At 40.8% G+C, this 1,153,433-nt stretch overlaps 8 protein-coding genes across 17 annotated transcripts; 4 read left to right on the top strand and 4 right to left on the bottom strand.

Annotated features, from left to right (window-relative positions):
• Positions 1-255,081: 255,081 nt before the first annotated feature.
• On the top strand, positions 255,082-761,560 carry EPHA6 (EPH receptor A6). Of its 3 annotated transcripts, XM_063126818.1 has the most exons (19): positions 255,082-255,350; positions 299,023-299,087; positions 400,542-401,205; positions 507,632-507,787; positions 518,108-518,443; positions 600,934-601,058; positions 615,765-615,812; positions 616,110-616,272; positions 634,003-634,111; positions 637,130-637,200; positions 639,450-639,575; positions 645,131-645,316; positions 670,691-670,816; positions 688,641-688,702; positions 712,100-712,309; positions 754,637-754,786; positions 755,726-755,919; positions 757,301-757,450; positions 760,657-761,560. In XM_063126818.1, the coding sequence occupies exons 1-19, from the start codon at positions 255,248-255,250 to the stop codon at positions 760,769-760,771; spliced, it is 3,159 nt and encodes a 1,052-aa protein (XP_062982888.1). In that variant the 5' UTR covers positions 255,082-255,247; the 3' UTR covers positions 760,772-761,560. The 3 variants fall into 3 exon arrangements, with proteins under 3 accessions (XP_062982888.1, XP_062982886.1, XP_062982887.1); XM_063126816.1 differs by lacking the exon at positions 615,765-615,812; XM_063126817.1 differs by lacking the exons at positions 615,765-615,812; positions 670,691-670,816.
• An 11,407-nt stretch (positions 761,561-772,967) lies between these two features.
• Positions 772,968-799,595, top strand: ARL6 (ADP ribosylation factor like GTPase 6). Of its 2 annotated transcripts, none has more exons than XM_063126813.1 (8): positions 772,968-773,023; positions 776,184-776,334; positions 779,806-779,867; positions 782,098-782,166; positions 787,549-787,643; positions 789,355-789,484; positions 796,271-796,326; positions 798,745-799,595. In XM_063126813.1, exons 2-8 carry the CDS (start codon positions 776,212-776,214, stop codon positions 798,768-798,770), a joined length of 561 nt encoding a protein of 186 aa, XP_062982883.1. In that variant the 5' UTR covers positions 772,968-773,023; positions 776,184-776,211; the 3' UTR covers positions 798,771-799,595. The 2 variants fall into 2 exon arrangements, with proteins under 2 accessions (XP_062982883.1, XP_062982884.1); XM_063126814.1 differs by lacking the exon at positions 772,968-773,023 and adding an exon at positions 773,063-773,150.
• A 9,212-nt stretch (positions 799,596-808,807) lies between these two features.
• On the top strand, positions 808,808-882,895 carry CRYBG3 (crystallin beta-gamma domain containing 3). The gene is made up of 22 exons (XM_063126815.1): positions 808,808-808,990; positions 821,138-821,216; positions 824,686-825,125; positions 839,470-844,342; positions 846,480-846,527; positions 847,336-847,451; positions 850,174-850,318; positions 851,387-851,520; positions 852,084-852,198; positions 852,585-852,620; positions 853,545-853,678; positions 856,479-856,605; positions 860,229-860,371; positions 861,977-862,103; positions 862,955-862,987; positions 865,421-865,530; positions 867,331-867,457; positions 871,695-871,834; positions 874,775-874,898; positions 875,113-875,271; positions 877,043-877,202; positions 878,586-882,895. Exons 1-22 carry the CDS (start codon positions 808,857-808,859, stop codon positions 878,672-878,674), a joined length of 7,593 nt encoding a protein of 2,530 aa, XP_062982885.1. The 5' UTR covers positions 808,808-808,856; the 3' UTR covers positions 878,675-882,895.
• Positions 882,896-884,234: 1,339 nt separating this feature from the next.
• Positions 884,235-900,229, bottom strand: RIOX2 (ribosomal oxygenase 2). Of its 2 annotated transcripts, none has more exons than XM_063127610.1 (10): positions 900,151-900,229; positions 896,298-896,730; positions 893,340-893,459; positions 892,922-893,050; positions 892,210-892,313; positions 890,204-890,306; positions 886,926-887,091; positions 886,406-886,494; positions 885,537-885,641; positions 884,235-884,680 (listed from the first exon to the last, which is right to left on the bottom strand). In XM_063127610.1, the coding sequence occupies exons 2-10, from the start codon at positions 896,724-896,726 to the stop codon at positions 884,522-884,524; spliced, it is 1,404 nt and encodes a 467-aa protein (XP_062983680.1). In that variant the 5' UTR covers positions 896,727-896,730; positions 900,151-900,229; the 3' UTR covers positions 884,235-884,521. The 2 variants fall into 2 exon arrangements, with proteins under 2 accessions (XP_062983680.1, XP_062983681.1); XM_063127611.1 differs by having other exon boundaries at positions 885,537-885,596.
• Positions 900,230-907,137: 6,908 nt separating this feature from the next.
• On the bottom strand, positions 907,138-934,804 carry GABRR3 (gamma-aminobutyric acid type A receptor subunit rho3). The gene is made up of 8 exons (XM_063127609.1): positions 934,729-934,804; positions 928,517-928,584; positions 926,967-927,190; positions 925,211-925,293; positions 923,367-923,507; positions 914,687-914,839; positions 907,265-907,305; positions 907,138-907,164 (listed from the first exon to the last, which is right to left on the bottom strand). The coding sequence occupies exons 1-8, from the start codon at positions 934,745-934,747 to the stop codon at positions 907,159-907,161; spliced, it is 735 nt and encodes a 244-aa protein (XP_062983679.1). The 5' UTR covers positions 934,748-934,804; the 3' UTR covers positions 907,138-907,158.
• Positions 934,805-1,048,100: 113,296 nt separating this feature from the next.
• Positions 1,048,101-1,099,038, bottom strand: DCAF6 (DDB1 and CUL4 associated factor 6). 6 transcript variants are annotated; one of them, XM_063126806.1, is made up of 21 exons: positions 1,098,823-1,099,037; positions 1,091,414-1,091,475; positions 1,089,881-1,089,973; positions 1,088,908-1,089,093; positions 1,087,687-1,087,800; positions 1,086,688-1,086,823; positions 1,083,272-1,083,486; positions 1,079,702-1,079,795; positions 1,075,361-1,075,480; positions 1,074,916-1,075,158; positions 1,070,180-1,070,347; positions 1,062,764-1,062,875; positions 1,061,686-1,061,801; positions 1,060,671-1,060,754; positions 1,059,822-1,060,140; positions 1,058,066-1,058,104; positions 1,055,127-1,055,265; positions 1,052,352-1,052,508; positions 1,049,775-1,049,863; positions 1,049,145-1,049,250; positions 1,048,101-1,048,541 (listed from the first exon to the last, which is right to left on the bottom strand). In XM_063126806.1, exons 1-21 carry the CDS (start codon positions 1,098,914-1,098,916, stop codon positions 1,048,477-1,048,479), a joined length of 2,751 nt encoding a protein of 916 aa, XP_062982876.1. In that variant the 5' UTR covers positions 1,098,917-1,099,037; the 3' UTR covers positions 1,048,101-1,048,476. The 6 variants fall into 6 exon arrangements, with proteins under 6 accessions (XP_062982876.1, XP_062982880.1, XP_062982877.1 ...); XM_063126810.1 differs by lacking the exon at positions 1,098,823-1,099,037 and adding an exon at positions 1,091,766-1,091,863; XM_063126807.1 differs by lacking the exon at positions 1,058,066-1,058,104 and having other exon boundaries at positions 1,098,823-1,099,038.
• Positions 1,099,039-1,099,680: 642 nt separating this feature from the next.
• MPC2 (mitochondrial pyruvate carrier 2) lies at positions 1,099,681-1,109,941 on the top strand. Its single transcript, XM_063126805.1, has 5 exons — positions 1,099,681-1,099,873; positions 1,106,461-1,106,501; positions 1,107,722-1,107,806; positions 1,108,656-1,108,767; positions 1,109,722-1,109,941. The coding sequence occupies exons 1-5, from the start codon at positions 1,099,771-1,099,773 to the stop codon at positions 1,109,765-1,109,767; spliced, it is 387 nt and encodes a 128-aa protein (XP_062982875.1). The 5' UTR covers positions 1,099,681-1,099,770; the 3' UTR covers positions 1,109,768-1,109,941.
• A 2,836-nt stretch (positions 1,109,942-1,112,777) lies between these two features.
• LOC134399041 (myelin protein zero-like protein 1) lies at positions 1,112,778-1,145,079 on the bottom strand. Its single transcript, XM_063126804.1, has 6 exons — positions 1,144,872-1,145,079; positions 1,131,128-1,131,291; positions 1,130,250-1,130,463; positions 1,127,270-1,127,402; positions 1,123,456-1,123,561; positions 1,112,778-1,118,513 (listed from the first exon to the last, which is right to left on the bottom strand). Exons 1-6 carry the CDS (start codon positions 1,145,062-1,145,064, stop codon positions 1,118,412-1,118,414), a joined length of 912 nt encoding a protein of 303 aa, XP_062982874.1. The 5' UTR covers positions 1,145,065-1,145,079; the 3' UTR covers positions 1,112,778-1,118,411.
• Between the last annotated feature and the right edge of the window lie 8,354 nt (positions 1,145,080-1,153,433).

The raw sequence follows: 1,153,433 nt of genomic DNA, 5'->3' as shown, positions 1-1,153,433 counted from the left end.
AGCATGGACAACTGAAGCCAGGTTATCCCTGTCCAGATAGGGGCGTACCTGGGCCACCAACCGGAGTTTGTAAAAGGCACTCTGTGCCACTGAGGTCACCTGAGCCTCAAGTGACAAAGATGGATCTAAAAGAACCCCCAAGCTACGAACCTGTTCCTTCAGGGTGAGTGCAATCCCATCCAGAACCGGTAGAACACCCCCCATCCTGTCGGCGGAATCACCTACTACAAGCATCTCAAATCAGGGGATGATTGGATTTGCTTCAAATGATCTAGGTGGAAGCTGTCATTTGTAATTTTGCATTGCTGCTATTTTTATCTGGTTGAGCTTTTATATTGTATTTTATATTATGGTTTTATACTGTTGTTTTATACTTTGAATGGTTTTAATTTTTGTGAACCGCCCAGAGAGCTCCGGCTATTGGGCGGTATAGAAATGTAATAAATAAATAAATAAATAAATAAATTATGCCCACTTACAGGTCTGTATCTGGAAAAATCCCTGAGATATTTGCATTTCTGTAAATGGGGTGGGGGAATATTTTTAAATATTCCTCAAAATCATCAGGGCATGCTCAGATTTGCTTCAAACTTGGCATGAATGTGGATCTAGGTGGAAGCTGTGATGTTGCCCATTTTCAAGTTCTATCTTGAAAAATGACGGAGATATTTGCATTTTTGAAAATGGGGTGGGGGATTTTTAAATATTCGCCAAAAATCAGTGGATACTTGGATTTGCTTCAAACTGGGTAGGAATGTGGATACATGTATACGCTCTCATGGTGCCAATTTTGAGATTTCTAATGTTAAAAGTAAAAAAGTTATAGGTGTTTGATTTTCAATGCAAGTCTATGGGGGAAACACAGAGCTCCGATCTGGATCCGGAGCCCCGCAGCAGAGCAGAGCATAGGCGGATCAATGCGGGGCGGAGTGGACCCAATCCAGAGGTTGTGGGTGGGGATCCAGAGTGGATCAGGAGGTTCGTGCACAGCCCTAGTTTTAATCTGATCTATTTTCCACTCTTCCCAAATTCCAGTATAACTAGGAGAATTTCTAAAATCAATTGCAGAATTGGTGCATACACATTGTGCATAGCTTTCAGTTCATCGGCATTATGTGCAGTTTCTTTTTTCTCTTCTACATTACTGATTGGCACTTGCAAATTGATGAAACACTTTAAAAAAACCTAATGTTGGTGTGATTGCATAATTGTATGTCCAGTGTTTTACTGATATTCCTGAGCATTGATAAAACAAAACACAAAAAGAATCCGGAAACAACTATGTGTACAATCTAGGCATGGGAGAATTTTGTTTCATCTGCATTTTAAAGCAAACCGACCTAATTCAGTTCCAGGAATAATATGATGATCTGAACAGTGATCCTTCAGACAGCATATGCCTTCAAATGTTGTGATGGAGATCTTGGCTGAAATATTGCATATAAAAATGCATACACTAGGGGAGTTTACATACAAAATGCTCTTGTTAGGAGGCATTGTGTATGAAAATAAAATGACTTTTTGTGCAGCTTACATATGTAGGCCTACATATGTAATTGATGTAGGCCTACATAGACCAGTTGCTGAGGAATATGGGTAGGAGGGTGCTGTTGCACCGTGTCCTGCTTGTGAGTCCCTGGTCAAAAGCTGGTTGGCTACTGTGAGAACAGAGTGCTGGACTAGATGGGCCCTTGGTCTGATCCAGCATGGCTCTTCTTATGTTCTTATGTAGAAATCACATGGAAAGCACTGACAATTTGTCCATACAATTATATCAGGAAATGCTACAACAGTGATGCCATCTCCCATTGGTTTGGAACTGCCTGAGCCTATTTTGCCTTTTGTTCCATAGCTTTATAGCAGAGTTTGGAAAATATGTGGTCTTTTTTATTGATTGATTTACTGAATACATTTCTAATCTACCTAAAAACTAATGTTCTTGGGGCAGATTAGAACCACTTAAAAAACTAAAATGCCACTTTAAAACACTGCTGAAATATAAACCACAACACAAATATGTAGAACAACAAAATACAATATAATGCAAAACAATAAACAGCACAGGAATTGATGGATCATCCATAATAACCTAGAACTAGGCATCTAAAATGCAAGGGAAAAAAGATGCCTCACTCCAAAAAGATAACAATGTAGGCATGAGGCAAACCTCTTTGGGGAATTTATTCTATAAGTGAGTTACCAACACTGAGAAGGCCCTCCCTTTTGTGGCCACCTGCCTAGCTTCCTTTGGTGGTGGCACTCATCTTTCAGACATTTTAACCTACAACTCCCATATTCCTCACCATTGACTATGCTGGGACTCATGGTAATTGTAGGTCAAAACAGCTGGTGGGCCACACACAAATTCAGCAGATAGGTTAGCAGAATTTTTACTGTTATGGAACTTCAAATCCAAATTACATGCAGTCCTCCGATTAAAAAAAATTCTAGAAAGTAAACTAAGTCCCTGTATTGATTCATGAACTTATGGGCTACAGCACTTTAAACTGAAATATAAGAAATAAATTGCTTGCCTATGCAGAGATGCATGCTACTTCAATTATACTCCAGTTGATTGAGGCCAATTTAGTAATGATTAGCAATTTACTAGGTCAAGGACCTCACTCAAGTTGCTCCATGGTTATAAAATGGTCAGCGGTTATTCACGGAAAAGAGGTTAATGTGCAATAAGAAAAGATGAAATAATGCCAACATCTGATTAATAGTTTATTAATGTTCAACAGTGGGCTGTTTAGAAGTAGAAACTAAAGGTATGACTCTAATCCTTTAAAAATCCTATTCGCATTGGCAAGAAAATTACTGTAAACACAGTGTGGTATTAGAAGTCTATACTGTATCCATATATATTATATACTGCAACATTCAGACCCCAATCCAGAGATGCTTACATACACTGCTGAGCATGATCTCGCCTGCTGAACAGTTGCACAGGCAGGTGGGGAAATTGGCAAGAGCCTAATTTCTCTCCTATCCACATTCACAGTACCAAATGGAGACATTTTGCTTTCTGAGGTGGCCCCTCTACTTGGGCAAGCACTTTTAAAAGTATTGCTGCATCATTCAGACATCAAATCCTGGGCCGTTGCTAGACCAGGCGTTAGCCCAGTGTGAGGCCCGGTCTCTCTCCTGTGCATCCAGATGACGCACAGGGGATTCCAGGGTCAGGCCGGGTAACCCGGCATAAGCAGATTCGCTTATGGCCCGGTTTTTCTGCAGACCCGGCTTGAGGCCGGGTCTGTGGAAGATCTAGCAGGGTCCGTGGCTTTTTCCGGCTGCTCACTTACTCGCGAGTAGCCGGGAGAAGCCACGGACTGGGCACAATGCTCATAGGAGCACTGTGCCCATCGGGCCGGGGGGGATCATGGGGGGGAGATAGGGGCTGGGGGGAAGGCTGGACCTAGCAGGAGAGAGGGTGGGGGAGAAGGATGGGCATGGGCATGGCAGACGGGGGGAGAAAAGCAGGCATCGGGCACGGGGGCAGGGGGAGAAGAGCGGGCATCGGGCACTGGGGTGGGGAGAGAAGAGCGGGCATCAGGGACGGGGGGAGAAGAGCGGGCATGGGCCTGGCGGGCGGGGGGAAAGAAGGACGGGGGACAGGGAATCGGGGATGGTGGACGGGGGGGAAAGAAGGATGAGGGACAAGGCATTGGGCATGGGGGGAGGACGGGTGAGCAAGTGGGCAGGGGAGGGCATCAGGAATTGTGGGGGGATCAGGGGCAGGGGGAGTGGGGGGCCTTTATTTTTTTAAAAAAAAATCACTTACCTGCTTCGGCGGTGTGCTCCTGCGTACATGGCCCTTTAAGATCTGACGAAAATGGCGGACGCAACGGGGCTTCCCCTTGCCCCGTTGCGTTTTACGTGTGGGAAAGGGCGACGGCACGTGCTAGTTGCAGCGCGCCGTTGCCCTGACTCCCGGCTGGATTATCCAGCAGGTCTAGCAAGGCCCCTGGTTTCATCTATAACCCCCTTGTGGTATGGAGTCCATGGAGGACTATGCCTAGAAAGGACTTCCTCATGAACAATCTGGACCAATCACTCAATAGGTGGATACAAACGGTTCTTCACGATCAATGAAATACTCTAATTTGTGCATAACTTTTTGTTTACCAAGCTAAAATGATTAGAATTCTGAGACTCTGGAAGGAAGGGAAGTAGGAAGGAAGGATTATGAACCTATATATGGTTAAAACTAAGATACTCTTCACAATGGAAAGCTATAATTATAACTTATTTAATTCACACTTAATATTCCAACTTGAACTGGGAAGGCTAAGTTTTAGCATATTACATAAACAGCAATGCCAGACAATCTGATTCAAACCTGATGCAGAAATCTGGTTTAAAACTAAAACAGAAGTTTGTATCTTATCCACCCACTAGCCCTATGCGGGAATTATTCCTGCACTAACTTAATGCAAGTACAAGGCTGAAGTCATACAGATCTTCCTGGTACCTGATGTGTTGATCGATACCTTCTGCAACTGGCATGGTGCAGAAGAGGCCAAGTAAGTGGAGGAGTCGGCTTTTATAGCACAGAACTTTCTCCCCTGATGCTGCATAGCGTGGATCCATACAGATGCTAGCATACTCATTCCATTCCCCACCCCCATCAGCAACATTATCCCCCACCTGAGCCATTTGGGATTGCAATAATAGTTGTTGTTGTTATTATTATTTTAAAAGTCTGTGGCTAGTAGTTTTAAATTGTTTTTTATATACTATATTTTGTGTGTGCTATATGTTTATATGCTTACGTGAATAATTTTAATAATAATAATAATAATAATAATAATAATAATAATAATAATAATAATATATTTCTTACTCACCTCTCCACTTGGATTGAGGTGGGGAACAACAGCAAATATAAAACACATAAAAGCTGATTAAAAACATAGTATACATGATTAAAACATCCTTAAAACATCCTAAAAACATTCTAAAATTTTATATTTACATAATGCATTTTTTAAAAAAATTAAGTTTTGTAAACTGCCCAGAGAGCTTCAGCTATGGAGCACTATAGAAATATAATAAATGAAATCAAATGTAGTTTATTTACTTGTTGATTAAATCCCAATGCTTCTTTATAAGCAAACTGGTCTTTACAAAATCAATCAATCAATCGTACAGCTATCAATATTTTTTCATAGCATATGTTCATTTGAAATGTTCTCTAGAGAATACTGAGAGATCATATTATAAGCAAAACAAAGCCAGCCCAAACCATTCCTTGTAGTCTCATTGATATTATGGGGGTGAGGGGAAGTTAGTAAAAACTCTTTCCCTTTTAACCAACAGGAATCATTGTAGAATTGTCTTCTCCACTGTGATAGTCACTACATAAGTCATCAGAATTACCGGAATTGCCAACATTAACCACTCTCAACAAGTGAAACTCACCTGTTTCCAGAAAGAATCCAGAGATACTGATCCAGCAAACATCTCCAAGGGCAACCCACCTGGGTCCTTCCAGCAAAAATACATACATACATATATACATACATACACACATTTATATCCTGACTTTCCTGTGTTGATAATGCTGGCCATAGATCAGGATTGGGGAACCTATAGCCTGTGAGTGCATTGCAGCCCATTGCGTTTTTCCATCTTGCCACCTTTTCCAAGTCTTACCCCCTTCTCCTCCTTGGGCCCAGTGAGCTGCTGGTGGAGGAAGGAAAAGAAAAAGGAGAAAGAAGTGAATAGACAGCAGGAGCTGTTGCTCCTTTTGTTCATTTATTGTTTGCTGGGACTCTTACTATCAACCAAGCAGATGAGATGGCAATGGCAAGAAGGTCAGCAAGAGTGCCACCTGCTGAGATGTAGACATCACCAGGTGTCCAGTGATGCTGACTCCTGACACCTTTTCTGCCGATTCCATTGCATAAGCGGGATCCGCCACTTATGCAAGGGAGATTTAGTGCTTCCTAGAGGAAGCCCCGAAATGAGTGGAAACATTCTTTTCTGGAAGGAAGCAAGTTGGTGGAGCTCTCTTATGCAGCTCTGCTGACCTGCCTCTTTCAAAAATGAGCACTTCCATTCATTTTGGGTTGCCCCGGAAGTGTTAAATCGACATTGCACAACCAGTGGGATGCTTGCATACAGAATTGGAAGGGCATAATGGAATTGGCAGGGGCTGCCCAATGTGTTCTAGTACTCATTTTCATTCTCTAAAAATGAAGAAGAAGAAGAAGGAGAAGGAGAAGGAGAAGAAGAAGAGGAGGAGGAGGAGGAGGAGGAGGAGGAGAAGCAGCAGCAGCTTTTCAATTATAATTGACTTCTTTGTTAATTATGTTTCTAATGGTATAAAATCTGAGAATGCAAGGAATGAACAGGTGTGATGCTGAAAATAAATACCATACTATTTCAAGGGTGTGGAAATGAAAGGGAAAAGGAAAACAAGGCTTTTCTTGTCACTGTTCCAAAACAAATTATTTTACAAGAAGGGAAAAAGCTTGACAAAGGGGCTGAAAAGTAACATACATGCGTTCATTGCAGAGCTGAACTCCAGATTGTTTTCTTCAAGCTAATGATTCCTTATCGTCCCTGAGAGGTTCTTGTTTACAGTCAAGACAAGTAAGAAGTGGAAGGAAGAACAAACTGTCAGGAAAAGCAAAGGTTTCCCTGGGGGAGTGGGGTGGCTGCCAGATTTTAAAACAATTCCCAGCTCTTGAGGTGGATAAGATTATTCCCTAAATGTATTGCATTTTGGATGTAACACCTGTAGTAGTTCATTATTATTTTTTGGTCTAATTAAAATACGAATTAATCTTTGCAATATTATCAGTGCCTTAAAAGAGTTTAATCATACAAGGTACCCCACCATGCAAACTGATATTTAATAAATAGAATAGCTTCCCCATTTGCTGCTTTTCAATTGTGTGAAATTAATTCTGCCCACATACCTGTCCCCAGTGTGGTATGTGCTGAGAAAGGGACGAGCTTTTGTGTGTTGTCAGGAAACTTTCCACTTAGAGCTGATCAGTTTGTTATATCAGTCACACAAGATTGTCATCTGGCAATCCCACCAACTCAAGGTGGCAGGGTCAAGCGCAGATCACTGTGCTTCTTCATCAAAGACGAGGATAGCTTGAAGTGCTGGTGGTCACAGGACAGGGACAGGTAAAACGATCAAATGGCTGACAAGACAACAAGGAGATGGCTGATTTGATATGAGGAAAGAATGAGAAATGTTTTGTGTCCAGAGAATGACTATTTTCAATCATTTTCTTTGAGGCATATTTACTGGCTGTTGCTGCTTTATCTGTGTATAAGGTCAACATAATAACAAAGGGTAATGACTTGAGGAATTTGTTTTGGAATTACATAAACTATCTGACTGCAGCCAGGAAATCAGAAGACGTTTACTTCTTGGGAGGAGAGCAATGACAAATCTGGATAAAATAGTTAAGAGCAGAGACACCACACTGACAACAAAGGTCCGCATAGTTAAAGCAATGGTATTCCCCGTAGTAACCTATGGCTGCGAGAGCTGGACCATAAGAAAAGCTGAGCGAAGGAAGATAGATGCTTTTGAACTGTGGTGTTGGAGGAAAATTCTGAGAATGCCTTAATAATAATCAAACCAGTCCATACTCCAGGAAATAAAGCCAGACTGCTCACTTGAGGGAATGGTATTGAAGGCAAAACTGAAGTACTTTGGCCACATAATGAGAAGACAGGACACCCTGGAGAAGAGGCTGATGCTAGGGAAAGTGGAAGGCAAAAGGAAGAGGGGCCGACCAAGGGCAAGATGGATGGATGATATTCTGGAGGTGACAGACTTGACCTTGGGGGAGCTAGGGGTGGCGACGGCTGACAGAAAGCTCTGGCGTGGGCTGGTCCATGAAGTCATGAAGTGTCAGAAGCGACTGAACGAATAAACAACAAAAACAAGGAATTCTAACATTTCTTCATTTCCTTCCACCTCTTCATTTGGTGCGTTGGTATTTCCAAAGCACTGTCTAAATCTTATTTTGAAGGAAGATAATCTGATTCTGCTCCATTATCTTCTCCCTTTTAGTTCTGTATCCATTCTGATAAACATGCAAGTAATACTTAAAAACAAAACCCCTATTTCATGACAATAAAGCAGTCCAGAATCCCAAACATATGCATTTAGAATGCAACCTAAGGACACTTGCTACAGACTAAGTCCTAATGAACTTAGTGGGACTTAATTCCAAGATAACATAGTTAGGATGTCAATATCAGCTATAATAAATCACGGCAGAACCAATTCTCCATTGTGTAGATTTTTTTTTATCTAATTACTTACTTGAAATTTTGTTTATTTTATTTCTATCCTACCTTTCTGCAAAAAAGAAGGAGGAGGGGGCACTCAAGGCAGCTAAAAATAAGATTCAGATTAAAAACAGAATCTTAATTAAAACAGAACATAAAAATAAATACATTAAAACACAATTAAAAACTCAACAGTGAAAGAAATAAACAGCACCAACCAATTAAAAACCTCTTCAACCGCAAATTAGCATAAATGCCAAAGGCCTATCTAAATAAAAACTTATTTGCCTCCTCGCAGAAGGACAACAGAGATAGATAATAGATAGTGATAGATGATAGACAGATCTTAAATTTAATTTTAAAAAATCAAGGTGCTTTTCCCAAAATTAATTTGTTGTAAATCAGATAATTTTGCATAGTTAGTTATGTTAGTGTACAATAAGTATGAAACATTTCTAGATTTAAAGCTTACTATCACATCAGCTCTGTAAAGGTTTAAGATACTGTAGAAAATATAGGATGGCATAACATGGTAGTAAATTTTAGTTATCATTGAAATGATTGTGGAGGTGACAAAATAGTATTTCTATATTTACATTGTTCACATAGTGCCAGACAACTAAAATATGCTTGAGATAAATAAAATCAGCAAGCCCATGCAGACTCTCCTGCTCAATTTCCCCAGCAACTGGTGCCTCCAATCCTGGAAATATATTCATCATGACTAGTAGCTACTGATATCTGTATCCTTCATGAATCTGTCTAATCCTCTTTTAAAGCCATCCCCATCCAAGTTGGTGGTCATCACTATATACTGTGATAGCAAATTCTATAGTTTTACTTTGCATTGTGTGAAGAAGTATTTCCTTTTATGTCTCCGGAATCTCCTCACCATACAGCTTCATGGGATGACCTTTAGTTCTATGAAAATATAATTCCAGTAGGGTGACCATAGTGAAAGGAGGACAGGGCTCCTGAATCTTTAACAATTGCATTGAAATGGGAATTTCAGCAGGTGTCATTTCTATGCATGCAGCTCCTGGTGAAATTCCTTCTTCGTCACAACAGTTAAAGCTGCAGGAGTGCTGGCCTCTTGGTCAGATACAAAAGAGGGAAGTGCTTCTGCAGCTTTAACTGTTGTGGCGAAGAGGGAATTTCAGCAGGTTCTGCATGCATATAAATGATACCTGCTGAAATTCCCTTTTGCAATACAACTGTTAAAGATACAGGAGCCCTGTCCTCTTTTCCATGTGGTCACCATAAATTCCAGCATAAAATGTAATTCACCTAGCCAAGTCGTTCTCAACTTGCCCAAGTTGACGAGGAACAAAGACACTACCTTGCCTGGCCTGGAAATAAATGCACATTAAATAATTCCAAGACACTCACCCACCCATCAAAGATGTTAGTGGCAGACCCTGACAGTTAGGTAAAATGAGATTCAAACACTATTACATTACTTACTTTACTGTCATCACATATGTAACAAGCAGGGCAGAGAAAAAAACACAAGCTGTAAAATCTCAGCCTCATTCGTAGGGTTCCTCTTTCATCAATACTTTAGAAGGGGGTCTTTGAAGTTGGACAAGTCATTAATTGTGCTGGAGACAAGGAAAGGAAAGCTTCTGCCTGCCTCACCCATGAAAAAATGGAAGAAAATAACATCCTCATATTGGCTAGGTTGTTGGATCATTTCCCCCTTTCAACACTATCCTGTGACTTGCACAGAAGAAATGAATTTTAGGTACAATTTGGTTTTCCACTCCCACAACTCTCCCAATTAGGCAGCAATACTTCAGTTCAGATCTAGTAAGTGCCTGGTGGTTGCTTTATATTCATCCTAGAGCTTACCTATACCACTATCATTTCAGTTTCACACCTGGGAAACAGAATGATGGATTATGATCTGCCTAAAGTTATACAAGTGATGGAAAAGATAAAATGTCAACCTATTTTTCCCATTTCCTACTCAACTCTGTATTCACTGAACCATACTATAAAGAACTTTTGTGTTACTCCACTTCTGAAATCTCTCCATTGGCTTCCAATTCACTTCAGAATCCAATATAAACTTCTCTTGTTGACCTTCAAAGCTTTTCACGGTCTAGCTCCGCCCTATCTCTCCTCTCTCATCTCACACTATTGCCCCACTCGTGCTCTTCGCTCCTCTGGTGCCATGTTTCTCACCTGCCCAAGGGTCTCTTCTTCCCTTGCTCGGCTTCGTCCATTTTCTTCTGCTGCCCCTTACGCCTGGAATGCTCTCCCAGAACATCTGAGATCTACAAGTTCAATCTCAGCTTTTAAAGCTCAGCTAAAAACTTTTCTTTTCCCTAAAGCTTTTAAAACTTGATGTTACTCGGACTTTAGACTGTTGGTTATACTGTTAGTTTTTCCCTACCCTGTGCCTGTTTACCCTACCCAGTGCCTGTTTGCATTCTCTCCCCCTCCTTATTGCTTTACTATGACTTTATTAGAATGTAAGCCTATGCGGCAGGGTCTTGCTATTTACTGTTTTACTCTGTACAGCACCATGTACATTGATGGTGCTATATAAATAATAATAATAATAATAATAATAATAATAATAATAATAACAACAACAACTTTGCATTCTAGTAATAGTGGTTTGACACTTTTCTGTTGTAAACCACCTTGGGAGCTAGCTGGTAACAGGGAAGTACGCATTCATAAAATAAATATATAAAATTAAAATGTCCAAAGCTTGACAGGATAAGAACAAGCATTTAAAACATTGTATATTTAACACGTTTTTCAGCCTCTTCCTACTCTTTACTATTATTTGTTGATTCCACAGAATCTTTTAGCAGGCAACTACTAAAGTCATTTATTTAACACATTTATTTATAGCTGGTTAGCATAAGAACACATTCCATCTTCCTCCTTAGACTTGAATCTGTTGAGGTTTCCTACTATTCCTGAATTCTGTTTTCGTTTTCCTCTTTCTTTAAGAATAGTTCAGGGTTCCCTGTATTTTTATTCTTTCAAAGAAAAATAAATAAATCTAAAGAATGTCTAAGCTTTGGTAGCTCTCTGGGGTGTCAAAATAAGTTAGCCTTCTTAAGAAAGACATTAACCTACGCATCGCTGTAATTTAGAGATGGTAAGTGGACCAGGATCAGTTAAAATACTACAGAATGGTAGAAAGATTGCACTTATTCTTCCTTTTTCCAGTTTTGTTACTGAAATGGATTTTTCTTAGGGGTGGATGACAGTTTTGGTTTGGTTTGGTTTGGTTGGTTGGTTGGTTAAGAACTTACCCAAGTGCCACATTTCCTCGTAAACAAGATGGAATTGAAATCTGACAAAATGAAAGTAACAGATTCGTCCACCTCTATTTTTTATGAACTAGAGTCATGGTGGCAAAAGGAACAGAAGTGTGTCATAGCAGAGTTACCAACTCTGTGGTTCCCACTTTTGTGGTCATGACTTCGGCTTTTTGCCATTGAGAACTGAAGACTGTGACTAATGGTTTGATCACAGAGCATAGCACATTCTCCCTCTTCCTGACATATTTTTTTCATGTGCAGAGAAGCTTTCTGAATCAGCATGGAAGAAAAGAGGTCACTTTTCAGTGGAAATCTTCATCTTGACATGTTTGCCAGTACCAGGAGATATTCAGCACTGAAAACATTTTCCTCAGTAAAGAAGAGCCATTGTATTCGTTCCACAGATGAACAACGTGCAAGCAATGAAGAGGAGTGAAAAGGAATTATTAGAACTATAGTTGCTTTGCTTATCTCTGGAGTTGCTAGGCAAAAATTTAAGATAAATTTGGAGGATTCTTGTTTAAGAAAAGCATCTGAAGGAATGTCAAGGGGACTTAAAAGCATTTTGAAAAGATTAGAAAACATTCTTAAGGGAGTTAGTGTTCTGGTAATATTCCAAGCATCCTCTATTCAATTTCATTGCAAGTGTTCTGGGGTGTTCATCTAACTTCCTTCTTTCTGACCCAGATACATCTATCTATCATGCTCTATCTACAGGGAATCCTGCTTTACCAGTGCTGGAGGAGCTAAATGTAAAAGAGGGGATTTGCTTGGGATCTTGAAGCAATAGCCGAACTGGTCATTGCACAACTAGGTAACAGTGATGCAAGCAACCCTGCTATCATTTGACTTTTGTATTAGTACATATTGCCATGGGTTCGGTGGAAAACCCAGGTAGTTAATTAACACCCACCAAAGCACAGAGTTAGCACAAAAAATATGCAGGTCATGGGCTTTTCAGTGTTTAATTTACTTACACATTTTTGAACTGAAATTTTGCATAAATGCATATCTCACTGCACTAAGTTCCTGCTTAATTTTAGAAAACCAATTTCATTTAAGTTTAGCATTATGCTTCCTTTCTACAATCCAGAATAAAGAAATATATTGTGGGATGTTTGTAAGGTTAGAAGATAGTTTGGAATGGCACACTTCTGGGAAGCTGGATGCAAAAAAACCACTCACACTTATACTGCATCCACTTTGATACAAGAAGAATAATTTTGCCATGAGTTTGGATGTTAAAGGGATCCACATTGCCTAAAAACTGAGTAATAAATGTGTCATATCTCCATGAGTGACAATTTAGAAACTCCCACTTGACAAGTAGCAAAGATACATTGATAGAGAATTTAGAGATATATTTTGTGATCTCTTAGGAAGAGAAACAAACAAATTGACTGACAATACAGAGGTGAAAAATATACCCTTTCACACCAGAGAGGAAGACTAAATATATTTGGCACAAGGCAAATTGTTTGCTTGGCAGTGATATGGAAGTATATCTTCAGTTGGTAAGCAAAAAAAAGTATTGTTTTTTAAAAAAGAAAAAAAGAAAGAAAAGTTGGGTCACTAGTGAAAGATTGATTCATCAATGCAATGCAAACTCATTTTGCAGGGAAATGTCACCCATGTAGGAATATTTTCTTTTAATATTTCATATTCTTTATTCTTATAAATGTTAGTGAAGCAAACCTAGTTGTATGACAATATCTGTTTAATTGCATGCTTAATTGATAAATATTACATGCTTAATTGATATCTGTTTAATTGATAAATTTAACTATGTAACTCATCCTAAAGGCTTCTTTTAGGATAACATTTATGCTCAGGTATGTTTGCCTATGTATGAAATGTACAAACCTCTTGGACACATGCCTGCTTCCTGCCCAGCCGGAATGGCTTGGGGGTGCAGCTTTTGCGGGTGGGAAGAGGGAGGAAGAAATATGCTGCATGTGCAGTGGCATGTGGGCAGTGGATGGGGCAGAACCTATAAAGGCCTGGCCTGCCGAAGCTCAGTCTCTTTTGCTTCTCAGCTCCCACCCTCCGTCCCTTTAACTAGTATGGGATTAGCCAGTTGCCCCCTTTGGAGGGGGGCTGAGTAGGAATATTTTACCTGCCAGGTTTTTTGTCTACTCCATACTGGAATTACAATTATCGGAGGGTGAATAAATAGGTGAATTAGATTGGATTGACAGGGGTGTGCAGGAATTTGCATGATATTACAATAGGGATGGTGAGCCCTCTGGCACCTTTTGGTGATTGGCATATCCGGAGGTCCTGCTCATTGAGGGCTGTGCAGCTCTCGTGTCCAGATAGGGTTTGCCTTTGGGGACCCTCCTGTCTCATCTACTCAGAGCTCTGCAGCACTGAGTGGGGATGACGTAGGCTGTTCCCCCCGTACACTGAAGTGTAGCTTGAATAAGGGGCCAGGTTTACCCGACTCCTGTGTTCACTGGAGTGGCTCGCCCTTATTGACAGGCTAGGTGTCTGAAGAAAGGGTCTAATAGATTCCCGCACTTTCACATGCAGATCCAGGGAGGGGTAAACTTCCCTTATTTAAATAATGAGGCCCTAGTTTATCCCAAGCTCTGCTGTCTGTGTCTTTCTTCCATGCTTCCTTCTCCACTCGCAAAATTGTAAAGTGGAGATGGAAGTGGAATTCATGGAAGATCACAACTCTGCAGATCTGTAGATCCGCATCCATCCATTTCAGTCCTCAGACCTTTTGATGATGGGTTATCATGAATGGATGGATTCAGTGCTATTTGTCTCCAAACCCAGGCCAAGAGACTCATGAAGGCATCCATGGAATGCAGCTTTGATTGGATGTATCGATTTTACCATTCCCCACAAGAACTGAGCAGATTTAAACTAAAACATAAAAAGAGCAGTATAAAGATGAATGAATATTGGGGGAAACGAAGCTGATTAAGCTACAGGAATAATCTAACAGCAAATATCCCTGAAGGTATGATGACAATGGGGTGGGGGGATTCTGCATGTCCACAGAGACCCTTGGATAGTTCTTTTGAAGAGGATCAGAATATGAAAAAATTCCTAGACCAACTCCAAAGGGAGTTGAAAGCCCCATGTGCTATTCATATTCAACATAGAATTTATTTTCTTCCTGTACATACATCAAAGTGTCTCGCAGACAGTATTTTTATAGCAGAAAAATAGGTCTCAATAGCTAGTACAAAATGTTTAACTCCATAGCTACCAGTTTATACATGTATTTTTTCTGATCGTATTCATAAATGCATTTAGATACATATAGTTGTCTTTTACTTTTAAGAAATTGGATTTGTTTAATTTTAAAAATAAATTATGGAATCATTTCCCCTAAATGTATCCATTTCAAATCTATTTGCTAATCCTGGCATCTTACTAATTATGAAGAAAGGATAATATGGCCACTTGACACTTATGTCTGTAATTTTATATTTTGATCAGATATTATTAGCATGCTAAATTAAGGGAAAGAGTTTTGTCCAGCAGCCCATTTCATGTCCAGTTGCTGCTTTGGTTTACATGCACCAAACCTGGCAAATGGCATCCTGAGAAGTGCATTTAGTATGGAAACATTCCTTGGGCATTTAAGCTGGGAACAAAATGCATATCCAAGCCTATCTATCAGCCCTATGCAGGCTACATATGACATGAGTAAAGCTAAACTATGTAGGGGATATGGCTGTACACATAAGCTCCACATCCCTTGACTTCATGTTTAGATCTCTCCGCATTCAACAAAAAATATTTTCATAGGGCTCCATAACCATGTTTGGCTGAATTTATGAACAGAGCTCCCATGAATGGAAGTCCTGATAAAGCAGAGTTTCTAATCTTGGGAACTTTGTAACTTTGTAACTCAAACGCAGTTACAGAGCACTATTCAGATTTTCATGCTGAATGCACAAAGACCTTTGATGTAGCCCAGGGCATAGGGACATTTGGGGCAGCGTATGTGTGCTTGCCCATATCCCCTATACAGTTTAGCCCTATTTGAATTGAAGGTGAATGCCTTCACAGGGCTTAAGTCATCAACAAATGACAGATAGAAGCCCTATGCAGGCATTCATCTGCAACTCAAATCTAGGGATGTTGCAGATGTCTGGTTGAGGCTTAAAGCTCAGTGATTTTTCACGGGCTCGGCACCTTGGATGCCAGTGCATGGATCCTCATGCTTTCCTGACTCAGGGCCTTGCTAGACCTACCTTTAAATCTAGGCATGTGGAGGGGCCAGCCTGCGCTAGAAGTAGCGCAGGCTGTTACTCCTGTCTACACGTAACACACAACGGGGTAAAGGAAAGCCCCATCGCGTTGGCCATTTTTTTCCCATTTAAAGGGGCCATGTGCGCAGGAGCGCACCAATGATAAGGATTACCTCCCGTGATGTCTGATGCCCCCGCCCGCCCACCATGTCCGATGCCCCCCCTGCCTGCCCGCCTACAATATCCGATCACCCCGCCTACCATGTCCGATGTCCCCCGCCCACCTGCCCCCCGCCATGTCCAATGCCCCCCGCCCCCACCAGCCACAATCTCTGATCCCCCTGGCCGCAATCTCCCTCCCCCCAGCCACGATCTCCCCTCCTAGCTCCGCTCTTCCCCCCATCTCTCCTGCTGGGTCCGCTCTTTCCCCTCTGGCCCCCATCTCTCCCCACCACCACAATTCCCCCCCCCTGGCCTGATGGGCACCACGCTCCTGTGGAGCGCGGTGCCTAGTGTGCGGCTTCTCCTGGCTACTCGCGAGTAAGCCACATAGCCGGGAAAAGCCGTGGAACAGGCTAGACCTTTCATATGGGAATACCAGGCCACAACCAGTGCCGGTTATCCCAGGCCAAGGGAGGGTTTAGCCCAGGCTGACCCTGGTATCCCCTGTGCATCATCTGGATGCACAGGGTTGCACCCGGGTATCAGCCAGGGCTAAACCCTCATCTAGCAACCACCTTTGTGTGAACTGACTCGGGAAAGCACGGGAATTTCCAATCCCTCCTAGAACTGCCATTTCGCAAAAAAATGATGGCTTAGCCTTTTACAGAAAGGCTGATTTTGCAACAATATTGGCTGTAAAGAGACCATTTATGGAAAATAGCATCTCAGCAAGGGAGCAGGAGGCCACATGCTGCTCACTGGGCACCCGTGGGCTGCCTGGCAGCTCACTGCACAAGGCAAGCTGATTTGGCTGGCTGGTGGGAGTCCAGCGAGTGGCACTTAAGGCGGGCTGAGGTGAGTTTGCCCATCTCAACTCGGATCATGTATCAATTTATCTTCTATCAATCTATATATCTTATTTAACTATGGCCTTAGCTAGATCTAAGGTTTATCCCGGGATCGTTCCGGGGTCATCCCTGCCTGATCCCTGGATCCCCTGTGTGTCATTTACATGAACAGGGATGACCCCGGGATGATCTCAGAATAAACTTTAGGTCTAGCTAAGGCCTATGAATCACAAACGTGCTACATTACAGCAAGGTAGTTCATGCTTTCTATCATGGTGTCAGGTGTCCTTTTATCAACCCTATAATCTCTTCTGATTTATAGTCAGATCTGCCATTTGCTTTAACCTCTATAACTAAACTTACTACAATTTTGGGAATATTAAACTACTGATTATCATGGTGGCAATTTGAAGAACTTGACACATCTCTTTATTGCATCAATACAGACTTGCAATTCAGAAGCTTTTCTGTCTATACGTAATTTATATATTGAGATCAAATTCAAAATAACAGTATTCATGGCAGTCAGTTGACATCTAAAAATTGACAAGACAAAATTGACATGTAATGGAAAAGGTGCAGACAGATCCAGTCTGTTGCAAGGAAAGATCATCATAATAACAGTAATACAATACTTAAGCAATACTTACCAAACCTGTCCTGCAGAGCCTCTCCTGGAAGCATTGAAATGGAGCAGTTTTCCCCTTGCCACCATTATGGTTTATATAAAAATGATCTTTTGATGCACTGTGTAACAGCTTTTGTCTCATTTTTTATTACTGAAGAGATAACATTTTAATCAATTTTCCCCTGCATCCCTTCCTCCTATTTTTGGCTACAGAGAATGCGAATAAACATATAAAAACCTGCAAAAACACCAATTATTGATTTAGGGTTGGATCCACATTTACACTGGATCAATTGTACTTATGGAAATGGATTTCTGCACCCCTCCTTCCCTCGCCAGCCCCTCCAATCTCCTGAAAGTGCCGCAGAGAGAGTCAGGTGAACCTCCTGAATGGAGCAGCCTATGATGTGTGGGGGAGAGGTGGTCCTCTGCAAACTGGAAGGAGGGACAATGTAAACATAGTACTATAGTCAGAAAAAAATGCAAAAGCTGAAAGGGGATACATTATGGACACTGAATGCACCATACAATATGAATAAGGCTATAGCTGGGCCACTACTTTAAATCTCCTTTGGCTCCCTTCACTTTCTTCCAGTGTTTTGCAGTCCTGGGCCATGCCTGTATGAGATTGCACTGTCGCCTCATTATCCAACATCCCACAATTGTGCTCCTCCAGGGTAATACCCATGGAAAGGAGCACAAATGTGGGTTTTGGAGGCTCATGGGGCTGCTGCCACACCTTGCACCCCCGTTCCTGCACCACCACCCCAATTGTTTCCTTCCTCCTCCTCCTCCTCCCAGCATCTGAAAACAAAGGGGTCATGGAGGGGTAAGTCGGCTCCTTAACCGGTGCTTTGGGGTTGTTGTTGTTGTTGTTTTAAAAAAACATTTGTTTGTAATTGTGCAATTATGCAATTCTAGAGAGGTGCAGAGATGAACCGCCCCCTCCCCACTTTCCCGGTAAGCCCATGGTCCATTTGTATTTCATTTTTTAAATTTATTTATCTATTGAAGGGAAGCTCCCCCAGGTCCCTGGAGGTGGTCCAGAGGCCATTCTGCTCACCGGACCACCCCCCTCCCCAGCAGATCAGGGGGCACCATTGCCCCGGCCATACCTCCGCTGTAACACCGAAGCAAGGCTACAGACAGCAAATGCGAGTCTGCGCCTTGCTCGGTGGAAAACGTCGGGGTAAGCGCCTGATTTTTTTTAAAGTAGAGCTGAAGGGAAATGCTCTGGGTTGGCTCCGCAATGGCAGCTGTGTCATATAAATGACCTGCTTCCACTACGGATCCATCCCAGGGCTTTCCCTTCATCAAGACGTACCCATGGATTATGACATTCAGTGAGAAGTAAATTGGAAGCAAATGTGCTGGTGATAATAAAACGATCCTGATAAACCAGTTTGAAAAGGTACCTATCACCAACGCCTCTGAAAACCAGGCCATAAGAAGTGCTCAAAACTTACCTCTTCCTCTTCCTCACTTTTTTTAAAAACTAGTTTATTCTTATCTTTCTGACTGGAATATGCACCCATTTGCACTGAAAGTTGGGAGATAAGTTGCTCCTGAAAAATTAATGCAATCCATAGTTAGTTGGAGATTTATTAAAGCTTTGCTTCGAGCAAGTCATTTCATTTTCAGAAACCCAATTTTAATGAAATGAAGGAGGTCGGCCACTGGATCACTTTTATATTAATCTGCTTTCCCCCCCCGCACAATTATACCTTGTTTCCCAAGTCCCATTGAAGTGGCATTTTTGACACTTCGGGAGGGCAATTTTCAACTTTAAATCGCAAAGGTCTTTGTTTATGAAAAAATAAGTGACCCGTTTGACAAGGAGTACAGCTAATACAGCACCATAGCAGTTGCTGAAATATTAGAGCCATTTTTACAATCAGGGACACGTCTTCCAATCCCTTCAGTGCTACTTAATGGTGCATTTAAAATGATTGAAAGAGCACCCTGGGCGGATGATAGAAGTTGCACGTAAGCCAAAACGTATTTTGTTTTCCACGTAGGGCTATCTGCATCTACACTTCCTCAGTGAAGTTCTGCAGTTTTTGCAATGGCTCATTAACAGGTACCCAATGATAAACTGTGCTGTCAAATTGCAAACATTAAACCTGAATGGTGTGCCCTATATGCTTTTAACTGTATAACCCTGTTATAGTAGTTAACCATGGTATTTTGCGAAAGATCCTCGCCTGAAAGGAAACCCCTTTAAAACAGAAAATTTACCCATTTCAGCATTACACTTTGTTTTTATTCTTCAATGCAAAGCTGACCTTCAAGTTTTCTTTCCTGCCATTATTTTTATATCATCATATTTTTGCCTAGTTTTATGCAAGTTGCATACAACATAGTTTATTAATGTACATTTCCTTATTTAATCTAATGCAGCTTAAATAAGGGTATTATTGAGCTGCAGAATGCTATTAATTTAGATTCTTATTCATATTAAAGTGCAATCCTATATATGTTTTCTCAGAAGTAAATCCCATGGTGTGAGTAGAGGATTGTAGCCTTAATAGTTTTTGACTAGATTTAATTTTATCATTGGCTATTATTAACTAATTCTGGTTTTTTGTTTTTTATTATTAACATTATTATTAATATTATTAATATTATTGGCTGCATTGACTCAGTTTTTACCATTAAATAATCCTATAATTATTTTAAATAAATAAATAAGCTGAATGTCACCCATAAGGCAAGTGGGTCAGCCGTGCAATGCCCATGTGTGAAATAGCACCCGCCAAGATCCCTAAGTGTGCCTGCCGGACTCCTGGCTCTCCCCTCTACTCAAATGGGGATCCCCTGCCAAAAAATGGCTTGTGGGCAAGCCCAGCCCCTACCAGGGGACCTTATGGTAAACCTGCCTTCAGCAGTGGATGAGCTTCCTCCCTTCAGCTGGTTTTTGGCAGGACATCCCTTTCCTTACCTTTATTAAAATCTATGGAGCAAGTGTGTGTGTGTTTTATTCCAAAGTATTAAAGTCATTATTGAAATACTCAATAAGTTAACAAAAATAAATAAATAAATGAGAGAGAGGCCTCTAGGATAAAGTAGTGTCATGTGAAAATGTTATCAAAATCGCTGAAATATTTGTTTTTCTGAAGCATAAGAATCATGAAGGCAAATTGCTGGGCTTATTTAAAAATTGAATTTGTTTCCCCAATATTATGCCATAATATTTCACAATAAAGAACAGGATACAGAAGGAGGAGGAGGAGGAGGAGGAGGAGGAGGAGGAGGAGGAGGAGGATTGTCCTCTCCCATTCCTTTCCTAGCCCTAAGGATCAGGGCCATCCCAAGTTATTTTGCTGCCTAAGGCAAAGAACAATATTATGTCCCCCCATCCCAACCTCCTTGGCATGCCATGTACAGAAGGGGACTGGGCTGGGAGTCAAATCTTACTTCAACTCTGGTAATTGGACAGCATTCTCCACTGCACCTGAGAGCACCAGGCAAGGGCAGGCTGAGTTGCACACAAAATTCTGTCTGCTCAGACCTCATCATCTGCCATCTGAGGCAGCCATTTTGTTGTGCCTAATGAGAGGGCCAGACCTGCTAAGGAGATACCCACATACAATTCATGAAAGCCATTCATAAGGAAAAATGGACTGTAAGGATATGTAGATGAAATCCTCCATCTCTGCAGTGCGCTGTTGAAAGTGAAGTGCCCACCAGAGCAATGTAAGCAGACATACAATATGGGTCCAATTTTAAAATGTCAAACTTTAAAGTTTATTTTTAATTAGCTGTAAACAATTCTAACAAGAAGAAATTAAATCTGCTTTCTGAGGAGCAGCTGGGCTATCTGTTGTTTACAGTGCAGCGTGAAACTGCCTGTTCCACAGCTTGCTTAAACTGAAATAGAAATGAGATTTGATGTGAATTAAACACTGTCAATTGTGTAAATAATAAAGATATGCTTGACAGTCAGAAACTAATTACTGAAGAGTCTAAGGATATGTAAGACTACAGCTCCAGGTGATATGCTGAAAACCATTACTTATTATTTACATACATGAGGGGGGGAATCATTTGTATGAATAATAGTGGCAGGAATAAGCTAAGAGGTGACATCTAAAAAAAAATCCCTAAACTACAATGACATCCGTGAACACTTGCCGGGCACAATGTGTGTTAATGCACTACCCTGTTTGTCTCTCTGGTGTCTAAGTTTTGACAGCTCAGTGAAGTAGCTAGTTTCAAACCATTGCTTTCAATTGTAAGTACTTTATTATCATCTGTTGTTATCAATTTATCTAGTTTAATTAAGGACTCTTTTACACACATTTGTAACAATACAAAGGCTGTCAGACAATGCACTAGTATTATATAGAAGGAAAATTATTGATTTAGGGTATAAACCACACCCTCTTCTATGATATCTCTCTGGCCCTTTCTACACCTAAGGATTATTCCAGTAAAATGGAGGGGTCATCCCTGCCTACTCCCGGGATCACATGTGTGTCATTTGGATGCACAGGAATGATCCCGGGACAATCCTGGGGGAAAAGGTAGGTCTAGAAAAAGCCTCTCTCTCTCTCTCTCTCTCTCTCTCTCTCTCTCTTTCCCTCCCTCCCTCTCTCTCTCTCTCGCTATAAATGTGTGTGTGTGTAATGAAGTGTCACCAAATTAAAAAAAATACTAATAAACAGAAGGAGAGCTTACTGGGCTCAAATAATACACCACACACAGTAGTTTCATAGCCATCATATTCATTCATTTAAAGATCAGTCCTGAAGAGAACTTTCCCTGTACATTGTGCCTATGACATCAAATGATCCTGTGTTTTTAACCAGCTCAAATGAGCATGTGGCAAATCCAACGTTTGTTACAGGTGGCCATATGTCAAAATGGGTTTCTGCTTGATTGATCTTATAGTCAGGTAATTTGTCGATTCGTGACGTAAATCAGAATTTCTTCTGCTCACATCCTTTCGTGCCTTGTTTAATCTGGCCACCAAATTCAGCCTGCCTATTTTGGCCATCTGGGGTACCCCAGATTGTGACACCCACTTTTCCTTGACCATCTATTGTTTAGTGATTTTGCAGGGCTATCATCGGACAAAAAGGATCTTGCTGGATAAAGAGAAACACTTTCAATTTGCTTAGCTGTTGGAGTAAAGACTTTCTCTCACTGGACATGCAAAGTTTGACATAAGAATCAAATTTTTTAAAAAAATCAGCCTGCCTCTAATGCAGTACTAGTTCCACATAAATCACACATACAAGCAGTTTAACATTTCAGCTATATGAAAGCTTTGTAGGTTTTTGGTTAGTTTTTGCTAACCTGGGAAACAATGCCGCCAGGCAGGAAGGAAGAAAAGGAAGAATAAAAGGATCATTTTCATTTTGCCAGTTTCGAATCTAACCAAATCACTGACCTTGTACACATTTATCTATCATTCTCTTGGGCCTACAAGTATATTTCACCATCTGGATGCTTTCTTTGAGATTATCTCAAATAACTTATTCTAAATTTGGTGCTATTAGTGGAAATCTCATACCCCCTGAGAGGATAAAGATTACAGCATTTCTTTCTATATGTTTTTTTCCCAAAGAGATTATCTCGAGATGGCTCACATACATTGCAGGAAAAGCCATTTAGCCATCACAGAGGCAGATGCCCTTCGATAGCTTTGACAAGCAGAATGTATCATCTCAGAAATACTCTGTAGGCCTAGAAGATGAATGAATTTTCTGAAAGGTTCTTTTTAGATGAAAGTATCTTGGTACCTGCTGCTGTGTTCTTAAAAGCTGCAGATTAGTCTGAATATAATGCAAGTGTGATAAAAAAAACCCTATATAGTTAGGCTGCAATCCTATATCTACTTTCCTGGGAATATGCCCTACTGAACTCAGTAAGACAAACTTCCATGTAATATAGAGAGACCTGGCTTCAAATCCTCATGGACACATGAAACACACTATTTATTTATGTACAACTTTTATATACTGCTCCACATCCAGGCAGATTCCAGAGCAGTGAACAATAAAAGATGCAAAATAGCATAAAAGAAGAAAGGGTAAATTAAAAAAACCAAAAAAACTAATGAACCTTGACCACTAGCTCTCAGCCTTACCTACTTCCCAGGATTGTTGTGAGGATAAAATGGGTGGGAGAATCTTACACGCTTCACTAAACTTCTTAAATTGTAATCTATAAAGTAGGTGCGGGGGGGGGAGTTTCTTGTTGCTTTAAAATCAAATTCTTCTGAATGCTCAAAAAAACCTGATGGTTTTTCTTCAGTATTCACAAGGAGAAAATACACATATGTGCATGCACGCGCGCACACACACACACACACACACACACACACACACGGAAATTGAGGTGAACCAAAAGAAGTGTGCCCGTTTCTAATTTCTGAAAGTAATTTTAAAGGGACACAATACAGCGATAAATTAATGAGATTTAGGCCTTAGCTAGACTTAAGGTTTATCCCGGGATTGTCCCGGGGTCATCCCTGTTCATGTAAATGACACACAGGGGATCCCAGGAGCAGGAAGGGATGACCCCGGGATGATCCCAGGATAAACCTTAAGTCTAGCTAAGGCCTTAGGCTGCAATCATATACACTTACCTCCTTATTAGGGTTCCTGATTTCATGGAGCTTTGTAGTTGTTTACTTGTATTAACTTGTCCTTTCACTGCAATGTGGGGATGTCAAAAGTGGATGGGATCAGGACAGAATTATGTCCCCAACACATTTTAAACTGAACACCTGAATGAGACTTAAGTATCAGTGGACTTCTCTTGGAGGAAAAGGCTATCAATAGCACCTAGCTCTGATGGCTATATGCTACCTTCAGTATCAGAGGCAGTGGGCATGGCTAGACGAGGGGGATGGAGGCGGATGATCTCACGATATGATGATTGTGAGATCCAGCCCCTCAGTCTACATGTGATGTGTGGTGTCCCGGGAGGAAGAGGATGTCATGCCCACCATTTTTTTTAATTGAAGAAGAGCGCAAGAGCGTACCTTCACAAGTGAGTTTTTTTTTTTTAAAAAAAAAACACCTCCCGCTCCCCCCCACCCCTCATGAGCATGGAGCTCCCATGCCCAATTCCCAGCTCCTCACTGTTTCTCACGAGGAGCCAAGATGAAAACAGGATGCCCGGCCACACCTCCCATGGACTTGGGATCATCCTGAGACCGTGGGGAAAAACATGATTAAAGGGAAGAGCGATATCCCAGGGAAGGGGAGGGATCATCCCTCCCTGCCCCCAGGATCCCCTGTGCATCATGTGGATACACACGGATGATCCTGGGGTGATCCCTGGGATATCCCCAGGTCTAGACATGCCCAGTATGTGTATATACGCAGTTGCAGCGGAACAATAAGTTATTTTAATGTAACATAGACACACCTTACTTTCTCTAAGTTTTGTCCAGGCAATATTTCAATTTTATGTAACTTTGTACTGTAAAGGAAAGTCTAAAAGAAAAAAAAATGGACAGTATTCAAACTTGATTTCGGTGTTGCTTTAATGCTAGAATCGATTCTGAAACTCAGCTACAGTGAAAATTTCACAGTGAACATAATTATATCATTCATATTTAGCAGAGAATATGAATGGCACAGCAAGATTTTCACTCTTTTCTGAAGCTATTAAGGTATCTTCAATGAAACAAAAGCCTCATTCAAAAATTAAAACAAGGAAAAGAACAATAAGAAGGATTCTTTCTGTCTTTTCATCCATTCAAAGGGAAATAATCTGTAAAGCTAATGTATTTAACAGTGCATATTACAAACATTTGTAAAGATTGCATTTGCATATTATAGAACCAAATATACAAGAGCACATTTTTGTAAATCTACTCTCTGGAAACAAATTTCGTTCTCAAATCTAATTACTATTTGTTGCAATTAATATTTCTTGTAATTAATATTTGTTCCATAAAAATATTAAAATCTATTGGAATATGTTCCTTAAGCACCCCTTCTTTAAAATTAATAAAGCAAAGTTAGAGGGAAAGGTTTGTTTCATTGAAGGGTGAATCGATAAAAAAAATAGCCTCTTCCAAATCAGAATATGATCTATTGTTATTAAACATTGCTGAAACATTTTAGACTGTCTTGAAAAATAAATTTGTTTGGGTAAATCAAAACTATAATGACTTTATAAAGGTTATTGTTTTTAGCAATAACTTTTTTTATAGCAAAATCACTCTCCTGCAAGATTCTTTCTGGTAAAATATTCCCATTCTGCTTTTCCCACCTTCAACCATGACTTGCATCATTTATACTGCATGCTTTCTGCCATGATAATAAATTGTTACAACTCATCATTGCTAAAAGACTGAATGAAATTGAAAGTAAAACACAAAAAGTCATATTTCTTTTTCCAGATATTTATTTTTACATTCCTGGGGATCCTATATTTTGAAGTATTTTAGTTCCAAATAGCTCCATAGCTATGAAATATAATTGTGATAACAAATGTTTATGGACTATAATCATCTTCTGCAGTGATTCCAGGATTTATATCTGGGTATATGAAAATGTGTTTACTGTAGCTCTAATGGTTTAAATATCCTGTAGGGATGACAAACTACAGATACTAGAACTGATGATAAGACTTCTACTTAACTAAAATAAAATGCAGCTTTAAAATAATCATGTAGTACTTTATCATACAAAATAGCTTCTTATATATAAAGAAAATCATAGTAACAACAAAGATAAACAGATATCTAAATTCTAACCATCTTCCAACAAACTAGGAAGAAAAACTCTATATGGTAATATTTTAAGCTACAAGTAACAGTGCAAAAAACTTAGTTGGGGGAGATCCACTATTTGTGCCAATTCTGCAACTGTGCTGAAATTGCAAACCAGACGAATAATTTCTATGTACTGATAGATGGAAAATGCCTACAGAACTCTCCAACTGTATGGCACTAATGGATCTGACCACCTAATTTGTTCAATCCAGTTAATACAACCTGCTCCCATCATTTGAAGTCAATGAATAATAATTCAAGACTACATAACAAAAATTGCCAGATTATACAAACTTTTATGCCTATATTTTGTATAAATAAATAAATATTTTGTATTTGTGTTTTTAGACTGTTGTTTGTTTTATTATGTTTTTCATGGGTTTAATTTTTGTGAACCGCCCAGAGAGCTTCGGCTATTGGACGGTATAAAAATGTAATAAATAAATAAATAAATAAATATGCTAGAGCAGTTCCAGAGATCTTAATGATCTTCTGCCTACTCCTCCTAGGGGTTCATACGACTTATATAGATATCCCCAGCTGATTGGGGAAATATGAATGGTAGTGCAGCCAGCTAATTTTAGACCACAGGTGGGGATTTGTGGCCCGTTGTCTGCATACAGCTTCTGCTGTCCCCTACTGTGGTCCCTGCCACTATTACCACCATCCCCAAATTCAAGCGAATCTTTGATGGTTCCAGGCTAGGGATGGTGTGGATGCTAGGTCTCTTCACATCCTGGTTACCATGGTGGCACTGGCACTGGCAGGCCAGGAGGAGGACAAGGTCCCCTTTACACATTTAATGTTGGTCATTTACACAACTTGGGAATTACAGAAGTAACTGAACTCCCAGTATGCACATATCGATGGTTCCGTTAGGGTATGGACAGCCCACCATGCTTCCTGGGTGGTCGTCGAGCTATTCTGTAGCGAGGATGGCTCAGCAGGTGCCTACACCAACTGGACCGAGGTGAGTCAATCCACCCCTATCCCAGGCTCTACATCCTTCCCATCTGGATTTGTGCCTGAAAGACCAAGGAAATGTGTGTGTGCATGGAAGGTAAGTTATAAGTAAGCAGAGTTTGTGACATCAACATCAACGCTGATTACAGGGCATGTCTGTTAAGGTTTTATCTTTATGCAACTAATTTCCCAGCTTTTCGGAGTTTGAGCCAACATGACATAACAATAACATATTTTTTTTTATAATTGCATTTCCTTGGTTTTTACCCCAGTTCTCATTGAAGAATAGCCACGATATATTGAGAATATGCATAGATGTTCTGTTACTAGCTAATTAAAAAAAGCCCTCTTATTTAAGTAAAACAAATGTACTACTAGGAAACTACAAGCCAATATTAATATCAATTCAGAGGATATCTGAGTTATAAATGACAGAAGTTAATATGAAGAAGTTAATCTGTATGACAATAGTCTCTATTTTTCTTTTGACTTAACTGAGACATCTTAATGCTTTCCTTAAAGAAACCCAGTGAATCTTTACAAATATATATTCATTTCAAACGACTTAATTATACTGAATACATGAATAAAACTGGTAAATGAATTATATTATTGGGTAAATGAATTATGTTGAGTAAATGGATTATGATGAATAAATTATAAGTGGTTAAATGAATTACAAGCAAGCACATAAAATGACTAAATTAAATAATTCCATTTCAATGAGTTTAAGTTTTCTTCTTATTTTTTCAACCAAGAAACATGCTTTAAAACTAAGTATTGGCCATAGGAATGTTGCAAATTACATTACATAATCATGGCACTCTGGCATTATTTTCACTACTTCATACAGTCTGGATGTCTGCCATATGTGTCACCAACATCCATCAGTTTAATTTCATATTTTAGCACATTTTTCACTGTGAATAAAACCAGCATTTATGATCCAGAACCCTGCATGCATTGACGCTTTCAGTCCTCTTGAATAAGAAAGGAATGCTTAGCAAGCCTAGAAAAATATGCTGTTGCATGTTTCAAATTTCCATTCACAAAAGGAAGCCCAGCATTAGGTATGTGGGAGAATTTCATTTCATTTAGCAAATCTCTAAAAAAAAATTAAAAAATGACACATTCACTCTCCCAAACTATAGAAGCACTTTCGCACTTGCGCAAATCACACCGTGGATGGAAAAAAACCCCGAAAATCAGGCCGGTGTGGCTCCGCATCCCGTGCTCGACCCGACAGCACCACAACCGCAACAAACTCCGGCAACAACCCCCCTCCAATACCAGGATAACCCACACAACGTGTGGACCCTGAAGCGTCAAACCTATGCAGAAAAACCCGCTTTCACCCCTCCTCAAGCACGGAACAACGGTAGGTCTAGCAAGGCCCCAAGTTTAACAGATGTGTCCACCCCTACTGATGAGTTAAATAAACTTCACATCACAAGTGCACAGATCCACACTGATTAGGTATCCAGCCAGGCTCTTTATGAGTATAGTATTCCATGGCATAGGTACATCCTCTTCATCATCTCCTTTGTTGGATTATGCTATATTGAAGGTGTACCTTTGGGGATGTCTACACCAGCTGTTTATTGCAGGATTGTATCATAATCGTCACTAACGGGCCACATGACATTCACCTGCTCCCACAGTGATCTCGGTTCCACCTCTCAGTTTTCCTGGAATACTGCTGATAGCTTTTGTTGCCTTTTGGGGGCTCTCTAACATCCATTGCAAGGAATGTTTGTGGTGTGCCCCGCCTTATGAGATCGTTGCTATTTGCCATGAGCTCTGGGATCAGCGAACAGCCAATTAGCTGTAAAGGGGTGTGCATGGGTATTGGCAGTTCACGGCCAAGCAGTTTTGTTTTTTAATACAAACTTATATCTGTGCAGGAGCACATATTAGTCATAGTTCCTATCCCCCATGTATTGCTGTGTATCTGTGCTGGTATGCATCCCTCAGGAGTAATAAAAAAGTCCTGTGCCCTGTAACCATCTACCTAGCCCTGCCCACTTCTAATGATACACATGCGGAACTGCCGTAATGGGGCACACATGCTCCCACAGTGGCACTCCAGTCATTGTGGGAAACTTCACTCAGGTAAGCCCTGTGAGTGCTGATTGCAGAAGCTGCAAAAATCTCAATTACCCCTCTTCCTTACAAAAGAGCAGTAGGTGTAGAAAGGGCCTTTGTAACATCAGCATTAAGCACAAATGAGGAAAAGGAGCCCCAATGCCCCTATCCTTGGGTATTGTGAGGCAGTGTTGGAGGGGAGATGTAGTTAGTTCAAAAACATGCAGGTGCATGGCTGTAGTAGCCAGCATGGATACAGGCTCCTGCTAAGCACTACTAGACAGTCAGTGACCATGTTCCTAAGCAATGATGTCCCAGCAATCCACTGCCTCTACTGCCATCTCATCACATCCACTGGGTAAGAAGAACATCAGCAACCCTCCCTCTTGGATACCATTCAACGGCAGTAGAGAGCAAACAACCACTGCCTAAGAAAATAAGAATATAAGAAGAACCATGCTGGATCAGGGTCCATCTAGTCCAGCATCCTGCACACACTGTGGCCAACCAGCTGTTGACCAGGAACCCTCCCACCCAAGTTCTTTAGCTACTGGGGTATATAGGCTTACTGCCTCTGATTCTGGAGATAGCACATCACTATCAGAACTAGTAGCCATTGATAGCCTTCTCCTCCAGGAATTTATCTAACCCCCTTTTAAAGCCATCCAAATTGGTGGCCATCGCTACATCTTGTGGTAGCGAATTCCATATTTTAACTAGCACACCCCTGCACCAGCTACTGTTCACTAGTAGCTTTAGACTACAGCTCATCAAATCTCATCAAAATTAGGGTAGGGGCCATAGCTTAGTGTGATAGATCACATGCTTTGCACGCAGAAGATGCAAGGTTCAATCCCTGGCTTCTCCAGGCAGGGTGAGGAAATGATTCCTGCCTGAAATCCTGGAGAGCTGCTGCAGGTCCATGTTGATAATACTGGGCTAACTGGACCATGGTCTGACTCAGTATAAGACAGCTTCCTATGTTCCTAAATCTGAGTGACTCTAATATAACAAAGTCATATACTGCAAAGTTTCTGAAAAACATGCTGCCACAGCTTTAATTTTTTGTCATAATCAGGTACACCTGCAAAAGAAATTCTGCTGATTAAGTTCTTTGTCAGAGTCAGCTTTTTTGCTTTCTTGAAGTTTGTATTATGACAAGTATGTCCAGATTTTTGTCTTGTGTAATTGGTGATGGAACTCTTCCAAAAGAACAAACGTAAGAATCATTTATTCGGGTGAAACTAGGGATGTACAAGTATTTCATTTGGGCTCACAAAATATTTTTGCATGTATGTTATATTTGTTTATTTTACACACACTCACACACACACACACACACACACACACACACACACACCAGCATCCAGGCTCCTTTGGTATAATTATAAATGGTTAATACAATAATTACCAGCAACAACATAAATGGGTTACTGGTTCACTTTATATAAAACTTGAATCTACAGAATCTAAATCTATCTTATTTAAAGTAAGGGCATGGGGGAAATGATCCCACATATTCTCTGGAATTCTTCTGTTGAAGGAAACATCACAACTGGATAAACTGGCCTTTCAGTAGTTAGCTTCAAAAGGTAGTTTGCTATTTAAACTCTTTCTGTCTTACATGCTTCCAAATTAAATTCCACCCTTTCAGTTATAGTTTCAGTTAAAATTTCCAAGATGTTTCTTGGGGTACTTCCAGACGAGGCATTCATCGCTCACAGAATTTTACCCTGCCTCATTCACAGAAGATGATGGCATCTTCGATTTATAGCCCTCCATGTTCCCCACCGCTTTTTCTATTTTATGTTTTTTACAAGGAAGAAAAAACTATCTTAAAGAAGAAAAGAGGGAGTAGCTGCCCGATGCCTTTGGATGGTTAGTGCCAGGAACCCTCTCTCAGGACACATCCTTAGGCTGCAACCCTATGGCCCCTGGGAAAGCAGCATGGGATATAGTGGAACTCCCTCTTCACCTGTGGAGGTCTGAGGCACAGGCAGAGAAGAACTGCTCTTGGAAGCCTCTGTGTGGTGACAGGAAAGACTGCCAGTGTCGGTTCTCATTATTTATGTATTTATTTATTTATTTATTTATTTGTTTGTTTGTTTGTTACATTTATATACTGCCCCATAGCCAAAGCTCTCTGGGTGGTTTACAAAAATTAAAAACAGTAAACATTTAAAAAGTATACAAAATTTAAAAACATGAAAACAACAGTATAAAAACAAGAACTCTGTGAAAAGGAGGCAGGCCCAGGATGCTTGCAGGAAGCTTTAGATCCAAAGGACCAAAGCCCTCGCATTCTCCTGATATGCTTCCAGAACAGAGGAAACCCTATGCCAGATCTGGAATTGGGCATAGTTTATTCCTCTCCGATTGGCAACAATGGGAGAGGCAAATTCCTATTGTTGTTCTGATTATTAAGCTGGTTCCTTAATATTTTTTTAATATTTGTAAGGTTTCAACATTGTAATATTTTAATGTATACATTGTTTTATTTTTGGTTGTTGGTTCTGGTTGTTATTTTGTTGATGTTAGGGACGAGGGAATTATCACTGCAAAACAGCCCAAGGGGACCTGCCATTTGGAAGCATGTAAATTCAATTAATAAATAAGTTCAAAGTGGGGGTGGGGGTAACAGCACCAAAGGCCAAAAACAAAAGGAAAATTGCCCACCGCACCTTCTGCCCTGCCAACATGAGTCAGGTAAGAGCATAGGAAAGTGGTAGTTTGTCCACCACAAGTTCTCCCACTGACCCTTTCCACCCACCATTGAGTGGCTCTGCCTATGTACAAAGCAATAAAACAATACAGTTTATGGAATCTGCACAGTAAAAACCCAATGAAATCTAAAAACAAAACAGAACAATTACTGTTCACTGAAAGCCTGATTAAACTGGAAAGTTATAACCTGCTACCTAAAATGGTGCCCCAGAGAGAGGCCCTGGGAAGGTTTTGGCACAGATTGGACACCACTACTAACGAGGCCCTGCATCTTGGGTCATCACTCATTTAATATATCATTGAAGGAGCACCTGGGCAGGTCCTCTGGTTATGATGTCAAAACCGTGACACAATGATATGGGAGCTGGCTAGGTTGGTCACTTACACATTGCTAAAAAATAGGAAATACATGATTCAAAAAGAGGACAAAATTCACATCTGCTAATTTTATGCGGTGATGCAAACTTGGAAAGAATAATTATAATTTATATAGAATACAATACATCTCATCATTGTGGGAAGACTAAGAAGATGGCCTGTATACATGTTCAGTCTGCTGCCCAGGTGTTCACTAACTGTTGGTGAGCAACTCCAAGGTCCCTGCTCTCTCTTCTTTCATTTCTTTATCTTTAAACTGTACTGGTGATCACAGAGCACCTCAGATAGAGGATGCCTTCAAACGAGGACAGTCTTCTGTAAAGTAAGACATGTGGTCATCCTAGCTTGAGATAATTTCTTTGGAAAATAAATTAATTAGATGTTCTGCTACTCTAAGCCTGTTCCAATTTGGTCTGAGGTTTAGGGAAAACCTCAGAGGAGTTTGTTTTAGCATCCATCAAACTATTTTACTGGGCAGAATCTACACTACTGCTTTATAATGGTTTATCATGATATTGACAACTGTTGTGGCCCATGACACATTCCATATATTATTTTCAATCCACTTTCAAAGTGTTACATCTGTCCCTGGTGTTTAGTTTCATTTGTGACTTTTTAAGAGCCCCCTTCATATTGTGCTGATTGATTGTTGGGAAGCTTGGGAAAAGATGGAACAGAATGGCCGCTTAGTCTGCTCCTCCGACTCTATGACTCCACACTGCTAGCCAATTAATGAAACTTTCAAAAGGTGAAAGTGGTTGTTTCCAAAAGACCTAGAAAGCACCAAGCTGGTTTATAGAAACAGGTACAGAACAAAACAAAACAAAACACCCTTACCCTCTCACAAGAAGTAGGAGCCCTGTGTTTTATGTAACCATTCCTGAGAGAATGAGCTAAATCTATTTTGTCCATCAGAGATTTGCCCTCTTTAATCATATTGTACCATTTACTTCTAACCCAGAAAATGCTTTTAAAATGACCCCTTTGCTTTGTCTTCATACAAGCACCGGAACGATGTCCCCTGACTAAACCTAAGTGCTTCTTCATATTGGTTTTAAAAGTGTTGCTTTGTGTATATGGCTTCCATTTGCTAGATCCCCTTTTATGCCTGCTATAATTGGATGTTAGAAAATGTGAACTCAGACTGCATCACCCATGCTATTGTCCATATATCATCCGCAAAGCCATGCGCTTAATTTAATGTTTACTAAATACTTTCCTTCTTAAGAGTGCATTGGTTTAAACTTCGTTAACTTATCATAATCCTATCTTTTCACTCAGCAATATGATTGACCTTTATGCACTGTATTTTTCTTTGCTATAGTGCTGCTTTCCTTGAATTGTGCTATGACTAGAAATGAATAAATGAAGTTATATTGGAGTGTAATGTCAGCATGACTTGCTCCAATTTGCACTTCCTTTTTCTTACTTCTGGCCACTTCTTCATACATTGCTTCTCTATTTTTTTTCTATAGATAATTCTAAGGTGTTTGTGTGTTTTTAAATGAAAACAAACTCTTTTTAAAGGTGAAATGCTGTGGAAGATGGAGACATCCCTATATAAGACCGTTTGCCACATACATAGACATTTGTGTGTCTAGTTCTCTAAAACAATATTAAAGAATCCCAAAACATATTGGAGTATCATCACTACGGGTGTGCACAGACCCCCCCGATCCTCTTCGTGCCCGATTTGCAAATTGCTGATTGGGCCCGCTCCGCCCCGCCTCGATCCGCCTGGGGGCCACTCTGCTCCACTGCAGAGGTCCAGCTTCGAATCAGAGCTCCGCAGTGGCGGGGAGTGGCATCAGGTAAGGCCCCCCTCCCTCCTCCCCCTTACCTGTGTCCGTCACGGCCCATCCCAGCTTCACTAGAGCCCGCGGCTCAACCAGGAACTGTAGGCCCCGATTGTGGGACCGCGGACGGACACAAGTAAGGGAGAGGAAGGGGGGGTTTACTTGGCCCTGCTGCCGTCGCCGCACGGGAGGCAGCGACAGCAGGGCCAAGTAAACCCCACTTACCTTTTTTGCGGAGCTCTGGATCGAGGCGAAGGATCCGCTTTCACCTTGATCCGCTCCACAATGCTCCGCGGCTCCCCCGATCCTCTTCGCCTCCGCCTTAAGGGGAGGTGAAGCCCCCCAATCCACTCCTGCTTCTCCGGTCCGAGGAGAAGCAGAGCACATCCCTAACCATCAGGACTTATTAGAGAATCAACAGAACTGATTGCTTGAGCAATCCTTGGGGTGACAGATGGGAGGAAGATTCAGGCCGCTGAACAAGGGGGATCTGAATGTTATGTTTTTCAGAGCAGAGGATTGTTCATTCATTGTTGCCTGATTTTTGCAGTGGTTGGTCACCCCCATGTTAGTTATTGTTTTTCCACTCTCAGTGAGCCAGCTGAAAAGACTCCATAGGCTTCCTCATATCCTGGCTTCTCTCTTCCCTCTCTGCCAACTGGAACACCGTCTTTCTGACCAAGTCCTATTTTTCAAACTTGGGAAGCAACCTGCATAGTTCTTTCCATGAACCACAGAGAGTAGAGAGGGATGAGATATTGGAGTCATCCTTCCAATGCAGCATGTCTACAGCCTCATGGTGGGGACTCCAAAGAATCCTAGGGGCCCTTGGACACTCTCTCAGGGCCACAGGGTTGCTCCCTTAAGCATTTTGAGTTTCACTGAAACCAATGGGCAATGATTAGGCAAGACAGTTATCTCCTTTTGGTGTACTGGACTATGTTGTTGTTACCTCTAAAACTACTGCTATCTTAAAGTGGACAATTCTTCCTAATTATGCATGGCTGGCATAGGCATTTTATGTCTTACCTTTACCAGCTGAATAACTCTACAGTGTAAAATATGGCCAACAACTTACAGCAGTTCACAGCTAGAAACCTTGCTGAGCTTCCCTGTTTGATTTGGTCATGACATTTCTTTTCTATTTTGCCATTGACAAGAGGCATATGAGCAAGAACTACAATGAAGCCATTACGTTTAATTACGCATGGATTTTTTTTGCACTAAGGCATTCATACTGTGCTTTTATATATGGAAACGCATTAATTCATATTTAGATAATGCATTGTTCGGCACTGAGGATATCATCATTAGGTTGAGATACATTTTACAGAAAACCAAGTACCTTAGTGACCGTTGTTGGGGAAAGCTTGCTGTTCAATTCAACTGTATGAATGGCTTTATAGAAAGAGCAAAATTATTGAAGCTTCTATTTCGCATGCATCTTCTGAGGTACTGTAGAGCTTCTTGTGAGAATTTATTAGAATCCTAACAATTCTAGCTCTCGTGTTGTTATGCTGTTATTGTTGTTGTTGTTGTTGTTGTTGTTTAAGTTAACAAGTGGGACACAAAATATTGCAGGGTGGAGTGCTGTTGATCAGAATTCCAGACACTCTATTGTATGATAGGAAAGAAATCATTTTTAATGTGAATTTACCCAATTTTGCACTTTTGAACCAATATGTGAACTGAAATGCACACAACAAAATATGGTTTTTTTAAAGCAGATTTTTTTAAAATCTCAACATTTGGGATCAATCAAAGTTAAGATTGGAGTAATAAGAAAATGAAATTAAATGAAATTGACAGATTTATTCATTCCATCCTTTTTCTCCCTCCCAGATTTCAGTTGCACACACACACACTCACACACACAGAGAGAGAGAGAGAGAGAGAGAGAGAGAGAGAGAGAGAGAGAGAGAGAGAGAGAGGCCCTATGGAGACATTCAAGTCAGATCTACACTAAGCAGGATATGACACTTTGGAAACAGTTTGAAAACTGTATATGGAGTGTGTCTTTGGCTTTGACAGTTGTCACTACTGTTATAAACAGTTTTAAAGCAGTAGTGTAGATGCTGCCTCAGTCAGCTCATAGAAGGGTTGAAAGGGGCTGTGCACCCTGATGTCACCTCATCCTTGGCTTCGCAATACATGGGTTTTTGCACAAGGAAATGGGCTTCCAATAGGCACTGCAAATGGGCTTTTGTGTTGTGCACAGACTTCTCAGAGAAACACCAAATGCAGCAGTGGACCAGCCTTTAAATTTAAATGGTATTATTTGTAGTGAGTCCTGCTTACTCCACTTAGATTCCATAGAACACAAAATGGTGCCTTGTTCTTCTAATTTTCTGTATACCCAACAGAGGTTCAGTTACCAACATGTCATATGTGTGTTGCACAGTTGTTTAAAGAATGAATTAAATCAAGCAGTTGGCTATAAAGGCACTATAATGTAAATTCTACAGCTATCAAGAGTGAGTTATTTTCCAGGACAACACTTACGTGTGCAGTAAATTAACTAAGACAGATGTTAAAACTATTCTAATGTCTGTTTACTTCCAAATACAGTACAGTTGAGGGAGTTAAAGTAGCTGAGACAGACAAAGAGAATCCCAGAATGTTATTTGAAGTTCTAGTTAGAATCTTCATCTGAAACTGGCAAAAACTCTATTTACCATTTCCTGTTTGTTTGTCTTTATGCTGAGTACTATTTCACTTCAATATATTCTCTGCCAAGTAATACTTGGGGCCTTGCTAGACGAGCTCTTAGCATGCTGTGAGGCCCGGGTTCCCTGCTGTGCATCCAGATGACGCACAGGGAAATCCGGGGTCAGGCCGTGCTGAGACCTCATTTGAACCGCTTATAGGGCGGTTTTTCCGCAGTCCCGGGGGGGGGGGAGATAGGGGGGGAAGGCCAGACCAGCAGGAGAGGGGGAGGGCGGAGGGCGGCGCAGACATCGGGGACGGGGGGTGGCGGAGGGCGGCGCAGACATCGGGGACGGGGGGATGGCGGAGGGCGGCGCAGACATTTGGGATGGGGAGGGAGGGCGGGGAAAGAGTGGGCAGGGGCAGGGGGGATCAGGAGCAGGTGGGGGGCTTAATTAAAAAAAACCACTTACCTTGTCCGGAGTCTTCGGGGCGCACGTGGCCCCTTTAACACTAAAAAAAATGGCCGACGCTGCAGGGCTTCCAGAGTCCCTGCGTGTCATGAGTGTAGGAGGCGGCGCGGCGCACGCTAAAGTTAGCGCGCCGTCACCCCGCCTCCTTGCCGGCTTATCCGGCTAGTCTAGCAAGGCCCTTGATGGAACTTTTATGGGAGACAGGAGGCAAGATCCAGTGGAAAACTCCCGCTAAGATAAACATGGAAAAATGCAGTTTCATGCTTTAGTCAATGGAAGGAATGTATGCATTTGAGTGTGCTTTTTAAAATAATGTGTGACCAAACATTTCCTATTGAAACAAACAAGCAAACTAATACATTAGCCTTCCCAACCCAACCCAGCTTTTCATGAAAAGAAATGCTTATATTACCCTATTATTTTTGAAATGAATCAATTTAAATTTACATGCATGTAGCCCTTCTATTGATTATACTTAAAAGTCTTGTTTTTGCACTGCTAGCCTGAACAAGTGTTTGTTCTGTTACTGTCATTTATGTCATCTGTAGTTTGCTTTTATTGTTGCCTATTGTGCTTGCAAAAACATCAACCAGAACATAATCCTGGTTCACATGTGAGGGCAGTCATTTTAGAAGCACATTCAACCTCATTTACCTAACAACCTGGGTGACATTTTAAGAATGGATTATTTTAGAAAAGGGTAATATAAGGTAGTAGGCATGCATACAGAAAAAAAATGTAGACACCAGGTAAACATCTCTGGGGATGTAACTGGGATGCCACCACCAAAAAGGCTCTCTCATTAGAAAAGTGTAAGAGATGTCTATGATTTTTCCCCCGCTATTGTGACCCAATGCTAAAATTCGATACTGCAGGCACACACCAATAGGTATAGGCAAATCTGTCAGTTGCATTTTCTCTTGCATTTTCATTAAAAAAAATATGAAGACCTTTATAAATGTTAGTAAATTCTTAGCAAAACCAAACTGAAATCTCACCTATGTGCATCAGTTTTGGAGCTTCTCTACATTTTTTTTTTAAAATCCCACTGCTTTTGGCTTCCACTTTCTTTCTGGGATTGCAATTTATTTATTTATTTATTTACTTGTTTATTTATTTATTTATTACATTTATATACCACCCCACAGCCGAAGCTCTCTGGGTGGTTTACAACAGTTAAAAATGGTAAACATTAACAAGTATACAAAATTTAAAACCATCAAAAACATAAAAACAGTATAAAAACAACAGTATCCATTTATAAACAACAATTCTGGGGTCCATTAAAAACAAACTTAATGTTGTTAAATGCTGTTAAAATGCCTGGGAGAAGAGAAAAGTTTTGACCTGGCACTAGAAAGATAACAATGTTGGCGCCAGGTGAGCCTCATCGGGGAGATCATTCCACAGTCGGGGGACCACCACAGAGAAGGCCCTCTCCCTTGTTGCCATCCTCCGAGCTTCCCTCGGAGTAGGCAGAGAAGGAACTTAGATGTTGAGCGCAATGTACGGGTAGGTTCATGTCGGGAGAGACGTGCCATCGGGTATTGCAGTCCCAAGCCATGTAGGGCTTTATAGGTTAAAACCAGCACCTTGAATTGGGCTCGGAAATGTATATGCAGCCAATGCAAGTGAGCCAGAATTGGAGTTATATGCTCAAACCTCCCTGTTCCAGCTATCAATCTGGCCGCCACATTTTGCACAAGCTGCAGCTTCCGGACCATCTTCAAAGGATGCCCCATGTAGAGGGCATTGCAGTAATCTAATTTGGAAGTTACCAGGGTATGGACAACTAAAGCTAGGTTATCACTGTCCAGAAAGGGGCGTAGCTGGGCCACCAACCGAAGTTGGTAGAAAGCACTCAGTGCCACCGAGGCCACCTGAGCCTCAAATGACAGAGATGGTTCTAGGAGAACCCCGAAGTTACGAACCTGCTCCTTCAGGGGGAATACAACCCCATCCAGAACCAGTTGAACACCCCCCATCCGATCAGAAGAACCACCCACCAGCAGCATCTCAGTCTTGTCTAGATTGAGTTTCAGTTTATTAGCCCTTATCCAGTCCATTGTCGCAGCCAAGCACCGGTTCAGCACATCCACAGCCACACCTGATGAAAAGGAGTAGAGCTGTGTGTCATCAGCGTACTGATGACAGCACACTCCAAAACTCCGGATGACCGCAACCAACGGTTTCATGTACAGCATGGAGGACAAGACTGACCCCTGCAGAACCCCATACTGGAGAGTCCACGGGGCTGAGCAATGTTCCCCAAGCACCACCTTCTAGAGGCGACCCACCAAGTAGGAGCAGAACCACTGCAATGCAGTGCCTCCCACTCCCAACTCAGCCAGACGTTCCAGAAGGATACCATGGTCGATGGTATCGAAAGCCATTGAGAGATCAAGGAGAATCAATAGAGACACACTCCCCCCTGTCTTTCTCCTGATATAGGTCATCATACAGGGCAACCAAGGCTGTTTCCATGCCAAAACCAGGCCTGAAAACCAACTGAAATGGATCCAGATAATCAGTCTCATCCAAGAGTGTCTGGAGCTGGCCTGCCACCACCCGCTCAAGGACCTTGCCCAGGAATGGAACATTTGCTACCGGCATGTAGTTACTAAGATTTTCTGGGTCCAAGGAAGTTTTCTTCATGAGTGGTCTCACTACCACCTCTTTCAGACAGTCTGGGACCACTCCCTCTCGCAGAGAGGCGTTAATCACCTCCTTGGCCCAGCCAGCTGTTCCATCCCTACTAGCTTTAATTAGCCAAGAGGGGCAAGGATCCAGTACAGAGGTGGTTGCACGGACCTGTCCAAACACCTTGTCAACATCCTCGAGCTGTACCAACTGAAACTCATCCAAGAAAACTGGGCAAGACTGTACTCTGGACACCTCACTAGATTCACCTGCTATAACACTGGAGTCTAAGTCCTGGCGGACGCAAATTATTTTGTTCTGAAAGTGCCTAGCAAATTCATTACAGCGGGCCTCAGATGGTTCTACCATGTCCTTGGGACCAGTGTGTAATAGCCCCCAGACAACTCTGAAAAGCTCCGCTGGGCGGCAAATTGAAGATTTAATAGTGGCAGCAATTGGCGCCATTACATGGGTGGCCATGGGCAGCCATGTTGTTTGAATTGAATACTTCCTCCCTCTGCGTGCTCCATTCACTTCCATTCAGTTTAATGAGGCAGTGCCATCTAGTGGTGGATTATATCAAGTTTACACACTGGGAGAACCTACTATTGCCAGATATTACTACATTCTCTCTGTGTGTGTTTTTAAAAGCATAATTTCCAGAGGATAGCATAGGAGACATCCAGACAACGTGGACATTGTCAACATCATGCAATGAACCCACAAACTTCCATGCGTGACCAATCACAAGCATGAAAAAAATCACTTGTTTAGAGAAGTGCTTTATTTCTCCCATGTTTGAATTTACTTAATCTCACAATCTTCTATCCATAATATGAAGAACTTCACAGATTCTGGCAAATTGTTATCGAAACCAATTCATCAAAAACAAAATTCACACCCAACTTTACATACCAGCACAATAGCAATGGGAGCAGAAAGCTACCTTTCCTGGGTTAGAAACCTTCTAATCTGACATATGCCTTGTCTCCAATTTAGGAACATGTGAAATATCAATGTTAGATAATCCAGACAGAGAGAGAGAGAGGAATCTGGTGGGGAAAGCCATATTCTGACGATATATGTTCTTCCAGTGCTGCAGTAATCATTTAAATTTTCATCATTTGGCCTTACTATACACACTGAAAATTTAACATTATCTTATTCCAAACTACATTTAAAATACTACATACTCCAGGGATATTACATACCCCAATCCTATCATGGTGGCATCTTCCCATAAAATTGCATGTGTTTTCTGATCTGTGAAGTGCCCCTTAGACATAGGGATACAATGGTTTGGATCAGTTATGTAATATTTAGAAAACACCCACTGAAATCAATGAAACTTAAGTCTATTCTATGTGTGGGGTCTACCTTAGACATGACTAATTCTAGATCTAGCCCTTTTTCTAAGCATTCTCAGAAAAATGCTTAGAAAAATGTATATTTTTTCTCAATGAAAATTATAAATGCACCATCTAAAAGTTGTACTTTTAGCAAATGTGATCTGCCTGATCTGCCTTAAAATGAATATAAGTTCAAAAGGTCAGATTGTGCAGTTTTCAAATTGAAGGCCATTTTGTTAAGTATCATTTTAATATAGTGCTGTGTGTCTACCATTCCTCACGGTATTTTTCTCCAGGGAACAAGGTGAAATGACAAAGAATGAACTACTCTTACAAGGATAGCTCTGAATTTAGAATCCAATTTTAATAAAATGCATTATTCAGATTAATGAGGATGTCAAAAACATTCATTAAATTACAGCTCTTGAATGTGAATATGAGATGTTAACTTTGGGGCACATTGTTCCAATGAATTTATGTTAAACAGAGATGAGATGTGCAGAAGAGTTAATCAGAAAAGTAGGTGTCCTGTGACCTAAAAACCTCTCCATTTTATCAGACTAAACAGAGATCCCAATGATAAAATCAGCAGAAAAATATAGTGAGTACATAAACAAAATATGTATGAAAAACTCACAAAGAATTATTACAAGAAAGGTGAGATGGAGGCACTCTAAAACATATTGTGCTATACCCATTTATCTATTTTCTCTCTCCTGCAGTCATTTTGAACATCAAATTCTTTTTTTAAAAAAAGTTTTGTTTTAGGAAATATCACCTTTTCTGCCTTGTATAGAAATGTAGCTGATTCCACTGAGAAATTAAAAAAGGAGATTTTTGTTGTCAATGAAAGAAAATAAATCTCTTTCCCTCATTCATACAACTATGCCCTGAGAAGGGATGCTTAAGGAATTTGTTGAATCCATATTCTGAAGCAAACTCACCTGATTTGCATCTCCCACCAGTACATGCATATTAAAACATAGTTCTTTCTTGGAATCTGTACTTCAACAAATTTCATGAAGTTGTCTGAGGACTGGCTTTAATCTATATCTATCGATCGATCGATCGATCGATAGATAGACACTCATGCACACACACGCGTGCACATGCACACACAAGCTAGAAAGCCCAGCTGTTGTTGTGGCTGCTTCAACACACAATCACAATGGGATGTTATTTATTATTGGATATGAATAACTTATTTGATGAAAGGTGGGGAGGCGTCTTCTCTCTCTCTCTCTCTCTTCTTGTTAACAGTTTATTAGATGTTTTTCATTTACAAGGAGCAGTAAATGTTTCCTCCCCTTGCCTCCCATTGGTCCTCTTTCCCTCCGCTTTCAGTTCCCTGATACACCCTCCATATCATTCTGGACATATTCCTTAATAGAGCTATCTTAGAACTGAAATGGATTCTCCCACCAAAAAACAACAACAACCCATTCAAAGATTTCAGTGGTCAGCCATCTCCTAATATATTCCAGATTAAATTCCCTGCCTCTGGAAGTCAGGCAGGTGACAACTCTGCATTCCATCTGGTGCCGCTTAAAAACATTGATGTTCCAGGATGCCTTTCCTTATTTGTACCTTGTTTCTTTTAAAAATGTATTTTAACATGCTTTTATTCTGTTTTTATTCTTTTACCTTATTTGTTCACTGCTCTGAAATCCTTGGACAGGGAGCGGTTCAGAAATATTTTAAATAAATAAATTGAATAGATGTGGAAATACTTGATTTTTTATTTTTATTTCCACTCAAAAATTGAATATTCAGAAAAATGAGATTTTTTTTCAACCATACATATCAGCACTTGACATCCAAAGATTATATAACATCACCCTACCATTTGACAGCATCTGAGAGGTAGCATGCAGCAGCAGTCAATATGTATCAGTGGTACCTATCCTGACATGTAGTGGACAACATTCGTCCTTATTTGACATCTGATATTCAGAAGCAGTCCGTATTTGAGAGAAGATAGATAGCTTGAAACAGAATTCAGCAGATCAACGTTATTAATTTATTTATTTGTAATGTCATTTTATTCTGATATTTAAATGATAAATTTTGAGGTAAAGTCATAATGCAAACTCTCTAAATTGAAAATTTATGTAAGTGTGTGCATAGCTCTCTCTCATGGAAGTCAATGGTATTTAGAAGTGCTTAACTTAGAATTGAGTAGAGAAGGAAGGAGGGAGGAAAATAATACCTTCAACAATCAGTGATAAGCAATAGGCAAAAATCCCTACACAGAGGCCCTGTGCAGAGGGCTCACACTCTCTGTTAGGATATGACCCTATGACATCTTTAGAAAGAGAAAACAGGAATGAGAGGATTTCAGTGTTGTCAGTCAGAGAACAACCACTTAATGGCTGACAATAACTACCTACTTAACCAATAACAGAATAGAGCTAACGAGGAACATATCTGACCAGCAAAAAAGTAAAAAAAAAACCAAAAAAAAACCACCACCATCATAGACCACCAATTTGTTTATGAACCCAATTCTAGGTGCTTATGTTGACCTTTAGGGCCTTACATTTCTTCAGTGGTAGCTGTAACTTCTATATCAACTTGCAGAAATGTTAAAATCATTTATACCAACTTGATGCTTTGGACCACAATTCCCATGGTTCTTTACTCTAATGGGAGTTGGTCCAAAACAGCAGGAGAGCACCAGGTTTGGGAAGACTGATCTAAAGATGCTCATTTTCAGATCCCCCAGCACCACCATCAGAGGTGAGGTAGGTGGTGACCAAGGAGAGGGCACTTTGGGGGCTCATCCCATTTGTAGAAATCCGTCCTCTGAGAAGCCCACCTGGCTCCTGCTCTGTTGCCCTTTAGACACCAGGCAAAACGTCTTTTTTATTATTCTCCCAGGCATTTTAGGTTTTAGTCTGCTATTTTAATAAGTGTTTTGTATTTGTTGCTGAAAATGCTTTGAATTGTTTGTTTCTATGTTTGAATTCAGACCTTTTTTTTTTCTTCCCTGTTTTTCTTTTACTGAATATTTTAAGTGAACTGCCCGGTGATGATGAGGAGAAGGAGGAGGATAATAATGTTTTGATTTTCAAGAACTTTAGCAGACTAAACATCTGAATTTAGAAGTCGTTCTTTCATTCTGCGTACCAGAACCAAAACTTGCAATTTAGTGCACTAGGACCAAGACAGTGTATTTCCTCTTTACATAACTCTTTATTCAAAGAGTAAAGTTGTAAAACAGTTCTGGAAAAATAAATACTATCATACTAATCAACCAACCTAATGGCAATCATATTAAGTGATGTAGAATCTCATTTCAGGAAGAATCCTGCACAAGGGGGAGGGGATGTTTCACTTTTACGTTGAACAGCAAAATAGTCCACTGTTGAAATAGGATTTATCCAATTATTATCAGCAAAGTAGCTTTAACTTCCTTCAGATATCCACTAGCAAGATATAAAATGACACTTCCCGGACACATCACTAGCACAATAGGGGCTTTATTGATTTTCATATCATGTTTTTCAGTCTGAGATGACTCTCTTGAGGACTTCGCTTCCCAGCAGGAAAAAAAATTGCCTTTTCTACGTTTGAATTCAAGTCTATTAATGCATCCCTAGCTGGAGACAGTGTCATTTTCATCCTATTCCTTTGTAGTCAATGTGTCTACACCTTGCTGCTTCTGTATCCTAATGGATGCTAGGGTTACAGGTCAAAGTATGGAAACAAAAAAATGAAAATGCTTAGTCTGAGAATCAATAAGAAAAACTCTTAACACTTGTTTGAAGGGTAAAATGTGTAACCAATGAGAGGCCGTAAGAGCATTCAAGTAAAACTATTCTATATCACAAAGTTGCACAGCAAACATAGAAAAGAAAAATGGGTTATGTTATTTGGCATGTACAAGTACTGTCAGGAATAGATGCTACTCTTTTTGATATGCCATCATTACAGTTTCCAAGGCATAACAAAGGGCATGTCTAGACCTCCCAGCATTCCAGAAGGGAGGGGGAGGATCTCACGGTATTCTGATTACGAGATCCTCCCACTCAGTCCACATGCGGCGTGTGAAGTCCCGGGAGGAAGGAGGACGTCACGCCATTTTTTAAAATTGAAGATGAGTAATCTTCACGAGCGCTCCATCAAAAAGGTAATTTTTAAAAAAATGTCCTGCTCCCCCCTCCCACCCCCTCTTCAGGAGCTCCATGCCCCATGCCCGGTTTCCAGCACCTCACTTTTACTCACGAGGAGCTGGGATGAAGCCAGGATGGCCGCCCACACATCCTGTGGTGGAGGAGGGCTTTCTCTGTTGTGGCACCCCGGCTGTGGAACGAGCTCCCCAGAGAGGTCTGCCTGGCGCCTACACTGCATTCTTTTCGTCGCCAGCTGAAAACCTTTTTGTTTTCTCAGTATTTTAACACCTTAATTTAAACTTTGCTGTTTTAATTCTGCATTTTAATCCTTTATCAATCTTATATCAATTTCTGCTGTGTGGTTTCATCCTGATTGTACTTTTTATATTGTATTTTGTATTTGGGGTTTTAGATTGTTGGATGTTTTATTATGTCCTTAATGGTTTTAATTTTTGTGAACCGCCCAGAGAGCTTTGGCTATTGGGTGGTATAAAAATTTAATACATAAATAAATAAATAAGTATTAGAGCTTTTTCTCACTTTCTTTCCTCACTCTTCCTTGTCCACATCCCCTCTTCCTCCCCCTTCCCCCTATTCTCCCCTTTCCTATTTTAAAAGGGGCTGTTTTACAACCAAGGCCTTACGTGTTAGTTTAAGTGATTGCAATAAAGTTGCTTTGGTCCCTAAATGTGTGTCTGTGGTTTATTCCCGTGAACATCTGGCTCGTCCCGGTTGTGGACAGGGCAGGGAGATGGGTTACTTGGGAGTTTAGGATGTTTGGTCCAGGAGCCTACCTTGCAAGGTTGTCAGGTGAATCCTGACTTCCTTTACAATCATAATGTTGATGGCGAGAGGCAGAAGAAGAAACTGCATCTTGAAGTAAATGTGCCTAAAAGCACTACCACCACAGCTGTCACATAAGTCAATAAAGCATAATGAAATGCGGAAAATTAATTTACCTGGGTTATGGAATACACACACATTCACACTCACACAAACACGTTCATATATTCTATAAAAGAATAATGTATTTCAGACAATATGGTATACAGTATTTCCTTCTTCTAGAACTACTCAGCATTATTAAATATAGTATTTTATAGACAATTTCATGAAGCTTAATTTATTGTAAAATGGAAAAGAAAAGAAAGCCAAAGAGGTCCTATCAAATGCGTCAGTCTTTACTGGGATATTTAATACCTTTGCAAATGATATATATTATCACATTTGTAAGAGTGCTTTAAAAGTTTGTTTTATAGACTGTATTGTGAAATGAATTCTTGTTCCTTCATATAACATGACAGCAATCCTAGGCACATTTAATCAGGAAGTAAACTCCAGCTCCTCCTCCTCCTCCTCCTCCTTCTTTTTTAAAAGGAGGGGGAAGTTACTTCTAATAAAACATGGATAGGTTCAAGCTGCAGATCTTTCAAGATTAAGGGCATAATCCTATTCATGGTTAGACAGAAAAAAGTCTTTACATGCTGGCTTGTTAAAGCTGGTGGTCATAGGACTTTTTTCTGTCTAAATTTACATAAGGGTTAGCATTTCTGGCATGAAGATGGCCAAAAATATACTTTAACCTTTTCCTTAAATGTTTTTATTGTATTTTAGTGTAGTTGTTTTGTGTATATTTTTGTTTGTATGTATTATATGTGGTGTAAAGATTGTGTGTTTGTAATGTTTAAAATAATAAAAAAAGAAAAATTAAATTTACATAGGATTGTGCCCTTAGTGGCATAGAGAGTCTCTCACAGTCTGAATGCAAGACCATGCAAACTCAAAAATATGCACACAGAATGAAGAACCATAGCCATTGTACTGTGCTAGCACCACAAGCTAATTTGATACACTGCATTAGTGCAAAATGGTGGCTGAAATTACTAAGTGGAGCACAGAAACCCATCACTGGTTACAGAACTGCACAGACAAACAAAGTATTCTGGGGTGTTTTTTTCATTCCCGAGGGAGCTTAAGCATCTGCATCATGCTTGTAATGAAGATTTGAGGGCTCATTGATGATGTGTGGAAAATGTGTGGTAGAATGTGTGTTAAATGGTCACAAGTAGGGGTACACATATCTAGAATGATCTGTGAGCAGATCATTCTTCTTCTTTCAGGTAAGCCTTCTCATGTATAAAAGTGTTCTACACCTGAAATTTTAATTGAGATAATGTGTACATCTGCTTGTACTGAGAAGCTAGCTATACTGAGCCAGCGATTTGTGTTCTAATGTATACAGTAGTGAAAGGATTGCAATTTTCTGCAAATGATCAAGGGCTGGAGCAACTCCCTTATGAGAGATGGTTACAAAACCTGGGACTATTTAGCTTGGAAGAAGGGTGAGCAGCGGGAGACATGATAGAGGTGTACACAATTATGCCTTGTAGGGAGAAAGTAGATAGGGAGATATTTTTCTCCCTCTCTCATAATACTAGAAGCTGGGATTAGCCCATGAAGCTGATTGGTGGGAGATTCAGGACAGATAAAAGGAAGTACTTCTTGACAAATTATGGAATTGGCTATCACAAGATGCAGTCATGGTGACCAATTTGGATGACTCAAAAAGGGGATTTGATAATTCATGGAGGATAAGGCTATTGATGGCTACTAGTCAATGTAAAGGAAGAGCGCCCAGCAACCTGCTGGCTTCTTGACTGGATTTAGCACGGATCCCCAGGCACAGACACTCACAGCTCACAAAATATGAGGTTTAAGACCATTTATTAGGAAAAGGGTAGGAATACATGGGATTAGCAGAATAAAACTATAAAAGCATGCATATATATGTAAGAACCCAGAGCAAGCAAGCTAAAAACTATAACTACAAGTCATACGTCACCCCAGACCGATCTCAGCCGACACCCCCTGTTCCTTTCACAGGGAGATCTTTATACTATTCTTTTCACTCGTTCCCCCCTCCCTTCAGCTTTGATGCACGGAATGTCTTCACACCTCCGCCCGGGATGGTTAATCAGTCAAGGACAAGCAGACAGTTACAATTGGCTTGGCTCCAGTCTTCTCCCCCATACAGCTTTCTGGTTCTTATCTCCCTTCCTATGGAACCATAAAATTCATAAATTAAAAGACATGCCAGCCCCAAGGTCCAGTTTAACCCTCACCTTACCTTTACAGTCATGATGACCATATGCTGCCTCCAATATCAGAAGCAGTATGCCTATGTACACCAGTTGCTGGGGAGCCTGGGCAGGTAGGTGACGTTGTTCTCAAGTACTGCTTGTGGGTTTCCCATGGGCAGCTGGTTGGCAACTGTGTAAACAGAATGCTGGACCTGTGGACCCTTGGCCTGATCTAGCAGGGCCCTTATGTTCTTCTGTTTCACAACCTGGGCTGATACACCACTCCTACCAATGTCACAGTGGATACTACTGCTATAGCTAAGATGGTGCACATTACTCTAGCCCTGTTCAGGTGTTTGCCTAAATGCATGATGGTTTAAAGTGGCTACAAGGATGGGACTGTGCATGCTGGCCCCACTCCTATGTATCAAGATGCATTGCCCCCATGCTCTCAGGTCAGACCTATCCATGATCAGGAGCTCTATTAAGGCAGAGTCCACAATCACCTGGAGAGTGAACACAAGTACAACTCTAGAGATGTCACAGGTTCTTTATTTGGTCTGGGAGTCCAACTGACTCCCCCATGCCTCAAACCCAGTTCACTGAGACACATTGCATTCGCTGGTCCACTCTTTGAGCACACCACGGCTCACCAACTGCCCAGCAGCTGACCACCCTTGTCTGGAGGTTCAATTGTGCACAACAATGGCAGCTCCAGAGATTGTGTTTTTCCCAAGTTGTTTAAATGGTGGCCATAAAAGTCCCATTTGTGCAAGATTAAAGGCATGAACTCTCTGCTATATAGGGGGACAGCATGGATTTCCCCATCCTTGTACCCACTTCACACCCTCAAATGTTCAGGCAAATACTGGTTTCTGTGCACCCTTGTAAGTCATGCTTCCCAACATTTAAACAAACCCTCCCTGTGAATAGAAAATCAGCATATCATGTTCAAAAGGTCCTCATCTAACAGTTTTCCTCATATACCATTTCTCCATTTACAGAGAGTTTTTAATGAAGGAGAACTTTAAAAGCAGCAGCATCTAGCTGTTGGTTGAGTTATCCAGTCCATTCTACCACCTTATTTTGCTTCATCTCATGGATCTGGAAAACACTTTCTGCTCTGGGTGGAAAATGTATCACAGGAAAGATTCCTATCTCTTTTCTAGCACCCACTAATATTCAGATTACCACAAAGTTTTCTGATGCATTGAACAGTAAAGTAAATGTAGGCTGCAGTTCTACTTACATTTGCCTGGCTAGAGGCTTTCATACCACCAGCCATGGTATCCTTCTGGGGAGACTGTCTGAAGCCAAGCTAAATGTTCTCCTAATCACCCATATTGTAGCCATTGACTCCAGTGGAGACTTTCTTTCTTTCTTTTTTTAACTCCCCATTGGGGAAAGGGGTTGAGTGAGAAATGGGTAGAAAAAAGGTTTAAATCATTCCTCCCAAAGCACCATGTTCCCAATCTAAATCAAGGGTGGGTGTGCTTACAGGAGAGTAGAGAAAATAACCATGCATTGCTACACTATGGGCTCTATCACACCAGCATTTTAACACACTCTTGTCATGCCTTGTTTGCAGTTTTGCAGCATGTCACTCACATGACGTCATGCCTGTCCTGCAGACATTCCCCCTCTTCCCCTCCCTTTTTTGTGTTTTCCTAGAGTGAGGAAAGTCTGGATTATTTCCCCCAAATGGAATTAAAGCACCCTTCAGACCCAGTGTAGTGCCATTGTCTCACTATTTCCTTTGTTGGGGGGGTGCTTTGAAGGGACTGCTTGTTGACGAAAGAGGAGGGTGGGGCAGTTCTCCTCCTCCACACCGCTAGCAAATGAATGGGCTTGTGTTGAGCTGGTCTAACATACTGTTGCTGCTCCAACCCCACCCTCCTTGCCCACAGCTCCTTCATTTTTAAAGATAAGGAGATGAAACTTGGGGCTGTGAGAGCTCTTAAGGCATGCCAAGTTTGAATCAGATCAGTTCTTCCCTGGATTTTTTAGGAATTTTTAATTCCGCCCCCCCCCCCAAAAAAAATCATTCCTTCCCATTAACACACACACTTGTCCGATTCTGCGCAGGGGTGGTTTAAGGCAGAATCTGAGGTGTAGTGTGGGGTGGGTGTGGGTGTGTTCAGTGGAGCTTGTTTATTGCTCAGGCTTGATTCCCTTACTCAAGGGAATTTCAACTGCATTTACATCCAAGTCATACTAAAATCTGATGCATGCTTACCTTTGAGTAAACCCTATTGAACAGATGCCCTTTCTACACCTAAAGGTGTAGAGGGACACAGGGGAAATGGTCCCGGGATTTCCGGGAGAGCAATCAAGTGAAAACAGAGTTCACCAGTATAGCAACAATCATGAAAGGGATGAGTGCTTGCCACACTTATGAAATAGAGGTAAAAAAATGCAGAGGCAAACCAGGGGGGGGGGAAATAGGTGTGATGGAAGGATGTTTAGGTAGTGGGGGTCGAGGTAGTGTTTTACAGTTGTTCAGCTTCTATTTTGAGGTCAACTTCAGAAGGTTCTGCTGGCAGAACTCTTGTTCTGCCTCATGGAGACCCCATTGAGCCATCCTACATGGCCCTATTCTGTGCTGGGAGAGGTTTCTGGAGGGATGGAGACAGATATCACTAAGGTTCAGATGCCTGTTTGTGCAATGGCCAGCTATCAGGGAAAGGGCCTTCACTACTGTGGCCTCGTCTGTGAAATGCTCTTCCCAGGGATATCCATCTGGGATCTTCATTGTATACATTTAGATGCCAGGCTAAGACCTTTTTCTCCTGCAGGCACTGAATCTTTAATTTGTAGTCTTTATTGTCAGTTTTACTACTATATATGTAACATACATACAGTGTGTGTGTGTGTGTTTAATATCTCAATTTGTCAATATTTTCATTGGCTGTGTTATTGTGTTGATTGTTATTTTACTGTTTCAGTTTTTCATGATTGAAAACTACTCCAAAGACATTTGTCAGTTGGGTAGCATATAAATCTAATAAATAAGTAAATAAATAAGACACCCTGGGACTTACTTCTGCATAGACATGGATAGATTTGTCCTGCTGCTGAGCTTATTTACATAATGATATGGATATATCTGATCATGCAAATTTTTGTTGTTGTTAAATGGAGGGCTGTTGGGTGTTTCAGCTGCAAAGTAGAGGATATAATCACCCAGTTTGTTAAGGAAGCTGAGAAATGCTTAACAGCTAGGGAATGTTACATTCCTTTAACTTCAAATCCAGCTACAAGTGCAGATTAAAGCAGCTCCAAGCATTATGTTATATGCTTTAAGGTTAGAGATTACGTTGTGTGCAAAAAAAAATTGCAGTTCAAATGGTGCATTGTGGATTTTTCACACACACATTCCAAACTAGGAAGCATACAGTTTCAATTGTTAATGGGTTTATTCTCAAATACAAACATTTGTTTTTGGTGTGAATTTCAGATGTTGGGTTTTGGTTGCACGATGAGAAGTTGGAGTTTTAATCCTCAACATGTAGCTTTAATTCACAAAATATACATATTGTTTACTGAAAAATGAGCAACTCTCTGTGCTTAAATTGGAATTCATCAAATTGTTTGATTTTCAGGGTACAATTGTTCAGGGTACAATTTCAGAGTCCACCAGCTATGACATTTAAAAACAAACAAACCCAATTGTCAATGCCAACATCACTTCAGCCAATGTCCTTGCTCTCGTTGGCTGAAATCTAAAGCCAATGACAAACTGCAACACACCTTTGCTCCCCACCTGAATTTCAGATGTTGGAATTTGGTTGTATGATGGGAAGCATCAGTTTTAGATATTTGGATCCAATACTTAACCATATTTAAAAACTATGGCTGAATCTTTTCCCAAGCCCTAAGACAGCAATTTTTGCTGTGTGGTTTTATCCTGGTTGTGCTTTTTATATTGTATTTTGTATTTGTCTTTCTAGATTGTTGGTTGTTTTTATGCTCTTCATGGTTTTAATTTTTGTGAACCACCCAGAGAGCTTCAGCTATTGGGCGGTATAAAAATGTAATAAATAAAATACATAAATAAAAAAGGCAGAACAAGGTTTCTCAACCTATCTATCTGGGCAGGGCCATTCACTTTTGATAGCAAAACAAGACTAATTTGATCACTTTTATTCTTTTCTGTCTTTAACATTATATTTATAGAATTACAAAAAGCAGGGTGCTGTTTTAAAAAATAAAATAAAGGCAGGTTTCTCTGAGATTAGAAGTTCACCCAAAGCACAATGCAAAGTAAGAGATGGGGAGAGGAATACTAAAATGAGTAATTGTTAAAGCCCAATAATAATAATAATAATAATAATAATAATAATAATAATAATAATAATTTATTTCTTACCCGACTCTCCGATTGGATTGAGGCAGGGAACAACAGCAAGCATAAAATACTGATTAAAAACATGATATACACTGTTTAAAAGCATCCTAAAAGCATCCTAAAAACATACTAAAATATCCTAAAGCTTGAAGTTAGAATTAACTAGCTTATGCGGAAGTTTCCACACAGAAACTTGCTTATTGTATTGAGTTTTCTAATGTCTTAGGTCAGGTCTGTTTTGTTGTTCCTTCACTACAAACCCACACGGTGCAGTATTATTAAATGAGATTTGTGTTAGGATAACTTGGCCCTCCACCTTAAGGCCAAGAATTTACAAGTCAATCCCATTGATTTCAATAGCGCTTCTATTCAAGTGTTAGTGTAACAACTTAACCAGCTTTGATACACTTCTTTTTAACCTAGGGATTTGAACTGCTGCAGCTTCATCAAGTCAATACAAGCAAAGCCTCATGCCTCACTTTGTGATGAATAAAGATGAGTGTGTCTTCCTTAACATACATGTGAAAGGTTAGCTATTTTGTTCACCTTCTTTATAGTGTTCTCTCTCTCTCTCTCTCTCTCTCTCTCTCTCTCTCTCTATATATATATATATATATATATATATATATGAATGAATGAATGTTTATATTTCTTTTAATAGCAGTGAGTCTCAGGAAGAAATTTAGCCAGTTAGGCTTTTCTGCATGGAAAACAGGCACGGCGACAAAGAAAACAGCATCGATTAAATTTCTACCTGTCATGAAGTTGTGACAGGCACAGAACCTCAATTTATTTACTGTTATGTTTTTAGCATATGGATAGGAGCCCTATGCCAGTCACAGGTGAATTGATTTTGCATATGTGTCCCTTACCTAAATTTCCATTTTCTCTAGTTTTCTTGCAAATCTACAGCAAATACCTTGTTTGCAAAGCCTTCACCTTGACAGGAGTGTCAAGGGCTTATAAACTTACAAGTAATCATTATTGTTTTCTCTCCCAGGCAGAGGCAGCAATTGAACCACAGCTTTTCAGTTGTACTACCCTAAGCGGGTTGAGTGCTTTGACCCTTTGCTTCCATGCTCTAATGTTCCGTCAGTTCTGAGTATGGCATTATGACTTTTGTTTTTCACAGAAATTGGGGAGGTGTCACTGCTGTTTCAAAATGTGTCGCCTCTTTGACACACACTGCCATCTGCATGCCTTGCAAAGCTCCATCCGGAATATCATAATAAATAAAGCTACCCATTTCTGACAATACAAAGGCTGAGCAGGTCCTTGGGGTGGCAATCCCAGCACCTAGCTACACCACATCAGTAGCCTTATTTATAAGCGGTGACAGCGTTTAGAAATGCTTGACCTTCAGGAGTCAATGAGAGATGCAGCTGTCCTCGTTACTGTCTTAAATGTGATTGCCACTTGTGAAGACAAATTTAATGCAGTAACCCTGTTCATCAGCAGAAACCGTAAATAGTCAGCACAAAGCCTGAACACACCAGTCCCAGTGCAGGTCTTCTGGGGAACAAGGCCTGCTTTTGGGGGCCTGGGGGGAAGAGATTTTATGATCTCATCTTCCTTCAGTCAAAGTCTTGCATTCTGTTACGTTTATAATAAGATTAAAGCAAAAGACTATTTTTACAGATTTTCCTATAAGGAAGTAAGAAATGATTCTATTGTCTTGTTTATAGTTCAAAATAAACCAAATATATTTTCCTGTTAGGAAGAAAGAGCACTGGGGGTGCTTTAAGTTTCTTTTGTCCAAATGTTAAGATGTATGCAAGTGTGCAAGATATAGTAGGACTGTTAGATGGATAAGCCTCTTGGTTTTCAGTAGAGTGACCAGATGCAACAGTGATCAAGAGTCCTGGACCTTTCATAGCTGGAGAGAAGAAGAAATGTAGGTATGTGCAGGGTGGGGGGTCTGTAACCCTGTCTTTAAACGAGCTTGTTTAGTTCTTCCCTTAGCAGACCATACTGGATGTAAAAGGAACCTAGTTGGAGTGCTAGGGCACAGTGGTGCAGCTTGGTAATTTTAATGAACCCAGGGCTCATCTACACCAAGTATGATATTCCACTACGAAAGTGATATGAAAGAGGTATATAAAAGGCAGGCACCACACTACTGCTTAATAACGGTATTGAAGTGCACTGCAGGATCTACACTATTGCTTTATGGTGGTACTGAAGTGCACTGACAACTGTTGGGGCCCATGACACATCTACACCAACCAGGATATAACACTATGAAAGTGGTATGAAAGTGTTATATGGTAGGTGTCAATGGGCCCCAACAGTTGTCAGTGCACTTCAAAACCACTATAAAGCAATAGTGTGGCTCCTGCCTTTTATATACCACTTTCATACTACTTTCATAGTGGAATATCCTGCTTGGTGTAGATGAGCCCTTAATGTTCTTACAGAGGAGGAGGCCAGGTGTATTACTTCTGTTGTGAACTACACAACTGATATGTTTCTATACCCCTCCCCAACAAATATTCGATGCTTCTACTTTCCAGATATGTTAGAAAAATAACAACAAAACTGTTTGCTGAACCTGATGACAAAGTAAATCTTCTGAGTACATGCCTTTTAGACCCACTTAAATCATAGTGCCATCTTGACTACAGGAATAAAATGGAGCTTGCTTCTGCTGCCCAGATGCCCTCATTAACTGGCACTCTCTGGGTCATCTGAGAGTGGGGAGAGGGGTGACTAGGCTCTGGGACCCTGAACTCCAGCTGCACCACTGTTAGGGTGTGTTGGTGTCATTCATGGTTTAATTTGTTTTAACTGTGCATATTTATTGTTTTATACTGTATACTTTTATCTGTATGTCTCTCTGAGATCTTAATGATATAGGGTGGGATATAAATGTTTTAAATAAATAAATTAGCAGTGGGGGATATTGCACATTTTTATGGGGGCAATTGAATTGTACGTGGAAATCCAAGCTAAATATATTCCACCATTAGTCTTAAAATTCAGAAGGAAATCTTACTATGACATAGTAGTGTGCTTAGGGATGGACAGCCCACTGAGCCATCACTGCCACTTGTCCCAACCTGCCGAGCCACACAAGCCCCTAAAAGGCTCAGCAAGGGTGCTGGGAGCACCCCACCACTGCAAGCTCCTAGGTGCAAGCCAGCATTTTTATGGAGGATAGGGGCTCTAACTTTTTCATAGATTTATGTGGCGTATAATGGTGGCCATAAAGCAGGAAATTTCCACAATAATAGAGGGGCAATTACCCCATGGACTGGTGAGCAAAGTCTGGGAGTCCAGGCATGGTGGCATCCGTCAGACTTCCAAACCCAGTTGGGCACTGAGTTTGGTCAGTGAGTTTGCTGACCAATCAAAGTATGTGTGCCATATTTAGAACAACAAAATGCATAATAATGGCTTTGAAAAAGTATTCAAAACTTAATGGATCTAGGTAATGATGTACTGTGAAATTCTAGCTAGAATTTTTCTGTCAGCACTAGATGAATCTGTAGCAAGTATAAATTCAATGAACTAAATACTGTTCATTTGTGTTTTACTTCTTTCCATAACTTATCTTTAAATGTGTATGATTTTATTCTCTTGTCTATTGTTCAATATGAAGCTAAATGGTTAGAGGACTTTTTGAGATAGAAATTGCAGGATGGCTTGATGCCTGATGATGCTGACCCCTGATTGATGAGCTGAACTTGCCAATGGGCTTTACATTGATTCTAACTAACTCAAAAAAGAAAGCTTAGGGGTGGTGCAGGAAGTTCAGTGTAAAGCAGTTGTGTTTGCTGAGGCTCTGAAAGGGGTGAGTAGGGTGGAATCATTTTGTGTGTTTTTTTACATTTTATTTATTTATTTATTTATTTATTTGTCAGTCAGCCAGTTGATTTTTTTGCCTATAACCATAGGTTCTTACTATTTTGCCACAACAAAAACAACAAGAATAAGAAAAAGAGTTACAGAAAGAAAAAGGTTGAACAAGGCGCTCAAATCAATTCATCATGTCTACTGTTGTTTGTTTGTATGTTTGTTCGTTTATAATATTTATATACAAACTTTCTGAAAATGTCACCAAGAAGATGTAGAACAGTTTAAAAAAACTGTTGATATATTAAAACATATAAGCAATAAAATCATATGAAATCATTAAAATGATGTTAAAACCACTATTCACAATTGAAAAGTCCAGGTTAAAGTGATATAGCTTAACGCCTTTCCAAAAAAAAAAAAAACCAAGACAGTGAAGACCAATCTTAGTTCTGCAAATGACATCACTCTCAGCCTCAATTCCTTAACTAGTATTGTTAAGGGGTGAGGGGAACATAACAAAATCTGAAAAGCAGTTTGCATGGTACAATTATTTCTTAACTATATAAAAATAAACTCTTAGCATGCATCCCAGGGAATGTACAAACTATACACTAAAATAATCCAGCATAATAGAATAATTTGGGCTTTAATTCTATATACACACTTATCTGGGTGTATGTTCCATTGAACTCCACTGACATGTATAGGATTTCACTGAAAATACTTTAAAATGACAGAGAAGTGGTATTACTAGGGATATCAGAGACATACACAACTGATCCAAATCAGGTTGGATTTCTATGAATCCAACCTGTGGATTTGCAGTAGACTGGCTTTCTCAAAGTCAAGTGAATTCTGTGGGCTTGTGATCCAGTTCTTCCATTTTGGAAAAGGTTTGTGCTAATGTGTATTAGCACTAATGCACACTTGAGTAAATGGGTAATGCAGGGGTCTGTCAGTAAAATGTCACACAAAAAGGATCTCGATGTAATTATGCATACAATTACAAAAACATTGCCAAAATATTTTTGGCAATATTTATTTGTACATCCTAAGATTTCCCATCAAGTTGCTATATTTGTCACAAATAAATGAAAATAGTCATAATATATGTCCATATCATGTTCTTTTCCCACTATTCAGGTGTCCCTGTGTTCACTTGTCCCAGAGATTGTCATTCATCTTAATTAGTCACCAACAGTGCAATCCTATATATGTCTACTCAAAAGTAAGACCCACCGAGTTCAATAGGACTTACTCTGAAGTAATTGTCTATAAGATTGCAATGTAAATCATTTAGACAGAAAAAAGGCCTTCAATTCCCAGGATGGATGGATGGATGGTTCTTGGTGAGAACACCTTAACTCTGGTATGCTATTCTTTCAGAGTCTGTAAAAGTCCGAGTTCTGATAAAGTTTAAAATCGATCTACCAGTCATGATAGGAGACATCTATACTAGAACAAACACTTTTTGACTATAGGTGAGCAAGAAGAACTTCATTTTCTCCTCCTCCTCCTCCTCCTCCTCCTCCTCCTTCTTCTTCTTCTTCTTCTTCTTCAACCTTCTAGGCAATTTCCCCCCCTAATCATAGAGAGAGAAATGAAAGATTTCCAAGTTCAATTTCTGGAAATAATACATGAGAAATACAAAACAATTGGGGGCAAACTCCTTGGCTTATTGCACTTCACTCTTCTGCTAACAATCCATATCTAAAGAACCACCAAAACAGCAGAGATGGAAGGGAATATTTTTTGTAACAACTCAGCAGAAATTAATTGCTGTAGCAGCTTAAGAAGAACTAAAGCCCTCTTTTCTTGCGCTTTCAAGTTCAACCCTTTTTGCCTGAGGAAATCTCTTGGCTCACAGGCTTGATGTCAATCCTTGATTGTGTTTTGATGTTTCTGCAGATCTACAATTGAGTTCAATTCTCAGCAGCCAAAACAGACATTTGTCATCGCGTATGCATCAGATTTCCTGTGGCATACTGCCCACTTAATCATGCAGACAAGGGGAGCCCTGACAAAGCAAGGGGGCCTGACAGCTAGCCACTGTGACCTAGCAAGCATGGTGTCACATCTAATTACTATTATTTATAAGCATCACTCAAGGCATACTGGTGTTGCTGCATACCAGTTTGACCACACTGGAGTGTTTTAAGTAAATATTTGCACGCAACAGGGAGCTGTTCAGCGTGTGTTGTCTATGGCCACAGCCCCCATGCCATGAAATATTCAGCACATGAAATGTCTCCAGTGATGCAGAGTGGTGGGTTTTCACTCTGATTTGATTAGCAGTGATGATTCTTTCATGAGGTGTGACTGTCCTATCAGATTAGCATCAGCCCGGTTTCTCTGCAGTAGTCACGGAAGGCTGGAGCTGGTTGAAGAGCAGCCAATGAGTGCATTTTTAAACTCCCAACTTCTCACGCTTTTTCTTCTGATTCATAATAGACTTTCTTCTCTTCTCCAGTAAAGCCCGGATTCAAATAGATATCAGAAATTATAATCGACAGACTAATCTTCAGGTAAACTCCAAATGCCTAGGAAAAGTTGAATGACACAGTTTCCACAGACACACACACTCCACCAAAAGAACATTTCAGCTATCAAAAATGAACAGTGCAATGGAGCTTTTTTGAAATTAACGCGGCTTTTGCTATTGACTACTGTAGGATGGATGCAGGTAGCCAAAGGAATTAAATGTAAATTTAACTGTAACCCATCTTGCTCTTTAAGCAGAATGCTGAGCTGCAGGTTGCCTCCTGCTTATTATGAAAACAGAATAGCTGACTGCAAAAAGCTGGGTCTGATCCTGCTTCTTAAACAGAACATCTAGTGCAGAAAGCATGAGCCAGCGCAACAGGTATTCTGTGTTCAACAGATCTGATCATGGCAGAAAACCAGGGGCTTAGAGCCTCTTCCTCTTCTTTTAGGAAACAGATCAGCTAAGCTGCCAACCAAGACCACCTGCTCCCTCTTTATAAACAGAGCACAGTGCAGCATGACAGTTGTTTAAAGGCCTTCTAACCCTTTAAACATCCAATTCTATTACACTCCACCATAACTGAAAGAGGACTTTATTTATTTCATCTGAGGGATGGTTCAAGAATTTGATCTTCATACATTTGGATATAAACTGTCCAGATCTGCCCCCGCTGGACTAATGTGCAGATCAGAATGTAATTATCGTTTGGACTCTACACTTTTCCAAATGTTGCAATGTTGTAATTAATTCAATGCATGTTCCAAAGTGCACTTTAAATTGTATATTTTAAGATAAATTATGTTTGGAAAGGTGTACATTTCAATAAAATGTTTATTTTATTTTTAATTATTTATTAGATTTATGTCCTCTCTTTGTTATTCCAAGGAACCCAAGTCAGCTTACATAATCTTCTTTCTCTCCAGTTTAGCCTCACAACAACCATGTGATGTAGGTTAGGCTGAGACTCAGTGAGTGGTCCAAAGTCACCCAGGGAGCTTCCTGGCCAACTGAGGCTTAAACCAGTACCACCTGAGTCCCACAACAACACTCTAACCACTATACCACACTGGCTAACTTATAGACATATTTATAAATATCTTTATAAATCCATATTTTGTGAGAAAAAATACATTTTATATGGCTATATAAAAAGAAATTGCATATTAATATGGAACAGAATGAATTTTTGAATGAGCACATGCAAAATTGACATAGAAAAGGGGGTATAATAAAAAATACGCTATGAGTGCCAGAAAGGATAAGTGTAATATGTTTAATACTTTAATAATCAAGATATAAAATGTTTAAAATTAAGTCTCAATGATTTAAATGGGACATGATCTCAAGTAAGGGATGAGTGTTCAAAATATGAGCCAACCACAATTTATCAAACTATTTAAACTGTTATTAGTAGTACTGCTCCTTCCAGGCTTAGACTATGACAGACTCCAAGTAATAAATTCAAATATATTCTGTCTCCAAAGTGTATTTCTCAACATTATATAGAATTTTTTAAAATATTCAGTTAATACCATATTATTATTGGAAAAATGAAAATCATAAAATGAACCTGCAGTTTAGGAAGTCCAGGAACTTTAAAACAATGAAGACATTTTGAGGGAATCTGAAATTTTGCACACATTTAAATTTTTGAATGTTTTTATATGTCCAGTATTATCTTTAAATTGCAAAGTCTTTGAGTTTGGGTTTTGGGGGGGAAATTCTTAGGAGGATGCAGTTGTTTTTATGCCAAAGTTTAGTATTTCACAACTTCAAAAGCTGACACTTTAGATAATATCATTATCATCATCATCATCACTATAATTTAAAGACTGTTTTTTTTTTCATTCAACATTTTTGAATGTCTGAATTGATAATAAAAGTTGTTAGAGTTGCATCCAATAATGTTTGTCTGACATGGAATGGCATCAACTAGGGCAAAAAGGTTTACCAGAAGCAGATTTACGCTTACATGTATCAAGTATTTCTGTGCTGAAACTGTCTATATGTACTGCATTACTTACAATGAAATGCCCATTCAGATGAGCATTTTATCTATATTCTTAACAGAACTAGTCTGGCAGAAATACCACTTTTACTAGAGCTGCATCAGGGCAATTGTGATGGTCCTGTCATGTCAAGCCAATATCATAACAAGTACTATTTACGGAGAAAGAGTTTCAAATTTTAAATAAACAGGTTTGTTTAGGTACTTACTTAAACTTCCTACTCTGATCCAAAATCTCAGAGTAAATTGCAATATATCCTTCTTCAATTTTATCTTCACTACAGCCCTATGAGATAGAATCATAGAATCATAGAATAGCAGAGTTGGAAGGGGCCTATCAGGCCATCGAGTCCAACCCCCTGCTCAATGCCGGAATCCACCCTAAAGCATCCCTGACAGATGCTTGTCCAGCTGCCTCTTGAAGGCCTCTAGTGTGGGAGAGCCCACCACCTCCCTAGGTAACTGGTTCCATTGTCGTACTGCTCTAACAGTCAGGAAGATGAATACGTTTGAAAGTCAGTAACTTGCTGGAGCCCCACAGTAAACCATATGGCTTAGCAGGGATTTCATACAAAATCTTTTGATAATTCCACCAGACTTTGTTTTTACTTTTTAATAAGTAAACTTATTAAACTTATTAATACTTTTTAATAAAGTATGCTTAAATGTAACAATTGTAATAAAAACAAACCATAGAATATAAAGATATATAGCCAACAGTTATTAAAGGGTTTTTAAAAAGCAAGTGTCTTTTTTTCATCTAGTCTGAATAAAAGAAATCTACAATTTCTGATCATTATTATAGGGTGGGTTTTTTTTAAGGAAGTGTTATATTGTTCTCAACTAGTTGGCATAAAAGAAATCTACAACTTCTGGTCAGTATTGAGCAGAGTCCTATATTTAAAACTTAGGGCATGACCAGCCAAAGCTAAGCACTTATTAGTCCTTTTTATACTAGTGGGAAAAAGAGATGAACAGATACTTAATCTGCACTTTGAAACTAGTAGCACTTAAATGTGCTTATCCTTAGCTGGAACATATGATTGATTGATTGATAGAGATAGATAGATAGATAGATAGATAGATAGATAGATAGACAGATAGATAGATAGATAGAAGCATTAATATGAACAATTGAATTACTGGAGTGGTAATATTGCTTTAAATGTTACTTTAAATTCATTTATCTTAATTGTATATCAGAAATACAAAATGATAAAATTGATACTTTCATTATTTTCTAAAGATCTAAAAAATTTCCCATACACAGTTGTTTCATTTTAGCTCAAGCATTTTTGAAAATGACATTTGTCTTGGAAAACATTAACAAAACCTAAACTAGGGCTAGACCGACAATAGTGCTTTTTGGCAGTATTGAAGTGCACTCGTAGCTGTTGCAACAGTTATCTAACAGTTTCCTAGCATTTTTGCAGCTTCCCCCCATCCCAATAGTATTCAAAATATCACCAACAGATGTCACTGTGTGCACTATGAGGTATAATTGTGCGAGAGGGATATAGCTTCACCATGATGATATTGTGTCGATATGACACTAATTAAACCTTCATTAAGCAACAATTTTATTAACAGGTATATTTAACTAACTTGAATAGTCAAATCCTTACAGAGTTTGCAAGCATAATAAACAAGAATCCCATAATCATTTAAGGGAGGAAGGGGAGGGACAGCTGAAATTTGGAATTAAGGAGATATCAAATCAAAATGGATAAAATGCCACTTCAGGATATATTCTGTTTGGCGGAATAACAATGATTTGTCATCTGATGTCATACCACAAAATACTAGGGAGCAAGCAAAATTAGACCCACATACACAAAACCCTAACAAGTGTGCCAAGCAGTTGTGATGGACAGAAACTCAAATTTTGTCATATAGTGGGGGAGGAGGCAGTGTTACAACAGTATTTCCTGTGCCCAAGTAACATTGTAAGAAGTTTTTGCAATCCTTCTTCTTACCCACCCTTTCTCTGAAAAAGATTTTAGGATCTTTGCAAAATGTCAGCCTACATGCATTTTATATATTTCCATGGTGGTTAACAGTAATTTTTTGCCTCATCAGTATTCAGCATCAGTCCATTGCAAAAAGGAGAGAGAAAAAAACAAAACCCATAGAAACATGAGAAGGAAGAGAGATAAAAGGAAACCACTGAACAGGAAAAATATGTCTCATCTTAATTGAGCTGAGAATAAGGCAGAAAATGATTATATGGCCTGCAGCTATGAAAACATATTTCCAACAAACTAGTGCATGAGAAGTAAGCGTAGCACCACCCTCCCCAACATGCGTTCAGTCTGAGAGATTCTACAAAGAAGTCATTAAACAGCAGAGTACACACAACAGAGGACATTGTATATGCCAAATTGAGCTGGGCTGAATAATTTGCAGCCACTCTTACAGTTCTTCCTTGGTCTCTAGTCTGCCTGCAAAACCTGGCAAGCTGAAAAAATGCTTCATTGGGTGTGGGGGGTGGGAATGCATCCTAGATTCCTAGCTCAAATCACCTGCCCTTAAGGAGCTTTTTAAAACAATCAAGCTTGATTTATACAGTATACAGTTTTATCCAATACACCAGTGTCCACTGTGTGGTGGTGACAGAGATAGGATGGGAGCAGCAGTGGAGGTGGGGAGTGCCACACCCAGCACCAGGAAAGTGCATGGTGGCAGAGTAGTGAGTCACCTCTGCTGATGTCGGCGGTCTCTGCTCATGCCAGAGCAACTGCTTATTCGGCAACCAAACCCTTGCACTCTCCACTCCCATTATGACTTCCCAGCACAGTGACGTAAGGAATGCCCCTCCTCTCACAACCTCTTTCAGCTCAAGGGCCAAATCCAATTATGTAGAATTTGGGGACATATTCCAGTGGTGGGCGAGGCAAAAGGGTAACTCTTCTAAATACTTCGGTTTCCAGTCTAGATTCTGGTTGAGGGAAAGTTCTACTACATTCCTGAAGATAATATACTTATTCTTTACCCTTCCAGTCAACATTCCTGCACAGATAATTCCAGGAGATAAGTTTCATAAAACACAATCTTATACATGAAGCATAATTTTCTGCATGACTTCATTGGGCTCTTAGGTTTTAATTTCACATATTACAATCTCATTTCCTCAGAAGAAATTCTCAGCAATACTTGCAATGTTACAGAAAAGATGAGCCAGGAACCAAGGCATTCTTTTAAGGTAACTCTCCAGTCTACCTCTAGTACACACTTCCTTAATCTTTGTTACATACTTATTTCTCATCATTGACGCAATCCCCTGCCTTTTACATGTGTTTCAGCAGAGAGCAAAAGAGGAACTAAACAAAGAAAGCAGTTGAATTAGAGATTAGTATTTGCAAAATCTCTTTTTTCACTTCAAACCATAGGGGTAAAGTCATAGGTGAATCCCAGGGGATATCTGTATACACACTTTTCAAAGCTTCGGGAAGATACAATGACTTTCGATAAGCTCTTCAGCTTGTGATTTGATAAACATCTTCTCTTTTTCAAAGCGACTGTGTTAGACATATGGATTTTACAAAAGCTCTCACAGTGATCTACACAATACTTGCTAGCTCTCTAACTCATAAAATGTCACCTCTGTCCAGAAAATGCCACTCTTCACATCACTACTCAGATATTGGGTGGGGTTTTTTTCAGTTCCTTTATTATCTATGGAGTTATGACTCCTGCAAGGGTCAACAATATTTTTAGCTGACATAAACAGAAAATATATTGTTAAAAAATAATAATTCATGCCTCAACTATACAACAGAGTTGAAACAAATGTTATGACAGATACTGGAAACAATATTTTCAAATTTTGAAATTGGGCAGAGGAGTCATTTTTATGTTTTTATATTTTTGCATCTTTGTATTAGGGATGGGTCAATTGTTCAAGTCCATTTCCATGGACTTCCTCCTTTCCTAACTACCAAGTCTGTTCCGTGCCAGTCCCATGTGGATTTTGTTTAATGGAAAAGTAGCTTTCTTTATTTTTGTGCACATTTTTCAAATGTACACTTTAATGGATGCATGCCTCTATTGAATAAAGGGGTGGGTGGGTGAACACAGGATTTTTGTGCATTTTTTCAAATATGTGAATCTTGTCGAACACATATTTTTTTTCTTTCACAGAATGCATCACAAGCCTGGTAATCCACTTTCCAACTGCAAATCGTGTCTGTTTCTGCATTCAGTTCCAGGGAGTACAAATCAAGTAAATCATTTAAAAAAAAAAACTTCAGCAAACTTCTTACCCATCTCTGCTTTCTGTTTGCTTGTCCATAATAAGCTATATATGTGTCCTGTCTGAAAGTGTGGAGTAAGGAATAAGCTGTCTTGAAAGTCTCTTGTTGGATGAGAGTTCCACTGAAGCCCTATTCAGGTGTTTCTTAACCATGTAGGGTACACATGTGAGGAAGGGAAAGGTTCTAGCCCCTACTTTCTTCCATGTACACATGAAGGGTGATGTTTTGATAAGGAGAGCTGACCATGCAATTTAATCACTGGTTTTGAACCTTTCAGTAGAAATGTGGCCCAGAAGCGACAACTTCGATATTATCCTGGGATAAACGGCTGGTGTAGACATTTATTTATTTATTTATTTATTTATTGCATTTATATACTGCCCCGTAGCCAAAGCTCTCTGGGCAGTTTACAAAAGTTAAAAATAGTAAACATTAAAAACAATTATACAATGTTTAAAAACATAAAAAGCATAAAAACAACAGTATCCTAAGAGACCCCTTACAGAAGGCCAATAGTGTTAACAGGTGCTATAGTTTTTCTTGGGAATCCTCACATGCCAGCTAATACTATTGGCATTGCACTAGAGATGCCTTATGTGAAGACTGGGCAAAGATTGCTGCAGTCCTGTTGCTGGGACTGGAGCCTCCTTGCTGGCAGAGTTCTCAAGAACAACTTTTTAAAACAGCTTGCTAGGCACTTTCCCAGAAAACTGTACCTGGGTTGTTATCAATGGTGGCAGGGAGGCGCAGCCAAACCCTTAAGGTCGGGGCTAATTGGCAGAGATGGTGCTGCCTGACTTCAGCCATGGGAAAAGCAGCATGGTGGGAAAGGCTCCCTCCCGAAGGGGGGAGAGGCTGAAGGCCAGAGAGAATGCTCTGGCCTATATGGGTCATGGTACCTGCTGGCCCAAAGGGGATGAGTTAGTAACTGGGAGTAAACTTGGGCATTAGTTAGGATTTCTTGTGTTAATTCCTGGCTGCTCCAGGGAACAGCTCTGTCGCCTTCGGGTGTGATTTACGGTGGTTAATTGTTTTAGTGCTGCTATCTACCTCATTCCTTTTCCTCCTCCCCCTTCCCCTTCCTTCCCTTGTCTGTGCTTTTAAGCTGCGTGTTTGACTTGAGCATTACATGACTAGTTTTAGAGTTTTAATAAACTGCGTCAGTCCTTATTTTGTTGTGTTGTTATTCTCCCAGAAGCTGGCTTCCGCCATCTTGGCATGGGACAAGGGAGGTGGGAATCTGAGTAACCGGACTGTTGGTCCAGAGCCTACCTTGCAGGGAGGACAGGTGGACCCTGACTTTCCTTCACACCTTACTCTGGCGCAGTGTAATTTTTGTTAGTGGTTATGTCAACTGGAATCCCCATTTCAAGCATGCCAGATACCACGGCTGGCAAAGATCTCTTCCTACGGCCTTAGGGAACTGCTGCTAATCACAGTAGGAAGTAGGGGCTAGACAGATCAGTGGTCCAAGTTAAGGCAACATTATGTTTTTATAGAATTTGGTAGCAGAAATAACTAAACCCACGTAATAACTTTACAGATTTCCTCCTCATAAAAGTCAGTATCTTGCAGTATTTGCATAGCTGCATTCGTAAATATTTGTCATTCTTTAATCCCCTTCCAATTATAATTTGATCATAAAATCATTGTCCTAGAATGCCATTTGAAAGTCATTTCTGTAATACACCATGCTGTACAAACTTAAATCTCTCTGTCATTCTGATAAATTCCCAGTGGGGACTAACAATAAAATAGTTGTAACCATAATCTTAGCACATGCTGACCATGGTTCAGTAAGAGCTAATTTGCAGCTGCACTTTTCCTATTTAATCATCATATGCCTGACAGTGGTTTACTGTATTTCCATATTCTTCCCATAAAAAATCTGAACTTCAAGTCTCAGGGATAAAAGGTTAATGTAGCACCAGTGAGGCTTCCAGTCCACATATGGCTCAGCAAATGTTGCCTTTTTTATCCCAAAGATTCTAATTTGACAATAGATGGGTAGCTAATTTTACATATAATGACTGCAGAAGCTAAACATTTAAATAATAAGATAGGGGAAAGGCCTTTGTCTATTCAGGAAGCTAAAATTTAACTCAACATTTTATAGCTGTTTTATATCTCCTTCTAACAAAAAAATAACTTTGAATGTATGAAGTGTTCAGAACAGCTTCCAAGACATAACAAGGGAGCTGAGTGTAATATTCAATATTGACTTACATCTTGGTTTTAAAAAATGAAAATAAATTGTGCTGAATACAATGAAAAGAAATGCTAGTGCTTTCCTTCTGTTATGACTGTCTGCACATGTGTGTGTGTGTGTATAAAATTATTTCCACCAAATAGTGTGGATGTAGATGGTAATGTGTGCATAAAGATGGCTTGTAGTTGAGTGGATGAACTTATGCCAGCTCCCACTTCCTTTCCCAGCTGGCTTTGCGCCATCTTCCTTTTGGGCCCCACTTCCCATCCCTTGTTAGCATCATCTCTGTCCCTGCTTGTCCACATCTTGCACTGTTACTCAATTTCTGTTTCCATTTAGTAGATAGTTTAATTGTTCCTTACATCTGTGTCAACACATTCCTTCTTGACTCTTTGCTTCCAGGCATGTAGCAGCCTTTGCCCCATTCCTTACCATATGGTGTGCCTGTTGCTAGGGTTGCATATAGGTGTGGGATGGGAACTGGAATACTAGATTCTGCTGTCACATGGGCACAGATGCCTCCTTAAAGCAAAGGAAAGCATACTATTCCTTTATTTATTTATTTATACCCCACATTTCTACTTTAAAAAAATTGGCACTCAAGGCGGCTTACAAAAGCAATTTAAAATAGCTTAAAATAACAAAACACATTAAAATGCAATAAAAAACATGGCAATTATAGAATAAAAACAGCATCCAACTCACTTACAGGCCAAAGATCTTCTTGAATAAAGCAATCTTTGCCTGCTGTCAGAAAAACAGTCAGGATGAGTGAATCTAGCCTCCCTTGGGAGGCAGTTCCACAGCCTGGGAGCAGCCGCCAAAACCACCCTCTCTCATGTTGCCATCAAACGCACCTCTGAAAGTCTCAAAAGAAGCCCTCTCTGGAAGATCCTAAGGATGGGACATGCTTGCATGGGAGATGGTGGTCATTCAGATAGCCTGGTCCCAAGCCTGGTTATGACCTATAGTGGTTTTTGAATTCTGCCCAGAAATTGGTATCCAGTGAAACTGCTGTAATAAGGGGGTTGCATACTCCCTTTAACAGACCCCAGTCAACAGTCTGGCCACAGCATCCTGGTGTTCCAGATGTTGTTCTCAGGGGAAGAGACATTTCTGAAGTTCTCAGATATTGCAGAATCCCCAAATATAGCTTATATCCTCCTTCTCAGCTATTGCCCATGCCAGAAAAGTGGTTGAAGGAGAGAAAAAGATCCTTGTAATGAATCTTTTTGTGAGATTACCTTGTCTTTTGCCATGCCTCCCATGGCAGCCATTTTGTAGTGGTGCCTAGGGCAATTTCTCATATTGCCAAATATGTGCACAGCTCCCCCCAAAATACCCTATAGGATTATGTTATTGCTATGGTTTCGCACACGCTTTGGGTGATTGGTCACAATCCAAGCAGGTGCTAAATATATATTTTTATCAGGATTGAATTGTGACCAATATGTTTATTACAAGTAGTATGTTTTACTAATAACCACCTACTCTAATATGAAAGGATTCAGCTAGTTTCCCTCTTGCATGAAATACTTTATCATTTTGTCACTGCAGAATTTTCAGAGGGTATCTTAATCATGTGAGTGCTTCATTTCCTGAAGTTAATAATATCTGTTGACAGTTTATCTTCTAAATTAAAGTGTTTTTAATTTAATTTTTCCTGGGATATGCCAGATTGCTTTTGCATAATAGTGTTGTTGTTTTTAAACTGAACAAGACATCAATCAATATACTTCCAGTAATTTTCTTGATCATAGCAGTGATCAGAAGACTAATACATTGTTTTTTGTCCCTTCTGTATAGAGAGGTGTGATTCCAATTTGAGCATACAATACCTGGATTGAGAACAGAGCCGAAAGGTTCTTGCTATTCCAGCACAGGATGTTAATGAACATTCCACCTGCTCAGGGAACAAAGCCATTCAAGTGTTTGCAGCTGGGAGATTGTGAGAGCAGGAAGTTGTCACAGTTTTGTTGGAATTGAATTCTAATCCATACCCTATGGATAAGAATAGCTTTGTGTGATCAACTAAAGCAGGGGTGCAGAACCTCATTCATCCAAAGGCTGAATTCCATTTTGGAGAAGCTCTTGGGAGGATGCATTCCAGTGGTGGGTAGGGCTGAGGACAAAAGACTTCTTCATAGTGGAATTCGCTACCACAAGATGTAGTGATGGCCTCCAGTTTGGATGACTTTAAAAGGGGATTGGACAAATTCATGGATTATAAGGCTATCAGTGGCCACTAGTCCTGATGGCTATGTGCTACCTCCAATATCAGAGGCAGTAAGCCTATGTACACCAGTTGCTAGGATCATGGCTAAGAGGGTGCAGTTGCACCATGTCCTGTTGTGTAAACTTGGGTGGGGGAATAGTAGAGGTTGCAGCAGCTGCTGCATGCAGCCCAGGGACCATGTGTTGCCCAGCTCTGCTTTAAGTCAAAACCAAATTGTTCTTCTGGGTAAACAACCTCTGAAATGCCATGCTTGCAAGTACTTCAGGGGAGGCGTAAAATGACCTTTACCATTGAACTGAATTGTAAAGTCAGCGCATCTGGGAACTTTCCATGCACTACTGAGTACACACTAAAGTCTTCATTACAGTGCAGTACCTTGAGAATCCCTAGAACTTTGTCCACAGATTAATTCATAAATTATGCCCTGTGTTGGTGCCCAGTTGTGATCTTTTAAGCCCTATTTCAAGTCTGTGGTCTCCAACAGAAATGAAAGGCTTGCTATTCCCCTAAGATCCTCTTTAGTTCTCTCATTCTACGTTCTTTTTAATTTAAGTACTAAACCATTTCTGTTTAACATTAGTTTTCTGAAGGAATGTACCTACTGAAGCATGACCAAAGTTCAGGCTGCAACTTTGTCCTCACCTTAGCCTGTTGTGTGAGAAGTGGAAAGGCCTCCAAACAGCAAGTGATTTCTCTTAACAAGACTGTATGCCCCACAGTGCAAGGTGAGCTAAGGGCAGAGCTTACACCTGAACTCTGAACTATCTGGAGTTAAGTCTTTCGTGATTCATTGCTATTGCTCCAAAAATAAGCCACTAGCAGACCCAGCCAAATATTTTATTAATTGTTTTGCAGCCCCTCAAATGTTAACTAACCCACCGGGTTTGGGGGTAGTTATTCCAGCATCTTCATCATACTTGTGGTCTAACAGTAGGAGATGCTCTTAAATTCTCACTGACAGGCTCGCCTTTAACAAGGGCACAAGCAAGGGGGGAAGACATGACTCAGATAATACATAACTCATATAATGTTTGATGGAGCCTCCTCTCTTTATTAGGTTTCTGCATATAGAGTACTTCATTACTGACCAGAGATTGTTACTATATGATGACTTCTGGGAGAGAAAAGAGTAATAGGAGGAAAACAGGGGTTCTTCCAGTTGTCTCTGTTAAGCATTGGGACAAACCATTATTATTATTATTTATTTATTTATTTATTTATATAGCACCATCAATGTACATGGTGCTGTACAGATCAGCATGCTTGTTTCTACAGGGGGCTGTATATTTTCATTTTGCAATGTCCAAATGTTTGCATTCTCTTTTCTCTATTTGATGAAACAAATTTGATAAAACACCATTATAAACTAGGGATTGACAGGTGACCCCATGCCTTCCCTGTACACCCCTCCCCAAATCCCTGCCACTTACCTGACCCCAGTGACTGGTATAGGCAAACCTCTGGGTGGACTGCGGGCACTCGGCAGTGGGGCACAGGTACCCTCTCCCTCAGCAAGCCACCATTTTCTGCAGAAATATCAGCTTGTTTTGTCTATAAATGTCCCATTTATGAAAATATGAATCTTAGAGGGGCAATGTATTCAACATTACAAGCATTCATGTCTTTAATTTTGCATACATTACCCCTTTAAGGCCACCATTTACACAAATGGCAGCTTTAAAGGGGCAATATGTGCAACATTACAGGCATTCATTACAAGTCCTTTAAGGCCACCATTTATACAAATGGAGAAATTTGTGGGACAGGAATGAGCTCCAATTTCTGAGTAAAATGGCAACTTGTCAAGGGAGTGGGCAGCCATACACTTACTCAGCTCAGTGTGTGCTGAGTCAGGCAAGTGTTGGGGTCCATGGACTGCCATCCAGAGCTAAGCCAGCAATTTCTTGCTTGTTGGCATCTGGTTGGCATCCCAACCAGATGCCCACGCCATCACTATGATAAACCTAATAAAAATGATCTCATACCTTGAAACTTGGCATCCATGCTCTACCTGATGCAGTCTACAATTGTGCAAAATGTCAAGTCAATCGAATAAAAATTGCCAAAGGTAGAGCAAGTTTTAAAAAGTGCTGAAAATGGACACATTTTGCACTGGTGTGGATGCACAGAGGGTAAGTTGTGAGCAAACACATTCTGTAACATTACACAACATGATCACTGAACATAGGACATGTCAATTAAGGGATCAGCCTTAGCTTCCAGTCCCCTGGCTTTGTGGAGGTTAAGTATTCATTGGGGGGGGGGGAATTGCCAGTTTTTGTTTTGCTTTATCATTGAATCAAGATTCTTTTTGTGTGGCATTTCACCAATGCCCAGCAATAAATGAGCACATCGTTAATAAGCTTCTTGAGGTAAACATACATATGACATCAGGAAAAACTTCCTGACTGTTAGAGCAGTACGACAGTGGAACCAGTTATCTAGGGAGGTTGTGGGTTCTCCCACACTAGAGGCATTCAAGAGGCAGCTGGACAATCATCTGTCAAGTATGCTGTAGGGTGGATTCCTACTAGGGATGTGCTCCGCTTCTAATCGGACCGGCGAATTAGAAGCGGAGCGGGGGGCTTCGCCTGCCTTTAAGGCGGAGGCGAAGAGGATTGGGGGACCGGCGGAGCGTGGCGAAGAGGATCGAGGTGAAGGCGGATCCTTCGCCTCGATCTGGAGCTCCACCGGAAAGGTAAGTGGGGTTTACCGGGCCCTGCCGCTGTCGCTGTCGCCCATGCAGCAACAGCAGCAGGGCCCGGTAACACACACCCCTGCCCTGCTCTCCCTTACCTGCCTCTGTCCGCGGTCCGTCAGCGTCTTCAATTGAGCCCGCGGTTCAACCAGGAAGTCTGGGCCCTTGCTGGTTGAACTGCGGGCTCAATTGAAGACGCCGATGGACCGCGGACGGAGGCAGGTAAGGCCCCCCTCTCCCTTGGTCCTTTACCGGGCTCTGCCACCATCGCCTCATGGGTGGCGATGGCGGCAGGGCCCGGTAACCCCCCCGCCCTCCTCTCCCTTACCTGCCTCTGTCCGCGGTCCGTCGGCATCTTCAATTGAACCGCGGGCTCAATTGAAGATGCCGACGGACCGCGTACGGAGGCAGGTAAGGCCCCCCTCTCCCTTGGTCCCTTACCGGGCTCTGCCGCCGTCGCCGCATGGGCAGCGATGGCGGCAGGACCCGGTAAACCTCCCACCCTCCTCTCCTGGCCTTACCTGGTGCCACTCCCCTCCACTGCGGAGCTCCAATTCGGAGCCGGAGCTCCGCGGTGAAGAGGAGCGGAGTATGGGCGGAGCGGCGCGGAGCGGAGCGGGCCGATCCGAAATTTTCGGATCGGCCCGCGGGGCGGAGCGGGGGGTCCGTGCACACCCCTAATTCCTACATTGAGCAGGGGGTTGGAATCGATGGCCTTTTGGGCCCCTTCCAACTCTACTATTCTATGATTCTATGAAGATTTCATACTTGCGGTATTCTATTAATATGCGCACATGCATCGTAAACTGTGACACAAATGAGTTGAAGAAAGTGAAAGCTGCAGTAAACTGTGAGTTCTCTAGAAATAATTTTATTAATTATTTATTTTATTTATTTATTGCATTCATATACTGCTCCATAGCCAAAGCTCTCTGGGTGGTTTACAAAAGTTAAAAACAGTAAACATTAAAAACAACTATAGTAAGTTTAAAGACATAAAAAGTACTTATTTTAGAAATTTTATAATTTTAGAAATTATTCTAGTTAAATTGGGCAGAGCAAACATGTGGAACAATACAGGAACAGAAGGGGGAAATCCACTCTGCACATGCTCTAATTTTGCATTAGTGCTGTAGCGGTAAACTTTTGCTACATTCCTAAAGAGAGTCCCAAAATACAAGCAACTATGTTGATCTATCTGTGTGTGTTTGTGTGTGTGTGTTATTGTGTATATTTGTGTGTATGTGTTTTTTAATATATATATATATATATATATATATATATATATATATATATATATATTATAGATAGATGCGTAGTACACACATACAGCAGTAAACTGCATAATACCCAATTTACTAGGTCAGTTGATAGACATAGAACCATGAGCTGGTAAGGGGGAGTATAACGGACTTTGGCTAGACATTGCATGAGAAAGTAAAAGAGAGGAAACAACATGTCCCCAAATGGCATAAGCCAACCACCTCATGATTTTTCAGGAGTTTCCCCCACCCCCAAGCATTAGGGAGAAACATTTTCTTTTAAAGTCAGCAAACCAGTTCTAGTGTTGTTTATGTGAATCACTAGCAAGACTTTTTTAAAAAAAATACACACGATCAAAATTCACAGTGATAATTAGGAGGAGTTTTTTATTTGGATACATTTCATTTTGGCACCCTTCACTGTGGGAAAGTATCCTATGAACAGTATTGTTGAGTCAGGAAATGGGCCGTTTCAATGAGCTTGTAGGAGCGCTATTGTGCAGGTATTGAGGTCCTAGTGGAAAGCTTGTTAGTATACGAAGTTCCTCCAGACAAGGAAGCATTTGTCTTTCTGCTGATGTGGCGGATGACTGTTTCTCATCCCCGAACCCTGCTCCTCACTTCCATTAATCTGGGGTAAAACAAATGGTGCTAAAGTTCCCCGAATTTACTGTGAATATTTGAAAGCCATTAGGATTCCTTACTTCGAGACGGATTCTAGCCATCCATTCGATTTCTTCCTTTCCGGACAGATTAATGGTTACTGGAAGTGAAGACCCTGGCACACGTCCAATGGGAACGATGTGAATCAGGGTGGGCAAAGGCAATTTTCTACTGCATTGCCAGGTCAGAGGATACAGCTTCATTCAGTGATTGCTGAATTATTGATGAACTGCTGAAAACACATTTCTGCCTTTGATGTCAGGCTTGTCTCGTAGCCTCGGTAGGCAGTGAGCATTAGTCACAACTTCTGGGCACAACTCCAGGATGTACCCGAAATGATATGTTTGTAGACAATATGTAATAACTGCCACCTTATGAAGGGCAATATTTACTTGAAAGTATTCCCCATGTAAGATCCAACGCCATTTTCTTCATTCGTAGAAGAGATTTTCAGAAGTGTCAGCATTACATGAGACTTTTGTTCAAGTTTTCCAGATGTAATTGAAGGATAGCTCTGCGACATTAACCTATCCTCATCAAGGTTAAATGCATTATTTTGATTCAGAAGGAAGTACTGGCTGCCTATTAGCTACCGAGCCACATACAAGGTTTATTTATTTATTTAGTACATTTATATCCCACCTTTTTTCGTCCTTAAGGAACCCAAGGTGGCATATATAATCCTCCTCTTCTCCAGTTTATCCTCACAACAACAGCCCTGTGGGATAGGTTGGGCAGAGGGATTTTGCTATATTCATTAGTATATAAATGCCACAGATAAATTAATGCTTCCAAGTAAGCATGCTTCCAAATAAGTGTGCTGTGCTTAACATGTATTTACTTCCAAGTAAATGTGATGTGTGGGATTGTCACTATCCACTTCTGTGCATCTGATTTAGAGAAGCTGCTGAAATCTGTTCTTAACTGGATTTTGGTGGTAGGCTCCCCAAAGAATTGCGCTCAGGACTTATGTGGAAGGACCAGTGCATAAAGAGATCTCACATTTACCATATCAAAACAACTTCAGTTTTCAAGATTTATAATGTATAATTTGAAAAGTTTTGGTAGCTCCAGTGCATGACTAAAAGGACAGATATAATCCACTGTAATGTGAGCTGAATGCATGTATCTTGTACTAAATGCGCTGGTGCATTTATCTTTTATATGGAATTACCCCTGTGCAGTGAATAATTAAGAATCAAACACTGAATTTGGCCAAGTGACATGGTAGCCTTTTTTAAAACAATAAGTCATCTAGTAAATATTGGTAAATAAAACAAAGAAACCTTATTTTGTACATTTATTTATTACGCTTTTCTTTTCCCAGTGCTACTGAGTACTACTGAGCTAGCTGTGTCCTACTTTTAGATATGCTTGGAGAATTTGATCTTTGCAAATTCTGATACTTGATCCACATCTCCCTGACCAAGGAGTACAGCAAAATGTAGTTATCCATTAGATTTTGCATTTCAGTTCTTGGCTCAAAGAACACATCAAAATGTGTTTATGTCCACGGTGAGATAAAATACATTTAGAAATGTGTATTTTGAGATAATATACCTTTGAAATATGCAGCTAAATTTGTATTTAAATGCAAATTTTCATGTAGGTTTTTTATTTAAAAATAGATTAATGCAGAAACAGGACAGAGCAGATTTACAAGTGAACACTTGTGAAAGTGACACAGGCCAGAAATAAACAGATCCATCCATAACTACTTTAGATTGTGGCCTTGGTATATATAATGGGATTTGTCCATGCGTGTAAAGAGCATTTCCCTCTCAGAAAGTAAAAATCTAGAGATGCTGACAAAGTTCAAGACAGGGGGCTTGAAATGTTTGTTTCTTTACTTGGGAATTTATATACCACCCATCCTACAAATATTTTCCAGGGGGGTTACAATAAGAAATTACAATAAGAAATTCATTTACAAAATTTAAATATTAACAAAACCTCATATGCAAGTAAAATAAAAACACTTGCCCAAATTATCACAATTTCGAATCCAATTCAGACATCAGAATGGATGACTCACTTCCAGGGTTTAAAATAAAATGTCATTTTCCATTGGATCTAACAAATTTATTTCATTTAAAATGCCAAAAATAATTTTAAAAGATGTAGGCACCAGATGAATTACCCTGGTCAGAGAATTTCAGAACTGGGCTGCACCAATGGAAAAAAAGTCTTCTTTTGTTGCCATTCTGTTTCAAGGCATAAGCCATTTCAAGTTGATCCTAGGTCCCTTTAAATCGGTAGATAGAGACTCAGACCAGATCTAAACCCTGTGTCAAATCATTATGATCCCATCATGGTAACACTACACCTTGTAGGACACACAATGAGCTCCATCAGATGAGCATTTCATTGCATGCTCGTTACGAGACACTCATGGATTTTTGCTGGTCCCTCTCATGATATCATCTGCCTCCCATATGCCTCCCACCCCTTCTAGCCTTCTTCACACCACACAAAAAACCCAACAACAACCCAGTAAGTCTGACTTATTTTAAAGACAGAAGTTCCCGTTATCCCCTTCAAAAGAAGCAGTGCAATCAAAATGGCCCACTGAATGGGCCAAATGTAAGTTGTTTACTTCTTCTTTCAAAAGAGGATGTAATGAGGGACAAACAAGAGAAGCAATGGTTAGCAAACATGATTTTCCCCTGTGTGATGATGCTCAATGACATTTGTTGTAGTATTTTGGCTAAAGTGGAATAAAAAGCAGGAAATAACACTGAAAGTGATATATGGAATGTGTAATGTGCCCCAACAGTTATCAGTGCACTTCAATACCACTATAAAGCTTTAGTGTAGGTCTAGCCTCAGAAAGGAGTACGCCAACTGCTCTTATGCCATTCACTTTCTATAGCCTCCCCACCACCACCACCTTCTACATCACCAACAGCTCTTTACCTTTGCAAAAGGAGCCTTCTAAGCTGTCCCTACTGTCCTGTCCCTTTCAAAAAAGATTGATATTTTTGCAGAGAAATATGAAGGGAATTGGCAGGGGAACGGAGCTGTTCAAAAACCATGTGGGGTTTTATAGTTGTTGTTGTTTTAAGACTTCCTTTTGAATAGGCTTTGCAAGTCTTCTTGTGCTTTGTGAGAGTTCCAAGGGAACAGTCAAAAAGACATAAATGGGAGGAACTGAAATGAAGCAGATGAACAGACAGGGACAGCCAGCATCCAGGGTAAACATGGATGCCAAGGGCCTACATCTCATGGAGTTGATCTTCTCTTCACAATCTGCTTGTTCGCTTGCCTCTGACTCTGGCCCAGACAACAGTAGTGGTGAGAAGGAAAAGCAGTAGATGTCACTGCCTACTTGCTTCCTGGATTTCTGCCTATCAACCAATCACATTTGTTGACAATACTTATCCAACAGGATGAAAGGGTGAGATCTAGTCGTTGTCTGGTTGGGAGACAATTCACAAAGGGAGTTAAATGTGCACATACCATGTCCAAGCAAACTCCTAAATGAAATTTTAGGCCTCAAATGTTACCAAGCTTTAAATATCCAGGTAATTTTCTTCATGCACTCTATTGAAATCAACAGGACTTCAGTTGACTCCATCACTCATTCCATTGCTTTTCTTGGAAATCCATCACCATGAACCTTAGTTGTACTTGGCTTTACATAGGATCACATGAACATTGGGATCATAGGAAGCTGTCTTATACTGAGACAGAACATTAGTCCATCTGGTCCTGAATTGTTAACATTGACTGGCAGTGGCTCTCCAGGATTTCAAGCAAGATTCTTTCCTGCCCTATCTGGAGAAACTGTGGATTGAATCTGGGACCTTCTACTCGCAAAGCGCATGTTCTACCACTCAGCCATGGCCCCTACCATACACTGGATGGTGCAGTTTGTTTCAAGCCAGATGTCACCTCCACCATTTGTGGCATATAAAGCTGAATATAGTGCATTAACCATGCCTTTTAGACTGAGGGGTGCTTGACAAACCTGTTTTAAATATAATTTCAGGCTGGCAGCAAAAACAGCTCTGTCCTCTTCATTTAATAAAATATTTATAGCCCACACTGACTTTTTATTTCTAAATTTACCAAGGGGGCCTTATTGGGGTGCCATACATGGTTGATAGTCTGTATTTGGGCTTGCGTGTTTATTGACTATATTTAATACTAGAACTAATTACATGTTGCAGGTTTTCACCAGCATCAAATATGTGTGCCAGTCACTTAGGTGAAGAATTTATATGATTAATATTCCTCCATTCTGTAGCTTCACAGAAAGATTCCTTTTGTTCCCCTTTGACTGGAAGATATATCGTATAAAATATTCAGGAAATTCGTGCAGCTCTATAAACAATTCTTTGATCAAAACAATTTCTTTCTACTTTTGGTGAGCAATATGTACAAAATCTTTCCCTTTGGTGTAATTAATGTAGAAATAGAAATACATGCTAGCACATACTCCCTGTACTTCAAATCTCTTGAAAGCGAAGGATTCTGTCTGGAGTTCTTTTTCTATCAGACAACAATAATGTTGAAGCTCATTAACTGCTAGGCAATGTGACCGTATTGTTAAACTACATCAACTGGGTGGTTTGGATTCCTCCAGAAAAAACATACACTGGTTGCGCTCAATACCAGAGAGAGAGTCAGAGAGAGAGAGAGAGAGAATTGCACCAGTGTAGTAATATTCTTCTTCTGGTGGGAGGTTACAGCCACTATAACCCTTTTGCCAGAGTGACTTGGGGAGCATGAGGTAGAAAATGGAAGAAGAGGAGGAGAAGCGTCAGCACAATGGGTCAGCACCATAATATTTGGTTGTGGGCTCTCCCACACTAGAGGCATTCAAGAGGCAGCTGGACAACCATCTGTCAGGGATGCTTTAGGGTGGATTCCTGCATTGAGCAGGGGGTTGGACTCGATGGCCTTGTAGGCCCCTTCCAACTCTGCTATTCTATGATTCTATGATTCTATTATGCCTGCAAAAAAAGATGCAAATGCCACTTTGAAGTCATTGGAGAGCCTGCAACTACTAACACTGAGCCAAAGTTTACAGCTCAGTTGTCTGTTTCATAGACAAACAATTTTTTTTTAAAAAAAAACCCTGAATATTGGAATAATTGTAGGGTGCTTGGCAAGTGTTTTTTTTTAAAAAAAATCATCAGAAAGGGTTACCTTTATAGACAAAGAGACTGAAAATTAGTCTTCCCCCTTTTTTCCTCCCTATTTTTTCTCAAGGAGAAGTGGGGCTTCTCCCTACTTAATTTCAGATAGGAATTTTCCAATCTCCCCTCTCTCACACACACACACTAATGAACCTGGTTTCAATGTTACATCTTGTCCTAGTATCATACCCAATGGATCATGCAATAAAATGCAATAAATAAATAAATAAATAAATAACCTTGGAAATTAACACGAGACACTGCCATGGCCTTAGGTGGCAACAAAGCTTCTTCTTTTTTCAAAAAAAGAGGGGAAAGTAACCCTTTACTGCCTTGTCTCTAATGGTAAACCTCCAGAAATCTTTTAGAATTATTCCTCTCCTTCAAACCCATTGAATCTCTGCCCCCTCCACCTCCACCCCTACTTTTGTAGTGGAAGACACTTGGCAATGCACCAAAAATGACTCCACCCCCTACTTTTTCTTTCTGCAACACTGAAGCCTTAATGGAAGATTGGATTCTGGCAATGGAATATTGGATTCCAAGTAACTACATGGCCAATCATGGGATCCTACCAGGAGTATATAAACCTCACCCAGAACACAGTGACTGATGGGTGGCAGCGGAGTTGCCAGGAACACTGTGGGAATGTAAATCTGCATTAGCTTTTGTTAATATGCCATTGTATATCAGTATTTCTGCCTTAGAATTTGTTTCTAATGCCATTGTGCCATTGAATTTACAGCTGTCTGCGCGTAAGAGGCTAAGACTGATGGTACTTATGATGTAGGGGCTGCTTGGCATAATAGAAACAGAGGTCCACCCTGCCCATTAAAAATAAATAAATATGAAAACTCTACAAGTGTAGGCACTATCTAGGGGATTAATTTGAAGAAATCTACTGGGGTCATAATTAATTAGTGATGGAGAAGAAATTATCTTTTAAAGGCATTAGCAAGTAGAAGTATGTCATTATCCAGGAATAGCTATTCATTTTCCACAATCTAATGCTCTCGGAAATTCTAATATTTTACAGTAAAGGGAGAAAAGTATTTGACTATACTTAATAGATTTTGTAATGTGGTTCTAGAGAGTTGGGCTTTTGCAACAGCTATAGATTTCAGTGAGATTCTCAGTAATTTCAAGATTTCCACAAAAAAGAAATCATTTAGGTTCATGTATCCATAATAGATGACAAGTGGTATGTTTTTCATGGCTCACACACTTCAACAAAAATTAATGCTGCCTCAAGGATACTTCGTATATTTCATTTTGCACTTGGGAACAGATCCCTAAGTACAAACTATTTGCAACGCTGCTCACTCCCTCTACATCATGCTGAAGAGTGCTACAGCTTCAGGACTTACAAAGATGAGTGGTATACCAGCCACATTAGTCATCCTCCTGCTCAGACCCAAACTACATATAAGCTTTCCTGCACAGTTTTTGGTTTTTACAAGTTGCCAATTGGGGAGTGGGGTCAGAGGGCTTTGTCCCCACTGTGGTCCTGATCCATGATGGCAATTTATTAAAAAGCAACTATCTTGCACTCAAGGTCAGAACTCTACAGAAAAGGTAACTTGTGATGGTTTTTCAGCTCCAGGGGATTCTGGATGAGGCAAATCATCTAGATCCATTTTGATCTCGTTATGGGACAGAGACTTCTTTGGTCACCTTGGTAGACAATCTACACTGGGAACTGGACAGGGAGAGTGCATCTCTGTTCATTCTGCTGGACCTCTTAGTATCTTTCAATACCGAGCATGGTAGCCTTCTGAGGTGTCTGTCTAGAATGGAATTTCAGGCACTGTTTTACAGTGGCTTGGGTCATTCTTGGAGGGGCAATTTCATAAGGTGGTCCTGAGTGACTCTTGTTAAAAACTATTTACATATGTCCCTCAGGGTTTGATCTTGTCCCCCATGCTATTTAATATATACATGAAACTGCTGGAAGAGGTTGTCTGGAGTTTTGGGAACACCAGTATGCTAATCACACCCAGTTTTATCTTTCCTTTTCATCTAAACCCAAGGAAACTGTTCTGGTTCTAAATCAGTGTCTAATGGCAGTAATGTACTAGATGAGGGTGAACAAAATGAAGCTTAATCTAGGCAAGACAGAGATACTTTTGGGCAGTCAAAGGGCAGATCAGGCAAAGGGATTCAAATTTTGCTGGATGGGGTTATACTCTCCTTGAAGACAAAGGATCTCAGTTTGAGCATACTCATGGATTCAATCCTGAATCTGGAGACGAAGGTTTCAGCATTAGTGTGTTTGTTGACCAGGACTGGTTACAGGGATTGTGTGACGCCCTTGTTACAAACAGCATCACTGGCTACCAGTCTATTTCTGGACACAATTCAATGCTATTGAAATATTATCAAAATACCGTATTATATAGGGTGACCATATGAAAAGGAGGACAGGGCTCCTGTATCTTTAACAGTTGCATTGAAAAGGGAATTTCATCAGGTGTCATTTGTATATATGGGGAACCTGGGGAAATTTCTTCTTCATCACCACAGTTAAAGCTGCAGGTGCCCTGCCCTCTTTTAAATCTGGTCACTCTACTATAGCCCCTGCAGTTTTAACTGTGGTGCTGAAGAGGGAATTTCACCAGGTTCTCCATATATATAAATGACTCCTGCTGAAATTTCCTTTTCTTTGCAACTGTTAAAAGATACAGGAGCCCTGTCCTCCTTTTCATATGGTCACCCTAGTATTATATCTTTGAAATACGTCTTCTGTTACTGATTTTTCTTTTGATATTTTGTTCTACAAAATCTAGATGTCATATTTTGTAAGAAATCTGCAGCTTAACCCAGTCCAACAAGCCAAAGATTCTGTAAATTTCAGCTCCCAGTGAAAAAGCTGAAGGCCTTTTTTTGTTTGTGAGTGTGATTTAAATCTATGCACTTTCTCCATCCAGATTAAGATGCCTAGCATGGCCCTTGCAGCATCATGGATAGCAGAGGGTTTTGTTTGCTTGGAGCAGAGTAGAATTGTGAGCTGTGTGCAGGCTGCATTGTTAATGATGGAAAATAAACAGAAAAATGCAGTAGGTGCTTGGGTTTTTAAATACACACACACACACACACACCAACAAAGATACCAGAAGCTTATTTCTCTCAAAAGAACATATGAATTAAAAATGGAACGAAAGATCAGCAATTTGAAAATCAAATTGATTTTATTCATAATCATTCATCATTTATTTATTGAGAGAAGTTTCAAACAAATTTCTGCTTGGAACATTATTCTCATCCTACTACTGTACAAGAGAAGTGAGGTGAGCTGATATTAATCTTCCAGCTGAGAGGAATCTTATTACATGTCCAACTGTGAGAGTTCCTTTTGCAGACAACAGCAAAAAAAAGCTTCTGCCCAAAGAACAGCAAAGGGTTTTTTATTATTATTTTCTTTAACAGAGGCTGATTTGAGAAGATGAGAATCTATATTTCTTTCACAGGATAACGTTAAGTATGATGTAGTGGACAGTTTAGATCCAAACCCTTCCTTTTTCATGGAACTTTGTAATGCTCAAGCTACAAGGAGAGAGATTATAATGTATTCCATCCACACACCAAAAAAAACCTGTTTTGCCAAACCAAAAATAGTATGAAAGAATAAATGGATAGATACACTTCCTCTTCAGTTTGCATGTGATCAGAAGCCTGTTTATCCCAGGGCCAGTTCACACAAATTAAATTACTGGATGTGTTTTCTCCTGACATAAATTGCAGGAATAGGGCCTCTGCTTTAGATTAGGACTACAAGAAGAGGCAAAAAGGTTAAACCTCTCCTATCCCCCATGCCAGGTTTCCTATCTGGATTGGATCCCCATGACTACTTTGAGTGTGTGGGGGCGGGGGAGGACTGATGTGGCGGCAATGCTAAAGTAATGTATGGTTTGACCAACGGTACATAACAACAAACCCAGGCCTGCCACTTGACAAAGAACAACCCTGGCTCCCTGATGAATAGACATGAGAGCATCTATGCCAGCATCCTGCTCCTCACAGTGTCAAACCAAAAAACCCTGAGAAGCTTATCATTGAAGGCAATAGCCCGCTCCCACTTTTGCCTCCAAGCAATTGGTGTATCTCTCAATATGAGTTTATTTATTTATTTATTTATTTAATACATTTTTATACCACCCAATAGCCAAAGCTCTCTGGGTGGTTCACAAAAATTAAAATCATGAAGAGCATAAAAACAACCAACTATCTAAAAACACAAATACAAAATACAATATAAAAAACACAACCAGGATAAAACCACACAGCAAAATTGATATAGGTTAAAATATGGAATTAAAATAGCAAAGTTTAAATTTAAGTTAATAGGTGTTAAAATATTGAGGAAAATAAAAAGGTTTTCTGCTGGCAACAAAAGGAATACAGTGTAGGCACCAGCTGAACCTCTCTGGGGAGCTCTTTCCACAGCTGGGGTGCCACAGCAGCCCTCCTCCTAGTAGCCACCTGCCTCACTTCCTTTGGTACGGGCTCATGGAGAAAGACCCCTATGAGGAACACACATGCACTCATTGCTTGCCTGTGAACTTCCTCTTAGCATCTGTTTGACCACTGTAGAACAGGGCACTGGATTAGATAGGCCTTTGGTTAGAGTTGTCCTAAATCTAATGCAACTCAACTTCATTGAATGACTCTGAAATCTAATAATATGAGAGAAGGACAAGAAATTCTCTGTCTCTATGCTACACAGTTTCATCATGTGAGGCTGTTTTCTGTAGAGTTGCCTTTGTATCCTTGAATGGGGGATTTATGGGTTCAGAACAGGGTTCAGAAAACAATGTTCATTCTTAAAAGTCAAAGCAGCAAGATCTGCTCAAGTGCACAGCTTGAAGATGAAGCCAAGTGAGACAAGGCTTCATTGCTGGTGAAGACCAGATGGCTGTGTAATGCCAAAAGGCTGCCTTAAGACTTTGCCAGAAGAAGGCTGTACAAGCAGGCAGCAAAAATCCAGATAAACTGTACAAATAGTAGAGATGGACGGATGGACTTACCTCCATCTAGTTGATGCAGGTACTCACCGAGGTGGCCTTGCAGTCTAACTGTGCAATTCATGCTGCACAAGTTGTGGGATGGTCCAACAAGTGCCTACAAGTGTGGCAGACCATGAGCATATTGGTGACTCAGTTACTTCTGTAATTCCCAAGTTGTGTAAATGGCAGCCTTAAAGTGGCAGCAATAAAGGAGTAAAGGGCTCCTTAACACCTTTAATGTTGGATACATCATCACTCTGAGGTGGCCATTTAAGCAACTTTGGAATTACAGAGCTTGTGCACATATTGGTGGCTCAGTTAGGGGATGGAGCAGCCACTGGGAGCCTCTCATACTCCTCTCATACTCCTCCTGCCCCTCCAGCACTGGGCAAGCAAAGATGGGAATAGGAGAAGGAATGCTCCCTTTTCTTCTTCCCATCCTGTCTACTGCAGTCGGCATTGGCAGGGCAACAGGAAGAAGAGAGGAAAGCCCCAGAAATACCTGAACCACCATTTTTATATAAAATGGAGACTCAGGAAGGGAGCAGGAAGCCACCGGATGCTCTCAGATGGCACTGCAGCCATCAGACCAAGTCAAACATCCACACCATCCCTACCAAGCAGGCAGTAATACAAGAAGAGGACCTTGAATGTCAGGTAAAGACTATACCCAGAAGCTATACCTGGCTGTAAGGCAATTAGTTTGGAGTAGAGGTTTTACACTGAAGGGTGGCCTAGAAATCAATAAAGCAAGCAAGCCAACTGCATGGGGGAAAGGAGGAGCAGGTCCTATCTTTAACTTACATTCAGTGGAACCCAGTAACACAGAATGAAGGAACCCTCATTTGATCCACTTGCTACAACTCATTTACAAATCCATTCCTTGTGGATTGCACAATAAATATACAGTACACTTTGACTAAGAAAACACACTGTTCCATCATTGCATAAACTGGAATCATTTCAATCTTAATTTAACCTAATATTAAGGAAGACTGAATATGAATCCTACTAAAAAAAAAAAAAAAAAAACCTCATTTGAAGAAATCTGCCAATAGGAGTTGTACTTGCTTTCTAGAAGAACACCGTCAAATGTGATCTCAAGCGCCGAAAGCAATAAAGGGGCAACTCTGCAGGAATCAAAGATTTCTGTTTTGTTATAATTAGATGAATGTCTGTGCCTCAGAGATATCCATTAAAAAGAAAGCAGAGTAGATTCTTAGATTGTACAAATTGCTGCCATTCACTGGAGATGTTGTCTGCTGACTATTACCTATGGTTCGTATCTCAGAAATTAGGGCTCTTATTACTTTTGTGTGTGCACAGCTATGATGAAGGAGGAATTGTAAGTTCCTGAGGTAGTAAAACTCTGCCTTTTGTTTCACAAACAAGTGACATTTTAATATTGGACAATTATGCTAATGATAATAAAATACAAGTTAAGATGTCGTAGATGTTACTTCACAGAACCTATACCAATTTCAAAATCTAATGCTGTTACCTATCTTATGAAACTTTCCCTAAAAGCATAGCCTAAGCAAAACAATCACGATTGCAATCAGGATTGGCAAGAATGAAGTAAATGGTTGCCTGTCGAAACACACTATATATTCTGTTCTATCCACAGATGAAGATAGATTTATTAAGTATTCTGGCTATCTCTATTTTCTAAATGCAATGGCACCAGTAAGTCTAGAGTGATTTCAGGAATTTTCTAGTGTAAAAACAAAAGGAGTTCTCAGTGGCATTCCACCACCCCTTCATGTGCCCTAGACCCCTTGTGATGTAAGATTTTGCAGCTTCAAGCCCTCTGAAAGGGATAGCAGTGTTGCGGTGTGAGGTGCAAAATAAGGAGACAAGACAACAGAATATGGTATCATACCATACCCCTTTTAGGGAGGGTAGACCTTCCTATGTCCCTCAGCCCCCACCACCACCAGGCCTCAAAACACTGGGTTGGCCTAACTGGTAATCCTTATCCCCCCACTGGGGCCACAGAACCCTCAGCGGAAGGCATCAGGAATCACCAGTCACCCTGAACAGTGCCACTGAATTATCACCATCCCTTTCCTGTAAGCATGCCCAGCCCTACCTGTCTAAAAGAAAATGCAACCAAATTCACCTATTTAATGTGATTTACCTAAGACATTCTCTTCCTGACTTACAGTGTGAAGTAAGTGAAAAGACCCATAGTCCCAGCCAATTAGACTATGGGGAAAAAATCCTACTCTGCCCCCAACAGGATGACCAGCAAAGCCCACACTGCATACAGGGAGGGAGGGAGGGAGGGAGGGAGCTGCAGAATGCAAAGAAGCCAGGGGGCAGGGGCGGACGCCTAATATAGGCTGCGCCACACACCCCTGTGCAGTGGTGCCACCCCACACCAACCAATGGCGAGGAGGCATGTCTCCCTTCGCCCCTGTCTGCCACAGCCTCCCCACGGCCATGTTACTCCTTCACTCTTTGATATCCATTCAGATATCAAAGAGACCTGTGGCACCTTAAAGACTAAGCAATTTTTGTGCCATAAACAGCTCTTTGTTGTTTTTGCAGCAGCAAACTAACATGGCTGCCCCTCTGGAAACCAGTAAGATACATTCCCTTTAAATATTTCAGGTACCAGCACTGAAAAGCCCTCTTCCTTGAAAGCCTCACCTCTGACAGAGATGATATTTAGAAAATCATTTCTGATAGAGATGTTATTTGGAAAAGGGAAAGGGCATTGGTCCATGATCTCACCATGCGGGCAGGTGATATGGGAGGAGGCACTTGCCTACTTTCAAGTTAAATGTCAACATTTGGAATTGGACCCAGAAGGAAATGGGCAGCAGCCAGTTAAGTTATTTTCAAGCAGGGAAGATACATATGGTCTGAGTGAGCAGTACCAGTCAAAATTCAGAAAGATGTGAAAATGCCTGCTGTCTGCTTTACTCAGAGGCTCTGAACTCTGAGACAAAATCTGGAACCTATCCTTGCTCTATTCTGGAACTGATCTTTGCTCCTCGCTGCCAGCCCACCTAAAAGTGGGCAGGCATCATTATCATGTCCTAAATCAGATGAAGCCATAAGTGCCCAACAGTGGTCACCTATCCAATTCACCACAAGCTGGATCTGGATCTAGGTTTTCACCAGTGTTTTCACTTTTTCACTCTCTTCCCCACACTGAATTTACTTCTTGTGACCTAATAGAATATGAGTGGTCCTTTCTGAGAAACAATTCCTAATACCTCACCATTCAGCAGTGAAGAGTAAGCATCTCTGCAAAAACAAACAAACAAACCACCAATCTTTCCCATGGCCATTCAGGAGAGGAGCCCAAAGAATCCTATAATTTTATATTCTAGAAAGGAGCGTTGGTGGCTTGGCCACCATTTCATGCACACATAAGCTGTTGGGGAAGCTGCAAGCAAATTAACACTATGTTCAACCTGCTCCTTTCTGTCTGTTGTCTGGCATGTGGTGGCCAACGAAGTCCCTCTCCTACCTCAGGACGCCTTCTCCCATGAGCAATAGAAGCAAAGTTGGACCTATACCAACTGTGCAGAGGAGAGTGTTAATGTCAACAGACTTCATACCACCTCTGAAATCCAGGCATTTCATTTGTGCAGTAGAGCTTGGTAATAAGGAAGCAGTCAAAGCATACCTCATATTGCTCAGACCGCTCATAAATTTTCAGCACTGTGATATGGACAGCACATGGAAAGTAGTACATAATATGCATGTTCAGAAATATACAGGGGTGGAGATATAATCAAGGCTTAGCATCTCTTTCCTTCTTAAGATTCATGAAGCCTAATCATATTTATCAACACATGCGCCACATGCTTCTCCTTCACCCAGCCATTTTGCAGCCCCCATGATGTTCACCTCTTGCCACCAAAACTGCACCCCCAAAACCGTTACACAATGAGAAAGTGGGGGCAGCAAAAGAATCAATGCAATTTTGCAGGGAAACAGAATCGTACTCACAGAAGCCTCATGTTTACTCATGAAAGTATATAACCTGACTCATGAAATGAAACTCCCCAAAAGTATGGATAGGATTACAGCAAAAATCAAATAATTCACTTCAGAAGTAGTATAAGAAACAATTAGCAAATAAAAATGAAGACTGTAACTGTTGTATTTATTTTAGATAATCTTATGTTTCTCAACATTTCTCTTTTACGATGGAACCTTAAATGTAGAAATGCTAGATTCCTTTTTTTTAGTGATTGTCATCTTGTCAGTTTAATTCTCCACAGCATGTTATGGGTTCGTTCCTGATAATTAGTTGCGCCTGTTTGAGGAAATTACCTGAAATAGATCAATCTTATTAGTATGGAAACAAGGATGACAAATATTTTATACAAGCAGTATCATGCACAGTTTTATATGTATCATATAAAGCTCTTAAGCCAGCTAATTAAAAGCCACTTACATTTATATAAAATCTAATCACCTACAAAACACAAATGACCTACAATTGTCAATCAGAGAAATGTAATGTATAACAATCTCACTTTGTATTTTAATGAGTGGCCTTTTCAATGAACCAAATTGAATCAAAATACTCACTCCTGCTTTTTTTTTTTTTTTAAGTAAACTCTCTGCACTACACTTGTTAGAGAAACTGGATGGAACCATTCTGCATGTAGCAGCTCACAGAACAAGGGCAAGAATTTGACATGTATGAAGGATATTCAGAAATATTTAGCTGTCTAGCATCATGGAGGGGTGAAGGTCCCTCCAGATTTTTACCACAAGATTTCCTCCTCTGTTCACATACGGCCTCAGAGGGAGAGGGGTCGCGCCCACCATTTTGTGTTTTCTTTAAAGTGACAGGAGAGCACAAGTGCTTGTGTGCAAAAGGTAAGCCTTTTTTAAAAATATATATTTCCACCGTTCCCCCCCCCACCCCCGATGGGTGCAGAGCTCCTCAGGAGCTCTGCACCCCATGCATGGGTCCCGGCTCCTCGTGAGGAACTGCGAGGAGCCAGGACAAACCGCAATGCCCAGCCATACATTCTGTGGTCTCAGGCTCAGCCCAAGACTGCAGAAAAACCAAGCCTAAAGTCCCTGATCCTGGGATCCCCTGTGCGTCATGTGGACACACAGGGACAATCACGAGGATAGCCCTGGGATAAAGCTCCATCTAGCTAAGGCCTAAGTAGGAATATTTCCATTCCTACCTTGGCTGTGGGACAGGGACCATTTTTACCTACTCTATCCAGTCACATTCCATAGGTCCTTCCCCCTATAAATTGGTCACAAATGGAGATTCAGTGGCACGTAAAGGGAAGGGGAGATGTAAAGCAACCAAACTAATGTCTCTCACAATGTATCAGCTTGAGGTGGCCCGAGACCCTGATGGCCTTATTCAGCCGGATGCTCTCCAGCTTGGGGTTGATGCTATTGAAAGGATCTCCACAGCACACATGGAACGATACCTGAAAAGCAGCAGGAAATATGCTTATCCAAGTTCCTGCCTTGGTAGGAAACATAAAATCACAGTGAGCAAGAGGAAGCTTTATCTAAGTAGCTGTTAAGATGTAGGTCAAACATGTGAATATAATAAAGCTGTGGTCCATAGTTCAACCCATTTGCTGTGACTGACGTCTTTATCCTGGTGCTGAGGGGGCAAATTTAAAAGCACTCAGGAACAAATTGACTAGGATACTAGCTACTTATCGTGACAAAGGAATGCTTTGCAAATTGACACAGTTCAATAGGTGTTTATGTGCTCAGTTAGTTTACTAAAAATAAAATTGGGGGAGGCTAGCTTCAGTAGCTTGTTGCTATTTATTTGTTTTTGTTTTGTTTTGTTTTTAAAATGATATAAACTACAACTTTAATCTGAATGTTGCAAACTCTGCAATTCCAGAATAAAATTCCAACACAGGCAATGTCACATTAGCCTTCATTTTTCTATTAGTAGCCATATGGAAAAGATTGTGGTTGACTGTGGCACTGTTTGGTTGACTGTATCTAACATCATTTTTTAGATGTTTAATATTTTTCATTTGTTTTTCATTTCATTTTTTTTAAAAAAAATTATATAAGATGTGTATTAATTCTTCCTTTTTAAAATGAAAGCGGTAGCACGCAAATCGAGTCATGTTTTATGCACAGAGAACTGGAGATATTGTAACACAAATATTCATATTAACTCTTCGGTCATAGCATTGTACTGACAACCTCTAACCATTATGGTTATTTTCTTTCTAACATGCAAAAAGAAAGAAGGAAACAAATAATTAACCACTTCCTTTAAAAAAAATCAACAAAAACTGATCCAGGGATGCAGATTTAACTGCCCATACAGATTTTTCTTTCTGAAAACCAAAAGAAACTTGGGACAACAAAAGAAACCTGGGACAACAAAAGAAACCTGGGACAACAACAGCAAATACCCAAAGGGATTTATTGGTTTTTGTTAGTGGGGTGTTTTATATCTCAGAGGGAGGGAGGGAGGCTTCTTCTGACATCCCCCCTTTGTTTTATTTTTGGGACATTTTACTACCCTGAGTTAAATTGGAACTTAGTTGGGTAGGAAAAATGTTCCCCAAATTACATTTGAAAAAGTTTTTGCATGGGTCTTGGCCAGTATCTACCATGTTGTCCCTCTTTGCTTAGTTTTATCTTTCTTCAAAATTCATTTCTCCATAATACAGGATTAAATTTCAGTTCTCTTAAAATCATGCGTTACCTTACTTAATACAGCTAGTTTACTTTCACTCTTTCCTAACAGCAAATTATGTTACCAGTTTTGTTTTGTTTTAAAGAGAATAGAAGGCTGGGGCTAAAACTATGAAATGCCTTTTTAAACACATAAGTGAAGAAACTTAATAGACTGCATCAGCAGTCGCTGTGAAGTGAAAAATTGTTCACTTAGGAATTAATTTTTAGATGTTGACTGATGCTGGTTGTGGGTCTGGTTTATGGAGAAGAGTCATAGATGCACTCTAGGGAACAGCAGGTCAAGCTTTAAAAAGATTGGGTTGACTGACATATTTAAGAAGTGCACTCTTAGCCAACTATAAATATGTTTGGTATTTGCTGAGGTCACGGATTTTAGAGCTAGGTTGCCATATTAGCATTGGAAGTTTACTGTAGCTCAAAAGGGACTCTTGTTTTAAAGGGCATATTATCATTTCTCCCAGAAGTAAATGCAATTGTGGATTCCTAAGTAATTTTCATTAACATAAGCAGACCTTCAATAACCTTATTTAAAAGAGGGAAACCATCTGTGGCATTTGGAAGGATGCTCATATTTTGCTGTTTAAACAACTGCTTCGTGATGGTTCCTCACTGTGAAGCAATTCCCCTGTCTGGAATTGTGGGGAGGGGGAGGAATGATACTTTTCATTCTGGATGAATAAAAAAGTGATTAATGGGGAACCTGATTTTTTTTTTTAAATGAAAAATGCAAATAATCAAGCTAAACAACTAATTTTAGAAACAGCAGCAAAACAAATGATATGTAGATAGATAGATTCAGACGTAAAATGATATTTGTCTTCAATAAACAGTGTTTTTCAAATAAAGACCATCCAGTTTGTAATTATTCAGTCTTCAAAAATTTGACAAAAGGAATAAAAAATTCCAGTGCTGTCACTGTGCTTTTGAACAGTCTGATCAATATAACACATTAAACTAAAGGCACAACATTGGATTATTGGGAGTTGTAGGATTCCCCCCCCCCATCTAAACATGAATAGGATTGCATCCTAGGAGTACAGTAATTTATCATCATGTACTTTGGTGGGATGGATGACATGGTCTGTTATCTGACAGCTACATCAACTGGGGTCACATCTTGACGAGGGCTTAGCCCAGTGGTGGATTCAGAGTGGTGGCAGGTCATCTATATGATGCAGCTGCCATCATGAAGCCATCCAGGGGCAAACCCGCAAGTTTCCGCCTTTAAAAAGTCAGGCACTTACCCTGACTTTTTTTGCTTGCAGTGAGGCGACAATGGCATCTGTCATCTGTCACCTTGCTCTGGAGCTGCTGCAGAGGTGTGTCACAGCTGATGGTGACCCCTGATTGGTCGCTATCAGCTGGACAGGGAAGAGGGCAGACCAGCAAGCTGAACAATCACTGGACCACCTCCACACCTCTGTGGACCATCATTTTAAAAAAGGGGGGTGGACATACAGAGCCCAAACGCCCCGTTCCTCCGCCTGTTGTTTTTTGTTTATCTGTAAATGCACAGCTTCTCATTTACAGTTAAACCAAAAAAGAAAAAGAAAAAAAGGAGGCTGCCCTCCACCAAGATCAGGTAGGCACCAACCCTAGGCTGCTTCTAGCACCTCCTGAAAACAACTCCATTTCAAGAAGCCTTCCTTAACTGACTAGCCACTGTATCTCTGGTTCCTTTGTTTTAAATTAAACAATTTTAATTTTTTTTAACCTTCTTCCTTTTTACTGTTTATACCTATGTTCACCACTATAAACTGTAATGAGGCATTCCTGGGACCCACCCTGTCCACTTATCCCTGGTAGATTCCATAAGCCTAATACATTTCTTGAGAGATTGCTGCTAGTGGGCTCCTGTAGTGTGACTATTGTGTTGTTGTTGTTGTTGTTGTTGTTGTTGTTTTGGAAGACTATTGGGGGGGCACAAATTGGCTAAAATTTGGAGGAATTGGGGTGGGATTTGTGGATTTCATTAAGGGCCCTGAAATTTTATTCCATAAAACAAGCACTATTTTCCCTAGAATTCTGTTCAAAAGCAGCACTGTAGTATTTTTTTTATGTTAAGCACCAGCAGTTCTGGGTACTATGAGCATATTACATTGATATTCTGTCATCTTCACTGTCTCCCAATCTGTTTCTGGCTCCCAGCCCAATTAAAATGCTTCAGTCTTTGGTACTAGGGATGGACAACTCTGTTGTTTCTTTCAGTTTCTCCTTTTTCCAATCTTAAATGCAAAATTTGAGATTGTTTTTATAGTGAATATTCGTAAGCATTTTTATGCATGTTTCTCCTAATGAATGTATTTTTCTATACATTTTGTCTATTATACAATTTTTTTGCAATCAGTTTTCCATTGTTGTTGTGGAGATGGCCTGTGAAATTTAAGTAAATGGGGAAAATGTAGCAAGTAATCATAGCAATAATTTTTTTAAAAATGGGACCAGGATATTATTATTATTATTATTATTATTATTATTATTATTATTATTATTATTATTATTATTGCATTTATATACCACTCCATTGCCAAAGCTGAGAGAGCACCTTCTCCCCTATCAACCTGCCTGGACACTGAGGTCATCCAAGGGCATGCTTGTGGTGATTCCACATAGACCCATCCTCCAACTGGAGTCCACCAGGGGAAGAGCCTTCAGCGTGGTAGCCCCCCTCCTATAAAATTCCCTGCCTCTGGAGGTCAGGCAGGCGTCATCTTTGTATTCCTTTTGGTGCCTCCTGAAAATGTTGTTGTTCCAGGAAGCCTTCCCATGATGACCAGCCATGGTTCATTTTGCATTTTGCTTCTTTTAAAAATCCATTTTTATATGTTTTTATTCTGTTTTTATTTTATTTTATCTTGTACACCACTCCAAAATTCTGAATGGGGAGCAGTATATAAATATTGTAAATAAAATAAATAAATAAATGTAGTAAGTAAATAAATACATAAGTAAGCAAACATCATTGCAGCCAAAGTCAGCATACATTTTTGTACAGGTTTATCTTGTCCCCAAATAGTCCATGGTGTCAAAAAAAATCATTCTTACATATGGGGGTGGGAATCTGTCTCACCTGAGCTGTGGGCAAGATTTAGTATTTTATCAATAATGAACAGCCTGCCCTAACATTGTTTTAATACACAATTATCAATGAAATGCAACTATTGTGCACTAAGATGCAATGATCAGAAAGAGAATGTTAGCACCACATAATTTATTTAACCTTTGAAAGCAAGGAACTCTTGAAGTGTTTCAACACAGGCATATTGAAATGTCAGTGGCAGGTAACTCTACTGTTTTCAACTGTGGTTTTAGGGTCAATTGGTGTCTAACCTTATAAAGCACTCAGGAAATTATGCCTTATAAAGCACTCAGGAAATTAGTGATGTCAGTATAATATGGTCAATGAAACAAAGCTAGATAGGTTGCATATTAATAATATTTACCTGTCCTGGCACATTATAGAGCTGCTCCTGAATATTCTGAATCTCTGTAATTAATATACAAATATGCCCTGCCAAGTTATGCAGATTAGGAGACATTGCTACCAATTCTATTTTTTCCTATTATCATAGCATAATGGGGATTATTCCCTGAAGGCTTACACTTACCTCTTCTTTCCTTCTCCTTAGGATCTCATATATTCAGGGTTTGGGGATTTCACTGAAGCCTGAAATGGGAAGCTGAATGTCAAAGCCCCATTCATAAGTACAACTGGTGGCATCAGAACCACTACCCTGTGGCAAGAGTCAGCACTGATGAAGTAGATGACTGAATGGAGAATCATTTGAACTGCTGCCACAAGCATTGCCCAGATGGTTAAGAGGAAGGGGATCGGGTGGAAGAAATCACATGGTTGGTCCAGCCTATGCCTCAGTCTACATGTACAATAAGGTGATAGAAAGCTAAGGTGGTAGAGTGGACTACTGAGGAGAAATATTTATTTATTTATTTATTTATTTATTTATTTATTACATTTTTATACCGCCCAATAGCCGAAGCTCTCTGGGCGGTTCACAAAAATTAAAATCATCATAAAACAACCAACAAGTTAAAAATACAAATACAAAATACAATATAAAAAGCACAACCAGGATAAAACCACGCAGCAAAATTGATATAAGGTTAAAATACAGAGTTAAAACAGTATAATTTAAATTTAAGTTAAAATTAAGTGTTAAAATACTGAGTGAATAAAAAGGTCTTCAGCTGGCGACGAAAGGAGTACAGTGTAGGCGCCAGGCGGACCTCTCTGGGGAGCTCATTCCACAACCGGGGTGCCACAGCGGAGAAAGCCCTCCTCCTAGTAGCCACCTGCCTCACTTCCTTTGGCAGGGGCTCACGGAGAAGGGCCCCTGTAGATGATCTTAAGGTCCGGGTAGGTACATATGGGAGGAGGCGTTCCTTCAAATAACCTGGCCCCAAACCGTTTAGGGCTTTAAATGTCAATACCAGCACTTTGAATCGGGCCCGGACCTGGACTGGCAGCCAATGAAGTTGTAAAAGGACTGGCGTAATGTGATCTCGCCAGCCAGTCCCTGTTAGTAAACGGGCTGCCCTGTTTTGTACCAGCTGAAGCTTCCGGACCGTTTTCAAAGGCAGCCCCACGTATAACGCATTGCAGTAATCCAAACGAGAGGTTATCAGAGCATGGATAACTGTAGCTAGGCTATCACTGTCCAGATAAGGGCGCAGTTGGTATATCAGCCTAAGCTGATAAAAGGTGCTCTTTGCCACTGAGTTCACCTGTGCCTCAAGTGACAGTTCTGGATCGAAGAGCACCCCCAAACTACGGACCCGATCCTTTAGGGAGAGTGCAACCCCGTCCAGGACAGGGCAAACATCACCTCGCCGGACAAATGAACCACCCGCTAACAGTACCTCCGTCTTGTCTGGATTGAGTCTCAGTTTGTTAGCCCTCATCCAGTCCATTACCGTGCCCAGGCACTGGTTCAGAACAGTCACTGCCTCACCTGGGTTTGATGAAAAGGAAAGGTAGAGCTGGGTGTCATCCGCATATTGATGACACCTCAGTCCACATCTCCGGATAACCTCCCCCAGCGGCTTCATGTATATGTTAAACAGCATAGGGGATAAAATAGAGCCCTGCGGAACCCCATGGCTTAGGAGCCATGGCACAGAGCAATAATCCCCCAGCACCACCTTCTGGAATCGGCCATCCAAGTAGGAGCGGAACCACTGCAACGCAGTACCTCCAACTCCCAGCTCAGACAACCTATCCAGAAGGATACCATGGTCGATGGTATCGAAGGCCGCTGAGAGGTCCAGGAGAACCAACAGGGTCGCACTCCCCCTGTCTCTCTCCCGACAGAGGTCATCCCACAGGGGGACCAAGGCAGTTTCTGTTCCAAAACCAGGCCTGAAACCCGATTGAAATGGATCTAGATAATCCGTTTCATTCAAGAGTGCCTGGAGTTGTCCTGCAACCACCCGCTCAAGCACCTTGCCCAGGAAAGGGATATTAGCCACCGGCCTGTAGTTGTTAACATCTTCCGGGTCCAGATTAGGCTTCTTCAGGAGTGGTCTAATTACCGCCTCTTTTAAAGAGGCCGGCACCACTCCCTCTCTCAAGGAGGCATTTACAACCTCCTGGACCCAGCCGGCAATCCCCTCCTTATTTGATGTAATGAGCCACGAGGGGCAAGGGTCAAGCACACAGGTGGTCGACCGGACTTGGCCAAGCACCTTGTCCACATCCTCGGGCCTCAATAACTGAAACTCATCCAATAAAACTGAGCCGGACGGCGCTCTGAACGCCTCTACTAGTGGTGCTGCATTAAGTGTGGTGTCCAATTCATGACGAATCTGAGCGACTTTATCTTCAAAGTGCCGTGCAAACTCGTCACAGCGTGCTACCGAGGGTTCAACTATCTCACGCCCTGGCCCAGAGTGTAACAGGCCACGAACCACTCGGAAAAGCTCCGCCGGACGACACCGAGAAGACGCAATGCTGGTGGAAAAGAACTGCCTCTTTGCCACCCTCACCGCCACAGAGTAGGCTCGATAGTGAGCTCTAGCCCGTGTTCGATCAGACCCAGCACGAGTTTTCCTCCACCTGCGTTCTAGCCGTCTCCCCTCTTGCTTCATCGCCCTCAGCTCAGATGTATACCAAGGAGCTGACCGGGCTCTGCTCAGAGGGAGAGGACGCTTGGGCGCGATCGTGTCAACCGCCCGAGTCATCTCTGCATTCCACAGAGCGACCTGGGCTTCGACAGGAGCACCGGCCATATCAGCAGGAAAATCCCCCAGAGCCCTCTGGAATCCATCGGAGTCCATTAGCCTCCGGGGGCGGACCATTTTAATAGGCCCCCCACCCTTGCAGAGGGGAAAGGCCGCCGAGAGTCTAAACCTCAGTAGGAAGTGATCCGACCATGACAAGGGGGTAGATGTTAGTTCCCCCACTTCCAGATCACCATCCTCCTGTCCAGTCGAGAAAACCAGATCAAGTGTGTGTCCCTTTGCATGTGTTGGGCCGATGACATGTTGAGACAGCCCCATGGTTGTCATGGCAGCCATGAAGTCCTGAGCCGCTCCGGATACAGCAGCCTCGGCATGGAAGTTGAGATCCCCCAGAACCACCATCCTGGGGGTCCTCAACACCAGGTCCGAGACAACCTCCGTCAGCTCAGGCAGGGAGACTGTTGGGCAGCGGGGTGGACGGTACACCAGCAGAATCCCTAATCTGTCTCGAGTACCCAACACACAGTACAAACACTCCAGACCAGCACTCGACTGAACAGGAAGCCTAGAGAGGGAGATTGTATTCCTATAGACCACGGCAACCCCCCCTCCCCGGCCCTCGAGTCTGTGCTGGTGCTGCACCGAGTACCCAGGAGGGCAGAGCTGGGTGAGAGCAACCCCAGCAAATATCACTTTGAACATCCCCCCCTCTTCATATGGGGGCTACATACCAGCAAAGGGGTAACCCCACCTACTTTGTGATGTGATCCCTGACCTGATTACCCAGTCCCCCATTTATACACTCAAATATACACATACACACACCTCCTCAAAATACCCTTCCCTTTGCTGCAATGAGCTTCAAAAAAGCCTCCATTGGCCTGTGGGAAATGAAATGATGGCTCCCATACACCTAGCACTTTACTGCCAGGTAAAGCCTTCCCACTGATACAGGACTGGACCCACCAGGGGTTAATTGGCTAAATGGCCTTTTACATTTGGAGCCAATTGTAAAAATAATAGTAACAAGAAGAAGATCTGGAAAGTCAGGGACACAGTGCAAGTTATAGATACACAAGCATACTGTAAAATAAAAGGAAGTTCAATTTTTAATTAGATGCTACATGCATATTGACCAGAAGTGGAGGCGAGAAAAGGTGATGTTGTTTGCAAATATATGGAACTTTGTAAACTCTTAGTACTGGCATTTGCAATGTTCATTGCACTGAAAGATTCTAGTTGAATCCAGCTCAGTTGAAACTTAATGGTATTTCTTCTGTTGCTAGACCAGAGTTAAATATATTATAAGATTCTAAACTGTAGGCATTAGTGAAAACAGACGTTAAAATCCAGGAGGGGGTATCATTTCCTAAATGAGGATAAGAGCTAATCAATCCATGTCCTTCTAAAATCTCATTACAAAGTCTTTTTAAGTGCTTTATGGATAAGAGGTTCAGATAATGCCCAAGCTGTTTAGCAATTGGAAACATACCTCAGGTGATAGTTTTACTAATGGGTTTAGCTGCACACAGTCCAATTGTGGCCATAAAGTTCCTAAATGGCTAAATAACTTTATTCAAGGCTAGAAAATATGAGTCTCGTCCACAGAATGTTAATCTTTTGTACCACTGATTATAACAGGCCTATCTCCCCAAATATACTAATGCTATCAAAGGAGAGTTCTACAAAATGGCAGAGAGTTTTAAAATTATTTATTCCCCAACATATGATAATCAGTCTTCTTAATTTATCTTAGGTCCCCTCTTACAAACTTGATGTAGTCATTGCAAAGATGAGGGTGGGGGTGTCTTTATCTTTTACCTTGAATAATTTATTTTAGTTATTTTCTTGTCAGGCAGACTTGATAATAGGGGCCTAGTTTCAAGAAAAAAATTGTCATAGGATTTTGTTGTCCTGGGAAATTTTGCTGTCTGAGGGTCAGCAGTAAATGGTGCTCCTGCTTGCACTGCCATGATACCTAAGGCCAACCAAGTTGTTCTGGCACCTGCATCAAGAATTCCCCAAGCACCTCTCCCCAAATGAGCGGACACACAATTAACCTAACTCTCTCCGATGACATTTCTGCTGAAGAATAACTGGCCCAACAAGTACTCATGGCACTTGCAGAGAAGATATCACAAACCAGGCCTGAGATTTAGAAGTCATCAAACTAAATGTTGAAGTTATTGCCAAGTGATGCTTCTGTGGGACTTGAGTCACTGCAAAATAATGCTGAAGTTAGTGGTGCACACTACTTGCTCATAGGGATGTATAGATTTTGTAAAATCTGCTCCATCTGCATTTTGCAGATCGTCAGTTGCCTTTTGACAATTGTCCATTCATTGACAGAATTATTTTTCCCAATTTCCCAAATGTGCACAAATATGCACTTGCAAAAATATGCTTATTTCCCCCAAATGTGATTTTAATGCTTTAGCCTATGAGAGAAATGTTCATTATCCACCCAGTTTTTTTAAAAAAAAATATTATTTTATTTATTTTTCTGCAACTAAATCTGCATCAGGAAGTAAAAAACCAAAAACAAACCAGCTTGCAACTCCATGGAATCCATGCAATGAGGAAAAAGCCGCTAAACTGTGGAATCCATGGGTCAGATTCATAGAAATCCAAACCCATTTGATTCCAGTCCAGATTTCTGCAACATCCCTACCTGCACACACTTTTAAAGAATCATTAAAGATTTCAGTTATTTCAATAAGCAAAAGAGAATTCTATGAAATGGAAAGGTGCCTTATAATTCTTTTGGCACGTATAAATTAGTACATCTGCTTTTTGCACCAAGAAAAGAACAATGGGTGAGTGGGTTATGGTTGATGAATAGATCTTTTTTTAATGGTTCATACAATGGAACTCATGATAATTCTATATACACAATGTATGGGGGGTTCCCTGTTTTCATGATGCATTTTCTGTTTTGTTTGTTGATATTCACAATAAAAAAGTTTAAAAATTAAAAAAAGGTTGATGAATAGGCAGTACTTCGTTTTAGACCTAAGTAACTGCAGGGTGTCTTGAATGCACTAAAAATATTAGAAATATGATTGTTTGACTGAGGTGCGTTGGCTTTAATGATGGGTTTGGGGCTGTAATTAATTTTTCCCGATCTTGAATAATTCCTTTTTTAAAAAAAATAAATTGCATAGAACAGCCATCAGAAATAAGTCAAAGGTTTGTATGAAACACTGAATTAATTGCAAGTCAAGAAGAAAAAAATATGTGAAAGTAAAATTTTACTTTAGATACAACACTTTTATTTCAGCTTTAGCCCTCCAGCTACTGATGATTCCTGAGCTCCCCAAGAAATGGCAGCTGCAAACCTGGAACCAGAAAAAAAGAAAGAAGAGAAAGAGAAAAGAATTTCATAGAAGAACTCACAGGACTTTGGAGCAATTATTAAAAGTTTTATGGAAGGACTGCTGTCCCAAACCTCCTTTCAAATTCTGATTCTGTTAGCATGTTTGTTCCAGCAGTAATCAGTATATGGATTGGTACAGTAGTTAGTGAGCTCCCATGGCTGAGTGGGAACTTGAACCTGGATCTCCCAACTCCCAGTCCAATGCTCAAACCATTATGCCACAGTGGCTCTCAGTGTTAAATATTAGTATAACATCTTAAACATGTGGCTGATCTAACAATGAAAAAATCATGGAGGCAGCAAACCTATACACTTTGGCTACTTAATGCTTACATTTTATTGTATCCAGGATTGAAGCCATAGGTTAGGGGTGGGCCAGATGCAGTGCTGAGTAGTGCACACACACACACGACTCTCTCCCCCGGCCCCACAGGGCTAAATAACTTTATTCAGACTGCTAACAGCAGCGCCAGAAAAGTAATTTTTTTTCCTACAGTCCAGCTGATCAGCTGAAAATGCCCAGGGACCACAGGCTGTAGGTTGTCCAGCCCTGCTTAGGCAGAGACCCTAAGCATGCTTATCTGGATGTATGTACAGTTATAATAAATGCTAGTCACTTCAAACAAAAGGTGTTCAGGTATGCCAGGGAGCCAATGACAAAAACTCTTTTGGAAGTTAACTTTGGCCTTAGCTAGACCTAAGGTTTATCCCGGGATCGTCCCGGGGTCATCCCTGTTCATGTAAATGACACACAGGGGATCCCAGGAGCAAGCAGGGACGACCCTGGGATGATCCCGGGATAAACCTTAGGTCTAGCTAAGGCCTTTGATATATACACTTGAAAGTGATGTATCAGGATGAATAGACAGATGCATCAATCCTGTATAATAAAACCAAAATAGAAGAAATTTATCTTATAATTTACAGCAATATCGTTCTATGATAGTATCTGTTAATAAATACCAAACCAGTATTATCCTGTTCTTTTATGTTTTAAATGCTTGTAATACAGGTAATTGTTGCTAATGAACTGTTTCTATATCTGCCTAAGACTTCTCCAAGGCAATTCAATGACTTTCAATTCTGAGCAGGGCTTTTATTCAAAATACTGCCACTAGATTTCCCAATTTTCCATCAAAACCAAGCTTTCTTCCTTCTCTTCTTCCTAAAAACTGTCAACGCTGAAAGTGCTAATCATGTAATCAGAAGGTATGTGTCCAGAGTTATGTGCATGTAAGTCTGGCCATAAGTGAGAGAGAGAAAGGAAGAAAAAGGTTGAGAATGGCTACAGTCGTACAAAGGTATGTGTCAGTAAAAAGGGGGTGGGGACATGAATGCTACCAAAAGTGTCTTTGAAGTTTCTACTACAACTATTCGCATGTCTGAGCAAACAAGCTGGTTTTAAACCGAAAAGTGGCACGCCTGTACAGCCAGGCAAGCAGTTGCATAAGAAACTTCATGGACAAATAGTTTATCCTGACACACCCATCTTCCGTCAATGCATAAATATAGTGTAGATTGAATTAACTTTATTACAGGCCAATAAAATGAGTTGATGCTTTTATGGCAGCATATAGGACGTTTAATCAGTTCCTGGATTGTCTTTTGGTGGGTTGTTTATAAATTGTTTTTAGAAATACATTGTCACTGTGTGTGCTGTCCGTTTATATGTTTTTATGTAAATAGTTTTACACTGTGTATAATGTAATTTTAAATGGTTTTTAATCTTTGTAAGCCACCCAGACAGCTTGGCTGTGGGGCAGTATAGAGATGTAATAAATTATTATTATTATTATTATTATTATTATTATTATTATTATTATTATTATTATTATTACTTTTGAAAAGGCAAATATAACTCAGGCTTTTTTATTTTTTAATTAGAATCTGTGTCTGAAAAATGCAGAAAGTCCAGTCTTGAAATGCGATTGAGCTCTCCTTAAACTGTCCATTTTCAGTAGGGCCGGATCTACACTAGTCTTATAACGTTGCTAGTGTCCCTTTCTAATGTGGTTCTCTGTATCGGTTCTCTGTAGCTGTAACGCTACTGCAGGGCACATTGTTAAATCCTTTCCTTGTTCTCCCTCCCTCTTCTCTGAGAGCTGCTGGGTTTGCTCCGCCCACTGCCTGCCTCATTCCTAGCCAGCAGTGCAGGGCAATAGTCATAAGTACACACAAACTCCCTCCCAAAACATCTTAACACAAGTCCCAGGGAATTGCCTGAACGCATAGGAGCCAGCCACTTTGCTGAAGCTAAGCAGGGTTGGGTATGGTCAGGGTTGGGAGACCAAATTGAAAAGTTTTAGCAACAGCCGCATTTAAGCCCTGCTGGTCATGAGTTTTGGACTGGGACCAAGAGACCCTTGTTAATTTTCCTGCATGGAGCTACAGCGATCCTTTGAGCACTCCTCAGCTCCTTTGCAAAAAGGGGAGAAATGTTAAAAAAAATCATAAAAAATCAACCGATGACCCAATTTGATTCAAATTTTAAGGCAGGATGCATGGGAGTACTTCACAGTAAAAGCAGGTTCTAAGGTGGAAAACTTCTGAGTCCTTTGCATGCAATTGTCAGTGATTGCACAGTATAACGCTGGTGTGATTTATCTGCTGTAGCAGATAAGATAGCAAACGGAGCGAAGGAAGGAGAACAGGAAGTGGGCGGAGCAAACCCAGCAGCTCTGGGTTGGGAGAGGAAAATTACCGGTCGAACGAGGCACATGAATTAGCCACACTGGAACTAAGAAATAGAACCTGTAAGTACGACTCATTTACAACATTGGAGACCAAGGGTCACGTGACGTTATGCGTCACAGTAACCCATTCAAAACGTTAGAATAACACCAGTGTAGATTCCCACTAGGGAGATGAATTTATTTACTAATTGCCTAACATTAACAAGCCTTGTGAAGGACAAAAGAGCAATAGTAGCAAGGTTATTATCAATAGTAGAACATCATCAGATGGTGGGTGGGGGTGGAATCGTGTTTCCCTACCGTCGCTTTGCCTTCTTCTCCTGTCCCACAATAGGGATGAACAGCTTCATACGGGGAAGAAAGATGAAGCAAGCAATGACCACATAGCCCATTGTGCTGCTTCTCCTGCACACAGCAGGAATTGGCAGTAAGTTTCATCACAGCCAAAAGAATCTGACTTTCTGGGTCTTTTTGTTTGTTTGTTTGTTTATTTGTTTCAGAAAAATGAGTAGAAGGAGCAGAAGGCACCTGGGAAGTGGACAGCATCATGAAAAGGATCCGCAAAAATCCATGAGTGGCCAATAATGAGTATGCGATCAAACACTAGTCTGATGATGCTCTTAGTCTAACTGTGTTAGTCTACATTTTTCTACATTGTATTCAAAGGGACTTACTCTCAGGGGAATATGTTTAGGACTTAAGCCTAAATTACCTTAGTATTCATCAGCGGAGTTAGCATTGCATGGAAAAAATATTTTCAATCATTTCCCAAAGGTTACATCTCTCTTTCATAGGCTGGGAGAAAAAGTATGGTGAGTGAATAGAAAAAGAAACATACATCCTTATCTATTTTTTTAATGTCTGAATACATATAACAGGAAGACATCTTTTACAGGAAGATATCATAGTATGCGGGAAATATTGTAAGACATACTGTAGTATTTTAATTTATTTAACATTTTAGTTAATGAAAAGTTGACAAAATGACAATCATTGTGGTATATTTATATAATTTCTATTGGCTAATGGCATCATTCCAGTTAAAGGACCTTCCCAGTACCGGGTAACTTTGCACACAAAACTATTCTGATTTTCAAATGTTGTTGCCTGAAGACTTATTAAACTTTAAAAGAGGTTCATTAAGGTTTCAGGGAAACCTTGTAGCTGTGGGGCTCTATAGTATAAGATGATATTTGGCATCCCACCAGCTAAAAGACAGTGCAAGAATCAAATGTACCACTTCACAGAAACACAAATTTGCTACCATGCTCTATATTGGCATCATGTCTAAAAGATAAACACTAGATGTTGCTCGGAAACATACATTTACTATCTCTTGAGGACTGTATCCACCACAACTGTCTCCAACCTGATAGTTGGGGAATCTTCTGTTTGTGTCTGACTTATCAAAATATTATAAGGAATGGAAATAATGGAATACTTATTCTGAGTTCTGTTCCTGACTATCCATGTAAGAATGATACCCAATTATCCATGGGTGGAACTCTACTCATGAGATGCTTGCCCCCTTCAATCCTTTGTGCACGCCAAAAAGCTGCTCTGGAGAATTCAGAGATTATCTGTATCAGTATGACAGAGCAAACTGAGAACTGGAATCATTTGCCCAAGGTGGTGACTTCGAGGTCAGGAAGGCATTTGCATTTATCTGATATTCCCGTAGTTTACATACTGCAGATGGGTAAGCCTTTTGATTGAGTTCATTAGGACACATGCCTAATGAACTTCAGTTACAATAAAAGCAAATAGCCTAACATACGCCCTCTTGCTCCTAACTGCCATGAGACTCTTGCCCACGTAGACTTTCCCAGAGCAAAACAAAAACAAAAAAAACATGTTAAACAAGGTGCTAAGGTGATGCCAGTGCAAATGCAAAATTCAAACTACAACTGTACAAAAAGCTATCAAGGCTAATAGCTTGTTACATTTTCTGTAACGAGGAGGAAAAAAAAAGGCAGTTTTGAAATGGAGACAGAGGAAGAACGGGAGAACTGAGAACTAAAGGGACCTTGTGGAGCACAAGGTAGCTTTCTCTGGGTAAATAAAGAAATATTACAAAAATCTACACAGAAAGACATAGTCTAGGCCAGATCTACACCTTGTGTCAAATCATTACGAATGTGGAATGAAAAGTAGGATATAACACTATGAAAAAGGTATATGGAATGTGGATTGTGCCCCAACAGTTATCAGCGCACTTCAATACCTCTATAAAGCAGTAGTGTAGATCGAACCTTAAGTAGTGACTCCCCTGTACCTTCTCACAACTTATTATTTATTTATTTATTTATAAAGTTCCATCAATGTTCATGGATCTGTACAGAATAAAACAAAACAAGACAATCTGCCATATGGCTTACAATCTAAAATCACAGTAACAGACAGGGGAGGGAAGGAGGTGGAAAACCAAATGGGGTAGGGGGCATTAAAACTAAAATATAGACTATTATAATCATGCAACAATTGAAAACTTGTGGAAGTGGGGAGCATACAACAATATGCAGTTGCTATATTGGTTCATATTCTTTTATCTCATATCTATTAATGGCACCTAAACCTGAAAGTCCAAAGTCTCATTATGAATTTTCTATCACTTCAGTTAATTGTGTGAATTCATTCTAATTGCTCTTCATAACACGTGAACATGAGGTTCTCCAAATGTGAATAAGTGAGTGAACTTCCAACACTGGGGGAGGGGGATATGAAAAGCTTGGGGGGGGGGGAACCACCACAGGTAAAGAACTGTGTGCTTCCTGAGCCAACTGAAATAAATTATCAAGTTACTTTCTTCACCTATTCCCTTTTAACTTTACCAAAGTTAATTGCAGGATGACAGAATGAAGCAGAATATCTGTGACTTTGAGGGCAGATGTCTTTCAAGGCTTTAGTACTGAATTCAAAGCACTTAGAACAGCTGACACTAAATTCTCTTCATTACATGCTTCCTTTGAATGTATGGCTTATGAGATAAACCAGAAACTCTGAAAGGAAAAGTTTAAAAGGAGCAGCTGGTCTCTGCACTATCTAAATAACTATTATGGCTTAGGCTGGTTTCTTTCCACAAAAGCTAATCTGCCCTTTGAGTTACTGTTCTGAATACCATAGGGGTGTGTGTGTGTGTGTGTGTGTGTGTGTGTTTGTGTGTGTGTTTTAAAGAAAACTGTTTTATATATTTTAGGCAGTACATTACAATATTTTGCAGTCATTTTAGAAATCCATTCATAGAAAATAATATACATCCAGTACTCACCAAATAGTCTCCTTCAATTATCCCTGCAAGCTCACTAAACATTACTGAATGGGTACTACTGAAGCAAAAATTCACACATAAAAGATATTAATGCCAAATATAAATTCATTACAAAAATGAATCATACATAGTTTAAAGAACTTTCACCAGGAGAGCTTACTGCAGGCACTTACTAATTTCATAAGAAACAATTTAAAAAGAATGGTTTATAGACTGGACTAACTGCAAAACAACCTCTTTTCCAGTTTTCTTCAGATTTAATTTAATTTTCCTTCAGATTTGTACTCACTAAATCGTTACTGAAGTTATGTTTAAAATAACTCCATGGACAAGACTTGATATTTGACTGAGGTTTAGTAGATGTACCTTGGAATTCAATGTTTGCTCTTGCTTCTTTGCACAACCAGGTAAATAAACTAGGAAGGAGAGGGTTTTGTGTTACAACTGAACCCAGGATTATGGCTCATCGACCCAGAACAAGCAATTATTCATAAGCCAACCACAAACCTTGGTTTAAAGCTGGTTTATGATCATGGCTTGCTTGAGTGCAATACACAATCCCAGGTTCAAATGCAGTGCGCGTAGCTCCCCCCTTCATGACCTAGTTAGCCCCAGCAAAATTATTGTATCACAAGCCTTCAGACCACACCCTTGTTTGAGTTTAGAAATATCTAGATGAAGTGTTGGTGCATTTAATCTAGGATGGAAATAATATCAGAAGCCATGCAGTACAGTTTTTAGTCAACAAACAAGATCTATCATCCATAATTGTAAGTTTCTGCTCTCCTTTATAATAACTATGTATATCATATGTACTTTTCTGATGTAGTACTTTCTCTGCAAATACCTCCAAAGCAGCTCTTTTGTCTTAGAATTCTTAAACTCACTCCTAAATAGGGATGTCATAGAATCATAGAATCATAGAATAGCAGAGTTGGAAGGGGCCTACAAGGCCATCAATGCGGGAATGCTCAATGCAGGAATCCACCCTAAAGCATCCCTGAAAGATGGTTGTCCAGCTGCCTCTTGAATGCCTCTAGTGTGGGAGAGCCCACAACCTCCTTAGGTAACTGATTCCATTGTCGTACTGCTCTAACAGTCAGGAAGTTTTTCCTGATGTCCAGCTGGAATCTGGCTTCCTTTAACTTGAGCCCGTTATTCCATGTCCTGCACTCTGGGAGGATCGAGAAGAGATCTTGGCCCTCCTCTGTGTGACAACCTTTCAAGTATTTGAAGAGTGCTATCATGTCTCCCCTCAATCTTCTCTTCTCCAGGCTAAACGTGCCCAGTTCTTTCAGTCTCTCTTCATAGGGCTTTGTTTCCAGACCCCTGTTCATCCTGGTCACCCTCCTCTGAACTCGCTCCAGCTTGTCTGCGTCCTTCTTGAATTGTGGAGCCCAGAACTGGACGCAATACTCTAGATGAGGCCTAACCAGGGCCGAATAGAGAGGAACCAGTACCTCACGTGATTTGGAAGATATACTTCTATTAATGCAGCCCAAAATAGCATTTGCATTTCAAAGGCAAAGGAGGCAAAGAAATATAACCCTATCCTCTTTTGGACAGGACATAATGCTCCTTTAGGTAAAGCAACAGAAATCTATGCTTGTGCTGTAGCAGCAATATAGAACCAGGCAAGGAAAGGGAACATTAACAGCCTATTCATGCATGACATGTGTGATTTAGACAAGCAAAAAAAGTAACCTTTTCACAAAGAAACGTGATTTCCCCCACCCCACCCCTTCTTCTTGTAGACCCTGTATATACAAAACAAAGCAAGTCAGACTAATTTGGCAGGCCAAAATAACTCAGCATGGCATTGCAGTCCCAAAAGCATTTGCTCAGCAGGCTCTACTTTACCATGTTTGCCTGACTTTGTACATTGTTGTTATATACGCCGCATAAGCCAGTTCACTGAACTGCCTCTCGCCTTCACCTCTAACTAGGAGCCAGCAGGCGCAGAGATTGAGCGCCTCTTCTGATGTGAAGATCTGGCAGCCGGCATATCAAGCCGTGCATCAAATCAAACAATGGCTGTCAAGAACAGCGGGCAGGGCGCGCAACAGCCGCCCAGCGCACTGAGCTTTCATGCTCATTTTGATCATCTGTAATGAAGCGTTGTGAGCTGGCGAAGGGAGCAGTGGCTGCGGACGCCGTTTAAAAGGCTCTCTTGAAACTTCTTGGAATTCCTGGCTGTGTTTCAGTGGTAGGCAGGCCTTGAAAGGGTAGGTGGGCCAGCGGGCAGGAAAGGGGTTAACGGTCTCACTACACCCTGTGGAAGCAGGTTTAAATCTGACATATTGTGTTCATGCCAGTGTCAGTCCTAGGTAATTTATAATAGCCTAAAGTTCCAATATAAAAAGCACATAGCTGCAGGGAGACTTGTCAGCTTCCCTTACGCAGGCTGTCATTTCCTTGGAAACATAATAATTAAGATGTCTGCTATAACTGCTTCTGCCAGAAATATTTTTAGATTTTAGACCATTTCAAGAAACTCTAAATTCAAGGGGGAAATTATTAAATGCTGCATGACAAACTAAAAAAAAAGCAAAAAACCCAAAACATTCTTGACTGGTTGCTTCTACCATTAAAACTCTTGATGATAAATATCAGTAGAAATGCCTGTATTAAAAAAAGGGAGGGAAAGGCTTATTAATTTGATGAAGAATAAAGACAATTGAAAAAGATGTGAACTGTAATGGTTCATATCAAATGGCCGTAGTTCTGATGCGCTATCATGCCACTTGGTGTCAACATCAAACAGACATGCCCTTGGTTTTACATTGGCCTAACTGTAGAACGTATCAGATGTGTAAAGAAATGTATATAACATTGCAGTCTTTCATAACTTGGTTGCAGACCTGCCTATTTCCTTTTTGGTTCAGAACTTTCTGCACTAGGGCCACCAGTACCATTTGACAATCACCATGTTACAGGTAAGGGAGTGGGATTTTCCTATGTCTATGAGGCATAGGCCTGGGGGTGGGGGTTGAATGCTATGAGACCATATATTCAGTGCACAGAGTGAGATGGCAGGCATTTGTTATGGACTGCAGGAATAATATTTTGTGAACCACCCAGAGAGCTTTGACTATTGGGCAGTATAAAAATGTAATAAATAAATAAATAAATAAATTGTCCCTCCCTAATTGTAGGGATGGACAGACATACCATGTCCAGCTCTGTTAGACGCCCACTAAGCCGGTGTCACATGAGCTTCTTTGGGGCTCAGCAAGTGCCTGACAATGCTGAGAGGCTATCCACCCTCATCTGGACTCTCCAAGATTAAGGCCATAGCTAGACCTAAGGTTTATCCCTGGATCGTCCAGGGGTCAAACCTGTTCATCTAGGTGACACACAGGGGATCCAGTGCTCAGGCAGGGGTGAACCCTGGATGATCCCACAATAAACCTTAGGTCTTGCTGTGGCCCAAATGTATGAATGTGGAGTCTTCACATCTTTAAGTTTGCATGAATGGGGCCCTTAAAGTCACCATTTATGCAGCATAGGAAATATCAGTATCAAATCTTACACTTTGGGGCAAGGTGATCGAGAGGGCAGTTGCCTTCCAACTCCAAGCAGTCTTAGATGATACAAATTTTCTAGACCCATTTCAAACTGGCTTCAGAGCAGGATGCGGAGTTGAGACTGCTGTGGTCACCTTAGTGGATGATCTTCGCAAGAGTATTGACAGGAGTGTGTCCCTGTTGGTGCTTTTGGACCTCTCAGTGGCTTTCAATACCATCAACCATGGTATCCTTCTGGAACACCTGAGGGGATTGGGAATTGGGGCCACTGTGTTCCAGTGGTTCCACTCCTACCTCTCGGGTAGGTTCCAGATGGTGATGCTTGGGGATAGCTGCTCCTCAAAGAAGGAGCTGTTGTAGGGCGTACCACAAGGTGCCATCCTATCCCCAGTGCTGTTCAACAGCTACACAAAAGTGCTGGGAGAGATCATCCGGGGACATGAGTTGGAGTGCTATCAATATGCTGATGACCCCATACTATATTTCTCTATGCCGTCACAACAGCATCAGCTAAGGATAGTGTGTCTCCTCTGAATGAATGCTTAGAGGCGGTAATGAGGAAAAACAAACTAAAGTTGAATCCAGACAAGATGGAGGTGCTTGCTGTCAAGGACTCTAACCTGGGTTTGGAGGTGTCTCAACCAGTTCTGGATGGGGTTCCTGTGTTCACAGCTTGATGGTGCTTCTGGATCTGTCACTTCAAATGACAGCCCAGATAGATGATGGCCAGGAGTACCTACTATCAGCTTCGGCTGATACGCCAGCGGTGCCCCTTCCTAAAGTTGGAAGACCTAAAGATGGTAGTGCATGCGCTGGTAGCTTTGAGGCTCAACTTCTGCAACCTTCTTCTCTCTGGCCTTCCTTCGTCTCACATCAGTCCGCTGGTCTCTGTCCACCACTCTGCCGCCAAGATCATCTTCTTGGCCCACCACTCTGACCATGTCACTCCACTTCTGAAATCTCTTCATTGGCTTCCAATTCACTCAGAATCCAATATAAACTTCTCCTGTTGACCTTCAAAGCTTTTCACGGTCTAGCTCCTGCCTATCTCTCCTCTCTCATCTCACACTATTGCCCCGCTTGTGCTCTCAGCTCCTCTGATGCCATGCTTCTCGCCTGCCCAAGGGCCTCTACTTCCCTTACTCAGCTTCGTCCTTTTTCTTCTGCTGCCCCTTACGCCTGGAAAGCTCTTCCAGAACACTTGAGAACTACAAACTCAATCACAGCTTTTAAAACTCAGCTAAAAACTTTTCTTTTCCCTATAGCTTTTAAATATTGAGTTTGTTCTGACTCTATACTGTCAGCTTCACCCTACCCGGTGCCTCTTTACACTTCCCTGTGCCTGTTTGCATTCTCTTTCCCTCCTTATTGTTTACTACAACTTTATTAGATTGTAAGCCTATGAGGCAGGGTCTTGCTATTTACTGTGTAATCTGTACAGCACCATGTACATTGATGGTGCTATATAAATAAATAAATAAATCAATCAATAAATAAATAAATAAATAATACATAGGGTTACATTTGTACTTAGTCCGGAAACTTCAACTAGTGCAAAATATGGCAGCCAGGTTGGTCACTGGTACACCTAGGGGTGACCATATTACATCAAATTTAAAATCACTTCACTGGCTGCCAATTAGTTTCTGGGTGAAGTATAAAGTGTTGGTTATTACCTTTAAAGCCCTACATGGTTTGGGTCTAAGTTACCTGCGGGTTCGCCTTCTCCCATACAATGTGCCCCACACACTCAGGTCCTCTGGGAAGGGATTGCTCCAGTCAGCTACAACTAGGCTGGCAATTATTACCCAGAGGACTTTTTCTTCTGCCACCCCCAAACTATGGAATGGCCTGCTGGATGAGATTCGTCAGCTTAATGCTCTCTCTAAGTTTAAGACAGCTGTAAAGACTAGTCTCTTCCGGCTAGCTGATGAATTTTAAACCTAAGAATTTTAAGATTATGTGATTGTTATTTTAATATTGTAATGGTTTTATATGCTCTTTTAACTAATTTTATGTATTATATTGTGTTTGGTGTTATTATTATCATCATCATCATCATCATCATCAATCATCACAGCAATGGAGGCTTCGGACGGGGGATTCTGCAACCATTTTGGGCTTGTTTACATGACACAACAGCCCACCATGGGTTATTTAACTGATAGTGAGACTGTGGTACATGCAGGGACCATATTGAATATGCAACCCCCATTTGAGGGTTGTTGTGTTGTGCAAACCTGACAGGCGTGGTTTATGCGAATATGCGATCTGGATCTCACGGGCGCCATAGTTCATCATGGGTCATTGAGCCCCACTAAGCAGAGGCAAATTTTGTTGATAGTCACAACAGTGAAATTTACACCACTTGCTGAATATTTAAAATAGGACTATTTTTAAAGGCAGCAACATGCAGAACATAGAGGTGCTACAGTAAGGCCTAAAATACCCATGGACTTCTCCTCAAGGGCCTGTAGGCCTTGCCATGTAATGGCTCCCAGGCAGCTTAGTTAGAAATGCATGGCCAGTGCTTATATTAAATGGAGCTTATGATGTTGATTCAGTAAAATCTGAGCGACACCAGGGAGGTGGAACTGTGTAATGGTTCAAGACTGCTTTTTTAACCAAGTAGGCAATTGAAGTCTGAGAAACATCCATTTTCCAAAGCTCAGTATACCCCGATCGTGGCATTTCAGTCAGGAAGTATTAAAACAAGGCTGGAAGGTGACATTGCTTTGAAAGTTGGGCTAGATTTCAATTTGACCAGCTTGATCAGCAGTTGCAGTTGTTGTTGGCTTAAAAGGATTTCATCTTCCTGTCATGTAGAAAATCCTGAACTGCTGACCCTTAAATAATGAGTGTGGAGAATGTGAGCAAGAGCAAAGAATAGAGCTGAATCAGTTGCTAAATCAACAGACGGGAAATCAGCAAGATCACCAGCCAGAGCAGATTTGGTCTGAAAACAGTCTTCTCTTCTCATGAGAGCTGATGTCTCCCAACTGTTCCTTGCTCTGACATGACTGAGAGTTTGCTGAGCAAATTGTAGGCTATAGTGACATGCCAGAACTCATGTGATGTTGCTTCTAATAGCTTGTGGCATTTTAATTTCTCAACTAAATCACCACTTCTCAATTCTCCTCACTTAGCAACAACTACTTCTGCCCTGTCCTTGCTTTTCCTTTGGCTACTTGAGACTTTATTCTGGGAGCTAAAAACTGTAGCTAGATCTATCAATAGTGGGTGCACAGCACAAGAAGCTGCATTTGTTCTAGTCAAGGAATTAAAATACAATATAGCTACATCACAGCATTAACCAAGATAATTTTTGACACAGTGTTTTCCATTATCCATAATGAAGACTATTATGCTAAAAATCCCAAAGCCACAGTATGGCAATGATTTTATTAAGACCAGTGAAATGTCGGAAGAAGCTTGCTGTCGTGTTTCTCAGAAAGCTCCTGCTTTCGATGGGAGACAAATGATGAGTCCTGCTAGGTAATCCACAAAGCTTTTATTAAGCAGAAAACATCTCTTCTACCTGAAGAGAGTCTAATCTCTTGGAAACTTCCCCATAGGCAAAACTATGCAAACTAATGAGACAATTGTTCAACCAAGGAGAACAGGAAGTTCCTTCCCAAACGCCCGTAACTTCAGAGAGCCTGGTGCGGAGGCAGGTTCTGGCACAATCCTAGTCAGACCGACTTTCTCATGCCTTCCTTCCGTTCTGTGCATTTTAGCTTCCTGCAGTCCCTAGCATCAGCTAGCTTGTCTGTACACTCTCCTCAGGAAGTAAGCTCACTTCCCACTTAGTATATAGGATTTGGCCTTGAGGAGATAAGCTCTGGAGAGGGCTGACTCCCAGCTGGTGAATTGCCCGTGAGAGCTTCCTCCCCCACTGGTACAGGCTGGCTGGTGTCTGGCACCTACTCCTCTAGGTCCGAATCTGATTCTGATTGATTACCTGAAACACCTTCTCCCAAAACAGGGTCAGTAGGGTTATCCATGATACCCATTTTGACTTTTGGATTATTATTTTTTAATGGACCAACTGATATAGTTATAAGAATCTGAATTTGAGAAAGTTGTGCGATTCAAGGAATTTGCATATTTTAAGAAAGTTGTGCATTTTGAGAATGTTGTGCATTTTTAAAGTAGTCATTTTGCAGACATGACAGTAAGTTTGGAAATTTGCTAACATTTTATTTATTTATTTATTACATTTGATACCGCCCAATAGCCGAAGCTCCCTGGGCGGTTCACATTTGGAGAAAATGTGTTCCTATTTGCATTCAGCACTGTGAATGGGGCATTTTGGGTGATTTGTGAACTGACAAAAAATTCTCATATATCTCTACCCAGACCCAGTGGTCCTCCCAGAACCATTTTTCCCAGTGCTGGAGTTTGGGCAGGAGTGGCTGGTGCCCACCAATTTAATTCCTCCACAATGTACCTGTGTGTTGAGTTGGGTTCTGTTTCTGCCAGGTCCTAGTTATCAGTCAGGTTCTTTTAGTTATCAAGATGAAACAAGCCACTTGTGCAAAAAGATGTCAGTTTATTGATGGAAAATGGATGCAGAATACATACATGCAAAGAAAGTTAGCACCTTCTTCCAGCTAATCAAGCTTTCATAGCTGGGTGTCAATCAGAGCCCCCATGATAGATGGAGCCCCGATGGCTTCTGCCTATCATGGGGGCCCTGATAGACACCCAGCTATGAAAGCTTGATTAGCTGGAAGGAGGTGCTAAGTTTCTTTGCATGTATGTATTCTGCATCCATTTTCCATCAATAAACTGACATCTTTTTGCACAAGTGTCTTGTTTCATCTTGATAACCAAAAGAACCTGATTGATGACTTGAACCTGGCAGAAACAGAACCCAACTCAACATAACCTGGAACCTTGATGTAGCATTGCTGTGATGCTAAGTCAAAGCTGTGGTAGGATTAAAATGGTATGTGCCAGCAGTACAGCTTGCCAGCTAGATCAGCTTTATCCTGCAGCTGCACTCACCTCGTGCTGGGAAAGGAAGGGGGGATGAAATGGGACAGCCAACATGCTGGAGAGGGTGGCCCACTGGGGCCATGCTGAGGGTCTTGCCACACCCTGGGGATTCATTTGGCCACTTCCTTGATGACACTCTCTTCCAGATACAAAATTTTTCTCCCCAAGAGGCTTTTTGTCTGCTGTGTGTCTGAGTTGTTTGCCGAGCAGGGGAAGATGTTGGCAGCTCCTTGGTATTATTTTGCTTTCTTGTATTATCTGCTGACTCCTGTCGGATTTGCTGGGTAGGATCCTTTGCTAGTTTTCTATTGTTGTTATTTATTAGTTTATGTTATAAACTGCTTTGCATATCTCAAATGAGGCAAAAAGCTAGAGTATAAATGTTTTAAATAAATAAATAAATAAATAAATACAATGTGTCTTGTTAATGTACACAGCACAACAGTCAGTACTGATTTTAGTGTTTTATTGCTGTGTGAATTGTATACTATGTAAAAATTGAAAAGTGTGTTATAAATCGCTAAAGAAAGAAAAGCACCAGCAAGGAAATGGAGCCTGCCTAATGGCATCAGGGCCATTTATTCAGCTCTATAAAGAGAAATGTGTTGCATCAGCTCTTTTGAAAGAATATAGTCGTGAGTCTCAAATGATGGTGTGTGTGTGTGTTTTAATTAATAGTATCAAGGGATAGAGTTAGGCTAAGAAATCACTCTCTTCCTCTTCCTCTTCCTCCTCCTTATTGGATCAATCCTTCTACCACCACAGCAGCCATGTAAGACAAACCATGTGAGAACTGGAACAGAGAGGCAGACAGGCTCAGGCACCAATTTAAAGATGCTCAAGAATTTTGTGTGGACCTGAGTCACACTTCCTAGACTTATGTTCAGCTCGGAACACAGTTATGCTTCGGATGCATTTCTCCAGAATCTGTGATGAAGTATTCAGCTCAAATTCAGCAAAAATAAGTTTTAAAATGTTTACCTTGGGTGGGGGTGGAAGAATGGGTATAGAAATAAATGTTTTGTGGGAAAATACATTTAAAATAAATATTTTTCCCTTGTAGATTAAAAAAGAAACCGAGCAGATTAATGCAGAACTGGGATAGACCAGACTTATGGATAAACATATGAGAAACTGACATGAATTAGAAATAGACAGATCTATCCATTCCTAATCAACACTTCCTTGCTATCCCGAGTCAATTCAGAGTCACATCTTCTGCTTCTCCCCCCACCACACTGCTCAGAGAATCTAAAAGTTACATTGTTGTTCTTGGTTTTTTGTTTTGTTTTGTTTTTTAGGTCAGTATTTTAGAAGTCTGTTTTTCCATCCATTCTCCCGCCCCTCAGGGGTCCATTTCATTTATGGTTTAAAATGTCAATGGTACACTTTTTAACATTATGTTTTCTTTTATGAGTGTTAAGCGATACTTTGTGGACTCCAGTCAAAAAGTAGGATGAAAGATAAGAAAGAAAGAAAGAAAGAAAGAAAGAAAGAAAGAAAGAAAGAAAGATCATAGTGGGTTGTTTCCAACTGGCTTTCCTCCAGTGATGGAAGGCTCTTTGATTTAGCAGAGGCTTCCATCAGCTGGGGATGTCATGGGAGTCCGGTTCATGCTCGAGCTTGGTGATTTCTAGGGATATCACAGGTACCTGAATGGGTCTCGGAGTCCAATGGACTCTCCTGCAACTGCTCCCTTGGACTCAGTCATGCACCTGTGGTGTGTTCATTGGCCTGTGGGGTTGAGCTCCTATGTGGCCCAACGAGCACCCGGCAGCTCTCTGCCCTTGTCCAGCCTCCATTGTGCATGACAATGGAGGCTACAGAAACTATGCAATTTCCCCATTGCATAAATGGCGGCCATAAAGGTCCCATTTATGCAAGAGTAGAGAGCATTAGTGCCTTTACTCTTACATAAATGGGGCCTTTATGCAAAATGGCAGCTCGCGGGATAGGAGGGGCGCTGTTTGCCACTCACCGGGCACCCGCAGACTTGTCCAGCGGCTTGCCCAGCATGCCAGAAGGAGGCGGTAAATGTCAGGGGTCCAGCATGCAGGGTGGGCATGGGGCAGTTTATCCATCCTTACCATCAGCAGAATGGGAAGGGAGGTGATGAGCGATGACTCCGCCATCCTCCCCACAATCCCACACCCACCCACAAGTCTGTTCTGTAGGGTTAGGTCCCTTTTCAAAACTGCATGGGAGGTGGTGTGAGAGACAGTAGTGGGGAGGGGGAGTCACAAAAATATTGCCTCTCTCCCAGTGAAGGCTCTTTAATGGAAGTCTCTGCTGGATCAAAGAGCCTTCCATCACTGGAGGGGCAACAACTGGATACAACCCACACCCTTTATGGAGGGAAGCAGGCACAACGATGCTATGAAATGAACTATGGTAAAAAACCTTCTTCATCTTCCACCACTTTGCATGGCATGCAGTGGGGGTTAAAGGTGCAATCCTATACATGCGTCACATGCATAGTATTGCACCTAAAATACAATAATGTAGAAATAATATAGACAGGAATTTCCTAAGAAGAGATGATGGGCCAGCTTTCTTTCTCTTTTTTTCCTCTGCAATTTAAGATCCAAGTGGAAGGTACATATTAGGTGTTTTGTTTGAGTTACAAAATCTACTTATTCCATCAGTAACAGGAAGCATAAAAAGAAAAAAATTGTAATGCTTTTAGTCTCAAAAGCCTATGATGCTCATATATAGCTGAATTAATTGCAATCAACCAAGGTTGTTGGGGTATATATATATTTTTAAAAGTGCTGATTCCAGTCAATCCTTTACTGTAGAACAGGAGATTCTTGTTAGTAATTGCTTCAGTGCTGAAGGCTGTGGCAATGAGTCTATAAAATTGGTATGATCATAATGCTGTCCTAATTAAAAGCATTCCTATTTCAACACAGCTGTTAAATGTATGCTGGGAGACCTCTGAGATGCTATTCTTTTCTCTCTGTACTTTCTCTGGCAAAGTTATATTTTACATAAAGGATTTTTCCAGATTAGAGAGTTGTGTTGATGCTAAAATATTGCAGAAATAAACAGGGTATAAAAGTTCTTTGGTAGCATTTGATTTTGTAAGCTGCAGGTCTTCTGTTTGAAGGAGAGCTTGGTGCTGCACAGAAGCTTGCATATTTTCATGAGGAGAAACAACAGAAATAGTTACTGATTAAGCAGATTAAAAGGTGCAAATTCACAAGCATAAAACAACTCTCAATTCTGTGTAGTTTATGAAATATTTGAAAATAGTAATAAAAATTGGCAAGGAAATTATATCAGTTTGGGGTGGGGGGAGACCCTGAAAATGTATGGACAAACAAAAACTGGATAACAATATATTGTTCTGGTCGCCATACCTAAAAAAAGTTATTGTAGAACTGGGAAAAGTGCAGAAAAGGGCAACTAAATTGATCAACTGAATGGAGCATCTCTCTTATGAGGGAAGGTTATTCATCATCATCACCATCATCATCATCATAATTGTTACCCACCTCTCCCTCTGGATCGAGGTGGGGTACAACACAAATGCAAACATCAACAGTTGGGACTGCTCAGCTTGGGGAAAGGCGAGTAAGGGGAGACATGATAGAGATGTACAAAGTTATACATGGTGTGAAGAATATGTATAGGGAGACATTTTTCTCGCTCTCCCATAATACTAGAGCCCAGTGGGGTCATCACGTGAAACTGATGGTGGGAACTTCAGGACAGATAAGTGGAAGTTCTTCTTCACACAGTGCATCATTAAATTATGGAATTCACTACAAGATGCAATGGAGGCCACCAATTTGGATGGCTTTAAAAAGGGGTTAGATAAATTCCTGGAAGAAAAGGCTATTGAAGGCTACTAGTCCTGAGGGTTATGTGCTACCTCAGTATCAGAGGCAGTAACCCTATGTACACCAGTCACCGAGGAACATATGCAGAAGTTTGCTGTTGCACTAATGTCCTACTTGTGTGTTTCCCATGGGGAGGTGGTTGGCCACAATGGTCTGGTTCAGCCAACATGCTAAACCATGCTGCTCAACCACAAAATGGTTAAGGGAATGCATGCATTCCCTTAACCATTTTGTGGTTAAGTAGCATGGTTTAGCGTGTTGGCTGAACCAGGCCTGTGTGGACAGAATGCTAGACCAGATAGATCATTAGTCTGATCCATCATGGGTCTTCTTAGGTTCTCTTATGTTCTCAGCTTTAAACTGGTTGAGAGGAGGCATGGCAATCTTAAACAGGTGCAGCCAGCAATTGACCAAGCTGTACAAGGAATGGAAGCAAGCCCAACCTCCATGTAAGGATGATAAGGAAATACCCGTGTGGTGGGTTGGGAAGTGTCATTCAGATGGGCAAATATTAACTATGAACTCAATAGAAATGCACAGAACACATCACTCATCCTGTTTATCCCAGGGAGAACTCATTTTTCTAAAAGTCAACAGAACTACACATAGCTTTCATGCAAGGGTGAGATGTATTTTAAGAAAAAGCAGGGAGAATGGTGCATTAGGAATAAATATTTTGGTTTCATTTTTAGCAACTCTTCATCAGTTTCACACTGTTCAGTGTGTCATTTGGATCCATTTCCCATACCTACAGGACTCTCACTGATAGTCATCATTACTTAAATGTAACAAAGAAGTAATGATTTCTCTGTCTCCAGCAGATGGATTTTATCAGCATGTGCACTTTTTCATTGCTGAAAGTAGAATTACTGAAAAGGCAGGTGCTAAACACACATGTTGTTTTTACATAATAGATCATAGCCTTTTCCACCCCCTATGGATGTTTAAGAAAGTTTGAGAAGAAGAAGAAAGGTAATTATTGTTAAGTCCAAGAAAAGAGCTGGAATTAGCCTGGCTGCTCAGAACTAATTGAAGTTCAAGTTGGTAATTACTGACTTTGTCAGATAGATTTATTCTGATTATTGTGCTGTATTAGTACTGTCATTTTTTTAAAAAAAATGTTAACAATATTTAAATTAACCTGTCTCTAGTAATTCACATGAGTTACACAATTACACAGATTGTAATTAGAAAAGCTTAGGCGTCAAGTCTAAATAGCGCTAGTGCTGTGAAAGTATACACCTTGTCCAATATATGATTTAATTGTATAACCAATGAATAATGGGTAAATTGTTTACAAAGCTCATCAATACCACCATTATTTACAGAGTTCTGACATAATACATGAACACCATTTAGGGTCCAGTCCCATGAGCCATTGCAATTGAAATAAAGGATGTAAACATGTGGACCCTATTGAGAAACATGTGTACTCATATAGAAGTGGTTCATGCAGAACTGACGGTAAGACTGCAATTACCACCTCATTCCAGAGCCCTTTTGCATGCTGGAATATGCACAAGTAGCTCCAGCGCATGTGGACCTGATTTGGGCCACTGCGCAAACACAGAGATGCCAGCTCACTTCGAATGAATGGGGAACTCCTTGTTAGTGGGCAAATGCACATGTGTGTATTGGATATTCTGTGCCCTACAAAGAGTTCCTGGACTGGAGCAAAACTGTATCACTTGGGTGCAAGGAATGCTATACCAGTGCAACAATTCAACACATTGTGCAGGCATGTCCAGCCAAACAAAATACATTGTTCTACTCTCACACCACCCTGAATTTAAAGGTGCCTGTGGCATTTCTCCCCTGAAGCCAGAAATTATACCCACCAGCTTCACATTTTAGAATAGCGGCCTTTTGGGGGTGGGGGTGGTGGAATAGGCAATGTTTTCATTAATCTATGTTTTATCAACTATCGGTTGCATCCAATTGAATGGATCTACTCTAAGTAGGACAAACATTGGATGCAACCCTATATATGTTCCAGGTAACCTTCAATAATCTTGAGCTAAGACATCCAAATTGTGACAACTTCTACTATATCATCATCATCATCATCATCATCATCTGTTACTAATACCCAAAGTGATTACCGCTAGTAGAGAAACAACTTTAATTCAGGAATAGACAAAATGCATCCCTGGGGTAAGTGCCAGTGGAGTACAGTTTCCACAAGATGTAATGGATATAACTGAATAATTTGGCCTCTTTGTTATATCTGGGATACCTTTGTTACATATAGAATCTCAAAAATCTCCTCAGCCATTCTGTCTAATGGAAGGGATAACTAGAAAGTTTATCTTCCTTTGAGTTAGCATTTGCTATTGAATTCCAACTCTCTTGTGTTGAATTTAGATGGAACAGATAAAAAATGCAGCACTATCTGGACTCAGCAAAGTATTCCTACATGCTGAGGACAATTAAGTACTTATGGTCCAATTATGGTGTGCAATTCATGCTGTAATATGCATAAGTATAGAATGTAAGGATATCAGTGGTTGTTGCTATCTAAGTTGTTGAAGATAAGCATTATTGTGCCCAAGGAAACTGAAACCTTCTGAAACACTGGAAGAAGTGGAGTGCCCAATTATGTGTTGTGTTTTTGGTGTATTTGTGCTCTCAGTTATCTGTAAATGAAGTGCATTTTAGACAATGTTCTCTTAGTTATGTGAATGCCATTTTATGCAAAAATGTTTACATGACCTAACTGTATGCGCATTGCCCAATTGATTGGGCCTTCCTTACAGGATTGGCACCGCAATGGGGGTGGGGGCAGGGATGTGGGGGCTCCAATTCCATGCAAAAAGTACACATGGGATAGTAATTTAAACATTCTCAAAGTATATGAAGGAGCTGCTCATGAATAAGCAGCTCCCCTGTAGCTGGACATTAAGTCAACTGAAAAAGAGGAGAGATAAGATGGTGGTCTAGCAATGGACCATTGGTCTGATTTAGGACAACTTCACATATTATGAGTTGGTTCCAGACTTCGGCCAGATCTACACCAGCCAGGATATGACACCTTGAAAATGGCTTGAAAACTGTATGTGGAGTGTGTCCTGGGCACTAACAGTTGTCACTACTGTTATAAACTGTTTTAAAGCAGTAGTGTAGACCCTGCTGACATCATACTCGGAGCAGACCCACCCATTGATTTTAATGGATCTGCTAAGTCTGGATTCAACAAACCTGTGTTTGTATATTTTGTTTGGTGCATTCCAAAGATGTTCTAAAAAAATTTAAAATTGTAAAGCATAAACACATGTATCATACAGGTGCATTTCTCAGGGAGTCCTAATTAGATTTGATTCTTTGTTAAGTGTACACTTATCATTCAGTCTTCCACTCTTTCTCTCCACACATACAGTAAATATGTGGAGAGGAGAGCCGTGACCCCGATCTACCAGATCTATATTTGCATATTAGTCAGAAGGTCTGAAGGGGGCTGCTATTAAGGTACAGACATATACACATAGGCATTCCACATGATTTGTAACCCTGTACTATGAGGAATCCCAGTTGCATGGAATTACATAAATGGAACAAACTAATGTTCCCTTAATCACACATAGCTCAACTATACATGATGGCCTCCCTTATTTTTCTGTGATCATGCATTACCCTGATTTGGATTGGGACCATGGTGCTTTGGATTTAAGTATCCTCCTCCCCTCCCAGACCCCATTTCACCCCCCAAACCCCAGTGATTCAAATGAAGACTTTTGTTACTATTTTTAAACCCTGCCTCTGCCACCCCCACCCACCCCCCCACTCCCGGTGGAAGAAGTAGGATTTTGGGATGAAAATGGAGAAAGGGAGCTTAAAGCTCCTCTTAAGAAATGCTATGGTCTTGATCTGAAACAGGGCTGTGCTTGTTTGCAGGAGAGTAGGGGAGTCTGTCACATGTAGCTCAGCTCAGCTCTCTGTGATTAAAGGAATATTATTTTGGCCCTTACTGAAGTGTTAGGCAGAACTAAAAGGACATGGTAATCACAAAGGGATTGGCAGTAGGTACTGTCTTGCTCCCCTTCCACATGTTTATTATACATGTAGAAGGAACTACTGACCTTAGCTAGACCTAAGGTTTATCCTGGGATCGTCCTGGGGTCATCCCTGTTTATGTAAATGGCACACAGGATATCCCAGGAGCAGGCAGGGACGACTGCGGGATGATCTTCGGCTATTGGGCGGTATAAAAATGTAATAAATAAATAAATAAATAAATAAATAAATAAATAAATAAAATCCCGGGATAAACCTTAGGTCTAGCTAATGAAGGGAACTTTTGACCCATTCCTTATGACTACATCTATCCTACAAGCTTAAAGTAGTTTTAATTTGTTAAATTGGATTCTTCCGAGTGACCAAGGGAGCATAAGTTTTTTTGCAGCCCGTGCTAATTTGATTATACATCTTCTATTTCATTACTTCAAAGAATCATTATTTACATTCTTCCTCAGCCCTCTTCAGGTGTGGTGTAGGTAGGCTTTACATGTGAAGAGAGGAAGGGGGTGAGCGCTCTTGTCTCCCTCTGCTGGCATTCTCACTATTATTATTATTATTATTATTATTATTATTATTATTATTATTTATTTATATAGCACCATCAATGTACATGGTGCTGTACAGAGTAAAACAGTAAATCGCAAGACCCTGCCGCATAGGCTTACAATCTAATAAAATCATAGTAAAACAATAAGGAGGGGAAGAGAATGCAAACAGGCACAGAGTAGGGTAAGCAGGCACAGGGTAGGGTAAAACTAACAGTATAAAGTCTGCACAACATCAAGTTTTAAAAGCTTTAGGAAAAAGAAAAGTTTTTAGTTGAGCTTTAAAAGCTGCCATTGAACTTGTAGTTCTCAAATGTTCTGGAAGAGCGTTCCAGGCGTATTCTTATCACCCTCCACATGTAGTAGGCACCTGTCTGCAGCAGAGAACCCCTTCTATTCTTTGAGACTGTCCATGTGATTAGGATTTTGGAAAATTGGGATTCGAAATTGCATCAAGAGCATCCATGGACAGAGGAGCTCCCCACTGCAAACAGCGCAGATGGCCTCTATCTGTGGAAGGCAATGAGAATGGCAATCGAGAGGGGTGGAGGTAGCACACTCATCCCTGCTTTACACACACACACACAGAGGGAGGTAATGCACCCACATGCTTAGAATGCCTGCAAAGGGTTCTTGAGTGGAAGCCATTTCAATTATATTGGTTAGGTTTGTGATGTAGAGATATTTGATGTGACTCATTCCCATTCACCAATCCAAAATAGGTTACACTCTGAAGGGAAATTGTTTCAAAATAACAGGACGATGGAAGCCATCATATCAGGGCAATACAATAAAATATATTTCAAGAGCTGTGCACACTCCAGTTCATAAGGCTTTGTGCACGGTATTTGTAGAACAGCACATCTTTCTTTAAATCAGTGAAATGCATATGAAAGACAATAATGTTTTAGTATTTAAAAGCAGGTACTACAGTAAACTTAAATGGAAATGTTTAGGTCCTACCTTCCACAGTGCCGATGCAATCAGTTTTACTAGTGATATATGTAAGAAATAGGAACCAATCTCTTGTGCCCAAGAATCAATAGGTTTCATAAGATGGTTTGTGTTTTCAGTTTAGGACCTTTTCCTAATGAACTTGAACTCTTATTACATGAAGGCAAATACGACTTGATAGGTATAACTGAAACTTGGTGGGATGACTCCCATGACTGGAATATAGCAATTGAAGGATATAACTTGTTGAAAAAGAACAGAAGAAATAGAAAGGGAGGTGGAATTGCACTATATGTTAAAAATACCTATCCCTGCACAGAAATACAGGCGGATGAGATTGGGAGCCCCGTCGAGAGCGTCTGGATTAAAATAAATGGGGCTAGGAATAAAAAGAATATGATAATCGGAGTCTACTACCGACCACCCAATCAAGGAGAAGACGAGGACGAAACTTTTGAGAAACAAATTGCCAGTGTTTCAAGGAAGTGTGATGTAGTAGTGATGGGGGACTTCAATTACCCTGATATCTGTTGGGAGACCATTACTGCCAAAAGCGGCCCTTCCAAGAAATTCCTGACATGTATGGGTGATAACTTTCTCCTACAGAAAGTGGTGGAAGGAACTAGAGGGTCAGCAATCCTTGACTTGTTATTGACCAACAGGGATGACTTAGTGGATAAAGTGGCAGTTACGGGAACTCTGGGGGAAAGTGACCACGTCATACTTGAATTCTTGATTATGAAGGAGACAAAAGTCGAGCGTAGCCATACACGTACTCTGGATTTTAGGAAAGCTGATTTTAATAAACTCAGAACTATAATAAGTAAGGTCCCGTGGCAAGGGAGCCTAAAAAGAAAAGGAGTGCAGGATGGGTGGGAGTATCTAAAAAATGAAATTTTAAAGGCACAGTTACAAACAATTCCAACAAGGAGAAAAGATAGAAGACAACAGAGGAAACCAATGTGGCTCCACAAAAAGCTTATTGATGAACTGAAAACAAAAAGGGATACATATAGGAAGTGGAAGGAAGGCCAGGCTACAAAAGAAGAGTACAGACAAGTGGCGCAGAAGTGCCGAAATGGCGTCAGGAAGGCTAAAGCTGTGAATGAGCTGAGATTAGCGAGGGATGCTAAAAGCAATAAAAAGGCTTTCTTCAGATACGTGAGTAGTAAAAGACAGAGGAAAGAAATGGTGGTTCAACTGCTTAATGAGGATGGCAAATTGATAACAGACGACAAACAAAAGGCTGAAGTGCTCAATTCCTACTTTGCCTCGGTCTTCTCCCAAAAGCGGATCTATGACCCCCCTGGAAAAAGTGAAGCAGAAGTTGAGGGGGCAGGATTGCAGTTTGAGATTGATAAACAAATGGTCAAAGAACACCTAATTTCCTTGAATGAGTTCAAATCCCCAGGGCCCGATGAACTGCATCCAAGAGTAATGAAGGAGCTAGCGGAAGAACTCTCAGAACCTTTGTCTATTATCTTTGCAAAATCATGGAAGACGGGTGAGGTGCCAGACGACTGGAGGAGGGCTAACGTTGTCCCTATCTTCAAAAAGGGCAAAAAGGAGGAACCTGGGAACTACAGACCAGTCAGCCTGACATCCATCCCTGGGAAAATTCTGGAGCAGATTATAAAGAAGTCAATCTGTAAACACCTTGAAATCAATGCAGTGATTACTAGAAGCCAACATGGATTTGTCAGGAACAAATCCTGTCAGACTAATTTGATCTCATTTTTTGATAGGATAACCTCCCTTGTGGACTGTGGGAATGCTGTGGATGTCATATATCTTGACTTCAGCAAAGCTTTTGACAAAGTACCACATGACATTCTGATTAACAAACTAGCTAAAAGTGGGCTAGATGGAACAACTATTAGGTGGATCCACAGTTGGCTACAGAATCGGACTCAAAGAGTACTTATCAATGGAACCTTCTCAAACTGGGGAGAGGCAACGAGTGGGGTGCCGCAGGGCTCAGTCCTGGGCCCAGTGCTCTTCAACATTTTTATTAATGATTTGGACGAGGAGGTGCAGGGAACGCTGATCAAATTTGCAGATGACACCAAATTGGGTGGGATAGCTAATACCCTGGAAGACAGAAACAAACTTCAAAGTGATCTTGATAGGCTGGAGTGCTGGGCTGAAAACAACAGAATGAAATTTAATAGGGATAAATGCCAAGTTCTACATTTAGGGAATAGAAACCAAATGCACAGTTACAAGATGGGGGACACTTGGCTCAGCAATACTACAAATGAGAAAGATCTTGGAATTGTTGTAGATCACAAGCTGAATATGAGCCAACAGTGCGATATGGCTGCAAGAAAGGCAAATGCTATTTTGGGCTGCATTAATAGAAGTATAGCTTCCAAATCACGTGAGGTACTGGTTCCTCTCTATTCGGCCCTGGTTAGGCCTCATCTAGAGTATTGCGTCCAGTTCTGGGCTCCACAATTCAAGAAGGACGCAGACAAGCTGGAGCGTGTTCAGAAGAGGGCAACGAGGATGATCAGAGGTCTAGAAACAAAGCCCTATGAAGAGAGACTGAAAGAACTGGGCATGTTTAGCCTGGAGAAGAGAAGATTGAGGGGAGACATGATAGCACTCTTCAAATACTTAAAAGGTTGTCACACAGAGGAGGGCCAGGATCTCTTCTCGATTCTCCCAGAGTGCAGGACACGGAATAACGGGCTCAAGTTAAAGGAAGCCAGATTCCGGCTGGACATCAGGAAAAACTTCCTGACTGTTAGAGCAGTGCAACAGTGGAATCAGCTACCTAGGGAGGTTGTGGGCTCTCCCACACTAGAGGCATTCAAGAGGCAGCTGGACAACCATCTGTCAGGGATGCTTTAGGGTGGATTCCTGCATTGAGCAGGGGGTTGGACCCGATGGCCTTGTAGGCCCCTTCCAACTCTGCTATTCTATGATTCTATGATTCTATGATTCTAATATCATCAAGAGGAATTCGTTGGCAAGTATGGCACAGCCGGAGCGTTCCAATCCAGTTTCTGAAAATAGGGCAATGGAGTGAAACAGTTATTTTTATTATTATTTAATCCCATATCTTGTTGGAATCATTGTTACTCAATAGAAATAAATATTGATAGAATATGGTCCTAGCAGGTTGTCACCCCAATCTGGAGATATTATTTGGGAACATGTCCCTATTTCCAACAAAAGTTACTTTCAACTACGGCAGGATCTATACTACTGCTTTATAATGGTTTATAATGGTATTGACTTCTGTTGGGGCACATAACGCATCCCATATACCATTTTCAAACTCTTTTCAAAGTGTTATATCCTGCTTGGTGTAGATCTGGCCTAAGATCACAGGAATGTAGGAGTACCAGTGAATGCGAGAGTTCAGTGTCTATATCCCTGCTTCCATGTACCTCATTGGCTCTGTCTCTCAACAATGTGTGGTATTTCTGAATGGGAGATAGAATAATATGATTTCATGCACATTACTTTCAGTCTCAGCACCTTGGAGGAAAGATGGAACAAAATGTGACACATAAGGAAAATGGTCCAGCCAAGTCTCTGAAGACCACTTGTTTTGTATAATCTGTCAGCTGCAGTTTTTATGGATTAATTTTATTCTGTTTTATAGTATTTTTGTATATTTATTTACTGCTAATTTGAATTTGCATATTTTGGAATTGTTTCTTTATCTTGTACACCACCTTGAGAGGGCTCTACCCTTAAAGGCAGCCTAAAAATAATTTTAAATTAAAAAAATGAATAAAGTTTTTAAAAACATATTAAAAGTGCTTAAGTCCCAGTGATTTCAATGGAAAAGTTCAGCATGAGTCTAAGGCCTTAGCTAGACCTAAGGTTTATCCCGGGATTGTCCCGGGGTCATCCCTGCCTGCTCCCAGGATCCCCTGTGTGTCATTTACATGAACAGGGATGACCCCGGGACGATCCCTGGATAAACCTTAGGTCAAGCTAAGGCCTAAATCTCTCCCACTGAAATATCAAAAGAATGTAAAAGTGACTGGATTGTGCCTAATAATAAATACATAAATAAATAGAGTAACTGTGTTTCAGAGTGCTATTATACTGTCATTCAGAATACAATATTTGCATTTAGGCAGAACTGTGGTCATTTTTCAATGCCAAAAAAGGGCTTTATTTACTATGCCTCTCAATTACAATACAACAGAGAATCTTTTATATAGCAAAGGATAAGATGTCTCTTTTGATCAGCAACATATTTATTGTGCAAAGTAAATGCAAAGAGTCTTTTAAAAAATAGAGATATATCAATGAGACAATAATTCAAACCAACCTACATTGCAGAACAGTAAATAAATGTATGAGTTGTCAGAAGAATTGAATGGGAATAAACCAACTTAAATCCAAACACTTCAATGTAACTGACTGGTGACTCAGGCTGATACACAAAAACTTTAACACTATTTTACCCATGGGAGAAAAGCAAGTTTGAAATATCAGTTCATGAAACAAATTTCAGAACAAATTTCTAGCGCATGTCAAAAAGCATTTGCTGGGGAAAATATGCAAGTATCTTTGTCATGGAGTCTGGTGTCAAGAATGTACATCAGCAACTTACAATGACAGTGAATATAAGCCTTTTAGGGGAAATAGGCAGAAGACTAGCAAATTGCCAGTGTACCATTTCAGGGCAGGGAATGAATTTATGTTAAGCCATTGCAACAAAGAGCTTCTAATTATTTAAGGGGAAAGTCAATTGAGTCAGATGACTAGAGCTTTCACTGAAGTAATGATGAACAGAAGCATCTTGAATTACAGTTTGGGGGATAATACCTTGAAGTCAGAATACAATTTGATGCCACTTGGTTTTGATTAGTCTGCTGAGAATTGTGTCATTTTTTCATTGTTTAACTTCTGTGTAATATGAATTAAGAAGTGGCTGTGGTTGCCTTAAAAAAACAAAAACCTCAGAAGCAAACTATTCAAGATGCACATACATTAACTTGTAATAATCCTTCCAACAACCGCATAAAGCAGTTTTGTATTATTATTTGTTGTAAACTGAGAACATAGTTATTGGGCAGCACATAAATATTTCAAGAATAAGAATGAAATAATAATAATAATAATAATAATAATAATAATAATGATAATAATAATAATAATAATTTAAATTCTCTATATATTACATAGGAGGTTTTTACTGAGTGGCATGCCTAAGGCTATTTACACCACATGTCTATAAGCAGGATCCAAGCGGCAGTTCCACCAGCAGGGTCCACCACTGATTCCATTCCACAAGCAGTACCCACTGCTTGTGCAACAAGTTATTTAGTGCTTTTCTTAGGAAGCCCCGAAATCAGAAAAAACACTAATTTCTTATGCAAGCTCTGCCAACCTGATCTATTCCAGAAATGAGCTTTTCCTGTTCCTAGAGGAAGTGTTAGGAGCCTAGGAACTTACACGAGCTGTGGATACAACCTTCAGAATGGAACCAGCAGTGGCCTCCACTTGTGCCACGGCCTGCTTGGATATGGCCTCAAATGTGTCTAATCAGAAGTACATTCAATGAAGCTTACTCTCAGGTAGGCAGGTATAGCATTGCAGCCCTAGAGTAAGCTCTAGTGAACACAATGGGACTTACTTCTGAGTAGACATTATAAGAGTGTTCTGTTTATGGCTGAGTTGAGATTTGAATTAGAGACTTGATTCTTAGCCACTACGTCATAAACAATTTGAAATATAAGTGTGGCTGTTTGCTCATTTGTGACTTGTTTCTTAAAAGTAGTGTGAATGGGAGCCATCTTAGAATGAAGATTCAGAGCACAAAGCAGACACAGCCTTCTGCTATGAAACCAGTTTTAATAATGAAAAACTTCACCCACCAGTCTGCAACATATCCTGCAGGACAGGAGACTAATCCTTAAGTTACCATATCACACACCCCTAAGATTTATGTATACAGCCGAACAACTGGATGCAACCAGAAATGAACCAACCAAACAACTAATTAAAAATGTGGGTAGACTACCTAATCTCAGTGGTCAACATTGGTGGGATGTAGAGCAGTGTGCTTGGCTGCTGCTACCCATCTTCACAGGATATCTCTGAATTCTTATAGATCTATATGGTTAAGACAGCACTGTTAAGACAGGTTCAGAATCATAGTTGATAGTTTCTCAGCAAAACTCTATGCTTTTGATTGAGAATTTGGGTCTGTGAACAGTGGTTAGTCAGTCTCCCCAAGCACTCAGGATAGAGCAGGTTAGAAACCTAAATATTCCAATTCCAAATTGACTGCAATGCTGGTTATATGGTAGCCCCATTCTGGTGTTCCCCCTCCCGCATTGCCCGTCATGTGAGGGTATAGAGCAAAGCTGCTGGCCTTGTCCCTTCAACTGCATTCCCATCAGGTCTGCCAATCTCCATGCATTGGGACTGAACATCGGCATTGGGGAGCCAGAACTACTCATGAAGCCTACAGACCTGTTTCAGATCCCTCATTGTACTAGATTACCATATGCTTCTTGATTTGTGAATACAGACAAACAACTGGTTGCAAGCAGAAATGAACCAACAAAACAACTAATTCAAGATGTGGGTGGGCTGCCCAGTCTCACAGTCTCAGCAGTCAACACGAGTAGATCTTTTCTGCCGTGGCACTCCAGCTGTTGAATGAGCTTCCTAGAGAGGTTCACCTGGCACCTACATTGTACACTTTCCAGTGCCAAGTGAAGACCTTTTTATTTTCCCAGTAGTTTAGCGACTTACCTTCTGAGTCTTTTAACTCTGCTGTTTGAAATCTGCTGTTTGAAATCTCTGCATTGCTGCTTGGTTTTATTCTAGTTGGACTTTTGTGTTGTGGTTTTATATTGTGGTTTTAAGCTTTCATGTTGTATTTTATGCTGTACTTATGGTTTTAACTTTTGTGAACTACCCAGAGAGCTTCAGCTATTGGGCAGTATAGAAATAAATAAATGAATGAATGAATTCTAAATCACACAGGAAGCTTTCACAAGTGTAGAGCCAGTTCCTTGCTGAATACATTCAGCCCCAATGAGTGGAGGCCATCAGGGATGGGCCATCAGGGATGCAACAGAAGGAGCAGGGGAATGAGCGTGTCCTAATTCTCCCATGTCACATGATGGACAAGACTTGAGGGGGAACTCCAAAGCAAGGCTAATGTTTCACAGCCTATGCAACAGCAAACCCTTGTTTGCTTCCCAGCATGAATTCTACAGGAGAGCTGCAGGGAGTCTATGCTCTCTAACAAGTGTACCTGTAAGATATATGGCAGTTGTTGGGGGTTTGGGACACCTGCTGAGGCTCATACCCCATTGAGGACCTGCCACCCTCTGGAGCCCCTCAGCCCCTGCTACTACTACTCTTTACTGTCACTTCCTGCTCACTCAGCAGCCCTGTCTTTGGTGGGTTAGTGGGGCCAGGGCTCACAGGGATGCAGCACAGGCACTTTTTTATTAGTAGGGCTGATGTCATCTGCCCCTCCCCCTCAGAATTCCTTGTTCCTTCTGAGTTTAGCTAGGAGGAAATGGATTTTCCCAACAACAATATATTGTTCCCTGTAATGGTGGAAATAAAACTACTAGAACCAGTTAGCTGATATAGATCAACACAGCTGCCTGGATTTTTGGACTTTCCATGGGAGCATTGCTATGGGGAATTTCATGCTAAGTGCCTGCCCTTCAAAATGTACCACTACCACACTGATGGTTAATCAGAGGGATGACAAAGAGAGGACTCAGTAACAAAATTTTACCTGAAACTATGACTGGGATGATGCTCATGATTTCCAAAATGTTTATCACATTTATACTTGGCATTTTTAGTTGTACTTATAAAACAACTCCCACCTACTGTAAATTCAAATCAATCCCATCTGTAAAGCAACCCTTTCAGGCTTTGATAAACATAACTAGCATAGCTGCCATAAGTGGGATGTTAAATGAAGGCCATGGCTCAGTGGTACAGCATCTGCTTTGCCTACCGAAGGTCCCAGGTTCGATTCCCGGCATCTCTACATAGGGCAGGAAAAACTCCTGCCTGAGACCCTGGAGAGCCACTGCCAGTCAATGTTAACAATACTAGGCTAGATGGACCAATGGTTTGATTCAGTATAAGGAAGCTTCCTATGTTCCTAAGACTGAGTTGTGAGCAGAGCATATGGAAACCTCAGTCACCCGCCCACCAATCCCAAATGTTGCAGACGCCAACTTAACCAATATGACTTAGTTATATGAAGTGATTGCTGTGTTTCTCCAGTATTTTAAGAACCTGTATCTTTTTCTGTCTTACTTTCAACTTGGTGACATATGCCTGCTGGTGAGAGTTGGTGACCTAGGGTAAATAAGTAATTATCCCAATTTTACAAATAGCCATTAAAATATTAGATGTATAATATATTAATAGAGAGTAACACTACAATCTGGAGACAATTAAGCATGATCAAGTGTCATTGAAATCAATGAAACCTGAACATACAGTAAAACACTCAAGTTGTATTGATTTTAATTGGATTTCAGAAAGCCTTTACTACAGGATTGAGGCCTATAGTTTAAAAATCCCATTATAGCAATGTCCTCTTAAATTACTCAGGTTTTACTGCAACCTGGATTACCATCTCATATATTCTTACTGGGCCGGCTGTCCTTCATATTCTGTATTTGTGGTCTTCAATCATTCTTTGGAAGGGGAGCTCATAGGAACAGACAAAGAGGATTGAAAGTCCTGGAGTTGGATACATTTTTTATTACTTTGAATTTTCAGTAGTCAGAAAAGAAAACCCTTCATCAATCAAGTTGATAGAAGTCCAAAGGGCAAACAATCATTCTATTCAGAACAGGATCCGATGAGTTCAGATCCTTATTTATGTTCATGGAGTGCCCAGACATTACACTTTCCTGGCTAACTGAACATTACTATTTATTATTAGTCCACAATGGGGATCCTATTGTAATGAACTGTGATATACTGACCTAATTCGTGTTTGCCAGTCATATGAGATTTATTGCAATTGGTCTTGAGAGGAGCAGGCATAATTTACCGAAATCTCACTCTGTGGGAGGTCAGCAATGTGTCTGTGTGTCTATGTGTAGGGGGTGTTCCTGCGGAGAGATAATGTTTTAAGACCACAGAGACAGCAAGCACAAGCTCCAATTTAACAAACTCTTTATTGCAAGACAGGCCACCTGAGACAAAACTGGCCATAGCCATTTTATACCAGAACCAGGAGTGCAAGCTACTGCCCTTTAAACAACCCGTTTGGCAGCAGAATGAGGTGGTTGGATCCTGTGGTGGTACCAGTTCAGACTGCAGGTGGCAGTCACCATATATTGCATTTCTCCTTCATATACAAAGCTTTGTGCAACTAGAAAACCAATATATTATTTCTATTCCATCCCAGTCCCTGTTGTTCTTGTTTTCTGATCACATGTGTGTATGTGCGCATGTGTTTTTACACCAGCTATCCAGGTTTGGTTTACAGTTCCCAGTATACCTGACCATTGGCCATGCTGGGGCTGATGCAATGTGCTTGTCAATCTATTATAGATTTATTATTATCACAATAGTTATGTGTGGAAGGATATTATTATTCCCATTTGACATATTAGAAGATAGCAGTCAGTGCACTTCAGTACCACTATAAAGCAGTAGTGGAAATCTTGCAGTGCACTTCAATACTGCTATAAAGCAGTAGTGTGGTTCCTGCCTTTTATATACCACTTTCATACTGCTTTCATAGTGGAATATCTTGCTTGGTGTAGATGAATCCACTATCTCACCAAACTCTTTGATTGCAAAATAAAACACAAAAGAACTAATAGAGAAGAGCCAATCATCAAACAGAAAATTCCAAATCATTAGTTTTGACTAGGCATATCCATCCCTCATATAACTGTAACCCCATTGATTTCAGCAATATTTGCAGTTTAATCTTAAAAACAGAAATTGAAGTGTTATTGACAGAAATCAAGTGAGCATTTCATCATTTTGTTCCTCAATCATGAATATCAGGAGGGAGGAATTATCAGCGAGGGAGGAAAAGACCAATCCATAAATTTCTCATTACCCAACAGAGAAAAACATTTGCTAGAATAATTGAATATGTTTAGCATCATAGCTAGTAGTTAATCATGTTTACTCACCTTTACTTTTACTGCATTGAAAGGCTCTACTACTATGGCATAGGGTTTTACAGAGAAATATGCAGAGAGTCGCTCACCCTATGAAACCAAAATATTTAAGACATAACAGCCAAACATTCCAAATCTTAAAGGAACAAAAATCTTCTGTTTAAAATGTTTAGCATGTTACCATGGGAGGGGGCAATTTAATATAGGAGCATAGGAAGCTGTCTTGTACTAGGTTAGACTATTCGTCCATCTAACCTACTCTGGGTTGGATCCAGACTTAGTCATGCTTGGAGCAGACCCATTGATCAGAGGGACTTAAATTAGTTATAACTACATTCAGTCTCATTGCTTTCAATGGGCTCATCTTAGCATGACTAAGTCCAACCATCTGACTGAAAGGAGCTCTGCAGTGTTTCAGGCAGAAGTCTTTCACATCATCTGTTACCTGACTCTTTTTATAATTGGAGATGCCTGGCATTGAAGCTGGAACCTTTGTGCAACGTATGTGTTCTCAGTTTTGAGTTCAGCACCTTGGATAGCTCATATAGAGCTCTGGCTGGTTCTGACTGAAACCCAAAATAGATTCACAGACCCAACAAAATCATAGAATAGTAGAGTTGGAAGGGGACTATAAGGCCATCAAATCCAACCCCTGCTCAATGCATGAATCCACCTCAAAGCATCCCTGACAGATGGCTGTCCAGCTGCCTCTTGAATGCCTCTAGTGTGGGAGAACCCATGACCTCCCTAAGTAATTGGTTCCACTGTCATACTGCTCTAACACTCAGGTTTTTCCTGATGTCCACCAGCCCCCACTGTATGCTCTACCATGAAGCTATGATGCCCCACCCCACCCAAATATTGTTACCAGTACAGACACAGACCCTTCTGGGTTTTCATAGAATCATATAATTTTGGAGTTGGAAGGGACGAAAAGGATCGTCTTTGCCAACCCTTTGCAATGTGAAAGAAAACCATCTAAACCATCCATGAGAGGTAGCTCTCTTCTTAAAAACCTCCAGAAACGGAGAACCCACAACCTCCATAGGTAGACTGTTGCACTGTTGTACAGGTCTTACCATCAGTAAGTTTTTCCTTATATTCAGTGCCTACTGAAGAGATGCTTGTTCCAGGAAGCTTTCCCAGAATAGTAATCTTGTCTTTTTTTGTTGCTGCCATGCTATTTTCTCTTCTAAGTGTTATACAGTATTTTGTTATGGTTTTATACTGTATTGTTTCTATAACATTTAGGAATGTATTTTAATGGAAGCAATTCATAAATATTGGTAAATAAATGAATAAGAAAGTGAACGTTAGAAACAATGCATGAATACAATTCTCAGTGAGGAATGCATGCAGTACTTTGAATTAATTTCCTGCTGTGCACAGAACAACTTGAGTGAATCACAATTTCTTGAATGCACTGAATGAGCACAAGGTGGGGAAAATAAAATATTGAAAAATTGAATTTGATTGCTTAGAAGTGATAGATTACATTTGAACTTGGCATGCCTTTGCTCTGAGATGGAATTATTTTCTCTAAGATATTGACCTTTTTTGTGGAGGAAAGATTTACAATGTTGCCCTTGATTTAGCAAAATAAATCCTGTTGACTTCATAATAAATGGAATGAATGTCCTTCCACATGTTTCAATTGCCTACCCTGAGCCATGCAGCATATTTTACAGTCATAGTTATCCCTAATTTGCTAAACGCCACCAATGATCTGCTGTACATGATTCAAAAGTCCGGTTTACATTAGCTGCCAGTCCACAGACACTCTGCAGGTGTCTGCCTGGCTTGTGAATGGAAAGCACTCACGTTGGAGGCACAATTTCTTCAGGTGGCCGGTTATGTATTACCATAAAAAAGAGGGAATGCACCATAGAAAAAAAGAGGGCAATAGTGGACAGGGAGGGGCCGTAACTCAGGGAAGGGCTGTAGCTCATTGGTGGAGCACCTGCTTTTCATTCAGAATGTCTTAGTTTTAGTTTTCATGTAGGGCTAGAAAGGAAACCCTGGAGAGCTGCTGCCAGTCAGTGTTGACAATGCTGGGCTAGATGGACCAACAGTCTGACTCAGTATAAGGCAGAATCCTATGTTCCTGGGACACCAATTGGCATAGAATTTAAAAGTGCTAATTGTATGCATATATACAAATTGTGAAAGAATTGCTAGGATTTAAATTTCGCAGGAGACAAACCAACAGACTTACAATCCAAATCACCCACCCAAAATTCTTAAATTACTTTGCACCCCACCCAGCTCACCCAAATCCATTCTCTTATTCAATTAATTAATGAACCCTCGGACAATCCAGATCCTGCTCCAAAATTAATTTCCCATCAATAAATTACCCCCATTCAGTCCAGTCATTCACGTCATTATCTTCCCTAAATTCAATCAAATTCATGATCAAGTGGGTCTGAATAGCAATTCTCTTGAAAGTGATGGTGCTGAGATGCTTACTTTAATGCAAAGAGACAAGGTGGCTGGCTGAATGGCTAATTTGTCTTTCTTTAAAAAACACCAAAAAAACATAATTAAGGCAGCCAAAGCCATGGGATTGCCATAGCTCAGTTGAACTGCCTGTTGCACAATGCATACTGAGGGCTCACTGATTCTGTGACTCACCAACTCTTTTTGGCCCCACAGCAACCAGCCCAGCACCCTCTATTCACCCTTATCCTTCACTGCTGCCACCATTTACCACTGAACCCTTCCACAAGTTCTCCAAGGCCGTAGCTAGACCTAAGGTTTATCCCAGGTTCGTCCCTGCCTAAGCGCTGGATGCCCTGTGTGGCACTTAGATGAACAGGTTTGACCCCCTCCCCCAGGACAATCCTGGAATAAACCTTAGGTCTAGCTGTGGCCCAAGAATTCACTCCAGTTATGAAACAGAAATAACTTAATTAACAAGAAGTATAGTTATGCAGTTACAAAGCTTATGTTTTCAGTTGTTGTAATACTTGTTTGTTCAATACAGATTCAGTTGCAATCCTGCCTACTCTACCTGCCCACCCCAGACTACATTCCCTTGTCCCTCTCACTCTTTCCCCCAAAATAATAAAATACGTTCTTCCTACACTTACGCTAGACCCTGCACAGACCAAATCCCAAACTTCTGTCACAACCCCCAAACTCTTCTGACTAGCTCTTCACACAAATCCTAACTGTTTCCTTCCCTAACTCCTCCCTCTAGCTGCTAACTGCCAGTACAAACCTTGTACCACCAGGCAATCAGCATTCACCTCACGCATTCTTCTCTCTCTCTCTCTCTCTCTCTCTCTCTCTCTCTCTCTCTCTCTCTCTCTCTCTCAGTAACATTAACTACTTACCATCCCATGTCCACAGCACTTACATTCTAAACAGCTATAAACAGTAAATCATTGCAAATACTTATACCATAACATTGGCATCAAACAGTAAAACATCACAGTAGCAACAGAATAATGTGAGAAATGTTAAACGGTGGCTCCAAGCCACTTAGCCAGGGCAGGGGTCAGACCATGGAGGGCCCTGATGGAACACTGAAGCTCCAGCAGCTGCCCAAGGGTGCCATGTGCTGATGCTGTGCATGCAAATAATGATGACTATATTTACTGTTCCATTGTTCATGCAAATGTTCATACTTGAGTACCATCCAGCCACAAACTTGATGACCCAAAGCACTATCATCTGGGTAGCATAGCCCAGCCCACACAGGAGCAAAATGACTGTTATACATTCAGTTCTTAAGGATATCCAGGTAGAAGAACACACCTTGACCAGAGGTTGTGTGTCCTAAATATGTAGTTTTAAAAAGTCGTGCATATGATTTTCACCTAAAATAATGACTTTTGGAGGGTATTCAAACTGTTCCTTCTGAATGAGGTTGTACTCCCCCATGAAGAAACAAGTCCGTAGCATGGAGGTTCTTCTGGAGACATATTTGTCTAGAGGCTCAGGTGGCCTCACTAGCATGGAGTGCCTTCTACCAGCTTCAGCTTCAACCTATGGCCCAGCTATGCCCCTATCTGGACAGTGATATTTCAACATCGATAGTCTATGCTCTGGTAACTTCCAAGTTAGACGACTGCAATACACTCTATGTGAAGTTCCCCTTGAAATTGTTCAGAAGCTGCAGCTTGTGGGAAATGTGGCATCCAGATCGATAATGGGGACCATTAGTTTGGCTATTGGGCAGTATAGAATTATTATTATTATTATTATTATTATTATTATTATTATTATTATTATTATTATTATTATTTTGCAACAAAAAGTCTCCAGCTTCATATTTTGACTTCCATTCCACCTGTCACTGCCACACTTTGGAATATACATATAATTTCTTTATTCTGAAATTATATTGTATTTACGAGTTACCACTTTCACCAGCAGGAAATTCAAATGTAGCAAGAACTTCAGGGTTTTTTTTCCACTGGTAAACATAATATGTCAGTGCAGCTCCTGTCCTCCAGACTCATAAGCCTTCAGATTCTTGTAGGCAGTTGTGGTCCCTGGAATATATTAGCCAGTGGGTTAATGTCTTTTAAATGTTAATGGTTTGGTGCTATAATGGTGTCACTGGCCTCATCAAAATAATCTTAGAAGTTTCTCACCCAGCAGGAGCTTATGTTATTGAGCTTTTAAAGATACAGGGCTATATGACGTATATGGTTTGCCATATTAAATTTGGATCCCATTGCTGGAACAATGTAGGTTTTTCTAAGCCCCAAGCCACACTTTATGCAACAAATAGAATAGCGATGTGGACTCAGGTGAGTCACTGCAAACATATAAATTGTGGATGATGTACCCAAAGCTTTTAACACCTATGTGCATCACATCTGGGAACACTAGCTGGGCCAGGGTTCTCACACAGGTGTATATGAGTGTAAAAAGAAGTGGGTATGACATCCATACTTTCCTGTTTGTTACAGAAGATAGCAGTGTGCACAGCCATTTTGTTTGCTACACGAAGTTTGGCATCACCCAAAGAGTCTGGTAGAAGCATGTTTATTTGTTTATTTAAAACACGTATAGCCCACTGTTCAATAACTGTATGACTGATTCACATATACCATGTACATTATATGGTTATTCAACACTTGATGAATCAGAGCTGAATGTGTAAATGTGTTCCATTGACAAACTGTGTTTGAAGTGCTTTCCAGTAATATATGAGCTCAGTCTGCGGTATTTGATCTCTGATGTCACTTTCACACACATAAGTCACCATATAATGGTGCAGTTATCAGTGTGATCAACAAACATGTGTGAAAAAGAAATGTTGAACATGGGATGGATACTACCCAATATGGCTGTTTCTTCAAATGAGATTAGCTTGTTGAAATATTTCATATCCAATCTTTAACACTCATTGGTTGGAAAACTAAAGGGTGAAAGGAGAGGGGGATAAAGAGATGAGTCACAGGTATATGGTATTAACATTGGGCTGTATTTATTGTCATAAATTTGTAAAGGGGGAAACCAACATCAGAACATGCCTAGAAATGGGATAGTTAAGATGCTTACTCATGGAGATGACTATACAGGACTCAGGTTTGTTAGATAGGAACCTTCACTCGGTACACATACAGGCAGGGCCGGTGCTACCATAGAGGCCACTCAGGCGGCCGCCTAGAGCGCCAAGCTAAGAGGGCTGCCAGGCACAGCACAGCACTCATGCATGTTGGCTGTGAGCTGGCCCGCCCCGAGGATTCAGCTGGGCCTGGGCGGGCGAGATGGCGCCCCACGCCCGCCCAGCTGAAACGAAGCCAGGGACGCTGGGCTGGGGGTGGGGTGGCTCCACGTTCAGACTTCCGGAACGCGCCTGGAAGAGAGAGAGAGAGAGAGAGAGAGAGAGAGAGAGAGAGAGAGAGAGAGAATGTATGGGTGAATGGGTTGCATGGGGTTTTTGAGTTAATGCATGTGTTCATGCGTGTGTTTGTTTGGAGTGAGTCATGCTGAGTGTGTGTGTGTGTGCGCGTGCGTGCGTGTGTGAGTTGGGGAGGGGATGATTTGGAGGTGATATTCCTATTAAATAATGCATTTTAGACCCATAGACGTTCCTTTCCAGTTTGTTTGCTATAATTGGCATGATGTATTTCTTGCACTTTAAAATAAATTTAGCAGTTTCAAGTTTTGTGCTTCTTATTTTTTCCAGGAAACATCTGTTCTTAAAAATCAAAGTTGGCATTTTTTGGAGGGTGGGGTTGGGGGGGTGAAAGTAGCTCACCTTGCCTAGGGCGCAAAGTAGTCTGCATACAGGCATTATTTATTAATGTTTAATTACATAATTTTAATGTTTTAATATGTTAACTGTTTTTAATGTTGTTATTTTCATTGTTGCAAGGTTTCATTGTTTTAAATTGTTGTACAATGCCCTGATGGCTTTTCAGCAGATAAAGCAGTATATAAATGTTAATAATAAATAAATTATGAAAACGACAGATTCTGCAAATAAACTAATTCTAGAGTTGAGTAGGGTTATCCAATGAATTCAAAGACTTCAATACGGCACCAGATACAATGAAACGCTGTGGGTTAGGGTGGAATTAAACATTACAACATCAGCAACACTGTGCCAAATTCCCTCCTCCCTCTTCTTGTTTGTTTGTTTACAGCATTTATACCCTGCCCTTTTGGCCAAAAAGGCTTTCAGAGCAGCTTACAAAGACAAGTACAATGACAGTCCATGCCCTCAGGATTACAACCTAAATTTAAGACAATAACGCACAAGGAATAAGAGAGAGAGAACAAGGAGGAATTTACTATTTTACCATTTCGTATAGCTCATCCTGTGTCTAGAGATGCCTTTATGATGTGCATTTCCTCATCCTCATTGACAGCTATTGCAGGGGTGAGGAGACATACTTCTAATGAAATCAAGATACACAACAAGTTAAATTTGAATTATGGTGGGCCACTCATCATGGAACTGTCAGACCATCCTCTTTGTAATGACTAGCTCTATCCTGAATGGATCATAAGACTAGTCTTATTTAAGTCTGCTGCTGTTTGGAAGGTCACATTTCAATGGTTTTTAAGCATATTTACTTCAGTAGACCCCAAAGTTAGTAAAACAAGCACAGGTACTTCTCATAAATATAGAAATAGCATGACCGAAAGATGTAATTTTCTTACAATGTGGACTTCCTGTTTGGTTTGAGCTATAGTGCAATACACTGAAAAGAAAATAAGTCTTTAGAGATCACAAACAAACAATTTCACAGTACAAGCAGACATAAATAGAGCTGAATTCCCTTTCGTAATACACTATTCATCTTTGTGCTTCAGTGAGTTCAAAGAAAAGCATTTTTCAGAGTTTAAGCAATTACGTTTATTCCCCCCCCCCACATTCCCTAGAAAGGAAATTATCGCAAAACCATGGGATTAGGAACCACCATGATGTTGGAGGTAGCTTCTGTGTATGAAATTTCAATTTAGCAAAGCATGTAAAACCCTAAAGGCAGTTAAGACTTAATATACTAAAACCATTTTGTTTTCACAGTATATTTATTTTGTATCATCATTAACCAAGGCTAGTTACTGAATTCAAATGGCCAAGCATTTGAGACATGAAGCTCTGTCTGCTGCAGCCCGTCATGCTGATGATTTACTGGACAAATTAGTCTACTTTAAAGGGATGTGTGCTTACAAAACGAATCCCAAAAGGCAGAGAGAAACTAGTACATGGACATGCTCAAAATTCAGATTAGAAAGCTGACATGCCAATCTGACTGGGAGCTTTGAAATGGAAAGGAACCTGAAGGAGGTTCTGAAGTAATGGCATAATCATTTCCCTATGGCCGATATGCCCTATTAGCTAGGCTGAGTTTGAAAGCTTCTGGCACGCTAACGCAATATAAAGAGGATTCCACAAACAGGTCTTTCTGAATTCTCAGCTATTCCATCTTCCACCCAATAATCAACATGCTCCAAAGTGTCCACAACTTCCTGCATCCCAGATAGACATCTTTCTCCTCTACTAAGGCCATAGCTAGACCTAAGGTTTATCCCAGGATCATCCCAGGTTCATCCCTGCCTGAGCGCTGGATGCCCTGTGTGGCACTTAGATGAACAAGTTTGACCCCAGGACAATCCTGGGATAAACCTTAGGTCTAGCTATGGCCCAAGTTTCATTTTCCAGAGGGGATAGGCTGGTAGACTCTATTCTACCAAACACATACCCTTGAGGAGATCCTATAAAACACTGCTTGCACATTATACTTACTATTTTAACTGAAAATAGTTTTTGGTGTAAACACAAGTAAACACAATTTATGCTTATGGAAGATGAAAGGAACAGAAATTAATTGATATAGAAGCAGGGATCAGATGTAACAGGAAGGTCTTTGGTATTACATATCAAATAACTAGCTCCATGTACAAGTGGATTAAGGTTTCTTATTTGGGGGTCACCAAAATAAATGTGCCATTGACTCTGGTAAATATAGGTTTCACTATTTGAAACATGTGTGTTTATTTCAGCCTTATTGGGTTCTATTTTGGTTAAGGAATTCAATTCTCTTGGAAATATGTATTGCCCCTTCATCACTAGGTTTTGATTTTTAAAATTCTTAAGACATTTGTATTGCAATCTTCATTTTATTATTTGCCATGCTTTGGATTAATTTATATTGCTTATTTTAAGGATTGTATAGGTTTTAAAATTTATGATTGTATGTGTTGTTACATTTTATCTTAGAACCAAACACCACTTTGTGAGGGCTATCACACTCTGAAAACAGCTTAGAATTTTATTTATAAACGTGCATAGGATTGCACTTTAAGTGAGTTTAAAATGTAAAACCCTGCATGTGTGTGGAATCTTTTAAAAGAGTATTGTTATTGGTCTAGCATCAGTTATGTAGCAGCTGTGGAGGGTGGAAGGTATACCTGCCATCTGAAGTGAAATGATGCATTTTAGATACCCTATTTCTTCAATTCTAAGACGCACTTCTTTCCCCATATAAACATTTCTAAAAATGGGGTGCGTCTTAGAATCGTGGGTGTGTCTTAGGGTTTTTTTTCCTGTTGGTGGTACTGAAATTAGTGTGCGTCTTACAATCGATGGTGTCTTACAATCAAAATATGGTATAAAGGGAGCTGTAAGACTATGGGCCTGTTCAGAAGACACCTTAAACCTTGGCTTTAACCATGGTAGTTAAGCCAGAAAACCAGGCTGTGTTCAGAAGACACTTTAAACCATGGCTTCTGGTGAACGTGGCTTTTTGCTTTATTCACTATGGTTAAAGCTGTGGTTTAACTTGACTGGTTTATGCACCATGATGTGAGCCTGGGGGGAGGGGTTCATTTGATAGTCTGCATTGGGCAGCAAAATGTTTTGGTCTGGGCTGGACCTAGATCATATGAATGGCCCAAAATTATTATTATTATTATTATTATTATTAATTGCATTTATATACTGCCCAACAGCCAAAGCTCCCTGGGGGTTTCACAAAAACTAAAACCATTCAAAGTATAAAACAAACAGTATAAAAACATGATATAAAATACACATTAAAAACTGATTAAAAACATACCATAAATGATTAAAACATCTTTAAAACACCCTTAAAACATCCTAAAAACATTCTAAAATTTCAGTGGATAGGCCGGCCGGAATAGATCAGTCTTTATTGCTTTTTTAAATTCTAAAAGACTGTCAAGTTGACGAATCTCCTCCGGCAGGCCATTCCACACTCTGGGAGCAGCAGAAGAGAAGGTCCTCTGGGTAACAGTTGTTAATCTAATTTTTGCTAGCTGAAGTAGATTCTTCCCAGAGGACCTGAGTGTGCAGGGTGGATTGTACCCAGTGAGCTTCATGGCTGAGTGGGACTAGAACCCAGATCTTCTGAGTTCCGCTCTACCGCTACAACACATTGTCAACAAATACTGCAGTGATTAATTTAAACATGATCCCCATGGAACCAGAGGCTATCCTAAGGTCTACCTACTCCCTCTGTTCTAAACATATATGGACCAAAACTGCAGTAGGGTTATCACTTTTGGGACCTACCGAAAAGGAACTGCCACTAACTAGTACTTGTTGCTACTTACCACAATGGCTCCTTCTGTTTCAGCCAAGAAATGTCCTATCTCCATGCCCAGCTTGCCTGGCCGTGGGGGTAGGTTGCAGGAGGGTGGGAGGAAGAGACACAGGTAATCACCATTGGCATTCGCCATATGGCGCCACTAGCTGGGAGAAGGGCGCATGAGCCATTTTTAGCCTGCAATGCCCCTCCCTTCAGCCACTTTGTACTGTGGCTTCCTCCCTCCCTGTATTCCGTGCAGACTCCGCTGGTCACCCTTTTGGGGGCCATGTAGGGATTTTTGGCTGATTGGCTGGGGCTATGAGTCTTTTGTACTTAAGTGGGGCAGGAGTGACTTATAGGAAAAACTGCTAAAGTTTCAACCATTAGGTTAATTTGGTCACATTTCATGGCAGGTAGGCTGGTAGTGGCAGGCACTGTTAGTGTGAACAGGGATGGTGAGCATTCTGAGGCAACATTTTCAGTGAGCATTCTGAGGCCTCTCATCCTGGGTTTTGTGGGCCCAGTGGGAGTATAAGAGTTACCTGTGAGGCCAACTCACTTCACCCACCTGGTGTTTTCTAGCCTAGGAAGGGGTGACAAGGGAAGGCCTCCCTTCTCCAAATGGGGTAGTACTGAGGGGAGGCGATCTTATAGATGCCACTCAGCTGGCATAGAATATTTTTCCTAATTTATAAAATGCCTGGCTTGTTGCTGGCATAGATGAGGCTCCCACCTAGGAATTCCCCCTTTGCGGATTTTCAATAAATGTGGCCCAAGTTTTATACCATATACAAAGACATGTGTCTTTTCTCTTAACGAAGCCCAGAGAGCTTCGGCTATTGATGCAATAAATAAATAAATAAATTTTCCCCCTCCTTTCACCCACAAGCAGCAAAGAGTGGAATCTAGACAGACCATCATATGTTCTGTGAATATCCAGTACCGAAATCCAATTGCAATTTTAACAGACTTGTTTATCTCTAGGCTTGGGGAAAGAACTGTTCAAAATCTTTCAAAATATGAATGAAATTTATAAAATTAGAGTTAGGGCATGTCTACACTAGCCCAATAGCCCAGGATCATCCCAGGATCGTTCCTGTGCATCCAAATGCCACACAGGGGATCCCGGGAGCAGCCAGGGATGATCCCTCCATTTTTTCTGGGATAACCCTTAGGTGTAGATAGGGCCCCTGTTGTCTTATGAACTGTACTACTTTAATCAAACTTCTTTTTCCATTAGCATCCCATTAGAGTCTGTTCTCAAATTAATTGTGTGTTCTACTTTAAATTCACAAGAACCTGTACAAATTATTGTCCCTTAATTTCTTTCCTACAATACAATATTGACTGCCACTCTCAAGCACTTCGATCCTGAGCGCACATACTTCGAAGCAAGTTCCACATGAAATCAATTGGAATGAAGTAGATATGAATGTTCTCAACTTTAAAGCATAAATATATTCTAATTTCTGTTGCACAAATTGATTCTTTGCTCCCAGGTTTATGCTGCCTAGCTAAATGTCAGTAGTCTGCACCAAATCTAGTATTTACTGAGTGCACTCAATCAATAGTAATAAGAATGTGTCTATAAAATAAGCATGATTCAAAGCCCCCCGTGCACAAAGTCTTCCTGTGCATGCCACGATTTCCTTCCTGGTATCCCTCCCAATAATTTCTATCCTTAAATCCAGGGATAGGGCAACCAACTTTAACATTTAGCTAGTTCTGTCAAAACCTCTTTTTGCTTGCCTCAGAATTCCTTGGATATGTGTCCTGTAGAAGTATTAACATATTTGCCTCAAAATTTTGCTTTTGGTGAATTTTGTTTGCACTTCTAAGTGAAATAATGGCACTCCTTTGCATGCAAAGCTTTATTATTGTGTTTGTTACTTCTAGGGTGACCATGTGGAAAAGAGGTCAGGGCTTCTGTATCTTTAACAGTTGTATTGAAAAGGAAATTTCAGCAAATATCATTTGTATGCATGCAGCACCTGGTGAAATTCCTTCTTCATCACAATAGTTAAAGCTGCAGGTGCCCTGCCCTCTTTTAAATCTGGTCACTCTAGTATAGCTCCTGCACCTTTAACTGTTGTGATGAAGAGGGAATTTCCCCCAGGCTCTCCATATATACAAATGACACCTGCTGAAATTCCCTTTTCTATGCAACTGTTAAAGATTCAGGAGCCCTGACCTCCTTTTCATATAGTCACCCTAGTTAACTTCTTTTTTTAATAAAATGGGTAAGCAAACTATTCACCACTTACAATAACTGAAACCCCTTCATGATTTCTAGAAAATTAGTATTACTATATTTGCCTGGTGCCAGTTCCAACACTGGACCAGTATTTTACTTACCATAATGTTCCCCATGCTATAAACAACTGTCCATTACTTTTTAACCGATCATTTTTGTTCATTTTTAACTGATCTTTTTTGTTCATTTTACCTACATTTTACCTACAAAGAAAACAACTCAGAAAGGGGTATTATGGAATGTATTGATTGTACAAAAGCACTATCAGTTTGTGACACAAGAGGTGTAGATAAAGCTGCAGGACTTACTTTAGGCTAAAATAACAAAATCATCAGACCATTTCCCAAATCAAAAAGAAAGCACATTTCCTTTTTGCTGAGCACTCCCCAGGCCAAAATCCGGCCTTGTGTATATTATTTACTCAGCTCTGGTAGGATTTAAACACAATAACCTAAAGACAAACCACCTTGTGATTTTTCTCACTGTGTGTGTCTCTTTTGTTATCATATCTGGATTTTAGGGGTGGTATCCAGGGATCTGTTTATTGACAGCTTCATCTAGAAGGAGATTTCTTAAAGCTATATCTGTGCTAGACACTACAAGAGTTCATTGGGATTCTGCTGATGTTGTTTGACCTGAGATGAATTTCTTTCATTGCCATGCAATGCCTTCAGGAACATAGGGATGGGTAAGAATTTGGGTTCAATTCAGTTTTTATAAAAACTTACCAAAAATTTGCAAATTTCTTCATTTTGGGGCTGGAAAAAATGTAAGATTTTTTTTAAAAAAAGAATATGGGAGAACCAGAAATGACAGATGTGACCTAGCATGCTTTGGACTTTGAGGGCTTAGCTCTTAAAAGTCTGGGTTTCAATACCAGTGTATTCAGCCATGTTTGTGGTACTGAATTAGCATTACCAGTTCTTTTTTCTAACAAGCTTTTCTTCTTCAACAGTTGTGTGGCAGGCAGGTATAACTTGGTTCTCTCTGTATTCCTATTGAATTTGGCTAGTACAGATGTGTGAGAATTTTAGTTTGGTTTGTTTTTTATTTAAAAAATGCCACAATTTGCAATTTTCTTCATATTGGAGATGGAAAGAGCTTTAAGTTGTTGTGGGTTTAAAAAAAAAAACAGAATGCAAGAGAATGTGAAACTGACAGATTCATCCATCCCTAAAAGAAAATGGTTGGAAAACACAATACTAAAATTAAACAGAAAGGAGGAAAAACAGCCATTATACTTTACAAGGTATGTTCTAAAATCCTCTCACATTGTAATATAGAGGATTTTAAAGGTCATATCATTACTGCTAATTGTCAAAATCCTCAGTGGAAAATATTTTGTTAGAGTAATATTACCAAAAACAATTTGCACAACACTAGAGAAATAGGATTGATTTAAATTACAAAAGTTGTGAAATATCATATCAATCTTATGGATGTTCCTACATGTCTATGCTTGGCTGAATACAATCAGACTTCTTTCAAAGTTAGTGTGTCTATGATTGCATCCTTAGACTGAAAGGCAGTGTGGTGCAGTAAGCAGTGTATTGGATTTAGCTGTGAGAATCCCTGGTTCAAATCCCTGGTGTGCTGGGAGGTCCACTTGGTATCCATGGCCAAGTCATTAATTCTTGGCCTTACCTGTCTCCAGGGGTTGTTGTAAAGCTTCAACTGCCACTCCTTGTAGGAAGGAAGAGATGAACAAGAACATCTTACACATGCTCTAACGTTCTCTATTTGAGGATGTAGATACAAAATCCAAAGTTATGCAAGAGCGCAACACCATGAACTGGATGATCCCACCAGCAGAAACAGTGAGCAGGGGCAATGTTTTCCAGTTGCCCTTTCCCCTGCAGCCCCTTATGTCCCTGAAAATCTGCTTTGAAGAATTGGGAAACACTGCAGAACAGGATGTGAGGTTGTACTGAGGGCTTCAGGAGGAATGATAAATCAGCTGGCTGGGGAATGCTGTGAGTTGTAGGATTTTTTCCTGTCTAAACATGCATAGGATTGCACCCTAAATGGCAAATATAAAACATCTTTCTGGAGAATATCACTTATTTCTTTCTCAACTACAAGAATTGCTTATGCCTTTAAAACAATGCAATTCATTAAAAAGTCATTAGCATCCCCAATAAATTAACAAAGCTCAAATAACTGACTTCCAAACTTTGCAGTGAAATTGTCATACAGAGAAAGCTGAGATTAAAAAGAGTCTTCTGTCCAGTGAAATATTTACCTTTGACATTAGGATTCAAAACCTCTAAGAATGCAATGAGATTATACTACATTCCTTGCCATCTTCTGTCACATAGGGTCATCTACCCAGGACTTTAGAGGAACAGTGAGATAATGCTGATGAGGTCCCCTGTCCCTTAGTGGTGCTTTATCCAGATTTGTCTGTATTATTAGCATGCAGTCGCTGCTGCTGCTGCTGCACAATTCTCCTTTGAGAGGATCTACTGTAACAAAACGTAAGCGGGTTATGCCACTGCAGTATGGAATCCATGACCTGAACCCAGCCCCCATACCGTCTGATATTTTAATTAAAGAAGATTACCATAAGGACTTCCACATTCTCTCCTCCTCAATCACACACCAAATCCCCCGAAATCCAAGCTTTTCTATTTTAGAACCATTTAGAGTCAGTGCTGCTTTGATTCACCATAGTGTCATTAGAGAACTCGCTGTCAATCAGCCATTGTTGTCCCCTGCTCTATGAATGGCAGAAGAGTCATGATTAAAACCCCAGACTCACAAGGTTTTTCTTCCATTTTTAAGTCACTCCCTTTGAAAATGTCATGTGTACATGTGTTGCTGGAACAAACGCAAACAATGTAGAAAATTGGATTGCTGTAAAAATGCCAGTAGGGCACATGGATGTCAAGAAGAATGACTACAACAAGACTGGATATAATAATTATGTCAGCTTTACCTTTGCTTTAAAGAGGAATTAAAAGAAATCACTAGGCATTTACGTTGCTCTACAATTTAGTAGGAAAACAACCCAGGCAAGGACCATTTCAGAAAATAGTCAGAAATAAAACAATGATTTATTTATTCACAGCAGTGGTGGAAATGGAAGATTTCTTTTTTAAAAAATCACATTTTATTAGCTTTGATTTCCTGTGCATTTAAAAAGTTCTATAAATATCTTGGGTTTTATATAGGTTTTGCTGATTTATTAAAATATTGGCCTGTATTTCCATTTAAAATCTTTAAGGAAGCTTTCAAAGCATATTAAAAACAAAACAAAAATTAATGCTTCATTTTAAAAACATCTAGGAGTAGGTTTTTTATTTTTGTTTTTTAGAAAAAGCACCACATTTCCATTAAGCAACCACTCTAAGACAAAATATTACTTTTAAAGAAAAACTAATCAGAACCCTCAAGGTGAGGGCTGCCTTGCCTTATCATCTAAACTCCAAAAAGAGAGAAGCAAGGTGATTTTTCCATAAGAAGAAACATCTATACCTTTGGTCCCAACATACAGAAGTCCCACATCACAGTTAGTTTATTTATTTGAAATATTTTTCGATTGCTCCTGAACTCAATCATTTGGTTCATATGACATATCAACCCACCATGGTTTAATTTACCCATGGGGGCTATTGCATTGGTGCTGGGTGCCATTTTGCATGGTGCCTGTGGGTGCCCAGCTTGCTGTGGCTTGTCAAGTTGTGCAAAGCCAGGCAGTAAGGGTTGTTTGAAGGTTCGACAAGCCTCAAATAACCTAAAACTACCCATGGATTATTTTATGGTTGTCTAACCCCCTTCCTCCAGGGTTCACATGACATGGCAAGCTACAGAAAGCCATGTGTCCATGGCGGCCATGAAAAAAAATGGCACCCGGAGGCATCCAACATGATGCAACAGCCCCCATGAGTAAATTAAGCCGTATTGGACTGTCATGTCATGTAAACTGGGTCAATCAATGTTCAAAGCAATGTACAATAAAAAAATTCAAAGACTGAAATACATAAAATACAAAAACCTAAAACTATTTTTTAAAAAACTGAGAGCAGCATTTACAATTAAAAGCTCAGTGGAATAATATTGTCTTCACCAACCATCTGAAGAACACTAAGAAGGAGGCAAGTATAACCTCCCTAGGCAGGGTGTTCCACAAATGGGCTGCTGCTACCCAAAAGACCCCGTTACAAATACCCACCAATATAACCTCTCTAGGAGGTGGGACATGCAATGAGGCCTCAGATGACAAGTGCAAATTTCAGGAAGGTTCCTATGGGAAGAGGCAGTCTTTCAGATATCCTGGCACCGAGCCACTTAGGGCTTTATACATAAGAACCAGCACCTTGAATTGAGCTCAGAAATAAACTAGAAGCCGGTGAAGCTGTTCCAAGACCAGTGTTATATGGACTGTAAAACGTACACCAAACAAAAAGCTGGCCTCCTTATTTCAAGGGCAGCCCCACATAGAGCACATTACAATAATCACAACATGATTAGATCTTTTGTAAACTTCCCAGAGAGCTTCAGCTGTGGGGTGGTATAGAAACATAATAAATAATAATAAGGCATGACTCTCCATGGCCAGAAATGGACACAAGTGACACAATGACCAAAGCTGAGCAAAGACACTGCTCACCACCAGCACCACCTGACCATCCAGAAGCAGCACAGGATACAAGAGCTGTATCCCCAAGCTGTATGCATGATCCTTTGTACTCTAATCCCAGGTGTACAAAACATCCATTTTCTATGAATTAAACCTCAGTTTTTCACCCACATCTATCCATTCCCTCACTGCACTCCTTGGCATCAGTTGAAAAATGGAGATAGAACTGGGTATCATCAACATAGTGAGGAGACGCAAACCCCAAACTCTGAATGAGCTCTCCCAGTGGCTTCAAAACAGAGGCCTAAGGGATCCCATAGGCCAATGGCCAAGAGGATGAGAATCCCCCAGCACCACCTTCTAGGAATGCTCAGCCAAATAGGATTGGAACCATTGCCACACTGTCCCGTATCAGCCAAACCTCCCAGAGAGACACATGGTCGATGCCACCGAGATGCCTAGCAGAACCAACAGGGACATACTCCCCCTGTTTAGGTAATCAACCTGGTCTGTACCTATTTTTTACATTTTTATACTGCCAAATAGTCAAATCTCTCTGGGCAGTTCACATGCTGAAACATAATATAAAACCTTTAACATTCAAGAATTTAAAACAGTTTGAAAACAAGTTAAAAACAATTAACAATAAAACTAACAGGACCTGATAAAAATCTACAATGCCCCCATCAGATGCTGTCAAATGCCTGGGAGGAGAGGAACCTGGCACTGAAAAGATGACAATGTTGGCCCCAGATGGACCTCACTAGGGAGAGGCAGGACTGAGAAGGCTCTCTCCCTTGTTGACATCTTCTGAACTTCCCATGGAAAAGAAACTCAGAGGAGTGCCTCAGATGTTGATTGTAATATATAGGTAAGTTCATACCAAAAGAGGTGCTCCATCAGCTATTGCAAACCAAGTCCACTATAAAGTATTATTTATTTATTCACAGTAATTGCATACTGCCCAGTTAGAAATGACTTCCAGGCAACAAACAACAACAGTTTAAACCCATGAAAACAAGAGTCCTAAAACCAATGACAGAAGACTACATTTTTAGACACACTCTAATCACAAGCACAAACCTAGCTTTCTTCAATGGAGAAATGGATTGTTGCTTTGGAGTAATGCTTCAAAAATCTCCATTACTAGGCAATTCTCCAGCAGGCCTCTCTATCTCAGGCTTCATGAGTGATTGGTCATCCTTTTGGGATGAATTTAACAATTAGTTCCAAGTGTGGCAACAATTTATGGAGCTGTTTTGTCTTAGTTACATTTTTATACATGGATCTACGTTTTACACTATCAGTGCAAATCAGACACCTACAATGGTGTGTGTGTGTGTGTGTGTGTGTGTGTGTGTGTGTGTGTGTGTGTGTGTATTATAACATCATCTACAGGCACAGAGATGCCTTTTCATTTTTTAATACCAACCAATAATGTTGGGAATCTACCAGCTGCTAAAGAAAGTTGGACATCCATTTCCTATTAACGCTACTGGGATTGAACATCTAAATCCATTAAGGAGTTTGGAGAACTTCACCCTTAATATTCATAGCCTGAATGCTTCTGAAATTCTTGTCAACATCTGAGCCTGCCTCCAACTGCAAGCACAATGCTATAAGTAAATATTGTATGAGGCTCTATGAATATATGTATTCCTAGCAATGCTATGTGGAGCAATAGAACCTAATCCATTATAGCTGGAATTGATTTGAGAAACACAGATCATATGAAGATAAGAGTGTGCCAACAGATTGCAAGGATAAAAAGAAGCATGCTTATATTTCATCTACATTTTAAAAGTACCATGTTAGATGAGGAAGGGGAAGCTCGTAAAGTACTACAATGTTATGATAAGTGGAGGAAATGGCAATAAAGAAAAAAATGTGATCAAATAATGTCAGATCAAAAGATGAAGAGGTATCTTGTGGAACCATATATTGATTGGTACTTCAGCCAGCATTATTCAGCATATCAGTAAATGGCCAAAGGGAGAATCAAATCTTTCCAGTATCATAGCTGTCTCAATACCACTACTAGACTTAACACAGATTATCAAATTTATTTTCTGAGGTATCCTTTCAATGTGGTATAATGTTCTAAAACCAAATCAACATCTTTTAGGATGTGGTTGTCCTGTGAACCTCTGCCCAGTGGCACCACTAGGGCTGGATCAAGTCTTGGGCTCCATGGTCTGGGAGAGCCCCTAAATGAATCCATGACAAGTGTTGGCAGCTCCTCCTCCTAGTGGATTTGCTGATAAAAGGAAGTGCTGTGGCATCTGGCCAGCCAAGCTTGTATCCCTGCAGTGCAGCATTTTAAATGCAAGGAGTTTTCTTTCTTTCTCTTTCTGAGTAGCAGTGAGCTGAACCAATGAGATCCTGCCTTTGGGGGAACATGCCAATGAGAGTGCAGAAGCAATATGAAGACCACCCTTTCTCCATTCCTATGACCTCATTGTCTGTGTGACCCGCCCCTGCCCCTCAAAGGTAGTATCTTATTGGTTCAGCCCACTGCCACTCCAAATTAAGAGAGAAAGAAAGAAAAACATTGAATTAAAATGGTGTGCCACAGAGCTGCAATCTCAGCCAACTGGAAAGCTGGCCAACTGCTTCCTTTTACCAGCAAATCAATTAGGAGGAAGATGAGCAAGAGCTGGAGCAAAAGCCACCATCAGTATCCCTATGTAAAAAAAAAAAAGCACAGAAAAAAAGGAAGGCTGGTAGGGTGGCAGGGACAGGGAGCCAAACTGAGCTCTGCTGTGCTGCACCATGCCACTCTGCCCTCCCACCCCAAGATAAAAAGGGGGTATGCCATGGAAGTGGCAGCAAGTGGAGTGGAGGGGGAAATAAATACACCTTTGCCAGTATAAATATTTTGGCTTGTTTTTCCTGTAACACAAGTTAATATTAAAATGTAACAGAACTTAACCTGGTGTCATTATTGTCATGGCCCAGGACTGGCATTCCTCAGAGACTGAAGCCACCAGTGACAGTGATCTTGGGAGGCATCAGAAACTGTTCCTGGTCCTTCTGAAATGGAGCTCAGTGCCTCAGATCCCGTGTCTTATCCAAGCAACCCCACAGGAAGTGCCACTGCCCTCTGACTTTGAGGAGTGGACTCCGGATTCCTCAAGTGAACATGGAGATCCTGGGGAGAAATCACCAACTGGCTTCTCCCTCATCCAACCATCATTCCATAGAAGAAGCCAACTCCTGAAGGAAAAAGCCTTCTGGCCTTTTAATCAAGTGGATGCAGCACCTGAAGGGTTGGCGTTTACAGAGAGACTGTCCTGCACACTGACTATAAAAGTCTGACAACTGCTCTCAAACTATGCTGGAGTAACTTGTTAGTTTTCTAGCTTCAGGATTGCTGACCAAGGTCCTGAAACACCCACACTTGAGCTGTAGCCCAAATCAGTTTCCCTGGTGGAGCTCAACAATTACAACTTCTTAAAAAACATAATCATTCAGCATCAGTCATATATTATGTTGGCCCCACCCTTCACATGTGTTGCAGGTGTACAGCTGTGGAGTAAAAATGGTGCCATAGGTGGGTCCAGCAGTACAGGTCTTGGGACTCTGTTCAATGCTACTGCTAAACACCACTGCTGCTAGGCAGATTGCCTGCCTGACATGGGCACAGACCAGAGTGCATGGGAAGACATCAGTGACACCATCTTATGCAAGTTCTGCCCCTGATTTAAGTGGGGCTGCCATAACTATGATGGAGTGTGGACAACACAATGTGTGTGGGAGCAACACTCCTGTCAGTGCCATGACCCAGCTGACAGCTTGTCCGCCAACTGGTAAGGTGCCAGGGTGCAGGTGCCACCAAGAGGTATGGCCAAGGGGTTGGGCACATCAAGGGAACCTTGACTAAGTTCCTACAAAAAAAGGGAGGCAGGCTTGCTGTTAGTAGCTGGAGAAAAAGGTCGTGAGCAACTTTTCACTGAGGCAGCCACTCCAGCAGAAGGAGAGGAGAAAGCAGGGCTATTCAGTGAGCTCTGTTGAAAAACCAGCTTCATCAGCCTCCCCCATTCCCTGAACTGTCTCCTTTCCAGCTGGTCAATAATAACTAATGTTTTTCTTTCAGAATTGATGTCTGGGTTTGAGTTTTCCTTCTTCTTTTCCCACCCCTTTTTCCTTTTGTGTTGTGTCTTTTAGCTTGTAAGCTCACAGGCAGGGACTGTCTTGTTTTATTGTTGGTATGTAAGCTGCTCTGGGGCCCTTTTCAGCCAAAGGATGGAATGGAACGTCTACAAATAAATAAATAAATAAATCTTAGGTGCTAAGGCAGAACTCTCGCCCAATATATTGCAAATGCAATATTTATAATATAAAGATTAGACACCATTTCACATGTCAAGTTAGATGAGAATGAAACTTTCAAGGTCACATAGAAAATGGCAAAAAAGGCACCAGAGAAATTATATCTCTATTGAAGTCAGTAAAGCTAGAATTCAATTCACTGTTAATAATGTTTTTTAAAAAAACTTTTTGTGCAGTGCAAGAAAAAAATCTTGTTTTATGAAAAACAGAAAGCAGTTTCTATTACTGATTTTATGGAGAAAAAAAGTCAATAATAATTGACTTTTTTCTTTCAATTCTTTCTTTATCTCCTACCATCAGTTCTGGAAATACTCATTCTACATATTTGCTCTAGGCTAACCTTGTCATTACTGAAACTGATCACACAGTAGATGCAGAAATGAAAAGAGTTCTTCTGATATCATTTCAGTTCATAAGGTAGATTTGTAAACATTCCAGCAGCTCACTGTCTGTAAAGACATTTAGTAAAAATGAAGTTTACAGGCCATGAACTCGATATGTTTGATTTCAAATTATCAGTTCTCAGCTACTCTTATGAAAATAATAGACTTCCTGATTTTGTAAAACCTTTAGGTTCATTTTATAATTATTGGTCTTCTTTATCCCAGGTATAATATGTTTTATTTGAAAAATCGAGGGTGAAATGTTGCACAATGTCAGATTTCATTTTAAATACAAAAACTCATTCACTTACACAAAATACTGTGAAACCTGCCCGACCTTAGGTCAGGCTTTGGTTTTGGTTTTCAAACTACTACAGAGTTATCGCTTGAAATATTCCACAACCAAGGCCAGAGCTGTTTGAAGAATTGCATTTTTGAATCCAAGGGGAGGGGGGAATGGTGGCAAGGAGAAGTCAGGCTTCAAAAACACAGCTGAAAATATGAAGAACGAGTGTCTGGCCCATCTAATAGATGCTCTTCTATTGGGCATTGGCCCAAGCAGCTTTTTCCAACCTGCTGCCTTCCAGATGTGTTGGACTACAGCTTCCATCAAACCCAGCCACCATGTGCTTGCTTATTTAAATTGAAACAATTGACTCCCACGTGTTGGGCTGCAATCCCATTATTTTCCCAACCCCATTCTGACAGTTGGCAGGGTGGCACTTTCACATCCACCCAAGGTGAAGTGAGGGTAGGGCCTTCTGCAGAGCAGAGGGGTCACATGCAAAAGAGGATGGAGTTTGAGGTCCCACTGCATCCCTGAGGCAGTCTCTTCCTTTTTTCTGGATTAGGACCTATCCACCCTCCCAAGATGCAGGGTGGAGTTTTGCATAGGAATATTTTAACCTTCTGGCCTTTTGTTTTGCTTTGTTTTTTGCTTATATCACACAGGTAGGTTCAGTGCAGGAATTGGGGACAGAATAAGAATGCCAATTTATCCTAAGGCTTTGTAATGTCCACTTATTTCTTTATTGCAAAATAAAGTAATAAAAATCAAAACACTTTTGATGAGAAAGGCATCAGAAGAGAACATGGTAATGCAAAATGTAAAAAGTTAGTGCAGATACAGGGTCAAAACTATTCCGTAAATAGCCAGATGTTCTTCCAATTTGCTAATAACAAGGATCAGTGGATTCCAGGTGATCCATGGAAGAATTTTAATGAGCTTTATTTCCAACTGATAGATCTGTAAGAGAAAGGGTAAAACAAAAAAAATATGATGGTGGAATGGGAAGCATGCATTACTAAAATGAAGTTGTTTCCACTTGTGAAATGAGTTCTGTCTTATACACACACACACACACACACAGGCCATTTAAATTAGCCAGTATTTTAATATGTACTATAATATTCTCATGGATTAATTATCCTAGTCAATGTATAATATCTGTTCTTGCTATCCTTTGTACAGGTATTTGTCCATGTGGTTTCTCTAATATTAATAGGGCCATTATAGCCTATGGATTCGAACTGGACTTAGTCATGTTTAGAGAAGATCCATTGAAATCAGCAGGACAAGCTAGTCATGACTAAGCCAATTCCCATTGGGCAGTGTCCAATGCTGCCCATGCACTAGCGGGAATGACAGGTAGCACAAGAAGAAGCGAATGACAGCACAAGCAGAATCCAACACAAACTAGCATTTACAGAATGGACAAGTCAGCAGAACTTGTGGAAGGGAGCTCTGCTGAACTGTCCCATTCCAGAAGTTCTAGTTTTAGCTAGTGTCCAGGGTTGTGCTATGAAGCACTAGTTTCCTGTTGTGCTAGTGGTCATTCCCATGAGTGCAGTATGACTAATGCTAGCAAATGTCCAGCATTGAATACTGCCCATAGATTTCAGTGGGTCTGGCTACAACACTTTGACTACAGTCATTGGCATTAATTTGATTAATATCAACATGTCCTTTTTAAAGGTACTTTTGCAGTGTAATCTCATGTGTGTGTGTGTGAAGAAGTAAGCTGAGTGAACAGAAGTTACTGATATGAATTATTGTGTGCTGCACAAACACACCTCCTGATAATGTCCTTCATGTTTGGAATGTTGTTACTATGTCATTTTACACAAAAAGAAATAGATCTAAATACCTATAATTACATAAGAGGAAGTGGCACTGTGCAATTTTTGTATTATGCCTTTTTGGTCCTGTGCCATAGTGATGGAGCTGTGGTGTTAGGGATCCAATATACAGATCAATTACTCAATCTCTAAATCAGACATAAGATCTCTGCCTATGCCATGCACTTTGTATAATAAGGTTCATGTTTCGAACGTTTTCATGGCAGGAGATGACAATAATCCAAATCTAAAATCCTTAGAGTTTCAGCTTCATTTTAAAATCCTCCATGGTATTTTCGATATAGTAGCAATCAAAAGGACATCACATGGATTAGAGCCAATTTATTGGTAAGACCCAGAAATCTGAGACACAATGAAAAATCTTGCCTACAGAAGCAATCTATTGTGAAAGGGTCATTTAGGTACTGTGGAGCAATGAAAGCAGTTTTGGCTGTAATAGTAATCCACTTTCAGATTATATTACATCTTCTTAGAATTTTTTAGGATGAATGAAATGCACTTTATTGTAGGTTCTGTACTTCTATTTCTTCATTATCATCATTCAGGACAAGACTTTTCTTTTTTCCCAACCAGTTAACAACATATGCTGAGTTTGTTTGCCCTTACTTGACCCCAGAATAGTTGTTTTAAAAAGGTTATTGTTGTTTTTATGTTCCTGATTGTTTTAAATTTTGTAAACTTGTTTTTAATGTTCACAGTTCCTAACTTCTGTAAACCGCCCAGAGAGCTTTGGCTATGGGGCGGTATATAAATGTAATAAAATAAATAAAAATAAAAATTCATAAAATACATGTTATGAAAGCCTATTAAAAGTAGTGCTACTTCATTCATATTCCTACAATAAAATTTTAACACTGCAATCCTATACATACTTACCTTTGAGTAAGTCCCACTGAAGTCCATGACATTTATTTCTCAATAGATGTGGCTAGGAAAGCACTGTAGAAGCACAGAATAATTCTCAAACAGACTGCAAATAAATTCTGTCGACACCAACATTTTGTTGGTCTAGGCGCAGAAACTAATTGGCAGTTTTGAGGATATGTCTTATGTCCTGGAGCTTCCAAACCCATAATAGGAAAGACTACCTAGCTTGTCATGGTATTCAGCAGACTGAGAGAAACACCACAGAACCTTAATTCGGCTCTGTGCTGAAGGAGTGCATATCCACTATCATTCATATAATGATAGAAGAAAAATGGAAGTGCTGGCATTGTAAATCATATACAGGTAGAAATGGGGAAATCAGAGATCGCCGAGATTCTTTGAACTCAATCTTGAATCACCTCACTCCCATTTTTGATGGTGAGGTTTTTCCTTTCATTCAAACAGGAAAAGTGCATATTTTGGAACACGTTTTTTGAAAGTGTGCACCCAAATGCACACTTTTCTCCCATAGATTAGAGCATGAAAATGCATTTGGGGGGGAATGCACAGTTTTGGAAGTGCACATCTTTAAAAGTGTGTATTTTGCACATGTGAATGCAAGTTCAGGAACAAACAAGATTTCCCCCCAAAATATGCTCTCATTCATGTTCAGAGGTGCAAACCATGAAAATTTGAATCATACATCCCTATCTATGGACAGGTTTAATTCTCAAGTAATGTATAGATATCCAGTGTGGTACTTTGGTATGTATCACACTGCAGTGCTCTAATCAATAATTTCCAGAGTAGTCTCATTGACATCAGTAAAATATTTCAGGGCACTAATGTGATTATCTTTATTTTCAGTAGCACAGGGCTGCCTTTAACTGGTTCTGTTAGCATTCTCTCAGTGAACCTTAGCAGTAAGAATGAAGAAATAATTGAGAATTATTATACCTTTATATCTGAAAAAGTAGTTTAGGCTATTACAGCATTCAAGCTATTGTGGGGTCTTTTTTTAAAAAAAAAAATCTTCTAAACATTTTCCCCATATCTCACTTGTTGTATGTCACCACTTTCCCAACCGGGATGTAATTTTTCAAGTAGGTATTTTAGATAGATGTTTGAATCTTCTGAGTTTTAGCATTACAGCAGAGGATTCAGGAGAACTCATTAACACATGAATGCAAATATGATGCATGTTTCTAAATACTGCTGTGGGTGTGGAATATATTGTGACATAGCGCGTAATCCTAGGAATGCTTAGACAGAAGAAATTCTACAATCCCCAGCATTCTTCAGCCAGCATGTAGACCTTTCCTTTGTCTATAGATGATTAGGATTGCCCCTTAATCTCATTTCAAGTAAAATAAATCCAGAATATTTGTATTACAATGTTATTATTTATTTGCATTTATTAAAATAATTCATTCCAGATGGTGCTATGTTTGGTACTCATTTGGTGGTATCCATTGTCCTATGAAGTATTTAAAGTGATTGACAACTTTTATTTGCATGAGCAGATGATCCAAAAAAGTAGTTTTTAGGCTGCAATCCTATACATATTTATCTGTGACTAAATGCTATTGAACTCAATCAGACTTCCTTCTGAATAGGCATGCATACGATTGCATTGTTTGTGTTCTTCTCAGGAAGTTGAGAACATTCATGAAGATGATTACTCCCACTTATCTAGTGGGAATGAGTCCCATTGAACTCAATAAGATTTACTTCTGAGTTGATATGCATTAGCCTTGCACTATAAATCTTCCAAAACCTTCCACAGTAATCTATATCAGGCTTTGTTTCTGACAGTATCCCTGCCGTAAAATCCCCTGTCTCTTTTATGAGAAAGCTCAGCAGACCTTTCTGAGAATTCAAACGGAAGTCAGATAAGGGTCAGACTCCCTATGCCTATTCCACCCAGTGCCCTCCTAAAACCTCCCACACCTTTTACACCTTAGAAAAATTAATGAGACTTATAAGTTAATGACCAGTGAAACGGCGTAGAATGCTGACATTTGAAGCACCATTTGCCTCTGTATTACAAACCATCAAAATATCAGAGGCAGTTGACAGCTGAGAGAGTGTTTTGGCTTTCTGCAAATTCAAGCCAACATAAGGCCTTGGAATCTTTCACAGAGATACCAAGATGAACATGAAATGCATGCATGAACTACGGGTATCAGAAGAAACCATTTTGAGTGGTGGAGGTCAACAGGCTTTCCATGGTTTGCCCCACCCCATACTTCAGTCCATTTTCTGCTGCGGAGCCTGACTTGGTCTGCCATGAGTAGGGCCAACTCTCAGATTTTCTTTGTTTTTTTCATTTGTACAAGTTATGGTTGAGTTTCACCCAAATTTACACCCATTTTTCAAATTATGGACCCATGCCAAAAAATATACAAAACATTCTTGAAGTACAAGGGAGGAACTGTGGCTTGGCCCAAACTGAGATGGGCATGCAATGGGACTTCATCGAGCCAAAACAAAAGTGGATTTCCCAGAGATGGCCATCCCTAGCATAAATTCAACCCATTGGTGTATTTATTTATTTAATTTATTTCCTTGGGTGTGCAAGGTGGCTAATAATAAAATACAGATTAAAAACAGCATCTTGATTAAAAGGTAACATAAAAGTAGTGCTTAAAAACACAACAATAAAACAAATAGACAACACCCAACCACTTAAAAGAGCAGGATGGCTTCTGCTCTAAACTTACATCTTTTATTATTTACTTATTTTAATTGTCCCTTCTCTCCTTTCAAGGAACTCAGGGCAACATACACTGTTATTCCTTCTCCCCCATTTTATCTAAACAATGTATCTGTGAGTTGATTTGGACTGAGGCCTTGGCTAGACCAGGCCTATATCGCGGGATTGTCCTGGGATCATCCCTGTGCATCGAAATGACACACAGGGGATCCCGGGAGCAGGCAGGGATGACCCCTCCATTTGCCTGGGATAATCCTTAGGTCTAGCTAAGGCCTGAGAGAGATAGAGAGACTGGACAAGCAGGGCCAATCCTATGCCAGGATTCTAGTCAATATACTGCATACTCTCATGTTGGCTGAAAACACCCCTTGCTCTGGAGCTTTATGGATCACTCTCTTTGATGCATGATCTGTAGTTGAGTGAAAAGCTGTGGGGCCAAGGTAAGGAGGTGTGGCCATTTGGGGAACCCCAGACAGCAACTCTAGGTGAGACAGATTTTGTCACCATGCCTGAGGTTCTGCCTCCCTCCCTTAAAAAGCAACCAGAAGTGATGTCTGACCCATGTAGCCACATGGACACCAGAACATTCAGGCATGAACTACTTATCTCTGGGCCTTAGGAACCTGGAAAACAAAGCCATCACTATTTCCCTATCATTCCTAAGCAGTACATTCCCATTATTATTATTATTTTAAAAAATTAAAAAAAAACATCTGTGCCATCTGAATACATAACACATTTGCTTTTCTGAATCTCATGGGGTTTATTATTTATTATTTTTCTCTTTTTATTGAGATTGCTAAAGAGAATGGAGGGTTTCAATAAACTATTGATAAAAGAAAATATTCTTTATCCAGTTTCTAATTTTTCAACTGGGAATGTGGAGGGGGAAACCCCTGAAGCGACTATCTTCAAAAAACACTTCTTTAAAATATTTCTCTGCAGAAGAAATCAAAGGCAAGCTGGGGGAAAGGGGGGGGGGGGATAAGAGAAAAACAACAGTCATAAAAATGAAGAGAAAAGCAGAAAGATGCTAGTATAAAGGATTCCACATTGGGGAAAATAATAAAAAGCTACTTAAGCAACAAAAAAGGAAACAAAGAAATCGTTAGAAGAAAAAGAAAATGCTTAAAAAGCAGAATGTCATAACCACACAATGCAATGTTCCTGACACATTAGCATGCTACTATCATCAGAACAACTGTGGTATTATAATTTTTGAATTTCCAGTTATATGAGCAGATTTGGTTTGGTTCTATGCTTTGGTTCTAGTTAGTATTTTATTATATAAACTCCTACCATCAGTGGCTTCTGTCTACAGCAACAAAACCAATCATTAATGAATATAATTTGCCTGTTTCTAATTACTATTGGCAGACTTTTAACATCTATTCATGGTGTTACAAGTGCTAGAAGACCATCCCTTTGTTAAGCTGATATTTCACAATGGGGGCTAACAGGAGCTGTTATCCTCATAACAGAGTATTTCTCCATCTTTTGGAACGTAACACCCATTAAATGTGGGAGGTGATATCCTCCAGTTCGGTCTGTACTGAATAGACAAGGACTATTTTTCAACCATTTTATGCACCTTAAAATTGTTTTCCCCCTTTTGGCTATATTTGAGGATGAGGAAAAGTTCTTTTGGTAAGAAGAGAAACAGAGACACTGCCATTTTGTTTCCCCCTAGAAAGCTCTATTCTGACTTGATTTTTCAATTTTGAGGAAAATAAAATGAGTTTGGCCATAAAAAAAATTGCCTCCTTTACCATTCACTGAGGAGAAGGAATCATAATGGTTAGCAATTAAATATCTACAGAAAAAGTCACACTTCTACAGAGTAGGTGGTTCATTCCTCTAGCAGCACGTTTTACTTGAGAGTGTTAAATATCCCTCCAAAGAAAGTGAAATATAAAATCACAGTGTGGTTTTTATGTTTTAATTTTTTTTTAATGTAATAACATCTTGCAAAAACAAAAACAAAAAATGAAGTCACTTTATGTGAAAGACCTAATGGTTTAAAAGGCATCCCATTTAGTTTGAAGTTAATAAGACCAGAGATTAATAGTGCAATCCTATGCAGGTCTAATCAGAAGTAAACCAAATGAGTACAGTGGAACTTACTCACATAAATGTGCTAAAGAATCAGCAAAATGATTCAGAGAAACAAAGTTGGTGGAGGTGCCACTTCATGAAGTCATTTCTCCGTGAATTGCTGGGTCAATTTCATGAATGCTTGCCCAAATCTCTGTTTCTCTTCAGCCTGCTTACAGTGAGGGGCCAAAGACACTCAGAGGCCTTTGCTAGACCAGGCTATATCCCGGGCTGATACCCGGGATCACCACTGTGCATCCAGATGACATACAGAGGATCCCGGGCTTGGGCAGGGATCAACCCTGCCTGGCCTCGAGACATAGCCCTACACTTTGGGCCCACTTTTTTCGCGGTCCCGGGCTGAGACATCTGGATTAGCGTGACAACCCGTGATAGTTGCATAGCGGGCTCTCCTCTCCCCTCCCCCGTCGTGGATTTAACGGTAGGTCTAGCAAAAGCCAGAGAGAAACAACCCACAGACTAGGAACAGATCTACACCAAGCAGGATATAACACTTTGAAAATGGTTTGAAAACTCTATATAGAGTGTGTCCTGGGCCCCAGCTGTTATCAATACTGTTATAAAACAGTAGTGTAGATCCTGCCTAGGTTGCTCTTTGAGAGAATTAGCATTCAATTACAAGTAGGGATGTGCTCCGCTCCGATTAGGAGCGTAGAAGCAGTAGCGGATTGGCCTGCTCCGCCTTACCCAGAGGCGGAGTAGGAGCGGACCGCGGACCCCCTAGAAGCAAGGCGAAGAGAAGCGACCATTTTTCGGAGCTCCGAGTTCAGGCGGAGCGCTCCGGTCGCCATCTTGAAAACATTTCGCCATAGGATTGCATTGCGGCAAATAATCGCGCATAACTACGTTGTTTTTGAAGCTATCGTTCTGGAAATTCTTGTGCACAGAGAGTCGTGGATGGGGGTCATTTTGAGACCACTCTCAACTTTCTGCGTTGTCTGGGTCGCGGGCTATATTTTTGTGAAAATTGGGTCAACCGCGCGGCTCAAACTGCGTTTTCGGCTTTTTGCCCATAGGATTGCATTGAGGGAAAGAATCGGGGATAACTGGGGGGGGTTTAAGCTATCGTTCTGAAAATTCTTGTGCAGAGAGTCGTGGATGGGGGTCATTTTGAGACCACTCTCAACTTTCTGCATCGTACGGGTCGCGGGCTATATTTTTGTGAAAATCGGGTCAACCGCGCGGCTCAAACGGCGTTTTCGGCTTTTCGCCCATAGGATTGCATTGAGGGAAAGAATCGCGCATAACTACGTTGTTTTTGAAGCTATCGTTCTGGAAATTCTTGTGCACAGAGAGTCGTGGATGGGGGTCATTTTGAGACCACTCTCAACTTTCTGCGTTGTCTGGGTCGCGTGCTATATTTTTGTGAAAATCGGGTCAACCGCGCGGCTCAAACGGCGTTTTCGGCTTTTCGCCCATAGGATTGCATTGAGGGAAAGAATCGGGGATAACTGGGGGGGGTTTAAGCTATCGTTCTGAAAATTCTTGTGCACAGAGAGTCGTGGATGGGGGTCATTTTGAGACCACTCTCAACTTTCTGCATCGTACGGGTCGCGGGCTAGACGTTTTTAAAAAATCGGCGGGAAAAATACCTTTTTCAAAGGGCTGAGGGGCAGAGTCAGCTCCCGGTCATGATGATCCCAAAGTTGGAGGAGGGCATAGGCAAAACAGGTAACTTGGGATTATGGGAAACTTCTCTTTCTTCATCTGAACGGGCTTTTCCCCATGTTTTTTAACACAGTAGCCCCACCAAATGCACAAACACAACCTGAAATCATATACTAAGCCAAGAATAAGAGATAGAAACACAGCACTGCTCCCCACCCTAACCTTGGGGAACAACTGAATCGATGTGGTGCAAGGGGATGAGCTCCCCTAGGGCATCTCATCGTGGACGTGCCCCCACTCTCTCCTGCACTGGAAGGCCATTAGAGCCTTCCAAAGAGAGTAAAACGGTGGAGCAATGCCTATCATGAGTTGAAGTGAATGGTCACTTTTCAGTGGTGGAGCAATGCCTGTTCTGAGTCGAAGTGAGCGTTTTACTTCTTCTCAGAGCTGTGGCTGTCAGTGTCTTGAACTGGCAGCTACTTCTCCCTCCCCCGGGCACGTCCCCCTATTGCTGGTAAAAGACAGATATAGCCTTTTAAAAAAAGTTCTTCTTGTTGTTTATTGAGCAACACTGCTGCTTTTAATTCCACCCCTCCTTTGTTTATTGATTGATTTATTCCATTTTATATGCATTACTGGCTTGTCCTTGGCTCACTTCCTTATGCCCCCAGAAATGCCAGCTGCATGCCTGCCTGCCTTCCCTCCCTCCTCCCCTGCCCACCTCGCAGGGATGGTGTGTGTGGGGTGCCCGATTTTCAAAAATTCGCCAAAAATCAGGGGATGATGGGATTGCTTTGAAACTTGGCATGCGTGTGTATATCCCCATGAGGTGTCATGGTGCCAAACATGAGGTTTCTAACTTGAACAGAAAAAAAGTTGTATAATTTTTTAGCTTTCAATGCAAGCCTATGGGGGGGGGGAAACGGAGCTCCGGATCCGGAGCTCCGGGTGGAGCGGAGCGGAAATGGGCGGAGCGGGGGCGGAGCGGCCCGATCCGGAAAATGGCGGATCTGCAAGTGAAGCGGAGCGGGGGGTCTGTGCACACCCCTAATTACAAGGCTATGTGTTGGTTTAGAGAAGGTAAGATCTGAACTTCATGAGGGGATCAGTAAAGGAACAGGGTGTAGAAAAGTTGGCATTAGTGGGCACACCAGTCACCAGATCTACACCTTGTGTTAATTCGTTATGAATGTGGAATACAAAGCAGGAAACAGCACTATGAAAGTGGTATATGGAATGGGGATTGTACCCCAACAGTTATCAGTGTACTTTAATACCGCTGTAAAGCAGTCGTGTAGATCTAGCCCAGCATCCTTCACTTTTAATCTATTTTGCCTTACCTTTTAAAGGTTAAGGTAACATTGGTTGGATAGTAGCAAAGCTCACAGGGAGAAAACCTCAGAGAGAAATCATGAAGCCTATCATTTTAAAAAAACATTTTCCAATTTCTAACTACCTCTAATTCAGGGAAATGGAGATCAATAGTAATCAACTTACTTTATCCTTGTAAAATGGATCATCACCTTGACTTTCCAGGCTTGCCTTTAAGAACCATCATTTCTCCTAAAGACAATATCTGACACCATAGTAGTTCTTTGGCACTATATATAACCTTACAGCATGATCCTGTTCATCTTACTTGGAAGTAAGCCTTACCAAGTTCAGTAAGATAGCCAATTAGTTGAAAAATAGAAGCCAACCAAAACATGGAAGTCAAGTAACTGATAAAATGCCTTGTCCTGATTTAAACTCAACTTTACAGAGGGTGGATTTTGAAACAGTGGGCATGTCTACACCAGCCAGGATCATTCCTGTGCATCCAAATGCCACACAGGGGATCCTGGAAGTAGGCAGGGATGATCCCTCCATTTTCATGGGATAACCCTTAGGTGTAGAAAGGGCCAGTGAGTATAGTTGTGACAAACCTATATATTCTGACGTAGCTCCAGTGCCCCCTATAGCATCCTGTAAGTTAGCATCATGCTGGGATGCCTGAACACGCTTATCCCACATTCTCGTTCTTCAATATGCATCCACACGCCCAAGCTCTTTTTTTAAATATATAATAGGCTAACTGGATTCAAAAAGGTTGGCTGTTTTGAGATGCCAGCTTAGGGCCATTAGGAAGAAATTTTGTTATTTGCTGGCTAAACCACTGACATCAGAAACAGAGGGTATTGCATTATTGGACAAAACAACAACCAGTCTCCATTAGGGGGCAGGCTTTTAATGAACTCAGTTTCCCATAAAAGTAAGAGTTTGCTCAGTCCTGGCAGACTGAGTCCTTCTATTAGAGTCCTTCTATTTGGACTCTAAGATGCTCTCCCTCAGAGTGCAATGAACTCTGCATATACTCTGGAACCTAAGACTCTACTGAAGTGAGTAACATCTAACTAGCTAAGTTAGCTTGACTTTATTGGTTTTATTTGGAATTCTGTGTGTGATTGTTGGCTTCCTTGTTGTTGTTTTTGCTTTATCCCCAAATGAACTGCTTTTTGCTACTTCAAAAAGGAATTTCTAACTGAAAACCTTTCCTGATGTGAAAGACTACATGGTTACAAAGACGCTGCTTCTGTTCTTAGTATTTTCACAAGGTTTTGTTAAGTTCTGTGTTTCTGAGCTTTGGGCAAGAAAATCCAATGCAACTTTTTTTAAAAAAAATCCTCAGGCTTGGCTGAAAGGAAGACACTGTGGGCAGTATCCAATGGTGTCATTCTGCAGACTCAAATGCCACTAGTGGAATTCTGCCAAATCTTTCTGTTGAGCAAGCAGTTGCACATTAGGTTTACACAGCTGGTTGTGAAAGTGGCTGCACAAATATAATGCACAACCAGTTGCACAAGCATAATACGTAGCTGCTTGTGCAATCACACTTGCACAAACATAATTTTACTTATTTATTTATTTAAAACATTTATATCCCGCCCTATATCATTAAGATCTCAGAGCGGCATACAGATAAAAACATACAGTATAAAGCAACAAATATGCACAGTTAAAAACAAATTAAACCATGATCCAAGTTAAAACAGTATATAATTTAAAAACAGTAAAAGCAGTTAAAACAGTTAAAACAATGTGCCAGTGAGTTTAACCATCAAAAGCTTTGTTAAAAAGCCATGTTTTTACTTTTAGTTGAGTTTTCCTCTTGACCATAGTTCAGAACCTAGTTTCCATTAGTGCAATGTTATTTACACTAACAGAATGACATAGCTGGATACTCCCCCTTGACAACAGGATTCAAAAACTCCAGAAACAGCTGGATAGACTAGGGTGTATCAAGAGGTTCATCCTGATGGTAGCCTATCAATAATTCTTTTGACGGTGAACCCTCATAAAGAAGGGGGTCCACCAGTAGGAAAAATCATCCCCCTCCTAGTCTGTAACAACAGTTAACTACATTTACTATTTAATCTGAACCCAAGAAACTGTTAGAATCATTTATTAGATGGTGATACATCAATCAAGGATCATTGCCTCTCATCTTGTCAGGAAATAACCCTGGAGGGGAGTCAAGCTGGAAGATGTCAAGTCAATCATAGCTTAGCTATGTATTATTTGGAGTTGGCTGACTTAAATTGAATATGTGAACTCACCCAAAGATAGTGGGGAAATGAAATTATTACACTGAATATTTAAGTTATCTATATAAAGGTCATCAGATGGTAATTATTTAGTCATGAGCAGCTCACTTAGCCCAAGGAAGACTGCTCAAAAATAAATGGCTTACAGACTACACAGCCAACAGAGCATTATCCAGAAAAATAAATCTAGATATGCTAGTTTTTGTTCTACTGAATAAAATCTGAATGCTTTCTTGTGATTTTGAGTCTCATTGGTTTCAATTATATGTGAGAGTGTGTTTTTCTTTCTTTCTTTTTTGTGCCCTCAGTTTGAGGGAGCACAGATAATGCAAAAACCAAAATTAATAGGTTACTTTCCAGAGATAGAAATAAACACAACTATTTCATAGTGCTTTGTAAAAGTAAAAGTAATTCTATCGTTCAACAGCTCTTGTTGATCTTTGTATCAAAAAAGTTTGAGAAGATAAAACTTCTAGCATCCCCCCACACCAAAGCTTCCAACTATGATCATCAGAGCAAAGTTTTAAGTCAAGAGCATGACATTTTATAAAGGAGGTGTATAGAAATTCTCTAATTTCTGTCAGACTTTAGTGTGTTTTGCATGATAATGCTATGAAAGAATTACTTGGCTCAGGTCCCAGAGTAATTATATTTCCTGTACTGCTGTCTTAGCTTACTGCCAAAAGTGGCAAAGTAGGCCGTTTCCCTCAGACAACACTGTTAATGAAAACTGTCAAAGTCCTTTCAACCCTCCTTATTTTGTTATACTTAAGTTGTCATCATACTCCGTAAATTTCTTCCAACTCTGGGTGGGGCGGGGGGTGGGGGAGCCATGCCTTGACTTTACATTCATTCTTTCATGGCAACACAGTAAAGAGTTTCAGTGGACTATGATTCTTTCAGTTTAAAAATAATCCCTTCTATAACTTTAAGCAGGGAAAGTTTGTCAACTTTCCCTCAGCTGGCAAAGATGCAGGCCTACATACTTTCCCGCACCATGTTAAGCTCAGTAAAAAAAAATAGTGAATATGGAAGAGAGGTGGTTTTTCCCCTACTTCTCTTGTCAGGCATGGAATTAGTTCCAGTTTCCAAACCAACATCAAACTGGTGCCAAGATGTTTAACAGATTTTTCATACTAAAAAGGTAATGGTTTGTGTGGAAATAATCATTGCCAAGTTTGAAATACAATGGAACTCCTCTCCATAGGATGATGGCATCTCTGTTCCTTCCAAGTCTTAAAAGTACTTAAAAAGCCTCCCTGGCCAAGGTTAGGGTGACCAACTGTCAGGATTTCCCCGGATTTGTCCTGGTTTTTGTTCTTTCCATGGTGTCAGGGGGGATTTTCTATAATTTTCAGTAATGTCCTGGAATGACACACCTTCCCCTTTAAGGCTGCCATTAGCATGGCAGGAGGGAATGACATGCTTTCTTGAGGCACATCATTCCCCTCACCCCGAGCTCCAATTGAGGTCTTAAAGGGGAAAGTGGGTCATTCGTGGACATTATAGAAAAGGCCCCAATTGGAGTGGATGGTGGTGGTGAAGAATGAAATCCTTTCCCCTCCTCCACTCCAATTGGGTTCTTTAAGGTGGCGGGGGAATAATGTACTTTCTGCAGGACTCAGAAAGCTGCTTCCCCACACACACACTAGGTGTCCTCTTTTTTGGATTCCCAAATATGGTCACCCTAGCCAAGGTGGAGTTCTTCCAGCCCATGACTTGGTTAGGATGGCTTCATTTCCCTGCTGCCTTTCCCCATTGGGGAAGATGTGAGGGATGAAGTACACAGCATGCTGCTCCCCCCTCCTAGTTGGAGCATCTGATCAGAGATAGCAGCAAGAATTCATTTCTCTGTTAGCATCTCCAAGCCCCTACTAGCTCCCAGGAGCTGGGAGGCATGGGAGGGAGATGGGCTTGGATAGGAGGCAGAAGGCTTCATGGGCCAGATGGGAAACATCCATGGTTTTCCCCATACTTGCTTGAGATCTGTCAATGCACTGACCCTTATTCCAAATCATAAGGTTTATACAGATAATAGTTGTTTCCCTGTTCCAAAGAATCCCATCTCCATAAATCACAGTGAATTTATCTTCCTCCAAACAATGCCACTCTTTTCCTTAAAAATGTTACACGTGATAAGTGTATTTGTCTAATGGCAAAATCACACAGCATAATCCTATCTAATTATTATTATTATTATTATTATTATTATTATTATTATTATTATTAACATTTGTATACCACCCCATAGCTGAGGCTGTCTGGGTGGTTCACATAGGATAAAAACACTTAAAAACAATATTTAAAAATTTAAAACCACAAAAACATAAAATTGCACTTGTCTATATACATTCCAACCCACACCGTTAACGCTCTAGTGCAGCGAGTTCAATTTAGTTCTAGACAGGTTTGGTGTCAGACAAAGAGCCGCCCTTTCTGTCATAAATGCAGCTGTATTGTCAAGTAGTAACTTCCAATGTGAATGAATATTTTTAGGGAAGACTTGTCCTCCAGAGCCAAATACACTCAAGTTTTTCTGCAAAAAAACCACAAAGTCAGATTTGTATTTCTCTGACTTTTGGGTTGTTTGATAAAGGCATCTGTTTCCATTCTCTTTGCTGCGCTACCTTTGTGTATCTTGGCAGGTGATCATTCTCTTTACCCATCACACTTCCTATCTTGTTATTTAAGATACAACTACCAGCATTTGTTTAATATTATTGACAAATAACTCAATATCTCAACTTGTTTATAAAAGCTAGAACTACAGAAAATCAGGGACACTCACAATGACCAGCTACACCGTTCAAAGTGATCTATGCCAGAGCTATTTATACAAAAAACAAGTTCTGTACCTTTCAGAACTACCTCCTGAGAGCAGGGTCCACTCTGTCCTGAGGCTGAATATAATGCAAAAAAGAAGAGTAGGGATGTTTCCAAAGTCTCCTCACTGAAGATTTTGGAGTTCTTACTTACCTGAGCTTCCTTCCAAAATGGAACCAATGCATTAGGTATGTAGTATGGTTCTGTTTTTATTTCTACCTTTTGTGTAGATTACTGTACATGTGCATTATGCTAAAGCTTTTATTTCCTTAAGTTCATCACTTCACCCTGGCCCTCTCATGGTGCAATTTGCTGGTAATGGAATCCACATGGAGGCCAGTCTTCTGAATTGGTCCAATCCACATCACCAAGGGAGAAGACATAAGATAAAAAGAGGCCCCTAGTATGGTCTCCAGCCATGCTGTCGGTCTGCCTTCACAACTGAACAGATGGAGGAGTGTCCAAGAAAAGTGAATACTGGTTGGAGTATTCAAACTTTCCCCTCCTTCCATTTTCCCTTCTTCCCTCCCTCCAGCACAATATTCATATCACCATGTTGCATATGAGGGATAGAAGCTGGGGATGAGCGAAACAGTGGCTTGCCTGTGGCTATCATGTAATAGAGCTTCACCTATTGGGTGGTATAGAAATGTAATTAATAAATAAATCAAATTTGTGGTTGAGGTGAGATCTTAACTATAAACAACCTTTTGGCCCTCAGCACAGACATGTAGCCACCATGGGGTATCTACTCAGCAACCACTCACTCTGATGGAAGGAATTATTGTACTTTGTTGCTACTATTGACATGAAAGAGGCTTCAGTAGGGAGCAGAGCTACTTCTATCATCTGTGGATCTCATATGGCAAGGGAGCATTTAGCCTAATGGCTGCAAACATCTTTGCATCAGCAACAAGAGCTATCTAATGGCATCTGCACATTGTCGGATCTCTAGAGAAAATGAGATATGGTGGATTGCATGGGAACTGCGAAACGCTGTTGTATCTCCAAACATCTGGAGGAAAGGAGAAAGGGTCTGTTTACTAGAACAACCAAATGCCCCTTCACACAAAGAACATTTGTCAGACTGTCTCAAGGAGAGAACGCACTGCTGTGCTCATATTCAATCAGGCTGGTATCACGAGAGCCACAGGAGGTACAGTAGCTAGAGGCTGAGCATCTGTCATGCAGCGAGAGTGCTAATTTTTCCTGCCTTCAAAAAATGAAGAGGAAATGTGTATTAATTTGGAAACAATTTACAGAGCAGAGTTTTCTTCCTCTCACAAGTACAGTAATTAACATCCCTTATTCTGCAGTGTCCAGCAATGCATTCTGTGGTTTTCGTCAGCTAAGTTGTTATTCTTTTTATCTCCTGCATTCAAGCCCTTCATAAACACACTTTTCCTTTATGAAAAAGGGTTTTACCCCGTTTTCCTGAAGTTTTTCCTTTATGAAAAAAAGTAGTCATCCCCCCACATGAGAAGCTACGGGAATGAGCTTCCTAATGGTATGTATCTTTTTCAGAACAATAAAAAAATGAGCTGAATGGGGCTCATCCAGTTTAAATTGTTAAGTGTTCTTAAACAATTCCACAAAGCAATGGACAAGTATGAATAAATATGATTTTCCTTACTTTCATCTGTACCCTTTCATTACTCATTCACATCATTCAGTGGGGAGAGGAGTGATCTTTCTCCAGCAGTGGAGCTAACTTCAATGGCCTGTTCTGATGGCTTTTCTCAGAATGCTCTAGAAGTTGTGTTGCTTTGGGAATTCTGAGGAGAAAATGGCAGCTGTGAATTGGACCTTTCTTTCTTTCTTTTTTGCAGCAACTGCCATTTGACCCCCCAGGGTGCTCCAGAATAACACAATGTCCAGGCCGTTCTGAGCAAAACATGGCAGAGGCTGCCAAAATCAGCTCTATTGTCACTGCAAAAGAACAAAAGAACAACACAAATGCAAATAACAAATGTTCCAATGAATCAATAGTTAAATGAATGCTATTTTAATGCATAAGTAACAAACTGAAAGATTTGAGCAATGTAAACAAATGGAGTATAAAAAAAAATGATCCTAAAGCTCCCCAACATTTCTCCATTGATATGTGACTCTCCTTGCATTGACGGCAAGGTGAGTTACAAAAACACATCACATGATTCTGTAAACATCACAGGTTTTACTTAGTACATATTAGAGGCAACTTGATACAGGGATACCATTTTCATCAGCAGCCTCATGGTTTGGGTAATGTCTTGTTCTGTCTCTTTGCAGTGGAAACTCCACCATGACTTTCAGGCCATTTCCTAACTGTAATATGCAACCATAATGGTGATGTTTTCCAGGTTGTGCCATATTTCCTTGTCACATTTCAGTGACAAGTGCTCTAATTCCTTTCCCAGTCCTCCTAGCCCATAGCTAGACCTAAGGTTTATTCCTGGATTGTCCAGGGATCAAACCTGTTCATCTAGGTGACACACAGGGGATCCAGTGCTCAGGCAGGGGCGAACCCTGGATGATCCCAGGATAAACCTTAGGTCTAGCTGTGGCCCAAGTGTCCATGGAGAGGAGGATAGATCTCATAGGGTTCCTCTTTCCAGTATTTTTCTAGAAACCAAGTGGAGTTAATTTGAAATTATCTCTTTCCTTGCCATCCTCAAAAGAGTTGTCAAGAATGAACACTTAAAAATCACTCCAAAAAGTCCAAATACAATAAAATACAAAGAGAGCACACACACAAAATGTACTTCAACCAGAAAGCTAAAACCCATAAAAATACATCAGCATAAATAATACCCATTTAGCTACTCTCTCAAATGCTTTGTGAAGTCAAAATTTCTTGGCCGAACTCCTAAATGCCCTGGGAGAACTCACCTAATGGGCCTTCCAAAGCAGGGAGTTCCATAATGAGACTGCTACCACTGAGCAAGATATGCCCCCTGAAGCTATACACCTAAATTGAGATCACTGAGGTACTCAGAACAGGGTCCCTCCTGCTCTAGCTATATGGGAACGGTCATATTGGAGCAAGTATTTCCTGAGATAACCTGGACAGAGACTTTAATGGGTAGACTACTAGGAATCACTGGTGAGCAGAAGCTTCACTGCCATTATACCACATTGAAATTGAGATTCTACTGAGATTAGATTCAGAAGGCCAGGGAACATGTAGTGTCTTCAGTTGTCCATAGCTTCCGAGGTTGATAGTGCTTACATATCCCTGAGAAGTTGAGGACTGCCATGGAGGGTTGCTGATTAAGTGCTAGTACTGCTGAGTTATATGTTCAGAGGCTACAGAGGCTTGACTCTTGTGTGATGGCCTGCACCCACCAGCAAGCTTTTAAGCAGGTATTGTGAGGGCCCCAATCATACAATTGCACCCAGAGAGTTTATCCCACAGAAATATGTTTCATTGATTTTTGTATAAATGCATTTGAATTCAATCTAAACCCCCAATTATTGAGGGAGGGAGGTAATCAAGACTAGAGGAGTCCCATTGAAATCAGTGGGACAAGTTAGTCATGCCCTTGAAACAAAGGGTGCATACTAAGTATGACTTGGGGCTTTCCTAGACGAGGGTTTAGCCTGGTGCGAGGCCCGGGCTCCCTGCTGTGCGTGCAGACGATGCACAGGGGATCCCGGGGTCAGACCGGGGTAAACCCTCCCTTCACCCGGGATAACCGGATCCACTTGTGGCCCAGCTTTTCCGCAGCCCCGGTCTAGTTAGTTCCATGGCTTTTCCCGGCTGCTTGCTTACACGCGAGTAGCCAGGAAAAGCAGCGAACAGGCCACAGCGCTCCATAGGAGCCCTGTGTCCATCAGGCTGGGGGGGGGGAATCACGGGGGGGAGATGGGGGCCGGGGGGGAAGAGCGGACCCGGCGGGAGAGATGGGGGGAAGAGCGGAGCCAGGGTGGGGACATCACGGACTGGGGGGGCGGAGGGGGCATCGGACATGGTGGATAGGGGGGAAGGAGAATGGGGACAGGGCAACCAGATCAGAGACGGGGGGGGAAGGAGAATGGGGACAGGGCAACCAGATCGGGGACGGGGGGGGGAAGGAGAATGGGGACAGGGCAACCAGATCGGGGATGGGGGGATGTGGGAAGGAGAATGGGGACAGGGCAACCAGATCGGGGACGGGGGGGAAGAATATTTTTTTAAAAAATAAAAACACCACTTACCTTTTCTGGCTCCTGCGCTGCTGCTGGTGCTTTAAAAAAAATGGTGGCCACGATGCCTCTCCTCCAGAGCTCGCCGCGGCTCACGTGTGCATAAGGGTGAGATCTCACGTTAGTCATAACTCGAGTTCTCTCCTCCTCTCCCCCGGATTTTCGATTGGGTCTAGCAAGGCCCTAAGTCTAGATTAGGGATGTCCAAGGAATCTGTATTGGGGTGGAGCTTGGCAAATTGTTGCCAGCTTGAGGGGAGACATGATAGCACTCTTCAAATACTTAAAAGGTTGTCACACAGAAGAGGGCCAGGATCTCTTCTCGATCCTCCCAGAGTGCAGGACATGGAATAATGGACTCAAGTTAAAGGAAGCCAGATTCCAGCTGGACATCAGGAAAAACTTCCTGACTGTTAGAGCAGTATGACAATGGAATCAGTTACCTAGGGAGGTTGTGGGCTCTCCCACACTAGAGGCATTCAAGAGGCAGCTGGACAAGCATCTGTCAGGGATGCTTTAGGGTGGATTCCTGCATTGAGCAGGGGGCTGGACTCGATGGCCTTGTAGGCCCCTTCCAACTCTGCTATTCTATGATTCTATGAAAAAAAGATGCAAACTCTCACTGGGAGCCTGTGGACTGTCTGGTGGTTCGCCCTGTATGCACTCTGGGGGTTAGGTGGTGAACAGAGCGCAAACAGGATTTGGGGGAGTTTGCTCTTCCCTAGTCTGGATGTAATGTGTATTGTTAGTGTTTTCATCTGAATATATTTAAATGACATTTCTGTATTTATTACTAAACTGAATAGCAAATTGAATTTTCATTTATATGTAAGTATTTGTAGATCAAATGCACAATGCTTTGAAAGGCTCCATTCCATATATTTTTAAAACTTGTTATTGTAATACATTGGAGAGAGATTAAACAAGGACAGCAAGCACTAGCTTCAAAAGAATATAATCTGGTCATGAATACATAGATATGTAGATAGATTTGTGCTGTATAGAAGGCCTTAGCTAGACCGGACGTTATCATGGGGCGAACCCTGGGATTGTCCCTGTGCGTCCACATGATGCACAGGGGATCCCAGGATCAGGGAGGGATGACCCCTCTCTTGCCCTGGGATAGAGTCCTCCTCTTTGGGCCCGCTTTTTCCACAGTCCTGGGCTGAGACTGAGACCACGGAACGTGTGGCCTGTTGCCGCAGTTTGCCACAGGAGTGCTGCGCCCATCAGGGTTAGGGTGGGGGGAGTGGGAAAAGTAGTTAAAATGAAAAAAACCTACCTTTAGTGCACGACCATTCGTGCATTCCTTCCTCTTTAAAAATAAAAAAATGGCGGGCGCAACACCTCTCTTCCTGAGGTCGTCGTGCCTCACGTGTAAATGGAGGAGGGATCTCGCGTTAATCACAACATGAGATCTTCCCTCCTCCATCGCAGACTATAAGCTAAGGCCAAAGAATACAAGATAAAGAGTTCTGCTGGATCTGACCAAGTGTTTAACCAGTCAGTTTATTACAGACAGAAAACAAGCTACTGCTGTGTTGGATCAACTCTTGCATTGTAAAATAAGACATCTGTGTATCTTCCTGGAGGTTACCAGCATTCGTTGACTTAACCATATGCATGCAGAAACCATTTGTAGATACAAATCCAAAATCCATGGGTGAGCAATACCTTCACCAGTTTTCCTTAGTTTTTATTTGTAGATAGTTTTTGGTGGCATTTTTTTTTTCATTTCTACAATGTCATCAATGTACAGTGCTGGCATAAGCATAAGAAAGAGAGCTCTGTGTTCCATGGAGATTACAATCTAAATACTCATTACAATACTGATAGGGACAGAAATGACAGAGGGTGAGGAGTTAAGGAAAAAGGCAAGGAAAACAGACAATAGAGGGGAGGTGTGGGGGAGCAGAAGATACACGGGGGGGGGGGGGCGAGGGGGCAGACAAAGTAACATTGTCCACGTACAAGAAGAAGAAGAAGAAGAAGAAGAAGAAGAAGAAGAAGAAGAAGAAGAAGAAGAAGAAGAGATGGACAGTTCATTCCTACTGTCCTGCTAAAGCAGGGCTAACAATGATGTTACTATCCTATAGACTCCCACCAGCAAAGTTGAAAGAAAATCAATACTAGAGAAACAATAGATCAGCCATCCCCAACTTGGTGCCCTCCAGAAGGTTAGGACTACAATTCCCATCATCCCCTGACCATTACTCATGCTGACTAGGGCCCATAGGAGTTAAAGTTCAAAAGATCTGGATGTCACCTGACTGGGAATGGCTGCAGTAGATAATGTAGCAATGCTACATAGTCTCTCTCACAGCATCCCTGGTAAGTTCACTATGGAAACTCAACACAACATTCATAAATTGCCAGCTCTATTTATATTGATTTTGCGCATGTGCATTCTTTAGGGATGTAGAAGAAATTCATTTCAGTTTAGTTTTTGATCAGGATTTACCCAAATCTCAGCTTCCAAATTAAACACGGACTTGGACACAATCTGTGGTCCAAGTCCATACATTTCCAACCTTGAAATGTGATTTGGGGAGGGACTGTTCAACAGCATGTATGCATTTGTTTTGTCCCAAGTACAGGGATTATTTTGAATTTTGGTAAATGCTTATCAACATCAAAAGGCAATGAATTTCTCCCCATCCCTATTCTGGAAAGCTCACCCATCTCTAGCGGCCACTAAAACAAAACCTTTGTGTATGTCAGGGACTATGGGCCTGCTACATTATATGTGGGAAATGCATCATGCATCAATGCATCATATGGATAGTTCTTATGCCAATGTCGATCATTTCACAGAACACTGGCGTAAGGACAATCCACAGTCCATATGCTGAGTCCCTTTTACTACGTACTGTAGAAACATTTTCCCATGGAGAGCACAATTGCTGCAGTAACATTATGAAGTAGCCCTTACTATACTCCATAGCACCTAGTATTCACTACAGGGCAGTGCAGCAATAAAACCTAACTAATCAAGGTCTTTCCCATTCATCCAATGATGCTACACACGTTCTATTTACAACCTCTGCCTTCCCTCATGAAACTAACCTTTCCAATCTAAGTAGAAGCAAACTAACTTTTTTTCCAGGGTTCTGATCTCTGGTATCTACTTCCCAACATGCTACTTGTTACTTTGATACACTGGTCTAAAAAAGGGGGGGGGGAGATTTTAATATACAGTTCTTCATTTAGTCTGAATTCAAAATGTTTATAGGTATATAAATCTAAAGTGTCATGCTGGATGCTCCATGAATTGTAAATATAGACACTAAAACTAAGGGATGCTGTGTCCTGCTTTATAGAGTCAGCAGTGACTAACGAGATGTTAGATAGAAACTTGATTAGGATATTTTATAATAAAGCACACAGTATTGTATTTTAAAATGAGACACACTGTCTCCCACTTTCAAAATCCCGGTCTTAAATAAGAGCCAATAAAAAATTTAAAGGAGGAGCAGAACATAGCCGAATGTGAAGCTTATAAATCCAATCAGCCTATGTGTTTATGCTTTCATATCTATCAAGTGGTAATGATGAAAATGCAAGGCAGATATAGTATGGAGGGTTTTAAGGTACCTTTTAAAAAATAGGACAATACAAAGTAGTACAATACTGCTAACTGCCACTTTAACCTGCCGGTTTGTTAAAATCATCATCCGATCTTTCTCCAGGTGTCCCTGCAATCAGGGTAGTGATAGAGAAAGGATCTTTTTGGTGGCGTCGCCTCAACTCTGGAATGCTCTCCTCAGGAATGCTCAAACGATGCCTGACTGGATAGGCTTTAGGGGGAGGAGCAGAACCTAGCTAAACATGAAGCTTATAAATCCAATTGGCTTATGTGTTTATGTTTTTTTATCTATCTTTTTGCAGAGCAATCCCATAGTCCCTGGGAGAGGGTCTCCAAAGGCTACAAACACTTCTATGTCTTCATGGGGTGGAATCCAATATCAGGGTGTTTCCCCACCCTCACCCACTCACAGCCACCATGGAAAGCACCACGCTAGCTGCTTTTCCAAGACCACAACAGCAACTTTAGTCAAAACAGCAAGACCTCAGGGAGGGTGAGAAGAGGCTGTTCCAATGGGTGTGGAAGGGATGAGAGGAAAGAAGAGAAGGAGAGGCCAGGATACTACAACCTCTCCATTGCCATCCCAGCCCACCATGAACAAGTGAGCTAAATAGCCTCAGAGACCTGTCCAGTTGAGTTTGTATTTTTATTTTTTGCTGAGGAACAGGAGATGAAATCACCTCTGCCAGCAGGGCTTTGAATGAAGGGAAGGCTCCGATATCTTAATTGCCTAGATTTTCCATATGTCTTTTGATGCTGATACTTTTGATTTTTGCCTGCAAGTTTTATCTGTTATTTTTAACGCTTCATTGTTGCTTTCATTGTTTTATGGTAGGGTTTTGTTTTCTTTACGGATTGTTTAACCCTGTTCAGTACTTCACTATTTTATAAACTACCTTGATAATTCCTTGACTTATATTGTTCGGATATTGATTGGTTGATTGATTTGTTTATTTGATTCATAGCCCACCTTTCTACCAAAATATGGCACATTTTTTAAAATGTCTTATTTTAAAAAGCAAAACAAAAACTAAGTGGTTACTTGGATACAGGTCCATCTGAATGGGATTTCCAGATAGGTGTTCTTAAGACCACATTAGATAAGACAGCAGTCATTTGCTTTGGCCTTGTATAGTTCATTTTAAATAATCAGTTGTTGTTAGAGGGCATGATCTGGATCAGACCTTAATGTGGAACAGGGGGTATTTAAAGCTTGCCAGGGTTCAGATTGTAATGCTCTCTTGCTCTCTTGCTCGCTTTTGCTCTCTCATACACACACACACACACACTCACAAAGTTCCAGTTTGTGCCAAGTAATGTCCACTTGGTACAAACCGGAGTTTTGTTTATCCCCATTACAAATAGCAGGAATGAGGGATGATTCTGATCAGGACCACAGAAGGGACAAAGAGTTAAAGCTTCCCTCACCCCATGCCATGGTCCTGATCCATCTTGGAGGAGGGGGCTCACATAAGCTTCTTCCTTTAAAAAAAAGCAAGCATACAAAGGCAAACTATGCGACAAAAGTTTGTCCCTATCACTACACGTTATCAGAAGTTCCATGTTTCTTTCCGCTGCAAAGGGTCAAGACAGGAGCTAGTGTTATTTGAGTGTGACAAGGCTACTTAACCGTCTTTGTTCCTGTAGTTTTTCAGCTTAAAATCTGCCATTCCTATATATTTTTCTTAAAGAGAAAGATGCAGTGTTGATTGAGGGATCCTGTATTTCTTCCCACTGCAGGTGAAATATCAGCTTGATGTGGGAGATTTCGAGCTGGAGACAGACCAGAGGTGAAAAGGTTAAGCAGCCTCTCTAAACGCACCCTTCTTCTGCTCAGATACACCCTGGAGAATAGAGGAATGAATCACAGAACACCATGAAAGATGTAGGTATTTCAAACAAGCCAAAGACAGCTAACACCTAAAAGTGCAGCTCCTTCATAATCATAATTTTAAAAAGTTGAAATGTGTTTCACAGTTGGCAAGAAAGAAAAGTCTCTTATGTTGTTAAGTGGCTAATCATGCTGAAATGCAAGCAATCTCATGGTAGCAATATTTATCACAGAATAGAATCACAGACTTGGAAAAGATCTGAAATGTCATGTAATCCAATCCCCAGGCAATGCAGGAAATCCACCACCACAGCATCCCTGATATACATTTATAAAGTCTTGTTTCTATGAAGTCTACTGTTTTGCTCTGTTGTACATTTCAGGTTTTATGTTGGCTGTACAAAGCTCTTATGGCACCTGCTAAAGAATGGTTCTGTGGGCAGTTGTAATAATAAGGCAGCATTTAGTTTGCTCAAAGCAGACCAAATGATTAAATCTCCCTGCAAAAATGTTGGAGTGTTCTGTGCTTCAGGATACAGAATGACTCCTACCTCAAGTCTCAACCTCTTCAAAAATGTCAGAGAAGTGTAGCATTCTTGATCTCTCAAAAGAGTACAATAGCTGATGCAAGGCAAATTCTGAAGTATCAGCTGCAGTTAAGAGGCTCCCTGACTGTCTATACTCAATTCCACAAGTTACAAGAGCAAAACCAAAGCACAAAAGAGGACAAGAAATTTAGCGGTGCAATTCCATAACCAAAATGCACTGATCAACATTTTGTGACCCAGTGTGTCTCAGAAAAGGGTACAACTTGTTAGAAGCTTTAATTTTAAATGCATCATCCCATTATAAATTTATTCACAATATTGCCATTCCACTTTTTCTATTTTAAAACATCAAGACATTTAACAATAATTAATCAATAAAACAACATCATTATCCATTCAGTAAAATTCATCTGAAAATATTAAGAAGTCAAAAATAGCAGCAGACAATAAAGACAGCAACCAACATCAGTCAAGAATCATCTAAGTAACTACCCCCAAAAGATCCTTGCAATAAAACCACCTTTGCCACCTGAAAAAAATGGTGAGTACTGAAAAGACCAGACAGATCTTTGTGGGAGATTATTCCAGACGTTTAGTTCCCTGTCTCTTGCATCTGTCCTTATCCTCCATACATCTGATCTACAGTAGGACAGGCCCTCAGAGTGGATCACAGAAGGTCCACATGGAAGAGGAGATATTTAAACTATTCTGGCCCCTAGCTGTTGAGGACAGGCATTCAGAAGTTCACTTAATGCTGCAATCCTATAATAGGGATACAAGAGAAAATTATTTCAGTTTGATTTTGACCATAACTTACCCAGTTCACAACTCCTAGAACTAACTGCAAACAAGAATGCAGTCTGCAGTCACAGTCCATTTATTTGTGAGTTTGAGTTTTGCAGAACAAACCAAAACACTCGAAAAATGTATTCATTTGAAAAATGCACATGAAAGAATGTGTGTTATTTCAAAATGTACCCAAACACACCTTAATCAATGGGATTAATATGCACAAACATGCTTTCTTATCTTTTTGGAAATATGTGCACTAAAAAGATAACTTCAATTTTCATGCAAAAGGGAAGAAAAAATCCCAATCTGATATGAACACTAGATGAAACAAATTTGTGGTGCAATTCTGAGAAACCTGACCAGCTCCAATTTTGTTGATATGAACTCAAGGGGGCATATCTCTGAGTACACATGTATAGGATTGAACACAAATTATTTGCTCCTTAACTAAGTAACTATATTTTTTGTTGATACAGTCATTGTAACTAATAAAAAAGCATTTTTCCAAGGAGTATTGAAAAGATGACATGTTAATTCCACTCCAAATTGGGCCCTGCTACATTGCCAAAGACCTCAGGTAAATTAATCTGAATGATGAACCATGGATTAGGATTCCAAGAAATCTCTCATGAACAGGCAGTAAAACAGAGATAGAGGAAGAGGAGTTCCTTCACTGGTTATCAATGAAAGATGACTGAGGATGAAATCTTATACAAACCAACCTAAGAGTACATCTTAGTGAACAAAATGGTACTTATTCTGGGTAGACATACCTAGAATTGTGCTGCAAATAACATTACTATTTAATTAATCCATATGAACAGCATAGAAATGCATGCCAAGCCAATTAGGAAAAGAGTCCCATGAACTATTTTATCCAGAAAAAGCAGTATGGGTTTGTAACTTTTCCCGGTATTTAGCTATGTTAAATATGTGAAATGAGTTGATTCACTGGAAGATTACAGATTATAGCATTAATAGTTTTTAGATGAGTAGCCATGTAAAGCTGTTGAAACAAAAACAACAAATAGTTCTTCTGGCAGTTTAAAGACTAGCAGATTTATTATGGCATAAGCTGTCATGGACCAGAGTCCACTTCATTAGCTAGTTGTGAGAATGTCCAGAATTCAAAGGTCATGCTGTACTGTACTGTTTGCAGACTGCTTGAAGCAGGAACACTTTGGATGGATCCAGATGGTGGTTTTCAAGGGAAATGGATGAGAAATCCATTACCAGCCAGCCATATGGCAAACCAGCAGAAATCTGCTTAAGACTTCACTTTAAAAAAAAAAACAGACAAGGGGAAATGTGCAAAACTTAAACTCTATTCAGGTGTTCCTAATCTGGGAAAAGTAACAATGTGAAGAGAGGAAGCATGTCATGGGCAGATTAAATAGTTTAGGAAGATGAGGAACTAGTGCCTGCTAGTTTACTCGCCATGAATTAGGAAGACTTGCCAGATCTATGTCAAATCATTCTGATACCATCATAGTAATGCTATATCCCTTTTGTACATTTATACCTTGTATGACACACAATGACATTTGTTGCAGTATTTGGATAATATGAAATAAAAAGCAGGAAATAACACTGTGGCCTTAGCTAGACCTAAGGATTATCCCAGGCAAATGGAGGGGTCATCCCTGCCTGCTTGTGGTATCCCTTGTGTGTCATTTGGATGTACAGGGATAATCCCGGGATATAGGCCTGGTCTAGCCATGGCCTGTAAAAGTAGTATATGGAACGTGTAATGTGCCCCAATAGTTATCAGTGCACTTCAAAACTGCTATACAGCAGAAGATATATCCTTGCATAGGCCTAATAGTGTGCTAATCTAATATTCTAAGCCCAGATCTACACATACATATGAATGAGGTGATCTGACATGGTAGAGTAGGCTATACATGTTAGATTGTGGGCGTGTGGGCATATGTGTGTGTGTGTAAACTTTGTATAAATTTTTTTTTTAAAAAAAACTCCTTGAAAGTAGGAAACAAGAATGTCTTCCAACAGGAGAGGAGGAAACCCAAAGCCACAGGAAGTTGATTAAAGTGATTAAACATATGCATGTCAGGGAGATGTGGATCACACTTATTTATGCACCAATCTCTATACCTAAGAAATCTGCATGTAAGCAACACATCTAAACTCATTAGTACTACTATACTGATGCTATGTTAACAACTCCCTTGTTCAAAAGCAACAACAGTAACAACAAACTCTCTTTAGGATCTAGGTTTAATAGAACACTGTCCTGACTTGATCTGAGAAAGGAGTTTCACCCACAGCTGAATTAAACAATTGAGCCAAACTTGGAATGGGAGTGGTAGTATTTGAAGAAAAAGGTACCAAGTAGCCCTGGGAGAGGAGCACACTATAATTCCTATCAAGGCTGTAGGACCCAAGCTGATTTTGATGAATCCCAGGTCTCCCGTTTGGATTAACTGGAATTGACACAGGAGTTACCATAATCCTGGATTTTTATTTATTTATTTAAAACATTTATATCCCGCCCTATATCAATAAGATCTCAGGGCGGCGTACAGATATATTTGTTGTAAACGGCTTCGGCAGGGGTCGGGAGCTAATCTTGGTTGACAACTATGGTCTCAAAAAAAAACAAATATATTCCTCACAGATTGTGAATGCTAAGCCTGACATTAAAAAAAAATGCTTCCACCTGGAAGTTGATCATTTGTAATGGACTATAAACATGTTTGTCAGTTTTGTATTTTATTTCATTCCTGAGTAGGGTTAAACCATCAAGAAAGGAACTGCACTGCCCCCTTACAGAACTTATCTCAGGGCCTCATTTGATGATATCATTGAATGTGAAAACTCATATGAGAGAAGGCATTTCTTTCTTGGATACTTCAGTTAGATCTTCTTTGCCAAAAAAGCATGAATACAAATACAAACATTCTTTATTTTCTTTCATTAGTAAACAGAAGGAAAACGTATGATGTCCTCTACATGTTGAATGTGAAGATGGGACTGCGGGGCCACAGGGGTCAGTTCTGCTTATTACTGCCACCATGCATCACTGCCATACTCCCCCAATAAATATCTACTTGATGTTCCTGAGAAAGAATTCTCCATGTCCACATATGTATGTGCAGAGAACTCTTTCCAATGAATGTCAAATGGACTTTCATCAGAGGAGTGCAGCAGCCTGTGGTGGACTTAGCCTGCATGGTCCCATGATCCCCTCCACATGTTCATTCAATGCATGGAGGGGGTTGTGTGTACCCTCTTCAGTGTAAGGTGATTTCCATTTCCATTCCTCTTTTTCCTGTTTATTTTTGAAATAGTTCAACTTAAACCTCCTACTCATTCTTGATAAACATTTTGGGACAAATTGTAGCAGTCTGATGCAGTGCCTCATTCCAGACAGTTCTATGAAAACAGCTTCAAGAAACCATTTTGTCTGAGATTGGGTGTGTTTTTCTCCTCCTGTCAGTTGCAGAATGTGAGAGGGTCTGTAAAAGTGACCACAATGGCTTTTAGTCAATATACCTCTTTGACAACAACACAAAAATGCTTCCAGCTTGTTTCATATCTAGTACTGTATGAGCTGGCACAAGTGCTGAAATCTGGATTAGTGGCCCTCTATTATTTGGTCTCACAGAACTGTTTGACGCAAGACAGGATCTGTCTGGAGTGGGACATGAGAGAAGAAAGAAAGAAAGAGAGAGAGAGAGAGAGAGAGAGAGAGAGAGAGAGAGAGAAGCATATTCAAATATATGTGAACACACGAATAATAGGGAATCAGTGATACTGCTAGGAAAGACTGTACTATATCTCCTATTCATAATGTAATCTATTTACAATATAATAATCCTTTATAGCATAAAATTGGCAGAAACAGGGAAGTCTGTCAGAAGTTCGGACCATGCATGAAATGTCTGTCTAGTCACAACTTTCTGATTTCTCTATTCATTCCCCTCAAAAATACCGTTTGAACAAAATGCCGATGTGATTGTCTTCAAAGAAACATCTTTCCTTCTTCTTTTGTTATAAAGCATGCATGAGAAGGAGAGGAGTATACTATCATTAGGGTTACAACATTCTGGGCAGAAGCATTAACGGCTATGCTGGGGATCAGGACAGATTGTACAATATATTCCACTTATGCATGATTTCCAATACACTTCCTGGTTGAGAGCTGGTTGTAGGTATACAGGTGACATAAAGAAGATTTATGACAATGGTAAGGTCAGGGGATCTTCTGGAATAGAGCTTAACATCTCTCTCTCTCTCTCTCTCTCTCTCTCTCTCTCTCTGGGCGTTGCTAGACGAGGCCTTAGCACACTTTGAGACCTGGTTTCCCTGCTGTGCTTCCACGTGACGCACAGGGGAATCCGGCCCCAGGCCGCACTGAAGCCTCCTCTAACGCGCCATAAGCGAAGTCGCTTATGGCACGCCTTTTCCCCAGCCCCGGCCTGAGGCCGGGGCTGGGGAACATCTAGCTACTTCCGTGGCTTTTTGTGGCTACTCGCTTACTCGCGAGTAGCCGCAAAAAGCCGCGGACTGGCCACAGCGCTGAGTGCTGTGCCCATCGGGTGGGGGAGATCCTGGGAGGGAGAAGGAGGAGAGATGACACAGGACACACACACACATGAAGGGAAGACGACACAGGACACACACACACACGGAGGGAGAAGGAGGAGAGACGACACAGGATACACACACACACGGAGGGAGAAGGAGGAGAGACGACACAGGACACACACACACACACACGGCGGGAGAAGGAGGAGAGACGACACAGGACACACACACACATGGAGGGAGAAAGAGGAGAGACGACACAGGCCACACACACACAGAGGGAAGACGACACAGGACACACACACACACGGAGGGAGAAGGAGGAGAGACGACACAGGACACACGCACACGGAGGGAGAAGGAGGAGAGACGACACATGGGACACGGAGGGAGAGAAAGATCAGGAAGGGATCAGGAGCGGATGGGGGGGGCTTAACTAAAATAAAAAACCTTACCTTCTCCGCAGTCTTCAGGCCGCACGTGGCCCCTTTAAACTTTAAAAAAAATGGCCGACGCTGCAGGGCTTCTGTCGTCCCTGCGCGTCGTGCGTCTAGGAGGCTGGGCGGCGCGCGTTAAAGTTAGCGCGCCGTCGCCCCGCCTCCCTGCCAGCTTATCCTGGCAGGTCTAGCAAGGCCCTCTCTCTCTCTGAGCAAAAGTGTCAGGATCTCAGCCATTGCATTGCTACTCTACATGATTGAGTTTCTAGTGGGTTGTATGTTACTTTTGCTTTACAGGTATTATGCTGTCATGTTAATATGCAATATTAAATTCCTATAAATCTAAAATAGTTTCAGACTGATATTTTTCCAGTTAATATACAAGGGCTTTAAAGCAGGAAACAACCCATCCACGTAGAAATGTTTGGAATATATGCTCCCAAACTACTCTTTATGGTCAATAAAAATTATTGTACCATGAAGTCATGAGTAAGTGTGATTATGTCATTTTGTCAAATACCTTATTGTCCAATATTGTAGAAAAAAGGAAACAAAATTTTAGGGGGGGGGGGAGAAACAATAGTATTCATTGCCTCCTACTATTTTGCAGAATAAAACTATGTAAATTTCCTAAAAATTCTAATATATTCAAAATGAACCTGCAAACAGATTTTTAATGGACAAATCAAAATAACCTAATACTTGAGTATCTGTTCAAACTTCTGAGGCCCAAATTATGATAAATGCATTTTTCCATGTGTAAATAATAATAGGAGCAATAGTATGTGGGCCTGCATTTGAAAATGGTTTGGAAACTTCAGCTGGACCAAAATAGGGCTGCAAAGCTGTAAACAGGGACAGCCCAGGTGACCATTTTATGCCAGTACTTTTCCAGCTGCACTGGCTGTCAGTCCATGTCTAGGCCTGGTTCAAAGTGTTGAGATTTTAAAGCCCTAAACAACTTGGAGCCAAGTTACTTGAAGGATCAACACCTCTGATATGTACCTGCATGGACCCTAAGATCAACTTCAGCTGCCCTTCTCTAACCAAGGGAAATGAAGTTGGTGACTACTAAGAAAAAGGTAGCCACATTTGTGGAATGAACTTCCCAAAGAGGTTCAACTAGAAGCCACACTGTACTTTTTTTGGTACCAGATGAAGACCTTTTTCTTATCCTAGGCATTTGAATTTTTCAATTCCTATTTGAAATCTGGTATTTCAAATCTGCTCTATAGCTAGGTTCTATTTGGTTATATTTATTTTTACTTTTATACTGTAGTTTTAAACTTTTAATTTTTAATATTACATTTATCACCTTTTATTTAATGGCTTTAGGGTGCAATGCTATCTACATTTAGACAGAAAAAACGTCCTACATACAGCTATGCTGCCTGGGCCATGCATGGAAATGTAGAATATTTTTCATAGAATCATAGAATAGTAGAGTTGGAAGGGGCCTACAAGGCCATCGAGTCCAACCCCCTGCTTAATGCAGGAATCCACCTTAAAGCATCCCTGACAGATGGCTGTCCATCTGCCTCTTGAATGCTTCTAGTGTTGGAGACATGCATGGGACTGTCTAAACATGCACAGGATTGCACCCTTAATTGTTGTGAACTGTCCAGAGCACTTTAGCTATTGAGGGGTATAGAAATGTAATAAATAAATAAGTTCAATATTCCCACTGCTTCCCCCTGTCCCCATGATTCACAATTTCTAATAATGCCAGTCAAAGAGCTCATCATAAATACACAAATGACCTTCCTTCTGCATACTGTTCTAGATGGACCAACTGAAGCAGTCATTTTCAGTAATACAATTGATCAGATTAATATTTTTAATGTATAACCATGAAGGCCTGCCTTCCAAATGGCATTATCCTTTTTGGTTCATTGCACAATATTTTTTTATTATAACTAGAAATTCCATATAACTTGTTTTCTTGGTAATAGAGGTCTAAAATTTAATCCCAGAATCTACAGAAGATTTTCTGGCAACAGTGATGAACTTGCCTACAATGTAATAATGTGGAACTTGTCTTAAATTGAATGTGGCATAAATTGAAATTCCTATTTCTATGTAAAATATGCACTTGTGAATAAAGGTTATTTTCTGTCCTCCAGTGGCCTGCGAATTTGGAAGGAAGGGACTGGATTCTCTTTCTAGAAGAGACATTACTCAGTTTTTGATCTCAGTAGGTCATCTAGAGCATATATTTAGCCACAGAGAGCCACTTTTTGGGTCTGACAACAAGTGAGAAATTTTAACTAATAAACCTTTATTATTTATTTAAGTTAACGTTTTATTTATTTATTTATTTATTTATTTTGTACATTGCCTTTTCTATCAAACCACCCTAGGTGGCTAACAGATTTTTTTTTAAAGTCTCAACATTTTAAAAACATCAAATCAAGAGGCAAACAAACAAAATATAGTCCCAAGCCCTAATTACACATCACTTGAATTAGCAATCATGTCAACATTTGTTTCTTTTTAAATTAAATTTCTGGTGTATGCTGAACATAGTCATCTGCAACATATGACTATGGGGGTCTTAGTCCTTTCCACACCCGCTGCATTTGCAATAAAAAATCCCATGGCATGCACTGATAATCATTAGGAAAATAACTTTATGACATTGTCTTATTCAAGGCCACCCAGTAAGCTTCATGCATAGGCAGGTCTTCCTATTAGCCCCAGGAGAATGGGAATGAGTGAGTTTGTGTGTCTTAAGGTATGTTTTGTTTGTTAGTTTGTTTGATGGGTTGTTTGATGATGATGATGATGATGATGACGATGATGGATCATGTTCAGACAATGTGAGAAGGCTAAAGGGGAGGATCTGGTCTCCTAGGAACAAACTATTCCTTCTCCAGCTATTTATTTCATTTAGGTTACTCTCCTGGCTAGATTGGACAGGTTATTAATACAGGCTTGGATTTGCATTGGTTCTTTTGTTTTCGCTTTAGATTCCCAGTACAGTGTTGAATCAGAAGAGGAAAGCATAAACCTATGATCCACAACAGGAAATGATGCTCCTAAATATGCATAAGAACTCCTCCCACTAGCTGGGCTCTGAAGATTTTAAAGGGGCAGGCCACAAGCCTGAAGGTGACCACTTCACCAACTCTCCATTATTTCCTGCCTGGTGTATTCTGTGCACTAGACACTGGTAAGTAGGGAAGTGTTAATGTTGCGGAACTCATGATAGTCCCTTGGAAGATGGCTTAGGAAGAAGTTTTTCTTGAGGAATGCTGGTGTAGAGGAGTTCATGATAGTCCCCTGGAGGATGGCTGAGGAGGATCCTGATTGGGATCCTGGTGAAAGAGTTCCAGACTCCAGGGCGTGGTTCTGGTTTTCTGGATCTCGCCAGCTCCTCCCTCCCTGTGTTTCAGTGCTTCCTGCCAGATGTAATATCAGCTCTACTTCAGAAATAAGACTGGGTTATTCAGAACTTGAACATTTTAATAATTTCAGAACCATCACTAAGGGCCATCTCTAGTGTCTGTGTTTGGGGTGAAGGACTGTCCTCAAAATCTCCACAGCATCAGAGCCAATATCTGATGTGTCTGAAGATAAGAATACTTGATAAATTTGATGTTTTTGAATTCCTATACAAAATGACCTGACCTGCATTACTTGGACTAATGTGTAGATCAGAATGTAGCTATGTACCTGATTTTGCAATTTTGGAAATGTGGTGACACAATTCTTGGAGGTCTATCAAAATATGCATGTAACAACATATTATGAAATACATACATATATATATATATATATATATATATATATATATAGTTTCTCAGTTATGTATTTAAATTATCTGTTTCATATTATGTAGTTACATGCATCTTTTGATATAGATAGATAGATAGATAGATAGATAGATAGATAGATAGATAGACAGGGTTCATCTGTATCCAAGGTATTGTGATAATTTCTTCCTATACAATTTCAGAATAGAGGTATAGAAACAATGATTCAATAATAACCCTAAATGTAAGAAAATGATTAGTTTGTCAAACAAGCAATTTGAAATATGTGAAGAATAGCTAGATCAAGCAAATGTATTACTAACAATGAATAGTTATGCAATGTGTGGATATAATTATAGTCTTTAAAAAAAAACTTCAGCAAACACTAATCTTAGTTGTACAGGTCACCAATATAATTTTACCCTTGAAGGATAGTGTTAAATATATTTTTCAGAGACGGTGAGGAAAAAGACAGGTGCTTCATCTACAACAATGGATTTCAAGACATATTTTGTAGGTGTCATGGTGGGAATCTTGCTGCCAACATAAACATCAATGAGTGGCAATTTTGTCACTGACCTCTGTGGGCAAAAGGATCGGAATGCAGCTAATTAAAACTGACAGCATCTATCAGGGCTACTGAGCTATTATAAGACTCCTTGGGAATCTCCTGATTACTTGTGTGAAAAGGGAATTGAAAGATATTTTTCATCTCCTGATACATCATAAGAATGCTACCATCACAGCCGAATAAGCTTCTGGCTCATCCACATTGTGTCCTCTCCGGTATCCCAGTGATGAAAAGAACAGTATTCTCGGGACTGCTTTAAGCTGCTAAGACAGCTAATGGGCTACAGGCCTTCCTATCTGACTGATTCCCCTCCTCACGCATGCTTGTTGGAGGTTAGAGCACTCAAAAATTCTGGCACTTTCCATCCAGAGCCTGAAAAGACATAAAGACCCTTCAGGTATTACAACTGGGGCTTTGGGCAGATCTCACTTGAAGCTTCTTCAATAGCTGATATGTGATTTAGAGGTGATCACTCTCCTCCCTTTCTGTCAGTCATTCTGTGCCTCCCTTTGTCAGCTACAGGAAGACAGAAAGTGAAGAAACTGGCAGTGCAGCACCTGAGCAATCCTCACAGTAACACATCAGTATACCAAGAAGCCCTGTTTGGGACAGATTTGGAGGACAACTGGCTATGGCTACTACGCATGTGTGCTTGCCTGCCTGTGGGATTGTAGGCATAACTGGGTGAGCTATATTATTTGGAAAGGCCAGAGATATCTGCTAGCATCTCCCTGCCTACCTGCAATGGAAACCTCACCAGCAGCCATGTGGTGCTTCTTTTTTTACGTTTTCCTGCTGAAATGATGAAATGACAAGAGGAAAAGATATGAAAATAAAAAAACTGAGATATGAACATATAAAATATACTGAGAGCAATTCAGAGAGCAGTTTTATGTTATCCATTGCCATGTTCAGCATTGTAGCCTAACAATATTCATTTTGCTGATAGTATACATTAAAATACATTAAAAAACAGTAATCAGTGCCCTATTTTCTTGTTCTTTAGTAAAAAAAAATTAAAAAAAACGATCATAAATCTTTTCTTTTATTTCCACTTGATTTTATTTATCATCATTTTAACAATGTTCTTGGAAATTAATAAGCTATGCTTCGTATGGCCACACGGCTTTCTGTGAGTAATGAATTTGAGATGCACAGATTTTGGAAAATTTGTTCCATCTGCATTTTGTGCATTGTCAGGTGCATTGTCCACCCATTGGTAGGATCAGATTTTTTCCAATTTCCCAAATTTCTGCAAATTCACACTTGCAGAAATGCATAAATCCCCCCAAATGTGCAAATCTCCCCAAAATACAAAATTCCCCCAAAAATGTGCATTTTCATGCTTTAGCCTATGGGGGAAATGTACATTTTGGCTAGTGTTTTACTCATTTTTCTACAAGTAAATTTGTTTAAAATTCCAGAAAGTAAAAAAAAAAAAAACTGGTCCACAAGTCCGTGGAATCTGTGCAACTCAAGAAAAGGCGGTCCACTGCAAAATCCACAGATCAGATTTATAGAAATCCGAATGCATTTTATTTCTTTGCAAATTTCTCTGATATCCCTATAATGAACTGCATGTGTTGATCAGTGAATCAGTTTTTCCCCTTTTCCTTTGACAAGACTGAAAGAAAAGGCTGAAAATATTCAACAGCACTTGCACTGGTGTAATAACATTAAAATCAATGGGATGTTGCCATTGCAATTGTCAATACCTAGTTAAAAAAAAGTAAACCAATTTTGATGAAGCAAAAAACTTAAAAGATTGGGTTACACAAAGAAAACTCCCCTGGGTCAATGAGGATTTTGCAGAGAATTCAAAGTATTTGTGCCTCAAAACATAGTAAAAGGTTTTTTTTTAAAAAAAAAAAATAGAATACAAAATTATGCACCTCGTTATCTGCCTGTTCAGTATATGCTTTCTATGAAGATATGCTGCCAACATATTTAGAAATAATATAGGCTTGTTACCTGAAACTTATTGTCAGAATTATCATGCTGTTGATTTCAAGCAGCACCTCAAGATACTACAATGAGTCCATAACACAGCAATCAATTTCCCTTTTAACAAAGGTATCAAGATCAATATGCATTACTTGATGCTTCAGCTGTAGTTGCAGTATCTCCCAACACTGCCCTTACAGTTCCCAAAAGCATTTATCATTGTGCGCAGTCCTATTGGCAAATTATGTAATTTGATACTTTTGATATTTTACAAGCCGGTGCAATTATCAGATATCCTTTTTCCAGTAGATACAACCATTACGACAAACAATATTTTACAGGCAGAAAAATGCAACTGCTTTGGTTGCCAAGAAACTGGAAAATCTAAGGAAGATGGTAAAGAGATGTTACTGTGCCTCCTGATCCCGAAATCATGGGGATATCAAAATTCGCCAACCATTCAAATTTTAAATCTCCCATCAATTAAAAGGACAGATGTAAGCTTTATGATCTCAGGAGGAGGGAGGAATCCTTCCCCCTCATTCAAAGTTAGCAACTTTAGAGAAGGAATTTTGACATTTTGAGGGGCTGTGAAATTACTGCCTGGATCTAGACAGTAGGTTGTGAACCGCCCAGAGAGCTCTGGCTATTGGGTGGTATAGAAATGTAATAAATAAATAGATAAATCTATCAAGTAGTGGGAGCAATCAGTGGAGGCTGGTTGCTCCGATTCAGTGGGGCAGGGAATTTCAATCAGAATTCTGGATTTCAATCAGAATTCTAAAGGAGCTATACATGGATAGCCTACGATTCACCATCTCACTGACATCAGAGCCACCAGCCTCCACTAGGAGCAATGGTCTTTTGTTTTTCTTCCCATTTTAAAATTTTTAAAAAATTGTTTTGGACACTGCTACAGAGGAGCCCCTCTCAGTGTCCAATTTCCAGCAGCTGCTGTTTTCCCCAATCATGCCACATTTGTAATTATGCTTTCGCTAAGTATTGTAATGTTGGAACATGGGAAGGGGGAAGAGGCGTCAACCAAACATTCTGTCACCCCTGCCAATATATGGAGGTGCCATATATATATATATATATATATATATATATATATATATATATATTTTATAAAAAAATAAATAAAGAAAAACTAGCTGAACCAGCACACAAACAAACAATCCCTTTGTAAAATCCTTTGTCATTAGTTAAGGACTATTTGCTCTGCGTAAAACCATGCCTTGCCCCCATATTGGAATAGTCAAAGTATTGGATTTCCTTCTCATTCTTCTTTACATTTCCAAGCAGCGGTCATGGTAAAAAATCCAGATTCAGAATAGATTCCTCTAGGGACTAGAACCCTGCGGGGGACCCCCTAATTAAGTCATAGCAATGCATGGTAACTCCAATCTTTTGTCATTGTCCAAACATTGTCCAAGAACATGATATACTTTATCAGCTAATTCAAATAGAAGCATTCTCTTGAACGCCTCCTATTAAAACATACTTTTACACATTTATTGACAGAGAATTCCTGTACAAGCATACTCAAAAGTAAGTCTCATCAAGTTTAAATTTATTTATTTATTGTATTTTTAAACCAACCAATAGTCAAGGTTCTCAGTGTATAATACATTTAAAAACATAAAATACAAACATTAAAACAAAAATAAATGGAACTAGCACAGAATAAAACCGTTTCAGCACATAAAAACTAATTAAAACCAGCAGCAGAATAAAGTATTAAAAGCAATTTAAAAAACAACAACTGCTCTTAAAATGCGTGGGAGAATAAAAAGTTTTTCACCTGGTGCTGGAAACGCCATAACATACCTAAGTGTCAGGCAAGCCTCCGTAGGGAGGGGAATAGGGTCCCACCACTGAAAAGCCCCCCCCTCTCATGTAGTCACCCACCTTGTTTTATTTGGTGGGAGCACCTGGAAGAGAGCTTCAGATTATGATCTTTATGCCAGGTAGCTAAATATGGGAAGAGATGCTCCTTTGGGTAACCTGGGCCTGAGCCATTTAAAAGGGGTTATTCCCGGGTAAGTGCATATAAGATTGCAGCCTTAATGTCTAAATTAAGGTTGGGGTGGAATCTACTGATATCTGGGAGCCCCACACACACACACACACTTAAAATGGACTTCCCAACAAGTTAAAATCCTGTTAGGGACGCACAGACTGTATTGCCTCCTGCATGCTGCTCCTTTATGTTCTCCTAGTGACTGGATGCCTGACAGTAGCTTGATATGTGCACAATACAGACATTACACCTGGATACAAAATCTATTTATTCCCCTGTGTTCTCTGGGGATGATATACTGAATGAAGAAAAATAACACCACAGAAGCTTCAATGTGTTAAAGCCTCTGGCTGACACAATGTAATATAAGAACAAAGGCTTGGATTGGGGACACTTCATTGATCAAGGAGTAACTACTGGCAGCACACTGTTTGTATTCACCCAGAATAAATTCCTAAAACAAAATAAGCGAAGATGATAAGAATCAACAGCTTATCCTTGTTAAAAAATTTTTTTTTTAAAAAAAACCAAGCTCAGAGTAGGCAAAAGCAGTCAGGCCATGATTAAACAGGATAGAAAAGGACAGAGCGCCAATTAACTGCCTTCAGTAGAGTATTGAAAGTAAAGTATTAATGCTTATCCCAAATCTAAGCACACTGAATTGGAGTAAGTACCACACTGAAATCAGAGGGATGTGCATTGAAGTAAATATGCTTAAGATTAGGATGGTTAAAGGGGGTGGGGGAATCCAGAAAAAAGCTAGAACCAAGAGGCTAAGGAAAGTGGAGCCTTTGAGCGGTTTCCAGTAAGAAATTCTTTTTAAATGTCTTGCTTATTTTTTCATCTTGTCCCCCCAGTCTCTGGATGTCTGTGTAACATGATTCCTGAAGCAAAGCCAGACTATTTGTAAACTATGTAACATAGGGCATGTCTACACCAGGGGAGGGGAGGGGGAGGATCTCGCAATATGGTGTTCGCGAGATACTCACCCTCAGTCCACACGTGGCACGCGATGTTCCGGGAGGAAGGAGGACATCGCGCCCACCATTTTTTATTATTATTTCATTGAAGAGGAGTGCATGAGTGCTCCAATGATAAGGTTAGTTTTTAAAAAAAGTTAGTTTGCATTAACATGTGAACAAATTTCTCCCCCACTCCTAGATCCAGCATTCTGTGTTCTCTTTTCACTTGTTTTGCATTTCCATTAAATGCGGAATGAGTACTTGTCTGAGCAAGGTTATATTTCAGCCCTGCTTAAATGTTGGCACAACCCCCCATGGAGAAAAATCCACAAGGAGGATGCCACACCCGAGAAGCCTGGTCCACAGTCACCTCCCCCTTGTTATAAATGGAGGTGTGCATGGAGGAGGACCTTCAAAGGTGAATGCACAACTCCCCCCTTTTCCCCTCTATTCACACCTGGGGTATTCCGTCCTGCATGACATCTCTCTCTCTCTCTCTCTCTCTCTCTCTCTCTCTCTCTCTCTCTCCAATCATTCTGTCTCTATAGTGTCAAATAGATTGCAGCCATCCTGTTCAAGTCCTGGTTGTACACTGCCACTGTTATTTTCACTTTTGTAATAAAACAGCATGTTTGATCATTCTAAAGCTCTGGTCTCTGTACCTCCTTTTTATCTGGGCAAAAATCAAAGTGCTCACACTGAAGTAAGCTTAGTATGAGATGAACTAAACATAAGATTTGTATAAATCTTTGGTTATGTTAAAATACATTCATATGAATGCCTTCATGCTTTATACACCCAATTCTATTTTCTGGGTTTTTTGCCACTGTCATGGACCTTCAATGACCTGTTTTCTGTGAGTGGAAGGCAAAAATAATGTGCTTACACTCCTTTTTGCCCTTTCCTTCCTTTTCTGCTACCACTAAGTGGAAATCTTTTTTCCCCCCTTCTGGCTGCCTCCATCAAAGCAGGCTGAAAATTCTCTGAGTCTCAGTTATCTACATTAGGCAGTGTGGTGGTTGGCTATTAGTGGTAGGTGAGTAACCCAAAAAGCAAAGAGATCACAAATTTTCAAGCACTGTAGTTTACAATTTTATTGAATAAATCTTAATAGAAAGTTGTAACACCTGAATGGAGACACACACACACAACATAACTAGAGATTATAAATGTATCCAGCTAACCTAACTAGAGAGTGATAAGGGAAGAGGATGGATACCTCATTTGCAGGCCTAATTGCAATGAGGCAAACTCAAGAGAAGTCACATCACACTTGCACAGGTCGAGAGGACTGACCTTTGGAAAAGCAGAAGACAGACCGAGAAAGTCCAAAATAGAAGACATTGGAGTGCAAATATTACATCATCCTGAGAAGAAGGACAAAAGGGTTTCTCTTTAAAGAATGCTGCCTGCAAGTTAGGAAGCTCTGCCACAGAGGTTGTCCTCATTGGAGACCTTGAGGCCATAGCAGCTCCATGTAACCTTTCTATATGGTGAGGCTTTTTGGAGAAACGTTTTCAGGGAGAGAAACAAAAGGCTGTGTGGACCCTTGAATGGGAAAACTGGGGGACGAGTTTATAAGTGAGGAGCAAAGCTAATTACAGCAGGAACTTCACCTTTACTGGAAAGGCCTTGGTTTAGGGGCCCCACTCTGGAACAAATGGGGATCTAGTTAAATAAGGTTGTTTATCTTGGGTGCTGTGTGCATAATTGAATGGCATTTGTTGATTGAGCACATTTTCTACTTTGGGGGCAACTGGACTTTTGTGCAAACCTTGTGAGTGAAGCCCACCTGAATCAGGCTTGCTGGGAAGGAAAGGTCAACTTCACCTGCCCACTCCCCTCTCATGAACCCAATGCAGTCAAGATTGCTGTTAGCAACAGGGAAACAGTGATTCTGATCAAGATCACCAGGAGAAGATTTAACCTTACCATCCCTCAGCGATACTGATGTAGGCAAGATTACAAGGGGGGTAGGATTTACCATCACCCCAAGACAACTATCCTGATCACCGGAGGGGGAGCTGTGTCTGTATGTGTGCATGTCCTGGCCTACTGATTGTTGTCATGTCTAATACCAGTCTCTACCCCACCTGTGTGGCCTCCAAAGGCTTTTGCACCCACCAAAGGCATTTTGCATCCACCAGAAAGTGTTGCCCATTCCTGCTTTAAGGAATGCTAATGAGTGGTAGTGTACACCAGTTGCTGAGGGACATAGGCAGGAAAGTGCTGTTGCATTCATATTCTGCTTGTGTGTTTCCCCATGGACAGCTGGTGGGCCACTGTCTTAACAGAATGCTGGACTAGATGGACACTTGGGGCCTTGCTAGACCAGGCCGGCTGAGCCGGCCTGGAGGCGGGGCGACAGCGCGCTAACTTTAACGTGCGCCGCCCAGCCTCTTAGACGGCTGACACGTAGGGACGACGGAAGCCCTGCAGCATCGGCCATTTTTTTTTGTTTTAAAGGGGCCACGTGCGCCCCGAAGGCTGCGGACAAGGTAAGCGGTTTTTTAAAAAATTAAGCCCCCTGCCCCCTCTTTCCCTGCCCTCCCTCCCCCTCCCCGCCTTGTGCCAGCTCACCCTCCCCCTCGTTGCCTTGTGCCAGCTCCCCCTCCCCCTCATCGCCTTGTGCCAGCTCTCCCTCCCCCTTGTCGCCTTGTGCCAGCTCTCCCTCCCCCTCGTCGCCTTGTGCCAGCTCTCCCTCCCCCTCATCGCCTTGTGCCAGCTCTTCCTTTCCCGTGTCACCCCCCGGGATCCCCCCCCCGGCCCGATGGGCACAGCGCTCAGCGCTGTGCCCAGTCCGTGGCTTTTTGCAGCTACTCGTGAGTAAGTGAGTAGCTGCAAAAAGCCACGGAAGTCTCTAGACGTTCCGCAGCCCCGGCCTCAGGCCGGAGCTGCAGAAAAGGCACGCCATAAGCGACTTCGCTTATGGCGCGTTAGAGGAGGCTTCAGTGCGGCCTGGGGCCGGATTCCCCTGTGCGTCATGTGGACGCACAGCAGGGAAACTGGCTCTCAAAGCGCGCTAAGGCCTCGTCTAGCAACGCCCTTGGTCTGATCCAACATGACTCTTCTTACGTTCTAATGTCTTTATTGGTCGTGGCACTGCTTTTGGAAGGGTGCTTTACCCTCACCATGTCTTGACTGAAATAGGATCTATATACTGACCAAGGCATTTACATATATCCAGGGTTCTCATGCTTCTTTAGCTACTGAGGATAAAATACACCATTCCACAAAATACGATAGCTGGTTACATCATCTCCTGGCATTATGCTTCTGTCTCGCACAGACAAAGCACTAAGAGGTATACTTGAGAAGGCAATGAGGTTGAGATCTTTGGTAACATACATATACCCCCATCTAACCATTTATAATTATTGTTAGATGAGGTACACATTCCTCCAGGGGAAAATAGAAATGATGGACACCTTCATTTTCCAAAAAAATCCAACAAAAATGATGTTCCCAACTCACTAAAACATTCATAGCAATGAACAAAAGAATCGATAGCAAATATTAAACGTTTTCCCCCTATGAATTTGTTATAACAATTTATTGAATGTTTAACAGCTCCACAGTGGAAGTCACACATGTTTTATTTAAATAATAAATTATGGCTGTCAGAACATCTCAAGTAAGAAAAGAGAGAGAGAGAGAGAGAGAGAAGGAAGATAAATTTTACTCCCTTTCTTTTCCTCCATCTCTACTTCAAAAACTGAGCCACCATAAACCAATAATACAAAAGCAGTATTGAAAATTAACCTTTGATTCAATGTATTAATTGCTGCATTAAAACAATATTTCAACCCAGGCACATTTACTTCGAAGTGAGATTAATTGATTTTAATGGAATTTACTTCTGAGTAAGTAATTTAAGTATTGCAGCTTGACTGGTGTATGAATAAATCAGGGAGCCAGCTGAACAATTTCACAGCAGAAGTGCTACAGGCAGCACAAGGTGGAAAACAACAGATGAACATATACTCGAAAGAATGAATACCGTATAGAATAGAAAAAAGGGAAATAAATGAAAAGATATTGGACACAATCCATCCAGCTAAGGGGAAGCACTGTCTGAGTTCCCATTGGTTTTAGTGGGAGTTAAACATATGCTACACTCAAAGTTTAATCATGCTTTGCTCCAACAGTGCACCTTACCCCAGAATCAAGGCACAAGACAGTAATTGGGTGGAATGTTGGGGCACAACTTTATTAATTTAAATGTCTGATCTGCAACTGTCTTAATTAGTTCAAGACAATTACTGTGTAATCTGTACAGCACCATGTACATTGATGGTGCTATATAAATAAATAAATAAATAATAATAATAATAATAATAATAATAATAATAATAATAATAACTCAGAGCAGGTGTAATATTACTACAGAGACGGCTGAGATTCGCTATTCCTGCCAGTCACCTTGGAGGCTATCTATACGGCTCCATGTTGGCTTCAGGAACCCTTGAAAACCGGGAATATCATGGCTGTGATTCAAGAGTGATAGGCTTACAATTATTATTATTATTATTATTATTATTATTATTATTATTATTATTATTATCCCACCTTTTTCCTAGTACTGGGACTCAAGGTGGTTTACAAGATTAAAACACGTACAATTAAAACATATAAATACAAATTTACAAAAGTTAAAATAGAATTAAACCTGCAGTAAAATTAAAAACATGTAAAACATTTTAAAAACAGCAGCAGATTAAAAGGGGGGAATCCAATACATTAACACAGGTCCAGAGTAGTTTCAAAAGCCTGCCAGAACAAAAAAGTTTTTGCCTGCCTCTGAAAGTGTAGCACAGAGGGAGCCAGCCTAGTTTCCCCGGGAAGGGAGTTCCAGAGCCTTGGAGCAGCCACCGAGAAGGGTGACATGATGGATGGGTGACCCCTTTCTGGCTCCAAAGGGCAAATCAGTGCTACAGCTGATGTTTTCCTTTGACTTCTCACGCACCTTAAAGGTGTGTGAAAAAAGGGTTCCTATCAGCATTGCTAGTTGTTAAGCTAGTAAGGCTTAGGTGTCAATGAGTCTTTCAGGGTCCAAGGGGGACTGCCTGCTCCATGTCAGATTTTTTGAGATTTTTCTTTTTCTCATTCACTAAAAAAAGAAGGCAAGTTCGTAGAATTTTCTCTGAATATTCTACACTGTATTTTGTTGCTCACAGCCATTTTGCTGTAGCAGCAGCAAAAGCAAACAAACATTGGGTAAAAAGCAAGAAAGAATCTCCGCTTCTGATCTACTAACCATGGAGATATTGAAAGCATTATGGCTGCACCAGGGGGGGACCTACACTACTGCTTTAAAGCGCTTTAAAGCGCTTTATAACAGTTTTGATAACTGTTAGGGCCCAGGACACACTCCATATACAGTTGTCAAAACTGTTATAAAGCACTTTAAAAGCAATAGTGTAGATCCCCCCCAGGTCTCTGAAGTTACATATAGACATTAATATCTGTCGTACAATGACAGCAACTTCCCCTTCGTCACTACTGAGGCAGTGTTGTAATATTTGACTACCCCTGGGATTAATGCCCTATGTCGTTTGGGTCCAGGCTACCTGCAGGATCGCCTTCTCCCGTACAATCTGCCCCACACACTCAGGTCCTCTGGGAAGAATTTACTCCAGCCAACAAAAACAAAGCTGAAAACTATTACCCAGAGGATCTTTTCTTCTGCCGCTCCCAGATTGTGGAATGGCTTGCCGGGAGAGATTCGTCAACTTAACAGTCTTCCCAAATTTAAGAAAGCCATAAAGACTGATGTCTTTTTTAACGGTGTGCTGCTTTTAATGATGCACTGGTTTTAAACGTTTGAATTAGTTGTATGTATTTTATGGTGTTTTTATTTGTGTTGTACCCCCACCTCGATCCAGAGGGAGAGGCGGGTAACAAATATATTATTATTGTTGTTGTTGTTGTTGCTAGGATCGTTGTGCATTTAGTGATTTGTGAAACAATTACTCTCTGTCAACAACTTGATTTAGACTTGATTTGTTTTCTTGTTTGTGTTTGTATTTGGAAAATTAAAAATATCTTTAAAAAATCCTACCCCCCCCCCCAAAAGGGATGAAGAAACATAGAAACTCAAGGTAGTTTACAAGATGAAAACATGTACAATTAAAACATTTAAATACAAATTTACAAAAGTTAAAATAGAATTAAACCTCCAGTAAAATTAAAAACATGTTAAACATTTTAAAATCAATAACAGATTAAAAGGGCGAATCCAATACATTAACACAGGTCCAGAGTAGTTCCAAAAACCTTCCGGAACAAAAAAGTTTTTGCCTGCCTCCAAAAGTGTAGCACAGAGGGAGCCAGCCTAGCCTCCCTGAGAAGGGACTTTCAGAGCCTTGGAGCAGCCACTGAGAAGGGTGTCATGATGTGACTCCTCTCTGTCAACAACTTGATTTAAACTTGATTTGTTTGCTTGTTTGTGTTTGTATTTGGAAAATTAATAACATCTTTAAAAAATCTTAAGAACAACCCCAAGAACATAAGAAGTGTCATGATGGATCAGAACAATGGTCCAACTAGTCCAACACTCTGTTCATACAGTGGCCAACCAGACATTGGCCAGGGGCCAACAAGGTAGGACATGGTGCAACAGCACCCTCTCACCCATGTTCCCCAGCAACTGGTGCACACAGGCTTACTGCCTCGAATACTGGGGATAGCACTCAACCATCAGGGCCAGTAGCCATAGATAAACTTTGCCTCCAGGATTTTAACCAACCCCCTTTTAAAGCCATCCAAATTGGTGGGCATCACTACATCTTGTGGTAGTGAGTAGGGGTGTGCACGGACCCCCCGTTCCGCCCCGCGGGCCGATCCAAAAATTTCGGATCGGCCCGCTCCGCTCCGGGCCACTCCGCCCATACTCCGCTCCTCTTCGCCGTGGAGCTCCGGCTCCGAATCGGAGCTCCGCAGTGGAGGGGAGTGGCGCCAGGTAAGGCCGGGAGAGGAGGGCGGCGATGGCGGCAGAGCCCGGTAAGGGACCAAGGGGGAGGGGGGCCTTACCTGCCTCTGTCCGCGGTCCGTCGGTGTCTTCAATTGAGCCCGCGGTTCAACCAGGAAGTCCTGGTTGAACCGTAGGCTCAATTGAAGACGCCGATGGACCACGGACGGAGGCAGGTAAGGGAGAGGAGGGTGGGGGAGTTACCGGGTCCTGCCGCCGTCGCTGCCCATGCGGCGACGGCGGCAGAGCCCGGTAAGGGACCAAGGGAGAGGGGGGCCTTACCTGCCTCCGTACGCGGTCCGTCGGCGTCTTCAATTGAGCCCGCAGTTCAATTGAAGACGCCGGCGGACCGCGGACGGAGGCAGGTAAGGGAGAGGAGGGCGGGGGGGTTACCGGGCCCTGCCGCCGTCACCACCCATGCGGCGATGGTGGCAGAGCCCGGTAAGGGACCAAGGGAGAGGGGGGCCTTACCTACCTCCGTCCGCGGTCCGTCGGCGTCTTCAGTTGAGCCCGCGGTTCAACCATGTCCTGGTTGAACCACGGGCTCAATTGAAGACACCGACGGACCGCGGATGGAGGCAGGTAAGGGAGAGGAGGGCAGGGGGGTTACTGGGCCCTGCCGCTGTCGCCGAATGGGCGACAGCAACAGCAGCAGGGCCTGGTAAACCCCACTTACCTTTCCGGCGGAGCTCCGGATCGAGGCAAAGGATCTGCCTTCACCTAGATCCTCTTCGCCACGCTCCGCCGGCCCCACAATCCTCTTTGCCTCCGCCTTAAGGGCAGGCGAAGCCCCCCACTCCGCTTCTAATTCGCCGGTCCGATTAGAAGCGGAGCACATCCCTAGTAGTGAGTTCCATAATTTAACTATGCACTGTGTGAATGTCCTCAATCTCCCACCAATGTTTCATGGAATGAGCCTGTGTTCTAGTATTTTGAGACAGGGAGAAAAACATCTCTCTATCCTCATTCTCCATACCATGCATAATTTTGTACACCTCTATCATGTCTCCCCTTAGCTTCCTTTTTTCCAAGCTAAACAATCCCAGTTGATGTAACCTTCGTCATAGGGGAGATGCTCCAGCCCCTTATTAATTTTAATTGCCCTTTTCTGCACTTTTTCCAGCTCTATAATATCCTTTTTTAGATGTGGTGACCAGAACTGTACACAGTATTCTAAGTGTGGTCGCACCATAGATTTGTATAAGAGCAGTACGATACTGGCCGTTTTATTCTCAATTCCTTTTCTTATAATGCCTAACATGGAGTTTGCCTTCTTTACAGTGGCTGCACACTGGGTGGACATTTTCATTGAGCTGTCCACCACAACCCCAAGATCTTTTTCTTGTTCGGTCACCACCAGCTTATATTTATTTATTTAAAATGATTTTTAGGCTGCTCTTAAGGGTAAAACTAGGGAATCCCTCGGGGGTGGGGGTTGCGTCCTGATCTATCACAGCTTGCCCCCCACCCCAGACTTCAGCTTGTTTCCTGAGACCTAGCCTGACTAGCATCAGAGATGTGACTGCTCTCACCATTGAACAAAACAAAGTTCATCTCAGTCAAAGCGCCAGCATGTAGTGTTCTCAGATTCCAATAAAAATGGGAGGCTTTGCTCTCAGTTTATCTCTTAGAGCTAGGGCCAGCCCTTCCATTAGGCAGGGTGAAACAATTGCCACAAGTAACAAGTGCAAGGTGGGAGCAGTGACAGACCCCTGGCTGCTCTCATGAACTCTCTGACTGTTGTGGTTTGTGGATAGAACACTGTATGAGACACAACCTGTCTTGGACCCCCTAAATGTAGCCTATGACGGAGGATGCTATACCATTGCCAGTGTTGAAGTAAGGTCCAATTGCCAATTCAATCAGCTTCTATACACGGATTGGGAAAGGAGCAGGCACGATCTTGTCTTTGTCTCAGGCAGCAAAATGTCCTGGGCCGACGATGGTTGGAACCATACAACTGGGAATCCAAAAATACTCTCCTTCAGATCCTCTTTTGTGCAAGCAACTCTGCATATGTCAGTACCATCTTAAACTATGTCTGTATGAGAATTTTGTTTCAGTTCACAATTCATCAAAACCTCAAGTGCAAAATGAACAGCAGCGCATTTTATCAGAAAAAGCTCGCACATTCCCAAACTTGAAATATGAGAAACTACTTTTTTTTTCTCTCACTTTGGACAATGGGGTGAAAGCACACACTTTTGATAAATGCTCATGGAAATTTGCACATTTCCTGGTTGAAATGCACACTTTTCCCATTCAAAAGCAAAGAAAAACAGTTCACAAACAAAAACAGGAAAAAGGCAAGCTCAACTCCAAAGTGAAGATTGGAGAATCCCTGTGAGCTCAAACATCCCTGGGCAGGATCTACACAACTGCTTTATAATGGTTTTGACAACTGTTCAGGCCCAGGACACATTCTATGTACTATTTTCAAACCATTTTCAAAGTGATATATTGTGCTTGGTGTATATTCTGCCTGGCTCTAGTTTTACCATCCCATGGAAAAAAAAACCCGTCCCATAATGCAATTCAACTTGATACTATTTTAATACTCTATGACCCTAATAAAAGTATTGGCTATGATGCCCGCTGGTAATGAGGTGTTTCTATGAAGGGGGAGACCACTTTTATTGTGTAAAAAAGTAAAATAAAATCCACAAATGCATAATACACCAATGTAAACACAAAGGGACAAAACAAGTTAACAAATGCAACATATTCTAGGGAGGATCCGCACGTCGCTCCCAGAGCGCTTCTATGCGATCCCAGTGCACCCCGAAAATGATAGTCTGACTTCCCTGTAAAAGAAACGAGGAAGAGCCGTCCACCCCTCCTTCTTTTGCCGATCTCTCCTTGCCGGGGGAGAGCTCTCCTCGTCGTCGTCGGCATGGACGGCTCTTCCTCGTTTCTTTTATAGGGAAGTGAGACTATCATTTTCGGGGTGCACTGGGATCGCATAGAAGCGCTCTGGGAGCGACGTGCGGATCCCCCCTAGGTGAAATTGAAGTCAGACAGATGAAAACTTTCTGAACCATGGGCAATTCAGAATGAATAAGTTTCCAGTCAAGTATACTTTTTCTTCATCATTGAAAGACGAAATCATTATTTCAATTAAAAACATATATAAAAGAGAGGCTTTGGGATTTGAAACTCTATTTGGTATTCTTTAAAGTTCTTATTCACTATTTTTCTTAGAGTGTTCTTATTCACTCTTTTTAAAGCCAGCCATGTCATTAAAACAAGTACTATCAACTAAAGCTTTCAGAAGCAGTTGGGAAAGATTATTTCCAGTGCTTTTTGCTGGGAAAAATGATAACCCAGTTCGCACTCTTTCTTTCACAATGACTTCATATAAGCACAATGGATTTTGAACAATGTTAGTAGAACTACATGACTCCCTACTGTAGCTTGTTTTATTACCATATGAAGTGTGATTGTCTGTAGCCTTCAGTAAAACCTCAAGGAAGTGGTTCAGTACAATAATCCTATTCACAGACTCTCCTTTCTTCTCTTTCATTTACATTTGAATGTACTGAACTTTATACTTCGCCATGCATCAGTATTCATTGGATTAGATCATTTTGCCTATAGAAGGAGAAACCTCAGTACCGGTTAGAAACTATATTGTAAAAAAGAACCCAAAAAACCAAACCCTAAAACAAAACACAAACTACCCTGTTTCAAATGCGAAGGAATTACATTTCTTGCCCACCTTTCTTATCAAGTCTTTGGAACTAAATCTTCAGTAATTTGTTCATTTTATATGGGCCTTTCAGTGGTGTATTTTTGAAAGAATGGGTGATTTCTTAACTCATGGTTTGGCTCTCTAGTGCTCAGCTAAGAATAAGGAAAGTCTCGAGGTGAGAGGCAGGAAACTTTCTATCAGGTCACCTTCAGGTGTACACCAGAAGTCAGCCTTGAAAACTACAGGTCCCACACAGGTGCATTGCTAGTTCCTGTAAACAATGATAATTTATCCATTCCCCCCCACCCTAAAAAAGGAAATTCACCACCCAAAACTAGGACAAAATATATTTGCATAAAATTGCTAATTTATATTTACATTTTATATCTTCTATATCGTGTGCTGCAAAAGTGCAAATGCTGCAGCTTCTTCAGTGGCTTCTTCTTCATCATCTTCTTCTCTGATTCATCTTTTAATTTGTTCACATATTTCTTAACACAGTGCCCTAGCGAAGACCCCCACTGGCAGCTGCCATATTTTGTGGCAACCACCATCATTTCCCCTGTAGCTAGGCCACTGCTATCTTTGACAGTGGCAAAATAAAAGAATGAATGAATCTGGTGGCACCACCACTAAAGGTACAGCCCACAAATAAATATTGTGGGGAAATCCCAGAAAGGGGAAAGGGGGCAAATTTGCAGGAGTGAGCACATGGCTGCTGACATTCAGATGCCTGGGCACACACTACAGCTGCTGCAATCAGAATTGTCCCCCATCACTAAAGTGTGGACACGTGAACATACTTCTGTACATGAACACATCAAAACTAAATCAATAAATGCATGACAATTACTAGGGCACTTTGCTTTTCCAAATGGATTTTAATGACTTTGGCACAGTGGCCTTTCAGGAAATTGCCCAATTTATTGCTCCATCCTTGGATTAAGCTGCACGGTGTACCTTACATGAGTTTTTGCTGATATAAAAAGAAATGTAGACAATATTGATTTCCTTCCATTGTTCCTCTCCCATCAAATCTTGCTGGGTTTCTTTCTCTTTTTTTCTTAGATATCCCAGCTGCTTTACTTTAGAATTATACAGACCAAACTTCATAATGCTTATGTTGTCTTACTAACTTTCCTCTGCTGTTAATTAGACAGTCCACAGTTTATTCAGCTTATAATCAAGTAGGTTCTAAAAAGAGAACATATACTAGTATGCTGTGTACTCCTTTGTAAATGAGCTTTAATGGATGGGGCAACCCATATTGCACAATATACTGTCTTATTTTTTAAACTAACCTTGAGCAACATCTAGACAAACTTAAAGAGCCTCAGTGCAGAGAAGCATGTGTGATCACAAAAACCTCTCCCCTTGTGAGCTATGATTGACTCTGACAGTAGCCAATAGCATGGTACATTAGTGATACATGTATGGCAAACTGCAGTTTTACTACTGCTGCCGGATGCAAGCTAAAGACAAATATGCATGTCCCACTGAAATCAAGGGAACGTCAGACACTTAATTGTCTTTAGAATGCATACTTCCTCTGTAGCCATTCTTTATGCCATGAAAGTTGCTTACATTTATTGTTTGATTTACAGTTTCCAATGCATTTCAGCAATACCTTCAATTTGTTCTATACCCCAAAGAAATTATTGGGCTTACATTTCTTCTTAAATTGCTCAAATCGTCAAGCTCATTCCCTTTGTCGGCTTTAAAAAAATTCCCGTGTGATGTATGGCTTGATAAGGGCAGTCTACAAGGGCTTCTAGGATGCAAGTAATCCTGCATCATATTTAGCTACTGTATTAAATAATGGAGTGCTGATTGGTCCCTGGAGTAATTTACACACATGGATTAAGTGTCAAGATTGAAAAATTGCGCTTTAAATCATCTCATAGCTATAGTGAGAAGGTTTAAGCTATAGCTCAGTCACTGCTCTCTTGAACACTATATTTAGTCACCTTGCATGGATTCAATAAACTCAGCCTGGGAATTGATGTGTAAATGATCTTTCTTTCTCTCATGGGACTCATACCAAAATGTAGCAACTTTAATATAAAACAGAACACTGAAACCTGTTTCTTAAGGAAGATGTTTGAGCACCTCCTAACCTTATCAGTGTCTATTAAACAGAACAGTATATTGGCTTTTCTGATGAAAACCAGTATAATAAGAATATTATTTGTAACAAATTGCTTTACTGGGCAAAGAAACACATTGTTTAACAGAGTCTCTTTGTACCAGTCACCTGGCTGAAGTTATTCTTAGCTTAGAATTCACCCCATCATCTAGTATTGGAGAATCATTCACTTATTCGATGTCTAGACTTTCCCATTCTCAGTTTTCAAGGTAGTTTAATGTCTTCATAAAACAGAATTGTATGCTAACATACTCGATCCATTAAAATGTTTATTCTGATCACTAGAAGGCATGACTCTTCCCAAATGAAAAACAGAAGACACTCTATCTCTCTCTCTCTCTCTCTCTCTCTCTCTCTCTCACACACACACACACACACACACCCCTATGGTGCACCAACAAGGTCAAATTTAGTTTGCAAGTAAGCTATAAATTTGACCTTTTGCTACTCCGTAGCAAGTATGAAAGTAATTTTATATTTATGGCCACCTTGTGGACTATGGCCCATAAGGGTGAGGATCCAGGGGTGAAAAGACACCCCAGATCTCCTCAAGTTGCCCACCCCTGACTTAGAGGATATACAACTAGGGTGACCATATTTGGGAAACCAAAAAAGAGGACACCTAGTGTGTGTGTGGGGAAGCAGCTTTCTGAGTCCTGCAGAAAGTACTTTATTCCCCCGCCACCTTAAAGAACCCGATTGGAGTGGAGGAGGGGAAAGGATTTCATTCTGCACCACCACCATCCACTCCAATTGGGGCCTTTTCTATAATGTCCACGAATGACCCACTTTCCCCTTTAATACCTCAATTGGAGCTCGGGGTGGGGGAATGATGTGCCTCAAGAAAGCATGTCATTCACTCCTGCCATGCTAATGGCAGCCTTAAAGGGGAAGGTGTGTCATTCCAGGACATTACTGAAAATTATCGAAAATCCCCCCTGACACTATGGAAAGAACAAGAACCAGGACAAATCCAGGGAAATCCTGATAGTTGGTCACCCCATATACAACACATAATTCTTCTATGGCCTTTTCTTCTTTACAAAAATATTGCACATAGATATATTTAGATAATAATATATGTACAAGTCACTACAAAAGAATTGCAAATATTTATCTCTCTCTGATGAGATTTCCCTAATAATTTATTCACCTAATAATAATTAATTAACAATTAATTTAATTGTCTCATTCAATGGAGTGCAAGCAATTTTGTTTAATATACTGGATAGAATAAGGTATAAGCTTAGAATCCATTTATTAGATCTAAAGGATAATTACATATTTCATATCATAACAAACATGCAAATAATGATCATGCAAACCCACTCTGACAGTACAATCCTAAGTAAGCTTACTGAGAAGCAAGGTCTTCTGATTTTAATGAGACTGTAGGTGTCGGGTAAGTTAAGTGTGTATAGATTGCAGTCTAAGGCCTTAGCTAGACCTAAGGTTTATCCCAGAATCATCCCGAGGTCATCCCTGTTCATGTAAATGACACACAGGGGATCCCGGGAGCAGGCAGGGATGATCCTGGGATAAACTTTAGGTCTAACTAAGGCCTAAGTCTAAGGTTCTCAAGGGTTCCACAATGTTGTAGGACAATCATGGAAAATGCATATCTACATGCCCTTGATTTCCTAAATCGAAGGAAACCCAAAGAGCTTCTCTGTTCATTGGAGAGATCCTGATGGGATGGAGAAGATGGATATATATAAGCCATCTCTGATGTTTCTGGGCGGGGGACAAATTTCTCTACTGGTAGACCCCCTTTTTGTAGGAGTTCCTCCCCAAACAAAGAATTCTGGGAGGGTGCCATCGCAGGCTAATCCTAGTCTAAACACTAGGCTGCCCATCTGCTTGGGGCCTGCCAAAGACCCCTCCCTTCAGTTCAGCTCTAGAAATATGGTGGAACTTAGAATTAGCTTTCCCAAAGCCCAGAAGACACAGAACTTAACAAAACATTGTGCCATATTCTAAGGTCTTATTCCTAACACCAATGCAGTCTTAGCATACAGGATTTTTTTGGTGAGAAATTCCAGAGAGATTCCCTTTCAAAACAATGCAAGCTAATGTCAATATATAAAAAGAAGAATATTTGAGGCAAGGAGTGGGGGGGATAAAAAGAGAAAGTAAACACCAAATCACAGAGACAGTCTTGCATAGAAAATCATCTATCTCTCATATTGCCTGCTTGAGTAGAGCCATAGGCTTCAGGGCATATGCAGTTGCTTGCACAAAAGAGGATCTGAAAGAGAGTATCTTTGGATTCCCAGTTGGATGGTTCCAAGCAGGGTCGGCCCAGGACATTTTGCTGCATGAGACAAAAGACAAGAAGCTGTACAGAAGCTGACTGAATTGGCAATTGGACCTTACTTCAATGCTGGCAATGGTATAAAATCCTCCATCATAGGCTACATTTACGGGGTCCAAGACAGGTTGTGTCTCATACAGTTCTATCAACAAACAAGAACAGCCAGAGAGTTCATGAGAACAGCCAGGGGTCTGCCGCAGCTCCCCACCCTGCATTTCTCACCTGTGGCGATTGTTTCACCCTGCCTAATGGAAGAGCTGACCCAAGCCCTAAGAGATAAACTGAGGACAAAGTCTTCAATTTTTATTGGAATCTGAGAACACTACATACTGGCACTTTGACTGAGATGAACTTTGTTTTGTTCAATGGTGAAAGCAGTCACATCTCTGATGCTAGTAAGGCCAGGTCTCATAGAATCATAGAATAGCAGAGTTGGAAGGGGCCTACAAGGCCATCGAGTCCAACCCCCTGCTCAATGCAGGAATCCACCCTAAAGCATCCCTGACAGATGGTTGTCCAGCTGCCTCTTGAATGCCTCTAGTGTGGCAGAGCCCACAACCTCCCTAGGTAACTGATTCCATTGTCGTACTGCTCTAACAGTCAGGAAGTTTTTCCTGATGTCCAGCTGGAATCTGGCTTCCTTTAACTTGAGCCTGTTATTCCATGTCCTGCACTCTGGGAGGATCGAGAAGAGATCCTGGCCCTCCTCTGTGTGACAACCTTTTAAGTATTTGAAGAGTGCTATCATGTCTCCCCTCAATCTTCTCTTCTCCAGGCTAAACCTGCCCAGTTCTGTCAGTCTCTCTTCATAGGGCTTTGTTTCCAGACCCCTGATCATCCTGGTTGCCCTCCTCGGAACATGCTCCATCTTGTCTGCGTCCTTCTTGAATTGTGGAGCCCAGAACTGGATGCGATACTCTAGATGAGGCCTAACCAGGGCCAAATAGAGAAGAACCAGTACCTCACGTGATTTGGAAGCTATACTTCTATTAATGCAGCCCGAAATAGCATTTGCCTTTCTTGCAGCCATATTACACTGTTGGCTCATATTCAGCTTGCGATCTACAGAAATTTCAAGATTCTTCTCATTTGTAGTATTGCTGAGCCAAGTATCCCCCATCTTGTAACTGTGCCTTTGGTTTCTATTTCCTAGATGTAGAACTTGGCATTTATCCCTATTAAATTTCATTCTGTTGTTTTCAGCCCAGTACTCCAGCCTATCAAGATCACTTTGAAGTTTGTTTCTGTCTTCCAGGGTATTAGCTATCCCACCCAATTTTGTGTCATCTGCAAATTTGATCAGCATTCCCTGCACCTCCTCGTCCAAATAATTAATAAAAATGTTGAAGAGCACTGGGCCCAGGACTGGGCCCTGCAGTACCCCACTCATTGCCTCTGCCCAGTTTGAGAAGGTTCCATTGATAAGTACTCTTTGAGTCTGATTCTGTAGCCAACTGTGAATCCACCTAATAGTTGTTCCATCTTGCCCACTTTTAGCTAGTTTGTTAATCAGAATACAAGCTGAAGTCTGGGGGCCAAGCTGTGAAAGATTGGCAAGCAACCACCACCACCCCCAAGGGATTCCCTAGTTTTACACTTAAGGGCAGCCTAAAAATCATTTTAAATAAATAAATATAAGGTTTTTCATAGCACCCTATTCCTAGTGCATACATATGTAAGGACTGGGGGTTATGGATGATCTGTATCAAATGATTCCAATACTGTGGGCACAAATACTTCAGTTTGTCTCCAAATTGCTTACATCATGAGATGATGTGGGGAATAAAGAGAAATGTGAGCATTAAAGCTCCATCACACCGGGGAGAAACACGCTCCCTACCATTGCTTCTCCACCCAAGTTTTCATTCCTCAGTACACAACGAGAACAAGGCCTATTGAGTACGCTGCTCTAGTGGAATACAGCAGGAGAGAGCAACAATTCCGAGTTTAAAAAAAAACATCGGACTTCATGGGGGGGGGGGGTGTTTGTCGCAAGAGGAAGACCAGAAGGGGTGGAAGGCATGCAGGAGGCAGATGATGTCATGTGAGGGCCCTGAGCAAACTCCATGAGTGCCCAGTAATGAGAGTGCAATAGAATGCTCATTGGATAGAGCTTTTAGATGCTGGGCATCTGAACAAAAAAATAAAAAATAATTCCTAAGGATAAAAAAGGTAGATCCTTAGACCCTTCAAGAAACATTTTGCAAGCAATGTCCTCTTCCCCATAGCTGTAAGCATTCTTGGCCAACGCAACTGCTTCTCATAATGCATTTTGGAGGACTTCCAACCTCTTAAAATGGGAAGTCTTTTGACATATCCACCTTGTTAGAGCAGTTAAAGCTATTCACCTTTAAATGGCATTTTTCCAGATTCCTAAAAGGCAATAGCTATTTTTTTTTCTTCCTTATGCACTTTGCACCTGATTAGAGAATTAAGGGGGCAGTTACATCTACCCCTGCCTTGACCAAGATGAATAGGTTCTTTTGGAATAGGATATTTTGCTAGAGAAATGTGGAATAGGATCTTTTGTTAGAGATGCACAGAACTTTCGCTGCCTCTCCTAACTAATTCCAGGTGTTGTGTGTGCCTCCTTCATCGGAGTAATTTATTGCAAATAGTTTAGTGTAGGTCAGCAAGTTCTTGTTGTTGCTTTGTTTTCTTTAGGGCCTACCTTGTTTTTTCTTCTTGTTTCTTCATGTATTCTTTTAATAAATTTGCCTCTTAATTTGGAAACTGGAGGTGGATTTCTGACCAAAGTCAAGAAAGGGTTTGTTTTTCTCTCCCCCCCCCGCCCTGCCCCCCCTCCCCAATTTGGCTTAAACTGTTTAGAAGGAAGAGGAACTAGGTCAGGACTGGAGACTTGGATGTCTGTCTACTTTTTCTCCAGTAATACACCCCAATAGCTGGAGGAAAACCTATTCATCCCACCTGGGAGGACGGGGGGAGGGAATTACGTAGCAGCAAGTGGTGGCAGTTTCTGCTGATTGGCTAATAAAAACAACAAAAAGCATACAAATGTTCTCTGCCACCCATTTCTGAAAAACAGTCAGAAATGTATGAAAATTATATGGCCTTTTGTGAGCCAGTGTCTTTCAAAATAATAATAATAATAATAATAATAATAATAATAATAATAATAATAATAATAGATTTATTTATTTATTACCCGCCTCTCCCTCTGGATTGAGGTGGGGAACAACACTAAATACATAAAATTAAAGGGAACTCTGGATGTACTGCATAAACTAAAGGTACCCAAAGTGAGACCCAGAGGTCTAAGCTAGCAAGACCAGCTCCAAAAGACTAGTTGGAAGATCTAGGTTTGAGGGGGCTCTGGGCAAAGTGCATTTCATGACCCCCACCCTGTCTGTAGGACTGTCTTCCTCAGGCCCATGGACTAAAACATCTGGGGATCTATCTGTACAGCACCATGTACATTGATGGTGCTATATAAATAAATAAATAATAATAATAATAATAATAATAATAATAGATAAGGCTGAATTAAAGGAATATGAGAAAGCAGGTATATTATGATTTTGAATTTATACAGCATTATCAGCATTGTGTTGGGATGTTAGATGGGAACATTAGTTGAGAAATTTAATATTTAAACTATAAAATCAATATTCTCTGAGGCAAACTTTGCACCATGTGGAAGATAATTCCCATTGACCCTCGCAAGACATATCTCAACTATCCATACTTTCTTGTTACTACTTTCCCCTATCCCTTCATTAAAAAAAACCCTACCCTTCTGAAACCTCAGAACCTTATACACTATTTCAATGATATGTACTATGTCCTTGCTTTGTCCTCATTACTCTGTCTCTTTTATTATTATAAAACCTATAAAGCACTTACATTCACAACAAATATACAACACATTCAGTGAGAGAAACTATTGAGACGGATAGAAGGGCTAGCTACAATGGATCCCCTTGAAAGTAATTGTTCCTGTCTGCCTTGCCTACACATGTTCTTGTCAAATTTCAAGTACTGCAATGAAGTAACAATACTGCAATAACATGAATTCTAAAGAAGACTACAGAGCTTGTGATGCCTTTGTCCAAAAATTGATCTATCAGAATAACCACCTAAAGTATGGCTTTGCCTTTTGCATGAATGCAGATAAGAAAAGAAAAAAAGAAGAGCCCTGCTGGATCAGACCAAAGGCCTCTCTAGTCCAGCATTCTGTTCACACAACTGCCAGTGGGAAGCCCACAAGTAGCACTGTACTCCATCAACTGGACATAATATATAGCCAAATATTTATAGAAATTTAATGAGAGGACATTTCTCAGCTAAAAACTTTTCTTTTCCCTATAGCCTTCAAATATTGAGTTTGTTCTGACTCTATACTGTTTAGCTTCACCCTACCCGGTGCCTGTTTACACTTCCCTGTGCCTGTTCGCATTCTCCTTCCCTCTTTATTGTTTACTACAACTTATTAGATTGTAAGCCTACGCGGCAGGGTCCTGCTATTTATTGTGTTATCTGTACAGCACCATGTACATTGATGGTGCTATATAAATAAATAAATAAATAAATAATAATAATAATAATAATAATAATAATAATAATAATAACAAATGATACCTAACATAAAACGTCTTCTCTGGAGGTGTCAGGTGATTGATTCCAGTCCATTGCAAATCATGCAATGATTGATGCCATGACAACTATGTAGTCAAGACTTTTTGGCTAAAGGGTGACATCACTAAGGGCAAATAAAGCCATTTCAGAGTGAAGGCCATGTTTCTTAAATTCTTTTGAGCCATTTTCCAGTAATCACTAGGAAAACATGTGGTGGTGGGGATACTTTTCCCCAATTCATTTCAGTCCTACTTTCAGAAAAAAAATCACCTTCATCTCCAAGGATATATGGAAAGTAAGCATGAATTTTAAAAAAAGATCCATGACCATCCAACTTTTTTAAGACTTATTGCTTCTGTAGATAGTTGAATATAATTCTGTGTGTCACTGTATTTAGTTCCCATACTTCCTCACAGCTAGATACTTTACATCAGCACCATATTTCAAGACTGCATTATCTCCTTTGGAAAACATCTCACACATGGTTTCACATTGTTTTGTGAATGGAGACATAATATATTCAAATTGCCAATGGTAAGAACAATCACACTAAGAGCTCCCATATTAAATGGAATAAAAGTGCTCTTTTCTCTCCAGAATTTGTGAACAATTCTTTCCCTGATGTATGCAATTCCACAACTTCGTCTTCAGTTACTTTTTCCATATTTTAAGCCAGGACACAAATTATGCTCCATGTTAGTAAAATTCTGTTTCTTATTTAGCTATAATCCCAGCTGAGGGAGGACAGTCATCTTGCTATTATAATGACAGAATATTCATAGTATCAGAAATTATAAGGTATTCAAGAGAAGATATTTGTGTTAATTTAGCTAATGAAAGACATATTCAGGAATTCAAAATATTGAACAATCTCCAAAAATATCATACCGTCACTTTGAAGGCTAAGAACTTGTTCAGAGAGAGAGAGAGAGAGAGAGAGGGGGGGGGGGAGGGAGGTGGAACAAATGAGAACCACACCCAGTGGGACTAAACCATTAAAAGCCAAGAATCAGAGAAGAAACCAGATTATTCCATTACAGGACTCTTACTGAAGGCCCCTGTAATGGAACCTCAGGTTCTTTCTAAACCTGAGTGTTCAGAGGCTGTAAGCATCTAACTGTTGAAAACTGAATGCTGTAAAAGATAGACCTTTGGTCTCATACAGCCTGCCCCTTTTTGTGTCCTTATGTTACTTGAGTGTTGGCATCACCCAGGATAAATATATATGCTACCTAACTTAGGCCAGGCACTCACATTCTGAGGTTAGAGAGGGAAAACACACTCATATGCTTTCCCTAGCAATGCACATTTCCCTTTCTGTGACTTAATTTGTACAAAGAGGAAATGCTATTTAAGAAGTTGCTCTGGAAACATTTCAAAGTACATGTGTTTGTTTTTCAAGGAATCTTACATATATGTAAATTCACTCCATGTCAGGGGAAAGCTTACAGAGTGCTTTTATTAATGAAAATTGGGCACAGGAGGTGATATTAAGGTCTACAACTTCAATAAGTTTTATATTGAAGAGCTGTGCTGACTCCAGGTTTTTGAGAGCCCTTGAGCAGAATGCCCTCAATAGGCCCATTCCCTCAGTGAGTCTACCTTTTCACCACCATTGTCACCAGCTGCTACTGTTACTCATCCCCTTCTTCATCATTGCTACCACCTGCTCCCTTGACAGGAAGATAGCTAATGAGCAAGCAAACAGGCCATCTAGTGCCCTTTCTCCCTTCACACCATCACAGTTGTCTGAGGCCAGAGCTAGAGGAGGGTAAACAACCAGGTTGCAATTTTGAAGGGGAGGAGCAGGCCCTGGGGCTTCTTTTCGATAACCACTGCGGTGTAGGCCCTCGGCAGATGCCCAACCACACCAATCCTTGATGCTGGCCCAGTTGAGAAAAATTAACAACTCTATGAGTAATTAGTTTGGATTACACCTATGGTAACAATTCGGACTATTGTAAACTAGAATACAGAGTTGAAGCTCTTTTAAATAACCATATCTGGACATATGAATAGTGGGGAGGATGCTTGATTTTAATTAAGGGATGATCACTATGTGAAGGATCCTTATCCAAGCCTTTTCAACTCATGCTACCTTTCCAACAATAATACCCTATGTAACAACATTTACCCCAATCCTCGTAAGGAAATCTATGCACATATCACTTACCTAGCAAGATAAGACACTGCATGTGTAAATCAACCAGAATGCACATCTATGTTCTTGTGCTTAAATACCTTAAAAGTCATGCTTAAATATCTTTTTAAAGTGTGACGAGTTGAATGAGGCAAGAATCTTTAAATACTGATAACTTTGTATGACACACAGAGCTTCAGCTATGGGGCGGTTTATAAATGTAACAAACAAATAAATAAATAAAATCAAACGCACATCAAAGTGCACATCCAAATCTACTTTCTGGTAGTATTAGCTGTAGCTGGATTGAATCAAGTATCATTAAATGCTGATAAATGTCTATGATCCCCTCCCAAAAATAACCCCAAATGTATATAATATCAAAGAATGACTATTAATATTTATCTCAATAAATCAAATAAAATCATGCATGAAGATGCAAGTACTGATTCATTTGACAATTTTGGTGGAGCAAAGATGAGTTCTTGGAAGCAAACCCCTGCTTAATGGAAAGCAGAAATATAAATATGAGACTAAATTTGAAAGGTGACTCCTGCTTCATAAGTGCCTCCCCTGTAGCCGCATGAAAGATTAAACTGGTCTCACCAAAATGGGCACAGCATTATTTTGTTTGTGCCTTTTATTTCCTATTCCAGGAATTTATTAATACAAAATGCCATGCAGGGCCTGCAGGTGAGTTTTCTTATAACCATCCATTTCATAATAAGTAGATGAGGGGGTGTTTTAAGTGATGAGCAGCAACTGGTATTTTCTGTGTCCCTTAAGATGGATAAACAGATGTGCATAGCAGACATCTTTAACTCAACTTAGGGCTAATTCAGACAAATATTTCTTCTACTCTGAAGTAGTATTCAGACCGTTGCAACATGGCAGAGATCTCTCTGTGTGGAACCTTTCTTGTGAATGTGTTCACCATGTGTCCCTCCGCTTTTTCATTATACACCAGGCAAAACTTATTTTAGCTTCAAATGGCCATGAGCATGGAAAGAGCACATGATGAACATTGTACAGACCATAGAATGCCACTCCTGAAACACCTGCACTGAATTCCAGATTGTTCTGAGCTCAATTCAAGATTTTCTATAAAGCCCTAAATAGCTTGTGACCAGGCTATCTCAAAGACCATCTCTTAGCATACAAACATGCCTGAAATTTTCATTCATCATTTGAGGACTTTTACATGTCCAGCCTCCCAGGGAGATGCGGTTGCTAGGTACAAATCCTTTTGTGTAGCAGCACCCTGGTCATGTAGCTCCCCTCAGTTAGGATAGCCTGCTCTTTATTGGCTTTGAGAGGGCTGTGAAAACAACCTTATTCTGCAGAGCTTTTAATAATTAAGGTCACTCTTCGGTTTTTACTAATCATCTTTGGCTTTAATGCACTGGGGGAGGTGTTCTTTTAGGATTCAGAGCCAATAAGCACAGAAGTGGATAGTAGTTAAAGATTTCGTTTAGCAACAGGCAAAAAGATACAGAGAGACAAATCATACTAAGCAAGACAGCTTATTTCTCCTTTCTGTTGTTTAAACAGGAGCAACAAAAGAGAGACCCCAATCAATGGCCAGCACGCAGTTCCTTCTGCAGGCCAGGTCTACGTTGAAGACCACTGTGGACGTATATACCTGACGGTTACATGGACTACACACTGACTTGCCATGCCAGTGACCTTCATGTTATTAAATCAGGGGAGTTGACTAAGGCCTTAGCTAGACCTAAAGTTTATCCTGGGATCGTCCCAGAGTCGTCCCTGCCTGCTCCCAGGATCCCCTGTGTGTCATTTACATGAACAGGGATGACCCCGGGACGATCCTGGGATAAACCTTAGGTCTAACTAAGGCCCCACTTTCAGCCCAAGGAGTGAATTCAAATTTGGAGAGCTCTCGTAGACTGCATTCCAGTGGTAGGCAGAGCTGAAGGCAAAAGGGGTGTGGCCAAAACAAAACAAAATATCCACATATTTGAGCTTAAAGCTCTTCCTGCCAGGAACTACACCCTAGGAGAGATATTTCAACCTTTTAGGATGAAAAAAAACCCCGCAGATCTATGAAATCATCAAACAATTTGTGATCAGGACAAAGGGTGTGGGACCAGGGGACAGTGGCATTGCCATCTGGGAAATCCAAGAGGCCTAATTTGAATCCAAGTTGGGTCAGATTTGCTCTGCAGGCCTGAGGTTCAATAACCCTGTATTGAAGTATTAAGTTAGTTTTATGTTAACCAATGACAGGACTGCAGCTCAGGGGTTGTGGACATACTCTATATAAGAGATAGGCAACCCAGCACCATCCAGATGTTTTTGGACTACAATTTTCTTGACCCCTGACCACTGGTCATGCTGGCTAGAGCTGATGAGTGTTGTAATCCAAAACATCTGGAGGGTGCCATTTTGCCTACCCCTGGTATAGAGCATGACCCCAGCACCTCCAGATAGGTAAAAAGTGGGATTTCTGCCCCTTAACACCTGTTTAAACTTTAAGCAAAACCTGTAAGGTCCACTTTATTTACCAGCTTTGCTCTATCACATTGAAATATTCCTGAGCTGCAGAATTTATTCGTTCCCTGTTGCTTTTTTTTAATAAATTCATATCCACCTCTGGCTATAACATTAAAAAGTCATGAGAATGGAGTTTTAGCTATTTATAGTCCAAGGCAAAAGTACATAGCATGGGTGTCAGAGTCTGGTGTGCTCGTTCAATGTTTCACCTCCCACGCAAGATGGAATTAAAGTGATCAAGCTCCAAAGGAGTTATTAAGGCCAGGATGATCAGGGGTCTGGAAACAAAGCCCTATGAAGAGAGACTGAACGAACTGGGCATGTTTAGCCTGGAGAAGAGAAGATTGAGGGGAGACATGATAGCACTCTTCAAATACTTAAAAGGTTGTCACACAGAGGAGGGCCAGGATCTCTTCTCGATCCTCCCAGAGTGCAGGACACGGAATAACAGGCTCAAGTTACAGGAAGCCAGATTCCAACCGGACATCAGAAAAACTTCCTGACTGTTAGAGCAGTACGACAATGGAATCAGTTACCTAGGGAGGTTGTGGGCTCTCCCACACTAGAGGCATTCAAGAGGCAGCTGGACAAGCATCTGTCAGGGATGCTTTAGGGTGGATTCCCGCATTGAGCAGGGGGTTGGACTCGATGGCCTTGTAGGCCCCTTCCAACTCTGCTATTCTATGATTCTATGATTCTAAGGCTACTGAAATCCACTGTTCCAAAGATTGCTTCTCACTTCACTTACATTTCCCATAATATGAACTCACTTGAGATTGAGCTGAAAACATATGAAACCTAGACAAGTGTACACTCGCCCTTTCTTAAAATGCTTGATCGCTGGCAGTAGAGGAGCTTGAGAAAACTGCAGGCCTCAGACTGCTGAAAGCAGAGTGGAACCAGAATACTACCCAGAGACCCATGCATGTGGATGCAATTTGGAAGTATTTGAAATGCATTCCTGGATTTTTTCAAGGTACCTGAGAGGACATTTCTATAGTCTGCAATAGAAAAGGTCACACAGAGAACTATGGCCTAGATGCTTGGGCTTCCATACCCCTTATGGAGCTATCTTCCTTTGTAGACCAATCCACATCTGTCTCTTGGAATCTTTTGAAAAACCTATAAGTCTTTGTTGGGAACTTGTGCTAATAGCACTGGAGTTAAAGGGCCAGTGTATTTCTGCATCCATTTCTTTGTGGAAAAATTGAATGGCCAGCACCGGAAATCTTAGGGTGAAGACTCAAGATCCCTAATGCAAGTTTTGCTTGAAACTCTACAGCAGGATGGGGAATGTGTGACCTTCCAGATGTTGTTGGACTACAGCTCCCATCATCCCTCACCATTGGCTATGTTGGCTAGTACTCATGAGGGATTCAGTCCATAAATATCCGGAGGGCCACCCATTTCTCACCCCTGCTCTACAGTTTCAAAGTATTTCCACCAAGCAGATCCATCCATATGCAGAATCATTTAATGTGGTTAGATGTAGCATGAATGTGATATGATAGACATGGATGTAAAATAGCAATGAATTAAAATATAGTTCCTCAGCTAATGCTCTGAAAATGAACATCACTACTGTTATGGATGTGTGTGTGAAAGGCAACAGAGTTTGAGATGCAAGTATTGGAGTGGTGTGCATGCAGTAACATTTGCTTTTGGGATTTGTTGGGAGGACAGATTGCTGTACTATGTAAAAGCTTATTTCACTAGTCTCTAGTTGCTCAGGCCAAGTCCTTGGTGCATAGTGCTCCTACTATACCATGCAAGCATCCCAGGTCCTTAAAGAAAGTAGTTGCAGTGACACATTAAGCCTTGATGATAAAAGTCTAGATAGATGCCCCTTATATTTGTTTCCATTTGGCCCCACCACCAACTTCCCTGAGCTGCCACAATGTTAAATATAGTGCACATGTGTTATGTGGTGTGTGTGTTTTTGTGACATCCTTGCTGGCATACCTAAGAGTATATCACCATGTTTATATTGCATGCAAAATATTTGAATTGGTGTTGGATGAGAAAAATGAAGGTGGCAATAATAGTAAGGAGCAATAAATGGAAGTGATTGTGGTTGAATCTAATAAGCCGAGTTTGGCTTCTGAGGAGAAGAGATTCAGAAGAATGGTTCTAAGATCAACTTAATTACCTCACTTGATTTGATTGATTGATTGATTATATAAGAACATAAGAAGTGCCCTGATGCTGGATCAGACCACGAGTCCATTTTGCCCAGCACTCTGTTCAAACAGTGGTCAACCAGCCACTGGCCAGAGATGAACAACCGGGACATGGTGCAACAGCAGCCTCCCACCATGTTCCCCAGCAACTGGTGCACACAGGCTTATTGCCTCGAATACTGCAGATAGCACACAACCATCAGGGCTAGTAGCCATTGATAGCCTTCGCCTCCAGAAATTTATCCAACCCCCTTTTAAAGCCATCCAGATTGGTGACCATCACTACATCTTGTGGTAGGGACATATTGATTTCATTTCACTTGTGCCCTGCCTTTCTACCAATAAAATGGCAGTCATGTTGGCTGCTGGGGTGCATGGCCCAGCCCTGTAAGTGTATTGTTTTCAATAGAAGGACTTAGGCTGAAGTTAGCCTGCAGCTGCAAGTTCGCTCCATTCCCATCCATATTGAGTTTGCTACGTGTGCAAACTCAGTACAACTTGTACAAGTGAATTTTTCAACACATGTCTCCTGATATTAATGAAGATTGGAGATTATTTTAAATGTCACTAATTAACTAGATAAAAAAATTATATCTGCCAAAGACAAAACTGTAAAAAAAAAAAAAAGAGTGCTGTTATTAGAGCATTTTACATATGCTGGCTACATTTCTCCATAGGTCAATGGCATGGGGGCAGCCTGGAATTTTGATGAAGAACTGAGAATAGAAGAGAAAGGAATAGTTAGAATATCTGCACTCATCAGAGATGCATAAAATTTAAAAGTAGATGTGTGAAATGTCACATAATACATCCGCCATTTTTTCAAACACTTGTCATACATTTTTTAAAAAAATTATTCTCAGTCCAAGTACAAAATAGATATGTTCACACATATGTAAAATACTTTTTGACATTTCTGTCAAATATATTGAGGGTAGTAATTTCTTATATAGAGGTGAAAACTAAAGCACACAAAGGGTTTCAACATGGTCAAAGGTTCTTATGATATTAAAAGAGCTGTTGAAAAAGCACACATCTTGAATCTCAGGCCTTAGCTAGACCTAAGGTTTATCCCGGGATCATCCCGGGGTCATCCCTGTTCATGTAAATGAGACAAAGGGAATCCTGGGAGCAGAGAGGGATGACCCCGGGACAATCCCGGGATAAACCTTAGGTCTAGCTAAGGCCTCAATTTGTTGTATTCTGTGACAGAGAATGTGGAACACACATCCATAATAATACCCCAGTAAAAGGATTAATTGTCTCTAGAGCCAGTTTATTTTGATGTGGCAGAATCTGGGTTGCACACAAGTAGACTTATGTGTATTATGTCACTCGTCTGAGCAACCTGAATCCCAAACTGCATGAGGGATACTCAAAAAGTGGAGTATGTAATTAAAGTCCTGCTAGCAATCTGGGCATGCAGGTGAATCTTTCAAATGTCTCACTGAAGTCAATTTAATTCCAAGTAAGTCTCCATCCTTCAATAGGTGGCACTATCTTTAAGATTGTCTAACCTTTAGTTCCAGGGCTCTTGTATACTTTTCTTTGAGGAATCAGATTGCTATCTGACTTGGAGTACCATAGTGAGAAAAGTATGTGCACCAAAATTGGAGGTGACAGTATCTCCCACTTGGCAATGTAATCCTCTCACTTTTAAGTGTGGAACTGATACTGGTCAGTGTCCTCCTCCAATTCAACACTTCTCTGAGGCCTTAGCTAGACCAGGCTTTGTCACGGGGCAAACCCCGGGATCGTCCCTGTGTGTCCACATGATGCACAGGGGATCCTGGGATCAGGGAGGGATCATCACTCCCTTGCCCTGGGATAGAGCACTCCCCTTTGGGCCCGGTTTTTCCACAGTCTTGAGCTGAACCCGAGACCATGGAACGTGTGGCTCGTTGCCATGGTTTGACTTGGCTCTGCGCGATTACTCGGGGGTAGGGTGGGGTAGGGTGGGGGTAGCAGGGAAATGAAATTATTTTTTAAAAAAGCACCTACCTTTAGAGCATGAGCGTTCGTGCGCTCCTCTTCCTTTAAAAAATAAAAATGGCGGGCGCAACGCCTCTCTTCCTGAGGTCATGATGCCTCGCGTGTAAACGGAGGAGGGATCTCGCATTAATCGCAATGCGAGATCTTCCCTCCTCTGTCACGGACTATCAGGTAGGTCTAGGTAAGGCCTGAGTCTCCAGCAAGTCCAGAAAGGATAGATATTGGCACACACATGCGCATACACACACACACCTTTTTGTGGATTCTTTTTCAAGGAGTTATTGCAGTAACGGCAGAAGTAACTTCTCAAAAAAGCAGCCACAAAAAGGGGGCACCTGGAGTACATGCTGGAGCAAGCTGGAGGATTGAATGAGAAGGAGAGGGAGAACAAGCCACTGTATGCCCCATTGTCTGTTGGGCGCACTGTGGGTTGTTCTGCTAAACAAGCAAGCCACCATAGCTTATTTGCAAGACGGCTTAGCATGACATGTCAACCCGCCCAAACAGACCTTATCTTCTCGGGGGGCAGGGGATGCATTAGGTAAGCATTTGATGACAAAAGTGACTGCAAAGCCACATAATTAACCATCTGTAATACAATATTTTTGATCATCATATAAAATGCATCAAGGCCCCTTTCTTTTGAGTGTCTGTGCTCATTTCAATTGTAAACTATCACCATCAACGTGTAGGATATGACAAAATCTCTTGGGTATTCATTCTGCCTAGTACTATATATATATATATATATATATATATATATGCTCATTAAACAGGTGGGGAGGAGTATATTGCCTTAGAAATATTGCAGTCTGTCAGGAGTGCCTCATCCCAGAGCAGAAACTTATCTGTAAAACCTGCACACAATTACATTTTAATGATTTTTATCTTGGCTCATTAGGAGAGCAGTCGCCACTGAGACTTTAAGGACAATCATGCAGATGGACCGATGATACAGCTACAGCAGATCTTTTGAGAAGATAAGCATGTATCGGCTAGAATAGAACTACAAACCTAGAACTGTTCAATGAAACAAGAAGGAAAATACAGGTTTGTGTCAGGGCCTCTGGGCGGACAGTCTGAAGCAGTGCAACCTGCACTGTGCAGCAAGTGGAGTCAGACAGGCCAATCAGTAGTTAAATTATTATTATTTATTGCATTTTATGCCGCCCCATAGCCGAAGCTCTCTATTACATAAGAAAAAAAAATTGAAAACAATACACAAAAATTAAAAACCACAAAAACATACAATAGACGCATACATTTTAAAAAAACAAATAGGGACAAAGATCTCATTAGCTTCTTGGATCCTGCTGGCCTGATGGGTGCAATGCACTTGTTGGCCATCAGACGTACAGCGCTGCAAAGGAGCAGGAATCAGGACAGCCATTCCACCTGTACCTGGGTTCTGCTGCCAGTCTCCCTTGCTCCAGGATCACATCACCTTATAGTTTAGGACAGGAGGTACAGAACACCTTTCAGTCCAAGGGCCAAATTTCATTTCAGAGGGTTTTTCAGGACCCTTGCTGCCAGTAACAAAGCCTTAGGAATGGCATTTCAACTTTTTTGGAAGGGGGAAGGTGTGGGGACAGTACAAAAGCTGGGAAATTGGGAGAAAGAAGCAGAGGGGAAAGGACACAGGGTCTTCTGGGGAAACTCATTCATTGGGTTTGCTTGGCAAAGACCCTTTAAAGCCATACAGGTATTTATATTTGCAGTTGCACATTTGATATTGAATGCTCTAACAATAGTTGACAGCTAAATGTGAACTAACTTCAATGAGGAATCCTCTTTATAAGTACTACGCTCAGCGGACAAAGTTAAACACTGTAAATCAGTCATCAAGAAAAGTTCTCAAATTGCCAATAAATCCTATCAGCGGATCAGCGGAATTGTATAGGACAGCTTCATTTTAATGGCCTAGAGCAGCCTTCCTCAGCCTGGGGCATTCTGGGAGTTGTAGTCCAACACATCTGGAGCGCCCCAGGTTGAGGAAGGGTGGCCTAGAGGAAAGCTAAATATGCTGATAATCCACAGTTGAGATAAATAAAGCTGCTGTCCTTTTGAAGACCCATTTGTCCATCCAATCCACCACCGCGGCAGTATCTGTAGATCGGCTCCTCCTCACACAGCATCACAGAGCACTCTTACCCCCACCCCCATTCCTTCTGCTCATGAACAAAAGCACTTAGCTTAGTAGTCCATCACATGAAATTGGAGGTTTTAGGGGTTTATTAGGCATGCTAATAACAGGGAATCATGCATAGCCATCAACTTGAATTCATGTAATGTCATAGAATCACAGAATCATAGAATAGCAGAGTTGGAAGGGGCCTACAAGGCCATCGAGTCCAACCCCCTGCTCAATGCAGGAATCCACCCTAAAGCATCCCTGACAGATGCTTGTCCAGCTGCCTCTTGAATGCCTCTAGTGTGGGAGAGCCCACAACATCCCTAGGTAGCTGATTCCACCGTCGCACTGCTCTAACAGTCAGGAAGTTTTTCCTGATGTCCAGACAGAATCTGGCTTCCTTTAACTTGAGCCCGTTATTCCGTGTCCTGCACTCTGGGAGGATCGAGAAGAGATCCTGGCCCTCCTCTGTGTGACAACCTTTGAAGTATTTGAAGAGTGCTATCATGTCTCCCCTCAATCTTCTCTTCTCCAGGCTAAACATGCCCAGTTCTTTCAGTCTCTCTTCATAGGGCTTTGTTTCTAGACCTCTGATCATCCTGGTTGCCCTCTGCTGAACACGCTCCAGCTTGTCTGCGTCCTTCTTGAATTGTGGAGCCCAGAACTGGATGCAATACTCTAGATGTCAAATAGCTTTGTTTTCTCCTTTTCTGTAATCTCAACAATGCCCTTAGGTAGCAGTTTTAAACAGATATAATCCACACACAAATGAATTTGGTTAATATCAAATGATGTGGTGGGTTTTCTACACAGAATTTCAATAATTTTAATAAACAAAATAATATGATGTCATGAAGCAAGCTCCCAAAGTGATCATGCCAGACACACAGAGAAGTTAAATTTAGTATAGTCTCATCCTGTTACATGATAAGCTAATAATAATGGCCTGCTTCCCTTCGCTTACACCTGATTACTTCACATTATTTCCAGTAGTACTACATGACATTGTAATTAGCTGAGGACCCCACCTCACGCACCAAGGTCAACTCTGAAGATATTTGTGTACAGTAAATGCTTATTACTGACAAAAGTACTGACAAATCAATTGGACTTGTTAATTACTACTATTTTCATTGGGTCTACTCTAAGTAAAACTTTGTCTGGATCCAACCCATTGTCAAACATGAACTTATTTTATCTACATGGAAGGCAAGGGAAAATCAGTTTACTTAAGAGGACATCTGCATTTTAATATAAAGGGAGTTTTCCGCCTTATATGCCTCTTTTAGAAACACCCACATTCATTTGGCACAATCCTCACCATGTTCGACACAACTGTATCCCATAAAAATAAAAGGAATTTAAGCACGCAGGTATTTATTCTTTTCAGCATGACACAGGCACATGTAACCTATTCTGGATTCTGCCCAATATATCTGATTACTTACACTGGCTTGCATGGAATTTGTCAGTACATTATAATTTACAATTTCATAAGTAAATAAATTATTAATGGCATAATGTTCAACTGCTGTAAATAATTTACAACCTGGAAATGGTGCAATAGGCATGCTCTTAGTGGAAAACATAAACTACCGCAGTGTATTTTGAATACTTAATCAGAGTGTACTTAACAAATCAAAGTCCATTATTAAACTGTGCTTATGCATGTTATCCTTTAGCAATTGTATTTTGGTTTGTAAAGGAAACTATGGCTTGACACATAAAATGCTTGTTCTTCATTTTAGGAACTCTTGTTTTGCATAAGGCTAGAATCCATATTCATTTCTTGCATAATGAAAACAATCTTTCTGTAGCTTATTTTAGGCAGATGAGGTGTTGCAGCATGACAGTTCAAACACCAAGTATGGTTAAGTAAGCTAGGATATCGTTTTTGCATAAAGCTTGACATTTCAATTAAATTCAGTTCAGTTCATTTTAACTGAATTGATCATTTTTTGCATAAATCTTGGTGCAGATTTATGGAACAAAGCAAGGCATGTGAACATAAACATAAGAAGCTTAACCTTATGCTGACTCAGGGCATTACTAGACGAGGCTGTAGCGCGCGTTACCTTCCGCAGTCGTGTCAAGGCTTCCAGATGACGTTCACCAGGATCCGTCATTATCCTGCGGTGAAGCCTCTTTCTCCCGACTTTAAAAAAGTGAGTTCTAGTGCGCCTTTTCCTGCCGGCCGCGGTAATTCGGAGTACGTGTGGGAGGATGTGAGGTCACTGTGGTCCGCACTGGTCAGGAAAAGGCGTGCTAAGGGAAGTGGCAAGCGGCTTCGGTCAAGCCGCCTCCGCCATTTGCGCCCAGCCCGCCAGCTGGGGCAGCGCGGTGGAGCGGCTTTTTTTTATTATTTCCACAGTGACAATTTGTGCAGGACCGGAGGACCGGAAAAGTGGCTGGTGCGCTGCTGGGGATGGCTGGGGCATGTGTGCCTGTTTTTTCTACTGCAACCTCTGCGTGGGTCAGTTTTCGGAAAGCCGAGCATCCCACAGTCCGCCTTCATGGGAAGTTGGTGACTCCTCGCGGTGGGCAGCCACCGTGGCCGCATAATGGCGGTGCTGTACGCTGCCTGTTGGTGTGGGTTCCAGGCTGGCAGAGGGCAGAGCTGTTTGTGGGCTGCTGCCATGGCTACGGCCAGATGTGGGTTGGCTCCTTGGGATGGGGCAGAGGGCACAGAGGCGGTCATCGGCGGCAACACCTCAGAGGCATGATGGGAGATGTAGGCACAGAGTGCCCATGCAGACGATTGACCTCAGGTCATATTACACCCGCCACGACCCCCATCAGGAAGTGAGCGCATCAATGTTGACCCTCAACAGCACTAGCAGCACTTCAGCTGGCACTGGCACTGCCGCCACTGGCTCCGCTGCCGCCAGGGCCGGCGGCGGCATCGCTGATGGCTGCGCAAGTTTGCGGTCTTTCGGACTTGCGCAAACTGTGCAGCGAGCGAAAAAAAAGCCGCGGCAATCAGGCCGGTGTGGCTGCGCAACCGTGCTCGCGGCGGCGGCAGCACAACTGGCGCAAACTTCTGCCACAAATCGAAGGCAGGTGTGGATGATGAGGCGTCACGGCTGAACGGGAAAAGCCGCTTTCACCGCTCCTCAACTGCGGAACACCCGGTAGGTCTAGCAAAGCCCTGAGACTACTGGTGCATTTTGTCGAGTTCTAACTTATCTAACTGGCAATGACTCTCCAAGATTTTTCCTAGTCCTATGACCTGAGATCGTTTTCATTCATTCATTCATTCATTCTGTACCACCAAAGCTGATTGAGCAGTTGCAACATGATAAAACATAATACAAATCCTTTAACACACACACACGCACACACACACACACACACACGAAATTAAACAGATAAAAACAATTGGCCATAAAACTGCCAGGACCCAATAAAAAACTAAGATTAAAAAGCCCCATCATATGCCATCAAATGTCTGGATTTATAGCGGCAAGTCTTAAACTGGAACTCAAAAGATAACAATGTTGGCACCAGGCGGACCTCACCGGGAAGAACATTCCACAGGGCACTCTCCCTTATTCCTATCCTCTGAATCTCTCTCAAAGGAGGCACTCAGAGGAGTGCCTCAGATGTTGATCGTAGAGTACAAGCAGGTTCATACTTTTTAACTGGAGTCACTGGAAACTTACATGCAAATCCTGAACTCAGCCACTAAACCAGCTTTTCACAACTTGTTGTATTCCAGATGTTTTGGACTGCAGTACCTAGGATTCCTGACCATTGGCCATGCTGGCTGGGGCTAATAGGAGTTGAAGTCCTGAACATCCAGAGGGCAGTAGGTGAGGAGGGTTGCCCTAAGCTTTGGATCTTTCATTGGCCAGCACTGTGCATATAAACATGTGTATCACAAGAAGAAAGATAGTAATGCTTACTTGAAACTGCTCATCTTGTTTTCAGGTGAGAAGTCTGAAGACTTTAATACTGTCACTCCTCCTATTATTGAATTTTGAGTAACAACAACAACAACAACAACACAGTGAGGTTCTATATAACAAATGCTAAGCTAACAATATTTTTAATTAAGAGAGCAATCCTCTACATGACTACTCAGAAGTAGTCTATGGCAGGATCTACACTACTGCTTCAAAATGGGTTATAACAGTAATGACAACTGTTGGGGCCCAGGACACACTCCAGATACAGTTTCCAAACCATTTTCAAAGTGTCATGTTCTGCTTGGTGTAGTTCTGGCCTATACCCATTTACCCAAACTGAATTCAATGGGACTTGCTTCTGAGTAGACATTAATAGGATTGCACTGTAAGTTAGATTTATTTATTTATTTATTTATTTATTTATTACATTTTTATACTGCCCAATAGCCGAAGCTCTCTGGGTGGTAAGTTGTATTGTACTGTGAGTCTCTCACTTTATTTGGGGGGGGGGGAATAAAAGTGGGTAATATCTTTAGTAAGCTTACATTCTCAAATAAGTTACTTCCAAAAAGAATAGAAATAGAATTCTGGAAAATAGAATTCTGCATGAAGTCACTCTGAGTATGTCTTCTATAACAAGCAGAAGCCATTCTGAGAACAGTGATTACTATTTCTGCCCACAGGCAGAGATCTTTGAAGTGTGAAGGTGAAGCAAATAAAGAAAGAGTGCAACAATCTAGAAGTCCGAGATTCCATGAACAATTGTACTCTTTGTCCAGTGATTAAAATGTAAGGAGTTCCATACAATTGGTTGGATTTACTGGCTGACAGTGAAATGAAACTCTGCACATGGTGTTGCAATTTAAAGGAGAACAGATGAAAAGGGCTTTCTTCATTGATGTCAGGATTTAGCCTTGGTTATGAGGAGGTATCAACAGAGACACACATGTCCAGCCTGAGAAACTAGTATTAGCCTGGGGCAGGGTAGGAGGAGGGAATCATGGATTTGCAGCCACAAAGAGACAAACAATTTTGCACTGAGCACACTAGTGGGGCAGTAGAATATAAGTGATTATATTAAAAATATCAAAATAAAATACATTTTCACACAGTGGGACCAAATATTTCATGGCCAAATAACGCCCTTTGAAGAATTTGTGCAATAGCCATGTTCATTACTATTATTCCTAACTTATCCCTAACTGGTTTGTTGTTAGCCATATCGAAAAGTGGCTCTTCCTATCTCAATTTGTATATTATAACAAATATAATTATGCTAGAAAGAAAATAGGATTCTATACATTGCTACATGTTCTTTTTCAATGAAATTTTATATTATTTTGAAATAAGGTTAAAAACATAAAGGCAACCAAAAACAATATGCATAACGATATAACAAGACCACCAAAGAAATATACTAATTATAATTCTATCACAATGTGCTTCTGAAACATCTACAGTATAACAGCCTAAGTAGGAGCTAACTATCTAATGAAATGATGAACATGAAAGTTTTACAGCAAATGATGAGCCTTTTCGGATGTCACCTCAAGCCCCGGTGGTTAAGCATTTTGAGCTAAACATTACGTCTTAGCATGTCATGTGAACCATTCCTAGCCATGATGGCTACATAACTATGATTTAGACACACTCACTAACCATTTGCTGCAAAAGGGTTAGTGGCCTAACCATGGCTTAGCATGTTTTCTGAATAGGCCCAGTAAAGTGTATGCTGATGAGTGTTATTTATGTGTGTGTGTTACTCAGAAAAAATATAGGCAACTGTAGAATCAAATCATAGAATCAAAGTTGAAAGGGGCCACCGAGGCCTTCAACATAGGAAATAAATGGAAACCAAAGTACCATAATGTCTGTCTTAAAATTAGGATACCTTGATTTGCTGATTAAATTTATACGTAGTTTAGTTTTGGACCTTAGCTAGACCTAAGGTTTATCCTGGGATCGTCCCAGGGTCATCCCTGTTCATGTAAATGACACACAGGATATCCTGGGAGCAAGCAGGGACGACCCCGGGACTATCCCAGGATAAACCTTAGGTCTAGCTAAGGTCATAGTCTCCCAAATATTATCAACCCATTGCTATTTAGTTGGTTGCTTTGAAGACTTCCAATTATGCACTGTACACAACTTTGCAGCTATATGCAATTGCTTAAGAATGTTTTTATGCAGTAATCCAGGGTCAAATAAAGGCAAAACTAAATATTGTGAAAGATGTGCTCAATCCCATATTGAATTTGAAACCACATTTAAGTTATTTCGTAAAAAGATGGTATATGTGTGTAATGCATAGAATCACATTAAAATAAAACAGTCAAACAATTAGATCAGAAATGCAAATTTTAAGTGGTGGAAATGGTAAATGATAGTTTTAAAAAACAACAGATATGTTAATTCAGACACTTTTGCTTTGGGGCATTTGCTTCCCTTGCACCTGCTATAGCCAAAACATAACAAGAGTATATTAGGGTGACCATATTTTGGAAACCAAAAAGGAGGACAACATGGTCGCCCCAAGGGGGCGTGTCCAGTACCAAGGGGGCATGCCCACCTGAACATAGCCTTGGTCACATGTCTGATTTTACAGCACACATTTAAGACAAATCTGTTCTACATAACACCTTAATGTTAAAATCACTGAAATAAAGAACAAGTGAGAGATTCAATGTATCTGAAATTAACTTCACTCACTCCTACTTTTGTAGGTTTTGCTGTACTTTGAAGCTTTTGCTATACTCTCTGTGTTACATTCTCCCCTTCCCTCAAATATCTTTTCTGACTGTATCTTCACTCATTGCAAGCTGCTGTTGTTGTTAACAGGGTTTGCTACTGCCCCCAGATCTGTTTCAAATTTGGTACGGCTAAAGTTCTACCTAAAAGTATCATGGTGCCAACTTTCAGCTCTTTATCTTTAAAAATGAGAGTTTTAAAAATATTAATTTTAAAACCTTATTTTTAAAAAAATTCCTAAAAAATCAATGGATGAACGGATCTGTTTCAAATTTGGTGTGGCTAAAGCTCTACCTAAATCATATCATGGTACAAAGTTTCATCTCTTTATCTTTAAAAATGACGATTTTAAAAATAATAATTTTAAAACCTCAATTTTTAAAAAAATCCTAAAAAATCAATGGATGATCTGTTTCAAATTTGGTGTGGCTAAAGCTCTACCTAAATCCTATCATGGTACAAAGTTTCATCTCTTTAACTTTAAAAATTATGATTTTAAAAATAATAATTTTAAAACCTTGATTTTTAAAAAAATCCTAAAAAATCAATGAATGAACGGAACTGTTTCAAATTTGGTGTGGCTAAAGCTCTACCTAAATCCTTTCATGGTGCAAAGTTTCATCTCTTTATCTTTAAAAATTACGATTTAAAAAAAAAATTAAAACCTTAATTTTTAAAAAATTCCTAAAAAATCAATGGATGAACGGATCTGTTCCAAATTTGGTTTGACTAAAGCCCTTCCTTAGAGCTACCATTGTGCCAAGTTTCATGTCTTTATCTTAAAAAATGACGGAGTTAAAAGCATTTTTGTTAATTCCCATTAGAGCTGCTCTTTGAAAGAAAATCCGGATTTCCCCTCCCGGATTTGCCATCAAAAACCCGGGCAAATCCGGCCATATGGTCACCGTAAGTATATGTTATTGTTTTAACCTTTGATTTTATTCTTTGATGATCCTATTGCTATGTGTTTACTGTATGATGATTTGTTATGATCTTTGATCTGTGTTGATAATAAACGTTTTCATTCATTTGTTACCCTTGCAAAATATTTTTCTTATCCTTTGTCATTTACAGGTTGTTCCATATATTTTCAATTTTGGGGGACTTCCTACTAATTTTAACAATGTGAACAAGATTTTTGACATTGTTCTACAATATTAAAAATGCAGCACAAAGCTGAACTGTATAAACATGCAAATACACATTCCATTATAAAGTGCTTACAGCAGCATATAGTTAAATAGGTATATACTTTAAAGCATAATATCGTTCTTTCATTTCTCTTTTTCTTTCTATGAAATTTTCAAATCTAGATACAGAAATGAACTGTTTGTATATTGCCCGTTAAAAAATAATCCATTTGCTTCATGTGGCTTTCCAAGGCTCATGTAAGAAACTCTTGGCTATACAAGTCCCTCTAGTGGAATATTGTATGAAACTGATGTAGTTATGTTTCACACCCTCGAGTTCCATATTGCTAAAAAAAATTATACAGCAAAGCACTGGCACATATACATATTCTTATTACAAGAAAACCTTGCTAATTTATGATACCAAAATGTTACAACATAGATAGCTCTTGTGTGCCGACAACAGAATACATTCAGAACAACACGAGAGACAGGGTGATATATTTTCTATTAGAATGTGTGTTGTAGAAATCTGCTACTCATGGAGCAAAACTGTTTATGTTTGATTAAATGTGTTCATTTGTAACCAATTTTAACCTCTCAATACATGCAACAAATGGAGCTCCGAAATTAAAAGTGGATCAAAACACCTTGTAGTAATTATTAAGTTAAATTATTAACTCGTTTCTATCATGATTTAATGAATTTCATACACTTGGAAATGTATATATTTTTAAAAAAACAAAAAACAAATGGGACATTTATATACAGACAAATGTGTAAATTTTATCATACCTGAAATTGGGCACCTAAAAACAGAGAACAATTAAATTCTGCACTTAATTTGTTGTTGTTATTATTAATTATCATTACTATGTTGTATCCAGTGGTGACTTTGCATTAACAGAAATTGCTTTGCTTGTGCAACGTGGGGTATCTGATTTGAGCTTATTGCAGTCCTCCACACATATCCCAAACTATTCCAGAGACTACTCTAATCTAAGAAGCAGCTTTGGCAGGTAGCTACAGGTTTAGGAGGAATAGGCAAATATTAGGTGCCCCACTTTACATGAAAGGAAGTTCCTTCTGCTAACACAAAGCCATCTTTAGATACAATTTGTTGTCATTATTGTTGTTGCTGCTGTTGTTTTTACACCAGTATATGGCACTTTCCTTACTCTAAGGGGCTTGCAATGTAAAAAGAGACATACAGAAACAACTGAGGAAGGGGGAGAAATAGAGGCAGGGATAAAGATGGAAAGAATTACATTTCCTTAGGCATAGTTACAGTAGAATATTGGGGACTAGAGGTTTGTTCAAAAGGCTACACAGAAAATGTGACTTTTGAGGAGAGATTTTAAGGGCGGTCTCACAGCAGCTTTGAAATGGAAAAAAAACCATTTCCCATTAATCCACTGTGATAAAGATTTCTATACACACACGTACCGTTAATGAGCACGAGAGACAGTGCTTCATATATGTATGGGGAACTTCCTTCAATGCTATTGGGCATAACCCCACAAGCATGCATGGGAGAGACTGAACTCCACCTAAAATAGCTGAATTATATTAAAGATTGTGAATGCTGCGGATTTAAGTAGCCAGTTCCAGTGTATTCCAGGTTTTTTGTTTGTTTGTTTTGGGGCCATTTAAGCATGGTTGGGCCTCTCTGTGTTGTCCTTTTGCTGGCAGGCAAAGGGTTTTTTATTTTTATTCAGGCAGGCCTTTGGCATATAAACTGATCAGTTTCTCAGGGGGGTTTAATTGGTTGTGTTCTGTTTATTTGTTTTATTATTTTGTCCATATTTTATTGCTAGCCACCTTGAGTGCCATTTTTTGGAAGAAAGGCAGGATATAAATAATAAATAAAACCCATATGATATTCCCTACAAATATCACAGTTCCATGTGGAAAGACAGGATATTAAATAAACAATAAATAAAACCCATAAGATATTTCCTTCAAATATCACAGTTCCATGTAGACTCTGTCATTTTTAGAATCCTTCAAGCTGAATGGTAGTGTAGAATTTTTAAATAAAATAGTACGACTGCAAAAGACCCAAAGCGAAACGGTTACCTAATTGTACAGTTACACTGACACCCATTTTATTGTACCCTTTACCCTGACCCTTTATTTTTTCTTGCTGGATTGCAAGTCACTGGAGGTCAGGGTAATTTCTTTACCTTTGTTGTAAGAGTATTTTACATGATCCTGTGATTATGCTTTAGACTGATAAAAGTGCCAATATGAAATGAAGTCATAAGGTTGAACATCTGGATAGAATGAATTAAACCTCTCAAATATCAATGGCATTCTTATTTCCATGAAAGACAACCATAGCTGCCTACAGTGAGGGCACTACTGCAATATTTTGATAAGTTTACAATAATAGCTAGTATACTTCAACAGGATTAACCTTTCGGTACAAAAATCATACACACACACACACACACACACACACACACACACACACACAAGCAATTCACATTTGTTTCACAGGTAGATATGTAATCAAGTTTGTGAGTGCTGCAGCTCACTCTGTTCTACACATGAGAACAAAAAAAGAACAATATTTCCTTCCCAATAAGTAGGCTTATTAGGCTGAAATGCAGCACTTACATGAGATGACTCACTGCTGTCATCAAGATGAGTTCATCAAACATTTGTACGGTAGAAGCAAAAGTTTTTACCAGAAGGCAAATGAAAGGACAGATTTTCTCATGGGTTTTAGCTGTGGTTATGCTACAAAATTCAATCCGTTCAGGGGAAACTGCTGAATCTATACTGCTATGTTGGTAGAATATTGGAAATGGAAAGGATTAACATTTATTTTTAGCCAAATCTATCCCTATGGCTCAGGGCATGCAACAATCCTTCTCATATCCCTTCCCTTCTCAGACCTGTAAAGTAAGTTATTAATTGTGTTTTAGAGGTGAAGAGCGGACAGTGAACATCATACTGGGGGCATCCATTGAACATGGAGTAGCTTGGAATTGAATCTTAGTCCATATATTGTAATACAATCAGCTCTACCTTCTGGACCATATTAGTGCACTAACTATGGCACAGGCATATGAATGGTCAGTATTGTTTGTTTGCCCCATTTAGGTAGATAATGCCCTTGTGTGACTTTCTACAGCCTTGTGGATTATCTACATTATTAGTAATTTACTTTTGGCGTTTTCTTCCCCTGTCTATATGTGTATAAATGTACTCTAAAGACTATGCAAAGCTTTTGAATATTTTTGCATTATGTTTGCATTACAATAAGGCCAAATTCTGTCTTCCTCAATTCTCTTCTCCATGCTGCCCTGGCAGATACTTGAAAAAAGTGTTGGCATTGAGTGCATGCCACTATTATTACTATCAGCTGTTGCTGAGCTGAAATTTCTCAGAATACATTGTTTTCTGAGAAACATTCTGTGATTTATCATTTTCTCAACCCTTCCCCTCAGTTTCTCAGAATATTCCCCACCATCTTTGTAGTGGCTGCCATCTCTTCCCCACTATGCTCTGGAGTGATGCTGGTATTGTGTAATAGTGGCCAGGCTGAGAACGTAATAAGTTGAATAGTATAAATTAAAAGATAAGTGGGGAACGGAACTCATTAGAAGCTAGAATCAGTTGAAATCAGTCTAACATGACCAATATTTAATTCATGCCTTTCCCCTTGTTAGTAGATTTTTTAAAGACTGGAAAAATTAATAAATAACACCCTTGCATCAAGAACAGTACGGAAGCCAATTCATACTGGTGATTTATAAGGTTATCCCATGCATGCATACTCAGTAGTAAGACCGACTGTGTTCAATGGGACTTACCCCCAGGTAAAAATGTGTATTTAGAACTGATGTCTGTGTCGATGTCAGGATTGAGACCAGAGCCCCTGAAGTTTCTGAAGATTCCAATTCTTATTCAGAACTGGAACTAGGACAGTTAGAACAGAGAGCGGTGGAAGGAACTCCCTGACAGTCTTCCCAAGGCCTTGACAACCAGGAGGTCTAGGCCAAGACACTGCCTTCCCCTCCCCCATCCCACCATGGGAAACCTAGACCTTTCTGAGGGTGGACATGACCTGGTGGATGTAAAGGCACATCATAGGTCAAGGCAAGCAGAGTTAGAAAGTGGCTTGACATGCTTTGCTTGGATAGCTGCTTAGGCCCTGGGCAGTCTTTGAGTTTCACTGAAGTTGTATTGTGGAAAGGCTCTCCATTTGCCTAATAAAAGCCATGACTAGTTTTGAAGTTCTTGCCTCTGGCAGAATCTACACTACTGCTTTATAACATTTTATAATGGTATTGACAGCTGTTGGGGCCCATGACATATTCCATAATCTGTTTTCAAACCTCTTTCAAAGTGTTATAACCTGCTTGGAGTAGACCTGGCCTCTGTTATGCTGTTTATGTAGAGAGAGGGCTATTCATCACAACTGCCTTTCCTTATCTTGAGTGTTATTATCAGTTAGAACAGCTATGTGCTTTAGGACAATGAAGAGATCAAGAGGGGAATGAAGCTTAGATTATGGTAAACAAGTCCTGATACCAAAACCCTTGGATGTTTCTACCTATATAGGTGAAGAAAAGGCAACAAGAATATCTTATTTGGGCAAAAAATCCTCTCTCTTCACTGACTGGCATTCAGAGAGACATTTAGAAACAAATTAAGGCCCTTTCTACACCTATGGATTATCCCTGGAAAATGGAGGGATCATCCCTGCCTGTTCCCCGGATACCCTCTGTGTCATTTGGATGCCCAGGGATGATCCCGGGACAATCCTGGGGGAAATGGAAGGTGTAGAAATGGCCTTTGTTTATTTAGTTATCACTATATTTTTTAAAAATATCTCTAAGCGGGAAATTAAAACAATTAGATACATTCAAATACATGATATGAATTAAAATATGTAACAATTGCTAATACATTTATACAAACCTTATAAAAAAAACATTAAAACCAATATTCACAACACCGTAATTAGTTGCTGCTGCTGCTGCTGCTGTAATAACTTTCATTACAAGAAGAGCTACAGTATACTCAGTGATAGAGCACATACTTTGCAAGCAAAACTTCCATGTTCAGTCAAGCATTTCCAGTCCCAAGCATCTTCTTGGAAAGACCCATCACCTGAAAACCCTGGAGAGCTGCTCCTAATTGGTGTGGACAATACTGAGCGAGATTGACAAATAGACTGTGTTGATATATGGTATTATTCTTGGTATTATTCTCCACTATGGCCTTAGCTAGACCTTAGGTTTATCCTGGGATCGTCCCGCGGTCATCCCTGTTCATGTAAACGACATACAGGATATCCCGGGAGCAGGCAGGGACGACCCCGGGTCGATCCCAGAATAAACCTTAGGTCTAGCTAAGGCCTATGTTAGAGTAACATAGGAAGCTGCTTTATACTGAGTCAGACCATTGGTCCATCTAGCCCAATATTGTCAACACTGACTGGCAGTGGCTACCTGAGGTTTGAGGCAGACATATTTTCAACCCTACCTGTAGATGCCAGAAATTAAACTGAGGAATATCTGCATTCAAAGTATGTGCTTTACCACTGAGCTATAGTCCTTGTTCCAAGCAGTTTTCAGTATGTTAAAGTTCAGAGCTGCAAGGTTTAATTAAGTCTCAATGTTAATTAATTCAAATTTAATCATGGATTTTTAAAAAAAGCATACCAGTTAATTAATTGGGAAAGTTATCAGCTTTGCGGAAAAGTCTCTTTTTATGTTCTAAAAGAATTCCCTTTTGAAAAAAGGGAACATGAAATTCAAAAGAAGCAAAGACAGTGCATTCCCCCCCCCCCCAGACATGTCACTATTGTTGATACTGTAAGGACACAACCCTATGCATGTTTAGACAGGGACTGCTTGCTGGGGAATCTGGGAATTGTATGACTTTTTTCTGTGTAAATATGTATAGCATTACACTCTAAACAAGCTAGGATTTACTTCTGAGAAAACATGCATACTATTGTACTGTAAATACCTTCAGTAAACTGATAGCACATTAAAAATGGATAAATATTGATATAACCCTTAATTATTCTATGCCATCTAATACTTAACATATGGTGCATACTGTCCATCTCCAAGCTCCATCACACCGGGGGTTAACACGCTCTCTACCTTCGCTTCTCAGGTGGTGTTTTTGTTCCTCAGTTGCTTCCTCTTTTCAAAAGAGGAAGTACAGAACGAGCACAAGGCCCATTGAGTCCGCTGCTCTAATGGCGCTGCTTCTCCTGCACACAGCAGGAGAGAGCAACAATTCCGAGTTTAAAAAAACATCGGACTTAATGAGGGGTTGTTGCTTTCTGCCCAAGGAAGGCCAGAAGGCGTGCAGGAGGCAGATGACGTCATGTGAAGGACCTGAGCAAACTCCGTGAGTGCCAAGTAACGAGCGTGCAATAAAACGCTCATCAGATGAAGCTCTCCATCTCAGAAAGTACTCCACCCTGAGATCTTAATGATATAGACGGGATACAAATGGTTTTTTTAAAATAAATAAATTAAGTGCTGGAAAGAGAAACCAAAATGATCAAGAGATTCGAGAAAGGAAGGCTAACATTTTCGAGGACTTGTTAGTTAGAAGGGGAGGGGGGAAACTAGGAACCTCCAGATCCTTTCTCAGCTTAGATTAATATCCAAGCCAAAGAAGAGTTTCCCAATACCCCTGTGAGGAGGGCTTTTCTGAGCTGTGAAGAACTGGCTTGAGACTCCCATTTTTCCCTGCTGCAAATATCAGTTCCATAAAACAAACACCTCCAATCTTAGGCTAAAACTCGCAGACACCTCCCTGAAATGGAGATTCCTGTGCTATTTATTGTTTTGCATTATATTGTATTTTAGTCTTTTTAATGTTGATATATTTAACTGTGTTTTAAAATCGCATTTTAGTTTTTTGACAGGTTGGGTTCCACCAGAGAACATTGGTTATTGGGTAGATTAGAAATGTGCTAAATAAGTAAATAAATAAATAAACAAATGTCATTGAACCAGCTTCACGTGGTTTTAGAGAAACATATTGGAACATGAATCCTGTTAATATAACCTAACTTTTCTCATCGCCTTTTCCATGTAGATGAAAACTGAATACGCTATTTCCTTACCTGTGTACTTTTCTCCAGTTTATTTCTCTGAGTAGAGTCTTTGCTGCTTTTTTGTAGATTTCTTGGAAAACTCACCCTTACTAGTAAATTAATAAATAAATTATGCAATCAACTTACCGACAAATGTTATAGATGCTATTTTATACATCCATTCATATTATATGCTAGTTTTTAAAAATATGTTATTTGCAAAGTTTATATCTGCATGTAACTATTCCAGTGTGTGTTTGTGTGTAAAACAAAAAATTCTCTGTAAAATCATGAAATTAGCCTTGTAACTAACGATGTACATAAGATACAACACTGACAAGATATGTAAGGAGTTTGTTTGTTTGTTTATTATAAATCACCACATCTCAGACTAGTCTTTTTTCTGCCCATGCCTCCTCTCTGGACTGAATATTCATATGGTGAACCTGGCATCCTACAATTTCATTGTGACCACAGATTCTGAGAAAACAACTTACAATGACAAGTGAGACATCAGACATCCCTGATCATTCCTAAGAAGGCACCTCTCCCCCTCTCTCTCCCAGGTCTGTAAAGTTTCTTTTACCAGGGAGTCCAACAAAATCATTAGCCAAGTTGTGGAAGGCTGCTTTACTAAATAGATCTGTGGTTACCTTTATATGCCCTCAAGTTAACTTCTGTGGAGTTTCCCACTGTCTGAGCTGTGAATCCTAAAGTCTGCACTCCTTTCAATGCCAGGTGAAGACCTTTACATTTTTATTTTCCAAGCCTTTTAATCTAAATTGTTTGATCTCTTTAAAAAATTTACACCGCTCTTTTTATATTTCAGATCCCGCTGCTTTTCGTCTGTTTTCATGTTTTTTTATTGCATCTTTGATTTTGTACTGTTAGTCATCCTGGGAATTTCTTTCAAGGGCAGAACACAAATTACCGTAATGAATAAAAAATAAATAAAATATTGCACTGCACAGTGTTTTGCCAGTGCCACAGGGCGGGGTTAGTTATTGAGAGCCTGGTTTTTATTTGTGCGCTGTGATCAGACTCTTACACTGGATTGTGTACAGTCATAGCAAAAACATTTTTTTGGCTGAGATTAGACATTTATTCTGTGCAAGGGATTGTAATTGTGTCTTACATTAGCATTGTGTCCTATGAGAAGAATTGCTTCCTTTTATTGCAAACAACCTCAGCAGAGCGCATAGAATCATGTGTGTCACATCATGCCAAACAGTAAGATAATTCAGGCACAACAAAGGGGAGAGTTATTGTTCAAACAGAACATTCATCTGTGGCGACGATAACCATGTCTGCTCCTGGGCCTGAAACACTTCCTTCATTATGGTTTAGTTGGATAAGGGCAAAGATAAATGTCTTGGTAATAAGTCTGGTTGTTTGCATTTCTTGTTATTTGTACTGTGCTGTGGTTTACAACCTCTGTGTCTCCTCATTTTCCCCTGCAAGATGCCTGTATTGAAAAATGGGAGGTGGCAGAACAATCAGGAAGATTAAAATCTTCAGGTAGATTCCAGATTAGCTCATGGCAAAAGGTCAGTAGTCAAATGCTTGGATTTCAAAAGCAACATATATCACACAAACCTTTACATTTCCCCATTGTTTCCTGAATTCTGAAATTCAAGTAGAATATATAGTAACAGTTTCAATTCTTCTTAAACTTTACAGTGCTCTCAGGACAATGATGGGGAGATTAAAAACGAGTTTTAAGAGATCATGGGTATCTTGTAGCCCCATCCTATGCATGTTTACTCAAACATTAGACCTACTGTTTTCAGTGCAGCTAACTCCCAGGTAAGTGTACATAGTAAGGTGGGGGTGGACTTCAAGCTTGCAGGATCTATTCTGTTTTTTTACTAGAATACTAAAGTCTACCAACAAAAGCCAGACACAAAACAGTGGCCCTGGGGGTGGAAATAGTTATCTACTACACCTCATATACTGGGATATGTACATATCTGTATGTGAGTTACCACAGATCCTCACACAGCATTGTAAAACTGGCCAGCAAAGCTGAATAAAGAAATGGTACTTCCAGACAAGGCTTTTATTGTGCAATCACAATAATTATGCTTATAGATATGTTTTCTCTGTGTGTACTGTATGTTTGTGTGCTTTTATATAAATGATTTTAAAATTTTGCATGCTGTATTTTGGAATGGGTTTTAATCTTTGTAAAATAGCCAGATACCTTTGGCTATGGGGCGGTATAGAAATGTAATAAATCATCATAATCATCATCATTTATTAGCCTGCCTTGTTCATGTAATTTTAAAGGGAAACCACAGTATGTTGTCTTCAGTCTGTAATCCTTCCAGTTTTTCCATCTCTTCTTCCTTCTTTTTCTTACAAGTATAAAATCCTTTAAGAAGGTAAAGACAGAATAGTTGTACAACACCATCTGATCATTAGTGCTAGGAGCCTGCCTTGTCAAAAGCCCTGGTCAAAAGCAACCAATTAGTACTCCATTTTTCATTATTATTATTTACAGATGAAGAACACTAAGGCTGAAAGATAAGCAATTAACATAAGGACTGGTGTTGTAGAGAGTCCCCACCCCCCTCACAATTTTACTTCATTTAAGTATTGGGAGTCAGAAATCTTTGGAGAGCTAATAAAAATCACCGAGAGATCTACCTTCTTCCTGCCCCTTTAATTTATTTAAATTATTTCTTCTGGGGGCGGGGGGTGGAGGTTGAAAATGTATGGTGTATGGAAAAGTTATGGCATTGTGTATATGTGTGTTTATATACAAGCCTTCTGTTAATGCAACATCAAATCACATCTGTAAATACCTAAGATTAATGTCTTTAAACTAATGTTTCTGCCTTAGTAAAATCAGATTAATCCAGAATGGGCCCAAATGAAGTTCTGGCTGCAAACTCTAAAAGGCACTAAGACTGCAAACCTATGCTCCTTTAAGAATAATCCCATTGATCCCAATGGGATGTAATTATAAGTAGGATTGTACTGTAAAGAGACTTATCAATTTTACGAATCCATCTGACATTGTAGTTCATTGGAGCAGGCATTTGGTTTTTCCCCCCTTATAATTACTTATTGGCTTTTTCTTACTGTCTAAAATGCCATGTCCACTGATTGTTGTTGTTGTTGTCATCATCATCATCATCATATCCTTCAACTTATATGAAGATGAATTAAAGAATGGTATGAGCAGGTGAAAAAAAATGAGTTATAATACTATCAAATCTTGCAGGTAGCTATTGAAATTAGAAACAATACTTTTTTAAAAATCAGATTGCTACCTACAGTATATAGGTGGGATATAAATTGAAATAATAATAATAATAATAATAATAATAATAATAATAATAATAATGTGACAATTCATCCTTGGAATGCTATTTGAGGTTCCATTGACAGATAATGTATATACACATTTGACATTTCTGTGGTACTAGAAGCTCCAAAGCAAAAATACTGAGTTGGATCCAAGAAGCATGTGTTGAAGAAAAAGAGCTGCTATTGTCGTTTCATAAATACTTGTGCAAAAGCTTGCAGAAGTTTTCAGTGTAGGTGAGGCATACAGCAGGTTTCTCTTTGTGCAAGAGGTTGTGCAAATTCTTGCACAAGCTGTTGCATGGTGGAAGAAGATTTTAGGATTAATTTCATTTTTAATGTATGATGCTGTAGCATGAGATGTAAGAGAGCCACTACATGAAATGAAAATGTATTCTGCTTTTGGAAAGGCATTCACCTTTAAAATAATAATTTTAAAAGGACAGGACAGAGGGATGGAAAAGCTTTTACAATTTGATGCTGTTTGGACTTTATACTGTTATACTGTTAGTTTTACCCTACCCTGCGCCTGTTTACCCTACCCAGTGCCTGTTTGCATTCTCTTCCCCCCTTATCGCTCTACTATGATTTTAATAGAATGTAAGCCTATGCGGCAGGGTCTTGCTATTTACTGTTTTACGCTGTACAGCACCATGTACATAGATGGTGCTATATAAATAAATAAATAAATAATAATAATACAATAAATGTGCAAGGTATGGTGCAGAAAGCAAAAGAATTAAGACCATGTAATATACAGAAAGTAAGATGAAGAGAAAAATATTACTCTAAAGTGAATGTTATAGTGAAGAGAGAAACAACTGGCTAATGAAAGACAAAAGCAATGACATCAAGTACCAACTATGTAAAAAGAAATCTAACTTTGAATACAATTGAAAATGAAGCGGGGGGGAGTTACCAGAAAAGCAGTGAAGTTTGCTCTGGCTCTTTTAAAGTGAAAGTTTTTAGAATAAAATATTTTCTCATGGTTCTCAGAAATACTACAATAGTTAGAGATACAGTATTAAGACCATAACATGCTAATTACAATTATGTTATTTGGTTTGTCAGGAAATATGAGTTCTTGTAATCGTCTCATCTATAGCACAGTACAAGTCAGTGAGACTAGACATGCAGTCTTAGCTTCTTGAGAGGAATTACCACTGAATGTAAGTAAAGTTCAGATTAAATATGCTTAGGATCAGACTGAATAAATTTAGATCTCAAACCCTAAGTTTGACTACATTGTGAACTGAACTTTACATGTTATTTTTTTCCTATGAAGTAGTTCATTGATATTTTATGGCAGTCTATATATGTTGGGTATTGGGCTGAATGAAGACATCTCAATATAATTAAATATCTATTTAATTTATATTTACAAGAAGGGAAGTTTTCATGGCAGATAATAGAAATTCGCAAACTCAATTCCACCACCAATACTTCTAATGAATACGTTTTTTTATTAACCTTCATAGCATAACCTTCTTATATTTATTATTTAAAGTATTCTCTTTCATTTTTGTACTGTTGTTTGTATTATTTGTTTCACGTATCACAAACAAGATATATGACCTTTCTGCCAAATGCTTTTCCCATTCCCAGTGTTATATCATTCCTAAAACATTAAATTTAAAAATTACTAATATACTTAAACTTTAACAAATTAATAGTTCATACAGTGGTAACGTTAACTGAGAAAACAGAGTGGGTGGTTAGATTGGGCTTTATTTCTATTTTATGAATGTTAAGACCTTAGCTAAATAATCAGCATTCTTCTTTTCTGGAACATTTTTGTAAAGAATCTATTAGATATCATTCATTTTGTATCAGAAATACTGGCTGGCACCCTTTTCTCAAAATACCTATGCAAGACTATTTGAAGGGACTGATTTGAGTAACTCTGAAGCTGGACTAAGTTAAGGAGAAATTGGAGTATGGGGGAGGGAGCTTAGTTGACCTATGAAAAGAACAATAGACCTAATTGCTTAATGGACTTACTGCTCTGTATCTTAAAAGTTATCACTGCATTAGATTTAAACTATTTCCAAAAATTAAGACAGCAATCCCAAATCCCATTTAACATAGGATAACATTTTTAACTAACCATGTCTAGAATCAAAACAAAACATTACAGCTAAAACTGTAACGGTGGTTTAAAATGTCAACCTTACTCCCTTATAACATTATTATTTTATACTTGCTCAGTTATTAGATTTTTTAAAAAAACTGTCACACATCACTAGCAACTCTTCCACACTTTTTTTCCCCAAAATGTGGAACATACTACTGCTGTGGGGTTGGGATTTTCCTTTTCTTTTCATTTTCTTTTTAACAAGACACATTTTTAAATAGGGTTTGTTAATACCAGGGATAGTGTCAAATATCCAAGTAATCACACTGCACATCACATCCTGAAGAATGACTTACAAGGAAACCACATAGAATTTTGATCTGTACAGTATGGTAAGAATAAAAACAACATAATTGTGCTGCCTTCTAGACAAGATGCTGACAGAAGACTGCAGACAAAGCACGCTTCACAGATGCCTCCTCTGTAGTTTCTTGACTAATAAATGGTTTATAAGCATGGCAACATTGTGTGCCCGTCAGCAAATTTTGCTTTGTCTGAATTTCTATATATTATAAAAGTAGGGGGAAATCACTGAAATAATAGAAAAGTTTGATAGCTCCTCTAAGCTCTGGTGACAGTTAATTAACATTGAAAGAAAGTTTTGTGTTTTTTTTAACTTTTGTATGTGACCAGCCAGACCAGATCTGTGTCATTAAAGCTTTCCCTTTGATTGTGCCCTAATGAAATAAACTATTTATCAGTGTACATTTTAGTTCTCTATAGAACACAGCATTCAAACAATTTTAAGCCATTTGGGGATATTTGTTGTTAATGTTGATAACACAATGTTCTGAAATCTATCCTGATTCTGGAGCTCTCTTACTTGTAAAAAAAGACAAGAAAAAAAGACAGAGAGTTGTATATAATTTTCCAAAATAATTCCAAAAATACATTTGGAACTTTCCTACTTGATTTACATGTTTAACAATAAGCTGTGCATTTTCGCTTTTGTTGTCACTAAAAATACTAAATGTGAAATACCACAAAGATGGTAGTATAGCTTTTTCCCCCACAGACATACGCAACACACATTGCCTATGAAATTCTGAACATTTTTCAGAGTGCTTATGATTTTTATGAGATTCATATAATGATTATATTTAACTATAAGCCACAAAATAGATTCAAATAAATGAAGTAACAGTACAATAGTATTATTGTCAAGAGTACCTTTTCAAAGATGTGGTCATGGACAGTTCATCAGAAATTAACCAATAAAGCAATATGCATCTACTTTTCACTGTTAGGTCTTTTCACTGTTCTGTTGCATGATTTTTTCCTATGTCTTAAAGAATTCAAGGTTATTTGGAGTTCACCCTTTACTCTGCTTTGTAGTGGAAGCATATATATCTAAGATGTTTTCAGTCAGTCATTTCCTCTGTAGCCTATGGCATGGCATGGGAACATAAATATAGAAATAGATAAAAGGTTTCAGCTACAGTTTGGGTTGTTGTTGTTACTCATACTTCTTACAGTGTTCTTTTTAAAAGTTTGGCTCAGTATACCAGATAATATTCTCATCTTTCTTGATGGGAACCATGTGTCCCCTTTGTGGAAGACATACTAGTTATTCTAAGTTTTTAATTGGCCAAAACATGAATATAGTGCTTAGTGTAGAACTGGCCCAAATCTATTATTCAAATGTTGCTACATTTTCCAAGATATAACGGGAGCGGTCAAGCACATGCAGCTTTGAATACAGAAGGTTCCACCCATGTTTGATCCCTGGCATTTACAATGAACGTGAGCTCAAGTAGCTGGGTTGAGAAAGACCCTGTCAGAGATGTGGGGAGCTTCTGCAAGCCAGAGCAGATAACAATACTCAGTTCATGACAAATGACCTCTTGATTTGGTTATTGATGGATGGATACTCTACAGGCATGCCACTGTCCTTGGCTCCGAGTACCATCTGCTATCCTGATCTAGACACAAACATTTCATTCCTATTCTCATTTAATTGTATCGTTCTCCTCTGTGCTTTACCTTTCCTTCATTGGCAGGAGAGTGATGTTGCAGTCATATCCTGCTTGTGGGTTTCCCATCAGCAGCTGCTTGGCCACTGTGTGAACAGAATCTGGAGTAGATGGCTCCTTGGTCTGATCCAGCATGGCTCTTTTTATGTTCTTAAGAACCCTGTAAAATATTCATGCAGTTCTATTCCCCTTAGTACAGATTGGGAATGGGTGGGGCTGATGCCATAGGAGGAGTTCATCATGGAAATGAAATTTAAACAGGGGCTACTAGCTCAAGCTCATAACTACAATTTTACACCACTTCATTTGTTGACTTACTTGTGCCTCTCCTTTCTTCTGTAGTGCCAAATCATCCTCAAAGTCCAGGATACTTGTCATTTGCCTTGAGCAGCAATGAAGTTTTAGACATCCTTGTTACTTTCAGTGATAGTTTAGTTGTTATCACTTTACAACACAAACCTATACATGTCTACTCAGAACTGAGTTCAGTTGGGTTTACTCCCAGGTAAAAAATGGTTGCTGGATTGCAGCCTTCATATGTTCTCTGAATGGGTTGTATTAGATCTAATTAGATAAATAGAACAGAGGGGAAAAGATTTCTGTATGGCCCCAATAGATTTAAAAGTGAAGAGTTTAGACATCAAATACACATCCAATTATTTATGCCTGAAAAATATTTCTGCTGCTTGATATTTTTAAAATGATTTTTAAAACAAAAAGTAATGCAATCTTTTATCTTAGCATTGTTACTTTCCATAAGTTAGGTGCGATGTGAAAGCAAATGCTTTTCCTGTTCCCGAACCAGCCACTTTTTTATTGTAGAAAGAGAAAGAAAGACTTCTGACATCAAAATTCACAATACCCATCTTTTTCTACATGGCCTTTTCCTTGAACATTCTGAGGGCCTAACTAAATGTGACATATTTGAAAAGGCTGCTTAATACTGCTGCTTTAATTTTGAAGGAAAAGAAGTTGAGTCGAAAAGAAAAAGAGATCATACAGTAACTAAAAATTTGTCCTCCTTTCCCTTGCTCTTTCAGCAGAGGCTGGAAAAGAACATTGCAGAAGGACTCTCCAGCCAGGAAGCCCACACACATGCATGGTTCACCCCACTCCACCTCACCCCGCCACCCATGGCAGCACCTTCTTTGAGCTTTGCCACTTCTGGTGGTGGGCAAAGAAGCATGCAAGCAAGAGATTGGGCAGCTTCTCCTAGTTCCCCCTCACATTCAATCATTCCAGTCACCACAGCAGGCAGGACTGGGCCAACAATGCTGCCTAGGGAGAAAGCTAGGGTGACTATATGAAAAGGAGGCCAGGGTTCCTGTATCTTTAACAGTTGTATAGAAAAGGGAATTTCAGCAGGTGTCATTTGTATGCATGCAGCACCTAGTGAAATTCCCTCTTCATCACAACTGTTAAAGCTGCAGGAACCCTGCCATCTTTTGTATCTGGTCACTCTAGCAAGGCTCCTGCAGCTTTAACTGTTGTGATGAAGAAGGAATTTCACCAGGTGCTGCATGCATACAAATGACACCTGCTGAAATTTCCTTTTCTACACATCTGTTAAAGATACAGGAGCCCTGTCCTCCTTTTCATGTGGTCAACCTAAGAAAGCACCAGTATGCCGAGCAGATACCTCTTTCAGCTCATTTGCCTGCCTTCTCCCTCTGGGCAGTGCAACATAGAAGGCTGATCAAAAAAGGAGAAGCCACCTCATCCTCCCACTCACTCACCTGAGCTCTGTGCTGAGTGGCAAGGTGATGAAGTCTGGGGCCCAAATAGCTCTACAACACTTTTCATGTGGGTGACCATATGAAAAGGAGATCAGGGCACCTGTATCTTTAACAGTTGTGATGAAGAGGGAATCTCAGCAGGTGACATTTGTATTCATGCAGCACCTGCTGAAATTCCCTCTTCATCACAAAAGATAAAGCTGCAGGAGCCCTGCACTGTTTTGTAGGGTGACCGGATACAAAAGAGGCCAGGGCTCCTGCAGCTTTAACTGTTGTGATGAAAAGGGAATTTTACCAGGTGCAGCATGTATAACAATGATACCTGCTGGAATTCCCTTTCCTATACAGCTGTTAAAGACACAGGAGCCCTGGCCTCCTTTTCGTATGGCCACCCTATGCAACACCCAGTGAGGAAGTGAGTGAGGAGGCAAAGGTGACAGCTGTTCTTCCTTGAAGGAGTAGCCATCCTTTGCTCGCTTACTCCCACTGGTTGTCTAAGTCCAATCTCCTCCCCCACAATATTGTCCAAAGAGATGCTGCACAAGCAGGCAGAGTGTTTTAGGGGGAGAGAACAATTGGAGAGACCTGCTACCATTACATGCTCAGTCCTTCCTGCTGAGAGAAGGAAAAGCTGAGTGATTGTAGGGAGGCTGAGGCTACTCCTGTAAGAAGCTCCTGCCTCCTCTCTCTGGGCACTTGATCAGGGTGGCTTGGCTCCATGGTACTGCCTATACAGAGAGCATGAGCAGCTGCCTTTGCCTGCTCACTCACCCTCTCTCCCTCTCTCTCTGTATACAGGGTTGGTCATGGAAGACACAGGGCATGTCTACACCTAAGGGTGTAGAGGGAGAGAGTGGGGAGGATCATGGACTTACCTGCTTCCACAATCCTCCCCCAGCATGTTGACAGCTACGCAACATCCTGGAAGGGAAGAGGGACATTGCAGATGCCATTTTCCCCCTCCTGGAAGACCATCCCCCTCCCCACACACACAATTGCACTCAGGCACATGTAAGGTGATTTTAAAAAAAACACCTTGCAACTGCTTCCCACTCCCACCTCCGATAGGCACAGACTGCCCCTGCGCAGCTCTGTGCCCATTTCCAGAACCCCACTACTTGTGGGGAAGAAGAAACAATCTGGGAGCAGTGGCCACACCACCCACTCTCCTTGGAATGGTCCGGGACCACAGAAATATCAGGAAATCCCAGATATCCCAGGGAAAATCCCTGGTCATCCCAGCTTGCCCCCAGGATCCCCTGTGCATCATGTGGATGCACCAGGACAACCTGGAGATGACCCTGGGATATAGGCATGGTGTAGACATGCTCAGTCACCTCATCTAATTTTGCCCTCTGGGCATCACAGTGCAGGGATTGTGCCCAGTGAATCAAGTTCTTCCTGTTGTGCCACACAGAGGGAGGGCAAACCAGAGGGAGCAGCGGCCTCCACATGATCCCTTGCCCTCTGCTGCTTGCTCACCCTCTCTTAGTGGAGCTGTAAGTAAGTAGCTGCTCCCAGGAGGAGGAGGAGGAGTCAACCAACTTTTGCATGCTTTCTCACTGGGTGGTGTGGATGTTGGACTAGATGGGCCCAATCTCCACCATCTTGCCACTCAGAGGCTGAGCACAGGGGACTGAGTGAAAGGGTGAGGTGGCTGAGTGACAGGAAGCATTATTGCACAGGGAAGGAAGCAGCTTGTCTCCGGGAGGAGTGAGAAAGCTGAAGAGCTTCAGCTATTGAGCGGAATAGAAATGCAATAAATAAATAAATAAATAAACAAACAATTTGCCCTCTAATGCAATTTTAAGGTTTCACCACAGCCGTCCTCCCAAAGCAAAGGAGAGGGATCTCTCTCTCTCTCTCTCTCTCTCTCTCTCTCTCTCTCTCTCTTTCTTTGAGTGAGGGTTTTTTTGTTTTGTTTTTTGCCTTGTCAACTAACCCCCTCTAGTGCTGAACAGGCTGCATTTGACCTGCAGGCGGCTCGCAGTTTCCAAGCCGGGCGAGTGTCTCCTCCTGCACACACATCCGTACCTACCGCTCTGTCTCACCTCTTCTCAAGAGAACAACTGAGGGGGTGACAAGAGTCCAATCTCTCTGCTCGCTCGCCCGCTCGCTTCTCTTCCTTTCTCCCTTCCCATTTAAGGATCCAGTATCGCTGTGATTTCCCCCTCCCTCCCTCTTTCTCTTTTTTGGCGGGGGAACGAAAGAGGAAAGAGGGATTTCTGCAGCAAGCGGTGGCTGCTGCCTGGAATGTTTTGCCTGCCCAGAAAAATCTCAGCAGCCCGCCTGCCGCCTCGGACGCCAGGTAGCATCGATCCCTCTTATCTCCACTGCTGAGGGCTGATTTGCTTCAAAAACAGCCCTTCTTCGGAAAAAGCAAGCGGGGAAGGGAGAGAAGGGAGACCGGTCAGCCCCAAACCGCAGCCGATGGGAAGGCACGGGCGACGATGTCGCTAGGCGCAAGGAAGAGGTGCAGCCTATCCGAGTCCGACTGGCGGCTGCTGGGCGTCGGGGAGCCGCCGTCCCAGGCCAGGGGAGTCCGGAGCCGCGCCTGGGAAATCCTCCTTGGCAAGTTTTCTTGACGGCTTGAGGGGAAGCCGGGGAGCTGTCCAGCATTTCAGCACCTTCCGGAGAGGCTGTTTCGGGAGGGAGCTGCCCACGCCAGGGCGGGAATTCTTCTTCTCTCTGCCGGGCGCTGTCCCTCATGGTCAGCCACGGGGACGGGCAGTCGGCGAGGGGGGCGGAGATGTGGCTCCCCCGGCGGCGGCTGCAGTTGTGGGGGGTTTTGCCACCGAACGGTCTGCTGATGAAAGGCTGAGAGAGAAGCGAGGTGGACGAAGGTAGCCAGGTGGGCGCCACCAGCCTGGTTATCCACCCACCCCGACACACACACACACACACACACACACACACACACGCATAGAGTGCGCCCGAGCCAGGGAAAGTTTGCCTGCTGAGCTCTTTGCCCTGCTCGCTCGCCAGCCCTCCGCCTTCCAGACTCAACGTTGCCCTTTGGAGTCTGTCCGCTGCTTGGTCTTCTCAGGACGAACACCCTCCCCCCCACACACACACACCGTGGTGGATACGATTTCTCCTGCTTTGGCAGCATCTGGTAGCCTGGACCCTCCTTCCCCCTGGGGCCTGAGGCATTGCCCATTAGCCTGGAGGAGGAAGAGAAGCTGAAGCCCCAGCCCCTCCCAGGGGCCAGGACAAGGGGCTCAGGCACCACCAACCATGGGCAGCTATGAAATGAGGGGCTTCCTTTGGAAATTTAGCCTGGTCTTCCCTCTGCTGACTGTGGGCCCTGGGGGCTGCAGTCACATCTCCAGCAACCAAGGTAAAGGGGAAATGATGGGTGGGAAGGGAAGGGAAGGGAAGGGAAGGGAAGGGCTGGGCTGTGGGAGACCATTATTGAACGTGCCAAAAGAAAAAGAAAGAAAAGAAAGCCAACCTGTCTATGGCTACAGGGTGGCTGCTGGGAAGGGCAACCCCCACAGGCATGGAATGATCATAGGCATCTTCCTGATAGGATAGCAGAAGCCTTGCTTCTTCTCATTTTGGAGTGTCAATTGACTTGCCCCACTTACGTTACAGATGGAGGAGAAGCATTCTCGGACATGGTGAAAAGGAAGCCAAGTTCAGGTGGTCATTGAGGGATTCCCCAGGCCCTGGCCACAGTGGCAGGTCAATTATTCTAAGACTAAAGAGTGATCGGAAGCTGTACCACTGATTAGAAGCCTCAGTGAAACTTTAGAGGCACTCAGCACTCCATTTGCATGAATATCACAGCTCTGTAAAACAGAGCCTGAAAATAGACTGTGTGTTCACAATATTTCTTGATCAAAAGCATTTATTCTTTTTTCTACAGTCTCTCATAGATGGGTGGATTTCCTTAAACTGATTTAAACACACACACACACACACACACACACACACACGTGTGTGTTACCTAAATGGAAGCCTGGAGGCCAGTTGCTCTATATTTCTTCTTCTTCTTCTTCTTTCTTGCTCATCACCATGCCAAGGTGATGAGCAAGAAAGGTGATGAGCAACAGGGGTACACACACCCCTGTTGCCTTCCTAGCAACAAACTTAGTTTTCACTTCTGTATTGGTAGTCATTGGATGATATACAAAGAACATGGACATTGCTTCCAAAGATACACAGGAGCATCTCAGGGACTTCTGAGGCCCATCTTGATTAAAAGTGGCACTCAAAAAGCCACTTCAGAAAAAACAGGGGACTTAATGAAGCAGTCTCCAGTGCAGAATGAAGAGGTGGAGTTGCATGAGAGACCTCAAATAGACCCTGTACATTCACAAAATATTAGGGTATGTAAATAATTGGACTATTTGGATCCTGGCCTTAGCTTTCTGTTACAGATGTGGTTATTTGAAACTTAGTATTTTGTTTCATGCACATGTGCTTTCACAATTATCCTCACCCCATCATTATTTTATGTAACACTTTTACTGTGCAAGGTGCATTTACATACTGTATCTTGCTTGTCGTCATATCAGCACTGCAAATAGGTCACCAGTTTTCCCATTTTACAAACGGGAAACTAAGACTGAGAGATGGTGATTTATGATAGGCCAGTCAATGACTTTTTGCTTGGGCAAATATTTGAAGCCATAGATACTAGAGCTTAATCAAGCACAGTATCCAATAGACTACATTGGCTGTTCCACTAAAAACACTCTGGGGTTCCAAAATGGTTTAGATAATAGCTTACAGTCCAGCACTGTTGGCTGAGTACAGTATAAAAGCTTTCAAGAGGGTCTTATTCTTCTCAGAAGATGCCTGGGCAAGTCAAAAGCTTTATATTTTGCCCTAACAGCATAATTTCTCTAATAAAAGGTATCATTGGAGCCATTCTGGATCCCACTTTCTTTCTTTTGGGAGTCTCATGGCAACCAATCTTGCTACTATTTAGTGATATGTGGGTACTCATACTGACAGGAAAAGCCACAGAATGTCAACAGATGAACTATTGATTTCTGTGAGTACAGAATTCTACCCCTGTAGAAGACAGTGGGATATATATGTGATCCTCAAAGCAAGGTTATATTGGTAAAGCCTTTTTACTGGGTTATGTGTGAGACTGCCATAAAGAGACGTATTTTGTGGGATGAAAGAAAGAATCAATCTCTACTGGTGTAAGTAAAGAGCAGCCCTTTCCTTTTTAGGACTATTTCCACATATTTGTACTTGGATAACGCACATTGCTCTGGACTGAAAAATAGACAGCCAAGCTGCAGAAATGTTGCATAGTTTTGGATTCAGATATCAGTTTTGGGCTTGGATTTTGCTTATATCCAATTCAGTTTTCACACTGAGGATGCAATTTTACAGGCTATTTCAACTCAACATGGAGTGACTGGTGCCTCTATTAACAACCCATATAAGGCTTTTTCTGTTTTCATATCTGTAGTGAATGTTCAGGCCCATCAATGTTGCAGTGTTAAAACACCATTTCTAAATGCTTGAGTTTGTCAAAGTGCTTTTAGAATTGGGACCTTAATCATTGATCATTTATGCATGATGCAATTTAGCTGTGTTTTACTAACTATGCTATATTTTAGATCTCTGGCATCCTCTGCACAGTTAATTCGCACAAAACTGTACTGCTAGGTTTATTATAGAGCAGCACAATGATTAAGGAAATTGTACCTGGCTTGCAGGGCTCCCGCTTTGAGCCCCATGGCACCTGACCATCTAATTACTGTTAGCTTCTCACACAGAGACTGTCTTACTTCTGTGATTTGTGTGTGCATGGAGGGAGGGAGGGAGAAAATAAAAGCATATTGATGGGGAAACCTACACTGTAAGTGCCATTCAGCATCATGCTAGAGAGACAAAACATCATTCCTTAAATGAACTACGTAAGTAGACAGAGGGCTATGTGCACTTTTGCAGGGCATATAAAATATATAATTTAAACTCATTTTGAGATGTCCTTACTACGTTGGACATGAGCATGACATGCTTTTAAGTCACTGCAAGAACCAAACTGCATGATTTGACCCCTTCATTATTTGTATCCACCAACACCTTCCCACCCTCTCCTCCCAAAAACCTTCTATTTTCACTTAACTATTTTAACCTATCTTTGCAATAGGCACAATCTTGTTTAAAGTACAATAATAATTCAATATTTATTACAGAATATGTCAAACAGAAGTTTGTATATGTCAGTTGTCAGGTCCCTACTCCTTCTTTTGCTTCACTGCATAAATCAGCATTCATAACATTTTTAACAGAGATGACATTTTCAGAAAATAGAGTGATGTAGTTGAAAAACTAATACCAAGCAGATTTTGATGAATGCTTGCCTCTGCAGCTACCTCTAGTTCTTAAATAGCCAGTTGATGGCATTTTATTTTCCTACCTGACAAAAACTGCAGTTAAAATATAACAACCTCATCTGCTCTTAACTAATGCATGCTATATTGCAAGATGCTCTATAAGGTTAATCATAATCCATCATCTATACAGTGTTTTCCCCTCATAAGAGCTCAAAGCACTTCATACACTTTATCTCCTGGCCTGGTCATTTGTTACCAGAGTGGTGCAGCTGCCATTTGCCTTCGACTCAATTCCACATTGCTCCACTAATACCTGCATATGGGAAAACACATGGGACAGGCTGAAGGCGTAGTTGCCCCCTATACCAGCACCATTCACTCCAGGTAAGGACAAAGGTGATGTAGCCAATATTCACATCATTGGCCTATCCCATCAGATTTACTGCATACAGAACCTGATTGTTATGGGATGGAGCCATAGAAAAGTAATAACTAAGTAATCTATGCATCAACCCTATAATATATGGCAGCAAGTATGTCTGTTTCCATACTATCAGGGATGGGGAGTCTGTGGGTAAGAAATTATTGTTTGCCTATAAAATCTATGAAGCCAGTGAATTCATAGATGAGCTGACATTTAATGTATAGACTTACTAGATCATAGCTCATGCACTTAACCACTAAACTACTTTTATTAAGATATCCCTTTCTTCATGTACTATGCTTCTTTAATGCCTTAAGGCATTTATCTCTTAAGATACCTTAAGTGGTGTACAACAGCTAAAAACAAAACTAGTGAATTTATTATTATTATTTTCATTATTATTATTATCATCATCATCATCATCTATTAATTGTAATGTAAAAACAGCAGTCTTTAAAAAGAAATTATCATTCTCAAATGTTGTTAGGGAGATATAAAGATGTTAGAACACAAAAATATTCAAGGACAAAATGTATAGTTTTTTGTGGGGACTTTCTTTGCTTTGTACAATCCAATATATTGTACATTGGTGGTACTATATAAAATACATATTAAATAAATAAATGAGAGCTCTACAATGCCAATGGCAATAAGACAATTTTATGTTGTGTTTTATTTTATAATGACTGTCCCCTTTTACACCTTTTCCTCACAAACTTTGCAGCACTCTGTGGAATACCAGTCTTCTTGAGCCACAAGATCATACTTCAGTTATCATTTAAAAATCTACTCAAACTAGTATTGATCACTAGTATTACATGGATTAATTCACACACAATCCCACAGCTCCTACTTTAAGAAACAGAAACTTTGCTTTTATAGAATACATCTCTTTCCACGTAAAACCGGCATGCATAGCCCTGAGGTGGAATAATTTAATGTGAGTACTGCAAGTGTAAAACCACTGACTGCACAAATATACCTGAATAAGTACCAATTAATTACTTTGAATTGATAGAGGGTGAAAACCCAGGTTTTTATTATCTCTTCCCTCTATAGTCAGCAAAACATAATGAAACACTCCATGAGGACATTTCATAACATTATTTCACAAATAAATTTGTTTAAGACAGTAAGCAAAGGGCAGGATCATTTCCAATTGCTATAATGAAAGTTTGAACTTGGCTTGGCTTTGAACATCCAGTGTCTTTGCCCTCTTTTGTTTCAAAGTATTTGGAAACAGTAATGATTTGATACAGGGATAAAATAAAAGTTGCACAGGAAAGACCTGTGGAGATTTTTTTAAAAAAAATAATAGATGTGATCCAGAGAAAGGAAAGAATTATAACCCTCTCTTCATCACACAGAAATCAACTGGACTTCCCCCCTCCCCAAGTAACTTGTGTACTAGTAGAGTGTTAAACCTTATTGATTTCAAAGGCATTTAGGCTTTCCTAAATTGTTAATATCATTACTGACATCATCATCATATTATATACTGTACATGTTTATTCTGGATTATACCGATACAGTATGAATAACTCACTCACTGGTATGTACAAATATGGAGAGAGACATAGCTCAATGGTAGAGTAGATGGATGCATGCAGAAGGTCCTAAATTCAATCCCTGGAATTCCCTTTTTTTAAAAAAGGTTTAGGTCGCAGGTGATGGGAAAGATTTCATTCTAAAGAGGTTTAATCCTAACACCCTAAAGAACCACTGCCAAATAAAGCAGACAGTACTGGGCTAGATAGACAAATAGTCTGACTTGATGGTGTAAGCCGTCTTCATATGTACAAAAAGGTTGTAGTTAGACTTCTTCCTTCTCAAAAAATATAATCCCCCTCAAATGGCAAGTAGAATTATAATGGGTTGATTTTTTAAAAAAACACAAGCAAAAAACATGAGTGAATTTATTTAATTTTAAAACCCTTATATTCATGAGGCGATAGCGCTCGCTCGCTCTCTCTCTCTCTCTCTCTCTCTCTCTCTCTCCTGCTGCTCTAATAGAAAGGAAACTTTAATTCTTTAAATTTACTTCCCGAACTCTTCAGTGGGTATCCCTGCCTTGTAAATCAATGGATAGTGCCTTGTTCCATCTCTAGAAAGGTAAACTGAAACAATAGTATTGACAAAGTAGTGAACTTCTTCATTCATCTTAATTGAGTGGTAACTTCAAAAATAAATTGTGACCGAGGTAAGGACTGGTCTCCACTATTGAAAAGATCTGTGGACAGCCCAGATAATTGCTTACAGAGTACTGTGCACAAGCACTGCATCAAAAATCAACTTGAAATCAAGGCCTTCTGGCTGTGCGAGTTCTGCTTGTAAATAGCATTTTCTCCCAGTTTCATATTAGTTCTCCGCCATTAGTATTCAACCAATAGCCAAGCTGTTGGTCGGGTTACGTTTTTGTTTTTGATGTTGTTGGCTGCCAGGCTCATAGCAGATCGTTTTTTCTTCTTGTCTTGTTTCAGGAAGAAAGTTTCAGGTTTCTTCAAGCAGACAATTCCAAACATTACAACTAGAAAAGGCAAACTATGTGCAATTAATGTACAATTAATATGTAATTAAGCACAGTAACAGAGTAATCCTATGGTCACTTGGGAGAGATTCCCTAGAGCTATGGTGTACCCCAACCCTTCCCAAGTCATTAGTCACTGCTACAGGAAAAGGGAACCTGAAATTAGATGGTTCCCCCTCCCCCTTGCCCTCCCACTCATAGCCACCATGAAAGTACCAACACGGCTGCTCTTCCAAGGTCACAACAGCACCCTCAGAAGAGCTCAGGAAGAAGGAAAAAGGAGCGGGATGGTAGGAGGGGAGAGAGGAGGAATAGACAGGATCTGCAGAATATGTACAGTCTCTCCATTGTCTGCCCTGCCCACAAAAAATAGAGCTGAGAGCCTCATCTAGCTGTAAATGGAAAGAAAGGGAGGAACTGAAGGCATTTATGCCTCTATTCTCCTCCCACCCTTCCTGGCTCCTGCTGGTAGGGCATAAGATAGGAGCCTTCTGTCTACTGTGCAGCAATCCCTTAGGATTGCACTCTTAAGAAAATATGAAACATCCACTTACATGCCTTAACTTGATTATATATTATTTGTTTAAAGGTGGATTACCAAGTTTCATTTCAGATTTATAGCAGACTGAGGGGGAAGGGATGTGATTAGAAGTTGTTGTTTTAAAATGAGGATAACCAGGCTGACCAGTTATGCAAAAAAGAGGAAATGTTTGCACAAAAAGAGGACAAAAGATTGATTTTTATATGCTAATTTATATGTATAAATGCAACCTTAGAATTAATTACTATAATTTAAACAGAAATGTAATACATTTCATGCATTACCACCCTGATGAAATAGATGCATAGGAGCAGAATGGCAGATGTTGAGGACAAGGCACAGGGATTGAAACCTCTGCTTATAAAGAAGTCCTGGGAAGAGGATGTGGGGAAAGAAAGGGAAGGGGAAGGGAAAGGAGGGAGTGGGCCAAATAATATTTAAAATAGTGCCTTGCAGCAGCAGGAAGCATAATCGTCACCAGGGTGTATGGACAAACTGTTCAGCCCACCCACCCCTGGTTATGTGTTCCCCAAAGTTGACCCTGTTTGCAGCCTGCAAAATATTTGGAAAGCTAGGGGCATTTTGGCTCAGCCATAAACATTTAAATTAAATCCAGGAATACTGTACTATCTAGATGTAAGTGTTGCAAAAGGTTAAGGAAGCAACAGTGCCGAATCAAGACCTGTATAACTGAGTCATGAAACCCACATGACCATTAGTCATCTGAATCTTTTTATTATTATTTTGGTGGTTACACAAAGAAAACTCAAATTATTGTCGCTCCTATTGACCCCAGGGTTAAGTACAACAATTTGTTTTTTACCTATCAGTGACATACAAGCTAGGGATTTATGGATAATTGGGCCTTTCCCTGAATCCCTAAGCTTAATTGCTTAGTTTGGTTACTTCTGAATCTCACAGAAACTAACAGCACAGTTTGACAATGCCTAGGTGCAATTGCATCATACCAAATTCAAGATGCTTGTGCTAAAGTTTAATGGTTTGTATTTTTATTTTCAGCTGAAGTCTCTCTATATTGAAATGTTGCCCTATACAAACTGTTCCTAAATAATTTTGGCTTCAAAAGAGCACCTTGGAGTCTTCGGCAGTATTTTCAGTCCTAACCCAATGCATTAATTTTCTGTGTCAACTTCTATAAAAGCCTTTATGGCATAATGCAGGGCTGCAGAGCCTCAGGCCCAGGGTTCAAATTAAGCCTGCCTGGGTTCCCAATCTTGACCTCCAGTTCCTGACCACCCTTCGTTGATGGTTTTCCAGCTTTTGTGCAGTTTTTTTTACCCAATTCTAAAAGTTTGAAATACATTTCTGGCAGTAAGAGTTTTAAGCTAAAATCTGCAGGTCTTTGTGGTCCTGCTCCTTTTGCCTTTTGTCCATCCCTTTTGCCTTCAACCTACACTGGAGATCTCTGAAATAGAATTCAGCCTTCTGGCTCAAAGTCCAACACCCCTAGCATAGTAGATAGAGTGCTGGCTTGAAGTGTTGGACTTGATCACAGGCGACCTGGGCTTGAATCTCCCCTTGGCCTGTGACACTCACTGGATGGCATTGGGCCAGCCATCTTCTTTCAGCATGAACTGTTTCACATAATTGTGAGGATAACCCTCATCTATAAGCACCATTTTGAGAAGAGTGAGATATACACGTGAGGGATACTAATGATGTGTTGAGAGCTATTCCATGAAGAAGTTTTGTTCCATTTTATGAAAGCCCAGTAGTGTGAGTTATTTTTAACACAGTGTTTTGACTTGCTTGCATGAACTGACAGTATTTTTTTTTCTCATGAGCAATGGCATTTAAGAGAGAATCGTTAGAACTTGGTCATGCAGTGTTTCAAATTTAGAACTTTAAATAAACCTTTGCTTTATGCCAGACCATCACGTTTATTGTTCATCAACATGAGGAATCTTGAATCTCACATTACGCTTTAAGGAATATCCCTTCTGCACTGTAATGGCTCAGGTAGGAAACTTCTGCTGTTAGGGTTACCCAGCTCCTGGCCCAGAGAGATCTCCTGTTCCATTAATGTATGCATGAAGGCAGAATACTGACAGTTGTTGCAACTTCCGACACATTGCTCCATCTGCTTCCCTCCCACAGGGATGCTGCCACACTGTAATGGGAGAAACCGCACCTGCCGACTTTTCTCTCCATACAGACGTTCAAGGAACAGTGTTTCCCCTAGGTCAGAAGTTTGCAGCCCAGGGCACCCTAAAAGTTCTTACAATGCAGCCATTGTACATTTTATGCCCCAGATAAAAGACTCAGGCAAATTAGCTCTAACAATGAATCTCATGTTTAAAATGTGAGTAGTAGATGAAAGAGAGATCAGCCACTTCCACCTGCAGTTTGATTCATGCTGTATTTTCTAAGATGACTGCATTTACAGTACATCTTACCTTTTTATTTCCATTGAAGCTCTGTTGAGGGATCATTAGAAAACGGATTGAAAATAAAACTGCAATATTGTAATGCCTTTATACAAATAACATCATTAGAATATTGTGTACATTTTTGGTTGCAACATCTCAAAAGAGATATTTCCACCTTTTAAAGTTTTTATTTTCAAAGAAGCTATGGAGCACATGCAAATGGGACTATGGTATGGGATCAGGGGGTTAATTCTCCCCCCTACCCCACCCATGCCATTTGCACAACAAAAATCCTCCTCTCTGAAGCTGCTAGTTTCCAACCAAAGTAGCCAGCAGCTTCAAGGATGGAAAACTGTTTTCCTATGAAGGACTATTGATCCACAGGAAAAGTCGGTTAGGGGCTGCAGCCAATGGTGGATGGAGCCAGAGCCAAAGAACTGGATGGAGTTTGTGTTCTGCTCCAACAATGTCCCTATGAGAATGAAGCTGTTTTAAACTGCCCCGTTCTGTTTTGTGCTGCTAGTTGACTGAAGAGCAGGGAAGAACACAGCCAGGGTTAGATTACCGTGAGAGCTGGAACTCAAAAGTTTAGGATGAAACAACAATGTAGTCAAAAAAGCACACCAAGGTTGGCAGTTCAGAAGGAGATAAGTGTCCAAAGAATAACATGGAGCAGGCAGTTGGGGTCATTGACAATCCAAGTCATAAATCAAGAATTTCAGCAACAAACACAAGCCGATGAAACTGAACTAGGAACAGATAATTTGTTTCTAGCAAAGATGTCACATCTCTGCAAGGCTTTTCAAGGCTGACTAGTCCTGACTCCACACAGCTCCCAGCTGCAATTGATCAAAGGACTATCTTACGCTCTCCTTTTGCCCAGACCTGGGCTTTACCAGTCACCACATGAATAAAAAAGATAGCATATCCTTCGTTAGTGAAGAAAAGGTAAAATGGTTTTATTCACAAAATGCTCTGGCGTAAAATGAAGATACAGCAGAGACTTTCCAAAAAAGTTTGTTTAGTGTATTTTGTGTTCCATTACACCAGCACATATACTCCTAACAATGGTGGAAGTCAGAGAGAGCGAAAGAGAGGAGAAGAAGGCAAGGGAGCAGCAAAAGGAAGAAATCACAGGAAACCACTTTGTAGACTATAGAGAGATCCTAGAGCTAGCTATGGTCTAAATTCCCATGAAGTAACTAACTGCAACACTGCCCCCTTGCAGACTAGGCTGCAATATCCCCATCCTATGTAGCCTAGATTGTCATTTCATACTTATGCTAATTCTAAAAATTCCTTTACTTTTGCCTCATACTTCTGTAAACTGAACTCCTGTTTATGTTTGCAACAGTACACAACCTTATTCCCCCCTCTTCCTTTTATATACCTGAAAATCTAAAGCAAATCCATTTAATATTTTTGTAGCAGAATATTATTATTAAATTTGTCTTTAAATCTATAATTGTATGGCTTTTATAATGGTTTTTATTGTTTGTTTTTAATGTTGTGTAATGTGTACACTACTGTGGGGTGCCTTGTGGATGAAGAGTGGTATATATTTTTGTTTGAAATAAATAAGTAAAGACTGAGGAATCATAAACAATTTAAAATTAGGTACTATGTAACCTGAATCTCTGCCTGAATCATGCCTTGCTACAGCTTTGTTCTCCAACTGGGTACTTCAGCACTATGTGTGAAACATCTCTTATTCAAATAGCTACTTTTTGGTTTTGCACTAGGCATCTCCCTTCTGTCTCAGGGAGTTTTAGGATGAATCACTAGAGACTGGCAAGGTGCCTGATAGTTCTAGATAAACTGAAGACATGGCAGAGAGATACAATTCACTTCCTATAAATATATTCCTTTAAAGTTAAATGAAATGAACTACAACACTCAGACTCCACCCTGATGAGCTTTTTGACAACTTTTGGACAGCTTTGAGAAGTGTTTCAAGACAATGTTCATGTTGTACTGGATGCACTGGAAGAAGTGTCTTCCCACAGTATAACTCTTTTGTTATTGTCTGATGGCAATTAATAGTCCAAAACAGCCTAGAGTGGGTAGTTTTCATTTAGAAATATAGCTGAAAGTTCTGACCATGATACAGAAATCTCAGGGGAAACAGACATTTACATAAATTTCCCCCTGCCTGAAACCAACTTTAAGATGACAGAAAGGTTGTAAAGAAAATTGTCTAGAACACTCCATTAAATTTTACTTAAGAATTTATTATACACATAAATTCTTCACAGAGAGAGAGGCATGAGCCACCATTTTTAACACTCCTGAGCCTCTATAGAAAAATGTCTACAAGTCTGGAAAAATCAATATCATTAAGGGGAGAAAAAAAGAACTTCCCTCTCAATTAAACCTTTAACCCAATTATTACTCTTAAATTACCTGCAGTAAATTAGATTGAATACTTATATAAAAAAGAACTGTTCCTATCTTGTGAGGAGTTATTTGATATATATTTTATTATGAATCAAGACTTTTGCCAGGTGACTGTTTGTTTGCCATGTTATATCTAGTTTGCATTTGCTTTAATTAAGGAAAATTTACATACCACTATTTGTCCATCTAGCTAATATTGACTACACTGCCTGGCAGTGGCTTTAAGGAAGATGTTTTTCACATTATTCACTACTTGATCCTTTTAACAGAGATGCCAGGGACTGAACCTGGAACTTTCTGCATGCAAAGCATATGCATTAAGCTAAGCCCCTCCCCTTCTTAGGGAATAATCCTATGCATGTTTAGAGAGAAAATAATCTCTCTACAACTTCAGCACTGAGAGAGTAGCACTGCTCTTTTGGGGTTGGGGTCAGGCCTAAGTGCTGGGACTACTTTACATATTCCCTCTCTATTGGGATTCCATTGAGGAAGCCTATGGGTTGATGCCCTCATAGGACGTGGCCATCTATAGCTTATTCAGAGCATCACAGAAGCCTGTGTGTGTAATAAAGAAGGGAATTGAACCTAGGAATTCCAATTGTTCTACTCTATCTTCTTAGAGCAGAATGGAGACCAATGCCCACTTGCCCCTGAGACCTTAAGAAATGTTTCTCTAGGGTACCTTTTCATTGATTTGGATAATAAATACATAAGGAATTGTGAGAAGATACACTTCTTTCATATTTGTCTTTTTCTATCTTATTTTGATATTGTAGAACCATCTAAATTAAACAAGTCAACATTGTCTTTAATTGTAGCCCTATTCGCCCACTGACCCCAGCCATGTGTTAGTTGAACCTTTGAACAGAGCCTTAATGCATACCTTTGAAAAGCAATAGCTCTAGAATTTGTGAAGGGACAACAGAGCTGCCTGGCCTGTCTCTGCCTTCTCCACTCCATTTAGCATGAAGGTCTGCAGGGTGGGGTGGGGAAAATATTCAGCTTCAAACTCTCTCAGTGATTGGGAATCATAAACAACTAGGGTTCCTGCTTGCAGGGAAGATTCTCAGCATGTTCAGCCAAATGAGTTCATAATCCAGCTTCAGCCCCACATTCCCTGTAATGTATTTATTTATTGCATTTTATATTGCTCAGTAGCCGAAGCTCTCTGGGTGGTTTACAAAAATTAAAATCATGAAAACCATTCAAAATATAAAACAAACAGTATAAAAACATAGTATAAAATGCAATATAAAAACACAACCAGGATAAAACCGAGCAGCAATGCAGAAATTATTACAGATTTAAAATACAGATTTAAAACAGCAAAGGTAAAATTAAGTTGATAGCCTGTTAATGATCTCCTTACTGCCAATGATCTCCTTACTGCCAAGTCTAAAGGCCATTATTCCGTTCTTATTCTCCTTGATCTAACTGCAGCCTTTGACACGGTTGATCATGATCTTCTCTTAGATTCCCTTCATGACCTTGGATTTTGTGGCTCTGTCTATAACTGGTTTGCCTCCTATCTAGCGGGTCGCTCTTTCAGCGTGTTGGCTAATGGCAGCTCGTCTTCCTCCTTTCCCCTTTCAGTAGGGGTTCCGCAAGGCTCAGTGCTTGGCCCGTTGTTGTTTTCCTTATACATGTTGCCCTTGGGCAAGCTTATTCAATCTCATGGCCTCCAATATCATCTGTACGCCGATGATACACAACTATATCTGTCATCTCCGGAACTTTCTCCTGATGTTCACGATCGTATCTCGGCATGTCTTTCAGATATCTCAGCTTGGCTGCTTCATCGTCATTTGAAACTTAATATGGCAAAGACTGAATTGCTTGTTTTTCCTCCTAAACCTTCTCCTCATCTCTCATTCTCTCTTACTGTCAATGATGTTACGCTTACTCCGGTCAAGGAAGCTCATAGCCTTGGCTTTATATTTGACTCCTCGCTCTCCTTTATTCCTCATATTGAGGCAGTAGCTAAATCTTGTCGTTTTTTCCTGTATAATATTGCCAGGATTCGATCATTTTTGTCTGTCTCTTCTGCCAAGATGCTTGTTCATGCGCTGGTTATTTCACGGTTGGACTACTGCAACCTTCTTCTCTCTGGCCTTCCTTCTTCTCACATCAGTCCGTTGGTTTCTGTTCACCACTCTGCCGCAAAGATCATCTTCTTGGCTCGCCGCTCTGACCATGTTACTCCGCTTCTGAAATCTCTTCATTGGCTTCCAATTCACTTCAGAATCCAATATAAACTTCTCCTGTTAACCTTCAAAGCTTTTCACGGTCTAGCTCCTTCCTATCTCTCCTCTCTCATCTCACACTATTGCCCTGCTCGTGCTCTTCGCTCCTCTGATGCCATGTTTCTCGCCTGCCCAAGGGCCTCTACTTCCCTTGCTCGGCTTCGTCCATTTTCTTCTGCTGCCCCTTACGCCTGGAACGCTCTTCCAGAACATTTGAGAACTACAAGTTCAATCGCAGCTTTTAAAGCTCAACTAAAAACTTTTCTTTTTCCTAAAGCTTTTAAAACTTGATGTTGTGCGGACTTTATACTGTTAGTTTTACCCTACCCTGTGCCTGCTTACCCTACCCTGTGCCTGTTGGCATTCTCTTCCCCTCCTTATTGTTTTACTATGATTTTATTAGATTGTAAGCCTATGCGGCAGGGCCTTGCTATTTACTGTTTTACTCTGTACAGCACCATGTACATTGATGGTGCTACATAAATAAATAAATAATAATAATAATAATAATAATAATAATAATAATACTGAGAAAATAAAAAGATCACCTGGCGTCTAAAAGAGTATAATGTAGGTGCCAGGCGAACCTCTCTAGGGAGCTCATTCCACAGCTGGGTTACCACAGTAGAGAAGGCCCTCCTCCTGGTAGCCACCTGCCTCACTTCCTTTGGCCAGGGCTAATGGAAAAGGACCCCTGAGGATGATCTTAGGGTCCAGACAGGTACATGTGGGAGGAGGCATTCCTTTAGATAGCTTGGCCCCAAGCCGTTTAGGTCTTTGAATGCTGGAATTATTTTAACATGTAATGCAACAGGTAAAACACTACCTGGGACTTCCTCACCCCCTATTATAGTATGTAGGACTTGAAAATGAGAAAACAAATGGGTGATATTCATTTGTTCTCCCTCATATGGGTAATGGTACTCACAAAGCAATCTCAGCTTTTCTGGGGATGTCCATGGGGGGCTTAGTGTCTCTTTGCCTCTTCATCCTAGAGCATTAAATAGCACTCGACTGCATCCAACTTTTGAGTAAAATGGAAAAACAGGAGGATACTAGTTTCCTATAATTCTTCTATTTCATATTGTTATGACTACTGTAACATATATATTTTTGAAGGTGTCGGGTGGGGAAAGCAGCCTATTGTTATCTCTTTGTGGGGGAAATGAAGAGAGGCCAAAATGCATTATCTGTGACAAACACAATGTGAAGGTACCACAGGCATATACAAAATATAGGGCATAGTAAAAGATAGGCTTACCAAGTACCCTTCAGTCTTGATTCATTTTATGGTTTCTGCACCTAGAATAAAAGGGGGTAGTCACAAATAGTAAACTGTACCAGCAGTGCCTGTGCAATAAGTGATTTGCTGATGCCCTCTGGTTAGAGAAAAATTTGTGCCCATCACTTATATTCTTTGACTGTGTGCTGCTGCTTCCTAGCTACTCTAGGGCCTTGTCTACACCAGCCGTTTATTCCAGAATAGTATCGAGGTCATCACTACTGTGCCATATGATGTTCACCTACTCCCGTGGTGATCTAGGGACAACCCCTCAGTTATTCATGAATATCGCTCACTGCTTTTGTCACGGCTTTCCCAGCTCTCTTGCTACAATCCCAAAGGCTGTGGCTGGTTTGCCCCCTACCCTTCCTGAAGCTGTTGCTGTTCAGTGTGAGCTCCTGGCTCAGCAAACTGGCATGTCCAGCAGGTTTGGATGTGTGTGGGAGTGGGCATCCATTTTGGGCACAGACATTTTGATTAGCTATTGGGGTCTTTTGGTGCCACGTGTATGTATTTTTTGATACGCAGGAGTACATCTTTGACACAGTACCTATCCCCCCTGCATTTCTGTGTATTTGCGCTGGTGCACATCTCGGAGGAGTTATTCAAAAAATCCATGCCCCATACCCATCTGTCCAGTCCTGCCCACTTCTGCCGATACACATTCAGAACTGCCATCACGAGGCACACCTCCTCCCACAACCGCTCTCCTTTACTTGTGGGAAACTTCCCTCACGTGTGCCTTGTGAGCAACGATCGTGGAAGTGGGAAACCTTGCAATTATCCCTCCTCCGTTGTGAAAGGGCTGTAGGTATAGATTAGGCCTACAAAGTTAGTTGCAGCTTCCTAAATACATATGCTCCAGCTGTCCATATTTATCAAGGGCAGTCCTTATTTTCTGGTACCTATCCCTAGCAAAATATTGTTTGTATTTTGCTTTATTAAAGTATTGGTTTTAAGCTACACTGTATGTGAAAGTGGGTAGCCATCCTGCTCCAGTATGGTAGAGTGGCTAGAGCAGGAGTGGGAAATATGGGGCCCATGGGCACCAGTGTGACTTTGGACACCTTTATTGGCACGCCCCTCCCCCAGTTGCCCTAGCCATCTCACTTGTTTTAATTAACAAATGTTCTTATTGAGTGGCAGCTGGGACCACTTCAAAGCAAAATCAGGGCCTCCAGCTGCTGCGATCTTCATTTCCCATGAATGCCTTTGGGTCCCAAGTGGGGCTCAGAGATATTATTACAAAATCAAGATGACCAGCTGCAGGCCAATGCTTTTATCTGCAGCATGTCAAGCCACCAAGAAAAAGGAGAGAAATATACTCCTGTTGATTCTGTCTAGTAAGCTACACCTCCCATGGCACCCATTTTGTGATGGTGCCCAGAACAGCCTCTGAAATTGACACATGCACCCACAGGCCCCAAAAGGGTGACTGTTCCAGGGTAAGAGTGCCAGGCTGGGAATACCAAACTTCAAATCCCCACTCAGCTACGAAGCTCACTGCTTGAACTTAGGCAACTCACCATGTCTCAGTTTAACCTACTTCACAGAGTTGCTGTGAGGGTAAAATTGGGGGTGGGGGGAGTCCATATATGTTTCTTTGAAATAATAATAATAATAAATAATAAATAATAATAATAATAATAATAATAATAATAATAATTTTATTTCTTACCCGCCCCTCCGTTTGGATCGAGCGGGAAACAACAATAAGTATAAAATACTTATTGTTGGAGGAAAGACAAGCTATATATAATCTGAACAGTACTTTAATCAAGTTGGGCCATTTCTGCAATCAGAGGAAGTCTGAAAGTAGCACAGTCAGAGGCTTCTAAAACATTTTCCACCTTTTTGCTTGCTTTAAACAGTTGTTGCTTCTCAGACACATCGTGGGATAAGATGGCCCCTGGCAGAGAAGGACTTCTATCTTGCAGGAAAGCAGCAGCAAAAACTGTTTAGAGCAAACAAAAAAGGGGGTGGGGGTTAGAAGAAGGCTCTAACTGTGCTATTGTCTTCCTGCTAAAAATAAATAAAAGGAGAAGTCCCCGGCCTCTGAACCCACCCACCCAACGCACCCCACAAATCATTGGAAATTCTCCATTCCACTCCCCGCCTTTTCTTTCTTTTGGCCTATGAATGTGCCCAAAATTTTATCTTGAGGGAATGTCCAGCACAGCCTTAGAAATAGCTCAATAATTTGGTTGCTTACTGCTATACTCTCTTACAGCACAATACAATGCATATCTACTCGGAAGTAAGTCCCATGGAATTCAGTGGGGCTCACTCTCCAGTAAATGGGATAGGATTGGCGCCAGGATTCACTTAGTGTCAATTATACATCCCTCCTCACACAATCAACTCCAGGCTTCCTTGGGTTTGTGTGTTATTTTGTTCCATGCAAATGTATGCCTAAGGCCATAGCTAGACCTAAGGTTTATCCCAGGTTCATCCCTGCCTGAGCACTGGATGCCCTATGTGGCACTTAGATTAACAGGTTTGACCCCAGGACAATCCTGGGATAAACCTTAGGTCTAGCTACGGCCTTAGAGTACATTGACATTGGCCTTAGCTAGACCTAAAGTTTATCCCAGGATCATCCTGGGGTCATCCCTGTTCATGTAAATGACACACAGGATATCCCAGGAGCAGGCAGGGATGACCATGGGACAATCCCGGGATAAACCTTAGGTCTAGCTAAGGCCATTGACTCGTGTCTTGCAACAGTTCCCTTTATGACTGAATGCTTTTTTCAGTTTGAGTCCATGAATACACACACACACACACATACGGACAGTCAAGATTGTCCGTGTGGACTAAAAATGGCTTGCGTGAAGTGATCATCGATATAGTACAAGCAGCGCATTTGCCAAATATTGGGAGTTATAACACTGAAGCTACAATCCTGTACCAACTTACTTATTGAATTCAATGGGACACATTTCTGCGCAGACATGCAAGAATTGTTTTGCTGGTAATCTATTAGATCTAGTCCAAATTAGATTCAAGTTGCAATCCTATACACGTTCAGAGATGGCTGGGGCGTGGTGGAAGTTGTAGGACTTTTTTGTCTACACATGAATGGGATTGCACCCATGGATCTTGCGTACAAAAGTGCTGTGCATACAAAAGAATTTAAATTGGGCACACAGGCTCACCCTCTAAATTTATTGTACATACACTACAGCATATTTAACTAAGGCATCATTCAGCATAGCTCAAACCAGCAGGCAACATAGCAGCCCTATACAGCCATCCTTAATTCTTCCCCTGTTTACAAGGAAGGACTTACAGGGGTACATCGTTCACATGTGGGGAAACTATAAGGCAGACCTGTAAACCCCAGATGCCATGAGTAGTATTCAATATTAGTCCTGCATTGGACTAACTTAATTCCCATTTATTACAATGGGTCTACTCTATGTAGGACTACTCTATAGATATTACCCCATGTGCCCTCATTCCATCAATGCTGCTTCCTATTCAGGAGGTTGGGAGCACGAGAAACATCCTCTTTGGATACTCCTAATGGTCTCTCTGCTATAATTTAATGATCAGCATGTGTAAAAGAGATGAATATTACTTTTTCCACCAGGATCTTGCAAAATTTCTGCACAGCTAAGGAGGTCATGGCTATTCCATAAGGTTGTCAGTCACCTAGTGAGTTTTCAGCCATTCTTTCCAGTGCTTATGCTACCCAGACACTTTTCTTTTATAGGTCAGCTTTAGTTGTAGACAGTAGGCAATCTAAATGTGCATATATTTTTAATTGATTAGCATAAGTAATTGAGCACTGGCCTCTCTCTCTCTCTCTCTCTCTCAACTCTGGAAAAGATGCCAAACACAGTGCTTCATTTGCACACATTGGGCAGCTGTAGTCATATTCTCTGTTGCAGAAGAAAATAATATATTGGTAGACCTTGAAGCACAGAATGACCCTGATTGTGTTACTGGCTTGTGTGTGTGTGTTAGTAGAGGAACGAGTAAAAGGCCTCCATGTTCTTTAAATCAATTTCTGTAATGAATGTACTCTTTTCCCAAGTCTTGCCTCAGTTAGGTTCAAATGACTGGTTAAGTGCCTGTAAAGCAAAATAATTCTTCAAAGTTGAGAAGAATTTTTACATGTATTAGGAAGCCCCCAGCAGTCTCATTAACTGAATTTCAAGATTATTAAAAATGCTCTGTAGAGAGTGGGATTGGCTTCCTGCCATAATTCTCTTGGATAATACCATTCATACTTGTAATATCTAGTAATGATCTTTGTACTCATAGTTTAAACACTTGCAATACTATTATGATCGAAAAGAATCAGAGAGGGAGGGAGAAATTAGAGGAATGGAATTTATGTATTTATATATTTTACCACATTTATATATTGCCTCTCTGTAACCAATCAAGGAGGTTTACAAGAATTCAGACAAGAGTAAAAAACAAATACACACACACAATAAAACATTAAAATAACCTTTTAAATCATATCAATTTAAAAAGCCAAGTTAAACGTCTCCTGCCACCACTGGCCACGCCCCCTGTGGGTCATCCCCCAATCCCAACTGGCTCCCCTGTGCCCAGCCTGAGGGGGGGGCAGCATGGAACAACAGCAACAGCGCCACTTCAGCCGCTGCCACCGCCACCGATCTACGCAGATTGCGCTCTTTCGCGCAAACCCCCCCCCCGGAAATCAGGCCAGTGTGGCTGCGCAACCCGTGCTCGACCCAACAGCACCACAACCGGAGCAAACTCCCGCAACCACCCCCCTCCAACACAGCGATAATCCACACAAGGTGTGGACCATGAGGCGTCACACCTAAACAGGAAAATCCTGTTTCACCCCTCCTCGACCACGGAACACCCAGTAGGTCTAGCAAGGCCCTTAGACAATGTTCAAGGGTGTCAACTGCTTCTTTGGAGCGAGGTAAACAATGAGCAACAGAGGCAATTGTCATCAGCACAGAACTCCAGCTGTGCTGATGACATTTCCCAGCAGTCATATGTAGATATGAAATAACATAGTGAACACGATGGAGTCCTGTTGGACACCATTGATCAATAGCAGTGATGCCGGACAACAGCCCCAACACCACCTTCTGGACACAACACTAGAGGAATTTCCCACACCTGTTAGGTAAAGGAAAGGTGCCTTTAATAGAAGAATATAAATAGTCAAAAAGATTTGTCATTAGTATTGTTTGTCATTAGTACTGTTGTTTTTATGTTTCTGATGGTTTTAAAATTTTGTATACTTTTTTAATGTTTACTGTTTTAAACTTTTCTAAACCGCCCAGAGAGCTTTGGCTATGGGGCAGTATATAAATGTAATAAATAAATAAATGAAATTTAATTCAAGAATTATGATTCTATATTTTCATGAGACCATGGAAAGCAACTGCCAGTCAGAGCAGAAGACAATACTAAGCTAGATGAGCAAATAGTCTGACCCGGTATAGGCAGCTTCCTACGTTATCTTTATGTTAATATGTCATATTTTAGCCACACACACAATCCTTTTCATAATGTGAAAAACAATGCTTCTAATCCAGACATTCACAGAGTTTTTCAAGAGGAAGGACTACCCCATTTACATCAGTGTTGATTTCAGTTGAGCACCCACATCCTCTTTATGCAGACCAAGGTGTGGACCAAGCTTCTGAGTATTGTACTTTTGGATCCATATGTAAAGGTGCAAGCCACAAAGAATTGTGGCCATACAACCTTCATTTAGTGCAATTTCCTTTATATTGGAAATATCTATACCATTATCCCATCATCCTAGATCAGCTGTTGAACATTGGGAATTCTTACTTTAGATTCTGAAACAAACCCTTAAGGAATATGAATGAATGATCAAGGGAGTGGGAGCGCAGGATTTAGCTCAAATGTACTAGGGAACCATTTCTCACTACAATGTTGGCTCCATTGTGCCTGAAGACATGCTGTTGTCTGGTAGAGTTGGGCTAGAAACTAGATAGAGGGATGCCTCCATAAGCTACTCAGAAGCAACAGATATGAGATCAGAACTTTTTTCAGAAATTGAGTGTCATTGAAAAGAATAATAACATGGCAATTTCATAATTAACTGTGAAGGCTGTCACAGAGATGGAAAGGAGAAAGCGGGAAGTGATGTTGTCACTAACCATAGAAGCTACATGGCGATTGCTTTGGTTTCTGAGAAGGCAGAAAGGAGAAAGCAATAAAAGCAGGAATTGAAAAGCTGGAGTGAGAGAGAGAGGTAAAGCAGGATAAAGAGTTGAACCTTTCCTTCCTTATGCTCTGTCTAAAACTCAAGGAGGGGTGCAGGAATCCTCAATATCAGGGTAAATCTGAAATAAGTAAAAAGAAGAGAATTTGCTTGGGCAGGATCTACACTACTGCTTTAAAACAGTTTATAACAGCAGTGACAACAGTTGTTGGAGCCCAGGACACACTCCAGATACAGTTTCCAAACCATTTTCAAAGTGTCATATCCTGCTTGGTGTAGAGCTGGCTCTACTAGTTGCAGCAAGGGTTATCAGAAAGAGCTCACTGAAAATGGGAGTGCAAAAAAAGACTGAGGCCTTTGCTAGACCCGGGCTCGCCCTGTGCATCCAGATGATGTACAGGGGATCCCGGGCTCAGGCAGGGGTCAACCCTCCCATGCCCCGGGGTAACGGGCTCCAGTTGTAGCCTGGTATTTCCCACGGCCTCACGCTGAGCCCGAGACCGCTGTTCCACCGCTTTTCCCGGCTATCGCAATTACTTGCGAGTAGCTGGGAAAAGCAGCGGACAGGGTGCAGCGCTCCTCAGGAGCGCTGTACCCATCGGGGCAGGGGTAGAGATTGCAGCCGGGGGGGAGAGATTGCGGCCAGGGGGGAGAGATCGTGGCCAAGGGGGGAGAGATCAGGGCAGGGGGGGAGAGATCGCGGCCAGGGGGGAGAGATCGAGGCAGGGGAGATCGGGGCAAGAGGGAGCAGTGACATTTTTTTTAAAAAAAAAATACTTACCATGGCCACGCGAGCATTCCTGCGCACCCAGCCCTTTAAGAAAAAAATGGCGGACATGACGGGGCTTTCCACAGCCTGTCGCGTCTGACGTTTAGACTGGGGTGACAGCTCACCATACTTGAATCATGGGCTCGCCCCTTCTCCCGCACAGATTTAAAGGTAGGTCTAGCAAGGCCAGTTGATAAATGAATAGGATGGTCCTCAAAGGACAATTTCCATGTGCACAAAAGAAGAACAATTGCTTTGTTTCTTCTTAACAAAAGAAGGGTTGGGGGCTTTATGTGGAGTTTAAAGTATTTCTAGTAAAATCCCAGGGTTCTCTGTGGCCACTTGATAGGTGATACACTGTTTCTTTGATTAGACTAGAACTAGATGAAGATTGAGCATTTAACGATTTCAGGAGGTCTCACCCTATTATTTATTTATTTATTGCATTTTTATACCACCCAATAGCCGAAGCGCTCAGGGTGGTTTACAAAAATTAAACCATAAAAACCATTCAAAATATAAAATAAACAGTATAAAAGCATAATATAAAATATAATATAAAAATACAACCAGGATAAAATCAAGCAGCAATGCAGAAATTAATGCAGATATAAAATACAAATTTAAAACAGCAAAGTTAAATTTAAGTTGCTACACTTAAAATGCTGAGAAAATAGTGCACACTAGTGTACACAGGGTACACAATGGACTCCCTTGTCCATTTCAATAGAGGGTTTTGGCAGTAAAAGTTTAAGTGCACTTTGTCCTAATTGCTATGTTCTTACTAGCTCACCTTCCCAGACAAAATGTAGTCTCACAAGGGACCCACCAAAATGATGGCAGAATAGTGCAACAAAATGTTTTCCAAACCAAAAGGTGAGAGAGGGGTAAATGGATGCAGTATGTTGTCAAAATTCTGTAATATTTAACTAATACATTTATGTATTACTTACTTTCATTTATCACTTTGATGGGTCATGTATCTTACTTGGAATATATGCCTCCAGAAAAACAAGCTTATTGAAACTAGTGACACAGATGGATATTTTGCAAGCAAGAAGGCAGAATCAATAATAGATTAGGTTTGATTACATGTTGACATTTAGTACTCCATATCCAAGATGTTAAAATATATGGACAAAAAGAATATTTCCTCCTTAACTACAAGGCTATTTTTATCCTTGGTTCAAATATAGAACATGATTTTAAAAGGTTAAGGTACATGTGATGATAAAACTAGCCAAAAAAAGTTAATTTAATTCAGGATGCAACCTGCCGTGGGCATTATATTATAACACAGCCTATCTGATGTGCAACCTTTTGGATACATTTGGGGATGTAATTGAAGATTATTCTTTCACAATACTTCTCTGTAGTTCACTTTATTTCAGTTGTTGTTGTTTATTCGTTCAGTCATTTCCGACTCTTCGTGACTTCATGGACCAGCCCACGCCAGAGCTTTCTGTCGGCTGTTGCCACTCCTAGCTCCCCCAAGGTCAAGTCTGTCACCTCCAGAATATCATCCATCCATCTTGCCCTTGGTCGGCCCCTCTTCCTTTTGCCTTCCACTTTCCCTAGCATCAGCCTCTTCTCCAGGGTATCCTGTCTTCTCATTGTGTGGCCAAAGTACTTCAGTTTTGCCTTTAATACCATTCCCTCAAGTGAGCAGTCTGGCTTTATTTCCTGGAGTATGGACTGGTTTGATCTTCTTGCAGTCCAAGGCACTCTCAGAATTTTCCTCCAACACCACAGTTCAAAAGCATCTATCTTCCTTCGCGCAGCTTTCCTTATGGTCCAGCTCTATATTAAAATTTGCACCATTTTAAGAAGCAATCAGTTTCTTGTTGATGCTACTCATGGTGCTAACAAATATACAAATAAATAGTGGTACAATATATTAATTCATAATATTAGTACTCTTAATTTTAAAGATAAACCCTCTGTGGCCTGGATCTGCTAAACATTTGTATCCAATCTATATTTAAAGTTTGCATAGTTCATTTGGCATTTCTTTTGACTGCTTGTGGTTAATTCACAAGACCAATTTTTGCACTGCAAAGTGACTTTCTGGAATAGCTCCGGCTAAGGTCCACGTGAGTTACTGTGTTGCGAACTGCAGTACCTATTTTATCACTGACCAATACATATTCAGAAAACATCAATATTTATTATACCAAACCTTTGCTGGCCTATCATTTGAATATAGACTGAATGACTCCGAAGACCAGGGTCCCCATCAATCTTTGCCATGAGATGTCTATAAAAAGATTGCTTAGTTCCATATTCACAATTACAAACATAGATTATACCTCATTATATATAGGCATCCTTCCCTATGCAACTCTTTAACAGCACAATCCTATATGTGTCTACTCTAAAGTATAAGTTCAGTAGGGCTTACTCCCAGGTAAGTGGGTATATGATTATAACCTGATATGATAGACTCATATCAGTATGATTTAGAGTGCAGTCCTATGCATATCTATTCAGAGAGTAGATCCAATTGAGTTCAATGGGGCTTACTCCCAGGTAAGGATTGCAGCACCAATGTGTTCTGACCCATTAGGGTAGGCAAAAACATATCTTAGAGCCCAATCAGTCAATTCCATATCTAATTGCAATGGAGTTTATCAGAGTTCCAGCTGTTGTACATTAAATATGCTTTAAATACTACAAATGTTTAAGTTTTGCTCTTAGCCGCATTCCTTACAGTACATTAGCACTACCAAATTTGAGAGTCTGGAATTTCCCTTCAATAGCGCAGAATACTAAGGGACCACTTCAATATTACACATGCACTCACACAGCCACACACACATTACCTATGAAAACCAAGATCCCTTCACATTCTCTTGAAATGAAAACCAGCAGCAGCCCTACTATATTTTCACACAATGAAAAGGATTATATGCCTGGAAGTCAATTCATATAGCATGCCTACACTTGTCCCTGATTGAGGAGGGATAGGAGTTAAAACCAGATTTGCCCCATAGTAAATCTGTTGTTGAAACAATTTGTCAGGAGTACAAATTACACATTTTGGATACCAATAATTTTTAAAGGGTTGCAGAGGTTACGCTAACTAGAGATGTGGTGTCAGACAATTTATTCATGATGCCGCCTGCCTGGTGCAGCTGAGGATGAGAATGTGGCAGACTTTGCACAAAGTAGACTTTGCTGCACAATTCAGCCTGAATGAAAAGAAAATTAAAATTTCAGTATTCTAACAATTACTCATAATTCAATAAGAGTCTAGAGTTTTTCTACCCTTATCTTTCAAATGGGTTATAAAAATTGTTATGAGAAAACAAACACCTGTATTACTTTTAACTCTCTGCTTCCCCTCCCTCCTATTATAAGATTACATATGCCAAATGTTTTAGGACATTTAACTTTTTTTTTTTTTTTTTTGCCTGAAGAGAATTTGTGTACCAAAATAATTGCCTTTTCTTTCTCTCTGTAGTTACTCACTATGAAAAACACATTTTTCTGAAACAGAAATGCTGCAAATACAGAATTTCTAAAGCTCTCCCGTCTGTATTGTTTATGTGGCACACAGCATATATATTTGGATTTGCCTTCACAGCTCCTCAGCAGCACGCCAGAGATTCTTAGTGACATTCCCCTTGCCTCAGTGGGTTACATAAGAGGCACTTAAGGCTGAAGTGGCCCTTTGGAGAATTACTTTGAACTAAGTCACTCAAAGTGACATTACTTCATTTCAAGAGTAGTGATGCAACACTTCTGCCGCACTCTACCTGCCTAATCATCCTTCCCCCAGACATATTCATTACAGACCACTGGAAGTCTCAGAAGAACTGCTTTCCTAGGACATATTTGTCACAATTCATTTTCTCACAAAGCATTTGGTTTTTGATCATTCTTTGTATTAAGCTTATATATGTAACTGCTGAAATATTAGTAATATTAAATTATACACAAATATTACCTGATTTGACCCATTTAATGCATTAACTAAAGGTTATTTTTTACTGAGATCAGAATGCTTCCTTCCCACTGGGGAGAAAGTAGATAGATATCTGGAGGTACTCAGATTGGAGGAGAAGATATGGATTAGGAGTTGGGCCATCTGAGTGCTCAGTGACGTACACTTTTCAGGGCCTCCAGGAAGTGCACAATCCCCCCAGCATGCCATTAGAGTGGAGGGGAAAAATATGTGATGGGGGCCTTAAAGGCTCTGTTAAAGGCCCAGCTTTGGGGAAATTGCATATTTTCCCCTAATGACAGCTGCCTTTAATGCAGCAGGGGAAAGGTCAAAGAGTGTGCACAGGTCGGGGAGGAACTGAATTTGTCCTGCAGCCAGCAATGGGGCAAAAATCCATGGTGTTTGTCTGTCAGTGCCTGGGAGGGCCAGATGTGGGGGCGTCCACTGCCCTCACAAGCCCAGGTGGGTTTTTGCTCCATCTCTAATGACTATATAGGTACATCATGGAGTAGACTGCCTGACTCTTTGGGATTTAAGTGTGATGGTCGATTCAGGTCTGGGCAGCTTCAGTGGATGGGGCATAGCTAGGAGACACAAACAGGATATACCTAGCAAGCTGGAAACAGTATTTTGCCTTGTTTTCTTTTAAAAGTGCTAGATTCAGTTAGTTCAGTCAGTTAGAGGAATTTAGATGAGGGTCCACACTGTAGTGAAAAGCTAAGCTAAGTCTTTCTTTCTTTGCTTTGTTGTGCTTGATGCCATAGATATGAGTTCATATTGTAAGCTACCAATAATCTCTCCATTCAACTTCAATAAAGGTTATGGTTTTAGACTTCATATATTTTAATTGGTTTTCCTTATATAACGTATTGTTTTCTGCCTCAGTTCTTTGAGAAGAAATTTGATAAATAAAGTTTATGCTTTTACTTTCTAGGAGCTGGGAAACATTGTACTGCCACTTACCACCTGCCCTGTCCTGATTAGAGCATGCCTTGGGGACTAATTACAGCACCCAGGGCAAGATCAACTGTTGGGGCTCAGGACACACTCCATATACAGTTTTCAAAACATTTTCAAAGTGTCATATCCTGCTTGGTATCCCTGGTCTGGACTACCTATATAAAATGACACAGCAGAGGAGGAGGTTATTAGAATTGTCAAAGCAGGCTATGCAAGGTAGCTAGATGTATTCAGATGAATGGCTGATGTGTTGAAGCAACCCAAAATGTTTTTAATTGATTAATTATTTTTTCTCTATTCAGTTAAATGCTCTGCTGAGTGGAGATATTACTGGTAGATTAAAATATGAACTCATCTATGACATCATGATAAGGATGATTATATTGCACTATGAATATGTATGGTGCTTTACACAGTAACAATAAGAAAACAACAGATCCCTGCCCCCATGCAGTTTACAAGCTAAAATTCAACACATTCTGGTCAATAGAGGAGGGGTAAATTAAGGGAAAAGGAAGAATATATGTTCACAGATAATAGCTTTGGGTACCATGGAGAGCTGGACCAACATAAGTACTCTGATCCAGGAAGTCCCTGGCTTAAAGCTCACTTCATCCATGATCCCACTGCATCTACCTTCTGCAATGTGACAACCTTACAGAGTTCTTGTAAAGGTTACAGGATCTGTTGTGTTTTGACAGTTGGAAATACGCTATACAAATATTAAGCTTTGGTTTCCATTCAGTAACACAAGCAATATAGAATTTTTTCTTCTCTTCCAAAAAAATGTTGTAGATATAAAAAAACAGCACAAATGGCCTTTAGTATTGTGCAAACTGTCTATTTAGAAAAGACGCAATTATTTGTTAGTAGAGGAGCATACTTTAGAAAGTGAAGGCTTATTTTTGGCTTTTTTAAACAAAAGTATAATATCAGTCCGTGCATCTAAGAGAATGAGATTTTCAAGGTTCCCTGTTAGTAGCATGTACTTCAGTTTGACAGCTTGGCCCGGACCTGTAAAATGCACATGCTGTTAAAGCTTGGCGCTTAACATTGTAAATTATAAATGAATAGTGAGTGCAGAAAGTGACAGACTGGATCAGCTAAGAGATTATTACAAAACAGAAATTGCCTGGCTATGTAGGCATTTAATGAAAGGAAATAAGAATCATAAGTAAACCAAACTTTTTCCATGCACCTATTTGTTATTATTTGATTGACAATGTTAGTTATGATTGTTGACTTTTTCTAACGTTGTACAGTTAAAATAGACTTGTAATTTCTTAATTATCATCTTAATATTGATGCATTAAAGCTGAAACCATACACACAATTACCTGGGGGTAAGTCGCACTGAACTCAATGGTGCTTACTTGTATAGTGTAGGATTTTGCGGTAAGGCTGTGATCATTCTATAGGGCTTAGCCCCCATTGAACTAAGTGACTTTCTTCTGAGTAAACATGCAATGTGCAGTGAAAATATATCACTAACATGTTTTTCTTAATTCTTTTATTGGATATATTGGGGAAAATAATATTTTCCTTTGTGGAAGTTAATAGAATTGTGAATTCCTTTTGAAATTTACAGAATAAGGATCTTTTTCTTTGGGGGGGGATTTTATTTTACATCAGTTAAATGGTATCCTGCTGACCTAGATTCCTTATTTCTCTGCCTTGCTATCAGTGACCAGTACATTGATTCTCTCTATGTCATGATCACATTGCTTGTATTAATAGATGAAACAATAATATTAGGTGGTTGTATTGATATTTTGTTCTGTTTCTCATCTGGTAGGTTGGATCTCTCCCTCTCTAAGCTCTCACCCCCAGAAGACATTTTCCTTACTAGATAAAAGGCAAATGTGAGGATGACAACCCTGAATCTTTTAACATGGGTCTGCCTCAGTCACATGTAAAGTGGATATGTGGGGTGTGATTTAAAGTACAAAACAGGCACACAAGCAGAGAGTGCTGAACTGTCTCTGCCCAGTGCTTAGATGTTGCTTCCTCCCATATAGTAGTTCCTTCCCTGAGTCACTTGAAGCCCCACCAAGGAAAAAAATACCTCAGGGCATGGGCTGCAGTGGTAAAAGTAGCAGGCAAAGGAAGTGTTCAGTACCTCCTGCTGACCCATTCTTTCTTGATTTAAAACGGGGGCTTTTAAGGGTTTGCTTGTCTCATATACTTTGGCCCAGAGAATATGGGCATGTCTAGACAAGTGTTTATCCCGGGGATCGTCCTGGGATCATCCCTGTGTGTCCACATGATGCACAGGGGATCCAGGGAGCAAGGAGAGATGATCCCTCCGTTTCCCTGGGATAACTGGGACCACTTGTAGCTGATTTCCCCCGTGGTCTTGGGATCATCCCAAGACCGTGGGAGGTGTGTGGGGTGCTCGTCCCGACTTCGTCCTGCCTCCTTGCAAGTAAACGCGAGGAGGCGGGAACCGAGCACAGGGCACAGAGTTCTTCAGGAGTTCTGTGCCCATCGGGGGAGGGAGCAGGAGCAGGGTTTTTTTTTTGGGTTTTTTGGTTTTTGGTTTTTTTAAACTTACTTTTTCATTGGAGTTCATATGTGCTCTTCTGTAAAAAAAAGAAAATGGCGGGTGCGATATCCCTCCTTCCTCCCGGGATATTGCACTCGCATGTGGACAAAGGGGAGGATCTCATGAGCAGAATATCATAAGATCCTCCCCCTCCCTCCCCTGGTCTAGACATGCCCTATATGTGTATTATTATGAGTTTAATACAATTTAAAGTAGAGGTAACATAGTTTTGTGAGGGACTATTAATCTCTAACAGAATTACAAATATCTTGAAGCAAAGTACAATTCTCCAAATTCTATTTAGTTCAAGGTTCATGAATTTCTAGTACCAATCTGATCCACCACCAGGATCAGGGATCAACAGAAGAAGTAGGGCCAAAGCCTTTGAATGAATTGGGGAAATCGGCTAGGGCTCCTATCATTTGACTCTTCAGGACACTTGGCTTTATGTCTTATGGATTTCTGAACCTGTGTACAGATCCACAAGATGGGGGGGGGGGGGAGAAGAAGAAGGAATCCAGTAAGCAGGGATCAGTGAAAGCATCTCTTTCAGAGCTCAAGGAAAACAGAGCTGCCAGTTACCTGGGATTTGGAAAGAAGAGGTGATGTGTAGTTAGTTGGGATCTCTGAAGGTTTGCTTTGTTTTTGTTTTCCCCCAGAGCCTCAGACTCTTTTCTGGATGATTGGCATCCATTCAGCTCATTTGTAAATAATGAGCCATTAGTTAAACATTTTCCTGAGAGAGGTATGTCATTTTGGTCAGATTTACTTATACCGTAGCGTCCTTTGTTAGTACTATGTGACTGAATTCTAAATTAAGTCCCACTGTAGTGATCTAACCATGCTTCAGTTGTTATATTTATGTGTCCATTTCTTTTCTTTTCTTTTAAACTACATGCAAATATGTTCTTTTCAATTTAAAACAAAACATAGTGAAAACAATACTGCAGCAACAACAACATTGTTTTAGACTGAGAATTTCATCACACCTACCAATTTCCATAGCGTAAGCAAGCTGTCGTTGTTGTTGTTGTTGTTAGCTCCATCACACCAACATTATACATCCACCTCCGCCATGCTGGTTGGTGTGATGGAGGAGGGGGATGGGAGGGAGAGGAAGGAAGGAAACTTTGTGCTGGCGAGACAATCTCTTTACGGGGAGGGTGGGGGTGACAAGGGAGAGATGCTCCCTCGGGGTCCCTCCGCTTTTTCTGTGCATGTTTTTACTTGAGAGTAAAGCACCCCCACACACACACACACACTAGCAAACGCAACTTTAAAACAGCTTACTATTTCTGTAAGAGTCAGATGGTTGATTCTGCTCTCGTCATCCTTCTGCACCCCCAGTGGCCGCTCAGAGAACAACAAAAGAATTGCACTTAAAGTGGTCCAAAATACTTTGCTATTTGGGGTGGGGGGGACGCAATCAAAGCAGGACACATGGGAGTACTTCATCATATCAGCAGATTATAAGGTAGAAAACATTGGAGTCCTTTGCATTCAATTCACAGTGATTGCACAGTATAACACTGGTGTGATAGAGCTCTGACTTTCCTCCAGAGAGCTCAAAATACTCTGCATGGTTATTTTCTCCCCTTCTTTCCTTACAACAACCCTGTGTAGTAGATTATGCTGAAGCATATGAATTAATAGGTTAGCTAATAATTAGCTTCATGGCTGAGTGGGAGTTTGAGACCAAAACTCCTCAGTTCAACATTCTACAATTATAACCTAATCTACACCAAGCAGGATATTTTACTATGAAAGCCATATATGGCATTTGTCAACGGGCCGCAACAGTTGTGCACAAATGCCACTTTAAAGCAGTAATGTGGCTCCTGCCTTTTACATTCCGCTTTCATAGTGGAATATCCTGCTTGGTGCCATGGTCTCAGTAGGCAAAGTGGTGACCTTAAAATGTTTTGGCTATAAATCCCACAATCCCTGGCCATGGGAGTTGATGGGAGTTACAGTCCAGAACATCTGGAGAGCACCAAATTGCCTAATCCTGCATATTTACATTGACACTCTTATAACTGCTTTTCTATAAAAAGTCCCAATAATGTACCTAATTATAATTGACAGAAGAATGAAATCTGTAGTATTTTTTACATACAAGGAACCACATAGGGAGACCTGCCCAGAGACTTTGTGGTCCTGGAGCATGTGTGCTGTTGGAGGCTATGTTGCTGCTGCCTACAGGGACAAATATGTATATTGGGGCTCAGGTGAGCAATGGGGCAGAGATGGGGCAGGGCCGGGAGTGAGGCAACACCCCTTGCTTTGTGCCTCAGTTGCGCCCCCACCCCCTGGGAAGTTATGTCTATAGGCCCTGTATCATGTTACCTATGCCATAGTTTCTGCGCTTTTAAAACATGCATCACAGGCAGGACTGTAACAGCTGCAGATTTTTCCCAGCACAAAGTGATAGGAAAACATCGGTGCCAGTCATGAAACTTTTATTTATTTATTTATTTATTTATTTATTACGTTTTTATACCGCCCAATAGCCGAAGCTCTCTGGGCGGTTCACAAAAATTAAAACCACAATAAACCAACCAACAGGTTAAAAGCACAATTACAAAATACAGTATAAAAAGCACAACCAGGATGAAACCACGCAGCAAAATTGATATAAGATTAAAATACAGAGTTAAAACAGTAAAATTTAAATTTAAGATAAAATTAAGTGTTAAAATACTGAGAGAATAAAAAGGTCTTCAGCTGGTGACGAAAGCAGTACAGTGTAGGCGCCAAGTGGACCTCTCTGGGGAGCTCATTCCACAACCGGGGTGCCACAGCGGAGAAAGCCCTCCTCCTGGTAGCCACCTGCCTCACTTCCTTTGGCAGGGGCTCAACGAGAAGGGCTCCTGTAGATGATCTTAAGGTCCGGGCAGGTACATATGGGAGGAGGCGTTCCTTCAAATAACCTGGCCCCAAACCGTTTAGGGCTTTAAATGTCAATACCAGCACTTTGAATCGGGCCCGGACCTGGACTGGCAGCCAATGAGGCTGGAAAAGGACTGGCGTAATGTGATCTCGCCGGCCAATCCCTGTTAGTAAACAGGCTGCCCTGTTTTGTACCAGCTGAAGCTTCCGGATCGTTTTCAAAGGCAGCCCCATGTATAACGCATTGCAGTAATCCAAGCGAGAGGTTATCAGAACATGGATAACTGTAGCTAGGCTATCTCTGTCCAGATAAGGGTGTAGTTGGTATATCAACCTAAGCTGATAAAAGGTGCTCTTTGCCACTGAGTTCACCTGTGCCTCAAGTGACCATTCTGGATCCAAGAGCACCCCCAAACTACAGACCCGATCCTTTAGGGAGAGTGCAACCCCATCCAGGACAGGGCAAACATCACCTCGCCGGACAGATGAACCACCCACTAACAGTACCTCCGTCTTGTCTGGATTGAGTCTCAGTTTGTTAGCCCTCATCCAGTCCATTACCGTGCCCAGGCACTGGTTCAGAACAGTCACTGCCTCACCTGGGTTTGATGAAAAGGAAAGGTAGAGCTGGGTATCATCCGCATATTGATGACACCTCAGTCCACATCTCCGGATAACCTCCCCCAGCGGCTTCATGTATATGTTAAACAGCATAGGGGCTAAGATAGAGCCCTGTGAAACCCCATGGCTTAGAAGCCATGGCACAGAGCAATAATCCCCCAGCACCACCTTCTGGAATTGGCCATCCAAGTAGGAGCGGAACCACAGCAACGCAGTACCTCCAACTCCCAGCTCAGACAACCTATCCAGAAGGATACCATGGTCGATGGTATCGAAGGCCGCTGAGAGGTCCAGGAGAACCAACAGGATTGCACTCCCCGTCTCTCTCCCGACAGAGGTCATCCCACAGGGTGACCAAGGCAGTTTCCGTTCCAAAACCAGGCCTGAAAACCGATTGAAATGGATCTAGATAATCCGTTTCATTCAAGAGTGCCTTTTATAGCATAGGAGCCCTGCTAGAGGGGGAAATGGCAAAGCTAGCCATGTGTGAAGATAGTCTATATAGCTTCATCTCTCAATGACCAGCCCTGGCCCAATTCAGCCTCGATTCTCCTTTCCTGGGAGAAACTGCTGCAGGCCTGTTTTTTAGAGCCCTACCAAGAAGCCTTATAGAAATTGTCCATAAACCAGTTAAGCTACAAACACCTGTCTAAAACCCTGAATTCCATGCTCAAGGTTCAGCAAATAACAAACCACATGCCTTTTTCTTGCCTCATCTTCCCAGTGGGAGGAATGCTTTTTTGCTGCAAGCTTGCCTCAAGCGCATGAGGTTATTTAAATGGCAAACTGGGACCATTTCCAGAATAGTGCATCTATTTGTAAGTATGCCGGCCTGCCATTTATGGCTTTCTGACTCTGAATTTGACTGAATTAAGTAGCCTAGGTAGGCTTGTAGGGGTCCCCAGAGGTCAGGCTCCAGAGTCTTATGTTTGGCCCTGACCTAGCCAGTCCTGTTTTCTTCAGCTCTGCTACACAGCAGTTTTGATACTTTATGTCAGCAGTTTGCAGCTTCTGCCCCTCAGGCCCTGAATGAGCATTTTAACATTGGTTTAGGGTCCATTCCCTTTTCCTCAATTCTCAGTCTGTTTTCTGTCAGCCTCTGTCTCCTCTACCTGTTTTTACCTCAGGTTTACAATACTTCTGGTTCTCTTCCCCCCATTTCCCTTTTTATTCCTGTATTTACTACTTTATCAATCAAAATTCCAGAAATAGCATAGAAGGACATGAAGCAAATAATTAAAAATGTAATAACAAAATAGCTTTAAGAAGCTCCTTTCTTTTAAGATTTCTCATACCTTGCCTCTTCTCATATCTTACTAGAGATATTGAAAGATTTTAGTTCTAGCCCAATACCCTCCAACATTTTTTTTTTAATTCAGGATATATTTTACTTTGCCTTCCCACTCCAGCAGGAGTACTTAGAATGTCTCACAATGTTTAAAGCAATAAAACAGCAATGCAGTAAAATCATAACAATACAATACAATAAACCAAACCTGAGGAAAACATAATCACCAAGAAAGAAATAACTAAAGACATACCATGGTGTCTGAAAATATTAAACAGAAGGCAAACCAAATGCTGGACTGAGCAAAAAAATATATTCATCAACAGTGACAATAATATTGATAGGAATATTTTTTATTATTATTATTATTATTATTATTATTATTTTAATATAAAGTAGAATAATGAATCTGGTTATAATATAATATGGCTGCAACCCAAACACATGCAGCAACATTTACCTAGACAGTTACATTCAACAACATGGAAGACCCCATAAATTGCCATCTTGTGTTCTGACAACCGGGGGTGGGGAGGTGGGGAATCTTGTAGAAACATGGTTTAAAACACAGTTGCTTGATATCATACTTCATTTGAATACTTTTCTTTTTGAATAGAGGGGGGTTGGCTGGATGTTCCTGAGGTACAGTTTGCTGATGGCCCTTGTGGGAGCCACTATATATCTTGTAAGGCTTTTTATTTTAAGCTTTTATTGTTATATTATTTTCATTCCATTAAGGTTTTCTATTAGGATTATTGTATTTTTTTTTTGTAGTTTTGTAAACTGCTGACTTATTTTATTATATATACAGCACTTTATAATAAGCACTATATAAATTATTATTATTATTATTATTATTATTATTATTAACACAATTTCATCACCTGCATCATGAGAAATTACGTAATGTTCATACACATTTGCATGTGCACTAGATTCATAAACTGCATCCAACCTTAGAACTTATACATTGAATTTGCAGAATCCCAGGGGAGGGAGTTTGTGAAAAAACTGTTTGTTATTTTTTAATGTAAAATCATGATTGGCTATAAGTTTTGTACTTTAGTTAAACACCTAAGCTTGAAATGAAACATGACATGCCTCGAACCTCTGCAAAAGTTACAGTGCATGGGGGCCTGACTGTTAACAGAAGCCTTGGTTACGGTTGCTAAGGAAGATAGCACCTTCTGCAGTTGACAGTTCTGAAAGTGAATGTCCCTGGTATTGGGGTTAAGCTGATTCGTATTCTGAGAACTACTCTAAAATAAGTTATATTGGTCATTGGGTAAAAGTCCACTGAAGGGGTTCCTCAAAGGTGGCCCCAGGTTATTAGTCAAAGGCTGTGGTAAGCAGAGTTTAAAAGGCCTGACACAGTCGTAGAGAAGAGCTTGGAACAAGATTACAAAGGGCTAAAAGAATATCAGGCAAAAGAAGAGAATGAGGCTGGCCTTGAGAGAAGAAGAGTTTAGAAGGGAACGGCTGGAGGACAGCAGCTGATGACACAGGGATCCAGAAGAGCTGTGCTTAAGGAGGCAGAGAAACTTCAGTAAGCAGGCAGCTGAGAATCTGGATAACCAGAGTCTTCAGTATGGTGAAACATATCTTCAGGAAGAAGTATTTATTTAGGCTGAACAGCCATCAGGTCAGAGAAGATGAGTGAGGGCTGGACCTGAGAGAAGATATCATTCCAGAAAATTATCCTGTTCTGTGAATGCTGGTTGAAAGAGAAAATAGGCCCTTGGTTTAAATATGTGTCCTCTATATTCCTAGTAACTATATCATATGTAAATAAAGAAGAGTATCTGAAGTTATAATATTTATCTTACAACAATATATTGTTCTATCTTTAAATTAATCCCATGTGTACTTTTTAAAGCGCTATTATAAATACATTGTCTTGTTTTTTGTTTGTTTCTGATGTGGGTCAATCTCATACTGCTACAAACAATCTGAAATCAAAGGAGTGTTTATTTTAGGAACAACAGGAAGCTGCTTTATACTGAGTCAGACCATTAGTCTATCTAGTACAGTATTGTCAACACTAACTGGCAGTAGCTCTTCAAGCAGGTGTTTTTCCTGCCTTACCAGGAGATGCCAGTGATTGAATTTGGGACATTCTGCATGCAAAGCATGTGCTCCTGCCACTGAGCTACAGCCCCTTTTAATACACGGTGGCACTGGGGGCTTATTAGCAATGTTATATTAAAGAAATATATAGTTCAGGGGGTCATTTGTTTTTGCCGCAGTCTAGGTGGGATTAAATAAAACTCAATCCCAAGCTTTCTACAGAGCTAAAAAAACCACCAAGAATCCAGCTATAATGCATGTGTGTATATGCGAGCAAATTTTTAAAGGGTACTAGAAAAAAGAACTTTCATAGTAAAGAGAGAGATAGTACTTTCAAACATTATTTTTCTCAAAGAAGTTTCCCTCTGCATAGTCTGCATTCCTGTTCTTTCTGTCAATATTTAGAATGTTTGTGTACATTCTAAGCCATTATTTATTTATTTTATTTATTTAAGGATTTTTATGCCGCCATTCAGCCAAAAAAGGCTCTCACGGCGGCTTACAAAAGTATTTCTTGACAGTCCCTCCCCACAGGCTTACAATCTAAAAGACATGACACAAAAGGAAAGGGGATTGGGAGGGAGGAGGAGGAGGGGGGAAAGGAAAGCAAATTCAGGCACTACAATCTTAGTTGCAAAGTTCAGCAGTGACAGTTGACAGCAGGAGGGAGGGGGCTCTCAGCTGGAGCTGGACCCAGGCACGGTGGAGAGGTGCCTGGCTGCTGCTTCCTCCCTCACTGGTGGCCTCTGCAGAGACAGTTGGTAGCAGGAGGGAGGGAGCTCTCAGCTGGAGCTGGACCCAGGCACGGTGGAGAGGTGCCTGGCTGCTGCTTCCTCCCTCACTGGTGGCCTCTGCAGACAGTTGGTAGCAGGAGGGAGGGGGCTCTCAGCTGGAGCTGGACCCAGGCACGGAGGAGAGGCGCCTGGCTGATGCTTCCTCCCTCACTGGTGGCCTCTGCAGAGACAGTTGGTAGCAGGAGGGAGGGGGCTCTCAGCTGGAGCTGGACCCAGGCACGCTGGAGAGGTGCCTGGCTGCTGCTTCCTTCCTCACTGGTGGCCTCTGCAGAGACAGTTGGTAGCAGGAGAGAGGGGGCTCTCAGCTGGAGCTGGACCCAGGCACGCTGGAGAGGTGCCTGGCTGATGCTTCCTTCCTCACTGGTGGCCTCTGCAGAGACAGTTGGTAGCAGGAGAGAGGGGGCTCTCAGCTGGAGCTGGACCCAGGCACGGAGGAGAGGCACCTGGCTGCTGCTTCCTTCCTCACTGGTGGCCTCTGCAGACAGTTGGTAGCAGGAGAGAGGGGGCTCTCAGCTGGAGCTGGACCCAGGCACGCTGGAGAGGTGCCTGGCTGCTGCTTCCTTCCTCACTGGTGGCCTCTGCAGAGACAGTTGGTAGCAGGAGAGAGGGGGCTCTCAGCTGGAGCTGGACCCAGGCACGGAGGAGAGGCGCCTGGCTGCTGCTTCCTTCCTCACTGGTGGCCTCTGCAGACAGTTGGTAGCAGGAGAGAGGGGGCTCTCAGCTGGAGCTGGACCCAGGCACGGTGGAGAGGTGCCTGGCTGCTGCTTCCTCCCTCACTGGTGGCCTCTGCAGAGACAGTTGGTAGCAGGAGGGAGGGGGCTCTCAGCTGGAGCTGGACCCAGGCACGGAGGAGAGGTGCCTGGCTGCTGCTTCCTTCCTCACTGGTGGCCTCTGCAGAGACAGTTAGTAGCAGGAGGGAGGGGGCTCTCAGCTGGAGCTGGACCCAGGCACGCTGGAGAGGTGCCTGGCTGCTGCTTCCTCCCTCCTTTATATTATATTATATATATTGTATATATATATATAATACATTATATTAGGTAAGACAATAGGATGCAGAGTCAGCAGTGCCACTGCCACCCTTAACCACAAAAAAGCTTGTATGCTAATCAGTTAGGTGAGAGGTAAACATAAAACCTGTTCTGTCTGTTGATATCTAGTATAATAAATAATGACTTGGATCCAGACTCATTCTTTACTACCTTTGAAATCATTGGGTCATTGCTAGTCATACTAGCTTAGTCTAGGTCCAAGGCATTGTTCTGTCTAGAATTCTCTTTTTTCTAATAAATTTTCCTAATAGTGATGAAGCTGAATTTAAAGCAAACTGTGTTTCTTATGTGTACGTTATTTATGTGATTGTGACTATAGAGAAAGACTCAATGAGATTATATTAATCTATAGGATAGCTGTATTTATATTATATAACATTTTAATTCTTAATCTCATTAAGGGAGCAATCCTATAGCCACAAGACAGCATCTGTGGGGCCATAGAATACTTTGCATTCCTGGATGTGAGGTCGGAAACAGCACTCCAATGTTGATCTGGAAATCTGTGCTCCGCCCCCCTGCAGCTGGTGCAGAAAGAACTGTGTTTGGCTGCTTCCCCGAGGTCAGGAGCTTGACCTTGGAAAATAAGTAAAGGGGATGTTCTGGTGGGCTTGGAGAGGAGGGGACTGGAGAGACCTGGACACGAACTATCCTGAGGCCTCTCCAGCTTCCTTCCCACTCCTTCTGGAATACCCCAGCTTGAATGGGCAAAAAAAAACCTGCCTAACAAAAATGTAGAGCCAGAGGAGCAGGGAGATGACAATCACCTCCTCTGCTCCTCCCACTCTGCACTAGTTGCTCGGAAACTTCTGAGTTCGGATGCTTATGAATATTTAGGGCATAAGTCATAGGATTGTGCCCTATAGAACATATTTGAGGCCCAAACAAACCTGTGAAGTATTTAAAGATATAAACATGTTTAAGGCCATCTAGTAGGCTTCATGGTGGAGTAGCACTTCATTTCTGGGCTTCCAACATGCAATTTGTTGCAAATGCAACACTTTAGTTTACTACAGTAGAAATCACTTGATGAGTAGAAATCATCACTTTAGAAGTTGTCTCAATACATATTTATTATCTGGCTTCTTGGCTCCTAATTTGGGGATATTGGAAAATAACTCCCAAGCTAATGCTTCCGATGAAAGGTGTTCCTCAAATTCCCCTTTGCTAGGTCATGCTAAGGCCCTTACAAGCTTAAATCTTGTTCCCCTTTCTGATGGTGCTGACAGATACCCTTAATACAGAACTCATTAAATGCATTTATGCACATGCAGAGCTCCTGAATTTTTTGTTTCAATTGAAATATATGGTGTAGCCCTTGATGGTAAATTGGTTTGTATGCACTATAAATAGAAGGATCAGGAGTTGACTTTTAATCATTCATGAACTGAGGTGCACATGGTCACCTCTGTGGATAACTATCAAGGAGGCCTAAGACTTCTTTTTAAAGAAAAAACCCTGCTAAGTCCATCACATCATTCTTTCTCCTTTCCCTTCTATTCCCTTTCTTTACTATACAAAATAGGAAGCTTATAGCTGCACTTTCAAACCTAAAAGAGGCCAACTCTTCCTCAGTGTTAATGTAAATTTTTAAATCCCCTTTATACTTTTTGTTATGCTTATGGATTAGGCTCTTTTAGAAAACAGGCAGCTATTTGGGGCTTCTGAATATATTCTGAATGTACTGTTTTCTTCAGGCAGAACAATTTGCACAGCAGTAAAAATTATAGTTAAAAATACTAACCCTGAGTAGGCATCTATTATACCCATTATCCTAAAAGATTTCTATGCAAATATTGTCAAAGATTTCTGCACAGCAGGAACATTTTTTTAAGCCCTTAGAGTTGTTTTGGTCCCTAGGAATGTATAAAAATGACTATCAAAATTCTGTTTAGTGAAAGATGGAATAAAAAAGCGGCATTGTTAGGAAGTCCATATTTTTCCCATTTTAATTGCCTAATACAACATGGCAATGAAGCGATAATTTTATTCAGTTGTGCAGCTTATGTATAAAGCTTCCTCTTTAGTTGTAATCGATTGTTGAAGCATAAATTGACATCAAAGAATAAAACATACGTGCAAATTTGGTGAATCACACTAGAATGGTGTTCCTATCCATGTACCTTAGAATCAGAAGGCTGTAGTCTAGGGACAAGGACTAGTTTATACACACTATACATCACGTCCTATATATCTTCGTGGGTGTGCGTTATTTGGATCTGAAATGACATTTTCAGCAAATCTGTGGTTGTGGTATATAAATCAGATAATCTTCTTAAGTCTACATTTTGAGTGAAACAAAACAAACATAATTTTTAGTGAGGGTTTACGTAATATTCAGCAATCTTTTCTGGTATATTTATTATTATTATTATTATTATTATTATTATTATTATTATTATTAATTTATTTATATAGCACCATCAATGTACATGGTGCTGTACAAAGTAAAACAATAAATAGCAAGACCCTGCCACATAGGCTTACATTCTAAAGCTATTCTGTTGCCTAAATGGCAGAAAGAAGTTCGTTTCCCTGGAGGACTGTGCCAATTTTATCCTTCAGGGTGGAATCAGACTCGCAGACCTTCGGCAGATGCAACCCAACTTTTATTTCTCAAGAAAGACCAAAAAAACCAGCAAGCTAATGCCCTGCAGGGTCTGGCCCCAAACAATCTAAAAGTAATTCTTTATATTAGCATACAAACAATGGGGATGAGTCACAATCATGTGAGGTTACTTCAGAGTCACACGTTTAAACGCCACGTTGCTGTTGCTGGGCAGAGTTTGCACTCAGAACATAAAACTTTGCTCTCAGCCTACTATCTTAGGCACAGATGTGTTTTCAGGGTCTTGTGATTAGCTAATTCAAGCAGACATTTCGCAATTTATTCAACAATTCCATGTGGTTCATTCCTCTTTGTTTCTTAGGATAAGGAATAGGATAGTAGATTAATCATACCAAACCAATTTCTCATTGTGGGATGAGAAATTGGAGGAGGGACTAGGGCCTCAGCTAGACCTAGCAGTCTAGCAGGACGGAGGGGTGAAGATCTCGCGATATTTTTATTGCGGGATCTCTCCCTCTGTATACAGGTGACAGCCTTGGAGGGTGAGGATGTCGCAGTTGCCATTTTGAAAAAAAAATCTTAAAGAGGAAGAGCACATGAACACTTGTGCGCAGAAAGGTATGGTTTTTTAAAAAAATTAAACTTAATTTTCCCCCTCCCCCCCGATGGGCACACAGCTCCTGAGGAGCTCTACGCCCTGTGCACAGGTCTCAGCTCCTTGCGAGGAACCGTGAGGAACTGGGACAACCTGCAATGCCCGCCCACACGTTCCGCGGTCTCAGGATCATCCTGAGACTGCGGAAAAAGCGGGCTCAAAGGCTAGGGCGCGATCCCGTGGCAAGGGAGGGATCATTCCTCCCTGATCCTGGGATCCCCTGTGCGTCATGTGGACGCACAGGGCCGATCCTGGGGATCGCCCCGGGATTTTGCCCTGTCGAGCTAAGGCCTAGGTCACCAAATTTCTCGATGGGGGACAGTTTCTTGGAGATTGTAGCACAGCATGTTCCTTTTTGTTATTTTTTGTGCTGCCACTACAAGTGACATCAGCAGTAACTATGTTGGTAGTTTGGCCAACATTTTGCATCCTCACAGTTCCTCATACCCAGTGTCATTCTGGGGAGGAAGAGGCAGGCATCAATCCAAAAAGTGGTGGGGGAAATTCTGCAAAGTGCCTTTCTATTTCTACAGGGTAAGAAAAGACAAAAATCTCACAACATTTCTCAGAAAAACATCTGAGAAACTTTGGCTTAGCTGTAGTTCTTCTCCAGAGTCTACCAAATATTAAACCTCTGAGGAGAGTTTGTGAATACATCTTGCCTCTATTGCAGAAATCTGCCTTTCAATTTCTCGAAAGTTGTTTCCTTTATGAAAGAGGGTTCTATTTTTCTACCTCATTCTCAAGGTGCTCTAAAATTATTTTTGAGTTTGTTTTGGTAGTGTTTATGAACTTACTTTGTCATTAGAAGGAGGTTCGCCTGGCACCTACACTATATTCTTTCAGACTCCAGGTGAAGACCATTTTATTCTCTCAGCATTTTAACAGTCTATAATTTTAATGTTTTAAATTTGTATCTTAAATTGTATTTCTGTACTGCTGCTGATTTTATCCTGGTGGTGCTTTTATATTGTATTTTATATCATGTTTTTATACTGTTTGTTTTATATTTTGACTGTTTTTAATTTTTGTGAAATGCCCAGAGAGCTTCGGCTATTGGGCAGTATAAAAATGAAATAAATAAATAAATAAATGAGAGTGCTGCTGTATGTATTTTTTCTCCTTTCATCTACATATCACTCTGCAGGCTTCCTGGCTGGCTCCAGTTCCTGGTTTGGAAAACCCATTTGTGTGGGGGGGGTGGGGGGGAATTACTTTATGATGTCCCTGGGTTTTAATTGAAGTGTTGAGGCGGCTGGAGAGATGGTTGTACAATTAAATGGGGACACTCAAACACAGTCCTTGGCCACCTCAGAAGTAAAGCAAGCACAGGAACCCTGAATCCCACTCATGAGAATTTCTCTGAAATGTTCTTCTTTGAACCTTTTTTTTCAAAATAATTTATTTTCTATCAGATTGAATAAGAACGATTGAAAAAAATATGGAATAATTTTTGGGAAGAGCAGTTGTCCAGAATGTGTCTTGCCTTCTTATTTGTGGAGGTTAACCATATCTAGACAACTTGTGTGCTCACAACTCTTTGAATTCCAGTTGTCTTGCCTTACATCTTCTGAATTGATACCTTTGTGATTTAGTTATAGCACTACTTATTATTCAAACATTATGGATTTCTAACAAATTTTCCCTAGAGAATTATCAAAATAAAAATTTTCTACAGAGATTAGACTTTATTGTCACCTATGCCGATATTAAACTACCATTTCTACTTATAAAAATATTAGGCTCCTAATACATTATCTACGGAGGCTTAGAATTTAAAATAAATTGCTGAATTTGAGTCTTCCATAGCTGAACTTTATTTTTCTCTATAGAGCAATTAGGCACTTTTGCAAAGTTCCATGAAATACTAAAAAGTATGCATGATAAGTAATGCAAATAAATATTTGTACTTTTATTTGGAATTAATTGCCTTTGCAGTTCAACCCAATTGGTGTTCCTCTTTATTCACATTTGTGTATGTAATATTTTAAAAATTCAGTAGAGTTGCTATTTTTATTGCAACCAATCACCTAGCTGAACAGGCAACTGTGCCATTTGTAAAAGTGGCTTTCATAATCCATTGGGTGAATGGCTGCTATAGAATCTTCTGTTAAATGTTTTAATATATAGAATTCTTTCCAAGATTGCCTTTAGTGAGCTATTGCAATGTAAGCCATTTGCAATTTCCTGTTCAAGTTTACATGGGAGGAGTCTGTGAAATGTCACCTTCCCATACCAGTGTCACTCTTCCTTATGTTTCTTCAACCTTACTTTAATCAATAAATAAATATCATTTGTGTGTTTAACATGTTATGTTTTAATTCAGACTACAGAACACTGTTGATACTGTTATTTATTGCTTATAACAAGAATATTTTTGTTATGTGTTTATATAATAGAGAAATGCATGTAACAAAGCCTGCTATTATTTACACACAAATTGTACAGTTAAGTATAAGAAGCCTTTTCTCACATTTGTGTAGACTAAGTTTTTCTTTGAACTAATTTAACAAAATATCCTAAATTGACTTTCTTTGTATTTTTAGTTGTATTGCTTGATACAACCACTGCAATTGGAGAGCTAGGATGGAAAACCTATCCTCTAAACGGGGTAAGTCAGTCTGCAAAGATTTTAATTGTTTTGTGCCTGAATAAACTAGGACAAATGAATAGACAATACATATGTTTCTGGTCCAGTAAAATAGGAATCAGTGTCCTCAATTCACATAGAAACTGTTTTTTAGTAAAAGTTTCTCAAAAGAGAACTCTGAATATGCACACAAACAGCATTATCTACTAACCACCTTTCAGGATCATCAGGTGTTGTTTTATTAAGTATGAATCTCTCTCTTTTTTTGGCAAACTTGTGAATTTTGATTTATCATTTAAAATGTATACAAATTAAATTGGATCTTATACTTCATATTTGGTACAGAGCCAATAAAAACAATGTTTTTAAAAATGTTTTTTTTTTTAATTCAAAAGGGATTTTTAATTAAAATTTTATTTTGAATTTATAATGATCAATAAACTGAAATTTCTCTCTCATTGTAAAAATAACATGCCAAACCCAAACTCAGGGAGGGCAAAAGGGAAGTGGGATGGTGGGAGAAGAGAGGAGAGCATGGATCCCACGGGATCCTACAGCTTGCTCTCTATTGCCGCTCCTGCTTATCAATCGGTAAGTCAGCTAGACTGGCTTAGAGGCCAAACTAGCTGAAATTGCTTTTGTTTGTTTTTAGGAGGAATAGGAAGTGAAATTGCTTCCATCATTCTAACTGCCCTGTATGGCTCTTGCTGGTAGGGCTTTGGATAGACAGAGTGCTCCAATCTCAGTGCCCTCATCTATCAGGAGGCTCATAAAATGTCTCTGTCATAATCACACACATTGAATTACCTACCAATCAAATATGGGCATTCATTTCAGTGTTTCTTCATAAAAATGGCTCTGTCCAATCTAACTATCCAATAACTCTAGGCAGTGCTAGAAATTAATGAAATGCTGGAGACGAAATGGAGAGATGTTGCCAGTCTACGTCAACAATTCTGGGTTATGTGGACTAGTCATTGGTCTGACAGAGGGGCTGCCTATATGTTGTTTTTGCCCTGGGGTGGCTCCAAATCCACGCTGTGTCAGTTATATGATTTGGAGCCACCCCGGGGCAAAGAGCTGAAGATACACAGCTGAAAAGTCAAGGACTTGCCATGACTTTTCCTGCCCAAGCGAGGTCAGCATAGCTGTTCCGCCATCTGTCCTTGCTTGGGTGCTGTGTGGAGGGGGGTTCCTGTGCAGAAGGTGAGCTCCCGTTGGTCATTGGAAGCTGTGGGAAAGGGAGGGGATAGGCCCAATGAGCCCAGTGAGGATTATTCGCTGTCACCCCGCAGCAGGGATACTGCAGGGTTTGGGGGCGTGGAATGGTGCCAATTAGGTGCCATGAAGGCAGCCTCAGAGTCTAAAGTGACTTCCTAAATTCCTGAGTTTCTTTGGCTAAAGTCACATGTGCTTATATGGTAGTGGAGCAAGGGACATAAGTTAGGACATACAGCTTTTTCTTCAAGGTCATTTCTTGGTCAGAAAGCTGATGATTGCCAGATAATCCTGATGTGCAGTGTCCAAAATGTGACTGGATAGATAGCAGGGTCAACATTGGTAGCCCAATTATCTGCACCTAGTGAGTGTGAATGAGGCACAGTTTGGTACATGCAGTTTGGCCTTGAGGAGTCCTGCTTGGAAACTAGTCCTTGAAAACTCCCTCAGCAAAGTGCTGTGAGTGGTACCTCTGAGCTTCAGGTGGGGGATGGGAGCTGAGGAAGGTAGTGGTATTGCCTGGCAGATTTTTCAACATTAGAGCTACTTTGGGGGAAAAGCAAGTGAGAGTGCAGCAGCCTGTAGGGTAGTGTTTTTGTTTTGTTTTTTATCTTCTCCTGTTTGCCTGGTGAAACAACCCAGGAACAGCCCACAGTTGCAGGTTCAGACATCATGACAATCCATGATTTAAACAACCCGGAGTGCTTACCCAACAATAACCATGGACTTCTTTCTGGTTGTTCATGGTTTACGAACCATGGTTTGTTAGTGAGGCTGTGTTTGCATGTCATGACAACCTAGAATTCAGTAACTTAAATTATGAGTTGTCATGTTATGCCCATGCGATCAATATAGGAAAGAACAGTTAGAGGCAAAGTGGAAAGGAACAGTGGAATGTACTGGAAAGAAAAAGGAAAGATGTTATAGTACAGTTGTTGTTGTTTATTCATTCAGTCGCTTCCGACTCTTCGTGACTTCATGGACCAGCCCACGCCAGAGCTTTCTGTCAGCTGTCACCACCCCCAGCTTCCCCAAGGTCAAGTCTGTCACCTCCAGAATATCATCCATCCATCTTGCCCTTGGTCGGCCCCTCTTCCTTTTGCCTTCCACTTTCCCGAGTATCAGCCTCTTCTCCAGGGTATCCTGTCTTCTCATTATTTGGCCAAAGTACTTCAGTTTTGCCTTTGATACCATTCCCTCAAGTGAGCAGTCTGGCTTTATTTCCTGGAGTATGGACTGGTTTGATCTTCTTGCAGTCCAAGGCACTCTCAGAATTTTCCTCCAACACCACAGTTCAAAAGCATCTATCTTCCTTCGCTCAGCTTTCCTTATGGTCCAGCTCTCGCAGCCATAGGTTACTATGGGGAATACCATTGCTTTAACTATGCGGACCTTTGTTGTCAGTGTGGTGTCTCTGCTCTTAACTTTTTAGCAAGATTTGTCATTGCTCTCCTCCCAAGAAGTAAATGTCTTCTGATTTCCTGGCTGCAGTCAGTGTCTGCAGTAATCTTTGCACCCAGAAATACAAAGTCTGTCACTGCCTCCACGTTTTCTCCCTCTATTTGCCAGTTATCAATCGTCATGGATTCTGGGCATAAGAGAGATCCTATTTAGGAATATACCTTCCTTGCTTTTGTAAGATGCTGCATTCAGTTGTAAATTAAAATATTTTCGTAATCAGATGTTCACAATTGTTTAAGAAATACTTGAAGAACTATCAGGGCAAACTTGATTTAAATCAGTCCACCCTGATTTGGTGTGATTCAAAATGTATCGTAGGACTATTTCAAAAATATACATAGAAGAAATGTCCCTGTCTGGTGTTAAGAATATGTTATCTAGAATGTTGTTTGTCAAGTTTAAAGGTCCAGTATTGCAAACATTAACCGCAACTCAGTGAACCATCTGCAGAACAGGGTCCCACTGCTAACTATGGAAGTCATGGATCAGCAAATGCAAGCTGTTCCATAGCAAGGGGGAAACCCTGAGTGCATTTTCAGTACTCAGCTGTTGGATTCTGGCCATAAAGTTATGCAAATATATAATACAGAAGATAAGAATTGTTATTGGGAGTATTGTGTAACAGTGCTAGCTCTCATGGAAACTGCTAGTGATTGAGAGATGCTTGTCACTCTGTTGTAAGACATTGTAGCACTTCTAAGCCTGTGTGCACCCGTTTCTGGGGAACATGAGTGGGAGGGTGCTGTTGCACCTTGTCCATCCCTGGCCGATGGCTGGTTGGCCACTGTGTGAACAGAGTGCTGGACTAGATGGACCCTTGGTCTGATCCAGCATGGCACTTCTTATGTTCTTATGTCTGAATGAATTATGTGCATGCAATGAACCTATGGAATGATTATATACTGTACATCTGTATCAGTCTTGGGAGGAGACCAGTATATAGAAACTATGGTTCCAGTCGAGAAATATGCTCAGCACTGAACTTTCTTTTTTCAATAGCAGCTCCCTGTATCTTATCAAAAGCAACTTCTGCCACTTAGGGTCCCTTCTGACATTACATTACAGATGTGTGAGCTAGTGATGCATGTGTCCTACACATGGTAGTCAGGTAATGCAGAAGTACAAGTTCATGTGAGAATGATGAGACCATGTGCCTTCTAATTGCCCGAATTTTCATAACGTGCAACTCCGCTGTGGAAAGGAGCCTCAAATCACAAGCAACTCTTAAGGCACAATTCTATGCATGTTTAGATAGAAAAAAAGTCCTACAATTTCCAGCATTCCCCAGCCTGCATGACTGGCTGGGGAATGCTGGAGTTATAGGACTTTTTTCTGTCCAAACCTGCATAGGATTGCTCCCTTAATTAATTAAAATTAATTAATTATGCGTAATTACGATCTCAGACTTCTGGCATCACCAGAGTGCGAAAGGGAGGACTCATGTATTAGTAACTGTTGGACAAAGAAATAGCTTTTTGAAAAAAGATCATTCATAGTTTTCTGTGCTTGTCTGTGCATAGCAGTGCCTACAGCATCAGGCCCTCATAGAATTATAGAATCATAGAATAGTAGAGTTGGAAGGGACCTACAAGGCCATCGAGTCCAACCCCCTGCTCAATGCAGGAATCCACCCTAAAGCATCCCTGACAGATGGTAGTCCAGCTGCCTCTTGAATGCCTCTAGTGTGGGAGAGCCCACAACCTCCCTAGGTAACTGGTTCCATTGTACTGCTCTAATGGTCAGAAAGTTTTTCCTGATGTCCAGCCGGAAGGAAAGGTAGAGCTGGGTATCATTATTATTATTATTATTTATTTATTTATTTATTTATATAGCACCATCAATGTACATGGTGCTGTACAGAGTAAAACAGTAAATAGCAAGACCCTGCCGCATAGGCTTACATTCTAATAAAATCATAATAAAACAATAAGGAGGGGAAGAGAATGCAAACAGGCACAGGGTAGGGTAAACAGGCACTGGGTAGGGTAAAACTAACAGTATAAAGTCAGAGCAAAATCAAGTTTTAAAAGCTTTAGAAAAAAGAAAAGTTTTTAGCTGAGCTTTGAAAGCTGCGATTGAACTTGTAATTCGCAAATGTTCTGGAAGAGTGTTCCAGGCATAAGGTGCAGCGGAAGAAAATGGACGAAGCCGAGCAAGGGAAGTAGAGACCCTTGGGCAGGCGAGAAACATGGCATCAGAGGAGCGAAGAGCACGAGCGGGGCAATAGTGTGAGATGAGAGAGGAGAGATAGGAAGGAGCTAGACAGTGAAAAGCTTTGTAGGTCAACAGGAGAAGTTTATATTGGATTCTGAAGTGAATTGGAAGCCAATGAAGAGATTTCAGAAGTGGAGTAACATGGTCAGAGCGGCGAGCCAAGAAGATGATCTTTGCGGCAGAGTGGTGAACAGAAACCAACAGACTGATGTGAGAAGAAGAAAGGCCAGTGAGAAGAAGGTTGCAGTAGTCCAACCGAGAAATAACAAGAGTCTTGGCAGAAGAGACAGACAAAAATGATCGAATCCTGGCAATATTATACAGGAAAAAAAAACAGGATTTAGCTACTGTCTCAATATGAGGAATAAAGGAGAGCGAGGAATCAAATATAAAGCCAAGACTCCGAGCTTCCTTGACTGGAGTAAGCGTAACATTATTGACAGAAAGAGAGAATGGGAGGTGAGGAGAAGGTTTAGGAGGAAAAACAAGCAATTCAGTCTTTGCCATATTTATTAAGTTTCAAACGACGATGAAGCAACCAAGCTGAGATATCTGAAAGACATGCTGAGATACGATCATGAACATCAGGAGAAAGATCTGGAGATGAAAGATATAATTGTGTATCATCGGCATACAGATGATATTGGAGGCCATGAAATTGAATAAGATTACCCAAGGGCAACATGTATAAAGAAAACAACAACGGGCCAAGCACCGAGCCTTGCGGAACCCCTACTGAAAGGGGAAAGGAGGAAGACGAGCTGCCATTAGCCAACATGCTGAAAGAGCGACCCGCTAGATAGGAGGCAAACCAGTTATAGACAGAGCCACAAAGTCCAAGGTCATGAAGGGAATCTAAGAGAAGATCATGATCAACCATGTCAAAGGCTGCAATTAGATCAAGGAGAATAAGAACGGAATAAAGGCCTTTAGACTTAGCAATAAGAAGATCATTGGTAATCTTAGTAAGGGCTGTTTCAGTGGAATGCAAAGGACGGAATCCAGATTGAAAAGGATCCAGAGCAGAGTTACTAGAAAGAAAATCAAGACAACGAGAGTAGACCACACGCTCCAGGATCTTTGAAACAAAAGGCAACAAAGAGAGAGGTCGGTAGTTAGACAGAGATAGCCTATCAAGAGTAGGTTTCTTGAGAATAGGAGAGACTGTAGCATGTTTAAAAGCAGAAGGAAATGAACCAGAGGACAGAGAAAAATTAATAATATGAAACAAGGAAGGGAGAATAGCAGGGATAAGATTAATAAAGACGCGAGAAGGAATCGGATCACGAGAACAAGTGGAAGGCTTCGAAAAGCACAGTATTGTAGACAGTTCATCAGCTGAGACCGAAGGAAATGCAGAGAAATTTGCAGGAGGAACTGGCAGATGAGGAACAGGAACTGGAAGAGAAGCAGAGCTGGCCAGATCAGAGCGAATAGTTTGGATTTTAGCATTGAAAAAAGAGGCAAAGTTATTAGCAGACAGAGAGGCGGGGAGAGATGGTGGATTAGGCTTCAGAAGAGAACTGAAGGACGCAAAGAGCCGCTGAGGATGCCTAGCATTTGACTGGATCAACGTTGAGTAATACTGCTGTTTGGCCAATGAAATGGCAGAAGAGAAAGAGGAGAGAACAAATTTGTAATGGACAAAGTCCGCCCAGTCCCTGGTCCTACGCCAAAGTCGTTCAGCAGCCCAGGAACAAGAGCGAAGGTAGCGGATGAAAGAGGTGAGCCACGGTTGGGGTTGAGAAGGGCGAACTATCCGAGTTGTAGATGGAGCAAGATTATCAAGAGTTGAAGATAAGGAGGAATTAAAGGAGGAAACAGCTGAGTCCAAGGAGACAGCCGAAAAGACAGAAGGAAGAGAGGAGGCTAGAGACTGAGAAAAAGCCTCATAATTGATAGATTGAAAGTCACGACAAGAGCGAGAAACAGGATGAGAAGGAGTATCATCCGCATGTTGATGCGGATCATCCGCATATTGATGACACCTCAGTCCACATCTCCGGATAACCTCCCCCAGCGGCTTCATGTATATGTTAAACAGCATAGGGGATAAGATAGAGCCCTATGGAACCCCATAGCTTAGGAGCCATGGCACAGAGCAATAATCCCCCAGCACCGCCTTCTGGAATCGGCCATCCAAGTAGGAGCGGAACCACTGCAATGCAGTACCTCCAACTCCCAGCTCAGACAACCTATCCAGTTTTACTCTGTACAGCACCATGTGCATTGATGGTGCTATATAAATAAATAAATAAATAAATAAATAATAATAATAATAACGATATCATGGTCGATGGTATCGAAAGCTGCTGAGAGGTCCAGGAGAACCAACAGGGTCGCACTCCCCCTGGCTTTAGTCTTCCTGACGCCATTTCAGCACTTCTGTGCCACTTGTCTGTTCTCTTCTTTTGTAGCCTGGCCTTCCTTCCACTTCCTATAAGTATCCTTTTTTTTGTTTTCAGGTCATCTCTAAGCTTTTTGTGGAGCCACATTGGTTTCTTCTGTTGTCTTCTATCTTTCCTCCTAGTTGGAATTGTTTGTAATTGTGCCTTTAAAATTCCCTTTTTTAAATACTCCCACCCATCCTGCACTCCTTTTCTCATTAGCCTCACTTGTCATGGGACCTTACTTATCATGGTTCTGAATTTATTAAAATCTGCTTTCCTAAAATCCAGAGTATGTGTATGGCTACACTCAGCTTTTGCCTCCTTTATAATCAAGAATTCAAGTATGACGTGGTCACTTTCCCCCAGAGTTCCCATAACTGCCACTTTATCCACTAAGTCATCCCTATTGGTCAATATCAAGTCAAGGATTGCCGATCCTCTAGTTCCTTCCTCCACTTTCTGTAGGAGAAAGTTATCACCCACACGTCAGGAATTTCTTGGAAGGGCCGTTTTTGGCCCCAACAGATATCAGGGTAATTGGAGTCCCCCATCACTACTACATCACACTTCCTTGAAACACTGGCAATTTGTTTCTCAAAAGTTTCATCCTCGTCTTCTACTTGATTGGGTGGTCGGTAGTAGACTCCGATTATCATGTTCTTTTTATTCTTTGCCCCATTTATTTTAATCCAGATGCTCTCGATGGGGCTCCCAGTCTCATCTGCCTATATTTCTTTGCAGGGATATGTATTTTTAACATATAGTGCAACTCCACATCCCTTTCTTATTATTATTATTATTATTATTATTATTTATTTATTTATATAGCACCATCAATGTACATGGTGCTGTACAGATTATACACAGTAAATAGCAAGACCCTGCCGCATAGGCTTACAATCTAATAAAGTTGCAGTAAACAATAAGGAGGGAAAGAGAATGCAAACAGGCACAGGGAAGTGTAAACAGGCACCGGGTAGGGTGAAGCTAACAGTATAGAGTCAGAATAAACTCAATATTTAAAAGCTATAGGGAAAAGAAAAGTTTTTAGTTGAGTTTTAAAAGCTGTGATTGAGTTGGTAGTTCTCAAGTGTTCTGGAAGAGCGTTCCAGGCGTAAGGGGCAGCAGAAGAAAAAGGACGAAGCCGAGTAAGGGAAGTGGAGGTCCTTGGGCAGGCGAGAAGCATGGCATCAGAGGAGCGGAGAGCAATAGTGTGAGATGAGAGAGGAGAGATAGGCAGGAGCTAGACCGTGAAAAGCTTTGAAGGTCAGCAGGAGAAGTTTATATTGGATTCTGGAGTGAATTGGAAGCCAATGAAGAGATTTCAGGAGTGGAGTGACATGGTCAGAGCGGCGGGCCAAGAAGATGATCTTAGCGGCAGAGTGGTGGACAGAGACCAGCGGACTGATGTGAGACGAGGGAAGGCCAGAGAGAAGAAGGTTGCAGTAGTCCAACCGAGAGATAACCAGTGCGTGAACGAGAGTCTTGGCAGAAGAGACAGACAAAAATGGTTGAATCCTGGCAATATTATACAGGAAGAAATGACAGGATTTAGCTACTGCCTCGATGTGAGGAATAAAGGAGAGCGAGGAATCAAATATATTTCTTTTTGAACAAGTTATATCCTTCAATTGCTATGTTCCAGTCATGGGAGTCATCCCACCAAGTTTCAGTTATACCTATCAAGTCGTATTTGCCTTCATGTTATAAAAGTTCAAATTCGTTCTGTTTGTTTCTCATACTCTGGGCATTAGTATATAGACATCGAAGACCATGTGCTTTATATGAGTTTATAAACTGGAAGTAACTCATAGGAATACTCTTGTGATTAAAACATAAAGATGAGAGCAATTTTGAGTTCATAATTCAGTTTAGTGTATATGAGAACCGCAAGAAAGGATTTTTCTGTTTGAAGTCATTAGTTCTCAAGTGGCTACACTTCAAAGATCAGGTTATGCTTTCCATTTGGCCAGTTCACTTAACAGCACATTGGAGGAACTTGTATAGTTCAACTTTTAATTAAGATGCTATATATTTAAGCACTTAATCCATTTTATAGATTAACTTCTTATCCTGAAAACTCTTTAAATTAAGAAGAGTTCTGCTGCCAGTGTATAATTTATTTTTATGTGTTGGTATTGTCTTTTCAATGCTGAGTATTTATGATGAAGCTTGAGATGTTACAGACAAGTAAAGGTAGGGATACAATCCACTAGGACGTTCTCCTATTCAAACTCTGCTCTTGTGCCCCTTCCATTTGCCCAGGACAGCTTCCTGGTGGAATGCAGTCAGTGAGTACCAAAAGTGTTGCCTGTTACAAAAAAACTTTTTGTTTCATATGTTGGGCTATTTTCTTTTAGTAAGAAAGATATATTATCCTTCCTCAGTACTGTAATATATATTTTAAAAGACTGCCCTCAGGGACTTTAAGCAATATGACATTTCTTAATCTTAGCCTGTTTCCAAGTTTATGGATTACATTTTTCAGGGGTTTACAATCCTTTTTATGTTTCAGGCCATATTTCCAGATTATTAATAGATCACATTTACATTTTCTTTTGCAGTTTTCCTGTACTTTAAATTTTTAATTCTGAAATGTATTTTCCTTGAAAAATACAGCCAAAACAAAATCTAGGTGAACACTGGTGGTAAGATGTACTATATTTATTGATTTATCTGCAGAATCCTTTTTACAATCAATAAAATGGTGGCAGGTGGAAGACTTTATTTTTTGACAAGTACAGCGGAGTTCAGCACTGACACATCTGGGATAAAAAGGCCTACCAGATTACTACATCCTAATCACCAAGACACAGATGGCACAGCTTGATGTAGCAAATAGAGCATCTTTTCTAATGTCCTTTTTAAAGGCCAGTGGGTTTCAGTAGCATGCCTAATCACATGTGTGGATTGATATAAGTAGTGTAAACTGTGCCAAAATATTGTCAAGCATTTTGAAGCACATAGAATCTAGAAAGCAATCAAGAAATGCTATCTTAGGAAACCAGCTATGTTGACCCCTTGCTCTAGGCCTATTTCTAACTGCAGTAGAAGAATGCTTCCGAACTGTCTTCTGCTAGTTTTTTCTATTGATCAGAATATTATTATTATTATTATTATTATTATTATTATTATTATTATTATTTATATAGCACCATCAATGTACATGGTGCTGTACAGCGTAAAACAGTAAATAGCAAGACCCTGCCGCATAGGCTTACATTCTACTAAAATCATAGTAAAGCAATAAGGAGGGGAGGGGAATGCAAACAGGCACTGGGTAGGGTAAACAGGCACAGGATAGGGTAAAACTAACAGTATAAAGTCCGAGCAACATCAAGTTTTAAAAGCTTTAGGAAAAAGAAAAGTTTTTAGCTGAGCTTTAAAAGTTGTGATTGAGCTTGTAGATCTCAAATGTTCTGGAAGAGCGTTCCAGGCGTAAGGGGCAGCAGAAGAGAAGGGACGAAGCCGAGCAAGGGAAGTAGAGACCCTTGGGCAGCCGAGAAACATGGCATCAGAGGAGCGAAGAGCACGAGTGGGGTAATAATGTGAGATGAGAGAGGAGAGATAGGAAGGAGCTAGACCGTGAAAAGCTTTGAAGGTCAACAGGAGAAGTTTATATTGGATTCTGAAGTGGATTGGAAGCCAATGAAGAGATTTCAGAAGTGGAGTGACATGGTCAGAGCGGCAAGCCAAGAAGATGATCTTAGCGGCAGAGTGGTTGACAGAGACAAACGGCCTGATGTGGGAAGAAGGAAGGCCAGAGAGAAGAAGGTTGCAGTAGTCCAATCGAGAAATAACCAGTGCATGAACAAGCATCTTGGCAGAAGAGACAGACAAAAATGATCGAATCCTGGCAATATTATACAGGAAAAAATGACAGGATTTAGCTACTGCCTCAATATGAGGAATAAAGGAGAGCAAGGAGTCAAATATAAAGCCAAGACTACGAGCTTCATTGACAGGAGTAAGCGTTACATCATTGACAGTAAGAGAGAATGAGAGATGAGGAGAAGGTTTAGGAGGAAAAACAAGCAATTCAGTCTTTGCCATATTAAGTTTCAAACGACGATGAAGCAGCCAGGCTGAGATATCTGAGAGACATGCCGAGATACGATCGTGAACATCAGGAGAAAGTTCCGGAGATTAAAGATATAATTGTGTATCATCGGCATACAGATGATATTGGAGGCCATGAGATTGAATAAGCTTACCCAAGGGCAACATGTATAAAGAAAACAACAACGGGCCAAGCACCGAGCCTTGCGGAACCCCTACTGAAAGGGGAAAAGAGGAAAATAATAATAATAATAATAATAATAATAATAATAATAATAATAATAATAATAATTTATTTGTTACCCGCCTCTCCCTCTGGATCGAGGCAGGGCACAACACTAATAAAAACACCATATGAGAAATCCATCATAGATACACTTGGGGTTACTATTTATTTATTATTTAAAACATTTTAAATAATACACTCCTCCATCCAAAATGGATCTAGAGGATGTTTACAAGAGAGTTAAAACATCAAACCTAATTAAACCACATAAAAGCAATATACAAAAATAGCCAACAAATGTTCCATAAGATAATCCCGCAAAATACACAAAATAAATAGCATCAGTATTTCACAATCCAATGACCCTTGAAAAGTACCCCCACCATCCTCGACTTATGTTTGGTAAGAAATTCCATAGCCATAGCGTTTGTGTCACTGTAGAAAATGCCTGTTAGTGAGAGCCTCCTCTGCATTTAAAATGGCTGAAAGATGTGAACTTAAAGATGATGTAAGTGTCTGAATAGTGTACCATGCTAGATCGGGACATGTGTCTTAATGCATGTCTGAAACCTATTTTCCATGTTCAGAGAATAAGATTTTCTGGAACACAAATGACTCATAGGTTGGGAGGATTACTTTGATGTGGGACTTCTCTATGATCCTGGCTGTATTTGCTCAGAGGTCAGTTTGCTGTCAGTCTGGTAGAGCTGGTCCAGAAACTAGAATATTTTACCAAACACACAGCATGAATAACATTAAGAACATTGGTTAGGTAGCAGAGTGCCCTTGTAAAGCTTCACAGGAAGAAGTAATAGAGACGATAAGAGACCTTTTTCAGAAGAAATTGTTTTACTCTGTACAGCACCATGTACATTGATGGTGCTATATAAATTAATAACAATAACAATAACAACAACAACATCAATAATAATAATAATAATAATAATAATAATAATAATAATAATGAAGTCTTATTGGTAACATTTTTTTAAAAGCCAAATTTTGGAATAAATTACTGACGGCTTTTTTTGAGGAGAAATGGAGAGAGAGAGAGATGAGGCAGTGAGCCAAGAGTGGCTGTGCAGTAGTACTTCAGTGTGTGGGGTGGAGGACGGGAAGTTGGGGGAGCTGGAATGCTAGAGAAAAAGACACAGAGAGAGAGAGAGGAAATCAAAAGACTGAAGGAAGAACCAAATATTAGAATCTTATACGGATACATCCTTTATTATCTGTTCAAAACAAGCCAAAGAATGAGAGTCATCAGCATCAGGGTAAATCTGAACGGAGTAGACATTCCAGTAGCTATGGCAAAGCAAGGTTATGGGTTGTAAGGGTATAGAAAGCATGCACTCAGATCAGGGCTTCTGGGAGCAGGTTGGGCATTGTAGCTCCCTTGTGGACTATTCTCAAGATGTGTACAAAAAAGTCAAAAGGTAGAGACGCTATGGGCATCTTAGCTTGGATCTTCTAGGCAGATAAGAGCAACATGAGAACCAGACAGGTATCTCCTAAATAAATAGGAATGCTACATCACGTGGTCTTGATAAAACAAAACCGGGATAGCAACTCTTCCATGTGAACAAAAGGGTAAAGATCTCAATTTTTCTGAATAGAGGGTACTTGAGTCTGGATGGGTGTGTTTTGGTGCTATCTGCTAAGTCATACAAGAATCCAGGGGTCTCAATAGGCAATTCACATGTGGTAAGGTGTTGTATTGATTACATTAGAATATTGGATGTCCAAGACTTCCTTAGTCCAAGGCACAGAAAGCCAGGATGCTCCCTTGTCCATACCAATAGAGGATGATGATGAGATGGAGATGGTGATGAAAGATAAATTGGAAGGGTGGGGACAGATAAGCTGGTTCATTAAATGATTCATTTATTTATTTGTTTATTTTATAATATTTTTATTTTTCCAATACTTAAACATATAACATTGCAATTTAAAAACAACAACAACAACATTACTACATAACTACATAAATGTTGAGTACATTAATATCGTATATTTTCACTTTAACTATTTAACATAATCATACCTAACATAAAAGTACACTGATTCATTTATAGGACACACCAGTCCTTGAGATATCCTCACCTCCCAGATCACATAGGGCAGGAGTGGGGAACTTCTAGCATGTCAGGCCTCTCATCTTGCCTGCCAGCCTCTCTCCCACATTTTCCAGAGCCCCATTTCCTCTGCATCTCAGGTGTCTCCTCCAGATCAGCTGAGAAGCAGTGGTGGTGAGGAGATTGTTGGTGACCTGAGGTTTTGGCTAGGTAAGGACAAATCTATTTCTAGTCAGTGTTGATTTTGCATATGTTAGTCATAAGTTTGTTCCATCCTGCTTCTAAATCACCCTGCGATTGTTTTTTTGTTTTTGTTTTAATGCACAACAATTTGCATTGGAGATTTTTTTTAAGTGATGGAGATTTTAGACTCAAATTATGGGAAGCATATCCCCCAAATAAAAGAACGACTTGTGCTTATATCTTAAATTAATTGTAATTAAGTTAATGTTGTAATGTAGTGTATTATAATAATGGCTATTGTAGTTGTTTGTTTGTGAATTGTCCTGGCTTGGTAATAAATGGGAGACGGCAGAAAGAAAACTGTGAAAATGCAATTACATATGCTTACAGCTATATTTACTCAGAAATGAATTTGACTGAGTTCAATGGGATTTACACCCAAGTAATTGTGTTTAGGATTGCAGCTGTGCATCCTGATACTAAGCACGTTTACTCAGATTTAAATTCCACTTTCCTCAGTAGTGCTTACTCCCATGTAGGGGTGCATAAGATCTAAGCTGTTATTACATGTGAATTAAGAAAAAATGTATTTGTGATTATTTTTATATTTTAAATGAAAAATTTAAAACCACTATGGAGCAATACAGCACATTTCAACTACCTAAGAGATCATGCTTTCATTTGTGTTTGAAATCTAGAAATATTAATTAATTAATGGAAGTGGGTATGAAGAAACAATAAGTCTGCATAGGTCTTGATGAGTAATTGAGCAAAGCATATTTCTTTGTAAAATTATGGTTATATTTGTCAGCTGTAGACTATTTATGTTGATAGATGGTGGCTCCTTAAAACATTCCCCACATGTTCTTTTTATTTTTTCTACTTATCTAAAGAAGTTAACAGGATCTCTAAATTAAGTGACAAATTACTACAACCTCTGTTCCGGGGTGGGAGAAGATCAAATTGAAGTAGATCCAACTGCTCATTTCTCCCATCTGCCCCATCAGCCAATTCTCTAACACCTAATTCCACACTACCTTCGCTGCCTCTTCCTTCCCAAAATCTCTCTTTCCAGAAAGCTGCACTATTACCACTTTATGACTTCTGAATAGATCAGTGTGATAAAACATTTATCCTGTAGTAGTAGATATATGGCTTCAGAATTTCTGGGAAGATCTATAAAGGGTTTGTTGTCTGAGCTGTGCTGCTTTCCTTGATGTTTTCAAACCAGCGTTTTTTCTCATGTTTCAATCATTTGTCATTTTCAGACTATTGCAATTCTATAAGTAGGGCCAGGCTCAGTATTTCAGAAAAGGGCTAGCAAAGCTATTTGTCATGAGACATGCCAAAATCAGAAAACTGTTCCATGAAATGTGCATGCAGAGTGAGAGTTAATGCTGCCAGTGGTTTGTTTGTGAAGGAGCCATCTCAGAGCCATAGTATCTGAACCAAGAAAGATTATAAGTTGACTTTTGGGGGAATGAGTGATAAGATTTTAATTTTAACGTAAACAATATCTGGCAACTTCAAATAACTGTTGTTTCTTAGCTTTCATTCACATGTTTGCTGCCTAGGGTTGCCATTTTGAGATTGAAATGCATACTTTTGAAATATCCTGATAAGGAACAGAGGAAGCTGCTTTATACTGACTAGTTTTGGATATCATGATAACCCACAATAGGTTAAATAAGACGCAAATTATTTAATCCATCATGGGTTATCGTGTCATCTGTCATGATAACTTCTGATGGTTATCTGACTTGGGAAGATTGTGTATGGAGTTTTGTTCTAATCCTGCAAACTTCCAGCACTTTAGAGCTACCACCCCCTTGTCTGGGTAATGCTGGAAGCACTGAATTAAGTCCCTGTACCTTATCTCACCCCTCTCCCCTCTCATTGGGATATTGTGAGTGGCTAGAACTGGCTGCTGCGATGTTGTCAGTGGGTGAAACAGTGCCACTGCTGGGGTGGGAGGACTGCAGTAAGACAAGGGGCGGGGAGATGAATCAAATTACACAGGGGCTTATTTGTCTGTTCATGTGGGGGATAACATTAGCTTATTTTCAAAATATGCTACTGTGAGTAGCTTATTAACATTTTAGAATGTTTTAGAATGTTTTAAAGATGTTTTGATGTTTTAAAGATGTTTTAATCATGTATGGTATGTTTTTAATCAATTTTAATGTGTATTTTATATCATGTTTTTATACTGTTTGTTCTATACTTTGAACGGTTTTAGTTTTTGTGAACCACCCAGGGAGCTTTGGCTGTTGGGTGGTAGAAAAATGCAGTAAGTAGTAATAATATTAACCCATCAGGGCTTAAAGTGAAGTCCTAACTCAGCCACTGAGTCCCAGCATTCCTGACCATGGGACATACTGACTTGCAATGATGGGAGTCCAACACCTTTGGAGAGCACCAGGTTGGGGAAGGGCTGCTCTAAACAAAAAAAGAGAAGTAGGTGGCCCTAAGTTGTTTGTCATCAGTTTTCCACAACTTCACAGTCACCTCTGCATATCATATTCTTCATCCTGTCCTCATGGTTTATCTGCTTTGAGAGAATGAGAATTTCGCTTGCACTTCCTGCCCCCTTAGGGAGGATGTGGCATTAAGGCTTGTGAGCCTTAACTCCCAATTTCCCTGCTTTTTGGTGCTTGGTTGAAAACTGTAGAGCCTTAAAGTTGTTTTGTAAACCGTAGGTTTTTTGCTTAATGAATAATGATAATAATAGCAGACACTGCTGTGGCAGGACTTCAGCCTGGGTGAAGTAAGGCTCAATCGCCCATCCCTGCTGCTGAGTAAGCATTATTACGCAGCGATCAATGAATGAATATTTAAAGGGAGAGTCAGTGATTGAGAGGTATTAAGAAAAAGGCCTGCCAATCCCTCTCCTGCTGTAGGCAAAGTGCAATTGAGGGCAATGAGTTACTTCTGGGTAGACATGTTTATCCTTCTGCTCTTTCCATTCCCCCACCTCATGCAACTTGTCCTTCCACTAATCAGAGCTGCTTCCACCAGCCCACTGGGAAACCAGCTGAGGTCATATGGACTAACAAATTGCACTGAAGCCCCTGTGATGGAAAAAAAGTCAAAAAATGAGTATGAAAAGAAAAAGGATTTAGGGCAAGAAATGCTGTGTTAGCTATGTGCATCATCTTGTACCCCTCAAGCTTAAAGAGAGGCATTTCAACTTTTCAGAATGGAAAATAACCTGCACGAAAGCCAAGAAGGCACCAAATGTGCCCCCTAGCCTCGAGCTTTTACAGTCTTGGCTTATGCTGGCTGGTGCTGTGGCTTCTTTCTAGTGTTCTTCCCCACCCCTGCTCAACCCCTCCCTCATACACAGATGTCAGCAGGACTCCTGATGTTCATCCCAGCAGTGACGAGGGGGTGGATCCATCTCAAGTTGCCACTTTCTACCTCCAGCAAGGTCCCTGAGGCTTTAACAGATGTGTGGCAGGTAGAAATGTAGCAGATTATTTTTTCCCTGGATGAACATTTATTTATTTATTTATTTATAACATTTGTATCCAACCCTATATTATTAAAATCTCAGAGCGGCATACAGATTTTCAGGGCGGCGTACAAGATGCAATGTTGGAGAAAGCAGTACCTGATGAATTTCTATCACACCCTATTTATTATTTAAATAAGAGACGAAGGTGGCTAACAAGAAATAACTAGGTAAAACCAACATTAACATAAAAAAATCCCCAAACGGCATAAAACTAAAAGTTCTCACTGTGGCTTCAAAAGTGATAGCTCTCACCTCAGTGGATCAATTTGCAGTCTACATTTTCAAGGCTATCTTTATAAGGAAAAGGGGAACAGATACAATTAGTCTTTAAATGAATGCTGAGTCTGGAATTCACATGATGCCGTTGTTAAAAGGGGAGTTTCTCATGAATCTTCCAGCTCATCAGTAAGTGGTGTGTACCTTTTTATATGCACACCTGTGTCTAAAATAGCTAATTAGAACACATCTGCATTGAACAGTAGTGTGAGCACCCCGGATTGTTTGGCTACAGCAGGACTCCTGAGAACATGTAATCCCAGTGATTGCAGCTATTGTAAATGCTTCCTTGTCAGTTAGCAAGCTTCTGATGAAATTAACCACAGATGTAATTACTTCACTTCAGAAATGTATTCTACTCCCTAGTGAGCTCTTCTGAGGCTTTGAATAATTTCCAATTGCTGATTTATTTATTTTAAAAAAGTTTGAGGAAAGAGTCTTTGGTTCTAAATTTGTCATACTATGCAAACAGTTGTTTGGTATAGTTGATTTTGAGGATTTGGGGGTTTGTTGTTTGCTCCCAGTTGATATATGACTTTGCTCTTTCCTTTTATAATGACTCACAGTACATTTTTCACACAGCACTGGAATATTTGTCTCCTCCTAAACCAATTTGATAATATTGTTAGGCACTCTCACATCTTTTCCCCCTTGCATTGTTTATCTCATACCTGTCAGCGCACTAGCAGTTTGTTAGTTATGGTCATTTGTCTTTTTGTGATACAGCTTTGCAGCTTCTCAAGGCTTTTAGGGCCAAACTAAATGTGACTAACTGCATCATTAGAAACCATGCCAAGATTTATCTATTAAGAGACACCTACAGTTAAAAGTAACCCAAGCAATGTTTAATTAAGAAGTTTCTAGCTGTTAAATTTAACAAAATAACATTTAGAAGTATTTGTACAACTTTAGTTAAGTTAAACCTTTGATTAGATTAGATTTTTTGCCATAAACTGGGTTCACTGGTGACCAATATTTTCATCTCTGTATATAATTAACAGATAAATCTGTAATAACAAATAAATCTGCTTCTTTCGTTCATAAAGTAAGTATTAAACAGTAGTTAAATCTGAATTCAAAACAGTGAATACTAGTGTTAGAATTATGTAGGAAAAGGATGTTTCCATATCCTGTGATCTTCTAAATAGCCTTGCTCAGTTATGTAGATGAACAGATAGATCCCATTCATAAGGAGATGGTTCTGAATGTATTGATTGCCACTAGGATTTTGGTTGCCAGATCCTGAAGGAGCAGTACTATCCCCACATTGAAAGAATGGTTGTGTAAAGTTTAGAAGGTTGCAGAGATGACTATGCTAACTGAGCATGTCAGTTTAACAAATGGTAGACAAAGACAATGTCTGGCACCCTTTTATTGTCTTTATGAGGGCTAGGTACAACTTGAATATTGGCAGATATAAATGTGTTTCCTTGTTACCATCAGATCAAAAGGTAAAGTTTTTGTGAACTGCCCAGAGAGCTCCGGCTATTGGGCAGTATAGAAATGTAATAAATAAATAAATAAATCAAGTTTACCCATTTTTGTTTAATTGTTTTACTTTTTTACATTATTATTATTATTATTTATTTATATAGCACCATCTATGTACATGGTGCTGTACAGAGTAAAACAGTAAATAGCAAGACCCTGCCGCATAGGCTTACATTCTATTACATGTTTAATAACATACTAGCTACATGTTTAAAAAGATATTTTGCAGAAATATTTAGTTAATATAGATGCTTGATTTTTGTATGAATGTTATGTTGTTTATGTTATGTATTATGTTTCCTTATATATACTATAATTAAAAAGAAAAGGAGGGGGGAGAAAAAGATCATATGTTCCTTAAGAAGTCATTCCATATATGAACTACTCATATCATTCACAATTAGTAGCTCAAAAAAATAAGCTGCTGAAATCAGGAACATCATACACATGTGGCATTCTTCCATTCATGTTATATCTTTGCAAGAGTCCTGCCTGTCCACAACTTGGATGCCTCTAGGGCACTCGTGTGGGCTAATGTCTAGCATGCACCAGCAGATAGTTAACCATATCTTAGTTGAAGTTGCCCTGGTGAGAGCAGCATTCCCAAAAATGTACCACACACATTATTCTACACAAGAAGAACATTTCTCCAAGTAGCTTTATATTATATCCAATGCCTGTATGACAAATGCAAATAAATATTATACTAGATGTGAGAGATTCCTCTAGTGAGCTCTTTTCATTTTTTTTTGTCTTGTTTTTACATAGGGAAACCTCAGGGATAAACTACTGGCTTCATATATTTTATATTACTATTATATTAATGTGATGTGAAACATTAATGTGTTTTCTAATAATGGATACTGTGTTGTCCTGAAAATTGGGACAGTTGGTAACCCAATGCATCTAGAAAGACATAAACAATGTTCATAAACAGCAAGCAATAGAGGTTCTCAGAAACAACATCTTTATAACCTAAAAAGCTTCCTGATTTAAATGACACTATAAATTCATTTAGATTTATTCTATATGCTGAACCCAAAGCTAATTAAGCCTTTTGTTATAATGTTCATAAACTGATCATAGTCAAAGAAATATGTTATAATCTTTATTTAAACTATAAAGACTTAAAGCTAATTTCTAGAATTACTACAATAAAGTTTTTACTGAAATGTGTGCTTCTGTATGGGAAGTCCAGCTCTGACAGCAGAAGTGGATATACAGTCTCAAATGTTAAAGGAGTTAAAGTGTGAAGCATATATTTCAAAAAGTATGCCAGGAAATTTTTCTCCATTAAGACTGAAATCTGTGGTTAGAGTTAGGTTTTGGTTATGTACTTACAGCTAAAGATGTATTTTACTAATTCAACTCCATTTGTGAAATTTAACTCCTGCCCCATTACTTACTTACACCTTGCTCTCTTCAGTATATCATCTTTCATCTTTAACAGGGCCCTTGTCTGTCTACTCTCTTTATTTGAACAGCTCACATCTCCTTCACATTTATTTTTTATCAGCACTCTGCTTCACCCTTCCCTCAGATTACTACTTAGCTCTCTGCCCACATTGCCCCTTTGCCTTCAGTTACCAGAACTCTGGGCTTCCTCTCTCTTCCCATTCAGCTTCCAAATCCTCAGCCCTCTTGCTTTACTAGTACTCCTATTTTTGTCAGTCTGGTCATAGCACTTTGACCCTTCCAGCCAAACGAGCTGTTGTTTCTCATAGAACCATATTTTTAATACACATTACTGCTAGTTAAACATAAGCATAAAGTCACTTTATTTCCATTGAGTATTCTATTTTACTTCCCCACATTCTTGAGTATCTGGAATATCTTTGCTGTTCTAAACAATATACATGCATGTGGAGTTCTTGGATTGCCACCCCCCCCCCCAAAAAAAAAAATAGTTGCAAAAACTGGTGTGCATTATAGTGATGGGCCGGCAAATGTGTGTTGATTTTACACATGAAACAACATGGCCAGTATTTCTGGGTGTATCATGTTTTCCATACCATTTTGCTTATGTTTCAATGATCAGCCTGGACATTGCTAGCCATAGGCTCAAACTGTTTATACTATTTATGCTATACATTAGGCTTGGATACTGTATGCCCCAATCGAGCTGAAGTTAGCCAGGACGTGTTACAATAGCTTCAGGTTGGAATTTGTATCCTATTGGGGAAAATGCTATGCTGATAGAAATCCATTCCTGGATGAACATCCTGATGTACATTCAGGCTATTTTTCTTCCCTCTGTCTAATTTGTACAAGAGGTTGCGCACCTAGCTGTTGATTCTATTTCTATCCTATTTACTAAGCAACATTTGGGATAATTGTCTACATCAGCAGAACAAGCTTATCGACATCAAAAGTCAAAGCAGATGTGTAACCTAAAGAGCTTGGGACCAGTTATAAGGATTGTGTTCATGCTAAGTTGTGGCATCAACAGAATTTTTCTCATAGCTAGCAGTATTTAAAAAGGCATTTGCCACCAACATTAGTTTTTAAAAAATCAAAATATAGTGCAACAGACGCCTAGCTTTTATCAGCATCTGATAATGAAAGTACTCCTAACAGGGGGAGTGCAACCCTATTACTACTCCTTGATTTCTCAGCAACTTTTGATACTGTTGACCACGGTATTCTCCTGGAACACCTCTGTAAGTTGGGGGTTGGAGGCACTCTTTTACAGGGGTTCAGCTCATACTTGTGCGGTCAGTTCCAGAAAATGGCATTGGGAGAATGTACTTCTGCCCCATGGCTGTGGGGTGCCACAGGGCACCATCCTTTCCCCAATGTTATTTAATATCTATATGAAGCCGTTGGGAGCAATCATCTGGGGATTTGGGGCAAGGTGTTACCAGTATGCTGATGACACCCAGTTCTATTTCTCTGTAACATCTGAATTGGGAGAAGCTGTGCACGGTGTGAACCACTGCTTGGATACAGTTATGTTTTGGATGAGGGCCAACATACTGAAGCCAAATCCCAATAAGACAGAGACCTTGTGGGTTGGTGGTTCCCAGGCCTGGGAATTGGGGTGTTTGCCTGTTCTGGATGGGGTTGCACTCCCTCTGAAGGAGCAGGTCCATAGTTTGGGGGAGCTCCTGGATCAATCTTTGTCACTGGAGGCCCAGGTGAACTTGGTGGCCTGGAGCACCCATTATCAATTTTGTTTGGTATGCCAACTATGCCCATTCCTGGATAGGGATAGCCTAGACATGGTCATTCATGCACTGGTAACCTCACAATTAGACTACTGCAATGCGCTCTATGTGGGGCTACCCATATGTGTGGTTCGGAAGCTGCAGTTAGTGCAGAACGTAACAACGGGGACACCCAGCTCTTCTCATATAAAATCTGTGTTAAAAGAACTGTACTGTCTGGCTGCTTGTTAGCTTCTGAGCCACATACAAGGTTATGCTGTTATCATACAAAGCCCTAAACAACTTGGGACCAGCATACCTACCAGACCACCTTCCCTTATACGCACCCGGACAACAACTACAATCCTCAGAGGAGGTCCTGCTGGCCATTCCGAAAAGAATGGAATACTGCCATGAAGGCAGTGGGCCTTCTCTGTAGTGGCACCCACCCTTCTGGAAAATCTTCCCTCGTGTGGTCTGGGAGGCAGAAAACGTAACATCTTTTAAATGCCTCCTGAAAACATACCTTTTCACACAGGTTTTCCCTGGATTTTAACAGCTGCTTTTACTGTATATTGCCTTTTTAACTTTTAATGTTTTAAATTTATCTATACTAATTATTCTTATGATTTTTAATTGTGCACTGCCCAGAGAGCTTTAGCTGATGGGCAGGATAAAAATGAAATAAATAAATAAATAAATAAATAAATAAATAAATAAATAAATAAATACAGGTATGGAATGTGAGGGCCTGTGAGGAATTGCAGACCAGGCAAAGAAATGATTGGGAAAGCCTTTTTCCAGGTATCAGTAGCATGAGTTTTGGAGATAAATCAGTAGTTGCCTGCTCACTTAACCCAGAACCTGAGCAGCTTAGAATGCAGTTGCCTTATATTTTGGTTTGAAACTAGGTTTGAGGCTTGAGGAGGAGGAATCTTTTAATATAGCTGTGAATCTGAATATGGAGTACAGGAATATATAGACCTCTACCTCCCTGTGGAAATCATTTTGACTAAGGCATGACTAGCAGTCTGGATCCAAAGTAGTATTAAAAAAATAGGTAGATATTTATCCAGGTGTTGCTAGAAAATTCTTGAAAGGACAGACATTTCTTAGAATCATAGATAACAGAGTTGGAAGGGGCCTACAAGGCCATTGAGTCCAACCCCCTGCTCAGTGCAGGAATCTACCCTAAAGCATCCCTGACAGATGGTTGTCCAGCTGCCTCTTGAATGCCTCTAGTGTGGGAGAGCCCACAACCTCCCTAGGTAACTGGTTCAGTTGTCGTACTGCTCTAACAGTCAGGAAGTTTTTCCTGATGTCCAACCGGAATCTGGCTTCCTTTAACTTGAGCCCGTTATTCCGTGTCCTGCACTCTGGGAGGATCGAGAAGAGATCCTGGCCCTCCTCCTCCCTATTAAGTATTTGAAGAGTGTTATCATGTCTCCCCTCAATCTTCTCTTCTCCAGGCTAAACATGCCCAGTTCTTTCAGTCTCTCTTTTCATAGGGCTTTGTTTCCAGATCCCTGATCATCCTGGTTGCCCTCCTCTGAACATGCGCCAGCTTGTCTACGTCCTTCTTGAATTGTGGAGCCCAGAACTGGACGCAATACTCTAGATGAGGCCTAACCAGGGCCGAATAGAGAGGAACCAGTACCTCACGTGATTTGGAAGCTATACTTCTATTAATGCAGCCCAAAATAGCATTTGCCTTTCTTGCAGCCATATCACACTGTTGGCTCATATTCAGCTTGCAATCTACAACAATTCCAAGATCCTTCTTGTTTGTAGTATTGCTGAGCCAAGTATCCCCCATCTTGTAACTGTGCATTTGGTTTCTATTTCCTAAATGTAGAACTTGGCATTTATCCCTATTAAATTTCATTCTGTTGTTTTCAGCCCAGCACTCCAGCCTATCAAGATCACTTTGAAGTTTGTTTCTGTCTTCCAGGGTATTAGCTATCCCACCCAATTTTGTGTCATCTGCAAATTTGATAAGCATTCCCTGCACCTCCTCGTCCAAATCATTAATAAAAATGTTGAAGAGCACTGGGCCCAGGACTGAGTCCTGCGGTACGCCACTCGTTGCCTCTCCCCAGTTTGAGAAGGTTCCATTGATAAGTACTCTTTGAGTCCGATTCTGTAGCCAACTGTGAATCCACCTAATAGTTGTTCCATCTAGCCCACTTTTAGCTAGTTTGTTAATCAGAATGTCATGTGGTACTTTGTCAAAAGCTTTACTGAAGTCAAGATATATGACATCCACAGCATTCCCACACTCCACAAGGGAGGTTACCCGATCAAAAAATGATATCAAATTAGTCTGACAGGATTTGTTGGCTTCTAGTAATCACTGCATTGATTTCAAGGTGTTTACAGACTGACTTCTTTATCATCTGCTCCAGAATTTTCCCAAGGATGGATGTCAGACTGACTGGTCTGTAGTTCCCAGGTTCCTCCTTTTTGTCCTTTTTGAAGATAGGGACAACGTTAGCCCTCCTCCAGTCGTCCGGCACCTCACCCGTCTTCCATGATTTTGCAAAGATAATAGACAAAGGTTCTAAGAGTTCTTCCGCTAGCTCCTTCTAGGATGCAGTTCATCGGGCCCTGGAGATTTGAACTCATTCGAGGAAATTAGGTGTTCTTTGACCATTTGTTTATCAATCTCAAATTGCAATCCTACCCCCTCACCTTCTGCTTCACTTTTTCCAGGGGGTTCATAGACCCGCTTTTGGGAGAAGACTGAGGCAAAGTAGGAATTGAACACTTCAGCCTTTTCTTTGTCATCTGTTATCAATTTGCCATCCTCATTAAGCAGTTGCTGTCATACAAGCTATAGTGAATTGTATCAGCTCAGCCCTAGTAATATCAAAGGTCTTTTGCCTGAGTCCACTTCTGAAAGTTGCCTATTACATCTGTGATAGAGAGCTACTTATGACATGGAATGGGAAGATGTGCAATTGAATTGTATTTCCTTTCTTCATACCTCTGAGTCCTCATTTGATGGGAGTATTTGTGCATCTCCTTTGTGGGGAAATCCCTATAAAACCAATATGTGTACAGCTTGCACATATTCCCCATAGAGGTGAAACATGAATTCCACTTTCATGTAATAAAGAAGTGTAGAAAGAATATGTATGCAGCCATCCTAAGTCTTGACTAAACACTCATGAATAAACTACAGCTACCAGTCCTGGCTCCTGATTCAATAACTTTTCTCATATGAATTTACCATGTATAGGATATGCTCACCCATCTCTTGGATGAGATAGGAAAATTGCAACCTTGTCTGTAAGTTACTGGAAGGGGGCAGTGTTGCAGTCAGTGTTGCTAGACTACAATGTGGTTTCCTACAATTTCTTCATTTTGCTCATCCTTCATCCCCCATCCCCAACTTCTACCATTTCTGGGAGCACATGTGTTTGCTCTCTCACTCCTGCTGGTGTAATGGAACACAAAATGGACTGAATAAACTCTTTTGAAACTGTACCTGCATTTTGTATGCAAGAATATTTGTGAGTAAAACTGTTTTCTTTTCTTCACTAGAAGGGTGTGGTCTTATTTATTGTTCTAAGATAGCTCATGTGCATGTGGGAATGGTAAATGCTCATTCTGTTTTGCCTCTGTTTTTTCTCTGCTAAATCCCTTTCTAACAGGAGCCATCATTACTTAATAATTCCATCATGATGTCCCTTTTTAGACCTGAGAACCCTAAAATGCTCTATTTATAAAAATAAAAAACCCATAGGTTTGCATAAATAAATGGCTTTCTTCTAATATTCACCCAGTCAGAAAGTATAACCTCTGTGTTTATTTCCACATATAATGGTGAAAAAGGCAGGCAGTGTAAAGAATAATAACTACTTGAATATTTCAAATCCCAGAAAAGATGGGAAATGAGCTTGCATACTGAACATAAAGCCTGTGTTTATGGAAATTCAAGATGCATTGCAAGTATTTTTGTATATGTTCTGATATATTTTTAGAGTCCAAGAAAATACCACTGACAGTAATTTTATTCAGTATCACCTCTTTGAAGCTATCAAGTCGAGCAGTTGCATGTCACTGCTCAGAAATGTTTCAGAAATTGCCAACTTTCCATAGACATAGTGATGCCAGGGCAAAGTTCAGGCACTTGCCATTAGAGATTCTACTACTTTACAAAAAGATCGAAACCCTCTTCCCAGCCAGGATTCTGGCACCTTAAAGTCATTAAACATATAACAAGTAGTCAGAAGAGTCATCAAGTGGTAGGCTGGAAAAATAAATGGAGATATCTATGATTTTCATTATTTCATCCATCCTCAAAGATAAGTTGCTAATATTTCAATTTTACAAATGGAAAACTGAGGCAGAGAAAATTCATAACCTGTCCAGTAAATCAATGGCTATTTTGGAATTGTTTGTGGTCAGCAGACTTCCTAGGTTTCTGATCAGCAGCCTATCAATTAGGTAACATTAAGTGTCTGAGAAACTGCAGTCATTTAGACTTGTTTGAGTTAGCAGAAGTAACTGCATAAAGCAGACTGATGAGGCCAGATCTACACCAAGCAGGATATAACACTTTGAAAGCAGTTTGAAAATGGTATATGGAATGTGTCATGGGACCCAACAATGCACTTCAATACCATTATAAAGCATTAGTGTAGATCCTGCCAGAAACAGCAGAGCTAATCAGTCTAGGCTTTTTACAGAATGAAACTACTATTACTATTACTTCTACTACCACTACTACCATTTCTTTTGTACACAAGAAATCCAGGCTAAAAAAGAAACTTATTTGTCTCCACCTGGCTGCTAGGTAACATTCCTCCCTTCCTTCGTGAGCTGTGTTTGCACCCAAGGTCCTCCAAGGAGTCCGGAGCTGTTAATCAGCTCTGCAGCTCTGAATGACCCCTGTCACTGTACCTAACTGCTTTTAAAACGTCAACAAAAAATGAACCGTTAGCGTGCACCTTTATTTCATGTGATTCCTTGCTTTCCAGGAGTTCAGAATTGAGTCATTTGCAGTTGTTTGCAATATTTGAATGCCATGGTAATTAATAGGCTTGAAATGAGATACTGAACTGTACAGTCTCGCTTAGCTTATGCTAGCTTCTGTGGTTTCTGCTTTGCCCCATATTTAAAAGCTAAAATTATGCTAAGATTGTTCTATTCTCTACGGTTTGATTTCATTTTATTTTGTTGTTGACAGCCTACTACACCCTGTGCTATAGTAGACACCAAACTGTAAAACAAATAATTATCATTTGGTTTCTTATTAAAAACAAAGCAAAACTTCTTCTTTTTTGTCTTTGGGGTGCAGGTACTTAGGTTTCCCTAAAAAAACAAAAAAAGGATACCAGGTAGGCTTAGATCCTGAGAGTACTCCTGTAACTTTGGCTCAGTTCAGTCATCACACCAGAGCAATGGTTAAGGAAGCTTAACTATGGTTTGATATAATTAATTAATTAATTGACAAACCATAGTCATAGCCTTTGTTGCTCCACCTCTGGATGCCTCTGCAACATAGCAATGGGAGTGCTAAATAAATAGAAAATGAAAGCAGACGAGCCTCTCTAAACCATGGATTGCCTGATCCTTTGAAAGCCCTCTCATGTTTTGGGTTCTACCCTATTATTAGTGTGAACCTTATTGGGTGGTATCTGAATTGAGCCTAAGTTGCGTAGAGGAGAAAATACCACAAAAATATATTTTCTCATCATTTGCAGCATGGTGATGCAGGAAAGCCACATGTGCCAAAATTCTTGCCTTCTGTGCAACTTTTAAAGGCATAGGTATCTTTTCAGAGTCTGGATCTAGCAGCTCCAAATCTCTCTCTCTCTCTCTCTCTCCACATAGATATATAGATATAGATATATGGATGACTGTGATGTTACACCCCACAAGTCAGTTCCTAAATGTATGTCTGCAGTTTGTAAGTCTGTGGTGAGTTTAGAATGTTGACCTGAGTGGGTGGAGTTAGAATGTCTTGGGATGGGGAGGAGTGATATATAAGAGAATGACTGAGGGGATTGAGAGAGACTTTTTAGGTACTCTTAGAGTCTTTAGTGCTCTCTGTGTTTAGAGTACTTAAGTTCTGGGAAATTTGAGGTTCAGGGTAGAGAGTGGTGTCTTTGGAGTGTGGTGTGCACATAGTTGATGTATATTAATCAATACAGATAATAAAGAAAGCTCAAGAGTGATTGTGTGAGAGAAAGGAAAGCGTGAATGTGAATGAGTGAAAGGATTGGATGAAAAGTTTCAAAAAGGTTTTTAAATGTTTTATTTGAAACAAAGCTTGTGAACTTTTAAAAATAATTTTTAATTATTTTGTCTGTTTGGCATTTATCATCTGAAGTTTACACATTTAGCACCCACTCTGACAATAATTCACCTCAGCACATATAACTCAGTGTTTTATTTTATATATTGAAATCCTTCTCCATTTAACCCCTTTCTCCACATAGTTTGGAGGAAGGTAGTTTTTATCCCTTGCCTCGGGCGTATCAAGCAGTAGTGCTTGGCTTGAGCAGGGAGTAGCCGCGGCCAGGCTTGGTGTTCAGAGCCTGTGTCGTGGCAATGACCATTTGCTAATTTTCTCTTATTAGTCACTTCCTCTTAACCTGCAGTCACACAATGAAAATCCCTTCTGGTTTATTACTTTTGCATGAAGAAATCTTACAGGTGGATTATGGCTTACTGAAAATAGCAGCCCATTTTGGACCCATTTTTCACTGGTGAATCTATTCTCTGGCTGAGACACATCCATCCCATCTCAAGATTCCAGATGAAGAAATAAGTCGTAAGCTTTGAATGCTGAATCAATGAACAGAAAATAATGACGTAATGAATATTAAACATCTACTCAATGAATTTCACCAAGTTAATAAACACTCAAATAACAGATGCTTAATAAAAAATAAATAGCTCCATCTTAATCCTTTTGAAGCTATAAATACAATGCAAATTTTATAATTCTCAAGTGCAGATCCTAAAATATATTTTAAAATTATTTTCAGCCTCATAAATATACAAAAACATTGCAAAGAGCACATTATAATAACATGGAAAAAACGCTGTAGCTACTAATTACTGGAAGAAAACTGGTTGTATTAAAACAAATTATGTCAACCAGTTCTGCTACCCCCCTTTGGAAACCTACTGAATCAGGAAATGCACCATACAATCATTTCTATAAAATGCTAGTTTTGACATAGTTCTATATTATCCCTGATTTCATAGGAGAAGGATGATGCTTGTCTGGGTAAAGTACACTTTTGTAGATCTTCCCATTCACATAATCTGTTAAGAGTGCAATCCTTTGCCCTAGACTGGGGATCTCCCCTCCACTCCCACCCCCAGGCCTCACTTAACCAACCTCAGTAAGAGAGGAAATGGGGAGGGCCAGTGGCAGGGGGAAGGCCATGGATACACTGGGACCAACGGCTTCTTGACCCCTGTCCCTGCCCCCCAGTAGAGTTAGATGGGCTTAGAAGCCTATCTAGTGAAAAATACTGTATTGGATAATGCAGAGGCTAAAAAAGCATCCATTGCTGCTCCTGACCTGCTGGCAAGAGACACCACCGTCATTTGGAATTGGGAGGTCTCCATTATTTGGGCATCTAGCCGATAGGAGAGTTCTCTAAAGCGTTTTAAGTAAGTTCTAGGAAGAACCTCAGGGCATGAAAGCTAGGTTTATGAGCCATTGACTTTAATAGTTTAGATGGTCTGTTAGTTTGACTCTGAGAAATGTGTGCGTGGCAATACTGCAAAGTGGGTATATATAAGTAATTAATAGCATTGTCTGAACATTAAATAAATTTCATGTCACTGAAAACATTTGGATTAATAGAGGAGATGGCAAGCTTTCAAACCAATAAATCAGACCTTGTTCCTATTATGTCTTTTGCAATTTAAATTACAATGGAGTGTGCATATATGGGGCATTGCTACGAGTGGGCCAGGGGCCCCATGCCTGAGACTTTTGCGGTACGCTTCTAAGTATGAAGGACTGAGCAATTTACACTGCTGCTGATTAGCTGTGAGCACAAATGTACCTCAAGCCACCAATCAGCTCTGTGGCAAGGGGTGCTGTGTTTTAAGGCAGAAATCCTCTGAGTGTGCTATGGACTTCCAAAGCTGGGCACTTCCTGAAAATGGGGTCAGCTGGGATCCTGAGTTTGATATGATTTTGCATTTATATTGCTCTTCCTGAACATATGTGTGTATCCTTCCAAAATGCAGTGTCATTGGGACCGAGGCCAAAGGCTCTTTTTCATCACCATATTAGAATGCACTCTCAACTGTGACCACTTTCCCACAGCCAATCAGTTGAAGAGTGAGCCAATCTGGAGAGATGGACTAATCCTTGGAGAAGTTTGAAAGTGATTGGCTGCCTAGGTGGGTGCGAAACCACCTAGGTATTTTTCCCAAGGATTTCACAGTAGGGATGTACAAGAATTTTGTTTCAGTTTGCAAATCATTTGAATGTGCCCCACTCACAGTCTCGAACATGATTGGGGAGTTGATTTTAAAGATAGCAAAATTCCTGAACTTGGGTTCACTTTAGAAAAATTATATTTTGAAAAAAGTGCATTTTATGTGCATTAAAAAACCCCACTTTCCATGCTTTAGTCAATGGGGGGATGTATACTTTTGAACAATGCACAGTTGTCCAGTTCAAACAAAAAGAAAAACAGGTCTCAAACAAGAACGGAAGCAAGATGAACTGAACTAAAACATGGAGTTCAGAGAATACCACGAACCCAAGCATCCCCTGTTCTCCCATCGCTATTTTACAGTGCCTATGCACTTAGAACTGCACAATACATTGAACAAAGCATTACATGAACATATTCCCTATAGGGTAAATCATTACCAAGTTTTGCATTCATGGCCAAGGACTTGTCAGTTAATTATAAACTAAAATCACATGTCTAGTTTTATTTATCCATAATTCTCAACTTCCTCCATGTTGTGATCTGTTCCCAATGCCTTTTTTAATTACTTTTTGTTTTCTTTTGCTCAATTTGGTCTTACTGTGATTTATATTGTCAAAAAAAGGTAATCAAAAGGAGATCAATGATAACGTAATGTATGAGGACAAACAATTTGGCTTATTGCACAAGAAGACATGATTGTTTCCCTAATTAGGGCCTTCCTATGTTGAGAAATATGTTAGTATCCATTTCAAGTCATAATAGCTTAAAGGGTTGATGGAGTTCCTTTTTATCTCAGCATAGCTAAAGTGATTGCTTTGGCTCTCTGTTTCATGTGGGATAGCTAAGGGGATTGGCTTTAGCTCTCTGATTCTTGCCATGATGATTAAGGGGATTTGCTTAAATACCCCATTTCATGTGGTATAGCTACTGTAAAAGGATTAGCTTTAGATCTCATTTTCATGTGGGATAGCTAAAGGGATTAGCTTTAGCTCCTCATTTCATGCTACAGTAACTAAGGGCATTTACTGGAGCTGCCCATTTAGTTGCACTGAGAGCACCTTCCTTTTATAACTGCTTTATCTTTTTCTACTAGTATCAGATAAAAAATAATAATCTGGTTGTATGTGTATTTTTATTACAGTTAGCACACACTGCATGACACTTTATCTGGTGTTTTTTTTTTTAAGTGATTAACCTGGAACCCTTTCTGTATACTAACAATGTGGATTTCAAAAAACTTCTTACTACAAGTACAGATGTCCACTTCTCAGCCCTGATTATACGTCCTCCCTTTATACACTTCTCAGTCTCTCCATTCAACATAATCTTACCTTTTGTCTGCCTCTAATGTCTCTTTCTTCCGCTTCTGCCTTCATAGTATGTGCTGTGCAACTTCTTATATCACTCTATTTCTCTTGCCTTCAATGTTTATCCACTACTTATCATTATGCATTGGTGAGTGAGTGTAATGTAATGGATCAAGAGGTAGGCTCTAAATGTAGAAAATGTCCCTGCTCAGCCATGAAGCTTGCTGGGTAGCATGTAGAAAATCATTATCTCTCAGCCTAAATCATCATCTCTCAACCCCTTCCTTGCAGGGCTGTTGTAGGAATAAAATGAGAGACTTCTATATATGCTCCCTGTAATATGGATGGACTGCAAATGTGATAAAGTAAATAAACCCCAACATATGTAGATTGATTGCATGCTGTCTGTAAAGCAAACATGTAAATTCGATACAATGAAACATAGGAAGCTGTCTTTTACTGAGTCAGACTCTCCAGGGTTTCATGCAGGATTCTTTCCTGGAGATGCTAGTAATTAAACATTCACTGAGGTATGGTTCCTCCATATGATACTCCATAAATATGCAACCAAGGTCCTAAATTAAACAAGGTGACAATAAAAAATACTAAGGGGAAAAGGTTTGAGAATAGAGACCTTAGCACAGAAAACTGATGGAGGTAGCAAAGACATTACTTGAAATTATGGGAGCAGCTTAAGCATTATTTGAGGATTCCAGAACCATATTTTCAGCCAGACCAACATCTGTCCCAAAATAAAACTACATTTACAGGACAGGCGGACCCATCCCTGTAAAGAACTGGAACAGCATTTTCTAAGATGACCATATTTTGGAAACCAAAAAGGAGGACAACATGACTGCCACCCCCCATCCCCCAAAGGGGCCTTGGTCACATGTCTGATTTCACAGAACATAATTAAACAAACCTGTTCTACATAACATCTTAATGTTAAAGTCACTGAAATAAAGAACAAGTGAGACATTCAATGTATCTGAAATTAACTTCACGCATTCCTTCTTTTGTAGCTTTTGTTGTACTTTGAAGCTTTTGCTATATTCTATGTGATACAGTCACCCCTTCCCTCAAATATCTCCTCTTCTGACTGCAAGTCCTTCACTGGATGACCATAGTCTCACCTTTCTTAACATTTAACACTCTTTCCCCATCACCTTTCTCATATCCATACTCACAGATTCAACATGCTACCACCGAACAATAATCTAGTACAACAACCTAGCATTGAGAAAGAGTATAAAATACTGTTAACCTGCAAACATTAGCCATGAAACAAAATGGACTAAAGGTTTGTTGCAGTCACTTCTCACTAGCACCTCTTCGCTTATTTCAACTTCTGGTTTATCAATGAGAAACTAATCTAAAAAATTGTCATTATACCTCTGGTTCATTAGCCATGTAAGCAAGACCATGGTCAGTAGCAATATAAAGAAAGGCCAGAACAGATGCCCATTATCACAGTGCTAGACAAGGATCTTTTCCTCCTTTTATCCAAATGTCTCCTGAATTTACACTGCCTCAGTGTGCAGAGAACAGAAATCCCAATCTGGGGCCCAAAGAAATCTCAGAAACAAGTCCCATTGATTTCAATAAAGCTTACTCCCAGATAAATGAATATAGGATCATATACTCTTCCTGTCTGTTCACCTTACTCTAGCAAGTGCAAGAACCTCCTGTTAAGGACAACTATGCACTCACCAGAACCTCTCCTTGTGGATCATGCAACCAGCATACGTATTCTCCAGAAATATGCTTTCAGAGCCTAGGAGATCCTGACACACTCAGACAAGACAAGACACACCATTTACTCATATATTATCTTGCTGTGTCAGAACAGTTCCCAGCATGACAAGATACAAAAGAGGACAGGGCTCCTGCAACTTTACCTGTTCTGATGAAGAGGGAATTTCACCAGTTGGGGTGGGGGGAATCCACAAAGCCACACTATAAAATAATTATAATCATAATCTCAAAGCCATACAGAAAGCAATGTTTGGAACCGAGTTGAAAGTTGTGAAAGGATGTTTGTTGTTTATTCGTTCAGTCACTTCCGACTCTTCGTGACTTCATGGACCAGCCCACGCCAGAGCTTTCTGTCGGCTGTCGCCACCCCTAGCTCCCCCAAGGTCAAGTCTGTCACCTCCAGAATATCATCCATCCATCTTGCCCTTGGTCGGCCCCTCTTCCTTTTGCCTTCCACTTTCCCTAGCATCAGCCTCTTCTCCAGGGTATCCTGTCTTGCATATAGTATAATAGTAGTAATCAGCATCAGCACAAAAGCAGTTTTGGAGCCACATTTTTTTTATTATTACAGCAACAAAGCAATGGTGGTGTTGATGGTGGGGAATCCACTTACCTAAGGCAAAAATAAAAAATCATTCACACACACACTCACCCAAGATAAAACAATAATAACTAGGGGTGTGCACGGACCCCCCGCTCCGCTTCACTTGCAGATCTGCCATTTTCCGGATCGGGCCGCTCCGCCCCGCCCCCGCTCCGCCCACTTCCGCTCCGCTCCGCTCGGAGCTCCGGATCCGGATCCGGAGCTCCGTTTCCCCCCCCCCATAGGCTTGCATTGAAAGCTAAAAAATTATACAACTTTTTTTCTGTTCAAGTTAGAAACCTCATGTTTGGCACCATGACACCTCATGGGGATATACACACGCACGCCAAGTTTCAAAGCAATCCCATCATCCCCTGATTTTTGGCGAATTTTTGAAAATCGGGCACCCCACACACAACATCCCTGCGAGGTGGGCAGGGGAGGAGGGAGGGAAGGCAGGCAGGCATGCAGCTGGCATTTCTGAGGGCATAAGGAAGTGAGCCAAGGATAAGCCAGTAATGCATATAAAATGGAATAAATCAATAAATAAACAAAGGAGGGGTGGAATTAAAAGCAGCAGTGTTGCTCAATAAACAGCAAGAAGAATTTTTTTAAAAAGGCTATATCTGTCTTTTACCAGCAATAGGGGGACGTGCCCGGGGGAGGGGGAAGTAGCTGCCAGTTCAAGACAGCCACCAACAGCTCTGAGAAGAAGTAAAACGCTCACTTCAACTCATAACAGGCATTGCTCCACCACTGAAAAGTGACCATTCACTTCAACTCATGATAGGCATTGCTCCACCGTTTTACTCTCTTTGGAAGGCTCTAATGGCCTTCCAGTGCAGGAGAGAGTGGGGGCACGTCCACAATGAGATGCCCTAGGGGAGCTCATCCCCTTGCACCACATCTATTCAGTTGTTCACCAAGGTTAGGGTGGGGAGCAGTGCTGTGTTTCTATCTCTTATTCTTGGCTTAGTATATGATTTCAGGTTGTGTTTGTGCATTTGGTGGGGCTACTGTGTTAAAAAACACGGGGAAAAGCCCGTTCAGATGAAGAAAGAGAAGTTTCCCAGAATCCCAAGTTACCTGTTTTGCCTATGCCCTCCTCCAACTTTGGGATCATCATGACCGGGAGCTGACTCTGCCCCTCAGCCCTTTGAAAAAGGTATTTTTCCCGCCGATTTTTTAAAAACTTCTAGCGCGCGACCCGTACGACGCAGAAAGTTGAGAGTAGTCTCAAAATGACCCCCATCCACAACTCTCTGTGCACAAGAATTTTCAGAACGATAGCTTAAACCCCCCCCCCCAGTTATCCCCGATTCTTTCCCTCAATGCAATCCTATGGGCGAAAAGCCGAAAACGCCGTTTGAGCCGCGCGGTTGACCCGATTTTCACAAAAATATAGCACGCGACCCAGACAACGCAGAGAGGTGAGAGTGGTCTCAAAATGACCCCCATCCACGACTCTCTGAGCACAAGAATTTCTAGAACGATAGCTTCAAAAACAACCTAGTTATGCGCGATTATTTGCCGCAATGCAATCCTATGGCGAAATGTTTTCAAGATGGCGACCGGAGCGCTCCGCCTGAACTAGGAGCTCCGAAAAATGGGCACTTCTCTTCGCCTTGCTTCTAGGGGGTCCGCGGTCCGCTCCTACTCCGCCTCTGGGTAAGGCGGAGCAGGCCAATCCGCTACTGCTTCTACGCTCCTAATCGGAGCGGATCGCACCCCTAATAATAACACTAATAAACCACATATTGGTAAGCATATGTCCCCAAGACAATTAAAAAAAAACAAAAAAAACCTCCCCACACACACTTAACTGGGGGGGGGGACTAAAAATCCACCCCACCCCCACCAAAGGCAAAATAATAATGATAATCCACAGCGACCCACACAAGGCAAAATAACATTCATCAACATTATAAATCTACACACTGACATGAACATGCCAAAGGCAACCCACCCCAAAAAAACATTAAAAATACAGTGCCCACCCGCATACACACCCAAGGCAAAATAATAATCTACACATACATCAAGGCGAAAACCAATCAATACACACTCAACCAAGGCTAAAAATAAAATACAAATCTACACACACCATCATATTCACCCATGGCCAAACTAATAATAGTTTTAAAATGTACCCAAGGCAATTCTCCTCCCCCCCCACACCCAATTAAGGCCCGGGCAGCGAATTAAGCCCTGCACACTGCAGCTGGAAGGGACTGTGCTGGCCTGGGCGGCAAATTAAGCCATGTGTTCTACAGCTGAGGGGGCTGCGCTGGTCCGAACAGGCCCTGGCAGCAAATTAAGCCTCGCATACTGCAACTGGAAGGGGCTGTGCTGGGCCAGGCAGGCCCAAGCAGAAAATTAGGTCACGGGTGGCATAGTTTGAGGGGGCTATGCTGGCCTGTGCTGGAGTAATCCACGAGTGCTGCCGCTGGCCACTGCCTCCTTACCTTTCTTCTTTGCCTGCCGTGAGCTGTGGTGCTCTTGCTTCTACCGCTGCTGCTGAGCCTGGCCTGGCCTGGCCCGGCCCCACTGCTGCTGCTCCTGCTGATAGCCAGGGTCTTTGTTTCGCATACGTGCATCCCGCCTTTCCCAGGAGTCTCAAATCTCACAAGACATTCGGGAAGTTGGGTCTTGACGGAAGTCTTGCGAGAGTTGAGACTTCATTTCTGGGGTTTTTGATGCTGCATCCCAGGCTGTCTTTTGACCTGACTCAAGAGACTGCAAAGGATACAGTCTGACCCGATTTCTCCAGAGCCCGGTTTTGGTCTCCAGAACCAGATCCAACTGGGTTTTCCTGGGTGGGTTGATCACTCTGATGTTTTCTGTTCAGCACTACTGGACAGGTCATGTCTGTGTTCAGTTCTAAGGCCACATTTGAAGGAGGAGGAGGGTGAGCAGTCTGAAAATGGCTGAAAGAGATGGGTAAGTTTAGCCTGGAGAAGAGAAAATTAAGAGGACATATGATAGCAGTTTTCAAATATCTAAAGGTTTCTCATGCTGAAGACGAAGCAGACTTGTTCTCTGCTGCTCCAGAAGGCAGAACTAAAACAAGTGGGTAGAAATTGCAGGGAAGTGGATTTTGGACAAACAGGAGATGCTTCCTAATGGTAAAGAACTCTCTGAGAGTGGAACAGACTGTCTCAGAGATGGTGAGCTGCCCTTTGCTGGAGGTATTTTAAACAGTGTGTGGACACCATCTGACAGGGATGCTCTAGTTGATAATATCTCATTTTACAACAATCTATGCCCATTATTTGTCCCAGCACAGAACTGATTCAGCATTTATGCATGCTATTCTATAATCTTTAATACAAAATGAACTTATGATCTCATCTAGGCTGAAGGTGCTCAGTTAATCAGTATTGGTAGCCGGTTTATATTTCTGCAACAAGTCTGCTATACCTCCCTGCCTGTATGAATGCTGAAGGAAACAGTTTGGTAGTTTAGATGCAGCCCGCTAAAATAAAACAAGATATTCCCCCCTTTCTTTTTGCAACATGCTGGCAAGAAGCAAGGGAGGGGCTACTGTTCCATTTGGAGACTGATATTGCTTCCAGACTAATACTGCCTTCCTTCATGTGATCCCCTGCTCAGCATCCTAAATCTCTTGTACTCTCTCCCCATTAGGGAGCTCACTCTCTACCTGCTGCTGCTGGGAATTTCTATCATTTGGGGAAATAGGAGGCTCAAAACAGGAGGGAGAGAGTACAAACCCTTATATACCCATTACATCTCTTTCCCTTTCTCATCCCTTCATCCCATAATAGTTCTGTATGTCAACACAATTAGTTAATATCTTATTCTGCATTGAGCCAGTTTGCACATACCGACAACCCTGCCTTGACATAATTTAGCAGTGGAGGCTGTCATGTCGTGGTAGGTGCCTGCAGCCAGCCTTTATATGGCATCCATGGGCAGCCCTGTATGCTGTGGTTTGCCATGTCATGCAAACCTGGCATCATGGGTTGTTTGAGGGGACAGACAATCCTCAAATAACCCTAAAACAAGCTATGGGTTATTTGAGGGTTGTCTACCTCCTCAAACCACAACACAGGCAAGCTAGGAGCGCTACTGCTGCTTGTATATTCAATATGCCGGCCAGCACGTTCCACTAAGCCCCATGGCAAAATTAACCCATGGTGACTTAGCATTACATGTGAACTGGCTATGTTTATACCTTACACTATGTTAATATGCTGGTGTTCACAATATAAAGGCTAATTTGCAGCTTAAGGGCTTGAAGGTGAGATGTAGAGCCTTGCCCTAAGTTACTTATTGAATACCCAGCTGAGATAGAACTTGAACCTAGATCCCCCTGGGTCCAATTTCAATGTTCTATTTATGAGATCACATTATTTATTTTTCTGTTTCCTATAAAAGCAAAGCTAGATGAAAATTGGCCATGTAAAATAACATTTTGCACACCTAAAACACACTTTGAAATGGAAAATTTAAAGATGTTTTGTAACAGGGGCATTAACTTGAAGATCTAATGCACCCTGAATATTTTATTATGGCATACATATAGGAGCAAGAAATATATAATAGCGATATTATTGCACGGTCTACAAGGCCCTTTAAGGTTTTATCTTTAGGAAGTTTCCTTCAAGAATTGCATTAGACTTAGGCCGTTTCTACACCTGCCTTTTTCCCCGGGATTGTCCCGGGATCATCCCTGTGCATCCAAATGACACACAGGGGATCCCGGGAGCAGGCAGGGACAATCTCTCCATTTGCCTGGGATAATCCTTAGGTGAAGAAAGGGCCTTTGTAACTTTTACACTAATTTTCCTGACTTTTAAACTATAACTACATGGCAAACAAATAACCTGCCAGTCAGATACTCATATAAAATATACATTTTCAAGCGATCTTACCATATGCATCAGGAATTATTTATGACATCAGTGAGACTTATGTATAAGTAATTAGGGGCAGGATTGAAACCTTTATGGATAAAATCTAAAAGCATAAATATGCAAAGTATTCAAAGAAAGCAACATACTGTATATTATAGTTGAGAAGATTTGTGAGTTCATGTTGGGCTCTGTACTGGACGCTAAATGGGCATCTAAATTTCTACCAATGGCTGTCCTTTTGATGTACTGCTACTAGATAATGTGCCTGTATTAAAATTCAAACTACATTTTATTCTCTACAAGTAGGAATATTCAGGGAAAAAAGATATGGCACTTCAGTAAGAGAGCAATAGCTCAGTAGTAGAGCACACGCTTTGCATGGATAAAAATTGCTTGTTCAATCTCTGGCTTCTCCAATAAAAGGAGGGTTCTCAGGAGGCTGGGATAGAAAATGGTTCTACTGATGACAGCATAGAGCCACTACTTGTCAGAGTAAACAAGAGTGGCTTGTTAATCACCCTGAACAACCCAACAACAAATCATGGATGTACAAGGTAGCTTGATCAAGAAAAATAGGCCATACTGCATTAGCCACTCTGTGGGAAATGTCCTGGATTCAGACAACACACTAACCCATAGTTCAACAAACAACACATGGTTCAACAACAGTGTGTTGTGTGAGCCCAGTCAGTGTGCATGTGACATATGTGTGCATACTCCAGGCATGCAGTATACATAACAAAGAACACAGCAAATTGTCCACAAAAGCAGGGAAGGGAATCCCTTTTAAAAACACTCCAGACTTTAAGGGCTACCCTTGCACTGTATGATAAGGCATGCACAACCTCTGTACTGTACACTTTGATATATATATTTCAATTAAGTGACCATCTACTCCATCAAGGATGAAGCACTTACTCTGACTTTGGTACTAATTGAGCAGAAAATCAACAAACAAAAAAGACTCAAATTGTTTTTCATTCATCATTACTTCCTAACCTCTGAAATTCTCCTTCTAAAATTTTAAAGGTTACTTGCCTACGAGCATTTATATGATATATGCTTTTTTCATACAAATAGCCTAAAAGCCAAAGGCGGGGGAGGGTGAATGCCTTTTTACTCCCCTCAAACTGTTCAGGTCTATGTGCAAAACACACACTCCTACACCTATAAAAACTTTAGCAGGCCTCATCCCATTGGAAGGGATAACCATGTTTGACTATGGGTATATGTAAATCACTGGATCAGAGCAGTTATGTCCTTGCCAGGGCTACAAACTACAACCACATTCAGCTGTCGTTGGCTAATTGCCTTGAACTGCTTGGGTGGTAAAGTTGTCCTAGAGTGGCAAGCCTAGTCTATATATTATTTCTCCATATAGAATTTATGTACTACAAGTAGACAAAGAAAATCTGAAGATAATGCAATCCCTTACTTATATTTCTTAGGCATTTTGTGCAGATTGTTTGTTTCTGCACCAAGGTCACAATTCATAATCACACTAGTTAACCTTGGAGATTGTAATATTAGTCAGAGTATATTTTTGATTAATCTCCTTAGTTTGCCTAAAGTAACATTACAAACATGCCGAGTAACATGATATTGGCGATGGAGAGCTTATTGATCTTGATATTTTAAATTTCCTTTTAAAGTTAGAAATATTGTTAGAGAACATTAAATATGCAAGCCAAAATAATCTTCCTATCATTCTTTGGGTGTACCTCCCCTTTCTATACAGAACAAAAATCAATGTTTCCTTGGGGTTAAATTCTATCGACTATTTGTGAGGAATATGTAATTACAATTATACCACATTTTCTATTATGTTTTTAAAATATAATGTGGGGGTCATAGTTAATATCAAATTACAGCCTGTTCCAACATTCAAAGGGCATGTCTACACCATGCCTTTTTCCCAGGGTTGTCCCTGGGTCATCCTTGTGCATCCAAATGATGCACTGGGGATCCCAGTGGCAGGAAGGAATAACCCTGCATTTTCCCGGGATAACTGGTTGCCCAGTTATACCGATATTCACCATGGTCCTGGGACCATCCCAAGGACTGCAGCTGGTGTGCTGTGGGGCGCGGGGTTTGTTTTACCTTTTTTTTTGTGAATTGGGGCCATGCATCTTTTATATAAAAAAATAAAATAATGGAGGCCACGGTGTCCCTTCTCTCTTCCGGGATGTCACGCTGCCGTCTAGACACTGGGGGAGGATCGCGAAAGCAGGTAATTCTGCAATCCTCCCCTCTCCCTCCCTCTACACCCTTAAGGTTTAGACATACCCAAAGATTTCCCTAAGAGTGAAGGAGGAATAAACCTCCTGTGTTTCAATAAACGCAGGTTCTCAAAACCTGTATTTACCAATATATTCACTATAATTTATTATAAATATTTATGATCTTGCCTTTCCATGAATCATGCTAGAGAACAACAATATTATATTAAAAATCAATTAAGATAATCAAAAATAGCAAACTATCAAATTCAAAAATGAAAACCATTAAACAAGTGCAGTTAAAATGTGTCAAAAGATCAGAAAAATATTAATCTTCAACAGTGTCAGCATAAAGCAAATAATCTTACAGGCAAAAGAAATGTATAAACAGCAAGGTTTTCTTACAGCAAAGAAAAGGCATCAATGATGGGGCAAGTCTTTCTTGGGGGAAAATCCTGCAGTCTGAGGTCAGACATGGAAAAGCCATTTCTATTCCTGGTCAAACACACCTCTGAAATTGGGGAAACGCATGAAAGCCTCTTCAGAAAAATGTTACAATTTGGCAAGCTCATATGGGAGTAAGCAATCCTAACCAATGTTTTAAAGGTCATAACCAGCACTTTAAATTGTACCTGGAAAATAAACTGGAAGCTGGTGTTACTATTTTATCAAGGAGTAAAATGATCTCATTAACTAACCAGCTGCACTTAAACAGTCTGACCGTCTCATTCTGCACCAACTGAAGTTTCCAGACACTTATCAGAGGCATCCTCAAATAAACCACATTGAAACGGTCCATTATGAATGTTATTTATTTATTTATTTATTACATTTCTATACTGCCCAATAGCCCGAGCTTTCTGGGCGGTTCACAAAAATTAAAAACATTCAAAGTATAAAACAACAGTATAAAACCATACTATAAAATGCAATATTAAAGCTCAACCAGATAAAAATAGCAGCAATGCAAAATTACAAATTTAAAACACCAAGTTAAAATTTATTTATAGACTGTTAAAATGCTGGGAGAATAAACAGGTCTTCACCTGGTGTCTAAAAGCATATAATGTAGGTGCCAAGCGAACCTCCTTAGGGAGCTCATTCCACAGCCGAGGTGCCACAGCAGAGAAGGCCCTCCTCCTGGTAGCCACCTGCCTCACTTCCTTTAGCAGGGGCTCGAGGAGAAGGACCCCTGAGGATGACCTTAGGGTCCGGGCAGGTACATACGGGAGGAGGTGTTCCTTCAGATAGCCTGGCCCCAAGCCGTTTAGGGCTTTAAATGTTAATGTTAAATGTAATTAAGGCATGGGTCATCATAGCCAGATCTGATGTTGCTAGGAATGGTTATAGTTTGTGCATGAACTTAAGCTGTGCAAAGGCACTTCTGGCCACAAGTGACACCTGAGCATCCAGATTCAAGGCCAGGTCAAAAATCACCCTCAGACTACAAATAGTTTTGAAGGGGAGTGCAAAACCATTAAAAACAGGCTTGGTTTCCCAGGCTTTCTGGTGACCAGGAAGACTTATGTCTAGTCTAGATTAAGCTTCAATATGTTCACACTCAACCAGCTCATTACTAACTTCAGACACTGGTTTGGGACCTCAAGAGCTTGCCTGGAATTAGATGGAAAGAAGAGATAGAGCATATTAATGACACCACTCACCAATTCTCTGAATGACCTCCCCTAGTATTTTCAAGATGTTGAAAAAATTAGGGGACAACATACAAGTCATGACATCATTCTGATAGTGGCAACAGCAGCTGCTTGTACTGCCCCTGCCCCATCTACCTCTACTTTCAGTTTCCAGCCACATGGGCAAGCCTCAGGAATGGACAGGAGGTCAGTAAATGAAACACAAGAGGGGATGCTCCCAAGTTTTACAGGCACCATAGGAGCACCTGCCTTGTAAGGCAAAGAAGTAATAGCAAGCAGCAACGCCTCCATACCAAAGTAGCTCCATTCGGAGAGTAGAAAGAATGTTCTGTGCATGCCTGCCTCATCTATCTCTACTCCTCAGCCAGGGGAGGTCAATCTGGGGGCCACCACCGAAAAGGCCCTATCCCTCGTTGCCACACTCCGAGCCTCTCTCGGAGTAGGCACCCGGAGGAGGACCTTAGATGTTGAACGTAGTGACCGGGTATATTCACGTCGGGAGAGGTGTTCCGTCAGGTATTGTGGTCACAAGCCGTCAGGTATTGTGGTCCCAATTGTTGTTTTATACATTGCTTTCCTTCTGAATTTCAGAATTAGAGCAGGTTGGAAGTTCCTACTTAGGAAAAAATCCAAGGAATCCCCAAAGAAGCTAAATGAATTTCAGTACAATTAGTGTTCATTATGTACATGCAATTATATGTGCACATCCATGCTGCAATGTTTCTTTGCAATGTCTGCTGTATCACAGGGAAGAATGCAGTTGTTTTCTATATCAAGGAAGTTGTTTCATAGGAAGTTATGACTGTTCTGTGTTTATACTCTGCACTCTGAATTTATTTCCTTTCACCATGATGGCTACATTTTCATCTTTTTTCCTTCTCTCTCCTTGAGTTGTCTGATGTACTTTTTATTCTGGACAAGTAATTCCTTTCTAAAATTGGCTTCTCTCGCTTGCCTTTCATCTTTTTCTGAACTTGGCAGCAACGCTAAGGAGCTTTGATGTCAATACAATTTACCCTCCTAGGAAAGCATAAGCTAATTGTTATTTGGCAACTACATTTTTGGGATCGTTGGCTACCTGTTACCTTTGTACTGTTAAGTGGATGCTAAATTTCTTTATGAGTCTCATTTTTATTGTTACAGTATCGTTTTTGCATTGCTTACTGCACTTTCTTCTGGTTTTATTTATTTGCATTGCATTTGTTATATTCAAAGTCACCTAGTTTTCACCTTCTTCCTTCCTGTTTTATCCACATGAATGCAGATGACTGCAACTGAGGAGCACTAATGCTTATGGGCAGGTGAACATACTTTATTAATCCAGACAGCTTGCATACACTTCAGGATGCCAACCATACTTTGTCAACCACAATCTCTTCTTTTCTTTTCTTTGCTGCAATCTTTGAATACTAATCATGCTTTTCTACATCCCTTTGAGCTCAACTAGCACAACTAATTCACCTTCTATCCACTGATTGGTTACTCTTGGCACAGTATTCATTGCCTACTTTTGTCTCTTGGTCTTTGCTAACCTCAGATATCTTAAGTTATTAGTATGTAACATTGAGCTTAGGGACCCAGCCAAGCTACTCCAATATATGCTTGTAACAAAAACACAATGTTGTAACATATAAAACCACATCTTTCTGTCTCTGTATCTTAAAAAAAGATATTTATTTCATACCACAAATAACAAAGAGCAAATTTGAGTCTATGCCGACAGTGTGACAATATTGTGTTATTATTACTAGCTTCCAATTACTATTTCTCTGCTTTTTGAAATGGCTTAAATGTCTTCTGCTAAATTTATGGAAACTGTCTAAGACATATCCCAGCAGAGAGCAAGTGCATTAAAATATGTCTATATTGTCTATGATACCTTCCAGTAACATAAGTGTAACCACCACTCCAGACCTGGGAAAGACTCTTGGGTTCCCCACACTTTATACAATGCAGCAGCCATCTCGCAGCCATCGTGGGGCTTTCCCACAAAGTTGTGAATTTAAAAAGTTGGGGACTTACCCCGACTTTTTTTCTGGAGCATGGAAAGTATGGCACTTCCACCATCTAACCTCACTTTGGCATCACGGTGGAGATGTTCCCGGGCAGATGGCAACCCCTGATTTGCCGCCATCTGCCTGGGCAGAGGGCAGGGGTCAGGCCCGGCAAGCCGAATGGCTGCCAGAAAGCCCACGTCTTCCCTCTGTTTTGGGATTCGCTGCCGCCACCCAACAGCAGTGAAAATGTGGGGTTTCCTTAAACAAGGCGCCAACCTGGTGCCATCAAGGCAGGCCCCTACGCAGTGCCACTGGGCAGCCACCGCAGAGCTTTCAAAGCATATAGTTAGCCCCTACATGTGTCAAATCATTTCATGACCAACCAACCCCTCCCCCCCCCAGTAAACTGTTGAAGTCTCTGACTACAGGGAGGCTTTCCCTCTTTCAGACCCAAAAGTTTCTCCTCCTTTGCTGTAACTAGAACTACACCATCAGTACTTACTGCCCTGTTTTACATTTTCTCACCCTTACCTGAAGTGAGACTGGCCGTGCCTGATAGAAAAGGTCATAAGCAACAGAGATGGGGGGAAGCAAACAGCAGGTAACAACACCAAAGAAACTATTGGAAGAAGGGAAAATACAGCATAAGCCTTGTTTCTTACAGAGCAAGATGTCTTCACAAATCAACAGTGCCCTATATAAACTTGCTTCAGGCTAAATCTAGACTCTCTGTTTCCTTTCCACCAGCAAAGCTCTTGGTAGAAGACAAAACAAGATGAACACTAGTAATGAGAAAAGGTGAAATAATCACAATGTGAAATAGAATAGGTGCAGATAATATCATTAAGAACTGCAGGAAAGGTGAGGTTATCTGAGAATATCCTAATATTAGACACTGAACTGACACATAATAGTAAGAGTTTCTCATTTTGAAGAAGCTTTTATTAAAATATGATTGTTACGAAAATTCAGTCAGTGTTACAAAAGGAATTTGACAAGTTGGTTATGACAGCTCAGCTTGACATTGTAGGAAGAATCAATAAAGAGGCTAGTAAAGGCTTGTGTACTGCAATTTACCGGTGGAGAACATTTATATAATGTAAGGGAAGGAGAAAGAAGTCTCAACAGGGGGAAAAATACTTCTGCCAAAGCAGCAGCAAATAGGGAAAACTATGAAAGCAATAGGCTTTCAAAAAGAAGAGGTGAACATTTAAAGTTTTTATTTCAGGAAATATTTCTGCCCTCCTTCAAAGTTTTACTTCTGACCTCAAAACTGACATGGGTGAGCATTTTCTGAAAGTTAATTTTTATAAACTCAGATCAGTGAAACCATAGCTTTAACAACCCCGCTGTTCTAAGAATACAAAGAAAACCCAAAGGGAAAAATATGGAGGGCCTATAAAAGAAACATTTAAATTTTTTTACAGTCTAACTGCAAAAACTAAACAAAAATTCTAGCACCTACTAAAAACAAAACCATGCCAGACTTTGCAGATGAACATTCTATGTCTCTCAACCACCACCACTTTACTTTGGCTTGTTTAGCTAAAACAGCCTTTCTCAACCTGGGGCGCTCCAGATGTGTTGGACTACAACTCCCAGAATGCCCCAGCCAGCTGGCTGGGGCATTCTGGGAGATGCAGTCCAACACATCTGGAGCGCCCCAGGTTGAGGAAGGCTGAGCTAAAACAAAGGCCCAAATTTTATTTTTTCTGCCAGGGACCAATCCAAGAAAATGTAAAATAATAGATAAATAAAATAATTCTTTCGTGAAGTACGTTTCTTTACTCATCAATTAGCCATAAACAATTTAATTAAAAATACTTCATGCAAAATTAATTTTCAGGTTATTTTCTTTAAAGGCAGCAGCAGTTTCTGCAGCAAATGCAAACTGCTAATTAGAGTTCACTTTACACCATTTCTTATGACTCAACCTTGGGACAAGGAAAATGTAAATGGAGAAAGATAGGACTCCAAAGTCAAAGACCACTTTCATAGAGCACAGAAAATCTGCTGACTCTGAATCATTATCTTAATTTATTGAGTCCTTGATCACTGCAAAAAGGATACAAACAGCAGTGTTCTTTTGTAAAACAAAGCAGGAGGCTTCTGGTACAAACATTCTGTCTCAGTAACTAATAAAGAGTTCTATCAGCATGGAACATGAACATTTCCGATGGAAATTATTATTATTATTGACTAGCTAAGAACATGCCACAAATTAGGCACCCTGAGTCATTACTAGGAATGTATGAGAAATTAATTTCAGTTCGCTTTTGATCAGGATTTTACCCAGTTTGTACCTATTTGGATCAAACACAGACTCGAATGCAATCTATAGTTGAAATCCATACATTTCAAAGCTTGCAAAAAATGAATACATTTAGAAGATGTACACAATTGATGTGTACATTTGGAAAAATACACACAAAATACGCAAAGATTTTCATGTGAAAAGGAAAAGCCAAAGCTTGCAAACCGATACGGATTTGAGTCAGAACGTGCTTTATGATGGAATACAGAGAAGTTTGTCAAGCCCTGCTTTGCTGTTTCGCACATCCTTCTTAGGACTGGGTGCGAAATATACTCTATCGAGCTTCCTCCCCCTCCCCCGACGGCTTTACCCAGTATGTACCTCAACAAATGCAGACCTGAACTTAATTTGCAATCAGAAAACATATGTTTTTGAGCTTGTCATGCATTCCACAAACAAACAAAACAGGATTAGTTAACAGGGCCACTTTTGAAAAATGTGCAATGAGAACTGCATACATTTCTAAAATGTGCACGAACAAACTTTAGTTTAGGGGTCCCCCAACACAGCACCTGTAGCTACCATGACACCCACAGGAACCTCCAACAGTGCCAGTGAAGTTCTTCACTCCCTGCCCCTTCAAAAATAATTTCTCCAGGTTCTCCTTATTCCTGAATCTGCCAGATATGCTGTTCAGCGAGCAGGAAGAGAAGCAAAGAGATGCTTCCTGGTTCCACCCAGTCTTGTTCTGTCCAGCTAGAACTTTCATATTTGCACTCTCTCTCGCTGTGGCTCTCTCTCTCCCCACCCCCAGACTCTAGTTTTGCTATTTCTCTCCACCCAACCCCTTTCCTTAATAGTTCTCCTCCTACCCCATGCCTAACCTTCTTTCTCTCCCTTCCTAGCCTTGCTCTTTCTCTCCCACTTGCCCCTTTCATCTTACTCTTTCTCTTCACTTCAAGCCTCGCTATTTCTCTCCCCCTCCCCTGCTTTACCTTGCTGTTTCTCCCCCTCCCAGCCTTGCCATTACTCCCCACAACACCTCTTTTGATTACCCAGGCCCCATGGCACCTGGTATGTGACAAGCCACATCCTTCATGGGAGTAATTTGTGGGTGGTGAGAAACAGCAGTGTCTCAAATTCCCCAATATGCCACAGATCTAAATAGGTCAGGGGCCCCTGCTTTAATCAGTGGGTGTGTGCACACAAAAATGCAGACATTTGAAAAACCTACACAAAAATATTTATGAATTTTTGTGTTGGGGGGGGGAAATGCAACCTACACAGATTTGGGATGGTTTGAGCTTGGCAGTGGAAAAATGAGAACCTCAACAAAATCGAGCTTGATAGATCTGTACATCCTGACCGGTTGTCTTGGGATAATTCCAGGTGGCAAAACTGCTCTGCTGGAAGGTCACTGTTGTAAGGGAGTTATTTCACACAATTTAATTATGTTTAGAGTTTAAATAAGGAAATATGAGCAGGCAAATAGTTGCATGCGTGTCCTCTTTGCTAATACTAAAGAAAAGGAAGAGAATAATTGCATCACAATATATTAATTACAGGGACATTCAGGAAAATGGTAGCTGGTAAAGGTGTCAATGTGGTTCCTAAAGAAGATCAGAACTCCTTTACCTAACAAACAAACTTCAAGACACTCAACTTTTTTTTTTTAAGTTGGAGAGTGGACAAGGTTGAAATAGTAGCAAGGGATGAATCATCTAGGTAAGTCGTTTACCAAAATCAGATTAAGATTTAAAATATAGTGCTGAATTTTTCTAATTGTCCCATTATATGGTAGTGGAAATTGGATGGAAAACATGTAAGCATGCCTCTCCCCCACCCCGCCTGGTTGACAGGTACTGAGTGAAAGTACTCTGAGGCTTGTGTGTACAAACATTGGCAGGAGCCAGTGTTGGAAATTTGGAGTAGGGAGCATGGGCAGATAGTATAGGGTAGGGGCTAGGTGGCAGAGCTAGAACATAAACATCACCTTTCCACTATATGCCTCAAGTACTATATGCCAGGGAAGGAATCACATATTCAATCATATGTGTAATATTCCCTTCCTTCTTTTTGAGGCAGACAGATTGTTATAATATATCCATCAATTGTTCTAATATAACCACCCACAGTATCCTTGTTTCATTCGTTAGTGAGGTATGTGATGGATGGGAGGGGTGTGCTTCCCTTCATAGAAAGGGAAGCTGTATGATCTCAGTCAAAGTTTCCATCAGGTACAGATTCTGCCATACCGTGGGCAGCTCTAAAGACTGCAGGCAGACCCTTCTGAGCCCCAGTTTACTAATTGGTGGATAGGGGCATGAAAGAGCTTGGCTTTGAGATCAATTCATATTGGTCTTATGCGTCACTTCTTAAATTTAATTTCCTTTAGGGCACAGCCCTAGCGTGAGGAATAAAATGGACATTTGAGACACATCTATACAGTGGGTTTGCAACTATTATTTTAATTTTTATGACAGAGGGAGAGGCTGAAGGCAGAAGATAGTGACTTGTGACTCCAAGAATGAGCCACACCACTCAGCATTGGACTAATGGCAGATTGTGTTTACAGAGAAGAGTTTATGACAGTTATTTCAGAACATATTAAAGAAGAGGATTAATGAGTTCCGTCCCATCTCAAAATGCCCTCTAATGAAAAATATAATTTTCTTTGTGAAGACTTGCTCATTCACTTCAGCAAAGAGGGCAGTTGCCTAGAGAACTCCTCTGTATGCAAGGATCTGTTCCCTTCATTAAAATGAATGAGTGGAAAGTTTTGCATGTGTATTTGACCAAGAGAGTATGCTGATTATAATTTTAGGTCAGATGTTCTTTTTAAGTTAAAGATCAAAACTCAGATTAGATTGAGTTAAAAAAAATAAAAAATGTGTTGTAGAAAGCTCATTAATCCTGTGTTTATCTGTACTGCAACCCTTCTGCCCTAGGCACTGGCAACGCTGCTCCTTTGTTACACAAAGGTTCAATATTTCTATTGAACACATTTTTCTTCCTCTACCATATGATTACGTATGTAACCTACAGATGGCTCAGTAAGACATGCCTTTTGAAGTTGACTAGAGACTGAGCTGTGCTCAGTGTGGTTTTGATTTTTGTAGATTAAAGAAATACTGCTCTCCGGTGACATTCCAACATTCCAGGTTAGAATTGTTTACTGAAGGAACAAAAACAGCCAGTCAGCATTTTCAAGTTCATGACATCCTATAACTCTCCCTCTTTGCTGTCTGTAGAGACCTATAGCATGCTTTCAAACTATTTAATAAGACAGTGATCCCATGGTTTTAAGATTATGATATGATAGGGATGTCCATCACTGGGAAATCCGGAACTTTTTTGGCTCAACAGAGTGCCACAGCATGTACAACTTGATTTCTGTCTGCGAGCTGAGCTGCAGGCTTTTTCTTGAACTCCACGAACTTTTTTGCACATTTGTAGAAGGTTCTCCAATTTGTAGAAATTGCCCTGAAATTTGCGTAAATTACAAGGCATGCCGAAACACAAACTAGCCTAACTCACTGCAGACCAGGCACTGCAGCAGGAACACGTATTAGGAAGCAAATTCCAGTGAAATCAATGGGACTAACTAAGAACATATGTTTGCAAATTTCTAGCTGTAAATCTCATAAAGTCCAGTCTTCTTGCAAGTCTGATGCAGGATTGGGTCTTGAATCAGGAAAGGCCTCTAATCTCAAAATCCTAGGCATAGGGCTATAGGACACTATGTGTATTAGGAGAGTTATATAAATAATCAATATTTTCATTTCAAGCACTCTATGCACTTCCAACATAACTACCCAGGAGGAATAACATTTATTTGTTGACAGCTTGAAACTCTAGGGCAAGAGAGAGAGAGAAAGAGAGAGAGAGAGAGGCCTTAGCTAGACCTACCTGATAGTCCATTATGGAGGAGGGAAGATTTTATTTATTTATTTATTTATTTATTTGTTATATTTTTATACCGCCCAATAGCCAAAACTCTCTGGGCGGTTCACAAAAATTAAAATCATGAAAAGCATAAAAACAACCAACAATCTAAAAACACAAATACAAAATACAATATAAAAAGCACAACCAGGATAAAACCACACAGCAAAAATTGATATAGGTTAAAATATGGAATTAAAACAGCAAAGTTTAAAATTTAATTTAATCGTTACCTTGTCGTGGTGCTGGAGCTTTAGCACCTCAAGGAGGCCATGAGCTAAACCGTGAAGGGACACCCAAGACGGGAAGGTCATGGTAGAGAGGTCAGACTAAATATGATCCCTGGGGAAGGTAATGGCAACCCACCCCAGTATTCTTGCCGTGAAAACTAAATGGATCAGTACAACCAGAGATATGTCAGTACACCATCGGAAGATGGGACCCCCAGGTCGGAAGATGGTCAAAATGCTACTGGGGAGGAACAGAGGATAAGTTCAACTAGCCCCAGATGTGATGACGCAGCTAGCTCCAAGCCGAAAGGACGGCTAGCAGCTGACAGTGCTGGTGGTGAACGACGAATCCGATGTTCTAAAGATCAACACACCATAGGAACCTGGAATGTAAGATCTATGAGCCAGGGCAAATTGGATGTGGTTATTGGTGAGATGTCAAGATTAAATATAGATATATTGGGTGTCAGTGAACTGAAATGGACTGGAATGGGCCACTTCACATCAGATCACCACCAGATCTACTACTGGGGACAAGAGGATCACAGAAGAAATGGAGTAGCCTTCATAATTAATAATAAAGTGGCTAAAGCAGTGCTTGGACACAATCCAAAAAATGATAGAATGATCTCAATTCGAATTCAGGGTAAGTCATTTAACATCACAGTGATCCAAATATATGCCCCAACCACAGATGCTGAAGAAGCAGAAGTAGATCAGTTCTATGAGGATCTGCAGCACCTACAGGATAATACACCAAAAAGAGATGTTATTTTCATTACAGGAGACTGGGGGCCTTGCTAGACCTGCCGGGATAAGCCGGCAGGGAGGCGGGGCGACGGCGTGCTAACTTTAACGCGCGCCGCCCAGACGCATGACGCGCAGGGACGACAGAAGCCCTGCAGCGTTGGCCTTTTTTTAAAAAAAGTTTAAAGGGGCCACTTGCGGCCCGAAGACTGCGGAGAAGGTAAGGGGTTTTTCTTAGTTAACCCTCCCATCCGCTCCTGATCCCTTCCTGATCTTTCTCTCCCTCCGTGTCCCATGTGTCATCTCTCATCCTTCTCCCTCCATGTGTGTGTGTCCTGTGTCGTCTCTCCTCCTTCTCCCTCCGTGTGTGTGTGTGTCCTGTGTCGTCTTCCCTCCGTGTGTGTGTGTGTCCTGTGTCGTCTTCCCTCCGTGTGTGTGTTTCCTGTGTCGTCTCGCCTTCTCCCTCCGTGTGTGTGTGTGTCCTGTGTCGTCTCTCCTCCTTCTCCCTCCCGGGATCTCCCCTGGCTGATGGGCACAGCGCTCAGCGCTGTGGCCAGTCCACGGCTTTTTGCGGCTACTCGCGAGTAAGCGAGTAGCCACAAAAAGCCACAGAAGTAGCTGGGGAAAAGGCGCGCCATAAGTGACTTCGCTTATGGCGTGTTAGAGGAGGCTTCAGTGCGGCCTGGAGCCGGATTCCCCTGTGCGTCATGTGGAAGCACAGCAGGAAAACCGGCTCTCAAGGTGCGCTAAGGCCTCGTCTAGCAACGCCCTGGGACGCCAAGGTGGGTAGACAAATGACATCTGGAATTACAGGTAAGCATGGTCTAGGAGAACAAAATGAAGCAGGACATAGGCTGATAGAATTTTGCCAGGACAACTCACTGTGCATAACAAACACTCTCTTCCAACAACCTAAAAGACAGCTTTATACATGGACTTCACCAGATGGCCGACACCAAAATCAGATTGACTACATCCTTTGCAGCCAAAGGTGGCGGACATCTATACAGACGGTAAAAACAAGACCTAGAGCTGACTGTAGTTCAGATCACGAACTTCTTATTGCACAATTTAGAATCAAACTAAAGAGAATAGGGAAGACCCACAGATCAGTTAGATATGAGCTCACTAATATTCCTAATGAATATGCAGTGGAAGTGAAGAATAGATTTAAGGGACTAGATTTAGTAGATAGGATCCTGGAAGAACTATGGACAGAAGTTCGCAACATTGTCCAAGAGGTAGCAACAAAAAACGTCCCAAAGAAAAAGAAAACCAAGAAGGAAAGATGGCTGTCTGCTGAGACACTAGAAGTAGCCCAAGAAAGAAGGAAAGCAAAAAGGCAACAGTGATAGGGGGAGATATGCCCAATTAAATGCAAAATTCCAGAGGTTAGCCAGAAGAGATAAGGAATTATTTTTAAACAAGCAATGCGCGGAAGTGGAAGAAGACAATAGAATAGGAAGGACAAGAGACCTCTTCCAGAAAATTAGAAACATCGGAGGTAAATTCCAGGCAAAAATGGGTATGATCAAAAACAAAGATGGCAAGGATCTTACAGAAACAGAAGAGATCAAGAAAAGGTGGCAAGAATATACGGAAGATCTGTATAGGAAGGATAATAATATCGGGGATAGTTCAGATGGTTCTAAAGCCTTTGACTGTGTGGATCATAACAAACTGTGGCAAGTTCTTGGTGGTATGGGGATACCAAGTCATCTTGTCTGCCTCCTGAGGAATCTGTGTAACGAACAAGTAGCAACGATAAGAACAGACCACGGAACAACGGACTGGTTTAAGATTGGGAAAGGAGTATGGCAGGGTTGTATACTCTCACTTTACCTATTCAACTTGTATGCAGAACACATCATGCGACGTGCTGGGCCTGACGAATCCAAGGCTGGAGTTAAAATCGCAGGAAGAAACATTAACAATCTCAGATATGCAGATGACACAACATTGATGGCTGAAAGCAAGGAGGAGCTGAGGAGCCTTATGACAAAGGTGAAAGAAAAAAGTGCAAAAGCTGGGTTGTTAAACCTCAAAAAAACCTCAAAAAAACCTCAAAAAAAAGCACCAAGATTATGGCAACCAGCTTGATTGATAACTGGCAAATAGAGGGAGAAAACGTGGAGGCAGTGACAGACTTTGTATTTCTGGGCGCAAAGATTACTGCAGACGCTGACTGCAGCCAGGAAATCAGAAGACATTTTCTTCTTGGGAGGAGAGCAATGACAAATCTTGATAAAATAGTTAAGAGCAGAGACACCACACTGACAACAAAGGTCCGCATAGTTAAAGCAATGGTATTCCCCGTAGTAACCTATGGCTGCGAGAGCTGGACCATAAGGAAAGCTGAGCGAAGGAAGAGAGATGCTTTTGAACTGTGGTGTTGGAGGAAAATTCTGAGAGTGCCTTGGACTGCAAGAAGATCAAACCAGTCCATACTCCAGGAAATAAAGCCAGACTGCTCACTTGAGGGAATGGTATTAAAGGCAAAACTGAAGTACTTTGGCCACATAATGAGAAGACAGGATACCCTGGAGAAGAGGCTGATGCTAGGGAATGTGGAAGGCAAAAGGAAGAGGGGCCAACCAAGGGCAAGATGGATGGATGATATTCTGGAGGTGACAGACTTGACCTTGGGGGAGCTAGGGGTGGCAACGGCCGACAGAAAGCTCTGGCGTGGGCTGGTCCATGAAGTCACGAAGAATCGGAAGCGACTGAACGAAAAAACAACAACAAAATACTGAGAAAATAAAAAGGTCTTCAGCTGGCAACAGAAGGAATACAGTGTAGGCGCCAGCCGAACCTCTCTGGGGAGCTCGTGCCACAGCAGAGAAAGCATTGTGATTAACGCGAGATCACTCCTCTGTTTACACACGAGACGCGATGACCTTAGGAAGAGAGGTGTCGCGGCCATTTTTAAAAAAGAAACTGGAGCGCACAAACATTCGTGCGCAAAGGTACGTGCTTTTTTAAAATTTAAATTAATTTCCCCGCTCCCCCCACCCTATCCCCAATGGGTGCAGCACTCCTCCCGGCTCTGCGCGAGTAATCACGCGGAGCCAGGTCAAACCACGGCAACAGGCCATATGTTCCACGGTCTCGGGCTCAGCCCGAGACCACGGAAAAAGCAGGCCCAAAGTGGAGGGCTCTATCCTAGGGCACAGGATGGATGATCCCTCCCTGATCCCGGGATCCCCTGTGTGTCATGTGGACACACAGGGACGATCCCGGGGTTCGCCCTGTGATAAAGCCCGGTCTAGCTACGGCCAAAAAGAGAGTTTGCAATCTACAGAACCACAGCCAAAGCCATCCCTTTAGTGATCAATAGGATGAAAGAAAAAAGTGCTCACGTTTTAAACAATTGAGGTGCTCCACACACTGCGTACACAGTGCTTCTTGTTGGATCTCAGCCTTGTACACTACTGGACAGATGTTTGGTCCTTTCAGTTCTGACAGCACCAGTAACAAGGTTAGTCAGAAGCCAGGGTTGAATGGTGACTGATTCCAAGTACTCTTTGCCTAGTGAGTGACCAGCAGTGTCAAACAGCAGCATCTGACAAATTTAAACAAGTTTAAGTATTGTTAACTATGAGGGAAGAGTCAAATAATGAAGTAATCAAATGATCTCCTCTTGAAATAAGTGTGTCTTAATCAGGCTTAATTTTGGCTGGATTATTCCCCATTTCTTTGAGACAACTGCATGCTTAGTCTCAACCAAATCCTGTGCACAATGTTATCTGAATTATACCTCATTATCTGAAAACTGACTTTTTATACCTTTATAAATTATGGACTTTTAGTGGTAGTTCATGATCTGTTGTAGAGCAAATGTATAATGCTCATTTAGGAGGAAAAGCACAACAGAGAAGTAGCTGGCAGGAAGTAAACACCCCATCTACATTACTATTATTACTAATTAGTTCTTAGAAGTATCTGGTTACTACCAAGATACCTCTGGGTATCTAAGTTATCTGGTTGCCACTGTAGGAAACAGGATGCCACATTATGTAATTGTAAAATTCAGTTTTTTGCTATTGCATTTCCTCCATTGCTATCCACCATTTATTTCTGAAGTAGACTAGATCCTTTTGGCAACAGATATTTTTCCTTTAGTGTCTTTGCAGTTAGGATATGTATGGGATATGTATGTATGTATGTATGTATTTTTTGTTTATTACTTTGAATATTTACATTCCAGCCAAGGACATCAGATCTATATGAACCCTGTTTAGCATTCTTCTATTCACACAAATCATTTGGAGAGCAGGGACATGTAACCAGCTGTGCCCCCTCTGTTACCCTCCATGTGCTAGAGGACAACATCTGCAGCAGGGAGCCCATTGTATTTGCAAAAAGTTGCTGTGCAATTTAGGACTCTGATCATGCAGTGATCTAAATTGCATGGGAGCCTAAATGAGTAGAGCAGCCCCCCTGCAGCAGGCTATTACCCAACAATGCATGGACAGAGGTGGGACCATGACAAGAGGGGTGGAGCTATCTGGCATTTCCCCACTATATCACATTGAGAAGAGTGTCTTAATAGGGCTATGGGAAGTGCTTGTTCTTGTGACTTGAACCATTAGAAAATAATTAATACATTTCAAGTTATTGTGCTGATGGGTGATATATTTCCCACACTCGTTATGAAGTAGAAGCTGTGTTTTGGAGTTTTGCTTCCCTTCTCCTCCAGAAAGTCCAATAAAAAGACTAATAGATTTGTATACACACACAGGAATCCATCTCTCCTGGCCATTTCTGGGGTTGTGCCTCCTCCCATACAGCATTTTTACATGTCAGCATGGCCTTGAAAATTATCTAACTACTCTGAATAAATATACTCTAAAGAAAGCTTTTACCTTCCTCAGATTTCAGTTAATGGTCTCCGCAACCTTAGATGGAAGACATCACAATATTCCTTATAATGTGTGTTATTTTTATCTGCAGAAGTGGCGAAAATATGGTTTTGCTGCATTATTTGTTTTGCTGTCCCATTATGGATAATATGAAATCTGCTGAAAGGTCATGAGCATTGGTCAGACTTACAAAACATGGATTTTTTTACTCACAAACAACAATATGGCCATCCAGGAAGTGGTAACACCTGCACTATCTTTAGGGATGGGTGAGAACTTAATTTGCTTGCATTTCAATACAAATTCACCAAATTCATACTTCCTGAACCTAAACACAGACCGGAATGCATGTATACATTGTGATGCAGTTCATAAAAAAACAAAAAGAAAAAACACACGAGTACAAAAAATGTATACATTTGAAACAGTGTCTACAAAACATGCATATATTTGGGGAAATGTGCACCAAAAATGCTTTATTCAATGGAAAATCACTTGAAAAGAATCAGTATGCTTGAAAACGTGCACACAGAATTGTGTGCATTTGAAAAAGTGCACAGAAATGCATGCATTTGATAAAAGGGCATAAAAATGCATATAATTTGAAAAAAACACGTAAAATACATACAAATGTTTGTACACTTAAAAAAAAATCTAATGTGGAAACAGAAAGAATTTAGCAGTGGAAAAATCAGAACTGAGCAAAATTAAGCTGGATAGATTTTGTTATACCTGACTAGCTTTAGTCAAAGCAAGATAAAACCTGGTGGATATCCATGTCCTTCATTGTTATTTTGATAAATTGTGACAGACCTGTCCTTGTCTAGGGATATTGATATAGGATTTTTGTATTTAGCTGATCAAGGATCAGCAAACATATCCTATGCCATTTTCCAGGTACAAAGTGTCACCAAGGGATCCTGGTATTAACATACAAGAGTTTTTAAATACAGGATTCTGAGACAGGGATGTGTTTTCATCTTTTACTTCACAGCCTGAAGCAGTATTTTCATGTTTGATATAGGAGCACTGAACAAATACAAAAAATAGATAATTGTTACAATCAAAACACATTTTAAATTCATTTTAGTTTAGTTCAATGAGCATTGCCTTTTCAAAGATTAAAGCATCCAATAATATTTCTGAGCTAGGAATAAAACAGAGTAGGAATATCAATGAAGACCGGTGACATTGTCATCCTGAGGAGAGATGTTCTGTCCTGTGAGAACTGATGTTTGGTTCTTAAGTTCCTATATTTTGTCTCTCGTAGTTAAATGATTGTTGAAGAACCTACATATTTGATTCCTTTCCAAAGAATAGAATTTCTTTAACAATTAGTCCCCCCCCCACTATTCCCAGTGATATATTTAATTCATCTCTTGCTGGCTTTTCTGAGCACATTTCCTTAAGTTCCCCAAATATAGTTCTATTTTTATTGGTTTATTTTTTCACTATTTCAGTTCTTCATGCTAAGTAACTAAGAGAACAATCCTATGTCCCCTACCTAGTATCCAGAATGAAGGTTGTCCTGTGTACTGAACAAGATTAATTCCTCTATGAGAGAGGCTAATTCATAGGAGTTTGAAATAATTAAGTGTGATGATTTTATCAAAAGCAAAGGTCTGATACAGGACTTCAGAGGTAACATGACGCCTCAGAAAAAGAGCTAGGCTAGGCACATCTGCCTGTGCTTCTAAATTCCAAACCCAAGACTTGTAAAAGTTGGAACTAGTAAGAAAAAAAGATAATTTACAGAGTTGCTGTTATGACGTCACAAGCCAGTAGTACTAAGAACGGAAAAGGTGAAGAGTCTTAAATCTAAACCTCTGTCTTGAGAGCAATGCATAAGTGGAGAAAATTAAGGTTACACAGTCAATATAAATCTAGCAACTTGAATCTTTGGAGGTCTTATTTAAACTTCCTAGAAAGGGAACTAACAAGACCTGATTTATATTATTCCTAGATGTACTTCCAATTTAAATATTAATCGTTGCCCTATTAAAAATGCTTCACAGACATAAATTCAGTGTTCATTGATTCAACTTCTGCAAAGCTAGCAACTCCATGAAAGGCAGTTGAGATTCAAGGATGTCTTCTGTAATGCAGGAAGAAGAGACTTTATTTCAAAACTCAGGATAGTTCTCTGTCCCTTTCTCATCATTACAAGATGCTCTATAAGAGAAAAAAAATAAAGCAAAACCTCTGAAGCAAGATTTCTATTACATAAGAGTGAAAATCATGTAACGCTCTTAGAAGAAACATTTAAATATTATTGTGTCCAGGTAGCACCACATTTTTTATATATATAAAGCAACTCTTCACTTACTGGCAGAACACATGCTTTGCATGCAGAAGATCCCAGGTTCAATCCTTGGCATCTCCAGATAGGGCTGCCTGACTAATGGTTAGGCCACTAAACCTTCTGCAGCATGTTTAAACTGTATTTATGTAACCACCGTGGTTAGGGATGGCTCAAATGACACGCAGAATCATGATTCACATGATATGCTAAGCCATAATGTTTAGTTCAAAATGCTTAACCACCATGGCTTAGTGTTTCATCTGAACAGGGTCATTATAAAGCAGCTTCCTATGCTCCCTAAGTTTATAAATTTATGTCTTGGAAATATTGTTGGATTATCCAGGATTAGTCCTAGCGCAGAATAATATTGGTGCATTCAGACATCACACAAAAACACAGTTTGCACTAGTTATACTGAGACTCCATGCACAGGCAAACCATTGTTTAAGCAGAATCCCCAGACACTATCCCAAACCACTCTGCCTTGCTTGAATGAGGCAATGTGTGCTGTCACATTCTCATTGGCCAGCTACTCCTAGAGAGTAGGCTACTTTCTAGCATAACTGGGGGGTTTCTATGGTTAAGATGGTTGTTCATCTGGGTTTACAGATGATGGAGTAGCTGGCAATGCTGAACCAGCACCAGCATGTGCTGTCATGAGGCCTCTTGCACGTGAGCTACACAAGTTGTCTGAATGGCAAATAGCAGGCTCTAAGTCAGTGTTCCCGTGATCCGATTCCCTCTCGCGTCTTTATTAATCTTATCCCCGCTATCCTCCCGTCCTTGCTTCACATCATTAATTCTTCTCTGTCCTCTGGCTCATTTCCTTCTGCTTTTAAACATGCTACAGTCTCTCCCATTCTCAAAAAACCCACTCTTGATCGACTATCCCTGTCTAACTACCGACCTGTCTCTCTCCTGCCCTTTGTCTCAAAGATCCTGGAACGTCTGGTCTACTCTCGTTGTCTTGACTTTCTCTCTAATAACTCTGCTCTGGATCCCTTTCAATCTGGCTTCCGTCCTTTGCATTCCACTGAAACAGCCCTTACCAAGATCACCAATGATCTTCTTACTGCCAAGTCTAAAGGCCATTATTCCATTCTTATTCTCCTCGATCTAACCGCAGCCTTTGACACGGTTGATCACGATCTTCTCTTAGATTCCCTCCATGACCTTGGACTCTGTGGCTCTGTCTATAACTGGTTCTCCTCCTATCTAGAGGGTCGCTCTTTCAGCGTGTCGGCTAACGGCAGCTCGTCCTCCTCCTTTCCCCTTTCAGTTGGGGTTCCGCAAGGCTCGGTGCTTGGCCCGTTGTTGTTCTCTCTATACATGCTGCCCTTGGGTAAGCTTATTCAATCTCACGGCCTCCAATATCACCTGTATGCCGACGATACACAATTATATCTCTCATCTCCGGAACTTTCTCCTGATGTTCACGATCGTATCTCGGCATGTCTTTCAGATATCTCAGCCTGGCTGCTTCATCGTCGTTTGAAACTTAACATGGCAAAGACTGAATTGCTTGTTTTTCCTCCTAAACCCTCTCCTCACCTCTCATTCTCTCTTACTGTCAACGATGTCACGCTTACTCCGGTCAAGGAAGCTCGTAGTCTTGGCTTTATATTTGACTCCTCGCTCTCCTTTACTCCTCACATCGAGGCAGTAGCTAAATCCTGTCGTTTCTTCCTGTATAATATTGCCAGGATTCGACCATTTTTGTCTGTCTCTTCTGCCAAGACTCTCGTTCACGCACTGGTTATCTCTCGGTTGGACTACTGCAACCTTCTTCTCTCTGGCCTTCCTTCGTCTCACATCAGTCCGCTGGTCTCTGTCCACCACTCTGCCGCTAAGATCATCTTCTTGGCCCGCCGCTCTGACCATGTCACTCCACTACTGAAATCTCTTCATTGGCTCCCAATTCACTCCAGAATCCAATATAAACTTCTCCTGCTGACCTTCAAAGCTCTTCACGGTCTAGCTCCTGCCTATCTCTCCTCTCTCATCTCACACTATCGCCCCGCTCGTGCTCTCCGCTCCTCTGATGCCATGCTTATCGCCTGCCCAAGGACCTCCACTTCCCTTACTCGGCTTCATCCTTTTTCTTCTGCTGCCCCTTACGCCTGGAACGCTCTTCCAGAACACTTGAGAACTACAAACTCAATCACTGCTTTTAAAACTCAGCTAAAAACTTTTCTTTTCCCTATAGCCTTCAAATATTGATTTTGTTCTGACTCTATACTGTTAGCTTCTCCCTACCCGGTGCCTGTTTACACTTCCCTGTGCCTGTTTGCATTCTCCTTCCCTCTTTATTGTTTACTACAACTTATTAGATTGTAAGCCTATGCGGCAGGGTCTTGCTATTTACTGTTTTACTCTGTACAGCACCATGTACATTGATGGTGCTATATAAAATAATAATAATAATAATAATAATAATAATAATAATAATAATAATAATAATAATAAGGGACAGGCAACCATTTGGGCCTGTAGGCACTTTTGGAAGTTTGAGAAACAATCCTGGCCATAACCATAAAATGTTTGTCATGGGTTTGCATGGCTAGTCACAAAGGGCAAGTAACCTGCCCAGAGGTATTCATGGGAAATTATGGTGGTAGCAGCTAGAGGCTCCAACCTTTCTTTGGAAGCAATCCCAGCTGTCAGTAAGAAAATACCTTTAAAAAAATAAAAATAAAATTGGGAGGAGGAGGTTGTTATGGGCACCAAGGAATGTGTCTTGGGGCACAATGGTGCCCACAGGCACTACGTTGCCCAATCCTGGTGTGAAGGACAGGGGTGCAAATCTGTACCTTTAATTTGCTGTTGCTATGATGGTGTAAGATCTGCCCCTAGGTAGGATGTATGGTCTATTGTTCAAACTGGGTGTGACAGGCTCCCTGTCTCAAGCCAGTCCAACTCCCACTGGCACCTGGAGATTATCAGGGTGTTGGACAAACTAACGGGATTCAGCTGTGGGAAAAAGAGGTGGCTTGGCCCCTGTGGGAGGGGGGTGGGCTGTAGCCCGGGAAGGGCACTGGTTGGTTTACTCAGGTCATGGCACCAGGGGTCCCAAAAAGAGATAAAAAGCTTTATGATGAAGTTTCTTCATCTTCCTTGGAGGTGCGTGCGTATGTCAAGTGGGAAGGTCAGGTCCATGGCAACCACGGAGGTTGCCCAGAGTTAGAAAGGTTTTTTATGTTTTAAATGTGTGTGGGTATTCTGGAGAAGGCCAACCGGACTTCGGCTAGACGTGGGGTCGTATGAATGCTTCTTGGGGCAATGGCTAAGTATTAGAGCTTTTCCTCACTTCTTTCCTCACTCTTCCATAACCACATCCCCTTTCCCTCCCCCCTTCCCTTATACTCCCCCTTCCTACTTTTTAAGGGGCTGTTTTACGACCAAGGCCCTACGTGTTAGTTTTAGTGATTGCAATAAAGTTGCTTTGGTCCCTAAACGTGTGTCTGTGGTTTATTCCCGTGAACATCTGGTTTGTCCCTGTTGTGGACAGGGCAGGGAGGTAGGCAACTGGGAAGTTCAGGACGTTTGGTCCAGGAGCCTACTTGCAGGGTTGTCAGGCGGATCCTGACCTCCTTTACACCTGACTTTAAGTCTTGCCTAATCTCTTGTGTCTATCTGGCTGCAGGATATTGCTGTTCATAGTATGTTGTGTGTGTGTGTGTGTGTGTGTGTGTGTGAGAGAGAGAGAGAGAGAGAGAGAGAGATTACCATGTCCTCAGTTGTCCATACCAATTAGTTATGCTTTGTGTGGTAGCAGTTCTCATGCTGCATAGGTCTTGTGATTTGTAGAACGAAGAGCCCTCAGTTGTAGATAGAACACTACATTGAACTGCTTCTAAGTCCTTTCCAGTACCAACAGCTCCTATGGTTCAATGTACATTTATTTTTAATCACCTAAGACAAGGAATAGTTCATCTCACATTAGATGAGGCAAAATTAACTGTTTTCTGATTTAATATCCATCCTTATGACAATGGTTGGGGAGTTGTTGGGTCCCAACCCTGCCACATGCATGTGCAGACACATTTAGACACACACAGAGAAACATATGGCCTTAGCTAGACCAGCGGTTATCCTGGGCTGATACCCGGGATCGCCCCTGTGCGTCCAGATGATGCACAGGGGATCCCGGAATCAGGGAGGGATCATCCCTCCCTGGCCCCAGGATACAGCCCTACACTTTGGGCCTGGTTTTTCCCACGGTCTTGGGCTGAGCCCAAGACCGCGAGTGTGTGGCCTGTTTCCGTGGCTTTTCCCGGCTCCACACAATTACTCGCACAGAGCCGGGAGCTGCGCCCATCGGGGCTAGGGTGGGGGGAGCGGGGAAATCTTTTTTTTTTAAAAAAAACCTCCTACCTGGAATTGCGCCGAGCGCTCATGCACTGCCAGCTCCTTTAAAAATAAAAAATATGGCGGGCATGACGCCTCTCTTCTTGAGGTCATCGCGCCTTATGTGTAAACGAGGGTGAGATCTCGCGATAATTGCATCGCGGGATCTCCCCTCCTCCATCGCGAACATAACAGTAGGTCTAGCAAAGGCCTTAGAGGATGCTTTACGTTTTCAGCCATCTGATAATTCTTTGTTCTCTCTCTTATAACTGAAAAAAGCTGTAATAAACAATAATTCTACCAAATGAATGCCATAACTTTCTTAATTTTACTTAATATGCTCTGAGATTGCTTTTAGCACAAAATGTATTTTGATTCTACTGTTTTAAGATTTTCATTATTATTGTCTTCCTATTTTTATGTTGTTCTTTATGGAGATAGATAGATAGATAGATAGATAGATAGATAGATAGATAGATAGATAGATAGATATGCCAGAAGGGAGGGACGACAGAAATGCATCATAGGATCCCCAGTTTCATTATGAAAAGAGATTTGAAATGATCATAAAAGTACACTGAAAATCATTTTTGTTCTTTACAATGTTTCTTTAAACCTTCAGTATGTTTTATGAACTTTATTTCTGCTTACTGCCTAGTGGAAATCCCTAAATTGCTATTTAACTTTTAACCCTAATATAGGAAATATTCTTATATCATGTATGTGGATGAGTACTAACTACTGGCACCTTAAATAGGGCAAAAGTACCAGCATTTTTTTTTAAAAAAAATCTTAGATTTATTGCACAAATATTTAGTATAAATTTTGAATTACTACTACTGCTATTACTATTTAATGGCATATTGGAGCCTTTGTTCAGTTTTATACTGAAGTATGTAAGAGACGTTTTTCTTTGAAGCATTTTCTCTTTCTGTGCCTTATCACTGTCATTTTTTTGTTTCATGTAGACTTTTGGAAATATTTCTCACTGTAAAAAAAAAATGTCCTGAATTTGTCTTTAATCTACCTTTGAGCCATTTTGTCTGATTTTCTCTTTTAAGATAAAAAGGTAACCCAGATTGATTCAGACTACATATTTTGGAATTTTCTATGGCTCTGAAACGTTTTTGAATAGCTGTTTGTTGAGCCATTGTAGGTGAAGATGTCTTTAATCTGTGCACTCCTGTGTTTTTTTTGTGTGTGTGTTTTTTTAATCCTTGTATATTTTTAGACTCTTAAAATCTTTTCTGTAATACCCTCATGTGTGTTGTAGGATCTCTCCCTATGTTTTTTTCCCATTGTTGATTATAGATCTTTTAGCTACTCTATTTTTTTCTGCTTTAACTAGTTAGTTTTGTTACTATTTTTTAATCTGACATCGTTCCCTGCTGTTTTTCACCTAAGTAACAACACAACCTGGAAGAATTTTATCTCAAACTTTCTAAAGTCAAGATTGTGGACTGTTCAGAGGATGGCTGAAAGAAAGATCTTTTGTTGGTAACTGCCTGATCCTCTGCAGTGTCATTGACCCTTTTCCCAAATCAAATATATCTTTGTAGCTGCATATCAGAATCTTCAAGTAGTGTACATCATCAAGTAGTGTCATTCAAAAGGGAACTGTAAGGGAAAAGATGGTTGCTGCAAATCAGCAGCTGCCTTCTTTCCCTATAGTTCCCTCAGAAAAATGCCACATGATGATGTAGTGTCATCAGAGGGGAACCGTGAAAGGAAAATGTGGCAGCCACCAAAATGAGCTGCCAAAATAACACCCTCCTGTTATTCCCTCTCCTACAAAATTGCTCAAAATGCTTCTCCCAGTTCCCCAAACTCCTTGTTTCCCATGAATCATTCATAGTTGATAGGTCAATGGTAAAAAAAAAAGGTAAGTCAATCAAATGTTGTTTTTTATAATAACCAGATTTTATATAACGAAACATTGGCTGTGGCCACAAATGCCTTTTAGAGCTGGTTACATGTCCCTAATTTTGTTTTTCTGCACTTTAATTATTGGCAGCTAATTGTGCAAAAAGCACTGTGTTTTAAGTGATATGTGTAAAGGAAGTCAAGGGCCAACATTAAGGTGACCATATGACCGGATTTGCCCGGATTTGTCCGGGTTTTGGATGGCAAATCCGAGAGGGGGTAGGGGAGCTCTAATGGGAATTAACAAAAATGCTTATAACTCCATCATTTTTTAAGATAAAGACATGAAACTTGGCACAATGGTAGCTCTTAGGAAGGGCTTTAGTCATACCAAATTTGAAACAGATCCGTTCATCCATTGATTTTTTAAAGGATTTTTTTAAAAATTGAGGTTTTAAAATTATTTTTTAAATCGTCATTTTTAAAGTTAAAGAGATGAAACTTTGTACCGTGATAGGATTTAGGTAGAGCTTTAGCCACACCAAATTTGAAACAGATCCGTTCATCCATTGATTTTTTAGGAATTTTTTAGAAATTGAGGTTTTAAAATTATTATTTTTAAAAACGTCATTTTTAAAGATAAAGAGATGAAAGTTGGCGCCATGATAGCTTTTAGGTAGAGCTTTAGCCATACCAAATTTGAAACAGATCTGGGGTCAGTAGCAAACCCTTTTAACAACAACAGCAGCTTGCAATGAGTGAAGATACAGTCAGAAAAGATATTTGAGGGAAGGGGAGAATGTAACACACAGAGTATAGCAAAAGCTTCAAAGTACAGCAAAACCTACAAAAGTAGGAGTGAGTGAAGTTAATTTCAGATACATTGAATCTCTCACTTGTTCTTTATTTCAGTGATTTTAACATTAAGATGTTATGTAGAACAGATTTTTCTTAAACGTGTGATGTAAAATCAGACATGTGACCAAGGCTATGTTCAGGTGGGCACGCCCCCTTGGTACTGGACACACCCCCTTGGGGGCGACCATGTTGTCCTCCTTTTTGGTTTCCAAAATATGGTCACCCTAGCCAACATGATTCAACTGAATCATCATTGGTATCTGCCACCACCCTCCTCGGGCACCCACCTGAGTTGGAGGGAATTCACAGGTGTGCTTACCCCAGACGCAAGGAAGCTGAGGCCTAGCCAATCTTCCCAGTTACACACTATGGATACACTAAAGTTAATAGTGCCAACCACAAAATTACACTGGATTCAGCAGTGCCCCAGCTGGTTTTAAAAGTATATAGCCCCAGTTTTAAAAGTATATAGTTTATTTACAAGAGAGAGGAATGTGAGTGATGGAAAATAACAGTAAGAAGTGAGGTACAAAGAAGATCTAACAGTACTTGAACAACTGAAAACCCACATAAAGACAAAATAAAAAACACACTAAGTGGCCTGTATCAATTACTGGTCATAAAGGTCTTCAGTCATAAGCCACACCAAAACTGGAAGCCTCCTCCCAGGCCAGGATGAGAACAAAGAATGCTGGGCAAAAAAATCTCCCAAGATTTATACTGTATCTAGGCCAGACTTTGGTGCTCTCCCTGCTCCCTTTTTGGAAAGGACAGTCAAAGGAAAAAGTGGCATATTTCACAAAAACCCAGCTGTAGGCACTTTACCCTTCCCTTCAGCACCAAGTGGTTTATGGTCTTATAGCTGAAGATAACTTATCTGTAGAAAGCAAAGCCATATACTTTGAAATAATACAGGCTCCCTCCAGGTGTCACAAGGTCTAGTTGCCAGCTAGACATATTTAGAGTAGACCCATTTAAATCAATGGGTCTTAAGTTAGTCATGACTAACTTAGTTCCCATTGTTGTAATTGGGCTGCTTCTAAGTATGACTAAGTCTGGACCCAACCCTATGAATGCCAGGCATTCAAGACAGAAGAGAAGGAGTTAAGGACTGCAGCCAGGAAGTGGTACACAAATGAGAACAAATTCTATCACATATATATTTAGTAAGAGGATTTTGGAAACTCACCTTTGGAAAGGATCAACTCCCTATTCTTCATAACCATATCATACCAACTCAGCGATAACCAAGGTGATTGACAACTTTAGCTGGCAGAGAATCTCTTTTGTACAGGATCTAAAGAAAAGATCAGTATGTTATTTTCAGGATTTATGTGCTAAAGAAAAATCACAGTTTTGTGTCCTTTTCATTGCTTTTGGTTTTAGTAGAATTTCCCTCCACAAATTCTTTGTCAGTCTTTTGTAAACTGCCCCAGATAGTTTTGGCTATTGGCCAGATAGAAATATAATAAATTAAAATAAATTTAGAACAAATAAAAATAATTTTCCCCTGAAAAAAGTTTAAAGTTGTATCCTACTTTTTCCTAATGATCCAAATTCAATACATTCTCATGTTTCCAAGAGAGTGCTATCTGATTACATTAATGAATGCTGCATCTTCGCAGGTAAAGTATTTCTCAATAATACCAATAAAAAAAGTACTACCCTTTTATGACGCAAATTTTGAATTTGCAGGACAATTCTCTTGGAGTTCCCTGCCCACAGTCACTATTATTCTATCAAATTTATCTCAGATAAATTTGATAGAATAAAGTTATTTCATTCTGACAGGCTTATAAAACCCCTTTATGCTAGGCTCACAGTTCTTTTGTTCTAGAAGTAGTATTTTTCTGCCATATTTCAGCATTATTACTCACAGTGCATTATTTCAAATAATTCTTCCTTTTCTATTCAAACTTGGTGAACATGAATGTTCCTCCCAAGGACACTGCTTTAATGCTGTGGATATGGAATAATAATAATAATAATAATAATAATAATAATAATAATAATAATAATAATAATTCTTACCTGCCTCTCCACCCTTATCAAGGCGGGGAAAAACAATAATTATAAAATACATAAAATATTGATTAAAAACATAGTATACGTTGTTAAAACTTCCTAAAAAACATACTAAAAACATATTAAAAGCATCCTAAAATTCTACTGGATAGGCCTGCCAGAAGAGATCAGTCTTTATAGCTTTCTTAAATGCTAAAAGACTGTTAAGTTGACGAATTTCCTCCGGCAGGCCATTCCACAGTCTGGGAGCAGCAGAGGAAAAGGTCCTCTGGGTAATACCTGTCAGCCTAGTTTTGGCTGGCTGAAGGAAGTTCTTCCCAGAGGACCTGAGTGTGCGGGGCGGATTGTACAGGAGAAAGTGATCCCGCAGGTAGTCTGGACCCAAACCATGTAAGCTTTAAAGGTGATAACCAACACTTTATACTTTGCCTGGAAACTAATCGGCAGCCAGTGAAGAGATTTTAAAACTGGGGTAATATGGTCACCCCTAGGTGTACCGGTGACCAGCTTGGCTGCCATATTTTGAACTAGTTGAAGTTTCTGGACTAGGCATAATGGTAGCCCTATGTAGAGCGCATTGCAGAAGTTGAGCCTCGAAGTTACCAGTGCGTGCACTACCGTCTTTAGGTCTTCCGACTCCAGAAAGGGGCGCAGCTGGCGTATCAGCTGAAGCTGATAGCAGGCACTCCTTATGCTGACAACTTTCAGAAAAGCTACAAGCACTTACTAATAGCTGTTGTACTTTAAGGATGCAATCCCTATACACACTTGTGTGGGAAGAGGTACCGTTAAACTGAATGGAGCTTAATTCTGAATAGACACTCAGATTTGTTAAGTTTGTCTGCTTGCTAAATTCTTACACTAAAGTACATAACATAAACTACAACTTTTATGGATTCTATTTTGTAAAATATATTTGAGGCCTTTGCTACCGGTAAATGTACGACGGAGGAGGGAAGATCCCGCGATGCAAGTATCATGGGATGTCACCCTCATTTACACGCAAGGCATGATGAGCTCAAGAAGAGAGCCATCGCACCCACCATTTTTTGTAGTTTTAAAGGGCCAGCTGCGCTCAAGCGCACGAGCAACTAAAGGTAGGTTTTTTTTAAAAAAAAAAGGATTTCCCCGCCCCCACCCTAGCCCCGATGGGCGCATCTGGGAAAAGCCATGAAAATGGGCCACACGCTTGCGGTCTCAGGCTCAGCCCGAGACAACGGGAAAAAGCGGGCTTGAAGGGGTAGGCTATATCCCAGGGCCAGGGAGGGTTGATCCCTGCCTAATCCCAGGATCCCCTGTGCGTCATCTGGATGCACAGGGACGATCCCGCGTATCACCCCAGGATATAGCCTGGTCTAGCAAAGGCCTGAGTGTAGCCACGCTACAACTCTGGGCAAAGATGCATAGAATGGAGTGGGCAGAAATCAGACTGGCGTTTACTGTTGGATCTCTTGGTGTTTTGAAACAAATCAGGAAGGATTTTTGATCCCTAATTGTTTAACAAAAGAAACAACAAAATGACCCTCCACTCCAATTATACTGCTAAAATGAAGAAACCTGGCTGTGTGGGTTTAAGCAAGAATATATATTTTTATGTAGAAGGACTGTGAACTCTGATCAGTTCTGGTATTCCAAACAAATTCCTGGGCTTGGAATTTTAAATACAAAGTATATTCTTTTGTACTCTGTTGGTGGACCTTGGGGTTCTAGTAAAAAAAACCCAAAGAAGATCCTACAAGCCTGAAATCTGGCCATCCTGTTCTGTATAATTCTGCATTAGCTTTGCAAAATATCACCTTGGATGTTTTGCCTCCTGGGCGAAATTCCAAGGCTATCTGCCTGAGCTAACTTGTCTCAGTATGCAAGTAAAATATCTATATACCACATTACCTCTGGTGGGAAGTCCAAGGCTTCATTGTGATGAGCATGGGAGGAAAGTGCATTGCTCTTACTATTTGCAATATGATGTAATTGGCTGTGTTCCATCAGTGTTATATGGCAGAGCTGGCTGTCCCTAAAACTCGGATTTTCAATGCCGAGAAAAACATACCTTGGGGGGGGGAGTAATAGCTTCCACACACACACTTATGCCCACTGTTCTGAGAAGAAGCAATAATCCCAAGTTATCAAGGGCACGATCTGAAGGGAGGATCTGTGCATTTGTGGAGGAAGCTTTTATCCTTTACTTTGCTGATGCACAGCTGAGCATCTACAGTTTAGAAAAACAGAGATCTCTTATATTCCCTAACAGTTTGCTTTTGCTCTGACTTTTATACTGCCTGTTTGGTGCATTCTCTTCCCCTCCTTATTGTTTTATTATGATTTTATTAGAATGTAAGCTTATGTGGCAGGGTCTTGCTATTTATTGTTTTACTCTGTACAGCACCATGTACATTGATGGTGCTATATAAATAAATAATAATAATAAGGGGTGAAATGGAGGGAGTGCTGTCATAGGGAGAGCACCCCCACCATTTAACCCCTTTCCAGCAAACTGTTATGGAATACCCTGCTCCAATTTCGCCCCTATGGAGCAAACTATCAGGGAATTCAGTAGATCTCTATTGTGGAGTGTAGGTGGATAAATAACGAGACAGACAACATAGCTGGGTTTAAACAGGGCCACTTATTTATTTAGCGATCTGCAAGAGGACGTTGCAACCTATCGGGCATCCATTTTAGCCTGTTCCAGGCCACTTTGATCGGGCGAGACATTCTTGACCCGTGGAGAGGCGCTACGCCATGCGTCTCCCCACGGGCCTCCCCTGTCGGGGTAGGGGAACCTTCCTTTGTTTTATTTTAAGTGTGTAAACCAGTGATATATTTTATGAAGAATAGTATAAAAACAAAATAACATAATGCAAAGAAAACAAGCAACTTAAACAGTAACAATATTTATAAAATGTTCTTTCCAATCTGGTGATCTCTTAACACATGAAGTACAGCTATTGTGCCAAAGACACAAATTCCTTTGCATAAAAAAGAGGGAAGACTGACTGATCTGATTTCTTTGTGTTAAACCTGACACGTGCAATTTCAACATGTGCAAAGAAAATCCCGTACTATTCCTGTCCCCACATGTACAAATCCATTTCACTAACTTCCATAAGAGCAATGTACTGACATTTACTTCCACATTTAATTGAAGATTACTATTTGCCTCTCATCTCCGTGCTTTCCTTTTGTAGTTTCAGCTTGTGGAACTATTTATTGGGCTGTTTAGTTTATAATTTGCTTATCTGAGGCAAAAGGCATTGCAGAAATTGAAAAAAATAAATTGTGTAGATGACAGCTGACTTTCCCTGTGCAGCCATTGGATAGTGCTTTGTGTCCTGAGCCTAAAAGTTTTTTAAAAATAATATTCATAATTATTCTTAATAGTTATTCTTTTTATTATTGCTTGCTGAGGGCAAGTGCACAGCCCATGTGTTCATTTTTTAGGCCAGCCTCAGTGGCCCTGATAGAAGTACAGCACTGTCAAACAACTTCATATTCTTGGAAAGTATTTGCGAGTGGAGAAGGAAGCATAGAATAAAGACACAGACACCAGAACTTGAATAGTATGGCCCCCATCGGCAGGAGGAGAAAAAAGCTGCAGAAATTGCGTATTTTCTCCCACCACTCTAATGGCATTGGGAAAATTACGTGTTTCTCCCCCCCCTGTCAATAAGAGCCATAACAGGGCCTTTAAGGTCTCCATTAATGCAGTGGGGGGAAGGGGCAAAGGGCTGTCATGATCTGGAAGTCATGGCAGACCCGCACCCGAGCGTTCTATTTTATTTTTATTATTATTATTATTATTATTATTATTATTATTATTATTATTATTATTATTATTATTTTATTTATTACATTTTTATACCGCCCAATAGCCAAAGCTCTCTGGGCGGTTCACAAAAATTAAAAACATAATAAAACAACCAACAGGTTAAAAACACAAATACAAAATACAATATAAAAAGTTCTCAAAGGTGTGGGCCTCTCATAGTGTCAGGCGGGCCCAGATGGATATTCAAAACAATGCTACTTTCAGGTCCAACAACATATATACCATTTTAAATAATCAAGACTAAAATGTAAACAATATATCTGAAATCCAGGATGTTAATTATGTACTGCCACTCTGCCTAAATCAAGACAGGCAATTCTGGCTAAACGTTCCTCTTCGGTTCTCACAGACCCCAAGAGGTTTTTTCATCAGCCAGTTATATGTATCCACCTGCAGTTCATTTGGAAATCTCTCAGACAGGGAACAATGTTTAAGAATAGGTATTTTTACTTCTTCTTTCCTGCATTTTTCTATTTGCCTGTTCTTCTTGGGTGGGATGGACAGAGGATTGTACCATGAGATACCCATTTAAGTAGGAAAAAGCAATAGCGTTACACCGGCTTCAAGTAGGATGAGAAAAAGAATGGAGCGAAAAGAAGCAGGACTATTGCATCAGCTCTGCTGAGAGAGACTCACTGCCTTCCTCACCCACTGTGATCTAGCATCATCCATTCCACCCCTGAACAGTTTCTATTTTAGCTGCTCATTATAAGAACTAACTTTAAAAACTGGGGCCCGGGTTGGATTCTTCCTCCCCATTTCTTTTTCCTTGTGGCATATTGTTTAGACTGTAGGCCTGAGATTAGGAAATGCCTAACTGCTGAAATTTCAGAGCTTCAGCTACTGGGCACTATAGAAATGTAATAAAATAAATAACTACATAAATTTTTAAAACATTCTGGGAGACCTTTGGTGTAAATAGAAAAAATGCTTTAAAAAATAAATAGCACAAGACTAGTGCTGTTCTATTATTTCATCTTCAAGCTAAAACAATGCCTTATTGCACCATGTAACGTATGCATGCTAAAGCATATCTCAGTGCCACCACTCACAGAAAACACTCAAACAGAGTAAAATATCATAACATCAACTTTTTAAATACTTCCTTTTTCCTTTCATGAAACATACCCCTTTTTATATTAACCAGAGCAGAGTACAATTTTGCAGTACTGCCAATCAAGAAACGCTGTTCCTCTGACTACCCTTTATTGACCACATGAGATTTAAAATTTTTGCCTTCACCTTCAAAATGCCATTTTGGTTGCAGTTTAGTGCTTTTGTAATATGTTGTCTTCTCCTTAGAACTGAAAGGTCATATGAAATTCAATAAACAAAAAACCTACGGTTTACAAAACAACGTTAAACTCCAACGTTTTTGGAGTTTTCAACCAAACTCCAAAAAGCAGGGAAATTGGGAGTTAAGGCTCACAGGCCTATAACGCCACATCCTCCCTAAGGAGACAGAAAGTGCCAGTGAAATACTCATTCTCCCAAAGCAGATATAAACCATGAGGACAGGATGGAGAATAGGATATGCAGAGGTGACTGTGGGGTTGTGGAAAACTGATGACAAACAACTTAGGGCCACCTACTTCTCTTTTTTTGTTTAGAGCAGCCCTTTCCCAACCTGGTGCCCTCCAAAGGTGTTGGACTACAACTCCCATCATTGCAAGTCAGTATGTCCCATTGTCAGGAAAGCTGGGACAGCAGGATAGGGAATGCTGTTCTATATCCTTACCAAATACAGGGGCTGCACAATATTTTTTCTCACATACATCTCGCATAGAGCAGCACGATTGATAACAGAAGGGGCACTATTTGTTGGAGATGTAGAACCAGAGCAAGGGCTGGCACTTTCAGCTTTTGGTAAATACCCTGTCCTTCAAAAAACCAATGTTTTTTCTTAAAATGTGTTCATACAAAATATACTGTTTACTTCCTACAATCGCTCCACAATACATCATCTCATCAGAGTGACAGAGGAACAGAAAAGGATTAGTTTGGGTGTCTTGAACTCCTTTCAGATGAGATTAGTTTGCAATCCTATACCACTTGGGGGGAAGCCCAAGTAAACTCAGTGGCACTGGCTTCTGAGAAGACATGTATAGGATCCAAGTATAAACCATCCTTCTCCAGCCTAGTACTCTCCAGATGTGCTGCGCTGCAACTCCCATGTTATGGTGAGGACAAAAATCATTTTCATCAATAGTTTTTAAAATAATCCTTCCTTAAACATTAATCTATTAGGTGGTAGCTCTGCCTTTGTTCTCACACTGCTGAACACGTAAGAAAAATCGTCTGCGGTCACAGCATTCGCAGCATTCTTGATCACTGTCCATGCTGACAGAGACTTTTATGAGTTGAATGCCAAAAGATCTAGAGAGCTACATTTTGCCTGCCCTTGCTCTAGAATAGCATTCCCCAATCAGTTTTCCAGAACCCCACAGTCATCTCTCCACATGTTTGAGAGTACAAGTCGCAGCATTCCTGTCCATGGGACATACTGACTTGCAATGATGGGAGTTGAAGTCCAACAACTTTGGAGGGCACCAAGCTGGGGAAGGGCTGCTCTAAACCGCCCAAAGAGCTCCGTCTATTGGGTGGAATAGAAATGTAATAAATAAATAAATAAATAAACAAAAAAAGAGAAGTAGGTGGCCCTAAGTTGTTCGTCATCAGTTTTGCACAACCCCACAGTCACCTCTGCATATCCTATTCTCCATCCTGTCCTCATGGTTTATATCCGCTTTGGGAGAATGAGAATTTCACTGGCACTTTCTGCCTCCTTAGGGAGGATGTAGCGTTATAGGCCTGTGAGCCTTAACTCCCAATTTTTGTGTAACAGATGACCACACAGGAAAGAAGCCATATAAATGTATGGGATGTGGGGAAAGCTTCAGCTGTAGTGGGACCTTGAGTAGACATCAAAGAACCCACACAGGGGAGAAAAAAATATTTTAAAAATAATTTCCCAATTTACACTATTTAAAAAATTTAAATTATGACGCTATAGTGTAATTATTTTAAAAATTACACTAAAATTTATAATTTTTACTATATTGACATTAAAGAATCCACTTAAACCAGGGATCAGAGTATCTAACATTTTTCATATAATTGTTTGATAACCCACATATCACATAACTTCCAGATGAAAGGCATCACCAAATGTTGCTTCCTTGCTCGTATTTTCTTGCTATGTCAATGACTGGAGATCATTGTTAACAACACATTTAGGTATTTATTGCAGAGCTTTGGCTATGGGGCGGTATATCAATGTAATAAATAAATACACCCAGGCTATGGGGTGGTATATAAATGTAATTCCTTATGCCCCCCCTTCCCAGCTTTCCCTCAGCCTACACTACCTCACAGGGTCGTTCTGAGTATAAGATGAAGAGGAGGATGAAGAGGACTACATGCCCTGGACTGCTGCAACTACTGAGGGGCATTGAATTCTATGATTCTGTGACTCTAAGTCTACAGCAACTGGAGGGTGCCAGGTTGTAGCAGAAACTAGGTCCCTTAACCATTTCTCTGGTGTGAAGTAATGTTTTGGGTATAAGATTCATGGATGTACATTTTAGAAAACGTTTTCCTTTCATACAAAGATAAAGCAGCAGATTTAGCTTATAAGAAGCAGGTACACAGAGAAAGGAAAATATTTTCTATGTACAACCAAAATTATTCACCTTCCTTCACACCAAAACCTTCCTTTACACCAGAGATTTTTTTTAAGAGACCTATATCTGTGTTCAAATTCAAAATACACACACACACACACACACACACACACACACCTATAAAAGAAAGCTTAAAATGTAGTTCAGCACCTTTTAAAGAAACACACACTACCTGAAGAAGTTTAAACTCATGGCAGATAGGCCAGGGTTAACCTCTTCTCATTCCTAGTTTCAAAATATTTCTTTCCATAAAGTTTAAACTTTAAGAGACTTGGGTGAGGAACTGCCACCCCAAAGGAAAGTTTTCCATATATTCTTTACCTTGAATTAAGAAGGATGCACCAGCACTTCAAACGCACACACACCCCTCCCTCTTCACAATCAGACACACAACAAAGTCAATCAAACCCCTACCTGAGCCAGCCAGGTTTTCTTTTTCCTTGGAGGCCAGAGAAGGGCTTCCCTCCAAGCAAGGCAGATAGTTTCTCTCTTCCTCCCTGGCCTCCACAGCACTGTGGGGAAGGAGAAGGCCCAAACAGGGCCTTGGCTTATCTGCAGAAGGAAATGGTTCCTAAATGAGCCAGGCGCCCGTCTTATTTCAGCCAGGCAGCCATCTTATTTCCAACATTCCAATCTATTTGAGACAGTAGGGAGGGGGGAGAGCAACGCTACTGAGCATGCTCGATTTAGGAGTTATGAGTCTGTATTCACTTTAATGGGGCAAAGAAATGTTCATTAAAAAACAATGGAAGTGAATTTTGAAAAAAGAAAGGCCATTCCACCAACTAGAAGGACAGGGGGACAAGATCCCACCACTGGTTGGAAGGGTAAGGGTTCCAATTCGGAGCTTTTAGTGAGCAAAAAAATCATCACCACCCGGAAATAGAAAAGAGCCATTTTGAGCCAGAGAGGTTTTCCCCATTTTGGTACTTTGAACTGCCATCCTGCCCTCAATATTTCACAAATCTTCTTGAAATGCGCAGGGTATGTAAAACCAGCATTTCTTTCTGGCAGGTCTCCGTTTCAGAAAGATTGGTGAAACATTTTCCATTTTATGAATGTCAGAATAACCCACCCCCAATTTCGGCTTAACATGGTGGAATGCTCTTTTCACTGATCGCCTATAACACAGGGAAACACTCCCGTGTTTCCCTGTAATGGGAAGGGTTAGTGCTGCCTGTTACTTATTTTGAGAGAGACATTAACTCTCTTTCTGCATTATACAACCAAAAGAATCAAGCAGTAAAGTTTTTCTTGGATTGTACCACTTCAGGCTGGAGGTAGCAGGATGCATGTTTGAATGCTGCCCCCAAAACATCATGTATATCAAAGACTAACACATGAAGGATTTTGTTTAGCCTTCATCTTGACCTTTTAATGTGAGGATGTGCAAACATACCATTCTCCTTTCTATAGTCTGGAGTAGTCCAGTCCAGTATAAGCTTTATCACATGATTCTGCTAATTATATTAACTTGTGCATATGATAAAATGCAAGCTACATGTGTTATTCTGCAGATACATTATCACTTTATAATTTGAAAAGTTAAAACGTAATTATGAAAATATTTAAATCACATTAAACATAGCAAAGTACATTTTGCTTCTTTTGATTGGAATTTTCTGTCTACTGATTTGTCTCACCTATGTCTTTCCATATAGCAACTCTCGTTACATTATCAGAATTTAAATTACCTAGAGGCCTGAAAGATTCTCCTCATCATTTTTATTCTAAAGTTAAACATGCTCCATTTATATTGATGCATACTTTTGATTTGCATTTTTATAGGCAAGTTCTACTAGAGAGTGGCTCAAAACACTGTGCATATAATCTTGAGTGTACATGTGTGTGTGTGAATAAGCACACACACTCACACACACTATTCAAATGAAAACTCCTGAGAAGAGAATCATTGAACAATGAGCAAGGAAAGAGATAAAAATTGGTTTTATTTTCTTTTTACAGAGTTAACCTTCAACATGACCTTCAGATATGATTCTCATGGAGTTCAAAACAAGACTTTATTACCCATGCCAAATAGACTAAAGGTTGTTTTGAATGTGTGTGTGTGTGTTTCATTTTCATACCATGCTAATGATTTTCACCTCAGTGAATTTTAATTAAGGAAAAATAACTAGCAAGCTTGATAGCTCATCATACTGATGTGTGACCATGCTAAGTCTACTTGTGTAGTGGGGTAGGAATTTGGCCATTGTAACAATAGAGAGAAGCTATTTTTGGCTGTAAGAAAAGAGCATAAATTATCCACATTCCTTCAATTAAAATATCATGCAATATTAATGCCAAAAAAAGTTAACATAAGTTTAGAGAATTAGTTCACATTATTCATTGCAGAAGAATGCACATATGATGACTAGAAGCTATAGTTAAAGGTCCTTAGCAAGAGTGCACAGGTGCCCTGCTCTAAAAGGAGTCCTGGCTCTTTGCTAGCCAGTATCAGCCACATAAAAAACAGGGCAATCAATTAAGTAGGCAAATAGTCAAACCTAGGCAAACAGTCAGATATGTGGAGTCAGGCTAAGGCAGAAGTGGTCAAAATAGTAGGAAGCAGTAAGAACACATTGAGGCAATCAGATATATTACACACTCCAGAAACAGACTCATAGGGCATATCTACACCTTATGGGTGTAGAGGGAGGGAAAGGGGGTGGATCATGGACTTACCTGCTTCTGCAATCCCAGCCCCCAGCATCTTCACAGCTGCGCGACGTCCCGGAAGGGAAGAAGGTTGCCAGCCATTTTTTTTCAAACAAGGGAGAAGAGTGCAATTGCGCTCCTCCGCAACGGTGAGTAAAAAACACACACAAACCCCACCCCTGCTCTCCACCCCTAGCCCCAATGGGCACGGACTGCCCTGTGCAGCTCAATTCTCATTTTATTTATTTATTATTATTTACTTAAAACATTTGCATCGCGCCCTATATCATTAAGATCTCAGAGCAGTGTACAGCCCTGCTACTCGCAGGAAGGAAGGGACGACCCAGGAGCAGCAGCCACACAGCCTGCGCTCCTTGGGATGGTCCTGGCACTGCAGAAAAAATATTTTTCTGCGGTTCTTGATATCCCAGGGAAAGTCCCTGGTCATCCTGGGTTGCTCCCAAGATCCCCTGTGCATCCACACAGGGACGATCCAGGGATGACCCCAGGATATAGGCATGGTGTAGACATGCCCATAGAGCATCAATCCCAGGGCAAAATCAAGGAAGGTGGAAAGCACTGAGGTGCTAAAACAATGTTGTTCCAACAATGGCTAGGCAACACTGAAGACTTTTAACAGTAAAGCGTCCTTCCCCACCCAGGGCTCAGCTGCAGTATGTTCGACCTCTACTTGTGACAAGCCTCTTTCCCTCATGAGAAGGCCCAGAGTACACCACAGCTGTAGCCTGGCACTTTGTTAAAGTTCCCTGATCTGGGTCTTCCTCCTCTGGTGCAGCCATTCCCTGGGAATTTAGCAGGTTCCTTCACAGACTCAGGGCCTTGGTGTGCTGTGGGTCCTGGCAGGAACTGAGCATTATCCTCTGTTGGGGCCTCTAACTCTTCATCCTTGGAGGAGGATGCCAATAGGGGCATGACAAGAGGCATGGTCTGTATTTGAGAATGTGCAGCCTGGCTTTCGACCAGAATTAATGAGAAGGGAGAGCAATCTCTGAACTATTTCATAGCATGGTGTGTGATGGAAATCTGGAAAAGTGTACTGGAAATTTAGGAGTTTATTGAACATTTTTGTCCATTTTTACAAAAGCAAGTATAAATAAACTACATTTGTTTTTGCAAACTTCGAACTTTAAAATGCAACAAAGCTATTTTTTTAACATATTCATCCTGTGAACTTTCCTCATATTATTGCATGAAAATGTAGATCATTCCCTAAAATTGTGTGTTAAAATATACACACATACACACACACACATATATAAATGAATGCCTGCAGTTATTGATAAGAGAGAACAAATTGACCTATTTTGCTATTATTTTTATCTAATATCTGCTATAGCAGGTCTGCCAAGTGTCTATATCAGCTTTCATTTCACTCCTTGGGGCTTATTCTCCTTGAAATCAAAAGCTATAGACCTAGAAGACAGTACTTTGCTACTTGAAATTATGTCTCTTGATGCCTACATTGAGTATACATATGCATAATCTTATGTTTTCATATCCCTTTCCTTACCAATGTTATTTTAATTAAATATAAATATGAGCATTATTGAGTAAGATTGCCTTTGATCCAATGGTGGTATTCATCCAGCAGAAGGGAAACCACTGGTGGAACAGATCTCCCCTCTCCCATGCAGCCCCTAACATACCTGACAAATCTGCTCCAGGGGGCTGGGGATCCCCTGGAGCTAATATGAGGGCACCTGGAGGCTGCAGGGGAGAGGATAGGATGGGAAAGTCCGGTTGCATGAGGGGAAGTCCCATTCTGTGAGGGAACTTCTGCTTGCATTTTAAATCCAAGCACTTGAGATGTTGCAAAATTAGACCTACTGTAGATTCTTTCAAGGCTTTTGCATTAAGCAAGTCTTACTCATTCAGATATTTCTAAACTGTTAAGGGTCAAAGTAGACATTGAAAAAGACATGAAGTTGCTGACATCACCTCTCTGATTCTTCTCCTTCTCTTCCCTGTAATGTCAAACACAGTATGTGTCATAAGCACACTGTACATCTATCTCTATTTCCCCAATGATGTAAGTTGGAAGCAGGGAGACACCCACTGCTATTTATGTATCTGTTTATAAAAGCAAGTATATTTTGACCCTGTTCAGACAACACACTAAGCCTACTTGTGCAAATAATAGTTGTGCATTTCAGCTGTATATGTGAACAATGTAACATGTGAGAAGAATATTCATGGAGGCCATAGCCATGGAGAGGAGCAGGGATTCTGCACCCATATTTGTCTTCTTGGAAGTTGCTATTACATCTTCTGTGACTAATCTCCACATGACATTACTCACAGGAAAAGGCCACTATTGTGAGCTGATGCTTGCACAAATTAGATGAGTGCCTGTATGAACAGGAACTCAGAGAATTCATGGAGTGTTACAAAGATTTCTAAGTCATCAGCATACAGAAGATCTGTAACAGGATTATCACATATAAATGGGGCATAATATAGGGTGACCATATGAAAATGAGGATAGGGCTCTTGTATCATTAACAGTGGTATAGAATAGGGAATTTCCGCAGGTGTCATTTGTATGCATACAGTACCTGGTGAAATCCCCTCATCACAACAGTTAAAGCTGCAGGACCCCTGCCCCTTTTTGTATCTGGTCACTCTAGTACAGCTAATGCAGCTTTAACTGTTGTGAAGAAGAGGGAATTGCATGCATACAAATGACACCTGCTGAAATTCCTCTTTTTCTACAACTATTAAAAGATACAGGAGCCCTGTCCTCCTTTTCATATGGTCACCCTAGCATAATGTAAAAACATGCTTCAAGACAGTGAGAGAAAGACGAGGAGGAACCAGTGCAAATCAAAGAGATACTGAAAGTATATAATAATCTAAGAAAAGAGATCAACAGAGTGAAAAAAGATTTGTACAGGAAGAGCTTTAATAAAGAATTTAGAGAATTTGCATTAGATTGATGGAAATAAATCTGAGAGATAATATGTGAGATCAAGAAGAACTTTTAAGTTACTATTTTAGTCAGTGTTTTGAAATCTGAAGTATAAAGATCTGATTCTTGTGTGCTTTATGATGCAACGATAAATTTATTTTTATCATTTGTATCAAGTGTTCCTCACAAAGAGCTCATCCTAGTCTCACACCTAGGAACTGGACGTAGACCTAGCCCTAGACATACTTAATTTAGGCTGACCATACACCCGAATTTGCCCAGACATGTCCGGAAATCCCACCCCCAAGTGGGATCCGGGGGGAAGATTTCAAAATCCTCCCAAATGTCCGGGAAAATTGCCGGATGTGTCCTCCAGAGGTGCGCAGATCAGCTACGCCATTTGCATGGCGGCTATGCAAATGGTGTGGGTGCTATGTCATTAGCATAGCTGATCTGAGCAGTTCCTGGAGAAATAGAAGACGCGCATGCGCCCTCCCTGCCTCACATAAATTGAAAGGGGTTGTGGGTATTGCGAGAAGCGTGGGGCACATGTGTGCTCCAAGAAGAATGATGGCTGGCCAGCTGCCATGTTAGCTCAGAGGAAGACCAGCCATAGCAGCCATCCACCTGCGGCAGCACAAAGGGCTCTAGCGCTCCGGTTCATTTCTATGGGTTATTAACATGAGATTTATTTATTTTATTTATTATTATTTATTTATATAGCACCATCAATGTACATGGTGCTGTACAGAGTAAAACAGTAAATAGCAAGACCCTGCCGCATAGGCTTACATTCTAATAAAATCATAATAAAACAATAAGGAGGGGAAGAGAATGCAAACAGGCACAGGGTAGGGTAAGCAGGCACAGGGTAGGGTAAAACTAACCGTATTTATTAACAATATACATGAGATTTATTTATTTTATTTATTATTATTTATTTATATAGCACCATCAATGTACATGGTGCTGTACAGAGTAAAACAGTAAATAGCAAGACCCTGCCACATAGGCTTACATTCTAATAAAATCATAATAAAACAATAAGGAGGGGAAGAGAATGCACCAAACAGGCACAGGGTAGGGTAAAACTAGCAGTATAAAGTCAGAACAAAATCAAGTTTTAAAAGCTTTAGGAAAAAGAAAAGTTTTTAGCTGAGCTTTAAAAGCTGCGATTGAACTTGTAGTTCTCAAATGTTCTGGAAGAGCGTTCCAGGCGTAAGGGGCAGCAGAAGAAAATGGACAAAGCCGAGCAAGGGAAGTAGAGACCCTTGGGCAGGTGAGAAACATGGCATCAGAGGAGTGAAGATGGCATGAAAGGTGGAGTCAGCAGGAAGGGGCTTCCTTGCAGCTTCATCTTGGTTCCCAGTTGACAGGATTCACAAGTTTGGACATGTTGAGAGGATAGATCCCTCCTTAAGTTAGGGATGAGGAGAGGACTACCCCCTGAAAAGTGTTCTTGTCTGGGATCTCATTTGTGTCATTTTTGTATCTTGGATTTTATTTGGGGTGGGGGGAGGGAAAGACCTAGACTGACTGACTTTCTTTCTTTCTTTCTTTCTTTCTTTCTTTCTTTCTTTCTTTCTTTCTTTCAGTCTCTACTTTTGTGCTGCACAAACTAACAGGACTGCTGATATTTATTTATTTCATTAAGAACATTGGGGTAGATGGGTACTCATCCCTGGCAGAGTACTGGACCAGATGCTCTTATGGTGCTTTCCTTTTTGGGGGGCTGTTTTTATGTCATGGGGATGGCACGTGTCAGAGTTCACAGGTGCAGGATGATTACACATCACTTCTCAAGCCACTTTAAATACTTTTAGACTTTGTCATCTGGATTAAAATTTTAACAATGTTAAAGCCTGTGTTGTCTTGTGTGGCTCTAGAAGAGATTACACACATAACAGAGCCATGGCAAAATAGAGAATGCAACAGTTTACTGGTACCATGATATTTTTAATCTGTTTTAGTGATTATGAATTTTGGTTCTTACAACTTAACACCTCTTAGATGCTGAAATTGTTTTTAGGGTGGTTTAAGAAAGGCCTAAAGATGTATTTTCCTTCATTTTTTCAATGTTTGTTCATAGCAGAGATTGTAATCTAACACTCACTGTAAATAGTTACAAATAAATAACTTCCTAAATATTGGAATAATAGAAATAGAATAGGAGGTGGTGATCTTATTGAGGTGCCACCTTTTGACTTGGCTGTTGTTGTTGGTTTGAGAGATTAATATCCACTAGTGTTGAAAGAAAAAAACAGAGTTTGGTCTTGTTTGCTTGTGTTGAAGCTTTCTGAGCTATTCCGTTTTCAGCTGTAGAATGGTAATGCCTACTCTTGAATACATTCAAGGCTTAATTTGAAAAATAGATTGGGCTTTTAAGAGCATTTGATGTGATCATTTTCTTTTTATATCATATGACTATAATAATGTTATCAACTCAGTACCACTCACCTACTTACTTTTGAAGCAAGGATTTATTTTATTTTATTGCCTTTAGCATAAATCTCTGCCGGCCCATAAGCCCATTTAATTGTTTCTTATAGCCATTCCTATCAGCCTCCTCCCAACCTAATGCCCTCCAGATGTGTTGGACTGAAGCTCCCATAATTCCCAGCCGGCATGCTGGTTGGAAATTCTGGGAGGTGTAGTCCAATACACCTGGAGGGCACCAGGTTGAAGAAGGCTGCTGTAGAAGTAGTGAAGCTGGCTAGAGATATAGGTGCTTCTGAGTTATTATCATTTAAAGAGAGCCAGTGTGGTGCAAGTGGCTAAAGTGTTGGATTGGAAGATCCGGGTTCTAGTCCCCACTCAGCCATGGAAACCCACTGGCTGACTTTGGGCTAGTCACAGACTCTCAACCCAACCTACCTTACAGGGTTGTTTTTGTGAGGTTAAAATGGAGAGGAGGAAGATTATGTATGCTACTTCAGGTTCCTTGGAGGAAAAAAGGCAGGATATAAATGCAATAATAATAAATAGTCATAAGTGGCAAGAAAGTAGGGCTTTGAGGTTGGTCTTTCCTCTCTTCTCGCCATCCTCCCTAAATTGTGCACGTTTATCTGTGGAAAGTGATTACTAGATGATGATGATGATGATGATGAGCATTTAGTCAAATTGTTTTAGCAACTCAACAGCCCTTTAAGGTAGGGCAATTGCACTAAGAGATTTTATTCTGTTTCTAAGGAATTTCTAAGGCTGGGCATGTTGGGGTGGGCATGCCTTCTTGAGGGTGGCCATATTGTCATGTGACCAAGACCATACCCCCTTGAGGGCAGGTCATGTCAAGATGGTCCTGTCTTGGGGGTTGGGCATGTTGAGGTGGGCACGCCTCCTTGAGGGCAGCCATATTGTCCTCCTTTTTGGTTTCCAAAATATGGTCACCCTACTTAATTTCAATCCGTTTTTCAGGGGCAGTTTTTCACTGTATACATTTTTACATCATGAACGTTAATATTTGTCATATCCCAACAAACTCTTTTGCTCACCTTGTGACCTGGATATAGTAAACATCAGCTGTCACCATGTGAGGACACATTCAAATGGAATTCAGTATGGTGTGGATCAGATGATACCTGAAGGGCCACCATGGCCCATTGGATGGATGTTTGAGGAAACTTGCAGCCCCTGCCTTCACTGTCCCACACATGAGAAAGGAACATCTGAATTACAGTATACATACATTGGCCTCAATCCCACCATTGATTCTCCATAAAAAACAAAAACAAAAAACCCCGCAGGTATTGCACACAATTTTAAGTAAATATGCAAACAAACCAAAAACTTGAATGTGGAGAATATTCTGAATATTAATACTGCTTTTCTAGGGGAGGCTGAACTAGCTTGCCAGAGAAGAGCTTTTGGGGAATTCATGGGCTGGCAGGAAGGAGAAGGAGGGAAACTGGGACTGCTTCTCTGGAACCGAGCTGGAGAAGAATTTTAGGTTGTAAAGGGTAGCATTTATAAAACCCCAAGTTTGTTTCTGAGCCCAAGCTTGGAGAATTTTATCAGCACCACTATGTGCAATAATAAACTTTGTGAGAATATTCTCCTCGTTCAAACATTGTTCAGTGCCATTGATTCCCCATATTTGCTGCTAATTCAGTGCCATTCTACCTCCTCCTTTTCTGGCTGCTTCTTTCTTCTTCCAGAGATATTCAGATGGGTAAACCCAGTCAACTAGGAAGCATATAGCAATTAGAGTCTCATAGCCAATCAGATTTCACTGCTTGATGATATTACTGAAAGCAAATACAGTCAAATGAGAGTATGGGAAACCTTTTGCTATTTTGACGAATCAGGCTGCTCCTAGCAAATTCAACCAGTTAATTTTAGGACTCCTTCAGATTGTTTTATTTATTTATTTATTACATTTTTATACCGCCCAACAGCCAAAGCTCTCTGGGCGGTTCACAAAAATTAAAACCACTAAGAACATAATAAAACATCCAACAATCTAAAAACCTAAATACAAAATACAATATAAAAAGCACAACCAGGATAAAACCACACAACAGAAATTGATATAGGATTAAAATACAGAATTAAAACAGTAAAGTTTAAATTTAGGGGTTAAAATACTAAGAAAATAAATAAGTCTTCAGCTGGCGACAAAAAGAATACAGTGTAGGTGCCAGGCGGACTTCTCTGGGGAGCTCGTTCCACAACCGGGGTGCCACAACAGAGAAAGCTTAGTGACAGTGATGAAGTTGTCCAGTTTATATTATTCTAGTCTTTAGGCCAAAGGATATTTGAGTATGTTGTTTATGGTACGTTTTTTCTATGTTATCAAAGGAATAAAGCATAGTAAGTCTGTGAGCCTATGAATACTTACCTAAAAGTCCCATTTAATTATGTAAGATTTACTTCTGTGTAAACATGCCTAAAATAGATTAAAGAAAAATAGTTTAAATAAAGGGAAAATATCCAGACAGTGAAATAGTCTGGTGCATTGTAAAGACAAGGATATTTTTCTCCATGTGAACAATGCCCACAAGTTATATTTGATGAAACATTTTCAGTCACTTATATTAACAATGTACTGTTACCAAATGCTTCAGTTCTTACATATTGGAAGTGCATAGCATATCCGTTTAGTTACGAACTAGATGATAACAGAATGTGTCTTTACAAGGACCTTTCAATCAAAAATACAATAAGGCATTTGTAGAAAATCTCCAACTGCAAAGGAGACAGAAAGCAAAACATAATCTGTCTTTCAAAAATGATACTACGACTAAATTGTTATTATTACAAACCTATATAAATGAAATAAAAGTAAATCCTTATCAAAGTAAAGATGTAAAAAACTGTTCAGATGCCCACAATGAAGTGATTAATATTATTTTGCTATTACCATTTTGCACAATGCTAACCCAGTTTCCAGGCTACATATTTTACATCCTGGTTGTTATCTATTTATAAAATATGTTTCTCTAAGTGATGTATAAAATTAAGTATAATAAAATAAAAATACAATAATTAATAAAATCAAATAAAAGAATAAAATCCCAAAGCCAGTAAAAATAAATTGATCACATAAAGGAGCTAAAACCATTCTACTAAGGATAAAAACCAACCAACAACCATCCTCAACTGTGGCCAGATCTACACAGAGCAGGATATAACACTTTGAAAATGTTTTGAAAATGATATATGGAATCTGTCCTGGGCCCAAACAGTTGTCAAAACCATTATAAACCATTATAAAGCAGTAATGTAGATCCTGCTATTAATAAAAGCCATGTAATCTGGGGAATCCAGGGAATCCAAACCCACAAAATCTCAAAAACAAAAACAAAAAACACCATCAAAAAATCTTTTTAAAAAAACCATCAAAAAAGATTTTTGATGTTTTACTAATAGACCAGCATAACTGTCTTCATTTTTAATTACAAAATGATACTAATATGATGTTTAAAAGGTCTGAAAGAATACAAAATCTTAGCCTGGTACCTAAAATACGTAAGAGTGGATGTCAGGTGACCTTCTTTCAGGAGAGCATTTCACAGTGCAATTATACTTCTTTAAAAAAAACAATCTTAATAGATTGTATAAACCCTTTCTCTGTCCTATGTCCCTCTACTTTCTCTGTCCTATGTCCCTCTACTTTATGTCCTTTAGCTCCTTATGTTAATTGATTTACGTGAGAGTTGGTATAGTGTGGTGGCTAAGAGAGTGACCTAGAAATTAGGTTTAAATCTGATGTTTGCTATGAACTCCTTAAGCAAGCTATTCTTTGTCAGCCTCAACCATCCTCCCCTATCTGCAATATGAGGATAATAATACGGGGTTGTTGTAAGGATTGCAACTAAATAATATATGTGAAGTGTTTTGAGCCCTTGAAGGCATTATGCAAGTCTTAAGTATAACTATTAAACAAACATTTAATTACTTCCTAGTTGGCACAAATGGTATTAATTGTCTTTAGCATAATTAGTGAATTCCTTCCTCTTCTCTCCAGTTCTGAATAGTGAAAAACATTAAGTAAGGATATAATGCTGACTATTTTGTGTTATTGTCACTGCTCAAGCAATCGGCTAGAAAGTGAACAAATGCTAGAAATAAATGTAGGCATGTGTGTCTGACTGCACAGTAGCAGGCTGTGAGTTGGATGGGATTGGAATAGAATAGTGAGTCAAGACTTCACAGTGGCAGAGAGAATTCTAAAGAAACTGAATATATCCTTCAAGATGTAAGTGATGGAAATTTGATATGTCTTTGTGCATGTGACCTTATCCAAGCTCCAGAGTACACTTTTCCTCTAAGCGAAAACACATAGGCTGCAATCCTACACACACTTAGGCTGCTTAAGTCAATGAGACATAGGCCTTAGCTAGACCTACCTGTTATTGCGCAATGGAGGGGCGAAGATCTCGCAATGTTTTTATCGCGAGATCCCCCCTCTGTTTACACATGGCGCGCGATGGCCTCAGAAGGAGTGGATGTCGCGCACACCATTTTGTGATTTTTAAAGAAACAGAAGATGTGCATGAGCGCTTGTGCGCAAAAGGTAAGGGGTTTTTTTTAAAAAAAAATCCCCGCACCCCCCACGCTACCCCTGATGGGTGCAGAGCTCCTGAGGAGCTCTGCACCCCTTGTGCAGGTCCCGGCTCCTCACAAGGAACTGTGAGGAACCGGGACAAACAACGACACCTGCACACATGTTCCGCACACACGCAAAAATAGTGGGCCTCAAGTTTAGGGCAAGATCATGGGGAAAGGGAGGGATCATGTGAACGCACAGGGATGATCCTGGGGATCGCCCGGGGATTTTGCCCCATCTAGCTAAGGCTATAGTTTAAATGATACTACAGTTGGCTCACTGTAAAATCTACAACTCTCTCCACTTGCATGTTATCCCAGCAGTGCATAGAGTAAGGCACCTGGACTCTGCTGTGAAAAAACAGGCAAAAGCACTACAAAAAGGCTGTAGAAAAAAGAGGTGACTAGCTCTGGTGCTATGAAATGTCAACAAATTTCTTTATTTTTCTTATTCAAAATATAAAAAGTGTTCTAAAAACTTTAAACCAAACTTGTACAATGCTCAATGATTACCTGAGCAGAACTGTTGCCTTACAAAATCTCAAAACCATTCTTACAGCTGAGGCCTGGTCTTCATATTTATGATGATGCCCAAATATTGCATGCTAGGCCAGATCACTTTGGGCATCTGGATCGCTTGTCCTAAAACTGAAAATATGTAAAAGACATATGTAAAAGAATAAAACAGTTGGGAAAAACAGAACAAGATATTACTATTAGCAGCATATGTTCTCTATTCATGATTTTGTACAATAATACAAGTAAACATTGCAATCCCTGGGTCTCAGGCAACACTGGAATATATTGATTTTAATGGGGAGTAAGAGTTGAAGGTTTTAAGGCTATGGTTCTCTATAGGGTTTTAGATCTAGTGTCCTCTCTGGCATATTATACAATATTGAGCCTCTCGTTACTGCTCAATTTCAATTTGAGTCACAGATCTTTAACAAGAAGAGGTAGGAATTACGTTACAGATGATTTTATCATGCAGAGAAACTATCCACAGAGATTAAAAAAGAAATACTAGCAATTCAAAAAGTGCCCTGAATGTGGAAATGCCTATTCAAGCACATTTGGCTGTATGGCTATAAAATGTCATTGCTAAAGAATGTCACTAACATTAATATAAACTTTTATTTTAAATCTTTAAAATTGGAAAGTGCAAAGTACCGGAAAAGGCTTCGGTTTTATGCAATTCATCTGTACAAAGGCAGTGAGGCAAATGGATTGTTGTGGTAAATACACTGTTTTCACATTGATTTTAATAAAGATTGTGCAGATATAAATTATTCTAGGACATAAATATGTAGGATTATAATGTTGTTATAATACCAAAAAGATGGAAAGGGAAATTGCTATTTCTTTCAGAATCTTTTTTTTAATGAAATATAGAATCATAGGATCATAGAGTTGGAAGGGACAATTTTGGCCATCAAGTCCAATGTCCTGCTCAGAGCAGGAATCAAGTTTAAAGCATCCCTGACAGATGGCTGAAAACCTCCATTTGAATATCTCCAGTGATGGAGAGCCTACCACTTCCCTCCCTCTACACCCTTAGGTGTAAATGTGTCCTTAGTTTCTAGTCCCCTGACCCTCCTCGTTGCAGTTCTCTGAACTCATTCCAGTTTATCTGAATCCTCAAAGAGTGGTGTCCAAAACTGGGCATAATATTCAAGATGAGTTCTGATCAGCTTAGAGTACAGTGGAACTATTACTTCCTGTGATTTAGAAACTAAACTTCAATTGATGCAACCTATAATTGCATTTGCAGCCACATCACATTGCTGAGTCATATTCAGTTTGTGATTAATTAAACATTAACAGTTTTAATGTTTTAAAGATGTTTTAATCATGTATGGTATGTTTTTAATCAATTTTAATGTGTATTTTATATCATTTTATACTGTTTATTTTATACTTTGAATGCTTTTAGTTTTTGTGAACTGCCCAGGCAACTTCAGCTGTTGGGCAGTATAAAAATGCAAATAATAATAATAATAATAATAATAATAATAATAATAATAATAATCTACAAATCCAAGATCTTTTTCACATACTGCTGTCAAGCCAGGCACCCACCCACCGATCCCCATCTTATAATTGCACATTTGATTTCTCTTTCCTAAATGAAAAACTTTGTGCTTGTTTGGATTAAATTTCTTTCTGAATTCATTTTGAATTTTGTTTCTGTCTTCAGAGATACTAGTTCAATTTTGTGTCATCTGCAAATCTGATAATCATTCCTTCCCACCTTTTCCTCCAAATCATTAATACAATCTTGAAGAGTACAGGGCCTAGGACCAAACCCTATGGCTCCTCTCTTGATACTTCCCTTCAGTTCAGTACTTCCCTCCAGAGACATCCAGCCCAACCTTAACTAGCTGGCTTATCAGAATACTATGGGCATTTTGTCAAATGCCTTATTGAAGTTAAGATTGAAGTCAACAGCTTAGCCTCCTGGATCCCTGAGCGGGCTGGACTTGGAATGTGCTGAATCGGGCAAGATAAAGGTTTCCCACCTTTTTTTGTACAAATTGCGATTTGTGCAAATGCAGATTTGTGCAAATCCCCATTTATGCAAAATCACAGGTGGGAACATTTATGGAAATCGCAATTCAGGCAAATTCACGGCTGTGATTTAGTGCAAATTGCGCTGTTTAAAGTCATGAATTTGCAAAAATTGTGATTTCCATAAATATTCCCACCTGTGATTTTGCATAAAAATGTTGCAAGTTCTCGACAGGTGCCTGGTGGCTCACCCCACTGGCAGGAATCCAGCAAGCAGTGCACCAACAATATGTGGGGAAGTTTGCCCATCCCTAAGAGAGAGTCCATCCGCTAGCTCCTTCAACATCCTGAGATGCAATTCATCTGGACCTTTGGACTTGAACTATCTCTCTGTCAACCTCAAATTGCACTCCTATCCCTTCACCATGTTTGTCATATATGCCAGATGGGGCACAGATCCTGTCATGGAAGAAGACTGAGACAATGTATATGACTGGCTGTGAAGATTTGGGTACTTCGGATAGTCAACATGCATTATAAAATCTACAAGTAGTCATCTATGTCCTTCCATTCCATTCCTCCTAGATACAATCTTGCCATCATGTGTGTACTTGACTAAATTCCCTAAAGTTCTGTAGACTTTAAAAATGGATAATTGGTGCAAAATGTCAACCCTTGAAATTGTTGTGGGTCACAAAATGATTTATACATACAGCAATCCACATAAGTGGTTCCTTGAAATGTGGACACAGCTCTACATCATACACAGCTAGTGGCTCATCCATGCTATCTGAGCAATTAAATCACACCAAATATTTTTTCCCCAGGGGGCTGTGTTTACATGGTTAAAATTGCCCAAAATATATGGAGTGCCAGTCATACAAACTGCTTATCATGTGGAGCTCTGACTATGTAGTTGTGTTTGAACAAGTCATCCACAGAGGGAGCAACATATATGAATCAGCTCATTAAAATGGGAAGTGGAATAGAGGTTGAAAGTGTTTAATTTACTTCTACACATTCCATAGAGTCTATGTCCTGCATCTATGGTATCCCTTACAAATGCCAGTTCTTTTTTAATCTTCAAAGAAAACAAGTTCCACAACCTCTCAAAGTAATTCGTTCCATTGCTAAATCAGTCTTAAGGTTGGAAAGATCTTTGTTATGCATTCTTATTCAAACCCAGGAAACTGCAGCTAATATAAACATAGAGGAGGTGTTAATAAATCGAGCATTTCATTCAAAGTGTTTCTCCTTGTTGTGATTCTCTCTCTCTACCAACACACTTAAATTCATAAAAATTTCATGCTCTATTTAAGTTAAGGACAAAATAGTGCTGACTTCAGCTACGTTTATATTCAAGGTTTCCCATGCAGGCCAATAAATGTCAGTTCTGATGTTTCAGCAGAAGGTTCATATCATGTTTAAATAATAGTTCTGACCCTGCCTTTGGGATGCTGCCCCATGCAAAGGAGTGGGAAAAATACAGTCAAAGTAAAATGGCTAGTTTCATCAGAATTCTACATGTGTCAATAATATCTCATAGTGTTTCTTATTTTCCAACTGCGGATCTGTGACAATGAAAGGTTCAATGTCAAGACTCATATTTGTTTATGCAAAAGTTTTGATATGATGTACAAAACAAAACTATAGAAATTCATAGAAGAGTTGCTGTGGGTCTAGAGTCCAATTTTATTCAGCAGACGGACAAGTCCTATACTATAAAATGGAAGGTGACTGGTCTCACAGAGTAAAAGGATAAGAGACTTCAAAGTATTTTGTACATTACAAGGGCTATAGAAATGACAAACCATAATTTCATGTTTCAGAAGGATAACCATGTAAGTCTGTTGCAGCAAAACCAATAACAACTCTTGTGGGATCTTTAAAATGTTTATTAACATGACAAAATGTTAGCAGAACCACCTCCATTTTTAACAGGAAACTGTAAAATCTCCATTGCACACCAAGCAAAATGTCATAATGCCCTGTATGAGAATGTCTCCTTGTGTGCGTCCTTGCATCCTTGATTACTAATATAAACAAGAGTCCTGGCTCCAGCTGTCTGTGTCGAAGTTAACTCTCTGTAACTTACTGTCAGGCCAAAGGTATTGTTTACAGGACTGTTTAGCATAATTAGCTATGCCTCAGTGTTATGTTCTGATTGGTTAATGCTGCTACTGGGCCCTGCCCCTTGAAAGCTTTAATACTGTACCATATTCCCTATGTTTTTTGTCTGATTGCTCCCTTTGAAGAGACCAGGCCTTGATTACTAATCAATAAAGCGCTTTTGAACCCTCTGTTGCTGGAATGGTGGAGTCGTGCTTAAGGGCTGTTTGGATCTCGTCCTTGGGTGAAAAGAACATTGATCTAACAATAACTAGAGCCTTGCTTAGGCCATACCATGCAATATGTGTATGGCTAAAGTGGGGAGAAGGTATGTATGAGCATACACTCCACACCACTAAGCTTCCACCCAGCCTCGGCCACCTCATAAACCAGGGGTACAGAACTTCAGACCCCCATAACAAATTTAGCCCGCTAGAATTCCCAGTTTGGCCCTCTTGGGTTCCCCAGAAAGCCATACCCTCTCTCCCTAGTCCCACCCCATTCCCCCAAACCAACATTTGGTGATTTCCAGGCGTTTGTACAGTTTATTCCCATTCTAAAAGGCTGGAATGTCTCCCCTAAAGCTTGGATACTTGCAATAATAGCTGTAAGCTGAAGTATGGTGGTATTTTTGTGTTTTGCCCCATCCCTTTGCCTTTAGCCCCACCCCTTTGCCTTTAGCCACACGCATGCTTGGAAAATTTATTTATTTATTTATTTATTTATTACATTTTTATACCGCCCAATAGCCGAAGCTCTCTGGGCGGTTCACAAAAATGTCCCCTGAGAGCGTCTTTGAAACAATATTCCATCCTTAGACTAAAAGAGGTTCTCCACCTCAGTTATAGACCTTTGACTATTAAGCATGAAGATCTGTATAGGGGACTTTTAATGTGTTCAGCTGAAAACGCATGTCCTGTGATCAGAAACCCTGCCTGTTGCAGGAGCTGTGTAAGTACATTCATCCAAACCCACTTTTTTTAAAAAAAAATCTTTTTATTAACTTTTACAACAGTTAACAAAAATAAAGAAACATAATACATAAACATAAAATAGCATTTGTATCATATATTCAAACTAGTCTATTAAACATATTCATGCTAAACATAAAACACACTTGTAAGGCCATACACAGATGTCCAGCACAAAAATAGCCAGGGGCACTTGGGAGTGGGGTGTGCATGCTCACTTACTTCCTATCACCTCATCTGGTGTGGGCAAATAGCTGCATAGAACATAGATTTTGGATTGGGACAGAGAGAATCCTCCTTCAGCTCCTATCTCTCAAGCTAATCTACTCCACAGGATAAAATGGGGTTGGTGGGAGGGGGAACTCCTTAGATGACAGATAATATCTATAAACAAACAAAGATTTGTTCAAAATGTGATGTTTTCACTGAAAAGCAAAATGAGCACAAAGTATGATATGAGTACCCTTTAATTTGTAACAAGTTGAGGATTACTATCCCAAGCTTTTGAACCAGTCCTTAGAATGCTAAACTTTTTCTAATTCCTGTGGCAGCTTTGTAATTCTAAGTGAATTTAACCACATTACTGAAATAAAATACATTCCAATTAATATGGGGAAGTTGTCTTTAATTATATTTAGAATAATGAACCCTTGCAAAAGCAGCATACGCTCTAATGTAGTTTTTAAAAAATCAAAGAAGAGGAAAAATAGCTAGTACTGGTGTCTAGAAGCTGATACACCGGGAAAAATGATGGATGACTTCCTTATCTTAATGCATGGGGAAAGACAAAATAAAAATCATTTATAAAGCTATGATAGTGATATATGTGATCATTGCAAGCTCCAAATTCATTGGAAACGTTTTGCCTCAATTTGCCTAAAAAATAGAGACAAATGTAAAATATGTTTAGCTGAGACCTAATTCACATTAGCTTTTCTGTCTAAGGAAACCTGAGAGTAGTGTCAGTTCAAGTTATTTATGGATTTAACACTTCCCCTTGTTTATTCCCAATCCTTCACCCAACAACATACATAACAGCTGTTCTCAATTCAGGTATGCTAGAGCTAGACAGAAATGCATTGTCCCTTTTCTTAGAAATATCTGAAAGTAAATGAATTTTAGCCTAATGTCTTTCTTCTGTTGTTCCTAATTCTAAAAGGTATATGTTTTTAGGGTTCTTAAAAGTATAATAACCTTGCAAACCTTCAAATGTGACAAATTTCCTTTTTGGTTTGGTGTCAAGACTGCTGAGCATTCACTTTGCGTGATCAGGCTTTCCATAAGACTTGCAAAATCAGCTTGCGGCAAAAATGGGAGTGGAGGGTCAGTACCAAAGCAAAAGGATGAAACAGGCTTTTAGTCAATGGGTGAATCTTCACCAGTGCTTATCATGTTGTTTATGACCACTGAAAACGTTATATTTTCTGCCAGTTTTAAACGTCACGGGGCACACTCAGGGATTAAAGCGTTACTTACCTTTCTCTGATCCGTTTTTAAATTATTACTCCAGTACACACTGTATCTTGTTTCACTGTAGGTAGGAGTTTCTGTCCATTGGTTGCTACAGTGATCCACTCACTTCCTGCTCTCCTGCATTCGCCCTCCCCCCTCCAGTTTGTACTATCTGTGTGCATGAGGCATGGAAATAGAAGGAACACGCCCCCAGGACAACGATTGGCTACACAACTTAGTTTGAAATTTAAGAGACATGTTTTAATAACGAAGAAAGGGGGCACATACAACCTCATTCAACGCTTTTAAAACGTAACAAGAGAAGGGGAAAACAACGATGATACATCATTACTAGAGGAATGTCATGTGACGCAATCAGTCATCGTAACCCATCATTAACGTTATTTCTCATACATGTAGATCCCATCAATATCTCAGAGTCAGGATCCAGTTGATTTGGACAAGGCTGAAGTTGCTCAAATAATGAGCTAGGAAGAAAGCATAATAAAATAGTATGCAGTATAAAGAGCTGCTCTGGGAAATGTAAGTCATCTGATTTCAGATTAACAAAAACTTTGAAAGGGGCTGCATATATGATGAGCCTAACCTAACAAAGATGCTCTCACACATCACTTTCAAAGTGGGAACAATGCATAAAAACCAGGTCTTTGCATCTAATGGGGAACTATGCACTATAATACTACGATCTGAAATAACATACAGAATAATCTCAAAAACCCTAGTGTTGCAAATATTACATACCTGCATTTTTGCATAAATTTCAGGAACAGGTAAGCATCACCTCTTGGCAAGGCACAAATGTGAAGAGAAATAGTTGAGGAAGTTCTGTACATCCCTATGCTGGGGCCCATGCTTTTTGTTATGTTGTGGCATTGCAAATCTCAGTATTATTGTGGTTGAAATTAACTTCATTGCCTGTTTCCTGTGTCTTCCTGGTGTGAAAACAGTGGCAGAATATTAACATACATCAAAATAAATAAGATATCTAACATTTTATAGGTATCTTTTGGTTTTTAATTCCTGGCATGAATGCAATAGAAATACCACCCCCACAATAGTCATCATTTAAATGCAGAATTCTTACTTTCCAACTGAAGAAAGATTTGCGGTATTAACTAAATGGCTAGGAGCACGATTTAGAGCTCTAATTTTTGAAGTTTGAATCAGGATATTGATTAAAGTGAATATTTAAATAGTTTCGTGGAGACTATCGTATTAGGAGGAGGATAGCTTAACCATTTTTCTTTTTGAGAAAAAAGAAGCACTTTGTACCTTTTCAGCGTTAGAAAGTAATTCCCTGCAGCAGGACAATATACTGTGGTTAAGCAGTTCAAATCTAAATTATTACTGTCATTTTCTCCTCTAATTTTTTTACAAAGGGGGAAAAGCCTTTTTAATCAAATGTTTTGTATTAACCACATTTCTGCCACAGATTTTCATCACATTTCTAAGCGTAATCTCTCGGTATGCTATTGAACTTGGTGGGACTTAATTCCAAATAAGGTTATTTGGGAATGCAGTGTAAATCCATCTACATCCTAATTAATACCGGAGCAGTTCCATTTACCTTTAAAATGACCAGAATAAACAATCTGGAAATTGTAGTGTTGGGTAGTATCCAATTGTGTCCAAGGACTAACACTAGGGATGTTGTGCTCGTGTAAACAGATGCTTGCACAACATGACTAGCACTTGCTAGGGCAATGAGAGAAAGTGGCGATTTGCCGCTGTATTTGTGAACCACCCAAAGAGCTTCAGCTGTTGGGCGGTATAGAAATGAAATGAAATGAAATAAATCACCACTTTTTCCAATTGACCTAGAAAGTGCTAGTTACATTGCACAAGTGTTGGTTTATACTAGCACAACGTCATTAGCGTTAGCTCTTGTCTTGAGCACAGTTGGATACTACTCCTTATTCTGAAGAAATGATTTCACAGTAATTGTTGAATAGATTCATAGTGTAATGAATTATCATTGTGCTTTCTGGACCATTTTAATCAGCTGATTATGGTATATCAGATACATAGGCTTTTGGTGGCTGTAATACGTATAATATGATAATTCTGTGATTCTCCCCATCTCACATATACTCACCCTTCTATCGTTTTCTGATCAATAGTGGTTTTATATGATGGTGCAACTACCACCATGATTCACCCTGTTGTGCCAGTACCATGTCCCAGGTTGTTTGTAATGTCACCACAATACAATGGAACATCTTTATAGTGGTCAGTGAGCCCTTCCTGAATCTCCCAGAAGGTCTAAGAATGGTCTCAGTTTACCCAGAAGATTGAGCTTTTTGGACACCAAACAAAATAAAACAAAACTTCCTTAAATAAAACCCTTACATCTATTATAATCACAAAAGAATTCATAGGGCTTTTCTTAAAAGGAACCAATGGCTGTTTCTTTGACCTGTTTAGTCTTCAATAGAGTCTTCTTTACCATGGTAACTTTCAACAGCCTTCCAATCTCGAAGAGAAAATATATAAACAATTACTTACTTAGAATCAAAGAGCTTGAAGGAATGTCAAGGGTCGTCTAGGCAACCACCAGCATTGAGACAGGATTCACTGTAACTGAGCCATCCCTGAAAGAACACTTCTAAGCCTGCTGAAATTCCGTTTTCTATACAAGTGTTAAAGATACAGAAACCCTGTCCTCCTTTTCATTTGGTCACCCTAGTATAAATGTTATGCTAGTATATCCCAGTGCTTGTAGAAACAAAACTTCTCTGTGGGTATTTTCCCGTCAAACTATGTGCAGAGACATAGGGTTGGATCCAGACTTAGTTTTACTGACCATCTCTTTACTGTCTCATCTGGCCTATGTGACAAACAGGCTGAAAGAATGGAAGTGCAGTTTGAAGTCAACAGATGAGACTCAGGCCACAGCTAGACCTAAGGTTTATCCTGGGATCATCCAGGGTTCGCCCCTGCCTGAGCACTGGATCCCCTGTGTGTCACCTAGATGAATAGGTTTGACCCCTGGATGATCCAGGGATAAACCTTAGGTCTAGCTATGGCCACAGATAGGAGTTGAGCAGTGCCACCTTTTCTTTATAACTTGTTAGCATTTTGTCATCTGCGCAGCTGGTCTGCCATTACTTCTGTCTTACTTTACTTTCAACATATCCAAAGAACTCTTTTTTCTTATTCTTAGCATCCCTCACAAACCTCAGCTCATTCTGAGCATTAGCCTTCCAGACACCATCTCTGCAATTCCAGGCTATCTGCCTGCACATTTCTTGAGTGACCTGTACTTCTTCCACCTCCTATAGGTGCCCTTTTTGATTTTCAGCTAATTGGTAAGCTTTTTCTCTAGACACTTGGGCTTCTTCGGTACCCTTCATTTTTTCCCCTCATTGGGTTTGTTTGTGATTGCGTTTTCATATCTTCTTTTTTAGGAACTGCCATCCCACTTAAACTTCTCTTCCTGATAATTTTTCTAGTCATGAAATCCTACTTATAATTTCTCTGAGTTTATTAAAATCATTTTTCCTGAAGTCCAAGGTACACATTTGACTTCTCTTAGTTTTAGTTCTTTCTTAAAATCAAGAACTCAACCATTACATGGTCAGTTTTCCCCAAAGTTCCTGCTACTTCTACCCAATGAACTAACTTCTCAATATTGCCCAGAATCAAGTCAAAGTTGGTTGATCCCTCATTTCTCCCTCCACCCTCTGAAGGAGAAAGTTGTCAGCAAGGTAAAGCAGGAAATAGCCGCATTGGTCTTGAAAGATGAAATATAAGAGCCAAACAATAAAACCATAAAACAAAGTACATATGTTCTAAACCTGCTCATAATCTTTGTCAAACAAATTATGCATTTTGGTAGCTAATTTTGGGCAGACATATTATACGAAATTCACCTAGCTTTTGTGAAATAGATTCTATGTTTCAGACATGCTGCAAGAAATATGCATAAATAGCTGCATTTCAAATGACTGTAAACTCCTGCTAGCAAAAAAGTACATAATGAATAGAACTTGAATAAATTTAGAGAACATGAACATATAATTTAAAGAGAGTCTAATTTTGAGTGTGTTAGCAAGGGGAGAACCTACATGAAACTTCTATACTAGTTACTTTAAAAGCTTTATTTTGATGTCTGTAGTTCATGCAAATGTGCATGCAAACAACTTTTATTCCATTTTGCTCAGAGAGATTACACTGCAAATATGAAAAGCTGTTAAAGTTAATAATAGATATTATGGAGTTTTATAACAGTAAAAAGAAGAAGTCTGGTAGTTTAAGTGGTATTTATGAACAGATGTTTAGCTTTGTGGTATATCAATCAATATATGGACAGAATGCCACCCATCTATTGCCTGTCTCAAGAGCCACATAAAACCCTAATGCCTTTTAGATCTCATGCATAGTGTTAGTGGGTTTTGCCCTAGGGCACAGCAACATGTAGACACTTGGAGACTTTGTTTTCATACAAGTGTTTAGAGTAAACAAAACATGTTAACGTTTACTGCTTCTGTTGTCATCGTCAGTGAATATGTATGCAACAGCTTGTCCCCATTGCCACATGGAGTAGCATGTTTGCCTCCAGCTGTTCAGTAGGAAGAACTAGCAAAGGGTGGGGATCAGATTAATCGGCCTTCTCATGGCCAAGGACTAAGGGGATGGTGCTGTGCCCTCAGTATTTCAACTTCATAGCTTCAGTGCAATTTGCAAAAAGCATGGCAGCCACTAGCCATCCTTCTGGGCTGAAGCTATTGCCTAATTGGAACTTTTTCCTTCCACTATGGGCTCATCTACATCAAGCAGGATATTCCATTATGAAAGCGGTATGGAAGCAGTATATAAAAGGCAGGAGCAACGCTACTGCTTTACAGCAGTATTGAAGTGCACTGACAACTGTTGGGGCCCATGACACATACCATATACCGCTTTCATAGTGTTATATCCTGCTTGGTGTAGATGTGTCATGGGCCCCAACAGTTATTAGTGCACTTCAGTGCCGCTATAAAGCAGTAGTGTAGATCTTGTAGTGCACTTCAATACCGCTATAAAGCAGTAGTGTGGCGCCTGCCTTTTATATACTGCTTTCATAGTGGAATATCCTGCTTGGTGTAGATGGGCCCTATGATTGACACTTTGTTTGGAAGTTGTACCACATCAATTACACATGGAAGTCACTTCCTCGGATTGCCCCCAAAATGAAAAGAATGATCCTGGACCTAACGTGACAGAGAGAAAACATTAAAAACTAGTAGTCTACCTGGTATTTTCAATTCTTCAGTGTTCATCTGAAGATCAAATACCTGCATGTGAAGAACGAATACCTACAGTGAAACTGAGCTGGTACAGATCATATGTGAACCGCCCAGAGAGCTTCGGCTATTGGGTGGTATAAAAATGTAATAAATAAATAAATGTGAGGATTGCACATCTCATTTCCACATACATTAATTGGTCCCTGCTTACAAATATTTATGTTGAGGTGTACTGTGTTAAGCTTTGGACTGAAATGGATTGTGAAGACAAGTGAATATTGTTACACATGATTATGTCTGACTTGAAGGCATCTGGAGAAAAAACTTCCTTCAAATAAAGTACAAATCATAAGAATGATAGTAGCCTGACTCTAAGATTTAAATTTTGTTTATTCATTTATATCAGCCTTCCACACTAGCAACACTTTCAAGCTATTTTTTAATTATAACTATTTTTTAATTATAACGTTAATTATAATGTGTTGGTATGTATTTAAGAATGTTTCTTATTTCATGAAATGCTTTTTCTTTTCAGTGGGATGCCATAACAGAAATGGATGAATATAATCGCCCCATCCATACTTACCAGGTATGTAATGTTATGGAACCCAACCAAAACAACTGGCTTCGTACAAATTGGATCTCCCGTGATGCAGCCCAGAAAATTTATGTGGAAATGAAGTTTACACTGAGAGACTGCAACAGCATTCCATGGGTACTGGGGACATGCAAAGAAACATTTAACCTCTACTACCTGGAATCAGATGAATCCCATGGAATTAAATTCAAGCCAAACCAGTACAGTAAAATTGATACTATTGCGGCTGATGAGAGTTTTACTCAAATGGATTTGGGTGATCGCATCCTTAAACTGAACACAGAAGTTCGTGAGGTGGGACCGATAAACAGGAAAGGATTTTTTCTTGCTTTTCAAGATATTGGTGCGTGCATTGCTTTGGTCTCTGTCCGTGTTTACTACAAAAAGTGTCCTTTCACTGTTCGAAATTTGGCTATGTTTCCTGATACTATTCCAAGGGTTGATTCTTCCTCTTTAGTGGAAGTACGAGGTTCCTGTGTGAAGAGTGCTGAGGAGCGGGACACTCCAAAATTATACTGTGGAGCAGATGGGGATTGGCTTGTGCCTCTAGGACGATGTATCTGCAGTGTTGGATATGAAGAAGTGGAAGGTTCCTGCCATGGTAAGGAGTTGTTCTTAATTGTATTCCACGGCAACTTGTTTGTTTGTTTAAAAGCATGGGTTACAGTCCAGCTTTCATGGAAGTTAAGGCAAAATATTAATCAGTTTTAATAGGAGATGGATTAAGCCCATCCTTTACCATTGATTGGTTTAAAATCTGGTTTATCGTTGAATGCTGCTTAGTATGTATTGAAACTATGGCTATAGCTGACAAAGAAGGCAGAATGCATGTTTGGAGGGGGGCTTGTTCACTTAAAAGTAAATCATGGATAAAGCAGAATAGTTATTGTTAGCTATGAAGGAAAAAAATTGCTACAATGATACCAAGAAATATGCTGGGTTCAATGGTTGTGTGCCTAAAGTGAGAACCACTATTTTATAAAGGCAATACTTATCCTTTAAAATAATAGATGTTGTGTCAGTTGAGAAAAACAGTAATTGGGAGTGGGGCAGGGGATACCAATAATTTCACTTGAAAAACTAACAATTGGTTAGATGGTATATCCCAAGGTATCAGTGCAGTATATTTTGTTGCTGTGCAGTTTTTCTGGTTCTAGTGGTTGCTGTGATGATTCACACACATGAATGCTCATTGTAAAACATTCCTGAACAATCACTTACTTTGCAAGTGTAAGGCGAGATATAAATGCAATAAATAAATGAAGTGTGTGTAGAAAAGATGGAGAATTATATATTGTAAGTGCATTGGTGGTATGAATGATGCCTCTTGATAATGGAGTAAAAGGGAATTTTGCTCTACAGGTTAAAGAGGTGAATGAAAGCAGAGCAAAGGATTTGCATGTTTTTATCAGGTTCTTTCTTTTTTTGTTTTTAATGGAGGCTCATTGTTGAATGTCGAGGCTGAGAGTACCTTTTGTTCACTGAAAATTTATATTTGTGGGTTTTTTTTCCCAATCAGCAAGACAGGAAGTCAAGTAGAATTAAATTGCCTGAAAAGCTACAGTATGTGGTGGACCCTGCTACTACCACAGTTTAAGCAAGCAAGTAATTGCATCTTTTCCTAATGAGTAGTAAGTGTAGATTCCATTGCACAGTAAACTTATTCAGACATTTAGTACCATTTGATTTTCATTGCTTATGGAATAGAAAAAGGGCTTTCTGATAGCTGGCATCTAAACAAATAGATACTCAAGTATTTTATTATTATTATTATTATTATTATTATTCATTTTTAATAAGTTAGGCAGGATCTACACTACCACTTTAAAATGGTTTATAACAGTTGTGGCAACTGTTGGGACCCAGGGCACATTCCATATACAGTTTTCAACCCATTTTCATAGTTTCATATCCTGCTTGGTGTAGATCGTGCCTTAGTATGCCACTCTTCGTGATAAATATTGTCAGGGTAGTTTACATCCATAAAACCATAGAATGAAATAAACAAACAGATTAACTTCCTGTCATATGCTAAACTTGTCCGCAAATAAAACAAGATATGAGAGGCACATAGCCTAGTGGCCTTCATCTTTTTGGACCAATCGACCATCACCTTTTGATCCAGTATTCAGAAAATAAGTTCTAGCAGGGAACAGCTTACATGGCTTTCACCTTGTTGGCAAAACAACTATGAAGTTGAAGAACTCTGGGATTGAAGAAATGATATGAGAAAACCATAGTTGTGTGCTATTATTACATTAATATTTTAATCTGGAAATGCAAAAATGTGATTACAGTATTACTTGCTTTGGGATGAGGAGTTAGTCTGTGAATTATGGCCAAAATATATTCATCCTTTCTATTATATAAAAGTTAGAATTCCAGTGCAATCATATATATTTCTCCCTCTCTCTTGTACTTTTTGATTGTATGAGTTCAACAAGTGGATCTGGTCTGCTGCTGAACAAACACTGCCTAGACAGAAGCATAATGAACTGTAGGAATGTCTACAAGCATGTTTATTCAAATATTTTTTTATTTAATTGCTTGAGTCGAAAATTAGTGTTTAAACGTATCATGTTGTAAGATTAATCTTTTATTATGTCCTTTGTTTGAACTACTGTGGGAATAAAGTACTTTTATAATTTTTCATACATCTGTACATCTTTGAATTACTATTTTAGGATTGTACTGCACTTGCTATGTTTTTATATTCTGAACAATACATTTGTGTCCATCCATGCATGTGTGAATGATTCTAAGGGAAGCTGCAGGATTAAGAGCTCTAAAATCCATGTTCTGTCCAAAAACTATTTTATACACTGAACAGTAACAATGAACAGCTCAAGTTTTCTGGTTCAGTTGTCACTCTGTGCATAAATAATCAATTGCGATGCTATACTAAAGTCTGGAAAGGTATAAAAAAATATGCACAGCAGCAGAAGAGCGTACAATTACGTACTATGTGAGCAATAGCACAAGAATGATTAGTTCTTAGATTAACTGTGGGTTGTTTAACCTAGGATTGATCCATGACATATCTGGGTTTACTTGTCACGTCATGAATCAACCTCCTCACATTAAGTGATCAATTTTGAAATTCTGTATTACCTATTAAGTCATAGTATCATTTTGAATCAATCTTCTCTAAGTACTGTTTGAAAGTAATTACTGGTAGCTAAAGGCTGTTTTCATGGTTCAATGATAAAATAAATAAATATTTTATTTTAGTACTAAGCAATTGTTTATGAAGTGCAGCAAATCATTTGCTGTTATGGCAGCTGAAACATATACTTCCTCTATGGTCTCAAAAAAATCTGTGTGCATATTGCTAAATCGACAAGAGCATTCCAGTGGTGATATGCAATAGTTCAATTCCTCTGAATTGGGTTTCATCAAACATTATTTGAAGATCAAACATATCATTAGCTGTGTTCTACCAAGTAGAATATGCAAAAACAACAAAATACAGTTTAGCACCTTAAAGACAAGCTCATGTACACAACACTGCCCCTTTAAGCCTGTCACTTACGCAAATGGAACCTTTACGGTTAAGAACGAGTGCTGTTATGGCGGCTTGCTGAGGGAGGGAACACTCGTGCGCTTGCCCAATTCAGGATGTGCCAAATCGAGCAAGTGGTGGGGTCCACAGACTCACATCCAGGGGGGTGAGCCATTGATTTCTCACCAGGCTTTGAGCCCCAAATGGACACCGGTGATATCCCTAGTAGATATCCAAACAGAACTCATCAGCCGGATTGGTGGGGGTGGGGTGGGTATAGAGATGTAAAATTTCTGGAAATTTTGAAGCCATGGGGGGGGGACAGTTTTTTTTCTGGGGGCGGGTTCGGGGGAAATGGAATTTTTTGGAAAAATTGAATTAATGCAATATTAGCACTTTTTACAAATTGAAAGTCACTTTATTATTTTAGGAACATAAAATGCAATTATGTCCAAATTGGTTTGGTATAAAATTATTACATTTAGTGTATTAAATGTACAGTGTATTCAATTATTACAAATTTAAATTACTTTTAAATTTGTTTACTTTTTTGGTAACAAATAAAGCTACAAGCTCATGAACTGTTAGGAACAACTGACTATAAGGAAACTGTTTGGTTTTGCCAGTTTATGACGAGCAGGCAAAAAACAATTTAAAAAAAACAACAGAAGAAACCACCAACAATAGTAAAAAAGAAAATTATTTATGTCTCTGCTAGTCCTCCATTGTCAAGACATAAAGCTCCCATTCCCATAAAAAGAACTAAGAAAAAAAGGGAGGCAAGATTCAATGAATATGCATGAAATTCAATCAGACTCATTTTCTGACCTATAGCTATCAGTTTCAGCCTTTGTTTCAATGGCAGTGCTCCCTACAGACAGAAATACTCTTGCATTTGTACTAAACTTGTTTAGTACTAAACTGTTAATACCTCTGTGGCCACAAACTATGGTGGCCATAGAGGTACTAATCACTTAGAGCCCCCACAATATCTTAAAATTGCATGCGGCCTGGTTATTCTAGCAAGCAAGATGACTATCTCTGCATTGCACACATGGACATACATGAGCAAAGATAAGATGCATCAAACAATTGTTAATAGCCCTGATGGCATTTGTCAGTTTGTCAATTAATCCCTTTGTCTAAGGGATTAATTATTTAATTAAAATACCTGACTTTGAGATTAAATTTACAGAGACTTTGGGAAGGCAGCTAAGGCTTCAGTCCTATGCACACTCAATTGGCAATTTAACATAGTGGGACTGACTTCTGAGAAAACATACATAGGATTGTGTGATAAATCCTAAAAATGGGAACAAACCAACTTTTGCAATGAATATTAATAATTCAGTAGCTGAACAAGACATCATCTTGCATCTCATTTCCACCATCTGCCCCCATCTTTTTCATGATCATCAAGCTGTGAATTGCTATAAAATTTCTCCCCCTCACCCCTGTACTGTAAAGCATGAAAACACACCAATCCTTAACGCACTTACTGGGGGAGCTGGTGTGTTGCTGTGTTCCTGTTCTCCTTTCCTGTCCTAGAATTGTGGGAGAGGGGTAGGATGGTGTTCTAGCTGGCTCTGGCAGCTGGTGCTGGAGTATAGTTGGGAGAACTGCCAAGAACAAGTTTAAGCATCAGGAGTTTTAAGGGTGATGCAGTAATGATGACCCCCAGCACAAACAAACCTCAGTTAAGAATATATAAATCAGCTTTATGCATTTTTTTAAATAAATGTTTTAAAATGATGGGGACATTTTTTTCAAGAGGAGTACAAGGGTCTGGGTTATTTACATCTCCACACCCTTACTTCCTAAAGGCACATTATATCTAAAATTTATGAGGGAAAAGGAGAACATTATTATTATTATTATTATTTATTATTATTATTATCATCATCATCATCAACAACAACAACAACAACAACAGTTAAGTTTCAAACAGCTATGTAACTTTATACTACAAATTAAATTTACCTTTAAATTTAGATTGTAAGCTTCTAGGGGAAGATACCTTTTTGCTTAAGTTTCCACATATATGTTACCACATATATTGTAAAAATTAAAGTCTGTGCATCTTCTAGAAGCAGCTGAAGTCATGTTTTATTCAAGCCGTCTTTTGGTGGCCAGCAACAGGGAAAGATAAGGTGGATTGATTAGCATATTGTTACCAGCCCTGAGCCTAAGGGATGAAGTTAATCCAATCAATTTAATAAATAATACAACAAATATGGACAACAATAATGAATGATGTATAAAAAATAAAAGAAAAAATTACGTCAAATAAAATAGTGACATTATCATATGGATAGAAGAAAGCTCCACGGGCCTTACTCTCAAGTCAGGTGCTTACACTCAAATAAGTCCAAACCAGATATAAAGGGGAAATTATTTATTTATTATATTTCTATACCACCCAATAGCTGAAGCTAAGCAATTCACAACAATTAAATCCACAAAACATATAATAACATGTAAATGTAAAAGCTTAAAACTACAATATAAAAGTACAAATCACAATAAAACCTAACAGCAATGCAGAAATTTGAAATACAATAATGGATTTTAAACAACAGGGCTAAAAGACTAAAACTACTAAAACTGGGAAAATAAAAACGTCTTCACCTGGCGCTGGAAAGTATATAGAGGTATATAAACTTGAACAGTTTGGAAATGGTGTTCCCCCCACTCCATAATACTAGAATAGAGCAGCCTTCCCCAATATGGATGCATCCAGCTATTTTTGACTACAATTTACCCCAGTCCCAGCTAGTCAATAGGCAGGGGTCATGGGAGTTCTAGTCCAAAACACCAAGAAGAACCCATGTTGGGGAAGGTTGAAATAAAAACCTCATGTTCAGAGACAGCCATATACTTCTGAATACCAGATGCTGGAGTTAAACAGAATGGTTATCTCTATCATGCCCTATTTGTACTTTTTCCATAGCATCTACCTGTCCACCACAGGTTAGACCCTTGGGCTTCAGGCAGCTCTAGTTAAACAGAAAAGCACATATATTTTGCTTCTTGCTCATTCATTCTTCACTCAGCTTAGATGGTATTGCTAAGCAGAATTCGAAAGCTCCGAAAGTTCACTATTCATTCTGGGAGGGACCGTTATTCAGTTGTAGAGCGCGTCCTTTGCTTCCAGCGGGTTCCAGGTTCATTTCCTAGTGTCTCCAGATTTTTTAAAAAAAGGATTGGGTAACATGATGAGCTAGGTCTCTATCTCAGACCTTGGGAAGCTACTGCCCATTAGAATAGAAATATTGGCCAAATAATCCGAACTGATTTACAAGATTTCAAGCAACTCTAGGAATCCCAAGATGTCTCCTAAGCAGACATCAAGCGATGTCAGTGCCAAAAAAAAAAGATTTTGCACCATTGGTTCCTCCTCTTTTTATTGTTTATCTTTAAACCTGAGTAACTAGATCAGATCTCCACATCCTAATGGGAAGCCTAGTCAGAGACTACTTGCATTCCCTGAGGTTCTGAGGTTCAAGTGGACTGCCACACAAGCTGAGCCAGTCCCATTCTCTTCAATGCCCAAAAATGTTGTTATGTTGTAATGTGAAGTGTGAATGTGTGTGCACAAAGTAAGCCCTCATTCACATAGAGCTGTATGAAAATATTGAAAACTCTTGCTAACATGTTCCCCAGATGACTGTAAAGATACTGTACTGTACTTGAGCTTTCATTGAGGAAATTGTCTTTAAAGTACCTTTCAACGCAGCGTTGAACCTGAGAGTTTGGGCTGCATACAATGATGCTGTATCTTTCAGTGGAACGGATTCCCCCTATTCCAGCTGCTCCTGCTCTGGAAGATTCCCCCTCTGGAGAAGATTACAGAAGACACAGGGGCTGCAGGAGGTAAAGGGGAAGCTCTGTTACACAAGTGGAAATCTGTTTGCACAATGTCACCCTTTATATTTTAACAATGGAATATATTAAAAATCCAAAGTGGTGTTGCAAGAAGCCTTATTCTTTAAACCTCTTACAAGCTTGTCATAACACTGGAGGACAGAGTTATAGGGCTAAACTTGTGTTGATGGGAAGTAAGATGACCTAATGAGGCTGATCTTTCAGATTCTAATTTGAAATTGATGTGACCCACAAAGTAAATGTTCCTAGGAGATAAAGGTGGGTATTTGAAACTTATCTTTTGCAGTTGGCATTCATCAGGATATGCTTTCTAACTGCAGAATAAATTATGTAAAATAAGTCTCCTACCTACCAGTAAAACATCTAACGGAGTTGAAGACTGCACTTGAAATGTCTCTCTTTAAAGAAGTGTTACTTCAAAGGGATAATGATCAAAGTGTGCATAAATTCCCAAAGGACATGAGAATATATGCAGAGAAGGATTTTACTCCAAATGCCAACAATGAATGCTTAGTTATTTGGAATATACTTATTATATAATAGTTGCGGTCTATCTAAAATGTCTTAATTTTGCTATGACAGCTTGAATATATTCATACATGTTAAGTATTTCCAAACTGATTTTACATGTATTCATAGACAAGATGAAAATGTTTAATTCTCATTAAATTATGCACAATCCAATAGCATTGTTTCTAATCGTCAATTAGAAAACTTAAAAGAGATATTAAAAACAGAAATATTGGGGTCAAAATGTTTCACTCCAATCTTTTTTCCATAAGCCACTCTGTTTCTGGGACAATATCATATTTAACAAAAGCTGTTGGATTCTTGAATACATTTTTAAGGAGTTGTACCACAGAAGATATTTTATTTAATGCAAAAAACATATTAAATGTTCAAAATCTTATATTGGGATTTTAATTCATTCACATGTCTTTCTGTCTGGGTGGGTATGCTGGACTAAGTTCTGCACAGGAATTGGGGGCATTTTCTACCTGACATAAACATCATATATTTGTGGAGGCATTGAGAAAATGCCCTGATATATCCATCAAACACAACTTCTTTGCCTGACATCTTTGCCCAATGAGCACATCTGGCAATGTTAGCTAATGCCAGAATGCCATCATTCACATCTGTAAGTGCAGTCTACATTACCAGCACAATGACTGAAGTTGTGATCTGGACTCTCAAACAATTCTGTCACTATATACTACACAACCATATATTGAACTGGACCCATAATATTTTTTTTAATAATTAGAAAAATATGTTGTGATAAAAGAATTAGGGCATGATATTTTAAAACATAACTTAGTGGATGATCTCTATTGTGTTTAGGAAAAACTATATGAAATAAATTATCAAATCTATGTGCATACTGATTCAGCAATGTCTCTTGTCACCAAATGTAAAACTATTAAAATGTGTCTGTGGGTCTGAATTATGATGAGGAAGGCACTAAGAAAGGATCAGCCGGCAATGTGACCTTGATAATTTCCCATTAGTGTGAGGTGTTGATTTTATACATATGTAGTAGCTATTATACTTGAGCTTTCTGTGCATATGAATGTGCTCAGTTTAAACAGCCAGTGCATGAAGCAAACCTGTCACAAGGTTTAGATCTGTTTTAAACATCAGTTTTATCAGCCATCTGACATTTGCAGGTAAATATATTGCACTGACTTTTTAAAATAATTACTTACATTGGAGAGTGCTGAAATTCCCAAAAAACATGGCTCAAGTTAGAGTTAAAATATATATTTTTTATATACGATTGTTTAATGTTGTGTGATTTAGCTGAAAGCAGAATAAACTTTAAATCAAAATTTGTTTTTCATATTCTTCATTATAATAATACATAAAATAGTGCAATTTTTCTAGATCAGGGAATAATTGCAGAAATGCATGTTCATTTAAATATGAGCATATTTTATTATGTACCAGTGATATACTAGAAGCAGTATGGTATTGGGGTGCTGGACGGGGATGGGGAGATCCAGTTTCAAGTCCGCACTTTGGGCCAGTCACTGACTCTCAGCCTAACCTGCCTCACACATTTATTGTGAGGATAAAGTAGAGAGGAGGATGAGGATCATATATGCCACCTTGGGCTCCTAGGAGGAAAAGGTGGAATATATATGTAACAAATAAATAAGTAAAATTATGTTAAATTATCTAACATAGTATCCTACCTTTTCCATTCTGGCCAGTATATTAACACGGGAAACAATCTCTATAATGAAAACAGATTGGATCCAAAGATGCCCTTTTACATGAGGAGTGTTGTCTTCTATTCATAGAAGGCCTGTTTTACACTTTGTGCTAAAGTGCTGCATGAGAAAAGTACATTCTTCAGCTTGCTCAAGAGCTTCTAGAACCACTTCCACACTGGAAGCATAAGAACTGCAGTAGAAACTATGGCTATTTGCAGATGAACACCAGCTATTTTCTTTCTGTTCAGTCTTTTGGAGCAAAGGCATAGATGAGATGCACATTATGAAGCACTGTTGCCCTGCCTGAAGAAGAAAATCAGATTAAGCCTGCAAGAATCATTTTAGAAATGTTTGCCCACTTGTCCCTTATGTCATGGGCTGAGCCCATGGTTCCTTTAAGAGAACATCTTTTGCTTCATCCCAGGAAGAGGGAGAGGGGTTTCTTTGTGTCTGAAAAGGGAGTAGCAAGTGAAATGCCAAGGGCGCGCTGGACGAGAAGCGTCTGACATCTGATAACGCCTCCCCGGGCTGGTACCGGGGAGAGTAACAAGTTGCAGCTGTGTAATGTCTGGGAGCATTCCCCCCTCCCTTCGGGAGAGGGGTGGGTTGCTATGGGGTTTCTATTGGTCAGGTTGGATCTGGTGACAAGGGGGTCCCAGAAAGGAATAAAAAGCCTAGGCACCTAAGGGTCCGGTCTCTTTCCTGTGGGTGTCAGGAGTCCAGCGTGTGCGTGGTGAGTTAGAGCATCCAGGCCGGGCCGGCTGGATGGCGGAAGCTCCACGCGGCTGCTGAGGGAAAGAGTCCTAGTTCGAGTGGCGTAAAGCCAAGTCGGAGTGAGCAACAAGAGGTTGAGTCGCAGAGTTATATGTTTGTTTTGTTTTAGTCCAGATTTGGGTACAATTGGGCAAGGGACCTTGCCGGAGTTACGGCTGGTGGGTGGTTAAGTGGGGAGTGAGTGTGAATTCTATTAGGCTTGAGCACGTAAAGGGGGAGGGGGAGGTATTAGTCCCTGCTGTCCTAAGTGTGTCATTCCTTTGTCCGTGTTTCCCCCCCAAACGTCTTACGTGTTTACCTTAATGTGTGGACCCTTATGGAAGTGTGTAGTTCGAAGAATAAACGTGTTTGGTCCCTATTTCTGGAGTGTGGTGTTGTTTCCTTGAGAACCAAGACTACAAAGGGTAAACAAGGGGCAGTGAAGGGGCGTATGCCTGGGCTGGCTGAGTCAGGCCCCGCTTCTCCAGCCGGGGAATTGCTGAGTCAAACAGAACGATTCCATCACACCTTACACTTCAATCTCACGGATGCTTCCCCTTCATTTTTTTCCCTTTTCTTTTAACAATTGTGCATGTATACAGACATCTTTTTGGTTTATGTGTGCTTGTACAGACCAGAGAACCAGCAATAAAATCTTGCCTTTTTATATTATTGCAGTATATTGTAAAAAGTATATAGGAGTATATTGTAAAAAGTATCTAGGAGTATATTGTAAAAAGTATCTAGGAGAGGATTCTGAGGCCCATTTTAGATTATATAGTTCTGACATGGCAGTCATTGAAGAATTGGAAGCTGTTTGTGTGAACTCTCTCTTTATATGGGTATGGTGATTTAAACCATGCTAATAAAACAACCTAGATATGTAGGGATTAACAGACATCATTAAAACCCCGCAGCTATGTACTTCACACAAATGGCATCAGGCAGAAAGGAGACCATGCAGCTCCTTTTTTCTTTTTTTCTTTTTCTTTTTTTGATGATGGTGATGGACTGCTACCATAAACGCAACTTCTAATGCAAGATTAAGAGATTAAGAGTTTTCAACATTGCAGAAGAGATGGGGAGAAAGGACAAATAAGCATGTACAGAGAGAAGATATATTTGGACTTTTAGGCCTTAGCTAGACCTAAGGTTTATCCCGGGATCGTCCCTGCCTGCTCCCGGGATATCCTGTGTGTCATTTACATGAACGGGGATGACCCCGGGATAAACCTTAGGTCTAGCTAAGGCCTAAGACTGCTTCTCTTTGTATGCAAATGACAGCTGTAAATGTTCTATGAGATTCAAATTTTAAGCAATTGTGGGATAAAAACCTAATGCTCATTGTTAATATTTTTTAAAAGAAGTTCTGAGTATGCATGCTGAGAAACATACAATGCCAGAATAAGGAGGAAATGATTGAAAAATAATATTCTGCAGTCTCTAATCCATTTTCAGGACATTTGGAAGTGCCACAGATCTGCTGCCATGTACACTAATCCAAGGTCCACTCCATACGAAGCATACTCACGGCCCTCAAATTCCTAGGTGACCTAGTATACTTGGGATAAGATTATTTCCTTATTCAATTCATATTCAACCCAATTCTATAAGACTGGCTTGTGTTGTTTAAACAACAAAGAATTAAAAAAAATAGTATCACTAGTACATCACTAAGATGATGTTGTCATCTTTCCAAATCATAGGCTTGGATCCAAAGAACCACATGGGTTCTGTGTGCATAATGAACCTTTCTGCTTGTGTTTCTCAAACAATAAATCCCCTGATGCATAGCCAGCTACATTTGAAATTGAGGAAACTTTCAAAATCAGTTTGTGATTTGCAAAGAGTGTCTGCTATTCAAAGAAAATAAACTAAATCCACTGGGCATGCCAAAACTTTTGGGCATCTTAAAGTAATTATTTGAGCAAACCTAGACCTGGCATTAAATGCATCCTTGCATTTAATAAGTATGTTTTCTTTTTAAAATTCAACTATAAACTGCTGTGGGGTGGGTGATAATTATCAGGATCACAGCAGGCAAAGGGGGGTAATTTTACCCATCCTTCCCCAACTATGGTTCTGATGAAAAACATTCCACCAAAGCTGCTATTTGCTGCTATCCAGACTTAGTCATGCTTAGAGTAGACCAATTTAAGTTAATGAGACTTATGTTTGTCAAGACTAACTTATCCCATTGATTTTAGTGGGATTACTCTTAGGGTGACCATATTTTGGAAACCAAAAAGGAGGACAACATGGCTGCCCCCAAGGGGGCGTGCCCACCAACATGTCCAGTCCCCAAGGGGAATGCCCACCAACTTGCCCAGCCCCGAAAGTGGTGTGCCCACCCAAACATGGCTTTGGTCACATGTCATGCGCACACACATCCATTCAGTCAAACAACCAGGCACCCCATGCACTGCATTCACCCATACTCACACACTTCTTACCTGCTATACTTGCTTCTTCTCCAGGCAATGGGAGGTGAGGCACAGGAAATGTGTCCTACCCGTGCACCAATCTGGGGCTTCTCCTTGGCTGGCGTGATGGCTGGGGGACACATCCGGGAATGTGTCCTTCTAGGCCCTCCCCCCACCAATCCGGGTCTTCTTCTTAGCTGGCGCGATGGCGGTGGCCAAGGAGAAAGCCAGACTGGTGTGGGGAGGGACTGGGAAACACATTCCCCAGTAAATTGGGTCCAATTTACTGATTAAGGCCTAATCTACACCAAGCAGGATATTGCACTATGAAAGCAGTATGAAAGTGGTATATAAAAGGCAGAAGCCACACTACTGCTTTATAGCGGTATTGAAGTGCACTGACAACTGTTGGAGCCCATTGAGACATACCATATACTGTTTTCATACTGCTATATCCTGCTTGGTGTGGCTCCTGCCTTTTATACACCGCTTTCATACCACTTTCATAGTGCAATATCCTGCTTGGTGTAGATTAGGCCTAAATGTACTCTAGATCCATCCCACTGGGAGGAAAGACACATTTAATGTAACATCTCGTTTGCCTTGACAGTATCTCCGCTCTGCCAGTATATGTGAAAACCACAATGGTGGCTTTAATTAAGTTCACAAGCATAATTGTCCCAATTCAGCAAGAGCAAACCAGGTGAAGGGACAGGATTCTGCAGGTGGATCCTCTTGGTAGATCAGGACTACCCCATGAAAGGATGCTGCAGAAACTCTGGATTGTCAACCTAGGATTGTGAAAAACCAGTTTAAGTGCAGTTGGATATAACTTAATAATGGGTGGTACAATCAGTCTTGACAGTGTTGATCACTTGTTGGCAAGAGTGGTGTCTGAGTCCAGCTCTCCCCTTTTTTTGTGACCACTCTTAGGAAGGCTGATCTCACAAACCCTCTAGTTGATGAGTATACATATGTATCTTCATAGCTATTAGTGTGCGTACTGTACAAGTGATGAGTGAATTCCCAGTTCAGGATGGCAGCAATATCAGAAGCTTCACTCTCAAAACATAATGCACATTGAAAGTGAGAGAGATTTGTATTCAAACAGGGAAATTATGGACTTTGGCAGCAGTGGATTCCAGTGAGTGAAAGACTAGGAAGAAACCTTACTAATTAATATTATTTGACAGATAATATTATTAGACACCAGGATCCTATTGCTAAGTGTACCCAAGGAAGCTTTAAGTGCATGGTTCTCAAACAGCAGTTCCCCATATTTCATGGCAAGAAACATTTGAAACTGGGGGACTTAAAGCTATTTTGTGAAATGACATGAAGATCTGCTGCTCAAAGAAAAAAACTAAAAACGAAAACACACACCAAAAAAACCCTCACGGGGCATTCTAAAGCCCTCGAGAACACATAAAGTAGCTCTTTGGATCCCTGCTAGTAGTTACCCAAAATATAATTTGCCAGTATAAAGTGAAAATATGAATGCAGGAAATAATTTTCTCTGTTTCTATGGATAACAGCCAAATAACTAATGTGTTGGCATCTGAAAGATTCTGTTTTGATGACTATCAGAAAGACCCTTGGAAATTTCTTTCTATCTTCTATAACCTGTTTTTTCCCCTTTGCATTTAAACACAGAAAATATGTTGCACTGAAAACACAACAAATCCCTCAGGAAAACACTCAAGCAGCAGTCAGTATTCAGTTATTCACCATGTGTCTGCTGTGAGAAATGTTTATCTCCCTTCTCCCTTAGGTAGCAATGGCTTTCTCTCTTCTAAAAGAATGTCTACTGGTCAGTGTATTTCTAATTCTCTCAGAACAGTCATTTGCATATCAAAGGCCTGGTATGAGTAAACATACTTCATGGTTCCATCTGTGATTTCATTCCCCATTGAGACCTAAAATAAGAACAGAGTACTAGTGAAGAAATGCTTGTCCTTCAAGTCCATACTGTGTTTTTCTTTTGAATTTTTACAACGAACTATGGCACATTTCATTTGTTGCAGAGACTTGGCAACAGCCTCTTCCACTTAAAACATGTTTAACTAAAACAAGGACTATGGAAATAATATTTCTTAACAAAATGTTTAAAACAATGGGAGAGCAAATAATGCTCACTTCTTTTTTTACCATCACAAATGTAATATTCATTTATTTTACTTGTAAGAATAATGTCTATAGTTGGGGTGCGGGATGCGATTTGATTCCTCAGGATTCCTCATTTCATTAACAGAATGATTCTATGCATACATGTAATGAAAATCCACCCATTTAAAATTCATGGGTTGTCAAGCACGAATGCCTGCCTCTTTTGCTTTTACTAAGCAAACCATGATTGGCTCCTTTGTAGGTTGCTGAGCGTGATGTCTGAACCCAAACCACTGGGTTGTTTAGTCGATAATGGGTTGTGGAGTAAAAGTGGAAGAGGCAGTTGCTCTAAAGGGAGCATGCCCACCTCCTCTCTTCCGTTTATCCCTGGCAACAAATCGTTTTGAAACCAACAGATTATGATTATGTGTGAAGCCATCTTAGGAGGGCTTTTGCTCTAAAAGGTGGCCAAGAAATATTTTAAATAAATTAATAAATAAACAAGGTCTATGCATGGTTATTGAGAAAAAGTCATGAAGATATGGTTCACATTTCATGTTAACCCATGGTTTATTTAAACCATGGTTTATTGACCTACCTAAGGTTTGTCTAGCAAACTATCAAACAAACCATAGTTTCTTTTTTCAGACCCTGGTTGTTTGTTTCCCTTCTCCTTCACCTACTTCTTCTCTGTATCCCAGCTGCCTTTTCATCACTGCAGTACTGGCATATAAAGAGTCTGGGGTTTTTGACTACTCTTGCCCACTGCCTCTAGCTTCCATAGCCTGTTTATGGTTAACAACCCATAGTTAAACCACACTGCACAGTTCATACATAATGATAACCCACAATTCAACAATAACCCACAATTCAACAATAACCCATGATTCAACAATAATCCGCTGACCTAGTTTTCATGTAACCCATGATTTGCTACAGCATGTGCTAGGCAAGTTCCATGGCCATTTTAAATATTCAATCCCCAAGTGGGAGGATTGGGGTTTGCTACGTGACATCTGTACCCGGACACTATTTAGGTTAAATAACCAATAATTAATCTACAAATAGAACTTAGGTTAATTAACGAAAGATTATTTAAGCTAATTAATGCATAATTTGCTGCCATTATGTGTGAATAGCCCCATACTAAAACCATATTCACCCTATATTCTGGTTTGTCATTCCATGCGAACCAGGTCGCTGTATTCAGTGGGGCTTACTCTATAAAGCGTATTAGGACTACGGATATCTGGATTTTGTGAAATCCATCCTGTGTGTGTTTTGTGGATTGTGCAACGTTATTCGTTCCAGCATCTATTCACAGACGGATTTGATCCCCCCCCCCCGTCCCATTCTTTGGAAGAATACGTAAATAATTCCATAACAGCATTCACAGCAATTTACATAATTTATGTTATTATATAACATTTAGCGTATTGTTCCCCAATCCATTCAACTTTTCTTTGTGTATATTTTCCAGTATGGCATATGTCTCAGGATTGTGTATTTTCCTGCGAATAAATTTGTGTAAATTTCTGGATTTATTTTTTATTTTTAAAAAAGAACCCAATAGTCCCCAGACTCCCTGTGGCCTGAGGAGGCTTTCTGCAGCAGATTCTGCAGCTCAGGTCCTTAAAAATCCAAACACATTTTACTCCGTCTCAAATTTCTCCTGCATCCCTAATTAGGGCTGCAACCTAACAGATTGTATTGTAGAAGAATTGTTTAATTGTCAAAACCAAAGTGTGAACTGTTTGATTTTTGGACCCTGGACCCTTAAGGGACATGGTGTTTGTGCTAATTATTCTAATTTTCTAAGACAATTAGAAGATTTGTGATGCTTTACTGAAAAATAATGTGAGTAGTTTTGGTTATATTAGGAGCTGTAGTGTCATTTTGAAAACTTAATCAAATTCAGTTTGATTAAAAAGTAAGCATTGCAACACTGGATTTATACGTACTTCTCAATAAGACCTGGTTTGCTTAATTTTCTACAATTAATGAAACAGAACACTTTTAATAGAATTATTCTGTATTTGTCAGCTTTCAAGCATTACATTAGTGCATTTGGTGCAGAAGATTTCCATGGGAAGTGACTTGCCAGAGAAATAATTGATTATGAACTATTAATTTCCTAGACAGACTTAAATGAAATCTGTCCAGTGCTCATTCATATGTGTGCTTTTATTAAAATATGTGGAAATGTTCAATTTCTCATTTCCTGACATTGAAGCTTAGGTGTGGAGGAGCTAGAACTAGGAATAAATCGTATTGTCCTTTTGCCTTCCATTGCTGCATCTAGGTAATTCTAGATCCTGGGTTTTAATGGTATTATTGGGGCCCATCTTTGGTTGGCTTTATGTATTAACTTCAGTTGTGAAATACCTACCTACCATTTCTCTTCTTCAACGTCCACCATTCCATGCTTTGTAATTGCTTCTACATTCCTGATGGTGCAAACAAACAATACTGGTGCTGCCTTCATCACCTTCTATTTTGAGTGGTCATTTGCAGTGGTCCTGAGCTCCAGAGTTCTGGACTTGGGCCCCAAGGTTCAGGCAAAGCTGCACCACTGCTGACCTCAGCTTTCCATCTCTTTCACATAGAACCTATTAGTGAGACAGTGAACTAGATCACAGGAGCTTTTAGTCTCCTGCTGATTCCCACTAGATGACTATCAATAAAACAAGTAGTGGAGAGCGGAAGTAACTGGGGAGCCACTCTGTTCCTTGTACTTTATTTTCTCTATCAGCGGAAGCTACATGCACTAGCATTGGTGCCAGTGGTGGGCAACAGAAATTTCCCTAAACTGGTGGGTGTCGTTGCTGAGACCACAAGGGAGGAAATGAAACATCTGATCTTAGGTATACCTCAAACACATCTGATCTCAGCAGGACCTGTCCTGAATTTCTTATCCGTTAGGTCAACACAAAAGTTGGAAGCAGATTTCCAGCATTGCAAAACTGATTTTTGAACCATGCAGCCTGCCACAGTATCCCTACTGCATTTACTACAGCATGTAAATTCATTCGGCTCCACTGTTTTACAAATTTATGTTATTTTTAAGTTAGAGGGCATTTTGCACAGGAGATAAAGACTATTTATTTATTTATTAAATTTATATATCGCCCCATAGCCGAAGCTCTCTGGGCAGTTTACAAAAGTTAAAAACAGTGAACATTAAAAAAAAGTATACAAAATTTTAAACCACCAAAAATATAAAAACAACAGTATAATACAGTATCCAGATTGACAACTGTCAGCCAAGTGCCACAATATCTGGGTGCCTTTTCCCCTGGCAGCAAGGTCCTTCATTGGGCCCCAATACGTGCAAATTATAACCCCCGGTCTTCAGTGTTGGGAGCCGCCATTTTCCTGCTAGGCAGAATTTGTTAATTTTTGAGTAACATTGAGATCGTAACTCCCAGATTCAACCAGTGCAAGTGAAAGTTTCCCCCGCAAGCCATTTGAGGAGACAACAGATGAATCCTCAATCTGATGCCTCTATAAATAGACATTCATACTTTACACTCCCTCACTCCCTCTCTCATACATATACACACAAACGCACACACACATCTTGCTCAATGACACACATGTCACACAGGCAGTTCATCTGCAAGTTCTTTGGAATGCAACAATTTAGATCTCTCCACTGGAAACATCTGAAAGTCAATGGAAGGTCGCAAGGATTCTGACTTACTCGCTGTTTAAACCTCTTTATTGGCATTTCAGTAATGCCAATGAAGCTCAAGCTTCAAAAGGTTGGGTTAAGTCAAGTTTCAACCCATTTTTGTCCCCAATTTTGCCACAGAAAGTGATTTAAGCTGAACAGGTAGAAATGCCAAACAGAGGGAGAAAACACATTTTTGCTGGACAAACATATGTATCTCTTTGCAAAAACAGAAAACCATCATCACATTACAAATACTGTATTTTACAAACAAAAACCTATCTTCTCTTCACAATAATTAATAATGACTGAAAGGAGCCAGCTCCTACAAGGGAGAGATTCATTATAGATACACTTGGGATGTAGTCACACTCCAAAGAGGACTTTGGAATCTCCTAAGCTCACAAATCATCAGAATCCATGGAAAAAAGACGTATTGTGTTCCATGACCTCATTGCCTTTTAGCAGCACTGTTCCAGAAGGAGACCAGCTGTCACTGGCTGGATTCCCACTAAACTGCTCAGTAGCAGCTGCAGACAGCACAACAAAGGCTTAATGGGGCTTCAAGTATTAATTCCCATTTTGATATTTTCTAGGATATATATTTTTCCCTAGGATAGCATTGACAGATATGCTTAGCCTCTTGAAATGCAATTGCATGGAGCCAACTCTATGTGGCAAGTTGTTTTTTTGAAGCAGTTTTACACTAGAATGGTAGGTAGGCCAACCTTTTTAATATATGCCTGGGATGTCTGTTGGAGAAACAAGAGGAGTAAAAGCCAATTCCCCCACACCGGACTGGATTCTTTTAAACATATTTGTATATTTTAAAAACATTTTCTTAATTTTATGCATGTGTGCTCATACAAAATTTGAAATGGTTGTACCCTACACCTGGTCATTTTCTGAATCTTTGCCAAGGCCTCCCCACTGGGATAGCAATAGAAGCAGCAAGGTTCACTGCCTGACACACTCACTCAGTCAGTCAGTCACTCCTTCCGTATTCCCAGGTGTGGCGAGTGACAATGATGCAAGAGTGTTATGTGGGAGGAGAAGGTGGGTGAGGATTGGTGACTCAGAGCCACACTGTTTGGCTGACGGGCAAACAAGCCAGCGTGCTCACCTCAAGAAGGAGCCACTAACTTCAGGGCAGGCAGCGAATGGCAACAAGGTGCCAGCTGCAGGGGTGTTGTAGGGCCTGTGGCCCAGTCTTTGGCCAGGCTATTGATAGTAACACAGACTAGCAGGAGATATATCTGATAGGCAAGTTGTGCAAGTTTGGAGTAAGGATGTGGAAATCAGCAAAACTCAAACTTGTCATGGTTGAAATGCAGAATATTTTCTGAACATGTGCACCAACTTTCATTCTGATGTTTCATTCCTCAAGGGAGATATGACCCTGTGTTGTGTTTTACATTGTGAAAAGTAATATGTGGGTTCAGCTGAGACTTTTTGTTGCACCCTGAATGTGCTTAACTTTAATCCTGATGATTTTGTCTTTGTAATATTCTTGTGTAAATCCCTTGTGTATCTACTCACATGATTGCACATCTCCCTTTTGACCATGATATCATACATACTCCTAGTGAACAGTTGAACAGTTGCTTTATTAAACAAGGAACAAATAGGTCTGACTCCGAGGCTCTCACACATTCAGAACTTACTGGTGAATGAGAAGAGCACAAAACATGAGTCCCACCCACTGTGTTGTAAGAGGAGTGTTAGCTACAGCCAATCTGTAGCCACCACACCATGTACCATAGTTTTCAATGGAGACGTAGCGTTGTGTGTTATTTTGCATTTTCCTATCTTGCTCTGAAAATAGGTGCATAAGTTGAGGTGGTATTCTAATTTGAAATGTAGAATTGTGCCCTAAAATGTGTACCTAATTTCATTCTGATAACTCAGTGTTCAATAAAGTTTGCACATTTCAAACAAACTGACAAGCATATGGAATGACAACTAGGTCACTATTTAAATCATAAACTGCATTTCACTCAGATAATTATTTTTTAAAATATAGCTGCATGGGCAATTTGTCAAACAGGTGGTTCTTATAAGCGCTCTTAAAAGCACAACCCTATGGCTTATCTTTCCATGTGATGGAAGCCTTTGAGCTCGGAGGCTTCCAAAAATCCAGTGCCCTGCTGGGCTATTGCTGGCATGGTGGGAGTATGAAGGAGCTGTTTTTTTACTTCTGGTTCTCCTCAAAAAACAAATGAAAAAACACCCTCAGCTAGATGTGCCCCTATGTCCATCTAGGGACCATAAAATTGCTCTCTAAGAGCTCCATCACACCAGCATTATAGCCCGCTGTCACAGTGCATTGCATACAAAGGACTTAGATGATGCCATCCATGTCCTGCCCTGATCTCGCCTCTTCCCCCCACCCCAATTGCAAGGTTTCCAAGTGTGAGGAAGGAACGTTTTTTCCAGCAATGCGTTTGACCCTCTATGTGTATTTTTATCCCATCGTACTCAATCTGATGATTTGAGGGTGGGTACATTGCTGCTGTAAGGGAGGGGCATGCCAGGGTGAGGTGTCCCTGTGAACAACCAATAGATTGCAAGGAGAGGTACAAATGAGATCAGTGGGGTGGGGAAAACAGCGATTCTGGGCAGAGGTGTGAAGATGAATGAAACGTAAGGCTTTCAAACACTAAGTAAACGGAGAAGACATAATACAAGGGCAAACATTCAGGTGTGATGGAGCTCTAAGTGTCCTAAGAGTATAAAATTTCTTTAAGAGAGAGATATGAAAAATGGTGGCTAGAAGAAGAGCCAGATTTGCTAGTACAACAATGTTATGCTGTTTTGCATCAATTCTTAATCCTATATTATACTGTAGGTGTCATCAAAACCAAGATTATTATTATTATTATTATTATTATTATTATTATTATTTATTTATTTATTTATATAGCACCATCAATGTACATGGTGCTGTACAGATAACACAGTAAATAGCAAGACCCTGCCGCGTAGGCTTTTTTAAAGATAGAGCCAGACAAAAGCAAATCAACAGCGAGCAAGAGGCAGAGGGTCAGTCAAGCAGAGGCAACAGTACCAAGGTCTACAACAAAAAGAAGAGAAGAGTAGTCATTGTGGGAGAGTCCCTGCTGTGTGGGTTTGAAACCCAAGTATGTTGTGAAGACCCATGGACTCGCCAGGTATGTCTTCCTCAATTAGAGATGTGGCTAAAGGGTTGTCAATGCTTATAAAGCCCACTGACACATATCCCTTCCTTCTCATCCATGTGGGAACAAATGATACTGCCAAGCAGAGCTATGAAGAAATCATGTCAGACTCTGAAGCTTTGGGAAGAAAACTTAAGAACTTTGGGGCCCAGATCATTTTCTCATCCATTATTCCATTACTTAGAAGAGGAATAGAAAGGGAAAGAAAAATACTCCAGGTGAATGACTGGCTATGAAGGTGGTGCTGATATGAGAGATTCGAATTTTGGGACCACGGGCTACGCTTCTTGGAAGATGGACTGCTGGCAGTTAATGGGTTGCAAGGACTGAGAAGAATGTGTTTGGCCACAGCATGGACAATGGACAAAGGCTTATTCACTATAACAGAGAGAACAGCTCTAATAACATCCAATAATAGACTTCACAATAATATAGGAAGTAAGCCAGACTATAAAGCACATGGTCTTCAATGTCTATATACTAATGCCCATAGTATGGGAAATAAACAGAATGAACTTGAACTCTTAATACATGAAGGCAAGTATGATTTGATAGGTATAATGACTTGATGGGCATAATGACTTGATAGTTATAATGGTGGGATGACTTCCATGACTGGAATACAGCAATGGAAGGGTATAACTTGTTCAAAAAGAACATTAGAAATAGAAAGGGAGGCGGAGTTGCATTATATGTTAAAAAATAATTATCCCTGCACAGAAATACAGAAGAATGAGCCTACTAGCCTCTGGATTAAAATAAATGATGCAAGGAATAAAAGGAACATGGTAGGCAGAGTCTACTACTGACCACCCAATCAAGGAGAAAACAAGGTTGAAACATTTGATAAAAGCAAATGCAGCAAGGAGTTGGACTTGATGGGCTTATAGGTCCCTTACAACTCTACTATTCTATGATTCTATATATAAAAAAACTGTTTCTGCTTTCTTCAAATGATTTTTGCTTTACCATTTCTATGAAAATTGAAAAATGAAAAATCAGGTTAAAAAAACACAGCAAGACTGATTGATCGTTCATAAGAGTCAAGCAATGAAACTATTCAAATATGTCATACTATCTTAGGTTAAGTTTGTTGTAGCCTAAATGGTTCACCTTGAGGCTAACTATGGAAGGCTATTAAATTGTTCTAGGAAACTGAGTCTGGAGAGGTCAATAGCTTTATAGACTGGGCTTACCAAAAGGGACACCTGGGCTCTTTGAATTTGTTTTTCTACTGGTCATGACAAAACCAGAATGAATTCTACTGAGAGTAACCCTGTTTCTGTATTGATTTAACCAGCAGCTGAAGGCAATAAGAACTGAGAGTTTCTAATTGTAACAAGAGGTTTCACTGAGTACAAAGACAAATAATACAAACTGACTGTTACTAGAGAAATTATAGGTTCCGTGGCATGAAAAACTCATAAGAACAAAAAGGACAAGTCAGAAACACTGTATTACAGTACTTTAAAAAATAATCTAGAATTGTTGTGGGAAAGAGGAGTAGGGCAAATTTAGACCCCATTGAACCTAAGCTGAAAGGAAAACTGGAGCAGCACTACTTTTTTTTTTTAAAAAAAAGAGCACACTGGAAATCGGAGACAATGCAAGCTTATGCATTTTTGACAAACATGCCACCATAGCACTTCTCTACTGGCAGCAAATAATGTAAATTAATAGGCACAGCCCACTTGGAATTTCTCTTGCACAAATCACACTGTAATGAATAAGAGCTACACAAAAGCCAAGGAAGGATCTACACTACTGCTTATAATGGTTTATAATGGTTTTGACAACTGTTCAGGCCCAGGACACATTACATATACTGTTTTCATAACGTTTTTAAAGTGTTATATCCTGCTTGGTGTAGATCGGGCCCAAGAGAGAAAAGAGATAAAGAAGGGGAGAGAAGGAGAGAGAGAGAGAGAGAGAGGGAGAGAGAGAGAGAGAGAAGAATACAAGAAGAAAGGAGGAGCAGAGACAGGGGCAAGCCAAGAGAGGTGTGACAAAAGAGGCAAGAAAGATGAAGATGCCAACAATGAGAGACAGAGCAGGAGACCCTGAAGAGCAAGACAAGGTGAGATGAAGTGGTGGTACTCAGCTGGAACTACGACAAAGAGAGTAAGAGCATCATCAGACAGGCGTTTTATTGATAGGCTGGAGTGCTGGGCTGAAAACAACAGAATGAAATTTAATAAGGATAAATGCCAAGTTCTACATTTAGGAAATAGAAACCAAATGTACAGTTACAAGATGGGGGATACTTGGCTCAGCAATACTACAAACGAGAAGGATCTTGGCATTGTTGTAGATCGCAAGCTGAATATGAGCCAACAGTGCGATATGGCTGCAAGAAAGGCAAATGCTATTTTGGGCTGCATTAATAGAAGTATAGCTTCCAAATCACGTGAGGTACTGATTCCTTTCTATTCGGCCCTGGTTAGGCCTCATCTAGAGTATTGCGTCCAGTTCTGGGCTCCACAATTCAAGAAGGACGCAGACAAGCTGGAGCGCGTTCAGAGGAGGGCAACCAGGATGATCAGGGGTCTGGAAACAAAGCCCTATGAAGAGAGACTGGAAGAACTGGGCATGTTTAGCCTGGAGAAGAGAAGATTGAGGGGAGACATGATAGCACTCTTCAAATACTTAAAAGATTATCACACAGAGGATCTCTTCTCGATCTTCCCAGAGTGCAGGACATGGAATAACGGGCTCAAGTTAAAGGAAGCCAGATTCCAGCTGGACAACAGGAAAAACTTCCTGACTGTTAGAGCAGTATGGAATCAGTTACCTAGGGAGGTTGTGGGCTCTCCCACACTAGAGGCATTCAAGAGACAGCTGGACAACCATCTTTCAGGGATGCTTTAGGGTGGATTCCTGCATTGAGCAGGGGGTTGGACTCGATGGCCTTGTAGGCCCCTTCCAACTCTGCTATTCTATGATTCTGTGATTCTATTACACGCTCATTACTGCCCACACCGTTTTTCGCAGGTCCATTTGACTATGACGTCCACCTCCCATGCGTCTGCCCTCCTTTTGGTCTTCTTTCCATCACAAAATAAGACCCCAGTAAGTCTGATTTATTTTTAGAAGCCAAACTTGCCACGATCTCCTGCTGTGTGCAGGAAAACCAGCGCAATCTTTGTTTACTTCCTCTTTCTTCTCCATGGGAAAGAGGAACTATTGTATGACAGAAGCAGGGTGGGGGGAGAAGTGATGGTTGGGAACTGTGATTTTCCCCCTGTCTGATGATCCTCCATCACTGGAGGGAATGATATCAGAACAGGGCAGCTGGCAGTGTAAGAGAAAGCATGAGGGCTGGTAATTAGGGATGGATGAATCTGTCAGTCTTGCTATCTCCCACATTCAGTTTTGTTTTTAAGCTCAAGTTCTTTCCTGACCCAAAGATGTGATACAAATTTTGGTAAGTTCTTATTTTAAAAAATGAACCAAATGACATTCTCACCCAACTGCACCAGCTAAATTCAATAGGTATAGCTATTCCCAACACAGAAAGGACCTTGTTGTACTTGCCTTCCATGTAGCTGTTAAAAATGACAAGACTTCCAGAAAAAAAATCATCACAAACATGGATGAATACACAGAGATTCAAACCCAAGACTTTTATAAGCTAAGAACTGAAAATACTATGCCTGGATGGACAAATCGCTCAATTTTGCTTTCTCTCACATTCAGATTTGTTTCAAACTCAAATTCTTTCCATTCCATTTATGAAGTAATACAAATTCAACAATTATTTCACTCATTCTTGCTGATAACAAGACACTATGGCTGGTATCTTGGGAAATGTGAGGGCTTCAACCCTGGGCAAAGAAACAAGAGGCAAAGTGTTCTAAGCAGCTTGAAGTGTGCAGGAAGACTGGGCCAGGAGTTTGCGCCACTAGGTGATGAACCCTTGCAAGCCATATTTCCTTGATTGGGTTTCCTAGCCCAATGCTCCAACTTGTTAGTCAATAAAAAGCACTGGAGCTTATGCCATCAAATAGAACTCATATTAGTTTGCACTTGGAAGATGGAGTGAGTCTGCTTTGATACCCAGGCTCCATTCTCCCCATATTTAAAATAGGAATATTAACTAACTTCCTTACAATACTTTTATAAGGGTTAATAAGACAATGAAGCACTATGTACATTAAAAGTGCCATCAAAGTGAGGCTAAGGATGTTTTCCTGTGACATTCCAAAAGTGATATGTATAATGTATTCCTTACGTAATTATACTTAACAACAATGTGAACCGTTTACCAAAATGCTGATGCTCACATTACTAATGGATATGCCTGTAATCCCTAATTCCTTCCATTACCTCTGAAATGTAGTCTCAAATTCAATCTGTTCATTTTGTTATGTGTCCAATAAACCTGTGGAAAATCTTAAGCTTCATCAGCCCTCATCATTCAGTTCTTTCCCCAATTCAACCCAATTAATTTAAATTCTGCGTATATTTGATTATAGGATCATGAGTACGTAACCTAATTTCATTTATCTGCCTTATTGTTCTTGTTTGTTTGTTAACTATATTGATTAAAACTATCTCAAATATTTATCTCAGAACTTATACACTGCCCCGTAGGGCTAAATGCAGCCACTGCGGTTCTTTAGTAAGCCTGGTTTTGTTTAAAATTGTAATGTTTTTCAACGTTTCCTGTAATAAAAACCTTGGCACTGGGTAAAATTATTTCCCTCCAGTTCTTTCAATATAATACTACTTGACCTTTTATTTTTAATAGTAAATTTTCCCAGATATGTGCCTCATGCTTTCTTGAATTGTATTTTGATGTATGATGAGTTTCTGTCTGCACTATCTGCTGTGGTCTAGTTATTGGTTTTGTTGATTGTGAGGTTTAGTGCTAGTATTAAGAGAGTCTCCCCTGGGCTGCTAGTTTCTGTGATGAAGTTTTCTTTACTTGCCTAAAGCATTATATTTTCATGATTGTACTATTGTTACAGGCAGCACTGAAATCCATTTACTATATTCTCAGACTAGGTAACCAATAATCTAAGTTTTTTTAAGGGGCTATTCCAATTCCCACTAAAGTGAAATTACGTCTTTCAGCTAATAACAACTCAAGTCCAATAATAAATGCAAGCTTATTCAAAACTCCCTACTTTTACTAAGTAGTAACTTCGAAATGGTTATCTCTAAGACATACATTTTCTTTTAAAATAACTACTTAACAGTTGTACACAGCATTTCAACCACTATTCCCTTTAGCTGTAACACAGTGCACATATAAACTGGTAGCAGTCACTGCAAACGAGAAGAGACTGGGAAAATGGGCCTAATACAGGCTTGTCCGCCCCACCCTAGTCGATGGTGCCAGTGCCTTCCCAACCCATGATGAACAGGCACGTCTCTCCACCCACTTCCCGCCTGCAAGTGCCTCCCTGTGGCCTCATGCCAGGACACAGGGAAGGGCATTTTCATGAAAATGATTAGTGACTTCTCTCCCTTTTTTTGTTCAGTAGTATGTTAAGGTAACCAAATACAAGTTGGAAGTTGCTTTCATGTTGATGATAAAGAGTGTCTGTTTTCTCTAATTCATTTGTTTTTTAACTTGTTGTAAAAATGGTTGATGTGGCAAGTAACAACAGAAAATCCATTTTCAATGCAAATGATACTCTTTAGATATGTAGCTATTAAATCTGAAACATCTGGTGAATGTACATTCATCAGTTTCTATGAATAGACGCGATATGATCACAGTCTTTACGATGGAGACATACTCCCTCATTCATTGTTCTCTGCTTGCAGATATGTGTCTTTTCCTTCCCACTTGAACAGATTATCAGAAGAGGAGCCTAGACTGCTCTTTCTTGCCAACATAGAGGACAACACAAGGAGTGGTGTGGGGAGAGAATCCACAAGTGCAGCAGCAAGTAATTGCTTTCTGGATTGTGGATTCTTGTGCACAACTGCTGGATGTGGGTATTTGCAAACTGATACAAGTAACATGCATATGAGAAGGTGGTACTCTCTGTGTGGGAATTTTACTGTGTTTTGTGTGCAGATCATTTCTCATCAGTGTGGAGCCATAGTGTCCTTCTGTGAACATGACTTCTCCAACAATAGAAAAACAGTGAACACAATATTTTTTTAAGGATGTAAAAACATTGGGATTTAAACATGTCTAGTTCAGATGAGTATATAATGTCAATGCCTAAATGTGGAAAATTCAAACATTGATGTAAGGATTTCTTTGTGGAAAACAGATGGAGAGTGTGCGAAGTATAAGTGACAATGGTGTGAAATTAAATGACTTTATTGAATTTTTGTTCTTTCGAGGACCAAGATAGGAGTTGGAATGTGATAAGTACTCCATCCTTAACTGTTCTGCATTCGTTCCACCATAATTTTAAAAATTACCTCTGCTCTGATCAATTCTAATAGTTTTTCTTCAGTCTTGAGTTGTCATCAGAATGGAAATAATCTAATTTTAACTGGATATGTCGAAAACCACAGTGGCAATCTGGGGATGGGAGGGGGTGTAGTTGTTCGTTTTTATTTTACTTAAATGGTAGGTGATTCCCAGTGAGAACAATAATGAGTAATTGCATTAGCTGGTGTTTAACATAGTGCATAGTGCAAAATTGTACCTTCTGAACTGTCAGACAATGGATTTCTGTGTTCCATAACATTAAATGAGAGATGCTAAGAGAAAATAGCAAAAAGTTCTCAACTAACCAGAAAGTATTGCTGTAAATTATAGTTTATCAAACTTGGGTAGCTATGCTTGCTTTTTTTTCTTATTTCTGCTTACTTTGGTTATGCAGTTTTCTCCTTTAAGCACAAGGACAAGCATTCACCTTTCACTTTGTGCCTGATGAGCCAGCATAAGAGAAGGGTCTCCCAGATATGATAGCCTCATAGACGAATCCAGTGAGATAAAAGAATCCCCCTTTCTCCTTTCAGATACGTTGTGCAGATGTGCCAAGAAGGAAGCCCCATAGAAATGACAACATAGAAGACCAGCAGCTCAGTTTCTGGCACTTTTAGACATGCAAGAAGTAAAGAGAGGTGCAGAGAGAGGATTTTCTCTGTTTCCATGATATAGAAATACTCAGTTGGGGTGGACCACTGCTGATGCAATTATTCCTTTGCTGATGTGTGGTCTTCATCTCAATTTTGGTAGAATCTAGCTGTGCTATTTCAGTTTCCTGCTGTTACACTAAATTAACCCTTGACTGGCTATGTTCAATTCCTCTTCTCCAGCTTTCTATTGCTATATTAACCCTCACCTATATTCAAATCTCTTCCAACTTAAGTCTGAACATAACTCAGGAATGCTGCCATGGGCACTTATTTATCTCATTTACATCCAGACATTCCTCCAAGTAACCCAAGGTGGCATATATAATCCTCCACCTTCTTCTCACTTTAGCCTTATAACAGCCTTGTGAGGTCGATTAGACTGAACTGATCAGTGACTGGCTCAAAGCCACCCACACTGGCTCTCTGAAGTATAGATTCTTGTTCAGACTTGGACAGTTCTTTCTTTCATGTGGCATGCACTCTGGGGTGACAGCACCCATCTACTGTCCATGTTCCAAATTCTTTCTATACCTCAGACACACTATCCTTACTTTGAAAGTCTGTGTGTCCATTCATTTAAGTAAAATAAAATCCATTCACTTTCACCTGAAAGGCTTAAAAACAATGAAACCCAAGAAACCCTCTTTCCTCTTCTATAGATGCTGTTGTTATTGTTGAAAGAATGACTAGTAAGAACATCTGATCAACCAATTGTAAAAGCCAGACGTGCTCTCTTTTTAAAGGAATGGAATTTATTGCATCTAATTGTATACTCTTATCCAATCCCCCCCCCCAACACACACACAGTATCTTGCAGCTGAGGGATATGAATATCTGTATGATTCAATATTTATTTATTTATTTATTTATTGAATTTTTATACCGCCCAATAGCCAAAGCTCGCTGGGTGGTTCACAAAAATTAAAACCATAGAGACAATTCAAAGCGTAAAACAAACAACAGTATAAAACCCCGGCTTACGAGTACAATATAAAAGCACAACCAGGATAAAACCGAGTAGCAATGCAGAAATTAATAGAGATTAAAAATATAGATTTAAAACAGCAAAGTTAAAAAAACTGAGATGATAAACTGTTAAAATGCTGAGAAAATTTTATTATTTATTTATTTATTTATTTATTACACTTATATACCGCTCCCATAGCCAGGGCTCTCTGGGCGGTTTACAGAAATTCTAAAATTGAGGTAAAAACAAGTATAAAAAATTTAAAACTCTAAAACACAGAACATACACACATAAAGCATTAAAAGCCGATTAAAAACTAAACATGTGGGTAATTAGGATGTGCCGCCATATGCCTGGGCAAAGAGGAAAGTCTTAACCTGGCGCCGGAAAGATAGCAGCGTTGGTGCCAGGCGAGCCTCATCAGGGAGATCATTCCACAGTCTGGGGGCCACCACTGAAAAGGCCCTATCCCTCATTGCCACACTCCGAGCCTCTCTCGGCATAGGCACCCGGAGGAGGACCTTAGATGTTGAACATAGTGACCGGGTATATTCACGTCAGGAGAGGCGTTCCATCAGGTATTGTGGTCCCAAGCCGTGTAAGGCTTTATAGGTCAAAACCAGCACCTTGAATTGGGCTCACCTGGCGCCAAAAAGAGTATAACACAGATGCCAGGTGAACCTCTCTAGGGAGCTCATTCCATAGCTGGGGTGCCACAGCAGAGAAGGCCCTCCTCCTGGTAGCCACCTGCCTCACTTCCTTAGGCAGGAGCTCACAGAGGAGGATTCCTGAGGATGATCTTAGTGTCCGGGCAGGTACATATGGAAGGAGGCATTCCTTCAGATAACCTGGCCCCAAGCTGTTTAGGGCTTTGAATGTTAATACCAGCACTTTGAATCGGGCACAGACCTGGACTGGCAGCCAGTGAAGCTGGAAAAGGACTGGTGTTCTGTGGTCTCATTGGCCAGTCCCTGTTAACAAATGTGCTGCCCTGTTTTGTACCAGTTGAAGTTTCTGGACCATTTTCAAAGGCAGCCCTACGTATAACGCAGGGACTATAATGTAATATTATCAAGAAAGAGACTTAGTATGAGGCAAGTGGCATTTATGCCCTGAAATGTAACTCTGTAAAAAGGCAATTGTTGTCACATTGATTTTATTACTATACTAACGAAGAAATTTCTTACAAGTGGGGCAGATATCTTCTCTTGCAAGCACTGTTGTCTGTCAAAACTATATCTTGATTGATGTGATCACAGGATTTGACTAACAGCCTAATGATAGAACATTCTGGGTCATGAAAGTGGAGTAGCACTGATGCTATAAATATAAAATGACGCACCATATAGCTAACATGTTCGTGCTTCGCATCTTGGTGATTTAATGCTTGCATATGACCTTGCCTTCGATAATCTGCTTGCTGAATGCAGAAAAGTATTTAGCAATTTTCATGATGTATGACTTTAACTAGATGAACATGACGTTAAGTTGTCAACAGCTTAGCTGGTGGAATTTTACAGTGTTTTCCCTCCCATTGCTTTTTTGGATATATGTGCATGCGTGTGTGTGTGTATAAGAGTGAATGAGTCGGTGAAGGACTTGCCACCAAATAGTGGCTACCCTTATCAATAGTTTCAGTCTCTCTCCTCCTCTTGCATCTCAATTCCTGCTTTCCGTGTTCTGATTGGCCCGATACTCCAGAAACCACAGAATTAAAAAATAAATGGCAGAATACTGCATAGAAGTCCCACACAGAGTCTATCCAGTGAGGCCTGAGACGTGGCTTTCTACTCAGATAATGAACATAAGAACATAAGAAGTGCCATGCTGGATCAGACCAAGGGTCCATCTAGTCCAGCACTCTGTTCACACAGTGGCCAACCAGCCATCGGCCAGGGATGAACAAGCAGGACATGGTGCACAAGCAATAAATGGCTGAATGATAAGCTGCTCCCCTCTCCGGAAAATTTAAGTTGCTTCATTGAGCATCTTATAGGCAAATTAACATGGCATTTCCTGTGAGGCAGATGTTTTAGGAAGAAATTTCTTCAGTCTCGCTTTCTTTCATCTCATCGCTGCCACTAAAGTTGCTGCCACTTCAGTGAAAACCTGTCTGCATTTGTAACAGCAGCAGCAGCAGTGAACTGAAGCCATGTGAATGGTTCTACAATCTCCTTACCACACTACTTCTGATGGTGGCAATGCCACTGCAGGCAGGTTTCCAGTTGTCTCACTCCTATTCCCATTTATGGCCTGTTTTTCTTTTCATGAACATTTTTCAAAAGTGGGCAGTTTTTCCCCATTGACTAAAGCATGAACATGTTTTCTTTTTAAAAAAAAACACACACAAAAACCCAAATGCACATAACATGCACATTTTTCAAATTATGCATTTCTCTATTGTGATCACAAGTTTGAGAATTTGAGGCCTTTTTTCAAAAAAAATATTCACATTCGGGATTGTAAGTGGGACAAATACGAATGATCTGTGAACCAAAATGAATATTTTGTACATCCCTAATACTTGGAGAGATACTTCGGCCCAAAGAACAAAAGACCTCAACTTCAGACTTGGATGGAGCAAATTTGCTGAGTAAGTTATCCATGATCCTGCAATTCCAGCCTATTATCAGATAAACCAAGCATCCCCTCAAGAGTCCATTGTGCCCCAAGGGCTCTCACTTGTGGTGAGATCAGGACAGGCTTGAAAAAGCCTGTATGAAAGCAGAGACCAACTTTAAAGACCCACTCAGTCAGAATCAAATCTGAGCAGGACAAGAATTGCTAGCTTCTCTGGCTGACAAATGTTTTCATGGTCTGATCAAAAGGCCTTTATCACCCGAGTATCCTGGCAGCTTTGTCAGCTAATGCAGGCTTCTCTTTGGCTGCTAAAATCTCCATGGCCCTGAAATTTGCCCTGTACAATATAATGGAGCAACGTTGCTCCTTTACATTACATTGGGGCAGTTTTAAGAAGTGTGGGGCGAAATATGAGGGCAGGAGGAGGCCGGTCCCTGTAGAGAACTCATGGAAGTGGTCTTCTTCCTCACCTATCATTTTCACAATGCAGTGTTTTTCTCCCCACCCCAATAGGAAGTAATGGTTCCATTAGTTAGGGGAAAGTCCTGCAGGTTTGAAATCAGAAGGTGGGGTACAAAGGTGACCCTATGGATGACTGTAAATGAAGCAGTTTGTGTATATGGATGCAGAAAAAAGAAAAAGCCTCCAGATACAAGATTGTCTCAGAAAAAACACCTGAGTTCTTCCAGGATTTGGAGGGGAAGAATCCTGGTAACTTCTGAGTTGAGGGGATCTTTGGGGAAACTGGCTCACTTCTAGTGTTTTGTCACTCACATTGCTATAACTTTAAATTATGTTTTTGTCTGTATATATCTGGATCCAGGTTGCTAGGGTACCTTTTCCATTTATTTCATTATCTGTCAGGGCACCTAATAGTGCAATTTCAAATCTTGTGAGTGAAACAAAACTCCTTGCAGTTATGTTAATTATTGGATTGCATCTGTAACCATCATTAGAGACAGATTCCTGAAGTATAATGGCAGAATTTCAAAGTATGTACTATAGGGCTTGAAGAGCTGTGAGTATGAGTTGCCTCATGCTGAAACTACTATTTAGTTGCATTGTATGTTCCAGTCTATCACTGAGGTATGATTGAAGTCTTGTTATGCTTACTGAAAATGCAAAGCTGTGTCTGGGAATATTCCAAATTGAAACAGAGATGCTTTTCTAAACATAGAAACCCCAAATGTTGCATGATAAATTCCAAATAAGAATTCAGAGGAATTACTTTTAACTATATTTTATATCGTATAACACCTCTATACAACTTGTGACATACCTAGCCCACCACCCATATATCATGGCCGACCAAAGTACTTGATTGCTCTCCTTTTCTTTCAGTCATAAGCAAGCAGCAAGAGCAGGTGGTTTTGTAAAGCTACCATAATACACTATATATGACTTGCTGTCTATTTGGTGGTGTGATGTGAGGATAATAGGAACAACTCCACTTGCTTCCAGATACTAGGGCATGATAGAGGATGTATTTTATCAACAGCCACTTGTCTTGTTCATCCCCTTGTTGTCCTGTTACTTGATCGGTTCTTTTCTTCTACTCCCTTCTTCCTCCTCTTCCTCTTTGCATCTGCAACAAGCAACATCTGTTCTCTCCCTGAGGAAAGCAAGTAACCATATTCCATGCCTTTGTTTACTTACACTCATGCACCTGCTTTAGTGGGTGCTTGTAAATAACAGCGTTAGATAGCCTTCTTCGACAATGTGTATAAAAAAGCTCTAATAAAGTAAGTTGATTTTAAGTTCTTCTAAAGTGGCTTGAGCCTGCATTTATTTCCTCTAATTCTAAATCCTGTGTTATCATGCTTTCTTTGTTTAAAGCAACTCTGCTCTAAGTCACACCAGACTTTTCAACAGCTGGAAGCAAACTGTTGAGTGAGAGCCATGAGCTGGCGAGGGTCAAACCAAGGGTCAGAATTGGGAGCCTCAGCCAGAGAACAAGGTCAAAATCAGAACTGGAGATCAAGCAAGAGCCAACAAATGCTATCGTTGCTTAGGCCAGGTCCCAGCCAGCACAGGAAGCTTTTGTAGCCATTCCTTGTTAGATAGCCAATGGTCAGCCTGGGTGGAAAGAATAACTCTTATACTCGGAATCCCTTTACTGCCTAAAAAAGTCTTCTAATCTGTAGCCCTGGTGGCTTTCTACATGGGTCAATAGTGTGCTTGTTTATTTATTTAAAATATATGTATACCTTACCTACCCAATCCAGTAAAGAGGCCTTCAAGTTAGCTATATGATTTTCATTCAGCTATCCATATCAATAGACATACTCAAAAAATAGTGGCAACAGATAGCAAATTATAGTGGCACCTGATTTATGTTAAAAGAGATTCTTAGAAGTTCATCACAGACTTTCCTCCTTTTCTTTCCTGTGAAGTCAGGAATGTCTCTCTCTCTTTTGAATAAGTTGTCATACTGATGCAGTCCCCGAAGTCCTAGAATCATAGAATAGCAGAGTTGGAAGGGGCCTACAAGGCCATCGAGTCCAACTCCCTGCTCAATGCAGGAATCCACCCTAAAGCATCCCCGACAGATGCTTGTCCTACAGGAAGCCAGTCCCATTAGGGCATTCCCACTGGTTGTAGAACTAAGAATTGACAGCTCTTTTGCTCAGCTGTGCTGACTCGTCTGATCTAGTGCTGCCAACCTCCAGGGTTCCTAATTCAAGGTGTATTCTTAATATTAAGAAAATATTGAGACTCCCTTGGGTTATCTCAAGGCCAATTCATATATCACTTTCCCCAAAATAGAGGCAAATGTCCATGTTAAAAAGAAATAACATACATTATAATCTATGGGGTGAATCCAGATTTACACTAGATCAACTGCACTGGCAGAAGTGGACTTCCCCACCTCTCCCCACAGTAGCCCCTCCAGTCCCCTGAAAATTATGCTTTGCTGAATGGGGAGAACTGTCAGGATACACTGATGAATGGGGAGACCTGTGATGTATGTTGGGGAGGGAGATTCCCAAAAATCAGGCAGAGAAGGTCCTTTTCCTCTAACGGAAGGCAGATTGTAGATCCAGCCCTATAAAAATTAGATTACAACTATGTTAGGTCTCCGAATATTCATTAGAACAATTTAATATGTATTAGTGTCCTAATGCTTGCATTCAAGGAGAAATACACTTTTTGTCACTATTAATATAAGTCTATTTGCCATGGTTGCAATCCGGCAATAGATAAATGCATCTAAGTCCTGTTGCCATCAGTGAATCCAGCTTTTTAAACAATGCTGTAACATGTGAAGCAGATCTTAGGTACAATTGTAGGTACCTCTTTTTCATAATCAGTAAACATGTTTTTCTTTCTAAAATATTTGAAAGGCCCATGTGTGTTAAAAACACATCTGGAAGCTACATGTTTTCAGATATTCACATACCATTCAAATGATACAGTTGTAGTCAACCTGTGGTAGAAATATAGTCCCTGTCTTTTTCCATAATGCATGAAGTAGCACACACACCATAAAGTCATGGTGGTTTCAGTTGGGCTTAAGAAAATAAAAATTGCCCTTCTAGATCAGGCCAAATATCCAACTGCCATCCTATTCTTGCAATGGCCAACCTGATGCCTCTAGGAAACCTACAAGTAGGACATGTAAATCACATTTGCAAGCTTTTTCCCCCTGCTCCAATGGAATTTAATAATTCATTGTTATAAATGTTATGAAACTGAACAGTAATAAAAAGGGGCTTGGAGTAAGATTTTCATTCACCTACTTTCAGGTTTCAGGATCAATGCCAGGCAGCAAATTTAATTCAGTGGTTTGTTAATAATCATAATTGACCAATTTATCATTTTCATATATCACAGGCTTTAATGGGGGGATCTATTCCAGAGTAGGGATAAAAGACAGGTATTTAAATTTATAATTTCTCAAGGAAATAATTACAGACAGTAACTTAGTTCCTCACCTTATGTTAGAAAAAGTCCAGAATGTATTGTTTTGACATCTGTATCATTGGCAATGACTGTCTTATTAAGAAAAAGTATGGTGATAATTTAGCAAAGTACATAGCATACATAAAAAGAAAATATTCAGCACATTTAATGTTTTGAATGGAAAATAGAGTAATAAAAATTAAATTGAAATTTGGCCTGTCTCTGTAATTGCTGTGCAATGCACAATAATTGATAGCTAAAGTGCTAATCATTTTAAATGTAATTACTTTTAATGATTGTAATTGCCACTTGTATCTTCTGTCCTAATAGAGGTCTTATTCACAAAACTGTTATCTTTCTGTCATATAAAAATGTGAATTGGAAATTTACAACAGTTTATTCAAAATGGACTGTTAGTTCTGTTTTACATAGGCTAGTATAACAGCAAGACAATAAGGGTAGCATTTTTATATTGTGTAGTGCCTACAGCTTTGTGGAAGTGCTGGATACTCACAAATACTAATTGTATGTGATAATTAAAGGGATAGCTCACCCACTGTTCAATCCATTGTTGCACATTCTCAAAAGAGTAGTACAAGAAGTGTTGTGCAGTGTCTAACATTTCAGATTTGGATCAGGGAGACCTGGGTTCAAATCCTGACTCAGCTATGAAGCTTGTTGTATAATCTTGGGTTTGTCATTATCTCCATGTCACCTATCTCACAGGGCAGTTGGGCAGGTAACATACAGAAGGGAATCTTGAGGTCCTTTGAGAAAGGGGAAGATAAAGTGTAAAATAAATAAAACAGTAGTGAGAGGCTTAGGGTTTTAATCACAGATTTGGACAAATTATAAATATATATGTACATAATTATTGGTATGGTAGCCTGATCCATCACACTGTTTTTTACAGTTCCAATAACAGTTTTTGCCATATGTGGACCTTCCACAGCAAATATTATTATTATTATTATTATTATTATTATTATTATTATTATTATTATTATTATTTATTTATTTATATAGCACCATCAATGTACATGGTGCTGTACAGATAACACAGTAAAAAGCAAGACCCTGCCGCATAGGCTTACAATCTAATAAAGTTGTAGTAAACAATGAGGAGGGAAAGAGAATGCAAACAGGCACAGGGAAGTGTAAACAGGCACCGGGTGGGGTGAAGCTAACAGTATAGAGTCAGAACAAACTCAATATTTAAAAGCTATAGGGAAAAGAAAAGTTTTTAGCTGAGTTTTAAAAGCTGTGATTGAGTTTGTAGTTCTCAAGTGTTCTGGAAGAGCATTCCAGGCGTAAGGGGCAGCAGAAGAAAAAGGACGAAGCCGAGTAAGGGAAGTGGAGGTCCTTGGGCAGGCGAGAAGCATGGCATCAGAGGAGCGGAGGGCACGAGCGGGGTAATAGTGTGAGATTGGCAATCATACCAATAATGCAGTGCAGCACCAATTCACAACTTTAATCTCTCTAGCACCATCGCTTGGATTTCAAACTGCTGGTGTGAGGCTGCTTGGTGTAGAAAGAGGCTAGCAGGAGAGACATTTTTTCTAGGGATGTGCTCTGCTCCGATTAGAATCGGAGAATCAGAAGCGAATTGGCCTGCTCCGCCTTGCCCAGAGGCGGAGTAGAAGCGGACCGGGGAGCCGTAGAAGCATGGCGAAGAGAAGCGCCCATACGCGGAGCACTTCTTGTTTTGTGGCACGATCCGATCGCCATTTTGAAAAATTTCGCCCATAGGATTGCATTGCGGAAAAGAATAGAGGATAACTGTGTTGTTTTTTAAGCTATCTTTCTGAAACTTCTTGTGCTTAGAGAGTCGTGGCTGGGGGTCATTTTGAGCCTACTCTCAGCTCTTTGTGTGCTGCGGTTCGCTTGCTAGATTTTTTTGAAAAAATCGGTTAAAAACAGCGGGAAAAGGTACCTTTTCGAAGGGCTGAGGGGCAAAGTCAACTCCCGGTCATGATCACATGATCCCAAAGTTGGAGGAGGGGATAGGCAAAACGGGTAACCTGGGATTATGGGAACTTCTCTTTCTTAGTCTGAACGGACTTTTCCCAGTGTTTTTTAAAACAGTAGCCCCACCAAATGCACAAACACAACCTGAAATCATATACTAAGCAAATAAATAACAGATAGGAAATACAGCACTGCTACCCACCATAACCTTGGGGAACAACTGAATAGATGTAGTGCAAGGGGATGAGGTCCCCTAGGGCATGTGGATGTGCCCAGTGCATTCTCCTGTCCTTGGAGGGCCATCAGAGCCCTCCAAAGGTAAACCCGTGGAGAAGCAATGCCTTTCATGAGTTGAAGTGAAAGTTTGCTTCTTAAAGACTGGTCCCTAGCAGGGACAGTCAAATTGGCGCAATTATCCCCCTCCCCCTGGGCACGTCCACTCCCCTCTTACTGGTAAAAGACAGATGTAGCCTTTTTTAAAAAATTATTCTGTTGTTTATTCAGCAACACTGCTGCTTTTAATTCCACCCCTCCTTTGTTTATTTATTTATTTATTTATTCCATTTTATATGCATTACTGGCTTTGAAACTATCCTTGGCTCACTTTCTTATTCACTCAGAAATGTCTGCTGCCTGCCTGCCTTCCCTCCCTTCTCCCCTGCCCGCCTCGCAGGGATAGTTTGTGTGTGTCTTGTTTTGACTCAGGGGAGAAGTCCTTCCTGCGCTCACTTAGACTTTTGGAAGTTCCAAATCAATTTTTCAAGTGTGGAAGAAGATTCATATTTAGGTTTATCTCTACTCCCCAATTCATGTCATGTTGGGATTTCCTTTGAAATGGCCCCATTGAGCTGTCTGCAGCTTTAAATCCCTGAGATACTGGGGTGTCTGATTTTCATAAATTCCCCAAAAATCAGGGGATGATGGGATTGGCTTGAGTCTTGGCATGCATGTGTATCCCTGGATAATCTATCATGGTGGCGAGTTTGAGGTTTCTAACATGAAAATTGACGGAGATATCGAAAGGGGTGTGAATTGGGGTGAGTTAAAAGGTTAGAGCCCTGCCAAAAATCAGGGGATGATGGGATTGGCTTGAGTCTTGCCATGAATGTGGCTCTAGATGGCATCTGTGGGGGTGCCCACTTCAATTTTTTTTTATCTGTCAAAACGTCGGAGAACAGCCCATGTCTGCAAATGGGGTGTCCGATTTTCATAAATTCCCCAAAAATCAGGGGATGATGGGATTGGCTTGAGTCTCGGCATGCATGTGTATACGTCCATGAGGTGTCATGGTGCCAAATGTGAGGTTTCTAACTTTAACAGAAAAAAAGTTGTATACTTTTTTTGTATTTCAATGCAAGCCTATGGGGGGGAAGCGGAGCTCCGCAGCGGAGCGGAGCGGACTATAGGCGGAGCGGGGCGGAGCAAAGCAGCCCGATCCACAAATTGTGGATCTGGAAGAGAAGCGGATCGGGGGGTCCGTGCACACCCCTAATTTTTTCTGCAGATTGTCAGTTCAGATTGTTAGCAAATTTTTCCATAGCCCCAGGGGGCATAGCTGAATGGTCCCAGTGACACAGCCATGTGGAAGAAGAAATATCTGACCTGACATGTCCATGGATATAGCTGCTACTTCTTCCTAGGGGCAATTTGTGTGAACAGAGCAGCATACTTTGCAGTTGTGGCCATGCTCCTACATATTGCTGAGGACCATGGCTATTCACATAGACATGTTAGGTTAGGTATCTGGTGTCAAGCACCAGACAGAGGCCCAGTTCTCTCCAGCTCCCACTCTGCTTCTTCACATCCTCTCCTTTCCTTAACCACTTCACCACAAATTATTCTCTTCCCTGAGCCACACCCTTTCCTTTTAACTTATCAGTGTCTTGGCCCCCACCCCTCTTAGCCTCTATCTTGACTATCAGATCCACTTACTAGACGTGCTGGTGTGCCGTAGTCCTTCCTGCGTTTTCTGTGCCATCTTTCTCTCCACATGCTCTTTCTCAGAGGGAGTTTTTAAACATGTTACCTCCCACCTGGAGCCTGAGGTTTTATAGTCCAGAAGAAAAAGGAAATATCTCTTTATTTTGGCAAATGTAAACTGGCCTGTTACGTTATGATAGGAGCCTTAGAAAAGATCAGATATAAGCACACACAAAAAAAGGAGAAAAATGTGCTGCTCTGAAGTAGCAGTAAATATACTACTCTTGCCTGCTCTGGGGAGATCTTCTCATGCTTGCCTGGGTTTCTTAGTCATCAACAGTGTAAGAAACAACTGCATCTAGTCTGTTTCTGTTCATTCAGCTGTGCTATGATGCCTGATAATGTCTGAAAAATGCTTTTCATACATTTGTTGTTCATTTATTATAGGTTACAGTGAGTAGTTCAAAGCCTGCAACATGAGTAATTCTGGAAAAGTATCTGGAAGAATGTTCTGTATAGCATGTTTTTTAAACCTCCTTTCTTGATGGCTGTTCGTCAGCATTATCGGATAGGGAAAGCCTTCATGATATATTTAGAAAGTTTGGAATTATGATGGGTCCCAAGGTGTGAAATTTTGCTCTACAACCGTTTGATATTAATTTAACTTTGTTCAAGAACTTTGCCTTGAAAAAGAAAGACAAAGAAAAATAAGAAAATTTAATGCTGCAGATTATGAGAGGGGTAGCCATGTTAGTTGGTTGCAGCAAAAACAATAGAGGGGCTGTTTGCACAACACATCAGCCTACCTTGGGTTATTTAATCCACAGTGAGTCTGCACCACATGTGGGTGCATGTGGCCACCATTTTGAATATGCAACTCCTGCTCATGGTTGTCATGTCATGCAAACCTGGCAAGTGTGGGTGATATGAGGATTAAACCCTTGTATATCCCATGGTCTCTTTTAGTGTTATCCAAGGGTTATTTAACCTTCAAATAACCCATACTCGTGGGGTTCAGATGAGCCAACAATCCCCGAGCAGTGGTTGGGTATGACATTTGGCCCCCATGGCTCATCATGGATTAAATAACCCACGATAAGATGCAACATGTCACCTGAACTGAGTCAGAGTCTTGTAGAACCTTAAACACTAATGTGATGGAGCAGACAGTGGCCTTAGCTAGACCTAAGGTTTATCCCGAGATCATCCCAGGGTCATCCCTGTTCATGTAAATGACACACAGAGGATCCCGGGAGCAGGCGGGGACAACCCCGGGATGATCCCAGGATAAACCTTAGGTCTAGCTAAGGCCTGTATTTACAAAAGCTTATGCAGAAGAAAAATGTTAGCAGCAAATGTATAGTTTTCAGATTAAGTGTGTGCATAGCCATTATTTTCAGGACTGACATTAAACTCACATTTTCTTCATATCCTTTAGTCTTGGAGAAGTAGGTGGACTAGTTTCACACCTCTTTATTATTGAGCAACGTTTTTGCCAGGGAGAGGGGAGGAAAGAGATTGTAGTTGTTGGACTTCTCCCCAGTCATTTCTGAATTTATGGTCAGTTATTGACTTACAGGTGGTTGGAGAACACCTAAAAAAGATGCCAAACAGAGCAGCTTAAGGGAAGTGGTGGACTGACTGAATCGTCATTCTGTGTTGTGTTGTCCTGGACAGAGATATCCTGTCTCTCATGAGCTGACCAGCCCTAATATCAATGGAGTGTAAAACCTAGAGATTTGTGAACTCTTTTCAGTTCTCATGATAGCATCACTGGGGAATATTTCTGGCCCTTTTCATAAGCTACATAGTGTGCTATTTGTGTAAATGTGTTATTTAGAATATTCATTCAGTGTTTGCTCATAGACTGAGTTGATTCACCTAACATGTCCTGAAACAACCCTCTGCTTTCAGCCTCAAGCCTCTCTTAAGCAAAATACTAGCAATCATATTGAATTGTGCAGTAGCTTTCTGATGTGGACAAATGTCCCCCAGGGATCAGGGTTAGATAGCCTAATGCATTTTGCTTTCCTTGTCACCATAAGCAAGATTTGCACACAGGCTGAGTGCTTACACATTAGCCTGCTACACTGAGGCTTCACATCTAGAATCTGAAATATTAAATATTTACTTTCAGTCCCCCAATCCATTTCCTTGTTTTCTTTCTACTTGAATTTTTCCCCATTTATAGTAAGAAAATAAAATAAAAGACTGTTTCAGTTAAATAATATGTGTAATGAAATATAGAAGAAATCATACCACACATACTGTTACTGATACTTGACAGTGGTAAATAAAGTTCTAAGAAAGACCAGATTAACAATTGTGTGGTTCTGCTTCCAATTTTTACATTTCTTTCAAAAGTCCCTAAAGCAGCCATTTTCAGGAACTGTCTTTATTTTCTGGCATCAACCCTTGGCAAATTTATGTCTTTATTTTGTCTCTGTTTAGCCCTTGGGGAAATTGGGGGGGGGGATACATCTTTAAAATAGTGGGTACAAAGTACACCAGTGTGGCTACTCTTAGAGTTTGAGGTATTTCTTTCTAGTTGCTAGATATCTCTGATTTGGATGCATCTTCATTAATGCATAGGCACATGCAGCTAGTCTTGTTCATTTTGAGATGTAAAGTATGCATCTGTATTATAGGACAGTTGTGTGCTTTCCTTAACCACCCATTTGGCCTTTGAGCACCCATTTGGCCTTTAAATCATGTGATCAGACCCAAACTATTAACTTTCTAGTACTGTACTGCTTCACATCTATAGACAATGTTGCAGATGTATTTTAATTACAGCTATTCTCTAGGTACAACCACATCCATAATGAGATTAAGCATCCTATTAAACATTCTTAACTTTAAAAAATAAAATTTAATTTATAGCAAAATCTGCTTCAAAGGTCAATACAATTATGCAGTAGGCGAAGACTGGGTTTGATTACCCACAATGAGTTAACTTAGTGTCATCTGTTGGGAATTTTTTAACCTATGATGGGTTATTTGCCTGAAATAACACACTTTCATAACCTACGGTTTGCAGTAGTTTTTTTTAACCCACTATGACTTATTGCGTCATCTGTGGGTTAATTTGCTCGCCTCTACAGACACGTAGCAAAATGGGATCATACAGCTGCCGCCATTCTGTAGACTCTGTGCAATTGTGCACCTTAGGCTATGGGGGAAATGTGCATTTTGGGCCATTTTCTTTATTTTTGCTTATATTGTACATTGTACATGTACATGTACATTGATGGTGCTATATAAATAAATAATAATAAATAATAATAATAATATTCTAAAGGTTTATTTGTGTCACCCCTTATTTGGTGCACCTGGGATTTTCCTTCCCCTGAGTGAAATTGTGCAAGATTTTCAAGGTGGATTGGCTGCCTCCCAACTAGGGGAGGCTGCCTATATCATGTGGTCCCAATCCTGCAAATGTCCAATGGTTTATTAGTGACACCCCCTTTTGGGTGCACCTGGAATTTTTGCTCCTTTAGGATAATTGCACAGGTATTCATTGTTGGATCAGGTGCCTGCCAATTAGGAGAGGTCATCTGTGAAATTTTGTCCCAATCCTGCAAAGCTCCAAAGTTTTATAGCCATCACTCCCTGATTATATTCACAGACAGGGTCCCAAGAGTATGGGAGTCTAAGTGACACAAAAGTTTAGAGCTCAGGGGTAGTCCAAACATAGTCCAAACATAGGAGTTTTCCAGTAATAGAGATGTTGTACCCATGAAACTGTTCAGCTTCTGCAGCAGCTTTTAAACAGAAGTGGAGCTCCTAGAGCAGCGGTCCCCAACCTTTTTGGCACCAGGAACCGGTTTCGTGGAAGACAATTTTTCCACGGACGGGGGGGGGGGAGGGGGAGGGGATGGTTTTGGGATGATTCAAGCACATTACGTTTATTGTGCACTTTATTTCTATTATTATTACATTGTAATATATAATGAAATAATTATACAACTCACCATAATGCAGAATCAGTGGGAGCCCTGAGTTTGTTTTCCTGCAACTAGACGGTTCCATCTGGGGGTGATGGGAGACAGTGGCGCTATAGCACCAGGCCTGCTGGTGAGAACGCAGCCCGGTTCCTAACAGGCCACGGATCGGGCACTTATCCCTGCAGGAAAACTTCATCCATACTGGTGAACTAAGCCTAACTGGGTGTCTCCCCTCTATTCTCTTTAGTTGTCTTCATTGCAAGGAGACCGTCCTCACCCCTCATTCCTCAGTCAATTCTCCCTCAGAAAGTCTCCTTCACTTCAGGGGACTTTTCCAAGGCCAAATCTTGCAGTTGGCAAAGACTGTCAGACCGCTCTAGCCAGCCTCCTATCGACTATGAGGCCAAGAAGAACCAAACTCCAAACCTCCTTACATTCCACAGCCCTTGCAGCCCCATGTCTGAGTCCAAATCTTCTTCTAAGGCTGCGCCACCGGAAATGGGGAAAGGCATGACAGTAAACATTTAAATTTATATACCTATTTCTCAAACAGCAAAGAAATTTCAGCTAATATATTAATTAAGTTTATATTCAGTTGTTTATTTATGAAATTATAAAGGAAGCATCAATGTTAATCTGAATTAATGCATAAAATGTGTAGCTACAGATTCACATTTAATCTAGATAAATGCAAGCTAAAGATACAGTGACCAACTTGTGTTATTAAAACATAAAATGACTTGTTTGGACTGAGTTGTGTTTGGTGGCTCCCACAGTTTGTTCATTACTTATATATTTGCAAACTAGTCCAATTACTGCTTCAAAAACAGAAAACTTCTCTTCAGAGCTGCTCTTCATTCCATTAGTTGTACTTCTCGTCTAGCTCTTGCTTTTAACAGCACATGCATTCTGTAACAAAACACATTTTCATAGCTAATCTTATCTGGAACATTTTATCATTCCATATCATAGTGCTGAAAATTCATTAGGTATGGGAGTGTGTATCTATTAAATGTCACATGTTTCAGAGAACTCTGTTTCATCTGTAATCTATTGCTTGAAAGTTATTCTTGCAGGTGATATGCAAATAAAGCATAAAGCTTTGAAATAAATATGTAATTTAACAGAATCAATTTAAAGTTATGCTTTATTTGTCTGAGAAGTACTTTATTGACTGACTTGTATTTATACCACTGGTGCAATACATTTTTTCTGAAATTAAGCTTTAAAGGTTTAGGAAGTAAACAAATATTCCTAAAACATATCCAGTTTGGAAAAACATGATGGCTGTTATCCAAAACGCTGCATTAAATGCACTGAAGCATCTAGATGGAATGTTTTCATTTTCTTCCCCTTTGAATGGCAGAAATACTTACACATAGAAAGTCATATCACAATCTGCTTTTTAAATCTCCTAGTCCCCTCAGCTTCAAATCAAAAGAGATTTGCTTTTGGAGTAGTGAAATACTGTTTGAGAAACTTTAAGTCCAAAGCTTCCTTTGGCACCGACAATGAATTAGGGGAGGGAGCACTTCAGCAATTTCTCATGGGGCTCAAAAATGTGTTGTGTGAGGTTCACTAGATCATAACTACATCAACATTGAATTTTCTCTTATTGGCCTCCTTCTGGTGGCCACCATTTTATCTCCAAAGTGCCACTGGGAACAAGGCTACTTCATACCATAACATATTTTCAAGGGAGGTTGTGTGATAGTGTGTTCGTGGGCGGGGTCTTCAGTGAATCATATCCAACGAGTCCTTGATCAAATTCTAAAGCAACTTTCTGAAGCGGTTTTTGAAGCTCCTCTGCTGCTAAAGGCAAGCGTTTAACGTCTTGTCTTCTACCATTAGTTAGATAGATAGTTTGCACAATTTTATTTATTTATTATTAATACCTACATAGCACTTAATATAATAAAACCTCTAAGTGGTTTACATTAAAAAAATACCAAAAAAACCCACTGTTAAAATATTTATATAATAAAATATAAGTTACAACTTACAACAACAAATAAATAAATAAATAAATAACAATAAAATGGAGCAGCACCAAGATCAGTTACAAACCAAGGAAAGCTTGCATGAAGAAGAAAGTTTTCAAGAGGTGTTTAAAACTCACAACATGTTCTGCCACTTGAACCACATTGGGGAAGGTGTTCCAGAGGATGGGGGCCAGTACTAAGAAGGCCTGCTTTGGTATTGTTACATGGTGACCTTCTGTTGGTTGCAGAACGGCCAACAAAGCCACCTCTGAAGATCTTAAAGGTTACTTGAGTGAATATAGGGGAATGCGATCTACTAGGTATCCTGGTCCCAAGTGATTTAGGGTTTGGTATGTCAACAACAAACCTTGAACATGGCTCACTAGCTAATAGGCAGCAAGTGCAGTTCTTTTAACACATAAGTAAAATGTTTATAGCTGGGTGCCCCACTGAGCATGATAGCTGCTGCATTCTGCACTACCTGCAGCTTCTGAACCAGGCAGAAGGGTTGCCCTGCACAGAGTGCATTAAAATAATCTAATTGCGGGGTTACCCTTACATAGTTCGCAGTGACTAGGCTGTCCCTATCCAGGAATGGGTGTAGTTGATGCACTAAACAAAGTTGGTAATGGATGCTTCAAGCCACTGAAGTCACCTGGGCTTCAAAGATGGATCCAAAAGACAGGCTTGTTCCTTCAAACTGAGTGCAACCCTGTCCAGAAAAAGTAAACAACCTAGCCCACCCATAGGGCCTGTCTTATCAGAATTCAGTTTCAGTTTATTGGCCTTCATCCAGCCCACAGACACTGTTCAGAAGATGTATGATCTCTCCTGACTCAAAAGTTAGAGAAATAGAACTGGATGTCATCAACACACTGCCCCAAATCTTCTAATGACCACTCCCAGCAGTTTTGTATAGTTGTTAAACAATACTGGGGACAAAATAGTGCCATGTGGACAAAATAGTGCCCACAGTTCAATTTCCAGATGGTAAGAAAACTGTCACCCAAAATTATTCTCTGGAACTGTGTTTTTATACTCTGTTTTATACTTTGAATGGTTTTAGTTTTTGTGAACCACCCAGGGAGCTTTGGCTATTGGGTGGTATAAAAATGCAATAAATAAATAAACTGAGAATGAGCAAGATCCAAACCACCATAAAATGGTGCCCCAACTCATAGAAATACCCCAGGAGGGTATGTGAACAAAAGCCACTGAGAGTTCAAGTAGAACAGGTCCACACTGCCCCTATCTCTCTTATGAAGAAGGTCATCCATCAGAATGACCAATGCCAATTCTCTCTCCAATCTGGACCAGAACATAGACCAGAATGGGTTAAGGTAATCAGTTTCATCCAAGAACATCTGCCACTGAATCACCACCACTCTCTTGAGCACCTTGGGGGTGGGGGGGAATGGAGTAGTTGTGACCAGAACTCTGAATCCACAGAGGTTTTTATCAGGAGTGGCGGCATCACTGCCTCTTTCTTTCTAGATCACAAAGACCTCCCCATCATTCAGTGATGCATTCAGTAGTTCCCTGATCCATCCACTCATCCCACTACAGCTAGCTCAAAGAAGCTATGATGAGCAAGGGTCATAAGGAATGTGCCCCCTCTCAAAAGACAGTGAATCAATAGTAGTTTCAAGTCAGCATGATGGTGGGTGATTTTGTCCTTGAAGTATTTTGCAAACTCATCAAAGAGAACCTCAGAGAGGTTGAGTACTGAATTCACTGGGGTATTGGATTCACTAAACAGCTCGAGGATGTGATGGATGTGGCAAAGTAAGTCTTCTTTACCACCTTCATCACCATGCAGTCAGCACAATTGCACACTCTTATGTTTATCCAATCACACTTACAATGGGTTTTCCACCACTTGTACTTTAGTTTCATTGTCAAGAATTCCTTGATAAACCAGGAGACCATTTGAACTCCACAGTGCCAATGAAGGTGATCAGAAGTGATTGTGTCCATGGACCCTTACCATTCCGCAGTGTGACAAGGGCTTCAACAGAATTGCCAGCTCTGGCTACTGAAAAATTTCCCTGGAGCATTCAAGAATCCATTGGATTCCATGGGTGTCTGGGAGTGGACCATCTTAATGAGTCCCCCACCTGTGTAGGGGGAGGGGGACTGACACCAACCATGTGACCAATTTTCACCAAAATGTTTTTATGTCATTATTTATTGAATTGTATACAATATAATATTTGAAAAAGTACAAGATATGGTATTGGCTAGTGGTTGCATCAGCATTAGTGGAACAAATAGAGTAACTAGCCCAAGCAGACACACAGCATATTGAAGTCATAATGAGTTGTAAAAGTGCTCGTGCAATGGCTAGCAGAAGTGCATATGCAAACAAAATCAAAGTACTGGATTTGCTATGTCCACAAAGTTGAAAACACAGTTTCTTTGAATGGTAGAACCTTTGAGCTAGTGGAATGAAACCATTGGATACAACTCATTATTTTAATTGTATTAAGGTAATTAGGGTTATGCTGTGCTGAATACAATCCAATATGTTGAATGTGTGCTTAGTGTTGTGGTTTTAATTGTGTGCATAGGCAAGTGATTCAAATGCATAAATCCATACAAGGAGATATGCACATGGTAGCAGCCCATGACATACATATTCTTTGCTTGATCGGGAACCACTGGCACAAATTGGATGTTCATGTAGGTTCAATTATACTACAATTTGAAATATACATCTGAGTCCATCTACACTGTATTTTTTCAGTTTATAAGTCCTTGAATGCACATTTGAATGTGTTTCCCCATCCTTATTCTAGCAAACTTATTATTTTTAATAACATGGGATTTTATTTTAAAATTAAAGTTAAAATACATGCAACATCACTACACAACAACTACGAGAGAAAGGGAAAAGGAAATTCTCTTTTACTTCTTTTAGTTCCTGATTTCTGTCAGGCAACACTTTAGGGATAAATAAAACATAGCAATAGACCATTCATGCTGATCAAGATAAATGCACAATAGGTTGCACCAACTGATTTAATTCTGGACAAGGTATTTGAAGGGACCTTGCTCCCTGCACAGCTCTGCTACAAGCATCAGTACAACAGCAATAGTTTCTGCCATTTCACTACTGTTGGGGGTGGTTCAGAGTTCTAGTATAATCTATGCTGTGTTATGCACTTACGTTGTTGTTACCATGTAGTACCAAATCAGGTTATAAGATGAAAATTCTAGGTGATTATTATTTAAATAAGTGAAAAATCTATCACTACAGCGCATATTTCCAGATTGTTGCTAAAATCTTAATAGCCAGAAAGGCAGTAGATGAATTTGGAGATTATCCTGCCGTTGTGATCAGCCAAATGGTAAACAGTTTTAAAATGCTATGGTTCCCATGTGACACACTGCCACCTGGCAGGTTTTTTAAAGATACCTTCTCATAGAGGATGTAATGTTTGAATTGGCCTATTCCATCTTTGACTCATTAGTTTTGAACTGTTTATCCTGCTTTGCAAGAACTTGGATTGCCATGAATGACACTGATATTTTCATGAAAGAACCTTTCAGAGTCCTAATGAGCAGGCAATGTTGAATGGCTGATTGAATGTTTTGCGAGAAAGAGCTACTCAATTGGAAAAGGGTTAAAAGGGGGGTTAGGGCTCTAGTGAAATGCTCATGCTTTTCTGACCTCCTGTGAATAATTAGAACTGAAAATGTCCTATGAATATTTATGGTGCTGTTAATTAAACAGGTGAATAGTTCTTGTCATATAATATTCTTATTGATGTTTACAAATCCCAGACATTTCTACCTGAAGCTTTGTCTGTCTTAAACTAAATCACAGCAGTGGACTATTTCAAGGCCTTAACTCTGTCCTATTTCTCTAAAGATACTATTTTATACTGCAGACATAAAAATGGAATGGAATAGTGAGAGGTTGTTAGGCGACAGATACAAAATTCAAAAAATAGAATAATAACACTGAATAAATCCAACTATGCCATGAGGTATATGTGCTGTTCTAGATTCCACAAAAATAATGTTGTACAATACAATAAAAAGTATATTCAAGAGAAACAATAAACATCATGAGGGATATTGAAGATAGTTTGTATAAAGAAATATTTAAACAGTATTACTTTTAAGCTTTTGAAAGACAAGGCTAAGAAGAATATAAGTAGCATTATACAATTTTCTGAAAGTGACAACAGAATAGTTATTTTTACCCCTTGTCATTACATGATATATTATGAAAATAGTGAATATTGTTAGTGACATGTTTAATTGTAGAAAATGGAAGGTGTGGTAGTTGACCTTAAGGGGAGAAATTGGGATATTCCCCACACACACCAGAAATGTGTATGCAGTGAGGAGGGAAGAAGAGAATTTAGGGTACATACCGATGTCTGCTATGTGATGGTGCTATGTATATAATAATATAATATCAACATTGGGCCACTATTGATGGCTATGGGACATAGGGATATATGGAAGACTGAGCTAGTATGTAATTCTAGTCCTACTATGTGTGTATTAGCCACATCTAGGGATGGGTGAATCTGTCTATTTCAATTTGTGTTATTCATACATTTTACCCATAATTCTATTGAATTTCTGCAGTTGATCTGAATTTTGCTTAAATTCTCTCCAAATATGTATTTCAGTGTGTGTGTTTTCTCTCAAAACGCATTTTGATACATTTAAATTGCCAAGAGCAGCATCACAACATTCAGAGAAGTGTGAAATCCCATTGAAGAGCTATACTTCAATGTGCACATTAGGCCAAGAGGTGTGGATCATCAGTTCATTTTATATAGTAATTAATGAATTCCTCAAGCATCCCTTGCCAGCATCATCTACAGCAACTCTAGACTGCCACTTTCAACTTGCAATTTAACAAAATGTTTCCTCACATGAAATATTGGGGTTCTCAGGATTCTAATAATATAATTAATTCTCTTGATGATGCAGTTGTAAATAAATGAGATCTGCACATACATCCCTCAAAATCTAAATGTAGCATGTTTTGTGGAAAAGTTTATAATTGGAATTGGATAAACAGCACTTTGCATTTTTAGAAATGAACTGCTGCCAACACTGTATCTGCTTTGTAATATTCTTGAAGGCATGTATATTGCCAAATATAACAGAAGTATCTATAGTCTTGTATTTTAATAATTTTGAACTTCACTGGATTAAAAGAGGTGTGTCCTATTAATAAACAGAACTATTGATTTCTATCTCTGCCAGATTTTGGTACCACTAGACCAGGAGAGAGAAATGGCAAAAAGAAGCAAATTCAAACAATATGTCTCGCCCTGCTAGATTTTGCTTCAAAATTATCTTATTATTAAAGATATTAACTACTTAGTTCCTAGACTTTCTTAATTAAAATTTTCTTATGGCAGAGGTAGCAATATTTTCACATCCATTATATGCTTGCAAACACGACTAACAATATATGATGAAGCTCTTACATAAATTATACATAAACAATGTGGGGGGGACTATTATATTATCATGTGCATTGTTTTTGTAAAATTCGGATGCTAGAGTAAATGTATCTCTTCTGAAATGTCTTTCCTTAAAAATTTTCCCATCACCCTTTACTCCTGTGAGAAAACAGCTGTGCTGATTTAAATGATTCAACTGACAAGCTGGTACAATTCAGGTTTCAGCACCTGATTTTTTTTTCCTAGACAATATGCCACTGGTATAGATTTTTGCATTGATTTGTATTATGTAGCTGTAGGAGCTTTTAAAATATGGAATCAAGGATGAATCTGATTTTTAAAGCCTGCAACACTGGATTCTGTCCTTATAATTTTCAGATGGTTTAGGCAATATAATTTTCTTTAACTCAAACTAGATACATGTTTCTAAACAGGCATGGATTCTTCAGACAACGTGTTTAAATGATGTGAGGCCCAGTACAAGGTATCTTACTGCCTCAAGTAAAGTGGCAATGCTGCTGTCACTGCCTGCCTACCCACTTCTTGCCGCCATTGCCACACTGCCAGCACTTTCCACCCAACCTACTTGGCTGGCTGGCTGTACCCTCATTTGCTTGGCTAACCAGTCTGATTGGCCACTCGATCCTGCCCACCCGCCCACTGCACTTGCCTTGTGACCAAGCCGTGGGGCTCCTGCAGATGGTCAGCTGAACTCCTGTGAGAGGTCAGCTGCCCTCTCACAATAATTCAGCCAGCTTCTCATCAGGGTGGGCAGGAAGAACTGGGTAGGGTGAGCAGGCTTCAATAAAAGAAGCCCTCCTGGCAGGAGAGAAGAGCAGTACAACTCGCCGCTCTTCCCATTCTGCTACCTGATGCAAGCACATCAGCCTGGCTAATGATAGGGCCAGCCCTGAATCACGCCTCTTTCATTTCTTGGACTTGATTATGAAATTTCTGAATCTCCTGCTCTATTCCTTAAAGTTATCAGGGTTCAACCTAGGGGCTGTCTTCACGGTGCCAGGTTGGCGCTGCCTCCCTCTTCAACCCTGCACTTTCCCTCTCCCCAGGCGGCATCTGGTAAGGCCGATGCCAAGGAGGGAGCACGGGGTTTCTGGGCAGCCATCACCAAGCTTCACCCCTGGGTTGACCCCAAATTGGCCCTAGAGTGACAGCACATGGCGGAAGTGCCATATAGATGTCGCTCCCTTTGAAAAAGATGGGGGTAAATCCTGACTTTTTCATATCGCAACATTGCGGGGAGGCCTCGCAGTGGCTGAGAAGCTGTGCTTGTGTTGTCTAACCGATGTGGCGCAAATCCACAATGACCGCAGGGCTTTCCCCATGTATAGAAAGACAGCCACCTAGAAAACAACCATTTAAATTTAAATGCATTGATCAAGTGGGAGACAAGGTAACCGTGGCTTCCTTCTGTATCATACAAAAGACAATGCAGATAGCAATAAGCTCCAATTTGTGTGTAAATCAGTTTGATTTATTTCTGGTGTGAAATGCACGGCTTGGGATATTTTTCATGTTAATCCTTCTATGGAAATTCTGTTCCAAGAAAGTAAAAGTGAAAATAGACATAACATGTGTTTTTTAAGTGTATTGGAACTGGCCTCAACACACACTTGGTATATTCTGAGATATTTATTTTCAAGTAGTGAATGTGTGATCATGCTATAGGTGAGCCATAATGGCTTCCCCAACATCACTATAGCAATTTTTCAGGGGGCTCTGCAAACACAGTGAATTATTATTTATTTATTTATTTATTTATTTATTTATTTATATAGCACCATCAATGTACATGGTGCTGTACAGAGTAAAACAATCAATAACAAGACCCTGCCGCATAGGCTTACATTCTAATAAAATCATAATAAGGAGGGGAAGAGAATGCACCAAACAGGCAGTATAAAAGTCAGAACAAAATCAAGTTTTAAAAGCTTTAGGAAAAAGAAAAGTTTTTAGCTGAGCTTTAAAAGCTGCGATTGAACTTGTAGTTCTCAATGTTCATCTCACTTACCAGCATCATTCCTTACACCTGCCATGCTCCCTACACTCACTTCTGCCAGAGTGAGGCAGAAAGCTTTCACTCTGATTTGTCTTCATAGTCATCAAACCCATTGATTTCAAGTGAGTTAGAAAATGCATGCTTAAATCTGCCTCATTGGAATCAATGGGACAGAAAAGTACTTGGTCTTGGCTAGATCATGCCTGTAGAGTCATTGGTTATGAATAGAAACTATTTTATGGAAGGTATATGCAATTAGAAAGATAGGGAGAGGAGAAAATGTGCACTGGGGCTGTTTAAATAACCCACCAAAAGGAAACCCTTTGTTATACATAGTCAGTGACCTGAAACATTAGACTGTTGGTTCCTGGCTTGTTGATATGTTAATGTGAAGTAATTATTCCAGTGAATTGAAGCTGAAAGTCAACATGTATATTCATTAATTCAGTATAAGCACTCTCATTGTTAATCACAGTTGGGAGATCTATTTTCAGCAAGCAGATTGAGAACCTACCCATCATGCTTTGCCAACCATAACATTTGATCACTTTAAATGTTATCTTTTAAAGTCCCAAGGAGGAAATATTTGTGATAATGTTTTTAAGCATTCCATATTGCAAAAAAGGAGAAAAAAATAATTATATCACATATCTCTTGCTTTCAATCAAGAATGAATGCCATATTGCATTTATTATAAACTGCAGAGTGTAATTTCAAACCACTGTACCATTTGGGGAATTATACTAAACAGCGGAATAATTCTCAATTTTATAATCAGAAAACATTACTTTAATTAAACCTTTAATGCATTATGAATATCTCATTTCAACTTTCCATAGGGAAATGCTATGATTTCAGGGTTCATCTACATAAACAAAAGTTAATGGGGTGTGCTCCTCTGGAAGAGAACTCTGGTAGCATGTATGAACATTTCTCCATTGTGCCATAAGAATATGGTGGTCTTGCTGACCACACTGATTTTGCAACTTTCCTAAACAATTTTTTCCTACAAAATAGGGCAAAATGTACAAAGATAAGCAAACATTCCTTTTTTTCTGAACCTGTGTGGACACAGCCATATATATTATTTTCTTTCTCCCATAATTTATATCATTATCAAGTCTTTTTCAAAAGGTGACATTCATTAGTGTATAATTAAGGTTGTTCTTCAGTTAAAATTGAGTCACTTGGTAATCAACAACTATTGCAAAACAGAACTCCAAGGCAGAGACCTCCAGTTTACTCTGTCCCATAGCTTCAAGGATTCCCATGACCCCACAACTATTAGTGACTACAGTAATTTTGAGCAACTAATTGCAAGCCAGTTCCGCAAAACAGCCACCAGATATGGAATCAGATTACCTGCATTCCACCACAAATTGACATATCTATAAGTTTGCGTTGGCATGCAAAATGGTACAGATTTTCCAAATGCCACTTGCTTCAGACAATCAGCTAGCCATGCACTGGGCACCACGCAAGTGAATGTTAAAGCAGCCCCTAAATAAACACGAATATCTCTGGTGTTTGTTTACCATGTATGCCTTGGACGTATGGAACTGGGATACAGATAGTTCCAGTTTAAAAAAGCTCTCAGCTGGCCTTACAGCCACTGTGCATAGTGAACGTGTGTATTTGGTCCTAAAACTGCAGATGAGAAAGCACTGCAACTTTCAAATCAAACTAGTGCCATACTTTATAAATTATTGTGTAGATGGTTTCTCTCAGGTTTTCAGAACAGAGATTATTATTCCTCAGACGCTTCTATATTCTCCAAAGGCTCAGGGAGGGCATTTCTTCACTGCAGGATGGCACCTCCTTTTGGAGCACATAGGCAGGGACAAATGGTTGGGTCTTCCAACGAAGGAGCCACCTAGACCTCCCAGATCAGCTCTGCCGAGTGAGCCACAAGGTTGGGTGAGCTGGTGCTCCTAAGAAGCCCAGTTCCTACTGCTAGTTAGTTTCTTTTCTTTATCTCTCTCTTTCTCCCTCTCTCTCTCCCTCTGGCCTAATCTACATCAAGCAGGATATTGCACTATGAAAGTGGTATATGGTATGTGTCAAATGGGCCCAAACAGTTGTCAGTGCACTTCAATACTGATATAAGGAGTAGTGTGGCTCCTGCCTTTTATATACCATTTTCATGCCACTTTCATAGTACAATATCCTGCTTGGTACAGATTAGACCTCTCTCCCTCTCTCTCTCTCTCTTTTCCTCCTCTATACTTTCCCCCACCCATTTCTCTGAATCTAAGCAGGGACTGGGAATTATTTCACCAAGAGTCCCAAGAAAGGGGTTGAGTGTCAAGTGTTTCCTCTCCCCTCTCCCTGCCCCGCCTGTGGACAGGCAGGCTGAACACAGCCACCAGACTGTAATTACTCCAGCTAGAAAGGCTCTTCCACACCTGGCTCTTTCCTTGCAGACACCGGGCGGGCAGCTTCCTTGGCAACCGGCAAGAGTTAGATCCATGCCCCTCTGCTCAGATTTCCCTCCCCTTACCGTAGGGTAGAGAGTGGACACAATGCCACTGATCTTGGCTGCCAGCCAATTCTCGCCAATACTGCCAAAGAGGAAAGGCCTATAATGGCAGACAGACACAGGGAGACCCACATAAATCAGTAGCCAAGGGAAGCAGCCACAGATTGGGGTGTAGCCAAGGTGCATCAGAAAGACTGGTGCATAGGCTCTGAGATGAGTCCACACACACACCCCTATACCAGATTGATCAAGTGAGGGAACAATTTCAATATTTATCTCATGGGTTCTGGATCTGGTAACCAGAGGGTGGTCATGGCAATAACCAACAGGGGAAGGGAGTGGAGACCAATCTCATTTTCCCCCAACTTCAAAGAAAAAGAAGGAGGAAAGGGAAAAAGCCCGTAGAGACAAGTCTACTTGCAAGCATAAGGAAACTCATGGACCAAGGTTTAGGACTTCCTCCACATCCTTCTCATGCTCCAGGACTCCAGAAGGATCCATATTCTCTGGAAACTTGGGCCTTTCCCCTTCAACCCAAGTCTCTTGAGCCCCTCCAATGCTTTTGGCAAGACGAAGGGAAACAGAGCCAAAGGAGTTTCATTTGGCTTGGGTTCCCATTTAGAGCCTAGTGATAAGGGAGGTGCTTTAGAAACAGAAACCTCCCAGGCCAAGCTCTTCTGACCAAACCACTTCCCTGCACTTCTGGCAAAAGCTTCCTGCAGACTCCAGTTGACAGGGAAGGCTCTCAATCTACAAGATTTATCAGGTAGTTTTGGTCAAAAAGGAGAGAAGGCAGCTTTCCTTCCAAAGCCTGCCAATCCCATGGCTATTCCTTTATGAGAATCTTTTGAGGAAATTTAGACAGCAGAATGGTCTAACTCAGTAATCCAAGAGCTGTGCACAAATTAGCCATTAGGTTGTATTCATTTATTACCCAGTGAGGCCATGGATTTACTTAAAGTGCCCTTTGTGGATGCACCGGTGGCAGCCCTTACCTCAACTGCCATCTTCCCAGTTGACAGGAAAGCGGCCCAAAGGATGCCTGTGTCCAATGCGTGGAAGCAGTGCTTCGCAAGGATTTTGAAGCAGTTGCAGCAGTATTCCTTGCCTCTGCCACTAATTCCACTAACCTCAACTGTGAGTTTTCCGTGACGATAGGGTAGTTTATATCCAGATCCTTTTTCTTCCTAAAGTGAATTATTTCTTTCACTGGTCACAGAAGATTTCCTGACCTACCCTTTGTCCTAGGCCCAGCCACTGCAAGGAAAGGAGCTGGCATACTCTGGGTGTGAGAAGTGTACTACACTTTTACCTTGCTTGGACCTCATGCACAGGAGTTCCTCAGCCCTTTTTGTTTCCTGTCATCCTATGACACTGAGGAATAGGGTGTCTAAATCCCGTATTTCACAGTGGCTGACAGAGGTCGTAGCTTTGCCCTATCAGTCTCTAGGGAAAGGCCCCCCAATTGTGATCATGGGTCACTCTTTGACAGTTTTGGATATTTGCAAGGCCACCACTTGGGCCTTGGGTCACACTTTTACGAAACACTATAAGATAGATATGGCATCAGCTGATGCAGTGTTTGGGTGAGAAATTTTAAAAGAGGTGGTGGTGCCTTAGAGTACTGTCCCTTCGATACCTGCCCTACTTGTTACTGGTCAAGTATGTCCTGAAGTGAAGGAATGCCCTCTGTGAGCCTCTGGAGAAAACAGAAATGACCTTACCATGAATTTCTATTCCCAGAGCGTCACGGAGGGCATTCGACCCACCCTTTCTCATGGACTAGTAATTCGAGTGTAGGGTCACAGCTTCTGTTGTCAGGGATGGTGTCATTATCTGTCTCGTTTTTGCATTGTTGGTTCATGTTTTCACTTGTTTTTCATTGTTACATCTTGGGCGTAGGTTCTGTTTTCTTTCCTTCTAGTAGAGCTAGGAGGAGTCATTTTCTGCTGTGCCAGAATGAACTGGGAGGTCTAGGTGGCTCCTCCCTTGGAAGAAGCAACAGTTTGGCCCTGCCTATGTGCACCAGAAGGAGGTGCCATCCTGAAGTAAGGGAATGCTTTCCATGAGCCTCCGAGAATAGAAATTCACAGTAAGAGCAATTTCCATATTTTTTTTAGTGTTTAGAGGCATAGAAAGCCATCACAAAACATACTTAAAATACTTATTTTTAAATCCAGTTTCATCCTGAATACATCCAAAACTAGACTTGTGATTAGCTTGATAATTGAATTCAATTAATTTGTACACCGCTTTGAGCATTGTGAAAAATGTGCTATTCAAATAAATTGGCTACGACTATGAATTTGGCTGGTGGGTGAGCATGTGTCAAAGCAACTCCACAGTTACACAAAGTTCAGCCATTTGTATTTAGGTGCCTGCTCATGAATTTGCATGAATTTGCATGTTGCACATGTATTTTCATCCAGTTGGAAATAACACAGGGAGTTCTTTATTCCTTTCTATGTAACTGTTTGTTTGTACAGTAGAAAATCCAAGTCTTTTAAATATAGTCAGTGCCAAGCTTGTTCTTGCAATACACAGTGTCACAATAAATCTCACATACTCTATATACACAGCTTAATTTGTTCTTGGACTTTTAAAGTGTAAATTATTCTCCTCAGTGAATCCATTCCCTGAAGTGCATATTGTTTTCATCCTATAGCAATTATGCAGACGACTTATTTCAGTGGGACTTACATTAATGTAGCACTTTGAGGATTGGCCTGCTCATGACAGTATTTGAAGTATTCTTTTTCTAACCTAACCAAGCCTAATGCTATAGCTTTCAATTACTGAGTCCGTAGCTTAATGAATCTTTCAACTCATGTTAAGCCTGTTCCTTTGCCACCTGCTCCCAGCTGTGTTACCAGATTCCTTTGCACATCACAGGAATGCTAATGAGGGCATGGGCCAGGGCTTTTGTCAGGCCCTGAATAACTCTGATCTAGCTGAAGTAATATTTTTCATTATGCTCTGTAAAATAGTTTTCGGGTGGGGGAGAAACAAAAACAAAAAAGACCTACTACTTGCTGCTGCTGCTACTACTAACAACAACAACAACACATTTTCAGTGAAGTCTATTTCAAATCCATTACTAACAGAAAATATTAGTTTGTTTTCCTCTAATAGATACTTTGTTTATTCAAATTCAAAAGAATTTCCAATAGTTGGCTACAATTTGCATTCACAAATCTCTTGGATTGAGTCAACCATCTGAAATGCAGGTTGCCTCTTTTCCCCCTCCAGCCATCAGGATTAATGTAAATTAGATTACATTAAGATCAATTTAGCAACAAAATGCAAATTGTTATGAGGAATTGATGCAGAACACCACTGTATAGCCAGTGTGTGACCTCACAATTAGAACTGTATGCTTCTTTACTCTGTCTTTGAAAATATGAAGTGATTTTTGTACAAGCTTCCTCCCCCACCCCCCCTTTTTAAGCAGTGTTAACTGAAGAACAACACCCCCTAAATTCAGATAGTAGCAGAGCATGTTGTAGTCTAATTCAGTGCAGAAACAACCACCAACCGTCTATATCAGTGATCTTCACTATTTTTCAAGCAAGAGCCACAGTGGCCACTGCCAAAACCACTTAGAAGCCCTTCCCTAGACCATGGGGGCCTCTCTTCTTCTTCCCCCCAACCTGTTCAAGTAGTGACACTGTACACCAGGTACAATTGGAAGTTTCTCAAAGCCTATCCTCGCCATCCTTGCCCCACACATTGGCCAAGCAAGGCGTGATCAGTCAGTCACCAAGTCACCATGCAGACAAATACCAACACACTCACTCTTGGTCTTTGGATTGGAATGGAACTTTTTCTCATTGCTGACAACATTCAGCTCTACACTGTGCTGCAAAATATTCCAGTGCAGATCCAAATTCCTCTTGCCTGCACATTCTGTTCCCCCTCCAATTCCAGTGTGTATGCAGTGCACCACTGCAACTAGCCAATCATGTTGCTTTTTTGTCTCTTGGGTTCTTCCCCACCACAGTTCATTGGCTGATTGCTCTACTGTTCTCTCCTCCAGCACTTTACAGCTGAGAATTGACAGGCCTTCTGACACCCTACCCCAGAAGCCCCCACTGGTAGCCCAGATCACAGTAGCCAACCAACTGCAAAAGCAAGAAAAAAAGGCAAAGTTAGAGAGCCCCTATTTCCCTACCCCCATATGTGCTGGTTGCATGACTGCGATTTGTATAATTACCAGGGATGCAATGTGGGTTGCCATGTCATCCAAACCTGACACATGGTGGGGGTGGCTTCTCACCCACATCATACACACACAGGTCTTGCCCCTGACATCTGCACATTGATCTGGTCTTTTGAACAGAGCCTGTGTATGTACAAGCTCTCCAATATAGGCTCTGCAAGAATGATGTCCCCAAAAAATGATGGCTCTGGGCCACTCATGTTACTGTGGCACAGCAACATGGAAGATATCAAATATCTCCCTTTTAGTAAACAGGCCCTCCCTTCACATACTCATAATTACAAGCATTTTGATAGTTTAAAATATTATTTACCTTTATGTTATAAGTTAAATAAATGCACAGCAAGGCCTTTTTCAAACTTGGCTTATAGTTTGAGTAGGATGTTATGCAAAGAGATTGTATGAATTTCTGAAACCTTTGATTCAGCTTTCCACCTAAAGCAATTCTGAAGTGCATGTCAATTGTCTGGTTCATTATTATCCTTTTACCTGTCAGTTAACTGGCAATGGTTTTACAATATTTGTAAAATATTCTATGAAGGAATATTCTATGACAACACTTTTATAAATGGTAGTCTCATAGACCAGCAACAGCCTGTTCTGTGAGTGGAAGGGAAAACAGGCAAAATAGTGTGCTTACACTAAGGATGTCAGAGGAATCCATGCAGAGGGTCAGATTCTCCAGCTTTTCAGCAGCTCGGCCCCAGACTCTGGCCCTGTATTAAGTTGGGCCAACTCATGGATTTTCAAATTGTTTTTTCTATTAAAATTGGCCCTTATGCAAATTGCAGCATCAGTTTGCATAATTAAGGCAAATGGGGTAATTTACACAAATTGCAGCCATAAATTAATTTTATTTTATTTTATTTTAATTTATTTATTTATTTATTTATTTTATATCCTGTCTTTTTCCTCCAAGGAACACAAGGTGGCATACATAATCCTCTTCCACTTCTCCATTTTATCCTCACAACAACAACTCTGTGAGGTAGGTTGGGCTAAGAGTCTGTGACTGGCCCAAAGTCACCCAGTGAGTTTCCATGACCGAGTTGGGACTAAGACTCAGATCTCCCGACTCCCAGTCCAATGCTTTAGCCACAAGTGTTCTGCCTGCATAATACCTTTATCACGAAAGCAAATTCCCACCCCCACCCCTCTGCACTTCATTTAGCAGCAAGACTCCCACTGCTCTGTGCAGTACCCATATTTTTAAATTTTATCTTGTATTGTTCCTAAAACTTCAAGTATTCTATGCAAGAAATGCAGTTGTTGATAAACCATAGGCTTGGATTAAATTTAAAAGAGCAGTCTCTTTATATGAATTGATGGATTTTATATGTCATGTGCCTGACAGTCAAAATGAAGCAGCAATTATACTGTTCCTATTATATACGTTTCCAGCATTTATTATTAATTTTTCAATGTAAGAGGCATCTTACTGTATTCCCACTTAAGCTTTTGTTTTCAGCTTTCAGCATAATAAGCAGTATGTGCCATCATAGTTTTAATTTTTATGCCAAGCAGAGAGTGACAGCTGGGAAGCAATATGCAAGACATATTTGCATCTTCTATGAAACTGCAAGTGTGGGGGGGAATGTTCAAGTCACCAAGTTTTAAATTTCCCTTTGAAATCTCCTTCTCCAGCTTAAACTACTTTTTTCTCTTACTGATATTTCCCATACATTTTCCAAATATATGTGCAATGGCAATTATCATCAACAACGTTTTTGTTGTCATCATCATTATCATCATGTTCACACATTTTTCTACACCTCTGTAGGAGAAGAGGGACGCACTTTCCCTACATGGCATCTGTTTAACTCCTTGTTATAGAAATTTGATAAAGAATTCTCCTCATTATTCCTATGAGATATAAAAACTTAGAAATTAATCCAGTTTATTAAAACTTAATAAATTAAGCCCTACAGAAGGGCTCCTGTAGATGATCTTAAGGTCCGGGCAGGTACATATGGGAGGAGGCGTTCCTTCAAATAACCTGGCCCCAAACCGTTTAGGGCTTTAAATGTCAATACCAACACTTTGAATTGGGCCCGGACCTGGACTAGATAGATAATATGTAAGTTTGTTTTCATTTATTTGATTTCTATCCCAACTTTCAATCCAGGAGGGATCCCCAAGGCAATTTACATAAAATAATAAAATATAATAGCATTCTTTTATTCCTATGAAAGTAGCATATCCTTCATCTCGCCCAAAGTGTAGGTCTTATCACCGTCCAAGGGCAAAGAGGGAGGAACGAGGTCAAGTGCAGCAGCTAGACCTTAGATGAGCTGCTGAGTAATGGCAGCTGGATCTTCTGATGCGTAAGAACATAAGAAGAGCCACTGTTGTGATTCCATTAAAGAGGTCTGCTGTGCAATCCACAAAGCTTTATTCAGTAAATAGGCATCTCTTCACACCTGAAGGGAGTGTGAATGCCAGGAGTTATCCTTTAAGATTAATTAACCTAACAAAGCAAGGCAGTTGCCTATCAACTAAATGGACAGTTTCCCACTGTTCCAAACAGGCTTTTACGGGACTCCTTGTTTAGGAAGGGTCTTCAAGCTGTAACCTCTGATGGATCACCTCCCACCTCCTCTCAACTCCACTCGCTTGATCATGCGATGGACTCTGGGATCTGTCAATTTCGATGCACCCTCCAACAAAGACTGAGTTCGCAGGGGAGGGGAGGATGATCTCTGAGCCTGGGGCTCCTGTTTGATAAGCTTCTGGGAAGATTCCTCTTTGACTCTTAGAGAGTCTTGGAAAATTTGCTCCCCTGCTTCCTTCTGCCTTGGCTGGTCTACTTCTTCTTCAGGCTCCGATTCTGATTTGGGATCTACAACAGGGAGACCGAGATCCTGACAGTCATGCTGGATTAGACCGGGTCCATCTAGTGCAGCATTCTGTTCATACAGTGGCCAATCAACTGTCAATGGGCAAACGCACAAGCAACAGTTCCCTCCCACCCATGTTCCACAGCAACTGCTGTACATAGGCTGATTGCATCTGATACTGGAGGTACCCTAGAAGGATCAGGACTAGTAGCCATTGATAGTTTCCTCATCAAGAAACTTGCTTGGAACTTCTGTTGACTGGCTGTAAACTTCTTAATAAGTTAGCATCTTTACCAAAAACTAAGGATGCAGTTCCTTGCATATTTAGACAGAAAAAAGCCCTACAACTCCCATAATTTCCCAGCAAGCATGTCTAAACAGGCATAGGATTACACCCTTTTTTTAAAAAAAAAGGGGGGGGAATGTGTTTTACACAATGTTTAAAGGAATGTTGCTAACCATAGCAAAATATTAATGAGGATAACTTCGTTCTTGCCTTATGTGTTAGAATGGCTTATAGTCTAATAAATATTTCATAACCATTTTGTGTATTGCAGTATAAATATATAGGCACTGTTATTCCAGAAGGCTGAAGCTCTTTATAGATTATTTTGATTATGCAAAAGACTACAAATTTAATAAGGTTGAAGAAATGTGATATATTTTTAAGTAGAGCATCTTCTGTCTTCTATCCTGACTTAATCAAGATGGTTAGTGGATACTGAACATTGATATATGGGAGTATGCAGACTGTCCTGCCATACAAAAGTGACACAGTAGATTTGAGATCTTGTCAATAGACATTTACTTGGGAAGTGAAACATGGACTGTGGACAAATTTAAGCTGAAAAGAATGCCAGGTAACATTGTAGTTAAATTACTTGTATTTTCTTGAGAAACTAGTCTTGCAAAAGTTCAGCCTATGTCTCTTTGAAAATGGCCTACATAAAAAGAAGTATGGGATGTGATGAGTTCTTTGTGCTGAGAGAAGGTTTTAATTTTGTGTTTCTCAAACAGAAGCCATGACCCACCTCCATGCAATATGACAAACGTCTTTTGAAAACTGAGAGGAGTTTCATAAGCAGGAGGTTGTGATATGGCATGGTGGGGGAGACAGGGGACAAAAATCCACTAGGCACACTCAGGGACTTAAGTAGCACTCTGGGAGCTCATCTACACCAAGCAGGATATTACACTTTGAAAGTGGTATGAAAGCAGTATACAGTATAAAAGGCAGGAGCCACCCTACTGCTTTATAGCAGTATTGAAGTGCACCAACAACTGTTAGGGCCCATGACACATACCATATACCGCTTTCATACCACTTTCATAGTACAATATCCAGCTTGGTGTAGATGAGCTCCCAGAGTGCTACTTAAGTCCCTGAGTGTGCCTAGTGGATTTTTGTCTCCTGTCTCCCCCACCATGCCATATCAAAACCTCCTGCTTATGAAATTCCTCTCAGTTTTCAAAAGACGCTTGTCATATTGCATGGAGGTGGGTCATGGCTTCTGTTTGAGAAACACAAAATTAAAACCTTCTCTCAGCACAAAGAACTCATCACATCACATACTTCATGGGCCCCAACAGTTGTCAGTGCACTTCAGTACCACTATAAATCAGTAGTGTGGCTCCTGCCTTTTATATACTGCTTTCATAGTGGAATATCTTGCTTGGTGTAGATGAGCCCTGGATCTCAGTCAATAGGTGTGAGCAATTTAGAGCAGCATGACCAGCATGGAGGAGTCCATTCATTCCTAAATTCCACTTGTCACATATTTTAAAAGATTCCTCTCTCCTCTTTTGCATCTATTAGGTTAATAAGAACCATCTAGTCTGATGAGACCTCATCTGAACTGCATTTAAGTCAGGCTGCCATGGATGGCAGCATTACTGCAGTGAGCATCAGGTTTTTGTGGGTTCTTCTGGTTTGTTAATTTTTAGTTTTGCTCTGTGCACCTAAGGGCTGGACCTTGTGCTGAAGCCCAGGCCTCACAGCCTAGGGGGTCCCCAAATTACCACAGAAAGCAGCAAGGGATTGGTCAGCAACAAAGAGGCCTAGCGTCAATGTGCCCAACAAGGCTGATGCTACTTGTTGCAGCATCCTTTTTTTCTTCTTAGTTTAAAAAATATTTCATAATCATGGGTCTGCTGACTGGGCTTATACATGGCTACAGATGCTCACTTTGGTATTTTTACTTCTAAAATATGTATATGTTCAAATGGACATTTTACTATTTTTATATTGTATTTTATTGTGTTTGTAAAAGTGTAGTATTGTCCACTACTTTGTTAAATTATTTTGTAAGTGGAATAAATTTACTACATAAAATATATAAAAATACATTATCTTTTTCTATATATTTTATTGTTCACCACTCAGGAATCTTATTGGATACAAAGTGGTGTATAAATCTTGTAAATAAATAAATAAATAAATAAATAAATAAATAAATAAATAAAATTGTACTTATTCACAAGTAAATGTGTTTAGCATCAGGGTAACAGAAGCAAATTCCATTTTATGATGGAATTATAATTTAAGTAGACACACAATGCAAACGTATTTCTAAAACGTGGAATGGCAGTGGACGGGGACAGGGAGAAGAAAAATGTTAGTTGTGTGCTTGTGTTGAGTTGGGTTCTGATTCTGCCAGGTCCACATCTTCAATCAGGTTCTTTTGATTACCAAGATGAAACAAGCCATTTGTGCAAAAAGATTTCAGTTTATTGATAGAAAATGGATGCAGAATATATACATGCAAAGAACGCTAGCACCTCCTTCCAGCTAATTAAGCTTTCATAGCTGGGTATCTATTGGGGGGGGGGGGCACAGCACGTTCTCCAGGCCTTGCTTCAGGAAGAACTGTGCAACTAGCCAGAGAACCTCCTGTGGCTCAAAGGGACAGCTTCTGTCTATTGTGGGGGTGCCAAGTTTCATCTCTTTATCTTCAAAAATAACGGAGATGTAAGCATTTTTGTTAATTCCCATTGACAATAATAAAGCATTTCTCTGAAAATTGAGCAGTTTTCTGCTGGGTAATCTGATGGTGCGGGAAGACAGCCGCCCCAAAAATCGGGATGGGGAATCAGCTCATTGGAGCTCCACCCTGAATTTTGGGGAAGAGCAGACACACTCTGCACACCCCTAGTATTGATACATTCATGGATAGATAGATAGATAGATAGATAGATAGATAGATAGATAGATAGATAGATAGATATCATAAAATATATGCTTATGAACAATATAATATGTCTTCCACCACAAAATACTCTGTGACAAAGCAGAGTAAGAGCTCTCTTGGAAACCCATGAAATAACAAATAAATGTAATCCACTTAACCTTTCAAAATCAATTCAAAGAGGACTTAATATGTCTATCAATTTAATTAAAGCTATTTTCAGTCCATAAATTATCTATTTGGCACTTCAGTGAAGCCAGCAATTGTTAGGAAGTAAGAAGGCCAAAGTGTCTTCCCAGAAGACCAAGGTTAATATGCTCTGAGGAAAAAATATCTATTGTCTCAGTGGGATTATATCATGACAATTTATATTACATTGCTTAATACATTACTGGCATGTCTGAATTTCTTAAAAGAATAACACATCTTCCTCTAAGCATTAGTCTAATGTTTAGGTACACAGCATTGCTAGTTTTAATCCTCTCTCATTTATGCAGCAGAAAATGCTTTCCAGTACTTTTCAACTTGTTGAAAAATAATGTGTTATTAGGAGTGAGCAGTGAGGAGGTCAAATTTGCTGATGACACCAAATTATTTAGGGTGATTAAACAAATTTTTAGGGCAAATACATTGAAGCCTCATCCAGACAAGATAGAGGTGCTCCTAGTCATTCATAAGGCAGATCAGGGAATAGGGGTTCAGCTTGTGCTGGATGGGGTTACACTCTCCCTGAAGACACAGGTTCGCAGCATGAGTGTACTTCTGGATTCAGCCCTGAGCCTGGATGCCCAGGTTTCTGCGGTGGCCAGGAGTGCATTTGCACAGTTAAAGCTATTGCACTAGCTGTGCCCATTCCTAGAGATGGCTGATTTATTTATTTTATTTATTTATTTATTACATTTTTATACTGCCCAATAGCTGAAGCTCTCTGGGCGGTTCACAAAAATTAAAACCATTAAGAACATAATAAAACATCTGGCCACAGTGACACGTGCCTTAGTTACATCCCGTTTGGATTATTGTAACACATTCTACATGGGGCTGCCTTTGAAGAGTGTTTGGAAACGTCAACTGGTTCAAAGAGCTGCAGCCAGACTGTTGACTGGGGCTGATTACAAGGAGCACACAACTCCCCTTTTACAACATCTCCAGTGGCTTGTGGTCTGTTTCCGGAGACATTCAAAGCTGTTTACGACCTATAAAGCCCTATATGTCTTGGGTCCAGGTTACCCGAAAGACTGTATCCTCCCTTATGAGCCTGCCTGTGCACTGACATCTTCAGGGGAGGCCCTTCTCTCAGTCCCGCCACCATCACGGGTATGCCTGGTGGGAATACGGGAGAGGGCTTTATCGGTGGCTGCTTCAAGACTGTGGAACTCCCTTCCCAGGGAGACTAGACTGGCTCCCTCCATGTACTTCCATAAGCAGGCAAAAACTTTCTTGTTCTGGCAGGCCTTTGGGAATAGTCTGGTCCTTTGTTAATGCGATGGATTTCTTCTTTATTTGTCATTTGCCTTTTAATCTTTTAAATGTATTAATGCTATAGATGGTTTAATTATATTTTAACTTTTGTATATTTCTATTTATATGTTTTAACTGTATATGTTTTGATTTTGTAAAACAACCTTGAGTCAGAGTATTGGGAAAAAAGATGGAATAATAATAATAATAATAATAATAATAATAATAATAATAATAATAATAATAATAATAATAGGCAAAATTGGTTCAATGCAAGGACACTGAGGCAAAAAAACCCACCCAACTTCACATATATGCTGATAGGATCTGAGCTAACTGTGACTGACCAAGAAAGAGACCTCAGGGTTGTGGTGGACAGTTCAATGCAAATGTGGACCCAGTGTATGGCTTCTGCAAAAAAAAAGAAGCAAATTCCATGTTAGGTACAATTAGAAAAGGAATTGAAAATAAAACTGCCAATATCTGTGACCACCCTTGGAATACTGCGTATAGTTGTGGTCACTGTATCTAAAAAAGGGTATTGTACGGTTGAGAAAAAGCAAGAAAGGGCAATTAAATTACCAAAGGTCTGCAGTAACTCCCATATGAGGAAAGGTTATGACATCTGGGACTGTTTAGTTGGAAAAGAGGCAAGTAAAGGGAGATGTGATAGACTCATACAAAATTATGCATGGGGTGGAGAAAGCGGATAGGGAGACATTTCTCTCCCTCTCTCCTAATACTAGAACCAGGGATCATGCCATGAAGCTGATAGGTTGGAGCATCAGGACAGATAAAAGAAGTGCTTCTTCATGCAGTGCATAGTTAAACAATGGAATTTGCTATCTCAAGATATAGTGATGACCACCAATTTGGATGCCTTTAAATGGGGATTGGACAAATTCATGGAGGAGAAGGCTATCAATGGCTGCTAATTCTGTTGACTATGTGCTACCTCTGGAATACCAGTTGCAGGGGAGCATGGGCAGAGGGTGCTGTTGCACTCATATCTCATGTGCGGGTTTCCTGTAAGCAGCTGGTCGGCCACTGTGTGAATGGAATGCTGGACTAGATGGACCTTAGTCTGATCCAGCATGGCTTTTCTTATGTATTCATCATCATCATCATCATCATAATTTTAAAATATTAACCAATCAAATTAAGTGGCAATTTTCAATCATTTGATTATATCAATGTTAAAAATAAGTCCATAACCTTTAGTAGCCCACAAAAGGTTTTACTAGTCCACCTGCCTGCCTGCCAGTATAGCATGTATGTATATTACTTATACACGACTTAACCTTTAAATGCTGCTTCCTGTCACTGTGTTGTAATACTATCTCTACTATGCACTCTGGAGACTAGAGTCCTAAGACATTTGTTCACATATATTTTGGGACCTGTACTGGTTATACCTGGGATCTCAATGTCCCTGATTATTGTGCTTATTCCTGCCTCATGCTGTCACACTAGAAGAGGAAGGTTGGGGTGTGAAAAGTGGTGATAAGCTGCTCACCCCATTTCACTGTCTTCAATTGCTGCTTCCTGTTCATGGTGGGGGTGGCAGCACACTGTTCCTGATAGTAGCTGCTCCTTACAATCACCATTTTTCCTCTTTGGGGCAGGTGTGTTTGTTTGTTTATTTATTGCATTTGTATACCACCCCATAGCCGAAGGTCTCTGGGCAGTTCACATAACATAAAAACACTTAAAAACAATATACAAAAATTAAAAACCACAAAAATATACAATACCCACATACGTTTAAAACAACTATAACTACTTTAAAAACTATGAACCTAAAAAACAGACCCAGGCTCATTACATATTGCTAAATGCCTGGGTCAGTTTTTTAGGCTCATAGTTCATAGTGTTGGTGTTGGTTGTTTACTGAAAGAACAGCTAAAAGTGGAGAATTGAGAAACACAGCTAATTTTCTGCTTCATGAAAATAAGTAGGTGGCATGCTGTTTCAAACTTGTTATGAAAACTGACTGTTAAGTTTACAGAATTTAATTGATGAGAAACAGGGGTAATGACATATATAGCAGTGTGAGGTTTTAGAACCTAGACTAAGCTCTTGTGAAAGAAGTGGTAGGACTTTGTGCAATCTCATGTCTATTCCAGCAGTTTTGTTGATTAATGATTCACCAAGAAAAACCAAGCTCAATACATCATATAAAAATAAGTTATCACAGATCTGAATATCTTTCCTTCATAACAAACAACGTATTCCAATTAAAGTATTTTTTCTATACTCAGAACTTTTAAATGATCGGGGTACTTAAACTCCATGGTGTATGTACAATTGTTTGTATGCACAAAAAATATAGATGAGATACTGTAACGACTAAGTAAAAGTCACAGGTGAGAAAATGGATACCTTATTCTGGAAAATCCTGGTTGACACAGGGCTCATCTACACCAAGCAGGATATTCCATTATGAAAGCGGTATATAAAAGGCAGGAGCCACACTACTGCTTTATAGTGGTACTGAAGTGCACTGACAACTGTTGGGGCCCATGACACAGCTACACCAAGCAGGATAGAACACTATGAATGCTATGAAAGCAATATGAAAGCGGTATAAGATAAGTGTCATAGGCCCCAAAAGTTGTCAGTGCACTTCAGTACTGCTATAAAACAGAAGTGTGGCTCCTGCCTTAAATATACCACTTTCATACCACTTTCATAGTGGAATATCCTGCTTGGTGTAGATGAGCCCACAGTTGTTTAACACCATGATTGATAAATACCAAACAGAAGACTGAAAGCAGCTGGCATTTAGTGGATATCATTTTTTAGTGAATGACTGAAATAAGGATGACATATTTGGCTTCCTAAAAATCTTAAGAATTCCCGGTAGTAATTTACCAAACCTCTGACTCATACTGTTGTGCAGAATATGTTGGTGAATAACTGCATTGGATAGTTAATAGATAAGTTTAGATTGCAGGTGGCTTTGTTCTTAAGGATATTTTGCAAATAGGAAAATAGACTTTCAGCATCATCATTTTTTTAGCTACTAGTCTCCTATGACACATTAAGAAGCAGAAAATGCTTGCTTCGACCATAAGAGTGCTCTCATATAAATGTTTGCATATATAATCTCTTTGAAAGGAGACATTTAGTGCCACCTCTTGAAGCCCAGAGAGGCAGTACTGCTTTGCATATGGCAAAATTCAGCCACATTTGCAAACTGCAGAATACTTTTGCTTTTGGAAAAAATGAAAAGTCAATTTCCTAAGACCAGAGGCCATTTATTTTAATGGGAGGGGCAAACATAACTTTGTAACTTCATATGTTAATACTTTGCCTAAGGGTAAGTGGCAACCTAATTCCTATCATTTTTGCCTCCTGCTGATCCAGTAGGGAAACCCAGCTCATGTGTACGTTTGAGGCTCTTACTTTCTTTTCTGCTTCCTGCTGTGGCTACTATATGACAGTCAAGCCACAGCAGGGGGGCACAAAATAAAAGAGAAATGTTGTAGATACTGGAAACACCACAGGCTACTGTTGTTATTTTGAATTTGACACATCCTGCAACCTCATAGACGCTGAGGGAGAGATAGCTTCCACCTGCTGAATTTCCTGATTCTAACTGCAGAGATAGAGAGAAGTGGCCACTTTCATTGCCAAGAGATATAACAAAACCATGTTTCTCACTCTGAGGAGCTTGGGGATGATATTATTATTATTATTATTATTATTATTATTATTATTATTATTATTATTATTATTGGTGTCACATGGAGACTAGATATGCTGATATAACTAAGATGTGGATTTAGACAGAATGACCTTCTGTCTTGCATTTCCCTGTGATTGATAAGGAAGAAGGAACTTGTACACATTACTCTCTAAGAGCGTCATTACACAGGGAATTGTGTTTCCTTGCTGTCACTTCTCTGCCCAGACTTTTCGGATTTACCGGGGTCTTTTTTTGTCAAGCGAAGAAGGCTAAAAGGTCGGGAGGCATGCGGGACGCAGATGACGTCATGAATAGGTCCTGCGAAAATCTGTGAGTGCCCAGTAATGAGCGTGCAATAAAACGTTCGTCTGATGACGTCCCAAGTGTGAGATTATTAAGGCCACAGCTAGACCTAAGGTTTATCCTGGGATCATCCAGGGTTCGCCCCTGCCTGAGCACTGGATCCCCTGTGTGTCACCTAGATGAACAGGTTTGACCCCTGGATGATCCAGGGATAAACCTTAGGTCTAGCTATGGCCTAAGTCATCTGACTTTCCACTGTAAAGTGTGGTGTGTGGTGCATGTTTTTGTGTGTGTTTCACGAAGGGGAAATAACATTAGGTATAAATAATAGTTCTGAAACCAAGTATTTAACCTGTGTTGAACTACAACTCTCATCATCACCTGGAGGCTACCAGGTTGGGGAACGCTGCCATAGGAGGGTGAGTTCAACTTTTCTCTTAAGAACTACATCTTACCGCATTACCTCATTCTCTCTTTATGTCCCATCCCATCTTATATTCATAGCACCATAATGGAGTTGCCTATCATGGGGTTTTGACCATAGTATTAGAGTATCATATTCTGAGCAACAGCTGGGACCTAGAACTGATTTAATTTTAAGGATTTCCTGTTTGGGTCACATCATGTGCCAGAAGAATCTTATTGTTGAGATATCCCTACATTTTATACAGAGTATCAGGGTCACTACTACGAGGAAGGATGGAGCTGGTTCCCTCTTTTCATCTGTGGCCTTTTTTTGATATAATGAGGTGGCTGGGGTGGCACAGCAGAGAAAGCCCTCCTCCTAGTAGCCACCTGCCTCACTTCCTTCGGCAGGGGCTCACGGAGAAGGACCCCTGTGGATGATCTTAAGGTCCAGGCAGGCACATATGGGAGGAGGCGTTCCTTTAGATAACCTGGCCCCAAGCTGTTTAGGGCTTTGAATGTTAATACCAGCACTTTGAATCGGCCCGAACCTGGACTGGCAGCCAATGAAGTTATAGAAGGACTGGTGTAATATGATCTCGTTGGCCAGTCCCTGTTGGTAGGCACGCTGCCCTGTTTTGTACCAGCTGAAGTTTCTGGACTGTTTTCAAAGACAGCCCCACGTATAATGCATTGCAGTAATCCAAACGAGAGGTTATCAGAGAATGGATAACTGTAGCATGGATAACTGTAGGAGTTAAAAGAAATTCAGTATAAGGTTAATAGGATAAGAGTGTTCAACACAATGGGGATGTCCTAGGTTAATCTACCATTGTTGGATTTTCATCTGCAAAACTATGATATAACAGGCAGATACACCATGCCTAAACACATTATGTAGTGTGTGTGCAATATGCTTACATGGCTGTTCTACAGATTTCATTTAGATTTTGCAGAGATCGATTATTAATTTCTTATTAGTTTAGAAGGTTACCACTCATTATAGAAAAGCATGGCTTAGAAACATGTTTGCTATTCTAGTAGAGCCGTTTCCCCATTGTCACAAACTGCAACAAACTCCCTCTAATTTCATTCAGAACTCAACCCTTGGATGTTCTTGGGTTATTTGAGGGTTGTTTAACCTTCCAGCAAGCCATGCCACCTGGGTTCGAATGACACGTCAAGCCATGCCCAGGCAGTGATTATTCAAATCATGTGTCACTTACTACCATTGTGCAAACTGGCTTTATTTACTACCATCTTCACCTTTTCAACCTATACTGGAAGTAATTATTCACATTTGGTAGTGAAAGGAAGCATTAACAAGTGAGGGGTCTAATAAAAGTGGTTTGTTTGGTTTTTTATTTAATCTGTCATTAGTTAATGCTAGATTGTTTAGATATTATTTAAAACAACACTTGTCATTGGAAGAGTCTCATTTTTTTTCACTTGAAGTAGTGATTCAAAAACAATAACTGGCTTTGCTGTAATCAGTAGCAGTTTCAACATACTATTTTTTTCTTTCATTGCAGTACAGTAGCTAGAAATTCTAATATGTTGCTTGGCTTTTTTATGAATAAATATGTCTAGCCCAAGCAGATGAATGTTTTAACTACTAGACATATCATCAATGAGTTTGCTGCTCGAATATTATATCTGTTCTGCTGTCCACTTCTCAAGATAGATAAGGACATACTGAGGAAGAAAAATCAAACAGATCCACAAAATTGATAGCAAGTCTTATACACATTTCTATAGCACAAGTGTCAGAGGGATCTGTCTTTTCCACACATTGCCAATAGTTACTCTCTAACAGAGAGATTTGATTTCAGTGGACTTAACCAAGTTTAACATTGATTTGGAGCGGCCAGTATATTTAAGTGATTTCATCACTCTGAGACTTAGGCCATGGCTAGACCATGCCTATATCCCGGGATCATCCCCGGATCATCCCTGTGCATCCAAATGACACACAGGAGCAGGCAGGGATGACCCCTCCATTTGCCTGGGATAATCCTTAGGTCTAGCTAAGGCCTTAAAAAAATCTGTTAAAGACATCCTGATAACAACACTTCTTCCGTCTTTCAGGACTCATTTGCATTAAAAAAATTAAACTGATTTGGCCATCATGGCTTTCTGCAGGAGATCTTGGTTGCTAAAATTTCTAGGAGGCCATTGTCCAATCAGTTGTTGTTGTTGTTGTTGTTGTTGTTATTTCAAAGTAGCTTCATCCTACTTTGTCTCTTATGCAGTAGGCTACTCTGTACTGTGTTTGATCATTGCATATTTATTTATATGATGTGAAGATTCTGATGACCTTGTTCTAAATGAAAAAGTAATGACCTATAATACTAGGAACTATATTCAGCTTTGTATTATTTATCAGTATAATGACTTGCTTGTTATGAATAGCCTCAAGAAACTCCCCTCCTTATTGTTCTGAGGATCTCTTACAGAGTGCAACTACATATTTTTTGCCATTTCAGAGTGGAAGACATTTACATGTTTATTGGATGAGCAGTATATTAGTCATAGGTTTGACCTTGGGGTACTAAAATCTCCAGATCAGCAAAAAAATATTTAAGGGTGTGGGCCTGTGATCTTTTATAGTCACCTAAAATATTAGGTGTTGTCATTTTCTGTTAGCTTTGCATCATGTAAGTTCACAGACTTAATAAGCTGACCTAAGACTCTAGTTAACTTAGCATGTCTTCTACCTCTGCTCATGTTGTCAGTAATGGAAAAGCCTGAATAGACTATGGGCATGTCTACACCAGGTGATATCCCGGGGATTGTCCCGGGATCATCCCTGTGCATCCACATGATCCACAGAGGATCCCGGGAACAGGAAGGGATGATCCCTTCATTTCCCCGGGATATTGCCATACCCTTTTTTTCTCATTTTTTCCCACAATCTTGGGGCCATCCCAAGACCGCGGGAGGTGTGGGCAGCCATCCCTGTTTTGTCCCAGCTCCTCGTGAGTAAATACGAGTAGTTAGGAACCAGGCACAGGGCACGGAGCTCTTTAAGTGCTCCATGCTCATCATGGGTGGGGAGGGGAACAGGGTCCAGGCTTCTTTTTTAAAAAAACAGCCTTACTTTTGCACTGGAGCATAGGTGCACTCCAGGTCCTGTCTTTTTTTAAAAAAAAAATGGTGGGTGCGACGTCCTCCTTCCTCCCTGGATGTTGTGAACTGCGTGTGAATGCAGGGGAAGGATCTCACGATCAGCATGTCGCAAGATTCTCCCCCCTCCCTCCCAGAACGCCACGAGGTGTAGACATGCCCTATGAAAAGTCCACATTCACAAGCCTTAAAACATATCACGACTTTCATCTTCAAGAATATGTGTTAGTCCTTTTCTTTCTTAACAGATTCCCCACCCCCATTATATGCAGTTCTTGGGAACTGACAAAATGCATCCCTGTATCATTTTAAAACATTGTACCCTAGCGACTGTTGCTTGATTTCCCGACCAACCAGCAATTGAATTGTAAGTAATAAAAGTCAGGTGCAGTATTAGCCAAATCCCAAAGTAGAAGATACAATCATTATTAATATGGATCTCATTATTCAGCTGGTGACAGTCTGGATTCTAAGACTCTGCAATTTTGCTTTCATGCCTTCTAAATTAACTTGTAAGGGAAAAGGCACAGTTATATATCCTACTGGGATTATGGAGGGGAGAGGACAGCACTAATCTTCTGGCTGATAAATAGAGGGAAATCTCAAACAAAAATGCTATCAAATTGTTTTATTTATTTATAGAAGCAGTCCAAATTTCCTAACACATTTTGAGTACAGCATACTTTTCATCAGAGGCAGGAGCCTCTTCTTAATAGTGGGATAAGAATATAAGAAGAGTCCTGCTGGCTCAGACCAAAGGTCTAGTTAGTCCAGCATTATATTTTCAGCAGCCACCAGAGACAGATCTCTGGGGAGCCAACAAAGCAGGGCACGACGGCAGGGATGGAAGAAGGGAAATGGCTCTTTAAACATTATTTGCACAATTATACTGCAACCATATTGTGTAATGTTTCCAGACACATTTGAAGAGCAAGAACTCTCTTCTTTAAAAACAACAACAACCAACCGCTATGAAGCAGAGTTCAAAATCTAAAGCCTAAATTAGCATTGCATCTACACCACTTGAATTTTCTACATTCTGAGAAGAGTCATATAATGTAGATGGACAAATAGACTGACTTTTCACACTTCTGGGGAACCTGTGAAGGGGGCGCTTTTGCATCACTTTCATGGCCAGTTGTGCAAGTTCCTCGTGTATTTGAAAATCATGAAACTTCCTAGAATTGCCTTTTTTCTACTTATTTTATAGATAATCAAATCTGTGGCTATCTCAGGCTAGTGACTTAACTTTTTAAAAGTTATATATTGAGCATTAAAAAGTTCCTTTGGTTGTAGGCTGTGATCCTTCCAGATTTGCTTTAAATAGCCTTTTTCAGTCTTTCTTTCTTGTATTCCAGTCTTTTCACATATTTTCCTGTATCAAAAGGGGATGGCACATCTCTCAAATCTGAATCCTAGATTGGGGCATCCCTGTAAAATATAGTACCATAACAATCCTAAATACTGCTGGCTGATATAGCAGTAAAGCTAACTGCAAGTAAAGTTTGCTGTTTGCTCCACTTTATTTCAGAGATTATTGAAAAGGGCTCTGTATATAAAATAATAGACCTGAAAGTTTGACATGATTTGAAGTTGCTATATACCCCAAAATATGAGCCAATCTACAAATGCAACCCTTTTACCTTAATCACCTCACACTCTATATGGGGCTGCCCTTAAAGAATATCTCTGCTTACCTTACAGGTTTTCAGTGTCCTTCTACTGGCCTTTCCAGGGTTCTTCTGCTATCCAACTCTCAAGTGGGATGCCCAGAGAACTGGAGTTCTCCTAGCAGTAGCCACTCTTGGAAGATTATATTACCTTTATATATTACCTATATAAATGTAATATATAGGTCAGAATTCAGTGCTGCCCATCCACCAACAGAACTGGCTGCTGATTCTTGTCCATTCTACTGACCTGCTCCCCTTCAAGAAATGAGTGTTTTTGTTTATTTTATGTTGCCCCCGAGAAGTGCAAACATGCCATTGCACAAGTGGTGGGGCACAAAAGAATCAACAGAGAGCTTCGGCTGTGGGGCGGTATATAAATTTAATAAAATAATAAATAATAAATAATAAATCTCGAGTGTGGTGTTGGAGGAACCCAGGATGGTGGTTCTGGGTGACTTCAACTTCCACACTGGGGCTCCAGCTCAGGACTTCATGGCCTCCAAAACAACAATGGGGCTGTCTCAGTTTGTCACCGACCCAACACATGAAGCAGAGAATACCCTTGATTTGGTTTTTGCTTCAAGCTGTGATATAGGTAGTCTGAAGATGGGTGTGTGTCCAAGTAACCCCATCGTCATGGTCTGACCATTTCCTGGTGAGATTTGAACTCACGGTGTTACTCCCCTCCTGCAAGGGAGGGGGGCCCATTCGGATGGTCCGCCCCAGGAAACTGATGGAATCCAATGGATTCCTGAATGCTCTTGGGGATTTTCCAGTGGAGAGAGCTGGTGAAGCCGTAGCTTCACTGTGGAACAGTGTGGTGCAGAAGACCATTGACTTGATTGCAACTGAGTGCCCTTTCCAGCCCTATGGAGCTGGCTCTGCTCCTTGGTATACTAGGGAGCTGCAGTCAATGAAGCAGGCTGGGCATCAGCTAGAGCATAAGACTCAAAGCAAAGATGACTGAGCACATTCTAGAGCGCATGATTGTGCCTATTGCAAAGAAGGGTTATTTTGCTGCCTCCATTGCATCCTTAAGTAGCCATCCAGCGGAGCTCTTCCAGGTAGTCCAGGGGCTGCTAACAAAATGAGGCCCTGGCTCCATTGAGGACCCACTGTGACCTTTTTGCATTGCACTTTGAGGACAAAAACACTTGTCTCCATAGCGAGCTTGACTCTGTTGTTAATGCAGCTCCAGTTGAGGTATCTGATGCACCATCTGCCCAATTTTGTGGGATCAGTTCCAGTTATTGTGCCCTGATGATGTGGACAATGTGTTGGCAGCAATGCCACCAACAACTTGGCACTCTTGGAGGATACTGATTATCTAGACCCATTCCAGTCTGGGTTTTGATCTGGTTATGGGACTGAATCAGCCTTGCTCGCCCTGATGGATGTCCTTTATCAAGACAGGGACGGGGGAGTGCACCCCTGTTAATTCTTCTCAGTCTCTCATCAGCTTTTGATACCATCGACCATGGTATCCTCCTGGATCAACTCCATGGGATGGGCATCAGAGGCACTGTGTTACAGTGGTTCCAGTCCTACATACGGGATTGTTTTCAGAGAGAAACATTGGGAAAACATTCCTCGGCCCCTCAGCAATTAAGCTATGGGGTGTTGTAGGGCACCATCTTGTCCCCAATGTTATTTAACATCTATATGAAGCAGCTAGGAGTGGTCATTAGGGGATTTGGAGCTAAATGCCATCAATATGCTGATGATATGCAGCTCTATCTCCCTGTGAAATCTGAATCAGGTGAGGCTGTGCAGGTCCTGGACCAGTGCCAAAATCAGAAATGGGCTAGATGAGAGCTAATAAACTGAAACTAAATCCTGGCAATATGGAAGCCCTGTGGGTGAGTGGTCCTCCAATGGCATTCCCTTCCTCTAGAGGTCAGGCAGGCACTAACTTTGTATTCCTTTCGGAATTGAATTTAAACTTAGGCCTTAGCTAGACCTACCTTTTATTCCACGACGGAGGAGAGAAGATCCCACAATGTGATTATCGTGAGATCCCTCCTCCATTTACACGTGAGGTGCAATGACCTCAGGAGGAGAGGTGTCGCGCCCGTCATTTTAATTTTTTTTTAAAGCAACAGGAGCGCACAAGCGCCGAAAGGTACGTTTTTAAAAATAATAATTTAAATTTCCTGCTCCCCCCCTATTCCAATGGGCGCAGTGCTCCTGAGGAGCACTGCACCCTGTGTGCAGCTCCTGGCTCCGCATGAGGAATCGCCCCAGAGCCGAGTCAACCTGCAGCAACGGGCCAGATGTTCCGCAGTCTCAGGCTCAGCCCGGGACTGCAGAAAAAACGGGCCCAAAGTGTAGGGCAAGGGAGGATCCCTCCCTGATCCCAGGATCCCCTGTGCGTCAAGTGGACGCACAGGGACGATCCCGGGGTTCGCCCTGGGATAAAGCCCTGTCTAGCTAAGGCCTTAGTCTCTGCAAACCAAGGTGCTATTTTATTACTTGAAACTGCACAGAGATCCATTTGGATAGAACACTACAGTATAACCCTCTTCTTAAAGACCTCTTTGCTATGATCTAAATTTTGTAAATAAATAAATAAAATAAATAAGAGCTAAGCATTCATAACCCAGGGCCTGAAGAGATAAAACAGTTTCGCTTTGTCCCACATTAATTTTCTTAAAAATACCAAGTTCTTTCTTTCCAAATATGAAGAAATGTGAAAATTTTGGGGAAATCCTCCCCCAGAATTTTGTAGGGAAAATCTTACTTGATACCCTCATGTGGGGAGAAATCAAAATCGTGGTTTTGTTAAAATGTAATGGTAGTTGGTTGTAAAATAATAAAATGCAGGTTGTAATTCATGTTCAAACACCAATAAGGTATAGTTTAATAATACATTATCGGGTTAAATGTTAAAGGAAGCTGGCCCTGTTGTTACCTTGGATCTTATGTTGTAAGCAGTTTCTGTCAGGATCTTGTCATGTCAGCAGTGTGAATTTGTTCAGTTTCAAATGCTTCATATTTCATTAAATTAACCAATCGATGGGTAAAAGAATCAATGGGTTCAGCAGCAGCAGGATTAATCACAGAAGGAAAGGAAAGCCGCCAAATTTCATGCTGCCACTTAAATTGATTCTGCCAGACTTCTCTTGATCAAGAAGCTTCAGCTGTGGAGCAAGTGAAGTATTCTTATTTTGAAACTGTCCCAGAAATTGGTCCAATCCTGAACCTAGACTGGAATTTGTTCAGATATTCTGTATCCTCTAGGAACATCTGCAGCTGTACTGCTGCCATTCTTTCAACCACCTTGCCTCAAAAATGGTGTATTCATAACCAGACAGTTGTTATCAATCCCTGGGTCTGGGGAGGGCTTTTTCATGAATGACACACAATTGCCTCTTTATTTATTTATTAAATTTATATACTGCCCCATATCCAAAGCTCTCTGGGAGGTTTACAAAAGTTAAAAACGGTGAACATTTACAAATTATACAAAATTTAAAACCATCAAAATATAAAAACAACAGTATAAAACAAGATTGCTGGCACCATTCCCTTATTAACCACTCCCTGGACTCACTTAGCTCAACCTCCCTGGCTAGTTCTAATAAGCCAAGATGGACAAGGGTTGAGCGGGCATATGGTCAGCTACATCACTGGAAGTGTCTTGGCCATGTTCTCAGGCCAGATCAACTGAACTTGATCCCACAAAACTGGATAAGATGGTGCAATGGACACCTCATCAGGACCTGCCTCAACCTTGGTGTTCAGAACATTACAGAGGAAAGCAATTTTGTCCTCAAAGGGCCTGGTAAATTCGTCACAGCAGATCTCAGATGTTACCAGCACACTATTTGTTGGATCAGATGACACTAAGGGTTGTAGCACTTGAAAAAGTTCTTGAAGTAAGCCATCCTCTTGAACTTTTTCACAGAAGGCACAACACCATCCTTGAAGTACTTCACCAAACATGCTGTAGCCTTCTGGCCTGTCTCATATTCTCTTCTAATATGTAGTTGATGCTGATGTAAAATGAAGAATACACATGGCTAGTAAACACATTGGGATGGATCCTGAGTTCTCTTCCACTAAGATAAGAGCTCCTTCCGTCCATGGAAGGGAGTCTGATCAGCAGATGCTTCCACTGGAAAAAAGGAGACGGAATGTTTTTCATCAATATCCCTCCCCCCCCCCCGCAGCCCGCACTGTTCCAGAGGGTCTCCTAATCCTCTAGAGCAGATTTAGAGGGGGCAAGTAGCTGCAGAGGGAGGGAGAATTGGCAAATTGCCTCCCTCCCTCTTCCACTGGCAGGTATGTTCCATGAGTGGAACCCTATTGAGGGGATGTTCCTGCTGAGTATTAATTAGGATCAAGAAGTTCCAAAAATCACAAAACACGTATGTTTCCTATTGTTGTCTTTGGAGAGTTAAAGCTCTGTGTATGTTCAAGGCATGTGTGGAATATTTCCTTCCCTACGTGATGATGGGAAATGTATAGTCTTTAGAATTAGGGTTGTTTTCCATATTACATAGGAACAAACCTAGGTTTGCCACCAAAAGTACATTATATCGGGACATGCAGCCAGTCCTGGCCTCCTGAATGTACCTATATAATATAAGCCTTTTTAAGTTGTTATGGTGAGCTAAATAAATGCAATGCAATGAGAAGGAGCATTATGGCAGCAAACAACAATAATAATCCCCTACACATTTATTACACATGAAGGTGGGGGATATCAATGGCAGGGAGAAATGAGAGAAATGGATTTGTACCCCTTCCCAACTTCTTTAGGTTAGAACATGGCCCAGCATACAGTCCACCTTTTCTAATGAGGCACTTTATACTGCAGTACATAAGTTTATATCTGTTATGTTATGACAGATTCTGATTCCATAAACTTATATTTTGCAGCCCAGAATTTGTTACGACATGACATCAGTGTGTTGCATTTTGTTGTAGCAGAGGGGACCAAGAAAGAACCTTGATTACATTAAGGTGGCTGTGGCTGCCTCGCCATAATGTCCAAAACTGCTCTGTGGCTTTTAACTATATCTCACTTCCTGAAGATGATAAATTTATTTTTAAAAAAATATTGGTTCTTATAAGTATTGTCGGATCTACTAATGTTGACTGAATAACATAAACACATTTTCAGAGCTCTGATCATGAACAGTGGTGATTATTGGTATTTAAAATGTTATGAAATCCAAACAAACCATAACCCATATAAACATCAGATCTCTCTTGTTTCAGGCAATACTATTTTACATTTTTGTCAGTTATAAAGCAATATAACAGGGGTTTTTTGCAGTGAAAATACACAGCCACAGAGAATAATAGGCATTCATCATGGGAGGGATCAAGAACGCATAACCATCTGTACGTCTGCACAAAGGTGGAGAGATTGCTGTTTTGATTTTGTTTTGTTCTTTCTCATTACTGGCAACAATAAGAACCCTTCTGTGTTACATGCCCAACGGTGTCTCAGTGGAATGGAAGATGGCAAGTGAAAAATGGGTCCCAATCAAATAAAGCAACTCCAAATGTGCTTAGTATTAAACTGCTGCTCCGGGAATCCTTTGTCCCTCGAGTTGTTTCTAGGCCCGACAGTCAGCATGTTGTAGAGCCCTCTTGAGGGCCTTGTGTCTCTGGTCTGGCAGCAGCAAAGTGAAACTGCTGCCAGATATAATGCCACAGTGAAGCAGAACTAATTTCATAGTTTATCAGTAACAAAATATAAAGCATCAACCACATTAACAAACAGGCACAGAACCATCCATCAAGAGGTCAGTTCAGGTCCTTGCCTGTTGATAAAGAAATACATTTCACGGTGTAGGAAACTTTGTTTGTTTCGTATTTTATTGGCATGTGACTGAGCTATTGTTGAATGACAAGGTGATTTGGTCTTTCAAATTGATTCATGCAATAATGCCAAAAATCACATAATTATTTGAATACAAAGCAAACCTCCATCTGATCACAGTTTACTAATAACACTTCTAGTAATCTAGGGCTGCAATCCTATACAAATGTATAGCCAAGCTGAAGTAATTGGGACTTGCAGCTTTATAAACATGTGTAGAATTGTACTACAAAGTATAAATAAAACATTCTGGTGATTTTAAAGGGATCTGTCTTCTGCGAGTGGGAAGGACTATGCTCACGGAAGTTCTCTCCACCTGATTTTTGGGGATCCCCTCTCCCTCACACCACAACTCACCCCATTCAGCCAGGGTTGCCTGACTCTCTGTGTAGCATTTTCAGAGGGCTGGAGAGGCTGCCATGGGAAAGAGGGGATGGGGGTGGTTTTGTGTAACTCTGGGTCCATCCTATGAACTTTACGAAACTTTAAGAAAAAGATAATCTCCAAATACTGCCATCCATTCATTCCGTTTCAGAAATTTTTAAGTTGTGATAACAGACAACTATACGAATAGATGTGTAGTTTCTTTCTCTCCATGGGTACTGCTCACACCTTTTAGATCAGCATTTTTGGAGTAACTATGAAGTGTTCATCACACACACACACACACACCCCCCAGCCATTTTATCAGATTACCCAATTCTCTGTCCACATCTTACCTCTTGCCAAGGAGAACATGAATCATAAACTACTTCTTTTTTTAGTTGGAAGTGAGGTGAAGAGGGCTGCAAGGAACCCTACTTGCACCAGATTGAGTCCCGGTAATCATTGCATGGCCCAAGAACAGGTACAAGTCATTGCAGATACAGACTCTATGGAGCGGACTGGGAACAATATGAATGTAAGTGTCAGATTCATGAAGGCATGGCTGTATCAAGGCAATTAATCAAGGGGTGATAGAGCGACATAGGGATGATGATGATGATGATGATGATGATGATGATGACGACGACTGAGACAGCAATTCAAGTAATGGGAGGACTGGGACAAATGCAAGAGTAGCTAGGCTTAGGAAGCAGAGGGAAATATGAATTGGAACAGAAAGCTTGGCAGATAATAGAAATAGGCTTGTACCAGGAAAAACAGGGCTAAGAAGTACATCAGTTATACTCAGTCTATGGGACAAGGGGTCTACAGGCAAGAAGGCATTATATAGAGACAAAGGTGAAATATGGTCTGAGCCTTTCTGCTTTGTAGGCAATCTAACAAGTTCTAAGATGTGAGAAAAATGTTTAAAGATACTGAGCACTACAGTACAAAATTATTTGTGGCAGTCCAATTAACACTCTGCTTTTATCTGGAGCAATTTTGTTTCTGACTTTCTATTTAATATGTGAAAAGTGGCCATTGGCATATTCTAATACATCAAGAGCTTTACACACCATAAAATCACTTGCAAATGAATTGAACTGGATAATTAATAGAAGTTCTATTTAATATATCTCAGAAGGCTCTACCAACCCACCAAGAAATAACACCTAATGATGTATTATTTATTAAAACGGACGTTTGGTTTATTGATATCGACGACTGATGCCAAATTTTGCTCTCTCAGCTTAAGAGTCTGTACATAGATATTTCTGATGTAAGCAACAAATGCAAGACTGCGTGAACACAGGGATTGTAGATTAGGTTCAATAATTGGTCATTGTAGCTGTGCATTTATGATTGCTGATATCTGAGGCCAATATTCATTGCTAATCCATAGGCTCAGGCAGATTTTTTTTTACATTTATTTCACACTTGATACATTATCAAATAGACATTTTTTTCCAGTGCATATGTTTAGGTTGCAAGCCTATGAACACTTTCCTGTGAGTAAGCCCTATTGAACATAGTGGGACTTTATTCTAAGTGACTATAGGATTACACTGTTATCATCAAAAATCTCAAGCATGAACGGGTCTGTATCATTTGATTCCACTTATAATTCTTGCTAAAAGTTCTGAAAAGTTTATCTTGAAATTGAAAATGGGAGTAGAAGATATTTGGGCACCAGGGAAAACAGGATTATCCAAATTTTGTTCTCATCTCTTAAAACTTGCAGAGGTGGCTTTTCAATTGAGGACTTTCAGAGATACAAGCAAAGGGTTCATACTGTCACTGAACTGATTCAGTGCCAAGCTACTCCTCAGGTTGGTCTTTGACTATCACATACTGCAATTAGCGGGTGGGGTGGTGATTGGTACCATATAAGGAAATGTTGTGTGCCTGCAATGTCTATCCAAGGTTTAATTTATCATTTAGGAACCCCAATGTTCTTTTAGTGGAGAAGTGAAACAGTGGCCTTTAACTCATCTTTTAATCTTTGAAAATTGTTTAATTTGTTTATCAAAATTACGCTGCTGATGAGCTGAGCTAGTGCAATTAAACTATAAGTAGATATGGGAATACAGGTCTATTTTGATACTTTGAATCTAATCCCTTCACAACCAATGTTCACATTGAGTTTAAAGCAGGTGATATGAAAAAGGACAGCAAATTGTACCTCTGTGTTTTTTAGTTCTACCAATGATTCTTCAGCAAAAACCAGGGAACTATAATCTTAATATTGCTAATATTTTAAAGAGCATGCTGTGGTACTTAGAATAAAATATTTGAAAATATATGTGGGCTAAATATTTTCTCTTGACATTTAGCCTTTTTACAAGATAGCTTGTGATGTACAGTAGCAAGTGCAATATAAACAAAAACTCTCTACATCTGTCATTAATTATTTAAATTAACAGGTATAGTTCACTATTACCATGGCTTTATGTGATTTATATGTGTAAGTTGAAGCCATTATTGTTTCAGGGCTGAGGCTGCACTTTGATTCACATGCTTTAAGAATGTTCTCCATTCTAAATATGCAATATTGAGAAATAAAATTGGAATTGTATCTTTTATCCCACCTAGTTGGAATCAATCGCTATGCAGGCAATGTCAAAAATGATATAAATGACTCTAAGTACTGCATCTAGTTTATAATTTTAATAGACTTTTTTTAAAAAAAATCTAAAATTGTATAGCTTCGCATCTAGTTGGAATGAATGAGAGCACAGTTCAACAGTTATTTAAATCTTATAACTTCAGCACCGGAGAAAAAAAGATAAATGGGGGTTATCATCCTAAAAGTTTGTTTGGGGCATAGAAGTGGTTTTTTTAAAAAAAACAACAACTCTCTCTGTGTGTGTGTGTGTGTGTGTGTGTGTGTGTCTCAGTGGGTGGGTTTTAAATAGATAAAGCTAGAAACATAAGGCAATCTGGAATGCATGCTGGGTACAAAATATTGAAACAACAACAACAACAAAGACTGAATTGTTTATAGGATTAGCAACAGAACAAAAAAACTGTCTTCAAATGAGTTGAACATACAGATCTGATTCATATGATCAAAATAAGCCACAGTGGCTTATTTAAATCGCAGCATGTGCCAGATATATGCAGGGCACATTTTCCATAATCACTGCATGGACACAGCTTGTCATGTTGGCCAAATCTGGGCAGCAAGGCTTGTTGGAGGAAGAAACAACCCTCCAATACCGTACAATAGCCCATGGATTATTTTGATAATGCGAACCAGTCCAGTGTTTATATATTTACATTATTTATAGACTGCCCTGTAACAAGAAGTTATCTTGGTGGCTCACAGGATAAAAACAAAAATTAAAAATACAACATTACAAAACATACAAGAAAATAAAAGGCAGCAGTAAAACTACCAAATAAAATCACAGTTTAAAGGAATTAAGGAAATTTAAAAAAATTTAATCCCACCAATCAGCTCCATAGGATGAACCCGGATTCTAATACTATGAGAGAGGAAGAAAAATGTCACCTACCCACTTTCTCCACACCATGCATAATTTTGTAAACAATCCCAGCAGTTGTAACCTTCCCACATAGGGGAGTTGTTCCAGTGCCTTGATCATTTTAGTTGCAACTCTACAATATCGGTTTTTTAGATGTAACTAGAACAGTAACAGTATTCCAAGTGTAGTTCTACCCTAGATTTGTATAAGAGCAGTATGATATATGGCAGTTTTATTCTCAATTCCTTTCCAAATTATACCTAACACAGAATTTGCCTTTTACACACCCACCGAACACCAGGTTGACATTTTCACAGAGCTGCCTGCTGCAACCCCAAGAGTTCTTTCTTGGTCAGTCACCGCCAGCTCAGTTCCCAACAGCTCATACTTAAAGCTGGGATTTTTTGCCCCAATGTGCATCACTTTACACTTGCTTATATTCAACCACATTTGCTGTTTTGATGCCTACTCTCCCTGTTTAGAGAGATCTTTTTGGAGCTCATCACAATCCCTTTTTGTTTTAACCACCCTTCATAATTTGGGGCTCATCTACACCAAGCAGGATATTCCACTATGAAAGCGGTATATAAACGGCAGGAGCCACACTACTGCTTTATAGCAGTATTGAAGTGCATTGACAACCGTTGGGGCCCCATGACACATACCATATACCACTTTCATGCCACTTTCATAGTGTTCTATCCTGCTTGGTGTAGATGTGTCATGGGCCCCAACAGTTGTCAGTGCACTTCAGTACCACTATAAAGCAGTAGTGTGGCTCCTGCCTTTTATATACTGCTTTCATACCACTTTCATAGTGGAATATCATGCTTGGTGTAGATGAGCCCATAGTGTAATCAGGAAACATAACCACTTCACTGCTCACTCCTAACTCAAAATCACTTATCAATAAATTGAAAAGCATTTGTCACAACACAGATCCCTGTGGTACACCATTTACAGTACATCCCTCCATTGAGATAATTTACTATTTCATTTAGTTTTATTTATTATATTTCTATATCACCCAATAGCCAAAGCTCTCTGGACAGTTCACAAAAATTAATTTATTCCTATTCTGTGCTTTCTTTTCTTTAACCAGTTACTGATCCATAAAAGGACCTTTCCTTTTATACCATGACTACTAAGTTTGCTCAGGAGTCTTTGGTGAGGGACTTTGTCAAATGGCTTTTGGAAGTCCAAGTAAACAATGTCTACTGGATCACCTCTGTCCACGTTTAATGACACTCTCAAAGTATTCTAAAAGGTTAGTGGGACAGGACTGACCTTTGCGGAAGCCATGTTGATTCTTCTATTGCAAGGCTATTTTTTCTTTAATAATGCTTTCAATCAATTTACCTGGAACAGATGATAAGCTAATTGGTCTGTAATTTCTCGGATATCCCCTGGATCCTTTTTAAAAGTTGGTGCTACATTGGCTATTTTCCAGGCCTCTTGTACAGAGGCTGCGCTTAGGGACATGTTGCAATTTCATATTTGAGTTCTTTAAGAACTCTAGGATGGATACCATCTGAGCCCAGTGATTTACTTTCGATATGTCAATAAAGTTCAGTTTCCAAAAGGTAGGATTCTATGTAGCTTTGCAATATTTGAATTTGCTACCCAGTGAGCACAGCAGTAGAGTTCACAGTTGGCTAACTTGGGGCAATCGGTTAGGTGCTGCTCAGATTATAGAAGTAGAATGATGTCACTAGCTAATTAATATAATGGCACTGTTTACGCTTTGGTTGTTTTTTGTATTTGCAATGCAGACAATTAAACTACTGTTTATATTTAGAACAACACTTAAGCTAAAACTGACAAAAGTAGAAGAATATTTTTGATTAAGAACTCCAATTGTTGTGATATTAATCAAGTGATATCGTTGACTATTGAAACCAGATTCTTAAAACTGATGTCCTTTTATTCATAAGTAATCGGTTCCCTATATTTCTGTATATGTTGTGAACAAAATGATTCGATTCATGGGTGCTTTAGCATCATGTAAGAGGGACAAGAAAACAAAATGAAATGCCATACAAAAATGTCAGAGCTGAGAAATTAACATTTTAAAAATCTAATGTATAAATCTGTCAGAAGGATAATTATCACTGAAAGTATTTAGGCTGTTTGTAGACCCTAAGATTTCATGAGCTATCAGATGCTTTATGAATTCCTTGTCCCATGCCAAACTCTAGATTATGGTCAATAATATAAATGTTTGTTTCAGAAGAATCTTCCTTGCTCTTCCCTGTCCCATTTAAACTGAGTAACCTCTGATACACCACCATTACAATTTATCTGGTTGAGCTGTTATATTGTATGGTTTTATTACAAAATAAAACCATACAATATAACATATATTGTTATATGTTATATATTGTATGGTGTTATATTGTATATTATGGTTTTATACTGTTGTTTTATACTTTGAATGTTTTTAATTTTTGTGAACCAAAACTTTTTGTGAACCCAGAGAGCTCCGGCTACTGGGTGGTATAGAAATTCAATAATTCAATAAATAAATAAATAAATAAAATATCTATGCCAGATCAGAGAGTGTTGCAGGGGAAAGAATGGGAGAGAAACCAAAATTGATTGCACCAACTTTCCATCTATTTTTAGACTTAAAGTAATGGGAAGGATTCTATTCTGCTATCATTACAGCTAATTCCACCAGGCAGGAGTTTTATGTGCTGTGTGTAACTGTTTGGTCAAACTCTGGCCATGCTTTACCCAGCTTTCCGACTTGAGAAGTAGGTTTGTTTCAAGTCAATTATAATATCCTTACCGACAGTTTTCAATAACAACAGTACCTATTTCACAGCAATCCTACACTTGCTTCTCCCTATCTTACTATATTATTATTGTCTCTTTTGTCACTCATGGCGATTTTTCTAGATGAACATGAGGGGCTTTGCCAAGTCATGCTGTCTTTTACTGATTCAGAAATTTCCTGATGATTGAGCATGTTTTAAGTATGACTGCTTTCTGGATGTTGGTGTGTGGGTATATTTTGGTAGGCCCAGTTTCTGAAGTTTTTCTATAAACAAAAAATTGATGTGATGCTGGTGACTGATGTTACTGACAGGATAATTGTAAGTTTTTCTTGTTGCTATAGTATGTTTTCCTCTCTTTTCTGCTTCCTTTTCTATAACATTTTTGTCATTAGGTATTGCTATGTCAATGAGGTAGGTGTGTTTCCCTTTTTATGTCTATAACAGTTATGTCTGGCCAATCACAAAGTATTGTGTTGTTGTTGTTTCTATACTGTCCAAAAGCCAAAGCTCTGTGAGCACTTCACAGCAATTCACAAAAAATTCAAACCACAATAAAGAGGTATATGGTTTGTACTATTGTTATGAAATGGCTAAAAAGAAAATAAAGTGATGAAACAGTAACTTTTTTTTTTATTAAATTTTTATTCATTTTCAACACTATATAAACATAGATAAACATTACCAAAATATAACTGAAACAAAACACAATAAGAAAAAAAAACATCAAATATCTGCTGCATACATATTGAATGATTGTTGAGTACAAATATCAAAAACTATTACATATACCTTATCATACTACAACATCTTCGTTCTTAACATAAAAGTGCACCCCCCACCTCGGGATCATTCTTGAGTCCAAAATCTAATCGTTTCTTCTGCTGGTGGTTTCCCACTTCCCTTAGTAAACACAAACACTAGGAACTGTTTCCAAATTCCTTCGAACTCATTTATTTTAGTTACGCCTTTTCTCCACTTAATATTACATGTCAGTTTATCATTAATGGCTATGTCCCAGACTTCTTTATACCATTCCTCAATAGAGTATTCCCCTTGGATCTTCCAGTTCCTAGCTACCATCAGTCGTGCTGCAACCAACAAATTCGATATCAGCTCTATAGTTCCTTTTCCACACTTTATATCTTCAAATAGTGACAGCAATGCTATTTTTGGTGTTTGTTCTATTTTCATTCCCACTATTTCTTCAATTTCTGAGAACACCATCTTCCATAATCTTTGTACATATTTGCATTGCCACCACATATGTAAATACGTTCCCTTTTCCCCACAACCTCTCCAACAATTTGCTGAATGTTGATCACTTATCTTATTCAATCTAACCGGGGTTAGGTACCACCTCCATAGAATTTTAAAATAATTCTCCTTTATTCTTACTGATAAACTTCTCAACACTCTTTGTTTCCATAGTCCCTCCCAGCTCTGTCGCCCTATTTGTATCTTCAAATCTGATTCCCAAACCATTTTCTCTGTATTCTCTCTAAACTCCTTCTCTAACAATATTTTATATATTTCACTCATTAATCCTTTTGAAACTATACTACCTCCTTTCCCTTCCTCCTTACTTACTACTAATTCTTCAAACCTCGTCATCTTTCTGCACATTCTATTATCTTTAATCCACTTTTTATTCCATTGCTCTAATTGACCATATTCTAGCCAAGATAGCTTCTTCTCCTTTAACAAATTTTCCATATCCTCTCTTGTTTTAATATCTCTTACCCAATCCTTTAATCTTATTTTATTTTTCTCTTTTAATATTTTACATAATCTACCCTTTAGATCCTCTGGGAAATTCTTTAACATTATTATCGGTGCTAAGGGAGAGTTGCTCGGAAGCAGCTTCCCTTTAAATTTACTCCAAATTTCCCATTGAGTCCTCAGGAGTGGATTATCTATACTTCCAACCCACTTTCTTCCTCCGTCTTTAAAAAAAACATTCTCCAAATTCATCTCTACCTTATTTATGGTTTTTTCTTCCATCCAATATAAATCTCCTACTCCCATAATTGCTTCTACAACATGTCTTAATCTATTTGCTACGTAGTATAATTTTATGTTTGGGAGACCCATTCCCCCCTTTTTTTGGCTTAGGTACCAATTATTTTTATTCACTCTTGCTCTCTTTTCTCCATTACAATATTTATTAATAATATTTTGCCAACTTTTTATCTCGGTTTCTGATATTTTTATAGGTAACATTCTAAATACAAAATTAATTTTAGCTAATATCTTCATTTTTATTAAGGCTATTCTTCCGAACCAAGATAAATTTAATCTTTTATATTTCTCCAATTTCTCTAATACCTCTTTCTTTAACCTCGTTAAATTTTCCTTTTCAAGATTCTCTAAATTTTTTTTAATTTTAATTCCCAAATATTTAATCTCATTCTTAACTTTCAATTCCTTTCCCTTAAATTCCCAATCCTTTTCTTCCTTCTTGGTATAGTTAAACAACATCATCTCTGATTTAGACCAATTTATTTTTAACCCTGTAATTTCCTCAAATTCCCTCAACTGATATTTAATTCTTTCTAATTTTCTTAATGGATTCTTAATGGTCAATAAAGTGTCATCCGCAAACATGTTTAACTTTATTTCCCTTACCTCTCCAATTCCTTCTAACTCTTCATCCTCCCTTAGTGCCTTCGCCAAAACTTCCATAACCATTACAAACAGGACCGGCGAGAGCGGACATCCTTGTCTTGTTCCTCTGGCTAGTCGTATCTTTTCAGTAAGTCCGTCATTTACCACCACTACCGCCGTATTTTGGGAATATAGCTGTTCTATTACATTTTTAAATTTATTTCCAAATCCCAATTTATCTATAATACTCTTTAGTGCCTGCCAGCTCACACAATCAAAAGCTTTAAAAATATCTAATGCCATAATACCTGCCTTAATATTTGCTTTTTTTATTACATTTATTACATTTAAAACTCTACCCACTAAATTATGCATATGCCTTCCTACCACAAACCCACATTGATCTGCTCCTATATATTCTGCCAAAAATTTATTTAGCCGTTTGGCCATAATAGATGTAAAAATTTTAGCATCCTGATTTATTAAAGAAATAGGTCTATAAGAATCGGGATTAGTCAAATCTTTATCTGGTTTTGGGATCAGAATTATCACTGAATGTTCCCATGATTCAGGTATCTTCTCTCCTGATAATATCCTATTATAAAGTTCCATTAATTTTGGAACTAAACAGTCTTTGAAGACCTTATAATATTCTGGACCCAAACCATCTGCTCCCGGTGATTTACCAACTTTTAACTTATCAATAACCTCTTCAACTTCTCTTTGAGTTATTACTGACTCCATTAACTCCTTATATTCTAATTTTATTCCCTTCTTTATAAACCTTCCAATATACTCCTCCACCTTTTCTTGTTGAATTTCTTTACCCTTATACAATTCCTGATAAAATTCCTAAAAAATTTTTATTTTAGCTTTCATTGCATGACAATAATTCCCTCGGCTATCTTTCAACGTTTCTATCCCATTCCTCCCTTTTTCTTTTTGTGTGAGCTTGGCAAGCAACCTCGAGTTCTTATCACTGTTTTCAAAATATTCCCTTTTCATATACATTAAATTCTTTTGAATCTCTTCTATATTTAAATTTTCTAATTGTTTCTTCTTAGCTTGTATTTCCACTAATTTATATTTATCTTTAACTCGCCAATATCTTTCCTCCAAGTTTTTAATTTCTATCTCTAACTTTTCCTGTTCTGCACGTTGTTGTCTTTTTAAACTACATGTTTCTCTAATACAGATTCCTCTTGCTACAGCCTTCATGGTGTCCCAAATGACTGACCCAGCTGTTCCTCCTTTTTCATTAATTTCCCATGACTCCGACAGTTCCTTCCGAATTTTATCTACTATTTTATTATATTTCAATATCTTTGTATTCAGCTTCCATCTATATGCCTCTTTATAATCTTTCTTAACTGTAAATTCTAGACTTAACAAGGCATGATCAGTTACTTTTATTACCCCCATTTCCATTTTACAAATCCTCGTTGCAAAATCTTTTGAAACAAATATATAATCTATCCTGGAGTATGTATGATGAACTGGGGAAAAGTATGAAAATCCAGGCCTATTCCCGTTAAGTAAACGCCACGAATCTAAATAATCATTTTCTTTTACTAATTTATTCAATATAGTCATATTGTTCCTCTTTTCAGCATTAGTGGGATTTGACCTGTCCCGTTTATTATCCATAACCATATTAAAATCCCCAGCTAATATAGCATACCCCTCCTTAAATTCTTCTATTTCTTTAAACAACTTTATAAAAAACTCTCTATGCCTCTCATTTGGGGCATAAACATTAATCAAAGTATAGACCTTTCCCTCAATTTTACCTTTTAACATAAGATATCTGCCCTTATCATCCTTTTTTACTTCTTCTAATATAAACCCACTTTTTTTTGAAATCAAAGTGGCCACTCCATTTTTTTTCGATGTCCCTAATGACTTTTCATAATAGGCTAACCACTTTAATTTTATCATATTCGAATTCTCGGAGCCTTGGTGTGTCTCTTGGACCATTATAATATCTGATCCCTCTTTATTAAGCATTTGTTCTATTCTCTTCCTTTTCACGACTGCCCCCAAACCTTTAACATTGAGTGTTGATACCTTTATCTTTTTATCCATAATCACCCTTTTGAAATCTCTTCCGATCCCTTGTGCTCAGCAATTCAAACTTGCTTACATAAAAAAACAAACTCCATACATAAAACCCCCACCCTCCTACCCCAATCCCTCCTCTCCTACCTTCCCCCCCTCCCCACCCCCCCACTCTAATCCCCCCCATATCCCCGTGAGTCTAGTACTCCAGCCATCTACTTTAAAGGGGGGGGGAGGCAGTGCTGCGCCTGGCCGGCAGGTTTCTATATTAGCATTTCTATTTGCAATTATCTCCAAACATAATTAACAATTCTCTTACTCTCCAGATGTCCCAGCCTCATTCCCTCCCCCACCCACTCCAGCCCCATTTGCTTCCCCATCCAGACCCAGCCTCTTCAGCAATTCTTTACCTTGATCCAATGAGGTTACTCTGTGTTCCCTCCTCCCATATGTAAATCTTAAGAAAACCGGGTAACCCCATGCATATGGAATTTTGTTCTGCATTAACATTCCAGTTATTGGTTTAATACTCCGTCTCCAATTTAATGTATGTTGAGAAAGATCATTATAAATTTGCACTGCTTTGCCTTTATATTGTAACTGGGTCAAAGATCTCAATTCTTTCATGATTTGCTCTTTTTTATAATAGTTACCAAATTTCACCAAAATATCTCTAGTCCCTTTGTAGTTTTGCCCCCCCACGCGGTGGACTCGGTCCAGATCCGATCCATCTATTGGTATGTCAGGCATCAGCTCTTTGAACCAGTTCAGAATGATTTCTCTAAGATCTTCTCCTTGTATCTGCTTCAGCTGCTTTATTCGAATCGAAGATCTACGAGATTGGTCTTCCAAGGCAATCAGACGTAATTCCCATTCCTTAAATTGAATATTTGTTGATTTTTCAAAAGCCTCTTGCTTCTTCTGGTCCAATTCCGCTTTTGCCTCTATCTCTTTGATCTTATCCGAGTTTTCTGCGGTCTTATCCGAAAGAACATGCATTTGTTGTCTAAATTCATTCATTTGCTGATCCATTTTTTAAAAAATGATGATATTATTCTCTACAATAACTGCCTTAATTTCTGCTAGGGAGGGAAAGTTGCTGTCCATTGCTTTTCCCCCTTCAGCCATATTCTTTTCTTTATTTGGTACTGTATCCAAAGAAACTGGGTCTATAACTTCGTCTTCCTAGTCTGTTCCAGGGGCTGTATCTTCCAGGTGGGAGAGGTGGGTTAAATTATGATTTGAAGGTTTCTTTTTTTGTATATTCAACTTTTCCCACTTCTTAATCTTTTTTTTTTAATGTTGGACATAGGACCCTTCTGAGTAGGGCATAAATCTTAGAGCCCCCACTTCCTTAGCAACTTTTACTGGCTTCTCTTCTATGTGCCAAACACACCACCTTCTTCCCGAGGGGGAGGAAATATATTCAGTTCACAACAGCATTCACTAGAGGGGATCAGATCCAATCATTCACAGTTTCTCAAAATCCCACATCTCCCTCACAGAATGCTGTTTCTTCCCCTTCACCCCCCCCTCCTCGGCACACCGCAAACAGCTTCCACTTTCCACTTTACAAAGATTACAGCAAACAACTTCAAAGCCAGTATTTCAATCTTTCCAACTTAAGATAAAGGATGAGAAGTGAGGATCGCTGTAAATCAGATCAACGTCTAACAAGCATAAGTTCTTTCTTTTCAAACTGCGACATCAATCATGTTACTTTCGGTTTTACCTCTGCAGTTTATAAAGACATTCCGTCAAGCTCACCTCATCCCATCGGCTCTTCTCAACACTTTCCAGCTCCGATAGCTTTTATAATCATTTCCTGTCGTTTGCTCAAAGATTTATGCCCATTAAAAAATAGATAATTGCTTTTTCCGGCAAAGCCGCTCAGAGCCTCAGAAGAAACCTGCCACCGCCATGGCTGCCAAGCTCCGCCCCCCGATGAAACAGTAACTAAAAATATCTGCAAATTCTCCCCTTCCATACTGGTTTTATTGGTTACACATCTGGAAATGCCCAATGAGCACTGTATATTCAGAGCTTGATTCCTAAATTCAATATAAGACTCAGGTCTACCACAATAATTTCTGTTCTTGTTCTGTTTTCCTTGTATGTTCCAGAATTTTCTCATCACTAATGTCCCTTGAACAGCAGGAACTTGTTTTAAATGCATCCTTATATCTTGTACATTACTGTACTAGACAATGAAATGTTTAATTTACTCTATCACTTGGTAAGACATGATATAGTACTAATGGGTACATCTAAGTGGGGTCACATTATGTGCTAGCAAATTACAAATTTAATCAAGCACTGATTAGTAATCTGACTATTAATATATCAAGTAAAATGTTTTACTGATGTTCTTGCTGTTTTCTAGCAAGGATTTATATTAAAATGCCTCCATGCACACAAATCTCCAGTTTATATCCACCTTGTACAATGAAGTGATAACATGAAACAAACATAAATACTGCTCCGATCTTTTAAAAATCAAGTTCTCAGGATTTGTTCCCCCGTTACTAACTTTGGTACATTTCAGTGGGACCTTAGGTTATTAAAGGAATATGTCAGTTTTCTGGGAAACTAATGATATGTTCTTCACAAAAAGAATTATTTAAATGTGCTCAGGGAAATTACATGATTGTAGGGGAAAATGGGATAAATTCAGATAATTTTCCATCTTAGCATGTTATGGGGGATGAGCTATCCATGCACATAAATTGAAACCACCTACTCCTGAGCTGGGAATGATTTCATACAGACTTAAGAAACTCTGTAGTTTTCAAAAGGATCCCAGTTCAGGGCAAATTGATAGCTTCTGATGAGGATGCATGAGATTCTTTCCACTCCTGAAATATTTTCTGGTGCATGTTCATACAGTAGTTGAGATTAGCATCTTGTCTCTCATCTGCCGTCCTTTACTGTCCTAGCAGACTATTTGGACTTCCACTGTGGTGGCTTCCATCCATGGCGTAAGATCAGTCTCACTGTCACTTTAACAAGGGATTTGGGGGAAACCCTGATATGCCTCCATTATATTAAATGGGTCCAGGAGTGTTAACCATATATAAAACCATGAATCACCTGTAGTTCTTCCTTATGTATACATAATGCCAAGTACAGCCTGCAACAAAATGTTGCAGTAAGGAGCTCTCCTGTTCGGATTCCAAGCCAGTCAGCCATGTCTTCTTTTGGGATTCTCCGGCCTTATCTAGACCAGGCTTTATCACAGGGCGAATCCCGGGATCGTCCCTCTGTGTCCACATGATGCGCAGGGGATCCCAGGATCAGGGAGGGATCATCCCTCCCTTGCCCCGGGATAGAGCCCTCCACTTTGGGCCTGCTTTTTCTGCGGTCTCAGGCTGAGCCCGAGACCGCAGGCGACATGCCTCTCTTCCTGAGGTCATCACTCCTCATGTGTAAACGGAGGAGGGATCTAGTGTTAATCGCAACGCAAGATCTTCCCTCTTCCATCCTGGATTATCAGGTAGGCCTAGCTAAGGCCTTCGTTAAATTCCTCTTCCTGGTTTTCTAGACAGCCAGCACTTTGTGGCCACCAAGCATTTTCAGCCTTTATTGGGCTGTTCTTTGTTAGTTAGTTAGATTGTTTGTAGGGGATCTCCCTTTGGGGATTTTCACCTTTTTTCTGCAATTATTGGGGTTCACCCCACCTCTGCCACTGAACAATTCCCCGCACGAAATATGGTGCTTCCTTCTGAACCCCCTCCCATTCCTCTCTGAAAGAGAAGCAAAGTTACTAGAAGCTTGCTGATACTGTTTATAGTAAGGGGGGGGGGGAATGGAAAGATAGAATGGAAGAAAGAAAAGATAAATGAGAAAGTGACATAAGGCCCAATCCTAAACTTATATGTCAGTAGTAATTCCTGTAACTCCATTAAATGGAACTTATTTCATAGTAAGTATGTGCAGGATTTGGACATTATATGATCCAGTACACCATTTTGTATCCTACTGAAATCAGGGGAACCTAAGTATGTTTTATGCTGGATTGCACCTCTTCTATCAACTGGCAACTGTGTGTATTTCATAAGGGGGGGAAGTTACACTTTCCTGTATTCCTGAGCAATTTTGAAAGCTTACTTTGTCAAATGTAAGGGGCACAGGAGTCATGGTGTATAGTAAATAACTAGAATCCAGTTTGGCATTTTCTCTGACCTTTTCTATGACAAATCTATTCCAGACACTTTCAAGGAATCTAATTGCATCTCAACTGTGTGTGTGTGAATGCTTTATCCTGTTTTCAGCATACAACTATGGAGCATATCACAGCGACCAAAAATGAAAAATAAATGTACAATTTCTAACAGATAATTTCATTGTAAGAAGAGAAAGATAAGATCTGGGAAACCCAGAAAGGTTGACATTCAGGGTGTTGTGTTTTTTTAAATTAAAAATGGTGCATGGGCTCAGTGTTCAAAAACTCTTCTAAAAGGATGCAATCTGGTCAATTTTCCCTCTTTCCTCCCCATTTTTCTCGTTTTTCTCCTCATTCCTTTCCCCTTGCGTGTACTATCTTTTTTAGATTGTGAGCCTGCAGGCTGGGGCTGTCTTGTTTAATTGATTATATGTAACCTGCTATAGCAAACTTTTTGGCTGAGGTCTGGCATAAAAATACTTCAGATAAATATAAATGAATTCTCCAAACTCTCCCTTATATGTTCCATTTATTTCAGTGGAAGAAAGTTGAAGAATTATGCTTAATACTTATATTGCAATAAATGTGATTTAACAGTGGTTATCCAATAGGGTGACCATATTTTAGAAACCAAAAAGGAGGACAACACGGCCACCCCCATGTCCTAGGTTATCCAGTGCACTCTATGACATTTATCTCAGTAATGTAATAAGTTACTTGGTGTTGTGGTTTATCTTTAATGCACATTCTTAAATGAATACAAAATAGTACAATGATAGTGTGATAGCTCATGTAAATCTGATGTAAAATGGTCACAATTGATCATGGATTGAGCTCGCTCATTATGGGAATACATTTGTAACAACGTGCAGTAGAAAATCAGTGAAATCTTGCTGACATCTGAACTGTGGTCCATATATCTAATTATATAAACCAGTAGACCATCTCTTCAGCACTCTTCTATTGAATTCCAGGAAAGGAAAATCAAAAGGAAAATTTCCCATGGCACAAATTTAGAGGGGATTTAATGTCCAGGTTGTTTCTTCCCCAGTTTCCTGCTACTTCCCACACTTGTCTAGCTCCCTTGATGTGTTACATTTTTTTGGAGAGTGAGACACAACTGATGTTAGATTATTAGATTAGATGTTAAAAAAACAATTATATAAAACATAGCTTTCAGTAAAATATATACATAGCTTTTGAAAACTTGATATGATCAGATTTAATATCTTGAGCTATCTCCAATAAATAACCACCTGAGGGTGGCTCTTGAGTTCTCCTGACAAGTAGAAGATTGAATCACATTTTTCTATATGTATGGGCTAAATCTGATGTCTTTAAAAGGGGAGTGGGAGTTTGGGTGATGGGAATTGCTAAGGACTACAGCAAGTGTCACTAATCTTTTTTGGGCAGGTCAGCACATTTGGAATTTTGTATGAGTGTTATGAATGCTCTCACAAAATGGCTGCCATGGAGGTCTTGCCAATTCATAAAATGGTTACTATAAAAATCAGGAGGGGCAGGGAGTCTGGCAAGCACCAAGAGAGGGTTTCCAACATGTTGCCCATAGGCGCCATGCTGGAGACCCATTACTACAAAAAAAAATATATATATATTGAATTTTATCCTTTCATTATGTAAGATTTATATGCGATTATATGCAGTATTTTTATCTTGTTGTCCCTTCATATCGTATTTATTTTGTATGTGAATGGCCTAAGGCCTAAGCATTAATAAATTGCTACTACTACTACAAAAATAGTTTAGCATTACTTGATATTCTTAACTACAAATCCCATTCTTGATAAAACTCCATAAGCAAAATGTATTGGATACTTTGAATCATATTCTATTGCCAAAGATTATGTAGACTTTTAATGTGTTAAACAAGGATACAGGTTTACTGTAATTAATTCTTAGAAAATGTGGGTTCAGTGCCTAGGTTACTAAGCAGGCTTTCTTTCTCTACTGTGAGACCCTTGTCCTCATATCAAACTGACTATTGATGTAACAGAAGATTGTTGCATGGCTTTCAGTCTAGATTTGCTGTTAGGTTCAATTGATCAAAATATAAAAAGCATCTTTATGCCTTAATATTGACACCCCAACTCTTAAAAAACATAATATCCTATTCTATCCAATTATAGGAGGTCCCTGATCTGGAAAGCAACAATATCCTCAGCCTGCCTGAGTTGGCCTTGGAATCCTACAAAGGTCACTAAAAGCTAACATCTGTGCATGATATAAAATGAGCAGATCTGCACCAAACAGGAGATAACACTTTGAAAGCAGTTTGAAAATGGTGTATGGAATGTGTCATGGGCCCCAACAGTTGTCAGTGCACTTCAATACCATTATAAAGCAGTAGTGTAAATCCTGCCCAGGTAAGAAAATTCTCTCCACAGGAGATTCATAGTGTTGAGAGTGAATGGAGTCCTTACCAGTTACCCTCAAGCACCTTCACTTCTACAGAGTTAGGTAGAGAGGTGTGCCAGTGGCTTGGCAGCGTATGGCTGCCGAAAATTATATTATCCCATTCCATTATATGAAAAAATCTGCTTTGCCAATTTCAGAGTAAGGATTGGCTATCCCACCCTTTTCACAAATGGCTAGGCATTCAATTGTCTTCAGGGGATTGGCTCATAATTACCTAGGTGCCAATCTCCAGAGAGAAGTGTTTGTGTTTTACAGAAGTCATTTTTCTCCCTCCAATTAAATGCTTTAATGTAAGAATGGTTAATATTTATTTATTCATGTATTTATTGCTGAGGGGAGTGTGTATCTAGATGTTTTTGCCATTACATATTTATCACTAGTAACTATCTCTGTGGCTGTGAGCAACACACATTTACTGTTTGGACAATAAAAGTAGTAATTCTCAGGTTTCTAATAAAACTAAGAAAATTCTTCAAAATAACCTTGGTCATATGGAAAATATACGTGGCCCGTGGACTGCATAACAAGATTTCTTTTTTCATATGCTTTTACGTTTAAATGTGAAGTTAAGAAATCTGTGAATATTCTCCAAATGCAAACTAATTTGGATGAGCAGAACTAATAATTAAAATCATAAATCCTATTTTTGTATGTGTTCCTTTAAAACAGAGGCCACTCATAATCTTCTCTGACCTTTGTCTATTATCTTTGCAAAATCATGGAAGACGGGTGAGGTGCCGGAAGACTGGAGGAGGGCTAACATTGTCCCTATCTTCAAAAAGGGCAAAAAGGAGGAACCTGGGAACTACAGACCTGTCAGTCTGACATCCATCCCTGGGAAAATTCTGGAGCAGATTATAAAGAAGTCAATCTGTAAACACCTTGAAATCAATGCAGTGATTACTAGAAGCCAACATGGATTTGTCAGGAACAAATCCTGTCAGACTAATTTGATCTCAGTTTTTGATCGGGTAACTTCCCTTGTGGACTGTGGGAATGCTGTGGGAATGCTGTCATATATCTTGCCTTCAGTAATGCTTTTGACAAAGTACCACATGACTTTCTGGTTAACAAACTACCTAAAAGTGGGCTAGAAGGAACAACTATTAGGTGGATTCACAGTTGGCTACATAATCTGACTCAAAAAGTACTTATCAATGGAACCTTCTCTAACTGGGGAGAGGCAACAAGTGGGGTATCGCAGGGCTCAGTCCTGGGCCCAGTGCTCTTCAACATTTTTATTAATGATTTGGATGAGGAGGTGCAGGGAACGCTTATCAAATTTGCAGATGACACACAATTGGGTGGGATAGCTAATACCCTGGAAGACAGAAACAAACTTCAAAGTGATCTTGATAGGCTGGAGTGCTGGGCTGAAAACAACAGGATGAAATTTAATAGGGATAAATGCCAAGTTCTACATCTAGGAAATAGAACCCAAATGCACAGTTACAAGATGGGGGATACTTGGCTCAGCAATACTACAAACGAGAAGGATCTTGGAATTGTTGTAGATCGCAAGCTGAATATGAGCCAACCGTGCAATATGGCTGCAAGAAAGGCAAATGCTGTTTTGGGCTGCATTGATAGAAGTATAGCTTCCAAATCACGTGAGGTACTGGTTCCTCTCTATTCGGCCCTGGTTAGGCCTCATCTAGAGTATCGCGTCCAATTCTGGGCTCCACAATTCAAGAAGGACGCAGACAAGCTGGAGCATGTTCAGAGGAGGGCAACCAGGATGATCAGGGGTCTGGAAACAAAGCCCTATGAAGAGAGACTGAAAGAACTGGGCATGTTTAGCCTGGAGAAGAGAAGATTGAGGGGAGACATGATAGCACTCTTCAAATACTTAAAAGGTTGTCACACAGAGGAGGGACAGGATCTCTTCTCAATCCTCCCAGAGTGCAGGACAACGGGCTCAAGTTAAAGGAAGCCAGATTTCAGCTGCACATCAGGAAAAACTTCCTGACTGTTAGAGCAGTACGACAATGGAATCAGTTACCTAGGGAGGTTGTGGGCTCCTGGACAACCACCTGTCAGGGATGCTTTAGGGTGGGTTCCTGCATTGAGCAGGGGGTTGGACTCGATGGCCTTATAGGCCCCTTCCAACTCTGCTATTCTATGATCTAATTTCTTATACATTCAGTCTGGTGATGTCCCATGTCTGGATATCAGTTAAAGGGCAATTAGTGCACTAAAGCCAGGAGTTTCTGGTGAGAGATTTGTTCAGGATCTGGAAAACTGGGTTGGTGTTGATACATGTCTAGTTCTATTTGCCAACATGCTTTCTAATGTTCCCCTTTAATACATGCTCAATCTCTGTATTGGGGAGAAACAATTATAGAGACACCAGAAGTCTGGTGTTCTCTTTACCAAATGAAACAATGCTTTCAAAGGCTGCAATTTTCCATTGGTCAGGAAAGGGAGAGCCTAAAACCATATGTTTAATTCTCTTACCAGAAAGACTTAATAATTCTACTTCACTTAACATTCACTTTAAATGTACAAAGAAATATATAAAATGTATACATTTGAAATATACAATAGGCTTGTTATGATCAGTGATTTTTAGTGAATTTGCATTTGCTCTATTGCATATTTAAATTATATTTCCTTTACTCACCTTACTGATTAACTTTTTAAACAAACTTTTAAAAGCCTTGGTAGTAATTCTAGTCCTGGTAAAATATCGAAGGAAATCCTTATATGTGGATATGTTTCATCTGAAGGTGAAATTCTGCTATTAAAAACTGCCACTACACATGGACACTGAGATGCTTATTTCAGATTCTGATTGCATATGCACTGGCCTGTAAAAAAGAACTTGCTTATTTCTTTTCATCTTGAATCTGGCAATCAGCATTCTGCACAGTTCAATTATTCTGAGCCTATGATTGTTTGGACTTTCTCAGCATGTTATCATATTATATCTATAAAGCACTGATTTTTATTTTAATATATCCAACAACCATGATGGTCTCATTTTATGTTTGGCCTTGGGCAACTGCAATAGTGTTGTAAAATTAACTATAAAGCTTTTGTACCTTGCATAAAGGCATAACTGGATTATTAGCTATATTTATTCAGAGTGATTTTGTTGTCAAGAGAAATGATCCTATTCTCAAAAACAAGTATGTTTGTATATATTCAATACATGAAGTGGGGCATACCCTTGACTTGGTCTCTGTTCAGAGCTGTGAGATGAGTAGTCTGAATATTTGGAGGGTCCAAGCAACCCTTTTGTCATGGCTGGACCATTTCCTGGTGAGATTTGAACTCATGGTATTACCTTCTTCCTGCAGAGGTGGGGAACCTATTCAGATGGTCTCCCCAGGAGATTGATGGAATCCAATGGATTTCTGAACACTCTTAGGGATTGTCCAGTGGAGAGAGCTGGTGATCTAGCCGAGGCCCTAGTCTCACTATGGAAAAGTGAGATGTGGGCAGTCACTGACTTGGTTGCACCTGAGTGGCCTCTCTTGTACCGTAGAGCCTCCTGGTATACTAGGGAGCTGCAGTCAATAAAATGCAGATGACATTTTGTCTCCAACTTTGTTTAACATCTATATGAAGCCTCCGGGAACAGTCATTAGGGGATTTGGAGCCAAGTGACATCAGTATGCTGGTGACAAACTGCCCTATCTCCCTGTGACATCTGAACCAGGTGAGGCTATGCAAGATCTGGATCATTGCCTAGACTCAGCGATGAGCTGGATGAGGACCAATAAATTGAATCCTGGCAAGACAGAAGCCCTGTGCATGACTGGTTCCTAGGTCTAGAAGATAGGCTCGTTGCCTTTTTTTGGATGGAGTTGCAATCCCTCTGAAAGATCAGGTTTATAGTCTGGGGGTACTCCTAGATCCATTGCTGTCACTGGAGGCCCAGCTTTGACTAATATGTCAGCTACTGCCTCTCCTGGACAGGGATAGCTTGACCACAGAGGCACAGGCAGTAGTAACATCTAGACTAGATTATTGCAATGTTTTCTTTGTGGGGCTGCCCTTAAGGCTAGTCTGAAAACTGGAGCTAGTGCAGAATGCAGCAGCTCAGCTGTAGTCAGGAACTGCACCTTTTCAGCATGTAACCCTTTGCTGAGGGAACTACTGGGCCAGGTTTAAAGTTTTGCTTCTAGCGTATAAAGCCCTAAACAACTTGGGAAAAGGACACTTGAGAAAACGCAGTTTCCCTTATCAACCTGCCCAGTCCCTGAGGTCATCAAATGGGACGCTCCTGGTGGTTCCGTATGGTCCACTTGAGTAGAGCCTTCAATCTGGTGGCTCCCTCTGAAAGTCAGGCAGACGTCAACATTGTGTCATTTTTGGCACCTCCTGAAAATATCTTTATTTCAAGAAGCCTGCCTTGATTGACCAGCCATATTTTTTATTGGCCTTTTGTTTTTAAAAATGTTTAATATGTTGTTTTATTTTTATATGTTTTAATAAGGTGTTGTTATTCTTTTTATCTTTTATTGTTCATTACTCCAGAATCTATATAGATGTGCAGTGGGATATAAATTTTGTAAATTAAAGAAATAAATTTGTGATACTTGAATTATAACAATTATCCCTGAATTGCAAATATCCCCTTTTGGGGCCAGGTGCTCAAGTGGATAGTCGCTGTTAATCTCCAGTCACTGTTGGATAGACTAATTATCTGAATCCATTTCAATCTGATTTCTGCCCTGTTTTCAGCACATAAACTGTGTTGATCACCATGATGGATGAGTTATGCCAGAAGGACAGGAGCAGTATGGCCCAGCTAATTCCTTTGGACTTCTTGGTGGTTTTCAATACCAATCGAGCATAGCTTCATTCTTGTTATGCTGTTTTAGGTACTGGGGATTACTGGACTTTGGTGGTTCTGCTCTTTCTTAGATGGCTGCTTCTAAAAGATAGTGCTGAAAATTTACTGTGCACAGTGGACCTATGGGGTTCCATCTTGTCTCTCATGCTCTTTTACATCTATCTGTAATCATTGAATTAGGTCATCAATAGACTGATGACATCTAGCTCTATTTCTCCTTTCCATCAGATTGAGGCGAGGCAGTGGCCATACGGAATCAATAATAGACTGAATGAGGGCTAGTAAACTGAAGTTCAATCTAGACAAGAAGGAAGTCATGTTAGTAGGTGGTTTGTTTCACTAGGGAGTTGGTTTTCAATCTGTTCTGGCTGGTTTCATGTATTTTGAGCATTGTACTGCAGGCTGAATGAACTGCCTGCCCCATTCTGCTCCACTGACTTGGCTCCAATCCTTTTAGCCCAATCCTATGCATGTTTTTGTTATTTTTCCCCTTTTGCTATGGACTCTAGCTTCAGTGGTGAGTGAAATGTACTTGGTATGTGCTCAGATTTCTTGGTAGAATCCTGGTGAATTGTTGGCACAAATAGTTGGCACAGATTATGGGGAGGGGGCGAAAACAAGAGCTTGCCCATAACTTGGAAGAGCTAGGGTTGCAAAGAACCCTTCCCCCCTTTTTTTTAAAGAATTACTGGAAGAAAGAAAAATGAGGATGGATTGTTGTGTGGAGGGCAACAGAATGTATATGATCTGTTTGTACTTTTCTTACATCCACTGTGGTTAGTGCCTAATCTCTAAAAGGGGGATGTTTAGGCTTTAATCCATGTAGCTGAAATTTCTCAGAGGTGTGGGGAAAGGATTCTGCACATGCTCAGAGACATTATTTCATTGTTGTTGTTGTTGTTTTACTAACATTAAAATAAATTCTAGTAATTCTAGATTTGGAAGAGTGTATGTAGGTGTGTACATGCAAATGTGTGTCATGTCCCTGTGCCCTGGATCTCTTAAGTACCTAGTAACAACCCTGCTCTGTGGTTCTGTTGTTTTGGGGTTTTATTATATCTGTTTTTTCAATCATACACTACCTTGATGGACCTGTTACTGAAGGCTGCCTTATAAATTGAACAAAGAAATGATCTATACTGAACAAATGCTAAACATAACTGGAATACACAAAGAAGCAAGTCATATATATTTGGTTTATTACATTTTCATGACTATCTAGAAATGATAATCACTTACCAATGTAATCCCCTGCTGAACATTGTTACATATTGTTCCATTCCCATCTGTTCACCCACTCCAAGGTCAGTTCTCTGTGGCTGAGAAAAGCCTACTTAGCTGCCATTCATTCCTATGGTCAAAAGTAAAGGAATGCACTCATGGACAAACAAGTTATGAGGGCTGCCTGCTTCTATTGTTGATTGCCATTGAGAATCAAATCTACACCTGTATGTATAACCCCAAGCTGGGTTCTGTTTTTAGGTCACACCAAATATTGAAGAACTGGGCAAAATGTTAGAAACTTGTTTTTACATAGAGATAGACAGATTTACTTAATCAACTGTTTTCCTGTTTTTACAGCTTGCAAATCAGGATTCTATAAAGCGTTTGCTGGGAATATAAAGTGTTCCAAGTGCCCTCCACACAGTCAAACTTTTGTGGAAGCAACATCCGTGTGTCAGTGTGAAAAAGGTTACTTTCGAGCTGAGAAGGATCCACCAACTATGGCATGTACCCGTAAGTTTGATTCATACTGGTGTTTGAAATTCTTCCCTTGTCCCACTCATTATATAAAAGGATAAAAATAGCACTTCTTTTATATTCCTCACACAAAAGCTAATAGTATGAGAGCATGTTTTTGTTAATCAAGAATGCAAATCAGGTTTTTCACTTATTCCCAGTACTCCTTAAAGTAAGTGAAAAAATGTTCCTCAATCTGAAGTGCATTAAACAACAACACAATACCAGAAAATATTGCAACTGTTCCATTATTAACAAAGGACAAAGTGGCCACACATTTCAAATCTGGGTACCAGTTTATATAATATATTCAATAAACAAAAACCCTACGGTTTATAAAACAACGTTAAGGATGTACACTTTTCCACCAAGCACCAAAAAGCGGGGAAATTGGGAGTTAAGGCTCACCAGCCTTAACGCCACATCCTCCCTAAGGAGGCAGAAAGTACCAGTGAAATTCTCATTCTCCCAAAGCAGATAAACCATGAGGAGAGGATGGAGAATAGGATATGCAGAGGTGACTGTGGGGTTGTGGAAAACTGATGACGAACAACCTAGAGCCACCTACTTCTTTTTTTGTTTAGAGCAGCCCTTCCCCAACCTCAAGCCCTCCAAATGTGTTGGACTACAACTCCCATCATTGCAAGTCAGTATGTCCCATGGTTAGGAATGCTGGGACAGCAGGATGGGGAATACTGTTCTATATCCTTCTCAAATACAGGTGCTGCACAATATTTTTTTTCTCACATACATCTCGCATAGAGCAGCATGATTAATAACAGAAAGGGCACTATTTGTTGGAAATGTAGAACCAGAGCAAGGGCTGGCATTTTCAACTTTTGGTCAATACCCTGCCCTTCAAAGAAGCAATGTTTTTTCCTCCCCCCTTTAAAATGTGTTCATACAAAATATACTGTTCACTCCCCACAATCCCTCCACAATACATCATCTCAGCAGAGTGACAGAGGAACAGAAAAGGATTAGTTTGGATGTCTTGAACTCCTTTTAGATGAAATTAGTTTGCAATCCTATACCACTTGGGAGGAAACTCTAGTAAATTCAGCAGCACTGAGTTCTGAGAAGATATGTATAGGATCCAAGAGTTAAGCAACCTTCTCCAGCCTGGTGCTCTCCAGATGTGTTGCGCTGCAACTTCCATGTTATGGTGAGGACAAAAAACATTTTCTTCAATAGTTTTAAAATAATCCTTACACATGAATCTATTAGGTGTTAGCTCTGTCTTTGATCTCACAATGCTGAACACGTAAGAAAAATCCTCTGCGGTCACAGCATTCCTGATCATTGTCCATGCTGACAGGAACTTTTATGAGTTGAACTTCAAAACATCTTGTGTTCTACATTCTGCCTGCCCTTGCTCTAGAACAGCATTCCCCAATAACTTTTCCACAACCCCACAGTCAGCTCTGCATATGATAGCCTGCTTCCCTCCAAATGTTTGAGAGTATAAGTTGCAGCATTCCTGACCATGGGACATACTGACTTGCAATGATGGGAGTTGTAGTCCAACACCTTTGGAGGGCACGAGGTTGGGGAAGGGCTGCACTAAACAAAAAAAGAAGTAGGTGGCTCTAAGTTGTTCGTCATCAGTTTTGCACAACCCCACAGTCACCTCTGCATATCCTATTCTCCATCCTCTCCTCATGGTTTATCTGCTTTGGAAGAATGAGAATTTCACTGGTACTTTCTGCTCCTTGGGGAGGATGTGACGTTAAGGCTTACGAGCCTTAACTCCCAATTTCCCTGCTTTTTGGTGCTTGATTGAAAACTGTACAGCCTTAACGTTGTTTTGTAAACCGTAGGTTTGTTGTTTATTGAATTTCATGGCTTTGTGTAACGGATGACCAGATATCTTTTAAATCTCAGACGTGCTTATTACATATGACTTGGAAGTCACATGTAATAGCCACATCAGAGATTTAAATGAATTTTAAAATACTGCTTCCAAAAATTGCATTTGCCTTTTATGCTGCAACCTTACACTGTTTGCTCACATTGAGAAATCCATCAAAAAGGTTACTTTCTTTCCACCTGGCTATCCCAAAGCACACATCCCATATGACATGGCTGTACTTTGGGATAGGCAGGTGGAAAGAAGCTAACCTTTTGAATCGATTTCTCAATGTGAGCTAACAGTATAAGGTTGCAGCATAAAAGGCAAATGCAGTTTTTGGAAGCAGTATTTTAAAATTTATTTAAATCTCTGATGTGGCTATTACATGTGACTTCCAAATCATATGTAATAGGCATGTCTGAGATTTAAAAGACCCACACACACCACTTAAGGCCCCCTCCCACACCACTTACCTTGTCTGTCGCAGCCAGGCGGTGGCTTTACTAGAGCCTGTGGCCTGCAGCCTTGCTTCTGCGTTGACCAGGAGGCTCGATCCAAGCCCATGCCCGGCCACGACGGAGCAGGTAAGACCCCCCCCGGCCTGTCCCCTTACCTGGCTCCGCCGCCACCACACAGACTGCGGTGGCGGTGGCAGATCCAGGCAAGCCCCCCCCTTACCTGCTCCATCACGGCTGGGCCCGGGCTTGAACTGAGCCCCCTGGTCAACCAGGAAGCAAGGCCGCACCTGCGGTTGACCAGGGGGCTTGATTCAAGCCCGGGCCCGGCCGCAACGGACCAGATAAGACCCCCCTCCTGCCTGTCCCCTTACCTGGCAAGCCCCCCCCCTGGCAAGCCCTGCCCCACTTACCTGGTCCCTCACAGCTGGGTGTGGGCCTCGCTCTCCCTTCTTCTCCCCCTCCCTCCTGGGAATCTGAGGTGCATGCGCTGCCTTATCATATTCCCCATAGGGAAACACTGAAATTTAAAAAAATTAATAAAAAAATCAAGGGAAGGGAATTTTGAAAAAAGAAAAGCCATTCCACCAACTAGAAGGACAGGGGGACAAGATCCTACCACTGGTTTGAAGGGTAAGGGTCCCAATTCGGAGCTTTTAGTGCGCAAAAAATGGTCGCCACCCGGAAGTACTAAGAGTTCATTTTGAGTCACAGAGGTTTTTCCTACTTTAATCCTTTGAACTGCCATCCTGCCCTCAATATTTCACCAATCTTCTTGAAACACGCAGGGTATGTAAAACCAGCATTTCTTTCTGGCAGGTCTCCATTTCAGGAAGATTGGTGAAACATTTTCCACTTCAGGTTGCTAGAATGACCCACCCCCCAATAATGGCTTTTAACATGGTGGAATGCTGTTTGTACTCTTCATCCTTAACACAGGAAACACTCCTGTGTTTCCCTGTAATAAAAAATCACCTTGGGCAAAATATGTATTGAGATTACTTGATAATAAATATCAAATTTCTGCCAAACCTGTTATTTCCCTTCTTTCCTCAGGCTTGAACAGAGTATTATAACTATCCAACAAATATCTTCCTGACACATTGAATAAAAAATTAAGTATCCCAAAGCAGGGGAGAAAGAAGCATATATAATCAGTCATTTACAGGCATATTTGAAACCTCTAGCATGTATTTTCTAATTGCTTTTATCTAGTTGTAAAATAAAAGTTATGAAAATGAATGAACACACCCAAAAGGTGTACATGCACTGCAATATATCTATAATGTATTCATCTTGAAAATGTCCTTGAGAAGATAAATAACAGCCCCTTTCGAAATACAAAAGTATAGGCACAGTGCTCAGATTTTAAAATAGGGCTATAATACTGTGAACCAGGATCAAATGACCAATTAAACAAAATCAAGCTCTTCCATTTCTGAACAGCTATCCTATAAGGTAAGTAACACAATCCAACTGTATAAAACAACAACTGGAACTTCAGTTACAGAACTAAATACCATATTTTATCACTGCAGCCCAAAATCGAAGCTGCTGCATAAGACATAAAAACATAAGAGAAGCCATGTTGGGTCAGACCAAGGGTCCATCTAGTCCAGTGTCCTATTCACACAGTGGCCAATCGGTTGTCCACGGAAAACCCACAAGCAGAACGCAAGTGCAAAAGCATCATCCTGCCCATGTTCCCCAGCAACTGGTGTATATAAGCTTACTGCCTCTCATACTGGAAATAGCATACAGCCGTCAGGACAAGTAGCCATCAACAGATTATCCTCCATTAATTTCTCCAATCTCCTTTTAAAGCCATCCAAATTGGTGGACATCGCTACATCTTATGGAAGTGTTCTTCATAGTTTAACAATGCACTATGTGAAGAAGTACTTCCATCCTGAATCTCCCACCGAGTTGGGCAGGCAGTGGAAATCTGTCAAGCTCAAACAGGGCTGGATTTCTAAGTGACAGTCATCCCTAAATTTAGTTCAGTTTATACTATGGCTTGGAAGTATATCCCCTTCCCACTCTTCCCCCAAGCTAATCTCCATCTAAGAAGATACCCTCTGTTGATAAACAACATGCCTTCTGTGGTATTAGTTACTGAGATATTGAATGGCTTTCATCAACACAATGATACTTGCAAGGATGGATATCAGGATTTTCCACATTCCATTCTATTAGTGTTCCTATGAAGTGCTATGTCCTCTATTCCATTCTTTCTGGTTCTTGTTGAACGACTTCTTGAAAATTGTTTCTAAAATTGGAGCATGCATTGTTTATAGAGGGCAGGACAGTATTCATCTTCCCACCTTTGCCAAAGCTTGGTCCACCAGAGGAGACAGAAGAGAAAATTTCTGGAGGGTGGGTGGTTCAAAGTTGTATGACTTTCAGATGGGGATGGTACTTCCAGTTCTAGGAGGTGGTGAGCGTAGTTTTCCTCCAACCTCCCCCCCCCCCACGCCCTTTAACTTTTTTTTAAAAAAGCTACGCCACTGCTCGAAATTGTGTCTCAGCAATCCAGCTGCTGAGAGCTCTGTAAATACGGCCAGAACACCCCTGGGAACAACACTACATGATGACATTGAGGACTTTCAGATGGGGGGGGGAATCACGTTTCCTTGTACAGCTCAGTGCATTTTAATGGGACAGCACCTTCTAGTGGGCATTTTAGAGCTCAACTGAAATCCCGAAAAATATCAACATATCTCAAAAGAGTTAGGTTTTCTGAGGATTTTTTATCACTAAAACTGGGAAATAGGGCAGGAGATACGCAGAAGGCTCACAATGTCATCAAAATAACCCGTGAATATCTGTGAGTGGTCAGTCAAAAGCATGCTATAAATCACTCATTTAAAGAAGTCCATAGTGTCATTCCCAGGGGTATTCCAGTGGGGAGAAGATGGCTTACATGATAGTGTAGTGTCATTCCCAGGGGCATTTTATCCCCATTTATAAAGTACTGAGTAGCTAGGCTGCCAAGCCACTATTTGGAGAGACAACTTATCTTTGTTAAAGTTAAAAGGGAGGAAGGGAAACAACCCTTGCTACCTCTTAGAATTATATGCAAGTATCCCACCCACTCAAATGTTTATTTTACACACACACACACACACACACACACACACACACACTTTCATTTTCTTTCATTCATTTATTACATTCTGTACTGCTCCATAGCTGAAGCTCTCTGGGTGGTTCACAAAAATGTACAATAACGTTACGAAAAAGTTTGGGCTAAATGTTCAGCCCAACCCTACCTTTCAGTTCCTTCTACATTGGCCACTTATGAATTGTCAAAAAAAGAGGAAATGCATCAGCAAAAAGAGGACTAAAGAATATAGCAATTTGCATTAAAGTGCATATGTTAATTTTTATGTATAGATGCAACTGTAAAAATAAGTTAAACCTCAAAAAAACCAAGATTATGGCAACCAGCTTGATTGATAACTGGCAAATAGAGGGAGAAAACGTGGAGGCAGTGACAGACTTTGTATTTCTGGGCGCAAAGATTACTGCAGACGCTGACTGCAGCCAGGAAATCAGAAGACATTTACTTCTTGGGAGGAGAGCAAAGACAAATCTTGATAAAATAGGTAAGAGCAGAGACATCATACTGACAACAAAGGTCCGCATAGTTAAAGCAATGGTATTCCCCATAGTAACCTATGGCTGCGAGAGCTGGACCATAAGGAAGGCTGAGCGAAGGAAGGTAGATGCTTTTGAACTGTGGTGTTGGAGGAAAATTCTGAGAGTGCCTTGGACTTCAAGAAGATCAAACCAGTCCATACTCCTGGAAATAAAGCCAGACTGCTCACTTGAGGGAATGATATTAAAGGCAAAACTGAAGTACTTTGGCCACATAATGAGAAGACAGGATACCCTGGAGAAGAGGCTGATGCTAGGGAAAGTGGAAGGCAAAAGGAAGAGGGGCCGACCAAGGGCAAGATGGATGGATGATATTCTGGAGGTGACAGACTCGACCTTGGGGGAGCTAGGGGTGGCGACGGCCAACAGAAAGCTCTGGCGTGGGTTGGTCCATGAAGTCACGAAGAGTCGGAAGCGACTGAACAAATAAACAACAACAAATAGAAATACATCATGTGGAAGACCAGGTGACCTGTGTGCTTGGCTGCTGTTCTGGTGGTAACAGTTGATTGGCAAACATTCTTATGGTACTTTATTTTTAAACTGAAATTGGACAAACCAGCCATTCAAACAGAGGATGCCTTCATATACAGAACAGTCCTCTCGCAGCCCTTTAAATAGAGGACTGTCCTTGGTATAAGAAGGCACATGGCCACCCTAGTTCCTTCAGTTCATTTGCATCTTTATCCCCTCTGCATTGTCAATACATATGTGTATATTGATAAAACAGTGCAAGGAAGAATATTGATGGGATTGTGTATATATGATCAGATCAAGGTTGCTTCTTTGTTGCTTCTTTGGATGGTTTTATCACTGTACATCAATGTGTAGAGTGGAAGACATAAATGAACTGAAAAAGTTCTAATAGATTGCTTCCACTTTGAAAACAAGACAAAGTAATTTGGAGCACCAAAATCTGGGGAGAAATTCAGGTGAGGAGAATTTCAGAAGCATCCCTAACCTGTAGGGATGTGCAAAATCCATTCCATTTGTGTTTTGCGAATTGTCAGGTGTCTTTCATTCTCTCATCCATCTATTGACAAAATCTGCTTTTTTTTCTCAGTTTCTGAACTTGTGCAAATCCGCATCTGTGCAAATGCAAAAATGTCCCCAAAATGTGCATTTTTACGCTTTTGCTTTTGGAGGAAATGCATATTTTTGGGCGGTTTTTTTATTTTTTCATATTTTTCTACAACAAAATTTACACAAAATTCCTGAAGGTTTGGAAAACAGTCCACAAGCCAATGTTCATCACCCAACAGGGCGAAAGCTGCATAATCCGTGAGTCAGGTTCATAAAAATCCAAATTCATTTGGTTCCATTGTGGATTATCTGACATCCTTTCCCACCTGCAGGACAAAAGTAAAGAAATAATTACATTGCTGCTGGATCCAGGAATGAAAACATAGCTTGGTTAAAATAAGCCCACAACTTATGCATTATGTGCAATGAATGGCACTTTTACCTTCCTCCATGTGGGTATCTGCTACATTTTACGTGAGATAGTGAGCAGATCTTGTCTCCCTCGGATGGGTCACCCCATCCTGACTAAGAGCCTCAAGCAGTCATATACATTGCCAGTCACAACCCATCCATCTTAATGGATTTCCAAGGAGTGTCATCTAGTGATTCAAAGCCTCCTGAACAATCCAGTAAGACTTGGTGAATCAGGCAGCCACTAAGGAGATTCCTGCTCAAGTTGTCCTCACCCTGGTATGCTATGTCATGGCTTATCAGCATGAGGGCCTCCTATTAACCCATCTCATACCTTGGGATATTCATCATGATCCCAGACATTTTTCTTCCACTCCTCCACATTGTTATTTAGAATCCCAAGAATGCATTGCAATGCAACCTCCAATTAAACTTAGGGGAAACTCCAGTCTGACAATAAGGAATAGGCAAAATGGAAAAAACTCCTTAACAGTGTTTGATTTAGGTGAGGTAGAAGAAACATCCTGCTTAGTGTCTAAGCAACAATCTATCCTTGGGGGAAGATGGGTTGTCATACCTCCATGAGATGATGACCACAACAACTACTAGTTCACTATTGCTTCAGTGTTGTTGTTGCTGTTGCTGTTGTTGTTTACTTTAAAAAAAAGACTTACATACTCAAATACTTTAAGAACTATATCTGAATTGGCCTTTGGGTGTCAGTGCATAGTCTCACACCTTTGGAAAGACAACTGCAGAGGTAAGATGTTTGAGGATTTAAGTAATTTGACCGTGGGAAAGAGGCATTGATCAAATTGTCTGGTATCTCTTCCATGTTTTGATAACCTAATACTTCAATTTCTAAACAAGATATTAAATGTTATAAAAGAAATTGATCTGCAACAGGCCTCTTGTTAACTTGTAGTTTTATTATCTCTTCATCACTGCAATTTCATACTGACCTTCCTTGAATGGTACAAAGCCATTTGCCACTTCATTAAAAAAAAAGTGTATATTATAAATTAATATATTGGTCAATAGCTAAAGAATATTACAACTAGTCCGGGGCTTATGCTTCTCCAACACCAGCCCCTCACAGCAAGCTATTTTTGAAACTCAGAGACGCTTCAAACGGAGTGTAAGATGTAGCATGGGAATCTGCTGTTCAGAAATAAACATCATAAATTCCTTGGGGTATACCAATGTCCTTGGGTGTGTCCAATATAGAGCTTTCTGGATCCTGGACAGTATATAAGACTTTTCAATAAAAGAAATTATTCAGGTGTTAGTCTAATTATTACTGCACAAAACTGGGATAGTAGCTGAAATGAATTAATCATTTAAAATAATTGCTGTACTTCCTTGCCTAAACAAAATATATAGCATAAGGAAATTCCTGAGTGTATTGCTCACAGATGTCTGCAAAAAGGTTGTGGCTGCCAGTTTTTCCAGTATGACATATAATCTATGCATAATTTATACATAATAACAAAGCAATCAGGCCACATTCATAAAAATCCCAATGACACATAATTTAGCAGAATCTGAGGATTAGAATTAATTGTCTCTCTTTGTTCCAAGTTCTAAATCTTAGTAAATGATTCACTGGATGTCATTACAGCTTAATATTTGCATGAAATCACAGTTTAGATGGCATAATTTAATGGCAATTAAAAACCTATTTAGTCGTCATGCAAATTGGCATGAGGGCCCTTGAGTATGAAGGGTGTCTATTTCTTCAGTATCTGTAGGCGGACCTTTATAAACTTTTAAACACTCCTACCACAATTGATAACAATTTTCCTGTTCGTAGAATTATGAATGCACAATAAATCATATTTTTGTTATAAATAAAGTCCTAAGTCTGTACATCTCCTTGCTCCAAAAAATATTAACAATCATTAGCAAATTGCAAAAGAAAATAATAACTTGTGCATCATTTTTCTCTTCAGATGCCATCTATACATCAACAAATTAACTAAATAAAAAAGGATAGTATAAAGCATGTCATCACTAATTGAAGTTAGTATAATTTTGGGTTTCTCAGGTCCTGTAGTGCTTTAAACTGAAAGCTGGTTCACGCAATTCATATTTTATTCATGGAAGCCATAGCAAGGCACATATGTACATGAGCATAAATAATTGCACTGATCATCTAAAGACACTACATGTGTGGTAGCAGTCTTCCATGTGTATATCCCTACCTTTGGGGGAACTGGGTTTGCAACTATGATTTGCACATGGTCCTTTCTCCAATCCAAAGCACTTAAAAAAAAACCTAAGACCTGAGATTGGTTAATCAGGAAGGTCTGGGCTAAATTCAGCTCCCTGATTCTCCTTCCCCTATACAACAGATTGTTTAAATTCTTTCTTTTTTAAAAAAAAAAAAAAGCTTTAAAATAGCTCCTCTGTTTACATTTGCGCCATTCTTACTCCATGGAATTAGAAGAAATTGTCAGTTAGGCAATCATGGATAAAGTTATGGGTGAAATTTGTATATTGTGTAATTTAGCCCTGAGGGTTTAAAGCATCCACTTCTTCTATAATGAGTTTTGTATTTGATAACAGTTATGAAACTTCCTTCATCAGGTATCTAAATATTGCAAGCCCTATCCTGAATCTTTCTTGAGTTCTGTTCTTTATCCTGAATCTGTCTTTGCTTTCTGGTTTTCTGTGGTTCTAAATATTTCCTTTTCTAAATTGTTTAATTATATTCTAAGATATGTTTGGCACATTTACAGTATAAATGTCTACTCAGAAGTAAGCCCCACTGAGTTCATCAGAGCCTATTCCTAGATAATGCATATAAAATTTCAGCTTTAATTTATTTCTATACATCAAGAAAGAGTGCTTTGTGGATTTTAGAATATATATATTATGCACTAGCTCTTATACAAACTACTTTCCTTTTCTTAGGGCCTCCTTCTGCTCCAAGGAATGTTATTTTTAACATAAATGAAACAGCTCTTATGTTGGAATGGAGCCCACCAAGTGACACAGGAGGGAGAAAAGACCTCACCTATAGTGTAATTTGTAAGAAATGTGGTTCTGATGCCAGCCAGTGTGAGATATGCGGAGGAGGAATCCGATTCGTTCCAAGACATAGTGGGCTAATCAATTCCTCAGTGACGGTGCTTGATTTTATATCCCATGTGAACTACACTTTTGAAATAGAAGCCATGAACGGAGTCTCCGAATTAAGTTTTTCACCCAAGCAGTTCACAGCTATCACAATTACCACAGACCAAGATGGTAAGTGTGTGTTATTTGTGTATCTGTTAAAGCTTATGCAATCGAATATAATTAATAGTACATTTTATAAGTGATTGATAGTAGATATAAGCACATCATGCTTATAAAAGCATTATTTGCTCTTCCGTGGTACTATTTTAAAAAATGATTTCAGGAAAATTGGTAAGACTTCACAGACAGTGGCTTAATCTACACTAAGAAGGATATTGCACTATAAAAGTGGTATATAAAAAGCAGAAGCCACACTACTGCTTTATAGTGGTATTGAAGTGCACTGACAACCGTTGGGGCCCACTGAGACACAAAGGGCCTTCCTAGACGAGGCCTTAGCGCGCCTTCAGACCCGGTTTCCCTGCTGTGCGTCCAGATGACGCACAGGGGAATCCGGCGGCAGGCCGCAGTGAGGCCTCCTCCAATGCGCCATAAGCAAAGTCGCTTATGGCGCACCTTTTCCCCAGCTCCGGCCTCAGGCCGGGGCTGGGGGAGGTCTAGTGACTTCCGTGGCTTTTTGCGGCTACTCGCTTACCGCGAGCAGCAGCGAAAAGCCACGGACCTGGCACAGCACTCATACGAGCGCTGTGCCCATCGGCCCGGGGGGGGAAGAGAGGGGCAGGAAGGATGGCAGGGGGGGGTGGCAAGGGGGGAGGGGGGTGACAGAGAGAGCGCCGCCGCCCGAGGAAGCAGGTGAGCGGCGCTTGCCCAGGCAAGGGCTGGCATGGGGCGGCGCTTGCCCGGGCAAATGCCGCCGCCCGAGCAAGCAGGCGAGCGGTGCTTGCCCGGGCAATGCTGCCCCATGCCAGGCCTTGCCCGGGCAAGCGCCGCTCGCCTGCTTCCTCGGGCAGCGGCGCGCGGCGCTCTCTCACCCCCCCCTCCCCCCTTGCCATCCCCCCTTGCCCTCCTCCCCCCCCGTTTAAAAAAAAACCCTTACCTTACCAGAGTCTTCGGGCCGCACGCGGCCCCTTTAAACTAAAAATAAAAATGCTGGACGCTGCACGGCTTGCGTTGTCCCTGCGCGGCCGGCGTGTGGAACCCTGGGCGAGGCGCGCTAACGTTAGTGCGCCTTGGCCCCGCCTCCCTGCCGGGATAAGCCGGCAGGTCTAGCAAAGCCCAATGCATATAATGCTTTCATAGTGCTATATCCTTTTTGGTGTGGCTTCTGCCTTTTATATACCGCTTTCAAACCACTTTCATAGTGCTATATCCTGCTTTGTGTAGATTAGGCCAGTATTTCTTAAAACCAGATTATTCAAGTGAAAAGGTCCTATATTAACTGAAATTAATACAAAGTTCACATATATGCTTAATTTTCTTTAGGTATGCCTTTAGGTATATTTTTCCCATTTTCCCTTGTGGAATTACTAATGGTACAGCCCACTGAGGTGTTCATCTGTGCAAACTCAGTTCAGTTAAATAGTACTCATACCAGAGTAGTACTTGGTTGATTTCACCTCAAGTATGCAGCTTTCAACCTTTTGGATTAAATGGTAAGATTTCTATTGGTTTTACTAACTTAAGACAGTGCCCTGAATCTCCATGCTAATGTATATAAGAAATGTATTTCAGTTATTTATAATATTAATATTATAATATTAATATATAGGTAATTGATACACGCTCTACGAATTTAATTTAACAACATTTACCACTCTAAGTGTTTGGGTAGGTAAAATTTAAGGCCCTCCTTAAGCTGAGCACATTATATTTTCACCAAAGTGTTAGTGATATTAGTAATGGAATTCTCAGAAGTCTTCAAAGGTACTAGATGCTGCACCAGTTCCTGTACAAATTGGCCTTGTAATATTTTACACAACTATAGCATTTTCTATATGAAAAACCATGTAGAATTTGTGATATTGTGGTTAGTCTCTGTGATCATTTTATGTGAGAACATTGTCAAAATGTTGACTACATGAATTGAAGAGGCTATTGATTATACTTTCATTAAAATGTGTTAATATGTATTCCACAGTTTTAGAATGTCTGTTATATATATAATTTTAATCAACAGCCCAAAATATCCATTAATCTTCTTCACCAGGAGACTGGCATACTTTTCCTTTGATCTTTTAACTATATCGTCTTCAGTGGTTTGTTTTCTGAAAAAATGTCTAAGTAACAAAAACATGATGCTACCTTCTTAAATGTGTTTTATGAAGGCTTGCCATTTCATTTATCACCATATGTTTTTCTGCAAAGCTCTCTCTTTACGTCCAAATAAACTGACTGAGACTCTGAAAAGTGATCCTTAAATTCTCTGAAGCTTTACCAGTATAACATTTTAGTAATGTAAGAATTATTGTGAGGAATGCAACCAATGTACACACTTGGGTTTTACTGTCAAGCTATCATAGATTACCAAGGCATAGGCCATTCCCTGCTTGGATAAACCACATTGAAAACCGACATGGTTATACAAAGAACAGACAGTAGTAAAAAAAATTATATATCTTCTGTGTTGTTGCTGTTTTAAAAAGATACATCTCATGCCATTTCTGACCATGCACATTTGCACAGAATTCGTAAGCATTTATGCCAGTTTATATTTTCTCTGTGCTGCTATCATAAACTATAGTAAAGGAATGAAAAGTTATCAGCGCTTTGATTAAATTCAGGGTTTTTTTGGAACTTCAGTTTGGTCAAGAAGCTTTGAAATTAGGTTTACTGTGTGAGTTGATCCTAAACAAGGAGAGAGGAAAATTTTTTGGTCTGAGAGCTAAATTGGCTCCCAGCAAGCCTGCTGGGGCTCCGAGCAAGCATGCTAAGGGCCCTACGTCAGCAATGTGCACAACCACATCACAAAGTAGATGGGGCAATGCTATTCCTGCTATGTGACTCCCCCACATACTTGCCCAGACCCACTCATACACTCACACACACCTGCTCACATACACACCCTCCCCCAAGCCCCCAGGCTGCTCACAAGAGGTTCTTGCAGCCCATATTGGTATCCTACTGCTCCCCCCCCCCCTTGCTGGCTTCCTGCTGGCTTCACTGACCCCTCCCCCAAGCTGGTTGGCTTCTGCTATTCCTAGATCACCCCACTGCTCTCTCTTGCCCCCTCCACTCTTTAGCCCCCTATCTCCAGCTTATCAGACAAGAGTCCCTTTTTATTTTGCCCTTCTTTTTCTTAGTAATTGGGAGCACCCCAAAGGAAAGCATTGTCCTACAGCTGTCTACCATATATATTTCCTAAGAATACATGTGTGGCCTAGAAGCATTAATGGGAAATGAAGATGGCAGCAACTGAGGGCCTTCGCTTTGCTTCAATGCAATCTTAGCTGCTGGGAGGAAAAATAGTTATTTTTTAAAAAAGTGGGGGAGGAGGTGGAGAGCACCTTAATTGGTTCCAAGAAAGGTGTCTGGGGGTACATTGCTGCCTGTAGGCATTACGTTAGCTCCCCCTGGTCTACACTGACTGGCATTGAGGCTCTGTAATTTCAGACAATTTCTATCACTGGCCTACACTCACTGGTAGTGGCTATCTGCAATTTTGTTCTCAACTCCACCAGGAGAAGTCTATCCTCGCCATTGCCCCACTAGAAGATAGTTTGGGATAAGAGGCCTCCAAGCCTCTTTGTGAAATATTATTGCTCAGAATGGGACCAAGCTTAAATTAGTAAATGTGAGCGCAATCCAAATTGACCCAAATTAGCTCAGATGAGATGTTCCCATTCTGACACAAGCCAAACAGAGCTCGACTCTCACTAGAGATCGCAACTTTCTAATTACTATATTAAGTTATTATGCAAAAACTGTATACAACCATTTTTCATTTAGTCCAATATCATGTCCATCTTTACCCCTAGGATCAGGTGAAATGTATCCATGTAAAATGTAATAATTAATATGTGGAGAATTTATTGAGCAAAGCATTGTAGGTAATTGATATATCTATAGAAATGAAAACATAGGTCTGGTTTTCTGGGGTTGTTTGTTTTTGTTCGTTGCAATTTGATCCAGCATTGTAAAGAAATCTTTGAAGTTGATACACTGAACCTCATAGAGCTGTTGAAATTGTTCTCACCTTCAGTGGTTTTCTACTTTTACATATTCCACTGCAAAGAACCAAATTAAAACAATCAGGTTCACTTCATTTATTTGGAATCTTTATAACTGACTGATATAGTTAGAAAAGTCATTACTGAATGATCTGGCCTCAGTTCAGTACAACATATTCCCAAGATAAGATTGTGACTTCAATACTATAATTAGAAACCTTTGCCACAATACTTAATTGACTGGCTGCTGAAATCCTTCAGTCACATTAGCAGCCTTCTGTTTTCTGAGTTTACCTAAACATTTCCGAAAGGGATTTCAATTAAAACATGATCTCCGGTGTTCTGACTCATGACAAGCAAACTGAAGGCTTCTTTCCCATTCCTAGCAAGAGGAATTAGTTTGGTCAAAAGCAGTAAAAGAAGACATTAATCATGGCTAGTCAGTCTGGAAAAAAATGTGTGTGCAGGTGTCATGACTTTCACACAAACCTTTAGGGAGCATGTTCAAAGTGAAGGACATGGTAAATTACAAACCAATTCTGCTGATGTTTGCTGTGGGGTCTTTAAAGCAATTATGCCCATAACAGGTTGCTTCAGTTCATTTGCTTCTTAAAATGTAGTTCCTTCATTATGCTTCATAACCCCTTCTCCCTCTATGAATATGTGTCCCTTCTTCAATACAGATTCGCCAAAGGCTTTTGGCCCTGTAACAGATTTCATTTATACACTCTGATGACATTAAGTTGTGCATGTTAGAATAGTGCTGAAAACAGATTTAAAATTACCTAAAGTTTCCATATCTTGCAGCCTTTAGAAATCTATTTGTTTTACAGCTGAGTTAGCTTCAAAATAGTATTTCTAATAAAATACACTCACCTACTCCTGACCAGATTTATAATGAAGAAAGCTCATCTTCCTGCTCCAGTTTTAGATTACATTTTTTAATATGCTTTCTCCCCCAAGTAAAATTTAAACCTGCCTCCTAGGAAACAGTAACAGAAAGAGATAGTTCCTGTGAAAAGATTAACTTCATTTGGGAAATATAGAGTAAACTTTCTATTTTGAAATGTGTATAACATGCTTTCTGGAACCTAAGAACATAAGAAAATCCATGTTGGATCAGTCCAAGGGTTCATCTAGTCCGGCACTCTGTTCACACAGTGGCCAACCAGCTGTTGACCAGGAACCCACAAGCAGGACATGGTGCAACAGCACCCTGCTGTCCATGTTCCCCAGCAACTCAGGGTCAGAGAAACCAGGATTGGAACCCTCGATCATTTGCTGTAATAAATTTGCTAGGCACTTCAAGAAGAAAGTGGCTTGTATTCGATCTGAACTTGATGCTACAGTTATCACAGTCTGAGGAGGTGTCCAGTGCCCCATCTGGTCATGTTCCCTGGGATCAGTTCCAGTTGTTGCAGCCTGATGATGTGGACAAGATGCTTGAATCAGTCCATCCAACCACATGTAAGCTTGACCCTTGCAATCTTGGCTAATACAATCTAGCAGAGGCAGATTGATTGAGTGGGTCCAAAGGGTGATAAATGTCCCACTTTGTCAGGGGGTGGTGACTGCCACCTTGAAAATCCGTACCCTCTCCTGAAGAGGACATGCCTGGACCCAGAGGCATAACTACTGCCCTATCGCTAATAGCCCCTTTGGAGGCAAGGTGCTTGAGCATGTGGTGGCCAGGCAGCTGCAGACATTCTTGGAGCAAACTGATTAACTGGATCCATTTCAGTCTTGTTTCAGGCCAGGACACAGCACTGAAATGGCCTTGGTTGCTTTGACCAATGACCTACTCTGGGTGAAAGACAGGGGGAATGCTACCCTGTTGGACTTCCTGGATCACTCAGGGGCTTTTGATACCATTAATCGTGGTATTTTATTGGATTGGCTCTGGGAGATGGGAGTAGGGGACATTGTGGTCAGATCTACACCAAGCATGATATAGCACTATGAAAGCGGTATGAAAGTAGTATATAAGACGCAGGAACCACACTACTGTTTTATAGTGGTACTGAAGTGCACTGACAACTGTTGGGGCCCATGACACATACCTTATACCACTTTCATAGTGCTATATCCTGCTTGGTGTGGCTCCTGCCTCTTATATACTGCTTTCATAGTGCTATATGCTGCTTGGTGTAGATCTGGCCTGAGTTACTCTGCTCCTACTTGCAGAGCCAATTCAAGAGAGTAGTATTGGGGATTTCTGCTCTACACCATGGCTATTAAGCTGTGGATTGCCACAGGGCTCTATTCTGTCCCCAGTGCTGTTTAACATCTATATGAAGCTGTTGGGTGAGGTTATTAAGGGTTTTGGAGTTGGTTTCCATCAATACGCGAATGATACTCAGCTCTACTTCTCATCATTGGAGTCAGCTGGGGCAGTGAAGATAGATACTGGACCAGTGTCTGGAGGCTGTAATGGGACAGATGAGGGCCAATAAACTGAAGCTGAATCCTGATAAGATGGAAGCTCTGTGGACTGATGGTTCCCGAGTCCGGGAATTGGGTAAGCGACTGGGGTTACACTCCCTCTGAAGGAGCAAGTACATAGCTTGGGCATACTCCTAGATCCATCCTTGTCATTGGAGGCACAGGTGAACTCCGTGGCCCAGAGTACTTGCAGCCAGCTTTGGCTGATCTGCCAGCTATGGCCTTTCCTGGACAGGGACAACCTAGCCACAGTAGTGCATGTGATGGTAACTTCCTGATTAGACTACTGCAATGCACTCTAGGTGAGGAAGGCGACTCAGAGGTTGCAGCTAGTGCAAATGCAAAAGTTAGACTGCTGACCAGAACATCACGAAGAGACCATATAACATGAGTCTTAAAAGAATTGCACTGGCTGCCTATATATTTCCAGTTGGAATTCAAGTCGTTGGCAATGACATTTAGAGCTCTAAATTGTTTGGGGCCTCGGTAGAGGGAGCGCCTCTCCTTATATATGCCTGCCTGAGATTTGAGATCTGTTGGAGGAGTCCTCCTCTTTGTCCCACCAAGGCGAGACAAACATTATGGTGGACATGGGAGAGGGCTTTCTCTGTTGTGAAACCCCGGTTGGAGGCCTGACTGGCACCAACACTGGCTTTGTTTCAGTGCCAAGTTAAATGTGGCTTTTTATCAAAGCCATTGAGGACCAAATTTGCCTAAAGCTGGTTTTCATTGTTTTTGTTGCTTTTAAATTTTCTACTGGTTTTAGGTGGATTAATGGTTTAATGTTTTTAACTATGTGCATTATTTATTGCTTTCTACTATTGAATTGATTTTATCTGTACCACAGCCTGAGATTCCATTGACATAGGGTGGGATACAAATGTTTTAGAAATAAATAATAAATAAATAAACTTGTGTAAATAGGCAAGTATAAGTATACCTTAATCTTTTGCCCCAGCATAGACAGTATGCCAAAAAGTTATGGGAAGGCAAGCAGTATAAAAAATTTCAGAAGTCTTGTCAAATGGGTATTAAAGAATGATTGATTGCTTTGATTACCTTCGGGTAGTCCTGTTTAATGCTAGCTCTTCATTGGGGAATTGTTTATAAAAGGAGTAGGGAGACAGTAGATTGGAATCTACTGGAAGATGTCTGGGTGATTTCCAGTCGATTGGCAATGTTTTCTGATTCCCAGTGGTTTAGCAATAGCAAGTAAAATTGAATTTTTTTAAAAAAAAATCTCTGCCACAGCTGGCCTTATGCAAAATGCAGCAGTTAAGCTGCTAACTGGTGCACATTATGGGGACTATATTACACCTGTCTTGAAAGATCTGCACTAATTGCCAGGAGCTTGCTGGGCTCGACTCAAGGTGTTGCGTTTCAACATTTTAAAGCCCTAAACAGCTTAGGACCCATCTATATAAGGGACTGCTTGTCTTGTTATGAACAGTTATTAAGATCTGCAAGAGAGGTGCTTTTGAGGACGTCCTTACCTGCAGAGGCCTGTTCGTTGGGCACGTGTGAAAAGGCTTTCACCTGTGCAGCACCCAAACTTTATTTATTTATTTATTTATTACATTTTTATACCGCCCAATAGCCGAAGCTCTCTGGGCGGTTCACAAAAATTAAAACCACAATAAAACAACCAACAGGTTAAAAGCACAATTACAAAATACAGTATAAAAAGCACAACCAGGATAAAACCACGCAGCAGAAATTGATATAAGATTAAAATACAGAGTTAGAACAATAAAATTTAAATTTAAGTTAAAATTAAGTGTTAAAAACTGTGGAATGCACTCCCTCAAAGGCTATGATTGGCTCTCGCTGTCTTGGCTTTTAAAAAGGGTGTGAAGACACATCTTTTTAATTTAACATTTTAAATTATATGGTTGTTTTAAAAGTTCCAGTGTGTTATTGTTTTAATGTCCTTAGTTTTATTGTTTTAAGGTGTTATTGTTTTAAAATGCTGTGCACGACCTTGATGGCTTATAAACAAATAAGACAGGTCATAAACGTTTAATGATGTTAATGATCATCATCATAATGTTGTTGTTGATGATAATTATGATAATTATAATAATTATGTGAATCATTAACTTCTTAGCCTCAAGTGTTCCTCACCTGTAAAATGGGAGTATTAATTGGTTGCCTCTGACCAGGTCTTTGTACAGTTCTACTGGCCTCTTAGTGATTTTTGTGTGTGTGTGTGCGTGTTAGAATCCCTGATCTATGGTAACTCAGCTGTGGATATGTATTTATATATACGGTGTATGGCTCATACAGTGCAGTAAGTAATTGACTTCACAACCCTACCTTAAAGTTTAAAAGGTTAACCTTTAAGTTTTGTGTCACCATTCCCCTTCTTCCTGTCCTCAGAGAAATCTCAGTCATACCATACTTTCATTCCTTTTATATCTCTTGAAAACCATGCCCTTTAAAGTTATATTAATAGAATTCACTATATATTGAAATAACAAAAATCCTACTTGCAAAGTTGTATAGTTGATTACCATGCTCTTTGCCTTCTATGAAGTCCAACTGTAAAACCATAGGGAAACCATTCTGTATTTATTAGAATACATAAAGTAAGCTATCATAGTTGTGTGTTTTTTCTTTTTCCAGCTTACTGGCATGTTTTGTTGTATGAATTTGCACTCCACGAATATAGACCTGCAGAGATTCCCTCAAATCTTCTCCATTATACTTTTTTAAACTAACGTTTTCTGGGTTGTTTATTTATTTATTTAAAGTATTTCTAAACTGCCCTTCATCCAAATACTGTTATAAACATAAAATTATTATAGCAAATACAATAACAGTAAAAGCAACCTTCATACAAACTAGAGGCAATACAACTATAAAGCAGACAGAGGGAATATGACCATTTAAAATTCCATCCTTAAATGAAACCCTTAGGACACTATTTCTATTTCTAAACAATGATCCAGATAGATAGATAGATAGATAGATAGATAGATAGATAGATAGATAGATAGATAGATAGATCCTTGCACAGAGCAATGGGCTGCATGCATAGTCATGCACACATGACTATGGTTTTCAGCTGTCAATTCTTTTCATGTGCACACTTCTACATAGTGCTTGTTTTCTTTACAGTCAAAATGAATGAAAATGTTCAAAAGTTGTAGTCAAAGTCCAAGGAAATATGAGATTTTGACTAAAATTGGAAAGTAAGCACTAGGCTTGAATTCAAGCTCATGGGGTTAACTGAATACATAACCCTGTTATGTATTCAATACTGTTGCATAGTATTATCACAAGTTCTGCCATTCTGCTTCTGGCTGGAAGAAGGATAGAAAGAATTAGGATGTTATGGGAACTAAAGAATACACCACAAAATTACAGAATAAACAGGGTTAGCAGTCAGCAAGTTCTTCATTAGACTTAGGAAATTGATAGTAGTCTCGAGAAATGGATTATCATTAACTGTTAGCAAAATAATTAGGTAATTGAGTAATGTACTAATTGTATGATTAGTTAACAAGATTATGTATGCAAATATTTTTGGTTATAGAAAAGAGCTTGGAAAAAAGGAGGCTAAGGGGAGACAGAGGTGTACAAAATTATGCATGGTGTGGAGAAGGTGGATAGGGAGACATTTTTCTCCCTCTCTCAAAATACTAGAACACAGGGTCATCCCATGAAGCTGATTGGTGGGAGATTCAGGACAAATAAAAGGAAGTACTTCACACAGCGCATAGTTAAATTATGGAACTCACTACCACAAGATGTAGTGATGGCCACCAGTTCGGATGGCTGTAAAAGGGGGTTGGATAAATTCCTGGAGAAGGTTTATCAATGGCTACTAGCCCTGATGGTTGTGTGCTATCTCCAGTATTTGAGGCAGTAAGCCTGTGTGAACCAGTTGCTGGGGAACGTGGGTGGGAGGGTGCTGTTGCACCATGTCCTGCTTTGTTGGTCCCTGGTCGACAGCTAATTGGCCACTATGTGAACAGAGTGCTGGCCTAGATGGACCGTTGTCTGATCCAGCATGGCACTTCTTACGTTCTTAATGAAATTTAATGAAAACGGATCCTAGTAAAACAAGGAGAGAATCATAAGCTAGAAATTTTCAGTATGGAAGGGAAAAGCTACAATCTGAACCATTTTCTATGTAAATAAATAACTAAAACTCACTTGTTCATAATATCTTGACTGCAAAAGAGAGAAGGAAGGGTAGTACGGAAAGAGCAAATCCCTTAGATCTAGTGACCACCTGGAGGTTTGGGGGCGAGATGGAGGCCAAATTCAGTTCCCTAGCTCTTCCAAAAGACAGTTGGTACTATCAAAAGTGACTACACTAACTCTAAGTATGTATGTACAATTACAACCCAGGAGGAATGACCACATACAAAGGTGCTGAATGCAGGGTACTATGCACCATTTTGTGGGCTTATATTGCATCAGGCGTCCTTGCTGGTTTCGGACATGTGACGTACATACAATTAAACCATATTGAATCTCTGATTGTGACCTGTTATGTAAATTGTGACCTGTTATGCAATTTAGGGATCTGAAATATGATCACATAAGGTATTAACAAGCTGGGCTGACAGTTTCTAATTTAGCAGTTTACTATTTGGAAATAAATATCCAAGTCAGTCAGGAAAAAGAATGGAGAGATCAAGTCCCTCGTTCCTGTGTACATACACTCTTCTTTCATTTTTCAAGATCAGATTGGTTCACTTATGTTAATTAATACTGACTTTCAGCTAAAGTTGAAGATCAATAAAAGGCTGAATCAATATTCTTTTTAAAAATAGTTGGTCAAATATTTCACCATTATATTGACCTATAGAAATTCTTCACAGTGTAAATTATTTCTTCCTGAATACAAAGGAAGAAATAATTTTTTTTCTTAATACACAGTCAATAGAACTGTTTATATTTGGTTAATCTACACTGTCATTGTCATATTTCAAGCTGCTATATTTATAACATATTAAACATGCCTTTAATTACTGCAGCATAATATAACATTTAGTGCATGTGGCTTCTTCAGCTAGGGCACTGTAGTGATTGAGCAGCTGTATATAACCATATTTCCTTTGAGATGAGGTATTGGCAACACTGATGAATAGCTATGGAAAGGGTGAGCCATGTGCAAAAGCAGTTCTGTTCACAGACAGTCTTACTGGATGTCATCCACACATGTTATCTGAATATTTGACATATTCCCCTGATCAGGAATTCTGAGTTTATTCCCTATGAATAAGAGTAATCCAAAATGGATCAATGGACCATCCATCCATCAGTTTTTAATTATATCATTGGTAGATCAGGAGTGCCTGCATTCATGGACTTTTGGACTACATGGCATTACATTTTCTCATTTTTATATTTTGATACCGATTTTGATAATCTAAAAACATTTTATGTAGAAGGTGTGTTTTATATTTGATTGTATTATTTATTTATTTATTTATTTATTTATTTATTTATTACATATACCACCCTGTAGCCGAAGCTCTCTGGGCTCTGGGTGGTTGTATCATGTTGAAACTCTTTAGAAGTTATGTTCTTGTATTTATCAGTTTGATTAAGATGTTTTATATCTATTGTGATTACTACTTTTTGTTCTCTAGTTCATTTATATTGGAGTTGGGGCTGGACCTCTTCATAGTTCATAAAAACTAAAATACGTCTATTCACATTACAGTTAATTCCTTCCTGTTCACCCATAAGTTCCCCCCACCTCAAATTACAAATTTATACTATAAATGTTATTGTTCAAAGAAGATCAGAAAGAGTCAGTTTAAGGGACTGATCACAAATTGATTGTTTACGATCAAAAGAAAAACCCAGTAGTATCCAATTCAGAGTTAGGAAGTGATTATCTTCATTTCTACTCAGTGGCTGGGGAAAACGAACTAGTATTGGCCTCTTTAACTGCAGAAGTAGAACCAAAGGCTGTGAGAAAATCGTTCTGGTTCCTGTACAAATGATATTAACCAATACTTAATTTTCTTGATGTCTTGCCATTATTCATATGCTTGACAGCATGAGTTATCCCTTTTGGCAGAACATCAGGTATCTCCAAGGTGGGTTTTTTTAAAATGTGTTTCATATTATGCCAGGCTTTTGTGAAACTAGCATAAGACTTATGAAACAATGGGGATCTGGTATCTAATAATTGTTCACTGAGATAGTATGACATTTGAAATCTTTTTTATTTCCCTTAAAGCAGCATTGAATTTTTCAGATTTTTTAAAAATGCATCCATTTGCATCCAAAAGGGACAAAATGAAAAGAAAATGAATTCCCCGCTTATCAGGGAGCTCTGACATGTGCAGGGCATTCAGGCCAGCAGCGAAGGGAGGAAAGGCTGGTGAGGAGTGGCTGCTCGTCTGCAATGTCAGCGCCTTTCCAGAGAGAGGCCTGCTGAACCAATCAGAGCTCTGATGGCTTTGATAGAGACGGGACCAAAGGGGCAAACATACCACAATGAGATCTCTGTGAGATCCTTTCTGTGTTCAGCATTTGCAACCCCTGCCCCCAGCCCGGTTCTCAGGCCCAACTAAACTTCCAGTAGCTGCCACACAGGTACTATGATTCCATAATCAAGTTGTTCTTGCTCGGTAATCTTGTTTCACAGGCTCATTTTGCCCATCCAGAGTTGACAAACATGCCATTGTAACCTTGATGTTTGGCTATTATATTGTGTTGCTTGTTGGTGAAAACTCTTCACAGATGGTATGACAGATGCAGAATGCAGCAATCTGTCTCCAGTGCTCTAGGCCAGAGGTGCAAAAGGCACAGTCTGTTGGCCATAGGTGGCACTCCAAACCCTGTCTGGTTGCTCCCCAAGACCTCCAGCCTCTGTTGCCAGAAGAAACTAGCAGCATGGTTCATTGACTGGATTGCTGCCTTCCTGCTAAAAGTGGCTGGGGTGGCTGGAGTGGAAAGGGAGCTGCACCACCCTGAAGCAGCCGGGATCACTGTTTTACCACCATCAATAGTGGTAATAAAGCAATGATCAGGTCAGAGTGGCTAGGGAAGGGCTGCAGCCTCCTCCCTCCCCCAGCCACCCTGATGCAACCCAGATTGCTGGTAAGTCAATATTTCAGTCAATAGCTGAAGTGTTTGTGAAGGTCTAACTATAACATTTAGAGATTCCATTGGATTGATTCCTGTCTCCCTCAGAGCACAATTCAAGGCACATTTTATTTACTAATTGTGAAGGATAGGGGTGCAAGTCTGTACCTTTAACCTGCTGTTGCTATGAGGCTGTAAAATCGCCCCCTAGGTTGGATCTATGGTCTATTGTTCAAACTGGCTGTGCCAGGCTTGTGTGGCCACCAGCCAAGGTCATTCCTGTCCCGAGCCAGTCCAACTCCCACTGGCACCTGGAGATTATTAGGGTGTTGGACACACTAAACAGGATTCAGCTGTGGGGAAAAGAGGTGGCTTGGCCCCTGTGGGAGGGGGGTGGGCTATAGCCTGGGATGGGCATGGGTTGGTTTATTCAGGTCATGGGACCAGGGGTTCCAAAAAGAGATAAAAAGCTTTATGACGAAGCTCCTCCATCTTCCTAGATGGTGCGTGTGTATGTCAAGTGGGAAGATCAGGTCCGTGGCAACTATGCCAGTTGCCCGGAGTTAGAAAGGGTTTTTTATGTTTTAACGTGTGTTGGTATTCTGGAGAAGGCCGGCTGGGTGTGGGGTCGTATGAATGCTTCTTGGGGTAATGGCTAAGTATTAGAGCTTTTCCTCACCTTCTCTCCTCACTCCTCACTCCTCCTTGTCCACATCCCCCTTTCCCTCCCCCTTCCCTTATTCTTCCCCTTCCTATTCTTTTAAGGGGCAGTTTTACAACCAAGGCCTTACGTGTTAGTTTTAGTGATTGCAATAAAGTTGCTTTGGTCCCTAAATGTGTGTCTGGTTTATTCCCGTGAACATCTAGCTCGTCCCGGTTGTGGACAGGGCAGGGAGGTGGGCAACTTGGGAGTTCGGGACGTTTGGTCCAGGAGCCTACCCTGCAGGGTTGTCAGGTGGACCCTGACATCCTTTACACTTATCAGTCAGTTTCTACTTATAATAGCCATTTATCATTTATTAACTATCATTTATCATCTTTGACCAAGGATTTGGTGCTCTCCAAATTGTGCAGTCTCTTTCCCCTTCGTAAGTTATCTCGACATATTTTGAACAATTATCATCACTGAAATCTGTTTCAGTGATGGGATTTATTTGGGCTAGAGTATAGAAGAGGCTTTGGCTTGTTATTTAAATCTGATTGGAGTCTGTGATGTTTTAGATTTTTTAAAAATGTTATTATTGCTTTAAGCCCATTGTAACCTGTCCTGAGCCTTAGAGGAAAGGGAGTAATGTATATTTATGTAAATAAAGATATCTGAATCCAAACTATTTGGGCTTTCCAACAGCTCAGTAGATGTAATTTCCAAATAAGGGTGTTTACAATTGCAGCCTTAGTTAAATGCTGAAGTCATACACTTGTACGATGAATTATACTACATTAAGCTCAAAGCAGAATGTGTTTATCCAGAAAAAGAGATGCCAGTGATGTAGTAATTCATTCCCTAGAGTAACTTAGCATTATTACAAGAACTTTAATTCTGCCCCATGTGCATCTTTATTCATGAATCATAATCAAAGACTTAATTATGTGATTGAGTACTTCTGTTTCCCCACCGGTCCAGCAGTTGTTCAATAAGTCCTGTCGTTCTTATCTTGTTTGTTTCATGTATGTTGCTATATTTACAACACAACTTCTGGATCTTGGGTACAAGCCATTAAAAACTACTGTGAAGACATAGCACTTGGTGAATTATAGCTCTTATTTTGATTTTTTTTTAAAAAAAATGCTTCATTTTTATGTGTGTGCAACTTTTTCAATTCAGGAACATGAAATTGGCATTATGAAGGAAATGACTCCTTCATAATTTAAAGTTTAGTAAGTACATCATGTACACTTAATGTATCTTTGCAATAAGGTCTTTCATACTTGAGTTGTCCTCCCTGTCATGGAAAGTTTAGGAGACATACTAGTGAGGAAGCTAGCAATAACTTTATTGTCCCTCTTAAACAAGGGGCATGTCTACATCAGACATTTATCCCAGGATCGTCCCAGGATCATCACTGTGCATCCAAATGACACACAGGGGATCCCTGGAGCAGGCAGGGACTATCCCTCCATTTTCTTGAGATAATCCTTAGGTGTAGAAAGGGCCAAGAAGAGAACAGAGACAGGAAACTCTAAGCTTTAACCAGAAAGAATTAAGTTCAGTGTCTAAATTGTGTAAACTATATTATTTATTTATTTATTTATTATTTATTTATTTATTTAGAATATTTATATACCGCTCCTCATTGAAAAAATTTCGGAGCGGTGTACAAGGTAAAATGAAAATAAAAACAGAATAAAACAGTTAAAAGAAAATTTATAACGAAGTCAAACAACAACAACACAGAAATCCAAGGCTGCATGTTAAAGAAAGGCTTCTTGGAATAAAGATGTTTTCAGGAGGCGCCAAAAGGAGTACAAGCCTATCTGACCTCCAGAGGCAGGGAATTCCACAGGAGGGGTGCCACTACGCTGAAGGCTCTTCCCCTGGTGGATTCCAATTGGAGGATGGATCTAGGTGGAACCACCAGGAGCAGGCCCTCGGATGACCTCAGTGACCGGGCAGGTTGGTAAGGGAGACGGCGCTCTCTCAGGTAACCTGGTTCCAAGTTGTTTAGGGCTTTGTACACAAGTACAATAACCTTAAACCTGGCCCGGTAGCGAATAGGCAGCCAGTGCAGTTCCCTCAGCAGAGGAGTTACATGCTGGAAAGGGGCAGCTCCAGACAACAGCCGAGCTGCAGCATTCTGCACTAGCTCCACCAGAGCAGCTTCAAGGGCAGCCCCACATAGAGTGCATTGCAGTAATCCAATCTTGAGGTTACCAATGCCTGTACCACCGTGATCAAGCTATCCCTGTCCAGGAGAGGCCTTAGTTGGCGAACCAACCGAAGATGGTAAAAGGCACTCTGAGCCGTGGCAGCTACTTGAGCCTCCAACGACAGAAATGGGTCTAAGAGTACCCCCAAACTACGAACCTGATCTTTCAGAGGCAGAGCAACCCCATCCAGAACAGGCAATGAGCCTGTCTCCCGGACTCGGGAACCACTCACCCACAGGGCTTCCGTCTTGCCAGGATTTGGTCTCAGTTTATTGGCCCTCATCCAGCCCATTACTGAGTCTAGGCACTGGTCCAGGACTTGCACAGCCTCACCTGATTCAGTTGTCACAGGGAGATAGAGCTGCGTGTCATCAGCGTATTGATGGCATTTAGCTCCAAATCCCCTAATGACCGTTCCCAACAGCTTCATATAGATGTTAAATAACATTGGGGACAAGATGGTGCCCTGCGGCACTCCATAGCTCAATTGCCAGGAGGCCGAGGACTGGTCACCCAATGCTACTCTCTGAAAACGACCCCGTAGGTAGGACCGGAACCACTGTAAAACAGTGCCTCCGATGCCCATCCCACAGAGTCGCTCTAGGAGGACACCATGGTCAATGGTATCAAAAGCCGCCGAGAGATTGAGCAGGATTAACAGGGTTGCATTTCCCCTGTCCCTCTCTCGATAAAGGTCATCCATCAGGGCGACCAAGGCTGATTCAGTCCCATAACCAGATCGGAACCCAGACTGGAACGGATCTAGATAATCAGTATCCTCCAAGAGTGCCTGCAGTTGCTCCGCCACAACCCTCTCAAGTACCTTCCCTAAAAAAGGAGTGTTAGCAACTGGGCGGTAGTTGCCTAATACCATCGGGTCCAGGGTGGGCTTCTTCATGAGTGGTCGCACTACTGCCTCCTTAAGGACGGCAGGGACCACCCCTTCCCGGAGAGAAGCATTTATCACCCCCTGGACCCACCCAGTCAGACCCCCTCGGCTTGCTTTTATAAGCCAGGAAGGACAGGGATCGAGAGGGCAAGTGGTCGGCCGCATTGCTGCAAGCACCTTGTCTACATCATCAGGCCGCAATAACTGGAACTGATCCCACAAAATTGGGCAGATGGTGGAATCGGACACCTCAACTGGAGCTACACTAAAAACAACGTCAAGCTCGCTGCGGAGAGAAGCGATCTTGTCCTCAAAGTGTGATGCAAAAAGGTCACAGTGGGTCCTTGACTGAGCCAGGGCCCCATTTGCTGGGGAGGATGTTAGCAGCCCCCGGACCACCCGGAAGAGCTCCTCTGGACGGCTACTCGAGGACGCAATGGAGGCAGCAAAATAAGCCTTCTTTGCTGCCCACACTGCCACGCAATAGGCACGATTATGCGCTCTACAGCGTGCACGGTCATCTTCGCTTCGAGTCTTGCGCCACTTGCGCTCCAGCCGACGTCCAGCCTGTTTCATTGACCGCAACTCCTTAGTATACCAAGGAGCAGAGCGGGCTCTACAGGACCGGAGAGGACACTCAGGTGCGATCATGTCTATACCCCCCCCCCCCCATAGCCGAAGCTCTCTGGGAGGTTTACAAAAGTTAAAATCAGTAAACATTAAAAAAGTATACAAAATTTAAAAACCATCAGAAATATAAAGACAATAGTATAAAAACAACATTATCCATTTAAATACTATAAAATGACATAGACTGCCTTAATTAAAAGTTAGACATCTATTTGGGCATTCCTCGGGTTAATGAACATGATGAACAACAAAAATCATGTGCTAGTGGTCATTTCCATTTCATATCTGCAGACAGGCAAATTAAAAGAAATGGAAAGGAAAGCTACCTGGATCCATGCAGGAGCAAACCATGAAGCAACTCAAGTTCCTGGTCTTATCAGCTCAGGCAGCTAAGCTGTTTTAGAGTGGTTCCCTTCCTTTAACAACAAACTCCTCAACTGCTGGAAATGAAAGTCTTGGGACAGAGTGGAATCATACCAAGCAGCTTGGAAGTAGTCCACTATGCAGTTAATTCATCTTTATCCTCTTGCACTGAGGATACCCTTCTGGGAATTGATTATGGAATCCTACTAGCAGAATATTTGATCCTTAAGAACTAAGAGAGATGGATTTGCCCACACAGGCATTGCACACAGCCTAGAACAGATGGTAGAGGAATCAGTGGTTGTAGTATACATCAATCCCAGTGAACATGGGAAATATAGCGAAAAGGTTCTGAAGCTAGGCAAGATTTTGGGACCTTCCAGGTAGCATTTTCAGAAAATGTCCCATGAAGTCAAATGCATGCAAATGTATTTCGGGTTGTTTGCATAGTCAGAGTCTTAGAGTGATTTGGTGGAGGAGGGTTTGCAAACATTTATTTATTTATTTATGTATTACACTAATATACCGCTCCCATAGCCAGGGCTCTCTGGGCGGTTTACAGAAATTCTAAAATTGAGATAAAAACAAGTATACAAAATTTAAAATTCTAAAACACAGAACATACATGCAGGTGATGTGATGGTTTCAGTGTCCCTAGGACAACTGGGAACAAATAAGTTAAAGATAATTGTTGACCCCCCATTTTTGAAAATATAAAATTCAGCTGCTAGCTTAAAACTATATCCTCGGCAAAGCAGACAGGTTTCTTGGTTGCTGAAAAACAAAAGCATCCAACTTGGCTATTTTTGTATTTTGTGTGATGCAGACATCCTAACACTGTAATCCTATGTATTTATGCTTCAAGTAAGTCAAACTGTGCCCAATAAGGCTCCCTAATAAGTCTGCTTAGGTTTGGAGCCTAAATGCCTGTGTGCCTCCAACTGCAACATACATGGGAGAATAGGAAGCTGCCTTATACTGAGTCAGAGTTTGAAGCTGGGACCTTCTGCATGCAAAGCAGGGAAATAAATTATTAGTTTTCATATTCTGTTGCTGTTGTTGGAAAATGACATTACTTCCCTTGCTAAGTCCTTTAACTCTTTTGCCAGGAATGATGTCTTTAATTAAATGATTTATTTAATTAACACTCCATGCATTTTTTAAAGTAATCATCATCATGAACTATGAGAAATAAGTCCCTCCATGGAATCAGTTGGCAGAGATTTACCATGCATCTCTTTTAAGTAACCATAATCTGCTCTGGGCTTCTTGTTTCACTCAGGCCCACCCTGAAGTGGCTTATTGCTGTAATGAAAATTTGTTTCAGAGAGAAAGAAATTGTTTGGAACACTATACTGTTACTTTCAGGCCACTAGGATTGAACTACAGTACATCTCATTATAAAACATTTTTCATTGTATATTTTCCCTTTGATTTCCTAAAAAATCTATAACTGTCATAGCTTTTATGGCCTGAAATCATTGGCATAAGAGTGTAAATGACAAGTGATAAATTGAGGCTGCTGCTGGCAACAACAGACAAACACGACTATGGCGCTAACCATCAGTGCATGCTTTATTTCAAATTAAGTGTGACAAATTAGTTAATTGCTAGCTTGGAATAAATACTGGGCTGCTGATTGGAGAAGGCATCATAAAGCTACTGTTTGCTTTTTCACCCACAAAATGAATAACATATTGGGGGGGGGGGAATGGAAGATTACTGGTAAAAATGATAGTAATTGATGTGGCAAGCATAAGCTGATTGTTCATGGTCAGAGATATGCCTGCAAGGAACTTCCCTTTAAAAAATATAGCTGCCAGTCTAAGAATAGAGAAGTAAATTGGAAGAAGTATTGGAGTTCTTGTATTGGTTGTGTCGGTTATAGAGAGGAACTGTATATATCTCTATCATTATTACTGACTAGATATTAGTTACTGTCAACTCTTGAGGCAGCAAGTGTCAAGATGAACAATTGTTCTTTAAGGAATTGTGACCTTAGACACCAGAAGATGTTGTAAATTACATGTCTCCATAAGTACTTCCTCATTTATTTTCCTTTTTCTTTTTCAATTGGCTCTTTGGTAAAAAGAAGCAGGGCTGTGCAACATGTAGCTATGTATTTGCAGTCAGAAATATTTCATCATGAAATATACTCTGAGAATATTGTTGGAAATTTCTAAAACTTTATCTATGCCATTTTCTAGATGTATTCCCACAAAGGCTGTGATCCTGCCCACAGTTACCTGGGAATAGATTTCATTGAATTCAGTGAAGCTAAGATCAGAGTACACACGCACAGGATTGCAGCAAAAATCATATATGTAAATATGGGTATGTAGAGTTCTGGCAACACTTCATTATTAAAAAAAATGTTTCTACCTGTTCTGGATGCTATCGGGCTATAGTCAAACAACGAACTATGCAAAAATGTCTTGATGACCTATGATTGTGTAAGAAAAATGCTTTCCCACTTAAACAAATAATGCCAGGATAGCCGTCTGTGTTTGGTTAAAGTGTGTACAAGCAAAGATGCGTGACACCCCTACCTTCTCTTCCATACCTGTATGGAGTTTAAATGTCCAGGTAGGATTCTTTTTCTAACAATAATTCTCACACCAAAGTTCCACACCCATCCTCTGTGGTTATCCTTTATCCATCTCCCAATGGTTTGTGTAATTAGCTCACAGATCTGATTTATTTATTTATTTATTTGCAATGAGAAGAATGGGCCCATTGCAGTCCCTGTTAGGGTTCATGGATATACTACCCATTACGTATAAAGAGTCAGCTTCTGATTCATCTACATTATGTTTAGTTTCCATTTCCTTTTGCCTTATATCTTGCAGCTGCCATGATTCTCTGTAGTGTTCTTTGGAACTACAGGGATCATTATCCTGGATAAAGAATTATGCCTTCTTGTCTACCAGCCACAGTGTAGGTTATCCTGAGTCCATGACTGCATGCTAGAGGTAAAACCCTACTGCAGTCCTGGAATTCCAGGAAGTGGACTAACAGCCACCACTCAGGACTTCTGTAGGCTTGGTTGGTAGCTTGTGCTGAGGAGGTTTGCAGGAAGTTTTGTGAGTCAGCATAATAGCAGTAAGTAATTGTGTCCTTGCAGCCAGCAAAAAAAGAGATATAATCTTCCATGGAGGTTCAGAATGGCTCTGCTTTTCATGGTTGCCATCCTGCTCCGCCTCAAGCAGTTGATGCTAGAAGGGAGACGATAGAGAAGGGCTGACAGGACAGTCCTGTACAAGTCTACTCAGAAGTAAGTCCCACAGAGTCCAATTAAACTTACTCTAAGTTAAACATGTGTAGGTTTGCAACTTAAGAGGCTAAAGAACTTAATGTTCAAAGTGGCCCTTTCCCACACTAGAGGCATTCAAGAGGCAGCTGGACAACCATCTGTCAGGGATGCTTTAGGGTGGATTCCTGCATTGAGCAGGGGGTTGGACTCGATGGCCTTATAGGCCCCTTCCAACTCTTCTATTCTATGATTCTATGATTCTTACCATTTTGGCAAGGTTTGCATAAGGACTCATTAAAATCCTAATGCTCCTACTTAGTGCTGAGGGAACAGTCTGGAAAGAAGTGTCCCTAAAGAAGTGGATGGGTCGTCCCACAACATTAACTTTATCCACTCTTGAAATGCAGCTAATATATTTATCTCTAGTGGTTAAACTGCAGATATCATTTAGTCCCTTCAGATTGCAGTGTGTCTGTTATTTGCTACTTCACATCTCTGTTTGCATTTTGATTGATATTATCAGTAGCTTTGCATTTCTATTATATTTGTTCAAGTGGAATAAAAGAAGCTTGACATTTTTCCAATGTATTTGTTTATTATACTGCAAATATATTAAGATTGTTGGGCCATAACCATTTTCTAAAAGTCCATATTATATGACAGCATAGCTGACTAAAGGCTGATCTTTTTAGGTATACAAATCATTTAAAACTCCAGTTTTATAACCATGTGCAAAGAGCCATCTCAGTTAACAAAATATTTTCTTTGTGCATGATTACATACTAGTTTTTTTTAACAAATGTTTCGCTTTGAGGTTTTGGTCCCTATAGAAAATTGATGGGTTCTGGCCAACATAAATATTACATAAGGAAGTGGTGGGATAGCTATTAATAGCAGCGCAAGTACTTATTGCCAGATACTGGAAAGATTTACAAGGAATCTCAATAATTAAATGGTACAACAAGGTATGGGAAGTAACACTAGTAGAAAAACTGACTCAAAAGTTACACGTAGCAAAAGAACAAAAAAAACCCAGATACATTTGCTGCTAGCGGGTGACTTTTATTACATATATGAACAAAGATAGTAATACACATCTAGTCCCAAAAACCTTCAGAAATATTAGGTTCACTTAAGATATTCCTTTAAATACAGATTCCATGTTTATATGGGCATGTGTAATACCCCCTAATATTTTTATTTTATCTTTCATGACCATGTTCTGTACTAAATCTCCATATGTTGTTTGAATTACTGTGGAATATTCAGACTAGAATTTATCCAGTTCACAGCTCCCAAACTGAAATGCAATCTCCGGTCAAAATCTGTACTTTTACAAGCTTGCAATGCGATTTGCAGATGAAAGCAAAGCGCATTTGAAAATTATGCAAGAAAAAGTGTATACTTTTTGAAAAATGCCCACAACCAAACTTTAATAAATGGGAGGAAAATGCATACTTTAAAAAAATACATTATATGAGAAATTGTGCACCACCGCAACAACAAACTCTCAGAACCTGATATGGACATGTTGGGATGATCAGCAGGGTGAAAACTGGAGAACCTTGACGAGGTTGAATTTTACAGATTTTCACATCCTTGCTATAAACATTATCCTTTCAATGTATGGTAGGCTGGCTGTCATTCAAAGGATGTTATGGGTCAGTACAAAGAATGGAATATAAAACTAACAGCCCACGCATGCACAAACAGGTCAGAGCCTGACCAAGTTCCAAAGCAGCCCTTGGCAGTAATCAGATGGAAACTATTTTATAGCATGAGAAGTCAGGTATTTTCTCATACCTAAATTGTAGAAGGAAGTTATTGTGGGACGTGTTTAGGGATTTTCAGTGAAATCCTTACTGTGACAATTTAATGACATACTTTCAAGCTAAAATACTTTGTCCACATCAATTTTTCATATGTAAGGCAGGCACTGGGCAATTTCATATCTCTGAGCAAAGTGAAATGAAAAACTGCTGATTCTGTTCATTATGTCGCTTTTTATTTAACACATTTTGGAGTGGCTTTATTTTTTGCTTTGAATATATTCACTAGGTAACTAAACTCTGATTTAATAATAAAAAGTAAAATGTTGCTCACCAAAATTTCCTCTGCTTAATTTATCTTTGTGAAATGTTAATACTCTTTCATAAGGACAAATTATTAATTTAAAATAAATTAATTCAATAACACTTTTAAAGCAATAATAAACAAATAATTCCCCATCTAGCCAACAGCAACTGGTCTCATTCATTGACAGTACATACAGGAAATTAAAACCCATACAAGCCTTTAGCTAATATTTTCCTTTTCTTTGTTATCCCTAGCAATACTGTCGCCGATTGCACTCTTGTTTTGGTATATTTATGGGCCTATTTCCATAAGATTCTAGTAGGACATGGCATTTCCATGGATTTCTAGTTTCTTAGTGGAATTCAATACAATTTTCCAATTATATTGTTTAGTGTTACTACACATTCAAATATATTCTTAATAAGAAGCTGTACATTTTCTCATATCTTGAATATTCCTTTGAAAACAGAAATTGTCCTCCACAGGATTAAGGTCTAATAGGTAATTTATCCCTACTTGGAGAAAAAAAGACATGGAAGAATGGTATGTAGAACAATGGTCTTGTTGGCCCTCTATATATTCTGAGCGTAGTAAATAATTTCTGTTATTTCAACATCTCCTAATTCTCACTGCAGAACTAACTAGTCTATAGTCTATGGAAGTTAGAGGGGAAAGTGATCCCCTATTCCTAGTAACTGAAGGACAGCATCACTTTTGAAATGATGCTTTGAGAGCATTCTGTTCTTGCCTTTCCCCCCCCCCCCCTTTATCCCTTTCTGTGCCCCAGGGCAGCCCTCTTCTCCATTCATAGAAGTTGCTTCCTGCTAAATCACAGGGCTGGTCCAGATAATTTGTGCCTTGAGTTGATTTGATTTATTACATTTATATACCGCCCCATAGCCGAAGCTCTCTGGGTGGTTTACAAAAGTTAAAAACAGTGAACATTAAAAAGTAGAGAGAAGTGTTATCACTTTGTATTGCAAAAGCGGCAGCATCTCAATGTGATTATAATAGGGTTATCAAAACCTAAAGTAGGGAGATAATTTTTAACCAAGAAGAAAGAAAGGATTAAGATATGCAAAGCAAATAGGAAAAGGGCAGCAGCAGCAGCAGCCTCCCTCCTCAGAGTGATTCCTGACAGATAGTAGAGGCTCCTCCCTGCCCAGCCCTTTGCCCTGAAGGTACAGGACCTTGCTTAGGCCAGTCTTGCCTCTTTGCCAGCCACTTAAAGGCATAGTAAGATCTCAAAGGCAAATACATTTCAATGGGGGCTGGGAAGCTCCCATTGAACAAAATCCAAACTGGTAAATTAATAGCCTGGGATGGCCTGGGCCTCCATTGTGCAGGTGATTTCTGTAAGGATAAGTCATAAGTGAGGATTTTATTGTCTTTACATGCCTGAGCATGTCCTTTGCTTAAAGACATTTCTGAAAAGAAGGGGGAGAGACCTGTTTGCTCATTACAACTATCGGTTAAACAACCCATTGTTGTGGCTGTGCCAAAGTGAGCGCTCTGCTTCCCACGTGCTCGTTGCTTCTGCTCTATATCTTGTTTTCTTTTCTTTTGCTTTAGATCTAGCTTTGTAAACGTACAAACCTGGAACTCTGGGTTGTTTAGGGTTAAACAACGTAGAGTTTTAACCCAACAATCAATCAATCACTCCTGCATATCACTCACTCACTTGCTCCCTGGTAATTCATGGACTGAACAACCCATGAACAAGCCGTGAATTGCCATTATGTGTAAATCACGTCAGAGCCTTTCTTGCACTCTTTGTGTCAGTGCCTCATGTGGAAAACAAAGCAGTGGAGTAATATTTTTAATGTCAACAAGCATTCTGCCCAATGTCCGCATTGTAAACCCAGTTGGAGCAATACTTACTTTAAGCTTCAAGTTTGAACTTTTGATTTCAATGTGCAGGCAAGGTAAACTGACCCCTCTCCCTTTCTTTGACTTACATTCCGCTGTGCATCACTCCAGGCACTTTTATCTCAGCTTAGCTCATTTCCAGTAGTCTGGAGAAAAAGCATGGACAACTGACCTTGTGAAGGGGAGAGGATCTGGCTCTTCTCACCCACACACTCCTTTTGACACGCTAGCTATATAGAACAAAAGTAGCTATCGCCATATTATATCTAGTTTGTCTACCAAACGTTATTACTTGTACATCCAGGGTCTGTAATATAAAACCAATGGGATTTTAAGTAGAGGTCTGAATAAAAACATTCAGTTTTTACTCAATATGCCCTTCCCACCAGCCCTTTTTCTTCAGATTTGCTGTAGTATGTGTGGGTATGTGTTGTGTATTCTTGAGAAGCTTGATTCAGTCCCAAGCATATTGAAATATCAATATCCATTTTATGAATCTTCCAATGGATTTTAGACAAAGGAACTAAAATATTAGGCCTTTGTTTGTTTCACCTTTGTAGGTGTGTTTTATTACATGATGCACATATTGTTAACATGCAGCTGAATCTATATTAAAAATCTTATTGGCATGGAATTGCTGTGTCAGTTCTGTTCTGTTCTGTTCAGGGCCTTCACATGCGTTTCCCTAAATTTAATACCATGTAATATCTTTTAGAATGCTTTTGTAAGACTTTGAATGAGATTTCCCAAGGATTTGTTTTACTTTAATTTTTGAAATATAGATAGCATCAGAAGTAGCAATACCTGGAAACGTGCATTACTAGTGTTTAAAGAAACAGAGCCAACAGATGGATTTTCCCTTTGATAGCAGGTGTATAGCATCTTTGAAAGCCAGACGCTAATTATCTACAATATTATATAGTCGGTCAGTCAACTTTGACTTGACTGTATAGGAGTAACTGAAACTCCCATAGTTCTATAATTGAGGTATTCAATGGATCTATTCCAACCCCATGTACTATAATTCATATATCAATCAGATTAATAACCAGTCTTATGGGTTTTTTTAAATCATATGCTTGTACACACTGGATAATGGTTGGGGGGGTAGGGACATAGGGTGGTTTTATAGTTAAAATCACACTTCTCTCAATGGAAGTCATAAAAGATCTGAAGCTGAATAAAATGTGTGGACACTTAACCGCAATATTTTCATAAAATAAGCATAAGAACATAATAAGTGCCATGGTGGCTCTTAAGAGCAAGGGTCCATCTAAATCCAGCATTCTGTTCAACAGTGGCCAACCAGCTGCTTACAGGAAATTCAAACGTAAGACATGAGTGCAACAGCACCTTCTGCCCAGGTTCCCCAGCAACTGGTGTACTTAAGCATACTGCCTCTGTTCTGGGGGTAGCATATAGCCATCAGGACTAGAAGCCATTGATAGCTTTATCCTCCATGAATTTGTCAAATCCACTTTAAAGCTATAGAAATTGATAGCCATCACTACATCTTGTAGAACTGAATTTGATAGTTTAACTATGCACTGTGTGAAGAAGTACTTCCTTTTATCTGTACTGAAGCTCTTACCAATCAGCTTTATGGGATAATCTCCCTATCCCTATCCACCTCAGCATGCATAATTTTGTACACCCCTATCATGTCTCCTCTTACTTGCCTCTCTAAACAATCCCAGCAGTTTTAACCTTCCCTTGTAGGGGAATTGTTTCTTCCCACTGATAATTTTAGATCCCCTTTTCTGCACTTTTTCCAACTCCATAATATCCCTTTTTAGGTGCGGTGACCAGAACTGTACAGTGTTCTAAGTATGATTGCACCACAGATTTGTATAAGAGGAGTATGATCTTGAAGTTTTATTTTCCTTTTCTAATTATACCTAACATGGAATTTGCCTTTTTCACAGCAACCGCAAACTGGGTTGACATTTTCAATGAGCTGTCCACCATAAACCCAAAATGTCTTTCTTGGTCAGTTACCGCTAGCCCAGATCCCATCATCACATGAGTGAGGTTGGGGTTTTTTGCCCCAATGTACATCATTTTACACTTTCTTACACTGAATCACATTTGCCATTTTGATGCACATTCTTCAAGTTTGGAGAGATCCTTTTTGAGCTCTTTGCAGTCCCTTTTTGTTTTAAATACCCAAAATAATGTGGTGTCATCTGCAAATTGGCCACCTCACTGCCCACTCCTAATTTCAGATCATTTAGGAACACGCTGAAAGGCACTGCAATCAATACAGGGACCTATGAGACTGCAATGTTTACATTCCTCTTTTGGGAGAGCTCACTTCAGAGTTTTGAATGGGGACCACTTCAGCTTGGAACTTTGGAAAGGCATTGTACTTCGGTTCAGATCCAAAGCACATAAGTTCATTTTCTGAAATTTTGAGTGTTCCCTCCATTGACTATAAAGGCATGGCTCATCTCACATGGGTGAGTTCACAAGAAGATTCCTCTAGCAATACAGTAAAGCTCAACATTTTGCACTTCGTTGGTCTGCAGTGGCACTCATTTTTAAACTGAATATTTCATATGAAAAGGCAGTAGAGAATATTGGCGCCATAGAGTAATATCTACAGGAGTCTTGTTTCTCAGTATTCAAACAAGTAATTTCAGTCAACGAGCTCTTATGATGACAAATCAGAACATTCAAAATCACTATGTGTCAAAGAAATTACTCAATAAATTTGCTATTTAAAGAAATTGAAGGAAGTAACAATATTTAGACCCTATTTATATGGCTTTCTAACTGTTGACAAAAAATTCTCATCCCGGCCAAATGACGGCTTGACATTTTCAACAATTATGTAACCTTTTAGTGTCAATCATTAGCTAAACAAAGGTTGGCACTTAGTGACTGATCTTTTACAGAAACAAACATCAACTAATACAAAATCTGAATGTTCACGTCATTTTTGCTTTACTTGGAAACAATGGCTTTCTTTAATAAAATAGAATACAAAATATATAAAGAGAGGCTACATTTATTGATAAAATGCATCTAATTTTTGACTTCTGGTGACACTTTTTTCCCTACTTGTGTTTCACTCATATTTAATGTTGTTCTCTATAGTTTAAGAAATCCTGGGTATTCTGCACTGTAAAGATTTAAAGATAATGATGGGATGGGGCCCAGTAACTACTTAGGGTGTGTTATCCACACATCCCAACTCTGGCAGTCATTCAGAGAAGTCACCAAACTAACCTTTGCTTAACCACCTTGTCGTCTGCTGTACTATATGATAGAATTAGTATTGTTAAAAAAAAAAGCAGCAGCAGCAGCAGCAAACTCCTTTATTTCAGCAGGACATAAGCACAGGCACCCCACAAGATGGAGCTATCTGATAGTCCATCAGTATAGTACAAGGCAGGGTCCTAAGGCTTTATTAAAAGTCATACATTAGTTCAGGAGAAACCCAAGTGAAGGTGGGTATGGTACCAGTGTCCATGTATCCCAGTCCTCTTTTGCCTCTGAACCTGATTTCATGTGGGGTTGGGGTGACTAGAGTTCTTGGCTCGTCATAGGAACATAAGAAGAGACATGCTGGATCAGACCAAGGGTCCATCTAGTTCAGCACTCTATTCACAGTGGCCAACCAGCTGTAGGCCAGGAACCGACAAGCAGGACACAGGTGCAACAGCACCTTCCCACCTACATTCCCCAGCAACTGGTGTATATAGGCTTACTGTCAATCTAGCCCAATGGGAAATCTAGCCTGGAGTTGAGAATTCTGTCTAAAATTGGGTGTTTTCCCTCTTGCCTTTTGATCCGTCTATTTGTCTAGGCAATAAACTTGTACCTGCCCCCTCCCTGGACTTATCAAGGAGTGTTTTTCAGAATGTGACGAAGTTGCATATGAAAAGTTGAAGAAGTTGGGTATATTTAGCTGGCGAAGAAACAATTAAGAGGAAATATGATTGCTACCTACAAATATCTGAAGGGTTGCTACATAAACAATGGAACGCAGTTACTTTTTGTTGTTCCACAGGATAGGATCCAAACCAGTGGGTTCAAATTACAACAGGTAAATATTCCAAAGAATTTCCTAATGGTACAAGCTGTTTGGCAGTGAAACACACTGCTTCAGAAGGTGGTGGACTTTCTTTCATTAGATAGAAGCTTTAAAGCAGAGGCTGGAATGATTTTAGTAGTGGATTTCTTGTATCAGCAGGAAGTTAGACTAGATTACCTTTGAAGTCCCTTGCAAAATGAGATTCTTCAAGATTTTTTAAATCAAGCGACACCTCTCCTGATTTAGTATTTACAGTGCAATGTTATACATGTCTATTCAAAAATACATAGCATTGAGTTCAATGGGGCTTTGGTCAGGTAATTGATATAGGATTGTAGCCTGAATCTAGAAAGCCATAAAGCACAATGATACGTTCACAAAAATTAAAAGTAGATGTACTTCATAAATACATCAATGAACCCTTCTGACTAGCGTTACTTGACCAGATACAAAAGAGGGCAGGGCTCCTGCTGTTTTAATTGTTGTGATGAAGTGGAAATTTCACCAGGTGCTGCATGCATACAAATGACACCTGCTGAGATTCCCTTTTCTATACACCTGTTAAAGATACAGGAGTCCTGTCCTCCTTTCCATATGGTCACCCTACTTCTGACATGTAAAATTGATTGCATAACCACTTACTCAACAAAAAGGATGGTAACGTTATCAGTTCTATTTTTAGATAATAAACAAATATGATAAGCTGATTAAGCTAACAAAACCAAAAGACTAGGTAATGCTTCAGCAGTTTATTTCTTAGAGAAATCTAAAACCTAACAGTGCAGAAGATGGAAGCAGGTGGACTTATAAGTGTACATACTTCTGCTTCTTCCCTTTAATAAAATAGGCTGAAAGGTCTTGAAATCTGAGAGTTGTAAAACCACAGCAAAATGTCTGTAATTTACAGTTTCAAGGTGCTTTACCAAAAAAAAGTGTGGTTTTAACAGAAAGATACCATGGAGACATCTTAAACTGCCTTGAGGTTCATTTGCCTGGTAATAACTTTTGCTCTAAGCTTGATCTGGGATGTAACTTCCTTTGTTAATGACACACTCAGGCCTAGTTCTCAGAATCCTCTTGAGTTCAAGTAAGTGGCAAATGTGTAAGTCACAATTGGTTTTTGTCTCTGGAATTTAGCAAGTTGTTCCTCAAGGAATAATATTGGCAACTTATTTGAATTTCTTCTTGGTGCCTGGTACTAGCAGCTAATAGTGAAGCACTGTGTTTTAGCCTCAGTACAAAATCTCTGTTCTTTAACTTAAGCAGTATAATATAAGTAGTCTGTAGCCTTCTATATACTTTACTAACTCAGTTAATTCTCATTGATCCAGTCTTGTAGAAGACTCCATATAATGACAAGAAAAATCATGGAGAGTATACCTGTCGGCTTAGGTTGTTCTAGTTGTGGTAATTGATTTGTATTCTACACAAAGCAATGGAAGTATTCCATCAACATCTAAATTTCAAAGGTTTGTTCATATTTGTCTGCATCTATTACATTTATAGCCCATCTTTTCTCTCTCAAGGTGCTATATATATTTTATACTCCCAACAACCTTATGAAGTAGGTTAGGTTCATGGTTGAATGAGGATTAGAATCTAGGGTCATGTCTAGATGCGGCAATATCCCAGGGATTGTCCCGGGATCGTCCCTGTACGTCCACATGACACAGAGGGCATCCCGGCAGTAGTCCCTCCCTTTCCCCAGGATAACGCCCTACCCTTCCATTTCAATTTTTCCCGTGGTCTCGGGATGATCCTGAGACAGTGGGACAGGAGGCCCGCCATCGTGGTTTTGTCCTGGCTCCTCATGAGTAAACACAAGGAGCCAGGCACGGGGCACAGAGCTCCATCGGGGGTGGGGTGGGGAAGCAGGAGGGGTCTTTTTTGTTTTAAAAATTTACATTTTGCACAGGAGCGCTCCTGCGCTCTTCTCCAATTAAAAAACAAAACAAAATGGCAGTCACAACATCCTCTTCCTCCTGGGACATTGCGCACTGCGTGTAGACGAGGAGGACGATCGCGCGATCATAAAATCGCAAGATCATCCCCCTCAACCCCCTCGTCTAGCCATGCCCTATGTCTCCCCAGTAATTTAACACTTTAACTATTGCTCCACATTGATACGCGCACACACATAGACATATTGCTAAAGTGACCATATTTTGGAAACGAAAAAGGAGGACAACATGGCCGCCGCCAAGAAGGCGTGCCCACCAATATGTCCAGTCCCCAAGGGGGCGTGCCCACCAACATGCCCAGCCCGAAAGTGGCGTGCCCACCCAAATATGGCCTTGGTCACATGTCTGATTTCACAGCACACAAGACAAACCTGTTCTACATAACATCTTAATGTTAAAATCACTGGAATAAAGAACAAGTGAGACATTCAATGTATCTAAAATTAATTTCACTCATTCCTACTTTTGTAGCTTTTGCTGTACTTTGAAGCTTTTGCCATTCTCTGTGTGATACAGTCTCCCCTTCCCTCAAATATCTTTTCTGACTGCAAATCCTTCACTGGGTGACCAAAGTCTCACCTTTCCTAAAATTTAACACTCTTTCCCAATCACCTTTCTCATATCCATAGTCACAGATTCAGCATACTGCTACTACTGAACAAATGAAGCAGTTGACAAGTACAGAAAAATCTAGTACAACAAACAAGCAAACAAGCATTCAGAAAGGGTATAAACTACTATTACCCTGCAAACATTAGCCATAGAACAAAATGGACTAAAGGCTAGCATCTCTTAGCTTGTTTCAACTTCAACCAGACATAACAGTCAAAAACAACCAAGATAAACACACCTACCTCATTGACAAAAATGACAAAAATGTTGCAGAAAAGGAAAAGGAAAAAAGAGAAAAATATACACCATTGGCTATAGAAGTTAAAGAACTATGGCAACAGGAAAAAGTTACAATTATTCCATTAGTCACATGAGTCACCAGCATCACATCATCATTATTTTTTACTGAAAACCATCAGAAATTAGGCCTACAAAAAAAATGCATGCCAACATCCAGAAAGCAGTCATACATAAAACATGTTCAAAAACAGGAAATTTCTGAATCAGTAAAAGAAAGTGTGACTTGGCAAAGCCCATTGTGTTCATCTAGAAAAACTACCACGAGCAAGAAAAGAGACATAAATAATGATGATGATGATGATGATGATGATGATGATATCAAAATATACCTTAGAGTTGTCTTTCAGTTCACATATGTAGAGGTTCTTTTAGTTTAAGATCAGGAGAAGGCAAAAAAGAAGAAGCTCCATCTCTCCCCCACCCTCCACCAAGGCCTCTTGTGCTGGGTGATCCAGGTGAAATCCAGGTGGGTGCAAAACTGAGCAGCCCACGTCAGATTAAATGTGTGGCACACGGGGGGTGGAGCCTAGCTGCCGAAAGATGCAGTAAAGTTCTTCTAAGCTCCGGATGCTGAAGCCTAGAAATGCTTTTATCTCCATATTATCGTCATGATAAAGTGAGTAAATCTCAGCAGTATTAGGAATCCTCCGTGAAGTTGAAGCAAATGTGTGGCACACAAAAATGGGGACAGGATCAAGCCTGGGCAGCGGCAAATCAAGCTGCGTGCGGGGCATTGCTGTGGGCTGCAGCCCTGGGAGGAAGCCTGGACCCAGCCGGCTCGCGGCTACAGGCCTGGGCACTGGAATGAAGCCTGCCTGGGCCCATTCAACTCAAGCCCTGCACACCGGGAGGAAGCCTGCCTGGGCCCATCCAACTGAATCCCTGCGCACGCAGGGCGCAGCTGTAGGCCCGGGCGCTGGAATGAAGCCTGCCTGGGCCCATCCAACTCAAGCCCCGCACAAGCTGGGCATGGCTGTAGGCTCAGGCACTGAGAGGAAGGCTGGGCCCAGCTGACTGAAGCCCCATGTGCTGGGCATGGGTGCAGGGCCAAGCCCGGCCGACTCAAGCCCCGGGTGCACCAGGTGCGGGTGCAGGCCCAGGCGCTGGGAGGAGGCCCAGCGCCCCAGAGGATGACCTTTCTCCCTGCCATGTACCTGGCCCAGGCCCAGCTCTCAGCTGCCTGGCCAGGCCATGTACTAAGTTGGCTGCGTGGATGTCCCCAGGCAGGCCCAGCCCCCAGCCCTTCAGCTGGGAAGCACAGCTGATGATGGCCAGCTGTGCCAGCGTGGATGGCTCCAAGCCCAGCCCTCCCAGCCACGTACCTTCCTGGTGTGGGGTGGGTACGTGGCATCCACCCTCTGCTGCTGCTGCTTTCTTCCACCGCCAACAACAAATGAGAGCTGTTGCTGGCCAGGCAGCCGGGTCTTTAGTGTGCTTATGCGAGAGCTCAGTTCCTGGCCCAGAAGTCTCGCAAGACTTCCTATTTGCTTGAAAAATGCCCTACCACAACCGTGGTTGGCCAGGGCACCCCCATTTTTCCAGAGGTTTGCCCCTCAGCACCGGTTGGGCAAATTTTCCCAGAGGAGTCTGGACTTCTCCGGATGCTGTGGTCAGGCTACATATTGCAAATGTTTAAGTGAAATAATTTTAAGTTAAAAGGCTCACATTTCTAAAAGATATATTCAACAGAATTTTGAGAATAACATTCCCTCTCTAAGGAAAATATCTGTAGCTACCTGTAGCTATGTACTGAACTTTCAGTCGGTCCTATAGTTTGTGATATACAACCTCATCTACAAATACATTGGTAGAAAAATTCCTATATTTATTTGAATAGAAACAAATACGTGTCTACAAGGCCTTTGAAACAGTAGTGTTCAGAAAAGCATAATACAACCTAAGTCATTGCACTTCAGTTAAACAGTATTGCAGATTCTGGAATACGAACCAAGCTGGGGCAGGGCTGCCTCCAATTGGCCCACTCAGACCCTAAGGCTACAATCCTATTCATACTAACCTGGCAGTAAGGTTTCATTTGGAATGGACTTAGTACTTGGAACACAAAAGAAGAGTAGGAAGTAGCTTACATTTGAATGTTTTCAGTAGATTAATGAACTAAATATTTTTGCCATATCTAACTTCCTCGCTAATTTACAGCACAAAGGGTAACACAGTAAGTAAAATATTGCACACCTGTCTTTTGTTTAGCAGGTTCTGCTTAAAGGATAAAATATCATTTGCATTTTTCCCCCATTAACAAGCCAATCCCTTGGTGACAAATGAAACCTGCAATACAATAAAATTTACATGAAACAAGCTGTCATATGAGAACTATGTGGTTGGAATGGTGCCAGTCAATAATAGATTGCATACCTTTGGTTAATTTATTAGCCACCTGTTCCTGAATTCCATTACAGCAGCACATTAAGAAGCTATCTTGAGAGTAACATTTGGAGTTTTGGACCTTTGGGGTATCTTTTCTTAATAACAATAACAATCAGAGAGGTGAATTTAAAGAATACCACAGTATACATGGAGGAACAGGAAAAACAAAATGCTAAGGTTCAACCTTTTAATTTAATATCAAGGAATTCCCTTAATTAATTTGGCTTTCTTTTTCCTTTGAAATTAATAGACTTTCCTGAGGATTATAACATTGTTTCTCATTCAAGTAAATAGGAAAGTGTTATGAAATAATGATTTAAAACCTATCTACACTGTGCAGTACTATTTGTAATTATATTATTTATATAGCTCTTTGTGGAGCCATAATAAGAATGTGTTGAATTATGAAAATATCAGTTCCTCAAATAACACAAAGACTTTCCAAAGAATGAAGGTAGTGGACTTTTCTGTTTGGGGCACCTGGATCGTTGTTGTTGCTGCTACTGTTGTATAGCTTGGTTCTTATGAAGCATCCTACAAAAAGCTTTGTAGAAACAAACAATGATAAATACCAGAAATTAGAGGCATTTTTATATAAAATCCACAATCTTTAATATTAATGGAAGACTTGGCATTGATTTCAAGAGTAGATAGATTCTTCTCAATGAGATGAGGAACATATTTTTAAAAGACGTTCACTGAATTGAACCGTCAATGTATGCAGACATTAGTGTGTGGTGCAGCATCTAACTGGGTCCATGTGGTGAATAAAAGGAACAAACTAGACATGCGTACTTCAGTGGGTTATTTAAATGACCACAAGTTTATTGATTTTGCCTGAATAGAACGGGTGGAGGTATAGGGCATGGATTGATGGAGTTATAGGGCCTGTCTGTTGTCCAATTCCCCTTCCTGGCCCACCTGCCAGGGGTGTTGGTGGTAGATGGCATGGTCAGGGGCCCACCATGGTGCAGACCACTAATGTGAAGTCCTTTCTTGCCACTCTGGATGTGGAAAACTCACAGCCACCGAGCTAGACTGGTCTTGATGCCACATCCCCACAATCCTTTAAGGGGATCCCCACTGAAGGGGAGCAGGGAACCCAATCCTGCTCTCCCTCCCAGTTGATCAAGGCCAGTGCCTATCATGTCCACAGCGTTGTGACATAAAGCAAACTAGAATATCACATTTGTACATAATCTTCCTAACTGCATTGCTCAATTTATTTACAATGGAAATAATGAAAAGAATCTTGCAACAAGGGAGGCAACCCACCCACCCCATGTTTGACAACTGGAGGCAGCCCCTAATACAGGCTCGTAATACAGAGGCAGCCCCTAATACAGGGCAAGGAGGGCAGTGATCCCCTACAGTAAACCCCAGACCCCTCCTTTCTTCCCCTCTCCTTTCCACCTTCCTGTTTCCACCAACTTTTTTTCTTTTCTTTTTTTTAAGGAAAGTCCAGAAGCCTGCTCTGCCTGATCCTGACTCCTGCCTAATCTCCCTGCCCTGAAAGCTCTGTTGCTTCAAGGCTAATACTGAGTAGGCTTGTTGGGTGCGCATGCACAGTAGTTTCCAGTAATTTCCACAGCATAGGTGCAGGAATATAGAGGCTCTGTGCCAGATACAGGCAGAGGCAGTCTCAAACAGCAAATCATCGGTCCAACTATGAAACACGTGGCTGTGGAGGGAAGCCAGAGTGTTGGAGGGACAGAGAGCAGAAGCTCACCCACATTTTAATGTACAGTCGTGTGAAAAAGAAAGTACACCCTCTTGGAATTGTATGATTTTACATATCAGGACATAATAACAATCATCTGTTCCTTAGCAGGTCTAAAAATTAGGTAAATACAACCTCAGATGAACTACAACACATCACATATTATACCGTGTCATGATTTATTTAACAGAAATAAAGCCAAAATGGAGAAGCCATGTGTGAAAAAGTAAGTACACCCTTACTGCTTCCATAGGAATTAAGATGCTAAGTAGCAGACAGGTGCTGCTAATCAAATGCCCGTGATTAATTGATCATCAGCAAGTATGACCACCTCTATAAAAGCCAAAGTTTTTTCAGTTTGCTGGTCTGGAGCATCCAGGTGTGTGTTAACACAATGCCAAGGAGGAAAGACATCAGCAATGATCTTAGAGAAGCAATTGCTGCTGCCCATCAATCTGGGAAGGGTTATAAGGCCATTTCCAAACAATTTGAAGTCCATCATTCTACAGTGAGAAAGATGATTCAAAAGTGGAAAACATTCAAGACTGTTGCCAATCTTCCCAGGAGAGGACGTCCCAGCAAAATCACCCCAAGGTCAGACCGTGCAATGCTCAGAGAAATTGCAAAAAACCCAAGAGTTACATCTCATACTCCACAGGCCTCAGTGAGCATGTTAAATGTTAAAGTTCATGACAGTACAATTAGAAATAGACTGAACAAGTATGGTTTGTTTGGAAGGGTTGCCAGGAGAAAGCCTCTTCTCTCTAAAAAGAATGTGGCAGCACGGCTTAGGTTTGCAAAGTTGCATCTGAACAAACCACAAGACTTCTGGAACCATGTCCTTTGGACAGACGAGACCAAAGTGGAGAAGTTTGGCCATAATGCACAGCGCCACGTTTCGCGAAAACCAAACACAGCATATCAGCACAAACACCCCATACCAACTGTCAAGCACGGTGGTGGAGGGATGATGATTTGGGCTTGTTTTGCAGCCACAGGACCTGGGAACCTTGCAGTCATTGAGGACCTTCCTAGACAAGGCCTTAGCGCGCCTTCAGACCCGGTTTCCCTCCGGTGCGTCCACATGACGCACAGGGGAATCCGGCGGCAGGCCGCGCTGAGGCCTGGTCTAACGCGCCATAAGCGAATTCACTTATGGCGCGCCTTTTCCCCAGCTCCGGCCTCAGGTGTAGTGACTTCCGAGGCTTTTTGCGGCTACTCGCTTACTCGCGAGTAGCCGCGAAAAGCCGCGGACCTGGCACAGTGCTCATACGAGCGCTGTGCCCATCGGCCCGGGGGGGGGAAGAGAGGGGAGGGGGAAGGATGTCAGAGTGGGTGGCAAGGGGGGGCGGGTGAGATCGCGCTGCTCGCCGCCACCACCCGAGCAAGCAGGCGAGCGGCGCTTGCCCGGGCAATGCCTGGCATGGGGCGGCATTGCCCAGGCAAGCGCCGCTCGCCTGCTTGCTTGGGTGGCGGCGGCGCATGGCGCGATCTCACCCGCCCCCCCTTGCCACCCACCCTGCCATCCTTCCCCCCCCCCCCGGTAAAAAAACACAAAAAAAAGGACTTACCAGTCCGCCGTCTTCGGGCCGCACCCAGCCCTTTTTTTTAAAAAAAAATGGCGGACGCCGCAGGGATCCGACGTCCCTGCGCGTCCGGCGTCTGGAACCCTGGGCGAGGCGCGCTAACGTTAGCGCGCCTCGGCCCCACCTCCCTGCTGGGATAACCCGGCAGGTCTAGCAAAGCCCTGAGTTGACCATGAACTCCTCTGTATACCAAAGTATTCTAGAGTCAAATGTGAGGCCATCTGTCTGACAGCTAAAGCTTGGCCAAAATTGGGTCATGCAACAGGACAATGATCCCGAGCACACCAGCAAATCTACAACAGAATGGCTGAAAAAGAAAAGAACCAAGGTGTTGCAATGGCCCAGTCAAAGTCCAGACCTCAACCCAGTTGAAATGCTGTGGCGGGACAATAAGAGAGCTGTGCATAAACAAATGCCCTCAAACCTCAATGAACTGAAGCAACGTTGTAAAGAAGAGTGGGCCAAAATTCCTCCACAACGATGTGAGAGACTGATAAAGTCATACAGAAAACAATTACTTCAAGTTATTGCTGCTAAAGGTGGTTCTACAAGCTATTGAATCATAAGGTGTATATACTTTTTCACACATGGCTTCTCCATTTTGGCTTTATTTCTGTTAAATAAATCATGACACGGTGTAATATGTCATGTCTTGTTGTTCATCTGAGGTTGTATTTACCTAATTTTTAGACCTGCTAAGGAACAGATTATTGTTATTATGTCCTGATATGTAAAATCATACAATTCCAAGAGGGAATTTCTTTTTCACACGACTGTATTTATTTCATTTCATTTCTATACCACTCAATAGCTGAAGCTCTTTGGGCGGTTTACAAAAATTAAAGCCACAATATAAAAGTACAACCAAACTAAAACCGAGCAACAATGCAGAAATTTAAAATACAGATTTAAAACAGTAGAGCTAAAAGAAGAGGATAGTAAAATGCTAAAATACTGAGAAAATGAAAAAGTCTTCACCCGGTGCTGAAAGGAATACAGTGGAGGCAACCAGGCAAACCTCTCGATGGAGCTCATTGGACAGCCTGGATGCCACATCAGAAAAGACCCCTCTTCCTTGTAGCCACCCACCTCACTCCTCTGGCAGGGGCTGACAGAGCAGGAGCCCTGAAGATGATCTTAGGCTCCAGGCAAGTACATACGTGACAAGGTAGTCTTTCAGATAACCTTTGAATGTTAATGCAAGCACTTTGAATTGGGCCTGGACATGGACTGGCAGCAATTTTTAAAGCAACAAATGCTGATTTTTTTCTTTTCTTTGGAGAAGAGGTAGAGGAAGGAGCAAGTGAGTGAGAGCTCGTTCCTTTTATTATTTTGTAGTATGTGTGGACTATCAAGCTGGAGGGTCTGAGTAGTGTGCGTATTTAAAGTTTTAAAAAGGTAAAGTGTGTGCGTGAGAGAGCTGATGCTGCCACCATAGCAACAACTTGCTAGGATTCTTCTAGATCTAAAATGTAGGTAATGGTTCCCGCTTTCTTTAGGCCATTATCCCCTTTCTTTTCTTTTTGTTCATCTTATCGTGCAAACCTATACATGTTCACTCAAAAGTCAGCATCATTGAGTTCCATGGGACTTATCCCCAGGTGAGTGTGTATGGACTTGCAGGCTTGATCTCCTTTCTGGCTCCCCGCCCCATTTCTTAGTTGTAGTTCTCAGGCATTTTTTCCACTTCAGGATGCCCTGTAGGTATGGAAAGAGGTGGATTTTGGAATGCTCAGACCTCGCTTATTCCATGCATAGCTTGATTTCTCAGGCATGGAGAGGCAGTTGTGAGGGGACAGGATGCTCATATAAAGATATCTATTTGATGGTCAGAACTTGGTACCATGATTACTAGCATTTGGGATACTTTTCTCTGTGGCTCTTGGGAGATGATGATGATGACGATCTTGATCTTTGTGTCCCCTTTGGCAATTGATTGCTCCTGAGTTCCAAGGACTGCTTTTCTGTGTGGCTCCGTCTGTGTATGCTTTGGGGGATGATGTATATCTTGGGGGTATCTGCATGTGGTCTAGGCTGTGTATGTGGTCTAGAGTTTGTGTATGTGTATGCTTTGGGGGATGAATGGGGGGTTGCATCTGTGTGAGTAATAGGGCTGTTTTGCAATGAGTGTTTTGCAATGAGTTTCTGCTAGCTTCACAGGGAATTATGATATCCTTTTTAGGAGATATGAATAATCTAGAATTTTGTACCTTGCTCCTTCTGAGTTGGCTTGCTTTGGTAGATGTTTTGGGTGTATACAAAGGCATGGATTTTTTGATGTTTTCAGAACTTGTCCCTGTGATCCAAAGGCTACTTATTTGTATTGCTCTGAGAATATCATGTATTAATTTAAATTCTTATATCAATATCATAACTGTGGATTCTCACTTCCCACTCATCGTCTTAGAGTCATTTAATTCTCTGTGTAACGGGAATCAGTGCTGGAAAAGGAGAATGTGAGTCCAGAGGAGTACTTTTGTGTGGTTTCCTCTCCTCCACCCCTACCCACACACCTTTGCATGTTTTGTGCCTCAGCTATCTCTTTAGATTAGGGTGACCATACAAAAAGGAGGACAGGGCTCCTGTATCTTTAACAGTAATGTAGAAAAGGGAATTTCAGCAGGTATCAATTGAAGAGAGTGAAATTCCCTCTTCATCACAACAGTCAAAGCTACACTAGCTATAGTAGAGTGGCCAGATACCAAAGAGGGCAGGGCTTCTGCAGCTTTAACTGTTGTGATGAAGAGGGAATTTCACCCTCTTCAATTGACACCTGCTGAAATTCCCTTTTCTACATTACTGTTAAAGATACAGGAGCCCTGTCCTCCTTTTCATATGGTCACTCTACTTTAGATGGCATGGGTTGCTGACTGTTGGGAATTCAAAGACTGCTCCGCTTCTCGTGACTCCTGCACACTACCCCACCAGAAAGACTGGTAACCAGCCTCCACTGAGGTAAAATACCTTCCCAGCCCTGATAACCAGCAACTAACCTCTGTGCAGTGCAAGAGATATTGCTACCAGGTGTGAGAGAAATAGGGGTGTGGCTGCTAAGTTAATTAATAATTACTCTGTTCCAAAACTTGCATCTGACCCATAGATAATCAATACATCAAACCATGTTGTCTCTGCTTTACCCTCTTGGGTTGGCACTGCAAGCTGAAATACACCCCTAAACAACTCTCTTCCCTTCATGCTCACTTCCCATGAAAGACTTCTTAGGTAACAGCACAGAAATTAGCTCAAGGCTGAAAATGCAGCTGATAAATAGTACAGTCTCTTTCAGATTTTACTCCTCCTTTCACCTGTAATTAGCTGAGAAATTGAACAGTGATACACTCTCATGGCAGCCACCTTCCCACAGCTCTATTGGATTTTACATTATACTTATTGCAAGCTGGAGTAGACTTTGATTCAGAGGCAAAAAGGCCCACCAGCCAAGGCAAAATCCTGACAATTACCTTTGCATTTTCCTTTACCAAATGCAATCTACATTTCTGGATGAATAAAATGGAAAACTGTCTTCCTGCAGAAATTCGCAGTGGACCAGTTTGTAGTGCTGTATATCTACAAGCTTGCTATTATTAATTGGGCTACACATATGCAAATAAGAACTAAAGTTCTCATTGTGTTCACATTCCCGTTACTCTGGTTCTAATTATTTAGTATATCATTATAAATCCATATTTGTTTCCGCTCCCATTGCAATACTAATTGGCTGTGTTTCGTGCCTGCAAAATACTGCTAAATTGAATAATCCTGGTTCTTGAATACATGAATATTTCTTTTCTTTTAATATAGATAAAATAGTATTGAAATAGCTTGTAATAATTAAAAGACAAAACAACAACAGCCCAATGTAGTAATCTAAGATTGTTTCTACTTTTAATTTAGTACTCTGTTCTGCTTAGGATGCAATATAATAATTAATTGCTTTTAGTCTCAAAATCCTAGGGCCTAACTTCACTAGCACCAATGGGAGATTTTCCCCTCCCTAAAATTAATTGCTGCACAGGAGGGGGATTTTTTTATTATTATTATTATTGAGATTGCAGCTGGGGCGGGAAGGCTTAAACCTCTCTGCCCTACACATTGTGGTGCCAATAACTATCCCCCCCTCTCCACGGCTGATATTTAATTTCTTTTTTTAAAAAAACACATTGACAGCGTACAAGGCAGACTCATGGTGAAACCATGCTTGAAACTATTTTAAAAGTCCTCAGCCAGTTTTAATCTTTCACTGTAATATGAAGACAAGACCAGTTTGAAAAATGAATGTTTTCAAAATGTAAACCAATTTCTCAGAAGTAAACCAACGGAGATATGCTGTGCAATATTCTGTCAGATATTCCACCCTCCTCCTTATGTTCCCTTACAACTGAGCAGTAGGATACCAAATAATAAGTGTTGATAAGTGTCAAGTTTAATAATAAGGCACTTTGACATCCACAAGAAAAGAACTCTATTAAAAATGGACACTGACAAATGACATCAGACATGTTTGTTTAAAGGGGTTTTCAGCAACTTGTTTGTCGTACTTTTAATGCAGTACTGTGCGTTATGGATTAATCCAGTTAATGAAAGAAATTGTTCAACTACCAAACAGGAGATGGAAGTTGACTGGCTGCAGCTATTCCTTCCCATGCTGAAATATGCATTTTCAAGCATTGAGAAGGGTGTGACCAGGAGGGAATCTACATGTAGTACTGAAGGCGCTTGCGTGTGCCTCCAGTGAGCCGTCAAAACGATGGTGGAGACGGCGAAAGAAGAGACGGAGGAAGAGACGGAGGAGGAGGCTGGGGAACCGGCCGCGTCCTTGCCACTGCCACTGCCGCCGCCCCGCCGGCCTCCTGCTGCCAGGCTAAGAGCCACCCAGGTCGGAGAGCTCAGCGGAAGCGGAAGCCAAGCTCTCCGACCCAGGTGGCTCTTACCCCGGCAGCAGGAGGCCAGCGGGGAGGAGACGGCGGCAGCGGCAAGGACACAGCCGGTTCCCCAGCCGCCTCCTCCTCCGTCTCTTCTTCCGTCTCTTCTTTCCCCGTCTACACCATCGTTTTGACGGCGCACTGGAGGCGCACGCAAGCACCTTCAGTACTACGTGTAGATTCCCTCCAGCTCAAACATAGCCAAATATTTTTAAAGGCACTAGTCAAAGAGCTATTAGTAATACAAAGGGTGTTACCAAACATATTTTCTTTTAATAAAAGTGATTCATAAGTTAAGGCTGATACAATTGTTTCCATTGTTTAAATGCTGTCTAAATCTTCCCCATTGCATTATATTATATGCAGCTTGGCATCCTAAAATGTGCAATTATTCTAATCACAGAATGTTAGTTTTTAGGTATAATTTGTAGAGTTTTTTTAATGGAACCATTCACCTGAGGTTATATCTGCATTACTATCATTAACCAATTTAAAATAAGATCATAGCTTTCCATCAAATAATTATTTGATGGTTTTCAGTGTGCCAAAAATTCTCAGCTTGAATTCCCCAGAGATGTCCTCAGAACTACAGTTCCCAGGGGTTCATGGCAGCAGAGATATAGGAGGAGCATTTTTAAAAAATAAAATAATAATCTTTTGATCGCCTTTCCAAAAGTGGCCCAAATGGTTTACAAATAATAAAAAATACAATAAAAACAGAATATCAACTCAAAACGAGCTAAACAAGAATGTTTTATAACTGTTACAAAAGGTGGACAGAGGCAAACAGCTCCTTATCTAGATAGTTAAGGCATTCCAAAGCCAGGGGCTATAATAGTAACGACCCTACTCCAAGCTGTTGCTATGTGATTTCCTTTGTTTACATTCTTTCCTGTAGAGGATGACCTCTGGTTGTAGATAATACATTTAATTTGACACACCTTGCTGTTGCAGTTTTAACAGTTAACATGCAATCCTAACCGTGTCTACTCGGAAATAATTTCTAATGAGTTCAATAATTTCTAATGAATTATATACATATGTAATATACATATGTTATATACATATACATACATGCAGTATTCCCCCCTCCAATTCACTGAGAATTCCAGATGTTTTAAAAAGAAACATCAGAAGGTAAGAAATGAGGGCCCAAGGCAGCCATCAGTGGTGGGTTCCAATATTTCATAGAAAAGTAGAGTATAAATGTCCACAACATAAGGGCTGGGACCCTTAGCACTTACATTGCTCAACTATGAAATTCTTTGGATACTTTGGCAAAAATAGATCTATAGAGTCAGGGGATATGCAATAACTTTGACTTGTCACTCTAAGAAGTTCAAAGTTTGCAGCTGCTCATTTTGATATGATGTTAGTCAATACTGCAATCATAACACTTCATCCTGGAAGCAAACACATCAATAAGCTTCCAAAACCCATTTTCTGTGTGAACACAGCTACAGTGCTATCATTATCGGTTTACCATTGAATTGGAAACATCAGAATTCTACTTACCACACTGAAATATGCTACTAATGAGAACGATCATGAAATTAAGTGCAAGTTTTGAATTCTGTGGTGCAAACATTTCTGGCTAGGATATCTTTAATTAACTAGGTAGGATAGATAATTCATTTATGTGTTGTCAAAACACTGATTTCAAGCACCATTATCTTAAAATTGTAACATAAAGGGATAGCATAGTACTTTGCAATCATAGAGCTCCATCACACCTGCACGTTTGCCCTGGTTTACCCTCGAATTTTCCGCCCTTGTTTCCAAAGCGTGTGAAAGCCTGAACAACTTACACCTTTGTGCTTTTATGTTTCATTCATCTTTACACCTCTCCTCACATGCACACCAGCGTATCACTGTTCTTCCATTGAGATCCACATCACCCCCCAGATCTCCTCTGTACCTCCCCCTACAGTTCATTGGTTGGTGGTAGTTGGACACCGCGCCCTCCCTACATGGTTATTCCCTGCTGCCTAGGCTACGCCCATTCCCCTCACACTACCTGGAGGCTTTGGAGCGTGAACATACTAAAGTCAGATGCAGGCTTACCTTTGAGTAAACCCCATTGAAAAGAGAGAGACTTACTTCTGAGTAAACAGAAGTAAGAACTCATTAGTAAGCATGTGGTTGCAGAGCACTTCTTTCCAATTTGCTGTTTTAAGCTGAAAAAAATAAAGCTTCTGAGTGACCACACTATTAAAAATCAGTTCTTTATGTTTACTCAGAAAAAAGTCTCTCTCGGCTCATTGGGGTTTACTCATGGGATTTACTTTTGAGTAAGGGAACCTGCAGGTCTGTAGTTTATGAACTTGAAAATGCACAGCTTCACATGATCAAAGTAATGTAAGATTGATCCTTCGCATTGGTGGGGAAAATTTAAAAAATCGTTAAAAAATCAAGGGATGACCCAATCTGATTCAAATTGGGCATGCTGAAATCCCTCCTGAAGAGCTATCACTGTGTCAATTTTGATCTCTATCTTTAAGAATGAGGGCATTGCTGGCAAGGAGGGTGGCTAAGGTTTTGGACTGGGAGTTGGGAGATCCGAGTTCTAGTCCCCACTCGGCCATGGAAACCCACTGGGTGACTTTGAGCCAGTCACAGACTCTCAGCTCAACCTACTTCACAACGCTGTTGTAAGGATAAAATGGAGAGGAGGATTATGCACGCCATCTTGAGTTCCTTAAGAGGAAAAAAGGTGGGATATAAATGGAATAAATAAATAAATATTTTCCACATTTCTTTTAAGGTAAAAATGCCTATTCAGGAGTAAGAACATAGAGTTCAATGGGACCTCTTCTTGCTCCAGAGGGACTGCTTATAACCCACATGCAAATTTAATCAATAGATTAATTGATTAATCAACTAAAACTCCTATCAGCTATCACTGGAGGCTGCATAGTGTTCCCCTTGTCACACACTTCCAATCACACGAAAGACCGCAGGTGGATTCCTGCATTGAGCAGGGTGCTGGACTCGATGGCCTTATAGGCCCCTTCCAACTCTACTATTCTATGATTCTATGAGAAAGAAACATCCCAGAATTGTACTATGAACAGCGAACGATGAGAGAAGTTCCCTATGGGGCTACTGCAATGGTAGTCGAAAGAGAACAGAGGAAATAGGTGGGAACCTACTAGGGACATGCGCACAGGGAAAATGGGGAAGGGTTCTCACCAGGAATTTCTGAGCAATAGAAGCTTCCCAAACAGGGCTCCACACAAAAGCAGAGTCCATATGTATGAAAACACAGATGACCACTCAAAGAACTACTGTTACAGGTAGCAATCTCTCTTTTCATACATATAAGGTAAACAAAAAGATGGAACCTAAGTGAATCAGTTCATACAGGTATGTACATAATTGCTATTAACAGAGAGATTATTCCATCTTTTCTTGTAAAAGCTATTATCCTATCTAAAGGTGGTGAAATTACTGATTGAAGAACTGGAACATTTCCAGATAAATCATTGAACTTGATAGTTGCTAATGAAGAATCAGGACTGTGGGAAAAGATGCTTCTCAGTTTTAGAACTGCTTTAATTAAAAGGTCAACAAAGGTTTTGTATATTTCTTGCGCAGTACCATTCTAATAAATCACAAGTATTTGCTAATCATATATGTTTCATTCAAGCTGACATACGTAATTTTAATAAGTAACTTAAACAGCGTTTAATTTCTGCTTACTGCTTCTTATGCTGCGCTTTTAAATTGTGATTTGTGGGGGGGATTAATTTGTGTATACTGTAATTTTAATTCTTTGTAAGCTGCCCTGGGAACATGTGGAAGTGCAGCACATAATTACTTAAAATTACATAAATACTTTCCTATACGTAGAAAACCATGCTAGAAACATTCTCCATGATAACCAGTTTTCTATGGGATTTTTTTATTTATTTGGCATGCGAGTCCCATATGTGATCTGAAATGGTGCAGGCCATACATAGGTTTATTATATTTATGAAACCAAGACTTCTGTCTGTATACTTACCTGTGCATATGTCCTTTCATAAAGAGGGGATCTCAGAGTGGTGAGTTGGATAACCTGATGCTCTGCCACACATATGGGCTATGCACCAATCTTTATTTGAAGTGTAATTTGCCTAAGACGTTTCTCAATTTCCCTCCTGCTTCTTGTTAATATATTCCTTGTGTTTCATTATCTAGTGCAGATGTACCTGTTTCTTTTGCTGTGGTTAGAAATCTGGGTATTTTCTTTATACCTCACATTCTTTGGTTGCTAGACCTTGTCAGTATCAGGTTTTAAATCTTTCCAAAATAAGCTCTTAGCTCTCTAGCTAATCTTTTCTAATGTGTCATAATCTCTTCAGTCATAATTCACAATGTGTGTAGTGTGGGGGATATTTTCTCAGTATATATATATATATATATATATTGAAAATGGGGGAATGTCCATAAAGAGGGAACAAAATCCAGTCAAAGTTATGAGTTTTAATGTACCATTTACTTCAGTGGGGCAGTTAAGCACATAATTAACCACCTTCCCGCTGATACCATTGGGAACTAAAATGACTTAATTTTAACTGGATGGTGAAGCTCATTAAACAGATTATTTAGACACAACTAAGGCTTTCATGTAATGTGTTGGTAAGAGAAGCAATAAAAAAAAACTTTAGTTCCTTCTTTGTACATATAGATTTTCAAAGTTGCATAAACTAAATGGCATTAAAGAAAAAAATGATAAAAGAAAACACGAATTACTATACAAATGTATTGTTTTAATTAGAAAGATTAGCAACGATTTTGTCTTTTGTCTTGAGCAGTTATTATTCCTAGAACACAATAATTCCCAAAGCTATTAATCCACAAACAAAACAGATTGTAAAAAGGAAGTAAATTAGGGAATCCTCTAAAATTATAATATAACTTTTTGCTTTGACTATAATAAACACTTGGCCCTGACTCACTTATGGAAGTATTGGAATTGTCAGAGTACTTACAGAACTTCTTGATTCCTGGAAAAATCTGTAAATGGGAAATTTGTATGACTCTTGTCTTGAATGAAAACAGAGACATGAGAACAGCTAGCACCTCTGCATAGAGCATGCCAAGCCGCACATGCAGAGAAATGGGGACATAGGCCTTAGCTAGACCTAAGGTTTATCCCGGGATCATCCCAGGGTCATCCCTGTTCAGGTAAATGACACATAGGGGATCCCGGGAGAAGGCAAGGATGACCCCAGGACGATCCCGGGATAAACCTTAGGTCTAGTTAAAGCCATACACAAGTTTCCACTTTACATACTTGAATCATCCTCAGATTAGGGGAGAGAGGATTTTTGCAGAGGCAGGCAATACAGTAAATTTGACTGTTAATAATAGCAGCCTCAACACACTGTTAATCCTAAGCGCATTTTACAAGGCCTAACTCCTTAAGTGAACTGGTTATGCAATTGAAATTTAAAATGACAACTGGCCATCTATTTCTTTGTTTTTCTGTATTTTGTGTGTTTTTCTTGTAAGAAAACAATTACAAAAATACATGTATCTACATTATTTATTTCCTAATTTTAAAAGGTTCTTACTTCCCTTGTTACAGATGCTAATAGAGATAAATCTGGCCAAGATTTTAAAAGATTTTTTCTGGAATTAGATTTTTGGGGATCCGAACAACACTTTCAGAGGAATACCTCTATGCAGTTGTGTTGCCTCATAACATAATGTCAAATTAGGAACAGGAAACCTTCCCATTTGTGAGGACAGTTGCATCTTATGAGGCTTGATTCTAGGTTATTGATCATCCTAGATAAAATTATACATTCTCTTTTTCCATTCTTTGAACCCCCAATAATCAACCACAGCAAAGACATAAACAAAAACTACATCTTAAGAAGAAGATGGCCATTCCTTGGTTAAGGATATTGCTGATTAATAGTCTAGAATGGTCACTAGTTGTCTCATTGATGGGAACAACTTGTTCTGAGATGGCTGTCTGATAACTGAAGAATTTTGTGTTTCAATAGCATTCAGTTTTTAAACATCATGACACAATTCCAAGCTGAGGGAAAGGCAGAGCTGTACAGGGGAAAAGGCATTTGGCAGTAAGTTTGGAGAGACATTTAGAAGCAGAGAGAGACCTGTGAGTTGACTGATGGTGAAGCAGCTGGGGTGTAGAGCTGCTCTCTGGATTTTTGATAAAAGTGGATCTACTCCCTTGCAAGAATGCCTCTGCCTCCAAGTATGCTCAGGTTATATATTTGTTTGTAAATAAAATATTACAAAAGTAAATATACAGTCCCTGAAATTCCTTGTGGTTTGTAGGGGTAGTCAGGTCCTCCCTTTGCAATCCCTGCCCCTATTTCAGGCATTGGATTATGGGGGGAAGTGGCTAATACGCTCCAAGTCCGATTCCTCTCAGCAGTCCCCCCCCCTCTCTTTCGGAATGGGGATGGGGTACAATACAAACCAATCTAATTTGCACTTCTGCAGTTATCCTTCAGTTTTTGCACTTCTCTGAATTTTGCAATGCATTATAGACAAATTGCGTACAAAAATGAAAACAAGTGTATATTAGGGGAAATGTGCACAAAAACACATATGGATTTTTTTTAAAAAAATCTCCTAAACTGATATGGAAACAGAACAGAATTAGGGATGGGTGAAACTGGCGAGCGCTTGCCTTACGGGTGATTGCCCCACTGCTGCTGCCCTTTTCCCATGCCAAAGAAATCCAATTTGCAGAAATTGTCACCATTGGGGGCGGGGAAAGTGTGTGTGTGTGTGTGTAGAATCCAATACAGATCGAGTTGACATCAGCAGGGGGAAATGGAAAGAAATTCACCAGGGCCAAATCAGAAAAATCTGTCAAGATTTCACCCCCAAATGGAATTCTCATGCCTCCCTATTCATAGCATCCTCTGGCACTTTCTTCGGAAGTATTCCACTTCTGCTGCTGTGTAGCACAGCGATCTGGGCTGAGCTTTCTACCTTCATCAGACATTACCACCTGGATATCAAAGTTCTCACTGATGTGGCTTTTGACAGAGTGGTTCTTTCTTCGATTCTGGTGTGACATCTCCCTCCTCCAGTAAGTCTCTTGGTACCCATATATGCGAGTCTCAGGTACCAAGAAGAAGGACAAGTTGCTTACCTATAATTGTGATTCTTTGAGTAACCATCTGTGAATGCACACAACCCACCCTTCTTCCCGCTTTGATGCCTCGCCTTCTTTATTCCTCTGCTGCGGGGATTCAGAACTGAAAAGCAGGCAGGAGCCACACCTGGGGCATACACAGAGGGAGTGGGCAGGACTCCCACCTAAAACTCTGCTTAACTCTAGTGTATAACCCATATATGTGAGTTCACAGATGACCACTCAAAGAACCACAGTTAAAGGAGAGCAACCTGTCTTTTTGAGAAATCCAGTCACAGACCTCCTGAGTGAAACCTAGTTTTGGCCCTTGTTTAGGGATAGTGGTGATGCAAAATCCATTTATGACATATCTCTCTTAACCTTATATGTGGTGCTCAGGACAAAAGGGAAAAAACAATAGGTAATGCGTGTTCAAATTACATTGTTGGTAGAAGACAATGGCATAGCAGTTTTGAGAGGACTCTCACCACATCCCTGCACTCAGGGACTAAGGAAAGGCATATCTTGGATTTTCATGAGTCCCAAAGTGGCTTCTTCCTGCTTGTTCTAATTTGTGTTTCTACATTTTCAGTCTTATGCATATTTTCTTGAAAAAGCAAAATCTTAGAAGGGAGCCTATGTTTATACAACTGTTTATTCTAGCTTCTGAGTGGATGTATTTATAGATACCAGGTTGGGAATAATTTTCTTCAGTAAGAAAAACCAATTATCTCAGTGAAAAATGAAGCATTACCAATGTATTGTTCTCATTGTTTTTAAGAGAAATATACATATTTTCAGTAAATGCATTTTTACATTTTCCAACAAAACCCATTGTTAAATTCTCTCCTGTGGGTCTCTAAAGAGACTGCTGCTACTTTATAAAAGTGAATTCTACTGTCAAATACTTCGTACCGTCAGAAAGTTTTTTGTAGTCCAGACCCATGGAGGTTCTCCATCCAGCCCACCAACTCCTTTGACAGGCCCCACCCCTCCTCTGCAAAGCCCCACCCACATTGATTTCCCCCCAGTTCAGAGCTGTGGAAAGGCTCTGATTTAGTCAAAATCTTCTTGTAATTTGAACTTTTTGGTTTGGGTCCTGACTTCTGGAGCAACAGAAAATAAATTTGCTCTATCAACTGTGATAGCCCTTCAAATATTTGAAAATGGCTGTCATACCCTCCTCTTAATCATCTCTTCTCCAGGCTATATATCCCAGCCATGCTTACTTAGGACATTTAACTCTGATATTGAAGTTCTGTGGGACTTACTTCCAAGAAAACAGATAGAATCGGCGTGTAAATATGCTTAACTTCATGATATGGAGAGAAAAAATTAGGGAATCCAGAATAGTTTTGGTGGGGGGTTAGTGACTTTTTGTTGGCCACACTCTTGACCTCTCTTCTACAGCAAAGCTTTCCGAATTGCACTCCATGCCTTGATAGAAGCCTCAATTCCTTTGCAAAAAGATTATATGTTCCTCTGGAATGTCCTTATAATAATAATGTTTGGAAGAATGGATGGACAAAATTACCCTTTGAGGTTTTGTCTGTTCTCATTTTCTTGGGTTAAGGATTGTCCAAAAAATTTTTTGTGGCTTTGCAGACCTTCATGCTTGCCCTGTTCTCTGCTAGAAGAATGCATATCCCCTGTTTTCTTATAATTGCCTGAATGCTGATGTTTGTGTAAAGCTTAGAGAAGTGAATGATGCCCGCTCATCATAGTTTCTTATATTTGCTTTACACCCCAGAGCCTAATTCCTGCATTACAATTGTTTGGGGGAAATCAATTCACATTCATATCTCAATTTATTTGCTAATGGCATTTTTGAAATTCTTGTCTGAGAATCAATTGCCACAGCCAAAGCTGACGTATTCTTAAAGTATTGAACTATGAGCTTTTCAAAGATAATAAATGTTACCTCATTTTGAATTTTATTGACCATGTTCAGTTGAATAAAAATCCCACCAGGTCTGGAAGAGCTGCAGTCTATCTGTCATATTGCAAATACCCTAGTTGTCTCAGGCATTACTGACAGAATTGACACAGCTTGGGATGGCTTGACACTATGATTGTGCTGGAGCTGGAGCAGGAGGCTGAATGAAAGATTTCATTTTGAAATCTGGATGACTTTTTGCTAGCTATACGTAATGCCCCAAAATGAAGACAGCTTCTGGTGTGAAGTTCATCCTATTTTTCACAGTGCCCCCCTCAACTTTCCTGATAAACAGCACTAAAGGAAATATGAATGTTAAACATGCTGCCAACCCTAAGAGGGAAAAATAAACCTCCTGCATATTCAGCAATCCTTCTGTTGTTTTATGTACCCCAGGCCTGGATACATTTATTAGATTTTGGCTGTATACGTCCTTGTAAGTAAGTGTCAATTATACTTCTTTTTGGATAAACGGAGTGTCAATACGACAGACAGACAGACAGACAGACAGACAGACAGACAGACAGATGATAGATAGATAGATAGATAGATAGATAGATAGATAGATAGATACTGTAGATAGATAGATGATAGAGGGAAGGCTGCACAGCTTGAGACTGTAATGATAGAGGGAAGGCTGCAAAGCCCTTCACAGCTTGAGACCGGGTACCAAATATACCCCCTTTCTTCATAAGAGCCTACTAATGCCTTAAGGTCATATTTAGTGGAGCTTTGTCAATGCCTACTCCTGTTAAAGATCTGGCAGATGACCACTAAGGAAAGGGCACCCTGTAGAACATTCTCCCCAGGGAGGCCCACCTGGTGCCGACTTGATGTCATACCGCACAAGGCTACTGGAATAGCACAAGGCTACTGGAATAAAATAGAATTCAAACATTTGAATGTTTAAAAAGTAGACTAGCAATACCCAATTAAGGTTTTCTATTTTTAAAATATTTGTGGATACATTTTTTTTAATTCACCATCTTATTTAACCTTGCAAAGGAGTGTTTTGTACTCACTGTGAAGTTCTTACTAACCTTACAGATTTCCCTAGCACATAAGAAGATAATATTGTAGGTCTATAATTCCAAACCCCAGTTGTAAAAACAGTGCTCATTCTCTTCCTTGGTAGACTGTATTAATGACAAAATCATTGAGGGTAGTAAGAGGAGTCTTACTTCTTCACAGCTCAATGAAAATTGACTGTTCTAGGTGTCCGTCTAAGTATCTAAGCATAAGTTGCTTATTTGTTCAGCCTTGAAATTCAAGAGTGAAAAAGTTGCTGCTACTGGGTTATAACGCTACTTTACATCCTTAGAATGGCAATAAGAGGTCATGATCTGACTGTTTGTTGTGCACCTCTGCAAAGCATTGATTTCATAGGTTTCTTTAGAAGACTGAAGTCCAGATATTTTTTCATGGTTACTGGTAAATATAAGTTCACAAATTCTCACATCAACTGAGACATAGTTGTAGTAATCCTGTATCTTGACTGTACCTCTTTAGGCTTCAGGTAAGATCTCACATGCCTGGTCTTTTAGACAAAAAAATACAAAAACCCCACCCCAAAACCCTCTGCACATAGAAAATTAGATGCAAGGAGAAAGACCCTAACCTCCTCTTTGACATGCTACTTTACTATATTATTTTGGGAATTGTTTTGTAAGGGAGAGAATTTAACAGTTTTAAACTCCTTAGGGATAGGGAATTCATCCCTGTTGCAAGGCAATGCTTCACCTTCATTCAGTGTCAAATGTTTACCAGTACAGACCTGGATCAGCATGAGGGAGCATTGGCTCATTTCTCTTGGAAGCAGCAAGATATTCCCTCTTCTCCACGCTGCTCTTATATCTGAGAATTATTATTATTATTATTATTATTATTATTATTATTATTATATCCCACCTTTTGTCCGATGCTGGGCCTCAAGGCGGCATTATAAAATTTAAAACATATACAGTAAAAACCTATAATTAGAAATATACAAAGTTAAAAATATATATAATATATTCCAATATTAAAACATTTAAACATTTAAAATGACAGTTTTAAAAGTCCTTGGCATAGACAGACAATGCTGATAGGGGTGCCTAGCTCTTGCTCCATCCTCAGGCGTCCTCTTGAGAACACGAGTCAAGATCTATGTCCAAACACAGTCGAGCAAATCATCCTTCTTTCCTAGCTGAGGGAGGGAGCTGGGGAGTCCCTGGCTCAAATATCATGTCAGCCACACACTTGCTCATTGGTCCCAGCCAAGCCACTTGCGCTCAGCTTCGGCCTCCGCCTGTAATATGAGGTTGGTAATATTGACCTACCTTACACGGTTCTTGTAAAGGATTACTGCGATAAGGGCTTTTGACAAATAGGTGCAAAAAATTAATGAAATAGGGGAAACATTTGGGAGGAATGTTTGAAAAATGTCCTCCCCTATTTCATCACAGCCTTGAGGCCCAGCATTGGGCAAAAGGCAGGATACTACTACTACTACTACTACTACTACTACTACTAATAATAATAATAATAATAATAATAATAATAGATGGCAGTTATATCATGTAGCATTTATACTGTACAGTTGTGAAGAACTAGATGTGAAATTGACAACAGTCAATAAAGTAATTATTTGGAAGCTTGAAAGCTTCATGAGACTTGCTGTCCACCCCCACATGACAGCTTTGTACTGCTCTCAAAAATGCAGCATAATAAATAAACCTAAACAAAATGATATTTGAAGTACGTTTTGTACATTGCACATTTAAAAACGATTTCCATTTAAAAGGCATGGGGCTGAGACTTGTAGCATGAGATGACTGACCTCACATAGCTTTGCCTCCATGCGTGTTGATTCCCCACCCTTCATTTTGGCATTTCAAATGATTTAATTTAAGATTTATCACTTTGGAAATGTCAAGTTTAAGGTTTGGTTCTCATTGTTTGGATAGAGTAATGTTTGAAATCGTTTACTTATCTTTTTGAAACAGTAGGCAGGATGCATCATTGCTGAACTGAGCTCTGAATCAATAGACTAGCATGTGTGTATATGTGTGTCTTAGTTCCTTAGAATTTTCCAATATGTCATTTTTTTAAAAGAGAAAAGTTAATTGACTCATTTTGGGGGAAATCAGTAACATCCCAAATAGATTGTTTTTGCATCTGAACATGTTCAATCAACAAAACAACTTTTGGGAAGGAACCCTTTATCCTACATCATAATTGGGAGCAAGCTGGTGGGTTTGAAACACATCATTATGTCCAGAAGTCAGTGAGAAATATAATAGATTTTAACTCTTATTTCCTCAGCTCATTTGCTAAGATTTTATTCTCTTCAGGTGGAAAAAAAAAACATTACAGGCAGAGTAGGCGGTGGTTTGTTTGTTTTTAATATACTAGACAGTGTACACTAGATTGTAATTTGCCTAAGCTGCTCAATGAACTTCATAGCTGAGTGATGATTTGAATCTGGATCTTATATCTTCAAGATCAACACTCTAGCATTGACCGTGGGGCCTGATTTAGATGTGACAAGGCTATATGGGAAATATTTTACCATGTAGGTGTTCCACATTACTGCCACCTCATTTCAAAGGTATTTATTTTTACTGCATGTGACAGGCCATCAGTAACAAGATATTCAGGAGTAATATGGTTGAGAGGGGAAGAAGAAGGAACAAAATTATGCACGGTGTTTAGCAAACGTGTTTGTGGGCTCCTGGAAAACACAGTGATTGGCTTTGTCTTACTTTTTGTACAAATTGTCTGGGCTGGGGTGCTAAAAGCACTCCCTACCCATCAGCCCTTTGTGTACCACAAAACAGCAACATACCCAATCTACATTCTTTACTCTCTAACTGTAGATTTGATGCCAACATTTGCTTTAAATAAAATGTGTTGACAGAAGATCTTACCTAGACAAGCTTTGGAGAAAACCCAGAGAGGTACCAAAGAGAGACGTAAACTGTGACCTTGTTCATATGTAATGACAAACTATGTTTTTGTTATCCACGGTATGTTGAACTTTGGTTTATTGTTACATATAAACATGAAACTATGGGTTAAGTGTGGGTTGTTAACCTTGAACAACCCACAAAAAGGACCCATGTTTGGTTGTTGGGTTGCTAATTGTTGATTGTTTAAACCATGATTTGTCATTACATGTGAACTCAAAATCATAGGTTAAGAACATAAGACGACCCATGCTGGATCAAACCAAGGGCCCATCTACTCCAGCATTCTGTTTACATAGTGGCTAACCAGCTTTTGACCAGGAACCCACAAGCAGAACATGAGTGAAATAGCACCCTCCCACCCATGTTCCCCAGCAATTGACGTATATAGGCTTACTGTCACTGCTACTGGACTAGTATCCATTGATAACCTTCTCCTCCAAGAATTTATCCACCCCCCTTTTAAAGCCATCCAAATTGGTGGCCATCGCTACATTTTGTGCTAGCAAATTCCATACTTTAATTATGTGCTGTGTGAAGAAGTACTTCCTTTTATCTGTCCTACACCAATCAGCTTCATGGGATGATCCCAAGTTCTAGTATTTTGAGAGAGGGAGAAAAAATGTCACCCTATCCACGTTTTCCACACCATGCATAATTTTGTACACTTGTATCATGTCTTCCCTTAGCCTCCTTTTTTCCAAACTAAATAATCCCAGTTGTTGTAACCTTCCCTCCTCAGGGTGATGCTCCTGCCCCTTAATTATTTTGGTTGCCTTTTCTGCACTTTTTGTTGTTCATGGTTGTGCAATGACAGTTGAGAAACAGGGAGGGAGCAGGTGAAGGAAGAGGGAAACAAACCTCTGAGGGACTGAGAAAATAAACCATAGTTTGTTCAATCATCTGCTAGACAAAACCTGGATAGGGCAGAAATCATGGTTTAAGAAACCATTAGTAAACATTATGGGCAAACGAGGTCTGTATCTAGCATCCAACAGCTTGCTTTTCAGCTGCTATGTCCCATGTAATGATTTTCTGACAGGTTAGTCCATCCAAGGGAGGAAACCTTGGGGGCTTGATATCAAATGAAAAAGAAGAGATAGTCTCTAGTGTTGGAAAATAGAAAAGGGGTTTTATTTTTTGCTACATATATCTTCAATCTTTAAAAATTGTATTGTTGTAAAAGGACTCAATGTATAAAAAGCTTGATATCACCCATGGATCTTGCATTGCTTACTCCTATTAGATCCAATAGACTCATATGGCTTGAGGAATGGAATTCAGCTATGGAACCTGAGGCTAGAATTTGGTGGATGTCACTCTAAATGACAAGCCATTTCTGCGAAAAACTCCCTGTATTTCAAGTTGTGGCAACTATCGCTACCATTGTAACAATATCAACACACTATAAAAATAGTTCTTTTGGAGGGATGAGGAGAGGATTGCATCAGGGCTCCATCACACCAGTGTTTTATTGCACTCTCATCATGCCTGGTTTGCGGTTTTGCAGTACGGCACTCACATGACGTTATGCCTGTCCTGCAGACACCCCACCTCTTCCTCTCCCTTTTTTGTGTTTTCCTAGAGTAGGGAAAGTCTGGATTATTCCCCCTAAATGGAATTAAAAGGCCTTTCAGCCCCCTTGTAGTGCTGTCCTCTCACTATTTCTTTTGTTGGGTGTGTGTGCTTTGAAGGGAGAGCTTTCTGATGAAAGGGGAGGGGGGGGCAGTTCTCCTCCTCCAGCATTGTGTTGAACCAACAGACTCGTGCTGAGTTGGTTTAATGGATTTTTACTGCTCCAATCCCACTCTCATTACCTGCAGAAACGGAGCCCAGCTGATGAACCGTTCAATCGATATAGACAATAAAGCCAGAGTGAAGGGGGGAAGGAGCCCACACCCATCACAATGTTACAACCAATGAACTGGAGGCGGAGGAGAAGGGGCAGGGCAGGGCAGGGTGGAGTGGAGTGGAGTGGAAGAGCAAATAAGTGAAAGGGAGGTTTCATTGGTATAGTGCGATACTGCAAACTGATGTTAAAGGGGCCACTATCTTGACATGCTAATGAAATGGAGCTAGAAATTGTGGAGGCAAACCGTGGTGGGTGAGGGTTGGGGTGTAGGTGTGATGGAGCCCTCAGTCACAGCTTCTTTACAGAGATCATTGTGCATACAACTGTAATTTCAAATACATACTGCACTGCAAGTTTCATGTATGAATCAGCTCTGCTTAAAATTAATTTCATGTGTGAATTTAAGCTCTGCTTAAAATTAAACCCCAAGGATTTAGTTTTCAATTTCTACTCAGTTTGTTTCAAGCATTCATCATCTATATGAGATTTGCCATTCTTCTTTCAAATGCATTTCCACAAATCTTCAGTGTGGTGTTTTTCTAATTCTGAAAATGTGTCCTTTGAAATGATGGTGGAAGATGCTGTGTAACTGACTCATAGTATCTCATGGTGATCTTTTCAAATATTGACCTTTGCAAGAATATTTTTGAATACTTATTCCACCTCCATTTAGAATATTTCTGTCAATTTTTGCTCTTAGTAAATCTGCCAGAGGATTTAATAGGACTATGATTAGGCTAGCAAATTAAAACACAAAAAACCTATAAATATTTACAAAATCCTGAGAGATAGCCATGTTAGTCTGATGAAGCAAAACAACAAGAATCTTGTGGCACTTTAAAGACTAACAGATTTATTATGGCATAAGATTTCATGGATTAGAGCCTTCTTCATGCAGTTGACAGAGTGGTCTGTAGTCCACGAAAGCTTATGCCATAATACATCTGTTGTTCTATTAATGGCTTCTATTAATCATAGAGGACTTGGGTGATAATGTCATTGTTTTACTAAATGGGCCTTTGTGAAAGTCATCTAACTGCACTGTATGTTTAAGTTTAAGGTAGTCTAGCCAGCAGACATCTGATTGCATCATTTCTTTTCATACATTATTGATGCATTTAATACTTAAAAATGTCAGTGCAAAATGAAGACTGGAGGATAATATGAAAGTTGATCAGTAACTGATGGGGATAAGGTAACCATTCTCTACCTCATTGATAAATGTTACATGAAAATGTTTTATCTTTTTGTTTTTGAGCGTGTATTGCTTGTGAAAGTTATAGTTTAACAGTGTCTTGGGCAGAAACTATAATTAATCATAGGACTGTGACACAGCCATGGGCAACCCAGGTTGTTCTCAGAGTCTAGTCAAGGTGTTTCTGCCCTGAACTTGGGGAAGGAAACTCTGCTCAAGTAGAAAGAAGTTCTGTCACTGTCATAATCAGGCCTGTTCTCCATATTATGGAGAGGAGGGGTTTTGGGGGGTCAGTTGGACTCAGAAGAAGAACTGGGACTAGAAATTTACAATGCAACATAGGACGCGAGGGAGGAGATTCTTCAAGACTCTTCAGGAGTCAAGGATAAATCTTCCCAGAAGCTTATCAGTGAGAATGCTGATGGCCCTTGCCCCTCCTGAGACTCAGCCTCTATTGGAGGGGGAGGGGACATCAGAGCTGACAGATCACAGAGTCAGGGTCAAGTGGGTGGAGTTGAGAGGAGGTGGGAGGTGGTCCCTTAGGGTAGCAACTTGTGAGAGGCTTCTCCCGAAAGACCCTTCCCAAGATAATATGCCTGTTGGACTGCGGGAAACAGTCCTGCTTTAGTTGAAAGCAAATGTCTATGCTGTTAGCCAACTTAAGCTTAGAGTATAGCTCTTCACTCTGTTCAGGTGTGAAGAGATGTTTATTTGTTGAATAAAGCTTTGTGAATTAAACAGCAGATGTCTTTAGTGTCTCGCATCGGTGGGAGGGCTTGGAATCACGACTAATCACTTTCTTCCTACCCAGTTCTTATCACTTGATGAGAATATCAAAACACTATTTATAGAGATGTTGGTAACAATAAAAGAGGAATGGAAGTGAGACTTCCAAAGTATTCCAATTCTGTGTTCTTTGCTATTTGTTTGATTTTTATTCAGGACATCATGTATTCTTGTTTCTGAAGTATGAATCTTAAATGTAGATATACAATTTAAAAGATGAAAATCGAATAAAATCCACATATATAAGATTAACATCAAAAGCTGCACAAAAATCCATTTAGAACCAGCAGAGATTAAAACATAACAGGAAGCAACTACTAAAAATGTAGAAAGTTTCACAGAGATAGAAACGTTTTAAGTTACAAATTGAGCAGGAAGAATGTACAACAATTTTAAAAGTCTGTGAGAATGAAAAGGTATTTGCCTGGTGCCTAAAAGAAAGGTTAAGAACAAGATGGTCCTCTCTGTGGAGGGCATTCTGTAATTAGGGAGCTACCACTAAAAAGTCCTTTGAAGGTATTTAGAGCAGAGCCCCTTACGATCTCAGAGCATAGGTAGCAATATATAGGAAGAGCTGATCATTCAGATAGTGTGGCCTCAAAATGTAAAGGCCGTTACTGGTTAAAACCAACACTTTGAATTGGGCCCAGAAATAAACTGGGAGCCAGTGAAGATGGCACTGCACCACCGCACGATTATTGTAATACTTGGTTCCTGGCTTACAAAACACCAGTTATCACATTATTTCTAAGAAATGCACAGTGCATTTATCATTGATGCACTGCTGATAGACAAATATATTTGATCTTGTTGCAATAACCTTATATCTGTCACATTTTGATGATAATTGAACTAATGGCAACATGCTGTGGTGTGTGTGTGAGTGAGTGTGAGTGAGTGTTTGTGTACATATGAGTACAATTTAGCAGGTTTCTGATGTTCCAAATTACAAGACCATTATTGAGAAATGAAGGACGTCATGGTAGCAGGCTGTTTTCTGAACTGAAACACTCAGGTTCCTTGAATGCTTTGTTGCAGATGTCTTGTGTGACCTTGATCAAATCATTAGATTTCTCTCTAAGCCTCAGCTCCAGATTTGCATGAAATCTGTACCATACAAAGAATGTATCAGTATAAATAGTCTAAAGAGTGTGAAGGAGCCAGATACTGCAAAACTAGTAGACATGAAAACCTAAAAAGAGCCTCTCTTGTTAACAGTTTTTAACCTCTCTATATATACTCAAAGTGTATATTTAGATATTATTATTTCCTAGCAGATAAAGAGAAAAGCTGGTCTGGATCCATACAAAAATATTTTATAATCCTTTTGGCAGCAAACTCTCCTGTTAATATGATCTCAACCAGTGTTCATAAAATTTGGCTAGCTAAGTCCTATTTGAAATGGCAATAGATTTAGGCAACCAGTTTTAATTGGGCCATGTTAACAACAAGAAGAGAAAGATGGCCTCTGGGGCAAAACTGAAAGATGATATGTCAGAGAAAGAGCTCCATCCTGGCATAGACCATAGTTTCTCCTTGAGGGTAGTAATTTGAAGTAATGAGTAGTCCTTGTTGAATGACCTTCTACATCTGTTGTACTGCCTATCCAATCTGTAACTCACTTTCCATCAATTGCACTTTTAGTACAATTAACTGTGCCATCAAAAGACCCTGCAAATGAACAGCACACTTTCTGCATATGTTCATAGCTATTTAGCCCAGGACTGTGAGGATGGCACAAGTCCATTCAAAACCGTCTGCTTGTGCCAAAGTGCAATTTGTTGATTGAAGAATGCACATTGATATAGTTGGAAAAGGATGTCATGGTTTGCTTGGTATGCCGCTGTAGTTCACAGAAAATGATTAGAGATTAGAAAGCATGCTTGAGTCTACTTGCTGCTGGAGTGCCACCTGGACTATGCATGGAGGGAGGAACTAAAAGCCTCCTTCGCCAGAAGCAATTGTCAGTTCCAGAACATCATGTTAAAAGAATAAATCTGCTATCCTGCTGGCTACAAAGAGAGATGACTGCTTTGTTGACCTCAAAATCTTACTTTTCATTTTCATTTATTGTGTTTCCATACTTCCTTTGCTAGGGTCCAGGCTTTTCATTTCTTTGTATTTTGTTTTTGACGCTGGTTATAAAAATGTTGATGCTCCTTCTATATGTAAAATATATATTTACTAATCAAAGAGAGTTAATGTGCTTGGATTTGTAGTGAATTTTGAGTATGCATCTGAAATCAAAGATTATGGAGTAGTAGGTTGGTCAAGCAGCTACAAAAAATCCACCACAGGTTTTCCAAAATCTCTCTATATAAAGCTGAATGTATGTGTGTGGGTTTGTATGTCCAGAAATTTTACCCACTTCTAGATGAGCTACAAACTTGAAATTTGGGACATTGATAGGTCTTCCTGTACAATGTAACAAAAACAAATCCAAAAACCTGAATTTTTGCAGTTTAACTATTTTTTTAAAAAAATAAAACAAATCCTAAACTGACTCTTATTACTCCCAGCATGCCTACAACTCCCAGCAGCTGTTGAGGAAGCACCTCTCAGAGGACAGGGCCGACTGCGGACTGCTGAAGGCATGCTGGGAGGTGTAGATGTTTCAGAGATCTCGGGGGATCATGTGCAGCCATGTGGGTGATCGCCCAAGATCTCTGAAACAGCTACACTTCCCAGCATGCCTTGCCCTGAGCTGCCTGCATCCACTGCGAGCTGCTTCCCTCCGCTCCTCAGTTAAGCTACTCCTTGAGAGAGTGGAGAGGAGCAGCATCAGTGACAAGCGGAGGGAAGCAGATTAATGTTATTTGGGGACCTGAGCAATGCTGGGAATATCTGCTCGTTCATAATAAAAGCAAGGTGATCATGATATTAGTTAAAGGTCTATGGAAACTTAGAGACACTAAATTATTCTTGTTGTGACAGTAACTGATTCAGTGTTAAACAGTTGGGACAAAAACCACTCTACACATCCCCAAACACTTTCATAATTATTGTTTGACATATTTCAGGGCACTGGAAACTGGTTTAGTGACTGTGGCTTCATTCCAGGAAGGTTTTGTCTCTTTCTTTCCTCAGAGTTCTCTCTTTAACTCACAGGAAATAGAAGGGATAAATGTAAAGTAAAGAAGCTGTAACAGTCTTAAGAAGGAAAGAATATTCATGGGAGGGAAAGGTCTGCAAATAAAAGGAGAAAATATTTCCCCTAATTAAGAAAGGAAACAACTAATGTGCATTATGCAGCACATATTGTAGACATTTCAGAGACAATGACACCTATTTATTTCATGTCAGAAGAGAAATGCCCCCACCCATGCTCGGCTTGCCTGTGAGGGGTGGCAAGTTGCGGGTGGGGGTGAGCTAGGCGAGGTGCAGAGGATCGCCATTGGCGGGCCTCCATATGGTGCCACCAGTTGGGGAGGGGATTGCGAGGCTTCTTACAGCTCAGCCCGGCCCTCCCTGGCCTGCATCTGGAACTTGGGGCATTGCTAGACACAGCATCTGCTGTGCGTCCAGATGATGCAAAGGGGAATCTGGGCCCAGGCCGCACTGAAGCCTGCCTTAACGTGCCATAAGTGAAGTCGCTTATGGCGGCCTTTTCCGCAGCCCTGGCCTGAGGCCGGGGCTGCGGAAGGTCTAGCAGGGTCCGTGGCTTTTTGGGCTACTCGCTTACTCACGAGTAGCTGGGAAAAGCCACAGACTGGGCACAGCGCTCATACGAGTGCTGTGCCCATCGGGCCGGAGGGGGGATCCCGGGGGGGAGAGAGGGGCAGGGGGAAAGCCGGACCCGGCAGGAGAGGGAAAGGCAGCCGGGCATCGGGAATGGCACATGGGGCGAGGGAAAGGCAGCCGGGCATCGGGGATGGCACATGGGGCGAGGGAAAGGCAGCCGGGCATCGGGGATGGCACAGGGGCGAGGGGAGGCCAGGCATCGGGCACGGGGGGGAGGATGGGCGAGCGAGGGGGGAGGGGGTCATCAGGCATTGGGAGGGGGGAGATGGGATGGGCAGGGGGCCTTAATTTTTTTTAAAAAAAAAACCCTTACCTTCTCCGGAGTTTTTGGGCCGCACGTGGCCCCTTTAACAACAACAAAAAAATGGCCGACGCTGCAGGGCTTCCGGAGTCCCTGCGTGTCGGCAGTCTAGGAGGCGGGGTGGCGCGCACTAAAATTAGCGTGCCGTCGCCCCGCCTCCCTGCCGGCTTATCCGGCATAGTCTAGCAAGTCCCTTGGTTTTCTATTGGTGAGCATTCACAGGTGCTATTGTTGGTGATTGGTAATTCCGAGGCCCACAACTGGGAGCCCAGCAGCACCAGTTGGGGGATAAGGCTTACCTTTGAGGCCAACCCTCCTCACCCGCTCAGAGCCCAGCGGCATGGGTGGGGTGACACCGGAAGGCCTCCCTACCCCAAGAGGGGTAAGCCTGTGAGGTGGCGAAGTGATAAGTGCCACTTCATGGGCTGTGAATGGTTCGCCCGATCCTATACAATGGCCTGAGGCTTGGCCAAACAATGATGCCTGCTTAGGCCTTCACTTCTCTTGCAGATCTTTAATAAATGTGGCCCATATTTAATCCCATATAAGTGTCTCATCTCGTTATTTCTCACCCTACACTATGCAAAGAGACTGGATGAAAACGTGAGGATGGAAGTATTAAGTTTGGTATAATTTGCATCCTTCTTATAAAGTGAAACAAAGGAAGAACGTGCCTGGTACCAAGAAAAGAATGAAATAACAAGTGTAAAAAAAGATCCTCAGTAGTTATGAAGCCTCCAAAATACTATTTAACACAATGGTTCTCGGACTATGGGGTGGCCCTGTATTCAGGGTGTAGGACACCTAGAAGAGACAGGTGCAATGTTAGTACCTTCCTCCCCTTCCAGCAAAGACCTGGGTAGATTGCTTCACATTGGATTTGTGGAAGCATCCTGTACCATTACTATTCCATGATTCCAATCTTATTTGCAGAGAAAAACTCCTGCTCTGTTCTTACGTTTCCTAGTACATGGCTTTAGGAAGGGATCAGAGATTACCTGCTCTATTTCTCTTTTATTGCCATTGTTGGATTACTTCCTTTATTCACAGATCCCCACAGTGGTCAGCAGCTTGTATTTGCACAACTGTATACAATGATTTCTCCACATTTACCTGTGGGAGAGATTATTGGTACAATGGTACAAAGTCGGGAGCCCAAAGATACTTAAATAGGTTTGGGGGCAGGGTAAATTCAAAAATTTGAGAAATACTGACTTAACTGCTTATGACTCTGCTAGGAGTCTCATTGCAAGTGCTTTTCCCCCCAATCCGCTTAAGAGAGCTTTATGGTCTAGTACTAAGTATTTGTTTTCCATTCATGAAGCTGTCTTATATAACTCCAGCTTCGGACTGCTTGATAATTCATACATTATATTAAACACAGCCAGAAAAGATGTTCAAATTTAGACTTGGCATGTTTGTAGCTAGAAACATTTCAGAAAACAGCTTAAATATAACCTTCTACAGATCCAGCACTTCAGAAGTCATTGTCTCATTGTAAAAATATTTTTGTGTAGGCAATGGCATGGGGTGCAGGGGGAGGGAGGCAATAACTTACACTCAGACTTGTATGGTTTAAATAATTGGCCACATTTTTTTATTGTTTACAGCTGAATAGATTTTGATGGGCAAAGAGGATATGGATTCGGTTATTGGACAACTCATATGCTGGCTGATGCCGCTGATATGGCCTGTCTGCTGGGCACATATTTGAGGAGATGCAGGAGCTTTTGGGGCCCACCATGGTGTAAGCCATTCTAATGAGTCCTTCATAGTCCTGAGTGTGTGGCTGGCTTGCCAAGCTGGGCAGGGCATTGCAGCAACATCCCTCAAGATCAAGGAGATCCTCATGTGGGGAAACAGAGAGACCAATCCTGCTTCCCTTAAAACAAATCCAGCCAAATGCCTCCAGTGCTTACACCCAAAGTTGTGACAACAATAATATATCAAAGAAAAATACTTGCTATTTGCTACATTTTTAATATATGACCTCTTTCTAACTTAACATTACACAACTTGCTATGGAGAAAGCAAAAACCCTGCACTGCCTGACCACATTTTCAGATAAAACTCCTCCTCAGTCCTATCAACTAGAGACTGACTTCTGGGCATAGCAAAATTAAATTGCTTCAGGGAGTGATGGATGGTGGGAGAAATCTCCAGTACTGAGTGAAGAAGTCACAAGCATGGGTCAGAATTTATAGCCAACTAGTGGACCACAGTGAGAAGGATCTCTCTCCAGTTTGCCCCAAGGCCCTGTCCCTTAGGGCACTAACCAGCAATCTTGATGGGCTCCCTGAGAGCACTCCCTGGCCTGCTGACTTTGCACACTGTGGTAACGCATTGAGCCATGAAGCAGTAGTTTGGCAATGCTTGTGTTGCCCCTAAGGCAGTTTGGGAGGAGAGGCAGAGGTAAAAGTGAGATGATCAGTTCTTCCCAAAACAAAAAACCCTGCACCTGAATGCCTGAAACTTGGCAGGCTTCATCCTCTCAGAAGGGGATACTATGCCTGCAAATTTCAGATAATTATGCTCAGAAATAAAAATAAAAAGACCGTTATAGAAGGTTCCCTGTTTTTAAAAAACCTCAAACTATAAAGGCTGCAATTGCACAACAGACATTGTACCTATCTATCTGTAATTTAGCTAGCTTCATTCTCTCAGAAGGGGCTACTATGCCTGCAGAATTCATCCAATTCTGCCTGCATTCCCTTTTTTTTAAAAAAAAATGCACATTTCATTCACTTCTGAATGTACATAAAAAAGGTCTCGCCATTTTTTGATTCCACCAGTATATCAATGGGGAGACATTCAAAGCTGTGGGTTTTCTAAATCTGAGGTAGAACATGTGTTTCCCAAAGTGGTCTAATGTGAACAGGACTCTTATCCATAGCATCAATACAGGATCCAAAGCAGTAATAACGACAATAAAATTCTATGCACTCACCTACTAACAAACATCCAAGCTGGATTCTTCTTTTCATGTTTTATTGGAGCTCTGATAACTGGTGGAGCCCAAAATACTGAGTTTCTTGCTCTTCGCAGTCCTAATATTTCTCCCTTTTCAAACAGCACCGAGTATTATTATTTTCAGAAGCAGTCCAGACAACTAATGCACCTAATAATATAGGAAATATTACATCACATTTAAATAATGTTTTGGAAAGTAACTCATTGGGTCTAAAAAGAAAAAAACTGAAACTTGAAATCTTAAAATAGTGGTGGTGGTAGTAGAAATGCATTTTCAAAACTGCTGTCCAAAAGATACAAGGGCAGTTCACAGTCTCTATTCTTTTTAATGGGAGTGGCTTTTCTTTTGAAGTAGCTTTAATAGCACTACTTTATAGTGACTATGTTGCGGTTTATGGTGAAGTGGTTTAGTAAACAGAAGGACTTAAAATAGTCCTACCTAGTACCTCAATCATTCCAAAAGTATGTAAGATTTTAGTGTTATTTAGTTATTTTTTAAAATACATTTTTTATCCCTGTAGTGTGTCTGGATAAACTTTGTTTTATATAGTGCAGAATATAAGTGGTGAATCAAGATTTCATTATTTACGTGCCACCTCCGTGCATAGTGCAAGACTTATTAAGTAATAAGTCTCTTCATAGGAACACAATGACTTTCAGGTCATTTTTAATTCAGTACAATGTTAACTGTTTTTCTGGTGATGATACTTCAGGTGCCATTGGGTTTATTAAAAATAAGTCATCATGAGGCATCTAGAACATAATTTTACATCAATGTTTCAAGCATTCTACAAATTTTGGAGTATTGAAAGTTAACCTCCAGAAAATGCTTTGGGCTGTTGTCATGTGATAATGAAAATTTTCCAAGTCATGTAGGTTTTTTTCTAGCTATGAACTATAATAAAAATTACATTGAAGGAGTGTAGTTTGAAAAAGGAAGGTCTACAAATACCTACAAATACAGGATGATTTAAATTATACATAATAAAAAGGAAATACTGTACTTTCAATACTACAGATTTGAAGGGTCTAAGCAGTTTTTAAGTGATTATTTGTAAAAAAAAGAAAGAAAAAGCAATAGGTAATGAGGAAGGAGGTGAGATTCACTTTTATGCCTAAGCCACTCTGTATATTACTTGTGATTACTTTTTCCTCTAACTAAAGTCAGTCAGTTAAGTGAGCAAATAAGATGTTAATTAGTGGTGCCTGAATCTCAGGTCAGCTAAAGCAACACCTATAATCATTTTGAATGTGATCTGTGACCTCACAGAGCAGTCTTCAGAACACTCTAGAGCAGCCTTCTCCAACCTGGTGTCCTCCCAATGTTTTGGACTATTACTCCCAGAATCCTTGAGCATTGGCCATGCTGGCTGGTGTTAGAGAAGGCTGTTCTAAACCTTAGGCTAGGGAGAAAGTGCTTACACCCCTTCACTTGGAGAAGGAGACCTTCACACATGCTCTGAGGAGGGCAAGTGATCTCCCACACGGTTTTCTTCTGATCCTAGAATCATAGAATAGTAGAGTTGGAAGGGCCCTATAAGGCCTGTACTATTGCTTTTGACTGTAGTCAGAAACACATTGTTTAAAAAACATTAAAAGAAACTCCAAAATGTTGATTTTTGTCTTGAATTTGTGATATATGAATTTTGTCTCCCAGAAGATGAGGTGAGAAGGAAAAATGCCCAGTAAATAGTAAAAAGGAAACAGACCCAACTAAGAGTTTTTGAATAAAGGGCAGGTTACTGCACAGTCAACTCAATGATTCTAGAGGGAGTATAGGTCAGGAAAATGATCATTTGCCTGAAGTAAGTGTCTACCTAAAATATTTCCTGCCTGGTTCGAATGAGACCATTTGTAAGCAAGCTATTTGATCCTATAATTCTGTGCTAATTATGCCATCAGCAAGATGGTGAATGTTTCCAAATGTAGTTGCAGCAACTGGTAACTAATAGCCAGACTCTGATGTATTTATTGTTTTACATAAGCTGAATACCCAGCCTCAAGGTGCGAACATCTACTAAATCTGTTCATTAATCATATCCATAAGTTGTAAAGCTATGCCTTCGCTGGATACAGGAAACGTATTCTTATCTCTGGTCATTATCAGAGCTATCACTTCAGAAATGCATGTAGTATTTATCCATATGAAATTCATTAGCATTCATTAGTCACCAGAAGACAAACCTTTGACTAAAATTCTTTAATAGTTTCTAATCATGAACACTGGGCAAGAAAATGGCTTTTCAATTAGCAAATCAGCCCTTTCCTAGGTTGTTGCATGTCTTCACTACACCAAGCTTAATATGGTAGATGGAGATAAAGAACTTTAAAATAAATATTTGGGGTGGGTGAATGTTTGGCAAGCTTATTTATTAATTTGTGCAACTACATGACTTTTTGCATATAAGCAAGCCATTTTAAATTAATTTGGCATTACTTGATTATTCAGTAGACTTACTTTCTTTTAGCATGTCAGAATTTCCATTGTTGTAGATGAAGCCTAATGACAAATCTTTTCCTCAGTTAGTTATTACAATATAACTGAACTCAGTGATTACTTTTACAAAATTACATCCAGAATCTATAGTGTATTATATATATTTTAAAAATCACACATATTTATGGATGCCCTGATAACAGTATGCATGATCTATGCATAGAATAGGCTTCCAGGTGAATTTGTCCTTCAGAAGTTAATCATCAAGCATCTGGGTTATCATGCCATGAATGTGTACCACATGTACTATACCAACAGATGGTTGTAGCTGTCCACTAGGACAGCACTGTCCATATATTGGTCCCCTACACTCAACAGTGTGGATGAGGGGAAGTCCAGGTGTGCAGCTTCAACCTGAGTATGTAATCCCATTAGTTTTTCCGGTCCTATTCTATTGCCCTCATTACAAGGTCAAGTGGATTAGATTGGCTTGATTTCTTCCTCATTTTGTTACCCAACGTGTTCTGATGCAACTGATTGAGATAAATAGGAACTGAATGAGGTCTTCACACAAGTGAAATAAGGCACGCTCGTTCCTGGCCACTCACGGAAGTTTTCAGGTTTTTTGACGACAATGTCAACCTCCTGCATGTCTCTGGCACCTTCCCTTGGTTATTCCATTCTAAAGAAATCCCTGGATAACAATAATAATAATAATAAAATTATTTATTACCTGCCTCTTCCTCTGGATTGAGGCGGGGAACGACACTAAATAAAATATAATACATAAAATATATGGATATCCTGATTCTTTTGAAATATCACAGGATTTCCTACCATGTGCAGCCAAAGTTGCACTACAAAACACATACTACAGGTTGCTGACCCATTCAAGGCTACATGCACCAAGAGAAGGGGAAATTTTCAATTATAGACCATGAGTTTGGCCCTCTCCACCCATGTAATTCAGCCCACAATTGCACAAGACAAGGAGGAAGCAAAGCCCCGGTAAGGCAATGTGATTTCCCCTTAACCTAAGGAAGCACAATGTGATGGTTTTACAAGAGTCAGAATAAATTACACATTCAGAAATATATATCACAATGTATAATCCTTCATGAATAGTATCATTGCAGACTGCTGGTAGATGAGTGCATGACTGAGCCTAGAGCAACAAAATGACAATCAAGACATCACACTGGCCAGGTGAGCCAACTTACCATCTCTCTGGCCCTGCCCTAGGCAGTGTTTTGGCTGGTTTTGCAAGGGATGGATGGACTCTCCTCAGTCTGCACCAAACCCCTGCTGGCTGCCTGGCTGCCTGCCTCCCTCCCTCTATTTGCCACTGTGCACGAGCTGTTGAACAACCCAGCAAGCATTGTGCGGCCGCCCATCCCCTTAGTAAACCACCATTTTGCATAAAGGTCTTTTATGCAAATGGTGGCTGTAAAGCCACCATTCATGCAAGATTAGAGGTGTGACTGGACTACTAGGTGATTGCCTAGTGCCAGCCAGGAGCTCGCTGGGCTGAGCAGAGGCTCGAATGGTGAGCAGAGGCAGGCAGGTGGCCGGCAAAGTATCTGGACACCAGTCCAGCAGGCCGAGCAAGGGAGAGTCTATTGGATTTTGCTCAATATCAGATCCCCATAACATCCCCAGTTTTTGCTTCTTTCTGCTGCGAGAGAAACCACCATCACTCGCCAGAGCTGAAAAGCGAAGAAAATCTCCCAGGCAGATTGCCAATCTGTGTTTGTCTCCTGGGATGGCTGTTACCTGACAGGATCTGACATGGCTATTTAGTGCAAAGCAAGAGAGAAAGACATCATATAGGGCAGGTGAGAAAATTTGGCCCAGCCGTTGATGGCCAGTGGGCCAGATTGGGGAGTCTGGTGGTGTACCACCCAACCCACTGCCCAACAGTCTCCTTACATGAGCTGGCAGAGGTGGTCTAAGGTATATTCTTGAGATCCCCCAGACTGTTGATTCTGGGGTATGTCAACATACTGTCGAGGTTACCTTGTCAAAGACAGCTCAGGATTCATGGTCTCCATGACAATCATGGGAGTGTCCCAACATGTCATTGGCAGAAAGCATGTAGCAGGACATACTCTCAAGTCTTGTTTTTCAGCTGGGCATGTAGTTGGTGATCTGAAGGTGGGGGACATTGAATCACCCCATTTGTCAAAGTCAGATCATTGTCTGCTGAGCTTTTGACTTACAGCAGTTTTTTCCCTCTGTGGGGGACCTATCCTCCACAGACGCTAATAGATCTGAATGCTCTCATGTCAAAACCCTGGTTGATCTGTGGAATGCAGAGATGAGCCAGGTGGTTGATATGTTTGCAGGAATGGAACTGGTATGGCTGGCTCTATGGCATACTTCAGAGCTGAGAGTGATTAAACAAAATACAACATGTCTTGAGTGCAGATAGGGAAAAACTCCTACAGGATGCAATTGAACACTGGTATATTCAGGGGCATTGAGGGTGACAAATAATATCTTCCTGCCTCTGTTGAATCCTCTATGAGCCCCTAGTGGAACTTTTCAGAGTCATGTGAGGCTTTTTACATGCTGGCCATATGGATACTCTGGATCCATCTGAGGCCTGCTGTAATACATTTGCTAGGCACTTCCAAGATAAAAATCTTTTGCATCTGCTGGGACTTGGACTCCAGTGTTACAGCAGTAAATCCACAGCACAGCCATGTCCAGTTTTCTCAGATTAGTTTTAGTTGGTACAACTCAATGGCATTTATAAGGTGCTAGGACAGGTTCATAGGCCAGAGAGGTGATCAATCCCTCTTTGTGAGACTGCCTGAAGGAGGCAGTGGTGAGACCACTCCTGAAAAAACCCTTTCTGGACCCAGAAAATCGCAATAACTTTAGGCCAGAGGCAAGTGTTTCTTTCCTGAGCAAGGTAGATAAGCTGGTGGTTGTCAACTAGTTCCAGATGCTCCTGGATGAGACCATTTGGATGATTTTGGATCCATTTAAGTCAGGGTTCAGGCCAGGTTTTGGCATAGAAACAACCTTGGTCACCCTGTACGATGACCTATATCCAGAGTTTTGGAGTGTGTTGTCATCAGTATGCTGATGACACGAAACTCTATTTAACCTTTTCATCTTCGTCAAACGAGACTGTGAAACTGGCTGTGACAGATGAGGGCTAATTCTCAAAATGGAGAATTTCATTGTCAGCTTCTCCATCTTTCACATTTCCTATTGACAGGATTTTATTGATGCTACGAAATTCAAATTTCCAGTGGTTAAAAAGTATAGCAAAATGGTATTTCCTCCACAACCAGTGTTATACTATCACAAGTCAGGAATATTCTTGCTAAGGTATTTTTAAATAAATGGACATCTTCATTATTTATTCTAGAGTGTAATATGCATCCAATTAAAGTATGAATGGTACCATGGATTGCCATCTTTTTGAATTGGTCGAGAGATCTGTGTGTACCCCCACAAGTATAGGTACCATTCATTTTTCTGTGAAATGTGCACTGTGATCAGCTCCTTCCATTGAAATGAATTGGGAAAATATTCTGGGCATAGTGTGCATTGGAGCTCTTGTGCCTTGGATCAGGGCATGTTTGATGTATAGTGCCCCAGTATTTTGAGTTCCCTTGCTAAAAAAAAAAAATTAACCAAAAAAATCTTATTACTTTTCCTTGCAGACTTTTCAAAATAACAAATGAAATAAATAGTTTTGCAGCAGCTCTCTGAAATAGCATTTTTCTTAGCTCAAGATTGTGAATGACCTTAGACTCTTATTTATTGCCGTATATGAGATAACGTTATACTTACTGTCAAACTTCATAGACATTGTAATCAAGTTATAGAAATCAAGGTTGAGGCATTTCGTATAAGAATAATACTGTTTTCTGGCAGCAGTGAAAGTATACATTTCTTCTAATAACCTCACTTGCAAACTTGGAGTGCACAAATATATGGAATGTATAATATATTTTATAATTAATAATGTTTGGTAATATTTATTTATGCCAACAATTACCTTTCATCTTCTCCCATCTATACGTACTTATAAAGGAAACAAGTTCTCTCTCTTGCTCTCTCTTACACATACGTGCACATGCACAAAATATTTTAGTATTATGGTTTTAAAAAATGATTGTAGAAATAAATAATCAAGAACTTCCTATCTGGGAATAAAACCATTAAAAAAGCCCACCTTGTTGACTGCCCATAACATACCCAAACCATTTTTCTTACTACGTAGCTATACTCTAGCTATACTAGCCAGATACAAAAGAGGGCAGGGCTCCTGCAATTTTAACTGTTGTGATGAAGAGGGAATTTCACCAAGTGCTGCATGCATACAAATGACACCTGCTGAAATGCCCTTTTCTATGCAACCGTTAAAAGATACAGGAGCCCTATCCTCCTTTTCATATGGTCATCCTAAGTGAGTCATATGGCCCCAGTGAGTCAGGCAAACAAGCAGATTGCAATGGTGAAGAGGAAGAGGAAGTCCAGGGTGCTCTTATCATTAGGGCCCTGGTGGGATGTAGGCCCTCGACAGGTGCCCAACCATACCAACACTTCACACCAGTGCTGACTTTGAATGTTCTCTTCTCACAATGTTGTTGGTCTATACTGGGACAGTTCACACAATTAAACCTTGTTTACTTCAGTGTTGCTGGTTTAAATTGGTGGCATGTATCAGGCACCATTAGCCTAATATCCCATCCAGGCACAGCTTTTCATGTCATCTGAACCCAGCTGCATGGCTTGGTTGATGGAGAAACAATCCTCAAATAACCCATTACCACCAATATAAACAAGCCTCTGGAGGCTTCTTTTGATCATGCGAACCAGATCACTGTGCTTTGAATAAATCTCATGTCTTATAATAATATCAAATATGCTTACTTCCCACATCAATCCAGATCAATTATCCTCTTCCAAATGCCATACTTTTATTCACTAATATGAATTTTATTTCTCACTCTTCTCAAAATAATGTATTTCAGGATATGGAGAAATCCCTGGTTACTTTTCTAATAATGCACCTATGAATGAAAAACTATATGTGCTAGGGAGTAACTAATGTTAGATACATGATCTTTTAGTTATATAACCTCGATCAGCAAGCAGGTCCTGTCAAGTGAACTACACCCTGCAGTACTGATAGTAATATTTTAAGATATCTCAGAGCTGCTACATTCATATTGCAAAGATCTAGAGAGATAGGTGAAACTTGAGACAATGGTACTTTTAAAAAGGAAGTCATGGGAAATTATATGCATATTAATTCCTTCATCCAGCAACAAATCCCCAAACCCTTTGAAAACATCCCTTTAAAATGAGGTGGAATAAATCATGCTGGGGGGAAAGGCTCACATGTAGCCTTATCATGAAGTTTCAGCTAGGGTACACATGGCCCTGTGACAGAAAAAAATAATGAAATCCTCATCATCTTTATCATCATCATCATCATCATCATCATCACTTTTATTTGTGAAGCACTTAAATTTACTAAGGCTTCTTTACCCTAAGTACAATAACCTAGACTTAGTAGGTCCTAGAGTAAGTTCCATTGAACATTTTTTTAAAAAATTGATGGGTTAAGGATCGGAAAGGAATATGGTAATAGGGGAAGTTTTCAATTGCGCTGAAAACAACGTAAAACTTTTATTTGTATACACATTTAGCTGTGATGCTTGGGAAAACTTTTGCAGCACATTAGAAGGGGGATGTCATGAGGGTTCAAATTTATATATGTTTGGGTGGGGGAAAGAACATCTTTAAATAAATGTAAAAAAAAAATCACACACACAAAAGCGCTAACAGATGTATAATTTTTTAAAAATATTTTAAATGGGCAGATTGGGCATTTGTAGAGAAGAGTGAAGGGATTAAAAATTTAATTTTGTGGAGATTATTCCAGATTTTTCTAAACTAGCAGTGGGATTGATGGTGGAGGTACAAATAAAAACATTTCTTTGCTAGTAGGACTGTTTGTGTTTGCTATGCATGACAATAAATGCCTGTCCAACCTGTACTTTTCTAAAGGATCAGATACTGTAGTTTTCCACTGCTTTTACACCTTTAAAGACTGCTCTGAACTTCCCAGCACTTGAGGAAGGCGGAGCAGGAAAAATCACTAACTATATCTCATTCCCTTCCTTGACAGGGTAATTGGTTTGATGGATAAGGGGAATGCAGTGTATATAATGTGACTTTGGCAAGGCCTTTGACAATTCCAGATGGCATTCTCAAAAGTAATTGGAGAATTGTGAGTTGGCAGATGGCTACAGCAAGGTAACAAATTCCAGAGGGGTAGTCGTGTTAGTCTGTTGCAGCAAAAACCACAAATAATCTTGTGGCACCTTAAAGACTAACAGATTATTGAAGTATAAGTATGAGCCCACTTCATCAGATGCACAAAGTCTTATCCTTACTTGGCAGATATGCATAGAAGCTTGTATACATACAGAAGCGAACAAATTTGTAAACAGTGGAACCAAAAGGTCATGAAATGGAAGAATAGCAATGGGTGTGACATTTCTAAGTAGAACCCAAATGTTTACATGATAAGAACAGAAGTACTCATTCATAACAGCAGTTTCTAATAGTACTATCTTTCTAAATCGCTGTCCTTATACTAATTCATCAGATGTAGTGGGGGGGGGGAACCAAGAGATACAAGGAAATCTGAATGAAATAGAATCAGTTTATTTGTATAAATTCTAGTGCAGCAGTTTCACACTGGCACCTCCCTTTGAAATCTTGCAGTCAGGAAATCCTAGAAGACTGAAATGTTCTCCCGTTCATTTTTAAATGCTGACTTTAAATGCCTTTATGTTGGATACGTGTCTATTGGTTCTCTTGCAATATACTTGTTCTATATAAAAAGCAAAAGGGCATTGTTGACAAGCAATGGCATATATTTTGTTGGAGGATGAGCAGAGGAATAAGCCCCTAATAGATTGTTATTAGGTATGATAATATGGTTGCCTGTGTATATGGGGGGGTGGGGTGTAGGACACCAGTGGCATCTGGGCTTGTTGCAAGGTTAAGCTCCTAGGTTTTTGTCTCTGCCCAAGGGCCTAGCTACATATTATACTTAATGTATTTGTTGTTTTACTTAATTAATCACAGTTGAAGGGGAGGGTTTGTTGTTATACAGCATTCGTGTGTGTGTGTGAAGTTTATCCCTTCCCTCCCCAGCCACGATCTACCCCCCAAAATTCCTCCATTTGGCTATGAACTTTAAAAAAAAAGTTCCCATTGGCACCAATTAACTAAACCCTACTGTGTTGTGGGATTTTCAGGGGGAGGGTTAATTAGCCAGTGAAGGAATAAGTCTCCACCCTTTCCCCCTCTAATCTCACCAAAAAAAAAACAATCGAGATAATGGAGTATTTAAAATAAGCATGGGATTGTTTCTGCCATTAGATGGTGCTCTTTCATTTAACTTTACGGAACATTGCCCAGAGGAGAAGTTTTCAATTACAAATAACAGAGTCGCTGTTGCTCACCATCTAAAGACCCGAGGAAAAAAACCTTGGTAAGAATGTGAGTTTTTTCTTTAATGTAGAGACGCTCTGTGTCTAAAATTTAGAACAGTTTCAGAGTTGGGCAATTGCAATAGTCATAGGTGTGCACAGCTCATTTCATTAGGGTGTGCGCCTAAGGCCCCAATTGGAATGGAGGAGGGGAAAGCACAGTATACCTTCCACACTGCACAACTGCTACATTCCTGATGCTAGAGTAATAATATATATTTTAAAAAGATTCCAAATATATGTCGAGTTTCACATTTTAAACCCACTTAAGGTGCAATCTTATGCATGTTTGGAAAGAAAAAGTCATGCAACACTCAGCATGCTCCAGCCAGCCATGCTGGCTAGGGGATTCTTGGAGTTGTAGGATTTTTTTCTGTCTAAACATGCATAGGATTATGCTTTATCTCACGTCACACTAGCATAACTAAAGAAATAAAATAGGATTTCCCTCTGCTGCCCTGTTGCTGAACATGCTTACTTAGGAGTAAGTACCATTTTATTATAGGAAAGGATAATATACGTATTAATTAAAATTTAAAGTAAGTATTTGTCACCATGTACAGAGCTTTCCCATGGAAAACCTAGCTGGTTCACTGTTGTGGTTATTTGATTAGGACTGAAATGCAGTTATGCATGACTGAAGGAGAGGCACTCTATGTATGTTTAGGGACACTAATCATTGCTGTACTTAATATAGTGTTTAACTGTGGGTTAAAAAGCCCACAGTTGTCTATTCTATTTCTGCAGTGGCTTCATCGTTATCCCCTTCTCCTGCTTTTTCTCTACCCTCTTTTTCAGGCTGAAATTCTATGCACATTTACCTCAAAGTAAGTCCCATTGTTCTCAGTAGGGCTTACTTCTGAATAGACACATTTAGGATTGTGCTACAACTCTATTTTTAAGGTGGCACAAGATACACACTCAGACACACCATATCTAGGAAAACAACCGCTTGCTGGTTACTACATCATATTTACTTGAAAAAAGGGGGCATCATATTTACCTAAAATAAGCTGGGGCATTATTTTAGCATTCCTGTGCTGTTGCAAACCTGAAGCTGGATGCAGAAAGACATTGAAGAATTCTCTTCAGCCAGGAAAGGCCTGGCATTGCAATTCTTCCGCCTTTTCACTTTTCTCTCCCAGTCTTTCTGGCTTGTGGCAGAGGAAGCAGAGAGGAAAGAAGATACACAGCGCCTCTCTCTCTCTCTTTCAGGTTTCCTCCTGCTGGTGCAGCCGCTGCTGCTCTCACCTTGTGCTCCAACTATCACGAGAGGTCCAGCTAACTCTTGTGAGCTCCATATGTGGCTGGGGCACAAGGCAAGAGCTGCCGGGCAGGCAAGGGTAAGAGTGGCTGGTTGACTGAGAGAACGAGCAGGCTGGTAGCAGTAGCTCCATCCCTCACCTGCAAATAGGATTATTGACCTTCCTGGCAGGGGCGGGGTGGGGAAACCACTAGAATTCACCGCTCTTCCCGCCCTCCTTAAAAGCCCCCAATCTGAGACAAATTGAGGCAACCCCAAACATTAGAGCGTGCCTGGGCACACCAGGCACATCCCTTGTGCATGCCAGTGTTAATAGAGTTGTATAAACCTTGCATAACCCACAGCCTCTAGGTTCACCTGAGATAACAAGCCATAGTCCACCTGTTAGGGGACAGTTTCAGCTAGGGATGTGCTCCGCTTCTCCTCGAACCAGAGAAGCAGGAGCAGAGCGGGGGGCTTCGCCTACCCTTAAGGTGGAGGCGAAGAGAGTCAGGGGGGCTGCGGATCGAGGCGAAGAGGATCGCCTCAATCCGGAGCTTCGCCTGAAGGTAAGTGGGGGGGAGGGGGACTAATCTGGTGCTGCCGGCGCCGCCATCCATGCAGCGGCGGCAGCACCAGGTAAAGGAGCAGGGAGGAGGGACACTTACCTTCCTCCGTCGCCGGCTTCAATTGAGGCCCCGGTTGAAGCCGGAACCGGGGCCTCAATTGAATCCCGCGATGGAGGAAGGCAAGGGGGCGGGGGCTGGGATGGGGGCGGGGGCCTGGCGTACCTGCCGCCGCCTCCATCCATGCAGCGGCGTCGGCGTCAGGTAAGGGAGCAGGGAGGAGGGATGCTTACCTTCCTCCGTTGCCAGCTTCAATTGAGGCCCCAGTTGAAGCTGGAAGTGAAGGCCGAGGCCTCTTCCGGCTTCAACCGGGGCCTCAATTGAATCCCACAATGGAGGAAGGTAAGGGGGCGGGGTGAGTGGGTGGTTTCTCTTGCACCGCCACCGCCGTCCATATAGTGACGGAGACGGGCGGAGCAGCGCGAAGCGGATCGGGCCCAATCCAGATTTTCCGGATCGGGCCACGAAGCGGATTGGGGGGTCCGTGCACATCCCTAGTTTCAGCACTGCAGTGATAGCTAAGATTTAATTACAAGTAGTCTGGATGGGTTTGGGCCTATTCGGCCTGTAGAATGTCAGAATCTGTGTGAGGTTATCACTGTCAGTGTTCTCAGAGCAGAGCCAGGGGTAGTCACCCTAATCCCTGCCTTAGAAAGAAGAAGCTCTCTGTGAGAATCCAACAGAGTTGGGGAGGAGTTTGCAGAAAGGTCACCCAGGCTGTAGCATCATCCTGGAGGGCTGAGCAATGATGCCCTGTTCAGGCAGGGGCTTTGCTGAAAAGCCAAATGCCCTTGCCTGTCAGGTGGTCCAGAGGAGGTGTCTTACTGTCATGCCTTCCCTTTTAAGTTGATGCAAAGGTGAGGAGCCTTTGCTAGGAACATCTCATCTGAATTGCTTGAAGCCCTCTCTGTTCGGATTCATCATCGTCTGGGGCTCTGGAGGGACTCTGCACATACACTCTCCTACTTGGAACTTTGGATTGCTAAAGACTTGCTGTGAAAAGTACTGTGAAACTTTTCATAGAACTGAAGTCTTGTTTGCTGTGGATTGTGTGTCTTTGTTTGTTGTCAGCTCAGTGTACCAACTGTCTTTTTAACATTCCTCTGCCTAGATTCATGCATCTCAGCCAGCATCTACACTACTGCTTTAAAACAGTTTATAACAGTTTTGACAACTGTTGGGGCCCATGACACACTCCATATACGATTTTCAAAACATTTTCAAAGTGTTTTATCCTGCTTGGTGTAGATCTGGCCTTGGAGGTGCCAATGCGAAAGTGATGGGACAGGACTCCCTACGTCTGTGAGTTTACCCCTCCCTTGGTCTTGATAGGACTTGACCATGTAGCCTGAAGTTACCAAACAAAGTTTTAAAGCTGGACTAACTCTCTGAAGGTGTGGTTTTGTTTAGGCCATTCAAGAATTTGCCCCTTTGATTGCCTGAGGGATCATGCTAGGAATCATCCCCATTCCTTGTCCAGGTTTGGAACTCATGTATGGATTGACCCTTCCCTTGTGTTCGGAACCATGAAGATGGCAACAGGGAAACCACGTTGATGAGGGTCTCAGTCATGATTGTAACGATTAGAATTGTCTTGCAGCCAATAGCTACTGACCATCAGCTATGTGATTTCTGAAGCATGTAACATTAAGCTTTTGCTATGAAATTTCCTACAATAGAAAAGTATCACTGACTTCAGTGTCCCATGACAGTTTGCCAGAATGTGTGATTGCCTGAAGGACTGGGAGAACTGACACCGCTGTGGCTTAAATAAGTCACAGTGGGCTGCTTGATCATGCAGACCAACTCAAAGGTCTTTCCCAGTCCTACCTAGAGATGCCAGAGATTCAAGCTGGAACCTTTTGCGTGCAAAGCATTTATTTATTTATTTAAAACATTTATATCCTGCCCTATATCACTAGGATCTCAGAGCCACCACACACCTGATCTGGTGCAAAAGCACCACTCCAGGCAACTTACAAAATTTCTAAAGTACAATTTAATAAAAAGTACAAGTGTATTGCAATCTCATATGGCAACAAAATACATTCAACATAGATAGTTTCTAAAAAGCAACTGCGTTTTATTTTAAAGATTTGTATTTGCTAATATGGCACTAAAATGTGATGGCTGATTTATTTATTTATATATCAATACAAACACCCCAGGTGCTAGAGACCTACAACATAGCACTAGGCCAGTTAGTTACAAAATTTATAGCAATTAGAGATACAATTGGTTCAATTGGTTTACAATTATAAACTATCGGGATTTCAAAACAACTATCTCAGTTATGTCTACAGAAGCCTGGTGTATTTCTGTTTCAACTCTATAAAGTTTTCATCAAGTACTCCTGTAGACCTAACATGTACAGTAACAACTTACAATAATTGATGATGTTGCAAAATAACAGTTCCTAAATTAACAATTTCTTACAGTGGTATACTGGTCAAAATAAAGGCAAAATAGCCTCCTTTATTAGTGGGTTAACGGTGAGATAATCTCTCTGATTTTTTCAGCTCACCCTTCCCAGAATAGAATGTGTAGATACTCTCAAGACCAGTAGATACTGCTAGTCCTGACTAACTGTTTATAATTGTAAACCAATTGGCACAATTGTACCTCTAATTATTATAATTTTTGTAACTAAGTGGCCTAGTGCTGTGTTTATTTATTTATTTATTTATTTATTACATTTCTATACCGCCCAATAGCCAGAGCTCTCTGGGCGGTTCACAAAAATTAAAAACATTCAAAGTATAAAACAACAGTATACAACCATAAAATAAAATACAATATAAAAGCTCAACCAGATAAAAACAGCAGCAATGCAAAATTACAAATTTAAAACATCAAGTTAAAATTTATTTATAGACTGTTAAAATGCTGGGAGAATAAAAAGGTCTTCACCTGGCGTCTAAAAGCATATAATGTAGGTGCCAAGCGAACCTCCTTAGGGAGCTCATTCCACAGCCGGGGTGCCACAGCAGAGAAGGCCCTCCTTTTGTTTTATTTATTTATACATTTATAATGTATATGAACACACTCAACAAGCAGTATATAAATGCAAAGTTGTTTTTGTCACCAATGCCTTTCCACAATGAATACTCTAACATTTCAGAAATGGCACACATGAATAAATGCTGAAAGATTTTCATATATTGTATCTTAAGTGATAAATATGAAATGCACATGATGGTTAAGAATCAATTGGTGTTTGATTCATTTAGTGTTTAAGGTATAATTTTTCATGATGGTACAGGATCTCCAGTGTGCACACATTCTAATGGAGGAAGCTGTTCTGTGTGTCCTTTATAACTGATTCCTCATCTGGAATGAATTAGGAAATATAAGTCTGTATCTCTAGATCAGGGTGCATATCTCAAATAAAGCCTGAGTCCTTTTTCACATCTCCTATACCTAACTGTGTACTTCTTAATATGCTGTTGGTGACATTTAAAATGGTTCTAAAGCATGAAGAGATGTAACTTGCTGCAACATCTGACAAAGTTCCAGAAGGGTTGGAATCCATTATTTTTTGATCAGTTCATTGCAATAATTTAACTGCAAAATGAAGTATAACAAGCTTACTTTAGGCATTGAAATTATCAAACACAGTAATGTGTATAGTCACACGCACACCTATTACAGTACATGTTTCTGGAGTGGATCCAATTTTAACAATAAACTTACTATACATAGTTCTACACTATCTCCATGTTCTAGTCTCTTCAAACTGCCAATATGATCGATCCATCGATCATGTTATTGGACAACATCCTTCTCATAGTCTAAATATGTTGCATTGTCTTTAACCTATAGTTATCCTTTTCCTTTTCAGCACCCTCCTTGATAGGTATGGTCAGGAAGGACTGGGCTTCCCAAAACAGCATTGCCCTCTCATGGCAAGAGCCTGATTTTCCTAATGGAGCCATTCTGGACTACGAGATCAAGTACTATGAGAAAGTAGGTCTTGACTAAAATGAAATAAAACCCTCAAAGCATAATGCTGTAACATTTTTTGTAGATCAATTCACAGAATAGCCTATAGGCATTTATTTCTTGTTCCACCTAAAATAATTGGACCTTTAATGTGCTAGGGCCCATTTACACGGCCACTTTTCCTATCATTGGCCTGTTATCTTTTTAGCCTGGGTTTTGCACATAGTGAAGTGGTTGTATACAGATTGGATGGGCTCGTATTGTGGTTGGCAATAAAATAGCAGACATTCATCACATGGGTAGTGATCACCTCAAATGTGATCTAAATGTTTGGAGAAATGTTTGCATGACTACTTCACCATAGGCCAAATGTCATGTGGGGTGGGTGGAGAATTAGCAGCCTATCAGGGTTTCCTTGGACTGGAATCTGAATATTTTCTGGAGGCTGTTACACAATGAAGAACCATGAGTATTGGGCTTTGTATTTACTCTTAGTCCTAAGGCTGCAGATTGCCAATAGTTTATCTGCTTGAGTCTTAAAGATTATATAATAGCCACATTATTGCCCATGATGCATTCAATTATCCTACTAGTGCTCTGGTAAACAGCTTTTGGTGATTTTTGTATTGTTTCAAGTATTTGCAAAAAAACATTTTACCATATTCAATAACAGAGCAAAAGAAATGTGCATGTGTACACCAAGAATAACCATAGCCCTTTTGTGCAACTGTCTCTTGTATAAAAAGAAGAATTACAACAAGCAGTTGTACAGCAACATACACTGATATAGAGCACAACATTGTTTAGATCCTAAAATAGGATGAAAGGTAATTTGAGGAAAGTTTCCGACCTCCCTCTCTATGGAATGTCACAGAAGGAAGGCTTTTTGTCCCAACTTCCCCCTAGCCAACCTTCTGTGGCCCATCCCACATTGTTCAGGAGGGCCCCCAACCCTACAGAGAGGCTTTTTCAGGGGTACATGTAACTGCAGGGGTAGAAGGGGATGGGAAACTTTCCTTTCATGAATTTCCTTAACTTTATCTTAGGATCCAAACTATTGAGTATTTTTGACTCAAAAACATTGTTGACTCAAAATCATAGTGTATAGAATATCTTTGTTTTTGCAGGACTTGCTAATGATTTTAAAGTGTCCTTTCCCCCCTGTTCTTGTCAGAGCAGTTGAGTTAACAGCCTATTATTATGTATTCCTTACTGAGCAGTTAATAGCTTTATAGTCTTTTGCAGGAATTCACCTGCTGCTCATAAAAACTTTTATGTTATAGTAGATATTTGACTCAGTTGATACATCTTGTATTTGCAGTGACCTTGTACAAACTGCACTTGTCTTAATAACAGACCTGGCTTTGAAAGGTCTCTAAGTAAAATTGCCATTATTATTTCTGTTAAAGGCAGGTATGACACCTATTCAAGCATATTATATCAAATTAACAGTAGTACACTTATAATTGAGAAGATATTTTCATGTAAATATATGATTCCATAACATAGATTTGCTATACCACGAAAGTCTGCCGGGTTTTTAAAGATGTGTTATAGGTGCATAAACTGGGAGTATTTGGGAATGCTTTCCAGTAAAGAGAGATTATTGGAAATTTCTACTATATCCTGAGCATTGTGCTTATATGTGTTACAATAAGCTTAGAAAAATGCAATCAGAACTGTGCAAAGAACTATGCAAAATGCAAAGAACCATGTGTGAAAAGAGCAAATATATCAGTGCTATTCCATGAACTGTTGTGCAAAAGTGAGCAAGGCCTCTATAAGTTCAGTACCATATTATATCAGGGGTTGCACTAGGCAATGAGAAACACAGTGAAAAAAGAAGACACGTGCTGTATCATATATATTTGAGTGGGCTATACAGATATCTTGAATGAGAAAGAGCTTGTGAAAAGTCTTGTGTGAACAGAAGAACTTTTCTCACATAGTACTCTTTTACTAGGCTTTACTCTAGTGGAACACAGGGTTGTTGTTTCTGCCGTCACGGAGTTGTATCACTGAAAAAATTATCTTTGCATAATTTGATGGATAGACCTTAAAGTGGCTTCAGACATTACACAAATCTGGAGAGAGCAAGTGTGCATGTCTCTCTTTCTCTTTTCAGGCTTTTTAGTAATATCTAAAGTGGAAACTCATGCATCTTACCTATGATGAAATGTGTATATGAAGCTGACACATCTGTCTGTGAGAGATTGTGTCTTTGGCTTTAAATGTAATTCAGGAAACATAAAAAGAAAAGTACAGGTCACTCATAATCCTTCCAGCCCCCTAGTTTTATGTAATGTCTGAAGTAGGAATGTCAGAGAAATATGTTTAGGGGAGACAGAGTTTGATGGGTTCACCCACTGGACTTTTTTTTTCTGTTCCTGCTGCAGTGCCTGATTTCATCTGCAGTAAATCAGCCCAGTTCATGGCTTTTCCTGGAATTTTATGCATTCTTTTCAAAAGTTCTGCAATTTGTACAAATTCTGAGCAAATAGCGGCCAGATTTGTGTGCTTTGCACAAATTCAGCTGTAATTTGTGCAAATTGCAGAACCTTCATCAAATGTACAGACAAGTTCCTGGATTTCAGGGAACAGCGTGTAGCTTAGCTGTCAGTCACGAAGTAAGTCACAGACACTGTGGAACTCAGTCAAAACAAAAACAAACAAAAAACACCCTGGATTTCCTAGTGACAGACATCCCTAAAGTTGCTACATTTCAGCCACATGATACCACATGTACCCCAGTCAAACTGCTAGTGACCTGCTTGTGATTTGGCTCCCTTCACTTTTGGTAAAAACATCACTGGTCTGCAGTCAAATAATTTAAGAAGGGTAATGCAATTGTTCAGAAAAAACTGAAGTGATTGAGTGTAAGATGGAGCATAACATTTTCCATTCTAGCCCCAAAGCTACAGAAAGAGCTCCCCAAGAGTGTTGCTGTTGTTAGGGATGTCTCATGAGTCCACAAGGGTGGGAGGTGGAGTCCAACAGACTCTCCCCTCCCCCACTCAGCCTCCCTGACCCTGCTCGCGAAGCCATGGGGCACTCGTAGACTCATTCGTCAAGCACCCAACAGATACTTGCCCCCTAAGAAAGCCTCCATTTTTGCGCAAAAATGGCAGCTCAAGTTTTTCCAAGAAGGTAATGTTATGTAAATAGCGTCTGTAAAGGGGACATCTATAGAACATTACATACTGGAAAAGCCGAAACCACAATTTGTGTGCAAAATGACAGCTTGCTAAGAGGATGGACAGCCCCATGGCGCTTGTTGAGTGCTCACTGGGCCGTCCAAAAGCTCATGCAACATGGTGAGCAACAGCTCTCTAAGCACCCAGCAACACTGGGTATGGGTGAGTCCATCCACCCCTAGCTGTTGTTGCTTGAAGCATAAAGATCTCTTTTGAAGAAGGGGGGAGATTTGCTTATTGAAAAATGTTCTGCTTTAATCTTTTTTATGGTTGTGGTGTGCAACTGTAAAAAGGAATGGGGAAAATAAGAGCTTTTTTCATTTGAATGGTATCTTTTGATTATGAAATTTAAGCAACCTTCCTTTAGCATTTCAATGTTTTCTTCCTTTATTTAAAACATTTTACACCACTCTTCAGCTGAAAAAGGCTATTGGATCAGTATACAAAGATCAGAGGGCCCCTGCCTAAAAGACAGAACAAAACAGGAAAAAGATTTAGGAGCAAGAAGTTAAGAAGCAAAGTCAGACACTAGTTCTTAGTTATGAAGTTCAGCAAGTAGTAATTCTGCAGGCCTTGGAGCCGGATCTAAGCACAATAGAACGGCTGCTGTTTTCTCTCACTCTGATTGCCTCAGTGGCCATGTCTACATCAGCCATTTATTCAGGAATTATATCAAAGTCATCCCTACTGGCCCACATGACATTCACCTATTCCTGCGGTGATCTTGGGGTGACCACTCTGTTTTCCCAGAATATTGCTGACTGGATTTGTAATTTTTATTTATTTATTTATTTGTTACATTTTTATACCACCCAATAGCCGAAGCTCTCTGGGCGGTTCACAAAAATTCAAACCATAATAAAACCACCATGTTAAAAGCAACATGTAGCAGCTTTTCCAGCTCTCTCACTACAATCCTGAATGTTTTATCTTATGTGAACCGCCCAGAGAGCTTCAGCTATGAGGTGTTATACAAAAGCAATAAATAAATAAAATAAAGTCCGCAGCCAGAGTGCCCCCCTTCATGAAGCTGTTGCTGTTAGGTGCAAGCTCCTGACGCAGCGAACAGCCGGTCTGCTGTCAGGGTCAGGGGCTTGGGCATGTTTCATCACAGAGTGTTTCTTTTGTTTTTTACACAAACATATCGATGCGCAGGAGCACACTTTTGACACAGTACCTATCCCCCCTGCGTTGCTGTGGGTCTGCGTTGGTGCGCATCTTGGAGGAGGTATTAAAAAAAATCCATGCCCCATACCCATCTGTCTGGTCCTGCCCATTTCTCCCAATACACATTCGGAACTGCCATCACAGGGCACAAGTCCTCCCACAACGGCTCTCCTTTACTTGCGGGAAACCTCCCTTGAGTGTGCCCCGTGAGTGACGATTGCGGAACGGGAAACCTTGCAATTATCCCTCCTCCATTGCAAAAGGGCTCTAGGTGTAGATTACATCAATAATGGCAGTTGGGATTAGGAGGGAAGGAGCTCCCAGCTGGAGCTGTATGCAGGCACAATGAATGATGCTACACACACACAAACACACATTGTTATGCAATTGGCAGAGTCACAGTGCTATTATATAGCCAATGCTGTAAACACGACTCTGAGTGACAAAGATAAGTGCACAATGGATGCCAAATTATGAGGATAATCCATCCCATGTGGGCTCGGACACATGCTAAAAGAGGAGACAGTGGCCATGGCTAGACCAGGCCCATATTATTATTATTATTATTATTATTATTATTATTATTATTATTATTATTTATATACCGCCCCATAGCTGAAGCTCTCTGGGTGGTTTACAAAAGTTAAAAACTTAACATTAAAAAGAAGTATACAAAATTTAAAAGCATAAAATACAAACAAAAACAGACAATGTCCATTTAAAAACAACTATTCTGGGGTCAGTTAAAAAACTCAGATCTCTAGGGATGGGAAAGGGTCTAAGGGCATTTGCCACTGGTGTATAATTAATATATCCCATGAGGTCAGTCTGACCGTAGCACAAATCAGACAGCCAGAAACACAATGAATTCCAAGAAAGAGAACAAAAAGAAACTGAAGTACACTCGCACGTTGCTCAGGATTGTCCCGGGATCATCCCTGTGCATCCAAATGACACACAGGGGATCTCAGGAGCAGGCAGGGATGGCCCCTCCATTTGCCTGGGATAATCTTTAGGTCTAGCTAAGGCCAGTATATGGTTCAATAGAGTCCCGTTCCTTCCCAGCTGGCTCTTTTAGGGTTTAAGCAGCCTGTGCACTGGGACACTGGAAGAGTGAGCCATGATTGGATGAAAGTAAGGAAATGCACATGGGTTCTGTGTAATGGACAATGTGCTCCAATGCATGCATGCCAAGCATAGTCACTGGTCTTGTTAAATTGTAATGCTAAAGCATGGTTTAGCATTACAAGCCACAGTGAGCCTCAGGGATCCACCACCTACCACCTCCTCCTCTGGTGCAGTCATGATGCATGTTATATTATTATTTTCCCTTTTAAACCCAATGGAGCTTAGTTTAGCCCACTTGTTTCCTGTCCTTTTATCGTCACATTTTCAAACTCATCTTTGTAGTTATGAAGCTACTGCTCAATCTGGCTGTACTGCAAAAGTTATGGCAGATGCAACATCTGGTATGAGGGAAGTGTGGCAGAAATTTTGAACTGTGCCTGAACTGCTGCTAAAATACAACCTGTTAAAGAACTACTTGCTGGCACTAAAGGAAAAAAAAAAGGGGGGGGAGAGAGACTCATCACATTTTTTTCCTGTAACACACTAATACAACTAACTATCTGGAAATTGCTGGCACAAGATTGCACTAGCATTTGAAGGCCAGTTCCTCACATGGATTGCTACTGCCCCTTGCTGCCCTGAAAAGCCCATTGGGTGATGTTCTTCTTCTGCATAAGCAACTGTACACATTATTATCACACATACACACACTTGTGGCATTAGATTATTCCATACAATTATCTTTGGGGGGAAATTGATATACCTATACTAATACGGAAACAACGCTGTGTAAACTAGAGATACATGAATACATTACAGCACTTTATACATTATAAGCAACTGATGGACCATATCTGCCCGCCTCTTCTTTTTGTTACTTCAATGGAATCCACATAGATATTTTATTTTATTTATAAATTATAAAAATGGTGCTCAATGTAGCTAACCTGATACAAAGAGTACTGTTACACTAGCAAAGGAAACAAGATTACTACTTAGGCAACTTGCCTAAGAAGTCCTCGTGTAGATCTTGATAGGCTTCTTTTTGGCACTTTTAATAAATTATGCTAAATGTAACAGTTGTTTCTCCCAATCTAAGGGCTCATCTACACCAAGCAGGATATTCCACTATGCAAGCAGTATGAAAGCGGTATATAAAAGGCAGGAGCCACACTATTGCTTTATAGTGGTATTGAAGTACACTGAAAGATTTACACTACTGCTTTATAGTGGTACTGAAGTGCACTGACAACTGTTGGGGCACATGACACATCTTCACCAAGCAGGATCTAACACTATGAAAGCGGTATGAAAGCAGTATATAGTATGTGTCAATGGGCCCCAACAATTGGCAGTGCACTTCAATACCACTATTAAGCAGTAGTGTGGCTCCTGCCTTTTACATACTGCTTTCATAGTGGAATATCCTGCTTGGTGTAGATGAGCCCTTGGATACAGTTCTTGTTATGCTGTGAAAGCTTTCAATTTTAAAGTCCTTAGAAATTATTCCAATCTCTGAACTGTAGGGATTATTCAGTACATCTCTGGTCTAGATAATTTACTATGAAAAATATTATTAGCACTACATTACAGAAGGGATTTAAAGTACTAGTGTTGTATAAATAAAGTTTGTATATAGGTTGTTCAATTCAAACTGCAGGGATTTAAATCCAGTGAAGAAAGTTAAGCCCAAAAGTATAAGATCCCAAAGATTACACTGATAATGAATGTGAATGCTCTGAAATCAATATTTGTGGTAGTTCAAACGTGTCGTAGAATGAGATTATCATTATCTTCAGTATTGCTTTATCTCCTTTTCTTCATTTTAGTTGGGATTAATGGCATCACTTGTATTATTTTGGGCCAGTTTCATAAACATACACAACATAGTATTTGACATATTGATTCTGAATCTTTCATGTAGGAAAACAAGCATTACTGGAGCATTATATGGCAGCTGGAAAAGTAGCGATCAATACTTGAGCCATCTCAGTATTTTCAAGCATAGACTTTCCACTTTGACTTACTCCAATTGCCATTCTATTCTAAGGCTGATTTAAGGCATGAGTCTAATCTTTCAGTGTTATTGAACCTTGTAGATTAGCTCTACTTTGGCTTTGAACCTCTGGTTTCACCCCCTCTTAGAAATAATAGGTAAAGTTTAATAATTTTTATCATGGTTATCATATATCACCCATTCTGCTAGACATAATGAAAAAACCCTAAAGCACCATCTGCAGTCTGCTTGGTTTTTGTCTGCTCCCCAACTCCATTCATCTCACCTTTGCTTCTTCTTTCCTTCCCCCACTCCCTTCTGCTACATAATCCAGTTAAAGTGATATTTCATTGGCACTGACCTTGCACAATTATTTGTTTGTATTTTTATCCCTCATCCTGCTGGCAGTTTTGCTGAGGCACTGGCTGGAAATCAAATTTTAAACTTCCAAAAGAAAAAATGCATATTGAATATCTCAAAGCTATTTCAAACATTAAATTTTGTTTTCCAGATTAGAGAGCAGTGTGAGGGCAAAAAAAATGTGATAAACATGTGACTGACTAACCCAATACACTTTTATCACCTTTACTATGGAAAACTATTGCAAGCAACTTCAATTAATGAACTCGTTACTTGATGATCATATTATCATAGCCATCCCTTTTACATTAGAATGGATGTCTTGCCTATGAAAGGTAATATTCAGTCAGAGACAAATAACCATTAGCTATTGTTGAATATCCATAAGGTTAAATAATTCCTTGTGGACAGACAATTTTGCAGCTAATCACATAATCTGAATATTCACACATCCAGTGAAACATTTGATAATTGTTTTGCATTCTTCAGTATGCTATCCTGTATACTAATAGTAAACACATTTTCCTCATCTTCATGTAACCAAAATGGTACTATTCCCACCCTGGAGGGAAAAAGCAGCAGGCTTAGTGAAGCCCCAAGGTTTGCAAAAGTACAAAACACATATGACAAAGAAGCATTAAAGAGTCTCAAAACAGCCCACTGAGGACAGAGAAAATGCTTTGGCCACAAGATGCTGACTGACTGTTGAGAGCAGCCAAAAACAGGTGCGAGGGAGTTGAATAGAGTATTCTTCAAGGGAACATGTCTGGTTTGGTGGAACTCTGAACAGGAGCTCTCTTCACTGCAAAATTTCGTTGCAGCTCCTATTTGTTTATAATTTACATCAATACAGTTTTTGTGCCAGTCCATTTCCAATACTGAACAGAAAAACCCATTCTGTCTACCAAATGGCTTTGTTTGTTTGTGGTGAACATAAGAATTAAAACAGTAAAAGAAATAAGAATTTAAAAATCCCCTCTCTTTCTCCCCTCACGCTTTCTTTTTTCCTTGCACTGGGCAGTTTGCTCCTGTGCCATGTTGCTTGATTTCTCTGTATTTTATTCTTTACCCTCTTCTTTGTCATTACTACTCTCATTTTACTTTGATTTTCTCAGACAGTGACAAACAGCAAGAACTGTCAGTTACAAGATTTTCAGCAGGCAGTTGTTCACAAAGCTAAATAGTCTTTTCCATTATTTATTTATCACATTGTTGAACTGTCCAATAACTAAAGTTCATTGGGCAATGCACAAATTAAAAATATAAAATGCAAAGTAACAAGAAAAAAATAAAGAAAGAATAATAAAAACAAGTCAGATAAAAACATCCACAGCACATGATGAAACTTTTAAAATAAAACCAGCAACAGGGATAAAATCCTGCAAAAATCTAAAAGCACTAAAAACCATTCCTAAAATGCCTTGAAAATATAAAGTTCTACACCTGGTGCTAGAAAGACCATAATGTAGGCACCAGACAAGCCTCTCTTGGGAGGACATTCCATAGACAGGTCACCACCACTAAAAAGCCACCTGCCTCACCTCATTGGAGGGGGCACCTAAAGATCGGTTCAGATAATGACCTTATAATTTCAAATATGGAATGAGATGCCATTTAGAGCTTTAAAGGATAAAACCAGCACTTTGAATTGGGCCCAAAACGGACTGGCAGCCAGTGCAGAGGGCACAGTCCTGGCATAATCTGATCGGCCATTCCCCATTAACCACTTTGTCACCCTGTTTTGGACTGGCTGAAGTTTCCAGACAATTTGTAAAGACAGACCCATGTACAATGCATTGCAATAATACAAATGGGACGTTACTACAGTATTTCTAATTGTCACAAGGCCATCTCAGTGCAGGTAGGTCATAGTTGATATATCAGCCTACAGTAACAAAAGGTGCTCCAAGACACCAAGGCCATCTGTGCCTCTAGTGACACTGATAGGCCTGAATGCAGTTAAGCTATGCACCTGCTCCTTTAGAAAGAGTGCATCCCAGAAAATGGTAAACATCACTTGGACGAACAACTCAGAAATGGAATCTCCATCATGGATGGATAATTTATTGACCCTCATCAGGTCCATTACATTGCCCAAGTAATGGTTCAAAATATCAGCTGCCTCACCCATATTAGATGAAAAGGAGAGGTAGAGCTCAGTGTCATCTGCATATTGATGACACCTTAGCCCACATCTTTGGATAACCTCTCCCAAGAGCTTCATGTAGATATTGCAAAGCATGGGGGATAAAATAGAACTCTGTGGAACCCCATATCATAACAGAGCAATAATCCCCTAGCACAACCTTCTGGAATCAACCATCCAAGTAGGCTTGGAATCACTGAAATACAGTGTCCTCACACTCCAACTCAGACAGCCTATCCAGACTGAGACAGTCTATCCATTGGCGATGATATCAAAAGTCAATGAGAGGTTCAGGAGAACCAACGGGGTTGCACTCCCCCTGTCCCTCTCTCAGCAAAAGTCAATTCACAGGGTGACCCAGGATATTTATGTTACAAAACCAGACCTGAAGCCTGATTGAAATGGATCCAGAAAATCATTTTCCAGAAAATCGGTTTCATCCAAGAGTGCATGGAGTTGATCAATGACCACTTTCTTGAGCACCTTACCCAGGAAGGGGATGTTGGCAACTGATCTATAGTTGGTTTCATCTTCTGGGTCCTGGTTAGTTTTCTTCAGGAACAGACTTGACCAAGCACCTTGTCTCCATCCTCAGGAACCAACAACTGAAATTCATCCAGAATAACTGAACCACATGGACTTCTGGATACCTACAGTACTGGAATTGCACTAACGATGAAGTTCACTGTTCAAGTCATGACGGATGCGAGCAACTTTTTAAAATTGTCTCAGAAACTTGACACAGCATGCCACTGAGGGTGCAACCAGCTCTCTTTACTTTGGACCAGACTGTAAAAGGCCCCCTGCCCTCCAGAAAAGCGCCACTGGACAACACTGTGAAGATTCAGTGGAAGTGGGAAACTAATCTCTTCCTCAGTTGTTGTTATTTTTCTTTTCTGTTTTGTCCAAGTTATATGAGCATACTTAAATCTTCCAGGCAACCCCTAGTAACTGGATCACAATCATTGTTATGTCTGAAACCTTTTGGATATTTGGGGTTTTTTTTCTGTTCTCTAAAATCTCAAGTATGCTTTCTTTTTGTCAGTGCTGGAGTATTAAAATAGTTCACTTTACTTAGAGCTAAATAAGGGTCAGCGGGCTGTCTCTAAGACATGGTAACTCTCTGACCCACTTTCCATTACACAAGTATATGTGACAAAGGGCATGGCTAGATGGGGCGATATCCTGGGGATTGTCCCGGGATCATCCCTGTGCATCCACATGACGAACAGGGGATCCCGGGAGCAGGGAGATGTCATGTATAGCTCTACTGCTCCTGTATTGGGAGCAGGTGATGCAGGTAATCAATCAGAAACAGATTCAGACTCAGAAGACGCTGAGCCAGTGGGGGAGGAGGTTCACACGGGAGAGGCTTCAGCTAGTAATCTGCCCCCTCCAAAGCCAAATTCTATGCCTTCAGGGGACAGGGAGTCAACTTCTGGGGGTGAGCATTCAGAAACCTTACTAGATGCTAGGAATCGCTGGAAACTAAAACGTTCAGCGAGGTTAGCACCAAAGAGACAGGCGGACAGATTGCATGAGAAATTGCCCACGCATCAACCACTTTGAAGTTATAGATATTGAAAATCCTTTTCTTTTCTTTGAACGGACAATTGTCTTGCTTAGTTTGCATAGTTTTTGCTTAAGGGGGAGTTTCACAGAAGGTGCCTAGTTTGTGTTACAGAAGTGTTTATTCCTTGCAATAAAGCTTTGTAAATTGCCTAGCCCTTTGCCTCAATCGTCTCCCAGAGAAAGCTAGAGCCGCTATAGTATACGACAGGAGGTATGATCCCTGCATTTCCCCGGGATATGGCCCTACACATTTTTCTCACTCCCCACCCCCCCGCAGTCCCGGGATGATCCTGAGACTGCAGGATGTGTGGGCAGCCACCCTGGTACAGTCCTGGCTCCTTGTGAGTAAATGCAAGGAGCTGGGCACAGGGCACAGAGCTCTGCAAGCGCTCCGTGCTCATCGGGGGTGGAGGGAGTGGGGTCAGAGCTTTTTTTTTAAAAAAAAAAAATTAAATACCTACCTTTGCCCTGGAGCACTGGTGTGCTCCAGCTCCTGTTTCTTTTTCTTCCTGGGATGTCACGTGCCATGTGTAGACGAGGGGGACAATCTCGCAATCATCATATCATGAAATCATGCCCCTCCACTACCCCTCATCTAGCCATGCCCCTAGTCCCAGAGCCCAGTTAATTTAAGTAAGCCTTCCCCACCTGGTGCCTTCCAGTTGTTTTAAAGTACTACTCCCAAGTATTACTGACCATTGGCCATACTGGCTGGAGTGAATCCAAGAACACAATTGGGGTGCTTAGCACTCAACCACAAAAACGCACATTTGAAGTGAAAGATAAACAAACATTTTTATATATTTCTACTGTGGGTGATATTTACATCAATCCTAAATATGCTGTTTGAGAATACTATTATATAATGTTCATAATCAGGCATACAAAAAGAGATGTTCTTCTTGCTGATACACAACCTTTAACACATACAAATAAATCCAACAGGGCAGAAGCCTCCAATGTGTAGGTAAATCAAAAAAATTCAAACAAGAATAATATACAATGTATCAGCAATTAAATAACAATAACAGCATTTTACAGAACAGCATGTGGAAAAAAAGATTTAAGTACAATATTGTACCACCCAACAAATTCAATATTCTAGGCATCTAGGTAAACAGGTGTCCGGTACAGTGCCCGTTTCAAGATACCTTCATCAGTTGGACGCTGTAGAACAATACAATATATCACTAAAGTACTAGTAAAAGTCATATAGATTATCATCCACTAAGTGCAATAAAAAAGATCAGAATACATTAGCCTCACCACCTTATTCATAGATGGAGCCGTGGCTGTATGTTTGAGGTGAAGCCCTCCCAACGACACTAGCAGTTGCTCTCTAGCAGTCTTGAATCCAAAACTGCTAGTGAGCAACAGGTTGGGGAAGGCTGGTTTTAGTGTTTCTGTCATAGCCAAATTGAGAAAATGTTTTTTATTATTAAAGAGGAAGGAGAAAGGAATTTATTATCTCTTAATTATAGCTTATGAAAGTGAATACATTGTTCGTCTTCTCTTACAATAGGTGCACTGGTAGCAAACCACTTCGTGTCTAATACATAGTTCTGTAGCAGTGATCCATATCTAGCTGCTTTGGGTCTTGGATCTGAATCCTTTAGTCTGCCTGCAAGGTGTTGCAGCCAGCCACAACTAGTACTTAAAAGCTAAAAGTTGCTTGTAGACTTTTGTTAGTTACATTGTCTTTGAAATTAAGTGTTGGAGCTGATGTTAAGGTAAGAATAGGCATTTTGTTGGGTTTTGAGAGAAGAAATAGTATTTGAGCCATGGCATCTCCCATTGGAAATATTCATGAATTTTAACGTAGTCTGATTGCCTTTTTAGTTATGCCATAACCTTAACAATTGTTGAATGGGCAAAAATTAATTAGTTTTTAGGGAATATCATCTTATAATATTCTGTTTGCTGTTTGTATCCTTTGTATGCTCCATTTATATATACATAAATATTTTATATTTTCCTTGTTCAGTTTACACGTTGATTGCTATTGCAAAATATAATAATATGCTGGAGACTTCATTAAAAAATAAATAGTAACCTGAAGACACCCCATAGTACAGTTTTTCAAATTGTCTACCCTGTTTTGAATTATGAGCATCACAGATCATTTATCTATTTTTTCCACCAGTGCTTCATTTTCCCTGAACACCACAACTTAATCATATAGCAATTGTTACATTCATTTTATGCTGCTGAGATAGTGCTAATGCACTGTTCCTCCCAAGCAATGTTAAAATTTTTGCTGTACCATAAATCACTTTACTTCAGTTCCATTAGATTAGAGAGAGTTAGGCCAACTGTATTTACAATACATTGCTTCATGATAAAGATATACTATCCAAAAGCTTCAATCCTGTTAGTACAATAGAATTCCTTTGTTCTTTCCCCCCTCTAACATGCCCTCAGTGAATCTTATTTTCTCCAAGTTAGCAGGCTGAGTATGCCTTCTGATAACTTAATACACCACATTTTTGAGCACTGTTGTATTATATTATAGATTCATATTGTGCCCTGTGGGTGCTGGCTATATGTTGTGCAGATTCTTGTGGACAATCCTGTTCTAGCCTGAATTCTGGACAAGATATTTCTTCGTCATATTAAAGATAACCTCAAGGGAAGGCAGAGAAATATGAAAGAACTAGTTGGCTAGTGAACTTAAGAAATACGCCTCGTGTGTGTGTGTGTGTGTGTGTGTGTGTGTTTGCTTGCCCCATTGGTCATCCCTCAGAGCCTTACCAAAGGCAGTTATTCTATATAAAACAAAGAAGACATTCTGGCCACAATCAACACAAAGTTAGATGCACTCAATTTCAGTATATTGAAGCATGCCCAACTTGTGTTGCATCGTGTCCTCAGGGTAGAAAATAGTATCTGAAGAACAAACTGACGATTAATTCTATTTATTTAAAAAATAATAATTACAAAAGGCATTGCCTAATAGAGCTCTGCTGTTGCCATCCCTACTGATATTGCTAGCAGTAGAGGATATGGAGTAGCTCTTAGGGCCACACGTACAGGAGAATGCCCAGGTGCACTACAATGTGTGAAGATCATGCCCACAGTTGGTTTTCCTCCCAACTTTATTAGTGTGGGACTTTTTGTGCAACTGCAATAATAAAAAAGCAGATATTAAAAATAAATTTCCAAACCAATGAGACATTAGGACCCTGTTTCAGGTTTAATAGTTAATTTTCATTTTCTTTTACCCACAGGTCTACCCACGGATAGCGCCGGCATTTTGGCACTACCTGCGGGTAGAAGTGAGTAGCAGGCATTTGAATACTCCCACATCTATTTGTTATATTTTCTTGGTACTTATTGAAATCCTAATCTGTCCATTATTCAAAGTATACATTTTAGCTGCCATTTTAGCTGCCATTTTCTTTGGATGTAGTCTTGTACTAATTTCATATTAGTTTGATTCCAGTATAATTACTAACCCAATTCACAAGGACACAGTTCTCATATGAAACATAACACAAATTTAGTTTTGAAAGACTGTTATGTAGCATGTACAACTCCACTTGACATCATTTCCCCCTTCTTTTGTTCCTCAGGAGCATGAGCAGCTCAGCTATTCCTCCACAAGGTCGAAGGCTCCAAGTGTTATCGTCACAGGCCTTAAACCAGCCACCAAGTACATATTTCATATCAGAGTCAGGACTGCAACAGGATACAGTGGCTATAGCCAGAAGTTTGAATTTGAAACTGGAGATGAAAGTAAGTCTTAATCAAAGACACAAAATGGTGGCATGCATGATTGAAGTAGCAACTCTAAGCCTTTACACAGCTAGACATTGGGAATATTAGATCTAAATTCCATTATTGGCACAAACTCTGCATTGAGTTTTTTTAATGCACTTTAAGCAATGTGAATTGCTTAAAAACAAACCTTGACCACATAATATTCTGATACTTTCCTGAGTTTTTTTTCCCTTCAACTTTTATTTTTGGCTCATGAGTCTTAGGAATTCACCAGTCATGACAAATTGTCTACCAAGAGAGGCTAAACTTTTATACTCTTGAATAGGAATGTACAAGCATTCTATTGCTTGTCCCTAAAGGGGGTCAAACTTTTGCAGATCAGATCAAATGCTTGCAAAGGCACAAGCTTTTGTGAGGTTTTGAACTCTCATGAAAAGCTTAGGGTACACTTGGAAAGTGCCCACTGACACCACTGCCTCCCCTTTCACTTGCCCCCTCCCCCCATAGGGTTACGTTGGAGCAGAGCATGGGAAGCCAGAGACTGTGAACACCCCCACGCCCTGAAAGACTGTCTTTTCTTGCTGGGGGTGGAATTTATTTATTACATTTATATCCCACCTTTTTTCCTCCAAGGAACCCAAGGTGGTGTACATAATCCTCCTCCTCTCCATTTTATCCTCACAACAACAACCCTGTGAGGTAGGTTGGGCTGAGAGTATGTGACTGGCCCAAAGTCACCCTGTGGGGTTCCATGGGTGAGTGGGGACTAGAACCCAGATCTCCCGACTCCCAGTCCAACACCTTAGCCACTATACCACACTGGCTCTAGACCCAGAGCACTGGTGGGAAACTGAAGCTATGCTCATCATTTTTCTGCAGGAGCTGCAGCACTGAATGCACATGCAATATTTATATGAAACAAACATTGTATTTCAGGGATGGCCAGTTAATGGATTAATGCTCACAAGTGCATGTTGTGTGGACAATCACAACTTGCGAGGCATTCATGAAATACAATTGCCCAACATTGCTGCATCTTCTTAAAAGATCCTAGAACCTCATAGTATTTCACATGAGAAAATGCGATGGAAACTAATGTGTATGTTTTCTAGACTCAGTATGAAAAAAGCCAACCAGTTATTTACATCAATAAAGTCGTGTCCTAAGGCAGACTGCATTTTACCTGAAATATCCCCAGCAGGTGCCTGACACACCTTTTCTCAAAAATATTTTTCTTGAAAGAAGATCCCAGTCAAAGACTGTTCCACATACAAATATGGGAAATGGATCTGAGAACAGTTCAATATAAGGACTAGGCTACATGTTATGGCTGCAACATGTAAGGCTTCTTAAACAGTCTACACTTCATAACTGCTCCACTCAGAAGTCTTGTGTAGAAATAATACCTGTCTTACAGACAGGTTCTAGGCCACCTTCATCTGCCACTAAGAACATGTCATACTTGACATGAAAATTCCCCACAGTGTGAAGAGCAACCCATGTGACAAATCACTCCATGCATGATTGTAGCTGCATGCAGCAGCCAATGTGGTGATTGACCTAAGAAATTCCAGCTTGTGCATCCCCACATGATATGTTCAAAGCTGAGTATGTAGATAACTTGCAGACATGTCAGCAACTGAGATTAGTTTCCCCCCTTTTAATGTGAATCATCTTAGAAACACATCCACAGCCCATTCAGTGGGATTCAGTCAATTTAGTTTGCAATCAACGGAAGCAAACCCTTTAGAAATTAAGGGAATGTATTTCTAAGTATATGCATGTTAAGATTGGAATAATTACTTTGATTCACTGTTAATGGTCCTGCATTCAAAACCAACTTGGTTTTTTAAAAGTTAAGTTCAGATGGACACTGATATTATTAGGCTATAAGTGAGAACATTCTAAGAAGTATAGTTTTCTGTTTATTTCCTTAAGAATTATAAGGGAAATTCATATGATGACAAGCTATCCAAACTATGTACCAAAAACAACAACAGCCCTGTGCAATTAAGAAATTTGCATTTGTGTTTTAGCAGAAATATAGTAGGAAAATTATAAATCTAAGAAGAAAAGATAGCAAAACAATTCCGATCCTGTTCAGATGACATTCTACGCCACGGTGGTTAAGCACATTGAGCTAAACATTATGGCTTAGTATGTTGTGTTAACCATGGCTTAGCGTGTCGTGTGAACCATTCTTAATCATGTTGGCTACATAAACATGGTTTAAACATCCTCACTAACTATTTGCTGCAAAAGGGTTAGCAGCCTAACAATCGCTTAGCATGTTGTCTGAACAGGCCCACCATCAATTAAAGGGCATTTGAGTTTCCTTAATGTATAAAGAACTGATGATGCATTTGTCTAAGCCATAAGTTCAGTCAAGAGATGTAACTGAATGTCGAGTTTTGTTCAGAAGTGACAATAGAAAGTCCTTTCTTTATATTTATTAAGCAATTTTAGTACAACCATACTGTAGAAGAGTTAGCAATAATAGTGTATTTAAACTTTGGGCTTTAAAATCATTGTCAGTGGATATATGTATTGCAGACAGTTCTTTGCTCCTCTTGCTGCTAAAATGAACCAGATTTCTGTCAGACTTTCAGGGTTTTACTCATATTGGGTTGCAAATTGAAACAGAGGCACCATTTAGAGCTGTTATAGGAGCATAAGAACTGCCTTGCTTCATTAGACAACAGCCCATCTAGTCCAGTTGTGTCTGCAACAGTGACAACTGGAAGAGCATTATATAAGCTATGACTGACAGAGATTGCCAAATTCTGGGAACAAAAGGCTATCGGATTTCTGTGCAGGAAAACTATATGTACGCCACATGATTGTAGATGGTTCTTGCAGTAAAAATAATGACCACCCAGGAATCTGTTATTACTGTAAGGTTTGAATAGTTTTCACATCATCATAAGTATGTGACTTGACTCTCACTCCGTCAACACAGGGCTGAAATTGCACTGAGTTCTCTCAGATAGGGAATCTACTATCACACCAAGTAGATGAAGAACTTAATCTGTAATAGGCAAAAAACGCAATCTGCAAACATACAGTACTATCCTGTGCATGATTATTCAGAAGTACCACTATTTCCAGTAGGGCTTACTTCCTAGTGTGTGTGTGTGTGTGTGTGTGTGTGTGTGTATGTGGGTAGGGTAGGGTAGCAGTTTGTGCAGACTTAGATAAGAGTAAGACCATTGAACTCAGTAGGACTTAGTCCTACGTAAACATGCATAAGATTGCATCACTGGCAAACAGATCCCTTTTTCTTCCCTACACCAATGAGAACTAGTAATTCATAATAATTCTGAAAAAGAGAAGCATTATGAGCACTTACTTTCTAAATAGTTAGTTTTAAACTTTATGGTTAAAAATCATACAAAAAATTAAAACATTAGTATAATCTGCACAAGAAAGCAATACTACAAAGTAGAAAATAATACGCTTCAGAAAAGGTTCTTTATTATTTCCTAAAGGTGCCGTGCCCTTTAGTGGGTGACTTCAGTGATGTGCTTTTCCCAGTTTGCTGGATAGAATGCAATCTGTGCTGCTTCAATTATTTAGGATGAAATTAGATACCTCATTACAAGGAGCAGCCAGAATTTTTGGAATGGTTATTAATGATGGTGCATGAAGCAGAAAGAGGACTGTCTGACCCTGAAGGAGTAATAAAAAAAGTTAATTAATCAAAGAGGATGTAGTGTTTTATATTATGTGACTAGTCAAGGGATGTAGTAGTGCATACAATATATTTTTAAATCACCTGTAATCAATAACTGGCATACAAGGCTGATAGGATGTGGCTCCCAATAAAGTCTGAGTTTATTAAACTAGTGAGATGTCCACCAAATAATGGGAATGTGTATGGAAATGTAGCCATAAGGTGGCTTTAACTAACCTCCTAATTTCCTAACACAACTTCCTAATTGAATTTGGACCATGTTTCTTTCCCATGGCACATTTTTCTTCCCTATCTCCATTCCTTGGTAGACCTCATTCTACTGTTTCTACTGCCATTCCATTGTGTTTCCTGACTAATGACACTTCCAAAATTAACATAATTTAAATTCCTTCCCAACTTTTGGAATTCCCAATTTCCCAGTCTTGTTTCCAAAGTGGAATAGATGCCCAAGGAATCCTTCCTTCCCGCCCACCCCCGATTTTCTTTTCTGAATTTTGTACACAAATAGCATACAGTTTGCTGTAGCCTTCAATTCCTTAAGTTTATCTATGTTTTTTCCCTCTCCTGAATTGCTGATATGTACATATGCATTGATAAAACACTGGGGTGGAGGGGAATCTTGATGTGATTGTAGGTACAGTTATATCAATATTATCTTTGAACAAGAGTCCTTCTTTGAGTGCCCTTTTCACTAGTGGTCCCCTTTTCACTAGTTGTGGAAAACATAGAGCTCCTTCAAATGGGGGGGGGGGATCCCGTTCCCTTACTATGGCTCTGCTTCGTACTTCTCTTCCACATTTGCAATGAACTGTAACTTCATGAGGAAGAGAGCAGCGACCACATGGCTATTGCAGCTCAATGCAGTTAAATGGGACATCGCCCTCTAATGGGCATTTTATAGCACAACCTGACAAATATCAATATATCCCAGAAGAGTCGGGTTTTCTGAGGTTTATTTTTTAGCGCTAAAACCAGAAAATGGAGCAAGAGACGCACAGGAGGCTGACGGTGTCATCGGAATGACCCGCGAACGTCTGTGAGTGGCCAGTCACAAGCATCCTATAAAACACTTCTTTAAAGAAGCCTATAGACAGGCATGCCTGGTGCCTACAGTGACATCTTTTCGGGATCAGGCAAAGACCTTTTTATTCACCCAGCCTTTTAACATCTTTTGACATGTTTAAGTATTTTTTTAATTTTTTGAACCTGAGTTTTATTTTTATAATTGATGTTAACTATTACTCACTCAGACAGTGACTAATTATCCTGTTTTTACTACTATGGAATTGTTATAGCCTTCTTTATATATTTGAATATTTGTGCTGATGGATCTGATTTGATTTGTTATTTTCATGTATTGTTTATCTTGTTGATTAGATTGCACATCTCTTAGGACAAAGTCAGCAGGCAACTTATACATATAAATAAGGTGTGTGCAACACTAAAACACTGCACAGAAAGAATCTTAATGCATTTGTGATAAAATCAAGATTTTTTCGTAGTGCTTTATCAACGCAAACATGTGTGCATCAGTCAAGAGGGAGGGGAAGGAAAACCAACTGAAGGAACTGTAAGCCACATCAAACTATACATGCTCTAATCCTTCTGTCCCAATTAAGTTGGAGAATGGAACACAGCACAGAGAAAATTTCTGCAACAATAAAGGATCTAAATGGGGGGATTCCTGCTAGTAGCTGTGCTGATTTCTTACTTATCTCTCTGTATGCCTTTATTCATTCTTTGCTCCAGGCCTGTTAAGCATGGCAGAGTTTCCCTATCCCTCAGTGTGAGCTGTTTTTGTTACTAACCATGGAAATATGCGTGAGATAAGGGTGGGGATTCGAGTTGTCACAAAAGCACTGATGAGTAACTAAAACTGTTTGTATGAGATTCCTGGAGATTCAGAAGGTTCTCTTCCAGACGAAAGGTTACAGATTCCCTGAACACAGTCTATTACCTTTCCTTCCCCCTTCACTTCCTTAGCATAACTCTTTTTCCCATGCTAGAAAAGAGTTTCAAGACAAAAAGGCAGACACGCTTTCACAGATTTAGGACATAATAACTCTTTCATTTGCTTGTAGATGTATGAAGGAATAAACCCAACAGGTGATAGAAATGTACCCTTTCTACAATCTAGCCAAACCTTACCCATAGTCTTCTGTGTTCTCATAACTCTTTGTTCCTCTTCTCATATTAACTATTTTGGCATTCTCTTCCCCTCCTTATTGTTTTACTATGACTTTATTAGATTGTAAGCCTATGCGGCAGGGCCTTGCTATTTACTGTTTTACTCTGTACAGCACCATGTATATTGATGGTGCTATATAAATAAATAAATAAATAATAATAATAATAATAATAATTCATCAACCTTTTCCCTGGCCATTGCTAGATGAGGGTTTAGCCCGGGCTGATACCCGGGCTCACCCCTGTGCGTCCAGATGACGCACAGGGGATCCCGGGGTCAGCCTGAGCTAAACCCTCCCTTGACCCGGGATAACCTGCACTGGTTGTGGCCCGATATTGTGGCCTGGGGCTGCGGAAGGTCTAACCGGTTCCGCAGCTTTTCCTGGCTACGTGGCTTACTCGCAAGCGCGAGTATGGAGCGCTGTGCCCATCGGGCTGGAGGGGGGAATCACGGGGAGGGAGAGATGGGGGCCAGGGGGGAAGAGCGGACCCGGCAGGAGAGATGGGGGGAAGAGCGGAGCCAGGGTGGGGAAATCACGACCAGGTGGGGGCATTGGACATGGTGGGTGGGCAGGGGGGCATCAGACATTGTGGGGAGGAAATCGGGGGCAGGGGGAGCAGGGAACCCTTTAAAAAAAAAAAGACCCACCTAGCTGCAGCATGGGCTCGCCTCCCCGTGTCTCACTAGGCAAACTGATGTCAGTAATAAGTGAAATCATGGAAATGGAATTAACCCATTGTGGCTAACTGAATGGTTTATATTCATCCTCTTAGTGACATGTTGATTAAAGTGAATAAGGCAATAGGAATGTTTATTTGTAAGTCCCACTGAACGTAATGGAATTTACTCCCCAGTAGTTATGCTTAAGACTGTATCTTTAGTATTCAGTTAGTAGCTGTATGATACAGTATTGAAATTTAGATAGTATTCAGATTATTTAATTGCCTTGTAAAAAGAGCAGTAACAAACCGCTACAACTTTCATATCAATAATAATAATAATAATAATAATAATAATAATAATAATAATAGCATAATTGAGCACAACTACCATTGAGCACAAATTCTCCCTTTGGGAGAGAATACATAAGATGTGTGAGAAGAAAGATAGTTATGAATGCATAATGTGAGGTTGAAGATGGCATGATTTTAAATTTCTTCTGCTCTACCAGACATCTCACTGAACAAGAGCAGTGCAGTTTCCTTTCAGTTACTTATCATGAACTCCTCTCTCTGATCCAGCTAGTGGTCATACGTGTGCAGCAACAGGGTTTTGTTTTCATATCTCTAGCTGAACAGGGACCTTAGCAGACAAGCAGGTGCTGTGCAGTGCCACTTCCTGTGCCAGCTGCCAGAGCTGTTTGCATGGAGCCCTCTTCAACAAGCAGCAATTGCATATATCAAATGTTTGGCGCAGGAGTGGGGGGGCTGGAGCTATTCCACCTCTGCTTTCCCTCTCTGTCCAGCTTCTGACGAGTGCAATTGCTACTCAGAGGCAATTCCTGGCCTTTTCAGCAAATCTGCAAGTGCAAGACAAAGAGATCTAACTAATGAGATAAGCAGCTCTCTCAGGTTATCCTCCTTGACACTAGATTCAAATTCACTGGCCCCAGTCTTATAAAACCTCAGTTGCAATAACTTGTTCTCTTATTGTTGTACTGTGCAAGCACCCACTCCAACCTAATCTGGATGAACAATATTTTGTATTCTCTTGGCATCAAAACTATATGACCTATATTCCGTATTCCAACAAATCCCTATAGAATAAGTAGAGCCAGCAGAAACTGGCATGTTTTATCCAATGGAATTTTATTCATATCATTGTTCTGTGCTGGAGGAGAGAGGAGGAAGAGTAATTATCAAAGGAGCCGTAGATACTAGAAAACTACAGTGTCCTTTGGCCATGCAGGGCAGGGGTGGGCAACTTCAGAGAGACCAGGGGGCATTTTTGTCACACACACCCCGCCCTGATTCCGTCCACAGGGCACTTCACACTCTGCAGGGTGACCACAAATGAAATTGCAGTTTTGCCAGCAAAATCTGGTAGAAAACAGCTACGGTGTGTCACAAGGGCCAAATTTGAGCTGATGCTAAATTTTATAGTTTTGGCACTTTGTAGCACTAAAGCCACTTTTTTCTTTTTTCTTTATTTAAAAAAGCATTTTTGTTGTTGTTGCTACTTCTGAATTCAACAGCACAGCAGGAGCTACATGTTGCCCACCCGAGAATTTCTCTGTCATGAATTTCTTGTTACACACATTTAAAATTGTCTGTATATGCAACAGTTTTTTATATCTAAAATGAGAATTAAATATTACTAAATTAGATCTTTGGCGCATCCACGTTTGAAAACATCATTTTTGTTTCTGTTGTTTTTAATGTCCTTTGCATCTATCTTCGTTGACAGTTAATTCCTGTCCATTAGAGCTACAGTCCCTACAATTTGTAGCTATATGTCTTGCAGCTGCTCTCTTTTAGCTGTCCAGCTGTCTTTATGTCACTTTCCTACCTTTCACTCTGCTGGAGGGTCTGCTAGCTGATAGATGTCAAATTGTAATAACTAAAGCATGTAGCTAACAGACAAAATTGAGCTGGTAATAGGGTGCCAGCTCACAGATGGCTGAATGTTCAACCTTTTAAAGAAAAATCCTTGTATCCTTTAAATTAAGTTCAAGTCACCTTTTTTCAGGCTGTACAATAAAAGTAGGAGACATCCTAAGTTCTTGAAAAGAACTGCTGCCTCCTGCTTGTATGGGGACTGATTTGAATAGTTGTTCAGTATCAGTTCTAATGTATAGTTTCTGTTGGAGATCTTCAGAATTTCAGTCTCCGATTCAATATGAAATGATGCCTAGTCATCCTGCTGGTTTTACTAAAATGAGAATATATTTACAAGAATGTTTTTTGTAGTTTCCAGCTTGCAGGGTGGGCCTACTGCTATTGGGCTCTATGAGGTCCAGATTACAAGGTATTCACTATAGATCTGGTTCACATCAAGGACTTGGGGCAAGTCAAGTTCACTTGGAATCACTTGACCTCTGAGTGGTGATGCTGGGTCTGGAAGCAAATAAGCTTGCTTGTTATGTTGCTCCAATCAGCAGCAGATTGTGACTAATCTTTAAGTATGGTTTCGGCTTCCTTTAGACTGGTTAGCCTCACCTCCCTGTTGACTGAGGCCTTCTTCCTTAAATGAGCCTGCTCTGTGTCAGCAGCCCTGGGCTCCAATGATGGAAGTCGCTGTGGCAAAGTGGTGTCTTCATAGAGTCCTCAGAATCTGAGGATGGCAATGCAGCCTCTGCAGGAACAGGGGGCCTTGGGCCTCCCTCAGGAACAAGGTTGAACATTCAGCAAGCTCACCTTCAGCTATGCCCGTGGGTAGTGGCCAACTGTACAGCTGGCTCCTGCTCGCTTGCTGCAGGGGAGCTCCACGCCACAAAAATGGGGAACCCACCACCCGCAGGACTCCCTGTTGCTGCTTGCCCTGGTGCTGCCAGGGAACTCACGAGGCCTGGCTATGGCACACAGCACTTTGGTGCTGCCATCCAGCTCCATGCAGGCCAAGCCCTTGGCTTGGCTCAGCAGCCCCACACAGGCGAAGAGAGGCTGCAGTGCCGACAGCTCCTGACTCCCACATGCCACTTCCTGCTCATCATCCTTGAGCACAAAGAGCAGTGGCATCTGCGACTCCTCCGGGCCCGGCACTCGTCCACTCCAAACATTAGATGCCCAATGCGCCGTGAACAATTAACATCCCAGCTCAGCTATTCTGCAGGCTGAAAGTCTATCAGATATTTTATAAATGTCTTTCAACTTCTGGAAAGATGCTCAGGCACTGACTCTGTCAACTTTCTGAATTGTGTGGCAGCCACCAAGAATACCTCTCTTTGGTATACAAATTGAAATAGTCAGATGTTGCCAGCTGATGATAAGAGCTTATGGCTGCAGTCTTATATTCATTTATCTGGGAGTAAGCTTTATTGAAATCAGTGGTACTTATTTCTGAGTCGTCATAGGCATCTGCTGTATGATAGGACATAAGATGATGGTAGCTTCTGAGTTATCTTCTGCCCAGTTTTCTTTGGGTAGAGTGTTACACTCTCTGATTGGGATTTCTGTTCTCTGCACACTGAGGCAGTGCAAATTCAGGAGCTTTTTGATTCAAGAAAGATCCTTGTCTAGCCTCGTAATAATGGGCATCTGTTCTGCCCTTTCTTTGTATTACTACTGACCATGGTCTTATGGTGTAGTGGCTAGAACCTTGGTCTGGGAGTTGGGAGATCTGGGTTCTAGTTCCCACTCAGCCATGGAAGCTCACTGGGTGACTTTGGGCCAGACACAGACTGTCAGCCCAACCCACCTCACAGGGTTGTGGTGAGGATAAAATGGAGAGGAGGATTATATATGCTGCCTTGGGTTCCTTGGAGGAAAAAAGGCTGGAAATAAATGTTGTAGGAGACATGGTTTTTTGTATAATTATATCAATGTGTTAGTCAAAAAGTGTGTGTGTGTGCGTGCGTGCGTGCGTTCGTGTGTTTAAGGTGAGCTTCCTTCAAGCCCTGCTTGTGGGTCTGCTTCTTGGAGGTATCTCGTTGGTCATTATGGGAAGCAGAATACTGGACTGAGATGGATTTTTGTACTCATCCAGCCGGCTCCTCTTATGTTCAGACTTTATAGAATTTTTTGTCTATAGCAGTGGTTCCCAGGGGGTCCACATAACCCACCCACGGGGTCCTTGGCACCATTCACATATTCACCATTCATTCATATATTCACCATATCATTGTTCTGTGCTGGAGGAGAGAGGAGGAAGAGTAATTATCAAAGGGGCAGTAGATACTAGAAAATTAGTATTCCATTGACGATGAATTCCTACCAGAAGTAAAATATAACATCACTGAGCACATCTGTGATTTAGCGACTAGCTTCAGCGATTACTTCCCTGCACCTAATCCTGAAAACTCATGGATAAGGGATCCTTTTGAATGTGGTGATGTACAACTAACAACTCTATCTGCGGAAGAGCAAGATGCACTCGTTGACGTGACTTGTGATAGTTCTTTGAAATCATTTTTCAAAGAATATAGACTGGACCAATTCTTGGTGAAGGTTTTTCCTGATTATAAGAAATTAGATGAAAAAGCTTTGAAACATCTAGTTCCCTTTTGTTCCACATATCTTTGTGAACAAACATTTTCAACATTTTGTTATATGAAGAACAAGCATAGAAATCGGCTCGATGTTGATCCAGATTTGAGATTAAAAGTAGGAAATATTGAACCAGATATGAAAGGGATTGTTTGGGACAAAAAGAGGCATGATTTCTCCCATCACATTTAGGTTTAGTAGCTGCTAGAAAAGTTATAATTTGTTCAATTGTAAACTAGACGTTAGTAAAATTAAATTCGTCTTTATATTCCTAGATAAATCATTGTCATTTTTGCGTGATAATATCACAAATTTTATGGTCTGTTTTTTAGTATACCTGAAATCCTTTGCTTATTAGGGGCTACCCCTTATTTTCTCCAAAAATTTGCTTCGCACAGGTAACTACCATAGAGCTAACAAATTTTTCAAAAGTAGGGGGTCCATGGCTTGGCATTTGAAAAACAAGGGGTCCGCTGTACTTCACTAATTGGGAACCACTGGTCTTTAGTTTAGAACAATGGAGAGGAAAACTCTAGTCCACTCTGACACACACATTTTTGGGAGGAGCAGCTTTGGCAGGATGAGTTTTGAATGCGAACACTAACTTTTCATTGTAGTGTTTCTACCTAGGCCAATAAAAGATATAATCACCAACTCTATTTTTTTTATAAAGAATATAGTCAAATTCATTATGGCAAATTACTAGGGGCAAACAGGGATTTAAGAGGTACCCAAAGAACTGCCTTCTCCCACATGAACCTTACAGGACACTAAGAGGCCATGGATAGAGCGTGATATGAATAGCTGCAGTTCATTAATTAATTAATGTTAGGCCAGTCAGAGAATGGAAGTAATCCTGTTTATGTCATCCCACATTGGAATCCCTCTTCATCCCAGCCTGCTTGTAGTCCCTTTGTCCTTGGTGTGTTTGTAGTTTAGGAATCAACACACTGGATGTATGCATGTGTGGTTTTAATTAGAAAAGAAACTCCAATATCAATGAAGTTCTAGCAGACGGCTAATGATTGAGACGCATATGAACTTGCCTGGAAGCTCATGTGGCCCATCTGTCCAATCTTCAGCTTCAGGGTACTGTCTTGTTTTGTCTTTGTTAGACTAAACCATTTGTACAAGTAGAAAACTAAAAATATTGAAATCAACATCACAGTGTAACATCTTCAAGCGGTACAAGCTGAAAGATATCAGTGATAACATGGCTAGACAGCACTCTGGCCACATCCAATTCTAACTATTAAAACAGTGGCATCCAAATTGGCATGGATACAAGTGACTTTATATGCAAAATAAAATTGGTCATAGCAGCCAAATTGTTGTTTTCCAGGGCCTACTCCAAGAAGGCCCTTCATTGCCCAAAAAGCTCTGCTGGTAACATTGTATTTCTCCCCACCATTGCATCTATTCAATCTTTTTACTGCCATCACGACTACAGAATAGGATTTAAGATGGGTTAACTGTGCTTAGTTGCATTCATCATGAGTACAAGTGAGCACAGTTGTACTATTCTCCATATCTGGTCTAGTACTGGTTGGATAAATTCCTAGAAGAGAATGGCTACTAGTCCTGATGACCCTATGCTACCTCCAGTATGAGAAGCAGTGAGCCTATGTACACCAATTGCTGGGGGACGTGGGCAGGAGGATGCTTTTGCACTCATGTCCTGCTTGTAGATTTCCTGTCAACAGCTTGTCAGCCACTGTGTGAATAGAATACTGGACAAGATGAATCCTTGGTCTGATCCAGCAGGGCTCTTCTTACATTCTTATGTTGTGTTCTCCTGCATGTATTGGACCAGATTTTATTTATTTATTTATTTATTACATTTTTATACCACCCAATAGCTAAAGCTCTCTGGGCAGTTCACAAGATTTTAACTGAGGCAGGAACATAGTTCTCATGGAGCCATGAATTCCTGAGCTGGCCCTATCACTGAATATTAGTCCCCCAAGACCACCAATCTTGGGGTATTGTTGGGGCAAAAATCCACCTGGCCCATGAGGGCAGCAGACACCCCCATGTCTAGCCCTCATGGGCCCAGGCAAACATGCCCAATGGATTTTCACTCCAACGCTACAGTTCCACCCTCGTTTTCCTTTGCCCCTGCTGTGTTAATGGTGGCTGCCATTAATGCAGTGTGGGGAAATGTGCAATTTCCCCAAGGCCACCATTAGAGTGGAGGGGAAAAATATGGGGGAAATGTGTCTTGGGGAAAACGTATCTCCCCACCCCCCCAAAGCCAATTGTGGCCTTAAATGCCCTATTAAAACCATGCATTAAGAGTCCTTTAAGGCCCCGATGGGCATGACAGGGAAGCAACACACTTTCCAGGGCCTCCGGAAAGTGTGCAATTCCCCTGGCATGCTGTTAGTGTGGCTGGGGGAATTGCACACTTTAAGGCCCCAATTGGCATGGGGGTGGGGAGACAAAACATGTTTTCCAGGGCCTCTTGAAATTGTGCAATTCCCCCAGCCATGCTAAAGGCATGCCAGGGGAATTGCACACTTTCTGGATGCCCTGGTAAGTGTGCTTCACCAAGCACTTGTCTAGGTCAGCACCCCAGAACAAGGCTGGCCAAGCAGGGCTTGGCGAACTTGTGGGGTGAGCCACTGTAGGTTCTCCAGTCCCTACCTTGGGGTCCTCAACACCACACTGGTGACCACGTCCATCAGTTCAGACAGGGAGACTGTTATACAGCATGATCATCAGTGCACCAACAGAATCCCAAACCTGTCTCAAAATCCCAACATCAGGTACAGTACATGGGCTCTTCCACACGTCGTCCCCAGAGCGCATTTATGCGACCCCAGGGCACCCTGAAAACGATAGTCTAACTTGCCTGTAAAAGAAACGATGAAGAGACGCGAAAGAACCTCTTCCTCCCTCTGCTTTGCGAGGCACCTCCGAAAGCGAAGCCAAGTTGCGGGGGGGGGGGCTTCTCTTGCCCTCGGGCACACTCACAACATCAAAGTCCCTGTCAGTTGCGGGAGGGATGAATCATTTCCACGCAGCTCGAGGCGAGAGGGGGGAGGGTGGTGGCAGCGGCAGCAGCGCCTGCCTGAGCCTGTTTGCAAAGGCGATTAACACACACACACACAGGCCCCATGTGTCGTCTCTCCCTCGATGCTTGGGGAAGCGGGGGTGGAGAGAGAGAGGGGAGGGAGGCAGGAAGAGAGATTGCTACCGGCAGCCGCGGGATGCGAGCAGCGCTCGCCTCGCAAAGAGCCTTTCGCCCTGGGCTCACCTCGCCGTGCCCCCCCCACGGTTATCCCGCGTGGTCAACCCTACTGCGCTGCCCCGGGGCGCCGCTGCCAACTCACCCCCACCCTCGTCCAATGCTCCCCTTCTCGCCCTGCCTTCTCTCTCTCTTTCTCTCGTGGGAGAGAGAGGAAGAAGCTCTCTCCCCCGCCTTCTTCAAAAACAGCTCTCCGTCCCAGGTGGAGGAGCAGGAAGCTGGGCGGCGGCGGCGGCTCTTCGTCGTTTCTTTTACAGGCAAGTTACACGCTCGTTCTCGGGGTGCACTGGGGTCGAATACATGCGCTCCGAGAACGACGTGTGGAAGGGCCCCAGACCTCAGTCAACTCCAAGTCTCTGAACCATGAAAAGGCCTGTCACTGGCTGCTCGCCTCTGTCCGAAAACCCCAAGTTGAGAGCCCTTGTGCTCTCACCCTTCAGCTCACCTCCAGTGAACTGTGAGGCTTAAAGAAGTTACCTGGGTGAACAAACACATTGTCAAGCACCATGTGAAAACTCTCTCACACACACACCCAATCTGAGAGGTTCTTACTTAGGTCATCATAAATACTAGAATCAAAAACCAGGAATCATCTCAAGCGCTTGTATGTGCTTTGCAAAACATCCAGCTTTTATTTTCATGGATCCCCCCCCCCCACCTCACCTCATGTCTTATCCTAAATGGCTTTTGAAAATGCCCAGTGTTTCTTAAACAATCCACTTTGCTGGTCTGATATATGAGAAGCAGAATTTGATAATTCTGCTGAAACCTGGAGCTAATTGACTTGCACAAGTCAGGCTTTCATCATTTTCCTTCTGTACCCTTTGGTTTCAGTAGTCAAGCCAAAGTTCTCTTTGTGCAAATATTATCTAAAGAGGGCTGCAGCTTCTACTTTTCTATAGATGGTGGCAATCTGCACTCATCAATTATTATTATTCTTTCTTTCTTTTTAATTGCTTTAAAACTTTTGTTATTGTTGTTGCTTTATTGACATCTGAAGCAGCTACTGGGAGTTCAAAGATATTTTTGGACTGCATTCCTGAGAACTTTATTATTGCATACTTGGGTTATATCACATTATGCTGGATTTTCACAAGCAAATGGGATATTAAAGAACATGATGCAAAATGTAAAATTCATTGCTTCAACATAACTAGCTTCTTATTTGGGAGATTAGTTATTTAGTATTTGATAAAAGACTTCAGCTGTTCACTTGTTGTGCAGTCCCTCTACATGCTCCACTCGTCCGTGAACAATTTATGATGAAGAACTTAAATGCACTATTGTCATTTACTGACATCACATATCAGGAAACTAATGGCAGGCATACAATGATAGTTTGCCCTGCAAATTACTGCTGCTTTTATTTGCATTTACAACTTTTTCTAACACAGCCTGTGCTCTAAAATCATAATTTGATCATGCTAAATTTAGTGGATATTTAAAAAAAAACACTTCAGGCCAGAATTCCTGAAATGTCTACTGTCTATAGAGATGATGTTGCAGTTAGTGATAAGAATGCAACCAAACTGCCTCCATTTGCACCAGAATAGTAAAAATAGCATCTTCTGCTAACTCACTTACTGGCTTTGAAAAAGTTTTACATATTCCCTTACCACAACTTTTGGCATCATGAGATGGGCAAAGTCTTTCTCATAACCCTTAGGATACCATACTTAGGATCATGGCGCATTTACACTTCACTTTTCCACCTCAAAAATATAGGGGGACTAAAGGCAACTTTACAATAAATAAACCAATACAACAAATAATATTAAGCAAAAAATACATACAAACCATAGAGAACAACTTCCTTATGCGTAACGGTTTCAATATTCAGGTTTAGAACAGAGGTGAGTAGGGGGAACATGATAGAGGTGTATAAAATCAATCATGGTGTGGAGAAATCTAGGGTCAACCAATGAAGCTGAATGCTGGAGATTCCAATCAAATAAAAGGAACTTCTTCAAGTAGCACGCAGTTAAACTATGGAATTTGCTACCGCAAGATGTGGTGATGGCCACCGACTTCAGCAGCTTTAGCAGGAGAATAGGCAAATTCAAGTAGGCTATCAATGGCTACTAGTCATGGCAGCCATGTGCTACCTTCAGGATCAGAGGCTGAATGGCTCTGAATAGCAAGTGCTGGGGAACAATAGTGGGAGGCGATTGGTCTCACGTCCTGCATTGGGGCTTCCCAGAGGCATCTGGTTGGCCATTGTGGGAAACAAGATATTGGTCTAGTCAGCCCTTAGTCTGATCTAATAGGGCTCCTTTTAAGTTCTTAAACATATTATATCTTGTGAGCCTGCCCTCTGTGCCAGCAGATGGCAGATCTTTGCCCTCTTCTTTGTAACAGCTTTTCAGGTATTTAAAGAGCATAATCATATCCCCACCTCAGCCTTTGCTTCTCCAGATTAAACATACCTAGTTCCTTCAACAATTCCTCAAAGGACTTATCATATTTTTGTTTGCCATCATACATGAGAGGTAAAAAGTGGAGGTTAGGATGTCACACAAATGTGCACACCACTACCACCACCCCAATGTTCCTGGGCATGCAGGCACCTCTAAATAGCTTTATGTATTTACCACTAAGGTCTGCAGGGTGTGTGTAAATGTGTTCAACTGAATTCACTTACAAATCCCCCACAAACCTTCATGCTCAACACGTGAAGATCTACAAAGGAGGCAAGCATAGCAGGGAGGTTTGTGTGCACCCTAACCCTAACCCCACCCACCCCCATTCCTTTTACCTTTATGTGGGGAGGTTTAATACACAGATGTATAGTGAGACAGTAGTGCAAGTAAACAGTTGTGAGCAAAGCTCATTGAATCATAAGTTATTTGTGAAATTTACATCACTGGATTGTTGTGACAGTAAACTGGGCACTAAAATGCTGTAGAAGTGATAAATGATGCAGACACTGTATTATCTTATAAGTCAAAGGCTCATGGCTGCTTTTGCGGACCCTGCTGTGTTCTGCTGCTGCCACCACCCAAATCACACTGTTGGCAAAAATCAATGCAATTCGGCTTGGAAACAAGATGCATGCTCCCCGCACACTTTGTATCCCTTTGAAATTGCCCCAATTTTTGGTGGCGGCTGCAGCAAATTCACCAGGGATGGAGTGCAGGCCCCCGGTGGGTTCTGCGGGTGGTAATGCAGCTCTTCAGCCTCTGGAAGTTGCACACCCCTAGTTCAAGTGGTATAATTATATAATTGTTCCTATATTGCTGTGAGGAGTTGGACCAAACAAACAAACAACCCCATGCATTTTGCCTTTGGTATCAGGTCACCACCATTTTACTCGAGTAGCAAATTTTATTTTTTCTGTTTTGCTGAAGCACCAATAAAATCATAGCAAATGCCCTTACTAATAACTGACTCATTTGGCTGGTAGAATAAGGTAATTTCTTCTAAATAAAACCATTGCTCAGACACTTACTTCTGTGTGTTTCTGTTTCAGCTTCAGATATAGCAGCAGAACAGGGGCAGATTCTGGTCATTGCCACGGCTGCTGTTGGTGGATTTACTCTCCTAGTCATCCTCACCCTGTTCTTCCTCATCACTGGAAGGTAACATTCACATGGTTACTCATTTTTGTGAAGAGCACAATCCATGTTCAGTGGCTCAGTTAGTTAATTTTAGATTCCGGACTTTATGTACTTATTTATTTTATTACATTTCTATACTGCCCAGCAGCTGGAGAATCCTTCTGGGATCACACTGCTGCGTCGGGCTGGTGGTGGTGGTGTGGTTGGTGTGCAGTGCTACAGAGGGCAGGTCTACGTACACACAGCTCAGCATTCTCCCCCTCTCCTGCCAAAATGCTGTTTGGCATACTTGCAGGAGTACAATTGTGCTGGGGAGGGTGGTGTGTGTGGAGTGATTCCCACACACTTTTTTTTATCTGTACAATCAGACTCCTGCAAGCCCACCAAACAGATGTTCAGTGGGATGAGAGGAGCATGATTGTGCCAGGGAAGATCAGGCATAGGATTAACTCTCTCCATACATCATTGTCCATTTTTAAATCACATTTTTTAAGCCCACCAAACAGCTGAGTGGTGAATTTGGGTGTGTGCAGACTTGATGGGGTGGGAACCCAGTACCAGCGGTGTTTGGCATTTATACTGAGCCGCATGGAAGGCCACCAGGGGCTGCATGTGGCCTGTGGGCTGCCTGTGTGTACTATAGATGTATCCTGCCTTGCAGAGCTTTCATTGAGCAGACAGTTGAACTAGATGGCCTCTAAAATCCCTTGCAACTCTAAAATTATGTGATTCTGAAGCTTCTGTTTCAGTTTTATGAACTTCAGAATATGGATGATTTATATGAACTAGAAGAAGTTTCCCAACATTTTCTCATGTTACTTTGTTCCTTGGTTGCATATGTGTGTGTTTTTAACTTATTTCATGATGCAAAAATGGAGGAATAGGAGACAAGTGTGAAGCAAGGGACTGTGTTGTATAAAGGCTTTGCCACCATATTGCAGGAGTGATGTGTTTGGCATACTCCCTTTGGTCCTAAGAATGTTGTTGGTTTAATTATCTAGACAAATGTAGTAGCAATGGGTTGGATCAAACACAGAGGCAGCCCATGGCCACCGCTGGCACGTGCATGGGAAGCCTAGCCAGCAGCAACACATGCACAGACCCTTCCGCTGGTGGCCGCAATGTAGCATTTTCTGAAAGCAAGTTTTCAAATGAGTGGAAACACTTATTTCTGGAAGGTGCATGATCTACCCCTTCCAGAAACAGGCATTTCAGCTGGTTTTAGCACTTGCCAGCAGAAGCACTACATTGTGGCCTCCAGTGGTAGGGACCATGGGTGCACCGCTGCTAGCAAGGACACTTGTGTGCCGCTGCCGCCAGCCCTGGGCTGCCTGCATAAAGCCCACATTAGATCCAAGGCAAGGATTGCAGCTATTGCTGCTTAACATTACTACTTTGAACCTTGGATTTAGATTACAGCAATGTAGTTGGCTGTAATAATATTACTTTAAAAGCTGCTAATCATTCAGAAAGATTATTCAGAGTTTTTAATTCCCTCCTCCCAACTTTTCCACTAGAAAAGTAGGAAGAATCTTCAGGAAACAAAGAGCCTCATTTTTTTTTTATTTCCCCCCTGAACCTTCACATCTCTAGTTGGCTTTGGGAGACTAGCACCTAATCTTATGTTCCGCTTCTGCTGGAAGTTGTAACTAAATTTTATCTTTTATGAATATAGATATATCTGTCACTGAAAAATTTGCTGTACCACTTTGCTTTTGTAAACCCCACAAGTAAAGGTTCACTTTTCATTTAAAAAGATGGGTGTTGGTGTTAAAAAGTCTAACTGTGATAAACTAAATTCTAAGATTGTATGTCAGTACCTTTACTAATAGAATCATATGAGACAGGAAGGATAAATGCAATTTTCAGTCACAGAACTTTAAAGGAAATGATTTCGTCCAGTAACGAAGTACCTCTCACTTTGGGGAAAAGAAAGAGAAACAGCTTTGGATTCCTTTTTATTTTCTTTAAATGTATTAAGTAACATTATTGTAGCTTTTTCATGTATACACATTGAATGGACTCTTTCAATTACATTAGATATGATTTCATTTCCTGAAGTTACTTAAACAGCAGGATAAGGAGACAAGGCAAGACAATTCAGAACAAATACTCAATTTATTATAGGATTTGAAGCAAATCTCAATATGGGCTGGTATCCTACAGATGTGTTCTGCTTCACTATTTATAATTAGCAATTTGATGTACTGTTGAATCACAAGGCAGCTGATGAGGCTTTCATACTGAAGAGTCATGAGAAGATAAGCATCTGCGTTTGTACTTGACTGAATGATGGTGTGTTAACAGCAAATTCCTGGGCTCAGGATTTTTACATTTTAAGTGTATTGATTTTGCACCTGGCTCTGTTTAGTGGGTCTCAGGGTTCTGGTAAAGAAACAAAAATGAAGTGGATCCCACAAGCCTAAAGTCTGCCAGGAAGGAACAGTTGCAAACTGGCAGTGAACTAAGAGGCAAAGGTGTAGGGAAGGCGTCCGAGGAGATTCTATGAGTGAGGCATACTGGGTCTGCTTTGATACTCAAGCACCCTTCAGGTGCTCAATATTGAACGTGTGAAGGGGCTTGCAAAATCGTGCTAGCTATTCTCTCAACCAGTTGCCAAAATGCATGCACCCCCAGCAACATGTCATTGGCATCAGTCAAAAGGGAGCCCTATGTGCATACATCTATACCTGTGTAGATAGGCACCTTTCAGACTGATTCTAATCATGAGGATTTGATTCCGATCATTTTGGTCTGACTCCAATCACGTTGGGGTGTGGCCAAACTGCACATTGGTGTCTTAGCCATCTTATTCTTGGAAGCCAATAACTGAGGAGGATTTCGGTATAGCTCATTTTGTTATTGGTCAAATCAACTCCTTTTTAAAAAAATAAATTGCTTTCTGTTTTCTAGCTGTCCTCTTCAATCAAACATAGCTTTTGTAAGTTTAAATTTTGAAACAAAAACAATCAGCATATGTATTCAATATCATTCATTCTGTGGCATTAAAAAAGTGAAATGGTGTTCGTTTTCTTAAAGGTGCCAGTGGTATATAAAGGCAAAAATGAAGTCTGAAGAAAAACGAAGAGCTCATTTGCAAAATGGACATTGTAAGCAAAGCCATCTGTGATGTTTCATATTTAAATGAAGATTGACTGCTGTCTTTTTACTTCTTACATCTAGCTGATAAGCTCCCAGGGCTCATCTTTTAAATATATACACCTTGATCCTAATGAATGTGGTACTTTGATGGATGATTAGGGTTCCATATGAACAGGAGTAGTTGCATTCACTTCAAAGTTCAGGAAAGCTCCATGATCTCCATAAAACTTTCTTCAACACTGAAGAAATAAACATACTAAATAAACATACCAGAGCCTCCAATATGCCCCAAGACCAAAGTGTATCATAGAGCTAATAGCTTTCATTGGGGGGGGGGGTGTAGATTCTGTATTTATTCCAAGGCACTTTTATTAAGAAGAAAAAGTTCCTGTCACCTTTGCATACTTCAAAATAAATGCTTTTCATCAACACTGAAGATGTTTTTGTGAATTTCCACCTGCTCCTCATTATGTGATTTTCTCTGAATGTTCCAACTTCTGCCTGCTGGGAACCATATCACACTTGCTTGCTAAAAATTAATGTTTATGCTTTTACTTGTCATTTCTTTCTCATTTCCAGCATTTCAGTAGTGGAATTCTTTTCACAAGGAAAGAGCATTCAATGTCAATTCTTCCACACATTTAAAACATACAGTATTGATGCAGCCTGAGATGAGAGTTCAATATGTGCATACATTTATCATTCTCCCTAATAGCTAGCTTGATGGCCCCATACCAACCAGTAGGACAGTGAGATGGGGGCCTTTCAGAGACAAGGTAGGAGTTTCTCTATACCCTGGAGTTCAGCAGGGGTGGGGGAGGAACTCACTAGGTAAGAAGAACATTACTTTATAAAATAAACAAAAGAGAGACACAACACACCCCTGAAAAAGGAAAATCTCTCAGCAAGAACTGCATATGCACAAAAACTTCTTGCATAACATTGGAAACCATTAAAAGTCTTGACAAGCTACTAAAAACTAAGGCTACTGAAGACAGAAACAGCTTGGTGATCTCCACACCATCCAGCTCCTAGTGATTCAGTATCACCTCCCCCTCCCAAAGTGCCACTATAGGGCCTCTTAACAAACAGCTTGTCCACCTGCCAACAAAGGGCTACAGACTGAAGAAGTATTTTGCCCGAAAAGGTGGAGGGTGAAGACAGATAATCTGTTTAAAGAGAGCAGCATGAAAAGAGCAGGCAAGAGCCTATATTTAGCCATCACTTAGCCTGTGACCAGCATGGAAAGCAGCTACTGCAGATAAAGTTGTTGAAGCCCAGTGTTTTATGGTACATCACTTTAAGACACTTCGGGCCTGTTCAGACAACACACCAAGCCATGGTTAGGCTGCTAACCTTTTGCAGCCATTGTTTAGTGAGTATGTTTAAACTATGGTTATGTGGTTAGGAATGGTTCACATGACACACTAAGATGGTTCACATGACATACTAAATCAGCCTTTCTTAACCTGGGGCGCTCCAGATGTGTTGGACTACAACTCCCAGAATGCCCCAGCCAGCTCGCTGGGGCATTCTGGGAGATGCAGTCCAACACATCTGGAGTGCCCCAGGTTGAGAAAGGCTGTACTAAATGCTTAACCATCATGGTTTAGTATGTTGTCTGAACAGGGCCTTTAAAAGTGAATATACAATTTACAAGTAAATAGTGGTTCTACCCCTCCCTTCAACAAAGAAAAGAATATACTATCTCAGACAGCATGGGGAAGTAGTCTGATCTACTGCTTTAGCTCTGATAAATAGATTTCCCCACTCCAATGCTCAAGTTGGAGGCTGGTTGCACAGCCAGTTCTAAAATGTATCTCCATGATTTATAGCACTGTAGTTCACAACTTGCTTTCAACCTTCCCTCCTTGTGCTGTACTGCTCAGATGGAAGAAACTCATACAGTCCTCCTAATACCACCCAGAGAGCTTTGGCTATGGGGTGGTATATAAATTTAATAAATAAATAAACATTCCCCTCCCTTCAACAATTGCTTCAACAAAGAAAAGACGCTAACCTCCTATGAGGGCCCATTATATATGTTGTCACAATTTTTGGAGTAAATTCCTTTCTTGGAAGAGGGAATTAGTTGGACAGTCTAAGTATACTCGTTATATAGGGTGGCAGAATCTAGCAACATATTTTACATTATGAATATGCAGTAGTATTTCTTAATGATCCATTTGATTTTACAGGTATTTGTTGCTTGAATGATTTCTGCCTAATGCAGAAAATTATCATTCTGTTTTTCCAGTGCGATTTCCAGGAACCAAAACATACATTGATCCAGACACATATGAAGACCCATCACTGGCTGTTCATGAATTTGCTAAGGAAATAGATCCATCACGAATTCGTATTGAGAGAGTTATTGGGGCAGGTAAAAATTAATCACATTTTTCTTGCAAGTATGACTAATAAATACCCTTTAAATAAAAATTAATGGCTCAAAACCTGTATTGAGTATAGCTTTCTAATAGCCCCAAATACTCCAAAATATAGCTCTCTAAATGAGCAATTTATTGCATGTTCGTGATTGACCACTCACAGAAGTTTGTGGGTCCATTACACAATGTCGTCAATGTCTAGGACGTGTCTTGCACTATCCCCTGGAAATTTCACTTTTTAAAAAGGAGAGAGATACTGTTGCATCATCTAGGGTATTGCAGGATTTCCCAGTATGTAAACTCGGCATTGTGCTATAATTCCGCCACTAGATGGTGCTGTCCCATTAAACTCAATGGAGTCTTTCCAACAAGGGAAGTTTTCTATTCAAAATTACATGGTCGTGTGTAAATGACCCTGTCATCATGGTGGGAAGACTAAGGAGGACCAAAATCCAGGTAAAGCTGCGGGATTTTTCCTGTGTGTAGAGAAGCCCTCAGTCTTCATGCAGATATTGATAAGAACATGAATTGATAGATAAGTGGATGTCTAAGTGAACAAAGTAGATTCCTACCCTGATCCAGAACATGTCCATATCCAAATAGCTTCTGTTGCTAGTTATGGCTGATACTGATAGTGCTCTAAAGAAACACAGAGTATGGCTTCTTTTCCTTCATCAGAAAGAGTTGTCCTGTGTATTCCTTTCTGTCGTTCAGTACTGGGCAGGCGATGGAGAAATTTGAGCAGTTAATAAGTGAAACACATTTGTACCAGAAGAAGAAACAGAGCTTATCTCTTTGTCTTCTCAATGAAGTCTTTGCTGCACACACTTAGAATCATAGAATCATAGAATAGCAGAGTTGGAAGGGGCCTACAAGGCCATCGAGTCCAACCCCCTGCTCAATGCAGGAATCCACCCTAAAGCATCCCTGACAGATGGTTGTCCAGCTGCCTCTTGAATGCCTCTAGTGTGGGAGAGCCCACAACCTCCCTAGGTAGCTGATTCCACTGTCGCACTGCTCTAACAGTCAGGAAGTTTTTCCTGATGTCCAGCCGGAATCTGGCTTCCTTTAACTTGAGCCCGTTATTCCGTGTCCTGCACTCTGGGAGAATCGAGAAGAGATCCTGGCCCTCCTCTGTGTGACAACCTTTTAAGTATTTGAAGAGTGCTATCATGTCTCCCCTCAATCTTCTCTTCTCCAGGCTAAACATGCCCAGTTCTTTCAGTCTCTCTTCATAGGGCTTTGTTTCTAGACCTCTGATCATCCTCGTTGCCCTCTTCTGAACACGCTCCAGCTTGTCTGCGTCCTTCTTGAATTGTGGAGCCCAGAACTGGACGCAATACTCTAGATGAGGCCTAACCAGGGCCGAATAGAGAGGAACCAGTACCTCACGTGATTTGGAAGCTATACTTCTATTAATGCAGCCCAAAATAGCATTTGCCTTTCTTGCAGCCATATCGCACTGTTGGCTCATATTCAGCTTGTGATCTACAACAATTCCAAGATCTTTCTCATTTGTAGTATTGCTGAGCCAAGTGTCCCCCATCTTGTAACTGTGCATTTGGTTTCTATTCCCTAAATGTAGAACTTGGCATTTATCCCTATTAAATTTCATTCTGTTGTTTTCAGCCCAGCACTCCAGCCTATCAAGATCACTTTGAAGTTTGTTTCTGTCTTCCAGGGTATTAGCTATCCCACCCAATTTGGTGTCATCTGCAAATTTGATCAGCGTTCCCTGCACCTCCTCGTCCAAATCATTAATAAAAATGTTGAAGAGCACTGGGCCCAGGACTGAGCCCTGCGGCACCCCACTCGTTGCCTCTCCCCAGTTTGAGAAGGTTCCATTGATAAGTACTCTTTGAGTCCGATTCTGTAGCCAACTGTGGATCCACCTAATAGTTGTTCCATCTAGCCCACTTTTAGCTAGTTTGTTAATCAGAATGTCATGTGGTACTTTGTCAAAAGCTTTGCTGAAGTCAAGATATATGACATCCACAGCATTCCCACAGTCCACAAGGGAGGTTATCCTATCAAAAAATGAGATCAAATTAGTCTGACAGGATTTGTTCCTGACAAATCCATGTTGGCTTCTAGTAATCACTGCATTAATTTCAAGGTGTTTACAGATTGACTTCTTTATAATCTGCTCCAGAATTTTCCCAGGGATGGATGTCAGGCTGACTGGTCTGTAGTTCCCAGGTTCCTCCTTTTTGCCCTTTTTGAAGATAGGGACAACGTTAGCCCTCCTCCAGTCGTCCGGCACCTCACCCGTCTTCCATGATTTTGCAAAGATAATAGACAAAGGTTCTGAGAGTTCTTCCGCTAGCTCCTTCATTACTCTTGGATGCAGTTCATCGGGCCCTGGGGATTTGAACTCATTCAAGGAAATTAGGTGTTCTTTGACCGTTTGTTTATCAATCTCAAACTGCAATCCTGCCCCCTCAACTTCTGCTTCACTTTTTCCAGGAGGGTCATAGATCCGCTTTTGGGAGAAGACCGAGGCAAAGTAGGAATTGAGCACTTCAGCCTTTTGTTTGTCGTCTGTTATCAATTTGCCATCCTCATTAAGCAGTTGAACCACCATTTCTTTCCTCTGTCTTTTACTACTCACGTATCTGAAGAAAGCCTTTTTATTGCGTTTAGCATCCCTCGCTAATCTCAGCTCATTCACAGCTTTAGCCTTCCTGATGCCATTTCGGCACTTCTGCGCCACTTGTCTGTACTCTTCTTTTGTAGCCTGGCCTTCCTTCCACTTCCTATATGTATCCCTTTTTGTTTTCAGTTCATCAATAAGCTTTTTGTGGAGCCACATTGGTTTCCTCTGTTGTCTTCTATCTTTTCTCCTTGTTGGAATTGTTTGTAACTGTGCCTTTAAAATTTCATTTTTTAGATACTCCCACCCATCCTGCACTCCTTTTCTTTTTAGGCTCCCTTGCCATGGGACCTTACTTATTATAGTTCTGAGTTTATTAAAATCAGCTTTCCTAAAATCCAGAGTACGTGTATGGCTACGCTCGACTTTTGTCTCCTTCATAATCAAGAATTCAAGTATGACGTGGTCACTTTCCCCCAGAGTTCCCGTAACTGCCACTTTATCCACTAAGTCATCCCTGTTGGTCAATAACAAGTCAAGGATTGCTGACCCTCTAGTTCCTTCCACCACTTTCTGTAGGAGAAAGTTATCACCCATACATGTCAGGAATTTCTTGGAAGGGCCGCTTTTGGCAGTAATGGTCTCCCAACAGATATCAGGGTAATTGAAGTCCCCCATCACTACTACATCACACTTCCTTGAAACACTGGCAATTTGTTTCTCAAAAGTTTCGTCCTCGTCTTCTCCTTGATTGGGTGGTCGGTAGTAGACTCCGATTATCATATTCTTTTTATTCCTAGCCCCATTTATTTTAATCCAGACGCTCTCGACGGGGCTCCCAATCTCATCCGCCTGTATTTCTGTGCAGGGATAGGTATTTTTAACATATAGTGCAACTCCACCTCCCTTTCTATTTCTTCTGTTCTTTTTGAACAAGTTATATCCTTCAATTGCTATATTCCAGTCATGGGAGTCATCCCACCAAGTTTCAGTTATACCTATCAAGTCGTATTTGCCTTCATGTAATAAGAGTTCAAGTTCATTCTGTTTGTTTCCCATGCTCTGGGCATTAGTATATAGACATCGAAGACCATGTGTTTTATAGTCTGGCTTTGTTCCTACCTTGTTGCAGACACTATTTTGGGACTCTCTTGGAGCTGTTCTCTGTACTGTGGTGCATTGGCCTTCATCCATTGTTGCCTCAAAATTTACGTCTCCCACCCCCGCAAGATTCAGTTTAAAGCCCTCCTGATGAAGTTCTTCATGCTGTGGCCGAACTCATTCTTTCCAGCCCTTGTGAGGTGCAACCCATCCCTTGCCAGCAGTCCATGTTCCAAGTAGCGTAGCCCGTGGTCCCAGAATCCAAAACTCTCACGACGGCACCACTTTCGAAGCCAGTCGTTCATCAAGTCGTTCATCACTTGATCCTTTTTGAAACAAGGAACCTATTTTCTCTGTCTCTCCCTCCTTGCAGACTCCTCAGAACCTATCTCTGCCTCCCTTCTATTATAGCTCATCAAGTTCAAATAGGGTTGAACACTATGCATTCCATCAGAGAGCTATACTACAGAGGGTTAGACAGTAACGTAACATCCTCCTTGATTTTGCATTTGGTGCAAAATACTGGGCGTTAAACTGAGCCAAAAGAAATGGAGCAAGTAATTATATGGGCAAAAGTTAAAAAAAATAAGGCAAGGATTGGTGGTAACTATCTCCTCTTTTATATTACCATTATTTCTAAAAATAAATACAATTTCTATAGTACTAAGCAGTTACTTATTATTGCCTGCCTCTAGTAGATTCAAAGAGATTATTCTAAAAGAAGGAACTCTTGCTTAAGGGATCAACAAAGTATTTTATCTTCTGTACCCATTATGTGCCACAAGACACATTCCTATGGTGAAGCTTTTTTCATACGTGCGTTTCTAAAAACAACTTACTTTTAGCAAAGGGGATTAATAAGTACACTTTAGGACAAAATGTCTGCCATTGGAGATGTTATTTACCTCAGGAATTAATACAGTGTATTTTATAGCTGTATCAGCTAAATATGCTGCTGATAATGTGAAACCATTTGCTCCTTCTGGACAGGGAAGACTGATTAAAGCAGAGGTAGCGGCAGGGAGAAAGCTCACAATGAAAAATAAACCTTGATGAGTCACCCTTGAAAAATGTCAAGATTATCTTCTATATTCTTCCACAAGGCACAGCAAAATTAGTAGATGTTAAGAGGTACTTAAACATCAGCAATAGCTATGGGTGAAATCAGATATATAAGTTGTTGTTTAGATAGAGTTTCCTTGTGCCTGTGACACTTGTCCTACAGTTAATAATGATAATGATTCTGAGAGGTTAGATACAACACATTCTGGACTGATAGGTTTTTGAAAGCTGTCATTAGATCCATCATAGCACAAATATCCCTACTTCAGATATTCATTAATTCTTTACATAGATCAGGCATGCATGTCTTCCAATAATCTTACTGACTGTGCTCCTAACATTGGCCTTAGCTAGACCAAAGGATTATCCCAGGCAAATAGAGGAGTCATCCCTGACTGCTCCTGGTATCCCCTGTGTATCATTTGGATGTACAGGGATGATCCCGGGATATAGGCCTGGTCTAGCCATGGCCATTCTCTCTTCTTCCTAGCCTGTTTGTTGTGCAGAGTCAGAGTCCTGCACTGAATAGGGGAGAGCATTTGAGATATTATGATGATCTTTTCCACTGTACACAAGACGTGGGGAACAGGGGAGCAGCAACTCAGCACTGGAGCTTCTTACTTTGGTTTATTTCTTTTTACACACATTCGAAGTGTTAGTGAGATAAAGGATTCCTTTGGCCAGAAATTTGTACCTAGTCATTAAATAATGAAACAGCTACAATGACATCTGCGGTACATGCTTAAACGTATACATTATTAAAAGTCTTAACGAGCTGTTTTTTAACTTAAGGTGAATTTGGAGAAGTGTGCAGTGGTCGCCTAAAAACACCCGGGAAAAGGGAGATTCCTGTGGCAATAAAAACTTTGAAAGGTGGATATGTGGACAGACAGCGACGGGATTTCCTACGAGAAGCTAGTATCATGGGACAGTTTGATCACCCAAATATTATCCGCCTTGAAGGAGTTGTTACAAAAAGTAAGTTGCTTAAGACATTTTGATTCTCCGTTATATTGCTGTATTCTCACTGCACTTATCACAAACCATCAAGGGCCGTCCAAGTGCAGGTGCAAGTTTCCACACCTGGATGTGCTGTTTATAGGGAACAGAACATACAAAAGTGTGCTTTGTGTAGTTCTGTTTACTGCATTGGAACCACATGCACACTGCTAAACATCTGCTTGTCAGGTATGCATTCGCTAATCTCTCAGTCAGAGCCACTATCTTTCACTTGGTGGAACTATTTTTATTTTGGTTATGGTTTCACCTATTCAACATATATATTGTAGGTAAAAATAATGAATACCCAGTGTATTTTTTCCTTTTGCAATATTTCCCATAAGATCTTCAAGTAGGGAAGATAAATATTATATTACATAAATTAAATATAATTCATGCAACTTCATTTATAATATCTATTCTGCTTAATACAAAAGGCAAAAATTACTAGGGATTCAACAGATATCAGAGATTTTAATTTAGGTAGCAAAAATTTCATATTTGTAATCATAGATATGTGCAATGGATTTCTACAGAGTGAATGTATTTGGAAAACAAAAGAAGCTTGATTTACTCCAAATATTTTGTAATTAAGCTAATTGCACAGAATGAGTAAGGTTGCCCTAGAGCAGAGGTGGGCAACTTCAAGAGGTCGGGGGGCTATTTTCACCCCTCAGACCATCATCCATGTGGGCTGCATCTTCCCTCCTCCACCCTGCGCCACTAAAAATATTTTAAAACTTAAATTTTAAAAAAATTAAATGTCATCCAGAGTGGCTATGAAGTTCCATAAGAATAAAAATTATTTTCAAGCTAATGTTGACCCTTTTGATGCTCCATAGTAGCTACAGAGCACTGAAAGGCTTGAAATGGTAGCTCCAGACACCATTTTGTTTTCAAAATGTTTGTAGTTTTTACCATTTAGGGAGTAGTAGCAGAGCCTGCATGCGGTTTGCAGGCTGCATGTTGCCCACCCCTGCCCTAGAGCTTTGGTGAGGAACGTTTTTTCTATTAAGGGCCACATTCACTTGGAGCTAATTTATCTATGGACCACATGCCAGCAGTGGGCAGGGCTGAAGACAGCAGTGGGCAAGGTCTGAACCAAAAGTGGGCATTCTTATTCTGTGTCATTCCTTTTCTTTTTCTCTTTCTCTCTCTTTCTCTCTCTCTCTCTCTCTCTCTCTTTCTTTCTACCACTTCTTTTTCTCTCTTTTCCTCCCTACCCAGTGGGCTGCCAAGGCAGAAACAGTTCAGTCTTGCCAGAGGTTTGAACTGATCACTTCAGAATATTTTTGAAATTAGGCCCAGAGATACATGAAATTAAGCCAAAGGCTGCACCCTAGGGCTGCTGGTTGGCCGCACCTGCTGTTTAGCCTGGTGTTATGAACAATTGCAAACTGGTGTATTTAAAATTGGGACAGTATGACCAATAGCTTAGCACTATGGACAACAAGGAGTCAACTAGCCTGCTGTGCATTAGATGTGATCCAAACAAATAGGCAAAACAATGCAAGAAATCCTGTCCTAGTTAAAAGTACATGTTGTTTTCCACAGTGTTCTTTCAGTAATGTGAGAATATTCACTCAGATAATTGGGAAGTTCTATATATATCAAAGTCCATCTTTCTGCAATTTCTGTTCATTTTAAATACTGCCTCTTAGGAGACGAGACTTTCTTAGAATTGAAACAAAACAAAACCAGACAGCTGTTTAAGCCGTATGATAAATTATACATTTATTGGGTGGGGGAACTGTTAAACACTAGTTTATTAATGTAATTCTAAAGCTTATACAGTGGGCATAATGTTTTCCAGACAAAATTCTTGCTATCACTTCATCAGGTTTGATTATTTTTAATGCTTCCTTATGTTCATTACTGTTTTAGAAGTGCTGTTAAGACTTCTGAAAAGTGTTGACAGTATTGAAAAGGTGTGTCCTGATACCATTGCAGTATTAATAAACCATTCTTTTTAAACTTTGCTTTTTATTGCTGACTATAAAATACAAAGCAATACTCCTATATAACCCAACATAAGATGACAAAAACAGAAACATAGAACAACATAGCCTAATGAGAAATAATATCTAATAATATGAACAGTAGTGTGATGGTCCCAATGGAAATATGATGGTTTGTAATTACTAATCTCAATATGACCTACTGCTCATAATGCTTAATGGCATTACGAAGGGAGTGCTGTTTTCTCCAAAAGTTCTTCTCCAGCACAAATCATTATCTGAGCTGGTGAATCCTTTTCCCTCTTTCCATCATGCTTTGATTGCTGCAACAGCAGTGTTTCAGGTGTCAGGCCTTCTGGCATGCATAGTTTTCACATGGCACCTTGATTTCTTGGTATGGATGTTAGGCCCCTAGAAATGTCCAATAGCTCCTTGCATGTTCAGCAGAATTCCTGACTTAAAGAGGTTTGAGACACCTGATTTTGAGAACAGGTAACATCCACATTAAGGATGCAGGCAGTCTGGGAAAATTACAGTTTGTATTGTCCCTGGTGCCTGGGATACTGCCATTGTAGGCTTCAGTAGAGACCTCACAGAAAAGCCGCTGAGAACCTTTAAAGATACACATTTCAGAATCAATCTGGTTTCTGATTTTTTGGTAATAGCCAAGCCCAATTCCACATTGAGCCAAAGGGCATTCAAATTAAGACTTCAACTACTAAATAAAATGATTAAAATTGCAAGCCAGTGGCATTGCTCAAAAGGAGATACCTTTTAATAATGTTAAAATGACAAATATTGTTATGATGCTTGCATGCTAATAACCTAGTTGGTAAGCCATCTGAGAACAAGTGACTTAGAGCAGTGTTCTGTTGCCAGTGATACATACCTCTGCACACAGTTCTTGCAGCCTATAAGTAAGCGAGTCAGCCTTTCTCATCCTTGTACCAAAATCTTACAGTGGAAGTAACTGTGGACTGTTGTGTAATAGGAAAAACATGCACTCTAGAATCAATGCTTTCTTCTACTAGCAGTGAGAATGTGGTAGTCAAAATGTGGTGATGACTTTAAGTACTTTTCAGTTGGGCTTGTTCTGAACAAATAATATTGACCAGTGCTTGATCTAGCAGTAAGCAATTCGGATCAAATTTCCTACACTGTACTAAAATTAAGTGAAGACTTTTCCGTGCAGGCATCTTATCGTAGTATCTTGGGAAAATCTGCTTACACATTTACATATTATAAATAGAAAGCAGCCATCAGTATGAGCAAGGCTAGTCCCAAGGCAGAATCAGTGCAGAGTCCAGTAATCTCAAAGACCCCCTCAGGCTGCTTTTCCCCAGCTTCTGCTTCTATGTCTCAAGAGAGCCACATTTCATATCCTTCCTCAGGGCTCTCTCTCTCTGGAGCTCATGGCTTGTTTATTTCTTATTCCAATATGTCTAAACTGCCAAACTTGTTTAACAGTCCTCAACATTAATGAAATGTGCATTTAATACATTTAAATTGCTTGCATTCATGAGTGGAATGTCCAGAAAATAATGTCATTATTTTCTTTAGACCATTTGCCTGTGGGTAGAATAAGTGTTTTCTGTGTGCCTTTTACATGACCATATTTCAGGATTAAAGAAATAACATGTCTTTGAAAATATTGATAGAATGGACGTCTTCTCTCTTGTATCCTAGCTACCGCTTCTAGACATGAGAGTATATTACTGGATATCAAACTTTCAATCCTCATTTCCATATTTTCTAAATTTGTATACATGCCAGGACATTCAGATTTCGAATGTTCTTATTATAGAATATAGATATTAAGAATAATGATTAGAGTGTATTTTTACCTATGTATTCCCAGCTTTTCAGAATTGTATAGTTAATTTGGTGTCCTGATTTATTATATTTTTAAAATACTTTGTTTGCAACCATTGTATAGTATAGAACATGTTGCTTGTAGTAATGCTAATATTTTGCATCTACAAACCATTCTGTTGCTGCCACCAGTTTGGCTGCATTGTAATAGGCTATTACATTTTGTAAGGGTACATTCTAATCAGTGTGTGCGTGTGTGCGGCGCAATGCTATTTCATTTCTGGCATGTTACTGTAATAGGGAATGAAAAATAAAATATTACATGGCCTTTCCTAAGTGGTAGCTTTTGTTCGGTGTAAGTTATCTCACCCCACAATGGGCTTTGCTAGACCTACCAGGTGTTCCGTCGTTGAGGAGCGGTGAAAGCGGATTTTCCCGTTCAGCCGTGACGCCTCATCATCCACACCTGCCTTCGATTTGTGGCGGAAGTTTGCGCCGGTTGTGCTGCCGCCACCGCGAGCATGGTTGCGCAGCCACACCGGCCTGATTGCCGCGGCTTTTTTTTCCACTCGCTGCACGGTTTGCGCAAGTCCGAAAGACCGCAAACTTGCGCAGCCGTCAGCGATGCCGCCGCCGGCCCTGGCGGCGGCGGCGGCGGCAGTGGCAGTGCCAGCTGAAGTGCTGCTGGTGCTGTTGAGGGCATTGATGCGCTCACTTCCTGATGGGGGTCATGGCAGGTGTAATATGACCCGAGGTCAATCGTCTGCATGGGCACTCTGTGCCTACATCTCCCATCATGCCTCTGAGGTGTCGCCGCCGATGACCGCCTCTGTGCCCTGTGCCCCATCCCAAGGAGCCAACCCACATCTGGCCGTAGCCATGGCAGCAGCCCACAAACAGCTCTGCCCTCTGCCAGCCTGGTACCCACACTAACAGGCAGCGCACAGCACCGCCATTATGCGGCCACGGTAGCTGCCCACCGCAAGGAGTCACCAGCCACTTTTCCGGTCCTCCGTTCCTGCGCAAACTGTCACTGGGGGAATAAAAAAAAAAAGCCGCTCCGCCGCGCTGCCCCAGCTGGCGGACTGCGCGCAAATGGCGGAGGCGGCTTGACCGAAGCCGCTGACCACTCCCCCTTAGCACGCCTTTTCCTGCCCAGTGTGGACTGCAGTGACCTCACATCCTCCCACACGTACTCCGAATTACCGCGGGACAGCAGGAAAAGGCGCACTAGAACTCACTTTTTTAAAGTCGGGAGAAAGAGGCTTCACCGCAGGATAACGGCGGATCCTCGTGAACGTCATCTGGAAGCCTCGACGTGACTGCGGAAGGTAACGCGCGCTAGAGCCCCGTCTAGTAACGCCCATCATCTCAGAAAGGGACTGAGCAATTTGTTTTATGGAAATGTGTTTAACTTGAATAGATTAATAAAAAAGGCAGATAATGGATCAACAGAAAACTCTTTAATGGCCCTATAGTCCTAAAGTAAAAAGCTTCATTTTGAAAACTGCTTAAATTAAAGTAGTTCAATTTGGGTCTATGGGAATGGTGTAGATTGAGCAGTTTCTGAGTTACAACACAGCATCCTTAGCTATGGGATAATTATCAGATAGAATCTGACACTGAACTCACTAAGACATACACCACTATAAGTGGTTAATGAATCACTGTCTGACAATGAAAAACAGAGTTGATCTACAGTGCTTAGGCACACACTTTCCCCTCTGTTAGCCATTAGTTATTAAGCCGTAGCCATTGCCAGTATATATTGCTTCAGTTAGTAGGAAATGTGATCCATCACAATGTTTTTATCTATTGACCTACAAAATTCACCAAAATACTTGATTGCAATACCTTTAGAGTTCTATCCAATCAGTAATTATTGATGAATGAAACAATAAGAGCTTCCATGCAATACAAGATTAATTTTGCTTATTTTTGAGGACGTTTTTTATATATCCGAAAAGCAAGCATGTATAATTCAATTGCAATACTGAAGTTCCTGGGAACTCTGTGCACAGATACTCCCACTGGTGGAAGTGGGAAAAACTATTTTCACCAATATCCCTTTCCTCCTCTGCCCTCCAAGTATCAGCCCCAGAGGGTTGGGGAACACTCTGGAACATTACTGGAGTTGATACTGAGGACTACAGAGAAAATCAACAGAAAATTCCACCCCCACCCACCTCCACATTTGCACCAGCAGGAGCCTGATCTCTTGGATTGGAGTCACACAGCCTATGTGATCTTTTAAGTGAAGGATCCCACATTTCAATGGTCACTACCCTATACTTCCACTGTTTCTGTTGCACCAAGTGGATCCACCTTAAGCTCAACAGGAAAATAGTACTCCGAAAGCAGCCCTGGAAATGTGTGGAATGGCATGAGTCAATGGAGATCCCTTCAATGACCTCTGCTAACTTACCCCATTCCAAAATTGAGTATTTTGGCTCATTTCTGTTTACTTAAGAATCCGCTGTCTTCCTGTTGCAGTAGCGCTGGTCGTGCTGGTCCTGCTGGTAGCATTGGATAGTGCTAATCTCTCTGAATGATTGTTCCAGATTTCAGTATTTCTTCTTTGAAAAGAAATAGCATAGGATTGATCCAGAACAGCACTTTTGCTGAGATCCATCAGAGACCTCCACTCAAGCAAGGTGGGAAGCAATTTTTAATGAATTCTGTGCACTTCTATGACCCCCCAATCTTCCAGAGCAGCTTGTCAGGGGAACTGGCAGAAATGGTCTCTCCTACTTCCAGGGGCAGAAGTGCTCCATGAGAAGAATTTCCACAAAGAGATCTCTGGATCTAGCGCCGTGCAGTTTCTAATTTCCTACCTTAGGGCAACAGTGGGCAACTTCAGGTGGTCCACAGACCAATTCCCAGTGCCTTGACTCCCCCAGGGGATGCACTCCTGCCCCTGCAACACCCATAGTGCCAAAAAACCCAGCAGTTTGCCTCTGCAATTTGGCAACAGACTGCTACAGTGACTCAAAAGGGCCACATTTAGCTTGAAAACAAACTAAATTCGGCACTTTTGCATCTCCGTAGGCGTTTGCCACCAAATTTCAGTGGCAAACTCTTGATTTTTTTGCCACTGCATCACCAAATTTCAGCAGTGTGGGACCAGCAGTAAGGGTGACGGGAGATGCATTCAAGGCCGGAGGGGGCTGTAAATTGCCCAGTCTGTTTTAGAGTACATTCAGATATGGGGCTCATCTACACCAAGCAGGACATTCCACTATGAAAGCGGTATACAAAAGGCAGGAGCCAGACTACTGCTTTATAGCGGTATGGAAGTGTACTGACAACTGTTGGGGCCCAGGACACGTACTCTATACTGCTTTCATACCACTATATCCTGCTTGGTGTGCCTCCTGCCTTTTATATACCACTTTCATAGTGGAACATCCTGCTTGGTGTAGATGAGGCCAAGGAGCATTTCAACCATTCTGTCTCATTGCAGGATGCTTGGATTGGTTCTTCTCTCTAGCTCAGTTTGTTGTTCTAGAATGCTGCAGTTGCAGATTCAGAAGTATTTCTCTTTACTTTTGAGTGCAACATCTGTAGAATAATTGCTTCTTCAAATGCAGCTTTAAATTTAGACTTACTTAGATGCATGTTGTGGCTACCTTGTTTATGCCATTTACACGCCCTGCTATCCACACAACAGCTGTTCAATAAAAGAACAAAAACAAGACTTCATTCACACTGGTTTTGCTTTAGAAATTATATTGATTTTGTGCAGTTTAGTTAAAAGAAAAACACTCATTTGTTTTATTTAAAATTCATTGACTTCTATACTTGTTGAGAAGTATAGAGGTAGGAAAACTGTTTTTTGTTTGAGGTCAGTCTGCTTTAGAGATGGCTTTCTTCTTGCATTTGGAAGTGTATCTGCATGTGTCAATTTTGGATTTCATACTGAGCTTGGTTGGCTCAATTTAAAACAATCATGAATGGCAACCTTTCCAAAGTGGACGCGCACTGTGCAATTCGGTCAAGTGTTGACAAAACAGCATATGAATTCCTGGGCAACAGGCATTAATTTGACTTCTTAATAGCATGAAATGCTGAAGTTATAAGAACCCTGGAAAATCCTCATTCAGTACAATCTTTGCAACTGACTTTCTTTTTGTTCATAGTGGAATCTAACTAATGAAGAGGCATTTGCAAAGCAATAGGCTCTATTAAGAATTACAATTTTCAAAATTAAAAAAGGTTATTCAGATCTGGCTATATGAATTCTTTAAAAAACAAAACCCACCCGATATCCGTTATTACAAGAGGAAACATACCAGTCTCCATAAAGATTCATATTTATCAACCCAGACATAGCCTTTAGAAGGAAACTGAAGAGGAATATTACAGAAATACTTTTGTGTTTCTGACAGTATGTGATATGCTATTACAATAATTGGTACAAGTTTGTGTGGAACTATGAAGCTGAGAAAGTATTTTTCCTCAGTTTAATGTTGTGCTGTAGTAATTTTCAGCTCCTGGATGCAAGGGCTCATCTACACCAGGCAGGATATTCCACTATGAAAGCGGTATATAAAAGGCAGGAGCCACACTACTGCTTTATCTCGGTATTGAAGTGCACTGCAGGATCTACACTAGTGCTTTATAGTGGCACTGAAGTGCACTGACAACTGTTGGGGCCCATGACACATCTACACCAAGCAGGATATTCCACTATGAAAGCGGTATGTAGTATGTGTCAATGGGCCCCAACAGTTGTCAGTGCACTTCAATACCGCTATAAAGCAGTAGTGTGGCTCCTGCCTTTTATATACCGCTTTCATGCTGCTTTCATAGTGCAATATCCTGCTTGGTGTAGATCAGCCCCAAGAATCACTTTAGATGTTTACCTTGGCCATCTGTAGTACAATGGAATCTTCATTGTTTTGAGCACAGGTCCTTGTTAAAGTAAATTTTTATATTCCTCATACCTTTAGAAAGAAAATCCAGAGGCCAGCACATCTTGCTTTGCATAGGATGAAAGCAAAGCAACAGCATGATTCTGAGTAACTTTTAACTGCTGATTTCTTTCCTCACAAATGTTCCAGCTGCTGACATCATACTGTGTGTGTGTGTGTGTGTGTGTGTGTGTGTGTGTGTGTTTCTTACCTGAGACAGAACATTCTGCTTTAACATTTGAGCTCCCAGTATAATCCACATCTCCTTCAGGTTGTAAACCAGGTGTGGACAACTTGCGGCTCTCAGCCTAATTGCATATAGCCCTCGGCAGAATTTCAAAAGCCCACTGCAATCAATTAGTTCAGACCTCTGGTGTGAGGGATCTATCCCTCCCGTTGCAACCTGCTAGGCACAGAGAAAGATGTAAAGAGGGGGAAGTGAGGTGGCAGAAAAAGAGAGAGAAATCTTTGGCTCTTGTCCACCCATTGCTGGACTAGGCCCTGCCCACTGCCAGCATGCAGCCAATCCAGATGGCTTTAGAAAAAAAAAAGTTTCCCCTCCCCTGTTGTAAACAGACTGAGACCATTACAGTAATGTCAGAAAGAACTGCTGGCCATACTACATGTGACATGGGAGATATGTCTTTCCCCCCCTTTTGTGGGGCTTATAGCAGCTTGGGAGGGGGGCAATTTAGATTGGGGAAAAGATTCAGTGCCTTTTTCTCTTAGCACTGCTGCTCTGATCTACTTCAGAGCAGGAGCATAGCTACTTTTAGGCAAAAACAAAAACATTAGGCAATCCAGTCATGGAGCAAAACCAGGCAGAAGTCGCATACAGCATTGGTTGATAACAAAGGGCGGAAGATGAATGCCATGAGATGGGAAATGTATTCAGTGGCCATCCTGGCCATAGTGTGTGTGTATGTAACTATCAAGCTAGCATGGCTATCAATAATTCCTTGCAAAGAAAAAGCTGCTTCTTTTGATCAGTTACAAATGCAATATGGCCATGATCTTCCAGGCCAAGGCCCATTGCTTAGCTGGCCAGCAAATCAACTCTGTACACCATATGGCAGACCATAGATGTAAAGCTATTGTGGGTGCAGTATCCTTGTGTTGCCACATCTGGCTCTGCTCAGCTGATCTTGCACAAGAGGCAGGGTCCAGGATTGAAGACCTACCCTTTGGCAGAAAAGCATCTTTAGTTCTGCAACCCATGACACCCTCAACCATGTGCAGAAAATTTAAACCGTAGCATTAGTGCTCAGGCCCCTCATCATTCAATCACCAGTACTTCTTTTGGCCATGGTCCACCTCTGGCTGACAATCCTCAAGACTTGGAGCCCACTTGTCCTGGCCTATCACACCTCACTCCTGACCAAGAGGTCAGCAAAAGTACCATGCCTCATCGAGCCATAAACTGTCCAATCCTTCCAAGCTGTGCCTTTGACTCTCTGGTTCATTGCCACTATGCCCATATCCCCAGGAACCCTCCTTTTGGCAACAAGCTCCTGCCCCTCACCATCAATTAGGAATACATTATTTATTTATTTCAAACATTTGTATCCAACACTATATCATAAAGATCTCAGGGTGGCATACAGATAAGAGCATACAGTATAAAACAACATTTTTTCATAGTATAAAACAATAAAACATTATGACAGATACATGTATCCTCATGTATTGAGGAGATCCGTGGCCTCTCCCCTCTTGCCCCTACACACTGGGCCACCCCTTTTCCCCCTTCCTGTCTTCTTCCAAGGTCAGAGGAGCTTTCTGTGGCAGCTAAGGGAGTGAGGGGAAAAGATTTACAATCAGATCTCCTCCGCAGTTGGAGCGCTGGTAGAGAAGATTTGCAGCATCCTATAGTCTCGAGCTTCTGTTTAGCGGCCATGGGAGTGCTCTCCAATTTACATTAACACATTTACAATCAAGTCAATACTTATGGACTAGGTTGTAAAATACGTTGGCCTTGGAATTCCAGCCTGAGTTTTCACTTTCTGCAACATCCGTATCAGTGAACTGTACAAATATATTATCAGAATTTCCCCCCCTACCATTAGCATTTTTAGAGTGGTGGTAACAATTTATACATACTGCTTCTTCCTAACATTTGGCCAGCCAGGAATTGTATCTGGCTGCAACACTGGCATAACATAATGTCAGTACAAGGGATTCAAGATGCTTTGCTTGTGCAGGTGATGGTACAGCTAAGCATTTATTTACTCACTGAGTTTTTATGCTCTAGTCAGCATTCTGCAAATTTCAATGGGTTATATTACATTTTGTATTAACTAGGGCAGCCAGAAACTAAAATTCATTCACTTATATTGTGGGAAACTATTAATGCTTATTAAAAACTCAATTATATTTCAAGCATTTATGATAAACCAAGAAAACAACATTATAGAATTATAGGAGATTATAGTATGGACAATGCCAGTTTGGGGCACTGGAACATCTGGATGGGAGCTGCATAGTTCCCTGAAAGTCAGTTACATACTCTATGCATCTAAACATTGTAGTTTGGACGATTGGGAACAGCAGCAGCAAACCTCCCATTTATGTGCAGGGGAAGGAGGGCACAAGAGGAGATTAGAAGCTTCCAGTTCTGATTTGCTGCTAATCATGGTTTGCCATTTCAGCCGAATGTGGCAAGCTTTGGTTTGCACAAACCATAGTTTGCCCTCAAGCCAGGATCTCAAAGTGCTATTTTTCTGCAGCTTCTGTTCATACTTTTTAAAAAATATGAGACTTCCCATTGTTCAATTTCCCATGCCACATCTAGTTGGCCCTAAGTATTTTGTTATTCCTTCAGCTGTTCCTGATTTTCCTGCTATACAGAGATGTATTCATGATTGTAGATTACCAACTACACCCTTATCTGGACAGAGATAGCCTAACTACAGTTATCCATGCTCTGATAACCTCTCATTTGGATTACTGCAATGCGTTATACGTGGGGCTGCCTTTGAAAACGGTCCGGAAGCTTCAGCTGGTACAAAACAGGGCAGCCCGTTTACTAACAGGGACTGGCCAGTGAGATCACATTACGCCAGTCCTTTTACAACTTCATTGGCTGCCAGTCCAGGTCCAGGCCCAATTCAAAGTGCTGGTATTGACATTTAAAGCCCTAAACGGTTTGGGGCCAGGTTATTTGAAGGAATGCCTCCTCCCATATGTACCTCCCTGGACCTTAAGATCATCTACAGGGGCCCTTCTCTGTGAGCCCCTGCCAAAGGAAGTGAGGCAGGTGGCTACTAGGAGGAGGGCTTTCTCCGCTGTGGCACCCCGGTTGTGAAATGAGCTCCCCAGAGAGGTCAGCCTGGCGCCTACACTGTACTCCTTTCGTCGCCAACTGAAGACCTTTTTATTCTCTCAGTATTTTAACACTTAATTTTAACTTAAATTTAAATCTTACTGTTTTAACTCTGTATTTTAATCTTATATCAATTTTGCTGCGTGGTTTTATCCTGGTTGTGCTTTTTATACTGTATTTTGTATTTGTGCTTTTAACCTGTTGGTTGTTTTATTATGGTTTTAATTTTTGTGAACCGCCCAGAGAGCTTCGGCTATTGGGCGGTATAAAAACGTAATAAATAAATAAATAAATCCTCCTCCCTCCCTCACTAAGTGCACCATTGCTGCTGCCGCCCTGTTGCTGCCACCACCACTGCTGCCTGCCTGACCGGCCAGCCAGGCAACCAACCAGGCATCTTTTGTCTTGTATGTGCATCCAGCTTCTCCTAGAAGTCTCAAGTTTCGCGAGACTTCCAAGATGACTTATCTGAGACTTCAGTTAAGACAGCTCATCCCAGATGTCTCACAAGACATGAGAGGAGTTCTGTGACAGTGGCAGGGAAGACGACTGCTCCCCCTGCCCCCGCAAGCATTAAGAGACCCTTTCAGAGGTCTTGATTGGTGCAGGTGGGAGAACAGGGCATGTGGCCAATCTGCATACTTTACGGAGGTCCGAAAGACCTGGATCCTGCTCCCCCCACCCTTTCTCGGACATTTAAATAAACATTAAAAAATTCACTCCAGCCCTGGTTGAGGTCATAAGTATCCGGACCTGTCCGGGCACAACCAGAGAGTTGGTCTCCCCAGCATTACAGACTATACTTCATATTGGTTTGGACCCAGACATACTTAGATTAGACCCACTGAAATCAATGAGACTTAAGTCATGAAATGGGTCTGACTAACTTCATACCTAGTGATTTCAGTGAGTCTACTCTAAATATGACTAGATCTGGGTCCAACCAACTGTGCCTTATTGTGCTGGTATCCTAATAATATGGAGAACGTAAACTTCTTATACAGTAGTAAACTCCACAGTTTTACAAAGACTAAAAATTGATATACCACTCTACAGAAGCAGCCAGGTGCAATTGTACAGTAATTGTTTTTATACCAGAAAATCATACTTGTAATTTACTCTGAGGAATCCATTAATGAGGTCATTATCAACAATGCACACCACTGCCAAAAAAACTTGCTTAAATGAAAGTCATGAATCTTTTTAACGGCATTACTTGATCCTTAGAATTGAATGTGCCTGACTCCCACTTGCTCTTCTCATTATGGACTGGCAAGACTGAGCAAGATTTAACTGCACAACACTGCAATAACATTATCTAGGTTGCATCATTAGATACACCCAAGATAATACATAAACAGTTATTGAGGATGGTTCTACCTCCTTAGAGTAAATTTGTTATACATGATGCTGAAAAATTGTATTAAAATGCTTAATAATAGGAGTGAGCTAGTAGCTGCTTACATACACTGCAAAGCTGGTACGCTCAGGTGAATTGCAGTGTGCATACAAAGGTATTCACATTTAGAATGTACTATGAACTTAGGACAACTTCACACAACATTTCTGCTTGTGATCTTGTGAACCTCAATTGCTGAGTTTAGGCTAGTTACTCTATCTCTTATCCATCTGAAAGAAAAGAAAAGTAATACCAGCCTGCATATCTCATAGGAAAACCAAAGTGTAAAATGTTCATGCTGTGAATGGAGACAAATTCTTGGTTTTCAGTCTGATTGACTAGGTGTCTCAGGATTGGATCCCAACAGTTGTTCATTATCTGGAACTTTCCTGCAGACACAGGGTTGGATCTAGATCAACGTCATTGCACTTTGGTCCCATTGAAACAAATGTGGAAGTTAGTCATGACTGACTTAAATCCCATTGATTTCAATAGGACTTAAATGTTACTAGCTTGGTCTAGATTGACTCTACAATTTATAAATGGTGGCTGCATTTTATTTTTCATTTTGGCTATAATCCTATGTTTTACTCTCATAGATAGCATTTAGGTAGAGGAACTTGTTTCAAACATATATTCGTGATTCTGGAGATTTTCATTTGGTTTTCCTTTACACATGGATCTTACACATAGAATGACTGAACATTGGCCATTTTTACTGAAATGGCACCGTGCTTACTCTTAAAATGGCACAGTGCTTACTCTTAAGACCCCAAAATATCAATGAGATTTACATATAACATGTGGCAATATTGTACCCTTGAACAATGTAATTCCCTACTCTATACTCTATACAAGTTGCAATTCTTACCAATTTTCTAGCAGTGTATTATCCACTGAGTAGAATGAACATTCATGTTGAATCCTGCCATTATTTCTCAGTGTAACAGCTTTTCTGGATCATGTCTAAGGTTTCTGTTATGCATAAATGCTATTGCTGCTGTTGTTAATTCAGATATTCATACCTTGCCTTTCTGCTTCAGATTGAAGATCTGAAGGCTTTAAGTTAAAAGTTTAAAAAAACAAAATACAATCAATAGCAAAAAGGAGCACAGGGAAGCAAGTAAAAACAAAAACAACCTTTCCATAAAATAGAAAAATAAATATTTCAGACATTGAGCATATCAAAGACCTGCTAGAACCAGAAACATTTCAAAAGGCAACAAAATGAAATGAGGGCGGGTGCCTGATTGATCTCCTGGGCCAGAGAGTTCCACAGCATATGCACAGCAACAAAGAAGGTCCTTTCATATATTCTCAGATGCTGACAGGACCTGCAAGAGTACCTCACCAGTTGATCTAAGTGTGTCTATAGGCAGGGACATGTTGGAGTAGATAGTCATTTAAGTATCTTGGTTCTAAGCCATTTAGGCTTTAACGGAAATCACCAGCACATTAAATTGAGCCCAGAAACAGACCAGAAGCCTATGAAACTGACACAGAAAAGGAGTCACATGCTCCAGAAAAACAACCTTTGGGTAATGCGTCAGTAATAGCATTTTGAACCAAGTGACATTTCCAAACACTCATCAAAAGCAGCCCCATGTAAAGAGCATTGCAATAATCGAACACTGATATAAAGGAAGTATGTATGACCACAACCATTGGCGTACCAGCATAAATTGAGCAAAAGTACTCCTAGCCACAACCATCATCTGGGAATCCATGAACACTCCCAAACCATAAACCTGATCATTTAAGAGGAAAGCAAATCCATCCAAAACAGGCAGTATCTCTTTCCCTAATGTTTTATTTTTAAAAAGCAGCTACAAAAATAAAAGCAGGGCGCCCGTAGATAATGTTTGACTAGATCTCCTCTGATACTTCAGGGGCCTGTGGAGATTTAAAAGGTTATTCTAAGCTTCCATTATCTGCTCTAGCAACTTCATTGCTATCAGCTGTCATAACAGATGACATATATGTATTTCTTATGCCAATGTCAATTCCCAGGCACAAAACTTGGTTTGCAGTTGTTTTCTCTGCAGGCAATGAGATCAGAGGTAACTTTGGACCAGGGTTGAAATATACATCATTTCTAGAGGAAAGCCAGGACACTAAAAATAATTATAGGGAAGCAAAATTTAAGTGTTGATGCTTCCAAAGGCTGATGGTGTACTAATTTCAACCCACCTTGTTGCAAGTGAGGCCAGTCATGTGCAGCCCAGTAGTATGCACAGAGCTCAGCACATTTTTGCATGCTACCTTAAGAATGTAAGATGAGCCATGTTCAATCAGACCAAAGGCCTATCTAGGCCACCATTTTCTTCTCACAATGGCCAACCAGATACCGATGAGAAGCCCACAATAGGATAAATGCAATCATACAATCTAGGGTGACCATATGGAAAGGAGGACAGGGCTCCTGTATCTTTAACAGTTGCATAGAAAAGAGAATTTCAGCAGATGCCATTTGCACCTGGTGAAAATCCTTCTTCATCACAACAGTTAAAGCTGCAGGAGCCCTGCCTTCTTTTGTATCTAGTCTCTCTACAAAAGAGTGCAAGGCTCCTGCAGCTTTAACTGTTGTGATGAAGAGGGAATTTCAGCAGGTGCTGTATGCATTCAAAAGACACCTGCTGAAATTCCCTTTTCTAAAGAACTGTTAAAGATACAGGAACCCTATCCTCCTTTCCATATGGTCACCCTATACAATCCTACTTGTGTACCCCAGCAACTGGTATTCCGAGGCAAACTGCCTCTAATATTGGAGATAATGTATAGCAATAATGACTAGTAGCTACAGATAGCCTCATACTTCATGAATTTGTCTATCCCCCTTTTAAAGTCATTTTGTGGAAGTGAATTGCATAGTTTAACTATGCAATGTGTGAAGTGTTTCCTTTTATCTGTCCTGAATCTTCCACTATTCAGCTTCATGGGATGACCTCAGGTTCTAGTATTATTAGAGAGGTGGAGACATTTCCCTATTAATTTTCTCCACACCATGGATATTTTTATACATCACTGTCTTGTCCCCCCTTACCTTTTTTCTCAGCTAAATAATCCCAGATGTTGTATATCTTCCTCCTAAAGGAATTGATCCAACTACTTGATCATTTTGGTTGTCTTTTTCTGCACCTTTTCCAGCTCTACAATATCCTTTTTGAGATGGTGACCAGATTTGTAGAAAGCATTATATTGGAAATTTTATTTTTGATTCCTTTCCTAATGATCCCCACAGGAAATTTGCCTTTTTCACAGCAGCTGCCCATATTGCATACATTGTATTCAAACATACATTTTAAAATGTTTAATTGCAAGCATCTGACACTACTTTGTATAATATATTAGGGGACTGTTAGGTATTCAGGCTCTCATGAAAGGGAGCCCAATCACAGTGGGGCAGCTCAGGGCTGCTTCAACAGTGCTCAAGAAACTGATTTTTTATTGTCCTTTGGCTTGTTTATTTATTTATTTAAGGCATTTATACCCCACGTTTCAGCTGAAAAGGCTCACAGAGCACCTTACAGATAACTAAATCCCAAACAGTCCCTGCCCTCAAGTTTACCATCTAAAAAGGCATGGCACAAAAGGAATGGGAAAACAAGAAAATGCAATCACCAATTCCTAATGTTATCAGCTTCTTACAACGACAGCTGTAATGCAGTTGGATGTTGCTGGTATTGCTATCATGACCAGTTGGAATGAAAAGAGCTCAAGGAGAAGGGCGGTATAGAACCGCCCAGAGAGCTCCGGCTATTGGTATTTCTATCCAGTATAGAAATGTAATAAATAAATAAATAAAGGGCCCCTCAAAAATGCTGGTCTCGCAGCTGAGCCAATGGAGTGGCCCTTCTCTCTCTCTCTCTCTAACCTGGTGCAACGGCTGCTGGATGACAACTGGAGAGAGAGAGAGAAAGCGCAAAACTCAATCAATCTGGCTTCTCAGCAGACCTGCTTTCCTGTCTTTTCCTCTTCTACAGCCTAATGGCTGATGTGGGGAAAAGTTTCTACAATTGGGAGTGTAGATGCAGCACGAGGAACAGAGTATTAAACTCTTTCTCCAATATCTATTTTTTCCACTTGAAATCATCCCTTCAAGGATAACGTGCACTTAAAACCCTACTGATTAGGGTAGAGTAGGGGGCGGAAATTTGGAGTGATCATGCCTACACCATGTTTTTTCTCATCTAAATATGAACAGGCTATTGTTAAATCCATTTGTGGGTAATATGTAGTTTGGGCCTGACTTTCTTTGAGATATATAATAATAAAGGCCCCGTGTTTGCAAAATCAGATGTTTGTTTTCTTCAAAGTATTGATGTATTGTACTGAAAAGAGAACTGAAGCATATGTATTGTGCAAAAGACTGATGTGGTTTGGGCAAAAAAGATCAGTGATTCATTTTTCATTTATATTTTTCTATAAGTTTATATAGTCAGCCTTAGTTTTTGTCATGCCTAAGTAAACTTAGAAAGATATAAATGAACCATGTTTTATCTGAATTTTCTTCCTGGGATTTTTCTGCATTTCTGTTAATCACTACAAAATTACATCCCATGAAGATTAAGGAACCTGTTTATTTCCTGATTATAATGAGAGGCAGGTGTTTTCTGTCTCCCAGGAGCAAGCATGCAGTTCCTTCTGAAAATAATGGAAGTGTGAGGCAGAGTTAGCAAAACACATTATTAAGCTTCCTGGCAAGGCACTTCTTCATATTTATAGAGGTTCCCCCTTCCCCCATCCCAATAGGAGCTCAAGTATATGCCAGCTGAAAGTATACATCTGGAACTAGTGCTTCCTAAAGTAATTATATGCAGTAATTTTAGGTGAATTTCTTGATTTATTCGAAAAACATAAGGCTGATACAAAGGGCTTCTTCTGATATTTCTAATTACCGAAAGTGGCCACATAAACTTCAGCCAGAAGCACACTTCAGAATACTGCAACATTTGAAATGGATGGCATTCTCTTCATAGAAGTTTGTTTTATTTCTTCACTGATGTTTAAAATTAATTTCATCATAGTTCCTACTGAGGGTTCACTTGTGATATGTAAAATATCTCTTGCTAGTTATTAATGAAAGGAGAAACAACCCAGCTTTTTTATCTCTTAATATTTAATGTTTTTTTTTCATACACAGATCCATAAACTTTATAAATATGTATGCATCCATACTATTGTATGGTGTCTACCCTCCTTTCTCAATCCCTATTTGCTTTCTCAACAGAACACTAAATATGAAAATTAGCAGTATGATCCTGTGCATATTTATTCAAAACTATGCCCCACTGTGTTTAATGGGGCTTACTGTTTTGTATATATGTTTAGGATTGCAAACTAATAAGCTTGGCAGAAACTTATGCTGTATATGAATAACCTGGTCGAGCAATATAGGCATCATCTACACCAAGCAGGATATTGCACTATGAAAGTGGTATGAGAGCAGTATATAAGTCAGGAGCCACGCTACTGCTTTATAGTGGTATTGAAGGCACTGACAACTGTTGGGCCCCATTGACACATACCATACACCACTTTCATACCACTATATCCTGCTTGGTGTGGCTCCTGCCTTTTATATACCACTTTCATATTGCTTTCATAGTGCAATATCCTGCTTGGTGTAGAGGAGGCTGAAGTCTGAGGAAAAATGGGGATCAAATTTCATCATGTGTTTCATGCCCCTCCCATTTACTATAACCCATATTTCTTTTAGCAGCTTGTTGTACAAAGTCCCCCAAACATAAATGAATGTGAGGATTCCTATATCCCCATGCTTGTAAAATTAGTTGTTTAACAACTAAAAAAGTTCAAAAGATCTTTGTAGGAGGGAGTTCCCTGGAACACATGAAACTGCCTTATACTGAGTTAAATCTAATGTCATGCTAGGTTCGTACAGCACAGGAGTGATTATTTATTTATTTATTTTATTACATTTACATAACGCCCCACAGCCGAAGCTCTCTGGGCGGTTTACAACATTAATAATGTTGATTAATAAGCCACAGTGGCTTGTTAACCACTGTTTTAATCTTTTGTAAACCGATCAGAGAGCTTTGGCTATGGGGCGGTATAGAAATGTAATAAATAACAAGAACAACCCCTGTATGTGCTGGTCGCATGTTGGCTGATTTCCATGATTGCCCTTGTCAGGCATCAGTTGTCGTGACATCCAAACCTGGCAAGGCTGGATAGCTGGAGTGGCTAAGAAACCATACAGCAACCCTATGGTGGGTTCTTTGTGGATTGTTAACCACACCAGCCAGCCACCCTCACTGGGTTGGGACATCACAATCACTCATGCCTGGCAGGAGTAATTAGGGAAACCAGACGGCACGTGAGGGAGGGGAGTTGCATCAGTTCCATTAGCAGAACAACAGCATTGCATCCAAATCACAGAGTCAGACTAGCTAGTCTCATCTAGCTCAGTATTGTCTACACTGACTGGCAACAGTTCTCTAGGGTTACAGTCAGAGGTCTATATCATCCCTAGCTGGAGATATCAATCATTGAACCTGGGAACTTTTACATGGAAAGCATACGTTATAACAATGAGTGACAGCACAGTCACTGCATGGGTAAATGAAAAATCATACATACCAGGCTTACAATTTTATTGTATAGTAGAAAGTACTTAAAATATGGAGGGAAGTTGAAGGGTGTAATGAGTCTTCTAGAAATGGTAGCTAAGAGAGCATCACGAAGGGAGTATAACAGAGTCAGCCATCCATAGAATTTGAAGGACCATGTAGGATGGCAATAGACAAGGCAGGATCTACGCTACTGCTTTATAACAGTATTGAAAACTGTTGGCATCCAGGACACATTGAATATACCATTTTCAAACTTTTTCAAAGTGTTAAGTCCTACTTGGTGTAGATCTTGCCTAAGTTGCTTTTTGTGATGTGGTAGGGGCAATATGCATTTACACACACACACACACACACACACACACACTTTGTGGGGACTCTCTCAAATCTTCCTCCTACTCAACCCATGCCTCCCTGTGTTTACCAATCACCAACTCATCCCCCTCCTTTGCTAGGAAAACAGAACACTGTAAAAAGGGCTATATGTCTGTGGGGAAAGGGTGGACTGAGGAAAGAAACAGAGGCACAAAAAAGATACAAGTCTGAAGTGAGTAAGGTTCTCTCTTCACAAATTCAAATTTGTGAAATTTCACAGACTCACCTAATATTCAAAACCATAGATCCTCCAATTGTCAGGCTGGTAAATCTCTTCCTTCCAGAGTGTTGTAGTCCAACCAAGAGTGTTGCTAGGCTCAGGCCTGAATCAAATTTCCCAGAGCCCTGAGTGTCCACTGGTGCCAGTGGAAAGATTTTTCCAAGATTAGTTGCCATGTGGAAGGAGGGAAGATCACAGCTAAGAGGGAGGTTTTACCATCCCATCTTATATGCCACAAACCCACCTGTGTAGCAGTTTGGCTTAGGAAAAAAACTTCAACTCAGATCAATGGAAGTTATTTTCTAAAAGTTAATTGCTATACAGTGGTGGTGATTTTCAAGGAGCACAGCTGGGGGTGGAAGGGCCAGCCCTCCAATCCCCATATGCTGTAATTTCCCTTGAAAATTATATGGCAATTAAATTGTATCACAATTAAACCTTCCAGCTACCCTTTTTATGTGCATTTTTTCACAGCCATTGCAAATTAATTGTAATTGAAGATGAACTAATTATTTAGGATGAGGTAAAGGTGGAGTGCAAATTAATTGAAGAACTTCTTTTATTTGAGCTGATTTAGAAGCAAAATTAATTGGCTGGCTTTGCCTTCTGTGCAATTTAAATTTATCCTAGCAATTATTGCTAAATCTCTGAATATAGATATGAATTAGCATATTATTTATTATTTATTTATTTTATTATTTATTTATTACATTTCTATACCGCCCAATAGCCGGAGCTCTCTGGGCGGTTAACAAAAATTAAAACCATTCAAAGTATAAAACAACAGTATACAACAGTATAAAACCATAATATAAAATACAATATAAAAGCTCAACCAGATAAAACAGCAGCAATGCAAAATTACAAATTTAAAACCATGTTATTTAAAATTTATAGATTGTTAAAATGTTGGGAGAATAAAAAGGTCTTCACCTGGCGTCTAAAAGCATATAATGTAGGTGCCAAGCGAACCTCCTTAGGGAGCTCATTCCACAGCCGGGGTGCCACAGCAGAGAAGGCCCTCCTCCTGGTAGCCACCTGCCTCACTTCCTTTGGCAGGGGCTCACGGAGAAGGACCCCTGAAGATGACCTTAGGGTCCGGGCAGGTACATATGGGAGGAGGTGTTCCTTCAGATAACCTGGCCCCAAACCGTTTAGGGCTTTAAATGTTAATACCATCACTTTGAATCGGGCCCGGACCTGGACTGGCAGCCAATGAAGCTGGAAAAGGACTGGCGTAATGTGGTCTCGTCGGCCAGTCCCTGTTAGTAAGCGTGCTGCCCTGTTTTGCACCAGTTGAAGTTTCCGGACCGTTTTCAAAGGCAGCCCCACGTATAATGCATTGCAGTAATCCAAACGAGAGGTTATCAGAGCATGGATAACTGTAGCTAAGCTATCTCTGTCCAGATAAGGGCGCAGCTGGTATATCAACCTGAGCTGATAAAAGGTGCTCTTTGCCACTGAGTTCACCTGTGCCTCAAGTGACAGTTCTGGATCCAAGAGCACCCCAAACTATGGACCCGATCCTTTAGGGGTAGTGCAACCCCATCCAGGACAGGGCAAACATCACCTCGCCGGACAGAAGAACCACCCGCTAACAGTACCTCCGTCTTGTCTGGATTGAGTTTCAGTTTATTAGCCCTCATCCAGTCCATTACCGTGCCCAGGCACTAGTTCAGAACAGCCACTGCCTCACCTGGGTTTGATGAAAAGGAAATGTAGAGCTGGGTATCATCCGCATATTGATGACACCTCAGTCCACATCTCCGGATAACCTCCCCCAGCGGCTTCATGTATATGTTAAACAGCATAGGGGATAAGATAGAGCCCTGTGGAACCCCATGGCTTAAGTGCCACGGCACAGAGCAATAATCCCCCAGCACCACCTTCTGGAATCGGCCATCCAAGTAGGAGCGGAACCACTGCAATGCAGTACCTCCAACTCCCAGCTCAGACAACCTATCCAGAAGGATACCATGGTCGATGGTATCGAAGGCCGCTGAGAGGTCTAGGAGAACCTAGACAAAATTTTGCAAATTTTGTGCAAATTTTGTGGAGCTTTGTGTCCTATGAGCCTATGCCATGAACCTTTAGACTGACTAGCAAAAGCTTTGAGTCCAATATACACTAAACTGGATACTTGGTGCATAAGTTAAGAACGTAAGAAGAGCCGTGCTGGATCAGACCAAGGGTCCATCCAGTCCAGCGCTCTGTTCACACAGTGACCAAACAGCTGTTGACCAAGGACCTACAAGCAGGACATGGTACAACAGCACCCTCTCACCCATGTTCCCAAGCAACTGCTGTATACAGGCCTACTGCCTCTGATACTGGAAGTAGCACATAGCCATCAGGACTAGTAGCCATTGATCGCCTTCGCCTCCAGGAGTTTATCCAACCCCCTTTTAAAGCCATCCAAATTGGTGGCCATCACTACATCTTGTGGTAGTGAATTCCATAGTTTAACCATGCACTGTGTGAAGAAGTACTTCCTTTTATCTGTCCTGAATCTCCCATCAATTAGCTTCATGGGATGACCCCAGGTTCTATTATTGTGGGAGAAGGAGAAAAGAGACTAGTACTGGTATTTTAAAATGTGTTCAGGCATAAAATTCCTGCCTTTTGCTACTTTCAACATATTCCTTGTGCTGCAACAGTGGTGAGGTGTGGATCTTAGAGAAGCATGTAATCAATCATTATTTGTTTGTTAATAATATTGTCATCTTCATCATTGTGATCTCCACACTTTGGAAAGATTAAATCTGATACCCATAGGCTTACGATGTAAAAACTAGTGTCACCAATCAATAGTTAGACAGGATGCTTCATAATTCACACATTGGATATTTCATTCTGGTCATGAAAGGACCTGGAAGAATATAGTTTTAAACAGGAAAATTACTTCTTCCACAAATACTTGCAATCTCTCATGGATCTTAAGACCCTAAAAAACAAACAAATATATAATCAAATTTTTCAAAGTAATGGGATTACTTTGTTCAGACCATAAAAGTCATATATTAAGGAGGACATTCATATTAATAGTGTTTATTCTTTCCTTATAAATACCAAGTCCCTGCCATCTAACCAAATTTACCACTTCTTTAAGAAGGATCATGCCAATATTTATGTATTGTACCACATGACATTCCACATGACATTCTGTACCACATGACATTCTGATTAACAAACTAGCTAAAAGTGGGCTAGATGGAACAACTATTAGGTGGATTCACAGTTGGCTACAGAATCGGACTCAAAGAGTACTTATCAATGGAACCTTCTCAAACTGGGGAGAGGCAACGAGTGGGGTGCCGCAGGGATCAGTCCTGGGCCCAGTGCTCTTCAACATTTTTATTAATGATTTGGACGAGGAGGTGCAGGGAACGCTTATCAAATTTGCAGATGACACAAAATTGGGTGGGATAGCTAATACCCTGGAAGACAGAAACAAACTTCAAAGTGATCTTGATAGGCTAGAGTGCTGGGCTGAAAACAACAGAATGAAATTTAATAGGGATAAATGCCAAGTTCTACATTTAGGGAATAGAAACCAAAGGCACAGTTACAAGATGGGGGACACTTGGCTCAGCAATACCACAAACGAGAAAGATCTTGGAATTGTTGTAGATCGCAAGCTGAATATGAGCCAACAGTGTAATATGGCTGCAAGAAAGGCAAATGCTATTTTGGGCTGCATTAATAGAAGTATAGCTTCCAAATCACATGAGGTACTAGTTCCTCTCTATTCGGCCCTGGTTAGGCCTCATCTAGAGTATTGTGTCCAGTTCTGGGCTCCACAGTTCAAGAAGGATGCAGACAAGCTGGAGCGTGTTCAGAAGAGGGCAACCAGGATGATCAGGGGTCTAGAAACAAAGCCCTATGAAGAGAGACTGAAAGAACTGGGCATGTTTAGCCTGGAGAAGAGAAGATTGAGGGGAGACATGATAGCGCTCTTCAAATACTTAAAAGGTTGTCACACAGAGGAGGGCCAGGATCTCTTCTCGATCCTCCCAGAGTGCAGGACACGGAATAACAGGCTCAAGCTAAAGGAAGCCAGATTCCGGCTGGACATCAGGAAAAATTTCCTGACTGTTAGAGCAGTGCGACGGTGGAATCAGTTACCTAAGGAGGTTGTGGGCTCTCCCACACTAGAGGCATTCAAGAGGCAGCTGGACTACCATCTGTCAGGGATGCTTTAGGGTGCATTGAGCAGGGGGTTGGACTCGATGGCCTTGTAGGCCCCTTCCAACTCTGCTATTCTATGATTCTATTCTATGATTCTATTATTCTAATAATAAATGTAGAACTTAGTTTATTTTATAACCGAAGTATTATCCCCAAAAGTTATCAGTTGGATGCCCTTATATATTTTTTCCAAATATGTCATTGCCAAAATACTGTTAAGAGACTACTGTTTGCAAGTTTCATGTTTTGATGCCGTTACATCTGAACAGGCCTAATGTGTTGAGCTGATTAAAAATGTCCACAGATTTTTTTTCATCTGAAATGTTTGCCATTGTGTTATCATAAAACTTAATCCCTGGAATAACATTTGGAATTATGTTTGGCCTGCATGAGCCGACTTTTTAGCTGCATAAGTTTACCCAATTTTTATTTATTTATTTTGCCTGACTACAGTTGGTTACAAATTAACATTTAACAGTATTTTTGTGGGCTCTCTCTTTGAAATTAGCAGCTTCTATTCAGCAACTAAAATAACTGCATGTTTAATTAATGACAATTTTTATCTTTTATAAGGATCCTTCCCGACCATTGGGGTGCAGTCTCTTTGCCCAAGATTCCTGAGGGAAGGATTTTTAAATAACATTCCAGCCCCACATCCTCTGTCAAGGGGAGGATCTTTACCCCCCAGGATTTCCTCTGGTAGGTATTCCATGTAAAAATTCATAGAACCAGTTGTTAGGAAGTTTTGGTTCTTGGGACCAAAATAAGGAATATAGTGCATTTATGTTGCCTAATACACTCTTGATTACACAGATACTTGCCATGTCACTCTTGTTTCTGATCAGGACAAATAGAAATTGAGACATTTATACTAAGGTGAGCAAAAAATCTTCATTTATCAGAAATGCAAATAGGTTTAACAAAATTAAAGAGAACATTTTTTTTAGTTTTGTTAATCACTGATTCTGCATTCATCAAAAGGGATAGTACCTAGCAAATGATACAAACCTGAATATAATATAGCATTGTGCAGTCATAGGTGTATCTAGGATTTTTACTAGATTGTGCAAAACAGTCATGTAAAAATTTGTTTGGAATCCACAACATTTCATACAGCCAAAGGGTCTATTCCCAGGTTAAGAAAAATGGGCAGTGCTCTTCAGACAGTACATACTACTTTACATGAGAAACTATAGCACTACTTTCTAACAGAATGGTATTAAAAGGAAGTCAGATTTCCAAATGCACCTGAGAGCTCATTATTCTTCTGTAGTATAAATGGATTATTCTTATACAGTATAAATTGACAATTAAGGATAGATTGAATTAACAAATACTTGCTGGAAAACATATTCAGTGACTACCATAAGAAAACAATTATTCATTCTGAAATTCAAGAACAATATGCAGCATTCAATATAAAGAAATTTAGCCTTTATGAGATTATTTTTATCAAACCTGTTTATCCTCACTTTTAAAAAAAAAACTCTACTGTGCATTTTTAATTGAAACAGCATTAATTCTTTCCCATTGGTCATATTTACATAATAAAAATTCAAAATACAGCACTGTGTTTTAATAATAAATGCACATTTCCGAGAACATTCAGATGAAATGTTTCTTTTAGTTGCTTTATTTGTAAGAGTAAGCTAAACTGTAAGCCAATACACTATTTTAAAGTCGACACCTTCCTGCTTAATCATCAAGAGCAATCCATGCACTCAGCCTCAGGGCTGCATACATGTGTTGTCCAACTAAATCTGAGTCTGCATGTGCAAATAGCTGCTGTAAGGAAGAGGAGACTCCCTCACCTGATACCCCTGGCTCCATGGGGGCTCCTGAACTACAGCATGCTCCGGGGCAAAAAGTATAACCAGTACTGTCAGCTCTGATAGTGTTGACAACCTGTTCACCTGGCGCGGCACCTCCCACCTTTCTTACCCCTGAAAAGATTGATGATGACTCAGTAAAGAGTGTCAGTCTGCTAAGAGTGGCCATACTAGCAGAAAGTAACCCTTGCCTGCTTTCCATTTTCTGAGACCATTAGTATGAATAACTGAAGCTATATTTAGCCAGAATTAATTTGAGGCTGGAATTATGTTATTCTGCAATCTCTGGAATGTTATTCTAGTTAAAGAAATCTCCCTCTCCCCCCCCCCACTCCAATAGCATGGAAACAATTAAAAAAAGAGGTTCAAGTGTATTAGATTAAAGACTGGAGCATATATTGGCCTGGTTCAGACAACACGCTAAACCATGCTGCTTAACCACAAAATGATTAAGGGAACCTTAATGGTTAAGCAGCATGTTTTAGCGTGTTGTCTGAACCAGGCCATTAAGTTGTCGTACAACTTAGTTATACCTAGAGAAGACCCATTGAAATCCATGGGACTTGTTCATCATGAGTAATGTAAGGGCTACATCTAACATCAGGCCTCCACTTTCCTAATGAGACTTTACCCTTCCTCTCTCATTCCTGTACCCCACACACCCTACCATCTGCTCTAGAGGGTCCTCCAACCTTCCAGAGTAGATCTGGTAGGTGCACCCAGGTCTGCAAGGAAAGGGGGAATCCATTCTGCCAGCAGTGTCCATTCTACTGGTGGATGGATACCATTAGCTACAATCCTACATCCCTAAATGGATCAGGGTGAAGCAAGGTAAGAGAGCCTGTAGGAATGCTTGGATTCTGGAGGCACATAGTCTGGAAGGAAAAGGCCGAGGCCGAAGAAGCCACTTTCCTGCCCATCTCACAAAAGGATACTGTTTTTAGGCTCATTGCAACAGAGGCCTTAACTCCAAACAAGAAACCAAGAAATGATCCCCACCCAATTTTAAAATGATGAGCTTTTTATGATCAGTGGCTCATAAATCAGTTTGGCCTATTCTGAGCTGTCTTTCACTTTCTCAGAAACTTATCTTCCAGTAGCAGGAAGGAAAGGACCATGGGAAGGGCTGCTTCTTGGCCTTCATTGGATCTGAAAGCCTTTGAACAAGAAGTTCCCAGTGGGACCGTTAGGAACCATAATTTGTCAGGGTTTCTGGGTACTCAGTAAGGATCTTGAAGCCTGGCAAGTTACATTTGAAATAGACCTTCTTTTTTTTTAAGATTTCAAGGAACTCATGGGAAAAGTCTGAACTTTTCTGGAATATATTTGAACAAGCTTGGTAAGAATGAGTCATTCACAATCAAGATCAGAGGTGTTTGCCTATCTCTAAATGAGCACCCATACTGCTGAATGTTTGTGTAAACTGCAAACAACTGGAAGCTTATAGAAAATGGAATTATAATATTACCTAGCCTTTATATAGCACATTTAGTGTGTTGAAAGCCTATGACATGTATTTTCTTAGCAAAAAACAAAATGGGGGGGGATTTTGTTGATCCCCAGGGTGAAATTATTTGCCTGTTTCAGGAGAAGCTAATTAGGTAGCGACCTTTCTTCTTTTGCTGCCAAAACTGGAGTTCCTTTCATATGTCCTTGTGAGTTTGCACAGGGTAGGTAGGTGGGTGGGTGGAGATATGGCAGCCAAACCAAAATATACAAATAATTTGGGCTGCCCTCATGTTTGCTGCTACCAGTTCTTCCCCATGAATTTCTTGCCAGACACAATGTTAATAATCCTTATTCAATAATGCTTAATAATTAAATTAATCTACATCTCAATCAACCATACAATGACTCTATAGGTCAATATTATTGTTTCTGTATTATATCTTGTTCAACAGGGATTATTGGCTAAAGCAAGGTTTAAACTGGAGAACAGCTGGCTCACACTGAGTGGGTTCAGACAACACGATAACCAACAGTGGTTTAAATAGTTTACAGTTGGTTATTTAACCCACCATGGGTTAGTGTGATGTGTGCAGGGAGCTTTTTAACCAACGGTTGGTTATTTGGCTGAAATAACCAATGCAAATAACCAACACTGTGCAGAGTTGGCTATTTGAACCATTGTTGGTTATCAGGTTGTGTTGAGGGAACCATTGGTTATTTCCTTGGGCAGCATTGGCTATTTTGTCAGCCACACAGTCGCAAGGCAAACGTGGTCAAAATGGTGGCTGCTGCTCTAATCCAGCTGGCAGGATTGATTTTCAGCAATAATGGCTGATGGGATATTAGCAGGAGGACTGAGGGAGGAAGTGGGCAGGGATGAGTGAGTCAACTCAGCATGGACTAATAGTCAACAGAACGTTGATCCTAATCCACACTATGGTGGATTATTATGGTGTGGGGAGTACCCCCTAGATAAACTACCATCGAGTTGATTATCACCCCACCGTTGACTATCGTGTTGTCCGAACATAGCCACTGAGTGAATGCAGATGACCAGTTGACTTATTGTTTATTTATTTATTACACTTATATTCCACCCCCATAGTCAGGGCTCTCTGGGCGGTTTACAGAAATTCTAAAAAAAATAAAATGTGGCAAATGTGGGAAGTTTCCTTATGGTACAGATATCCATGGTTTGTTTTGTGTTCTTTTAGGGCTGCTGATGCTCCATCCCTAGTTATACATGTTAAACATAAATACTTGTTAAACATAACACTACAACACAATGATACAGGCATGTTTGTTCTATTGTTCTATTCACTCTATGGAGTGAATATGTTAGTTTTATGTATCCCTCCATTCACTGCTGGAATGTTTTTTTCAGTTTTTTCAATACCTCCTCATTTTTCCATTTATGGAATGAGATGATTTATTCTGCTCTTGCCATGTTGTTAGCTCATTGTTTGCATTGGTTTCCAAATACGTATATAATGCTTCAGTAAAACATTTCCTATTTAAAAGTTTAAAAAAGAACAATGGGCACTTAAAACCTCATGTAACTGTTGCCTGTAAAAAGGGGAGGTTAGATAGATACTGTATATAGATAAAAAATATTACAACCACAAAACAATGTTAAAACAAGACCCTCTTGTGAATAAGTGAAATTATCTATCTCTGTGCAAATAAGAAAAAGATTTTTCCTTCTTTGCCTCTTTTTAAACTTCAATACATTTCATAGTTGCATGTGCATAATATCTCTACAAAGCCCCCAAAAGGTAAAAGAAGAAGTAGCAACCACTGAAGTAGAAATATGTTTAATGACATATTGACACAACACAGATCCTCTCAAAACACACTCACCTTCAGAGGTAGTAGAGACAATAGTTGGAATCTGTTGCCCCTCGGCAAATGGACAGGCTTCTATGGTGGAAGGAATCAGGATTCAGCAAGGTTCTCTGCAGGAGTGAGGCAGTATTTTTTACTTATTTTGTCTTCCTCCCTCACACATGTTTCAGAGTAGTTTTTGAGGTGTTGCAGGGGGAGGGAAAATCTGGGAAACCTTTTCCACCTGCAGAAATCACCAGTCACACGACTCTGGATCCAATAGTATAATAACTTGGTGCCACTCCCGACCTAAGTTATCTGTACGCTGCCCTGAGATCTTGTTGATATAGGGCGGGATATAAATGTTTTAAATAAATAAATAAATAAATAATAAGTCAGGGCCAGGAAGTCTCCGATGAAGATTCCAAGGTTGAAGACCCCATGAAACACCTGCTGGGTTTGGACAACACGATAAGCAACACGTGTGTGTGTGTGTGTTTGTGTGTGTGTGTGTGTAAAGAGTCAACTGTCCATTGTGTTGCTTATTGTGTCATCTGGCGGGCAACACACAACGGACACGCAACAGGCAGTTGATTATTTTGCCAGAATAGTCAATGGAGAAAAACAATGGGCTGCTCCATTAACTATCCCGGCAACCATTAGTTAATGTGTCGTCTGGCGGGCTGAGTTGATTATTCTATCCTCTTCACAGAGTCACGGAGCAAGAGCAGCAGAAACCTGGCCACTAATACCAAAGAGCTCCAGGGGCAAGGGAGAATAATCCTGTGCTGGCGAGCACTTCAGGAGCCCCAATTGTCCTGTCCCTTGGTGGGGCGGAGCAAACGGGGCTTCTGAAGTGCTGGCCTGCACAAGAACATGCCTCGATGCAATCCTCAAATTGAAACTTCCAGCCACAGGAGGCAGCCTCCTATGCAGATTGAGCAATGAAGGAGGGCCCAGCAGCTCAGATTCCTCTGTGTCCCCACCCGTCACCTGATTGCACCAGCTGTAGGGTCATCCTGTGCGCAGACTGGAAGGACCTCCTTCCAGCCTGTGTACAGGATGACCCTTCTGCTTAGGAACAGGCAGGGGTCTGTTCCTATGCCGATCACTGTTGAGGACACATATTGTCCGTTGCAATGAGATCCTTCTCCCCAGCAACGCATCTTCTATGATCGCTGCTCTCTGGCTCCAGACTTGATAGGCATAGAAGATGCGATGCAGGGGAGAAAGATCTCCTTGCAATGGACAATATCCCCCTCCCCCCAGCAACGTGTCCTTCTAAGCGCTGAGCCATGTCATCCCTCAGATGACGTGGCCCGGCGCTGAGGTCCTTCACAAGAGCTGGGATCACAGCCTCTGTCACGCGAGGAGGCCAGTTCCATGCCTTCCCACCACAGAAGAAGGAGGCTTGGGACTGGCCTCCTTGTGTGTCAGGGGCTGTGATCCCAGCTCTCATAAAGGTTCTGCTGCCAGCCAATTCCGGGTGTCTCCTCTCCCCTGACAAGGGAGGTGTAGTGTTCCAGTTGCATGGTGACAGCAGTGGATGAATCCCTTCTGTCAACAGGAGACAGGGCTCAGTTGGGACTTCTTCCTGGAGTCCTGTTCCCATTGACACATTGGATTCATCCGCCGCTGGGAGCTCGTCTCTCCTCCACTCCTCCCCCTGTAATGGCACCACTAGTAAGGTAAGGCTTCACCAGCACCACCATTCAGTGGGGAGGGGCTATACATGGGGCAGGGAGATGACAACTCAACGAGAGGAGGCAGTCCTCTCCATGGAGCGGCACTTCCGTGTTTCCCAACAGTGGCCCATGGTTTTGCCCTTCATCAAGTGGACAAGTGTCATCCAAATGTGGCTACCCTTTCCCGACTCAGTACTTAAGACATCTTTCACACCTGCAAATTGTCTACACCAGGCCCTTTGGCAACAGTGGTCCTTGAAGCATCTGCAGACAGGATTCCTGATTAGCCTACCTCACCTGTGGAATCGGAGGAGGAGGATAAGCAACCACCCAACTCTATAGACCAGCAGCACCAAAAGGTGTAGGCCCAGTGAGCCTCTCATCCAGAAACCAGATTCATCAAGAGTAAGAAGGCTCCTCAGAAGTAGGTGGGTTCCTCAAGAGTAGGGGCTCTTCAGGCACAGGAAGCCTGGGCTAATAAGTCTGCAGATGGGTCTGGGCAGAGACCTGTAGACCAGGCTACATAAGCCTTCAGTTCTGGCTTATCCACTGCTAGAACAACATAGATCCTATTTTGTGTATACCCTAGCTGTTTGGTTAGTGGACCATGTTTCTGGCTCATAGCTACCAGCTTTACTTTGTTCCTGAGATTATGCTTGTTCCTAGGCTTTCTCCTTGTTTGCCTTTCACTTCTCTCAACAACCCTGCCACTGGTTCGTGCTCTCTGTGCAACTGCCCTTCTAGGTTTGATCTCAGCCTCAGTTTAGAATTCTGTATTTCAGCTGGCTTTGTCTTCTAGGGCCTGAGTAGTCTGTACTGTATTCTGGTTTGGCTTCCCTGCTGCATTTGGGTTGGGTGCCAAGCTTAGATCAAGTTCAAGCAGGACACTTGGTAAAAATAAAAATTGCACACGGTAAAAATAAAAATTGCACACACTAAAAATAAAAAGTTATCTCGCAGGAACTGCAAGTACATAAGTTCTCAAGAATATGAAGATCTGCTGGAATTATTAAAGGGGAAAGCCATTGACAAAAAAATATGGAAAAGAATTTTCCTAAAAAGACAATTTTAAGCATAAAACTTAGTAGCTAACAGAAATGACTTTCCCACTTAATATCACCAGTCATGGCTTACTGACACATATGGCTATCTGACCATGTGAAAAATATGGGAAAGCGAATCACTAAAGACCACCATATTTCACTGCACAAAACTGTTGAAGAAAAAGTTGACACTACATGTGTAGTAACTGGAGTGTTCAACCATATTGGAAGAAGGGGACCAGCATTTCCTCTGAAGATTGACTCTATCTATTGGATGGATGGCTGGACGGATAGATAATTCTTTAACTGGAAAGCTGGCCATCTGTGTTCATCTACTCTTAGTCCCTAGTTTACACCTGCAACAAAAGGCATGTACACAAGGACGTGCTCACCAGGATAAGGTCAGCTGGAAGCAAGTGTAGAAGTAGTTCTCACAGCTGAAGCGAAAATACTTCCAAATTGCTATCCCCATCCAGATATTTGCCATGAGCGCAGGCCCAAGGGCAGAGAAGCATCCCCATGTTGCCTGCGTTTTCCTATCAGCATGACTTCAGTCTTCCACATGTCACTATGGGATAGCTAGCTATATTATTTTTGTGAAACTTGAACAATATTATAGCCCTCAAATTTTATTTTCATTGATGTGGATTTTTATTTGTTATATTTTAAGCTGCCCTATAGCCAAAGTTATCTGGGTGCTGTACAAATTAAAAACATAACCAAAATAAGTCCAATAAAAACAAAATAAAACCACAGCATCACACACACACACACACACACAAAGTAAAACCTGCAGCAGGGATAAAGCAGTGTAAAGATATAAAGGCACTAAAAACACTAAAATGCCTGGGAATTTATCTTTAAAAGCCTTCACCTGGTAACAGAAAGACCATAATGTAGACCCCGGGTGAATCCCCCTGCAGAAAGAATTCCACAAACAGGGTACCACCACTGAAAATGCCCTCTCTTGTAGCCACCTGCCTCACCACATTTGTTGGAGGCATCTAGAGAAGGGCCTCAGATAGGGACCAGGTAGGTAATAGGTCCTGTATATTTAATCTTATGTTTATTTCCTTTGCAATTGAGTGTTTCATTTTAAATAAAACCTGTAGAGATGAGTGTGTACTGAATGCATTATTATTGTTATTATTAATCAAGTCATTAACATCAGTTTGATTCAGTATTTAAAAGGATGACAGGAGGCAACACTCTAAATATTTTGTCATTGAAATGGCACTTTATATTCTCATCCTTATTCATCATTCTGCCATTCAATTCAATTACACACTGTCAAAATTTTATGCTGTGATAAAAGAAATTACAAACAAAATTGCAAATAAATATTACATGAATTGTAAATAAAGGAGCTGTTTAAAATTACGTAATTCTGAATGGCATGTTACAATTTAATGTTCTAGCTTTTAAAATAACTAGAGGCTAAAGCAGACATTACATAAAGTCATAGAGTTGTATTCAAAGTTAGTCATGACTAACATAAGTCCTGTTCATTTCAATGAGTCTACTCTAAATAAGGCTAACGTTGGATATAGCCCGTAACAAGCACCTGTCATTGGTTATTTTACTCAAATGTAAATCCAGAGGGTTTATCTGGTTCAAAATCCTAGCATGGGGATGGGAGGCTGTAACCTCTTTCCCCCCCCACCCCCGCCGCATTATGGTTCTGATCCAGATTTGGGGCCCCGTGCCTGCAATTTATATTGCAAAAGAGCAGTCCATATTTTTCAATATAAATTGCAGGTGTACCCCCCCCCAAATCTGGATTGAGCCCATAGTGGGCGGAGGGTTAAAAGTCCCTATCCCCCCTGCACATACTCCAGGGGGGTAGGGGACTTTTAATTTCAGTGGGAGAGCAAAGCACATGTTTAACTCCCACTGAAATCCATTTCATTTCCAGATGCTGAATTTTGGGTATATTATGCTTATGCAGTGCAGTCCTATGCATGTTTGTTCAGAATACGTCCCACTCTACTTGTTCAATGGCATTCACTCCTTACTAATCCTATTGAAGATTCCAACCTAAATATCAAGTGCAAACAATCATTCACACCTAAACTAAAAACGATGTGAAGTTTATTTGTATTACATGTATAAAAGTTTCAACAACATACGGCTCTTATTCAGTTGTTCGCTCTCTAGTCAGAATCACACAATACAAGTAATTTAAACCAGTCCTCTGGTAAGAGAACCAATTGGTTATATTGTTAACAGTAGTATTGTTATGAGCAGCAATCCCATGCCAGGTATATTGCTTTTTGGATATTGGATGGTCTACAACAGGTTGTGCAATTCTATAAGGTCCTTGAGGGCAATCATTGGTCAGGGTTTATTACTGTCATCTTGCCCATTGTTCAAATGGTTTATTTGCACTAGCATTAGTCCTGAAGCTAACAGTTGTATCCCAGTTCATGTCTTGGGCCAAGTGCAGGTGGAAAGAAACATAAAAGACAACAGGAGTTCAAACAAGATAGTCAACAGAAGAACCTGTAACATGCTGAGCTGCAGAGGAAGCCCAGAAGTAAGACACCATTAAAGGCAGCCTGTTTGGCTTGATCTTCGTACTGTTAATCCACATTCCCAGTGGGAAAGTTTGCTACATGAGACCTAACTTATTAACTCCACGTTTGGTTGTGTGAGCTCCTAGCTCATGCAACTTCCTTTTGAATCCAATGGTCCCCACAGTCTGGGCTTCTTTCTTTGTTTGGGTGGATTTTGCAGATAAAATATGGACTTATAAAACAAGTTAAGATGCCTTCCGTCTATGTAAGGTTGGGGGGAAAACCTCCCCCCCCCACCTTGCCGCATAACCCCTTCAGGGAGTCTTCATTCATAAAGTTGAATATCATCTTCATTCACACTTGTGTATATCTACGCTAACCTCTTTCTGAATCCTTTTGCAATGCCTGGACCTTTCTGTTTTTGCTATTCTCTCCAAAACGGGCTCAAGTTAACGGGCTCAAGTTAAAGGAAGCCAGATTCCAGCTGGACATCAGGAAAAACTTCCTGACTGTTAGAGCAGTACGACAATGGAATCAGTTACCTAGGGAGGTTGTGGGCTCTCCCACACTAGAGGCATTCAAGATGCAGCTGGACAACCATCTTTCAGGGATGCTTTAGGGTGGATTCCTGCATTGAGCAGAGGGTTGGACTCAATGGCCTTCTAGGCCCCTTCCAACTCTGCTATTCTATGATTCTATGAAAATATTTTCATCCAGAAAGCTAGTGGATCTTAAGCTTCTTTTTTTAAAAAAAGAATCTAATACAAAACATCTTCCATCAATTTTTTATTATTTATTATTTATTTATTACATTTATATACCGCCCCATAGCCAAAGCTCTCTGGGAGGCTTACAGTTATTAAAAACAGTGAACATTGAAAACAAATATACAAAATCTAAAACCATAAAATGCATAAAAACAGACAATATCCATTTAAAACAACTATTCTGGGTTCAGTTAAGAAAAAACTCAGCATATGTTGTTAAATGCCTGGGAGAAGAGAAAAGTCTTGACCTGGCACTGAAAAGATGCCAGGTCAGCCTCGTTGGGGATATTGTTCCATAATTGGGGGGCTACCACTGAAAAGGCCCTCTCCCTTGTTGCCATCCTCTGAGTTTCCCTCAGAGTAGGCATCCGGAGGAGGGCTTTAGATGTTGAGCATAGTGTATGGGTACATTCATGTCGGGAGAGGTATTGTGGTCCCAAGCCGTGAAAGGTTTCTTAGGTTAAAACCAGCACCTTGAACCCTCCCATTACTACCTCCAAGCATTCATTCAGAGGAGACACACTATCCTTAGCTGATGCTGTTAACGAAGGCATAGAGAACTATATTTGAGTGTCATCAGCTTACTGATAGCACCCCACCCCATGCCCTCAGATGATCTCTCCCAGCAGTTTCATGTAGATGTTGAACAGCATTGGGGATAGGATGGGGCCTTGTGGTATGCCATACAACAGCTTCTTCTTTGAGGAGCAGCTATCCCCAAGCATCAGCATCTGGAACCTACCCGAGAGGTAGGACCAGAACCACTGGAGCACAGTGCCCCCAATTCCCAAACCCCTCAGGCGTTACGGAAGGATACCATTGCCGATGGTACCAAAAGCTGGTGAGAGATCGAGCAGGATTAACAGGGTTGTATTCCCCCTGTCCCTCTCTCGATAAAGGTCATTCATCAGGGCAACCAAGGCTGATTCAGTCCTGTAACAAGATCGGAACCCAGACTGGAATGGGTCCAGATAATCAGTATCCTTCAAGAGTGCCTACAGTTGCTCCGCCACAACCCTCTCAAGTACCTTCCCTAAAAAAGGGGTGTTTGTGACTGGGCAGTAGTTGTCTAATACCATCGGGTCCAGGGTGGGCTCCTTCAGGAGTGGTCGCACTACCACCTCCTTAAGGACAGCAGGGACCACCTCTTCCCGGAGGGAAGCATTTATCACCCCTTGGATCCACCCAGTCGAATCCCCTCGGCTTGCTTTTATAAGCCAGGAGGGACAGGGATCGAGAGGGCAAGTGGTTGGTTGCACCTTGTCATCAGGCCACAATAACTGGAACTGATCCCACAAAATCAGGCAGATGGTGGCATCTGATACCTTAACTGGAACTGCACTAACAACAACGTCAAGCTTGCTGCAGAGAGAAGCAATTTTGTCCTCAAAGTGCGATGCAAAAAGGTCACAGCGGGTCCTCCATGGGGCCAGGGCCCCATTTGCTGGGGAGGATGTTAGCAGCCTCCAGACCACCCGGAAGAGCTCTGCTGGATGGCTACTCAAAGACGCAATAGAGGCAGCAAAATAAATCTTCTTTGCTGTCCGCACTGCCATGCAGTAGGCACAATTATGCACTCTACAGCATGCTCGGTCATCTTCGCTTCGAGTCTTGCGCCATTTGTGCTCTAGCCGACATCCAGCCTGTTACATTGACTGCAAATCCCTAGTATACCAAGGAGCAGAGCAGGCTCTACAGGACTAGAGAGGGCACTCAGGTGCAATCATGTTGATCGCCCTCCACATCTCACCGTTCCACAGTGAGGCTAGAGCCTCAGCTGGATCACCAGCTCACTCCACTGGAAAATCCCCAATAGCATTCAGGAATCCATTGGATTCCATCAGTCTCCTAGGGTGGACCATCCAAATGGGTCCCCCACCCTTGCAGGAGGGTAGTAATGCCGTGAGTTCAAATCTCACCAGGAAATGGTCTGACCGTGAAAATGGGGTTACTTGGGGGGGGACCCAATTTTCAGACTACCCATATCACAGCTTGGAGCAAAAACCAAATCAAGGGTATGCCCTGCTTCATGTGTTGGGCCGATGACAAACTGAGACAGCCCCATGGTTGTCATGGAGGCCATAAAGTCCCGAGCGAGAGCCTCAGAGATGGCCTCAGAAAGAAAGTTGAAGTTGCTCAGAACCACTGTTCCTCCAACATCACACTTAAGACCGCCTCCACCAACTCAGTCAGGGAGGATGCTGGCCAACAGGGTGGATGGTACACCTTAATTATAAGGTCCAGAGGATCCAAGGAGGGCTTTTTTTTAGAAGTGGCCACACCACTGCTTCTTTTAAACATGGTGGGAAACTCCCCTCCCTGAGAGATGCATTAATAATATGCTGTAGTTGTAGTTTAACTGCATCTCTTCCCTGGGCGACCAGCCAAGAAGGGCAGGGATTGAGAGAGCAAGTTGTCTTCCTCACTCGTCTGAGCAGCTTGTCCACGACTTCGGTGCTCACCAACAGAAACTGATTCAGTCCAATCCCACTCGCAGAGCTGCTGGACACGCTATTGTCAGCTTCTGTTATAACGACAGCATCTAAATTAGCTCTTATCTGAGAGATTTTATCTGTGAAATTATCATTAAAGGCATCGCAGCGAACTACTGAAGGCTCTAGAATCGGGTTCAGGGGGGAAGGTTATCTGAGTTAGACCCCTCACCATCCTGAACAGTTCTGCTGGACTTGAATTCACAGATGCAATGTGTGCAAAGAAGAAAGCTTTCTTCACTGCATGTATTACCACCCCATAGGAATGAAGATGTTCTCTGTCATGTCTTGTGAGATGTAAGTTGAGTTTTCTGCCATCGGTGCTTTAGTTGTTGTCCTTCCCGCTTCAACTCCCTGAGATCTTCTGTGTACAGAACAGTTCCATGAGCTTGGCCAGGGAGTCTGATAGGTAGCGGGGTAGCTGGTACACTAAGAGAATTCCCAGTCTATCCCTGGTCTTCAAACTCAGGTACACACACTCGATGTGATTCAAATCCTGGACAGGAGGTCTGGTCAGGTTAAGATTGTCTTTATAGACCACAGTTATTCCACCACCATCCGCCCACTTTCCCTCACCTGCTCGCTACTCCAGTAAACTCATGCCTGGGCTGATCACCTGGATTTTTCTCACCCAATCTACACTCTCTTGGGAAGGAGGGTGCCAGTCATGTGATTGACCTGTGTGACTGCAGTATTCACACACAAAGCTCAGTCACGTGGGCTGTCACCATTAGGTCGCAACCCCCAATTGTCTGTGTAAGAGAGAGGGGATCTGAAGGGGGGCAGCAACCATCTTGGATTTGTAACCGCAATGTGGCGAGAGGCATTATGTCATAATGAATGAAATTGTCTGTTTGCAGTTCTGCTATTTGGTTACATTTAGCTACTTGAGTATCCGCGAGGACTTGATGAAGAATTAGGAAAGTTCACACATCTCAAATATACACACTGCAAAATAGACTTTATTTCATTACAATTAAACCCCACTCTTCTAAAGAGTGCAGAGCAATTTGTATATAATTCCTGAGCTGTAACCTATTCAAAATGCTTACAGAGGCAAACCTGCTTATCTTTAGCCCTAAAACTAGATAGTGTGCCTTCAGACCATTCCTCAGGCCATGTGTGAATACAATTTGTTACTCTATGCAAGTGTAGGGAACTCATCATGTGAGACGTGGCCATGAGAAGAAATATGGAAAAATATTCCTTTTTCCTTCAATAAATAATCTGGAGACAGAAGGATTAAGATAAATATATTGTTTTGTAACTGTAGCTCAGATAAAATCCCAAAATCTTGTTTTGTATACATTGTGAAGGAGATACAGGATTGGAGTCAGGGACACAGTGAATTACAGGAAACTTCATAGCAGTGGTTCCCAGCCTTGGATCCCCAGGTTTTATTGGAATACAGCTACCATACTTAGAAATTACCACAGTCAATGATCAGGGATGATGGGTATTGGGTCTGGAAACCCAAGGTTGGGAGCCAATGATGGGATGGATCCAGGATCTGTCTTCCATGGGTGGAAGGGCTCTGCTCATGGAAGGTGTCTCTGCCTGATTTTCAGGGATATCCCCTCCCCTCTGCACAACAGTTTACCTAATTCAGTCCCCCAGCCCTCTGTGTAGCATTTTCAGGGGGCTGGAGAGAATGGTGTGGGGAGGAGGCAGAGACGTATACTTCTGCCAGCCCAGTTTCATACAATTCAGTCTGGATCCAGTGAGCGACATTTTGGCCAGAAAGGCAGGATATGCATATAATTACTCAATTAAAGAAATTGATTTAATCCCAATAGGAACTAAGAATCCTTTTCATGCTCAGTGGGAAAGAGAATTTCAGAAGAGAACCAATATATTGTAATGTGTCTGACAAAGTCTGTGGAGACCTGAGCTTGAATTCCCACCCAACCATGAAGCTCACAGGACTGTTCTGAGGATAAAGTTGGTGTAGGCAATACGCCATTCTGAACTTCTTGAAGGAAAAGTGAGATAAAAAATACAAAAGATATCAACATCATTGATAGGCAAGTAGTAACAGGTATTGCGATTTACCTGGGGGTCCGCCCATAGATAAGTCTCTCAAGTAATCCACTGAGTCCAGACTTCCCCCAATACTCACTGAATTAATCTGCTGCTGATGTGCAGAGAACAGAATTCTCCTGTTTAAACATGGCTGTGTACTTCATGGTCAGCACATGGGGTGAGATATACCAATCTTAGAATCCACCTGGACCTGAACTCAGCTAAGGCAGTAAACGTATATTTATTTATGGGAACTAACATCCAGAACAAGTAGTCATCTGATAAATAATAATAAATAACAGTTAAAATATTTCTGACCCTCTAACCAACTCCCTGTCTCTGATCCTACTTGCTAACTGACTTTCTGTAATGTACCTAATTTCACCCATCATTCTGTTCTGACGCCTCCTGCCAGTCATTCCACCACTCTGCCATTGTTCCAGGCTTTACTATATTAGGTAAACAAAAACTGGCTTTTGGCTCTTGCTTGGTCAATCATACAAGAACTCTTGTCTGTTCCCAAACAAAATGGAAGAAAGTTTAGCAAAAGGAAATTGGTAAAAGCATAATACCATTTTGCAAGGCTCTGACCGAGTCACATTGTGAATATTGTGTGCTATTCCAGTAATGCTATCTAAATATATGTTGCCAGAAACAACGGAAAATAATAATAACAAGGGAAATGTAGACAAGGTTCTCTGAAAGTACTCATGTTCATTATTCCTTTTATCTTTAGCTCATTTGAAATAGAACTAATACAGCCATTCCACAAAATGTCTTTGTTGTTTTATTATATTCTTTCCAGTCTTGCATGCAAGATGATTCATTACACTAGTTCTGCATATATTATTCACTCCTTTGTATTATTAGCATTACCTAAATAACAACTGATGGGTTGCCCTGATTAGTATGCAAATAGGACAGTTTCTCCTAAGTAGTTTTGGACTGACAGTTTATTCCTGAACACAAACAGTAAAAAGCTTGTCAAGAAAATACAGGAAGTAAAATTAGTACCAGAATGACTTGGATGTTAATTGTTTGTTCATTTGTTTTACTTGTATCCTGCCTTTCTACCAAAAAATGGCACTCAGTTATATATCCTAGTCTAAAAAGACAGGGCCATTACTCAAGGGTACAGAACATACTTTGCACGCAGAAGTTCTCAGGTTCAATCCTTGACATCTACATATAGGGATAGAAAAGATTCCAATGTAAAATCCTACCTATTTATGTGGAGTCTACACTGTACACAATACTGAGCTAGATAGACCAGTGGTCTGATTCAAATATGGTAACTTCCTGTGTTCACAGAGAACCAAGAAACCTGAAATAGCCATACAGAATAATTCTTAAAATAGTACCATTTACTCAGTAGAAACATAAATACTATTTACGCCTGGTTGACATATGCATGTTCATTTTTTTTTATGTTTCATTCCTAAAGAGTTGACGCAGTATAATAGGAAAGCTTTCTCTGCCGCTATTAATTGGTGATGGCTGATTCTCCTATACAACAAATCACTTCATAGAGCAGTCAATGAGAGAGGCGTGTGTGTGTGTGTGTGTGTGTGTGTGTGTGTGTGTGTGTGAACTGGTCCTTAGCCCATAAAAAAATAAGGATATGCTGAATCTTAAATACAATGCCATTGGATTCAAACTGGACTGCTTTTCATGTTGAGCACATGCTGAGTCCAAATGGTTTGGGGCCATATTATTTGAATGAATGACTGTACCCATGCTTTAACATCAGTGTTGGAGGCCTACTCAATGTCCTGATTTTAAGATCAGTTAGATTGGTGGGAAAAGGCTTTCTCAGTAGGAATTGTACCCCGAAGTATGTAGTGTTGGCCTCCTCAGTTGCATCATTTTAAAAATACTTGGAAAATCCACATTTTTCTAATGCCTGTTAATTGATATATTTTATTGGTCATACTGCTGTTCCACTGCTTTTTTATTGTTGTGGCTCTGAGAATATATTCTATCCTTGCTAAATTATATTTTAATGTATTGTTGGCTTTTTGTATTTTATTTTTAAAAAATTTTTGAAGTTGTATTATAATACACTGTTGTGTTTTTATCCTCATAGTTTGTTCACAGCCTTGGATGAACTTGATCTAGAAAGGTGGCTTATAAATATTAAAATAAAATTAAGGAAGGGAAGGAGGAATAAATAAATAAATAATATTGTGCTTTGAATCCAGGCTGCATTTTTGTTCAATAACTGAAAGCACTAATTCATAGTAGGCATGAAGGTCAATAAATCCTATAAAAACTAGATTGTGGAATATACAGCATATTTATGACAAGAGAGGGCCTTGAGCACCACAATAGGAGGATCTTCCCACTAAAAAGATATTAGTTCTTGTTATTGTCACCTTTAGGAAAAGGAATAATCCCAAAATAAGCCCTTTCTGGACAAGATATCCGCACTAACAGAGCTGTTATGCCAACTGTTTGGTTTATAGTGGTGACACAGTGCACACTTATCATGCAACCCTGGGTACACATGCAACACCCTTCCTGCACACTTTTGAGTACACACACACTGTACTCAAAATGGTGTGAGCTGTAAATATTGATTTATGATGGCAGCCATTTAAATATGAGAGCCTTTTTTGGCTGAATGGCGGCATAAAAATACTTAAATAAATAAAAAAATAAAATAAATAAATAAAAAACCAAAATAAAATAATGCCTTCAGTTAAGCCACCGACGTGACTAAAAAAATACAGCTTAGAAATTATAGAACAATGAGATGTGTTTTTGCTACAGAGAGGAGGATTGGAAAATGACCAGCATGTTTTACTAATGCAAATAATCTTTCCCTAACAGCTGGAAATATAACAACCCCTTAATATACCTATAATCCTAACACATTCCTTTGCTGTCTTTGCAGGCAGACCAGTAATGATTGTGGTTGAATACATGGAGAATGGATCCCTTGACTCCTTTCTACGGGTGAGGTGTCATTTTCTCAGGATATTTGAATAAGAAAGCATTCTATGTAAAGATTTGAAATCATTTATCATAAATTAATTTTTACATAATGTTATTCATGGATTTTTAGTTGAAGAGAAGCATTTCCCCAGGGTGCATTTCTTAGGTACAGTGATACATTAGAGTGTAGTCAGGGGAAAAAGAAGATTTAAACTTAAGAATATAATTGATTTCTTCTACAAGTTCAGTTCCTTTATTTAGCAAAATGTATTTCAAATGGTGTTATTATGAACAAAAAGATAAATTGAAATGCAAATGCTTTGGCATATGGTAACTGCTCATTTTGCTCAGTCATACAGAAATATTTTCTTTGAGGTTTTTTGCTTAGGGAAGTAAGGCACAGGTTTAGTAATTGATTTATAATTATTTAAGATTACTTGCATTTAAACAAATTGAATTAGGGACTATTGAGGTGGGCTGATAATAATCTTATTCCACTTAAGGTCAGTTGTTCAGTGCATGGACAGCAGATGTTTATATTACTGTCAGATATGCCTCCTTACACCATCAATAATGAATCTACCAGTCTTTCAGATGTGCATAGCTAATGCAGAAAGCAGTTTACTGACATAACTATGGTACTGGAAAACAGCAGGCAAGTAAGACATTTGCCCTGCCATTGCTTCTTTTTAGTTATGATCTTCTCTGTAATTACAATATATGAAGTGTATAGGTTTGAGCCAATAAAACTATGTTCATGGAGGCAGACATCGTTTTAGGATGGTACGTGGGTTTGCCATGCTCTTCACCCACACATTCTGACAAACCCAGCCTGATGTAGTGGCTAGAACAGCCTTCCCCAGCCTGGTGCTCACCAGATGTGTTGGACCTCAACTCCCAGGGGAGTTGTGGTCCAGCACATCTCTAGAGCACTAGGTTTGGGAAGGTTGGGCTAGAATGTCAAAGTATGACCCAGATTTCCCAGGTTCAAATCTCCTCTCACCACATCGAGCTCACTTGCTGATGTCAAGCCGGTCATTCAGCCTAACCTGCCTCACAGGGTTGTTGGAAACAGGGCCCAGTGTTAGCACCTGGCATCCTCATGCAGCTGTCAGGGCCCCAACAGCTTCTCAAGGCTCTTCACTAAGACATGCCTTGGGCCCCACAAGGAGATTCCTGCCATTTTAATGTCTTACAGTACTCCTACGGTGGTATGGGTAATTAAAGTGGTGCGCCTGGTATAACTTTGCTATGGGACATTGTGGAAAATGAAAAGTGGTAGGTGGCCCCAGCCACCTGATGCAGATTTCAGCACTGCTCCCTCTGCTGCCACCGATACCACCACCAGGTAAGCCTACTGGAAAGAGACTGTATAGGAGTGGGCCCAACACAGACACTTTGCCAAAGGCCCCCTCGAATGTGGAGCCAGTCCTAACTGCGAGGTTAAAAAAGAGGGGGAGACCATGTGCATCATCCGGAGCTCACTGGAGAAAACATAATTGATAAAATGTAATAAATATAATAATAAATAATCAATTTCTGATTATATTGTCCATTAATGGTCAGTGCAATGTTGATCAGCAAAATGCCACAGGTTGTCATTGCAACAGTACAGTATTCCTTGTGCTAATTTCTACACTCATGTGGTGTTGCATTTGTTGGAGAAACTATAGTATAAGTATATAGGATGAACCACCCGGATTGGGGATATTTTCTCAAGAGAACCATTTACACATGGATCCTCCAAACCCTCCAGGGCCAGCCCTTCCATTAGGCAGAGTGAGGCGGTTGCCTCATGTAACAGATACTTGGTGGTGTAGAATGGGCCAACAATGGCAGCACCATGGTCATTCCCCTTCAATGGATGAGCTTTGTGTTCTAGGCAGTCTGTTCTGCACCCCCTAAGCTAGCCTGCTTCCCCTCAGATGAGATGGAGAATGCTGTCCCACCACCAGTGTTGAAGTAAAATTCAACTGTCAGTCCAGTCAGCTTCTGTAGGTGGAATGTTTCTTATGTTTCACTTCAGGCAGCAAAATGTCTTGGTCCAGCAATGGAGTCATCTTTTACTTTGAGATAAGCCTGAAGACAACATAGCCAGAATCCATTTGCTTCCTTGCTGTCACTGAAATCTTCCTAGCTCAGATTTGACAAAGTAATGGAGAGAGGTGTCTGGTGAAGTCCTCATGACTAGTTCAGCTAGAGTTTAGGCTATTGTGCTTCCAGATACTTAGTAAACCTTTGGCTAGCGAGCTCTTGCCAATATAATGATAGATGGAACCGTATGCCATCAGCTCATTGATGGTACCACACTCTACATCCTTGTATATTTCCCCTCAGTCTTAAATATATATTGAACAAGGATTAGGGAGCATAATGGAAACAATCAGGAACCATAAAGGAAATTCTGGCAAGCAGTCATTCATTACTAGCTTCTGGGACATTCTTGCCAAGAACAAATGGAATAATTTAAATATATATTTTCAAAATGTCTGCCAGATAATTTTTCCTTGCTGTAGGATTGGTAGAAGCTAGAATTAGGCAAGTTAGCACTGGCTCCAGGTTTTGAGGGGCATTAGGCAGGGCATCCCTAGTGGGCCCTCTCTCTCAACGGGTCTACCTTCTCACCACCATTGCCACCAGTAGGGTCATGAGAGTGGTACAATAATGCATAATATTTCAGTCATACTCATTATTTCCCTCAGTTAAATGCTAATATATACACTACCTTTTTCTTGCGTCAGTTATGGATAAAACATGGTTCAAATGTCTCTTGATTCAGTCTTTAAGATTATATTCACCATCTGAAAGTAATGTAGACATTTTCATCTCAATAGAATTAATAATTAGCAGTGCAAAAGCTGCAAGTGATACATTTAAAAAGAAATCAGTTTGTCTTTTTTAAAAAAACCTGATATTTCCTTCCAGTTATTTCAACAGTAAACTTTGAAATGCCTTTGTGAGAGCACAAAAAAGTACTTTGTGAGTTTATCTGTAAACCATAATAAAATGTTACATTTACAAAGGGTTTTTATCTAGTAATCTCAAAGGACTTCACCAAGTCAGTATTTTTTCATATGTAATAATGCCTTTTTATAGCTTCAAGCACTTTTATAGAAATATATAAAAGGTAAAGCCGAAAGATAAAAATCCAAAATGTAAAGAATATGCTTCAACATTTCATGCTTCCATGCTATCTTTCCAAAATTTCGAGAAATAAATCAATGGTTTGTTCATCAGAAAATTATGACCTCGATTGGATTACCTGAATGAAAGCATATTTGGAGGTGATAATCCAATAACTTTGTTCCACCTATTCCCATTTACATCAGAGAGATATCACATTTTGTTAACTGTTTTGCAGCAGCTATAGCTTGAGGCTTGAAATTTCAGTAAAGCTCAAATCCCCATTTCATTTAGAGGTGAAGAAATAATACTGTCATACATTGATCCTAAGATAGCCTAAGCAGTGGAAGTTCCAGGGAAAAAATATGGAGATGAGGTGGTGGGGGAAAGTACATTTTGAAGAGGCAACTTGTGTATCACATATTAAATCTTCCCGGATGTAAGTATCTCTAGCTTTCATATTTTTACTCTGCTCCTAAATATATTTACTCATAAATAACACTGATTTCAATAATATTTGCTTCCAACTATGTTTAAGACTATAACCTTACTTTAAATTCAAACTTAACGTTCTATTAAAAAAAGTTGTAATCTATAGGTACTCTTTAAAAAGCATTTTTTTTCTGAATTGAGAACAATAATGAGAAACCTGTCTTCCACAAGTGTGTCTTGTGCAGATGAAAAGGGTTGTGTTTAACTACTATATGACAAGAATTCAACCTGAGGAGCTTTTCCTGACATGATGGTGTAGTTGTGGAATAGTTCACATGTTGAATTTCTGACTATTATATATGCATTTTTATATCAGTTTGTTTTTAAATAAATCCATCACATGTTTACAGTGCTTCTAATTTATTTATGTATTTAGTTTTTAAAAATGCTACTCTTCCTTTCCACCAAATTAGGGTGACCATATGAAAAGGAGGACAGGGCTCCTGTATCTTTAATAGTTGCATAGAAAAGGGAATTTCAGTCGGTGTCATTTGTATATATGGAGAACCTGGTGAAATTCCCTCTTCATCACAACAGTTAAAGTGCAGGAGATATACTAGAGTGACCAGATTTAAAAGAGGGCAGGACACCTGCAGCTTTAACTGTTGTGATGAAGAGGAAATTTCACCAGGTTCTCCATATATACAAATGGCATCTGCTGAAATTCCCTTTTCAATACAACTGTTAAAGATACAAGAGCCCTGTCCTCCTTTTCATATGGTCACCCTAACCAAATGCTCTCCAAATCTTATCCAAATACAACTTATGTACAAGTGTGAAAACAATACTAGAATAACATGCCAAAGTCCCATTTTTATAAAGGCAAACAAGAATCAAAGAATCAAAGAGGGAAAAAGTATGTTAGACAAGAAAGCAGCAAGACAAGTAGTAGATAAATGTGGTAAAATCAGCTCTGTGTTGTCCCAAATCAAAGGCTTCTGTTTGCCACTAGCTGTTACAGCCTGTATCAGAGTCAGCCATGTCTCAACTAGGCTGCTTGAGAAAATCCATCATTGTGAATTATAATATTTTGTATTTGGTCTCTAGCTAAAGAGGGCAGGGCTCCTGCAGCTTTAACTGTTGTGATGAAGAGGGAATTTCACCTGGTGCTACATGCATATAAATGGCACCAGCTGAAACTGCCTTTTCAATACAACTGTTAAAGATACAGAAGCCCTGTCCTCTTTTTCATATGGTCACCCTAAACAAGAAGGATGTTCAGACTACTTTCTGAAAATAGGGACGTTAAATGCAGGATGGGTATGTTTGGTGCTAGATGGACGGTGACACAAGAAAGTAGAGATTCTGGGTATTGTCAGTTCATGGCCAGCTGTTGAGCACTTAGGGTTAGGGCACTCTGTTATCCGGATCAATTGAGGGTGGTGACTCATCCCAAAATCACAACCTGTCTTTAGCTGCTAAATCTTAGGCAGTAGATAAGGTGGAAAATGGAAGACAAAACAGAAGTGTAGGAACAAAATGGAGCTAAACAATATCATTTAGCAAGAGCTGTGTATTCATGTATTCTATTTTCTCATTCTTCTATGGCCGATACATTCTTTGATCTATGGAATTACATAAATGCAGGATGGGTATGTTCGGTGCTTGGTCGAAAATATGCAAAATATGCAGCCAGGTTGGTCACTGGTACATCTAGGGGTGACCATATTACAACGACTTTAAAATCACTACACTGGCTGCCAATTAGTTTCCGGGTGAAGTATAAAGTGATAGTTATTACCTCTAAAGTCCTACATGGTTTGGGTCCAAGTTACCTGCAGATCACCTTCTCCCGTACAATCCACCCCACACACTCAGGTCCTCTGGGAAGGATTTACTCCAGTCAGCAAAAACTAGGCTGACAACCATTACCCAGAGGACCTTCTATTCTGCTGCTCCCAGACTGCGGAATGGCCTGCCGGGAGAGATTCATCAACTTAACAGTCTTCTAGAATTTAAGAAAGCCACAAAGTCTGATCTCTTCCGGCAGGCCTACCCAGTCGAATTTTAAGATACCTTTTAATAATGTGCTGCCTTTTAATAATGTATTTGTTTTATATATTTTTAATCAATTATATGTATTTTATGGTGTTTTGCATTTGTGTTTTACCCTGCCTCGATCCAGAGGGAGAGGGAGGTATGAAATAAATATTTTATTATTATTATTATTATTATTATTATTATTATTATTATTATCTTGCTTTATGCTAAATACCATAGAAGAAACAATACAAGAAATCAATTTCTGATCATTTGTGATTAAGTATTTTGTAAGAATTCATGTTTAACCAATATTTCTGAACAAGGTGGACTGATTTTTAAATGGGCAATCATGTCCTATCTGACGTGATTATGTTAGCAGACATTTTATCTCAAGATATCAATCTGGAGAATCTATATTACTTGTTTAGGTAAAATAATAGATGGTTGTCAAAAGTACTCCTTTTATTGTGGAGATGTACTCCAAAGCTTCATATTTTAAGACACCCTTACATGTTTTGTTTCAGTTCTGTTGTATGTTAATAGCAGCAAAGTAAAAGACCAACGCTTATTACCAAACTTGAATTCCTAAAGGCAAGACTAAGACAAGAGGAGAAAGGGAAGTGAAAAACATTTTTCTTTGGTGAAGATATGTCTAGATATATTGCTCTTCAATGAAACCCCATTATATAATTCCCAGTACAGCCTTGCCATTAACCTCATCCTTCCTGTCAGCTAGAGGTTAGATGCTGCAGTACAAGCCCCTGTTAAATAATGTTGGGAAAGGAGAAGAGAGTACCATAAAATGAAGCTATAAAGTGTGTGCTATAAATCCGTCTACTATACCCTCTCTAGTCAGAGTTCATTTTGGGTGGAGGAGAGCCACATGACACTGCAAAGTTTAATCGCCCCATCTTTATTTGTCTGCTGCTAGAGATGCTAAAAATATGTGCTTTCTCTCTCTCTCTCCCCTCATGCAACACACACATATGCCACATTTCCTAATGCATTACGAGCAACCTTTGCAACAAAAATGTAGAATGCTCTTCCTCCCTATTTTTATTTATTTCTTTTATTTTGTTCTTAAGTGCTTTTGAAAGCATTCTCTTTTTAAATTTGAAGAGAGTCATAACGGTATTTTACTTTGATTTGCAATCTATCCTAATGATCAAAGTAACTGGTAACATTTTCCCATCTCAAATTAGTCACCGATGGCAGTATCAAATCGTGTCATTCTGCAAACGCAAATAGGATTAGCCAAGCTCTGCTAAGTTTTTATTTTGCACAACCAGTTGTACATTATGCTTACACAACCACCTGCACAGAATTCTACACAAGAATAATGGTTGCACAAGATGTTACACAAGTACAATGCACAACCAGTTGCACAATGGATTGCACAAATGCAATGTGCAACTGATTGCACTTGGGATGTTCAAGCATAATGCACAACCACTTGTGCAAAAATAACTTTAGTTGGATTCTCATCTTGTGCACAGTTCATAACCTAGTTTTCAGTAGTACAGTGTCATTTGTGCTAATGGAATGATATAGATGGATGCTACCAAGCCAATATACTTTTGAGAGAGATCAAAGAGATATAACAAAGGCATTGTTGTTCATGGTGTGCACATTTATTGCGTTGAATGATTTTGTAGAGCTTTAAAAACTTGCAAAATCCATTTGATCGCAGAAGAAAGGTTATAACATTTAGGTTTTTTAGCTTAGAAAAAAAGGTGAGTAAGAAAGAACATGATAGAGATATATAAAATTATCCATGGTATGGAGAAATTGAATAGGGATCTCTCTCTCTCTCTCTCTCATAATACCAGAACCCGGAATCATCCCATGAAACTGAATGATGAAAGATTTAGGACACATAAAAGAAAGTACTTCTTAATTATGGAATTTGCCGTCAAAAGTTGTAGTGTTAGCCACCAACCTGGATGGCTTTTATAGGGGATTATGGACTTTCCATAGGCATCTAGTTGGCGACTGTGGGAATAGAATGCTGGACTAAATAGGCTGGGCTCCACCTTGCCAGCCTACTGTGCCACCATTATTGTGACAGGAGGGGAAAGACTGCAGATGGTCAGCCATGAGGAATCAGGTGACTTGAATCAGGAACCAATAGGGGCCCTGCTTGCCTTTATATAATTACTGTCCTAAGTCTGCCCTAGTGCCTTGCTAGATGACGGAGTAGCCTGGTGCGAGCCCCGGGCTGGCCCCTGTGCATCCAGATGACGCACAGGGGATCCCGGGCTCAGGCAGGGGTAACCCTCCCTTGGCCCGGGATAACTGGCACTGGTTGTGGCCCGGTATTTCCCACGGTCTCGGACTGAGCCTGTTCCGCAGCTTTTCCCGGCTACCGCATTTACTCGTGAGTAGCTGGCAAAAGCGGCAGCCAACCAACAGGGCAGTGTGGGGACATGGGGGGGAAACCGGAGCCAGGGGGGATGGGGGGGAAACCAGAGCCAGGGGGATGGGGGGATCGCAGGGGATGGGGGGATCAGAGATTGTGGGCGGGTGGGGGGGATCGCAGCCAGGGAGGGAAATCAGGTAGGGGGAGAGCAGGGAACCCTTTATTTTTTTAAAAAAAATCCTACCTTTGCCGATGGTGTGCTCCTGTGCACCCGGCCCTTTAAGGAAGAAACAAAATGGAGGACGCAACGGGGCTTTCCTGCAGCCCATTGTGTCTGACTTCTGGACTGGAGTGACAGCCCATGCTACTTGTAGCGCGGGCTCGCCGCTCCTCTAGCACGGATTCCCAAGTAGGTCTAGCAAGGCCCCTAGTCTGTCAACTGCCAACCCTCCAGATGTCTTTGTAGACATACAAGGAAGACATTTTCTTAATAAATAGCTTTTACCATGCAAATCTCCTCCAGTTCAACAGTTCTTCAGGTTACAGACGTAATCAATGTCTGGCAACACAGAGATAAGTTCTCTGGTCTCCTTGCACAATATTAATTAGACTTCAAGAAGTTCCCTTTGTTAAATGCATTCTGCTAGAACACTGCAATGAAACTGGCACCCACCAGCAATACCAACCCTAAGTGGCTGTTCCAACCCACCTTCAGGGAGAATCTTCTCTTAGGGACCTCTTTTGAATGGCCAACCTTCTAGGGCACCTCACTTCCCAAAGTTGCTTGTTTCTCCTGAACTGATGTCTGATCATTCCCAACTCCCAACGCACTGCAGAATCTGTCCTTCCCATGGCCTTGGTTTGACCTAATGGATTAGCCAGCATCTGGAAAGACTCCCCTCTGCCATTGTGTCTCTGCTCTATCTCTAGTGGCCTTGCTAGGTCCCCCACCCCTTCACCCTCTTCCGACTGTTCCCATGCCTTCTCTGAGTGCTTCTGCAGAGATGTGGGATCCAATTCTTACATTGTCTGAACAACTCATTGCTTGCAAAGCCACACAGACTCTTGTGCCTCGCCTCTGCTTTCTTCTACACCTGACCATCAGCTTGTCTTGGACCATATTATTAGCCTCTGATCCTTCAGATACTTTATTACTGCTTTTGGAGCTGATCTGTGCCTACCTGGACACAGAGTTTGTCCCTGACTCTGCTGAACTCTGACAGAAGATCAGGAAATAAAAATCCAAGGAACGGTAGAGATTTCCTCCCTAAACATTTGTATGGTGACCATAGTCCCTAAACCATTCTCTGGCTTAGCCCCCTAGCCCCAACCAGAAATGTAAGCAGTTGGGTAGTGCTAGAATAGCTTGATGTACTCAACATCTGGACTGCAAGGACTGGGAGTGCTGAAACAGCTCCCTAACCTTGACATTACAGATGCATGGGTGAATTTTAAATATCTGTATCATGTGTAATCCTTTGCCAAAGTTCACAAGGTGATCAGGGTACTAGGCTCCATTTGACAAACTAGTACCTACACCTAATGGGCTGTATTCATTGGTGGGTTGTCTTAGCCGAAAGTGCTTCTGCTTGTTTAAATTAGTGCACCTGAATTTCACCAATGCATACTGCCTGCTGCAGCCCTTAGTGTCTCCATTCTATTCCAGAGGATCCACCCAAGGCAAAGCATTACACAAAAGCAAAGCCACCATTGGATACAACCTAGACCCTATCAGACATTCTTAATGTGGGTAGACTCTACACAAGGACAGCGAGAGTGGGAATGGGTATGCTAGTTCCATTTCCTTCCGTTGCCATCCTCATTGCCCTCCATATATTGAAGATGACTGTTAGCAGGGAACCTTCTCTATCTGTGGAGGCTCTCTTTGTGATGCAACACATAGAAGATTAAGATGATCGCTATGGAGGGGGTATGAGAGCAAAGCTAGCACACATATTCCCGCCCTTCTTGTTTAGAGTCTATCCACATTAAGAATGCCTGAATACAGCTCCAGTATGTGCTGCATTATCAATAAAAGAGGACTTTAGAAACCTTATTGTGAACTGTCTCTGGCATGAACCAATCTCTTGTAACAATTCAGCTCTCTATATTTACAGTATTGGAAGACACAGCTGAAGACACAACTATCTCTACTTGCGTGAATGGTATTTGATAGTACAACTAATTACACTCTAGGGATCACACCAACTCTAAAATCACTTCACTGGCTGCCAATTAGTTTCCTGGCGAAGTATAAAGTATTTGTTATTACCTTTCAAGACCTACATAGTTTGGGTCCAGGTTACTTCTCCTGTACAATCTGCCCCACACACTCAGGTCCTCTGGGAAGAATTTACTACAGTCAGCCAAAACTAAGCTGACAACTGTTACCCAAAGGACCTTCTCTTCTGCCGCTCTCAGACTGTGAAATGGCCTGCCAGGAGAGATTCATCAACTTAATAATCTTTTTGAATTCAAGAAGGCTATAAAGACTGATCTCTTCCGGCAGGCCAACCCAGTCAAATTTTAAGATATTTGACTGTTATTTTAATATTGTATTAGTTTTATATGTTTTAATCAGTTTTATGTATTTTATAGTATTCCTATCTAATGTTGTTCCCTGCCTCAATCCAGAGGGAGAGGGGGGTAAGAAATAATTTATTATTATTTTATTATTATTATTATTATTATTATTATTATTACTAATTTGAATTTTATTCCAAAATTCCTCAAAAAAATTTAAAAAGAAAAAGGCTTTTATTTTCATATAAAATATAATATGCAAAGCAATAAAACTATTCCACAATATAAGATGACAAAAAATAGAAAATAGAACCTAATCAAATATCATACTAGTAATATCAAAAGGAGTTGATTATAATTATTAATAAACTAACATACACAGACCACAGAACTCATTGAGCAGTTTTCAGTCGGAACCCACTCAGCTCCTTTGGTTCAAGAGAGAGAGCAACCTATAATTAGAAAATTATCTTAAAAATGGAAATAAAAGGCATTGCTCAAAAAACCTTTTAATCATTTCAAGATCACAAATATTTAATTCTGAAATGTTTAGAACACAACACCAAAAATCTGTGACTGGGGTTAATGATGAACAATAAATTTCTGTAGATTATCACACTGTAAATTTGTTAGAACTTTTATTTTTAAACGTTCTGGGAGTTTTTTGCTTCTAGACTGTGGGTGGGGAGGAAGCACATATGACTCATAAGAGTAATAGAGTGTCACAGACTGTGGAAATATAGGAAGGGAACACTGGAATTGGTGCTGAGTTATATCACTCGCTAACTACAGGGACCCCTATCCAAACTCCTCGGATTTTAAAATGTTTGGTAGAAATAATCCTTATATATTTTCCCTGAAACTATGACAGTTAAAATATAGCTCCCTTTAAAATACTGAAAGCTAAAGATTGTCACATAGCAACATGCTGTATGTGGGTAGTCCACACAGATGCTTCCATTTTGATTTAATACCTTGTGATGTACAAAGCAGTACATGGTGAGTTGTGCTGCATGATGCTATCAGGTATTAACTGTAATTATGGCAAGTTCAAGAACTGGTTCACATGATCAAACAGCCCATCATGGTTTATTTAAGCCATGGTGGACTATGGTGTGTGCCGGTGCATGTAAGGCAGGATTTATATATTCAACCCTGGCTGCGGCTTGTCATATCATGCCATGGGTTAAGTGAGGGTCAAATAACCCCCAGATAAACCAACAACAGATCATGGGTTATGGAAGGGTTGTTTAAACCTTGCATAATCCACAGTCTCCAGGTTCACACATGACAAGGCGTGGCCAGGTGTTGAATATTCAAAATGGCCACCAGCATGCACCAGCATGTGCCACAGCCCATCATGGCTTAAACAAACCATTGTGGACTGTTTGATTGTGCGAACTGACCCCTCATCTCCATTTTTGCAGCCATACACAGGAAGTTTAACCTGAAGGTTTTAGGGACTACCATACATGTCTAGCTTTGTGGATCACAAACTATACAGGCATGCCTAATTTAGATGCTCTGTATAGGAGATCTGAATGTTCTGGAAAGAGAACAATCTCTACTGCAGTTGTACTGAGCAAAGTATTGATTTATTTTTCCTTTAATGGCCAGTCTAGGCTGGAGTCCTGATTGAATCAGTGGAGTCCAGAAATCACACTATTAAGGAAAGGTTATTTGTTTTTTTCATTTTAAAAACTTCATCCAGTACAACATTTCACCTAGTTAGGGACTCCTTTTCATCTATTTCAGCGTAGGGAGTTGTTCCATCAGTTTTTCTTTCTTTCTAATCTAACACTTTCCTTATGATTCTGGGAGTCAAGGTGCTGTTGTGAGAGTCAACAACACTTTTTGTTCTTTCTACATAAATAGCTCCTATTACCATGCTATATTCTATGCCAAGGATGGGGAAACTGTAGCCTGTGGGCCAAAAAGTTTGCTCTGTGTGTTCTTTGCCCAGCTGGGGAAATACCACGCACAGCAAAGCCGGCTCCCTGACTGACTTATCAGCTAGAGGAGATCAGCCGGTGTTTCGGCAAGGGACAAAAAGTCCCATCCTTGATGCTATCCTGCCCATATCCCGCTCAGTGAAAGGAGCATATCCAGACCCTCATTATAGTCCTACAACTCCCAGCATTCTCCAGCTAGCTGTGCTGGCTAAGGAATGCTGGGAGTTATAGGACATTTTTCTGTTTAAACATGCATAGGATTGCACCTTAAAGAAAGAAATTTGTCTTTTGGCCACTAATTTTCAACATAACTTGCAGCTCTCACATGGTACAGGTCTTGTCAAGAAGTTCTCATACCACTGTTGTCCTTTGAAAACCCAGTCTTTCAGCTGTTGTGTGCATTATGCAGAATGAGATGATAGACTTATGGGCTATGTTGATGACTATTTTGTTTTGTACTGTTTTCCTGTGCCCATTTCATGTATTCCTTTTCCTTCCCTTTAGTTTTATTTTGAAATTTTATTAGACTATATGCCTTGAGGCAGGGACTTGCTGATTTATTCTTGTTTTGTTCAGTGCCAGGTACATTGATGGTAATAAATAAATAAAAAATGTTTGAATGCTCACTCACACAAAAAGCTTTGTCCCTACATGTAATAAACTAGCACTTCAAGTTTGTCCCTACATGTAATAAACTAGCACTTCAAGCAAATATGACACTAAGGCCAGATCTACACTACTGCTTTAAAGTGCTTTATAACAGTTTTATAGCGCTTTAAAGCAGTTAAAGCGCTTTATAACTGTTATAAAGTGCTTTAAAGCAGTAGTGTAGATCCGGCCTAAACCTTTCTCCTTAAAGTGTATGTTTCTGCTTGCAAGGAGCATTTAAAAAAAAATCCCACCTGCTTCCTGAAGTGATACAGACCTTAATTCTACCATGCATAATGTATAGAATGGCTCTTAGAATAAATAATGCAGTTGTGAAAACATGTTAATTTACGATTCTAAATGAATCCATAAACTCAGGGCTCATCTACACCAAGCAGGATATAACACTATGAAAGCAGTATGCAACCAGTATATAAAAGGCAGGAGCCACACTTCTGCCTTATAGAGGCATTGAAGTGCACTGACAACTGTTGGGGCCCAGGACACATCTACACTAAGCAGGATATAACACGATGAAAGTGGCATGAAAGCGTGTCCATGGGCCCCAACAGTTGTCATTGCACTTCAATACTGCTATAAAGCAGTAGTGTGGCTCCTGCCTTTTTTATATATCGGTTTCATGCCACTTTTATAGTGGAATATCCTGCTTGGTGTAGATGAGCCCTCAGCTACATATTTTTTTGTGTTGAAAAAGAACCTGGTGCAGGTACAGAATAATCTGAAGAATAAGAATTCATACATTTATATTATGGTATAAATTGTTCTGCAAATGGCTCTATCCCCAATTTGCTTTGTTCTGTCCTCACAATTACAGACAATGTATACATAAAGCAGTGTATAAAGCAGTGCAAAAATGTGAATGTTATTGACTTGTGCTTTTCCATAATTAAAATTTGAAGTGGAACTTGCAGATTGTATTCAGATTCTGTTTCTCTGTATAAATTGGTTGCTTCACTGGAACACTTTTAGAACAAATCTCTGATGTGGAAGGAAAAGCTTCGACTAGAGAGGCTTGATTTGTTGCCCAAAATACTTTATGCAGTGTTCTGTAACTGGACTGGAATATTTTTTGAGTCAGGCTTTGCAAACGGTATCAGATGTTGAATATAAAACAATTTCTTTCATGTGCACTAGATGGGCAGCATAAATGTGCAACCAGCCAGGCATTAGATATACCTTTGGCTGTCAAGGATAGTTTATTTGGCAAAGCTATTAAAGGCTGTTTAGAATTTGATGGAACAGTGCTCTGGATAAATTCACTGTGGTATGAATTGTTGCCAAGGCTGATAAACACCCTCAGCAGCCAACCGGGAATTCTATCAAAAGTACTTCTTGTGTTAACCCCTGAGAGTCAAAAATGAAGCCCTAGATAACAACTTCATGTCACTGGAATGCTTGATAAAAGCATTTTTAAAAGTCTTTTCTCTTGGGACAAATAAATAACACAAGAAAGGAGAGAAAACGCCAGAGGGTGTCTGTGTATCAAAATGTGTATCAATTTTGACTTTATTTGCATAGAGATTCAAGGGTCTTAACAAAGGCAGTAAACCTACCACAAAATAGGTTTGGCCACATTGAGGCCCAGTATTGGGCAAAAGGCGGGATACAAATAATAATAATAATAATAATAATAATAATAATAATAATAATAATAATAATAATAATAATAATTGTTGTAGGGATCACAGCTTAAATGAATTGATAAATGAGGAGCATCCTAATACAGGGCCATTGGGGAATCAAGGCCTATAGTGGAGGCCTGAAGTGGTTTTTATGGTCCAATCCAATGTATGTCTGCTCAGAAGTAAGTCTAAATTCAAAGGGATTTACTCCCAGGTAGGTGTGTATAAAACTGCAGCTTAAACTGCAGAAATTATGGCTGCATGTAAGCTATATGCCCAGAAGTGCACATGGTATGTGAATACAGAAAGGGTCTTGAATTTAGCTTTCTGAAAATGTCATCATTCTTTTCTTGCCCACACAGCTATCTTTTGGTGCCAGGCTACATCTTTCCTGTTCTCACAAGCCTTTTAAATGTTTTAAAAACTTTTGAAATATTTTAGTGTATTTGTGATTTATTATGCTAGTCACTGCAATAAGGGTTTTTATCTCTTATACCTTATATTGTATTTATTTAGTTTAGTGATTTTTTATTTTTTATTTTGGTAATATCGTTGTTGTTGTTAAATGCCTAGAGAAATTTATTTAAGAGACATTTAATAAATTCAATAATGAATCACTATTTTTAATAAGTTTCTAACCCTTATGGCTCCAAAGATATGCTTGAAAGTATGAGGGTAATGCCTGCTTAAATTTTGGAACCCACAAGCTGAATAAGTTTTCCAGACGTTGGGGCATCATGGCTTTGTTCCTTGTGTATCTCTTCGTATGATTAGCAAAAGGCAGAATGGAAAGTAGAAATATGGAAGATGACTTATGCCAAATAAGAATAATTTTGAAAATTTATATTTTTGGGGGGGGGGGCTAAATTCTCTCTCTCTCTCTCTCTCTCTCTCTCTCTCTCTCTCTCTCTCATGCATGCACATGCACACAGAGGTTATATAATATAGTAAAGAGTACACACCATTATGGTTGCAGTGCAGGCCCCAAATTGCCATGTAGATTATTATTGGGAAAGGTATTAAAACAATACCAGAATGGAGCCCTGCTTAAGAACATTGCTTTGAAACCTTCTGAAATTCATTGAATCGTATTTGTAGCTGATACATTCACAACCAAGACAGTTGGCAGTTGTCTTCTTTGCCAATTTGTCTAACAATTCAGAACCCTTTCTTTACCTTTTCTGGGTCATCTCTTGATTGCAGTTACTGGAGCTTATTTGTATGTTAATACTAGTTGCTTTTTGTTTTTTAACTGGGAGGTTCTTTGTAGGTTCAGCTTTGTAGGTTCAAGCTACATATTACATGCAAATGCATTGCAACTGTAGCCAATGGCCCTTACCTGAACAAAAGGTCATTTTTGTTTAAGTGAGAGGTGAAACAACCCATTTTATTCCTGCTCCAAATCCCCCCTTCAAGTGGCTCTTCCTTCTCCCAATTGGTTTCAAAGGCAGAAATTGGCAGTATCTCAGATTTCAGCAAAATTGCTACTATATTCAATGATAAAAAAAACCCAAGAGACCACATTCATACCTGGTAGGGTTGGGGTGTTGCACCTCAGGCCTATGGGTTTAATCCAACATGACTGGGGGTTCCCGTCTGGCACTTTAAGATACCAGAAGGCCACGCCCCTTTCCCCACCACCACCAATCATTTGGTGATTTCCTAGCATTTCTACAGCTTTTTCATTCTAAAAGGTTGAAATGACTCTTTTATGGCTTTAATACTGGTAGTAACAGCTTTAAGCTAAAATATGCTGGTATTTTTTTTAATATTTTGGCCCTGCCCCTTTTTTCCTTTGGCTCACTCCCACTAGAATGCAACCCACCCACCCCAAGAGCATCTTCAAAATCGAATTCAGCCCTCAGGCTGAAAGAGGTTTGACATCCCTGTGGTAGGAACTCAATAACTGATACTAATTTGATGTATCACAAAAACAAAGCAATAGAATGCTTGGGAAACAGCTCCTTTTAAAGATAATGAGGGAATAAAGGTAGCACAGAAGTCAGCGTTGAGCCTTTGAGGATAAGTAATGAAGAAGAAATTTGGATGATGAAGGACAAGAAAATGGCAATCGGTTATGACTTTGGGTATAACACAACATGATGTTGAAAGCCAAGTGTGGGAGGAACAAATGCAGCACTTTGAAAATGAACATATGGAGTAAGGACGGTAGGATAAAATATATACTATATAAATAGCCAAGTGTGAAATGCTGAAGCACTTGAAGATGTAGGATTTTTTTTTTCATTTAATCCAATAGTAATAGCAATTATGATAGATGTTTACCACACGAAGACTACCTGAAGTAACAAAAGATCGTTTCTAAAAACCTAAAAGGATACATTACTAAATTCTGAATAATTATGAAAACACTGAGAAACGGTTTATTTTTTATTTTATTTTATTGCATTTATATACCACCCCATAGCCGAAGCTCTCTGGGTGGTTCACATAAGATAAAAACACTTAAAAACAATATACAAAAATTAAAAACCACAAAAACATGCAAAATGCACAAACATTTAAAACCACAGTTTCTCAAGTAGTACTGGGACACAGATACCTAAAATTCCTCCCTTTTACCTCTAGAAAGCTACTCTATCCTAAAAGTCCTGACCCCTGGATGCAGAAATAACTGGAAAGAAGGGAGGAATGTAACACTTTAACACTCAAGGCTTTTCATACCATCATCCAAGCTGTTTGTCTGAGACGGGAATTGGGAGGACCACTTTGTAGTGGCTTTTGCCCTGTCTGATGAACAGGTGCTAGAAGTCCTAGGAGGTGGTCCTGGAGGGACTTTTGTCCGTCATGCTACCTAAAACCATTGAGAGAGGTTGTCCAGGGATTTGTAGTGGGTGTCATCAGTATGAGGAGAAAGCAGATGTGGCCACTATTTTACATGCCCCGGTAACATTCAGATTTGATTACCACTATGTGATGTACATGGGGCTGCCTTTAAAAAGTTCTGGAAACATTAGTTGATGCAAACTGTGATCGCCATAGTGATCTTGGGAGCCTATTTTTACAACACATTATTCTGATATTGTTTCATCTGCCGTGGCTCCCAGTTTGTTTCCAAGATCTTTTTAAAATGCTGATTCTTACATATTAAAGACAAAATGGTTTTGTACCAGGATATCTGAAGGATCACCTCCTCCAATATAACCCACTCAGCTCAAATCGGAGAGCGTGTGAAGAAATGCCATTAACCTAACCATTTATATTGTGTAATGTTATATAATGTAGCAGCATAGTCAAGTGACCTAGAGTTGTTGCTGTGATGGAGGTTTGCTTTGGTGGTAACTGCTTGGTGATGTTCTGAACAGGGGAAGAGAGAGAGAGAGAATCACTTGCAATAATTTTAATGGGACATGGATCAGGTAAATTAAATTTTGATTGGCTGGAGGTCCTAGCTAGATGGAAAAGAGCAGCTGGGAAATGACAATTGACAGGTAAGGACATTCAGGGAGTTAGTTGTAGAATCAGGGAGAAGGTCTGATGGTTGGTGGGTTGTGTTATAGAGGGACTAAGAGAAAGTGAATAACTAAGGCCTGACTAATAAGCTCTTTCTTCACTGTGGGATAACCAAATGAGGTTGGTGGAGATCAGGAGTGGGGAGCAGGTGGCTGTGTTACGCCAGAACGCTGCCCTAAGATCTTGGCAGAAGAAGGTTACACAAGCAGGCATTAAAACCCAGATAAACCGTCCAAGCATCCAGGAATACAAAAAGAGGTGCTCTGGGAGTCAGAGGAAGCCTGTAACCAAGAGGTTACAGGGAGTCAGAGGAAGCCTGTTTGCATTCTCTTCCCCTCCTTATTGTTCTACTATGATTTTATTAGATTGTAAGCCTATGCGGCAGGGTCTTGCTATTTACTGTTTTACTCTGTACAGCACCATGTACACTGATGGTGCTATATAAATAATAATAATAATAATAATAATAATAATAATAATAATAATAATAATAATAATAATAATAATAGCTGGCCCTGGGTGTGGGTGTTTTTGGCTCAGGTGGAGATTTAGGGAACTGGCCTGAGGTAAAAGAAGTAATTAAGGACACAATTCTATGCATATTTAGACAGAAAAAAGTGCTACAACTCCCAGCATTCTGTCTGGGGAATACTGAGAATTAGGACTTTTTTCTACCTAACCATGCACAGCATTGCACCCTAAGAGGCTTGCATTAGCAACAGTATTTCCTGAGGGCCTTAAGAAGTGTCAGCAAGGATTCTTTTGAAAACTTCAAAATAAATGTTAGTATTCCCTTATGTACAAAATATCCCTTTAATAAATTAAGACAACAATCCTAAGGCTACTTCAGATTTCTGGATCCGAGGTTAGAGACAGCACCTGTCCCCTCCCCCTCACAGCCAACGCAGAGAGAGCCGCGCCGACTGCCTCTCCGTCTCCGAGGTTGCAAAGGCAACCTCGGAGTGAAGGGAAAGAAGGCTTGCTGGTGGGTGGGAAGGGGACGGCTTACATCATATCTCTAGGCCTGCCCAGCACCTTTCCCTCCCCCTCGCTGATGCCTCAGCTAGACAGGCAAAAAATCCCGTCTAGTTAAATTGCAGAGCAGGAAGCATGGTGAAGATCGACTCCTCTGCGCCTCCTGCTCTACACTGGATCCAATAGGATTCCACCCTAACTTTTTTAGTAGTTCATCTTGGCTCTAGTGTTCGTGCCCATCTTATGCCTAAGCTTCCTATACAAGGCTACTAGGAGGTTATCACGCAGAGTGTTTCTTAGGCCCTGAGATAAAAGCATTTGCTGAAAATTAAGAAATCCCATAGGTGGCATTGTCCAATGAAGGAGCAGTTTCTCCATAGATGGCAACAGCGCTGAAAAGAAAATCTCTCTTACAGCATGTTCTGCATCCCACCATCCTCACATACTTAGTTAATGGATGAGTTGAGAAACAGAGCCTTTTCTGTATCACTGTCAAACGTCCTGGTATACAGCTTTGGTGGGGCCCCTACCTCTCAAACTTTTGGCAAGCTGTAAAGTCCTTGCTCCTTTTTTTTTCACTTTGGTTTGATTTTTTTTTTTTTGTCTCATGTAATAATCAAGTTGTGAATGTTTTATTCTTCTCTTGGTTTTATTTTATTTAAATGAGTATTATTGTAAGCTGCTTTGAGGGTTCTACTTAGGGCCAAAAGGCAGCATATCATATATCAATAATCTTACTTATGAATGATATTTTTTCCTGAATATTTGCTGGATGGAAGCATGTCACTCAGTCCCTTGACCGTTTTTTCATACATTATTATTATTATTATTATTTATTTATATAGCACCATCAATGTACATGGTGCTGTACAGATAACACAGTAAATAGCAAGACCCTGCCGCATAGGCTTACAACCTAATAAGTTGTAGTAAACAATAAAGAGGGAAGGAGAATGCAAACAGGCACAGGGAAGTGTAAACAGGCACCGGGTAGGGTGAAGCTAACAGTATAGAGTCAGAACAAACTCAATATTTGAAGGCTATAGGGAAAAGAAAAGTTTTTAGCTGAGTTTTAAAAGCAGTGATTGAGTTTGTAGTTCTCAAGTGTTCTGGAAGAGCGTTCCAGGCGTAAGGGGCAGCAGAAGAAAAAGGACGAAGCCGAGTAAGGGAAGTGGAGGTCCTTGGGCAGGCGAGAAGCATGGCATCAGAGGAGCGGAGAGCACGAGCGGGGCGATAGTGTGAGATGAGAGAGGAGAGATAGGCAGGAGCTAGACCGTGAAGAGCTTTGAAGGTCAGCAGGAGAAGTTTATATTGGATTCTGGAGTGAATTGGAAGCCAATGAAGAGATTTCAGAAGTGGAGTGACATGGTCAGAGCGGCGGGCCAAGAAGATGATCTTAGCGGCAGAGTGGTGGACAGAGACCAGCGGACTGAAGTGAGACGAAGGAAGGCCAGAGAGAAGAAGGTTGCAGTAGTCCAACCGAGAGATAACCAGTGCGTGAACGAGAGTCAGTACTACCGACCTAATAAATACTGCAAAAGAAAAAAGATGTATGCTCCACTTGTATTGTTCCTATCCACAAAATGGTGTTGATTGGTTTCCTTTACGATTGCTTTTATTTATTTATTTATTTATTTATTTATTTTTTTATTTATTACATTTTTATCCCACCCAATTGCTGAAGCTCTCTGAGCAGTTCACAAAAAATAAAACCACGAAGAGCATAAAAACAATCAACAATCTAAAAACACAAATACAAAATAAAATACAATATAAAAAACTTGCTGATAAAGATTTCCAGTAACTCTACAGACAACAGTAAGTTTCCTGAATTAGGTATCTTTTCAAATGCAATCATATCCATGTAGTATTTTTTTTCAAGTAACCATGTAAAATTCTAGTACTTGGATGTCTTGGAGTTAAGCTCTGCTACCTTGTCAGTTTTCTATCCCCCTCAAAAAAAGAAAAAGAAGCTAGAAATCCATTGATTTCTGAATACATCTTGGTCATGAAACCAGGGTAGGGGGGAATTAGGAGAGAAGGGCCACAAAATACAAATTTACTTGAGTGCTGTATGAAAGCAGCCCTGTTAAGTGCTAAATGAAAACATAATGCTATTTTAAACCATTCTAAGTAATTAATTTGAACTGCTTGATATTGGCATGTTTGAAATTGTAGTTAGGAAGCCAACAGTAAGATCTGAGATTTTATTACTTGTTCCAGCAGAAGAAAAGTACCTACTGTGTTGAAATTGCTATTTAAACTGTCTGTGCTCCTGAGCTTTCGTACTGTGCACCACTTTAGCTTCACTTGCCAATTGATCTTAAGTGGGAAGGGGAAGTGTTCCAGCGGCTGTGTATGTTACATAAACTTCAGAAAGTGTATTTCTCTTTTCTGATCTAAGAATTTATGAATCAACCCTATTTTCATTAACGACATTGTTTTCAAAATGTGTGCTTTAACTTGGACTGCAAGCCTAGGGATGTTTACTCAGAAGTAAGAGTCACTGTGACCCATTTACTCCCTAGTAGTTATGCTTTGGACTGTACTATATGGACCACTTTTCAAAGGTAACAGGTTGTCACCAGTGAAGAGTCACCAGTTGGTGACTCTTCACTGATGGAAGGCTCTAACCCAGCAGAGGCTTCCGTTATGCAACAGGGAGAACGGAGGCTTTTGTCTGTCTTCCCTGAAGTGCAGTCCTCTGTGCTACCTCCCACACTGTTCAGAAGAGTCTCCCAACCCTCTGGAGCATGGAGGGCTGCAGGGAGGAGGGTGAATTGCTGAAGATTGCATCCCTCCCTGCTCCTTGGATGGTAGCCTCAACTGAGTCAAACAGCTTTCTGTCAGCGGAGAGATACTAACTGGATACAACCAATTGTATCACATTGGATACAACCCAACATTTTTAGCTTGCTTAAATATTTCTAAAGTCTGGATTTAATTTCAAATACTGTTGAAGGCAGTTCAAAAATGGATTAATGATATAAAGAGCTAATAACACCAAAGTTTTTCCTCTTTGGGTTATCTTTCCAACATTATTTCCATGGAGACATCCTAGATACGTAACCTTGGAGAAGAGTGTATCTATTCTTTAGGATTCCTCCCCCCTCTAATTTCTTCAGTATTCATCTTTAATTAAAAGATTGTTGTCACAGGTTTGGAGAAGAGATAACTTCTAATTTAGAACACATCATTTTCATTCATCTGTTACCATAGTCTTATTTGACAGACTTAGTAGCATTATTCATAAGAACTTGTTTGTATAACAGAGTTTAAATAGCTATAATATTATTGCTTCAGAGCTGGTTGCTAGAAATTGAGCAGCAAATATTGTGGACTGATCAGTGTCTGGCTCAAAAAGGAGGAGTACATAACTCCGGAGTGGGATTGGGGTGGTTTCAGGGCTGTGGTAGTCTACGCCCTTCACAGTTTGGGACATGTGTACTTGAAGGCCCACATGTCTCCATATGTATCTACCTGTACATTAAGATCTTCAGTGGAGGGCTTCCTGCAGGTGCACCCACCATCTGAGGTGAGATGGGTGATTAACAGAGAGAGGGCCTTTTCTGTGGTGGCATCTTAGTTGTGGGACATTTTCACCAGGGAGGTTTAGCTGTCACCTACTGCATTGTCGTTTTGATGCCAGGCAAAGTCCTTTTTTAAAAAAAAATCCTGAACTTTTTAGATGCAATTTTAATCCTGCTGGCAGTTTTACACTATGTTTAAGATTTTGTAGATTTAAGTGTTTTATTTATTTATTTATTTATTTATTACATTTCTATACCGCCCAATAGCCGGAGCTCTCTGGGCGGTTCACAATTTTTTTAAATTTCCTTTTAATTGTTCTAGTCAGTTTGTAAACTATTCTGGGGATATGACCGAAGCGAGAGGCTGTAGCTCAGTGGTAGAGCACATACTTTGCATGCAGAAGTTCCCAAGATCAATCTCCTGTTTCTCCAGGTCGGGCTAGGAAAGAATCCTGCCTGAAACGCTGAAGAGTTGCTGCCGGTCAGTGTCATCCATAGTGGACTAGATGAACCAAGACTAGATTAATATTTTGCTTCTAAGGGTGTTCTAAATATATTCCAGATGTTACCACCTACCACTGGGTTGTAGAAATCTTGAACAGGCTAATTTGCTTTTGAGGTTACATTTTTTTCAATGTAAATTAAAGAAATCTGAGTTAGGTGAGCAAATATGAAAAAGATAATGTTTTGAAGTTGACACTCTTCCTTCCTTGCAGAAGCATGATGGCCACTTCACAGTCATCCAGCTGGTTGGCATGCTACGTGGAATTGCTTCTGGCATGAAATACCTCTCAGATATGGGCTATGTACATCGAGACTTGGCAGCTCGGAATATTTTGGTCAACAGTAATCTCATGTGTAAAGTCTCTGATTTTGGATTATCACGGGTATTAGAGGATGACCCTGAAGCAGCTTATACAACAAGTGTAAGTTTCTCTTTTTTTCCTAATACAAAAAGTTTATTGATGTAGGACAAATATTTCCCCAAATTTTCCTTTTTACACTAATTTTTGCCTCATTTTCTGCTGTTCGGACTGTATACTTCTTGTATTAGCCATCTTTGTGACCTGCATATCTTGACTGTTTCAAATGCCATCCCTCTTTATTAGGAAGCTTCATTCAAAGAAGCCTTTGTTTTGTTTTGTTTTGTTTTGTTTTCAGCTCTTTTCATTTTCTAGGGCCACAGTTCCAAAATAAGCAGATTTTATTTGTACACATATAAGAATGTTATTTTTGAATAAAAATACAGTCCTGATATTATTGCTTCATGTCCCACAGCCAGTATAATAGCAAAATAGTATTGTATTTCCATTCTTTAGGCATGATTAGTTTTGTTTCAGAGGGTTTTTAAGTCTGGAAGTAGGGAATTACCTGAGCATGATGTTGCTCATGCATATGTTTTCTAACTCAGACTTTTCCTTCAACTCACCTTGATTCTGTTTGAATAACTTAAGTGATAGCATTTTATTCATCTTTATTAGAAGGCACACAGCACTGTAGAAAACCAGTCTTGGCCACAGATGCACAAAAATGGAAACTCACTTCCACAGTGTGGTGTAGTGGCTAAAGTGTTGGACTGGGAGTTGGGAGATCTGGGTTCTAGACCCCTCTCAGCCATGGAAACCCACTGGGTGACTTTGGGCCAGTCACAGATAAAAGCCCAACCTACCTCTCAGAGTTGTTGTTGTGAGGAGAGGAGGAGGAGGATTAGGTATGCCACCTTGAGTTCCTTGGAGAAAAAAGGCTGGATATAAATGCAATAATAAATAAATAAATAAATAACCTAAAGCCCTGCAACTTGGTTTATAATAAATTTATTTTATTTATATTTATTTTATTTATTTATTTATTACATTTATATACCGCCCCATAGCCAAAGCTCTTTGGGCGGTTTACAAAAACTGAATTACCTAAAGCCCTGCAACTAGGTTCATAACAAAGATCTAATTTCATAACTGCTCTGAATATTGAAATTCCATTTGTATCATTAGAACTATTGCATGGAGAATAACAAAGTCCCATAACATCTTTAAAAGTATTTCCGTATCTTTGGGCTCATCTATACCAAGCAGTGGCATGAAAGCGGTATATAAAAGGCAGGAGCCACACTACTGCTTTATAGCAGTATTGAAGCGCACTTCAGGATCTACACTACTGCTTTATAGTGGTACTGAAGTAGACTGACAACTGTTGGGGCCCATGACACATCTACACCAAGCAGGATATAACACTATGAAAGTGGTATGAAAGCAGTATATGGTATGTGTCATGGGCCCCAAAAGTTGTCAGTGCACTTCAATACCACTATAAAGCAGTAGTGTGGCTCCTGCCTTTTACATACTGCTTTCATAGTGGAATATCCTGCTTGGTGTAGATGAGCCCTGTGTTTTACAGAAGCCTTACTAATTTCATTGAGATAAAAATGGTTCAGAAGTGTAGATAATTGCTTTAATTCAGTGATTTATGTATATCTGGTCTGTGGGCTTCCTCACAACTCTTCCACCTGCAAGAGCTTTGCTATATATTTCAATGGAGGAGGCAAATCTACATGTCTATTTCCTTTTGTGCTCAGATCTGTTTCCTTAGGGCTAAGCTACACACTACTTTAAATACATAGCATGCAGCTGACACTCACTTTTTCTGTTCCCCTGATGTAAGCATGTGGTCCCCGAATCCAGATTGGGACCACTGTGTATTGTTAGGGAAGGATTAAACTTTTCCACCCAGCCATTTCCCCCCACCCTAAATTCACCCTGTATGAGGTGAAAAGACTCAATTGAAAAGAAAAAAGACTGGACTGGCATCAACAGAAGTGTTGTTTTTAACCTGTGTGTGTATGTGTTAGAAGGGAGAATGGCTGGGTAGGAATGTTTAAACTTCCCTTACCCACATGCAGTAATTCCAGTCCAGATTGGGGGCCCATGTACTTACATTTGGGGGAGGAGTGAGCATGCTAAATATTTACCATAGCCTATAGTTTAACCCTCCACTGAAATGATTGTGAGAAGCTATTGCCCAAGAATTCTATGTCACACTGGAGCACTCATTAGGATGAAAATGTTTAGTATTTTAACCATTAAATCATGGCTTTGCCTAAATGTCCAAATACTCATCTTAAAAGTTAATTTGATTCATTATAGGCCTTCAGTACAAAATTAAAAGGAACTTTCTTTTCTGAATTAGCTGTTTTGCCTTTGTTATCAGTTTGCCTACAAATGTGATGGCAGACATACCTGAGGCCTAAATTCAGACTATTTTTGTTTTCAGATTTCACAAAGGTCTGCAGACATATTTAAAGTACACTTTCTATTCAAAGAAGAGGGATATCTAAACTGCTTTCACAGCATCTGCAGGTTCTGCATGCTTCATAGAGCCTGTTTATATATTATAATAAATACTAATAGCTGCTCACACAAACTGTCTAATCACACAAGAGCAGCGTAACATTCAAAGCAAACTGTGGCTCCTCCTGTATTAAGAAAGGTCACAACATATAAATTATAATATATTCTTATTGTCTGTGAATTTAATGCAGTTCCAACTTCCTTTTCACTGCACTGAACAATTATATCTTCTACACTGAGAGCCAAACAAGACATAGGGGGGATCTACACTACTGTTTTTAAAGCGCTTTAAAGCGCTTTAAAGCGCTTTGAAAACCTGTATATGCAGTGTGTCCTGGGCCCCAACAGTTGTCAAAACTGTTTTAAAGCACTTTAAAGCAGTAGTGTAGATCCCCCCTATGTCTTGTAGTCTACATATGTCTACATATGTCTATGTAGTTTGCCCTTTTGAGGTTGATTTTTTCAACAAATAACTCTAGGGGGAGCTGGATTGGGACCATGGTGTGTAGGGAGTGGGCTTTAGCCATTTGTTATGTCGTGATCCCTATCAGAATCACTCCCTGCCATGCTTGTTATACACAATGAAAGGAAAGTTTCCATTGGCATTTATAAACGCTGTTAATAAATAAATAAATTATTAATAAATAAATAGTAATCAAAGTATTTAAAATATTTCATTATATAAATACACTAAATAATGGAATATTTTAAATACTTTTATATTACTGTTGTGCTGTTTTTTGCTGCTGGTTTTGTGTTTTATGTTATGTTGTAAACTAGAATGCTATTTTAATATTTATTTATTTATTTATTTATTACATTTCTATTCCGCCCAATAGCCGAAGCTCTCTGGGCGGTTCACAAAAATTAAAACCATAGTAAGACAACCAACAGGTTAAAAGCACAAATACAAAAAAGCACAACCAGAATAAAAACCACGCAGCAAAATTGATATAAAATTAAAATACAGAGTTAAAACAGTAAAATTTAAATTTAAGTTAAAATTAAGTGTTAAAATACTGAGAGACTAAAAAGGTCTTCAGCTGGCGACGAAAGGAGTACAGTGTAGGCGCCAGGCGGACCTCTCTTTATTGTAAGCCACCTTGATTAGGTAGGGTATAATTGTTTAAAAATAAATAATTAAACTTTTCCTTCTACCTATTTGTCCTGTTTCTTGAAAGCCAGAAAATATTCCTGTGTTTGATAACTGGGTTTTGTGGAAATAAGAGATAATTCTCTGCCTGATGTCACTGAAGGCAAGATGTGTAGCAACCTATAATTTTAAAACAAAAAAAGAAAGAATTACAAGCTAATAACATTTTACCTGTGGCATTTGTGTGTCAGAAATGGATAAGGAAACATCCAAGATAACAGGAGGGACTGGGCTTTTTTGTCATCAAAACACTATTTTAGTGTACACTGAAAGTTGCCAGACAACACAATGACATGTCTATTTTATGAGCAGGAAGAAACTCTTATCAATACAAAGAGAGAGTAAGTTCTTGAACTCTTCATAGTTTATCAAAATTCCTGTATTCTAAGAAGCAGATTAATTTCCTCTGTCGTAGTTTTTGATCCAATCACAATAAGCTGAATAAGAGCTGATTCACATAGTCACCAAATATGGTGTTCCTTGTGTGTAATGGGATATCAAACATTTGTTTGTTTTATTTTTATTTAATTAATTTATATACCTCTTCTTATACAAAGCATCTATGTGTGCCTCCTACTGAACATAATGACATATCATATGTTCAGTAGGTTGTGGTACATAAATAGTTTGATTCACATTATCTTTCCTCCTAAAAAAAGCCAGCAGCATGAACACGCTGCAACTTGTTATGTTGCATGCACTACCCCAACATAAGTTGATGATTCCCATCTCAGTGAGTGTTAAACCTGGCATTTGGCGGAGGGGAAGTCCTGAGCAAACCTATCAGTAGCAGTGGGTGAATATATCAAGCTCAATTTTGCTTAGATCCTGTTTTTCCATTGCTATATTTGTTCTGTCCTGGATTTCCATTAGATTACAATTTGTTTTTTAGTCTGCATGAAAAAAATCACTCACTTTTTTTTAAAAAAAAGTCACATATTTGTACACATTTTTAATGTGTACTCTTTTTCAAGTATTTTTTCCATTGAATAATGCAAATTTGTGCACATTTCTTTTTGAAATCTACAGTTTTGTATGCAGTGGTGGTGGACTGCATTGCAAACTTTAGAAATCTACATATTCCAATGGCAAATTGCATTCTGGTTCATGTTTATGTTCAGGAAGCGCAAACTTGGTAAATTTGCAATGAAATGCAAACCAAATGAATTTTTCACCCATCTCTACCTACAACTCTCAGCATTCCCCAGTCAGCTATGCTATGCTATGCTGGATGGGTAATACTGGAAGTTATTTGACTTTTTTCTGTCTAAATATGTATAGGATTGCATCCTAAATAACTGAAGTACCTCCACATGGATGTTTACCCAAGTACATTGATGTGGGGTAAAAATCACTGCTTGTGTGAATAAATCAGCCCACATTCAACAGTATTTTAAACCAGTACAGAAACCAGTATGGAAACATTTTAGTTTCTGTAGAGATGGACACGATCAGGTATGTATAGCTTTGTATGACTAATTGTACCAGAATATTCATGGCAATGCATACCAGAGTGCATATTCAGTTGATACAGGTGGGCTCTACATTTGGATGCACTTCCAGATTCAGTCTATGGTTCCTGATCCAGTAAATGATACCTGAAATCATGATTTGGGGAATAAATGCATATGTCCACAAAATTAAAAATAGACTAAGCATGCTGGTAACAATGAAATGAAAATAAACTGGCCATTGGAGGAATTTTAACCTCTTTTAGACAGAAACAGTAGCAGAGCAATTACTAGATGTTGGTAGTTTTAATGTGTTAACATATTTTGTATAGAGTGTTTGTTAAATGTACTGTTGGTATTGGTCAATGACCGTAATAAAATATATTCACTTCTGCTATTCAGATTTTAAAAGGAAAACTAGGATCTATATTTTTATATGGAGCTTTATTATGAGATATGGATATACTACTGCTTAATGTAAAAAAAAATCAATATTGTAGTTGTTATTGTTGAAAAATTCTGTTCCAAGAGCCATGATACAGATGCTGGCTTACTGAATATTGTACCTAGAGCCCAATTGGGAATATTAAGAATTTAAACAAAAATTACAACTAACTTAGCAAGCAGATGGGCAAATATATGTTTGCTGGATATCACTTAATTTGCCAAAATCCGAATCACTGAATAAAACTGAGTTAAACATGATCTTGTGGATTATTGAGGGTGACATTATTCCCACATATAGAAATAAATCAAAGGTTTATTGATATTAGTATGCAAAATGGTTTATCAGTTATAAATGTGCCATTACATACTTTGCATTAAAACAAAATACTTCATTTTTTTCACTGTTGGATATTATCTCATAACTGGCTTCAGTTATAAATTAACAGAAAGTATTATTGCATATTTCTGTTTTACCCAGACAATCATATTAGTTTGGATCTAGAATTTTCTGAGCAGATCAGAATGTTCTCAGGTCTTCTCTCCCTCTCCCCCATAGCCCACTATGCCCTCCAAAACTTTTCTCCGGAGGATGTAGGAACCATTCAGAACAACAAGAGAGGTCGTACTGGATATTGCAGGGTGAAGGAGCAATCCTTGACACTCTTCTCCTAGATCCAGGCCCAATCGCAGTAATGATTATTGCCATACAAGATAAGGCCCTTAGAAACAATGGCTTGCACCAATTAAAATGAGTTCAGAACTTGGGTTTCATTTTTTATTATGGATTGATTGAATGATAATATCTGTCTATCTCTGAGGTTGAGTTCCTGACCTTGGAGAGCAGCCAGCATGCTTCTTTCCATGCCAGCTGGGAGGGGGAGGGGGAGGGGGATCGGAGCTCCGATTCTCCCTTCTAAGTCTGGAGTGCTGTCTCTAACCTCAGATTGGAGGATCTGAAATATCCTATGACCCCTCAGACACTGTCTAGGAACCATAGGAATTTTCCCTCTGTCACTCCGGGTAGATTCCTTGGAAACAATGGGACTTCTGTTAGTCATGACTTAATTAACTCTAATATAGACATGACTGTGTCTGGATCCAGTCCATTGTGTTTTATCTGTGCATGTTCTGGAATTGCTATTTGGACAAACCTGTAAAAAGGAAATAAATAAAGGCCATTTACTTCTAATTTAAATGAGAATTGTCTGAAGTTAGATGAACTCAGTGTATTTTCTATTGTTTAATTTTTGAAATGAGATCACAAAAAACTAAATTGCCTATTAGCCTTTGCTAAGTTTTTTAGGCATTCCTTAGCCTCTACCCTTTGAAAGAATGAACTGATTTCATACCTCTAATCATCAAATATTTTTTGACTAAATACTAGATAAAGTACCCTCATGACAAATATTAGCACATATCCATAGGAGTACAGGATACATTAATCTGTTCGTGAAAATGTGTTTAGGTAATTCTAGCACTAGGATTTGCATACTTTGACTTCCTTATGGCTTTATTCATACATGGAATTAGTAAATGCATTTTTAGATGCTAAATATACCTAGGGGTAGTATCTGACAGTGTCATTCCGCAAACTCAAATAGTGTTACAGAGCTCTACCAAAACTTTGCGTCACACAATGCAGATTGCACAACCAGTTGTCTTTATGGGCTAATTTGCATTATCCTACCTGGTAGTGAGAAAATCTGATATCTAGGGAAGCAGGGAAAATGGCAAGGGCTTCCTCACCACTTGGAAGGACAATACAGTTCACCAGCTTACCCATCCAGTAAGTTACATGCAGACCATAGTAGGTTACTACATGATAAATGTTGGGCTATTTGAGGAGGCAAAATTATTCCAATGCTTTTAAAGCAAAAGAGTTAGAGCCTAGGACTCACTTTTCCCCCCCTGTGATTGCAGATGAAAATATTAACTATCTTGGGCTTTCAGATTTTTCACTAGGGTAATTTAGGATGAAGGCAGATGCCAATATTATTGTTCCAGCCATTATGGTAATTAGAAGAAAGCAGGTGTATATTCTACATGTGACAGACATGGCTTGAACACACATCCCCTGACCTGAACACAAATACGTCTGAATGCATGAAGTGTGTATTGAAACTACTTCCACAATCCTTTAGAATGAATGTCTTCACACTTCTTAAGGATTAACTCAGGGTATCTCTACAGTAAGCAAAAAACCCACATCATTACTGATGCTTTCCATTTCTTTGTGGGATTAGGAGGGGCTTCTTTACATATTTTTTTATTTTTTATTTATTTAAGGATTTTTATGCCGCCATTCAGCCAAAAAAGGCTCTCACGGCGGCTTACAAAAGTATTTCTTGACAGTCCCTGCCCACAGGCTTACAATCTAAAAGACATGACACAAAAGGAAAGGGGATTGGGAGGGAGGAGGAGGAGGGGGAAAAGGAAAGCAAACTCAGGCACTACAATCTTAGTTGGAAAGTTCAGCAGTTGCAGTTGACAGCAGGAGGGAGGGGGCTCTCAGCTGGAGCTGGACCCAGGCACGGTGGAGAGGTGCCTGGCTGCTGCTTCCTCCCTCACTGGTGGCCTCTGCAGAGACAGTTGGTAGCAGGAGGGAGGGGGCTCTCAGCTGGAACTGGACCCAGGCACGGTGGAGAGGTGCCTGGCTGCTGCTTCCTCCCTCACTGGTGGCCTCTGCAGAGACAGTTGGTAGCAGGAGGGAGGGGGCTCTCAGCTGGAACTGGACCCAGGCACGGTGGAGAGGTGCCTGGCTGCTGCTTCCTCCCTCACTGGTGGCCTCTCCAGAGACAGCTAGTAGCAGGAGGGAGGGGGCTCTCAGCTGGAACTGGACCCAGGCACGGTGGAGAGGTGCCTGGCTGCTGCTTCCTCCCTCACTGGTGGCCTCTCCAGAGACAGTTAGTAGCAGGAGGGAGGGGGCTCTCAGCTGGAACTGGACCCAGGCAAATATGTGGTTTGAATCAACAAACTTACTTGAGAAGAAGCCCAATTGAACTTAATGGGGTGCTCTGAATCAACAGTGGATGTTGATTCTGAGCTTGGTAAGGTGGGGGATCAGATCTCCCTCCCTTCATTGCAGGGAGGCATTTTACCTTCTCCCTCCAATCAGCCTGCGATTGAAAAATGTGCTTAAGCATTTACATGGTAGACACATGGTTTGAATTGAGGAAAGTCCTTTGGCAAGTTCATAGCACTCTGCATGCATTACACGCTGTTGATATGGTGCCATTGTTTTATTACTAACTTATCTCCAATTTTTTTGAAAGTGGGATAAAGGGGAAATGTGTGGGAGACGTCCTGTAGGTTGACAACGTCATGGAAATTGATTAATTTCAATCATTGTAAGTGAACTCTGACTATAACATTAAGTTCTTGAGATGAAATCATTATTATTATTCATAAATGAGTAAGGTTATGCATGATGCTAAAAGGTGCTTATTCTTGTCTCTATGTTGAATTGTGGCTTTCAAGGTTAGTTTAATTTGATTCAGTTAAATCTGTCCCAAATACCACAGATCTGACTTTGTAGATATTGAAATAAAATTTGCCCCGGTTTCAGCAGGAATCTAAATATTTTAAACTAAATATATTTGCCACTGAATGTTGTGTCTTTGTATTTTCAATGCATTTAGGAATGGATATCATTCATTGCCTTTGACTGCCCCTCTGTGGTTGTACTGAAATTGTATTTTTTTATTTTTATTTATTTATTTATTACATTTTTATACTGCCCAATAGCCGAAGCTCTCTGGGCGGTTCACAAAAATTAAAACATATAGCATTTGTTTGACTTCTGACATTGTAGAAAAGTACAGTTATCCCTAGTCCTTTTTGGAAAATATGGAACAGATACATACAGCTACAGATATATATCAGGAAATACAATACAGTATAACAATCAAGCTTAATTGTCTGTTACTGTGCTATGGTGCATTTTAACTTTCAAAGAAAAATTGAGACAAACTTGCACTTTTCAAAATCATCAGTTTCTTCTTTTTTGTTATGTTTTGTTAAACTTGTTCCTCATATATTTGATGAGCTGATTGGCTATTGTATTGGGTGTAATCTTTTTTCATACAATTTCCTTCTCATTTCCTGGGACACAATTATTATTGAAATCAGCCTAAATTAAAGGCAGAATCAGTGGGCTAGTGTGCCAGTAACTACTATTTGTCCAAATAGCTTTCCTTGCCAGATTGCATTAAATGAGTGTCTTCTTTTCTTTCTTTCTTTTTTGTAATTCAACAATTTTATTATTTTCTACAAAGAACAGAGCACAGAAAAAAGGAGGAGAAAGAAAGAAAGAAAGAAAGAAAGAAAGGGAAACCAACATTACAAAACATCACATACTTAACTAATAATATGATACACTACATCTAATATAAACACATATACAAAACATATAAAGCCGTATTCCATTTGAGGCAATCTTCATGTCAGACATAGGCTGTCAATTACTACCCTTTAGCCAGCCCAGTGTTATGTAAAAAAACCTCACAGATTATATATAGAATCCACAAACAAATAGATCATTCTTTTGCAACTCTTGTATATACTCTATCAGAGGTTTCCAGTCCAGTACAAATGAGGTAGTTGATTTTTCTCTTACTAATGCCGTAAGTTTCGCCATCTCTGCCAACTCCAAAACCTTGAGCAGCCATTCCTCCGTTGATGGTACTTGTGTCTTTTTCCAGTATTATGCATATAGTAGTCTGGCAGCTGTTGTCATATACAAAAACAGCAGTCCTCCTTTTTCTTTAAGTTGATCATCCATAAGTCCCAGCAGAAATACTTCTGGTTTCATTTGTATATTTTTCTTTTAAAAAAATTGCATTAATAAGTAAATCTGAGTCCAGAAGGATTTTGCTTTTTTACATGACCACCACGTGTGGTAAAAGGTTCCTTCTTGTTCTTCACATTTTAAACCTTTTACCCACATATTTTTCCATAGTTCCATTGGTACCTTATATCCAAAGTTTTGATCCCACTTTACCATACATTCCTTTGTTTGTTCATTCTCTGTCTCAAGCTTCAACAATAGCTTATATACCTTAGAGATAACATGTTCGTCATTAGTACATAGTGCTTCCTCAAGCAAAGGGCAACTGAATGAGTGTCTTGATTTCAAATCAGACTTCAAATGCCCTGTACTGGCCCAGCCTTTAAATTCTTCTGTTATTAGAAGTCTCTTTGAAATGCACTTGGAAAATAGGGTGGGAAGAAAGCTAATTAGAGCATATTAATACTTCCTGAAGGTCTTGTCTAGGGCTTGTTTTCTTAATCTTATTTTCAGAGATTTATCATATTCTATGTATCTGCTAACAATCTTCCACTTTGCACTTCCGAGTTAACATAAGTTCATTTGAAGAATGGGCACCACAATGGTAAATACAGTTCAATGTAAGCAAAAGTAAAGTGAAAAGTGAAAAAAATCCCAACTACATATATATGCTGATGGGATCTGAGGAAGTGGTGACTGACCAAGAAAGAGATTTTGGGGTTGTGATGGACAGCAGGATGAAAATGTCAACCAAGTGTGCAGCTGCTGTGAAAATCCCATTTTAGATATATTAGAAAAGGAATTGAAAATAAAACTGCCAAGATCATACTCCCCTTGTACAAATCTGTGGTGCTACCACACTTGGGCCTAATCTACACCAAGCAGGATATTTCACTATTAAAGCAGTATGAAAGCGGTATATAAAAGGCAGGAGCCACACCAAGCAGTATATGGTATGTGTCCATGGGCTCCAACAGTTGTCAGTGCACTTCAATACCGCTATAAAGCAATAGTGTGGCTCCTGCCTTTTATATACCACTTTCATGCTGCTTTCATAGTGAAATATCCTGCTTGGTGTAGATTATGCCATGGAATACTGTGTACAGTTCTGGTCACCATACCTAAAAAGGATACAGGCCACTAAATTAGAGTCCACTAAATTCTATGATGGTGAGCCACTTGTAACATTTCTAATCTGTTTACCATGTGGGTTTTTCCTCTCATCAGTGTTTCTATGAAAAAAATAACATTTGTTGCCAGAGAGGGAAATAAGGGCCCTTTCTACACTTAAGGATTATCCCTGGAAAATGGACGGATCATCCCTGCCTGTTCCCGGGATTTCCTGTATGTCATTTGGATGCACAGGGACGATCCCAGGGGAAAAGGCAGGTGTAGACATGCCCAAGGATACCAGGGGCACTCTACAACTGTATTTGATCTTCTCTCTGGAATACCTCCACACACACACTTCTTCTCTCCTTATCCCTCATTGTTTCTGAATTCTTCAGATCTTCTCCTCAAAGCCACTTCACAGTTTTAAGTTGCAGCCACACTACAATTTTCTCCACTAAGGGCACAATCTTACGCACATTTAGACAGAAAAAGTCCTGTGGCTGTGGATCTGATGCTGTGTTTTGAAAAAGTCAGAGATTTACCCTGACTTTTTCAAAAGGAAGGACATCAACACACTCCGTGGCCAATCTAGGGTCAACCTGGGGGCGGAGCCTGGTAGAAAGTGACCAGTGATTAGTTGCCTTCCACCAAGAAGGGGGGGGGATGGCTCCAGGACCCAGATGGACACCCAGAACTTCCCTACCCAGCCACGCCCCGGGTGAGGGAAAACGTGGAATTGAAGAGGGAATCAGCACCAACCCGGCACTGTGATGACAGCCCCCTTGTCTTCACAAAGGTATCTCCCTCTGGTAGCTACCTCTGGTGTTACATAGGCCACACACCAGCTTTCTGATATAATCTATATGTGCATAAGGGAGAGAGAGTGGCTGGTTTAGATGATACTTGACATCCCTGATCCAGCCCATTGTGGAGCCACACTGCAGCCATCCATGCAGGAACAATCGGTTCAAATATGGCCATATGTGCATAGACCAAATCTTTGTGGTTGCGCAGTTGATTCCCAGATAAAATCCATGTCAGTTTGGTCTATAGTTGCCTCTTCTTCCAACTTTTTTTCCTTCTTTGTTCTTTTCTGTTCATTTTCTTTTTATGTTGCCTTAAGGCCTGGTTTTGTCTTTTGATTGCTGCCTATTTTTATGTGCTTTACATGTGTTGTTGTTAAGTCAAATTCTTTCCTTCACTGCCTTATCGGATATGCAGGACTCTCCATAAATGTAAAATTAAATTAGATCAGGAAAAATGTTTGGATTTTTCATTATTCCTGAAGTTGTTACAGTTATTAGTGTTGATTTTTGTGTAACTCCAGTATAAGTGATTACCAGAAGTAGTTCTAATAGCTTGATTATTTTGTAGTGTGGAGTGGCAATACCTGAATATAAATTAGCTTTTATTTAAGAAAACATAAACATTCAGGAACTGCTGAAAGGAGCTGGAAAATAATGCATTGGCAACATGGGTTCAAAGAGAAAGCCTGCAATCTTGCATACAGACTGCTTAAATCCCATGGAAATCTATGGGATATAAGCGGCCACACCAACCAAAGACATTAAAATAATGAAGGGTATGAAAATGAATTACATTTAAAATCTGCCTGCAGATATGCACATTGAATTCTTGCTCACTTCTAAGGGAACAAGTTCCTTCCTACATACACTGATTTAAGGTATATATCTATGCAGTCATGTTTGCTTCATTTTTATTAGCATTCAGATGTATGGTAGATATCTGTTGCACACAGATTCTCAAGGTAGTGATTTAGCAACCAGTTTTATCTAGGGTTGCCAATCCTTGAATTGGAAATTCTGACACCTGGGGCAAAGGGCAAAGCCCAGCATTTTTTTTATGCAGAAGGGAACCCAAAAAAGCTAGCCATTCACAAAGGACATACAGCTTAAAAGATGAACAAATAGGGGATGGAACAAATGGCTTTGTCCATTGCTTTTCTGGAAACTGAAATAAAACATCATCATCATAGCCAGCTGTACTTTTTACTGGTTGATTGACAACCCCGGTGGTTTCAACAAGCTTGATTTTTTGCAGTTTTCTTTTACACATGGAGGTTACAGAATCCATCCCATGCTGGTTATCTTCAGGCAATTTGGTTCACAAGGGAACTCCTATGGTGACTAGTTTATTTATTTATTTATTTATTTATTTAAAACATTTCTTAGCCACCTTTCAGGCAGAAGCCCTCCCAAGGCAACTTACAGCCATACATAAAACAGTATAAACATTGAAAGCAATAAAAACAGAGAGAATAAAATATCAGTTAATAACAAAAATTAACAACAAAAACAACAAGGGCAATAGCAGCAAAACAGTATTCATTTATGAGAAGGCCATGGTAAAATAAAACATTTAAAAGCCTGTAAAGATGGTGCATGGTGGATTTTCGGAAGTAGCTTGGTCACAAACCATTTAGACCTTTAAAGGTCAAAACCAGCACTTTGAATTGGGCTTGGAAACACAGAAGTAGCCAGTGCAGCTGGCACAGTATAGGTGTTATATGCTCAGATCGCCTCACCCCCACCAAAACTCAGGCAGCCGCGAAGCGGTGTATGAATCCATCTCATATATTACAGAAGAAGACTTCACTGATTATTTTGCTGAACTTTAACCCTTTTTCAAATGTAAATAGAATAAAGACTTTTCCCAGTTTAAAATGTCACATTAGATTATAATAACCTACTCCAATTTTCTAATAAAAAGGATAAAGAATTCCTCATGATCAATTTAATGTAATATCTTTCAGACTACCAGGTGGTTTGTGAATAAACTTCTGAAACCATAATATAAGATACTGCCATCTCATTTTAATTTGAATCTGTGTTCTCTCCTCCCCCACACCCACCTATCGTGTGTGTGTGTGTGTGTGTGTGTGTGTGTGTGTAACTTTGGCTTCAGCTCATGGAGCAAACTGTGTCTTGCATTCACAAAATTGTGTTCTATCAAAATACATTACTCTTTCTAAGGAAAAATACTTTTCTCTGGGAAATGCTCCCCCACCCCACCAATTTAGTGGGAAAAGCATTACAAATATGGGCTATAATTATCTGTATATCGTACATACATTGATTTTGTGACTTTTAATTTAGGTTATAATTTATATTGTTTTATTATGTTTATGTGTTTTGTGTTTTCAAGCTTTGTTTTGTGAACCTTTCAGGGAGCTCCAGCTATTGGGTGGTGTAAATATGCACTAGCAAAATAAATATTTTATTTACCTGTTACTTCTGCTTAATAAGGTGAACTCAGTCTTTAATATCTTCAGATTAAGAATAATGTGCCACCACCTTAGTGAATGGGAATAGGAAAGAAAATTAAATTATGACCATAATAGCAGTGGCTAAAACATAGAAAATGCCTAACTGTGTAATACTGTTACCAAAAATAGCAAGCACAATAGAAAAGGAGAGTGAAATCTTATCCTTGTGTTCATCGTAAATTATTCAATAAAAGTAATGGATGCTGTGCATACAAAGCTCCTTTTTAAAGCCTTCTCTAGATGGGTGCTACCAAAACTATGACTCAAGGAAGAATCCTTCTCATAAAGTATTTAAAAGGCTTGTTGATTGCTCCTCGAAATAAATATTTGGAATCCATTAAGTTAATACATGGGCTTTGTCTTAAAAAAAGAAAAAAGAAAAGCAGATTACATTCCTGCTGATTGTACATTTCAGCCATCATTAGAGAGAGAGAGAAATTAACATATTTCTCATGCACTAAAAGGAAAAAAGGTTGTTTTGCTTGTATTTTGATAAGTAGAATAATTTACTATATATATTTATAATGGTACGATTACATATTTGCATGTACATCATGGGAAAATAAATCCAGTTTAATATGCATGTCTAAACTTTCAGTAATTTCAGTGAGACCATTAGTGACTATAATAATAGGATATTATCCCAACCTTGCTTGAATTGGGGGTGGGGAGGAACGTTGTTGGTCGTATTAGCAATTACTCTGTTGTCAGCATGTGGGGGATTGCGATCTTAAGATCTAAATAGCAAGTAGTGATTTTTATTGCCTAATTTTTTAGAACATAGGGCATATGTCTAAAGCTGAACCCCAATCGCACAACGACCTCAACCCACGGTAGCCACAGTTTTTAGTTAGCTCATGCTGACCTTAGTCTTTGTGCCATGGGATAAGGCAGTTGTGTTGTGCAACAAATTCTTCCGTTTATTCAGACCTAAGTTATACAAGCTTATATAAGTTTCCCGCTCGTTAACCATGCCAGAGTCCTGTTAGAATTGGTGCTACCTTTCCTAAACTGTGGTGTACATTTTAGCTGAGCCTCTATTATTGTGGTTTGAGTAATCTCCAAGCATTTTTGAAGGATTTAATCCTTTTGACTCCTTCTCTCAACTTCCTTTTTACCATTTCTCTCATTTTGGAGACGTTTCCTCTTTTGAAGTCAAATGTGTTGGATTTCCTGGGCGGTTTTACACTATGTATTAAATCTGATAGCACTGTGATCACTGTTTCCAATTGGCTCAACACATTTATATCTCATGCTAGGTCTTGGGAGATGCCATTAAGATTAAATCCAGGGTCGGCTCCACTCTGTTCTGTTCCATCACCAACTCTTCTAGGGCACAGTTATTAGGACATCAAGACATTTAACTTGGCTGATGAAAAGAAGTTCAGAAGAAGTTACAGTTACTTTAAATAACTTAGAAAAGTTCAAAAAATGTAACTGTATAAGAGTTTTGTACATCTGAGGGAAAATTAGTATAGAGTTTGCAGGCCAAAGGTATGACTATACCTGTGATTATCATATTTAAAACGATTTTCAACTAATAACTGGTTTACCTTAGGCCACATAGGAAAATAGGAGGCTGCCATTATACTGAGTAAGGCCATGTGTTCATCTAGCTTTTGAAATGAAACTTGAAAATGCATTAAATAAGTAAATAAAATATTAAAAATTATTGCTGTCTGTTTAAAACACACAAAGTTTCCTGCCATTCTATTCCCTGGAAAAAAAATAACATAGGACAAGAGGTTCTTTAGCACAATGCAGCCATTCTTTGACATTTTGCCTGATGTAATAACAGTGCAGTACCCAACTGTGTAATTCCACTAGCGCAAACTAGGTTCCAAACTGTGTGCAAGAGGTGAAACTAGCTAAAGTTAAGTTTGTGCAAGCATGGTTGCACAAGCAGTTGCACATTACATTTGTGTAAACCATTGTGCAACTGGTTTCACATTATGCTTGCAGTACTTGTTTTGCTACTGGTTGTGTATTACACTTGAACAACCAGTTGTGCAAGCAGTTCCGTAACTGATTGTATAACAAGTTGGGTAAGTGGAATGTCCAACCACTTGTGCAACGAAAACATTTGGTGGAGCTCTGATAATGCTATTTGAGTTTGCAAAATGACACCGTTAGATACTGCTTATAATTTTTAACAAAAATTGATACAAAATATACAGATAAGATATATTCCCACAGAGAAAAAGAGCTGGGGGAAGGGATGGTTTTGCATAGAGAAATTGATGTGTGTGTATTGGTGAGGGGGATTATTTAGCAGCCCTGAACCCCTCCATCCCCATTCTTCTACTCAGACAGCTCTTGTATATTAAAAAGATATTGGGGGCAAAGATGCATGCAACTGGATGTCATCCCTAGTTTTGGCCTTAGAACCTGTAATCGGAGGTACAGAGCTATTTTCAGGTGACATTTTAATAGCAATTGCTTTACTCAGTCCCATTTTCCTATGTCCTTTTGAAATAATTATTGCCTATAATTGTCAGGATACCACTTCATTGATCAAAGCAGAAAGGATTGTCTTTTACCTGCACAGTACAATTGGCTATGTGTTGTAGCTCTGTTCCTTGTATGAAAAGAAACCAGGCTACAGATCAATGACTTGTATGATGAACTTAAGAACCGCCTAAAGGCATTGTGATGATAATGGTGATTATAATGATTATACATCATGCACCAGAAAGGTTTCTTAATTGTGAGAGCGAGTTGGCTGGGGACAGTGTTTCAAGCATACTGTTTCCAGCTCTGACATTGTTTCACTTGTTTAGCTCCTGTAATTTAAGAGGGGAAGTTGTCATACAGAACCGCTGAAAGTCATCTGAATGTCAAACACAAACCTTTCACTGGTTTGTCATTATCTGTTTTGTTATTATTTTCTCCAAGTATGTGATATTATTATTATTATTATTATCATCATCATCAAATATTTATATAATCACAACACTGTGCTAGGTACATAAAGCAGAACTGAAATTATTCCTATGCAATGGGTTTACAATATAAGTACTGTCAGAAAATAACACTCAACAGAACAGAATCTGATGGAGCAGAAAGAATGGCTGCTATGGGAGAGTTAACTATAGCAGACAGCTCCAAACATGTGAATCTGCAGTGATCCAGAAAAGGCTTTGTAGGCTTAGAGCATCATCACACAGGGGGAAATTGTGTTTGTTTACCGTTGCTTCTCCAGACGTACGTTTGTCCCTCATTACTTCTTCTTTTGAAAGAGGAAGTAAACAACTTCCACTTGGCTCATTCAGTGGCCGTTTTGATCCAGCTGCTTCTCCTGCACACAGGAGATAGCAGCAACTTCCATCTTTAAAAATAAGTTCGACATACCGGGGTGTTTTTTTGTCGCACAAAGATGACATCATGAGAGGGACCCGTGAAAATCCATGAGTGTCCAGTAACAAGTGTGCAATAAAACACTTGTCTGATGGAGCTCTTAAGTGCAGGGTTTAAAGGAGGGAAAAATATTTCAGGTATATGTGCTGCATAGAAGAAGGCATAGTGGACTTCTATGAGCTGTCATAGAAGAAAGTTGGAGGGCAGGGAACAAAGAAAGTGAGTACCAGGTCAGCTCCTTTAGAAGGGTAAGAAAGAAAAAGGGGGGATACTGCGAACATGTCCTCACCACCACCACACACACACAAAGTCTGCTACAGATGTTCACACACTTCACAATTCATCTCAGCATCAGTCTTCATTTGTGCTGCACTTTTTTTTCATGCAAGAATTTCTGTCTCATTAAGGAAGTACAAAGCCCTTTGCAAACATTTACATGAGCTTCTACATCTATACTGTGTGTAGGCCCAAACTATATGATCTGTGCATCTTATTTTTGTGGATTATAGCCGTTGAGTTGAGCTTTACACATATAGGTTGTTGTTTATTCGTTCAGTCGTTTCCGACTCTTTGTGACTTCATGGACCAGCCCACGCCAGAGCTTTCTGTTGGCTGTCGCTCCCCCTAGCTCCCCCAAGGTCAAGTCTGTCACCTCCAGAATATCATTTTCCTCAGGACATGTACTGTACCTCTAAACATGCATGCATGTAGACTGCTTCTCTGTATTCAGGAAATAAGCCGTTCTGAAGCAACAATTCTTGAGGGAATTTAGCTTAAATGTGGTCCTAGTGAAACTGCTTCCCAAAGTGACCCTGGCTTTATGTCAGTCTGCTGTTGATCCCATAGAATATGTCCAAACTACTATTCTAACCAAAATACCCAGGACTCAAGTATGGGTAATTATTTTGATCATTTTGGCTGGGTAGTGGAGTGCTCTCATAAGGTACTCGGAGAGCCATGGAATCAAAATTAGAGCTTTTAAGAAAATGAAGTTTTATTGAGAAAATATAATAACATTGTAATTATATGGTTAACTATTAAAGGCTTCCCAGAAAGAGGGGGGTTATGAGATGCATGGCTATGCAATGATGCTATCAACGTCTGAAGAGACGGGAGAATGAAGGAGGAATTTGCAATAAGATTCAGAAAGGATAGGAAAAGCGAGAGAGAGAAAGAATATTACCAGTCCTTCGTTATTATTCTGTCACCCTGAAAAAGAGGTAATGATTGAGGGGATACAAAGTGAACACCAGCCCAAACCTGAAACTTTGCCAATAAAATTAAATACACACTTGGGATTTTAAGTAACGGGATTGACAAAAATCGCTTCTCGATACCCTGGAGAGTCTGATTTGACATAAAGGCAGCTCATGCCCTAATTATGTCTGCTAATTTGTTTAAACAGAAATTTAACCTCAATGCATCATAATCCACATCCCACTTACTTCATAATCCTGTTGCAAGATTACCCCATTCCTTCCCCTTTCTGAAAACAGAAGCAAATGATGGATCTAAATTATCAGGGTTGTATGACTATATAGATGCCATTGTTCAAATTCATTTTTTTAAAAAAGACAAACCCAGTTGTACACCTCTGAGCAGACGAAGTCTTTGTGTATAGAAAACAGAAATATTCATTCCCTGGTAGTGAGGAAGAAATGAAATGAAAAGTGACGAGAGTGCAGGTTTGGGTACACTCTAATGACAAATAAAGATATGTAGAATTTGTAAAGAATAATGAGTTAATTAAAGCTTTATAAAGCACACTGAAGATTAAAAGTGCCAAGGGCTTTGATTGGAAAAAAATAATTCTCCTCTTTAAGAAGGTTCAACATACTGTTTTTGTAAATAGGGATAGTTATGAAAAATATTGTGTAATCTAGCAATATCACAAATGTTTCGTTAAGAAAGAAATCTTTCTTTCAGTGTTCCTGTAAGATTTTTTTTAATTGCAAAGACATTTTGAGAATAATATAAAAACAGGCTTGGTTTTTTTTCTGACTCAGGGTTTCTCATTGTACATTTTGTATAAAAACAATGAATCTCAAGAAGGCAACTTCAGTCTACAGCTCTTTAACAGAATGTTGAGCAAAAATCCAATGTCCACATTTCCTTTGATTATAGTCAGCCAGAGCTGCCTCCTGTTTCAGAAATGTGCCCAGAAATATCACATACTGTTAAAAGCCTTGAATGATTTATGATATAAGAGGTCTTCAGAAGTGCAAGCTTCCAATTGATTTTTCTTTGCAAGGCTGTGTTTGTTTACATTGACCCTCATTTAAGATTTGGTAGAATAACTCGGATACTGGCCAAGATGTGCTTTTCAATCATTTCTATGGGTGATTTGGCACATCACACTAAGCCACCCTGAGAGCAAGCCACTGCAGGTTGATTGTTGTTGGCTAACCTGATGGATGATTGGGTAATCTGTGGCTTGCCCTGGCTTGTTTCTCCCCTCAGTCCGCCCACCAACTCCTGGCATGTATCCAAGACACCTTTGTGGCAGAACTCCTCATTTCCTTGGTCCCTACATCAGCACCCTTTCTGCAATTGGTCCACTGGGGTTCCCAAGGGAAATCCCACCCACCACCCACCTCGGTGTAAGATCACCAAATGGAATTAATTTTCTGAGCCCTTGTAAATGCAGGAATGCATTGTTGTTGTTGTTGTTGTTGTTGTTGTCATTGTCGTCGTCATCATCATCATCATCATCTCTCTTTCGTGGTGGTTCTTTTCCCAGCATCTTGCAAGAGTGCTCAGCTATTTAGCAAGCATACCAAAATCTCCATCTTGTCAGTATTCTTGTCAATTTCATCCTTCCCTTCAGCACTTCACTTCCTGGTAAACCCCTTTAAAAACATCAACTGCTACTTAGCCAAACAAAGCAAGGCAGAGGCCTATCAAATAAGTGCATGGTTTCTGGCCATGCCCAACAGGCTTTTACTGGTCTCCTCCTTCTGCCTGTCTGGCAAACCACCCCCTCTCAACTCTACCTGCTTAACCCTATGGTGCTTCCTCCCCCTCCAACAAAGGCTGAGTTCCTAAGCGGGGAGAGGGAGGAGATGGTCTCTGAATCTAGGCCTCCTGTTCAATAAGCTCCCTTACTCCTAGAGAGTCTTGGGGAATTTCCTCCCCTGCTCTCTGTCTTGACTGAGTTTCTTCTTTCTCTGCCTCCAAGTCTGATTCAGAATTTGAAATCAAACCAGGGAGCCTGGACCAATCTTGACATCCCATCCCAAAAGATCCTTCTCCTGCAGCTGCAGGCTGCTTTTAGCTCCCCCTCCCTTTCACATTTGTTGCTTCCCTCCATTGGTGTCCATCGTTAGCTGTCAGATGTACATGTGGGTTAAAGAGCAGTGAGGTGGATAGGTAAACATATGCCAGTTTCAAGGTAAGCATATGCAAATGTCAAGACAGAGCAGTAAAGCTGAGGGGGAGATTACACAAGATGCATGGCAGAGTTGTGAAAGGGATTGGTAAGTATACACAAATTTCATGGTGGAGCAATAAAGCTGAGGTGAAATTATGCAAATAGCATGGCAGAGCAGTGATAGGCAGATCACTAAAAATACACAAATTTCATAGTGGAGCAGTAAAGATAAGGGGGAAATCACACATATTTAATAGCGGCGGATATTCACATCTGTGCACTTGCACAAGACCAAAATTAAAAATAAAAATGTTGCAAACACATTTAGGACACTGTCTGGTGTCCTTACTTCTTGATTTTTATGAGCAAGGGGAGGAGGGCACTGAGGAAGGATGAGGGAGGTTAGTGGCAGCACTAGCGAGCCCACAGAAGCAGCAAGGCTCTTGTTCGGTTGATGAAATTGCCCTGGTGGGTTCAGATGTCATGTCAAGCAACCCTGAAACAAACCACACTGAACAACCCAACAACAAGCCAAAGGTTCAGGGTGGCTCGCTCGTGGAACTTCACCAGGTTCAGACATCACAACTGCTCACCATGGGAGATAACCCATGGCGGGTTGGAGTGCTATGTGAACCAGGTCAGTATCTGAATACCCAAAGACAGAGGGATGGTTCAGATACTTTCACATGAGCCAGCCTGTCTGCTACAATGATTGTGAGGTTCAGAGGTGGAAATATGAGATAAGGCTTTTTTTGTCACTTTCAACCAGATTGAATCATGTGATTTTAATTTTGCTTCACAAGAACATAAATTCAGGTGGTGAAATTATCCATGTATGCCAACCCTCTCCTTCCTCAAATCGATTTTGAGGGGAGGCATAGAGTCTCCAAGCCCACAACCCTAAAAAACATGGCTAAAGAAGGAACTGACCTACTACAAAAGAGCTTAAGGGCACAATCGTAAGGGTTGTGCCGTGACTACTCATAAGCACCTGAACTCGGGGACTTACGAGTATCCTATGCAGGGCCAGGCAAAGCTGGTAATAGGCCCAGGCCAGATAGGAAATGTAGGCCCCATTTCAAACTGCTCATTAAGTATTTTTAATCAGTTCTAAATACATATGAACTAGAACGATTTATAAAAAAAGGTAACTCCAAGCACTTTTATTCAAGATGTATATAAGACATCACTTCTTCACATTCAGAAATGCTTTACGTGCTTTTCTTTGGGCAAATTCATCAACAACAACAGAAAATCAAACAACTTTGCCCAGGGGGACTCGGAGTAGGCCCCCTCAAAATCATAGTTGAGAACTTCATCAGCCTCAGTGTAAGAGAATTATACAGTCCTTGAACTGACCCCCAAAAGCCAGTCAAGTAGAATCTCAATGCCTAAATAAGCAAGACCATACGTAAGGGATCCCTGGCCTGTGTAATAATGGATGGGAATAGAAGTGGGACTGCTGACAGGACACAGCTTTCTCTTCAGCTATTTTCTTATATAGCTAGGGGAAGTGGACAGCTCCTAATGTTTATTTTATTTATTTAGAAGATTTATATCTTGTTTTTTGGGTACAAGAGCCTCCAAGGCGGCTTATACCATAGATTTTTAAAACTTACAAATTACAAAGAAATTCAACTAATAATAATAATAATAATAATAATAATAATAATAATAAATTATTTCTTACCCGTCTCTCTATTCTGATCAAGGCGGAATTAAAACTGAATTTAACTGAATTAAAACATAATGTACATTGTTAAAAACATCTTAAAATTCCACTGGATAGGCCTGCCGGAAGAGATCAGTCTTTATAGCTTTCTTGAATGCTAATAGACTGTTAAGTTGATAAGCGTCCTCCGGCAGGCCATTCCACAGTCTGGGAGCAGCAGAAGAGAAGGTCCTCTGGGTAACTGTTGTCAGCCTAACTTTGACTGACTGAACTAGATTCTTCCCAGAGGACTTGACTGTGTGGGGCAGATTGTACGGGAGAAGGCGATCCCGCAGGTAACCTGGACCCAAACCATGTAGGGCTTTAAAGCCATAACATTATGCCTGTTACATATCAGTCTCTCTGGCTCTGTATTTTTCTGCCTTAATTTATTATAATTATTGATATCCCTGGACTATCACATGTAAGGGGGTGGGATAAAAAGAAGAAACAAATTACGAAGAAATCACAATCATGTCACCATTAAATATGAAGGAACCGTTTTGTAATCCCAGGGTGCAAACATAAAACAATCCAAAAGCCTGGCAAAATGACCCTCTGCCAATAGAGTTTCAAAGAGAAGGGCATTCCACAGCCTTGTTCCTGGCCCCCAGCCAATTGTCCCTCTGAAGCAAAGTGACATGACAAGGAGCAAGGACTCCGATTATGATCGTAAAGGGTAGGCAAACTCATGTGGGAGAAGATAGTCCTTCAGGTAACCTGGTCCCAAACCATTTTGGACTGTCATGGAGACTTTGGCCAGATCTACACCAAGCAGGATATAACACTATGAAAGCAGTTTGAAAACAGTATATGGAATATGTCATGGGCTCCAATAGTTGTCACTGCACTTCAATACCGTTATAAAGCAGTAGTGTAGATCCTGCCTTTATAATTCCAAGTACCTGGAAACAGTCCACATGGAAGAGCCTCAGAGGTTTCAGGGTACTGTTTACATAAGTTGGCTGTTTCATTAAGAGGGCAACTTTCAATAAGAAAATCAGTATGCACAAACATTCAGCTCAGATGTAGTCAAAACCAGAGTCACTATCAATATCTCCCATGTAGATGCACAGATGTGGAAACTATATATGATGTACATTTCCTAATGTAGTACATGCTGTGCTGTTCAGTTAAAGAGAAGCAGAGGTGCTGACAAAAGACATGCAAGGAGAGCCAAGTAGCTCCGTGACTATTGTTCCCTTGATGCATGAAATCATCAAGCAGAGTTTATTTATTTATTTATTTATTTATTTATCATACTTATACCCCGCTCCTCAGCCAAAAAAGGCTCTCGGAGCGGCTTACACTTAGCAAAAAAGACAGTCCCTGCCCTCAGGCTTACAATCTAATAAAGACATGACACACAAGGAAAAGGAGTCAAGGAGGGAAGAGGGAGAGAGAGAGAGAGAGAGAGAGAGAGAGAGAGAGAGAGAGAGAGAGAGTCCAGCAGGAGCAGGCCCCGATGTTACTTCTGCCTGCTCCTGTCCCCTCGGTCCTTCTTCTTCCCCACAGGGCCAAGATGGCAGTTTGCCCTGTGGGGGGGGGGAAGAGTCCAGCAGGAGCAGGCCCCGATGTTACTTCTGCCTGCTCCTGTCCCCTCGGTCCTTCTTCTTCCCCACAGGGCCAAGATGGCAGTTTGCCCTGTGGGGGGGGGGAAGAGTCCAGCAGGAGCAGGCCCCGATGTTACTTCTGCCTGCTCCTGTCCCCTCGGTCCTTCTTCTTCCCCACAGGGCCAAGATGGCAGTTTGCCCTGTGGGGGGGGGGGAAGAGTCCAACAGGAGCAGGCCCCGATGTTACTTCTGCCTGCTCCTGTCCCCTCGGTCCTTCTTCTACCCCACAGGGCCAAGATGGCAGTTTGCCCTGTGGGGGGGGGAAGAGTCCAGCAGGAGCAGGCCCCGATGTTACTTCTGCCTGCTCCTGTCCCCTCGGTCCTTCTTCTTCCCCACAGGGCCAAGATGGCAGTTTGCCCTGTGGGGGGGGGGGGAAGAGTCCAGCAGGAGCAGGCCCCGATGTTACTTCTGCCTGCTCCTGTCCCCTCGGTCCTTCTTCTTCCCCACAGGGCCAAGATGGCAGTTTGCCCTGTGGGGGGGGGGAAGAGTCCAGCAGGAGCAGGCCCCGATGTTACTTCTGCCTGCTCCTGTCCCCTCGGTCCTTCTTCTTTCCCACAGGGCCAAGATGGCAGTTTGCCCTGTGGGGGGGGGGAAGAGTCCAGCAGGAGCAGGCCCCGATGTTACTTCTGCCTGCTCCTGTCCCCTCGGTCCTTCTTCTTCCACACAGGGCCAAGATGGCAGTTTGCCCTGTGGGGGGGGAAGAGTCCAGCAGGAGCAGGCCCCGATGTACTTCTGCCTGCTCCTGTCCCCTCGGTCCTTCTTCTTCCCCACAGGGCCAAGATGGCAGTTTGCCCTGTGGGGGGGGAAGAGTCCAGCAGGAGCAGGCCCCGATGTTACTTCTGCCTGCTCCTGTCCCCTCGGTCCTTCTTCTTCCCCACAGGGCCAAGATGGCAGTTTGCCCTGTGGGGGGGGGAAGAGTCCAGCAGGAGCAGCCCCCGATGTTACTTCTGCCTGTCCTGTCCCCTCAGTCTTTCTTCTTCCCCACAGGGCCAAGATGGCAGTTTGCCCTGTGGGGGGGGGGAGAGTCCAGCAGGAGCAGGCCCCGATGTTACTTCTTCCTGCTCCTGTCCCCTCGGTCCTTCTTCTTCCCCACAGGGCCAAGATGGCAGTTTGCCCTGTGGGGGGGGGAAGAGTCCAGCAGGAGCAGGCCCCGATGTTACTTCTTCCTGCTCCTGTCCCCTCGGTCCTTCTTCTTCCCCACAGGGCCAAGATGGCAGTTTGCCCTGTGGGGGGGGGGGAAGAGTCCAGCAGGAGCAGGCCCCGATGTTACTTCTGCCTGCTCCTGTCCCCTCGGTCCTTCATCTAGGAGTTGTGGTTTTAGAGACGTTTACACCTTGAATATGAAGAAGGATATGGTTCTCACACAAAAATGCATACTGTTCACTCTCTAATTCTAGCAAGTAATCCTCACCCTCACAGAGGACCTATATATAATTGATTCCAAGAATAGGAAATATATTACAAAAATTGACAGGCCGAACAATTGATTTGATGACAAGCTTTAACATATGGTCTGCCTCCTAAACCGCTAAGGCAATATGTGGAAATCCTTTGCTGATGGATGGGAATAGATGTGTTCATACTTATGAAGAGAACTGGGATAGTACTGTAAAATACGTGTTGAACTTGAATCTGGAAGAGTTTGGTTTTCCTAGTGGGGTCCCACAGGGATCTGTATTGGGACCGATGCTTTTCAATTTGTTTGTAAATGATCTGGAATTAGGAGTGAGCAGTGAAGTGGCCAAGTTTGCTGACACCAAATTATTTAAGGTGCTTAAAACAAGCAGGGATTGTGAGAAGCTCCAAAAGGATCTCTCCAAATAGGGAGAATGGGCATCCAAATGGCAAATGCAGTTCAATGTAAGTAAGTGTAAAATGTTGTGTATTCAAGGGTTTCAGCTTGATGAAAATGTCAGCCTAGGCCCTTTCCACACCTAAGGATTATCCCAGGAAAATGGAGGGATCATCCCTGCCTGCTCCTGGGATCCCCTGAGTAGCATTTGGATGCACAGGGATGATCTCGGGATACAGGGCTGGTGTAGACATGCCCCTAGTGTGCGGCAGCTGTAAAGAAAACAAACTCCATGTTAGGCATAATGTGAAAAGGAATTGAGAATAAAACTGCCAGTATCATACTGCCATTATACAAATCTATGGTGCAGCTGTACTTAGAATACTGTGTACAGTTCTAGTCACATCTAAAAAAAAGGGTATTGTAGAGCTGGAAAAAGTGCAGAAAAGGGCAGCTAAAATGATCAAGTGGCTGAAGCATCTCTCCTATGAGGGAAATTACAACAGTTGGGATTGTTTAGCTTGGAAAAAAGGAGGGTAAGGAAAGACATCATAGAGGTGTACAAAATTATGTGTGGTGTGGAGAATGTGGATTAAGTGACCGTTTTCTCCTGCTCTCATAATACTCTAATCCGGGGTCATCCCATGAAGCTGTTTGGTGGGAGACTCAGGACATAAAAAAAGAACTTCTTCACACAGCAGATAGTTAAACTATGGAATTCACTACCACAAGATGTAGTGATGGCCACCAATTTGGATGGCTTTAAAAGGGGGTTGGATAAATTCTTGGAGGAGAAGTCTATCAATGGCTATTAGTCCTGATGGCTATGTGCTACCTCCAGTATCAGAGGCATTAAGCCTATATACAGCAGTTGCTGTGGAGCACCACAGGAGAGTGCTGTTGCAGCTGTTTTGTGCTTGTGAGTTCCTGATCGACAGCTGATTGCCCACTGTGTGAACAGGGTGCTGGAACTAGATGGACCCTTGATCTGATCCAGCATGGACACATAGTGTCAAACTAGTTTCTTTCCCCCCTTCAGATTTCCATTTACCCTGGCTAACTTGTTTGTTGTACCTTCACTGATATTTTAAACCCCCTGGCAAGAACTCCCTTTAAACCCTGAATAACCTGATGTCCACGCAGGAACCAACCATTTTACAACAAAGAACAAGCACAAAATGGCTGAACATTCCTTCCTTCACAGCACCTTCCTTCACAGCACCTAAAATACTCTTTGGATCTTGGACTAAAAATGTTGTAAAAATGATAAGGAAGAACAAGTTTCATATTCCCATGTATCTCTTTCAATATTAATCAATCTTTTCATACTTCATTCTACAATTTCCTTTACTAGGCAATAATACTTCATTTTAATTTACTTGAGGGTGACACTTCAGCCTACAAATCTCCAAGTTTTCTTCTTTGACAGCCAAATCCAAAGTGTATGACAAAGCGAGCATTCCTAGTGTGTGATGAATGTCTATAGCTTCTCTTTGGCTTACATTCTCTCTATTGTCTACACATGTTTGTACACCATATGCAGGTATTATAGAAAAGGGCCTATTGATCTAGAAAATCATGTGCTGGCATCCCTAAAAGTCTTTATTTAATGCTATTTTAATATAGCCAATGCTTTAGCAGAGATTACTGAAGTAAGGAGAAATTGAGAACATATGCTTATTTTATAGTACACAGAAGGGGCTCCACACAGAAATTGCTCTTGGACTATTAGGCAGAATGTCCATATAATGCCATCATTGACAATTGCCAGTACCCCAGGACAACAGTCAAACCAATTTGGATGTAATTTAGCCAGATGGATGCATTTTATTTATATGAGGCCTGAATGCTTGGAGCAGTGTTCCTTACTAAAATCCATTAGGATAAGGTTCTCCCTGTGAACCTGTACCTAAAATGAAGTGCTTATGTTAATCTGGCCCAGTGCTCAATTAACATACAGAAATAAGGAAAATAACCATTCTGGACAAGTTTTGGGCTGTTCTGAATTAAAAGGGAAAACATCTACAAGGAAAATATTTTCCCCCCCCCTAAATGTTTGGAAAGTGTATTTCAGTTCCCACCACTTCTCTGCATTTTTATATGAATATGTTCAAGGAAAATAGTTCTGTTCATAACTGATATGTATTGTTTACTATGAAGTAACATTACTTCAAAATAAATTTTAAAAAACGGGTACAATACAGCCCAAATTAAACACTTTTAACTCCCATCACTTTGCTTTGATTTTTTGTATTGCAACTACTTTTTGTTTTTATTTTAGTTCATCGCTTCAACTCTTCTTGCTAGTACCTTGTAAATCTTGTATACATTGATCGCTTTAAGTCTTGTTGGTGGCCTATTTTTAAAAAATAGAATTTAAAAATGTGGGTACGGCACATTGGCAAGATTATTATTATTATTATTATTATTATTTATTTATTTATTTATTTATATAGCACCATCAGTGTACATGGTGCTGTACAGAGTAAAACAGTAAATAGCAAGATGTTTTTCCGTATATTTCCAGCATTTGGAGAGCTGCCATACGCTAATAATCATGATCCCTTAGATCACTTCTGCAAGTATAAATCTTCCACCCTCACTGTTATTGCCATTTGTTGCATCCCTACCATAGCTGCTGTGTCGACCTCATCTGCCAGCTCCCATAGTCACCATTTGTTGACATGTAATGGCCATTTGATGTATTACCCACTGATATTGCACCCCCAAAAAATTCAAATATGCAATCAACAATTGACACATTCATTGTTAAAAGTAAAAGACCTAGGACACCCAAAAAATTAAGATACAGGAGAATAGAGGAAGGAGGATGGGGAATACCCCCATTTAAAACTATATTATGCTGCCTATCAGCTTAGACACTTAATGTCTATAATTAATTATTCACAAGACAAATCTTAAATTTGTATAGAAAAGTCTTTGTTTCAAGATACAGATCTCATATTGCTACCTTTCATTAAAAAAGAAATTTAAAATGGTATGCAGTAACAACACGCAAGCATTATTTCCGTATTAAAGGTCTGGAAATATAGAAAGGAATCATTTATGCCTGGGAAATCTCCATTGATACCAATTTGTGGACACACGGATTTTCACCTAAAAGAGAGAAAGATAAATAAAAAGGCTTTAAAAGGCAAGCAACTGGATAGATTAATGCATTATTATATGGACTTATTACCCATATCTAGGACTCTCTGGAGGACATCATGGAGAAATATAAATATTACATGGTTAGTGTAGTATCAACTATCCACATTTATTAGAAAGCAGTACATCATACATCAAGGCACCAGAAATTTGACAGTTTTTGAAAGAATGGTAGTTAACACAGCAGAAAAAGATAAAGGGTACTCTATATAGATTACTACTTAAACAGGATTTAGGATCATGACAAGGAACTTGCTGGGAATCTGACTGGGCTATTAAAATAGATCAAGAATACTGGACAAAAATGTGAGAAAGATTGCCTTTTAAAGCCACATCAGCTAAATGTACAGAAATATTGCTTAAAATATTACAAAAATTGTACTTAATGCCATTCAAAATAGCAAAGATAGACATTGTGCTGGAGAGGATGTGGAGTCCAGGGATCCTATGTTCACAAGTGGTGGGACTGTGAACATATTCAAAGATTTTGGACAGAGATTTTTGAAGAAATATCCATCATAATGGAAACAACAGTAATAAAAACACCAGAATTGGCATTACTTAATAAATCTGATGGCCAAAACCAAACTATATTACATAAAAAGTAAATCGAGTATTTCTTAATAGCATCATGTATGCTGACAGGTAAATGTTGGAAGGAGGTAAAAGGTTTAAATATAAGGAAGTGGTACAGTATAGTATGGGAAACAGCGCTCTCAGAGAAACTTACGCAACTTTTGTGAGTATTAAGAGAACAAAAGAAAAAAGACAGTTTTGCTACAGAATGGTCGTGTTTTATTACACACACAAATAAAATTATAGCACCAACACAGGTTCCAACAACCTTTAACAGCTTATGGTTACAATAGTTTCTCTGGAGAGAAAAAATAAATAATAATTCAAAAAACAAACAAACACCCAACCTTGATATGGGATCTATCCCATTTATTAATTAATTATCCTTTAAAACTGCCTAATAACCAATGTTAAATATTGAACAGTGTGTTTATAGTGTTGGACTGCATAGCATTTTTTTCTTTCTTTTAAAAAAGCATATGTAATTTATTATTCCTTGCATGTATGGTTTCTATATTATGTTAATATTTAAGTTTTAAATTTGCAAATAAAAAAGTAATGGCTATTTGAATCACTGATCTTGTTCAGTAATATTATGAGATATGCTGGTTGTTGTATTTAGAGAGGTAGCAAAATATCTGGAATCAGCTACGGATATGCGCACATGGGCAATAGTCGAACAGGATCAGTGTAGCCCAAATCTTTCTCTTTCAAATGTTACAATGTTCGCAGGTGTGCATCTGTAAAAATTAAAACTAAAAATTAAAATGTCACAAAGAGTAATTAAATTGCTGACTTTATTCATTAAAAATAATTAAAATGTAAAATAATTATTTTATTTTTAAAATTTATAAACCGCACATTCTGCCTATCAAGTGTCAGAATGCTGTACAATTTTTAAAAAACGAATAAACCCTCTCATAAGCCAAGACACAGGAGCAAAGAAATAAAAAAAGGTTTTTAAAAAAACCATGCAATAAAATTTGAGAGTGACATTAGAATTAAAATTAAAGAGTGGCATGGTTATTAAAAGCCAAACAGAACAGAACTGCCTTTCTAAAGCAAAATAAGGAAGGAGCCAATATCACTTTCCTCCAGAGGAAGTTCTAATTTGGCACCTTGTTTCAAGGCCTGTAAGGAAGATCACATTATTTGTTAAATTCCTGCTCAAAATAATTCTATGATAAAAAAATTCTACATCTGGGTATACATTGAAGCCTCGTATAAAATAACTTTGTAAATTCTAGATGAAGCTATTGAATCATAACATTTGCATTTTCAAGCATTCTTTACATACAAGAAAATAAAGACAAATGAATGAAAATCAATATTTGAATACTGGACATCAGGAGTATACTGTAGTCTTCTGTTGTGATTACAGAAGATCCATAAGTTAAGCATGATGTTCAAACCATACACTGAATCCACGTCTCTGTATTCATATTAACACTGGTTAATAGGATAAAATGCACAAGAAGAGTAACATCAAGGGTGAGGACCTCTTACAAGTTCATTTTCATTCAGCTGCTTACTAAAGTGTAAACTTTGCTAAAAGAGCTGATAGACAATTTGAAGTGATGCTAGAGTCATTCAACTTTGCAGCACCACATTAGTGTCATGTAACATAGGCCTTAGCTAGACCTGCCTACTATCCCGGGACAGAGGAGGGAAGATCTCACGTTGTGTTTAGCGCGAGATCCCTCCTCTGTCTTCACGTGACATGCGACAACCTCAGCAGGAGAGGCATCGCATCCGCCATTATTTTATTTTTTAAAGGAACAGCAGTGCACAAATGCGTGTGCGCTTAAGGTAAGTTTTTTTAAAAAATTAACTCTCTTTTCCCGCTCCCCTCACCCTACCCCCGATGGGCGCAGCACTCCTGAGGTGTGCTGTGCGCTGTGCGTGGCTCCCAGCTTTGCGCGGAGCCAGGTCAACCCGCGGCACCAGGCCACATGTTCTATGGTCTTGGGCTTAGACCGAGACCACTGAAAAACCAGGGCCAAAGGGGAGGGCTATATCCTGGGGCAAGGGAGAGATGATCTCTCCCTGAGCCCGGGATTCCCTGTGTGTCATCTGGATGCACAGGGATGATCCCAGGGTTCGCCCCGGGATAAAGCCCCGTCTAGCTAAGGCCATAGTTTCTAAGCTATTACTAGTAAAAGAAAAAAGAAAAGAAAAGCATGCTTCCGAAATGTAATTTTCAGGTGATTTCAGATTTGCCACAACTTCAATTAAATCATCAACAGGAGGATATTAGATATTGTTATATTTAATTCTTTAACAGTGCAATCCTATACATGTCTACTCTGAAAAAAGTTCCATTGAATTCAATTAGATTTATATCCAGGCGGGTAGCTATAGGATTGCAACTTCAATGTTTGTATTATCCAGGCTTACAGTCAGGTGAGAGCCCCATTACTAGCAGAGCACATATACATAAGGACTGCGATAGGTAGAGCCAGAGCAAGGATGTATTGAAGTTGCTTCAGACTGCAAGCAAACATCTATAAGAAAGCAGATTGTTGTTATTATTATTATTATTATTATTATTATTATTATTTATTTATATAGCACCATCAGTGTACATGGTGCTGTACAGAGTAAAACAGTAAATAGCAAGACCCTGCCGCATAGGCTTACAATCTAATAAAATCATAGTAAAACAATAAGGAGGGGAAGAGAATGAATTCATTGTACACAATGAAGGCTGCTTCACACATCACAACAAAGAGGTCACTGAAGATGTGTGAATGATTATGGCATCATTTTTCCATACTTCCAGGTATAAAGATTAGCAATTTTTGGGCTGTACTCACATTGCAAGTAGAGGTACTTTCCCACTTCACTATCATTATGCTTGTTAACAAAAATAACAGCAAACACTAGAAGTATTTGCTTTAGTTATACTGGTACAGTACTGTTTGGGTAGAAAGAGTTAGATAACTGTACTGTATTATTATAAAGAGCTGGACTCTTAGACGGGTTTAAACAACATGTTTACCCACAATGGTTTATTTAACCAATGATGACATAGCATGTTGTCTGTGATCCATATTCCCACCTATGGTGGTTTATTTCCCCAAAATAAGCCACCCTGATAACCCACGGTCTGCAGTAAGGATTATCTAACCCATCATGGGTTAGCATGTCATCTGTCGTGCAGAGTGGGTTAAGTTGCTCGCCTACAGAGTCGCTCAGCAAAAGTGTTGCTCAAAAGTGTTGCCACCTCTCTGTTCCTCCTGGGCAATCTCTGTTTCCGAGATCTGCCTAGCAATAGATTGCACTGCATAGCTGTACAGGGTTTTTTGCTGTGCATTGGGTACCTCCCCATGAGGGGAACCTGTGCATGAAATTTCCTCCCAGCTTTCCTGCAAACTTTCAAGGCCTTAGAGCCACCCCCCCTTTTTTTTTTGTATGAAGTATGTTTCACTTATGCAGGGTTTTAGTTGTGCCTCTGGTGCCTCCCCATGAGAGGAACCTGTGCATGAAATTTCTTCTCATTCCTGCAAACTTTCAAGGGTTAGCACCTTCTCCCTTTTTGGTGCAAATGGCCAGAGATGAGGGAAGGGTTCATGGAATCATAGAATAGTAGAGTTGGGAGGGGCTATAAGGCCATTGAATCCAACCCCCTTGCTCAATGCAGGAATCCACCTCAGTGCAGGAATCCAACCTGAAAATCAGGCTGGCAAATGGGGCAGCATTAGGAGTGGGTGCTGGAGCAGGGTGGCGGCGGAAGGCTTTGAGAATTGGGATGATGCACGCAGGGTGGCTGTTGTGGTGGGGGTGCAGGGACTTGGCTGAAGAACGACACTGCATAGAGAGCACTGAGGGACTGGCAGGAGGCAGAAGAAGACGCCCCCAGTGCAAAGCGGGCCAATCGGAGGCAGACAGATGATGTAGTGGTGGTGCATGGGGTGGTAGGATATTTATTCCATGGCAAAGGAAGCTGGGCTACCTGTCTGCCCAGATGATAGGATTACAGAAGACAAGGGGTGATAGGAAATAAAGTATGCACATTATCATTTCCCCCCGATGATGGACTATTTAAAAATAAGTTACTTCATGTAGCTTATCAGACCACCATGGCTTAAAGTGAACCCACCCACAGTGAATCAGAAAAATGTTGCTTTATTTCCATCCCTTTTTATGACAATGTGCCCTCTTCTCAACCTGCAAGACCTGTTGGGTTTTGTCTTAAAAAGTTTCATTTCAAGACATGGTCCTGCTGAAACAATATGTCACTCTGCTTGAGTGATCTGGCACACACTTACTCATTAGATAAAGGGTTTGTGGCAGCACACAGTAGCATCTTGTCTCTGAGCTGCAATCAAGAATAATTCAGAAGGCAGCAGATGAAAACAGGCTACATCATAAGCATTTGAATAGTTCCATTACTGCTGTGTTATAACAGGAAAGCAAAATTAGCATTTCCCCAAGCTCATTATAAATTTAAGAAATGAGGTAAAAATGCAGCATGGTTTCAAATGAGGAAGAAATGCTTGCTCATGTAGAATCTTACTTGATGAGGACACTGACAGTTTTGATCGATCTGCTATAGAAATTACATATTGATAACCATGGATATTTATTTTAATTTGGTGATGGAGCACGTTGTATAAAAGAGAGTTTAATAAATATTTTTCATTATAACAACATTATCAGAAAGAGAAGCCCAGCAGGGCTAGAGTTTTTTATTGCTTTCATCAAGCACTAGAAATATTATTTTAGCTGTTCAGAAGCAAATGTGTCCTTCTATTATTCATGAACAGATATTGCTTAGTCTCAGCCTTTCACTTAGCTGTATAGAAAGTGTAAAAATATTTTTTGCATAAAAATATACTTTACAAAAGTAATTAAGTAATGAAATTTCCCATTCCTGTGCATATAATGGCTTACACAAGAAAACTGTTGTCTATATGAATATTAACAATGTAATTTCCCTTGGCCATTAGGAGTAGCATAAAAGATTGTTTTGTGTCACAGTGACTGTGCCTGTCATCTGCAAAAGAGATGTACCTCTATGAATATTGTTGACTCTGTTTTGCCTTTCCTGTTTTGAGGGAAATTATTCAGGAATATTATACTCAATAAGGAGGATTACAATTTAGGCACACATACCTCAAAAAAATATCAAGTAGTTTGCTTATTAGGGTTCTGAAAAGGAGTTTAAATATACCCTTAAACAGGGGGCTCATCTACACCAAGCAGGATATTCCACTATGAAAGTGGTATAAAAGCGGTATATAAAAGGCAGGAGCCACACTACTGCTTTATAGTAATATTGAAGTGCACTGACAACTGTTGGGACCTATGACACATGCCATATACTGCTTTCATAGTGTTATATCCTGCTTGGTGTAGATGTGTCATGGGCCTCAACAGTTGTCAGTGCACTTTAGTACCACTATAAAGCAGTAGTGTAAATCCTGCAGTGCACTTCAATACTGCTATAAAGCAGTAGTGTGGCTCCTGCCTTTTATATACCGCTTTCATTCCACTTTCATAGTGGAATATCTTGCTTGGTATAGATGACCCCAGGGTGAGCAACCCATATGTAAAGCAGCAACATTGTGTGGGTAGGTGGGGAAGAATCGTACGTATAGGAAAGAAAGAGGACTCTTGAACAATAGTTGTACATTATGTCTTCACTGCCCCGATTACTTGGTTATTATTTTGTTGGTGACAATGTGCAGTCTTTAAAATGTCAAAAACCATTGTTTCACCATTTAAAAATTGGTTTAAACTATCTGTATTCCAATTTAAGAATTACTTAGACATCAGGAAAAACTTCCTGACTGTTAGAGCAGTACAACAATGGAACCAGTTACCTAGGGAGGTTGTGGGCTCTCCCACACTAGAGGCATTCAAGAGGCAGCTGGACAACCATCTGTCAAGTATGCTGTAGGGTGGATTCCTGCATTAAGCAGGGGGTTGGACTCAATGGCCTTATAGGCCCCTTCCAATTCTACTATTCTATGATTCTATGATTCTGTGATACCTCACTTCAGTTTTTTTAAACTGATCAATGGGGATATTACAGACAAAACTGATCTAAAAACAAAGATACAAGAATCCCTGAATAATTTAAGAGATCATCACACACACACACACACACACACACACAATTTTTGGATGTGACTCCATAAACATATAAACATTTGAACTTTATACAGAAATGTCACAGACCGAACCTCTTGTATTTCATGGTCCTTGGGGCTTACTGTCTACAGCAGCCTTCTTGAACCTGATGCCCTCCAGATCTGTTGGACTACAACTCCTAGCTAGCCACACCGTCTGGGGGATGCTGAGGATTGTAGTCCAACACATTTGGAGGGCACTAGGTTGGAGAAAGCTGGTCGACAGTGACTTTTTATCTATGGCCTTAGCTAGACCTAAGGTTTATCCCAGGATCGTCCCGGGGTCATCCCTGTTCATGTAAATGACACAAAGGATATCCCGGGAGCAGGCAGGGACGATCCTGGGATAAACCTTAGGTCTAGCTAAGGCCTATGTGTGTGTTCGAGAGAAAGTGGGAGAGAGGATAACTTTTTATTCATCTGAAGTCCTTAACAAATCTCATAGTCTTTAAAATGCCACAAGGTTGTTGTTGTTGCTGCTGTATACACAAAAGTATAAATTGTAGCTTGGGTATTCAAAGCCAGTAGGTATTTAGGATGATAAAAACATGCTGTAACACAAGACAAAAAAACAATAAAGTGTGGCTAAAATATTCTTAGATCCAGCCTGCTATGCTAGTACTAGGTACCTTAATGTATGTCAAGGCCCACCTTGGCATGGGCTGCAGATCTTCTGAACTGTGCCCTGGATCTTTAGAGCTGCTCCAATAGCCATCATCTGCCTTAATACAAACCTGCTTCTTCTGTCTGAACTCAGTAGCCTCAAAATTTCTAGGAGACCTTAGACTCACTCCCTTAGCAGACTAATAGGGAGTGTAACATGAAGGTAGCGGCTCTTTAAACTAGAGGGGAGACTACTACAGTCTGCTCGTTATTTTCATTAAGTCCAGAGTCAAAAATTGCCTAAGCACCCCTGTCACCTGGCTTTCTTGGAGTGCGCCTGACTCTGCAGAGACATGTCCAGCCAATAACTACTGGGCAAATGCACTTGTGCCCTGGGCCAGAGCAGGCACATTGGCTGCTAACATATCAAATGTTGCTTCCTCCTACGGCGCCTTATCTAGGAGGAGGATAGGGGCTTCTTGCTCTTTTGTGTTCAAAAGTCACCATGCCTTGTGGCACCTTAGGGTGCAATCGACCTTGATGCTTGTAAGCTTCTGAACACAAGGACTTACAAGCATCTAATGCAGAGCAGGAGGAACTGTGGAGGCATTCTTCACTTCCACAGCAACTCCTGCTGTGCATTTTAGCTAGAAAGGCTATTTTGCGTGTCTAACTGGGGCATGCTGGAGGGGGAGGAAAGGAGGCTGGAGAGGCCTTGGGATAGTTCATATCCCAGCCTCTCCAATCCCCTCCCCTCCCTGCCCACAGGAATGCTCCCTTTACCACCTCTGAAGGTCAGGTTCCTGACCTTGGAGAGGCAGGTGGTGCAGTTCTTTCCACACTAGCTGCAAGGGGGAGGGGAACACAGCACAGATTCCCAGATCCGAGGGTGGAGTGCTGTCTCCAAACTTGGATCCAGAACCCAAAATAACCTCGCCCTGACACTCTCTAGTAGCCACGGGTTTACTCCCTTAAAGACTCACAAATTTACTGTGGCATAATAAGCTTTCATGAATTACAGTCTACTGAACAGAAAATTATTTTGAAGGACATTGCTTTTAAGGTAACTGGAGTAAGATGTCACTTGCTGAAATAAAGGTAGAAGAGTCCTAATCTCTGTAGCATCTGATCCCTCTGGAGTTTGAATCTTTCTGCCTGAGGGTTTTTTTTCTAAAAACAAATGCCATCATCTCTGCTGTCCATACATCCCCTTTTACAAATAGGGGTGTCATTAGGAGACAGAATCCTTCAAAGACACACACACACACACATTTTAGAGCCTGAAGCAGCTGCCTCAAGCAGATGATTGGAGATGTCATGAAAAGCAGCAAATTGTTCATTATTTAATTTATTAATTATTATTTTCATTACTGGGAAAGGGGAGATGTGCTTGTAAGATTTTCTGCCTTGGGCCCAGCCCTGTGTTTGACTATAGAGACCTGTGAGGTGGGAAATGTTAGCTGAGATGGTACAAGAAATAATTGGGGTGGGTATGTGTAGGGAAACAACAGGAGGTACAGAGAGATCTGTGGATCGGAAGCATGCAGGATTACATTAAAGTTTACTGGGTAATCCTAAACATGTTTACTCAGAGTTCAATAGGATTTACTCCCGGGTAAGTGTATGAAGAATTGAAGTCTTACTCCTTAGTAAATGTGTTCAGAGCTGCAACCTGCCTAATCCACCCTGTGTAGTATCTTTCAGGCATAGGGACCATACAGGTGAGCTTACCTGCTCAGCCTGCCACTTGCCCCTAGACTACCAGGCAATAACTTCAGAGTCTTTTCTTTGCTGGATTCTTTTATTACTAAAACATCTTAGAACAGTGACACACCAAAACCTTGCTGCAAGGCCCGCACCACCAAGTGGCTGAAACAGAGGCCTCGCCCTGGCCTTCGATGAGGACTTGGAGACTAGCAGCTACAGGCCTTTTAAAGGTATATACATCTACATATCACATCCCCCCTTCTCCATAAGCTACAGGCCTCTTAAAAGTATATACATCTACATATCACAGCCTGAAGATAGTTCCAGTATCTGGATCTAGAGAGAAACCTGGGGATTGATAACTTTGGTATTTTTTTAAAAAAATGTAGCCATGCTGGTCCATGAGAGATAAAAACAACAACAACCAAACCCACAATTGGGCAATACCCCAAAATAGGAATTTTGTTTGGTCCTAATAATAGTATCCAATGATGCATTTTGGTACTTTAAGAGTTGCATAATGATGAGGTTGCAACATTTGATGTGGTTTTTAGGATTTCAAGAACTTAAAAACCAAGAACTGTTTAAAACAAATTCTAGAATCCCAAAAACTACCAAAATAAAGTATTTGAAATAAAATGAGGAGCCACCTTTGGCAATGGCCCTCTCTGCTCCTCAGCAGACCCAGGGTGTCATCAGACGAGCGTTTTATTGCACGCTCGTTACTGGACACTCACAGATTTTCTCAGGTCCTATTCATGACATTGTCTGTGTCATGTGCACGTCCCACCCCTTCTAGCCTTCTTCGCATGACAAAAAAAAGACCCCAATAAATCCGAATTATTTTTGAGACAGAACTTGCCGCAATCTCCTGCTGTGTGCAGAAGAAGAAGCCCGATCAAAACAGCCAACTGAATGGGCCATGTGCACGTTGTTTACTTCCTCTTTCAAAAGAGGAAGTAATGAGGGACAAAAGCGCAGGTGGAGAAGCAATGGTAAGGAAACGTGATTTTCCCCCATGTGATGATGCTCCCAGAGACCTGGAAATGCTTTGTGAAGGGATTTGGGCAAAATCCACATTTTCACAAAAATGTATTAGCTCCTTCCACAGCAGGTGCAACCCAGTAAAGCGCTGTATTCCTCTGCTTTTGAAGGGCAAACGGGGGCTGAAGCCACATTGTGTCAGTGTAGGGCAGCCAATGAGTGCAGGCTTGCTCCCCATCCCCTCCTCCCTCACGTGTTCAAGGAAGTACAAAAAACGACTTGCTTAGGAGTAGCTGTTCATGACAAACCCCATACTGGCACTGAATGACTGAGAGCAGCAGCAGCGATGATGATGATGATGATGATGATGATGATGATGATGATAATGATGATGGTAGACACTGCTCTGGTCCTGGCAGCAGCAGTTCTAATAATAATAATAATAATAATAATAATAATAATAATAATAATAATAATAGCTGCTTCTGCTTCTCTTGTATCTTCTTTCCTCTCCTTGCCCCCTGTAGATGTGGCAGTCTGGGGGCGGGAGGGCTGGGAAGGAAAAGAGAAGGAAAGAAAGAAAGAAAGAAAGAAAGAAAGAAAGAAAGAAAGAAAGAAAGATGTTTACAAAGCACTGATCGTTTGCACATTGGGCGGCTCAGTTCGCCCATCCCTACTTCCAAGTAATTATGTCTACCAGCACAACAGAGCGGTTTCAAGGCAACAGGGTTGCCTGACTGCCCCCTCACCACTCCCATACTCAATAAATATTCCAAGCATGAGGCAGCGAATGAGCCCAAGGGCAAAAGTGCAGTTTCAAAACATCAAAGCTGGCTCCCTTTCATTTTCCTAATCCCTCTGCTCCACGCCTGTGCAGTTTCAGAGCATCAGGACTGGCTCCCCTCTATTCTCCTGATCCCTCTGCTCCACAGCTGCACAGTTTCAAAGCATCTAGGATGACTCTCTTCCATTCTCCTGAGCTCTGTGCTCCACAACTGTGCAGTTTCAAAACCCCTGTGTAGATTCCCCCCAGGAGCAGCAAAGTAATATTCTCCAGTCCCGAGGTTTCTGCCAAGTACTGTTGTGCTTGTTGGTGATGGGGTGAGCACGTGAGAATTTACTCAGAAGTAAATCCCACTATGTGTAATGGGAGCTAGTCAATAATTGTGAAATTTTCCCTCCTAAGAAGATGGGTTATTATAGCCTATAATACCATAGTCTACAATACTTTCCCTTGCCAGTGTGCCATGTTCAATTTGCAATTAATCAGTAAATGTTTAAAGTGCCATACAGCTCTTTGCTGGTCTCAGGCATTCCATCCACCCCATCTAGATTTGGGCCTAAAAGACCAAGGAAAAGTGTAGATGCATGGAGGGTAAGTTTTAACCAGCACAGTTTGGAACATAGCAGAAGTCTGTCCTAAAATCAAGCAAGAGGTTAATTAGTTTGCCTTCTATAAAATTTAAATTATGGTATTTATCTAATTATGCACATATATTTGCATATGTGAATTAGCATATGCTAATTTGTGCAAAAATTTCTCCTATGAGCCTGAGCCCCAATTCTTTTAGGTACCTAGCACCATCTCTGATCTTCGTCTTCTCCTACACTGTGCTCGCAACAATCCTATTCCTGTACTCAATAACAACTGTTTTGTCTTACTGAACTTGGAGGGCTTAAACTGCCACACTCTAGCAAAGGTTTTAATAGCACTCTTGTGAGACCATTTGGCCAGCCAGATTTTCCTTCTAGTTTTACTAGTGTTGGCAGAATGGTGAAGGATCATATAGTAAAATGTAAATGTTTATAAACATGAGAGTAATACACAAGATTATTTAAATTAACTTGCAAAATCCCAGATCATTAAATATATAGTGTCTACATTTAACAAAGAGTTCTGGGGCAACTTGACAAGCTAGTAAATTTATGGTGGCACAAGCTTTCGTATGCACTTCGTAAATTGTATGGATTCTGGCCCAAGAAATCTTATGCCTCAATTAATCTGTTATTAATCTTGACAATGTCACAAAATTCTCTTTTTTGGTCGCAACAAAGCAATGTAGCCAAAGTGACCAAACTGCCCTTCTGTGATCAAAGAATTTATTTAAATTAATATTTCATTTATTTAAATTAATATTTTGGATAGATGTATACCATACAATACATAGTAACTTCAGTGGAATTTCCTCTTGTGTGTGCAGAACCACAGCTTGGTTATAACTTATCAAGGAAATATTAAAAATGAAAGCTTAATAATGATAGATGTTGAAGGTAATAATTTCCACCCCATTCAATCTGTTTTGTGTGCTTTGTTTAGCAGCCTTCTCATTATGTTTGATAAGCTTTTAGATGTGGCTTGAAAGTTATTAAAGATGTCACAAGAACTGTGTGATTAATTGTATGGATGTTAAAGAACAGAAAATGTCTCAAATGACTAAAATGCTTTGGGTTCTCTGTTAGGATGCTATTCTCGCAGTATCATATTAGTAAATACAATTACTGGGGAAAGTTGGTATTTTTGTCAGTGGCTAAATATATTATCCTTTTGTGATATATACTCCATTTATTTTTACACACATATTTAGAATATTCAGTAGACAGAAGAATGCTAGATTTCAGATCTATATATTGAGGATTTTTCAACATGTTTTACAGGGTGGAAAAATTCCCATAAGATGGACAGCTCCTGAAGCTATAGCCTACAGGAAGTTCTCTTCAGCAAGTGACGCATGGAGTTATGGGATTGTCATGTGGGAAGTGATGTCATATGGAGAAAGACCATACTGGGAGATGTCCAACCAAGATGTAAGTATTTGCAGGTTACTATTTCCAGCTTGTAATAAATGTAATAAATGAAATAAATAAATAAATAAAATTGTGCTTACTACATTGCTTATTAAACTGAACACATTCTAGGCAAGGCTTTTAGTGTGCCTAGCTTGAAATAACCCTATTATTGTAAATGCGACTGTCAACTTTAGTGACAGTTATTGAGGTCTATGTTAACTCTATGTTGAACCGTGGCCATTATATATGATTGTGCAAGCAAGCATTCACAGAACACTCAGAATGGAAAGTTCGCTCCTTTGTGAGAAAAAAATGGAAAGGCATGTAGCAAAAAGTAAAGTATATTGGAGGCAAATCCCACATTATCCTATGTTTTGATCTGGTTCACACAATGAAACAACCCACGGTTTGTTAACCATGGGTTGTTTGGAACTGCAAGTTTGCTGGTTACTGCCTGCTTGCCTGCTTCTGGTGTGCTAAACAACCCAGAGATGCTCCATCCATAGGTTGTTCTCCAAGTTGTGCCAACCCAGAACTTTGGGTTGTTGAGGGAGAAATGACTTCATAGCCCAAGAACAAACCAGGCTTAGGCTCTTTTATTAAGGATGAACACTTGGAAATAAGCTCCACTGGAACTTATTTTAGGACTGGGGCATGATTCTTGTTTTTAATGTTGTATTAGTAATTTGTTTTAGTATTATTTAGCATTCAGGACAGCTTGCAGTCATATCATCACCTGTAAGGTAGCTTATTTATTGCTTCAACTTTATACATGGAAAACTGTGCCCTCAGGACCTATCACGGGCCATTTAGTAAGACTGTCTTGTGCTTCTATTCCATTTCAAGTCTGAGCCGGGGATACAAGCCACTGGCTCTGCCTTCTTGGCTTTAGTTTTCATGTAGAAATATAAAGCAACATCACCTTGCCTCGTTTCTTCTTCTCTCTCTTCTGTTTAGGTCATTCTGTCTATAGAAGAAGGCTATAGGCTTCCAGCTCCCATGGGCTGCCCAGCTTCTCTCCATCAGCTAATGCTTCATTGCTGGCAAAAGGAGAGAAACCACCGCCCAAAGTTCACTGACATCGTCAGCTTCCTGGACAAATTGATACGCAACCCCAGCTCTCTTCATACACTAGTGGAAGATGTACTTGTGTAAGATCCATCTCAGTGTGCTTTTCTCCCCTGCTGCATGAGAGCCACCAGGCAGCACCATGTTAACTACTAAATTGTTCAAAATGAGGTTTTTCTTATCAAAGTGGACAATTTTCCTAGATTTTTTCCTCTTCATACCTGACATTCTAACTTTCCTTTTTCCATTTTACCTTGTACCTGATACATGAAAGCCAGTTCAGATGAATATATATATATATATATATATATATATATATATATATGTATGTGACAGGCTTTGATTGTTTCTGGAGACTCATTCATGTGGAGAACAGTAATGTAGAATGCACTGTCACCATGGATACAGCTGCAACTCCCTGAAAGCAATTCCTTCAATTAAAGCAACTGAAGAATATGCTAGTGTGATTATGGAAATTGCCACCAGAAATTTCCTTAAGTTAATATAGAGAATTTGTCTAAAACAGATGCAGCAATGGTTACCTTTCAGTTATGTATTTGTTCATTGCCGAAGCATATCCCTCATGTGACATCTAGAATTTAGTATTCCGTCTAGATTCTAGATAGTCACTATATATATTGCAATACTTGGAGGGGGTGGGAGACAAAACAGTGAGCCAAAAGTATTCAGTGAATCTTCTTTTATAGTTACCCCCTATGAGGGATGGACAAATCAGTCAATTTCTAGTCCATATCACTTTTGCTTATTTCTCCTCCAAGTCTATTATGTCCCTTTCCCACATTAATCTGATTTTTTTTTAAATAAAAAATCTGCATGAAAGTATGTATTCAAATAAACATTGTTTAAAAATTCTCGCATAGTACACATTTTAAAAATATATTATTTTACATTTTGGAGCTGAAAACTATGTTAGAACATTTGGAAAGTGCAAACATTGGTGGATAACTAGGTTCTGACCCACACATTAGTCTGGGCTCTGCAGATCAGGTCAGTTAATATTAAGATTCACAAATAAGAAATTACTCAAGTATCCTTATGCCCTAATTGCTATTGAAACTGTGTTTATTCTTTTTATCCTAAGAAAACTGTAGTGGAATGTTCTAAAATAGTGGCAAGCATTTGGCCTGTAATAAAGCGCTCTAATGGTGTTACATGCACATAGTTTTATGAAGATTTACAAATTGGGAGTGGTCCAGTTCTGAATTAATTACGTAGAGAAAGCTTTTGCTTTATTCTATTAGGTTTTAAAAAATTAAACTGGGATTAAAAACTTTAGTTAGAATAGGACTGTGCTCTTAGATTAGAAACTGAACTTCACTGTTTGAAACATCTGATTAGTATAACTTCCAAATAAGGTGCCAGAAAACAAAACAATTAATATGTTAGAGTAAGTTCCTCTTCGTCCTATGTTCATGTGTTTTGTATTTGCATTTGTTTCTGTAGAATGCCAGATTCACCTGGTGAACTTCCAGAATACCCTTTCTTTGTATCAGTCAGTGATTGGCTGGACTCAATAAAAATGGGCCAATACAAAACAAACTTCATGGCAGCAGGGTATACAACTATGGATCTTGTTTCAAGAATGAGTATCGAGTAAGTAGAGTATTTACAATAGGAACCCCAACCTTGTGGGTCCAATGGGCACATTTGGAATTCTGAGAAAGTATCTAGAGTACCATCACAAAATGGCTGCCCTGCATGGGGTGCCCATTTACCAAATGGCTGCTGTGGTGGGCATGGCCGGCATAAAATGCCCGTTTTACAGAAAGACAAACAGATGAGACTAGAAGACAAGTAACTGAATAGACAGCAGGGTTGAGGTCTGTTCCCCAGAACACCAAACCACTCCTTTGAACCTACAGATCTCTCTTTCACAATCACTCCACACTCCTAGCATTCAAGATCCACTCATCCCAGTCATTCATTTCTCTCTCTCTCTCTCCCCACCCCAACACCCTCCCTCCCTCCGTCTCTGAGCTTCTTTAAACAAGCAGTTTATAGCATGATTGTGACTGGCCACTCACGGATGTTCGTGGGACATTTTGATGACAATGTCAGTCTCCTGTGCATCTCCCGCTCCATTCCCCGGTTTTAACAGGAAAAAATAACCCTCAGAAAACCTGACCTTTATGAGATATATCAGTATTTGTCGGGTTTTCCTGCCTTGTACTGCTGAAGTTGTTCTATAAAATGCCCACTAGAGGGCACTGCCCCATTTAACTGTATAGTCCAAGTGGTCCCTGCTCTCTTCCTTGTGTAATTACAGCTTGTTGTAAATTCAGAAGAGAAGCAGGATGCAGAGTAATGGTAAGGGAATGCGATTCCCCACCCACCCCGTCTAAAGGAGCTCTCTCTCTCTCTCTCTCTCTCTCTATTTATTTATTTATTTAATACATTTACATCCTGCCTTTTAATATATATTTTCTTTCAAGACAGCTTACAATAACATATAAATTAAATAATTTATAACAATATTATGAAAACATAAGTCAAACTAAAAACATACTACTATCACAGGGAAATAAAATAGCAGCAGCCAGCTGTAACATTAAAATAGTACACACCCCAATAACCAGAGATCAGAAAATACAGCAACACATAATAACAACAGCCCAAATAAAATCCTCAGAATTATGGGAATTTTCATTGCCTGCTTACAGGCCTATAATGACAGAATCTGTCAAATCTTAAATGGAACCGATTTCCACAAATGTGGGACCATTGCTGAAAATGCCCGATCCCTTGTGCCTGCTAGCATTATTGCTTACACAGGTGAGCACACAAACCAGGCCTCAGAAGTAAATCTCAATATATAGGGAGACTATGTGCACTGAGATATGGGTGAAGCTGTTCTGATCCCAAACTATTTAGAGTTTTAAAACACAGTATCTGCTTCAAATTGGGCTTGCAATGCAACTGGTGTAATTAAAATTGCAATCTCTCTCTCTCACACACACACACACACACACACACACACGCAGTCTAGCCTCATTCTTTCTCCCCTCCACCCCACCGGTTGTGTTACCCCACAACTCCTCTCATTCTTCCTTGCTGCCCTTCAGCAACTCCCCTGGTCACTCTCAGCTGCCATCCAATTTGTCAGATCATTCCTGACTGACTGCCTCTTAGTCCTTCAGGTTGCTCCCTGCTATCTTCCCCAATCCCCTAAACTTACTGGAAGCACCCTTTTCCTTTGTTTTCTTTCATTCTTTTAAAGTGAGTTTTGGCCAGTATCTGGAAAGCAATATAACTGCCCCCAGCTGCCCCACCTTCTGCCTTTCAGAAGAATGGGACCATGTGTGACCCAGAGGCATTATGGGGGAGATAAAGAAGGAGTGTGGGGTGAGTGGAGGGTGGTGCTCTGCCCATGGTAATTTTAAAAAATGATACACAGAGAGAGAGCTTCTCTACATTGAAAAGCACATGCTGCTTTCTGCTTCCATTTTCATTCTGAGATTGCAATCGGATGAATTACACAGGAGGCCATGTGGTTTGAATGGAGTACTTCCTATCTCTGCCTTGAGTTTGAACTTCTATTCAAATCAATAAAACAACACCATCTAGTGTCGGAATTATAGCACAATGGCACTAATACATGGTCATACATGGTCCAATTTGGCGGATTTCCTTTCTGATGCTGATTATCTCTATGTATTGTGACAGTGGGATAAAGGGGTGGGAAGCGCAGGAGACATCCCGCCTGTCAATGATGCCATGAAATCTACCCCCACAAACTTCCGTGAGTGGCCAGTCACAAGCGTGCTATAAATTGCTTATTTAGAGCAGCCCTCCACACACAGGAGGGACAGGGGGTCACAGTAGGCGCCAAGGGAGGTGTCTTGGGGTGCAGTGGTTCCTGTGAGCTCCACATGTCTTACTCTTCATTTATTGAAAAGTAGTAGATTGTTTATATTGTTGGAAAATACTGGTTGGGTGAGGTTTGCCTCTTCTCCTTTGAAATCAGAAATATTTCTTAAGACTTCACTTCTAAGAAAGCTTCAAGCTCTTGTGGCCCAAAGCAGCAGGCATAAATGATCGTTTGTCAGCCAGCAAAGCAGAGGTGTAGCTGCAGCAGCCACACTGCTCAAATACAGCTGTTTGTATGTCTGAGCAATATACTCATCCCAAGCTGTGAGGCAAGTGTTTAATTAGATGTCTGGTCAGTGGTCTCTCCAAGCTTTTATGCAGCTTGGAATTGCAGACACGGTTGATAAATATACGCTTTGCAGATCTTAATCGAATCATGTGGCTATTCAGCTGGATTCTCTGTTGTTTTCCTGACGCTTTTTGGTTTCTCATTTGGGGCTGGATGCAACACTGGATATCCACTAACGAAATGAAAACCACTAGTGGAAGAGATTTCCCTTCCCCTCCACAGCCCCTGTGCCCCCCTCCCAAAATCTGGAGCAAATTTGGGGGGTGAGGAGGAGAGGACTTCTTTTTATGCCAGCAGAAGTCAAAACCGTTGGATCCAACCAATGGATCCAATGGAATTTTAAGATGGTTTTAGGATGTTATTTAGGATGTTTTTAACAATGTATATTATGTTTTAATTCAGTTTTATGTATTTTATCATTTATTGTGGTTCCCCGCCTCGATCAAAATGGAGAGGCGGGTAAGAAATAAATGTATTATTATTATTATTATTATTATTATTATTATTATTTTCAGGCATCAGACAAAACATTTGCTAGATTTTAAGGCTAAGGCTAGCAAACATTGTGAAACAATTTGAATGCTTTTTTCTCTCTCTACCTGCTTCTGCCACTGCAATTCCTAAACTTATCTTTGTCTTACAGTGACATTAGAAGAATTGGTGTTGTACTTATTGGACACCAGAGACGAATAGTGAGCAGTTTACAGACTTTGCGATTACACATGATGCACATACAGGAGAAAGGATTTCATGTATGAAAGTTCTAGAAGCAACTGTGTTTTGTGCCTCAGCATTTCTAAAATGGAAGATACTCTCATTCCTTCTTTCTGCTCTTTCCAGCTTCAAGAACTGCAACTTCCTATTCATACGATAAACACATAATGTTTATGTTAATACTTCCAACGTGGAATTTTTAATCACTCTGCATAGTTCCTTCCTCTATTAACTGCCAATAACAACCTGGCCCACTGCAAGACTGTTGCTACACAATGGTGAATAGCTCGGCATGGATGTTTGACTTTGTATAACAGTAAGAGTATCTGGAAAACTTTCATGGACTTCTTTGAAAGTTAAAGCCTTCATGGCTAGAAGTGGCTACCTTCTTGATGTATTAGAGTTTGATGGTAGATTACAAAAAAAGAAAAGAAAAAGTAATTGACATTACTTTTGATGTTTTGTGACCATTTAGCTTCCAATATAAAATGTGCAATCAAGAAAAAGAGTTTGACATAAATATTTATTTTATTGTTAACTAAATCCCAAATGTATGGGTTGTATTGTTATGTTTCCTTTGTAATGGTTGATTTGCTGGTATGCTGGTATGGAAGTTGTAAGAATTCTTGGTCAAAATGAGCAATGAAAACTTATAGTGAATACTTGTGCTTGTGGACAGGTGGAAGTAGATAACTGGAAAGGGTGATAGGTTATCAAGTTTTCGTGATGCCAAATGTTTTTGTTTGGCTGTCAGATTTCTCCCTATAAAGTTTAGAGTAGGTTTCAAAATTAATTTAAACATTGGCTAGTTTTACTGTTACTAATTTTTTAATCTTCTCTGTATGCCTCAGAAATATCCCCAAAAATATAGTTTGAATCAACATACAATATATGATAGTTGTCAGCTATTCTGCACAATGCACTTGTGCAGGCTTTATAATGATAATTTTATACTTATACTGGAAAATGATAATCATTTGCTATATGTACATAAGGACATTCTTCTTTAATTATAGCAGTTTTATTGTGGCATGCTTACCTTCTGTAGGCCAGCCAATTTGTTTTATTTGGGGGGAAAAGACATTTTTCCAAATATAATTTCACGGAAAATATCAATTTTAGTACAATATTTTTCTCTCGGGGATATTTTCAGTTTTCTCTGCGTTGTTTGTCAAGATTTCCAATCAGTACAAGTGGGAGAGCAATCTAGTGATTGCATTACTTTCAAGTAGGATCGTGTTGTTATTAATTAATAACCAATGGCCAAAAATTAATCAGTACAACTAAAAAAAAATGTGAATCAAGTTAGCGAGAGATTAAATAGTAAGGCCAAGAAATGTCCATTTGAAAGGTAAACCAGGTCGACATACAGGAATTGGAGTAATTGTTCAGGTGGTGCTCATTAACAGCCATTTTAACTGATACTTAGATAAGTTCGTCTTTCCAGTTATAAACTTTAATAGCCATATAATATACCTGAAAGAAAATGCTCTAAAATATATGTACCTCTACAAAACTGTTGGGCTACATCATCCAAACTCTGCATGGGATATATGCTGTGGTGTACCAGAAATGAGCACATCTGCATGCTCTGAAAGCCATGCACAATTACACATATGTCACATGTAGAGACAGCACAACACATTTATGCAGTTATTTAAAACAACCCTATACGCAAGCATTTCTGATTTACACTTAAGGAATGGATATGGGCAGCACCTAAGCAAAGGAGATTTAGGATGTATGAATCATGCCAGAGTCTCACAATTACGGTTTACAGTTAAAGAAGCTGAAAAGGATATATTGTGTGTATGTTTGTGTGTCACACAGACAGACAGGAAGATGATCCCAGAAGGCTGGTCCTTTTGTTGAGTTTCAGTAAACAGTTCTACTTGGCTTGCCATGCAATTGCTATTTTTTTCTTTGTATAACTGAATATCGGTGTAACATGGCTGTAAATCAGACTCCTTTTTTCCTCTCTCTTTAACTCCTTAAGCTCCTTTAAGGGGGAAAAACAGGTTTTCTAAAGATATGGAATGGAATAGATGAGAAGGTTTTTTTACTGCCCATGCATTGAATAGATGCTAATGTTTTGAGTATCCTTTTGAAAATTTAGAATTCAAGCCAACAGGTTTAAGCTAACTTCATGCATGCAAGCACTCCCAGACAGCGTGTCAGTCTTGTTTGTGGGATTAGAGGAAACATTCTTTGCTTCATGTATTTTAAAATTGTTTATGAAACATTCCCTATTATGGAAAAGCAGCCATACAAACTGTAATTTTTTGTAGTTCAGCCTCATGTATAAAAGAAGTCTTTCCTTTTCTGTTTGGCTTTTCCACTTGCCTGCCATTTTGGTGCCCATTCTTATGCCTGTCTAATAGGTTTGCCCACAATCTTTTGAAGATCTGTTGAATATTGTGACTGTGGATTAGTTCACACAAACAAGACGTCATGTGCTGGCCACTTTTAAAATCAACTGTGGAGAGGTATCTCTTTGCAATACAATACTAGCGTGCAGCTGTTCACCAAACAGATCACCCAGGACACAGCAACCCTTTTAATAGCATCCATGGAGGAAGCAGCTGCACACGAGTCACTGGCTAGGTGGAGTGGTCTCCACATGGCTGGTTTTAAAATGACCAGCAAATGACTGTTTGGTTGGGGAAATCTCCTTGGACATTAGTGATGTACCAAAACCAACTGCCAGGAGAATCATTTACAAAGACACAAAACCCTTTGCTTAACAAACAAACAAATGATTTTGACATGACTTGATAACATAATAAAAAGTAGATGCCTCTTAACATGACAGATGCTCCTAAAATAGTTGTTTTTTGTAATTTAGTAGCACCTCTAGAAATACATAGCTACTTCTGAGTTTAGTGGGTCATGCTTGGCATTTAACAGGAATTTTTGCAGGTGGGCCATGCAACAAGAGCTTCCCCATTTCCCCTGCGCATCAGAAGCAGCGCCAGATGAGTGCAGATGTGGTTGTACATTTAGCTGGGCAGCACATCTTTGGCAACATCTGAAGCTGCTCAGCAGAGTGTCCTTACTTTCAAGCAAATACGTTTAAGACTGAGGTGCATATATATTAATGAGGGACTAGAAACTCATTATTTATCAAATGAGTATCTGCAAATCACTCAGCTTTTATTAAAACTGTATGGCCAAGCCCTTCCTCAAATGGACACATCTGTACCTTTCCATTCATATTGAAAAGATGCATGTTGTGTATTCATTAATCTAGTTACAGTATATGAATAATTTGTTTCCAGATTTATCACTCTATGAAAATATATATATTTTCAATAGAAAAGGATAGAAAAAAATCACAGTATAAACATTTATTAAATATATTTTTATAATAATAGGCATATGAAGAAAGGATTGAATTCTTTTAGTGACTTATCTTGGTTAAAAATCTTCTCCTGGATTTTGTTGCTATCTATGAATGGATTTTGGATTTGTTTGTTTGTTTTCCCTTTTGTTTTATGGTATAGATTTCTTAGCAGTCTTAAAATATTATTTCCAAGTTTTAGAAGCTGCATTTTGGATGGGCATTTTCTATATTTGTTTTGTGATGGGAACTAAAACTACAAAGTATAAATGCAAATTAATGTGCACATTTCCACAAAATTATATATGTGGATCTTAAATATATGTAAAACTGTTTCCCTCTTCCACGCAAACAGGTTCACTGTTCATTCAGCTGAAAACTAAGATTTTGCACTTATTTAGAATTAAATTGAATAGATATACCAATGTTTCATGGAATATATAGACTCAAAAGACTAGTCAATAATTCTTGTCAAAATACACTGAAAATGGGGATATGACAGGGGTCAATTTAAAAAATTGGAATAAATTGTGAGTATAGTGCATTGTATGTTATGCATCATGATGGACTTAAACATGGCTTAAAGTCATGATACATCAGTTCACGGAGCCAGATTTTTTACCCTAATCAAATCCCTGTATATATTCTAATGTGTATATGGAGCTCCTGCAGGAGCAGATTTCTATATTACATTCATTTTATTTATTTTATTGCTTCCATCTCTGTTGAAGGGAATAGAGAATCCTTTGGGGGAGCTGAAGCTAGATGTCTACACCAATAAGAAATCATTGGGTTAGGGAGATCGTCTCCACAAAGGACAAAGTTGGTGTCATGGAAATTATTGTATGCTTTATTCTCCTTTAACTTGGAGATGCATAGTTAATCCTGATTTAAAACCCTTTAGTACTATTCGAGGGAGTCTTTATCTGAAGCAAAAATTGTCTTTGAAGACCTTTTAGAAACAACAACAACAACAACAACTATGGAGTGACATTTTCTCCACTCTTTCTTAGAAGATTACCAAAATATTTTAAAACATGGGATAAAATCTTTTTCAGTATGGAGTCCCAATAGGGCTTAACAGAGTTCTGGTGCATCCCCACCAAATACAGATGCAAGCAGCATGATAGATATGTATGCATCTTCAGTTTCACCCTCTCCACATTATCAAACTTGGGTAACTTCATTTAATGAAGTTGGTGGCTAATGGGGTTAAGAGAGACATGCAGTTAATTTCCTTTCCTTGACTGCCCTGATGTACTGTCTGCATGTGAACCTATGCATGCACCATGATAGCAGATGGAAATCGGGTCCCTCTAGAGCCCTATAGGGATCTTTTCGTGCATGCGTACTGCACCTCCACTGGGAAAGTTTGTGCCCATTTTTCCTTAGTGTTCTAATATAAAGGCCATAGTTAAGTGTCCTTCAGCCCATCGGTATCACTGGGTTTAAGTAGGCTTAGATTTGTCTTAAACCTGTTTTAGAGGAGGAGCTATAGTTCAGTGGTAATCTATGTGCATTGCATGGAGAGGGTCCCAGGTTTAATCTCTGGCATCTCCAGTAAAAAGGATAAGATTGTAGATGAGGTGAAAGACTCTTCCTAAGACCCTGAAGCACCACTGCCAGTTATTGTAAACAATACTGGGCTGGAAGATTCCAATATTATGGAGAAAGTGGATAGGGAAACATTTTTTTCTCTCTGTCTCATAATACTAGAACCTGGGGGTCATGCCATGAAACTGAGTGGTGGACACATAAAAGTAAGTATTTCTTCCTTTTATCAGTCCTGAATTCAATAGTTAAACTGTGGGATTTGTTATCACAAGATGTAGTGATGGCCACCAACTTAGGGCTGGCTTTAATGGGGGCATCAGACAGATAATGCTATCAATGCTAATATAATGTTAATAGCATTAATATAATAGCATTAATAGCATTAATATAATGCTATTAATGCTTTCAATAGCTACTAGTCATGATATATATTATCTCCAGTGTCAGAGGAAGTGTATCTCTATATGCCTGTTTCTGGGGAACGTAAGTGAGAGGATGCATAGTTAAACAGTGCATAGTTAAACTATGGAATTCATGTACCACAAGTAGTGATGTCCACAAATTTGGATGGCTTTAAAGGGGGATTAGATAAATTCATGGAGGATGGGCTATCAATGGCTACTAGTCAAGGTGCCTGTATATTACTTCCAGTGTCAGAAGAAGTAGGACTCTGTGTGCCTGTTTCTGAGGAACACAAGTGGGAAGGTGCTATTGCACTTGAGTCTTACTTGTGGGCATCCCACTGGCATCTGCTTGGCCACTGTGGGAACAGAATGCTGGACCAGATGGACCTTTGGTTTGATTCAGCATGGCTTTTCCAAACAGCGATAATATGGAGATGTGGTGAACGTTTTTTTTTATCATGACTAAAGATCTTCCCAGTTCTACTTTTTATAGTCCCATTTGAGGGCCACTTGCCATGTTACGTTTAGCATAAGTACTAAAAGTTGTGCCTCATAACCATTTGCAATAGAAGATGTGTGGAGAATTCTATAAGAGAAGCTAAACCTTGCATCTATAGATGTATGTACACCTTGTAGCCTTTAAAAGTTTCTCACTGATATACAAATGATAAAGTGCCCTACATTTTGTACACACGTACATAGATCAGATTTAGCTGTGGTAACTTAAGTATTAACTCAGCATCTCATTTCTGCAAAGTGTAGCAGAATTGGCCAGCTCTGACTCCCATGAGAGAATTCCACATTCACTTCACTCCAACCCCAACTACAAGGAAAAACTGGTTCAAAGTGAATGCAGGCTTCTCTTTTATCTTAATGGGGCTGACTTTCACTCCTATTCCCAGATGTATACCATCTTCCATTGTACCCTTTTTTGCACATGGAATCAGATCAAAATGAATGATCAAATGTGAAAACCTTGCTGGATCAGGGTGAATGGATTTAGGAGAATGTTCGTGTATTGAATAATTCAAACAATTCTCAAAAGGGGGTGACTGTGTTTTTAAGGCCACACACACACTCCCATTGTTGAACTCGCCACTGCAGCACTGGTGAATTGCCACCAAATTTTGGTGGTGCAGTGGCAAAAAAAAACCCAACACCCACATTTCTGCTTTAAATCAAAGTGCTCTATGAATATGTACCTTGTTTTAAAGGTAAATTACCATTAAAACAAGACACGTGCTCACTGCTTGCCTTGTTTTAAAGGGGAAATGTGGCTTTTTGCTGCTGAAAAAAATGCACTGCTGCATTTTGGGGGATGTCGGGGACCACAAAATAGGCCATGGGGGCTGCATGCAGCCCACAGGCCGTATATTGCCCACCCCAGGCTTAAGGCAATGATCCAAAATGCTTATTCCACAGAAGTTATGGAAAATTAGTATATATTTCAATATATATACTGACATGTATATCTTCAAAATCACTTCGTATATTTTGATTAACAGCAATGATCTGCCTTGTTACCTTAAAATGCAACCTCAAGATTTTTTTTATTATTCTTTTTTAAGAAAAGAAAATAACTAAACTCATCTACTGGCCTGCCACCCAATAATGGCTCTCTTTCTTGTTTTCAGGTGCTGAATCATACTAACTATATTAAAAGAGCATTAAAACTGGTTTCCTTTCACTATAATTTCATTTATATACAAGTGCTACCAAAATGTTATTGAATCACGAATAGGTGAGACCCACACGAGAAACTATATAATGAGAGAAACAGGCAATAACAGCAGCAAAATATAGCAGTTTATTTTAAAGTATTCTCAGTTGATGTCTGATAGGTACCTTGCCTTTTACCCTTCACAAAGGATACTGTTAAAATACAGAAAAACAAGATACATTAAACATTAGAATTGCATTACCAGGTAAAAGCCAATAATGTAGGCATGTCTTTAAATAAATTATACTAAATACTAGGGAACTTACAAAGCTTCCTTTAATATTAAAGTACTAATCTATTTGAACAATAGTAGATATCTTTATTTTAATAGGTTCTGCATCACCTTCTCTGAGCCTTCTTATTTGGGCTTCTGTTATTCAAACAGGCATATACCATCCAACTTTTCATAAATGTATGGAGAGACTTTTTTAATGAAGCAAAACTCAGGATGTTGGAAGATTTATAATAAAAAAAATCAATCCACAATCATAATAAGATTCTTATGCTACCTTTTTTGTTGTTGTGTCCCAGATTTTTATCTTTTGTTATATTTACCCAAACGGAAAGTCACCTCTGAATCCTTTGTTCCTATTTCCTGTACAACTCCAAAATCTGAATTGTAACGAGATCCTTGCCGTGAACAGAAGTTGCGAAGTCACTCCTGCTTTTACTCTTACCACTACTTATTTGTAGTGTGTGAAACTACCCATTGTGGCGGTTGCTTTCAGTCTTAGAAGTGGATACAGTGCAAACAGGTCTATGTAAGAGTTGATCAGGAATGTTGGATTGGAGGAAAGGCATCAGGACCACGGGTAGAGCACGGGGAGCTTCCTCCAAGGCAGTGTCAGAAAACCAGTAGCCACAAGGGTTGCCCCAGAATTCATCAGGAGCCTACTCAGCTTTGAAATACTTCTCAAAGAGTATGTGTTGCTCAAGCCCCACTTCCCTAGGAAAGGATAGCTCTAGCAGTGCTAGTAAGCGTCCTGGTATGCTCATTGCTGCTTGGTATGATGTGGCAATGAAAGCAGGATGCTGTTGACTACAATGTATTTTGCTGACATGCTGAAAGGGAAGCAATCCAAGGGACTGAAGATGGGTGGGATGAAGCCTCCAAGAATGATTCTGAACTGTCTTCAGTAGAAGCTCATAGAACTGTGTTCTTTAATGAGTGTTTCCCAGGATGGTACAGGGATGATGTTCTCAGGCTCTCACTTCAAAGAGGAACTTCTGTAGCCCGGGTCCGGGTCCTGGGCCATGGGCTCCAAAAGCTAATGTCTAAATGTAAATGTCATTGCAGAACTATATTAGATGTGCCTAGCTCTAAGAGAAGGGAAAATAAGTATGACCCTGTTCAGAAGACATACTATACTACGGTGGTTAAGCATTTTGAGCTAACTATTATGGCTTAGTGTGTCATGTGAGCCATTCCTGACTATGGGCAACTACATAACCACAGTTTAAACACACCAACCATTCGCTGCAATAGGGTTAGTGCCCTAACTATAGCTTAGCATGTTGTCTGAATAGGCCCAAAGTCAGCTCCAAGGCTGGCATCCCTTTTTCCTCATCGGGGGTGATGTGTGGATCCAAGGGATGTGTTGATCAACTCCAAGACACCCCTTCCCCCCTCCTCCAATGGCGGAGGAGCAAATGCAGTAGAGTTTTCTGACACTGCCTCTGAAATCAAAGTTTTGCAAGCCATCAGTGGCCTCAGCACCTACCTATGCTTCCATATCATTTTTGAAAACATTTTTCTGTTGCTTCCTTTACCTTAAAGGCAGGATGGAGATATAGATAGATAGATATATAAATATCTGCAGCAATTAACAAAGACAAAAGGGAACAATTTCACCTTGATCTAGCAATTTGCTCTGGGCTCAAGAACTCTAATGCGGAAGCTCCCCATTTGGAAGAGCTTTACACTCATTACAAAGGAGGAAACCCACACATGCAGAGCTTCTCATGTCCAATATCCATCAATTGGAATGTGGCTATTTCCCCCCACCCCTTTACATGTCCCTGAGAACATATAAGGATCTCTAAACTTAAAGCTATGCCCATCACCAATTATCAGTATGTATACGTGTGGGTCTTACTACCAAATGCAAATTAGAACTATGATATTTGAAAACAAGGGCTTGTTGTCCATTTTTGTATCTAGGGACTACCCCATTGCTTACAGTTATTTTTCCCCATTTACATTTCATTTTCACTTCCTTTCTTCTTCTTCTTTTGGTTAACTTGTAATAATAAGGCAGGAGTAATTGCTTAAAATATAGCTTAAGTATTGATCTGCAATCCCAAGGGAAAATACTGTCATTTTCCAACATTAAATTAGAAATGAAGTAATCCACATTTACTTGAGAGGTGTTCTTATTTTCCTCATTTGCAATCTACTACTATGATAATATGATGTTCCATGTAAATTTTCATGTGCTGGCATGCCTATAAGTTAGTAGTGTAATAAAATGCTCAGCTCTCATAACTAGGGCGTTTTAAGGTGAATTGCATTCATATGCCATCTATTTGCGGAAAGAATATGGGGTTTGGCAAAGCTACATGCTGAGCAACATAATAAGATATTTGTACAAAGTACAAGTTACTGATGATTATTGTATTTTATTTTTCTATGATTTCCTAAGAGGCATTATCAGGTCTTACAGATGGAGTAAGCCTGTTTACTAAGATATTTATTAGCAAATAAAAGTACAGTACTGGTGGTTATTTCTGAGTTGAAGCTTTTTTTTCCTGTTTCACCTAAATCTTGCAATGGATGGTATAAATATGATAAGAAGAAACTAGTTATTTTTATTAAACCAAGCATACATTTAAGGATTGCAGGAACCAAAATAATCCCCAAATACAACATTTTAGGACCAGATGCCAAAGTACATTCTCATGGAACAGCAAATATATTCTCTTTAAAAGCAGCCATGTTGGATCAAAGGAGACCCATTTCTCCGTTGGTTTATGATCTCATCTGTCTCACTTAACAGATGAGAGAATGTGAACAAAAAAGTCAGGAGTGCTCACTGCCTGTTGTCCTTGTACTGCTGGCTTAAAGGAGAATAAGCAGTGCTTGGGGGCGGGGTGTGGAGTCTGTTTCCCCCTTTGACTTTTATCTTGTGAAATAAAGGTGAGAACCTTCCCTTTTCTCTAGCTACTTTTAAGAAAGGGAAGAGAAGTTGTAAATGTGGCAGAGACCGAGGCTGCAGTCCTAGGTATTCTCATTAGGAAATGTTACAACGAAGCTTTATGGGGTTTCTTCCTTCCAAGCAAAACTGTTCCAAATGTAACTTTAAAATTCACATACTGGCTAGTTATGATCTTCCTGAATTGACAGAACATCTGCCACAAGGAAATTAAAGAGCAAATATTTTCAAGTCAGAATCTTAACAGACTCAGTTTGCATTATGAATCTTGTGTCTAGGGGCTCATCTACACCAAGCAGGATATTCCACTATGAAAGTGGTATGAAATTGGTATATAAAAGCCAGGAGCCACACTACTGCTTTATAGCAGTATTGAAGTGCACTGACAACTGTTGGGGCCCATTGACATATACCATATACCGCTTTCATGCCACTTTCATAGTGCTATATCCTGCTTGGTGTAGATGTGACATGGGCCCCAACAGTTGTCAGTGCACTTCAATGCCACTATAAAGCAGTAGTATAGATCCTGCAGTGCACTTCAATTCCTCTATAAGGCAGTAGTGTGACTCCTGCCTTTTATATACCACTTTCATGGTGGTATATCCTGCTTGGTGTAGATGAGCCCAAGCAGTAATTATATGAGATTGCACCTGTTTGCTAGTATGTTTAATTCTGCGCTTCTTCTGCCTCTATAAAAAGGAAACTCCCATTTCCAGGCATGAAGATCATTCAAGCATGTACCAGAAGACAATGTTTGATAGGCTTTTTGGCATTTCCTAATATATTTACATTCCAATATATTTACAGTGCTCTATAGGTTTAATGTGGGTTCCCTAGAATCAGAGCAGATTGCCCATAATTGTTTTGGTGGAAATACAAAGCCCACCACACATGGCAGTGTGCTTCGGACCATAGTTGTTGTTTTCAAACTGCCTATATACAAATGCAGAAATACCACAACAGTCTGGTGAGACCCCCCCTAGGTTTCCTTACAGACAGCAAAGGCCCCTGGATTCTTGTAGGTGAGAACTAGGAGCAGTATAAAATGTCAAGGGGGAAAAGAGAACAGGGAGGGAGCCAGCCACTGTTGAACTGGTGGAATTTCTATTAATTGTTGAAAGACTACTGAGAGAAATTATTCTATAGCAGTGAAGTCACAAACATGCTAGTAGTATTCCTGATTAGCAGATAGCAAAAGGATGCAAAATCACGCATACGTTCATACACAAGTATACACATCATTCATATATTACCTCTGAAGAGTAACTCTTTGTTGTATTTGCCACAAGTGACTAATGTGGCTACCCCTTTGGAAACTGGGTTAACGTTAAATGCCATTTCTAATCTCCTCAGGGCTGAAGTGAGAGCTACTCCATAGAAATCCGTAGTGAAATTCAGAATTTTAGCATAGTTGTGATAGGACAGTGTCTTTCCCCCACATCCCCTGCCCCCATACAAAAGGTAGCAGGAAAAACAGGAGTCCTGCTGTTTTTAAATCAGTCTCATTTAATGTGGATCTTTAAAAAAAAAATTGCCCATTATTCCAATGCTGCATACTCGGGGCCACATAGCCCGCTGTTAAATGCGGCTGCAATTGACTTGGACCCCGTCTCCTTACAAATGACCCCTCAGATTACAGCAAAGGTTAATCGTTTTATATCCTCCCCCCACCCCGTCGCAGCCCAAATCAACTGATTGCGGAAGGCTCGTCGTTCCTTGACTTGCATTCAGAGGCGCTGTGCTTTTAAATGATTAAAACTCATTTTAAAAACAAATCCCATGAACTAAGCCTCAAGACAGAAAACGCTTCGTACCTTTGCTCCTGCCTTTGGTTGGCAGCAGCAAAGGACACGACGCCACTCAGCGCTATACTAAACTCCTGGATTTCTCCATTGTTCAGTATTGGCAGCTCCCACTTCCGCCTTGGTGGAAGTAGAGAAAAAAAGTCCAATGTAAGGAATTTGTGAGTCTGTCTACAGTCATTCACCACTCTTTACCCCCGCCATGCTCGCGGCAATAGCGACCCCTTGCAGTGGAGGACTGTCGGAAAAACAACGACAATAAGAAGAAAAAGCCACTTTCTCCACGGAGGGCGTGGCTTAGAGGGCGATTCCGTCTCCTAGGTAACAACGCAGGCGCGGGAGGGGGGGAAATAGAGGGGTGGTTGTTGCTCTTTCAAGGCCTGTCTGGCGGCTGCAGCTACGTTTACCTACGCGAAGAAGCCTGGCGGCGCTTTCTCCCACACAAAAGGTGATGGGAAATAAAGGGAGCCTGCGCGCGTTTCGAAAGCAATTCCCTCAGGGGCGAGCCTGGGCAGTTGGTGGGGGTGGGTGGTTCTCTGCCGGCCCGTAGTTATGATTCGTTTTTGTCTTGCTTTGCCTCCTCCGAGCTCAGAGCAGTGTGCGTGGCGCTCCCTTCCCTTCCTCCCCCCCGTTCCATTTTATCTTCATAACAACCCTGTGAGGTAGGTTAGGCCAAGAGAGAGAACCCCAAAAGCTTCAGGGCGGAGGAGAGATTTTTGAACCCGGGTGTTTACACCCAGTTTTTGTGCTACGCCTGCATAGCTCTTTGCTTTTGGGGGGGGGGGATAAAAATCTGGTACCCAGGAAGAGCTGGGAGGGCGAGAAGCCCAGAAAGCCTCTTTGTGAGTCAGGATGGAGGAAGCCTACAAGGAAGCAGCTGCTAGGTTGTTACCCCCATATCTCTTCTTCATTTGGGTCTCTTTTGCTTCCCTCGGTGTAGGCAGTGTCTGAGGGATAGGTGGGAGGGGTCGTGCACGTATGTTGCAGTCTGACTTGAAGCACCAGCAGGTGCACTGATAGAAGATCAAAACCTGGCGCTTTACCATCTAATTCTATTCATATCGACTTGGAAGTCGCTACCACTGAGATAAATGGAGCCTACCCTCAACCACGTTTGTGTACGATTGCAGCCTAAGGCTGAACTCTTATTCTCACTGACATGAGAATAATCCCAAAGGATTGCGGGTTTAGGACGATACAGAAACCGCTCAAGCGTTTTCACTACGTGAAAATGCTGCTGCTGGCTTATACACAGATAATTTTGGCAAGAGGATCAAACAGCTGTAATGTTTATCAAGAAAATTTTATTTGTACTTGTACTCCTTAGTAAAAACTACTCAGAAAAACTTTGATCAATCTGCAGCATGAATGTTTTTTCTGCGTGTTATTTGCTAAGGAAATAAAACTCTCTTGATAAACTTTGGTATTTTAATGTTGGGGGCACCTGTCTGTTTTTGCAGTTTTCCTGGATGGTTCCCAATTATTATTATTTATTTATATAGCACCATCAGTGTACATGGTGCTGTACAGAGTAAAACAATAAAATAGCAAAACCCTGCCGCATAGGCTTACATTCTAATAAAATCATAATAAAACAATAAAACCCAATTTATATACATTATATGTCTCTTTGCCTCCTCTCTCCCCTAGCTTCCTCTAATGTGTATTGATGCTTTCATACTCCTAAGGTACAATTAACATATTGCTGCTTTGTTGCTACTTCTCTTGCAGTAATACATAGTATAACTTTCCATTTTTGCAGAGGAAAACGTACATTTTTTAAAGTAAGGGTTTGAAGAAGGGTTTCTCAGAATGCTAGTGAGGAAGGCAGATTAGAATCCGCTCCTATTTTTTATTTTTTTTCAGGGAGCTGTGTCTTTAAAAATGGTGTTATAGGCAAAAAATCAACTAGTGAAACTTTGCACACCATTGCATTTCTATGCTGGTGAAAGTTACCTAGGGTAACTGCTGTAGAATATATGTACATAATATGCATGCCCAGTAGCATTGTAGATGTGTCTCCCACTTTAAAAAGATTGTCTCAGAAAATATCTGAGCAAAATCTGCCCTTAATTGTGCCCAGATTGTCATATGAGGCAACTACCTCATCTTTCCTTTTGGTAAAACTATCTCTATAAAAATATGGTGAAATGATTAACTTCAAAATAGGATTCCCTGTACTTTTACATTTAGATGTCACCAATTATTAGAACATTTGGGCTAAATCCCTCCCACACACAGCCTCCAATCTACTCTGGAGGGTCCCCAACACTCCAGAGCAGGTTTGGGGTTCACCATGAGGGGCTACAGGGGAGAGGGGAAATTCAATCTGTTAACAGTGTCTATTCTGGTAGTGGAAGGACAGCATTGAATATAACCCTATGTTTTCAATTGAAACACCCTTCCACCTATGAATTCAGTACATACATGCCTACAAAGTTGTAGGACCCAGTTCCTAAATCAGGTGGATTGTACCATGCACCAAAATAGATACAGTTCACAGGTAGTGACCATATTTAGGGAGGGGTTGAAGCTCAGAGGTAGAGCAAATGCTTTTCATACAGAAAGTCTCACTTTCAGTCCCTGGCATTACCAGGTGAGGCTGGAAAAGAATCCTGCCTGAAACCCTGGAGAACCACTTCCAGTCAGTGTTGACAATATTAGCCAGATGGACCATTGGTCTGATTCAGTATTAGGCAGCTTCCTATGTACCTGTACCATGGCTGCTCAGCTGTAGCCCACCACATTTGGAGAAGCAGTTTTTATATGGCTGCATCATAAAATATTGATATTAGCATGTATGATGCAAGATCATTTATAGCTCAGACATCTTTTAGTAGTGAGTGCTAGTTTCTGAGTGTTATGTAGTGAGTGCTATGTAACTCAGCTCACTTGCTTAGGATAGCTGTTTTTTTTAAAAAAAATCACAATATGCAGGGATTTCTGGTGTTGTTCTCTGCTTGTATATGAAGTGTCTTAAACTGTAAGTTGCTAAAAGTGGTTCTGTTCCTCCACCCTAGGATTTGAGCAGACGTTCTTAGATAAAGTTTTTCAACAAATAGCTGGGAAAGCAGATATTTTTAGAATTCTCATTCTATGTTTTGAGTAGGTTTTCTCATTCTATTGTCTCAGTAAGTAGTTACAACCTGTTACTGCATTAAAAATAATTTATTTTCCTGCAGATAACTTCACTAACCTGGTTGCACCACATGTTATGAACTGCGATATCAAAGTTATCTATTGACCTATGGATATTGTGCTTTAAGCAGGGTAATACGTAGCCAGACTGCGTTGACAAGAACACTCTTCCCAAATAATCAGCTTACCTTCTAGTTACTTATATTAACTGACCTGCTGTGACACTGTTAGTAACTGTTTTCTCTCAAGATGTTTTTATCTTTAACATATGAGGACCTTTGCCTTCATGTTTATCTACTATAATTGCAACTATTTTAAATAGGCATATTCTTCACAAACACAGGTATTGACTGTGCCATTCAATCAAAATTATGGGATTATTTGACAAACTAGCAGGCTGGCTTGGCCTGAAGAAAAAAGAAGTTCATGTTTTGTGTCTTGGGTTGGACAATAGTGGCAAAACAACAATTATCAACAAGCTGAAACCATCTAATGTAAGTCGTATTCTCGTTAGTATGTCAAATTTGACAAATCTGATTGAAAAAACTGATACTTATCATTGGATATATTTGTGGAAAGATGGAATGAATTGATTACACATTGGAGTACTAATGTTTAGGGCAATGTTCATCTATGTACAGTAGTTTATGTGTCATTTTGATACAAAATAGAATAGCACACCTCAAAAAAAGGTATTCAATAAAATACAGAACACTATTATACTAGTTTTTTCTAGGTGATAAATTAAAGACATAGCAGAGATTAAAAGCAAACTTAAGATTTAATATGAGATTTGCATAGTTTAGTCTGAAACAAAGGTTTATTGCTGCTCACTTTTGGTTTTGCTAAGGCCTGTTAATGATTTTAGCTTGATTAAACCATTGAGAGCAAGTAAATGCTGTTTATACATACTCTCTCATTCTATGCAAACTTTTCTTAAAGTAATATCTGCAGTGTTGTTAACGTTAAACACAGGGGAAGAATGAAGATACTGCTAGGTCTTTTTAGTTAATATCCTTCTTTGACATTGTTTCACAGAATGGACATTGCATTAATAATGAAACAGCAATCTTAAATCAAAGCATTGATTTCTGTTACTTTGAACTAGTACTGAAAGATCATATTTATTGTTTGCTAACCTTGAAACACAAAGTACTTAATTGTATAGTCATATGATGAGCTCTGCATGGAGTGAAGGGCTTTTGAGCTCTTCTTTCAAAACAGTGACTATCCCCTATATTTCCAACAAACATGAAATTTGGAAGAATTTTAGGACTGGCATCTAGTGGAGCATGAGGAGCTGCAATATTTGGGAGTAGTAAAAAAAACCCAAAGAAATTCTAGTTGATGGAAATGTTTGGATGTTTAAAAAGATTTGTGATTGCATCTTTTGTTAAAGAGCTTCTGAAGACATAAAATATTCAGCCATTGTCAACTCATGATGCATCAACTCTGCTGATTTACCAGTAGGTGATCAAGATAATCCCCATTTCTAAATATAGGTTGACTTATATACTTGATTTCTTTCTTTTTTTAAATTATTTTTATTAAACTTAAACATACATCAATACAGTAACAAACAAAAGAAAAAAAATTACAAATTAAAATCATAATACATAAAATTGAATAACCTTATAACATTTCTAATTTAATATTTTGACATCATCCCATAACATAAAGTGCACCCCCTCACACCGGGATCTATTCCTGTTTCCAAAATCTCATTGTTTCTTCTGGAGGTGGTTTTCCACTCTCCTTAGATAATGCATATTCTAGGAACTGATTCCAAATTCCCTCAAAATCATTCATTTTTATTATCCCTCTTCTTACTTTTATATTACATGTCAATTTATCATTTCTGGCAATATCCCAAATCTCTTTATACCAATCTTCGACATGATAATCTCCTTGTACCTTCCAGTTCCTAGATATGATCAACCTTGCTGCTGTCAGCAAATTCGTTATCAGTTCTTTTGTTTCTTTATTACACTTTAATTCTCCATATAATGATAGCAATGCCACCATAGGTGTCTCTTCAATCTCCATTCCAACAATGTATTTTATCTCTTTAAACACCATTTTCCACAATTTTTGAAGAAATTCACATTCCCACCACAAATGTAAATACGTTCCTTTTTTTTTTTTTTTTTTTGACATCCTCTCCAACAATTTGCTGAGTTCAGCTTGTTCATTTTATTTAATCTTACCGGGGTTAGATGCCACCTCCATATAATCTTATAGTAATTCTCTTTTATTCTCACTGACATGCTTCTCAACACTCTTTGTCTCTGTATTCCCTCCCAACTCTGTTGCCACTTGATTTCTTTCTAATTGGTATATATTCCATACTTCGCATTTATCAAACTTTGTGAGCTCAAATAACGTCCATAGATTACCTTAATATTTAGGAGGAGGTGATTCTTCAGATAAACAGGCCCCAAGCTGCTTAGGCTTAGAAGTTGGACGCCGACCGCTCGGGGGTCGCATAACTAGTTAGCATGCCAGAGTCCCTGCAGTTTTATTTGCTGTGGCCAACAGAGATCAAGAGTGTACTGAAGTAAGTATTTAGGCCTGAATCCAGATTTATTGCCGATGGAAGCGGACTTACCCACCCCTTCTCCCAACGTCAGCCCCGAGTTACACAGAAAGTTAGATACCCTGCTAAATGGGATGAGCTGTAGTTTGAGATAGATTCTGAAAAAAGGGGCAGAGGCATCATGGAAATCAAATCCCATATCATGTCTTAATGCATAGCATTTATATTGTATTTTATATGCTATATATGCTTCACATAATTTATCTCAGTAATCCTGTGCTTGACTCTGGTGCTGTCCAGAAGTGCTTGTGACAGCTCCATAATCACATGAAGAACAACAGTGACATTAGTAATGATTCCACTTGCTGCAAGAGGAATCGAGTTTGCCCAGCAATCTCTTTGAAGTTAGGATGCTGAAGAAATGTAATTTCCCTGTAATACAATCTTCTCCAATGTAGTACCCCTTAGATTTTTGGGACTAAAACTCCCACCATACCTTACCACTAGCTTGGACTGATCTGAGTTGTAGTTCAAAACATGACCAGGATGATCAGGGGTCTGGAAACAAAGCCCTATGAAGAGAGACTGAAAGAACTGGGCATGTTTAGCCTGGAGAAGAGAAGATTGAGGGGAGACATGATAGCGCTCTTCAAATACTTAAAAGGTTGTCACACAGAGGAGGGCCAGGATCTCTTCTCGATCCTCCCAGAGTGCAGGACACGGAATAACGGGCTCAAGTTAAAGGAAGCCAGATTCCAGCTGGACATCAGGAAAAACTTCCTGACTGTTAGAGCAGTATGACAATGGAACCAGTTACCTAGGGAGGTTGTGGGCTCTCCCACACTAGAGGCATTCAAGAGGCAGCTGGACAACCATCTGTCAGGGATGCTTTAGGATGGATTCCTGCATTGAGCAGGGGGTTGGACTTGATGGCCTTTAGGCCCCTTCCAACTCTTCTATTCTATGATTCTATGATCTGAAAGGCACTGTATTGGTGAAGGCTGCTGTGGTAGAAGAAAGCGTAGAGGGAAAATGTCTGAATCTTGTCCACCACCGAAGTGGCAATAATTGCATGCTTATTACTCAAAATGTTGATCATCTGTGCAAGCCTTAATACCAATAAATGAAGTAAGCCTGGAGGTGCAAGCCTATGCATGTTTAGAGAGTAAAAAAAAAAAGTCCTAAACTCCCAGCATTCCCCAGCCAGACATAAATGCATAGGATTGCACCCTAAATGTGATTTAGGATACAGACTGTTGAAAATGACAATGCAGAGCTGCCATTCTGCCATTATTGCTATTGGAGTATCGTTGTGTAATATTTGAAGCTTATAATATGACTTGTATCAGAAGAGAATGTCAGAGTTCCTGGTTTGAAGTATTGCAACTGCACAAGAATTTATTTTTAATACATTTTTTCTCTTATAAAGGCTCAAACTCAAGATATTGTTCCTACAATAGGATTCAGTATAGAAAAATTCAAGACATCAAGGTAAGACTCTTTTATTTGGATATTCTTTCTAATATATATAACTAGCAAAAAAGCCTGTCATGCAACAGGTGTAGAGGAGCAGTCTGGTGCCGGAAGCTCCTGACAGTTAATTTCTTCAGAACTTGGAACTTCCATAGAAGGCCGCAGTTCCGAGAAATGTTGCTAGATGGCGCCAGAGGGCAAAACCTAGAAGTGGCTTGGAGGAGCCCTCTGGCCTTCTATCTTGGAACTTCTCTAGATGGCAGTTATTTTTCTTGGAACTTCCATAGAAAGCCCTGTGAACTCAGAATTTTTAAACATGCAAATAGAAGAGAATGCAGAGGCAGTGGATTGGCCTATAAGTGCAAATAGGAGAGAACATGCAAATGGCCTATAAGTGCAAATAGGAGAGAACATGCAAATAGGAGAGAAGGCAGAGGCAGTGGATTGGCCTACTGGTGGTCGATGCCATTGCCTCTGCCTTCTCTCCTATTTGCATAAGTGGCTTGGAGGACTCTGGGCATTTATATATATAAATTATGTATTAGTGGGCAGTATTTGTACTGTTTGACTTGTCATATCTCCATCCTTCGCTGCATGTAGTTGTTTCTTCATTATGAGAAGCCTGTTGTGAAGGGGTCCCAAGTTGCAAAGTCTTAAAACTTTTATTATAGAAGAAGTGTGCTAAGTAACTTGAAAAGGAAATCTTGTTTTAATGCTTTTACTGTGGTATCATTGCCATTTCATTTCTTCTCAGTTGTTATCAAATTAAGTGGTAGATGGTCTTTCTAAATCCATTTAAAAGTAGATATTGTCCAGGAGCCAAGCTGCATTGTGGCGATCAAGCATGCCTAGTAGAACTTTTTTCCTTTGAATGACACTCCCCATGTCATACCAAAAATGCTTTTGAAAGTAAAGGGGTACTCTTCAAGAAGTACAAGCTCAATGCTTCATTGTACAGTTCTTTGGATCTGGACCATTGTTACGGCTATGTAAATTTCAAAGTGACCTCAACCTGGAAATTCGTAGTTCATGAAAAGCTGGGTAAAATTAATCTTGAATTCTGTATTGGAACAAATTATGGGAAAGGGAAGATAGCATATTTTACAATGTCTATTGAAAAACTTGGGTTATAGAATTTAGATCTCTGGCTAGTGATAAATCATTGGTGTTCAAAGAAGATAAAAGCACATGTGTACAAACAAGTATGTATAGGATTGCAGCCTAAGAGGATAATGGCGTTAGAGGAATTGCCAGGAGGAACAGAAGCAGAGCCAGTGGAATCCTTGGGAAAGTACCATGATTACTGTATACTGATGGCAGTGTCTTGATACCGTTACCCAAGTAAACATGTTTACTTGGAGATAAGTCTCATGGACCATGTATGGATTTTATGGTAAGCCATACTTTTTATGAATTCTGGGTTACTGAAAACGAGCATCGACAGGGGCAGCCAAACAAGTCAGGGACTCTTGGTCTGTGGTTTGTTTAGCACAGCCTTCCCCAGCTTGGTGACCACCAGAAGTTTTGGACTTCAACTCCTATAAACCCTCAGCAGCATGGCCAATGCTCACAAATGCTTGGAATTGTCTAAAACATCTAGAGAGCACAACATCTGGGTTGAGGAAGGCTGGAACATGATGTCTAAACTAGCCAAAAGCAAGTCTGGCATATAACTCTAGTTTATTAGAACAGCAACAAGCCAGAGTTTTCATGTTTGGACATCATGCTAAACAAACCATGGATGGAAAGGTCCTGGCTTGTTGAACTGTTCCTGCTGGCAGGAGGAGCCAAGCAGAAGCACTGAAACAGAAGCACACTTGTTCATTCAAGGTAAGCAAAACAAAAATTTTACGCATGGCTCACCATGATGTCCAAACTGAACCGTTAAGTTCTGTGGGACTTACTTCCTAGTCAATACGCTTACAGAAAATTAAGACAAAAATCAGTTTTGTTATAAATGCCCATTATTTGACTTGTAGCCATTTTTTATTTTTATAGTGCTGTCCTTTACATGTTTACTCAAAAGTCCCACTATTCAATCAGGTGTATCCACTATTAAGCAGTGGTAGGATTGCAGCCTTACTTTAATTTAAAATAAAACTCAAATTAACTGGTATGCTATCAAATATTTTATGAGATACACATTTCACTACACAGCTGCAAATGCTATTGTGTTCAGCAGACATGGTAATTGTATATAGGATTGCATCCTTAAATATGTTTTAATTTTATAATCTATTTCTTATAGTTTGTCATTCACTGTGTTTGATATGTCGGGTCAAGGTAGATACAGAAATCTCTGGGAACACTACTACAAGTAAGTAGTATTTTATTGTAAGACTGATGTTTGCAATATTTGAATAAATCAGAAACTAAAAGCATCTGATACTTTTTGTATGAAATTTATCAAGATGACTTAATTAGAGTAGTTGCAAAGTAATATGATTATGATGATGCTATTTGATTAATATAACTTTCCCAGGCCTCAAACAAGAATAAGGAATATTTCTAAGTAATTATTTTTGGAATTATCAGTATTTACAATGTGAAAGTAACTGATCCTATATGGAGACATCAAATCTGTGTAATAGCCTTGTGGGTTTCAGGGACAGGGGAGAGTTGATAATATAAATATTGCATAATAAAATATCTCACAATGAAAAGCTAAACTGTGTGAATATCAGGGTGCAGGTATAAGAAAGGGTTGATGACAGGTTCCTTGGAAGATTATTAACGTATCAGTCAAAGGCACCATTTTAGATCTTGTAGTTTCAAAATTTAATAAAAAGTTGGCAAACACTGCTATCTTAAAATTCGTTGCATTTGGAAATGGTCTGGAACATGGAGGACTGTTTCCTTCTTGTTATATAGAATGTTGTAAGGTAAAATTTCAAAGGATAGTTGCGCCTCCAACAGAACTATTAGACAATTACCATTTTTAAATATTTTTTGCAGTTAATGAGTCTTGTATTTTGGTTCCTTTCCCATAAATTAAAGCTGATTTAAAATGACATTGTTTGAATTTCTGTATTAGTTTTTATTACTTACTTGGCTGGGCTGGGGCAAATGTATTGTGTGCCTGACAATGCAGATACATGAGCTGCTTTACTGCCCCTTTCATCTGAGCAACACTTTTGTTCAAGAGACTTTGTATTTGGACAGAGGGCGCCTACCCATTGTAAGATCACTGACATTAGAAGTCTCTGTACACATGCATGTTTTCTTACATAATTTTTTATTAAGTAAAATACAAAACTAAATTAGAAGTTGAATATATCATGGATAGTCAACATATATAAAAAATTACAATTCAGAACTACAGTTCAGTATTTCCTTTACAAATAAGGAAACATACAGTATAACGAATGAAATCACTAAAAAATATTTTTATTTGATTCTATCAAGTTTTTCACTTAGTTTCCCTCCACCACTCAGAAAAACCATAAACTAGTTGAACTCAGATTTTAATCTACTACTCCTCAATTGCATATTATGCTTTTTTAAATGAAGTAATCCTCCATTGTTAGGAGAGAATTTTGTACTTTGAGCAAATTGTGTTAGCATATATTTATTTATTTATTTATTTATTTAAGGATTTTTATGCCGCCATTCAGCCAAAAAAGGCTCTCACGGCGGCTTACAAAAGTATTTCTTGACAGTCCCTGCCCACAGGCTTACAATCTAAAAGACATGACACAAAAGGAAAGGGGATTGGGAGGGAGGAGGAGGAGGGGGAAAAGGAAAGCAAATTCAGGCACTACAATCTTAGTTGCAAAGTTCAGCAGTTACAGGTGACAGCAGGAGGGAGGGGGCTCTCAGCTGGAGCTGGACCCAGGCACGGTGGAGAGGTGCCTGGCTGCTGCTTCCTCCCTCACTGGTGGCCTCTGCAGAGACAGTTGGTAGCAGGAGGGAGGGGGCTCTCAGCTGGAGCTGGACCCAGGCACGGTGGAGAGGTGCCTGGCTGCTGCTTCCTCCCTCACTGGTGGCCTCTGCAGAGACAGTTGGTAGCAGGAGGGAGGGGGCTCTCAGCTGGAGCTGGACCCAGGCACGGTGGAGAGGTGCCTGGCTGCTGCTTCCTCCCTCACTGGTGGACTCTGCAGAGACAGTTGGTAGCAGGAGGGAGGGGGCTCTCAGCTGGAGCTGGACCCAGGCACGGTGGAGAGGTGCCTGGCTGCTGCTTCCTCCCCCACTGGTGGACTCTGCAGAGACAGTTGGTAGCAGGAGGGAGGGGGCTCTCAGCTGGAGCTGGACCCAGGCACGGTGGAGAGGTGCCTGGCTGCTGCTTCCTCCCTCACTGGTGGCCTCTGCAGAGACAGTTGGTAGCAGGAGGGAGGGGGCTCTCAGCTGGAGCTGGACCCAGGCACAGTGGGGAGGTGCCTGGCTGCTGCTTCCTCCCCCACTGGTGGACTCTGCAGAGACAGTTGGTAGCAGGAGGGAGGGGGCTCTCAGCTGGAGCTGGACCCAGGCACGGTGGAGAGGTGCCTGGCTGCTGCTTCCTCCCTCACTGGTGGCCTCTGCAGAGACAGTTGGTAGCAGGAGGGAGGGGGCTCTCAGCTGGAGCTGGACCCAGGCACGGTGGGGCGGTGCCTGGCTGCTGCTTCCTCCCCCACTGGTGGCCTCTGCAGAGACAGTTGGTAGCAGGAGGGAGGGGGCTCTCAGCTGGAGCTGGACCCAGGCACGGTGGGGAGGTGCCTGGCTGCTGCTTCCTCCCCCACTGGTGGACTCTATATATATATATATATATATATATGTGTGTGTGTGTGTGTGTGTGTGTGTGTGTGTGTGTGTGTGTGTGTTTCGCCTCTCCCTCTGGATCGAGGCGGGGTACAATACTGACATCATTAATTAACATTCAAGTTGGCCATTACCTAATCCTACCAAGTAAGACAACAATCCATCAGTGATAAGAGCAATCTTCCCAAAATAATTTTTGACATAGGACAAATTCATCAAATATAAAAATGATATTATAAATTGACACCAATATTCTGCTTCCTGTCGTTTAATTCAGTTGTTTCATTTTCCAAGAAGTAGGATGCTGGCATTATATAATTCTTGAAGTAGTTTCTAGCTAAATCAGTACATGGAAATTATTGGAACTGACAGTTGCTGGTGGACCTCAACTGACCATTCAGAAGCTGGGATGATGCTCTGTTCCATTAGGTTCAGCAATTCTGCTATAAACTACAGGCCTTCCAGGATACAAGTAGCTTTGTGGGCTCTTTGCCTTGTTCCACTACTTCCCCTGAGTCTGGACACTGCGACGATATAACTTGTGCTTCCTCTGCAACAAAGTGGAGCTAGAAAGTGCTTCACATGATATTACAGTCCACTGTGGATGAGGCTCTGGCACATGCAGGGCATGTGTGGATGCCATTTTGGATATACAACCCTTGCTCAGGAGTTGTCATGTCATGTGAACCTGGCAAGCGTGGGTTTTGCAACGGTTAAATAACCCTTGCATAACCTATGGACTGCTTTTAGGGTTATGTGGGTGTTGTTCAACTGTTGCATAACCCATACTCGCCAGGTTCACATGACACAACAACCCTGAGTGGGGGTTGCATAAGCAAAATGGCGCCCACAGATATGTCACAGTATGTTGGCTGAACTCAATCAATATCTGCTGTATGCAGTTCACAGATTCCAATCCTTACTTTGCTACTTGTTCCTGCTTTGCTTTCTTTCCTTGGTTCCTTAGCCCTGCTACCTGCTGCTCTCTCTGCCCCTAGTTTAATCAGCCAATACTGTCTTTTGAATTGGCTTCAGCTTGACTATGGGCTTACAGCCTTTTCTTGATCTTTGGTCAGATACTGTGGTCTAATCTTTTCTATGGAGATGCAATTGTGTAAAGATCTGGATAAACCTTCCACCTGAGAGGCTCTGAGCCTTCATAGGAGTATGGGTCTTCTCCAAGACATAGCAGTCGAATACCTTTGCTCCATAATGGTTTCTAATATAGCTTTGTTTCAGACTCACTTTGTAATTAAAGCAGTTGTTCAAATTAAATAATAACTCACTGGTTAAGTGGATTTGCATTTGTAGACCAGGTTTAAGATCTCCTGATTTGGGGAGATTTGTTTTTGTTTTTAAATGCTTGTCTTTCCTAGAATTTTTGTTTTGTTTTTTCCTCACTTTTTTGTTTTATTTCCTCCTTAAATATGTTTGATTGTTTTATGTAAGTGGGAAAAATAATTCTATAATTTTGGAGCAAGAAACAAGAAATTGACAAGAAGAAGTGATGTTGGGGTAGTAGTTACAGATTTATTTTTTTGCTACTGTTCTGCTCATTTGGTAGGATTGTCTGATTTAAATATGGGAAAAAAAGCTGTTAATTCAAATTGCAAGAGCAATGATCAAACCCTTAAAAATATATTCTTGCTGTTTAATGAAATTGTGGTATAGGGCAAAAGGCGGGATACAAATAAATATAATAACACTTGCATAATGCATATATAGAATAAATTAAAGTCCAAATTAAACTGTGGGACATTAGGTTCTCATGTCAAGAGATATGTTATGTATGAGTACCCGTTGGCTCTGTGGAATAATTTTGATCTGACATTGAAGACTTCTTCTTGAATGATTATATGAAATACTATTATCAGATTTGTGGGAGTGAGCTTTGCCCCCTTTCTTTGAATATAAATTAGAGATTGGATTTTACATCAAATTTAAATCATTATCCCAGTTTGAACAATGATTGGGTAAAGTGATAAGAGGTTAATACTATCTAATTTACACCAAGCAGGATATTGCACTATGAAAGCTGTATATAAAAGGCAGGAGCTACACCAAGCAGGATATAACACTATGAAAGCAGGATATAGTATGTGTCAATGGGCCCCAACAGTTGTCAATGCACTTCATTACTGCTATAAAGCAGTAGTGTGACTCCTGCTCCTTACATACCACTTCATAGTGCAATATCTTGCTTAGTGTAGATTAGGCCCCTGTGTCTGATATTTTGTTCCATATTATTTCTTTTGAAGAGATCCCTTATATTACAGCTTGGAAGAAAGATAATTACTTTCCTAACAATATACATAGGCCAGTCTTGCCGTGATTGAAGACCCTTTGTTATGGAGGATGCATGAATAAAGTCTGCCTACTTTGACATACACAAGCATCCTTAAATCTTATATTTAACTGAGGACAAAATGACAGCCACTTTTGAAGTGTTTCAAATGTGATAACTGTGTTTCTTATGTGCCATTCAACTACATCTTTTAAATTTGTTTTCTTTAAAAAAAATTACAGTAAACATCTGATTAATTGGTTGATGAATACAATACAAGAAACTCACTGACTCTATAAGAAGTGAGTGCCTGTTCTGTTATTGTTGGAAGGTAGTTCAGAGCCACTGGAAAAAACTGATTGTACATAAGAAACTGCAGTGGGAGGGTGGGAATTATTGTTTCAGGGCTTGAATATTTGGTTGGCCAGATCTCCTGGAGAGCACTGTTTAGCAACAATATAGATTATTGACTATTAGGTTAGAAGGAATATGTTCCTATATTTGGGGAGAAATGATGCCTATTTTGAAAATAGCCAGAGTTCTATGATAAGTAAATAAGAACTATTTCTAAGAGTCTAGCTTCTTGTTAGAATAGTAACACACAACGCATTGAAGTAGGATTCGGTTACTCAAGGTTTTAGAGAGTCTGTAATTTGCTTCTTTGCTTTCTATATTGTACAGAGATTGCCAGGCCATTATTTTTGTCATTGATAGCAGTGACAAACTAAGAATGGTTGTGGCCAAAGAAGAGCTTGATACACTCATGAATCATCCAGGTGAGGAGACACTTTATCATTCATTCAGTCCTATTTCTGCTGCCTGCCTTCAGCATAAAACAAATGTCTTTTTGGTAATTCTGTGTTTATATATACATTTTCATTTGCTTCCTGCACTCCCATTAAGTAGGAACTAGAATAAAGATTTCATATATCAGTACCAAGATATTTTTTTTTCTGTTCCACTATAAAACTGATGTAATTCAGGAGCCAATTTACTTTAGGCATACATTTCAAAACTAAGAAATTAATTGGAATTGTCTTGAAATCACTGAAAATTGGGGGAAACTTTGATTTAATGCCTTTGAATAATCAGAAGGCTCAGATATAGCTAGGAAATTGAGATCATTCCTGTTTCATTTGCTACTTGATCATTCTTGTTTCAATTGCTACTTCAATTGTTACTTTTGGCCCTTACCAGCAAGAATCACAAATCCCCCCACCCCCACCAGTATTGATTGAAAAGCATTTTTTTATTTTTTTGGTAGCAAAGAAAAAGGTAATGGTTTTGCCTTTGAAATTTTGAGATAGTTTCTGACCAGAAAAGGGCATCTGTTAGAAGTCTTCTAAATAACCTTTAGAGTAGTTTGTGGGCAGTTCAGGAAAAGATTTTGCCACACTAACATGGCAAACACTGTAATTCTTTTCACACAAAGGAAGGAAAGGCAGGGCTATATCATTCCCAAAATCGCATGGCTCCTTGGGCATGCATTAGTGCAGGGGAAAAGCCTGCTCAGGTAGACCTTTTCCTGCAAAGTCACTGCATGCATTCTGGAACTCAGGTCATGCTGATATGGCTATATCCCTTCCCATAAACCGCCCAGAGAGCTTCGGCTGTGGGGCGGTATATAAATGTAATTAAATAAATAAATAAATAAATAAGTGGGGCAATGCTGGCATGGGAAGTTATCATGTTGGTGGCACGTTCCTTTATTTTCAGGTCATTATGTGATTGAAATAGAACGGGGAAAAGCCACACTGCAGAGTTAGGATAGGAATCGGCCCTTAGTTGTACTTGAATCTTTTAACCGTTGACTTAATTTATGCCAAAGTTCAGACTCAGAATCAATTTTTGGTACCAGGACCAAGTGTTGCATTATACAATGTAATAGCCATAATAACAATTGTCTCTGTTCATGCACTTTTCCCTCACCACTGAGCAACAGAAGCTACCCACACACTGAAAGCTCAGGAAAACTGGCAACCCGGATAGGTGGCATGGTTCCCAGGCAGGCTTAGCATTTCTCACTTTCTCTTCTTTTAAACCCTGCTTTTAACAATCGCCAAATCTCCTCTGTAACTAGTTTATTTTTATTTATTTTCCATATATGTTATACTCGTATTGCATACAGATGTTTCAATAGACTTTGAGTCCCTGCATTATGTCCTATAGCTGCTGTGGTCAACTCTGAAAGAAGTGCTACTTAACAAAACTTTTGAACACAGTGGGTATGATGGTGCATAGGTGATTTTGTTTTCGTTATAACAGTTTGCATCTGCAGCCTTAGACATATGTGTGAAATTGGGGGAAGGGGGTTACTTTGATAACTACTGAAACATGCACCTGAGGTTCCATGGCCCAAGAGTGTGCATCTTAGTAGGATATAACAGATGACAATGACAGGTGAGCAATGTCTATATCCCCTTTCCTTCTCAAAATTTGTTTTCTATACAATGTGGCAGGGTTAACAAAATATCATGTTACTCCTAGATCTTAAGCATCGAAGAATGCCAATTTTGTTTTTTGCAAATAAGATGGACCTCAGGGATGCTGTGTCATCTGTAAAAGTCTCTCACTTACTGACCTTGGAGAACATCAAAGATAAGCCATGGCATATCTGGTAAAGTTGTATTACTTTCATCTTGTACTTACATTTATTTTGATTTTTTAAAATTACTAATTTCTATAGCAACTATTTTGTTTTTCAAATAGAAAGTAAGCCTGTGTGCACCAGTTGCTGGGGAACATGGCTGGGAGGGTGTTGTTGTACTATGTCCTGCTTTGTTGGTCCCTGGTCGACAGTGTGAACAGAGTGCTGGACTAGATGGACCCTTGGTCTGATCCAGCCCGACATTTCTTATGTTCTTATGAAATTGTTGGATAACTAGTGATATCACGTAATCATACCTGTAATCATAAGAATGAAATTATTATTATTATTATTATTATTATTATTATTTATTTATTTATTTATATAGCACCATCAATGTACATGGTGCTGTACAGAGTAAAACAGTAAATAGCAAGACCCTGCCGCATAGGCTTACATTCTAATAAAATCATAATAAAACAATAAGGAGGGGAAGAGAATGCAAACAGGCACAGGGTAGGTTAAACAGGCACTGGGAAGGGTAAAACTAACAGTATAAAGTCAGAACAAAATCAAGTTTTAAAAGACTTAGAAAAAAGAAAAGTTTTTAGCTGAGCTTTAAAAGCTGCGGTTGAACTTGTAGTTCTCAAATGTTCTGGAAGAGCGTTCCAGGCATAAGGGGCAGCAGAAGAAAATGGACGAAGCCGAGCAAGGGAAGTAGAGACCCTTGGGCAGACGAGAAACATGGCATCAGAGGAGCGAAGAGCACGAGCGGGGCAATAGTGTGAGATGAGAGAGGAGAGATAGGAAGGAGCTAGACAGTGAAAAGCTTTGTAGGTCAACAGGAGAAGTTTATATTGGATTCTGAAGTGAATTGGAAGCCAATGAGTTGAGGAAACGTTGTGGTAACCAGTGTGCAAAACTAATGCAAAAAGCTTTATTTATTTTTTTCATTTCTTTAATGCCCAATAGCCAAATTTCTCTGGACAGTTCACAAACTAAAGTGTATTTGCAAGTCAGTGGATTGATGGTAACTTTTTGTATGACATTTCAAAAACCATAGGTGTATTTTAAAAAAAGCCCAGCTAAATTTTTCTGTATATGAAAAATCATAATCCTCTATCTCATGGTTCCTAGAGAGCGCCCCAGGGATGATAGGATTTCTTGGATTCCCTCTCCCAAAGCTGTATAGACATTGCTATGTCTTTGGGAGGGGAACTACACAATCCAATCCCTCTTTATGCCCTTGCAGTCTCTTGGAAAGAACCATAGTGTCTGCTTTCCGAGGTTGCAAAAATAGCCTTGGAGGACCTTGTAGAGTTCAAAAAGAGGGCATTCTGGTGGGCAGGGAGGGGAGGGGTGAAGAGAGGCCTGGATATGAGAAATGCTGCACCCACCAGTGTGGCTCCTCTGGATGTCCCATCTAAGAAAATTTAAAAAACGAGGACGAAGAGATGAAAATAGATGTTCAGCAGCCTTAGAGGCTTCTGTCTAGTGGGTGTTGATCTGATAAAGTTGCATTCTAATATATTGGTCTGCAGCTTGAAAGCTGTAGGTTTTGAAATCTGGTGTTTTTTCTTCAAAATATCTAGATGGCAAAATAGGGGAAATGTCAAACACTATTTCTTAGTTAAAATCAGCTTAAGTTTTCGAATCACTTTAAACAAGCACAATTTTGTACAATGCACAGTTTAAACATGATTTTAAGTTTCTGAAATGACTAACTTAGTAGTCTGACTTGGCAGACTATGCTTTTTAGACTATGCATGTTTACACAGAAAAAGTCCTACAATTCCCAACTTTTTTCTGTCTAAACCATGCATAGTATTGTGCCTGTACTCACTTAGAAATGACTAATTTTAAGAGGGTATGCAGCAGTGATGTCGCTTCCCCCCACACACACACATATTTTTTTAATGACATTGATGGTGCTATATAAATAAATAAATAAATAAATAATAATAATAATAATAATGGACTGGAAATGTTTCCAGTGCAAATTAAGTTAATTTCCTTAGGGTCATTAACACAGGAAAAAAATCATTTCAATCGGAATATATTCTGATGTCCTAGAGTAGGGATGGGCAACTTGTGGTCCTCCAGATGTTTTGGCCTACAACTTCCATGAAACCTTACTATTGGCTATGCTGGCTAGAGCTGATGGGGGCCATAGGCAAAAATATCTGGAGGGCTCCAAGTTGCCCATTCTTGCCCTAGAGAAATCTAATTTACCATGTTTATTTTGCTTATATTTAGTAAATAACACAGCTTTTTTTAAAAAAGGACTCTGTGTTAAATTTTGTCCCAATACACCACATGTATTTGACTGGAAATATTTGAGGGGGGTGAGAAATTAAAGCACACTTATTTTTTTATTGGAATTCTTGAAAAAAGTTAGACAATAGCATATGCTTCCATTACATTGCTTAAATGTAAGGAGAAAAAACTAAAGCTACTGAAAATTGGTGACACACTAATAAATTTTGGCAACTGCAATAACTGTGCATGGTATGCTATTATTATTATTATTATTATTATTATTATTTATTTATTTATATAGCACCATCAATGTACATGGTGCTGTACAGAGTAAAACAGTAAATAGCAAGACCCTGCCGCATAGGCTTACAATCTAATAAAATCATAGTAAAACAATAAAGAGGGGAAGAGAATGCCAACAGGTACAGGGAAGGGTAAGCAGGCACAGGGTAGGGAAAAACTAACAGTAGAAAGTAACAGTAGAAGTCTGCACAACATCAAGTTTTAAAAGCTTTAGGAAAAAGAAAAGTTTTTAGTTGAGCTTTAAAAGCTGTGGTTGAACTTGTAGTTCTCAAATGTTCTGGAAGAGCGTTCCAGGCGTAAGGGGCAGCAGACGAAAATGGACGAAGCCGAGCAAGGGAAGTAGAGGCCCTTGGGCAGGCGAGAAACATGGCATCAGAGGAGCGAAGAGCACGAGCGGGGCAATAGTGTGAGATGAGAGAGGAGAGATAGGAAGGAGCTAGACCGTGAAAAGCTTTGAAGGTTAACAGGAGAAGTTTATATTGGATTCTGAAGTGAATTGGAAGCCATTGAAGAGATTTCAGAAGCGGAGTAACATGGTCGGAGCGGCGTGCTAAGAAGATGATCTTTGCGGCAGAGTGGTGAACAGAAACCAACGGGCTGATGTGAGAAGAAGGAAGGCCAGAGAGAAGAAGGTTGCAGTAGTCCAACCGTGAAATAACCAGTGCATGAACAAGCGTCTTGGCAGAAGAGACAGACAAAAATGATCGAATCCTGGCAATATTATACAGGAAAAATCGACAAGATTTAGCTACTGCCTCAATATGAGGAATAAAGGAGAGCGAGGAGTCGAAGATAAAGCCAAGGCTACGAGCTTCCTTGACCGGAGTAAGCGTAACATCATTGACAGTAAGAGAGAATGAGAGATGAGGAGAAGGTTTAGGAGGAAAAACAAGCAATTCAGTCTTTGCCATGTTAAGCTTCAAGCGACGATGAAGCAGCCAAACTGAGATATCTGAAAGACATGCCGAGATACGATCGTGAACATCAGGAGAAAGTTCCGGAGATGACAGATATAGTTGAGTATCATCGGCGTACAGATGATATTGGAGACCATGAGATTGAATAAGCTTGCCCAAGGGCAACATGTATAAGGAAAACAACAACGGGCCAAGCACCGAGCCTTGCGGAACCCCTACTGAAAGGGGAAAGGAGGAAGATGAGCTGCCATTAGTCAACACGCTGAAAGAGCGACCCGCTAGATAGGAGGCAAACCAGTTATAGACAGAACCACAAAATCCAAGGTCATGAAGGGAATCTAAGAGAAGATCATGATCAACCGTGTCAAAGGCTGCAGTTAGATCAAGGAGAATAAGAACGGAATAATGGCCTTTAGACTTGGCAGTAAGGAGATCATTGGTGATCTTAGTAAGGGCTGTTTCGGTGGAATGCAGAGGACGGAATCCAGATTGAAATGGATCCAAAGCAGAGTTACTAGAAAGAAAGTCAAGACAGCGAGAGTAGACCGCACGCTCCAGGATCTTTGAAACAAACGGCAACAAAGAGACAGGTCGGTAGTTAGACAGAGATAGCCTATCAAGAGTAGGTTTCTTGAGAATGGGAGAGACTGTAGCATGTTTAAAAGCAGAAGGAAATGAACCAGAGGACAGAGAAAGATTAATAATATGTAGCAAGGAAGGGAGGATAGCAGGAATAAGATTAATAAAGACGCGAGAAGGAATCGGATCACGAGAACAAGTGGAAGGCTTCGAAGAGCGCAGTATTGTAGACAGTTCATCCGCAGAGACCGAAGGAAACGCAGAGAAATTTGCAGGAGGAGCTGACAGATGAGGAACAGGAACTGGAAGAGGAGTAGAGCTGGCCAGATCAGAGCGGATAGTTTGGATTTTAGCATTGAAAAAAGAGGCAAAGTTATTAGCAGACAGAGAGGCGGGGAGAGATGGCGGATTAGGCTTCAGAAGAGAATTGAAGGACGCAAAGAGCCGCTGAGGATGCCTAGCATTTGACTGGATCAGCGTTGAGTAGTACTGCTGTTTGGCCAGTGAGATGGCAGAAGAGAAAGAGGAGAGTACAAATTTGTAATGGACAAAGTCTGCCCGGTCCCTGGTCTTACGCCAAAGGCGTTCAGCTGCCCGGGAACAAGAGCGAAGGTAGCGGAGGGAAGAGGTGAGCCACGGTTGGGGTTGAGAAGGGCGAACTATCCGAGTTGTAGATGGAGCAAGATTATCAAGAGTTGAAGATAAGGAGGAATTAAAGAAGGAGACAGCTGAGTCCAAGGAGACAGCCGAACAGACAGAAGGAAGGGAGGAGGCTAGAGACTGGGAAAAAGCCTCGTAATTGATAGATTGCAAGTCACGACAAGAGCGAGAAGCGGGACGTGAAGGAGGAGGATTATGAGTAATATTGAAAGAAACTAGGTGATGATCTGACAGCGGAAAGTGAGCAGTAGAAAAGTCCAACACAGAGCAATTCCGAGTGAGAACAAGATCCAGACAGTGTCCAAGGGAATGTGTGGGTGCATCAGACCAAAGCTTAAGATCATAAGAGGAAGATAATGAGCGAAATCGTAGAGCTGCAGCATCTTGAGGGTCATCCACATGAATGTTGAAATCACCCAGGATAAGAGTAGGACAGTTGTCAGAGAGGAAAAAGGACAGCCACGAATCAAAATCAGAGATAAATTTTGCTAACAACGTCATAATTTGTGGGTAGTTGGGGACCTGGCACACACCGCCAATTAAACAAGCCACCATAGCTTAAGTGACAGTGATTGTGCAAACCAGGTCATAGAGTGGCATCTAATAAATCTGATTACTGTTGATCATCATTATTATTTAGAAAAGCTATCTCTTCACCAAGTTGGTGAGTGGGCAACATTTCAAGACCTGTGAGGCTTGTCCAAGTTAGCAATAGATGTTGATTTCTCCACCAACATTCATCGTACACACATCAGATATCTAATAATTGACCCTTTGCCTTCTTTATGGCTGCTGAACCTGTTCCTGATGCTTAGCATGCTTACGTCTCATTAACTAAAGGTATTAGAAGTTCTCATTTAATTAGAAGGAAGAGGTAGATATGGTAACAATCTCATTCTTGTTGTCAATCTCATTCTCATTCTATGGCACCAGCCATAGAAGGGAGCCTATATGATGTTCCACATGTCTGAGCATATGCACATATGTTGAGGCACCTCCTCTTGAACTACTTTGTTAGTGCAGTTGTTCAAGGTTCTGTCAGAAAGCCCAAATGGAGGTGTGGGGAGCAATAGGCTTGGGTTGCTCACTCTGTGACCCACCGCCTCTAATAAATCCATCCAAATGCCTGTTCTCCCTAGGAATTACAGGAGAGAACATCACAAGAAAATTAGTTGAGTATCGAAGTTTCAATGCCTTTTGTACACAATATGTATCCTCCATCGCATACCTCTCATACCGATCAACAGCATAATTTTGACTCAAAGCAATAACAAACAAGTCAACTGAATCAACAGGTTACCAACTATACTGTTGACATCTGCTGGGGTCTAAGATCGGTTCTGTTCCACATGTTCAGCCATACTGATAACCAAAAGCAGAATTTAAAAGCAACTTCACAAATAAGAGTATTATGCCTACAAGGCAAACAGGAAACATTGGGCAAAAGTTGTGGCCTAGAAAAGGAGTTGTAGGTGAAGCAAAGAAAATTGGACCAAGATCAGTTTAATCTAAAACCAGAGCAGGAAAAAAGACTAGCAAAAGGGCAGATGGGTCCGAGACAGAGGCAGGGGAGCTAAAGGAAAGAGGGATGGCGGTCGCATGGGCCAAAGGGGAAAAAAGCTGGAAAAAGAGGAAGAGAAATTGGATCTGGTATACCTACTTCTTTACAGGTATGACCTTTCTTTATAGCCCAATTTTGTTGTATGTTCCCACCATTTACTGGGCATCTTCCTAGTAGTTTTATAACTCTTTGTTGAGACTCTTCTGACATCTGAACTGGACATTCCCAAGTTCCCCTGCTGCACTTCATTAGCTGTCCCTTATGAGGTAGGGAGAAACTGAGCATGTTGATGGTACGACTCATTTTGTTTTACTATAGTTACTGGTGAAAACAATAAAGGAGACAAAGGGTTGCTGTTTGGTGGAGCAGCTCCAAGTATCTCCTTTCATCTAGTTCTGGTCCTAGTATACTAACAAGATACTTTGAATACTGTGATTGTCCATATGTATGATTTAAACTTGACTAACTATAGAAAATATAATCACTTTTGTCAATGGTTTTTATGTGCTGTTAAAGTAAGTTCTCTATTCATTGTAGTGCTAGTGATGCTCTTAAAGGAGAAGGATTGCAAGAAGGTGTAGACTGGCTTCAAGGTATGTTTCTCATATTTTACCATAGTTGCTTCCATTTTCTATTATCCGTTTGTTTTTATTTTAGAATCTTTTCCACCAGTTCATTTTCCTTTTTTCCCCCCTAACTATTTCTGCTATCAGATCAAATTACACAGTGAGTATCCTTATTGAACTCAGTTATTTGGACCCTTGCTCCTTATGCTTTATCTCCCAGCAAAACACTCATTTTAAATTAAGTGAATATATAGGAAATACATCACCTCTTAAAATATATATATATGATTAAGAACTAAAGGCACTTTTAGTAATAGTGCTCATGGTCTGAGAACAATGCGTGTGGTATGGAATATCTGATTTACTTATTCATGCTTTCGTTATTAACTACATTACAAGTATGCTTCGGTCTTCCCTATGAATTCTTTCATATAATATCACAAAAAGATTTTTTTAAAAAAACAAGCTGAACTATAAGTGAACATATTTAGTAAATATTTAAACTTCTATGCAGAATAGGCCAGAAATTTTTTGAAATGATTTGATGATTTCTACATTTTCTGTACAATCATTGAATAGCATTTTAACTTAGAATTCTGGGGGCCTGATCTTATTAGCTGAATGAACCTTGACTGGTTTTACCCTTAAGAATAGATTACAGCATATAAGTGCCTCATATTGTTATCTACATTGAACCTTTGGTGCAGGGTTTGCTGCAAGCTTCATAAATAACATATGACATCTACCATTGTTTGGGCCTTGATAGGGATGCAGGCTCTTGTCATTTAAGTTATACGATTAGAACTTATCATTTGGGTAATAAATTAATTTTAATAATTGACCTTTATTTTCATCCCAACCACCAGTTTTGGAATAGAATAATATAATAGCAAATGTTTTACATACCTACAAGTGACCAGCATTTTAGCATGACTTTCATAAATGTTAATTTTTGTGAACCGCCCAGAGAGCTTCGGCTATTGGGCGGTATAAAAATGTAATAAATAAATAAATATAAATTCTAAATCCTTTGCCTCACTTGATTATTTAAAAGACACCACTAGATGTCAGCAAAGACTGAAAGTTTAACACCACAGAAAGCCTTTGCAATGTGCTGTTTATGATATGGGTTACACAATGATCCAAGGTTAAACTTTCATAAGAATTTTGAAATAGAATCCTCAGAGTGCAACAATAAACTCTAGGATTCAGGCAGACTTTGAAGTTAACAGTGGTTGAAACTTCAATTGACAAAAGCTCTCAAATTTCTACAGGAAAATCCGTAGCTTTGATTTGGAAACACACATACCACAAACATGTGCATCTGTGGTGTATGTTTTTTAAAGTTTTACTTTTGGCAACTCCACCTTTGCCTCCAAACTACTTTTTATATTGCCAATTTTTTTAAAAAAATAGTATGGGAATTTATTGCAGGTAATGAAGACGGGAAACACAAAACAAAGTGGTGTACATGTACTGAAGACTGTTGCCTCTTTACACATACCTTGAATTGTAAATTGCTAAACTGTTTTTTAAATTTAGTTCCTTAAATATTTTCAGCAGAGGGGAGAGTCATCTTCAGTGGCGTAACTGCAAAAGAACAGAGTTGGGTTACAAAGCATTTCAAAGCTGGGGGAGAGGAGTTAACAATAAATACCTAGGGCAGTATCCTATCTTGCCCATGCACCAGTGGGACTCGCCACTAGTGCTACAGGGAATAAGTGCTTGTTAAAGGAATCAGAGACAGGCAGAAACACTCATTTTCTCAAAGGGGCAGGTCAGCGGAGTTTGCAGAAGGGAGATCCACTGACCTGTCCCAAACTGGAAACAAGCATTTCTGCTCATTTCAGGGCTTGATTTACAAAGCACTAATTCCCTGTTGCACTATCTGTGGATCCTGCCAGCACAACAGAAAGAACAGGAACACAGTAGCAGTATAGGACACTGCCCATAATAATGTATTTTTATTTGGGTTCAAGTAATTTCTCCACCTCTGAAAACTAAAATGGAAAAACAAGAAATCACAATTCAGTCATAACGTTCAGCAACTGAGAACACCCCTACAGGCTCTTGTGCACATGTCCCTCCTCCACTTCCTAGATTTCGTCCACTATAATTTGCTGCAGCTTCCAATTTGAGCACCGCAACAAACTGTGGGTAGCAAAAACCAGGCAGTGAAAGAGGGGAGTGCACCAGCCTGCAAAGATATTCCTGATCACCAAACCATGGTTGGTATTATGTCTAAATTGAGCCATTATGGCAACATTTTTGTGAAGGAACTAGTTTCTGTACAATGTAAACACACATTACCACTTAGCTCTAAACAAATAATAATAATAATAATAATAATAATAATAATAATAATAATAATAATAATATAGAATTCTATAGATAATATAATCTATTAAACAGAATTTTAATGTGCTTTTTGTTTGTTTTATCTAGATCAGATCCAAGTAATGAAGACATGAAAAACCAATGAGCAAGGAAAATGTCGATATACATGAGAAGCCTTGAAGATAAGAACTGTTTTAGGTCTATTTGTTTCCTTCTGCAGGCTTTTATAAAAGCCCATAAAAGGTAAAATGTTTTTTGTAAGAATAGCTCATGTGCACATTCATGGTACTGAACAAAACTTAAGATGTGATCATCTATACAATCTAACAATTCGGGGTGGATGGGTTGAGTTACAGGCCCAAGAAGAGACAACTTATAGCAACAATATGGCTTCCTAAGAGCTTCTCATTGTGTCTCCTACTGAAAAAATGTACATTTCGCTAAACCATGATTTTGTGAGATATGCACAAGGAGGAAGCTGCAATGAACCTTGATCTCACATGCTCTCTCTTCCCCTCTCCAACTTTGGAAGTTTTTTCTGAATCTGGTCGTTTTCAGAACTTGCCAGTTTCAAACCATGGTTTCTAACCAGAATTTGTTGTAAGCCATGATCCCTGCTCTGCAGAAGGAAGCAAAAACAAAACTAAAAGCTGCCAGTCATCAGGGGAGAGAAGTTCATACTGCCTCCTTTATGAGGCTACATGTCTTGCTAAACCATGATTTAGCATGATATATGAACTTGCCCATTGAATGGATCTTTATCAGAATAGTTTTATCTTGTACTCAAAAAATAGCAATACCATTTTATTTTTCCATACCATCTTTTAGTTACATGTGAACTGTGTTTTTATAAGCAATTGTGGATATTTATGAATAATTTGCTGTTGATATGTGCTGAATTATATTATGTTCTGGAACAGCTGAAACAATATTTTGATAAATAAAATAAATTATATCATTAATTTACTGGTTTGTATTTGCTTTACGCATCTAAGAAAGTAGTCTGAAATGTTGTACTTGGTTGAGCTTTAAACTGCCTTTTTGTTGTATAAAACTTTGCATAGTATCCATTTTATGCTTATTATGTATTAATATTCTATTATTTCATATTAGTACAGAATCTGTACTTCTCAACTTTTATAATCTAGGCTTAACCAAGACAACCTATTGTTAACCATAGGTGAAGTGAAATTGTCCATGCTGCCTGTGTTAATGTATGAACTGCATCCCCTTCTTGTAGCTTATATAGTGCTATGATTAGCTACTGGATTACTCACAATCCTGTTTGACCAATTTTCGTCAATGAGCTGTTTTCTAGACCAACATTGTACCAATGCAAAAGGTTCATAAGGCATAGGACTCTGACTAAGCTAATCACACCATCCTATTCCACTGCTGTTCTCTGCCCACTTTGAAGCCTTGCACTGTGTAAGTGTGTCAGCACAACAGTATGGTGTAAAAGCCTTCTCTGATGCAACACAGCTTCTCTTAGCTGGAGATCACCACACGGAAACATGGTTGCCATCTTATTCTACTTGAATGGATCTCATGATAAGTTTGTGTTTGCACTTACAATAACCAGTACACTGATTCTTTCCTTGTAGAGCAGTGGTTCTCAACCTTCCTAATGCCGTGACCCTTTAATACAGTTCCTCATGTTGTGGTGACCCCCAACCATAAAATTATTTTCGTTCTTCTCTACACGATCCATTGTCATGGGATGGTTTGCTAATGAAAATAATACATAACAATAGCTTTAATAATACAAAAGATGATACATGACATAGTTCAGTCAATACAGTTTCCTAAGACCATCGGAAATATGTGTTTCACAGGCGACCCCTGTGAAAGGGTCATTCGACCCCCAAAGGGGTCCCGACCCACAGGTTGAGAACCGCTGTTGTAGAGAATAGGATTAATCCTATTAAAAGTAGTCATGTTTTTCACTTCACGGGAGGACCATTCTTCAAAAAGCAACTTCCTTCTGTCTTCTACAGACACTAAGAGCTTCTCACCAGGGGAGCAGGCTTCAGACATTGCAAAAATACTGTGGAATCTATATAACAGTGGCTGAGGGGAGGCAAGGAAGTTGAAATGAAAAAGTTCATGCTGAAAGGGGTAAGGAGTTAACCCAGAGGGGGTGGACAGTGCAATGCTGCTGACATCTGAAAACATCCTGCCAGAGTCCAGCCACCAATGTAAAAATGGCAGGTAGATTTATGCTATTAAAGAAAAAAACAGTTTTGTAAAAAGCCCATTTAAATCCCACAAACAATCCAGAAGAAGGAGGGGCAGGGGGTCAAAGGAAGCGCAGGAGACACTCCCATCTGATCCTTGTCAATAGTGACGTCAACACTGTACCGACCAACACCCACCTACACAAAGCGGGATATAGTGCGATGGCAAGAATACACAGGGAGATGATGGTGGTTTTATTGTGGGACACAAAAAATACCACATTTTCCACGTTCCAAATAACATGGGGGAAAGGGAGGGAAGACGGAAGACAGCAGCTTTATGGCAATAATATTGTGTAAAGCAAGCGGAGAAAAACATGGTGAAAGAAGGATCGCATGAAAAAAAAGCACCAAGTGAAGGAGCCCGTAAGGAATTTGGAGAAATTGTAGGCGATATATGCCTCCTTCAGACTCTTCTAATCTGAGGAAACGCAACACTGATGGTTAGGGGACACAAGAGAATTATTGGGAAGGTGAGGAATGCAACACACAAATCCATTATAATAGACTCTGTTTAGAGCTTTTCTAAATATGCATCAAGTATGGAATTATTCATAGATGAGCACCAAACAAAGTGTGCAACACACAAATACAAATGTACCCTTTGAGGTAATTATTGGGTTTCAGTAACCCAGGTAACCAATATGTAGGGACCACAAAAAGGAATGGAAATTCTGGTTCTTTTTCTAAATGTGTGTTGCTCTGAAAGGCCAGTTACAACACACATTCCCCACCACCACCATCACCAAAGAACTGGGTGAACTGGTCACAGAGGCCATTTTGAAGCATCATAAAACCTTAACTTCACAAACTGTCTGCTCTTTAGCTGAATGTTCCCCTCATCTTTTCCAGTGCTAGAGTTAGGTTCAAGGTATCCTTATGTAGTTTGTATTGCACTGAAAGCCTAACCCTATGTTTTACTGTTGCTGCAGAACAAGGTGTGGGATCAAGCAAAAATCGGGCTACTGTAAAATTATATTTTCCTCTCAATCCATGTCTCTGGGTTAAAAGACTAAAATAACATATACAAATAGTTAAAAATATAAAATAAACAAATGGAAAAATACAATACAATTCAGCAAACAAAACAGGAATGAGAAAAACAGCCATCAAAATCTAGAACTAGGAGTCTAAAACACCTGAGCGAAAAGGAAAGTCTTTGCCTGGTGCTGAACTGCCAACAACACAGTTGGCAAAGGAACCTCTTTGGGGAGGTCATTCCACAAGTGGGGTGCCACAACTGTGTAGGCCCTCCTGTAGCCACCCACCTAGCTTTCTTCAGCAGGTGCAGCTGGAGGAGGGGCTCTAAAGACAATCTACGGATCTGAGCACATACAGGAGAAAAATGTTCCTTTAGATACTCTGGTCTCAACCCATTTAGGAATTTAAAGGTCAACATCAATTCTTTGAGTTGACCTCAGAAATGGGCTGGAAACCTGTGCAGTTGATGAAGCCCTGGCACTGCACAACCATATTAGCCAGCGCCAGTAGGAACCTGGCAGCTCTGTTTTGAACTAAATGAAGTTTCTGAACCGTCTCCAAAGACAGCCTCACCAACAATGCATTGCAGTAATCGAACTGGGAGATTACCAGAGCATGGATAACGGTTGCCACTCTATTTTGGTCCAAATAGGGTCGCAACTGGTATAGCAACTTAGGTTGATAAAAGGCACTCCTGGCCATCTGGGCCTTATGGGACAATGATGGATCCAGGAGCACCCCCAAAGTGCACACCTGATTTTTCAGGGGAAATGCAACACCCTCCAGGACAGACTAAACAACACTCAAGTAGGTACATGAACCAGCTGCTAACAGTACCTCCATCTTGTCTGGATTCTGCTTCAGTTTGTTGGTCTTTATCCAATCAATTACCCTGTTCAGGCACTGATTCAGGACATCCACTGCCTCACCTGGGTTTGAAGGGAAGGAGAGGCAGACTTGGGTGGCACATAAGTCCACTTACACAAATAACGTCCCCTGGCAGTTTCATGTAGATATCAAATACCGTGGGGGATAAATTTAAGCCCTGTGGCACCTTGTGATGTTACTATGGGACAGAGCACTAATCCCCAGCACCAGCTTCTGGAAGCAATCATACAAGCAGAAATGGAACCACTATAAAACAGTGCCCCTAACTCCCAACCTAGACAACCACTCCAGAAGGCTACCATGGTATCAAAAGCCATTGAGAGGTCCAAGAGAACTAACAGGGTTGCACTCGCCTTGTCTCTCTCTTGGCAAAGGTCATCCCATAGGGTGACCAAGGCAATTTCTACCCCAAAGTCAGGCCTAAAGCCAGATTGGAATGGATCTAGAAAATCAACTTCATCCAAGAGTGCCTGGACTTGATCAGCAACCACACGCTTGAGCACCTTGCACAGGAAGGGGATGTTAGAAACCGGCCTATACTTGTTCTCCACTTCTGGCTCCAGGTTAGGTTTCTTCAAGAGTAGCCTGGTTACTGCTTCTTTTAAGGAGGCTGGCACTGCCCCCTCTCTCAAAGAGGAATTTACAACCTCCCCAACCTAACTGGCCATTCCTTCCTTACTAAATGTAAGAAACCAAGATGGGCAAGGGTCAAGTATACAAGAGGTCAGTTGAACTCATCCAAGCACCGAAACTATCCCTGTTTGCAGTTCAATCCTATGCATGTTTATTTAACAGTAAAGCCCTCTTGTCCTGATCCAATAGTGCTGCTTGCATAAAACCCGTTCACCTTTTTGGTGAGGAAGAGGGAGTCCAGAGACTGCATCTAGTTCGCTTCCCAAACAATTGCTGGGATTTAGCAATTCTACACATCTACTCAAAGTAAGTTAGACTATGTTAAATGGGGCTTACTCCCAGGTAAATGAGTATGGGATTACAGCCTAAGGACGCTTGCTCCACATGCTAGAGTCTCTGGATTGGGGGATCTGAGTTTAGTGGGACTTACTCTCAATTACATATGTAAGTGTAGTTTCTAAGTAGTATTTTCTGGTTTCAAACTCTTAGTGGATTAAAAGGGATTTTTGATATTAGAATTCTAGCTCTCTTATTCTCTGTATTTTAATTCAAAATTAGGCGAAGGGAAAATGAAAATATGTTTTGTCAGAAAACTGTTTTAAAAATGCAATGTGTTCTTATTCAGCTTTGGGCAAAAAAATTAATAAAACATTTCAAAGGGCTCATGTGAGATTAAAATTAAAACAAAAGCAAAAAAATCACAATTACTTAATTCCACCATCTGTTCACACTGAAAGAGCAATCAGCCAGGAGGTTCCCCATGTGTGCAAACCAATCTAGTCTGAATGGCAGCAGAAAATAACAGCTTGTCATGTAAGTTCAATGTTCTTTGTTATTTGAGAGACTGACTCTAGTGAAAACTTTAGCAAAATGAGCTGAGCTGCTTTAAAGTATAAGATACTTCCCTGCGCTTTGTGTTTAGCACTGCTTTTACAGACATGCCGGCTGCCTTGGGCCATATGTTACATCATATTCTCTACACGTGGCAACACGGTCTCATTACCATCTGCTTGATTTTGCATGCATTTCCACGGTCCTTAATGTTGACAGCTGTGTTCAGAGGCCATTGCCACCTGCCAAATGATAAATACCCTCTTATGTGGAAAATATGAATTGTTAGTTATCACCATGTGACAAATATTTGCCCCAGAAGGCTTTGCATATTGCAAGACTCCTGCACCAACCTTGCAAATAATTATTCAAAATAAGAGTTATTTGGTCTACCATATTTCTCTCATAAGCTTATATCTCTTATAAGTTTATAACTTTTATTATCTCTCTTAAAAGTTTATAACTTTTATAAAGGAAGAAGTGATATATTAAGATACATTCCTGTATTACATTTGAATCAGTTTGATTCTAACAGAAGACATGCAGGTTCTATTCATACGTGCACAGGTGGGTAGGTGGGTAGAGGAACTGTGGAGAGGGGAGGGGTAATGGAAACACGCCAAGCGGGCCCATCACACGATCGCAGAACCATGTGGTTCTATTACTGACCCAAGTCCGCAGTTAGAATCCATACCTGTGCGAATCCTGCAGAGTGCTCTGCTTTGAAATTCCATATTTTGTGTTCTTTGTAAAACATAGCAAAGAGAACAAAGAGAAATGATGTAAATATGAGAAGCAAAATACAGGGAATTCAGACCCAAACATTGGTCCTCCTAGGATGCAAAATCTATCCTCAGGAAGCCAATGGCAGTGGTCCTCATTAGCTTTATCTGCTCCATTTTTACTACAAGTTTAGAAATGTCATTGGGTAAGGAACTTATTTTTTACAAGAAAAGGCAATGTTCCCAGAACCAAAGTTAGAATGTTTTTTAAATGTGTTTTGTTTGTAACAACAAATTTGTATTTTTTAGTTTATGTTCTCTGCTCTTATATCAAATGTAAAGAAACTGCTTAAGATTTTAAAGTAAAGGCAAAATTCTATTGATTGCGCCCTTGTTGTTCAGAAGCCTCTGAACTTGGAGGCTTCTGATATTCCTATGTTCTGAGATTTCTATGGACTGAATCCAGCAGGGCGGAAGGAGCGTTGGCAGTGATCTTTGCCTCTCCATTCTCAGTCTTCAGCAATTTTCTCTAGATGGGCTTTTCAGCCTGTTTAGCAAAGGCACTTTGGAGGGGGAGGAAAGGTGGCTGGAGGAGGCTCAGGATATTGTGTATCATGGACTCTCCCGTCTCCTCCCCTCCCTGCCTATTAGGATGCCTCCTTCCACCTCTGCCAAGATCACTTTTCCTACCTCGAAGGGCAGACAGTGTGTGTGTTTTCTGTGTTGGTTGTGACGAGGCAGGGGAGAGGGTTCAGATCTCCAACTCTCCCTTCCAAGTTCAGAACACTGTCTCCAACCTCAGAAGGGTTTTTCTGAGCATTCCCAGGGACCATAGAATTGCTCTCTAAAAGATGGGGGTGGGGGGACACCCCTGATGTTAAAGTCATCTATTTATAAACTCATGTTTGTATTAATACCAGGAATTGTGTAGACTTAGTTTTCTTTGTTTCACTTTGTTGTGGAATATAGTGTGAGATACATTACCTGCTGATCCATGATCTAGCCAAATACAGAAATCCTATATCATAAAATCCCTAAGGAAAAGACAAATCTGTCACAACCAAAATATATATATTGCCGCATCTGCCTTTGTCATGGTCTTTTGATGACTATTTAATTATCCCCAAATTGCTCCTATTTAGCTTAGAATGTTTTCATGCTCCCTTATCTTTTGCATACAGTCGTGTGAAAAAGAAAGTACACCCTCTTGGAATTGTATGATTTTACATATCAGGACATAATAACAATCATCTGTTCCTTAGCAGGTCTAAAAATTAGGTAAATACAACCTCAGATGAACAACAACACATCACATATTACACCATGTCATGATTTATTTAACAGAAATAAAGCCAAAATGGAGAAGCCATGTGTGAAAAAGTAAGTACACCTTATGATTCAATGGCTTGTAGAACCACCTTTAGCAGCAATAACTTGAAGTAATTGTTTTCTGTATGACTTTATCAGTCTCTCACATCGTTGTGGAGGAATTTTGGCCCACTCTTCTTTACAACGTTGCTTCAGTTCATTGAGGTTTGAGGGCATTTGCTTATGCACAGCTCTCTTAAGGTCCCGCCACAGCATTTCAACTGGGTTGAGGTCTGGACTTTGACTGGGCCATTGCAACACCTTGATTCTTTTCTTTTTCAGCCATTCTGATGTAGATTTGCTGGTGTAATATGTCATGTGTTGTAGTTCATCTGAGGTTGTATTTACCTAATTTTTAGACCTGCTAAGGAACAGAGGATTGTGATTATGTCCTGATATGTAGGGTGACCATATGAAAAGGAGGACAGAGCTCCTGTATCTTTAACAGTTGTTGAGAAAAGGGATTTTCAGCAGGTGTCATTTGTATGCATACAGCATCTGATGAAATTCCCTCTTCATCGCAATAGTTAAAGCTGCAGGTGCCCTCCTCTCTTTCGTATCTGTTCAATAGGGCAGGACTCCTGCAGCTTTAACTGTTTATGATGAAGACAAAGTTTCACCAAGTGCTACATGCATTCAAATGAGACTTGCTGAAATTCCCTTATTTGTTTGTTTTTAACAATGGTAAGAAGAGGAAAACCACTGTCTAGTCCCAAAGTGGGTTTTGCGTGCAAAATGTTTCTGCATGGGAAATTGGAATCAAATTACTTTGTTACTTTGTTCTTGGGCTAACAGCAAGATTTACTGGCTCATGTTGTCCTAAAATGACCTTTCTAAGTAATGTAGAAGAAGACTTAGCAGAATTTGGACTCAGCAACATCCTCTGTCTTACTGCACTAATGTTTACTGCACAGGGTTTAAGTTTGTTCATACTGATATAAATACTTAGTTGCATCTTAAAATTTTGGAAGCAAATGATCAGTTGGACAATTGCAGATATAAAAGGATATAAAAAAGCAGGACCTCAATTTGTAAAGATAGTGAGTTAGAAAATGGCAATTAATGCATTTCAAAGCCGTTTATCACCAAGGATAAATCTTGATGCCAGCCCCATTCATAGGCAGTTTGGATCCTGCCCAATATGATGGTTCACCACCTTGGGCATGATCAAGCCAAAATTAAGTTCCATTGATAGGAGGGGAAAAACCAAATTCTCCTGGTTGATAGAATGGGGATCATATCGTTTGTTTTCAGTAACAACACTTTTCAGGAACACAACACTTTGGAATTTGTCAAGAGCACACTCCTCTGGAGTGCTTTATGTCGCTGTTGGCAAAACAAAAAGAAACAGACTGTAATTGTATGTCTATTCAGAAGAAAATCCCATTGAATTCAACAGGGTTTAATCTCACATTAAGTGTGCATAGGATTGGCTTACTCCCAAGTAAATGAGTTTAGGTTTACATAACCTAAAGATGCAGGTCTATCCACCCCTAATTTGGGAGTAAGCACCACTGAATTTACAAGCAAACCTGCATATTAGGCTGCCTCAAAGGTCTAGTGGGATATGTTTTTGTGGACACCAGAGTGCTCAAGTTCCGGAAAGCTTATACCAACATAAATCTATTAGGGCACAATCCTCTGCACGTTTAGACAGAAAAAAGTCTACAACTCCCAGTATGCCCCAGGCAGTCATGCTGACTGGGGAAGTTAAAGAGTTGTAGGGTTTGTTTTGTCTAAACATGGTTAGGATTGTGCCTTTCGTCTTTAGAATCTATGCATGTCTACTCAAAAACAAGTGTCATTGAGTTTAATGGGGTTTACTTCCTGGTATGTGTAGCCTAAGGTGCCACAAGATTCTTTGTTATTGTAAAGATTAACAGGTTTGTTTCTGTTATTGTTTTCCTACGACAAATTACAGGACTATCCGTCTGGGAGGGGGTGGGGGAAAGGGAGACGGGAAATGCTTTTTGAACTCGTTAGCTTGGCGGGTTAAACAGGAGGCGACGGGTAGTCGCCCACGTTGTCCCGGAGCAAAGACGAGTTGCTGCCCCTTTCACACTGCAGTCGAGACAGTCACACGCCCATTGGTGGCGATGGTTGATCTTCTGAGGGAAGGCAAAAACTCGACCGACCTGAAGTTCTTGGCTGAACCGAGGGAGGGAGGGAGGGAGAGGCGAGGCAGTCGTGCCCAACCCCTGGACGAGGCGCGGGAACCCAGCATGCTCCTTGTGCCTTGGGAGAAGGCGGGCTGCAGAGGAAGGGGGCGGGCTGGTCGCGGCCACGGCTCCTCCTCGTGGGCCGGGCGGCTGAGGAAGCCGCGCACCGTCCTGCCTCCACAGCGGGGAGGAGGAATAAGCAGCGGCTGGCTACTCAGGCACTTCCCTTTGCCAGAGTCCCGCTGGAGCAATGGACTAGAAACTTAGGAAGGGGCTTCTTCTGCCACCCCCGCGCGGCGCAGGAAGGGGCCGCGGGGGAGTCGCTTCTCGCCGTGACCGCCTGCCTCTCAGCCCAAGCCGTAAGGGAGGGAGGCAGCCCCGGTCTTCTCCCACTGCCGGAGATGTCCGGCGGGAGTAGCCGGAGGAGAACCGGCTCCTCATGGCACAGCAGCTTCTCCCGACTTTTCAGCAGGAGCCCCTCCAAGGAACAGGAGGAAGGGGCCAAAGCAGCCTCTCAGCGAGAGTGCGGACACAGGTAGGGAAAGGGCGCGAGCAAGGCCGGCGACTCACTTGTGCCCTCTCAGCTGAAGGGGCTTCCCTTCGCCCCTGCTCGCGTGCCTCGGTCCCTTCTTTGAGGCTCCCTCACCCCCGCCTTTCCTGCTCTCCCGGCCTTGTCCTGTTGTTTCAGTACTTTCTCTGTCACCGTACTTTCTCTGCCTCGCTTCCCATCACTTTACGATGTATCATGGGAAGCAGTTGCCCCGTTTTGAGACTGGCTGGAGAGCCCCCTCAGCTGCTAAGGGCAGCCGCAGCAGAACTACTTCCACACTGTGTGTGGCGGGCGCTTTTCAGTAGGTGAGAGATACTGACGGGATTCTACCTGGGTCAGCCAAATCCAGTGGATTGTTAACCTTATAGCTCTTCCTCCTCCTTCCATTTTCCACTCCCCGACCCCCACACAAGGAAACAAAAGCGCACCAGACTAATTTTAATATCAAGCACTTCCATATATTCGGAGAAGAGCATTTGCCAAAGTCCTTCTAGAGTAGTCTGGAGGCTACATGTAAAACTACATGTTAAAATGCTACTTGCAAGATGTCACTTGTAAAAAGTAAGAGAGTGGGTGACAATTCTGATAACAAAAGACTCATCTGGGGAGCATAGCATAGCAGCTCAGATTATGTCTTCTGTATGTTGTTGTGAACTGGCCTGGCATATATTTTTGATGGCCAGTAAACAAATGTTCTAAATAAATATAATGCTGCAGCAGTTGATAATAACATATACATCTCCGGCATTAAGAATTCTACAGAGGTTGATATTCCATATGGACATTCTTTAAAATTTATGTTCTTATAAATGTGCCGTCTTCTCTGTACCCCTTACTCCATCAATTTGGAGAGAAGTACAGTTAAGAACATCACTTTCAGCAATGTAACATAACTGCATTCTGTTAGGCTATGACTCTCCTTGAAACTTATAGAGCAATTCTGCCCATTGTCCATGTCTACTCAGAGGTAAGTCCCACTAAGTTCAGTGGGACTTAGGTTAGTAAGTATAGGATTGCAGCCGTACTCATGGACATACAGAGGTTATCTTAATAACTCATTAGTTAATTTGTGTGCCACTTTATATTCATAATTCAGTGTCTGTGTTAACCTAACCCTATTACAGACCTGGAGAAACTCACAGAATACTTTACAATGAAATTAATACCACACATTAAATACTTTTTTCAGTGCTCTGTATTAGTGGTGAGAGCTTCTCCATGTGCTTTATCTGGTCAATAGGAAACTCCAGATCTCAAAGTGGGTTCTTTAATATACTATTCTGGATCTTAGCTAAAATATAATTAGAATTTAGTGTTGGTTAAAACAGAGAAATAATACTTTCACAAAAGTATATTTTAATTTCTGGCTCTGGCCATTACTGTTCAGGAAGCTGTAAGGAAGTCTGGTTTTTGTTGAGCAATGAGTATCATTAAGGTATGACAAATAATAGTACAGAAGATTTCCTAGATTATAAAATAATGTAGATCAAATAGCTGTCTATGTAGGAAACAAGTCACAGATTGGCCTGTAGAATTGATGCATCATGCTTGCAGTACACAGAAATTACTTCGCGTATGAAAAACTCTGCTGGATCAGACCAAAGGCCTGTATAGTTCAGCATTCTGTTCCCATGGTGGCCAAACAGAAGCCCATACTGCCTTTGATACTGGAAGTAGAATATAATTATCATGATTAGTAACCACTGATGGCCTTATCCTCGATGAATTTGTTTTATCTCCCTTTAAAGCCATCGAGGTTGGCCGCAATGATGTGCAGCAGCAAATTTTCTGCTGCTTTATTTTTCCATGGATTTTTTTTAAAAAATTATAAATTCATTAATAGCAATTAATGGATGCCAATTGCCAATATAATATTAGGCAAACTTTGTAGTTTCAAAGTTATAATTATTTTTTTCATGTGATTATCCCTAGGAAGTATGTGAGAGTTACTATCATTGAAATATATATGCCACAGTGTGAAATGGAAGTAATAAATGAGATTGAAGGTGTTCCAACAACCTCAATGGAAGAAAGTTGAACATGCAGTTCTTTGGATAACCCTGGGTTGTAGTATTATGAGAGAGGCTATCCGCTTTCTCCACACCTCTATCCTATCCCCTCTTACCTTTTTTTCTAAGATAAAACCCCCCAAGCATTGTAACCTTTCATCACAGAAAAATTGCTCTAGCTCCTTGATCACTTGGTGGTGGTCGTTTTCTGCACTAAGACATAGAATTTTCTACAATAATGCATAAAACAAAGCCTGCTTGCTTAGATTTCGTCAGTTTACTATAAATTGGAAATTGCCTTTTAAATGGAAATTGCTGGATATTTTTACCAGGAAGCTCATTATGAATTGTACTGAGCATAGGTCAAATTGAAATGAATACTAAAACCAAGTATTCTGCAAACACAGGCCATTGGTTGCACTTCATTTCATGTGACTAGTCCACACATAGGGATATTCAGACACATCTATCAAGTTCATTGTGGACTGGATGCCCATCATAATGGGCATGTATCTTGGATATGTGTGTCATCCCCCTCCCCCGTTGGGGTGAATTTTTTATATTGGTATGAGGGACAAGTAATCAAAACCTTGTTGCGTATGATTATCAAGTAATGGAGAGAGTTAGATGGTTTGAGTGTTTTTAACTTTGATCTTCATTGAGAAAATGCAGCCTAGTATGTATGTATGGAATGACACAGTGAAAACTAATGACTGCTGAATTCCCCCCACCCCCAAATCTGTGGATTACTGAAGAAAGTGGTAAAACAATATGTGCACTGTTAATGAGCCCTTTGTGATCTTGTGAGTGTCATTTGATTCAGATTATGGTAATAGATTTCACTGTGTGGCAACTTTGGAAGTGGCAAACAGATGTCACATATTCGAGCTATGCTGTTATGTTTGTAGAGTATGCCTGATGTAGATTGATTAACTGGTTGTGATCAAATGTTCATACAAAAATGCTATTTTTAAAACGGAATGTGATAAACTATATATGCATTTAACAACAGGTGCATTAGGATATTTTTTGAAAGACCATGTATAATCTCTGTTAGTTTTGGCTTAACCGTTATGCTCTAATCAGCTTTTTTCATTAATGGGCTGATTTTATTTAAAGCTTTTATCCGCAGTTAAATGGCCTCATTCATCTTTTGTTAATGAATGTGTTATTTTCCCCTTCATCTATTTTTTATTGTAAACAGGTTCCATCCCAAAAGAGATTTTTTCCTATTAAACTCTATAATTTGCACTGTACATTGATGTGCTGTATAAAACAATTATGGTTCAGCCACATCCACAGAGTAGAATAGATCTCATTTTATTGTGTATCATTTGAAATGTGTTTTTATTTAAAAGCATGTTTCTTTAGTCCAGACATCCCCAACCTGGTGACTGCCTGATATGTTGAATTACAACTCCCATCACACCCAGCCAGCATGCTGGATGGATATTACAGGAGCTATAATCCAACACATTTTTGAAGGCACCAGAGTGGGGAAGGATGCTTTAGCTAGCCCATAGCTGCAAATACAGGAATATACAAGTTGGTCTACATGTGGTTGAAGATGAACTATATAGGTTAGGCAACGGTTAATCCAGTAGTGAGAAGTCCAGTGGTGTCAGCAAGAAAAACAGCCCTGTGCTGCTACTGTATTCTGGGAGATTTTGCAGCATAGCAGCAGAAGTTCTGCAATTGAGAGTATTACTTTTGCTGATTTTCTGAAGGCAAGCTGCCAGAGGGACCTAGACTCAGCCTCCAAAGATCCAAAAGCCCAGCAGGCAAAGCCTCTATGCCTGCCATTTCCAGGATAAGGCAAGTGAAGTTATAAAGAGTGCTTATTACTGTTAAGAGGACGTGGGAGAAAGGTTCCTGACTTCCTCCACCCAAACACATCTGACCCCCTTTCTTTGAAGCTGGCTAGTGACTACCATGCTTATACTGGCTTCAGCTGCTGGATGGCTCTTCTAATATTCGAAGACTAGTACAGATGCCCTAACCATTGGACATTTCAAGGACTTTGGTGGCAGGTAGTGGGAACCTGATTTGGCTTCTATTAATTTGATCAAGGTTTGGAGGGTTTCACTGATGTAGACCCTCTCCTTCCTCACCTCTACCCCCAAATTGTGATCCTGGTTGTCCATATACAGATGGACCAAAGTTGCAAAAGCTCACTTTCCATAAATCACCTTGTGCTTTTTAGGAAAGGCAACAGATGAAAGCTATGAATAAATACATTGCATGGCTTATCTCCTTGAAATTACAAGGTTGAATCTTGTACAAGACAGAGCACAACTGTAGAACTTCCTGTGACCATTAGGAACAAGAAGTTATAGATTCTTGCAGTACTAAGAGCTAAGGAGTGCATTTCTATGGATATTTAGACACACACAAAAAAGCTCTACAACTTGCAGCATTCCCCAGCCAGTGTGGCTGATGGGGTATGCTGTGAGTTGTAGGACTTTTTTGTCTAAATATGCATAGGATTGATTTTCTTTTAAATTTGTTCTAGGATTTACTTTTGCCTTTTGTCTTACAGCAGAGATTAAATTATTTGTTCATGTTTAAAATTGCTATTGCATACATGTTTCTATAAACTTCACTTTAATAAATTAGCATCATAAATATCTCAGATATTTTAAACAATTACATTATCTTGTTTTAAGATACTGGATCTATAGACATTTGCAAACATGGGCCAATATTTGCTGGGTATTAAGGTCAGTATTTTGCTTTCAAATACTTAACAAGTTATTGCTGCTACTTTCTTTATGATGTAGTTGCTTAAACCTCATCAAGGCTGAATACTTCAAATATGTGTTTTTACGAAGTGCCACACTAGCAACGTGCTTTTAAAACTAGAAGTAATGTTGTAAATTTTATCTGACCTATTTGTCTAATGCATAGTCTGTATTAATATTAGTTGCTATGCTTGGCAGATGCCAGAAGAAAAATCTCAGTGTAATCTGCTATAATCCTGGTGCTCAATATTGAACAACAGATTTATGCAAAAATAAAAGCATTCCGTTGTTCATATATACTTCAGATTAAGTTGTTTGTTTTGAATAATGTTGGTCAAATATATTGATTTTTAGTGTTCGAACTGAAATTTAGAGAGATTGTTGAGCAGTTCAGACAAGAGTCCCTGTATTATAAGAAGATTCTTTTATTGTGTTTATGGCTGTGTGTTCTTCCCTATTTCAGTAATCCTAGCAATGGTTAACTTTAATCAAACCTTGTTATAATGTAATTGTAAAAGTACAGATAGTTTTGTATGGATTTATGTAATCTTTTACAGAAGTGTAACTTCTGTTGTTTTTTCTCTGAGCCATTCAATTTTGGTTTTCTGTTCAGGCAGATGCAAAAGTTAAACATAAACAGCACAGATTAATCAAGAATATGGCATTTAATATATATTTTTCTAGATTGATGCTCTAAACCAAGGAATGCCAATTTCTGAAGCTGCTGAAAGAGCATATGCTTTGGTTCGCAAGTGCTTGTGGGAAGGTATACGAAGCAGAAAGAACCTGCTGATGTTGGTTTTGGATTTATTCTTTTTTCCTGCAGACTAGGAAGTGCTATAGCCAGACTTAGCATATCATAGACATTGCTATTATCTGCCAGTGATAGGACACATTACATAGCAAATATGTATGCTATAGATACACCAGTGTTAATCATTCTTGATAAACTACCATAGTCTGCAAGATTTTGGTGTGATAAGGCTGTCAATGGCTACTGATCCTGATGGCTATGTACTACCTCCAGTATCAGAGATAGAGCCTGTTCAGACAACGCACTAAACCATAGTTAGGCTGCTAACCCTTTTGCAGCAAATGGTTAGTGAGTTTGTTTAAACCATGGTTATGTAGCCACTATGGTTAGGAATGCTTCACATGACACAGTAAGTCATGGTTCACATGGTTAAACTCACTGGCACATTGTTTTAACTGCATCTATTGCTTTTAAATTATATATTGTTTTAACTTGGATTATGGTTTAATTTGTTTTTAACTGTGTATATTTATTGTTTTATACTGTATGTTTTTATCTGTACGCCGCCCTGAGATCTTAGTGATATAGGGCGGGATATAAATATTTTAAATAAATAAATAAACAAATAAATAAATGACATGAGCCACAATGTTTAGCTCAAAATGCTTACCCACTGTGGCGTAGTGTGTTGTCTAAACAGGGTCACAGTATGCTTATGTACATCAGTTACTGGGGAACATGGGTGGGAGGCTGCTGTTGCACTCATGCCCTGTTTGTATGTTCCTGTGGCAGCTGGTTGGCTGCTGTGTGAAAAGAATGCTGGACTAGATGAACCATTGGTCTGCTCCAACATGGCTCTCCTTATAGTATGTGCCTGAGAGAGTCCATGCATGCATGTCTTTTTTCCCTGTTGTTGAACATTTTGAATTCGCTGCACAGCAACCAAAACATACCCAAAAGTTTTAGTTCTCCAATGCAGTAGGTTAGTTATTATTTACTGGAACCTATTGAAGCATTATACACTGGAGTTTTTATTGCAATACAAAAACACTGCTTTCTTCAAATACATTTCCACTTTTCTAATGTAGAACTGCCATTGCTGTCCCAGTATGTAGTGGTTTTTCTTTTCCATAAGTTAACATAGAGCCTTCCTGGCCCATTTTCTACACTATTCTGAACGCGTCCCTATTTAATTTTTGTGAACCGCCCAGAGAGCTTCGGCTATTGGGCAGTATAAAAAAGTAATAAATAAATAAATATTTTCAGGGGGCTGCAGGGGGATTTAAGAAAATCATCTCCCCCACTTCCATTTGCAAGAGCCTCTGCTGGATTGATGGCCCATCTGTGAATAGGACAGAAAAACAGCAGCAATGCAATTGATCGCTATAATTAAACTCAGCGGCTCACCTGCACAAGTTGCTTGTCACTTGGCCTGTTACTCTCAATATTTATCCATCTTTATCCGTTGAATACTCTTAGAGCCACCTTTTTGATTATTTGAACTTTTGAAACATTCCCGAAGTTAGAGAATTTCAAAATGCTCTGGGAGTTTACTACAATAGTAATATATGTTTAAAACATTCTAATGTGTGAATGTACCTGAATTAGAGGCATCTATCTATATCTGTTTTGAACTAACTTCTTTCATTCGAACCTCTATCATCCCCTTTTTTTTCACTATGGTACTAATAATGTTACTTAACTTAGGACACAGACACCTCTATCCTGAACAGTTCCTACCAGGGCTAAAACTGTATTTCTGTCCTGCATCAATCTTGGATTGACAATGTCCTGCACAGTCTTTGTAATGTCCAAGCCTTGTCTCTAAAATCCTTATCTTTCTACCTTCTCCTTTATCCACCCAGTAGTGTTGCCAAAACCAATACATTCTGTTTTCCTGCTGGTGCTCTATTTCCTTCTAAGTTCTAAGCATTGGTGTCTAACTCTGCAAACAACCTTTTGTGTACATAATGTGGGTGGGGTGGTTCAGTAAAGGAAGAGAGGGGATGGGCTTTTTCTTTACACATCCAAAGGATTGTTTAAAAGAACAAAGATAGGGAAATGTACTTGGTCAAATGCATTTTGGACAGCCTTTGAAGATTTAATTGTGTACTTGTGTGTATGTTTCCAAGAAAAAGTAGGAAAAGATTTTCTGATTATGCGATTGACCTGAGGTGTTTCAGCAGGTTGCTATCAGGTCTGTGATAATAGTTTGTGTGTCCTTAATTTAGTCTTATTTTTTCTAAATCTAAACCCTTGCATTAAGAATTTTAAGAAAACTATTTCAGAGTATTTCTGGTTAACTAATTTGGCTCCTGCCATCTTCATGAAAATTATATGAAAAGTATATGAATAAGCATGATATTGTGACCTGCATCCTTTAGTTCTGAAAAAGTTGCTGATGTAGAAAATGAACATTCACAATAGTAGTAATATCTTTATCTTTCTATTCTGGTATCTTGGTGAATGGTTAATGGAGTGCAGGGGTAGTTGGCCGTTTGCAAAGAAGAATTAGTAGCTGAGAAGTGGTGCTCAACCTTTTCCTTACCTGCCAATGACACACACACACACCACACACACACACAACCTCTCCCTACCCACAAGCTTTTTGTCCCCAAGTGGAGCTTATTTCTGATCTTGGAGCTGGCTGGAGGAAAACTACCCAAACAACATCAGCTGAAGAAAGAGATGGCGAGAGAGATTCAGCAGGTGAAGGATAGGTTAAGCACTCCTAGGAAGACCATGTGTCCTATGAGGAGTGCTCTCTATTTGAAGCGTTGACAAAGGACAATCATTTATTTAAAAATATCTTCTATTGGAAGGGGCTGGCCAGTCCAAATCCAGTTTAAAGGCAGAAAACCATAAGGAGAGCAAGGGCTTGAGTTGTCCGTCAAGAGTTAGCACATGTTGAGTTGTCCATCAAGAGACAGCAGATTGAGCAGGCAGATGTGTCTCCTAGTTTCACTGTTCCCCAGTATGGTGACATGTATTGTATTTCTACATTTGCATCTACATGAGCTGATGTAAATTTTATGAAAATCTCTGTCCTCCTTTGTTCACGTGTTTCCTCTTTTTTTGTGATGTGTAAGTGGCCACAGCCTAAGCACTCCTCTCCCACCTTTGAGTCTTCTCTGCAGATGCCTCTCTCTCTCTCTCTCTCCCCTTTGCATTAGTATTATCTGCAGTAACTTGTAGTTTTTCCCCATAAAGCTTATCTGAGCCTATCTAGTTAGATTTGTTGGGCCAGTGTTTCTCAAACATTGTGAAATCCTGTCTCACTCCAAATTCAGCCTTCCTTTTATACATGCTACATTTGGCATATTCACTTCTTATGCCCACTGCAGCATGGCATTTTTCCCCTTGAGCCTCATCTCTGTACATATAGAGCTCAATGCTCCAGCTCTGAAGCGGCTACAAAACCCCCTCTTTTTATGCCACTTCATTTCCCCTGAGACAACTAGGCTTGTAGCAGTAGTTTCAGGTGCTCCTTTTCAGGTGCCCCCAATGGAAATGTAATCCTTATTCTGAAAGACCAGGGGCCTTGACTGTTTATAGGCCTATTATCAATAAGGAATTGTTCATAACCTACCTCCCCATTCCAACCAAGTCCCAGATTTTAAAAACTAAATTAAGAAGTGTGGTGTTTCCATAGAGAAATGTCTTTTTACTTTCTTTTTTAATTCAGTTTTATAGGCTGCCATCAACTTTGTCAGGTGCATGATGTGAGATTTATTTCATTACAATAGATGAAGCTTACTTCTTCCCTAACAACCTCACAATCTTCCAAAGGAGACTCCTCACATTTGAAAACAAAAATAAAAAACAACCTTTGTCTTAGAGAATGGCCCCGTTCTGACAACACACTAAACCATGCTGCTTAACCACAAAATGGTTAATGGAATGCATGCATTCCGTTAACCATTTTGGGATTAAGCTGCATGGTTTAGCGTGTTGTTGGAACGGGGCCAATGAAATGCACTAGAAAACATGAACTCTTATCCTGGCTCCTCCATGACTCTGAATATTTGAGGAAGGCATTTAAAGCTTTGTGCTTTAGTGTATTAACATCTGGAAAAATCAAAAATTCATCTGCTGGACGAGAAAAATTAGGAGATTTGATGAGTGGACTCTGTAACTCTAATGGACCCAGAAATTCATATTAATTTCTTAAAGATATCTGGTGACTCGTCACTTGAGGGACAGCACAAGTGGCTCTCTTAAACCTTTGTCAACATTGGGTTGGGGGCTAATTTAGACTGCAGAGAGTTCTAATAGTACTTTTGCAATTATTATGAGCAGTATTTGGCCACATTCATTTTGATTCCTAAAGATGCCATGCTGTACCAGATTGAAAGAGTGATTGTACTTATTTTGATTATGGCTTTAATAAAATGATTGATAAATTAATTTACAAAATTATGGGTATATGTGTCTACCATGAAATATGTGGAAAACTTTTCTAGGCATCTATGTTTAGGTCAGCCAAGAATATGTGATGCTCGTGCATTACAATGGTCATGCATATATCAATCTGTCATCATTGTAGTGAGGGAAAACTAAAGACTGGCATACTAAAATTTAAAGCTAATAATGTTGGAATAGGCATGGAAATGATTTATACATGACTTTACAGAAGAGTTGTTAATGCCAATATTTTCAGTAAGAATTTGAGGCTGAATTGCAAGTTCCTGTATTTGTATTACCTTGCAGTAATGCTAATTTTTGTTCCTGGCAGTACGTTTTATTTTTTGGATAGTTGCTTATGACTGAGTTTATGAAAGTAGGCTACAATTAGAGTGCATCACATTAGCTGTCCTCTGGTTTAAACATTGTAGACTAAGGCTTTATGGTTAAGAACAGAATTAATCCTTAATATCCTGATCCTTTTCTCCTTCAAAAATACTAAAATGCATTCCAGTATTTGCAGCTGTTGTGCATGTGAAACATTCTGTGATAGAAGCACTTGACTGATTTTTTTTCCTATACTGAAAGTGATAATCTAGGTCACCCAGGGTCTGTGTGGCAATATCTTGCCAGTTCTCCAGTCCTAAATATAATTTTGGTGTCGACAATTATAGGCTTACTGTTTTCTCCTCTGGATAGTAGCTTCACCTAACTGGAAAAGCACAATTTGGGAATAAGCAATATGATAGCTATTTTTCCTCTTACAGAGAGAGATGCTGGATTTAAAACAATTTATGTACTTACTGTGTAAGTTATCTAATAACACACTCAGGAACTCGAAAACATAATGGCCAGAATCCAGCACACTGTTTTGTGCACTTAAATCACAATTTATTTCAGCAGGATTGAAGTGCACTTGACAGCTCTTGATTGCATCTAGTATAGATTACAGTCAGCTCAGTTCTCAAAAGTGCTTGTCTAGTGCAAGTCCCATTGATGAAAATAGGAACTGTTTGGGCATAGGTGTTAGATATGAGTTACAAACAAGGGGGGAATGCAGAACTCCACATTCAGCAACATTTCCAGGTAGTATGCTGATTTGCTGTTAATCCATCATGTGTGGTAATTTATGTACTAATTTTTAGGACTCAATCCTGTTGGATCCTTATGAGTATCTATATACAGAACATTTTAGCTAGATGGGCATTTTGGCCCATCTAGCAGCAGCTTCAGGAAAGGGGAGGGAAGGATGTTGGGGGCAGCTGGGGACAGTTCAAATCCTCACGTCCCCAGTCTCCTGCCCTCCTCGCCAACCAACATACACCCTTTCACCCCCTACAAGATTACGTTTGCAAGCTCGTAGAAGCATCCAGTGTGATTCTCTCCACATCAGCTGGATGGGGAGCTTGGTTCCCTAACTCCGAGCTCAGAATGCTGTCTCCAGCCTCAGATCCATGAATCCAATATTCCTGTGTCTTCCAGACACTGTCTATGGGTGAAAGGATGGCTCTCCCCCAAACCTAGCAGAGTTTATACCAGGCAGGAAATGCTAGACATTGGGGCATGAAAACTTCTTGTATATCTATAAAAGACATATAGATAGACCCATATGCCGATGTAAGTAGACTAACCAGTATTTGAATATTATCTTTAAATTTAATACATATTAAAACAATTTCCTTATGGTGTCCAAATGTTTTAAGTATCTCTGTTCCATTTTAGCATTCATTTTAATGTGAAACCCATGATTAAATTGTAATGTGATGATTCTACGGATGGCGTTCTCATGTGTAAGCAAATATATATCCACTGAAAAGCCAAGTGCCCCATTTACATATATGTATATGCAGAAACATTTTTTGTAGATAACGTTGTTAACATGTGAAGTGCCCCAATGTTGAAAAGACAGAGTGAAGATGACGTTAGAGACAGGAATTGGCAAAGCAGTTCTGAGTATATATTAATTAAGGGCTCAAGAAGGTTCAGAGAGGAGAACCACTGGTAATTCAAGAAAGGCTTTACTAAGGAAATTGATTTGTAGGAAGGTTCTGAAGATGAAGAAAGTGCTTTGACTAAGAGGGGGAACCCGTCTTTGCGGAAGGAATAGCATAACAACAGAAACTAGAAAATAAAGAGATCTCATTGCTCTGCCCGCTGTTGGAAATGCTTCAGACAAGCTTATACTTTTAAAGTAGCTAAATTTCTCTCTTTCTCTCTCTCTCAGCTCTGAAACTAAGAAAAATGAAACTTCAAGTGTTGTATATCAGAGAAAGGAAAGCAACCCTCTTCCGGAGTTATTAAAGGTCAGATTTTCATTATTATTTTTTTCATTTTAAAGGAGACAGGTGCAATCCTATGTATGTTTAGACATGTTCTACAACTCCCAGCATTTCCCAGACAGCCATGCTGGCCACATTTCAACAACAACTGACATTCAACACATATTCAACCTTGATTACGGGTTGTTGTGTTGTGTGAACCCAGCCATTCTAACAAATGTTTATAGTTTTGCCTTCATCCACAGATGTGAACATACATTGAAATTAGTGACCTAAAATAAGTAAATCATATCTTGTCACAGATCTTATTGGATCAGCTAGTTCTGTGGTGATGGAAGTATTCAAACATGCATTGTTTTTCAGGCATAAATGTTCATAGGTAAGATAAGGGAGCAATCCTATGTGGATTGCCGGCAGCCTCTGAATCAGAGGCTTCCGAGTAAGGAGATTTTCACCTCCATGCTCCAATCCGCCCTTTGTTTCTGCTAGATAGATGATTTTGCCTGACTTGCAGTGGCATTTCAGAAGGGGAGGGAAGGAGGCAACCATAGGATATGTTGTATTGCAGCTGCCCCAGTCTTCTCCCCTCCCTGACCTCGGGAATACCCCGCCTTTTTTCCATCTCTGTGCTTTGCTTTCCAAGCGCAGAGAGGCTGCCAGCATGGAAACCAAACTATCCTATGCCCTCCTAGTTCCTGTCTGAGGGGGAAGGGCATAGGATCTCTTCCTAAATCTTCACACATATTGAGTCAGATGTATCAAGCTTAAATCCACTGCTTGTAAAAGTAAATGTGTAAATGACTGGATTTAAGTCAAGTATATTCCAAGTACAAAAGTGATTAGGATTTGATGTGCCAGAAGCTGTGCCAGTGCAGTGTGTGTGTGTGAATGAATTAAAGTAACAGTAAATTTGGAAAGAAAGAGTAATTGACATGCTGATATGCATAGCTGCATTACTGCAGAGTGGTATGTATCAATATTACCATAGTTGCATCCTGTGTGAGGCATGGGGTAGCTCTGTCCTGCTATTCTACCTGTCAGTTTGGATATCTTTGTATAACAGGTTACTCATTCCTGTGAAGTGTGTCTGTGCTGATAGATATGGTTCATTAGTAGTTGAATTGCAATTAGGATTATGTGTCAACTACAGTCCAACATGTCCTATCTCTATCCATTTCTATGTCAAGTTACAATTTTATATGACATATGTTGTGGTGGGAAGGCTTGTATACATATTTAGGGCCTTGCTAGATGAGGCCTTAGCACACTTTGAGACCCGGTTTCCCTGCTGTGCGTCCAGATGACGCACAGGAGAATCCGGGCCCAGGCCACACTGAAGCCTGCCTTAACGCGCCATAAGCAAAGTCGCTTATGGCACGCCTTTTCCGCAGCCCCGGCCTGAGGCTGGGGCTATGGAACGTCTAGCAAGGTCCGTGGCTTTTTGTGGCTACTCGCTTACTTGCGAGTAGCTGGGAAAAGCCACGGACTGGGCACAGCGCTCAGTGCTGTGCCCATCAGGCCAGGGGCATCCCGGGGGGGAGAGATGGGGGGGAAGGCCGGACCGGCAGGAGAGGGCGATGACGGAGGGCACCACACGGGATGGGGACGGGGAGGGCGGGCGGATGGGGGGGCTTAAGTAAAAAAAACAACCTTACCTTGTCCGGAGTCTTTGGGGCGCACGTGGCCCCTTTAACAAAAAAAAAATGGCCGACACTGCAGGGCTTCCGTAGTCCCCGCGCGTCGGCCGTCTAGGAGGCTGGGCGGCGCGCGCTAAACTTAGCGCGCCGTCGCCCCACCTCCCTGCCGACTTATCCGGCTGGGTCTAGCAAGGCCCTTAGTAAACCAACTATAACAATAACAGCAATATACTAGCGATCATAGTGGTGTGTGTTTTAAATCGCTACAGGAAATCACCTCTTAATTTAAGTGAGCGCAGAAATACAAGTTTACCTACTAGGAAATCAGGAACTAATTCAAGATAATCTAAAACCTCAAGGCAGAAATTACTGAATAGTGGAGTGATTAATCTTTGTTCAGCAATTTTACATAGCAGTCACTTCTTTCAGCTTTACTGAAAATAAAACAAAGCAAAACTCATGTTTATTGATAGATATATGGAATGACCATCCAATAAATCTTAATTCTTTAAAGATATTTTCAAATTGATTACTTTCACAGAGATTAAAGATGTCCATTTTGATCTGCAGTTGAAGCACCTCTCATGTAATACATGGGCTGCCACTCAAGTGTGAACATTTTACTTGCTAAAGCCAAAGTCTTCTTAGTTCAGTTGTCTTTCAGCTTGACACTCCCCACTCAGCTATTTTAAAATAGCATTCTGTATGCCTGTTTATTTCTTCAACTAGAAACAGGTCTGAGGAGTTACTGAAATACACCCACCGTACCTACGTAGTAGTAAGCTGCTGAACAATAGAAGTTCATGCAATAGTGCAAATATACTACTAATACATTCAGTCCAGAATGTTTTGACTTCCTAAAACCTTTGTTTCTGTAGAGTTCTAAAATACACGGCTTGGAAGATTCTAAACATTAGCATAATACAACATGTCCATCTTAAAGTCAGCAAATAAAGAATTTTAATAACATAGAATCATAGAATGTAAAGGTCGGCTCTAAAGAATCATGGAGCCGGAAGAAAAAAGAAAAGAAAAACGTGCTAGTGCTCTCTTATTTATTTATTTATTTATTTATTTAATTACATTTATATACCGCCCCACAGCCGAAGCTCTCTGGGCGGTTTACAACATTTAAAAATAGTAAACATTAAAAATATACAATTTAAACACACACACACACACACACACACACACACATAAAAACAGTATAAAAACAACAGTATCCATTTTAAAAACAACAATTGTGGGGTCCATTAAAAACAATCTTAACGTTGTTAAATGCTGTTAAAATGCTGTTAAAAATGCCTGGGAGAAGATGCCTTGTGCAGCTTACTGGCAAAGCTGCACAAGAGCTTCCAGAAAGGTTTATGCAGTGCTGTCTTCTCTTCTCCTTTCTGCAAAAGCAGCCCTCAAGGCATCTTTTCCTATAAGCCTTCTGTAAAGGAGCTAATTTCCACCACTGATAGAAGCAGTAAGAAGTCTAGCCAGTATGACTCATGTTACAGTTTGTCGGCCAAAACACTAGCATTAAAAACAGTGTGTACTGTATATGAATGCATTCCAGCGTACTTCTAAGACAAGCCAGTGTGTTTAAGTAGATAGAGTGTTGGACTTGGATTGGAGAGACCCAGGTTCAAAACCAGCAATGAAATTCACTGGGTAACCTTGGGTCAGTCACCATCATCTCAGCCTAATCTAACTCATAGGGCTGTTGGAAGGATAAAATGAGGAAAATACAATGTGTGCTGTTCCTGAGCTTCTTGGAGGAAAGTCAGGGTATGAATTCCTTATAGTATGAAAAAAAATACTTTCCCTCTCATCATCATTAAAAAAATTCTATGTTCCTTTTCTTACAGATTTCAGTCTGTGAAAATAAAAACCTCTCTACTGAAGAGCTGAACAGGTCCACCACTCAAGAGGAATTAAAGAAAGCTAGTAGCCTTCCTAGTTTGGCTCATGAAAGCAAAACTGTTAATACTGACAGGCAGTCCAAAGAAGGGTTTTTCCAGTATCTTGGGAATTTATTTGGTATTGCTTCAAAATCGTCCTACACGGAAACTGAGCGATCCACCCTTGGAGATAAACAGAACAAAACTGGAAAAGACTTTTCATGTCTAGCTAACCATCAGGAAAGTGGACATACGGAGCACCGCCAACCAGAAATATTTGTCATTTCAACTTCTGGAACTGAGCAGAGAGTGTCAAACAAAAATGAAGACATTAACTTTGTTAAAAATACCAGTTCTGGCTCACAGGATTTACAGAAAGCACAGGAGCAATCTGATGAAGCATCCAAGTAAGTTCCAACACAGTATCTCAAAATAAGTTTTCATTTGTGTCCACAGGCTCTCAAGAAGCTTGCTGACAAGTGGTTACAGTTTTGAAGGGCTATAGTAATTGTGATCCTTAATTATTTGTTGGTAGCCATCACAAGAATTTAAGGCAGCTCTTAGGGCGTAATCCTATCCGGATGCCCATCAGCCTTCAGACTTGGAGGCTGACGGGCATCCTATGCAAAGTGATCTTTGCCTCCATGTTTCTCTTGCTTTGCATTTTTTATTAGACAGGCGTTTTTGCCTGTCTAGCTAGGGCTCTGTGGAGGGGGAGGGAAGGAGGTTGGGAAGGGCTGGGGATAGCTCATATCCTGCTTCCCCAGCCCTCTCCTCACCCCACCCATAGAACTACCCCCTTTCCTTTCTCTCCAAGGTCACCTTTGCGACCTTGGAGAGACAGCCAGCGTGATTATCTACACAGGCTGCAAGAGAGGCAGGGTGAGGGGGAGCTCAGACTCCTGGGTCCAAGGTTGGAGTGCTGTCTCTGGCTTCAGATCCAAGAATACGAACTATCCAATTCCCCCCCACCTTCCCAGATGCTGTCTAGGGGCAATAGGATTGCTCTCTGAGGCCTTAGCTAGACCTAAGGTTTATCCCAGGGTCATCCCTGCCTGCTCCTGGGATATTCTGTGTGTCATTTACATGATCAGGGATGACCCCGGGATAAACCTTAGGTCTAGCTAAGGCCTTAGTTTCTGTCTTAAAGGCAACAAGGAAAACCAGCCATGATAATTGAATTCAAATAAAGTGGCATTGCTCAAGAAACCGTCAATGATTAAAAAATAACATATATTTTCATTGTGCTTGTCGAGTTGAATCCCTTCTAATGTTTTAAAATTGTTTTTATGACTGTCTTTGAAATGAGTCAGAATCCCAAACTCTTCAAGGGGCACTTTTTCAAATACCAATGCTGTATGAAAAAAGTGCAAGGAACTGGGGTGGGGGGAGCAGGGGGACAAAAACAAAACAATGTATTTCCTCTTGGTTTTAATGTGCCAATAATGTTCATTACTTGTTAGTTTCATATTTTCCCAGTTATTCTTTAAATAGTGTTCCAGAACTTTCAAAATTTTCCTTCTGCTTTTGACTTGATTACTAATATTTTCCATATTTTGCCACTCCCTAGACGCAGAAATTGTTCTGTAAAGTCTAAAGAAAGGTGTTAAAGTATAACTGTGAGGGGTAAGAGGAATAAAAAGCCCAGAATGTTATACAGAAAATATTCAGTTGTCCCGTAATATTAAGGAACACCAAAACAGTACAACAAAAGAAATGGACTTTGGAGGTTGTGAGGGTGTGACATTGCTTTTTAGGCAACTGTAACAATACATACATGTAGAGTGAATAGGTATAAATATGGGGGTGTCTGTATAAAATATAACTTTAAATATTGCTTGTTAACGTATGTGCTTCTGTAGCTAGAAATCTTTTGTGGTGATAGTTCTATTTCATGTCACCATGAATTCTAATGTCCTATGCAATGCTTTTAGATCTCTCACTGCTGCCAGATTTTATTCCAGTTTTATTCTGTTTTAAGCTTTTAAAGGTTTATATCACGTTACATCATGTTGTGTTTTAGGGATTTAATTTTTGTGAACCACTCAAGACAGCTTTTGCTATTGGCCGTTGTAGAAGTGTACAAAATTATGCATGGTATGGAGAAGGTGGATCGGCAGACATTTTTCTCCCTCTCTCAAAATACTAGAACCTGGAGTCATCTCATGAAGCTGGTTGGTGGAAGATTCAGGACAAATAAAAGGAAGTACTCCTTCACACAGAGCGTAGTTAAATTATGGGACTCACTGCTGCAGGATGTAGTGATGGCCACAAATTTGGACGGCTTTAAAAGGGGGTTGGATAAATTATTGGAGGCGAAGGCTATCAATGGCTACTAGCCCGGATGGTTGTGTGCTATCTCCAGAATTCGAGTCAGTAAGCCTGTGTGCACCAGTTGCTGGGGAACATGGGTGGGAGGGTGCTGTTGCACCATGGCCCTGCTTTGTTGTTTCCTGGCCGATGGCTGGTTGTCGACTGTGTGAACAGAATGCTGGACTAGATGGACCCTTGGTCTGATCCAGCATCAGGGCACTTCTTATGTTCTTATAGATAAACAAGAAATGCTACTAGTAAAGGACAAGTAGCAAATATACAAATACATATGCAGTTCTGATTCACAATTGTTAGTTTTAAAAATCCAGACTAAATACTTTTCAAACCAAGCTAAACTTGTCCACCTATGTAACCTGAAATCTGCCATGTTCATAAACTTTTTTTATACAGAGCTGCTTTCTTTTTCTAAACAATTTTGATGTGTTGGATTTTGCTACCACTTTTTCCAAGCGAACTCTATAACTATGCAAGCTAGATATCTTTAATTGTAGATGAAAGCTTGGAATCTCCAGATTGTAACAGTGACATCTAAACCACTTCTGACATCATACATGTAATCTATATTTTTAGATAATGAACAAAGTTGATTTAATACTAGAGTGCTAGGTTTGGGGTAAGAAACCCAATTTCAAATCCCCACCCAGCTGTGAAGCCCATAAATTGACCTTGGGCAAATCCCTATCTGTAAGACTAACCGATTTCACAGGTTTGGGCTGTCACATCCTCGTTTTTTCTTCATGCTGGAAGGAGGCCAACAACTGTGGCCCTCCCAAGATGGAGAAAGAGAAGCAAGCCATCCCACATCCCCATTGCTCTCTCCAACCTATGATCATAGAAAGCAGTGTAGAAGAGGGGTGGTAGGACTCTCCCATGCAGGGAAGAGTGGCTGCTCTCCTCAGTGTAGGTGAGTCATGCAGCCCCCCTCCACACACACACCCCATAGCTGCTCTCTCCAGTCTCAAATTGGAGATAGTATCAGGGATGAGGGATGGCAGGTATTGGGACTTGCCTACACCAGAGAGTGCAGCCACTCTTCTCCGTGTGGGCAAGTCCCACTGCCCAGGCTGCCCTGCATCCCCACTGCTAACTCCATTCTGAGATTGGAGAGAACAGCATTGGCTGTTATTTCCAGTCTTAAATTGGAGTTAGTGGTGTGGGGGACACCTTCTGAGGGTATTCCTCCAGGAGACTGGGCGTGGAGGCCAAGCCCTGATCCTGGAGGAACTCCACATGTCTCCATGAGCCAGGCCAGAGGTTCTGCAGTCGTGTTGTACCTGTTGTGTATTTTTGAGGATATTGACCCCAATTATTTCTTTGCAACTATATTGCTTTTCCCCAGTAAAGTTAAGAGGAACGTTCTAAATTGGGGCATATATTTACATTCAAATGATATCATGCTTTAAGACCATGCTGCAGGCACTTATTTTTATTGCTTCCTTGAGGTAGACTTGACCCCAAAACTGAATCGATGCAATAATTCTATTGACGGAAGTTTAAAAGATTGGAAACATAAAGAAGACATCAGTGTAAGTGCTAGGCAAGCCTCAGTGGGAAGATAATTTCTTAAAGGGGCACCAATGAGATCCTCTATCCAGTCACTACCCGCTTCACCTCAAAAGCCAGGGCACTGTGGGATGGGACTCTGAAGGTGGTGTCAGTACCGGGTAGGTTGATGTGAGAGTAGAAGTTCCTTTGGATATCCCAAGCCATGTGGTGCTTAAAGGTAAGCACCACCAAGTACTTTGAATTGTACTTGGAAACAGATGCTGTGGGTAGATGCAGCTCAATGGTAGAGTATATGCTTTGCATACAGAAGGTCCCAGGTTTGATCCCTGGCTTCTCCAGGTAGGGCAAGGAAAGAATCCCTCCTAAAACCCTGGAGAGCTGCCGCCAGTCAGTTTTGACAATACTGGGCTAGAAGGACCAACAGTCTGATTAAGGCAGCTTCTAATGTTTCTATATTCCTAAGTTCTGATAAGATGTGTTTCCTGCACCATGTCTCAGTGAATACCATAGCAGCTGCATTCTGAATTAACTTCTCCACATATAACATATTTTTATATTCTAACCTGGAGTTTATCAGAGCATTTATTTATTTATTGCATTTTCTTACTGCCCAATAGCCGAAGTTCTCTGGGCGGTTCACTCAGCATGGAAAATGTGGTCAAGCAATCTCTGTCCAGCTAGTGAAAGGCAATCAATGCCACTGACCTCACTCGGGTCTACAGTGACAAAGCTGGATCTGTAAGCACTCTCTGAGCTTTGAACTTTATCCTTTAGGACAAATGCGGCCTCTTTGGGGACATAACAAAGTAATACCTATTGGTATTACTTTCTGTACCCGACATCATTTACCAGGACTGAGCCATGGCAGTCAAGACAGAGCTCTTTTAGTCATGGGTTGCTGTGTTTTCTGTTTGTGTACCTCATAAATAAATTCAATTAAATGTACCTGGACTCTCATTCATCAACAAAAACAACAGACAAAAAACAAACAAAAAGATTGTTATAAGACTAGTTTTAGAGTCAGCGTTTTAGACTGTGAGACCCCTGAGGTATTAGATTTTATTTTCTACAATCCAAAAGGTTATAGTTTTTTATTGGTCTATAGACCTTCACAAGAACAAGATTTGTTTAGCTCAGGGAATTGAAAAAGCTGTATCTCAATTTCACAGAGCAGCATACCTGTAGCACTGTAATTACTAGGTTACAGCGGCATCTCTTGTACTTTAAGATTTGTTGGGGAAGACTGTAGAGTTTGTTGATGTTGTAGCAACAGTTAGAATGCAAGTGTTTAATGTAGTGCACTTTATGGCAGTTCATAGAACTGGACTGTTAAAATTTTCTGTCTGTATGTTGATTTATTCATCTCCAGGACAAGAACATGGAGTGTGTGCCCTACAGTATGCTTCAAAAATATCTGCAGTATGCAGGGGTTCTTTGGTAAATAATATAGAAAGAATTCCTAAAATGTAGATGGTTCTTGAAAACGAATGTTGTAGCAGATAGATTGTGGCATAGAAATTTTGAGTTCTCTGTTATGAATTCTCTAATGCCTTTCTTTAGATTAAAGTGTTTTGCTCCTATAAGCAAAACTTTGTTTAGAGAGTTTTGCCTAAGGAGAGAAATTGGATCATTTGTGTGCCCCCCCCCCCGCATTTAGCCCATCTCTTGAAAATATAATATTTCTGTTTGCTATACCCTATATAGCTAAATATAGTTAAAACTACAAATCTGATCTTTTGAATAAATTGCTTGTAACACAAGCACTGATTGTATATAACCGCCAAGAATGAAAACTAGTTTGGCAACCTCAAATGCCACATTAGTGTGGATTTTATGACTGATTTTCATGCCACGTTGATGACTGTATCGCCCAAGTTAGTTTTTATTTATTCTGAAAGTTCATGTAGCACTCCTGTCGTGTCATGATATAAGGAAATGTTCTGCAAATGTAAATTAAACCCTTTCACTGCATTCTAGCAAACTGAGAAAGTAGAGATTATTAACTAAAAAGATATCTAATAATACAAATTAATAATAATACAAATATATATTTGGTTCTATACCAGAGTGTATTCCAATTAACCAAAATATACAAAACACAACAATATAAACAAAATTCAATAAATACACACTAGATAAACTACTATCCAGAAATTAAACTAATTCACAACCAATCAAAACAACCATACAATTTAAAACTCAAAACAAACTGATTGGAGCTATAGTTGTTGGTGCATGGAGTGAGGAACAAATAGGTTTTTAGGACTCATCTAACTCTGGTACCATTCAAAGGTGTAGAGGGAGACACCATTGTGGGGGCAAGATGAGAAAATGCTTGGAGCCTAGAATTTGCCACCTTAGTCCAAGGAACCACCAAAAGTCCAGAATCTGTGGACTGCGTTCTCCTAAGAAAAGGTGGCCGTACAATCAACTCTGCCAAATAACTTGGAAGGGAAGAGCACAGGGCATTAAAAATCAAGGAGTTTAAAGTGTGTCCTGCACTGACAGGCAACCAATGCAATGCCCTGCAATAATAGGACACGTGGGAATAATGGGGCAAATCTAATAGAGCACGTACAGCACTATTCTGTACTAGAGTAAGAGGATGGAGTGAAGAAGGAAGACCCGCCAGGAAGCTATTACAGTAATCCAGACAGGAAACAACCAGGGCATGAGCAACAAGCCCCACAGTCTTGGGGGGTCAAGAAACATCGGATAAGGCGGATGTTAGCAAGGTGAAAATAACATACCTTGGCTGTCGCATTCAGAAATGAGCAAAGCGGCAGCCAATCATCTACCAGAGCCCCAAGATCCATGACCTCCAAGATGGGGGTCACTTGGCAGCCCTGGAGGAGAAGGGGAAGAACACCCAAGGGATGATCAGAATGAAAGACCAAGATTCCATCTTGTCCTTATTCAAGTTTAAGCGTTGAGAGAATATTCATGACAAGATGTCTTAAAGGCAACTCGTCAAGGAGGTCCAGACCTCAGTATTCAGCTCTTGATAAGATTGGTACACCTGAGTATCATCAGCAAAGATATGATAACAAAACCCAAACTAGAAATAAGGGCAGCGTGTAAAGAGAAAAAATGAACAGGGCACAATACTGAGCCCTGCAGGATACCGACACTGAGGGGAAAGGAATGAGAAGTTCCAGTACCCATGGAAACTGAAAAATAAAGATTTGACAAATTAGAAGAAAACCAAAAAATAGCGTTGGCAGAAACACCCAAAGATATTAGCCATAACAATAGAATCTGGTGGTCAGGGGTATCAGATGCCAGTAAATTAAGCAGTACTAGCACAGTAGAATGATACTGAGGCTTGGCCACCAGAATATCATTCAGAACGCAAGAACGATAGATAAAATAGCCCAGACATTCTTACATGAGAAAGAGAGATGGGGAAGATGGGTAACACAAGGTGGGGTGGGGGCACTGGAGGAGGGGAAGAAAGATATTGACATACCAGTGCTCTTTTTGTGTGGAAGAGCACTAAAGTTAAGAGGTACAATTCCAATAGAGCTGAAACACTATTGTAGGTTATAAATCTCAAAATTTAGAAAACCACCTTATAGCGAGTCAGACTACTGGTCCCTCTAGCTCAGTGCTCTGGGGGTGGTTCTTCAGAGTTTTCGGCAGAAGTCTTTCCCAGTAATACATGGAGAATCCAGGAATTGAACCTGGGACCTTCTGCATGCAAAGCATGTGCTCTATCACTGAGCCACAGCCCTCCCTCCTGTTTTACTTATTGTGTTGCATGGCGACTACAGCTTTTCAGCAAGATTTGAGTCTCAGAATCTTTCTGTAAGATTTGGTGGCCCTCCCAATGGGTAGTTCCTAGGGAGGGTAAGAACTTGTTGGCATCCTGACTTACATTCCAGTTTGGGGGCAAGTACGTTAGGAGAGGGCAGGCACAGTGATGTTTGGGTCACATAGTACAGCACTGTGTTTTTTGTTCGCTTTTCAATCTCCATGATCTTTACTTTTGGGAATCTTAAAGAATAGAACAAAGCCATGCTTTTATGCAGGCATAACTTTAGGCTTCGGTGAAGGGTGAAAGATGCATGAACTAGTGACAAAGTTTTTCGTATTAGTTAATCTTTGAGCAGGTGGCTCCAGCCTTATTTATTTGTATTGAATTCCTGTCCTGTTTTTCTGTTCTCTAGGCATCCTTAATGCAGCTATGTTTCTGTAGTTAGGAAGAATCACTGTGGAAAATGTCTGAAAACTTGTGATCAGTGGTTCCCAATTAGCTAAGTACTGCGGACCCCTTGTTTTTCAAATGCCAAGCCATGGACCCCCTACTTTTGAAAAATTTGTTATCTCTATGGTAGTTACCTGTGCAAAGCAATTTTTTGGAGAAAATAAGGGGCATCCCCTAATAAGCAAAGGATTTTAGGTATACTAAAAAACAAACCATAAAATTTGTGATATTATCACACAAAAATGACAATGATTTAGTTAGGAATATAAAGACAAATTTAATTTTACTAATGTCTAGTTTACAATTGAACAAATTATGACCTGTCTAGCAGGTACTAAACCTAAATGTGATGGGAGAAATCATGCCTCTTTTTGTCCCAAACAATCCCTTCCCTTTTAATCTCAAATCTGGATCAACATCGAGCCGATTTCTATGCTTGTTCTTCATATAACAAAATGTCAAAAATGTTTGTTCACAAAGATATGTGGAACAAAAGGGAACTAGATGTTTCAAAGCTTTTTCACTTAACTTCTTATAATCAGGAAAAACTGTTCAGTCTATATTCTTTGAAAAATGACTTCAGTGAACCACATCAACAAGAGCATCTTGCTCTTCTGCAGATAGAGTTGTTAGTTGTACGTCACCACATTCAAAAGGATTCCTTATCCATGAGTTTTCAGGATTAGGTGTAGGGAAGTAATCTCTGAAGCTAGTCGCAGGTGCTCAATGATGCTATATTTTACTTCTGGTAGGAATTCGTGGTCAGCAGACTCCAGAAATTAATGGTGAATGTGTGAATGGTGCCACGGACCCCCTGGGTGGTTACGCGGACCCCCTGGGGTCCACGGACCCCCAATTGGGAACCACTGATCTATAACCAGTGAAAGCAAAGCTATTATGAAAATAGGTATTCATAACAGGAAGTTTCAAATATTTTTTTCTACTAGCCTTCCTTTATTTCTTGGCATGATGTGTATCATTAAAGTGAATGCTAAAATATTAAGGCGCAATTTAGACTATATATCCGGAGGATTGCACTACAAAAGCAAATCATAAAAGCATAAATCTACACAAAAAATCATTGTGCACGTGTGTTTTTACAATTAAGAAAATATTCTCAAGCCAATAGCACTTCTATTTAACACTTACACCTTTGTAACAATATTATTTCAACCAGCCTAGGAAATCAAACTACTGTGTGACCTATGCAATCTGAGGTTAATTTTGCAGTGTGTAGGAGAATGTGCTATTAGAAAGCCTTAATTTTCCAGGCCTTGAGCCAAGGAAGGTGGATTCCATGAGTTCGGCCTGCAGCATGTTTACAGGGGACAAAGGATGTAGGCCGCAATATCCCTCGAGCAAATCCAGCTGGCTGCTTCACAAAAGCAGTTATCCCTGGCAAATGCCTGACACTTTTGTTAGGCATTGTGAGTACAATGGCTTATCGCTTGAAAGGTTGGGTGGTAGTGGTAGCATTTCAGGGAACACTTCTCGTATCATAATTCTTAGAAGGTGAGTACATACAATGGGTCACCACCAAGCCAAGTTTATTGGTATTTAATTTTCTGAATGTTCAAATAATTGGGTGTATTTCATCACAGTCTTCATATACAAAAAGCCGGTTTCTGGTCAAACATTTTTGTTAAGTATTTATGATAAATGGGAGATATAAATTAACAGTTCTAAAATATAACGTGTCTTGTGATACTTCAATTCTAGCAACCTAAGAGGAGTTTTGGGTGTTGCTATATGTTGTAGGGATGATGAAATATGAATGAATTGTGCATTGCTTTGCACTGTATGTATTTGGTTGAAGATTTTATTTATCTCTCCTCCTCTAGCCCTGTGGTACAATATACATGCTCCCAACTCAAGGACTACTTTGTGCATGTTGCCAGAGGAGGAGATACATAAGTTCCACTTAAACATTACCAAAAAAGTAAAGGGAAAGAAAGTGTGATTGAGTTGTACTTCCTGTAATTGCAAAATATGAGGAACAGCTGCAAATCAATCACACTTCCTGTGTCCTGAGCATATAGTAATATTTGAAGTTACACTCAGAGAATACTGGTTAATAAACCAAAATGAGAAATTTGAAATAGTTTGTACATCCTTGCTCAATAATAAAAGCCGGGAATAAAAAAAAAGTGTAAGATTAAAAAAAATCAAGTCTGGTATTTATGTCTTCTTTAAATTGAGAAGTCCAGTTACCATGCTATTTGCCAATAAATAATACCAATTTTATTTATTTAGTTATTTGTTTGGTTTTAGTCTGCCCAGTAACCAAAGTTCTCTGGGTTCTCTCTATTGACTCAGCTGAGAGACCAGCTCCCTGAACTCTTGCCATTCAAACTGTCAATTTTAAAAACTGGTGCCTGAGTTTGCTTGTTTTCCTTGACCCTACCCATCCATTTTTTCCTTTTGGATCATGTCTTTTAGATTGTAAGTCTGTTGGCAGAGACTGTCTTTTTAATCAGTGCTTAATAAATTCATCATCATCACAAATTAAGACAGTAATTCACTGTCCAAAAAAGACCAAAAAAGACCAACCGTCTTTGGTTCCATTGTAGGGAGATCCAGCCCACTGACTGAGGCTTGGATTGAGGGCTGTCTGTCTGCAAGAGGAATGGAAACCACTGGTGAAACCTGCCCCCTATAGCTCCCAAATCTCTTCTGGCGGCTTGGGGGCGCCCCCAGGAGCAGATGGGGGGCATGCAGGGGGCTGGAGGGAGAAGGAGAGCAAGGGGAAGTCTTGTTGCATGAGCTGAAATCTGCTCGCACAATGTTAGATTTAACCCTGAATTTCTCAAAGTTATACAGAATATATACTTCTACAAAATGCATTTATCTGTGTCCATGGTTCTGTTCACATACACACACACAGAGAGAGAGAGAGAGAGAGAGAGAGATCTAGATAGGGGTTATATGTGTGTGAAAGCAGGTCTTCTGAGTATGTGTCTTTAAGCTGCGTGAAGAAGTACATGCACAAACAGTTGGTGTGTGCCCATTCTCCTCCCTGATCCAACAGCTGAAGATGTGCACGTGGAGTCCTTCTGAAAAAGATGAAACCCAACAATCAGATGTTCTTGAGTACAAGTGTAAGATAGGATTCCCCCAAACAGCTAATTTACAGGATATGGGTTCACGCAACAAGCTAAACCACCATGGGTTATCATGTTGTCTGAATACAGGATGGGTTAATGTGTTGTCTGAACGCAGTGCATTTTCTGCAGGGTGGATTGTTAATCATGCAGTATGGTTTATTTTTCTCAAACAAGACACCTTGAGAACCCTTAGCTTGTTGTTGGGTTGTTCAGGGTGGTTAACAAGCCACACTGCAATAACCCATCCTGCAGAAAATGTGCTGTGTTCAGACAACATGATAACCCACAGTTCAACAACAACCCAACCCATCCTGGGTGGATTAGTGTGTTGTGGGAACCCAGTCATTATGTGTTCTGATTGTGGAAACAGGTTTTTGTGGTAGTCCCCTGGATCATCAGCTATATTGTAGTTATGAGAATTTAGTATATTGAGAGTATTAGAAGGTTCTCAAGGCATGTCAACTATGCCTTTGTATGTTTTCTGCAGGCACAGCATCTTATATTTGTTTCAAACTTGAAAATTGTGCCTTCTGTTTTGAGTAATAAAGAATAATATTTGGACAGTATATATTCAATAAACTGCATGTTTATATTATGAGTCAGAGGCTTTATTATTGCCATTTTGGCTACACCTATTCTTTATTACATGTTTGTAAGGTTAATTAACAATAACTGGATGTAGGTTGTCATAAAAATACTCAACAATGGTACTTGTACTACGTTATGAGATATTTGAGTCACACTACGTGGGCAGAAAGTTCTTCATGATCACAATTGTCTTTGTGATGTTGACTTCATCATCTAGGGCTGAAATGGTGTGGTTTATGTTCTTGACTCCCTTGCCACAGCTCCCAAACACCCTGCTACTCAAGTCAAACAGAATTAGTCAGTCTGGATTTTAATTGTGTAATTCCTTTCTTGGTCAGAGTTGAGTAAGATTATGGAATACCCAGGAAGGCAACATTGCCAATATAAAATTTAATATGTTTTTTTCCTTCTCTGTGTACACATATGATGTACGCCTACATACCTAAGCATGCATATACTTCCTTATCCAAATTCCACACCTCCCCCTTCCTTCCACTTTTAGCAGCTTCAGGAGCTGTTACTAGGAAAAGAAAGGAGGCCATCCTGTCTTACTAGGGATCTTTCATCTTCTCCATTCCCTTCCATTCCCTTTATTCAGAAAGACCAGTCTCATGTTTCTACAGACTCCCCCCATCCCGCCCCTGCCTGATTGATGCATGGATATGTGTTTACGCCAGACTAAAAGCAATATGAAGCTAAATTGAGAGCATAGGGCCAGGTAGAGAAAGAGGGATCCTTTTGGCCCATAGCTATGAGCCTCCCTTCTTTTACTATAAAGACTTCTGCATTCAGGGAAATTTTTAGTAGAGACCATAAACTAACAACTGTAGCCTATGATTACAAAGCTGTATCCTCAAGAGAAGGCTGTCTTTTCCTCTTTGGTGTATCTGCCAGTAGTATCAGTGAGTAAACAAATAAGTAAATGAGCATGGATACTTATCTGTACTTCACAGTAAAAAGGTGCTGAGAAATAAAAACAGTATAGACATATTGGGCTTGCCATAGTTTTGCTCTTGAATTAATGTAGTAAAAAATTGTTGTTGTTGTTTTACTAGTTTCAATTTAACTACATTAGCCTGGTTCAGGCAACACGCTAAACCAGTGGTTCTCAACCTTCCTAATGCCGCAACCCTTTAATACAGTTCCTCATGTTGTGGTGACCCCCAACCATAAAATTATTTTCGTTCTTCTCTACACGATCCATTGTCATGGGATGGTTTGCTAATGAAAATAATACATAACAATAGCTTTAATAATACAAAAGATGATACATGACATAGTTCAGTCAATACAGTTTCCTAAGACCATCGGAAATATGTGTTTTCCAATGGTCTTAGGCGACCCCTGTGAAAGGGTCGTTCGACCTCCAAAGAGGTCCCGACCCACAGGTTGAGAACCGCTGCGCTAAACCATGCTGCTTAACCACAAAATGGTTAACAGAATGCATTGTCCTTAATGCATTCCATTAACCATTTTGTGGTTAAGCAACATGGTTCAGTGTGTTGTCTGAACCAGGCCATTGAGTACTACTGATTTAAGAGAGACACCCATAATTTGGTAAGTTACTGTAAAAAAAAAAAAAAGGTGAAATTAGAATGAGCTGAACTTTTTCTGGTCATGGTGTTTCATATATTTTTCATCCAGTTTAAAATAATAAATTATTGGGTATGAATTGAATCATTAATATAAAAGTATCCGGAAACATAACAGCCAAAAACTCAATATTTCGTTTCCACACATACCATTTTATGGGCTTTAATCACCCTCAAATGTTAGTTTTTGGGTATCTGTGTTACAGCTCTCAAAGTGATTACAAAATATTGACCATAAAATTCTTAATGTCCAAGTAGCTCTTAAGTGAGTAGACAGATGGAGCTATTGGAATATTTAATTTGCTTTCTTTTTCTGCAGAGAATAAGAATGACACCTGAATAATATAAAGATAATCTGTCCCTGATGCATCTGTAAAACTCTACTTAGCATTAACTAGGCTGTTAGATTGTGTGTGCAAGGAGAATTTATCACATTTATTTCACATACTTTTGGTCTAGAACATGTTTAGTCTTATACAATATTTTTTATCTTGGGAGTGAGAGATTGAGAGGTTTTTACTGATGTATAAAATGACATTCAGCCCTATAGGTAAAGTGTGTATGTTTCCTTTTTAACACACTTTTCAATGGAGACAGCTTTTGCATTCAAATGAAGTCATAGAATGATATGTTAGAGTGAGGAGATTCTGAGTGGTATACATGCATGTATAAATCAATCCTCAGTGAAATGGGCAAAATAACATTCTGAAGCAACGGTACAGTAAAGGATCCTTATTTGCAGATAAACTGCCTTCTAATTAAAAATGTATGTGGATCATAAACATATGTATAAACAACACATTGTATCTTGCATTGGGCCAGATCCTAGTATTCGAAGGATGGACTGTTCAAACTGCACCTGAGATCTAATAACAGCCTGTTATTTTAAACTACTACAGATTAATTGTGGTAACATAGAAGCTCTGCATTTTCTGGCATCAATTGTTAACAAATGGTGATTTGGAGGGTTGTTTTTGAGTCTAAAGCAGTAAAACATATAAAGTGAATTGCCTTTTTTTGCATGGATATCCATCATGGAATGTAGGGTGCATGTGTATTCTATAAAGATAGGTTTACATAGGATTCCTGCTTCTGGCAGGTGCTTGTATTTGATGAACCGCAAAGTCTCCTCAATTGTACTATGATTAGTAAGTAGGTAACTACCAAAGAAAACTCCCATTAAATTCATCTGTAATGGCATACCCATATGATGTATGTTGAGTATTTTGAGTGGTGGGTGGTGTGGTAAATGAGTGAGTTACACTACTTTTGACTTATTTTAATAATAAAAGGAGACCAGTGCTGTTGTATTAATTTCTTTGTGCCTGTTTTAACATTGCTAGTTTAAAATTGTAAGTTATATAGCTGAGTGTGCCTAGGAATATTTTCTAATGTGCTAATGATATTTCTATTGTTCCAGAAAATCACAATGTGAGCTGGGTGCACCCGCAGTTACTTATGCAACCTATCGAGGCTCTGCTAGAATTAAGCAGTTGCTTAAGAAACAAGCAGAATTGGAGCAAGAAGAAACCCCCACCAGCATTAATAGTTCTACTGAAAAAACCAAAGAAAATCCGACCATAAATCTTTCAAACTTAGAAACTACCACAACAAAAACAAAATCCTCATTAAAGAATTCAAATCATGACACTAAAGATGATAAAAAGGATTCACAAGCAAACATATTTTTGGAAGAAATGGACTTGGGGAAAAATACCCAGGCTGCCTTGGATAGTAGTGAACCCAAAGACCTGACATTGTTGACAGAAATGGAAACTATCAAAAATTGCATTGAAGAACTAGTTTCTGTGAAATGTGCATCAGTTTCCAGCACACCAGAACTTAGTAGGAACCTTTTGTTGGAGCCAGTATTGTTGCCAAAGGAAGCCAGTCCTAGTTGCCAGAATATAGATCCTGTTAAAATGTGTTCAGAAAATAGCAGTTTGGTTGAAAAGAGAGAGGAGGTGTTAGGAGAAACACAAATCCAGCTTCAGTCAAACAATGCTACTATTGTTGGTGTTCAGAAAGGAATTCATTCTTGTACTTTTTCTTACACAGAAACAAAAGATACAATTGAACATGACTTTTCATCTCATTCCAAAGTGGACTCAACTGACAGTGAGAAACAATTGCTAGATGATAAATGTTCATGTAATAGTTGGACTGAGGATCAGCTCAAATTAAAATCGGCTAACCAAACCTTGTACTTGACTAGGACAATTAGTACTGGGGAGGCAGTTAACAGGGTACTAAATAGAAATAAAGACTCACACACAAATGTGGCAACTGAACAGAAGGAACAAAGCCTGCAAATTGTTTCACCAAATGCACACTTGCCTCTCCGTGAACAAAGAGATAGAGAAGAATTAGTGTTAATTTTGCAGGATGTAGACTGCAACAAGACTGATAAAGTGACTGCAGTAATTGATCTACCTACTGCAGTCCAACCCTCGGAAACTGTTAAAGAGGTAGACATACTTAGCAAGAATGGTCCAGAGAGTGAAGAAGCCACAGAGTCAGTGATACTTAAAGGTATACAAAACAGTCCTAATGTCTCCATGACTTCTGAGACTGAAACTAGTACTTTTGCCACACATATGCCTGCTGTGCAATTTGACCATAATGCTATTGAAGTAAGCAATACCAACACTACTCTGTTAGCTGTTGAATATGAAAATGTGGAGTCCCATGTGCCATGTACTTCCTTAGAAATGGAAGATGTCAGCATTGCCAAAGCTGTGGCACCTGTGGATGATGCCCCGCAAAGCCTTGAGGCTAAACATGACAGCTGCCATCATTTTGCCAAGGAAGGTGAGAATGAAACTCTGATCAAAACATCAAACAATTTAGATGTTTCCCTTCCTCCCCTTGAAGGCAAAATCAAGCCCCTTGAAATGGAAAAAACAAGGCTTATAAACAACACAGGATCTGCTACCATGGTCAAACCTATTCCCCCACCTCTTACACCGACAGAAGTTGTTACAATTAAGAACCTAGTTTTATCTGCAAGACAAAATGATCCATTGGTTTATGAAATGAAAAATCATTCTGAAGCTAAGATAGCTGCGCCTGCTAGTGAAACTAAAGATGTCTTCACAGTGTCTCCTTCTAAAGATGTGTGCTTGCCAAAGGGCTCTCCAATTGTTGTAGAATCAGAAAAGAAAAGTTCTTCACCACTTCTTTTTTCTCCTTCACTACCTGCCTTGATAAGTAATTCTTTCATCATTGAAGATAGTCCCCAAATGGAAGATGCTATGTCTAAACCTGTGCCTAATTCTGAAGATCAGTGTTTGTTGGAAGCTTCATGTTCTTCGACTGATAAACAGGAAAGTTCTAACCAATCTGTGAGAACTCCAGCTGTAGTTAGTTCTGCAGAGGCTACCTATGACAACATGTGTTGTGATAACATCCAAGTTATCACAAAGTCAGGGGGACCTTGGAGCCCTCATTTTGCTGCTGAAACTGAGGATTCAGATAAAATTTCTGATGCCTTTCTGGAATCCAGAAACATGCTTAAAACTAAGATTAGCTCTGATGCTACTGAAATAGCTGATACTAGAAGAAAGTTTTTGCCATGTTCTGAAGAAATGAAAGATAGGACTGGATCTTGTTCATTAGACCCAAGATCCATGCTGGCAAAAGAGAACCTTCCTGTTCCTGAAAATTTGTACACTTGCAAGCCTGCTTCTCCTCCTTTCTTGAAAGACATCTCAAAACTTTGTTCTCCAGACTATGAAACAATAGATGTTAATCTTGTTGAAGAAAACAATTCCATTCCTATTAATTCTGAAGATGATGTGGGCAAAGTGTCATCTAATCATAAATTAAATTGTCTACCATCTAAGTCAACATCTGAAGCCGCTTACTCAGACCCATTAGTGGCCTCAATTGCCTATGATGTGGAAGCTATAGAACCTGTGAAGATGATGTTAGGAATGCCTTTCACTACACAGCAGAGCGAAGAGGTGCACAGAACTCCTTCACAGCAATTAAATCTTCACTATCTTGCTGCTGCTACTGTAAAAAACCCTGCTGAAGAGGATGATCAAGCAATTACTGCCTTGTTTACAACATCTAGCAGCCCATTTTTTGAGGAACCATTGAAAGATGTTGAAACAGGAAAACAAGTACAAATTAAATCCCAAGACTTAACTGTTTTGTTTAAAAAGGCTGATGAAATAGTTGATGCAATTCTGCATTTAGCCATAGAAGAAATAAGATCAAAGCAAGCATCTGGTGTCTGCCAGACTAATGACATTAAGGACAATTTATTAGGGACCAGCCTTCAAAAAGATCAGAAAACTAGAAAAATGCTGTCAGAATCAAAAGAAATCCAGTCATGGAACTCATCATTAAAACATTTTAATGAGAGCTGTATCAGAAAGATTTCTGGAGGTAAAGGGAAAGACACACTTGGCACAGATATTCAAGATGAAAAGATACCATTTGACATTACTGATAAAATTGACCTACATAGTTCAATAGCATTAAAAGCAAAAGAAATAATTGATGATGTTATTAATGCAGCCAAACAAAAACTGACGTATAATCAGCACGAGGACCATCTGAGCAAGGTTACTTCCCAGAATATAAACCTTGGTTCTAAAGCTGAAGCATTAGAGAGACCTACCACTGAAACTGAATTCAGAGCTAAGCTTCCCAAAATAATTGAAAAACCCTTGAATTTAGGTCCAGCTGCAATACAGAAGATAATCAGTGAAGGTGAAGTAGCAAACTCCTCAGCACCTTTGTATATTAATTCTAAAGAAGTCATCAAGGAGGATATGGCTGGAGAAATTGTAGCAAATAATGCATTTTCATGCCAAAAAAATGGAGATGAATGGTCTGATCCCACAGCTAACCTAGAATCCAGTCCAGCAGAAATAACTAATGGCAAAAACAATAAAGGTGTTAATAGCACTACAAATGTGACAAGTGCTGGTGACAACACTAGTAACTTGTCACCTGATAATAAGTCTGAGAGTGCCTTAAATGCAACAAATGAAGAGACTGAAGAGCAGTCCTCATCATGTCCATTTGTGCCACTAAATGTACTAACCTTTAACTCAGATGATGATACATATACCTGCATTTCTAGCAGATTCAAAGGTGAATGTGGATTCTTGGGTTCACTTGAAAGTAATCTAGGGAAAGATTTGTCTAAATATATTTTTAAAGAAGATGAGGCTGCTGCAGTTGTAGGAGAGGAGCCACTTAAACAATATTATGAAATAGACAGTAACACGGGCTACGGAAATATGAAGAAAGCTTGCACAGTGCCAGAAGATAAAAACAGATCTGGAACCCAGTTCAGTTCTGAATCGTCTGTCATGGGTAGCTCAGCAAAGATTAGTTTGAATTTGGATTTTGCCTATGAGGAAAAAGCAAGGATTGAGCCTGGTTTTACTACGCCCAAAGAATATGTGGATGCTGCTGCCGATGGAGATGGAGCTTTTTCTCCATCAGAGGAGTGGGAAGGCAATTCTTCCTTCACTATTTTGTATGAAGGTTCTCTTCAAGATGAAAGCTATTATTTTTCAACAGAAGAACCAGAGCATCCCTTAACCCTTTCTGACTTCTCCCTGGATAATAACCGGCATCTTTTGATGTCTGCAACAGCACAAGGCAAATGTGAGTCTGCACACCTGTATGAAGAAGGTGACCAATTCAATAAGATGCTAGACAACACTTGTTCAGAATCATTCTTGACAGTAGAGGCAAAGCGATACAGGGTTTATCCTTTCTCTTTGTCTCCTATATATGAAGATGACAGTTCTCAAGAGGACTTGCTATCCACTGATATCTCACCCAGAAATCCTAGGGAAAAATCAAGAGACAGCCAATCCTTATCTGTCTTATCGCTTCTGCAGTCAGTGTCTGAACGGCTACAATCTAGTAACCAGTACAATGAAGATGAAGAAGAGGAGCTTTGTGAAGAAAACGAACAGGATGAAAAAGAAGCCGATGTATTCAGCCACTGGCCAAGCAACTCAAAAACTGCCAAGCCAGAGAACATTTATGAGAGGAATTTGTCTTCTAGACACTCAAATTTTCTTTCTAAGGAAGCGCTTAGCACAGATGAGGCCTTATCTTTTAGTTCAGCATATTCAGCTCAGCTTTTACAAAAATCTGATCCAATCATGAAGTCTTTTTCCAAGAGTGTATATCATGAATCTTTGCAGAGTTCAAGAAGTTATTCAGGTGAGAAGGGAACCAGATTTGGAAGCATCTTGTTGCCAAAGGATCAGCAGCCAGAAAGTAATGATATGCAAAAACTGGCAACATTTCAAGTGGTAAGGTGCTTTTCATTCATTATATTTGTGTAATGAACCTGTTGAGAATATACTAGCTGTGAAATTTGACCGAGGTAATAGGAATGTACACATATGTTTGGGCTGAATACATTGTAGAGACAGGGCATTTCCTTCTACCAGCAGAATATTATCTCTGGTAAGACAGAGAAATGTGAGTAGGCTATGTTCATTCACAAATTAGAATGTGAGCATTTATATTCTTCCAATTCACCCAGTGTGCAGGCAGTCTTAGAATGCTAGACAGGGGAAATGAAAGAATACATATTTCATTTTGCAGAAATGCAACGTGAAGAACACTAATCTTTTTCTTCCCTTTTTTCTCCGGACACATATGTATAGGGGAATGAAATTTAATGTATCACTCTTAGAAAGAGGGTAACAATACCCTTGGTAGCTAAAGAACCACCATCATCTTGCTAAAAGGGGCAGGGGATTTGTACCAGACTATCTGAGTATTGCAGTATTTCTTGCAATGCTGTTCGGCATATGGAAATGTGGCAATGAGAGCTCCTATCCCCTTCCATTGAATAAAATATGAAGCGCATTACCACAAACAGTTGTAGGTCCTATTGACAGGAATCATAAACCTTATATTGTTTCATCACTTTCATCTTGACTGTTGGCGGAAGACACGTTTATGGCCATTTTTTATGAGGTCTCAAAGTCTGTTCTTTCATAGGGGCACTTCACACGATCACAATAAGCCACTACGGCTTATTTAAATCATGGCATGGCTGGGCTGCAATTTCCATAATCATTGCCCAAGCTCAGCTTCTTGTATCATCCTTACCCGACCAGCATGGCTTGTTGTGGGGGAAGCATGACAACCCTGTACAGCCTTTGTCTTTGATTAAAGCTTTCCAATCAGGTTTTTATTGAAAGAATAAACAATTTTCTATTTAAAAGCACGTTTAATATGATCCAAGCTTAGTTTATCAGTAATGGTTTTCACCATTAAAGATAATTATTCATGTTTAATTATGATATTAAAAGAAAATCTCAATCATAAAATATACCTGCCTGAATATTAACATGATAATAAAAGGTGTAGTTTCTGGAGCTGATACTCACTCGCAGGGCCAGTGTCAAGGGTAAGCATAGTGCGGCATCTGCCTAGGCATCACCAGCCCCCTGGAGTCACTCCTCCTCTTCATCATTGCAACCTGCTTGTTGATCCTCCTCTTGCTTTGGCCCAGACGGTGGTGGAGGAGCAGTAGATGCCACTGGCCCTGTTCAGAAGACACTTTAAACCATGGCTTTAACCACAGTGGTTAAGCTAGAAAGCCAGGCTGTGTTCAAGAGTCACCTTAAACCATGGCTTTAACCACAGTGGTTAAGCTAGAAAGCCGGGCTGTGTTCAAGAGTCACCTTAAACCATGGCTTTAACCACAGTGGTTAAGCTAGAAAGCCGGGCTGTGTTCAAGAGTCACCTTAAACCATGGCTTTAACCACGGTTAAAGCCATGGTTTAAGGTGTCTTCTGACCACAGCCCGGCTTTCTGGCTTAACCAACATGATTAAAGCTGTGGTTTAAGGTGTCTTCTGAATAGGATCCGGCTTTCTGGCTTAACCACAGTGGTTAAAGCCGTGGTTTAAGGTGTCTTCTGACCACAGCCCAGCTTTCTGGCTTAACCACTGTGGTTAAAGCCGTGGTTTAAGGTGTCTTCTGAATGGGGACACTGTCTACTTGCTCACTGCCCCCCACCCCCAATAAAGCAAGGAAGTGATAGAAATGATCAGAGAGAGGATGAGGAGCATGACCAGCTGGTGACAATAGCCACAAGAAAGTAGACTTACTGAGAGACAGACCCTCAAAAAACTGGAGACAGCATTGCTCACTTATATATACTTGAACCCCTTCTTCCAAAGTACTGTACACATTTACTGTACCTTCATAAAGTAGTCGGGGGATTTGGTTTGCACACCACCCTGTCAGTGATCCCACCGTAGACATGACCCATGAAATGAAAAAATAATTGTCCCACTGGCATACCACTTCTCCTGAGAGGCCTGTTCCATAAACCTTGAGCGTTTCCCTAAAGGCATACTGCTTTTAATATCTCCTGCTGGTCTATTGTAGCATTGAAATAACTATTTCCTCTTCATTATAATTACAGTGTCCTGTTGACAGGGAAACACTCAAATGCAATCCAAGACCGGGAAAAGTGAGTGCAAACTTTTTATTGTATGAAGTGAATACAAAGTATTGACTATTTTGTCATAAACATTTGCAGGAAGTGAAAAACTTTTGAGTGAAGCCACTGAATATGAAAAAATAATTTTCTAGATTTGTTTGGGGGTGTAATTATAATTAACACAGCTGCCTGCTAGACCAAGCAACTAATTGAGATACTTATTACTTTAGAGACAAAGTGTGGTTCAACTTATATTGTCCTATTTAAATCATTGATATTACACCTGTGTAAGTGGTCTGTGGGTGTGCCTTTTGAATATGCTTTGGTTTAGGCTGCAATCCTATGTACACTTACTTGGGAGCAAGATCAATGAAGTAAACATTTACATTTATTTGTATAAATATTTATACCGTTCCCTTCCCCTGATTACTGATTGAGTAAACATGACAAGGATCTTAAAGCCTTTACTTAACTAAAGACAGAGAGCAGTATCTAATAGGGAGAACTGAGCATGCTCTCTAGCACCAGTGCACCTGCATTAGCCCCACTGGCCTGGTGCGCGTGGCCGTGAAGTCACGCTTACAGGGACAAGCCCCAGAAACAGCGAAAACACTCGCAGCCCTTTTGGGAATAGGTGCTTTGCCTCCCAGAAGCACAATTTGGCTGCTGTGGGCAATGGGGCCTGTGCGGGCACAAAGTTGCCAGGGAGTGCCCTCAGTGCCCCATTGGATACTGCCCAATGAGCAGAATATATGTAAAAAGGATTGTATACGTCACATAAGAAACATAGAACCTGAATGTGCTAGCCTTGACTTAACATCATTGCATGTCGTTTCAGATGGTTATTTGTGATGTTCAAGGTAACACAAATAAACATGAAATTTATCATGATGTGGTGGATGCTTCAGCCTGGGTGTTTTCAAAAGAAGCATTGATCAGAGTTGTAAGAGGATGGTAAGAAACATGTACTTTATGGGTGAAGTCCTCTATAAATGGCTGTTATTTTTGACCCGGACTTTAATAAAGATAATTATGTTATAAGTATTTGGCAAGCAGAAAAGTAACAATATATATAAAGTTCTACTTAATTCGAATCAATTTTGATCATATGATGAGATGAGTGAAAAAACACTTGCTGTTTTCATGTTTTGAATATTTGAACTTTTGTGAAAGTTTTAGAAAAGCTAAAACACAAGATTAAGGGAATACACACTTTTTTAAAATCACATTTATTTAGAATTTTAAAAATATGTCTTAACTAAACTGTAAAAATAATATTACATTTCCATAGTGCAGCAGAGAAAGGGGGGGGGGAAAGTCACTTGAGAGAACCAAACAACATTTGATGTACAACGTATTTAGGAATTAGACATCTTGTTTGGGCTAATATGCAGAAAAAGGGGTTTAAGCTAATGTCCAGATTATATATTGATTGTTTGATATAGCCAGATCATATATAACACCTATGAGGTATCATAAAACAAATGCATAAAATAAGTACATTGAATAGAAAGTATTGTCAATGTCAGAATTCTGATTTTCATGTTTAGTATTAGTAAATTTCCTAAGCAACATTGGTTGCAGATGAGAGAAGCAATAGTGAGAGGCCCCATGTTTTTGTTAACGTTTACTAAAAAAAACCAACTTACATGTCAGAGGGAAACGATTTCTTACACGATTATAGTTGCAAGGCTTTATTATCCTAAACTTGAAAAACAAAGGGGGTGTTCACACAATCACAGGGGTAAAAGAAGCCATCAAGGCTTTTCGCCCACCCCTGCGTGTGCTCCATGCACTCATCGTTTGCATAATTAGCCATGCTGGAGCACAGGTTGCTGTGTCGTCCGAACCCAGAGCATGACGGGTGGATTCCTGCATTGAGCAAGGGGTTGGACACGATGGCCTTATAGGACCATTCCAACTCTACTATTCTGTGATTGTTTGATTCTATGATTCCACTCATCCTACAACAACACCAACTGCAAGTCATGGGTTGTAGGGTGGGTATGAAGCCACCCCTGCCGCACCATGTGCGAGGTTCTGACGGCACGCCCACCTGCACTGCGGTGTGGGTAATTATGCAAATGACAGTCATGCACATGCCACGCGCAGGGGCGGGAGGAAAAGTCACTATGGCTTCTTTTACCCCCATGATCATTTGAACCCAGACACTGTCTATTTCTGCTAATGCTGAATGGAAATCGAAACTGCATCAATGTGCTGTAATAATAAATCTAATCGCCTATGTTAGACTAAAAGAAGGAAGACAAACTGACAACAGACTTCTTCAAAACTGGGTATTTTTTATAAACGTTTGGCAAAGTAACGTGTGTTCTTCAAAAGTTATAAAGCGTTTTTATTAAATGAAGAAGGGCTGCAGCTCAGTGGTGCAGAGCACAAGCTCTGCAGGCAGAAGGTCCCAGGTACCTTCAGGTAGGACTGGGAAAGAGCCCTATCTGAAAACCTGAAAAGCTGCTGCCAGGTCATTGTAGGCAATACTGAGCTAGATGGACCAATGGTTTGATTTGGTATAATGCAAACTCCTTTGCTCCTGATGTTTTGTAATTGTGATATTGTCTGGTAATTGGATTCAAAATTATTTTATATAAAATGAAAATTGAAATGTTCTTGTCTTATCAGCATAACCTGCTGATCTTTACTGAACACAATTGCATTGAAATCTCCAAGTGGAGGAGTTAAAAATAGGGCATGACGCACACACAAAAAGAGAATGTGTTACTCTGCTTAATACTGCAAGTGTTAAATGAGAAGGAAGTTTGGAAATATAGAGAAAGTCCTTGATTATATTTCTGGAACCTGATGTATGACCCTTCTTAATATCAGTATTATACAAATTAGGACTGAATGTGAATATACCAAGACAATAAAATGTGTAGGTTAGGACTTTTCCAGGTTCTCATTTTGTTTTGCAATAAAAGTGCAGTAATTGTTCAGGTGTTGTGGAGGGTTCACGTGTTCCCCTTAAAAGCTTTTCTTTTTGCATTTCAGAGCACAATTAATTGCTGAAAGCACAAGTTGTTTTTTTCTTCCTAGAATCAATTGTGATTTAGAGTGTTGTGTGAAATGTTTTACAAGGGTACTATAGATACCTTTTGGATACTGCCTATGAACATGAATGGTGACAAGTAACCTCGCCAAGAGATCATGTACCACTTTATAAACTGTAATGCTGCTTTTAGTGCCATTTTCTTAGTAGAAAGGAAGGCTATAAATCAAATAAATAAAGTTTAAACTTTGTTTACTCATTTAGTAATGGAGGCTATTAAAGACTGTGCTCACTACTGTATCTATTCAGACACATACTTCTCATAATGACAAGTATTTTGCATATAATATGCAGTTGTTCATGTAGTTTGTACTATCTCCAGAAATTAAATTTGGAGGATCACATCTCTTTCCCATGAAAAAACTTAACTTATAAAGATTAGCCTATGTGCGCACAAACCCATTCTGCACTCTAACGTTTGTGTGTGTGTGTGTGTGTGTGTGTGTGTGAGAGAGAGAGAGAGAGAGGGGGGGAGAGGGAGAGAGAGAGAGAGAGAGAGAGAGCACAAATTGTTATAATGTGAACAGTGGCTTTCTACTAATATTGGTGCTATCTTAGCTATTTCTTGGGCAGCATATTTATAGTGATGTGTTTCTATTATTAAAATAGCTGGCTTCTATATGAGAAACCAGGATTCCAAGGTCAGACATATGTTGTAGAAGAAGGAGAGAAGATGCTGAATGATATCTTGAACCCTCACAGTGAGAAACATCAAGGAAACCTCACAGTTGGTTCAATAAGGCAAATAGTGAAGGTGAGTACTTTGCTTTTAATTGTGAAAAAGAGACACTACAAGGAATGGCCATAGAGGCATCTATGTGCCCCCCTCTTTTTCCCCTTCCTCACCTTTCTTTGATGCCTAATTTCTAGCATATCTGTATAATATGGAAACAGGAATATGGAACAGAAGGTACCAATCCTACAATTTCACTGTAGGCAAAATGGATTGACAACTATAACCAATACTCAGTGCTTTAGCAGTAGATAAATGAGAGGTAGATTAAGTGATTCAGCAGTCTTCTATTACTTTAGCAGCTTTGGTCAGTTTTTAAGGGCACGTAAGCAAAGTTTCACTAGTTTTGAAGATAAAAATAAAGATACCTTAGATTGGATTTCAGAACATTTCTTTATGTTTATATGTTCAGAATACAAGAAAGTTTTGGGATGACAATCACAGTAGGACTGAGATCATACCAAGAATTGCTTATTATAGATGGGTGGGAATTCCCCTTTTTTAAGGGTCTTATTTTTAACTTCTAGAGAGTCAGCCCATGTGAATTTGCAGCAGAAACAGTGGCGAGTCTTGTAGCACCTTGAAGAATGACATATTTATTATGGCATAAGCTTTCAGTTGATAAAGTGGATTCTAGTCTACAAAAGCTTGTGCCATAATATATTTGTTTGCCTTAAAGGTGCTACTAGGTGTTATTTTTAATTATACGATATGGGATACTGAATTCTTAGATTTAGTCCTATTAGATGTATGGATATCTCCTGTATTTGCAGGAGCAAATGTATTTTAAAAAGAAAAACAAGCTATTATATTTCTATTATATTTGCTTGCTTCTGGTGTGTGAAGGGCAGCTTTGTGATAATGTTTATGCTCTCCTACTGCCGCTTTATGGGGTTTGTGTTAGAATGAGCGATTTTAAAAGCCATTTTTTAGTGCTCTTTTTATTTGTGTTTATTGTTTTATATGATGATGTTAGCTGTCCAGAAACCTCTATTGATTCTATGTTTTATGAGTATATATTTTAAAAAATCCAAATATGCACAGCTCTTACAATCTGGTTTGTTTTTACTTATGTGATTTGATTTCCAGCATTGCAGCATTCCTGAAATTGAACTTTACCCACAAGGTGGCCCAGATAATTTTCCTATCTGCATTCAGAGCGCAATTGCTGATGTGGAAGAACTAGAAGTCAAAAATCTTACCCTTTCTGTGAAAGCAGGAGTGTAAGTACAACGTCTATTTTATTTGTATCAATTTGTGAGCTGGTAAAAAAATGTGGCAAGTAAAATGTCAGCAGTCAATGGTTGCTGATTATATAATGCTAAAAGTAGAAGCAATATAAGAGCATGTACATTTTTAACAGATAGAATAGGTAATAAGGGTGCTAATACTTTTGGCAGGGGACGTGCATTTATATTATATTTCAGTTTAACAGGAGCTGTAAAATAGCTTAATCATATTCAGAATCATGGGATGAATATCTTTTTAAAGGGTCAACATTACAATGCCTTTTTTTAATGCTGGTAGTTGAACTGGGGCTGGGGCTATTATCTATGGTAGCCAATTGAAATATCCATACTCAGGGGCAATATACCTCCTGAATACCTAATGCTATGGTTGAACAATCAGAGGTGGTTGTTTTCCTTCTTGCTTCCTTGTGATTGTCTCAGTTGTCAGTATAGTGGTATAGACAGCCCTGCTAGATCAGATCAAAAAACCATTTTTATGAATGAAATCAGACATGAATTAGCACTACTAATAAGCCACTTTATCTTCACTCTAATAGATGGCTTGCCTATTCGGATGTTAATTATAAAGGAGAAGTAATAATTCTGGAAGAAAATCACAACCCATGTGAAATTTCAGCAGCTGATGTAAAATCTCTTTATCCATTGAAAATGGTGAGGAAGTAAGGATAGTCTGTCAGTCAATTTTGCCCCAATTTATCCTCTATCTACGTTCTTAGATCGAGTTCTGAATCTGTTCCATGCCTGAACATGCAGATTGAAATTATCCAGAGCATCGATCTGCATCAGTACACCATATTCGGAGTCCTAAAATAAGCACTGGAATTAAACGTTTGGTCCTCCTGCATTGCATAGGGCTTATGATCATCGAGGGTGCAGCCCATAGGATTACGCCCTTAAAGAATTTCTATACCGCCCTTCAGCAAGCTCCCATAATGGTTTACTATTGCACATTAACATTTGCATAGAATTAATGGAAATGGAAACATACATTCATGTTTCACTTACTTCATAATCTGTTGTTTTGTTTTATACTTTAGGGTAGCCTAAAGGTGCAGATGCCTATGAATATTAAGGTAGGTATGGAGCATGTTAACAATAAATTAATTTATTAGGGAGAGTAGTCCAGCATCTTGAAGACTTGGTTTCAAAACTTTGCAAACAAAGCGCTCGCTCGTTCACTCCCCCCGTCTCTTTACCCTTTATATTTATCTTAGAAATGGCTAACTATGAGGACACACAGTAGGGAGTGTTGTGCCTGACGCAGTCTTCTCTTCCTATCCCCATCTCTTCCTTTAAATATTTCCCCAGATCTTTAGCAACATATTTCCTGAAGTACACATTAGGAGAAAACCAGAAAACTTGAGTCTGTCACTTATCCTAACTCTAACTGCTGTTCCTTTCATAAAATCATAGGTTTGGATCCTGAAGTGCTCTTTGATAAACAGAAGGGCTTCTTGCATTCACAAAAGGGACTGCAGTCTACTAGAGGTTCCCATTGGAGAAAGTGGGGCAGTGATTTTCATCATTTCCCTCTTTCCCCTACATTATGTCTGACGCTATTCTGAAGGGCTGTCCCAACTCTCCTGAACAAATCTTCTGAGAGCACAAGGGGGCTACAGAGGGAAGGAGGAATTGCCTTTGCCTCTCCATCCAGTGGGAGTGTCCCATGAATGGAGTCCCACTTGCGGGAACTCTGGATTCAAATTACAGAGCTAGAATAGATCACTTAGTATTCAGCTGGATCCTTTATGCAAAGATGGGCCCACCACCCATAAGCCCCCATCTTATTGATACTTTGGATTGCTGTGTTCCAGTAACAATAGGAAGCAAGTATATCGCAGTATATTCACTTCTAAAAAATCATTGATTGAAATTGAGGAAGCAAAACATGTACTGCAGGGGGATTTTTTAAAAAAAAACAACTTGCAGAATATCCAGTCTGTAGACATAGGATTTAGAAATGTATTTTAAAGGACCAACTATACCACACTGTGCAGGTACTGATATATGAGAGACCACACTTTGGAGGATGGTGTAAAGAGCTTTCTGAAAATAATGATTGCATTCCAATGCTCTTTGAAAATGCTGGTGATTTCCAGGGAATTCGATCGATACGTGTCATTGGTGGAATGTAAGTATAATTTAGCTTCTCTCTTAAATTTCATTTCAAACATTTCAGTAATCTAATTGATAACAATTTCAAGACTATCCCTGCAGCCAGGAGTTGCAACCTAGTGCTACAGATGCCACTTGGGTATCCCAAGTTAAGGCCAGGTCTAAAAGTCACCATCCAACTGCAGATCTGAGCTTGAGGGGGGCAATGCAGCCCCATCTATAGCAGGTTGAACAACATCTTCCAGGTCAGATGAACCACTCACTGCTTTACTTTTTAAACTTGTATTTTGTCTTTCCATGGTCAGTGCCCAAAGCAGTTTCCAACAATATAAAAAATATACCATAAAACTAGTAATATTAAATTAAAAACATTTTTTTAAAAAAATAAAATCACAGAATAGGTAAACCAGTCCAGTAACAGCATAAGAACATAAGTGCCATGCTGGATCAAACCAGGGGTCCATCTAGTCCAGCACACTGTTCACACAGTGGCCAACCAGCCATCGGCCAGGGATGAACAAGCAGGACATGGTGCAATAGCACCCTCCTGCAATAAAACAGAGTATCAAATGCCTATGGCAGATAAAAAGCACCACAACGCAACAGAACAAATATCCAACACACAGGCCAGCAGCTTGTCTAAATAAAAAGGTCTTTGCCTCAAAGAGGCTAGATGGGGGAGGGAATTCCAGAGCCTGTGTGCAGCCACTGAAAGGGCTGTCTCTTGTGCCCCCATCTTGTGCCCCCCATCATGCCTCCGATGCTGGCGTGACCAAGAGAAAGCCCACTCTCCATCACAAAGGGGAGCTCCATCACAAAGGGGGTGGGGAATCACTGTTTCCTACTGTCTCTTCTCCACCCCTGCTCCTGTCTCACAATTCTTCCTATTTCTTCCCAGAAAAGATAAAGGAAGTAAACAAAGACCACGTGGCCCATTAATGGGCCATTTTTATTGCGCTTCTTTTCCTGCACACAGCAGGAAATGGCGGCACATTCTGTTTTTTTTAAAAGGTCAGATTTTGGGGGTCTATTTTGTCATGGCAAGAAGGTAAGGAGGAGCAGAAGGCAGGTCTAAACAATGCGTGAAAAAACGTGAGTGGGCAGTAGTGAGCATGCGATAAAACGTTCATCTGATGAACCGCTAGATCATAAAACCTGTACAGGTTTATACTAACTGTACCTTAATCTTGTCTGGATTGAGCTTTTGAAGAAAGTATATAGGCTGGTGGCCCAAGGTAGCCTGATGACAAGTTATCAGCAGTTTGTGGTTAAAGACTGTGACTAAAATTCCTTTCACAACTTTTACATTTTACATGTAATAAAATGGGTCGGATCAGGCATTGGTTGCTGTTAAATATTTCTGGTCTTTCTACCGGCCTCCACAAAAATTAAGCCCACAGGAAAACGGCATCAATTCGGAACAATTTATTTCTTTATTACATTTTTATACTGCCCAACAGCCAAAGCTCTCTGGGCAGCGCACAACCAAAAAATGTAAAATATAACAAGTACAACTTTAAAACATTAAAAAGTCAAAAAGGCAATGCAAAACCAATATAAAACAATAGTATGAACTGTATGTTGTGGCCAAAGCCAAATAGTAATTCCCTAATTTGTGCTGGGTTTTGTTTTCATATTTCAATAACTTCCACTACTGAGTTAATTTAAAACAAATGTTACTGACGATAAAATCCATTTCCCCATCAAATTATATCCCGAATAGAATGTGTGCACTAATAATGAACACCAGAAATATTCCTTTTAACCAACAGGATACTTCCATAACTTTTAGCCACAATTATATTAGCTGGATTAACTTTGTTTATGGTTGAAGTTAACAGGGATACATTTTTGCACATCTTTCCACTGGCTGTTCATACATGGGGAAGCCCAGCAGGTTCTTGCTTGGTGTCTACAAATCTTGTCTTTGCCCAGGGCAGGGAGTGCTAGAACCTCCACAAGGTTAGCAAAGAGGCAGGACAGTTTCCAACATGGCATTCTTATACCAAATTTAAAAACAGCCCCCCAACAAATTTGGGCTGTACCACGAGGGAAAATTGGGGCTGGCATGACCACCTGAATTTGTAGCGTGCCTTACAGCTCAAAAAGAAAGACACAGAAACGGAGAGAGATGATCTGGTAGGGAGAAGAAGCCATGGTGTGTTGCACGCACCATTTGCATAATTCCCTGCAGTGCAGCAATGTCCAAACCTGGTGCACAGTGAGGGTGCCTTCGTACCCATCCTAGAATTCACGACTTGCAGTAGGGGTTGCTGGGTACTACGAGGTCATTGCCACTGCACTGTATTCTGGGTTTGGATGCCATGCCAACCCACACCACATTGCAGAGAATTATGCAAATGGTGGTCGCTCATATGGTACGTGGGGGGCAGGGCTGGGGGGAAGCTACAATGGCTTCTTCTTCCTACACAGTCATCCAAGTGTGATCAGAGAGACATGAAACTCAATTATGTTAGAAAGTGTTTGTTGCTGGCTAACAATCCTGGCTTGTTTGAGAGGGACAAGCCAGGATCCCATGTTCAGATGTCACAATAAGCTATCGCTCCTTGGTTTGTTTTACCTGCTCACATAAAGGGAGGAGAAAAGTCAGTGTTAATAGGCTGCATTCACCAGTATGCTGCTCATTCACAGTAAGTCAGGATGAGCCAGGAATCCTGGCTACTAAATATATTGTAATATTTATATGGATGAACACCAAAGTATGATATTTAATGACTGTTCATATATGTTACATTCATTTATGAACACTGCAAGGGATATTCATAATTTTTTCTTGTGTGTTATGACTACTTCAGATGGGTTGGTTACGAAAAGGAACGCTATATAGGTCAGCAGTATCTGCTTGAGGAAGGAGAATATGAAGACTGGCAGTCGTGGGGTGGGGTGAGCAGCGTCCTGCTGTCTCTTCGGTTTTTGCAAGCTGTAAGTACTTCTTTTGCTCTGCAAGAGTATTCCTTCCTTCAACTTTGTTTATTTTCCTATTTCATTAGAACTAAACATTGAGGAATAAATAAGTTGAGATATTATTGTTCGCCAGTCAGTTCAATTCTGGGGTAGAAAGTGTTGCTCATTCTGAATTCCACTCTTAACCCTTCGCAAAATTCATCCTTATTTACTTTACATTTCTCATTAATTCTTGATCTTGTCTACCACACTGAGATTCTGCACATACATCTGATCAAAGTGTTCATGACGAGCAGAATGAATCATAGAATCATAGAATAGCAGAGTTGGAAGGGGCCTACAAGGCCATCGAGTCCAACCCCCTGCTCAATGCAGGAATCCACCCTAAAGCATCCCTGACAGATGCTTGTCCAGCTGCCTCTTGAATGCCTCTAGTGTGGGAGAGCCCACAACCTCCCTAGGTAACTGATTCCATTGTCGTACTGCTCTAACAGTCAGGAAGTTTTTTCTGATGTCCAGCTGGAATCTGGATTCCTTTAACTTGAGCCCGTTATTCCGTGTCCTGCACTCTGGGAGGATCGAGAAGAGATCCTGGCCCTCCTCTGTGTGACAACCTTTGAAGTATTTGAAGAGTGCTATCATGTCTCCCCTCAATCTTCTCTTCTCCAGGCTAAACATGCCCAGTTCTTTCAGTCTCTCTTCATAGGGCTTTGTTTCCAGACCCCTGATCATCCTGGTTGCCCTCCTCTGAACACGCTCCAGCCTGTCTGCGTCCTTCTTGAATTGTGGAGCCCAGAACTGGACGCAATACTCTAGATGAGGCCTAACCAGGGCCGAATAGAGAGGAACCAGTACCTCACGTGATTTGGAAGCTATACTTCTATTAATGCAGCCCAAAATAGCATTTTCCTTTCTTGCAGCCATATCGCACTGTTGGCTCATATTCAACTTGCAATCTACAACAATTCCAAGATCCTTCTCGTTTGTAGTATTGCTGAGCCAAGTATCCCCCATCTTGTAACTGTGCCTTTGGTTTCTATTCCCTAAATGTAGAACTTGGCATTTATCCCTATTAAATTTCATCCTGTTGTTTTCAGCCCAGCACTCCAGCCTATCAAGATCACTTTGAAGTTTGTTTCTGTCTTCCAGGGTATTAGCTATCCCACCCAATTTTGTGTCATCTGCAAATTTGATCAGCGTTCCCTGCACCTCCTCGTCCAAATCATTAATAAAAATGTTGAAGAGCACTGGGCCCAGGACTGAGCCCTGCGGTACCCCACTCGTTGCCTCTCCCCAGTTTGAGAAGGTAGAAGCTTGCATTCATTTCTACGGAGCTTTCATATGAGAAGTTGAAAATAATGTAAAATAAAAATAAAAATCTGTAAATATGTTTGTTGATATTTTCTAAAGAAGATTTCTTTAATACATGCTTGGTGCATTAGTAGCAAGGACATGCATGGACATCTGATTCAGAGATGGAGGCAGCTGCATATGTATTAGTAATGCCAAGCGTACATCTGAATGTGAGGCCCAGCTCATTTATGAATGAACTCTTCTTTCAATAGGGCACGCGTTCAGATGCGCATTTGAATGCCCATTCCCATCCATACTTGGACGTGCATTCAGATGCACATCTTACTTAAACTCACTGTTTCTGATAGATGTGTAGGAGTCTGCTTCTGAACATGGCTCTACTCCTTTGGATCAGGGTGTAGGACTTCTTTATCATCTTCCTATGCATTGGAAAACTGACATAAAATTTAAAGTGGAAAGGTGTGAGCATGTTGTCAGCAGAAATGGAAGTTCTTACTCTAGAAATGAGTTTCTGAAAGTCCTGGCTGCAGTGTCAGCAGCCACCCCAGGAAAAACCAGAGTCTAATGCATGGCATATTCTCAAGAGAAAATAGTTATTTGTGCTGCGTATGGCTCTTTTATGAGACAGTTTGACATACCAATTTTCTTGCCAAGCATGAAAAGATATGAGTTCATAGGCTAAACCTGACCTACTAAGGATTTCTTAGATGTCTGAATTAAGCACCTGTGTTGCAAGGCTGTTCAAGCAGTTCTTTTTCTATAATGATAAAATAAGGCTGCAGTACCATCATCACTCATTTGTGCATAGATCCATAAGATTAAGTAGAAATTTAGGAACTGTGCCCTAACTTTTAATATTTATTTTCTAACAAAAGTCTTATTGTGACTGCTAGATTCATACAAGCAAAAGGAATAACACTTGAGGGTAAAGTTGGTGTCTCTCTAGCACTGACAAGAGTTTTGTAGATGGTGAAACTCATCTTTCACATAATTAAACATTTTAGGAATGCTGCAAACTTTCAGTCGGTTTCAAAGCTTTTGTATAAAGGCTATGACAAAAAAATGTCAGTGATGTCAAAAAGAATCGAGGAGATGTGCTGTATACAGAGAAACAACATTGTTAAGGCTTTGTTACTCAACAACATAACTCGGCCCTTGCATGGTCCTTGCAACAGTCTTATAAACCTTTGTCTATTATCTTTGCAAAATCATGGAAGACGGGTGAGGTGCCGGACGACTGGAGGAGGGCTAACGTTGTCCCTATCTTCAAAGAGGGCAAAAAGGAGGAACCTGGGAACTACAGACCAGTCAGTCTGACATCCATCCCTGGGAAAATTCTAGAGCAGATTATAAAGAAGTCAATGCAGTGATTACTAGAAGCCAACATGGATTTGTCAGGAACAAATCCTGTCAGACTACTTTGATCTCATTTTTTGATCTGGTAACCTCCCATGTGGACTGTGGGAATGCTGTGGACGTCATATATCTTGACTTCAGCAAAGCTTTTGACAAAGTGCCCCATGATATTCTGATATTCTGATTAGTATGGAACAACTATTACGTGGATTCACAGTTGGTTACAGAATCGGACTCAACCAGGGCAACCAGGATGATCAGGGGTCTGGAAACAAAGCCCTATAAAGAGAGACTGAAAGAACTGGGCATGTTTAGCCTGGAGAAGAGAAGATTGAGGGGAGACATGATAGCACTCTTCAAATACTTAAAAGGTTGTCACACAGAGGAGGGCCAGGATCTCTTCTCGATCCTCCCAGAGTGCAGGACACGGAATAACGGGCTCAAGTTAAAGGAAACCAGATTCCAGCTGGAGATCAGAAAAAACTTCCTGACTGTTAGAGCAGTGCGACAGTGGAATCAGCTACCTAGGGAGGTTGTGGGCTCTCCCACACTAGAGGCCTTCAAGAGGCAGCTGGACAACGATCTGTCAAGGATGCTTTAGGGTAGATTCCTGTATTGAGCAAGGGGTTGGACTCGATGGCCTTGTAGGCCCCTTCCAACTCTGCTATTTTATGATTCTATGTTCCCTTTGGATATGTGTGGGGGTTGTTAACATCCACATAGGTCCATTCTTTGTTTTTGAGCGAGTTTAAGGAAATTCTGTAGGTGAAGAGCTGAGTCAAAATATCCAGATAACCTAATGAAAAAATCCACTTTAATTCAAAACCAAGTCATCTCTACATGTGTATGTAATATTTTGGGAATATTTGCTAGCATATGAGTAAGTAACAGTGTTATATTGTATGTAAAGACAGGTGGGAGTGAGAGAAACTTGTATCAAATGCTCCCTAATTTTCAGTTTTAAATTCCAGGATTTTATGGAATCTGAAATAACACTTTTTGAAACTGATGAGGAAAACGGAAAGTTGTTGAACATTGTCAATCAAGAAATTCCTGATTTGGAACAGGCTGGGTTTGGCCTAGTAACACGATCAATTAACGTGAAGAGTGGAGCGTAAGTTATATTTTAGATCTTTCTGCAGCATGAAATTATTAACTTCCCTGTGTTAGATATCTTTATTTTACTTTTCAGCCATACTTTGCTCGCCTTAGGCAAATATGAGGTGGTACTGGGTCAGCCCAAGGTGAAGCACATCCACTCAGAAGCACCACAGGGTGCCTCGAGCAAATTTGGGATGGTGTGGGCCAGTCCACCCGCCCACCCACCCATGCAGGGAAGCTAGTGCGAGGCCAGCCATGAGTCCTTTGGACTCCCCTCCTTTCTCCCCTCCCCACCCACCCCCCAAACACAGACTCACCACTGCCTCCATTAGAGATGAGATTTAAAAGTAAGATCTGTCGTTTTCATTGATCTACAGCTGCAAACTATGGTGGCCGTAAAGGGCCGTTCCGTACTTCATGACTATAGATATATGAAAACAAAAGAGCCACCATCTTACTTTTAAATCGCTGCTCAAATGGTGGAGGACAGACAGCAAATATAAGGTGGCAACTCTGGGTTCGGGGGTGAGCGAGGAAGGGAGGAACAGGGGTGAGCGAGCGGAAAGTCCAATGGACTCCTGGTTGGCCTTGTGCCCAGCTTTGTTGGGTGCCTGCTATGTGGCTGACCCATTTATGGGGGGCTGTACCTCGCTTTGGATTTGGTTCTGAAGCGAGGTGGCCCAACCCTGAAGCCCCCAGAGACAAAATGGCCTCCAACATGAATCGGTAGGATTGTACATAGCCCTATTAGCAACATATTATTTGCTGTATTGGGCTACAAACCCCAAGTCTATGAGTAAGGGCTTTACTTTGTCTCTGCAGAAGAATTCAATATCGGAAAGTTGGGGTCAGATAAATTGTGTTCTCAGAGGTTACACTGATTTTTTTGTAAAATAGTTTTCCCTCCATGATTTTTAGACAGAATATAATTTCATGCCTGGAAACTAAAAGACCAATCCTATGCTCTGATATGAGTTCTTACTTTTCTGGTGCTGTGAATTTCCATGCCTGCTACTTCAGCATGTGAAGAAACCCTTTACACCACACAGAAGCGCCTCACTTAGGATTTACTTTGGGTGTGGAGCCAAAAGTTGCACTGGGTTATTATTATTTATAACATTTATATACCGGCCCATAGCTGACGCTCTCTGGGCGGTTTACAAAAGTTAGTCTCCCCTTCCCCCTTAAAGACTTACCAAGGCCCATGTAACAGGCTAGATGTGAATGCAGTATTGCAGCACCTTGGAGTTATAAGCAAAGGGATGTAATTTCCTTTGGCCTTTATAGGCAGATTGGGATAACCCTTAATATTTAATCACAAGAGGTAATTTCCGGTGCCTGTTTTAAATCCATACTGGATGAATAGACGAAGAGTTGAACATACTTCTAGACCAGCAGTGGCCAACTTGTGCCCTCCAGATGTTTGGGTCTTCGACTCCCATCTGCCCTCACCATTGGCAATGCTGGCTAGGGCTGATAGAAGTTGTAGGCCAGAACATTTGAAGGGGCATAAGTTGCCCACCCCTGTTCTAGAGCATTCTGTGCATTACTTGAATATATTTGACTTAGCTGTCTTCAGAATTTGTGCCTCAGGATTTCTCTTGTGTGTCACATCTAGGTGGGTTGTCTATCAGCAGAAGTACTTCTGTGGAGAGCAATATATATTGGAGAAAGGAAAATATAAATGTTTTTTTGACTGGGGAGGACCTAATGAAATTATCATGTCAATCCGTCCTATTAAGTTGGTGAGTTCTAACTGGTGGGAAGTGGTATACTGCCAGCTAAGAAATAATTTTTTCATGATAATGTACATTATCCAGTACAATGGACACTTTTAAAAAAACTTTCATATCATAATCCAAACCAGCATCATTAAAGCTATCCCATGCAAGCAGTGACTGGGTTCAGATGACACATTAACACATGAGTGGTTAAATAAACCGTGATGATTTATGTGAGCTTTTTTCTCACCCATGATGGGTTATTTACCTATAATAAGCCACCATGAGAACCCACGGTCTGTAGTATTGGGTTATTTTACTCAGCATAGGTTAGTGTGTTAGCTGATGCTCCAGGATGGGTTAAGGAAATCGTCTACAGAGTCACTTGGCAAAAGCAGGCAAAAGCACTGCCATCACTCTGCTGCTCCTCACCAATGTACACTTTCAAAAATTTGCATTTTCCCCTGATTGAAAAATTCACATTTTTCCCAATCAGGAAAAAAAACCCCGCTCACTTTCAGGAATGTGAACTGAGCTTCAAGGAGGAATTCAGAGAACCTCAACAAACTCAAACATTGCATGTTCACCCACCCTTACAAGAAGCTTTGGAGATCCATAGCCTCCCCCGACATGCCCCCGGAACACCCTGTTCCTGGCCTCTCCATGTATGGAGAACCTCCAACGGGTTACCAGCCTTGGCATAGCTTTCCTCTGTTGCGTCAAGGAGTGCTCCAACTGCAGATCTCTCTCTTTGACTGTGGAGAAGGAGATCTGTAGGATCTTATGCCCTTCAGTTGCCCTTTCCCGGAATTTAGGATTACTCTTTAATAACGTACTCATATTTGTGTAATGTATATAACTTCTCCTTTTTGCAGGAGCCACTAGGAAATCATGAACCCATACACTGGGTAAGTCCTTGAAAGAACATAATTCCTAACATTGAATTGTCCCCAAAAAGCTTATATTGTTTTGATTTGTTTAAATTGTTAAATGACATTTTCTAAGTTTAACACTGTGGCCCACCCAAATTAGGTGTGCCTTCAATAGGACTTGATTAGTCATGACTAACTATAGCTGAACAGAGGCTTAGGCATTTATAAACAGATTGGTCATTGTTCTTCTTGTGGGATGTTGCCTGTACATTGTCATTTTTGGCTTTGATGTCTTAATCTATGTTAAAAATCACATTGGATGGGTTTTGATTCCTAAATATCTTTCTTTTAAATGTTGCATCATACATTTATTTGCTGCATGATTATATGTTAAACATGTGTTAATCATTCATATTTATACAAGTGAATCATAAGGATAGGGTGGAGCATAAGCATGAATGAAGAGAAAAATAAGAGTAATAAAGTTAATCATACGCTTCAGAAATCTTACTCAACAGAGCTTTGCTTCATTAATATAAGGTTTCACTGTTGTATTGTTTTTACAGAGGTGTCCTTTGGGATCCACCTTAAGAATGAATTATTTCTCTAGTATACCTGTATTTAATCTTCTATAAGTTAACAAGCACTCCTCATTTTCGCATATTCTTTCAGAATATCTCAGTTCATTTACTTGTAGTTTTAACTTGTCTTGTTCCGTAATTTATTTATCATTTCCTGTAACTATCTAAGAAGATATTTTAGCTTTCTTTTAAAGAAACACAAATTAAGTGCTATTATGCATATTTTTGTATTTCTTTTTACTAACTGAGCTCTTAAGCTAAATAGACTCTTTTGAAGAAGAAAAACTCAAATGATGTCTTGTCATCTGGATAAGATTATCATTGCTTCTAGGCATTTGTTATATAAACTGACACACTGCACAACATACATATTGTATTGTTTAGGACAGCTTAGATTCCGCTCTTCACTTCTAAGCAAAACCTTCAGGAAATATTTTCTTTCTAAAGACATAACTGTTGTATTATTCTAGTCTTAACTATATTGAATATATTCCTATATTCATTTGTCATTTTAGACAGACATAAAAGCTTGTTAAATGTCATACAAATTTTGATATGGAATCATTGACGTGAGTCTCAACTTTTACTGGTGCTAACTTTAAATAGAGCAGTTTCCAAACAGCTGCAATAAGCTCTTTTATACCCAAAACACCTCATTATGAAGTGACCCTTAATAATGTCACATTTATATAGCCCAGTAGTATTATAATTTAGACTGTGTCACTATTTCAAACTACGCAAGCAAACTTGTTAGTCAGGAAACCAAGTTAAATCAAACCACTCAAGCAAGCATGTCAGTCAGGAAACACAAGTTAGATGGAAATATCTTGGGTGCTACTAGGTGAGTTAGAAATGTTTTAAAACTAAATAAAACACACTATTTAAAAAAAAAAAAGAATACAGAATTCAGCACTGAATTAAATCAAAACGTCGTAGGCAGAGCAATCCTGCATAGTTTTGGAGAAGTTTGTGGGAGAGGAGCCACCACTTCCAAGCCCTCCTGTGAGAGGAAAATTCACTAGAAATGACTGGCTTAGTTTTTGTCCTGATTTTCATAGAATCATAGAATAGTAGAGTTGGAAGGGGCCTATAAGGCCATCGAGTCCAACCCCCTGCCAGTGCAGGAATCCACCTTAAAGCATACCTGACAGATGGTTGTCCAGCTGCCTCTTGAATGCCTCTAGTGTGGGAGAGCCCACAACCTCCCTAGGTAACTGGTTCCATTGTTGTACTGCTCTAACAGTCAGGAAGTTTTTCCTGATGTCTAGCCAGAATCTGGCTTCCTGTAACTTGAGCCCATTATTCCGTGTCCTGGGATATGCCAGGGAATGAGGAGGCTTTAAATCCTGCGGATCACCTCAGTTTTGCCCTCGATTTCCTCCCCTTTTTTCCTCCTTACCATCATTACAACACCAACAGCAGTGGAGTGAGGGCAGCAGAGGTTTCTGCCTCCAGGCTTCCTCTTCCAAATGTTGATTTCATTTTCCACTATGGAGAGAGAGGTCCACAATAACTTATGACCCCTAGGATGCCCTCCCAGAGCCCATAGGATTGCATCCAAACCCTAATATGAAACTCATCTTGGCTTTCTGATCAGATTTCATTAATTATAATTTATTGCCTTCTGTTCAATGGAATCCAATAAATGCAAACAAAAGAATTTGACACACTGGCAACTAACATGTTAACAATTTTATTCTTGTTATCAGCACTCTTAGCAGAATTATAAGATCAGTTACAAATGATAAACAGTAAATATTAAGTTTTAAATAACTTTTTCTCTTTAAACTTTGGAATGATAGAGCAGTGTTTCCCTATTACAAAAATACTTATAATATATACATGTGGTTTCTGTGGATTGATTTTTTAAATTTATTTTATTTTTTAGATTAAAGCTTTTAGTAACACACATTTCCAGGGATCATGTGTAGAATTTACAACAGAAATTGCTGACTTTGCATCATTCACACCTTGTTCTTTTAAAGTTCTACGGGGATGGTGAGTTGCTTTATTCATCATCATTTTAAAAGCAGCTTGGAAAACCATTTTAATCTATTTTATTTACTGCCATCAGAGTTTTACATTATATTTGTTTTAAAATTGCCTTGAAAATGGTCTCTGTTTTAAGATGGAATTGGCTGTTAACTTCCTTGTGGAAAGCTTACACGATTGCTATAGCCTGCAGACTGTTTTGTGCCATGTCTTAGAAATGAAGTTTCTATAAGCCTGCAATTCATGACCCATGCTACAAAGGTAATGTGATTTGCATCATAATCAGGCCTGGGGCCATTACAAAACATGGTTGGGCAAATGCCAGGGCCTGGGGGCTTAAGCAGGGAGCATTGCCATTGCAGCTTGCCTGTGCACTGGGCTGGGCGGACTCTTCTTTTATATATATTAAAGTATTTTCCTGTGTCATTGCTCTCAACACTGACATGTACAATGAGCAGCTGCAGCAAGGAAGTGACAGAGGCTGGTGACAGAGTCACTTCCTTTCACCAACACAATGGCCTTAGTGAATTGCTCCTGCTTGCCCAAGGAGCAGAACTTGATGGCCTTTCAATCTCAGGGCCAGATCTATGAGAGTTGCAAAGATATTAAAACCAGCTAAGAACTGCTTGTCTGGTGTGGCAGTTCCTACTTGCAGTTCCTGGGCATATCCATCAGCCTGAAGGGAACTGTGCAAGGGAATTAAACCCAATAGCCCAGTTTAGGTCAGTTTGGAAGTGGACGGCTCCAGGGGAAAGCAGGCACCTGCAGAACGTGCAGGACCCCTCCAGGATCACTGGAGTACCCTGGATCGCCACAGTAGTGGCCGATCATGCTGAGCAGCAGCTGATCACACTGAGGACACATGTGCCCACCGTTCCTGGGCTTCAGTAAGTGCTGCCCTCCCAGACACTGCACAAGGCTATAACTTGTTTATGGAGGCCTAGAACTGTGCAAGAAAATGGTGGATCCGTCATAAAACGGCCTCTGTGATTTGGATTTCCGAATCCGGGCCCAAGGTTTGCACAGCCCTAGTTTTAAGGGCTCAACCGCAAGATACATTAAATAAGGAGTGTGCCACCTGTGTGTGTGTGTGTTTTACTTACAAGTAAGCCTATGGGCCCCCAGTCTGGATTGGGATCAACTCATGCAGGTAGGGGAGGCTTTAAACTTTTCCTTCTCAGATGCTTCTTTTCCTAAATCCCCCCCCCCTTTCAGAAGGGATTTAAAAAAGGGGGGGAAGTTTCTTTGAGTACCAATCTCATCTGCCAAATCTTAATGCATTTAAAGCACAGGTGAGGGTTGCCTGTGACAAGTAAATCTGCCTAAGATCTTGCAGACAACAATGCAATCCTGTGAATAAGCGCCACTGCTGATAGTAAGGCTTACTTCTGAGTGAACATACATAGGATTGAGCTGCTAGTTTCTAGAGCGACACTACATGCAGAGGCATTGAGGGGACTAAAATAGTATCTCCCCCACTTGAAGCTGCAAGGTGCCCCTCTCTGTGCCACCTGTGCTGCAGCTGATTGCTCTGCCCCTGTCTCCTGGTCAGTCAACCAGGGGCAGGGCAATCTGAGGGGGGCCATCCAGGGCACTTTGTCCAAGGGGCCCTCAGGCCGGGAGCTAGCCCTGACCATCATGTCTGTATTTTCTGTATTTACACCACCTGTTTGTGTTCACTTGTAATTCCTCAAAATGAAACCAATATTTATCAATGGATTTATCTTCTATAAAGATTTTATCTTGGAGGGGGGAACTAATAACATATTTCAATAATTATTTTTTTTCTTGGGTTTATTCTTTTAGCTGGTTGCTACATTACAAGGAGAAAACTGATGACGATCATTGTGTACTGGAAGAAGATCTCTACCCTGACCTTGCTTCCTGTGGCTGTCCAGCAGAAGCAGTCAAGTCCCTTAAGCCTGTTGAATATGTAAGAAATTTATTAAAAGGTCTTTTTCTGTAGCAAAGCACACATGGGGAAAGCTTATTAAATTCCAGAAAGTTATATTTAGAGAAGATGGCATCAAGCAGAGAAATTTTCATTTTGGCTGACAAATTTTGGCTCAGAAATTGTGCACAGATATTGGAAAGAACCTAGGTTTGTATGTCTAAAGAGTCTTTCTCATCATTGACTAAAAAGTAATTCAAAGTATCAACAGAGCTTGGCACAACAGAAACCTTGGGCATGAAATAGCATCACTACATAGCCACCCTGATCAGGTGAAGCTCGTAAAGCAACTACCTGCATTATTAAGAGCCTGATTCATGGCATTTGTACTTAGTGTGCTTATAACATGATGAAATGCTGAACAGAGGAGAGACGGGTGGATTCCAATTCTAACGTGAACTGGAAGGCCTAATTATATAAATACTTTGTAAGAATTACCTGTATTTTCAGTAGCTAAAAATCAAGGATATTAAAAAATTGTATGGAGCGGTATATGACCTAATTCACACTGCTAGGACAGAGACAATGTGTTAGTCAATGCAGTGTGAAAACTCCTCTCTACAATTAAGTTTTTAAGGAGTACTCCCCACACAACATGTTGTAACTCCACCGTGACTGTGGGCTACCATGAAGTTGAGTAAAATCCATCTCAACGTTTGATTGACAGTTCCTCTGCCCTCTCTCCTCCCCTGGTCCTCCCGATGGTATCCCATCAGCCATTGCTGCAAAAAACCAATCCCGGCGGCTCTCCTAAAACAGCACTCACTCATTTCACCACTCATGCCAGGGAACTCTGTAACCAGTGGGAAAAGTCAACACAACGCAACGGAAAACTACACAGAGCCTGCCACACAACACGCAACACAATGGTTGTGCAGGAACTCTCCTCTACACAGTGTGGACATTCTGCATGGAGTGTTTTCCAAAAAAAACACCTTCACCGTTGCCTAGTTTTCCCACCAGACAACACGTTTCTCAACGGTGGTGTAAAAACTCCACTGTGGCGTTCTAAAACCACCATTGAGAAACACGTTACCTGAACTGAACACGTTACCCTAACCATACCAATGTCCCTGCTTCCATTTCATACCTCTGTCAGAAGGAAGTGCTAATGAGGGTGATGTCCAAATGAACTTTTATTGCATCCCTTCTCTAATTGTATCTGTGGCTGGCCAGTCACATTTTCAGGTTACATATTTGTCATGCTTCATACAGAGCAGGTGCTAGTGGAAGTAGGAAGCCAGTGTTTAGCGCAGGAGTGGGCGACCTCCGGCCCTCCACATGTTTTGTCCTACATCTCTCATGATCCCTCACTATTGGCTATGCTGGCAAGAGCTGTGGCCCTCCAGATATTTTTGGCTTACAAGTTGCCCACCCCGAACTAGTGCAACATTTCTCTGGTTTTAAACAAATTATCCTGAACCTGCCATTTGTTTTGATGCAATTTGTGTCTTAAGGGCTTCTTTATATGGAAAGATCACCAGGTTTTTCTGACTGTCGGATAGAAAAAATACTGCAGGTTACCAAATGACTCATCACAAGAGCAACTATATGTTGAGATTCAGTAGTAGATACCTTTGTGTGGTATTGCAAAATTAAAGGTCAAGTTCTCATGACATGCTAGTCAAATTGAATGTTGTAACTGAGTGGTAGCTGTAGTAGTAAACATATTTCAGGCCTTCTGCTTCCCTGAATGATATGTGATAACTGACTGGAATAGTCTAAAACCCTCCAGTTAAGGGATAACTGAAGTGTTGATGCATGCTGCAGTGGGCATAGTTGATAGCTCTTCATTAACAGTTTGTGTTAAGAACAAACTGAGAAACTGGTTTCCTTTTCTGCTCAGCATTGTACTAGATTAGCATTACTGTCTCCTGAATTCTTCAAAACCTTTTGAAACAATTTTAAAGCTTTCACAGATGAATGGGCTTGTTTTTTCTCATCTTGTCACCTGCCTATTCATAGTTGCCTGTTTGCTTTGGGAGCACATGAGAGAAAGATTACTTTTAAAGGATCGGTCCCTCACCCACTCCATTCCTCCTGGGCCCTGGAGTCCACAAATGCCTGTTTCCTCTAAAGGGCCCCATGTTTACTTTGCTATGTCATTTGGCTCTTGTTTAATTCACACTGCAAGAATCTGGCTCATTTGAAATTTAATGGAATATCTAATAACTGCCAGGGAGACTGGCAATGCTCAGGAAATAAAGGCCTCTCCATGAGGATGGGCTTCTCCAGATTTTACTTCTAAATAACATTCATTTTAATAGTATGAAACATTTACTGTTCTAGTTTTTAGTAACACTGTTAGATGTTGATCAAAACACTCAAAAACACAGTAATGTATTTATCTTTGATATCTCTCTGTGCCTTAGAAGTTTTTACAAACATCTGTAATGCTCATTTTTAAAGGTAATTGCCAGGATGGCTCTTTTGCATGTGTGTCTAAATCAAACTTGGTTTTGAGCAAGTACAACAGCCCAGTCTGTAATCAGTTCTGCTGAAATATTTAAAATAGGGATGGGTACCACCACCCACCCATTCCTCCCTGATATGTTTTAATGAAAAAATGGTGCCTGGAGTGATTAGAATGCATCAAAAGCTAAACAAGGCCCTTTGGACATGCCTTAGCTCTGTAACGTTGCCACTGAATTTAAACAGCAAACAAGAATTAGTTTTACTTTTTTAAAAAATGGGAGAGGCACCCTTCAAACAACGAAGTTTTTAAAACTTCTACATACCATTAAGTGTAAAGGAAATGAAAGTGCTTTCAATCTTTATAGCATTGTTGATCTGGAAGCATTTAAAAAGTAATGTTGCAAATCTCTTGCAAATAAGCCAGGCTTTAATTGTACTAAATCCATTCTTGGTGTCTGTTGATTAAACAATTATCAGGATACCTTTGACCTGGTGCTTAGTTAGTTAATTAGTGTCAGTACAAACAACCTTTATTTGGTTTACATTGTCTACTGCAATGATAGGCAACCTGTAGTCCTCCAGATGTTGTTGGGTTCTAAAGCTCTTCAGCCATGGCCTATTTTCAGGAATGACAGGATTCTGGGGGGGTCATTGCATTTTTATAAAGACTACATCTGCTTAGAGTTTTCATAAAATGAAGGTGTGCACAAAATAATATAACAAAACATGCAAAATTATGCTTAAATATTCATATCAAAGTTCTAGAAATACTGACATCATAAAAGATTTTCTTGGGATTTTTTTATGTGATACAGGAGTTCACATTTAAGGAATTCATCACTGCTTCATTATTCTTGAGATTAGAAATATTTTTTACAGAAGGTGATGTGATCATCCTTGTGCCCTTCCAAAATTCCTTTTGGATAGGAAACTGAGTATCATCAGTAGGATAAAGGAATGTCACCTGAAGTTGCCAAATTCCTAAGGAAATTATAGGTGGATTTGATGATGGATGCTTCCAAGCTCTCCATTGATCTGAAGATTTTTTTTTAGCAGTCAGAACCCGTGGTGTCTTTGTCCTCAAATATCTCATTTTTTGAGTATGTACTCCCCCTCTGTAATAGTCCTCTAAATAGAATCAAGGTCCTCTACATCTGTGACCTTCAACAGGTGGGTCGTGAGATAAGTCCAGATGGTTCATGGCAAAGCTGTTCATGCCATGTTAGGCAATTGTGAAACCAGGTCCCATGTTGCAAGTTGAGTCCAAGGTGGGTGTCGGGTCTGGACCAGTTGACAATCACTGCTCTAGACGTTTGCCTATGTGTCTTGCAGTACCATTCTATGCATACCTACTCAGGACAAGAGTAAATCCCACTCTATCCAATGGTCCTTACTCCCAGATAAGTGTGCATAGGATTGTCGCCACAATCTCCTTTGTACTTGGCTTGGTGTATTTTTCAAACTTTATGATACGAAATCGTGTGTACTGAGCTAAGGCGTTGAGAGATGTTCTGAAAAGAGAACATCCCTGGGTTCTCTAGACAAACTGGTCTTTCATTTGCCTATTTTGAACTTTCAGTTTTTTAAAATCCTATTTCATGCTTAAACATGGTTAGCACTAATTTGGCCTATTAGTTAAGATTCCAGATGTGATATGAAGCATATCTCTGAAGGGACTTGTCTCCTGTGCAACTGCAGTGAGTCATGGTTGTCACCTTGCAAGCAGAGAGGCTGGAGACAAGGGGAAACTACTTTAATAATGTCTTGCTCAGTGCAGATGTTACCAACCTTATCTTTCTTGTAGGTTTTTGCGGAGCCTTTCATCAGCCTTTTTGCTTTGGAGAATTGTGAAGGCAGAGAGCTGCACTTCCAAGAAGCTGTCAGTTCAGTTCTGAATAAGGATCTTCACTTTCTTACGCAGTCTGTGTGGGTGAGGAGTGGACTGTAAGTATGATATCTACTTTACAGAATAAAGTAACATGTTGAGAATGGTGTTACTTTGTTATCTTGCAACAAGCAAATGTTGGGAGCTTTCTCCTTTGTTCTACATTCTTCCTCCTCATTATTAGTATTACTACTCTTTATTCAATTTTTTAGACTCCTTTCTCAGAAAAAAGACAAGGCATCTATAACAAAAATGAAAATATGCAAAAATGTAAAACTAAAAACAATTAAGAATGAGATACTGCGATCCAATAAAAGTTAAATTAAGAAGCTTGTTATATGCTGTCAGATGCCTGGGCATAGGTCCTTGACCAATGATGACATTGGTTTCACATATTTTACCAGGGGGGATGTGCTTGAAGGTGGGCAAGGATGGGACTGTGAAGTGGCTATTCTTCCAATGCCACCAAGCTTCATTATGAAGGCCTTAAAATGGTTTTCAATCATAACTCCCTAGCTCCTAACCGTTCTGAAACTTTGCTGATTTCTTACCTGGAAACATCTTTATGATGTGTCCTGTTGTCATACGAAAAACATAAGGGAATAGAAGGGGAAACAAAGCACTCACTCCAATTTGAAGATTTCTCTTCCACCTAAATAGCTTCAGGTATCCTTCTGAAACTTGGCAGTTGTCTTATTTAGGACCACCTATATGCTATCTTGTCGTTTTCAGGGGAATCAGCATGTCCTTTTTTTTGGATACCTTCAAAATGTCAATCTGCACAGAAATCCCTGCACCTATTCATCTTAAATTTGGCAAAGGCTCCATCCCCTCAAAGGGGGCAACTCTCTCTCTGCAAATGTAATCCAATACTGCATCTATTTTTCTGCAATTTGGCAGGTATAATCCCCTCCTAAGGGTCTACTATGCCTCCAAATTTCATCCACTTCTGATGAACAAAACCTGTAGTTGCTGTTTGATTTCCCATGGGAGTCATGAAGCCTTGGATTTTATTTATTTATCTATTTATTACATTTTGATACCGCCCAATAGCCAAAGCCCTCTGGGTGGTTCACAAATCTCAACACAAATCACAAATTTCTGAATCTCAACTTGGGTTCCATACCTGAGTTGAAGTGGACGGCCTCTGAATCTGTCTGAGCAGAATCAGGTCATATTCCGACACACAGGATTGGGACCCTAGTCAAATCTTGTGGTTGGTGCACAACTCTAGTACTTCCCAGTACACATACTAAGCATAAAGCTTGTAACATACTGAGTACTAGAAGGCTATGGAGACATTGCCCTAGGCGACCTGATCTGATACAAAATATCAGACCAGGCAGATCAGTTGCAACAGGTTTTCTTCTGTTTAGTTTGCACTAGAAGAAAAATAATGTTGTTACAAAATACATTTAAATCAAAGTTTTGTACTATAAACCTGAACTGATCTTGTACTGTTATGTTTTAGAAAAAGGTAATGTGACCAATACAATTTAAAAAATATTAATCTGATATGCTTTTGAATAGTTTTTTTATGGTGTCCATTTTAAAGCCTTTGATTACAGTCATAACAATATTTCTTTGAGAAGGAACTCCATAGCAATATATTCACCCAAAGGCGATTTGAGACAGACAAATAATAATATATATGCTTGCATATATGTGTGCACTGTAAGTATATGAAATGTGTTAGTCCTACAAAACCACATTATGAAATAACAGAAGTTCAAATGGAAGTGTTTGTTAGCTTGTTGCAAGCAAGATAGAACAAGCAAAAATTGCATGAATAAACTGCAGTCTTAGATCAAAGTATCTGACTTGCAAAACAGGATGCGCACAATCGTATTTTAGGACATGTTTGGAAGAAAAACACTGAGAACCTACAATACAATGAAGTTCAAGCTTGCAAGGGATGTAGATTCTAAACGTAGCGTCTTTGATCCCCACCCCCCACCCAAAACGGCTGTAGAAAGCAATAAAATAGACCAGAACTAATGCATTCTTACTGTGCCTTGAAGGTGTTTTTCTAAGTTAACAGATATAGGCTGCAATACAGAAAACTGCATGCCTACTTTCATGGCCCAAACAAGGTGTGCATTCTGACTCTCACAAGAGTTTTTGCTTTTTTAAAGTAAATTGGTGATTGATGGGAAGTGGGAACTTCGTGTTACAAAAACAAATCAGAAGTTTTGCTGGACATATGCAAGGCCTTAATTATATCTAAGGCGCTTATCACATAGAATTCTCAGTGGAAGTTTCTATGGAGTTAGGTTAGAACTGAGTTGTTCAAATAAACAAAACCCTGTCTGAATGGGAGGATGATATTTCTATGTTTGATTGAATATTTGACATAGTATCTGCTTGTTTCATTATAATTGAGATTGGCATAGGTTGTTTTCCCGTAAATAGGCTAATCTGGTAGAAATGTCTGCACCCAATTCTGTGCATGTTTGTTGTAACGTAAGTCCCACAACACTGCACAGTATTGCAGCCATAGTGATCAGTATAATGTGATCACAGAAAGTGTAAAAGATTTACCTATATCTTATTTTGTTAATATTCAATGGTATTCATATATCCACCCCACACACACTCAGGTCCTCTGGGAAGAATCTACTTCAGCTAGTACAAACTAGATTAACAACTGTTACCCAGAGGACCTTCTCTTCTGCTGCTCCCCAACTGTGGAATGGCCTGCCAGAGGAAATTCGTCAACTTGACTGTCTTTTAGAATTTAAAAAAGCAATAAAGACTGATCTATTCCGGCAGGCCTATCCAGTGAAATTTTAGAATGTTTTAATGTTTTAATCATGTATGGTATGTTTTTAATTAGGTTTTAATGTGTATTTTATATCATGTTTTTATACTGTTTGTTTTATACTCTGAATGGTTGTAGTTTTTGTGAACTGCCCAGGGAGCTTTGGCTGTTGGGCGGTATAAAAATGCAATAAATAAATAAATAAATAAATAATAATTTGCATTCCATTTTGAACCAGATGGATTGCATATGAAGGATGTAATTTCTTAGGGAAGCAAGTTCTCCTCGAACCCAGCAAGATTTCAAACTGGACTCAGTTTAGAGGCTGGAAAGCAATTGGCTCCCTTCGTCCTGTAAAGCAGGTATTGTAGCAAAAGTCTCCTTAAAACAGTTTCTATTTTTTCTACCAACCTTCAGCTTCCTGTCAGCTGTGAAAGTGCCTTTTCAGTTGTGCCTCAATCATACAAGTGTTGTTTTGTGTGCTATCAGAGGGGGAAAGTTATATTTATTTGTGATTTATCATAAGGGTTTATACTTATTCATGAAGTATGAGTTGATTGCTGTTTTCTCTTTTAGCCAGCAGTATACTTCAGAATAAAAAACAGATCCCAAGATAAATACCTGACAGTTGCTGGGAATCTAATGGACGCAAGAGCTGCATCAGTATGCCTTTCCCCATCAAATGGCAAGAATACTCAGATTTGGAGCTACAAGTCTGGTCTCATCAAGTCCAAGGTACCCTGCTAGCTCTTGAAACTGCAACGCTGTTTTCCACCTCTGCCTTGTCAGATTAAAACTTGACCACTGTTTCTGGTGTGCCAAATAGAGATTAAGATGATATAATTTGCAGCAGATAGATTTTGGGTCGGAGGAGGGCACTTAACCCTTCCGCTCCCTGGCTTTTTCTTCCAGCTTGCTTCTTACCCGACCCAGATTCTAAGCCCAGGTTTCCAATGCATCCACAAATCCCTTTTTCCAGTTCCTACAAATAAACTGCAAACTCCTTAGAATGAAAACAGGTCATGTATTTTAACAGAAAATTAAACACACTTTGTGTCACTTAAATATATTGTTTTTATAACAGCCTTCACAGAAGAACAAATTATTTGACTTCTGTATCTTTTTCATGTTCAGATGCATTCGTTTTGAATGTGATAGATTCACTTGCATGAATGTCAACCTCAAGTTAAAAATCTCTCTAAAATGTTACTTTAGTGTGTTTGCATCACAGGAGTGTGCTAATTTGTATCAGTCTTCTCAGGCAATCTCTATCATACATCAGCAATAAAGAAAACAAAGCTAATTTAATTACTCTGCAGCTCTTGGCACTTCTATGCTTCTTTAAGGCATCATTTATGCTGCTCCTTGGACGCATGTGTAGATAGACAAACTGCAAGAAGTGATAAGCTGTAACATAGAAAATGCTGTCACCTTCCCTGTATTCAGGGAATACCAATGAATTGGTCCCACTGTGCATATTCTCTGAGAGGGCAACAGTTCTATTGGCATCCAAGCTTAACCTACTAAATTATAGAGTGTGTTCTTTTGAACACTGAGGATCTCAAAGATGCATTTAGCAGCTTAGTCAGTGATCTTCTAAGACATTTTTTGTATCTGATGTGAACATTCAAAAGGTGGTATCCAACAACACTGTTACTCTGTGGATCAAAGCCACTTCTGTTGACAGAGCAACAACCTTGAATATCACCCGAGATAATTCCCTGACTAGAGTTCAGTTGGACGCTGGAATCCAGAAAACGGTGCCTTCAGGGAATAAGCTACTAGAAGCAAGGGCTTCATTTTGCTTTATACTAAGACCAGAACTGCCTTGATACAACTGGTCAGGCATAGGCCTGTGTCTACAGAGCCTAATCACGCTCGACAATGGATTTGGAGCCTGTAGTACAGAGTTGATTATTTTTATTCTTCAGGTGAAGTACTGTTTTTTAAAAACTGAGTAGTAACAAGAGTGCTATCATGTTCTCAGTAAATCACTCGTTTATTTATTTATTTATTGCATTTATATACCGCCCCATAGCCAAAGCTCTCTGGGCGGTTTACATATATCTCGGTGGTACAATGAATGCAAACTTCTCATAGTTTTGTTGGGGGCTATATACTGTACCTTTCTGTAGGCAAAAAGCATTTTGAAGAGCACATCGCTAATAATATCAAGGCCAACAATAAATAATTCTTTAAATATATCAGAAGCAGGAAACCAGCTAGGGAAGCAGTTGGACTGTTGGACGACAATGGAGTTAAGGGAGTACTAAAGGAGGACAGGGAAATTGCAGAGAAGCTGAAAAAAAATTGTTGCATCAGTATTCACTGCAGAGGATACAGGACAGATGCCTTTGCCTGAACTGATGTTTTAAGGAAGGGAGTCTGAGGAACTGAGACAAATAGTGGTGACTAAAGATGAAGTTCTCAACCTTATTGACAAATTCAAAGCAATAAATCACCAGGTCCAGATGACCAAATTCTATTTTCCTCTCTATACATCTAGGTTAATGATGCTTGCCTTGATGTTATTGGAGGCAGAGATGTACCTGGAGCCAAAGTAGCATTGTGGGTAGAGCATGGGAAGGCAAGACAGAAATGGACCCGCAACAAAGATGGGACTATCAGCTCATACCTCCGTGATCAGCTTGTTCTTGATGTCAAAGGTACTAATCCACATCCAGTTGGTTTTGACTATTTTAAATTCCCTGCTATATTGGTACAAAAATGTGAATTTTCACATAGTTGTGTCACTTCCTTTTTAAAGCTCTTAAGCTAGCCAGGTCAGGCTTGCCTAGAATAGTCTAGGAATAGGAAATATACATGTATATGAAGAGAACACAAAGAGCAATACTAAAGGCCATTAGGTCTACTTGCTGATTAAGCACTGGAATATTGGCTTTTTGATGCTTTCCATTTTGGAAAAGAGGGTCCAAGATTGTTCCTGGAGAGTGCTTTTAGCTACAGTGAAAATTCCCTGAAATGCTGTGTTTTAGAGAAAACCAGCCCTGTCTGAATCAGTGTTTTTATATCTGTCAATATTTAGTTTCCAAATTGCCATGAGCACAATAGGATCTTGAGTTTAGGAATGCAATTACTGTTGCTTAATAATAGGGAGTCCTGAGACATCCAGGGGAGGATCTACACAGAGTCGTGAAGGCGTTTGCGTGTGCCTCCAGTGCGCCCCGAAACTCACTGTGTAGATCCTGGCCAGAAGAGGCGGAGGAGGAGGAGGCGAAAAGTTCCAGGGCTCCTGTCAGATGCGAGGAGGAACGGCTCCGAGTGAGTGACACCGTTGGTGCCGAGAGCGTCCTTGCCGCCGCCGCCCACCTCCCCGCCGGCCTCCTGCTGCCGGCGAAAGAGCCACCCGGGTCAGAGAGCTCGGCGGAAGAAGCTCCGCCTCCTCCTCCGCCTCTTCTGGCCATGATCTACACAGTGAGTTTCGGAGCGCACTGGAGGCGCACGCAAGCGCCTTCACGACACTGTGTAGATCCCCTCCAGGTGTATCTGCAGCTGCAAGACAACCATTGATTTCCTAAACTTGTCCATTAAAGAAAGCTGTAGAGTAAGATAGCAGCTATTTGCATACTGTAAGTTATCCTATATTACTTAGACAAGCAAAGGAAAAAATATATAGCAAAGACAAAGAGGGACATTTAGGATGCAATCATTTGCATGTTTAGACAGAAAATGTTCTACAATTCCCAGCATGCCTGGCTGGAGGGATGCTGGGAGTTGTAGGACTTTTTCCCCATCTAAACATACACAGAATTTTGCCCTGAAGCAATGACATTTTTCCTTAGCTGGTTGACCCTTACTGTGGGACATCCAGATTACCTTCCTGTTCCTGAAATACATTGTGTGGGAGCCATTAGTTCTGGATTTCATATATGTCACCTGCTTGCTTTCAGTGTAACTAAAAAAAGGTTCTTACAAAATAAAGTTTTAAAAACATTTTAAGGTGTGGCATTTCCAAAGTATAGCACAAATAAAAGAGAATAATTACTTAAAAGGAGTCTATGTTAATCTCTCTCAAACTTCTATTTTAGGAGGATATTATTATGATAGGAACCACATCATTGTAAACCAACTTGATACCAGTGAATGCACTCAGAAATGGGACTTTGAAATATTGTGATAGTGTCTCACCACTACAAAGACATTTAGAAACGTGGACCAACATGGCTAAAACACTGTTGAACGAACTACTGAAGTCACAGAACACTGGTGCATGTTATAGAATCCACCTAACTATGCCAGCAGGAGATTTAAAAAATGTAAAATGTTTTGAATCTTTAAGCACACAATCCTATGCATGTTTAGACATGGCTGGCTGAGGAATGCCTGAAATTGTAGCACTTTTTCTGTCTAAACATCCATAGGATTGTGTCCTAAATAGGCTATGGAAAGCTAGCTCTGCTGTCTAGTTTATGCCTGTGAACAAATGTATGAAGGTAGGGAATGGAGTATACAGCACGAAGTTCTTTTAAGCAATAACCAACACCAGATGTTACAATGGTGACTATACAGACTTTCTCTACGTATTAATTTTGTGTTCCTGTTAAAAAAAAAACAACTAGTTCTTTAACCTTTTACCTCATGACGTAAGAGCTAGTGAGGACAACTTGCAAAAGGTTGACCTGAAATGTGTCTCCTATTATCTGCCATTTTTAAGCTGAAGTATTTTGACTATTGCACTATTTTGTCTTATCCAAATATCTTCCTCTTTTAGAAAACTTAAAGTGTTTTTTGCCTCAGGTAATTTTCGTAATTGTACATTGCGGTCACTATACTTCTTGGGGTCTATATCTAAAGAAACTCGAAATGGAGATAAAACTAAATGCTATGAGAATTTTATGTTACAAAGGCAAATCATTTCATGTTAAGCTTACAGTGAATTCTCTACTCTCAAGAATATTCTACTCTTAAAAAACTGCAGGAGAATTTATGTAAAACTTGCAGTGACAGGTTTCAACTATTTGCTAAAATTAGAAATGCTAGAGAACATACCTCCACAGAGGTCTGACATGGTGAAATGTTTCTAATTAACTTTTGTCTAGCAACTCTTTCTATTGGTTAAAAGAATGGATTGAATTAGTTATCTCCACGAGAAATGAACAAATCTATCTGAATATTTCACAAACCCATACCGTATTTACTTAAGATGCAATGAATGACACACACACCCAATTTAAATTGCAAATGTATTGCAAGTTATGTGTTGCTTTAGTGGTCTAAACACAATGAGAAAGGGCCCAACAAGTTAGCGAGGGAATTACTGACTGGATCACCCACCCTTTAATTTTTATTTAAAAGTAGCCCGAATGGGATAGGAGCAGCAGTAGTGATATGTATGTGTTTAATTAATTATTCCTCTAGTGCTGTTTTTCCAATGTAAGTGACATTCATGTAGGCAACACCACTATTTGCTTCACAGCATATCTGGGGGGGGGGGGGGGGTGAGGGGGGGAGAGATACAGTAAATCAAGAAAACTGCATGAGGGGAAAGGATTAAAAACGCAGCCCCTGCAGGACTGCTGCTCCTATCCAGTTCAGGGGGCCTCAACAGGTGTTTGTCAATGAAAAATAAGTTGGGAGAGATCACAGATTTCCCATTTAATATGTAGTTTGGCCCTGAGTGATCATGGAGTGATTCTCATATGATAACTGGAGCTGTCATTTGAGGGTATAAAACTGTGATTTATATTTAATGATGGATCACTATGAAAAATCATGAGGTGAAAGGTCTACTCGCTGTGGCCACGATCCAGCCAAAGATAGATTTAAATATTGTTTAGCTCCCTAAGGCTCCTGGGAATAATCCCTATTAAATTCGAGATTTCTGAGCAGAGAAAGATAGGATTGCACTGCTGGTGATTAGCTTTGAGTGGATTGTGCCATGTATTTAACAAATGCTCCTCCCTAAGGAAGTTATTAAAGTCAGAACACTAAAACAGTCAGATAAACTTACCATATCTTATCATGTAGTTCAGCCACAAGCAAATCAACATGAGACATACATACATGTTGAATTGCTCTCTAATTTCCTTGAGTTGTATCAGCAGTATCTGTACAGTTTTATCCTATGCAGTTTTTTAAAAAAAAATAAATAAAAAATACAACCTTTATATATGAGTTTTTAGAGGACTATCGAAAAATTGTTCATACCTCCTAATGTAAAGGCCTAAGAAAACACCAGTAGAAATGAAATTCAGACTTGGCTCTCCACCTTTAAAAGAACTTTTCCTCATTCCAGCAATAAGCATTGTTTTAGACAAGTAAGTTGTGGTTTAAAGCACTAGTTCACAGTGTAACACTAAAGGTGTGGAACTTACAGCTCTTCACACTAGTCACACAGTGAACAGCCAGGTCTGCTTGTGTGGAGTTTGGTTTTGGTTTTAAAAGCAAAATTTTGTTGATTGGTTTCCTTGGCAGGGAATGGGCAATGGGGACTGAATTTTGTGTAATTCATAGTTTGCAAAGGGCTTCATTTATGCCACATCAGCTGTTTCATTGGAAAGGAGAACCGCATGCTGAGTATCTGTACGTGTGGTTCTCTAGCCAGGTGGGAATATGCACATAAAAATTAAATTGCGCATTTCCTCAAGCTGGATCAGCGTTCTTGTGTTCAGTATTATTAAAAGTATGGGGTTTCAGTGTATCTTAAATGTGTTTTTGGAAATAAATGGAATCAAAAAATTAGCTAAAACCAAAAGTGCACAATTAATTATGCTTCTCGGCTTTTTTTCAACTGCAGATTACCACCAGGAAGAAGCAAATACTTTTTTAAAAAATCTCTATTTTTTTTATGCAGATACAGCTTTATTAATATATTAAGACAAACTTACTTAAGGGCTTAAACCACAACTCAGCTGCATTGTGCCAGCAACCACAAAGCAGAAAGCCCCAGACACAGACACACAGGTTCTGGAGGTATAGAGCTCCACAAGCCATAAAACTACTGTCACTGGCTGGTTGGAAGAGCTGCAACAGCTGCTAATTTGAAACAGGCCACCTTGAGTCACAAGCTGTTGCAATAGCTCCTCCTCCCCCAATAAAAGCAGCTCTGCAGTCTTCAGATCCTAAAGTAGGAATGGGGAATGTATTGGACTGCAGCTCACATCATCCTTCACCACTGGCTAGGGCTGATGGGAATTGCAGTCCAACATCAGGAAGACAATACCTTCCCCACCCCATCCTAAAGTAAGCCTAGTTTTTCTAGAGCTACAGGGGCCATGTCAGGTGCAGTGTTGCACAGGTAGTGGATTTCACCCTAATAGCACTTTAGATTGTAAAATAAATCATGTATTTAGTTTTTACACTTGTATTGTATTATTTTTATGTATCTAGGAACTTTAAATGTATTTTCATCTGAAGCACTTATTTAATTTTCTGTACATTACTATATCAAGCAAGCAACTTTTAAATACATTTAATAATATGCCTTTTTTAAACTTTACGCTTTCGAGCTTATGTAAAATCCAGTCAAGATGATTTCATCTGGTGTATCAGTGTTAAGTAAACAATGGTGCAATTCTATGCATGTTTGGACTGGAAAAAAGCTCTGCACCTCCCAGCATTACCCAGCCAGCAATGCTGGGAGATGTAGGACTTTTTTTGGTCTGAAGAGGCATAGGGTTTACAACCTAAGATAGAAATCTCATACCTACTTATCTGAGAGAAAAGACTATTGAAATCAACGGGACTTGCATCTCACTAGACATGCTTTGGATTGCAGTGCACGGCTATAATCCTAAACACACCCAATTGAATAAACACAATTCCTAGAAAACAGGCATAAGCACAGCAGTCTTTTAGGACATGATTTAGTCTTACCACAGACATGACTCCCATATGTGACAAATTCTCATAGACTTAATAGAGCCCCGTTTGCCTTTTTCTCTACTGGATGAGGCAATGGCCTATTATGGGGTGGAGGCGGGACAACATCAAGCCTTTTCATGAACTCACTGCAAGTTACTGACAGTTTGAAACACCAGTAACTTACCTGCAGCAGAGGGAGGGTCAGTGGCTGAAACAGGGCTTTAGTGAAGCCATGGGGGTATTTCCATGCACAAGCCTTGCATCCAAGTTTAATGAAACATGGCAATTGGAATCTGTATGTCTATTATATTAGTGTTGTAGGGAAAATAGGAAGATATTTTTTTTTAGCTGCTTCATTTTGTATGATCTCAAAATGCAATATTCTTTTAAAAATAATGCAACAAAGGGGTTAAGAAAAAACCTGAAGATTAGAATACCAGTTGCCACATTTTTGACTAAAAGTGACCTTATATATAGTGTATATAGATGACGTTGCTCTGTGCCACAGAATTAAAAATAAAATACTATCAGCATTTTTTTTTATTTATATAATGTCTTGTATTGTTTTGTTTGCAAAACAGCCACTTAGTCTCATTGTGTTACAAAACATGATCTACAAAAGGAAGAAAAAGGAACTGGGTCAGGTGTCCTGGGACAGTAGTCCAAAACACAAAGAGAGTTGCAGGACTAGGCAGCATTGGGTAAACAAGCCTTTTTAAAATGAAGGTGTGGTCAAGCTCACACTTCCACCTGCCTGACATTCTGAGGTGGGAGCTCTTCCCATGAAGCTAGGAATGCATTCATGAAGTAACTGGGTGGAGCTAGTTATGTGAGTTGTTGCCTGGCTGGAAAAGAGAAAAAATTATAAGGTGGGAAAGAACGACAGTTTTCATTCTCTCCCCTATGGTGTGAACTCAAAATGACAAGGGAAAACGTACATACTGCTGCTGGTGTACATGAAGGGGATGTTACACATTTAACAGAAATATTTGCTTCATAGAGGAAGAGCCTCATTTAGTGTGACACAAGACCTTTATCATATACTTGATGTTTTAAGCTTGATTTACCTCTCTATGTACCTTGAATAGTAACTCCAAATTCTTCAGCATCACTTGGCATGGACTGCTGAAAGTTATACGATCACCAAACACACACACCCAATTAATGTTCAGCTTATGCAGCGGACCATGGTAATATCATCTGAGATCTGGTAATGTTTTACATTGGTGAGATTACCAAAGTGGCAGAAAGAAAAACACTTTAGATTGGATCCAGGATCTGCCTTCTGTAAGAGAAAGGACACTGCTTGCAGAAAATCCCTCCATCTGATATTTCAGGGTGCCCTTTCCCCCCTAACTTGCCCCATTCAGCAGCATTTCCTGAGTGTGTAGCATTTTCAGGGGGCTGGAGGGACTGGGGAAATCAACTTCTGTCAGCACTCTTGATCTAGCGTAATCCAATCCTTCATTCCTAGAATCTTACATAAAATACTTTCTAAAGTAATTAAATGAAAAGCAAATTTGCCTAAAACTACAGGAAAAGCTGGAGTCTGCTTTGCGCTTCTAGTGATGCTTCACACATCCCCATTTGCTTCTTTGATGATATACCAACAGTGATGGTTAGTTATTATTTCTGTCCCATGAAGTGGCACTTACTTGATAATTAAAATCAATTCTAAAAATTATACTTCATAGGCAACTGCAATTTAGGATATCACTTTTTGGATAACAAGAGCAAGCCTCCTTAAGTATACAGGAGTTGTCATCACTGATACCAAGAAAAACATATCACACTCACCTGCAGAGTCTTTTTGTTCTCCTATGTGTTCTCATTTTGCATTTCAAGAAATCAAGCAATACACTTCTCATTTTTCAGATGCATGTGGTTTTATAGGGCAGTCAAGAAAATAGGTCCTGAGAATACGTTGAATGTTAGAACACAATCAAATATCTTACTACAAGTACATGAACTATGTAAGAAAAGTCTTCCTATACATGAGACAACTTTTTGCTTTTCCTGCATAGAAGCAACACTTTTAACTTTGACTGGTGTATGCCTTAAGTTCCTTCTATCGTATTGCAGAGATTTCCTTACATGCTTGACTCATCCTCTAAAATCCAGGGCATGTGCAAGACTGCTTAATTTTGGCTGGATGGTGCCTTTAGATTACTTCAATGAGGTATTCACTCCACAACGATATCACCAAGTTCTCTTTTTCTGCTTCTGAAGTAAGATTCAGTGCCTCAACACAGACAGTATCAGAGCTCCAAATTTGTTTCAGTGCATCCATATGGGAGAGAGGAAATCGTAACCCATGAGTCTTTATGAAAGAAAGGGGGGGGGGGGGAAGAAACATGTCAGAGACCACATTGAACTAAACTACACACCACTTACAAAGCACTTTATGCATGCCAATATGTACCATGACCCACTAACAACTGTTCTTACACAGATGAACCTGATTCTTCACAAAAATCTTGTTACAAGTGTTTATACACAACTGGTTTGTTAGCATAAGCTGTTTTCCAGTCAAGCCAAAAGCCCCTAAGGCAGCACAATTGTCACAGTGATGGCTTGTGAAGGACAGGATAACTGTTTTGTCATCCCAGAAGAGCCATGTGCCACCCTGATGTGGGAAACCACATACTATCAGCAATCTGGCAGAGGAGAACAAAATGACCACACGTGCTATCCCCACAGTGACCCTGTTCAAACGACATCCTACGACACAGTGGTTAAGCATTTTGAGCTAAACATGGCTTAGCCCATGTTGTGTGAACCACTCCTAACCATGGAGGCCACATAACCATGGTTTAAACTTGGATGACAGGGATCCTTGGGTCTGATTCAGGAGGGTGTCCTTGTTTCTCAAGAATGCAAGCAGCTTCTAAAAGGACGAAGGAAGGTGTATGACCAGCACAGGGACAAAAAAGCTCAGTGTGATAGAGCACATGATTTGCACACAGAAGGTTCCAGGTTCAATCCCAAGCCTCTCCAAGTAAGGCTAGGAAAGAATCCTGCCACTGGCAGTCAACATCAACAATACTGGGCTAGATGGACCAATGGTCTTGACCTCTACAAGGCAGCTTCCTATGTAAACTAAATGTGAAAATAAGGAGCAACATCAGCACTAACTGCACCACTAATAGATCTAATTAACAGAATGGAAGACTAACCTCTGCCATTTCTTCTTCATTCATATTCTCATCCCCCATCATATGGGTTTGCCTCTTGTTCTTTAAAGAGTGATACACAAAAACCATTTCTTTGAGCGAAGCATCCTGGAAAGGAAGAGAAACTCACCGTTGTGCATTACCAAGCCAGCAACATGGAAGCACTTTAGCACAAAAATCTTCCCCCTCCTTCATAGTTAGAAGCCTCACTGTTTTTATTCCTTTCAAGGGTAGTTAATTATGTTTAGCGTTTTTCCTACCAAAATTCCTTAGCTCAGGAATTTCACTAAGGCCCTGGTAGGTGAAGGGATTTGGCACCAGTAAGGAGGTGGAAGAAAGAGAGACAAGCTCTGGAGTTGTGTGTAAATAAACAATGAACGTTTTATTTTTGTAATGATGTAAAAACACTCAACGTTTTGGATTCAGAAGAATCCTTCCTCAGGAGCTAAAACAAATAGATTACAAAACTTTTTCTTTTATATGAAATAATGGTTTTGTAATCTATTTGTTTTAGCTCCTGAGAAAGGATTCTTCTGAATCTGAAACGTCAAGCATTTTACATCGTTACAGAAATAAAATGTTCATTGTTCATTTACACACAGCTCGTCTCTCTTTCTTCCATCTCACTAAGGCCACCATATGGTTATACGTAGACATGCACATATAGTGCAATCAAGTATAAGTTTTAGACGCCTGCAAATCGTTAAGACCTTCCCTTTACGGAACAGAGCAACAGTATCACTATAATGACAAATCCCAATCATGTGCTGTGGGATACAACTAAGCAGTCTAAAAATAGCATACAGCCAATGTAACGACACAGAAAGCTTCAACGAAAAGCAAGTATTTGCAGACACTTCCGCTGTACTCACCAAATGGCCTTGTTCTGGTTCGACTGTAATTACGGTGTAGTCTTTAAACCGTAACCTGATTGTGCTGCCTACTTTTGGTAGTGCTCCAACTAAACAAAGAAGAACAGCCACATTACTTTGGTGCTTATCACTCTGAACTCAGACCTGATGCAGCTATTATTGCAGCCAGCTAATGCCTATAAATTCCTTATTCAAATGGTCTCCTTGTATGAGGAATATTAATGTCTGAAGTAGAGACTCACAGAAGCTCACAGGGAGTTTGTTTTTTTAACCATGGAGGTCGCTGCTGCAATCATCCACGGGTTCCCCTTCAGTTATTAATTGAAATATAAAAAGAAGGAAACAGGAGAATCTGCAGAAACTCAATACCTGCCCTGGTCCTTTGAACCAGTTGACACATTGACTCAACTACGGCTGGCTGCTTCTGTGTGACTGATAAATAATTCTGTTGCTTCATCTGTGGTACAAGCTGTCTCCCCACTCTTTATCACAAGCACATACAGTATGTTTAAAATGTCACCTGGTGCCAGAGAATCAAAGCTGGAGCCCAAGAAAGGAGGTAATCTGTTCATAATAAAATCTTTTTTCAGGTCGGAGGACCTCAGTTCTCTGCCATTATCCAGACGGTCAGCGAGGCATCTCAGGAAGCCACTTAATTGCCTGGATGAATCAGACAAATCTACCTTCTAAACAAAGAGAACAAGGAGAATTTGGAAAGAAGCCCTTAGAGAAGGTGGTCCAAAAATTTCCAGATACTGGCTCCCAAGCTATCGTGCTGGGAGAGAATTGTAAGAGGGTTTATTTTTAACTCTTTCTGTTCCCATAGTTTTGGGAAGGCACAAGTGACCCAAGTTAAATGAATCCAAGTGCTGCATTGTGAAATAGTAAAATCTGGAACACATTAACCTGGTTTTGGTTTTCACATGCTTCCTTATTTATAAGCCTTTAATATTTTTCACCCTCATAGTAATACATACTGTATCTATGTGTAACCTGAAGTCTAGGAAATTAGTTCTCTTTACTACAAAAACAAAACTCTGTAGGGACTTCCACAAGTCTTACTTTGCCTACCCTTAAAGCAAGGCATCAGAATTCACATAACTTTCCATTCATTATTTCAAAACAAAAAAACATTGTACTTTCTCTGAGGACTGGGTTTGGCTTCTTTTTAAAATAGCTCTTGTTGTTTTCTGATCTTGTCATGAAGAGATCAAGCAAGAAAACAACATTGTTACATAACTGAAATGTGAGAGAGCATCAAGATTTGGCAGTATATTGGTTTCACTCGTAGGGCAGGCAGTTACAAAGAACCAAACAGACCGATAAGTTGACATTTACCTTGGATCAACTAGTGGGTGCTGATGAATTCTTGTCATTCTTTGAGGGCCAAATACAAACTGGCTGCTACAGCTGAATGGCAATACTTGCAATTTCAACATTCGCTGGAATTTGGATTTGAGCCCTGTTGCTTTTACAGCTTCAGAGTCTCCTTCATTATTGGATGCACTTATGGAGGCCAATCATTCATATCAACCCATGATCAAGGTTAATAAATTCATATTATTGGCAAATAAATACAATATATGAATGGAATAGGGAACTGGATTGTCCCATTTTGCCTAATCAATGGATAGCCACTTTAGAGTCTGTAAAAATGCTTCATTCAGCAAAAACTCGTTCTATGTCTATTAGGAAAGGGTGTCTATGTGTAACCTGAAGTCTAGGAAATTAGCTTTGGCTGCTCATTCCCTCAAACTCCCACAGCATCAAAACTGCAGGGTGGGATCGTTAAATCTTCATGGCCGGAGAGAGCGCAGGCTTTCCCATGGCCATTCGGCTCATTGAGCTCATCCTCTGCCCGGACTTCCCACAGCCTATCAGTGGCCTCGGAACACCCCCAGCCTCAATCCAAAGTGACATCACCACAGACAGGCAGAGGAAATACAGTGGTGACCTCAGAGTAAAAGAAAAAGTTGGGGTAAGGCAGTGACTTTTTAAAAGCGCAGTTTCAGGAAAAAGGCCCGTGGCAGCTGTGGGTTGGTGGCTGCGTCACAGAAATGATGCAGCGCCACTGTGCAGCCACCACAGGGTATGCAGAGCATATAGACAGCTCCAAAGACATCACAATGTCTCTTTAATAAGGGTTCGTCTAAGGGCCTTGCTAGACCTACCTCAGAATCCGTGTGGGAGGAGCAGCCAGCCCACGCTAGAAGTAGCGCGGGCTGTCGCTCCTTTCCACACATCAGACGTGATGGGGAAAGGAAAGCCCCGTTGCATCCTCCATTTTTTAAAAAAAAGTTAAAGGGGCCATGTCCGCAAGAGCGCACCAACGAAAAGGTAAGTCGTTTTTTTAAAAAATAAAGGGTTCCCCGCTCCCCCCGATTTCCCACACACAATGTCTGATGCCCCCCCGCTCACTCGCCCCCCTCGCTCGCCCACCCGTCCGCTCACTCGCTCCCCCCACTCACCCACTCGCCATGTCCGATGCCCCCTCCACCACCACCCCGGCCACGATCTCCCCACCCTGGCTCTGCTCTCCCCCCCCATCTCTCCAGCCAGATCCACTCTTCCCCTCCTGACCTCCATCTCTTCTCCCCTGTGATTCCCTCGCCCCTGGCCCGTTAGGCATAGCGCAGCTACTCGCGAGTAAGCCGCATAGCCAGGATAAGCCACGGAACCAGCTAGACTTTCCTCAGCCCCGGGCTGTGGAAAAACCAGGCCACAAGTGGATCCGGTTATCCCGGGTCAAGGGAGGGTTTAGCCCGGCCTGACCCCAGGATCCCCTGTGTTTCATCTGCACGCATAGGAGTGAGCCCGGGTTTCAGCCTGGGCTAAACCCTCGTCTAGCAACGGCCTAAGTTGGCTAATTGCTTGAAGTAGAACACAGATACTGCCTCTTTTGAATCATATGTTTTGGCAATGCCCAGTAGTTGCCTCTTTTAGGGGGACGTTATTATACGGATAATCGTAGTGGAGTACTCTTTAATACTTACTAATGTACATGTCCTCTTAAATTATCTACCTGCTTCCTGGAAGTTAATGCATGGTTAGCACAAATAGATTCTCCATGCCCTTTTGACACCTAAAACATTGTTACTACAACACTGGAAGGCTAAATGCTCACGTCCTAGAATGCAATGAACTGAAGACCTAACAATGCTTTCAACATTTGTACGCAGACACCAATTGCAAATCGATACTTATATGGATCTTTGGTCTGCTTTTGTTGAAGCTTATGTATAATGATTAGATAGCCATAATTTCTTTCATACATAGATATAGATATATTTAGACACATTTCAAATGCATACACTGAAATTGATATATTCAAATTTATGTAGCTACATTTTATTTTATTTTCCTCTTTATTTTGTTTAAATTTCACAATTATTTTTTTAAAAAAAGAACCACACAGTGGGACTGTTTACGTAACATGCTAACCCACACTGTGGGTTGTTTTCTGAACCATGGGTTATTGTGTTGTCTGAATGCAGCCAGAGTGGTTTCTTAACCATGCAGTATGCCTTATTTTTCTGGAACACCTTGAGAACCCATGGTTTGTAATTAGGTTGTTCAAGGTGGTTAACAAGCCACCATGACTGCGTTCTGACAACACAATAACCTACCCTGTGGAAAACGTGCTACATTCAGACAACACGGTTCAGCAAAAAAACACGGCTCAAAACAACTCACACTCAGCCACTGAGGGGTGGGGTAGCGTTACTCTATGCTTAAAATGGAAACTATCAACTTCTCCTCTGAGAGTACTGTTTGTTTTCTTTAGCTTTGCAACTTTACCATCAACAATTGCCGTGGAATGCTCTTCCGAAACGCAACATCTTCTTTTGCTGCATCCAAAACAAGTTCAGGAACCACATCCAACAAGAAATCTCTCCAAGAGCTGACATACAGAAGGGAAAACAAAACCATTAATGTCAAGCAAGTCAGTACAGAGCAACATTTCTTGTTGAGGAGAAAGAACACATAAAAACTGCCTTTGGGAGTCAAGCCAAGGGCCCATAGAATCATAGAATAGCAGAGTTGGAAGGGGCCTACAAGGCCATCGAGTCCAACCCCCTGCTCAACGCAGGAATCCACCCTAAAGCATCCCTGACAGATGGTTGTCCAGCTGCCTCTTGAATGCCTCTAGTGTGGGAGAGCCCACAACTTCCCTAGGTAACTGATTCCATTGTCGTACTGCTCTAACAGTCAGGAAGCAACATCCCGTCTATCAATGTCAAATCCATCAATGTCAAATCCATCAAGAGCAACATCCCGTCTATCAGTGTCAAATCCAGAAATCCAGATTGATTTAAACCAAGATAGCTTTTAAGCAGGCCAAGCATTCATGTATGTGGTGGTCGTGGGTACCAGCCTGCCCATGGAGTCCTGCCACGGTGTCCTGCCCTTCCCACCTCTGCCTTGTACTCAGTATTTTGTCTGTTGGCACTAGCCATACCTCCCATGATAGCCATTTCATGGTGGTGCCCGGGGGTTTCTCAAACTGCCAAATGTGCCAACAAGTGCCAAAACGTTGCCTGCCCTGATGTAGGTATGCATGGCCTAAATGATCACTCTACATAGCATACTGTTTTACGGGATCCTCAGATAGCATATGTATGCCCAGAACTTCACTAACAGATGGCCCAAAAAATCCCCATATTCAAATAAAAAAGAAAAGAAGAACAGAACATCTTAAAAGTACAAAACAAATAAACAGTAGGTTAAAGAGAAATCCAAGAAGAGAACCCAAAGGTCAGACATAAAAGGAAGTCTTTACAAACATTCTTAAACAAAAGCACAGTGAAACAATTCCCCAAGTCTCAAGGGAGGTCATCCAATAGCTTCAGAGCTATGCCTGGAAAAGTCTCTTCTAGCAGCAAATATTCATATTGCAAACATCAGTACAGCTGACAAAGTAAAAGCTACACGTTTCCACCTCCTGACATTTAACAAGGATCAGCTGCAGCATTTTGTAATAAATGCAGCTTCAAAGACATTTTCAAGGCCAGACCCGTGTAGAACACAACGCATTACTCATGTCTGGAAGTTACAAAACTATGGATCCATATGACAAGATTCTGATTCTCCAAGATGGGGAGCAGCCTACAGAACAGATATTTGCTAAAAAGAACTTCTACAGACCAAAGCAACCCTTTCATGAAAAAGCAATGCAAAGCCAAAAACAACACCAAATCTGCATGAATGGTCTAACAGTTGCTGCAGTGATCATCAGAATACTTCACCCTTCTAAAGCTTGAGGCAGCTGCTCTCTGCTTATTCATTTAAGCCACAGCTGGTCTACTCGTGGCCCTCCAAACATTTTGCCCTACAACTCCTACCAACTCCCTAGCCAGCACAGTTGATGGTGAAGGAGGTTGGGAATTGTAGGGCAAAACATCTGGAGAGCGAAGAGTTCCCAAGTCCTGATCTAAGCTCATACTTACAGTGGGCCTGTTCAGATGACACTTCAGGCTCTGTGGTTAGCGAAGCTGTGGTTCTCTGGGTTTAGTGCTAACCACAGGCCGCGCTGTTGCACACAACACTTTAAGGCTTGGTTAAAGCTGCTAACCCTGCTGCAGATGGTCCAACAGTGGTCAGTGAGTGAGCAGGGTTTAGCAAAACGCATCACACAAGACACCTTAAATCCTGCTGCTTAACAAAAAGCCTTAACCAGCAGGGCTTAAGGTGTCTTCTGAACAGCCCCACTGTTTCACGCAAAGTAAACCATTGTAGCTTGCAGATTCATTCAGCTCAAAATCACTGGCAATGCAATTATACTAAACTAAACACAAGGTGCTTACTTGTTCTGATAAGTACTGATGGTCACATGGGTAGAATGAGATACTCCAGGAGGTGTGTCGGCTTGATGAATGGTACCTCTTGGAAAATATAGCAAGTCTCCTGGCTGAAAAGAAGCGTAAGCAAGAATGTTAACAATAATTGAGACTGCTCAAGTCCTTGCAAAATAAAGAAAATTACTCAGAATGCTCCCAATTTCATGCAGAGCTGTACTGTAATAAAAGCACTGAAATCCAAAATCCTACACCTAATCTATTTTATATAAAATATTTTATGCCACCTTTCTACTTCTACTACCCCCAAAAAAGTAATTCAAAATGGCTTATAACGTCGTTAAAGGTTCAATCCTACGCATATTTAAACAGAAAAGTCCCACAATTCCCAGGAATTGATAAAAAAGCCAAATCAATAAAAAGCCAAAGAGAAAATATAAACTACATAGTAGCATAGCATTAAAAAGCAGATGTAGACATTTCAAGCACCCCCTCTCATTCTCCTAATGTAGAAATGGCCTGTAGGAAGTTGGTAAAAGTGACTGGAAGTAGATGTACAGTGAGATAAGCCCTGCCAAGCAAGGTGGTCAAGCTCTCTTTTTAACATCTAGAGGGGACAGCAAGCTTCGCCACCAGCACTGAGCTAACTCTGTCAAATTCTATCCTCCCCTATATGGCTTAGACACCCTGGACTGCAGAGAAGTATATCTGGCAGCAGTACCTTTAATAAGAAGTCATGCGTTGGCATCCCAATTTTCTCCTCAGGTTCAGCATTGTATTCCTGAGCTAGATATATGGTCGGCTGGTACAGTCGCCAGTGCTTCTCTCCTTCAAGCTGTAAGATAAACACCTGCAAGGACCACAAGTCAATGAGCATCAAAATGCCCCACAGTTCCTCAGACCTTTCCCTAATGCCACCAAGGAACAGACGTTTGGCGCAAGCTAGTCTTCATTTATCCTTTTAACATATAGAGCCTTGTAACCATAAAAGTAGTGGACTGTATTTCAAAGAAAAAAATCACCTATAAATGCACACATCATCCATTTCATGGACACATAAGACTTTCGCAAAGACACTTTATCCTATCCTTGAAAATACCTGCGATCAGCAAACTTACAGGAGATTGTGGTTGTCTTACCTCAACATCATCATAGTGTGGAGGCAGGCCTTGGGACCCTGGAGGGGTAATGTAAATATTTGATCCAACCAATGAGCCGAAGTAGCATTCCAATTTCTCCTGGATCCTCCAAAGCTCATCCTTAAAAAAATAAAAGAAAGAAAAGAAAGAAAAGAAACAGAGAAAAAGTTAACAACGCCAAGCCCCTTTCTCCTCCCAGCCCCTTTCATGCATACATTCTATTGAGAGGTTTTATATGTGTGTGTATATATATATTATATTATATTATATTATATTATATTATATTATATTATATACATACACACACACACACACACACACACACACACTGCCCAGAGAGCTTTGGCTATTGGGCAGTATGGAAATGTAATAAATAAATAAATAAGGCAAAGAGCAAAAAGTAGGAAAATTCAAGCCGCAAAAACAGCAAGGGTGCCTGCTGCCATATTAAGATAAACAGTGGCTGCATTTTCTGAAAAGCTGTCTGCAACCCAAACCAAAAGAAGGCAGAGAACAGAAATGCAAGGGATGCCAAATTTTGTCCCCTTCTTCCTACCACCAGAGATCCAGCTTAAGTGGTTACAAGATGACTGCCAATCCAAATCTCCCTTTTGCCACTTCAAACAGGCAACAATATAAAGCCAGATTCTATACTGCAGGGGTGGGCGACTTGTGGCCCTCCACCTAAATTCCTGCAGGTGGAGGGAATCCAGAGGGAAAGGAGGAGGACGGGATGGGGAAAAATGCAAGGTGGGGGGAGGGATCTGGAATAGACAGAGCAATGGAAGGGGGAAGCCCTCTGCAAGTGATCAGTTCAGACCTCTGGCAAGAGTGAACTGTACTTCCCCCAGCAGCTTGCTGGGCAGGGAGAAAGAGAGACAAACAGGGCAGAGGTAGGCAGGTGGGGAAGGATTGGCAGAAAGAGAAAGCGGGGCTTGGTAGAGAAAAGGAGAGACAAGGGCTGGCCCCACCCACTATCAGCATACTGTCCTCATCAGCAAAAAAGAAGGTCTTCCTACCCTGCTATACTTCATGGTGTTCCTGAGCACTGCATCCAACCAATCATGAGTCAATTTTGTTTTCTCTTCAAATCAATTTCTTTTTATTGAGCTGAATTCAAAGTATGCTCACTCAATAGGGTTTTTCCACCCCTACCTCCCCACAGCAGCCCCCGCCCCTATGCCCACCCAAAGCCTCCCTTGAGGTCAAGAATATACCGCTCGGGAGTATTTGTTGGCGTACTTTGGTCGAGAATCAAGAGTGAATACCTACTACGGATGATAATAGCTTTTGTTCAATTTGAGGAAAGAACCCTTTAATTTCTCCCCATGCCAAACACACCATAACGGTGTCTGAAGAAGCTTAAAGCGAAACCGGGTTAATTAAGCCAGCAGCCTGTTAAACAAGTTTCTTACTAAGCATCTCACAACTAAAAACAACTTTTGTTTGTTCAAGTTTCTTATCAAGCGTCTCATAACTATAAACTAAACAAGTTTCCTACTAAGCATTTCGCAACTATAAATAACTTTTGTTTAATCAAGTAAAACCGGTTTTCTGTCAAGCGTCTTGCAATTATAAACTATTTTTGTTTAACTGTGGACAACTTTGTTTCATTGTTCATCAAGCGTCTTGCACTTATAAACTTATAAAAGCACTAAATATTATGTGCCTGATAATGTTAACAATCTGCTGTTATATTGTAAATATACTGTGGTACTATAATGACATATAAAACGTTTCTTTAAATCATTTACCCCATGTCTGTCATCATTCAGTATTGCAGTTTATATGCTGGTTAGCACCACTTTATGCTGTATCCTGAAAAAAGGCACAGCTGGAGGGAAGACAGACAGGGACCCTCCATGCTACAACATTATGTTGCCAGTGCCACTTGTTCAGCATCATCATAGATATGTGAACTCCTCTGGAAATAACTTGTGGATTCATACAGAAGAGGATCAATACTAATTTTGCAAGTTCATTATAGTAACAAGGAATGGGTATCAATTGCAAATACAGTATTAGACAGGTTAGGCAGTTTCACAGTTGTAGATGAGTGGTTGTCAACATATCATACACTGCCTTCTTATATTTAAGCAACGTAAGGGAACTACATGCCTTAACATTTTACAAGTGTTTTAATAAAATTTTCTACATAACAAAACATTTAAATCACGTCAAGGAGAAAAACTGAAGCACACTTAATTATATCAGGCCAGTGCTTGTGGCATATTGGGACAAAAAAGTAACATGGGATACATTTTTTAGCTTTGTTGTACAAATAAAATAAACATGCTAAAGTAATCACTCTCTAGGGCAAGAACAGGCAATGTGGTGGCCATGGGCACCAATTCACCCCTGGAGACCTTTCTTAATGCCGCCAAGATGCCCTACCCGTTTCACTTTTTGCCTACCATTGCTCTAGGGCAGCCTTTCTCAACCTGGGGCACTCCAGATGTGTTGGACTGCATCTCCCAGAATGCCCCAGCCAGCTGGCTGGGGCATTCTGGGAGTTGTAGTCCAACACATCTGGAGCGCCCCAGGTTGAGAAAGGCTGCTCTAGGGCATCAAAAAAAATCGAATGCAAACTGAAAATTCTCTGATGCATAAGAAAAAATTCCAATTCCCCCCTCCCCCAGAAAACCCACATCACTACCCCAATTAAATGAGTTAGTCAATGTCCTAATTCCTGTGATATCAATGCAGAAGTAGCTGTGTACCAGGTAGGATTGATATACAACATTATAATTGTGGCTTTCCACTCTGTTTTGAAGCACCCCTGCGCAATTTTCATTTCAGGTTGGCAACAGCTGTATGCAGCACTAAGCCCAGGCAGCGGACGGGTACATGCTCAGTTCTATGGTCTGCTCCCTAAATCCTTAATTATATGTCTGGGTCAATCTAAGATTATACAACAGCAAAAGCAACCACAAACTACAGGCAACTGCTGACTCTTACCTTATATCTCTGGGGCTGGTGAAACTGTATTGTAGCTTTTTTCTGGTCAAAATCTTTCTTCAGTTGTGCGTAGTTGACTTTACCATCCTGGTTAAAAACCCTTTTTTTCCCATTCACGCATCTGCAGACATTAACGTCCCTTCCATAATATAAACCCTGTTTGACTATGTCTTCCAAGTCGGTTAACTGAAAGAGAGACTGATGGTACAATGCCACAGAGGGGTCATCTCTCTGAAGCAGCAGTGGCTTCTGCTCCCAATATTCCCTGAAAAATTCATCTTGTTTGATAGGAGAGATCAAACACTCAAATAAGCTCTCTGGTTTATCACAGTTCCAAAGCAAAGGGCAGGCTGCTTCCACTTTTGCTTGTTTGCTTGGTAAATGTTGTGCCTTCTTTGTTCCAGCCGATCTTCCTCCTTTCTTGGGCATGATCCTACGTAAGTAACAAGAAATTAACAGCATGATCCTATGCATGTTTACCCAAAGCAAGGCCCACTAAATTCAATCCAGACATACTTCAGGCATAGGATTGCAGCCCATTTTAAGAGTGTCCCACTGGATTCAGTGCGGCTTACTTCTGTGTAAACCTGCATATGATCAAGCTGCATGACATAATAGCCATGCTGGATCAGACAAGGGTCTATCTAGTCCAGCATTCTGTTCACAGAATGGCTGCCCAGCTGCCCAATGGAAACCTGCAAGCAGGACATGAGTACAACAGCACCATCCCACCCATGTTCCCCAGCAACTGCCATACATAGGCTTACTGTCTTGGATACTGTAGCAATACAGCCATCCTGACTAGTAGCCACTGATAGCCTTCTCCTCCAGGAATTTATCTAACCCCCTTTAAAAACTGTCCATATTGGTTGCCAACACCATATCTTGTGGTAGTAAATTCCATAGTTTAACTATATGCTGTATGAAGAAGGGCTTCTTTTTATCTGTCTGAAATCTCCCACCAACCAGCTTCATGGGTAGTATTATGAGAGAGGGAGAAAAATATCTCCCTGTTCATTTCCTCATCACTGGGGCTCCTCACGCTACACAACAAAAAGAATAAACTAAGGCTGCATTCCTGTGCACAATTTCAAGACAGTCAATTCCCACTGAACTCGGTGCAACTTACTCACAAAGTAAATATACACCGGATAAGACAGCACAGCTGCAACCCTGAGCACAAGGCTTCTAAAACTGGACCTGTTAGTACTATGGTTTAAGCAAAGACAAAATGACCTCTTCTGAGGTAACTAAATATGTGAAGGAGGAAAAGTAACAGGAAACTCCATGAAGAATATACTCCCTTTCCTATCCTTCTCCAGAGGAAAAAGGTTTGCAGAATGATAACTAAAACACTGATGTACATGCAGGTTTGAATTAGCCTTAAGAAGTTTACTGCTGCATGAGCTATTGCCTTTTCAGAACCTTTCCCTGCTACCAACTCAAAGCTCCTTTATTAGGCTTGAGAGAAAAACAGGATTCTAAAAAACACACATGAAATCTCATCTCAGCAGGGTCACCTCTGCTTTTCAAGCCTCCATTATCAGATTGCATGCATGTTAGTTTTAAGATAAAGCTTTTAAAATGCTGCTCTGACTGGCTCCCTGAGATCCCATGACATTTTACGTGACAATGGTAATTGCTTGGTGTCCTCAATCCACCTTCCCATTCTCTCTGCTGGGAGTAGAGTAGAGTACCTGTCGGGTAGCAGCTGGTTTCAACTTTCAGACAGCCAGAGAAACACATCATGTAAAACATTTTGTGATTTAATTTAAAAAATACACACACACACACACACACACACACACAAACACGCACAGTGCAAGAAGAAGCTCAAAGATATGATGTGCATTTTGCCATCATGCCACTTAACAACCTGTGCGCCCCCCTGGGCAAAGAAGATAATTCATAAAACATGAGTTCCCTTTCCTTTCTGCTACATCTTAAAACTAAATATTTAAATGGATACCACTCCCCTGCATTTAAACCTACTTAAGAGCTGCAGGAAAACAGTGTTAACCGGAACAGGCAGCTGCAAATGTGAAATGATGGTGAAGAGGAAAAGAGAGAGAGCAAGAATGTATTCCTCACGTACATTTGAGAGCTGCCAGCTCAAAGCACTGAAAAAGTAACAATAAGTATCACAGATTTGCAGTCTTTCAAAATTGGGTGTTTTGAAAAAAGCAATACTTGTTGTCGAAGGAAAATTGGTGTTTTGGAACAGCCCTTTCCAAAAGCACATAATTCTTAGCATTTGTGTGGCACTTTGGAGTGTTCAAACACATCAGGCCACAATACTATGCATATTTAGACAGAAAAAAGTCCTACAGTTCCCAGCATTCCCCAGCCAGCATATGGGAGTTGTTGGACTTGTTTCTGTCTAAATATTCATTGGATTGAACCCTTATTTATTTAATACATTTATATCCTGCCTTTCTTCCATCATGGAACTCAAAGTGGCATACGTAGAGGTTCCCAGACAGTCTCCCATCCAGGCAGTGACCAGACTTGAACTTACTTTGCTACAGCAAGGTGCTCAGCCTTCATTTGTGTAGTTGATCTCAACAATCTTTACAACAACCCTGCAAGGCATGTTACTGGTCCGTATTGCACATGGGACAGCATGCTTGTCAAAGGCCAGATAGCAAGCTCCGAGTTGAGATTTGAACCTGGGTATCAGGATACCCCAAACCTGCCCCTTATTTCTGTAACAATGTTGCATTCTGCATGGAAATCGAAATCATTTCTCACAATTAAGTGAATAGACTGCAGTCATATTGAATGGGAAAAGAGACGTGAAAAACCCTTGGGAAGACGAGCTTAAATCTACTTGGCTACAGCAAGGTGCTCACGCTTCGGAATATGCCCTTTGTGTACATGATCCCAACTGTCTTTACAACAACCCTGCAAGGCAGGGTTCCTTCCCACACTGCAGACCTTCTTGCCCACAGGGCTTGCAGGAAGAGGCGAGACTTTCTCGCAAAAATAAAAGGGTTTTCCTGACTGCCTTCCTCTCTCTCTTTACCCCACACAAGCGATTGTAGCGGACCCCACAGGGGCCAGCAAAAAGTAGCCCCCGCTCTGCAGCGCGTTTGGAACGTAACGCGTGTTGTCCGCACTCCTGGCTTGCATAAGGGGCGCCCACCCCTTAAAATATAGAGCATTCTGGGAAGCCCAACCACACCCACTTCCAGACACCGAAAAAGAGGAGGCGCCACACAAACGGGATTCTTCCAGCGAAACGGAGAGGGTGGCGGGTGAGGGAAACACGCCCGGGGGGAGCCGACAAAGAACCAGCGCTGGAGCTCCCACTGTTATTTTTTCTGAACAGGGACGAGGCTCGGAGGGAACGGCCTAGAATTGCAGCACGTCGGTAGACGGACGAAGGAGAACGCCCTACGGGGAAGGGGCTGAAGCTGCACGAGCCCCGGCAAATCTTTCTCCGGGCTGGCTGAAGAGGCCACGTTGCTCTGGGCTTGTGCCGTCTTAGAGTGCGCCGCTCGGGTAGCCGCCCAGCCCCGAAGGCGCGAGCACGGCTGGCAGCGCTTCTCTGAAGGGGCAGGGCCATTTCTAAGGGAAGGCTGGGACGGGTGGGGGGAGCCGCAGGGGGACATATAGCAGCTTTCCTCAAGCTGGTGCCCTCCAGATGTGTTGGACTGCAACTCCCATCTTTCCCAGCCAGCAATCCTGGGAGTTGCAGTCCTACAGCTTGGGGAAGGCTGATATACGTGCGAGGGTTGCTACGCCATTATTCCCAGAAGGAGAGGCCCGGGTGTTTGGGAGCGGCGGGGAGCCGGATAGACAACTGCAGCTGCTCGTCTTCGTTGTTCGTCCGCACGCGCTTTATACCGACCTGCCTCGGCTTCAGCGCGCTCTCGGCGCTGGAATGACACGTGGGCTCCAGCGGGAGTAAAGACGGCCCCTCCGCGCGTTTCCTGTGGGGCGGGATAAGGGAGGGCTGGCGCGTCCCTTCCTCCTCCTCCTCCTATTGAGCGAGACTTGTTGCTTTTGCCCGCCTACCAAATAGGCTCAGCGGAGGCGGTAGCTTTCGCGGCAACCGGGCCAAGGGCTTGTGGCACGGCCGGCGCCGCATAGGCCTCGCGTGTGCCTGCGGCAACTGCGTGACGCGTCGAGTAGCAACAGGTGTATCCTAACCCTGCCTCCCCTTCAGTCTGGGAGATGCTGCACCTGTTGAATTTCTGCCTGACGCGCAAAAGAAAAGAAAAGAGATTTGCAGGAGTGGGAGTAGGTAACCCTTACCCAAGGAAATGGGAATGTTATCCACATTTAGGTGAGGGGAGAGCATTTACAGAGCACTTCAAACGAGGCCTTGTCTTGCAGCTCAACTGGCCAGTTTCCACCCTGTTTTCTCCCCTCATCCTACTCCAAAACACTAGGACGATTACAGGATTTGCAGGAAACAAACCGTCTGGATCAAATTTGTGTTCATACCATTTTTTTTAAAGAGGGTAGGGGAGATGAAGGGCAACTTGGCTATGTCGTATTCTGCTCCAGACCTATACTAATTTAAATAGATGGGACAGTGCACCATTCATTTCAGTGGGTCCCATTTATTTCAATGGCTCTACTCTAAATAGGAGAGTGGAGGTGGGAGGGGGGTGAAGAGAGAGACTTTCAGGAGCCTCACACAAAAGCGCAAGCATTTTGTGACCCTAGTCTAGACATTTTTGGCTTGCAATACATCTTTCACCATTGGCTAGCGCTAATGGGAGTTGTAGGCGAAAACATCTGGAAGGGCTGAAATTGCCCACCCCAGGGCTAAAAAGTGCAGGTGGCATGTGCTATGATTGCACAGAGTGACCTATGTTGCTATCAAAATTATATTGTTATGAGCTGATGCGCTTGTTCAAGGAGTCAGTTTAACTTGTGGCAGAACTATGGGCTCTGAAATCCTCATACAACATGGAAATGTTTCAAAATAAATGGTTAAGGACAATTCTGGGTGTAACACGCTGCACTCCTGCTTCATTCTTATGCTCAGAAACCGGTGTAATAGCAGTCAAATCTATCACTGCCATTAGGGCCTTTAATTACTGGCTCAAGACTTATTTTTCCCTTCCAACTAGGTTACCTAAATTGTGTCTTTTAGAGCAAATGAGAGCCAATTCATCAAATACATCATCCTGGTTTCAGAAATTGCTTCTTCAAATTCATTATGGTTTTTCTTCTCAACACTTTACTACTCTGAATTTAGCTCAGAACAAAGAGGTCTTTAAGGAGAGGGTCTATAGCGTTTCTAAGGATGGCATACCACCTCCAAACTAAGAACAATGTAGTCAAGATCTGTGTGACAGAAATAATACATAATGTAGTAATTGAGTGGGACAGAGAAGGGAATAGAGAGTACCTTTGCCCTATGGAAAGCATCTTTTGGGGGCTATCTTTCTGGAGATCTGGTGTAGGACAATGGATTTTGCTGTTGCAGTGTTTAAACTCTGTTTCCACCTATGCTTGGTCTGTATAAATAAACTCAAATATTAAAGTGCCATAAGTAGTAATCTCTTTGTTCAAAGATAATCAAACCCAAGTAAGCATTCATTCCTGGAACTTCTCGCCACTTGTGTAAGTGAGGTGTGTGTAACAATATATTTTCAACCTGTAAGACTTTAGGCAAAAGAAAATATACATACCATATTAATCTTTATGTAATTTTTTTAATTTTAACCCAATACTGGCATGTAATTTCGATATTTTTATCAACAGGTATTTCCATATTGCATAGCAAATTGCAAAATTAAACAATCTTAAACAGCAAACTACAAACCATTTTCTTTAGAGTAGTTCCGTTACAATGAATGATGAATGGGCATGCTCTAGTGTTTGTGATATGGTGATTACAACCAAGAATAAGTAGACTAGTCTCAATCAGTTTGGGGCAATGTTACAATTTTTTTTAAATGATTAACAATTTAAATGGGATTCTTGATTTGCCTCCAAAGCAAACTCAAACAAAATTCTGGCATGGCATTTAAAAACATATAGAAAGGCAGAGACCCACAATTGCTTAAATGAACAAAAGGAAAGGTCTTTCTTCAGTGCTTTATATTTGAGGTTCATGTGTTCTGGATCATACTTTCCATCCCATTATTGACTGATGCCCTTTCCCTCCAAGACTGTTCCCCACTTAAAAGTGAGTGAGTGCAGCCTCTATATTACCTTTTCATAGGTAACTACTTATTCTTAGAGGCCATCCGTTCATCTTGTGGAATGTAGAAAACATGGGAGTGTATCTAAGTTTGATGACTGGACATGCATGTGCATGTAATTACCTGAAAGATTTTTTTCCCTGGTGAAACAGCTGGGTGTGATCTGAAATGAAAAAATACTAGAGGAAAAAAGCAGCCCCCATATCTCACTCCTTGTGTTCCTCCACTCGAAGTCAAAAATTTTCCAGGCTGTTTTAGTCCACTTAAGATATATGTGCAACATGCATATAATTTGGGTGCAGTCCTAAACAGACATATCAGAGTATGTCCCACAAAACTCACAAGGTTCTTTTTTGTGTTTTTAAAGCAAATATTCACAGGATTGGGCTATAAAGCTATTTGTTCTGGCTGCTAGCAATTTTTTTTATAGATACAGCATTAATTGAAATTGGTTTGCATTAATTAAATGCATTGCCCATTAGCAGATTAGCATTCATTTACATCAGTTACCATTAAGAGATTATTTCTAACAGAGCTTCTTTCCTGTTGTAACCTTTAGCAGACAGGAGCCTACATTTAAAACTACTGCTCTACGTTCATTTCAGATATGTTGATAGAACACCAGAATCTGATCTAAATTGTGTGTCTTTGCTGATGTATGATAAGCCAAGACCAAACCAAATACGATGCAGGAGAAATTTGCTCAGAGGAATGTGCCATGGTTTTAAAAACTATTAATAGCAGTAGTGTGTGTGTGATTTGGACTGGCGTCATGGCTCTGGGGTGGGAGGGGTTAATCCTTTCCTGGTGCCATTTTCCTGAGCTGAACTGCCCCATTCAGGTACCTGTGAATCTTCCCCTATGGGTCAAATAGCAATCCTGGGAAGGCAATCCAGATCAGGAAAACATGGGGAGAACGGGTTAACCCTCTTCAGTACTGTGACCCTGATCTGAATTATGATAATTAAAACTACATAAGAGGTTCATGATTAGGATATCCAGCATCATGTTTGATTTGGCTCCTAGTCAGTTTCCTTCCTAATTATAGTCAGTCTTTAACCCACTTGACAAGCAAAATTCCCTTTTTGGCAATAATCCAAAGACAAAGGCTTCTCATAAATATAAATAAATGAAATACTCCAGGAGTGCAATGAGGTAAGTGAATAATCATTTGAAGGAGATGGGGAACTGGTACTGATCACACTAGTCTGGATCATCGATAGGCTGTGGAAGGTATAAGCTACTACATGCTTTAGGCTAATGAGGTTTGTTCAGTCAATCAGCAGGCAAAACAATGCCAGGTGAATTCCCCCTGCCCCTGTGTCTGCCCATGGCAAGTTCAGGATTACCCTAATTACCAGCACTGAATCACAGGTTGCTGTGTTGTCAACCCAAAATGTGATGCAGCCTTGGTGACTTTTCACCCAGTCTACAACCCCTACTGCAAGCTATAGGTTGTAGGGTATCTAAAAGTTACCACAGCTGTGCCGTGCACCGTATTTAAACAACATGGCAACCCGCATCGCAGGTAATTTGGGTAAATCCTGGTTGTGTGACCAGCAAGCATGGGGGAAACAACCGAAGTTGCATTGTTTCCCCCACGGAACCTCATCTGAACCCTGTCAATATGTGGTCACTCCTGGCAACTTCAAATTTGTTCTGTAAACTATTTAGAAGGGAAGGGAAGGAACCTCTCGTGCAAGCACTGAGTCATTACTGACTCTTGGAGGGACGCCAGCTTTCGCTGATGTTTTCTTGGCAGGCCTTATAGCGGGGTGGTTTGCCGTTGCCTTCCCCGGCCGTGATTACCTTTCCCCCAGCTAACTGGGTACTCATTTTACCAACCTCGGGAGGATGGAAGGCTGAGTCGACCCAAGCCGGCTGCCTGAAACCAGCTTCCACTGGGATCGAACTCAGGCCGTGGGGAGAGTTTCAGCTGCAGAAACTGCTGCCACCTCTATGTATTACGCAACAAAGTAAATATGTTATAGCGTTCCCATGCAAACCAGTTAAAAACATATATCATCACTTGGAAATAAAAGCATAGCTAACATAAGAAAACCCAGAACTACTGCCTTGAGGAGGGGCTGCCTTGAGGAGGGGAAAGCCCCGGAGTGGCTCCGCAGTGGCGCTAGGGCATTTATATGATGCAGCAGCCATTGCGGAGCCATCCCAGGGCTTTCCCCTGAAGCTCCGAATTTAAAAAGTTGGGGACTTATCCCAACTTTTTCCTGTTGCAGTGAGGTGACGAAAGCATCTGCCATCCGTCACCTTGCTCCAGTGTTGCGTTGGAGGCATGTCCCCGCAAATAGCAACCCCTGATTAGTCACCATTGCTGGACAGGGAGGAGGGCATTGACCAGTGAGCTGGAACACCTCCGTGGGTCCTCCATTATCGGTAAGAAACGGTGGGTGACAAGCTTCAGTGGGGGGGGGGAATGGGGGGATGCACAGTGCAGCGATGAGGCGGGGGCAGCTCCTCAATTTCAAAACCCGTGCTCGCTCCTTGCCATGGGGACAACCCAGCAGGAGCACAAGTGCGGGTTAGTGGGTGCTCGAGGCACCAATGCGACCTCATATAGACACCCCCTGAGTCTCTATTTTCAGTTAACTGGTTTAACAGTCATGGAGAAAAAAATATCCATTTGTTTGCTTCCAGAATCTCTTCTTCAAACTGTCAGTCATCTGTTATATTGATTGTGGCTTATGTGTAATGTTGCTTTGCATAGCTTTCTGGTGTGCTCAAATTAAAACCATATCAATTATAGTTCATCAATTATACAAACCCCAGTAAAAAAAGTTGAATACAATATATACAGTAGGAAATATAATCCTGGAATATGTGTCAATGACATGATTGTTCTGCAAAATAATCCTGCCCACGTTCCCTCTTAGGGATCTCTTCCTCTTTATGCGACTTGCATCTAGATTGGTGATGCTGGGCGCTCGACCTCGCATTGAACTCTCTTCGGAATGGACTGAAAAGGTGGTCATGTCAATATCTGTGTCAGTATCATGGTAACAGCCATCAAAGGCCATTGCTTGCACTGCATCAATGTTGTACAATCCAGCAGCCTAGAAGCAAAAGAGAGTATTGCTTGTTGAAGAAGAAGAAGAAGAAAAGCCCATATAATGGAAGATCAAGTGCCATTTTAACTGTAGTCTAAGTATAAAGAGTTTTTGTTTTTGTTTTAATATTCCTCTGTTGGGAACAGTCTAACAGGAGCAAAGGCATTTTCTCTGAGCGCTTCCTTGTCTAAAATGCATCACTTATGAATGTTGTTGTTGACGTGGAAATGAAAGTAGAAGCGTAATTTTAAAAATGAATTTACATTCTAATATTAAGCTTTTAATTCCAATTACAAACACAGGAAATACTGAAAACAACTCTTTGTGTCTCTTACAAAAGCAACCTAAGATTCATAGAGTTAACATTTTCACAAGTATTAGAGAACAGTTGTCAGGGAAAACATTAGGTCTTTGTCAGAATAAATACTTTAGGCTGCAATCCTATACACACTTACATAGGAGTAAATCCCATTGAATTAAAAAGGATTACTTCAATGGGAGTAAGTACCATTGAACTCAACAGGACACATTATTTATTTATTTATTTATTTAATTACATTTATATACCGCCCCACAGCCGAAGCTCTCTGGGCGGTTTACAACATTTAAAAATAGTAAACATTAAAAGTATACAATTTAAAACCACACACACACACACACACACACACACACATAAAAACAGTATAAAAACAACAGTATCCATTTAAAAACAACAATTGTGGGGTCCATTAAAAACAAACTTAACGTTAAATGCTGTTAAAATGCTGTTAAAAATGCCTGGGAGAAGAGAAAAGTCTTGACCTGCATAGGAATCACAGAAAAAAACCTACATAAATTGTTTACAACTTTGGTCTTTGTTTGTGATGTCTGTGCTGTGAATATGTTGACTATCAGGCAGTCCTTAGACATTTTGGTGCTCTGGTCACACTGTTAAAATAGGATCTTTCCTCATACTGTGTCCTGAGTAGCCATCTCAGCTTACCATGTGGCATCTTGAGTCTTGACAGGGCTGCCTATTTTATGAACCCATTTTTACAGCTATACCAACCACCCATTCTCAGCTGTGGCCCCTTAACTTCCTCATGTTTTGGTGCCTCTTAGCAAACCCAGGTTCCAATAGGCTGCCAGCAACAAACCATGGGACATTGTTGGGTCAACTCTGGGTTGTTTAACCCCTAAACAACCCATAGTTTCAGGTTTAGACATCACAATAAACTGTAGAAGTTCCTGGATTGTTGATTGAAAATGGAAGTGATGAGCATGGGAGGCAGCACACTCACTTGCTATCCCTGAGCCTTGCCCATTCTGGGGGAATTGTCATGATGTGCAAACCAGGTAATATGAGGGGTTTATATTTTAAATTAGAATTTATTTGTCAATTTTTGCAGTGAACATTATTAATAGAATATAGCTACTGATATTTAATTTTTGAGCTAAAACAGTAAAGGGTTGTGTTTATTTTTTATTATTGTGTTATTATCATTGTTGCCACTCCCCCTGTCTTTCCTTGTAACAGAAAAAAAACTTTTGTAATGTTAAAAAAAGAGGGGGGGAGAGAACACAGACAAATGCATACCTTCCCCCTCCTTTTCAGCTGTTTCCGTTCTTCCACTGTGGTGAGATAATTTACAGCTGCATATTCAATGACAGACAGGAAGACAAAGAGAAAACTGATCCATAAGTATACATCCACAGCTTTTATGTAAGACACCTGAGGCATTGAGGCACTTACTCCTGTGATTATGGTTGACATTGTCAGCACAGTAGTTATACCTGCAAAGAGGAAGGGGAAAGGTAAAAGGGAAATATCAGTTTGCCCTTGCATTTTGCTAAAATAATGCTGGGTTTGTGTCCTCTGTCCCTTCCTAGTCAGAAAATATGGAATATATTATGCCAAATAACTGAATTGAACATACTGGAATTGTAATATTGCTGCCTGATTTCACCCAATGTCCAAGCTTCAGCAGCACAATAAGTGTGTAGGACCACTGACTTCCCCTAAGCATTTGGGCTGTGCTAGCAATGTTGGAACTGCACCTGAGTTGGTCAGAGGATTTAGCTCCATCTTTCTCCTTGGAAAGTATTCCCTAGTGATATTTTTTATCTGTGGATCAGCATGAACAGTCAAGGAGTTCTTATCATTCCAGTGGAGGACCATGTTTACAGCTGAGCTTAGAGAGAAATGAGATGTGACAATCATACTAAGAGGGCTAGGCCAAGACATTTTACTGCATAAGGCAAAGGATAATACACACACACACACACACCATCATCCACCATTCCACCTACAGTAGGTGACTGGACTGGAAGCTAAATCTTACTTCAACTCTGGTGATGGGACAGTATCCTCCATCTTACCTGAGGGCAAGTAGGCCAGCTTAGGAATGCACACCTCTGTCCTCCAATGGAGGGAAATTGACATGAGCTGCTATTACTGTACACCACCGAGCATCTGCCATTTGAGACAACTGTTTAGCTCTGTCCAATGGAAGAACCAACCCTCCATAATAGCTTACGTTTTTCAAGTTTCTTATCAGTCTTCTTGTTACCACCTTTTGGAATGCAATATCTCTACCATTTCATTGGGATCTTCCAAGTATCTCATACGAAGCTTAACTGTTTTTTTCTTAAAGTCCTATTTAAGATAATGAATGTTACTTTTCCACTTCAAAAGCATGGTTCTTTAATGGATATTTGAACAAACTCCATAGGTTGGTTTTTTTTAACCTATGACTCTCAAGGGTATCCCTTAAGTAAGATGCAAGATACCACATATTCAACTTCTGGGAACATTGCTCTGTTAGGATGAGTAATGGGAAATCAACCATTCACTTTTAAATCTCTCTAGCAATTAAACATGGCTTGATCCTGGGAGTAACTATGTTGAAACAGTGGTTCACAGGATAATATATTAATATCCATTAGATACCATGCTTTTTAACATTATTAATCATTGAGGTGTGGGGGAGGGGAAAGGGGTTAATCAGCATGGTTTCTCTGTACTGGTACAATGAATAATTTAAGAAAAAGCATGTATGATTTGTTGGCTTTGTAAAATGTATCCTTGTATCTTAAACCCAAAAAAACTGTTGAGTTTCATATGTACGAGTGAAAGGGAAAGGAAAGGAACCTCTCATGCAAGCACTGAGTCATTACTGACTCTTGGAGGGATGCCAGCTTTCACTGACGTTTTCTTGGCAGGCCTTATAGCGGGGTGGTTTGCCGTTGCCTTCCCCGGCCATTATTACCTTTCCCCCAGCTAGCTGGGTACTCATTTTACTGACTTCGGAAGGGTGGAAGGCTGAGTCGACCCGAGTCGGCTGCCTGAAACCAGCTTCCGCTGGGATCGAACTCAGGCCGTGGGGAGAGTTTCAGCTGCAGAAACTGTTGCTTTCCACCAAATAATGGAGGACGAGGCACTTTACACACACACACATTTTGGAGACCTAGTTCTAGGTTTTTATTACTGTTCTTTTACCTTTATCTATTCCTGTGCTGTTTGTTGTTTTGTATTATATTGTATTCTTTTAAATATTTGCATTATATTTATATTTTTAACTGTTTATGTGGCATTTTATTCTTGGAACTGTAATCTGCCTAGAGAACATTTGTTGTTAGGTGGATTAAACATATAATAAATAAATGAATAAACTTTCACCAATGAAAATCCCTGTCCCCTACCTCGATGCTCCTATTTGCTCCAGAAAGGAGGCTGCTCAATAGCAGCTTCTGTCCCAGGGCAAACAGCAGCTTCAGAGAGATTATTTTTGTGTGGAAATGGTACAGGGGGAAAAAGGGGAAACCTCCTGCCCTATCATCCCTGACCAGTGGCCGTGTTGCCTGGGGCTGGTAGGCAGATGGAAGAAGAGAGAAACAACGCGTTTCGGCTTGTGTCCTATTAAAGGCCTTCTTCAGGCGATTGCTAGAAGATGTCTGCAGATCTTCCTCTAGCAATAAGCTGCCTCCTCTAATAAGCAGACCTCTTCCAACAGCCCCCTGAAGAAGGCCTTTAATAAGACACAGGCCGAAACACGCAGGCTTCCTACAAATAAACCTTTCTGCATCCTGAGGACTCATTTCTCTCTTCTTTTGATTCGACTTGGATGCTTTCCTCCTTTTGGTTTTATATGGAGTAATACAACATCTCAAGGGCCAAAGGTTCCCTACCCCTGCTCCAACTATCCCAAAGACTAAATAGTTGCTCATTTTTAAAGTGGTAGGAAACCAACCTCCAAAACTGTACATTGGTTGCTGACATTTGCCCTTAACTCCATAATCCTACATGGGATTGTATAGGTAGTGTACACTTGCAACACACGTACAGCTAAAATAAGGACCACATGTGGGCAAGCACATGACTCACACCCTAAACATCTCCATGCCCCTGGCATTACAGATCTTCGTAAATTTGAGTGCTATGAACTGAAAAGGGGCTTGGAATCACATTCAGGTGAATGCACTTAGAAACTCCTAGTACTCAGATCTTTAAGTTCAGCATGTGAAGATCTTTAACACAGCATGGAGCATGTGGATATTTGAGGGTGGGGCTTGTTCACATTCCGTTCCCATTTTACCTGTATTCATGTTGCAGAGAACACCTGCATATAGCTTTAAAGAATGTTGTATAGCATGTGTCACTCTGGATGGGGGCTGGGTTTGAAACCCTCCTATCCAACTATAGCAACACCAAGGTCAGGCGATGTCAATTCTTCCTACCACCTCTGATCCTTCTCTTCTCCAGTCACATTATTGAATGCTCCAGATCAAATTCTGTACTTGCCTAGCAATTCCAAACATGCTTTTCTTTATTCCAGGGGCCATGGTACCTGCGGGCACCTCCAATGGCACCCCCCAACAAACATTTTAATTTCCCCCCATTTAAAAAAATATTTGTACATGGATTTGTATATACACATAGCAATGAATACATATGAAATGCAAATAACCATGTAGCAATTATACAAAGGCTTCAACAAAAGCATAACAAATATCCAAATATGAATCCATTTGAAGGTAGCGCCTATATGCCATCCATTCAAATATTGAAAGTATTGTAACGTCCTCAATCCACTGCATTATAGGAAGTGAATATTTATCCTTCTAATCTTGTAATATCAGTCTTTTAGCTGTCAAAAGGTCATAGAAAGTCGATTTATGCTGACCATTTATTAGTTCCCATGAAGCAGGTAAATAATTTAAAACAGCTTGTACATCAGTGAATATTAGACTGTTCCAGTACAAAATTTGTCTGAGTTAATAACCTCCTCCCCAAAAGAAGCAACTACTGGATGTTACTAAAACATATGTTTAAAAGAAGCATTAGCTGTATTGCACTGCCAGCAATTAGCCAAATTAGACAATCCCTTATTAAATAGACGTTGCAGTTCCAATAGGCACAAAACAAATGTTTTTGCTGAATAAGATACCAGTGATTACTAAGCATCCTCTCAGGGACAAAGTCTGGGACAAATGTTATCTGTCCATTGAGTAGCGCTTCACTGTTTGTAGCCTTAAGAAACATCCATTTTTCTTTTGCCTGCCCCGAGGGTGTTGCTGCGGCTTAAGCTGAATGAATGCCTCTGTTGGTTTGAAAACAGAGGTATAGGAATGCAAAACAAATAGGTAAATATCAAAACATATGAATTGCGATGGTACGTCTTAGCAAACGTTGGTCCAAACTACACATAACGTTAATCAGGTGGTTTATCTTGAGTGCAGGATTTTCCTATCAGAAATAGCCACCATACAACTCTAACTTGGGTGTGTGTGTAGGGGGTTTAGCCCTTTGCCCTCCACAGCAGTCCTGATACAGATCCCCCATACATGCCTGCAATTCTCATATGGGGGAAAAGTTCCCATTGAAGCAAATGGAAACTCCCCCCCCCCCACATGAAAATTACAGACATGGGGCCCTTGGTTTGGATTAGTACCAGGGCTAAAGTACCCTCTGCTGCCCTCAAGAGTAGGGTCTGATCTGGATCTGGATCTCTCTCTCTCTCTCTCTCTCTCTCTCTCTCTCTCTCTCTCTCTCTCTCTCTCTCTCTCTCTCTCTCTCTCTCTCTCACACACACACACACACACACACACACACACACACACACAGGCTTATTTCTGAAATAAATCCTGCACTCAAGAATAAATCACATTATTAATGTCACATGTTATTTAGCCTTCAGTCTAGAATGGCATCACTGACTTTTGCAGGGCCATTCCAGGACAGATTCAAAACAAAACAAAACAAAAAACCCTATAGTGTCTGCAAGGGTTTCTGCCAGAATAAATGAGGGGAATGTCCAATTGTTAGCACAAATGATGTTCCATTAGCAGAAACTAGGTTCTGAACTATGAAGAAGAGATGAAGCCATCTAAAGTTATGTTTGCGCAAGCAGTCGTGCATTATGCTTCCACAACTCATTGTGCAACCTAAAGGGCAACCGTTGCACATCCTCTTCAACTGTTTGTGCAACAGAAAGATTTAGTGGAGCTCCACTAGAGCTATTTCAGTTTGCAGAATGACATTGTTGGAGAATGCCCTTAGTCTTTAATGTACTCTTTCTTGGTTTTGCTGCAACAGACTAACATGGCTACTCCTCTGGAAATTCTTATAATATTTGAGTGGATTTAGGTTTTCACTGACTGTGTATATAAGCCTTTTTTTTTGCCTAAGTCAATACTCTTCAGAGAAATACATATCTCCACAGATCATTCGGTGCCCATAAAACACCACTTTAGAAAAATAGAGGATTTTTTTTTAATTGTGGGTAGCTATACTTGCACTTGGCCTGGAGAGACTGGAAGAACAGGAGGCAGAAGGAGTTGGAAGCAGCCAGATATGGAAGGAAACTAGAAAGAACAGGAAGCTGGAGGCTGACATGCAGCAGGTACTAGAGGCACTGTAGTAGGGGCATTGAACCTCTTTCAAGTCCGAGGGCAGAATTCAATTTTGGAGAAGCTCTCTGGGGCCACATTCCAGTGATAGGTGGGACCAAACGCAAAAGGCGTGGGGGCGAAAATACCAGAAATACTAAAAAAAACCAGCATTTTTTAGCTAGAAGTTCTTACTGCCAGTAACTAAACCAAAGAAGAGGCATTTCACCCTTTTAGAATGGGGAAAAAGCTGTGCAAAAGCCAAGAAACCCCCAAGCGAGTGGCCGTTGGGGAAAAGGGGGCTTGGCCATCTGGAGGAACCCAGGTGACTGGATTGAAACTCCAAGGGGCTGCCTATACGTGCTCAAAGCCCCATGGTAGCAGTGAATTTGTGCTGCATCAGTTATATGACACAGCTGCAGCTTCACAGCCACCACAGGGCCTTTCTGCAAAGCTGTGTGATAAAAAAAAGTCAAGGACTTCCCCACCACCACTTTTTCGGTGGGAGTGAGATCACTCCAGCTCTTCCACCATCTGACTTTGCTCCATGGCTGAATTGGGAGGGGGGGTTTCCTGGTGGCAGGTGACCAGCGATTGGTCGCCGAAAGCCAGGAAGAGGGCAGGGGGCGGCTCCAGTACCTAGAGGACTGCCGGAAACTCCACACTCCCTCCTTGGCCTGGAGATTACCCGATGCCACCCAAGTTGAGCAAAACACAGTGCCAACTCAGCACTGTGAAAACAGTCCCTAGGTGGTCCAGATTTGGCTCACAGGATTGAGGTTCAACAGCCCTGTACTATACCTGTGGATTGCAGGTGCTAGGGATAAACAATGGGGGAGCAAAACTATTGCCTCCATGCTCTGATTGGGGCTTCCGAGAGGGATCTTGCTGACCACTGTTGTAAATGGGATTCTTGACTAGACAGATTCTAGGGAGGGATCTACACTACTGCTTTTAAAGCGCTTTAAAGCACTTTGAAAACGTTTTGAAAACTGTATATGCAGTGTGTCCTGGGCCCAAACAGTTGTCAAAACTTATAAAGTGCTTTAAAGCAGTAGTGTAGATCCCCCCCTTGGTCTGGTACAGCAGGGTTCTTATTATGTCGTATGGTCTGTTGCCCAAGCAAGGGAAGAATTCCAGGCTTCTAGCACTTATACCATGTCTAGCCACTCCAGAGCTCTTTTCTACCTGCCCATTTCAGGGGCCATTCAAGAATACTACAAGGCTTCAGCACACACTAATGCATTTAACTGACCAAGCTGGATCTCAGATGCCAACCACGAGGTTCCCAGTTCCTGGCACCTGACAATACATACTAATGCATATATTACTGACACACATATCAATGCATGATACCAGCTCACGCACAGATAAATAATTTGTGGTTTATATGTGGTAAATGCATATTTGACACTATCTGTAGTAAAGGACTATTTTCTACTGCTCTGGTGTCACTTGCGACTAAGCTAATAAAATCAGGTTTATTGGCCAGATCAGCCACTTTTTCCATGCAGGGCAAAGGTGACTTCACAAGAAATAATTTCTTGTGACAGATGATTTTACAAGAAATGCTAAGTTAATTAACCCTACAGACTGTTTCCTCACCTTCCTTCCTCTCGTTCTACTGGGCCTCTCGTTCTACAGGGCCTCTCATGGCCCTGAACCACAACAAAAAAATTGTGGTTCAGCATAAATTCCTTTTACTAGTAATGAAAAAGTGTTAAACAACTTAGGAAAAGCTGAAATATGATGATATGCTTATCTACACACATGCATCTTCTGTAAGCTAGGTATAATGCAATACAATGAAGTTACAACCATGCTTTTCTAGCTGTAGCAAAATATCCACCCTCCAAGCCAAGGGAGGCTTTGTAGGTGGCAACAAGGGAGAGGGTCTCTTTAGTGGTGGCCCCCTGACAGTCGAATGAACTCCCTAATCAGGCCTACCTGGCACCAACATTGTCATCTTTTCAGTGCCAGGTTAAGGCTGTGCTCTACTCCCAGGCATTTAACGACATATGACTGGGCACTTATGCTAGCCATCTAAACAGATCCAGTATTCTACTGAAACTGTTTTAATTGTCTAAATTGTTTTAAATTTTGTATATTGATATTTTTAAGCTGTATTTTATGCTGTGTTTTATCATGTTATGAACTGTTGTAAATCGCCCAGAGAGCTTTGGCTATTGGACACTATAGAAAGTATAATAATAATAATAATAATAATAATAATAATAATAATAATAATAACAACAACAACAACAACAACCTTCAGTTGAAGTCTTACCAAGTGATACTCTCGCAGGAACAGCTCTTCGGTCAATCCAAAATGAAACCCAGGACAGCATCACCATCAGCATAGATGGGAAATAGGATTGTAGAACAAAAAAGAAAATATGCCTCCTCAGGGCAAAGTTTATGAAAAGTCGATTGTACCAACCTGTTGAAAAATGCAAACATGTTCATTAACATCCACATTATGTTCTTCTTACTCTTAACTTTGCCCTACTAATAGGCACACTCTTTTATTATTATTTTATTTTTATTTATTACACCTATATACCGCTCCCATAGCCAGGGCTCTCTGGGCGGTTTACAGAAATTCTAAAATTAAGATAAAAACGAGTATACAAAATTTAAAATTCTAAAACACAGAACATACACACGTAAAGCATTAAAAACCGTTAAAAAACTAAACATGTGGGTGATTAAGATGTGCCGCCATATCCCTGGGCAAAGAGGAAAGTCTTAACCTGGCACCGGAAAGATAGCGTTGGTGCCAGGCGAGCCTCGTCAGGGAGATCATTCCATAGTCTGGGGGCCACCACCAAAAAGGCCCTATCCCTTGTTGCCACACTCCGAGCCTCTCTCGGCATAGGCACCCAGAGGAGGATCTTAGATGTTGAACATAGTGACCAGGTATATTCACATTGGGAGAGGCGTTCTGTCAAGTATTGTGGTCCCAAGCTGTGTAAGGCTTTATAGGTCAAAACCAGCACCTTGAATTGGGCTGGGAAACATACAGGCAGCCAGAGCAAGCGGACCAGAGCAGGAGCAAATCTACACGTAGTACTGAAGGCGCTTGCGTGCGCCTCCAGTGCACCATCAAAACGATGATGTCGACGGTGAAAGAAGAGACGGAGGAAGAGACGGAGGAGGAGGAGGCTCCGTCTCTTCTTTCGCCATCTACACCATCGTTTTGACGGCGCACTGGAGGCGCACGCAAGACTTGCTCACATCCAGTGGGATTTTTTACTCTAGAATTTTTTATTCTAGCAGATCACATGTCATACTACAAGCTGCTTCTGAAACTGCCTTCAATTTGTTGTGGAACTTGGGGTGCAGGTGCTGTTGGAGAAATCCATGACCAAAGTTCTCCTGGACTTACTGAGTTAGGTGTATGGTTCTTTGGACCACAACCTGTGTAACAATATTGCTGCGCATAGAAGGGAAAACCATAGAAGAATAATGCCATATTTGCAAAGCATTACAGGCATGGCCATGCGTGACTTGTCATACATGCATGGCCTCTTTCAACTTATCAGCAGCCCTTGAATTGTCCGAAAAGAGTTGAGGGGAATGACTGACATTAGTGAAAGTATGACAAGACAGAAACCAGCCAACATAAGAGGGTATATGAATCCTTTATACCATGTGCCCAGTAACAAAAAACCCCCATCTCTAAAATGCAGCATTTCAGCAATGTAGAAAAGTAAGTGCTTTGCTAAATGATTGGAAGTAAAGAAAAACTATTCAAATACGGGCTAACAAAATTACACAGAATTACAATTAACCCACAATAAATTTGACCATGACATGCACAATGAACATTTGTTTTCTTATAGGCTTCAGGGATATTTCATCATCATACATTCTCAGGTTATATTTGCTGTCATTTCTTCATTAGCTACACTGTTTTGCTGTTAAACTAAGCGTTTGATTACTGAATTAGCCAGCACCACACAGGGGGGACAGTGCCACCTAGTGAATATTCTGCCCTACCTGAATATAGGAAAGCATTATAGCCAAACTCTTTGACATGCATATTATAAATACATCAGATTAATATGTGGTCAGTTAAAGACATGTATATGCACTGCATCATAAATGCAGATTTAGAGTATTTGGCCCTGTTTGAAACAACCTCAAAACGAGTTCTGTTCTGTACCCCCAAAGGAGATCTGGCTGGTCCACATTTACCTGGCAATAAATCCCATTAGATATAGTGGAACTTTCCTTCTGACAAAACATGCATAGGATTGTGCTGTTGGATTTGTATTTCTCCATCTGCTGTATGATAAATCTCTTCGGAAACTGAGGGGAGTTTCACAAACAGTTTGTGATATGGAACCGGGTGGGATGTCTGTCATTGAAAGTGAAAAAGTGAAAAAGAAAAAAACCCACTAGAAATTCTAGTGAAGACACATATCTATTGTTTTATCTTATATGTAGCTGAGCTTAATCACCATTTGGGGAACTGGCCTAAAATAACTAAGGAGGAATTACATGTTACACTCAAATATGTCCTACAGTGCAGGATGTTTGCTTCTATTGGGGAAAACGGTTTTGGAAGAGGGTGACCTGGAAAGCACTTGACCCTTCCCCAGCAATTGTCTTTTCTAGTGCAACTCCTGCCACTATCGAGCTGCTTTTGCCCCTGGGGGTGCCAAACACATCTGAAGAAGCTGTTTAGGGGTGCTGGGGAAACAATTTGCTTTAAAAAATAGCACAGGCAGAGGAAGGGTTAAACTAACAACTGTGATCACCAGATTAATGCAATAGGAATATAGGCAGCTGCCTTACAATGAGACAGACCGTTCATCCATCTAGCCCAGTATTGTTGACATTGGCCCCGTTCAGACAACACACTAAAACATGCTGCTTAATCACAAAATGGTTAGCGGAATGCATTGACCTTACTGCATTCCCTTAACCATTTTGTGGTTAAGCAGCATAGTTTAGCGTGTTGTCTGAACGGGGCCAATGACTGCCAGTAGCTTTCCAAGGTTTCTGGCCAGAGTTTTTGCAGCCTTATCTGGAGATATCTGTTCATCCAGCAAGCACTTAGGACAGTTAAATCCACCACCCCAAAAAAGGAACATACAACTTTAAATTGCACTATATTTATAAAATACAAGCATTTCATATAAAAACTAATTCAATCAACAAAAAACCTACAGTTTACAAAACAACGTTAAGGCTGTACAGTTTTCAACCAAGCACCAAAAAGCAGCCCTTCCCCAACCTCGTGCCCTCCAAAGGTGTTGGACTACAACTCCCATCATTGCAAGTCAGTATGTCCCATGGTCAGGCATGCTGCAACTTATACGCTCCACAAACATCTGGTTTGTGGAAAACTGATTGGGGAATGCTGTTCTAGAGCAAGGGCAGGCAGAATGTAGATCACAAGATGTTTTGAAGTTCAACTCATAAAAGTTCCTGTCAGCATGGACAATGATCAGGAATGCCGCAGAGGATTTTTCTTACGTGTTCAGCATTGTGAGAGCAAAGACAGAGCTAACACCTAATAGATTCATGTGTAAGGGTTATTTTAAAACTATTGAAGAAAATGTTTTTTGTTCTAACCATAACGTGGGAGTTGCAGCGCAGCACATCTGAAGAGCACTAGGCTGGAGAAGGATGGTTTATGCTTGGATCCTATACATGTCTTCTCAGAAGCCAGTGCCACTGAGTTTACTAGGGCTTCCCCCCAAGTGGTATAGGATTGCAAACTAATCTCATCTGAAAGGAGTTCAAGACACCCAAACTAATCCTTTTCTGTTCCTCTGTCACTCTGATGAGATGATGTATTGTGGAGGGATTGTGGGGAGTGAACAGTATATTTTGTATGAACACATTTTAAGGGGGGGAGGAAAAAACATTGCTTCTTTGAAGGGCAGGGTATTGACCAAAAGTTGAAAATGCCAGCCCTTGCTCTGGTTCTACATCTCCAACAAATAGTGCCCCTTCTGTTATCAATCGTGCTGCGCCATGCGAGACGTGTGCGAGAAAAATATATATTGTGCAGCACCTGTATTTGATAAGGATTTAGAATAGCATTCCCCATCCTGCTGTCCCAGCATTCCTGACCATGGGGCATACTGACTTGCAATGATGGGAGTTGTAGTCCAACACCTTTGGAGGGCACAATGTTGGGGAAGGGCTGCTCTAAACAAAAAAGAGAAGTAGGTGGCTCTAAGTTGTTCGTCATCAGTTTTCCACAACCCCACAGTCACCTCTGCATATCCTATTCTCCATCCTGTCCTCATGGTTTATCTGCTTTGGGAGAATGAGAATTTCACTGGTACTTTCTGCCTCCTTAGGGAGGATGTGGCGTAATAGGCCTGTGAGCCTTAACTCCCAATTTCCCTGCTTTTTTGGTGCTTGGTTGAAAACTGTACATCCTTAACGTTGTTTTGTAAACCGTAGGTTTTTTGTTTATTGAATTTCATGGCTCTGTGTAACGGATGACCACACAGGAAAGAAGCCATATAAATGTATGGAATATGGGGAAAGTTTCAGCCATAGTAGGACCTTGAGTAGACATCAAAGAACCCACACAGGGGAGAAACTATACAAATGTGTAGAGTGCGGAAAAGCTTTAAAAGTACGTTCACCCTTACTTTACATCAAAGAATTCACCGAGGTGAAAAACCATTTCTGTGTACTGAGTGTGGAAAACGCTACAATCCCCTACACACTTACCAGGGAATAAGACCATTACATTCAATGGGACGTACTTCTGAGAAGACACTGACAGTATTTGCTAGAGGAGGCAGGCATATTACATATGACTTGGGTGTGCTTTGGGATAGCCTGCTGGAAAGAAGGTAACCTTTTTGCAGGCAGTTAGAGTAGAAAACATATAATAGTGGATTAGGTGATGAAATCATCTGACCTGGCATAAGGCATCTATGGTATTTCTGTTCCTTCCCAGGAGCTCAGGGCAGAAATAACATCTCCCCTTCCTACCCACCCCCCCAAACAACCCTGTGAGGTAGGCTAAGCCAAAATTGGGTGGGATAGCTAATACCCTGGAAGACAGAATCAAAGTTAAAAGTGATCTTGATAGGCTGGAGTGCTGGGCTGAAAACAACAGAATGAAATTTAATAAGGATAAATGCCAAGTTCTACATTTAGGAAATAGAAACCAAATGAACAGTTGCAAGATGGGGGATACTTGGCTCAGCAATACTAAAAACGAGAAGGATCTTGGAATTGTTATAGATCACAAGCTGAATATGAGCCAACCGTGCGACATGGCTGCAAAAATGGCAAATGCTATTCTGGGCTGCATTAATAGAAGTATAGCTTCCAAATCACCTTATGAAGAGAGACTGAAAGAACAAGGCATGTTTAGCCTTGAGAAGATAAGATTGAGGGGTAGACATGATAGCACTCTTCCAATACTTAAAAGGTTGTCACACAGAGGAGGGCCAGGATCTCTTCTCAATGCTCCCAGAGTGCAGGACACGGAATAATGGGCTCAAGTTACAGGAACCCAGATTCCAGCTGGACATCAGGAAAAACTTCCTGACTGTTAGAGCAGTATGACAATGGAACCAGTTACCTAGGGAGGTTGTGGGCTCTCCCACTCTAGGGGCATTCAAGATGCAGCTGGACAACGATCTTACAGGGATGCTTTAGGGTGGATTCCTGCATTGAGCGGGGGGGGGGGGGGGTTGGACTCGATGGTCTTATAGGCCCCTTCCAGCGCTACTATTCTATGGTTCTATGATCAAAAATGCATTGCTGTGATTCAGGGGGCTATGACAGTTTTGTGCATTTATTTTTAAGGGTGGAAACGGTACAGTAACTTTCAGAATTGCATCAAACTTATTATCAGCAGCTATTCAGTGCCCCAATGTATAGATAAACACCTAGAAACTGATTCCATTGACAGTGTGATCCAGACATCCCATGATAAAAAGTCTGCATGAAATATTTTTTTCAAATACTAGCAAATAAATCATTTATTTATTATTTATTACATTTATATACCTCCCCATAGCCAAAGCTCTCTGGGTGGTTTACAATACATTTACATGTATCATACGTCATTACTTGAATATAAGGTTTAAACAATATCTGAAGCTGGCCCAATGGTGCAATCCTATGCATTTTAAGATGAAAAGTAAAAATCCTACAACTCCCAGCATTCCTCAATGCTGGGAGTTGTAGGCCTACCCCCTGCCCTCAACATGCATAAGATTACACCCTTATGGACTTAAGAGTATTTCTTCATCTACCCCAGTGATTCTTCCAGTGACAGGATGCAAAAAGAGAAAATATTTTCAATGTATTATTTTTATTATTATTATGCCCAACATGTTTCAGAATGAAGAGCTCATTAACTTTTGTAAACTGCCCAGACAGCTTTGGCCATGGGGCAGTATATAAATGCAATTAATTAATTAATCAGGGGGTAATCTTTACAATCCCAAATTCTAGGAAGCAGAGAAGCCAGCTTCTAGAGATGTGATCCAAACCTCTTCAGAAGGGAGAATAGTGTTATGCGGTTGGGGTCAGTCTAAATTATCTCTAGGGTTCCCTTACTCAGTTCCTCAGATCACAAAGAGCGCTTTGCCATGGATCCCTATGGGCAAGTATGGTTCCTCTGTGGAGCTCAAACATGTCTAAAGTGTCCCATTTTTAAAGAAAGGCTGTATTTTATAGAAAGCCTTCTCAAACCTTAGAGAAACAGCCTTTTTATTGTAATCTTTAAAATAAAAAAGGCTGAAAAGAGAGTCTGAGAAGGATCACGGTGGTTTATGAAGTAAGGTTTCCTGAAGGAAGAATATTGCCACAATTAAAATTGAACTGCTTAAATAAATAAATAAATGAACAAACCCTAATGCCTGCTTTTGTTTGTTTCAAAAAGAGAGTTTGAATAATTTTACTTATAATAGAAAAGGATGAAACTGCAAATAGTCTAAAACTGTTTAAAATTAATATCTAGACAAATTTGACAAACCATGCCTTAAGAGAAATATTTTTACAGAGATTTACCCATACACACACCCAAACTCCCCCAGTAAGACTTCGAGATTAACACTGCAAAGGCTGGAATCTGTACAATTTTCAAGCGTGCAAGCTAAATACAGCTCTGTAGCCTTGCTCCCCAATCCGCTGCCTGTTTCCCTACAGACTTTGATGAGACTTACTCCAAAGTAAGTGCCAAATGATTACACCCCTGCAGCCCATTCCTATCTAGCAGTAAATTCAAAGATTTTGTTCCATGTCAATGTGCACAGCATTACAGTCCTAAATATCTTCGCAGGAGCACCCCCCCTCCCTTCAAGATCCTTGCAGTATACGAGCCCCATATACATCTGCACACACATACATATACACCACTCGTATTCCCCTCCTGGATACCCCTCCCCTCCCCTCCGTCCACACACCCTCCCCTGCACCCACGAAGGGGGGGTGTCTGTCTATTAGAGCTTTATCACACCAGCACCCACATACCTGCTTTCGCAGTTGTCTTGCTATTGCTGCTGCGGCACAGAGCTACCAGCTCTAGCCGCTGTTGTTTTGCAGCGATCCTTTGAAAACCAGGAAGTGAGTTTAAGGGGGGAAATGGCAAATCTTTTGCAAATTAAGCACAATTAAAGCAGGATGCATGGGAGTACTTCACAATAAAAGCTGATTTTAAGGCGGAAAACTTCTGAGTCCTTTGCATGCAATTCGCAGTGATTGCACAGTATGGCGCTGGTGCAATAAAGCTGTTAAGCAGCCAGCCCCCTCCATTCACCCAGCTGCCATCCCATGGTTGCAAAGATTTCTCTAATAAGCAGCAAGAGACGAGCTCAGCCAGTACCTCCCATCCCCCCCGCTACACTGTGTGTGTGTCCCGACTGTCACCGCCCCCCCAGCCCCCTTCTCTTTCTCGGGCTAATTACATACATGCCAGATCTCTCTCTCTCTCTCTCTCTCTCTCTCTCACACACACACACACACACACACACACACACACACACACACACACAGAGAGAGAGAGAGAGAGAGAGAGAGAGAGAGAGAGAGAGAGAGAGAGAGAGAGATCAGTGGATGCCGGTTCCTGGATGGCTTGGCAACAACAGGCAAAGCTGCGGGAGATCGGATGCTCTTCCTTTCGTGCACCGCCCCCCCCCGTCCTTTCAGCCCATGCTTCACGTACTGACAATGTATGTACAGGGTTGCACTGTAAAAGGCTCCAGTCCTTCTTTCCTGGAGAGTTGCCCCTCAGCGCCATTGCTCTGGTAGGCCTTTGTTTTCCCTAAGGGGTGTTGACTTTTCGGGTGGCAGTTTCTCTCCTTCTCCCCACTCCCTCCTGGGAAGCTTATGCGCATGCGTTAGCTTATCAGCTTCCCATAGACTAACATTGGACGCAAAAAATGATAATTAAAAATAAACAGAAATGATTTTTTAAAAAAGAAAGGCCATTCCACCAACTAGAAGGACAGGGGAACACAATCCTACTATTGGATTGCATGCTAAGGGTCCCAATTTGGAGCTTTTTGTGTGCAAAAAAACGGTCGCCACCCAGAAGTATATAAGAGTCAGTTTGAAACAGAGAGGCTTTCACCCCTTTTGTTGTTTGAAGTGCCATCCTGCCCTCAATATTTCACCAATCTTCTTGAAATGCGCAGGGTATGTAAAACCAGCATTTCTTTCCTCTGTTTCAGAAAGATTGGTGAAACATTCTCTATTTTAGAATGCTAGAATGACCCACCCCCCAATAACGGCTTTTAACATGGTGGATTGCTGTTTGTACTCTTTCATCCTTAACACAGGGAAACACTCCCGTGTTTCCCTGTAATAAGAGAATGTGAAAACCAAACACCTAAATACATTCCCCCGTGGAAAGGGGGGAAATTTTCTCTAGAACTGGTTTCTTTCATATTCCTGCCGGCTATTATTTGCCAAGTTCAAAATAAATTTAGAGAGGATAAAAATATCTGCTTGCCAATAAAGTTCCATACCTGTACTGCTGTAAAACGCCAGTCCACTAGAAGCACTGAATTCTTCGATGAAGAACTGGGAAAGGGAAATGTGCTCATCCGTGCTCAGTGATTTGTTGCCATGCTTCCAATACAGCATCAAATCTTCTTCATTGTAGGCATCTGTGGGAGGAGTTTTTTAAAAATTAACAGACTATCACCCGCCTGTGACAGTTATTCATGGTAAAGACATGCACTTCAACTCACATTGCATTAGATATCATTTGAAGGGACCAGATACCAGACCTGGAGATGGCTCGGTTGTTGGACCAGTCACTAGAAACTAAGCCTACAGTGATGGACCTGTACTCTGACAAGGAAATATGGGATTACCCTCACCATTTTTTAAACTTTAAAAGTTTTCTAGGCTGGCTTTGGGGACAGAAGTCTTCTCAAGACAGTGTACAACAATACAATCCCATATAATAAGTAAATCTTGAGGTCCTTCCTAAAAACCTAGGGTTTGCATATAAGATTTTAGAAATGGATCAGTAATGCTAAAGTTAAATCCAAAGAGGATCTAAGAGAACGTATGATTTTGGATCAGTTCTTATATCAAATACTTCAAGGTATAAAACTTTTGGTTCAGGATAGAAATCCCAAAACTGTCCAAGATGCTAGAGAGTTACCTGATGATTTTACTTTAAATAGAGGGTTTAATCTGACTGGTAGAACAGATAAAGATTAGCAGAATAGAAATATGAATAAAGCTGGAGGTTTTAAGAGGGAGGTTGATAAGGGGGGAAATCAGCAGATCTCTGAAAATCCTGAGAACAAATTTTAGATAAAATCTTTATTTGGAAACACAGACAAAGTTTGTTATAATTGTGCTTTAATTGGTCATATTAAACCAAATTGCGCAAGACTGGGTAAGGAAAAATCCAGAGGAACCCAGAACTTGGGCAGTCACTTCACAAGAACATCTTCAAATAGAGGACTGACAGCTCTTCAAAGAGAGGGTGGTCCTCTATAAAATAGAACAGGGTGGGCAGAAAGTAGATCTCCAGTTGTTCGAGATCACATTGCTGATCACTGGCCATGATGGCAGGGGCTTCTGTGAGCTGAAGTACAAAACATCTGGAGATCTACCTTTTCCTGAAGGAGGACACTTGACCATCCAAGCCCTAAATATGCCTCCAGAGCTCCAGCTAAGCTCTCTGACTCTGTAGCTGATCTTGTCTCAGTTTCTCCCAGGTGAAACTACCAAAATTACAGGGTGAGTTCCTTCACACCTGCCAGGAGAAAGACAAGAGGATGTTCCTTTTCCATTCAGTTAGAGGCATTTCTGACAAGATCTAATTAATCATATTCCATAGGTAGGAGGAGATAGAGGTTTCCCATCAAGATATCTACTTAACAATAGTAGTGTCCAGGGCTAGCCCTGTCCAGCAGCAGGAAGTTTGACCAAATTTAATCAGTTACCCTTTCCTTGTTGCAATCACAGAATTATAGGGCTGAAAGGGACTTCCAAAGGATCATCCAGACCAATCCCAAATCTCACTAAAAGTTTAATAAATGTCAGCAATCCAGTTCTCAGGGAAGACCAGTGTAACTATGACATCTATTGCATTTGTTATCATACAAATTATGCAAGATTATACCAATGGAAAATCAGACATATGACATTACAGAGCTTTTCAACATAAGAAGGGGGAGATACTAAAGTTCCTTTTATAAATATCCATAGCTTTTAGGTGGCCAATTCCCAAGAGTTTTTAAAGATCCCAATGTTCTCAAGAGGCTAAATGCTGGTTCACAGAACCTCATTCCTACTTTAAAACATGCATATGGAGAATAATATAATACCATAGCACAGCCAGACTTACAGCTTTCCAACTCTAGGGAGCAGTTCTGAGTGTCAAGTGGGAACCTACTGAAGTCCATGAAGCACATGGCAGAAACTGTTATCCTGTCAGAAGGCAATGGGGTGGGGGAGAATAATCTTTAATTATCACAATAAAACATTTTGCTGTGCATGAGTCTTAATATCAGTGAATGAGAGATTGCAATATGGCTCCCATATTTATTCTTTTCTTGTGGATCAGTCTAATAATGGCCTCTCTCTCTCTCTCTCTCTCTCTCTCTCTCTCTCTCTCTCTCTCTCTCTCTTTTAATCCAGAGAAGAAGAATATATCAAAAATAAATTCATGGGAGAGTCCATGACTTTAATAAAGGTGGGGGAAAGGATCCCTGCTAAAAACCTGCTGTGGGGAGGGGATGAAAGCCACCCACTCCCAAAGATACTGTTGCTCCAAGGGTCCTTGGTGGGGTGCGGGGCTTCCCCCAAATGTTTTTTGACAGGACACCAGTTCCCCCACCGTTATTAAAACCAATGGAGCAATATTACTCTGACATAAATAAAGGTGAGGGAAAGGGTGCCTCGCAGGCACACGGGGTGGGGGTGGGGGGTCTTGGGAGGCGCTGCATTGCCGACCCCAGCACTAGACTTTAACAGCTCATACCACACATATTGGTATAAACTCATTATGTCAGGAATAAAAAATAGAATCAACAAATAATAACTCAATAGGGTACAACAAACATATTAACTCTCAACAGCTTTGAAAGATTAAACAACCTAGATAATTTTTTAAAGTATTTTATCTGGTACTGAAATTCCATCAAAGTAGGCACTAGGCAAGCCTCTCGTGAGAGGACATCTCATTGAAAAGAATCTCTCCCGGGCTGCCACTCACCTTAGCTCACAGGGTGGGAGCATCCAAAGAGACAATGATTTCAATGCAGACCTGATGCAAGTTATTTTGCTGCTTTAGGAGAATAAGAAGGCAGCCAACCCTATTACAAACATAGAATCTGACTGAACTAGCAGTTGAATCTTACTCCATCTCTGGCATTGGGACAGCCCCTTCTGTTGCATCTGAGGGAAGCAGGCTAGTTTGGGGGGCTCATGGGGGTTGCTGCCATCCCCACCCAGTAGTATCTGCGGCCTGAGGCAGCCCCCTCATACTGCCTAATGGTAGGGCTGGCCCTGTCTCAGTGACAGGATGGACTGAAGCAGAAGACAGAAGTAGTTGACATAGTGCAATCAAAGTTCATATATCATAGAATTATAGAATAAGACCATCAAGTCCAACCCCCAGCTCCATGCAGGAATCCACTTTAAAGCATACCGGACAGATAGCTGTCCAGCTGCATCTTGAATGCCTCTGGTGTGGTAGAGCCCACTACCTTCTTAGGTAATTGGCTCCATTGTCATACTGCTCTAACAGTCAGGAAGTTTTTCCTGATGTCCAGCTGGAATTTTGCTTACTGTAACTTGAGCCTGTTATTCCATGTCCTGACACTGGGATGACCAAGGAGAGATCCTGGCCCTCCTCTGTGTGACAACCTTTCAAGTCCTTGAAGAGTTCAGAACGTGACATTAGCAGCTACACAATTTTTGAGACTGTGACCACAAGGTTGTAGCTGCTACAGGCTCTACAGGTCATGTGAAGAGATCCCCAGTGCCTGTAATTTTTGTGAAGCTCATACTGCATAGCTACATCACAATGAGCTACTGTATCCCACAGGCATTCCTCCCACTTTCGTGTTTACTCTCCTGTGAGTGGACACTGTGCTTACCGTAAGCTGAAGAGCACATTGCCATCTGGGTAGACACGTAACATAACATTCTCCATAGTCGTGTCATGGATGAAAGATCTTTTAGAGTGAACAAAAAATATATCAGGTACCCAGATCTTTTTTATTAGTCTTCCATCAAAGGTCATGCTTCTGTTTCTGGTACTAGGAAATGAGAGTCTCTCATCTTTCCAGTAATGTCTGAGGTATAAAGTCATTGTGAAGTCCTTTGTATAAAGGAAATATAAAGGAAATTAAGAGAAATATTTTTTAAAAAAAATACCACCAGGCATTAATTCTTCAGTTTAATAATGCCATCTATAGAAGAATTACTACAGCTAAAGATATTTTTGAGCAGATTGTGCTCTCAGGGGGCTGTCTACATATGGGGAAAGCGCCGTGATGGCTGTGGATCTGTGCCCTGTTGGTTAGACAACACAGGTGCAAGTTTGCAGCCACCACGTGGCTTCCCTGCGATGCTGCAACTTGTCGCCTTCCACCAAGAAGAGGGCGAGGGTGGCTCCAGGACCCAGATGGTCGCCCAGAAATCCCACGCTCCCTCCTTGCCATCGGGATATTGTATTCAAAGAAGTGCTAACAAAATAAATACACCTGTCGTATGACGGGCTTTTTTGCTAGTATATAATAAAAGCACATAATCATTCAATAGCAAACTCAGATGGTTGTGTGATTTCAGCATTGGAGCCAAAATGGAACCACTAAGAAACAAGAGCAAACTTGAATGAACCCTGAAGTATACAGGAGTAAATATTTTTTTAAAAATCCCACATGCAGCAAAAACAAAGGCTCAGAACAATCCATTTAGGACCAAGCATGCTCAGGGGGCTTCAAGATGAATGGAATGTTGAATGTCAATTGAAAAAGAAAAACAGAACAGTGGGTAAAGGGGGAGTGAATCAGCCTGTTTCACGTCCTAACAGCTCGTATTATTCTGGAGGACAGCAGCATGGCTGGCTGGAAGGCTGTAGAGGAATTCCTCTTAAGGGGCGGGGGAGATAAACTGCAACATTTTCCTTCTAAAAGCCAACTTAAGTGGTCTGTGCTGATCACTATAGATGGAAAACAGGGCCACCCATACAGAGTAGGGAGGAATCCCAAAGTAGATAAAATTCAAATTTAAGCCCATATAAGTAATCTAAAACCCAAAAGAAAATTGAAGAGGACTCCACAGGCATGCTGCTCTCATGCATGCACAGTTAGGAACCTTCCAATGCTTGCCATTTTTCTAGTTTCACAATGCTCCATGTACCAGAGTAAACCCATCGTGGTGACTAGCATCTCCCACACTGACTCGTGCAACAGCACAGTGCTCCTTAATGGTAAGGGCATAGTGAATTTGATGAACAAAGGGAATAGCAGAAGTTTTTTCTGTCTAAACATGCCTAGGATTGCACCCTTCAACTATTGTAATTATACACCAATATTCAAAGAGAAGAGTATTATTTTTTCTAAAATGTCTCCACCCCTGACACCTAATTCCTAATTATTTCAGTGGCACTTCTGGATACTACTGTAGTGAAATGAAAGCTTACCATGTCAACTTCTGAAATGCTGTCAATACTTTCTACTTGCACATCAATGCCCACAGGTATTGGTGATCCTTTAAAAAATAAAAATAGAAAAAGCAAATGTGATGATCAGACAGGTTAATAATAGCTTTTTTAAAAATTAAGCCAAAACAAATAACATCCATGGAACTGCAGTATGTGGGTTTCTTGAAACTGTCTTAAATTATTTAAAACATATGTGTATCTTATAAAATCCCCTCACAGCAGGATTCAGTTACTATATGGTATGTGCAAACTTGGGTGACCATATGGCCTATTTTACAGAGGCCAGCCCTCTATTCGAAGTCCTGACCAGTCGAGCTCCAGTTTAACGCCAAAGAACCAGAAGAAGGGTGAACAGCAGGGACCTTGCAGATGCCCTTCCTCAGTTAGCACTTGGAAATTAGCCTGTGTAGATACACAGGTCACCCTGTCAGTTTTCTCCACTACAGTTTGATGGATTGTATTTCTATTTAAATTATAGTCATAATTTCTGATTTTGCACCTATATATGCAAATCTGTGTCCTCTTTGTGGTAATGCATTTCTTCTTTTGGAGTAATGCATTAAGTGGCCACCCTAGTGCAAATTCATATCATAGCAGCCCAACATACACATGTACACCTTTTTGTTTGTTTGTCCGTTTGTTAATTAATGAAAAGTCACTTCAGAAAATAGCAATAGTGAGCTGGGGAGGGGGAAGTTGTTCATGAAGAACTTAAGCATTTGAAATTGACTTCAAGTTTTAGCAGCATCTTTGAAATCCAGAGTTCTCCATTGCTTTGCAGCACACATGGAACTGTTCCTGTGTACAAATGCTTACACACATCAGTGAGCCTGCTGATCAGCCCTGCATCCTCAGGCAGCTCGCAAGGGGTCATTGATGCCGACACCTGTGTTGGATTGGGCCTATCCATCCAGCTGTTCCTCTGACTCAGCTTTACCTTGTGCAATAGGTAGGCTACCAGCTATTTTAAATTCCCCCAATGTCAGGGCATTGTGCGAAATCTAAAATAGTAGATGCCAGTCAGCTTCTTACTGTGGTGCTGCTACTGCTACCTACTGCCACCGGTAAGCCCTCTGGGGTGCTACTGATGTAAGGTGGCCCAATGTGAATTGGGAAGCTCAGAAGACGTTGTGAAGCACTCTCCTCCCCCCCCCCCACTTTGGATCTAAAGCTGAACCTGCTGCTGATAATTGTGCACAAATGTTTAGCTGGGCTTCCATGTATGCAATGCTTGGGGGGGGAGTATTCTCCAAATTTAAATATATAAAGGAAAACAAATACACTAGCTAGCATATAATGCTATGCCCAATGAGAAAAAGAGATAAGTACACTGAGAGAAAGAAGTGGGGAGGCCTGTAGGGAGATGCTTTTCACATTTGGCTGAATGGGGTAAATTCCTTCCCACGATTGGGAACCCTGCACCATCATCATCATCATCGAACAACAATAAAAATCACAGTTGTTGTTCCCAAACTTCACCATCCAGTTTTACTACAGTTTTGATCTTATTTATCATCTGATTAAATAGATACCAATCAGAGATATGATCAGGATCTTTTCACAAATGACCCTAAGAATATGACAGTGAAAACTGAAATGGATGGTTTTAAAGTCAAATGTCTTTTTCAATCAAGTTGCAAAATTGGGAAATGTAAAAAATGATTAAAACATCATTTGTAAAAACATCTTCAGTCACTTGGGTCAAAAGTCTTGTGCCAATACTTTTAAACCGTCAAGACAAATTTCATCATTTCTTGAATCTAGTGGAACAAAAACTAGAGGATAGAAAAGCAAATTTTGTTATAGAGTAATTTTAATAGCTGCTGGCATATTTTCATATCATTTCAGGGTGATTTGTAAATAATCTTTTTGCAGAGTACAAACAAACATGGAACTTGTTTCCTTGTTTCCTATATTTAAAATTTCTTCAGAGAATTCTGTTGGTTTTTCTAGATAGCCTAGAAGGAAGGCAATAGCTGAATATGGGTGTTACATAACTTTTTAAACTAGGTCATACACAGATGGTAACATTTTTCAATCTCAGCCATTTGGGGGCTGTTTAAAGTTGGAAAACAATTAATTATTGACACATCACCTCTTTAGTAACTGAGGGAAACTAATACAAAGACACACACACATGGTGTGCTATGCTATTCATGGTCCATTGATTTTTGAAAACAAAATTATTCAGCTATGGCTTTGTACAAAAATATGTGTGTGTCTTTTTCTTTTAAATAAGGGTGGAGAATCTGTGCCCTTTCAGATGTTATTGGACTCTATTTCCCATCAGTCCCAGCCTGCTGACTGAGTTGTTGCAGTCCAACAACATCTGGAGGGATGCAGGCTCTCCTGTTCATTTAAAATTATATTTTGCCTGCCTGGGTATTTTGATACTAGGGTGTAAGGATCTGTGTATCAATTTCAACAGATGGTCTGATTTATCAGTGGCAGTACCTTATATACTGGTAGATTGAATTGAATTATTGGGGCTGATTTGGAGCATTGTGAAAGCTTAATATAGCAGCTAGATCTAACCACCAGACACTGCTCAGAGTGTTGCCTTTTACTGCCAGGTAAGCCCATGAAAGTCCATTGATGGAGGAGAAGGCTCACCAGAGGGATCTTTGCTGAAGCCCCATTCAAATCTGAGCTTACCTGGCAGTGAATGGCAACAATGCTCTGAGCAGCATTGGGTGGTTGTGCTATATTGGGGGCATTGTCAGAAATTTAAATTGTCACTAGACTTAAGGGGGTGCCAGGGCAGGCATCAGTAATGGACCCTGCGAGGTCACTGAGGCCCATGGATGCCTGGGTGTGGGTATGGCCCCGACGTAAACAACTCAAGATAGTCACATACAAAAGGCTGAGCATTTCTATCAAGTAACAATCATTTTGGGTAAAACTGCTGCATACAATAGCAGATTTAACATAACTAGCTACTGACCGAAATATTTTTAGGTTCATATAAACACGTTCAAATATATAATAACATCGCCACAGGGCACTGCTATTTGCATGGCAATAGAATTTAGGGGAAATTAGGGGAGGATTATTTTGTTTTCCTCTCACATTTTAATTAAAATTTCAGCCACTCCATGGTTTAGACATAGAGCTGAATATACTGTATACCTAATGAATAGACAACCTGGTGCCCTCCAGATGACTGATTACAGCTCCCATAATTCTTGAACATTGGCTATGCTGCATGGAATTGATGAGAAGTATAGCTCCAAACACCTAGAGAGGACCAGGTTGCCTATTTATTAATTTATTACACTTATATACCCCGCTCCCATAGCCAGGGCTCTCTGGGCGGTTTACAGAAATTCTAAAATTGAGATAAAAACACGTATACAAAATTTAAAATTCTAAAACACAGAACATACACACATAAAGCCTTAAAAACCGTTAAAAAATTAAACATGTGGGTGATTAAGATGTGCCGCCATATGCCTGGGCAAAGAGGAAAGTCTTAACTTGGCACCAGAAAGATAGCAGCGTTGGCCTACTCCAAACCATAATGTGTACCTTCAATTGGGGAGTGGCCACAATTCATGCATGTAAAGCATGTGCTTTACAATTAATAGTGTAACTTCACACTTTTAAGTGGCTAACTTCTTTGCTGCAGATACATCAAGACAACTTATGTGTGTGCATGACATGCCCAGATCTTTAAATACCTGTGTGTGTGTGTGTGTGTGTGTGTGTGTGTGTGTGTGTGTGTGAAGAAATGCTATTGTATATAAATAACTGTTGATGTTATGTAGATACTCTGTGTAACCTCTGTGTCACTATAATATATCTGAATAGGCATGAGGCCTAGCTTTGCTACTGTGTATGGAGCCTTAACAGTTGTGGTTGCCTTGGTTACAGTGCCTTAAGAAGCCAGGCTTTAGGAATTTACAAATGTTTAAAGGGAGAAATTACCTTTGTTTTGATTGGTCTAGGAAATATCAGATTCTGATTAACTGGGGGTTCTAGCTAGGTGGAAAAAAACAGTTGGGAAATGGAGCTGACAGTTAGTATGAACAGTTAGTCCTAATCTACACCAAGCAGGATACTGCACTATGAAAGTGGTATGAAAGCAGTGTATAAGAGACAGGAAACACACTATTATTATCATTTATTTATTTATTTATTTATTTATTTATTTATTTATTTATATAGCACCATCAATGTACATGGTGCTGTACAGAGTAAAACAGTAAATAGCAAGACCCTGCCGCATAGGCTTACTTATAGCCGCATTGAAGTGCACTGACAACTGTTTGGGCCCATTGACACATACCATATACCGCTTTCATAGTGCAATATCTTGCTTGGTGTAGATTAGGCCCTTGTTGGTGGAAGGAGTGAGTGTCTGTTGGTGTGTGATAGACGGACTAGAGAAAAGCTCAGGAGAAAGTCAACAGCTGAGGCCTGGATATTAAGCTATTTATTTTCCGTATGATAACCGTGCATTGCTGGTGAAGATCCGGGGTAGAGGGCAGGTATCTGTGTTACATCAGGAGGCTACTCTAAGAAGGTTACAAGAAGGTTACACAGACATGCATTAAAAACCAAATAAACTGTACAAGCAGCCAATAGTACAACAGGAGGCGCTTTGGTGTAAAAGGAATACTGTACCCAAGAGCTGGACCTAGTTGTGAGTAAATTTGGCTGGGAGGGAGGTTTAGGGATTTATTTATTTATTTATTTATTTATTTATTTATTTATTTATTGCACTTACATACCGCTCCCATAGCCAGGGCTCTCTGGGCGGTTTACAGAAATTTGGCCTGAGGTTAAAAAAAAAAGTTATTAAGAGTCTTGTATTAGTAACAGTGTCTCTTAAGTCCTTAAGAAATGTCAATAAAGAGTCTTTTGAAACCCCAAAGTAAATATTCCATTATGCATAAAATAACTTTTTAATAAACCAGCGTTTTATAGATCAATTGTCTAGTTTTGGAGCCCATCTTGCGCCTAAGCGTCTCATACCAAGCTACTAGGATGGTTTAGTATTCTAAGACAATTGATTGCAGCAGAAAAGAGTCAGCTTGTGGAACTCTGATAGGCCCTGAAATGTAAGCATTTGCTAAAAAAAATAAGAATCCCCATGAGAGCTGGCATCGCTGTAAGCAAATAATTCTGCATAATGTACCTGGCGACTGTGATAACTCTTGGATTATCTGACACTTGTTTAAAGTTGTGGGTACATCATCTACAGTTTACATGTTTGTTACAGGAAACACTAGTGTAGCCACAACATTTGTGTCTGCCATGAAAACTGTAGAGCAACTCTCAATAATAATAACAATAATAACAACAATAATAAAACCAACCAAATAGCACCAATAGATAAAATTCAAAGATATATTTTAGAATCATTCCCTCATGCCAATTTGATATAATCAAGAATCGATAACTATCTTATAGTGCAATCCAATGCATGTTTAGACAGAAACTTGACTGAGGCACTATGGGAGCTGTATAACTTCTTTTCTGTCTAAACATTTATTTATTTACAAAAATTGTATACCGCTCCATATCTGAAACAGAATCCAGAGTGGTGAACATAAGAAAACAGTAAAAGATACAAAAATTAAAACACCATTATTATACTAATAAAAACACAGAATGCCAATAAAAACCTTGGCTGTCAGTCAAGTAATGCTAAACTGTTTTCAGGATGCACTGGAAACAATGCAATGTTGGTACCTGCCTGACCTCTAGGGGCAGGGAGTTCCATAGAAAGGGGGCCACCATGCTGAAGGCTCTTCTGCTGGTGGATTCCAGTAGGGCCATAGGTGCAAGGTTGCACTACGAGCATGCCCTCTGACGACCTCAGTGACATGCATAGGATTGCACCCTTAAAGACCTCTGAACAAATCTGCTCAATTCCAATAATTTGCTAATTGCTACTTTCAGTAGATAAGTTAATTTAGACTTCAAAGAGAGAATTCTCTCTGTAACAGTAAAAAATGTTGCTAAACATAAATAATTCAGAGCATTCTTTTGGAATATTTTCTTAAATACCAAATGTGTGTTTTGACCCATGTTGTTTAGTTTTTAATCCTCAGAGGAAGGGAAGACATAATTAAGTATATTATTCCATTTTTAAATGATCTATTTGACCCAAGCCCGAGAAATTTACTTCCTAAAATGAAATAATTAAATTCAGTAGTATGAAAAAGCAAAGCAGCTGCTCTTACCTCCAAAGCCAGGTCTCATTGCAAAATCATGATCCTCTATGCGGAGAAGTTGTTCAGATTTAACAGGCCGTACTTTAGTGCTGTCTAGTTTTCTCATCTTAATTTCTCGTTTGCTGCATTAAAAAGAAATAATTACATTTTACCCCAATGTAGACCCCATCACACATTGCTAGAGGTAGCACGTGCACACACACACGCGCACACACATATCAACTATTAAAATTATTGAACAATTAATATTGCACTTCATAGGTAAAAGATTCTCACCCCCTGGAGTACAGGTAATTCCTTACAACAGAAGTGATCCCTTTCAGGAAGGCCAGAGCGAGCACATGGTTTCCTGCTGTCCTAGGCCAGGGTTGAGGCAGGAGGTTTATCATAATCTACTAGCACAACTGGAAAAAGTACAGAAAAGGGCAACTAAAATGATCAAGGAAATGGAGCATCTCCTTTATTTGTATTTTTAACTTGTTGGTTGTTTTATGATGGTTTTAATTTTTGTGAACCGCCCGGAGAGCTTCGGCTATTGGGCGGTATAAAAATGTAATAAATAAATAAATATATAAATAAATTTATGAGGGAAGGTTACAACAGCTGGGATTGTTTAGCTGGGGGAAAAGGAGGCTAGGGGGAGGTATACAAAATTATGCATGGTGTGGAGAACGTGGATAGGGAAACATTTTTCTCCCTCTCCAATAATAATAATAATAATAATTTATTTCTTATCCACCTCTCCCTTTGGATCGACGCGGGGAACAACATTAGTACAAGAATCAACACATCTTAAAAATTCTTGATTTAACATTCATCTGGGTAGGCCTGTCGGAAAAGGCTAGTCTTCAAAGCTGTCTTAAAAACACAGAGAGAGTTAATTTTAAGAATCTCCTCCGGCAGGCTGAATAGATAAAATAATAGTAGAACCCAGTGGTATCATCACATGATGCTGATTGGTGGGAGATTCAAGACAGATAAAGGGAAGTTCTTTCTTTACACAACTATGGAATTCACTACCACAAGATGTAGTGATGGCCACCAATTTGGATGGCTTAAGGGGGTTGGATAAATTCCTGGAGGAGAAAGCTCTCAGTGACTACTATCCCTGATGGTTGTGTGCTAGTTCCAGTAGCAGAAGTAGTAAGCCTATATACCTCAGATGCTGGGGAACATGGGTGGGAGGGTGCTGCTGCACCATGTCCTACTTGTGGGTCCCTGATCAACAGCTGGTTGGCAACAGTTTGAACAGGGTGCTGGACTAGATGCCCCCCTTGGTCTGATCCAGTGTGGCTCTTCTTATGTTCTTATGAACTAGATTGGCAAGGATTTCTTACTCCCAGTTGTTTAACAATGGTAACAACACAATGCCACACACACACACACACCATGAAAATTATATTGAAATGAAAAAGCTGAAAGTGGTGATAATCAGGAGTGGATTTTTGTATGGATTTTTGTACAGAAGGAATATGAGCTCAGTTCAATTCTGCTACTCAAACACCTCCTAGATTTGAGATGTATGTCTTTTGCACCAGGCTCAGTGGATCTTAGGTTCTACTAAAATACCAAAGTAGATCCTGCAAGCCTGAAGTCTGCCCCCTCTGACGTTTGGGAAAGCTGATGTAACCAATAGGGTACTAAGAAGCCTGTGTGTGACTTCTCCAAAGGTGCTGCCTGGTGCTCTTTCCAAAGACGCTTAGCATAGTTGAGGCAGATGTCCTGGAATGTTGGAAGCCCAGGCAGTTTTCTAGTTTACCTCAATGGTCAGGCCAATTCTGGGGGAGAACTCTGGATCTCCCATATGAAATAAATAAGAACTGGATATCAATGTAAGTCTGGAAAAGCCCTTGCTATGTACAGTCTGATTTCATTGTCCAGGCACTCATCGCATATATATTCTATTCATTTAATTAGAGCTCAGTTGGAAGTGGTACCTAGAAATCTGTGCCTTTAGCATATATCAATCCAATCACTTGGATTCTATATCCAAAATCTCCAATGCTGGCTCTGCGCATGAGAGCCTTTTAGAATTAGATGCTCGACTATAAAAGGTCACATGTAACTGAATGTTAATATAATGAGTACTTAGAAATTGTTTTCTTTATTATGGCTCCAACTTACTCTGCAAATCCAGAGTTAAGCTGAGTGTTTGGTTTATGTAATCAGAACTGCTGTGGCTCTTTTACAGCAAATTATGAATGGTTTGAGCATTTGTGTTTACCACTAAAAGTCCAAGCAAGTGGTGAGTGACCCAGGACAGACAATGAGCTCCACGGACCCCACCATGATGCCTTCAGCCTTACTAGAGATTAACATTTTGGTTTTAAACTCACTACTGTATCTGGAATTACAATGATTAATTAAGATCTTGTTAATAAGCCAACTTCACTCATCATGAATTATGTGTAAAATTCAGACAATATTAGCCATTTTTGCATTTAACTGCAAATCAATTTAACTTGAACAGTTGATTTTGTATTTAAATCCTACTGATTTCACTTAACTTTCTATCCATTGAACCATTTATTTTTAAGGATTGGTAGGTGGAGGAGGATAGAAGATGTGACAGCATTTGTCAACCCAGAAATATCCATATAAGAAAAGACATTATGGACATGACTATCAAGTTCATTCTCATCCTAAAGCCACTGCAGCTATGTTCGCTCATAAAGAAAATATGAAAATGCATTCTCATATTAGTTTTCAGTCCCTGTTATTCTTGAGGAAGGTACTCCATGTAATTTTAAATAGGCATAAAAGAATAAGGGGGAAAGAATTAGCCCCAGACTCTGATTGTTTAGGGTGATAGTGGTCTATCCCTGCTCTAAAGCAAATTCCCCTCACATTTTCCTAACCAGTCGAAATAAACAATGATGACAACTTTATACAAACGGTACTAGTTTGTATATTTGTAGATATGTACTATTTTATTTTATTTAAAGCATTTTTATAGCGCCACCTCACCATTTCTGGTATCGTGGCGCTTTACAATCACATATTGTATGTGAGAATCTTGTCCAACTGGGTGCCCTCCAGCTGCCCCCTGCTCCCCACTCCATGACTCTTTCTCCCTGAGGGGAAATTATGTCTGTACTGACAGCTGCCACTCCCCCCACCAAAAGTCCCCAGTAGCATTGTTCCAAGGGTCAGTGTGTGTGTGTGTGTGTGTATGCATATGACTCGCACACACGATGGCAGCGAATTATAGGTGGCTCCCAAAAGTAGTTCCACTGCCACTATCAAGTTAAAGAAAGAAAAAAACACATTTTTAAAATAAGAGAAAAGGGGGAAAACCCTGATGCTGCCACCACGAATCGGTAAGCTCCCTGTTGTTGATTTTACAAGCTTTTGCCCCCACCCTTGCAAGAAAATCACTGAAATGCTCCTCACTAAAATTCTCAACATGCAAATGTGGCAACAAATTGTATGTGTGTGTGTTGGCGGACAGGGAGATCTGTGCATATCTGTATGCCGAAAACCAGGGTTTTATAAGTACATAGACGGTTTTTGGAGGGACTTTCAAAATGTACCATGCAAATGATTTCAGCATTCATATTTTAATGGCCAAACAAGAAGCTTTAGAAGCAACACAAATATATTGAAACATGAAAGGAACAAACAAATGTTCAGATTGTTACGGAGCGTCGTGCGGTGTGAATTCTACGATGTGTATTAGTACTAGGGTGGCCATGGTTCCTCCTTTACCGGCGGACAGTCCTCTCTTGGAAGGTCTGTGCAATCCAAGCCCAGTTTAAAGCTTAAGAACCGTAAGAAGGGAGAGCAGGGCCTTGACCATCGCCCACTGACAGCACCTGGACAGCATTTTGAGCAAGGCACATAGATCACCTGGTCATTCTGCCCCACTGTGGTAAGGTGTATTTCTATTTACATTACAGGAATTATTTCTAAATTTGCACCCATACATATAAATTAGCATATGCACTTTTTGTTGAAGCATTTCTTCTTTTTTGGTAATGTGCAACTGGTCACCCTATATTATACGGAAGATGGAATCCTGTAAAAAAAAAATGCAGATGGAAGTATCATGCTTGAATCAATTGGACAGATCAGACAATCAAATGAGTTCTCCAAAAGCACAGATTGGACAAAACTCAAGGCAAAAATGTTTTTAAAAATGGAAACCCATTTTCTTCATTGACAGTGCTCCTTACATCACTGTCAGGGAGATAAGCTGCAAACTGGCACAATATTGATAAAAATGCTACAATACTGCAGAAGCGAAAATTCAAATATCACTCCTTATCAGAGGCATTATTGATTTGACCTTAAAGTTTTAAGACTGCTTCATGTTTTTCATTGACATTGCAATGTCCTTGATTTTTATCACGTTTATATTGCTCAGGATTTGTCTGTAATTGTTTAATGCAATATAACGTGTTAAACAATTTTTTTTAATGGTGGCTCAAGATCATGGTGCTGCCCATCAAGGGAATAATCTGGACTCGACAGGAGTGCTCTGGTGTGCTAATTCAGGAGCAATACTTGCAACCCACGTGGGACCCTTCTGATGACCCTCCAGCATGAGAAAAAGTAAAGTCAGCCAGGTTGATGCAGTCCATATGGTGCAACACTGCACAAAACACCAATGATAGGAAGCTCCAGTTCAGAAACAGTGGTGAACATTTTTCTCAGCTGCTTTTATCAGTCACATGTGACAGGAGGAATGGCATGATATAGTTATGTGGGTTTTTTACTGTCTACCGTAAAATTATGGCGGGAAAGACTTCCCTAACACACACACACACACGGTTGTATCGAACTGTGTCCAATAATTATCCCATCCACTGTCTATTTACTTTTTGCCTGATAAATGCAAGTGTTTAATAGCATGTCTAACTTGGCCCTTATTTAATGGAGATAAATAATAATAAAAAAGGCTTAATCCAAGTGAGGGCTGCAATACATTTGAGTATGCACTTATAAACACACACACACACACACACACACACAGAGAGAGAGAGAGAGAGAGAGAGAGAGAGAGAGAGAGAGGCTTATCAATTTCTCATTCCTGGCTTCTTTAATCTGTTATAACTGCAAGAAGAAGGCTACCAATGGCTACTAGCCCTGATGGTTATGTGCTGCCTCCAGTATCCAAAGCAGTAAGCCTGTGTGCACCAGTTGCTGGCGAACATGGGTGGGAGGATGCTGTTTCACCATGTCCTGCTTTGTTGGTCCCTGGTCAACAGCTGGTTGGCCACTGTGTGAGCAGAGTGCTGGACTAGATGGGCCCTCAGTCTGATCCAGCCTGGCTCTTCTTATGTTCTTTAAGTCCTCACACTTGGGAACATGGTTTATATTTTCTGTCCTATAATGTTGTTTGCCTCCTTTGTACTGGCCATAATTCAGCTTTTGCGGTGGGGGTGAGGGTGGGGAAACAGATCCTTAAATGTTCATCAGTACTCATGAACAATTGCTGTGTGCATAAGGGAATTATATGTATACACTACACATACCTTTAAATAGCTATATACATGAATCTGAGAAATCTGAAACTGTGTGTACACAGATGTTTCTTTGCAAACTTTACACATTTGGTATGGAAAGTACTTGTGTTTCCCACAGCAATTGTAACATATAGTGCTACCCTAAAACAGTTCAACTTGAGAAACCCATAATCATACTTACGCCAAAAAAAATCAGAAAGCAAATTGTCTAAAAATAACCACTATGATGGGGCCACTGAACTCCTTCAAAAATAGTAAGGAAGAATTAAAGCTTGGTTCATTTATTTATTAAGATATAAATAGACTGACTGGCACAGCTTCATACTGCTGGATACTTATTATATCATAGAATCTTATATTTACTCAAGTGTTCAATGTAGCTTACTCAATAGTAATGAAAGTGTGCTTAGATTGCAGCCATAAATGGTATTATGCACATATTTACTCAGAAGTAAGCCCCACTGAGTTCCATGAGCTTATTCCCAGGTAAGTAGATATAGGACTGAAGCCTTAGAGAGTCAACTACAAGCACTACACATGGGTTTTGCTAATATCCAAAAGCACAACATCATGGATGAGGAGAATAATTTCCACCCCCACCCACACCCCCACCCACCCTCTCTCTCTCACACACACACATTTTGGTTAATACTTTAAAATCTTCTTTGCAAAAGAATGTAGACAAACAGCTTTGGAAAAGGAAACTGGGCCATACTATTAATCCAAAGGAAGTTTCAGGATAGAAATAAAATTTCCACACGATGTTCTTTTTTAAAAAAAAAATATATACATCATTTAACTTTCTGGTTCTAGAGAGTATAACAATCCTAGTGACAGTTAAAATGGATTCCCAATGCCCACTATAATTAAAAAGAAGACTGAAGAAAGGTTAGCTTTTTAAATGCTCCCTTTTGACAGTCTCCATTAAAAAGGAATCATAGGTAAACATATTTGGCTTTCTTAACTATTACACTGCTTAGTACCTTCTTGTCTATGCAGTGGAGTAATGAGGTTCTACTTTGATAGTATCTAGTTTTGAGTTAAAATTGTACTCCCCCATTCTTTTTATGGGAGGCTAAAGTCTACTATGGCTTGGATCCAGACTTCTTCTTCTTCTTCTTCTTCTTCTTCTTCTTCTTCTTCTTCTTCTTCTTCTTATTATTATTATTATTATTATTATTATTATTATTATTATTATCCCACCTTTTGCCCAATGCTGGGCCTCAAGGCAGCCTTACAAAGTTTAAAATATACATGGGGGGGGGAGGGAAACAAATCCATAAACAATTAAAAAATACACAACAAAATTATAAGACATTAACATAGATGGAGGGCTAGATTATTCTCCAAAGGCCTGCTTGAACAAAAAAGTTTTAGCCTGCTTCCGAAAGCCCATCAAGGAGGGAGCCAGCCTAGCTTCCCCGGGAAGAGAGTTCCAGAGCACTGGAGCAGCCACCGAGAAGGCCCTCTCCCATGTTCCCACCAAGCGTGCCTGTGAAGAAGGTGGGACTGAAAGAAGGGCTTCTCCAGAAGATCTCAAAGCACGGGCAGGCTCATAAGGGAGAATACGTTCTTTCAAATAACCTGGACCTGAACCATATAGAGCTTTATAGGTCATAACCAGATTCAGTTCACAGAACACAGCAGCAAATAATGGGCTATTTAACTCATGATTTGTGGTGGCACATATCACCTGCAAGCGGCTTCTGTGTACCATAAAGAACCTCCAACTGGTGTGATAGAAGGTTGTCAGTGTGTGACCTGGGGACCAATGGGTTGTTTAGGGGCTAAACAACCCAGTGGTTAATCTATGATTTATAGTAGCATATATCCTGGCAAATCACGAGTTAATTAACTCACAATTTGCTGCTCTATACCCTGCTTAAAATAGACCCATTGAAACCAATGGGACAAGTTGGCCATGTTTAACTTACATCTAATTTATTTCAATAAGTCTACGCTTAGCATGACTAGGTCTGGAGTCAATGCTATGTACCTGTCATTCTCAACAAGAATTTTGCAGATTATTTATTTATTAAGCTTCATCGAGAGCAGGGTGGGCAGAAAGTAAATTGGGATGTACTGGTAGAACTCTGGGTGATCTGCAGCAGATTGGCAAGCATTTCTGACTTCCAATTGTCTAACAATAGCAAGAACTAAAAGACTCTTCCTGCCCTTAAATAAAGGGCTTCATCACACCAGCAATTTACCACACTCTTGTCATGCCTGTTTTGCTGTTTTGCAATGCTGTAGTCACATCATGTCATGCCTGTCCTGCAGTCACCCCGCGTCTTCCCCTCCATTTTTCATGTTTTCCTAGAACGGGGAAAGTCCAGCTTATTTACTCCATGAGGGATTAAAGCGCTCTTTCACCCCGTGTATTGCTGTCCTCGTGCTTTGTCCTTTGTTGGGTGTATGAGCTTTGAAGGGAGGTCTTGCTGACAAAAGAGGAGGGCAGGGCAGTTCTCTTCCTCCAGCACGCCATGTCAAACAAATGGGCTTGTGTTGCTCCAACTCCAACCCCACTTTCAATGGAATAGAACAACTTGGGGAAAACCAGGAGTGGATTTTTGTGTGAAATGACTTGTAAACTTGGATCTGGTAATGATCACAAATTCCTGGGCTAAACATATGCTTCAGAGGTACCCTGTTCCTTAATTCTTAGCATATGTCCAGCTCCTAGCTGATGCACTATTTCATTGCCTGACTGTGGGTTTTGGATTTTTTTTCTTACGGACTAGCATAGCTTCCTTTGTTTCATATTTTGCATTTGATTCCAGTGGCGGATGTCACAGTTGTAGTAAGAAAAAGTAGATCTGCAAGCCTGACAATGCTGTCAAATAGTAGCCCTGTCTTAAGGCAGCAGCACAGAACACATCAAAGCCATGCAAGCAATTGTTTGAGGCCTAAGACGTCAGATAAACTGGAAACCACAAAATTAGAATTCCAATTTATTTGCAGCAACAAATTGTTAGGATTTCTTTAAAGTTAGGAGATGAAGCACATCACTTTGAAAAGACATTCTGGTTCTTTTTCTTGGAGGTTATCAATAATGTTACTTCCTCCATAGAAAGTTTGCAAGTATCAGATGTGCTGAATCGGTATGCAGGAGCGATGTGCTGCTGATTCCTCCACTGATAGCTGTTCCTTCATATAGATGGCAGGATCAGCACAGAAGGTACAGCTACTTCATGCTTTGGTGTTGTCATCCCTGCGGAAACTGCCCTCAGTGTATAATTTTATTGAATATATATATATATATATCTCCATATCTAAAACACATTCCAGAAGAATGAACATAAGAGATACAATAGTAAAAGCACCATATTAAAATTATTTTAAAAAAAGAATGTCAATAAAAACAATGGCTGGTCATTTAAGGAACGCTTCCTGGAACAGAACTGTTTTCAGAGGTGCAGGAAGCAACACAGTGTTGGCGCCTGTCTGACCTCCAGGGGCAGGGAGTTCCAAAGACAGCTACTCGACACAGAGGCAGCAAAATAAGCCTTCTTTACTGCCCACAATAGACACAATTATGTGCTCTAGAGTGTGCTTGGCTGTCTTTGCTTTGAGTCTTTCACCATTTGCGGTCTAACCGATGTCTAGTCTGTTTCACTGACTGCAGCTTCCCAGTATACTAAGGAGCAGAACAGGCTCTATAGCACTGGAGAGATCACTGAAGCGCAATCAAATCAATTGCCCTCTGTATCGCCAAAGGCATTCAGAAATCCATTGGATTCCATCAGTCTCCTGGGGCGGACCTTCCCTGCAGAAGTAGCACCATGAGTTCAAATCTCACCAGGAAGTGGTCTGACCATGACAATGGGATTACTTGGAAACCCACACACATCAATTTTCAGACTACCCATTTCAAAACTCAGAGCAAACACCAGATCAAAGATGTGCCCTGCTTCATGTGATGGACCAGTGACAAAATGAGATAGCCTCATGGTTGTCATGGAGGCCATGAAGTCCTGAGTTGGAACTCCAGAGCCAGCCTGAGCATGGAAGTTGAAGTCATGCAGACCCACCATCCTGGGATCCTCCAACCACACTTGAAACCACCTCTGCCAGCTCAGTGAGGGAGGATGCTGGGCAGCAGGGTGGGCGGTACACCAGCAGCATTCCCAAACTGTCTCTATAGCCTAACACCAGGTGCAACTCTTCAAGGCCCGCTCCAAGATGGAGTGGCTTCCTGGTAATAGAGATGGAGGTTCTACAAACAACGGCAACTCTGCCCCCCACCCCCACAGCCCACCAGCCTATGTTGGTGCTGTACTGAGTACTAAGGTGAGCAGAGCTGAGTCAGATCAACCCCACCCAGCTCACCCACCCAAGTCTTAGTAATACATGCCAGATCAGCCTTCTCATCCATGATTAAATTGTGAATGAGTGCAGTATTATTGTGGACCAACCTGATATTAAATAGTAGCACTCGGGACAGGAGGGCTCAGTGGATGAGTTAACAGGTACATAAGAGCTAGAGGAGGGGGATAGAAGGGGAACAGTATATAAACATCTGTGGCCCATTCTACTTTGATGTCCTGACCCCTCCGCCTGTCATATCTCCTTCTGCCCCAAGTCACTGGAATAGACGTACCCCCTCCATGTATCCCTGTGTCAGAGTTTCCCCAGTACATCATTGCCACACGAGACTACCTACCTACACACTCTTAACATCCACTCACCATTCAGTATACCCTCAGCCCTTCAACTCATATCACATAAAAAAAACACCACTCCTTGCCAAACTAAGACAATCATAATTTGTAACTCGTGGTTATAACCATGCTCTGGTCACATCTAAGACATCAATATTAATATGATTTATTACACTCAAAAGTAACCCCCACTGAATTCAATGGAGCTTACTCCCAAGTAATAAAATTGCAACTATAAAAAGGAATCTGTTTTAAAAGTGCTTACATAATTTCCACTATTCATCTTTAACTATAATAGAAGCTTCAAGAAAGAGAGGGTTACATGCTTACACCCAAAGCAATTACTTTGCCCTGATATAATTCAGAATTTGTTAAAGGGTGTGCTTGTATTATCAATTAATACTTGATCAATAGTCCAGAAAACCAAGTCTATTATTTGCAGAATTGGATGTTTGGGAAGTACTGGGTAAAATCCAACATAAGTCCTACAGAGTAAGACCCATTAAAGTGAATGGGACTTAAATTAGTCATGACTAACTTAAGTACCTTTTATTCCAGTGGATCTACTCTAAGCAGGATATACATTTGATTTTAGCCATTATACATGTTTCGTATCAACTTGTCAAATATTCCACTACTTGGATTGCCTTTAAACTTCGTAGTATATTATGCCTTTGCAACAAATCCAGGACACTGGGTTCATTTCACAAAACACATTAAAATGTGTTTTGGGATAGACCTGAGTGCATAACCTTAGGATTTGTGACAAGCTCCAAGCATGTCTGTTATTGTGCAAGCTTTTATTGCAATTAATAGATGGGTTGTTGTTTTTTAAAAAAACTATCCTTCCAATCCAGACTTCAAGTTTGCTGAAGTATGCACGCCTACTGCCTTATGTATTGAACATCTCTCTGACAAACAGATAATGAGGGCACTGTCTTCTATCTCATCCATCCCCTCAGCCCCAGGAGATCAGGACATAAGATGAAACATAGGTAACTGCCTTATATAAAGTCTATTTATTTATTTATTTATTTATTTATTTATTTATTTATTTATTACATTTCTATACCGTCCAATAGCCGGAGCTCTCTGGGCGGTTATTGATCCTCCTAACTCAGTATTAACTATATGGATTGGCAGCAGCTCTACCAGGATTACAGATAGGAAACTTTCCAGTCCTATCTGGGAGGTGCCAGGGACTGAATCTGGGACCTGTTGCCCTTCACTTATTGTTTCTTCTCTCTTTTGAAGAGCACCCGTTCTGGAGAATGGGAAAGGGAGATTGAAGCAAGCTGTACATACTGGAATCTACGTCTGAAAGTTGGCCACTCTTGTTGAATTAAGGGTTGCAACTACAATCTATAGGGATTTTGTCCTTCAAAACGTCCAGATTTGGATTATATACACTTTCTTACTGCATTTTGGTAGAGCTATCTAGAAGATGTTTTCAGGGGATGGTGTCCTAACACAGCAGTGTACAGCATTAAATTTTGAGTTTGACTTGAAACTGAATAAAATGCATTAACTAGTTTAAAAGCTGGGATTTAGAGATGCTGATAAAATAATTCCACAAATTTAAAGCACGGTTAACTATATTTCAAGGGCAAACCTTCTGTAATTTGATTAAAATCAGATTTAAAGCCAATAAAAATAAAAATCTAATTATACTTCCCTTCTTTCCATTAGATAGATAGATATATTTAATGTAATGGAAAAATATACCATTGGCTTAAAAATGAGTATATAGGAAAGAAATTAAGCTTTACAACAGATATTTTAGGTTTTTAACATCTTTGCTCTCATTTATTGTATTTTAACAGTGCAATCCTGTATATGTCTACTCAGAAGTAAATCCTATTGCGTTCAGAGGGGGTTACTTCCAGGCAAGTGCTTATAAGATCATTGCCTCAGGATAGGAATGGATCACTACATTATATGAATACATACAATCCATATATCTATAACCTATGTAAGAAATACGGAAAAATAAACTGTACTAGCTTAAGTTCCATTTTCGCTTTTGCTGATTTTTTGGTGGTGTAAAAGTACTTGGTGCCTATCCTGTCTAAAATGGTCTATTTCCTGAACTGTTCTACTGCTGGTATTGGATGAATACATGCAAACAGCCTTCTAGGTCAAACAAGCAGCAAGTCATCTTTGGGATGGCGGCAGACACAGAGAGTGTATATAAACAGAACAGTAGCCATGATGCCCAGTGACCATCTTGCTCACCTGTTATGTCTTTTCATGAATGACCTTTGAGGATGATGGTGGTGGTAATGATGGTGATGATCACTGTTATTGATTAAAAGAGAAGTCGGCCAAATACAGGTGAAGATCAACAGTTTAATTGCAAGGACCATGTCTTCCAATCACCGGAATAAAACCTATTTAATCAGCCCACATTAGTAGCCTTTCATTCTGGTGCTCCAGTTATTAAAAAACATCATTCGATGAAGAGGATGCAAATGATAAGAGGCACTGCAAACTACACGGGACAAAAGCATCCCAGTTTTCATTCTTCTTTGATGTCTTCTCTTATTTGTGCAGTTTTATAATTCCTTAAAATCCACATCATATGGTTTTGCTGTCCGGACACTGCAATTTTACCTTCAGAAATCTATTAAGTAAAACAGTGTATTTGACGTATTCCCGTTTCCATCCATTCTTTTGCCATCTCTGGGTGTATTCCTAGCCCGGTGCTTTAACACCAGCTCAGCGCATTCTTCGATGAAGCTCTTGCACAGACAAAAGCATGATGTCAAACATTTAATCCCCTTAATCCCACACGACACCATGTTAAAAAAAAAAATCATTACCCTATGAAAATCTGTGATTAATGAGAAACAGTCAGGAAATTAATCTTACTTACTGCATATGTAGAAAATCATTTGGAGCACATCAATAAAATGCTTAAATTGAGTAAATAGCATTTTTACTTCACAGATCATGAAAATTACGTCCAACTGCTTTATGAGTTAACTAGCATCTATTTTGTCTAGGAAAAGTAGCTGGTGCCAATGCGTTTGATATTTCACCTGACACTTGGAAATATTAAAGAGGTTTTCTCTTCTGAAAAATATATAAAGCAGAGCTGCTGATAAGATCTAACACTCTAATATATAAAAACACTAATTCTGGTTTGCACAGAGGAAAAATGCAGCTTTTCTGATTAAATGGTAACACAACTTAAGACATATTGCTGTCTTCAAGGATGGTGGACTTTATCCAAAGCGTTTTTTTGCAAGCTTTCATTTAATCAACACACCACAACATTTTTAGTGAGTCACATCCTTTAAATTATACAAATGAAGTAGAATGTGGGAGGAGCCATAGCTCAGTACACACTGCACATGCAGGAGAACTAGTTTCAGGTCTTGTTGTCTCCTATATTATTTCCATTTTGGGTTAAGGGGATAGAAAAGACCCTCTGCATAAAGCTTTGGAGAGGTACTACCAATCAGAAGTGATAATACTGGGCTAGATAGACCAATGGTCTGATTTGTGACAGGTTCATTTGCATCTGCTGACAGTAACATATTCTAGTTCATTAAGAGTGATGTTTAGTTCTGAATGCAAACATAGCTTGAAATGCTAATTTCTTAATTGTAAACTTAAATACATTAGCCCCTTAGTTGCATACTTCATTTCCTCAACTAAAATCACTATCAAAAACTTCAGTACTTTTCAGACAGCAAAAAACTGCACCTAACACAGTTGATTTTGGGTATCCAAATAATTTCCCATCCTCTAGTGCATCCAATGCTGGTTTGTGTAAGGTAGTGCTCAAAGAAAGTTGCAAGTGCTTGTGTGGACAAGAACAAAACAAAATATGTTGTGTGAACCAGCCTTCCACTTTGATAATTCCAGACGTTTAAGTTAAATATCACTTTTACAAATACTCCTGGGGCCTGTCTTGATGAGGGATTTGTCCCGGGGTGGATTCAGAGTGATGGCAGGTCATCTATATGACGTAGCTGCCATTCTGAAGCCATCCGGGGCAAACCTCCTAAACTCCACTCCAAAAAAGTCGGGCACTTAACCCAACTTTTTGGGACATGGAGGCGTGCCACAGCTGATGGCGACTGCTGATTGGTCGCCATCGGCTGGAGGAGGGCCAGTTCAGGTGCTGCGCATCCCTCTCTGGCTGCCCCGTTCCTTCCCTTCTCTTTTAATTTTTATCTATAGATGTGATCCTTTGCATCTATAGATAAAAAATAATTTAAAAAATAAGGGGGGTTGGGAGAGGAACGGGACAGCCAGAGGGTGAGGAAGAGAGGGCCCCTCCCTCTGACCTCCCTCTTGCTGCCCCATTCCTCACCCACCCCCATTTTTTTAATTATTTCTTGTCTATAGATGCAATCCTTCACTTCTATAGATTAAAAACAACAAAAACAGGGTATGTGTGTGTGGAAGGAAGGGGGCAGCGAGAGGAAGGACAGCCAGTTTGTGCCCCTATCTTCCTCACCCTCTGGCTGCCCGGACCCTCTGCCCCCCCCCGCTTTTTAAAATTGCTTTTTATCTACAGATGCGAAGGACTGCATCTATAGATAAACAAATAAAAATAAAAAGGTGGGGTGCAGATGCCAGGAAGGCGCGTGAATGTGGGAGCCCGAGGCCTCCTGGTGCCAATATGCTGCTGAAGGTGGAGCCCCACCCCACCCCTGGTAGTATTTAATCAATTAGGAAACCAAGTACGGCCATTAACCACTGGCTGATACTGTTAAGAGTTATTTGCCTTTTTTTCTGGAGAGAAAATGGTACCAGATATATGCTATTAAAACTTACTATTAAAAAAGGTTAATCTTTCTGTTGCAATAATTCCTAAGAGATGTTTTATTGCGCTGACAAATAACAGCAAGTTAATGGACAATGCTTATAATGGGTTAGTTATTCATGGGTCTTTTTTTCTTCCCAAAGTACAAACAATTAAAACTGAAATCTGGCTTTATTCTGCCATTAAAATATTTTCTTATCTTTATCCCTTTGTTTTTTACCCATGCAAAGCTCATAATGCTTAGCTTTTAAAGATAACATGATAAACTGTGGTACTCATAAAATGGAAATAATAGGTCAAAACATCTGTACTCCTGCTTTGCCCTGGAAGCTGGAGCAAAGAGAGATATTAATTCCACAAATAATTCCTAAATTTAAGAGATTGAATAGAACAGAGATGGAAGATCTTTTTTGAGCCAAGGGCCAAATGAACTCGAAGCAAGCAAATCGGGAGCTGCATGCCAGCAATGGGGAGGGCAAGAATGCAACTGCTGGCATGCACCCTCCTTAGACATGGGTAACCCCCACCCCCATGGCCAACCCCCCACCCCCACCCACATGCCCCAGTGATAGACAGTCAGAGACAGCTTTGTCAGTTGAGGAGCAAGCCAAGCGCTGGGAGATTGTCTCTTAAAGATGCAGGGAATATCCTGAAAGAGCAGCTGCCCAGTAAAGTAGCAACTGAAGCCCCAGGGAAATACCCCCTTAAGGTACTCCCATTGCCTTGGGCCTATAATTCCCCAGTGAACCAGGAGGGGGTGGGGCCTCACTGGAGGCCTTCACAGGCTGGATGGGGAGGCCCGCAGGCTTTCTATATACAAGTCAGCATAGCAAGTTTTAAAAAAAGAAAAGGTTCTGACATCTCCTGTTTTCAAAGTTCCTGTTGTGGGTGCACTGGTCTAGAGGTAGTGTGTGACTCTACAGAAGGGTACACTCCTTCCAGTGCTAAATCCTCAAGACATATTTTATTGCTGCTAAATAAAAATGAATGGATTAACAGGGACGGTGTAAAAGCCGGAACGGAACGGAACAGGCCGGAACAACCCCATTATATTAAAAAACCATACTAAAAACAGTGGCATGTGTTAGCAACACTTGGGAACAATATTTTAGGACTAAAACTATGCCAATATTATATCACTATTAACCCCAGAACTCCCAAAACAACGTCCGGAACAGAATGGGATGGCCAGAACAGCCACTACTGAACAAGCGATATCAACCAAACTCACCAGTCATGCATAATTCCATGGCAGGGATGCAATAAGCCACAAAAGGTGCAAAGAAACTGCGTTGCGATAACCGTTCCGCGCAAAGCGCATATTGCGCAGAACGGACAGGGACAGCAGCTTCCAAGTGAAGTATGTTAATCAAACTCACCAGACACACATTACTAGGTGAGCCTGATGTAATAAGCTCCAAAAATTGCCCCCAAACCATGTTCAGATACCCGTTCCGGGCAAAAACGCGTATTGCACAAAATGGGCCGTAACGGCAGCTTCCCAATGAGGAAAGTCAACCAAACTCACCAGATGCGCATGACAAGATGGGACAAATATAGAAAGCTCCAAAAGTTGCCCCGAAACCACGTTCAGGTACCCGTTCTGGGCAAAAACACATATTGCGCAAAAGGGCCGTAACGGCAACTTCCCAAAGAGGTGAGTCAACCAAACTCACCAGACAAACATTACTAGGTGAGCCTGATGTAATAAGCTCCAAAAATTGGCCCCAAACCACGTTCAGATACCCGTTCCGGGCAAAAACGCGTGTTGCACAAAATGGGCCATAACGGCAGCTTCCCAATGAGGAAAGTCAACCAAACTCATCAGATGCACATAACTAGGTGGGACAAATATAGAAAGCTCCAAAAGTTGCCCCGAAACCACGTTCAGATACCAGTTCCGGGCAAAAGTCTGTATTGCGCAAAACAGGCCATAACGGCAGCTTCCCAATGAGATAAGTGAACCAAACTCACCAGATGCACATAACTAGGCGGGACAAATACAGAAAGCTCCAAAAGTTGCCCCGAAACCACGTTCAGGTACCCGTTCCAGGCAAAACGCGTATTGCACAAAACCGGCCGTAACGGCAGCTTCCCAATGAGGAAAGTCAACCAAACTCACCAGATGCACATGTCACGGTGGGACAAATATAGAAAGCTCCAAAAGTTGCCCCAAAACCACGTTCAGGTACCTGTACCGGGCAAAAACACCTATTGCACGAAAGGGCCGTAATGGCAACTTCCCAGTGAGGTGAGTCAACCAAACTCACCAGACACACATTACTAGGTGAGCCTGATGTGCAATATGTGTTTTTGCCCGAAACGGGTACCTGAATGTGGTTTCAGGGCAACTTTTGGAGCTTTCTATATTTGTCCCACCTAGTTATGTGCATCTGGTGAGTTTGGTTGACTTTCCTCATTGGGAAGCTGCTGTTACGGCCCATTTTGCGCAACACAGACTTTTGCCCGGAACGGGTTTCTAAACGTGGTTTTGGGGCAACTTTTGGAGCTTTCTATATTTGTCCCACCTTGTCATGTGCGTCTGGTGAGTTTGGTTCACTTATGTCATTGGGAAGCTGCCATTACGGCCCATTTTGGGCAATACGCGTTTTTGCCCGAACGGGTATCTAAACATGGTTTGGGGCCAATTTTTAGAGGTTATTACATCAGGCTCACCTAGTAATGTGTGTCTGGTGAGTTTGGTTGACTCACCCACTGGGAAGTTGCCGTTACGGCCCTTTTGCGCAATATGTGTTTTTGCCTGGAACGGGTACCTGAACGTGGTTTGGGGGAAACTTTTGGAGCTTTCTATATTTGTCCCACCGTGACATGTGCATCTGGTGAGTTTGGTTGACTTTCCTCATTGGGAAGCTGCCATTACGGCCGGTTTTGCGCAATAAGCATTTTGCCTGGAACGGGTACCTGAATGTGGTTTCGGGGCAACTTTTGGCGCTTTCTGTATTTGTCCCACCTAGTTATGTGCATCTGGTGAGTTTGGTTCACTTATCTCATTGGGAAGCTGCCGTTACGGCCTGTTTTGTGCAATACGCGTTTTTGCCCGGAACGGGTACCTGAACGTGGTTTCGGGGCAACTTTTGGAGCTCTCTGTATTTGTCCCACCTAGTTATGTGCATCTGGTGAGTTTGGTTCACTTATCTCATTGGGAAGCTGCTGTTACGGCCCATTTTGGGCAATACGCGTTTTTGCCCGGAACAGGTACCTGAACGTGGTTTGGGGGCAATTTTTGGAGCTTATTACATCAGGCTCACCTTGTATTGTGTGTCTGGTGAGTTTAGTTGACTCACCTCATTGGGAAGTTGCCGTTACGGCCCATTTTGCGCAACAGGCGTTTCTGCCCGGAACGGGTATCTGAACGTGGTTTCAGGGCAACTTTTGGAGCTTTCTATATTTGTCCCACCTAGTTATGTGCATCTGGTGAGTTTGGTTGACTTTTTTGCCCAGAACGGGTATCTGAACATGGTTTCAGGGCAACTTTTGGAGCTTTCTATATTTGTCCCACCTAGTTATGTACATCTGGTGAGTTTGCTTCACTTATCTCATTGGGAAGCTGCCGTTACGGCCCATTTTGCACAATACACGTTTTTGCCTGGAACTGGTATCTGAACGTGGTTTGGGGCCAATTTTTAGAGGTTATTACATCAGGCTCACCTAGTAATGTGTGTCTGGTGAGTTTGGTTGACTCACCCACTGGGAAGTTGCCGTTACGGCCCTTTTGCGCAATATGTGTTTTTGCCTGGAACGGGTATCTGAACGTGGTTTGGGGGCAACTTTTGGAGTTTTCTATATTTGTCCCACCTAGTTATGTGCATCTGGTGAGTTTGGTTCACTTATCTCATTGAGAAGCTGCCGTTATGGCCCATTTTGCGAAATACGCGTTTTTGCCTGGAACGTGGTTTGGGGCCAATTTTTGGCGCTTTGGATGTGTTCTTTGGATGTGTTCTTTCCCTATTAACAGCTGCTACAAAAGCCCTTGGAAATATAAAAGGTCTCTCTGAGCAGTCATGTTCTTCATCAAACTGGATTTTGTCAAAAGTTGACATACTTCTAAATATGAAAGCCAAAAAGAACCACTTTGTACAGGAAGCAAAATCCTTGAACTTTTCACTCCCTTCAGTACATAAACTAGGTATATGTGCAAATTATATAAGAAGTAGGAACAATACAATATCAGCACATACACACACACACATATCAATGCCACAATCCAGTGCACTCTTAACCCTCCTGAAATCAATGGGCATAAGTATGCCTAATTAACTGTGTGGGATCATGGCCGAGATGTACTTCAGCAATAGATTGTGCCTAATAACATATGAAAGGGACATGCGAACTAGACAGAATATTACATGGTTGTATTTTCATGGGAACTACCCCTTCCAATGCTGGAAAAATTCACACAGAGTAACAGACTACTCTAAAGGCTAAAGTAGACATGACACCATTTAAAATTACATGAATGACTTTAAAAAAAGTTTATACCAGGCAATTTTGTGTCATCTGCAAATTTGATAAGCATTCCCTGCACCTCCTCGTCCAAATCATTAATAAAAATGTTGAAGAGCACTGGGTCCAGGGCTGAGCCCTGTGGTACCCTGCTCGTTACCTCCCCCTGGTTTGAGAAGATACCATTGATAAGCACTCATTGAGTCTGATTCTGCAGCCAACTGTGTATCTACCTAATAGTTGTTCCATCTAGCCCACTATTAGCAAGTTTGTTAATCAGAATATCAGGGGCACTTTGTCAGAAGCTTTGTTGAAGACAAGATATGTTATGTCCACAGCATTCCCACAACAGAGGTTACCTGATCAAAAAATGAAATCATTTTAGTCTGACAGGATTTGTTCTTGAGAAATCCATGCTGGCTTCTAATAATCACTGCATTATTTTCATGGTGCTTACAGATTGACTTCTTTATAATCTGCTCAAAATTTTTCCCAGGGATTGCTGTCAGACTGACTGGTCTGTAATTCCCAGGTTCCTTCTTTTTGCCCTTTTTGAAGATAAGGATAAAATTAGCCTTCCTCTAGTCATCCAGTGCTTCACCCATCTTCAATGATTTCACAAAGATAATAGACAGTGGTTCTGAGAATTCTTCTTTATTATTCTAGGATGCAGTTCATCGGGCCCTAGAGATTTGAACCTGTTCAAAGAAATTTGACCATTTGAACTTGACCATTTGTTCATCAATCTCAAACTGCAGTTCTGCCCCATCAGCTTGTACTTCACTTTTTCCAGGGGGGGGGTCATAGACCCGCTTTTGGGAGAAGACTGAGCCAAAGTAGGAATTGGAAGTTTCCGGCTGATTCATCTAAACCAGTACCATTCGTTATGAACATTATAAACTTGAACATTAATCTAATTAGACAAATACCCGCCTTGTTTATTGTCTTATCCCTGGATTTCCTAGGTGGCAAGTATGCTAAATCTTCCATGTTTAGAGATAGGTTATTTAATGCAATAGTATATTCGTCTCATATCCTAGCATTAAAGTCTCCCATTACAATAATTGGGCATAAAAGATACTGTTGATAACAGTATCTAAAAGGGCCTCCAATGTGTCCCAGATGTTAGCAGGATAGTAATTGGATCCTCTGGGGGGATATATATGTTTATACATGTTAGTCTGCCCCCTTTTGGATAGTCAACTGAATGGCTTGCAAAAATGGTGAGTCAGTAACTATTTCCTGGGTCACAACGTTTAGACTGGCAGATATACCCAAAGCGAGGCCCCCACAGCTCCTCCCTTTCTTGAAAAAAAATTTTTTTTTTGCTGGTACTGAGAATATTTGATAGCCCTGTAGTTCTATTTTTTGTGCCCTGGTTTCTTGTAGACTAAATATATGAAAGTTGGTCAGATATTGTACAAACTCCAAATCATTCAGCTTGTTCTCCAACCCCGCGATATTCCAAGACAGTAGTTTAAGCGACTCTGTTTGCACTTCCAGATGGAACCTTTTAGTTAGATCAGGAGGTGAAATTTGATTGTTATATCAACTTTTATCTAGGTCTTGTCAATCTTCACCAGGGCTCAGTTTCAGTATGCTACACGGCTTTGGTTTAGTGATTTCTAAGGGGATATATTCACCAACTGGGCTCAGTGTTACTTTTCCTTCATATATCGCTGTTATCAATTTGCCATCCTCATTAAGCAGTTGAATGAAGCATGCAGAGGGAGGAATATTCAATTTGAAACCACGTGGCTGCCTGTGTAATGGCAAAGGTCATAACCCCAAAAGAGAGCGAATGCAGAAAGCCATGGTAAGGCGGCATGATTTTTTATTAATTTTTATTTGCTGAATTGTCATGGCTTCCCTCAAAGAATACCGGAAAAAGTAGTGTGGTGAGGGTGTAGAACTACACTTCCCAGGATTTTCTAGGGAAAAGGAATAGCTAATGATCCAATTTAATTCTTTGGTATACATATGTCCTCTGCAGTTATCAGTGGGACACCAGAGTAAACTGTTTTGTTGCTTTCCTGCTACTTGTACCTTTCCCCCCTTCCCTTAAACTTGCCCTCTAACCTTGAGCTTCATAAAGTTTCTGAATTTAGAACCTGAGGTTTGACTGCATATTTTGACAACCAAAGTTCTTTCCCCTACATGTCAAACAGTGACGCCAGAAAGGCCGGGCAGAGGTCCGGGACCAAAAATACAGTCTCTCCCCTCCTGCCCCTGCCACTCAGCGCTCACTCTCCCCCGTGCCATCTCCCCCCTTACCCCTCCCCCTTTAAAACTTCCTTTTAACTTTTAAAACAGGTTGGGGCACGTTGCCACATGGACAGAGGTTCGCAGCACAACTGCAGCTGTGCTCTGCAGTGCCCAAACTCTTCTAAAAGTTAAAAAAGAGAAAAGATCCTGATAAGGAGGTAGAGTAAGTGTGTGTGGGAGAAAGACTAGACAGAGAGCTATGCTGGGGGGCGGGGTGGGGAACATGCCGGTGGGGGGAGAGAATACTGCCCAGGAGTATGCGTGTGACCTCCCCCTGACATGTGTCTTGTTCGGGGGCCATTCAAGCCAGGCGGCAACACCCATGTTGGACCCAGACTGCTCTCCCATGCTCCTGACGTCGACCCAGGAGAGATCAGGGGAAAACAGGCCGAACTCCCACACAACAGTGAACAGGGAGTTGGTTGGTTGCCCCCAGTCCCAGAATGAAAATCCACTTCTGTCACTTTGACTTCCTCTTGCTAAAGGGATCTGGTGAACTGAATTGAGAGCAGGGTTGCCAGAGGCCAAGAAGGATCGGGGTTCTGCACCTTTGAGAGCTGCCAAGAGGGTGAATGCGTGAGAAGCGGCACTTGGTGAAATGCCCTTTTCTACACACATGTGAAAGGCCCAGTAGCCCAGTTCTCTTTGGTATCTGGTCACCCTGAGACAGGGGTAGCAAAAGGAAAACATAGTGCTGCAGACGGATTGCATCCCCCAGCAACACAGCACAGCAGGATAGAAGTTCTTCTGCAATGGCATTGCCTTGGTGTGGGGCTGGACTTGCGGTCAGGATGGTGGGGAGCTCTTAGGGTGGGCTTTTCCCATGCACCAAGGACACTGGCATGGTGGGGAGGGTGAAGGCTGTAAGAACCATGAAAACCCCAAACACACACACACGGTGTTATTATTTATCATAATTTATTTATTAATTGTTATTGCTTAATCTACCCTGATAATTGAAGAGGGTATTTTTGCAAGTAAAAGGGTTGTTCGGGTTAATTCACTCGCACTTATTGAAAGTCAGGTAGGTGCAGGAAATGCATGTAGGACTAGGGCAAGTGAGCAACTTGAGGGACCTCTCTGGTGATTGGCAACTGGCAAAGACTGTGGGACCTATTGGAAGAAAACACACTACTTTTTGGGCTAAGTCAACACAACTGCTCAGAGTTTTGGGGGCCCAAAACTAAGGAAGGCCTCCCCCTATACACCTACAAAACTGAGGCTGTGGTGGAAGGGAGTGCCAAACCTGATTCAGCACAAGAGCCCAAATTAAATTTCAGAGCAGCTCTTGGAAGCCAGGTTCTAGAAGTGAGTGGGGTTGAAGGAAAAAAGCAGATGTTTATTTCTTTCTTCATTTTATTTAAAACATTTATTGGCCACATTTCAGGGCAAGAGACCCCAGACAGAGGCTTACAATAATAAAATACACATTTTCATTGGAGAACTGAATTAAGCAATTGAAAACGAAGGCTTCCCTGGTCGCCCCTTGATGGGCCATCTGGCCAGTAAAGTGTGAAGTCCGGCAATAAGGGGTCCCCTCCCTTTGAAGGCAGTGCTTTCCTTTCACATCTTTACAGCAGAATTTCCAGGCATCCCTTCTTCGGCAGCTGCATTCCCTTTCCATTCAATCCATCCAGCAGGTGGAAAGCAGAGAAATGGCCAGGGAAGTCTTCATTCAGGACAGCCAGGAGGGCCTTGATTTCAAAAGTGTAGCAGACAATCAACCTGGCATAGAGGAGTGAAAATTTACAATCAACAAACGAGAAGGAAAGAAAACAAAAAAACAAGTGCAATCAAAGCCAGTGTAATATGTTTAGAGGGTTGGACTGACCTACCTTGTAGGGTTGTTTCGAGGATGAGATGGAGAGGAAGATGACGATGTAAGATGCCTCAGTTTCCGTGGAAGTGTTAAAAATCAAAGCCCACCACATGAAGGGGAGACAGAGGAGGGGAGAATGGCCCCTAAAGAGTGAAGGCCGGCAAGAAACAGTGCTCTCCCTTTGAAGGGGTCTCTGGCCACTGAAGTGTGCAGATGGGCAATAAAACAGTGATCTCTATATAAAGAGGAATCAGGCCAGTAAAGTGTGAAGGCTGTCAATAAGCACTTCTCTCCCCTTGAAGGCAAAAACGGCTAGTAAAGTGTGGTGTCCTGCAATAAGCATTTCTCTCCCCTTGAAGGGAAGACTGGCTGGTAAAGTGTTGTGTCCTGAAATAAATCACCTCTCTCCCTTTATTTATTTATTTATTTATTACATTTTTATACCGCCCAATAGCCGAAGGTCTCTGGGCGGTTCACAAAAATTAAAACCATCATAAAACAACCAACAAGTTAAAAACACAAATACAAAATACAATATAAAAAGCACAACCAGGATAAAACCACGCAGCAAAATTGATATAAGGTTAAAATACAGAGTTAAAAAAGTATAATTTAAATTTAAGTTAAACTTAAGTGTTAAAATACTGAGTGAATAAAAAGGTCTTCAGCTGGCGACGAAAAGAGTACAGTGTAGGAGCCAGGCGGACCTCTCTGGGAACCCTAACCCTAACCCTTGAAGGGAAGACTGGCTAGTAAAGTGTGGTGTCCTGCAGTAAGCACTTCTCTTCCCATGAAGGGAGAATTGTGAAGTGTGGAGTCCTGCAATAAGCACTTCTCTTCCCATGAAGGGAAGACTGGCTAGTAAAGTGTGCAGTCCTGTAATAAGCACTTCTCTCCCCTTGAAGGAAAGAATGGCTAGTAAAGTGCGGTGTCCTACAATAAGCATTTCTCTCCCCTTGAAGGGAAGACTGGCTAGTAAAGTGTGGTGTCCTGCAATAAGCAGTTCTCTCCCCTTGAAGGGAAGAATGGCTAGTAAGGTGCGGTGTCCTACAATAAGCAGTTCTCTCCCCTTGAAGGGAAGAATGGCTAGTAAAGTGTGGAGTCCTGTAATAAGCATTTCTCTCCCCTTGAAGGGAAGACTGGCTAGTAAAGTGTGGAGTCCTGTAATAAGCACTTCTCTCCCCTTGAAGGGAAGACTGGCTAGTAAAGTGTGGTGTCCTGCAATAAGCATTTCTCTCCCCTTGAAGGGAAGACTGGCTAGTAAAGTGCGGTGTCCTACAAAAAGCATTTCTCTCCCCATAAAGGGAAGACTGGCTAGTAAAGTGTGGTGTCCTGCAGTAAGCATTTCTCTCCCCTTGAAGGGAAGACTGGCTAGTAAAGTGCGGTGTCCTGCAATAAGCACTTCTCTTCCCATGAAAGGAAGACTGGCTAGTAAAGTGTGGTGTCCTGCAGTAAGCATTTCTCTCCCCTTGAAGGGAAGAATGGCTAGTAAAGTGTGGAGTCCTGCAATAAGCAGTTCTCTCCCCTTGAAGGGAAGACTGGCTAGTAAAGTGTGGAGTCCTGTAATAAGCACTTCTCTCCCCTTGAAGGGAAGAATGGCTAGTAAAGTGTGGAGTCCTGCAATAAGCAGTTCTCTCCCCTTGAAGGGAAGACTGGCTAGTAAAGTGTGGAGTCCTGTAATAAGCACTTCTCTCCCCTTGAAGGGAAGACTGGCTAGTAAAGTGTGGTGTCCTGCAATAAGCAGTTCTCTCCCCAGGAAGGGAAGACTGGCTAGTAAAGTGTGGTGTCCTGCAGTAAGCATTTCTCTCCCCTTGAAGGGAAGACTGGCTAGTAAAGTGTGGTGTCCTGCAATAAGCACTTCTCTTCCCTTGAAGGGAAGTCTGTCCAGAAAAGTGTGGTGTCCTGCAATAAGCACTTCTCTCCCCTTGAAGGGAAGAATGGCTGGTAAACTGTGGAGTCCTGCAATAAGCACTTCTCTCCCCTTGAAGGGAAGACTGGCTAGTAAAGTGTGGAGTCCTGCAATAAGCACTTCTCTCCCCTTGAAGGGAAGACTGGCTGGTAAAGTGTGGTGTCCTGAAATAAATCACCTCTCTCCCCTTGAAGGGAAGACTGGCTGGTAAAGTGTGGAGTCCTGCAATAAGCAGTTCTCTCCCCTTGAAGGGAGAATTGTGAAGTGTGGAGTCCTGCAATAAGCACTTCTCTCCCCTTGAAGGGAAGACTGGCTAGTAAAGTGTGGAGTCCTGTAATAAGCACTTCTCTCCCCTTGAAGGGAAGACTGGCTAGTAAAGTGTGGTGTCCTGCAGTAAGCATTTCTCTCCCCTTGAAGGGAAGACTGGCTAGTAAAGTGTGGTGTCCTGCAGTAAGCATTTCTCTCCCCTTGAAGGGAAGACTGGCTAGTAAAGTGTGGAGTCCTGCAATAAGCAGTTCTCTCCCCTTGAAGGGAAGACTGGCTAGTAAAGTGTGGAGTCCTGTAATAAGCACTTCTCTCCCCTTGAAGGGAAGAATGGCTAGTAAAGTGTGGAGTCCTGCAATAAGCAGTTCTCTCCCCTTGAAGGGAAGACTGGCTAGTAAAGTGTGGAGTCCTGTAATAAGCACTTCTCTCCCCTTGAAGGGAAGACTGGCTAGTAAAGTGTGGTGTCCTGCAATAAGCAGTTCTCTCCCCAGGAAGGGAAGACTGGCTAGTAAAGTGTGGTGTCCTGCAGTAAGCATTTCTCTCCCCTTGAAGGGAAGACTGGCTAGTAAAGTGTGGTGTCCTGCAATAAGCACTTCTCTTCCCTTGAAGGGAAGTCTGTCCAGAAAAGTGTGGTGTCCTACAATAAGCACTTCTCTCCCCTTGAAGGGAAGAATGGCTGGTAAAGTGTGAAGTCCTGCAATAAGCAGATCTCTCCCCTTGAAGAGAAGACTGGCTGGTAAAGTGTGGTGTCCTGAAATAAATCACCTCTCTCCCCTTGAAGGGAAGACTGGCTAGTAAAGTGTGGAGTCCTGCAATAAGCACTTCTCTCCCCTTGAAGGGAAGACTGGCTGGTAAAGTGTGGTGTACTGCAATAAGCATTTCTCTCCCCTTGAAGGGAAGACTGGCTGGTAAAGTGTGGAGTCCTGCAATAAGCACTTCTCTCCCCTTGAAGGGAAGACTGGCTAGTAAAGTGTGGTGTCCTGCAATAAGCAGTTCTCTCCCCTTGAAGGGAAGACTGGCTAGTAAAGTGCGGTGTCCTACAATAAGCATTTCTCTCCCCATAAAGGGAAGACTGGCTAGTAAAGTGTGGTGTCCTGAAATAAATCACCTCTCTCCCTTTATTTATTTATTTATTTATTACATTTTTATACCGCCCAATAGCCGAAGCTCTCTGGGCGGTTCACAAAAATTAAAACCATCATAAAACAACCAACAAGTTAAAAACACAAATACAAAATACAATATAAAAAGCACAACCAGGATAAAACCACGCAGCAAAATTGATATAAGGTTAAAATACAGAGTTAAAACAGTATAATTTAAATTTAAGTTAAACTTAAGTGTTAAAATACTGAGTGAATAAAAAGGTCTTCAGCTGGCGACGAAAAGAGTACAGTGTAGGAGCCAGGCGGACCTCTCTGGGAACCCTAACCCTAACCCTTGAAGGGAAGACTGGCTAGTAAAGTGTGGTGTCCTGCAGTAAGCACTTCTCTTCCCATGAAGGGAGAATTGTGAAGTGTGGAGTCCTGCAATAAGCACTTCTCTTCCCATGAAGGGAAGACTGGCTAGTAAAGTGTGCAGTCCTGTAATAAGCACTTCTCTCCCCTTGAAGGAAAGAATGGCAAGTAAAGTGCGGTGTCCTACAATAAGCATTTCTCTCCCCTTGAAGGGAAGACTGGCTAGTAAAGTGTGGTGTCCTGCAATAAGCAGTTCTCTCCCCTTGAAGGGAAGAATGGCTAGTAAAGTGCGGTGTCCTACAATAAGCAGTTCTCTCCCCTTGAAGGGAAGAATGGCTAGTAAAGTGCGGTGTCCTACAATAAGCATTTCTCTCCCCATAAAGGGAAGACTGGCTAGTAAAGTGTGGTGTCCTGCAGTAAGCATTTCTCTCCCCTTGAAGGGAAGACTGGCTAGTAAAGTGTGGTGTCCTACAGTAAGCATTTCTCTCCCCTTGAAGGGAAGACTGGCTAGTAAAGTGTGGTGTCCTGCAATAAGCATTTCTCTCCCCTTGAAGGGAAGACTGGCTAGTAAAGTGTGGTGTCCTGCAATAAGCAGTTCTCTCCCCTTGAAGGGAAGAATGGCTAGTAAAGTGCGGTGTCCTACAATAAGCATTTCTCTCCCCATAAAGGGAAGACTGGCTAGTAAAGTGTGGTGTGCTGCAGTAAGCATTTCTCTCCCCTTGAAGGGAAGACTGGCTAGTAAAGTGTGGTGTCCTGCAATAAGCATTTCTCTCCCCTTAAAGGGAAGACTGGCTATTAAAGTGTGGAGTCCTGTAATAAGCATTTCTCTCCCCTTGAAGGGAAGACTGGCTAGTAAAGTGTGGAGTCCTGTAATAAGCACTTCTCTCCCCTTGAAGGGAAGACTGGCTAGTAAAGTGTGGTGTCCTGCAATAAGCAGTTCTCTCCCCTTGAAGGGAAGACTGGCTAGTAAAGTGCGGTGTCCTACAAAAAGCATTTCTCTCCCCATAAAGGGAAGACTGGCTAGTAAAGTGTGGTGTCCTGCAGTAAGCATTTCTCTCCCCTTGAAGGGAAGACTGGCTAGTAAAGTGCGGTGTCCTGCAATAAGCACTTCTCTTCCCATGAAAGGAAGACTGGCTAGTAAAGTGTGGTGTCCTGCAGTAAGCATTTCTCTCCCCTTGAAGGGAAGAATGGCTAGTAAAGTGTGGAGTCCTGCAATAAGCAGTTCTCTCCCCTTGAAGGGAAGACTGGCTAGTAAAGTGTGGAGTCCTGTAATAAGCACTTCTCTCCCCTTGAAGGGAAGAATGGCTAGTAAAGTGTGGAGTCCTGCAATAAGCAGTTCTCTCCCCTTGAAGGGAAGACTGGCTAGTAAAGTGTGGAGTCCTGTAATAAGCACTTCTCTCCCCTTGAAGGGAAGACTGGCTAGTAAAGTGTGGTGTCCTGCAATAAGCAGTTCTCTCCCCAGGAAGGGAAGACTGGCTAGTAAAGTGTGGTGTCCTGCAGTAAGCATTTCTCTCCCCTTGAAGGGAAGACTGGCTAGTAAAGTGTGGTGTCCTGCAATAAGCACTTCTCTTCCCTTGAAGGGAAGTCTGTCCAGAAAAGTGTGGTGTCCTGCAATAAGCACTTCTCTCCCCTTGAAGGGAAGAATGGCTGGTAAAGTGTGGAGTCCTGCAATAAGCACTTCTCTCCCCTTGAAGGGAAGACTGGCTAGTAAAGTGTGGAGTCCTGCAATAAGCACTTCTCTCCCCTTGAAGGGAAGACTGGCTGGTAAAGTGTGGTGTCCTGAAATAAATCACCTCTCTCCCCTTGAAGGGAAGACTGGCTGGTAAAGTGTGGAGTCCTGCAATAAGCAGTTCTCTCCCCTTGAAGGGAGAATTGTGAAGTGTGGAGTCCTGCAATAAGCACTTCTCTCCCCTTGAAGGGAAGACTGGCTAGTAAAGTGTGGAGTCCTGTAATAAGCACTTCTCTCCCCTTGAAGGGAAGACTGGCTAGTAAAGTGTGGTGTCCTGCAGTAAGCATTTCTCTCCCCTTGAAGGGAAGACTGGCTAGTAAAGTGTGGTGTCCTGCAGTAAGCATTTCTCTCCCCTTGAAGGGAAGACTGGCTAGTAAAGTGTGGAGTCCTGCAATAAGCAGTTCTCTCCCCTTGAAGGGAAGATTGGCTAGTAAAGTGTGGAGTCCTGTAATAAGCACTTCTCTCCGCTTGAAGGGAAGAATGGCTAGTAAAGTGTGGAGTCCTGCAATAAGCAGTTCTCTCCCCTTGAAGGGAAGACTGGCTAGTAAAGTGTGGAGTCCTGTAATAAGCACTTCTCTCCCCTTGAAGGGAAGACTGGCTAGTAAAGTGTGGTGTCCTGCAATAAGCAGTTCTCTCCCCAGGAAGGGAAGACTGGCTAGTAAAGTGTGGTGTCCTGCAGTAAGCATTTCTCTCCCCTTGAAGGGAAGACTGGCTAGTAAAGTGTGGTGTCCTGCAATAAGCACTTCTCTTCCCTTGAAGGGAAGTCTGTCCAGAAAAGTGTGGTGTCCTACAATAAGCACTTCTCTCCCCTTGAAGGGAAGAATGGCTGGTAAAGTGTGAAGTCCTGCAATAAGCAGATCTCTCCCCTTGAAGAGAAGACTGGCTGGTAAAGTGTGGTGTCCTGAAATAAATCACCTCTCTCCCCTTGAAGGGAAGACTGGCTAGTAAAGTGTGGTGTCCTGCAATAAGCACTTCTCTCCCCTTGAAGGGAAGACTGGCTGGTAAAGTGTGGTGTACTGCAATAAGCATTTCTCTCCCCTTGAAGGGAAGACTGGCTGGTAAAGTGTGGAGTCCTGCAATAAGCACTTCTCTCCCCTTGAAGGGAAGACTGGCTAGTAAAGTGTGGAGTCCTGCAATAAGCAGTTCTCTCCCCTTGAAGGGAAGACTGGCTAGTAAAGTGTGGTGTCCTGCAGTAAGCACTTCTCTCCCCTTGAAGGGAAGACTGGCTGGTAAAGTGTTGTGTCCTGAAATAAATCACCTCTCTCCCTTTATTTATTTATTTATTTATTACATTTTTATACCGCCCAATAGCCGAAGCTCTCTGGGCGGTTCACAAATTTTAAAACCATCATAAAACAACCAACAAGTTAAAAACACAAATACAAAATACAATATAAAAAGCACAACCAGGATAAAACCACGCAGCAAAATTGATATAAGGTTAAAATACAGAGTTAAAACAGTATAATTTAAATTTAAGTTAAACTTAAGTGTTAAAATACTGAGTGAATAAAAAGGTCTTCAGCTGGCGACGAAAAGAGTACAGTGTAGGAGCCAGGCGGACCTCTCTGGGAACCCTAACCCTAACCCTTGAAGGGAAGACTGGCTAGTAAAGTGTGGTGTCCTGCAGTAAGCACTTCTCTTCCCATGAAGGGAGAATTGTGAAGTGTGGAGTCCTGCAATAAGCACTTCTCTTCCCATGAAGGGAAGACTGGCTAGTAAAGTGTGCAGTCCTGTAATAAGCACTTCTCTCCCCTTGAAGGAAAGAATGGCTAGTAAAGTGCGGTGTCCTACAATAAGCATTTCTCTCCCCTTGAAGGGAAGACTGGCTAGTAAAGTGTGGTGTCCTGCAATAAGCAGTTCCCTCCCCTTGAAGGGAAGAATGGCTAGTAAAGTGCGGTGTCCTACAATAAGCAGTTCTCTCCCCTTGAAGGGAAGAATGGCTAGTAAAGTGCGGTGTCCTACAATAAGCATTTCTCTCCCCATAAAGGGAAGACTGGCTAGTAAAGTGTGGTGTCCTGCAGTAAGCATTTCTCTCCCCTTGAAGGGAAGACTGGCTAGTAAAGTGTGGTGTCCTACAGTAAGCATTTCTCTCCCCTTGAAGGGAAGACTGGCTAGTAAAGTGTGGTGTCCTGCAGTAAGCACTTCTCTCCCCTTGAAGGGAAGACTGGCTAGTAAAGTGTGGTGTCCGGCAGTAAGCACTTCTCTCCCCTTGAAGGGAAGAATGGCTAGTAAAGTGTGGAGTCCTGTAATAAGCACTTCTCTCCCCTTGAAGGGAAGACTGGCTAGTAAAGTGTGGTGTCCTGCAATAAGCAGTTCTCTCCCCATAAAGGGAAGACTGGCTAGTAAAGTGTGGTGTCTTGCAATAAGCACTTCTCTCCCCTTGAAGGGAAGACTGGCTAGTAAAGTGTGGTGTCCTGCAATAAGCACTTCTCTTCCCTTGAAGGGAAGTCTGTCCAGAAAAGTGTGGTGTCCTGCAATAAGCACTTCTCTTCCCTTGAAGGGAAGTCTGGCTAGTAAAGTGTGGTAGCCTGCAATAAGCACTTCTCTTCCCTTGAAGGGAAGACGGGCTTGAAAAGTGTGGTGTCCTGCAATAAGCACTTCTCTTCCCTTGAAGGGAAGACTGGCTAGTAAAGTGTGGTGTACTGCAATAAGCATTTCTCTCCCCTTGAAGGGAAAACTGGCTAGTAAAGTGTGGTGTCCTGCAGTAAGCATTTCTCTCCCCTTGAAGGGAAGACTGGCTAGTAAAGTGTGGTGTCCTGCAGTAAGCATTTCTCTCCCCTTGAAGGGAAGACTGGCTGGTAAAGTGTGGTGTCCTGCAATAAGCATTTCTCTCCCCTTGAACGGAAGACTGGCTAGTAAAGTGTGGTGTCCTGCAATAAGCACTTCTCTCCCAATGAAGGGAAGTCTGTCCAGAAAAGTGTGGTGTCCTGCAATAAGCACTTCTCTTCCCTTGAAGGGAAGACTGGCCAGTAAACTGTGGAGTCCTGCAATAAGCACTTCTCTCCCAATGAAGGGAAGTCTGTCCAGAAAAGTGTGGTGTCCTGCAATAAGCACTTCTCTTCCCTTGAAGGGAAGACTGGCTAGTAAAGTGTGGTGTCCTGCAATAAGCACTTCTCTTCCCTTGAAGGGAAGTCTGTCCAGAAAAGTGTGGTGTCCTGCAATAAGCATTTCTCTCCCCTTAAAGGGAAGACTGGCTATTAAAGTGTGGAGTCCTGTAATAAGCATTTCTCTCCCCTTGAAGGGAAGACTGGCTAGTAAAGTGTGGAGTCCTGTAATAAGCACTTCTCTCCCCTTGAAGGGGAGACTGGCTAGTAAAGTGTGGTGTCCCGCAATAAGCAGTTCTCTCCGCTTGAAGGGAAGACTGGCTAGTAAAGTGCGGTGTCCTACAATAAGCATTTCTCTCCCCATAAAGGGAAGACTGGCTAGTAAAGTGTGGTGTCCTGCAGTAAGCATTTCTCTCCCCTTGAAGGGAAGACTGGCTAGTAAAGTGCAGTGTCCTGCAATAAGCACTTCTCTTCCCATGAAAGGAAGACTGGCTAGTAAAGTGTGGTGTCCTGCAGTAAGCATTTCTCTCCCCTTGAAGGGAAGAATGGCTAGTAAAGTGTGGAGTCCTGCAATAAGCAGTTCTCTCCCCTTGAAGGGAAGACTGGCTAGTAAAGTGTGGAGTCCTGTAATAAGCACTTCTCTCCCCTTGAAGGGAAGACTGGCTAGTAAAGTGTGGTGTCCTGCAATAAGCAGTTCTCTCCCCAGGAAGGGAAGACTGGCTAGTAAAGTGTGGTGTCCTGCAGTAAGCATTTCTCTCCCCTTGAAGGGAAGACTGGCTAGTAAAGTGTGGTGTCCTGCAATAAGCACTTCTCTTCCCTTGAAGGGAAGTCTGTCCAGAAAAGTGTGGTGTCCTGCAATAAGCACTTCTCTCCCCTTGAAGGGAAGACTGGCTAGTAAAGTGTGGAGTCCTGCAATAAGCACTTCTCTTCCCTTGAAGGGAAGTCTGTCCAGAAAAGTGTGGTGTCCTGCAATAAGCACTTCTCTTCCCTTGAAGGGAAGTCTGGCTAGTAAAGTGTGGTAGCCTGCAATAAGCACTTCTCTTCCCTTGAAGGGAAGACGGGCTTGAAAAGTGTGGTGTCCTGCAATAAGCACTTCTCTTCCCTTGAAGGGAAGACTGGCTAGTAAAGTGTGGTGTACTGCAATAAGCATTTCTCTCCCCTTGAAGGGAAAACTGGCTAGTAAAGTGTGGTGTCCTGCAGTAAGCATTTCTCTCCCCTTGAAGGGAAGACTGGCTAGTAAAGTGTGGTGTCCTGCAGTAAGCATTTCTCTCCCCTTGAAGGGAAGACTGGCTGGTAAAGTGTGGTGTCCTGCAATAAGCATTTCTCTCCCCTTGAACGGAAGACTGGCTAGTAAAGTGTGGTGTCCTGCAATAAGCACTTCTCTCCCAATGAAGGGAAGTCTGTCCAGAAAAGTGTGGTGTCCTGCAATAAGCACTTCTCTTCCCTTGAAGGGAAGACTGGCCAGTAAACTGTGGAGTCCTGCAATAAGCACTTCTCTCCCAATGAAGGGAAGTCTGTCCAGAAAAGTGTGGTGTCCTGCAATAAGCACTTCTCTTCCCTTGAAGGGAAGACTGGCTAGTAAAGTGTGGTGTCCTGCAATAAGCACTTCTCTTCCCTTGAAGGGAAGTCTGTCCAGAAAAGTGTGGTGTCCTGCAATAAGCATTTCTCTCCCCTTAAAGGGAAGACTGGCTATTAAAGTGTGGAGTCCTGTAATAAGCATTTCTCTCCCCTTGAAGGGAAGACTGGCTAGTAAAGTGTGGAGTCCTGTAATAAGCACTTCTCTCCCCTTGAAGGGGAGACTGGCTAGTAAAGTGTGGTGTCCCGCAATAAGCATTTCTCTCCCCTTGAAGGGAAAACTGGCTGGTAAAGTGTGGTGTCCTGCAATAAGCATTTCTCTGGGCGGTTCACCTGCATTCACTTTCTATTCAATCCATCCAGCAAGTGGACTGCAGAGGAATGGCCAGGGAAGTCTTGGTCCTTGATTTCAGAGGTGCAGCACACCATCATCCTGGGACAGAGGAGTGAAAATCTACATTTTATTTTTTAATTTATTGCACTTATATACCACTCCCATAACAAGGGCTCTCTGGGCGGTTTAAAGAAATTCTAAAATTAAGGTAAAAACGAGTATACAAAATTTAAATTCTAAAACACAGAACATACCCACATAAAGAATTAAAAACTGTAAATCAACAAATGAAAGGGGAAAAAGCACAAAAACAAGTGCAATTAAAGCCAGTGTAATATATTGCTTAGAGAGTTGGACTGACTTACCTCGAAGGATTTTTTCTGAGGATAAGATGGACACGAAGACGACGATGTAAGATGCCTCACTTTCCTTGGAAGAGTTAAAAAGCAAAACCCACCCCACGAAGGGGAGTGAGGGGTGGACACTGGCCAGTAAAGAGTGGTGTCCTGCAATAAGCACTTCTCTCCCCTTGAAGGGAAGACTGGCTAGTAAAGTGTGGTGTCCTGCAATAAGCACTTCTCTCCCCTTGAAGGGAAGACTGGCTAGTAAAGTGTGGTGTCTTGCAATAAGCACTTCTCTCCCCTTGAAGGGAAGACTGGCTAGTAAAGTGTGGTGTCCTGCAGTAAGCATTTCTCTCCCCTTGAATGGAAGTCTGGCTAGTAAAGTGTGGTGTCCTGCAATAAGCATTTCTCTCCCCTTGAAGGGAAGAATGGCTAGTAAACTGTGGTGTCCTGCAATAAGCATTTCTCTCCCCTTGAAGGGAAGTCTGGCCAGTAAAGAGTGGTGTCCTGCAATAAGCACTTCTCTCCCCTTGAAGGGAAGACTGGCCAGTAAAGTGTGGTGTCCTGCAATAAGCACTTCTCTCCCCTTGAAGGGAAGACTGGCTAGTAAAGTGTGGTGTCCTGCAATAAGCACTTCTCTCCCCTTGAAGGGAAGACTGGCTAGTAAAGTGTGGTGTCCTGCAGTAAGCATTTCTCTCCCCTTGAAGGGAAGTCTGGCTAGTAAAGTGTGGAGTCCTGCAATAAGCAGTTCTCTCCCCTTGAAGGGAAGACTGGCTAGTAAAGTGTGGAGTCCTGTAATAAGCACTTCTCTCCCCTTGAAGGGAAGACTGGCTAGTAAAGTGTGGTGTCCTGCAATAAGCAGTTCTCTCCCCAGGAAGGGAAGACTGGCTAGTAAAGTGTGGTGTCCTGCAGTAAGCATTTCTCTCCCCTTGAAGGGAAGACTGGCTAGTAAAGTGTGGTGTCCTGCAATAAGCACTTCTCTTCCCTTGAAGGGAAGTCTGTCCAGAAAAGTGTGGTGTCCTGCAATAAGCACTTCTCTCCCCTTGAAGGGAAGACTGGCTAGTAAAGTGTGGAGTCCTGCAATAAGCACTTCTCTCCCCTTGAAGGGAAGACTGGCTGGTAAAGTGTGGAGTCCTGCAATAAGCAGTTCTCTCCCCTTGAAGGGAGAATTGTGAAGTGTGGAGTCCTGCAATAAGCACTTCTCTCCCCTTGAAGGGAAGACTGGCTAGTAAAGTGTGGAGTCCTGTAATAAGCACTTCTCTCCCCTTGAAGGGAAGACTGGCTAGTAAAGTGTGGTGTCCTGCAATAAGCAGTTCTCTCCCCATAAAGGGAAGACTGGCTAGTAAAGTGTGGTGTCCTGCAGTAAGCACTTCTCTCCCCTTGAAGGGAAGACTGGCTAGTAAAGTGTGGTGTCCTGCAGTAAGCATTTCTCTCCCCTTGAAGGGAAGACTGGCTAGTAAACTGTGGTGTCCTGCAATAAGCATTTCTATCCCCTTGAAGGGAAGACTGGCTAGTAAAGTGTGGTGTCCTGCAATAAGCAGTTCTCTCCCCAGGAAGGGAAGACTGGCTAGTAAAGTGTGGTGTCCTGCAGTAAGCATTTCTCTCCCCTTGAAGGGAAGACTGGCTAGTAAACTGTGGTGTCCTGCAATAAGCATTTCTCTCCCCTTGAAGGAAAGACTGGCTAGTAAAGTGTGGTGTCCTGCAATAAGCACTTCTCTCCCCTTGAAGGGAAGACTGGTTGGTAAAGTGTGGAGTCCTGCAATAAGCACTTCTCTCCCCTTGAAGGGAAGACTGGCTAGTAAAGTGTGGAGTCCTGCAATAAGCACTTCTCTCCCCTTGAAGGGAAGACTGGCTGGTAAAGTGTGGTGTCCTGAAATAAATCACCTCTCTCCCCTTGAAGGGAAGACTGGCTGGTAAAGTGTGGAGTCCTGCAATAAGCAGTTCTCTCCCCTTGAAGGGAGAATTGTGAAGTGTGGAGTCCTGCAATAAGCACTTCTCTCCCCTTGAAGGGAAGACTGGCTAGTAAAGTGTGGAGTCCTGTAGTAAGCATTTCTCTCCCCTTGAAGGGAAGAATGGCTAGTAAAGTGTAGTGTCCTGCAATAAGCACTTCTCTCCCCTTGAAGGGAAGAATGGCTAGTAAAGTGTGGTGTCCTGCAGTAAGCACTTCTCTCCCCTTGAAGGGAAGACTGGCTAGTAAAGTGTGGTGTCCTGCAGTAAGCATTTCTCTCCCCTTGAAGGGAAGACTGGCTAGTAAAGTGTGGTATCCTGCAATAAGCATTTCTCTCCCCTTGAAGGGAAGACTGGCTAGTAAACTGTGGTGTCCTGCAGTAAGCATTTCTCTCCCCTTGAAGGGAAGACTGGCTAGTAAACTGTGGTGTCCTGCAGTAAGCATTTCTCTCCCCTTGAAGGGAAGACTGGCTGGTAAAGTGTGGTGTCCTGCAGTAAGCATTTCCCTCCCCTTGAAGGGAAGACTGGCTGGTAAAGTGTGGTGTCCTGCAGTAAGCATTTCTCTCCCCTTGAAGGGAAGACTGGCTAGTAAAGTGTGGTGTCCTGCAATAACCACTTCTCTCCCCTTGAAGGGAAGACTGGCTAGTAAAGTGTGGTGTCCTGCAGTAAGCATTTCTCTCCACTTGAAGGGAAGTCTGGCTAGTAAACTGTGGTGTCCTGCAATAAGCATTTCTCTCCCCTTGAAGGGAAGAATGGCTAGTAAACTGTGGTGTCCTGCAATAAGCACTTCTCTCCCCTTGACGGGAAGAATGGCTAGTAAAGTGTGGCGTCCTGCAGTAAGCATTTCTCTCCCCTTGAAGGGAAGACTGGCTAGTAAAGTGTGGCGTCCTGCAGTAAGCATTTCTCTCCCCTTGAAGGGAAGACTGGCTAGTAAAGTGTGGTGTCCTGCAATAAGCATTTCTCTCCCCTTGAAGGGAAGACTGGCTAGTAAAGTGTGGTGTCCTGCAGTAAGCATTTCTCTCCCCTTGAAGGGAAGAATGGCTAGTAAACTGTGGTGTCCTGCAATAAGCATTTCTCTCCCCTTGAAGGGAAGAATGGCTAGTAAACTGTGGTGTCCTGCAATAAGCACTTCTCTCCCCTTGAAGGGAAGAATGGCTAGTAAAGTGTTGTGTCCTGCAGTAAGCATTTTTCTCCCCTTGAAGGGAAGAATGGCTAGTAAAGTGTGGTGTCCTGTAGTAAGCATTTCTCTCCCCTTGAAGGGAAGAATGGCTAGTAAAGTGTAGTGTCCTGCAATAAGCACTTCTCTCCCCTTGAAGGGAAGAATGGCTAGTAAAGTGTGGTGTCCTGCAATAAGCACTTCTCTCCCCTTGAAGGGAAGACTGGCTAGTAAAGTGTGGTGTCCTGCAGTAAGCATTTCTCTCCCCTTGAAGGGAAGACTGGCTAGTAAAGTGTGGTGTCCTGCAATAAGCATTTCTCTCCCCTTGAAGGGAAGACTGGCTAGTAAACTGTGGTGTCCTGCAGTAAGCAATTCTCTCCCCTTGAAGGGAAGACTGGCTAGTAAACTGTGGTGTCCTGCAGTAAGCATTTCTCTCCCATTGAAGGGAAGACTGGCTGGTAAAGTGTGGTGTCCTGCAGTAAGCATTTCTCTCCCCTTGAAGGGAAGAGTGGCTGGTAAAGTGTGGTGTCCTGCAGTAAGCATTTCTCTCCCCTTGAAGGGAAGACTGGCTAGTAAAGTGTGGTGTCCTGCAGTAAGCATTTCTCTCCCCTTGAAGGGAAGACTGGCTAGTAAAGTGTGGTGTCATGCAATAAGCATTTCCCTCCCCTTGAAGGGAAGAATAGCTAGTAAACTGTGGTGTCCTGCAGTAAGCATTTCTCTCCCCTTGAAGGGAAGACTGCCTAGTAAAGTGTGGTGTCCTGCAGTAAGCATTTCTCTCCCCTTGAAGGGAAGACTGGCTAGTAAAGTGTGGTGTCCTGCAATAAGCACTTCTCTCCCCTTGAAGGGAAGTCTGGCTAGTAAAGTGTGTTGTCCTGCAGTAAGCATTTCTCTCCCCTTGAAGGGAAGACTGGCTAGTAAAGTGTGGTGTCCTGCAATAAGCATTTCTCTCCCCTTGAAGGGAAGACTGGCTAGTAAAGTGTGGTGTCCTGCAATAAGCATTTCTCTCCCTTTGAAGGGAAGACTGGCTAGTAAAGTGTGGTGTCCTGCAGTAAGCATTTCTCTCCCCGTGAAGGGAAGACTGGCTAGTAAAGTGTGGTGTCCTGCAGTAAGCATTTCTCGCCCCTTGAAGGGAAGACTGGCTAGTAAAGTGTGGTGTCCTGCAGTAAGCATTTCTAGCCCCTTGAAGGGAAGACTGGCTAGTAAAGTGTGGTGTCCTGCAGTAAGCATTTCTCTCCCCTTGAAGGGAAGAATGGCTAGTAAAGTGTGGTGTCCTGCAATAAGCATTTCTCTCCCCTTGAAGGGAAGACTGGCGAGTAAAGTGTGGTGTCCTGCAATAAGCATTTCTCTCCCCTTGAAGGGAAGACTGGCTAGTAAAGTGTGGTGTCCTGCAATAAGCATTTCTCTCCCCTTGAAGGGAAGACTGGGTAGTAAAGTGTGGTGTCCTGCAATAAGCACTTCTCTCCCCTTGAAGGGAAGAATGGCTAGTAAACTGTGGTGTCCTGCAATAAGCATTTCTCTCCCCTTGAAGGGAAGAATGGCTAGTAAAGTGTGGTGTCCTGCAGTAAGCATTTCTCTCCCCTTGAAGGGAAGACTGGCTAGTAAAGTGTGGTGTCCTGCAGTAAGCATTTCTCTCCCCTTGAAGGGAAGACTGGCTAGTAAAGTGTGGTGTCCTGTAATAAGCACTTCTCTCCCCTTGAAGGGAAGTCTGGCTAGTAAAGTGTGGTGTCCTGTAATAAGCACTTCTCTCCCCTTGAAGGGAAGAATGGCTAGTAAAGTGTGGTGTCCTGCAGTAAGCATTTCTCTCCCCTTGAAGGGAAGACTGGCTAGTAAAGTGTGGTGTCCTGCAGTAAGCATTTCTCTCCCCGTGAAGGGAAGACTGGCTAGTAAAGTGTGGTGTCCTGCAGTAAGCATTTCTCGCCCCTTGAAGGGAAGACTGGCTAGTAAAGTGTGGTGTCCTGCAGTAAGCATTTCTAGCCCCTTGAAGGGAAGACTGGCTAGTAAAGTGTGGTGTCCTGCAGTAAGCATTTCTCTCCCCTTGAAGGGAAGAATGGCTAGTAAAGTGTGGTGTCCTGCAATAAGCATTTCTCTCCCCTTGAAGGGAAGACTGGCTAGTAAAGTGTGGTGTCCTGCAGTAAGCATTTCTCTCCCCTTGAAGGGAAGACTGGCTAGTAAAGTGTGGTGTCCTGCAATAAGCACTTCTCTCCCCTTGAAGGGAAGTCTGGCTAGTAAAGTGTGGTGTCCTGTAATAAGCATTTGTCTCCCCTTGAAGGGAAGACTGGGTAGTAAAGTGTGGTGTCCTGCAATAAGCACTTCTCTCCCCTTGAAGGGAAGACTGGCTAGTAAACTGTGGTGTCCTGCAATAAGCATTTCTCTCCCCTTGAAGGGAAGACTGGCTAGTAAAGTGTGGTGTCCTGCAGTAAGCATTTCTCTCCCCGTGAAGGGAAGACTGGCTAGTAAAGTGTGGTGTCCTGCAGTAAGCATTTCTCTCCCCTTGAAGGGAAGACTGGCTAGTAAAGTGTGGTGGCCTGCAGTAAGCATTTCTCTCCCCTTGAAAGGAATACTGGCCAGTAAAGTGTGAAGGCTGGCAATAATAGGTCCCCTCCCTCTGAAGGCAGTGCTTTACTCTTTCGTCTTTACAGCAGAACTTCCAGGCATCCCTTCTTCGACACCTGCATTCACTTTCTATTCAATCCATCCAGCAAGTGGACTGCAGAGAAATGGCCAGGGAAGTCTTGGTCCTTGATTTCAGAGGTGCAGCACACCATCATCCTGGGACAGAGGAGTGAAAATCTACATTTTATTTTTTAATTTATTGCACTTATATACCGCTCCCATAACAAGGGCTCTCTGGGCGGTTTACAGAAATTCTAAAATTAAGGTAAAAACGAGTATACAAAATTTAAATTCTAAAACACAGAACAAACCCACATAAAGAATTAAAAACTGTAAGTCAACAAATGAAAGGGGAAAAAGCACAAAACCAAGTGCAATCAAAGCCAGTGTAATATATTGCTTAGAGAGTTGGACTGACTTACCTCGAAGGATTTTTTCTGAGGATAAGATGGAGACGAAGACGACGATGTAAGATGCCTCACTTTCCTTGGAAGAGTTAAAAAGCAAAGCCCACCCCATGGAGGGGAGTGAGGGGTGGACACTGGCCAGTAAAGAGTGGTGTCCTGCAATAAGCACTTCTCTCCCCTTGAAGGGAAGACTGGCTAGTAAAGTGTGGTGTCCTGCAATAAGCATTTCTCTCCCCTTGAAGGGAAGACTGGCTAGTAAAGTGTGGTGTCCTGCAATAAGCATTTCTCTCCCCTTGAAGGGAAGACTGGGTAGTAAAGTGTGGTGTCCTGCAATAAGCACTTCTCTCCCCTTGAAGGGAAGAATGGCTAGTAAACTGTGGTGTCCTGCAATAAGCATTTCTCTCCCCTTGAAGGGAAGAATGGCTAGTAAAGTGTGGTGTCCTGCAGTAAACATTTCTCTCCCCTTGAAGGGAAGACTGGCTAGTAAAGTGTGGTGTCCTGCAGTAAGCATTTCTCTCCCCTTGAAGGGAAGACTGGCTAGTAAAGTGTGGTGTCCTGCAGTAAGCATTTCTCTCCCCTTGAAGGGAAGAATGGCTAGTAAAGTGTGGTGTCCTGCAATAAGCACTTCTCTCCCCTTGAAGGGAAGAATGGCTAGTAAAGTGTGGTGTCCTGCAATAAGCACTTCTCTCCCCTTGAAGGGAAGAATGGCTAGTAAAGTGCGGTGTCCTGCAATAAGCATTTCTCTCCCCTTGAAGGGAAGACTGGCTAGTAAAGTGTGGTGTCCTGCAATAAGCATTTCTCTCCCCTTGAAGGGAAGACTGGCTAGTAAAGTGTGGTGTCCTGCAATAAGCATTTCTCTCCCCTTGAAGGGAAGACTGGCTAGTAAAGTGTGGTGTCCTGCAATAAGCATTTCTCTCCCCTTGAAGGGAAGACTGGCTAGTAAAGTGTGGTGTCCTGCAGTAAGCATTTCTCTCCCCGTGAAGGGAAGACTGGCTAGTAAAGTGTGGTGTCCTGCAGTAAGCATTTCTAGCCCCTTGAAGGGAAGACTGGCTAGTAAAGTGTGGTGTCCTGCAGTAAGCATTTCTCTCCCCTTGAAGGGAAGAATGGCTAGTAAAGTGTGGTGTCCTGCAATAAGCATTTCTCTCCCCTTGAAGGGAAGACTGGCTAGTAAAGTGTGGTGTCCTGCAGTAAGCATTTCTCTCCCCTTGAAGGGAAGACTGGCTAGTAAAGTGTGGTGTCCTGCAATAAGCACTTCTCTCCCCTTGAAGGGAAGTCTGGCTAGTAAAGTGTGGTGTCCTGTAATAAGCATTTCTCTCCCCTTGAAGGGAAGGCTGGGTAGTAAAGTGTGGTGTCCTGCAATAAGCATTTCTCTCCCCTTGAAGGGAAGAATGGCTAGTAAAGTGTGGTGTCCTGCAATAAGCATTTCTCTCCCCTTGAAGGGAAGACTGGCTAGTAAAGTGTGGTGTCCTGCAGTAAGCATTTCTCGCCCCTTGAAGGGAAGACTGGCTAGTAAAGTGTGGTGTCCTGCAGTAAGCATTTCTAGCCCCTTGAAGGGAAGACTGGCTAGTAAAGTGTGGTGTCCTGCAGTAAGCATTTCTCTCCCCTTGAAGGGAAGAATGGCTAGTAAAGTGTGGTGTCCTGCAATAAGCATTTCTCTCCCCTTGAAGGGAAGACTGGCTAGTAAAGTGTGGTGTCCTGCAGTAAGCATTTCTCTCCCCTTGAAGGGAAGACTGGCTAGTAAAGTGTGGTGTCCTGCAATAAGCACTTCTCTCCCCTTGAAGGGAAGTCTGGCTAGTAAAGTGTGGTGTCCTGTAATAAGCATTTGTCTCCCCTTGAAGGGAAGACTGGGTAGTAAAGTGTGGTGTCCTGCAATAAGCACTTCTCTCCCCTTGAAGGGAAGACTGGCTAGTAAACTGTGGTGTCCTGCAATAAGCATTTCTCTCCCCTTGAAGGGAAGACTGGCTAGTAAAGTGTGGTGTCCTGCAGTAAGCATTTCTCTCCCCGTGAAGGGAAGACTGGCTAGTAAAGTGTGGTGTCCTGCAGTAAGCATTTCTCTCCCCTTGAAGGGAAGACTGGCTAGTAAAGTGTGGTGGCCTGCAGTAAGCATTTCTCTCCCCTTGAAAGGAATACTGGCCAGTAAAGTGTGAAGGCTGGCAATAATAGGTCCCCTCCCTCTGAAGGCAGTGCTTTACTCTTTCGTCTTTACAGCAGAACTTCCAGGCATCCCTTCTTCGACACCTGCATTCACTTTCTATTCAATCCATCCAGCAAGTGGACTGCAGAGAAATGGCCAGGGAAGTCTTGGTCCTTGATTTCAGAGGTGCAGCACACCATCATCCTGGGACAGAGGAGTGAAAATCTACATTTTATTTTTTAATTTATTGCACTTATATACCGCTCCCATAACAAGGGCTCTCTGGGCGGTTTACAGAAATTCTAAAATTAAGGTAAAAACGAGTATACAAAATTTAAATTCTAAAACACAGAACATACCCACATAAAGAATTAAAAACTGTAAGTCAACAAATGAAAGGGGAAAAAGCACAAAACCAAGTGCAATCAAAGCCAGTGTAATATATTGCTTAGAGAGTTGGACTGACTTACCTCGAAGGATTTTTTCTGAGGATAAGATGGAGACGAAGACGACGATGTAAGATGCCTCACTTTCCTTGGAAGAGTTAAAAAGCAAAGCCCACCCCATGGAGGGGAGTGAGGGGTGGACACTGGCCAGTAAAGAGTGGTGTCCTGCAATAAGCACTTCTCTCCCCTTGAAGGGAAGACTGGCTAGTAAAGTGTGGTGTCCTGCAATAAGCATTTCTCTCCCCTTGAAGGGAAGACTGGCTAGTAAAGTGTGGTGTCCTGCAATAAGCATTTCTCTCCCCTTGAAGGGAAGACTGGGTAGTAAAGTGTGGTGTCCTGCAATAAGCACTTCTCTCCCCTTGAAGGGAAGAATGGCTAGTAAACTGTGGTGTCCTGCAATAAGCATTTCTCTCCCCTTGAAGGGAAGAATGGCTAGTAAAGTGTGGTGTCCTGCAGTAAACATTTCTCTCCCCTTGAAGGGAAGACTGGCTAGTAAAGTGTGGTGTCCTGCAGTAAGCATTTCTCTCCCCTTGAAGGGAAGACTGGCTAGTAAAGTGTGGTGTCCTGCAGTAAGCATTTCTCTCCCCTTGAAGGGAAGAATGGCTAGTAAAGTGTGGTGTCCTGCAATAAGCACTTCTCTCCCCTTGAAGGGAAGAATGGCTAGTAAAGTGTGGTGTCCTGCAATAAGCACTTCTCTCCCCTTGAAGGGAAGAATGGCTAGTAAAGTGCGGTGTCCTGCAATAAGCATTTCTCTCCCCTTGAAGGGAAGACTGGCTAGTAAAGTGTGGTGTCCTGCAATAAGCATTTCTCTCCCCTTGAAGGGAAGACTGGCTAGTAAAGTGTGGTGTCCTGCAATAAGCATTTCTCTCCCCTTGAAGGGAAGACTGGCTAGTAAAGTGTGGTGTCCTGCAATAAGCATTTCTCTCCCCTTGAAGGGAAGACTGGCTAGTAAAGTGTGGTGTCCTGCAGTAAGCATTTCTCTCCCCGTGAAGGGAAGACTGGCTAGTAAAGTGTGGTGTCCTGCAGTAAGCATTTCTAGCCCCTTGAAGGGAAGACTGGCTAGTAAAGTGTGGTGTCCTGCAGTAAGCATTTCTCTCCCCTTGAAGGGAAGAATGGCTAGTAAAGTGTGGTGTCCTGCAATAAGCATTTCTCTCCCCTTGAAGGGAAGACTGGCTAGTAAAGTGTGGTGTCCTGCAGTAAGCATTTCTCTCCCCTTGAAGGGAAGACTGGCTAGTAAAGTGTGGTGTCCTGCAATAAGCACTTCTCTCCCCTTGAAGGGAAGTCTGGCTAGTAAAGTGTGGTGTCCTGTAATAAGCATTTCTCTCCCCTTGAAGGGAAGGCTGGGTAGTAAAGTGTGGTGTCCTGCAATAAGCATTTCTCTCCCCTTGAAGGGAAGAATGGCTAGTAAAGTGTGGTGTCCTGCAATAAGCATTTCTCTCCCCTTGAAGGGAAGACTGGCTAGTAAAGTGTGGTGTCCTGCAGTAAGCATTTCTCGCCCCTTGAAGGGAAGACTGGCTAGTAAAGTGTGGTGTCCTGCAGTAAGCATTTCTAGCCCCTTGAAGGGAAGACTGGCTAGTAAAGTGTGGTGTCCTGCAGTAAGCATTTCTCTCCCCTTGAAGGGAAGAATGGCTAGTAAAGTGTGGTGTCCTGCAATAAGCATTTCTCTCCCCTTGAAGGGAAGACTGGCTAGTAAAGTGTGGTGTCCTGCAGTAAGCATTTCTCTCCCCTTGAAGGGAAGACTGGCTAGTAAAGTGTGGTGTCCTGCAATAAGCACTTCTCTCCCCTTGAAGGGAAGTCTGGCTAGTAAAGTGTGGTGTCCTGTAATAAGCATTTGTCTCCCCTTGAAGGGAAGACTGGGTAGTAAAGTGTGGTGTCCTGCAATAAGCACTTCTCTCCCCTTGAAGGGAAGACTGGCTAGTAAACTGTGGTGTCCTGCAATAAGCATTTCTCTCCCCTTGAAGGGAAGACTGGCTAGTAAAGTGTGGTGTCCTGCAGTAAGCATTTCTCTCCCCGTGAAGGGAAGACTGGCTAGTAAAGTGTGGTGTCCTGCAGTAAGCATTTCTCTCCCCTTGAAGGGAAGACTGGCTAGTAAAGTGTGGTGGCCTGCAGTAAGCATTTCTCTCCCCTTGAAAGGAAGACCGCCCAGTAAAGTGTGAAGGCTGGCAATAATAGGTCCCCTCCCTCTGAAGGCAGTGCTTTCCTCTTTCGTCTTTACAGCAGAACTTCCAGGCATCCCTTCTTCGACACCTGCATTCACTTTCTATTCAATCCATCCAGCAAGTGGACTGCAGAGAAATGGCCAGGGAAGTCTTGGTCCTTGATTTCAGAGGTGCAGCACACCATCATCCTGGGACAGAGGAGTAAAAATCTACATTTTATTTTTTAATTTATTGCACTTATATACCGCTCCCATAACAAGGGCTCTCTGGGCGGTTTACAGAAATTCTAAAATTAAGGTAAAAGCGAGTATACAAAATTTAAATTCTAAAACACAGAACAAACCCACATAAAGAATTAAAAACTGTAAGTCAACAAATGAAAGGGGAAAAAGCACAAAACCAAGTGCAATCAAAGCCAGTGTAATATATTGCTTAGAGAGTTGGACTGACTTACCTCGAAGGATTTTTTCTGAGGATAAGATGGAGACGAAGACGACGATGTAAGGTGCCTCACTTTCCTTGGAAGAGTTAAAATGCAAAGCCCACCCCATGGAGGGGAGTGAGGGGTGGACACTGGCCAGTAAAGAGTGGTGTCCTGCAATAAGCACTTCTCTCCCCTTGAAGGGAAGACTGGCTGGTAAAGTGTGGTGTCCTGCAATAAGCATTTCTAGCCCCTTGAAGGGAAGACTGGCTAGTAAAGTGTGGTGTCCTGCAGTAAGCATTTCTAGCCCCTTGAAGGGAAGACTGGGTAGTAAAGTGTGGTGTCCTGCAATAAGTATTTCTCTCCCCTTGAAGGGAAGACTGGGTAGTAAAGTGTGGTGTCCTGCAATAAGCACTTCTCTCCCCTTGAAGGGAAGACTGGCTAGTAAAGTGTGGTGTCCTGCAGTAAGCATTTCTAGCCCCTTGAAGGGAAGAATGGCTAGTAAAGTGTGGTGTCCTGCAATAAGCATTTCTCTCCCCTTGAAGGGAAGACTGGGTAGTAAAGTGTGGTGTCCTGCAGTAAGCATTTCTCTCCCCTTGAAGGGAAGAATGGCTAGTAAAGTGTGGTGTCCTGCAATAAGCATTTCTCTCCCCTTGAAGGGAAGACTGGGTAGTAAAGTGTGGTGTCCTGCAATAAGCACTTCTCTCCCCTTGAAGGGAAGACTGGCTAGTAAAGTGTGGTGTCCTGCAGTAAGCATTTCTAGCCCCTTGAAGGGAAGACTGGCTAGTAAAGTGTGGTGTCCTGCAGTAAGCATTTCTCTCCCCTTGAAGGGAAGAATGGCTAGTAAAGTGTGGTGTCCTGCAATAAGCATTTCTCTCCCCTTGAAGGGAAGACTGGGTAGTAAAGTGTGGTGTCCTGCAGTAAGCATTTCTCTCCCCTTGAAGGGAAGACTGGCTAGTAAAGTGTGGTGGCCTGCAGTAAGCATTTCTCTCCCCTTGAAGGGAAGACCGCCCAGTAAAGTGTGAAGGCTGGCAATAATAGGTCCCCTCCCTCTGAAGGCAGTGCTTTCTTCTTTCGTCTTTACAGCAGAACTTCCAGGCATCCCTTCTTCGACACCTGCATTCACTTTCTATTCAATCCATCCAGCAAGTGGACTGCAGAGAAATGGCCAGGGAAGTCTTGGTCCTTGATTTCAGAGGTGCAGCACACCATCATCCTGGGACAGAGGAGTAAAAATCTACATTTTATTTTTTAATTTATTGCACTTATATACCGCTCCCATAACAACGGCTCTCTGGGCGGTTTACAGAAATTCTAAAATTAAGGTAAAAGCGAGTATACAAAATTTAATTTCTAAAACACAGAACATACCCACATAAAGAATTAAAAACTGTAAGTCAACAAATGAAAGGGGAAAAAGCACAAAACCAAGTGCAATCAAAGCCAGTGTAATATATTGCTTAGAGAGTTGGACTGACTTACCTCGAAGGATTTTTTCTGAGGATAAGATGGAGACGAAGACGACGATGTAAGGTGCCTCACTTTCCTTGGAAGAGTTAAAAAGCAAAGCCCACCCCATGGAGGGGAGTGAGGGGTGGACACTGGCCAGTAAAGAGTGGTGTCCTGCAATAAGCACTTCTCTCCCCTTGAAGGGAAGACTGGCTGGTAAAGTGTGGTGTCCTGCAATAAGCACTTCTCTCCCCTTGAAGGGAAGTCTGGCTAGTAAAGTGTGGTGTCCTGCAATAAGCATTTCTCTCCCCTTGAAGGGAAGACTGGGTAGTAAAGTGTGGTGTCCTGCAATAAGCACTTCTCTCCCCTTGAAGGGAAGACTGGCTAGTAAAGTGTGGTGTCCTGCAGTAAGCATTTCTAGCCCCTTGAAGGGAAGACTGGCTAGTAAAGTGTGGTGTCCTGCAGTAAGCATTTCTCTCCCCTTGAAGGGAAGAATGGCTAGTAAAGTGTGGTGTCCTGCAATAAGTATTTCTCTCCCCTTGAAGGGAAGACTGGCTAGTAAAGTGTGGTGTCCTGTAGTAAGCATTTCTCTCCCCTTGAAGGGAAGACTGGGTAGTAAAGTGTGGTGTCCTGCAATAAGCACTTCTCTCCCCTTGAAGGGAAGAATGGCTAGTAAACTGTGGTGTCCTGCAATAAGCATTTCTCTCCCCTTGAAGGGAAGACTGGCTAGTAAAGTGTGGTGTCCTGCAGTAAGCATTTCTCTCCCCTTGAAGGGAAGAATGGCTAGTAAAGTGTGGTGTCCTGCAGTAAGCATTTCTCTCCCCTTGAAGGGAAGACTGGCTAGTAAAGTGTGGTGTCCTGCAATAAGCACTTCTCTCCCCTTGAAGGGAAGAATGGCTAGTAAACTGTGGTGTCCTGCAATAAGCACTTCTCTCCTCTTGAAGGGAAGAATGGCTAGTAAAGTGCGGTGTCCTGCAATAAGCACTTCTCTCCCCTTGAAGGGAAGAATGGCTAGTAAAGTGTGGTGTCCTGCAATAAGCATTTCTCTCCCCTTGAAGGGAAGACTGGCTAGTAAAGTGTGGTGTCCTGCAATAAGCATTTCTCTCCCCTTGAAGGGAAGACTGGCCAGTAAAGTGCGGTGTCCTGCAATAAGCATTTCTCTCCCCTTGAAGGGAAGACTGGCTAGTAAAGTGTGGTGTCCTGCAATAAGTATTTCTCTTCCCCTAAAGGAAAGACTGGCTAGTAAAGTGTGGTGTCCTGCAATAAGCACTTCTCTCCCCTTGAAGGGAAGAATGGCTAGTAAAGTGCGGTGTCCTGCAATAAGCACTTCTCTCCCCTTGAAGGGAAGAATGGCTAGTAAAGTGCGGTGTCCTGCAATAAGCACTTCTCTCCCCTTGAAGGGAAGAATGGCTAGTAAAGTGTGGTGTCCTGCAGTAAGCATTTCTCTCCCCTTGAAGTGAAGACTGGCTAGTAAAGTGTAGTGTCCTGCTATAAGCATTTCTCTCCCCTTGAAGGGAAGAATGGCTAGTATAGTGTGGTGTCCTGCAATAAGCATTTCTCTCCCCTTGAAGGGAAGACTGGCTAGTAAAGTGTGGTGTCCTGCAGTAAGCATTTCTAGCCCCTTGAAGGGAAGACTGGCTAGTAAAGTGTGGTGTCCTGCAGTAAGCATTTCTCTCCCTTTGAAGGGAAGAATGGCTAGTAAAGTGTGGTGTCCTGCAATAAGAATTTCTCTCCCCTTGAAGGGAAGACTGGCTAGTAAAGTGTGGTGTCCTGCAGTAAGCATTTCTCTCCCCTTGAAGGGAAGCCTGGCTAGTAAAGTGTGGTGTCCTGCAATAAGCATTTCTCTCCCCTTGAAGGGAAGACTGGGTAGTAAAGTGTGGTGTCCTGCAATAAGCATTTCTCTCCCCTTGAAGGGAAGACTGGCTAGTAAAGTGTGGTGTCCTGCAGTAAGCATTTCTCTCCCCTTGAAGGGAAGACTGGCTAGTAAAGTGTGGTGTCCTGCAAAAAGCACTTCTCTCCCCTTGAAGGGAAGAATGGCTAGTAAACTGTGGTGTCCTGCAATAAGCACTTCTCTCCCCTTGAAGGGAAGACTGGCTAGTAAAGTGTGGTGTCCTGCAGTAAGCATTTCTCTCCCCTTGAAGGGAAGACTGGCTAGTAAAGTGTGGTGTCCTGCAGTAAGCATTTCTCTCCCCTTGAAGGGAAGACTGGCTAGTAAACTGTGGTGTCCTGCAATAAGCACTTCTCTCCTCTTGAAGGGAAGAATGGCTAGTAAAGTGCGGTGTCCTGCAATAAGCACTTCTCTCCCCTTGAAGGGAAGAATGGCTAGTAAAGTGTGGTGTCCTGCAGTAAGCATTTCTCTCCCCTCGAAGTGAAGACTGGCTAGTAAAGTGTAGTGTCCTGCTATAAGCATTTCTCTCCCCTTGAAGGGAAGAATGGCTAGTAAAGTGTGGTGTCCTGCAATAAGCATTTCTCTCCCCTTGAAGGGAAGACTGGCTAGTAAAGTGTGGTGTCCTGCAGTAAGCATTTCTAGCCCCTTGAAGGGAAGACTGGCTAGTAAAGTGTGGTGTCCTGCAGTAAGCATTTCTCTCCCCTTGAAGGGAAGAATGGCTAGTAAAGTGTGGTGTCCTGCAATAAGCATTTCTCTCCCCTTGAAGGGAAGACTGGCTAGTAAAGTGTGGTGTCCTGCAGTAAGCATTTCTCTCCCCTTGAAGGGAAGTCTGGCTAGTAAAGTGTGGTGTCCTGCAATAAGCATTTCTCTCCCCTTGAAGGGAAGACTGGGTAGTAAAGTGTGGTGTCCTGCAATAAGCACTTCTCTCCCCTTGAAGGGAAGACTGGGTAGTAAAGTGTGGTGTCCTGCAATAAGCACTTCTCTCCCCTTGAAGGGAAGAATGGCTAGTAAAGTGTGGTGTCCTGCAGTAAGCACTTCTCTCCCCTTGAAGGGAAGACTGGCTAGTAAAGTGTGGTGTCCTGCAGTAAGCATTTCTCTCCCCTTGAAGGGAAGACTGGCTAGTAAAGTGTGGTGTCCTGCAGTAAGCATTTCTCTCCCCTTGAAGGGAAGACTGGCTAGTAAAGTGTGGTGTCCTGCAATAAGCACTTCTCTCCCCTTGAAGGGAAGAATGGCTAGTAAACTGTGGTGTCCTGCAATAAGCACTTCTCTCCCCTTGAAGGGAAGAATGGCTAGTAAAGTGCGGTGTCCTGCAATAAGCACTTCTCTCCCCTTGAAGGGAAGAATGGCTAGTAAAGTGTGGTGTCCTGCAATAAGCATTTCTCTCCCCTTGAAGGGAAGACTGGCTTGTAAAGTGTGGTGTCCTGCAATAAGCATTTCTCTCCCCTTGAAGGGAAGACTGGCTAGTAAAGTGTGGTGTCCTGCAGTAAGCATTTCTCTCCCCGTGAAGGGAAGACTGGCTAGTAAAGTGTGGTGTCCTGCAGTAAGCATTTCTCGCCCCTTGAAGGGAAGACTGGCTAGTAAAGTGTGGTGTCCTGCAGTAAGCATTTCTAGCCCCTTGAAGGGAAGACTGGCTAGTAAAGTGTGGTGTCCTGCAGTAAGCATTTCTCTCCCCTTGAAGGGAAGAATGGCTAGTAAAGTGTGGTGTCCTGCAATAAGCATTTCTCTCCCCTTGAAGGGAAGACTGGCTAGTAAAGTGTGGTGTCCTGCAGTAAGCATTTCTCTCCCCTTGAAGGGAAGACTGGCTAGTAAAGTGTGGTGTCCTGCAATAAGCACTTCTCTCCCCTTGAAGGGAAGTCTGGCTAGTAAAGTGTGGTGTCCTGTAATAAGCATTTCTCTCCCCTTGAAGGGAAGACTGGGTAGTAAAGTGTGGTGTCCTGCAATAAGCACTTCTCTCCCCTTGAAGGGAAGAATGGCTAGTAAACTGTGGTGTCCTGCAATAAGCATTTCTCTCCCCTTGAAGGGAAGACTGGCTAGTAAAGTGTGGTGTCCTGCAGTAAGCATTTCTCTCCCCTTGAAGGGAAGAATGGCTAGTAAAGTGTGGTGTCCTGCAATAAGCATTTCTCTCCCCTTGAAGGGAAGACTGGCTAGTAAAGTGTGGTGTCCTGCAGTAAGCATTTCTCTCCCCTTGAAGGGAAGACTGGCTAGTAAAGTGTGGTGTCCTGCAATAAGCACTTCTCTCCCCTTGAAGGGAAGTCTGGCTAGTAAAGTGTGGTGTCCTGCAATAAGCATTTCTCTCCCCTTGAAGGGAAGAATGGCTAGTAAAGTGTGGTGTCCTGCAATAAGCACTTCTCTCCCCTTGAAGGGAAGACTGGCTAGTAAAGTGTGGTGGCCTGCAGTAAGCATTTCTCTCCCCTTGAAGGGAAGACTGGCTAGTAAAGTGTGGTGGCCTGCAGTAAGCATTTCTCTCCCCTTGAAGGGAAGACTGGCTAGTAAAGTGTGGTGGCCTGCAGTAAGCATTTCTCTCCCCTTGAAGGGAAGACTGGCTAGTAAAGTGTGGTGGCCTGCAGTAAGCATTTCTCTCCCCTTGAAGGGAAGACAGGCCAGTAAAGTGTGAAGGCTGGCAATAATAGGTCCCCTCCCTCTGAAGGCAGTGCTTTCCTCTTTCGTCTTTACAGCAGAACTTCCAGGCATCCCTTCTTCGACACCTGCATTCACTTTCTATTCAATCCATCCAGCAAGTGGACTGCAGAGAAATGGCCAGGGAAGTCTTGGTCCTTGATTTCAGAGGTGCAGCACACCATCATCCTGGGACAGAGGAGTAAAAATCTACATTTTATTTTTTAATTTATTGCACTTATATACCGCTCCCATAACAAGGGCTCTCTGGGCGGTTTACAGAAATTCTAAAATTAAGGTAAAAGCGAGTATACAAAATTTAAATTCTAAAACACAGAACAAACCCACATAAAGAATTAAAAACTGTAAGTCAACAAATGAAAGGGGAAAAAGCACAAAACCAAGTGCAATCAAAGCCAGTGTAATATATTGCTTAGAGAGTTGGACTGACTTACCTCGAAGGATTTTTTCTGAGGATAAGATGGAGACGAAGACGACGATGTAAGGTGCCTCACTTTCCTTGGAAGAGTTAAAAAGCAAAGCCCACCCCATGGAGGGGAGTGAGGGGTGGACACTGGCCAGTAAAGAGTGGTGTCCTGCAATAAGCACTTCTCTCCCCTTGAAGGGAAGACTGGCTAGTAAAGTGTGGTGTCCTGCAGTAAGCATTTCTAGCCCCTTGAAGGGAAGAATGGCTAGTAAAGTGTGGTGTCCTGCAATAAGCATTTCTCTCCCCTTGAAGGGAAGACTGGGTAGTAAAGTGTGGTGTCCTGCAGTAAGCATTTCTCTCCCCTTGAAGGGAAGAATGGCTAGTAAAGTGTGGTGTCCTGCAATAAGCATTTCTCTCCCCTTGAAGGGAAGACTGGGTAGTAAAGTGTGGTGTCCTGCAATAAGCACTTCTCTCCCCTTGAAGGGAAGACTGGCTAGTAAAGTGTGGTGTCCTGCAGTAAGCATTTCTAGCCCCTTGAAGGGAAGACTGGCTAGTAAAGTGTGGTGTCCTGCAGTAAGCATTTCTCTCCCCTTGAAGGGAAGAATGGCTAGTAAAGTGTGGTGTCCTGCAATAAGCATTTCTCTCCCCTTGAAGGGAAGACTGGGTAGTAAAGTGTGGTGTCCTGCAGTAAGCATTTCTCTCCCCTTGAAGGGAAGACTGGCTAGTAAAGTGTGGTGGCCTGCAGTAAGCATTTCTCTCCCCTTGAAGGGAAGACCGCCCAGTAAAGTGTGAAGGCTGGCAATAATAGGTCCCCTCCCTCTGAAGGCAGTGCTTTCTTCTTTCGTCTTTACAGCAGAACTTCCAGGCATCCCTTCTTCGACACCTGCATTCACTTTCTATTCAATCCATCCAGCAAGTGGACTGCAGAGAAATGGCCAGGGAAGTCTTGGTCCTTGATTTCAGAGGTGCAGCACACCATCATCCTGGGACAGAGGAGTAAAAATCTACATTTTATTTTTTAATTTATTGCACTTATATACCGCTCCCATAACAACGGCTCTCTGGGCGGTTTACAGAAATTCTAAAATTAAGGTAAAAGCGAGTATACAAAATTTAATTTCTAAAACACAGAACATACCCACATAAAGAATTAAAAACTGTAAGTCAACAAATGAAAGGGGAAAAAGCACAAAACCAAGTGCAATCAAAGCCAGTGTAATATATTGCTTAGAGAGTTGGACTGACTTACCTCGAAGGATTTTTTCTGAGGATAAGATGGAGACGAAGACGACGATGTAAGGTGCCTCACTTTCCTTGGAAGAGTTAAAAAGCAAAGCCCACCCCATGGAGGGGAGTGAGGGGTGGACACTGGCCAGTAAAGAGTGGTGTCCTGCAATAAGCACTTCTCTCCCCTTGAAGGGAAGACTGGCTGGTAAAGTGTGGTGTCCTGCAATAAGCACTTCTCTCCCCTTGAAGGGAAGTCTGGCTAGTAAAGTGTGGTGTCCTGCAATAAGCATTTCTCTCCCCTTGAAGGGAAGACTGGGTAGTAAAGTGTGGTGTCCTGCAATAAGCACTTCTCTCCCCTTGAAGGGAAGACTGGCTAGTAAAGTGTGGTGTCCTGCAGTAAGCATTTCTAGCCCCTTGAAGGGAAGACTGGCTAGTAAAGTGTGGTGTCCTGCAGTAAGCATTTCTCTCCCCTTGAAGGGAAGAATGGCTAGTAAAGTGTGGTGTCCTGCAATAAGTATTTCTCTCCCCTTGAAGGGAAGACTGGCTAGTAAAGTGTGGTGTCCTGTAGTAAGCATTTCTCTCCCCTTGAAGGGAAGACTGGGTAGTAAAGTGTGGTGTCCTGCAATAAGCACTTCTCTCCCCTTGAAGGGAAGAATGGCTAGTAAACTGTGGTGTCCTGCAATAAGCATTTCTCTCCCCTTGAAGGGAAGACTGGCTAGTAAAGTGTGGTGTCCTGCAGTAAGCATTTCTCTCCCCTTGAAGGGAAGAATGGCTAGTAAAGTGTGGTGTCCTGCAGTAAGCATTTCTCTCCCCTTGAAGGGAAGAATGGCTAGTAAAGTGTGGTGTCCTGCAATAAGCACTTCTCTCCCCTTGAAGGGAAGAATGGCTAGTAAACTGTGGTGTCCTGCAATAAGCACTTCTCTCCTCTTGAAGGGAAGAATGGCTAGTAAAGTGCGGTGTCCTGCAATAAGCACTTCTCTCCCCTTGAAGGGAAGAATGGCTAGTAAAGTGTGGTGTCCTGCAATAAGCATTTCTCTCCCCTTGAAGGGAAGACTGGCTAGTAAAGTGTGGTGTCCTGCAATAAGCATTTCTCTCCCCTTGAAGGGAAGACTGGCCAGTAAAGTGCGGTGTCCTGCAATAAGCATTTCTCTCCCCTTGAAGGGAAGACTGGCTAGTAAAGTGTGGTGTCCTGCAATAAGTATTTCTCTTCCCCTAAAGGAAAGACTGGCTAGTAAAGTGTGGTGTCCTGCAATAAGCACTTCTCTCCCCTTGAAGGGAAGAATGGCTAGTAAAGTGCGGTGTCCTGCAATAAGCACTTCTCTCCCCTTGAAGGGAAGAATGGCTAGTAAAGTGCGGTGTCCTGCAATAAGCACTTCTCTCCCCTTGAAGGGAAGAATGGCTAGTAAAGTGTGGTGTCCTGCAGTAAGCATTTCTCTCCCCTTGAAGTGAAGACTGGCTAGTAAAGTGTAGTGTCCTGCTATAAGCATTTCTCTCCCCTTGAAGGGAAGAATGGCTAGTATAGTGTGGTGTCCTGCAATAAGCATTTCTCTCCCCTTGAAGGGAAGACTGGCTAGTAAAGTGTGGTGTCCTGCAGTAAGCATTTCTAGCCCCTTGAAGGGAAGACTGGCTAGTAAAGTGTGGTGTCCTGCAGTAAGCATTTCTCTCCCTTTGAAGGGAAGAATGGCTAGTAAAGTGTGGTGTCCTGCAATAAGAATTTCTCTCCCCTTGAAGGGAAGACTGGCTAGTAAAGTGTGGTGTCCTGCAGTAAGCATTTCTCTCCCCTTGAAGGGAAGCCTGGCTAGTAAAGTGTGGTGTCCTGCAATAAGCATTTCTCTCCCCTTGAAGGGAAGACTGGGTAGTAAAGTGTGGTGTCCTGCAATAAGCATTTCTCTCCCCTTGAAGGGAAGACTGGCTAGTAAAGTGTGGTGTCCTGCAGTAAGCATTTCTCTCCCCTTGAAGGGAAGACTGGCTAGTAAAGTGTGGTGTCCTGCAAAAAGCACTTCTCTCCCCTTGAAGGGAAGAATGGCTAGTAAACTGTGGTGTCCTGCAATAAGCACTTCTCTCCCCTTGAAGGGAAGACTGGCTAGTAAAGTGTGGTGTCCTGCAGTAAGCATTTCTCTCCCCTTGAAGGGAAGACTGGCTAGTAAAGTGTGGTGTCCTGCAGTAAGCATTTCTCTCCCCTTGAAGGGAAGACTGGCTAGTAAACTGTGGTGTCCTGCAATAAGCACTTCTCTCCTCTTGAAGGGAAGAATGGCTAGTAAAGTGCGGTGTCCTGCAATAAGCACTTCTCTCCCCTTGAAGGGAAGAATGGCTAGTAAAGTGTGGTGTCCTGCAGTAAGCATTTCTCTCCCCTCGAAGTGAAGACTGGCTAGTAAAGTGTAGTGTCCTGCTATAAGCATTTCTCTCCCCTTGAAGGGAAGAATGGCTAGTAAAGTGTGGTGTCCTGCAATAAGCATTTCTCTCCCCTTGAAGGGAAGACTGGCTAGTAAAGTGTGGTGTCCTGCAGTAAGCATTTCTAGCCCCTTGAAGGGAAGACTGGCTAGTAAAGTGTGGTGTCCTGCAGTAAGCATTTCTCTCCCCTTGAAGGGAAGAATGGCTAGTAAAGTGTGGTGTCCTGCAATAAGCATTTCTCTCCCCTTGAAGGGAAGACTGGCTAGTAAAGTGTGGTGTCCTGCAGTAAGCATTTCTCTCCCCTTGAAGGGAAGTCTGGCTAGTAAAGTGTGGTGTCCTGCAATAAGCATTTCTCTCCCCTTGAAGGGAAGACTGGGTAGTAAAGTGTGGTGTCCTGCAATAAGCACTTCTCTCCCCTTGAAGGGAAGACTGGGTAGTAAAGTGTGGTGTCCTGCAATAAGCACTTCTCTCCCCTTGAAGGGAAGAATGGCTAGTAAAGTGTGGTGTCCTGCAGTAAGCACTTCTCTCCCCTTGAAGGGAAGACTGGCTAGTAAAGTGTGGTGTCCTGCAGTAAGCATTTCTCTCCCCTTGAAGGGAAGACTGGCTAGTAAAGTGTGGTGTCCTGCAGTAAGCATTTCTCTCCCCTTGAAGGGAAGACTGGCTAGTAAAGTGTGGTGTCCTGCAATAAGCACTTCTCTCCCCTTGAAGGGAAGAATGGCTAGTAAACTGTGGTGTCCTGCAATAAGCACTTCTCTCCCCTTGAAGGGAAGAATGGCTAGTAAAGTGCGGTGTCCTGCAATAAGCACTTCTCTCCCCTTGAAGGGAAGAATGGCTAGTAAAGTGTGGTGTCCTGCAATAAGCATTTCTCTCCCCTTGAAGGGAAGACTGGCTTGTAAAGTGTGGTGTCCTGCAATAAGCATTTCTCTCCCCTTGAAGGGAAGACTGGCTAGTAAAGTGTGGTGTCCTGCAGTAAGCATTTCTCTCCCCGTGAAGGGAAGACTGGCTAGTAAAGTGTGGTGTCCTGCAGTAAGCATTTCTCGCCCCTTGAAGGGAAGACTGGCTAGTAAAGTGTGGTGTCCTGCAGTAAGCATTTCTAGCCCCTTGAAGGGAAGACTGGCTAGTAAAGTGTGGTGTCCTGCAGTAAGCATTTCTCTCCCCTTGAAGGGAAGAATGGCTAGTAAAGTGTGGTGTCCTGCAATAAGCATTTCTCTCCCCTTGAAGGGAAGACTGGCTAGTAAAGTGTGGTGTCCTGCAGTAAGCATTTCTCTCCCCTTGAAGGGAAGACTGGCTAGTAAAGTGTGGTGTCCTGCAATAAGCACTTCTCTCCCCTTGAAGGGAAGTCTGGCTAGTAAAGTGTGGTGTCCTGTAATAAGCATTTCTCTCCCCTTGAAGGGAAGACTGGGTAGTAAAGTGTGGTGTCCTGCAATAAGCACTTCTCTCCCCTTGAAGGGAAGAATGGCTAGTAAACTGTGGTGTCCTGCAATAAGCATTTCTCTCCCCTTGAAGGGAAGACTGGCTAGTAAAGTGTGGTGTCCTGCAGTAAGCATTTCTCTCCCCTTGAAGGGAAGAATGGCTAGTAAAGTGTGGTGTCCTGCAATAAGCATTTCTCTCCCCTTGAAGGGAAGACTGGCTAGTAAAGTGTGGTGTCCTGCAGTAAGCATTTCTCTCCCCTTGAAGGGAAGACTGGCTAGTAAAGTGTGGTGTCCTGCAATAAGCACTTCTCTCCCCTTGAAGGGAAGTCTGGCTAGTAAAGTGTGGTGTCCTGCAATAAGCATTTCTCTCCCCTTGAAGGGAAGAATGGCTAGTAAAGTGTGGTGTCCTGCAATAAGCACTTCTCTCCCCTTGAAGGGAAGACTGGCTAGTAAAGTGTGGTGGCCTGCAGTAAGCATTTCTCTCCCCTTGAAGGGAAGACTGGCTAGTAAAGTGTGGTGGCCTGCAGTAAGCATTTCTCTCCCCTTGAAGGGAAGACTGGCTAGTAAAGTGTGGTGGCCTGCAGTAAGCATTTCTCTCCCCTTGAAGGGAAGACTGGCTAGTAAAGTGTGGTGGCCTGCAGTAAGCATTTCTCTCCCCTTGAAGGGAAGACAGGCCAGTAAAGTGTGAAGGCTGGCAATAATAGGTCCCCTCCCTCTGAAGGCAGTGCTTTCCTCTTTCGTCTTTACAGCAGAACTTCCAGGCATCCCTTCTTCGACACCTGCATTCACTTTCTATTCAATCCATCCAGCAAGTGGACTGCAGAGAAATGGCCAGGGAAGTCTTGGTCCTTGATTTCAGAGGTGCAGCACACCATCATCCTGGGACAGAGGAGTAAAAATCTACATTTTATTTTTTAATTTATTGCACTTATATACCGCTCCCATAACAAGGGCTCTCTGGGCGGTTTACAGAAATTCTAAAATTAAGGTAAAAGCGAGTATACAAAATTTAAATTCTAAAACACAGAACAAACCCACATAAAGAATTAAAAACTGTAAGTCAACAAATGAAAGGGGAAAAAGCACAAAACCAAGTGCAATCAAAGCCAGTGTAATATATTGCTTAGAGAGTTGGACTGACTTACCTCGAAGGATTTTTTCTGAGGATAAGATGGAGACGAAGACGACGATGTAAGGTGCCTCACTTTCCTTGGAAGAGTTAAAAAGCAAAGCCCACCCCATGGAGGGGAGTGAGGGGTGGACACTGGCCAGTAAAGAGTGGTGTCCTGCAATAAGCACTTCTCTCCCCTTGAAGGGAAGACTGGCTAGTAAAGTGTGGTGTCCTGCAATAAGCACTTCTCTCCCCTTGAAGGGAAGACTGGGTAGTAAAGTGTGGTGTCCTGCAATAAGCATTTCTCTCCCCTTGAAGGGAAGACTGGGTAGTAAAGTGTGGTGTCCTGCAATAAGCACTTCTCTCCCCTTGAAGGGAAGACTGGCTAGTAAAGTGTGGTGTCCTGCAATAAGCACTTCTCTCCCCTTGAAGGGAAGTCTGGCTAGTAAAGTGTGGTGTCCTGCAATAAGCATTTCTCTCCCCTTGAAGGGAAGACTGGGTAGTAAAGTGTGGTGTCCTGCAATAAGTATTTCTCTCCCCTTGAAGGGAAGACTGGCTAGTAAAGTGTGGTGTCCTGCAGTAAGCATTTCTAGCCCCTTGAAGGGAAGACTGGCTAGTAAAGTGTGGTGTCCTGCAGTAAGCATTTCTCTCCCCTTGAAGGGAAGAATGGCTAGTAAAGTGTGGTGTCCTGCAATAAGCATTTCTCTCCCCTTGAAGGGAAGACTGGGTAGTAAAGTGTGGTGTCCTGCAATAAGCACTTCTCTCCCCTTGAAGGGAAGAATGGCTAGTAAACTGTGGTGTCCTGCAATAAGCATTTCTCTCCCCTTGAAGGGAAGACTGGCTAGTAAAGTGTGGTGTCCTGCAGTAAGCATTTCTCTCCCCTTGAAGGGAAGACTGGCTAGTAAAGTGTGGTGGCCTGCAGTAAGCATTTCTCTCCCCTTGAAGGGAAGACTGGCTAGTAAAGTGTGGTGGCCTGCAGTAAGCATTTCTCTCCCCTTGAAGGGAAGACCGCCCAGTAAAGTGTGAAGGCTGGCAATAATAGGTCCCCTCCCTCTGAAGGCAGTGCTTTACTCTTTCGTCTTTACAGCAGAACTTCCAGGCATCCCTTCTTCGACACCTGCATTCACTTTCTATTCAATCCATCCAGCAAGTGGACTGCAGAGAAATGGCCAGGGAAGTCTTGGTCCTTGATTTCAGAGGTGCAGCACACCATCATCCTGGGACAGAGGAGTGAAAATCTACATTTTATTTTTTAATTTATTGCACTTATATACCGCTCCCATAACAAGGGCTCTCTGGGCGGTTTACAGAAATTCTAAAATTAAGGTAAAAGCGAGTATACAAAATTTAATTTCTAAAACACAGAACATACCCACATAAAGAATTAAAAACTGTAAGTCAACAAATGAAAGGGGAAAAAGCACAAAACCAAGTGCAATCAAAGCCAGTGTAATATATTGCTTAGAGAGTTGGACTGACTTACCTCGAAGGATTTTTTCTGAGGATAAGATGGAGACGAAGACGACGATGTAAGGTGCCTCACTTTCCTTGGAAGAGTTAAAAAGCAAAGCCCACCCCATGGAGGGGAGTGAGGGGTGGACACTGGCCAGTAAAGAGTGGTGTCCTGCAATAAGCACTTCTCTCCCCTTGAAGGGAAGACTGGCTAGTAAAGTGTGGTGTCCTGCAATAAGCACTTCTCTCCCCTTGAAGGGAAGACTGGCTGGTAAAGTGTGGTGTCCTGCAATAAGCACTTCTCTCCCCTTGAAGGGAAGTCTGGCTAGTAAAGTGTGGTGTCCTGCAATAAGCATTTCTCTCCCCTTGAAGGGAAGACTGGGTAGTAAAGTGTGGTGTCCTGCAATAAGCACTTCTCTCCCCTTGAAGGGAAGACTGGCTAGTAAAGTGTGGTGTCCTGCAGTAAGCATTTCTCTCCCCTTGAAGGGAAGAATGGCTAGTAAAGTGTGGTGTCCTGCAGTAAGCATTTCTCTCCCCTTGAAGGGAAGAATGGCTAGTAAAGTGTGGTGTCCTGCAATAAGTATTTCTCTCCCCTTGAAGGGAAGACTGGCTAGTAAAGTGTGGTGTCCTGTAGTAAGCATTTCTCTCCCCTTGAAGGGAAGACTGGGTAGTAAAGTTTTGTGTCCTGCAATAAGCACTTCTCTCCCCTTGAAGGGAAGAATGGCTAGTAAACTGTGGTGTCCTGCAATAAGCATTTCTCTCCCCTTGAAGGGAAGACTGGCTAGTAAAGTGTGGTGTCCTGCAGTAAGCATTTCTCTCCCCTTGAAGGGAAGAATGGCTAGTAAAGTGTGGTGTCCTGCAGTAAGCATTTCTCTCCCCTTGAAGGGAAGACTGGCTAGTAAAGTGTGGTGTCCTGCAATAAGCACTTCTCTCCCCTTGAAGGGAAGAATGGCTAGTAAACTGTGGTGTCCTGCAATAAGCACTTCTCTCCTCTTGAAGGGAAGAATGGCTAGTAAAGTGCGGTGTCCTGCAATAAGCACTTCTCTCCCCTTGAAGGGAAGAATGGCTAGTAAAGTGTGGTGTCCTGCAATAAGCATTTCTCTCCCCTTGAAGGGAAGACTGGCTAGTAAAGTGTGGTGTCCTGCAATAAGCATTTCTCTCCCCTTGAAGGGAAGACTGGCCAGTAAAGTGCGGTGTCCTGCAATAAGCATTTCTCTCCCCTTGAAGGGAAGACTGGCTAGTAAAGTGTGGTGTCCTGCAATAAGTATTTCTCTTCCCCTAAAGGAAAGACTGGCTAGTAAAGTGTGGTGTCCTGCAATAAGCACTTCTCTCCCCTTGAAGGGAAGAATGGCTAGTAAAGTGTGGTGTCCTGCAATAAGCACTTCTCTCCCCTTGAAGGGAAGAATGGCTAGTAAAGTGCGGTGTCCTGCAATAAGCACTTCTCTCCCCTTGAAGGGAAGAATGGCTAGTAAAGTGTGGTGTCCTGCAGTAAGCATTTCTCTCCCCTTGAAGTGAAGACTGGCTAGTAAAGTGTAGTGTCCTGCTATAAGCATTTCTCTCCCCTTGAAAGGAAGAATGGCTAGTATAGTGTGGTGTCCTGCAATAAGCATTTCTCTCCCCTTGAAGGGAAGACTGGCTAGTAAAGTGTGGTGTCCTGCAGTAAGCATTTCTAGCCCCTTGAAGGGAAGACTGGCTAGTAAAGTGTGGTGTCCTGCAGTAAGCATTTCTCTCCCCTTGAAGGGAAGAATGGCTAGTAAAGTGTGGTGTCCTGCAATAAGCATTTCTCTCCCCTTGAAGGGAAGACTGTCTAGTAAAGTGTGGTGTCCTGCAGTAAGCATTTCTCTCCCCTTGAAGGGAAGCCTGGCTAGTAAAGTGTGGTGTCCTGCAATAAGCATTTCTCTCCCCTTGAAGGGAAGACTGGGTAGTAAAGTGTGGTGTCCTGCAATAAGCATTTCTCTCCCCTTGAAGGGAAGACTGGCTAGTAAAGTGTGGTGTCCTGCAGTAAGCATTTCTCTCCCCTTGAAGGGAAGACTGGCTAGTAAAGTGTGGTGTCCTGCAATAAGCACTTCTCTCCCCTTGAAGGGAAGAATGGCTAGTAAACTGTGGTGTCCTGCAATAAGCACTTCTCTCCCCTTGAAGGGAAGACTGGCTAGTAAAGTGTGGTGTCCTGCAGTAAGCATTTCTCTCCCCTTGAAGGGAAGACTGGCTAGTAAAGTGTGGTGTCCTGCAGTAAGCATTTCTCTCCCCTTGAAGGGAAGACTGGCTAGTAAAGTGTGGTGTCCTGCAATAAGCACTTCTCTCCCCTTGAAGGGAAGAATGGCTAGTAAACTGTGGTGTCCTGCAATAAGCACTTCTCTCCTCTTGAAGGGAAGAATGGCTAGTAAAGTGCGGTGTCCTGCAATAAGCACTTCTCTCCCCTTGAAGGGAAGAATGGCTAGTAAAGTGTGGTGTCCTGCAGTAAGCATTTCTCTCCCCTTGAAGTGAAGACTGGCTAGTAAAGTGTAGTGTCCTGCTATAAGCATTTCTCTCCCCTTGAAGGGAAGAATGGCTAGTAAAGTGTGGTGTCCTGCAACAAGCATTTCTCTCCCCTTGAAGGGAAGACTGGCTAGTAAAGTGTGGTGTCCTGCAGTAAGCATATCTAGCCCCTTGAAGGGAAGACTGGCTAGTAAAGTGTGGTGTCCTGCAGTAAGCATTTCTCTCCCCTTGAAGGGAAGAATGGCTAGTAAAGTGTGGTGTCCTGCAATAAGCATTTCTCTCCCCTTGAAGGGAAGACTGGCTAGTAAAGTGTGGTGTCCTGCAGTAAGCATTTCTCTCCCCTTGAAGGGAAGTCTGGCTAGTAAAGTGTGGTGTCCTGCAATAAGCACTTCTCTCCCCTTGAAGGGAAGAATGGCTAGTAAAGTGTGGTGTCCTGCAGTAAGCACTTCTCTCCCCTTGAAGGGAAGACTGGCTAGTAAAGTGTGGTGTCCTGCAGTAAGCATTTCTCTCCCCTTGAAGGGAAGACTGGCTAGTAAAGTGTGGTGTCCTGCAGTAAGCATTTCTCTCCCCTTGAAGGGAAGACTGGCTAGTAAAGTGTGGTGTCCTGCAATAAGCACTTCTCTCCCCTTGAAGGGAAGAATGGCTAGTAAACTGTGGTGTCCTGCAATAAGCACTTCTCTCCCCTTGAAGGGAAGAATGGCTAGTAAAGTGCGGTGTCCTGCAATAAGCACTTCTCTCCCCTTGAAGGGAAGAATGGCTAGTAAAGTGTGGTGTCCTGCAATAAGCATTTCTCTCCCCTTGAAGGGAAGACTGGCTTGTAAAGTGTGGTGTCCTGCAATAAGCATTTCTCTCCCCTTGAAGGGAAGACTGGCTAGTAAAGTGTGGTGTCCTGCAGTAAGCATTTCTCTCCCCTTGAAGGGAAGACTGGCTAGTAAAGTGTGGTGTCCTGCAATAAGCACTTCTCTCCCCTTGAAGGGAAGAATGGCTAGTAAACTGTGGTGTCCTGCAATAAGCACTTCTCTCCCCTTGAAGGGAAGAATGGCTAGTAAAATGCGGTGTCCTGCAATAAGCACTTCTCTCCCCTTGAAGGGAAGAATGGCTAGTAAAGTGCGGTGTCCTGCAATAAGCATTTCTCTCCCCTTGAAGGGAAGACTGGCTAGTAAAGTGTGGTGTCCTGCAATAAGCATTTCTCTCCCCTTGAAGGGAAGACTGGCTAGTAAAGTGTGGTGTCCTGCAATAAGCATTTCTCTCCCCTTGAAGGGAAGACTGGCTAGTAAAGTGTGGTGTCCTGCAATAAGCACTTCTCTCCCCTTGAAGGGAAGAATGGCTAGTAAAGTGCGGTGTCCTGCAATAAGCACTTCTCTCCCCTTGAAGGGAAGAATGGCTAGTAAAGTGCGGTGTCCTGCAATAAGCACTTCTCTCCCCTTGAAGGGAAGAATGGCTAGTAAAGTGTGGTGTCCTGCAGTAAGCATTTCTCTCCCCTTGAAGGGAAGACTGCCTAGTAAAGTGTAGTGTCCTGCTATAAGCATTTCTCTCCCCTTGAAGGGAAGAATGGCTAGTAAACTGTGGTGTCCTGCAATAAGCATTTCTCTCCCCTTGAAGGGAAGACTGGCTAGTAAAGTTTTGTGTCCTGCAGTAAGCATTTCTCTCCCTTTGAAGGGAAGACTGGCTAGTAAACTGTGGTGTCCTGCAGTAAACATTTCTCTCCCCTTGAAGGGAAGACTGGCTAGTAAAGTTTGGTGGCCTGCAGTAAGCATTTCTCTCCCCTTGAAGGGAAGACTGGCTAGTAAAGTGTGGTGGCCTGCAGTAAGCATTTCTCTCCCCTTGAAGGGAAGACTGGCCAGTAAAGTGTGAAGGCTGGCAATAATAGGTCCCCTCCTTCTGAAGGCAGTGCTTTACTCTTTCGTCTTTACAGCAGAACTTCCAGGCATCCCTTCTTCGACACCTGCATTCACTTTCTATTCAATCCATCCAGCAAGTGGACTGCAGAGAAATGGCCAGGGAAGTCTTGGTCCTTGATTTCAGAGGTGCAGCACACCATCATCCTGGGACAGAGGAGTGAAAATCTACATTTTATTTTTTAATTTATTGCACTTATATACCGCTCCCATAACAGGGGCTCTCTGGGCGGTTTACAGAAATTCTAAAATTAAGGTAAAAACGAGTATACAAAATTTAAATTCTAAAACACAGAACATACCCACATAAAGAATTAAAAACTGTAAGTCAACAAATGAAAGGGGAAAAAGCACAAAACCAAGTGCAATCAAAGCCAGTGTAATATATTGCTTAGAGAGTTGGACTGACTTACCTCGAAGGATTTTTTCTGAGGATAAGATGGAGACGAAGACGACGATGTAAGATGCCTCACTTTCCTTGGAAGAGTTAAAAAGCAAAGCCCACCCCATGGAGGGGAGTGAGGGGTGGACACTGGCCAGTAAAGAGTGGTGTCCTGCAATAAGCACTTCTCTCCCCTTGAAGGGAAGACTGGCTAGTAAAGTGTGGTGTCCTGCAATAAGCATTTCTCTCCCCTTGAAGGGAAGACTGGCTAGTAAAGTGTGGTGTCCTGCAATAAGCATTTCTCTCCCCTTGAAGGGAAGACTGGGTAGTAAAGTGTGGTGTCCTGCAATAAGCACTTCTCTCCCCTTGAAGGGAAGAATGGCTAGTAAACTGTGGTGTCCTGCAATAAGCATTTCTCTCCCCTTGAAGGGAAGAATGGCTAGTAAAGTGTGGTGTCCTGCAGTAAACATTTCTCTCCCCTTGAAGGGAAGACTGGCTAGTAAAGTGCGGTGTCCTGCAATAAGCATTTCTCTCCCCTTGAAGGGAAGACTGGCTAGTAAAGTGTGGTGTCCTGCAATAAGTATTTCTCTTCCCCTAAAGGAAAGACTGGCTAGTAAAGTGTGGTGTCCTGCAATAAGCACTTCTCTCCCCTTGAAGGGAAGAATGGCTAGTAAAGTGTGGTGTCCTGCAATAAGCACTTCTCTCCCCTTGAAGGGAAGAATGGCTAGTAAAGTGCGGTGTCCTGCAATAAGCACTTCTCTCCCCATGAAGGGAAGAATGGCTAGTAAAGTGTGGTGTCCTGCAGTAAGCATTTCTCTCCCCTTGAAGTGAAGACTGGCTAGTAAAGTGTAGTGTCCTGCTATAAGCATTTCTCTCCCCTTGAAAGGAAGAATGGCTAGTATAGTGTGGTGTCCTGCAATAAGCATTTCTCTCCCCTTGAAGGGAAGACTGGCTAGTAAAGTGTGGTGTCCTGCAGTAAGCATTTCTAGCCCCTTGAAGGGAAGACTGGCTAGTAAAGTGTGGTGTCCTGCAGTAAGCATTTCTCTCCCCTTGAAGGGAAGAATGGCTAGTAAAGTGTGGTGTCCTGCAATAAGCATTTCTCTCCCCTTGAAGGGAAGACTGGCTAGTAAAGTGTGGTGTCCTGCAGTAAGCATTTCTCTCCCCTTGAAGGGAAGCCTGGCTAGTAAAGTGTGGTGTCCTGCAATAAGCATTTCTCTCCCCTTGAAGGGAAGACTGGGTAGTAAAGTGTGGTGTCCTGCAATAAGCATTTCTCTCCCCTTGAAGGGAAGACTGGCTAGTAAAGTGTGGTGTCCTGCAGTAAGCATTTCTCTCCCCTTGAAGGGAAGACTGGCTAGTAAAGTGTGGTGTCCTGCAATAAGCACTTCTCTCCCCTTGAAGGGAAGAATGGCTAGTAAACTGTGGTGTCCTGCAATAAGCACTTCTCTCCCCTTGAAGGGAAGACTGGCTAGTAAAGTGTGGTGTCCTGCAGTAAGCATTTCTCTCCCCTTGAAGGGAAGACTGGCTAGTAAAGTGTGGTGTCCTGCAGTAAGCATTTCTCTCCCCTTGAAGGGAAGACTGGCTAGTAAAGTGTGGTGTCCTGCAATAAGCACTTCTCTCCCCTTGAAGGGAAGAATGGCTAGTAAACTGTGGTGTCCTGCAATAAGCACTTCTCTCCTCTTGAAGGGAAGAATGGCTAGTAAAGTGCGGTGTCCTGCAATAAGCACTTCTCTCCCCTTGAAGGGAAGAATGGCTAGTAAAGTGTGGTGTCCTGCAGTAAGCATTTCTCTCCCCTTGAAGTGAAGACTGGCTAGTAAAGTGTAGTGTCCTGCTATAAGCATTTCTCTCCCCTTGAAGGGAAGAATGGCTAGTAAAGTGTGGTGTCCTGCAACAAGCATTTCTCTCCCCTTGAAGGGAAGACTGGCTAGTAAAGTGTGGTGTCCTGCAGTAAGCATATCTAGCCCCTTGAAGGGAAGACTGGCTAGTAAAGTGTGGTGTCCTGCAGTAAGCATTTCTCTCCCCTTGAAGGGAAGAATGGCTAGTAAAGTGTGGTGTCCTGCAATAAGCATTTCTCTCCCCTTGAAGGGAAGACTGGCTAGTAAAGTGTGGTGTCCTGCAGTAAGCATTTCTCTCCCCTTGAAGGGAAGTCTGGCTAGTAAAGTGTGGTGTCCTGCAATAAGCACTTCTCTCCCCTTGAAGGGAAGAATGGCTAGTAAAGTGTGGTGTCCTGCAGTAAGCACTTCTCTCCCCTTGAAGGGAAGACTGGCTAGTAAAGTGTGGTGTCCTGCAGTAAGCATTTCTCTCCCCTTGAAGGGAAGACTGGCTAGTAAAGTGTGGTGTCCTGCAGTAAGCATTTCTCTCCCCTTGAAGGGAAGACTGGCTAGTAAAGTGTGGTGTCCTGCAATAAGCACTTCTCTCCCCTTGAAGGGAAGAATGGCTAGTAAACTGTGGTGTCCTGCAATAAGCACTTCTCTCCCCTTGAAGGGAAGAATGGCTAGTAAAGTGCGGTGTCCTGCAATAAGCACTTCTCTCCCCTTGAAGGGAAGAATGGCTAGTAAAGTGTGGTGTCCTGCAATAAGCATTTCTCTCCCCTTGAAGGGAAGACTGGCTTGTAAAGTGTGGTGTCCTGCAATAAGCATTTCTCTCCCCTTGAAGGGAAGACTGGCTAGTAAAGTGTGGTGTCCTGCAGTAAGCATTTCTCTCCCCTTGAAGGGAAGACTGGCTAGTAAAGTGTGGTGTCCTGCAATAAGCACTTCTCTCCCCTTGAAGGGAAGAATGGCTAGTAAACTGTGGTGTCCTGCAATAAGCACTTCTCTCCCCTTGAAGGGAAGAATGGCTAGTAAAATGCGGTGTCCTGCAATAAGCACTTCTCTCCCCTTGAAGGGAAGAATGGCTAGTAAAGTGCGGTGTCCTGCAATAAGCATTTCTCTCCCCTTGAAGGGAAGACTGGCTAGTAAAGTGTGGTGTCCTGCAATAAGCATTTCTCTCCCCTTGAAGGGAAGACTGGCTAGTAAAGTGTGGTGTCCTGCAATAAGCATTTCTCTCCCCTTGAAGGGAAGACTGGCTAGTAAAGTGTGGTGTCCTGCAATAAGCACTTCTCTCCCCTTGAAGGGAAGAATGGCTAGTAAAGTGCGGTGTCCTGCAATAAGCACTTCTCTCCCCTTGAAGGGAAGAATGGCTAGTAAAGTGCGGTGTCCTGCAATAAGCACTTCTCTCCCCTTGAAGGGAAGAATGGCTAGTAAAGTGTGGTGTCCTGCAGTAAGCATTTCTCTCCCCTTGAAGGGAAGACTGCCTAGTAAAGTGTAGTGTCCTGCTATAAGCATTTCTCTCCCCTTGAAGGGAAGAATGGCTAGTAAACTGTGGTGTCCTGCAATAAGCATTTCTCTCCCCTTGAAGGGAAGACTGGCTAGTAAAGTTTTGTGTCCTGCAGTAAGCATTTCTCTCCCTTTGAAGGGAAGACTGGCTAGTAAACTGTGGTGTCCTGCAGTAAACATTTCTCTCCCCTTGAAGGGAAGACTGGCTAGTAAAGTTTGGTGGCCTGCAGTAAGCATTTCTCTCCCCTTGAAGGGAAGACTGGCTAGTAAAGTGTGGTGGCCTGCAGTAAGCATTTCTCTCCCCTTGAAGGGAAGACTGGCCAGTAAAGTGTGAAGGCTGGCAATAATAGGTCCCCTCCTTCTGAAGGCAGTGCTTTACTCTTTCGTCTTTACAGCAGAACTTCCAGGCATCCCTTCTTCGACACCTGCATTCACTTTCTATTCAATCCATCCAGCAAGTGGACTGCAGAGAAATGGCCAGGGAAGTCTTGGTCCTTGATTTCAGAGGTGCAGCACACCATCATCCTGGGACAGAGGAGTGAAAATCTACATTTTATTTTTTAATTTATTGCACTTATATACCGCTCCCATAACAGGGGCTCTCTGGGCGGTTTACAGAAATTCTAAAATTAAGGTAAAAACGAGTATACAAAATTTAAATTCTAAAACACAGAACATACCCACATAAAGAATTAAAAACTGTAAGTCAACAAATGAAAGGGGAAAAAGCACAAAACCAAGTGCAATCAAAGCCAGTGTAATATATTGCTTAGAGAGTTGGACTGACTTACCTCGAAGGATTTTTTCTGAGGATAAGATGGAGACGAAGACGACGATGTAAGATGCCTCACTTTCCTTGGAAGAGTTAAAAAGCAAAGCCCACCCCATGGAGGGGAGTGAGGGGTGGACACTGGCCAGTAAAGAGTGGTGTCCTGCAATAAGCACTTCTCTCCCCTTGAAGGGAAGACTGGCTAGTAAAGTGTGGTGTCCTGCAATAAGCATTTCTCTCCCCTTGAAGGGAAGACTGGCTAGTAAAGTGTGGTGTCCTGCAATAAGCATTTCTCTCCCCTTGAAGGGAAGACTGGGTAGTAAAGTGTGGTGTCCTGCAATAAGCACTTCTCTCCCCTTGAAGGGAAGAATGGCTAGTAAACTGTGGTGTCCTGCAATAAGCATTTCTCTCCCCTTGAAGGGAAGAATGGCTAGTAAAGTGTGGTGTCCTGCAGTAAACATTTCTCTCCCCTTGAAGGGAAGACTGGCTAGTAAAGTGTGGTGTCCTGCAGTAAGCATTTCTCTCCCCTTGAAGGGAAGACTGGCTAGTAAAGTGTGGTGTCCTGCAGTAAGCATTTCTCTCCCCTTGAAGGGAAGAATGGCTAGTAAAGTGTGGTGTCCTGCAATAAGCACTTCTCTCCCCTTGAAGGGAAGAATGGCTAGTAAAGTGTGGTGTCCTGCAATAAGCACTTCTCTCCCCTTGAAGGGAAGAATGGCTAGTAAAGTGCGGTGTCCTGCAATAAGCATTTCTCTCCCCTTGAAGGGAAGACTGGCTAGTAAAGTGTGGTGTCCTGCAATAAGCATTTCTCTCCCCTTGAAGGGAAGACTGGCTAGTAAAGTGTGGTGTCCTGCAATAAGCATTTCTCTCCCCTTGAAGGGAAGACTGGCTAGTAAAGTGTGGTGTCCTGCAATAAGCATTTCTCTCCCCTTGAAGGGAAGACTGGCTAGTAAAGTGTGGTGTCCTGCAGTAAGCATTTCTCTCCCCGTGAAGGGAAGACTGGCTAGTAAAGTGTGGTGTCCTGCAGTAAGCATTTCTAGCCCCTTGAAGGGAAGACTGGCTAGTAAAGTGTGGTGTCCTGCAGTAAGCATTTCTCTCCCCTTGAAGGGAAGAATGGCTAGTAAAGTGTGGTGTCCTGCAATAAGCATTTCTCTCCCCTTGAAGGGAAGACTGGCTAGTAAAGTGTGGTGTCCTGCAGTAAGCATTTCTCTCCCCTTGAAGGGAAGACTGGCTAGTAAAGTGTGGTGTCCTGCAATAAGCACTTCTCTCCCCTTGAAGGGAAGTCTGGCTAGTAAAGTGTGGTGTCCTGTAATAAGCATTTCTCTCCCCTTGAAGGGAAGGCTGGGTAGTAAAGTGTGGTGTCCTGCAATAAGCATTTCTCTCCCCTTGAAGGGAAGAATGGCTAGTAAAGTGTGGTGTCCTGCAATAAGCATTTCTCTCCCCTTGAAGGGAAGACTGGCTAGTAAAGTGTGGTGTCCTGCAGTAAGCATTTCTCGCCCCTTGAAGGGAAGACTGGCTAGTAAAGTGTGGTGTCCTGCAGTAAGCATTTCTAGCCCCTTGAAGGGAAGACTGGCTAGTAAAGTGTGGTGTCCTGCAGTAAGCATTTCTCTCCCCTTGAAGGGAAGAATGGCTAGTAAAGTGTGGTGTCCTGCAATAAGCATTTCTCTCCCCTTGAAGGGAAGACTGGCTAGTAAAGTGTGGTGTCCTGCAGTAAGCATTTCTCTCCCCTTGAAGGGAAGACTGGCTAGTAAAGTGTGGTGTCCTGCAATAAGCACTTCTCTCCCCTTGAAGGGAAGTCTGGCTAGTAAAGTGTGGTGTCCTGTAATAAGCATTTGTCTCCCCTTGAAGGGAAGACTGGGTAGTAAAGTGTGGTGTCCTGCAATAAGCACTTCTCTCCCCTTGAAGGGAAGACTGGCTAGTAAACTGTGGTGTCCTGCAATAAGCATTTCTCTCCCCTTGAAGGGAAGACTGGCTAGTAAAGTGTGGTGTCCTGCAGTAAGCATTTCTCTCCCCGTGAAGGGAAGACTGGCTAGTAAAGTGTGGTGTCCTGCAGTAAGCATTTCTCTCCCCTTGAAGGGAAGACTGGCTAGTAAAGTGTGGTGGCCTGCAGTAAGCATTTCTCTCCCCTTGAAAGGAAGACCGCCCAGTAAAGTGTGAAGGCTGGCAATAATAGGTCCCCTCCCTCTGAAGGCAGTGCTTTCCTCTTTCGTCTTTACAGCAGAACTTCCAGGCATCCCTTCTTCGACACCTGCATTCACTTTCTATTCAATCCATCCAGCAAGTGGACTGCAGAGAAATGGCCAGGGAAGTCTTGGTCCTTGATTTCAGAGGTGCAGCACACCATCATCCTGGGACAGAGGAGTAAAAATCTACATTTTATTTTTTAATTTATTGCACTTATATACCGCTCCCATAACAAGGGCTCTCTGGGCGGTTTACAGAAATTCTAAAATTAAGGTAAAAGCGAGTATACAAAATTTAAATTCTAAAACACAGAACAAACCCACATAAAGAATTAAAAACTGTAAGTCAACAAATGAAAGGGGAAAAAGCACAAAACCAAGTGCAATCAAAGCCAGTGTAATATATTGCTTAGAGAGTTGGACTGACTTACCTCGAAGGATTTTTTCTGAGGATAAGATGGAGACGAAGACGACGATGTAAGGTGCCTCACTTTCCTTGGAAGAGTTAAAATGCAAAGCCCACCCCATGGAGGGGAGTGAGGGGTGGACACTGGCCAGTAAAGAGTGGTGTCCTGCAATAAGCACTTCTCTCCCCTTGAAGGGAAGACTGGCTGGTAAAGTGTGGTGTCCTGCAATAAGCATTTCTAGCCCCTTGAAGGGAAGACTGGCTAGTAAAGTGTGGTGTCCTGCAGTAAGCATTTCTAGCCCCTTGAAGGGAAGACTGGCTAGTAAAGTGTGGTGTCCTGCAGTAAGCATTTCTCTCCCCTTGAAGGGAAGAATGGCTAGTAAAGTGTGGTGTCCTGCAATAAGTATTTCTCTCCCCTTGAAGGGAAGACTGGGTAGTAAAGTGTGGTGTCCTGCAATAAGCACTTCTCTCCCCTTGAAGGGAAGACTGGCTAGTAAAGTGTGGTGTCCTGCAGTAAGCATTTCTAGCCCCTTGAAGGGAAGAATGGCTAGTAAAGTGTGGTGTCCTGCAATAAGCATTTCTCTCCCCTTGAAGGGAAGACTGGGTAGTAAAGTGTGGTGTCCTGCAGTAAGCATTTCTCTCCCCTTGAAGGGAAGAATGGCTAGTAAAGTGTGGTGTCCTGCAATAAGCATTTCTCTCCCCTTGAAGGGAAGACTGGGTAGTAAAGTGTGGTGTCCTGCAATAAGCACTTCTCTCCCCTTGAAGGGAAGACTGGCTAGTAAAGTGTGGTGTCCTGCAGTAAGCATTTCTAGCCCCTTGAAGGGAAGACTGGCTAGTAAAGTGTGGTGTCCTGCAGTAAGCATTTCTCTCCCCTTGAAGGGAAGAATGGCTAGTAAAGTGTGGTGTCCTGCAATAAGCATTTCTCTCCCCTTGAAGGGAAGACTGGGTAGTAAAGTGTGGTGTCCTGCAGTAAGCATTTCTCTCCCCTTGAAGGGAAGACTGGCTAGTAAAGTGTGGTGGCCTGCAGTAAGCATTTCTCTCCCCTTGAAGGGAAGACCGCCCAGTAAAGTGTGAAGGCTGGCAATAATAGGTCCCCTCCCTCTGAAGGCAGTGCTTTCTTCTTTCGTCTTTACAGCAGAACTTCCAGGCATCCCTTCTTCGACACCTGCATTCACTTTCTATTCAATCCATCCAGCAAGTGGACTGCAGAGAAATGGCCAGGGAAGTCTTGGTCCTTGATTTCAGAGGTGCAGCACACCATCATCCTGGGACAGAGGAGTAAAAATCTACATTTTATTTTTTAATTTATTGCACTTATATACCGCTCCCATAACAACGGCTCTCTGGGCGGTTTACAGAAATTCTAAAATTAAGGTAAAAGCGAGTATACAAAATTTAATTTCTAAAACACAGAACATACCCACATAAAGAATTAAAAACTGTAAGTCAACAAATGAAAGGGGAAAAAGCACAAAACCAAGTGCAATCAAAGCCAGTGTAATATATTGCTTAGAGAGTTGGACTGACTTACCTCGAAGGATTTTTTCTGAGGATAAGATGGAGACGAAGACGACGATGTAAGGTGCCTCACTTTCCTTGGAAGAGTTAAAAAGCAAAGCCCACCCCATGGAGGGGAGTGAGGGGTGGACACTGGCCAGTAAAGAGTGGTGTCCTGCAATAAGCACTTCTCTCCCCTTGAAGGGAAGACTGGCTAGTAAAGTGTGGTGTCCTGCAATAAGCACTTCTCTCCCCTTGAAGGGAAGACTGGCTGGTAAAGTGTGGTGTCCTGCAATAAGCACTTCTCTCCCCTTGAAGGGAAGTCTGGCTAGTAAAGTGTGGTGTCCTGCAATAAGCATTTCTCTCCCCTTGAAGGGAAGACTGGGTAGTAAAGTGTGGTGTCCTGCAATAAGCACTTCTCTCCCCTTGAAGGGAAGACTGGCTAGTAAAGTGTGGTGTCCTGCAGTAAGCATTTCTAGCCCCTTGAAGGGAAGACTGGCTAGTAAAGTGTGGTGTCCTGCAGTAAGCATTTCTCTCCCCTTGAAGGGAAGAATGGCTAGTAAAGTGTGGTGTCCTGCAATAAGTATTTCTCTCCCCTTGAAGGGAAGACTGGCTAGTAAAGTGTGGTGTCCTGTAGTAAGCATTTCTCTCCCCTTGAAGGGAAGACTGGGTAGTAAAGTGTGGTGTCCTGCAATAAGCACTTCTCTCCCCTTGAAGGGAAGAATGGCTAGTAAACTGTGGTGTCCTGCAATAAGCATTTCTCTCCCCTTGAAGGGAAGACTGGCTAGTAAAGTGTGGTGTCCTGCAGTAAGCATTTCTCTCCCCTTGAAGGGAAGAATGGCTAGTAAAGTGTGGTGTCCTGCAGTAAGCATTTCTCTCCCCTTGAAGGGAAGACTGGCTAGTAAAGTGTGGTGTCCTGCAATAAGCACTTCTCTCCCCTTGAAGGGAAGAATGGCTAGTAAACTGTGGTGTCCTGCAATAAGCACTTCTCTCCTCTTGAAGGGAAGAATGGCTAGTAAAGTGCGGTGTCCTGCAATAAGCACTTCTCTCCCCTTGAAGGGAAGAATGGCTAGTAAAGTGTGGTGTCCTGCAATAAGCATTTCTCTCCCCTTGAAGGGAAGACTGGCTAGTAAAGTGTGGTGTCCTGCAATAAGCATTTCTCTCCCCTTGAAGGGAAGACTGGCCAGTAAAGTGCGGTGTCCTGCAATAAGCATTTCTCTCCCCTTGAAGGGAAGACTGGCTAGTAAAGTGTGGTGTCCTGCAATAAGTATTTCTCTTCCCCTAAAGGAAAGACTGGCTAGTAAAGTGTGGTGTCCTGCAATAAGCACTTCTCTCCCCTTGAAGGGAAGAATGGCTAGTAAAGTGCGGTGTCCTGCAATAAGCACTTCTCTCCCCTTGAAGGGAAGAATGGCTAGTAAAGTGCGGTGTCCTGCAATAAGCACTTCTCTCCCCTTGAAGGGAAGAATGGCTAGTAAAGTGTGGTGTCCTGCAGTAAGCATTTCTCTCCCCTTGAAGTGAAGACTGGCTAGTAAAGTGTAGTGTCCTGCTATAAGCATTTCTCTCCCCTTGAAGGGAAGAATGGCTAGTATAGTGTGGTGTCCTGCAATAAGCATTTCTCTCCCCTTGAAGGGAAGACTGGCTAGTAAAGTGTGGTGTCCTGCAGTAAGCATTTCTAGCCCCTTGAAGGGAAGACTGGCTAGTAAAGTGTGGTGTCCTGCAGTAAGCATTTCTCTCCCTTTGAAGGGAAGAATGGCTAGTAAAGTGTGGTGTCCTGCAATAAGAATTTCTCTCCCCTTGAAGGGAAGACTGGCTAGTAAAGTGTGGTGTCCTGCAGTAAGCATTTCTCTCCCCTTGAAGGGAAGCCTGGCTAGTAAAGTGTGGTGTCCTGCAATAAGCATTTCTCTCCCCTTGAAGGGAAGACTGGGTAGTAAAGTGTGGTGTCCTGCAATAAGCATTTCTCTCCCCTTGAAGGGAAGACTGGCTAGTAAAGTGTGGTGTCCTGCAGTAAGCATTTCTCTCCCCTTGAAGGGAAGACTGGCTAGTAAAGTGTGGTGTCCTGCAAAAAGCACTTCTCTCCCCTTGAAGGGAAGAATGGCTAGTAAACTGTGGTGTCCTGCAATAAGCACTTCTCTCCCCTTGAAGGGAAGACTGGCTAGTAAAGTGTGGTGTCCTGCAGTAAGCATTTCTCTCCCCTTGAAGGGAAGACTGGCTAGTAAAGTGTGGTGTCCTGCAGTAAGCATTTCTCTCCCCTTGAAGGGAAGACTGGCTAGTAAACTGTGGTGTCCTGCAATAAGCACTTCTCTCCTCTTGAAGGGAAGAATGGCTAGTAAAGTGCGGTGTCCTGCAATAAGCACTTCTCTCCCCTTGAAGGGAAGAATGGCTAGTAAAGTGTGGTGTCCTGCAGTAAGCATTTCTCTCCCCTCGAAGTGAAGACTGGCTAGTAAAGTGTAGTGTCCTGCTATAAGCATTTCTCTCCCCTTGAAGGGAAGAATGGCTAGTAAAGTGTGGTGTCCTGCAATAAGCATTTCTAGCCCCTTGAAGGGAAGAATGGCTAGTAAAGTGTGGTGTCCTGCAATAAGCATTTCTCTCCCCTTGAAGGGAAGACTGGGTAGTAAAGTGTGGTGTCCTGCAGTAAGCATTTCTCTCCCCTTGAAGGGAAGTCTGGCTAGTAAAGTGTGGTGTCCTGCAATAAGCATTTCTCTCCCCTTGAAGGGAAGACTGGGTAGTAAAGTGTGGTGTCCTGCAATAAGCACTTCTCTCCCCTTGAAGGGAAGACTGGCTAGTAAAGTGTGGTGTCCTGCAGTAAGCATTTCTAGCCCCTTGAAGGGAAGACTGGCTAGTAAAGTGTGGTGTCCTGCAGTAAGCATTTCTCTCCCCTTGAAGGGAAGAATGGCTAGTAAAGTGTGGTGTCCTGCAATAAGCATTTCTCTCCCCTTGAAGGGAAGACTGGGTAGTAAAGTGTGGTGTCCTGCAGTAAGCATTTCTCTCCCCTTGAAGGGAAGACTGGCTAGTAAAGTGTGGTGGCCTGCAGTAAGCATTTCTCTCCCCTTGAAGGGAAGACCGCCCAGTAAAGTGTGAAGGCTGGCAATAATAGGTCCCCTCCCTCTGAAGGCAGTGCTTTCTTCTTTCGTCTTTACAGCAGAACTTCCAGGCATCCCTTCTTCGACACCTGCATTCACTTTCTATTCAATCCATCCAGCAAGTGGACTGCAGAGAAATGGCCAGGGAAGTCTTGGTCCTTGATTTCAGAGGTGCAGCACACCATCATCCTGGGACAGAGGAGTAAAAATCTACATTTTATTTTTTAATTTATTGCACTTATATACCGCTCCCATAACAACGGCTCTCTGGGCGGTTTACAGAAATTCTAAAATTAAGGTAAAAGCGAGTATACAAAATTTAATTTCTAAAACACAGAACATACCCACATAAAGAATTAAAAACTGTAAGTCAACAAATGAAAGGGGAAAAAGCACAAAACCAAGTGCAATCAAAGCCAGTGTAATATATTGCTTAGAGAGTTGGACTGACTTACCTCGAAGGATTTTTTCTGAGGATAAGATGGAGACGAAGACGACGATGTAAGGTGCCTCACTTTCCTTGGAAGAGTTAAAAAGCAAAGCCCACCCCATGGAGGGGAGTGAGGGGTGGACACTGGCCAGTAAAGAGTGGTGTCCTGCAATAAGCACTTCTCTCCCCTTGAAGGGAAGACTGGCTAGTAAAGTGTGGTGTCCTGCAATAAGCACTTCTCTCCCCTTGAAGGGAAGACTGGCTGGTAAAGTGTGGTGTCCTGCAATAAGCACTTCTCTCCCCTTGAAGGGAAGTCTGGCTAGTAAAGTGTGGTGTCCTGCAATAAGCATTTCTCTCCCCTTGAAGGGAAGACTGGGTAGTAAAGTGTGGTGTCCTGCAATAAGCACTTCTCTCCCCTTGAAGGGAAGACTGGCTAGTAAAGTGTGGTGTCCTGCAGTAAGCATTTCTAGCCCCTTGAAGGGAAGACTGGCTAGTAAAGTGTGGTGTCCTGCAGTAAGCATTTCTCTCCCCTTGAAGGGAAGAATGGCTAGTAAAGTGTGGTGTCCTGCAATAAGTATTTCTCTCCCCTTGAAGGGAAGACTGGCTAGTAAAGTGTGGTGTCCTGTAGTAAGCATTTCTCTCCCCTTGAAGGGAAGACTGGGTAGTAAAGTGTGGTGTCCTGCAATAAGCACTTCTCTCCCCTTGAAGGGAAGAATGGCTAGTAAACTGTGGTGTCCTGCAATAAGCATTTCTCTCCCCTTGAAGGGAAGACTGGCTAGTAAAGTGTGGTGTCCTGCAGTAAGCATTTCTCTCCCCTTGAAGGGAAGAATGGCTAGTAAAGTGTGGTGTCCTGCAGTAAGCATTTCTCTCCCCTTGAAGGGAAGACTGGCTAGTAAAGTGTGGTGTCCTGCAATAAGCACTTCTCTCCCCTTGAAGGGAAGAATGGCTAGTAAACTGTGGTGTCCTGCAATAAGCACTTCTCTCCTCTTGAAGGGAAGAATGGCTAGTAAAGTGCGGTGTCCTGCAATAAGCACTTCTCTCCCCTTGAAGGGAAGAATGGCTAGTAAAGTGTGGTGTCCTGCAATAAGCATTTCTCTCCCCTTGAAGGGAAGACTGGCTAGTAAAGTGTGGTGTCCTGCAATAAGCATTTCTCTCCCCTTGAAGGGAAGACTGGCCAGTAAAGTGCGGTGTCCTGCAATAAGCATTTCTCTCCCCTTGAAGGGAAGACTGGCTAGTAAAGTGTGGTGTCCTGCAATAAGTATTTCTCTTCCCCTAAAGGAAAGACTGGCTAGTAAAGTGTGGTGTCCTGCAATAAGCACTTCTCTCCCCTTGAAGGGAAGAATGGCTAGTAAAGTGCGGTGTCCTGCAATAAGCACTTCTCTCCCCTTGAAGGGAAGAATGGCTAGTAAAGTGCGGTGTCCTGCAATAAGCACTTCTCTCCCCTTGAAGGGAAGAATGGCTAGTAAAGTGTGGTGTCCTGCAGTAAGCATTTCTCTCCCCTTGAAGTGAAGACTGGCTAGTAAAGTGTAGTGTCCTGCTATAAGCATTTCTCTCCCCTTGAAGGGAAGAATGGCTAGTATAGTGTGGTGTCCTGCAATAAGCATTTCTCTCCCCTTGAAGGGAAGACTGGCTAGTAAAGTGTGGTGTCCTGCAGTAAGCATTTCTAGCCCCTTGAAGGGAAGACTGGCTAGTAAAGTGTGGTGTCCTGCAGTAAGCATTTCTCTCCCTTTGAAGGGAAGAATGGCTAGTAAAGTGTGGTGTCCTGCAATAAGAATTTCTCTCCCCTTGAAGGGAAGACTGGCTAGTAAAGTGTGGTGTCCTGCAGTAAGCATTTCTCTCCCCTTGAAGGGAAGCCTGGCTAGTAAAGTGTGGTGTCCTGCAATAAGCATTTCTCTCCCCTTGAAGGGAAGACTGGGTAGTAAAGTGTGGTGTCCTGCAATAAGCATTTCTCTCCCCTTGAAGGGAAGACTGGCTAGTAAAGTGTGGTGTCCTGCAGTAAGCATTTCTCTCCCCTTGAAGGGAAGACTGGCTAGTAAAGTGTGGTGTCCTGCAAAAAGCACTTCTCTCCCCTTGAAGGGAAGAATGGCTAGTAAACTGTGGTGTCCTGCAATAAGCACTTCTCTCCCCTTGAAGGGAAGACTGGCTAGTAAAGTGTGGTGTCCTGCAGTAAGCATTTCTCTCCCCTTGAAGGGAAGACTGGCTAGTAAAGTGTGGTGTCCTGCAGTAAGCATTTCTCTCCCCTTGAAGGGAAGACTGGCTAGTAAACTGTGGTGTCCTGCAATAAGCACTTCTCTCCTCTTGAAGGGAAGAATGGCTAGTAAAGTGCGGTGTCCTGCAATAAGCACTTCTCTCCCCTTGAAGGGAAGAATGGCTAGTAAAGTGTGGTGTCCTGCAGTAAGCATTTCTCTCCCCTCGAAGTGAAGACTGGCTAGTAAAGTGTAGTGTCCTGCTATAAGCATTTCTCTCCCCTTGAAGGGAAGAATGGCTAGTAAAGTGTGGTGTCCTGCAATAAGCATTTCTCTCCCCTTGAAGGGAAGACTGGCTAGTAAAGTGTGGTGTCCTGCAGTAAGCATTTCTAGCCCCTTGAAGGGAAGACTGGCTAGTAAAGTGTGGTGTCCTGCAGTAAGCATTTCTCTCCCCTTGAAGGGAAGAATGGCTAGTAAAGTGTGGTGTCCTGCAATAAGCATTTCTCTCCCCTTGAAGGGAAGACTGGCTAGTAAAGTGTGGTGTCCTGCAGTAAGCATTTCTCTCCCCTTGAAGGGAAGTCTGGCTAGTAAAGTGTGGTGTCCTGCAATAAGCATTTCTCTCCCCTTGAAGGGAAGACTGGGTAGTAAAGTGTGGTGTCCTGCAATAAGCACTTCTCTCCCCTTGAAGGGAAGACTGGGTAGTAAAGTGTGGTGTCCTGCAATAAGCACTTCTCTCCCCTTGAAGGGAAGAATGGCTAGTAAAGTGTGGTGTCCTGCAGTAAGCACTTCTCTCCCCTTGAAGGGAAGACTGGCTAGTAAAGTGTGGTGTCCTGCAGTAAGCATTTCTCTCCCCTTGAAGGGAAGACTGGCTAGTAAAGTGTGGTGTCCTGCAGTAAGCATTTCTCTCCCCTTGAAGGGAAGACTGGCTAGTAAAGTGTGGTGTCCTGCAATAAGCACTTCTCTCCCCTTGAAGGGAAGAATGGCTAGTAAACTGTGGTGTCCTGCAATAAGCACTTCTCTCCCCTTGAAGGGAAGAATGGCTAGTAAAGTGCGGTGTCCTGCAATAAGCACTTCTCTCCCCTTGAAGGGAAGAATGGCTAGTAAAGTGTGGTGTCCTGCAATAAGCATTTCTCTCCCCTTGAAGGGAAGACTGGCTTGTAAAGTGTGGTGTCCTGCAATAAGCATTTCTCTCCCCTTGAAGGGAAGACTGGCTAGTAAAGTGTGGTGTCCTGCAGTAAGCATTTCTCTCCCCGTGAAGGGAAGACTGGCTAGTAAAGTGTGGTGTCCTGCAGTAAGCATTTCTCGCCCCTTGAAGGGAAGACTGGCTAGTAAAGTGTGGTGTCCTGCAGTAAGCATTTCTAGCCCCTTGAAGGGAAGACTGGCTAGTAAAGTGTGGTGTCCTGCAGTAAGCATTTCTCTCCCCTTGAAGGGAAGAATGGCTAGTAAAGTGTGGTGTCCTGCAATAAGCATTTCTCTCCCCTTGAAGGGAAGACTGGCTAGTAAAGTGTGGTGTCCTGCAGTAAGCATTTCTCTCCCCTTGAAGGGAAGACTGGCTAGTAAAGTGTGGTGTCCTGCAATAAGCACTTCTCTCCCCTTGAAGGGAAGTCTGGCTAGTAAAGTGTGGTGTCCTGTAATAAGCATTTCTCTCCCCTTGAAGGGAAGACTGGGTAGTAAAGTGTGGTGTCCTGCAATAAGCACTTCTCTCCCCTTGAAGGGAAGAATGGCTAGTAAACTGTGGTGTCCTGCAATAAGCATTTCTCTCCCCTTGAAGGGAAGACTGGCTAGTAAAGTGTGGTGTCCTGCAGTAAGCATTTCTCTCCCCTTGAAGGGAAGAATGGCTAGTAAAGTGTGGTGTCCTGCAATAAGCATTTCTCTCCCCTTGAAGGGAAGACTGGCTAGTAAAGTGTGGTGTCCTGCAGTAAGCATTTCTCTCCCCTTGAAGGGAAGACTGGCTAGTAAAGTGTGGTGTCCTGCAATAAGCACTTCTCTCCCCTTGAAGGAAAGTCTGGCTAGTAAAGTGTGGTGTCCTGCAATAAGCATTTCTCTCCCCTTGAAGGGAAGAATGGCTAGTAAAGTGTGGTGTCCTGCAATAAGCACTTCTCTCCCCTTGAAGGGAAGACTGGCTAGTAAAGTGTGGTGGCCTGCAGTAAGCATTTCTCTCCCCTTGAAGGGAAGACTGGCTAGTAAAGTGTGGTGGCCTGCAGTAAGCATTTCTCTCCCCTTGAAGGGAAGACTGGCTAGTAAAGTGTGGTGGCCTGCAGTAAGCATTTCTCTCCCCTTGAAGGGAAGACTGGCTAGTAAAGTGTGGTGGCCTGCAGTAAGCATTTCTCTCCCCTTGAAGGGAAGACAGGCCAGTAAAGTGTGAAGGCTGGCAATAATAGGTCCCCTCCCTCTGAAGGCAGTGCTTTCCTCTTTCGTCTTTACAGCAGAACTTCCAGGCATCCCTTCTTCGACACCTGCATTCACTTTCTATTCAATCCATCCAGCAAGTGGACTGCAGAGAAATGGCCAGGGAAGTCTTGGTCCTTGATTTCAGAGGTGCAGCACACCATCATCCTGGGACAGAGGAGTAAAAATCTACATTTTATTTTTTAATTTATTGCACTTATATACCGCTCCCATAACAAGGGCTCTCTGGGCGGTTTACAGAAATTCTAAAATTAAGGTAAAAGCGAGTATACAAAATTTAAATTCTAAAACACAGAACAAACCCACATAAAGAATTAAAAACTGTAAGTCAACAAATGAAAGGGGAAAAAGCACAAAACCAAGTGCAATCAAAGCCAGTGTAATATATTGCTTAGAGAGTTGGACTGACTTACCTCGAAGGATTTTTTCTGAGGATAAGATGGAGACGAAGACGACGATGTAAGGTGCCTCACTTTCCTTGGAAGAGTTAAAAAGCAAAGCCCACCCCATGGAGGGGAGTGAGGGGTGGACACTGGCCAGTAAAGAGTGGTGTCCTGCAATAAGCACTTCTCTCCCCTTGAAGGGAAGACTGGCTAGTAAAGTGTGGTGTCCTGCAATAAGCACTTCTCTCCCCTTGAAGGGAAGACTGGGTAGTAAAGTGTGGTGTCCTGCAATAAGCATTTCTCTCCCCTTGAAGGGAAGACTGGGTAGTAAAGTGTGGTGTCCTGCAATAAGCACTTCTCTCCCCTTGAAGGGAAGACTGGCTAGTAAAGTGTGGTGTCCTGCAATAAGCACTTCTCTCCCCTTGAAGGGAAGTCTGGCTAGTAAAGTGTGGTGTCCTGCAATAAGCATTTCTCTCCCCTTGAAGGGAAGACTGGGTAGTAAAGTGTGGTGTCCTGCAATAAGTATTTCTCTCCCCTTGAAGGGAAGACTGGCTAGTAAAGTGTGGTGTCCTGCAGTAAGCATTTCTAGCCCCTTGAAGGGAAGACTGGCTAGTAAAGTGTGGTGTCCTGCAGTAAGCATTTCTCTCCCCTTGAAGGGAAGAATGGCTAGTAAAGTGTGGTGTCCTGCAATAAGCATTTCTCTCCCCTTGAAGGGAAGACTGGGTAGTAAAGTGTGGTGTCCTGCAATAAGCACTTCTCTCCCCTTGAAGGGAAGAATGGCTAGTAAACTGTGGTGTCCTGCAATAAGCATTTCTCTCCCCTTGAAGGGAAGACTGGCTAGTAAAGTGTGGTGTCCTGCAGTAAGCATTTCTCTCCCCTTGAAGGGAAGACTGGCTAGTAAAGTGTGGTGGCCTGCAGTAAGCATTTCTCTCCCCTTGAAGGGAAGACTGGCTAGTAAAGTGTGGTGGCCTGCAGTAAGCATTTCTCTCCCCTTGAAGGGAAGACCGCCCAGTAAAGTGTGAAGGCTGGCAATAATAGGTCCCCTCCCTCTGAAGGCAGTGCTTTCTTCTTTCGTCTTTACAGCAGAACTTCCAGGCATCCCTTCTTCGACACCTGCATTCACTTTCTATTCAATCCATCCAGCAAGTGGACTGCAGAGAAATGGCCAGGGAAGTCTTGGTCCTTGATTTCAGAGGTGCAGCACACCATCATCCTGGGACAGAGGAGTGAAAATCTACATTTTATTTTTTAATTTATTGCACTTATATACCGCTCCCATAACAAGGGCTCTCTGGGCGGTTTACAGAAATTCTAAAATTAAGGTAAAAGCGAGTATACAAAATTTAATTTCTAAAACACAGAACATACCCACATAAAGAATTAAAAACTGTAAGTCAACAAATGAAAGGGGAAAAAGCACAAAACCAAGTGCAATCAAAGCCAGTGTAATATATTGCTTAGAGAGTTGGACTGACTTACCTCGAAGGATTTTTTCTGAGGATAAGATGGAGACGAAGACGATGATGTAAGGTGCCTCACTTTCCTTGGAAGAGTTAAAAAGCAAAGCCCACCCCATGGAGGGGAGTGAGGGGTGGACACTGGCCAGTAAAGAGTGGTGTCCTGCAATAAGCACTTCTCTCCCCTTGAAGGGAAGACTGGCTAGTAAAGTGTGGTGTCCTGCAATAAGCACTTCTCTCCCCTTGAAGGGAAGACTGGCTGGTAAAGTGTGGTGTCCTGCAATAAGCACTTCTCTCCCCTTGAAGGGAAGTCTGGCTAGTAAAGTGTGGTGTCCTGCAATAAGCATTTCTCTCCCCTTGAAGGGAAGACTGGGTAGTAAAGTGTGGTGTCCTGCAATAAGCACTTCTCTCCCCTTGAAGGGAAGACTGGCTAGTAAAGTGTGGTGTCCTGCAGTAAGCATTTCTCTCCCCTTGAAGGGAAGAATGGCTAGTAAAGTGTGGTGTCCTGCAGTAAGCATTTCTCTCCCCTTGAAGGGAAGAATGGCTAGTAAAGTGTGGTGTCCTGCAATAAGTATTTCTCTCCCCTTGAAGGGAAGACTGGCTAGTAAAGTGTGGTGTCCTGTAGTAAGCATTTCTCTCCCCTTGAAGGGAAGACTGGGTAGTAAAGTTTTGTGTCCTGCAATAAGCACTTCTCTCCCCTTGAAGGGAAGAATGGCTAGTAAACTGTGGTGTCCTGCAATAAGCATTTCTCTCCCCTTGAAGGGACGACTGGCTAGTAAAGTGTGGTGTCCTGCAGTAAGCATTTCTCTCCCCTTGAAGGGAAGAATGGCTAGTAAAGTGTGGTGTCCTGCAGTAAGCATTTCTCTCCCCTTGAAGGGAAGACTGGCTAGTAAAGTGTGGTGTCCTGCAATAAGCACTTCTCTCCCCTTGAAGGGAAGAATGGCTAGTAAACTGTGGTGTCCTGCAATAAGCACTTCTCTCCTCTTGAAGGGAAGAATGGCTAGTAAAGTGCGGTGTCCTGCAATAAGCACTTCTCTCCCCTTGAAGGGAAGAATGGCTAGTAAAGTGTGGTGTCCTGCAATAAGCATTTCTCTCCCCTTGAAGGGAAGACTGGCTAGTAAAGTGTGGTGTCCTGCAATAAGCATTTCTCTCCCCTTGAAGGGAAGACTGGCCAGTAAAGTGCGGTGTCCTGCAATAAGCATTTCTCTCCCCTTGAAGGGAAGACTGGCTAGTAAAGTGTGGTGTCCTGCAATAAGTATTTCTCTTCCCCTAAAGGAAAGACTGGCTAGTAAAGTGTGGTGTCCTGCAATAAGCACTTCTCTCCCCTTGAAGGGAAGAATGGCTAGTAAAGTGTGGTGTCCTGCAATAAGCACTTCTCTCCCCTTGAAGGGAAGAATGGCTAGTAAAGTGCGGTGTCCTGCAATAAGCACTTCTCTCCCCTTGAAGGGAAGAATGGCTAGTAAAGTGTGGTGTCCTGCAGTAAGCATTTCTCTCCCCTTGAAGTGAAGACTGGCTAGTAAAGTGTAGTGTCCTGCTATAAGCATTTCTCTCCCCTTGAAAGGAAGAATGGCTAGTATAGTGTGGTGTCCTGCAATAAGCATTTCTCTCCCCTTGAAGGGAAGACTGGCTAGTAAAGTGTGGTGTCCTGCAGTAAGCATTTCTAGCCCCTTGAAGGGAAGACTGGCTAGTAAAGTGTGGTGTCCTGCAGTAAGCATTTCTCTCCCCTTGAAGGGAAGAATGGCTAGTAAAGTGTGGTGTCCTGCAATAAGCATTTCTCTCCCCTTGAAGGGAAGACTGGCTAGTAAAGTGTGGTGTCCTGCAGTAAGCATTTCTCTCCCCTTGAAGGGAAGCCTGGCTAGTAAAGTGTGGTGTCCTGCAATAAGCATTTCTCTCCCCTTGAAGGGAAGACTGGGTAGTAAAGTGTGGTGTCCTGCAATAAGCATTTCTCTCCCCTTGAAGGGAAGACTGGCTAGTAAAGTGTGGTGTCCTGCAGTAAGCATTTCTCTCCCCTTGAAGGGAAGACTGGCTAGTAAAGTGTGGTGTCCTGCAATAAGCACTTCTCTCCCCTTGAAGGGAAGAATGGCTAGTAAACTGTGGTGTCCTGCAATAAGCACTTCTCTCCCCTTGAAGGGAAGACTGGCTAGTAAAGTGTGGTGTCCTGCAGTAAGCATTTCTCTCCCCTTGAAGGGAAGACTGGCTAGTAAAGTGTGGTGTCCTGCAGTAAGCATTTCTCTCCCCTTGAAGGGAAGACTGGCTAGTAAAGTGTGGTGTCCTGCAATAAGCACTTCTCTCCCCTTGAAGGGAAGAATGGCTAGTAAACTGTGGTGTCCTGCAATAAGCACTTCTCTCCTCTTGAAGGGAAGAATGGCTAGTAAAGTGCGGTGTCCTGCAATAAGCACTTCTCTCCCCTTGAAGGGAAGAATGGCTAGTAAAGTGTGGTGTCCTGCAGTAAGCATTTCTCTCCCCTTGAAGTGAAGACTGGCTAGTAAAGTGTAGTGTCCTGCTATAAGCATTTCTCTCCCCTTGAAGGGAAGAATGGCTAGTAAAGTGTGGTGTCCTGCAACAAGCATTTCTCTCCCCTTGAAGGGAAGACTGGCTAGTAAAGTGTGGTGTCCTGCAGTAAGCATATCTAGCCCCTTGAAGGGAAGACTGGCTAGTAAAGTGTGGTGTCCTGCAGTAAGCATTTCTCTCCCCTTGAAGGGAAGAATGGCTAGTAAAGTGTGGTGTCCTGCAATAAGCATTTCTCTCCCCTTGAAGGGAAGACTGGCTAGTAAAGTGTGGTGTCCTGCAGTAAGCATTTCTCTCCCCTTGAAGGGAAGTCTGGCTAGTAAAGTGTGGTGTCCTGCAATAAGCACTTCTCTCCCCTTGAAGGGAAGAATGGCTAGTAAAGTGTGGTGTCCTGCAGTAAGCACTTCTCTCCCCTTGAAGGGAAGACTGGCTAGTAAAGTGTGGTGTCCTGCAGTAAGCATTTCTCTCCCCTTGAAGGGAAGACTGGCTAGTAAAGTGTGGTGTCCTGCAGTAAGCATTTCTCTCCCCTTGAAGGGAAGACTGGCTAGTAAAGTGTGGTGTCCTGCAATAAGCACTTCTCTCCCCTTGAAGGGAAGAATGGCTAGTAAACTGTGGTGTCCTGCAATAAGCACTTCTCTCCCCTTGAAGGGAAGAATGGCTAGTAAAGTGCGGTGTCCTGCAATAAGCACTTCTCTCCCCTTGAAGGGAAGAATGGCTAGTAAAGTGTGGTGTCCTGCAATAAGCATTTCTCTCCCCTTGAAGGGAAGACTGGCTTGTAAAGTGTGGTGTCCTGCAATAAGCATTTCTCTCCCCTTGAAGGGAAGACTGGCTAGTAAAGTGTGGTGTCCTGCAGTAAGCATTTCTCTCCCCTTGAAGGGAAGACTGGCTAGTAAAGTGTGGTGTCCTGCAATAAGCACTTCTCTCCCCTTGAAGGGAAGAATGGCTAGTAAACTGTGGTGTCCTGCAATAAGCACTTCTCTCCTCTTGAAGGGAAGAATGGCTAGTAAAGTGCGGTGTCCTGCAATAAGCACTTCTCTCCCCTTGAAGGGAAGAATGGCTAGTAAAGTGTGGTGTCCTGCAATAAGCATTTCTCTCCCCTTGAAGGGAAGACTGGCTAGTAAAGTGTGGTGTCCTGCAATAAGCATTTCTCTCCCCTTGAAGGGAAGACTGGCCAGTAAAGTGCGGTGTCCTGCAATAAGCATTTCTCTCCCCTTGAAGGGAAGACTGGCTAGTAAAGTGTGGTGTCCTGCAATAAGTATTTCTCTTCCCCTAAAGGAAAGACTGGCTAGTAAAGTGTGGTGTCCTGCAATAAGCACTTCTCTCCCCTTGAAGGGAAGAATGGCTAGTAAAGTGTGGTGTCCTGCAATAAGCACTTCTCTCCCCTTGAAGGGAAGAATGGCTAGTAAAGTGCGGTGTCCTGCAATAAGCACTTCTCTCCCCTTGAAGGGAAGAATGGCTAGTAAAGTGTGGTGTCCTGCAGTAAGCATTTCTCTCCCCTTGAAGTGAAGACTGGCTAGTAAAGTGTAGTGTCCTGCTATAAGCATTTCTCTCCCCTTGAAAGGAAGAATGGCTAGTATAGTGTGGTGTCCTGCAATAAGCATTTCTCTCCCCTTGAAGGGAAGACTGGCTAGTAAAGTGTGGTGTCCTGCAGTAAGCATTTCTAGCCCCTTGAAGGGAAGACTGGCTAGTAAAGTGTGGTGTCCTGCAGTAAGCATTTCTCTCCCCTTGAAGGGAAGAATGGCTAGTAAAGTGTGGTGTCCTGCAATAAGCATTTCTCTCCCCTTGAAGGGAAGACTGGCTAGTAAAGTGTGGTGTCCTGCAGTAAGCATTTCTCTCCCCTTGAAGGGAAGCCTGGCTAGTAAAGTGTGGTGTCCTGCAATAAGCATTTCTCTCCCCTTGAAGGGAAGACTGGGTAGTAAAGTGTGGTGTCCTGCAATAAGCATTTCTCTCCCCTTGAAGGGAAGACTGGCTAGTAAAGTGTGGTGTCCTGCAGTAAGCATTTCTCTCCCCTTGAAGGGAAGACTGGCTAGTAAAGTGTGGTGTCCTGCAATAAGCACTTCTCTCCCCTTGAAGGGAAGAATGGCTAGTAAACTGTGGTGTCCTGCAATAAGCACTTCTCTCCCCTTGAAGGGAAGACTGGCTAGTAAAGTGTGGTGTCCTGCAGTAAGCATTTCTCTCCCCTTGAAGGGAAGACTGGCTAGTAAAGTGTGGTGTCCTGCAGTAAGCATTTCTCTCCCCTTGAAGGGAAGACTGGCTAGTAAAGTGTGGTGTCCTGCAATAAGCACTTCTCTCCCCTTGAAGGGAAGAATGGCTAGTAAACTGTGGTGTCCTGCAATAAGCACTTCTCTCCTCTTGAAGGGAAGAATGGCTAGTAAAGTGCGGTGTCCTGCAATAAGCACTTCTCTCCCCTTGAAGGGAAGAATGGCTAGTAAAGTGTGGTGTCCTGCAGTAAGCATTTCTCTCCCCTTGAAGTGAAGACTGGCTAGTAAAGTGTAGTGTCCTGCTATAAGCATTTCTCTCCCCTTGAAGGGAAGAATGGCTAGTAAAGTGTGGTGTCCTGCAACAAGCATTTCTCTCCCCTTGAAGGGAAGACTGGCTAGTAAAGTGTGGTGTCCTGCAGTAAGCATATCTAGCCCCTTGAAGGGAAGACTGGCTAGTAAAGTGTGGTGTCCTGCAGTAAGCATTTCTCTCCCCTTGAAGGGAAGAATGGCTAGTAAAGTGTGGTGTCCTGCAATAAGCATTTCTCTCCCCTTGAAGGGAAGACTGGCTAGTAAAGTGTGGTGTCCTGCAGTAAGCATTTCTCTCCCCTTGAAGGGAAGTCTGGCTAGTAAAGTGTGGTGTCCTGCAATAAGCACTTCTCTCCCCTTGAAGGGAAGAATGGCTAGTAAAGTGTGGTGTCCTGCAGTAAGCACTTCTCTCCCCTTGAAGGGAAGACTGGCTAGTAAAGTGTGGTGTCCTGCAGTAAGCATTTCTCTCCCCTTGAAGGGAAGACTGGCTAGTAAAGTGTGGTGTCCTGCAGTAAGCATTTCTCTCCCCTTGAAGGGAAGACTGGCTAGTAAAGTGTGGTGTCCTGCAATAAGCACTTCTCTCCCCTTGAAGGGAAGAATGGCTAGTAAACTGTGGTGTCCTGCAATAAGCACTTCTCTCCCCTTGAAGGGAAGAATGGCTAGTAAAGTGTGGTGTCCTGCAATAAGCACTTCTCTCCCCTTGAAGGGAAGAATGGCTAGTAAAGTGTGGTGTCCTGCAATAAGCATTTCTCTCCCCTTGAAGGGAAGACTGGCTTGTAAAGTGTGGTGTCCTGCAATAAGCATTTCTCTCCCCTTGAAGGGAAGACTGGCTAGTAAAGTGTGGTGTCCTGCAGTAAGCATTTCTCTCCCCTTGAAGGGAAGACTGGCTAGTAAAGTGTGGTGTCCTGCAATAAGCACTTCTCTCCCCTTGAAGGGAAGAATGGCTAGTAAACTGTGGTGTCCTGCAATAAGCACTTCTCTCCCCTTGAAGGGAAGAATGGCTAGTAAAATGCGGTGTCCTGCAATAAGCACTTCTCTCCCCTTGAAGGGAAGAATGGCTAGTAAAGTGCGGTGTCCTGCAATAAGCATTTCTCTCCCCTTGAAGGGAAGACTGGCTAGTAAAGTGTGGTGTCCTGCAATAAGCATTTCTCTCCCCTTGAAGGGAAGACTGGCTAGTAAAGTGTGGTGTCCTGCAATAAGCATTTCTCTCCCCTTGAAGGGAAGACTGGCTAGTAAAGTGTGGTGTCCTGCAATAAGCACTTCTCTCCCCTTGAAGGGAAGAATGGCTAGTAAAGTGCGGTGTCCTGCAATAAGCACTTCTCTCCCCTTGAAGGGAAGAATGGCTAGTAAAGTGCGGTGTCCTGCAATAAGCACTTCTCTCCCCTTGAAGGGAAGAATGGCTAGTAAAGTGTGGTGTCCTGCAGTAAGCATTTCTCTCCCCTTGAAGGGAAGACTGCCTAGTAAAGTGTAGTGTCCTGCTATAAGCATTTCTCTCCCCTTGAAGGGAAGAATGGCTAGTAAACTGTGGTGTCCTGCAATAAGCATTTCTCTCCCCTTGAAGGGAAGACTGGCTAGTAAAGTTTTGTGTCCTGCAGTAAGCATTTCTCTCCCTTTGAAGGGAAGACTGGCTAGTAAACTGTGGTGTCCTGCAGTAAACATTTCTCTCCCCTTGAAGGGAAGACTGGCTAGTAAAGTTTGGTGGCCTGCAGTAAGCATTTCTCTCCCCTTGAAGGGAAGACTGGCTAGTAAAGTGTGGTGGCCTGCAGTAAGCATTTCTCTCCCCTTGAAGGGAAGACTGGCCAGTAAAGTGTGAAGGCTGGCAATAATAGGTCCCCTCCTTCTGAAGGCAGTGCTTTACTCTTTCGTCTTTACAGCAGAACTTCCAGGCATCCCTTCTTCGACACCTGCATTCACTTTCTATTCAATCCATCCAGCAAGTGGACTGCAGAGAAATGGCCAGGGAAGTCTTGGTCCTTGATTTCAGAGGTGCAGCACACCATCATCCTGGGACAGAGGAGTGAAAATCTACATTTTATTTTTTAATTTATTGCACTTATATACCGCTCCCATAACAGGGGCTCTCTGGGCGGTTTACAGAAATTCTAAAATTAAGGTAAAAACGAGTATACAAAATTTAAATTCTAAAACACAGAACATACCCACATAAAGAATTAAAAACTGTAAGTCAACAAATGAAAGGGGAAAAAGCACAAAACCAAGTGCAATCAAAGCCAGTGTAATATATTGCTTAGAGAGTTGGACTGACTTACCTCGAAGGATTTTTTCTGAGGATAAGATGGAGACGAAGACGACGATGTAAGATGCCTCACTTTCCTTGGAAGAGTTAAAAAGCAAAGCCCACCCCATGGAGGGGAGTGAGGGGTGGACACTGGCCAGTAAAGAGTGGTGTCCTGCAATAAGCACTTCTCTCCCCTTGAAGGGAAGACTGGCTAGTAAAGTGTGGTGTCCTGCAATAAGCATTTCTCTCCCCTTGAAGGGAAGACTGGCTAGTAAAGTGTGGTGTCCTGCAATAAGCACTTCTCTCCCCTTGAAGGGAAGACTGGCTGGTAAAGTGTGGTGTCCTGCAATAAGCACTTCTCTCCCCTTGAAGGGAAGACTGGCTGGTAAAGTGTGGTGGACTGCGATTTGCACTTCTCTACCCTTGAAGGGAAGACTGGCTGTTAAAGTATGGTGTCCTGCAATAAGCACTTCTCTCCCCTTGGAGGGAAGACTGGCTGGTAAATTGTGGTGTCCTGAAACAAGCACGTCTCTCCCCTTGAAGGGAAGACTGGCTGGCAAAGTGTGGTGTCCTGAAATAAGCACTTCTCTCCGCTGAAGGGAGGATTGGCTAGTAAAGTGTGGTGTCCTGAAATATGCACTTCTCTCTCCTTGAAGGGAAGACTGGCTAGTAAAGTGTGGTGGCCTGCAATAAGCAATTCTCTCCCTTTGAAGGGAAGACTGGCTACTAAAGTGTGAATGGTCGCAATAAGTGGTCCCCTCCCTCTGAAGGCAGCGCTTTCCTCTTTCGTCTTTACAGCAGAACTTCCAGGCATCCCTTCTTCGACACCTGCATTCACTTTCTATTCAATCCATCCAGCAAGTGGACTGCAGAGAAATGGCCAGGGAAGTCTTGGTCCTTGATTTCAGAGGTGCAGCACACCATCATCCTGGGACAGAGGAGTGAAAATCTACATTTTATTTTTTAATTTATTGCACTTATATACCGCTCCCATAACAAGGGCTCTCTGGGCGGTTTACAGAAATTCTAAAATTAAGGTAAAAACGAGTATACAAAATTTAAATTCTAAAACACAGAACATACCCACATAAAGAATTAAAAACTGTAAGTCAACAAATGAAAGGGGAAAAAGCACAAAACCAAGTGCAATCAAAGCCAGTGTAATATATTGCTTAGAGAGTTGGACTGACTTACCTCGAAGGATTTTTTCTGAGGATAAGATGGAGACGAAGACGACGATGTAAGATGCCTCACTTTCCTTGGAAGAGTTAAAAAGCAAAGCCCACCCCATGGAGGGGAGTGAGGGGTGGACACTGGCCAGTAAAGAGTGGTGTCCTGCAATAAGCACTTCTCTCCCCTTGAAGGGAAGACTGGCTAGTAAAGTGTGGTGTCCTGCAATAAGCATTTCTCTCCCCTTGAAGGGAAGACTGGCTAGTAAAGTGTGGTGTCCTGCAATAAGCACTTCTCTCCCCTTGAAGGGAAGACTGGCTGGTAAAGTGTGGTGTCCTGCAATAAGCACTTCTCTCCCCTTGAAGGGAAGACTGGCTGGTAAAGTGTGGTGTACTGCAATAAGCACTTCTCTCCCCATGAAAGGAAGTCTGGCTAGTAAAGTGTGGTGGACTGCGATTTGCACTTCTCTACCCTTGAAGGGAAGACTGGCTGTTAAAGTGTGGTGTCCTGCAATAAGCACTTCTCTCCCCTTGGAGGGAAGACTGGCTGGTAAATTGTGGTGTCCTGAAACAAGCACGTCTCTCCCCTGGAAGGGAAGACTGGCTGGCAAAGTGTGGTGTCCTGAAATAAGCACTTCTCTCCGCTGAAGGGAGGATTGGCTAGTAAAGTGTGGTGTCCTGAAATATGCACTTCTCTCTCCTTGAAGGGAAGACTGGCTAGTAAAGTGTGGTGGCCTGCAATAAGCAATTCTCTCCCTTTGAAGGGAAGACTGGCTACTAAAGTGTGAATGGTCGCAATAAGTGGTCCCCTCCCTCTGAAGGCAGCGCTTTCCTCTTACGTCTTTACAGCAAAACTTCCAGGCATCTTTTCTTCGGCACCTGCATTCACTTTCTAGTCAATCCATCCAGCAAGTGGACTGCAGAGAAATGGCCAGGGAAGTCTTGGTCCTTGATTTCAGAGGTGCAGTAGACTATCATCCTGGGACAGAGAAGTGAAAATCTACAATTTATATTTTTATTAATTGCACTTCTATACCGCTCCCATAGCTAGGGCTTTCTGGGCGGTTTACACAAATTCTAAAATTAAGATAAAAATGAGTATACAAAATTTAGAATTCTAAAACACAGAACATACACACATAAAGCATTAAAAACCATTAAACAACAAATGAGAAGGAAACAGAACACAAAAACAAGTGCAATCAAAGCCAGTGTAATATATTGCTTAGTGAGTTGGATCCAGTAAAGTGTGAAGTCCAGGAATAAGTACTTCTCTCTCCTTAAAGGGGAGTCTGGCTGGAAATAAGTGTTAAGGCCAGCAATAAGTTTTGCTCTCCCTTTAAAAGGGAGTCTGGCCAGTAACTGCGAACTCCGGAAATAAGGGGTCCCCTCCCTTTGAAGGCAGTGCTTTCCTCTCACATTGTTATATCAAAACTTCCAGGCAGCCCTTCTTTCGGAGCTGCATTGATTTTCCATTCAATCCATGTAGATAAGATGAAGAGGAGAATGACAATGATGCAAGCCACCTTGTTTTCCCTGCAAGAAGAAAAAAGCATATATACGTATGTAAACACATAATTCAATACAGCAGTGTCAAAACATTCAGCTCCATTTTCAGACATTGGAGGTTTTATACCTCATAGCTCAACCACCAGTTAAAATATCTTGACAATATACCAATATGTGCTCATTATATTGTCTTAATAATAATACATAACTTGTTAAACTAGAAATACGTTAATTCTTCATTTTAAAACTTCATGGTAATAACCCAGAGCAACAACAAAAGTTTAAATCTTATATCACATATCTAAAGCAGAAAGAGTTATAATCATATATATTCTCATGCTTTTTCTAATACTATATTAAACTTTAAAAAAAATCTCTTAAGTTATTTTTCTTTACTTCCAACAATTTATCAATAATTTAGTAAGGCTAATTTGACAGCTTGATAATAGAATACAAGATAAGAAAAACCCATATCCCCTCTTCCTATATTGTTATAACTTTCCTATCTTATATAAAATTTCAGCTACCAGCCTTTGTTTCTTCCTGATTAAAGGGATTTTTAGTGCATCAGAGAATACTACTATTTACTTTGGGGTTTTCAAAAGATGGTATTAATTCTTAAGGAATAGAGACACTGTTGCTACTAACTATAAGCCTTAATGACTCATTTTACCTCAGGACTTATTCCCAAACCTTAACCTTAGATATACACCCACATCTAGCTCTAGCTCTTGGATAGTCTTCTTTTGACTCCCAAAGCACCTCCTGTTGTATTTCTGGCTGCTTGGACAATTTATTTGAGGTTTTGCTGCCTGCTTGTTTAACCCTCTTCTGGCAAGATCTCAGGGCCTAAGGAACTCTCTGCCACTGTAACTCCAAGTTCTACAAGTGGACCCTTCCCCCACCCCCCGCCACCAAATCTCTTTAGAATTTCCTGTTATAAGAGGCTTGGCATAAGAGAGTCTCCAAAACTAGAGCCATGACGAACTATTAAACAATCTTATGCATGTTTAGCCAAAAAAAAGAAGAAAAAAGTCATAAAACTCCCAGTGATAATTCTTAAGGACATTGTCCCTATTATAAGCCTCTTAAAGACTATGTTTACCTCAGGAAAAAAATCCCTAAACCTTTACTCTAGCCCAATATACCCGTAGTAGTCTTCTTCTGAATCTCAAAACTTCTCATATTGTATTTCTGGCGGCTTGGACCATTTATCTGGGTGTTTGCTGCTGCCTGCGTGTATAACCTTTTACCTCAGGAAAAAACACCCCTAAACCTTTAGCCAAATACACCCCATAACAGTCTTCTTCTGAATCCCAAAGCTTCTCCTATTGTATTTCTGGCTGCTTGAGCCATTTATCTGGGTGTTTGCCTCTGCCTGCTTGTATAAGCTTCTTTTAGGGCAGCTTTCTGGCATAATACAGCCACCCTACACCTGACCTTCACTAACTACCCATGGTTATCCCACAGGAATAGCTTAATATTCGAGGGGAATATTCAACAGAACCCTTAGTTTCATATTCAAGCCTCAGCTGTTGAGTTTCTCCTCAGTTTTCTTTCTGAAACTTCACCTACCAAAGAACACCCCTTCCCTCTCGCTGTCTAATCTCAGACTGACTGACACCAAATGTCTTTTCCCGCTCTTTCCCACCTCATGGGAACGCCCAGCCAATCAGAACTGAATTTACCTGATCCAAGCCCCACCCAGAAATATTCAAATTATTTGTTTCTCTCTTCCCCCACTTCAGAACATCAATAAATAATTACTATAACAGGCTTTTGACCGAATATATATATATATATATATATATTTCCAAAAGAAAGTCAACCAGAAGTATGAAAAAGAAAAGAAGTAAATAAAAAAGGGGAATATATTGAATTTAAATAAAATTATCCACAGAGGGTAGTACATAACATCTTTTAAATGCCTCCTGAAGCCATGCCTTTTTTACACAGGCTTTCCCTGTTTTTTTAATGTAGCTAGTTTTATACTGCCTTTTTTAACTTCTTAATGATTTAAATTTATACTTGTTATAGTTTATGTTTTTTAATTGTGCATTGCCCAGAGAGCTTCAGCTGATGGGCAGTATAAAAATGTAATAAATAAATAAATAAATAAATAAATAAATAAATTTAACCTCTATTCATATTTTTCACTTAGCATTACAGACCAAACTATATGAGGAGTTCATGGGCTGCTTAGAAGTTTCCTTTTATCATTCTTCTCTATATCAAACTAATATTTGGTCTCTTTTCCATAATCTGAGGAAAGGGTTTGGCATATACTACTGTGCATGATCCTGCTCAGTATATAAAATAAAATCCTGTCATGTTTTATAAAAGTCAGGTATTTTGACTTTGGCTAATTTTATGGCATTTTTTTTCTGTCATAGCTACGTGCTATAATTTCATATACCATGATTTCAGTGTATTCCTACTTTGGGCTATGAGCCTGTTGATTTGAAGATGGTCCCTAAAAGGATTTCCTAAGACCATTTGGAATGAACCAAAGTGTTTCAATGACCACTCAATGTCCTTCATTTTAGTATGTCCCCAGGGCACATTTTCCCCCCGCAGTCAAGCAAGCCCGTCAACATGAAAGGAAACTGCATTCCAGCATCTGAGGAAGGCACATAAAAGGCACTCCTCCATTTAGCTGGTTCTGGCATTTAAAAACATTGGACAAGGAGCAAAGGCTGGTTCTAATGGGACAAATGTCATCTCAGCTTTAATGTCATGCGGATGGGGAAGTCGTTTTTGTGGGAGAAGTGACACAGAGCTAGTCTCATGGCTGCTCCTTAAGCTATTTGCTGAGCCCCAGCATCTTGCTCCTCACAGAGGCCAACCTTACCAAATGACTTCAGGAAGACCCCAAACAGGGCATGATAATACAATAGTCCTCTTCTGCTGTTGCTCCCCAGCAAATGGTATGCAGAAGCATGTATCCTATTTAGGATCAGGGTGCTGTTCTCACGCTAAAAGCCATATTTACCATTGCCTGATTCATGTAGCAGTGATGTAAATAACCTGAAGAAGTATTTTCTTGACATATAAGCAGTAAATTATGCTCATATGTATCACTAGAACTTTAGGGGGGAAATAAACAGACTGGAATAACATTTCAGAACTTTTTTTTTTTTTTTTTTGCTGTCACAGCAAGTCTCTGCAAAGCTTGATTCAATAATAAGGGATGGTGTAATTTATTTATTTATTTATTTATTACATTTTTATACCGCCCAATAGCCGAAGCTCTCTGGGCGGTTCACAAAAATTAAAACCACAAAAAACATCCAACAGGTTAAAAACACAATTACGAAATACAGAAAATTACGAAAAACACAAAAGCCGGAACGGAACGGAACAGGCCAGAACGACCCCATTATATTAAAAAACCATACCAAAAACAGTGGCATGTGTTAGCAACACTTGGGAACAATATTTTAGGACTAAAACCATGCCAATATTATATCACTATTAACCCCAGAACTCCCAAAACAACGTCCGGAACAGAATGGGATGGCCGGAACGGCCACTACTGAACAAGTGATATAAACCAAACCCACCAGTCATGCATAACTCCATGGCAGGGATGCAATAAGCCACAAAAGGTGCAAAGAAACTGCGTTCCGATAACCGTTCCGCGCAAAGCGCATATTGCGCAGAACGGACAGGGACAGCAGCTTCCAAGTGAAGTATGTTAATCAAACTCACCAGACACACATTACTAGGTGAGCCTGATGTAATAAGCTCCAAAAATTGCCCCGAAACCACGTTCAGGTACCCTTTCCGGGCAAAAAAGTGTATTGCGGAAAAGGGCCGTAACGGCAACTTCCCAGTGGGTGAGTCAACCAAACTCACCAGACACACATTACTAGGTGAGCCTGATGTAATAAGCTCCAAAAATTGCCCCCAAACCACGTTCAGATACCCATTCCGGGCAGAAACGTGTATTGCGCAAAACAGGCCGTAACGGCAGCTTCCCAATGTGGAAAGTCAACCAAACTCACCAGACGCACATGACAGGGTGGGACAAATATAGAAAGCTCCAAAAGTTGCCCCGAAACCACGTTCAGGAACCCGTTCCGGGCAAAAACATATATTGCGCAAAAGGGCCGTAATGGCAACTTCCCAATGAGGTGAGTCAACCAAACTCACCAGACACACATTACTAGGTGAGCCTGATGTAATAAGCTCCAAAAGTTGCCCCGAAACCACGTATCAGATACCCGTTCCGGGCAAAAACACTGCAATTTTTGGAGCTTTTTGCCCGGAACGGTTATCTGAACGTGGTTTGGGGGCAACTTTTGGAGCTTTCTATATTTTTCCAACCTTGTCATGTGCATCTGGTGAGTTTGGTTCACTTATGTCATTGGGAAGCTGCTGTTACGGCCCATTTTGCGCAATACACGTTTTTGCCCGGAATGGGTATCTGAACGTGGTTTCGGGGACGTAACGGCAACTTCCCAATGAGGTGAGTCAACTAAACTCACCAGACACACAATACAAGGTGAGCCTGATGTAATAAGCTCCAAAAATTGCCCCCAAACCACGTTCAGGTACCTGTTCCGGGCAAAAACGCGTATTGCCCAAAATGGGCCGTAACAGCAGCTTCCCAATGAGATAAGTGAACCAAACTCACCAGATGCACATAACTAGGTGGGACAAATATAGAAAGCTCCAAAAGTTGCCCCAAAACCACGTTCAGATACCCGTTCTGGGCAAAAACGCATATTGCGCAAAATGGGCCATAACGGCAGCTTCCCAATGAGATAAGTGAACCAAACTCACCAGAGGCACATAACTAGGTGGGACAAATACAGAAAGCTCCAAAAGTTGCCCCAAAACCACGTTCAGATACCCGTTCCGGGCAAAAACGCGTATTGCTCAAAAAGGGCCGTAACGGCAGCTTCCCAATGAGGTAAGTCAACCAAACTCACCAGATGCACATAACTAGGTGGGACAAATACAGAAAGCTCCAAAAGTTGCCCCGAAACCACGTTCAGATACCCGTTCCAGGCAAAAACGCGTATTGCTCAAAAAGGGCCGTAACGGCAGCTTCCCATTGAGGTAAGTCAACCAAACTCACCAGATGCACATAACTAGGTGGGACAAATATAGAAAGCTCCAAAAGTTACCCCGAAACCACGTTCAGATAACCGTTCTGGGCAAAAGTCCGTATTGCTCAAAAAGGACCGTAACGATAACTTCCCAATGAGGTAAGTCAACCAAACTCACCAGACACACATTACTAGGTGGGACACATATTAAAAGCTGCAAAAGTTGCCCCAAAACCACGTTCTGATACCCGTTCTGGGCAAAAGTCCGTATTGCTCAAAAAGGGCCGTAACGGCAGCTTCCCAATGAGGAAAGTCAACCAAACTCACCAGATGCACATGACAAAGTGGGACAAATAAAGAAAGCTCCAAAAGTTGCCCCGAAACCACGTTCAGATACCCGTTCCGGGCAAAAGTCTGTGTTGCGCAAAACGGGCTGTAAAAGCAGCTTCCCAATGAGGAAAGTCAACTAAACTCACCAGATGCACATAACTAGGTGGGACAAATATAGAAAGCTCCAAAAGTTGCCCCGAAACCACGTTCAGACACCCGTTCCGGGCAAAAACGCATATTGCGCAAAATGGGCTGTAACGACAGCTTCCCAATGAGATAAGTGAACCAAACTCACCAGATGCACATAACTAGGTGGGCCAAAAATAGAAAGCTCCAAAAGTTGCCCCGAAACCACGGTTCAGGTACCCGTTCCGGGCAAAAACGTGTATTGCGCAAAACGGTCCATAACGGCAGCTTCCCAATGAGGTAAGTGAACCAAACTCACCAGATGCACATGACAAGGTGGGACTAATATAGAAAGCTCCAAAAGTTTTATTTTTTTATTTTTTTATTTATTTAAGGATTTTTATGCCGCCATTCAGCCAAAAAAGGCTCTCATGGCGGCTTACAAAAGTATTTCTTGACAATCCCTGCCCACAGGCTTACAATCTAAAAGACATGACACAAAAGGAAAGGGGACTGGGAGGCAGGAGGAGGAAGGGGAAAAGGAAAGCAAATTCAGGCACTACAATCTTAGTTGTAAAGTTCAGCAGTTACAGATGACAGCAGGAGGGAGGGGGCTCTCAGCTGGAGCTGGACCTAGGCACGGTGGAGAGGTGCCTGGCTGCTGCTTCCTCCCTCACTGGTGGCCTCTCCAGAGACAGTTGGTAGCAGGAGGGAGGGGGCTCTCAGCTGGAGCTGGATCCAGGCACGGTGGAGAGGTGCCTGGCTGCTGCTTCCTCCCTCACTGGAGCTGGACCCAGGCACGGTGGAGAGGTGCCTGGCTGCTGCTTCCTCCCTCACTGGTGGCCTCTCCAGAGACAGTTGGTAGCAGGAGGGAGGGGGCTCTCAGCTGGAGCAGGACCCAGGCATGGTGGAGAGGTGCCTGGTTGCTGCTTCCTCCCTCACTGGAGCTGGACCCAGGCACGGTGGAGAGGTGCCTGGCTGCTGCTTCCTCCCTCACGGGTGGCCTCTCCAGAGACAGTTGCCCCCAAACCACGTTCTGATATCCGTTCCGGGCAAAAGTCCGAATTGCGCAAAACGGGTCGTAATGACAGCTTCCCAATGAGGTAAGTCAATGAAACTCACCAGACAGACTTTACTAGGTGGGACAGATGTAAAAAGCTCCAAATGTTGCCCCGAAACCACGTTCCGATACCCGTTCTGGGCAAAAGTCCATATTGCTCAAAACGGACCGTAACGACAGCTCCCTAATAAGTCAACCAAACTCACCAGACGCACATTACTAGATGGGACACATATAAAAAGCTCCAAATGTTGCCCCGAAGCCAATACCCATTCCAGGCAAAAACTCATATTGCTCAAAACGGGCCGTAACGGCAGCTTTCCAATGAGGTAAGTCAACCAAACTCACCAGAAGCACATTACTAGATGGGACAGATATAATAACCTCTGAAATTTCCATGAAAGTCAGGTTCTGTTACCCATTCCGGGCCATAGTTCATATTCCCAAAATTAGCTGGAAAAGAAAATTATGGGTGAGGAAAATGAGGCACTATCTATTGTCGTGAAATTGCCTCGAAAGGCAACTTCTATGTGTGTGAATGCAATCAAATAAACTACTTTCATTGTACTAACTGGAACATTTAATAAACTTTCTCAGAATCCAGAGTGAAGTTCTGCAAAGATGGTTTCCTACAGAAGCCCATAGTTGTCATGTGGTTTGGTAGTGTGCTTAAAATATCAGTCTATGATAGCATTGTTGGGGTTGGGCTGTCTCATTTCCTTTACTTCCCTTGCTCGGCTTCGTCCATTTTCGTCTGCTGCCCCTTACGCCTGGAACGCTCTTCCAGAACATTTGAGAACTACAAGTTCAACCACAGCTTTTAAAGCTCAACTAAAAACTTTTCTTTTTCCTAAAGCTTTTAAAACTTGATGTTGTGCAGACTTCTACTGTTACTTTCTACTGTTAGTTTTTCCCTACCCTGTGCCTGCTTACCCTTCCCTGTACCTGTTGGCATTCTCTTCCCCTCCTTATTGTTTTACTATGATTTTATTAGATTGTAAGCCTATGCGGCAGGGTCTTGCTATTTACTGTTTTACTCTGTACAGCACCATGTATATTGATGGTGCTATATAAATAAATAATAATAATAATAATCATTCCATCATGAAGCTTACAATGACCTGTGGCTATTCACATCTTTCAACCTAACTTATCCCACAGGGTTATTACAAAATTGGGAAAGGCCATTGTAGTTCACCACGCGTTTCTGGGTGGCGGGTGGGATATAAATGTTCTGTCAAAAAAGCCCAGGTCTTTTGAGGATTGCCATGGGAGTACTGGAGGCTGCATTCCAGGAAGTCCAAAAACGCGGCCCCCAACCCCTTCCAGGGCTGATGGAGGCCTTCCCCCTCAGCCCTTTCCCCCAGGAAATTGGGTGCCAGTCCCAGTTGCCCTGGAGATCTCCGTTTTTCCAAAGGTCTCCCGGGTTTTCCGGGTCATCTGGTCACCCTTATCACACCAGGAGACAAAGCGTTAATGCCCACATTCCACAATCTTGACTGGTACCCCTCCCCTCCCCAAACATGGAATTTATTTTTAAAAGCCAATCACACAATTTTTAATTGTATGTTAGGTGTCTTGAATAGGTTAGCCCCATGTGAATAAGAGGGAGCTAGGTTGACCATTTGTTTGATTCAGTATAACCCATTGTCATTGGCTGTGATGTTCGGAAGCTTTATTAACATATACGCTTCTTTAGTCATATTCTTTATGAAAACATGAATACAAGAAAAATAACCACAAACGGTAAGAACAAAAACAATGTACATAATATCTATTTACTCCCTCTCTCTCTCTGTCTGTGTGTGTGTGTGTAAATGTAAATGCTAACATATAGCACCTGTTAACATAAATGTTTGCCTACAGTGTAGATTATTCATTTCTCACAACACTTTGGACATTTGAATATACCACGAGAAGCTTGGTTTATCTCAAGGCAAGAGAGATGGTGCCAGTCCTGACATGCTCCCTCGCACAGAACCATGGTGTCCTCCTTGGGTTTCTTGCACTGATCACCCATTAAGCACAAAGACCAAGATGAAGTGTAATACTGTTGCATTGCTGAAGACAAAAACTGGATTGTAGAGAATGCTCCTTTCGGTGATTTTCTAGAAACAGGACTATTTAATTGTTTAATTTCTCTCTGATTTATTTGCTTCTTTATTCTCTGCTGCTGTCTCTGCATTAAACTTAGCTGTGGAAGAAATGATTTGTGCTTGAGAAGTTCATTTGCAATCCACTGCCGTACAGGCACCATGTCTGCTGGGAAAGGGACAGGTGAGCCACTGCATAGCACATGTGAAAAGAGACATACAAAAAGTTTGGTTGACTTACCTCATTGGGAAGCTGCCGTTACAGCCCGTTTTGTGCAATACGCGTCTTTGCCCGGAACGGGTACCTGAACGTGGTTTCAGGGCAACTTTTGGAGCTTTCTATATTTGTCCCACCTAGTCATGTGCATCTGGTGAGTTTGGTTCACTTACCTCATTGGGAAGCTGCCGTTACGGCCCGTTTTGCGCAATACGCGTTTTTGCCTGGAACGGGTATCTGAACGTGGTTTGGGGGCAACTTTTGGAGCTTTCTATATTTGTCCCACCTTGTCATGTGCATCTGGTGTGTTTGGTTGACTTTCCTCATTGGGAAGCTGCTTTTACGGCCCATTTTGCGCAATACACGTTTTTGCCCGGAACGGGTATCTGAACGTGGTTTTGGGGCAACTTTTGGAGCTTTCTATATTTGTCCTACCTTGTCATGTGCATCTGGTGAGTTTGGTTCACTTACCTCATTGGGAAGCTGCCGTTAGGGCCCGTTTTGTGCAATACGCGTTTTTGCCCGGAACGGGTATCTGAACGTGGTTTTGGGGCAACATTTGGAGCTTTCTATATTTGTCCCACCTTGTCATGTGCATCTGGTGAGTTTGGTTCACTTATCTCATTGGGAAGCTGCCGTTACGGCCCATTTTGCGCAGTACACGTTTTTGCCCGGAACGGGTATCTGAATGTGGTTTCGGGGCAACGTTTGGAGCTTTCTATATTTGTCCCACCTAGTTATGTGCATCTGGTGAGTTTGGTTGACTTTCCTCATTGGGAAGCTGCTTTTACGGCCCATTTTGCGCAATACGCGTTTTTGCCCGGAACGGGTATCTGAACGTGGTTTTGGGGCAACTTTTGGAGCTTTCTATATTTGTCCTACCTTGTCATGTGCATCTGGTGAGTTTGGTTCACTTACCTCATTGGGAAGCTGCCGTTAGGCCCCGTTTTGTGCAATACGCGTTTTTGCCCGGAACGGGTATCTGAACGTGGTTTTGGGGCAACATTTGGAGCTTTCTATATTTGTCCCACCTTGTCATGTGCATCTGGTGAGTTTGGTTCACTTACCTCATTGGCAAGCTGCCGTTACGGCCCATTTTGCGCAGTACACGTTTTTGCCCGGAACGGGTATCTGAACTTGGTTTTGGGGCAACTTTTGGAGCTTTCTATATTTGTCCCACCTTGTCATGTGCATCTGGTGAGTTTGGTTCACTTACCTCATTGGGAAGCTGCCGTTAGGCCCCGTTTTGTGCAATACGCGTTTTTGCCCGGAACGGGTATCTGAACGTGGTTTCGGGGCAACGTTTGGAGCTTTCTATATTTGTCCCACCTAGTTATGTGCATCTGGTGAGTTTGGTTGACTTTCCTCATTGGGAAGCTGCTTTTACGGCCCATTTTGCGCAATACGCGTTTTTGCCCGGAACGGGTATCTGAACTTGGTTTTGGGGCAACTTTTGGAGCTTTCTATATTTGTCCTACCTTGTCATGTGCATCTGGTGAGTTTGGTTCACTTACCTCATTGGGAAGCTGCCGTTAGGGCCCGTTTTGTGCAATACGCGTTTTTGCCCGGAACGGGTATCTGAACGTGGTTTTGGGGCAACATTTGGAGCTTTCTATATTTGTCCCACCTTGTCATGTGCATCTGGTGAGTTTGGTTCACTTACCTCATTGGCAAGCTGCCGTTATGGCCCATTTTGCGCAGTACACGTTTTTGCCCGGAACGGGTATCTGAACTTGGTTTTGGGGCAACTTTTGGAGCTTTCTATATTTGTCCCACCTTGTCATGTGCATCTGGTGAGTTTGGTTCACTTATCTCATTGGGAAGCTGCCGTTACGGCCCATTTTGCGCAGTACACGTTTTTGCCCGGAACGGGTATCTGAACGTGGTTTCGGGGCAACGTTTGGAGCTTTCTATATTTGTCCCACCTAGTTATGTGCATCTGGTGAGTTTGGTTGACTTTCCTCATTGGGAAGCTGCTTTTACGGCCCATTTTGCGCAATACGCGTTTTTGCCCGGAACGGGTATCTGAACGTGGTTTTGGGGCAACTTTTGGAGCTTTCTATATTTGTCCTACCTTGTCATGTGCATCTGGTGAGTTTGGTTCACTTACCTCATTGGGAAGCTGCCGTTAGGCCCCGTTTTGTGCAATACGCGTTTTTGCCCGGAACGGGTATCTGAACGTGGTTTTGGGGCAACATTTGGAGCTTTCTATATTTGTCCCACCTTGTCATGTGCATCTGGTGAGTTTGGTTCACTTACCTCATTGGCAAGCTGCCGTTACGGCCCATTTTGCGCAGTACACGTTTTTGCCCGGAACGGGTATCTGAACTTGGTTTTGGGGCAACTTTTGGAGCTTTCTATATTTGTCCCACCTTGTCATGTGCATCTGGTGAGTTTGGTTCACTTACCTCATTGGGAAGCTGCCGTTACAGCCCGTTTTGCGCAATACGCGTTTTGCCAGGAACGGTTACCTGAACGTGGTTTGGGGGCAACTTTTGGAGCTTTCTATATTTGTCCCACCTTGTCATGTGCATGTGGTGCGTTTGGTTCACTTTCCTCATTGGGAAGCTGCCGTTACGGCCCTTTTTGCACAATACGCGTTTTTGCCCGGAACGGGTGTCTGAACGTGGTTTCGGGGCAACTTCTGGAGCTTTCTATATTTGTCCCACCTTGTCATGTGCATCTGGTGAGTTTGGTTCACTTACCTCGTTGGGAAGCTGCCGTTACGGCCTATTTTGCGCAATATGCGTTTTTGCCTGGAACAGGTGTCTGAACGTGGTTTTGGGGCAACTTTTGGGGCTTATTGCATCCCTGCCATTTAGTTATGCATGTCTGGTGAGTTTGGTTGATATCGCTCGTTCCCTAGTGGCCGTTCCGGCCATCCCATTCTGTTCCGGACATCGTTTTGGGAGTTCTGGGGTTAATAGTGATATAATATTGGTATGGTTTTAGTCCTAAAATATTGTTCTCAAGTGTTGCTAACACATGCCACTGTTTTTGGTATGGTTTTTTAATATAATGGGGCTGTTCCGGCCTGTTCTGTTCCATTCCGGCTTTTACACCGTCCCGGATTAACATGAACTGTGCTTGTGCAGTTAGTGCCAGATGCAGCTGAAGCTGGCAACATAATCTTTGTGTTTTAGTAGAAAACAAGTATAAATATGCCACATATCCTCCACAACCAACAAGCTGAGTTGGGTTACACTTGTGCGGGCGCGCGTGCACACACACACACACACACACACACACACAGGAGTAGTGGGCGCAATAGGGCTGGATTTTGGGGGCCAAAGTCCAAGGCCCTGCAGCCCACCCCAGCCTCCCAGCCCACAATGATCAGCCAGAGAGCAGCAGGTGATGGAGGTTGTAGCAAACATCTGATGCCATGTGCCACAACATCCTTTTCTAATTTCTAAAAACATTTTGTAGCTGAGGCCAGCTGGCATGTACATAGTTACAAGAGTTTATTATTTTTACTTTAAAAATATATTACTATTTTCTATAATTAAATGATGCTTATTCCCAAATAAGTGTGTTTAGCAAAAGCAGCAAACTCCATTTTATTCCTATAGTCACAATGGTGCTGATTTAAGTGAGTTTAAAATGCAAAACTGCACATACTAAGAGTATTTCTTTTTTAATAAAACTCAGGGTTGAAAAACAGGTGCATGTTTTTTGCATAGCTCAAGTATTATACATTGCTATTTAAATGCTGCCTCCCCCACCCCATAAGACCATTATGTCTAGTGTCTAAAATTACCCAGCTGCATGACTGCCCAAGAACTTTTATTCTGAATTTTTAATTCTGAAATAACTATTACCGATTAATTCAGTCACTCAGACAGAAAGATTATTCCCTTTCAGTCATCTTGCTAATAGCTTCATATATGGTGTGTTTTGAGTTACAGGAAATTTCACTTTGCCAGGAGTACCAAATACTATTCTGAGCTTCTTATATGCCTGCTGCATGGTGTGTGTTTTAAGGGAGCAATGTATTTTGAAGAGTTAAAAGTGAGCTTGTGAAAGAAAAGCTGTTTCATTTAGACAACTTGCAATAGAAGTCAGGATGCAGCAGTACAGAAAAAGAGAAAATGTCTTCCTTCATTTTAAGCATGTTGTTTTCCTTGTACACAATATATTGTCACAGCTGTTCTTCAGTAGGTTGAAATCTCTCAGAGCTGCCAGATGATGTGAAGAAACTTGGAGACAGGCCACGGATCTAAGAGGAATTACAACGGGAACCAAAGGATTTTTAAAGCTTACTTCCATATAACTTTCTCAGAATGACAAAGAGAACTTACCATGGTATTTTGTTCTAGAACGTAGGGTGTTCTGTGTGTTTCTTTAAAATACCCTTTCAGATTGAAGACTGCAAGGAATAATGGCATATGTATAGAACTAAACTTTTCAGTTGAAAAACAACTCTCAAGTGATATTTAGCCGGTTCCATTCCCAAAGGTTAGTTTTTGGAAATGAATAAATCTTGTAGAAGAGTGCTGTTTAATGATGGATTAGCTAGGAGTTAACAGTTGGTCTGAAACCCACCTCATATCATATTATTATTATTATTATTATTATTATTATTATTAATAATAATAATTTTTTTTATACAGTACCATCACAGAAGGATGTTTTTGGCAGTGAACCTGATCAAGAAAGCTTTAAACTAACTCCTGGGGCTGGTGGCAAAAGCCTAAAGCTAACGACTGAGCTCTATTAGGAACAGGGACAAGAACAGAAGTAACAAAGGAGGGGGAGCCCAGTAATTTGGGGATAAATGCAGCAGAGAAATGGGAAAGGTGCAAAAAAAAAAAAGACTTCTGAGGTCTATATATTAACACATGGAGCAAGGGGAAAAAATGGTGGGAAACTGAAATCTTAATACGGGATGGTAAATATGATTCAGTAAATATCACTTATATTTGGTGGGATGAAATTCTTGATTGGAATCTAATAATTGGGTATACCTTGGTTGAAAGGAATAAATCCAATAGATAATGGGGGCAGGGAGTAAGATATCCATGAATCTGAGAATGAAAGTCCTGTTGATTGCATTTGGGTAAGGATAGTAGGAGTGGGAAATGCAGGTTGCTTACCTGTAACCGTAGTTCTTCGAGTGGTCATCTGTGCAGTCACACAACAGTGGGCTCTGCGCCTGCGTGGAGTCCGTTCGGGGAAAACTTCTTTAGCTGAGGCGTTTTTTGGCGGGAACCCCTCCCCCATGCCGAGAGTACGCATGCGCAAGAAGGGGGTTCCCGCCGATTACCTCAGTTCCTGGAGACCGACATTGTGGCCTCGGAACCAAGAAAAAAAATTCTCGGTATCAATGGAGACATTGACACCGAGGGAATGTATCCATAACACTAACACTTTAGGTACATAAAGATGGTAAAGAAAATAAAGAAAGTGAATAAACTTAGTTATATTCCCCATAGACACTGAAGAGGGGATGGTTGGGTGGGTTGTGTGACTGCACAGATGACCACTCGAAGAACTACGATTACAGGTAAGCAACCTGCATTTCTTCTTCGTGGTCTCTGTGCATCATACAACAGTGGGAGATTAGCGAGCTGACTTACCGGAGGTGGGTTGGTGTCCTATGTCAAGATGGACGATAAAACAGCTCTGCCGAAAGAGCAGTCGGCTCTGGCTCTCGTATCCAAGTGGTAGTGCCTGAGAAAGGTGGATGGCCTCGACCATGTTGCCGCTCAACAGAGGTCTGGAATGGGAACACCCTTTCCGAATGCTGTCGACGTAGCCATCGCTCTGGTGGAATGAGCTCGTATTGGCTTGTCTAGCGATAGGCCCGCTAATTGATATGTTAGCGTAATAGCATTGACTATCCAAGCCGAAAGCCTCTGCGAGGAGATAGGCATGCCCTTGCGTTGTCCGGAATAAGACACAAATAGGCGAGGTGATTTCCGAAAGGGTTCCGTGCGTTGTTTATAAAACGCCAGGGCTCTTCGTACGTCCAGTGTGTGGAGAGTAACTTCCAATTTCGAAGAGGGAGACGGAAAGAAGGCAGGCAGAACAATGTCCTGATTTAGATGAAAGTCGGATACTACTTTGGGAAGAAAAGAAGTATCTGGATGTAATACCACCTTATCCCTGTGGAAATTTAGATAAGGGGGATCGACAAGGAGAGCTGTGAGCTCACTAGCCCTTCGAGCAGTGGTGATGGCTATTAAAAACGCTGTTTTGAGAGAAAGTAGGCGGATGTCCGTCGTAGCCAGTGGTTCAAAGGGTTTTGAAGTTAGAGACTTTAGTACCACTGAAATACTCCATGTTGGGACACGTGTGCGGATTGGGGGTGCTAAGCTGTTACGCCCCTTCAGAAAACGCTTCGTGAGAGGGTGAGAAAAAACAGTAGTACTGTCAATATTTGGACGAACTGACGAAATTGCTGATAAATAAACTCGTATTGAAGATGTCGATAAACCTCTCAGACAACGTGAGTAAAAACATTAAAATTTGCTGAATAGAAGAGGAGAAAGGATCAAAATTGTTGTCCTTGGCGAATGCCGAAAAGGAAGACCATTTGTGGTTGTATGATCTTCGAGTCGATGGATTTCTAGCCGCATCGAGAACAGTTTGTAAACGCGACGAAGTTAGATCGACGGGGACAGTTGTATCTTCCAAGCTGTTAGACGTAATGTCTGCAAGTCGGGATGTCTGATCTTGCCGTGGTGTTGTGTGAGAAACGTTGGAAGTAGCGGAAGCCGTCGGTATCGAGTGTTCGATAACCGTAGGAGTGTGGCGAACCATGTTTGCCTCGGCCACCAGGGAGTGATCAAAATGCAACTGGTCTTGTCGGCAAGAATTTTGGCAACTACCCTGGGTATGATGGGAAAAGGGGGGAAAGCATAAAACAGGGCATTGGTCCATTGGAGTGCAAAGGCATCGCCCTGTGAATGTCTGCCTACCCCCGCACGACTGCAAAAATTCTGGACTACCCTGTTTGCTTCTGTGGCAAACAAGTCTATGTCCGGGGTGTGCCATGCGTCGAATAGCTCGACAATAGTTCTATGTAGTTGCCATTCGTGTGCGAGATGGTGAGAACAGCTTAGGAAATCTGCTAATCCGTTGTCGGTACCGGCAATATGAATGGCCGTTATCGTAATGTTCCTTGGGATGCACCAGTTGAGAATATCGAGTGTCAGATTCAGAAGTCTTTCTGATCTGGTGCCCCCTTGTTTGTTTAGATATGCAACTACAGTTGTATTGTCTGAGGATATCTGGGTGAGGTGACCGGTAACTTCTGACTCGAAGGAGTTGAGTGCTCTTTGAACCGCTCATAGTTCTAAAAGATTTATGTGGTCCTTGGATTCCTTGGTGGACCATCGTCCCTGAGTCGTGAGCATGTCCAGATGAGCTCCGCAGCCCCTCAATTGAGGCATCTGTGGTGAGTATCTTAGTTGGTTGTTGTTGAGTAAAATGAACTCCCTGTGTGAGATTTTTCATTAGGGTCCACCATAAAAGGGAGTCCTTGACCTCGATAGGTAGACAAAGTCGGAGGTTCTTTCGATCTTTTTGAGGGTTGAAATGTCGTATGAACCACGATCGGAGAGGTCGCATCTTGAGGCGGGTGTATTGGACCATGGCCGTAGTCGAAGCCATAAGGCCTAGCAGTTGCTGAACTGCAAATGCCGAGGTGTGCCGCTTGTGTCGAAAGCTCTGTGCGAGGTGAACTATGCGTAGGCACCGATTGGTTGGTAAAAAGGCCCGGGCAGAAATGGAGTCGAGGGTTCCTCCGATAAATTGGATAACCTGTAAAGGTTGTAATTGGGATTTTTCATAATTGATATAGAGTCCTAATTTGTGAAGCAAGGAGCAAGTAATTTGGATAGAATTTTGGAGTTGCTGTTTTGTCAATGCCACCAAAAGCCAATAATCAAGGTAGGGGTATACTTCTACTCCCATTAAACGGAGGTGAGCACATACCACAGACATACACTTAGAGAAAACTCTCGGAGCAGTCGAGAGACCAAAAGGAAGAGTCTTGTATTGGAAGATGTTATGTCCCATCATGAACCGTAGGTATTTGCGGTAAGTGCTCTCCACCGCAATGTGGAAATATGCATCGCGAAGGTCTATTGATGCAAACCACCGTCCTTTGGATAATAATGGGATTATAGAAGCCAATTATATCATTCTAAACTTTTTGGTTCTAATATGCTTATTTAGTAGTCTTAAATCTAAAATTAGGCGAAGCGCTCCGTCTCTCTTCAGTACGGTAAAGTATTTAGAGTAGAAACCTCGTGAAATATGACTCCAGGGTACGCTCTCAATCGCGCCTTTATCTAACAGCATGCCGACCTCTTGGAGTAGAGGCTCTGAAGGTGTTGTAATCTTTACTTTACCGAGAGAAGGGAGGGTTTCGAATTCTATATGGCATCCTCTTTGGATTATCGAGAGGACCCATGTGTCAGTGGTAATTGTTTCCCATTGGTGGTAGTAATGGGAAAGTCTATCGTCAAAGAAAATGGTGGGGTTGATGTATCGTGGTGGTGGCAACAAGAATTGAAAGAAATCAAAGGCGCCGTCTAAGGGAGCCATCAAATTTGCGAGAAGGACCCCTGCCTCTGTAATTTGTAGGTTGCTTACGTTGTTGAAAAGTTTGTTGTTGCTGTTGTTGTTGCTGCTGTTGTCGAGGTTGGGTTTGTTGGTACTGCTGCCTACTAGGATAATAGGAGGAGCGTGGTCGAGACCAACGTCGCTGAAACTGTTGTTGTGGTTGGTTGAAACCCATCCGACGAGCTGGAGTTCTTGCTTTTTGCACGTTATCAAGCGAGGTGTCAGTGTTGGCGTTGAACAGACCGAGTCCATCGAAAGGTAAGTCCTCAATTCTGGAGCGTGCCTCCTGGGAGAGACCCGCAGATCGCAGCCAAGCATGGCGGCGCAACGCTATAGTTCCCGTTAGGGTTTTTGCTATGCAGTCAACCTGGTGTCTTGAGGTATGTATTTGCTGGCGAGAGAGCTGTGAAGCCTCGGAGTGGAAGAGCTTGGCCAAGTGTTTCTTTTCCTCAGGTAAATGATCCATTAACTTTCCCATTTTGTCCCAAAGAAGAAGCTGGTAACCAGACATAGCTGCCTGGTAATTTGTGACCTTTAGGGCTAACGAAGATGAAGCATATAATCTGCGAGCAAGAAGATCTAAACGTCTTCCTTCTTTATCTACAGGGGAGGAATGCTGATGACTACTTCTACCCTGGGCCGCTTCGACAATTATTGAATTCGGCAGTGGATGTTGGAATAAGAAATCGATGTCGGACTGCTGTATCTTATACATACCCTCCAACCTCTTGGAAGTTGGCGGGTTTGTTGAAGGTGATTTCCATGTCTGTTTTATGGTGTCAAGTAAAGCTGGTAGCATAGGTATAGCTACCGGTTTTGTCGTGTCAGAAATAATCGAATCAAAAACTGGGTCTTGTGTGGCGGATGTAGGTTGTTCCACCTGTAGACCTAATGCTTGTGTCATTCTGATGACCTGGTCCGAAAAATGTCCAAGGTCTTCTGACGGAGAAATACCCCCCTGTGGGGTGACCTCTATGTCAGGGGATGGGAGTGAAGGCCGTGCCGAAGACGATGAAGATGAATCGGAGTTATAATCATCTTGGTCCGATGTTGAGGAACCGACTGGAGCTGTCGGGAGTGGTATCAGTGGGGCTGACTGAGACTGTGTCAGAGCTAGAGCCTCCGAAGCGAGTGCTACCGATTGTTGCACTGGCTGTGGACGTGCTGGTGGGTCGATTCAAGGTGGAGGGTTCGAAACCGTGGCTGTTGGTCTAGTCCGGTGTTGTTCCTGAAAAGACCAATCCTGATAATAATGGTCCTGAGGGAAATCTTCCCATTGACTTTCGCACGGTCGTCGATAATAGGGATCCCGGTCCCGATAGTGATATCTCTGGGGACTTCGTTCCCATCTGTCCAAGCAGCGTGGTGAACGGGACCTGTCCCGTGATTGAGCTGAGCGATCGTAGTAATAGTATGCTCTTCCTGAACGAGCTGAATACATGGAATCTGGGGAATCATGTCTATAGCGCCTGTCCTGGGGGTGCACCTGTCTAGGTGGTATCGGGGCTGGTGATAGATCTCTAATCTCACCTTCCGATGTTGAAGTGAGCCTCTGATCATGCACCGAAGGCAAACGTACTGTTGGTATAGGGGACAGTAACATAGGCGGCGGAGGAGGCGGTAGTTGTTGTGCCGGTATCAGCATCGAGGGTGTAACTTCGGTCACCAAAGGTTGTGACAAAGGGTCGTCTATCGGTGCCAATGGAGCCTGTACCGTATCGACCTATTTGGGGGCGGAGGAGGAATAGACAGCCGAGTAGGGTTTGGCACACTCTTAAGAGATTTTTTTCTTTCTCTTTTTGCTGTGCTCCTCCGAGCCCGTGGCGGTATGTTTCGCCTTCTTTGCCCTTTTTGTGAGCTTTTTAGCAATAGAAAGCGTGACGCCTCTCCCAGGCGTGGCTGGCAATTCAGGTTGCTGAGGATTAGCAAGTAATGGCGACTTTGGAGAAGTTTGAACAGGTTCCATATTAGAAGCCGTTGATGTCGATGGCTTGTCCACTGCCTGTAATGCCTTGCTCCAAAGTAAAGCTTTGAGTCTATCTGACCTGTGTCGTCGTGTTTGCTTCGAAAAGGCTTGGCAAAAACGACAGGTATCCACAATGTGGGACTCACCCAAACACACAAGGCAAAGGGAGTGCCCGTCTGACGGAGGGAGCTTACTCCCACAAGTTTTGCATTTTCTGAACGGCGCCTTGAGGGCCATGCGCCCTTTTGGGCAGTCGCTTTTCGCGAAAGAAAAACAAATTTAAGGAAAAAAAAGAACGCTAATAAAATAAAGAAGAAATATGAGAAGACAGAAAGAGAAGAGAAGAGAAAAACGCCTCTAACAATAATTTTATTTTGTTTTCTACAGAGAATTTCCCAAACGATGCTACCACAATGGCGGTCGAAAGAGAACTGAGGTAATCGGCGGGAACCCCCTTCTTTGCGCATGCGTACTCTCGGCATGGGGGAGGGGTTCCCGCCAAAAACGCCTCAGCTATAGAAGTTTTTCCCGAACAGACTCCACGCAGGCGCAGAGCCCACTGTTGTGTGATGCACAGAGACCACGAAGAAGAAACAAGAGTTATATTCTTGTAACCAGTATACTACAAACCTGTCAGCCAGCAGATATGAATGGTGCTTTCCTGAAAGAGATTACAGAACTTTCACAGAGGCAAGCCATAGATGTAATGGGGGTTCCAATTATCCTGACATCTGCTAGAAGTTGAAAAATGCTACATTCAAGAAATTTTGGACTTGTCTTGCTGACAGCGTCATTTCTCAGACGGCAGAAGGAACAATGGGATGTGCTGTCCTGGACTTAATTCTTACCAATGAGCAAGAACTGGTTGATGAAGTGAACATGGCAGGAACCTTGAGGGAAAGGAACCATGTCAACTTGGCATTCATGACAGCAAGTTCTGTGATTAGTCAGATGCATACCTTGGACTTTAGGAAAGCTAATTTCAAAAAGCTCAGAGAAAACTTGGACAGGACCCATGAATAGAAATTCTGAAGGAAAAAGTTCAAGAAGGATGGGAGTGAACAACAGTTATGATTTATTAACATGTGGACATTCTATTCAAATGTATTGGTCCATTATTAGAGTCCAGTTTACATGTGTGCGAAATTCTACCCCCAAATGAGCTGGATAGCCATATTTCAGGGATACTGTAGCTGTACCTAGCACTGCAAAGTTTGCACTGAGCAGGGGTTGGCCTAGATCATTTCCAAGGTCTCTTCCAACTCTATAATTCTAAGATAATGGAGCTATCTCCCCCACCACAGCATAGACAATCAGCCTGAAGGTCTCATGGCTGGATCTGTGCACAAAGTGGGGCTTGTGATCACCCTCACAGCAGTCCTGTGTGCTTGATACAAGCTGCTTTTGGAAGGAGTTGCAAAAGCAGTTTGATACTCTCCTGAAATTGAACGTCTAAATTTAACACTTGAAATAAACAAGATACATTGACATTTCTAATGTAATTGTATTTTAAGAAGGCCAGATGTTCCTAGGCTACTTATAAATTACTGTAAATCCCCAAACTCACAAAATCACTTTTGGTGGAGAGAGGAATGAAATATCCATAGACAGAGGGGAATGTAATGTACTCTAATAGACCAATAGGTTTGTTGCCTTATCTGGTGTCCCTCCAGATTAGCCCAAGCCAGTAAAGCAGTCATGAGGGATGGTGGGAGTTACAGTTCATCAACATCTGGAGGGACACACGGTTCACCCCCCGCCGTATATAGTCACAGTGAAAAGCCAGACACAATGTAAAACAACCACATCTTTTAATAGAAAGCAACAAACATGCAAATAGCAGGTATAGAAATTTATTTGAACCAACGTTTTTACTATAAGGTAAGTTATTTTAAACATTGATCCAAGCTCCCATGTTTGCAGGTTAAGGGAAAATATTGCACTTTGCATTTTCTAGCACCCCTCATACATTGCAAAACATTTTAAAAACATTTTGCTTATTTTACTTGTGCACTCACGCAAGTCATGCGCACATTCATTCAAAATCAAAATGTTTGTTAGGTTACCCAAAAGCAAAACCTTAAAATTGCACTAAAGCTTTGTAAGGAAAAATATAATTCATGACTTATACAAATTTCATGACGTCTAGGTGTTTTCAGAGAAGAGCCAATTACTCTTCATCTTCATTTTCGTTCTCTTGGCCAGACCCTTCAGACCTGTCTCCTTCCAGCCGGTCTGCAATATACAAAAGCAATTTTTAAAAAAGAAACTAAAGTAATTTTGAAGTACTTTTTCCAATTTGGTATAGAAAATTGCATGATATTTGTTCAGCCACTTGCCAATGTGCTGTGTCCGACGATGAACCTAGTAGAAAATCTTAAAAATATATTGATCATATATGCTCTGTACAATTATGATGGGAAAGAAACATGAAAATTATGCACAGCATTACAAATTCTGAGCTGAAATATCCAAAGGATATTACAGAGGGGGTGTTAATCAATAAGGGTGCAATCCTATGCATGTTTTGGCAGAAAAAAGTCCTACAAAAGTAGTAGTAGTAGTAGTAGTAGTAGTAATAATAATAATAATAATAATAATAATAATATATTTATTTATTTATTTGTTACCCGCCTCTCCCTCTGGTCGATAAACCAGGGGTACAAATGCAAACACCATCAAATACATATATTATAGGACTTTTTTTTTGTCTAAACATACATAAGAAGTTTTAGTGTTCTAGTGGAGGACAAGATCATGAAGGCCTTTCCCAGCCATGTACACAGAAATGAAGTCACATAATAAATCTAGTCAAAAGTGTCACTAGAGTCTTCCTACCTGCTCTTATATGGTTCAAAGATGCCAACATCCTTAACATAAAAGAAGCTGGAACAGTGATTGTATTTCTGGTTTCTTCTAGCATTAATTCATTTCGAGTTATAACCTACAAAGAACAGGAATGAAATAGTTACTGTGCAAGAATTAATATAGCAGATGTTTCTTCTAAATAGCCTTTATATATTTAATTGCCACGATTATATCAGTATCTGTCAGATACTTCTATTTGCTTAAGACGTGTTTCATTGGCACACACAAATCTTGCCAATTTAAGGTTGTACATGATATTTAAATATTGTTTCAAGTGAAATACAGTTCATTACTAAAATGTAATCTACATTTAATAATGTTTTAACTCCATGTTCTAATAAAGTTAAGTCTCACTCTATAAACTGGTCTCTTTATGGTAATGCATCCATGAAATTAGTATTTCCTTACAAATTGCATATAGGCATTAGTGGTACAGACAAATTATTAGCTTCCTCAAACATCGTAAATCATAGAATCATAGAATAGTAGAGTTGGAAGGGGCCTATAAGGCCATCAAGTCCAACCCCCTGCACGTAAGAAGATTTTCAGGAAAGGAACATCTCAAAATATGAGTGTTATTAATGCAAAAAATTATCTTACCTCATCAGCAAGTTTCCGATTAAAAATCTTGGACTCTTCTAGTGGTGACCAGATCTTTATATCATAATCAATACCTGATGAGGCTAGAACTAAACAATTGTTTAAAAAATATATTAGAAAGCTATTGTAAAATATAGATTTAGATTTGCAAACGCAAATAGCATTTGATGGTTGACACACTTTGTAACATCCCTTCAAATAAGAATATTTTAGTTTTTTAATTCACTCCAATGCTCAATGTAGACCTTCCAACCCATAGTCTGCAATTACGTAAGTTAGTGAGTATTGAAATGGGTATATTTTGCAAAACATAGATGATTATCAAATACAGGAGAACAGGGATGCATTTATTGATTTTTCCCGCCACCTTAACGATCAATGGAGAACAATAAATATATCTTTTATACACTTTGGTATTTATTTATTTTTTTAAAAGCTTGCTGCTGTTATATTTTAATGCCATACTGAAAAAGTTGTCTCAGTGGAGAAAGTTACAAATCTGTAAGTCTAGATACAGAGAAAAATGAATGGTGAATATATTTATTCCTATGAATCTCTTTGGTTTGGATGAGTTACTATTTTTGCACTGATTTTGCTACTTCATCTCAGTATGACCTAACTCCAAATGCAACTGTTTTTGCCAAAATTATCCACTGAGTACAAGTATAGCTAGTAGACCAGTCGGTCAAGAAAGCAATTGATATCTAAAACATACAATTTTATCACTTCTTCAGCAGCTCAGGCAGTCTGGACCTCTGCTCATGAGTTATTTATGCGCTGGGTTTTTTTAAAATTGTTATTTGCATTTTAAATGTTTTTAAATGTTTTAATATTGTAATATCTGTAATATTTTTTTTGCATATCTCTGTCTATATGTTTTATCTCTACATGTTTTAATTTGTAAAGCCACCTTGAGTCCCAGTATTATGGAAAAGGTGGGGTATAAATAAGTATAACAATAGCCAAAGCACTGCTTTAAAAATATCAAGTAATCTGAGTTCTGGAGACAATTATTCCATGGTGAGAAATGAACTCCTTGTATGTGTTTCCTTGTGGGAACATAAGAAGTTGCCTTATATGCTTAGCCCAATATGGTCAGCACTGCCTGGCAATAGCTCTCCAGGGTTTGAGGCAGGAGTTTGTTGTTTCAGCCCTACCCAAAAATGCTGGAGACTGAACGTGGGACTTTCCACATGCAAAGCATGCGCTCTAACACTGAGCTATGGCCCCTCCCTTGTTGTGGGACAACATCAACAACAAAATGTCTTGCTAATACTATACAAGTGCCAATACTATACAGTGCCAACTACACATTATATAGTCCCCTTTTAATGAATTCAAAAGGGATAGCTATGCTGGGAAAACTACACCCATCTTTCGCCCCTTAACTAAAGCATCCACTGCGGATACTAGGAGAAATTCACCTGCTCACCCCTCTCCTCATAAGAGCTTCCACAACGTTGTTGTTGCTAAGCCATAGAAGTAAAAGGGAAAATAAATGCACACCAGAACCCGAGTAGCTTCAAAATATATGTATCTATAACTGTCAGCCCCATGTATGGTGGGGGCTAATTTTAGACTAAAGTTTTATTAAACTAGTGGTCACGTTTTCAGACCTCGTCATCACCCATTTGATGAAAATAATCTTAGACATCTTTCCTTCAGGTAGAGCTTTATTTGCAAGGATATCACATTTCTCCAGAATGGGATGTGTCATATTTTGTATCTGAGAAGATGTAATTCTTCCTCTTGATGGAACATAAATTGTGAATGCAGTTGTGCAAGCACCAGAGATTTCAACTAGATACTACCTATTATGTGAATGGTGTAGTGAAATAAAAGCTCTGCTTGCAACCCTGTACTATTTTATTTGTAGATTTTTCATTTACTTCTAAATGCTTTAAAGAAGGTGAGCATTACCCTGCTTTACTCTTCCAGAGGTGTGCTAATCTAGTCTAAAAAACCCTGTGAACTCCAGCAAGGCTCCCCTCTTCTCTCACAGCAATGCCTTCCTATTTTATTAACCCGTTTCTTTTGTTTCAATTAGTTCTTTGAAAAGTGTGTGCCTCTCATTTTTAACTCTGGAACACACATCTACATTAACAAAGAAAAATAAAGGGTGAACAACATTAAACCATGGTCTCTGCACCCAAACCCATAACTATTCTGGATGGGGTGGGATACCATACTACGATCATATAGGAGTATAGCACAAGGCAAGGTATCAGTTCACAGTGCCTGGGTAAGAGACTATTCTTCCATGTCAGTGCAAGGAAGTGAAGAAAGAAACATAACAGAAGTCAGTAAGGACTCTTCCAGCTTGAGGATGGAAAAGGGGATGGCAGCATTCCTTTCCTATACTGTTCTTTTCTTAAGAGCTACTTCTGTTCAGACAAGTATATAATCACAAGTTCTCTCATAAGCATCCAATTCACAAATTAGTCAAGACCCTTCAGACTAGAAGCAATTTTTAATAAGTCTATCATTTTGATGAAACATATATGAAGCAGCCAGCTTTCAGGGATTTCCTTACAAGCTATGTATGACCTGGTATACTACAGACAAAAACAATCTTACTTGGGTCAAATGGATGTGGCTGCAGACAGTTCACTACGTGGTTATCTGCTTCCAGCAGCATCAGGTGCTCAGCAGTATGCCGATCCCAAATGAAGATATGTCCACAATCTGAACCGCTCATTACAAAGTTAGAACCCCAGAAATTGGCTTCTTTTATCTACAGGGAAAATAAGTGAAAAAACTCAAACACATTTTTATTATGGTTGTTACATACAGCTGAGAAACATGAAAAGCAAGACATTCATATCTTTACAGCACATACATACTGTGTCTGAATGTAACAATAAGCTATGGTTTACTATTACATGAACAAGACCTTGGAATTGCAGCACCCCCATCCCCTCATGTGGCTCTGAGGAGGAAATTGGAAGCTTTCATCAGTTTAGCGTTATGCACAACACAGACAAAGTGTGGTTAACTATTTTTGTAAACCACCCAGAGAGCTTCGGCTATGGGGCGGTATATAAATGATGATGATGATGATAATAATAATAATAATAATAATAATAATAATAATAATAATAATGATGTCTTACTGAAACCATGGTTTATGACATAAGTTTGTTTCAATAAACCATCAACAAGATTAAACACTGTTTAGTGTTTGGACCTAATGCTAAAATAAAATTAATTGAAAATGGAAATGAAAGTTTTAGATCTCCTTGCAGCCACACCAGAGAAAAGGGGAGCACATGAGCCAATTGCTCAAGAAAACACTAAACCATAGCTGAGTGTTAGGTCTGAACCAGGCCATAGTATATGAGAGCACACCTACTTTTCCACATTCCCATCCCTAAATTACAGGAATACCAATCAGACAGAGGTAATGGCTAAATAAAAGAATATGTGATGTATGTACTAAAAAAAAGAAGCAAGGATTTTGCACAGTAGCCAGTCAAAGAAAATTCTGGAGTGGAATACATTAACCTTGAAATATAGTTTAAGGAAAGACAGGCAAGCAAGTCAGCAATTAATTAATATAAGAATTGAAAGGCTCAGTTATGAGAAACAGGAGGTTATTAATATACTGTATATGTGAGAAAAGAGAATAGAGAAAGTGGGATTAATTAAAGATTTTGGTTCAAGGTATGTGGATTATGTTGAGAGAGCGCAACACACTATTAAAAAGGAGAACAAAAGCATGAAGAGTAAAATCACTGTAATTACATATAATCAGATCTAAGGCTAGATTTACCAATCCAGTCCAGATGTGAGATGTAAGTTTTGTTGAACAAAATCAGAACTGTAATCATAATGCGGTCAATTTCAACTCATATATAAGCGGAGCACTGCCCAGAAAATTCCTTCATGGCTGTGTTAATTTCACAAGAAGAAATTTCTAAAAAATGAGGGGGATTAATTAAAAGGAAGCTGAAGGTGAGGGCAAGACGGTCATATGTCTTTAAATATGATTATTTAAAACCACAATAGAAGCTTAGATAGAATGTATAGCACAGTACAGGAGAGCCCTGTGCAGGTGGATGTGTACTTCAGCTGTTTTTCAGCTAAGATGTTTTACAATGTAAGATTATCACCACTTTCAGCTTTTTCATTTCAATATAATTTCCATGTTTTGTGTGTGTGTGGCATTGTGTTGTTGCTATTGTTAAATATCAGGGAGTAAGAAATCCTTGCCAATCTAGTTCATAAGAACATAAGAATAGCCATGCTGGATCAGACTAAGGGGCCATCTAGTCCAGCGCTCTGTTCACACAGTGGCTAACCAGCTGTCAACCAGGGACCCACAAGCACATCACCCTCCCACCCATGTTCCCCAGCAACTAGTGTATATAGGCTTAATGCCTCGGATACTGGCCTGACATACCAAACTGTAAAAATAATTAGTATGTATCCATGTTTAAGGCAGCCCATAGTAACTGAAGGCCACTATTTGTTAAAGTGACCAAAGCCTACCTGTGTAGCCATTTCAGAAAACAGCAAAATCAAGGTTGATAACTATCTTAGGTATAATCTTTCTCTTTCAGGATTTTACAATTTCAGGAAATGTTGGACTTTGCCCCTTTTCTCTAATGCTTTTTTAAAATAACATTAGAGCACGTATTTTGCCCCTCTGTGTGGAGGGAAGACAGTGTAGATGTAGGGCTACATTCTCCAACCTGCAGTAAGCTCTGGGCTGCTACATGACTGACTAGGAGATGTAGGGTGAGAGGATCTTGATTTGCCACTCCATAGATTCATGGGCAGGAGTACCCCTCACACGGCTGTAGAATCCACTGTTTTCAGCAGGCTCAGATACACTAGTATGCCTATTATCATCACAGTTGTGATTTTCCCATAACATTAGCAAGAGCAGAACTGTGCTTATTATTTTCAATATTTTCCCAAATGATATTATCTACTTAAAATGTGCCACATGGCCTCACAGTGTATTGGTAGCTGAATATATATAGCGATCTACAATATGCTTAGAACAATCAAAAATTATTTACAAAATAAACTATGCAAGTACTACACATGGAGTAGAATATTATTTATTTATTTATTTATTTATTTATTACATTTTTATACCGCCCAATAGCCGAAGCTCTCTGGGCGGTTCACAAAAATTAATTATTATCCCTCATTTTTCTTTTCAATTACAAGGCTATTTTATACAGTGGACCAGGTATATGACAAAACATGGGACAAAACTTCTCAAAGAATATTGTATAATCGTAGCTGTATTATGTTGTGCATAAACCTTATAATTTCTAATCCAAAGTAGATTAGTGTAACAGCGTGAACCAAAAATGACCTTAGCAACAAACAATGTACCATTGTCCGGGAGTTCCGATGACCTTTATAAACCATTTTTATCAAAGGGCGTCTAATATTCAGGGTTTCCAGTTCTTCCATCTCTTTTCTCTCTTTTCTTCGTCTGAAGAGTTCCTGAATGCGAGCAACAGCAGATCGTCTATAGATTATAAACAAAAGGGCCATCATTTTCAGAAAGTTACATAATCTGATTTACAGTCCTGCGCACAGTTAGCCTGCTTAAATCACATTGAAGTTATTGGGATTTAAGCAGTCTGCGTACATAGGGTTAAGAGAGAACCAGTCTACATAGCACAACCTTTGCCTTTGATACATTATGAAGCAGTTGATTTTAATGCTCTTCTAAAATAAAAAGGAGGGGGACGGTAGGAGGGCTTAAGCTTCAGTTACAGGCTGTGCAAGTTTCTTTTTGAATATTACGCAAGGTGCCAATAGCAAAGCTATTGAGTACTTCTGCTGGAAAAACTGCAGAAAAGGGAAACTAAAATGATCAAGGACTAGAGCATCTCCCCTACGGGGACGTTTACAATAGCTGGGATTGTTTAGCTGGGAAAAAAGGAGGCTAAGGGGAGACATGATAGAGGTGTACAAAACTATGCATGGTGCAGAGAATGTGGATCAGGAGACATTTTTCTCCCACTCCCATAATACTAGAACCCAGGGTCATCCCATGAAGCTGATTGGTGGGGGATTCAGGACAGATAAAAGGAAGTACTTCTTCACACCGCGCATAGTTAAACAACAGAATTCACTACCACAAGAGCCAAGCCCCATAGAGTGTTTTAAAAGAAAGGAGTAACATGTGCAGAATCCAGGAATGAAGAAGCAGACAGTGTAGAGATTTAAGGAGGAGCATCACACGGTCAAAACAAAGAGAGAGGTGAATTATTTTGGCAGCACAGTGCTGGACAGATGTGACCAACTGAGATGAATCCACGAACTCCAGAGAGAACAGTCTACTAGTTAAGAAGAGAGATTTTGCTGAGAGAATGGAAAGGAATGGCTGTAATTTTGTAATGTTGTAAAGGAAGGAGCAACATGTTCTAATGATGGACTTTCGCCCAGTGAAGGAGGAGTCAAGGAGAAAACCAAAGCTTTGTGCCTGATCAACAGGGAGATTGTTGATATTGTCAATGGATAAGGAGAATGAGTGAAGAGAGCAGGGCTTGGGAGAAAAGATGAGAAATTTGGTCTTGGATATATTGAGCTTGAGATGACAATAAAGATCTAACTGAAAATATTAGAGAGGCACTTGGAAGTGAGACACTGGTTGAAGATTAAAAGTTCTGGGATAGAGTGGAAGAGCTATGTGTCATCAGGACGCAGAAGGTGCTTAAAGCCATGGGATGGGATGAATTACCAAAGGACAGTATGAAAAAAAGAACAACAGAGGGCCATGAACAGAATCCTAAACGACGCTGCTTCCATCTAACCATAAAAGGGCCATTTCAAAAAATTTACCTGAGATGGTAAATTTCAACTTAAGGTAGAGTTTGTATGTTGGAGAGCATGATCAAAATATTTAAGTAGAACATACTCATGTTTCTGCATGATGTAGAAGACATGCAAACAATTGTTAAAAATGTCAATTTTTGTATAAATGAAAGTACTAACAGCAAAATATTATATCGATACAGTGAATTAAGAGGAAACTGCTAGCATTACCAATGCTATTTTCCATGTGTTTCTCTTTAAACATCTCATGCTAATCACATTCTGTATATAGTTGATTCCCTTTATTCGCATTCACTATATATCCCTCATATAGCCTCCTGTATTTCTCATGCCAATGTAATCCATTTAGACTGCAAACCTCTGCCTATATTTCATGCTATTCACATCGGAAAGGTTGTACTGAATGTGTTTACAAGGCTAGTTTATAAGGTCAACATATCAATATGTGGAAGTGTACATTTAGCCTTCCGAGATCACTTACTGCTCATATTCCAGAGGATTTTTCAATAGTAAATCCTTTGAGAATGTATTTTGCAGTTGCCTTTAGACATCTCACACAAGTGATTATCAAGTTTATGCTCACCTATTAACAACACTATTTTTCTTTAGTTGTCTATAGAAGGCTTAGATAAGCTTATCTTTCCAAAAACCTTTTAGTACCCGTAGATATTTCATTACATAATGCAGGTGCATCCTCACCAAGACTTTTAATACTTTGGCATTGAAAGAAATTCCTATCAAAACCTACACTGTGGCTAGGATCCAAAGAGGCACATGTTCATATTCTCCATATACACTTGTCTACTTTCTTGTTCAGGAGCTAACACTACCCAGAAACCCTAAAATGTTCTTCAGAGTTCAAAATGCAGTTTGGGCATTAGGTGGGACAACAATTTAATGGAAATCTGAGGGGAAATGCTGGCTTTTGAAAGTTTGAAGATTGGGGCTCATCTTCTAAAGAATAAATTCAGGAGCAGGTGGGGAGCCAAGTATGCATGCATAAAGTGCTCACATACCCATTCGGGTCTCAGCTCATGATTTTTACATTTAAGGTTTATTCTTAATTCTGTTCTTTGATAGTGTTGAAAAATAACGTTAGTCAATGGATGTGTTCAAGCAATACAAATTATTTCAGAATGAAATCCTATATTCTATCAATCAGCAAACATGAGCAGTGGTACATGCAAAATACATTATGTGCTTTAACAAGAGAGATTAAAAGATCTGGACATCACTTTCATTGTACACATTCAAATTTAATGAACACACTATAGAAGTTAATAAAGTTATTCAAACTTTACACAGCAATTTTTTCCTTACTATTTCTGTGCACAGCATGCAGCTAATATCACTGCTCTGCAACCCTCTCTATATGAAGTTTAGTAGATTTAAAACTGGTAATTAACCAGTAGAAAACGTGGTTAGATACTGGACCAATTATGTAATAATTCAGAATTCCATATGGAATGGGAATTTTGAGTTACCTCATTATCCTATCACCTACTGCTGTTCCTCTGATATATCTAGTGAAAGGAATAACACCTAAAGTCATTCAAATAAAAATCTTGTATATACTGTTTTCAAAGAAACAGTACTGTGCCCTAATTTATTTATTTATTTTATTACATTTATATACCACCTTAAGCCAAATTTAATCATTTTATTTCAATGTACCATTTTCTAAGTATTTGGGCAAATAAATAATGGTTTTCTGGACCATTTGTGGTTTCTCCTGCATACTTGCAATTTCCATTCACACTTGGGCCTGTCAAGAGCAACAGATTTATCTGTCAAATGCATGGATTACAATCAGTACTTCACAGCATACCTTTCAAATTCACGAAATACTTACCTTTTTTTTTTTAACACACATCTTATATCCCTAATACACTGTATCATTGTGATGGGTTTTAATTGTCAGAAGCAGCTTTAGGAGCCAATCTTGGCTGACAAATGAGCCATAAATACAATGCAAACATAAGAACTATGTGAGGCACAATCCTAAACGCACTTACTACGAGTAAGCTCTGCTGAATTACATCTGAGTAAATATGCATAGAATTGCACTTTCGGTTATCACTTTCATCTAGGCCAAGGATGATGAATGTGTGACCCTTCAGATGCTGGTGGATTGCAACTCCAATCAGGCCTAGCTAGCATAGCCAATGGTGAGCCAAGATGGGAATTGCAGTCCACCAACATCTGAAAGGCCACATGTTCACCATCCCTGATGTAAGAAAATAAAAATACTTTTACTTTTATGACTTGTAAAAGAATTTCCTTAATCAATAAATTATAAACATATTATATAAACAAAGAAGCAGTGCTTTCTTCTAACCTGCTGTATTTCAGGCTTGCAATTCTGTACATAAACTTATTCACTAAAACAATTGTAAGACCAAATCGGTACACACACATACAGCTCACTAACTTTAAATAAGACTAAGCTATAATTACAATTGCAGAAAGGCATATGTAGTCTAATTTTGAACCTTCAACAGAGTAGGTGGGTAAAATGGGTTATTGAAAGACAGGGAAAAATCATTGGAACATTATCTATTTTCCTGGAAAAAGGTTTAAGAGTTAACTTGATCATTTATCCTCAAAACTGTATCCTAATTTGCTTCAATCTCTTTTTAATTTACATAGAATGTTAGAAATATAACAATTACAGAGTCCCACAACTAAAATCAAGCTATTTTTTTTTTAAAAAAAATTAAATAAATATGATTTACAAGTCTTTGGGAAGATACTTAGACTCTTAAGAAAACCTCTATGCATATGCTCCTCATGAGGACATGGCATATTGATAATACACATGGAAGAAGGCACCTTTACACCATAATTATATACATATCTATTCGGAAGTAAGTCCCACTGAATTTAATGACACTGCCAAGTAAGAATTTATAGGACTACAGCCTTAAGTATGCAGAATAAGCCATTTAAGGATCAACATGATATGTGTCAAAATGTGAAGAAAAATATGCAAATCTAGCTCAATATTATCTTCTAGCAAGGATAATGCATTGAGATAGAATGCAAATACCCAGCCACAACTGTAGAGCCAGCAAACGTTCAGGGTGAAATGAAGGAATGATCAGTCATGCCTATAGTGAACGTAAATTGCCAGCAAGACTTTTATGGAGGTTTGAATGACCATGCTTATAAGGTTTTCAATTTTCTCCTCAAACAAAATTCTCAACTATTTGGGGGTCAGGGGAGAAATAGAATACTAACCTGTGACCTACTCCTCCACGAAACCGTGCACCAGGTATCAGGACAGGGTCATCATCACTATCATCAGTTTCTTGGAAAGCAGAACTCCTTGTAGATGATTCTTCATGAGAAGCAAGCCCTGAGGAATCTGGTCGGGACTGAGGTTCATGATTTGTATTATTTGGGTTGGCAGTGGACACTGTACTTTGTTGACTCAAGTTTTCTTGCTCTTCCATTTCTTTGCTCGATAAATCTTCCCCTGGAATCTGGCAGGATAAGTCAAGGTGAGGATCATTTCCTTGTTCCATACTACTTTCAGGTTGGTCAGATACATCATTGTCTGATAGAACAAATAATGACATTTGGTCAATTACCTCACAAAATTTTGTATATGTTTGAGAATATTGTTAAAAACCTAAAAGTGGGTAGGAGGCACATTAAATAGCAATAACCTGTTTGTGTAGACAGAGCTACAAATATTCCTAGAAAAGAAGCACTTGAGTTTGCTATAGTCATAGTCAGTTTATTTATAAACCGCATTTTGCACAAATACATTGAGCTCAAAGCAGAATAATTTACATACAATAGCGGTTATTATTATTATTATTATTGTTATTATTATTATTATTATTATTATTATTATTATTATTATATTTATTTGTATCCTGCCTTTTGCCCAATACTGGGCCTCATACAAAACATTTATATGAGCACAAAATATACCAATAGGTCAGTAAACAATATCCAGTACCAATAAAATGAACATTATAACCACATTAAGCAATTTATTCAGCAGTTCATATTGAGACTTAATGATTTACAATTCCTCAAGTCCTTTAGGCATGTATGTATAATTATTATTTTACATACCAGAATGTGATATTTCAATATTTTCATTTGTAGATGCCAGCTCTTCAACATTTATATTTTCTTCATGCGATTCTTCAGGAATCCCTAAAATTCAGTTTTTAAAATATTATATAACTACTGTAGATGGGTACCCATCTAACATTTGCTATTGTAAATGCTATCATAAGGCTTCAGAAGGCCTTCTAAATCTGGTACACTTTACGTGGTCAAAAAATGGTGCATTAATTTGATCTACCAATCAGGCACCGCTTAAATGTACTTCTGTGGAAAGTGAAAGGCATTCTGATTACAGTTCCTTTTTAGTTGTATATTCCAGCTACTTATCCTGATCAGATTAGCATCGCATGTTCTGTGAATGAGTATTATTTACATTCAACTGTAATAATAAATCGGACTCAAGAAACACTTACCTACCATTCACAACCCTACTTCCATTTCCAGCAATTTTACTATCATATGATTTCCATTTTATACAGCCTTGCTTGTGCACAATAAGATTTGAGAATTAACTTCATTAATATTTATCACATATCATGAACTTGATTCATATAAGAGAGATTAATATAAGACTTATTTTTATAATTTAAGTGGTACTGTTTTATATAGGGGGCTGGATTTACAACAAAATATTAAAGCCAACATACAAAGAAGTGTGAAACAAGTTCCATGAGCCCAAGGGTATGTTTGACTTGTTTTTCATCAAACAGCAACTTCTCCATGACAGACTATTTTTGAAATTGTGTATAATTTTAAAATCAGTTTGTGATATGAAAGAAACAAAGTCAGTAACTTCACTGGGTTAGCACAGGCCTCCTATGAGAGCCTAAGCAGTTCTGCGGTTCCAGACTGAATGCTTATATTTATCTCCTACACCCAAAACCAAACAAAATGTTTGTTTTATCAGGCTGAATATTTTATCTTGCACATAGTGCATGAACAAATGCTTTGGAATTCAATAAAAAAACCCAATATAATGTAGGAAGTAATGGATAATGGAAGTAACTTCATATCTTACTTGATTCTTCACTCTCTGGTGTTGGTGACTCTGAACCCTGGGTTCTTAGGGATTCTTCCTGACCTTCAAGTTTGCTGTGATTTCCACTCCCTCTAGAACTTGAAGCTGTGCTACTCCTAGCAACAAGCACATGCAACGGAAACATGTATTTATTTTATGTTTTTCATATCCTGGCCTTCAAAAGTGTTTTCAAAGTGGCTTACAAAGTATAGGTGAAAATGTAACTATAACACATGCTGAACTAAAATTAATAAAAATGAACAAAACTAAAAACAGCAGATGACAACGCAGCATAAAAGACAGGCAGGGATAAAAATTCAGTTAAAATGCCTGGGAAAACAAGATGAGCCAAAATGACATCAAAGCAGGAGCCAAAAAAAGCATTTCTAGGGAGAGCATTCCAGATGCGGGATGCCACCACAAAGCAGGCCCTCCACCCTCAATATCTCTGATGAAGACACATTTAGGAAGGCCTCTAAAAATTATGTCAGAGTAAGGACAAGCTCATGTGGTGACGGGGAATCCTTTAGGTAACCCTGTCCCAAGCAATGAAGGCTTTAAAGATAAGTATTAGTACTTTAAACTGGGCTCAGAAAAAGATCAGAAGCCACACTTAACTGTGAATAAGCCCTATTTAACACAGCGGATCTTACTATCCCAGTAAATGCAATAAGAACACACACACACACCCCTAATAGTAAAGGGCTTTTCACACTTTCTTTACATGACCCTTCAAGTATTTTTAAAAATCTTGTGCATGGAACATATCTATTTTCCTGCATAATGAATAATGAAATTATTCCTAAGAACATAAGAAGAGCCAAGCTGGATCAGACCAAAGGTCTATCTAGACCAGAATTCTGTTCACACAGTAGCCAAGCAGCGGTCGATCAGAAACTCACAAGCAGGACACAAGTGCAACAGCACCCTCCTGCCAAGGGTCCCAAGCAACTGGTATAACTGCAGTGCAGCATATGAAAATAAAAATTATAAAAATAAAAATTTAAAAGCTAAAATTGTTATTACAATTGAAATAGTTAACACATAGCTTACAGTGGAAAAAGCAATAAGCTCTTACCATTCATCAGTGAAGTCCAATTTGATCGTGCTTGTAGTTGTTCCTTCTGTACTGTAATGTAAACTTAAAACAGGTTCACCTGTTCCAGGCCGTGGACTTGCCTTTTCATCATCTGAAAACAAGGTGTTGGTAAATGTGAACATGCTGCATTATATAGAGATACTATATTTCTTAGAGTAGTTATATTAATCTTAGTAATAGTTTCATTAAAAGCATAGTTCTAGCTCTAGTAAAGTCTGTTCAGAAATGAGCCTGTGCAAAGTTAAATGCTTACACATCACGTATGACCACTTTTTAGCTTTTGGGGTCCAAACACATCCATATGGGGAAGTGGGGGAGGGCTTTAAAAATACATATCACATTTCTACAGAATTAAATGGGTACCATCTATGCAGCACCTTGATTTACCTTTTGTAAACCACTAAAGTCTATTGTCTAAACACTAGAGAGCAGTAACGTTTCCAGTAAATATCTTAGCCATTTTAAACTGAGTGCTGAATATACTCTGAAGACTAATAGATGTCAATTAGCACTCTGAATATTTATAACCTGATTCATCTGCTTCGAGGAACTCTTGACAAGAAGAAAAATCTATGTTTCATCCATTTCACAAATAAAACAACAACTGAATGGCTTGTATGTTTAGATACCTTTACAACAAGCTGCATGTAGTAGATCATGTGGTACACACAGTTTTGGCTAATTTCCTCTCATTTGTGTCCAAAGTAAGCAGCTCACAAAGATATAGTAGCCAACAGACTACTAAACTTATATGAACCAGGGCAAAGAACCTGGGAAGCTGCAGTGGATAATTAGTTTTCATTCTTCAAGACTAGTTTTAGATCACATGGTCATTAAAAAAAAGTTGTATTAACAAAATCAAATTATCTTTAGTTCTAGAATCCCTCTACAAATTCTGACAATTCAATAAGCAGGCACAACAAGCTCGCCAAACTATGCTACACCTTTTACAATACAGCAGAGTCCCACGCATGCACCGGAGCTACTAAGCAGTCTAATCAACAAAATGCTTCTAAATATTTTGGGCTGCCCACTTTGTGGCACTTGTACTTAGACGGATGAGACACAAATGTTTTCTGATAGTTACAATGACCAAAAAAATAGATGGAAGAGCCCTTTATACCTTAAGACCAGATACCTAAAGAGACTCTTTCTCCACATGTGAGCATTATAACCTTTATTGGAGGCCTGTGTCTGGATGCCCCTTCCTTCTGAAGTTAGTCAGAAGAACCTTTTTAGCTGTAGTGTTTAGAATGCTCTCCCCAGGGAGGCGTCTGGTGCCTATTCTCATGTCTTTCTGATGTCTGGTGAATATTTATTTTCCCAGACCTTTTAAAGCATTGTTTCAGCCAGCTCCCTGATATCCTGTTCTTATTGTTGCCTTTTTGGTTTCTATAAACTGTTAAATCATTTTTAATTTTACTATTTTCCACCCTTGGAGTTTTACTGAAGATATGACATATATATTACACAAATAAACAGAACAGTTCCCTGCCAACAATTAGATGCCACTGAATTTTTGCACTGTTAAATTAGATTTTTAAAAATTATAGGCAAATCATAGAAGCTTAATAGAATGCATCAAGATGAGGAAAGGAAGGAAGGAAGGGATTCTTTTTAAGAAAGAAAGGGAATAAACATCAAAATGGAGAGGGGGTAGGAACTTGGAGTTTACCATTCTACTCCCCACAAGAGATGCCTTCCCAAGAGGCAAAGGGGTACAAAAAAGGGTTTTTTTAATACAGTAATAGAACTCTGACATGTTTTGGACCCTTAGGTCCTTCCCCAGGGTAATTTGTTAGAATACAAGGCATATTGTCTGCTTCATAACCTCTAGTCTCCTAGGGGTTATGAAGATGATATCTCTTAAACTCTAATTAACCTGAGGAACCTAAGGGTCTGAAACACATCAGAGTTCTTTTATTGTATTAAAAAACATCTTTCTACCCCCTTTGGCTATTTTTGGCATTCCACTCTCTACCAAATCGAAGCTCTTCTTCAAATTTATCATTGTGCGAGTCTTCAAATGCTGAATCAGGCAAATCTTGCAGCTGAACTCCAGCTTGGACTATAGTCTAACAGATCTTTCCTAGGTTTTCTCCAACCATTCCAAGGCTGTGTCACCGACTGCAGCTCATCTCTCCCCCACTCTCACTCTCCCCCATCATACATCTCCTACCTATCCCTTTCTTTCAACCTCTAAAGGTTAATTAAGGAATAGGGAAGTTTCGAGGGCATAAATACCGTAGAAAATTGTAAAGTGGAGCCATAAAATTCAACTCTCTTATAATAGGTGCATCTCATCTGTTTAACTTCTGTAAGCAGAAACTCCTGCAGTACTCTGGTTTGGATAAACTCATGGGAAAGGACTCTGCTCATAATATTTTTTTTCCTGTTCTGATTAGGGGACAAAAAGGTAGGATATATAACAAGAAGGAATTACCTCCAGGCAGAAGCTGAGCTCCAAAAAGCTGCATGTGGTGTTCTATAAGTACATGGAGGGTTTTCTAGCTTCTAGCTCCCTATCCTCCACAGAACTATGAGTCAGGGGACCCTTCAGTGTCATTATGTGATGTGGCACCAGCAGGGTGGGTGGGTAAGCAACTGGAAGAAGGGGGGAAGGAAACTTGTGATCCTCCCATGCACATAAGAAAATACTTTCCACTCATGCACAAGCGTCTTTAGATTCCAGCCAAAGTACCTTTAAAGCTTTGCCTTTTGATAGACAAGTTATATAAAGCTATTATTTTAATCTCAGAATATTGATGGATGTTTTAACTTACTAGAAAGGGAAGAACACTTGCAATGTCACACACAGCTGTGATAATCATTTTCTGTTACTGAGCATATAAATGCTTAAGCATGACAGATGAAAGAGATAGAGACCCAGTTTGCACATCATGGCAGGAAATTGTGGGTCAAAGGAATAGGGATAGAATTTTCCCACAAAGAAGCTTTTAAACCTCCACCACCATCCAACTGGCTGGCTCATTGCAAAGTTTCAGAGCAGGTGCCTTTAAATCCCTAAACAACTTGGGACCAGGATTCCTAGCAGACTGCCTTCACTTATAAACTCCCAGATGACATTTACGATCTTCAGAGGTGGTCTTGCTGGTCATTCCAAATTAAATGGAATGTCACCATGAAGAATCTCAATGGCAGGCCTTCTCTGTAGTGGCACCCACCCTCTGTAAAACCCTCCATTGTGCAGTTCAGGAGGCAGAAAATATAACATCTTTTAAATGCCTTCTGAAAACACACCTTTTCACACAGGCTTCCCACAGGTTGTAACTGTTGCTGGGTTTTTATTCTGGTTTTACATGCTATTATTCAACTTTTAAAGCTTGATATTATGTTTCATGATTTATTTTATGGTTTTAATTGTGAACTGCCCAGAGATGCCCAGAGAGCCTCAGCTATTAGGCAATATAAAAATGTAATAAATAAATATTAGATATTGTGTAATATTCTAACAGAAATAAAACAGTACTATTAATTTTTGGGTTCTGGAAATAATGTCCCCTTTTATTCAAAAAATACTGATACCAGTCTTTTGTAGCCTAGTAGTATATTAATCACTCTTGTTCAATTTGTTATAAGCTAGTATTTCTAAATTGTTCTCCAGAGCCGTGCTGTCTAGCTAATAAATCGCTATCTTATAACATGAGCATTTGGCGGTTTTTAGATTCAAATTTGCCTTGATTAATTTATTTTACTCTACTTGCCTAGCTATTTGTTTTGTTGCTAACATTTTAAATGTTTAATCTGACCACTAGGGCTGCAGTGCAGACTGTGGCATGAGGATCTGGATTAATATTTTTTGCCATATGAAATAGTAAAATGACATAACTGGAAAAGGTCTGAGCTTTAATGATTCACCAAATTTGCTCTTCTGAAAAAACAGCTATTATTATTATTTATTTATTTATATAGCGCCATCAATGTACATGGTGCTGTACAGAGTAAAACAATAAAATAGCAAAACCCTGCCGCATAGGCTTACATTCTAATAAAATCATAATAAAACAATAAGAAGGGGAAGAGAATGCACCAAACAGGCACAGGGTAGAGTAAAACTAACAGTATAAAAGTAGCTCTGAGTATTTTCAGAGAACTTTCCAATTATGGTTCAATTCAGATATCATGCTGTCCATGGTTTAGAAGCCAATTCATGGTTTGCTTACCAAACAGGAATGCAAGCCATGGTTTATGCTTATTTTCTCCATTTGCCTTTACCACAGTCCCTGGTTGCTATCCCAAATTACTCTGCCTTATCCTACCGCTGGCAACGTAATACCATATGTGCTGCCCCGTTAGCATTGGATGGCTACTCTGAGAAGGTATAACTAAGGACATGCTTACTTGAAAACTTCAGGTTGCTTTTGGCTGTGCCAATTGGCCAGTGCATTTTGCCTCATCACATTTTCTTCTGCAGCATTCCCCTCCCTCTCTGCAATTATTTCTCTCTCCATTGTTACTGCAGCACTGAATATGTGCATCAAGCATTGTTTTATTATGTCCCTGTCAGAACCACTGAAGATTTATCAAGTGTGTGTGCCTTCCAGAAATGTCATGTGTACTACCTTCCAATGCACACTGTATGGACTTTACACAGCACAGAACTGTTGTTAAAGACTTAGTCCAGTGATGTAATAGGGCTGTGTCAGATGCGTTCTGGGGGACAGACAATCAAGGGGAGGGACTAAAATAACTTGTTAAAGCTTATCTAAAGGAGTGTTGTCTTTGAAATATCCCCCACTGTGAAATCTGTTCAATAATTATCCAAACTTTAAGTGATGGTCTGCCATGTCTGACTCATTTACTCATAAAGCAGGCTGGTGGTATACACTTTATGTGAAAAAGAGTACATGGGAGAGACAGTAAAACCTGCCCACATGCTGTGCTCTGCGGCTTTGAGCAGTTTTCTCCAAGTCCAGCTTCAATATCAGAAGTGAGCCTGAAGAAAATTACTTAAAACAATGTCACGCATAAAGATAATGTGGGAGAGGAAGGACAGTGTGTGCTTCTTTTCATGTAAAGAGTATATGGAAACATGGCTTACATGTGGATAACATAGACCTGGCTGCCCTTCATGTTTAACTTGGCTCTGAGTGCTTTGGAAGTCTTGCACTCTATACCTCTTAAAATGTCATATGCACGTCATTGCCAGCCTGAAAACTCTGCCTATAACCCCCATCTCTGTGAAGCCTTAAAACAGCTTCCAACACAATCTTCTCATTCTGTTACTGGTTTGTATGATATACAAAATATGCACTTGTTCAGAAGCTTTGCTTCATTTTGCAAAACTATGTCCACTAAGACTTGGAGTACTGAGGGTCAAATGGATTCCAAATCAATGATGATTTTTCTTCTGCAGTAGGACATTGCTCAAGTAGACTGAATTCAATAGCATACCAACCTGATTTACATTCAGTTTTTTAGATGCATGAGAAGTTAATGTCACACATACACAGGGCTGTGAACTAATAACTCCAAAATAAAGAAATTAAAGCTACAACCAGAATACTTACAAGGAAATGAGACTGACAGAATTCAGTGGAGCATACTTCTGAACAGACACACGTAGGATCACATTTCACATGCTCCTAGTGGGAAGGTTTTATGCGCAGTGGGCTGTGGAGCAAGCCTTGAACTCACAGACTTCACCCACCATGCATAGAACCCTCAGCTTATAGGGTTGGGTCCAGATTTTGTCACATTTAGGGTAAACCCACTGAAATGAATTGGACTTAAGTTATTAATAACTAATTTAAGTTCCATTTATTTCAGTGGGTTTACTCTAAGCATAACTAAATCTGGACCTAACCAATATGCATAAAATGCTAATAAGTAGGCCTGGCTCAAGTTCTGTTCATCCGTTTTCCCTATAATACAATTGCGAGCAAGGTCTACTTACATATATTTTCAAGCATTTCGCTTTTTAAACTTCATGCTACAAATTCTACATATGCTGTTGGACAGTGAGAGGCCAAGGCTTGTTTCCACAATCCACATGCTGCAGCAGTGTATGAACCAGATCTGTCTGAAGTTTAATTCTAATATGAAGGTATAGACAAGTCATTGTGTTTTGCTAATTCTCAATATGACTATTCAAAGAGATTACCAACACCAACTATCAAAAACCAGTACAAACCATGAGGAACAGAAGTGCCAAAACTCTCTTTAAGCTCCATCACACCTTGGAAGAAATGCTGGCTACTGTCACTTCTCCGTGGACACTCAGTTACTTCCTGTTTTCAAACAGGAAGTAAACAAGGTGCATGAGGGTCATTCAGTCCCTTGTTCTGAACATGCTGCTTCTCCCACACACAGCAGGAGAGAGCAGCAACTTCGGTTTAAAAAAATATTTTGGCGTTTTTCTGGGTTTTTTTGAAGTGTAAGGAAAACCAGAAGGAGTGGAAGGAGCGAGAGAGGCAGACATCATGTGAGCTACCTCCGAGGAATCCGTGATTGCCCAGTAACAAGCGTGCAATAAAACGCTTGTCGGATGGAGCTTTTTATCATGCATCAGCATTTCTAATACATTAGATAAAGTTTATTAAGTAGAGCTATATGAAAATACAATTTAATTGGAAGAAATAAGGGTTTATGACTTTGATCAAGATTTTTTTTAATGTCCCTCAAAACGGAATTCATCATGTCCTACAACAATGTTACCTATCCTAAACTGAGTTGCGTGTCACAGCAAAGGGTAACTGGAAGCCATGATGCATCATTCCAAGGTAGCTATAAATAAGGATGGCAAAAATATTTTCAGCTAGGGACATTTTAATTCCAAAACCAGAATTCCTTATGTTTAGCATTATCATGAAATGCCCCAGAATGAATATGCCCCAACAAGGATTTATGAAAATCATGCATTGTTCCATTGGTAGATGTGTCTCTGTTTTCTGATTGATCTCAAAGGGCTGCTTAAAATGCTAACTTCATTTCAAGTAAAAACAGTTTACCTTCTAAGAAAGTTGCAAATACAGTTTGTGGGGAGAGCAAAGCATGGGAGTTACATTACTGGAAACAGTTTTAAACCCAAGTTAAATATTGGTGAGCGCTAGCCAGTTAATTCTCTCAGTATATCAGGTTGGAATAGAAGGCCCTTCATTCTACAACTGAGTATAATGGAGCAGCCTATCTTTTTGAACAGATATTATTCACACATGAACTAAACTATGAAAAAGAGTTAAAGTAGTAAGGAATGATACAGGCAAATATTAGTTCCTCTTTAACAATGTGATGATAAACACCACCATATGCAAAGTACAGGCAAGCAGCAACTGCATTCGCTGTTTTGTTCTGAGGGGAAGCATCTGAGCAAACAATAGCAGCACAAACTATGTAACTACACCAGCTGCTTAATAAACCTTGACAAATGACCACCTGTAGGCTGAGGGTCCTGTGAGGAGCCCTTAGGGGAAGACTGATCAGAGCTGGAGGACTGTTGTGCTGAACCCTCAGCTAGCTCTCGCTGTCTCTGCTGTTCAGCCTTCTTAAGCCTCAGCCGCTGCAGGCCCCTACGGAGTATAGCTAACTCAGGCGCCATTAATTCTGACAGACAGGAAAAAAGGGTGTAAAAAGAAACAGGCATAGAACATAGGATAAAAAGAACATAAAGACTAAAGAGCAAAGTAATAGATATTGAGTTGGGGAATAAAGGCAGCAATTATTATTTTTTTTAAAAAAGCAGATGACTAATAATCAGCATGGAAATAAAATCTGTTTTATTTGGCTATTTCCTTTTTTAAATTATAGGAATTATGAAGCTCTTATTCATGCTTCATAGCTCCACCTGTTGCAATTAAGTGAATAAAATGCTAAAAAAACAAAAAACCATGATGATATGAAACACATTCACATGAAGTTTTCCTGCAGAACTCTGACCCAATGGATGGCACCTTCTCTTAAAAATTTCATTTGAATTAACACATCAGTGTGGTATCAAGAATGGGGAGAGAACTGAAGTTTAACGAGCAAAATTCTTAAAAAGTGACTCTTGCCATCAAAGTGACAGTTTCCAAATCCTAATTGATTTTTACCAAAAATTTGGGCACATGCTCCCTGTTAAATGAGTCAAAATATGTAGCGAAGGAATATGATGACACACAACTGAGACTGAGAAGTCGTCTTCAGACTAATGGGAAACTCTGACTCCATTTCAGATGAGAGCTGCCTTCTTTTTTCCCCAATACAGAGGGAGAGAAAAAGAGAGAGAGAGAAGTTTGAAGTAGGACAATCTGTATATATTGTGACACATGACAGTGTGGCATATTTTTTCAATGATGTAGGTACTGAGACAGGTCAGCTACTGTATAGATCAGTGGTCCAGCCTATGTACCCACAGACAAAAGTCTCCACTTGCACTATTCTGCTCCAAAGGTTTCCCCAATTCTCAGGAGCAGTTTTCCGGGTGGGTGGGGAGGCTTAACTAACTGTTATATAGATATGCTGTAACTCGAATGAGTAACAATCCATTTCAAGCAGGACTTGAGGCAACAGAATTTGAAGGTGGATTAAACTGGTTTAAATACTTAACTGGTTTGTTTTTGAAGCTACATACCCTGAAGAAAAGTTTGGCTGTAACAGCCACAACACAGTGAATTTACTATTATTGTGGTCAATTGTTTGAAAGAGGTTTGGAAGAGGTGTTTTTTCCATAGGAGGGTAAAATATCTGTGTATATATCATTTTCCTGGGAAAGGAAAAATTGTGAAGAGTTTCCCAGTGACAATAATACATGCCACTTACAAGTTAAATAAGCTAAACATTAAATTTATTCTGTCATTATGTGGTTAACCCCCCAACTCTCAGAGAGACAGTGCCTTGCTTAACACACTAATCCTCCAGAACACAAAAGGTGCATCAGTATCACTTGGGTGAATAAAGCTGCCTTGAAGACATAGGAGCTATTTTCTCAAGAGGAGAGTAATTTAACTCTGTATCAGAATCTCACATTTACAAATCTGATTTCATCTGGAGTAACTTCATATTATAGCTGAATAAGCATATTTAAAGTCACAAAAGAAAGCTATGTCTGAGTATGCAAGGCAAATTTGAAGAAAAATCTAAAATTATATTAAAAAAATGTAAATCTAAAGGGAGACCAATCATTCCACAATTCATTTGGTACATTTTGACTTTAAACATTTTCCCTGAAAAAATTGGAGACATAGGCCCAGTTTGCACAGAACCATCCAGTGTATTTTTACACCCTAGGTGTTCGTGAACAAGCAACCATGCTAGATCATGCTGTTCAATCACTCCCACTGTGAGCAGGAGCAACAACCCAACCCAGGGATGTTCTGTTCTTAGGTTGTTGGCTGTGACATGTGAACCAGGAACTCTGGCTTGTCTCTTCCCTGAGAAACCTGAGTGGGACCCAGATTTAAATTCTGGGTTATTGTGACATGTGAACCAGGCCTTAGGTCAAAATTCAAAGAATCAGAAAACTGGCTATATGAATCCTTGGAGACTTAAGCCTTGTTTTTCTTTGAAAAAGTAATGCTGTATGACATACTGCTTTTGAAATTGAGGGCATCAGTTTCAAAACCAACTTGAGACACAAGTTGGGGATCATCTGTTTGAAAACAAAACAGCACAAAATTCCACAGGGCTAGCTCAAGCTCTTTGCATAAGTCTAAGTAGCTCTGTGGCCCTTGGATTGGGAATAAACCTGTTTTCAACCTATTCACCCTATGACATTTAACACTCAAATTGGGAGAGGAAGCAAGAGGGAACTCCTAGTATTTTCAAAAATGATCAGAAAACTGTTTTGTTCATAATAGGATTGGTTATAGGAGGGTCTAGATTAACAATTATTTTAAGCAAATTATGGCTTTGGTTCCTGCCAAATTTAACACACACACACCCAACTTGCAGTTTATTCACCATAAATGGAATGTCGTGTCGTAACTTCTGTAACCTGATATCCTCCAGAAGCTTTGGATTACAACTCCCAGGATTCCTGTCCACTGGCCATACTGGCTAGTACTGATTGGAGTTGGAAGTCCAAACATCTGGAGGGCACCAGTTGGGGAAGGCTGAACTAGATTGACTCACAAGTGCGAGTACTATTTGATGATGGAGTACACTTGTTATATGTGGGGACAATGGAGCATAATTCATAATGGGTCTCCTGTATTCATTAGTCTTTGCTAGTCTATTCCCTTTCACCTTCAGAAATTTACTGAGCACTGCTTCATGTTTACTGCAAAAATTATATTTACTATGGATACAATGGTGTTTGTTGTGCACCTCAAAACGTGCATTGGATACTACCATATCAAGCAGGAAGTGGCTCTCGACTGTCTTAATTTCATTCATGGAATCATATAGTTGCAAGGCTTCATTAAGTGAATCCATGACATTACTTGTTTCCTATACAGAATACCCAGTATCAGCTTTCATACACATTTGAAGTTTCCCCTATCCAGAGATTTTCTCTATGTAAAGATTTAAAACAACTTTTCTATGCCATTGTTCTGTCCTGAAGATGACTCACAAAGATTTGACACAATTTACCATTAAAGCAATCTAAAACACTATTAAAATCAAATAATGAAATGACAGTATAAAAAGAATGTAATATGTGAAGCAGCCAAGTAAACTGGAATGGAGCGCCACCACTATTCTTCCCTGAACTTCCTGTGAATTAGGGTTCTGAAACCTATTTTCCTATAGCAATTGCTTTAGTTCTTTCTCATCCTCTAGAATTGTATGCCCTGCCTAATGATGCAATTTTATATGTACTTTTGCTAAATATGATACCCATTTAAATCATGGATACTTGATTCAACTGAAAAATTGTGCATGTATGATGATAGCATGAGAAAGATACTAAGCAGTATCTTGGAAGATGTTCCTAGTGATCCAGCACCAATTCCCTATGCAGCACATACAGGAAAGCTTCCATGTTCTGTACATATGATATTCCACTTCTAATGGAAAAAAAAGTCTACTGTGTGGTCTTGCTTTTGAGAATTGAGAATCTGTACCTTCTACTGCTAAAAGATATGGAGATCTGAGTATGTATAAACTGACCCAGAGGTATAGATAGAAAAACCTGGTGCAAGGAAGTACAAGAGGTGGAGTGGGGAGTTCGTGCTTTCTATTCATATCGTAACAAGCTGCATGAGCATAGATGCAGAAGTGGTACAAAATAAAGCGCTATCAAAATCATCATCATCATCATCATCATCAAAATCTATGGTTAGGTGGTTTAATTTCTACTTATGATTAGTGCAATTAAAGAGATAATAGCTGTTTGGCAGATTACTTAATATAACTATACAACTACAATGGCTAGCACTTAAGAATCATACAACCAGTTCTGCATGTCCAAGGGGTCTTTGTACTCATGTTTCTTAAGTAATAAGTCCTCTCGCTATATAAAAAGCTTTTGAAAATTAGATTACTTTGAAAAGCAATTTGTGATATGGCATCAGTGTCTTGATATTCAAAGTACAATAATTCCACTAAACATGCCTACGTCTATGTACATGTAAAGTAGCTCTTAGATCCTACCCAATATTTCCACTTTCCTTATCAAGCTATCTTCATGTGAACCCTCACAAGTTATAAAATGGAGTTACTTCAGATGTAATACATTATCTGTGCAAAAGAGATTTTAGTCAAAATAACTTTGATCAAAATAATTTCAAGTTTAGCCCCAGACAGTCAGGAAATTGTGAACCAAATGTTTGGAGACAGCTTGCAATTCAGGAATAGTCACTGTATCATCAAAGATGTGTTATAATGCTGGGGTTGGGGGGAGAGTCCTAGTGATAGGCGACACGTAAGGACACTTTACCCCATACCTTTCTGGGGACAGGTCACAACAGACGACTGACTGTGTCATAGCAAATTACAGCCAAACTCCAACCTTGTAGAGCCTTGAGTGAAAGGTTGATGAAAATAATGGTAGTCTTTAAATCTACAAGATTAGTCATTCCACTTGGTACTTCCTCTCTTTGGGAGTATGTGGTCCTTCACAGTTACACACACATCTTTGTAGAATATTGGTATAATAAATCCACACTGCAGTAATACCAAATATTCAACAAGCCTCTATAGATGAGATACCTAAAGTGTTTTAAGGGGAAACTTTAATTAGAGCATACCAGACTGATGGAGTGTAGGAGGTGCAGGGGTCTCCAAGGAAGGTCTTTGTTCATTGTCAGGAGAGGACAGTAAAGAAGTAGAAGGGGGACTTTCTGTTGAGGAAGATGTTGAGGGAGCCTGAGCAGAAATTGTAGATGACGATGACTGGAGCTGTTCAGGACCGTCTACTTCCATTGTGGCCTCCGTTTCAGCACTTGTCAAGAGACCGCCAGCAGCAGAAACATCTGATCTACTGGTTCCACCTTTGGGGAAAACCCAGCAATTTAACTTTTTTTTTAAAAAAAAAGACACCATGCTATGCTACTTATTTAGCACAAATAATGTCTTCAGTACAGTACATTAAGTGAAAGTGACACAGCTGAGTTTGCAGCCTTAAAAAGACTGTCTTTTCTTATATAAAAATTCGCTTGTCATTTCATGTTGAAAGCTGTTAAAAGCATTCACCTCTAGACCGAGATCGTCCTCTTCCTCTGTTACTCTGTGCAACTTCACTTGCTTCTTCAAACCATCTTGACAACATGTCTGACATCCTTTGCATTAGTGAAACATTAGGGCTCTGTTCACCTATGTATAAACAGAGATGTTAATCCTTTTACTGCAAAGTAGCACAGTACTTTTTTTTCCCTTTCACTACCTGAAATATTGTATATTTACATTTCTGAAAAGAGAAAACAATTCCTCAAAATGACACTAAACTAAAATGCAATTTGAATATTTTATTTTATTTATAATCTGCGCAATAAAGAGTTCTCCGTGTAAATTACATAAAGCTGAAATGCATACCAAAAAAAAAGAAAAAAGAAAAAAAAAGAAAGAAAAAAGAATACAGGACATACAATAATGAGAAAAAGTTTGTGAACCCTTTAGGATTGTCACCTAAAATGCTATTAGATCTGAATTTAACACCATAATCCTAGATAAAGAAAAATAGATAACACGATTAAACAAATGACACACAAATATGTGTTTTAAACATTTATTTAGCCACAACTGATTTAGCCACATTTATTTAGCCATAACATTAGATTCAGTTCTCAGTGGCAACAATGACTTCAAGTAAGCATTTCTTGTAACTGTTGGTCAGTCTCCCACGTCCCTTTTGAGGAATTGTGGCCCATCCCTCCCTCCTTATAGAACTGCTTCAGCTCAGTGACATTTGAGGGCTTCCTTGCATAAACAGCTTGCTTCAGGTCCCGCCACAAAATTTCAATGGGGTTTAGGTCTGGACTTTGAGTAGGCCATTCTAAAACATGGAAGTTCTTCTTCTGCAGCCATTTTTTTTTGTATCTGCTTGTATGTTTAAGATCGTCTTGTTGCAAGACCCACTTTTGGTTCAGCTTCAGCTCACAGACAGATGGCCTGACATTCTCATCTAGAATCTTTTGATACACTGCAGAATTCACGGTTGCGTCAATGGCAAAGCAGGCCCAAACCATCACATTCCTACCACGTTTGACAGTTGAGATGAAGTTCTTCTGTTCCAATGCAGTGTTTGTTTTTTGCCAAATAACATTTTTTATTGAGACCAAGAAGTCCTACCTTTGGCTCGTCTGTCCAGAGAACATTGTTCCAGAAGTTCTTTGGGATCATCTGTGTGATCTTTACCAAACTTAAAACAGGCAGCAATGTGCTTTTTAGAGAGCAGTGGTTTGCTCCTAGCTATCTTCCCATGAACACTATTCTTGTTTCAGTCTTTCTGATTGTTGAGTTGCGTTATGAACACTTATAATAGTCAAGGCAAGAGTGGCCTGCAGATCCTTCAATGTTACTCTGGGATTCTTTTTAACTTCCTGGGTAATGTGCCAATTTGTTCTTGGACAGATTTTAGTACAATGACCACCCCTCAGTAGAGTGATTGTGGTCTTGAACCTTGTCCATTTGTAGACTTTATCTGACAGTGGATTGGTGGAGCCCCAAATCTTTAGAAATGGTTTTATAACTGCAATAACTGCTTTTTCTGAGGCCCTCCAGAGATATCCTTTCATCGTGGTATGAGGTGTGTCCACACAACCATATGGTGAAGACCAAATTCACAAAGTTTCTGATCCTTTTTATAGGGTGGGGCCTCCCAAACTCACCCCTGAAGATCTTAATTACTTAAACATCTGGTTCTAATTATTCCCTTTAATTCACTTACCTTTGCATATACCCTGCCTCTTAAGTACTCATTGTTCGCCTAATTGATACATTGTTTTATTTCACAATATATGGAATTGGTTAATATAAACCCTAATGGATATTTAGAAAAGGGCTGGCTTTGATTCATGAAGACTATCATGGTAAAACTATGGAATTTCCGTAATTATCACTAGGGTTCACAAACTTTTTCTCACTACATACACACACACACACACACACACACACACACACACAAAACCGATAATACCTGAGGGGAAAAAAAGGTCTTTGCCTGGTGCCAAAAAGATAACAGCATAGGCGCCAAGTACCGAGGCACCACAACTGAGAAGGCTCCCTCTCTTGTAGCCTTCTACTACAAGTCAAACAGCAACAATGGTATTGTCTTTCTAATATTTCATGCTTTACTAATTTTTGTAAACTGAATGGTGGTAAATTATGCAATGCTTTATTTCATAATTACTGTCCAATTGTACCATGTTTCTACTATCCATCTCACAAGTTGTTGGAAAACAGAAAATAAAAGAGTAAGGAAGAGGTAGGAAGGGGGGGGAAGAGGGTCAAAGGCAGTAAATGCGATACCCACCTTTTCTTTAGCAAGCAAAACACTCCAGAAGCTGCCATATCACTATGAGCATTGTTATTTCTATTACATTTGTTTCTATTAGAATTTAAGACAGATAATTTCAGTAGCCATGTTTCACAGCTTGGCAGAGACCTAGAGTCCCAAGTCTTTAACATGATCTGTTATTTACAACCCTTGTTCCGTTAAATGTTATCCCCGGCTAAAAGTGACATTTGGTTAGACAGATAGTAGAGCCTTGTTTACTTGAAGCAAATTCCATCTTTCAGGTTTTTCCAGTAATAAAGCCTTTTCTTACAAGCTCTCACTAGCTTTTTGTCAGCCTGAGATTGCTCAAGTCAGTATGGTCACAAGCCCTTAATATTGTAACATACATTTGGTACACGTATGCATGATAAAACAGGCTGTTCATGTCCAGATTCTTGTTGTTTATTTAAAACATACATTTTATCCACTCTGCACATGGTAAATCTACTAGACTAACCCTCTTCAGACTGATAGATTGAGGATTGTATAATTTAATATTTTAAAATATATCTCCTTTCACATGCAAATCTACACATCAAAGATTTATGCCTAACCTCCTCCCTGATGTTTTAGTTTCCTGTGTGTAGGGTTTCTTTTCTATCGGGGAACAATCACACACCTAATTCATACTCGCAGCTCAAAGTGGTATAGTCCAGAAACAAGTTTATCATGTGATTATTTTTTGTGCAGAGTCTTTCAAAGACAGAAAATTAATTTTAGGGCACCTCTTGACACCTCATTTAAAAAAATCATTGGGTAATATCCAATGTTGCAAGTGCAGACTGCTGCTCACACAACTGAACTTTCCCTTCCCCTCTTCCCCACTGCACACTTCCCTAAATTCTGCTCCAGAGAATTGAGGGAATCACAGAACTAATCCCTAACTAATCACAGAAGAATTTTAGGGGAGGAAGGAGAGGAAGACTATGTTCCGCTAAAGAATGCTGTTCCATTGACTGACAGATACCACTGGATACAACCCATACACTGGGTTTGGATGATATGCTGTGGGTGCCAATTACTATATCCAATCCTTGCTCAAAACCCTCGTAAAACTCGTTTAACCCTTGTAGAATCCATGCTCCTCAAGTCCGCACAACATGCCAGCCCCAAGCGGGGATTACATATTCAACATGGTAGTCACACAAACACTGCACATGCCAAAGCCTCACTGTGGGTTAAATCACCCAAGATGGGCTGCCCTGTCATGCAAACAACCTCACAGTCCTGGATTGGTAACTTCAGCTGCAGTTCTATAGCCACTAATTTGGCAGTAATCCCCACTGAATTTAGTGGGGTTTACCTCTGAGTGGACATATACAGGATTGTGCTGTTAGTAACTGATTCCTTTTGTGTCATGTTTTTTAGATTGCGAACCTGTGGGCAGGGACTATCCTATGAAATATTTTTGTAAGATGCCTTGAGAGCCTTTTTGGCTAAAGGGCGGGATAAAAGTGCTATAATAAACAAACAAACAAACAAACAAATAAATAAATAAAATAAACTCCAGAGTTTGGGGCAAACACTCATTATCCTAGTTTGTTAACTAACATTAGTTCAGAGTCCCCCAGTTTGGATGGAATAGAGAAAATTGGTTTGATGCAAATAAGAATCTCTGCACCAAAACTGGTATGTGATAGAAGGAGGGGAGAAGAAAGAACGCTTGTCCACAACTTCATATACCCTATTTCTTCGATTCTAAGACACACTTTTTTCCCCATATAAACATCTCTAAAAATGGGGTGCGTCTTAGAATCGCAGGTTTGTCTTAGGTTTTTTTTTTTCTGTTGGTGATACTGAAATTAGTGTGTGTCTTACAATCAATGGCGTCTTACAATCGAAGAAATACGGTACTGTGGTTTACAAAGCCACATCATCCAAACGTAGCTAATATCTAAATTTATAGAGGCACTGTGCATTTAACATATAATGTTAATAAAATTGGCATGATTAATATTGTGAATTGAAATCAGGAAGCAAAAACCCAAGCTTATTACAAAAAAAACCTAAGCATATTATCAAAAAACCAAGCACATTACCATCTCTCTCTCTTTCACTTTCAGGCCTTGCTCTTGGTCCAGTATCTGACCAATCTCCTCTTAATCGCAAACGTTTGACAGGAGGCTGTCGCAACTAGAGAAATAAAGGCAAGCAGGGACATTTAAGATAGAAATAGAACAAAACGTTTGCAGCAAAAGTAAGTTGAAAAAGCAGAAGCATTACATAAACCAAAGCTGAAATTATCACACTTTTACTGCAGGAGCCCAAGATTTTTGACTATAGAATTCTTATTAAATTAAACGAACTGGAAACCTCAGTTTTATTCCTAATTCAGGTTGGGAAAGAAACCAGAGAGAGCCAATGCAGCCATAATCTGTCTGGAATGTTATTCATGGGCACTTTAAATGCACTGAAGAGTTTGGGCATAGCCAATGGCATTTTTAACATTTTCTTTTGAGTGGCAGACTTTCTAATCAATGCAATATCACAACTTGCTTTCCAAACTTTCTTCAATTTCAAAAGACATATGCCAATGCCATGCAGTATGGAGGGGTGCTGGTTATATGCTTGGATGAATGGAACTAGTCATGGAGGACTTTGGATCGAGGCCATGACAAAGACTGGGAGCAGGCTGCTGGATTGCACACTCCCTCCTTATAGTCTCTCCCATCTCCAGAGGAAACTGTCCCTTCTGCTTTAACCTCCAACAAGGGAAATGTCAGCACTGATGTTAACTGTAGTTAAAGCTAATCAGGTTTGCTTCTTAAGGATTCTTTATTCAGCTTCAAACCCTAATAAGTAGGAAGGTTGCACTAAGACATTTACTAGTCTTTCTTTATCAATGCATGCAAGAATTTTAGCATGAGAGTGGGAAAGAATCGATACACTCATATATATATATAAACTCATAAAAGGCAACTATAAGTAGTCACTTCTTTTGTGATATTTATACTGCCTAAGAGCTACCTTGTAATTGGAACTTGGGTGGTTAAAGACCTTTTTGTTCCATTGTTTTCAGCTAGTTGCCTCCCCACAACCTCACTATAGTTTATGTCTCTGCTTTATCCTGTGAGACTTTGTTTCTGGGCACAGGATTCCAGCCATAAGTCCAACTCCAGGTAGTCTTTTCAGTTACAGAGGATAACAGGTGAACAGGGCAACATTATATATTAATGTCCATTTTCCAAAGTGTTTAAATGTACTGTATATTTCTGAAAGAAAAAATGATAAAAATTCATTTTAACACTCCCCCTCTGCAGTTTCAAACAGGATTTGATATGTGAATATTTAGGTAACAGTCTTGTGTGCACCCACACATATGGCCTGTTTTTCAATAAATGGAAACCCTAGTAGGATGTGTGAACTAGTTGTGTGGTTCTTTGAATTCCAGTTACTGATTTTGCAGAATTTAAGAGAGCTAACTTTATGTCAATAATGTGGGTGGGGGGTGGGGAGGTCCATACATTCATATATCTTATATATTCTGTATGAAAAAATATTTCCGTTTACATACAGCTTGCTAACATCACATCCTTCCTTTTGTGTCACATGTAGAGCAGAACACATTTTGGGGGAAGTAGTATTGAGGAATTCTTATAAATTGTGCCAAATGAATTCTTTATGTTACTATTTCTGTCTTCAAGGAAACATTCTGTTATCAACACATGGTTGCTTCTATATCTAGAGTAGAATTTCATATTCTAAAACTGGTCCAGAAAGTTTCTGCGCCAGAACATGGCACAGACTGGCACTCTGGAGAACCAGTTTACTAGTGAAGGTATTCATGGTATCAGTAGAGCATGGCAAATCAGAAATCTCTTAAATTTATTTGCAATTTGCTCATGATTTATCCCTTGTCTAATGTAGGTAGTTACCTAAGATATTTTTTTACTGTACTTTAAAACATAGAAGGCAGGCCAGCCACATCTGACTTGCTATTAATGACAGGCAGTGAAATTTGGGCTTAGCGAGTAAACTGTCATTCCCATTAACATAGACCCACTGCAAACGAAAGAGTATATTTAACACAATTATTCAAATATTTGTTAGTCAGGTAGGTTTATTTCACAGGTTCTTCCACTGTTTCATTTTTTTACTGCATTGTAACTCCAAGGTACTACACTCACAGCACCCCTCCTACAATTCATTTCTCCTCCTCCTCTCTCTCTCCTTTCTTTTATGTTTGTTCTTTCAGACTATGGGCAAAATTTAACTTACATTTTTAATGTTTTGTATACTACATAGTGCCAAAGATGCATAAACAAATATTATTGCATATGTACACTATACTATTACCATTTTTAACAAATGCTTCCCAGTTGTATTAACCATGGTTTGAATTATGTGTTAACTAACTGATCTCCCAGAAGGGACAGGTTACTTCACTTTTTTTTAAAAAAAGCAAATATAAGAGTACACATAAGGCTCATGAATTTAAAGAGGAAACTTCAGAAGAACTTTATAAACAAACAAAAAGGCAAATATTCATTTTCACACTGTTCAAAGTTAGACTCCAACCACTGAAGTTACTCAATGTAATACCAGAGATATCTGATTTCCTTCACTTAGCAGAATTTCAATTCTAGGAATCTTCAAGCACAATTCTTGTTTGATAATGTAACATCTAAAATTATCTAATGATATTTTTATGTTTGTTTTTTCAAAATCTTATGTAAAAGATCATTTAAAAAGACACTAATTTTTTTTTAATTTTTAAATTCAAATTGTTATTTATTACGGTCGCAGACCAGCAAAATCAACACCAAAACATGCAAAGGATAGATAAAAAGTGACATAAAAACAAAATCCAGCTTAGTGAGTTACTCCTCTCAGAAGGATTGCAGCGTTATTTTTCTAATTTGCATTGAGGGTATGAGAAACTTAGAGACCCTTTCAGTTATATGGGAGGACACATCCCTTAAACAGATTAATACCAATGTTGTGGGGTTACATCCAGAAAAGGCTGTTAATAAAGGAAGATTAACTTTTTTCTGCATTCCTCATACATGTTACAATGCAAAGTGACATGTTCAACAGATTCTATCGCTCCAGAACCAGAGGGACATATCCGTTCATTAACCGGGATTTTACTAAATCGTCCTTCTAGTAATGTTGATGGCAACACATTAAAGCGAGCAAGGGTAAATGCTCTCCTATACTTAGGAATGGTTAAAGCAAACAGATATGAAGCTGCAGTGAGTCCATAGTTATTAAAATTATTGTAGAGGAATGGAGAGCAAGATTTGTTAGCAGCAGTTCTTAAATGCTGTAGATCTAGATCTATTAGTCTTTGAACAACGAGAGATTGGGCCTTCTGGAGCCCATAGTTGCCCACAACATCCACGGAGAAACCCAGCCTATGTAGCTTCTTCTCAATCCCTCTCATCCAACGAGTGACATAGGAATCTGAGAGCAGTAAAAAGAGATAGCTACCAGGAGCTGCAAGGAAGTGGAGTCGTAGCCACCATTTAAAGGCCTCGATCCATGCCTTGCATTCAACTGATCTAATACCCACTTTCAGCAACTGCAATTTTAAAATGAGCATTTTTCAATAAAGCTAATCTCTGTTGCCATCAAAACATTAACACCAGTCACCATAAAATACTCACTTCTTCTCTGCGTTCTTCCGCAGAAGGAACTTTAAGTTCTCTAGCTGTGTCATCCTTGGGATCAAATAAGTATATATAGTCTGAAGAATAGCTCACAAGAATTTCTTGCCCATCTTCACTGTAGCACAGAGATGTTACCCTACAGGATTTGTTGTTAAGATGTGGAGGAACAAAACGTGCCACCAATCCTGTAGTACCCCGACCTGCATAATTACCTACATGAAAAAAGAGTTCTTTTCCATTACACATATGCAAATCAATACAACTATCTCTTATCTAGTCCTAAGCTGAAATGGGGTTGGTGCTTTTTGCAAAACCCTCTGCAAACTGACCCCCCCCCACCATAAAAGTTCTGTTTGATCATATCAAACTTTTAACTAATCCAGCCTTGTGTTTCTCTATTCTTTCTTCACACCATGCATAATGTTATAAAAATCAATCATGATCCATTACTCATTTATTCCTGAAATTTAAAACCCCAAACGCTGCTCCTCCTGATTTTGCTGATTTTTTTTTTTTTTTGAGGGGAGGGCACAATGTGGTGAAATTATTCACCCATTCAGTGTAAAGAAGGTCGAAAAATTGAATGCACCCCTTTTGTGCTGAAAATGCTTGCAAACATTAAGTGCAGCACTACTATTTTCCTATCCACTTAACTTAATTTCTTACTTGGGAACACAAACAGTACTAATAGTTAAGAGTATTTTAATAAACAGAAATTCTTTAGGTTCAGACTACTAATATCACAATGAGACTATAGATCTTTAGAATGTAAGCCTGAGGATAGGGACTGTTATTATTATTATTATTATTATTATTATTATTATTATTATTATTTATTTATTTATATAGCACCATCAATGTACATGGTGCTGTACAGAGTAAAACAGTAAATAGCAAGACCCTGCCGCATAGGCTTACATTCTAATAAAACCATAATAAAACAATAAGGAGGGGAAGAGAAAGCAAACAGGCACAGGGTAGGGTAAACAGGCACAGGGTAGGGTAAAACTAACAGTATAAAGTCAGAACAAAATCAAGTTTTAAAAGCTTTAGGAAAAAGAAAAGGTTTTAGCTGAGCTTTAAAAGCTGCGGTTGAAGTTGTAGTTCTCAAATGTTCTGGAAGAGCGTTCCAGGCATAAGGGGCAGCAGAAGAAAATGGACGAAGCTGAGCAAGGGAAGTAGAGACCCTTGGGCAGGCGAGAAACATGGCATCAGAGGAGCGAAGAGCACGAGCGGGGCAATAGTGTGAGATGAGAGGGGAGAGATAGGAAGGTGTCTTCTTTATTGATAAATTGTAAGCCGCTCCGAGAGCCTTTTGGCTGAGGTGCAGGATAAAAATACTCTAATAATAATAATAATAATAACAACAACAACAACAATAGAACAGTTCCATAGTACTTACATTAACCTCACTCTACCTACAGAAGTATTCTTTGCTAACCACCTGCTTTTTGCACATCTCATGATAGTTTCTAACAAACAAGAGAGCAATGGTTTCTATAGCCTTCACTTTAGCTGCATCCATAACCCTTATTTATTAAATTACACCCATCGCTTTCCACAAAGAATGGCACTCAAGGTAGCTAATAATAAAATAGAGACAACAATTAAACAAAAATTAAAAACAAAATTAAAAATACAACAGTACAAGAAATAAACAACACCCAACCAGTGAAAACCCCCTTCAGCAGCAGACCAGCTTCCATGCCAAAGGCCTGCCAGAATAAAAATGTCTCTGTCTGTGGACGGAAGGAGAACAAAGAGGCAGCCAATTTAGTCTCTCTCAACAGGAGGTTCCACAGTCTAGGAATGACCACCGATAAGGACCTGTCTCGCATTATCATCAAACATGCCTCTTCTGGCAGTGGGACTGAGAGAGGGGTCCCCTGAAGAGATTAAAACCTGGGCAGGCTTGTATGGGAGAATGCGGTCTTTCAGATAGCCTTGTCCTTGTATAGGGCTTGATAGGTCATAAACAGTTCCAGTCAATGGTTTGGCCTTATCAGGACCAGCTGAAGTTTCTGAACACTTTTCAAAGGCAAGAGTGTATTAAAGCAGTCAAAACTAAAGCATGTGTCACTATGGCCAGATGAGACCTCTCCAGAATGGGCACAGTTGGTTTACTAGCTTCAGCTGTGCAAGTGCACTCCTGGCCACTGCTGAAACCTGGGCATATCCAGGAGTATACCAGGAGTATACCCAAACTAAGAATTGGGAGTCTTCAAGTGCAGTGTAACCCCAACCAGCACAGACTGAATCCCTTAGTCCTCATCCCCTACTGAAACTAAGTTTGTGCCCATAAGTGCATTGAATGTATATTCTTGCATTTCCCCTTGCCCCCATACTCTTCAAAGTCAAATTTTAGATTCTAAGTTCTTTGGAGCAGCAACTTGCCTTCACCCCACTTTGTTTTGTTACTGTTCTCTTCCCCTCCTTATTGTTTTACTATGATTTTATTAGATTGTAAGCCTATGCGGCAGGGCCTTGCTATTTACTGTTTTACTCTGTACAGCACCATGTACATTGATGGTGCTATATAAATAAATAAATAAATAATAATAATAATAATAACATGAACATTGAGATAATCATTCTCAAAACCACTGAACAGAGAGAATGACAGCCTTTTAAAGCAGGGCTGTGGAACCTCTTTAAGGTGGAGGTCGAATTGCCCCCTATCAGGTTTTCAATGGGCCAGATGACATTAGTCCTGTGGCTGTGCCCGCTGATGTCTTCACCCCACCTATTTTGCCTTTCTTTGTGTAGAGAGAAGTGCTGAATTCCACACCTCTTTCTCAGCATGGAGAAAGGGATTCAGCTCCTCCAAGCACTGGACACATTGGGCACTTCCTCTATGTGCCTTTGCGCACTGTTTGACTGTGATCAGAGATTGGAACAGGGATTCTCTAGAGGGAACATGGGCCAAATGGGGAGTTCTCCATTACTGACTTAAAGGCAATATTTCACTTCTACGTTTATTTACCATGACTGCAAACTGAAAAAAATACTTCTGATTACTTCTGATGGAAGGGAAACATTCCCATGAGGGCATGCAACCTTTTCCTTAAGTTGCACCCAATCTGAAAACTGTTTTTTAGAATTCAGTGAGGTTAAAAATCAGTTTGGTGAGAGGAGTTGCTTAACTGGACACAAAATAATGCCAGTGTTCATACATGTCTCTGAATCATAGTCCACACATCCTTTTAAAACATCAACACTATTAATCTACATTGCAAGAAAACATTCAGCCCAAATGTGATTCAGGTTATTAGGAATATGAATAAAATAACAGCAAAAATAGTACAAATAGTGTTTTTCATTAGATTGCTTCATTAAAGGTTCACATCTTATAAACTTCAACTGTAGTATCCAAAAGTAGGCTATTTTACAATGTTATGCAAGTACTCTCCTACCTGTTGCTCTTGTGCCAAGCATTCGCCGATCATATATTCTTACTGAACTATCAGAGCAACCAACTGCAAGGTAATATGGTATTGGAGGGCAGATAGCTACAGAGGTGGCAGCCCTCCTACAGTTTATTAAGATATCCTACAATGAAAGAAAAATACTGCACTTGTTTAAAAAGTAATGAACACTTAGCATTAAATGCTACCAACTAATAAATACCAAAGTTACATCTAGATGGCCTGGTACTAGAAAAAGGTAAATCTGGCCTCATTAAAAAAGATTTTAAACATTGGAAGACAGACAAAAATGACTACTGAAGGAGGACTTGAAGAACAAAAGCATGGAACATGAACACCAACCAAACGCAATCTTTTAGTCTGATAGTTTTAAGATTTTCTTGTAGATAAAGAGGCCAGGAAGTAAACACAAAAGGACAGTATTGCCTAAGCTAGTTTAAAAGGATTGGGCTAGTTATAGGTAATTGGATGTAACGAGCAATGCAGTGAGATTAAGAACCAAAAATAGCTACAACATAAAAAAGGCAATGCTGATTATCATCTATAAGAGTGGGGGGCGGGGGACATAGTTAAGTAAAACATATACTTGGAAGCAACTCTTTCAGGCAACAATGTTTTTTTTTAAGTAATATGGACAATACTTAGTCAAACAGAAAACTCATCCCTAAGTAATTCATATGTTCTCTTATCATTCAGATAAAGGATGCATCATAACAAACTGCTGTAACATATATCAAATAATTTATGAAACATAAGACTAAAACTTATCCAACTTAAAAATCTCTGCATATAATGTTGTAAGATATGATATGCCAGATAAACAATATATATTTCAAAAATACCAGATTATCTTTTTTCATTTATATAGCTTTGTCTTCTCATATCTTGGTCACCTCACTAGAATCCTTAGCAGCAGCACCCAAGCAGGCCAGGTTCTGAACACAATATGGCTCTTTATTCACACCCTCTTATAAAAGTATCTCTTACATCTTTACAATCTTCTTTTGTGCAACTTGTCTTGATTCTAGTATCAAACCATCGTACAGTGCCATCTTCTCCACATGACAAAAAAGTATAGGGATCATTTGGGACTGTCATGATCTGCAAAAAAAAAAGTGAACAATTAAACATAGCAACATATATAGTAGCTTTAAAAATAAAAGCCAGCATCCAAAGTACTGTATAACATGTCCTGTATGACAAGGAGGCCTAGGTCAAGCTGCATTTGAAATGGAAAGTTATATCAAATTCAATTGTGACATGACATGAAAGTCCGCTTGTTCAAAGTAAAAAACAAACTATTGAGCAAGCCCTAGGAAAATAGAGAAGATGCTCTTTGGATTCTGGCACAAGTGGAAAGCATAGTTTTATAGTAACTTTGAATCCAGTAAGGGGGGATTAATATCTTGAACTGAAACAGTTTTTATAAGCAACCTAGTTATAAACATTGAAAGGTTTCAAAAACAAGAACTTGCATACACAAACTCTCTAAGTGATAACATATAGCTGCATTATAATATAACTGTACAGTTAAGTTCTTGAGGATTTGTTACTGAAAGGCAGAGTATAAATGAGAGGGTTCTACCCTTAAAGACTGCCTAAAAATAATTTTAAATTAATTAAAACAGCAGTGGGAACTTCTGGCCCATGGGTCAGATGCAGCCTGCAGTCTTCCCGATCAGCCCATGTCATACCTTCTTCACCCCACAACCCTCAGCAATTAGACTTGAAAGAAGCCTTCTTTGAAACCAATAGGAGGCTTCTTTCAAGCACAAAATGCCACATTGGTGGATGATTTGCATGCTCACAGCATGGGAGGGAAGGGGACACAATTGGGGAATGAGTATGTGTTTATGAGAAGGAGTAGCCACCCCCACCCCCATTCACTTTTTGCAAGGGGATGTCCACCTGTGGCATGCAGTCTGGGAAGGTTAACCATAAGGAAATGCAGCCCTCAGACTGAAAAATGTATTGCTTCAGTTATTGGGCTGTATAGAAATGTAATAAATAAATAAATATAGATAATAGAGTACTATAAAAATACTTAAATAATTTCCTTAAACAACAAAGGTGAATGTAGGCAAGAGTATTTGGACTAGATGGTATTTTTTCCAACTTTAAGTTATGCAATTGCAGAATGAAAATAATAGCTAGCTATTACTCAGACTCAGTCTTTATAGTAATAAGATATATATTATATTGCATTACCTCATAAGTAGTTCCATAATGGCACGTAAATTGGCACTGTCTGTTGGTTTCAGCATCCTGCTCAACATTAGTATAAAAAATGACTCCATCTCCAGAACAAGACACAATCTGCTTATCATTGGTGCACGGTAAGAATTTTGCACTAAAAATATTTGCCCTGTGTCCTGAGCGAATGGTTGTTAAAACCTAGAAAACATAGTTCATTAGGTTAACATTTTAAATTAGGTAATATAAGAAAAAATAACATAACTACGTTTCTTTCCCATCATATTCCCAAAATATAAGGACATACCATATCACTTTGTTTTTATAATCCAGCCTGAGCTAGATTAGGCTGAAGGGTAATTAATTACTTGCTCCAGACCATACAGTTAATTTTATGACTGAAGAGGAATTTAATCTAGCATTTGCACTAGACTATGCATGGGGCATGTGAAAAGAGCAACATTCACGGTATCAAGGTAATACTGGAAATTGCCTTGCGTGGTACTGCTTGGCTTAATACGTTTTGCAGCATCTCTTTTATTCAGACAGATAAACAAAACAAAAAATAACTTTGAGATCCATGGATATGTGCAATTTCAAAAAAGCACCCCACTCAAATAGAAACTTTATTAAAAAAAATCTTAACCTCTATGTGCCTTCCCAAGCATTAACAGCAGCACTGGAGAGGCCCTTTTCTCTGGCCTACCAGCAAGAGCCATTAGGCTGGCAAGTGTAGGATGGGGCTTTGTCCACTGCAGTCCCACACCTTTTGAACTCCACCCCAGGAAGATACATATGGCCTCATCACTGCTGGCTTAAAAACACACACCCTTGAATACACATTTATTTCAGTCTGCATTTGGTACTTAAAAAACATCAGCTGCTGCTGCCTATGTGTGTGTACATTGTATATTGGTTAAAAATCTTTTAAGTAAATAAAAAATAAGCTATCCAAAAGAATGGGTAATAGAACAGCGGACCATCTTACCTTTCTACTATATGGATTAGTAATTACAAGATTAGTATCATCGGATCCAGATAAAATATATTCTCCTGTATCATTCCAGCAAATTGTATTCACCTGTGGGCATATATTTAAAATAAAAATTAATCCTCAAAAGAATTAATGTTAGGAAGCTATAGTATCCAGTCTGATATTGACATTCTAAAAACATTTAAATGTACCAGATAAGAACATGGTATCCTTGAAAATTAACCATTTTTAAATTCCTGCTATACTAAAAAAAAAAATTAAAAAAGGAAAAAGGTGTGACTGGAGAAAATCCTACTTTGGGCTATGATTCAGAAATCCACTTTTAAGTGTGAAAAAGCTATTCTCATGCAAGAAACATAGCGTGAAAAAAATATCTCACCCAGAGAATACATTCTGCATGTGGGAAACTATTTTAATACAGCTAATTACATATATACTTTGTACAGCCACTTGCACATTTGTAAATTGAATTCCATAAGCAGTACATTTCTCTTCAAACTGCAGCAACTTTGGTTAAGACTGCAGAACACCACCTATGAGAAGAATCAAGGCAGAACCAAACAATCACTCCCTATATTCATAAAGCAAGTTCCAATGTATGGACACCCTGGAAATATAATTGGAGGAATGACACCCTTTGGAAAGATAATTCCACCTCCAAAACAAAACAAAGAAAAGGAAAAAAAATTAAACATACAAAACTAAACTAAACTAAATTTCAGGGGGAAAGGTCCTCAAAGTCTTTATACAGATCTCTATATAGATAAAATATACACAGATTTTTTAATAATGTCATACAGTAACATGATTGTTTCCACTTTTCTGATCCTAAATCAATGGTCATTATTTGACAGAAATTCAATACTTAATCATAATAATATTGTTCATCCCCAAGTTGTCATTTTGTACAAAATAGATAAATCTGTTTCTGTCTTATTCACATCCTGACTTTCTTTTATCATGGAACTGATGGCAGTATACTTAGGGTTTCCAGGCAGTATTCCATTCAGCACTGACCAGACCCAGATCAGTTTTGCTTCATTCAACAAAGCTGCTGCATCCGACCCCTTCAGGCTATGCCCTCAGACTAAATTAGCCAAGTTCTGCTGGGTCATGGTCTGAATTATCTCCTCCCCTGAATACAAATATTAATTATCTAAGGCAAGGGTGGGGTACCTTGGGTCCAGGGGCCAAATCCAGCTCTCTTTGGGTACTCCAAATGACCACGCCTCTTCCCTTGGTCTCACCACCCCCTTTCCCCCAGCTACCAATTGTTTGGTGGTTTTCTAGCTTTTGTGCAGTTTCTCCTCATTCAAAAAGGTTTAAATATACCTCATAAGAAAGTTACTGATTGCATGATGGTGGATGGAATACAAAAATAATTTTTAGTTAAAAAACATTAAAACGTAAGTAGATACTTCTATTAAAAGCACATGCTCATTTTGACACGGAAGGTACAGTTTTTAATCTCTTGTTCAAGCATCATTTAAAAATATTACTTTAAAAAACCACCAAGTAATCACTTACACAGCCGTCATGCACATTCAGTGTTGCTTCAAGTTTTAATCTTTGGATAAATTCTCTTCTTCCTGGAGAAAAAATAGAACAATTATCAAACAGACTTTGATACTTACAGAAGAACTTCAATTCAAAACTGTCTGCATTGTTCTTCGTCTTTCTTTGGCATGGCCTCCATAGCTAAGATTCTTAAAGGTCAACATGGACCTCTGAAAAGATTGTAGGTTTTGCTGGGGAATCAGTGAGCTCCTTTCGAGTTCTATCCAACCATATGTGCAATGAGTCACACAAATGAGGGTCCAGACAGAAGAACCATAGCGCACCATCACCCAACCGGTACAATGTCAGAGGCAATACGTACCCGCCCCCAAACTTGAGCAGATTGCCCCACTGGCCTCAGCAATTAAAATGTCCTGGTTTTCCCTGGTGGCCCTTCCTTGAGGAATAGTACATCCCACATGCCCCTGATCCCTCCTGTTGTTTCATCTGCAAGGACAAGAGTGGACACTTCCAGATGAGTTAGTTGTTTTTGCTTTAATAAAAACATCAAATGTAATAGAGATTCACCATGATACAGTGATAATGATAATACATTTGGAGTACAACATTAGCCATTCTGTATCCATCTGTTGTAAAGCAAGAGTTCCAGAAATTTCTTTTCATGTCATACATCAGTTCCTTCATATGCCTATTCTATTATTGTGTGATTCTTAGAAAAAATGATAAGCATACACCCAACCCAGATATTTACTTTTACAAATTATTGCACAAAGAGATCCACAAAAGAAAAGAGATATGCACATAGGCGTTAGCTAGACCTAAGGATTATCCCAGGCAAATGGAGGGGTTGTCCCTGCCTGCTCCCAGGATCCCCTGTGTGTCATTTGGATGTACAGGGATGATCCTGGAACAATCCCGGGATATAGGCCTGGTCTAGCCATTGCTATAGTTTAATGAATGCATTTAAATGAAGGTGGCACATTCCAAACTATATGAGATTTGAGATATTGTATTTCATAAATTAAACATGGATAAAGCAATATTGCAAGTACAACTTCTTTCTACAGATACAAATGAACAAACATAAACATAATCCAAGTCTACCAATCAAAGAAGTAATTCTTCTAGATGTTCTGGCCAAAATAAATTAAAATCTTCATTTTATGAAATGAATAATTAGATGAGATGGTAATTGTAAATAGAAGAATTGCCTATATCCAATTTATCATCACCTGTTCCTCCACGAATGCAAGTTAATGATCTGGTTCACATGATCAAAATAAGCCACTATGGCTTAGTTTAATCAAGGCACACACGAGGCACTATTTCTTTCATCACCACCTGGATGCATTTAAAGGAACTTCTGGGCAATAATCCTTTTACATTTTTTCCCCAAGATATATTAGTTTCTAGGCTATTTCCCGGAGTGATTTTTACTCCAACTGTTTCATTTTCCTCTCCAATTCCACTGTAACATTAGTAAATATTATATGGAAATCAGCAACAAATAAACATGCTAAACTATTCTCTGAAGCTGATTAACTCTTTTTGTTGTTATTATTTTATTTTATTAACAGCAACGTCTAAACAAGCATCACACATAATACATACACAGACATTGTACATACCCACAAAACTACGTATAACAACTACAATTACTAAAAAACATTTAAGGGTGAGGTTAGGATATATATTTCTTCTGTCCTCTCCATGCCTGAAATGCCCCTTATATTCTTAATTACCCTTCCACCTAAGGCCGTAGCTAGACCTAAGGTTTATCCCAGGATTGTCCTGGGGTCAAACCTGTTCATCTAAGTGCCTCATAAGGCATCCAGCGCTCAGGCAGGGACGAACCCAGGATGATCCTGGGATAAACCTTAGGTCTAGCTACGGCCTAAGTTACAACCTTGAATTCATAGAATTTGTTTTCCCTTCCCCCCTCTTAACCTAAAACCCACAAACAAATAAATCATTTTTCTCTGTCTCTTTCAAACAATCTATCAATGGTTTCCATTATAACATAAACATGGCTGTTGACCTTTCTCTCATTATCGCTGTAAATTTTGCCATTTCTGCCAGTTCTAACATCTTCTGAAGCTGATTAACTCTTAAGTTTGTTTTACTGAATTGAGATTTCAGAAATGAAGCAAAGAGCTTTGGAGAAATTGTGCCACCTTATCTACTTTTTAAACATAGGTACAATGTGGATCATTGAATAATGTGACCCCTCTAGCACAGTTTGTTGATTTCAAGGGGGTACAACTGATGCATTTGTTCAGTTGCAGTGTTGTTTGGTACATTAAGGACAGCTGTCCTCAATAGAATACTCCAAAGACAATTCAGTTGCTAATGATATTGGCAACTGACAATTCAGTTTTCCTTTAAATGAGTATTTTGAATGCCGCAATCATAAAGTATCACCTTTAAAGAAATCTTAACCAATCTAAGTCTCACTACACATTTTAATTTCAACAGCTGAGATACATTTCTGTCGCACTCAGGTGCTGAAAAAACTATTTTGTAAGCAGAAGCAATTTTGTTTGTAGCAATCATACCACAGATCCTAAATGAGTGCATGGCTAAATATAACCTGTCCTGTTTAGTAACTGATAATGTTACAAGCACTTGAGTATTCAACTGAGGTAAACAGCATTATAACAGTCAAAATCAAACATTTAATATATTAACTTGCAAGAAAACAATGTTACTTCTACTATAAAGGAAATACAATGTACTGCATGTGTCTATAGGTTTATGTGTTATTAAAAAGGTATTGTATTTTGCATGTTTCATATTTTCAACTACTAGCTTTCCATGTGTATGGGGTATTATTTGTACAGGGGAGTATTCACCCATGTTAGCCTCTCCTGCACCTATTGTGGTACAGCCCCAACATAGGTTTTACAGCAGAATGAAAACTAGCCTGAGCCATTTTATTCTTTCCATCTTCTCAAACTTCAACCACCATATGTATCTCTCAGCCCAAAGCTACCTTTCTTCCCAACTCTGTCTCTCCAGTGTTCATTTGTATATGAACGTTCAAATTACACTACTATTGAAAAACTATCACCCACACACTCAGCTGCACTATTACCCTGCCAGAGTGTTCAGATATAAATGCCAAACACATTCTTTTATTTAGATATGTATGGCACAGCTCAAATTATTGCAGATTTAGTATAACCATTACACCAAATGACCTGCAGGCAGCAAAGCAACATTTGAAATATAATATATCAGGGTCATTTCTAGAGATATGACACACATGATTATTGCTCTCAACAACAAGTCATGATTGCAAGATGATATGCCATCTGCATTCTCCCACAGCACCATTTACTATATTTTAGTAGATGAATTAAAGCTAATGTAAAAATAATTATGTTAAAATTATTAGTATTGGCAAATATTAATATGCTGAACATTTAAAAAAATGATACTATTTAATTATTTTCAAGTTTGTGCTAGGGAAACCATTACATATTTACACCTGGTTCGCATGTAACACTAACACATGGTTTAGTGAAATCACAGTTGTTGCTCTACTCAGGATTTGTCTAGCAGAAGATCAAATAAATCATGGTTTTCTTTCTCAGTCCCTGGTTTGTTTGTTTCCAATCTTCACTCGCTCCCTCTCTGTATTACAACTGCTTGTGCAGCACGACAGTATTGGCATATAAAGAGGCTAGGTTATTTGACAGCTCCTACTGGCTGCCTCTTTAGCCTGGTGAAAGAATCCATGAAAAATCCACAATTCTGGGTTCACATGTGACAACAACCCATGGTTTAAACAATCCACAGTCCACAACCCAAACATGGGTTCTCTTCGTGGGTTGTTTGTGGTTAACAACACATTGTTCTGAGTTCGCATGTAACAACGATCCACAATTCAACAAAACATGGTTTGTCATTATGTGTGAACCAGGTCTTAAACTGTAAGGAAAAACCTGATGCCTTGTTCAAACCAGTTTATTAATTTCCATATAAAGTGCTTGCAGGTGTGAGACAGCAAGAACATATTCTAAAAGTGTGTCTAATCTGAATCCCAATTGTCCTGAACAAACTGTTAAGTCATACTACAGGAAATGCAGTGTTCAGCAAAGACCTATTAGAAAACCTATAAACTTTTTCAAACTTCATTAGAAAGCTACAGTCAAACTAATGCCACTATATTAATAATGAACTCCAATAGTTCAACTGGATGATATAGCTCTATGACGTTAATTTTATTAATATACTATAATGTGTTAGGAAGGCCTATGATCATTCTTAAGCAATTACACTTTTAATTACTATTGCTTACAGATTTTTTATATATATAATGCCATGCAAAACTCAATATTATCAGCTAAAACTAATGTTAACTTTTCCCAATAAAAAGATTAGTCACCTGTTCTCTTAAACTCAGTTTCTTCCTCTTCAAGCTTTCTAGTCATACTTTTACATTCTCTCTGCTCCCACTAACCCAAATTCTAGTGTTTGAAAATATACACCTCCACATCCACATTGTATTTTGAAATAAAATATTCTAAATATTGCAACTCTTGAGTTTATTTACTGTGCATTTTAATAACAGAAAGCATATGGATGACTATATAAAATAGTTCACCACTTCACAGTCCCTCAACAGCTAGATGAGGTACTGATCCTACTAACCAATCCAAATGGTGCAATGAGGACTGTTAAAAAGTTTTTGGAAAGCCTAACAAGTTGGCATATGGATTGCTGCGTCCAAACCTGATCAGTAAACCCTATGAAGGCACTCACATCTTTGTCACCAAGATGAATAATAAAAGTATCCTCAAATATACTCCTTAATTCATTGAACACAACCTACATGTTTCACTACTGCTGCTATCATCTGCACACCGATTTTATCCAGCAAAAGTCAACATGGAAGCCATAGTGTGCAATTACAGGGTGATCACCATTTGAACATTTAAAAAATTGCATTGTTCACACAAAGCTTGCACTTGTATACTATGTGGCTGGGTGCACTTGATTCTACACGTGTAACAAGCGTGTTGAGCCTAAACAAATAAGAATTAAAATTGAGTTAAAAATTAAAAGCCAAAAAGAAGAATTAAAAGTATTGGGAAATTAAAAGGTCTTTCACCTTGTGTCAAAAGGATATTGGAGTAGCGCTAAGTGAACCACCCTAAGGAGAGAATTCTATAGGCAGGCACCACAACTGAGAACGTCCTCTCCCCAGTTACCATCTGCCTCATTTCAGAAGGTAGGACATGCTAAGATTATCATTAGTATATACTAATATACTAATGATAATGATAATATACATTAGTATATTATCATTAGTATATACTAGTATATTAGTATATACTAGTATATACTAATTTAATACATGGGAAGGTTGGACCAGAGGCAGGCATAGATGCTCTGGTACCAAACTTTAAAGCTATCAGCAGTTTGAATGGCACTGGAAAGCAAACCAATAACCAGTAAAAATGTTGAAGAACTGATAGAATATGTTTCACCGGCTGGTTCCAGTTAGAAGTCCTGCAACTGTATTTTGAACCAGCTAATTTCCTGATAGTCTTAACAATGTCTTGTAATGAGTACCACCCACCACTAAAGGCACCTTTGCTGGTAAATGTTATAGAAAATATTAACAACATAGATAATTTCAGGCTAGAATGGTTGCTTATTTAATTCATAATTAGTTTTTAAAAAAAACAAAACAAAATTAATGTAGTTATTTTTCCTTCAAAAATACCAAACATACTCCTCACACAAGCCACTTTTACCTATAAATAGGCACAACTTAATGAAAGTTCTGTCAAACATCTACTTGTTTAAGAATGGTGTTCATTTTAGTTAACTCATCCAATAGTAAATTATGGTTCATTCACCTGCATTTGTCAGGGACACCAGAGGTTCACAACCACTCCTCTTTAAAGAGAGAAGCTAACATTTTCAATCACTTCTTTTCACAAAGATAACTAACACTACGGGAAAGTGGGGTGGGAAAAGAGTGGTTATTGGTTTAGCTACTTTCTTCATAGAGTCTTTAAAATTTAACTCAGCCTTTTCCAACCTGGTCCTCTCCAGTTGTCTTGAACCACAATTCCCGTCATCCCAGACCACTGGCCATGATAGCTAGAGCTGATGGGAAATACAGTCAAACCATCTGGAGAGCACCAGGTTGGAGAAGGCTGTTTTAGCTGAAAACATCAACAAAGTCTGGCCTACAAAATTGATCTAGCCCTGGCAATTATTATCTCTAGCATTTGATGTTCTTTGGGGAAAAGGTCAATCCCTTCAATACATAAACAAGTCAATACATCGTATGTTTTAACACATCTGTCAATCAAAGTGACTAAAAAAAATCAAAAGTTTATACTGTATTAGCATATTAATAAGTGCTTCTCTTTAAGAACATTGCAGGAAATTCTAGAACAGAGTCAAAATCTGTTAAAATGCCTATTTGCAAAGGAATGTCTACTTAACACAAATCTGAAGCAACTCTAGCATAAGAGAACTGTGTTCAACTGTACTTTTTTCATTATTACTGTAACAAAACATTTAGATGTAAATTTAATAAATTTATATCCTGCCATTCCACCAAAAATGGCATTCAAGAGATAACAAATAATACCATAAAACCTTATATTACATTCTTCATTCGGCAGGGGAGAGGGGGGGAAATTCTTCAGTCTATGAGAGCGACCGCCTCATGACGCCTTCAAAAGTTAAGTCCATCTTGAGCCTGTTTAGCTCAGCAATGGCAAGCTAGGACGCTAAGCCTGGTTCTGTTTCCCTTTACGATTTCTTACACAGGCGTCTTGAAAACACACAGACACACACACACCTACTATTTGGTTCAACTGAACTCAGCAACCAAAACTGACCCATGGCTCAAATGCAACAATTTGCTGAAGGGAGGGGAAGAAAAAGACCCCTCCAACCGCAACTATTTTAGGAAAATTTCAACGCGTCGTGAAGAAAACTGCACGTTTAATATTATATGGTCTTCTGAACGTTTCGAGTTGTTGCGGTTTTTAAAAGGAAAGGGCCGCCGTTTCCTTCTCCGCAAAAACTTGGTCTACTTGGGGGGGGGAGAGACGGAGGGGAATGGCTTGGGTCGTGGTTGCTCAGCAGCCTTCACCCGACCACCATAGTTGAACGGCCGCCTTCCTCCTGGCACCGTGTTCAACCCCCCAAACCCGCAGCGTGGCGCTGAGGAGGGGTCTCGCGGTCACGGGAACACTCACCAAGCCCCGCCACAGAGCTCGGCCCACCCTCCTCCGCCCCGCTTCAGCCCCTCAGCGCTGCCAGGAGGACCGTCTCCAGCCTCGGAGCGCAGAGCGCGGTGGGTGGGGGGAGGGGCAACACACGACGACCACCTCCGTTTTGCCCTGCGCCTCAGACCCCGCCCTCCGGCCCTTCTCTTTCCTCACCGAGGTATCGTCTCCGCAGTAGGCCGGGGTCCTCCAGCCCCAAACTCCGCTTCCTCACATCCCACAGGAGGTGGGTGCAGTAGCCCCGGGACATGGCACCGCGCGCTGGCCAGGAGGGATCACGCTCCTCGCCGCCGCTTCCAGCGACATCAGTCGCTGCCACTTACTGAGGCCACCCCCTCCCCCGTCTTCACCATGGAGACCCGCGTGCGCGCCTTGCGCGCGCGTAACCGCCGCCGCTCAACAACATCACAGCGGCTGAAGTTCCTCCTCCTCTTGCCGCCGCCGCTCCTCCTACATCCATGGAGCGGCTCATTGGTAATATCGCGAGAATTCACACGACCCTTCTCGCCCTCACGGTCACAGAAGTGGCCCTGTGTAACAGTTGCCCCTTGCTTATAGCCTTCTGCGCACAAGCAGTCATCAATAACACCCTTTGAATTTGACAGCCTCTTTCTTCCCTCACGCCTTCCGTACACTGACTGCCTAAAGGCGAATTGAAAAGCAACGGTAAGGCCCATGACCAACGGTTCAAAACAAGCTGTGCGGTCTCTGTCGTGGAAACGTGGAAACAAGGAGCAAGGCGGACGTGTTTATTTCGTGAACACATTCTCCGTAATAAGAAAGAATTGTTTGAATCGTCATCGATTAGCGCCCAAGCGTCATAAAAAACCGACGCCAAATTGACCGAAATGTCATCAACGCCGGATGATGAGCCGGTAGTGGCCGTAGGGATAGTCCTCCAATAGTGCGAAGGACAGCTGTTAAGCCCCGCCCTTAATCCTTCAGTGAGCAAATCAAAAAGGGGCAAAGCGGGCTCATCCTACCACCTGTTTGTGCGCGTGGGGAGGGGTTGAGCTTGTTCTGCTCAGGCTGTGTGTGAGAGAGAAGGACGGCAGGTCGAGCAGGGACGTTGCTGGATTAGCCGCTGTCGCCAACGCAACAAGGATGGCCGCCGCCGCGGGGTTCCGTGCCTCCTACCACCGTTTCTTAGACCGGATCGAGCTCATGTTGCCGGCCCGGCTGCGCCCTTTGTACAACCACGCGGCAGGTATTGAAGGGAGGGAGGTGGTGCAAAGGTCTCATGCCTGCTAGCCAGGCGTAACCCGTGGTGTGTCTGTGTGAACGTGCATATGCGTGAAAAGAATGACTAGAATCCCCAGTAAAGGCGGAAGGGCCGCTGTTCAATTAATAGCTACCTACAAGAGGGCATTCTGTCAAGTGCAGGTTGTCACGTCACATTGCAATAGCAGTGGAAAACCTGCGCCTTTGTTGCATTGGTCATTGCCCCCTCTCTCCCAGCACCTGTCATGCTTGTAAAGGGAGACAGTGCGTTGTAGTGGTTACAGCGTTAGAGCAGGAGTGGGGAGACTGGGCTTCGAATCCCCATTCAACTGAGAAGCAGGTTGGGTGACCTTGGGCCTGCTCTCATCTCTCACTTTAATTTCCCTCACCTGGTTGTGTGAGAATAAAATGGGGATGGGGAAGAGCCATCTAGGCCTTGGCAAAAGAATGGGACAACAAATATATAATAAGATCGCAAATCTCCAGGTCAAAGTCCTAGTGTTTGAGAGATGGTAAAATAAATGTCTCAGAACCACTTCTCAAGAATTCCTCCAAGGCATTCCTTCCCCACTTTGAACTTTGAATTGCCTCTTGTAAGACTTAATTACTGGCAATAAGCACCTTAAACTACAATATCCTGGTATTTTTGCTTTTGGAGCCACCCACCACTGAAATATGACCCCTGAGAGCTTCTCTGAAGCTGAATTTGCCCCTCTGGCTGAAAGAGGTCCCCCACTCCTGAGTTAAAGGGTGTGGATGGGGGAAAGAGCTGTAATCCCATTAGGTTTCTCAACCTGCTTACACAGCCCCCGAGGGCTGACATGCATGTCCCCGAAGATATTACCCAGCTCTTCTGTGCTCCTCCCTATTCCTTTGGTTTTATTATTTTCAGGGAATTTATAAAGGTGTATAAAAACTGAAATTTTGTTTGTCTTCTTTACTGACCCAGATGCTTCTGGCAAAATAGAACATTTTATCTTTATCAATAGAGATGGGGAGAGAATTAGACTGACCAGATAGAAATGGATATTGTCATGCAGGAAAAGAGGAACTGACAAGATGCACCTGTTGAAATTCCTTCTTCACTGATATTAAAGATAGAGGATGCCTATCCTCCACTGCAGCTGGCCAACCTAGAGTGGGTATTCTTAGGTGGCCTGGGTCAAACATGTAGCTCTTTTCTCTTTTTAAGAATACTTTCTTGTGAAGGGCTGCTGCTTAGTCAGATTGCACTATTTTTTCAGAAAGATGCTTGTCTAGGAAAGGTCCACCGCAGGCTCGTTGCCCATGGCCAACAAAAATTCAGAGGTGGTCCCAGTGCTTGCCTCACAGCAACATTGCTGGCCCTAGAAAGATAGGGAGCAGAAGCAGGATAGACAACTATCAATGAAGAGCTCTGAAAGTATCTCTCCAAACTAGGAGAATACACTTCAAAATAGCACATGCAATTCAATGTAAGCAAGTGTAAAGTGATGCATGTTGGGTCCCAAAAAATCCTAACTTCACATATTTACTTATAAGGTCTGAGATAGCAGTGACTCCCCAGGAAAGGAAGCTTGGGGTCATAGTGAGGATCATTTGGAGAGGAACGTAAAGTAAACATGCCAATATCTTAATGCCTTCATGTAAATATATATTGTTAGATGAAGTAAGACTTTCAATGCTAGTTGTTGGGGAACACGAGCAGGAGGTGCTTTTCTGCTTCTGTCCTGTTGCAGTCTTCCCAGAGACATCTAGTTGGCTACGGTACGAACAGAATTCTGGACTAGAAAGGCATTTGGTCTCATCCATATGAATCTTATGTACTTACTGCATTTGTCAAACATAATCTTCCTTTGGATTTACTCACCGGGAAAAAGGGAAACTATTAGTAATCTGTTATCTTCAACTATAATCCCTTCTAAAACAAACTGCTATCTTTTATCTGAAACTGGCTTTCTTAGCTTCAGTGTCTCTCCAGTATGCAGCTATGAAGCCATTCCAAACTTCGGTTTCTCTCCAATATACTTTCTTAGTTTCAGTATCTTTCCAGTATGAGGCCTCTCATAGCTGGACTATATAAAGAAAAAAACCAGGAGTAAAATGTCTACCTTTGATAGTCTCTTTGGAGCAAACTGGGATTTGATGTACAAATTGCTTGTCATAATACTTACTGGTTGCTGTTGCAAGAACTAGTTGTATCTGTGCTTTAAGACCTTCATTGCTTAATAATGTGAGTGTAAGAGTAAACTGTGAGTGTTTATTCTTTGTGCAGAATATAATAACTTGCCCCTGTCCTCTGCTACCTTGAAGAAACATTCTTTTATTGGGAGGCTTGTTAAATGTAGCAAAGTATTATGCTTGTTAAACAGATGAGTGTAGTGGAACAAGAAAGGTGAATTGAAAATCATCTGGTGGCAGAAACGCTTCTTATGAAAGGCCCTTACACAAGGAATAAACAAAACCAGTGCCCTCAAAATGTAAACAACAGCAATATGAATACAGATGCTGAATTATTTGACAACTGGTGCAGAATGTGTCATTCTCATTTTTTTAAATGGAAGTTGGGACCCTAATTTTAAATCTACATAATTGTGTAGTACTAGTAGTATACACCCCATGACTTGAGCATGGTCAGGACCTATCTGATTTTAAGCTTACTCTGAATTCTGTTGGTAGCCTAGGCAAACTATTTGCTCTCCTCTTCAGACTACCCTGTTATACTATGGCTATAATGCTGACCTAGCTTAGCTTGTTTTTCTGACGATCACTGAGATAATATATTTGCAACATTATGAACAGTGTGGGATAGATAATAAAGCAAGGGTGTTGAACTCCTTTCAGCACGTGGGCTGAATCCAATTTTGGAGAAGCTCTCAAGGACCATATTCCAGTGATGGGTGGAGCCAAAAGCAGGTGGGGCCCAAAATACCAGTATCAGAAATAAAGGCTCCAGTATTCCAAATTTCCTCTCTCACACAACATCTCCTTCACTTTCTAGGGTAAAAAATGAGTTGCGGCAATATCAGTTAGTTGTTCACAGTAGAAAAGATCCATTCTAATGAGCAATGTTGTATGAATTGTTGACAAAGGTTGGCTAGCCTGGGAAGGAAAGGTTTGAACAAAGTTGTGAAGGATGGGTTTTTGAATAAACTTTCATACCAATTGAACTGAACATCCCAGTCTTAGTTGCTGTTTAGGTTTAGGCATGTTGTTAAAATCCATGCCAAATGAAATACACACACACTGTTCAATACATACACACAGGTCAATTTGATGGCCTAATTTGATAAGTGACATTTCCCCTAGAAAACGAGCTGCAATATCTGAGGCAAATCCACTTACTTCTGGTTTGTGAAGCACTCTGAAAATAACTTTAGTTCTTATTCTAGTCATTTCTTAACACTCTTCAGGATGTGAAAAGTTCTGAGAAGGGGCCAACTTGTGACTGTTACTATGCAATAGAAAGTTAGTGTTGGCAACAGAAAGGCATGTTTTAGTACTTTCTATTTGTTCTTTGTGTAGCTACTCTGAATAGAAAGCTATTTAAAATTTCTCAGTGGCATCAACGCTAACTGAACCCGTCTTGCAAGAAATGTTTAATTTACAGCATGTATATGTTGAAAGAATTAGGCTTCTAATACTATTTCTAGAGTTATCCTTTAATGGTTGAAGATAGGATGTAAAGAAGTTAGATCAGGATCTCCTGGCAAGGCTTTCCAGCGCCTGATGGTTTAACAATAGCAATAACAATAGCAATAACAAAAAGCTCTCTTCCCATCTGAAATCAAGAACACTGGGGGAAGATACGAGTGGATTTGTGTGTGTGAAAGAATTAGTGTGCGTATTCCAGTTTTGGTACTGAAATCAAATTTTCTGCTTAAACATCTGCTCTGCGGTACCTTGTTCCTCAATTCTATGTCCACATTCTTGAGCTACTTTTGTATCTGGCTCTGTTTTGGTGGAACAGTGTTTTTCTTTAGAACCTCAGGGTTCTAAAGAAAAAAAAAGTGGGGTCCACAAGCCCAAAGTCTGGTCAAGCCTGACATGCCTAACTTGTTGAATCCACAATTGCATATCTATAATTTCTATATAGCAGTTAAAACTTTTTCTTACATTTTATCACATTTCTGAAGATGGCAAACAACGTTCACTCAAACTTCCTCTCACAACCCTACTGCTTGCACTTAAATTGAAAGCTTTTTCATTACAATTGAAAAGTTTTTGAAGTATTTGTGTTAGGGACATAATCCACTAAAGCTAAAGTACCAAACTTTAATTTTAATGTACAAGATGATTGTCAAATATTTAAAATTGAGCACTTCACAAGAATAAAGAAAAATATAGTCCTTATAGGACTTTGTTAATAGAACAGGAAATAAAGAGTTCCTAAAAATCACACTGCTTAAAAGTCGCAGTAAATACATGGGGACAGTAACCCTGTAGCCCTTAGACAGCATCCCTAGGAATCTGAGCTCCTGTTCCCCTCTCGCAGCTGGCACAGAGAGAACCACACTGGGTGCTTCTAGCTAGCAAAGGCGACCTTGGAAAGGTGGCATGACGGGGAAGAGGGGATGACTTATGCCCTTTCCCTAGACAGGCAAAAATGCCCATCTAGCAAAAATGCAGAGTGGGAGAAGTGTGGAAGCGACAATTGCATTCACGCTCCTCCCACTCTGCATAGCCTCTGAGTTTGGAAGCTGATGGGCATCTGGACAGGATTGTGCCCTAAAGCATACAATACCTATTGATGAAGAATCTGCCTTTCAACACATCAGCTGCCATCATCAAACAATGTAAAATTGTTATTGTGTAACATTTCATTTGGTCATTTTCGTGTATCTGATGTGTGGTATAACTTAAATTTTTAAATGCATTCCTTTAAGTTCTAGCATCTCTATTATTGCAACTCTGGATGTAGACTCCTATCATTTCTGTAGTTATAAAATTAACTAGATTAACTGAAATACTATATTATATAAAATTACCTTCAGATAAGCTATTGTATATTAATGTAAAAAGAAAAAAACTCAGTGCTCCTCCAATAAATCTAACATTTTACGGGACTATTCTGGTACTTCCCACAGTGCGATATCTCCCCTGGAGGGAAGAATGATGACTCCACCTTATAGTTGCAGCTGTAAAAGTTATTTTGCAATGTATTTAGCAATTGGTGATCTTGGTTTCTGTTCTGTTTGGCAATCTGCACTTGTGAAACACATCCAACCAAAGGTTGGCAACCTGGTGCCGTCCAGTTGTTTTGTACTCCAGTTCCCATAATCCCTGACCATTGGTCATGCTGGGTGGGATTTATGGGAGCTGTAGTCCAAAACCTCTGGAGAGGGACAGCTTACCTACCCTTAGAAGACACTTAACTAAGAATTTGACCGTTAAGTGGCACCAACCCTTATAGAACCTCAACCATCCTTGAAAGGGTCCCCTTGTATTACAAAATAGTATCTTGGGTCAATCTCGGGAGAAGAGTGGCCTCTGAAAATATAGGAATCTGCCATGACTTCCATAGAATAGTGAAAACCATGTGGTGCCTGGGTTCCTTTTAATTACACCTCTAAGCGTTTGTAACATTACCCTCTTATAGTAAGTTCATCCCCTGTTTGATCTGTAACTTGAATAGTTTATGATCAAATTCTCCAAGTGCTATTAAAATAAAAATGAAGTTATGAGAGCGGTTTGGACATGTCCAAAACCAGAAGACAGGAAGCATAATATATTAGATTCCAAATGAAGTGCTTTGAAGAGTACTATATAAGGCTTACTGTTGCACTTAAAGAATAAAATGAACCATCAGGTGATTGCAAAAACTGCTGTCTAGTGAGGAGAAAGCAGATATATCAATCTATTTTAGATATTTCACTGCAATTGGGTACTAGGGCCTGAAACATTTAGGTGGTATCCAGTTGTATCTGTCTGCTAATGGAATGGCATCTGCCAGTGGAATGAATTCCCCTCCCCTGTGGAGCCACCTTGCTCCCCCAAAATCTGCAATGTGGCGGAGGGGGGAGGTTCTGTTGCGCAAGCACAAGTCTGTTCACACGACACTGGATTTCACCTTTTCCTTGCCTGACCAATGATAGGGACCAAAGTCGCTCCTGGCAGAGAAGTGCTGCCTAGTCTCATTTTCTCTCCCACCCCAGTTGTCTATAGCTCAGGACAAATGCCGCAGTGCTAAGGGAGGAGATATTTCTGAACATAGGGGGAATGGTAATCTGCTTTTTTGACCTCCCACTTTGGGAAAGGTGACTTGATTGTCATAAACCCAGTTCCTCTTTTCAGAGATTTGGATGCAATAAAAGTAATAAAATCCTTTTACAGCCTATGACCTGTGCTGCACTGCAAAGCATGTGTAACTATTCCCTTTACCTCTTTGCTTTTTAAACATATCTGGCTAGTGCACGAAGACTGCTTCTGTTTTGGTAACATGCACAGTAATGTAGTGGCTTTGTGCAAGCTGTAATACAACAGTTTACAGAGCAATTTAAGCACATCTTTATTTCACTTTTATCTTGTAGGTCTAGTATGTGTAATTTGTTGATTTAGCAGCTTTATGTGACCAAAGAAAATCTTCTTTTGCAGGTCCCAAGACAGTGTTTTTCTGGGCACCTGTTATGAAATGGGTAAGTTGACCTGGTGGGCCAGCAGAAATTGTATGTAGTGCTAATGTTGTAGCCTGTAGCCCAGTTATAAGTTTTATTAGTTTTAAATGTTTTAATCAATTATATGTATTTTATGGTATTTGCATTTGTGTTGTACCCCACCTTGATCTGGAGGGAGAGGCGGGTAACAAATTATTATTATTATTGTTGTTGTTGTTGTTGTTGTTGTTGTTGTTATTGTTGTTGTTGTTGTTATTGTTGTTGTTGTTATTATTGTTACTACTACTATTATTCCAATATGAAATCACTAACAAGATTTACATGAGTGAGCAACCTTGTGTAGGTATATGGATAGGCCATATCTTCATTTGAGTGTTGCTATTATGATGATAGCCACCTTGAATCTTTTGAGGCAAGGTAAAACATTTTAATAAATAATAAACTCTGAGTTTAAAATATGAACTTTGACTTTAACTCATAACATGAAAAACTGTTGAACTCATAAGATGTAAATCTATTGAACACTTGAGGAAACCTTACCTAGCAAGCCCCAAGCCTTTCAGAAAATAACTTCTGCCTAAAGTTAAACTGACTTAAAGATCTCTTAGCTTGGAGGCCTGGAATTTACACACACACACACACACACACACACACACACACACACGAATTTCTCTACACTTTATAAGTTAATACTGGCAGAACTCTTGTTTTACAATCCCTATGGTTATGGAACATCTGAATGATAAGCAACTCATCTTCATCTATCCTGTTTAAATTGTTAGCAGGTAAAGAACGGCAGGCATCTCCAAATGCCCTCCTCAATTAATCATAACTTTTTTATTTAGCAAGTGTAGCACAGGAGAAGGACAAGACCTTACCTCCAGTCACACTGAGCTTTGAAGCATTCTGAAAATAAGATTTGTTGCTGTTCCAGCCTGCAGTGCTACAAGCCACTACTTGCATTATAGTAGCATAAGCCACAGCACAGGGTTAGTGTCAAAGGTCTGGGGTGGCTATTACCTGTCTATAGTCTTTTGTTTCTTATTCTAACCTTTCTTCTCAAAGTGCCCTGGAACATGTAATATGGCCGTAACTAATCATTCTAGCTATCTGGATTGTATGCATGGAGTTAACACTGGTTCAAATTGAAATGCAGAGACAATGACACCTGGATTCCCAGTGGAAACTGAAGTGACTGCTATAGCATAACACTAAAGTAGGCTGCTTCTTCCCTTTTACAGGGTTTGGTATGTGCTGGAATGGCTGATATGACAAGGCCAGCAGAAAAACTCAGCACATCTCAATCTGCTGTGCTAACGGCTACAGGTATGTATAGTCTCGCTTTCAGTTAACTAGCTTTTGGTTTAAATGTTAATCTTCAACTTAAAAAACACACAGAATCGAATGGTGTGAACATAGTATTTCATTTTTGAAAAGATTTTTCAAGCCATATGTTTGCTGTTGTAAACATACAACTTTGGAAATGTATGTATAATTACTAACTTTGCTTTCCTGTCTAACAGGAAATCAAATCTAAAAATGGATTTGTTTGATACAGTGGGGCATTAGTCTAGACAAAAAGTCACAATGAGAGTAAAGCAAAATCAAAACTGTTTTGAGCTGAGTCCATAAACCATGTTGCTAAACTGCATTTTGAAAATTAATGCCGTTGCCATCTGTGGTTTGCTGAATAGAGGTGCCATACTAAAGTTTACATACACTATTGCTTTACTGTTAATTATTCAGAGAGACTCAGACATTTTGGGCCAGGACTTCCCAAGCAGCCCGGCTCTTTTGCTAGTCAGTTATGGTAGTATTTGGCTAGCTAGACTTCTAGGCTGCAGAATGTGAGTTTCAAACTTCTGCTCCCTCCTTTTTGATCTTGCACTAGTTATAGTGTGAGCCAAAAGCCCTATGCATTGCCAGGTGGCAGATCTCAAGAACATGATGCATTTTCCTCCCCATTAGGACAAAAGCTTTGCTTGCATTTGCAGGTCCAATCTCCTGATTAGAACACTTGTAGATCCTTGTAATATAAATTTTAGATAAGTATCTTAACATGTTTAAATGCAACTTGTGGTTCCTAATCAATACTACAATCAATGCTGTCCTTGAAGTATTAAATCTATTTGGTGTTACTTTCTTAATCTTCTTACTTTCTTTATAATCCAACAGGCCTTATTTGGTCAAGATATTCTCTAGTTATTATTCCTAAAAACTGGGGCCTGTTCACTGTTAACTTCTTTGTTGGCTGTGCTGGTGGCTCTCAGCTGTACCGTATATGGAGGTAGGTATTGAAAACAGTTAAGAATTTCAATTATAGCTTATTCTAGGATCTGTTCCTCCTCCTGTTCCAGTTGCTCCCACATTGTAAGACTAAGGGCATGTCTACACCTATTCGTGTAGAGGGCCAGAGGGGGCGATCCCAGACTTAACTACTTCCGGGATTGTCGCCCTCTGTCTACATGCGGCGTGTGACATCCTGGGAGGACGAAGGATGTCGCACCCGCCATTTTGTTTATTTTTTTATCATAAAAGAGCACAGGAGCACTCCTGCCCAAATGTAAGGGGGTTTTTTAATTAAAAAATAGTCCTGCTCCCCCCACCCCACCCCTGATGGGCATGGAACAAAAGAGGTAAGGTTTCCTGGTTGGTGTTTCGGAACGAAGTCTTCATATGCTTCTTTCATGGAGATTAAGTTTCTTACTCCTTTTAAGGACCTACCATAATAGAAAGGCTGGCTTTTGTGCACTGTGACCATCCCTCTGGTTTCTAGATCACATTTTTAGGGTGCAGAAAAACATCCTACACAGAACTTTTAGACAGAAAAAAACACTACAATTCTCAGCATTCCCCAGTCAGCATGGCCTGGGGTATGTTAGTAGCTGCCAAACTTTTTTTTTTTACTCTAAAGATGTATAGGATTGCACCTAAGACAGTTAGGAGTTTCATTCATCTTGACTTCACCAGAGTGCATTGATAGAGGGGACTTAGTCATGCAAAGTCAACACCTGGATTGCACTACAAGCAAATTAAAAAAACAATGCAGATCAGCTGTAGTTTTCCCTACAAACCACCCACTTACACTCTTCCTTTAATTTTACATGGAAGTTGTAAATGCTGGAACAGCTAGAAGATGCATCTAAACTCCTGGTTTAGATTGAATAGCTTTTGTATTCTGTGGGAGGTGCTGATGACCTTCTGAATGGTGGTAATAACTAGTCATCTCTCTTTCTGACAGGTATAACCAACAGCTAAAAGCCGAAGAATTGGAAAAGCAGCAGTAGAAATTGGAACTCAACTCACATCTCCGCTATAAAAAACTTCCCAGGGGACCTAGTTTTAATATTGTTCAGTTGCCCAGTGTGCATTTTTACTAAAACTGGTAACGCATGTTTTTCTATAGATTTAGAAAGCAGTCTCTTTACATTTAAATAAAATCTTCAATTAAACAAGTACAACGACATGTCTTTTTAAAAACACACCACAGCCAGCATGTTAACAGGTATTCTTAAGAATGTAAGTAAGATGTCTATTTTCTTATCCTGTGACTGCTATTGTTAAATTGTTAAATGGCCCAAAAACCAAGCCAAATGAAAGGGTGCTCTTACACCATAGAATTTACTTTAAAAAGAACACTCTCCTATGGCATGGGATTAAATGCAGATATTTGCAAGGGTCTAGGATCTCACTTTCTCAGAAACCTGGAACTATCTATAGTTAAAAGCTATTAAGAGAACTGGATGAGATAGAAGCAACCTCTGTTCTAGTGGCAGGTACTGAGAAAAAATAAGAAAAACAAAGGGCAATCTAAGTCCTGTATTACTGCTGGTGTGATAGGTGGTTATTTTCTGATAATAATCAGTGTGCCTCTTATAGGCAATGAATAGTGAAAAGATGCACAATGCTCAGTGTACCTCTTATAGGCAATAAATAGTGAAAAGATGCTCAATAGCCAAAAAGTGCCAAATATGCTGTAGCACAATAGCAGCAACATTTATTAAATTTACACAAAGTCAGGCAGTACTGTATATCGAGGCTGAAAGGACATAACCACTTCGTTGTGTACTAGACTGCAGGGATGGCTGTTCATAGATCAAACTGGAATGCTGGCTTCAAGCTGAACCTCTACCGCAGTTACTCCTTACATTTATTACAAGAGGCATCTCACCTGTACAAGAAAGATACTGTATTTCATAACCAGCTGGTTAAAGCCATACGAAGTATGTATGTAAACTATTCAAAGTATGTATAACTGAAGTGTGTATCTTAACTACTCAGGGTAGTTAAAATTAAACTGGTAAGTTCTCAGTCTATCAAGGTTGCAATCCTATGACTTCCAGTATTCCCCAAACAGGATGGCTGGCTGTGCTGGGAGTTGTAGGACTTATTTCTGTCTAAACATGCATAGGATTGCACCCTCAGAACTAACTCTCCTGTTCTTTTTTTTTAAGTGGTCAGAGTAATATGTTAGTGTCCTATATAATTCTTTGTTACTCAGCCGAACAAGAAAAATGGTATCAAATAAATATATACATATATGTGTATGAGATCTTACCGGTTACAGAATTCAGCCTCTCACTTAAACCGTATAACCCTGCTTATGTTACTGTGTCTCAGTGATCAGGTTAGTGGAGGTTTTAAGAACGTAAGAAGAGCCATGCTGTATCAGGGTCCATCTAGTGCGGCATTCTGTTTACACAATGGTAGGACATGAGTGCAATAGAACCTTCCCCGTCATGTTCCCCAGCAACTGGTATACTGTCTCTAGCCTTTGATAGCTTTATCCTACATGCATTTGTCCAATCCCCTTTTAAAGCCATTCAAATTGTGGCCTTTTTCCATGGATGAGATAAAGGACAGTACTGGGAACTGCTTCCCAAACCACTAGCAACTCAGGTCTTTTCCCTCATAGAACCTTTTCTGAATTAATACACTTCTGAGAACATTTGCACTGTAGTAGTAACATCAAGCTTGGAAAGCAGCAAATATCGATCTAGCCAACAGCAATGCAGCTTGTCTACTATAGTTTAGATCTACTTTAGTCTGAGAATATAAAGGTATCTCTACACTGGGGAGGGAAGGGGGGAGGATCTTGTGATATATTGATCATGAGATCCTCCCCTTTGTTCACACACAACGTGCGACATCCAGGGAGGAAGGAGGACATCGCGCCCACCTTTTAAAATTTTTTATTGAAGATGAGTGCACGATGATCCTGCTCACCCCACCCCACCCCTGCTGGGCACAGAGCATGTGAAGAGCTCTGTGCCTGGTTCCTTGTGTTTACTCGTGAGGAACCAGGACGGCCACCCACACGGTCTCAGGATGATCCAGAGACCATTTGATTTTTAGATTTTATTTTATTACATTTATATGTAATAGCCGAAGCTCTCTGGGCGGTTTACAAAAGTTAAAAACGGTGAACATTAAAAAGTATACAAAATTTAAAAACTATCAAAAACAAACAGTATAAAAAAGGGGACAACCATTTTATCATGGGAAAAATCGGGCTAAAAGCCATCCCAGGGAAATGGAGGGATCATCCCTCCCTGCCCCTGGGAACCCGTGTGTCATATGGACGCACAGGGATGATCCCGGGGCAATCCCTGGGATAAGGCATGGTGTGGACATACCCTAGGTTTACACAATTGAGGTTTGAGCTAAAGCTATATGGGCTTTAGTAAAAACTATCCTTCGTAATGTTTCTAGCTGCTTTGGCAACTTCTTATGCACACTTCATTTTCAGGACTTCTAATTTAAGAATTACTCCTCAGGCCTGGTGGAGGAAGCAAATCCAGTAGTCTGGCATACCCCAGATGGCCATGCCTCCTAACCCTTGCCCACTGATTATTTCCTGGCTTTTGAGCAGTTCCTCCATTCTAAGAACTTGCAATGCCTCTCCTAAGGCTTAGTTACTGACCATAAGAGCTGTGAGCTAAATAATGCTGGGGTTTTTTTGGGGGGGGGGGCACATCTTTGCACTCAGCCCTGCCCACCATGGGAAGTCCACTTTCAGACTGAAAGAGGCTCAACGCTCCTACTGTAAGGCTAGATGAGACTCTAAAGCAGCCTTGCTTAAGACAGGTAAAGGATATTGTGGTAGTAATAATGGTGACTATCTCCTGCAACTATAAGTCAATGGAAAAGCATGAGGGTGGTCCGGGGTACCCTTTGCCCTCCCTGGCCCCAAGGCTATACTGAGCACTGCTGAATTCTGTCTTTGTAGCAGAAGTGTAAGGAAAATGCATTGCAATGTCTCTTGGCAATTGACAAATTATGACACACACAACAGACCACTAATGGAAAAAGTGTATTAAAATATTCACAAGAGTACAATAGAAAACATGTAAATATCAATGGGATGAGTGTCCAAATTAGAAGCAAGTCAAAACAAGTTGTATGCAACCACTGGTTCCTGCTTTAAAGATGTTGTAGAATAAACTCTTTCCCCAAATTATACACCTATTTTATAGGTGTTTACCCCTTTCTCCCCACCCCCTTCAATCTAGCAGCATTATAGTGTGGTGCCCTCATAGTGGTGCTTTCCAGAAATGAGTGAGCTGCCTGAGGAGTCCTTTCTGCTCTATGCAGCAGCTGCTTGTGACAAAGTGGGGAAGGAAGGGAAGAAGACTGTACAATAAAAAAAATCAATTCCAGTTTTTTAAAAGTGCAGAAACAAAGTAGAAAAGGGCATTATCACTTCATTATGTGGAATGGTTTAGAGCAAAGGCAGATCTTGAGAAGAAGATCTGAGGTTTTGAGGAGTGAACTTTCACAATTGGGAGTCTTTTATTAGATCTTGATTGCCTTTCACAGAAAAGGGCATGAAGTACAGCACCATAGGAAAATTGCCCTTACACATGCCAAGATGTCCCCTAGAACTCAAGTTGGAAACAGGATTTAATAAAAGGGAGAAATGTAACTTCCTACCTATCTTATACAAATATAAAAATTCTGGTTTTAAAAGGTTTCAGACAGATACATGTAAACTATGAACAAGACTAGACAGACTTCATGGCTCATTTGTTGATGATTTAACACCAGTTCACTTCACCAGAACGGACTGTACATAGTAAGAAAAGCCTTTGAGTGGAATGTATACAAAACAAGTTACAAAATAGATGGTCATCTAGACAGTTTTTAAAAGTTAAGACAAAACAATTCCAGTTTCTCTGTTCACAGACTGAAATGTTGATATTACAAATACACAGCACGCTGGCAAGAGACAAAGTCTTATGCACAAATATAACTGCTACAATCTGAAGGGTCTTCCACTTCTTCCCCAAACCCTATTGAACACACTTAAACATGTTATTTGCCATGCAGAACATATATTTAAACAACATTCTAAGAACTATTTAGATGAGATGTGAAAGATACAGCTGCTAGTTAATGAGTTGAAACCTAGTGGCAATACTAGTTACCTCTATTTGCTTTCTCTAAGGGGGCAATCTACCTCTTCTGAAATTGATGACAAACTGAATTTTAATAGGTTGGACTGCACTTTTAAGTTGGAAAAGACAGTATTTACAAATGTGATCATAACACATGGAACGTATTTCAGCCAGACGAGTTAAAGGGATGTCAGTTATAAGGGTATCCCCATTTATTCTGAAAGCAGGTCTGTCGCTTGGACAGCTATCAGGAAAAGATATAACCATTGCATTTTTGCTGGTGAATAGCATCCGATCCACAGAGCCTCCATCAGGAGATAGATAGCCACTGTATGGTTCTTGCACTTGCCAAGTGATCTACAAAGAGCAGTACATTAAAAGGGGGTAGGAGGACAATGAAGAAAGATTCTCCCATACACTGTAAACAACATTCAAGCTCTTCTAAAATGCTGAGTAACTCGGAAGCACAGGGCAGATAACAGACCAGCTTTGACGTTCCTAGAACATTTCCTCACATGAAATTGTGTGTTACATCTACATTTCCTGTTATGGGTGATCATGCCACCAACACAGATTGGCATGAGCAATCTGATACGAGATGTCAAGAGAATGAATATCAAATAAAGATGAAGGACTAAGAGGGGGGAAATAGTAACTTTGTAGTAATATGGTGTTGGAATTAAAGGACTCCATTAAGTCCTACATTTTACAAAGCCTTGAATAAGAAATTGTTTTCCCCCCTCTGCAACTGTAATAAGACTCCTAAATAGCTCATTTGGCTGCAGTTATTCACAAGTGGCTGTGATTAGAATCAAAGTATGGAGAGTACTGAACACTTGCTCATTAAATTTAAAGCAAGCTTTACTTAGTAAATCATTTTCTAGCATTCCACTAAACTAGTTTGCTCATATTAAGCAAAAAGACAGTTAAGAGTGATTATGAGCCATGGCAAAAACTCACGGTAAATGGGAAAAATCCCTCTCCTTTTGTTCCTCCTGCTAGTGACAATTTATATGTAGTTCCCATGTATCTTAAATAAAAATTATATAAGGCTTTACTCCATGCAGCACTGCATCTGTCACAAGAGGTAGTTCCTGGATTGTGTCATCAACCTTTTATCTCAATTAGAATCCCCCTATGATCCACCAATAAATTGTATATACATAAGAGTGAATATTGAGGAACTCATAAAGTTAAAGCATAACCCATCATCATTACAGGACCCTCTTGCTTAAGACAAAGTATGCTCCATCAGACCATCATCCATCTGGTCTAGGAGTCTTTGTAAGAATTCCATCAACACAAAAGGTGCTAGGTGGTCTACTAGTTGTCCATCGGTGGACTAAAACCTAGTTTCTTCCCACCTCTGTACTGAAGAGGGCAAGGAAAACAATGGTGACCAATGTAGTACTGGAGAAACTTTAAAAAGCACCTGAAGCTTATCCATTTTTTTCTACTAAATAACAGAAAGTCAAGAGGAATTCCATTCAACATAGAAATACTACATGAACATTAAAAGAGTAAGATCATAAAGCTAATCAGCCCTCTAAAGAGGCATATGGGTGTGTTCAGACTAGCATTATTGTCAAATGTTGTTCACTTTTGTCCCTCGCTGTCCTGGGACTAGTCTTTCCAAGTTTCTCATTCATGTGCACTTTCATCTCCTACAATGTTAATGCTTGTGGGGTGGGGTGGGTTCCAGAATGATGGATTTGTGCAAATTGTACTTCTGTTACCCTTACCAACCCCAAGAAAGTAACATACTGTGTGTAAAAGCCAGGGAAGGAGAAATTTGGGACTGATCATGTGACCAATTTCATTTCTGGTAAAGTAGATTAAGACAAGCAATGGAGGAGGGAGAGATTGACTGTTTTACATTAATTTTTGCTATCTGGAACTGTTCTATGTAACTCGTTTAGATAAAGACAGTATCCCTCAAGTTCAGGTGAATTTTTAAGAAACCTGCAGTTCTCTTTAGCTAGGAGAAGCTGCTTTTTTCCTTTCAAGATGAAGTATCCACTCACACTTAGCATTTTCTTAAACCAAGAAAGCTACATTGCATGCCAAGGGTAGGATCCAACGATATCAGGGCACTTCTGCAAATCATGTTACACTAGCATAGACCAACTCCAGTGCAATATCAATAGCACTTTTTGCCATGATGGGTTTCCCAGGAAATCCGTCATGTCAGCAAAAGCTATTGACGTAGCAGTGGTTTATGCTAGGGCAAAGTAATTTGTCCAGGTGTCCAGACACCACTGGATTCTATCCCAACAGTGCAACCCTACTCATATTTATTCAAGTGCAAGTTCCACCAAATTCAATGGAACTTACTTTCCTATTAAGTGGATTAAGGATTTGAGCCCAAGTTTGCTTAGATGTCAGGAGATAGCAATAAATTAGCATAAAATAAGAGTCACTACTCAACATGGACTATGTTCTCCAGATCAATGTTCTTCAATCAAAGAGGAGATCAGAGATTCTCAAATCGATGTTGTCCTTCATGTATGCTCACCTGGCCTTCTTCCATCAAGGCTATGACCTCTTCAGTGAACTCGGTCCTACATGAATAGGACCGAGTTCACTGAACTGGAGCGTGTTCAGAGGAGGGCAACCAGGATGATCAGGGTCTGGAAACAAAGCCCTATGAAGAGAGACTGAAAGAACTGGGTATGTTTAGCCTGGAGAAGAGAAGATTGAGGGGAGACATGATAGCACTCTTCAAATACTTAAAAGGTTGTCACACAGAGGAGGGCCAGGATCTCTTCTCGATCCTCCCAGAGTGCAGGACACGGAATAACGGGCTCAAGTTAAAGGAAGCCAGATTCCAGCTGGACATCAGGAAAAACTTCCTGACTGTTAGAGCAGTGTGACAATGGAATCAGTTACCTAGAGAGGTTGTGGGCTCTCCCACACTAGAGGCCTTCAAGAGGCAGCTGGACAAGCATCTGTCGGGGATGCTTTAGGGTGGATTCCTGCTTTGAGCAGGAGATTGGACTCGATGGCCTTGTAGGCCCCTTCCAACTCTGCTATTCTATGATTCTGTGTTTTTTAATTATTCTATTTTTAAAAGACCTGTTAAGGAACAAGTTATTAAGGATGCATGCATCAATTTAGCAGTGAGCCTACCATGAAGGTGCACTCACCACACTTTGGACAGATGTAAAAGTTCCCTTCTCCCTGCTCAAGCAAAGCCTGTTCTTCCAGCTTTGCATAGTGCTGACTGTCCAGCCCTTGCATCAATCATAAATCTGCCTCTCAGAAAAATTTTAAGTGTTAAATATTTTACAATTAAAGAAGAACACTGGTCAAATGTAGGGGCCAATAAACATACAAGGTGCTTGAAAAAAACCAGCAGCAGACAACCTGTCTGAAATATTTGTTGGAGGAAAGAAGAAGAAAAAAGGAAAACAGAAATGGGTTGAGAGATTGCATATGCATCATTACAAGGGCACAGAGCTTATCCCAAACCCACAGCTGTTCCTGTTTAAAGGTATATCACTAAGCGATCTAACAGCTAATGACAACAGAACCTTGGTCATGTCCTCTTGAAGTAGGAATTTTGCTGTTGTCCTATTCTATCACATTTAGTACTTCTGTAATGAAGTCCCCTCTCTGTGGCAATGAGAATAGATAAAATAGAGATTACTGTACATTCTAAAAAAATCCATTTTGTAATGCAACATTTGTTAAGCTTTTTCTACTTACTAGAAGAAGACCATGTGCATTTTACAGGAAAGCCACACTAGAATCAAGCTGAAGACATTCACCCAGCACTTGACTACCCAATTTTGTTCAAAGAGAAAACCAAGTTTCACCTTCATTGCTAAAACCTCACTAGACCCTTAAGAATTTGTGGTCAGAGATGTAGAGAAAGAGTAAAGTAAATGGGACTTTTGTTAATGCTGATTAGAATTGCCTAAAAGCAATTTTGTTTATGGGAGACTGCCTTAAAGACAGACAAATGTTAATTAATGCCCTCTTATTTCCAACAATAGGAGAACAGGCTGGGAGCTGAAGTAGGTGTGGTGGGCTTTTTCATCTGGGGAAGGAGGTGTTAGAGTGTGAGGACAAATGAAGAAGTGTGGAAAGCACCTGATTAGGAAAAAGAATCATGCAGAAACATTCTCTTCATGTCCAATTCATCAAAATTAACAGAGCCTGTAAAAAACAAAGTATTAAATCAATTAGAATATCCAGGAATTTCCAGTTTTTCCATAGAATAATTAAGAGAAATTACCTATAGGTGTAATATGAATACTTGCTTTCCTCCCCTTAACCTAGATACAAAAAAAAAAAAATATTGGCAATTTATAAGCAGAGTTCTTATATTTCAACATGCAACATAGGTCTCATTTCTGAACGATTAAATAGATTATTTACACACAATACATATATAATCTCTTTCTCTCTGTATGCACATGCATTGGTCCTAGCCTAGGCGTCAAAGGCCACATGTGAGTTCTCTGGGTCAATTTTCTTCAAGCGATTCCAGTTTGAATTTTTGTTCAGCTTTGGGTAGGTTGGGATCTCCTCAGTTCTTCCGAATATCAGCATAGACCACAGACTCTGACTTGTTGATCTTGTCACTGCAATGCCCTCCAGAGTGATCTAATTGTGCATAAATTACTGGGCCCTAAAAACAGAAAAAAATAGAAAGAAAGACAGAGTGAACAGGCAGAATCTACTAAAACAGCATAAAGTCAAAATTAATCTACAGGTTAGTTAATGAAACCTCAGAGAATATCACAAGCAGACAAAGCATGGTGGTTTTGAGACGTTGGATCTCTCCCCAAGTTTACTGAGTTTATTTATACGGTATACAAGTTAGATGGACTTCTCTTGAAAATAATCAGTCTGCTGAAATAAAGCAGAAGCAAAATTATCAGTAAATGTACTCTTAAAGAAGTCTAGCATATCATTCTTCTGGTAGATGGGGGTCACTTGTTGCCTGCAGTACAATGCAGTCAACCACATAGCAGAGAACGGATTCATATTTCAAGAGAGCACACCAAACATTCACAGTCCTGCTAAATCAGCTTATTCAATAGCTCCCACAGGTCCAAAACAAATATTAGGCAGAGATCTTCACACCGAGCTGTATTACTCTTGGGACCTTCTGTAAATAAGGATGTGCATGTTTGAATTGTAAAATTCATCTATCAAACTGAGCAAATATGAGGTCAAAAAGGTGCTCCTCAAACTGCCATTCAAGCAGGTTATCTTCCCTTTCTGAAATACTATTAAATTTTAGGGATTCAATGTCTCTCTGTCTAAGTTATCCACAAAGACGGTGCATTGCGAAAAGTTCTTTAGCAGAAATACCTTCCTAGTGACGTCTACTCCTCTAGATGGCAGTAAAGAGCAAGAAGCTGAAGATCATACAGCCCGCAAGGAATCAAGCTTAAGGAGGCATGTTCGTATCAGCACTCAAACCTTTAAGTTACATTCATGAATTTTTAGTTGGCCTACCACTGCTTCAGCCAGAACAATCCTTCTTGGGAATGTGCAACTGTGATGAAAGAAACTGTATTGACAATTTACAAGTATAAGAGCTTATTTGAATAGTCTATATATTGCTTGATGGGACCTAAATTCTGTCTGTTTAGGTTAAAGACTGAAGTAGAATTTCGTTTGTGTAGTTAAAAAGGATTTTAGATGGAGAAGGTAGCTATGAAAAATATATAAAGATGTTCTTCAGTTGAAAACAAAGGAAGAATATATGGCAAAACAAGGTGTGTGTTTTTAAAAAATAGATGCACAATAGAGTTCCTCCACTGGATACCCAGTTCGCCAGTAGTTTTCAGCACCATCAACAGACCTAAGAAGGCTTCTTGGAGAAGCCATATCACTGAGTCATGCTCTGCACATGAATCTTCCTGTTTGCTTTACAAATGAATTTGTTCTTCTTTTACATAAGACTACAATTTCCTCACATCAACAGGTACTACTTCAACAGTTTATGCCATCCAATTCAATGAAGACAAGGGCCAATTATTAGCCCTTCCTTCAATATCAAATTACTATCCTTTACAAAATTCTTTCCCTCTGAATTCCCAAGAAGAGACACAGTAGTAGCTCCTATTAAGTTATCAACTGGGGAAGGAGAGGAATCACATAACAGATATTTATTTGTCTGGATCATAAGAAGACTTGATCCATCAGGAGACCACCACAGTCTAATGCAAGAATTTAGAGCATCTGTAAATACAAGTGTAAAAATGTTAGATTGTAAGCCTATGCGGCAGAGTCTTGCTATTTACTGTTTTACTCTGTACAGCACCATGTACATTGATGGTGCTATATAAATAAATAATAATAATAATAATAGATAGTAACTCATTTAATCCATTGCAGAGATTCATTTGGAAGCATCCCTCTGAAGACGTTCCTCAATGGGAAGGGCACTGTTTTTTGTTTTTAAAATGTCTTGTTAGTTTTCCAACATCTCGTCTACTCCTACACCTCAGCATTACGGCAATAAGCTGATTTTGCCAAATGTATATGTCCCACATAACTAAAGTGTGGAGTGGTATGCAGAAGTACCTGCATCTCAAAAGACAAGAAGCATGAATGTGTGGCTTGAAAAGTTTTAAGTAAAACGATTTACTGTTGACGTTGCATCTACTTATCAGAAGAGAAGCTGGATAAAGGTGTTCACTTTTCAGAAGTGTTCTATGGAATAGTACATAACTGAGACATAATACTTTATTTTTATACATTTAGGAACCCAGATAACCAGTCGGGTCGGCATTAGATCTAGAATTCATAGAACACTGATAATTATCACATTCAAAAAGAACAAAAACTGTGCAGCCAGACAAACAAGAGAGAAGAATGAGAGCTACTAGGACACTTGGCACTAGACAGACATGCACAGTGATGATGAGAAGATGCCTCAAATGAATTTAATGACAAGAGTGAAAACAAACCTGATGAGTAATTAGCCAGTCTGGAGATGCAATAAACTGAAAAAGGCACAGATCCCACGCATGCCATTTGAAACATAACCTCAGGCAACAAACTTCCAGCTTTCACAACAGGCAACATTAACCAAATTTAGGACTCAAAATAAATACATAGGAAGGGAATAGGATTCTAGTAGACTGTGGACAGGTAGTTCACAATTGCCATTGAATCTGTTTGAAAGTAAAGCATTGTCCTGAAAAGTGTTTAACTTGTACAGGTACTACCCTCTCTACCTTCCTTCATTTATTTATTTCCTTATTTTTAAAACCTCTGTCTTCTTGACAATATCAGTACCCCATTCCTATTAAAAACTACATCTGCTGAACACCAAGAACACTACCTGAAAACAGAAGACTACTGGAAAAGTAGTGTCCAAATTTTGCTTAGTCCTATATTTTTTTAAAAAATGCTACAATACCACTATGGAACTCAAAAGCCTTGGTATGAAAGTCAACTCAGTGGGCTGGTTTGCAGGCAATTGCTGGGTTAACTCTGGGTTGTTTAACCCATAAACAACCCAGAGTTTCCAGGTTCATGCATCATTAAACAACCCAGGAATGCAGTATTCCTGGATTAATTGCAAGTGGAAATTGTGAGCATGCAGGAAGCAGCACACTCATTGCTTCACTGGTTCCTGGCAATTACTAGGTTAAATAAACCAGTAAATATAGTGGACTGTGTAAACTAGGTTAGTCTGATACTTAAAAATAACACCACAATGAAAGCACTTGCAATCCTACATTCCTCAGACAGATCTACTCTAAACATGCATATTAATAAATTAAGCATGAGAACCTCTATTTATTTCTGTTTAGGCTAGAAGAAGATAACTGTTTCCACCTGCCTAGCCTTAATTTATTGTGGTTCCTTTCATATCCCTATTACAGTAACACAGAAATGGCCTGTAAGATACATAGTTCTGTGCAAGTATCACGTACACATAACATCCCCAGGAAACAGGAACACTCAAATGCATGTTTTCACTGGGAAATAGGCATGGGGCAGTTAAATGTGTGGAAAACTGCACACTCATTTTTTTTCTTTTAAAGAAAGCTGAAGTAGCTCTTTAAAAGTTTAAAATCTATGCTTCCCCAATTATAGAGAGCAGTTAAAAAGGGACTCTGAACCAACTTAACACAACTGTCAATGCATGCTTGTCCAAGCAACAGCAAGGAAAATCAATTGCTTCCATCACTGTTCATTTCAAGGCACATCTAATAATGCACCCTTATATTTAAGTACTCACCGGATGGTTATAGGCAACAAGGAATTACAAACAGGTGAGTGAAAGAACTGGCAGAAGAGGGGCAGAGCCTTCTAGCTCCTCTGAGAAATCTAGCAGGCTGCTGGAGAAAAGATGGAACTCTGTCCCTCCACTTCCAGTTGGCTAATAAAAATATTACCAACTAATAACTTGTGGGCTTATTTACAACACTGTAATAAGCTTCAACCAAATTAGGCGGATTACCAGGAATGGATTTGTCTTAAAACATAAGGGAGGTAATTCTTAAGAATATCGCCGTATTAGGCCTACATGGAAATGTGCGTAATAATGTCAAACTACAACAAAGAAATATCTACATGATCATCTAGCTATTCTCTCATTTTCAAACACAACTGTATAAATGTTTTGTGAAAGTCTACCTTGAGATTTCTTTTATAAAATTCTTCCTTGCTTAAGCATCTCAATCTCACCACAGAGGCTCCACTTTCCATTGATTCATGTAGCTTTGAACAGATTTGACATACTAAGACATTTTCAAAATCAATACAATGTACACAGCAAGTTGTTTCTATTTTCTTGTTTCAATGTTTCTATCCAACAGTTCACATCAACTGACTTAATTTAAAGAAAACCTGACTATCTCTTTCATAACTTCAGTCAACTTCCACTATGTCATTCGCATGTCCCTGCTTTAAAAACAAACAAACAAAACCCCTGTTTATTTCCATGTAATCTGCTAAAACAGCATCCATTTCCTATAGGGCAATAGCCTAAGCTGCTATTTTCAAATGGTGAATTAATACCCAATAGTCTTTTGAAAATACTTGCCCAACACTGGTGATGGAAGGGAGCACAAGGGGCTGAAATAGTATTAGCTCTAATAAAAAGTCATTGCAAGAGTCCAGAACATTAAATACTCAGCACTGCTGAGATCATAGGATTACAGCTAGAAGGAGCTAAATGGCCACATGATGCAAACCTGTACTACAAAGAGGAGCAATCCATTCAGCCTTTCACAGATCAGTTTACACAATTTAGATGACACTCTAGGACCCAAGAGCTACATAAAGGTAAGCTACTGAGGCACAGTCTTTGCAACAATTCTTCATTTTTCAAGACTAACTAGTATCCCCAAAGTAGCAAAGCCAACAAGTACATTCCAGAAATACTAGAGCACAACATGCTTTACATTCACTTCCATTAGAGCAGATCTTCTTCACAGATACTAGTTTGTGTTGACAATACTTTCCAATCATGAAGTGTCTCCCACCCCCAATATTTTCCAACAATGAAGTGTCTCCCGCCCCTCAGCAAGGATACCACCTTTCCTATCACCTTGGTGGTCTCCACATTAGCGTTCGCAAAGCAGCATGATGCCATTTACCTGGTGCGATCGGATGGGCACGCTGTTTACCAGACCCTCTGTGTTGGAGGGGGACTTCCGTGGAGCCTGCTTAACTGGAGACACCAAGCTCTCAGAGGTACTGCAGCTGACGAGGTGGCAGAGCAGAGTTTGCAGGACAATGTTCAAGAGGCAAACACAAAACAAAAAACAAAACAAAAACAAAGGCAAGTGATGGCAGGATGACGTGGCAACTTATGCCAAAGTAAAGGGTGATCTCAGTGAGTGACAGATAGCTCATACATCTTCTTCCCTACTTCTGCTCAAGACAGTCCTACATCTTTTCTTCTTATTCACATGCATCCAATATAGCCTTATGATGGAAGAAGGCAACCCTGCTAGAGCTTTCAACAGCTTTCACAAGAACTCAATTCTTGCTAATTGCTATTCTCAGGCACATCTGTGTCCCTGTCACAATCTAGGGGTGTAGTTCCTTACCATATCTGTCTGAAGCATTGGAATTCACTTTCAGTAAGAGCACAGTTGAAGATTAATTCCTTTCTGACTAGGCCAAAGATTAATGACTTTTTATTGACTACGACCTGTTTGCAAGAGGCAGAACGGAATAGGTGCATCAGGTTAAGAAATTTGTATTCTCCCAAGCATTTTCATGATTTGAATGTGAAGTACTGGAAGGATTCTGTATTTTAAACTGAATACTTAAAATGAAGTCGGCACTGCTATTTACAGCAATAGTTTTATTATTGTTTGTTTTCATCTGCATTGGAAGCCACCCTGGGATAAATATTATGAAAGGTAGTTCATAAATGCCTTAAATGAACAATAACAGCACATGTATTGTGTCTTCATAGTAGTTAAAGCCGAGGAGTACGTCTTGATCTCTTAAGTTCCAGGCCTTTAACAAATGGAATGCCAGTCTGCCATGTATACATACAAAACCCTGTCTGCTAATGTATTTATAGAAGATGCCAAATTCACGAGAAACTTGGGCAAAAGTTATTTGGAAAGGATTTTAGTCTTGATATATATGTAAGCCATATCATCAAACAGGTGCTCTCTTACTTCCACTTAAACAAGCAGAAATTATCCCAGAGATAGCTGCTTGTTGGTTTTAAAAGGGATAGGGAGCAGACTTTTCTAATTAAACTGAACACTGTCTAAATGCCTCCATAACTCCTAACACGCACATGCACACACACACTTGAGGGCCAAATTATAATGTGTCTGCATGTGGATTAAACAGTCAAAATCCACTTCTGGAGAGGCAATTGGTATTAGTAAAGTGGTAGCAGGATGTTTGTGCTTAACCCTTTCCCTTCATTTGGAGTTATACAAGGGGATGAGCCAACAGGGAAGAAATGATCTGGATGAGGGAAAACAATGATCAAGGAAAGAGTTAAGCTCCCCTTTCCAGTTTCACTGAACCTGGTCCCCTTGGAAGTGGTTTTTCCTGTTCAAAAAGTGGCCACTGGGCTTGGCTCTTAAAGGAAATAACAAGTTCCCTCCTCAGTTAATCTCCTTTTCCAATATGGTGCCCTCCAAATGTTTTAGATTGCAACTCCCATTAACCCCAGCCAATATGGTCAGTGATGATGAGTGTTGTCCAACACATCTGGAGAACATTCCATTGGAGGAAGGCTGCCCTAAATTCTTTCCCCCCTAAACAGCACAAACATAGCATGTACAAATACACATGGATAATGAGAGTGGGACAATGACATTAAGCAGAATGCAGTTCCCTGCAAGCCATTATTTCCTTTTATCCAACAGGAATATTTAAACATTTAAAAAAGCAAACATAAGAGATATGCAGGAGCACACAGGGAAAAATAGTACTGAGAAAAAGGCATTTCAGTACCAGTAAATGGGTCCATTCTTACTCAGATTGTGTCATAGTACATGAAGTGATCAAAGGACAACTAAAAAGTCCAGAGTTCATTCCAAGAATTCATGCAACTTTGTACTGGATCTAAAAATAACACTGAATTAAAGATCTGTGCATAGAGAATGTTCAGTTATTTACTGAATGCAACATGATTTTCTCTCCTCACAGTGTACGAAGTCCAAATCCCCCACATACATTCATGCACATGAGTTTGCTGCGAAGAGATGGGGTACTAATTCTGAAGATAAGTAGCATTGCTGCCACAATTGAATAAATGAGGCAACGAAACTCAAGAAGTGGATGAGATGTGCTGCCACTTCACCAACAGTCTACAAAACAGAATTCCAGCACAAGTGATGGAGTTATGTTAGCCGGGTAATCAGCAAGGGAGGCAGAAATGTGTACACGCATGCGTGCGCCCACACACACACACACACACACACACAGAGTACCAAAGAGCAACCACCAATGTGATTAGTTACCATGATATATAGTGGGACTGGAAGAGGAGACCCAGCCCTGTTACATTCCCAATCTTGCGTCTATATCGGGATCTCTGTAAGGAGAGGAAGATAAGAGCAGGATCCGATCCCAGCACACCAAGACAGAAAGGAAAAAAACCAAAATGTCAGAATAAGAACAGAAGTTGTGATACTGCCATGCAAGGGTTCCCAACACCACCCAAATCAACCCGTTTTATCACTAGTGTTAGTTTCATTTAGAAATTAGACTAAGAAAATATTTGGTCCTTATCAGTAATTACAGCACACACGCACACGCACACACCTTGCCACTTAGGAACCAGCAGAAACACAGAGTTGGTGTAGTCAGTGAAAGCAACATTATCCATTTTACGTTGTTGGGTTACAAGTTATAGCAGTAGAATAATTTAGTGCAAATATAATATTATATATTTGCACTAAAGTAGCCTTCAATAATAATACACTGGGCAGAGTTAATCACTTGTATTATGCTTTGGGGACTTTGAATTCAGATCAGTGTAAGCTGCCTTCAAGCTGTTATGGAAAGAGCACATGCACAAAGGAAACTAGGCTTTCCACACTGAATGCAGAACTTACACAGCAGACTTTGCTGCACTCAATCTTACTGCTGTCCTCTACTGCAACCCCTCTCTAAAATCACCAGCTGAAAAGATACAGTGGAAGAAGTTGCCAATTAAACACACCCAATTTGGATTTTTGAAGGCTTTATTGATAGCATTCCTTGGATCTACAAAAATCAGGAAAGAGTTGGGTAGTGAAATGACAAATCCCCACAGAATGTCTGTCCATTTTTGTGTGTGTGCATAAGGGCTGCATTTCTGTTGGAGTTAAGTGATAAAGCAAAGGAGATAAAGTCCCGCCACCACTTCATAAAGGAATCCACCAGCGAATCCCTTTTGTAATATTCCAGAAGCCCTGGATCAAAGCTCTATATTCTTCCTTGGGGGGAAAAAATCTAATAAAAGCTTCTCAAAGCAAAATTAAGGAGGTACCATGTTTGCAGCAATAATAAAAAAAGGAAGTCATGCAGATGGTGAAGCCAGAGAAGATAGTAGAGGGACTGTTTTCCCAAAGCTGGGGTTGGAAACCTCTGGCAAGCAGACTGTTGTAAAGGCATTGGCAGCCACACCCCAAACTCACAAATAAAATTGTCCAGTCCAAGATGTGGAAAGTGTCCAGCAATTACCTTCATCCACAGAGCTGCAAGAGCCCCTTATTTTTGGGAGGGAGAGTAAGACTTCCTTGATAAACTCTTCCCTGTGCACACATAAAAGGGGTAGTGTATATGCACAATGAAGTTAAGAAATTAAGAACCTGGGGTGTTTCCAGGCATCACAGTCAATTTAGTGCAATAAACAAAATATACATGAACAATCCCTGTTCAGGTTCATTTACTCTGTTATCTTTTAATTTTTATCCTGAAGAAATTAGCAAAAGAGTATCTTACCCAGAATAATGCTTTTTAGAATTCTTCTTTCTGTACACGACACACACAATAAGAACGATGAGCAAAATTAAACCCAGCACTCCGAGAACGGCTAGCCCTACCACAAGGGCAATGGGAAACACATGCAAGTTACCTGAGAAGAGAAGGAAAGTTTCAGTTCAGCTCACTTCATTTTTAAATTGGCCAATGAATTTTAAAAGCGTAAATTAAAGGTGCATCTGCATTAGCATCTGTATCCTTGTAGTTTTTACATACCAAACTTGAAGCATGTTCATTCTTTTTTATTATTAAATTTCGATAGCATTCTTCAGCACACAAAGTACTTTACAATTAATTTCTCATTTATCCTAGCAGCAGCGCCATGAGGAAGATGATGCTGAAAAGTAATTGGACTTGCCTACTGTGACAGTGGCTCAGTTCAGACAACACATTAGTCAACAGTGATTTTAGAACTCCACAGTGGAGCTTTTACACCACTGTTGAGAAATGTGTTGACTGGTGGGAAAATTTCATGCAATGGTGTTTTTTTGGAAAACATTCCATGCAGAATGTCCACGCAGTGCAGAGGAGAGTTCCTGCACAACTGTTGTGTGGCATGTTGTGTGGCGGGCTCCGTGGAGTTTTCCATTGCATTGAGTTGACTATTCCCACTGGCTAAAGCGTTCCCTTGCAAGAGCAACAAAAGGAGGGAGTGCTGCTCTAATAGAGCCCCCGCGATTGGGTTTTTTTTTTGCAGCAATGGCTGATGGGATACCATCGGAAGGACCAAGGGAAGAGAGAGGTCAGAGGATCTGTCAATCAAATGTCATGATGGATTTTACTCAACTCCACAGTAGCTCACAATCACACAACAGTAAAGTTAGAACATGTCGTGTGGGGAGTACCCCTAAAAACTCAACCACTGAGTGGAGTTTTCACACTGTGTTGACTAAGGTGTTGTCCAAACTGAGCCAGTGTGTTTTATTTTTCTTAAATATATTCTTTCTTTTAATACATATACACTATTATATATCTTTTAGTTAAGTCTCTTCATTTATTTTCCATCTGCTTAAAGGGAACATTTAGAAGGAAAGTTTAGAAAGGAATTATCTTTATTGACAGAAATCAAGTAGAGATTAATTGAGAGAAAGGAAAATAAGTAAACAGACTTAACTAAAAGAGATACAATAGGATATATGTACTAAAAGGAAGAATATATTTAAGGGGGGAACCCTGTCCCACTAAACTCACCCACCATGCTCAACATTTTGTTCTCTGAACACATTTGTTATTCTCATTTCAGCATTTTGTACTCTGCTTTTCATACCAAGGTACAAACTACACAAGCTCTTGTCATGTGTGAAAGGCAAGCATATAATATAGAAGAAAGTGCACGTTCTTTAAAATTCTCAAAAACAACAATTAAAAATGATTGGGTCTCTATTTCCATGTATTTTAATGAAGCATTTGCCCAGTTTTACAAGCACACCCATCACATTTGAGAAGTTGGCCCAACATTGCCACCAGGAGAGCACATTATCAAGAGTCAGGACATACTATTGTAGACATGGATGCAGACAGTTTATAGCGAATGGGCCATATCAGACAGCAGGAGAGGAAAAAAGGTGGCAAAGATGTACAGAATAGCTCTCCAGTGTATATGGAGTGACTGGTGTCAGAGACAAGTACACATGCACAATAGATAGGCAATTGCATTAGAAAATGAGCCACTGTTTTGCACCAGCTGAGGCTTCGCAGCAGAAGGCTACGAAGCCTTCTTGCATAGAAGGCTAGCCCAATTACCTGGTCAGTCAATGCCTTAATCACAATTTTCATAAACACAAGCTAAAATAATGGATAGGGTTAGTTTTTTTAAAGTATTTTCATCCCTCAGCCAAACAGGTTCCTGGAGTGGCTTACATATAATTAGGAAAACAACACAGTCTCTGCCTGACGACATACATTTTCATTGGTAGGGACTGGGAAACTGGTCAGGACTGAGGGGAAGATGGATGGAGCCAAACACAGGGCAATTGCAGATGAAAACCTGTTTCAGTCTGCAACAGACCTGAATCTACAGTGGAGGTTCACCTTCCAGCAGGATAACGACCCTAAACACCCAGCCAAAGTTACACTTCAGTGGTTTAAAAACAAGAATCTGAAGGTCTTAGAATGGCCCGGTCAAAGCCCAGACCTCAATCCGATTGAGAATCTGTGGCAAAACTTGAAAACTGCTATTCACCCATGGTCTCCATCCAACCTAACAGAGCTTGAGCAATTTTGCAAAGAAGAATGGGCACATATTGCAGGATACAGATGCGCAAAGCTGATAGACACTTACTTGAAAACTCAGATGTAATTGTTGCCAAAGGTGCTTCTACCAAGTATTGACTCAAGGGGGTGAATGCAACCACCAAATGCCAATTTGTTTTTGTTTACTTATTTTTTGTGCCACAATAAAATATTTTGCACCTTCAAAGTGTTAAATATGTTGTGTAAATCAAATGATGAACATGCAAATTAACTCCATTTTAATTCCAGGTTGTAACACAATGAAATGTGGATAAGTCAAAGGGATGTGTGTGAATTCTTACAGAAGGCACTGTACACACATGTTCATGCTAAGAGCTGTAGGACTATCTGCTGAGTATGTCATCTTATTTTCTATTTTTAAGCCTTACTTGTACAGAACTCATTTTAGTGGCTGCTTCAGTACTTTGAATTCCCTCCTCAGACAGACTTGCTAAAGGAATTTTGGCTTTATTGGGTGTGGTTGGGTTTGATTGCCAGGTGTAAACTTTTACCTGAGAATGAGGTTTTATATTTTATTTTATTTGTTCTTTAACAGAAAACTGTCTTTATCTTCAGAACAAAAAAATCAATAAGGTGCAGAGAATTTATGTAAGAGAATAACATTCCTTAACATTTTGTTAAGCAGAGCAATTTCAGGAAATAATTCATCACATAGCAGAGGCATTCCACGCACCATCATTATCTGTACCTTTCTCCACAACTCTGAGTTTGATTTCTCCTGGTGTGACAACTATGTCTGGTGGGTTCTTGACATCACAGATGTATGTGCCATTGTCTTGAAACTGCATATTTGCTATAGTAATAGATGCATCTTTCTTGTTAAGATCTCCAGCCCAGCTGCTTCTGTCCTTAAATTGTGTAGTCTTCCCAGGATATCCCTTCCCGTTGGAATAATAGAAGAACTGTAATCAGGAACACAAACCATTATGCAGTCTTGGAAACCTATTTTCCCCCATTGCATTACCACATCTGCTGAATTTCTCCAATACCCAACTCCAGAGATTATGGCAATTGAATTCCAGTGTTTATCACACCATCCACAAGGATGCCAATTTACATGAGAGACATAAGATAGGAGATCTGGTTTCTAGCCACTCAAAAAGGATAAAAGAAACACCTACAGTAAAGTGGCACAAGGGGAGGTCTGAATTTAGCTACAAGTGGCCAGGGTGAGACTTGCCCCTACTACAGCCAACCCAGCTTCCTGTTTCTCTCCCAGATCACTACTGGTCCTATAACCAACAAAAACAAAAGATACGTTCTCATACCTCTGTAATATTGCCCTGCCCTGCTAACAAAGCAGAATACCTAATCAAGCATAAGTAGCACTCATTCAAACGCCTGGACAAGACTTGCCAGCAAAGCATTTAGAGCATAACGAGAAGGACCATCCTCAAGGACAAGCTGAATATGGTCACCACTGTGTGATGTCACTCTAATACAGCAGTCAAAACAGTAGTGAGTGTGAGCAGGAACAGACAGGCATGAAATAACCAGAAAACGTGTGGTCTCCTGAGTCAAAGACTCTTGTTCAAATATAGCCCTACTACAGTCATTATTTCTTACCGATGACACTGAAGTGGATGAGCCCTCTGCTTGGAAGCTCCAGGTAACAGAAGCGGCGCTGCTGATCACTTCTGTGGATGTAAAGGTGCACTGAAGCTTTGCCTCTGTCCCATTCTCCACAGAAAGTTCTGCTGGTGTGTATACCTCCACAGCTGAAACCTGGACTATCAAGAATATCACAAGAATCAGTACAGAGGACCCTTTATAAGCAATACAGTATGAACTGCTAGCATTATATCAAAGAGTGAGGCAACAAAATGCATAAAGAGTTGAATAATCCAAAGGAAGTGTCCTATTCACACCAAGATAGACAACCCCTCAGATGACCAGGCCCTAAGCCATTTAGAGTTTTAAAAGGTCAAAACTAATACCTTGAATTAAGCCCAGAAAACAATTAGCAACCAGTACAGAAGCACTGTACCAAACAATTGGCAACTAGCATGGACTGTGGGAGCAAAGAGTGTTTCGACACATTTCTTGTACATCTACAAAGCGTATAGGCTCACTTAAGCCTTCAGAGGTTAGATTGGTGGCTACCAGACGGAAGGCCTTCTCTGCAGCAGGGCCCCAGCTCTTGAATTCCCTCCCCAAACAAATTCATCTGGCTCCTTCTTTACTAGCAAAAAGCCATTCAGCCCTTGTGAGTAAGAATTAGAACTGGGAGCTTTTCCAAGCTCATCCCACTGCAGGTGTAGCTAACAAGCAAACCCAGGGTTGAGGGAACACAGCAATATCAAAGCAAGGGGTATAAAATTCTCACAGTGGGAATGTTATGTCCTGCTTTGACACTTCCATATGCTCTGCTCCATCTTCACAGAACACAACACAACAATACTGATGTAAGCAACTCACTGTTCCCATTGTCTCCTACCCCAATGCTGCTGTGATAGGTTTGTCTGCCATCCATATGCTCATGATTCAAATATGTAAACATCTATAACCAACCAACCCCCACAAGTTACTTATATGATGCAGAGTAATCAAAATGGATAGAAGCTTCCTGAATTACTTTCAGAATTTAAGATTTTCATGGCACAAAAACCCACAGACCTATCAAAAGTCCAATAGGAAGCATCCCCCAGAAATTCTTTATCTTAAGAGTAAGCCCAACTGAACTCAGTGGGGCTTTCATAATACAGCACATGTATTCTTTGGCCTGGTTCAGACGTAACATTAAACTATGGTTTAGCACAGGGGTGGGGAACCTCTTTCAGCCCAAGGACTGAATTCAGTTCCACAGAAACTCTCAGGGACTGCGTTCCACTGGTGGCTAGGGACAAAGGTAAAAGGGGAAGGACCAAAAATACCAGCATGTTGTAGCTTAAAGTTCTTTCTGCCGTGACTTAGGCATTTCTATCTTTTAGAATGGTGAAAAACTCCACAAAAGTCAGGAAACCACCAACAGTGGCTGGGGCTGGGTGTGTGGCCCTATGGGAACTTCAGAGGGCTGGATGAGCCCCCTCAGGAGGAACAGATGTGGTTTCTGGACCTGAGATTCCCCACCTCTGGGTTAACATTACACAAACAAACAATAGTGAAACTCAGGCTCACACACTTTCCCCCTCCCTTTTCCTCCAGCATGGCTGAAATAAATATATTATTAGCATCTGTTTCCTTGTTTAATCTAAGAGGAGGCCTCCGGTTAATTTAAACTATGGTTTATTGTAGGACCTTTTTCTGTCTAAACATGCATGCTATTGCATCCTTAAGGAATAAAATTAAGCCAACCTCTGTCCCCATTCTAGCCTAAGGAAAAGTTTATAATTAAGCCCATGAAGTCCAACCAGACTATTTTCCCCACAACACTGTACATATAAGGTGTCACCACGAGCTCATTTCTTCTGTAGCCTACTGCAAGAACTGCCTGCTAAACTCTGAAGTAGCCAAGGGTACTAATTTTGAAAGCATGGAATTTAGAATTGACAGAATACAACATACTAGAACTGTCTCCTTTTCAAGTAAAGTTTCAGGAGGAAAGAACCACATACTAAAATACATATTTAAATACATATGAATACCCATAGTAAGTAGTCAGAAATGTGCTTAGTGTAATGGCAGCTGCTGAAGTCTTAGTCTAAAACCTAGAAAATCCAGCATCCTATGAACACCTTTCAATGCTGATCTTCCTCACAATATCTATGTGAAGGAAGGAAGCTGAGAACGAGTGACTTGCATACACCAATCTCCAATAAGCCAACTGGCAGATCACAAATGATATGTATTATTTTATCACACTTGCCCTCTAAGCTTAATTACCCAAGATTACACAAGGAAGAATAATAACTGCTATTTCACAGACAAGGGTTCCAGACTAAAAAGGATGAGGTAAAAGAGTTACTACAACTGTATTAGTCTTCCAACACATTTTGCCTGGGAGCCTCAAAACTCTGGTGCACTGATTAGCACAATGATGGAAGTGTGGCTATGTTTGATTTATCGCCCATCAGTGCTATTTGGACTAGAGCTGTACAGGCTCCAAGAAGCTGTAGGATCTCAGAGTAAATGCAATTCACCAAGAGTGTATTTAAAGGCCAAGTTAATTCCAACAATAAAAAGCCTCTTTAAGTGGAAGTTTTAAAGAACTGTAGTTAAAGACAGCAAATTTGGCTCCAAACAACGAACTGGAGGGATGCTCAAAGCAGCCTTTCAGAAGAGACCTGTCCAAGTGGGACAGCAGCCAAAGAAGATTGCAACACAACACAGCTTCTCCATAAGCATATGTTTGCAAGCAGACAGTTCTCAGCAGTCGCTCTGTACTCAGCTAGCAAAGCCAGAAAATGCATCAAGTCTTGATAGACAAACATATTCTCATGACCATTGGAAAAGATGACATCCAGCTGGTGAACACAGATCCCATGTTTAAACTTTGATTAAGCCCATTATCCTTAACATACTGTACTGAAGCAGAAAGGAAGTCAATGCCTTCTTTACCACACTACAATCTTGTTTCTTCATTAAAGTAAAACTTTAAAGTATTTTGGGTCCTGATTTTGTCTAAAATGGAAACTGCTAATCAGTTGGGTTGCAGTGGAATTTTTTCAAGAGAAACAGTTGCAGTATTTCAATTTCTATGTATTTCATGGACAGACAACCTAGTTAGTATGGCCAATGGAAAGGGATTATGGGAGTTGTAGTTCAAAACATCTGGAAGGCACCAAGTTGCTTCCCCATGGAATGTCTATTGCAACCACAAAGAATTGGCAAGAGATAATGACAGGACAAACGAACAAGAAAAGCTGGCTTACGGTGGCCCTTTTCAGACAACACAATAAGTCATGGTTAGACTGCTAACCTTTTTGCAGCAAATGGTTAGTGAGCATGTTTAAACTGTGGTTACGTAGCCACCATGGTTAGAAATGGTTCACATGACACACTAAATCATGGTTCATATGACATGCTCAAAATGCTTAACCACCGGGGTTTAGCTTGTCATCTGAACAGGATCAATATGTCCTTCAGCTGGTAAACCATCAGTCTTCTTAACCTCTCTAATTAGCCATTACGCTGAAGCACCTCAGTTGCTTCCATTGTCTGCCAACAGAGTTCCCAGCCATCACGTTGTCTTCCCGCCTAAGGCAGCATCGGGACTGGACTGGAGTACTGCAGAAGCAGTGGATACATAGACTCGAGTGGCAAATCAGCAGAACATAAGCTGCTTCATATAGAAAGATCACTGATCCATCAAGCTCAGCATTGTCTACATGGATTTTCTACAGACTGGTAGTCCATAGTTTCAAACCAAAGTTTACTTCCAGTGCCATTCCCACAATGGCAGATACATCTAGTTTAAGGTAGTCCCAACCATACCATACTATCCTTATGGTTTACTCTGACACAATCCAAGCGCCTCCAAGATACACTGCAAGTTTGGCACATCTGCAACTACAGATGTGGGGCATGTCTATGCCATCCATTTATCCTGGGGTCAGCTCAAGGTCGTCCCTGTGCATCCAAATGATGCACAACTGATCCCAGGGTCAACCAGGGAATGACCTCTCACTTTCCTCAGGATAAAATAGACAGCACTTATCCTGGTATTTCCTGCAATGCCGGGACAACCCCGAGGACCTTGGGCAGTATGGCACAGGCTCCCAGGTCTCCCTCCTCCCTGAGAGTAGCAGGGCTTTGCAAATGGCCATGGAGCTCAGACTCCATGCCCATGAAGGGTGGGGGGGTGGGGGCATGGCTGCTGGTGCTTTTCAGCACCAAGTTTTGGGGGTTGTTTGTTTTTTACTTATGTTTTGCGCAGGATCGCTCCCACACAGCTGCACAACTGGCTCCTGCTTTAAAAAAAAAAAAATGCAGCGCCGGAGCAACCCTCCTGACTTCTGGGATGTCGCACTGGTGTGTGCACGCTGAGCAACAATCCCAGAAGCAGGAAAGCATGGGATCCTCCCCCACCCAGCCCGGATAGACGGTAGGTATAGATGACCCCACGGAGCATAAGAGCCATTTTTCAGTCAAGCCAGGTACAGAGACGATGAAGAAGCAGGAAACTAAATTGTAGGATTGTTGGGGAAAGAAATGCTAGCCATATAGCATGAATATCCCATGTCCAGCCTTTTTTGTGCCATTCATATGGTGCCTTTTAGTGGGATCCATGTGACACAGGATCCTCTGCATAAGCACTTTGAAGCCCTCACTCACAGGCAGTGGGTGAGACCCTGCACCGACTTTAACAGGCCCTACACATAATAACTGCTATACAAATATAAGAATGAATACACAAGTGCTTGAACAATTCCTGTTGACTTCCCCCACCCCACCCCACCCCACCCGTAACCCCAGGGCTAGCTCAAATAGTCAGCATTTGTGTTTCAAATGAAATTATAAAATACAAGTCAAGTTTCTAAATGTGATTATTGTTGCTAAGAGGCAGGAAGCCTGCTCCTTAATGAAAAGAGTGGACATTTTATGTCTGGGGTGATAAACCGTTAAGTCGGAGACTACATCCCATGAGTGGAATCCCTCAGCAGAAAGTGGTTGGAGGCTGCATAGTGGGTGTAACCCCCTTCTCTCTCTGCTATCTTTCTCTCTCACACACATAAACATATCCATTTGCACACTTTTCTTCCACATCCTCTCCACTCACACATTTGCTTTCCATTCAGCTTTTGTTCTGTGCTGGACGCTGAGAGAGCACTTTCCTTTCTCAGTGCCCAGTATGGAAACACAGGAACAGAGAAACTGTTTCCTCAACTGGCAGTTTTTGGGGCAGGGTGGGGCTTGGCAGGCAAGGCCACAACCCAAATGAGTTTTCTCCTGCAGGTCAGATGTTTGTCACCCATGGTACAGGTACACCACCTTGACTCCTGCAGGGATAAAAAGCAAGGAGACTTCACTCTTGCCTTAGTTAGCAGATGACACTGTGATGCAATTTTTATATGGGTATCCTCAACTTCCCAGCATATTTAGCTATAGTCAAAAAGCATCTATTGATATATATGTATGCCAGTTCCCAGGATACCAACATCTACATCCACAAGAAGAGATGAAACTCAGGACAGGCATATGCAGGCTGCCTCCGTTCTCAGTATTTCTTACTGAGTTTTACGAATGAAGATGACAGGCTGAAAGGTAAGCCACAGTTGTGAGAGGACAAACCTGGACTTCAACCCAGATACGTCAGTCACCAATGGAAGAGGCAATTTAAGACTTCACCTAATATATATCTTCCCCCATGAACTTGCTATTCACTCTTATGGGAAAATAGGAGAACTGAATTGGGAACCATGTTGAGTGGCAACAAAACCTGCCAGTCACTCCTCACAATAGATATCTTGGCTCATAGGGAGTGTGATGCATAACCAGTGCTAATACACTCCATTCTTTCCCACCCCAGCTGTCCCTACATGAAGGCCCCTTCTTCCACCCATACATCCCATCCGCTAGGACAATTGTGCATTTTATTCATTTTTAAACGTTGATTTAATCATTACTATATTTGCATCCTCCCCTCCCTTCCATCTCCATGGAGCTCAGAGCAAGCATATAAGAGTCCCTTTAATCCTCCCAACAAGGTAAGGTTGGCTGAAAGATAAGTGACTGGCTCAAGATCACCCAGTAATCTTCATGGTTGAGTGGAGATTTGAACCCTGTTTTTCCAAGTCCTGACACTCCCATTGCTACACTTTTCTGACTCTCCAAAATAGGCAGTCAATTGACAATATTTTACCTTGCAAATAATGACCAGGTTTTAGAAAGAAGGAAATATATGTGTGTCTTGAAGAAGCTAGTAAACAAGTAAATCCACCCTTCCTCAATTCTGTTTTGCAACATCCACAAGCATTCTCTAAAATGACAACAGATCTTCAGAATAACGGTGCAGACAACACAGTGGTTTTAGTACTCAGTGAATTTCCTGCCAGAACCATTTCCTGCCAAAGGAAGGAAGGCAGGTGGCTACCAGGGAGAGGGCTTTTCTGCACTGGCACCCCTGGCTGTGGAATGAACTCCCTAAGGAGGTTCGCCTGGCATCTACACTATATTCTTTCAGACACCAGGCGAAGACCTTTTTATTCCCTCAGTATTTTAACTGTCTATAAATTTAATTTTAACTTTGCTGCTTTAAATTTGTATTTTAAATTTGTATTTCTGCACTGCTGCTGATTTTATCCTGGTTGTGCTTTTATATTGTATTTTGTGTCATGTTTTTGTACTGGTTGTTTTGTACTTTGAATGGTTTTAATTTTTGTGTACTGCCCCAGGAGCTTTGGCTATTGGGCAGTATAAAAATGCAATAAATAAATAAATAAATATTCAACTTTTCAAGGAAGCCTTGTGATTTGCAAATCAGCAATACAGCAAAAATCTATCTACATAAACTGAATACAAGTAAAAGTTATGAGGGTGATAAAATCTATATGGTTTCATACACATTGAAATGTACTATGCAAAGCTCACAATACATCCTTTTGTAATACAATACATCCTTTTGTATGTGACAAGTGACACAAAAATATCTTAATACAAAACACCCAAGACCACGATAAAATGAACAGCATATGTCAGCTTTGTAAGTAAGTGCACAAAGGTTACCAGCCTGTGGGATTTTACGAATCTGCCTGTCCGCATTTACCTATGTGGACATCTGTACTCCACAATTATTATTTAAAAAAATTATAACCAGAAATTAGAATCTCCAAAATCCAAATCAACAATTAAGGAGAAAGTCCCTGGCAAGCTCTGGGCCAACTGTCTTAAATTTTGGCACTGTTGATGTGACAGTTAACTTCCATAGACCAAGATAGGAGAAGTCATGATGTTTACAGCTAGTAGATATTACAGAACTGTAGAATGACTCCAAGGCATTTCAAATTTTGATCAGGAGATAATAGGCAAGTCACTTAGACTGCGGCTTAGAGGTTCTCTTAAGGCAAGGAGAACATTCCGTAGTGAAAAGATTGAACATTATAACACTACCAAGAACTTAAGACAATGGGTACAAAAAGAATATAGAATCATTCCTGCTTATTCTAGGACCAATATTTTCTGTTACAAACACTAGACCTCCTAAATACAGTAAAACAAAAATAATGTGCAGTCTGATATTTGTTTCAGAGTTCACATTACACGGCCTTTTTTGGCTGGAAACAAATCCAACAGACACCAATGATAAAGACACAGGACAAGATAAGCAGTACATATACAGTTCATATTAGGACAATAAAGTTAGTACTTAAATCATACAGCAAAATGTTGTTGCTTTTTTTACTGAGTTTTTACTTCAGGCCTAGTTTGACTCAGTTCCATTTAACCAACAAAAATATTTTCTAGAAAAGGCTAGTTTGTTTCAGGCAAAACTAGTCATGAAAAACCATATGCACTAATTTAGTACCCACTTCATTCAATTCACAGACAAAAACTACATTGGTTTAGGCAAAGAGCCTTCCGTCATGGATCTATTGTCAGTAGTGTACAGGAAACCCCATGTCGACAGTCTACTTGCTCCTACAATGTCATCAATTTAAAAAAATGCATTAGATGAGAGAAAGTTAGAAGTTAGCATGATGAAAATGTGTCATCAGTTAGTGGGCTCTACATTTGCTAAATACTACCTAGTGCTCCATTGAGCTAGTATTGCAAAATTGTGGAATATGCTTAAATGGTGAAACAGTCTAGTCTAGCATGGAAAATTACAAAATAGAACCTGAAGATCATGGGGTAATTTCCATCAGCTCCACATCAGCAAAGACCATTGTAATTTGCAACAAATATGTGTTGACTTCCATGCATGCAGGCAAAAAGTCATGGGTCAGAAGCTTGTTTTCCTCTCAGTGTTAAATGGTGGGAGAGGGGGAGTAATAATTCTTTCAAGGAAGTTAAAATTTTCACTTGGTCTGAGAAAGGCTAGATGAACATAGCTACATTTTTCACGAACATAAACTTTCTATTATCAGTTAACTTCTACTACACCCACTACAATTCCCACTATTCCTTTAGCAAGCAATCTTTTCAGCTTGCTCTCCTTGTGCTATAACCCATCTTTGCAGAATGTATCCAGTAAATATCCAACATACCACTGACTCAAAGGGGCAGTTTGCATGACACAACAGCCCAACATGTTTTAATTTACCCATGAGGAACTGCAACAAGTGCTGGCTGCCACTATAAATATACAACCTTGTTGTCTCTTTTAGGGTTATTGAGAGTTGTTTAAACCTCAAATAACACCCACTGGCTGGGTTCGCACAACATGACAAGCCATGGCAACCCCCAGTAGGGGTTGCATATTCATAATGGCAGCCAGCACATGCCGCAACTCCTCAGGGGTAAATTAGCCTATGATAGGGTGTTGTGATATGTGAAGCAGCCAAATTGTTGAGAAGCAACAAACATTACTCAGTCTCTTCTAATGAAATGCTAGCAGCTCAGCCACACTATCACCACTAACAACTAGTCAGTCAGAAAGGCAGCTCCTTTGTTATTAGTTAATTCAGTATTTGTCCAATAGTTCAGCTTGCAGAATCAATATGAAGCTAAAAGGCATTTTCCTCCCCAATACAAATTATGCATTTATATTGGCAGAGATGCCTAGACAGGGCAAACATTTACATACATATACGTACACTCAAACACATATCTTAATTGTGGCTTTGTAGGTAATTTCTCTCCTCCTGTCTCAACATGTGTAGCAGCTACAGCTATTGCTTATTTTTCTGGGAAATCAGAACATTTAGCTGACAAGTTTGAAGTGGGGCAAAAAGAAAATCTTGATTCATGGACCCAGCCAGTTTTCCTAGTAGTTACTGAACAGGAAGTTGGAAAGAATGCTACCGTTCTTCTAAAACTATGTGTAAACAATCTATTATCTCGTTCTATTAAATTGAATTTTAAAAAAATGTGTAGATGCTGAATGGCCATTTATCTGACTACAGCTTTGTGACCATGCAATAAATTGGCTACTATTAATAATAAACTATTATTAAGTTCCTTTTATCCTCAGTCAACTTTTAAACGTGCTCAGTTTAATGTGAAAAAATATAAAATTAAGGGAGAAGCTACTTGACTAAATCTGTGGAAGGAATAAACTCTTCCATCTTGGAACATATAGTTTCCAAACTGTAGCCTGGAGGAGCACTTAAAAGCTGATTCACACATAATGGGTCTAAACAACCATAGTTAGCTATGCCACAGCATGCTGCCTCCCATGCATGTGTCTCTTCTGACTTTCTAAGCAACCCAAGAATGCCCCATTCCTGGGTTGTTGTCATGACATGTGAACCCAGCACTCTGGGTTGTTTAGGGTTAAACAACTCAGAGTTTTACCCCTATACAACCCAAAATTCTAAGTTTGCATATCACAACAACAAACGAGGCACAGGACATTCCTGGGTTGTTTAGCAAAGTGGAAGTGGGCAGGGTTAGATTGTAAGCCTAAGCGGCAGGGTCTTGCTATTTACTGTGTAATCTGTACAGCACCATGTACATTGATGGTGCTATATAAATAAATAATAATAATAATAATAATAATAATAAGGAGCCAGCATGCTCACTCACTCCTGCACGCTTAAAAACATTATTTGATTAAGCAAACTGGGTAGTTTCTGCTCACACCTAACAGCAGCAAGTGAATCCCCCGAATAAGTCCCCAGACTCCACAGGTTTCAAATTCTACCCACATTTTGGTATGTGCTTTAGAAATATAACTGATCTTCTGTGATACAATTTCTCAATCATGGAATGAAAGTGATACAAAAATACAAAAACTGAACTTTATTTTCTGAAACAGGCCAAACAAAACACGGGAGAGGGGAAGAATTAAAAGTTGCACTTTTTAGTACTTAAGCTTACTAATCTGGAAAGTGATCTCCATGGACTTTTTGAAAGAGAGAAGACAAATCTACTTTGGCACACACTATGCCTTGGGTACAAAACGTGAATAATTTATCCAAGTTCATAATCATTTCCTCTGGGCATGAGATTACAGTAAACCATAACCAAAATTGTCTTCCCTTTCTTTAACTACCACTCCCTATAATACCATTAATGTTTCCATAACCCATTCTTTTCCTATGATCTAGTTGTACCAAAAATCCATGTTCTGATCAAATTAATAGTACAGAATATCAAGTCTTACAAAACCTGCTGCAACTAGTTGGAAGTATGAGGTTTGCAACATGAAGCAATATTTTGTTTTCATTTGAAAGAACTCTTTCCATTATAACATAGTACTTTATATAGTACAAGCATCCACAAGATTAGTGTATTAGAGAGAGAAAAAAGCCAGGTATGTCAGTTGTATAGAACTACTTTGACTACACTGCAAAAATGGATGTCTTCATTTGAAATGGCTAGATTGATATCCAAGTAATACAAGAATTTTTACTCTAGTTGGAAGGGTATTTAATGGTGTTTTAATGCTACATTTCAATGTTGTATTTTTAATATTGTATTTTGATATTTATTGTGAACTGCTTTTTTATTATATTCTATACAAATACCACATTATGGCCAGGGCGTTCCTTAGCATTCATATTATAAGATATAAAGTTTTTAATCTTGCTATCATTCTGTTTAATGTGCTACTTCTTGAAGAAACAATCACCCACAGAACAGCTGCTTTTAAGTGTCCACTTGATAATGAGTTCATTCTAATGCAGCTTTGTAGCTTCATACTGATAATTTCCTTTAAGTTAGAGTACATAGAAGCTCAAAGCACAGTCCTTTGCAGAAATAAAGCACAGCTACTTCATACAGGTATCTTCTCCCCAGCTCCAGAATGGTAGGCCTTTACTTACTGAATCTAATCAGAGTAGCCATTTTGCATTTAGGAAGTTTTAGCTACATTTTCTACACAGACCATAAGAGAGAACTGTGCAAGTCAACGGAGTACATCTGTGAGAATAAGGAAGCAACTCACACAGATATAGAGTATTGAAAGCTGCTATTACAAACTGTCAGATCAGCCAGCTGAGGACATTACTGATCAGCACCACCGTCAGGTACCACAACACAGTTTGATGAGATTGAATAAAATCCATCTGCACTGGAAAACTGTATGCACCAACTCCTAGGAAAGATTTTACATAACCGGCTGGTGTAAAATATACTTTGTTCCTGGCTTATGAGTCTGGGCTATTCCTCCTCTAACAATCCACAATTCTGCATTCGGATGTTATACTAAATGGGAGTGGACAGGATCCAGCACACTTGCTCCTGTTCATTCACAACCACCTAAGGTGTTGTTACAAGGTAGCTTCTGTGAGCAGTACTGACTCCATTTTGAAGTGACTCAAAACCCCACCTACAGACTGAGCACTCACAGAAGGCCTAGGTCAAGTAATCATTTCCTGATAGACTTCTTCAAATGCATTCCCCAGAGACAAAGGTAGGGGTAAAACTAAGCAGAATATGAATGCTGGATGGCAAGAGTTTTACCTGGTCATACACATGCTGATGTAGCCCTGTTGCTGAACTCCAGGTTGCATCAAGTACAGCCATCATCCCAAATCACCCTCTTTTGTTCCCATAGCAAGAAGATCTTTAGATAAGATCACACACACACAAAAACCCCTCAAGTTAGGGGGGGGAAAGGCGGCTAGCTCTCTCTCTCAAACCAGAAACACAGAACATACTACACTTTCCAGCTTGCAAATGCAAGCTGCCATGGGTGAGTGCTTTGCCTGGCTGTATTCTTTTCTTCTTCACCTAAGACCAAGAGCTGCAACGCTCCCCAGTTCTGCTCTACAAGAAAGGGCTGCAGCCCAAGGAAAGGTATACTGCCTTTAAAGATTCCCTCTACTCTTTCCCCTGTTGTCTGTGTGTGTGTGTGTGTGTGTGTGTGTGTATGCTCTTAAGTCTCAAAAGGTCTATTTTTCAGTCTTGAAACTGCTTCTAAGCCTCTACTTGCTCAGCTAATTTCCCCCAAACTAGCTTGTACCTTTATATTTGTTTCAACCTCAATAAATGTGTCATTGTGGCATTATCGCCTTCAATGCTGTAAGTTTCTTAAGTAAGAATCGCCTTACTTTGCCACAGACGCTCTATTGCCAATGTCAAAAGATTCCTTATAAGCGGGTGTAAGTCTCATTAGAACGTGTGCAAGTTTGTACACGGGTCTAATGAGAGCACATCACATAACAGTGTAAACCCTGGGTAGTTGTTATGTGGGAATTGGGTTGGTGTGAGTTCAGCTGACCTAGCCTGGCTCTGAGCAGGTTAGGATGACACCACAAAGGCTTCAGATAGCAATTCTGCAATGGCTGATTAAGTTATGGTCTCACCACATGTGTGGGGACAAACAGTGGTTCTGTGAGTGCTGTGAAACAAATCCATAACTAGGAGGCAAATAAACTGGGATCAACTCAATCAATATATCCCACAGCAGTTTGTGCGATTATTATTCTCATGACGACTTCCCCATGATGTGTGCATTGCTTAGAAGTCAGCAATGCAGGAAACCAACCGCCCCCCTCCCTCAACTCCCAACCCCAGCAACAACATGCAAGGACTCAGTGGCTTATCTGCTACTGATTCAAGGGCGCAACGATTCTCCCTAGCGGAGACTGGCTCTTTCCTGGATCAGCAATTATGCCCGTTATCTATGCAGAGTTAACTATGTGCCCCTAAGTTACCTCTGAGTAAGAGGGTGGAGGACCAAAAAGAAAGGGAGATATCACCTGTTCTTTTTAAAAATAAAAAGCAGCCGTATTTGCCATTAGAAAAACTCCAAAATCTCTAGCGTGCAATATCTTTATTAGGCCAATTCAAAGATCACACAAAACGCGCATGCTTTCATGATCTTCAGATCTCTTCAACAGGAAAGAGGTTACAAACAACGTCTGTTCAGCCCAGGGCTGTTTTGCAAAGCGATTCACACGTACAGCCGCCACCATCATGACACGTACGTGGACGTTCCTCCGCACCCATCTTCCTTTACAGGGAAGAGAGCGGGGTCGCTAAGCATAGAGAGAGGGGGGCTGCGAAGGGTCTTGCGCGGACCTGGAGTCCCCACCCCACCCCACATTGCCCATCCCATAGAAGCAACGTTTTCACTCCGCCTTTCCCTCAAATCGGACCGCGGTGCCCAGCGCCAGGCATCACGAATACGACTCCTCCTGGCCGTCGCCTCCCACGGGAGCTGGCCTGTCTGCCTCCCTCCCTCCCCGCCCCACACTGAGTCTGGCTCCGACAGGGAGGCTCCATGAGGGGAGAAGGCTTCGCGTTCTCTCCCGCCCTGCTCCCTTCTCCCCTGCCTTTCCCATTCACACGCGTCGGCCCCCGACACGGGAGTCACACTCACACAAGCACAGCGCCGCCGCCAGCAGCCATGCCGGGAACCAGGCTGTGGGTGTCGTGCGCTGCCTCGGGCCGCCGCCGCCGGCTCCTGCTGTTGTTGCCGCCGCCGTCGTTAACGCCACCGCTACGGTCGCCGCCACCGCTGCCATTTTCCTGCCTCCACCTCCTCTTCCTCCCATTGTTCCACCCCCGCCCATGGTTGGGGAAGGGCGGGCGCGCCGAGGGGAACCTCCACGCGCGTATTGAGCCGCGCCGCTGCCAGTCACGCACACCTCCTGAATCCCACGTCTCCTTTTCGCCAAGCTCGGCCTTGCGCTCCGCAGGCTGGGCCGTGATTGGGCGCTCCGGCTGTCATGCGCCCAAGACCACTGGGAAAGAACCGCCCCGCCCTCTCGGCTCTCTTTTTTTCCCTGGGCACGTGACCGGGAGCTACCTTGGAATCGCTGGATGCGAGCTGGGCGGATTGCGGCAGGGCGACCCCATTTCCGTGGCGCGGGTCCCTCCCTGGACAGGAGGGGTCGGAGAGCCGAGGCCAAAGGCTAAGGCGCCTCCGTGGAGCTAGCCGTGGCTGTTTTGGAAGGACGGCTTTTGCTTCCACTACATCCCAGCCGTAATCACGGTGCCTGACCCGAGTAACCTATTCCGTCCACCCATTCATCGCTTCATACATCACTTCTCATTCAGCATTTACTGAAAGAAAGCCGGTCCATTTCTTTCCCATTAAAGCGGACGCCACTTTGCAAACATAGTTAACAGGTCGTTTCCCCTTGTTTTGATGGCTGCTATCAAGCACAGCCAACTGAAGAATTTGGAAAAACATTTCCTTACTCAGAAAATGGGGAAAGTGTGTATGAATACAAAGTCAGCAGCGCCAGCAACCAAGTATATAAGCCGGTAACTCGTTAGTCCTTCTTAGCGTAAACCCACTGAAATGAATGGAACAAGTCAGACTAACATTGGATACCACTCTATGTATTGGCGAAGCTATAACATTTCTACTACAAAGCAAGACAGTTACTGTCTTAAGGATTTCAACTTCTTTCCTTTTAATATCGCTCTATTTTTTAATTATTATTTTTTTTTTGGTATTTTTATGCTGCTTTTTGACCCCAAATCTGGGGATTAAAACTATTAAACAATAGCTGATCATTCAATAGTCTTTCTTCTATATTCTATAAGAAAGAACAAAAAAACTCTTTCCAATAAGTTATGTATCAGAAAGGGATAACCATACCTACTACAATGAAAAACAGAGTTGCACTTTAAAGACTAATATGTATCGGGCAAAGGGTTTTGCTAGCCAGAGCCTATTTTGTCAGATGCATAAAGTGGTTGTTTCAGCGATTAGGTGTACACAAAGAGTATAGATAGGAAAGAATGGGGAGCATTTTTACAAAACAAAAGGCCAAGCCATGTAAAAGACAGGAATGCTACATGACTATGCAAAGCACAAATGAAAATGAGATCCAAGTAAAAGATTTTATTTATTTATTTATTTATTTATTACACTTATATACCGCTCCCATAGCCAGGGCTCTCTGGGCTGTTTACAGAAATTCTAAAATTGAGGTAAAAACAAGTATACAAAATTTTAAACTCTAAACACATACACACAGAACATACACACATAAAGCATTACAAACCGATTAAAAACTAAACATGTGGGTAATTAGGATGTGCCGCCATATGCCTGGGCAAAGAGGAAAGTCTTAACCTGGCGCCGGAAAGATAGCAGCGTTGGTGCCAGGCGAGCCTCATCAGGGAGATCATTCCACAGTCTGGGGGCCACCAGACTGTGGAAAGATTAGATCAGATTAGACAGAGGATTAGATCAACCCTCTGATCTAATCAGAGTCCATGTGATCCACCACAGAGCAAGATTAATAATATGCACATAAACACCTAAGGAGGGAAGATTAATAGTGAGCTAGCCACTCCCTGCTATTCATAAGTGTAAATCTGATAGCATTTAATCTGCATACGAATTCCTACTCAGCAGCAACTACACTTTGCAACACTTTTCTTGTTGTTGTTTGTTTGAAACAAAGTTACTGAACTGCCTTCCCACTGGTTTCTGAGTGCTATTGATTTTAATATCTTATTTGTGTCCAATTCACTCGCTTGTGTAGAGACCATCCAGTGTGGCCTATGTAAATGCAGAAGCGCTGGAACATTTCACATTAGGGGATGAGCCAATGTTGGAGGCTCTGATAGGGCCGATCAAGTAATTATGGGACAGAGTTGGCACAGTAATTTTTTGTACCCGTGGCTTATTAAATTTGTATTTCTGGTGAATGGCCCATTAATTGCTGCTGTATAATCGCTTCAGGTTGGGTGTGTGTGTGTGTGTAAAAACAAGGACTGGCCTTCCACTAAAAGCCTACATCAAGAGGAAAGAATGGAAGAAGAAACACAATGGGGAGAGGGATAGAATGGTTGCATTAAAAGGAAGGATGGGCAAAAACATTATTTCAATCTGTATTCAACCTGGAATAACTAGCAACTGGTGCATATAGGCTTACTGCCTCTGATACTGAAGGTAGCCATTGATAGCCCTCTCCTCCAGGAATTTGTCCAACCACCTTTTAAAGCCATCCATCTTGTGGTAGTAAATTCCACAGTCTGACTGTGTTCTGTGTAAAGAAGTACAAAAGTATGCATGGTGTGGAGAATGTGGATAGGGAGACATTTTTCTCCCTCTCTCAAAATACTAGAACCCAGGGAGAAAATAAAAAGGTCTTCAGCTGGCGACAGAAAGAAAACAATGTAGGTGCCAAATGAACCTCTCTGAGGAGCTCGTTCTACAACTGGGGTGCCACAGCAGAGAAAACCCTCCTCCTAGTAGCTACCTGCCTCACTTCCTTTGGCAGGGGCTCACTTCCTTTGGCAGGGGCTCTGCATCATCAGGTTGCAATAACTGGAACTGATCCCACCAAAAGTATGCTCCTGGATTTTATAATTATTTATTAATTTGATATTCTGCCCTTCCACTAAAATTAGCACTCAATCCAGTTAAAAAAATAAAATACAGATAAACAAAAAGGTTATAAACTGCTAAAACTTAGCACAAACACATCCAATGAAAATACCAGCCAATGCACATCAGTAAAAAGGGAATAACAGCTGCACTCATCAATTCAGCAGTACATCAGTTTATGGCATAATCCTATATGCACAGGATTGTGCCCTAGCCTGGTCATCCTCAGCAGCCTAGAACAGCCACCAGGAAGGCTGTCACTCAGGCTGCCAAATGTGCTGGACAGAGAGAAAGGCTTCTCCTGAGGATCTTAAAACCCAGACAGCTTCATACAGTGGAATGTGGTCTTTCAAATATACACCAGTTGCTAGGGAACATGGGTGGGAGCGTGCTGTTGCACTTGTGTCCTGCTTGTGGGTCCCTGGTTGACAGCTGGTTGCCCACTGTGTGAACAGAGTGCTGGACTAGATGGACCCTTGGTCTGATCCAGCCTGGCTCTTCTTATGTTCTTAAATAGCTTGGTCCCCATTTGTGTAGTGGACCTTACTTTGCCTGTTTATAGAATGACAAGAACCATGCCAACTGACTCTACAGGGTCGCAAAAGCAACCTCAGAAAGGAGGGAAAGGGGCAGCTCTGTGGGCAGGGAGGGGACTGGGGAGGCTGATCCTTTGGCCTCCCAGGCCTTCTTCCATCCCATTTTGTAGAGCCCCAGCTAGATGGGCGAAAATGCCTGTCAAATGCAGAGCAGGAGGTGCATCCTCTGCATAAGATGCCTGTCAGTTCGGAGACTGATGAGCATCCCAATAGGATTGTGTCCTAATATTCTTTCCTCAGCTTTTGACAAAAATGAGATGGAGAGCCTTCTCACTTTGCCGACATATTAACTGGAGAGATTATTCAGTCCCAGACCACACTACCACCCAGCTACATGTGTCCCACAACTGTGAAGTCATTACTGCTTGGTCTGTTAGAAAGTCTGTTAGTACATAAGAATTTGGTTGTATGACATAATATAGTTTAAGGTTTATACTACTGCCTGGAGAATAGAGGTTGAAAATACCTAATATACATAATGGGGATTGAGGACTGGACTACAGATAATAATAATAATAATAATAATAATAATAATAATAATAATAATAATAATAATAATAATTTATATAGCACTTTCTAGACCTCCAGTCTCTGGTCATTGTTCTACAATCTTCTATCTGGTTTTCAAATTCAAACCCAAACAATGCAGGCTTAAAAACCCTGACTTATTTTATGCCCATGTATGAACATGAAGTTACTATGGAAACACCCACATTTTATTTTCAGGGCTGGAAGAAAACATGTTTTTCAGTGAATTAACAACACTTAGTGAAGCTTGTGATTCTATATTTCTATATTTATTTATTTATTTATCTCTCTCTCTGCCATAGATACCTTGGTTCTGTGTCTTTCCTGCACATTGCTAGATATTTATGGCAATTGGGAATAAGCTAGACTGGGATAAGTGGCTGACACCAAGTTGTTTTAAGTGTCAGGTTCCTAAAAGGGAACGTCTGCAGTTATAGCCAGACAACCCCACAATCCAAAGTTCACAGGTGGAGCCTTAATATCCTAAAGTGGTTGTTGTAAGAAATGATGGTAGGTGGAGCAGAAAAGAAGGCTGGAACTGTGGAGAATTGGAGAGAACCACATAAGAAAACCAAGGACAAGAAGTCAGGCAAGAGTAGACGGTTGCCTGCTCCAGAAGCTCTATGCGATCCAAATGAATCCAATTAGAAAAATCAACCAAGCAGATAAAAGGTAGAGCACAAAGCTTTCAGTCCAGAAAGGGAACAGGCTAAGATAGGAGTTGTCAAGATACAAGAAATGGTCAAAGCACAGTTTTACCAGGCAAGTAAATGTTTTCATGAATGGCCTGAGGGGGCCACTGTGTGAACAGAGTGCTGGACTAGATAGACCCTTGGTCTCATCCAGTATGGCACTTTTTGTGTTCTTATGCTGTCAGAATTGGAGATTGAGCACAGGTATTACCAGAGTCTGTCCAGCACTAATCATGTTTAGCATACACACAACATGTTATGGGAAATGGTACCTTAAGTTTTGGGGGCTGCTTTGAAGGCTTATTTTATACTTAACGTTGTGTATCCCAGCATATTCTTGAGAGTGTTGTCTTTGTTGGGGGTCTTTTAATGGAAAATTACAATGGCACCATTATATGTAATAAATAAATAAATATGTGATTGTATGTAATTCACACACATAACACAGGCCATTACAACACACCTGTGCATTTTGCTTGTGTGTGCGCACATGCTTGGTTGCTTATAATGGAGAAGAAAAACTGAACAATATTTCACTTCTAGGAAACAAGTTGCCCTTTTTTTCAGGTACTATGATAGTCATTAACTTGGGTTTGCATGATCACAGCAGGAGAAATAAGTCATTGTGGCTTATTTCCCTCACTGTACATCAGCTGAATTTGCATAATTACCCCCATTGGTGCATGTTGCCATGTAATGCAAACCTGGGCGGCATGGCTTGTTGGAGTAAGCAGCAACCCTCGAATAAGCCAGGGGTTGTTGTTGGGTTGCTGCCCAGTCCCAACAATCCATGCCACCTAGGTTTGCACGACATGATGAGCAAGGCACTCATGAATGTCAAGCAAAATGTTTCCTGCAGGCACCCAGCACAATGCGGCAGCCTCTGCAGCTAAATTAAGCCACAGTGGGCTGTTGTGTCATGCAAACCAGCCCACAGAGTCTAAAAAATAACAGGACACACATTTTCTCCCATCACCACCACTACAAGGGCCAATGCAGGGTCATATCTATGTAGTTAAAAATATGCATGTTTGTACACTTATAAGACAAGATTGGTTAATCCAATCCTAACTGAACTTTTGCAGAGTTCATTCAGCCTTCACCAAGAAAAGGTTCCAGCCAAACATTCTGTGCAAGAAGAGGGCATCTCCTCGTGACATCACCAGCAAAGTAGCTACTAAGAAATAAATCTATCCTAGCAGGTGGAATATGCAAATTTGATTATGATGTTTATCCAAAGGCATAATTTAGCCATTTTAGCTTGTTTATCAATGAAAGTGTGTAATTCAGGACCCCACCACATTTATGTAAATATTTGGTGTATGCATGTAATTACACATATAATTAGATGTAGTATAAATGAAAGGATATATTTCTGTATTTAAACATAAGAGCATTAACAAAAATATTTAAAATAAATAAATAGATCTCAATTAGTACAATGGTATAGCCAACCAACTCTGCACTTTTTAAGAGAAGTCCTACATTTACACAAATAGTTACCATTTTGAGACACCAGGGCATGTATCTCTACCTGGCACATACAGTCAACGGAAATACTATTATTATTATTATTATTATTATTATTATTATTATTATTATTATTATTATTATTTTAGAAAGGCATAATATACAATGATGTATATATGATACAAGATGATATGACCACAGTTCATACAATCGTTAAAAACACCAGGAAAGCTTTTGAGCAATCATAAAATGTTTACAAATTTTGGACACAATACACACATGGACATGCACAAATATCTGAAATATGTAAGAACATAAGAAGAGCCATGCTGAATCAGACCAAGGGTCCATCTAGTACAGCACTCTGTTCACACAGTGGCCTACCAGCTGTCGACCAGGAACCCACAAGCAGGACACGAGAGCAACAGCACCCTCCCACCCATGGCAGTTTTATTCTGGATTCCTTTTCTAATTATGCCTAACATGGTGTTTGCCTTTTTTTACAGTGGGTTGAAATTTTCATTGAGCTTTCCACCACAACTGCATGATCTCTTTCTTGGTTGGCTCTGCTAGCTCAGATCTCATCAGGTTAAACTTGAAGTTAGTATTCTCCCCACACAATGTGCATCACTTTACACTTGCTTACATTGAACGTCATTTGCAATTTGGATTCCCATTCTTCCAGTTTGAAGAGAGCCTTCTGAGGCTCCTCACAAATATCTTTTTGTTTTAGCCACAAAATTTGGTGTCATTGGCAAACCTGATCACTTCACTGCTCACTCCTAATTTCAGATCATTTATGAACAGGTTGAAAAGCATTGGTCCCAATATGTTAGCCACATATAACACTGCACAGCTTCATAGAAATCAAGCAGAAATTTGGACATATGTTGTTTTCGATTCAACAAACATCTGTGCTGAATGATATTGTTTCCAGTTATTGTACTTAACTGCTGCAGCATTCTTCCTCACAACAACACAAGAGCCTTTTTGCACTTGCAGCATGTTTGATATCCTTTCATTCAATCAGAAGAGAGCATTTCATAGCAAGTCTGGAAAGCTCCAAGAAGTGTTGTCCAAAGGGACGTCTATAGTCCATCATTAGGAACTGGGGTTCTTGAGGAGCTTGGACTAACCATTTATTTTTCACACCATTCTCAATTTTTACACCAGCTGACATAATATACTTTTTGCAGGAAGTGCACAAATTATTTTAGAATTGCACTCCCTCACCCCACTCCTGAACTACACAATTTCTATCCACTTGCACATTTTTTAAGCCCCGGTCTTTGTGGTATAATAAATCTCATAGGCCTGCTGCAGTCCAGTCTTACATAGTGAGCCACTTTCAGGTATTAGATTCTCCAGGTTGTTTTGTCTCTTTCTCACTTTAGCCCAGAGAGTGTTTTATTTTATTTTATTTATTGCATTTTTATACCACCCGATAGCTGAAGCTCCCTGGGCGGTTCACAAAAATTAAAACCATTCAAAGTATAAAACAAACAGTATAAAAACATAATAGAAAATACAATAGAAAAGCACAACCAGGATAGATGGAGAAGAGATGCTTCCTAGTCCTCTATCTTATTAATAGCTGCACAGTGTACTCCCTTCACAAGTCACAATGTATTATGCAAGGTTAGCATATTCTGCAAAGCGAGAGGCACAACACTTAGAATTATAAAGAAGAGTTTGATTAAGAGTAATGCAGGAATTATGACCTGAATGCTTATGTTGCTCATACTACATAACTATAGTTTTAATACTGTCATGCACTCCAGACCCCTGAGCAGTGAGAGAGTCTAGAGGAAGTGCTACAGAAAAGGTAAGTAGGTATATTGAAGTTTATGGCTCAGCAGTAACTAGGTCCTATTACTCTACACACTAGTAGCACAACTATTTTATTTTCTGGATTTTTTTGTACCCTTGGTGGGTTTCAGAAATGCAGTATATAAATATCTTAAATAAATACAGAGGGCAGTGTCCAATGCTGCCCATCTGCAAGCGGGGCCCACTCCACTTCTGTTCCATGAGCAACCAATTCCCTTCCAGAAGTGGTGCTCACCGCTTTTGGAATGGAGATTTAGCACTTCTGGGGGCAAGCCCCGAAAGGAAGAGAAACACTAGTTTTCTGGATTGAGGCAGGTTGGCGGAGCTCCTTTATGTGACCTCCACTAGCCTGCCTTGTTCCAGAAATGAGTGTTTCCACTTGTTTTTCCCCCACCCCAGATTTGCTAAATCTCCATTCCACAAGCAGTGGCAGCATTCCACTTGCAGAAGGGAATTGGCAGGTTGGTAGCTGA

Source organism: Elgaria multicarinata, chromosome 5 (genome assembly GCF_023053635.1).
Source record: "Elgaria multicarinata webbii isolate HBS135686 ecotype San Diego chromosome 5, rElgMul1.1.pri, whole genome shotgun sequence".
Taxonomy (NCBI): domain Eukaryota; kingdom Metazoa; phylum Chordata; class Lepidosauria; order Squamata; family Anguidae; genus Elgaria; species Elgaria multicarinata.
This window is presented reverse-complemented; position numbering and strand designations above follow the sequence as displayed.

What these genes read in the sequence shown, in the direction of transcription:
- EPHA6 (XM_063126818.1), top strand. Translation starts at nt 255,248, where the DNA reads ATGGGCAGCTATGAAATGAGGGGCTTCCTTTGGAAATTTAGCCTGGTC. An exon ending in AGATCAAGTACTATGAGAAA is followed by an intron (nt 601,059 to 615,764) that starts GTAGGTCTTGAC and finishes TTTTACCCACAG; the next exon opens with GTCTACCCACGGATAGCGCC. An exon ending in ATTTGAAACTGGAGATGAAA is followed by an intron (nt 616,273 to 634,002) that starts GTAAGTCTTAAT and finishes TTTCTGTTTCAG; the next exon opens with CTTCAGATATAGCAGCAGAA.
- ARL6 (XM_063126813.1), top strand. Translation starts at nt 776,212, where the DNA reads ATGGGATTATTTGACAAACTAGCAGGCTGGCTTGGCCTGAAGAAAAAA. An exon ending in ACAAGCTGAAACCATCTAAT is followed by an intron (nt 776,335 to 779,805) that starts GTAAGTCGTATT and finishes TCTCTTATAAAG; the next exon opens with GCTCAAACTCAAGATATTGT. An exon ending in AGGTGTAGACTGGCTTCAAG is followed by an intron (nt 796,327 to 798,744) that starts GTATGTTTCTCA and finishes TGTTTTATCTAG; the next exon opens with ATCAGATCCAAGTAATGAAG.
- CRYBG3 (XM_063126815.1), top strand. Translation starts at nt 808,857, where the DNA reads ATGTCCGGCGGGAGTAGCCGGAGGAGAACCGGCTCCTCATGGCACAGC. An exon ending in ATTAACGTGAAGAGTGGAGC is followed by an intron (nt 860,372 to 861,976) that starts GTAAGTTATATT and finishes TGTCACATCTAG; the next exon opens with GTGGGTTGTCTATCAGCAGA. An exon ending in CTGGTCTCATCAAGTCCAAG is followed by an intron (nt 875,272 to 877,042) that starts GTACCCTGCTAG and finishes CTATACATCTAG; the next exon opens with GTTAATGATGCTTGCCTTGA.
- RIOX2 (XM_063127610.1), bottom strand. Translation starts at nt 896,726, where the DNA reads ATGCCCAAGAAAGGAGGAAGATCGGCTGGAACAAAGAAGGCACAACAT. An exon ending in CACACTATGATGATGTTGAG is followed by an intron (nt 893,051 to 893,339) that starts GTAAGACAACCA and finishes TGGTCCTTGCAG; the next exon opens with GTGTTTATCTTACAGCTTGA. An exon ending in ATCAGTACTTATCAGAACAA is followed by an intron (nt 890,307 to 892,209) that starts GTAAGCACCTTG and finishes TCTGTATGTCAG; the next exon opens with CTCTTGGAGAGATTTCTTGT.
- GABRR3 (XM_063127609.1), bottom strand. An exon ending in GCATTTCAGAAGTTGACATG is followed by an intron (nt 927,191 to 928,516) that starts GTAAGCTTTCAT and finishes CTTTATACAAAG; the next exon opens with GACTTCACAATGACTTTATA. An exon ending in CTCCCTAGAGTTGGAAAGCT is followed by an intron (nt 923,508 to 925,210) that starts GTAAGTCTGGCT and finishes CTCCTCCCACAG; the next exon opens with ATGCCTACAATGAAGAAGAT.
- DCAF6 (XM_063126806.1), bottom strand. Translation starts at nt 1,098,916, where the DNA reads ATGTCCCGGGGCTACTGCACCCACCTCCTGTGGGATGTGAGGAAGCGG. An exon ending in TCCTACACTCCATCAGTCTG is followed by an intron (nt 1,070,348 to 1,074,915) that starts GTATGCTCTAAT and finishes CCTGTCTGTCAG; the next exon opens with AATTAATGGCGCCTGAGTTA. An exon ending in ATCGGAAACTTGCTGATGAG is followed by an intron (nt 1,049,251 to 1,049,774) that starts GTAAGATAATTT and finishes TGTTCTTTGTAG; the next exon opens with GTTATAACTCGAAATGAATT.
- MPC2 (XM_063126805.1), top strand. Translation starts at nt 1,099,771, where the DNA reads ATGGCCGCCGCCGCGGGGTTCCGTGCCTCCTACCACCGTTTCTTAGAC. An exon ending in TTTGTACAACCACGCGGCAG is followed by an intron (nt 1,099,874 to 1,106,460) that starts GTATTGAAGGGA and finishes CTTCTTTTGCAG; the next exon opens with GTCCCAAGACAGTGTTTTTC. An exon ending in GGGCACCTGTTATGAAATGG is followed by an intron (nt 1,106,502 to 1,107,721) that starts GTAAGTTGACCT and finishes TCCCTTTTACAG; the next exon opens with GGTTTGGTATGTGCTGGAAT.
- LOC134399041 (XM_063126804.1), bottom strand. Translation starts at nt 1,145,064, where the DNA reads ATGGGCGGGGGTGGAACAATGGGAGGAAGAGGAGGTGGAGGCAGGAAA. An exon ending in ACTCAGAGTTGTGGAGAAAG is followed by an intron (nt 1,127,403 to 1,130,249) that starts GTACAGATAATG and finishes TTCTCTTCTCAG; the next exon opens with GTAACTTGCATGTGTTTCCC. An exon ending in TCTAAAAAGCATTATTCTGG is followed by an intron (nt 1,123,562 to 1,127,269) that starts GTAAGATACTCT and finishes CCACCTCGTCAG; the next exon opens with CTGCAGTACCTCTGAGAGCT.